At 42.9% G+C, this 1,019,879-nt stretch overlaps 19 protein-coding genes across 54 annotated transcripts; 11 read left to right on the forward strand and 8 right to left on the reverse strand.

The window, feature by feature from the left end:
- Positions 1-96,654: 96,654 nt before the first annotated feature.
- Positions 96,655-153,352, reverse strand: CFAP58 (cilia and flagella associated protein 58). Its single transcript, XM_051800207.1, has 18 exons — positions 152,949-153,352; positions 151,105-151,386; positions 145,986-146,122; positions 144,080-144,236; positions 141,888-142,082; positions 139,573-139,710; positions 137,273-137,432; positions 136,960-137,042; positions 135,588-135,779; positions 131,500-131,661; positions 128,486-128,632; positions 124,888-125,028; positions 124,310-124,533; positions 122,170-122,281; positions 119,929-120,033; positions 103,551-103,670; positions 101,911-102,044; positions 96,655-97,724 (listed from the first exon to the last, which is right to left on the reverse strand). The coding sequence occupies exons 1-18, from the start codon at positions 152,955-152,957 to the stop codon at positions 97,601-97,603; spliced, it is 2,622 nt and encodes an 873-aa protein (XP_051656167.1). The 5' UTR covers positions 152,958-153,352; the 3' UTR covers positions 96,655-97,600.
- A 6,020-nt stretch (positions 153,353-159,372) lies between these two features.
- Positions 159,373-185,516, forward strand: ITPRIP (inositol 1,4,5-trisphosphate receptor interacting protein). Of its 6 annotated transcripts, none has more exons than XM_051799778.1 (4): positions 159,373-159,687; positions 164,605-164,698; positions 165,799-165,905; positions 179,405-185,516. In XM_051799778.1, the coding sequence occupies exon 4, from the start codon at positions 179,418-179,420 to the stop codon at positions 181,065-181,067; it is 1,650 nt and encodes a 549-aa protein (XP_051655738.1). In that variant the 5' UTR covers positions 159,373-159,687; positions 164,605-164,698; positions 165,799-165,905; positions 179,405-179,417; the 3' UTR covers positions 181,068-185,516. The 6 variants fall into 6 exon arrangements, with proteins under 6 accessions (XP_051655738.1, XP_051655742.1, XP_051655740.1 ...); XM_051799780.1 differs by lacking the exon at positions 159,373-159,687 and adding an exon at positions 159,703-159,956; XM_051799781.1 differs by lacking the exon at positions 159,373-159,687 and adding an exon at positions 167,952-168,098 and having other exon boundaries at positions 164,127-164,698.
- A 9,345-nt stretch (positions 185,517-194,861) lies between these two features.
- On the reverse strand, positions 194,862-201,400 carry GSTO1 (glutathione S-transferase omega 1). Its single transcript, XM_051799564.1, has 6 exons — positions 201,262-201,400; positions 201,082-201,190; positions 199,198-199,420; positions 198,517-198,618; positions 196,374-196,480; positions 194,862-195,398 (listed from the first exon to the last, which is right to left on the reverse strand). Exons 1-6 carry the CDS (start codon positions 201,293-201,295, stop codon positions 195,245-195,247), a joined length of 729 nt encoding a protein of 242 aa, XP_051655524.1. The 5' UTR covers positions 201,296-201,400; the 3' UTR covers positions 194,862-195,244.
- A 3,075-nt stretch (positions 201,401-204,475) lies between these two features.
- Positions 204,476-247,213, forward strand: CFAP43 (cilia and flagella associated protein 43). 5 transcript variants are annotated; one of them, XM_051799559.1, is made up of 40 exons: positions 204,476-204,606; positions 205,809-206,062; positions 206,863-206,959; positions 209,674-209,841; positions 210,771-210,921; positions 213,545-213,695; positions 215,314-215,376; positions 215,807-215,883; positions 216,580-216,711; positions 217,819-217,935; positions 219,049-219,129; positions 219,956-220,104; positions 220,645-220,748; positions 221,769-221,909; positions 222,684-222,853; positions 223,607-223,759; positions 224,215-224,345; positions 225,048-225,213; positions 225,780-225,878; positions 226,447-226,524; positions 227,789-227,914; positions 228,357-228,461; positions 229,112-229,228; positions 229,613-229,822; positions 231,548-231,754; positions 232,875-232,964; positions 233,444-233,521; positions 234,328-234,453; positions 235,007-235,126; positions 235,208-235,315; positions 236,506-236,592; positions 236,909-236,997; positions 237,377-237,581; positions 238,367-238,479; positions 239,022-239,178; positions 240,007-240,171; positions 242,157-242,237; positions 243,301-243,454; positions 244,109-244,280; positions 247,079-247,213. In XM_051799559.1, the coding sequence occupies exons 1-39, from the start codon at positions 204,491-204,493 to the stop codon at positions 244,264-244,266; spliced, it is 5,094 nt and encodes a 1,697-aa protein (XP_051655519.1). In that variant the 5' UTR covers positions 204,476-204,490; the 3' UTR covers positions 244,267-244,280; positions 247,079-247,213. The 5 variants fall into 5 exon arrangements, with proteins under 5 accessions (XP_051655519.1, XP_051655518.1, XP_051655520.1 ...); XM_051799558.1 differs by lacking the exon at positions 247,079-247,213 and having other exon boundaries at positions 244,109-244,957; XM_051799562.1 differs by lacking the exons at positions 204,476-204,606; positions 247,079-247,213 and adding an exon at positions 207,144-207,624 and having other exon boundaries at positions 206,047-206,062; positions 244,109-244,956.
- SFR1 (SWI5 dependent homologous recombination repair protein 1) lies at positions 245,072-250,777 on the reverse strand. Of its 3 annotated transcripts, XM_051799567.1 has the most exons (5): positions 250,329-250,777; positions 248,506-248,621; positions 246,989-247,375; positions 246,734-246,835; positions 245,072-245,356 (listed from the first exon to the last, which is right to left on the reverse strand). In XM_051799567.1, exons 2-5 carry the CDS (start codon positions 248,599-248,601, stop codon positions 245,339-245,341), a joined length of 603 nt encoding a protein of 200 aa, XP_051655527.1. In that variant the 5' UTR covers positions 248,602-248,621; positions 250,329-250,777; the 3' UTR covers positions 245,072-245,338. The 3 variants fall into 3 exon arrangements, with proteins under 3 accessions (XP_051655527.1, XP_051655525.1, XP_051655526.1); XM_051799565.1 differs by lacking the exon at positions 245,072-245,356 and having other exon boundaries at positions 245,369-246,835; XM_051799566.1 differs by lacking the exons at positions 245,072-245,356; positions 250,329-250,777 and adding an exon at positions 249,491-249,868 and having other exon boundaries at positions 245,369-246,835.
- Positions 250,778-252,051: 1,274 nt separating this feature from the next.
- COL17A1 (collagen type XVII alpha 1 chain) lies at positions 252,052-312,200 on the forward strand. 2 transcript variants are annotated; one of them, XM_051800679.1, is made up of 57 exons: positions 252,052-252,079; positions 276,292-276,357; positions 277,078-277,122; positions 277,922-278,020; positions 279,514-279,651; positions 280,011-280,058; positions 280,990-281,025; positions 282,612-282,659; positions 283,079-283,222; positions 284,049-284,192; positions 284,927-284,998; positions 285,965-286,036; positions 286,385-286,450; positions 287,709-287,870; positions 288,173-288,262; positions 288,402-288,446; positions 289,034-289,183; positions 289,622-289,834; positions 290,411-290,449; positions 291,402-291,428; positions 291,904-291,930; positions 292,414-292,476; positions 292,648-292,752; positions 293,244-293,306; positions 293,954-293,989; positions 294,131-294,184; positions 294,558-294,593; positions 294,791-294,826; positions 295,246-295,308; positions 295,645-295,680; positions 296,058-296,129; positions 296,489-296,515; positions 297,186-297,221; positions 297,753-297,788; positions 298,019-298,099; positions 299,077-299,112; positions 299,808-299,888; positions 301,089-301,142; positions 301,264-301,305; positions 302,091-302,147; positions 302,320-302,379; positions 302,907-302,933; positions 303,021-303,062; positions 303,220-303,276; positions 303,644-303,691; positions 304,348-304,461; positions 304,719-304,856; positions 305,440-305,523; positions 306,498-306,626; positions 307,654-307,743; positions 308,301-308,414; positions 308,653-308,805; positions 309,547-309,966; positions 310,156-310,296; positions 310,878-310,940; positions 311,158-311,229; positions 311,396-312,200. In XM_051800679.1, the coding sequence occupies exons 2-57, from the start codon at positions 276,303-276,305 to the stop codon at positions 311,443-311,445; spliced, it is 4,536 nt and encodes a 1,511-aa protein (XP_051656639.1). In that variant the 5' UTR covers positions 252,052-252,079; positions 276,292-276,302; the 3' UTR covers positions 311,446-312,200. The 2 variants fall into 2 exon arrangements, with proteins under 2 accessions (XP_051656639.1, XP_051656640.1); XM_051800680.1 differs by lacking the exon at positions 252,052-252,079 and having other exon boundaries at positions 288,185-288,262.
- A 134-nt stretch (positions 312,201-312,334) lies between these two features.
- Positions 312,335-363,239, reverse strand: SLK (STE20 like kinase). 3 transcript variants are annotated; one of them, XR_007906824.1, is made up of 19 exons: positions 362,542-363,239; positions 341,985-342,149; positions 339,614-339,662; positions 338,707-338,856; positions 336,103-336,175; positions 335,693-335,887; positions 334,953-335,034; positions 333,872-334,000; positions 330,572-331,969; positions 329,117-329,247; positions 328,725-328,848; positions 328,271-328,450; positions 322,852-322,981; positions 322,489-322,613; positions 321,373-321,561; positions 320,102-320,227; positions 318,461-318,574; positions 317,546-317,880; positions 312,335-316,268 (listed from the first exon to the last, which is right to left on the reverse strand). XR_007906824.1 is itself a non-coding variant. In XM_051800683.1 (18 exons), the coding sequence occupies exons 1-18, from the start codon at positions 362,689-362,691 to the stop codon at positions 317,734-317,736; spliced, it is 3,654 nt and encodes a 1,217-aa protein (XP_051656643.1). In that variant the 5' UTR covers positions 362,692-363,239; the 3' UTR covers positions 312,335-317,733. The 3 variants fall into 3 exon arrangements, 2 of the variants coding, with proteins under 2 accessions (XP_051656643.1, XP_051656642.1); XM_051800683.1 differs by having other exon boundaries at positions 312,335-317,880; positions 330,572-331,966; XM_051800682.1 differs by having other exon boundaries at positions 312,335-317,880.
- Positions 363,240-363,456: 217 nt separating this feature from the next.
- Positions 363,457-408,824, forward strand: STN1 (STN1 subunit of CST complex). 4 transcript variants are annotated; one of them, XM_051800701.1, is made up of 10 exons: positions 363,457-363,566; positions 380,081-380,220; positions 384,858-384,953; positions 389,384-389,455; positions 391,215-391,376; positions 392,628-392,739; positions 393,489-393,651; positions 400,364-400,486; positions 401,037-401,109; positions 405,074-408,824. In XM_051800701.1, the coding sequence occupies exons 2-10, from the start codon at positions 380,088-380,090 to the stop codon at positions 405,229-405,231; spliced, it is 1,092 nt and encodes a 363-aa protein (XP_051656661.1). In that variant the 5' UTR covers positions 363,457-363,566; positions 380,081-380,087; the 3' UTR covers positions 405,232-408,824. The 4 variants fall into 4 exon arrangements, with proteins under 4 accessions (XP_051656661.1, XP_051656660.1, XP_051656663.1 ...); XM_051800700.1 differs by lacking the exon at positions 363,457-363,566 and adding an exon at positions 363,577-363,734; XM_051800703.1 differs by lacking the exon at positions 363,457-363,566 and adding an exon at positions 372,308-372,358.
- An 8,574-nt stretch (positions 408,825-417,398) lies between these two features.
- SH3PXD2A (SH3 and PX domains 2A) lies at positions 417,399-675,859 on the forward strand. 6 transcript variants are annotated; one of them, XM_051800684.1, is made up of 15 exons: positions 417,399-417,695; positions 460,814-460,894; positions 489,701-489,776; positions 521,003-521,079; positions 530,427-530,518; positions 578,352-578,380; positions 593,159-593,206; positions 602,099-602,230; positions 637,002-637,115; positions 641,621-641,704; positions 653,011-653,128; positions 658,656-658,990; positions 659,860-659,909; positions 661,998-662,117; positions 662,245-675,859. In XM_051800684.1, exons 1-15 carry the CDS (start codon positions 417,624-417,626, stop codon positions 664,138-664,140), a joined length of 3,324 nt encoding a protein of 1,107 aa, XP_051656644.1. In that variant the 5' UTR covers positions 417,399-417,623; the 3' UTR covers positions 664,141-675,859. The 6 variants fall into 6 exon arrangements, with proteins under 6 accessions (XP_051656644.1, XP_051656646.1, XP_051656645.1 ...); XM_051800686.1 differs by lacking the exon at positions 641,621-641,704; XM_051800685.1 differs by lacking the exon at positions 593,159-593,206.
- Positions 675,860-678,752: 2,893 nt separating this feature from the next.
- On the reverse strand, positions 678,753-825,586 carry NEURL1 (neuralized E3 ubiquitin protein ligase 1). 7 transcript variants are annotated; one of them, XM_051800695.1, is made up of 7 exons: positions 764,757-764,820; positions 763,915-764,043; positions 737,167-737,408; positions 733,124-733,445; positions 696,333-697,013; positions 682,412-682,558; positions 678,753-681,631 (listed from the first exon to the last, which is right to left on the reverse strand). In XM_051800695.1, exons 2-7 carry the CDS (start codon positions 763,937-763,939, stop codon positions 681,390-681,392), a joined length of 1,659 nt encoding a protein of 552 aa, XP_051656655.1. In that variant the 5' UTR covers positions 763,940-764,043; positions 764,757-764,820; the 3' UTR covers positions 678,753-681,389. The 7 variants fall into 7 exon arrangements, with proteins under 7 accessions (XP_051656655.1, XP_051656652.1, XP_051656659.1 ...); XM_051800692.1 differs by lacking the exons at positions 763,915-764,043; positions 764,757-764,820 and adding an exon at positions 825,427-825,586; XM_051800699.1 differs by lacking the exons at positions 763,915-764,043; positions 764,757-764,820 and adding an exon at positions 789,098-789,183.
- A 16,967-nt stretch (positions 825,587-842,553) lies between these two features.
- Positions 842,554-845,412, forward strand: CALHM3 (calcium homeostasis modulator 3). Its single transcript, XM_051799577.1, has 3 exons — positions 842,554-842,843; positions 843,752-844,007; positions 844,951-845,412. Exons 1-3 carry the CDS (start codon positions 842,554-842,556, stop codon positions 845,410-845,412), a joined length of 1,008 nt encoding a protein of 335 aa, XP_051655537.1.
- Positions 845,413-850,809: 5,397 nt separating this feature from the next.
- On the forward strand, positions 850,810-853,208 carry CALHM1 (calcium homeostasis modulator 1). The gene is made up of 2 exons (XM_051799579.1): positions 850,810-851,358; positions 852,741-853,208. Exons 1-2 carry the CDS (start codon positions 850,810-850,812, stop codon positions 853,206-853,208), a joined length of 1,017 nt encoding a protein of 338 aa, XP_051655539.1.
- Positions 853,209-856,263: 3,055 nt separating this feature from the next.
- Positions 856,264-861,802, forward strand: CALHM2 (calcium homeostasis modulator family member 2). Its single transcript, XM_051800706.1, has 3 exons — positions 856,264-856,537; positions 858,347-859,333; positions 859,417-861,802. Exons 2-3 carry the CDS (start codon positions 858,791-858,793, stop codon positions 859,831-859,833), a joined length of 960 nt encoding a protein of 319 aa, XP_051656666.1. The 5' UTR covers positions 856,264-856,537; positions 858,347-858,790; the 3' UTR covers positions 859,834-861,802.
- Positions 861,803-863,891: 2,089 nt separating this feature from the next.
- On the reverse strand, positions 863,892-890,111 carry PDCD11 (programmed cell death 11). Of its 3 annotated transcripts, none has more exons than XM_051800678.1 (36): positions 890,017-890,111; positions 888,988-889,099; positions 888,273-888,404; positions 887,925-888,092; positions 886,862-887,023; positions 886,116-886,239; positions 885,590-885,771; positions 884,953-885,060; positions 884,267-884,473; positions 883,816-883,940; positions 883,166-883,226; positions 882,336-882,482; positions 881,961-882,212; positions 880,941-881,084; positions 880,045-880,245; positions 879,323-879,493; positions 878,728-878,944; positions 876,475-876,627; positions 875,365-875,480; positions 874,680-875,197; positions 874,172-874,234; positions 873,592-873,700; positions 873,024-873,113; positions 872,586-872,688; positions 872,055-872,232; positions 871,340-871,396; positions 870,436-870,558; positions 869,450-869,572; positions 869,069-869,264; positions 868,539-868,661; positions 868,096-868,239; positions 866,811-867,061; positions 866,041-866,209; positions 865,619-865,772; positions 864,899-865,064; positions 863,892-864,286 (listed from the first exon to the last, which is right to left on the reverse strand). In XM_051800678.1, the coding sequence occupies exons 2-36, from the start codon at positions 889,087-889,089 to the stop codon at positions 864,115-864,117; spliced, it is 5,511 nt and encodes a 1,836-aa protein (XP_051656638.1). In that variant the 5' UTR covers positions 889,090-889,099; positions 890,017-890,111; the 3' UTR covers positions 863,892-864,114. The 3 variants fall into 3 exon arrangements, with proteins under 3 accessions (XP_051656638.1, XP_051656636.1, XP_051656637.1); XM_051800676.1 differs by having other exon boundaries at positions 874,680-875,200; XM_051800677.1 differs by having other exon boundaries at positions 874,680-875,200; positions 888,988-889,096; positions 890,017-890,108.
- Positions 890,112-890,189: 78 nt separating this feature from the next.
- ATP5MK (ATP synthase membrane subunit k) lies at positions 890,190-893,936 on the forward strand. Its single transcript, XM_051800707.1, has 4 exons — positions 890,190-890,316; positions 891,999-892,096; positions 892,185-892,280; positions 893,156-893,936. The coding sequence occupies exons 2-3, from the start codon at positions 892,010-892,012 to the stop codon at positions 892,275-892,277; spliced, it is 180 nt and encodes a 59-aa protein (XP_051656667.1). The 5' UTR covers positions 890,190-890,316; positions 891,999-892,009; the 3' UTR covers positions 892,278-892,280; positions 893,156-893,936.
- Positions 893,759-905,656, reverse strand: TAF5 (TATA-box binding protein associated factor 5). Its single transcript, XM_051800690.1, has 11 exons — positions 905,122-905,656; positions 903,737-903,977; positions 902,254-902,569; positions 901,431-901,594; positions 900,826-900,961; positions 900,191-900,311; positions 899,449-899,578; positions 898,267-898,431; positions 897,191-897,368; positions 896,868-897,045; positions 893,759-895,565 (listed from the first exon to the last, which is right to left on the reverse strand). The coding sequence occupies exons 1-11, from the start codon at positions 905,639-905,641 to the stop codon at positions 895,348-895,350; spliced, it is 2,367 nt and encodes a 788-aa protein (XP_051656650.1). The 5' UTR covers positions 905,642-905,656; the 3' UTR covers positions 893,759-895,347.
- Positions 905,657-905,699: 43 nt separating this feature from the next.
- On the forward strand, positions 905,700-931,089 carry PCGF6 (polycomb group ring finger 6). Of its 2 annotated transcripts, XM_051800705.1 has the most exons (10): positions 905,703-906,960; positions 907,876-907,975; positions 909,271-909,367; positions 909,916-909,971; positions 910,695-910,754; positions 911,360-911,468; positions 914,105-914,132; positions 915,657-915,755; positions 920,513-920,599; positions 926,384-931,089. In XM_051800705.1, exons 1-10 carry the CDS (start codon positions 906,640-906,642, stop codon positions 926,432-926,434), a joined length of 1,008 nt encoding a protein of 335 aa, XP_051656665.1. In that variant the 5' UTR covers positions 905,703-906,639; the 3' UTR covers positions 926,435-931,089. The 2 variants fall into 2 exon arrangements, 1 of the variants encoding a protein (XP_051656665.1); XR_007906825.1 differs by lacking the exon at positions 914,105-914,132 and having other exon boundaries at positions 905,700-906,960; positions 926,384-926,443.
- Positions 931,090-939,155: 8,066 nt separating this feature from the next.
- Positions 939,156-945,542, reverse strand: INA (internexin neuronal intermediate filament protein alpha). The gene is made up of 3 exons (XM_051799938.1): positions 944,610-945,542; positions 941,138-941,262; positions 939,156-940,581 (listed from the first exon to the last, which is right to left on the reverse strand). The coding sequence occupies exons 1-3, from the start codon at positions 945,540-945,542 to the stop codon at positions 940,308-940,310; spliced, it is 1,332 nt and encodes a 443-aa protein (XP_051655898.1). The 3' UTR covers positions 939,156-940,307.
- Positions 945,543-952,608: 7,066 nt separating this feature from the next.
- Positions 952,609-1,013,057, forward strand: NT5C2 (5'-nucleotidase, cytosolic II). Of its 5 annotated transcripts, none has more exons than XM_051800481.1 (18): positions 952,609-952,704; positions 971,448-971,568; positions 982,435-982,508; positions 999,612-999,729; positions 1,001,171-1,001,266; positions 1,002,536-1,002,627; positions 1,002,816-1,002,873; positions 1,004,117-1,004,210; positions 1,005,226-1,005,279; positions 1,006,419-1,006,502; positions 1,007,240-1,007,281; positions 1,008,355-1,008,462; positions 1,008,811-1,008,877; positions 1,009,020-1,009,190; positions 1,010,035-1,010,086; positions 1,010,324-1,010,384; positions 1,010,903-1,011,079; positions 1,011,291-1,013,057. In XM_051800481.1, the coding sequence occupies exons 2-18, from the start codon at positions 971,468-971,470 to the stop codon at positions 1,011,546-1,011,548; spliced, it is 1,707 nt and encodes a 568-aa protein (XP_051656441.1). In that variant the 5' UTR covers positions 952,609-952,704; positions 971,448-971,467; the 3' UTR covers positions 1,011,549-1,013,057. The 5 variants fall into 5 exon arrangements, with proteins under 5 accessions (XP_051656441.1, XP_051656445.1, XP_051656442.1 ...); XM_051800485.1 differs by lacking the exon at positions 952,609-952,704 and adding an exon at positions 994,886-994,945 and having other exon boundaries at positions 971,535-971,568; XM_051800484.1 differs by lacking the exons at positions 952,609-952,704; positions 971,448-971,568 and adding exons at positions 975,204-975,218; positions 994,886-994,945.
- The last annotated feature ends 6,822 nt before the right edge of the window (positions 1,013,058-1,019,879 follow it).

Consider the following 1,019,879-nt stretch of genomic DNA (forward strand, 5'->3'; position numbering starts at 1 on the left):
GCAGCTTCAGCCCCCAGACAAGGTGTGAGTAATGGCAGGGTGCGAAGGGGAGAGGGAGGCTGTCGCCTCCTGCGGCTGCGGGGCCGCCCCCGTCCCCCGGGGGTCACCCTTGTCCTCGCCATCCGTGCCAGTGCCACGTCCCTCCGGACCGATTCACTGCAGCAACACGTCGGCACTTTCTCTTCGAATCCAACCCATGGTCGACCTTCCTCCCTTTGAAAAGTGTCGATAATTAGCGATTTTTTTAGTCCTCCCACCCTCCCACTTCCCACATCAGCCATTCTTTGCCGTCCAAGAGACGGATCAACCAACTACACGGCTCTCCCCGCGGTCTCCCCCTCCCCACCGCCAGACCCGGAGCGGGGGCGGCTCAACAGTTTCTCCCGCCTATCGCGGGTCTCCCAGCCCGTCAGGGAGCGGAGAGAGAGGGGGACAGAGGCCGGACCGGAGGTAGCATTGCCCGCACTGGGTAGCGGGGGGGTTTCTGGCCAGCTGGTGCCAGGCGCTTGGTCACCGCCCGCTGCAGAGCTCCCGACTCGGGATGGGGGGGTCCGTGCAGCCCGGCTGCCGCTGGGAGAGCGAGGAGAGAGCTGGAGTAGGGAAGAGGGGCTGCACCCACCGCTGTCTATTGTAAACGGGGGGAGCTGTCGCTAAATGGCTGTCCTGCAGGAACGGGAAGAGGGGCTGGAGTGTCAGAGCTGACAGCTTCGGGAAGGCGGCGGAGGACTGAGCGAGCCTGTGTGCGGCGAGACCCCTACGCACAGGAACGATCCATCCTTTAGCCACAAATCCCGACGCAGAGAGCAAAAGCTGGAGGTGGGGGCAGGGGAAGCAAATCACCCACTCCCAACCCAGCGGATGGTATTCCTGGCTTGGAATCGGCTCCCTTTTGTACTACGCTGCCAAAATGTTTAGATGACATTTCATTTGTGTGGGTGCAGTGACGTGGGCCTCAGCCAAAGCTGATCCATAAAATGTCGGGGGAGGGGGATTGTACAAGTTGCATACGCTCATGGCAGGTGCTGCCCTGCCCGCACAGGGACAACTCAGTCAGCCCCGAGGCTGCATTCTCCCACTGCTTGTAAGTGAGCAACATGGTGTTGGGAACAGGAAGGACCCCACTGTCTCCCTAATTTGAGTGCTGCAAGAACAGAGTCCCCAGGCATGTGGCATTAGCGACACACATGCCACCCCTGGGCCTTGCCATTGCTGTGCACTGTGAAGGGAGGCACTGTCAACCTAATGACACCCTCTAACAGTGAGGCTCCAGCTGTGACAGGCAGAACTTGTCCTTACATTATTCTCCAGTCCCTCTGGACTCACCAGCTGCTCACTGCTGCTCCTGAAGACCTCTGCACATCCAGAACCCCTCACCACAGAGTAAAAGCTACGGTGGTACTAGCAATAGCCACTGCTTAGCCAGTCCCCTGCTATGCAGTTCACCCAGTCCCATTTATCTTCTCAGCCTAGCTGGACACCACTTAAGACCTAGTCCTTGTTCACATCCTGAACAGTCACTCATTTGTGCAACATCATCCTTGACTTCATGGTCAAAGTCCACCCACACCGAGATAGGACTCACAGACACATGTCATTTCCCAAATCCTGCCAGCACAAGGCATTTCTTTGTGTCCACCACATCACTCCTTGTCACCACAAGAGACAGCTGTGCTGGACATGACACAGAATGTGATAGGCTTCACGCACAGGTGTGTTCACCAACACTTCATTTAGGGCAGTACTTTGACCACCCTGATAGCAGGTTTTTTCTACCCTGCAGACTGAATAGCCGTTGCTTGTAACTAAAATCACCCTCTGTGAATATCATCCTTACCTACCACATTCAGGGACAATCTCAAACATTCAGTTCAGACTATGTCAACAAGATTACCCCAGGCCCTAATTTTTTGGGCAGACACCCACAGGAAGCTGTGGTGTTTCTAAAGCAAGTCCTAAAAAGCCTTCATCAGTTCCTGCTTATTACTGTAAATAATAGGATGCACGACTGAGTCTCACTGATGATGTGGGACTGTCTACTAAAATCTCCCCATTCCACATCTCCCACTCCTTAGCAGAGGCCTCAGTGCTAAGGAGAGCAGCAGCAGTTCTATCTTTCCTTCTCTAGAAAACAAAGGTAACGTGAGCAATACCCCCATCTCCTGCACGATTTGCGAACTGCGTGCTCATCACCAGCGCACAGACAAGGGGCTTTTCCAGTTTTTACCATCCCTGTTGCAAGAATATCAGATTTGCTTCAAAACCCGGTCTCTTGCATGACAGGGTGACAGTAAGGATGTCATCTGACAGCCCTAGATTTGCACATCCAAGAATAGAAATGGAATAGTTCAACACAGTATCCATTACAGGCTGTTTTAATCCCTGGTCTAATCCATTACGATCTGCTTTAATCCCCACCCAGATGCAAACACCCATTCAAAGAAGCAGGGGTTGGTGTTATATTCTGTTGGACCATGTTGATTTTTTAATTGATGTAAGACAACCATATGCCATAACACCAGGCAATGTAGAGGATTTCTTAAGTAAACGTTCTGGAAGGCAAATTGTGGCACAAATATAAAGCAGCAGAACATGCCTGTAACCAGGGGGAAGCTGGGTTCAGTTAAGGAGAGAAAAGCAATTGGGGTAATTATGTTTGTTTGGAGGGGATGATTTGGATGGAAGAAGACTAATGACACTATCTAAAGAAAGAAACAAATAGAGCCTGGCAATTGCCAAGGCCTTCAAAAGCAGAATTGATTATTTGGGGGTTTCTTTTTTTCCTATTCTCTGACTTTCTTTTTGAAATAAAAAGTAATTATACAACCAAATTGTTAACTCCTAACACACGTATAAATAATTTCACCATCACTGTCTCCCTTGCTGGTGGTAGACCTGCTCCCCAGTACCCCCACCCCTTCTGTTTAGCTCAGCTCTGCCTATCATTGCTCCATGCCCCTCTCCTCCTGCAGGACTGCACACACCCTGACCTCCCTGGAAGCCCAGAGTGTTTCTCCCAGTCATTATCACCCCAGGAAATTTCTGAGTGGGACCTAGAACCTGAAAGAAAGGAGGGAGAGTTGGGAAAGAAGTCACAAGAGGAAAATTTAGCATGGGGGGGAAAAAAAAAGTCACGTCCCAGCTACACTGCACTCTCTTCACGCAGACACACACATCCTCCCTAAAGGTCTCCTGCACTACTCAAGCCCTCCCAAGGGAAGAAATTCCACACGTACTAAGGAAAAAATCAATGCTTGCTCCAGTTAATTTTAACCTATTTATTATGTGAGACTAATCACTGTAGAACAAAGCAGATCTGTGATAATGCTGTCTTGTTCACCAAGGGAAGGCCTGACTCGACCTAAACAAAAATCATTGAAATCTGAAGTGTCCCTATAGCTTCAGACAAAATATCACCTACAGGCAGGGCCCCCACCATTTTTTCTGGTACAGTACTACCCCCATTATGGGACAGATTTTCTCCAAGCACAGCCATCTGCAGTGTGCAGCAGCGAGTCTGACTCTGAAGCACAGCAGCCCGTGGCAGGGAGCCTTTAGCACTGACAGAGTCGCTGCAAAGCTCCTAAACAGAGATTGCAAAAAACACTGCACAGATGCTGCCAGAGGGGATCTCGCTCCTGCACTAAATGATGAAGTCAGAGTCCAGCAGCTCACAAGCAGCACAGGTACCACATATCAGTACACCAAGGGAAGTGTTTTACACAACCTGGATCACGGGACAGTGACGGGACTACTTGATCTCAGCTGACCTCGGGGTTCTCACAAAGTAGTGGGTCCCCTCACTGCATCACAGCACTACTATCTTCTTGATGAAAACCATTCACACAATGGCCCAGAGCAGGAGAGAGTGCCACAGGTCACACTGGGAATGCAGCAGGTAGAGGCTTAGCAGAGTGGAGAACCACTCCTGTGAATCTCACCTCGGGCTCAGAACTTCACTAGCATGAGCAGATGTAGTGCCAGGTTTGGTGACCAGCCTGACTGCATCCTTCTTTTTGATTTTTCTATCTAAACATCATGTCTGTGGGAGACAGAAGAGGCTCTTTCCTTCAGGGATGTTCAGACAGCTACACTGCCTTCATCCGCTGCTAAGGTTGCCCAAAAGTTGCACAACCTGCACAGTGCAGGTAAGGGACTTGGCAAGGCACAGAGCAGACAGAGGTGTTTTGAATGCTCTGGGGAGAATCTGCAGGTTTAAAATCATGTTTCTAGTTAATGTTGGGTACTGTTGTTCGTCCTACAGCCAAGATAAGAAAATCCCCTTATGCTGATAATCAGCATCATCAGGAATGCGGAAGAGCTTATCAGAATGGAATGAGCACACAGATTTGCAGCACATACAAAGATAAGTTGGGCAGCACAAAAGTTCACTGTGCTGAATTCACTCTATACTGAAGGTTGCATATATATTTATCTTGGAGACCCCAGTCAGAAATACAGGATCCCCTGTTTCCCAGATTTCAAATCATCCAGGACCACAGTAAGATACTAGATTTTCAGAAGCATTTGCAACGTTTTTGAAAGTATGCTCCTTAGCATCACTTATAGAGCTCTGGATCGGGACCTGTAGCCCCTCTTTGTCTTCTGAATTCAAAGAGCTTGCCTAAAAAGCTGGGTCCAGCCGTGTCACACACGATGAAGAAAGGCATAATCATGGCTTGAGATGTTATAATATCCAAGAATACATTATGAGTACTGAGATATCCCATTTGGAGAAAATCTGATTAAAAACAGACATGTAACTAATATTCACATGATCATTGATTCAGAAAGAATAAATGACCCTCATCTCCCTTCCTGTCCCAAGGTACACCTCAGCTTTTCAGATTCCAGGGAGAAAAGGAATCCTCCTTACTATTAGAAATTTTGTACATCTCTCACCAGCTTTTCACTTCTGGTTGTTAATGAATCCTCACATCTGTGACTGTTTAGGGGTGGCTTAGCAGTTTATGTGCTGCTAAGAAGCAGAGCACAAATACTGCCTGGCTGTGAAGAGAGTCTTTGTGAACATGAAGCCTCCCCTATGCTTGCTCCTCTCCTTGAGAAATAAGACAGAAAAATTACATAAAGTTCCTTTTCCCACCCCACAGAGCACATACTGGAAGAATGAAGCTGATAGGATCAGTGACACAGCAACAGTTCTCTACAATTAAGACTGTTCTCATCCCAGGTACTTTTTCCACTGTGTATCATCTTCCAGACAAATCTTTACCTCTTCCACTCTCCCCTCTCCCTTAAGTTCGAGATAGACCTAGAAGGGAAAGGAGCTGGTATTGTTTCTCCTCTATTCAAGCTAAATCCAAAGTGATGCGTGTGAGTGTGTGCACAAAGGCAGAATTTTCTTAGCAAGCTAGAGAGAAATGTCTGGCAGTGACCCCAGCTTTGATGGTGGGACTTCACAGGAGGATGTTCAACCTGCAACAGCTTGGTGCTGTTTTCTCTTCCACAACAAACACCACCTTTTAAGATTCTCACCTATGGCTATTTCCTTCCCCTCTTTTAAGAAGAACCCCAAACAAGAGAGAAATTGAACTACAGCACTGAGGAAAGACTTTATACTAGTGAGCATGAAGGGAAGGTTGTATATTTAGTGAGAAAGAACAAAACAAAAGGGAAATAAAGAAAAATAACACAAAACTACAGCAGCAAGCAGCTGGCTGTAGGCAGGTGCTTCTTACCTAGCCAGTCCTGGCAGTCCCCAGATCTCCTGTGCACTGAATCAGCAATAACAGGTTGAATCAAATATCATGTAAACAGAATTTGAAACATTCTGAAAGGGGGAGTCTCAGGTAAATTTATGCTCCCAGCACCTCTAAGACAGAAAAAAGGACAAAAGTAAGTGGCAGCTATTGCAGCCTTTGGTAGACTGTCTTGGCAAATAGCTTCAACTCACAAGGGACTAACTGAAGTTTCACACCACCAAAGGAAATTAGAAAAGATAATACTGGTCCCATGAAAAGAACAACATGTAGCCTGCACACAGTGTAATGAACGTTCAGTAGTTGGCTGGCAAAGGCCAGGCATCACAGCTGCATGCACTTCCATGATAAAAATGCCAGTAACTAAGTTAATAATAATTTAAACTTTATCAATGCCTAGAGTTACTGTCAGGCTCCAGGAAAAGGCCTGCAAATGCAGCAAAGAGACAATCCCCTCTCTGAAGTCTAGATTATGACTTAAAGACAACATACAAGTTCACTGCCTTCAGACAGAATGCAAATGAAAAAATAAAAATGGCAAATCAAGGAGTTCATCGGGGAGGGAGGAGGAAAAACCTGCACAGGTATTTCGTGCAGTGCAAAGCCTGTAGCAGGCAATGAGTACACAAGTGGAGAGGCCAAAATGTGAAGGGTTTGAAACTGAAGGTTCAAGGCAACCCCTTCCCTTAAAAGATCACCTGACCATAACATTTGTTACTCCAAACACAGAGTATATTTATTCTGTGTTCTACTAAGTGATTTAACAGCTTCATTCTTTTGGTGGTGGTTTAAATCTACTCCTCAGCTTTGTCACAGACATGGAGGTTCCAGTGCAGTACCGCAGAGACCACTCTTGTCCTTCTCCCTTTTCTGAACCTGTGCAACCCTTGTCAGTTTTAGTGGCACTCATGAGCAGAAGAGTAATCTCAAAAGGGTTAAAATCCAGGGACACAAATGAAAATGCAATTAATAAGTCTGCTACATAAAAGATCCTCATGCTCATAACGCAATCGGCAAGGGTTGAACATTTTTCCTTGGGCTCACTCTACTCCATTACTGCAATAATGCATGGTAATATAGTTAGCATTGATTTGCCGCAAGGTACATGTACTACATCTGCAAGCTAACAGGGGAAAGGGAGGGAGTTTCTCTCCTTGAAAGGCTGGAATTACTTAATTATCTAAGGAAAATGACATGCAGATTTAACCGCACAGGGAAGTGTTAGGACTGACTTCCCCCATTCCCAAAGAATACAGAACAACACTTCTCTGCTACGTGATCTCCATGCAAAGCAAACACTCCTAGTTTGTTGTTATTAATTACCCAGCTCCTATCACTGGAATTCAGAGGTGTTGATACCTCGCATCACCCCCAGCTATGCTTGCTCCTCATAAATCATACTGAGAGGAGTTGCCAGGAGAGGAGAGGAAATACCAAAGGAACTTGCAAGCATCTCTGAATAGGCAGCTGCTGCTCAAAGAGACTGCAGTCCTCTGCACAGTCAGATGTAAACCAGTATTAGTGTTACAAGACAGCAAGAGACATGTGCCAAAGGTGGGTAGGCAAGACAAGAATTCAGGGCTTTCAGATAGAAAACGTAAAGAAAAGCAGATGGCCCTGGGGATTAACCTTTTATCTTCACATCCACAGGTTAGATCAGATCAGATGGTCTGATAAAGCTGAAAGGCTTTATTGTGATTATTAATCTGGAAGGGGTTGACTGTAATCCAAATAAACATAATGGTGATAGTTCTAGTGGTCAAACCAGCACTGATTTCCCTTCCCCTGGAATTTAAAACTTCTTTTCTAGTTTTCCATCTGTAAACTGGATCAAAAATTGCTTCACCACTTCAAAGGCAAAGTTCAGAGCAATTTCCCACCTCCTATCCCCTTATACAATTATACATTCCACAGAAAGCATCCAGTCTTCTGCTCCTCATGGTAGCTGTGCTTGAACTAACGCTCCTTTTTAGAGAGGTATCCTTTTTAAGGAATTGAAAAACTGAAGTTTGATACCTGAGTGATTTTTCTCATCCCAGTTACGAGACCAATGATCACACTTTGTTACTGACACCACTCGCCCTCTGGCTGGCAACAGGACAACACTGAATCAGGTCTGGGTGAAAAAAAAAAGAGGTTGGAGACACCTGGACCCAAATTTATCCCAAGATAGAACATGCTCTCCATTCACAGGGTTGGTTTTGTGGGTTGTTTTTTTGTGGTTTGGGGTTTTTTTACCCTTTTAAAAGAACATTTTAAAGTTATGAAGAGTTGATCCTTGAAAGCAAGTTTTGTTGGGAGTGGCAGCTTCTCATAGCTCTCTCAAGTACTTCGAGAAAAATAGGAGCTTAAAGGTACACAAACCCTTCATTGAGCCACATCTCATCACAACTTCAATTTTCTTATTTTGAGGGAAGAAAAGGTTCTTCCCCTCTTTCCTCCTTTCTACATTTTGCAATTTAACCCAGAGAAACTAACAATTTCATGGGTTTTTTTTCTTTTTCCATTGTGGAATGTGTGTGTTTTCCCTTTCCTTGCATTGCACCTTTTCAATACTTTTTCACCCCTGAAAGCTTGATGACGTGGCAAAAGAAACAATGAAAGTAACACAGAAACAGAACAAGAAATCAGTTAGAAGTTATTCATTCCAGTGTTCTATAATATACTGAAGGGGGAAAAGGATAAAACGGGGTTAAAATAGCATCTTCAAAGACTACTGATCTGAAATACTGAAATTTCTGGTCCCAGAGAAAATCAGAGGGAGCAAAGACCAAAAAAATCATGGATACCTTAGCAGAGACAATCTTCTCTTTAAATCTTTAAATTTTTCTTTAAAGAATTTTTAAATCAATTTTTTTATTAAATCAAACACTGGATTATTGTGTAAATTTTAGAAATAGCAGGTTCAGCCTCACACTTTGCTTTCCACAGGTGGATTTCTCATTATTACCATAACAACACTTTTATGTTGCAATTAACTTTCCCCATCCCAGACTGAACCTAATATTTCTTATTCCTCTTGTTAGACTTTCCCCTATGCTGTCTTCATAACTGCCTTACCAGCACAGGAGATTTCAGAATTACTTTAAACTGCCAACTAAAGTCTTCCCTGCCTAGGTCTCTCATTGTGTCTCACCTTTATCACAAAAGTAGACACAGGAGGGAGCTCAAGCAACCCCACTCACACTGAGGTTACTTGTCTCCCTGCAGCAGCTGAGGTGATTTAACACCTTTAATTCTCAATTCAGGGTTCCTTTAGGTCTTGGACTTAGATTTCCACACCTACTGGAATATAAGTCTCCTTTTTCGAGGTAGCAGAACAAGTGATATGTTCCCCCTTTATACCAGAAATAGAAAATCCATAGCAGTGCTGGCTGAGCAGAGACCAGAATGATGAAATCTTTCCTCACCAGATTTGGCAGTTGCAGATGTGACTGCACACATACCTGCAATGTAACATTGCTCTCAGTACTTCCAGCTAATCCTTCAGCTGCCTTTTATGTTTGCTGTTGGTTCTCTACTTCTTTCTCCTTGCTAGACCTCACAAAGAAAGCCCCAGGAGTTTCTCTTCCTTAGCCTCCTCCTGTTCTGCCTAAGCTGGATGTCCATGTGTGCAGCAAAAAGCATCTCATGGGGAACAGGGAGCAGGACTTCCTTCTCTTCAGAGGCTTTTTGATTTGTGCAGCCACCTAGGCAAAGCTCTTGAAGGTAATGTCCACTGAACCTCTATATTCCTTTCTACAACAGGTTTTATTCCCCTTATTTTGTCCCTCTTTTCCATTGCCCTTCACAGGAATATTTCACAGAAATACAGAATATGCAGATTTGGAAGGGACCAAATGAATGCAACTCTTGGCCCTGCACAGGAGCATCCCCAAGAGTCACACCATGTTCCTGAGAGTATCATCCAAATGCTTCTTGAACTCTGTCAGGCTTGTGCTGTGACCACTTCTCTGGGGAGCCTGTTCAGTGCCCAACCACCCTCTGGTTGAAGAACCTTCTTTTAATATTCAGCCTAAACCTCCCCCGACACAATTTCAGGCCATTCCCTCAGGTTCTGTCACTGGTCACCACAGAGAAGAGATCAGTGCCTGCCCCCATCTTCCCCTCACAAGGAAGTTGTAACTGCAGTGAGATCTCCCCTCAGTCTCCTCTTCCCCAGGCTGAACAGACCAAGTGCCCTCAGCTGCTCCTCATACAACTTCCCCTCAAGGCCCCATCTTCATTGCCCTCCTTTGGACACTGTCTAAGAGCTTAATATCTTTCTTATATTGCAGAGACCAAAACTCATAGAATCATAGAATGGTTTAGATGGGAAGGGACCTTTGAAGATCACCTAGTTCCAACTCCCCTGCCATGGCCAGGGACACCTTTCACTAGACAAGGTTACTCAAAGCCCCATCCAGCGTGGCCTGGAACACCTGCAATGATGAGGTATCCACTGCTTCTCTAGGGAACATGCTCCAATGTCTCGCCACCCTCATCATAAAAAATTTCTTCCTTATGCTTAATATAAAATATCCTCTTTCAGTTTAAAACCTCACCTTTGTCCTGTCACTACAGGTCTTGGTAACAAGTCTCTTCTTTACTATAAACCCCCTTTGTATATTGAAAGGCTTCAATAAGGCCTTCCTGGAGCCTTCTCTTCTCCAGGCTGAACAACCCCAACTCTCTCAGCCTGCCTTCACAGGAGAGGTGCTCCACCCCTCTGATCACTTCTGTGGCCTCTTCTGGACTCGCTCTAACAGGTCCAGGTCTTTCCTGTGCTGAGGGCTCCAGAGCTGCACACAGTAATTCAGGTGGGGTCTTAGAGAGTAGAATAGAGGGGCAGAATCACCTCCCTCGACCTGCTGGCCATCTTTCTTTTTATGAACCTCAGGATGTGGTTGGCTTTCTGGGCTGTGAGCATACATTGACATGTCGTGTCCAGTTTTTCAGCACCAAAATAAAAACATTTGAAACTGCTACTTTAACCCAAGTTCATGATCCTCATTGCAAATGAAGAAGTACATGAGAATCCAAAACATATTCTTACAGGCACCTAAAACGAAGAACCTACAGACAGTAGCTCTCAGTGGCTATTGTCACCTGTTTCCACATCACACACATGAGGTCAGGGAGCCCTAGAGGCCACCACCATACAATTAAATGAAGATTTTGATAAAATCAACTTGAAGTCAAGCAACTGTGAGAAGACACTAAGATTAAGTGTTTGCTCATTTGGCAGACCATAGCCAAAAAAGCACATCATTTTATTTCAGCACATATTTCCATAAAGAATGGAGTAGGCACTGATACTGGATCCTACTATTCTAGCTTTTCCTTCTTTCTTTAACATCACCACTGTCAGCTACCTTCTGGACAGAAAGATAGTTTTGTTCTGACTTCCTCAAAAGATATGGAGGATATGATTATTTACTGTATTTCTTTGCAATCCTCATACTATGAAACCAAACTTAGGCAGTGTCTTCGTGCACCAGAGCAATAGCAACTTAAACAGTTGCAGCACCAAAAATTAATCTGGATGTATTAGTAGAGCCCAGCAGAAAGCACATATCCAAAATGACTTCATTGGATGTCACGAAGATTGCTGACTTTTATCTTTCTCCTTATTTTCCTGACTTCTACTGCTCACATTTGATGCAGTGATATGATTATTAGCAACCTTCTTGCAAACCAGTGCTGGGATGCACTAGTTGCTAATAGTTGTTCTTTTTCCAGTTGAACCCATACAGAAGCCCCCAGCTGATGAATTCTCTTTCAGGCTTCTCACCATTTGCAATGAGAGATCTCCTTTCATTTGGGGGGAAAAAAAAAAAAAAGCCTGGCTTCATTTAATTTTTCATTTCTCCATCTTCCTTGTAGCTTATATAGAAGCACAATTTTTGTAAGGGCCTGTTTTTATGCATTTTGATGGTGTACTTTACACCCCTGAAGAGAACAAACATTCTACATTACCATCTGAGCAGACTCAGCAGGGTATCAGAGCACAGAATTCTCAGTCTGCTCCTCTGCCTAATCCATTACTTAGCAAATACCTCCACAATGAAACAGTGAGTTAGCAACCCCATCTGCTCTGAATATACCCTGCCACAAGAGGAAACAACGGAATGTGTATGACATTCTTGTCCCCTTCTTCCAGAGGGCTTTGCAAAGTGTATAACTCTTGAAGGGGAATGCAGGTCATTTTTTTAAAATGATTTAAAGGATATAAAATTATAACAGGCTCAGCTGGGCAGCTATGATAGTATCAATGGCAAAATAAACTAAAGAGCCCAGAATCCTTGATGCTGCTCTACCTTGTGACATGGGCATGGTCAAGTTTTCTACACCTTTAATTCATTTCACTCACTGCTCTGAGCAGAGGTCTAAAATGTACTTTTTTTGAACTTCATCTCAAAGGGGAGTTGCTCCTTATTTATGTGCTCCCTTTCCCAATTTAACTGCCTCAGAAGTCTTATTCATTCTCAGGCCTGCAAATTGGATTTCCACATATTCAACAAACCTCCTCACCTTGCATGGTGCATTAATCTGTTCGTGCTGAGACTGAAGGACATAGGTCCCTGCAGGACCAGCATTAAAGCTGGTTTGCATAGCAGTGATTATAGGGGTGTACTCACAGAAAGTACAATCAGCAATTCCTTGCCAGTATCTTCCAACAGATGCAATATTACAGCCTGGCTTGTTACAATATTCTCACTAACAAAAGCGTCTCATACTGAAACTACCCTTTTTAAAAATCTAAGCACTGCAATTTAAATATTAGCTCCAGTCCAAGCCTGGAGACACTGAAGACACAAACACCCAGGGTACAGTGTGAAACTTAAGCCATTTCATGACCACAGTGATCCCTGCCACACAAACCCACCTCCAGCCCCTGCTCGCCCTTGTTCACAGGGAGAAGTTCACTTCTCTCTTCCAGAGACAACACACTCAGACATGCAGACACCTGATAAACCCAGCAGAGACTGATGCAGTCCATTTCCTTGTAGAATGTTCAGTGCATTTGTCCCACCAGCCCTGTCCCCCCATTTGATTGTCACCACAAAAGTTGCATCCTAAGAGCAGTTATCTCACAGTCACAACAGCAGGGATATATCTGCTACCTGAATTTATCTGTTTTCCTTCTTCCAGGGAAGAGATAATGCAAGGGAACTGGAGGAAGGCGAAGAAGGAGGTGTAAAGAGGAGGTATATTTTAAATATACCGATCATCAGAAGCATAAAACTGCTTATCAGGTTCTCCTTTTCTCTTCCTTCCCCTCCACGGGATTTTCTTTTAAACAGTATTCCCAGATATTTATTTTTTTCTTGGCTACTCTTTGTTTGTGTTTTGTTTCTCTAGAAGAGGAAATAAAGCTGTACATTTTCAGCTAAACTACATTAGTTTTTGAGTGTTTTGCTCTGTTTTTAGCAGACAGGGTAAATGTATGCTAGAAAACATATTCTGACAAATGAGAAAACTAATTTCCAGCTAGTTCTAGCTCTAAGAAAGGTGAACATAGCTCACTGAGTCTGTAACTATAGCAAAGGTTTAAAAAGTGCCAATTTAAAATCTAATCCCAAAGCCCTTGCATGAATGGTCCCATTTAAGGGAGAACAAATTTACTGTTTGCCCTCAGATTTGTACTGGTTAACAATATAAGCAAATGAGAACAAAAGAAATTCAGTACCACAGCCTGTTCTAAGCTGCACCACTTCAAAGAAACTCTCCAGGAGTAAAAGGATGGGGTTTTTTGCATTGGAAACACATAGAATTGAGTCAGGCTGATAATGGCTTTTAAGTTAACAAAGGTGGTATCATTTTATACACTCTAGTATCTCTGAATCACACAATACATTTCAAAGACAAAAGTTAGGATGCTTCCTTCATAATGCACTCATAGTAACTGCTAGGTATGCTTTCCCCTTTCATTAGTTGCTATGGTCTGATCAAACCACTTCTGTAAGTGATTCTACCTGAATATTGCATTTTGTAAGTATCCCTGCATCTTGGTGATGTCTGTGTGTAAGCATCAAGGAAGTGATTGCTCAATTCTCGATATTCCACCACTCATGATATTTCCAAAGTAAACAACTCTTTCTCCATTGGGAAATAATATCTAGGCTAAATCAAATAGAGAAGCACTAAAAGAAAGCTAGCCTCCTCCATATTAATCTTAAAAAATTTATGATAGAACAAGGCATCGAATTTCCAGATCTAATGAGACCTGTGTGCTCTGAAGCAACTCGTCAACTGATAAGTGAGGAGAGTAGGTTTCACCTCTCCTTAGGCACCTGGCTCAGAGAATGCTTTTCATATTGTGTAATCGGAAAAAATAGAAGCCAAATCATCAGTTTGTATGGTTTGCTCCTATACTAAATCTGCTTAAATCCCCTGTAAAGCTTCCTTACTATAGACATAAATTACAATCATACTATGACAGCCTAAACAATGCACAGGAAACTGGTCTCTGTGAAAATGAGACCTGGTGAGTGACTATCTCCTGTGAAAATCTGGCTGCTGGTGACAAGAGGAGATAGGAACAGGACAGAAGTTGTCTCTGAACCTCAGAAAATGTACTGGTGTGGGCAGAACAAGATGCTGACAATATTTTATTTAAGTGCAGTGTAAACCTAGCTTTGACATAATACAATCCTAATCTGAAGGCTGTCCATGTTACAGTGTATATTGTATTCATATCTCCAGTCGAGTTTATTCCTTACTGATAAAAAACAATATTGAGGTAAGAGTAGTAAAACCCATTTGAGTAAGCACAGAGACATGCTTTAAATAGACCAACAATTCCACTAGAGGACAAGATTCCACTACCCACTTACTCGGTTCATGAGAACAACAGCAAATTAAGCTCAGGGTCAATCCTCATACTTATTCCAGCCAACATACACATTTCTGCAAACCAGCCCACTCCTCAGTTTAGCACCACTCAGCCCAATGGACTGAAAAGAGAGGACTGTCCCTCTACAATCACTCTCCCAACCACACTACCCACTTTGAACATTTCCAGATTTCCTCTTATTTCATATTTCCTTATTGGTTTCAATCCTGCATCACAAATTGGTAAAGCTCTCGTTGAGTTAACCTCAGAAAAAGGCTCTTAGCCCAAGATGGGGTTTTCAGCAGTTTTTGGCAGTGGCCTAAATTCGATTTCTTTGAGCAACTGTAAAAAATTTTACCGAGAGTACTATTAGGCATATCAGATAACCCCACTCCAACCCTGTATCAGCATTTTTCTCTGCACTGCACTTTGCCATCCTCTTTGCACTACAGATGATGTGTATTACAAATATTAAGCAGAGAGGAATCCTACAGCATTTCTTTGAAATCTTTTTTTCCCCCTCCCCCCACCAAAATACAAAGACAGCTGAAGAGCACAAAGATATTTATTCTCTCAGAAAGAGCAGACATGCTTTTTTTGGCTAACACTGGCTTGGCACATGAACTCTGATTAACTCCCTTCATGTTAAGTCACACTGCTTGCAAACTGCCCCCATTTCTGTCTCTCATCCTCTCCACCACAAAAACCCGAAAAACACCGCACATATTCAAGGGGAAAAGGTGGTATCAGAAAACGAAAAAATAAGAAGAGTTTCTTTCTCACTTTCTGAAAGGCACGTGTTTCGTCAGAGGCAGAGATGGCAAGGTTTTCATAATGTTTGCTGACCTGAAAAAAAATGAATTTCCAGAAGTGTGAAGGAATTCTGTTCCATTAATTCATTTGCATTTTATCCCCCATAAGATTAGGAACATAACCCTTTCTGTTTCCTCCGTCAGCTGACATTCCACATTACAGCTAGGCTGAGGCCACTCTCATGCCCCATCAAGCATTAGCAGACTTTGCTCAGCCAATACAAGTATTTAAAAACTCCCTAGAAAACACATTAATCAAACAGATCCACAGTTGTGTAAAATAAAAGTTTTTAAATGTACCCTATTTAATAAGAAATGGACTGTTAAGCATCTTCAACGTGCCAAATTGGCATAGCTCATTGATTCTCTTGGCTTATGAATAACATGTAGAAGCACAGACCTTTTGATATGCCTACTTTTTCCATGTTTCTGTTTCCTTAAAAAAATTCAAAGCTAAATTCTAAATATAGAAGCAACAGACAAAATTTAGTACAGAAAATAACCTTAGCAGGGTCATAAAGCCCATGTCAGATCACACCATGACTGATTCACCTGTGTGGGAAAACTAATATATATTCACATGCCCCATAAAATTTATGACTCTCATTTTAAAACAAAGGTGACAAATACTTGTGCAATTTAGAAAATGGACCACTTTTCATGATTTAGCGGAGACACACGCAGCATACTGTGTTCCAATTACAAACTAAATGGCACACATTCACTGGCAAATGGGAAACGGAAAATTATTTGCTTTGAATGAGTTGAATCGTGAGAGAGAATTTGAAGTGGCACAGCACAGAAAACATCTTCAGCATGCATTTAATCCACACAGATCAATGTTTGAGGCTTCACACATGAATTAGTGACCAGCACAACATCAAATACTCCTGTCCCATGCCACAATAACAGCATTACCCAGCCGACAATAAAACATTCATGCATTCATTTGCCTCTAGTTGCTCTGTGTTTTCTGTTGTTGGAAGCTCCCCAGAAAGATCTGTCACTTTTCAACTCTTGCGTAATATGCAGAGCATGGGCTCACTTTTAGTGTGACTTCTGTGGCCAAATTAAAATCACATAAGCAAGACGGGTAAAAGACTCAAAGTTTACTGCTGGGGAGGCTTGCAGTGTTGTTCCAGAGTGTTCCTCTTTCCCCCTTTCTCCCTCATGTAGCACTGGAACAGCCTTAGGTAAGAGGCAGCAGAGAGAGTCAGGCTCTGATCTCTGTAGTATGGGGGGAGTAAGAGAGCAACTTTAAGCCAGTAACACGGGAAAGGCAATGGGGTCAGCATCTGTGTCTGGGAGGTCAAGAGCTACCAGAACACTGTTCCTGATTCATTTCTGGCTTATATCACCCTAATTCCATGAGTTGTGCCTAAAAAACAGCTCCACTAAACTCAAAGCAGTTACTCAAAAGTTACACCAGGACTTGAATCTTTACTGGCACATTCAATGTATGCAGAGGTAAGAAAAACATATGTGATTACAGGAAAGTCAAACAAGTCAAAATGAGGACTTAACTAGGTGAATAATGAAGAGAAAGCAGCACTCAAGTTGCTGTTCACACACTCCTACTTCCTTGCAAATGAACCAAACCTGAATATTTGTCTGAACATGAGGGGGGAAATGCCATTTATCACATTTACTCTCATCCAGCACCAGCTTCACAACTCTGTCTTCCTGCAGTGAGGTTTACAAAGTTGGTGAAACAAATAGGGTATGTATTCTACCGCTTGTTTTCAATCAGTAAAAGGTGTGTACACCTGCAAGGGAACTGGTTTAGCAAATCCAACCCCCTGCAAATGAAAAAAACATGCATGGAGTCTTCTAGAAGAAAAAAGAAAAACAGTACATCTTTAAAAGTCCCCACAGAGTCAGGATGGCCCTGGGACAAAAGGAAGGGGCTGGAATAATTCCTCTGTCCTTTCTTGTCTCATTTCAACTGAGTACAGGAAGGGCCTGAGGCAGAGCTACCAGCCAGGAGCACACCTTGGCAGTAGGAGAGATGCTGCAGAGGTGGGCAGCTTGTAGAGATGCAGGACCTAACCACAGCAGCAATTCAGTGTAACCCTTTGGTGTGAGGGAAAGATATTGCTCACTGGACTGATGAATGTGGGCACAGATACAAGATAATTTTGGGGTGTTATCTGGTTCTACATTTCCTTTCATACACATCACTGGAGTATGGAGTCTGACAAATGAGATCAAGCTACCCCAGACTTCTGCTCACTCTTTTGCCCTAAGCAAAGGCTAGTGTTTGCAACACCATAAGAAAATACAGTCCCTCTCCCACCAAAGCTCTAAAGTTGTGTATCATTCTGAAGTGGAAGAATAGACTGTCACAGTGGTAAGAATCAAACAGTACACAATGCCAAAAGGTGAAAAATTCAGCTTTGCACTATTACACACACTAAGAGGGATGGCATGTATTCCTTCAAATCCCAGTCTCTCCCTAGTTCTGAAAACAAAGTCCCAGACCTCCCTACATATTTTGACAGAAATGGCAAATCTCAGCAAAAAAAAACCCTCAAAGATATCAAGGGGGCAACCTCAGTGCAAACCCAAGAAAGCCTCAGTCTTTTCCCTAGGCTGCATTTTTCATTCATTTTGTCTTAGCACAGTACAAATTGCTGAGCTAAAGAATCTCCTGATTTCAAGCATAAAAGCCCAGAGTAACAAGGCTATGGTCTGAAGGATCACTGCTTTGCCTTTCTCATACTCAGACAATCCTTGCTCTGTTCTGCACAGAGAAGGAAACTGTCCACCCTGTTCAGACCACATCCTCCGGGACAGATGAACACCCAACCTATCGAAGTGGCTTCCCCCAACACACTCCCTGAATTTTTAGTTATTTAAAAAGAACAACAGCAAACAAAAGCTCAATTGTAAGTGCATCCTGAACTTAAAATCATCTAGAAAAGACCTTCCTTCATTCCCTGCTGTTGCTTTTTCTATCGCTGCCAGCTACACCGCAGTGCTCCAGGGTAAGTCACAAAATTCTCCATTCTTTTGAGACAGGAATAGTTCAGCTTACAGAAGGAGCCATTGTCCATGTGACTACATACATGTACCTGATGTCAGCATTGGGTTTAGGAAATATGAAACCAAGCTGAGAGAGAAGAAGAGGGAGAACTTTCTTGTAATACAAACACATCCACATCGTCAAGATTTGTTTTAGTGCTCTGGCAAGAACTCATTAGCACTACAATACTAAGTACTTGTATTTGCAACTGCACTTAAAGATTGCAGCCACACCTGGGATGCTGATATTGGATGTGATACAGAGAGTGTCACTGCCAAAAACTGTTTCCATGCTAGGCACACAATACAAAGGGTAGGAAGAGAAATTAATAAATTGTAGCCACCAAACCAGGTCTACATTTGCAGCTTCCAGTACTTGTGGTAGCAGGGGAGGCAGATTCTAGGAGCAGCAGTATAGGGGCTGGACAAAATGACTTTCCATCATAAGAACTATTTCTATAACAGCATTTTCAGAAACTGCATCTTAGGACAATGTTCTAACCTCCCTAGTAAGGTGGTAAAGGGAATATAACAAGAACCAGGTAAGTCTACTCACATGTTCAAGGGTGGAGAATTACAGCCTATAGCTCTGATACAAAATGGCAACCCCAAGCCTCCAGCTGCCTTCCCTTCCCAGATGATAGCAGTCATCTGCTATAAGCATGCACCACTGTGGATTGCTGCCAGGCATCACAAAGTCTGGAGAGGTGGTGGATCTATAAAGAAAGCAGAGATGCTAGGACCAGGACTTTGGTCATTTCTCTCCCTTTCCTGAGGTCAAGGACCAGTATTATAGTCTGCTGGGAAGCCTGAAGGAAGAAATTTAATAATCGATATAATTATTAATAATCTAAAGTAATGTCACTATTCTATTTATTGATAATTGCTTGTCCTACAGTTTAAAACTGGTTGTGGATCAAGTAAAGGGTAAATGCATACAATTTCCTCTGTGCCAGCCAGCCTGCTGCAGCTAGACACCCTCCAGGTCTAAAGATTCCCCTGCTTCCAGCATCTCTCCATCACAGCTGCCACAAAACCACAGCCTGCCAGACGGAGCTGCAACAGCAACAGAAGGCAGGAGACTCTACAAGGACCATTTTCCTTGCCCCATCTCAGAGACTAGTCAGATTTCAGGCTCTACTCTGGCTTTCCATCTCCCAGAGTGGCTCCAGTAGCTGCTGCTCCGGGCTCCCTGCACTTCAAACTTCCTGCTAGCTCTTACTTTGTTACTTGGAGAAGCTAGATTGCCACATTTTCACCTTTTTAGGTGAAATTTTAGTAAAAAATAGGGCTAGTTTGGGAAAAATGTATTTTAAAAATTTTAAATAAAATGCATACTTTCACTTCAAATTTGTAACAATTGGGAGTTTGTTTTTCCCATAAAGAAGATTTAAAACTAAGCTATGCATGTTTAATAATGGCAATTATTTTACAACAAGTTGTTCTGATTGCTTCAATTTTTTCCCTCTTCTTGCTGTCTATTCCTATTTACACAAAGAATAGGAAAAGCATGCAAGATGCTCACTCCTCTCAGCCCTGTCAGAAGTTTTAAAAGAACATATTTTTATACGATAATGAGAACTTACTTAAAACACTTTTAGGAAAAGCAGCATAATGTTTATGCTTTTTAGAAGCAACTAAACATTTCACAAGCAAATTTGAAGTAAAAAGTTTTCCTTCGGAGAACTTTGACGAGCAGTCACTGAAGTCTGAAAGTCAGGGTGCTGTGTGGACATGGACCTAAATTAAGTTACTCAGAAGCACCTGAGTTCCTCCCCCAGTCATGTCTTTACTACTGTGCCAGAGGTAGCTTGAAGGTCAAGTTTGGTGGTGAGTCAATTTGACAACACACATGCACACATTAAAAAATTTTCTGATTCTACAAGGCATAGTAGGGGCTATGTATTCTTGCATTGCAATGTCAATCTTCCTCAACAATTACCAGGATAACTTTTTCTCGTTTTCTTTTTTTTTCCCCACAACTGAAACTGCTTTTTTTCCCCCACTGGAAAAAAAAAAACAAAACTCATTGCCTTGGGAATTTACTAGTAAATTCCCATCAGGACCAGTTTTACTCTGCCTTTCCACTTACAAAATTAAACTCAAAAAGTAACAGAAATTGGCCAAAGGCAAGAATGGAGGAATCATAGTGAGTGCACTTAAGGATCACAGTCAAGGCACACAGTTAAAGACTAATAAGAATTGTGGCTTTAAGGCAGGCACTAATCAAAAGAAAAGACAGAGCATGTTGCATTAGTTGTTCAGCAGATGACACCAACAAAATGCAGGAATGGGGGGAAAAAACATCATTATAATACACAAGGTGCCTTCTTTCCAGTAAAAGAAAATTGTTAGACCATTAGGAGAAGTCTCTACTGGGATAAAGCAGACAGTTCTGTCACCTACAGTCACAAAGATCCACTAAGATTAGAAGTGGTATGAAACAGGGCTAGCAGTATGATCAGAAAGAGAAAAAAACATCCCACAAATGGAACCTACTTTATAAAACAAAAAGGAAAGGGGATATGATTGTTCTCCATATAAATCTTTGGCAATTATCACTAAAGAAAGAACATGCACTGACATTTAAACTGGGGAATATAGAATGATTTCTAATCACAAATGTTGGACTACCAAACAACTTTTTTTTCTGGTAGCAGTGATTCCTGTCTTGTTTTAAAGTGAGTTTAATCAGTTAGTGAAACAGTTAAAGCCTTTGACAGACCTGGGCTTCTTGACACAGAAGATTCATAAATGCTAAATGAATCCATGTTTCCACCTGCTGGCTTGAAACATTTGTTCAGTACCAATATTCTTCCAACACTTATCATTGTCACCTGTTCATTAAGTGCTGAATGTGGAATTACAGCTCTACCAAAGAAAGAACATATGTAAGCACTTTCCATTTAAACAGAATGCTCTTTCATCCTATTATATAAGTTTCCATCTCCCAAAAGGAATCTCAAAACACTTAAATGCCATGCACTGCTTTACTGTAAACAAAGATTTACCAATTTTAGCATGCAACTCCTCTAGGGTGATACATGTCAGCTGTTCTAACACCCCACAGTAGACATGCATAACAGAGAAGAGCATGTCCTACTGAACACACAAAGGAGATTCTCTTGTAAACAGGCTGGGACTACACTAAACTTGGACTCTGGCCAGCACTTCATATCTAACACCAACAAATGGTCCCATAATGCCTCTGAAGCATCAGGGTAGTTTGTTCTAGGTTATATCCAAATGAGGCTCTAGTGTCACAGACAGCAGGATGGCACATAAATAGTCTTTTAAAAGTCTGATAAATGAGCAGTAGGACCCAGGACCACTGTGAAGCAGGATAAGGATATTTTTCCCAATTCAAAAATAAAGCAAGGCTCATTTCCCACAGCAGCAAAGGAAGACTGTGATTGATTGAACCCCAGTTTATACCCCAGTTGTTCCTCCTTTAGCTGTTCATGAAGCTTCCCATTGCTGTGAAGAATAAATATGAGGTTTACCCATGAAAGTGAAAACTTCCTATACTTATAGTGTCCCTACACAAAACCCCAGACTTATTGGGTTCAATAACTCCTATTTCACCATTTCTAGTACCTGAAGCACTCAGCCTGTCATTTCAAAAAAAAACCATCTCCAAGTGCTAATTTCCACATGAGCCTTGAGACTCATTTTTCTCTGTACGACTTAAACACCGTAGATTTAACTTTAGTCTGAACTATGCCACCAGAATTAGTGAATCCATTTTGTCCTCCATAATAACTAAAATAAATTTTTGCACTTTCATGATTTTACTCCTCAAAAGAGCTCCCAGTGCTTCACAAACACTGATGCACCACGGAGGTCCATCAAACAGATCTACTCCATGACAATATATATAGACTGTGATTGAAATCTCCCCATGGTCTCGTGAACAGAGAACTATTTTCAACCTTGTTTTGGAGCTGAGGTAAAAGTAATCCAAGAAATTTACTACAGAACAGGGAGTTGAACTTAAATACTCAAGTCATATGCAAAACCTCAAACTACTGGACCATTCTTCCCTTCACTGTAAAATAAAAGAATAGAACAAATCACAATGAACTCAGATGACAGTATTATACTTATCTAAATTGCATATTTCTTTAACTAAAAGCTTCAAATTATTGGAAGCACTGATGTTTGCCAATGTCCTTTCATGGACCAACTCCTCTCTCCTCTACTCCACTTCCAAATTATTTCAAAATGTCATCTTTCATTTGTGACACATCCCAGCCATGTGGGGTGGCAGCTGAGTCACCTCCCTGCTGTGAATGAGGTGGAATGGTGACAACCACCTTATAACTGCACAATCCTTTTTTGGGCACTTTGTGTTGGAGGCTGCTTCTCATTCTATGCAAAGGGAAGGGTGGGAGGAACAAATTGGGGTGGAAGAACTCCACACACACAAATGAGAATGGAGGGATTGGAGGTGGACCCAGCAATCAAATTGCATCTTCAAACACAGTCAAACTAAAGGGCACCTAGAAAACTAGGCACAAATACTTAAAAAAACAGGAATGAGTCAGAGACTCATTTGGGTTGACATTCTGCTGATGTCTACTGAAGGCTCTGAATTAAAGTATCTCTTAAAGCATCTATGCCTCTCCACAGACTCTGTGGAGACACTGGGATGTAGCATCACATCTTTGACACGATGCTGACTTAAAATGTTTCCCTCTTTCCCCCAACAATTCTTCCCTTTCCAGTTCTTGAGGAGGTTCACCCTTTCCTCAGGTATGTTAATAGGGTTGTTAGAGGGGTTCTCCTGGAAACTGGAGAAGAAAGTTATCCTAATTTGAAATGTCCCACGGAAGACAGGGTGGCCTTTGAAGGTCCCCTTCAAACCATGTTTCTAGGTTAGAAATGATGGCTGATGCAAAACATTGTCCAGGCAGTGCAACACCTGGTTAATTGAAGAAACAAAGTTGGAACTCATCACTGAACCATAACCTTCTTTCACATTTATTTGTGCCTCCTCTCTCTTAATTAGGAAGATGGGCATTATCATGTCCTGGAAATAATATTTCCTGCAAACTTCTGGAAAAACTTTTATGTCCTTGTCAGCATGCACCCTGAAAGATGCATTTCCTCCCATGAATTAGTCACCAAATTACTAGACCTTTTATCAGCCCACTTTGCAACCACTGAATATAGAAACAGGGTAGGGTAACAACAAACAATGCTAGAGCATCACTGACCACTAAGGACAGAAAACTTTCTCTGTTCTGTTAGTGTTTACCACTTAATTATAGGTCCATTTACTATGACATGATGACCAGAAGACTCTTATCAGATAAAACTAAATGCCAGTTATTCTCCTTTTCTATGCTCTACTTCAAGTCAGCTCAGAAACAATTTCAAATGCTTTTATAAGTAAACCCTGTATAGGAATCATTTATTGATGCTTTCTTGCAACTGCAGTTGAGCAATTCTTACTGCAGAGGCCATACTAAATACCTGAAATGGATTTGACCTCATAGGATACATCCCCTATGTAGTCTTTGTCCAGTTCAACCTCTGGGGGGCAAGAGGGGAAGAGAAAAAAGTATAAGAGCAAAAAGGAGAATTCAGTGCGTTGAAGAGTGTTCTCCCTGGTGTAATTGTCTTGACTGCACAAAAGCAGAGAGAACCTATTTCTGGGGTTTCTGTAAGAATCTCAGCTTAACAGTTGACCCTTTCATACAGCCTGGTTACAAAAGAGGAGCTCTGTCATTCACACACCACTTCCTCACCTTTGGCTGAAGTAACTGGAAAGGGATCAATGACAAAGATAAAACCTGAAAAATCAGACATATTCCCAAAGGGGCCAGTAGTTATATTTTACTTGTGTTTTTAAAAGTTTTGAGAAATGTTAACGGTAAGTCAATATAGACAGTGAAAGAAATACTATTGGGCTGCCCCTTGCTCCTGGGAGCAGGCAGAAGAGAAAAGGGCATAACACTCACACAGTAAAAAGAGATCTGCAAAGTTAATACCTCTCTCAAGCTTGCAGCAGGCCACAGAGTAATTGTGAACCCAGCATGCTCTGTGAGCTGCTGTAAGCTGGCTAAAAGCAGTCACTTAATCCTGCACACATCAGTGTGGTTTGGCACCACTTGTCCTGGTTCTGGCTGGGATAGAGTTATTTTCTTCCCAGTAGCCAATATAGTGCTGTGTTTTGGATTTAAGATGAGAATAATGTTGGTAACACACTGATGTTTTTTGTTGTTAAAGAGTTGCACTTACACTAAGTCAAGCACTTTTCAGATTCTTTTGCTGCGTGGCCGGCACAGAGGCTGGGGATGCACGAGAAACTGGGAAGGGACACAATCAGGACAGCTGACCCCAGCTGGCCAAAAGGATATTCAGATCATATGGTGGCATGCTGAACAATAAAACTGGGGATGAGTTGGCTGGGGAGTGGCAGCCTGCTGCTCCAGGACTGGCTGGCCATTGGTCAGGGGGTGGTGAGCAACTGCATTGTGCAACTCTTGTTTTGTATATTCCCTTACTGTTATTATTCTTCCCTTCCTTTCTCTGTCTTTTAAAACTGTCTTTATTTCAACCCATAAGTTTTACTTTTTTTCCAATTCTCTCCTCCATCCCACTGGGGTGGAGTGAGGAAACAGCTGTGTGGGGTTTAGCTGCCTGCCAGGTTAAACCACAACACCACTAAAGATGGAGTGTGGTAGTGAGCATAAAAGGAGCAACCATTCCAGTGGCCAGACTTGTAGTCCTGGAGAACTGTCCATGCACGAGCAAGTCAGCAGACACAGCAGCAAGCCTGCAGACTGTAGGTGAGATTGCATGGCAGGAGAGGGACAGATTCCCAGTCTTCCACCATCCCAACCAAACCAGAGCACCCAACTGTAAGACCCCAGGCTTGCACTCTGAGCTCACTGAAGGAGTTTTACTTTAAAAATAAGCAAGACTCCAAAAATTCACCCACTGAATTTATTAAAAGGGCCTTCAGTTCTTTTATACCTTGAGAGAGCACACGGGAGAAGACAATACATTTCTCAGGAGGTCAAATAACACACTTTTACTAGCAAACTTCAGTGTTTATAGCCCTATAGGAATCCCTCTTAAAAGGCATCTTCATTTTCTGATCTTTTAGTGTCACATACTTAATCAAACTTGGTACATTTATTCTGTAGTCCCTTTTGCACACTCTTTCCCTCTTCAAAATAATTTTAAAATTATTTTTTCCAGCATCTGCTCCTTCCTGTTTTTATATCACTGCTGTAAATGGGATTTTTCTTCTTGACATCAAAAGAAGCAAAATAGGGCTTCCTAAGATAGTTTTCTGGCTGATTACACAGAAGCAGTGCAGTAGTCAAGAGCAACAGATAAGTAGCTTTAACACATCATAGTTTCCCGTCTTTGGGCTGTAGAACAACATAAATATGTTAATACACCCAGCTCTGTGCTGCTCCTTGCCCTGCAGAGCTCCACAGCAGCCTCAGCTCTCAGCTGCTAAGGCAAACACACATCTCAGTGGAAAGGGCTCCCACTCTGCCCCCATACCTACGACTGCACACCAGGCACCAACACAACACCTACAACATGCCCTGGGCCACCACTAAACAATGTGAAGCAAATGGAGGTGGTGACAGCTGAAGAGATGTCCTTCGGGGGTGACTTGGCCATTGGGGGGACAGTAACATGGCCCAGGTCACTGAGATCTGACCAGGACTGGCCACGAAGAATAGTCTTCAACTGTCTACTTCTGCCACAGATCCCATCCAGGTTATGCCTGAACAAACCCACTCACAGATTTATTTTTTTTTTCTGTTCCTAAAAACCAGAAACAACACAAAACAAAACCAAACAAATGAACAAAAAACAAAACAACCTCTGGTGCTCCCTTGTGTTCATATTTAGGTAGCAAACAAGCAAGAAGCTGGAAAAGCCTTGTCAGGTAAAAAAGAAACTTTTGCGAAAGGGTTCAGGCAGGCAGCACTTAGAAAACGATTCCCTGAACACAAACTGTCTTCATTTGCTGGCAGCACAGAAACAGTAAGTTCTATGGTAGAAGCACACAAACTACAGTCCTGGTCAAATGGGCAGAGATGGATGGGAGGGTGAAGAGACTGTCAGGAGGATGAAAGGGCACAGAGCGGTTCAGTGAAAGCAGAGTCCTGGTCTGCTTTTGGCAGGTTAAAAGTCTGCTATGTAATATTTTATATGATAACATCATATATGTGTGTATAGAGATATCTATTTCTTTCCTATATGCCCATTATGGAATTGTTGTAAAAGAAAGCATTTCTCAGTAAGTAATTCTTCTGGAGAATAATTTAGTTTGTACACGAGTCATCTACTAAACTGCAGTTGCATCTAGACCTCCAGTTCCGTGCTAGTTCATAAGATTTTCATGCAGTATCACAATTTTGCTTGTATTCCTGAGACTGCAGGCAAATGTTTAAATATTTTACCAGTAGAAAACCATTCTGAATGATTTTTTTAAGCCAAGATGTAATGTTTCTATTCCTATTTGATTTGAGGAGTTTCATATAGTTAAAGAACGCCCCGGCTGGGACTTGAACTGAGAAAGCAGTGGCTCTTCAGTAGTTACAGTTAGAGACAGCTTTTATACTGAATGCATTTTGAACCTCTGGTTAAAACAGTAACATGTAATTATAAACATATTTCCATTTTGTTACCTTACTAGTTGCTTTCCAACTTTACAGAACTCTCAATATCTCCTCAGACCACTCTGAGCAATTCAGAGGCGCAGACCAGATCTGAATGAGAAGTGGAGCCTTAATGAGGTGTTTGAAAGGAAGGAACCAGCTAGAAGACATTAAGCTATTTTCTATATAGATTTTTCATCCATGTCCTTTACCTGATGAATGGCTACATGAGTCTGAATTAGGAGTTTCCTGGAAAACACAATCCAAAACTAGAAAATCGACAGGCAATTTGAGAATGAAAAATATACCCTCCAAAGAGGATCGAGTTGATGTTCCTCAAACTGTACAAGACAATAAAGAAGGAAAATAACTGCTAAGTCAGGTCAAGCCCTGCACAGTTTTTGAAATAATCCAGGTAGAAACTTCCTAGAATGTGCTGAAGTACACAGAAAGGAAGCCTGTGAGGTTTAGCATTTTCAGCTCTTACATTTCCCACTCTTTCCTCAGCTCCTTGCCAGAAAGAATCCCCAAAAAATGAGATGTTGTCCTCATTCTAAAGTTCTTTGAGCACTTTCAATTCCTGGCTTATGCATGAACAGAGAATTTTAGCAAAGCCCTCGAGGTCTTCTGTGTTCTGTGGTATTTTGCCATGCAAAAAAATTGGGTATTTAGTACCAAAAGTATTGTGGAAAGGGACTTTTAACAAGGGCATGGAGTGATAGGACAAGGGGTGATGGCTTTAAATGGCAAAAAGGTAGATTTAGATCAACTACAATGAAGTTTTTTATTATGAGGTTGGTGAGACACTGGACTAGGTTGCACAGAGAAGTTGTGGATGTCCCATCCCTGAAAGTGTTCCAGGTCAGGTTGGATGAGGCCCTGAGCAACCTGGCCTTGTGAAAGGTCAGGCCACTTCCTGGCCCATGGCAGGGTAGTGGTAACTAGATGATCTCTATATGTCCCTTCCAACTCAAACAATTCTATGATTCTATGAGAAGCTACCATTAAGATTCAATATATGAGGAAAAAAAGGAAAGGATACACAAGTCTGCCAGCCTGCTACAGAATTCCCCTCTGGTGTCCAGGACATTTTTTACTTTCAAGAGCCAACTTCTTTTGTGTTCTTTCTTTCTTATGTACTTCCTTGCAAACACTGAAATCAATCATGTCTAGAAACCATCAGATACAAATAGGAAAGGATTATGCAACAGCATGTCATTAGTGAATCAATATTGCCTGACCAGGCCACGTGCTTGTCAAGGTCGGATTGATTTCTTTAGCATCATACTGTTGCAGCTGGCCTTCCTAGCAGATGGATCCACGTTCCAGTGGCTACAGCTATAGACTCACCTCATTGCTTGCTAGGCTGCAGGATGCTTGGTAGGTTTTTCCCCCATGACAAGTTGACAAGTTTCCACTCTTTATCTGAAGCAACACTGCCCCCCATGTGTTGTCCTCAACTTCAGGAAAACTCACTGCTACAGTAGCTCCTGCTTCCTCTGGCTGGACACACACAGCTGCTGAGATACCTCATAAAATCCTCTGTTCTGAAAGCATAAGAAGCTGCATGCACTTGGCACACAATAACCTCATCATTCTTTATGAGAAACTGAAAAATAGCACAACTCCAGAGTATGATCCTAAAAGTTTCAGCTTAGACCGTCAAGAAGTGGTCCTTATTTTCCATTGGGTACACAGCAGGTAATGAAAGAGGACCAATTTAACAGTCAGGATTGGTCACCACTGGCAGTATGAACCTTTAAGACAGGGAGTGATTAAAATTTGTCCTACTCATCTCTTAGGGCATGACATCATGAGGTGCGCTGGAGAAAAACAGTTCAGAAGATAATTAGATATGAAGGACAATAAGTAGAAAGCTCTGTATTTCTTACCAGGTCTGAGTGGCAAGTTGCAATACAAGAGCATAGCCTGGCAGCAAAGACCAGGCCCAGCAAGAGTTGGGAATAAGAGCCAATTCCCACAGGAGTGTTATGTTGCAGGTTCAAGAGTGGTGCCAGATATTTCAGCAGTATCTTACCAAACAGAGCCACAGAGCCAAATCAGGGAGCGACATGAGTGAGAATGTTATTTCCAGGCAGAGTACAGACTCATGTCAGGCAGAACTCCATGTGCCAAGCAAAACTAGTTAGCCAACTGTCTCTGTTCTTTGAGTGTGAACATGTAACTTTTCTTCTGCTTGGATGATTTTTTTAAAAAAAATTTATTTTTAATAAATGCTGTCCCTAACCCTAGGGCAAAGCAGCCCAATTTTCAGTGGTGCTAATAAGAGAATTCCCATTAAACACAAAATTTAATAAAGAAAAAAAGCAGTCACATAGGTAAAAACACAGAATAAATTGGTTGAGAGAGAATTCTGGTAGAGGAAATTTGAAGCAATCAGAGAACATAAAACAGGCTGCTTATCCTGCAAGAATAAAGACACAGGAGGAAAAGGATGAGCTAGTTCCCCTAGTTAATACCTGATTAACAGTTGTGTTACTACAAAGCAATGAGGAACAATTGAAATTATCCTCATTAAAATAACACAGATGAGGAGCAGGAGATTTTTTAAAATTATGACTAGTTAACACAAATTTACCCCATCCCCCAGTCAGATGAGTAGGGACTGGAAAAACACTCTGAGAATAGAGTTTGGATACAGTTCTCATAATAAGACAAGTGAGAAGTCCCCTTCTGCCCTATATGGGAACCCCAAGAACCAACCATTGACTTATCTTTATTTCAACAGCTCTTCAAAACCTATGAGTTGATTACATGCACAGCCTGTTCCATCTTGGGTGTCAGCTGTAAAGTAAATATATAGAGATAAATAAAATTTTTATAATGATGGTATCTGGTGCTGAAGCACAAGAACTTCTTAAGAGACTATCATGGCCAAATATTTGAAGGAGGTTGACCCTCACTTTCCCTTTGTATCCATTGAACATTGGGAGTAATCTATAAATAGCACCAAAGCCAGTGTTCTTGTCATCTACACAGTGCCTTAGTTGAATTAACTAACTACTTAGACTATAATCAAAGCCCTATCTTTAAGGTAAAGGAGTAGTCATGTGAGTAACATATTTCCACTAAGTCCTTTCCATCTCCTAGCTTCCCATCATTTCCAGCAATACTGATTTCAAAAGCAAACTCATCACTCTTTGGTGCATTACTCCAAGGGCAGAAGGTCAGTCCAACAGTCCAGTTGGAACTCCTCTGGCAGGGAAGGGAACTCTCAATCAGTGTCAAGAACCAGCCTTTTTATCACCTGTCAATGTATAGCAGTGCTACAATATATTCTGCTTTTAACAAAGTGAACTGAATTCTAGTGCTTAATTCAAAGTAAACCAGTAAAATCATACAGGCAAACCTGCTCCCACATACATCTCCTGGGACAACAGCCAGGGTTGATTTTCATGTCATCCCAGCAAGCACAGGCCCTCAGGAATTCAGTATAATCTATTCTAACATCTCTGCAACAAATGCATTGCAGCATCCCGAACATCAAGCAAAGGCAGCTACAGTAAACCCCAATATCTCCCCTCGAAATGCACAGCCCAATATCTATGTATCTGGAGAAGGAAATCTATTTCTGAAAGTAATCTCTGCACCCAAGTCTTACTCCAGGCAATACAGGTTAACAGCATTAATTCACTGATCCATATGCCCTCTGACATGCCCACTACAATTTGGAAATCCCTTAGGGAGTGCCTAGCCAACTGTCCCTTCCACCCACCCCATTTTTTTTTTTAACTGGCCATTTTCAAATCAGTTTCAGGAACCAATGGAGGCTTCAGAGACATAAACTCCCTCAAAAGTGTTTCAGTACAAGTAATTGGACATATTAACATCTCCTCCTAGAAAGGGTTTTTCTATTAGACATCAGAACATTCAGCCCTTCCTCTCCTTGGCCCCAGTCATATGGATAAAAAAAAAGCAGAGAGTCAACAGCCACGTTGGAAAGCAATCTTCCTATATTTTACTACTCCCAGTACAACTTCTTGAAAGTTAAGACATCTGAGATAGTGATTTCAAAGGTGCTGCTTCAGCCTCAGGTTTGGGAACAAGAAGGAATGAGGACACACACAAACACATGGGCTTCTCACAACAAGCTACCTGGTTTGTGAGTCTGGAAGACAAGTGGGCAGATATATCCCTGCACTGTTGCTCCCAAGGGCATTGCAGACATGACTTTACAGTTTGGGGTTGGGTTTTGGGGTTGGGTTTTGGGGTCGGGTTTTGGGGTCGGGTTTTGGGGTCCTTTGGAGGGGTTGTTTTTTTGCTGATGGTGGTGGTTGCTCTGTTGTGGTTTTTTTTAAAATCACCATCCTCCAAATAGAGCAGCTTCTAGGAGAGGCCAGGCTCACAATTTGTATAGCAGTTAACAACAGAAAGCTGCACATAATGCAGACAAAAGAGAAAGGTGCACTAAGCTCAGAAAGTTTTAATTGAACACGTTTAAAAACAGCAAGGCAACATCTTGCATCAAAAGCTCTCTGTGGCTCACAGCTGGTGCCAGCTCTGCCACTGATGTCTCGAGTGTTTTGGGGCAATTACTTCTCCTTTGTGAATCTCTCTTTCTCCCATCTGTAAGAGAGAAAAGAAGAACCAAAGCTGGCTGTTGACACAAACGTGTGCAGGTTCCCAGGTACCAGCCCATCAGAAAAGGACTTGAAAGATCAAGTTTTATCTCCCTGTTGTAACATGGGCTTCCAGTAAGCAGGTCACATGGGCCCAAGTTCATATTATCCAACCTGGCACTAAAGAAACTCTTGGAGTTCTACTGTGGTGTCTAAAATAAAAAGAATGATCAATGATAAAATTTTGAAGGGCTTAAATTAAGTATTGTGCCTGTCTTTCCACTGGTGGGTAGTTAGAAATTTTCAAGCTATTGCCTTTCACCATATTGCAAGATGCTGATCAACTTTGGTATATAATGATGGAAAGGAGGACTACAGAGAGAAATGACTCTGTGAGAAACAAATTTCTTAATATGCTCCACGTGCAATTTATTGTAACAATCCTATCTTCTAAACTAATGTTTTCTTTATATTAAAGGGGATTAATTAATATGATTATCTGTGTGTGGGATGATGACTGTGGGTAAAATTAGAGAAAACTGGGAAGTTATGTTCACATTCTAACAGAAATTATAACAGTACAAGAATTAATTACAGGATGAATGCAGTTGCTACTTCCTGAGTGGAATGCAGTTGGCATGCACAAAATCTATTCCACAATTATTCTCCACACAACAAAGCCTGCAACCTTATGTACATGCTAAGAGGGATGAAATGGAGGTTAGAGCATAGCAGAGACAGGTCAGCCAGGCTCTGTTGTAATCCTTGCACGGTACCATGTAGTCGATAAACCAAGCAGCTGTCAACCAAGGGAGACAGGAGAAGGTGTCTTGCTGCTGAACCAGCTACTGTGACAAAAGAGCTCTCCTCAGGCGAACTTGGTTCATTCACACCTCCTTCCCACAGCTACCTGCCTCCGAGGTACAGTCACCCCTCACTGAGCACACACTCTATATTTTATTGACTATATCTTTGAGACCAAAGCAAGAGAATTTTACATCAATCATTAACAAAGGTATGCATGAATAGAGTCACTCAGGCTCCACCTAAACATAAAGAAACAGTATTATGGCAAATTAAGGACAGGGAGAAGTTAAGGAAGACTCCGTAGTAACTTCTGTGATTGGTCAAAGGGCTGAAAACTGTCTTCCCCCTCCTTGGGATACCTATTGGGTAAGAACTATGTTCCATATGTGCTGGATGGTTATCTCAAGCTAGCTTTCATTGGTAATTAGAGCTTTGTTTTGCAGTCAGTTGCTCTCATCAGCAATCTTCAAACCTTAGCCTGTCACAATTTTCTAACATCAATGTGTATCAATAAAAAGTGTGTTATTTCATAAGCTGTTTTAGCATGGGTCCTTCAAGGGCAGCAGTTGCCAGCAGTGGACAGCATACTCATTAAAAAGTGGGGAGATCTGGGATGGAGTCTTCCTAAATTATAATAAAGGATTGGACTCTGATATGCCATTGGCACGTGTCCCTGAACAAGTCAGTTGAGTCAACCCCCGATACAGCAGAGTCCCCTTAATGGGACACTGACAGGCTTGTTGGACACAGGGGTCTTGTCTTTCCTGCGGTGTTGACGGACCAGGCAAATACAAGGGGGTCAAGGAAACCCCCCCTTTTTATATGACACCCTGAAATGAAGATGGGGAAAATTATAGCATAGAGAGAAGGCCAGCAACAGGTTAAGGAAGAGAAGTCACATTTTATCTTGTAACTTTTCTGCAAGCATTAACCACTAGCAAACCATAGATGAGCCATGATTAGCACAGGCCTATTATAAACACCAACATTGTTACAGCTGGCTACACACACCTTTGGAGAAGGTCTTATTGATCTGCTGGAGAGAAAGCTAACATTTTAATAACCATTTAGCTAAAAGAAATTGCTGATGAACTGTTCACAAATGGAAACTTAAAGTATGACTAAATTGAAAGAAAATATCTTCCCGTCCAATTTTAGAGCAGAGAGACCTCTGTAGTAAGTGCTATCAGCTAGCAAAATATAAAATTAAAAATCTAAAGAGTGTTCTCTTTGCCATTAGAGCTGGAAGGAATTTATGGTATTTTATTTGCACATAACTTCATTGGTTTGATATCTTTTAAATTGCCTGGGAATTTTATGCAAAACAGATCAAATGAGAAATTCAGTAGATTATTTCTACAGGCCTCTAAAAGTAGCACAGATTGTACTCACTTGCAAAATATGTCTGTCTGTCAATCACAAACGAACAACATTAACCAGCCCAAAACTGGCCTTCCATGAGTGGCTGTTTGGGCTATTTCTCCTAAGCACAACAGAAACTGTCATGCATATCAGAAAGAGCTAACTCATGTTGGTAAAAATTTTTCAATATCCCTAGAAAATCAAACCAGTCAAACCCACATAAAATCAGCTCCATGGCTTCACTGCATGTGCAGTAAATAGCAAAAAGAGGCCAAGAAGCCAAGTTTTTTTAACTGAAGGCGTTTCAGCCAGATCTGTTTAACTTGGTATTGTGAAGGATTAAGGGCAAGCAGAATCTCAGCTGCACAAACCACCCCAAACTGAAGGAAGCTGAAGCCTTCAACTAATGAAGAAATTTTTAATCACTCTGAAGTGATGGACAGAGTTCACCGTAGCAGTGCCTAAGGACCACTTCCACTGGACATTACTGGAGACACCAGAACAAAGACCTTCATTTCTATAGCATAAGCTACCTCATTCTGTGGGTCACACATTAGCACAGCCCACTGCAGTGAAAGGCAAATCAGAGGGGGCTGTTCATTGCCTGAATAAGAACTCTTTCACTGGGAAGGAGACACACAGAATTTCGACCACTACCCTTTATCATTTATTAGCTTCACTCAGTTTCATGCCCTGTTCCTGTCATTTGAGACAGAACAGTCAGATGTAGTCTTTCCATTAATCAGTGCCAAACAAGTGGTAAAAATATTAGTCCTCTGTATCCACACCTATTTTTTTTCTTTATTATAGATCTATTGACATAGAGGAAATGCCACATTACAAAAACATAGCATTTTCATCACAATTCCCATGTTAATCATGGAGGTTTTTTTCCTACTGTTGTGAAGAAAAAAGAAAATCCTTGTTGAAAAATTTATACTGGAGGAATTTAGCACTGGAGGAAAATAGCCATGTCAGCTCACAACAGAAAGCCTATTCAGAATAGGAGAATTTCTTGCATTGTACCCTCTCTTTGCTCCAGAACTACCTGATTTAACAGCTTCCGAAAGCAGCAGGGAATTTGCTGCTATAAATTGCTTTCCATGTGCTCCTGTGGATCACTCCTACACATGCTCAGCTGAGCAAAGGTGAAACCTGTCCCAAGGGAAGGTAGCTCTAGCCTTGAAATAGGGCAGTTATGCTGCAGAGTGAATGAATAGCTGCCTTTAGCAGAAGATTGAGTGAAGCTTCCCAATGCACCAGGGTCATTGTGTTATATCATATATGCCAGTTTAAGAGGGGAACAGTTTTGTTTTTAGAACAGAACTTACTCTGGTGAAGAAGTTCACAGCCTTCTGTATGAACTCACTGTGTTTGGAACACTGACCAGGCCAGAAATGGGTTGTATCCTCACATCACACATCAGATAGACCCAGTGACTCAGAAAGTTACAGCTGTTTAGGATATGGCCCTTGTAAGATGCCCAAGACCACCTTAATCATGCACACAGACCAGAGTCGTGCTATAAGCACCCCAGCAGTAGCAGAGAGGGGATTTCAGCCCTTCAGCCTGATAGCTGCTGGCAACCAACTTCCCAAGGGAACCCCCTTGAGCAGTGGGATGTGCAGAACAAGGGAAACCCAGCCAGGTGACTCTGCTACTGTCAGACGGGCAGCTGGGCCAAGTATCTCCCTCAGATGCTCTACATCCTCTTTTCAGTGCTGTCTTTCGGTAGTCATAAGGAGACCAACCCTTCCAAAGAGCAGAGGGGGAAGGAAGGATTGAAGAGTTTAATACATCTCAATAAATTTATTCCTTTCCTGAGCAAGCTGTCAGAAATCAATGAGCAGTCAGCAGCAGCTCTAACTGTATAATTTAATCTCTGGGCTCCTTCGCAGCTCATATGACAATGTCCCATTTTCTGCTAGGGATCACATATTATTCAGCAGATTGTAACAAAAATCAGGGGTACAGTAAAAATGGATGAGACAAAGCATATTTTGAGTGGGAAGAAAAAGAATATTTGTTATATGCTGCCTAAAAGAGCCTTAGAAATAAATTAATTTTCTGTATGCCGAGGTCCAAACAGGGCTGTATTTGAGATCCTCTGTCCCACTGCTATTTTGTTCTGACCTATAAGTGCTCTCATCACTTGTCAGAGGACTGGTTTGGCAGTTTTCTTCCACCATCTGGGTAGAATGAGGGAGCATTGAAACATCTCTTTCAGTAAAAGACAAGGAAATCATGACTGAAACTAGACTGTTTATCCATGCATGGGAGGTTCTAGAAGTGAGTATGTATGCCAAAAGAAAGAGGGAGTTATGGGGCAGACTAACTCAAAGGCAGGCTTGCACACAGCCACTGGGTGAATGCAATTATACCAGGAAGTGCTTAGTCCCACCGGCATTTCCTTCACCTAACCTAAACAATTTTTAAGACCTCAAATACTAACAAAACACTGAGGAAATCAGGAACTAGCAATCCACACACAGACCAATCTGAAATAAGAAAACACCTCAGGAGATCTATAGGACTTAAATTGGACTATCTAAGCCCCTCTAATACATGTATTTTTGTGTTTACAAAACTTTAAAATGGAATTTTTTCTCCCCCTCTTTCAAAGAAAATGTTTAAATCACTGATCATAATACCTCTGTCAAGAAACAGGACATGCAATTCCTGATAAGCATTAGCCTAGTTCATTCTAAAAAATTAGAGCAGAAGGACAGCTAAAACAATGTACAATAAATGGAAGCTACCAAGCAGGTAGCTGAGGATGGGATTTTCAAAGATACCAATGAAGAGTTATTTAATTCTACTGGAATTCGGCATTTTAACCTTGAGGCAGAATTTGCTTAGCAAATCACATAGACTTTTAACTGCACATGGGCAGCCTTATTGAGTTATGCCAAGCTGACAAGTGCCAGCACGGTTTCCTACAGCCAGTGATATTGCAGCCCCCACATATTGCCAAGAGCTGTATCAGGTTTGCTTTAGTCTGACAGAGACCCTTTCATTTCAGAGCAGAAATGTCCAGACTCCATTCCTCCACTAACAGGAGTTTCCGACCTATTCAACCTACACAGCATGGAAACAGGCAAAATGAGTTATCAACGTTTGTTACAGCTTCTTCAAGTGTTTTGCCCATTCCAGTTTGAAATCGTATTAATACTATAAAACCTCAAGCTCCAGGCAGTGAAAACGCAACACAGGAGCCCGGAAAGCTCCTCTGGAATCTGTCTGAAAAACTGGCAAATTGCAGTCCAACATTACAAGATAAAACAGAGGCACAAAGTGATAGTACAGTAGAGTCAACATGTCTGTGCCATCAGTAAGTCAGCAAGGAGCCCAGACCTCAGCCTCTGTGCTCTGATCAGTGTCTCTGGTTCACATCTGGCAGAGTGGGAAGAACACAGCAGCACAAACGTTTGATTATCCTTCTTAAAATGATCAGTTCAAACTCCAACTTTGTTCCATACAGACACATTTCAGGGGCACATCCTCTCATTACCAGGAGCAAAGGAAATAGAGGTTTGAATATGAGCAAAAATAAACTCTCTGTTAGACAGGGAGAGATCATTCTATGTTTTCAAAAAAAACAAGACATTAGGGACTTTGTTTCGCTCCATTTGATGTCTGGTGTTTGATGTCAACACTTCAGAAACAAAAAAAAAATAAGTTGTTTGGGTTTTGGTTTTGTTTTTTTCTTTATATAATTCACTATTTTTCTTGCAGTAGTGGCATTATAAGGGTCTCAACAAGCATAGGTAACAAACTATGTTTCTGTTGCCATAAATACTTTGCAAAAACAGAAAGGGCAGAGTGCTTTGTGCTTGGTTGGAGCTGTAGGTATTTTGTGAAAAAAGACTCAGACATCTCTGTACCAAAGACTGTTTCAAACAGCTTGTGTGTTTCATGTGCATTGTCCAATCCTTTAAATGTCAAAAGTCTCATACCGTTTTGTTAAAAAGAAAAACATGCCATGCACTACTAATTGAGTAAATCAATATACAGAGAAGGCCATGAAGGGAATGAAATGTTTTTGACACATACGAGCAGTTGTTTCCAACGTGCATAAGAGGGGAAAAGCCCTGCTTGCCCTTTATGCCTTAATTAAGACCACCTCAGGAACACAGAGTGAAAGACCTTTTCCCCTGCACCCTCCTCACCGCTCTGCTCTTAACTCCCTGCTGTTTGGCCATTAGTAGCAGCCAGAAGTCTGTGAACACAAAACCCATCACTGCAGTCTCTAAGAAGGGATCCAAACACCAGATGGGTTCCCACCAAGCTCCAGAGACAGCCTCAGAAATTCACGAAGGGAAGTATGTGATGGATTGTTGCCCTAACAGGGGCTTGTTATAAAGTGTATTTATAGAGTCCAATCACATGAACTATCTGAAGTCTTTGGTAATTTTTTCATTTACAAATGTCTACATTTTCTTGGAGATTTTACAGACTCTTTTGTCTCCAGAAAGGCCTTCCAAGGACATTCTTACAGGACTTTTGCAGCAAAAAGACTAAAAAAGGCAGCAATTTGGGCAGAAATCTTTCTCCAGAACCTTCCTCTGGGCTGACGAGCACCCGTGAAACAGCGTAAGACAGCTTGCTTTGAAAATACTGTAAGGAGCTCCATGGAAGCCTGGCTTTTGAAGCCACTGAGACTTGCTCTTTCCCAGAGCTTTTCTTGTAATGCAAATCTCTGCAATGAGATTTGCTGCAATGCAAAGATGAGCAACCTCCTCCTTCTGGCAGCTGGAGCTCTGGGTTCTGCCTGGTAGCGCTTGGTGCGGCGCTTTTCTGTCCTGTTTGTGCCTCCCTGGAGGTCAAGGCCATGAAGGGCCACCCCTATGAACTGCTGTGTCAGCAAACAGCAGAGTACATGTGTGATGCATTATGCCAGTTGCAACTAGTTTCCAGTCCCCAGTAGAACCATTTGCAGAGATTCATATGCCCTAAGCATGGCACTGGCTTAGAATAATACCTTGGAGGTCTCGGCCTCCTTTCCTCATGCAATCTAATTCTTAAAGGCAGTCTAGTGTGGACTGACAAAAAGTCATTTCAGTCTTCCAAGAGCTTTCATCCTCACCTGTGATCTTTCATTTACTGCCAGCTCTGAGATTCTAGTCCCAAGCTAGGATGAAAAGGGAAAGCAGTATATTAAGATAATTTATTGCAACTATAGGTTGAGCTCAATTAAGGCTTGCCTGACTATTCCTACAGCTAGATAAGGGAAAGAAGAGCAAAAAAAACAATATGTGATTTTCTGCCAGCCAGAAAATGAGATTAAAAGACCTGAAGCCTGTGAAATGGTGTATGACCAAATCAACAAGACACATTATGGAAACCAGGGGAGCTAGCTTTGCCACAAAGCTGGAGTGAGATTAGACCAAGGTGAAACCATCTCTTCCACCCAATCTTTAAAATTTGGCATCTATAGGAGGATATATAACTAGAGCACAGTCTTGCTCTCACTGCTGGTTTAAGTGTTGCTTGATCTACAAACACCTGTAGAGCATTACCTACAAAAGAAGAGACTCTGACCCTCTACAAATTCTGGAATCTGTTGTTGACATCTCCACATGTATAATACTCCTTAGTGCCCTGACACTTTTCTATAAACTGCATGCACTTCCATTCAAAGTGTCTGTGGCTGCCAGGCATTCTTGAATCAGTTCAGGAGGGATATAATTCTCTTGTAATTATTTACACCTTACCCAAGTCAAACTCTTAAGTGCTCCCTTTTAAGGACAGAATAAATGCATTACTCAATACATACAGGTAACACCAAAACTTCCACATCCTTCTCTCTTTACTGCTCAGACAATCCTATTGCTTGCTAAAATTCAGCTTGAGTCTGACTCTTTAGCTGAAGGAAACAAAGTTTGTAATTGTCCTGAATAAAATTTGATCTCAAAGAGAACAGAACTGACAGAGCTTGTTTTGTGGTCATTTTCTGTCCACCATTTTGAAGGAGGAAAGTAATTTTGTGGAAGAAAACAGTAGATTTTGTTTCAAGAGAACTACATAGGAAGCAGGATAGAGTATTTATGGATGTGGTCAAGATCTGAGCCTCTGTTTTCTATTCAAAGATCTGAGACACAATTCTCAACATGCTAGGAGACTATAGAAGGAAAGCTTAAATGACTAGTCAAGCATCACACAAAAAAACAGTGGCAAAACCATTTACACTCATTCTCACTCCTGCATGACACCAAAGAAACAATCCCATTGACCTAATGGAGCTCACAGTATCCATCAAGCACCTGGTTGTCCTCTCACTTCATTTATTCAATTATTTGGTGTCAAGATATCAGAGTGAAATCCTAAAAGACCTCTTACGCTTTTCATTTTTATGACTTCAGGGAACAATACAGTCCCAACTTCTTTTTTAACTTCCTAAATTTTCATGATTATGAGTAATATCAGAAAATCTCATACACTCCATGATCTTAGGAGCCTTGGGATGAGAATGCTGGTCCGGAAATCTTTCAAACACGAGTAAATCAAAGTGTGATTTTCTTGAACTGAACTCTTCCAAGCATGAAGTCTTCCCTCTCTCTACATATATATTTCAGAACTGTGCAAAGTTCTTCTCCATTTCAGGAAATGAAATAACAGGTTTCCAGTATAGTCAAAGCTACCAGGAAGACAATACTGGCTGACAGAAAAGATCAAACTTTGATCCGTGAGGAATATGATGAGTTTACTCAGCTACTCTTTAAATATGTAAGCATTTTCATCTCTGCCTGTGAAATTAAAAATTAGCATTTAACATCTCCCTAGATTGGTCTAAAATTAAACATTTATAAATCATACAAATTTAAAATTAGGCACACTTCAACAGTGTAATGTGAGTAACACATCATGTCTTCTGTAGAGGTCAGCTGATTAACACCTCAATGTAACATGGTCTAGAAATCAGTACCAAGCCTCTGGGTACTAATATTGCCATAACACGAGTGAGCAAACAATCACCAAGGACAAGATCCAAACATTCCAATGCTTTCACATCGCAGGATACAGTATGAAATGAGATTGAATCAAAGAATTATAGAAGATACAATTATCAAGAGGCTTTGTCTAATCTATTTTTATACCCTCAGGAATGACCGCTTTGATCTCAACCAATTCCAACAGATATTTAGGATTTTTCTTAAGGTTGATACAAATCACGTCTTTCAAATTGGTTAGAAGCAGGTCTGCTTCCAAAGCTTTTGGAAGTGAAAAGTTAAATCAGAGCCCTTTAAAGAACTGTTCCTCCTGAAACATTTTATACTTTCACTGAAGGCTGGCATCCTAAAATAAGAGCTTTCTTCACAGCTAAGAGTCAGAATTTAGTGCGTTCAGTTCACAACCTCAAGCAAGTCCCTTATTCCACCCTCTTTCTTTAATGGAATAGTTTCAGTGGTTTATAAAGACTCGGAAGTTTAATCAATGTTGTAAACTTCATATGGAAGAGTGAATAATTTCTCTATTCATTACAAACATTTCTCCTTGTTTTCACTGAGGTTCATTAGAAACTTTGCTCATCCATATGCTTCCCCACATAAAAGAGATATTTGGTTCTGAACAAAAGACTAAGAAGAATAACAGAAAAGTAACAGACAGCCAGTTCTCACTGCAGTAATGTGGATATCAAGAGGACAATGCCATTTCATACCATCCAAGAAGATAATCCTTAATTTGTTAAGTCATTCAGTGTACTATAGTCTTACTTCTATTCACTTACTCTTTAGGACCCAGCTGGTTTCTTCCATACAGAATGCTATGATGGGGAAAATTAATTTAGCTACTTATGGGTATTCTCCATCCTAATTGGGCACAGTTCAAAGAGCTGCAAATGGCTTCACAACAACGTTTTCTCCTATTACTTCCTCTCATCCCAGTGAATTCCATTCTTGGATTTTCCCTCTTCCTTTTATTTCACTTGATAATGGAAATGAGAAGTAGGAGGAGCCCAGGATAAAATTTTAAGGAGGTGTCTCTTATGAAACACTCCTGTGCAGTGTCTCTGAAGGCCTCTGGAATTTAGGAGATGGCACTCATAGAAATGACTACGAACAATGTTGTGTTTAACATACTGAAGCATCCTAGAAAGTCTACTGAGAGGAAAATTAATTTCTTTTCCCTTTCTTTTGTACATTTTAAGGATTGCCACAGACTATATTGTGATTGTACCCAGTTGGTACATATTGATCAAATCAGATCTCAAGATAAGAAGGGTTAAAAGTAAAGTGAGGCAGGAACGTTTGAGTTAGGACCTGCATTTCACAAGAAATAGTAAATTCAAACTTCTTTAATTCCGAGAATAAACTTATCCTGACCAGTCTGGGTTTTCTGGTCATTATCTAGACATGGATGCACATGTAACCCCATACACCTCATAATCTACCAGTAGGGAAGCATGTGGGAAATCTGCACCGAGGTCTCTTCTGGGTCCATTCCAGACCTGGACCTTTTTAATCTTTGTTGCTAGAAAATATTCCAACTACTGGCCTGCGGAATCAGTATAAGGATCACCTAGTTCTTCATACAAATATAGGAGTCTTACAATTAGAAACATGGAAATGATCAATGTGGGGGACACTGAAGCCAAGATCATTAAGATTGCTGAAGTTTTGACCTAAAGCCTCACAGGCTCTGGTCACACACTCTGCAATGATTTGCAGGCTGTAGCTTTCCTGCCTGCCTATTCCACACACCTTCTTCCACCAGGTTTCACTGGTCATTCTGTCACCAATATGTCCAGAAAATTCTCAAAGTGAATTTTCTAGAAGTGTAGAGGGACAAAGAAACTACCTAATCAGCTTCAACCAGAAACTATCCACACTCTCAGTCATAGCAGCTTCTGTCAACACTGGAGATTCTGAAGGTGATTTAATGGCTTCTAAACCAAGTATTCAGTAGGAGAAATGATTTGCACTAGAGACACAGTTCTTTGATTGAGAGCCAAAAGTCAAGCTCATTAGTCCTGATAACCAAAACAGCAGCGCACTGATTGAAAGAAGCAGGGTGTAAGCCTATTTGTCCCAAACAGTTTTTAACTCTCTGAACCACAGCTCTCCTAAGTTTCCTCTGATTTTGACTTGTTATTTCATACCCTTACCTCCCAGAGTTAAATCTGTGTGGTGGAGTCACTTGATGTTCAGCTGCTGCCATATTCACTACTATCAGATTTACATTAACTCATGTTGGATGTATTTTGGGGGGAGGGGGAAAGGAAAAAAAATTGAAAACAACAGATTCTCAAAAAGTTTTTGTAGGAAAAAAATGTATTTTTTGGTGGGAACAGTTTTAAGGAAATCAGAGAGACAGGAAAATAAAACTCACTTCATTTTAAAACAACTGAAGTAATCCTTTAGTATTTTCAAAATCTGCAAATTTTCCTGAATCTTAGCACTTCCCAGGTTGCATTTTGAGTTTTTCTGGCTATAGTTAGTATGTCCATCTGCAAAATGCTGTGGGATTATTTGAGAGGAAAAGCTTATGCATATGAAATAATTTTTCTGTATGTACTTATAAAAGAGGCAAATTCAAAAGTCACATCTAGGATGCAAATACTATTTCTTCCAGAGCACATATTAATCTAATGTTTAAAAATATCTTTCCTGTTCTATCACCATGAATTACTTTCTATGTGTTCAAACTTTAGAAATACATATGTACTTTACTTGAAATGTTATATTTAGACTTAATCAAAAGCTTTGGAGTTAAAAAAAGCTGCTTTAGGAAGAAATGCATAAACTGATTTGGAAACTATAAGCATCACTACCCACCCTTGTTGGCTGCCATGGTGTATGGAATTAGATATTTTCTCAAAGAACACCAAAACCACCACATATAAAGTCACCCGTTAAAGGTAACAGAAAGAGGCTTCAGCAAAACTTACATTCTCTTTTCCTTGTTAACAGTGGAGTGCCCTTTCCAAACTGATTTCAGCAGCAGGAGACATCTGAAGGCTGAGTAACATACTACAAGAAAACTTGTAATTCCATTCAACAGCCCATCTCTTGAACACAAAGTGAAAAGTCTGCTTCAGATTGCTAGGCACAGAGTTACACTATTAAACATAGTGAGGTTTGGAAGTACTCAGGACCATCAATACACCTTTCTATCTATACCCTTTGATTTGAAAATTCCCAGTTTGGGAATTTAGTTGGAAGAAGTCTGATTTCAGTTCCTAAGTTTGATTCTACTTGTTTCATTCCAACTTTTGTCAAATCTAGAAACAATGACATGTCTAGACGGAAACTATTTTTAGGGATTCAGTAATTATGAGGATAGGAGAAGCTCATAGAGGCATCTGATTCGTGACATTTCTGAGGTACTGTAAACATCCATCGAAACTTATACCACAGAAAGGGTGACATTATCTAGCAGAGTTTAGACTGCAATGAAAGGAGATTAAAATGAATTCCCTTTTTTTTTCCTCCAGCAGTCAGAAACAGTTACTGCAGCTCAGCTGATGTGCTGTACCTCAGCACAGTGACCTGAGTGAGGGTCCATACCTTGCCATCACATCACAGAGGGTGTAAATCAGGATGATGAAGCAATCCTCATTTCATCAGCATTGCATCAGCAGCTGAAAATCCCACCTCCATCCTGCAGATCTGGACCCGAATCTCCAGTCCTACAAACATCCCCAGGCTGCTGCTGTCCCTGGGCAGAATGACTGCCAGGTACTTCAGCAGAGCTTCTGCTCCAGATCCCTCGGACTGTGTGCAAACACAACCCACATGAAATAAGGGAGGGCACAACCATCATTCATCTCCAAACTACATAAATATCACCAGCGGTTCATGAAACAGCAAATCCTGGAGCCAGACATCCTGGGAAGTGCTGTCTCCCAATTCTAATAGTTGTCATGCCATTTAACCAAATAAGCAACTGCTCACTAAAGTAAGTAAAGCACATAGTGCTCCACACTGCAGGAAGAGAGGGAAGGTGAACAGCATCCCTCTGCTCCTCTGGCTTTTGCTGCTGGCTAATTATTCATTTGCAGTTTATTAGCTAATTACACGTGTGCCTTGGCATTTGAAGACTTAGGGGCGTACTTTATTTAATGGCTAGTAATTACCCAGGCCTCCTCTGCTCCCTGTGCAGAAGGGGTTTGTGCTGTCAACTCCAGAGGTTAAAGACCCCCAGACAGATGGTTACACTGTTGCACATAGAAGGCAGGCTTATACTTCATGTGATGATAGAGGTTTCCCAAATAATTATCTGTTAACGCAACAAATTATTTCCTTCAGAGCTCAGTGCTGATCTCTTGTCTGTTCCCGGTGTGTGTGAAAGCTACTTTTGTTTTCATGTCCAGGTTAAAAATTACAAAGGGTACCCAAGGCCATATGAAGACCAATTAACTATTAATTTTCCTCTGGGAACAGTCCAACATATAAGTCTTGCATTTCATCTCAACACCTACACAACCCACTGCTGCAGTTGTCCACCTTGGTATGCAGCACCACCAGGATGTCACTGTGAGACAGGGCATGAGCCTCAAAATACATGGAAGACACACACAGATATGGCAGGATGCAAAGAATTCTTTGTAGCTTGGCACAGACAGTTGAATAACACAGCTGGAGGGAATGAGACTTCAGGCAGGAACACTGCCAGAGATGGGATAAATTGACAGCAGCTACAGTTGTGGAGAATAGGTTTTGAATTTGTTGCCATCGGTGTTTGCAAAGGAAGCTTCAGCCTTAGGATTATGCTTAGATAATTGAGTAAGAGACTTAACTCTGGCTCATTTCATCGTGGGAATGCTCAGAAAAGATGAGGTGGATTAGCAAGTGGCATGGAAGCAGCACTGGTAAATTAGGGTTCTTTAAATTGCAAAATGGACATCATTGTCCTGGAAGTTTTTCAAACCCTGTCCGTCATTCCTCTAACCTAAGGCCATTTTATTTCTGAATGAAGTAATTCACATGAGCTTTGCAGGCTAATTTATTCCATTAGTTGATAACCTGTACCTCGCATGAGTTTACTTCTGTAGAAAAAATATGTCACAGCTACTTATTACTAAGGAACTTTTAAGATTTCCAGCCTCCAGACACTAGAAAATGGTATTTACATATGTCTTTAACAAGAGGGAACTTCAGAGATTGTGATATCCAGAATAAACACTTGTATCTCTAACCCCTCTTCAGAGTTAGGCTACTGAACATCTCTGATTTTGGCAATGGATTAACTCTAGAGCAAAGTAGAACTTGAACCTACCTCTCCTATCCCAGCTGGTAGTCAAACCATTTGCCCATCTGTGATCTGCACTAGCTGAATCAATCAACCTATATGAAAGGCAAATGATCTGCTAAGCTTCTTGTAATGAAATAATTTCTTTCTCACTCTAGGCAAACAACCTCTTGGGAAACTATCCTAAGTCAGCAAGACTGAAGCAGCATCTAATAAAATGAGTCAATACTTACAGTTTAAGAATTAAAAAAAAAAAAAAAAAAGGCTTTCAAAAGTAATGAGATCAAGCCAATAGGTCCAGTGATGGTGGATAGCACTTATGGATATATCAAATAGTGCAAAGGGTTCAAGGTCCAATAAAAATTATTGTTCTACATTTGTGTTATTCATTTAACTGTGTATCAGTTCTACTTAAAATGCCTCTTTCCTTTCATATCCACATTTCCTGCTACTAAATCAGTGGCACCAATGTGACCTGCGACCAGCCAAGACTGTAAATATACCTTCTTTGGAAAGGGAGTGACTATTTTCAAAGAAAACCAAGATAGGTCAGACTGCAGACACTGTGAGGGAAAGAGAAAAATGAGAATTGATGTGGTCTCTTAATTGCCAGAGTTAGCTGCCAGGGTAACTCTGCTCTGGAGAACCGAGTAGAAGCACAGAATCATTTAGATTGGAAAAGACCTTTAAGATCAAGTCCAACTGTAAAACTAACACTGCTAGGTCTACCACCAAACCACATCCCTAAGCCCCACATTTACATGTCTTCTAAATACCTCCAAGGCTGGTGAATCAACCACTTCCCTGGGCAGCCTGTTCTAATGCTCCATAACTCATTCAGCAAAGAAATTTTTCCTAATATCCTAATATCCAATCTTAGCTTCACCTTGGGCAACATAAGGCCACTTCTTCTCATCCTATCACTTGTGAGTATCAGGGGAGAGGTCTCAAATGACACAGTAAATATATCCTTGGATACAGCATGTTAAGGCAAGAGGAAGGCAACATTTAAAGCAAAGCTGTAATAGACCAACTTCAGGTTACCAGTTTTTGTACTGGATCCCAATAATGAGTGGAGATGTTTCACAGTAGCTCAAAGCTCACTGTTAAGGAAAAAGCAATCTCTGGTCTAGATTATAAAGGTTTCTATTCTGATTTTACTTACTTGGTCTCTTAAGATTGGAGCGTTTCCATACTGCAAATGATATTATCAGAAAGAGGGAGACAGAAAAAAATATGCAGAAAGATACAAGTGCACATGTTCAAGAGAATATCCACACAGAAAAAGAGAAGGAGTGCTGCACTTCATGGCAGCAATGCCTGCTTGAAAGTCAGAAACACGAGAAATGCCAGGCCCTATTCCCTATTCTTGCCCTATGAAAAGTGGGGAAAAGAGGATTATCCAGAGAGAAGCAAGTGGGTGAATCTTTTCTGGGTAAACAGCAGAAATATCACCTTTTCTGGAGGTTTTTGGTTACTCAAAACAGCACAGTATGAGACAGAGTTCTTTATGACAGTGATGAGTCTTTGTTTTTAAAAGGTGAAGAAAACTGTAGTAAGTAGGTGAGAGTTTAGATTTGATTCCAGTAAGAAGAAACTTTTAAGGACTGAAAAGTGGAAGGCAATGCAGGTGGAAGTGATTATAAGACAGCAGAGGAAGGAAAAGAGACCAGGAGAACGAGGACAGTGGACTTAAAAAAAAAAAAAAGGAAAAAAAAGCTGCAGACTTAAACACATTCAGAACTGTGAGGGATGGTCTCTTGGGAAGATAATCTAAGGCAGAGAGGAATGCAGGAGTGCAGGAGATGTGGTAGTGCTGAAAGGGACTGTATCAAAAGCACAATAGCAGCCTATCCTGGTACACAGCAAAGATAGTGAACATAGCTTGAAACCAATATGGTTATATTAGGAGCACTTTAAAGACTGAACAATCAAAAAGCAACTGTAAAGAAAGTGGGAACAAGGACGGGCAACTCAAAGTAAAAAGGAATATTGTGAGCATGCAGGGATAAATCAGAAAGGCTAAGGCACAAGTTGAATTACAACTAACAAGGACATAAAGGCAACAAAGAAGGCTCTATAAATACATTAAAAGTAATAAGAGAGGAAAGAAAAGCATAAGCCCATCAGTTAATGGAGATTAACAAATGTGATGATGCTGAGAATGCAATATTATCTCTGCCACAGCCTCCAGAAAAACAGGCTAGTTGTGACCCAACACTTAACACAATTCCAGTACGGAGATGAGATTGCTGGTCAGAATAGGGAACAAGTTGCAAACTGCCTAAACAAGTGTGGGCTTGCTAGTCCAGGGATATTGAAATGCAGTAAATTCAGATGTCAATTTACCCCTGTGACTCTGCACCAGCCAGCACCAGCTTTAAAAGTGATGCACATCTCTATACACAGAATAAGTGAGCAGGGATGCTCTGTTGTTCCAGAAACTGGTTGGTGTCTGACCTTGGTAGAGAGGTGGGGATGACAACACACCCATGAAATTTTTAGATATAAGAAAAAATATATATTCACAAAGGTAAATTTCAGCAGTCTTAAGAGATATTTTTTTTTTTTTGGCCAATTCCTTTAATGTATTCATCTGGGAAGTGTGCAAAGGACCAGAGTCAGGGCCCCACAGCTACCAGCTCAGTACAAACAGGTAATGCCAGCTTTGCTCTGCCATCTCCCACAGAAGCTGGCCCTGCAAAAAAAAAAAAAAAAAAATACAAGCAAGAGTTCCTAGAGTCAGAAACACAACCCCTTGATGTTAGGGGATGTGTTAACGAGCAGTTTCTGCTGTTAAGTCAAGGTACAGACAATCTCTTGTGCCCCAAGATCTTGTAATCTCTCTCCTGGCTGGCCAGGATGTGTCCCTGCCTATTTTCCTCCAGAGGACACAGATAAGATGAAATGTGTGCTCTCAGGACTTCAAGTTTTAACTGTCCTCTATTAATAACACAGATTCTTCTTTCTACAACACAAAGTGACTCTACAGTATTTTCTGGTATGGGAAATTATAGCTTGGCATCTGTTCATTTCGCTGCCAGAACCAGATTGCTCATCTTATTATATCTTACAAAATTGCTCAAGACCTGCAAGGAGAAAATGGATTTTCAATATGGCCTTTTTTTGTTTTAATATGCACACTTAAGATCATGAAATGTACCATGCCAGCTCCAAATGCACCACAGCACTTCTGCAGGGACAGACATCATAAGGGCATTAGTAAATACAACCAAGGAGCTTCAAAATAGAACATCCCAACAGTGACTGATACCAAGAAGATCTGCTTGATTAAGAAGCTCTGCACAGTCCTGTCCCATTTCAGCTCAGCTGGGAACAATTCTAACACTTAACTCTGGGTGATGAGTGAGCACAGCAGAGATCCTCATGACACAAAGAGAAGATGACATTTTCTAACTCTTCCCTTCTCCTGCCATCTCTTCATTTACAGGTGGAATAACTCCCAAAGCCACTGTTTCTAATTGAGGCATTAAAGAACAACCTTCATACTTCCAAGAACATGACATAATGGCACAGGTTCAATAGAGGAAGCATCCTGGCAGCTAGGACTGATATTCCTATTCCCTATCACCCATGTTAAGGGATGGAAGGACCACAAAGCCAGGAAGAGCTGTATATCTGCATTTAACTGTGTTCTCTGCTAAACAGAGGTCACATTAAATCAATAGAGAAGATAATTTCTGACTTGATCTTGTTGGCAAGGTGTGGCAGCAGGATTAAAGGTGACAACCACCTTCTGGGTTATACATGGCTCTCCCAAGCCTCACACATGAATCAACATTAGAAATAAAATCATAAAAGGTAAGGATCTGTGGAAAATAGCATACCCTTGAGGGTTACATGCCCTCTACAAAAACTCCACAGAACAAGTGAACATCTCCATTTCAAGAAGTCATTTGAATTTCTTTATAGGGCAGTCTAGCTGCCCTATAATGTGTTTGCCAAATAGCAGCCAGAGAATAGGTAATATTAATAAACAGCCATTACCCAAATGGTACTCGTACTATTTGCTTCTATCTCATGTACTATTGCCCCTGCACCACAAACCTGCACAGCTTGAAGACTCAGCCTATAGCTTGCCATGCCCCAGGAGCATTTCCAATAGGTAGTACCAGCACACAGACCCAGGAGCAGTAAACAAGGTCAGAACAGAGTCCAGCTCCAGCATGCAGTGATCAGCCTTTGGCTGCTGCTGACAACACCAAAACACAAAAGCCAGAAGGAAAATTATCCGACTTGCCAGTCAAACTGTCCACTTCTCTTAGGCTTACCGTTCTGATTTAGTCTCTTTACAGGTCCTCTTTCCCCATTCCTGCTCAATCAGGCCTTAGCAGAATCCAGAAGGGAGAACCACAAACCTCTTATAAGCTTCTAAAAGAAAATATTAACTCCAAAGTTGCAATATTCACATTATTGAGGAACTGACTACAATAAACTGGCCTAGAGAGATCATTTCTGTCGCCTCCCTGGATTCCCAGTTCAGCAGGTACAGTCAGCTCAGTGACACCTGTTATTAATAATCCTGTATCCTAGTTGTTGGTCAGCAGCTGAGCACAGAAAGTTTTCCTCCCTGTTGTCAAGCATCACAGCAATAGCACACAGGATGCTCCCACCTCTAAAGATGAGGGGGATCAGCTAGAACCACTTCAGTAAAGCAGATGTGTCAGTGAGAAGCATTGTACCCTGTGGAGATGCAGTCTCTATTCAACAGGTGCATTGTACAGCTCAGCAGGTTGATGCAACTGTTCTGGTTTCACACATAAATCATCATTAGCCTTTTCATTCTCTGTCCACAGGGCACACAAAACTAATCAACGTGGTGCAGAATTTACTTTGGTTCAATTGCAGGGCTGCTATTCTAAGGGCAGTCATTAAAAGGAAGTGGACAAAGGAAACAGAGAGCACAGCGGATATTTCCCCTCCAACTGCCAATGAATATATGTTGAAAGCCTTTCTACTTTTTTCCAGTTTTAGCAGCTGGAGAAATGACTGCATATGGGCTCTGAATAACTGGACCTTTTCAGATTTAATAATTTTTTTCATTCCTCACAAGGACCTCTTTCCTCAATTTCCCTTCCAGCTACTTGGAGATAACAAAAACTGGGATTGCCAGGACTATATACACCACTCCCCTCCAAGTGACTCAAGTCCTGGTTTTTTTCCGGAAGACACTTATTTTTCTAATCTTCCAGCATTTGATATTAACAGATCACTCCTTCACCAGTTTCATGCCCCTTCATCATCAGTCTCCACGTCTAAAAAGCCCACCACTGCTTCTCCCAAAGGACTCCAAAATCTGAACTGCTCTTCACATGTGCAACCACATCCCTTCTCATACATGCAGAAATCCTGCATTGTACTGAACAAGCTAAGGATACAGTCTGCAGGAATCTCCTTTCAGCATAAAGTTTGTGCTCTGTGTGCCAATGAACTTCAGATTAGACTGACATATAGATAGATGATCACTGGTTCTGCTCCACTGCCATTTCCTTCTGGTAATTTTACAACTGGGTAATACTAAACAGAACATGTAAGTACAAAAATAATGAAAGATAAGACATAAGGGGATTATAGGAACTCTGCAGCTTCAAGTAGCATTTGCCAAGGTTGTGTTGGCCAGGATATAAGCAGTAAATGCAATCTGCTAAGAAGCTCCAAGGGAACAGACACCTGTAAGCAGTTTGAGAAAAGAAGCCATTGCAAACAAGACAAGAAAAGGACAAGGACTGAGCTGAGTTCAGGCATATGAAAAATACTGGGACCAATTCCAACTAAGGCTCAGTCTGTGTAACCCCACTCCAGGTTAGGGGGACTGATGATGCTCACAGTTTACCAGATCTGAAGACTCTGAAAAGAAATCATGAAATCCAGAGATCACCTCCATCAAATGAGGAAGTTTTCATTGAATGCCCTGGGAACTCCACCATTTAAACCACATAAAAAAGTTACCACCACCTACAGTCATTAGAAGTGTTTTAAAAAGTCAAATTTTGATTGCAGAAAGGTAATCTGGAAACAGTTTGTGAATCTGAATTATGGTGAGTCATGCATATTTTATTTCCTTCTTCAAATGCAAATGAATGTCTAATGTATTTAAAGTTTCATCTATTGCCAGGCTGCTTTACCAGCAGATGTACAAAGGGAAAGAGATGTCAAGGAAACTAGAGCAAGATAGTTTCCTCAGTACTTGAAATCCTGAGTATAGCAGCACAGTAGATGTACCCATGGTCCACATATCCTAAATGGTACAGAGAAAGGCAGAGGCAAGAGTAAACAGTCAAGGAGAATGAGGAGAAAAAAGGATGCCCTTCATCATCACTGGGATGAAATGAGGGAGGTACAAGACCCAGCTATGCTTACCCCCAACCACTTTGATGTTGTCTCAGTGAACCAGCAGGTTCTGGTCTCTAAAGTATCTTGAACATCATGAAGCTTCCTCCAATGCACAGAAAGTAATTTCCAGGCTCCAAGAATACCAAAATACAGATATCATGCCCTTTCTCTTTCCTTGATCATGTATCCAATTCCTATATGGGACATGTGGGAAGTAAGGCAGCACAGGAAACTTGGTAGATGGAAAACACATGGAGGAGGGAAAAGAATGTTTACAAAGCTTCCCATCTGGTTTGCCTCAACAGATAGCCCAAACTCATGAGAAATGATGCAAAATACAAACAATCTGCCTATTTGTGCCTTGTAAAAGCCCCAAGAAGCCTGCAAATAGGTTGGCACAGACCAGACCATAGATGTAGAAGCAACAATGAACTGCCATAGCTTTGTAAGAATAGGCAGCTCTGAGCCAGGTCTCAGGAGAGTATCCTACCTGAGAGACAGAAATAACTCTAGGCCATATAGGGAAAGCAAAAAGCACATTTCAGTTTAGCAGCCTCTGAGACCAATACCCATTCTATCTCCTACAGCACCAAAGCTTTATTATGACCAGGAGGCCTGGAAGACCAAATCATTGAAAGGAAATGAGTATTTCCAGTAACACTATTCGTTTCACCCAGTTTATTCCCAATGACTAAAAGCTGCTGCTCACGAACAGTAGGCATGAGAGACGGAAGGAAACCAAAGGATCAATTAGGTCATTAATCCATCAAATTGACAGATAAGTGGTCCTTAGAGAATATTTCTTATTGTTTTGTCCAGTTTACTTTCCAAACAACCCCAGCCATGGAGAGTTTATCACTTCCTTTTAGAGAATTACCCACAGCTTCCTAAAGATCTCTCACCAGGACAATTTCTATTCTTTCCAGCATAGAGTTGCCCCTTTCCTTAACTTTATGTTACTGCTCTCACTAACCCTGTGTAGGACATTCCCCAGCACACATTCAGCAACTGCACATGTATCATTCCTTATCCTCTAGCCACATAAACTATATTCAGCATTTTCATCCTTTTCAAATGCATTTTCTTCCAGCCTTTCAGCTTTGGGAAGAAGTGGTAGCTTCTTCTGGGATGTTTTTTCCCACTGAACTTCCCTCCCACCTGTCTCTGTCTTCTGCTGTCCCACTCAGACTGACACATTGTTCTGCTGAAAGAAATAGAATGAAAAGACATAGCAGATTATGGAATGATATCAAGTGCACCAAATTCCTTCCAGAGGGGAAGCATAACACAGACATTTTTCTTCTTTAATGGCACAATGTGATGGGAGATTGGCTGTTCATTCCTCTCTCAGTAAGAGGTGTCCTTGGAATGCACCTTTAACTGCCCAGCAGAAGGATCAGGCTAACCTCTGGTACTGAGTAAAAAATAAGTTATTTTCTGGCTATTCAGTCATCAGAACACAATAAAAACACTTGCAGGCAAGTACAATCCATATTGACACCATCACTACATCCAGCCATGGCACAAGTTTGGATCTCAAACCACTGCTCCTGCCTCTGGGTCAAGTCTCAACCTCCCCATGTGCTGAAATGGCGAGCAGCTGCAGCAATTGCTTGTGGGACAGCTAACAGTAGTCAAGGCCCTGGTTGCCCTTTGCTTGCTGCCAAAAATCCCAGCTGAAGGCTGGCTACACACTGGAGAAATTGATGGGAACAGAGTCCCTTCCAGTCTGAGGGACGGAAATCACAAAGAGAAATCACACACCAGAGAGCCCCAAAATGGAACAAACAGTTCTAACAAGATGTTTTTGATTAAGTGGGATATAAAGATTAATTTCTTAGTGCAGCATGTAATGGATTTACTGCCTGTAATTACAGGCAGATGAGTGTCACAGACAGCATAGCCTCTGGGTATCCCTAGGCAGAGATTCCTAAGGGAGCTGGTTCTCCTCAAAGCAATTGCCTATGGACTTGCCAAAGTAGAAATAATGAAAAACACACTACAAACTACTCTAGCCCCGCTGCAAGAAGAGGCTTGTGCAGATTTCTACCTGGTGGCCTGGAGAGCACAGCCACAGAGGTCATTCCCCAGAGCTCCACTGACTTCAGAGTGAGTGACATTCACCAGCCAGAGCATGTCTGGGCAAGGACAAGCTCTTGCCTCTGACTATCCACTGCAGATCACTTTGTTCAACTGGAGGAGAAGGAAAACAGATACTTTCATGGGACTGGAGAGCCACAGTCCACTAGGAGAATTCAGAGGTGGTTCAGCTTCAGGTAGTGACTGAGTTTTCTACAAATAAATAACATCTTCCTCCTTCTCTGCTCCTAGTTGAGAATGGGAGTTTAGGATCATGAGCAACAGAAAACTACTCCTGACAACAGCAGTTCTATCTCCTATTCCAACGGATGGAAGAGATTGCATTAAAGCATTTTTACACCACACCACCATAATCTCTCTTGACTTTCAGTGGCTCTGAGCTACAACCACACACCTTGAAGAGCCTGATAAACTCAACTTTAAACTGATTATTGAAATATCCAAGCTGTTCATGCAATGACTGCCAGCTGAAGCTGCACTCTCTTCACTGCTTAATCTTCACTTACAGTGTCAGAATTCATTTGTTCTTTCCCACTGCACTCCCTATACCCAACTGTGCATTCCCAAGTCCTCGCACATACCACTCTTCCCACCTCCACTGAGCACACTGCTTACAGGATTTCTGGAAATAGCTCATTCAAGGCAGAGCTTGTTTCAAGCAATGAACTAAAAAAAAAAAAATAAAAATAAAAAGGCAAAAGAAACAGAAACTCAATTACTGTTTAGTTGAGGACAAAACTAGAGCATCTTTGATAACTTTATGTGCAGAAGGAACAGAACTTTGTATTTAATTCTTCTCCACTTGTTCTGAATTCCTAAGCAATATTAAGTAGCAATCAGCTCTCCACACTGCCAGAAGCAATTGCATTTAGAAGTAAGATGTCCCAGCAAAAGTTTAAGTAGGAGGTATAAACATCAAGACACAGCTACCACACCCAGCAAGGGTAATGAAGCTCTTTCACCACCCCACCACCATCTATGGCTTCAAGCAACGCATGGACTTACCTGAGCCATAAGGCCTCATCTGAGTGAAAAATTCTGACAGCTCTGCCACTGAGGACAAGCCCTTACTTTAAGTTGCCTTCAGTTGCTTTTGTTCTCCTCCAGACCAAGAGGCAGAGAAGCTCAGAGTTCTCAACCCAGAAGCATCCTCCACGTTGTTAACTCCTTGCTCCTCCTCCACATTGCAAATTTGAAGGCTCTTTCTCTTTGCAGCTGTTCCCACTCTCTCCTGAGAGCCAGGGAAGCAAGGGCAGACAGCTGCAGCTTTTTGCAGAAAAGGTCACTTGCTGATTGTTTGCCAGCTGAGGGACAATGTCCAGCCCCCTGAGGAAGGCAGATATCATCTCCTCTGCATGACATTTGCACAGTGCTTTGCAACACAGCTATGTAAATGTACAGTAATCAGGGGATATTGTTCAAATCCTGTAAACCTATCTGAAGCCAAGAGGGTAATACCAGTTTACACCATCCAAGTATCTAGGTCTGTGTACTTAACAATTAGAGATGAAGTACAGGGACTGTAAGCAATAAGGCCAGGTTTACTTAGGTCTATGGCCAACACTTCAGCACAGTTTTGCTGAAAAGCAAAATTCTTTCAGAAGAGAACAAAATTCAAAGCAGTCAAAGGGGTCATCTGACACCGCATCTGTCATTGCCATGGCCAGAAAATTATCTAACCCATTGAACAGCATGTACAATCTTTGCAGGTGGGTCAGAGAAAGCCTAAGGCACAGATCAGCAGGTACAGTAGAGGTCAAATAGCACTATGGTGTGGGCACTGAGGCCAGCAGAAGCTGTGAACACACATGGATTTGAGGACACCACTTGGCAAAGAGGCATTTTCTGCTTCTCTTCCACTGAAGCCATGGGAATACTAACACTGCAACACTCCCCCACCTTCCCCAGCCCAATTAAGTCCCAGTTAAAAGAGTTTGCAGTGGTGATTTATCCAACCCCCATATGCAAGACAATCAGATCTTTAGAAACACCATAAGTCCTGAATTCCAGCTATTGTATCTTCTTATGTTTTTGCCTGACAGATCAAAGAGCTTTTTTCACACATTTTCTCTTATGCAACACAATTCACTGACCTAAGACATTTGCCTTTATTAATACAAAACGGCAACAATACCCTGAAAGTCACAGGTAAAAAGTGCTGGCACTCCTCAGGGCAATACATGTGAAATACTGCTGGTACTTTGGTCCAGGGCTTCCCATGCAGCTCCCTCTTTAATGAGTCCATCACCAGGTTTAATGACCTGCCAGAGCTTCAGAAACACTCTTCCCTCCTCATCAATGATTCACATGCAGTCTTAAAGCTGTGCACAGATTAAAGAGGCTGCTGCTCTCCCACCTCGCTTCAACCCAAAGTGGTTTTAAATATTTCATCTCACCACAGAACTCTTCTGTACACATCCCAAAGGTGCTCTGAGAAGCTCTCGCCGGGAGTTCGGTGTTACCTGGCAGAGGGCCTGCTGGCAGCACAAGAAAGCTGTCTCTGCCAGGCATGCCCACATCCTTTATTTACTTTCTTTAATGAGTCCTGCATGACCCTGGCTGTCAAGAGTGGGGATAGGGCTTTCTGAGGTGGTTGGTAATTTTTATGGAAAAGCAAATGGAAGGCCTGATTGCAGGGACAGAACAAAGAAGTACCTGATCCACCACAAGCAGGGTCAGCAGAAGCCTTCCTTCAACTTCAAGGTAAATGGAGTCATGACCCTCTTTTCTTCTCAGCTCCAATGGGATTTAAAAGAGTACCAACAAATGCAGAAACATAGGCAGGATCTGGCACTTCCCAGGTGAGAATGTCAAGGATTAGCAGTCTTCTAGGATACCTAGAACACCCTGTAGTTCTTTCTGTGAAGCAACCTTGACATGAGAGATCTTATTGTTCAGACAGCCACAGAGATTTCCCTCCCTCCCTGCACAAAGCCAGACTGCGCCCTGTCACACAGTCCCCATGAATGTGTTTTTGGTCCCTGGGAAAGGAGAACAAAGTAGCACAGGAGAGAGGGGAAAAAGACCTTGAGCCACCTCTCAGCTTTGTTACCAATGGCAGGATTTTGCTGATATTACTCTCAGCTGCCACTTTGCCTTCTCCCAGATGGGAATCATGCCAGCAGATCTCATAGTCCAAGGCTCTGCCCACTTGGTGATCCATGGCTAACAGCCTCACTCCGTCTCCACACGTCATCCACGATATGGGAAAAACTCCTCAGCAGATCACTCTGGAGTCCTCCAGAAAAACCCTGACCTTTGGATTTTCGTTTAAATTAACTTAAACATTCATGATTTCCATGGCACAGAACAGTCTGCACCCACACAGCTCCCTTTGCAGCACCTGTCCGTGGTCAGAAATTTGGCTGATGGACCAGATGATCCCCCTGCAAGGCCTAGGATAGCACAGCGGGCAATACTTGGTCACATCATTTCTTTTGTCCTCTTTTATTCTCTCACTCCATAATGGGAAACAAGGCCAAAAATCCTTCAAGAGATGAAGGGGGTCACATCAGTCCACAGCAGATATGGCCAATCATGAAAGATCTTGTTTGTTGGCATACTCGGAAAATGAAGCCTTGCCTTATCCCTTGTAATTCAGCCTTTCTGTATGAGGAAAGAGTGATGACCTCAGTGGGCCTGCTAAGGGTAGCCCTGACAGAGAGAATACAAAGATCCCTTTACTTAGTGCAAAACCAAACAAAAGTGAGCAATAAAGCACTGCAGAAAACAAGCAGGTAAGTACTTGCATTTTATCTTCAGTCAATACCTTTTCAGCATGGCTGATCTCTGAAATCTGATTTCGTGTTGTACTGCAAACCCATGCCCCCTGGGAAGCTTGCATTGCTCTTGCTGAGCATTAGCTCTCACTTCATTTGTCCACACAACCTCTACGCAGCTGTCATCTTGACATCCAAGCAAGCTTAAACAAAAACATAATCTCTCCATAAAACACACCTCTCTTCTCAAATAGCTGTTGCTCTCAGGTGTCCCATTTCATGAAATCCATCACGAAACCACTTTGCCTTCCTCAGTGGCAGGAGAATTTTTAGAGAAGAGAGCTCTGTAGTAGATCACAGGCTCAATTTACTGTGGCTCACTGCCTCTCCCTGGCTCACTCTAATCTTTCCTGGAGGTGAGAGGGCTATGGCACGGGTTCTTGGCCAGAGTCACTGCAGCAGCCATGGGAAGATTCACTGTACATCTTCACTGTACAACAAAGCAAGAGAGAGGTTTCAGTTAAAGCTCAAAGTTAAGGCCTTGTGATGAACAACTAGACCTTGAGGTGGATGAAGGAACAAGATGATGGGGCAAGGAAATCCATTGCTACAATGTCAATTCACTCCCTCTTTCTTTCATATCCTTCTTGTCTAGGGACTCTGGACTTTAAATGAAAGGGAAGTGATCAATGCAGTTCAGCTGCTGTTTAACCAGCTATCTTACTCTAACTGGTACAGGGTGAATGTCCACAGTTCTGCATAACCCCTGTCCAGAAATCCTTGCAGTTTAACCACAGCAGCAAAGTGTTACACCGAAGGAAAACATTTAGGTGCTGAGGCTGTTTCCAAACTGCTTTCCACTTATCTATCTCCAGTACAGCTCAGCCAGAGTGCCAACACCTCCTGATAAGTTTCTCCCTGGAGTGCCAGTGCTAAAGCCTGGGCACCACACTGAGATATCAGTGTCATCAGGGCTCCTGAAGCAAAGAGACATGAGGTACCCACTGTGCTACTAAAAATCTTACACACTCAGGCACTTTGAGTCATATAAAAATCAGGCTTGACCAGTCATGAACATCTCCACCTCTAACAGAAGCAGTATGACCTTAAAGAAGTTATCTCAGGTTTGAATTTATCCCAGGTTATATAAAATCATTGCTGTAGTCTCAAAGATGTGAAACATGGGTATGAGAGCACAATTATGTTACTTAATTGCACTGAGGAGTTAAGGTTAGTGGAACCAAACTCAAGCTGGTGTGAATCATCACAGTTCCACTGGAAGGAACAGTTACATTATTTTACTCCAGATGAAAATCTGTTTTACTGAGTTGAACAGAACAGGAAAAGGGCTATAAACAGAATCAGACTTATAAAACAGTAAACCACAATTTTCTGTCCTTAAAGTAAGCCTCTCTCCAATACTGTATTTCAAATCTGGGGCCGTGTCAGGTGAAAAGCAAAGCCCTCCATTTGCTGACTTACACACACAAAATAAAGGACATAACCCACTTGCCACATCAGGAAGCACAGCTTACAGATTGACAGGTCCAGCTTCCCTTCAGTCACCTTAGACTATCACTTAAGTACTTTCTCCAGATGCAAAGCCAGCTCCAAGGACTGCAGCACAGGTGTTGGACTTTGGAGACCTAGGCTCCATTCTTGCTTCTACTACAGCTATTCCTCAGCAAGGCTTTTACGCTGTGTCTGAACCAGTCAGCCTTCAGGACTACCTTGCACTCACACCAAGGAATATCTATGGATAAATCATCCTCAGCTGAGGTCCAGGGACTGGTGCCCACGACATTGGACGCTTCCCTTCTGCTGACCTCTCTCATCTTCCTGTCCTTCCTCTGTTCATTGAATCTCTGAAACCCCTGCCCTGAGGTCTCTGCCACAAGGAACCAGGGCCAAGAACAGACCTGCAACTCCTTATTCCTGATGTCCAGCTCTGCCATATTCTGTTTCTTCCCACAGCCCAGGTGGAGAAAACTTCTGGGAGTTCTGCTGTCTGATTGAGCAGCACGCTGCAAAAAGCTTAGCGCAGTGCAAAGTGTTGTATAGATGGGGCAACATCAGCAGACAGAGGTAATCTCTCCCATTAAGTCATCTGGGATGTAGGGTTTGGGGAACAGACAAACTCTTGAGCATATTAACCCTTGTCACGTCACTCTACCTACAAAAGGCTCAGACTAATCCAGTCACCTGATGTAGAACTACTAAATAAGGACAAGCACTTTTACTTTACAGTGTCCTGTAATGCCAGGAATTTACACCAACTTTGGTGACCCACAACAATGTAATGCACAGCTCCCCTCCAGCCTTGATCCCCTACAACAGGGCCGGGCTTTGCACTAAATCAGCAATATGCTACTTCTCTGTCACCATCATGGGACTCTGCTGCTCAGGTTTCCCTGCCACAAGAATCTAATTCACAATTACCAGGCTCTTCTGCTATAGCTGTGTAGCTGATCTGTATGTATATGTATACATATGTATATGTATACAACAACCCTTTACAAATAAATAAGATAAGAAGGGGAGAAAATACAAGAAAGAAAAGATGACTCTACAGATGTTGTCCTCACATATGGTCTTCCATATGGTTCTATGTCACTGCTGCTTCGATCCGTAAGATCTCTCTCTACAGAGAGATCTCCAGCCCCTTCCATACCGAGACTGATTAAGAAGCAGGTAACGCTGCAGGCCACTTTGTCATTGCTGATAGAAGTGCTGAACAGCCACTGCCAAATTACAGCTATCAATCTCCCAGGCTGTATGTGATCCATTTATTACTTCTTCCATTCCCCACAAAGACAGATGCTTCCTGTTTTCTTGACATAAGCTGTGTGGATCACTTGCCCATCTGGCTTGTCTATGTTGTTGTAATCGTAGTTTTCCCTCAGATGTCATCTTTCAATTTCTAATAACCTCTGTAGGGAGACACTATGATTACTTAGCATTCCTAAAGGATATGTCTCTAATCCTCCAAAACTTGTCAATTCACTCTGAAATTACTGTATTGTGTTATGCTGTACTATTAGCCCATATATACAGGGGGGGTGTAAGGCCAGGAATCTGATAGCAGTGACGACTTGCCAAATATCATGATGATGACCAGTGACAAAGTAGACACACGAGCAAAAATTTTAAAGTTGGATTTCTCACGAGTACATGTGAAAGAATGAGACAGCAGTCCATGACCTGCTTGCTTAGGGAAAACAGAGTCCACATGCACAAAATGGTATGGCTGCAGCTATTTTCAGGCCAAAGGATGATGATGCTTCTTCCCAATCATGCAGGACACCTATGGGATGCTGGCAGGCGAGAAGCAGTAGCACCAGAAGGCAGGGCCACCACCAGCAGCAGTGTGCCAGACTTCGCAAGATCTGACAAGTCCCCTACAGACACAGAAAGCTCCAGGGCTTCTTCAGGGAGAGGAGGACCCCCAGCAATAATTTCATCAACGAAACTGGAGCTCTCTCTGGCTAGCAGATAAAGAAAGGAGCTGGTTTGAGGGATTTCCATTTCAAGTTCACACCTGGCCCATAACCCCTGGGGGAAAGACAGCCATAGATGTGACATTAGAGCAATTTTACAAACAATCTCTCCTAAGCATCAGTTTCTCCAGGCAAAGAGGAATGGGTAGTTTTTATAGCAGTCTCTTTTTTATGACTCACTTCCATGCCATTATACCAATAAGATCCTGTCTCTCCAGGGTGTTTTTTTCTGGTGATTAAAGTTGTGAGCCTTCGACCTTGTGCCTTATCAACACTACCCAACACACGCTATAACCACCTAGAAACTTGCTGCCTTTCATCCCTTATTGCTTAATAAACTTGCCAGCAGACCTATTGCAACAGAATAATGAAGCTAAGCAACTGCACTCAGCTCAGTAAATCTGGGAACAGAGCCTGTTAAAAATAAATAAAACTAAATTAAAAAAACCCCAACAACTAATTGCAGAAATGTGGAGTGTTATGAAGAGATCCCATCAGTTCAGTCAGAGTTCACAAACCACTGTTTCAGCTGCTGAAAGGAGCAGCAGTGTGAGAAAAGATGAGAGTAGGGAGTTGCATAAAGCTACAAGAGGAGGAAGAGGATGTGTCAGGACATATCCACACACAGTCTGTGCCCTAGGGAGCTGCTGCAGGAGTTGCAGACAGCATGGCCTTTGGCACGAAATGTTCAGGAAGGGAAGAGATGGTCCTCAGAAACAGGTGCTTTGGCAGCATGATGTGGAGAAGGCAGCCCAGCACCTGGCTCCAGAAGTTTCAAATTTGGTGAAATTGCAGCCAGTTGACATCAATAACCTGCAGTTTATGTTGTGTTAGTGCTGTAATTGGGCATTTGCTGGCATGAAGCATGAGACAGATCCTCTTCCAAGGCGAGGCGTGGGCAGGACATAACAGTCAGGCACAAGGTAAGCACTGCACTTGCAGGAACATCTGACACTGCTGTACTGAGCAGTCACACAATTTGGGTCCAGATACTCGATCCAGGAGCAGAAGGTATGGCCCTTTCCCACCATTACCTGTGTATGTAGTCTGTAGTAACCACATTTCCACCTCTGGATGCACTGTTTGGGATTTATGGGCAGCTCTACAGTAGATTTCATCTGCGAGATCACAAAGAGACATCCGTCAGGGCTCATAACACTGCCCCTCACGTGCTGGGCAGCCTGAGGTTATTGCAAGACTAAAAGTCACAGAAACGTATTCAGTCCCCAGCAGGTGGTAGGAGAGAGCAAGTGCCGTGCTCACTCTCATAACAAGTTCCCTCCAACAACAAGGAGGTCATCCGGGAAAAATGCCCAAATCTTCCTAGGATTACCTACAACACTGAACCTCTTCTACCTCTACAGCTCCCTGGCCCACTGTTTTACCAGCATATATTCCTTGCTTCATCCTTCCTCAGGCAACAGCATCACACTACAGGCCCACTGTTTCATTTCTGCAGGCAGCAAGAGGGATCAGAACAGGAATCATTGACTTTACTATCCATGGAAGTGCCTTCCTGACCAGATAGCAGGTCTGGACCACAGGGACACATGAGTGCAATAAGACAACCACATTAGTTCTCATGGTATTAGTTCTCAGAGGCAGGTCCAGAGAGTTGACCCATCCCAATAAAAAGATGAGTGGTCTCCAGGATCCAGGGCTATCACAAACCTCCAGTGGTTCCTACTGCCACCCTAAGGTACTTTTTCCAGCTACCAAGTCACTTGTATCTGAATTTAGACCTGTGTCTGATTCCTGGGAGAAATTTCTGCTGCAGGTGTAAGTTCCTGCTGTGCCTTTCCACCAAGCAGTGGTGGAAAGACATGTCCCAAATAGTCAGAGAACAAGAAAAGGGAGTTCCATCACCACAGTGCACTTCACAGTAAGTGCTACAATTTATAGCACATAAATACTGTACATATACTGCTGCCTTTTGCAGACATTATCATCTCAAAGGGTAGGTAGGAGGTGGGAAAACAGCTTGTAACAACTGTAGCATAGATAGCTGCTTTCTTTGCCATGTCTAATGCTGTTTAGGGAGCAAAATAGGTCTAACAGCAGTGCCTCTGCTTCTGACAGCATACGCTGCAGCTCCACGTGGGGCTTCTGCTGAATAATTAGGTTAAAGAAGGCACAATCATGTAAACAATCTTGTAGAGGTTTTCTGGGATAAATTTCAGACAAAACCATTCATAACTCCAAGAACAATCATTCCCCAGAAAGAAGCAACGTTATCCTCATGCTGGGCTTTTGCACTGCAATTAACACAGACTGTCTGACACATCCACTGTGGCTGAAAAAAGCTGAAAATCTGTGGACAGGATTAATCTCCCATAATGCTGGGTGTCACAGCTCATGGTATGTTTCAGCTGCACACATGACTATTTTAAAAAGTTTTTTTGCACCAGAAAAGTGAGTCATAGTCTTCCTACCTCTCCTCCTCTCTTTCCCCAATCTGATTATCAGACCCATGTCCTTGTCCTCCCATGTCCTTGTGTCAAGGCTCCAAAGAGCCAGTTCAGCTCACTAATCTGACAGAAAATGCTTCCTTTATTCTATCCTGGGGGAAAACTTTTGGGCAAGTTTCTTTTTGTGCCAACTTAGTGAGTTGAATCATCTCAGCAGGAGCTGACTAGCAAAACAAAAATCAGAGCTGACAATAATTGTACAACTAAAGACATACAAATGGAAAGTTAAAAAAAATTCAGGATCAGGAAGACACTGGATCAGGTCATCTGTACTACTGAACTGAACCGCCATTAAACATGGAACATCCCATTTTAGACTTTCTTGTATTAAACAAATAGGTAATTTCTCTCCTATAGCCCACTGGATATAAGAAATTATATTTTCAATGGCCTAGTTTATTCTAGTTGCTGGATAGCTCAGCTCCACTGGCCAGAAAAGTAGCTTTTTCTCATTTGTGCTTGGAATTTGCCTTGAGGAAGTTTGGCAGGATGCAGCTATGACATCTGTAATGGTAACAGCATGGGAAAGGAATGCCAAGGTGATCCTGTTTTAGTAAGTGTAATCACACTGGACTTATGCAGCCTTACAGAAGCCATAACACAGCCCAGGGTTTTTAGCCTATAGATAAATGGAGGAGACACAATGTCTGGTTCTGGAAGCCTCTGAGATCACCAGAAGTACAGCATGGCAGCAAGGAAAGCAGATCGCTCTCTGCTCACCCTGTTCTTGCACAGGTGCTTGTGCTGGTGACAGCACAGTGTTGTCACAGATCTCCGCTCTGACCCACCAGGTCTAACCCAGACACTGCAGCCACAACCAAACAGTGGCCAGTAACCTTTCTTTGCTCCTTCCTTCTCTTCTGCTTTGAGCTCTCAGAGTAAGGAAAGCTTTGCTTTTCCCGTTATGGATCCTAGGCCAAGAGTCTTCCACATTGATGGTTTGTCTGAGCAGCAACAGAATTGCCATGGTTACAGCCTCATTTGTGGGCTTAGGGAGGAGAGCAGGATTCATGGAGCCAAACTCAAAAGCTCACTTTTACATTAGAGAGATGCAACTGGGGATGAGTCAACATCAGAAGGAAAATTAACTGCTTCTCCCACCACACAAAAAGCCAAAAGGGACAGTCAGGAAAACCAACATTGAATCAGGGCTTTGAGAAAGGTGAGCACAATTACTTTCATTAAAAGGCTTAGGGAGATACCCAACCATCATCAGAGCAGGAAGGCAGCTGCAATGCAGTGCCCTTTTTCCTCAAGGGCAAAGTGTGATTATTTGTCTAGAAGTGCAAACTCCTTCAAGCAGTTCTCTTTACTCCTTATTTCGTTTCAGCTGGAAGTTGTGAGGTTGTAAAGGCCACATGAGCCTCCTGGAATGTCTGCTTGCACTGAAGAAGGCTGCAAGAAGAGTTCTAGGTAGAGCTCAGACTGGGAGACATGTTTCACCTGTGTCAGCTTCCAGCTCACAAGTGTGACATGGCACAGACACAGCAAACCTTGCATGTGCATCGTGACCAGGTATGAGGTGCAGAAGCTGAGAGGAGTAGCTATGTCCTGGCTGCCCCTCAACAGCTGGCTCCATTTGTCCATGCAAGGTCCCCATCCTCAGCCCGAGCTGGGCTGTGAGGCTGTACCTGTAGGGCTGGATACAGCCTGTTCCCCTGAGGCCAGAGTCTGTAGATGTGCTCCCTCCATTCACAGCAGTATGAGCAGGTACCATGAGGTCCTCAGCCATGGAACACCCTTATTTTTGGTAGTAACTCCCACTGTGATTCACTTTGCCTGCAAAGCAGCCAGACATGCACCCATACTCCAAGCACTGCCATATCTCAGCACAAAATATCCCAGCAGCAACAGTTTTCCAGGGGAAAAGCTGCCCACATCCTTGGGGGCAGTGGAGAATGTTGCTGTAGTGACATTGGAATTCATGGCCTCAAGGGATCCTTCCCACCAGGCACAGATACTCACTAGGATGTGGCTGGTGTTGCCCTGTGGTGCTGAGCCAGCAGGATTGAGGATCAGGCAGGATTGAGGATCAAGCTTCTCTATTTACAGGAAAACACCTTCCAACACCAGAACACAAACTGATTGCATCAGTCAGAGCCCTCTGGAAAGTATCTAGAAAGCAACAGGAGCCCACCACAGTCACTTCTAGAGGCTACTGTCCATATGGACTCCTTTTCCAGACTTCTTCCAGCACAAGATGCTTAAAAGCAGACTCACCTCCTCCCCTTTCACCGAGCAGAGAAGCAGCCTGAGCATGCAGAAGAGCAAGGGAAGACCCTCCCCTGGTGCAATATGCCCAACCTCTGCCGTGCTGCAGCTGTGCCTGTGTGCACTGTCCCTTCTATGATGTGCTGTGACTCTTTGAAACCTGCTTGACCACACCAGTGCAGTAGCAGTGTAACAGCTTACAAGCTCAGAGAAAGGAGTTCTGCTGATGTACCCGTTTCCCAGGAAATCAATGTATTTACAGCCCCAATTTAAGCTGCTATAAGCACTATCACTAAAAACGTATTTGCATTATTATCATTGCACTGTGCAGTTAATTGCTACACAAATATTTGTGTTGCCCACGTTTGTCACAAGGCTGCTGCTGCCTCCGGGTGAACTTACTCAAAACCTGATGTGTTTTCCCAAGATTGGAAATCTTAAAGGGGATGTCTCTCTTTTGCTCAGAGAAACACTGTGCCCTGATCCAAAATCCATTTCCACTGAAGTGGATCCAGAGCAACAAGGGACCTTCATAGGATGCTTCAGAGGAAGAGCATGTTAGGGCAAGATGAAATCCAGACTTCCCAGGCTATATATTTTGGACCAAGAAGCCAGGCTGCATTTACCTTTCCTCTTGTCAGCTTATTGTGATTTATTTAGATTTATCACCAGTCTTTCCTGCTCCCATCTCTCTCTCCTTTCTGTTTTAATTAGGCCATTGAGGCCTTGTTTTCAAAAACTGTCTGGATCCCAACAGAAGCTTTTAAGTCTCAGACATCAAATGGCAGGTAGTTTACTATAGTTAATTATGGTAATTTTTGCTTAGTAGTAGCTTCCCTCTGAAGAGTCAAAACTACTTAGAAAAAGCCCCAGCCCCAGGCATGAATTTCTAAGAACATATTTTTTGTCATTTATTATTTTATAAAGTTAAGTAGCAGCAGAAAGTTAAAACACAGAGGGAAAAAAGAGCTGACAAAAAGAATAAGCTTTTGGGGTCTATACACCATCACATGATACACAACAGACAGTGTTTGCCTTTTACAGGCATCTGGCACCACTGTGCTGAGCTGTGGTACAGGGTCTGGGTCTCCCCAGTCCCCCACCACAGCTGTGCTCTGCTACAAAGGTTGCTCTGAATTGCATGGAAGGACAGACAGCCCTTTGGAAAGACCCAGAGCAAAGAAGGCGCAAAAGCATCCTGAAACTTCCCACAAACAGCGTGAGCACGGGAAGCAGGTGGGTTGTCATGTATGGAGTGTAGGTACCTGCCCCAGCTGCCCCACAGGGATGCTGGCACCTTTGGATGCAAAGCGTTCTGTTACCCACTGCATTCAACCCCTGCTGCACACAGCCTGGACATCCCATGCAGCTAGAGACCAGCAGGGTCACAAAAACAACAGAAAACCATTCCCAGACACTTCTATAGGGAGATTGCATGCAGCAAAAGGGCTTTTGAAACGCCCTGACTAAAGCAGACCCTGCCTCTTAGCAAGGCTTAAGCCTGTGGGTGAAACTATGTCACGTGTTAAAAAGGAATGTAACCACGGCACTGGCAAAATCGATGACCTCCAAAGAGGGTGGAGCTGCTTATGCAGGGAGGCAAGGTTCCCGCACAAGGAAAAGCAACACATGTCCCCTCCCAAACTAGCAAGCCAAACAGTGAGGAATTAAGAGCTACTTTCCCAGTGTTTTGATAAAACATCACCTTGCTGCCTGCAGACTACTCAGCCTTGCATGAGCTCAATATCTTGTTTTCTGCCCCCACTTTTTCTGTTGAAAACGAAGAATATTAACCTCTGTTTTCCAGGATTTCCTTCTAGGTTCCCACAGAAAAAAATAAATCCTTTTGAAGAGAAGTTCACCCCTTGGAGAGGAAAACAGAAGGAAAACCGACAGTTTGCCTTTGATTTCTGTGGCTACGGAGTCTGCTCAGATAATCTAGGCCTTTAATACACAGATTCTTTCTTTTATGAAGGGCCCGAAAAGGTGGTGCTTTTATCAACTACTGAAATATGTAATCTTCAGGTCTGCTTCGCTACTGCAGAGTTTGTTTCATCTTCAGGCTCCTCTTTAGGCAATTTAGCATTTCATCTGGGAATCTAGAAACCTCTTGAAGCAGTTGAAGTCAAACTTTCAACTATTTATATTTCATGGGTTCAGAGGTAGGCACAAGAATGTAAAATACAAGTTCAAAACTTCCAGCGTAACCAGTCTCAGAACTGGAGGAAAGAAGGGGGGGGAATATGTGTGTATTTCTAATTTCACCAAAGATAAGTATCTAAGCAATCACTATGGTCCCTTCCAGAAGTTCTCATTCTACGGATGCTGCAGCTGTTTGTTTGCAAAGTGGTTTGAACAGCTTAATCATTGTTTAGTGCAAAAGAAAGTAATTGAGTTTTGAAGTTACACTGAGACATTGCACGGCACTGAGAAAATTGCTCAGATTTCCAAGAACATCTTTTAAAACAGTTTATCTTTTTCAGCAAAGTAGATCTGGATCTCTGCATACTTTCAGACAAATAAATTCTGGCTCTCAACAAGTTTCTTTCTATGTAAACGTGACTAGGTTTCAGCTCAAATATAGCTGGTGCTTTAGGCCAAACATGATGCACAAGAAACTTCGATGACCCTCAAGGTCCCTTCCAGCCTTATTCTGTACAATTCTGGAATAAACACTGGGCTTGTTTGTCCTCTCACCACACCCTCCTTGAATGCTACAGTCAATCTAGAGAGCCACCAAGCAGTGGACAAGAATTTGGCACTGGGACTCGCAGTTCCATCCAAGCCCTTCAGTGTCTGTGTGGCTTCAAATCCTCCAGCCACACCTGGCTCTGTGTACCACTGAAGTGCTCGTGCCAGGCATTAGAGACTATGGGGCAATGGACAGGCTGGTGTGCTTTGTGGATTTGTGGCACTAAAGAGAAAAGGAGCAATGGAAAATATGGCAGCTGGCAGGGATAAAGCTGAAGAGTTCCATTTCCTAAGCCACACAACTCCACTGCCTGAGCTGAGACCTTTTCTTTCAGCAGTCATGGGCTATGCCATTTCCCTCCTGTGAAAATTAGGGAAACCAGCCAGCCCTTTCAAAAAAGCATAAGGACAACTCCTGGAACAGTGTCAGTGGTAGGATCAGCTGAGGTAGAGGGAAAACAACCATTTCTCCATGCCAGACTGCAAAACCCATCTAACTCCCAGGAGCAGTGCCCAAGGATCATTTATTTGTGATCCCTTATGCCTCAGAGCCAGCTCTGCTTTCCCAGCACAGAGCCTGTCTCCTGTCATACTCTTTTACAATAGAATTTTGGAGTCTCAAGCCCCCCCTCCCCACCTCCCCCCCCCCCCCCAAAAAAAAAGAAAAACTAAAAAACCTCAAAACTCACAGTAAGTACAATGATCAAAACCGTAAGAAAAGACTTGCCTGCACTGCATTAACCATGTTAGTACATGTTGAGCATATTCCTGCAGTACCACTTCTCACATCACACATCAAATCTTCCACTTCAGAACTAGAAGATTAGAGGACATAAAAAAACCCCACATCATGCTAATATATAATCACTTAAATAGTGATTTTTAGCCATAGATCAAGGTACTTTACATAGAATAGCTCAAAGACAGTTATAACGAGGTCCAAGCCTGTGCTAATAGTAGCGGATAAATCTCAAAGCACTGAAATCCTTATGCCGTGAGGTCAGAGATCACACTGGGAATTTCAGTTCCCTCTCCCAGTTCTTGTTTCCCAAATTTCGCAGTGTGTGTTCAAGAGCAGCTGATTGAAACTTTCACCCTCTTCACAACTTGCCCCACTGCCACATGTGGCTTTAATAACTAAAAGTCAAAAGATGACACGAGCGGGCAGTTGCTTTCTGGGTTGCCTTCAAAAATCCCTCCTCTCTCATTAACCAGGCCCCTCCTTCATGCCACCACCAACCAGGGTAAAATTAGTACATTAAAGAAAAGCAGAGCATGACTTTCTTCACACCAATTAGTCCAAACCAAAAGGAGCCTCATCTCTCTCACAGCTGAGACAAAATTTACAGGAAGTCAAGGCAAGATTTCCCTTCCTTTATCCTTTCAGCAATGCCATTACATTCTTTTTGGCCAAAACTTGCCCTTTTGGGCCAGGGAAAATGCTTTTCATGTTTCCCAGCTCATAAAACCCATTGGGGCTGGGATATAAAAACAGAAGGAAAATCAGTGTACTGGTTAAATCAGTGCCTTGGCTGGGTGTGTTTGCCTGTCTCCTCATTGCACAGTTCTGCAAGGCCTTGGCAATGGGCACCCAAAAGTTCCTGGGTGCTGAAGTCATTTGTCCACAGAGCAAGGGAGAGCCCTTTTCTTCTGAAAAAAAAAGAACAAACAACCTGCCATACTAAAAAAAAAAAAAAAGATTAAATAAAACAAAAAGCCCAAACAAACAAAAAAAACCCCCAACAACAATAACAATAAAACCCCCAAAACAAAAACATAAAACAAAAACCAAACCAAACCAACAAACAAACAAAAGAACAAGGAAAGAGAAAGGGGTTTAAATGCAGGAAAAACCAGTTTAAATGCATGGAAAAATGAACCATGTGCTTCAGCTCTTCCTGTTCAGGATCTGTTCAATCCAATCCTCCAGATCCCCTGCACAGGAGTACAAAGGAGTCCCCAGTTCCTCTGTCCTAAAACAGCCAAAATCTTGCCCAAAGATCGGCCTCAGCACAACACCCTTGGACCAGCCAGCAGCTAACACCATCGGACAACAAGTCTGTGAGGGGAAACTCTATTGACTTGCCAAAAACAGTGAGATATAGCCACCAATTTCATTGTCTGTTTTAGTATTTCTGCATTTTCATCAGCCATCTTAGCTCTGTTCGGGTTCGGGCTGCTCCCACCCCGCACGTTGGTAATAGCGTTTCTTTTATTGCCAGACCATAATGATTCCTGTTCATAGAGCAACCCGAGGAGAGTTTGGTCAATTAAGAGCTCTTACCTGGCGCCGTGCTCTCCTTTAGCTCATTAAGAACTTGAGTTCAAAAGAGTTTCCAGCTGCCAAGGAATCAGTTACAGTGGTTATAGGAAATACAGAGGAGAAAGATGCAGGCAGACACACTGATTAAAAAGGTTTCCGTCCTGTGGCTGTGTTTCCACTTCCCAGTTCTCCTGCCTGTGCAATACTGCCAGAGGAGAAGTCTCTGCAGTTTTCCTTAGTCCAATTCATAGAAAATCAGCCTGAGGAGTTTGAAGCCCATTTTGCAGCTGCATTTGCTTAAACTGATACACATTCCATGCAGCAGATCAGAAGAAGCTCAGGTGAGCCCTTCCATCAGGGCTGGGACGGTCACATTCCTGAGAAGGGCAGATAACGGGGTGGGGAGCATCTGCCATCCAGACTAGTAAAGGAAAGGAAAAGCATTACCCTACCAAGCCGACACTTTAAACTCTTAAACTGTGTGGAAAATAGTGACTTAGGCCCTCCTCAGGCTACTGGCTGCAGTGAAACCCATTCTCTCTCCACTGCCTGTGGCTGTGGCACTAAGCCTTCCCATCACCACATCCCATGTAGACCTATGTCAGCAATATGCACTCCCCACCTCCACCACCAGCACCGCAACTACCACCTCTTATGTCACCTCTTATGTCACCTGGTACCGTACCCCAGCTTCTGATGACAACCTGGGGCCCAAGCAGGGTATGCAGCATGGCATCAGTAGGGGCTTCCCTTTGGGAGCTCTGTGCTATCTCCTACCGCTCGAGGCAAGCAGGGCAGCCAGTCTATCTGCCTGGTCCCCTCAATGCTGCCTGAAGGGATCTCCCCTCTCATACTTCACTGCACCAAGTCTGGTGCAAGAGCAAACCAACACTGATCAAATCACTCGACCTTTCCATGTCTCCTTCAATGATCTGTCAAATGATGTTGATAATATCTCACTAAGGTGCAGTGAGGCTTAATCATTTTAATGCATTTGAAGATGTCTAGATATTTGTTGCATGCACATATAGGCAAAACATATGTAATTCTGTGAGTGCCAGCCCTTGATTGAGTACCTCAAGGGGTCTCTAGCAAGGGGCAGGGGGTTAGCAAATAGGAAAGTACCAAAAGTATCTGTGGACAGATGGGAAAGCCTCCTCAACCTCACAGGTACCTGTCCTGTATTTGTGAAGTACCCTGCCCATCTGACCAGAGATGCCCTGCCCACCTGACTGCCAAGGCTACAAGCAAGAGCTTACTGTACCAGTGCAGCAAGGTGATGCTCCTGCATAAACAAAATTGACCAATTATATTGTGCAACAACTTATTCATTTTGATGTGCATATCTAAATAATTATTGCAGGTGTATGCAAAACAGGCTCTAGCTTAATAGGCTCCCTATTTTGTTTGGTTTTGGCCAGAATGATTGTCTATGAAGAAAAATCAGAGAGCTTTAGGCTGTTGTTATTGTTAAAAAGCACAGTTTGTGGGGAGAAAGAAATTTGCAGTGGGAAAAAGAAGTCTCATTTGAATAACAAAACAATTTGTGTTGATTTTGTTGTTGTTTATGAGCTATTTAAGCCCAGGGGTGTGTAGAAAGGGGAAAATAAGAGGAATTTACTGACAAAGACGTTTTAAACAGATAGTACCAATGATAAAAATGCCATTTTGAGTTTGAGCAATGAGTAGTACATCATACAGTTTCCAGGAAAGAAATTAGAGAGAACTTAATGAGACATGAAAATATTGTAAAAAGGGGTACATGTTTTTTAAAATAAACACAAATAACATTACATCCCCCTTTGAGCTCTTAAGTCTTTTAATTTTTTCAGCCAAACTCTCCATCATAACTGTTAGAAAGGTTTGAAAAACAAGATGGCATTTAGCTTCCTCCCTTCAAGTCATGGAGAGCAGCTTCCAGTACAGAGCTGGAAGCACATGAGACACCTCTCTGACCCCATCAAACCCCATCCACTCCTGCTCTGCTTAGTTTACAGAGGGTGGGAGCTGTGCCAAAGATCTCAGTCCCTGCTCTGTCTGGCTCTGCAGCCCACAAACAAAAGGAGGAAGAGGAACCTGCTGCCACAAGCAAACAAGTTGGAGAACCACACAAAAAAAAGGAGGTAGCAGGGACCAGCAGTGCCAACAGCACCATCACTGCCTTCACACCATGCTGGCTTGCAGAGCAGAGACATCTGTGGTTAGGATATTGGTACTATAATAAATATATCTGAGAATAAATAACGCTCAGGAACTGCTCATAGAGATAGTTTTCAACACTACCATGAATCTGTTGCCTAAAATCTGTCTTAGTTCCTCTCTTCAACCACTGCTTTTTGCTTCACTGTAAGAGTTCGCTAAAGTCAGTTCTACTAGTTGCACATAAAATAGCTTTGACACCAGCTTTTTCCATCTTTTGGCTACATATAAAACATGCACAGTTTAACAGCCAACATTCATAGTAGGCAGCAAGCTGAGCACCCAAAGGTCTCAGGTAGCATTCCTGAGCAACTCCTGTGTTAAAGTTGTTTCTCATACGCAAGCAAGGAAGAGAGCTGCATCACCTCCATCACTTGTGCTTGCAGCCAGCCATGGAAGTCAACAGTGAAAAAGAACAAGGCAAAAACCCACAAGTGCTGTGGTATTTACACAGAAATGTATATGCACAGAGGCCTTTGGATTTCAAAAGTTTGTCACAGTTTCTAAAAAATAAAATGTCCCTTTTATACTCTGAGGAGTTAGACATGCGTGCTTCTGTGTTTAGAGGATTTTCTGGGGGTTTGTTTTTTTTAAACTAATAAACCCGACTTACTGTAGACATTTCACAGGATATATTCGCAACATTTAAATTACAAAGACCTATCACTTTTGACAGGCACATTCAACATGTTTTGATATAAAAATTGTAAAAAAAAAAAGATAATTCTTTCTATAGAAAAGGAAAAACATATTTCAGATAACTGCTTCACAAGTGGTGACTTGTTATAAATGGATCAGTGCTTTCTTCCAAAGAAATACTCAAAAATATTCCTAATTAGCAGTAAGCTAATTACCACAAAGCCTCCCGTGTTCAGCAGTGACGTGCTAAATCACCCCCGCTTGCAATTTCTAGAGCTTCACAAAAGCCAGAAGTGGGAAGAAGGAGCAGTGAGAGGAGTCACCGCCTGCTCTCTTGGGAACAAGCTGCAGCTCCCATTGCTGCCAGGCAGGAAGTCCTGGTGGGACTCTTGCACCCTCACTCCCTTCCCAGCCTTCCCTGCAGGCAAGCTCCATCCCCTTCATCCTCACTGTCTGTGCCCATCACTGCTCTTTTCTCTCACTATTCCGACCTTGTTTCCACTGTCTTGGTTTGATTTGCTGTGAGCCTGGGTATTCCCAACAGCACAAGGTAGTCAGAGCCTTTCTGTAAAAGCTTTTCCAGCCTGCCCATCAGTGAGCACAAGATCCCCACTACAAGACAAGGGCATTGCTTCTTGCACACGGGTAGGTTTTTCAGCAAGGGGAAAAGAAGAAACAGAGCACTTAGTGTGCAATATTTGGAAGTTCTTTTGTTTGGGGTTTTCTTTTTTCCCCTAAAGACTGATGGAAGTTCCCAAACAAAAATAAAGCCATTTTCTTTCCATTTTCAAAAGCTGAGGTATTTCAGAATATGCCCATCAAACCCTATCCTAATCTCCAGAACCTGGAAGAAAGAAAACGTGTTGATGAAAAACCAGGAAATGAACCTGAAAAAAATTGGAAAATTCAAATTGTTTGAATTTCAACATTTGCAATGCAATTTTGTTATTTAAATAGAAACAAACTGGGTTGGCTTTGTTAAAAAACAGCAGAAAATTTCAACAGAGATGCGAGCTGCATCAAGGCAGCTTCCCTTCTCCAGCTCAGGTTCAGCATTTCTCCTTCTTGCCGTCATTGGCTCTTGAGTCACTCAGCTCAAGGGCATGCAGACGATGCAGCTGGCTGTGCAGAAGTTTCCCACCTCATAACTACTCCCAAATATGAAGAAGGATTCTCCAAATCACCAGCATGTGATAATAACAATGGCACTGGAGAGACTTTCCCCCTTGGGAAGCAGGTGCCTCCCTTGGGCTGGTCCAGCCCCAGCCCCATGGACCCTGAGCATCCCAAGCTCCCTGTTCCTCACAGCCCTCTCTGGACAGCTCTGGGCTTGGAGCCTTGGCCTGACTGCAATGCTTGGGGCTGTTGTAGAGGTGGGAATTGCAGAGTGAGCTGCCCTGGAGGCTGATTCAGAGAAATTGCTTAATTTAGCTTCTCTGAATCACCATGAAGAGGAGAAAGCTGCTCTCTGACTACAAAAGGAACTGGAAAGATTAGCAAAAAGTTTTCCTCTGTGAATCCTCATCCCCAGTGTCTCACAAAGTCTGCTTCAGGGCTTGATCCACATGGCCCAAATTTTAAACTGTCACCGCAAGCATTATCAAGCAAACAAAACAAAAATAGTTGGGCCAGAGCAGAGAGTAGCAAGAACCACTTTTGTTTGTGTTACACACCGTTTGAGTTAAAACATCATTAAAGGCAGCCCCCAAAAGCTGCCTTCGTTCCCTGCCTGGGGACCACAGGCAAGGAGAGCCCAGGAGCTGCATTTGAAGCTCAGGGATAAGCTCAGCAGTTGCCTGGACAAGTAACAGTGTCGAGACCTCCAGAGACAGCGAGTGACCCAACAGCCTGCCAGTCAACTCAGTACCCACTTAAAAACCCACAGAAAGTCATGGCTCATTTGCCTTGCTGCTTTATATAGAGGATCCTGAGCAATTATTAAATCACAGAGAGAAACTTAGAGGGGAGAAAAGGTCCCCAGACTCCAGCTCTCAGGTCAGCCTCTCACATTCAGAACATCTCTTTCCCAAAAGGAAAAAGCTTGGTCAGAGTGTTAATGGCTGGGACACGGACTCAGGAGAACTCTTTGTGTTTCCATTTTATGTCCTGGAAATTTGCTAAGGGGTTCTCTTGGGCTGATAGATTTCAAAAAGAGGGTTTGCATGCTCACACTGTCTGTGGGTCAGTCTGTCTGCACCCCACTTTGCCCGTATCCTCCTCCACAATCTCTTAACCTTGGCCATTTTGAAAAAAGTGATGAAGGAAATCTGCTCTCTGCCCTCACTGGCTTGTGCTCAGCTATGACAGACACATCCAGAGGGAAAGGGCTCCTTGGTGATGGGCAGGTCAGTCCTCCCAACCCCTCTGCATTTCTGTGGACCAAGAAACTGCCACGGGGCTGCTCAGGGCTGGTGTGGGGAACACAGCCTCATCCTCTGCCCAGGGGAATGAACGAGGAGAAATATGGGTGCTACTGTCAGTGCTCTGCAGGGAGTTAGGATTCTCCACCCACAACAGCATTTATCAACTCACAGCACCAGCAGTGGACTGGGGCTCTGCTGTGCAATGAAAGCACAAGGCAGACTGACACCACATCATCTCTAACAGGGTTGTATTGATCTGAGATTCATTTGTAGAGTCTGATCCACAGTTTCAAACCCAAGCCCAGGAATTAATTTAAAACTCAGTCTCTGGGAGCCCCCTACATGCCTTGTGCCTGGGCACTCTTCATTGTGCCACACTAAGATATGATGGGCAGCTGTTGCCATCACAAAAATGCCACTGAACTATGCAAACTCCATTTAGAAGCTGTGCCACAGGCTCCACCTCATTACCTGAAGTAATCCTGTCCATCAAATCCGCTTGTTTTCACAAACTTTACTTCTGGTAAATGATTGGAAGTGTAAGGCAATCTGAAACAGTGAATGTTTTGCAGATCAGACAGTGCTCGTCACAGAACGTTACAGCTCCTGAATTAATAATAGTAAAAAATGAGGTGTCCCAGAGCTGCTCATTTCTGGATGAGGGAGAGTAGGAGGGGGGTAAGAAGAGAGCATTGTGCTATTACAGGTTATTTTTATCCAATGTTTCTATGCTTCTGTCATTAGCTAATTGATGACACAGCCTGTTTAATATTATGTCTGCCTTTGGTATTTATAGCTCACCAATTACTGTAGTATCTAGGTGCTACTAACAAGCTGCTCTTAGATGAATTTGGATGCTCATGGCCGGATTCCTTGGTGCAAGGAATTCACTTGAAGTCAGATGTTTCACACCAGCCAAGGATTTATTGACTAGCCCGCTTAATCATGTGGGGTGATGCTGGATTCCAGTTCATCCAGTACTGGGATGCAGCAACAGTAGGAACAAGGCACTATATCAGACTGTGCAACAGTGACTGCCCCCAGACACCTCTAACATTTCTCCTGCACTTGTCACCTGTGATGTCAGGGAGCCAGTTTTACAGTGGGACACCTCTGAGTGTCATCATTTCCTCAAGCAGAGCCTGGAGCACTCAAACCAAACTTTCAGATATTTGGTCCAAGCACCAATTCCTTGAGAGAGGGAGAGAAGAAGAGATTTCCAAGCGGATGTCCAGTCAAATACTTCCCAAATACCAATGAGGTCTGTGCAGCTGAATTCACAGCACTGAGCCATAACATCATAAGTTGTATGAGGCCTTGCACTCATGGCAGATGGTACTGACCTTTGGCAGAGCTGCTCAGTGAGAGAAGCAGTACTACCCACATGCAGAGCAACATCTGACTGTCAAAACTGCTCTCAGCTCTGGCCAGCAAACACCAAACACCTCAGTTCGAACTTTGCCCAGAACCTCTTGTTCCTACAGTACACTACCAGGAAAAAAATGTCTCAGACATATTAATTTATCTTTCCACCACTTCAGCTTCCATCTGAGAAAGACACATGCACAGTCCCAAGGACACTGTGTTCACAAAGGGCTTGCTGTTCGAGATGCAGGTTCTTAGGCTGTGAACCATCAGGTCCTGTTGGTCTGTGAGACTCAGCAGAACTCAGCACAAGGTTTTAGTGATTCAAGACTCACCACGAACAGGCCTCGGACAAGAGCCATCTGCTTCTAAGTGCTACAGGTGGCATGCACAGGAGTGGTTACCTACAGTGAAATGGCAATTTTCTGTAATTGTAAACAACACTGGTGCCCGTGTATTTCAGTTCTGCCTTTACTGAGTAAATCTGAGAAATAATGAAACCCGAGGAGAACATTTGAACTGTTATTGTACAGGGTAAAAGCTCTGTAACATTAACAAATCAAAAAACATTAATTCCCGAATAGCAAAATACCAGACCATTTACATTAGCCATGCTCAGATTCCTGCTGCGATTGGTGTGTAATTGTCCATCAGCAAAGAACAATCTCTCAAAATTAGTGCTTGTCACAGAGCTCCAGACTGCTTAGAGCTGCACTTAACAGGGTTTATAGCTGAAATGCACAGAAATCTGCTTTTAACCTCAAATCAAAGAACAGCCTTTCCGGTGGCATTCTCTCTGCAGCTGCCCCCTGCCTCCTTTTTATCCCTCCTTCATGAGGGAATCTAGTTTGTCCTTTAAAAGCATCCTTGTTTTATAGAAACTGGCACATTGTGATGCAGCTGCGTGTGACCCATTGATTGCTGCCCCTACAAGACCCATGGGGACTTGGGGCCCTGATGTATCCCAGTGCAGCATTACATTATATTACAATACCACAGACACTGTGCAGAAGAGACAAGTCATGAGACAGGACTGAGGCTCAATGACAACTGAAGGGGACATTCCCTTCCCACCACCGAGCCAGTTCCTAAGGCAGCCAGCATTATAGTGGTTGATCTGGCCAAAACATCCCCCATCAGAAGCAAACACCCCAGCACCAGAGCATTGTTGTCGGCTCCTACTCCTTCTCACCCGTTTCTAGCCAGAAATTTTGCCATGGAGCTGAGACCACCTCACCATTGCAAGTTTTGTTAAAATAAGCACATGTATTTGAGGAGTTTCAGTTTCAATAAGCTGGCATTTTCTGCCAAAATGCATTTAGTTAGAAAACTTCCAGCCAGCTGTGACAGCATTCAAAATTTCTATGAAATGTCTTTTTCATTCATAAAGACTGTCTATATTTTTAAGTTAGAAAGTGATGGAGAAAAGTTTATATGCCTCCAACATTGCATTCTTTAGTAGCAGCTCCCCAACAGGAAAAACAATAGCCTTAATTTTAAAAGGGAAAAGGAAGGCTTCAGAAACATCAATGGAGAAGATTAGGTAGACTGGGGAGAAAAACAGCACAATTAGCTCCCGTCTGCACCCAAATGCTTCCTGTGGGATCTTCCAGCTAAGCCAGTGATGAAGCAACACAGTCAGGCTGGTTGGAGAAAGCAGCTTTGTCCTTCCTACTCCAGCACGCAGCAAGTGGCAGCCTCCTCTCCAAAAATTTTCCCACCTCTGAGGATTGCTCCGTTTCATACTTTGTTTTCCCTGTCCCTTATCTCCCTTTAAGCTTCCCCAGTCTCCATGAGCACACAGACATCTGGGGGGCTGTTCAGAAGCTCATAAGGCTCCAAGTACTCAGAATAAACTAATCTCCAGCAATTAGATGGAGGCGTTTTGCTGCCTTCAGTCAGTTGCAGAGGGAAGCAGAGGAGTGGTTCTGCTTTCTCTCTGAGCTCAAAGCACAGAAACAGCAGTTACCAATGCAGGCATTGGCACAACAGATCAAAACAGGGGTTCAAATGCGTGAATAGCCTCTACCCAGACAGACACATTAGGGGGAGAAAAATCAAAGAAAAGAGCACGGTCCCGGAGAAGTTATGAAATCATTTGCTTTAGCAGCTCAGTCTTAATCTGCCAACAGCTCCCCTACAAGGCACATAAGAGAATAAAGCTAGAAGATGGGAGCCCTCTGGGAGTGTGATCTCCTCCCAGCAGGGTGAAGAAGGTCACAGTGCACTTAGGGTTGAACACAGTGTAAGGAGCTCAGAGCACATTCACTGCACTGTCTGGCAATGGGGAGCAGCTTCTGAACTAGACAGTGAAGGGAAGAGCAGCTGCTGCACAGAGGCCAGGTCTTTTCCTTCCCAGCACCCAGCCTTCCTCAGCCATTCCTCACCTGCCATGGTTGCAGCACTCAGGCTCCCCGTGATGACTCCTGTCACATCTTTAATACCAAAAGGAGCACCACAGGCTCTGACCCTGTTGGAGCAGAGGGATCAGCACCTGCCTTGAGTCTGGAGAAAGGCAGATCTGCCACAGCACCGGTCCCCTCTGCTTGTGCATGGTGTCACCAGAGGGAAAAAAACCTGGAGCATCTGGGGACAGCACAAGTTATGCCTGTCTGTCTCTCACTACTGCTGCAGCCCTGGGTTTCAGGATGCTCCTGCAACCCTCCATGAGCCACTCTCCTGGGTGTGCCACCTCCACAGAAGTGATGGCAAGGGACTGAGCATCTCCTGTGTTCAACCTTTTTTGCCATTCTGGGCAAAGAAGAACCAGGGCTGCAGTGACCAGTTAACCCAATGTGTGCACAGCATCTTCAGGATAAAACATGATCTTCCTGGCCTCAGGATGCTTTGTTTAGAAAGCACTATCCAACACCTCTATCCAAATCCTGCTTCCAGGTGGACATACAGGGCAGGACACAAGAAAGGACAGTCCATCTGCACCAAATCAGGAGAGGAAAAAAGAACAGAACAGAGCACTACAGGTTTTACTTCAGTCTCATAGGGGTTAAATAATCCCCTTGAGCTAAATCACACATTTGGAAGAGCTGAACAGTGATGTGCTGACACACTGTTTGTTAGAGGATGGAGAAGAGTTGCCCCACAGCTGCACAAGGCTGCTCCTCATGTTTTGTCCCTGCTCCTGCAGTTGGGTTGACTCAGGCAGGACACTGGGCAGGATGCCCACCCCTGACATGCTTATTCCCTGCTCTTTGGCCAGCACCCTTCTGCTCTGGAGTTTACACCAGTGCAAGTCAGCAGAGATGAGCTGACAGCAGCACTGAGCATCCTGCCCTGCCTGCAGTCCCCTTGCACTGCATTTTGCATAGCCCAGACAACCCAATACAGCAACTGGAACCTGAGCTAGGATAAATGGCCAAGCTATTTCTCAGGATTAATCATCCTTAGATATGTTGCATGAGACTGCCACAGCCTCCACGGCTGGTGAGGTATTTGCTGTCTCAACTCATTGGGAGGCAGGAAAACAAAGCAGCTCTGTGAAGTATCCCATTACTTAAACAGTTTGTACTGAACCTGAAGTACCTCACAGGGAGACAGCTAAGGATTTGTCCTGTTTTAACAATCCTGCCCCTTATCATAGTGTAAGTGTCTGAAACATTATAACAACAACAAAAATCCTCTAAAAAGACAGGAAAGTGTCCATTACTGCCCTATGCAAATTCACTGTTTCCAGTGGAGAAGCCCTGAATACATTGTGACCTTTGGCTATAAAACAGATTTTGCCCAGGGTTATGTCAGCAGCATGTCTGATTCCTTGCACAGATCTTTGATTCAGGGAATGCTTAGGGTTGGGGCAGAGGCAGAGTAGGTTAACTCTGCTAAATTCATCACACCACAGAAGCTGAAGGAGACAGGATTGAGGCAGACAAAGCTTGACAAATATTCAGTGCAGTGCCTGAATGTCCATCTTGGTTATGGGAGGGGAGAGCCAGCAAAGCTGCAGGATTACAGTGCTTGGAAGTGGTGAGCCCCTTCCAGGCACTGGGGCTCTCTGGGGATGCCAGAGAAGCAGGACTCTGAGACTGGAGATGCTGAGCTGAGTGCAGTCACTCATACCTTTCTAATTTACCTCATTGCAGTTTGCCCCACTCCAAGCTGCTGAGCTTGAGGAGTGAGAGCAGGCCAGAGAGGAGCCTGCACTTTTGATTTCCAGAGCAAAAACATTTGATGCAAACTACAAACACATCACCACCACATCCACCAGAAGGAAAAAAAAAAAAAATAAATTTCAACTTAAGAAAGGCTTCCAGAGACCTCATAAAAAACTACTTCACTAGGGACCAAATGACAGAGCACTGAGACCTCCCCTGTCCAGGGGTCACCCGACACAGGGAAACTCTTAAGAGTTAGTGCACAGACAGCTCCCAGCAGAGCTGGGACAACCCCACCCTGCAAGGGGCAGTGACATTCACCCCTTACAGCAGCACTATCAGAGGACTGACCTTCTCCACCATCTCTCCAGTCAGATTGCAAAGGCACAAAGCAGTCTTCCTGTTTAAGTACATCTTCATCCTGCCTCTTTCCCTCCTGCTCCCCCCTGCTTTCCTACCCCCACCCTCTCCTCCTCCACTTCACACCATCTCTTTTTCTCTCCTCCTCTTGAACCTTATTTTGTGGCAGCTTCCACACAGTAAATTTTGGTGTACATTAAGGACAGAAGAGCCAGAAAGCAAGGGTGTGAGTCCTGCTTCAAAAGGAAGAAATAAAACCAGTCTTCCTGTCCACACTGAGAGGAGAGGGGTGCACAAAGCCACAAAGCAGCAGGGCTTCTCCAACAACTTACATTGCATGAGAGCATAAAAATTATATTATTGGCTAAAATCTGTGTTTATTTTTAGCACAGATGATAACTGCTGTCAGCCACATTTATCTCCCCACAAATCAGATGTTAATGATGATGGAGCAGCTCAGCCCACCAAAAAATGTGCTGGAGTGGTGTCTGCATGGGAGGCAGCACAGCAACAGAAGGCAATGGAGGAGAAGGTGGGGGACCAAGCCCAAGGCCCCTGGTCATTCAGCCCTGGCTTCTGCTACAGGCCCTGACATTCTGTTGTTGCTCCTCCATGCACCCACATCTCTGCCCTTTCCCTCTCTTCCCCTAAATCCTCCACATCTGGATCTGAGCTAAACCCTTACAGTCACCCACACAGCCCATTACTGAGACAGGATCCAAATACTTTTGCCATCTGCTGTAAAGCTGGTGCCAGGTTGACCTTGGGTTAAGCATCCAAGTCAAGGCTGGAAGTTCACAACCTCTCCAGGGTGATGTAGTTACCACTATACCCCGTATACACCAGGAAATCTTGGCAGCAGACAACACAAGCCATCCTGTCTTTTAAATGTGTGCTGTGTGTGCACTACCCATACGTCCATCACAAACACCATTATCTTCTAAGTATTTGTCGTTTACTGTAGTCCTCCACAATAAATCAGATGGCAGTATCAACATCAAATCATAAAGGAAGATCATTTGATATAGTAAAGCAGTGCTTTAAAATTGTTTATGACTGCTGTATTAAAAAAAAAAAAACAACAAAAAAATTTGTTCCAAAACAGTAATGACTTTGCCTTTAAAAATGAAGATATTAAACAAAAATTATAGCCCCAGAGGATATAATTGCAAAAATGTAACAGAATAAAATAAAATTAAGAAGATGGTAAAATATACCTCCACCTTTTTAAATCAGAGCTTTCCCATTCTAAACACACATCAGTGCTGAGGAGCAGCATGTTGGCATAGCTGTGCTGTTTTCCCTATGTTCTTACCACCACTTTCGGTTAAATTAAGAAAAGTGTCATTCAGAACAAGTGTGTGCTGTCCCCCTGCCCAAGCAGTCAGGGAGGAGGAATTCTGTCAGCAGCAACATGGTGCAGTCAATTCTCATCTGAGACTAATGTGGTTCTGGGTGTCTTGAAGTCCCCAGTTGCCACTGCTCACCCCCAGGCAAGAACCAGGGAGATATGCACCCCAGAGCTAGGGAAGTGCCTACCCTGGCACAGCAGCTCTCATGCAAGACAGTTTAGGACTCTTACTAATGTTATATCTCTAATAAAGAATGATGCTGTTTGCTTCAAGAGTCAATTTCCCTGTTATTTCCCATCCCATAATATCTGGCTGTGTGTAGGGCCAGTCTTGAATGAACAATGGAGAGAGAATGTTCTACAAGAGGCTTAGTAATACAGACAAGTGGTACAAAAAAGCAAACTTGTTCCTACCTGCAGAGGCCTCCAAAGCAGTGAATCTGCCCCAAGATGACAGAGCAGATCCAGGAGTACTCAAAGTCCCATCACCCACACAACTCCTCTACAGGACCAGGGTCCTCCTGGCACAGAGAGGAAACCAGGACACCTCAATAAAGGACCATGCAGGATGCAGGTATGTCATGTCCACAGAAATCCTGTAAGTCAGAGCACTCACCAGAGCCTGGTGCTCTCAGAGAAAACAGCAATGATCCTCCTCTCATCCAACTCAAAAAGCAGAGTTCTTAAAGGTCATCTGGACTTTCTCATGGCCGGGTAAAGTCTGTCTTGGTGACATCATGGTGTCCCATGACCCTTCGTTCACTCTCTTCAGCACATGCTCTCCTGAGCACCATTTTAAATCTTTGAGACTGTAAGGTCCTTGCAAGTCAGGCTGCCTCTTGTCTGAACATTTGGCTGGTACATCACATGTGGGATAAGACTTTGCAGCCCCAGCACAAAATAAAGATGCTCCACGCTGCACTAAACCTGCTGCACACCTCATTCTCCCTTCCTCTTCTCCCCCAAAGATCCCCAATTAATTTTCCTGTGCAGAATACAGTCATTACACTCTCAGATTACACTATAAAAGAGAAACCCAGTTTTGTACTGGAAACACTCTTAGCCAATTTGTCAGGGACTGGCAGCTTGCACCAAATCTTTAATAATAGTCCCGTAAGAGCTATTACAAGAAAAGCACAGTGGATCAAGCAATGATGGGAAGACTCTGGCATTACATGAAGCAGGGCTGCAGGCTCTGTGCTCGCAGGCATCAGCCCAGGACATTTGAGACATTTCAGTGCTCCACCTGCCACCACCTGTCCCTATAACATCCTCCTGCCAGTACTGCCATCAAATTCAGCTACTGCACAGGTACAGGTGTAGCTCTCCCTACCTAAGTGTGGCTTTACCAAGTGCAGTAAGCTCAGGTGTAAATCAGGAACAATTATACTGTACCAGGTGCCTGCCCACCCAGCAGTGGCCAAAGCTTCCAACGAGCAAAGGTCAGCCCTCACCCACATAGTTGCAGCAGAGCTGCTCAGGTGTAATGGTGATGAGGGAGGGCACCTATCACACAGGCAGAACCCTTTCAACACCACCACGAGTAGCTCCAGAAAGGAGCAGCAACAGCCAAGAGCACCCCAGCAGATCCCAGCTTACACCAAGGCAGAGCTAAGCCTGGCTCCACACTCCTGTCCAGAGCCTGACCTCCTGACACACACAGCTGGATCAACAGCAGGCATCAGGCTATGTCAGAGGCACAGTCCTGCCTCCAGCAGATCCAGAGAACCAGTGAGCAAGCAAAGCCCCTTACACAAACCCACAGCTCCTGAGCTATGGAAATGCAAAGAGGAGGGGTGAGGAGGGTGTTGTTACAGTAGCATTCAGAGGAAGAATTTGTGAAGTTCCCAGAAAGGAGACTTTGGAGATATGAGACAAAGAAAGATGTTAAGATCATGCAAATGTTCCTTGTGTGTCTCCCAGGAGTCCCTGGCTTTGCATCCCAAATTATTTCAGCTCATCATTTATCTTTCTCTATGCCCTGCTCACCAAGCAAGCAAAAATGTCATCCAGTTGTCAAAAACTACCACATCTTACAGAGGAAATGCGTTTGCTCCTTTGCGCTCATTCTTTGAGCCAGAAAGACTGACCAAACCTGTCCTTCTCATTCCTTATTTTAATTTACCCAATTGGCACTGTTTGGATGTAGAGGGTTGGTGCTTCTGCATAGCCTGGCTCTATGTGTTCCCTCCACCCTCTCAGCACCTGGAGGTGCTGGTCCTTAAGAGAAGCTTCCCACCAAAACCACCTAGAAACTTTTCCCACGTGGTACTCACCATCCAAGGCAATGGGCATAGCTTGGAGAACAACATCCTAGACTAACAAAGAAGTAATTCAAAATCTTCAGTGCAGCAAGGTTTGGCCCTGGGTTGGCACAAAACCATGGAGCAAGATGTGACCAACATGCACCCCCACCCACCCAGAGATCTTATGGGAGCAGGGCAGCTTCACAGTCACTGCAGCAAGTGAGGCCCTTTCCCAACACCCTCAGTTTGCAGAGCTCACTTGGCCCTCAAGGAAGCACCAGGTAAAAGGCAAGGAGTAGCAAAGTTGCTAAAGCCAGTCATAAGACAGACAGCCCAAATCCCTCTGGCAGACACACTAGCTGGAAACAAGATGAGCACAGGGGTGAAGTCCTTTTAGAGGAGAGGCAGCTTCTGCCACCCCTAAACCTGCAAGCAAAGCAGGAAACCCAGGAAGCTGAGGCCAAAGGGGCTTTGGCAACTGAATGGCAGAGTAAATTAAATTTAAAGGAGGGAGATGGCATAAAAGGGCCATAAATGCACCACAGTGATTTATGCACAGCCCTGAGCTGTGGTTACAATCCTGTGATCCAGACGGCTGCATTTATCACCACAGCACTCACTAAACTCTGCTCCAGTTCTGGGAGCAGTTTCCCTGGAAAATGGCTCATGTTTCTAGAGTTGCCAGGTCTTTCACTTTTTGGTTTCTTCTGTCTCTCTACCTTTTTATTTTTTAATAAGCAATAAACTCTTCAAAGTCCTGATGCTTGCTCGAGCTCCCAGCCCTTCCTACCTTCCATGCAGCCCTTTTCCTCAAGGGGCTTTCAGTCTGTCCCACTCTAAAAATAATTCAAGAGAAATTACAGAGGAGTTGTACTCCATCTGTCTCTAAAAATGGTTTTTGTGCTCATATTATTTGCCAGTGACACTCCATCGCCACAATTACCACTGCTATTTTATCTCTCTCTGCCTGCAATGCTGATGAGAGAGCAGCAAACAGTGCTGGTGTTTAAGCTGAATAAGTCACTTAAATACATTTATACCCTCAGATCACAACATACAGCATAAATCTAACCATCTATCATGCACTGACTCGATACAAATACTCACCACGATATCAGGCAAAGCAATCACACGAAAAATGCAGGATGATTTGAGCTGCAGCTGCTTGGAAGTCTTTGACAAAGGTATTAAATGAAAAAAATTGAAAAAAGGGATGAAGCATCTCACCTAGATGTGGCTTTTTCTGTGATGATTCCACAGGGAAAGCAGTGACTTGAAAAACTTCTTGGTAGATTTGCAGCTATGCTTGTAATATCCTAATCCAGCAAGGGATTGCCCAAGGCTCAGCCTTGAAACTGCCTTCTTTTCATGAGCAAATCAAAGAGAAAAAATGCCCAGAGCCAGAATACTTTGTATGGGGAACCTGGCTGCAGGTTCTGCCCGCAAAGCATCTCCCAGCTGCTCTCCCCAGCTCTGCTCCACTGCCCTGTCTGTGCACCAGGGCTGGGAGGCCTGTCTTCATCACTGCTGGATGAGAAGATGGGAGATAATTGGGATGATGCTTGGATCCTGTGCACCTGAAACACTTCTCTGAGTGACTCTGCCATAGACTTGACTGGGAAGAAATCACCTTGTGCTTCCAGATGCCTGTCTGAGATGTGACACGATGTCTGAGCAGGATTGTTATGAAGTGGTTTTTTCTTGTATTCTTCATCTGGAATACACTAGAGAAAGGTGAAATGTTGTTACAGATCTCACTGTGTCTGGACAATCCAGATGTGCTCTGTGCAATCCACCCTCTTCTGCAGCACCATTGAAACAGAGGACAGTTTTCCTAGGGACAGATAAAGCTCAGCACAGTCAAGTGCTTTGTAGTTGTCATGTAAACAACTGGGTGGTGATGGCATGTTGTGATCCTGGGCAAGACCCATTCTCAGAGCAGACAATTAACCTGACACTTTTGTTACAAACTCCTTCTCCCTCGGCACTGGCACTACAGAGTCCAACACAAGAACAGGGAATATGTGAGCCATGGTCTGTAAGCCTTGTATGGTAACACACTTTTGCCCTTTTCTGCCTTGCAGGTGCTCAGAGAGCAGAGGGATGAAGGTACCACACACTCAAATGGGAGACAACACTCAGCCTCATATCCACCCTGAGGATCTCTGCTCCCAGAGCAACATTTTGCCCACAGTACATAATTATATGGACTGTGCTTTAAATGGAAGCATTTCCTAGTGGAAGCATTGTTCAACAATCCCAGTCTTACTGTTTTACCAAGAGTCCAAAAACAGTCACAGAAGTGTTGATTTTTCCCCCTAGGATTGCTGATTGCTGGCTTTCCCATTAGGCTGGCTATCCCAAAGGCAATTTTCTCAGCCCTAGGGGAAGACTTTCCCCACACTCCACTTCATGGTGGATTTAAGTAAACCCCACTGGTTACCTGGCCTCTCACAGTGAGCTGGGGAAGAGGGGAGGAGAAGGAAACTCTGCAAAATGGGCCAGTAAACCTGCCCAGCTCACTTCGGGGCAGGATTTGTCTGTGCATGCACCAGGCTGGGGAGAGAGGTGACAGAAGGGAATCAGGCAGGTTACAGTGTCACCAGAGCAGGAGAAAGCTGTTTTGTCTGACATCAGAGACGGGGTTGTATCAGAGAGCCCAATAGTCTTCTGTTCTGTGTTCAGGTGAACTTTATCTCAAAATTTGGCACTAGAAGTCTCAGGTTCCCATCCTCAGCTCCAGAAAAAAATAAAGAAAATCTCAGTGACCTATCTTGCCCCCGGTGTCTGCAGAGCACTAAAGGCAACAAGTGGCCACTGCCTCCTGTTTCTCTTCTTCCCTCAAATTCAGCTTCCACCCAGGGAGGGCAGATGCTTGGATGAAAGCAGGGGCCAGTCCTGGGGTACAGCAGCAAGTACCATCACTGTTCCCCCAGGCAGACTCTGGGCTATTTGGAAGCATCAGCCTAGAGACTGGAGGCAGCCAAGGGCAAAGCAGGTGCAGCCCTGGGATGGTGCTGGGGAAACCAGAACTAGCAGCACATAGAGGGAGAGAGAGTGAAGAAAGCAAGCTGCAAAACTTGATCAAAGCCCAGCAGAAATCTGCACGCTGCCAGCAAAGGGAACAGGCAGGGGAGGTGTGACGGGTGGCAGAGGGCTCAGGAGTTGGCTGCCAGCTTGCACTGAAGCAGATAGGAAAGAAAAAAAAATCAGTTATCCCTCAGGCTGAAGTAAATTATGAGACACATCCCTCAAGAGCACGAGGTGAAGCTCTTGATCAGACAAGCGATGCTGGCGTGTAATTCCCCTTGATATCACCTGATTTGAATTTTAGTGCTTATGAAGGGTGCATGACTGACAGCTCTGGAAACTGCAGGCATCTGTTCCTGTGCAGAAGAAGCAGAGCACACAACCCTGAGCATAGCATCCCCATGCCAGCTCTGGTGCTGGCTGGAGTTGCAAGGAGAGGCAGCACATCTGGGGAAGGAGAACAGAGCTCATCCCTTGCACTGTGCCCAGAGCTGGGTACAATGGGGCCAGTTGATGCCCCGTGGGGACAGGCATCTGCCCCACGTTAGGTAAAAAAATCAAGTTAGCCACCAGAAGTAGAAGACATCCCAGGGTTATGAATCTCATCCTTCTAACACCTGTCCAAACCATGAGAGCTGGGTAGGAGCTGCAGAAGTAGACGGGAGTGTGTATTCCATCTCTGGCCCAGTACCAAACAAGTAATGTTTTGGACACACAGTCTCCATTCACACCCCCCCACAGCAGGATCAAGCATGGGGTCTACCAACAGCTAAAACCACCAGAAACACCACCACCACCAGAGCCACAACACTCTTGTAAGACAGAAGCACCTCATGGCTGAGGATGACCCTCAGTGTATCCATCCAAATCATCAGGCTGCTTATCCTGTATTACTGGCCATGGGAATGGTTTCCATGCTATCAACAATCAATATCAATGGTAAAATTCAGAGAAAAAAATAACATAAAATGAGATGTAGATCCAGTAAGCCCACACCATTTTAGGAGCTAAGTAGAAATAGTGTCTATTTAATTGCAAATGGAATATGCTAAACCCTCAGCTCATGTATTCAGGCAGAAATCTGTTGACTCCTGTAACCGAAGTTTACTTAATTGCTCACTTCTTTTAGTTAATGCACCTCACTAACTCCTCTGCTGTGTTGCATACCAATTGAAACATGCATTTCTGCAAAAGGGACAACAGGATCCACTCCAAAGCCAAGCCACAACAGAGGTTGCTTTAAGGAATTTTGAAGGTAACTTTTTCAAGAGAAGCTGACTAGCAAAGCTGCTGCAAATTCAGGACTAGTGCAAGCATCAGGAGTTAGCAAATAGCTCACCACTGAGCAAATAAATCAATGCTGGGCTGTTACAGAAGGCTGGTCCAAGACATTTCAGGTCTGCTTGTCTTTTTCCTCTACAGCACCTGAATCAGCAAGGGACTTGGTAATTTCTGGAAGAATTGTGTACACTCAGTTAAAATAAAACTCCAGTGATGAGTTTTCCTAACCAGCCAAGAGGGAATACTTCTGAACGATAGCACAGAAATTGCAGAGGATGAGGGAGCTCAAAAGGGGACTCAGAAGCAAGAACATTTATTACCCAGGCAGCCCCCAGTGTTTGTCCTGTCATTCAGCCACACCACGAGGCTCTGCACATCCTTCATCAAAGGGAGCTGCAAAGAGGCACAGCTTTTGCAGAGCAAAACCAATCACTTCAGGGGATGTTACTAAATTGGTTTTCAGGTGAGGTGCAGTAACCAAGCATGTGTTTGCTCATAGCCTGCCCTGATTACAAACTAAAACAGGCTTATTTAAGCTGCTGGTTTGAGCACCTTTTAATTTGAAGTGACAAAGATGTCTTAAGCAAACACATTGTACTCTGCAGCTGGGGCCAGTTAAGTACCTGTGGGCAGTTCCTGCAGCTCAGGTGCCACAGAATAGCTTTTGGCATGATCACATGAATGTCAAAGCAGTCCTAGAAAACTGTGCTCTCTGGCAGAAGCTGGGCACAGCACTCTAAGTTTTTTTTTTTAATTTATGTTTTAAACAAAACCAGTGTTTTTTCTCCAGAAACACTCTGTGCTTAGGATAAAATTTCAGAGTGTTCATGGGGAGAGGAGACAGGAGCTCATGTTGACTACTTTCTTTAGATTTTTTGTAGGAAAGAATGGTTAATCAGCTACATCCCAGGGCTGATGCCAAATACAGCACTCCTTTAGTATTTTTGCTTTTATCAACCTACAGTTCTCAATGAGTCTGAGCTATCACTGTGTTTTGCCATTACACAAAAATGCCTTGTTTCTATAGGGACACTTGGAAAATTAAGAAGGATCAACAAAAGTTGCAAATACATACTTCACTTGAAATGCATTCAAACCCCATGTAGAGATTCTCATTTCAGATTAAAATGGCTTTAAATTACTGCTTAGTCTTCTGCCAAGAAAGACAAATGACTCTTGCTGTGAAGAATGGTGAAGTTTAAATAGTCAAGACTGGCTGAAAGCAGAGTTGTTACATCCATTTCACACCTGGGCATATTAAAAGTGCCCACCATCAAAAAGGGAGACTCCTGGCCACCTTGGAATAAAAGAAATCTGTCAAGATCCAGCCTGAAAAAATAACATCCTTCAAAACAACATTTGCACGTCTTTTTCTTTCTGGATCTTAGGTAAGCTGAAGAGTTTACCAAAAAAAAAAAAAAAACAAAACCCAAAAAACCAAAACCAAACCGAAACAAACAAAAAACTCCAACGACAATAAAACTAGTAAAAAAAAAGAAAATGGCTGGTCTGGGACTCAAAAAAGGGAGCAAGACTGCCCTTAAAGCCAGCATAGGATGTGCAACCAGGAAATTCACTGTTAGGAGAAAGCTCTGGCCAGCACTTCATTGTCCCTGGAGGATGCAGTACCTCCTTGAAAACCATGAAGTCTCCTTGAACACACACTATAAGATAAGAGGGATCCCAAACAGAAAATTCACAGATACACCCTGATCAAGAAACAGTTCCACAATTTGCCCATAACTTAGAGATTTAGGTCTATGGTTGTCCTCTCAGAGGGGAAAGGAGCACTGCAAAAGCCAGTAAGGCAGAAGAGAAACAGCTTGGAGCCCCAGCAGCAATTAAAGCAAGGGCTATTGAACTCACAAAGGCACCAAGAATATCAGCTCTTCCTGAAAACCAAGTCAAAACCCTCTCTGTGGAAACACCCCCCTACTGTCAAAGCCTTGGCCAAGAGCAGCCAGCCTGCAGAAGGCCAGCACTAATAGTGTGCATCACAGCCCCACGGTTAGATACTACAGCCTGAGGAAAATGCTGCTTCTAGCCAAGGTAGAACACAAGAGCAAAGTTTACCTTCACCTTCGTTTCAGAGCAGTCTGCAGAGTTCAGAACTTGATTCCTCCCCTTCAATTATACTCTCATTACCCTAAAAATCAAAGCATCTACCCCTCCTGGGCATCCTGCTTATAATCACTACCCAATTGGCACCCAGTGGGGACACCCACCCCCAAGCTGCATCATGAACCTGAAATTAGCTCAGTTGGTTTGAACCTGGTGCTAATAACACCTCACTCATTCCTGCTTGTCTGAGTGGCTCTATACACCTGTGATGAGGTCTATAAACCCACTGAGGTCAGTAGAGGGATATACTAAAAAGTATATGGGTTCCATAAACCTACATAGTTGCTCCAATTTGAGGAGAAAGCAAACTAAAGTTAAGGCTTAGCAGAGGAGCAGGCAGCTGCTTTGACCTCAGCCACATGCAGTTTATCCTACAGGTCCTGCCCTGCCCACTCACACCCACAGGTGCTACAGGCACAGTTTCACCTCCCCTTTGGAAAACTGAGCTCCTCAAGCAAGCCCGAGAGATGAGATCCTGACATCTTTCTGTGCGCTGAACAGCACAAGTAGCTGATCTGTGTGGGGCTGCTTACAAAGCACTCAAGTAAGGAACAGAAAGAGCAACAAAATCAAGTGCCTGCTTTTGGAAACACACTAAAAATACACTAGGCTAGAAGAGATGGCACAACAGCTAAACCACCTGCTAGGAAAATAATACTCAATTGCTAAAGTGTCGAAATACAAATATGCATGATTTAGATACTCTAATGTGGGTAAAGAGATTTGGGATGGATCAATTTTCAGGAAGAGTCATTAACATTTCAGAGATGGCAGGCACTGGTTTTGCTGCTCAACTTCTCTTTCTGACACCCGTGCTAATTTTGTTTTCTGTTAATCTCGCATGGGTGACAGAGAACAAGGCAAAGGTCTGTTTCTCTCTGCTCTAACTTGTAACTTCTTTAGGACACAACAGTTTCACCCTAACATAAGGATATAAAATAGCTGCCCCAGACCTGGCATTGTGAACTTGTGCAATTACTGGCAACCCTCCTGCAGGCAGTGCTCCGGGCCATGCTGCTGGACACCTCTGTACACCTCTGTACACCTCCGACAAAGCCCTTGTTCTTTGTCCACAAGGGCTGGAAGGAAAACCATTCCTCTTCTTCACCTGGGCTTTCAACACCAACTCACTGTTCTCCTGTGCAATCCATCCCTCTCCATCCTGTGACCGCTTGCTCTTTGACAGTACTTAGAGAACTAAAGTTGCTCCTAAGTCTTGCTGTCAGGGTGCAGCAAGAGCCAACTGCTCCCTAAAGGACAGGAGACCACCAGAAACTCAGCTGCAGGGCCAAGCTTGTTAAATGGCACCCAGCAGGGAGCTGATCAGGGCCCTTAAGGTCCATTAGTGCCCCAGGGCCCAGCACCTGCTGTTCCCCTCACAATAAAGCCTATGCTCTGTGGTACTGGGAAATGTCTGCGTGTGCCAAGTTCCCAGCCTTTCTCTCTGCCTCCCCAGTCCTGGGGTCTGTAGATCTCAGCACAAAAAGGCCTGAGTCGTGTCCTGGTTTTCACTGCAGTTGACTCAAAGGGTTCCCACATTCACAGCAGCAGGACATGTTAGTGGGTGTGTGGTATGTGTTCCTGCTGTTCAGAATTCACAAAGCGAGTATAAATTAAGGACTGGATTCTTGTGCTGTGTCTTTAGTAGCTGGCAGGTGATCACAGAAGGGCCATGCTTCTACATTTCAACTTCATATCTCAGTGTACAGCGTCTTGTTTGTGTCCTGCTTGTGTAATACACTGAATACAGACCTGCCAGACGAGATCAGAGCTCAAGTTAGATGTGAAATTATTTAAAATATTATCTACATATTGCAAGAGCTCTGAAAATGAAAAATATCACATACTTTTGTCACTGAAAGACTCCAGGATGGATTTACTGTGCAAGCTCCAGTCCAAAGCAATTAAAGCAAAGAAAGATTTCCCCTAACTTAAGTGCCATGGATCATAGCCCTTCACCTCCATCTTTTCACTTATCTTTACAGGAATAAGAAGTTAAAAATATACTTGCTACTTCTAGGCTTACATCTTGCACAAACTGGAATTCAATTAACATTTTTCTGCAACAAAACCTGGAGAAGCACTTCAGAGCTGCTGCTCACAATGCAGAAGCCACTGAACAAATGATATTCTCATTACCGCTCTGCCTTTCCCTGCTGCGCAAGCCAAATCCTTGAACACTAAAAGCACCCCAGCATCAGCTGGGTTCACAGACATCCAGAGCAATTTTTCAAGCTCCCTGACTTTTATAGACCAAGGGGGAAGGGATTTGGTGTGCTTTAATCCGTTCTATTATATGAACTCAGAAATGGTTTTCACTCTCTAGCACTATAAATTAAGCTGGCTGCAGTTATTCTATTCCTGATTATGCTGGAAGTTACTGGCAATAATTTGATGACTGTATTTTCTTGCCTTTTCTTTTTTTTTTGTCTTCTTTTCAAATTTAACCTGTGAATTTAGTTTCCCTGGTAGTAAGTAAATAATGCAATAAAATTGGAAATAGTTGCCAACACATTCACATCTTGATGCCTGAAATTGTGGATGAATAAGTAAAAGCTTCTGTACTTTGTAGGTGGAATTTACTGTATTCCCTTCCCAGCTCTTTAGTCTAGAAGAACATGTCGTATGAGAAAATCACAATTTTTTGCACTCCCCTGCATTTTTATTCAGTCTAGAAGACTAATCACTTTTTCAATATAAGTGAATTCACCTTTGCAAGTCTTTAGACAAATACTATGCCACACATTTTAGAGACTGAAAAAACTAAGGTCAGGAATCATTACAGATGGAGTTTCTTACTCGTGCAATGCAAGCTACTATTAAGTACAGATAAAGATGGAAAAGAATCTGTTTTTTTAGCATACTCATAAAAATATATGCAAGTAGGGAACAGATTCCATCTGCTTGGCTTCCCCTCCTTGCCTCTGATCACTGTAATAACTTGTCTCCTAAACCCTGATAACAAAGAGAGAGAAAGTGAGGCCACTGGTGAGGCCATGCTGGTGAGGCCACACCTCAAGTGCTGTGTCCAGTGCTGGGGCCTTCACTACAAGGACATTGAGGCACTGGAGTGAGTCCAGAGAAGGGCAACGGAGCTGGGGAAGGGCCTAGAGAGTAAATCATATGAGGAGTGCCTGAGGGAGTTGGGGGTGTTTATCCTGGAGAAAATGAGATGCAGGGGGACCTCATCACCCTCTACAACTACCTGAAAGGAGATTGTAGCAACATGGGGATGACCCTCCTCTCCCAGGCAATCAGTGACAGGACAAGAGGAAAGGGCCTCAAGCTGTGCTAGGGGAGGTTCAGGTTGGACATCAGAAAGAATTTCTTCACCGAAAGGGTTGTCAGCATTGGAATGGGCTGCCCAGGGAAGTGGTGGAGTCACCATCTCTGGAACTGTTCAAGAAATGACTGGACATGGCACTGGACAACTGCCTGGTCTAGTTGACATGGTGGTGTTTAGTCAAAGGTGGGACTCAATGATCTTGGAGGTCTTTTCCAACCTAAATTACCCTGTGATTCTGTGAAAGATGTACACAGACTTGGATTACCTCTGGATAAGTTAAGGGCTACACTGTACAGTTTAAAGTGTAATATGTAAGTTGCCTTTCTACAGAGTGATGGTATTCTGGGAGTCTACCTGTGCCTCTCTCATTCATGTGAATTAATAAACGTGGCTTTGATGACTGATTTCAATACGAATTACTCTCCAGTGTCAGTTAGCATAGCAGACTCCAGCTCCAGGTTGGATACTCGGGTCCTTAACAAATATCAGCTTCTAAAAGCTTCAGTAAAACCTACTTGGGATTCCACCAGACTCAAGTGCCCATGTCAGTTATTGTCAGTTATTCTAACTATAAGGACGTGTCAGGTACACAGAAGAGGATTCAGACAGCATGACTGTCCTAAAATGATAACTTTAGCATAATGCATTTGACAGTGAAACAGCAATAAAAGCTATTTTGGGAACAAAAGAAAAATACAATGGATCTGATGACTAAGTGTTCCAGTCCTCAATGTAAAAGCAAAGTAGATCCCTGTCATATTTAACTTGATTCCTTTGAATTAAACACTTCCATTAAAGTTTCCCACAGTAGCTTTAATATTTAATTATGTATTCCACCAAAGGAAAGAACAAAATCTTTGCAAAGGGGTTTTTTGGTTTGGTTTTGTTTTGATTTTTTTGGTTTTGGTTTGGGTTTTTTTTGTGCATGTGAAATATTTATCAGTATATCTCTTTGGACAAGTATTTTTATCCCCCAGGCAGGGGGAAAAAAAAACTTTCTCATACAAATCAGTTTCAAAACATTTTATTTTACAGCTTGAAAGTTTTCTATACTTCAGCACCTCACGCCGTGACTTTGTTATTTCACTTGTTAATGAATGGTAATTAAATCTCTTTTGGCTGAAAAGGTTGGAGGGCTCCTGCTGTATTACAAAAACAATTTCTGAAAGTTACAAAAATGCCTGAGTGTCTAGAAATTAAAGCATAAAGTTTGCCATGTTTTGAGTCCAAGTTTGAATCGCTTGGAAGGATTTAAGTGGAGAACAGCATGTCCCACTCAGTGTGCACAGTCTCGCCAGTTGAAGAGACATAATTATGTCACTTTGTATCTACCAGAGTAAACACACTTGTGCTCTTAATAATGTACATTGTGGCCACAAACTTCCTTGATCTTACTAACAACTGCAGCAAACACTGCCTAAACCCTATTATATACTAGCTACACAAAGAACTGCTACATGTGTACATCTAAGTAAAGACTTGTTAATTTTGCATTTGCTCAGCAGGGCTTGAAACAGCAGCCTATTAATTTTTCTTCTTTTCTGTTTTCTTTTTTTTTTTCAGGTGCTTTGAGTCAGAAGATAAATGGAATGAATGCTTACAACAGAGGTAGATAAAAGAGAAATAACTACATATTAAGGCATTTGGTAGTGTTACAGTGCTAAATAGAAGCATAATATTGAAAAAGAAATATCTCTACTATTCACTTACATCACTGCAGGCTTCTGCTGGCATCAAATGGGCAGCTTTGGTCCATGGTTTGTAAAGAAAACTATGTTAATTGCAATATAATATGCAGTACAAAATATAAATGCAATATAAAATATAATTCCAATGTACAAATGCATTTTATGATATGCAATTTATAAAATTTTCCTGAAGGTGATACAGTGATTTCAGTAGATTCTGAATCTCTTTTAAAATTACAGTTTCTCGAATAACCCACAAATAAGGTTTAGCAAGACACTGGGAATGGGAATGTGACTAGATGAGTAGATTCTTAGGCTGCAATTTTGGGAAGGGGTCTGGTTAAAGGAAAGCCCCCTATGTTGAAGTGAGGTTCATCATCAGGCCTGAGGGGGGGTAATTTCCTCTTCGTATCTGGGCAAGATCTCTCCTTCTCCCTTTAAATAGAAACAAAGAAACAGAAAATACATATTTCATTCTGCAGCCCATAGATGTTTACAAACTAAGGAAATCTGTGTCCTCCAGAGTTTCTTTGATGCAACCACATCTCAAGAGATCATTAAAAAAATGTTGATTAAAGCCTTTTAGGCTAAACCACCAAGACTAGGTGTCTGTTTGGATCTAATTACAAGCCTGCTGATGGGTTTTAGAATTATTAAACACTAGAAATAAATGAACTTTCTTTGTGCTACTCCCCAAAATGGTCAGAACACCTCATTAGAGCAAGCTTGTATGTGAGCTCCATGACCTCAGATTTCTAATCACCATCCCATCCTAGCAAGAATACACCTGTTTTCAAACAAATAGCTACTTTCACAAAAGATGCAATAGGGAGGTATTTTTTCTTTGTTGCATTTTAATGACTATATAGTGTTATCTGACTTCACATTTTAACAAAGTTCCAGTGATAACTACCCTGTCTGTGACATTTGCAGAAAACTAACAGTATGCTCTAGGTGCACTGATAGCCCCAGGAAGTTGCTCCATCCAGGAGGATCCAGGAGGTCTTGAATTTGATAGCCTTAAGAGGAGGGAACAAGAGTTAGTTGGTTCCACTCTTATGTGCTTGGGGAGGTAACCACAGCACTACAAATACGAAGGGCAGTGTTTCAAACTCTCTGTGATATACCTGGATGCTTCAGAGAGAGGTCTCAAGATATTTAAGATTAATCAAGTGGAGCTTTATGAAGTAGTAGTTTATCATAACAGCAGAGGTATCAAAGCTTTACAAAGAAGGTCAGTGCCATTACTTTTATTTCACAGTCACTGAGATTGAGACACAAATGTGAGTGCAACCACACTGTTAGTACCTTTTTTCAGTCCTCAGTAAGGGAAAAGAAAACACTTCTTGGAATTAATACTTTTGTCTTTGTCCCTAAATAACTGTCAGAAGAGGAGAAAGTTCAGAGAAACCCTGTAGGATTAGTTATGCATCCTTTTCCAAATTCAACCCATATAGAGGTGGGAGAATAGCCAAAAGATGGCATAGAAGAATGTAACCATGAAAACCATTTATAACTGGTTTTAATTGTATCAATGTATCAATGGATATGCCAGCTGACAGCACTAAAAACTAACGTGCTGTATTTAGATGGCTCATCCTATCTCACTATTGGGCTTCCAAGTTTGGGGAGAGAAAATGATCCAGAATCCATGCTCATTCTTTCTTCACGCTCCCATGGAGACAACCAACAGACATGCTCATCAGTATGGAAAATTCTATGCAACTGAATACTGTAATATATTATGCAGAATTAATGTGCAAGCAGTCACGTGCAAAAGCTCCCAGTTACTACTGACATCCCTCAGTGCAGTTATTTACATATACAGGACTGCTGGATCACATCTCTGTGTGGATTTAAGCTTCATATTTTCTCATCGATCCTTATCAAGATCAAAATGGAATCCTGGTACTTGAAGCAACTAGGAAAAGTGGTGATGCTGAAGGGGTGCAAAAAGCAGAAGGAAAGAATAGGAGGAGATAGAAGAAGGAAGGCTAAGACAACTGGGTAAGACAACATTCAGAATCAGAGAGCAGAAAAAGAGGATTTCAAATTCACGACTAAAATCCTAAACATTGAATTTTCATTATGAACACAAAGCTACATTCCTGCTGTCACTCATATTCCTTCAGCATCACACAGAAAGCTGCATTTGTTCAGTACCAAGACTTTAAATCACAAATCAAAGCTACCTTGTGCAAATCAATAAAAGCTTTAGATGATAACTTTTTGTGAGGTTATCTGAGAGTATTAATTCTCTTTCATAGCAGGGTAGTCAATAATGCTGTTAATGCTATTGTCCTGACAGGATCCTCTTTCTATTAGCAAAACCAGCTACATTTATTTCAGACATGATGTTAACATTAGCCAACAAGATAGAGATCAAGTCAGTGGTTTTGTGTCAGCTGGGATTTAGAGCAATCTCAGACTGTACAAATCCAATGGCTCTGGCTCTTTGGCATCCACACACCAGGCACTGCCTGTCCAGCCCTGCCTGAGCTGTGGGATGGCTGTATGTCAGGGAGAAGGACTCCCTGGGGAAGGACCTGACTGCACAACAGGCTCTCTCTCAGAAAGCAAACGATGTGTCTTGCACAACTGGCAAGGTTGGAGAAGAAAGGCTGTACAGGGCTCGTTTTCTCTGCACTGCTGGTGGCCAAGGCAACGCACAGCCTAAAGACTGCAGAAGTTGCAATTATCCAGGACTGATACTCCCAGTTATGCCTTTGTGTCCTTCAAAGCAGGATGTAGTCCACCAGGTTTAACTAGGGAACAAAACAGTGAGGGACAGAGGAGAGCAAAGTCCAGAATCTAGACACCTCTCAGCAGCCACAAGACAAGAGAAGTGCAAGGCAGGGCTGGCAGGCCAGTGCTGGTGCCTTCTAAGCTGTGGTGGGGGCAATAAGATGATACCATCCTCCAGAAGCACCACCAACAGCATCTGAATGTACTTCCAAAAGACAGATGTCACAAAGACACCATACGCATGGGACTACAGACACATTTGCTCACAAGAACAACTTGACAAGCTGTGCTAATGGCAGATATCTACCCTGAACCTATCCAGCACTAACTGACCTGCAACATGAAATTCCATCCACTGTATATGATTAACATGCCCCTGTTGAGTCATCATCAGCCCACATAATATGTGGGTTTTTTTTTAATTTAAAGCAGTTGTGTCCCTAACAAGTGGAGTTTTTATGGCAGGAATTAGTTCTAGATGAAATGTAACAACAAAACATGGGTGAATTTCTCCTCATCTGATGAACATAAAGAGACGTGATGCCAGGGTCCAAAATGGAAACTACTGTGAAGAGGACACTTAGCTGCTGGAAATGGATTATCAGGCATTATGGTAGCCTCACATATTGATCCTAAAGCTCCAGGAAGGCCATTAGCACGGCACAATTGTTGCTAAATCCAAACATTAACGTAACATTATGCAATTTGCAGATGGACAAAAGTCACTGTTTATCACTGATTATTTTGCTAATTTAGTCATCAAATTCATTTGCTGGCTGAAATAGGATTAAGGAAAAAAAAGATACGGGCAACTTTGAATTATATTCAGACACACAGAGAACTGTTGGCTTTACTGTGTGAGGAAGGCACAGGCTGAGGATGGAAATGGGTGGAAAGACAAAAGCCTTTCTGTGTATACAGAAAAACTTGGTAACAGATCACATCATCTGACTGCAGAAGTCTATGAAATTTCTCTTTAAAAGTGAAGTCCACCCTCAGCACCCTCATCAAGTTTTTAGGTGACACAAAGCTGAGTGGTGCAGTTGACTCACCTGAGGGATGGAATGCCATCCAGAGGGACCTGAACGAGCTCAAGAAGTGAGCCCATGGGAATCTCATATCATGGCCAAGTGCAAGGTGCTGCATCTGAGTCAGGGCAAACCTTCATATCAACCCAGGCTGGGGGATGAAAAAGTTGAGAGCAGCCCTGCCAAGAAGGACTTGGGGGTGCTGGTGGATGAAAAGCTGGACATGAGCTGGCAATGTGTGCCTGCAGCCCAGAAAGCCCATTGCAGGAGGACAGGGGGTAATGCTTTTAACCTAAGGGAAGGTAGATTTAGACTAGCTATAAGGAGAAAATTTTCCTTTGTGAGGGTAGTGCAATGTTGGAACATGTTGCCCAGAGAGGTGGTGGATGCCCCATGCCTGGAAACATTCAAGGTCAGGTTGGATGGGGCTCTGAGCAACCTCATCCGGCTGAAGATGTCCCTATTAATTGCAGGGGGCTTGGACTACATGGCCTTTAAATGTCTCTTCCAACCCAAACTATTCTATAATTCTATGCTTCGATGTGAGAGACCAGACATTAATTTGTGTCCTCTGGGTATCATCTCATCAGTATGAATAATTCAACTGGACTGCAGAACATGTTCAGCAACATCTCTGCTGGATGTTCTTGTCCTGGCCATAGATCATGGTAAATGTACACCAGACTCAAGTAACATGAAGGATAGCATTCAGGAAAATTAGGCAACAATACTATATCACCTCAGTCAAATTTGACCACATTCTGATCAAAAGGGTAAAGCACGGTCTAAAAAACAAAAATCTAGCTTATGCAGAAAGTTGTGTAGACAAAATTATTATTTTCCCATACTTTTTCTGTTGCTCCTTGCGTTTCTGAGCCAGATATTTCTTTTTCACATTGTTAAGCTCATTGTTAAGTCTTTCTATTTCACGTTTGTATTCTTTGCTCTGTGCTTCATACATATTCAGTTCTGAGGACAAAACCTAACAAACAAAAGACAAACAGCAGAAACAGGAGATGTTAGTTTCACTTATTCATAAGTGAATATTTTTACAAACACTTGCTCCTTTCACATATGATGATGTAACACATCACCATTTTCTACCACAATTCTTTTTCCATTATTATGTTTCATTTCTGTTGTCCTCTGTTCACCTAAGGACAGCTTACAAAACTGAGGTTATGCCATTTAGCCATGATACAACATGTAAAATATGCTTCAGGTTTGGGAATGGTAATAATATATACGCTAGCCCTTAGTTTCTGAGACATAAATCTGGGTGAAAACACAAAATGAAGGTCTTAAAAAACAATAAATCAGGGAATTATTTGACAATAATGGGGTTTATTCACAGGGACCCACTGTTAAGTGGAGTAATTCAATCCACACAGGCAAGGTAGTGCCAGGCAGTGTAAATATTAATACAATCCCGCTTCCACGCAGATCAGTTAAATTTTTGAAAAGAGGGGCATGCATAGTGTGTTTTCTTTCTTTCAAAAGGAGAATAGCTTGACCTGGCACCCCAAAATGTCATGCACACCAGCACGTTACAGCATACTGTACCTGAAATACACAGTAGCAGTTGACTGCATTAAGGACAAATAAGGCCCATATAGAAAACTTCAAATCACATTCAGTTCAGCTAAACTTTGGTTTCTATTTTACATTTTCTACATTGTTTTTCTTCTCCATGGAAAGCTAAGATTTTCATAACAGCCTCTTTTGTTTCCTAAGGGCCCATCTGCTCCTGCATTTTTTTTCCTCATGGTTAGTATAGACGTGATTATGATGCAGTGAACAGGAGATGATGACTTCAACGGAGAGAGGAGCCATGTAAGTAGATGAACTCCTGGGGAGACTGATCTCTCATGCAGGCAAGAACAAGGGAAGATCAGCTTATTCATAGAATATCACAGAATTCTGTCAAAGAATCACTTTTTAAGACCATGCTTTTTAAGTTTCCTACAAAATTCTTTCGGAACCAGGAAATCCTCCCTTCTACTGACAAGGGGTTAGAACAGGTTCCTCCTGTCATCCCCATAAAATCTGCACATCTAATATATGTGTATATTAGACTAGGTTATATATTCCCACTACTTTGTTAAAAAGAAAACTAAATGGCTTTGATTTGCTTCTTACAGATTTTAACATTTTAAGAAAAGTGAAGGAGAATAAGCTTAATGAAAAGCTGGCAGTGTCCCAGAATGCCCATGCACAAAACTAATTTACAGCATTGTGCGGCACACTCGTATCCTAATAAGACTTTTCCAGTATTTTAATGAAACAAGCTAGCATAATGTGTAAAAAAGTTCTCTTGCTGATAGTGGTTCTCCCTTGAGGAGGTGCAGTATTAACCTTATTTTTCCTGATCTAATTTACCAGGGCAAGCACACTGTTCATTGAAAATCTTCCTGAAGTCTCATTCCCCCAGTGCAGTCACCCTGCAGTGCTGGCAGCCCCTCAGCCAGAGGCAGAGGGCATCTCTTACTTTGAGCTGTCTAGTCTTCTCCTGGAGACTGTGCCGGTAGTGCTGCAACTGTTCCGTGGCTTCAGGCCCAGGCTGCCGGGCCAGGACTTGCCTCAGCTCCACATACAGTTTCTCCTTCTCCTAACAAAAAGACAAGAGGAAGAGCTCTTATAAAACTACTAAGGCAGCAGCACAGCCTGTGATGAAATCAATCTCACTGGAAATTGGAATGCAAACAGGAAGATACGTGGAGAAACAAATCTGCCTGTGTGTCAGCCTTTCCTCACTAGCCATAAGGTATTTAAAGTTGTTGTGATAGCGATGGGAGAGCTCATTAAGAGAAACATCCAGCTATTTTGAACCACGAATGAAATACTCTTAAACACCGTCATCAGTGAGCACATTCCACCACAGAGAACCTACAACAGTCACCGGAAGAGTACCCAGGGCTGGGAAATTAATTACTAGCAACTGTGCTTATTGCAATCTTTCTTCCTATGAGCCACACTGCCTTACATTAAGCATCGTAGCTTCACCCAACAGGATGTGAGCAGACTATAGAAATGTCACAGAAGGACTGTACAAAAGAATAACTTCTTCCAAAGAAAATCCTGCAAGGCACATGTACACATGCACACACACACAAACACACACACACATATGTATTTAGGTAACCTTTCAGTTTAACCGCAGGGGCTCTGGGAAAGGGAAAGAAAGTATAAACAGCAACAACTATGACTAGCACAAATACACCAAGTAATTTTATTTCATCATGTGTCTCCTCTTCCTTTATGTTGGAACAGTAATACTTGTGGGAATTGGATATAGTCATGCCTGAACAGAAACCACACCATGGACCCACTTACAGCTCTCTGTACTGAAATGCAGCTTTCAGTTGTGTTTTGAGGATGTACTTATTTTCACTCTGAGGAATAAAGCTGTGAACAAAGCCACCTTCATAGATTTGCACATTGCAATAGTTTTAGTATCTACCCTGTCAAACTAAGATCAATATTATTTAACATTATTTAGTAAGATCACATCCTCTTCTGGTACCTGGAGAGCTAAAATTAAAAAGGAGACTAGCAGACAAAAGATTTAACCAAGGAAGACAAAAATGCCAAGAAGGAGGTAGGATAGGCAATTATTTACACTGGATTTGGCAAAAACCCTTTTAGCTGTCTTTTTTTAAGCTCCATCTACAACTCTTACTGCAGAATTCTTCCGTTGACGTGGGAAATGGTACCTCCACGTCATCTAGAACTGCAACATTTGCTCCTGCTCAATAGTTGAGCCAGGATTTTCAGAAGTGGCTTGCAATTTTGAAGATGTAAAATTTTAGGTGCCCAGTCTTCAAGAGCATAAGGAGTCTGGAGTTTTTAAACCTCATCATTTTCTGAGAACCATGCACTACAATGGCCACAAGCTGGGACCCAAAACCAGAATCACTTGAAATCATACATTACTTTCACAAGCATTGTCCTTAAACTCTGAACATTACTGAGGAAGAGTTTCTTATAAATGAAGCTGTGCATACTTTATCTCTGGAAAAATCAAAGCCCCTGAGACTCAGACTGAATTTTGCATAGTGGCAAAAATTAAATTCATGATTCATTCTGAGTAGACAGTTGTTATGCCACAACAAGTGGTTTCCACTACCAGCTTTTCTTTCTGAGGAAGTAAGATTTTACTGCAAGGTAAAAACAACAGCAAAAGAAAAATACATCTTGTCAAAATCTGACTGGTCAGTATTAACATTTCACCCCTGAATGTATCATAGATTTGTATTTTGGAAGAGTGTAATGGTAATTTGGATAAATATGGAGCAGTAGATGGATTGAAGGTCTTATGTACAATTGTTTTCCAATTTTTTTCTCTCCTAACCCTCTACAATGGCCAAATAAGCTCTTCAAACATTGTGCAATGGTGTGTATAATAATCTCATTTAGAGACAAAGTGTGCAATTCTATTATAAGGAGAATCTATCTTATGCAACAGAGACTCGTTAGCTGTCCAATGCATATTGTCTCCCTAATCCAACCAGATGTCTTATAATGCATATCCTGTCCTTCCTTGCTAAGCACTGTCCATCTCTTTTACATTTAGTCAATTAATTTTTCACTGGGTTAGAAGCACCATATGTCAGCAAAACATTAAAAGAAAATCCTGGATACTTCTTTCCTCATCAGCAGAAGTTTGTATTCACAGGTTGGCATTCCTAGAATTTCTAACATTTAACCTTAGCATGGAAAAAAAATAAAAATAAATTAATTTCAATTAATTTTAGAACAGCAACCACCAGAGTAAATCTAAGTGAGTCGCATGGTACATGTGGTTCTACCACCAAAAATACATTACTCACAGCAGTTACTTTTATCTCTACACATAAGAAATCAGAAATGCCCCCCCAAAAAATCAGCACAAGTTAATAAAGAAAAATTTTGTTTTCTATAATAGAGTCAATCCATTATGATTGGCTTTCTTTGGCTTGTCCCAGACTGCCTCCCCTCACACTTCCCTCTGTCCTCACACCAGGCTGCAATCACAACATACATCTTGCCAGAGTTATGCAGTTTTGAGATTAAAGGAACTTGGAGTCACAAACACACTGCAAGACACAACACTTCTCCTTGGGGAGGGGAAGGAAGATCCATCACATCTCTCTGTAACTCCATGGTGTTAAGCCTTCACTGGTAAGAGTAATGTACATGAGTTCAGATCAGGTCTAGGCCAGTAACAAAGCTTTTTTACATAATCCTTCCACAGTGAAATTCCCACGGAATTCAGCAGGTGTTTGACTGTAGGATTGAGCTCATAATAATTGAGTCAATAAGATTCACTGATTTATGACATAAAATAAGACAAGGTGATGGTGCAGAGATGTTGGCACATGCATTTTGTGTATGTAGGGCAGGCAGGGATACTCAGATTGAGGGTTGCAGTCAAATTTCAGTCATTCCAAAGAGAATTTCAGCACCTCAGTGAATACCTGTTGTAAAAATTGTGTAAATAAAACTACAAATTATTTTTAGAATAGTCCTTCCTGTCTTAGATTTGTTTTCAGGGGATTTCTGAGGAGCTCACAGATCCACCGTAGGCTCGGCCATGACAAAAAGTTTCTTCATCTCTAAGTCTCTCACCCACTAATTTGGAGGGGGAAGGTGTGGAAGTGAGTGGTGCTTTCCCCTAAATTTAACTAGGTGTTGTCTCAGCCATATTCAGTATTTCTCCTGGCCTGTTTTCTCTACAGCAAATTGAGAAAAAATAATTTTCTTCTGCAGAAGACTGGCTCATGCTTGGCAAATTTCAGTTGATTCTCCAGGATCAAGTGGTCACAAGTTTGCTCAGTCTACAGCAGAAGAATCACTTTTGCCAGCAAAATCCTACTTCAGAAGAAGCTATTGCTGCTGACCAGAACAGCCTGATTTGTTTTTCCCAGTGAGAAGAACCATCAGCACCATCAGACACATTTCCCAAAGTGACAGCAAGGCATTCACTGCTTAGACAGGGAGTGGGAGGCAGTCATCAGTTCCAGGCTGGAATAGACCATGGTATTTGGCATTAGCTCTAAAGATGTGACTCTATGTCATCCTGTCCCTCACCATGACACCAGGAAACTCCTGAAATGATTCATCTTGTTAATTAGACCAGGGTTTCATTCTGAGCCAGAGACAATGGACAACCATACATTTAATGAAGATGTATTCACAGCAGAAATAGGCCCTGAAGTCCCAACTTCCTCCTTTTTATCAGATTGTCTTTCCAAGTAGATAATTCAATAAATTTACCTGGCATAGCAGCACCTCAACAGCCTTTTCCACCAGATCCACAAAAATCCTATTTTGCACAAAAAACTTTCTATCACACAAATCATTCAAACAAACACACACACAAAAATCCAAAAGCCTTTGACTCAGAGTAAATCTCATTTATGTCAGCTCCTGTCTCCAGCAACTGAGCAAAAGAAAAAAACCCAACAAGACAAAGATGTAGTGCAAAAGTGTGCAATGTAGTGTATGGTAGCAAACCTCAAAACGCTCAGCTCAGCTAAAAATCCTTATTTTAATTAGTGAGGTGGAGAAAGCAATGTTGTAACTATGTAAGATCTTCACAGCTGAAGGAAAGGCTGGGATAATCCCATCTTTGGTGACATCTGTACCACTCAAGATGTAGTTAAAATAAATCTGTCTTGTAACTCATACCTCTGATAATAATACTTCTCCAGAGCAAATCTGTCTCCTCTGACACAAACCAAACTGCACCAAATTGACTGGCATTTTCAAAACATGTTAATGAGACAGGAAAAAACACCTTGGAGCATCTTCTAAGTCTTCACCCTTGCCTCTTTTTTTGCAACAGCAGAAGCTGAATGCTGCTCTATTACCATCTTCCAGGAACAACAAAGTATGAACATTTCCAGCAGAAGTGCAACTCTAACTTCTTACTATTTTTATTATTATTATTGCTAGGTACTGTTACTATTGGATCCTTCTTAGGAAGATTGTGGGAAAACAGGGTTTTTACCCCAATGAACAAACAAATATGTTACATATACTCATCTCCGTTCAGCTTCTGAACTCTGCCAATCTATCAGAAGAAAATGTCATGGATGTGTCTTGCTGAAATAACAGCTGCATTTCTCTTTTCACTATGGACATTACACAAGAGTTTATAAAATCGTTAATCAGAGTAGCTCTTTTAATCACAGTGATATACTTTACATTGCAGAATATGATCAATTAATTATCTCCTGCTCTATATGTGTGAGCAGAAACATACACACATATGCACACAAAAGAAAAGGGAGCTGTTCCTCGAAAGTGAGAATTACCCCTGACAATGACATGGATTGATGTAAATATTCCAGCTATTTCCACAGTGCCTGCAGCTTGACAGCTGGGTTGAAGAGAGCTCTAAACAAACCTTTGTTTCACATTCTAGTAGGAGTTTGTCTTGAAGTGTCCTGGAGGAGATTCGGAAGTTGATACGAATCTTATCAGCAATTTAAATATTCTAAGTGAATAGTCTACAAAGCAAACAATGGGGAACCTTTTACTGTACAATAATGACTTTATACAGGGTTTCAAGCAAAAGAAAATTAAGTCTCTTCTTCAAATCTGGACTATTTGACCTAAAACCTTTGTATTATAATGTCAGTGTAACAGCATGTAATTTAGCTATTCAATAGCCCTTTAGATCTTTAAAATATCAGATGAATCAAAGGAGAATTATCACAGCTCTATTGATAATAATGAGCTGTTCCTGCAGGTGGAGGCTTGGGATGGGGATTCCCAGCAGACTCAGCTTCTGCTCTCACTTCAGACTGATCTGACAGATGACCTCAAAGGGTCAGAGAAATTGCAGAGCTCCTTCTAGAAATACCTATTTGTAAGTTAGGCACCTACATCTCTTTAATCACCTGCATGACTTAAACTCATAGATTTCCCTGAAAGATGAGAGCACTTTGCTTCAAGTCCTTTGGTGTTCTGCAATTGCTACTTCTGAACAGCTGTCTCAAAGTCAAGTTACCACTTAAATCTACAAATACCTGTCTAACAAGGCAGTAAAGCCTACATACATCTTTTTGACAGGGTGGCAGAGTTTCCCTGCATATGCCAAGTACCTCAGGGAAGAAAGACCGGTCCCCTGTTACACTTTGGAACCTATTAAGAAATAACAGTACATCTAAGAAACACACACAGCAATTCTGAAATCATGAATGTTTTAATGCATGGCTTCCTTCAGACTCACTGTAATTAGAGCTGAGCCTCTGCTATCCTTTGAGGAGTTCTGTTTCAGCTCCCTTTGCCTGCTCCTTAAAATTCAAAGAAACAGAAAGAGGAATAAAGGAAGGGGAAAGACAGTGAATCCTAATGTCCATGTAAAGACAACTGCAGTGCCCAAGTGTGCCATCCCCTGTTTAAGATTACTGGTATATCTATTAAGATAGGCATGAGAAGACCAGCTCTGAGCCTAGAAGATGTGGAGCAACTGGCTGACTGATGCACCCTACTTGGCAGAGTCTCCCTACGTGAGGTTCATGACTGCCATGCGCTCGGCAGCACATCTCTGGATGTCTCAAGAGAAGAATGGACAAATGGGGTTCTTTCTACACCTATTTGTGTCCTCATGTGTCCAATTTTAAGCTCCCTTCCTAAAAAAACCCAACCAAACACTGTTGACTCTGCCTGCCTCTAAACTGCTGCAAAACAGCCTTAGCCTGCAGCATCTTTCTGCATGTGTTCTCTCAACAAGAAGACCATTCACACTCCTGTAAGTATGAAAATAAGTGAACTGGAATAGACAAAATCTAGTCTTTCCCTGTGGAATCACCCTTTTTTTGTGGGGTTTTGTTGTTGTTATTGCAGCTGTCATACAAAATAATAATCCATCACTGAATGGGATGCTGTAGATTGTCCATATTTTGCTGCTGAGGGAAGAGCAGTACACCCTTGCCTTAAAGGAAGAACACCTGCCAAAGGGTACACCTGAACAAAAAGAGGTACACCTGGCTCTGGGCCACACTACATAACATGGGCTTGTGAACATATTGCTACACTGCTGTCACGCTCCTTCAGTATTTTAACTTCTCCAGCAGCTTCTGGATGGCTGACAGTCAGTATCGGATTGCTGAGAGCACTGCAAAGTTTGTGTACTGCAATGTATTCAGTCAGCACAGAGACTCATTTATTTTCCCTTAATGAGATAACTGGTTGATTAATATACTTTACCCTGGGGTGCACAGCAGATTTATTTCCTTCCCAGCTACATGCTGAACACAGGAATGAGGAGTAAACAAGTTTGTTTTCAGTTATTTGTTATTTACTGGAACAATTCCTGATCTTTTTACCCAAGCTTTATTCTAGCAAACTAATGTTGAAGCTATGTGAAATTCTGACTATATGAACTCCTAATTTCAGTATCTGAATGCTATTTTTTTTTAATGTACACAGGCTGAAGTGTTGCTACCAGCAAGGGCAGTGATCCCCTTCTCATTCTACAAGAGTTCTGGACAAAAAGAGCTGCTACATGGATTGCCAAAGTTCACTAAAACTCCTTGAAGATACTCAGAAATGACATAGTTCTCCAGGATCACCAACTGAATAAGACAATACACCTGCTGCTTGCTTTGCAGAAATACCAGGGCTTGACTCCACCAGCGGGTTAGAAGTGTGGGAGAAAACTCACAACCATAAACCACAATGTACTTGAAGCCAACAATTTCTTCACACATACTTAACTTCATGGACTGGGAGCACATACATTAGAGTGCAGCAAACAAATCTATACTTGACATTTATCTGTCAAGGAGAGTATTTGTGTAATTAAATCAATCTTGCATGACATGGAGGGATGGCATCTGATGACCCATCAGAGTTCTCTTTCAAGCTCAAAGTAAAGTATATAGATCAATTCTCCTAAAAAACTTGTAAAACAGACTAAGCATTCATGTACATTTGCCACCTATAAACCCTAAGGGATTTTTACTCCGCCTGTGAGTTCCTCATCTTTTTAAATGGCATCTGAATACTTCTGACTAAGATGTCATTAGAGGAGCTAAAATTGGTGCAGACCCCCAGAAGTTATTTTGATCTGTTTTCTTCCAATTGCTGAAATAAATTTGCACCTTGTTTCTGTCCAAAACCATTTATCATGGGAAATCTGTTTTGTTTATGAGGGCAGCATAGTTCAGTGTAGTTCCATGAAGACTCAATAAAAATTAAACTCTTCCACTAAGAAAATTATTCCCCAAAAATGTTTTTTTTGATCACTAAGTAATATGATTGCTTCCCATTTCTCAGTCTCAGAAATATTTGCACTATTTTTATTGAAAAATTATTTTCTCACTCTAAAGTGTGGCCAATTATCTTCACCTGGTGACATTGATGCAATCAGCATCTTTCCCACCTGTTTTTGAAAAACCGTGTTTAAACAAACATACCCAGAAAAAGAAAAAAAGTCTGTTTTCCTGGGAAGACTTTATTCTATTCCCTTTGAATTGCAACATATGTGGGAGGAGGGAAAGAATCTAAATGTCAGCATGTTTTTAAGAGTAGTTTATCATGCTGTAAGTTTCTATAGCATAGAACATCTTCTAATTCAAAATGGACTGAGATTAGAAGGGCTAAAATAAACTAATGCGCCAAGAAGTGCATTCAAAATATGCAGAAAGAGAAAATAAATCCTTTCTGAGGAGATCCTGGGCAAGAACAGAACATCCCTCAAATACCTTATGAACTATTAAGGCATTCACAAAACTTTCAGGTAGATATGTAGGCCCTCAATAGACCTTCACACAGGTGACTCATATCTTTCCTGTTTTTGAGATATGATAATATTTATTACATCATCACAGGATTGCATATGAGTCCTGGTAAATTGCACTAAGAATTAACACAATGATCCCACAACTGGCTCAGTGGGAGTGGTTCTACCCTAGTCACAGGACCCTACTGGCTACACAATCTGTTTTTAAAAAAATTAATAATTAAGTTAATTGAAAAAGAATTACCAGTGTCAGAAAAAAAAGGCACTAGAGAAATTCTAATTGTATGGAAAAATCATCATGCCAGGCATAGAATCACTAAAAGACATTAATCCTTCAACTTAAAACCAATACTAAAATAGAAAACATTTTCACTTACAGCCAAAGCTAAAATCCCCAGTCAAAATCCTACTTCAGCAGAGAAACTTTCAAACACAACAAAAGGAAAATAAAACAATGGCACAAGAAGGAAAGAATCTGAAAAGTAGTCCTGAAGGATGACTCAATGCATTAGATACCTCCATATGTCACTTTACACTGCATTGGAGACTGTTCAAAGAAGTTCAAATAAGTTTCAAGATACCAGACTGAAATCAATTTGATGGCACGAACTCAGCAGACTGCTGTGCATCACAGTATTGAGCTGATAGTAAGATATTTTTCATTAATCACTAATTAAAACTGGGTTATATTCAGAGTTCATAGGCATGAATTATATTTTCATTTAAAAAAAAAAAAAACAGAAACTGTCTTTAGTCTTAACTCTAAATCCAGGGAACTCTTACAGTGTGCCTTTGACACAGCAGTGCCTAGTTCTTCATGACACTGGGGAAGTAAACTTTTTCTTTATGATTCATAGCCTGCTGAAAGCCAAAAAGTAAATGTTAGGGCTTACTGTATTTCTTATTTCTATATTTCAATACAAATCCCTTGAAATTCTTATTTTGAATATCTTGAAATCCAGCTTAGAACTAGAGCCATAAACTCAAAACCCACACTCCACCAGGTACTGCTTGCTCTCTCTCTCGCTTCCTTAAGGTACATGATAATACTTAGGTTTTTACAAGGATAGAAAAGCATTTTTCTGCTTTTTTTCATGTCAGGAACCATTTCATCAACAGTTAGAAGTTTTGGCAGTTTGGAAGTGACCCTCAAAGATCATACAGTTCAACCTTCCTTTCACTCTCATTTGCTTATACTGCTGCCAGTATACATATATGAGTACAAACAGTAAATCTGTTGTCCCTTTAATGGGACCTCTCATGCAAGGGCTTTGGGATTAGATCTTCAATTGGCACCTTTTAAACCTCTGAATCATTGAACATCAGGTTGCAAGGGGACCTCAAGGATCATCTGGTCCAGTCTTTCTTGGCAAAAGCACCATCTAGATAAGACTGTCTTTTCCATGTGGCTCCTTGTAAAAGGAGAGTCTTCATCTTTTTTTTGGCCATCCTTTAAATACTGGAACATAGTTATAAGGTTTCCTCTAAGACATTTTCTTTCAAGGCCAAACAAATCCAGTTCTCTCTGTCTTTTCTCCCATATCAAGCTTCCCTGTCCTTTGATCATCTTTGTGGACCTTCTCTGGAACCCCTCCAGCCTGTTCACATCTTTTTTACATAAGAGGGACGAAAACTGAACATAGTATTCCATGTGTGGCCTGAAATGTGCTGAGTAGAGTGGGATAAACTCTGCTGGTGATGCCTTTCTTTATGCAACCCAGCATCCTGCTGCCTTTCTTTGCTGCAGCAGCAAACTGTTCACTCATACTGAGCTTGTTGGCTACCAGGTCCCTTTCCACAGAGCTGCTCCCCATCCAGGTAGATCCCAGCCCGTGCTGCACTCCTGGATTACATTTCCCAGCTGTAGGACCTTACACTTGCCTTTGTGGAACTTCACGCCTTTTCAGGGTTGTTGTTGACTATTTCACTTCTCCTGTCTAACAGTGGGGTAACATTTTCCTTCTGTTTCTGTTTGTTGTTTACACACCTGAAAAACTCTTTCTTGTGGTTTTTGACATCTCTGGCCAATTTCCATTCAGTTAGTGGTGCAATTTCTTTGTGCTGACATGGCTATGCCAGCTACTGGCTATGCAATTAGATGCAATTTTACTGGCAAGAAAGTCTTCTCCCATTCAGGAGGTGGTATAAGCTAAATCAGAAAAGTGACTTTTTTGCTAGTAGGAATGGTGCTTTTTAAGCACAGAAAAGGCCTAAAGCTCAATATACTCACCCCTTTAATTGAGGGCTGAGAGAACCACTAGCCTGAGCTGCAAGATAGGGCATTAATCCAGTGCTTCCAGAGGAAGTCAAATCCTCTAGGAAATAGAGATAGAAAAAAGCCAAGTCCTAGTACAGTATAAAAAGCTAAAAAGAAAATTTCCCTTTTCATTTTTGGACAGAAAAATCCCTTCAAAAAGCTGACTTCATATATAAATGATAAAGGAGCAGTAAAGAAAGGATTGTATTTTGCAGTGGATTTTGCAGTTCACCTGTAAGTTTCAGTGCATACAAAGCACTCTCCCAAACTACCTCTGCTGAAATTTCTCTAAAAGCAAGATGAGAGAGAAACAATAATGGGCAAGTCAAAAGAGACTTTCAGGGATTCTACAGTCATTAGTTTTCCGAAGTGAATTGCAGTTATTTTTATGAAAATAGACAAAACTAACTTCTGAGAAAAAACTCTCCAACTCAGACTATCTACCCTACATGTAACATGCAAGTAGCTTATACTCTCAAATCCAAGCAGAATCTACACTGGGCACCAAAAATTTGTAAATTTGAGAATTTGAGAGGGTAAAGTAAATATCAGCCATGTTGAAGATGTAAAGATAAAATCTTAGATAAAACTGATCTGGGCCTTAAGAGTACCAAAATAAGGGTAGGTGATAGGAGAGTATTCTCTTCTTTTTTTCCTAGCAGGCTGGCAGATGAGAAACTCTCTTACTCAGCATTTGAGCACACATTTCTGTATTATGTGCTGTACAATGGAAGCTACTCGAGCACTATGAGAGCAATGAAGAACCTAGCAGAAGAATGCCTCATGAAACTCTCAAGGTAGAGAATTTCAGAAGGACTAGGTTCTCATAAATTAGGCTGAAAAAAATTGTACAAGATTGAAAAAAATTGTATTTTACGTCATAAATGGGGGGGGGAACTGTATAACAAATACAGGTAAGCAAATCCCAAAGTTCCTTCATTTCTTGGGAGAAAACTTTGATTTCAGTAGCTGCCAGCCTGCATAAACCCACGTGGTAACACACTGTTCTAAAAGCAGATTTCTTTATGAAACTATAGTACCAGATCTGAGAAATAAAGATGGTTGTGTATATGTTCAGACACTATAGCAACAAGCACCTCAAATTGGACAGAATAGCTCTATTACCAAGTTAGCACAAATTAAATAAAACATCTGCCTATTTTGAGTTTTTAGCTACTGAATTGAGTCATGTATGTAATATATTCATTCACACACCACTATAAGAATGGAAATTATTTTATTCCCTTTTTACTTGATATGAGGCATGCAAAAGCTAAGTAACTTGCCCAAGGTCACAGATAATCTCTTGCTCTCCCCTCCCTGTATCTCACAATACCTGAAATGGACCTCTGCTGCAGATAGCAGCATCCCTTCTACTCCTCCTACTCTCTGACAGTGGGACAGTCAGTTCTCTGAGGGATTGAAACTTAGCTCAAAACTTGGCTCAATACAAGGACATGTGGGTGCTGTAATCTCTGAGTCACATACATGAGCTAATCATGCCTTTTGCCCTGGCACTTTTAGAAACTATGAGCTGAAGACACTAACAGTCTGGAAGCATCGCATCTTGACTGCCCAGTCCTGGGCTTTGATTGCTGGCAATTAAACAACAGTGATTATAAATATATATATATATATATATATATAGGGAAAAGCAATGCTTTCACTATCACATGCAAGCATTAAATAAGACACATTTGCCTCTGCCTCCCTGCACAAATAATCTAGGTTGCAATTCTTTTTTACATTTATGAACAATCTTCTGAGATGACTGACAAAAGAAGTAACTGACATATAATGTGAATCTTTACGGTTAGCCATTCCAAGACATGCAGCTGAATAAAATTCTGCTCAGTCAGACATAAAATCAAATTAGAAGAGCTCACTCTGAAGAGAAAGAACTACATTTGAAACAAATAAGGCAGTGCATAATTCACTTTTAATGGGATAAGTTCCTAAAACCACACTAATCACAATCCTAACAAGGTAATACATTCCACTGCGAGTTTACCACATCACTGCTCAGTACACAGCAGAGCTGCAGAGCTTCAGTCATATGAGGGATTTGCCCCACATGCAAAGTGAGCAACTGATTTTTTGCAGTCAGGATTTGTTCAGCAGAGCACTCCTGCTTATTAATAATTATACCTTATGGCCTTACAACGTGTGTTGTTCATCCTACATGTGTTCACAAAGACTTTCACCCATCACTCAGATCCCTTGGTTAACACACAACATACTTCTCCACAATGCCCTGCAATATTCCTCAACAGTTTAGAAAAGAACCAAAAAATGCTCCATCTCACCTGCACAAATTCAGAAGGAAGGTAATAACTCAAACATGAGAGCTGGCTAACGCTGAAGTAACATTTCCTATGTGTTCCAAAAATGCCACTGGATTTTTATAGACCATAAGTATTCAAGACCTTGGGTTTGGATCTGATTTTTAGGACAGCCTTTTTCATCAGCACAGCAGCTCACAACTGTAAGAATGCCTGAGCTAAAGGAGAAAGTATGACCATCTGATCTGCAGCTACTCTTCCAAGTAGCATCTCGGGATGTCCACACTTACTTGGTGTACGAGAGCTGATAGCTTATAACACAAGATGCTGTACCTACAGGGCACCAATAACTCAAAGAAAAATAAGAAAAGAGTTAATAATTTCTATGACACAGGATACCTTTTTACACCTCTATTAGAGTGTTCAACTATGAAAGTTGTTCTAGCAAAACCCACCATTCACCATGTTGCATATTCACTACCTCTCAGCACATCTGATCCAAAAAATGTGCTCTGATGACCAGCTAAGAGATATTTTAGTATGAGATTTAGAGTCAAGCTGGGTTTTTCCTGTACTGTCAGCAATCCAAATATTCTGACTCAAACATAGGGAATCATTATTTTAATCACATAGCACAGACTGTAGCTTGCTTCTACAGCTTCCTAATTTTTAAACAACTAACAGGTGAGAAATAATGAAAAAGCTAATAAAAAGGATATGATTAAATACACATCAAGAGCAGGAAAAGTAAGCAGATGCTTTTCTACCTGCATCTATATACTGTGATACTTACTTAGCAAAAATTTCCATTTATATATCCAGCTGAAACCTTGTTCCCTGCATAAACCAGCTTTTATTTAAAAGACCATTTACCAAAAAAAAAAAAAAAAAGTAACAGTCAGAAGACAGAACTACAGTACATACAATACAAATAGAATTATTTTTCCCTTACACAAACATTATGGCTCTGTATGAGTATGCAGCAAGGTGAATACTCTACAAATCAAACTGCAGGTTGCTGACACCAGGCTCAACCATCTCCAGACATGGGCTATTGCTAACTCCAAAGATGTTTTTAATACACAATATTCAATCCACCAAGTTTTTTTGCACTCTATTTTATTGATACACTTTGATGCGAGGGAGTTTGTTATATAATATGCACACACAGAAATCATGGACACAGACACTCACAAGCTTCCCCTTAAACAGGTATCCTATTTTCTAGCATGGTGGCCACACACATGTGAAAAAAGATTATGTATGGCAAGCAAGAGATTAAGACCACTTTAAAGCAGATACACACAATGGCTGTGCCCTGGTCACAGGGCAAGATGTGGATGGAGATAACCGGGAGTGAAGAGGTGTGACTTAGGCAAGCAAACACAACATGAGGAAAGCAGTAGCTCTCTGAATTAAGTTTGTATCCCTCAGCTCCTGCAGTCTCTGACTGTGAATATGGGGGATCTAACACCAACCAGCCACTGGACAAGTCATCAGCAATTCCCCCGTTCCTACAGATGAACAGCAACTGAACTGAACTGAGCTGACTCCAGAAGAGACACATAAAAAGAAGATGTTGAATGCCTTTAAGCATGAGGAGACCTACCAGGATTTTTAAAAAGAGAGAAGAACTCACAAAGCAAAACAAATTATATTGAGGGGAAAAAATTAAAAATTCCAGAAATGGGAGCTAAATTGCTGCTGTTTCCCATAAATCTAAAGTTCAGTCAGCATCAAACCTTATGCTATCTTTTGAATAGGGACACACAGCTCATTGTTTCAGTGAGTAACAGGGTACCATTTCACAAAACAGGTATTATCCTTATACCAAGGAAAACCAGTTCAAAGAACAACAAATTACTTGTACGAGGTTATCCAGACACTTAGTAGAAACAGCTCAGCTAGTGCACTGAACTGTCGAGCCTTACGCCAGTGACCGATCCAGTAGGACATATAGCCCTCCAAGGAAATGAGCTGGGGGGTTTGCTGCATCTCTGGTTACCTCTCATTACCCAAACACTGCTAGGAAAGAGCCCTACATCAGTCATTGTGGAGGACTCAAAACACTGGAAAAACAGAAAAGAGCTCAGAAATGTGCATGGTAAATCCTTGAACACAATTTGGAGCATGATATTTTTGGCCTTTATTGTTAGTCTCTCCAAGGGACAGCATTAATTTCAGCATTGTTGCACAGGAAATTGGTGCCTGAATTGAGGATGCAAAGGAACTCATTAACAATTCTAGCTATAATAATTCAATTTTATATAGCCAAACCCTGTCTCAAATCTCAGAAAATAATAAAAAAACATAGAGTCACCAAAGAAGGACTGTAGTATAGACAGAAAGATTGTATCAAAGGCTAATACAGCAATGTGGGCTCAAAAACCCAGTATTTCAAAGATTTTCTTGGGCAGGCAACTTAATACCTCTATTTCTCAGTTCTTCAGCTGAAAATAAGGATAATAGCAAAATAGGAACATACTAAGGATAAGGCAAGATACTCAATAGAGACTATGTAAAAATCTAACAGAATTGGGTTTGTCCTTGGGTAAAGCACAGTAAATTTGCAGCTATTTTTGCTACATTTTAAGATAACTATGTCACTGACAGCGTTTCAGTGCTATGAAACAAAGATCACATTTTTCCAAGCAAAGGCACAATACACCATACATTACCTTCAAAGGAAATTGCAGATCTATTTTTTCCTATGAAACAAAAAACAGAGACAAACCATGCCTTGATAACATCTGCTGAGCTTTTTCTCAAGACAGAGGGAGATTCAGGTCACATTCAACTCTACACGAGTGATACCCAACACAGGCATCAAGACTATTAGTGTATTTAAGACCAAGATTTTAAAATCATGTCTAGAGCTGGTAAACCATAGCTATTCCTACAGTCATCAGAGAGGAGGAGACAGATTTCCAGTTTTACACCTATAGTTAAAGCCAAAAGAATCCTTTTTTTTACATTTTATAGCAATGTTTGCAATACAGGAATACAGTCTCTCCTCCATCCTACAACATAAATCTTACTGGTATCATTGGGGTTAAGGGACAACTGATACAGTTAAAAAAGATAAGCTACCACAAAAATTATTTCTTGGCAAAGTTCAGCACAGAAACCCTGAAATCAAACAGGCCCAGACAGCAGCATATCTAAATCACACAAACTCTGTAGGATTTCTTCTGCCAAAAGCCAAGGTAAGCACAAATTGTATCAAACAGGGACTTTCCTTCATGGTCTGGTCATAAGAGTCTTGTTTAAGAGGATGAAAAAAAAGCCTTTCAAAAAGTCTAAGACTGACTTGAAGATGAATCTATGACATGAATAAACAAAAGTCAACCTTTAATTGTATTTTCCAGAGTTGTCCAGGTATCAGTAATCAGAATATAAAAACCAACTAATCAGATGCTGCTTGTTCTCTTTCAGTAAGTCAGTGCTGCCATCTATAGCTGTCTAAAGGGCATGCAAAAGAAATTCAAAGTCATGCATCTAAATAACATTCAGGAAGCATGTCAGTAAACAGAGAATGCAGGGTGAGTCAAATACGTTAATAAGATGCAACAAAATAATGATGCTGCAGTACCTGAAGGAGAAATTCTTTCTCTATCACTTCACTTGTCTTGCTTATAAGCCTCTTCTGTAGTCTCTGTACTTTCTGAATCAGCTCATATGCAGTGGGGTCACTGGCCTAGAAAAGAGCAAAGAACTCTCAAAAATTATACATGATAACAAGTTAGGGTTTCTTGTTTGCAAATGAAAATCATAATATCTAAGTGTTCAAAAGTAATAAATATAAAAGGGGAGGGGTGGGAGTGTTTGGTTTTTTTTTTAAATTGCATGCATACAAGCAGTCCTGAAACCTAATGTATCAATTTTAGCAGCAACTGGAACTGCCCACTGACAAATGAAGAGCAGTGCAAGTACTTTCCACTGTTTAAGAACCTCAACAGTTGCTTTGAACAAAAGGAAGAGTAACTGCAATATAGTCTCGAAACAGGTTGAGAAGTTAAGAGGAACAAATTTGTGGGGTACATTGATGAATTATGAGGCTCTAAAGTGTCCATACATGTGAAATCTCATTCTTCAATGGAATGAAGTGGAAAAAATGGTGACAGTGTATACACTTACTGCTGCCCTCTATCTACATAGCCCATAAAGACCAGGACCTAGTAGATGTCTGTCTCTCTGTCCCTTCTCATTCTTTTGTCACAGATTGATTCTGGAGGACGCTCTAAGGAGCAAAGTAGTAATTCTGTGAGGAGCAGCCAGCAAAGCTGACTACTACTTCATATCTTCTTGTTGGATCTTTTACTGAAGGGCAAACTCTGATTGAAGCTTTTCCCCATTCAGGGATTCATAACACCTCTCTCCCATCTGGTTTCTCTGCTCTCATGTGGTGTCTCATAAGGATTAAACTCATACTGCAGTAAAGGCTTCAATAAAGTCCTGCTCTCTATATATCTGCTTGAGTTTATAAGGAACTTGGTATCTCATTGCTCCTAATCTTTTGTCTGATTTTATCTAAATTGACTAATCAATTCAAGTGTAACTAGGACACTAACACAGATATGCACACAGCACTCACAACACAACATCACTTCCTGAGAAACAAGGCTAAAAAGTAGATCAGTCTCCATGATCCACTCAGATCTTGATTTTTTTATAGTGCTGCCCAAACATAGTGCCAATTGTGACAACTATAGTGATATGAGGGTGTTTGTTCATTAGGAATTGAACCAAAACCCCATCAGGATTATTTCACATGGATCTTGCCATCTGCTGGCCTTTCTGTGTTCCAAATACAAACCAGTAAACTAGAATGGAAAGACATGATTTCCCATTACTATTCTCTTCATACATTCATTTTCCCAAAATTGGATGTTTTGACTGGCCTGATTTTTCTTTGTTACAATGTAGTGCTGGAGTTCGTACCTACACATGTTTAACCTAGTTCATCTCCCTTCCATGTGAAAAGCTAGTCACATTGTTCAACTTAAGCTCAGCATGGAAAGAGTGACTATTCTGTTAGTAAGCACAGTCAAAATATTCAGCCTTGTTTCTGTAGGGACTGAGCATGTTACCACTCATTATTAGAGCAGCTAAGCAACCCAGGCTGGCATCAGATCAGAAACCATGCAAGAGTGGAATCTCAGATGGCTCTGACTTAACATCAAAAATATCCAGTGATGCCAACTGATGTTCATATATTTGGTCTATGCTTGATGGATTTTTTATTTTTCCCCTTCACTTGGCAGGTTCAAATTGTGTGAAAATTTAGATTAGCTGTTTATGTAGAACAGTTGAACTCACATTACCTGGAATGACTATCTTTGGGAGCCCACTGCTGTTTATGTGCAGGCCTCTTCCTTTTCTCAGAGATGTAATTTATCTTCTGACTTCATGTCTGTCCATTCTCTAGTCTACCTATTCTATGACCCTTCCAAATTCTGGCTTTCTTCCCATATACATCTCCCTAATTGGTGAGGGTAGGGTTGTATCTTTCCCCCATCGTCCTCTTTCTCATCATCCATGTTAAGGAATCACCCCCTTCTCAATTCACCTTATGCATTCTTACTCCCTTTAGCACTTGACTGTCTCTTTCCAAATGCCTCTGCAATTTTTCATTGAGAAAGTGACACAAAAATAACACTGATTGCATTGTGCAAGGAAACCATTCAGCAGTTAAGCATTCCACTGGCACCATGGAAATTTCAGTCTGCCTGCCCCTCCACATCATTTGCCTAACAGTAAATGAAATGGGCTTTGTGCTGGGTCACTGATTTGGTAATAGGGGCTTTGGGAACATGAAATGCTCACACATCACCTCTAATTTTCTCCATCTGTGAACTTTCAAGGGCTTCTGCAGTTCTTCTTCCAAAATTTTGCATCGAGTTTGTTCCTTTAACAGTTCCTTCTGCATATGATTAACCTCAAATCTGAAGACCAGTATAAAACAAAAAGAAAAATAACCTACTGAAACCATATCAGTGTGACCAAGGCACTAATATGAACATTAACAAATCATTCTTTCATGCACTACAGTGCACAGGAAGCACTACATGGAAAACACAAAGAGTCACTTTGCCACTACAGCAACACTGTAGTGGCAAAAATGTTGCAACATTGACATCACTAAACAGGTGGAATCATAAGGTAGACCTCTTCACTTGTTCTATCAAGAATGGTTCAGAAAAGGGACTCTTGGGGAATCTACTCCACAGCCTACTGGATCTCACTGTTCACATCTTCCCATTTACATTAAGGCCAGAAGGACTGTTAGCTCATCAACCTACAAAACAGTTATGGGTCATATCCAGTAACCCCTGTATTGAATCTAACAGTTTGTGTTCGAAAGAAGTTTTTAAATCTACTTGGCTAATACAATCTGTTATATAAAACACACTCTAGGGTCTAAGTAAGACGGACACCATTCCTTACAGAACTGAAGTTTGATTTCTTCTACTCTTACTACCTCTCCTCAAGGAATTTCAGGGGTGACTTGTTGCTGAATTTGAAACTACTTGAGCACTACCAAGATTCTTTGACAACTAGGCTTTTATGGTGGGGATAGGGGGTTGAGGAGCAGGGGGGAAAATGGCGCTTTTTGCAATGGTCTGACCCTGATCATTCTAGTGATTGGATCCTGTAAGTCCTCCAAGGTCAAAAGGAGGTGGGGAATCACGATGTGCCTGCCACTGAATATTTTCCTGCTAAGCTCAGAGTTACATTTAGCTCAATAGAGAGTAAAATTCCTTTTTTTTAACTGTGAGGTTGGAAAAGGTTATGGAAGAAGAAAAAACATCTCCAATTGGCAAATCAAGAAAGCTAATTAGCAGCACAAGTGATATATGGAGTCTTTCGACAGGCAGTTTTCATGGTGGTTTTGGACTTCATTAAAGTATGTGATTGCTGCTGCAGTTAGGAAGAATTGATCTACCCATCATGGCATGCATCACACTACACTTCAATACCATCACTGAGTTTCAATACAGTAACAGACTTTCAGCTGAATGTATTTGGGCAGCAAGTTCAAATCCTATTCCTGTCTGCAGTCAGTCGATGAAAACTGCAATTGCTAATGTTGTGTGCCCAGTTCTCTTTTCTGTTTCACCAAATCAAACTGGCATAATTCCACTGGAGTCAATGGGACTGACCACGGACTGAAGTTAATTTGTTCTGCTGAAAGGCATGGAATTATACTGATAAGCTAAAGATCTAGCCCAAAACTGTGGTAGCTACATAGAATTGGAATGATGGTTATCTGCTAAAAACATAACTGCCTCTCTTTACAAACCAAAACTGATTCTACAGAAAATGACATTAGTTTCCCATCAGGAAAGAATACACCTCTAATGGAGGAGGGTTAAAAAAAGAAATGAAGCATTAAGCCAGAGAAGGAGGAGATAAATCAAGCTTAGGCTATTAAACTTGTGTTTTAAAGAAACACAACCTTCAATGAAAATTTAACTAAATCTTTCTAAGAGAGCATGCCTGCATATAAATCTGGAAGGAGAGAGCTCTGAAAGTGCAGGAGTTTGTCATAAATATGTCAAGTGTTCCCCATACCCTGTGGATTGCTTAAAAAAAAGGAGTTCCACTCATCTGAGCCTTGTACCACTGTACCACTGAGTAGCTCACTGAACTATGAACACCTTTTGTGCTGATTTCTGTCAGGTTTATTCTGTAGGCAGTAATTCACAGTACCAAGGGAAATATGGAAACTATTTCAACTCTGACCAAGAGGTCTTCTTTCCTCCTTCCTATATTTTAATTTTCTTAATTGCTGATAAGTTGTTTTATAAATTTAATCCAGTTTGTGTTAGAGGTCAAACCAAACAACCTCCTTCTCCAAGGTATAATGCTTGTTGATACAAATCCTTACCATGCATAAAACATGTTTTCTGTCTCAAACATAAAATCATGGCTGCAGCCACTATGGAAATGTATTCCATCAGGTTTTCTACCTGAGCTCCTCCACATTAGCTGCACTCTTGCCAAGTATTCCCTTCTCACGCCGAAGTTTTTTGATCTCCAGCTTGAGAATTCGGATGTCCTCCACCCTCTGCCGGTACTCGCTCTCCCCCCTGTTCAGGATGGCCTGCTGGATTTTTATCTTTTCATAGAGCAGAGCCACTTCATCATTGCGACGAATAAGCTGGGTCGCCAGGGCATGTCTCTCACTGAGCACCTGTAAGGGCACAGGGCAGAGCAGTGAGCTCAGCTACAGTTCCTTCACGCCATCCCCAAGGATCATGACTACATTTGTATCAGTCAAAATCATGTGCATTAAGAGGTTTCACTGCTTTTAATAAAAGAAATATGGCAAGAACCTAATAGTATCCCCTATATGGGTTCAGTCACCTGAACAGTATATACTACGTATTTCGTTCACTTCAGTATTTTAACATTTTGGTTTCAAAGCACTATAAAGCTTTAGTAGTACCACGTTCACAGTAGTTGAGGATCTTCATCTTAAAAATACACTGGACAAATGAGGAAACAAAATGCAGGGTGTTTGAAAACTCAAATTAGAGATTCCTACCTTGTCAAATTCCTTCGTGTGCTTCAGCCTCTCTGCATCAGCTTCAGCAATGATATTTAAGAGTTTTCTCTCTTCTGCCTCCTGATTTTCTATGAATGTTTTGGTTTCCAGAGCCTGTCTTGTCATCTGAGCCACTTCAGCCTGATGGAGAGAAAGAATGCAGGTAAACTGTGCTTAGTAATAATTTTGCATTACACAAACCTACAATTAAGACTTAGGATTTTTAAAAATATTTCATACATTCTTTTAGCTTCCTGAGATGTACATATCTTGTTAGTTTTTGAGAACAAATCACCAAGATAAGCAGGCATGAAGACCCATAAAGAAATATTGTAAACACTATTTTAATATGATTGTATTATACACAATAGAAATTTGAAAGGATTTTTATCTATGACAGTGGTTCAAGTTGTAATTCAGGGATGCCTCATTTAATAAGTTTTTTAAAAAGTGTATAGGTCATATTTAGAAAACTTTTCAGGAGTTGTTATTCAAATTTTAAAGTCAGTCTGGTATGTGAGAAAGGATAGTTCACCTTGCTGAAAAGGGCAACAATCTACGCTGTAGAATAAAAATCAGCATCAACTCAGAAAAGGCTTCAGACTGGAATAACAGAATTGGTGGAGAAGATGGCAACCAGGCAGGGAACAGCAAAATTAAAGAGCTATAGCACTTTTCTTAGTGGATGTGCAGATGAAGAAGATTGGGAAAAGAAGGTTGTTCCTAAGTGAAGGAGCAGCAAAGTACTGCTAGAGTGACTGCACAGCAATAACAAACTAACACTGCCCAGTCATTCTATCCCACTGTCACAAAATTCAAGGCATGCATGTAGATAAAAACTAATAAGGTCTTCTTGGATTATCAGAAGTTTCTATCATTGCTATGCAACTAGAGCCAAGGTGGAACTAGCTGACCACAGTCCATTTCCATAGATATGAAAACTTTCAAGCCTTGACTCAAAGACTTTGCCACAGCTCTGGCCCTTATAAAGGATGATGTTCAAGCTGCCTTTTGGGAACAAGCATCATTCAATGTTGAAAGAATTAGGCTGTGATATAGGCTGTGATAAAGGCTGCACCTGCAAAAACATCAATTTAAGACAGAAACAGTTCCATCATCATAATAAAATAGCTTGTTCCATTCTTATTTTCTTTAATAAAATTCTCATTTTCCCATATGTGTGAGACGTAGCTCTCTTAGTCAGTGTTAGATATTCATCAGAATCCACCAGCTGAATGAAAATGCAAGCCACTTCACACTGAAATGCAATCAACACTGTGCAAAAGCTGTCTACAAATGTAAAACTGCTCATGCGTTCGGTACTGCTGGATAGTATTTTTTTTAATATATCAAAATTCTGTGGTCTCCTTATGTCAGAAAAATATGAACTGTAAACAAGAAGTGGCATTAGATGTTGGCAGTAAACATTTATATAAACAAATCTCCTCACTGGAATGCACTAAGTTAAAATAAATCTGAACTCCCTTGTATAGTAAAGAACATAAATACTTTAAGCCACACAAAAGCCCAACAAGCTAACAGGATTTTCAGTTAGATTAAATATGCTGAAAACTACAGTAGGAGGGTCTGTGTACATTAGGTAAGAGAAAAGTAAATGAATAAACACAGTTACTGGCAAGGAGAAAAATGATCAGGTCTGAAATGGCTGTAAATCAGCACAGCCCACTTGAATTCAGTTTGGAGACTTTGTACGAACTGAAGAACAGTCAGCAAGAAAGAATAATGTATATAGGACCTATACCAGTATCTCAAACCAAATTCAAACTAAATTCTTGTTTAGATTCTGAAATATTACTCTAAGTGAAGAGGTTTTTTTACTGGTATTAGAGCTCAAAAGAAAATATGAGTTTTACAAAAGTTATAACTGAACACAGAATGCTGAAATAAAAAGGCAGAGGTTTTATATCCAGACTTCTAGAAAATGCTAACAAAAAAAATACACATAAACATCTACAAAAATATACAAAGCCTGACTTGCCAGCAGCTCAAATCTGGAGGGCCATAGATAGATTGTTTCCAACATTCAGATGCTCCGTCAAACCACTCTAAGCTGCAAGCCTGTAAGAAGGCCAACTGAAGCCAAAAGATGGCTTTGTGCTGGCTTTAATGGAGCCTGGATCAAGTGTCCTCTGTTTCATTTACCATGATGACAGATTTTTAAGACCTTTATGCCATCTGAGATGAGCATAAATCCAGTGTCTGTATAATCTCATTCCTATGAATCCCAGTTCTCAATGATTTAGCACATTCTTTAAACTTATTTCCAGGAGCAGCTTGCTTACTTCCTTCACATCAGCGCAATCAGGACGAAGGGAGGCTGGCTTGCAACACAAATAATTGTGTTCTTTTGTGCCTGTGACAATCAGCTCCCTCTGAATTCTCTTCTGTTTTAGTATTCAGCAGCGGCACTCAGGTAAGAAGACCACAGTGCCCGGCAGCTAGTCAGCAATGTCATGTCAATGTATGGACAAACTTGCTAGTGAGTCATTGAGTGTGTAAACCATGTAGCAATCATATATTTGTCAAATAAATGGCAGACAGTTCTGAGGTGATGAGACAGAACTGGGGACTAGTTAAGGTAGAAAGCTGCACACAGGAAATGAGATGTTGTTTGACTTCTCCATCGCTGATAGAACAACTCTGAGACAGATCAGGTACAGGAACACAAATTCATCACCTTTTTACAAAGCCCCATTGACATCTTGTCATAACTGTAATGTGCTGAGAGGGGCTGAAAACTCAAGAAGTCATTGCAGCAAAGCAATAAAGTGACAAAAGAAAACATTGTGAAAAGTGACAGAGGACTTTCAGGTTTTTTGAGGGGTATTTTTTTCCCCTGGTATTGTTTTTTTTCTCTAGTGCTTAGTGAAGATTAAAAATAAGCTTCTGTGGACACTAACTCCTTAAATCTTTCCAGAGCACAGCAAATTGGGTTGAGATATCACCACAAATCTAATAGCTTGTGTAAGGATGGGCTGCAGCCAGCACTTAGAAGAACCAGAGCTTCAAGCTCAGATTTCCTTTGATTTACAACAGATTCTTCCTGCTTTATATCACAATATTAAAATAACTTTCTGTGCAGGGGGACCTACTAAAAGGCACTGCCTAACTCTCAGAAGACTAATGCTTGCTAGTTACACAGAAATACAACATTGTGAAGTGTAATATAATGGGGGTTGCACTTAAAAACAGCAGAGAGAAAAGAAGTTTTTAAAAATAAGAAGTTGAATTACAAGGATCCATATTAAAAAGTTTGCTAGAATCAGGCTATCCTCAAAATCCACTTTTCTGAAAGCAAAATGGAACTTTTTAGTAAAAAATGTTCAGTCACCAAGAGATTTAAAGCTTCCAACAGACAGTTCAGGACTTTTTGATAATTATAGGCAGAGATTAAATCTGTCAGATACACAGAAGATTTGTGCAACTATTATCTCTAAAGTGTATTGAGGTCTTGAGCTTCAATTACAGAATAGTTTAGTAAAATACAACAAAACTACGACAGACCAGAACATAATGCAGTTCTGTGAAATCATGGCAACTATCCTTTGTAGGAAGGTATATGTGTAAAGGGTCTTACTTTCAATGATTCCTTCTCCTCCTCTGAATGCTGATGATCTAGATGTGCTTTCTCAAGGGCTACATCTTTGTCTTTGAGCTCCTCCTTCAGCTGATCCAGCTGACGTGTTGAAGTTTTCAGTTTCATCTTCATATCTGCTATCTCATCCTAATAAACAGAAAGTGTGATCACAGAGAGGGTTAAAAAATGAGCTTATTTGTGATGGGGAGTTCAGGCTGTTTAGGTGTTGGAAAATGTAGCCACAGTGCAAGAGAGGAGACATGTTGTACGTACTACAAGACATCACTTTTTAATCCAACAGACCAAAACAGCTTCATTAAATGACAATTTTTTTATTATGCCAGCATGACACTGCAATAAAAAGCCTTTAAAAGATACACTGACAAAAATAATGACCATCAATTATGAGTTTAATAAGCCCTTTAATTTAAAGTGCGGGACATACTATAAGAACAAGCAGTCAATCTGAATTATTACCATTCAATCATATCCATCTGTTTTCATGCTTCTAGTCATGTGTTTTTCAATGATGTTGTATGCAGTTGGGGACAAATCTTTGGAGAGAAGCTGTTTTTGTGCAAATGAACATACCCATGAGTGAGATACCTATATGGCTTCAGGGGAGAACAGAAAATGCTTGCCTCCATTTTGCCTATGTTCTGGCTTGTACATAGGTGCAAGGGGGAAAAAAGTTCTCAGAGTTTGAGAAGTCCCTGGTATGAGAATATTTATCATATATTTTAAGCTCAAAACACAGCGTAAAAAGGCTGGTAGCAGTGAAGAGAGATCAGGTCAATAGGAATACTTCTACTCACAGCACAAAGGTGCCTGCCTGTAGAAAATTAACCATTTCATTTCATCACAGTGACAGCACATGTTATGACATGAAATGGAAGCTAACAAATTCAATGTTTAGACAGACATACTTTTCTGGATCTAATGAAAGTAGCTTTAGAAGCTCACAGAGAAGACATGATAATCTTTCATGTGAATACATCCTCTTTCAATGCAAAACAGGGTTTTCAAAGCTGTCTTAACACTGTCCACCATAGGTGTGGATTCACTTGACAAATGAGTGATGTTTTCTTGCATGAAGTGTTTAGCATAGCTAAGCAAGATCTTGAGTCACAGCAATCTTCACGCAAACAGTACAGAGGAAGTGCTGACTAGTAGTAATTTGTCATTAGGCCCAACTGTGCATGTTCAGCCACTCTTGTGAATGCAAAAGTCTTATTAAAAGCTTATTAAAAGCTGTCTTTGCTACATAGCCTATAAATATCTTTACAGTTGTAAAAGATGACAGATTTAACATATAGTGCCCAGGCATATACCCAAATACATTCTCGATTAGTTATTTAATGAAGAACAGTAAGAGCACACAATTTTGCAAGATGGTCTTCTAGTCAGCTTGCTTAAAAAAATGAACTCCTAACACCAAAAGAAACCCCAAGGATGAAAACACTGGGTGTATCTCATATTAAAGACTGCCAGCATGTTTTTTCCAGGAGATTTTACTGAGTTGAACGCTATAGTACTTTGCAGACCACCAGCAAGGTGGGCATAATGGGATCATTTCAAATTAAGCAATCTAAAAATACTTACAGCTAGCTTTATATAAACAAGCCTGTGCAAATTTGTTTTACTTCCCAAAAAGAAAAAGAATTTACCATAATGTTTAAAGCAACCCTCTTTTTTTTCTTTCATGACTGGCTGACCTGTTACTGAACACTGAATGGCTGTTTTTCTCATTGCTACACATAATACTGGCATATTGCCTTGGCCAAAAGATCTTCTGGGGTCAGCCTTCTCACACAGGACTTGCTAAAAACGTTTTGCAGTATGCCAAGTAAGCTATTAAAGTCTAAACACTGGCCTCTGACAACTGGAACTGTGAACAACATAGTGTATACCACCATATAACACTCAAAACCAAAAAAAGCTGCTTCATTTTCTAACTCAGCACATAGTTGTCCTTCTTTATAAGTAAGCAAATTTATGTTCCATGTTTTAAAATAAAAACTATTTTTAAAAAATCAGCATTGCAATTCTTCGTCCTTATTTCTTCTGAGAGATTGTTTGGGAGCAGCAAGAATTCCAACACTGCATCCACTGATGAGAGGCTGATTAAGATCAAGCAACAACTCCCACATAAGTGGCAAAATGGTTCATTCCTCATAGAATTCAGTACACAGTTGGATAGGAACTTGGACAGTTCACTCCCATCTCCTTTTCAAGCAAAGCACCTACCCATTCAAACCTAAGTATAAATTTTTAATTTACTATATATGTTTATGTCATAAATCTTTATTCAGAAATAACCCAGGGCTGTAAATATTTCACAGCTATCCAAGGTCCCAATCTCTGCCAATTACAATAGCATTTGTGTAATATTTTAGATCTTTACATCAGAATAACAGAATACATCCTTAACCGGTCTGTTCCCTTCTTCTAGTATTGTTACTGAGATCCCCAAGGAGGAGACATGAATGGAGAGAATCATTTCCCGAGGAAAATGACAGTCTCTGAGAGGATAAAGCAAGGTGGAAGCATTTGGTTCTTGTCAAAAAATTCAACTTCAGCGGAGAAAGTGTTCCTTCTGCTTTCTAAACCATTATTCACAATAATGTGCATACACATTCAGGGTTAAGGAGGCAATCTTATTCCCCTTGTACCCTATCTCACATACATGCACACAACTCCTAAAGGGATAAAACAGAGTGGAGCCAGAATGGTTTCATGATTCTGAAGCTCCAGTGTACCACGATTTCGTGCATGGTTTGAAGTAGGGATATTGCCACATGATGACTGCTGACTTCTATTTCCAGTCCAAATACAGACGGTGTAGATAAAATGTCAGGGACCTAAAACATTCATTTCCCCAAAACCCACAGGGATGAGGAAACCACTTCTGCCATTGATCCACTGAGCTTTCCTTTCAACAAATTAAACTTAAATCATCAAAAAAGCCCAACAAGAGCAGAGAGAGAAACATGAATACAAACATATCCTTCTACCTTAGCTTCAATCAAATTTTTACTGTACAGGCTCCTCTCTGCTCTCAGAGTTTCACAAATGTTTTGCTGCTGTTTTAATTTAATCATTTGCACTTGTACTTCTTTCTCGTAGTCGCAGATCTGTACTTGACATATTTCAAGATCTTTCATATGATGGAGGACCTGGTGCAGAAAGAAAGGAATTAACATGATTAAACCATCATCACAAGATTAGAAGGACAGGGCAAAGTTTGTGATTTTCTTCTAAGATGACAAGTTCAAATCCCTGTGATAAGCAGTTTCAGCTACAGTTAAAAATCACTTCAGTCCAAATACAAGTTTAACTTTTCGGGATTGCTTATGTGGGACAATATTCTATTTTAATCTGATATCTAGGTTTTGTTCAAGACTAAAACTTCCAGATGCGCACATATTTAATTTAAAAACAAGCTACTGAAAGAAAATATTGCCACTGAGCAGGTTCAATAAAAAATTAATAGTTTATTTATAAAGCAAACCTAGATTTTGTAAATTATGTTGTTTTGGATGTCAGTTGTATGATAAGACAAATACATGTATGTTTTTTCAAGAAGCCCTGTATGTACTCCTATATTCTAACCCATCTTTTTTTTAATGAACACATGATCACAAACTGCTGATGATCATAAACTGTTGATATATAATTACTGTAATAAGACACTCAGTTAATGTAACCTAGTCTAAATAAGAAGGTAACCACTATTAGTTGTTTCTATCACAGATTAGAAATAATTATGTAAAGATTATGTAAAAAGAATGAAGTATTGTAGACTATAGAAAGAAGGTGATCACATGCAGTATCAATAAACAAAAATATAAAATGTTATACACACTTTTATTGAACAGCTACCACCATAATAATACATAATAATTATTATGTTAGAGGGACAAAAATACAAGTAGTTGCTAATCATTATGATGGGCTTCTAAATTATTTTTTTGAAACATAAGAACCTTTCTCCTGCTGTACCAAGCTGAAAACTGAGGAGCTCAAGCAAGCAGCATTCACACAGAATTCAGCATTACAATTAAATAAGATTAAAAGAAATAAAAAGAAAACTAAGGAGTACACACATCAAGAACAACTTATCGGGTTCACTAATTGGGAGGAGAAAACAATGCCATCCCTTAAGGTAAAAAAATATCAAGCATTAAAGCAAAAGCTGAGGAACCGCATGGACAAAATCCAGAAGAGAAGTCCATTTCCAGCTGCAGTTCATATCCCGTTCTCCTGACTCCGCTTGTGAAGGCAGCAGTTTGGGCTAAGATTCACATTTATATATCCAAGGGGAAGAATAAAAAAAAAAGGTTTGCATCAAATAGTCAATAACTGCAAAGTTTGCAGTGGACAGTGTTGTCTCTTGCTTAGCAGTAAAGCCTGTGAGGCCTGACCGTGGGGCAGGATTAAATAATTAAACATTCTATCAGGTACCTCCAACAGACTCTGAAGATAGGGGATAGCTAGACAAACACAAAAAATTTTATTACAGCAGCAGCAACACAATTCCAGCACATTGTAGCTGACTTCAGATGATCCCAGGAACTGCTTACAATGCAATACAAAAACACAGTCCTAGTTTATAACCTACTCCTGCCTTTTTCTTTTCTGTTGACACAAGCTGCCAATAGTAATAGCATGGAGAAGAAATCTATAAGGCGTGTTTTCTACCTGCACTATGGTGATCATAGGCTGGAGCAAGATTTGAAAGTAGGTCACTGCATTTGTAAGTGTTTTACTTGCGTTTGATATAAGTGAAATAAGACTATGGACAAAGTTTTCTGAGTTGTGCTCACTGGCTGGATGCTGACTCTGCTTATTCAGGAATTATTAAACCCAAATAATTCTTTCTTATAAATACAGAAAAGATACATGCAGTGTTTCACAACACAGCCCCGTGGGAGGCTGAGCATCCTCAATTCCTATTTATTTGACAGCACACTACACCTCAGATTTGGCAAGGAGGGCCCAAAGCTAACAGAAAGTATTAAGTATTCATAGTTTTCTCCTGTATCCTCATAGCTTTTTTATCTGTACACTTAACTATCATTTACTGCTGGTTACTGTTTAGTTCAATGAACCTACTCAATACCTCAGTAATGGTGCTGCACTTATTTGCTTACCCTTTTTTAAGCACTCTGAAAAATGCTGCCATGGCCTTAATGATATGCCCATTGAACATGAGGTTTTCCAAAAGATTACGTTAATTTTAAAAAGGAAATATATTTTTTTCAGTTTCCTGGATATGCTGTTAACTGTAAACTTAACATTTTAAAAGGCTTTATTTGAAGAAGAAACAACAATTAGAGAATGGTTTTGTGACCCCTCAGAAGACACAGTCGGGGACACTTCAGATGAAACCAAAAGATATACTTCATTGCCTCCGTTTAAGCAGCCTATACCTTCCACAGAGAAACTAAGATTTCATAATTTAAGAATTTTAATTCAAAAAGGAAATATTCTACTAATGGTTGCAGCTCAGTAATACAGGCTACACAACAAAGAGCAAAGAGCAAATTTTTTTTCTCACTTGTGCTGGCTAATCTACAAGTAAGACTATTCAACAAGTGACACTGACTTAAAAATAGTACAAGTGAGCAGTCAGCCAAAGCAATAGATAGAAGAGGAATCTATGGATGAATTCTCACCCCTGAAATATTTTACTGTTGTGGATATAACTTTGCTGACTCTTCATCAGTTACTAGTAAATGATGATTTTGAAAGAGAAATTCTGCAGTTCTATAGATTCTGTCCTGCTATAAATAACCAGACAACTTTCAGAGCCAGCATGGGTAAATCTTTGGACTTGGATGGGTTTGGCTCTTTACTGCTCTTACACAATTCCAAAGATGTGCAGCAAGCTCCTGCAAAGCCAAGTTAGTGGTAAATGGTGATGAATGGACATTGACTGGCCACAGAGTTACTGCCCATCAGTAGCTCATTCCCCACCAGCTGTGAAATGACTCTCATAGTTTTGCCACACTCAAGTTGCATAGATCAAAGAGCAAACTCAAATATTACCTAGTTGATATAATAATCCTGATCCTATGTCCTTCTTCTACCCTGTGTTTTGGCTTGAAGGACAAGACTATTGTCTCACATACTTCTGTGCTCATACTTCTGCTCCTCACCTGTAAGCTGAGTCAGGAATTTAGTGAGCCAAGTCCTTTGGAAGCTTGCAGTCACAATGCAGGCATCATTATATAAACAGCTCAAGTGTCATAAGCCATTTACTGAGCCTCTGCCTTATAAGAAGTGACAGAAAATTTGCAACCAAAGTGGCAGGGGAAGAAAAGACAAAGTAAATAAGCAAACATTTGCCATTTTCACCCTCAAAATATTGTGGACAACCCTAACCAGAGCTACAAGAAAGAGCCTTGTAGTTCTGAGTGTTATGAATTACTCTCTGGCCCTAGTTTACAACGTTCCTAACTCATATCTATCCTGTTAGAAATGCACCATGAGGGAAAGATGCAAAATATGATTTTGCAACAAAGACAAATCTCACTTTCATGGAATACTATTTCCAAGGAAATGATGAGGTATTCCAGGCAATGGAGCGTATACCATTCAAAAATGATTTAAAAGCCCCTAGTCACCTGAAGCTGGAAAGGATAACTTTAAAGTGGAAAGATAGCAAATAACTTGTGAGTTGAAACCACTTGAAAGCTAATCCCAGTAAATCAATTAGCTTCTTGGAGGGCTCTTCAATGTGATAGCAATTGATGGAAGAGGTTAAAATCATGTTTCTGAGTTTACTCCATCAGGAATAAATTTATACATAATAATGAGCAGCAGGCCACACAAATTTTATGCAGTGTTTCTCTGCAGTTGCTCCTGGAAAACTTGTATTTTGCAGAGTAGCTTGAACATGTTGAGATATTTTCACATACTTGGAGTAATCCTTCAAAATGCTAAGCCTCTTACAAAGATGTTGAGCACTGGCCTCAATTTTAGGACACTGGTAGTATGTAAAACAAGGTCCTTTGCAGATAAGACAGGACAATCAAAGAGTAATTGAGATTGGAGAGTAGGACAGGAAAAAAACACTTGCACAAATAGCTGTTCCTACCTTCTCTTTGAGCTCACTGGTTTCATTGATGAAGCCATCTCTCTCCTTTTCCAATTGGTAAATAATCTTCCTTTGTTTCTGAGCTTCAATCTTATAATTTTGTATTTCTGCTTCCAAGTTCTGTTTTGACTGTTCATGGAGCTTCACCAAATTTATCTGCTTCTGAGTGGCATTTGTAGCCTTGATCAAGTTCTACAGAGAACAAAAAATAATGACTCGAGCTGAAAAGGCAATACTGTCACCACTATGACAAAAGCATGCCATTGTCAAAGTGGATTATGGACTTTCCAATGTTATTATCCGTTATCTAATTTGTTCAGTTGAAATACTTGAGCCTCAAATCTGATTTAAAAAACAAAATCTCTAGCACAGTTGCTAAATAGAGCTTTTTCTGATTTGCAGTTAAAACACTAGTGTCTGTGTTACAAAAAAAATTGATAGGATTGTTTACAAGTGGATATAACTAACGACCAGAAAAACCTTACCAGTTTTAAGGCATTCTGAATGCAAAGCATGCCAATAGCCATTAAATTAATAATAAAGCCAAATACTCTTCCTTCTCATGTATTAAATAGAAACGTCAAGGCGGAAAATAACGAAGCTTATCTTAAAATTATGCATAATGATTAAACAGAAAACATCAAGATATCATCTTTACAAAATCAGACTTCTGGTCTGACTTTAAACTTTCTTTCCCTATACAAAACAAGTATTTGTTACCTGCCAAATCTGAGCCTCTGCTATAGTCAAGACACAGGACAATGAACCTACACCAAATAAAGTACCTCAGAAATCATCTTTTGGCATTGAATTTAGTAGATTACACTTCAGGAATGCCCATAAACATGAGATGCTATCCTGCAGTACAAGAACCTTGGGCTGATAGGAAATGATCAGTGTGAGAAATGGACTTAAAAGCAAGGACTAGTACCAACATACCCTGACAAACTGCTACGTGGTGTAGCAGTTTGGTTTCTTTGGTTTCTTCCTTTACTAGCAAAGACTTAGTTTGCCTAGATTGATATCAAACTTCAAATGCTACAGAGTGCAAAAACACACTCTTTGGATGCAATGAACTCTTTGGATACCAAATAATGGGTTTGCAGTAAAGGTGAGCACATGTCATATTTTTTAAGTACTCGATGGTTTATATGTTTATATGTTAAAACTTAGAAATTTTCTGTGTGTTTACAGATACCACTACTATTTCAATGCACAGAAAAGAAGCAGTATGTGCAACTGCTAACAGAAATCTGAATAATAACTTAACGTTATGTCTTCCACAACATTTCTGTGGTGTTGTGAGTGTTTAAACTAAAGGTATTTTATTATCAAGCTGTGAGGTTTATCAGTGCTACTAATACACACTCACCTGGTTTAGCATATCCCTTTCCCTCATAAGCCCATCTGTAGCTCTCTTGTCAATCTCTGACTGCTTTTTGGCTGATTCTAACTCTAGAGAAAAAGAGGAAAGAGAATAAATCCTGGGTTCAAAGTGTACAGCTGTTAAAAATGCAGAAACAACTCAGTGGACTTCTTTAAAAGCCTTGACTATGAACAGCTCTATGAGCTGTGAACAGATTTTACAACCCTAGGTATCAGCTAATGATGTTAATACATATTTGGGTATCTAGAAAACTTATTAAAACTCAAAAGACAGACCCACCCATCTGTTAGGCACCTACCTTTCTCCAGTCTGGATATTTGATTTTTTAGCATGCCTTTTTCATTTTCTGCATCAACTTTTTGTTCCTCTGCAGCACGCAGCTTATTCTGGATAACATCTCTCGTTTTGTTCAGCTTTGAAATTTCAAGGCGCATCTGAGTTGCTTCATCTTCTCTCTCCTACAGAACAGCAACAAGGAGGGGGGAGAGAAAGCATCCATAGAAAGAAAGAAGAAAATGCTTTTGCACTTGGTATATATTTATTTCACAAAATTCAGGAAGTAAACATATAAATGCTGTGAGTCACCTGCAAGAAGATAATTAGCTAATTGGACAATACTAAAAAAATTTTAAACAAAGCCAGCTAGGGAAAGGAAAATGATAATCCAATCTTACACTTAAGGGCTGAAGATGATCAATAAAGAATCCCCAGCTAATCCCCAGCAAACCTCACACAGCACTACCCAATTAGTCCTGCAGACTAACTCCAGGCAGCTCTAATTTCCTTTGAAGTAATAGGCACAGTGACTGTGATAAGAAAGATATCTGTAGTGTGGTCTGACTGCATGTCCCTAAGTAGCAGGTGCACGTTATTCCCATCTCCTTTATAACCTATGTCTTTAAAGAAGAAGCAAAACATAGAGTTCATCTCATATGCTACACAACAGAGATAAAAATAATCAATCAAAACCCTGCATAACTGGTTACCAGGAAACACATCCAATAATCACAACAGGAATCAGTCTTTTTGCTTTTAAGAAGTAAATATAACTTCCTTGTATAATTCAGTGCCACTGTTGGGTTTTACAGCCATCACAGCCTATAGTGTTCCACTTACAGCCTCAGATGCTGATTCTGTGAGATGGGGAATCCTGGTATGAAAGTATCCTCTGGGAGGATGTGAATCTCTTCAGTTTTTACTGACAATAACCTTCAAGAGATTTAAGAGTACCCTCACAGTTCATGTTGCCCAACACCACAGTGGAGGCATTCAGCACACTGCAGGATGAAACTGCAAACACAGTCCCTACAAAAACTGCATCTCACATCAGGACTAGGGCTCTCAGAAGCTTTAGCAATTGGCTTAGCTACTAACTGGGCAGTAGCTTCTATTTTTTTGTTCCCAGAAGTCCACGTGCATGACTTAAAAAGTTCCATCAACTTTTCTTGAAATCAGGATAAGATCATAGAATCAAAATCCTTTGACATTCTAGAGCCCCAAATGTAAGTCTCATTTGAGCACATTGTTTGTAAAGTTTTAAACAATTATGGTATTGGTAGAAGTAATGATAAAACTGCATAGCCCAGAAAAGACAGTAATTTTTTTTTCAAATAGGTAAGAAAAATATCCTTCAGTTTGCCTAATAAAATACAAGAGAAAACAAGCCATCCTCCATTTAAGATCCAAATCAGAATCATCTGTGTTATATTAGTTATGAACTGAGCTTTTAATCTGTCAGTGGTTAGTTTATCATTCTGACTAAAAAGCTCTATTGGCAAACAAACTTTTTATGTAGGTGAATTCGTTATACTTGACTAAGACTCAATAAGAAATTATTTTCTACCTGGCTTTTCTCATGTTTAGTGTTTTAACCACAGTGATGATACATAATGCAAGATATGGTAGATAGATACATTTCCTTTTATCACAAGAGCTCTCAAAGTACCCTAAAAAGCACATGCAGGAATCATTTAATCCTTTTTCAACTGAAACTCACCTGTTTCTGAGTTCTATGAAATGACTGTTAAATAATGGGAAGTAAGGGAAGAAAACCATTTAGATCTGAAAGTAAACACCATCTTGGTTACTTATATTTAATTTCCTCTACTGTGGGAAGGGAAAATTTTAGTGTTGAAAGCAATTCCCTTCAGTGGAAGCCATCCAGAACACCTTCATTATAATATATTGACATTTTTCAATGGGTTTTGGCAAAATTCAGATTAGGTTAATCATTGTAAGAAAGTCACTGTTCTTATTTGAAAATCTCACAGTCGAACCTTATATTTGTCAAAAGGGTGACATGCCCTTTATGAACACAGTGTGTTGAGCATTTTGGTTTATGTGTTTTAAGAAACACAGTGCCTCCAGCATTACTGGCCCTACACTGTCAGGTGAGATGCCTGGAAACTACCATGACCATGGTACCGCCATAGAAAGAATGGCACTAATTGTCAGGCACATCTACTCCTAAAAACTCCTCAGATTTCCTCCAAAACTGCCCATAAGGACAAGAACTGAAGTCATCCCTGTCCCCATCCATGGTAAGACTGTCATGGAAGTGATGCAGCTGATAGGATGGATGTACCTTCTGGTACTTACCTTTAGTTGTGTTGTCTTCTGGCTGACATCCTTCATCACCTCATCAAACATCGCACTGTGCTGTTCATTTTCTTGCATGAGCTTCTGATTTTTCATCTTAAGTTGCTCAAGTTCCTTACTAGCTTTTTCATTCAAGTTCTGTTAGATTAAAGAACAATCCTATTAATTCTTTTAAATCTCATTACAATATCTGCATATACATGAAGACAGAACCTTCCATCTTCCCTGGAGATAAAAGCTGTTACAGATTGTTGTCTGCTTAAAAACCATTCTTCACTGCTGATGAAATTACTAATGTGAAATATGATACATGTTCACATTGACTAGGGGAAATTATCATTTTTAATGAATAACACATTCAGTATCTTTTTTTTTTTCTGGAAGCTTAGCAGGTCTCTATTGCAAGCGATAGATAAATATTTTACTTCTTATTAGGCATTTGGCAGCCATCACGTAACACAACTTGCTACATATAATTACTGCAAAAGAGTATGAGATTCAAATTACTTCAATCATCAGAGGGCAGGGGAGCTCTGTTTTATGAGCAAGCATCCTACATTTATATGCTGATAACATTTCTCTGGCTACATGGTTTGCTGAGACCAGGACACAAGTATTTTCCTCTTTAATTTGTCTTCAGTCAAACGTCTGGAACAGCGGTTTTGTGGTTTCTATAGAGAACATATTCTTCAATACTGGAGATACCAGTCTTTTCTTCTGCTTGATGGAACATCACTTGCAGATAGTACAGATACAAGTGAGGAAAGAACAACCATCATATTTTTCACTCCAATCATTAATGCGTGATAAACTGATGAAGCCGGTATGTATTATGCCCTTAAAAAAACAATAAAGGAGGAGAAGGAGAATCTAGTGTAAAAGCAATGAATACTGTTTCTTGTATTGTAAATGTCAGGATAACACTGTTTCAGTCAATCCTTTTTTGAGACTTGGACAGGGCTGGAATGAAGCTTATAGCAGCTGTATCAAACCACTATCGCTGTCATGCAAGAACAGATATTTTATTAGAAACTTCATGGGAATAAGAGCAGGCATCACAGACAACTACAGTTCAGCTGACAAACAATAACCCCATGACATTGCAATAGCTGTGTCCCTTTCTTTTGCAGATCTCTATCCTGACTCTTGCATAGTTGGGTAGCCTGTAGTTTGGACAGACTTCTAGGAAAAGACAATGCAGGGCCTCCACAGACACCTTCAAGCCAGCACAGGCAAATGCAGAAGTCTGGTTAATTAGCCCAGGCACAGCACTTTATGTGAACTGCTGGTTTCCAGGACAGTTTGGACAACTGAATGCCCCTAAAATCTGTGCTTTGAGTGGTTGAAAGGGACTATAAAAAGGGGGAAGAATGGAACAGAACGAGGAATTGTATATACAATGTGATTGTCATGGCAGATCATGGAGCTGCCCTCAAAAGCTGCATCAAATCAGTGATATTCAGAGAAATAATCAAGTCTTCTCTGTATCTCTTTATGTGAAGTATTTTACTAAGACTCTGTGTTGACAAAAAATTGGCACAGACCTCTTCACAATTTCAGGGACTAGAAGGGAAGAAAAAGCCATAAAAGTCATAAATTTACAAGATATACAAACTCACAAGGAAGTTTCCCTTGAGGTAGGACTGGTTTACAGGGATGAGACCTACCCTGCCATTTACTTAAATTGCTTCTCTGAGAGTTTCTCAAAGTCTGGGGGAAATGGGGAAATGGACTGAAAACCTGAAAATTCACACACTTGCAGAACACTATGTCAGGACATTTCCAGATAAAGTTTTTAGAAACAGAATGAGGAAAATCAATCAAAAAGGTTTATGAAGACAGTTCTCTGCCCTTTCACAAAACTCTACCGCAGGCTTGAAAGGTAGATAAAAAATATTGAGAAAAAGAAGAGAGAAGGGGATGGAGGTAAAATTTTTTACCAATGCCACTAGAGACAATCAATGGCAAAACTGGCAATACAGTCAGAAGTCCAGCCTGGCAGTCTTCTGTTACTATCACTAGATCATTCATGCTCTTCACGTCTCATTTGCTGTGATTTTTTTCAAGATGATCTCTAACAATACCATTGCAATCCACTACTGATTTCTGTGAGGAAATCTATCTGAAATTTGTCAGCAAGCTTTACATACTTATTTATTAGTAAATTAGTACTTATATAAAAACAAATATTTATTAAAATTTAATAACTTAAAATAATCTCCCTCCCTCTCCCTTCAGGAAAATCCATTTTCTACTTAATTAAACATCTGACTCTATTCTTAGATCTGATGAATACAGTGTGCCATGTACCCTACCTTCTGCTCTCTAAGATGAACCTCCATTTTCAGTTGTTCCTCTTTGTTTCTCTCTATTTGCTGCTGTAAATTCTGGATCTCATCTTGCTTTTTATCCATTTCAGCTAGAAGATTTGTCAGCTCAATCTCCATCTTTTCCTTCTTTCGAGCCTCTCGTAGTTCCTCATTCTGACGCAGCTGGATGTCTTGCTGAAGCTATATAATAATAGAGAAAACCATTTTAAGTTCTTCTGCCTGTGACTCAGGAAAACAAGTCCTCTCACCACTCTTACTATGCTTGATTTTGGAAACAACAGCTTCTGTATTACTGTACCCACTACTACATGGAATATGCCGGATCTCCTCAGAAATAATTATGTTCTCTAATGGTTGAACAAAAAATCCTGCATGAGGGAACCTATTTATTGATGACAAGAATTTGTTAAGCACCAGTCAGTTCACCCACACGGCAGGGTCTGATACAGTTCAGACATAAAAGTATTCCTCTGGAGATTCAGTGGCACTAATGTCTTTTCTGTTATAGGTGCTACTTTCTGAATGCAGCATTAAAATTAATGAGGGCTTGATGTTGTATTGCAAGGATTTTTACTTTTCTATCTCACCAGCAGAAACATTTATTACACTGATATTAAAGGAAAGAGAGACATGTCAGACCAGTGCTCATTTTCACAATTGATCTCAATGTTTCTGCTCTCAAAGTTCCTCTGTGGGAACTTCAAAAGAGGAGCTTTTTCTCACATTTAATAGACTGTCTTGTGACTTCTGCTCTCTCCCTCCCTAAAAATGTGATGGAGCAGAATCAGCAGAGAAGAAACATAGGGGGCTGATCCACATGGAAATACTCAAGTTCAGCAAGGACCAGCAATTGAAATATGTTCTTTGCTTAAGGATTCCTCCCCTCTGAGCTCACAGAGGAAAAGTTACCAGAACTGACAGGGTCTTCAACAGGATCTTCAAAAGGACATTGTCATTTAAGCAGTCTGAAGGGGAGAATAATTCCATACTGGGAGAATGGGAGGTGATTACAAATGCTGCAACAATCCTGTAAATTTAAGGGCTGATGAAGTGAGTATCAGAAGATTAAGGCTGACAAGATTCAACAGGTTGTCACAGGAGTTTCAATCCTCTCTCTTTTCTCCCATGTCCAAAATGCTATCAAGAAAACACAGATTTTATATTCTTTTCTAATACATCCCCATTCATCCACTTTAGAAACAGAAACAAGTTCTGGGCATGAAACCTAGACTGATCATTACTTTCTTATTTGTGATTAATAAAAAACTGTTAGCCAAATGTTTTTCTATCTCTTCTTTGATCTTTGATTCTTTTCTGCTCCTCCTTTCTTCTGACGTCTTGCTCCAGCCCTTGCTTATATTCTGTTTTAAATTCTTTCATTCCTCATTATTATATTTTTATATTTGATGTATCAGAGTTCTGTATACCATCTTCCACCCTTTTCTACTTTCTCTCCATTCAATGGCTATTTTACAGATCCTCATCCTTCTGTATCTCTAGCTGCTATACACATTTAAAGGAAGCTATACATATTGATCACTAAAGAACAACGGTCTACTCAGATGGTCAGAAAAACAGAAAGCCTAACTTAAAGTCAAGATGGAATAAGACTGCTCTCCAGAGACACAGGCGGGGTGAAAAATTTCAGCTGAAGAACAGTAGGCCAGAATCAGTGTAAAGAAGAAAGGAGGAGCTCTCTAACCATTAGAAAAGTGAGGTTCTGGAAAAGTTTCCCAAATGGAGTAGTAGAGAAAATAACCTAATATTAAGTCAGAATTTGAAACGATCTTAAAAATTATGGTATTGCATCATATGGCAATCACTGCCAACAGCAAGGGTCTCCATTCCAGTCTATGTGCCAAGAGGCATAAGGATCTACAATCCAAAAACCACTGCACATCCCCAGTAAGAAAGATGACTCTGATTCAGGAAAAGCAACCTTGGCCTCATTCAGGGTACTGGGAAACTACAGAAGCAGCTGGTACATGACAATACACTTTGTAAAGGACACAGTGTGGAAGTACAGAAAAATCATTCACAACAGACTCCTTTCTGAGCACTCCTCATCTTTGAGATGTGAAAAAACAGGGACCATACTAGTCAATGGAGATAAATACAGGTGTGGAGAAAGGCTCAGGACAAAGCCTAAAAATCACTACCCAGTGATTGGTACAGACCTGCAGAACAGATTGCTCTGCCTCATTTTTTGCCTTCTCTGTTTCCTGCTGCTGCTCTGTGACTTCAGCAAGACTTTGACGTAACTTCACAACTTCTGACAACAGTTCATCTCGCTCCTTTGTTACCTCTTCTTGAAGTTCTAGCAGTTCCTCGACACTGGAAGGAAGAAAATAATAATCAAGCAGTGTCACAGGCCATTCCTGTTCTTCCTCCTATGCCAGAGCAAGACCCTTGCGAGAAACAAGAGATTAAAAGTCATTTGTTTCATTTTAAACTCCTCTTGTATTGAGACTCTGGTGGTCAAGTGAATTATATGCTTTATCTACTGTGATACTCATCACCATCAACCAAGTCCAATAAATCACTCTTTCTTGTTATATCACATTCTCACGGGTATCAATAAACCTTCAGTTTCCCAAAAAGGTAGCAGGAAACAAAATTCCCTCTTGTCTGCTCACTACAAAATTACTTAGGGACCAAAAATACCAGTGCCTCTGCAGTTCACCTGACTGGACACCTAACGAGATTATGTCTTACAGTCACATAACATAAGAATAAAACTGACTCTCTTTTTTGACACATTTACAATATGAAAGAAAGTCTAAGCCCTGTGGGTTCAAGCTCAACGTAAAAAGCAGCCTTATAGTTCTAAAAGACAATAGGGTTTTCAGGGCTGAAATCCTGCAAAGGACTTACCTCATCTCTTGGCCTTGTCCCTGGGCAGGGTATTTAAGCATGGAACTGAGGGCAATACAGAAAGAACTTCAAGAAGAAATTGTAAGTAGGCAGGTCTCAGCAGCCTGAGCAGAGCTGGAAACAGGAGTGAGGTGTTGGCAAAGTAATGGCTCCTGCCTCTTGCAAGAAAATGCAAACAGCAGCCACAGAGAGATGCCTTTAGGGAAAGTTACACAAGGGAAGACTGAATGACCAAGCCTTTAGGTCCAAAGAAATGTGTTAAAGAGGTTCAGAACATTTCAGGGACAAATGGTGAAAGAATGGACTTCTCACGGACCCAGGTGGTCTACTGCTGGCATGTTCCTTGGAGGGGAAGTGTTTGAGCCCACTGAAGACCTTGCTCACAGATACAAGTTGCTTTTCTGCAGCCTGGATATACAGTGCATGAAGAGATGAGCATGCCCCATATATATGCCATATGTATAATACAAATAAATACCTTTACCTGTGTCAAGCCATAACCAGCAGGGCCAACCATCAGTAATTTCAACAGAAAGTGCACAGGTCACAGGGTCAATACACTTAATCTCATATTTGAGTTTACATTAATCTTACAGCAATAAGAAGAGTCTGAGGACCTGATACTACAAACAGTAGAATTTGGAGGGCTTCTGAGCAGCTCGAGGATGATTACTATTTGCACACTGTAGTGGTTAGAGTCTCCACCTCAGACTATGCCTCTCTATGCAAAAGTATTTCGTTTAAAAAAACCCAAACATAATCTTCAAAGTGTATACAAACAAGAACACAGACAGTGCTAATGCCTTATAACAAAGTTAGGAACAGAGAAGAAATCAACTCTCCCGCTTCCTTGACTTGACCTTGCTGCTGTAAAATGTGAAAATGTTGACAGTATCCTATTCTCTAAGACAAAGTATGCTGAAATGCTAGTCAGATAAAACAATATCACACATACTGAGAAAGTGCATAATATTGATTTTTATTTGATCTCTCAGTTTAATCCAATGCTGAATGAACTCACTCAGAGCCTGATTCTGTACTTGCTCACTGCATAAACACATGGACAAATAAATGTGTATTCATGAGAAAAGTAAAAGGCAGAAAAGATCTCTCTCTTTTTTAGTATCTTTGGAGGGTTTAAATGGCTTAATAAGGTGTAGAATGATAGAAAATCAAATTAGGTTTTCCCTCTTCCTGAGGAAAACTTACTTGTACTCCTGTCCAGCTCTTTCCTTCATTAAATTATTTAGGCGTGCAATTTCCTTTTGCAGTGAATGAATTGTTTCCTTTGTTTTCTGTTCCTTCTCATAGGCTGTATCCACCATTTTCCAGGACTTTTCAAGCTCCTAGGAACAAAACGGAAAACAATTACATAAATTAATTTGTGTTTAAAATTAACCACAAACTAAAAATTAATTGCCTTGCATTTTGGTTAGCTGAGAAAATAGGGGTTTGTGTCTTTTCATGCTTAGGTTCCCAATAGTTCCCTTAATTGGTTATCTTTTTTGGGGGTGAGGGCATAGCAAACATTTTGAGCCATTCAGGCTATGTCAATTTACATCACAAAAGCTCTAATACATTTTATTTAACACACAGATCTGAGCATTATCAAATCTCACTCTAGGAGGCTTTGATCATGTAAGTACCGCTAATATCTAAAAATTTACTGAAAATTCAGTGCCCACAAAGGTACCACCTACTTAAATAGCTCATGTCTGTAAAAGTCTTATTAGCTGTTAGGACAGTGAACATCTAATTTGATTTGGATGAGAAAAAGATGTTACTTGACTTTTCTGTCTCTTTGTTCATCTTCATCTGTGAAGACGTAGCGTATTTTGATTTTAACTACATATTTAGACAAGCCACAACTCCTATGCCAAATTTCAGCACATGGAGTTACTTGAATGACAGATTTCTGTGCCTCTCACAAGTCTACGGTTTGATATCCGCAAACAGCATAGGGGAGGAGGGTTCACTTAATTTTTTAACTTCCCCTGCATTTCTCTCCCTTGGATCAGATCCTTATGAATCAAAAACAAGGCTTACTCCTTGCCAGGTTCAAACCAAGCTCCCACCACTTCTGGAATCCTGTGCTAAAAAAAGAGCGTAGATTTAGAAAGCGACTGGACTGGAAGGAAAGTTCCCGAAGACTCAGTAAATAATGAAGACACCACTTTTGTCCCTGAGCTGCAAATCACAGCACGATGTTCCCTCTTTCACACTCTTTTGTCAGCTGGCTCCTAGTGGAGTTCTGGACTTGACAGATTTGTACAGATTTAGACCCCAAGTGTGGCTGTGCAGTTCACCATTAGCTCCAGGGTCTCCCCAGGGAGAGCTAAACAGAAACAGCATTACATCAGGCCATGATATCCCTTTCAACTCCTGCTTGCATCATATGAAGTTGAGGCAGGGAAAAAATATTTTTAAAACCACCTCCACAATGAAGAAAATAAAATAATTTAATTTATATCAAATTGTTTACAGAATTATTTATTGTACTGAACATCTCTGATCCTACAAAAACCTCCATATAACATGAAACTCTAAATTATGACACCTATATTATGGTATGTTGTTAATATATTTATTGGACTGTTAAAGACCAAATAAATGTAATATTTAGCTGTTTACTGCCTAAATTAAAAATTCAAGTTATCAAACCAGCAGAAGTAACAGGCTACCAGATTTTTCTGAAAAGATTATACAAAATAAAACATCTGCAGCCTCTTCAAACTGCAGAGGGAATATATTTTCATTTTATTTATTCAACTAGTTCAGCATATCCAAATTTGGGAAACCATCTGGAACTTAATGATCAGAAATGTTTGCTCTTCTTTTTTTTCCCCCCCCAATCTATTAATAAGAGTTAAATGGTGGGCTTTACTTGTTCAGAAATTCTGAAAGAAATTTTAGTCAATTAAATTCACTATCTACAAGCAGTATTTTCATTACTTAATAAATTACTTAGTTCAAAATTTAGCTTGAAAAATGTGCTTTTTCACTTAAGTATCAAGCATATTTAAATAGTTTTAAATACTAAACTCAATTTGTCTTATACATTTTGAGTTCTAATTTGCATTCAAATGCAGAAATGATCACACATAAAGGATTAAGTATAATCTAGTAAATAATACATTTTTCATTGATTATTATCTTACATAAAAATGGTCAATTATGAAATTTAAATAAATGCATGCTAGACTGAAATAATGGCATGAAGACATAGTGCATCATGTTGTATAGCAGAGAAGCATAAAATATAACTGTAAATAAATATGTTTCAGATTTTTCAACCAATAAGAGGCAACCATCCTTTCCCTATAAAAACGCAAATTGAAAGTAAAATTAAAGCTGATTACTTAAATCAAAGCTTCCTGCTGGCTGATTAGACTGTGATTAAAATTGGTGAATTAAATCATTACGATGGGAGTTATGGGGGATAGAACTGGGGAATAAAATCAATATGCTCTCTGAGAGGCTCTACTGGCTTCAGTGAGTATTTTGTTCTGGAATTTGCAAAAGTGATCCCCTGAAGTCAATAAGGCCATTCAGATAAGCAGTGATTTCAGGTCTCCCTAAGGTGTGCCTTTTGAACTTCATCTTACTTTTGATGTGCAAAACCAATTCTATTGAATTTGTATTGATAATACCAATATTTATCAGTAAATTTAGGAAGCACAGGTGATGGCCCCATTATTAATCAAAATCTAAATACAAATTTGCTACAGACTTCAGCATCAGCAAAATTGGGTTTTGTTGTAGTTGCTTCTTCGTTGTGTCTTTTACTGTGAAAAGCGGATCAACAGATCCTTTAACTCCAAAAGTAAAGAGGAGGAAATTTGATGAAGGAAGCCTTCACTGAAAAAATATTCCCATTGTTACTCAGTGGAGAGGGGAACTGAAAGACTGCAAGTGTATCAGTAACACTGAGTAACTGCAGTACTCTGTTGGGTAACATGCTTGGCAGTCTGCTGCATAATTAAAGAATGAAGTACACTGAATATCTGCCATTAGAATCATTCAAAAATTTTTGGAGAAGTACTGAACTCTGGAACTTGCCTTACTTTATTTTCATTAAATACCCCAAACATCAGTTTCATTGCTCAGAAACTGAGAATTAATGAAATGCTTTCTTAGTATATTGGATTGATATGCCTGGAAATTGAAAAGTTGGTAATTCCAAGTAGGGCAGTACAAGCTTCTATAAATTCCCCTTCTAGCATTCTTCCAGTGCAGACTCACAGATCAGTATCCCTACCCATGAAAAACAGAATTGTAGTTCCTTCTTGATTAGCTTGGCCCTTTGCTCCTTTGATAGGACTTTAAACAGCAGACTGTTATGTCCAGTTTATTAAAACTACAAAACAGAGCCCTGAACAACCACCAGACAATAGTTAACAGCTATTGATTATTACTGACCTGAGTCCCACCAGCCACTGATCTGTGTGGTTAACCCCTGCCCCAAACAAACCCCACTGATTAAAACCAGGCTTTCACATGGAGAAAAATTTTGCTTCTGTAACTTTTATTCATATATGAAACAGTGATCTGGAAGAGGAAGGCTGTGCTCCTGTTACCCTAATGACCCATCAAGTCACTGAGATTTAGGGCCTTAATTTGAAGAAACTATGCCATTTTTACAGGAACAGTACCATCAGGATTATTTTATCATTTATAAATAATTAAATTGTGGGACAGATTGTTTAATTTAGCACTGAAGAATATCATCTTGGCTACTTTAGCACTTCAACTTCTCTCAACATGTATCTTGTGAAACACTTTTTTTGAATATTAGTAAGATTGCAGTGAAATTCTAGAGCTGTAATAGAAATTCCCTTCAGAAAGGAGAATAACATGGAATATGAAGGGTATACCAAGAACATTTTAAATTATATCCAAACAATTTCTGAACATTTAAGAGAAAGACTAATTCTCATAACCAAACTGAAAAAGTATCAGAGCTGTATACTAGGCTCACAGCAAGCCACTAGAATTGAAATGTCACATGTGCATTGCAAATAATTTCTAACAGGATCATATTGTCAAGCAGCTTTTTCATTAGAATATCTCTTAATGGGTCCAAGAGTAGGCAGCATGGTGAAGCCATACCCTGCCTGAGCTTCAAATTAGCTGCTGAAGTTGGAAAGGCTCTTATTTTCCCAACACTTCTGCTCCTCAGTTTTATGATGTTACTAAGACAATGTCTCAGCTTGGGAACATCTTGAAGGATCACCTCTGCTACTGTTCACGTGCCGAGTATTGCCACGTAATAGCAGAAAGAAAATTAGAAGGATCATTGTGGTTCCTGACACTCATCTACCAGGTTTTGATCAGAAGCAGTTAACATCAACAAAATTTTCTACACGTTTCCTCCTCCTTGAGGAGGCTCTGAGCAGTACCATGGGTTTGCAAGCTGCAGCCATAGGATGACAGCGCTGCTATTTCTGTTTACTCTAAGTGTATTTTCTTCCTAATTCTAAGGACAAGAAACTTCATTTCAAAGAACTTCTATTTCTGTAGTGCTCATAAATCACTCTGGATTGCTACACTGAATTTATTTTACTGGAACAAAACACTTTAGTGTAAGGCACGGAGGCTTCTCAAGTAAATGCTAAATTAAATGCTGTCTAGGTATCACAGGCTAAGTTTTTAAACCATCAGAATGTGAGAAGTTCCAAATACAGACTTCTGATCATTTGGTAGCTTTAGGTTTCTGATGGTCAAAACTCACTGTAAGCCTAAAAAAACCATCATATATTTTCAGTGAGCCAAGCACTTTGATTTGACAGAGTTCAAATCAGTAATAATAAAGAACACATCCAAGTAAATTAATAAAATAACACTGAAATGCTACATAGGACTCCTTTTCAAAAACACTGTGAAACATTAATTTATATGAGTTGTCACTTCCCTGGCCTAAAATCCATATTTAAGCAAGAAGTAGATTTTTTCTGTTCTGGCAATAGTTAACATGCAAGAAGCCCTTCAAAAGTATTAATGAATTAAAAAACTGTGTATTAAGTTGAAAATGTGCTATTTTACAGAGGGAAAGCTTAAACAAAATCTATTTGTGAGTATTTGAAAGCTGATGGAGTTGGTTTAGCGCAAATAAATGCAGAATTAGACTGAGACCTGTAAAAACACCAGGATGAGAAAACAAAGCAGTTTGTAGCAAAGCAGAGGTTAAACACCTGGAGATGCCAGCTCTATTTTTCATTCTTCAGCTAGTTCTCCACATAAAACAAAAGTGTTCTTGTAGGTGCTTTTCACATTATCATGTTTTTCATTAACAATTTCAGAACATATTTCATTTTATTCAAAACTTTACCGTCTTCAGTGATGATATAGTTTCCTCATCATCTTTAGAGAGCTTTGTGAGCACAGCTACTTTAGATGACTTCTCCACAAGCTCAGCACTCAGCTTCCTGCATTTGCCCATGAGATGCTTTTCATTTTCACGAGACTTCTTCATAACAGCAAGGAGCTTCTCATATTCCAAACGGAACTGTTCCAGAGCTTCATCTCTCTTAAGCAGACTGATGAATTCTTGGGAGTCTTTTTCCAGTGCTTCGAAGGCACTTTCTTCTAGATATGGTTTGTCAGACTTTTCCTGAGTGAAATAAGGTAATCAACAAATCGGAGGAATTCAACATCTCACTTATGACCCCAGAATATAAAAAAGTAATATACTGAGTGGGTAACAGCTACTAAGAAATCAGGACAAAATTTTCTGTAATAACAGTTCTTTTGCTAACATGATATGCATGTTGCAGGCTATTTTTCAAACACATCTCCCCTGATTTTACTGAAATAACCTGTGCTTTAACAGTCAGACTTCTTGTAATTGAGTCCCACAACTGCTTTAAAGATAAGTCTACAAAACACCATCACTGTGATAGCATTTGAATAATGCATCAACCATTGAGGAATTTTAGTATTTTAGTCTCAGGTCTGCCCAGTTCTCTTCCCTCTAAAGTTTGATTAGTTTATGCTTTCCATGTAAATAGCGCCAGTAAATCACTTGTCAACAAGTGTATCTGAAAGCTTCAGTAATGACAATGCAAGCCAGTCCTTCCTCTGCAGGAAATACTACTGTTAAATCTTTCACAGAGACATATCTCAGAGGTGGTCTCACTTGGACAGGAAAGCAGCTCTCCTGTTAGCACAGCCATGGTGAGTCCCCCTCCCAAAAGACAGGTAATGAAATACACAGTTCCCACAACCATAAAAATTGCCCCTTATGACTTGAAATAAAGGTCAGGCCATGCAACACATTGAGGTAGAGAGACCAGTTCCATGTGCTCCTCCTCGCCAAGACTCTGGCTTGGGGTGTCTTCTTCTGTCAGAAACTTTAGTGGGAAAACCACAGCTAGCACAGAAGGGCAGTCTGCAGTGTGAGGCTGAAATTTAGTGCCTCCTCCCCTCAAGCCTGCTCTGGGACTCACAGGTTTCTTCTTATTTCATCCTCCTCTCCAAACCACAGAATCATAGAATCACAGAATGGTTTGGTTTGGAAGGGACCTCGAAGATCATCTCATTTCAACCCCCACGCCATGGGCAGGGACACCTTTCACTAGACCAGGTCGCTCAGAGCTCCATCCAGCCTGGAGCTGAACACTTCCAGGGATGGGGCATCCACATCTTCTCTGGGCAACCTATTCCAGTGCCTCACCGCCCTCACAATAAAGAATTTTCTCTTAATATCTAATCCAATAATCTAATCTAATATCTATCTAAACCCACTCACTTTCAGTTTGAATCCATTCCCCCTTGTCCTGTCACTCTATGCTCTTGTGTAAAGTCCCTCTCCAGCTTTCTTGTAGGCTCCCTTCAGCTACTTCAGTTTTGATCCTGTTTACGTTTGTGATCGTAAATAGAGTTGAGTGGCAATAAACGGGGCGGCAGGGGGCGAAATAACACCTACGATCTTAAATGTAGCAGCTGTTCCTAAGATACAAGTGCTGTTACTGCCTACGTACAAGTAGGCTAATTGCTCTTGCTTTCAACGCAGGACATAACTGAGCTCTGCTCACACGGGTAACCCCTACACATAAACATGGCTTATGGATACAGATGATGCACAGGTGATGTTGTTGGGCTTATCCTGAGCTACAGCCTTCATCCTATCCAAACAAGGGGCGGGGAAGGGAGGAGGCAGAGGTTACAGGTTACCTCAGCCATGCTGCCGGCGGGCGGGGACAGCGAGGCTCGGGGCTGAGGGTCGGTGCCGATGGCTGTGGCTGTGGCGGTGGCGGTGGCGATGCCGGCCCGGGGCCCGGCGGTGCCGGTGGCTGTGGCGGTGCCGGTGGTTGTGGCGGTGCCGGTGGTTGTGGCGGTGCCGGTGGCTGTGGCGGTGCCGGTGGTTGTGGCGGTGCCGATGCCGGCCCGGGGCCCGGCGGTGCCGAGGCCGCGGCTGAGCAGCGAACCTCGCGTCGTTTCGTAGCAACGGCGGCGGCTGCGGGCGGGGCCGGGCCGGCCCCCGGGGCTGCTCCCCGGCCATGGCCCCGTCACCCCGCGCCCGAAGCGTGCATTTTCCTCCCAGGGCTGGCCATCTTGCTGTTGGAGTTCAGTCGGGGTTTTTTAACCAAGGACACCGAGCACTGTTTGCCCTCCTACTCGAAAGGCTCGGAGCTGCTCCCCGAGGCAGCAGGATGGAGCAGCTCAGTCAGAGAATTACAGAATTGTTGGGGCTGGAAGGGACCTTTGGAGATCATCCCGTCCAACCTCCCTGCCGTGACAGGGTCACCTGGAGCAGGTGACACAGGAACGTGTCCAGGTGGGTTTTGAATGTCTCCAGAGAGGGAGGCTCCACGCCCTGCCTGGGCAGCGTGTCCCATTGCTCTGCCACCCTCAGTGTGCAGAAGTTCTTCCTCATATTGAGGTGGAACTTCTTGTGTTTTAGTTTATGGCCATTGCTCCTCGTACTGTCACTGGACACCACCAAAAAGAGTCTGTCACCATCCTCTTGGCACCTGACTTTGAGATTTAGATGCACTGATGAGATCCCCTCTGTGTCTTCTCCACACTAAACAGACGCAGCTCCCACAGTCTTTCCTCGTATGAGAGATCTCCAGACCCCTCATCATCTTTGTGGCTTCCGCTGGACCCTTTCCAGTATCTCATTATCTTTCTTGTACTGAGTATGCTTGACACAGGGTCCTGTGAAAGGTGATAAACAGAGATTTGTGCAGTTTTGGGAGGACAAATCATAGAACCACAAAATGGTTTAAGTTGGAAGGGACCTTTAAAGTCATCTCGCTCCAACCTCCCTGCCATGGGCAGAGAATTCCACTAGACCAGGTTACTCAGAACACATCCAGTGTGTGTCCAAAAATTATATCCATTTATTGAGGCATTCCCACGAGCTTCCTGGTCCAGTTGGAGATGTCCCTGTTCATTCCAGAGGGGTTGGACTAGAAGACCTTTAAAGACCCTTTCCAATCCAAACTATTCTGTGATTCTACTCTACGTTTTTCAAACTCCTGGTGATTTGTGTCCTGTTAGACTCTGTAAGGGTGACTGTTTAGGCTGGTCTTCATGATAACTTCCATTTGAGCTAAATTAATTCAAACTCTACAAGTTCACCCTCATGGTAGCTGCAACTCTAACTGCAGTGCAGACACAGTAGGGTGACTGTGTTAGGAGTCTGTGGTAACTTGTGCTAAAGCCCATTTTTGATAAGCCAGTCATCGTGCCTTAAAACATGACAACTCGTAGCACATAGTGGAACCATTAAGTTGGAACCAGGACAAGACTCAAATGGTCATATTGAATTCATTCCACAACAATTAATATTAACAACAGAATGCCTTAACAGCTTCGTGACCAAAGAGCTGCACTGACACTCAAGAGGACACTGGGGTTTCTGACCTTAGCAAGAATTTACTGTAACTTGGGACCAGCCACTTAAAATTAAATTCCTTATTGAGGTGGAAATAACCACATCTGCCATCCTGCAATGGTGCTGGACTGTCATGGTTATAAATGATGCCCTGGTGTCATAGAGAGAATCTCTAGACAGAGTGGAGCTCTTCAAGTGGGATCGCTTTTTAACACTCCCTTTTAAGCTGAGCCTATGTTCCCAGCTCTGCAAAAACCTTTTTGCCAGTAAGAGCAAAAACCTCAGACTGCCACAGAAAAAATAAAAAAAAAATCAACTTAAATAAAAACAAATAAACTTAAATAAAAACAAATAAATCTCCGGTAATAGCAGGGACAAGCCAGACCTCGCAAGTTTCAGTTCATTGACAAGATTGTTATTTATTTCCCTATCTGACTTTGTTCAAGAGACACACATACTTTATAACTAAGTATAAATTATATATCTCCATATTCTTATGCTGGTAAATAAGCAGAATCACCTGTTTCACCAGCTGCATAAAAGAGAGTTTTGCATCAGTGGGGTGTGTTGGTGTGCATGCAGAAAGGGTTACTAGAGAAGAAATGTTTTCTCACTGATTTATTTGAGGTCACAACCCTCATGCAGTTAATTTAATGCATGTTTCAAACTGTAGTGGCATGAAAATGATAAGCCATCACTTCCTGAATGTAAGGATTTATGAGCTACTGCAGAGATATAAATAAATAGAGTAAAATCTCATCATAAGATGACCCAGGAGAATGTAAGCCATTTGGGGCAGGGACCATGACAGTACATGTCTTGTGGAAAGCATAAAAGGAACCTTATGGGCACTGGAAGGTAAGGATAAGAAGAATTGATAAGGAAAGCCCGGCAGCAGGATTTGGAGTGTTTCCTCCCACATCCGCTGCTGTGAGGAGACGTCAGGAGGCGGCAGCACCGCACCACCGCCGTGATCGCTGAACTGCCCCGCACAGCTGCTCCCAACCCCGGCCGAGAGACGCCTTACAAACCTTAATTATTACATGGAGATACAACGGTGGGGTGAACATGTGCTCATGGATCAGGTTCTGCATTTGAATACAGTTTTGCTCAGTTTACTCAGATAATATTATTAATGGGAGATTACCTCTAAGGAAAGGAAAAATTATCTACCGATTTACTAATTAAAATATTGTTTTATATATATTACAAATACGTTACATAAATATCACTTAATCTAACTGCAAGTCTTGTAATTTTCCCAGCGATATGGAAATCCATCAGAACCTCGTGGCCTCAGTGACACTGCAGACACAGTCTGTGGGCTGACATCCTGGGACATACCCTGGGAGCCAGATTGCCTTCTCAGAGTTACATCAGTTTTGCAGCATTAAAAGGAACAAACTTCTTTTTCTCCAGTGACAAGGAAACACTTGTGGTCCTCGATTACTTACTTATCTAGCTGATATTTTTACTATATTCTTTTTGAATGTCCTCTCCACCTGTTATTTTCAAACTTAATCATAGTTTTATAATGTGAACAGTTGTTCAGTTTAAATTGGATTGAGACTTTCTGCTTTGTTCATAAAGATGATGCAACAGATCTCAAATAACAGAAACCTTTGATCACACTTGGCACTAGAGTTGAGCCACTGATCTCAAGAGAAGGAAACGCTTCCATTTCCGTAAAAAGTTAAATCACATGAACGTTTCAATTAACAGAAACACCCAAGTAAAGAGGTTCATTAGTTCGGAGACAGAAGCTAAAGCTGACAAGTGGTCTGTGTATAATGTACAAATACATGCTCTACATAAAAAATTAAATAGATGACAGTTATGGAAAGTAAATAAAATTATTTCAATAATTCTGAAACTAAGATGAACTTGCTGTTCTCCATTATGGTTTGAAACTGCAGAACAGTTTTCCATCCCTGTTTTTCCTCCCAGTTCTGAAACTGGGATTACTATGGCCTGCCATGCTTATTAGAAAATTCCTCTCTTCTACCCTTCTCCAAACCAAACACAGGGATTCTCAGATCGCTGGAGGAAAGCAGTGCTCTGCAGATCACCATCACTGCCCACTGTGGGGTCTTACCACCACCAGTAGTATGGTTTATGCTACCAATCTGGCCTTCTTCCTACATATTTGGAGAAATGGTGTGGCAGAAGTGACCCCCACCCATCCTGGTTGCCCAGCAGCATTAATCCCTGGAGAGGCTATAAAGGAAAGCCTACAAGGTAACATAAACATACTTGGCCCTGCACCCTGCACAGGTTTCTTCAGTCCTCAATTTCCATTACCTGCTTACCAGTTCTTATCCATGGCTGTCTTCCCAATCATGAACATCTGGATCTATTTAAAAATTAGTTTCAAATATGTCTAGAATCATCATGTATTCATTAGCAGAAACAACTTCCACCCCATGCTTTCTAACAGCCTTTCGGTTCCAGCAGCAGAATCTCTTATTCCTATTCCTCTCACATTTTATTCTTCAGCCTTTTAATTCTCAGCCACCATATGTTCCCATAGATGAAAAACTGGTCTGGGATTTTTCACTATTTGACACTTGACTCCTCTGGGAGGAAGAGGCTATTAGAAAAAACTCTTTAATACTCAGAGAAGTCTGTAGAAATCACAGCAATAAAAGATGTTTATAAGGTCAAGTGTAGGGGGTAGATGAGGACACCATATGGTGAGCTGTGAGAAGGGGATCCTGTCTCCCTGCATATTTCCGTGCATGATAGCTAGGAAGTGTGAAATGGTGGAAGAGAGTCCCCCTACCCCTTCTTGATCTGCTCATGCTTCTGCTCTGCTGAGTCATGCTGAGCTGTGCTGCTGCAGATTCCTTTCGGTTTACACGAGGTGGGGCGTCAGCAAGGCCTGACAAGAGCAAGATTATCATCCCTGCTTTCTTTGTGTTTGAGTGTTAACATAATCCCTCCGTGTGCTCCAAACTAGCAGCTGTCTCCTGTTTTTTTTATTTAGTGCTCATAATGGTTTAAGGAAATATTGCTAGTTTTGTAATGAATTAGAAATACTACTGGAAAGAATAAAATAATTCCTCAATCTTCTAACATGTCTGAAAGCAGCTGAGAAAGATACCTAGAAATTAACTCTCAGCCCAAATCTTGCTCTTGTCCTGCACCTGCTGATGGGATCTTAGAGTTCATTTTAGAAATAATATTATTATATCTAATTTCTGCTGCAGTAGCAGCCACATCACAGAGCCACACGTTAAGTCCCAGTGTGCAAAGAACCATGATACTGTTACTCCAGTGCTCACAGCTTCAGGTCCTGCCCAGCATGTGAGTAAGGTTAGCGGAGCTTGGCTCATTATCAAATAAATTACTACCTTTAGCAAGATAATGATCTCAAACCTTCTGCAGTGCAGCAATACTCAACCAATGAATCATGTTCTAGAGTTGTCAGGATATGTGTTTCGAGCTTTCTCGCCTCTTTCAGATTGATGAACTGCATAAAAAATAAACTAATACAAATCAAATTAATTTGTCTTGGTTTGACTTTTCCATTTACATGTATTGTATTGTTATCATAATTTTATACCATCTTAGGTGGCACAGAAAGTAGATCCTGAATGAGGTGGTGGATATGTAATATAATCTATTGGGATGTGAGTCTTCCTTTGAAAAATGTTCAGGTCTTTCCCCTGTATCCCAGAGAAATTTTGCAGATGCATGTAAATGATAGTCACTGTAACCCATAGTGATTTGTATTGTCCAGTGTGTATTTCTATACATATACATCAGTAATTACTACCTTGTTGGGCTTTATACAGGTGATATTTAATAGGCATTTTCCCTTGGCTTAGGTGATGAATAGCTGAGATCCTGGTGAAGAAGCTGTTTTCTCTCTTCCTGCTGCTGTGAAGTTCCCAGGGGAAATAAATAATGCACAAGACAGGCTGAGTCCTGCAGCATAGAAGTGGGGAGATTTCAGTATTGCTCTTGCTGGAGATGATTTCCATAGATTAGGGCATATGACGAAGAAATGTACTAACAACACCCAGGTTGCTAATCAACCTGATTAAACTTGATTCGGACACTAAGGAAATAATACCTATACACACAAATTTAAAAACACAAAGCCTTTGAGTAACATTAAAACTGTTACTTAATTCAATAACCACTTCAGGAAATACAAAGAACCGGCTGACTTAACAGTCCCAGCTATTACTCATGAACTAGCCAGCTACAAAACAAAGCTGTGCCACCACATTTGCCTGGTGCCCTCTTGATATTGCAAAGTCTTAGTGCAGCATAACACACAGATTGTCTCCTACCACCGCATATGTCCACCATCCGAGCTTAAAAAAAAAAAAATCAAAGCAGCAGTGGTGAAGAACGTGCAACATGCCAGACCAGTGGTAATATAAGCCAGTTGTTGCAATGCTGTGGAAAGAGGAAGGGTGCCATAGAGGGATCTATAATTTCCCTAAATCAGACAGATGTCACTATGCTGTTGCTCAGACTTGATGCCCTTAATCTTCCTTATGAAAGTGATACTTGTTGAGCAAACTTATTTATGTGAAAAATGTAAGAAGATGGCCTTTAGAATGAGGGCAGTGTTGGAAAACACTTTTGAAAAACCTTTATTGTGGCCTTTATCATTTGCTAATACTGCTGTGCTGCAGCTCCCCCACCTCTACAAGGCCCAAGCCTGTCCGAGTTCAAAAAGCATTTGATCAACACTCTCAGGCACATGGTGTGATTCCTGGGGTTGTCCTGTGCAGGGCCAGGAGTTGAACTCAATGATCCCCATGGGTCCCTTCCAACTCAGGATATGCTATGATTCTAAGGAAACGAGCATGACTTCTGTGACTTCTGTGCCTCGGAAGGATGTTAGGCAGCTCCACAAGTTTCTACTTGTGCCACCTTCGAGCAGGAAAATAGTTCGGCATCCCTGGGATCTGCTCCTTTGCTTTGATAAGAGCTGTACGCGAGGTTACGTGTTCCAGCTGCTTTCCTGACTCTCAGGCACGACCACCAGGAGGTCAGAATACATCCGAGAAGCAAGATGAGCGCATTTCCTCTCCGTCCTCCGTGCCCTCGGTACGAAACCATCTGGGAAGCTGATGGGGGGAGCCGAGGGGTAGCTCAGACTGCTCGCTGCCTCCCGCCGGAGGATGGCTGGGCTCCTAGGGCTGGCGGGGGTGGTTTGAAGGAGGAGAGAGACAACAAACCAAAGAGCGGAGGGCGCCCGCTCGGGCCGGGCTGGGCTGGGCGGGCTCCTGCCCCTCTCCGAGCGGAGCCGCCGCCGCCCCGACAGCGCCGGTGTGCGGGGACCGCCCCGGGAGCGGCGGCCGAGCCCGCCCGGCCCGGTGAGTGTCGTGCGGGGACCCGGGGGTCCGGGGGGTGCAGCCCGGGGGGACGAGGGGTGCCAGGGGGTGGGGAAGGGCCGTGCCGGGCTGCCCGCAGCGGGTCGCGCTGCTGTGATCGCCCCCCGGCTTCTCCTTACGGAGTAACTTTTGCCTTTAGCTCGTTTTGCGCGCCTAAGCGGCTCCTCTCGGTGGGTACCGGGACACCGGCAGGATCGGGCCCCTGAGGCAGCTTGCTGCGCCCACCAAAGTTTCTGCAGAGCTTTCGGCATCTCTGTCCCTGCAGCCCAGGCGGGAGCCGAGCGCGGGGGGCAGGAGGTGCCCGCTCCCAGGGCCCCGGGAGCGGCGGGAGAGCGGCCAAAGCCCTTGGGAGGAGCGCGGGGGGACCCTCTGCGGGACCGAGCCCGAGGGACCCCTCGGCCACCTCTCTTGGCTGGGGACACAGCCCGTGGGGTCCTCGGGCCAGCGCTGACCTCGGGCATGTGCAGTCCGTGCAGAACGCATCGCTGAGCTTTGCTGCGTGTTCAGTGTTACACGGCGTGGGCTTAAAACTTCCTTGTCGTTCTTCTGAGTTACACTACGTCTCACTAACGAGCACAGAGAGAAGGACTGATGTTTTCAGTAAGCCGAAGGAGGGATATTTTCAGTAGAACTGCTCTTCTTTTGTGTGGGCATGTTTTTGAAAGTGGCCAGCATGTGTTTGTAGCTCAAACCAGAGTGAGCCAGGACTGGGATACTAGAAGTCATGGGCTGTAAAACTGACATGCAGAAACAGAGCCTTAATGGCCCTTGCATCTCCAACTTGGCAATCTGCCACTGAAGCAGTTCTCTTGGGAAATGGCATACTGAAATCCTTCAGGAAAACAGGACACGTTGCTATTGGTATCTGTTATGTGGTTGGGCAAGATGAGCAGCAGCCGTCTCTCTAGGCGAACATTACTATTAACATGTTTTTAATGAGTACTGTAAGCCTAACCCATACTCAGCACATCTCCTTCAGGCACCAGTGTTTGCCATGAGCTGCCAGGCAAGGACGTGAGCTGCCATGAAAGCAGCACTTGGACAGGAGAGCCACTGTAGTGTAGGATGCCTTGGTTTGCAAGGTTTTTTGGTTCGGTTTGGTGATGATAATTCTCCTCTGCAGCTCTGACTAAAGTGATTCTATCTACCTTCATAGGTATCTGCTTTTAAGAACCGTTTCTTCTTAATATATGTGAAAGGTGCTCTCTCAGTCCTTAAGGAAAAGCAGAGCATAGAAATTAGGAGTGGAAACTTCAAGCCTTCTCTTCTCTTCCACAATAGACGCTTCGTGCTGCTCCCACGTGGGAAATGCACACACGTGCATTAAGTGTGATTGCCACAGATGTGGAGGGAGGTGAATTGATGTGCCAAAGGTCAGAGAGCCAGTGTCAGTACTGGATCAGCCCGAGGATTTCTTGGCTCTCAGCTGGTAGATGACATTCTTTGTTTTGATGACTTGGGTGTACAGGACTCAGTGGTCTGTGTTTACACCAGTGGCATCTGCAAGGAAGAAGAGACCTGTGCACACCAAAGGCGTTGTACCTGTTTATCAAGAGCTCGGGCAGTGGCCCCTCCCCACCTAACTGTCTTCCTCTTTTTGTTGCTTGAAGCATTACAATCTACTAAGAACAACCTTTCTTTTTTTTCACACTACCCTCTCTGTCTCAAGTCAGACTAAATAGCCCTGGTCAGGGGTTGGGGAACTTCGTTGTTCTGAGTAATTGTTTCAGGCCATCTGATGACTAGGGCCACCAAAAGCTGCATGTCTGCTCCCCTTTTGGTTTTTTATTGGTTCTATGCATGGCATTAAGGGTTTTTGTGTGTTTCTGCATGGTGTCTCAGAAGGATGCCAGTGCTTGTGATTCTTTTTACATGGCAGTGAGTAACAGGAGAAGGGAATCTGATGTGCAGAAACCTAACACTGGTGTTCCACAAGCTGATCTAACTGATTTCTGCTTTTTTGTTTAAGAAAAGCTGTATGTTTTTCAAAGGGACGGTTTCAGGCTGCCATTTGCAACTATCTACCTGCTGACTGTTGTTCTCTTGTTTCAGTGTCTTGGAACTTGCTTGCAAAGTAATTAACACACCATGATATCAGGAAACACACTTAATGGGTTGTATTGTGGTGTACTTTCTTTTTTTTTTTTTTTTTGGCTCATAGCTTAAATTAGTTCCCTGAGTGCAATAGGTACACAGCAAAAGGGGTGGTTTATTTTTCTCAGTTGCATTGTTTTCTTCTGACACATCTGCATCCCCTCTAAAACAAATATCCTGGCAAAATTTAAGCTAAATTTAGCCTCTGTTGACAAGATGAACATTAAGAAGCAGTATATGAACCCCATGAAGAGTCTGCGTGAGTCTCCCAGCTGTCCTGTCCAGCACACTCTGCTCTGCAGAATTGCAATTGCAATCCATAGCAATGGTGTGATGGAAAAGGAAGCTGAAAAAAAGCTTCTGGCTTGTCCATTTAGGTCCCCTTTAAAATGGACTGTTGGGTGGGCCAGCTCTTTCTCTCCCAAGTGTAATTACAATCCATTTATACCGGGGAAAAAGCAGGTTTGCTGCCAGGCGGCATACTTTCCATCAGCACATGTAATTGCTGGGTGGTGGAGAGAGGTAGAGACTCTGGTTTTCAGGCTGGAGGGAGCGTGACCAGGGTGTGCAGTGGGCAGCATTGTCGTGTGCCCAACCATGAATTCCAGGTTTTACAGGGATGTGAGCTCAGCTGTGTAAGCAAAACCTCCTGCCTGTTCACTCCTCAGCGTGGGCAATAGGCAGGGAGGCAGGTAGCCAAGCTTTAAGCAGCCTCAGGAACGGAGAGCTGGCCTGGGGTGCAGCTGCAGCAGGACTCTTTTTTTAACTTGTTTGTACTTACACACACGTGTGGGCCATAAGAAGTTGGCTGAGCCAACCTTGACCAGCAGTTCAGCAAAACAAACAGGTTTTACTGCCATGACCTGAAGGCCAGAGTAGCTGCTGAGCTTCACTAGAGCAGGGGCAGCTTTGATTTCTGTCATGGAGAGGAGGCTCTCATATAGGGCTGACTCAAAACAAACACTCTGCTGTGTTGCTCCATCTTCCTCATGGAAGCAGTGTTAAGGCACACGCAAGACAAGGAGGTGATCCAAGACAATATGGCTTCACTAGGGGCAAATCATACCTGACAGGTCTGGTGGCCTTCTGTGATGGAGTGGCTGCAACATTTGGCAAGGGAAGACTGACCAGTCATCTACCTAAAATTGTGTAAGACCTTTGGCATGGTTCCACATGATATCCTGATCTCCAGAGTGGAGAGATGTGGATTGGAAATGTTGACTGTTTGGTGGATAAGGATTTAGCTGGGTAGATGCAACCAGGGAGTTGTTGTTAATGGCTCTCTGTCCAGGTGGAGGCTGGTGATGTCTTTCAGGGCTCTGTCTTGGGACTGGTGCTCTTTTATGTCTTTATCAGTGACATAGTGAGATCAAATGCACCCTCAGCAAGTTTGCAGATGACACAAAGCTGAGCAGTGCAGTTGACACAACAGAGAGAAGGGATGTCATCCAGAGGGACCTGGACAAGTCTGGGAGGTGGGCCCACAATAATTTCGTGCAACTGCACTTCTACCAAGTGCAAGGTGCTGTACCTAGGTCAGGGCAATCCCAGATATGAGGACAGACTGGGAGAAGAACTCATTGAGAGCAACCCTGCAGAGGAGGACTTGGGGGTTCTCATGAATGAAAGGCTGTACATGACTCAGCAATGCGCACTTGAAGCCCAGAAAGCCAAATGTGTCCTGATCTGCATCCAGAGCAGCATGGCCAGCAGGTTGAGGGAGGGCTTGTTCCCCTCTACTCTACTCTTATGAGACTCCACCTGCCACATCCAGTTCTGGGGTCCTCAGTACAGGAAGGTACATCAAACTGTTGGAACAGGTCCAAAGGAGGTCACAAAGATGATCATGGGGCTGGAGCACCTCTCCAATGAAGTCAGACTGAGAGAGTTGAGGCTGTTCAGCCTGGAGGTTCCAGAGAGACTTCATTGCAGTGTTCTAGTACTTAAAAGGGGCTTACAAAAAGGTAGAGCAACTTTTCACATGGACAAAAAGTCATAGGACAAGGGGGAACAGTTTTAAACTAAAAGAGGAGAGACTTAGATTAGATGTTAGGAAATTTTTTGCTTAGAAGATGGTGAGGCACTGGAACAGGTTGCCCAACAAAACTGTGATTGCCCCACCCCTGAAAGTGTCCAAGGCCAGGCTGGATGGGACTTTGAGCTACATGGTCCAGTGGGTGGCATCCCTGCTTATGGCAGGGGAGTTGGAACTTCACACTCTCTAAGGTCCCTTCCAGCTGAAACCATTCTGTGACTCTGTGACTGCCTCAAAGAGAGTGAGACAAGGTTTGTGCTGGTATGTGAGGGTGCACAACAGGCACACCCACTGCTGAGAAGGACCTGCTTGTAACTGGCCTTAGACCACCCCCTAAGGTTCAGTCAAGGTCTCTCCAACATCTATACACTTATAGTTGAGGGAGACCCTGACTTAAACTCTCTCTTTTGAGATTTAAAAATTATTTTAACAAGTGAGGTTGTGCAATTCCCATAGCAGCAGTACCCACACAGCACTTCATAGTTTCTTTTCTCCAAGCAGAAGCACCTGCTGCACCTTACTGACCCTGAGCCACCATGAGACCAGGCGTTGCTGGCCCTGAGGGCTTACAAACATCCACTAGGATATTGTGAAGGTACAGTGCAAATCCAGACCTTTGGGGTTTGGGGTGTCTTGCTCCTGTGTTTGGCAGTCTGTGCTGCTGCTGGTAGTGTCATGGCACTGGTTGAGTAGAGGCACCTGCAGCCCTGCAAGCTGGGAGGGCAGGGCAGGGCAGAACAGAGCCCATTTGCTCAATCTGGCCTCTAAGAAGACAGAGAGAAGTGAAACTGTACACACGGTCTGGTCAAAGCAGGTACGTGGGAGGAGGGAGGCTAAGTGAAGGGGCTCCAAAGAACAAGGTTGCATCAACCTAATATCGAACCCTTAAAGTACCCAGCTCCAAAGCCCAGCTCAGCCCACACTGATCATGATTTCATCAGGCTTTGGATGACAGTTGGAAGGTTTGAAGTGGTGGTAGCAGCTGGAAATGAGGGTGGTGGATACCTGCTCCCCAGCCCATTGTGCACCTGGGTAATATCTCTTTTATCTACCTGCAACCAACTTGTCAGGTCCTCTCCTCCCTTTGGTTGGGGGACTTTGTTTTTTTCCTGTTGCATGTAAAATTTCTTCACTTCTCTCTCCTAAAATATGGTAGTTTGTCTTTTGTGGTTCAGTGTTTCACATCTTCCTGTCTGCTCTTAGACTTATTTCCTGTCTCTTCTGTATTTTCTGTTTCTCCCATTAGCTCTCTAAACCCAGCTCCCCGAGCAAGTATTTCTACCTTACAAGCTGCTTACAGCAGCCAGATGCCTTTTCTAGACAAACCAATCCCAGACAAAACTGTCCCAGCCCTTGCACTTATGCAGTTGCTAATTTGACCCTAATCCATTTTAAAAGGAGAGGGTTGGTGGGTGATGGTGGAGTCAGAGGAGGGAGGTCCTTACTTACCAACATGTCTGCAAGGCTGACAGACCTACAGTGTGATCTGCACACTTTCCCATGGGAGAAGCAGCATTTTAACTCTCCCCTGATCACTTCAAACTGATTATTTCTGGTCTCTTGAGCTTTTATGATAATTTTATTAGGTAAGGGGGTGAGTTAATCTCTTTTTTAATCAGTTCCTAGTTTAGATAACTGCATTATATACCCAACTGCTGCCTGAACTTCCTCATTCATTCACTTTGTGTTTTGCAGACTTCCTGGCTGTGCTTCAGCAGTGGGTGACTGAATATAGTCTTCTCTGCATCACGGCAGTAGTAGTAATGTGAAGCCTAATGAGCACCTGCAAAGCTGTGTAGCAGGTAAGTGCTCCAGGAGTCATTCTTCCTTCCAGATTTGATGTGATTTAAGAAAGCATCTTGATGGGCTCTCACTAGGAGATCTTGAGCCTTGCAGCAGAAATGCTGAAAGGAGATTGGTGTGGCTCATATTTTAGTAAATGTTCCCAACAGCGGGGTTCAGACAGCTTCTTGCAAAGAAAAAGTAGCAGTGTTATGAAAGTTTAGTTTGGAAATGGCTTCGGTGTAGAAGATCAGTGTTAAAAGCCTCTCTCTTTTGGACTTTCAGTATAAAATTGTTTTTATCTCACTGCTTGGTACGGTTGGGATCTAGTCAGAGAGTGATGGCAAAAGAGAACCAACAGGTCCAAAACTTTGCCGACATCAGTTACTGCTGCATTTTCTGTTGTGCAGGAGAACTTGCCAGAGGTACCTCACCCAGACTGGGCAAGTACTAGATCCCCACTCTTCCAGGTGTTAGAGAGAGAGCAAAGGCATGGAAGTGTGTGGACTGCCTCCTGGTGATCCTGGGTGACAGCAGAGGCAGCCAGATTGAAGGGAAATAAGCCACAAGCCAGCAATGTGTAGAGTTTTCCTGTTTGTATCAAAACACCTGAAAACATGCTGAAAGGAGAACTGCTGGGTGAAACCAAGATGTCTGGTACTGCTGCTCTGCGAGTGTGTGACAGGAGGCTCTGCAGGTACCAGTGGTGGGAAGGAAAGAACTGGAGCTGATGACAGAGGGAGCCGCCAGAGCAGCAGTCCTGGCTGCCACAATGTCCTGCTTTGGCTCCAAGTACCTGTTAGTTCATGTTCTCCCCATGATTTTTTTCTTTTATTTATTCTGGATCGGTGTTGGGTGGTGTCTGTCCCTTTTTTCCCATCGCAGAGTTCAAACGGCTGCTCTGCTCTAGCAAAGCTCAACTCACAGCGTTCCCTGGCATGCTCCTCCAGCCCTGATCAAAGCTGTGAGAGCTGGCCCATTGCCATTCTCCTGTGTGTAAATGAAGCTCTTTCTCTTTCTCCTTTCCCTTCACCATCTTTCATTATTATCCCTCTTCCAGAGGCAGGTTTTTCTGGCTGATCTAGCACATTATTTGTATCAGCGATATTTGCCTCAAGGCAGAGATGCTTTTTCAGCATTTGTAGGGAAAGCATCTGATCCATCCCACTGCCATGCTTAGAAAAACCAGGCATGGTGTTGGCAGGGATGAGGACCATTGCAGCCAACTGTTGCAGAATTTAAGCCCTGTTAGGTACAGCCTCTGACTCATATGGTTATTCTGGTTGCCTGGCAAAGGAAAACTGTTACTGTTCCTTCACTTTCAAAACCAGGGGGAAGAGCACGTAGAGAAGGTTCTTGTGTCTGATCAGTTGTAAGGTGTCAGCTGAGCCACCTGTGTAACCAACTCATCTTTCTCTGGATTGCCTCAAGGGATGGTGGGCACCGTCAGTTGAAAAGACAGAGTTTGTGGCCAAACCCAAATGAAAACAATGTAAATTGGCTTCAGAGCGCCTTGCTTTCAGTTCTTCCAAATTGCAGAGGATTTGGTGACTTATGATGAGCACCTGATGAGGAGTGGGAGCAAATGGCTCCCACGATGTCTGCAGGGAGGTGAGTAGTTCCCTAAGACAAGATACCGCCTGCCTGTGCCAGAATCCCAGCAGGGATCCAAAACAACTTGTTTTGGAGAAAGCACATGCAGTGATAAGGAGACTTTCCTACAGGTAGGGGCAGTTAAGCAGTAGTCTAAACTGCCTTGGGAGGCAGAGATTCACTGGAAGTTTTTCAGAACAAAGTAGATAGAGACTTGCCAGAAACCATCCAGGCACAGTGTAGGCCATGCGTAGGCAGAGGGAAGAAACTGTATTGCTTTTCCAGACCTCTTTTTTCCCTATTTTTTAAGTTCTTTTCTGTTAACACGTACCAGAGGCAGAGCTACGGAGATGTTCTCAAGCTTAAAAAGTGGTGCTTGATATACACACTGTAGTGCTTCCCAGAGGGGCTTGGTCTTGTGTATCTTTGTCCAGAATGCTTAGATCATAGTTTATTTCCTCCTGGATGTTCAGGTACCTTACTGCTGCTGGTTTCAGAGGAGAGTTTGATTCTTAAAGGCCTCTGGGGATTTAGCATCCAAATACTTGAAAATGTGAGGGAAAATACTTGAATTTCAGCAGCACAGACATTTCTGCACTGCAGATTGCAAGTCATTCGTGGTAAGTGAAGATGACTCTTATCTTTTTCTTCCAGTCAAGTGGGGGCAAGGATGACAGGGATGTCTTCATCTTTATTTTGGGTAGCTGAAATCCACCAGCTGAGCCTCCCCTACTGTGACACACAGTGACATAAGTTATCAGCACACTAGGTGACATAAGGACATAGAGCTGTACTGCAGTCCTACCTAGTGAGCTGGCTATGCTCAGTCTAAGTATCATGGCCACTCTCTTCTGCTGCCAAAGTCAAAAGATGGTCTAAAGGTGCTTGGATGATGTGTCCCACCTCCCTGTTGACCCATAGCTGCATCGTGCTCTTGGATTAGGTGCAGGGTTATGATCTCATGCTCTGAAGGAGTTACAGGAAAAAATGTCAATTGAGAGGAACATGTTTGTGTAGTAAGTCATCCACAACACGTGCTCTCAGCTCAGCCTTGTATTTGCTGCTAGTCCTGGATACTTTCAGTCTCCCATGTGAAGCTGGAAGCTGTCTTTACTCCTTGCTAAGCTCCCTGCCTGCTGCAGCAGAGGGGATTTTTGTGCCTATGAGCAGGGGCCCCACAGCTATGACTCACAGTTCCCATTACGTGGTAACTTAGCCTTTAAGTGTGCAGAGAGGCTGTTCCTTGGCTTTCAAACAAAGCCTTCCTTTGTTGTGCTTATGTTATAAAGGAAGCAAGCTATGTGTTCACCCCACATCCCAAATGAAAACCACGTGGCTTCACAGCCTTAGTATGTGTGTTCGATAATTCTGTTACAGCAGTGCAAGTTGCATTGCTCTTACCCTGTTGAGCGTTTTCAGAGTTTTTCTTCCCAAAATTCAGTTTACAAATTCTTCAAGGAAAGAAAGAGCTTAGAGATGTTTCCTTTTGCTGGTAAGAAAAGGGGACTGAGCAAAGAGCACATGAAAATTATTAAATATGGGTACATGTGGCAATAGGCTGGTGTCTGAGTCATTCCCTGGGGTGAAAATGGCTCTGAGTTGGTGGCCATGGGTGTTGAAAGGATGAGCTTCATGTAAATATTGCACGGAAGTGGGGCAGTTTGTTTTCTTGTATGACTTTGCTTTCTTCTGCTGCTTTTTATTTATTCAAACTCATTTTGAAAAGCAGGGTTAGCCAGCAGTACTCTGCAGCCAACATATTTGTGTGTGTGCGTCTGTCTTGGCAGTTTTTAAGTTTATGAGTAGTGAGCCAGGACTGGGATTACTGCTTCCCAAAGCATTTGTCTTGTTTCTCCTGATCTTTTCTAGAGTCACCAGGTAATAAAATTCTTCCTGCAGAGGCTGCCTGCAATGCAAAATGCCTCCGCTTAGATCAGGGAGTCATCCTAGTGGAAGTCAAAGAAATGGGGCAATGCAGTAAAAGTGCTGTTTCTTGTTCTCTCTTCCTTCCACACCCTCTACCCATCCCTGCAGGGGCTTTCACAGTCTTTTGGGATGGGGGTTTTTTATTATTATTTTAATTTTATTTAAGGAACTATATTGTGTTTTACAAAAAAAGCTGGGATGTTAGGCAATGGAATAAAGCATTGCTTTTCATTTCTGTGGTGACATTTTGGCTACAATAGCCAGCTTTTAAATACAGTTCCTCTCCAGTTGTTTGAATACAAACAGCAGTAACTAGTTAGCAAAACAATAGTGCAGTATCACACAAATCTTCAATCCCAGTCAGTGTTTTTGAGTCCTGTTTAAGCAGGTCCTTGGGCCTGCAGGTCTCCTGACTGTCACCAAGTCAAAACTGTGATGGAGTAGAAGATCTCAGATCAGCCAAATTCCCAGCCTGCAATGACCATTTCTTTTTGCCGTGTTTTTGTTCAGCGTCTCAGTGTGGAATTGTCTGGCAACTACTGTGCTTTCTACTGTCTGTAATATATAAGTGTTCCTTGTTCCATGACTGAAATGGAACTTCGTAGTTTCACATGTAAAATGTAATCATTCTGCAAGTCATGTCTGAGCCATGCCAATATCCACATGTGCTTTTCCTAGATGTGCTGGAGTGGCATATCTCTGCTGGGAAATCAACTTTCTGATGTTTTCACCAACTATTATAATACCAAAGTGTCTCAGTGGATGTGCAATGTACAGTTAAGCTGGATGTGTAAGGATGCAGAGCATGTGCTTACCTTAGGGATAGGAGAGCCAGAGTAGCCACTGCCTGATTTGGCAACACTGATGTGGGTTCTTTCCTCCTTGGTGAGAATTAAGTGGGGGAAAGGAGGGCAGATTTGAAGAAACATCTTGGCAATTGAACCCTTTTGTGTTCTCATCACCTTTCCCTGCGGTGACTGCCAGACGGCTCAGTGAGCCATGGCTGCCTGCACGTGCAGGGAGATGTTGTGTGGCTGAGGGGGGGACAGCCAGAGTGGGTCCCAGCGTGAGCATCAGGTGGAGGCCAGAGAGCATCTGTGCAGTGACATTGCTCCATACCTCGTGGTTGACACTATCAGGCTTTTGGTAAAGCACTAGGGGTGTTGTGTCCATCTGTGCTGATGAAAGATTGTGCAAGGGAATGACCAACTATTGCCTGGGCTCCCATCAGGTTACGTTTGAGGGGGAGGTAAGGGTGGTAAGTTAACTTTTTTTTCTTTGTGTGTGTCTTTTCTCCTCCTAAAAAAAAAAAAATTAAAAAAATCAAACCCAAAACCAGCAAAACCCACAAAAGTTCTGTCTGCTCCAGTTGTTTTCCTCACAGTTAACAAACAAAATTTATTTGGCTTAAAAAGCCAAGCTGTTCCTGGCCATGATCCTACTACAACAGCTCAGTACGTGGGTGGGAGCCATATACACACTTCCTACCTTTCCTCTCCTGCCTCCCCTGCTGCCAACACTATGTTCCAATTTGTGAAATCCCTTCTTAGTCCTACGAGGGGGAACCCAAGGCACTACACAGATGGCCCATGTGCTTCTTGCTGACAAGAGCTGATCTGGCTTGCACAGTCAAAAAGCAAAAAAATACATGCAGGCAATGGTCAGGATGCTGAGTAACACACTCCTCATGCTCTTAGCTTTGTCTCCTGGTCTCCATGGGCACCTCCTCTTGGGTCCACCTTTGCAGTGAGTAAACAGTGAGTGATCTGGGGGCATGACCTGGCTCTGTGTTTGTTTATTAGTTGTTACAGCTGCCTTTAATGATGGCTGCTGGCTTTGGGGCTGGAAGAGGGAGCCAGAATCATGTTTGCTTTACTGGCATGATATCTGTATGCACTGAGAAATAATGACTTAGAAATGGCCACATAAATCTCCACTTGCTGATGAAACTGAAATTTTAACATGTGCCACATCTGTGGGTTTTGGAAAAGAGACCTAGAAGGCAAATAGCTCCCCCTGAACCAGAAAGAAAACTTTGTACTGTGTAGGCTTTGGAGTAAGGGAGACCATGGGATTTTATGGCAATATCTCATAAATGCATCTGTGTGCAGCGAAAACTGACGCAGGAGGGGAGGACCTCTGAACATCCTGAGGGGTACTTCAAGAAGAAAAGAAACAATCTGTGCTTTTACCCACAGTGGTCACTGGAATGTTAGGGCTTCAAACTGCAGCAAGGGAGAATTAATGAGGCCTGAGAAATAGCTTCTTGATGGTAAAGGTAATGAATAACTGAAAGACAGGAGAAAGAATCCCTGTCTTTCCTAAGGCAAGTCAAGCAGTGCTCTGCCTGAAGAGATGCTGACAAAATCACTCCTCGTTTGGACCTGGGGCTGCATGGCAGTGTCTGCTTCCAGAGCACTGTCAGTGCCACTGACTGCTTATCTATTCCCTGAATCCGCCTGTCCATGGGAAGGAAGGGCTATCTAGTCCTGCACACAGGATGAGCATCAGCATTTCCTTGGAAATACCTGATCCGGTGACCCCCAGGAGGAAAATATTGCTTCCGACAGTCCACAGCAGACCTGTTGGGCAGGATGTCCGACTCTGGCTGTGCGACTGACCCTGTTGGCATTGCAGCAGGCCTGGGACAGGATGTCCACGGGTGTCACAAAAGGCTAACATGTTCTCAATCAAACTGCAAAACAATAGCTATCAGGCAAGTGGCCTTGTCCAACTGCTATGCTGTGGCCAGCAGCTAATCTGGGGTGGGGCTTCCAGGCATGGTTTGGAAGGCAGTTGCTTGGCCATACCTGACTTTTGTAGTCCTGGGCAGGCCAGCTGGCTTGTTCTGGTTTCAGACGTGGTTGTGTTACCAGTCTCAACACCCAGGCCTCTGCACTTCATGTATTGGTGTATTTGGTCCTTCCCCACTTGCAGCTTTGGTAGAGAGCCAAAGACAGAGCCCAATCCCACCTGTCTGTGCTGAACCAGCTGCAATTGTGCTGGCAACTGGAATTCGGTACTTTGTCTGTAGTACTAATTTAATGCTCAAAAAACAAATCAGAACATGAGTTATTGCTGCTGTGGCTGGCACTGCTCTGTCCCATCCGGCAGCTCATCACACCAACATCCTGCACACAGCTTAATTCATAGCAGGGGAAAGAACAGCACAAGTTGGTGCTGCTCAGGCTCCATACTGGATTCTTTACTGCCTGATTGTCTTGGCTGGGCTGTGTGTGCTGCAGCTGACTGTGTGCTCAAGAGATGGGAGAGCAGGAGCCTCTCCTGGCTACCCTGTGCTGTATGATCTCTGGGTGGGCTGTGCTGGGTGCTGTCACAGCTGAGGGCAGAGTGGGAAGTGTGTGTGGGGGTGTCTTTATGGCTCTCTATAGGTCTGGGACACTTCCTCACTGCAGCAGTGGGGTCTTTGTCCTGGAGGATAGAAGCCAGCTGAGGAACCTCATCTAAGTGCCTGGGCTCTTGCTGCCTGTGCCAGGTGAAAGCTGGGCAGGGTGACATGTGCTGGTGTGTATGCTGTGGTGTGGGAGGGATAGACCGCTGCAATAGACCCTTAGTCATCCTGGGGTGTGTTTCAGTATGTGGAAGTGCTCATCTTGGCTCTCAGGGCCCTCCAGCTGCCCGAGGATCCCGAGCCTCCCCAGATAATACTTCTGCAGTAAAAATGGTCTGAGAGCAAGACAGGTTTCAGTGAAGTCCTGCCAAAATCAATTCCTCGAATCCTGTGAAAGCTCAGGTCAAACCGGGAGAGCAGAGCGTTGACCTGAAAGTGATGAGGGCAGGAACCTCAGGGGCTGGGAAGGAGACCAAAGCTTAGATTACTTTAGTCTCTCCTGAATTTGGAGGAGAGCCTTCAGCAGAAGTTTCTGGTATCCCAAGTAAGTGATCAGACTACAAGAGCATAGACATGAGCTCTCTTTTTAAAATATTTGCATATAAATTAAAACATGAAAATTTTCTCATTCTTTTCAGTGCAAAAGAGGCAAAATTTGAACAACAAATTTCCAACAACTAATGGGAAGGACCAGTCTGGTATCTTTACAAGGGTATTGCTTTCTCTAGTGGTACCTTTGTCTTTTTCTTTGAACAGCCAACCAGCACATATCTATTCCTGAGGCTTTACATGCAGCAGCTGGAAGGAAAACTGCACTGACCACCTGTCCTGAGCCAGAAAAGGCCTTTTGACTGCTCTGTAAATGTTGATAGGGAGATGGTGGAAAAACAGCAAGCAGTATGCTATGAGGATGTCTAAGTGCATCTTTCTAAGTTTTTGGCAGGAACCATAATACTGACATATATCTCTGGAGTTCCCAATTCTCTACCATTGTGCATGTGTCTTACAAATCAGAGCTTGTAGTCCCCACTAAGAAAAAACATTTCTTTCAGTGGCAGCTGGACATAGCTCTGAATACCTGCAGAGGTGGGAACAGTATCTGCAGATTGGAGAAGGACATAGTGTGTTACTAAGAGCTTTCAGCACACTTTTATTCTTGACTAGATCTTCAAAAATGCAGCAGGAACATTTTCAGACTATACACTCAAAGGCCAAAAGGCAAGTTTTTTTACTGTTTTATAGCAAGAGGAGGAATCGTGGAGCTCCCAGAAGCTGAGCCATGAGGGAGTATGTCTGGGCTGGATGAAACCCCTCAGACTGAGGTTCACACCTTCCCAGTTAGAAAGTCCCAGTTGCAGGTTAGTGGCTGGTTTGAGCTATTAATCTCTCCAGGCAAAACAAGTATCAGAGTCCTTTCCAAGCCTCAAGGACCTTTCCAGTGAGAGTGTCAGAAATTGTATTTGTTCCCATGAAATTTCTGGTTTCAAAAATTTGGCAGCTTTCAATAAAGAAAACCTCCCAACCAGCTGTAGTTTCTATCATCTCTTTGAAATGCCTCTTTTCTTGCAGCCTACCAAAGCAAAACACAATGTGGCAGCCACCTATTCACTGCCTTTTGTGTCAGCCCAATCGCAGGAAGCAATCGAGTGTGTCGTAAATGATGTCTTGGCGTGTTCCAGTGCATTACTGAACCACATTCAGTGGCTTGACTTAGGGTTTTCTAATTTAAGAATCAAAGCTTCAGCCCACTCCTATCTGGTTTATTGCTGAACACTGGCCAGAGCATGTTTTGCTTCCCAGGATGCAAAATGTAAGGGAATAAAAACCCTGAAAAAAATCTGTATGGGAACTCTCGAGTAAAGAAAGGAGTAGCTTATGAAAATGTTCTCCCATGTCTTCAGAGGACATGGAGGGTTATCTGAGCTCAGAGCATATGAGCAGCCTACAGAGGCAAGTTGCAAGCTGCCATTTAAATCCCCTGAGCAGGAGGTAAAAGGGTCTGAAGGTCCAAGAGTGTGAGGAAGGCTTGGGTACATCAGATATTGAGCACATTTTAGCTGGAATGGACAGGACAGTGTTATGACTTTAAGTATCATCATCTCTGTGAAGGACTTTGTTGCTCATGCAGGGAAATCCCCTGTGGCAGGGTGGCTGGTGGGAAGGGGGAGCACACATTGCCACAAGGCAGCAGCTATCTCAGGTTGCTCCACACAAACCCCATATGAACTCTGTGATGTACCCAGGTGAGGAGGATGTCTTCAAGGCAGAAACTGCAGGTAGAGCTGCTGCCTGGTTGTGTGAAGGCTTCTTCATGTGCTGCTTCCCTTTCCTTACACCACACTGTCTGTAACTGTGCTCCAGGCGAGCAGGTGAGCCAAACATCACCAAGTGGTGCAGCAAAGAGCTTTCAGATCAGCTAGTGAGAGAGCTGGCCTCCTTCTGCTTGTGGCTTCATGGCACCAACCTGAACTGCATGATACCAGTGCCATCTTTCCCCTTCCTCTCTTGAGGCTCTCTGCATCATCCAGGACCTCCTGTAGGGCTGGTCACAATTCTCCAAGTGGGAAGACTGCTTCAGGCTTGAAAGGATGAGGCCTAACCTACCTGGGAGCTGCAGGTGGAGGGCTGCAGGTGCTCTTGGTGGAGCCTTTGAACATACCAAGTGCTGTAGGATGTAGCTGATTGTTGTTTCTAATCGGACAGCAGAGAGATCAGCTGCTTTTATCTCCCTGAGCCCTCACTCCCCAGCTGGAGAGTGGCATGGTGTCTGCCCCCTCACTTCCCAGGCTTGTTCAGAGCGGTCATTAACCTTAAAATTGGTGAAGCCCCTAGCCATTGAAACAGTGAGCGCCATAGAAAAGTCTGGAAGAAAACTAGTTCTGGTGCCAGAGGCAGGTTTGAACAAGTACCATCACATACTGGACAGTGAGCAGAGACAGAGCTTTGCATCAAGACAGCAAGGCTTCACATATCCTAGCCCTTCTCACTTTCTCAAGCAGCTTTCCTTGGTCTTGCTGCTCCTTTCTCTGTTTTGTGCCCACAGGAGCACAACAGGTGGGGTTTCTGCATTCTCAACTGCTTCAGGGAGGGCTAGTTTGGCTGCTGGCAGGGCTGGCCTGCCTGTGATGCAGCAAGGACCACAGCACCCTCCCTCAGGGGGTCTTTGGAGCCCTGGGACTGCCACAAGAGGGTCTGCAGCAGGTAGGTGGACATAAGTCTGTTACTGAGTTTGGACGTTGTCCGTACTTTAAACGGGGAAAAAAATAGCAGGGTGAGAAATTTGGAAAAGGCTGAAGAGTGCTTTGAGAACTTGCTGTTTAAAAACTTATGAATACCTTTTTTTTTCCCCCATACTTGAAGTGTTGCTAAATTTGATGCGTAGATTAAAAAAATGCTGTTTCTCAACCTTAGTCTCCAGCTTGGAAACATTTGGACTCACTCCCTCTTCCCCACACAAAAGCTGTCTCAGCCAGAGCAGGCATAAATATTTTTATCAGGCTTAAATAGCTTGGGCTGAAGTTAAAAGCAATGGAAAAGAGCGACCTTTGTTATGGGGAAAGCTGGAGCCCTGTAGCAGGCAGTGCTACTGGTTTCACCTGTATTATTGAGTCTTTCCATATTAGCCAGGAAAGCTGGATGTGATGAGATGTGGGAACGCTCTGCCCATACCACCCTTACTGCTGCCAAGGCCAGGCTCCACTGACCTTGGTCACTGAGTATCATTAATCTTAAGCCTTAACCGAGGTTAATGTTTGGCTTCATTTTCTGGTAAGAATAGCTACAGTAGCAAAAGGGCAGTTTTGACCAGGAGAACTTCCTGTGTTCAGGCTGAAAACAGACGTGCCTCTTGCAAATTCATGTGATCTGAAGATTTTGTCACTTCCAGTTTTCATAGTGGCTCTCTTCCAGAGTTTGATGCCTGTAGAATTTGCTGGGGCAAGAGATGTGTGTGTGCTTCCTAACGTACTCTCCTGCAAAATCAGCTGGGGTAGCTTAGAATGTCAGTGACATGGAGTGAATTCAGCTGAGCCAGCCAGTGATGGACTTGAGGATGCCAGGTCTAACTCCTTCTGCTACCAGAAGGGACAGGTAACTTGTGGAAGTGGTGTGCCCATGGGCAGCTGGGCATGAGAAAGTCTTGAAGGCTACAAGATCCCAGGGAAGCTGACTTCTTTTAGCCTTATGCATCTAAGAAGTAACCTGGTAACAGTAAAACATTCCATCCACAGGGACAGAGGTCTAGCAGGGCAATGCAGCAATGTCATCCTGGTCAAGACTACAAGAAGGAGGCACCTGGCCCCTGGCCATGTTATTTTTAAGCTTGGAAAGCACATGTGGTCTGCGAGAGCGTAGCACTAAGGAAAGGAACTCACCAGCACTTCCTGCCCTGCCCCGGCAAACTGATAAAGCCCTTTCCAATGCAGGGTGACCACAGTTTATTTTTAAAATGTGCCCAGGCGTTGAGCTCACAGAATAACTGGAACACCCAGATTTGGGCATTAATTCAGCTTTAATTCATTGCCTGATGAATTAAAGAGTTAATGTAAATGTAAAAAGGACAAGACAGGCCCACAAACCATCTCCAGAGAAATGACTGCATAAAAACATTTTATCTGTGCATGTGCATGGGTTCTAAAGAAAGGGAGTTGGTAGATGTTGCACAGGGAGGGGCACGTAGCATTATCCTGAGCACCGTGTGAATTTTCTTGATGCTTGGACAATGCATCTCAATCCTGTTCCCTTCCCTTGTTATTCCAGTCCCAGCCCTCTCATAAGCAGAGATAATTGCATACAGTTCCCATATACAGTAAATACTCACATGGAGGAAATCTGGGTTCCTGCAATCAGAAGCCAACAGTTTGTTGCGTAGTTACGATAACAAGGTCCACTGGGATGGATCTATCTTTATTGTGTGCCCTGTGGAGGCATAAATGAGATTGCCAGAGATGTTCTCCTTGCCCAGATGCTGGGACAGCAGGATTGCTGTGAACCAAAATATGCGGAGTTCAGGCCTGCAAGGAGCTATTGCAGGGGGAAAGAATTACAACCCTCAGCTCCCGGAGCACAGAGCACCTCACCATCTCTTGGCTTTCTGTGAGAGAGCCTCATTCCCACATTTGTTAGGAATGAGATTACTATTTCTGGTCTGATTGATTAGGTATTTTATTGATAGCCTTATTTCTGTAAAAACCCTTCTCTCTCAAACACACTTTTGAGGGATTAAAGCAACTGTTAAAATTTCTTCTTTCTGCTGAAAGAAGAAATATCCCTGCTTGTCAGCTTTGTTCTTCTGGTCTTCCTGTGCTGGGACTGAGGAGTGATGTTGCCAGAAGGAGGGACTGGTGAGCTCTCTACATCACAGCAGTGGGTGACAACTTCAGGTTGTACTGCCCTGGGCAGGCACTTGGGCTCTTGATAGCGATGCCAGCCCTCCAGAAACAGAAATACCACCTGGGAGGAAACAGCCCAAGCACCATCTGGCCCAGCCTTCTGTGAGGTCTTGTCAGGACCAGACAGATACCCCAGCAATGGGACCATGTTCTAGAAAGTTGAGAATTAAATTCTTTCATCATGAGTCCCATGGCACAGAAAGGTTTAATAAATGTGAGGTTTGAGCAGCAGAGCCAAATAACCACACAAAACCACTCCAAAACACAGTAGTGGGCTCAGTCATGCCAAGGGCCTGTGCAAGGCTGCTGGCACATGGCTGGTGTGTTCCTCACAGCAATGCTGAGGGCACTTCCAATGGGAGTGAGCTGGCTGCAAGCACAGCTGTTAAGGGAGTGTTTGGGGGAGATGGCTTACATCAAAGCCGTGGTGTTTACTAATGTCTTCCACAGTAGTGTAGTAAGCACCAAAAATAAACAACCTGATGCTTTTAAAACCACTTGGCTAAAGGAAACCCTTTCCAGTTTAACAGTGTCTCTGTCTCTGCCCTTTCTCTTGGGACCATGATCATGAAGCATCCCGGGGGGCAGAAGGGTTTGCCACAGCCTGATCCTGATGGTGTTGAAAGGCAGGAAAAGCTTTGCTTGTAGTGCCTTTTTAGAAGCACAAAACCATGCAGGCTTGTTCCCACGCAGGTGCACATCACCAGCACTGGCAGTGAAGGTTAGCTGTGATCCAAGCAGGCTGTGTGGGTTCCCAGACATGCTTAACATGGAAGGTAGTCAGGACAGCCCTGCCTATGCCATTGCCACATCTGCAACATCAGCCTTATATTGAGGAAAAGCAGTGCTCATCTCCAGTCCTGCTTGCTTACCTGGCGAGGTCCTTCCTGCTTCTTTCCCTTTCTGTCCCAGGAATTTTAAAGGGGGGGAAGGAGGATGGACATGCCCTCCCACATTGCCCCAGCAGCATCACAGTTGGTTGACAGGAGCTAGTGCCTTCACAGTTCTGTTCTGCGAAGATCACTTGATAAGAGCCACTTTCATTCTCACCAAAAGCTCACCTAAAGCCTCTTCAGGAAGTTGGTTGATAACTTGCAGAAACACCGTGCACTCAGGAGCTTCTAGACTCAAGCATTTTTTTTCAGGGCTAGAAAGGATGTCAAAGTTTTTATTCCAGTGAGAAGTTTCTTTCTTTTTTTTCTTACTTAAGGGAATATGCTCTGAATAATGGGTCATTCTACCTTTCTTTCTCTTCCAGGGAAGGAACTGCCATGCCTGTGGGAATCTTCCGGGTGTGCCTACTGGTGATTACAGCTATCGTCAACCACCCGCTCTTCTTCCCTAAGGAGAATGGCACCGTCCCCGAGAACACGGAAGAAATCATCCAGAAGATGAAGGAGCGGGAGGAGAGCCTTCGGCTGGAACAGTTGCGCTTGGAGCAGGAGATTGCAGACCAGGAAGCCACACAGAAGGCTCTGGAAAAGGCTGCATTGGTAGTGGAGGAAACCAAAGAGGAAAAGGTCCGATGGGATATGTGGACTGCCCTTTCCATGATCATCTTCCTGCTGATCGAGCTCTGGAGGCAGGATTTCCAGGAAGGGAATTGGCAGGACATAGGAGGAGAAGAGGATGACATGGCTGTCCTGGGGAAAGCATTTAAAGGAGTAGCCTTCCCTAACAAGGCCGTCTTGGCCAGCTTTTATGAGAGGCGCATCCTGGGCACCACCGGAGACATGGCCAGGATGCGGGAGATGGTGGAAGGCTTTGCAGATGACCTGCTGGAGGCCTTGAGGAGTGTTTGTAACCGGGATGCTGACATGGAAGTGGAGGATTGCATGGGTGTGGGGAGCATGTATGAGAACTGGAGAGTGCGTAAACCTTTCGTCTGTGATCTGATAGTGCCTTTTGCCCCTCCGGAGCCATACTGCTTCCGCTGCCAGACCTGGTGCTCTGGGGACTCTTTTCCCCCAGATGAACAAGGTTATGGCACTATCAAGGTGTGCAGGGCAGATGAGGATGTGACAGGTTGCATCTGTGACAAGACTAAACTAGGGGAAGATATGCTGTGCCTCCTCCATAGCCAAGTCAGTACTACCAGGCCCAGCAGTGAGATGGAAGACCTCCTGTGCTTCAAAAATACTCAATATCTGGATGCCGATCAAGTCATGAAGTGGTTCCAGATTGCTGTCACCAAGGCCTGGAACAGAATCTCCCACAAGTACGAATTTGACCTTTCCTTCAGCCTCCTGGACTCGCCAGGAGCCCTGAAGATAAAATTTAGATCAGGGAAATCAATTGCCTTCAACCTCACCCCTGTGGTGCAGTATGAAAACTCCGATGTTTACTTCATCTCCCATTTCCCTCGGAGCAGCCTGGCAGGAGATGTCCCCTCCAGCACTCACTGGTTTCTCACCTTCGCAGTCTATGAGAGGAGATTCATCCATCTGGTCTCCAAAACACTGCCTGCCAATGCCTGCCATGTCAGCTGCCTGCAGATCCTCTCCTTCCTCCATGGGAAGCAATGCAGCCTCACAGGTCCAAGCGGGCTCACCAACTACCACCTGAAGACAGTGATGCTGCATCTCCTGCAGGCACGTCCCAGTCAGGACTGGGCCCCAGAGAAGTTGGAGGCTCGTCTACAGGACATGCTGAAATTCCTGGAGAAATGTTTGCATGAAAAGAAGCTCTACCACTTCTTCATTGGCAATGGGAAGGTACCAGCAGAGCTGGGTTTCCCCATCGTGTTTCAGAGGGCTGAGCCTCTCAACCTTTTCCGTCCCTTTGTGCTACGCAGGGACGTTTACAGGAAGACAGTGGACACATTCCACGAGATGCTCAGGAACATGTCTGCACTAATAAATGAGTACACAGTGCACATTCCCCTTGCACACACCAATGGGATCCGTAAGGAATCCCTTTAACCAAAGCCAAACTCTAAGCACAAATCCAGAGGGCAACTTTCTGAAGCCTCCAGGAGAGAACTGACTTTGCCAGTACAGCTTCTTCTCTGCAGCTGAACCAGTCCTGGGCCATGGTTCCTGCAGAGAGGGAGAGGCAAGGCAAGGAGAATAGGTAGAAACTGGAAGATGTGGTATTGAAGTAGGTTTCTGCTCCACTGCTGTGCTGGCTCAGTTTTACGCAGCTAGGAATATATTTTTCTATTGTGCCTCAGTTATGCTGCAGTGGTGGTTGAGGAACAAATACAACTAATTTATTCAGATACCTGCAATGCAGACAGTGGTGGTGGGCGATGGTGGCCAAGTACTTCATTTCTTTTGGAAGGAGGAGATAAGAAAAGGGTGGAGGAATCAGAGACAGGATCTCGGGATCAAAGGAGCCTGTCTGCTCACAGACAAGAGGAGCTCTGCGACCGACCAAGGGAAGTGCAACATAAGACTTCATGCTTGTGTGGAGAGGAGGAGGGTCATGCACAAGATCTGGACTGGATGGAGATCCCTAAATCAACCACAGCTTCAAAGGGACTTGCAGCGGTAGTTTAAATGGCTTGTCCTGTCCTTCAAAAACACCCTGCGTGCTGCACGTTTCATCTCCAGTGGAAGGATGTAGCAGGGTGCAGGGTCTGTGTCTTCAGACTATTTCATTCGAGTCTTCCATGGTAACATAGCTAGTGGTTTATATTCCTGGCCATTTTCTATGGATAAATGGACAGGAATCTTTTTTACCTTAGATAAAAGAAACATCACTGTTGATGTTTATTTTGGTTTATTGGTTTGTTTTCCTTACCTTGGTGCAGTAAGGCTGAGAACAGCCAAGAAAGGAAAATGGGGGTTGAACTACATGATCTTTTGAGGTCCCTTCCTACCCAAACTATTCTAATTCTATGACTGCTGTAGGTTTTGCTTTCATAAAAGAAGCAGTTCTCCAAAATTATCCTGTAATGAAGCCAATCTCAGCAATCTGGTAGCAGGAGTGAACAACCACCCTCCAAATGAGAGGGCATCTCCCTGCATGGTTTTAATGAGGCCAAGGCCAGCAGGATCACTCTGAGTCAGGAGGAGGAGAAGGAAGGGATGAAAAAGGTGCACATGTACCAGAGCTTGGCAGTGCTGTCTCTGCAACTCCCTTGTGATCAGTGTTGTATGCCTTCTGCTCCACATACACAGGCATATAGGGTCTCCTCAATCTTTTTAAAGACTGCTGCTCTGATGAGGCTCTGAGGAGCTGCTGCTTGCAGACTGTAATTTGCTGAGCTGGGAGTGTGAAGGATTAGTGAGCTGCTGCAGGCTTTCAAGCCAGGGGAGAGTCTTGTGGCATATGCTAAAAAAACCCCAAACAACATAGAAATGGAGGTGACTGAAATCCCTCAGGAATCAGTATGTTTGCTGTGCCAGTGGGCTGCCCAACCCCAGCAAGGTGGCTTTGCTAGAGGAGAGGGCTCAGGAGACCCTCACCCTCTTCAGTGTGCTTTGTGCAGGGTCCAAACCAGGGCCTCAGTGCAGATTTGCTTTGTGCTGGTCACAGAAGCCTGGGTTCCAGTGCTAAGGGGCCTTTGCTGTCATTTTCTTACACTAGAATTTCCTGCAAAGTTTTACACTAGGGTTTCTCCGAATCCTGTCTTACAAGGGATGATCTTACCACATTCCACAGGTCCCTTTTTATCAATCCTCTCTTATCATATCAGATATAAGATTTAATCCTGTATCACTACTGGAGACAGCATACAGCATGAAGCTTATTATCCAGCCTGTTGATAAGCAAACTCTCCATAGTCGTGCCTTCTCCCCCTTTTCCTGCTAAAAAACATTTCACCACTTCATTGATGTCTGCTCTTCTCTGTCCCACCACCAGTGACGGACACTTTATCACAAAGGCAGAGAAAGCTTTTCCTGTCTCCACACCTGGTTTGTAAGGAAGCACAGGTGGGGACAGGGAACTCTTTGCTCAAATCGCTGCCTCTCTTGGCTTTTATTATCATGGCTATTGGGTAGTCAAGTGATACCTCTGAGCAGAAAGTAAGGGGTAGGTAGGAAGTAAAATGAGAGAGGAGAGTCTGGTGAGTAGTGCCAATAGGAAAGAGTCTTGGATCATCAGAACCTTGGAGATGAGTGCCTGGGATGGGAGACTGCCAGGGCTGGCAGAGAGGGCTGGACTAATTGCTAACGCTAACGAGTGCTGTAAGCCCCTGGCTTTCACTAGTAGAGCCAAGCAAGCCTTCCCCAGTTGGAAAGAGAGCAGGAGCAGTCTCAGGGGACACGATAAGCAGGTAGTGACAAGCAGAGGTACAGGGAGGGTAGGTCCTAATACTGGAGGCTGGAGGCTGCATTGGAAGCTGTGTAAGTTGTTTGCAAACCCAAGCAATTTGCCATTTTTACCTGCCCTGGTTTACTGCACAGTGCCTGTAGCAGATCCAGCTTTGCATGGGCTGGTGGCAGGCAGGTCATGCTGAAGAAGTTGTGGTTGGAGTTGCTTCTAAATGTGTTCCTAGCCCAGCCAGAGAGAAATAAAAATTTCTCTGCTGTTTCCTGTCAGGAGTCTAAATTTAGACTGTCCAAAGAACAGAAACAAATTTGTGACCCAGGTCTCTCAGGAAATGACATTCAGGGTTGAAAAATAACTTTTATATAAGGTTGAGCAGGGGGAGCATGAGAAGAAAAGGCTGTTGAACAGAATAAGGTAACTCCCCTATTAAAATGTCAGAACAAAGCTTTGCAATGCCAGTCCTACGGGCCTGTAAACGAGCCCAGACTTGTCTTTACACAGCTCGAAGCACTGCTGCTCAGACTCAAAGGGAACCTAAACTGATAAGTGGATTAAGTCTTTTGTTCTTTGTTTTCTGTACTTGGGTGCCTGTTCTCTCTTACGCCCAAACTGACCCTGAAGTGTTCTCATGGGGTTTAGTTGAACCCAAGCTGGAGCTGAACCAATGAATTTGTGGATTTGATTCCACTGAAAGAAATTACTTGGCTTAATTTTCCTACATAAATATGCTCATTTTGCCCTGAGCACCTTTTAAGAGGTCTGTTCTGTGCATTTGAGCTGTGAGGAAACCCACACATACCTGTCTGGGGGGAAAAAGTGGTTTGTGATTATAAGCTGTGCTCCAAGGAGCCTCAGGGCTGAGATCTTCCTTGTCAGCCATATACCAGAGGTATAGAAGTGTCCCATCAGAGGAGATGTGGGTACACAGCGTTTCTTTGGATCAGACCTCTGCAGTGGTACAAGGAGGCTGTGATGTGAAGCACATCATTCCTTGGACTTCCTTGTCTGTCCTGTATTAAATCTTTGCCCATCAAGTACTAGCCCTATCAGTAAAAGCCCACATTTCACAAAAAAGGTTTATAAAACAGTTCGGCTCCATCAGCTGTCAGGCAGTAAAAATGCCCTAAAACATTTTAATGTTGCCCATGTGTAGTTCTGCCTTGACTGAAATCTGGGTGGGCATTCATAGGAAGCAGCTTTAAAGGATGGAGGTAGAAATGAGAGTTTGTGGTTTAAAGTGGAAAATGTTCTTTTAAAACCAAACTGCATATGACATAAACACACAACATGTCTTTGGCAATGCCTTCATCTCTGTAAGACATTCTAGGGAAGGGTAAATGGCCTGTCCTGCACCCCTTCCTTGTGTCTCAGTACTGTTCTTGCTATTTGCTAACTGGGTGAATTCAACAGATGAACTCCTAGTGCCTTCTGCTGCTTTCCAACCACTCCCTCCACCCTCAACTTGTGGTTTTAATATTTTATTATAGGCTCTGTCAAAGTAATGGAATTAGTGGTGGCTTGATAGCAGCCACTGATCTACAACATAGCCTCAGGAGCCATTTGCCTTTAAGAAATGGGCTAAGGTTATTGCTGTTCAGGAGCTGAATGTCTTCTAAGGGGAGCTGTTGTGTGTTCACTCTTTGCTATGTGGCAGCCACAGAATACGGCTTTTCTCTCTCCAAGTTGCTCTATATACAGGTCTTAGAGGGGTATAAAGATGTATTTTAGCAAAAGGATCCAAAGGTTTATCCAGTATTCAAGCAGCAGGATTTGGTGCTTGTTCACCAGACATTTTTAATGCAAAGCCTTTGCAATGTTTTCTCTGTGGTGAAGAAATAAGACTTTATGCACCTGTAGCAACTTTGCTGCTGACCATTGAGGGGTTGGCTCTCATAGGAGCCTACTGAGTAAACAGCTTTATTTATTACTTGTCTTTTTTTAGGATGGGGGGGTCTGTGTGTAATACGTTAGCTCAGAAGCAAAACTGTAGTATGGCAATGCAGCTGAGATGGGCAATAACACCAGAACTCTCCAAATTAAGGTCTTCCTTGATTGACAATGCTGTACTTAAACTGCTGCTTTTATAGCAGGACACTGTTGGATTTGTATAGGTCTTCTCATGCAGCTTTATTTATAATAAAGTCTTGTACAAAATCTAAATTAGTGTGAAGTCTCTTTTGTTTCCAGCTCCCTCAAAAATGCTTCTAACAGAGCAGAAGGATAGAGTGGGGGTATTTCCAGTGTGATACTAGCACAGTAAGCCCAGCATCAAGAATCCCTGCGATTCCTGACCAACTGTAGAAATAGCTCCAGAATAAATTGCAATGTGAATATAAAGTGGAATAGCTATTCCAAAATAATGCCAGGGTTGTCAGTCTTCTTGAGAATATGAATCCACAAGAATTCAAAATAATTATTCTGAATACATCTGCACAAAAATACCCTTTCATGGCAAGTTCTAAATAACACTGGTAGATGTTGCCCTTTTTGGCTGAACCAGAAATCTCCTGAGTTTCCAGTTTAGCTAGAGGAATCCTCTTTATCTTTTTGTTTTATGGGTATCCAGAGCCAAGTTGCAGCAACCACCCACCACCATTTAATCTCCTGCTTAAAACCTTTGCCTGCTTAAAGGAACGGCACATCCTTGTTAATATTCCATTGTGCTCTGGCTCTGGAAGCAAACCCAAAGCTAGTTATTAATTCATATAATAAAAACACCACTATTTCCTTGGCGACATGCCTTCCAGCCCCACAGAATGCTCTGCATACCTTTAATAACTCTGCCTGCCAGTGACCACTGAGGCTGAATCAGCACTGAGAAGCAGCTGGCTTAAAAACTGCAGCACAAATCTACCTAGACAGGAGTTAAAATTTCCCAGGGTCAACCACACACACTGAGGTAAAGGGAATTCTGTAGTACAGGATCATAAGCAGTCTTGGTTGTTTTAGTGCAACTTTGTTATTGAAAAAGACAAAACAAAAATAAACCTACCATGCTTCAAAGCTGTCTGACAAGCTCAGCAACATTTTCTCCACTAAGCTGTCCATTTCCTACAGCATTTTTTTTTCTTTGTCTCATTTACTGCTTCCTTGTTGCTAACAGAAGAGGTAACATCACTATAAAATCCATTTTCAGAAGGACAACTAGCAGATTTTTGGTCCATGCCATGACAATTATTACAGTATTATCTGTCATAGAGTAGGCAGAGCAGAGAGAGCCAGCCACTAGAGATTGTTTTTAGGCCTCCTAGGAGTGAAACAGTTTTACTCTAGGCTTCTTGTGTTTTCCTTCTTTTCAGGCTTTTTTAAAAGCCCTCTTTGCAATGTGTTGGCTTTCATCAGAAGTCTAGCAGCCTAGAGCTTTGTCATACAATTATGTCTATACTACAGTCCAGAAATGTGGAAATGTGCTTCCTGCACCTGTAGACAATATTCTTAGAGATGGACAAAAGCTCCTGAGGTAACAACCACCCTGCAGCTCAAACCTTAAATGCGTGCATCACACACTCAGACATGCTTGGTTGGTGTGTAAAGTCACTGTCCTGGGATGTCCTTCACTCCTTGAGCAAAGGGACAGATCATCCCAAGCTTGGCTAATGAGCACATGAACTTCAACTGAGAGCAAACCTCTCATTCTTGTCCTCTCGGTCTCTTCAATATGTGATCACCTTTCACTTGCAACTGTTTCTCATAAAAAACAAACAAACAAACAAACAAAACAAAACAAACAAAAAAAAAAGAGCTGCCTTTTATTAATGATTGTACACCACCAGCACAGTATAGGGTTTTTGCACTGATCACTCTGTGTTATGGGCCTGGAAACTGTGTGTACCAGCCGTTCCCTCCAGCTGCTGCATAGCTAATTGCTCTATGACCCATTCTAGGTGTCTGCCTGTCTCCTTCAACATTCCATTTCATCTAAAATCAAAACTGCAAGGAGAAATTTCAGAAAAAAAAGGCTGATTTTCACTTAGCTTTAGGAAAACAGCACTTGCTATTCCAGCTAGAGGCATCTCTAATCTCAGTTTTTATTACCACTTAAAAAAGACCCCTGAGAAGAGAGATGATGTGATGTTTGTGATGGTGGATTTGGCATTTTTTCAGCACATTGAGAATCAATAGCTGACCACAAAGATGTTACACAAAGCAAATCAAGTCTGCCACATGCAGAAAACATCTAGTAGCTCTTGGTTTCTGATGTTGCCAGGCCTGTGTAGGAGGGCAAGTGCAAGGTTACAACAAATAACGCACAGCAGAGTGAATATTTCTGTTGCCCTAGTTCAGTAGATGATCAGACCTTAAAGACCTGGCCATTTTTGCTTTCCAAACCCATATGTTGTTTAAATGTTTTAGATGGCAGGAGCTGACTCAATAACTACAGGGAGAGGTCTCTGTCATTTACAATATTTATTTAGGGTCAAGAATACAAGTAACATTTACCTCCTTCTCCCTTATTTTCCAGTAAAACTCCTCTTTGATCATTAAAAGCTTCATATAAAGTTTCCTTGTAACACTTATATAATTCCTTGGTCTGCATCTGTGTATCCAAGCCATAAACTCAGAAATCACAGTAACTGTCTATTATTCCGTGTTCTATCTCCAGACTGTCCTTGTGAAGTTGACATTGGGCATTGACTGCCACTTCATTTGAAAACTTCAAAACAGCATATTAAATGCTGCAAATTTGGAAATAGATCAAATAATACAAAAATGGCAGGTATAGTGTCAACTGTGAAACTTTTCATTTTAATGAAGCTTTTTTAAACACAGTTCAGCATTCTTTCAGTGTCCCAAAATTCCCAAATCATGAGTTTGATGACATCCATCATTACAACCCTCTCCAAACTCCCTGAGAGGTACACACTTCTCTCAGATTAGTTCCTTCAGGCCGGGGTTGCTTCCTCTCTAAGGTAGCCTGTCCTGCCAGTAAGGCCAAGCTGAGTCACATCAGCATGTAGATGAAACTACTAACACAGATGTCTGTAGCACATCTCTCCAGTGATGAGCTGCTGAACTTGCTACAGCCTGGTCCTCCTCACTCTACACAAGTTTCCCCGTGACATTTAAGGCTGAAAACAAGTTACCCCTGTGTGGTACCAAAAGGTGATGAAAAGCTGGTGATGCAGATCCAGTCTGCCTCCCTGGTTTCCCAGCACAGTAACAAATTTCACTGGACAGGTAACACTTCCAAATGCAATAAGCAGTCTTTTCCACAAGCACAAGAAAAAGATCTCCTTTCATGTGCTGCCTGGCCCTGTAATTGTCATATTGGGTAGTTCTCACAGATTTGGCATGAAATACCCCTGTATCACACATCCTTTATGGTAGTCAGATACATAATTCTGATGTGTGGCTAATACTAAAGAGCTTCAGACTTTGAAAAATTGTGGGGTTTCTCCACACAGGAATGCATTGCTTTTTCCTAACTGCACAATGTTATTTTGCTACTATGCAAATCAGGATGTTTATGTTGATAAAAATTAGCACTTGTCAAGTGTTAAGTCATCCAGGAGGCAGGCAGGACAGTAAAGCCAGGAAAATAATTTGTAGCTTCAAAATTTATCCAGTGACTTTTTACCACTCATAGCTGCAAACAAAGACAAAATCTCCTTTATTTCAAGTAGGCAGAAATATCTGTGCTATAAAAAAGCAAAACGAAGCTCAGATGATATGGTGACTCACAAGCATGATAACATTAATTTGGTCAGGTACCACTAGCAACCAAACTGGTTACACTGGTCTCAGAACGGGGTACTGCTCAGGATTTGCCCACGTCTTGAGCATGTTCCATCCTCTCTGATCAAGTCTGCATTGTGGTTTGTTGTTTGCAGGACTGAAAGGTAGCTCAGGTCTGTCCCCAAGTGTCACTGGCACAGGATGAAATATGTGCCTTGTATTTAACTGGATTGTATTTGTTTGGGAAAAAGACTTGTCAAGGTATTGGCTCAGTGTGTCCAACCAAACACATGAGCTGTTTATCCCTTCCAGGTAAAATTCCAGGCAGTCCTATCTTTTTCTAAAATGATAAATTCCTTATGGAAACATAAACTAGGTTATTTTTAGCCAGTTTCCTATGCAGTCAGTGTGTTCACATATATGGAGCGAGGGGAGGGAGAGTTTATCCCTCCATCTCCTGCCAAGCAAAGCTTCTCAGTCACTGTTTGCAAAGGTGCTGCCTTTCAATAAAGGCACTGAGTATAAATCTGTCTAGCTAAAACCAGAGCTCAGTGTTAGAGGAGGAAAAAAGAAAGGATTAGCAATTTCTGCTTTGGAGGTGGGTATCTTATTGGTCTGCTCTGAAGGGAAAGTGCAGAGGGTGCTGAGGTAAAACATTTAAATACATCCCTCACTGTTCAGGCATTTGAGCACTTGTAAAATGTCTGACTGTGGCACTGTTTTAAAAATGGTGCTCAAAAATAAAACCCCACTGAAGTTCTTAAAAGTGTCTTAAGTGCTCTGCAGGAAAAGGAGTCTATTTTAAATGTGAAACTCTCTTCAAATCCACGACTGGACTCACAGCCACTAATAGTCTCAACTCAACAAAACTTAATCGTGTGTAAGGTGCCAAGATGACACTTATAATGCCATTGGAAATCCAATTAGGCATCTTTTTGCAGACAATCTATCATTCAGGATCCCACACAGTGCAATACAGGCCCAAGGGGCAGAGCTAGGCAGAACTGGGAACAGTAATCACACTATTCACAGGCTGACTTATCAGTCACTTCACCTCCCCAGGTGCACCAAGGCAGAAATTCATTCTATGGCTCCTGACCTTCCATCTTGCTCTCTAGCCCTCTGCTGGGAATCAAACAGCACACAGGGATTTCCCAGATCGTCAGGGAGGTGGTATTTTGCTTGCTAGCATGTTCCAGGTCTCATCCCTGCCAGCCTACACCAGGCAGGGCAGAGCAGGGCAGCCCTGGGCGGTTCTTGTGCCTGTAAGCACAGAGCCCTGCCTGGCCTCTGTCACACGGGCGTTCCCACAGAACAGAGGTGTTCTGCCTGTGAGCAGGATATTCCTGCCAGTTCAGTTCACCTTCAGGGGTATCACATCATGTCAGTGCTATGAAGCTCCTGTATGCAAAACTAGAGGAAAAAGCAAGGCTTGTCCAACATGCAGCTTTCTACCAATGGTCCCACACTGACTGTCCTGCCAAAGCCACACCTGGCAAAGCTTTAGGGCTTGGAAAGAGATACAGAGCAGAGATACACCAGCAGAGAACAGCCAAGATGCATAAAGCAAATTGAGAGGAATTGAGAGGCACCAAATCTGTGGGTTTGAATACACAGGTTACATCAGAGCTGTCTTCCCACAAAGAACAGCTAATTAATCACCATGGCTTTATTATTAGAAGGAAGAGGGGACAAGCTCTGCTTCCAAGCCTAAACAGGCACAGAAAAGAGCTGTGTGATGAACGTAGAGGGGGAAAAAACAGCCAAACTCCAACCTGTGAAGTGGCCCAGAGCACTTATTGTTGAGAGCTCCCTTCTGAGGATGGTTTGAGTGACAGGAGGAAAGGCACAAAAGCACCTTTTGAGGTAATGGGAATGCTGCAGAGACCTGTGGGAAGGACAGCATTAAGCCATAACATTGCTGTTGGTCCTCACTGATTCTTCAGGCAGTCTGAAGCTGACAGCTTTTCTCCTCCATTTTCCTCAGCCTTCCTGTGCATTTGCTGTGCAGCCACATAGGTGACTCATGCAAATGGTTTGCAGCTTACAGGAAACACTGTCTGCTCCCTACCCAGCTTGTGGCTGTTCAGTGCCCCTATTCTTGGCTCCCTTTCCCCTGGAGAGATGGCTTTTTCCATCATCTTTGCCAAGAGTGGCGTTTCTAAGATGCAAACCTGCAGCACGTGCTGTAATTCTCACAATATGCCTCCTGTGCATCACAAGATGCTGTGAGAGGCACAAAACAGGCTCAGTACATCTGTCCCTTAATACCAGCTGCATTCTCTCTCCCTCCTGGACTCAGATACAGTGCTATTGCAGACTGCTGAACAGATGTCACACACCACCCCAAACACAGCTGCATCTCACTGACAAGTTTTAAAACTCATGTTTTAGTAAGTCAAAGTGGTTTAGTATCTAACAACATCACATGGCATCACTAATTTACTCAGATAAAGCAGAAGCTGCCGTCCCTGTTGGCTTTGGACCAGCAGTAGAAAAGACTGTTTCCATCTTATAGAAATCGAGGATGATTTAGTAAAAATTGCACTTGACCTCACAACTGTAAAGAGACTGGATTTGCATCAGCCATTCCCACATGAAATCCATGTCCAAGGAACAGAGTGCTGAAATAATTGAGCTACTAGTAAAGAAAAGAGGATAAGAAACAGACAGTTCTCCAAACATGCTAATGCAGGGGAAACATTACAGATGCCATGACAGAGGAAAACTTGGGAGAGCAGGCCCAGGACATCTAACACTGTGCCAACACCACATGCCCAACGCATGTGCTCACACACAGCCAGGCACCTCTGGTGAGCTGGACAGACAGCTGTTAAATGAGGCACAGCAAGAAGCTGAGATTTCCTTTTCTCTTCTTTTTTAATTGATTAGAAAAAGCAACAAATCTACAGGCATCTGTATAGAATTCACACAAGTGCTTCAGGTGTCCCTAGTATGTGACATTTGTTTCCTACCACCATCTCCACTTACTACCACTTTAAGTACAAGAACCACAGAGGTTTCTAACACCTCCCTGGACAGAAGCTTCTCAACAATTTCCCCAAGCAAGAGGAAATTGCCACAGTCCTATTCACCCAAGTCCCCACTCAGTTTACCCTAAACTGCAAAACTTCCCAGATTTGAGAGCCTGGGATCCCCATTCCTCCCTCCCTTCATCTTGGTTGCCTTCTATCTTGCTCTCAGCTTCAATATAAGGGCTCCTAAAATTATAATGAAAAAAGAAAGGTTGGACCATGTCTTCCATTACGGCACCAAAAACCATCTCAGGGACATCAGTAAAGATACAGAGATGTTATAAATGCAGAACAGAACAAGGCTCAATGCTTTGCTAATCTGAAGTATCTATTATCCATCATGGTACTAAACTCACTATTTTTACAAGACAAACTCTGTCCTTTTTGCTTCACAGTGAATTTATCTCCTTTAACCTGTGCTGAGAGCAGTTATATTTGGTGACTCAATAAGAGGGAACAAAAAACAAATAAACAAAAACCCGACAAAACCAAACAAACAAAAACCCCCAACCAAACAAAACCAAAACTCTTTTCAAAAGCAGTAGCACCAGTAACAATTTTTAAGGGCAAAATATGGAGTAGATGGTGAGTAAAGACTGTACTTGCTGTATAATCTGATCCACAGATTTTAAGGAGAGGTCTGAGCAAAGGGCAGAGCTGTTCATCTGCTTGACCCTTCCCTTATTGACTTCCATCTTTCTCTTCTGTTGACCAAAACTGAAGATTTGTGTTTTCTTTTCTTGGCCTCTTCAAATTAATACAGTGTCTCCTTTACACCCATCCACTGAAAGGAGAGAGCCAGTCCATTCCACATAACTTGTGTTTTCCTTTGAAAACTGGGCCAAACTGTTGCATATTCATTACCACATTAAAAACACTTTGCCTGAGGCCTGCATTTCTTGCTGTGCTGTAATGAGTTCAAGACCCCAGCTGTCTGCCTGAGGGTTTAGAACACAGATATTTAATAGCAAATTATAAGGCAGAATATTTCATTTTAACTTTTTTTGCTGAGGTAGCACATTTATAATGGTACCCTTTAGCCACTAAATAAAGATGGGAAGAGCACATCTTTCTGTTTGGACAACACAGTCTCCGGGTTACCATGGTCTGGCCCTAGTCAGTTCAGGTTTTGGATGCCAGTCTCTGCTCTTAACCTATTATTGGATCTCCCTAATGTCACATCTCCCGCTAGTCCAATTACACACTGGAGCAAACTGTTACATATTTCTAGCACAATACTAACAGCTCTTAAGCCCTACACAAAACAGAGCAGCTAATAAAACCAAAATGTTCTGCAGTTAATCCTTGGAAGTTTGCCACTGAGATCCCACCACCACTACTTCAGAGACAGTGGTTTTATAAAGCTCAGACCCTGCTTTCATCTAATGAAAAGGCCCAGATCCACATCCTGACAACACACTTCACAGCTTTATGCTTCCTCTGGGTTCTCTAATGACAATCCACAGAACACGTAATACCATCACATTCCAACTGGGAAACTTTTTAGAAGACATTGGCATTCTGGAAGGAATAGCAGAGTGATAATTATTTCTCTAAGTAGTGCCAGATGTGCTTAAAAGTCACAAAGATAAACAGGAGAGAAAAAGTCACATAGTTTGAATTAAAGCTAATAAGAGCATAAACAAGCCCCTCCAACAGCTGCAGGCTGACAAACCAAGCTCCTACTGATTCTTTTACCTCATCAAATCTGCCTTTCATATCTGCTTTCCTACTTGAAGTTACACAAGCATGCACCTCCTTAGTGTGCTGGGCTAGAACATGTTAATGGAAAAAAAAAAGATTACTCCACCTTTTCTCCAGAAAAGCTCCAAGACTCCCAGTGCCTCAATTACCATGAAATCCATGAACCACTACCTTCTGTTATGCTACCTTACCTCACTGCAATGGGAGACAGATAGGAGCAGTCTTGGGTATCTCAGCACCACAGGAACCACAGCCCTGCCCCTGGACACGCTGCTTTGCCTTATATTTATCTGCATGCTTATTCTCTGGAATTTTGGCTAGTTTGGGTTGCTAGTAGTCTGACGGACATACACAACTGAGCAACATCAGAAGGCGTAATAGATCTTTTAATCCCCTATGTGGACAGGAAAAAAAGGATAAAAGGCAAAAAAAGGAACAGAAGTTTTTCCTGTGATTACTTCTGATTCAAACAATCTTGTCCCCACACAGCTATGTTAGTACAGAGGATACCTTCAAAAGATGTTCAACTGAAAAGCTCTGATCCTGCAATTTACCTGATGGAACAGAATGTATTCATTTCTTCATCAAGCAGCAAGACTCCACCAGTACATAATGCTCTGACTGAACTCCTTCTACTTCTGTTCTCTGATTTCATCTACACCTTGGCAAATACAGCAATGCTTTGAGTTCTGGAGCAGAACAAAAAAATAAATGTCCTTCTGCTCAGGATATGGTTTCTGTTGGCTTTACTCCCTACTCCAGCCCTTAGATTAGAACCTAGAATAAACACTACCCAACTTCAGAAGGACAGAGAAGGATTACAACCATACACTCTCCCTTAGCATATCTACCCCAAACTGGAATTTTATTAGATGGTCCCTGTGAACATGACTTCAGCAGGGATAAGTGAACAGGGCTGCAAGGTCAGTGGTTTGGCAGTAGCTCTGTCTAAAGAGACAGTTTGTACTAGGTAACAACTTCACAAGCCACACTATCTGTTTTAGCCTTTACAGTGCACTGCTCCTCTCTCTCTGCATGACCAGTGACCAACAGCTGCCCAGAAAGTGGAAGGAAAAACTCTTTAAAGACATTGTTTGCTTTTTATTCATTTTCAGGACACCAGTATTACAATTTTTAAATCACGTTAACAGCATCAGTTCGGGGACTGCCCACCAGCAATGCCTACAAAGAGGCCAGAGATTACAGACCATCATCTCTGAGTAACAACATCTTCCCTTATGCAATATATATGGCTGGCAATGACTTTCCATTTCCTGCTTCAAGCCAGCACATCCTCCTCATGACAGGAAGAAGTGGAGTTCACAGCAGGTTTCTCAGTTTTTCAGCACAGATTTATTCCCAGTCATGAAATGCAACCACAGAAGAGCCCACATCAAATTACACTAAGTCCCCACACTGAAAAACAGCACTGACACTTCAGCAAGCTCATGCCTACTGGCACCTCAGAGCCCATAATCACATGCCTCAGGGCTGTTCACCAAATACAGCTGGAGGTAGTTCTTGAATGTCTGTGTGTCAGTCATTGTAGCCTTGACAGCAGGGTCCTCCTTCATGGCTTCCATCCAGCGTTGGAGCTTTGGTGCGTGATTCAAAGTGCTACAGGAAAAGGGAAGAGACTGAGTTACACAAATGGAAAACTTGGAGGGCATAAAGGAAAGAAAACAGCTTCAACAATTCCATTTTACTACTTTCTCCCTCCCAGTACAATATTCAGCTTAGAGCAGGTGACAGGAATAAATATCAGGCCATAGAAGACAAACTAGCATCTGGAATATGCAAGAGTTCTTATGGAGCTTGTGGGCTCTGCAAAGCCCAGCAAAAACACAATAGAGCACTTATTGTGCAAGGTATCACCATGTTTTTGCTTCCTGTTATCCCTGCTGCAAAACACACAGCTCTTGTATATCATCTGCCCTGAGCTGAGGGCAGAGGCTTGTGCTCCACTGCCTCCCTCTGGAATGCTTTGTTCACAATGCCTCTTGAGGCAAATGCTGTGTGCAGTGGTTGAATTCCTCCCCACAACCCATGAACCTCTGAGCCTTCTTGAATACCAAGAAAAGCTGTGCAGTTTGTACAACCCTGCAACCCAGCAGCTCAAAACAGACAGTCTATTGAAGAAATTGAGGATCTGACTAACAGATTAAATCCACAAACCCACAGATATTAAAAACAAACTATAACCAACAACAACAAAAAAAACCCACCTCATGTGCATAGTCTGAGGTTTTGGATAAAGAAATTTGTACTTAGGCTGCCATATCTCCATCCCCTTCAAATAAAGACTATTTTCATCTATGATACTAGGGATGGAGATAAAGTCTTGTATTTCAACCACTTCTTCCAGGTCTGTCACAATTATTTGGTAGGAAAGCACAGCTGGTGAAAGAAAGCCTATTTATAGAAGATCCTTGAACAACTCATCTTTTTTTTTTGTAAGATGTTTCCCCCTAACTGCAACATAATACAAGCCCTCTTCAACAGCCCCCATGAGTGTCTCATTGCTGCATGTATGCAAAGAATATGTATACTGAGGCACTTCAGAACTCACTAGAAGCTAGGCAAGGTACTCACTCTTTCAGCTGGAATGCTTCCAGGCGTTCAAACCACGGCCAGATCATGTAGTCAAGCATAGAGATGGAGTTCCCACCAAAAAACACAGTGTTGCGTTTGGACAGAATCTGTGAAAGGCCAGAAATGTCAGTTGTCCCCAGAAGAAAAAGTACAACAGAACAATATCAAAAAGCCCACTTCATAGGGGGATGCAGGGAGACTGTAGGGATCAGACAGCAAATAAAGGATACACTGTATTTCTCTTGTGCATGCAATATTGGCAGAGTACAGTTAAGCTTAATACTACGGCTGCTATTTCATAGTCAGTCCAACTCTTTTCCATAGATTCAAAAACTGTCACAAAATATGAATCACTAGCAATCTGCAGCATGTGCACAAACAGAGGAACTTAGCTCTCAGAATCTGTCAGTTTGTGATTTCTTACTTTTCAAAAGTCATTAATGGTACAGACTGATCAAACATAACACACACGCATTTCTTGAGCAATAAATCCAGCTAAATTTAACATCCAGGTAAGTAAGAGTACTATTTTAGAAGGGACTCTTTTCCCATGGCAGTTGAGGCCAAGTGGTGTTAGGGAAACATTTCTAACATTACATATTGAAGTGCATTTCATTCCAGGTGCAAAGGGAACAGGAAGCAAGTGTAAGTTACACCAGAAAGAGATCCTCACAGCTCAGCACAGAAAGCAGGGTCACAAAGAATCCAGCAAGTTCTCCCGTTACATTGGCAGTTCCAATGCATTTTTAAGTGCCATGGTCATCCAAGTTTAACATGCTTTAAGGACCCTCCAGAGCTTGGTCTCCTCTTTCATTAGACTAGTCCCTCTGTTTTCAGGCATTTTAAAGGTGGAACTCAAGAGACCTTAAAAATCTTTGTCTTTTTGGACACTCACCACTATTCTATACTTGTATGGCATTTATTCCCTGTGCCTTAACCCCCATGATCTGGTAGAAATGTCACAGCAGCCCTTCAGGAAGCATCGAGCTGTTTGAGCTTCCAGGTGTCTAGCAAAGCACAACCAGCCACTGCACAGGTGCAGAGATGGGAGCACAGCCCCCTCTGTTGGGCAGCAGAAATCGAAATACAGAACTGTTTAGAAACATTTCCCCTCTGGAATATCACTTGCAATAGGCTGAGGGAACTTTGCACGGCTCTGTTCCCGCCTCCCATCCTCAGCTGACTGTCAGCTGCTGCTGCAAAATCCTTCAGGGCATAGTAAAATAGAGACACTGAAGGAACAGCAAGTATTTCACTGCATTGATCAAAAGGAAGATTAATCTTCCCTGAAATACAACTCTATTAAACATTAAGGAAAGTGAAACACACATGACTTCCCTCAAGAACTCATTTGTCATCTGCACTACTCCAAGCTTAGGCTGATAAGACAAACAAGACTACCCTGAAAATGACTCAGCATGTTCTATGACTCTATGAACTCTTCTTAATTGATCCAGCCAGGCATTAGTTGTAGCTGCTAAAGAAGCAGAAGGAATGGGTTCATGACAAAGGCAAGTCCAACAGCTGTTCAGACTAGCCAAGAACCACTAATGACATGGACTGTCAAGTGATTAATACAGCACCAAAGCCACCTGACACCTGCTGGAGCTCTGCTGAAGTTGCCTTACACCTCGAGTGGCAGAACATGGTCCAGGGCTGGATTTCTACAAGGCACAGGTTACATTCTGCTTCTTTCCCCCCCCCCCCAGCAAAGGTAATCTGTAAAATGAAAAAGACTTTATATCATCACCAGCATGTCTGCACTGATTTCAGCAGAGCTACAGAACAGATGCTCTTCAGAAGCTCTGGCTCCTCAGCCCTTGCTCTTAGCACATCCTGCAAGGTGTCCTTACATTTAAAGCAGAACAAAGACAGCCAAGGCAACAGCAGTCAACTAGAATTCAAAAATCTCCACAAGTCCACATAGTCTTCCTCATGAGATAAAGTTTAGTTTAGCTACTTGACATTTACTCTAATGGTGCTGGTTGTGGATTCTAGGCTGGGAGTAGTAAACTGAAAGATTGTTCCTTGTTGTAGCTACCAACTAAATGAGAAGAGGCCTATCTCCAAAGGCCACAGCATGAAAGGAAAAAAAAATCACACAAAGGTTGACAACCTACTCATTATCATGAAAAACTCTTACCTCTTCAAATTTGCCAAACTTTTCAGCAATCTCTGCTTTCAGTGCTGTGGTGTCTTGTCCATCTTTGACTGCCAAAACATGCTTGAAAAGTAAGGGTGTTATCTATAAAAGGAAAGTATGAAGTTTGTAATGTTCCTATTACAATAATACAAGTCAGTCACTCAGAACTTAAAATGTTAACTTAGATGTTAAGATATTAAATGCAAGTTAAATTTTAAAGATTTGACTTTAAAGAGCTAAATAAAGTCCATTAATAAAAAACTTCTATACTTCAGAAAAGTATAGAAGCAAAGGCTTACAGGAAAAATTAATACAAATAGTAATGAATTTTAGTATTGTAATAAGAGGAGAATAGTGAAAAGAAGGGTACATTTCCCATCTGCACATTTTCTTTCTTTCAACATGATTCCCTGTAACCCTCTTCCCATCAGGTCTATCCAGAAAGGCCTATTGCAAATATATCCTCCCTTCTATCCCCGTTCTTTGTCCACATCTCTTTGCATCTTTTGTTGCTTCCTCTCCTGTCTCATATCCAAGCTGACTTCTTTCACTTCCTAGACTCCTCAAAGGATATGCTTGTACAGAGAGGTTAACTGCAGCCAACCACCTCCAAACCAAAAAGAGAGCCAAACCCAGCCTCCTTTTACATGTCAACATAATCCTACACTGATCAGGCACTACCTTTGAGAAGTCTTCCAAGATCATCTTCTGACGGGCTCGCTCATATGGGTCTGAAGGCATCAGCTTCTTCTCTGGAAATGCCTCATCCAAATATTCACAAGTGATTGGGGACTCCCAGATCAGTTGGCCCTTGCTGGTCTCCAGAACAGGGACCAGCCCAGAGGGGTTCTTCTCAAAGAACCAGTCAGGTTTGTTCTTCAGATTGATGTTGACTACTTCATGGCTAAAACAGGTAAACAAACAAGACCCAGACAGGCTCAGTTCTGCTACAGTCCACTCCATACAGTGGTGAAACACAAGCCATTACACCTCAAAAGTTCAGTACTGAGAGGCTGAATCCTCATTCCCCTGCACTCCCCCCATTTTCCCTGAAGACTTTTGCAGGACTAATCCTTTGATACAGAAATACTGCCATAATTTGCTGGAGAAAGTCAGGACTGACTTAAAATGAGTTGTTTGTTGAACTAATAAAAGACACGCACAGTCTGCAAGCACACAACAGAGGCAGTCCTTATTGTCATGCTAAAAACACAGGTCATAACTCAGCACACTTATCACATGTGGGTTCAAGGGCATTCTAAAGAAGTAACACTTTATTGCCAATAAGCTACACCTCAATTAAGAAATGCAGTTGAACTTTAACCTGTCCTTACACCAAAGAGCAAATCAGGAGAGCATCCTACCTACTTATCTTCCCAACCTAGAACAGGTGTTTAGGGTAAAGGCAAAAAGATACTGATAAAAAAAGATTAACAAACCATAGGTTAAATGCTGTGCTATATGTGTGACCCCACAAAATTCCCAGTAAACCCAAAGGTCTGCTAAACACAGCTGAACCTTCAAAACCACTGAAAGGTTACCAGAAGGCAACTACGACATCTAGCCATAAATCACTTCCAGAATCACTACAACAAACCTCCCAGCACTAAATAAAGACACAATTATACTGGCCTGGAAGTTTTACTGCATCTACTCTTTCAAAAAAAAGACCCATGTTAAAAATAAAACGAACTCAACTCTCACCTTGCTGTCAGGAGTACTGAATGGTAAGCATTCCCTACATTACATGAACTCCCAGACCTACGTTGGTTAACAAACCACTGGCAGGCCTGCAACTTGGTGGAATCAGAAAAAGATGTAAAAACCTGTTACTTTTAAGTTGTAGACTGAGGGAAACATTGGACCCCATTTAAGAACACTGAAATGATATGGCTATCTTGAAAAAGAAACAAACACAAGTACTGAATTCCATTAACTCACTACAGCACAGGAATGCAACCATGTTATAGAACACAGTGTATTTCCTCTTTCAAAAAGGCCACTCACTAACTATTGTGTTTTGCTGGGCAGTAACACAACAGAAATACTGAATATTCGTAGCTCCCAGAACTTCCACTGCTGCTCTCATCAAAAACAAACAAAAGCGTATGTTATGTCTCTAATCACATTTACCCAGGATAAGCTCCAATGCTATTACTGTAAACATTCGGGATGTTTACTCAGCGAGAAGAAAAAAAAAAAAATCAGCTTGGGGTTTTTCCCTATAGATCTGGGCAATTTCCCTATGGATTTGGGCAATGCTTGCAGGCACAGGGTGTGCTTTTAGGGATGTCCTGTGCAGGGCTAAGAGTTGGACTTCATCCTTGTGGGTCCCTTCCAACTCAGCATATTCTGTAGTTTACTTTGGGCCTTTACATAGTTAATTTAATACATGTGCTTCAGAACAGCCCTCTCCCCACTCCCCAAAAAAAGCTTTAGAGCAAAACCACTCACAGAGACCTCTTTTCAATCAGTTCTTCCAGGACTGTTTTAACCAAGAGCCATTTAGGAGAGAAGGTTGGGCCGCCCCCTCCCCGTGGGGTGCAGGGGCCGCTCAGAGCTCACCTGATGCCCTTGGCGCGGAGAACCAGGCGCGTCCTCTGCGCGAAGGGGCAGAACCTCATGCCGTACAGCCGCAGCAGCCCCTCGGGCACGGGCCCCGGCGCCGCGCTACCTGCGGGGAGAGGGGTGTTAGCGCCGGCACTCCCCCCGCGCCCCCCACAGCCCCGGCACCGCGCCGCTCACCCTTGCCCAGGCTGCGGGAGCGATCGTTCGCCATCTCGATACCAAGCGATGTGTCGCGATCCGCCTCCTCCCACCGTGCCTCTCTCGCCCCAGCGCCGCCGGCCCCGCCCGCGGAGGGCGGCCCCGGGGCGGGCCGGAGCCACCGCCTTCAGCGGGGCGGGGGTCAGGGCCCGCCTCCCTCCTTCCCTCTCACCCCGGGGGTCCGGCCAAGCCCACACTTGCCCAGTGGTCTCTCCTTGATCTGACCGCTCTCCCCACCCAGCTGGGACAGGCACTGTCCAGCTGCTCTCCGTGCTCCCTCTCTGTGCTTATACCCTCAGCACAACCACCCCGCTGGCGCCCCCGTGTAAGTGGGACACCCACGGCCGAACTCCACCCCGCAGGCCAGGTGTTTGTTTATAAGCAGTGCCCTCAGCAGCTGACAGGCACCAGGCTCTCCTCGTTGCCTCCTCCTGCTACGGCAGTGCTCCATCACCTTCTGCCCTGCAAAACCCACAGTAACAAGGAGGATTTCTCTTTCCTGCAGCTATTCTGCTTCATGGTGAAAACACAAGAGGAGACAGTAGATAACCCAACGGACAAGGGGGCACAGCGAAAGTTAGATTTACCTTCGTTACTACCTTGCAGTCATAGAGGGATTCATGCTTGTTCTGCAAACGGGGCCTGTTGGGAGCATCAGTGTGTGCATAGAGCAAAAAAAGAACCAAAGCGCAGACTGGAGTGCTCATCATCCTTTTTGCTCCCTTTTCGGTTGAGATGAGTACACCAGGGCCTTCCTTACACCATCTTTTCCTGGGGTACAACAGTGGAAGTTGAGGAGCTTTCCTCTTAATGTGTTTTACACGCAGTGTCCAAGTTGATATATAACCAGAGAAGTAAAGTGATTCCCTTCCTGGGGCTCCACACACTTCCACCTAATCTTCAGGTCAGAGCTCTTTGTTATTAGGAAACAGCACATTTGTAGGGACCAGAGGGCTGGGGCAGCCCTTGCCAAAGGGAGAGAGAGTCCTGGCCTTCCTGGCAATGTACACATCCCTGTCAAACCCCCAAGGCTAATAGAGGGACTGGGGATTCTCCAGTCTCATCAGTGGATCCGTACTTGTACAGTGGGGAAGTTTTGCCTGTTAGTGACTTTTGGTTCCTCTGAGTACCTACCCTTAAGAAAGATTCAGCAAAATTTTTGGGGAAAAAAAAGAGAAAATTGATTTGAAATTTCTCATAGCAATTAAGAAATACACAAGCAGTCTGTTGACTCACAACCTGGACACAGGCACATGGGAAACCAGAGTAGCATTACAACACCCACATGCTACAACAGGCCCTCAGAGGCACCAGAGAAAATAAACCTACTTCCTCATTCTCTCCTGGTTCTGTGGGGCACACAAAGCAGCTGTGGAGACAAAAGGTAAGGAATAGGCTTGTCCTGCTGCCTCTGGACAGGAATGTCATGCTCCACTGTTGCTCTACAGCACTGAGTACACAGCAGTATTACAAAACTGCATGCTGCCACTGTACAGCTAAGTAACAGCAAGCTAACACAAGCAAGCAAGGCACTATAAATTACATTCCTCCCTTAGGAAAGAGAAAAGAAGATTCTGTTAAATCTGCTTTTTAAATGTTTGAAGGTTCTTACAGTATTACCAGGCTAGAAGCCACAAGTACACAGGGAAAGACCACAGCTGTACTTCCTCTTTTTTTTCCAGCAGACTTCTCAGCTCTCTGAAGCTTCAGGAGCCCCATCTTACAGAGTCCAAGAACTGTAGTACCTTATAGAATCATTAAGGTTGGAAGAAACATCTAATATCATCAAATCCAACTGTTCACCCAGCACTACCACTGTAGTAGAAAATGGTATCTGATATCATACCAGTGGAAGCCTATTCAACCTAAGGCTACTGAAGGCTCATACTAAGACTTTAAATCATCTTGTCCATGAGCTGCTTTTTGCTGATGCCGCCCTCGTTGCCCACACAGAAGCAGCTCTGCAGCGTTTAACATCCTGCTTTGCAGAGGCTGCTGAGCTTTTTGGGCTGGAAGTCAGCTTGAAGAGGACAAGTTTTCTACCAACCTGCACCTCAGGAAGTCTTCCATCATCCCCATATCACCATTGGCAAATCAGAGCTCAAGTCAGTCCAGCAGTTTAATTATCTGGGAAGCATCATCTCCTCAGATGGTAAGATTGACAAAGAGGTAGACAACAGGTTAGCAAAGGCATATAGTGCTTTTGGAAAATTCCATAAAAGAGTTTGGTGTAATAAACACCTGCAGAAAAGTACAAAGGTTAGTGTTTACAGAGCCATTGTATTGTCTACTCTTTTATATGGATCTGAATCATCTACCACCACCACTTGCTGCCTCTGTACAATCCTGAATGTCCACTGGACTGATTACGTGACTAATGCATCTGTCCTTGAACAGGCAGCAGTTGAGTATTGAGGCTACGTTGCTGAGAACACAGCTGCGTTGGGCGGGGCACATCTCCAGGATGAAGGACCACCGCTTCCCTAAGCTTGTGCTCTATGGTGAACTTGCCACTGGCTGCTGCAAGAGAGGAGCCCCAAAGAGGAGATACAAGGACTCCCTGAAACAATATCTCAGCCTTGGCCATTATTGATCATCATCATTGGTCTATTCTGGCCTCCAATTAGGAGACGTGGAGATACACTATACATAACGCTGCGCTTCTTTTGAGAACACACGCAGAATCATTCTTGAGGAGAAAAGACAATGCAGAAAGAATCGTGTCTTGCCAATACCGCCTAAGGAGACTTTCCACTGTGCCTTTTGCAACCAGACTTGTCTATCTCGCATTGGCCTTTTTAGCCATCAGCGCATTTGCAGCAAGTGTGGGTAGAGTCCTTCTCAAATCTTTATTTGCGAAGCCTAGCCATGATGATGACCACTGTAGCCCCATAGCCTCTAAATCCAGCACTAGATCCAGATAACTTGTAAATACCTCCAAGGAAGGAGGTGTTCCTCATAAACAAGTCCACCAGGAGAGGCATAAGAGGTGACAGAACAGTTCAACTGTCCCACTAACAGAAGGGCAGATGACACCGGCCCAGGAGCAGGGATACGCAGGGTGACCGAGAGAAGGAACCCACAGTCACTAGGCCTGGATCAGAAGTACCTTCTGCTGTCTTGCTGGCCCTTTAAATACCCGCCCGCGCTCAGTGATTGGGTGGTGCACGAGCGTGGGCCAATCAGGTGTGCGCTCCGAGCCTGGCCAATGGCAGACGCCGTTGCTGTTGCCAAGGCACGGGCGGCAGCGGCGTCGGGGGCGATGGCGGCGGGGTCGGGCCCCGGCCGGGAGCTCCCGGCCGAAGAGCCCGCGCTGGAAGTGAGGTGGGGGCGGCCGGCACAGCCTCCACAGGGGCCCCGCGGTGGTGGGATCTGTCAGGGCAGCGCGGGTGGAGAGGGGAAGAAAACACGTGCTCCCATTTCCCCCTTGCGTGTAGCAAAAGAATCCAAGAGCAGAAGGTCCTCAGAAAAGATAACAAGAAGTTATTGCTGGACATAAATATCTCAAGACTAGTAATTTTAATATGTTTGTAAGTATGAGAGTGCCCAGGCTGTAGTACCATCTGAGTACAAAGGATCAGCAGCTGAGCTGATCTTATGGCTGACTTATGTTCATGAAAGGAGCATAAAAGTGCTTCTAGCAATTGCAGAGAACAAAGGTCTCTCCCAGTCAAATGCTCTTATTTGGAAGAAGAGCAGAGATGGAAATTAGAAGAGAAAGTGGTAACAGCAGTGTTGTGCACAGAGGGTGCCTGTTACACTGCTGGAACTTTCCTGCCGTGGTACTAGCAGGCTACACTGACATCCTCACTTAGTGATAAATCCCTTTGATAAGAGGACCTTGATGTTTATCCACAGGATTTCTGAAAGGTAAAAACATCTGCAGGTAGTTATGAATTTGTTGACATGTTATAAGTTCATAAGCTGACTCCGCTTCAGTAATTTATTTCAGTCCTTGTGTAACACATCCTGTTTACATTCCAGAGTTTTGCCATGTTAAAATACTGGTGTCTTTAAAGCAGAACAGTCCTTCTGGTTGGGTTCATATAAACACAAGCTGTGCCTTCGTATTTTTTTTATTTTATGGGGATGAGATGAACTATGAAAGTGTAAAAAGGTTAAGCAAACACAACAGGGTCCCAAGTACAAATTGTAGCTCTGCAGTTCTTTCAGAATAGGGGTATATGCTTTACTGTGATATATAAGTACAAGACCAGAGTCTTTGAACTAATTTTATTTTTAGTGAAAACTGGAAGATATACAAGCATTTCTCCATATTCTTACACCAGTCTGTTGTGCTCCATGAGGGTAAGATTGACCCTATGTTTTTGAAAACACTGAATTGGTGACTCATAATGCAAGATCTTGAAGTTATTGTGGTTTTGCGACATTGCTGTGAGGATGAGTCTTACAAATCCCAAGCATGAGTTCAATGTAACTTAGGCTACAACATTCCCTTTAGCACAGCATTTTGAGAAATATGTGTCATTGATTAATGTTTTAATGTTCAGTTGCTCTATTTCCAGCTGGGTTCAGGGATTCTCAAACAAGAGCTTTGGCTTTATCAACAATCAAACTGTCTGCTACCCCTGTGGTAATTACATCCTCTTCCTGGACCTTGAAACAAAGAAGACAACAGCACTACAGTGTCAAACGGGCCCAGTGGGAGCCTCTGCAGCAAATGCCAGCAGTGAAGTGGTGGCCTTTTCTGACCAGAAGCTGAACCCCATCATATATATCCACCATTTTCCAGAACTGAATAAACTGACAGAATTAAAAGGTAGTGATGTGGTAACCTTCCTCATCACCATTTCATTAAAACAATACTTTAATAATCCAGTTTCTGAAGTTATGTTTTTTTATAAGACTTAAAAAACAGTGTGACAGGGAACTGTCTCAGGACGATTCATGGAAAGCAGTGGAAGGTGATTTCCACTGCACTGCTTTTACTTAGGTTCAAGCTGGGGAGGAATATGACAATACATAACGAAGCTGATCTAAAAGGAAAACAAAAGGAATTAAGTGGAATTAGTTTTAGGAAAATATAGTTATAATAAGCAAAAAAAATCATACTGCAGTAGGCTCGAAAGCAGACTGCTGAAAACCACATGAGAAACCCGAGATGTGAAAGCAGTGAGGGTTCTTGCAGTTAAACTTTGAAGTCTGGGATCTAGTGTAGATTTTTGCCTGCTTCATAACATTTCTCTCCTTAGTTAAGTTGCTTACCCTATCCATGTTTCAGTTCCCTTGTCATTTAAATAAAGATCATACTACTTGTTTTTTTCATGTATATGAGTGATATTATGACTGCAAAGGATTTCAGGATACTTGAGGAAAAATACTTTCAAATTCAAGTATTATCGAAAGAAAAAATTGAAAAAAATCCAAGAAGTGATACATAGGGAACATTTTTACGATCCAATCCAAAGAATAGTCTGGAGTGAAGCAGAGAAATCAAGGGCCTAAAGGATATCTTTGAAGAATTAAAGTGGATATAAGGGAAGTGAGAAGAGTATTTGTGATAATGTACAATAAAGTCTGGGGCAATAAAAGACCGTGTGCTTTATTTTTACATTTCAGGTAGTGCTCAGCTGGACTACACCTTACTTGCGTTTAGTTTCACAGGCCCGTATTTAGCCAGTTACTCCTCCATCCCAGAATTTGTTCTTTCAGTATGGTAAGAGCTTTAAAAAAAATCTCTAATACCATTTGCATTTAATTCATATTTTTGTGTGTGTGCTTTTTTAGCATATATTAATAAATGTAGAACACATACTGGTTGCCTTCATCTCTTTCTTTTTTTTCCTGATTGATTGTTGTCTGCAAACTTTCTGTAACCAAAATTGCTGTTTATTTTCTAGCATTAGTCAAAATGGCTGTTAATTTTACCAGAGCTATCTTCTACCTTCTTCCAAATTTTGTGTTTTGGAGTACTTCCAAAGTCTTCAGCATCATAACTATCTGTTCACTGTTGGAAGTTGAGCACCATGCTGTTTGTGGAAGAAAGTTGCCTGCTGAAAAGAGGAAAAGGATTCTAAAGCTGAGTTCTGCTGGTTTGTCCCCCTGGACTGTTCAGTGGTCCTCTTAATTACTTTTGCTTGATCTTAATTCTGGTTTATAATTTTGCTCAGTGATTACAGTAACGTGGATTACTGGATTAGAACATAATTCTCTGCTTATTGTCATTGAAAATATGTAATGTTGTGCAGATACAGAAAGTTGGAATATTTAATATTTTAATTGTACTGTGAAAATACAGTCCTGCTCTTGCCTCCATTGCCAGCAAGCTCCCATTGATTGTGGAGTGGGAGGGTGGAGTAGAAGGAAGACGAGCAAGGACATGTAAGTAATAGTTTGTATACTCCCAAATTAATGATCTTCTCTTCTACAATGATCAGTGAAGCTGCTCCTGTAACTTCAGAATTTTAGTAATGATAGTAGGTACTATTGCAGATGCCTCTTCTTTATCCCTTATGAAGAAGAATAATGTTTGCTGTTCAGGGAGGATGTCTGTGTGTATATCACACTGGAAACCAGCCAGACAGCCTTGCTGGCCTCAAGAGCTGACACATTTGTCACTTACAGCAGGAATAACACACCTGGTCCAATGTGTTCATTGTGTGCACTTAAACTAAATTCCACCATCTTGACAGACTTCTCTAGATTATTCTTAAAAACAGAAATGCCTAGAAATGTTTAAATGCTTTAAAATAGTGGCAATTTCCAAGGCAAAACAATTTTAACCAGTTTGAGTTAGTTTGTTACAACTATCAGCAACTAATTGTCATAAAAAACCACCCTACATTCCAGTCAGAAAGAATTTAGTAACAAAATACAATTACTTTACAATATTAACCTTAGAATTTATAACTTAGAGATGTGTGAATTTACTTTGAAATCATGACCTTCATTTTTGTAATTGGATTATATTGTGCATTCATTGTAGAAATGTGTGTATACAGATGATAGAAACCTCAGTGTTTAGCATCATTAAGGTGTCATTACAGTATGATGATAGCACAGCTCCTGCATTTTAAGGAGCTAGTTTGGAATCAGAGATATAAGAGATGTTTTGAAAGTTATGTCGGTCTCAAAATATAGAAAGTGTATGGATAACTAAAAGCTGCCTTTCATCTGAGATATTTTATCCCTAGATCTTTATTATTTTCTGTACAAAGGAGAGCCTTAATGCCAGATTCTTTTTCAGATACATGTACCATGTAGTTTCAGATCTTAGTAAATTATCTACTATAAAAGAGGGATGGCATTATCTGTTAGGTATGAGATGAGTACATGCTGACAGAGTTTTAGAAAGAAATCTACATTGATATCTTTAAAATTCAGAATTGCAGCTTATAGATTCCTGTAATTTTAATGAGGGTTATTGTATACGTGGGACTACTTCTCATTTTTTTGCACATGCTGTCAATGTTAACAATTGTCTTACATCCTAATCTATTTCTGTGAGTGAATTTATTGCAGGCCAGAATAATGAGATTATACTAAATCCATTTACAGCAGAGTATGCATTTTAGGCTTTTTCCTCTCACCAATAATGACTAATACTGAAGTTATAAATGTTATTTAGATTAACAGTCAGATATATTGTCCAAGAAATTAAGAAACAGTTTCAACTGTTTTCTTCAAGTGACATTAATCAGTTCTTGGACAGCACCTAAAAATGCAAACACAATCAAGAATGAATCTGGATAATGGAAAAATATGCAAATTACATGAGGAGAACATAAAATAGCTGTGGACAAAACATAAAATATACTGGACAAAGGAGAAGTCAGTGGAAAGCAGATTCCCAGGCCTCTGTCAGCTATACGTAACAGCTCCACACAAATTCTACCCTGGTTTGTGCCCAAGTTAGTTAATGCAGCCATAGCTTGTATGTCTGTGTTCACAACAAAATTACTGCATTAACTAAGTAATTAATCCTTGGGTAATCACAGGCTGTGTTTTATTTCCTAATTATTCCCGCTGCAAGCATTTCAGTCATTATGTTATGGAGGTGTTAAGCAAGGCTGGGGTGCTGAAGTGTTAATTGTTTAGGCCCATTTGAGTAGTCACTGATGGAACTGTTGAAAAAAAAATCCATTTCTCTTGACTCTTGGTTTTTTCAGAAGAGGAAGTGCATGATAATGTTTCTAAAATGTTAGTTATTAATTTTCTAGCAGTAATAATTTTATGTGTGGATAATTAACCACATCCTTTTCATTTTCAAGAGGACTCAACTTGTTTGGCAGCAGCAATTTTTTGTCAGTGACGAGGTATTTGTTTTCCAAACTGAATCTTGAACGTCAGTCATAATCACATCCAAATCTTTGGCTTGAATGTTTTTACTTGTTTAATGGATTTTATTTTCTTTTACTCTCCTTAATGAAGGAACTGGCAAGAAAATATCCTGCTGTGCAGTGAGTCTCAGCCAGGGATAACAGCGACCTCTTTAAGTTTTAACCCTATGAATTGGCAACAACTGTGTTTTGTTGGGGAGAGCTCCGTTACCATCTGGCACATTGAAAGGATTGAGGACGAGCATCACCTTAAGCGAAAGTAAGTGAAACACCCTTTAGGTTGAGAGTGAAATATAGAAGTATATTTTAATAACTAAGACTAGCAACACATCTATTTGCAAAGGATTTAGTCCAATACAGTTCATCTAGTAATTGCTAAATCACAAGCACTATGAATCTGTCTAGTCAATCGAATGAATTGAATTTATGATTTCATTTCTTACCACTCACATGACTGGATTATGCACACCATGAAGCTGATACTAATCAGCTGCTTTGGCAGCCTCCATGAAACGCTGCGTGGCTGAATCAAGGTGTAGTGCCTGCTCTGCTCTTCTGTAAGTAGCTATGTTGAGCATTGCTTTTGTGGCTATGACAACATCAAATTTGGATCCGTGTCTTCTTTCTAAGTATAGTTAAACAACATGTTGTTGTAATCACAAATTGTACCAAAAGCAGTATCAGTTTTCCATGTAATTTCCAACTTGTGTGGCTAATTTACAGGTCCAGAGAGGGTGGCTCTGTCAATGCAATTCACTGAGCACACTAAACTAGTATTTCTGTATGCTAAAATGTTTTTTGAGGTTGGTATAAAAGTAGTGTGTATCATTCAAGTTGAAGTCCTCAAAGTATTTCGCTTTTTCAGTGGCATTCTCATACTCTGCCATTCCCAACTGTGTTTAATCTTGTTAACTATTAATATGAGCAACATATTGCCACTGACACAGTTATACTAATGAAAGTATAGACAAGGCCTTAATTTGCAATCTGAAAAGAACACTGAAGGGTTCTGTGCCTTTTCTCATTACAGAATACATGTGTAAATATTTATATATATATACATATTCACTTTTTCTCCATTACTTTTGCAGAAAGAAAGCCCATTTTGAAAACATATTTCTCTATTTTGTATCAGCATTTATTATACATATTTCTGCTCCTCAGACAGTGTCTTTTACTTTTTCACAGCCCTGTGGAACTCCCTGATGAACAAGGGTCCATAAGTCCTCATGAGGATTTGTTTTTCCCCGTTTCTCGTAGTGATGATCCATACCATGGCCCTGACTTGCCAGTTTCAGCCATTGCTGGACTGGTAGGAGATGAAGCAGAAACATTCGTGGTACTTATTGAAATTTTTCCTTTTTACTGTTCCAAGTCATTATACTTTCTATGCAAATAGGTGTTAATAAATTAATAATTTTAATGTTTGTTAAATAGGTGCAACCCAGTAAATAGATCTGTTATCTCAGCAATATTTTTGAAATCCATTTTGACAGGAGATGGAGAAGGCACAATGCTGCTGCATAGTGCAGTGCAATGTTGAGATTTCTGACACAGGCCCTAGCACAGTAACGTATCTGCAGTGGAGGTACGAATCTGTATCCCAGAAGAAACATGAAGTGTGTCAGCATTTAACTATTCCCAAGATAACATAACCTGCTGAAACCTTGAAAACCTATTCTTATGCTAAACTATTAGTAACCCTCAGGTATCCTTAATTCCCTTTGGGGTTGCTTTCTTTTTACTTTCAAAATGTCTCAAGATATGGAAACATTGAAGGCTTTATTCCAGACAGCAACCCCTGCTTCTGAAATAGCTTTCCATACCACTGTCAGTGTTGGACATGGCCATTTGTCTCACTTGTATTAGATCATTTACTTTTTAGCCTCCCTTGAAATGCCTCTTTTGAGAGGCTTCAAAAGTGTTCTCATTTTGTTTGAAATCTACTTTCACCTGGCTACCAACTAGAAGTGTGAAAACATTTAACTTGCAAATTTGGAATTCTCTTCTAAGATTAAGACCATTGATTGCTGAGTTCCTCTGATAGCCAGATATCTTCAGACTACAGTTGCTGTAATGGACCAGGCTGTCCAAAATAGAGGTGCTATAACCACTGTTCTTCACTGTCTTTATAAAGTGACAGGCTGCTATGGCAGATCTGTCAATGGTTACTGTCACTGATGGTTTGTATACCAGTACAAATGTCCATGAGCAGTTATCTGGCTCTGGCCTAAAATCTGTTCCTCCGCTTTTGGAAATACCTTGGAGTTATTTTCCTCTCTACTATCGTCAATGCTACTTCAGTTAGTAGAAGACAACCTACTTCTCCTGTGGTGGTGAATGAGGTGTGTTCAGACTGTTACTGAAAGGAGTAAGCTGTATTCCCTGGCCCTTGGAGGCTGTATCCTGCTCTTAAGGAATGTGTGAGAGGCAAGCAAGAAAAGGAAGCCCATTGCTGGTGTGATTGTTTGCTTCTTGGAAATGTGTCAGTGTTCCATAGTCTAGAACCACATACTGGGGTTGGATATGTACCCAAGTGTAACCACAGTGGGGCAGCAGAAGGAAAGAAATTGAAATATCCTACAGCTTTTCTTTCTTGCATTAGATTGATTTAGTTTTGTTTCTGTATTTCTTAAAGCTGGCACCTCAGTTTTCTTAATATGCTTTTCCATGACAAGCCCACTTGAATCCACTTCATCTCTACCACCAATTTTATTCCACTGTCTTTTTATAAAACTTTTTGATGGCAAGGAACCATCATGGATTTTTTTTTCCCTGAAGAGGTGCTACTCAAAAGGGAGAGAAGTTCAAAAAAAGACAGCATTATGATTATTATTATTATGCACCACTGTACCAATGCACAGTTCAAGAAGCAACCTGGTTTGGGATTTACATAATCTCATCCTAGGATTAGCATATTTTACCTAGTTAATGTGTAAAGACAACAGGTACAAAAGAACATTACAGAAATTGTGTTTACACAGGGAGCTTCTGTTTTGCAGAAGTTCAGTTACAACCTTCCCAAAGATTTGTGATGTTCAAGCCTCATAAAATCAGTGAAAATGCCTATATTAAATGTTTCTCTGGGTGATGTAAAGCCTTATTTGCTACAGATTTATTACTGTTAGTCCTATTTGATTTATAAAGTAAATATTAATATACTTTGTTTCTGTAACATTTTTCCCCTGAGAAATTAAAAATGCTTTGTAAGCATAAAGAGTAAGTTACTTACCCAGAATCATATAGCAAATCCTTGGCATATATTGCTATTCCAGTCTAGGTACTTGTGAATCTCTATCCTATGTTTTCATCACAAGTCCATCCATATTTTCTTTTTTATAGAACCTTTAGTGACCCAGCAGGTGTTTTATAGAATTATAGAATCATCTTTTTTTCATCCATCCTATTGTTTAGTGTTCCTCACCAGTTTGGCACACGTGTATGGTGCTTTGAATCATCTCTTTTAAATGTTCTCCCAAGGTTTTCCTGTGTTTTGTTCCCCTCTTCCTCTCTCCAAATTCTCTTTAATTTGGTTCTTTCTATCATGGTATTTTTATGACCCCTGTTACTGTTGTATCTGAACAGGTCACTCTCTGTCTTTAATAATATTTGGTGGAGAAGTTCTGTTCTTCCTGTTTTATGGTTGACAGATTTATGAGAGTTTTTTAGCAAAATGAAGCTCAAGGCACATAGGAAGTCTGGGTCAGGGATATTTCTAGCATTAATTTGCAGATGACACAAAGGATGAAAGAGCTGTTTTACAGAGCAAGTTGGATTATACAATAAAATAAGCTATTCAAACAAAGTGTGTTTTAGTAGTGCCAAGTATGCAAGAACCACATGGTTATGTGGTCAGACTTTATGAGGTAATGATCTTGTTTTCTTTTGCCTTGAAATGAATGTAACTGCTTGCAAAGGTATTTGTCAACTGTTGATTGAACTTGTCTATTTTCATGCTGAAGCCTAGAAATAGTATTAAAACTTCTGTGCATCCCACTGCCCACTGCTGGACTGCAACCTCAGAAATATATATGGGCTGTAAAGAAGGATATATTTTGGCAATTGATGCTGACAAACACAGAGTTTCTGTTCTTCAACCAAAACCCCCACCTGGTAAGAAATAGCTATGTGTGTTTTATTCAAGTAGGGAGGAAAGTGGATAGATAAAAGCTCTTTGTGCTTTCTTCTGTTGTCCTTTTGTGTACCTTACGGAAATTATAAAGCTATATTGCAGAACCCTTCTCTTTTCTTAGTATAGTAAACATTTGAGAATGTCTTTTGAGCTTCTGTGTGCTTTTCTTTAGTCAATTCTTCCCCAATAATTGACTTCTGTTTTTCTTTGGAAAAAAAAAAAAAGAAAAGAGAGAGAGAAAAGAAAAAATCCCTCTAAGTACATCAAAATTGATAAAAGTAACTGTATTTCCAGGAGCCCAGATTGTATTAACCAGCCATACTAGATTAACATTAAACTATTTGTATAGCAGCTAGACACAGTCTTTTTACTATTAGTTAAATACCAATAATTTATTTTACTTTTCATGAAATATTGGATAATCTTCATTTGCTATGTTAGGTGTTGCTAGAAGTGATCTCTGAGGACTCATAATGAGTCTTCAAACAACAAAACTGAAGTAGTGTTGCTTAATAGCATTCCTTAATGTCAGCTCTTACTAAGACTTTACTGGAGAACATATGAACATAGAGAGTGAACAGAAGATGTCTTTGGCTTCAAACAAAGAAATCTGCTTTTAATTTATTCTAGAATGGGAGGACCTGTGATTGACTGCAACCTGCCAAGGCAATTTGTCTGCCTTATATGTATTCCCCATCATATTTTCTTCTTTTTTTCATGTAATTTTTTTCATAATTTTTTGAGCTGTAGCAAGTATCCCTGGCTTTCACTTTTGATAGTTATCACCAAAATGGAAGGCTGCTTTTAAAAAAAACCCAAACAACAAACCAGCATTATTTCTCTTTTCGAAACTATCAGTGTTAAATTTAGCAAATCAAGAGTTGAAAATCAGCAAAAAATAAAAAACTGAGGTATGACCAGAACTGGTTTTTGCCACTTGAGTAGAAGGCAACAGGAATATTTGCCATTTGGGCTTTTTCTTGGCCTGTATATTCTTCTTTCCCTTAATCTTCGTTCCCGAAGCCTAGCCATGAGGATATTCTTCTTTAAGACCTGTCCTAAAACTGTATAAAAAGATGGTCTGTATTTATATTATACTGAAGCTTCTGCTTAATTTAAAACATACTGCAATCTGTATCTATTTAGCAGAATGCTAAAGTGCATGTCCATCTTTAAGCACATGCCTAATTCCTATTATGATGTTGCAAACAGATTCATAAGCAGCCCCAACATTTCACTTGGGCATTTTTTTCAGACTGGCTGAAGTCTCCTTTGTAAGTATATCAAATTTTTTTTAAGAAATCATTGTTAGAAATAGCAATACCATAACTTAACACTAGAAGAAAGATAAATCTGCATCTGTATCACTCTCCATGGCAAGTGTTGCTATCTCCCTTTTACAGCTGTAAGCTGAATCACAGAACTGTGCTTGCTCAGTTGCATAGATGGCAGAAATGATAGATATTGGGAAAGAATGCACATTTTTAATATAGTATACTGAACCTGACCTTTGTTCAGTAGAGTGGAATACAACTGACTTTGATTGCAATATTGACATACAAGCAAGTTTGACATTATAAATTGTTTTCTTTTGTGTAGAGTACATGCAGAAAATATCGGATGTGGTGTCATATGTTCGTAGAGAAGTACAGAAAAAGAAAGGTATTTCCATGTTCAAATCAAGCTAATAGATTTTTGGGCAGCACCACTGATGTCTGGGAGTAATAATATGTGAGTACAGCTGGTTAGAAAAACTCATCTCACACTGGTTTCTGTAAGACACACTGTTGGCAATCTTATGTGTGTTTACATGACAAAAGATTAATAGCTTTTGTGCTAATAGGCAGCCAAATTAAAACCTCAGGAGAAACAGTGGCAGTGGAATAATTTCTGTTCTTTCTCATTTAAATTGGAATAAGTGATGCTAGAATAGGTTCCCTACTGCTTTGTTTTAGCAACTTTTTTTTAGAACTGCAATCACTTGTAATTTATTGGAGGTAGGATTTAGGGTTTGTTTCAAACACTTTGTTTTGAGCTCCCAGTACAAAAAAAAAATTAAATTTGGTATTTTTTGTTGGTTTTGTGCCTTCAGGTGGCGAACTAAGTGATCGGCAAAACCCAGTATTTTCCATGGCATTTTGTAATGAGGGACTATATGCAGCTGGAAGGGTGAGGCATCCTTTATGCTTTTAACTTACTCTTATTGTGTGAAGATCAAAGAACATTGAAATGGAGCATATTTGCAGAGTTCACCACAAAAACAGGAGATAGAAAAAGTGAAGGGCTGCAGGACTATAAAGGTCTGGTGTTGTCTATATTTTCTTTGTTAAGACTTGAGACAGGGGAGTAGCGTGTGAAAAGATTCCAGTTTTGTAGTCAAAGAAGCAACAAAAGAGGACAATCCTGTTTTTAACAAAAGACTGAGAATACTGTAGAGGAACAAAATATAGAAAAGGAGAGAAAATGGCCAAGAGAACTGCCAAATTGTTTTGTGCAAAATCTAACTCAATATCTAACCAATGTGACAATGTCATTGTACATTCCTGCTTAAGAGTGGTACAAATTCTTATACTGTCTCAAAAAGAACAATATGAAATCTTAACTATTAGCTGATGAGAGAGTCTGTTGTTATCAAACATGGGCTGTTACTAAGAATTGTAATAAAAAACACCTTTGTTTTCAATAGATTTATTATCCAGGGTAAGAGTCCTTCGGATTTAGAGATGCTAAAGGCAAATGGGAGCGTTAGTGATGGGATTCACTTAAACATTGCTACTTTAGAGATTTTCAGAAATCCTTGCACTTCAGTTTGCCAGATAGTATAAGTGACATAGACCTCATGTGGATTTGTACCTTTCTGTACAGGATGGCATTTTATTGTTTTATCACATCAAAGATCTGCAGTATGAGATGAAAGTCTGTGCTGATATCTCAGAATCCATATCTAGCCTCATATTCTCTCCTGATTACGTCAGTCTTCTGCTTGTCACTGACCAGGTATAGCATTTGAGATAATAGCTCTACGTACTGGGATGTTCCTGTGATTCTCTATGTGTATACTGATACTATTAGTATGAAATGTCTAATGTAATCACACAAGTCAACAAATTATATGAGAGATGGACATAGTCCATTCTGTGTTTTTACTGAAAATTGGGAAGACTTTTAACGAAGCACAGAACAATTGCCTCCTACAGATGGTTGAATATAAAGTGCCTAACGTTGAGATTTCCCAACAGAAAGAAATCCTTGTGTGCACAGTGGAGTACATGGTCAGAATCTCCCGTGTGTCCAGGTCATAGAGGACCTACTGGGCATGAACTGTAGGGTTGATGTGTGCCTGCACAGGAAGAAAAGTGTAGCTGGGGTATATCAGACCTACTGTGACTCTGCAGTAGTTGTTCTCCACATGTGCATAAAGTTGTCTGGCAACCCAGTCCAAGATCCTTCTTTAACCAGCCTGATGTCCAGAAATCTTACACAAGGGTCCCAAATACTCAAATTCTACCTGTTTTCCCAGACTGTAAATAACTTAAATTGTCATTTTTAAAACTCTTTAACTGTTTTTGTAGTTGTGTGTGTGAGGTTTTGTGTACAGAACAGCAGTGCAATGGTAACTGCTCACACTCTCTGATTTCATTCTCCTTTTGTAAAATGAGTAGAGAAGTTCTAAAATCTTTGTCAATATTAGTTACAAATTGTTTCTAAGAGTCTTTAAGATATTTAGATAAAAACATCTTTTAAAGCTAAAGATTTATGATTTTTGTTTTGTGTTGGTTTAGAAGATTTATTGATTTCTGGAGTAACATGAAATTGAGTGGGTTTACATTATTTTATTAAAGCAGTTTTGAGAAACAAAACTTGAAAATGTGACTAGCTGGATCACTCGAAAATGAACTAATCTCATCTTCAGCTAGCATAAATTAATATAATTCACTAAATTCAGAAGAATCCTACTGGGCACTTTTTACCTCAATTTAGAGTCAAATATAAAACTTCAAAGAGTGAAGCTCATAAAGATGGGTGCTTTTTGTTGAAGTCTTTGAAAGCTTTTAATGAAAAATTTCGTAGCCCAGTGATGGACCATTTCTCTTTATTTGTCAGGGACCAGTCTATAGTTACAAACCTGCCCACAGTGGAGAAGCTGTCAAACTTTTGGACACATGCAGCAGTTGTTTTCTGGCAGCTGATTTTCTTACTCCAGGGAACAAGTACTGTGTGGTAAGAAACTGTGTTGTTTTCTATAGAAAAGTGGCTCTTTCCAGGTAACCAATATGTGGAAAGGCACAAAAGTACAGGCCTTGCAGAATTGGGATGGTTCTGATATTTGTTACAGTTGTATAACTTCTTATTAAGGAAGTAAATGGCATTAATTCAGGTACAGCCTATAAAAGGGTCAGAATTTGCCCTGGAGTGCAGGTTGGATAATTTATGGATTGCTAAAATGTTGTATATGTTCTGCTGCTGATTTGTGTGATTTACTATTGTTTGGGAAGATAGCTGAGCAAAAGGTGGATTCAATTCAGAGAACTGATGTTGGAAAAAGAAATTTCTACTGATCTTTTCAGCCTTTTGCACAAATTGGAACATCCTGAGAGATACCTCTATCCTGGGTCCAGGGACAAAGAAGGCCTTACTCATGGATCTGTCCATTCTAAGAAATACTTTGCTTTCCTCCTATGTCTTTTACTCCTGCAAGACATATATTTTATCCAGCAATTCATTTTCAGGCCAGGAATCCTTCAAGTGGCCAGCCTAGGAAACCTGAGGTCTTAGTCAACTGAGTTGGCTGAATCTCTTTGTTGCCATTAGCATGGGAACAGTAAATTTTACCTGATTCTGTGTGAGTCATGTGAGGGTTGAGTGATCTCTAGCCTTACTTTACTGTGGAATTAAAAAATTTCCTGGATATAAGAAGAACTCAAGTACCATTATATGCATCATTTTTCATGTGAGAAAACAAGACCTCTCCTCAAGCCCTTTATTTACTATGCAAAGAAAATTGTAAGCAGATTGTTCTATTGCTGGCAGAAAGGTAGAAATGCTGATATTGATCCAGCTTATATGTTTTGTCCTAAATTGTCTCATTCTGCTAAAGACCATTCCTGTAGTTGCAACAATTTACAAAAATTACTAAATGTTTTCCTTAGGTAGGTGTACCTTTCAGCAACTGGACTTAGAGGAAAAACTAGATAATCTCAAGTGAAACTAGTAACCCTTGATCTGCTATGCTCAGGGATCAGTTGAATTTATATTCTATAGAAGATCACTAGTCACTTCCAAACTATTTGGTTATTTCATCCTCTTTTGACTATGTTTTTCTCTGTTCAACAGTCTGTAACAATTTCAGGTGAAGTACAAGTTTGGCTCCTGGAAGATGGAACTTGCCTCGGCAAGCTAAACCTTGATATTGAGGTACACATAACCAGGAGCTTATATAGTGACTGATATTTAATTTTTTTAAAATATTTTTCAATTGATAGCATAATATGCCACAGATTTGGATCAATAATTGGTGAAAGCTCAGTAATGTCTTTGAACAACCCATGAATGAGATTTAAAAAATATTATATTTCAGAATGTTTCCTTGAACTAATCATGTGTTTAACTTGACCATAAAGCAGAGGAAACATTTCAACCAAATGTTCTAGTGATGTGTCTTTAGGCACAAATTTGTAAATAACGTCTAAATTCTTATGCTTTTTTTTATGATATGTTTTATTTTTTTTTTATTTTAATGAGTAACAGAAAAGTTTCAAGAGTATAAAAACTAAATGCCTTGACTGATATGAAAAAGAGGTTTTAAGAAATGAGTTGATAATAGTATTTCAAACTATTAATGCTTTGTCCTCATGAAAGATACATTTAAACCCTGAAATCTGACATAGTAAGAAAAAAAATCACTTTCTGTAACAGCTGTACATATAACAGTGCACTCACTATTTTATTTAGGTGAAACTTCTTTCACTTAAAATCTGGATAGTGGATATAATGGTGGGGTTCTTTTTCCTGAAAAGAACAGAATTAGCTTTTGATGTGTAGCTACAGAGCATAAGTAGAATTCCTATGATGTCTCTAAAATACTTTCTTTGTTAAAAAAAATTGGGTTTTAGATAAACCATTTGGGTTTTCTGCTTCAAATTTTAGGTACCTTCAAATAGCAAAAGAAATTGCATACTAACACATAGCATAACATATAAAAATATGTGGAACTGTTAAATGTCTTTTTCTTCTTGACTAGGCAACTGCTTTGGCTTGCTGTCCCTCCTCCAACAGTGTTGCTGTAGGGACCAAAAGAGGTCAAATCTATTTCCTTGATGTTACCAAAGCTGAAGCTCCACGAGTTATTCACAGAATTTTTCTTTCCAACTTTCCAGTGCTGTCTTTGCAGTAAGTATGGAGTTACAAGGGTAGGAATATTGTGGGTTTATTGCTTGAGTAATGATATTAGTTGAAAATTGAAGTCTTTGTTCTAAGAATAACAAATTAAAATATTTTAACAGCTTCTATTTTTTTCTAACATCTGAACTGCTTGCAAGAGGAGTAGTAGCGGGATTTATATGAGAGAAATATAAGAAATCTGTATTTTAAGAAGGTTTAACTGAGTACTGAAGATACTGATGTATAAGATATTTTTCTGAAAGATCACCATACACAGTAATTATGGACAATCCCATGTATCTGACTTTAGAGGGTTATTTCTCACTGAATATAAATTTGAGGGTTTGTGAAGTTAAGTTTAAGCCTTATGGTAATCTCTTCTTATATGGTGGATTTTTGTTACCCTTGTTATTTATTCATTTGCTTAAAGTTATGGACTTCAGCTGTGTTTATGCTCTCAATGAAGTTAGGAAGTTATGGAAGTAAAATTATTTGACTCTTTATTGACTGTTTTGAACTGATTTCTATTTGGGTTTGTATTTTACCTAGTTATGATCAGAGTGGCCAGTTCCTCATTGCAAGAACTACAGAAGGACATGTCTTTATTCTAGATGCTCGGCCATCAAAATTATTCCAAGTTCTGGGGTATATAGGTAATATATGTAACAGCATTAATTTTCTTTTCACTATTACCTGTAATTTAAGTATACTTGCTGATCAGATTAAGGCATTCTCCTTCATTATACTTATTTTCTTGGAGGATCAAAGATATTCTTTCCACCTATTTTGTCCAGGCCAGTCTTTTTTTTGTTATTTTTTCTTTTCCTCTGTAATTTTAGATAGCAAATGTACCAATACTACCCTTCTTCCAGAGCTTTTATGAGTCACAAGGAAAAGAATGGATTGGCTGACCAGCTGATGACAGCTCCAGCACAAAAGTAATAGTGGTGGCAAAGAACTAAAGACCTTTGTGAGAATTTAGACTAAAAAACTGTAGGTTGAGGTAGCTGTGTGCAACCTCCTGTTACAAATTTCCACTGCAGACATCTTTAACGTGGGCACTGCTGAAATTGTCAGCTTTGCTTGTTGATAGTGTAGAATAAAATATGATGGAATTTTAACTCAGAAAAAAAATGTGAAATTTGTAAATTTATTTTTCAAATAACTTTATTCTTACAGAACATGTCTGTTTTAATTCCAGTAACATTATTCTTACAGATCTCAGCTGTGTTTATAGATCTTTAGCATAATTTTAGGTATAAAAGACATTATATTATAATAGGTTTAACAAACGGAATTATATCTCCTTAAATAATTTTCATAATTTTCCTGATCGTGTTCTCATTGTCTGTCTGGCTTCTTAGAGGAGGATTTGTCTGTGCTTTATCTGGCAGTTATCAGCAGACAGCCTCCAAATTGCTATAATTCAAACTGGATGTAAACTCAGATTTGAATGTTTAATGTAATAATAACACTCTGGTGCTTAGGGATTCTCAGCACCCAATGCCTCAGGTGTAGTTGTGTGCATGCAGCACTTCCTGAAACCAGGTTGAGGTGGTTGGGCAGGGGTTTATTCAGAACAGGCATCTGGTTTTGTTTCACTTGAAATCTTAGTAAAATAATGTTACCATGCTTCAGTAACAATTTCCATTGATGTTCCTTACCTGCTTCAGTGTTAGCAGATGAAGTGCTCGATCTTTCTGTAGTTTCTGACCTTAAGAATGACTTAGTTGAAGTAATGGTACTTCTTAATGGAGCAGAGGTCCAAGGAGCAAGACTGGAAATTTTTTGTCTCTCTTCAGCAATCACAACAGGTAAGAATTGAAATAAAAACTGTGATCTTTTTCTAAGGCAAAAAGCCTAGTGTCAGATTTTCTAGTTATTTGATTTTTAAAAGACCTTCCAGCTTACAAACTTTTTAAAAAGTAGTTTTCAACAAAGTTAGTATTTTCTTTAAATATTCACTGTTGTTGGGCTTCTTCTTGTGCCTATTTTTAGACTTATAAAATGGGGCTTGATTTTCAAAGTTGCTGAAAATCAACAAGTTTTGTATTAATTTCAGTCTTAATATCAGGTGTTTTATCAGCCTTAATTTCAGGTGTCCCTTTAAAGCTCAAATTAAAGAACCAAAAAGAATAAAATGCCCCTTTGAAGATGTGAATGTCACTGTTTTAACCTATATCACCCAGGCTGTTTGTTCCACATGGCAGAGATGCCTAAAACGAGTTCTAGATGAAGGCAACAATGGCATGAACCTGCATGCAAACTAATTAGCACTGCTGGCGTAATGCTCATGATGCAGAGTAAATTACTGTATGCAAATTGTCACATCACTGTGGATAAACTGTTTCTAGTACTTCTTTAGAGCCACTAGAGCTATTGCTCTGCTTCACTTCAGTGTGCTTCATCAGCACAACACATAGTGTTAGTGTTAAATCTAAGTATCTTAATTCCCAATCACTTCCCTGAAAACTCACATCATGCTCATTTCTTGCTGGGAATCATTTTCATAATTATGTGATAGGCAAAGCACCTGCGTTAGTGGTAGTGATGCCTCTTCCTCCCTCTTTCTTTTTTCGATCTTTTAGATAATGATAAGTGTGTGAATGACCAAGGAATGTTTAATGCTAGTGCCTTTAAAAAGAAGCAGTATGAGCTGGATTACCCTTTGAGCTCAGCAGTTAAATTGAAGGATAACATTGTGTATGGCTACTGTACCTGTGCACCTTTCATCTGTAAATACCATCTCTCTGAAGAGGTAATTCTCTAGAGTTGCTTTATTTTGAGTGGTGGTTAAATACCAGCAAACAAAGGATGTAGATGAAGTGAATATAGCAGAATCTTATCTTAATGAAATCCTCTCCACTAAAAATACCTACTCCATCTATACTCATCAACTTTCAGTCTCCTACCACCTGCTCAGAAACCTGGCAAAAGCCATCTCCTTGTTCTACTATATTGGTTCTTAAAACTCGTACAGCTTGTAGGCACTTCACATGTGGCTTCTGTGCTGGAGCTGGGCATTTCTGCATCTGCTGAGTAGCCAGGATATCCAGGTAGTGAAGGAACTGAGTCAATGTGAGCCCAGGACTCGCAGATGCAACTGCAAACCCAGCCCAGCCCTGCCTCACAGTGAAGCAGTGGAGGCTTCAGGAAGCCACTGTCACTGCCTGCAGCTGAACTGCAGCTCTCTGCAGCTCAGGTCTCCTCCAGTTTAAGAGTCAAGTCAAGTAAGAAGGTGAATTCCAAAGGTCAGCTTTCCTCCCTGACGTGTCTCATCCTTTCTGAGCCAAGAAACTCCAGGCCCAAACATACTGAATATAGACCCTTCTGAAAGAGATGAGAAGCAAATCAGCAGCATAGCAATAGCACTGCTCCCTGAGCTCGGAAATCCAGCAGCATCTTAAATTGCAATGCATGTGCTAATCCACAAAGCCCTCGTTAGTCTTCTCAAAATGGCAGAGAGATTTCCATCATCTAAACTGCTGCTAACATTTTGTTTGTTTGGCAGAATATGTTGGAAGATCCACCAGTATTTTCATCAGAAAAGAGGATTCCTAGCAATCAGTTTGGATCAGGTTTCCTCTGTGTATCACCCAACAGCCAGTGGCTGGCAGCAGCAGCAAAAGATGGTGTTTTGTTTATCTACAATATTTCTACTATGGTAGGTGGGTGTCTGGGCACACGCTTTGTTTGGTTTACAGAGACAAAGAGGTGTCAAAATTACTTTCCTTCATTGTAAACTTTTCTTTCCTTGAATATAAGGTGGTCCAGAAAAAATCATGTTGAACGTGAACTGACATAGCATTATACAGGACAATTGTTTTTATAATGAACATGTGTACATTCATACAAACTACTTACTTTCTTCTTCAGCAAATCTTAGAGGAGATAATTTTGCTACTCCTCATCTCCTGCAAAATCAATATATACAAACTAGCCACATCTGTAATCAAAGCCTTTGAACTTATGTACTTTGTATTGCCATTTTGGACTGACTTTTATCTAAAAATAAAGAAACATTAAAATATTTTTTTAAAATTAAATATTAAAAGTAATTTACAGACATATCCCACTATAAAAACCGATTTGCTGATACTGCTCATATGACTTTTCTAGGATATACTTGCTCGAAAGCCTTGTCACTCATATCAAGGAGGGGGAATCAGATCCGTGATGTTTTCACTGGATGGCAATTTCATCCTCGTTAATGATGAAAATGATGGTGCTCTGGTGTGTCTGAGATGGAAGTATGTATAAAGAGGCAGATCAATGTTGACGGTGTCTATTCCTGTATCCTGACAGACAAATTTCTGCATCCATTTGTGTTCCAGACTTCCTTTTTCTTATCTCCAAGTAAGGAGAAGAACTGGATAGAAATAAAATCACTCCTCTCATCTTTAGAGGTGGTCTGGTCTTCCTAGCTCAGGAGAAGCCTTGCACTTTGGGTATGGTTGCAGCACAAGATGTAGGAGTATCTTCTGAGAAGTTTCACCCACAGTGAAATTTATCACTCTCAAACCATCTGGAAGGGGCTCTCCAGGGATAAAAGGAATATAATCTTCTGAGATAGTAACTCAGCCATAAGGAGATATCACAGCTTTAATGGGAATTCAGCTGTGGCTATAGAGAGCTCTTAGCAGACATCAGGAATAAGAGACACTTGAACCACAGTTTTTCTGTGGTGTAACAAATGTTCAGGTAAATTCATAGATTAAAGATGACTCCATCAGAGCAATATTTCGAATCTGGGTAATCCACCTTTCAGAATTTTTACTTCTGTGGAGACTTCACTTAATTGTGCAATTCTAGAACTCAAACAATAATGAATCATATGTAAAAATATTAAGTAGGCATTTTTAAACAACTTAGTAATTGTATTATAAAGAATATTTAATATTTCGGCCTCCATAATACACAAAGAATACATCAGTTCCCTTTTTGTTCTCTAGGAAGATAAAGAAAACTGAAGTTGAGAAATCTGCTTTTTACTGGCAATCTCTTCTTGATATACTGAACAAGTCTACTTCAAATGAAAATGCTGTTTTAAAATCTATGGCAGAATGGCAGTTTGACCCAGGATCCACATCAAAATCACTTCCAGAAGAGAAATTTAAGGTGTTCTCTTTATTTTTATGGGGGAAAAGTGTTTGATAGTTATCATAAAATTGCACATAATAAAAATTGTCCTCAAAATGAACACTGATCCTTTTGTTAAAGTGGAATAATACTCCTGAGGATAGGCTGTATATGCTTAATTAGTAATTTGTGGAAGAGTACTATCAAAGAAATGAAATAATTTTGTGAAGATGACATTCACATCCTTAATTTCACTTGGTTTCCTCAGCCACAGAAAACTCTGTGAGAGTCAGTTTCTCCTCATGTGAAGTTACTCTTGTTCCCAGTGTGATGTTACTGTGACATTATGTGTTACTACCTGTATATTTTTCTATTGAAATAAATAAAATTATTACAGAGATTAGTACAGTCAGCCTATTTGAGTCAAAAGACTTTGCATAATGGCAAGGATTTGCAGGATCAAATATGAAGACTGGTTAGGGACAAATTGTCACATTGTAATTTGGTGCTGGTGTTTCTAATGTGAGTCCATTTTTTATTTCATTTCTGCCTCTCTCTCATTCTCCTTAAGTACCTGAGGTAGATGCTTCTATCCTTAATTTCAGGAGGCACCACTGAAATCTTCCAGTGTAGATGTGATAGAAGAAGATGGAAATGTCACAAATACCAATGACATGACATGGATAGGTCAGAAAATACAGAAGGTACTTTCACAGAACAAGTATTAATCAAAGCCAGAGTTTTCAAGAGTCATTAGTGATTTGGGGTGCTAAATTATATGCTGTAAAAAGAATCTTATTTCTAAAGCTTTTATCAGGTTTGGACTTTTCTTTAAGGCATTGTGATCTAGACTTTTAGAAGTCTGTAGGGGCAAAGAAAATATCACAGCTTCCAGAATGAGTAAAAGATGTCAGTTTATTCCACTGAAAATGCTTAGGAAAATGAAAAATATAAGGATTAAAAAATCTGACAGTGGGCTTTATGCAGTTCAATGTGTCTGTAATCATTACACTTGTAATTATTTCTTTCTTTAATATTTTCTTTCTTTTATGCTCTATTGCTGTACAGTTTACAATGTGACCTGGTTGTACAATCTTTTTTTCTCCTGTGGCAATCCTAAGAATCGTCCTATTGACTTAGGATTATGTCTGTTTCAGTTATTAATACCTTTGGAGTTTTACTTTCTGTACAAATAATGTTCCTTTAGATTATTTCAATATTTTTTTCTCTTGTATCTTTTTGTCTTTCAATAACACATTTCTTATATGTCAGGTCATTAGAGAAGAGACTCAGAGGTTTGCTAACCAGAAGCAAGAGCTGCAAATGGGAATTAAAAAGCTGCGTCAAACTGTGAGTTTCTTACAAGGGTAATGGCTCAGCTTCCCAGTTTTGTTTACAAGGGCACTTTCCTTTATGGCTGCTAGCTCTAATTCTCAGTTACATTTTTGTCATAAACCCTGAGCAGACAGGTAATAGAGAGGTGTGCTTCTTCAGGAACTGTAGGCTGAAACTGCCTGTCTGGTTCTCAGTTTCCTTTGCTCCAAATAAATATTTTGTGCCACCCTTATACTTTGAGCAACCTGTCCCCTCAGCAGGCCTAACAACCTGATAGAAAATACTGTCCTCTCCTCTTTCTTCTGTTTCTTTCCTTAAAAACTTCAATCTGCAAGAGGATAAGGCAGAGGGTCACCTAAAGCAGTCTGCTGAGGACCATGTCCAGATGGGTTTTGATTATCTCCAGAAATGGAGATTCCATGACCTCTCTGGACAACCCATTCAAGTACTCAGTCACCTTCACAGTAAAAAAATGTCTCCCAATATTTGTGCAGAATCTCTTGTGTTTCCATTTGTACCCATTGCCTCTGGTCCCATCACTGGGCACCACTGAAGAGCCTGTCTCTGCTCTCTTAGCACCTGCCTCCCTTTTGGTATTTATATACACTGGTTACATTCTCCCCAAGCCATTTCTTTTTTTTAGGCTGAACAGTCCCAGTTCTCTCAGCCTTTTCTCATATGAGATGTGCTCCAGTCCCATATCCCATTGGACTCTCTCCAGCGTGTCCATGCCTCTCACCTCTCTCATCCTGCTAGCAACACTCAGTACAGCCCAGGATACTGTGAGACTTCTTTGCCACAAGGGCACGTTGCTGGCTCCTGGTCACCTTGGTCCACCAGGACCCCCAGCTACTTTTCTTCAAAGTTGTTTTCCAGTTGCCCAGCACCCAGCATGTCCTGGTGCATGGCACTGCTCCTACCCAGGTGCAGGATTTTACATTGCCCTTTGTTGAACTGCACAAGATAAATAAAGTGATAACACTTTATTAAAGTTCTCAAATCAAAGAACAAAGCAATGTGTACTACAGGTTCTTAGAGAGTATACACAAGTTCACATATAATGTTCAAATCAACTTTAAGAAAGATTAAATATACTCACACAGTGCTGTCTGTCACTAGGTACAGGCAGCACATTCTACTAATTACCATGAAGCAGTTAAAAGTGCAAGTAATTAAAATAATTTTCTCTGATAACAAGTTCTGTAGTGTTAAAAATAGCATTTCTTCTATTCACATTCAAATTACTTTTTACTCCTTATGCTTATTTTTTAAAAAACAGATTCAGCAAATGATGCATGAAAATGAGCAGGTGCCAGACATTGAGAAACTGGAGCATCAGGAGTTCAACCTGGATATGGAAGAACAGGAAAGACTGCAAGCAGAGGCTGAACAAGAAGTGGCCAGGGTATGATAGAATGGGGGAACACTTTAAAACCATCAGTGGAAAGGAGAAAAATGATTGAAGAACAGAGGATTGTCTTAAAGTTGCTGTTCACTGCTGAGAAGCAGGAAAACCAAAAAGTATTTAAAGTCACTTTTTGAAGCAGGTGAAAGTGCTGATGCAGACATTGCAAACTGGAATATGATCTATGCCAACAACTATAAATCTGACACTGTGGCCTTGGGCACATTGCTTAAGTTCTAGAATGCATTTTTTCACATATAAAATTATGCCTTTCAGTACTATGCAATATAGTTTTTGGAGAAGATAGCTGTGATTGTCTAGGATGATTAAATATTGGTAATTCATTTAATCTGTTAGTTTTCTTTCAATAACTCCACACAAATTGTCCATATCTTGTTATTTCGAACCACATCTTGTTATTTTTTTTTCTGTATCTTGAAAGGCAAGGAAGGAGATTGAGATGGAGAATTTATCCAACTGCTATTTGCAGGATTTCATCAAGTATGAGTGCTGGGATGCTTTGTGTGTAAAAGGACGTGCAGTTAAGGTAACCCCTGCTTTCTAAGTAATTTTCTGCAGCATTTATTCCTTAAGGTACAAAGTAACATATTTCTGATTTGCTTATGGTATGGGAAAAACTTTACTTCTTCTTGGGGCTTGTGCAGATCTTTCATTCTGCTCATTTTCTCTGAGCCTGGTGGATTTTACCTTCCAAGCTGGAAAAGAGTGCTGATAAGCAAATAAGCAACTCTCTAATTTCTTGATCTCAGACAATGTATTTACTATTTACAGTATTGCTAAAAGGAGAGGTAAATCCTCTTTTTCTGTGTGCAGTCAGTATGACTTCTGCTACACAGAACATAAAGGCAAAATTAAACCTGATTTTTCCTATTTTAAACAGAGGGAGATGAGTCAAAATGATGATACTGGATTATCTCGAAGGTGGGGAAAGACCAAGTCATTTTACAAAAAATCTAGTTTTGATTTAATTCTGTGAATAAAGAGGCCATATCCATAGATAATTTGGAAAAAAAATCTATTTATACTACGTTGTCTGTATTAATTAATCCTCAATTTTATTCCTGATTTTAAGAAGTCTTAGAAACCGTTTAGCATTCAGGTATTGAACAAATAAACTAATAGAGGCATTCTGAAGAACTTTTTACTTTGGGCTTTTTGGTTTTTAAATTTGAACAGTGCTTCCATATGGACTGTGAAGTGAAGAATTATCCCCTGGAGGAACGCAGTAAAGAAGAGCTGGAAACTTTGGAGAAAGTTCTCCGGTTAAAGGATACCGAGACAGCTAATCTTAAGGTACAACCTGTTTGAAGTACTGCATAAAAGCATTTCAGATCAGGATGTTCTGGGATGGCATCTTAACAGTTCTTTATCTAGTTACATTCCTAAGGTCCATTCTCTTGCTGTAGAAATTGTCAAGAAATTTTAAAAATATAAATAAAGATGAAACATTGTGGGTTTACACAGAAAAAAATGTATTAGTGTTAAATAACCATAGAATAGCTGAGTTTAGAAAAGCCCTTTGGAAGTTGTCTTGTCCAACACTCCCAGAGTAATTTACTCAGGGCCATGTCCAGTCAGGTTTGGAATATCTCCAAGGATGAAAGATTCCAAAACCTCATACGTTTGTACATGATTCAGTGAAACATGTGACACAGTGATCATGTTTGTGAAATGCAGGTTCAGAAGGAAGATCTTGAGACTGAGTCTGAGACTGTATTATCTGAGGAAGAAGGAAAGAAGGAAGCAAAAGCTGTGGCTGATGATGGTGAATCTTTCTGCCTGATTGGAAGTCTGAGCTCTCAGTATGGTGGAGACACATCTATTCTATATCACCAGTGTGATTTGCACACCAAGGAGCAGAGAGTCAATCAGATAGTATTGTTGAAGGTGACATCTGAAATTTCTCTTACTGCAGCAACACTGTCATATCTGTTTTCACAGCAGTCACAGCCACTGTTAGATTTTGGGCATGGTTAGATTTGTTCACTAAACAATGGAGAGTTGCACAGGTCACTGAGTAATTGAGACAAAAGCCAACAAATGCACATAGTGCAGTAGAGTACCACGTGGATTTGCCACCTCGGGGGTGGAAGAACAACATTTTTGTGAGATTGGTTACCCAGTTTGAGGGTATCTGTGTTTGCCCACTGGTGCTTCAGTTTGAGTTTTCAGAGCCAAAGATAGCTTGCACATCTCAGCATGCCCTGTAACAACATGACCTCTTTCCCTGTTACCTCTTTCCCTGTTATTTGCTACTGAATGAAAGATCAGCTGGATCCTCACACTATTTCCTTACCCTACAGTCTCACCAACCTTTTATTTGGAGTCCTTAATGTTTCTGTTATTTATTATTCATTAGTATCACACTCTCTTACTTTTCTTACCCTGACCAGTTTATTAAGTCATAAACACGCTACAGAACAGGCTTCTTAGGAAGATGAGCTGCAAGTGGTTAAATTAGTATAAGGCATTGCCTTCTCAGAGCTCTCTATGCCTGTAAATGGTAGCAGAGCAAAATGGTTAACCATTGTTATACATAAAATCTAATTGATACACTAGTGTTTAAAGTAGATGGTAAAGAAACACAAGGAACACTTTTCACTTGGATATAACAAGATCTTTTTACTGTATGGCTTTAAAGACTCATATTGTATAAGAAGGTGTAGATATATCCTCAGTGCTCTTGGCCAATGCAGTGAGCTTCCTAAGGGCTAGATGGTTGTCTAGACATTAAATACAGCCTTTTTCCTCCCAGCAAGATGGTACCTTATCTGCCATCCTGCCTGACCACATCCTAACTTAATATTACATTATAAATCAATGAAATAATCATCAGACACAAATATTTATTGTAATACAAATTACAAACAGATAAGCATCTTAAAATACGAAGTTTAATGATAGAACTGAAATCATTCTCATGATGCATTTTAGTAAGTTGACACAGTAAGAGGCACATTGTTTTCTCTCTTAATGTTCTAATTTTCTTTGTTGAGATCAGTTATTTATACTAAAAGAAGAATTTATCCAATAAGAATATGTACTTTTTAAAATCATTATAAGGTCTCAGGTGTTTAAAAAAAAACAGTTTCCAGTGTTTGTTTGTTTAATGGGCACATTTTACTTACATATGTCAGAGAAATTACATGAAAGCATATTGAAACTGCAGGTTGCATCAGGAAAGTATGTCCTTTACTCTGACTCCCTGCACCTGGAATTTACAATCTCTAGATTTACAGGTCCCAGGTTTTTTTTCATTGAACCACCTTCTTCTTCCAGCTGAAGAGGGCAAAAACCACAAATAAAGGGCAGCCTATTTTTTTATCTAGCTTTGGCAGCAGTATATTTCTTTCAGAATCTTTGTCAAATGGCAAATACGTAGAAGAAAATTAATAAAAATTTCCAGGGGGAAAAAAAAGATAATTTGTCCAACTCCGTTTAACAAAGTTTGAGCTCTGCCCTTATGATTTTCACAAAAAGGCTTTACCAGTTTGTCTCCCTGTCACATGTACAAATACACACATTTATGCTTCTGTTGGCTTGTGGACTAGTACATAAACATGGATGGATGTGACCTGTGCCGTACTGCTGCTTCCTTTTTTGGTGTTTCAGGACATCATTTACAAAGTGAAAACTGCTTTTAATAAGGAATTTGACATAGTTGCACAACAAAAGGAGCAGGAGATAGCACGAGTGAAAGAAAGAAACCTGAGGATCCGAGAAATCTTGGAACAACTTGACCTCCAAGTGGAAGTGTGGGAGCCAGCTCTTACAGATGATGAGTTGCCAGAGCGAGCACTTACTGTTCAAGATTCAGAGGTGTCTGAAAAACACATCTTTCTATTTCACCCACTCAATTACAGTTCTCTAATTCTTCTCATTTCCAGACATTGTGTCAGTACTGAAAACCCTTAAAACAGATGTGTCTGTGTACTTAAGATCGTCTTTTTGGCTCATTTCCTTCCCTTTTCTTTTTAGGGAGAAAACTCTTAGTAAGTCAATCTGAAATGAATTAAATGTATACAAACTTAATTTACTGCTGTTAAAAGTTTATAAATGCCCATAAATTAGGTAGAAAATATCCCTGTTCCTGAGATTCAAACCAGGCTTTCAGGAATTGCTTCCATAGATAAGGGTTTCTGTGTTTTCTCTGAGCATCATTTTGAAACTAAGTATCTAAGTACTAAAGCATACTTTATGCTGTACTTATACATCCAATTGATAATTTATAAAGAAATACTGTATTTCTAATACAATACATTCCACTCATCTTGTCTGCTTTTTTGGTCAGTCTTTTCCAACTTCTCTCTGCTCTCTCACCAGTCCATGTTATTCCACTGTCAGAAAAGGCATGCATAAAGAACAACATAAACAAAAAGGATGGTATTGTTTGTATTTTTAGGATATTTAAATATAGGTTTTGGATCTGTTCAAAAGGAGAATTTTCATCTTGAGAAATATTATCATAGAGCAGAGATACAAAAAGAATTAAGAATTAGTGTTACACCATTGTCATGGTTTAACCCCAGCCAGCAACTAAGCACCACACAGATGCTTACTCACTTCCTAACCCACCAGGGTGGGGGAGAGAATTGAAAGGGTAAAAGTGAGAAAACTCATAGGTTGGGATTATAATAGTTTAATAATTTAAATAAAATATAATAATCAAAATTGTAATAATAAATGTAATGAAATCATCATAATAAATGTAATTAAAAGAGAAAGACAGAAAACCCAGGAAAAACAACTGATGCAGATGAAAAACAATTGCTCACCACCAATACCCTGATGCCAGGGATGTGCTGTACCAGCTACTTGGAAGTAAATTAACTCTATCTCAGCCAAAACCAGGACCACCATATTTCCAAAGATTCCTAGTCCACATGTGATCAAATTTGAAGAAAAGTACCCTGATACAAACCTCATTTTCTTCCTTCAGATTAAAGCTGAGAAATACTTGACTCAAGAGGAGAAAGAAAAAGCAGAAATGCTGGCTAAGCTTGAAATGGAAAAACGCCTTGCAGCTACGGTAATTAAAGTAGTGTCCTTTTACTGAATAGGCCTTTGTCTCTGGGTAGGCTTATTTAATTAATGTCACACTGGAATATTCCAGTAATGTAGCATGGGAAAATAAATTTGAAATGGCAGGTAATTATGATGTTTACCTTTTCCCTCTTGTTATTATTTACAATCAGAACTACATAGACCAGCTGAGGGAAGAAAAGACAGAGTGTTAGGCTCACTGTGAGACTTTTGGCATATTTCACACACATCACCAAAGAGCATTATTGCATTATTAGTTGACAAGGTGGTATTAGGTCATAGGTTGGACTGGATGATCTCAGAGGACTTTTCCAACCTAGTTGATCCCGTGACTCTGTGATCTCCTAGTGACACGCTGAATAATCATAGCGGGGATCTAGAGGTGAACACTACGATCATCCCCATAACTTGCAATTACTACACTTCCTTTTGTACCTGAAAATATTTCTTTGTGGTCATTGCCAGGATGATGACAGACTGCGTGCTCTTGATGACATGATGGGTGGAGTGCTGGAAGTCAGAAAGGAAGACATCCTGAAAATGGTGAGATGTGTTTCTGTCACGTGGTTTGGGAGCCTGTGTGTTCTTATGGTAATGTGAAATTCAACAAGCGAATATTTCCAACCTAAGTGACAGAAGAAAGCTGGAGAATTGTAGAATTGCATTATGACTAGATAGACTCCATAAGAGACTGTACATTGGATTCAAAGGAGACCACAAGATTCTACTGCCTGTATATGATTTACCCATCAACACCTGTCCCTATCACAGTGGAATACTGTAGGAACATAATCTACTATTAGCATTACAACAACTATATGCCTCGGGGAAGGGTCTATTATCCATGTCTTTGGTCTTACAGAAAAACACTGTGTTCCATTTAACTCAGCAAATATAGATAGTACAGTAGTAGAGGAAGAAAAGAATGGGAAGAAGTGTCACAGAAAAAGGTGAGGGCAGATCCAAGCACTACCCCTGGAACAGCTCTGTTTTGGAAAATTAGGACTCCACTTAGAAGTTAGCATGGAGTTAGATTTGGGGTTCTGAAACAGAAAATATGATATATCCTGTATGGACAGTAGTATATTTGAGTACAAAATACTTGTACTTTACAAAATTCAGTAGTGAATACCTGTAAGCAAATAAGTGAGAATAGCACAATATATATACAGCAAAACTACTGGTGCAAGTAACAGATCGAAGCAATAGAATGTATATGTTATTTTGACTTAAGGCTTATACCTTTCTAAGAAATACCTTTCATTAAATTTGATGCATTCTATAGTTCGCTAGTGTGCTGAATAGACTTAATATTGCTTTTTAAGTCTATTTTTCTTTAATACTTCCAGAATATTCCTCCACCTCCTTTTATATCCAAGCCTGAAGATCTTTGGAGTGATGAAGAAAAGAAAATATTTGGAGAATATGAGAAAAAAGTCAAGGAACTGAATGAAGAAAAAGAAGAGTATAAAAAAGTAAATTAAAATGAGGAAAGGAGTGGTTTTGTTCACAGTGCTCATGAGCTAAGCTTCTGATCTTTCTCAGGAGCAAGTTCTAAAAATGAATACTAATATATAGGATAAACAAAGAAGAAATGAAGATCAAAGATCATGTGGCATATTAAATAAATCCTATCTTAGACAATAGAATAAGTTGATCTCCACTTATACCAATTCATATGTGCCAAAATTTGGGGTATCTGAAAAAGGTAACTTTTCTTCACAAATGGAATACTTATATTCCTAAAATGTGTTTTTCAGGTTCCATTCCCAAAGTTGCTGATGCCATACACAAATAATACAATTATACGTATTCTTCAAAGTGGTATTTGAACTACATAACTTGGTAGCCTGGCATTCTCTTTCTAAGCAAATAATTTCTGGAGCCTTTTGGCTGAAGTATACAGTTCCATATTGTGCATTCTCCAGCATCTCATATATATATATATGTAGATATAAATATAGATATATTAGAGATTTTTTGTTCCTTCAGATGTAATATTGCTGGTCTTGTCCTTTCCTTCCCCAGACACTGGAAAATGAATGGAAGAAACTTGAAGCTTCCATCCAGGAAACAACACAACATTTTGATGAGACTGTCTGCAAACTCTCTGAAAGGAAAGTGAAATCAGAGATGGTCATCTACCAGGTATTGCAAAAAATAATAATTTTTCATCTCTGCCTCTGTGCAGCAGGAATGTTAAACATTTCTGTTACAATAATTTCACAGGAAGAGCTCAAAATAGTCAATCTCACTTGTGCTTTACTGTTGGATGAAGAGTTGGACAGTAGAGAAGCTGGACTTCATAATTGCCTTATAAAAAAGAAGAAAGAAAAAGTAAGTTACTGTTTAGAATGCTGTTCTTAGGAGAAGTATAACATTGGCAGTACAGTTGCTTGTGAAGTCTGCTGTTTCCAAATCAAAATCTTGCCATAAAGGATTTTCTGACAATTTACAGGGTCACTGATTTTTTTACAACTTGTACAGGTGACATACATTATAAGTAGATCTGTTTTTTTCAATAAATACTTGACTTGGTTCATCTGGAGTTCCTTGGTAAAATTCCATACATTCAGAAGGACATACTGCTATTTGCTTGCTATGTAGAATGTTTTTTAGTGTCCAGTATCAAGCTGGAAGTACCAATTATGGTGTATTTATGATAGGAAGATGCACAAAACGATATGTAATGCCATCACATTTTTCACTGAGGCGTCCAGTGCCTGCCAAGGCCGTGCCTACTTTGTCTTCATGGAGCTGTTGATGAGTCCACAGATAATACACTAATGCCTCCCCATGTCAGATCTCCTACTCAACCTGCACAGAGCACTGTGCATGGAGCTGCAGGCAGCCTTTTTTTCTGTGAGCTACAGGAAGGGATTCCAAAGCAGGCATTTAGCCCCTACCAGTGAATAGGCTGACCTAGTTTTAAAATTATCCAAGCAAAGTCTATACAGCTTACATTTTTCAAAATACATTTTTTTTAAATTTACTAAATGGTTCCATTTATATATCTTTTGTTCCCTGCAAACTGTCAAATACAACAAAATGGTCTCCCCAGCAGAGTATTAGCATTTAACAGCCTCAATAAAACAGATGACCTTAGTCCTGACACAGAGCAGAACTGTGGCATGACAATGGGGAGATAGCATTCTAAAATGAAGAACTCTCCACTGGAGATTTTTTGACTGGTCTTACCTGGGTTGACATGAAAGGAAATCTCTGTGGCAAGTGATAAAAAAATGTCATCATATGTCTTTACATTCAGTGTTTAAAAAGACTTGGAAGTATTTCTAACACAAATTTCTTACATTCTTAAGCAGTGGTCTGGTTTAATTTCACACCTGATCATCTTTTAGCAGTGTCTATAAGTGACCCCTGAAGAAGGCATTATATTGTTAGTAAAAATAGCTCACAAGATTTTCTCTAGAAATAAGAAAGTGTCAGCTTCATCACTGTATAGGAATAGCCATTCAGTGCTTCTGCTGGCTGAATTTCATTCCTGAAATCTTTTGGTTTTGCTATAGGTCAAGAAGGCAAAAACAGTCCTGACTGCAAAAAGTAAAGTTGATGCTTACACAGGCCCCTATAAAGATGCAGTAGGTGAAGAGAAGGTGAGACTCTCGAGAAAGATAAGGAGGTACAGAAGTTCAAAGTTAATGTTGTCTTGATAATGAGAAGAACATACTTCTCTGTAAGCAGGAGTTCTGGTCAGCTTGCTGATTATTAAAGTTAATAATGCTGAAATAAAGCAGTGGAGGACAGTGTGTGCACAGAATAATGTATGGAATAGTCCAGATTCCCATGATGCTTGGGAGTGCTTGGAAGATCACCATATTCTGTATTTCTAAGATATGGGCAGGTTGATGCTTTTTTTAAAAAATAATATTGTGGTAACAAGAAAGCTTTCTTCCCTCTGCCCCACCCCAGAATCTGGAACGTCGTTTTAGAAAGCAGTTTGCTGACACACCTGACGATGTCCTTGATGAACTTCACCGACTTTACACGCATCGACCGAAGTAAGATCCCCTCTGATTCCATTGCTTAAAGGCTGATATCTCTTGTGAGCCAAGAATGAGAATGCTATTTATTTCAAGTCTAAATTATTTTTCCTGCTTTTTACTGTATAGTTAACAATGGTTGATTTCCCATCACACTAACGATTGCTATTTTGAGTATTTACATTTCCGTGTTCACTCCACAAAATCTATTTCAAATGCAATCTAAATAATCATCAGGTCTCAAGACCATATATTCTTATTTTGTGTAAGATATAGTATTACCTATTTGCTTTTTGCAAGAGACTGAGAGTATGAAACATTCTTTGTTGTTTGTGACCTTCATTTATGCAAGAGAAAATAAAAAGTAAATCCTGTCTGTGCTCTGTGTGTGCACTAGGAGCCCAAGGATAGAAATGCTCCTTGACACACCTAATCCATATGGGAATTGTTCAGGCTCTGAGGATTACAAAGATGCACTTACCCTTTTAATGAAAGCCATGGATGAACTGGATAGTCCTGAGCACATGCCTGAAGGCTTAGAGCAGTCTGTATGGAAAAATTTTTGTGTAGCTAGACGAAAGAAAATGGAGAGTGAGGAGCTGGTATGTAAAATTCTTTAATTTGCCAGTATACTTCTTGATAGTTTTGATTCTTAAACTTTAGTGGAGTTTTCATGTACGGTCAAGCTAGTGATGAAATAACAATGCAGAATATATTAACTCCATTTGACTTTGAAAGTTTCTTCTGGCCATATTCAATTCAGAATAACAGGGAAACCTGTAGTCTAGTTCTAGCTGTAGTTGTTCTTCAGAGGAAGAATTAGGATATTAATATGGACATATTTGATCAGAATAATTGTGACCCTGATTTTGTTTCATTACAAATAAAAAGATAATTTTCCTTTTCTCTATTTGTACCAAAAAAATTATAAGGTATTTGATTCCCATCATCTGTTGGAGTCATTCTCTCCCATTAGCATTCTACATTTATACCAATGCATTCTCATGTTTTTCTAAAATATAAAGAGCAATTCTTAATGAAGGGTGTTTCTGGAAATTTCTAGCAATCTGTTTGTTCAGTATAAAAACATGAAGGTGTAAATCTGAATTATCCAGAGAAAGAGATATGTGAAATTTTACCAAAAGAGAAGGAAATATGATTTCCCTTCATGGGAATAAACTATGCATATAAGAACAACTAATTTTCTGAGCAGAGTGTAAGGATTGTAACCTCTATGTCTCATTCTGGGATTCTCAAAGTACCAGGCTGCATATTTATATATACATATATTTTCTAAAGAACTTGTCTTCTCTGTTCTTGAAGAAGCTTGTCCTGACGTACTGACAAAGCTGAAAAAGTTCAGACTGTCACAATGTTGCTTGCTTAGGTGAAAAGGAAGGCCCTTACACTGGCAGACATGCAGGCCTTTTTGCAGAGAAGAATGGATGAAAATGAGAAGATGAAGTCACAAATAGAGAACATTTTCAATGAACTCACTTGGTAATTTTGCATCTTTTCTTAAGTTCAGCTACACTTTAGTGCTCCACCAACACAGAACCAAAAGTTACAAACAGAATTACACATCTGTGTTCTTAACACTCTTTTATGGGGGTTTCATTGCTGCTTGGACCTGCAATATTCCATTTTTCATGTACATACCATATTTTTCACATTTATTATCATTCAAGAACAACCCCCAGAATAAATTATACAAGAAAAGTGGTGCTGGCTGGAAGTCTCTTCTGTTTTCTTTTCAATTGGTGTTAAGGTTTTTTTTCAGTAACAACACTTTCTCTCAGAACATCTGCTGGAGTACGGTAAACTGAATCCAGTGGTTGAAAACTTCATGTGTATCTATGTATATATATATATACATATATATACCAGAATTTCCATATTTGTAGTTACTTTGGGAGCAATCAGAAGACAAGCTGTCAAGGACTAACCCCTATATGAACATACCACTTACCAGTAATTAATATAAATAGTTATATAATCCTGTTGAAATCACTAAACACTGTTTTTGTTTTCTGCCATTTTAGGTTGCAGGAGAAGAAGATGAAACTTCAGCAGAATTTGACTGTCCAGTTTGTGCTAAAACAAGGACAGGTGGAATTGGAAAATACTGAGATCCCAGACTACTCTGATGCTATTCTCATTAAAAAGAGTGTTGTTGAAGAACTGAATTGCTCTATCTCGGTAATTATCTGAAGGAAATTTAAACTTTTTAAACCAATGCATGTCCTTCAGGGGCTCTGCTTTTTTTCCAGTTTGATGTCTACTTTCATTTCATTACAACACACCAGCAGGCTCAATTGTAATCTAGAAGCTATTAAGAATTCTCTAATGTCTCTTATCATGATGTAAAGATTGCAATACAAACTGCTTTCTTGATGTTTGATCAATACGCTTCAAATCAATGAAATGGCAACAGTTTCTGGACACACCATCACACATATATTGTAAATAGAAACTTCTAATATCCTAGTTACCAGTCCGAAAATTCCCTCAAGGCAAACTTATAGTCATGTTAAGAAGCATTTGAACAGTAGCTTACATTAAGATTTAAAAAATTAATACAGTTTTTTTATGTAAGGTGAAATTGCTGATGATATTTAAAACAGTCTTTTTTAGACATTATTTTTTTAGACATTCCAGCTGTACAAAAATTGCCTTTTGCTGCTTCTGCACAAAGCCTTCAGTAACAACAGCAAAATACCTATATTTTGTAGATCTAAAATGCCTTCCCATTCTTATATAAGGTAGAAAGATGGAGATAGAAAGATGGAGAGAGAGGTTAGTTGTCATTTTCTTCATTTACTTCTATGATCCAAGGCTGTGACACAGGACATAAAAGGGAACAGATTTCCATGAAAGATAACCATCTGGAGCAAAGTCTGGAAAGAGACTGCAGTATAGCCTGTTTAACTGACTAAAATTATAACTTTGGAAGCTTGCCCATCTTGTTGCAAACAATTATTCCATAATCTGTAAAATGTGTTAATTAAGATTGATCTACTTTTTCAGACTCAAGGAGAAAAAAAAATTGCTGCTATAATAGAATTCAAAGACTTCTCTAGAGGGATACGTCGGCTGGAATGGGAGCACAAGAAAATGAGAATGCAGATAGAAGATCTGAAAGAGAAGGCTCGGGACATTGTAATACTACCTATTTCAAAAGACTGCCAGCTAGTGAGTTGCTTTCTCTAATTTATATTTTGACTGCAGAAAATTATGCTGCCTGTACTGGTAAGAAAGATCATTTGTATCTCGTAAGTCTCTTACTACAACAAAGAAATGTGATGCCTAATAGGTCAACAATTCCGCTTTCAAAGGGAAGCTTTACACATTGAATTGATCAGTGATGAAATTCTTTGGGATGTTGAGGTGTAAATTAAGGCAAAATTAGCCTTAACTCTTAGTGTTTCAAAATTGGCAAGAGTAAGGATTTAGGATTTTGCAGCCACAAGGCACAGATGTTTTAAAATCGATCAGCATCCTTTTTAAATGAAAGGTCTGAGGTGCCCCCATCTGGTATCGCACAGAAATACCGTAACTTTTGCTCAGTAAACAGATTGAGCGTTCCTTCAGGAGCCTCACTGAGTCCCACCCACTCACTTCCATTCGCTGGCCCAGCAGCAGAATGACAGGGAATTGTTTGCCATCCCTGGCAGGCAGGAGAGAGCAGCCGGCCGGCAAGGCAGCACCCACACAACTTTGAGCACGCCCAGCTGGCAGGCCAGGAAACATGGATAAAGACTGTGGGAGCGAGCCAAGGATAACACTGGGAGAAGAAGGGAGGAAGAAGCAAGGTTGTAGGGAAAGCCTGAGGGTATCACAGTATGGGATGTAGAGGACTGCAGGGAAATCTGAGGGTCTTGAGGTGACGAGGTGAGGGGCATAAAGGTTTGAAGTAAGGGATGCTGGAGGCTGGGAAGGCTGGAGATGTTGCAGTGGGGAGAGCTATAAAACACGGAGAAAAGGAAGTGTTGGACAGCAGGTAAGGAGACTGTAATGCAATCAAAAGATTAAAAGAAAATCCAAACCACATGTTTTGCTCAGTCTTCATTTGTTTTGCTGCTCTCCACAATGCTGGTTCTGAATACAACCAAGGGACTTCCACAACTAGCACAACAGAACAGCTTTCCAAAGAGGTGATGTGACAACACACCGAAAAGTTCTTGTGGCAAATTCATCACCAGTGTTGCTGTTAGCTCATTTAAACTGATGAGCATTTAAACTGTCGCCTTTCAGAGAGAGTTAAGCTGTCCATAGCAAACGCATTTACTAGTTTAATCAGAATTTGTATGCTCTGAGAGGCTTGACTTTACTTCAGTTTTGAGTAGAAATATAGTGTTATTGGGAAAGACAAGGCAACAGAGACACCAACAATAGGAACAGAAAGAAAGATGGCTAAGATAAATGTGTGTGGGCAAGGACCTGAGAACATCTGGAGTGAGGGCTGTTAATGAAGGGGTGAGTGAAAGAAGTTTAATACTGTAGGCAAAGGAGCCTGCTGGGTCTTTCCTGCTTCCTCTCCCCTAACAAGAATAGTCCACAAAATTCTACCTGTCAACTTTGGTGGGGCAGTACTCAGGAAGGATGAATCTACAAATACAGAAACCTGTCTACTGCCCATTACAGGTCCATAAAACATTATGGGGTTTACCATTTGTCATTTGATAAAGAGGTATTTTAGTAGCAGTGTGCTCAAGGAAAAAAAAACCAATAAATTCTCTGAAATATCAATTACTATGCAGATAGAACAATAAAAGAAGTAAGAATTACTAGGAAGCTGAGAGACAGAAAATAATTCTTTTCCTCTCTAGCCTAAAGACACACTGTATAGCACTTTGGCCTCCAGCTGTGTAAGCTTAGATTGCATTATAAGCAAAAGTACAGCTTGGGGTTTTTGACAATCTCAACAAATTTGTTTGGTCTTTGTTTCCATTAACACATGACAGATAACATTCTTTTTAACAGCTGCACAGTCTAGTATTCACAGAGTGTCCAGGAGTATCTTTATGATGTCCATTTATGATCACTAGTAAGCCTTTCCACTGCAGAATTCTAGGTTTTTTGCATTTCACATAGTATGATTGCCTTTATAGAAGTGTGGAATTGTTAAGAATGAACTGGCATAATAAGATCATTTCTTTCTGGTTTTATTTCTTCAGTTCCTAACTGTGCAGAACTATGGCAGCCACATCGCCCAGCACATTGCAGGGTTGGAGGAGACTCTTCGTTTCATGGATAAGGTAAATCTTAAGGGAACCACCACATTTGAGAGACACATCCTTAGTTTAAATGCAACTCCTTGCCTTCATTAGCAAGAGGTGTTTGTAAGGAATAAGAAGTAAGTGCAATTGATATAGGCGTGCTAACTCAAGGACTGTTGGAGTACAGCCACAACAGCAGACACAGATGAATATATATATATAGTCATGTGTTTGTCCATCTGGCTTTCAATAGTTTCTTCAACTTGAGCTGTGCTGGCTACAGCAGCAGTTCTCTAAAGTCTTTGGAAGCAGTCATCATACCTGAATTGCTGCAGAGATCAACCCTATGGAGAGACATCTACTTGCTCTGCTACTGGAGTTAAATGCTTTCCTGTCCTGAACATCTGAATGCAGATCTGCTAATCATTTCTTACACAGCACTGCTTATAAAAGTCACTCTTCCATTTCTAATGAAGCATTCTTTCAGTCCTTACTGCTAAATGTTTCTCTCCAGGAGCACCAGCCTATTCATAATATCCCTACCCCCCTGTATTCAAAATAACACACACGACAATCTGATTTGCTGGCTCCCTCATCTATTTCATCCCTCAAATTATGATTATCCTTGTTTTTAAGAGTTTCCACTAAATTTTCTCCAAGTTGCACTAGCTGACAGCAGCCTCCTCTTCCTCTTCAAGCTTTAGTATTTATCTTGTCCCTTTACAGCCCATCCATCAGCTTCAGCACAACCCTTTCTTCAGCAGCTCCCAGCAGCCAAGAGCATGTCCTTAACTCACTGATTCCATTGACTTCCTTTCCTCTCTTTTCCTTTCAAGTTTTATCTTTAATATCTCTCTCCCTGACCCATACCTCTTGGTTCCTTGGCTGGTCCTTATATTAGATCTCCATAAACATACTGAGATACAGCATGTGAAAGACACTATGCAAAGTCAAGCTTAGAATGTGCTACCAGTCAAATCCAAATACATGAAAGTTTATTGAGCTACAATGCAGTGCTTAAAATTGTAAGTTTCCATCACGTTTGTCTGAACAGCTTTTTTATCACCTCATATATTTGCTTTATTGATTTCAAAATGGACAGTTGCACGAGAAGAATGTGAAGAACCATCAGAAAAAAATTAGAGAGCTGAAGAAGAGCATCCGTTTAAAAGAGGAAGCGAACTATGAGCTGAGCCTGCAGCTGAAGGAAATGCTTGTCTCTGTTTCAGAAAGGAGGCATATCTTTGAGGCAGCTGGTGAGTCCAGTAAAGCACTTAAAGTCACAAGCAAAGAAAAACATTCAGAAAATAACTCCAAGGCTGTGCAGTCCTGTTCCCCACCATCAGCTAAAGGACAGGGAGTGGCTGTGTATTCCTGTATGAGTGCAATTAGCAGAGTCCTTCCTACCAAAACCTAACACTGCTCACTGAAGAGTGTACCTGGAGATCGTGCCTCTTGTAACCAAAGCTAGTTGACTAAATTCCTGAAACTATTCAAGTAAAAATATTATAGTCATTAGTAACTTCATTATACAACATGCTTTCATTCTTTCACAGAGCTGTTCAACACACTTCTTTCCACCCTTCCAAGGGAATAGAGGAAGTAGTGTGGAGCTGAGAATGGCATTCGCTATTAGAAAAACTGTAGAGATCTTTCCACTAGAGGAAAAGTTACAGATTTTCAAAACAGTGGGTACTTGCTAGAAACTAAAGCAAGCATGCTCAGTGCCTTTTTGAAATATTTTCCTTTATTCAGTACTATAAAGGCTTTTAAGCCCAACTGGGAGCCTTCTTTAAAATGCTTGCCTATTTTATACAGAATTTGGAATAACCTCAGGACAGGTACAATATAAATATAGACTACACATCCCCTATGAGCACAGGCTAATCCTTATATTTTGTTTTATGCAGACACACGGGATATTTCTGAAAAGATTACAAAGCAGCGTTACCAAGAGATTTTGAAGCAGAAAAACCTACGGGATCTTATAAAGGAACAGAAAGAAGAGTTTGCAAGTCTTCAATCAGAACTTGAAATACTGAGAACAAGAACACCCCCTCATATATAAAGAACAGAGTCCAGGTAGATCTATAATACCACAGTCTTGTCTAAGTAAAAGAGCTTTGACAGCTAATTTCTCTCCCTGAACTTTTCTTTCCACAAAAGATTTCTTCTGTAATTTCCTTAAAAATAACTGCACTTTGAAAGATGGATGTTTGTCTGGTTTGCGTATTTTACACCTGGTCTTATCCCCATTATACTTCAGTTGATGAGATTTATTTCTGCTGGTTTCATTATATAAACCATATAGCTCATTATAGGAAACAAAGGGTACAAGAAATTGTAGACTGAGAAGAACAGGTGTATTTGTATGTCCACTGTCTGCAATTGTAGAACATTTTAAAGTACTGCAAGCAATCTCTGAATTTCCATCTGCTAAAATTCATGTCTGTGGCTTTGACTTAATATATTTACACCTGTGATGGCACAGGTGTAGGTTGCTGAGAAGATGGAGATGCGCTTCGTCAGGGCCATGTGTGCTACTTGGCCCAGTCCCAAAAGCTGCTGTGCCTTCACAGCATAATTACCCACAGCCAGCAGTAGCTGTGGCTGCTGCCACTGGCAGAATCACAGGAAAACCAGGTTTGGAAGCATCTGGCCTCCTGAAATAGTTTCTGGCATCTCCCACGCCTTTGCACTGATGCAGTCTATTCTCCTGCCAGATCCCTCAAAGACACCTAATAAAAATAAAGAACCTGTGATAAAATTAACTACTGCTAGAGCCTGATCTACTTACTCAGTCATTCTCACTGCCTTTTATTTCCCTGTTTCCCATGGTGTGAAATAATTCTTCTTTCATAAATTCACATATCTAAGCTCATTCCATTTTGAGAGAGAAATAGTTTTGATACCTTAGCTTAATAAAATTCTACACTTGTAAGAAAAAACTACTTCTGTTGTGATCCTGTACAGCACCTCCTTTTTTGTTTTACCGTCTCTAACTGGGATCTGTAAGGATGCTAATTACATCTTGCTTCTTGCAAGACTTTTTCTTCCTCCTGAAACTTCCCTAGAAGCAGCAGAGTTCTGAATCTGCCAAGGATCTCAGGGAAGATAACTGGCCCCTGCACCAGGCACCATCATCTTTCTTCACAAACCTAAAGAAGCAGAAGAAATAGTGCTTCAATACTCAAAATGTGATTGGCAATAAAGGTTGTTCTGCATTAACTCTCTGTGGACAGCAACAGTCAGTATTCTTAAGAGCAAGTTCTAGGTACAGATTTAAGTCTAATGAGCCATATCAATGTCAAAAGGGTCTGTATGATCTTTGATTTTATTTCCCTTCAGATGTCTAAGGAATTATTTCCTTATTAAGGAAACAGGATATGCCACTTGTAAACAAAACAGTTAAGGTATAATCGATAAAGAATGTGATCACATAGAAAACAAGATTCATAGCAGGGAGAGTTGTAGAGTAGTTAAGATTTATGTATTGTTACACTTGAAAAGCAGTGATTTTAAGGAATATAAAAGCAGGCAGAAGTCACCATGCTCTGTGCTCAGGCCATGATGAGAAAATAAGCAATTTCAACTTAAGATAAAAAAGCTTTTGAAAAATACATTTATTGGAGAATAAATTAAATGGTAAAGTTTTATTCAGCTTTATGATGCTGTGTTTGAAGCAATCCCATTAGACAAGGCCTTATTTTTCTTATTTATTTGAAGAGAGAAAACACCTTGGCTCTCAGGCATAGTAGTAGAGTAGAAAGTTGGTTGCAATTTTCTTGCCTTCCCTTCTATTACCTCAGGCTGGGGCAAATTGATTATGAGACAGTGGCCCTGAAGATGACTCTCTGGACTAGTACCCAAAAGCAATTGCATTGTGGCACATATCCCTCAGTAACAATTAAAGCCAGTGAGAACATCTTATCACAGCCTCAGAATATTAACATCATGAAAACTAGTTATCTTTACTTAACTCACAAAATCCTGTCATTGGCCTTCATTAGCTGACTGGTAGCAGGAAGACATTTGTAAAATGGGGATGTATTTATGAATAAAAAACTGAACTCTTCCCCATCTGAACACAAACAGAAATGACCATTTGAGTTATTTCAACAGAAGGAACCATACAAAGACTGACCAAAGAATGGACTGCTTTCTACCTGTTAAAGTACGATCTCATTTTATTTTTATTAAATAAAAATTAACTGACTAAGTCATTAAGCCAGGTTCTCCAAAACACTAAAAGTTTGATCTTTTCCAATAAGTAATGCCTTTTACAGTGCCTACTGTATCTAAGTACAAAGCTTTACAAGTTTCTCTGGAGAAAACCTCCTAACCCCAAAGCATCAAGTCCACTGCCTGATCAACACTTCTGACATGATCAGAATTCACTTGGTCTTTTCTGCTTTTGTGTCTAATAAAAGCTTTGCAATTGTAGATTATGCATCTATAAAATCTTCTTCTGTTCTGCTGTAGTGCAATAACTGGTCTTCTAATCCAAAAGTATCGATCAGCTGAGTGAGACTCACTTTCTTGCCATCTGCAGAAAAGGCCGACTGTAGTTCATAAAGCATCAGCTGGGTGCTGCTTCTCCATTTCACTATCAAAGCCTGCAGTTCACACAGGTTGTTCTGCAGTTGGGACAAAAGAAAACAAAAAAATTGTCCTTTGCTGACATGTGGGGGGTTTTGATACCATGCAGATATTTTTATAAAATGCCTTAAACTGACACAATACGCAAACACCACACACCCCAAAAGACCAGTGAGTCAGTATTGCCTCACCTTGGATCGATACATCTTCACCAGTTTGAGCCTACGAAGTAATTCTTCCTTCTCTTGCACTTGTTTCACCAGCCTTACTTTTTCTTCCAGGGACAGTTGCTGACCAAGATCAACTGGTAGCACATCTGAATTCTCTGCTGATCCACTGGGATCACTCTCTCGTGAGGGACTTCTGAAACATGTATGTGCAGTGCTGTTTCTTTCAAGGTCTTCAGGACCATCTTGTAATCTGGAACAATCTTTACTTGTCATTGGCAGGCACCCTGTGTCAGCATCAGCACAGTCTTTTTCTTCAGTGTCTATTTTGAGTCGCTTTGCCGCTGTAAAATTGGCATTAAAGGAACGTCTTGTTTTCCGTAACCGCTCCCTCAGAGCTGCACTCATTTGCTAAAAAACAAACAAACAAAAACAGGTGGTCAGCATAATCTTAAATCTTGATCAAATCTCAAATAATTGTTTACCTGGTTAGTATTTATACAGAATATGTAATATATTTAACAATCATTGTAAAGCCAGACTTCGTGATTCTCTCTACAGCCTTGACAAACTGGAACAAAGCTAACTTCTTCTTTCCACATTTATCTGCACACACAACTGCAAGATAAGGAAAGATGTAGCTCCACATTTTCTAGGACCAAATCCTGTATTCTATTGAGCCAAACCTACTTATCTAGTCTTTGTGTAGAAGAAATATGGCATATTTCAACTTGGCTGAATCTATTCTATCAAGTTCAATTTCCCCTTCTAGTTTAATGTTTTTTTTCTGCTATTCCATTTTATTACACATATACATCTGTATTAGCAGTAGTGTAAAACATCTGTATTCTACTTGAGCATATTACAAATATCTGTATAATTTTTACTTGTTCATGCTTTGAGATACTTCACTGATAAGCATTTAAAAAATTTTTTTTCCTTTGAAATAAGTTAACAATTATTTTTTATAACGTGTCTAACATTTTTACGTCCATAAATACACTAAAATACAGGAGCATGGGATTAGTTAAGGAATACTTGCAAACTAGGCCTGTCCTGCACAGAGCTGGATGCTGAGCAGGACAGCATCACCATAACAAATGCCAGGATCAAGACCAAAGCAGAGCTTGGCACTATGGAGAACATACAAACTGAAAGCAGTCTACTTTGTTCCAGTGCAGGCAGAAGTTACAGAAAGTCATCCTGCATGCACAGCAACACAGAAAACTAGGATCTGAGGAAGCTGAAGATGACAGGTTAAAACAAACAAAAAACCCCACCAAAAACCCTAAACAGTATTTAAGTGTATTAGTATGGCATTTGGTGTTGCTCCATCACTTTGTATTCACAGCAAACATCTGCATATTCAGAGCAAAGTGTACCGAGCACATTCCTTACCTGGACAGCCTTGTAGCTATGGTTATAAGGTACCTGTCTTTAGCCTTCCAGCACTATCTCAGTGACCTCTCACTCCTTGGTTATTTCACAAGCATTCTTTAACTACGAAGAATCACATTACTGGCAAAACAAAGTTTCCATACCTGTTTCCCTGAACTAGTCCCCCGTGGAGGTGCTGCTCCAGAATCCTTTGGAGTATCACACAGAGATGGCACTTTATCTAGCACTGGTTCTTCCATCTCGAGATGGATAGCAGTCTCTGTTAAACAACAGAATGAATTATGGTGTCATTTTCACCTGATTATAATGAGCCATGTGGCTGCAGAAATGAGTAAAAAGCTCCAACAGGAAATTCTAAGGCTTATTTTCTAATTAGCATGTTCCAAAAAGGTGTCTGCATCAGTTTCACAACTGTTCCATGTGCTAAGGAGCATCTTCCTTTGCGAACGGCTTTTCTTCAAGAGGATACAAGACACTACTAACTGCCACAAAGTATCTTACCATGGATTTTATATATTATTTTTCCCTCGCTCCTAAAGCTCTACGGATTTTTTTCTTTAAAAGATGAAAAATATTTATAAAAAGCCTTACAGGTATTATCCATTGTAATTTTTTTCCTATTTGACATCTTCTTTTAAGTGTCTGCCTATAAATCCAAGGTCAGACCCTGAAGCGTTGAACTCATCAAAAAAAGGTCACTCCAAACAAAGTGTATTTTCTTAACCTGAATGACCCTTACTGCTTGTCTAACTCAAAGGAATAGTGCTTCCTAAGTCAGTTGTTAAGAAACAGTCCTTTCATTTAACTGCATCCCAAATAGCAATAAAAGGATTGTTGGGAGCCAGGACGATTTTTGTTGTCCACATGTATAAACAATTAATCTTTTCTGTAGAACAAAATAATTGGGTATCCAGGTCTGTGAAAATAATCCACTTTATCATTTGATCTGTCTGGGGAATGCTGCTTAAAAAAGTAATTACTCACCCAAGTAGAACTTTTGACTAACAGGAAACATCCCCCTTTCGCTTAGAAAGGCGCTTTAATTAAATGGTAAGTCACCCCTCCCAGCACGAATCAACTGCAAGTCGATTTGGCAATGTTTAACTTAGTTTAGCACTTGTGAAGCACCTGCTAGTGGCCAGAATGCAGCTGGAAAATCGACAGCTACACCTCTGGTCACCTGCAAATTGCAATTAGGAGTTTTGGAACAGAAGCCTCTCAGGAATAAAATCCTGCAAACAAGCGACTGGGCAACACGAGACCGGCACGAGGGGGGCTCCCTCTTCAGAGGTGAAAAATGCCAAAGCTTCAGTATGCCAACGCCTTAATAACCCAGCAACCCTGGGCTTCCTGGCTCTCTACCAAAGGATGCAGGTCCTCATTTATCTTACAAGTCAACGTTCTCCCCCAGCTGTTCTAAACCGAACATACGGAGCTCCATTAAAAAGCCTCAGACCTCAGGAAAGAGTCCAGTTAATTGGGTATTTTAGCAATCCATCAATTAAACAAAAAGCTCACATCATCCATTAAATATAATGGAAGTTTATCAATATTATTTCTTAATGTAAGCAAGAGCCTAAAAAAAGCTACATCATGCTTACGTATACAGTATATCACAAACACGTAATTCAGTAAATAGCAAAGTAATTTCAAACCTAAGAGCTATCTTAAATAGACAGCTTTAAAAAAACCCTCAAAACCTATGCCTCTCTGCCCTTACTTTCTAATGCAGATTCATCTTCCAGTGACCATAAGTACAACAAATACTTCGCTAATGCTCTTCCTTGACAGCACTTTCACACAGATCTCCTGCACTCTTAAAATCCTTCCCAGCATCATAGCCTAAGAACCCTTGGCATTTTCAAGCAGTGATGCTTTTCACCAGACAGAAAAAATAATTCTGTCCATCAAGTAAAGAAAACTTGGGTTAAAAGGGGAAGAGACAATTTTCCACTTCACTATTTACTTGATTTTTCACTCTGGGCAAGTCTATGAAGCTACGTCCTCAGTTTTCCTGCTTATAAGTACGTTACACAACAACACGCACTCCTTTCACTTTCTCAACTGAAGGCTTTACTAACACTCAATAAAACTTTTCCCAGCCAGCTTTCCACCCCCAGAGAAGCGGGACGAAGGCTGGGCAACCCAGAGACAAAGACACAGGCCGGAGGAGCCCGTTCTGAGAGGATGCACCCCGGGGGGCCCTGAGGCACCCCAGAAACGGTGCCACTGCACAGACCCGCAGCGGCTGCAGAGCGAGGGGAGGCCCCTCGGGGACCCCGCGGCCCCGGGGCGCGGGTGAAGCGAGGAGAAGCCCGGCGGGCCCGGCCCAGCCCGGCGGGAGCAGCTCCCGCTGCCCGCGCTCGCTCCAACCTCCCGCCGCCCGGCCCGGAGCGGTACCGCGCCTGCGCCCCGTGCGCGCCCGGCGGCGCGGGCTGTCTGCGCCTGCGCGCGGTGGGAGGCGCTGAGGGGCAGGAGGGGCACGGGCCTGCTCGCGGTGTCGGTCCCGATCCCGATCCTGAGGGCGGGCAGCAAACGCGGGGTTGGCGCCGCCCCTGGCGTGTGGCATCCCTGGGGACCGCGTACACTGTTGCATCTGGGCATGTAAGGGCCTCCCACCCCATGCCTGGTGTCTGGACCAGGTGCCGTCTCACAGAATTACAGAATGAGTTGCGTCGGAAAAGACCTCTGAGATCATCGAGTGCAACTTATGACCCGACAACACCGTGTAAATCAGACCAGGGCACTAAGTGCCACGACCAGTCTTTCCTTAAACACCTCGAGGGATGGTGACTCCAGCACCTCCCTCGGCAGCCCACTCCAATGTCTAATCGTTCTTTCTGTGAAGAAATTCTTGCTGATGTCCAACTGAATCCTGCCCTGGTACAATTTAAGACTCTAAGACAGTGTTCCTGGAGTGGCCCTGGGCCGGGGAGAGGTGCTCCTGCCCCAGCATGGAGCACGCCCCACCATGGATGGCATGGCAGGCCCAGCCTTTGGCACAGCCAAGGGAACCACAACTCTCCACCTCAAGCTGCCATTGCCTTTGTCACAGGCACTGTCTCCTCACAGAAGGGGAAAATCTGTACCTGAGGAGCAGGACCTGAGCAGTGCTGTCTTGGTTGTGAGGAAGGACAAGTGAAAATGAAGAAACTTGACCGGAGAAACAGGCAAGGAGATTGGGACAGTGACAAGGAGCAGCCCCAGCTGTGGCTGCATCCTGCAGTTCAGGATTGCAGAGTGCCCTGGCGCTCGAAGGCACTGCTGAATCAAACATGATTTTCCTGTCTTTATCAGCAAACATCCCTTCCATGCTGCACACCTGGCTTCCCCATGTGGATTTATGTTTCTTTAAACTGGTTTGTACACAACGTTTTTCCAATATGACTGTCAGGACTGACAAAAGGAGCTGTGGAAGCCATAACAGGGACAGCTCCCAGCCCACAGGGATGAGGTACCAGTGGTTCCTCCAGCACTGCCCACAGCCAGACTGGCCCAAGCTGCCCATGGACACCTCACGCAGCTGTGCTGGGAGCTGCACATGGGGTACAGGCACCCACATGCCCTCACTGGATCATGCCCTTGGCTTGTGTATCAGAAATGCATTAATTTCCTGCCTGGTTCCTCCTCACAGCTACAGATGAGGATGCTCAATTTTCTCTTCACCTTGTGTAACTCTCATCTGTATTGAGATCAGAGACAATCTTGAACTGTGTGGTGAGTAAGCACCAAATGTAGGTGTAACACATTAGCAGTTGCTGTGCTTTTGACCACAAGCATACATAGATTCACTCACTTCAAGTAGGATTTGATAGGGATGATAGCAACCTTTTACTCTCCTGCAGTAAAACGTATCAAAACATTCAAAGCCCATCTAGACCAAGTTGTTTTGGGAAATCTGAGAACCTGAGGCTCTTAGGTCACTCCTTGTATAAGATTTTATCTGTCAGTGAAATTGATTTAGAAAGAATATTTTCAGTAGCAAATGTGGGAATTTAGATTACGTGACTAAGTTGTACAATCTTTTGTAACCATTTAGCAAAAAAACCTGGCATGATACCTCAAGTGTTGAGGCAATTTGGAGGCATTTTTTAAACCAACAGCTTATTTATTTTTTTAAGACCTGCAGCTAATTTAATGTCATTAATATTTTAATTTTTTGATGAGTTAAAAATGGACTCCTGAGTGCAACAGTAAAAGTGCTAATAGAACTTCTGCTGCAGATTAATCAACTGTGTCGGATCTCAGATACTCTGGAGCTTTGAGATGGCATGTCTCCAAGTTCACAGGGTATTTCCTTCAGTCTCAAGTATGGTCCCTGCTTTAAATTACTCACACTCTGTTGTACAGACATGTTAACAGATGAGTTGCACAAGAACAACAGAAAGTTTGAGATTTTAGATCATTTGCCAGGCAAGATTCCAGTAAGATTTTACAGGAACATAGCACATGAAAAAGTCATCCTGTGCATTATCATGGCTCTTAATTAGAGCAACGCCCATGTGCCCCACCCCAAGTGGGATTGGGGCACAATCACAAACAATTCACAGTTGTTTGGGACTGTGAATATGGAAAGACGGTGCCATATGTTGGATTTATGAGTTTAGTGTACTACAAAAAGAGTAGAGAAAGGGAAATATTATCATCAGTATTTGCTGATGGGTAATCGCTCATAAATCACCCAAATAAAAGATACTGTTCAGGTTGATGTTTCGTGTTTAGCTGTGTTTACCACATTTACTTATGAATTTACTTGATATTAACACAAAGTACTACAAAAACATGACTTGCTTAAGACCCTTCTGGAGGCCCCTGATGGAGCTGGGAATTAGGCTGTCATCAGGTGACTGTCCAGTACTTTTATTGCAGAAACCCAATAGTGATGGAGAGTATGTTATCCTCAACTTAATGATGGCAAACCAGTCAGACTAAAACCTTCCTCTCAAAAACTGCACATCTGCTTCCCTTGAGAAAAACAGATAATCCATGTGTTATTGATATGGGATGTTTATGGCACACTGTGGAGTGTTTCTCATGCTGTTTAGTTAAGTTCATCAGTATGTGCAACAGTAGCACATTAATTGCAGTACAGTCTTTATTAAGCCCTTTTAATGTCATGGTTTTATTTCTTTTATTCCTTCTGTGATCAGAATAGTTTTGGGGCAAGTAAAACACAAGAAAAAAAATGCATAGGAAATTGTGCACTGGGCAATAAAATTATTGAGCTCTGTTTGCTGAACATGCTTCTTCCCTTCAGAGAAACTTGTTTTCCCAAGAAACCAGTAGGAAAATGTGCTTCCTGGTTTTATTTTCTTTGGTATTTCTGTGATGACGTTTTAAGTGATCAGATAATTTTCTTTTCCAAGTGTACTCCGGTTTGTCTGCACAATTGAAAGATATTATCTGTGTAACTCCAGAAGAGCACTAGTGCTAACACAGTGGCACTGATGGGACGAGGACATGTTATAACTCCCCTATGGGCATCCCCTGTAGTAGAAAAGCCAAATTGGAAAGTAATATTAAAGGATACTGGCTTTGGGTTTAGAGACTCTGGTTTGACCTTTATGGGTTCTTCTCTTCCAGAGTTCCAGGAGCATCCCAAAACTTCCATTTAACAGTTTGCTGGTGCAATAGTTTAGGCCTTTTCTCATTAACGTTGCCACTCAGTCACTGGGATGTTAGTCAACATATTGCACCTTAGGGCACATCTGCATTATCCCCTTCTCTCGTTCTCCTGAAATCTGTTGATCTTGTTCGAAGCCAAGTGATGGATCCTGACGCATGAAGTACACTCTGCACTGTCGGCATATTCCCTCTCGCCTGGGGCTGAAGGGTGGGGTGTTTTTGTGTGCCTAACCACTAACTGCTGCAGACATTTTTAAATCCTACCCACTTCAGCATGAGCCTAGGGCTGTGTTTTTGCTGGCTGCTGTTCACTCCTTGGAAAAATGTTCTGACTTGCTTATAGCCATGTAAATATATCAAGGGAAGGGCTTTATAGACCAGACTCCTGGAGTAAAACCAGTTTACTGCGAGCTGTCCTTGGGAGATGGATTCTGCTCTCATGATGGTGTAGATGTCCAGTAACTAACAGTGCAGTCTCTGGAATGACATCAGCATAAATCTAAAGCAAAAGTAAATTTTTGTTGCCTTTCTGCTTTACATCTCGGGCTTGCTTAGAGTACCCCATATTTTCCCTTCCATTTTCAAGGTACCCGCCTTGAAAAGAAAAACTGCCTGGATTTGTTGTAGGTGAGGGGCACTGCAATTTGCCATTACAAAAGTTAATGTAAGAGGCAGGTGAGATGGATGTCCTAGTTCTCACTGTTGCATGTGTGAATAACCAAGTGGGTGAGGCACAGTGCTCATAAAAGGGAGCAGCACACGATTGCCTATTATTTTAGTGTCTGTTTGTGGGATTTTCTCTGACATAGCAAGCCAAAGATTACAGTTTGAAATCTTTACAAGACTGTAGCAGACAAAGGAAGCAATAAACAGACCTTCAGTGTTCCTATCTTTGCTGGGGAACTGATTGATCATTGTTTTAAGAAAATCCAAGCCTTGCCCAAACTAGTCCCTGATACAGCCTTTTGTCATCTGTGATGGTCTAAGCATTTTTCTGTCAAAAGTATTTGAATTGTAATGGAGCTTCAGGAGTTGTTTCATTTTCTCATCAACTGAAAGCAACAGTTCACTCTGTGCTGTGCACATGTAACTCTTCGATTACTCATATTTATCTGTGCTACTGAAATGAGTGAGGCTGAAGTAGTGGACATGGTTTATTTGCAAGTGCAGATGAGCTGGTTTGAGGGCAGTTACCCATAATCTGGAGGCCTTGTGTGGACCCAGTGGATTAAACTTGTGTACCAAACAAGTCATCCAGTGAGCAGGTAAGCACAGATGAAGATGCACATCTCTCCTTGTTCCTGGACCCCTGAGGGTTTCATTGTTGCTCTGAATGCAGACATGAGAGACTTGTGTCCATCATCACTTCAGGATCACCACTGCTTATTGTTTTGTTTTAGAACTGAAAACACCTCCTTCCCTACCAAACTGCATCATCAGCAGGCAGGGTTTAAACATACACTTCCTCCCTGTTATTAAGAAACAAATTAGGTCATTTACCTGGGGCTAGAGAAACTTTTTAAAAGTAAAGATTTACAAGTGTTTTCCTAAGGATGAAATACGAAAGTGTTCATGGGAGATTTCCAGCTCTGGATACTGCTGACAATAAAGTCACGTCCAGAGGGCTGAGATTTCAGTGTGGCCATGTTGTCAGACACTGAGCCCCCCGTGTTGCAGCTCAGGCTCACGGGTTAGTACACTGATGTGAGAGCTGGCTTAAAGCTCTCTCCTGTTTTCCATACTGTTGGTAACATGAGTAACATTTTAAGTGTGCACAATTGTTGTGATATGGGGGATATGACTTTGCATTATCCATGCAAACAAATCACATGTCTAAGGACGGCTGCATCAGGTTGGCAATTCACCAAAAATGGTGAACAGATATGAAATTTGGCACTTTTTACTGTAGAGGTTGAAGTATGTTCTTTATAAATCAGAATACTTGAGGTACTCCCATACGATAGGAACTCAGTAAATACTGGCTTATCACCCCTCCTCCCAAAATGCTCAGCTGTAGAGAAGACAATAAGAATGTCTTCTGTGCCATTTCCTTTAGCAAATAAAATGTGCAGTGAAATTTTTTTGACTTCTCCTTCTTTCTTGAGTAAAATATGCTCTTTGGGACATATAGCTCATTTAAAAATAAACTTTTCAATGTTTATGAGCTGTATTGCTTTTGTTTCAATTATTTCCTAAGTAATTTCCATGCAAATTTTCTATTCATGTTCCTGTCTGTAATAACTGTATTTTGAGTCCCTCTCTCTACACAGGCATACAGAAAGAGCTGTACTGATGAGCGTGTAATATTTTCTTACAGCCTCAGAGGGTTCAAGTGATTACTCTTAAATTATTTTTACTCTTGCTGTGTTATCTTCCTGCAGAAGGGCAGCTTAGCCCTTGTGACATTTGAAGTCATTGAGAAAGTTCCTCCTGAGCTGAAGGGAAGCAGAACTATTCTATTGTGATGGAAGTTAGTGGAAGTGTGGCATATGGAGTGAGCTAATGGTATGATTTCATGTGGTGCTGAGATACTGGAATTGCAGCTGGCTGCATTAGTGTAAGTGTTTCACACTGTGTGAGGAGGCAACCAGTCTCCTCTGAACACATTAAGGAAACTTTATTTTGGGTGAAGAACATTTGTCTTAAGTGGAGTGCAGCAGTGCTGAGCTGCTGCCAAGTGAACCAAGTTAGCAAATGCCACCTACTTTAACAGGGGACGTTTTCCCATCAGTAGCACACGTAACTTTGAATCTGTGTCCTGGCCACAGTGACCTCCATCACACATATTAATTGTCACTGAACAAGCTCTCTTTGCCATCAACCTCTTTGGTGACAGCCATGCCATCCCACTTCACATGATATTTCTGTAGCTGGAAAACTCTCAGTTCATTCACAGCTGAAAGAGTTAGTCTGGGTTTGATGTTTTAAAGTTTAGTGCATTTTTTCCTTGAGTTAATTACAAGCATTGCATGGGTAACATATGCCAGAATAAGATATTTCATCATTGTTAAATGCATGGTGGTAACTCAACACATGGGTATGCACTGACAAGTTTTCTCTTGAAAGACTCCTCAGGGGTTAGATCAGCAGATAGATCACCTTGAAATTTTAGATAGCATATACTCTACCTCTTCTTGAGGCTGTGAAACCAGGCATGAATAGCCTTAAAATTGTCCACACTGATGTCTGGATAGGAAGTCCTATGTGGGATTCATCTTTCTGGGATCAACAGTGCATGTATGGGTGTACCCTACTTAATCATGTGTGACATGTGAGTGCAAAGACTAATCAAGAATATCATCACCTACACTATGCAGTTTACTCTGGTGACATCCTTCTTTTCCATTTCAGTGAGGAATTCTGGGTCAGACCTTTCTTTTCCTTAAAACGGGATTCTCACTATCTAAATTCAAGCCTAGAAGCAGTTAAACTCTCCCTGGTTTAACACTTTTTTGTCCTAAGATTTTCTCTCAAACCTAGAGACATACTTTCTCACAAATATCACTATAATGCAAGAGCTACTACTACTTTGCTCTATCTGTTAGTGTACCTAGCTGTAACTGCTGATTTTGTAATCTGTTAAACAAAACAAAACAAAACAGAACAGAAAAAACAAACCCAAACAAACAACCACCCCAAAACAACAACCACTCACCCAAACAAACAAAAAACAAAACAAAGGGCAATAGGCACAAGTGGGAAATGGCAAAGAGGAGGATCTTTTCCCAGAGAGAATGTTTGTGCCAGTAGCTGTTACTGAAAGGTCTTGGTGTTTTGCTGTTGCCTTCTCAAGGAGTTTCAGGTTCCACTTAGAACAAATAAATAGCTCTCCTCACCCATCTCCAGCTCCTCAGGCACACCATGGGCACATCTTGCAGGTGAAAAGTACAAATACGTCTCAAAAGCCAACACTGGCGAGATGCTGAAAGCTGATGCTGGCAGAGTCCCTGCATAGCACTGCCAGGAAAACTGCAAATGAAGATATTGCCCTTTCTGCTCAGTATATAGGCAGATCTCATCAGCTCTGCCAGTCTCATTATTCCAAATTTTTAATAGTCAAGCCTGCAGTCTAATATTGACACCAAACAGCCAGCCTGAGGTACAGCTCTCTGAAGAGTCCACCAGGCAGTGGAGAAGTTGAGAGGGCCTCAAGAAGCTAAGGAACTCATAAGTTTTCCTTTTATTATAAACTCAAGTCCACCAAAGATCAGTTGCCATGCATATTGCCAAACCTCAGAAGCTACCAGAGAGCTGAAATCATTCAGTGATGCACTTTTAAGACTTGGGTGTGTCACCAGAAGCACAGGAGCAGTACCACTGAGGAGGAACAAAATAGCATGGACATGGCTCATACATATACATCTTACACAGAAATATTTACTTTTCCTTTTCTAAGTAAACCTATGTGCAAGAAGATCCCCACAGATATGATGGAGAAGCTGTAACGATTTAATATCCAAACGTGGAGGATCAAACCCCACACCCCAAAGTCACCATGATAAACTCAGCTAAGAATTATTGCAGCTAAGAATTAATCCTGTGCTTATTTCTGAAACAGCAAAACCCCATGGGCCAATTTCATCTTTAGTTTATCTGATTTCTTAGGAATTGATGATTTTATACCAACGACTAATTTAATCTAATACATTTGTAAGAATTTTGTTCATCTGCATAATTTGGGTAGAAGAAAGGTAGGAAAAATGGGATAAAAGTGCTTTCTTTGTGGGAAGCAGCTGTCTGGGAGATGCAGTCTCTTCAGCCATTACTGCAATGAATGCAACTGCACTGTAAGATTCCCTTTATGTTTATGTCCCACAGATGCAGCCATGTTCAAACTGATGCTGTAAGTGATTAAACTTTGATCTCATGTTCATTAGCTGAGGTGAATGAATGCCAAGAGGGGGTCACCAAAGGAGGAAGCTCTTTCGTGAAGAGATTGGTTTGTGTTCAGGCCATCTTTAGAATATATTCCACAAGTGAACGTTGAGTGTATTTTCCCACTGATGTTTTGAAAATGCAGATCCTAGGTCAAATATTAAAAAATGCATTGAAAGGACATTCTCAGCACATTCTTTCTATTTCTTTTAAATACTATTCCCATTTGTCCCTAACAGCTCCTGAATATTTGACACAGACATATTCTTTGAATATTGCACATTCACACAAGTACATAACAAACAATTCTCTTGTATTTGTTTATTGCTAAGTTATGTGTTGGGAACTGTACATCCCAATTTTTTATTGTACACTTATCTTGTATTGCTTCTAGATGCTGGTCTTTTTTTACTAGTTTATTATTGTTCAGTTGTGCAAACGCTGTTCATTTGTTTTAGGAAAAGCTAAAGGATTCCACTGACACTGCAAATAGCTACAGTAAAGTAAACAGAACAGAAGTAGGAGCATGTAATTCTAATAGCTCAACCCAACCATGGTTCACTGCCCCCCCTCCTTTGAGCTGCTTGCTCTTGACTCTGGCAATTGCTTAGTCTCTGTTTCCATTCTGTCTTATTCCCACTTGGTCTCTGTCTCCCTCAGTTTTCATTATAATATTCTATGCACATGTATTGGCTTGTTGGTTTCCTTATGTTTTGCTTGACTGCATACATTTGGCATGCATTAACTACAGATGCTCTTCTGTCTGCTACATTTTGTGTGCTCAAATGGAGGGGATCGAACCTCTATTGATGAGGGTGGGGATATATGTCTGTCTCAGTGTCTCAGTGTTCATTAGGTATTGAGCATGGCTGTTTATTGGCAAAATATTTTGCTTCTAGACATATTAAGAACACCAGTTTCCAATACACAGAGTTCATGCCTGCACTGCTAAGGAAATACCTTATGGAACTCTGAGTTAAACACTGTCTCCTGGACAGGTAGATAAGGTTCACAACAGTTTGGCACTGTTGGCAAAATATAGTAGTTTTTACCTGCAGTTACAAGGTTAAAGGCATTTGCAATACTGCCAGATTTATTATCAAAACAGTAATTAACTGAAGTGTCATGCAATTAAACTAGACCAGCATGTGTTTGACAGCCTTGGGCAGCTCTAGGAATGTAGTCCCTGGCTCAGCGCAGCACTTAAAAATGTATGTAGCTTTAAGCATGTAGGTACTCCCTGTGAAGGCCAGAGGTAGATCCCAGCAATCAGAGGAACTCAGTGTCTGAGGAAAGCTGCAGGAACAAGAAAAGCTTAGTCTGGTGTTGGAAACCCTAATGGTGTATGTGACAGCATTCAAATACATAAAAGGTGATGGCAAGAAAGGAGATAAGTTACACTGAGAGTGGGAGAGGGGAAGTGATTGTCAGCTGAAGCAGGAATTACTTGTTTGGAACTTCAAGACATTTTCTAACAGCAAGTATGGTGAGAAAATATAGACCAGACCACCTCAAGAGGCTCTGAATCCTCATGGGAAAGTTTTAAAAGTCTTCTAAAGAAAATTCTATGAAGAATATTTAAGATGAAGCTGGACTTCAAACAGAAAGATGGACAAGACACCTAATTGAAGGCCTTTCCAGCCTTATTTTCTACAGTTGTATAATTTTATGTGCTTAAAATTACACATGTGCACCAAAATAAATGTGTAAGAGTCTTCTTTGTAGGCTTCAGCAAATGTTATTCTGACAGTGGGAACAGTGGATCAGTGCTCTTATTGGGCCTCATCTTTCAAAAACAATGGATTCCGTGAACTCAGTGTACCAAACTCCAAAAAATACACACACTTGTTTGTGACAGTTCATCACTTCAGATCACCACTTAAACTGTGCTTTATCCATTATTTTTATCTTGTCATGGTGCCTAACAGAACGATTTTCTTAGTACAGATTTTTAATATCTGTGGAAGGAGGTGTAAATATTTTGTTCTAAATTCTTTAATTTATGCTGGGAACTAAAAACAACTTTAGGTGTTGTGTTTACAAAGCCTTCAGCCAACGACTTTAATCATGGATGTTATTAAAGTAGAATCCAAAGAGCAGTTCCTTTGCGGGCACTGGATAAGAAAGGCAGCCACCATACCATATATCTGGCAACCCTATGATAACAGTAAATATACCCCAAAGGATCCATGCCAAGAGGAACATCTGAAATACATAAGATATGGAGTGATGATGAGCCCAGAGTGCCTTGATTTTAATAAGAGAAAGCTGTGTGTTATCACAGGTCTCACAAGATGAACTTCTGATGGAAGCAAATTAATTGAGCATCTGAATGGCTGTGAAATTAAAAGTTTGAGTAACAACTAAATTTCCAGCCAGTCATCTTGCTGAGAAGAAGTGACACACAACAGACCTGGCTTTTGGAAAAGGCAGTGCTTTTGTGCTTTAGATAAGAAACAGGATTTTTCAAGCAGAGGCATGAAAATAGAGATGGGCACAGTCAGAAGATTCAGAGCCAAGTCAGAAAACCTGCCAGAAACTGGAAGCAGAGGGAACTTAAATAGTTTGGATCCAAGTTTTGAGTGTTCACTTGCAAATGTTTTCCTCAGAACTATTTAAAAAATAATCTGCTCATCTGAAGTCAGTGATCAAGCCCTGAAAAGAAAAGCTTCCTTTTTCATTAGGGTTCTGCCCTACCAGCTGAGCAGCTGGAGCACAGTGTACGTGCCATCATGCCACCATTTCTCCCTTTACTTTTGATTTTAAATACCTCCTTGGCACTGGAGAAAAGTGGGTTTGTAAAATGAGATCCTCTTGCAGGCAGCATTGTGTGAGGGAGTGATAGAATCACTGATGGCCGTTACTGGGGAGAGCAAGGAGCAAAAGAGTCACTTGGACCCTGGGAGCCAGATTATGTAGAGGCTTTCACAGTAAAGCTAGTTACTGCTCATTATCTCTCTCTGAATATTCCTTGTTTATGTTGTTGGTTTGCTCATTACAACTGAAATTGTAATACTCACCTTTTGCAAAAATGGTGAGCTACTCCAGGAAAATCCCTATTGTGCAGGGAGACTACAAGAAAGCTGAAGAGGACTTTTTGGCAAGGGCATGTATTGACAGGACAAAGGGGAATGGCTTCAAACTGAAAGAGGGAAGGTTTGGATCAGATGTTAAGAAGAAATTCTTTACTGCAAGGGTGGTGAGGCACTGGCACGGATTGCTCACAGAAGTTGTGGATGCCTCATCCCTGGAAGTGTTCAAGGCCAGGCTGGACAGGGCCCTGAGTAACCTGGTCTACTGGAAGGTGTCCCTGCCCATGGTAGGGGGTGGAACTAGATGGTCTTTAAGGTCCCTTCCAATGCAAACCATTCTCTGATTCTATGATTCTACCTCTGTGTTCTTACAAAGCAGAAATAAATAATATGAATGGGGCACTGCTCTGTTCTGTTCTCTTCTGGGTCACAGATCTTCTCTTTGTTTATCCTTCAACACAGTTTTTGGTTGGAATTAGCATATCATTTGTGGATTGTATGGTGAAGGTGTGTCTGGCTAGAGATTTGCTTGCAGAAGCATGATCTCTAATGAAAAGTGAGAAACGTGGAGAGGTGTGAGAAGCATAAACAAAATAACCAGGAATGGTGCTGAAAACTGCTTTAAACCCACATGAGAATAAAGATGCAAGCTAAAAGAAGTTCTAGATTAAAGAACAGTGAGAGATCATTAAAAAAAGATTGGAAAACACTTGTTAATGAGCTGTGAGCCATGGCTTTTTATTCTATAATATTGCTCAAATATTTACTCTTATTCTAACTATTGATAAATGGTGTGTCTCTAACTACTCTGTAACTCCAGCCAGTTTCCAGCTTTTACATATGTCTCTTCATAACTGACTCAAAGTCAAGGCAAAAAAAAGAAAGTATGAGATCTGGTTTATTTTAACCCTTGTATCTGTTTATTTTTTACGGATGGTTTCTGAAGAGAAGTGTTGCATCTGTTCTGTGACTGTTCCCTGTGGATCTGGTCTGTTGTTCTGTACCTGTGGGAACATTTGTATGGTCAGGAATTCTATGCTGGGGTGTCAGATGTATATGTGAAACTTGATTACTGAAGTGCTGCATATCAAAATAGAAGGATGTTCACAAATGCTATAATTTTGGCACAACAAGGTACAGATGAAAGGCACCATGAAATAGATAAATAATTAGTATTTATAAAATATTTTTATATGGCTTAAAATTTCCATTATATGGATTAAAAACACATAATTAGCAAGATTCCATACTGATGGTACATGAGTGATTTAGCACCAGTGACCAAATCCATCACAGCTTTGTTTAGTGTCTTCCACTGTGAGCCTCACATTCCTCTGTTGAGGTCAAAAGCCTTTGCAGATCTGTGGATCAAAGCTTTTGTGGATCCAGTAATGACATGGAGCTTCTGGATTGGATCACTTTAAAGAACTTTGGTCAGAATTCTCTTTATATTCAAGGTGCAATAAAAATGAAGTACTTTTCTTACCCTCTCACATATTGTCTCTGCATCCTTGCCCTGGGCCCAGTGTGCAGTATAGAAATAGCAGCCTTGGAGTTCACAGCTTCTTTGCTTACTGAAAATAGCATTAAAAAAAACCCACGAAACTTCAGAACTGTTGTATCAGTCTTCTATTCTGGACTCAGCTGTTTATTGATGCTATAAACTACTTCTTATTTGCAATAATTCAGTTCTTCATTTTCTCATTGTTTACTGGGCTGAAGAGATTGGGGGTGGGTTAGAAAAAAGGGGTACATAGCAGCCTATATATAAGTTGATACTGTAACCAGTGTAACAGCTGACATTTCTGATTAAATGAATATTACTTTTATCATGAATAAATGCTTATCAAAGCAGATATTATGCACAACATATCACCTCAGTATAGACCTGATGGTGCACTTGCCTGCCTCAAGGGAGTGAATGTCCTTCCAGCAGAACTCAATAGGGATGGTGATCTATCTTTCTTGGAAAAAATAGTCAGGAAAGCTAAAAATCGTAGCACTTGTAAATTAAAGTTTCAGGTATTAAATCAAGGAGTAGAAACAATATACTCTAAGTTAAATGAGCAGTTCCATCTTGTAAATAAAAAGTAGCTCAAGGCACAGTTGAAGTGAATAGACTAGGGAAAGGTATTAAATTTGAAAAACTCACACAACTCTGCTTTAATGTAAATTGAAGTAACAGCTTCCCTCCTAGGACCACAGAACTTAGGAATTAATAAATGTCCGTAGCTCCTTGCTAAAAAGAGAAGATGAGGAAAAATTGTGAAAGGAGTAGAAAGAGGACAGTTAATATCTCTGTCTTGAGGAGGATACCTAGCAGTTCTTGAAGAGGGGAAGAGAGGAAAAAAAGTGTTGAAGACGTAATTTTGGTAATGTGGGAGAATGTTTCTAAAGAAGAGACAACTGAAGAAGTGAGAGCTAGTATGTAATGAGATTGAATCATCCTTTAATTCAGTGATTTTTGCCGTGTGAGAGAAGGGTTTCCGAGGCAGCCTCCAACCTCAGTACTGAGAACATGAAGGAAGCTTCCAGCTGCCACGTGAGATGTGTTCTGGAGAGCGATTTTACCAGAGTGTCATGTCCCATCTTGTGCTTGCAGTCCAGCAGGAGATCAGCAGTCTTCTAGTCATGTGTATCGGATAATAATATTTTATGCCTGTGGAATGTATCCTCTAATAAAGGAGTGCCATTTAAGTTGGGGCTTTGCAAGCCTGCACACGGCAGGTTGAGCCTGTGTGCCCCAGGAAAAGCAGGTGCAGCATGACAGCAGCCAAGAAGGATTCAAGCCTTTCTGAGGACCAGTTCAGCAAATAAATAACACTAGAAATAGGAATAAAAACAGTTTCACACAACTTCTTGCCACGAGCAGTGATAGCAAGTGGTATGTCACCTTCAGAACCAAAATAAAATCCAGATTGCTCCTTTGTTGTGCGTTGTTAATCCAGATCTAAACAAATGCATTAGAAACATGCACAATCTGAATTTATACTATTGGAAACCAGTCTCTTGATTTAAAACTGTTTTGCAATACTCAGATAAGCATATGTTTGGAGATTGATTTATGGCTGTGAAGCACCCAGGAGAACGAAAACATGGTGTGAGCTGAAATGCCCATCCCTAATTATACCACCAATCCAATCTGTGCTGTGATAAATGCCAACCCATGACAAATCCGTAGTGATCAGTGGCAATAAACAGGGCTCACAGCAGAGCATGTTCCCTTAGAGGGAACACCTTAGTAGCCCAGCAGGGACTTTTCATTCTGTTGTTTACTTTGGCAGTGAAAAGTGAGCACCGCCCTGAAATGCTTGAGAGCCTAATAACAGGAAGTACCTTCCTAGCAAAGAAAAAGGATCATCTCTGGACAGAAATCTTGTAAAGCTCTGCAGTCTTCCATTCAAAGTCTGACTCAGGAAATTTGCTGAGTGGCCTCAGTCTTCATTATTCATGGTCCTGGGGGATAGTCAGAACTTCCCAGGATATGCAGAGCAGAGCTGTTCTGACATGTTTGTACAAACCCACTTTTTTCCCCCTCAGAAACTGTGCTACCTAAGCTTGACAATTTCCTCAGAAATCTTATTATTTTAAAGGAAACATTTCCATAAGGCCCCTTCACCACTGGACAGACTGTCTAATCACAGGGTTGGATTGACATGGACTTCAGACTAGAGGGTGACTTTTACCCCATCAGTATTAATGTAGTGCCAGACAGTATCTGCTACATCATTTGGTCTCAGGGAAGTTCAAATATGAAGACAGAAACTCAGAGAGGTGAGTTACTGTTCTTGAGTCTTAGGTATGTAAACCTGGCAGAACTGAGTGAAAAATCAAGCCTCATGATTGTATATGAAATATGTGTTTTAAAAATGTTTTTCTTTGCCTGCCTGCTAAAGGAGTGGAAATATAGTTTTGTGCTTTCACACACACACACCCACACACACACCCTTTACCATAAGGAATGATCCCAGAAAAGTGTTGTGTGGAACTATGTCTGAGTGTTACCAGCATTCATATCTGGAAAATCAACTCTCTTATCATTTCTGGGTTTAGATTGTAGCAGTCTCACTTAGGAGTGACTTTCTTCAAGTTCTACCTAGAGCCAGACTACAGCTTGGAAACATTACCGTAGAGTGTTCAAAAATGTGATCTATTTAAGCAAACATTTCGGGAGAAACGCATTGTTTTCTATGTTTAAATCTTAGTGGGAAACACACCACCCAGGCACTGCATACCCCTGTTGTGTGCAAACATAAACACTGAAAAGCTCAAAAACTTGATTCAGCTATTTTTATTTATTTTAAGTTTTTGTGTTTCCCATGGTGGCAGACTGACATGACATATTGGTGGGCACAGGAAAGATCTGTGTTAATAAAGTAGGCTGAGTTTGAATTATCATTTACTCTCTATCCTGAACCCAAAATTGCTATGTACTTTCCATGTGCTAGGAAAGATCCCTGCAGAAGGGATCGACCATGGTATACCTGATGTATGTATATATATGTGTGTCTGTATATGTGTGTATATATATATATATATATATACACATACCAAACATGGCATACTTTTAGTGCATGTTCCATGCTTCTGACATCTTTTCATTGATCAGATACAATAGCTGTCAGCTTTTTTCAACTTGCAGACTTCTGAAGATTTTTTAAAGGTGGAGAAAATCCCTGCATTGTAGATGAAAATCATTTGGCAGTGTACTTCTTTTACTTACCACAAGTTCCTCAGAGAATCTGAGGACTTGCAGGGCAGGAACGTGTAGGGACAGAAAAGGGAAGAGCAAGAGAAAACTGTTCTCAGGGACCTTTCAGGCACCCTCCCCTGCATTTCCCATCCTGCTAACAAGAATCCCTCTCTGTATAGGAGGTGAGTTGTTGTAAGCTGTAGTCAAGCCCAGCAGAGATTTTTCAGCAGGACTTTTTTTCCAGTATGTGTTTTGAATTTTCTGTCAAGATTGCAGGCAGAAATCAGGCTTATTTGCCAACACCCGTCATTTTCTGAGGCAGATCTCCAAGATAAGTATTGTCTCCAGCTTTTGTCCTGTATGCAGTGTTGCACTGCAATTCTGCCTGTGTTTCTTTTTATAATGGTCCTGGTGAGCTAGTCACAAATCATATCTTTTCTTTAGGGCTGCCAGAAAGGTGTTGTTCTTTTTTTTTCACATTACCATTTGTTTGTAAACAGCTTGCTGGGACTTCTCTCCACTGTGTGTATTGGCAGCACCACAGCCAGGTCATCTGGCACTGGTTGTGTCCCTTTGCTGCCTACGTGCCTGAAACTTTTGATGTGTGAGATTAGCATGCATAGTTTTTGTCTAAAAGCCACTGGTGCTAAAACTGTTTTAAGGGGTCACGAGTGAGCTTGCAAACAGGCAGTAGTTTTCTAAAAGCCGGGGTATAGGAAATTATTTGATCCTATGAATCAAACTTGCATTCTGTGATAAGTAAAATACTCAAGGACTGGTTCTCTTTGTCTTTGATGAAGCAGACTGGGCAGTGGGCTGATTGTCAATAACCATCAGAATCAAACAAGAGACTCAGTCCAGCTCATAGCTGTGCTGCTGTATGCAGCATGTGTTGCAGGCAACTCTTACCTAGAGGACAAAGTGAAAGGGATTATTCATCATGCCAGCACTGGGAAGGAGAGGAGTCTTATGGATGAAAATTACTTGGTTTAAACTCACAGCAAAGCTCCTCAGAGTGGCAGTGATCAGGATCATCTGCTTCACAGCCCTGTTCCCTGGCAGATGCTGTGATGTGCTGGACAGCTGGAGTAGCTCCCTAATTTCTATGGGGACAGGGGTGTGGGGTGTGGAGAAAGGGAGAGATGACAGCAGGTCACCTTTGCACACAGGTCTGTTAACATCCCAGCCTTGATGCCATTAGAGGTGATAACTTCTGGCTGTGCCAGCCATCTCCTGCTGTACAGCCTGACGTGTACCGAGATGTAAAATGTGCCCAAGCACCAATGCACATAAAAATCTGTGTGGAAGACCGGACCTTTAAGAGGTCACAGGTGTGTTTTGTTTGTCTGTCACCAAAATTACATGATCAGGAGCAGTCCCAGACACAGAAGACAATGCACTTGTCCATCCCCAGTCTTTGGACTGAGCTGCTTGCTACTGCTAATAGTAACTATTAGGCAGTTGTATTGCAGAGCACCAGGGCCTGAGTGTCTGTCTATACAGACTTGTCTCCGAGCAGAGGTAGACAGCTGTCTGCAGCTGCTGAAAAGACCCTCCTGTCTACATGGTAACAGTAAAAGCAGCAAGCCCAAGTCTTCAGCTGCCTCCTCCCAGTTGGCTGTCCCCTACCAGAACAGCCCAGCCTGTCCTCTCTGGGCTACTACAATTCAGTTTGTCCTGCACTGTTAAGGGTCTCTGTTTTATAATACTCTACATACAGATATAGGTTTATTATAATTATTGCTATTTCTTATCTGTGCTTAATATTATAAACTGTGTGGAATGTTATATAAAGCCAGAAGGAGAGAGGAAAGGCAGTACTTAGCTGTACAATCTTTGTATTAGTGGGTAGAGACAGCCAAGACCTCTTGATCACTGAAGTCTCTTGGGACCTGGGAGATTGAGTTAGCAATGTTTTTTTTTCATCCTGGCGTTACTCACCCCCCTGCAGCCCAAAAGCAATGATCAGTTCCCCACAAGGCTTTTATTCATGCCCGAGGTTACTCACGGTGTTTCCCAAGTGATGTACAATTTGTGGACTTGGGGCACTGAGTCAAGGAGGTGACTCAAGAGGCTCTGGTTGGTTCAGTGGCTGCCTGGCTCAGTTGTGTAAAACCAAGGCATGGAGGGAATTGCAGTTGCTATACAGAAATAGGTGTGGCTTCTCCCTCCCTGTGCGAACCATCCTTGTGTGGGCCTGCACTATTCCAATCAGCTCCTTGGCTGATTCACTCGTTGTGTAATTTATGTGTCAGTCACGACAGAATTATTAGATCAGTGTACACCTTATTCTGTGCTCCAGAGCTCCCTTTCAAGTTGAAGATGACAAGTTATCATAAGTTGGCTGTTTCTAAACCATGAACACAACTTAAGCTCTTAAATAATGGACAGAACAAGCTGGTCTAACTTGGAGACCCTTTATCTTAGGGCTCCCCTTGCAGAGTAAGAAGTGATTTAGATGTGCTGTGGCACAGCCCCCCTCCAGGAGCAGTGAATGTGCAGGGTAGAGTTCTGCCTCAGTTTCTCAACTTTTTCAGAGCTAGCATCAGGTGCTGTAAACTGTTGGAGCATCTTTCACCAGGAAGATGGTGCTGTCTTCAACTGTAATTTGATCTCTCTAGCTGCCAGACTGAGGCATCGAGGCTTCTTTGTGTGCTGGGAGCAGGGAAAGCAGCAAACTGCATCTGGTAAAACATTCCCAGGCACATCCAGCAGCAGTGTGGCTCCACCTCTACATACTTCACCTTCTACAAGCAAAATTGAGCAGGACAAATGGGGGATGGAACGATGGTGATTTTACCTCCAAGAGAAGCTCAAGGTGCCTCCCCTGCTCTAACCACCAGTGCACACACCACTGTTATTGCAGAAGTGGCAGCTGATGACCTGAAGTGAGGTCTGCTGCAGTTAATTGATTGTGCCAGCTGGACACCTGATTTGCAGTGACTCTGAGTACCTGAGATAATCACTGACTTCAGTAACAGGAGAAGCAGCTCAGGACCTCTCTAAATTATGTCCTTGATGTTGACTTGCCCCATAGGAACCTGAGGGAACTAATAATGTTTCAGCAGGCAGCATCTTCAACTCCATCTTCTTAAAATGTGGAGTCAGTGTTTCTCAAGATGTGATTTATTTTCAGTTTCCTCTTAAGTCACCTCTATGTCATACTCCACCTCGACCTTCTTTTCCTTTCCAGTAAGAAACTGGCAAAATGACTCATGAAGAGATGCTCCATGAGCACTTTGTTCTCAATAAGCATTAAACCAGTATCTTTGTCCTGACAACATTGCAGGGATTAAAATACTGTAATTTCACATTTTATCAAAATTTTGATGGCTGGTAGACAAAGGTAAAGGAAGGAGGAAATTCCTCCAGTCCTGAGATCATTATCCGAAAATGTGAGGTCCCACCTCTTGCTCTAGTGAAGTCTGTGAGCCATTCCAGTAAGTCTCCCTCATACTGATGGGTCTTACAGAGCCCAGGGCATTCAGTGCTGCCATTTCTTGAACACCTTCTATCCGTGAGCAGTCAGGCTGTGTCTGAAGCACACACTGTGGATTGTGCTGGAAGCAGATGTCAAGTGAGTTGAACAAAGTGCAGTTGATAATAAGAGGGCAGTTTTTTATGTGTCATGTTCAAAGAGCACAAAGTTCAAAAAGCTAGAGCCACTTTTATGCTTTTTGGTCAAGGCTTAAGCCAAGTGCCCTTTGGCTGAGCCCCAGGATGAGCTCTACATCTCTTAATGACTTAATTGCCACATGCAGCTTGTTTAGACAACTAAATTTCCCTTGATTAATGTTCTGAAGGCAGAGTAATGGATGCTTCCTCCATGCAGGCAGGAAATTATACTGCATAAATATCTGCCTGCTGAAGATAAATGTAATTACAAGTTCTGGGATTTAGGAGATGCATTGATGAATTCTGAAGAAGTCTTGATCCTCATCAACGAATACAGGGAACACTGCCTTTGGAGTGGAGTGCAGTGCTGTAGAGCAGCCATGTCCCTGCACACCTTTGGAAATTTTCAATATGGAACTTAAAAGAACAGAGTACTATCTTGACAGCACACATCTGCAGCCCCTCAAAAGATCTGTGCAAAAATCCACATGAAGTGTTAAGTTCTTTCAGGGGAACAAATCTGTCAAAATCTGTGTAGGGTGATAAAAGCCAAGGTGGATTCTGATTCTTGTAAGGAAGCACGGGGCACCAAATGGCACCGTCATGTTCAGTAGGGGGAAAAACCTTTACACAAGGTATAGTTAAGCTTTAAAAATCTTTGCTGTAGGACACTGTACATACTAAAATGTACAGATTCGAAAACTAACTGGACATATTAATGGAAAATGTCTGTCAAAGAATGACTGCAGTGCTGCTGCATTTGACTCTGTACACCAGGAAAATATCTATTTGTTCTGTTCACATGGTCTTCCCATGAGACATGGTTAGAAGACAGGGTATTGAGCTAGATGGAGTTTTGCTTTGACCCACCATGGCTGCTCTTCTGCTTCAGTTCCTATTCAGTGTTGGTTTGCAGGTAGTATTCATGGAAGACATTTTGTTCCTTACTCAGTTTGGTGTATTTTTATTTATTAATGTTGCTGTCTTCTGAATAGAGCACAGATATCTGTGGGTTGGCAAGGCACTTCAGACCACTGACTTGAGTGTTTTTCAGCCAATTTGTAGTAGCTCATAGTTCAGCCCTGTGTATTTGCAAGCTTGCAAAATAATGCTTAGCTTGCAGCCAGCTTTTCAGTAGCATCAGCAGGTGCTTGTAATTTCCTATAAGAAAATGCCAAATCAGATCTCAAATCATGTATCAGAAAGTACTGCCACAACTATTCATGTGCCCTGACTTAAGCCTTCACACCTCTGTCTGGGATTTAAATAGTTAATCTACCTGAGCAAATAGGTAGGAGCCTTTCTTATTTCAATAAAGTTTGATTCCTGGAGGCAGATCTTTTTTTCCACTGAGTGTCAGATAATTGGAAGGGTAGGGTGAGGCAGGAAACCACGACACGCCTTTGTTGGGACTTGTTAAAGAGCACGGGAATAGAAGAGCAGAAGAAGAGTGAGATTAAACCAGGTTAAATAAAGAAGAGGTGAACATTTTTGGATGATCACTCAGATTCCACACACCTTTGGGAGGACATGATATAAAGTGAAGGTGGCAAATTTTTGGTAGAAAGGAAGCGACTGAGGAGAAAAACAGATTTTCAGTTCAGTAACCAAAGCACTCCAGGTAAGTTACATTACTAATAAAAGCAGCAAAAAAGCAGAAAAAGGGCTCCTTTTTTTTCTGTCTTCCAGATTCCTTTAAGAACAAGGCAAAATAAAGGAGGTGTTACTTTTTTCTGTGGGGAATGCAATATAAAAAAAAGATTGTGTAAGAGCTGGATCATTTTGGTTTTCTGTTTGTCAGTCTTTTAAAGTGAGTATCCGGTGAAAGGATAGGAGATAAGAAATGTGAAGCCAACCTACGGGTACATTTTTAATGCATTTTGTGAAACTACTGTAAAATAGATACAGTTTAGCTGAATGTTCTCTGTTCCATAAGGGTACCAGCATGGTGAATACAGATCATCTGTTGGCTGTTTTTGAAACTGAGCAGATCTGGAATGTGCTGGAAGAGTAATGATTGTAAATTTGAGCTTCAGATGGTGGGTGCAGGGTGTAATATTAAGTAAGTAAACTGCTTTTGAGTGAAGGTTTGTGTTGCCTTGGACAAACTTTGCTTTGTCTCAAACAGGGTTTATTTATCAGCAGTGAGTCATTTACTATGGACTTTGTGCCATATTTTTGTCATAGAAGATTATGAAGCACTGTAAGGTGGTTTTGTCACAATTAAGTGAGATAAGTCTGATTTGAGAATCAGTTTGAATCCTTCCTACAGCAGGTCTAGCAATTTGAACATAGTGGCATAAAGTGAAAGACTTGTCTTCCTTTCCTGTCTTCAGACTGACTTGTAGAGTGACTTTGGGAAAGTTACTTGTCCTTCTGTGAGTAGCTGCTTCATCTGTGAAATGGTGACAGCAGCACTTTCCTGTTGTGCAAACACTTTTTTGATTAATACCGGGTTGTTTGTCTTCCTTTCGGTGCCAGAGGCAAGAAGTTGTGCAGGTCAGAGTGGCCTTGCTTTGGCCCCTTTCTCTTTGAGTAGCTTGATTAAGTAGGGACGGTGAGGACACATTTTTGAAAAGAAGGCATCTGGCAGAGCAGAGTGATGTCTGGGCAGCACTTGTTGCTTGTGCTCTGGGATATGAGCACATATTGGTGTCAAAGAAGCCAGGAGAGGTTGTGGGCAGGGCAAAATTTAGTTCCTACAGCATGTCCAAGCTTTGGTTGGACATCTAACCAGCTTCCCTGGCATTAACATCATCCAGTGAGTCTACAAAATGAGCAGATTTTAGAAGCATGGTTTGGTTGATTCAGTTCTAACTGTGTTGGTTTTAGTAAAATAACTCGAAAGGAACAGCTTTTAGAGCAGAATGAGAAAGTCAGATTCCTAGTCTGTGGGGTAAAAGAGAGATAAAGGGCTATTTTTTAAGCAGTTCTATTAGTTCCAGGATAGTGACACCTGAAAGGCTTGGTTAAGAGGACAGGGCACCCTAAAAGACATTTGACATGATGAGAGACAGTCAGTGGCATCGTTTGGAGTTGTCTACTGAGTCTCAGAGTATTCATGATCAAAGGGTTCCACTGACATTAAATATTATTAATCTCAACACTTGCAGGTGCCTCTTTCTCCTAATGGAGTGTCTCACAGCTGGAGCCCTATTAAGGGCTCTCTGGAGAGAGGAGAGAGCTGCAAGGATGTGCTGTGAGTGCAACAGCATTCTGACATGAAAACTGGGAGGACATTGTGGAGGGATAAAAGAATCTGAAACATGCCTACTTTTAATTTTCCACTAAAATACATCCTTGTGGCTATTCACCTACCCTTTGAAAAAATGTTTATAATAAACTTTATTACCATTTCACCCAATACCTAAATTCTAAAATAATAAGAGGGGTTCAAATGTCCCATCTCAGCCTGGCTCAGTGCCTTTGCCAGTGTGCTGCACTCAGGCAAGTGGCACAGGGGATGCAGGAGGCACCCTGCACTGTCAGGCTTTTGTGGAAAGCACATACCTGAGCATGCCTTGCAACACTGGGCAGCTGTTGCTGTCTTGCTTTCAGTGCTGTCCAGAGAGGAAGCAGTGTGCACAAGTGTGGCAGTGCCAGACCTCTCCTGCTTCCTAGTGCCAATAATGTCTGCAAATTCCCTGTTTCTGTGGGTGCCACAAGCACTCTACAACCTTGTGTTGAAGTGTCCATAGGGGTACCCTGTCTTATGCTGCCTGGCTTATTTGAGAGTGATCCCACTTCACAAGTTCCTGCTTGTTGCTCAGGGATGATTCCAGTTGGCTTCTCTGATTCAACAGCACTATTGCTTTCCACAGACATAGCCCACAGCTATGTCTTTGTGAATCCAGGTAGGAGCTGGTGAGATGAGCCAGTCCTGGCAGATGATGGAAATCCATCTCAGTCAGCCTGCTAGAGCCTGGGCTGGCTTTTGCATCCATGTGGCAAACACACATGCAACATGGATCAAAGTGCGCTGTGTGCTGGGGCCAGGCTGTGGCATGCATGGCTCCAAAGATGTGCTTTAACCTCTTGTAAGTTTTTTTTAATTGCTATCACAGCAAGATATTCCCCTCTCTCGAGAGAAGGCAATAATGCAGAAGATACATTCACTACATGGTGGTGCTGGCCTCTTCCAGCATCCATGACCAACAACACCTCCCAGTAGCAGAGAGGAAGTGGAGTTCTGGGGCTACAAAGCAGTAGAAAAGCAGTTTCCAAACTGTGTTCCTTGCCAAAAACACTGACAAAGCCAACAGTGCTAAAATCTAGATAAAAGCTTCCAGCATCTTTTTTTATGGAGAGGGCTTGAAAGATGCTTCCAGTGTTGATGTAGAAAGGAAGAGTAGCCAAGATACTGCCTTTCCTTGGAGGAACCCTTACTTTGCAGGAAACTGTCATCCTGCTGGAGGAGAAACTCTCCTAGTGCATATAGTTGCAGTCTTGCATATGTCTTGGAATCAACACCCTGGATCATCCCCTGGAAGTCCACAGTGCTAACAAGCACTGTGAGGATTGAGCAGCATCCCGCTGCTGCCAAGGTTGTGTAAGGACTTGGCTGTGTCCTCAGGAACCCCATTTATAGGACTGTTTAGACATGCTCAGGGTCAGCAGTGCAGAGTGAGGGCTGTGGGCACTGTGTTGTTCTCTGCAAAGTTCAGCTGAGTTTGTCACAGGAGGCTAAACTGGCTTGGCTGGCAGTGTGCCTTCTACACTCAGACTGTTCCTGTTCAGCTCTGGGAATAGCAGTTGTTGGCAAAGACAAAATTGAATCCGAACGTCAGATATTCCTGCAGATTCTCTGCTGCATCCTGCCCTGTGTCATTATTTATACCTGGGCAGTACAAGCGTAACATCAGGGGGGGCTGCACTTTCCAGAAGAGTTAAGTGGAATTGTGAGGATCAAACTCAAATGGTAGCTGTACTGAGGGGCACAGTCTTGGGTTCTACCTCAAGAGGAGCTTTAAAACTTAGAAGGAATTTCACCCAAAGCTTTTTTTTTTAGACTCAACCTTTTAAGTGTGTAGGTTTTGCTACAGCTGGACCTTTAAAGGGGAGACTTCAAATGTAGTGAAGGGTTTTACCCTATTGCAAGCTTGTGTGTAAATTAAAATCTCTTCCCATGGTTTGTGGCTGCACAAGATGAAACGTTATCTTAGAGAGACTAGGAGTGAGCAATTGTGTGGTTCCTTCTGACAGAAGTGTTTTCTCTTCTAGATGATGTTTCTTTTCCACAATCACGTTTTCTTGTGGTATTTCTGCTTTAGCAGACAGTCATACCTCTACTAGAGATTATAATTTTGACTAGAAAGGGGTCCAAGTCATGAAAAAGAGTGTACACAGCATTCACAGCATTGATTCCAACACTTTGTAGACTGACCTGAGCTGGCATTAAATTAGATCAGATCCCAAAGCCACAGACAGGGTCCTCAAACTGTCACTCCTCTACCTGTAAAGCAAGATAAAGCACTTCCTACCCAAATTCCTTGCTGCCAAAAATAGCTAGTTTAAAGGTACATCCAATCAGTGCTGTGGCTTTAGGATCAAAGTACCATGAGAATGCAGTATTACTGTTGACAGATCAACAGTACTCTGCCTAGGTTTTTCTGACAGTACTGGCAGAGTGCAGGTAACTTACTCCTGAAACTACCTGCACAGCTAATCCTGTACTGTTGAGTCCTGCTCTGAGCAGATGTGTGGGAGTAGTGTTTGGATCCTGTGGTTTTCATCAAACCCTTATAGGGGCACAGCTGGAGACCAAAATGTAGTACCACGGAGTCTGGATATAAATCCAGGTCTAAACTCAATCACTGAGTGGATTTGCTTCAATTGCCCCTGTCTCACCTGGCAATTGTAAAGCCTGTTGGCTTTACAATCCCTGCTGGTGTTTCAGTATCCAGTGTTGTAGGTGCCAGTCTATTAGTAATAATCATATGGCTCTGGAAGGGCACTGTGAACTCCCTGGCACAGATATCTTCCAAGCAGTCTATTCTCCAGCTGAAGGAAGCAAGTGGGACTTGTGGGGAGCTGTTGTCATTTCCTACTTTCATGGAGCTTTGAGTGCAGTCTCTCTGTTTTCCTTGCAGGTGGCAATGATATGGATTCTGTAACAAAGAAAACAAGGCAAGATGGATCAGAAGTTACTGAAAGACGTAAGGAGGAGATTTTTTATTTTTATATCACACCCCAGAAAACCCAGAAGTGGATGGCTAGTTTTGTAAGGGGTTGAATGCTGATGAGAGGACTAGAACTAAATTCTGCTTCTGACTCTGGTCTCTCTGCTGAAGTCAGAATAAGGAATAGAATGGGCCAAGATCAGACATTTAGAGATGTATATCACAGCCTGATTGTTTAACCAGATGATTGCCCTGTGGTAGCATTTCTAGCCAGTAGTGTGGACTTTGGAAGCTGCTTCTACCTCTGATATCAATGCCCTGTGTAGCCTAGAACATGTTCTTTAGATATCTCTTTGGGGCTTTGTGTAAAACAGAGGCTAATTTCCTGCTGACTGTATGGGAATTAACTAGTAGGAAGCTAATAAGGGGTCTGACCATGGGCTTTGTGGTTACAGCCATGGCTGTGGTTCAGAAGTGCCCAGAAATAATAATAGTTTCATGTTTTACAGGGATCTTGTAAAGACAAAAATCTTCCGTGACAGTGATGTTCTTAGAGATAGAAAGACCTGCAAAGAAACACAGCATTGTGTGCTAATGCAACCACAGTCCCCAGGCAGTGTGGTCTTAAGGGACTTTTATTTAAATGAGTTGATCTTCTTTGGCTGAGTCATGCTCCTGCATGGCAAATAAGTAGAACATTAATCTAGTTTGGCTATATTAACATCTCATTACATCTGCACCCTTTTCTTCCCTTAGTTATTACAGAGACTGTAACCACAAGACTGACGTCCTTGCCACCCAGTAAGTAATTTTCAGTCATTGCATTACTTCTGCTCAGTGTTCTGTGCCTCTCCATGCTATTTGTCTGCATTATATCCATTATTTCCATAAATCCCTGGATGCAGCAGGTCTCAGTGCATAAAGATTTACACTCAAAGAAAAGCAATTTTCAGGATAGCCTTTCCCAAAATACTGGTTACTGTGGAGAAGGAAGAGTATGTGGCGAGCTGTCTGGGTATTATCAGAAGCAAAGCCACATACTCCACTCTGGTAGACCAGACTCTCCATGGATTTAAGTCCAGATATAGAGTCTGCAGCCTCCTCTGCTGGGGTTGCAGTGTATTATTCTCCTGTCATCTTACCCAGTTGACAACAGTGAGTGAATCTTTTTGGGTAATATCAGAGGTCACAGGTCATTTCTACCTCTGTAGGGAAGTACAAGTACCAAGTAGGGAAGAATCCTCCATTCTCTTTATCCCACCATATCTGTATTAGCTTGCTGCAGCTGATTTGGGAAGGAATTGCACTATCATCCCATTTATGATGAGGGTTAACAGAAGTATCCTTCAGTCTGTGTAGGGAGCAAAACTTTACAAAGTTTTTTTTTTGCTTTTCCCACTCCACTGGGTGTGGAGTGGGAATGCTTGTCTGCTCTGCCAAGACACTTCCTTGCAGCTCTGATCTCTCACCAGACATGAAGCTGTGCTTGTAATTGAGTGTGTGGACAGCTTTGGGTCCCTCCTGACTTGTCTTGCAGTGTCTTTGCTATTCTTATCTTCTGCCTTGAGAGAATGTCTCATTTTGTGCTCATCTCTTTCAGAAGGAGGGAGCAGCAGTGGGCTCAAAACATCATCCCACACTGGAGGGAGTGGAGTGGAAAAGAGGTCTTACACCCATGGCAGCAGCTACATGACCTCAAGTAAGGAATGAAATCATTGCACAGTGAGGAAACAGAGGGCAAAGACAGCATAAATGGGCTGAGGAGATATGCAGAGCAGGGAAGTGGGATGAGCCAGAGGTAAGGAAAACAAGGTTTGTGAAAGTAGAAGTGGCAAACACATACTCAAAGCAGAGGTATTCCTTCCCTAAAGTTGGGTTTGAGGATGGGTGAGTAAAGGACAAAATTCCCATTTTCCACAGAGAAAAACCTGATTTCAGGAGAACAACAACAAAAAATGCCATTCCCACTGTTTCTAAGAAGTCATTCAGAAATTGAATTTTCCTTCTTACATTTTTTTGCAAATCACAATCTTTCTGACCATTTCTGTTCTAAAGACAGTTTTGATTAATCTTTTTATTGGTCTTGCTGAGGGTAGAATATTATTAAAGAATTTCCTAGAAAAGGTTTTCTTGTGCTTGTGTGTCCATGGCTTTAGCACTTTGTACAGTCTGCCAGATTTTCTAGATGTGCTAAATCATTATGTGCTGCCTACTCCATGAAAACAGGATTCTTCTCTGACAGCATTCTTTGCCCAACTGTTAGACTGTCATAGCAAAAGTTTCTAAATAATAAGGTTCCTAGCCAGGTATCTGACTCACCTCTCTGTCCCCCATTACAGAACAAAACAAATCCTTGTAGAGGGGAAAGTTGGCAAGAAAACACTGTTGGATACACTCTTATCGTAGGGATGGGTAAACAATATCCAGTCTGATCCTGCTGATCAGCGTGGACAGGTTACCCCTTATTACAGGACTCCCTTTTTGCTGCACTCTGATCATACTCCAGCATTAGATTTCATACAAGAGTATGAACACAGTTATGGCTGCTCAGTTCTTTCTCCATAGCACTGATGTGAATTAGGAGGGAAACTCTTTCCTCTGTCTAAACGTAACAGCTACTAATCACCTCCAGGCTGCCTTGGGCCTGATGCACACCTCAATCACTCTTTCAGAAAATGGGCCAACTAAGGCATGTCTAAATGTGAGTGTGGATAGTTGTTTTGGAAGGGAAGTGGACTCATCTCTGCTTTCCTTTATCTTGTGAACTGCATTCTTCAGCACTTTGAGTTTGGCTTAACAGTCTCCCAGTTTTTTAGCCTGTGTCATGTACCACTTGAGTTTACAGATGGATCTATATCCAAACCAAAACCCAGCACCATTCAGAGCTAGATTTGTTCGTGCTCGAGGGAGATGGCTCACTCATCCCCCTAGGCAAAAACCTGCTGTTGTGTATATCATTGACAAGGTTTGTTTTGAAACCACGAAGATAACAAACACTCCTCTCTGCACTGAATGCTGGGGACAGCCACAGTTAGACCCAAATGTTGTTCTTGTCCATCTCTAGTTGTGAGGTCTCAGTGCAAATCTGTCCAGCTCAGAGACTCAGGGCATCCAGTGTGTAGAGCCAAGGGCTTATCAGTCACAGTCACAGCTGTGACTTATCTTGCTGAGGGCATGTTGTTTTAACTGTAGGTGGAAGTGGTAGATTGAATTCAACATCATCATCCTCTGGCTACAGACAAGCCCAGTCTCCCAGCTCTACTCTCACCAAATCACCTGGCTCGACATTTGAAAGGAAAACCTATGTCAACCGCCATGCAACTTATGAAGGTACCACAGAACACGCCACAAAAAGGAGGCCATGTGTATTGCACTCTGAGGGCACATTAATGCACATTAATGTCCCCAACAGCACAGGAATCTCATTGTGGTTTTGCTGGGAAATAAGCCAGCAGGGACACATTGTAATTATTAAGTCCCGTTTATGGTAATGCTCATTCCTAAAAGGAGTTGTGGTATATATTGTTGAAAGACATTAGCAGCTCTTTCATGTGATCCTGAATAGCTCTTTTTTTAAAATGGAAATGTTTGCTGCCCACTGGGGTTAGACATTTGCCAGGAAGACATGTTCTGAAAGCTTTTAATGATCTTGTGCAAAGTATTAATTAACACATTTCTGTTCTTTGCAGGGAGCTCCAGTGCCAACTCTTCTCCTGAGTTTCCCAGAAAAGATTTTGGTATGTTCTTTTTAGAGCTGTTCCTCTGAATGTTGTGGCAAGGTCATGTGAGTTGGTGACTACAAAGGCTTTTTGCACATTGCTGTGACTTGCTGTACCTGTGCTGTCTCTGTACTGGGCAGTCAGCGCAGCTCCGTGACTTTGGAGGAGTTATTTGGGACTTACATTAACAGCTGACAGCCAGGTCTGTAGCTGACATATTCGAACAGAGGGTGCATACTGTGTGTCTGCTACTCTCAACTGCTTTTGTGATGCTCCCCATATGACATAGGACATGGACAGGAGAGCACAGTCATGGGATACTTTATAGCATTCCCTCCACCCTTACCCTCTACCAAACTGGGAGAATAGCTGCAAGAACAGACTCTTAGGATTTTGAGCCATTGCTGGATATGCTGTTCCAGTTGCTCTTTTCTAGAGTTCAGCGAGTATAATCTATGGAAATACGAACGGGCTATCAAATCATACAGTTACGCTGAACACTGGCGGCAGGTATGAGCTTGCCCTGTCCAAACTCTGAGCTGCTGATTTTACTCAGTGAAGATAATGAAACATTATGATCAGGCCATCTTTCTGGCTCAGAGAGGAAGCAGGGTCTCACAGCACACAGTGTTGGTCAGTGGGGTAAACAGGCCTATTAGATTCCTTTTTTCTATTTGAAATGAGAGATCACCATCTATGAACAACATTTCTGTGTAGAAAAGGAAACAGCAGCTGGTCCAGAAATGCTAAAGGTGCTACTGATTCTTCAAGGTATCTTATGGTCTAAAGGGAGCCTGGTAAAAACTCTAAGAGTTCAATTGCCCCAGCTGTGCCCCAAGAAAAGTTACTGTCTGAATCTGAGCACTCTGAGCAAGATTGGTGTGTTGCCTTCCAGAGATGTCACAAGCAGTAAAGACTAACACTGCTTTTTTCTCATTGCCGTTCACAGCATCTACCTCCACCAGAGGGAGAAGCCAAAGTCGAGGTGAGTGATACTGTTCTTTGAGAAAGCTTCTTTTTTTCTTCAGTGTAATTCAGGTGTGTTAAATGGATCCATTCTTTAGCTGGAATCTATCAGTCCATGTAGAGCAGTCAGATGATGTACGTGAATTTACACCACTGCAGATGAGCCATTTATCTGTAAGCAGTTGTTTAAACAAGCCTGGTGTGAAAATTGACCCTGTTGAAGGTCATGGTGGTTTGGAGTGTGTCAGAAAGGAGGATCTACTTGGGAACCTGGACATCTGAGGGCATAGGACATAGTCTTCTGTCTTGTCTGTTCACTACAATAAACTTAGTCCATCCATACTCTGGGACCTGCCTCTGACATATTTACAGTAATTACATTCATGTTTCTCCCACTGTGATCTGTCTTGCAAACCATAAAGCCATACCCTGAAATGATATCATGCTGCTGGTAAGGAGATGGGGAGGAAATTGGGGAGTTGCTGTGGTCTGTGTAGGCAGCTCACTGTAAAGCTCTACATTGTTTAAATCATTCAGTTCTTCTAATAATTTATTAACAGTGTTGGGGAAAGAAGGATTATATTAGTTTGTAAGAGTATAATATCTGTTCCCAGTTGGTTGAAGAGGAAATTATAATGTTACTTTATCCAAGTTAGTTTTAGCAGTGGATATAAATCAAAGTATACTCTTGCACACTGCTCCTGCAGAGTGTCACATTTCCCAATTATTCTGCCTCAGATTGTCACAGCCTCCTCTAGCACACTACATACCTGAGCTCCCATCAGAACTAGGCCATACATAATAGAGCAGACACCAGAGAATCAGGTCCAGCTTCTCATATTACTTCAGAAAATAATTCTAATCCATCAGCTTCTCCAGGTGAATGCCAAGATAGTGTTTCTTTTATAGTGCACGCACTGTCAGATTTCATCTTGAGAAGCATGTATCACATGTCCTGGCTGGCTACTTTGCTTGTGGGAAGCAAGCTTAAAGGGTTGCCCCAACCAAATCACATTAACTTTGTAGTCTTTTGTGCTGGACAGAAAAGGTCAGTAATAATGTTGAGTACCTAGTGATAATGTTGGCTTAAAACTGGCCTGGTTACATTCAGTGAACCAAAAGAGAAATCAGCACATGATAAGAGACTAAACCATACAGCCCATTGCAGAGATGGCAGTGTGAATTTTATCCAAGAAGTAATAGGGAATTTGTGTATTTAATAAACTTCTTTTGGCTCTGTAGTTTTTTTCTTCAGAAGGACAATAAAAATAGTATTTATGCTGAGTGGGGATATCAGTGTGACTGAGGCCTTCAGTATGTCTGGCGGTAACAACAGTATTGACTTCAACAGAGGCCCTCAATGAGTGAAATATAGCTCCCTGGAATTTTAAGTAACAAACTGTGACCCCAAAACAAAAAGTTACCCAAACCAATTTACAACCAGTTCACATGGGCCATGAGCGGTGCTCAGATCAAGCAGCAAGACAGCAAGATGGATCATAAACAGCAAGAAGGAAGGCATTCATTTCAGCCTGAAGATTCATTCCAGCCCAGGGCACAAATGTATCTCACTCCATATTCATGATCTGCTCTTTATCTTCCCAGAGAGTGAAATACGAGTCCGGCTGCAGAGTGCATCTCCCTCTGGCAGATGTAAGTGCTATGGCTTTTATTCCAGGGGTATCAGGGATAAGACAGAGGATGTTGCTGCTAGGGGTATGTCTGCAGTGTCTCTGGAACCCAGTCTTCATGATGACAGATAGCAGCATGTCATTCTCTTTTTCCTGTCAAGAACATTAATTTTTCTCCCCTCTCTGAACAAGGAAGCATGCTGTGGGCTGGGTGGTGGTCTTGCAAAGATGTAATTTTACTTAGTCCCAGAAGCAAGGCTGTAAAAGTACTTAGTCCCAGAAACAAGCCTCTGAAGCTTTGCTATTAAGTGGCACCCCCAGAAAGTAACAACTTCATAGATACTCAGGTAAATTCCACTGAATGATTTATCCAGAGCAAGATTACAGGTCAGTGAAACAATGGCTTTTGGGTGACTCTGGACCCTTGTCTTTTCCTGCCAGGGACAGAGTTGGATGACGTGAAGCGTTTGCTGAAAGGAAGTCGATCAGCCAGCTGCAGCCCCACACGGTCACCATCAAGTACACTCCCGATCCCAAAAAAGGCTGTGGTGGAGACAAAGATGGTCACTGAGAGCTCTCAGTCAGGTACTTGGCTATTACCGATGTTGCAGTAATTGCAAGGAGTATTTGCCCTAAAAAATACTCAGTTGCTAAGAACATTCAGGTAAGAATACATGATCTCTGTTCCAGACAGAGGCAAGAATACAGGAAAAGGGTCAGAATGCTGAAAGACTGTCCAGATGTTGCCATAACAAGATAGGGTAGCTTTCTAGTGACTAGTCTAAGTTCCATAAATATAAGCCCATTCCTGCCGTGACCAGGTTTAATTCAGAGGTATTTCTGGCAGAGATAAGAGCTCCAAGTGAATATATCTGAGAGTGATTTGATCTCTTATCTCCAAGCAAGATGGAGATAGCAATGAAGACAAAATTTCAGTGAGTGTTGGATTTATTGGCAACACCACTTGATAATAACTCATTAGGAACTGTACTGTCAGAACAAGGGGGAATGGCTTCAAACTGAAAGAGAGTAGGTTCAGCTTAGATGTTAGGAAGAAATTCTTTACTGTGAGATTGGTGAGGCAGTAGCACAGGTTGCCTAGAGAAGTTGTGGATGCCCCAGTGTTCAAGGCCAGGTTGGATGAAGCTTTGAGCAACCTGGTCTAGTGGAAGGTGAATGATCATGCTACCAGGTCAGTCTTTATTCCATTGGTTAAAATTTGGGTGGGCTGTAATCCTGACATTTGAGGTCAGTTACACCACATTAACTTGGAGTCTTTGTGTTGATTCCACAAGGGTGATTCAAATTTAAGGCAGATGAAGTTGTTTACCATATAAATCTGCAGTGCATGCTAAGCCACAAGCCTGGTCTCATTGAAAACACTTCTGTGTGTTTGTTTGTTTGTTTACAGTGTCAGGGACATATGACACAACCATACTGAATACTGCCCTCCCTTCATACATGTGGTCCTCCACTCTGCCTGCTGGGTCTTCCCTTGGTGGATACCATAACAGCTCCTCCTTGATCAATGCCATGTCTCACTCCACAGGATCAGGTATGGATGATCCCAACCTGTACTGCCTAGGTTTGAAGGATGTAACTCAAACCTGAAACTGGGTCAAAAGCAGTGTTTGTGGTTTTTTTGCACTGCAAGAACTAAAATGATGGAAGAATCGAGATGGCAAGGGATATGCTTGATTTTTTTCTGATTTTTTGTTTTGTAATTTGGTGCTCTCTGCTTTTACACTGACTGTATCTGAAAATCCTTCTTTGTGAGGATCTATTGTCCTGACTGTCTGACTGTTGCTAAACTTTGTTGATAGTTTTATCAATGAGGTCAAGCTCACATTCCCCTTAAAAATTAGTTTCAGACTCTAATTAAATTGGATTACCTGGCCCATTGTAAGAGTGACTCATACACTGAAAATGTTATAAGTAAGAGTTGAGTGTGCTTATACCTGGTAAGGCCCACTTTTAAATGCTGCATTTCCCATCTCTGGAGAAAAACCACACAAACCTTTATCATGGCATACTTTTGAAAGTTTTGCTTTCTCTCACTGTAACATGATTACAACTTGTTTGAGGTAAGAGTTTTTCTCGTTTGTCAGTTCAGTAAAATGGTGGTTTGTTGTCATAGTTTTCAAGATTTTTCCCCTGTGTAATTATTATGCATTTTCAGTAATTGCATTTCCAAGTTGAATCGTAATTTCTGTGACTGTGCCACTGACCTTTGGGTACTGGATTTCTTATTTCAGAGAAGTAATAACATTTCACTTCCTCTTTTTGCAGTTTTTGGTGTTCCAAATAATCTGGCTCCCAGCAATCATACTCTGAATGCAGGCCTGAGCTCTTCCTCTACAGGTCAGATTTTTCTTTTCTTCTCTTCAAACTTTGACAGCAACACATTTCTGGCAGACATGTGCAGTGAAATAATGCCTATGTCCCAGTTTCCCTCCTGTTCCTCATCTCAATGTCAGCAGCTTGTCTGCACACCCAGTTATTCAGTTACGGAGGGTTTATTCGGAGTTGGCCCAGTGTAGCTGCTGTTAGCTCCTGTCTATTTTTGTCTGGGAGGCAGGGAAAAGTAGAGATTTTCCAAGGAGAATTGTTTGTCTATTGAAAGACACCTGTTAGGGCAGCCTGTTTCTTCCCTAGAACAACTCAGGGCAATGCTTTAGGAAACAAACTCCTATGTCCTAGTCCATAAAGGCCCACTGCTTTTCTGTCAGTTTTCCCTGTAATTTCCCTTTGCTTCACCTGGCTCACGGCTTCTGGCAGACTCTCTTCAATGTCACCAAACCACGTTTCTGCCTTTCACAGTCACACATGCTGTCTGCACTGCACAGTGCCATCATGCAGGGTCTCTGACTGCGTGATGAGCAGGGTGTACAAGAGCAGTCTATACAGTGATTCTGACACCAAAGGAGCTACCTTCCAAGCTGTTTGCTTGTCTCTGGGCAGTAGTTTGACACATACAGTGTGCAGGTATCTCCTTAAATTTCCCTTAGTCAGTCCAAGCCAGTTTGCTAAATTTTCCTTTTTCCCAACTGCCCCACCTGCAAAAATGTCCATGCAGCCATGAGAATAGCCTTGTAATATAACTCAAGATAATGTTTTAAAATGGTCATCATTACTGTCCTGGGCCAACAATATCAATACAGCAACGTGATTGAAGGAAGAAATGGTTAGGCCTGTGATGCCTCCAAACAGCTGGTGAAATTTGTCGGGAGAGGTCATTATTATCACTGGGTTTGGTTTGGTTTTAGCCAGATTACCACCTGTGCTGTGGGATCCCTATAACTGCCATTGCAATGTTTTTCTTTGTAGTGTTTGGAGTTCAAAACAACCTGTCTCCAGGCTCTTCAGCCGTGACCCAGAATGCTACTGCAGCCTCTGCAGGTCAGAAACAAAGTAAGCCTGGAGAAAGGACCACCAATGTGTGCTGCCTTCTCCCACCTTTTCTGTAGTGACTAGAAAGTTCTTATTGACAGAAGATCCCTCATTACCATCTTCTTGGTGCGATATGAAGGGATATTGAGCAATGTTTCCTCTGCTTTGCATGTGCAGGAACAGCTCCCAGTACCTATGCACTAGAGATTTGCTGTCTGGGGAAGCCTTTAATTGTTTGAGTTGTCCTAGGTATGCTGAATGAGAAAAGATTGTTGAAATGGTTTGCAGCCCGAGGTTGATGTGTGTTGATCCCTTGACATCCTTCATCTTTGTCATTCTTGAATTTCTTCATTGCAGCATATGGGATGAAAAACACTTCTCAGAGCAACACCACGGCAAGCACTGCTGTGTCTGCCTCAGCAGGTGAATGTGTCATTTATAGCTGCTTGGGTATGGCCTTGTACATGCATATCATAATAAAAACAATTAGAGATTCAGCCAGCTGAGTGACACTCAGGTGCAAAACTTGTCAGTAGCCAAGTCTCCTACCAGTATCTTTCTGAAAAGAAAGTGAGTCAAAAGTTAAGAATGAACAAATGAGCTGATTTGATTCAGATCTCCCCCATCCTGTGATGATTTGGATTATTTAATTGCAGCTATTTCTGTTCAGCAGGCAGGAAACTGGATAGAGGAGCACGGACTTCATTTGAAGCCAAAACATTTGCAGGGTTGCTCTTGAACATAATTTTGCAGTAGTACCAGCTTCAACTACTCAAAACCAAAAGAATTGGTTATCAGATGTTATCAGATTAGGGTTTTTTAAATGAGAGAAGTTGAAATCTTTCTAGTACCCTTTGTCCTTGAACAGTTGAAATTCATCTTTTCCATCTCTTTTCTGCAACTCTGAGTTATAAATTACTTTTCTTTTTTTTTTTTTGGTAAGGAAAGCCAAGTTTGTTTTGTAACCCAAGGACTCGCAAAGATGAGGCTTAAAAATAGGTGTAAAGACCACAGAAGTTATGATAACATTTCTAACAAAGGTTTACTCCAGGTTTCTGCTAAAGTAATGGAATAATACTATTTTGGTTATCTTGATTTTCTATGTTGTGTCAATTTGTGTGCAAATTCACATTTGTACACCATGCCAGGCATACTTGATAATGCCTAGTGGCACAAGAGTGACCACAGTGATGGCTTTGAACCTTGTTTGGCCTGTGCCAAACCTCAGTAAACTGTAGTTTAATGTCTCCTAACCCTGCCTGGCTCTCAAGTATGTGGAGGGCTTTGTGCTTTACAGAGTAGCTCCTCAGCTTGGGCTGTGCTGGCTCTGCTGACCCCTGAATGTCGCTCTCAGGCTGGGTTTCTATGATTCCATAGTAAGTGTGTTTGAGAAGTGGAGAGGTCATTCAACAAATCACTCCCATATGTGATTGAATTCCAGATGTTCTCCATTCCTGGTAGCAGTTGCTTCCCTGCTAGTGAAATACACATCTCTAAAGAACCCTAGTGATGTGCACAGCTCTCAGCTTCAGGGACCACTGTGTCTCTCACAGGGTGCTCATAGTGGTGGCAACCCCAATCACGATGTGACTACCTATTTTAATGAACCAAAGTGGTGTGGCATGTAGTTATGAACTCACACTCATCTCCTCTTCTTTATCACCTTTTACCAATATTCCAGGAGGAACTGTCTTGAGCTCCCAAGGAGATGACATTTTGCGTAAAGACTGCAAGTTCCTGCTGCTGGAGAAGGAGAATGCCCCAGCAAAGGAGATGGAGCTCTTGGTCATGACAAAGGACAGTGGCAAAGTCTTTAATGCCTCTGCCACTGGGCTTAATGGAGGTAACTTCCTTCTTTTGGGACATGTGTGTATTCTGAGGACAGAGAAGTGAAGTTCTGTCAGGCAGTCCACCTTTAACCATGTCGCCTGCAATCTGGGTCTAGCTTTTGCATTTGAAGCACCAGAGCATGCCGTGGATATTTCACAAAGCTCAGGAGCTTTGAGAGCAAAAAAACTAAATCTGGTTTTAACAGGCAGAGCTATTGTGTCTTCCCAATAAAAATATGCATTTTACCAATGAAAGAAGATAGGCCTGGTTCAACTTCCGATGTAATGTTTTTAATTATATTTGATTCCTATTCAGGATCCTTTGCAGATGATACCTTGAAGAAGGAGAAGCAGGGATTTTCTTCCTCTTATGCTGCAGATACTGGCCTAAAATCAGATGCAAATGGTAAGAGTTTGTCCCTGTGGAAATGCAATGGAATTTTTTCCTTTTGTCTCCATTACTACCATTCCCTTTCAAGCCCCTACTCTAAGTTTTGTCGTGTGAAGTAAGATTAGTAAAATCTCTTCTACTGTTGTTAAAACAGGAGGACTGAAATCCATGCCAAAAAGAGACAAAGAAACTTATGCAGGTAAGTGACACAACTCAGACTTTCATTGAAAGAAGCACCAAAGCACAATATACAAAAAGCAACTGTTCCTGAGGGACATGGGTGATCTCTGTGCAATGTCATCAGAGAGAGGAAATATTCAGGAGGCTACCAGAGAAATTGGTACCAGTGGTTTGATTCTAGATGAGTGGGCAGTTGAGGTAATCTTTTATTGCTAGAGAAAAACAGATAGCAGACAGTTCAACTGCATCCTGCTACCAGGGCAGATTTCTGGGGAAGATAGGGCTCAGACAGACCATGTTGACTATTGAGCCATTTTTGGATCAAATCTGTCCAAAAGATTGACCCCCAAGCAGACAATTTTTTTCAGCTGTTATTTTAAAATGCACTGGGTGTTATCTCCTGTTGGAATTCCCTTTGGAAATACTGTTCCTGGCTTCCACAGGGATTAGAATTACACTCACCATGTGCGGAGTGTGGTGTAAAGATATTTTTTCCTAGCCTTTTGTATAATGGATTAGAACTTGGTATCCTTATTGTAAGAGATTCTTAACTCTGAAGTCAAGGAACTCTTCATTAACCAGGAGACTGCTCCTTCTGTCTTCCAGAAATACGAAGTGGTGATGGGGGGGGTGCAATTGGATCAGCACCATCCTGGTGTCCCTGTGGTTCCTGCTGTACCTGGTGGAAATGGCTCCTGGGTTTGCTTCTAGCCTGGTTGTTTCTCCTTGGATTGCTCTTTGGACTCATTGCTCTGGGTAAGAAATAACTGAGGAACAAAATGGTGAATGGGATAGAAAGACAGAGGATATAAGCTGGCAAAGAGGCCAAGCACCAGAGATACCAAGGCAGGGAACTGAGGAGCACATTCAGCTTGATGGTGACTGCCTCTAAGATATTAAAAATGGACAGAAAGAATGGATGAGGAATATAAACCTCTGATGAGGAGTTATCTAGTCTTGGAGTGAGCAGGATAGGAAAGCTCCTGAGATCTGAGGTCTTACAGCTCTGGGACTAAATTGCCATTTAAACTTCAGATATCCCTTCTAGGAAAAAAAAGGATACAAAGAACTCTGCAAAACTCGTTGGCCATAGCAATCTGACACAGTGTTGCCATGTCCCTGCTGATAGCAGAAGGTATTTCAGACCTGCATGTGTGGCAGAATATTCCATAGCATTTTCCTTTGGCCTTCCAGCGGAAGAAGTGAGAAAGCTGAAATCTCGTGTGGAAGACCTGGAAAAAATCAATGGTGGCCTCCTGGCAATTAACCAAGGGAATTCAAAATTAGAAAAGGATGCTAGAATAGACTTTCTTCATGGTATCTCACCCTCCTCAACCTTCCCTTATGAAAATGAAGAGTCGGTCTGGTTGATGGTGAAGAGCAGATTGAACAAGGAAATGGAACGAGGTGAGCAAATTCAATACCTGTGATGCTGCATGAGACCAAATGATTTCAAGGGGAAAGGGGGCATTTGCTTGCCCATGGGCCTGAAGAGTAGAACTTTTTGAGTTCAATGAAGTCTGTCAAAAGTAGTGTCCTCTCCTATCCTCAGAGACAGACTATGCTGGATCTCAGGGTGCTGCCTCTAACATTGGTGGTGCATCCCTTAAATCCAGGAGAAAAGGGAGAAGAAAGAAAGTTGTAGACATGCCATCCTGGGCCAGGATATGTCATGTTTGCTGTAGCAAGTGTGTTTTCCATTTTGGAAAACCTGTAGAGAAAAATGAACCCACACCTTTTTTCTCATGCTACTTTTGTTAGCAAGGGGAAGATTATTTGCTTCCATTTAGCAGAGGATGGAAAGAGGTTGACAAAAGACAAGCCTACATTCTCCCATCTTTCATGGGTTTCATGGATTCGTAAAAAAAAATTTACTGTGCTGCCTGTAGCCTCAAAATCCAAATAGATGGATCCTTGTACGTGAAATGAGTAGCTGCTCTCTTGTGTAATGCACTCTAATAGCCCCTTCACTTCCTCTTACAGGCTACTTCCGAGGGGAGAAAGGAGAACGTGGTGAGAAAGGTACAGCCATATAGTCCTTCTCTTCCCTTGTCCAATTCCTTGGTTCTGGCAATGCACAAGTTTGGAGGGGATGTTGCCACAAGGGGCAAGGGGCAGTGAGGAAGATGAAGATGGTTTATGCTTAAACAAAAGGAATCATAGAATTGTTTAGGTTGGAAAAGACCTCTAAGATCATGGAGTCCATGTAAACCTAACACTGCCAAGTCCACCAGTACATCGTCTCCCTGACTGCCACATCTATGTGTCTCCAGGGACTGTGACTCAGCCACTTCCCTGGGCAGCCTGTTCCAATGCTCCATAAGCCTTTTGGTGAAGAATTTTTTTGTAATATCCAATCTAAACCTCCCCTGGTGTGGCTTGAGGCCATCTCCTCTTGTCCTATTGCTTGTTACTTGGGAGAAGAGACCCACCCCCACTTCACTACAACATCCCTTCAGGGAGTTGTAGAGAGTGATAAGGTCTCCACAGAGACTCATTTTCTCCGCCCTCAGCTGCTCCTCACAGAATGTGTGCTCCAACCCCTTCACCAGCTCTGTTACCCTTGTCTGGACTCACCCCAGCACATCAATGCCCTTCTTGTAGTGAGGGGCCCAGAACTGGAGACAGCACTCGAGGTGCCTCACCAGTGCCAAGCGCAGTGAGACGATCACTTCCCTGGTCCTGCTGAACTAAAGCTAGTTTTCCATGTAAACTGTAGAGTCTCTGATCCCATGCAAAACAATATAGGAGGCCAAATCTTGCATTGTGCCAATATGAAAGGCCAGATTATGGTTGTCACTAGTGGGATGGGTTTGATCCTGCACTATTCAATTATGAAGTGTCCCTGTTCACCCTTAACTCCTTCATGTTTCAGTGAAGGTGGGAAAGCAACTAGAAAACCAAAATGAATGAGTAGTCGTAGGAGATATCTCCAGGATGTGTCCTGATTCAACTTTTTTTGCACTTTTCTCAGGTGACATGGGAGTGCAAGGTCCCAAAGGTGAGTCTGGAGTTACATGCTTTCTCAGGTAGATTGGCAGCCTGCCATAAGGTCTGGGTAGCAAACGGACTTTTGCTACTCCAGAAGTTGGAGAAACTGATGTTAGTTATCTGTTAGTTCAGATATTGTTGTAATGGTTGGGGTTTTTTTCTCTTCTTCTGGGCAAAGAACATTTTAGAGTTCATAGTAGAAAAGAGAACAGATCTCACTTTGAATTTAGAACTTCTTTCACCTGGATGAAAGTCATTCCTGAAGCCAGGCTCTACCTGGTTTAATCACAATGTGAAGCACAGAGTGCTTCAGAGGATTTTGCATGGTCTGAATGATTCAGTTCTTTACATAAATACAAGGGAGACGGTAAAACTTGTAAACATCCTAGGAACATAAACTACTTTAATGGAGGTGAGGGTCAGCCAAAGTGACAAACAGGGAAGACAGTATTTCCCACTGACTGTTTATTTCTTTGTCTCTACAGGAGACCGAGGACTTCCTGGTGTTCCAGGTGAGCTATAGTACAATTCCCCTTTGAGGGAGGACATTTAGTGACATTACTGTAGGCAGGAACAGGTTTTGCACTGCAGATCTAGCTCAGGGTGGTTCACTAAAGAGTCGATATTTAGCATAGACTGTATCACTTGATTAATATCTTGGTGCTGAGCTACAGATGCCCCTTAGAGACTTGGTTACAAGCAAGGCCTTGGCCAGACTTCCACTTAGTTGAACATGCTGAATTAGGGGTTGTGAAGATCCCCGTCTACCACTGAAAGAGTCCTACAGCTGCATAAGTGCTTAGCCCAATTTCCTTGTGCTTGTATATATTGTGTTCTTCTAAAGACATCCCTGTTCAAGTGCCCACCTTCTGAGTAATGTGTTCTTTACCTCAGCTGATTAATCCCTCCAGGCTTCAGGTTCTCCTAATTTGCATATTATTCTTTCATGGTACAGAGTCAAGAACTCTGAACATTTGTTGTGTTTTTCTTTCCAGGCATTCCGGGTCCAATTGGACATCAAGGACCAGAAGGACCAAAAGGACAGAAAGGCAGCATGGGTAAGGCTTTCTGTCAATGCTGTGAGTCTTTCACAACTGATTGACAGTGGCATGGGAATACAGGCACCAGACTGGTGTGACCATTGCCTTCCCCAGTGGAGGTGGCTATGAATCCTTTTGCCCAAGGCCTCCTGTAGACACTTTATTTTACATGGCATTTGTTTCCTGTAGGTGAGCCTGGAATAGAAGGTCCCATGGGACAAAGAGGTCGAGAGGGTCTACCAGGGCCTCGAGGGGAGCCAGGACCACCTGGATTGGGAGAAAAAGGAGACAGAGGTAGGAACCAGGTGTCTCGTTGCATAAAGCAGGGATGGACAAAAGCTGGAGTTTGCTCCCAATTTATAAAACACCTCAGTGGCAGAATTTGATTTCATTATTCCAATCCAGATTTCACATCAGACATTTACCAGTATAGACGAATATGGCCTAAAGAATTCTTTTTGCCAAACTTATAATGGGTAAACAAGGGTTGTTTTGGTTTGCCAGATCTGACAGTCAAGTTTGAGTTTGACAGAACCAAAAACTCTTTACTATAGAGATTGTCTTCTTCCCTGTTATCCCAGTCACCAAAGCTGGGGGACTTGTCTTGCTGAAGCCCAGGGAGCTCATATCTTTTTCTTGAACAATGCATGCCTGTTTGGGCGTTTTGAACCAACCAGCAGATTATTCATGACACTTGCCAGAGAAAGAATAACAGGAGATGGGATAAGGAAAAAATGAGAGTACAATTACATTCTACTGTGACTGTTCATGCTCTTATTTTGCAGGTGCTATTGGTGAGCCAGGTCCTCCTGGGCCACCTGGACCCCCAGGTTCTGCTGGCCTAAAAGGTAAATAAGAAGATGGAGAGAGAGGACCTAGCAGAGTGGTTAGGAGTAAATGAGCACCCCAACTTTCCTGTTTCACTTGTGTTGCTCTGCAATAACCAGAAAAGTGAACTAATGATCTCAGTTTAGATAAAATTTACTTTAGTTGTTACACATAACCTTTACAGCAATAAATTCTTAGAGATTTTTCATGAGAATGGGGAGTGGCAGGGAAGTTTCTCAAAACACCAGTCTTTAAGGTGTGTGATATTTCCAGCTGTTTTTTTCTTTGCTTTCAGAAATAATAAGGTAAAGTCCATTTCCCTAACAAGCTTTTAAAGAGTTACAGCTCTACATTCCATGTAACTGAGATAAAAATTGTACTGTAAAAAATGGGTCCCATGTGAAGCACAGATCTCAGCATTTCAGTCAAGATGGAAGGATTGTGTCTCTTTAGGGAAAAACACTTCCTCAATGTCACAAAGAACTAAGTTCTGTAAATTTGTCCTCGTTTTGAGGATGCCAGTGATGCAAATTCTTCCAGTGGCTGGGGAAATTCCAATCTGCTGAACATCTATTGGGTTATGGATGTTCTTCGGCAAACCAAAATAGATTTGTTCATTTTCTAATTGTGATGTTACTGAAAGAAAATCTGTGTTCCTTACTCACAGGTCTGATGGGTTCTCCAGGCCCACAAGGTCCTCCAGGTGAGCGCTGCATTCCTTTGCTATGGCATCTAGAGACTAGGGAAAACAAAAACAGAGTGACAGTTTCTCACAGTTTTTCTGCTTCAGTGATGAATTGTGGTGAGTTGGATGAATTAAAACCCCTGTTTCATTTTTGTGCAGGTCCTCCTGGCCTACAAGGATTTAGAGGAGAAGCAGGTCTCCCAGGTGCTAAAGGTAAGTTTCTCTTCCCCCTGCCATTTACAGCAGCACTGGCTGATGTGCTTTGCTGGCACTGCTCTGAGCAGCAGACTTGATCTGATTTTGATGCTATGGGCAAACAAAAGCATAAGACTGAGGAAAAGGGGGGAGAAACCAAACTTAGTGATTGCAAGCAAATATTGAGAAATACAGGAGACACAGAGGTAATAGAGTAGTCTAGATGAGGAAATGCATTTGATGGATGGAGCTGTATGGAAGGAAAGGAATTTCAGTTTGAGTTTGTCTGCTATCAGAGGATCTGTATTCCCCATGATTTTTCTTGATGCATGAAATTTCTTTCCCTTATGACTTACAATTACTATTCTTCAATCCTCAATGTGTCTTTCAGGTGAGAAAGGAGCCAGTGGACCTCCTGGGCCCAAAGGTATGTTGATCAATTCGTTATCTTTTGTGGTTATTTTCTTTAGAGTCCTTTAGATATGGGTACTGTCCATGGGTACTAACCCTATCCTTCTTTGGCTTTCTCTTCTGTGCTCTTGTCAGAAAGCAGACTATTATCTCTGATGGAAACATTTTACAGTGAAACAATATCACATAATCCTTCCCTTTTTCATATCACAGGTGATCAGGGAGAGAAGGGTTCTCGTGGAATGACAGGTCAGTAGATTGGAACACTGGAGTAGCAGCCTATCTAATATACATGTGCATTATTTGAGTTTTCAAAAAAAGTATAGTCCAGCCAATTCCAGTTAGCTTTCTGAAAAAGTATAATGATGTTACTGATTGTAGGAGTTTTATTTTTGCACACAAGTTATAAACAAATAGATCCCATTCTTGATTCCAGTAATCTTGGGTAGCAATCTTTGTATTTAGCTTTAGGGAAATCCTGCCTCACAATACCCTGTATTCACACATCTCTTGAGCTTTTCTAATGCCCAGAGACAATCATGGATCATGAGTTCTGAACATCCTGTCAATACTGGTTTTCAGTTGCAAAGCAGAAAATATATCTGACAGTCATAAATTGTATCTTCACCAAGTTTTGTTTGATTCATTTTCATACTATTTTGCTACAGGTGAACAAGGCTCAAGAGGAATGCCTGGACCTCCAGGAGAGCCAGGGGCTAAAGGACCTGCAGGTGGGTAACAGAAAGCAGTTATATTTATATGTGAGGCAATGTCACTGCCACCCAGAGTGTGTTTCTGTGAGCACAGACAAGGAAACAACACAGGTGTGGAATCACACTGGTTTCTCTAGACAGCTCCCAGTAGTCTGTGCACTCAGAAAAGGTATCCTACAGTTAAGTTTTGCATGAATGTTTCCTGGATCTTCAGTAACTGCAGCCAAGGTTTCTTTCAGATGCCACATGATGAGAAGCCACTCCTATGTTTAGGGCTATGCTCCACTTAGGAGGAGGACAGGACAACTGTGGTACTTTTTCAGTAGTCCCTGACAATCTCTTTCCTTTGAACAGGACAAGCTGGCCGTGATGGACAGCCAGGTGAAAAAGGTAAGGGATTCCTTGGACGTAGAAGTGCAGGTACTTTCTGACTTGGCGGGAGTTGGATTTCTAAAAGGGGTGGAAGAAAGATGACAGCAGATTCACCTTCTGGGATCTTGCTGTCTCAGAACTGTAGAGTCAAACCATGTAAGCATGGAACTGAGACATATAATGGAGTAGCCTGTGAACTTGTGAGAGTTCTTCTCACTACAGAACTCTTCTGTCATTGATGTTCCCCTCCCAGACACCGCTGCTGGAAATGGCCAGGTGGCTGTGAGGATGCAATGGGTAGAAAGTGCTGCAGCACAGCTGGTGGCCAAGCTTGAATGGATTGGTAGATTGTAAGTCAGTGACTTCTGTCTTGTTAATGATTATTATATCTGTAGGTGAACCAGGTCTTATGGGAATGCCAGGTGTCCGAGGCCCTCCAGGACCCTCTGGAGATGCAGGAGAGCCAGGTAAAACATACAGAGAACAAAAATGCTTTTAGCTCAGTCAGGAGCACAGATGTCTTTGTCAACAATTTCCAGTCTTAATTTGAATTTAAGGCTGGCAGAGGATCTCTGTATTGTAAGATGGTGATGAAAAGAAAATACATGGAAATCTAGACCTGTTCATGGTCCCAGGATTATACACACTGCAAACATCAGCTGCTAAGAGCCAACCTTCAATTTACATACCAGTTGCTTGGCCAGTTTGCAACACTTATGAATTGTGTGCTATAATTTCATGTAAATGTAATCTTTTTGTCCCTGTCTATCTTTTTCACACTTGAAATTTGTTTGCACACCTTAGAATTTTTGCCTTTTTCTGACAGGTCTCACAGGACCCCAAGGACCACCAGGTAGGCTTTTCCACTGTATTCCAATTTATCAATATTTATCCATATCATTTGGATATGGGCTCAGAAAACTCTTGTAGTTTTCCCTCTGGACTGCTCAGGGCTTCCAAAGTGATATCTCAAGGTTTCTGTATCTCCTTTGGCTTTTGAGAAGGGTTTTGTGGTTGGTGTATAGATTTTGAGCAATGCAGAGCCTTGGAGTGTTGAAAATTTGCCTCCCCCAAAACATAATTTTCGACGAATAACACGTTCCCTGTGCATCACTGAAAGGTCCTTTTAATTAGTTGCAGAAACAGAAGGGAGAGTATGTAGCAAGAGAGGTGAAAACAGGGAGTGTGACATCTGTAAGCAGTGGTGGTCTGGGAGGCAGTTCACCAGGGAATTTATCCAGGAGCATCAGGACAGGTAGCTGTACCTGAAAGAAGCTACAGGTAAATCTAGGGAGCAATGTCATCATCTAGGGAGCAGTGGGAGCAGGGAAGCCCAGGGACACTACCACCTCAATCTGTTCCTCCACATGCTGTCAGGAACATGCTCATAATGCTGAAAGCCAAGATGTGCAATAGGGAGCTCCTATAAACCCACAGGTGAAACTCAACTGAGGCACCTGGAAGAAGTACAGCAAACAATATTTGTACTAACCATTTTAAATTGTTTGTCTACCTCATATCAGGACTTCCAGGCAACCCAGGCCGACCAGGGGCTAAAGGTGAGTTTTGTTTCTTCCCTAATGCTCCTTTTCACTTATTTTAGCGAGGATTAGCTGCTCTGCTGACCAGTGCCTGGATCAACAGTGGCATCTAGTGGCTTTGGGAAGGGGAGGTTTGAGAAACGCGGTAGCCATAGCTTCCTTGAGCATATAGGAAAGGCAGGGAGGGCATCTGCTGAGGGCTGAGTCATGACAGCTCTTCACTGAGAAAACCTTAGCACGCCTGGTTCTGCCCTGAGCCTGTGAGTGTGATGCCTGGTGGCTGCAAGGGAAGCTGTGTGCCTGCCTCAGATAAATCAAGGCCTATTACCTATGCTGGCAGATGTCATGCTTGCAAAGCTGATCAGAGGATATCTCTGGATTAACTGGGCTCTCTTACTTCCCCCATGACCTTCTAGTGCTATAACTTCTCAGGCAAGAGATCAGGGGCAAAGAGAACAGAAATTACATGTTTAATAACATAATGTCATTGAGCTAGTTATAGATCTTCCCCCAAAAAGAAGCTCATCTTTTGTCTCTTTGTTTTCCTAGGAGAACCTGGAGCTCCAGGAAAAGTCATAAATGCTGGTACGTAGTGCTGTGTGAGTTCAAACACTTCTGCTTTTGGAGATTTTCTCTGGTTTTTGTTATGCATCCTCAGTTCCTCTCAACCGTGTGTCAGACTTGTACTGAGGCTCCCTGTGTTGGGAGAATACACCTGTGATAGATGTGGGATTCCTTAAGCATAGATTTGTTACACATTCACAGGATGTGTGCAGATAACTGTATGTGTGCAAATGTATGTGTTTGTTTTTCAGAGGGCTCATCAACTATTACCCTGCCAGGCCCACCAGGTCCCCCAGGCCCACCTGGCCCCACTGGACCTCCAGGTGTTCCAGGTGAGGAAGCTGCTCCCCTGCTGTGGATTTTGCAGGCAGCTTACATTGCTGTGCATCCAGTTCTTATTTTAATGTATAACGTTCATGGTCTCTGCTAGACTGCCCTGTCTGGGGGGCAAGATGGCTCATGGTCGTCACCCTTCCCTGCAGAAGGACCAGGGTCAGGCTGAGTTAGGAAGGCAGCAGCCTCAAGGGAGAAATGGAATAAGATCACAGGGAAGAAGGACAGCAGGGAGAGACAAGAAGATGAAAAAACTGGGCACACTGTTGTTATCCTTTGATCTATTGAGTACAAAGTAGTGATATGTCAAATCCAGTGAGTAGAATCCAGCTCTTTTGCTGCTCAGGAAAGCAGGCTTGTGTCTGATCCCTTTCCTGGCACTGTTACTGAAATCAGGAAGTGCTTGTTTTCCAGTCTTAGCTTTCAACTCAAGACAGCAGAATTCCCTCATGAGCATCTGGAAATCTTTCAGACACAGACACACACGTACTCTGGCCATGCACGAACACAGTCCTCAGGTTCCTCTGTCCCTGGTCAGACACTGCCCTCCACATGCTGGTGTCAGGAAGCAGAGTTTCTTAGCCCTGGTTCTCAGGGCACTTCTGTGCCTCTTCAGCTCTATAGCTGGAGCTAATCCTGGTTTGGTAGAGCCAGTCTCAGTTTGCAGCAGAGAATGCAAGAGGATGCCTGTTGCATTTCTGTTGTGGTCAGTGGCATTCTGCTTATTTCCCCAGTCTGAGAGGCACCAAGCACTTTAACTGCCAAATGATGGAAAATAAGCGTCTTCTCCAGAGCTTCAAGTAATACATGGAACATTGATTCATTCATACCCCATAGCAATTTCATTTAGTTGTATAGAAAAGTACATTATTTGATAGTCTTAGTTCTTATAAAAGGGTATTGATTCTTTCCTGCTACTGTAAAATACAACCAGGAAAACCTAACAAAACCTATTGTTTTTTTCCTTTGAAACCAGGTCCTGCTGGCCCAGCTGGTCTCCCTGGACAGCAAGGTATCATTGTCCATTAGCTTTGATTATGCTTCTTAAGAGAACGGAATTCGTTAGTTTTCCTTTGTTTCTAATTCTCTCAGCCCTTGGCACATTCCTTCTCCCTTTTGTTTGCAGATTTCTTCCTTTCAGTTCATTTTTCTGCGTTATTTGGCTTAATTAATCTTGTGAAGAATTTCTATTGTTTTTTGTTTTCCCAGGGGAAGAAGGAGGGGGGTAAGAGGGTGGTAAGAGCTAGAGTATTGTGGATGCTGCAAATGTCTGTTTTTCCTTATGTTATTTTTTCCAAGGACTGGTATTTCTAAGGCACTTTTCAAGTGCAGTTGCCTCTCTGTGATAGGGGATATAGCCCAGCTGGATACCTCCTGCCATTTTGAAAGGCAGGAGAACAAACTAGGACCCAATTGGGAATAATGTCACTGTGAAACCACTGCCAGTTGGACAGACATCTGTTTGGAAGGGCCTGAACAGAGCTGACCCCTTAGAACCTCTCTTCTGGTTTTCTATGATTCTGTTAGAGCAAATTCTGCAGTAATTTCCACATTGGAATGCAGTATCCCTCAGAGCTGGGGACTGCTCCCACTTCATATAAGAAAAGTCTGAACCCATTGTCAGGGAGGTGAGGAGTGGGTACAAAATATCACCATCTCTCAGTTACATAATTCACTTTCTGATTTTCTTTTTTTTTCCTGAAAAAGGTCCACGGGGTGAGAAGGGATCCCCAGGTGAAGCTGTGGTAGAAACTATCAAAACAGAAGTCTCGTCATTAGCATCTCAAAGTAAGTGGCTCTGCCTTTCCAATCCGTTGCTTGGAGACATGTCAGAGCCTGAAGGCCTGCTCTCAGCTACCAGGAGATGCCTTTACCTCTTTCTCCTCAACATGACACAGGGCAAGTGTGTGTCTATGCTTGGTGGTGGGACTGCCTCATCTGCCCTCCTTCTCATCTGTGCATCTCAAAGTCATTTCAGAAGGAGGTAGATGGCACCAGGCCCATGTCACAGAGAGGGAAGCTGAGGAATGGTGACTGGTGGACAGCTGCTGATGGCAGAGATGGTCACAGAGCTGAAAGGTTTCAGCCTGGCCTTTTAGCCACTGTGTTCACACAGGGCAGTTCCCTGTGCAATATGAATGTGAAGCCATCTGCAAGAGGAGGACCATTTTGAAAAGACATGTTAATCTGAACAACAGAAATAATCTCTCTGCAAATTAGAGGATGAATTCACAGGGGAGCAAATGCTATTTTAAGATGAAAATAAGTGGAGCAGAACAGAATGGTTTAGCAACATCCCAAGAAGATTGCTTGTTCTGTGCAATACTAGACGTGTGATGTGCTTTCAGTCAGTGTTCCTAGGGTCTGGGACCTCTGCAAATGTGCAGCAGAGGCAAGGTAAAAGAGGGCATACAATTATAAGTGATCCTTGCCTGATCACCATCTGAATGGGGCCATGTAGATTCAGACCATGCTGCAGTACTGTCCCGTTTCCCATTCAGGAGTCTTGGATCTCAACATCACTAAACTTTGAGTCTGTGCCTTAACTGGGAGGTGAGGGTACATCTCACAGTACAATCAAGATAACACAGTGCAGCTATTTGTTAAATGATGTCTGCATTATGTTCTTCTATCGAAACTTGCCTCTCTTTTAAACAGTCTTTCTTCTCCTTGAAAGTTCTTTCCCTCCTTCTCTGTCCTTTGAGTCCTTTGCTATTTCCCTCAGCAACCATTACTTTCCTCCCTGTGTCCAATATGCTGCCAGCCTGCTCAGCACTCTGTTTTGCTTCATATCCTAACGTTCAGGCTGGCAAACACATATATCCTCTGTCTTCTCTTCCTCAGCTTTGGCTTAGGTCACCCAGGTCCTGCCTTAGTCCACCTTTGATTGTAAGAACTTCTAACAGCAATCTATCAATAGAGTTTCCATAGCAGCAGTAGCTCCATAGCAACAATTTTCCCTTGTTTGTGTGTGTTTCTTTTGCACAGTGCTGGGAGATTTACAAGGGCGAGCAGGACCACCAGGTCCCCCTGGACCACCAGGTAGGTAATACAGCAGAGCTCAGTACTTAAGCAGGGGGGTGCTCACACATGTGGCACATTTCTGGGCCATGCACTTTGCTGAGTAAATATTCTATAATACCCCTGTTTCTTTTGTCATCAGGTGAATCTGTGCAGGGACTCCCTGGACCTCGTGGTCCACCAGGTAAGAGCATGTTCCTCTGAAACAAAACAGAAAAGTGGGAGGTTTTTCCAGTGCCTCTATTCTGTGCCTTTCAGTATCCCAGATCTTGTACCTGGTGGAATTTAGTAGGCCTGACTTTACTGGAAGCAATATGTCCCATAGTGGGTTCCTACTAACACAATTTCACTGCAGCAAGATGCCACCTAACAGAGGACATTTGCTTTGGCAGAGGTTTCCAGCCAGATTAGTATTCATAAAAGCCATATTTTTTGGAAAGACACCCAAAGTTTTCAAGTTCCCAAAGGAAGTAACTGCAATCAATTCCATATTTATTTCTTACCTTTCCAGCCTTAACTTCCAGCTGTGGACAGATGGGGAGGTTCTTATCATGAGGAACATATCCCCACTCCCCCTCCTACATAGATTTCCCTTCAACAACCAGAACAGGGGAGGTGAAGGAGGACATGAGACAGGAGCACAAACCCATTCCTTGCTCTCTGCTCAGTAGGAAGAGGGGGCAGGTCAGGTGTATGAACATTCCCTTTCACTGTAGTGAAGGCCAGCTGCCATAGGCACCCTGTACCACAAAGAAAAGAGTCTCTCTGTCTTTTGTCTGCTACAGTGGCAAATTATAATGAAAATTAACTAAGAGGGATAGATGTGTGTGGAGAAAAGGATGATATGAACATCCACTGGGAAATACTTGAGCTAAGGCCGTGGCTGGAGGTGTAGCAGCTCTGACATGCATTTACATACATTGCTGACGCTCATCTTTCCTGAAGCCTTTTTGTGTCTCTTTTGCCAAGGATTACCAGGACCTCCAGGCCCACCAGGGAGACCAGGATCTTCCTTGTCCACCTCAGGTAGGTTCTTATCACTCATTCTCTCACCTGTGCCCTGGGAATGTCCTGTTGGGGTTCCAGAGAGCACATACTTGGCTGGGACCAGGTGGAGCCAGAGAAACCTTGTGTCATATTCTGTTGGGTGTCGTGTTTTGCTGGATATCATGAAGAAATCTTTTTGTTTTAATTACAGAAGGATTCTTCACAGGCCCGCCAGGTCCACCAGGACCACCAGGCCCGAAGGGAGACCAAGGTGGGTATATCCTGCTGCCTCACCAAAGTGCTAGATGGATCTCACCACCTTAGACTGAAAAGAAGGAAGGATGGGCTTGAAGGATGGGCAGGAAGCATCCTGCCTTTCTGTGGCTGTAAGAAAGCTTAGCACAATTGTCACCAAGTAGGGACTCCTGTCTGCCATAAAACAAGTCAGTCTTTTATGGAGAAATTTGTTGGCCTCCAGTACTAGTGGCAAGGCAATCACTGTAATCCCATCCCAACTTTTCAAGCCCATTAGATTCAAGAGCATTCAGAGCTTCAAATTTGCCACTGAAGGGGAACAGTCTTTTTGCAAAATGCGCTGTGGACTAAGTCAGTGGAAGGAGGGGTCCCTGTGAGTTGTAGCTCAGATCTCAGCTGGCAAGAAATCGTGGCACCCACTACCTTTACCCATTTCTCTCCTGCAAATTGAAGGCCAAGATAATAAGCTGCAATGTGGGCTGGGATGTTGCAGAGGAGAGTAAAGCAACTAATAACACTGTTCCTCTGCTCCCCCATTTACAGGCGAACGAGGCCCACGAGGACTCACGGGTAAGGAGGTTTCCAGAAGGTGTCAGTGGGGTTCAGGGTAGGTTGCCTGTGTATATAACTGCTCCTCCATTTTTGTGTCCCACACAGGAGAACCGGGTGAACCTGGCCTTTCAGCATTCTCCTCCCATGGTTAGTCTGTGCCCCCTATCCCCTTTTGAATTCACTGCCCCTAGGCTGAAACCAGGGGCAAAATTCTGCTCTGTTGGTTTTAGCTTGGTTTTAGTGGAGCCAGGATTTTGTCCACTTTACTCCTGTGAATCTCTGACTCTCCTTCTGCAATTTCCAGGTGAAAGAGTCACCATACAGGGTCCCCCAGGCCCACCAGGCCCACCTGGACCAAAAGGTGATGTTTAAAATCTTCTTTCTTTCTTTGCTGATGGCCTCACACAGCAAGCAAGGTTGAGACCTTGACAGAACTTGGTCCTTTGGTAACTACAGCTGTGCTCTCCCTGCCTTTTCAGGCAGAGCAGGATTATGGCAATAGAATTGCTCTGAGCACAAGGCACTTGAGCAGGTCACAGAAGGCTCAGGAAAGCTGCTGTAGCCTCTTCCTTATTCCCAACAAGCTGTTAATTCAAGACAATCATTACAAGGACTGGATAGTTGCTTCTCGGACAACATTTAGCTCAACTGTTTTACATGACCAAGCTATGTAACATGCAGTGACCCCCATTACAACTGTCTGTCTCCCTTCCCTCACTGTTTTTCAGGTGAAGCAGGTGTCCCAGGTGCTCCCGGCATCCCAGGAGCATCTCGAGGTAAGAGGCCAGATGATGGTTAATATTAACAAGGCTCTGATATTAACAAGGAATGCTGACATGCCAGTGGAGACTTTGAAAAAGCTCCTTTGACTTTTACCAGTGAGGTTGCCAATATAATGCTGATGGGATTTCTGTCCAAAACCTCTTTTTGCACAGCTTTCCTTTAATCATAAAATTTAAAAATTGTTAGTTTTCTTTTTTCCAGCTTACTGGGAATCCTTTGAGCCAGAGTTTTTCCTCTGTGTGAGTAGGTTTTTGAACTGGTGCTGCCCAGGCTGACTGGGATTGGGAGCAGCGGGGCAGTGAGGTTAGACTAATGAGCTTGAGTGCTTTATAATCTCCATCTGTATTCTGCACAGCATTGCACTGTGGTGCACAGACTGACCAGTTCTGCCCATTCAAAGTTCTCTGGACTCAGCCCTGCAGAGCTGCATGGGCTAAGTTACAAGATGCTGGAATAATTGAAGACATTATACTTCCAAATAGCCCATGCACAGACTGTGTTTAGAGATGGAGGGGGAGCCCCTCCCTAGTCCATTTCCAAAGGTCTTTCCAGACATGTTGGAAGGGCTTGATGCAAATACACTTTAGCATCACTTAGTCTAATGCAACCATGCCAAAACCATTCCTTCTCCTTACAATGCTTTCTGTAGGTGGATCCAGGCAAATTCAGGGGCCCCCAGGACCTCCTGGGCCACCCGGTCCTCCTGGCCCAGGTGGAAGTTCATCTCAAGAGATTCAGCAGTATATCACTGACTACCTGAAGAGTGAGTATAACGAGATTTTTGCTGTGGTCAGCAATGCATGCCTATCACTCTTTTGCTCCCTGAGCCTTTGTCCCCCCTTTAGAAACAGCAGCCCTATTACTCTGGACTTAATTCTGTTGAATACTGTGAAGTGCTGTTGCCCACTGTGGCCTCTGCAGAACTGTCCTGTTTTCCTGTTCTTTGCCAGGTCTGGTAATTGTGCAAATAGTCAGTCTTCCCTCTTACTGATGTGGGCTTATCTTGGGCTTCCTACCTAGGTGACAACGTAAGACATTATTTGACTGGTGCCCAGGGCCCACCAGGCCCTCCAGGCCCACCTGGAGTTATCACCACTGCAGATGGGATGACCCTGGATTATGCAGAGCTGGCTACCCGTGTTATGAGCTATATGACAAGTAAGCACCGTGTTGGTAAGCTCTGTACTGAGCCATACTCTCAGCTAAGCTTGTACAGCACCTGGGAGGTGAGAACCAGAGGAGAAGCAACAGTCTTTAAATAGCAGCACCTCAACCATACTCATCTTCAGCAGTCTTGGCCCAGGATTCCACAGAGCTGAGGTGCCCTTTCAGCCTGGTCCTATTTTAATGGTTAGATTAACTAGCAGTTGCTGCTGTTTAAAATGTCTCACAGTAAACATTTGCTGTTAGACCCTTTAACACCCCAAGACCCAAACAGAGGTGCCTTCATTTTGTATATGCGGTCCCAAGTATTCTGGGGTTGTCTTGTAGGCTTGGGGCCCTGCTAAAGTAAATGAAAATTCCCAGAGCTTTTGGAAGTAGCCTGGAAACTGTCAGAGGAGCACAGACCACACAGCTGTGTAGACAACCAGGATGTATGAGATAGCAACTGATTCATAGTTGGGGGCATGAGAAGCCCATTCTACCAGTTAAACTGGATTAATTCAGCTTTCCTTTGTCCCCTCCTGACCCCTCTTCAACTTCTGTCTCATCCTGATGTAAAACCTTTTCATTCTGACAGGCTCTTCAGGTCGCTATGAGTCATTTGCCAGCTCAGCATCAACTACATCCATTTTGTACCAAGAACTTCTGGACCTGCTGCAGCGTAAGTGACCCTCAAGGGAATGTGAGACTAGGGGTAAAGCATCCCATCATCCTGGAGATCTGTCTTTCCCTTCCAGTCTCCTGCCTCCAGCTGGAGTTACCTGCACCTGCTTCAGAGGGCAAAGGGCTGCCATAGGTGCTGCTGAGTGACCTGTGAAGTCTCCTTCCATGTTCTTTTGAGACAGATTTGTGTGTCTTGTACTGGAGAGTTCACCTGCTTTCCAGAAGTCTCCTTACCTTTGTTACCCTTTTGCTTTTCATACCCACAGTTAGAACTCTCTTACTCTCTCTCCTCCCTTCCCCTCCTTGTCTAAGTGGCATCTGCCTATGTCCTTCCTTTTCAGGAATTCCCACAATTTTCCCCAGTCTCCCTCCCACTAAACCTTGTTCACTCACTGAATCTTTCCAACTTCCCCACTCTCTTTAGGTTCCCCTCATTCCTTTTGCCCACCCCAAAGTCTTGCTATGTTATTGTCCTTAAGGTAAGGAAGATCCCCAGCTCTGTTCTTTTCTATACACTGTTACTGTGGACTGATAGATAATCCTCCAGGATGTCATTTTGCTGTGCCTGAGGGTATTGATGATGCTGGCCAGCCCTGAGCTCCAAATGGCTACTGAAATGCCACACACCTCAGCATGGTCTTTTCCCAACTGAGCTGCTTTTTATTCCCTTTACCCAAGATGTTGTCCAAGGTGTCCCAAAGAAATAGAGCACAAAGCAATCCCTTTAGCAATCCAAATTCTCATCTGCCTCAAACCCTTGTAGTAGGAGATTGCCAGCTCTGCCACAAATGTTTCTGGTACCACACACAGGACAGTTCACGCTCAGAAAAGACTGGGGGAAAGGGCTTTGCATCCACAGGTTTTGATGCTCTCCCTAGTGGTGGGGGCTCAGCTCACGGGCTGTGAACTCCTCACACCTGGTGTCTGTGCAGCAGCTGGATGGCCTTAAAAGGTGCATTTTTTAATTTCTAGGAGAAGAAATTCGTCAGTATCTCATTGGACCTCGGGGCCCACCAGGACCTCCTGGACCAGGGGGAGATGGCACATCTCTGTCACTGGATTATGATGAGCTGACCAGGCGGTTTATCAGCTATTTGACAAGTAATGGTCTTTATTAGTGTGTGTTTCCCTCTGTTCCTTTGGGTGCTCAGCAGAAAGCTCCTACTATCAGTCAATGAAAACAATTCCAGTGTTGACTGTGTACCCTGTAGCTAAGATACTACCCACAGTCTCTAAGAATGAGTGCTTGCTTTGTTAAAAGTTGAGCTTAGGAACATAATTTCACCTTAGCCGTCTTAGAAGTACCATCGACAGCTTTAAGTGCCTTTTATAACCCATTTCTTACTGGCTCTGTGGCCAGGATATATCTCCCTGTGAAAGAGGTCTGTGCCCACTCAGGCAGCAAATTCTTAGAAGTTTAAAGTTAGTCAAAACAAATTCCATTTCTCTGCTTCATTTTCCCTTCTGTAGTGGGGTGATATAGTATGTAAGAACTGTTGGACAGAGAGGACCTGGAGCATCCTCAGCAGCAGTGCTGAAAAGCCTAATCCTGGTAGCTCCAACTATCTGCTTGGGAGCACAGCCTGGTCTATGCCCAGTCTCTCTGAACTGCCCTTGGAGACCAGGTCTCACTGGTGGACTGCTCCTAAGATGGAGGGAATTTCCTATTTGGGTCTGGAAGCAGGAAATTGCAGTTTAATGGCAGTTTACAGCTTAAGCAGGACAGCTGCGTTTTGTCAGCACAGACATTTCATTAAAGCAAATCACAAAGTGCAGAGTGTTGCCCCAGAGCTGCAGACACAGGGAGAGCAGCACATGCATCAGCCTGCAGGTCACAACTGAGCTGCAACTCTGGGAGTGCCCCCACCATGTCGTGGGTTCATGGGGTGCAGAGCTTTTGCCAAGAATAGAGGCCCGATCCCTGCCTGTCTGCAGGTGTCCTTGTGTTGGGGTTGATGGGCAAGCTCTAACTCCAAGGCCAGAACAAGGCTTGATCTCTGGTTCCCAGCACAGCCTGCTGATGAGAACACTCCATGCTGCAGGAGTCCCTCCTGCATTGCCTGTGAACAAGCCCTACAGCCTGTCTGCTCATACTGTTCTGATAACATGGATCTGTTTGATTTTGCAGGTTCTGGTATGAGCATTGGACTTCCTGGACCACCTGGGCCTCCAGGGACTCCTGGTATATCCTACAGTGACCTCACAGCATACCTGCGAAGTAAGTGAACTTCTTTGCTCCCCTGCAGTGGGTGCCCACACAGCCCTGAGATCTTTTTTTACAACCTTAATCACAGAATTTCCCCTTCTGCCCATCATGACAAATATAATCCTGTATGAATAAACTCTGATGGCCCCTTGTCCTTAGCAGCGCTGCAGACCTCTGGGCTATGCCAAGACCTGCACACACCACAAGGGGCTGCAGCTGGATCATTGTGCTCCTGTAGGGAGCAGCAGAGACGATATTTTAGGAATGGGCATGGAGGAGCCCTTTGTTGTATCCACACTCTGCAGCATAAAGGTGTAATTTCTTATGCAAGTCTTTAAAAGTATATTTAAAAAAACAGGGACTTCTACTCTCTCTGGAGTCTCCTGACTTTCCAATGTGATGTCTACACACAGGGAAGTGAGGTGCCCCAGGAAGGCTGCACCAGAAGGTGCTGGGGAGAAAAAAGTGCCTTATACTTGGCTGTATCTGGCATTACCTGTATTGTCAAGGAACATTCATCAGGGTTGTGGTTGTTTGGGTGACTTCTTTTCTTATCTTGTGTCTTACAGACTCTGAATTCAGTGGATTTGTTGGGCCCCCTGGTCCTGCAGGGCCCCCAGGACCTCCAGGGATCCCTGGAACACCAGGCACCACTTTGGAGGATGTCTCTGCCTACCTACAAAGTAAAGCACTTGTTTTTCTCACAGAGATTCTGTTTGTAGGTGGTGGGGGAGCTGAGGCTGAGATTTAGCTTATGAGGGGTGAGACTACCCACTGAGAACGAGGTCACTTTAAAGAAAAAAATCTCATCATTGTCATCTGTAAAGGAATGGAAGTTGGGGTTGGAAACATTCAAGATCCCCAGACGTGTGATTTCCCTGTCTTCTTGCTGATGAAAAATAATTCTTTCTCTCTCTCAAGATGTGGGATACTCTTCCCTTTCTGGAGTCCGGGGCCCACCTGGCCCTCCTGGCCCTCCAGGACCCCCAGGCTTCTCAGGAACTGGCCTTTTGTCCTATGCTGACATCACCCACAGCGATGAGTTCAGGAGTGAGCTGATCCAGTACCTGAAGAGTAAGGAGACACCATCCATCCTTCCTGCACACATTCCAAGCCATGCTTTGCCCCGTGTAGGTGCTCTCTGCCACAGCTGAGGCATTCCTGTAGGAGTCTTCCCTGAACTGGGGCTGCAGAAACACCTGACCTCTACAGCCAGGTCTATGTTGTGCTGAATCCTGCAGGGTTGTCTCCTCTCAGTCCAACTGCCCGTCCAAGGTCCATGTTGTGACACAACAGGGACAGGCACTGGGCACTTAAAATTGGCCTGTGCTGAACAGCAAGTCCCCAGTAAGGATGCTGGCAGAGTTTTGCCATGGGAAAAGCATTTTCTTTGGCAAGCACCTGCCCCCAGAGCAATGGATGATTCAGAGGTTGGAAGGCAGCACTGAGGCAGCTGTGAAGCAGCTTTGGTCTGAGCTCATCCTGCCAAGTCATCCAGGGCAGTCTTTCAAAAACATGAGGCTCTCCTCACTTTTGGGAGACTGGTCACAGAATGGCTGTTTTGTCAGAGGTGCTGAAATTAGCTCGAGAGGAGTGCGCCCTTCTGCAAAGTCAGTGGGCATGTTCCCAAGACTGGGCACACAAAACTGTGGGAAGGAGGAGGGTGCCACCTGTAGAGATCAAAATTGAAATACTTGCCTGCTGCTTGAGAAGTGGCATTGGATGAGGGTTGGTGGGAAAGAATTTCACTCAGGTGGTAGCACAGGACCTTTGCCAAGCCCAGTGTCCCTGAAGTTCTCCCCTTGTATTTTGCAGGTGATGAAGTTCGAAGCTACATCTCAGGGCCACCTGGGCCCCCTGGGCCACGGGGACCACCAGGACCCAAAGGAGACAGTGGCTTCATGGCTGGGTCTATGTCTTCATCCTACCAAGGGTTACTGACTTCTGAGCGCTCACATGGAGGATCCCTTGGTGCTGAGGGCTCCCATGGGGGGTCACTGGGCACAGGCAGCTCATATGGCAGCTCCATGAGCAGGATGTCCTCTTACCACTCCTCAGCGGGCAGTGATGGCACTTACGGTGCCTCCATGGGTGGTGATGGGACTTATGATGGGTTGCTGACAGAGGAGGAATCCCACAGCAGATCAGCAGGTTCAAGCAGATCCTATAGCAACTCCTTCTCTGGTTCCCTGGATTACAACGAGCTGGCACTCCGTGTGTCAGAGAGCCTACAGAGTGAGTGAAAAGCCTGCTTGTCCTGACCCTCCCTGTCCCAGCCTACAACTCCTAACCCCCTGTGCCTGCTGTCACGCTGGTCACTTCCCTCCTTCCTGCTGCCTACCACTCTCCCTTACACCTTCCTGCCTCAGCATCCAGCCACAGTTCTCCTGGAGCTCCTTTCAAATGACATCTTTAATTCCTCAGGCCGAGGTATTCTTCAGGACCTGATGTCTTACACTGCACAGGGACCCGCAGGTCCCCCAGGCCCTCCTGGTCCCCCTGGCATCAGCAAGGTCTTTGCAGCCTATGGCAATGTCACTGAGGACCTCATGGACTTCTTTAGAAGTAAGTGACACTGACTTGCCATTTCTGGCTCATGCATATGAGATCTCCCCAGACTCTCACAGACCTAATGATCTTTTCACCTTTGCACGTTGCAAAAGCCAAGGTACGCCACTGGAGGTGGATGGTCTTTCCATCTCCTTCCTCCCTTGCTGGAGAGGTGCAGTCTTATCATTAGGAAGGACATCAGTTTTTCCCAATATTTGTAAGAAACTCATCCCAAACTCTGAAGGTCTTTGGGCTTGTAATCTGTGTGGCCCATTTTAACATGGCTGGGCTGGCACATGTACAAATACATGAGTCAACTGCTCGCTCTGCTCTCAGATTCCTTACCCTGAGCACAGGCCAGCTCCAGCCCTGGTGACAGCCAGGACACCCAGAGAAGGTGGCAGAGCAGGGCTGGTGAAATGCCCTCACAGCCTATCCCTGGATCTTTGCTGGGACCGGAACCATTTGTGAAAAACTTTCTCTGTCATTCTCATCCCATCTGAGAGAAATGACCTTTCAGGGTGACCCACTGCTTCTCTGAGTAAGCACAGTGGTTTGTCCCTCTCATTCATCCTCTCCTTTATTTCCCTCTGCAGCATATGGTGCCATCCAGGGGCCACCTGGTGAAAAGGGAGAGAGGGGTTATCCTGGACCCAAAGGTAAGGCTTGCCATCCTTTCCCTCTTTAGCCCCGTGAGGCCCAGGAAGCAGCACTGTGACCACAGCACTGCTCAAGGTCATACCTTCCTACAGTGAAGGTGGCACCTTCAGGATCTCAGCCAAAATGTTGTCCTGCCTTGGCCTGCCTTACCTTGGTCTGTCCCTGTCCATGAGCCACTTGTGCTCAAGGGAAAACTTGGTTTTCTCATCCCTTTAGGTGACCCTGGACCAATGGGCCCACCAGGACGACAAGGGCACAGGGGACCGAAAGGAGAGAAGGGAGAGAAAGGTATGAACACCTGCCATCCCCAGGAGAGCAGGGTTTGCCTGTCAGGGAGTGAAGGATTCCCCAGGCACCAGCCCATCCCTGGGAACGGCTGGAAAACACTCTTTTGGATCTTTTGTCTTCCTACATGAATTTTTCAAATAACTCCTTTTTACTTTATTGTCTTTAGGTGAACAAGTGTATGTTGGCAGAAGAAAAAGAAGAAATGTTGGGGTTTAAGGAAAGAGGCAGCTCAGTTCTGCACAGGGCAGCAATCCCAGCAGCCTGTAGAGAATTAGCCTGACTCTTCACTGCCTTAATGCTAAACAGTCCTTTGCCACTCTGCTGACCCCTTAGACTTGATAGTTCAGTGTTGCTGCAGAGATCTGAATGTCTCCTGTACGTGTCCAGCATGGCCCCAGTGTGGGTGTTTGCTCCTGTTACTGATGTTTGCCTGCCTGACCCTGAGCTCCCAGGCTGACAAGGGCTTCCTGTCTCACCTAGTCCAGGCTTCTTGTATTGCTCCCAGCTATGTAAAAACCTGGGTTTTTTTAACAAGTAGCCAACTATCCAGCAAAAAAAAAGAAAAGAAAGCAATTCCACCCCCACCAAATGCTGTGCTTTGTCAGGGATCAGATGCAGGATCAGCCCACAGGATACAAGACCCTGCAAGATACTGTGGGACTAAGCTTGCACCGCACTGGGATTCCCTCTCCACAAACCCTGCTGGCCCTAAGTGGGAGGCAGCAGCACAGCAAGACAGGACATGCACAGGGACCAAACAGAAGCACTTTTAAAAGTAATTTGTTTATCTTTTTAAAAATATTTTTTTTATTTTTTTCTGGTTTTCTAAACACTGGGGAAACATAATTTTAATGTAAACAGCCCAATTAAAGTGTGTTTTTAAGCCAATCCCAGAACTACTCAGGACCACCTTTCTGTGCTTGCAGGTTGTGTTGTGGGGCAGGGTGAGGCACCTGAGAGGGGTCTGAGGTACAGCGGTAAAATACAATGGCACAGTGTTAAATACTTTTTACACTCAGTTATTTTAAAAATTCTAAATTGTCCCCTTCACTCCAACATCACTTGTATTTCATGCAAGTTTTCCATCAACAAACCCGAGACAATCTCAGCAAACTGTGATTTTTTTATTGTATTTACAGCAGAATTATTACAATATTCTACAGAAAGCCATGAAATCAATTACTTTTAAAAACAAGACCAAAAAAAAAACCAAACCAAAATCATTGTATGGCTGCTACTGCAAGTTCACTTCCATGAGCTGTACAGAAACCCTTAGCCAATTATTCATCCATCTCATGATTTTTGGTTGCTTTCTGTAAGGCAAAAGTAACTTGTTTTGCAGTTAACACAAAACATGCAATGAACTGCTGGGAGAACACGAGGCCGGCGGTGCCTCAGTGGATGTGCTTTGTCACAGGACTGTGACAGGACTCCTGCTCTGCTGACAGAACATGTGGGTGACAGCTCAGTGTTAGATTTGACTCCATGTCCCTTTCTAGTTTCTGTTCTTTCCACCATTTTAGGACTGATACTGTAACAGAGGCCTTACCACTTAGTTTGGTAATTGGGGAAGAGATTTTGGAAAATCACAGTAACTTTGGGCTCAGCCACTCCCTTTTGCTTTTGGTACAATGGAAGCACATGAGCCTTTAGTGATGAGCTGGGTCAGAGCGTGTTTGTATTCAAGGGGTTGTTCTTCTCTGGCACCACTGATTGCCCCAATGCCAGATATGCAAAGGAGCTACAGAAATGAAGCACAAGAATTGAGGTGGGAGAAAGGGGGCAGAAAACAACTAAAAGTTCTGTAAAAGAGAAGCACTGTAGAGTTTTCTTTTGTCTTCTCCCCTTTATCTGTTCTCATCTTTTGTAAGACTGAGAAACAACAGGGCATCCTGGCCTTGGCTTGCCTGTGAACAAGGAAGGTTATTTCTCTCTGACCTTATTTCAACTGCTGTGAAGATGGCAGAAGTAGTCTGAAAATGGGAAATGTGCACAGACACATCAATGTAAGGAAGTTTCCGAGATCAAGAAGTACAGGTTTTGACACAAAATGACAAGAATATAAATGTTAACATAGAAGGCAGAGAACTTATGTACACAGTGACTGTCCTAAACACTCCTCCCTCCCCTTCCTCCAACAACCAGAGTCACTGTCCTGAAAAACTTGCCCCACTTCCCCAGCTGAACCAAGAAACAGGAGTTCAGTGGAAGCAGCCAGCACTGAGCTTATTTGCACATTTCAGTTTCCAGCAAGATCAGTGTTTGAGGTCCTGGGAGCTGCAGCTGCACAGCAGCTCTGAAAATCAGGCTGCCTAAAAGTGGACTTAAGTGCCTGAATTTAAAACACCTTATTCAAGTCTTTCCTATACCAAAGCATCCTTGAAATTCTTGCAAGACAGATACTGTTTCAGCTGGAGAACCAACTTAAACTTCCAGTGTGATTTTGCTGTCACAAAAGACATGGCGTGATGAAAGAAATTTCTTTGCTGCTTTGCTTGGCTGCATCTTAGTTAAGGTGCTACATTTCTTATTTATTAAGAAAAATAATTCAGTAGCATGGAGTTGTCATAAAGTCCTCTGGGACAGAAGAATAATTTTTTAAACTGTGTGATTGATTAGATATTGAACACCCATGAATGTAATTTTAAAAGGGTATTAGGTGAAAAGATTATCTGGAAAAAAGGATGCAGCTCAACTGGAATTTAACAGTATTTTAACAGTATTTTAACTGATGTGAAAAATCACTGTGAGTGAATGCCAGCAGTCAGGACAGCAGCCCTGCCACCTTGGAATTGGAATTCAGGTGTCAATTCAAATAAAGGTTTTCCTTCAGAAGGCATTTATAAATCAGGATCCATCTACTCAATCATAAGAATAACAACCTCAATATCATATCTTTACATACCATACACACTTCTTGTGCTTTCAGCAGAGACAGCAGAGCGCTTGGAGAAGGAAAATTTGTTTTATGGGAATCAGAGAGGATCAAATGTTGGAGTATTTCTCCCTCACTGAAGTAAACAGCAAAGTTCCCCCGGGACACTGGGAGGCCAAGGCCTGAGCCAGACCATTCCCCCCAGGACTGTAACCTCTCCTCAGCCAGCCCCACTCAGGAGAGATGTAGAGTCTCCTAAAATCAGGGGCACAGGAGCCCCCAGAGAGCTCCCTGGGTACCGGCAGCACTGCGTTAGTCGAGGACTGGAGAGCCTGCACACAGCTGAGTTCAGGAACTCCGGACGTGAGCAGAGCCAGGGGCTCGTCCTTACGAGGCCCTTTCCCATAAAAGCTGACTTAGCAGATGCCCAAATCTGCTTTCAGAGCTCAGGAAGCACATGTGAAGTCTGACCCCATCAGAGGCCAGGGGCCTGCAGGCAGGTTTTCTGTGAGGATCAGCTGTAAACACAGGAGGACAACCCATACACTGACTGCAATCCAGGCACTTATTGCCTTGCTCGTTTTCCTGTGGACAGTGTTTATGATGTAGGAAAACACAAAAGGTGAGAAAATACTGATTTGTGGCCAGCTTTGCAAGAGCATGTGGGGACAATAAGATCTGCCAAACACTCAGTAAGAAAGCACATTGTTCTGGCTGTGGAAAACACATCTAACTACCCTGGAGATGGAGCTGCTAACATTCATTAAAGGGAGGTGACATGAGACAGCACAGAGATTGGATTTTGTATCTCAGGAGATCTCTTTTGAGCCTATATGAGACTAAATTAATTTGAATTGAATTTTCCAACACTGATACAATATTGTAACACCTCTTTCATGTTCTGCAACACTTATATCCAATTTTATCAGTCTAAGTGTCTAAGTACCCATGCTAGTTCCTGTTATCACACATAAAATATATTTTCATGCTTGATATCAATTCTCAGCACAGTTCACAAGGCTGCAGCTGCTTCACAGTGCTCCCCACTTGAAGAGATGAGCAAGGTTTCCATCACCACATCTGATCTCTCCCTTCATCACACAGCTCAGTTACAGTTATTTGTGCAATTTACAGTGAGATCAGATTGCAGGGGCCTATGTAAAAAGGATCTTCAAATAAAAGATATAAGAGATTTAGACAGAGGTAAACAAAATGCCAATATACATTAGCAAGTTATCACTGAAACTACCAAGAACGTAAGGAGAAGATTATTAACGTAGTGTAGTGATAGGACAAGGAGCACGGGGTACAAATTGCAAGAGGGAGAATTTAGGATAGATATTAGGAAGAAATTTTGTACTGTGAGGGTGATGAGGCCCTGGAACAGGTTGCCCAGGGAGGCTGTGGATGCCCCAACCCTGGAAGTGTTCAAGGCCAGGGTGGCCTTGAGCAACCTGGTCTAGTGGAGGTGGGGGGTTGGGACTAGATGATCTTTAAGGTCCATTCCAACCCCTTAACATTCTGTGATTCTGTGATTTCCCTCTGAGGAAAATCTGCCTGCCCTGCCTACTCCCTGAGTAAAGCACTGAGCCTACGTCATACTGAACTGCAAACAAATTCTGCTAAATAGAAATGAAGGTTATTTAATGTTATCTCAGTAACAGTCAATTTATGAAGGTGGAGCTTAAAAAACAAAAGTTCTCAAAGACGTTTTTTCTCCCTAATGAACAAACAATTCAAAGAACTTTGCATTTAGCAACAGAGAACATTCTAGAGATATGGTGTGTGAATTTACAACAGTGCACAGTACACATTTATAATAATAAAATGCCAGAAATTAAGGCTAGCTATTAAAGTAATTACGCTATCAAAAAGTTACAAAATTTAAATTAAAACATGCATTTTCCAATTAATTTTTTTTCTGTGCTGTAAATTAAGTGTCTTCATTGAGAAGGTTTCGGTTCAATGTCCAAGGATTTCAGCATCCAAGGTTTCGACCACAGCTGATTATAAAGTCCTATGTTAATTTATGAGCTCATTGACATGCAGCAACACAGTTCCCATGAAATGAAGTCGTGTAATGGTCACCAGCCACACGTTCAATGCGAGAGAGCAAAACAAAACGGTTGCAGTTGATGCCCGAAGAGACATGAGGAAGTCAGGCCTCAAACAACAGAAAGCAAACACTATTTTACAAATGGAACTCCAGCATACCCAAGTACAGCCTTAAATACTGTGTCTTGATATGACTCAACCTCTAACCACCAAAAGGAGTGCAGCAAAAATTGATCTAATACAGCTGTATTTCCCTACCCGCTACATGAGAAACATTTCAGATTTTCCACTGCAGATCAGTCAGGTAAATAACTTATTGTACATCTATGAACTTAAAAAATAAAACCTGCCTATGTTAGTAGGTGGCAACACAAAAGCAAAACACCCAGCTTCATAGAGGAGTTTGTCTATATATTTAACTTAAATCTTTCCACAAAATAAAATGACTAAAATTAAAAAAAATTTGAATCTAACACTTCTAATGAAATCAGACTTTAGCCATGATTATTTATAAATATGACCATCCACCTCCACTTTTCCAATGGAGTTTAAATGAACAGGCTTTGGTAAGAACAGAACAATGGCTCTACCCATTCCAGGTACAGTTAGAGAAACCACGTGCATTTTGCACCCTGCTTTCTAAAAAATACATTCTACAGTTTTTCAATTTGTAGAACTAACCACCTGTAATAGCAAAGGAAAATAACAAACTGTGCATTTTAAAGTTAGCATTTCTTTCACCTTTACATATTTTAGTGCAAAATATTTTAGGGTGAGGATTTACAACCAAAATGGCAGTAGCAGCAAGAAATCTTGTTTTGTACAGTAACAACAATGCTAAGGAGTTTTGTTTTTTTAAACGACAAAACATATCCTGTTACCAGGATCAGCATATCTAAGTGTTTCAGGCACTGTATTAATTAAACTAGCACCCCATTTCATTATGGAACTAATGGACAAAACATGTCATGGAGATCAGCTCAGTTTAATTTATGCCAGAGGTTTCTTTTGAAAGATATTACAAAGGCCTTTGCTTTTGCCAATTGTGTTTAAACATAAGGGTTTGTTTCTCTGATTACTGGCATGTTCTTAGCAATTAGTTTCAGTTCTTGCCATGAAGACACTGCTCAACATTATGAAACTTTAAACCTCTCATGGCATTTTCAATTGTGGAATTCTCTCGTGGAGAGATCTGATACTTAAAAACACAGTAGCAGAACTAATATTACATTGTTTAAATATTCACATGAGAAACCATTTTTTCTGTGATGAGAAAGAGCACAACTAATACTTCAGGTTTAAAGTCAAAACCATAGGTAACATACTTTTAGAGACCGAGATAAAAAGCCCACTTAGTCTTGAAACACCTGAAGGACGTAACATTACCATTGTACACCAACACTGGGTTCGTTTCTTCTGCTCAGAGAAGTGAAGAAACTGATGTGACACTGATTGTCTCCACCGAAAACAAAAAGCGCGGGGTCCTTGGATGTACACACGCCGCGGATAAGTCAGGTTAGATGGGTAAGGATGGAGAATTCCAAATAGGAAAAAACCTACAGCAGTTCCCAGAGTTATGACCCAGTAGAGTGAAGGCTGGGGATTGGATAGAATTTGGAAATCCGGCTTTGTGTTGAAGGATTAAGGCATTCGGATTCTCCAGTCATTTTAAAGAAAACTTCCTGTTCCTGCAGTTTTCTGGCAAATTCTTCTTCCAGCGTCTAAAACCAAAATCAGATTGTCACAGAATTAACAAGGCAAAGTACAAGAAACCCATTATTGTGGAGATATATTGTCTGATATAATGCTGTAACTTCAAAAACATCATCAAGAAAAGTCACTCAGCAAACATGAAATTTTAAGACACCGCAAGCCAAGAACATCATCTGTCTGTAGGACATTCTCTGAACTGTGTGAAAATCTAGCATTTTCCATTTTAAAATAAAATATAAACCCCCACACTAATCTCCTCTATCTGCTCTTAAGCACTCAATTTTTGGAGTAACCCATTGGCTTCTGAAAGAAATCTGGGTTTAGGAATGCATCTCCAGCTAAGTTTTCCATGCAAACATACACACATACGCTGCAGGAGGGAGCCCTGCAAGAGGCTGGTAACACATAGACTGTTTTGTTGCACCTGCCTTTTGCTCAGGTTTGCATTTTTTAACATCTTTTATTATTCAGTGAATTATAACAGCTTTGTACAGCAGCTTGATTCTCCTCTGCAATGCTTTTGTACTCTCTGTATTTGCTTGATCAAGCCCTTGATTATTTCCTGATTCCAGAACTGCTCCAATTTACCTTTTTTCTTGGTCTCAATTTCTCTCTCCATTCCTTCAGTTCTTGGCTGTGCTCTTCATCCAGCTCTTTTAGTTTCTGAGTCTCATGCTCAACCAGTAGATGGCATTTTTCATTCTTAAAAGAAGATACAGATAATCCTTATGTAAAACTAATTCAGATTAGGCAACTCAACATTTGTACAGTGACATATGTTGTCCTAATTCTTTCTAATTAGCTTATTCTGTGTAAATAGTGACGTGAATAATTACAAGATAAAAGTATGTTACGAGGCTGCATTTTCAAAAGCTGATCTCTCCATCGGAGCCAATTGAGATAAGAAACACTCATAAATCCAAACACTGCTGAGTGCCATTAAGGCAGAAGCTGAGTGTTACTCAAAACTGTGTTTCACTGCCTAATAATGCTTTTGAAGGTCAGACAGCATTTCTGCTTTGCTTTCTAAAGACAGTCTGTACAATTTATTAAAATCAATTACATTAAAGACAAAGCTGTTTTTTGGAAATATTTCAACTCTTGGTGCCAAGAGCTGAGATGAACAAACGGGGTTTAGAGAGGGGAGAAATGTGGTTGCAAAAGCGGCCTAGGAAAAGGATAATCAACCCACACCTCAGCTCCACATTTCTCTCAGTAAGGTACTCCCTTTCAGAGTCCTCCCTTTCAGAGGACTTCTGAAGCATAGCAAGAAAAAAATTAAGTATTTGGTTACATCAGATCTTTCTTTTTTTTAAGAGCAGTTGGCAATGGTTGTATTTCTGGAGTCCCAGTCCCAAATGGCTCTGATGCAGAGCACAGAACCACAGCAACAGAAATGACAAGCACTTGGCTGGACCCGAGTGCAGCAAGGGGCCAGTTTTCCTTGTGAAGCTCAGAGCAGCCCTAATCTGCTCAATTTTCCTTGAGCTGAAACTCTCACAAGACTCCCACGGTACTTGGGGATTTACTGAGGCATATTAGTGGCACAGCCAGGGACTGTTTCTGCAGCATGTAAGAAAGTGAACTGAGTGAACGAGCTTCATTGGTTGTACGATTTCTCCAAGCAAAGGTTATCAGCAGGTGATCATTAATGCTTTAAAACTTCCTCCTGTCCCTGAAATAGGGAAAAGTTGATTTAATGGAAAAGGAGATCTGGCCTCTGGTATACAGCAGAAACTTTTACTAAATGCATACCAAAAGGGACAGAACAAAGTTCCTTATGGCAAGAAGAGAAGTCCTTCTAGGTACCTTCCAGAAGCTCATGTACAAGTGGCAGCACTTTGTAAAAATCTCCTCATTCATGTATTGCTGCAAACATCTTGCCGGTAATGCCTGGTGCTGCCTACCTCTGTTCTGATTAATGACATTTCAGTAAAAGCAGGTTACAGGAAATGTTGCCTACAGAAAATAGCCCTGGGAACTTGACAGATATTCCAGAAGTCATCATCTGTTTCTGGTTCATGCTCTTCTTGCATTTAAAATGATTTCTCATTAACTGATGGAAGCATGCGAATGTGGTTAAGCAGTGTGCTGCAGGCCTTCGAAAGCAAAGTTGAAACTCTACACTGATCAGTAAAAATGAAGGAAAAGATGTTTCTGCTTTGCCTGCATCCATTATTAACCTGAGTCTTCCCACTGAATGGTCATTTATTATCATCTATTTTTAACCTGTAACTGATGCAGTTCCCTGATGTTTGCTTCACACTGCAACTGAAGGTCCCGCATTTGGTTTTCGTGTTTCTGATGCTGAGCCAGTCTCTCATTCTTCTGCCTCTTTTCTTCTTGAACAGCAAACTAAAATTGAAAATAAAAAGATTATTTATATTGTGCCTCTGAATACAACAGTTTACATGAGCCAAAGAACTGCATGTAACAGAAGGAACACATACTGAGAAGAATGGTTTCAGAAGATTTAAGCACTAATTTTCTCTACTCTTTCTTTTTTAAAATCTTTACAAAGGGAGTGCCCTCACAGTTTTAATTACATTTCTCTGTTTGCACTCTGATTTTTCCTTAAAGCACAGCACATTTCACTACCAGACTCCTGCAATTATCTCCCTCTGAAGGTAAGTGACACAGCAGTGTTGCTGCAGGCGTTGGTCGAGGTTGGTGTTATACAGCTACAGGACATCTTATTTTCCAGATTTTTCATCCTTCCAGTGCTCACCATATGAAACCATGACTTGGGACTTCGATGCATCTCTAGAAAGCAAACCTCTCAACATCTTCACAGCATTCCCTTTTAAAGAACGAGTGAATACCTACAGTTTTAGTTCATAAATTCACAAAAATCAAGCATCCTTAAAAATATTTCACAGAATCACAGAACAGCTGAGGTTGGAAGAGACCTGAAAGATCAACCTCCCTACTCAAAGCAAGGTTGACAGGAACAAGCTGCACAGGTCTGTATCCAGTTGGGTTCTGGGCATGTCTGCAACCTCTCTGGGCAAGCTGTCTGACCATCCACACACTTAAGAAGTGTTTTCTTATGTTTAAGTTGGATTTTCTGTATTTCAGTTGTGCCTGCTTCCTCTCACACTGTCACTGGGCACCCTGGGAAGAGTCATGCTCCACCCTCTTTGGGTACTTATGCACATGGATAAGACCCTCCTGAGCCCACTCTCCTCCAGGCTGAGGCATCCCAGGTATTCCAGGTGGCTCCTCCTGTAACAAAGACCCACGAGTCCCTGGGTAAGCTTCAAGGCCCTTTGCAGTACTTGCTCCAATAAATTCATGTCTGTGTTGTTTTGGAAAGCCCAGGATTGGACTCGGTGCCCCAGAGAAGTCTCACCAGTGCTGCAGGAAAGGATGATTTCCTCTGACCTCATCCAGTGCATCAGCTCAGATTGGTACCATCTGTGAACCTGGGAGGGTGCACTCTATCCCATTCTCATATTGGCATTTACACTATTAAAACTAAATATTAATTTAATTATTACCTGCTTAATTTTTTCACGATCTTGGTCTGGAGAGGCTAACGAATTGATTCTTAAACTTTTCTTAAACATTGCCATGCGAGTCTTTGCTTCACTTCGCTGGATTTTAGGTAGCCTGGCTCTTTCCTGAGTTTGCTTGTTCTTTAACTCCTCAATAAGGCGTTGATTATACCTCTGCATTTGTTCCGTTTCCTGCAATGGGAATCACGTGGAAATGTTACAGAGTAACCACCAATGTCATACTATCTGTATCTCATTTCCTCAGAAAGCAAGCGGTGTGAGACAGCAGCAGAAACCAGTCCCAGCCCCAGCAGCACCAGTGGGCAGGAGGGGATTCTTCCAGAGCGTTCTGGAGCATGCCCAGTCCTGATAAGATTCTCCAACTAATGTGAATACACATATATTTAACCAGTGGTTGCTCAACTCCTGAACTGCCTTTTAAAAAGTCTGTTGTTCAAAGGGAGAAACTTCTGTGCAACTGAGCTCCTGAGCTGCAGCTGTGAAGGGGCAGATTGCTGCAAAAGCTGTGAAAACAACAGCCAATATGGGACGAACCAGAGCGGACAGGAATAAGCCTTCAGTGGAGACTGTTCATGTTCTGATCACCAAGGAGGTCCTCTAACACCTCCCTATTGGTTTACAATTTCAAAAACTGAACTATTTGCTTTAGAGTATTCTATAAAAAAACAAATAAGGATTTTACAGGATTTAGCTATAAAGAGACAGTTGTCAGCTACTCGCCCAATAGCTAATCCAGTTTATTCCACTCATTTAATTCCAGGATGATTTACTTCTGAATAGATTTACTTAAACACAAGTCAAAACTGATTTGGTATCCGAGCAGAATTCAGTATTTTTAGTAGAAACAGGTTGATGTTGTGATTGGTTGGGTTTTTTTTAAGAATCAAAAGAGAAAAATATTACTACTACTACTACTATTCTACATACTACTAAGGTATTTGAGTACGATGACTAAGATTTTTGAGTTTCAACAGCTTCAAAATACTTGTGTGGGTCTTGTCTGTGCAAACAAACAACTACCAGAAGAGATCATAAGACTACTGACAAAAAAATTGGACATTATAATACGCAAGAGAATGTGTCAAAATCAACACTAACTTTTTCGTGCCTCTTAAGCAGTTGGTGTCTCTGCATGAAGTACTGATCTTTGAGCTGCTGTTTGAGGAGCTGGTGTTTCTCCTGCAGATGCCGCTCCTCCAGTTCCCAGATTGCAGCTTCACGAGCTGGAAAAGAGAGGAAGCCGGTTCAGAAAGTGCAACAACCACACACTGCTTCCCAATCTACCTGCTGGTGTCTGTTTAGAAGTAACCTACAAGTGCATTTTGAAAACAATGCTATTCCACAGAAAATGCTTTTATTACCATTGTAAATTACTCATGAAGGTCTTCTTAGAGTGAAGACAGAATATTGTTTTATTAAAACACAAGGGCCTGTTTTTAAAGAGAGCCTGATGTTGGATACCTCTCATGAGCTGCTGTTTGTTGTTGAGACAATCCCGTTCAATAGTGGCCAGTTCCGTCTTCTGCTGCTGAATAATCTTCTTCAGAGATGCATCCAGTTCTTGTTGCTGCTTCTGCACAAACTCCTGCTCCTGGTAAAAACCAGTAAAAGTAAATTAAATTTTGTTCTTCTAACCACATTACATTTTAATGAAACTCCCAGTTCTCTCAGCATTAGCTATATATGAAAACAAATGCATCTATGAAATTTTGAGCTAGCATGCCTTGACCATCAAATTATCCATCTTTCGTATTTGCTATTTACAGAGTAGGTAAGAGTATATTTAATATTTAAATAATACCTTCAGAAGTAAGACCAAAGGCAACAAACTAGCCAGTAATCTGCAATTCATTCCATCTCTTGTCTCTCCTCAGAACACATTGCAGGTTCAGAGCCAGCAAAGACAAGTGCTCAGTATAAAGTTGATCTCATTCTATCAAGAGTTAATTATTCACGTAGGTAAGAAAATAAAGGTATGTATGGTTATTTTGCTTTGGGTGATTAGTTAAAGCCTATTTATTTACACAGATGGGTTTCAGATTTGTGTGGTTTATCTTGTCCTGAAGGCAGAGGTACTGAGGCTGAGAGTTCTGTAGGTCCACTGTGCAGACACTCCACGTTCTGCAGGACTGACACCCTGTCACACCTGAGCTGAGTTGGCTCTTTGCAAAGTGATTTACCACCTGCCTGATGCAGTCCCCATATCACCTGCATCTTCCCATTATCCAGGTTGCATCCCATCAGGAAAAGCAGGCAGCAGAAGGAATCCCCCTCCCATGCCCCTCCCCAAGCAACCTTACTGTTGCCTTTCTTCTTCCAACTATTAAAAACCACAGCCATGAGCAAGTGAGCATGCACCCCCTCGTAAGAACAAGAAATTAAATCAGATGCTTCTCTCACACAATATCAAAGGCCAAAAGAAAGGACAACTCAGGGTCCTGTCAGAGCCAAGGGGAGGTGCTGAAGCACCTGCTGCTCTACACAACAAAGCAACACTAAAGATGGTCTTAATCTTGGAAGGGAGATGGGAAAACTGGGCTGCAGCTGATCAGTGGAAGGGTTCCTGAGCTATTCTTATTTTTTTTCCGAACCTATGGTACTTGCTAATAAGAGTTGTCAGGTGGAATTAAATGTTCATTTAAAGCACTTTTTATCATGACCAGAAGAATCCTGGTTTTCATCTTCACGGAAAGTTATTAATAGATGAGGCTTTCATCTTTCTCAGTGGACAGAAGACTTACACTGAGAAAGGTAACACAAAACCAGAGGTGAAGTAAGTTGCCAGTGACAGACCTGAGGGTACAAAAAGAACTGGAAGGTGATGTCTGTAAATTAAGTGAGACATACTTATCAAATATATGAAATGATGAAAAATACTGTTGTTTCCCTTTCTAGATGAAAAGGATAAGAAGACTACAAGTTTATTATTCTGAGGGTGCAGATACATAATTAACACAATGTTTAATTTCCTGGGAGTTTTTTGATTTGAAGGGAGTAGGGGAAAGCTGTTCTGGTGTAGTCATGGTCAAAAAGTGAATAGGTTTGAGCTTTACACAATCATTTAAATATCACTGCTCTTCTCTCTAAATCTTAAGAAGTTTTATACCTGCTAGCACTATAAGATAAACCAGGTAATCTCAGGAAACACTCTGGCCTTTCCACTTCCCACATCTACTCAAGTATCACACAAAATAAAGGTCACTGAGTTTACCAAAGGTTGTTTCAAAGGCAGACAGAGCAAGACAGCTCACCTTTTTCAAGCTACCACTTGGTTTTGCCCAATAAGTATCTTAAAATAAATTCAGATATCTTTAAAATACGTAGTTTCACTGCACACACAGCATACAAGTCACACAATGTTTCTCACATGTGCTGAACAAATAATAAGCACCAGAGAACAGTATCATATGGCATATGTGAAATCTCAGTGTTTTGCCCAGACTAAACAAGTAGTGTAATTTCAACCTTTTGACAACGAATAGTGCATCATTACAAATTTGTGCTAATCAGTTTGGAGACAGCAGTGACATTGATCAGCACATATGATCAGGAGAGGAGAAAACACACGTCTGGAAAATGAAGAAAATAAAACTTTTGTTGTTTTGCATCTTAAGACTTACATCCTGCATTTGTGCGTTGAAAAGCGTGCACGAAGACAACTGAAAAGACTGAATCATAACCTGAGCAACGCCCTGTGGGACACAATGTACTTCCTATGTCATGATATAATGAAATACATTTTTATTCTTAAAAAAAGGAAGAAATTATACCTGCTGTGTGTTAGTAATAAGCATTTAAAATGTCAAGGCTCACCATAGAAGTAGATATGACAATATTCTAAAATTAAACATCTGCACCTTGTCTAGTACTTATCATTCCAAGTAAGGATATTTCACATTTAAAATTTTCTCTTTCACCTCTCTTCAACAAAGAGAAAGCAGCAAAGAAAATAAACCAAGTTGCTACAAACACTAAGAAAAACTAGGGTTTTGTTTCTTTAAAAAGTTTAGACAGGTATCTCTGGTATAGGGAGAGTACTGCAATTCAATCACATTCTATCCTGGGAAATCCCCTCTTAAACACATAATCAAATAAAGTTGTGATTATTTTCCACTAGGCCACTCAAATAAACATTTAATCTTAAAGTTAACTCAATCCAAACCTGCTCTGCTGTGGTTGAAACTCACTCTGTACAAGCTGTGGCCGACAAAAAGTCAATATTTTTCTAAAATATTTGCCCTCTTTTTAGCTGGGTCATAAAAAAGTAGCAAGTCTGGAGGTATGAAATTGTAGATGTCTTGCAAAGTTTCTGTACACCTACACTTTGACATTTAAATAACATTTTACCTAATCTGTTCTGCTTCTATAAACAAGATGCCTCATGCTTACATATATACACATTTTCCTCTCCCGCACTTGTGTTGTTCAAAACTTACTTCTGACTATAACCTCTAAAATCTGAAGGACCTGTGGGGTACTTACCACTCGTAAAAGCACTGTAAATAAACCTGCTGTAGAAAATTACCATTCTTTTCAGCACAGCACACGAAACATTCCACTGGACAGTACAAACCTGGGAACCGCTGCTCCTACATGTCTACCCAGTTTAGTCTATGAGATGTGATATGGGAGTACTTGAAGGAAGAGAGCAGTACGTAGGGTTAGTTTGAGTTAAGTTCCATATTCACTCAACAACAACAAGAAGTGAAATCATCAAGCTGTGTGAATACTGCTGCCTTTTGTATTTTAGTAGCTTGAAGCTGCCGTTGTTACCTGAGCATGCTGGCTTTGTGCAAGCTCCTCTTTCTTGCGTTTCATGAGCTCTTTTCTCAGCTCTTTTGGTGCTTTCTCCACTTCACATAAAACCTACAGTGTATATAAGCATGCAGAAGGTGGCAAAAAGAACACTTTTTCTCCACAGCAAGCATTACTGTGAACACAGGACATGCAGGTCAAGCACTAGAGGTACTGGGAAGCATGCATTACTTCAGTGGCAGGGATGTTAGCTTAGTGAAAAGAGTTTAATGAAAAGAGAAGGAACAGTAGGTGCTTTATGCATGCCAGCAGTGCAGAAAGGAGGGATGTGCCAGCCGCTTTTTGCATGCAAATGCTGCCCAGTGCTCTCAGAAATGGAATCTCTCGCTTGTGTTTCCATGCAGCAGCCAGAAGAGTCATAGTTAAGAAAACCACCACCTGCAAAAGTGGTATTTTCTTGAAGCACTATGGCAAAAGGACTACAGAGTATGTTTACCTCATAGTAAAACTGTGAAAAACAGTTGGAAGTTTAAAAAACTTCCATGGAAAACCAGCTATTTCTGACACTGTCTATAACTTAAATTTACAAGATGCCATTATTAGTGTCTCCAACCATAAATGACACCTACACAGGTTATGTCTTTAAAATAATAATACAAGCAAACAAAGTATTATTTGGTTGCAAGTGTTTGGTTCTAAAGAATTTAAAGCAAAACCCACCAATAACTACGTTTTCAAGAAACTATTCGTGACAGTATGCTGAGATGGAACGTGTTTCAGTTCAAGGTGAATTAGACTAGATTAGCTGAAAGATTCTAAATATAACCTGGCTAAATCAACTGACTATTAATCTGTTAATTTGCTAATGTGTTTTATGTGGTTTTGAGACTTAAAAAAATGTAGCATTGCATACTCCAGTGTAGCATGGATAGTTTTAGAGCACCAGCTGCATTTTCCTTCAAACTCTACATCGCCTTTTTAAGCTTTAAACACAAAACTATGCACCCAGAAACAAATGCCTGTTTGTTTAATAGTGGAAGCATCATAAGAAAACAGAGTCCAAATCACCACATGCTACTCCTGTTTCCATGAAAGAACTGTTTTTAGCTCAGAGCAATAAGTAAAATTCTCCCGCTTTCCCATGTAGGACCCAATCACCAGTAAATAGAGAGAGACTCAAAAATGCAAGAGGTACCGCAAAAGAAGAAAAATTGTTATTTACATTTGAGCATACGGTTCAAACTGAATACAACTTATTTCTTTAATGCAGTTTTGTGCTACAGGATCATTCTATGCAAAAGCATGGACACTACAGCTTTCTAAAGAAATCCGAGTCTAGTAACTATTAGAGGAAACACTAGAGCCATTCATATATAAATGGGCACTACACAATTGATCCAAAAATGAAATAAAACAGCTTTTAAGATGCGAAATTTACACGGAACTAAATCACCTTCTTCTACTCTAATGCAAGCAAATTAATAGCACAAAGTGTCATTGTCAATTGTCATTCATTTTGCCTTAAGTGTATGACATGTATGAGATAACTGCAGAAGATTTTAGGTTATCCACACTTCTCTCTCCTAGCTTTATTTTGGAGCTAAAAAGCCAAATCCATGTTACTGCTCTCACTTCATATAAAGAAATTCTAAACAATAACAGCATACGCTCAATGAAAATCTAACAAATTACTCTAACAAAAAAGAAACATATCTGAAATTAAAGTGGTTCTCAGTAATAATCAAGACTGTATTATTGTCTTCAAAATTCTAATCTGATAAGTATTTACTAAGTACCCATAGCTGGATTTGTTTAAAGTAGAAAGCTCAAACATTTTCCACAATCTTTAAGAAAATACTTTTTCTTGATTTAATATGAGAGAAAGTATTTTATTAAATATTCTGTGAAAAATAAAGTCTACTAACTTGGTGATGTTTTCTAGATTAAGTCAATACCTCAATCTTCCTGTTAGCTGTTTGTATTTCACTTGAGGCAGTAAAACAAGAAACAATATTGACTGCTAGTAACACTTCCACAGGTCAGTTGACAAGGCTTCTGGGAGACCTAATCTCAACTGTTTACTATGCCCATACTCCTTATTTTCTATATTGTCATCGTCTCTTACCTCTTTTTTCTTGTTTTTCAGCACGTTCTGGAATTTGGACAATTCCTTCTCCTGTTCTGCTTTGATGCGTTTTGCTTCATCCCGTAAGCGGTTCGTGTGCTCCTGCTCCAGGCGCTCTATCGTCTGCTTCTGCTGCTTCTCTAGGTTTTCTATTTCTTGATCATACTGTCGCTTCTTACTCTGTGAAAATAATTTGGCAGTTTTTTTTGGGAAACTAAGTTCTGTTCAGTGCAGTGCTGTACCACAGCAGGGCACGGCCCTGATGAACTGTTCCGGCAGGCAAGTTCCAGCATACAAGCTGGGCACCCCACGATGCAAAATACTGCTTTTTATTAACAACAATGAAGGCTAAGCTACAGCCATCATAAAAAGAAACACCTGATTGCTGCTAGCAGTATTCTGCCTACTCCATCAAGATGTTGTATTTTAAGAGCAGCAAAATCCAGAAACTCACTGTCATTTCCTGTTCAAAACGTCTGAACATCTGTTCTCGCTGTTGCAAAAGCTTATTACTGAGTTGCTGTTGGGCTCTCTGCTCCTCTTTCTGAAGAAGTCTTAGTTCTCTTAGCTCTTGACGTCTAATAAGGAAAAAGAATCACTTAATATTGATGGGAAAACAAAAGAAGAGGAAAGACAAAAAGGAGCATCTACAATTTAGGTACAGTAAAACTGGTTTTGAATTGACTGTCGTATGAAGAAACACTTTACATTTCTTTCTACTAAAAAAATACCATAAATTAATCCCTAAGTATTTCTGGAATAAGATCACTAGCTGCCTTTTTTTATTCAAAGAGAAAAAAAATTAGCTGCCAACGTCTTGAAAATTTTACTTACACAAACACTTACCGTAGGAATCGCATTTCTTCACTTTTGGAGTCATTTTCAGTGACTATTTTTGATGTGGTTACACTCACTTCTACTCCATCAACGACAAACTTCCGAGTTTTCTTTAACGTTTTCTTCTGTCTTCTAGTTTCCTAAATAAAGCATTGTTAAGTTATTCTGTACTTATTTAAATTACATTCTTTTTCCTCCTTTTTCTTATTAAATTAGATCAAATATTTCTGTGAATGTCTACTCTATAGTAATCTGGAGTTCTTCTCACTTATCAGGTATCTCACTAATCAAGTGAGAACTTGAAAAATTCTAATAAACTGAAACTTTCTTTCATCAGCAAAGGAAAACTGTAATTATTGATTATCCAAATTGCCAGAAGAAAAAAATTAATCTAGATAAACTCTGAACAAAACTGATGCAGTTTTATTTTCACGAGCTGAAGACAGCTACAGTTCCTGTTTGCTTTCAATCATGATTTTCCCAGTCACCAAAAAAAGACATTTAATTCTGAAAAACAGTTCCAAACCAGAAAATAATTTACTCACCTACTTACTTCTGCTTTGGAAATAAATGAGCTAGTCTAATTTTTTTATGCATACATATCAGCCAAAAATCATGTGATGAGATTGCTGACAACTAAAGAAATCTCAATTCTCAAAGCTGCTGTTGTTTCATTATAAGAGAAGAGACACCCTGGTTGAAACTGCATCTCCACTGTGTCAGGGCTACTGCAAACACCCTGAAATCATGTTTAGCACAGCTATGCCAAGTTATGGGGTTTTTGTTTGGTTGGTTTTCTAGGTTTGTTTTTCTTCCATTCAAACCCATGTTACACAGTTACTACCTTAGTATGGCTATAATTATATTAGTATACAGATATAAATAAAGTTCATAGCCTGGAATGTGATTCCTCTGAATAAGCTCATTCATACTGGCATTGCTGCATTGACACAGCACAACCACAGCAGCAGTGTTTGGAATAAACAAACCCAACAGAATATCTGCCTTGGATCTCCCAAATCTAAACAGAGAGACAGATGATGGAAGCGACAGGAATTCAAGATAAGATTAGATGTCACAGGAGATTTTTCCCATTAAACAGGGATTCTGTGTTGAGTAAGGTATTGAACTTGTCTTCTTGAATATCAGCTCTGAACTACAACCATTCACAATTCTTCACATTTAATATTGTTAGAATTCCTGTTATATGCTAGTCCACATTTTTAAAATACAATTATGCAATAATTTAAGAAAATAATTAGCATAAATGCCAAAATACAGACATTGTCATACCGTGCAATTTACAATACTTTGGTTTCTACAAAGTTAGTTTTGTATTTATGTGCCATACTAGTTTCTCACTCAACACTTTTCTTTGTTGCAAAAATTAAACTTGGAAATAATTTTAGGGTCACACCTCACATGAGAATTTATATTAAAAAACATACGATTGCTTACACTTACCTGTAAAGATATTGATCCTGTCTCTTTGTTCTTACTAAGGAAGCTAGAAATGGACAAGTTCAAATCAATGCTGCTGTTATCAGCTGTAGAACCTGTGCCTGAATCGGCATCATTTTCCTTCACATTCTCCGACTCTACCTGCTGGGAAGTCTCAGTATTGCCTTGATTATCTGTTTTGACTTTCTCATTTTCTTCAGTGCTAATACTAATACTGGGGACTGGAGTGACTTCAGAGTCATCACCTTGTTCATTGACAGTATTTTGAAGCTTATCCTTCATTACTTCATCAGAAGTAACTTCTAAACGTTCTTTGTCTGTCTGAATGTTGTTTTCCTGGATATTCTCAGGTCTGCACTCTCCTGAATTTTGGTCCATATCAGTCAGGTTATCCACCACTTTATTAGAAATATCCTCAGGCTTGCTCTGTATTGCCTTCTGGTCTACGACATCTTTTCCAGAGTCTTTGATCTTTGTTTCCTCCGTGCTGCTTATATTACTAATATCCTCATTTTCACTTTCTGCCAGTTTCTTGTCTACTTTGATCACTTTATCTTGGCTTTCTGATAGAGTTTCTTCAGAGCTGATTATCTCATGGACCTGCTTAGCCTGACTTTCCACTGGCTTATCCTCCAGCTCAGGTATTTTATCCCCATCACTGATCGGTGTTTCAGCAATATCACCTATCTCCTTAATGTTGTCAATTCCATGCTTTATTAGTTCCTTTTCTTCATCAGACCCTTCGACTGTAGCATTAGGTAGAGTTTCTGTAGTGGTGTCTATTGTTGCCTCTTTCTGCTCCTCATGTTTATTTTCCTTTTGCTCTGTGTCTGTATTTTCTACAGGGACCTTTTCTTCCTTAAGTCCCGAGAGATCTGTTCTGTTCTCCTTCTCTTCTTTTTCACCAGTTTCCTTAGAAATGCCTTCTTCAGTTTCTACACTATTTTCAGTTGTGGGTACTACTTTCAGTTTATTATCTTCTGTCTGTTCATTTGCTGTGGAATTTTCTTTCTCTATTTTTAGTTTGGGTTCATTCTTTATTTCTGGTTTTGTTACCACGTCAAGTTCTTTCCCTCCTTTCTGGGGTTCTGTATCCTTATGTGGTTTTTCCAAGCTTTCTGTGTCCTTTTCTGCTGGCATTATTTTGCCTTCCTCATCTTCACCAGTTGGCACAGAACCGTTTTGCACTTCCACATCGTTAACGGTAGTATTGCATATCTTATCAGCTGTTTTCCTAAATTTAATGTCCTCAGATTCATCCCCAGCTGTTTTGTCCTCAATTGCATTACTTCCTGTTTTCTCAGAGAGAGATTCCAGGACAGAGGCATTCTGTGAAAGTTTATCCTCTTCAGAGCTGGCAATGCTAAGGTCGGAGGATGCACGCTTTTCTGCAGGTAACTGCTAAAAAATTAAAGGAAGAGAAACACTTAAACATTTTGTAACTTAAGCAAAGTACAGTTCTATGGAAGAATACCTGAACAGAGATTAATATTGTATTTACAGGCAAAGAATTTGGTAACCTCAGAGTACTTCACTTGGCATTACCACAGAACAAGTTCACGAAATGCAGACAGGCCCTGAACAGAAAGTTTCATAAGAATCCTCTTCCATAAGTCAGAATTGAATAAAATACACTATTATGATTGAGGGAAAGGCATTATGGTCATCAGCCACTCTTCAAGAGTCTTTTTCTTTTCACATTGTTTTTTTTTTATCAGTTCAGTTCCTCAATAGTCCCAGCTACAGCTGGATTTGAAAGACACGTCTTTGTGCCAGTTTGGCTAGAAAAAAAACTGTGTAGCTTCAGTTAGTGCAGCATTGATAAAATGAAATTTTAAGACCTTCTTCTCTACTTCACTTTGTGTTCTTTGTTAAAAATGCCTGAAATTTTTTTATCTATTTTTTAATCACTGTAAAACTCCATTAAAATGGTGACAACTTCTAGCAGATCTGATTAAGTGGCAATACAGAACTAGAACAGAAACAGTTACCTCACTGTAGAAACTGCTACTGTCAGAATATGAATGTTATCAGATTACATACAGACATACAAAAGAATATAATAATAAAGTACCATTTTAGCCATAATTGATCTTTCACTCTTCAAAGTGATTGTGATATCTCTCTGTCTGTATTTACTGTCAGAACCCTGTAATTTGCAGATCAGGCTCCTGATTTGCCACTGGGAACATCCCAGGTTAGCTGTTGCAGCAAGCATGGGTTTGATCATGCAGTTCTTACTTTACGGGTTTCCCAGGCATACATAAAACAATTCCTTTTAAGTCAAAATTGCATTTCAAATATTTCTTCACAGAATTATTCTAGAAGCTTAGTGTTGATCTCCAAGAAGTGTTTAAAGTTACCACAAGTAACTAATGTGAACGCATCTACCTCACAGTTCTTAAAATGCTGCTTTTGAGATATTTAACTGAGTCACAGGTGGATCTCACTCCAGCCCTCCTAGGGATTGATGGCTTAGCAGCTTGTCAGTGGAAGGAGGTGGTGGATGATCCTTAGGAGATAGAGAATAAGTCCTGGAGGAAGCTTGTGGGAATGAACACTTGGAGATTTGCTGGGGTGGACTGGGAGTGGGGTGTGAAGGTCAGGGGACATGAGTAGTGTGGTGATGGGAGAAAAGGAAATGAAGGGATCTGCTCCTGCATTTGGCTCCTTCACCAGGGCTGGTAACGGCAGCTCCTGACAGTGCCAGGCACTTGCACCACTCAGGTCAGGAAGCACATGGCCTGTGCACTCTGCAACCTGCCACCCCAGCACTCAACACTGGGGCCTTCCCCTCTGAGCAACCCTATTCACGTTATAAGATTCTTAAAGCATCTCCAGAAATACATCCATAAATGCAATCCTGCCTTTGTAAAATATGGGGGTTTTTGTTTTTCTTTTTTTTCTTTGACAGCCACACTGTAAAACCTAGTTTACAGCATAATAGTCAAATACCTTTCTTAGTCTTCTAAACACTTCATGGAATACAAATGCACATTCACTCATTCATCTAGTCATTTTGACTTAAAACCATTTACACAAAAATCAGTATCCCACTTCTAAAATATCACATATATATGTAAAAAATGAAGATGTTAGTATTTATTAGTTATTATTTATTACTAGGAGTTTAAAAACATGCTAATTTTGAAATTGTTGACTACTTATTTTGTAATAAGGTTGGAGTATGTTTATGTTGTTATTTTTAGAAGACTTCTGCAAAAGTCAGCTAGTACATCAGAAACAGAATTCTCCATGGTAAGCTGGAGATTGCATATTTAAAAAAGCAAATTTTAAACTGACCAGAGAATTCTCTGTTTCCTCTTCTTCATCTTCATCTTTACCATCTTCAACTTCTTCTGTAACTTCAGCCTTAGCTTCTGCAATCAATTCTCTTATTGGTTTATTGGAAGTAACAGTAACAAATGGATGCTTGTGAAAATAAAAAAATAAGCACAATATTAAGTGTTGACTTGCTAAGTTGAAAGAATATACAACTTCATAGAAATGTTATTGTGGTTCTCTTAAATTTGAAGATTCACAATTAACATTAATCATAACTGTCCTAATACATTTTTTCTGCTGAAGTCATAAAATCAAAACATTTGTATTCAAGCATATCGCGTAAGCAGTCTAACAAACTTGCTAAAAATATAAATAATTCATTTATACTGACCTTTTTCACAATCCAAAGAATAGAAGTAGAAATATTTTTAAAAAGGTTATTTTTCTTGGAAACAACTTTCATTTCAGTTCCACAGTTATTTCCTGATAAGCTTTATCTAGGATGACTCTTTCTAGAAAAAAACGTGCTTTGTCCTTAGAAAAAACAAACTGGAATTCTATTCTTTTTCTTTAAGAGCAAAGAGGTACCTGTTCTCCTACTGTCTGAATCTCCTTTCTCTGCTTGGCCCTGCTGCTTAAATCTACTCAACACATGCCAGATGGATTGTGGATGAGGTAAATGCGCGCTGACGTTAAACAGAACCAAATGTACCTGGTCACGTCTATTCCTGTTCAGCTGTTCTGCAGTGACAGCATTACAGGGAGGGCTGAGTGCTAAAGCTTTTGGAACACCTGTCAGCAACTGACTGCACACGGAAATATCTCCTTCATCCACTATAGCTATCAAAGCATAATTACTTACACGAAGTAATTAGCCATATCACATCAAAATATGTTAAACAAATAATCTGATCTGCACTTGGTATCAATTACCCAAATTTTATCAAATAAGGATCAATGCATCAATTTTAAAAGCAGGTTGTGCATGAACACTCGATTTGAAATAATTTAAATTGTTACTGTAATACTGCTCTGCTTTTAAAAAATACAAAATATGCTTGCCTTTAAACAACAGTTCTGAACAATTTACTCTTCCTACCTGTAACAGTTGAGTTGCACTCCACCTTGCATCTACATTCTTTTCCAAACATTTCTTCAGAAAATCTTTAAAATCTGATGACCTACAAGAAAAGCAAACAGGTAGTGGTTGTTCTTCTGTCTATTCAGACTAGCATATACTGAAATATTCTTTTGCTTTCCCATAAATCTACACTGCAATTCCAGGTTCTTCTACTGATTCAGGGAAAAACGAAGAGTACAGGAATGCCAAGACCAACATGACACAAATACAACCTTTAAACTGTTTGCTCATTAATAGAAGAGTTCATCTTTTGTTCTGCATTTTTAATACATCACATCTACTACAACACTAACTGAATCATGTAAAGATATTAAATTGACCAACTAGATAATGCCTTTTAAAATATTTTCTTAGTATAAGAATGCTTTAGTCTGCTTTTACACAATCTCTTTTCAGATGGTCTTCAGATCTGTTACTGCATTTGTAAAAAGCTATTTCACACACATTTTAATGCAAAATCTGCATAGTACTTCTGTATAAAAGTTTCTATACAGAACTATGACAAAAAGACCATAGTTCCAATTGTGGGAGCAGATTATATGTGTGTGTACACATGTACAAACATACACACAATATAAAACCAGACCACAAAGTTCAACAAGGTTATGCTCACGAATATGAAGTTTAGCAAACAGATGACTTGGCATGCCTTGTACTCAAAACCTACAAACTAGGAACATAGTAAATAAAATACTAACCATTTTGAAGGCTGTGCTAACGTGGGAGGATCAGATTTTGCAATTTTCAGAAGCACTCGCATGGGATTTAATTCATGATGAGGTGGCTCTATTTGAGCCATTTCTATTAAAGTAATGCCAAGAGACCAAATGTCAGCCTTATAATCATAAGGCCTGTCTTTAGAGGTCTCACACATTACTACTTCTGGAGCCATCCTGCAAAGAGAATAATGAAGTACTGGATTAGAGAACGCATTCTGATCCGTTCTGAGAACATTCTAAATACACACAGTCACTGAAGCATTTTAAGCAGCATATTCTACCCTCACTTAATATATTTACACAATATTTACCAAGCTTGTAATAATAAAATTAAAGGTAATATTAAGCTATTAGTTTTTACTAAAAAGTCAGCAAAACAGTGTACTCACCAATATGGTGTACCAATAAAAGAGTCTCTTCTTTGTATTGTTCTTGTGTTTTTAGCTGATACTCCAAAATCCGCTTAAAGCAAACAGCAAAATACTATTAATGGGGTGGTGGAAAACATATTATATTTTTTATTTTACAATTGTCTTTTAAATGTTATATGTTCCAGAGCAAACATTGTGCAGTATTAAAACTTCAAAGTGAAATAAAAATATTGTGCTTTAATAGCTAAGTGCCAAGGTTTTAGAGCATTTCTAGTACAGGACCTTGATTAAAACTTATACTCCATTTCTAAAACAGAAAGTAATGCTACTGTTGGGCTGTGTGGGAAAGAGCAATATATGTATTTACTATAGGAATAGCTGATTCAAATTATTTTAATTCGAAACTAGTTTCTTTAGCCTATGCAGTTGGTATTCATGACATTAATTCTCTCATTAATTCAACAACTCATTCAATTTTTAATTTCAGGACTCAAATTCTCATGAAGGAACATTTTTCCTTTATCTTGCAGGTTTATTTTCACATGATTTTCACTTTACATCAAATATCAGAAAGCTTACATATCCACCTTTGATGTAATATCCAACCAAAACTCAACTTTATCTTTGCAATTACTTGTCTACAAAGCACTACATTTCTCACTTAAAAAAAAAAGATATTTGAATAACTGTCGTATGCTTATTATAGATGTAATTTTGTTAATGAAGATCTAGAGATTAGAGCAAAGGGACAAAAATAGCCATATGTGTCCATCTTTAATCTGTACAAAATTACTTGATGGGCTCAACACTTGAGAAGTCTAATTCTGCTCTGCAAAAAAAAAATAAGGACTTTTGCAATGGTTCAAACGCAAAATCTGAAATCTTGAGGGACTAGAGATACTGAAATGATAAAACTCAAATCCTTATACAAATAAAATGCAATGAAGGAAATTTGTCATTAATGTATCTGTATAACAAGGAATTACCCATTTCTGTGCATAGCAGAATCAAAATACAAATAGTTTAAAAGTAGTAAAAATGCTCCTTCAAATGATGCTGTACACTTCTCAAAACTAAAGCAAATCTTTGCAAACCTGAATGTATCACTAAATGTAAGTGTGGCAGAAATCTCCCTGTGGTCTGAACTGTTAAGTAGTATCTTGACAGCCTGCAAGGTGCTGTGTATCAGCTAGGCTTGACAAAATCTTAAAATAGTTCTAAGTCTGTGTGAGGAGAAGCCAGGTCATGTGAGGAAATGAACAGAAACAAATGACTTTCTCTGACCATGAGACTCCTGCTATGATCTGTGGTTTCTTTTACAGCAGTACTAAGAATCTCAGATAGCAGTTCTATTACATTTAAAAATAAGGCCTATGACCCCCAGTCCATCACTAATCTTCAAGATTTGTAGAAAAGCTAAAACAATAGTTACATGTACTTTGCAGATTAAAAGAAAGCCAGATGCAAGGAATATAAGTACAAGCAACAGTCTTGAGCAAGGGGATTCATGCAAAAAGCACAGACACACTAAACTGATCAATATAGCAAAGCAAGTACTTAAACATTCTCACCTTCTTAACAGAGATGATGCACTGAACCTTGCTGAGACTCTGCCATCAATATGACACATTCAGACATATTTCTGAAGTTGGACATTCCTTGTTTACGTTTAAAAGGATTGTGTGTAGCAAAGCTGGGAGTTCAGAGCCCCAGTTCACTGTGCTGATATTCTGATTCCCCTTACCTTTACCCTCTGTGTAACGTGCTTCCAAAGAAATACAACTAATCACAAACACCATGCAGAGAGAAGGTTCTGAAACCTGAGTGTGAACTGCAATGTCATGGAACTATGCCATGGGTAGAGCCACTGTAAAGGCTGACAGCTCATACACATTTGCCCCTGAAACAAAGTGGATCCAGATAATTCCTCTCCTTTCCTGGCTGAATGAAGGGAGGCTATTCACCACCAGTAGTCCTTTGTCAGTTCTATATGGAGGAATCCTCACGGATTCCCTATCAAATCAGAGTGAAAATGTGGATGACTGCTTAAATTCAGATTAAAGAAACAGGAATCAACAATAGTAAATTTGTATTAATTTTCCTCCAGACTGTTCTGTCCTAATTTCAGGGTAAGAAACAATTGACCAAGACACAGAAACACTAAGATGACTAATTAAGATAATTACTCCTCTCCAACAAAGGAAGAGACAACAGCACTAGGTACTGATTTTTGGTGATAGTAAAGAATGCTCATTTTCCAAACAAACGATTTCAAAGGGAAGTTCTGATGTTACCATAGTAAAGGCAACTGTAAGTAAGAATGTTATACTAAGAAACAGTAGGAGTTGGGTCTGACTGTAGGCAACTTGGTGCAGATACTGACATGACTCCTACCCCTGCTGATTTTGGAGTGTGAAAGATGTGTCAAGTATCATCAGGATATCTGCTCAAGCTTTTTCTTTTCTTGATAGTAGCAAACCACTTGCTTTTGAAAAACCCTTTATTGCTAGATTGGTATTTCAGTAGGTAAATAATGAACTCTGACAAACTGCAGCCTGAGGAAAACACAATTAAAAGACCATGCCAAGTTCTGGGAAAGTCTTTTATATGCAACATTCTTACCTAGTTTAATGTCTCCATCTAATGTGAAAAGAATATTGCCAGCCTTTAGATCTCTGTGGATGATCTTATTTTCATGCAAGTAGTTCAGTGCTTCCAGTGTCTGCCTGCACACCACTTTGATCTGTGGCTCTGTTAATGGCCTTTCAAGCTCTACAAGACAGAGACAGAAATAATCACAACATTTCTGCATTTTACGTTATGTGTTCATAGCAATCAGCATAGCAATATATGTGAAAATTAATTTATCTGACAGACTCTAAACATCACATGTCAGAAAAAAATTCTATCTTATAATACTCTCTCCTTTCAGAAAAAATTTCATGCCTTGAACCCAAAGGCCTCTCCATTATCAGTTATGCATACCCACCTCTCTGAACTGTGAAAAAGCTATATAGTTTACAGATTGATTCTTCTATGTGGTACACAGAGATGCTAAAGACCAGATCCTTTACTTAAATGGTATTAGTATTCACCTAATTTGAGGAATAAGCACAGAAAAAAAATCTAACTTGAAAGTAGATGCAATATTACGAATTATCTCAACCTAACCTGGAAGGTGGCAGTGGAAGAGGAAAAATGAGGTCCTGAAAAGGGCTCATACAGACTATGTTACAACAACAGAGATCTTCATAAGCATTTGAAAACAACTCTTCACATTTACTCAAAGGATTGAAACAAAAATGTTGTTAGAAAGTAAACAAACACTTTAAAAATGAGAGAAAATAAATCTAACTTAAGAAGTTACAATGTCCATAGATATAGGTGTAAATACCCCAACGTTCAACACATACAGCACATCAATTACAGAAATATTTGCATATCAAAACAATACTCAAACAAAATAAGTCTTACAATATATATTATCATTTTAAGGTGTTAAGTTTATTATTTGAAACAATTTATTTACCCAACATGACTGCATCTACAGCTCCTCCTGCACAAAATTCGATCAGGATCTGTATTTAAACAAATAAAATACAGGAATTAGAAATTAAACAGTTCCACTGAACTGAATCATCAATTAAGGGAGCATTACTGAGAGATCAGAGTTTCAGACTATTTTGCCTCTACAAATTACTTTACTAACCTGCAAAATATTGGTATTGTTACCCAGCTAAAAGTAGGGCTGTGATGCTCAAGCAAATTATTTGAAAAATACTTGGAGATCCTCAGACAAAAGTTTTAATCCAAATATAAAATAGCATAACAAAACATAATGAAACAGTCAGCTTAAACCTACTCCTTGTAATGTGATTTACATAATCCTTGCCAACTCATTTCTTGATTATTAAGCTCTACTTCTATACTATAATCTCCCTGACTGAAAAGTCCAAGAGCTAAATGATTTTCCATTAGCAGATGCTATCTCCTATATTGTTTCAGACAAGATGAAAATACAGAAAAATACTCTTAAAAGCTAAAGAAAATTACTAAATTCAGATGTTTACATTAATTTTCCTTCATTTTCATTCATGCCTACAATACATCAAGGCTTTTATCCCAGAATATACTAGAACAAGTCCATCTCCAGTTCTGAGTTGCATTTGAAACAAAAATAAACTGCAACTCTTTTGGAATACAAACTATGCTGACACAAAGGACAGAAAGTACATACACAAAGCAAAGAGAGGGTAGACAAAGGGAATGAGGAGAGCAAGAAAGAGGAAAGGTCATTCAAGATTGATACCCCACTCTTCCATATGTGTTTTTTCTTTGATTTGAATTTTAAACATTAAATTGTAATTTTCAGCCTGACAGATAACGAGTATTTCTTCTCAGACAGTCAATATTCTGGGAAATAATATCCTATTCTTTTTCTTTAGAGTAATTTTAAAATCAGAGTATTGTTGCCCATAAAAGAGGAAATCTCAAACTATACTTTATAGCATAACACTTATAGATACACCACTTATGTCACATATTACTTCAAATTACTATGGCAATTAATCCCCACAACAATGACACCAACAAATTTATTTTAGAATGCAACTCTTTTTAAGGCCTTTAAACATTATTCCATTTACATGCTTCTACATGCCAAGTAAGTCAAGTGTGGGAAATTGTAAATAAGGAATTTATTTCTCTAAATTTGCTGTTTGAGCTGACAAAGGTCTCTTTGATAAAGAAGTCATGTTTCCAAACCCATAAAGCAACAGTGTATTATTTTACATCCAACTATCATTCTTCTCTGTTTTCCCCTCCACTAAATTCTGTTTACTCACCACATCATTAAGTTTTCTCTTTGTTGCTTTCATACCCTTGCATTACACTGTAACTATGTAGCTACAACTTTATTTTCAAACTATTTACTCCTCTATCTTCATTCTGCCAGCAAAGCCTATCCACTGTTTCATATTCTGCCTCTATGCATCCTCGCTTTCATACTGAACTTTTTTATAGGATTTTTTTTCACTATTCCACTGTTTTATACAAAATCCTTTTAGTCTGCATTAAGATGACAAAGTTTTAAGCTTAGCAAAGTAAATGTAAATGAGGAAATACAGTATTACACATCCATCGTTTTCATGGCTAAAAGATAAAGCTTATTCATAAGACTCCAAAGAAAATTTTCTTTTATTTGTTTTAGGTATCTTTTTTTAAGTATAAACTTTAAAAAAACCCCACACATGTATTCTTTGTACAATTCCAAAAGCACTTATAAATATTGCATTGGATCACCTAGAAGAAAAAACTGTCTTGTCACAGCTAAAGCTATTCCAGTGAACACACAGGATACAGCAGAGGAGTGATGTGTAGTCATATGTATGCTCACCACACATCAAGGGTCTAATACCTCAGGTTTAAGTAAATTAATTATGGTTCAAGTACTGGTAAATTGTCCTTCCTGGAAGTGCCAACAGATTCACTCATATCTAAAATACATACTTCACAGGCTGACCTTTTCAGCACATTATTTATTCTTCAGGTGTGGATTCTGAATCTCACTTTAAATTGTACTAATGTAATTAAAATTTGAGTCCTGCTGCTACAAATAAGCACCAATTAAGAACTCTCTCAATACACCAAAATGAACTGCTAATTTCCACATTTTAGATTCAAACCCCTGACCAAATGACTCAGTGTAGCACAATTTTTTAGTGACTATTTCCTAAATCATACTCACAATTTAAAAATTAGTTTTGAAACCGAGTAGTTATCCCAACATTGACAAGCCAGACAAAATGTGATTGACAAATGATCTATTAATAAAGAAAAAACTGTAATTTCAATAACCTTTTGAAATAAGTAAAAACACTTAGAGAAGGAAAAATACCTACCCACAGATTGTTTTCATAGTAGAAAGCATCTAGGAGCTTGACAATATTAGGATGATCACAGGATGCTAAAATATCAATCTCCACCATGTAATCTTCAAGTTCTTCTTCTGATTTAGTATCTATCACCTTTGCAGCAGCCAGAACTTTTGTTTCTTTGTTCTGAGCCTGTAAAAGAAAAGGCACAGCAAACATATATACATGAATTTCACCAGATAACTGCACCAGCAAAAACCCCCACAAACAAACCAACCCTCTCCTGACAGTTCTGTGCTGTTTTCCTGCCTCTAGCTTCCTTCTCTACAAAAAGAGAACATCTGCATATTAAAGAGCAGATAAAATCTAGCAGAAAAAGGGCTTAATAACTTTTCCTAGGGTTGAGAAACAATGAAAGACAAGAATGTAAAAATACTTAATTCTTGTCACACTCTTTAAACCATCATACAGTCAATGGGGTCACTCCAGCTTGGTGCTAAGATGAAGTTTCGGGCTGCTCCCCAAAACACCGTCTGTTAACACTTGGCAAGGAGTATGAAGTAGCCTCCACCTCCTGACAGTCCCCACCTTGTGGCAGCACCGCTCTTCCCACAGCCACACAGAGAACCTGATCCTCAACCAGGAACCAGCAGGTTGCCCCTCTTCAGCCAGGGGCTGTATGCAAGCTCCCAGGTTAAAGAGCTGCCAAGCCATCATTAGTTTGTCTGGGCTTTTTGCTCTCTTTGCTTCAGAAGTCTGGGAGGACTCCCACAGATGGGGACTCATGGAAAGTGGAATGCTGGAAATGCTGCCAACCTCTACTTTATTACTTCTCACCCTAAGACGAGCAAGCTGGAATTGCTGCAGAGATACGGTCAACTACAGAACCAATAAAACAAGGAAAGGGAAAACCAAACCAAGGGAAAGAAACCCCCAAACATTTCTGCTAGGCATTTAAATATTCCTTGGCTTTTTTTAAAAACATAAGAAATGACAATCAGTTAGGGTGACTTATTGAAATAGTAAAACATTTCAGAAACCAGTAACTGCAAATACCACTTATTCACAGAATATTGCTGGAAACAAATGCAGCAAAACTAGGAAAGGCCAGATTTTTTTTAACATGAGGGAGGTAAAGCAAATACTAAACACACAGTCTATATACATGTGCATACATATATGAAAACACAAAATTATGTACAGTCTCTAATAATTCTCTTGCAAGTTATGTTTGAAAAAATACTAAATTCCAAGTTGCAGTAAATTTAAATAAGAAGGTATATTTTTCTCAAGCCATCATAAAAACACTACTTTGTCAGGGCATTTCCAGTGGTTATCTTTTGCCTCTGAATCAAACAAGTGTAGGACTGAAGTCTACTTCACCCATTATAGGTAAAGACCATGAAGCAAAGGCCTATGTTTACTCCACTGAGTTTCTGACATTCAAATGAAATTAAATGGCAAGGAGGGAGGGACACAGGCTCTCTCCAAAGCAGCAGAAGACAAGGACCTGCAGGGGCAATTCCGACTCCTGATGTGAAGCATCACAAGGTGGTTCATCCTGTCTCTGCTGGTACAGCTGATACACAGGGCCCAAACCCACTTGAGATCATCCCAGGACAGAACACAGCAAGAATCCCAAAACCTGAGTTTTGTTACCCAATCTCTTCATACCAGTACCAGAAAAAAGTTGCTATCAGACAGCAAGTGAGAATCATTAAGAATGATTTCCAAAGTCTAAATATTATTACTTTCACAGCTATAAATAATTCTCTCAGTGTGGCAAAAGATAATAAAATATTTAAAGATAAACATTTATAATAATATTCAGTAAAACAGCAGTAACAGCAAAACACACTTTTAAGCACAGTCCCAGCATTGAAGGTAAAGGTTTTCTGTAACATTTCTTCTTATCTCAATATTCTTTCCAAAACAAAAAACAACCAATCTTCCCAACCTCAATATTTGCCCTCCCACGTTTAACAACAAAGATAAGGAATCTGTGTAACATTACTTGAAAACAAACTACTGAGAAATTTTCCAACACGCGTTCTAATAATAAAAAGGAAAAGGTCTGCTTAGTAACGCAAACATCATTTGTTTTGGTTTCATGCTTTATGGCAAGAATCAAAGACCAACCTTCCTATTCTGGAGCTGCACTCTAAATTAAACACAAAAAGTGAAACAGATGTCTGATCAAAACAGAAACAGACTTGCTGGCTTTACCTGTGCAGAAAAATGGGCTTTAAAGCGCCTTTCTAAAGAATTCAAATTTTAACTGTAAATGTACTTTTTTGAAACATGCATGGACATTCTTCACTGTACCTTAAAGAAGGGTACTTAAAATAAAAAAATCTGAAAATCATTTTTACACAAATCTGCTTGCAAACTATAGAATGGTAACAATATTTTGCTTAAATAGAACTATCTACCTCAGGTATCAATAACAGATGTTACTGCTTTCTGATTCCGTTTCACCTCTGAGTGAGACAGGTGTTGGTAAGTTCACCTCCATGATTACACCCTCGGGAGTTCGCTGCATTTACAGCACCCATTGCTTTTTTCTATTGACTGAACACTTTGTATTTTGATTTTTCCCAGATCCTTTCACTTGAAGTAACTAAAAATCTGCTTTGAATAAGTTTCTATGATTTCCTCCTTGTGGTAGCTCTATTAAAACACCTCATTACAAAACAGAAGTTATAGGAGACAATATGATTATCTTTATGAGCATCTCAACAATTATAAACAAAACAAATGGTTGCCTTTGTTCTGACTTAAGATAGTAAAATTCTGTAGGTCTATATCCAGATTTTTTTTCCTGTTTTTAAAAGGAAAAAGCTTTAGAAGCAGCACATTTCCACTGGGTATTTCTGAGGACTGATAAAATATTACATCTGAAAAGAAATTATCCACTTTAAAGTTCTTCTTGAATAAGACAATACTCATCTCCACCCCACAATGCACTCAATAATAAATACCCATCTATGTGACTTGCTGCAAGAAGCACGTAAGAAATATGTTCTTTTGAACTGTGCAGGAAAGGATTTTACTGATCATGCATAAGATTTATGACTCAGTGTGCTATGGGGAAAAAAAACCTCTTTGGATTAAGAGGAACAAAAAGCATTTACAGCTTTGTGTGGGCATGTTTGTTTTTTCTATACTTAGGCTCAAGTCTTTCTTCTGCCACAAAACATTCTCCAAAGGTCAGAGCAGGAGTGAAAATGATTGTGTAGATGCAGCCTTGATTTGCATATTCTCATTTTGCATTTGGCTACACCAACATTTAAAGTCAACCTGCCATTCATGTCACAGGACATGTTTTGAAAGGGCAGATGCTCTAAGTAGCCGCAGTTTCCTACTGTATTTAAGCTCTCAACTACCAACTCAAGTTATTGCAAATGCTCTGCTTAAAATACATTCGATTCTGCTTCTGTGATAGATGATTTAAGCTTCAGTCCCATGCTAAGAAATCCAAACTGGCATTTTCAATGGTTATGTGGAGACAAGGAAGAAAGGAGGGGAAAGATTCATTAACAAAATTTGATCTTTCCAAAAGATACATACATAATGGATGAAAACTGAATTGGAATAACTCATTCCCTCAAGATGTGACTAATACAATATGACATGGATATTATTAACTACTATATGCAACTATACATAAATACTGCAATCCTTTCACTGAAACTTCTATTTGGATTATTATTTAAGGTTACTGCAGCAAACATTTTAACTCACAGAGTGAGAGAATGTTACAGCATGGTTCCTGCAATGGATGGTACAGTCTCATTAGCAGACAATGCACAGAAAAACACACTTTGATCAGGATGGATTACAGGTTTGTATAGAATAAATGATCTCTAAAATTAGAACTCGCAAATTAATTCCTCTCTGAACCTAAATGCCTCACACTAAAATGGCAATGCACATCTAATCCACAAAAATGTAAAAATATGAAAATGTCTCAGCACAAGAAAGACGAATAACCATTCTACAGAAAACCAGAACCTGCAAGTATGTGGAATTAGTAACTCCTCCCTAATAATCCTGGATTTTTGTACAGTATCATATAACTAAATAGAAGATCTAGGGGTAGAAGCTTTGTGAGGAGACTGAGAGTACAATATTAAAAGGCAGTTTTACTATCTGGGCACTTGGCCAAGAAGTTGCATATTCCCAGCCTTGGACAGCAGGGAGAGCAGAGCCACCGCTCCCGAGTAATAGGATTACAGCTCAGAGATAACTAGTAGCCTTTCATCTTCAGATGACCAATATGAAGTTTCAGCCTTGGTTGGGAGGGGCTGTTTCAGTTTCTTACTGTCAGTAAATGTTTCCTTCCCAACTGTGCAGCTCCTCTCCTGCAGTGCAGCTTTAAAAAATTAAACACTATTTTACAACTGAAAAAAAGCTTAGTACGTCCTTTGCCTATTGTTCAGCCAACCAGAAACAAAACTGAGATATGAGACAGAAAATTGTTCATCACTCTTCTTCCTGATGCCCGATCTCTTGTGAGATGTTATATAACCCCATGTTCTGCAAGCAGCAAAACAAATCAATTAAGAAGCTTTTCCTTTCTGACTCATTCTTCTTAACAAAACTGTAGTCATAATCATAGAGCATCAAAGTTGTCAAAAAGTGAAAAATACGCCCATCCCTATTCAACAAAAGATGTTTTCCCACATAAAAAGCTCCACTTTTGTATAAACTTGGGATTGTCAGATCTAGTTCCATACAAGCTTTCTGATGGTGCCTGAGTAATCAGTACCAAAAAACTGTCCCTGTACAATGCAAAGGCAAGAGTTGTTTCTCTGAGCTGTCCCAAAGCAGTGATCTCAGTCTTAAACATATGAATCAAGAAAAAAAATTGCTGTAATTTTAGATTTTAACGGCTTTATCAAATAAAAATGTAAGAAGTAGCGTGGCCTACTGAAACAACTACACTGGACTTTGTTTTGTATTAGTTTACTATACTATATTTAACATTGTCCTGTGCATTTTAAAACTAAAAAACCCTGCAAGATGGACCAGCATCAAGTGTTCAAACTTATTTTCAAAACCATGGAAAGGTGTTCTTCATCAGTGAATTTTATAAAAAAAATCTACCTTGACTAGACAGATAAAACAAAGCATTCATTCTAACATCAAACATTGAGAAATGTAATCAAAAATACCAGTTTGAATTCAAGAGCAAATAGAATCTTTTGCAATATTAAATGACATTAAATTTTAACAATAAATCACAAGTTCAGTCAATGAAGAAGATGGCAATCTTCACAGATTTCTGGCAATTAAGATGAGCCAGACATTTCAAAGAAGCTATGTTATGTTGCACCAGTCTTCACTGCATAATGTTTGAAAACGTAATAAAATGAAAAAAAAAAAAAAAGACAGACTTTCAATTTTTTGTTTAATTATAGATATGGTTCGTTCCAGCAATTAAAAACCAACTAACTCCAGTTATACATGCTAAAACTTGTCAAAATTACTGTTACAGAACACTTACTCAAAAGGATAGTATCTCCCAAAGAAGATACAGCTGATCAGCCAAAAATTTTCCCTGCCTGCGCAATGTATCATAGTTACCTACTATACAGTTTTTTCTACTTAAAAAGAAGTTAATTAAATTCAGTTTCCCTGTTTAATGCCAGGGAAAAAAAAACTGAAATAGAAGTGCAGATAAAAGTGCCTCTATTTCCTACAAGCAAATGCTGTTCCTTACAAAGTGGATGCCAGGGTTCAACCCCGACTGCTGAAGCATCTTTATGATCCTGTGGTCTGGTGCTGCCTTTGTGGCTCTGCTCGTTTTGGAGCTGTTTCCATGACAACTTCACTCTTTTAATATTATCCTTGTACTTCGTACTCATTGTGGTTCTTCTGCTTCCTCCACAGTTGGTTTCTGAGGATTCCACAAGTTATTTCTGGGAGGGGTATGGAATATAATTTTAATGTTTAACCTCATGTTTCCCTTTAAGCATTCTTGTTAATTATGTGGTATTTTGTACACTAGCTAAGCAGAGCTCCCATCCTGATTCATGCATCGTGCCACTGAAATCAGAAAGAATATTTATATGCATATTTGAAAAGTACCTGCACTGAACTGGTAAATATGGGCAAAATAACAGAAACAGTCCTATAGAGGAAACTTAACAGAAGAGATTATATCAGACTTCAGCATAATTTTTATTTAAGCAAATACATTTAAAAAACAGAATAAAAAATAAGAAAAAAACCTGCTAAACACTGGTAAGAAAAATTTCCAAAATATTCTTTGCTGTTTTATATAAACACCACATTCTTATTTTCCCTTCTCTTGCTGCAAGATGACTTTCATAAAAGTAATAGGGAAAATCAGCTGACAATATTTGGAAAACATTTGTAACTAAGGCATTAGGCGGTAGAGTGTAAGTGCAAAGGACTGGTATTTTTTTCCTATATTCTGTTATAATAACTGTACATACTACTTGGGAAAGCACCATTAAAATACACAATTCTGTACTGCAACCAACTCCTAAACTCGAAAAGGGGGAGGTGTGACAAATTGAGATTTATCCCTGCAGTGCTAAGCTGCTTTGCCACTATCTTTCATCTGCAGAGGACACTAACAGTTGCTGGCAGAGGTTTCCTCAGTTTTATCCAGCACCATACAATATCAGCCCCAAACTAACTTTCAACTTCCCAGAAAGGGTAGTAACCCAGTCTATCTTTATCTTTGATTACAAACATCCTACAGTTATTTATTCAGTCTTATGTCATTAGGAAAAAACCAACATAATGCTTAATGCTTACTAATTTTCATGACTACAGCTTAAAATTCAATCTTTATTCCAGCAATAAACACACCTTTATTCCAAATGACATAAATTAATGCTTCCAAGAAACAATGTGATCAAGAAATAGATTTTAATCAAACCACAATTTGTAACTTCAGCTGTTCCCTAGGATTTTTAAGATAAACAACAGGTCAGAGTTGAAGCTGTGTACAGAGTGCTGTTTTTTTCAGAAAATTATCCCCGTGCCAGGTTGAGCTGAGAATTTTATTACTTGCTTATGATAATTTTATTATTTGCTTGAACACAGGACTTAAGAAACCTCTGATTCCTTTACCTGGGAGGATTGTGTTATAATCTTATTTCTAGTCATTTAACATCTGTAACAAGCTTTAGTTTACTTGAGCTCAGAGAGCCAACGTTACTCCTGCTGACCTCTTCTCCCAGGGAGACACTCGAAGCTGTAAAAGCCAACTCTGGAGCTTTCTGCAAACAGATGCACCACTGAGTCTTTCAGCTCCATGTAGCACACAGTCACTTTGTTCACTCACACTTTACAGACTAGTGTACATTCACAGATGTACATGTATCAACCTGGAACACTCTTTTTTTTTAAAATAAAGTGGCGAGGTCAACCCACAGTTCCTCCTTACCCTGTTCCTTGGAGTTAAGTTACAAAACAAGACTAGGATCTGCTCTGCCCAGAGCCTTTAGCCAGATCAGATGGAAGATGGCTACAGCTGTTTGCTGACCCAGCACAGCTATTCATTATAACAAAACAACAAACAGAACAGTGCATCTGACTTGAGCACAGAAAATTCTGTCCTTCCTAACTGGATATGAGCAAGTCAACAAAATAATAAAGAAAGAAAAATGACAATTTCTTTGGACTTTAAGAGTCCTTCAATAAAGGCCTTCTGACATGTTACTAGGGAAACTACATAGTAATAGAAATGCAATGTGGCACAGTAATTAAGTTAAAAAAACTTGCTGTCAGAAAAGTAAAGAATATTATTAAAAGCTCTACATTTCATAGAGCAGAAGAAAGGCATTTAAAGACCTGCACTAAGACTATTTTATGTATTTATTGCAGAAGATGATGGGCTATAACAGATGTAACTTAACTGTTTAAGCGTAAACATCTTACTAGCTCAAAAATATGGGCAATTTGAGAAAAGGTTCTGTATAATTTGATACTGCAATGTGAGCCATATTCAAATCTTGCAATAAGCACAGCTAAATAGCCAGAGGGGAAAGATTAAACAAAATGAAGTATTATCACCCCATTTTGTTCTTTGTCCTTCTAAAATGAACAATAAATACAGTAGAGTTCATATATTTTAAGGGAAAAATATAAACTACATAAGCAGTTTAAGATTCAGTGTTTTACAAAAAGATACAGTTGTAGCAGAGGGAAAGGAAATGTGACTACATCAATACCACATTAAAATTGGCAACAGTTCTTGCAAAACTATCAAAGCACATATTCTGTTGCTCCATACATGCTCTAGTCTGCTAAGATGAAACTTCCTCTATTTCTGAAGGAACAAAAGACAGAAGTAGAGTAGCTTCAGACAGTTTTAATTAAAAAAGCTGTACATCATCATTTCTCACTTTTAAGTAAAATTGCTACAGAAACTAATTCATATTCTCTTTATGGTATTAATATATTTCAAAAAGAACATAAAATTCAGAATTCTAGAGGGAAGTCATTGCTTCCTTATGTGCATATCTTTAAAACAATCTAACAGAAACCAACTGCAAAGACAGCAGCAACAACAAAGAAATCAATATAGTTAAGCCAGTATCATTCAGCACCCTTTTAACCAGTTATTTTCAAGTCAGTCCTACAATTAACTGTATTAATTACAAAATACACTCTGCTGGTGTAGGCTGTTTAATGCCTGTACAGACTATGACTTGACAGTAGTTTTCTTGTGCCTTAAGTCATGACCCTAAAGCTCCGTACAACCCCACAAACACAAACTGAAATCTCCAACGTGCAAGTTCAAAAGGTGCCTCACAAAATTTACAATGACCTGGATATCTTTGTGCTGCAAGTGTGACATCTCAGGAGATGAGGAAGAGCCATCTGAATACAGATTTAGCATTCCTTGACAACTGGCTATTCAAGTACCATAAAAATAGGTCTTGGGTTCTGTATGTAAACTTCATTCATATTCAGCATAGTAGTGGAACACTTGCTTCTGATGTTGCCTACCAGATTAACTGTTTGGCTTGTTTTAATTGTTAAATTTGAACAACTAGCCAATTATGAAAACCAACTACTTTGAGAAACTATATGAATGCAAATCCTATTACTTATCAGCAGATTTCAAAAGAAGTTTTAATTTAAAAGCATACTGATGATGCTAGTCTTTTTTAAATTCTGATGTTTTATGCATTGGCTGTTTGACATTTTACTGATTAATGTAATTCATACAGAATTTACCTAGAATGCTACTGATAAACACAAATGGCCATGGGAATAATTGCATTATTTGATAAAATTATTAAAAACAAATCCAGATAAACCCTTCAACTCTTTGAAGAGCTTGATGCACAAAATATGCAAAGGAAAAACAGTTGCTTTACTCAGATATTTGCAACCAACGAACTTGTGAGCTTCTATCACCAAAAGATTTCCATGCAACATTAGAACATTGTTCTTCCCCTGACAGAACTGTTAAGTGTCACGATAAGATTAAGCAGTTAAATACACAAGATGTTCAGGAGGAAGTTCTGTTCTTGCCTCCTAACAGTGTGGAAATGTTACTTTGAATGGAATTATGAAAGGTTTATTTTGCCCATGTACCCAAGAAATGATGTTGCATGGCTCTTAAGGGGAGGTTCTCATCAAGAGAAAACTTCATTTCTTTCTTCTACTCCTCCCTCTCTCAAGTTTATTTTTTTTTTGATTTATTATTAGGTTGAAGGTTTTTTGAAGCAGAGGACTATCTTTTCTTGTGTATTTGTACAGTGAGAGGGAATGCAGAATTCCATTCCTTTTGGAAAATTATCAAAGTAATTTCTTGCTTCAAAACACTGCTCACTCTGAAATTCAATTTGGTTTCTGTACTTTCCTCATACAAGGTAGATTTAGTGCCAAATAAGAAGTCCTATAAAATTTTCATTCTTTTCTGGCAGTTATGTAGCACACCCAAAGTAGAAAAGAGAATCACCACCTGAAATAAAATTGGGAACAGAGGCTTTTAGTAAATTTCCAGTTAAAAATATGTCTACACAACACAATTATCCTAGCACGGATGTCAGTGATGCAGAGGGACAGAACTACTGCCTGATAACACCACCAGCAGTATTTAGCAAAACTACCATTTGTTAACAAGTGGCTCATGCAATAGGAGTAATTGGATTTTTTATTTTGTCCTGAGAAAAACCATTCACCTGACACACCTTAACAACCTCAGAATATTGACATGTCACCCTGGTGCTTCCTTTTTATTGCTATTTAAGCCAATGCTGACACTGTCCCATCAGTTTTCCCCTACATTAACAGTGTCGCTTGTCTGGCCCTCTCGTGAGCTGGTCTGGGGAGCCAAGAAGATTACATGTACAATCAGCTTTTGTGTGGCTTAGTTCCTTGAACCAGATCAACATGAGGTTGGCAAGAACCAAGCTTGTCACAAGGAAGGAGGTGGGAATGAGAGTACACTGCCAGAATTTTCGCTGCATTGACTCACATCTTCAGAAACTGTTGTGGAAAACAGTCACGGTAAAGACCCCAACACTCATCATCCCAAAGCCACTTCTGTACTTACTAAAGTTGTTAAAATGCACCACTTTGAGAAGATGTGCTGTTGACTTTCACTTATTATCACAGTTCCATACTGTTTTAGTGCTTTTCAGAGATTCAAAAGAACCTTCTTCATATTGCACTGGCTCAAAGGTGAGGTCCCAAAACAGTATCAATAAACGTGGAAACAGGAGAGGTCACAAGTCAGTATACTAGTTCATTTTTATATTTCACTTTTAAATACTAGGGGCAGGTATGGGCTTTTAGTTTGTTTTTATTTAAGGGTAACAGGCAAAATTGACAACTTATTGGGTTATTAAGCTGATCAGAACATCTATGTTTGCTACCAAGACACAGCTTAAAATTCCTGCTACAGCCAAAAGCAAAGTTGACATTTTCAGGTACATCAGCTATGCCAGTCAGTAGGAAACACTTGACACTACCCTTGTTTAAGCAGGGTTTTTAAAGCTTTCAGACTTGCCACCATGGAGAGAGGAAAAATAGCAGACAGGTTACTCATAAACTAAGGTAGTACATCTCCACTACTAGCCAAAACTAGTTGGAAAGGGTGAAAGAGTAAAAAAGTTTGGCTTAACTCAGAGTACCCATTTCACCACATTATTAGGATGATTTGTTTTGAGGATAATCCCTGTACAAACCCTTCTGACCGTATTTCCCAGTGATGATCACAGTTCACAGTGTAATGGAGCTGCACAGACCCGTGGTTCTGACCCAAGACTATCCAGCAATGAAAAACAGAACAGTTTGCCTGAATAGTGAATTGAAAGATTTGTGCATCCACAGAAGCTGAACAAGTAAGAGAATGAGAGGGCCAATTAAAATTATTAAAGGGTCAAGCAGTTCTCTTATAAAAAGCAGACTAAAAAGGTTGGACCTCCTCAATTAAAACAGGAAAAGCTGAAGGTGGGGCAGGAACATGACTGAACTTTACAAAATTAAAAAAGGCAGCACATGAATGGAATAAATCCTGATTGAGACAATGGCTGTAAAAGAGAAGAGAGTTTACTGCAACATTCTAATTTTTGCTGAAGCAGTCAATTAACATTTCTCCATTAAGGTTTCACTGCCTTTTGATTACAAAAGTATTATCTCTTTTCTTGGTAAAATATTGCTTAGAAATACAAGTGAAAAGTCATCTTCCATAAAGTGAAATGTAGACGTGTTAGAGAAAAGCTTTGGGTTTACAGCATAAATCTGTTTCTGGAGAACCATTACCTACAGGATAAAGAAAGAATAAAACCCAACACAAAAAGTCTTGCCAAGTTATTACGTTATCATTAACAAAGTTACAGTAACTTCCCTCAGAACACTGTTTCTGAATCATGGCTATGATTAAACATTTCTAGAGAAAAAGAAGCCAGTACCTTAAAGTCCTCCTTAAACAAAAAAATCTCAGATCTAAAATGTTATTGACAAAGATATGAAGAAAGTAAAGGGACAGTCATTTTCCAGCTCATTATGAAGTTAGATGGATTAAAATATGATTCTGCCTTAGGATGGGGATTCACCACTGCTTCCATACCAAGTAAACCAATTCTGATGTAGACACAACTTCAGTTCTAGAGCAATGGCTCCCCCAAAAAACTTCACTCTGTTCACCCACTCATTTTGAAGAACTGTATTAATGCAACCTCAGAACAATTCTTTCTGAAAATAATAAGGTTTATTTACTCATCACGGCCTCCTTGAGTTTCAGATTTTCTGAAACAACCAAGAGACTAATTTTCAAGACTGACACTTTATGGTAACAGTCATTTAGTCCTCCATAGTAAGGACAGATTTAGCACATTTTAAACGCTAATCAATAAACTGATTTGGCTATTTTTCACTTCTTCATATTCTTCTCCATAGAAAATTCAGTAAAATTTAAAAATCGTATCATAGAATAGAATTGTTCAGGTAATCAGAACATTCTTAAAGCTACATTTTGTGTGGAACTTGATTCCAGCATGAATCAATGCATGAGCAATTTCTTGCTCTAGGTTACAGGTAATTACCTAAGTAGAAAATGGCTCAAAAATATAAACAAAGCAACGTAAAGGGGAAATGCTTTGTGTCTTTTTCTTAGATTCCAAATCACCATTCATGCTTAGCTGCTTTACATTAACCTCTCTATATATACACATGCAATCCCACAGAATACTGAAAAACCAGTCTTATTCCAAAAGAGTAAAAACACTCAAAGAAAATCTATAACTTTAATATTGTTACTTGCTTTTACATACATTTAGAATTCCTTTAAGAAGCTTTATGTCTTCCTAAAAATCAAATACAGTAGTTTAAGTAGGTGAATTAAATATACAAAGAATCTTACATTACTGTTTTGTTGTGGTTATTTTTTGCTGTAGGTAAATCTCCTGCTGCATGTATTTTGATTGGCTTGTATCATGAATATGGAGCATATTCAACAGAAAATTTGAAATGCCAGTGGAAAATTAACATTTACAGTAAAGCCTTAATTTTTTTGGAAGCATGAATTCCATTACAGAGTAGTTTGAGGTAGCCTACTAGCTTTTATTGAATATAACTTAGTCAATTTTTATTGCCTGACATTGTACAAACATATTCCGCAAGTACTGGGTCTTCTTTCTCTCTAAAAAAATTCTTTCCTATTTGTGAGAGGAAAAAATGTGTTCCCACATAACATATTTGAGACATATCTGACAGTTCAAATTTCTTTCAAGCATTCCATACTGTAATCATGTTATAAAGTCATTAAAAATGAATTAGAGGGGGTGAAAATATGTATTTTATACGGTTGTGGAGAAAAATTATAAAACATCATTCTTTTTTTAATCTGTACTATTAATTCAATCTGCTTTCTGAGCCATTAATTCAGTCTGCTCTGTTTTCTAACTGTCAATGTCATGGCTTTTCCATCACTAAACATGGAAAACTGGAACAATCCAAACAGTATCAAAAGAAAACATAGCACAAGCATTGCATTTGAGTAATGTGGCTGCTACTGTAAAATAAGACAATAGGCAAAAGAGGTGAGACACTATGAATGTCAACTCCGTGTATAATCTGAATATAATTAAATGTTATTGGGGGAGCACAAAGAAACAAAGACCGAAAAAAATATTTATAAATGACACTTCAGCCACCAGGGTCTTGAGGAATGTATTTAAGATCTCAAATCAGAGGATTTAATTACAGGCTCCTCTTTTGCACAGACACAACTGTCATTGAAGGAGAATGATGTTTACAGTCTTACGAGATTCTCAAAACGTGGGTCACGGCCCATGAAACATGGAATTCATAACTGCATTCAATTTAAACAAAAGGCATAAAGAAAAAAAAAGAAAAATACCCAACTAGGGATTGGGATTGTGGCATTTGCAAATACAAACCCAACAAATTATTTCTTCAATATTGTTTATGGAGTGGTCAAAACTGGAATTTGAGACTCCACCAAAACAAAATTTTGAACTACTGCTCCGCAACAACAGCATGTATTACTACTTGGAGGATTGTAGTACTGTAGGACTACTTCCCTGCCAAAGATTAAACTCAAAAGGTTTAACCACATTGCCTTCAAAACCTTAAAAAAAACCCCAAACAAAACAACAGAACCCACAAAACAACAACAAAACAAAATCCAAAACAAAATAGTGCCTTGAGATTTTTTGTTAGCTCCTATATCAGAATTATTTAATTAAATAGACTGCATGTGACTTCAGATATGAAGAATTATTCCACCAAGTTAGAACAGCTTAAAGAAGCTTCACTCTGACATCTATTTGACACTAAACAGTCACATTTACCTTATGCCTGAAATCCAAATTTTTACTCTCCAGACAAGAAAGCACAGTCCAAATAAAAAATATGATACATCAGATGACATGAAAAAACCAAAAGGGAACTTTCATAAATATAAATAAAATCAAATAATGATTTCCTATTTACCTAGAGATTTAAACAATTTATGTAACTATGTTCACACCTTGGAAAAGATGACAAGGACTGATCATAAGCATTCTATATTTATCCTCCACAAACTTGTCTGCAGTTTTAATTCCAAGTGCAGCAGACAATACATTACTCATAAGTTAAGTATTGTAATGCTGATTTTCAGCCAAGTGATGTAAATATGTCCAAAAAGTGAGACATATGTGTTATTCTTCTTTCCAATATTTCCTTGTTACAGACAAAAGGGAAAGGAGATACTGCCTTCTACAAGTAGCCGTTTTAATAAAGAAATTTATCTCTGTTTACAGTTTACAGATGACTTTCTTGCACTACAGTTTCCTCAGAAAACATAGCTGGAGTGACAATAGGCATAAAGAGCTCTGCAAAGCTTTACCCTTGACACATTTCCCAGGGTTTAAAACAGTGATACTGCCTTTTCCTTATCTAGTATCTTCTAATCAGGCTAAAACTGCAAGAGTGTGAAAATAAAGATAACATTGCAGAGCAACTTACCAAGCTGACCAGCAAGATTAAAATCGTTTGTCTTCTATGAACTGTCATGCATCTTTTTTCACCTAGACAATACACAGCAGCCCTAAAGTATGCAGGCTGCTGTTACAAAGCTCGCTGTTCTCACCAAACTTTAGGTAAAGTTTCAGTTCATTTTATGTGAACTACATATTTAAAATTTAATATTATCACCTTATACATTATTCTCTTGAGAGTAAATCGACTGTCATATCTCCTCTATCTACCAATGCCTCTATGGCTAAACAAAGCAACATGGCACTTAAGAGAATATTATTAATTCAGATCTCCTGAGGGCAACTGCTCCAGTTTAATGAGAGGTCAACTTATATAGTCAATTATGAATGAAAAATAGATTACAAGAAAACACATTTAGTATAGCAAACAATTTTAATCAAAACTGTCAATAGTTCTGCATTACTGATTCATTCTTATGTATTGAAATTCAACTTAGGACATTCTCCCTTTCTGTTTCTTTCTAGGTCTAGGATCATAGAGTCACACATGAAACTTCCAGTTCATGAAACACAGTATTTGGCTGGCAATTTTCAAATATAAATTTATATTCCAACTAGTACCAAACATACAGGACTTCAGACAAACTCAAGCAACATCTTTCACTGGGAACTGTATCATTTACACAGGAACGTTTGCCAAGCTCCAACATCTCTAACAAATTCTTCTGAAGAATTAGTGGAACTAATGACAGCACACAAGCCAAAAGATAAAGAGTAGAAAAAAACCAGTCTACCTGTGCTCCAAGCTTAGATATTAAGTAAGTGGTCAAAATCTATTTCTGTGAATCTTTAAGTTACAAATGTAAAAGCTATTCAGCCTAGGAAGCAGCATGATATATTACTATCAGTCAGGTAACTTCAAGTTGCAATATCCAACTGCAGGAATTTAGAACAATGTATTGTAAGGCCAAAGAAACTAGGAAATATAAATTCTCCCTGCTCTGTCCTTATTTTGTTTTCAGGTCAGACTAATTAATGCATTTTCTATGGTTAGAAAATAAGTTGTGATGTTAGTGATACACAAAAAAGTACTTCTAAGTAGCCACAGTACTTCTAAGTCAGTTCACATTTTAACATTAAAAGGAGTTAAGAACATATAATCATTAAATTATATAAGTGGTCCAGTCTTATTAAATCACTACTTTAAAATTCTATGTGTTTCTACCTTCAGCAGAAGACATTAAGGCAAAAACAAGCTACCCTGTAAAGTTATCTAGGTACATTACAGATAAGATTGTTTCAAATATAGATAAAAATGCTTAACCTAAATGAAGCACCATCATTAGTTTACCGGACTTTAAGAAACAGTGTATCAGAAGTCCACTGTCACCAGCCAGAGATGAGTTTGTATTGGCCACTACTGCCAATATAAATATATATGAATGCTTAATGTAGTTATAATTTTCAACAGATAATGCATTAGGGTAATGCTGTTCACCATGATTATGGTTATCAGCATCCACAACATTTCTTCTCTGAACCTAAAGAGAAAACAGAACAGAGTTTTTAACCAAGCACCAGTTTGTTGCTCAGAGTTGGAAAACTTGTCCTAGTAGCTTCATATGAAATACAAATATTTAATTTTCCAAATTCCTATGAGAATATTATATACACAGTGCTTCCAACATTTTAGATTTGAGGTAATAAATGAGATAATATAAATGGGCAGAATATTCCAATTCAAACAAAGAAGCATGAATGAAACTCAAAACCTGACAAGTCTGAAGGATTCTCTAATAATAATTTGTCACTTCCTATTAAAATATATATACACATACCATATAAATATATACACCCCTTGTAATACCTATGCTATACTGCCACATATATTCTACCTCTGTTCCCATAGAAGATTTAAAATTAATATATTTGTAGAGATGGTATTCATAATAATCATAATGATGGCCAAAAGTCTGTTAATTTCTTGGAGGAATATCCTCTAGAGACGACACCAACTGAACATTGGGAAAATGTGCTCTACATCAGTGTACCATGTTCTTACTACCAAAAAGGCTGGTAAATGTTACTGAAATATAGTCCCAGCCCTTTATTTAATTCATAAGGTTTACTTAGGAAGATATTTGCATTTTCATTAATTGTGTGCATCTGTATGATAAAGAGTCTCCATCAGGAACTTTAGCAAGAAAGAGCCACAGTTCTAGTCAGGCATTTTAAAGGTGTGTTTTCACAGCATCTGGACATGAACTTCTGAGAATTCAGAAAGCAGCTTAAAGCTGATCAGAGTTGTTAACACTTACAGTGATTTACCTTAAGGCAATGTTTACAGCGTGCACAGAACTGATATTGGACACAACAGGGAACTATAACACACAATACAGCTACATGATATAATAACTAATTTCTAAAGCAAACTCATTACAATCACAGTAAGTTTTTTGAGGACACTTAACCTGATCAAATCAAGAGTAGTTTCAAACTGATACATCTTTTGGTTTTTGGTTTGGTTTTTTAAGATAGTAGTTTGTGTTTAGCTGCCAAACTTCAAAGTTGAAATCAGACTCCAATGCTAATACTACGCTTCTTCAGTGTCTGTCACAACTCTAGCAATCCATTCAGCAATTCTAAATAATTCATGAAAGCCAAATAAAAGATCGGAAAAAATTCCATCAGCAATCTCGAAATTCTCTTTACAAGGGCCATCACCTGACATTGAAGTACTGCAAGGGTCTATAAATTGAAAAAGGACAGAAAACTACACTATTATTCATTAGCCAAGAGCAAAAAGAAAACAGTCTAAAGTGGCCTCTTTGAAGAGGCTGAAAAGGGCCAGAATGAAAAGTCCTATACAGTCATAAACCTTTGCCATCAGTAGTCTGCAATTACAGAGCTACTCTGATCACAAGAGACTTGCAGCAGCAGTTGAAACAGAGTATTTCTAAACATTACTTAGAAGTTAGTGAATACAAATGTATGAATTGACAGAACTCAAAAAGCCTTAGAAGGCTAGAACAAACAGCTTCAAAGGAAATAAGCTCTTCTAGCAATTGGCTAAAGTATTAAAAAAATAAGCAAGATCCTTGTAGTTGATTGGGAAGAAGGGGATTGAATCCCAAGTTTTCAACACCCTTAAGACTTCTGTACAGAAAACTAATTATCACTAGACAGCATTTTAAGTAATGATTTTAAAATTCAAAATAAATTAATCAGTGAGGTTTTCCAGTACTATCAATCATTTCAGAGTTGCTTTTGAACTTTTATTTAAATATTTGATACTTTATCCAGAAGATCAGTTACACAACTAAACCAAATACTCCTCTAAAGGAAATCATAGCATGTAACCAATCTAACCTACTTTTTATTAGAAATCCAAAGTATACATAGGCTTATTTATCTGGCAACTGCCTTTCAACAAATACCTGCCAAAACCCTGTCACACATAGATCCTAGGATCTTAAGCAAAGGCAAATGTAGTTTTGGCAAATGTAACTGACACTAGGATAGCGGGGGATGTTTTTGCAAATAAAACAAACAAAAAACCCCAACCGCCCACACTCGCATTATCTGAAGACAAAATCTTCACTCACTTGAGAACTTTGTTCCAGCTCATAGTCTTGAATTCAAAATTTGAGAAGGAATTGGACGGCTATTCCTGCAGTTTCTCATTTGATGCGTATATCCACGAAAGAACAATCTAACACATCTTTGCTTTACAGTTGCTTGCCAAGCACACTCAGATGTAGGAATACAAGTACAATCAGTATCTGTGTGTAATTCTCCTTCTCAAACTAGATGAAAACAAAATGAATGCTGCTGAACTCATGCAGCAAGAGATTTCTTTTTTAAAAGGGAATTTTTTTCCAGGAATACTAGTACCTGTTAACTTCACAAGTGCTACGTTCAACAGCTTTACCCACGTAAACGCATGTGCAATTCTGACTACTACAAATTTTAAAATAGAGTTTAATTTTGAAAAACCCAGTTTCAACAGTTAACTCTGTTTTCCATTTGGATGTGATTTTTCACTTTGAGTCTTATTTCTGGCCATGAAATAACGTTCTCCTGCTTGTGTACAAAGTACACTGAAATGCAACATTTACAGCTGCCTTGCTCAGACACCTTCCTCTACTACTGTTGCTAATACAGACATGCCTACAAATAAACATAGGAAGAGGTTTGAGGATAGGAGGGGAAATGCACGTGGAGGAGGAGAACACATTTAGTATTGTATCTCTGAGGCATGTATTCACAAAATGGGAATCAAACCTCCACTATGAAGCTCAAAGAGAAACTTTAATACTCTGCAAATGCCATTAGAGACGTTACATTTTTACAGCCAGTAAGTTTTATTATAGAGTAACTTCAGACATATTCCTAGTCATTTTAATTAAAAAAAAATCTCTAATCTTTCAAAGTGACATGAGAATCACCATCTAGACTATGTAATACACCAACATCTAAATAAACCAGATGCTCCTAAAATAGAACATTGACAGGAATTCTTTGGGTGAAATGACCCCACCTAACATTCTGAACTGACTGTGGCACTTCTGCTCAAATTTACAAACAGGTGACACCACAGTACAATAGAATTTCTACCCAAAATAGCACGTTTCACGAGTATCCAGATTTCATAAACTCTCAAATACAGTACTCTAAATATAAACATTTTTTGACCAAATTAACTCTCAGAAACACTGTAAATGCTATTCTTTCTCATGCTATTTTTTCCTAGTCTCAAGAACCGGCTTCAGAGTCTCAATTCATGTCAGTTCCCAATTCTGTCATGCTTATCCCTCCATGATGTTTTTCCACACTATCCCTTAAGTCAAAGGCGAAGCATTAACGGCCTTTTAGAAGAAGTAGCTGAAGATTTGCCTAAAAGGTACAGTCTTGTCAAACACTAGTAGGGTTGTATCTATGTCATTGTACTCCACTTGGCTAGATAAATTCTAGGTAAGCATCCTTCAAAACACTACTTGTATTAGTACACTTAAAGATTTAAAGAGCAAACAACAGAGAGAAGTTAGGAGATCCAACACAGGAATTCTGCCACACAGTGAAAGTTAAGATAACACAACTATTTAATTCAACTCCACATGGAGCAAGATGGGGGAATGCCCAATACGGCGACGAGAGCTTGGCTCTATACACTATGCACGAGGCACAGGAGTCAATTTTACTCTTCATTGGCTTCCTTCCGTACAGAAACTTAGGAAAAAAAACCCCAAACATGCACCTAAGAAAATATAGTAAGGTTAGAGGCCATACTGTGCACGGGTCCCAAAAAACCCCCAAATACAGGGGAAACGAGCGTTTCGGCAGCTGGCAGGGTGGAGCAGAAGGCGGGACAATGACCTAATAGGTCTTTTCTATCTTTAGTTTCGCGAGGCTCAGTGGACAAGCGGCGCCGGGATGCCCCGCTCTGCCTCCGCCGCTCCCGGGGGGGCACCGGGCGTTCTCCGCCCCAAGTTGTGCCGAACTCGCCGCTCCCAGCAGATATCCCGAGGTGCCGGGGCTGGCAGACAGGGAGCCCGAGGCAGCGCTGAAAGGCAGCACCGCTGCTCCGAGTCATTTCCCAGCTATGAGCCACACCAGGGACCCGCGCCGCCCGCCCTTACCTTGAACACTTTACCGAAAGCACCATCTCCCAGCTCCCCGATGATTTCCCAGAACTCCTCAGGGTTCAAATCCCTCTTGACGTGCTCGTATTGTTTCTTCTTCTTCTCGCCGCCCAGCTTGAAGATCTTGCGAAAGTTGAAGAAGGACATTTTGGCTCCGGCCGGGGGACGGGGCGGGCGGCGCTGCCCCCTGGTCCCGCCGGGACCTCCCGGGCCGGGCGGCGCTGCCGGGAGCGACCCCCGCGCCCAGACCCGAGTCCTGGAGCCGCTCGGGAAGCGCCGTCACCGCCGGGCGCTGCGGGCAGACAACACGCCGCGGTGCCCCGGCGGGGCCGGCGCGGGGCTCGGGGCTCCTCTCCGGGCGGGATCGGCGCTCCTACTCGGCCGGGCCGGGCACCATCGCGGCAACAAGTGCCGGGCTCCCTCCTCGGGACGGGCGGCGGCGGAGCCCGGGGACGAGGGGGAGGGAGCGGTCACGTCCCGCCTCGCAGGACGGGGCGGATGTAGGGAGGGGAGGGCGCTGCTCCCCTGCCGACTCGCGGCCGGTTGTTCCTCACGGAGCGGCGTCCCCGGGGGCGGCGACGGCGGGAGGGAAACGACGCTGCTCGCTGCCGGCCTGTCTCTCCCGCGCTCTCGCGGCGCGGGGCCCGGGCGGCTCCGCTTCCTGCGGGGCGGCACCGGCGGCGCCCCCGCCCCCTCCGCCCCCCCCTCCCTCCGCCCCCGCCCGGCGCCTGCGCGCGCCCCCGTTCCCGCGCGCCCGGAACCGCCTCGAGCCCCTCCCGCCGCTCCGCGCCCGCTCCGACACCGCCGTCGCCGGCGCACGCGCGAAAGCGCGCGACCCCTATTCCTCCCCCCCACCGGCGTGCTCCGGCGCGTGCGCACGCGCCGCACCGGCAGCACGCGCACACCACCCCGCCAACGGTTCGTCTCCGGCAAAGGCGGAGGGAGGGGGTGGGGCTTTTCCTGACCACGTGACGCGGCTGTGGCGGAGCCAGCCAATAGGAACGCGCGGAGGCTTCCGGCGGGTAAGTCGGTGTCGGGCGCAAGATGGAGGGGTCGCCCTCTCGGCCCCCCCCGGCCCTCAGGGCAGAGGGGTGGTGCTGGGGCGGGGGCGAGCGCTCGTCCCTCCCTCCTGTTTTTGCCTGTGGGAGGGGGAAGTCGCTTTTCCCTTCTGGCCTCAGTGTGCTGTTACGGTAGGGACGTGGGGCAAGAGCACCCTTTATCGTGTCTTTTAGCTGCTCATCCCGAAGGACGCCCCGCGCCTCTCTCATTGCTGCTCCGCAGTCCCGGACAGCGAGGGTCTCCCCAACCCTGTGGCAGAGGATGACGTTCCCTAGTTAGGGCGAAAGCCTCCCCTCATGGCTGAGTGGGTACCCCGGGTTCCTCCTGGCAGCGCAGGCGGAGCCCCCCCAGCATCGCCCCTGAAGGGGCTGTGAAACCCCCCATAAAGAGGTGTGCCAGGAGCGCTGCGATGGCGGGTGGTGCTTCCTGGGGTTTGGGGCTTTGACGTGGCTCTCAGAGGAAGGTGTTGACAGCAAAAACGCCACGTTGGAAGACTTTATTTTGTTTGTGGGCCAGTGCTGTTCCTAGACCTGCTCCTGGCTTGTCACGGTGTTCGGTCATAGCTGGGTGTGATGTTCATGTGCTTCGCGTTTGATATCTTTGGTATCTATTTAATCACTGGGACAGGCTTGAATTTCCTTATCTTACAACCTTCTCTTCCCACAAGTGATTCCTTCATCACCTTGAAGTACGGTTGTGTTTTAATAGTTGTGTGTATGCCACCAAGTGTGTGGTGTTTCTTCACTTGGAAGCACGAGGCGTTCCCGTTGCCTGGATAAAGGGCAATTAGCAGGCATGGAGAAAGGTTTGGGCTGTGACAGGAAGTCGATCCAGCAGTTGAGGCGATGCTGAGAGACCTGAGAAGGATCTGATAAAGACACAAACACCCAGGGAAAATCGTGTAATGCCTTGGCCTTGTATGAACCTGAGTGCCTGTAGTTGCCATTAATTTAAGCTGCATGATGAGCTTCTAAAGATCCAACCTCTGGTGTGTATCACTCCAAAGACCATTTTATTAGCATGACAATAGTTTGCTATCTATGGAGGATAGTCCATGTGTAAACTTAATGATAATAATGAGGCATTGAGATGCACCCGTGCTGGGGTTCATATTGCAGCCTTTATGGTCTCCTTGAAAGAATCACTTCTTAGGAGTAGAAAGTCCTGGGCTGAGTCAAGAAAGGGATTTCAGCAAAGGAGTTTTCTAATAGTACAGATTTTTGCAGTAGTGAATATTAGAAGATTCAGAAGGAACAAAGGGCATAGAAATAGCCTGGACCTGAACTTTGCATTGCGGGTTAACAGTGTTTTTAGCTGAAACCTGCTGGGGCAGAAGCCTTTTAAGAATATGTTGGTGATGTATGTTGAGTAATAAGTGGTGCTAATAGTATTTATAATGTACTGGAACACCCTGTACCAGGCACTGTTCTGCCCTAGAACACGGGGATGGCCCCTGACACTGAGAGTTTATGAATCAAACAACAGTGTTGTGTTATGAGTCCATTTCTTTAAACTGTATAAAGGCAGTTTCAAGGGTAATACCACCCCATGAACAGAGAGCCTTTCAAGTGCTCTTGCTGACCTTATTTGTTGTAATAATCAACGTTTGTTTTTCAAAAGTTATATTGGGCTTTGTGGTTCCTTTGTACTGACAGCTTGGCCACAGAATGTAAAACTGTTGAGGAGGATACTAAAGCCAAAACTCTATTTTTTTGAGGGCAATAACAAGAAACAACTGCAATCCAAACTTTTGTTTTTTCTTCTGTGATCTGGCTGGCTGGCTCCACCTATTAACTTCATTTGCAAGTTTCATGGAGATAGTTTGGATTAAATACAATAGTAAAGAGTGATTGATAATATTTCTTCAGTGTTACCAACAGCAATTTAGCTTCTGAAACCTAAATTTTTAAAGTTCAATTTCTTTTTCTCTATATAATCTCTTTTTTTGCCCTTTCAGGGGGGATCATAACTTTGTTTTGGATGCTAAAATACAGTGATGGCTTTAATGATAATTTTAATTAGTATTTGTAATTGAATATTTTGTTTTTATCTTTCTTTCTCTTGGATAAAAAGTGCTTTGGGACTAATTTCCGTAAGTTTGTTTAAACTGACTGATTGGTAGAGGATGGGGGGAAAAAGGGAATCCAAAGCCATTGCATGAACTTCTTGTGTTTAGGTAGGATTATCTTTTCTTTAGCCTCAGGGTTAGTGTCATAGGGCAGCAGGGAGGGGGGTGTGTATGGGTGAATGTCAGAGTTTGTAATAACTGGAAATAAATGCAAAACTAAAAGAAAATTTCGTGAGCCGTGTGTGAACAAGTGTAGCTGAGCTGGCAGCTGTGGGATGGGATAGCAGGGCCTGGCTCTTTCTCAGCTCTATCAATCAGTGAATGTTGGACTGTCAGTAGTTCACACACAGCATCTCTGCAATGTGTCATTTTGCTGTGAACTTGTGTGTGATAATAGTTTCACTCTGAGCAGAACAGAGACAATAGTGTCATCCTGCCAATGACTAAATATTGGTAGGTACTGCAAATGTGTTGCTTTAGACTTTTATAAAGTCTTCCTGTTCCAGGGAGCTTTTAATTTTTATAACATTAAAAATATAAGATGAAGGGCTTGCACAAGAAAGGAGTGATAAAGTTTTGCTTTTAACTTTTTTTTTTTTTTTTTTCTTACACTTTATCAATTCAGAATAAAACCAGTATATCTGAAACAGAGAACTGTGGCTCAGTCTGGTTTTTTCCCTTATTCTTTCATTCTGGAGTTACAGCTTGCCACTCAATCCTAAAAATAAACTCTGTAAGGTGAAGGTTAAGTGCTAGTAGCAAATCCTTCCCAATTTGCTTTGACTTCCTGGTGTGGAGGAGGCTGTATGAAACCTGGGTTTTTGTGCGTGTGTTTTTTTTGTTCCTGATAGCAGGAGTTTTTAGCAACTGTAAATGTTTCCAGATGGTAAGGATAAAAAGGTAAAAGGGAGTTATATTAAAATTTCTCCTTCAGGAATTTAAAGCAATGCTTTTTGGAAATTCAGTGCTTCCTTTAAATATCACAGGAAGATGTTAAAGTGAAGATGTTAAAGAACTATCTTAGTTGTGCTTAAGGATAGCTGTAACACTTTATGGCAATCTTTTTCATCTCTTTGTGATTTAGAGGTCTCCTTTATACTTTCTGCTGTTTAATATCACCATCCTTTCCCATTGCCTCAATCACACTTGCCACTGTTCCTCAATCACACTGCCACTCCCTGTTTAAGTTCCACTTCTGTTTCATTTAAACTGTTCCAGTTTCTCTTAATTGAAAGTAAACACTTCAGAAATTTAATTTGAAATGTGTTCTTCACAGCATATATTGCCCTTTCACTGCAGGCCTGCATCCTGTCTTCAGTTCTTTCAGAATATTTAACGATATATTTTTGTATTGTCTTGACTTTCTGTCCATCCGTGCTTTCACTGATCTCCAGCCTTCTTTCTGATGATTGAGTTCATTGAACTGCTGTAAGGTCACAGGTGGCTTGTTCGTGGTTAAATCTGAAGTGTAATTCTTATTTTATCCGTCTTAATCTGTCTGTCACCTTTGGCACTCAACACTGGCCTTTCTGTTTTCTGTAACTGATGTATGTAGTGTTTTTATGGGTATTTTCCAGCTACGTGGTGGTATTTTCTCATAGGCTCTACCATTTCTCTTCTGATCTGTTCCCAAAGTTAAAGTTTGTGCTGTATTGGATCATTTCAGTTCTAAGCACCACTGCAACTTCTAGATCGCTATAGTTAACCCACTACCTTCCTTTTTAACCTCCTTTTTGCATACTTGGTTTTGCCAAGACCCCACATATGCAGCCTCTGTATCTGAAGTTATTTCCAGATGCTGCCTTGCTTCCCTCTGAATCTGCCTTCTTTTTCCTGGAATTTCGGGATTTTATTGAATTAAGGTCTGATACTTTGCCTTGTACCACCACAGCGTTAGTAACTTTCCTCGTTCCTTCTGGCTTTATGAGAAAGTTTTGGTGACTCTCCCATACCTGACCTTTATCTCCCTTCTCTCATTCATCACGAGTCATTTTTCCTTTCCATATTCTGAATGTGTTGGTTTCTCATAGCAGCACCTCAATTCAGTGGATTTTAAATACTGGTGTTTTCAGTCGCTTTCAACCTTGTACATTAACCTTAAAGATACTATTTTTCTTCCCTCTATGATATTTCCATCCTCTTTGTGTACATGGCAAATTTTTGACTTTTTGTCTTTTTTCTGTGACCCCTCTGCACTTTCTGTTTGATACCTGACTCCTTTGTCCTGATGCCCTAATTTATGGTGGTAAGTACAGAGGAGCTAGTAGTATCATCAATTAATAAACCATGTTTATGACAAGGTGAAGAAGGAAATAGAAAAGAGGGCTGAAAGAGATTTTTATTTCTCTGTGATGTAAGAGGTTGGCCCCTGGCTATGTGTTTTCCTTTGAGGAGCATCAACTTGTTATCCATTTTCTGGAAGCCTTGAGAGGGGAGACTGTTGTGTATAGAATCATTAAGGTTGGAAAAGACTTTTGGGATCATAGAGTCCAGCCTTGGACCGAACACCCACCATGTCAATTAAACCACACCACTCTAAGTGCCACAGTCAGTCATTTCTTGAACACCTCCATGGATGGTGACTCTACCACCTCCCTGGGCAGCCTGTTCCAAGGCTTAAACCCCCCTTCAGGGGAAAAATTCTTCATGATGTCCAACCTGAACCTCCCCTGGTGCAGCTTAAGACTGTGTCCTCTTGTCCATGAGAAAAGGCCAACCCTCACCTCTCTACAACCTTCTTTCAGGTAGTTGTAGAGAGTGTTAAGGCTTCCCTTGAGCCTCCTCTTCTCCAGACTAAACACCCTCAACTCCCTCAGCCACTCTGTGTACGACTTACTGTCTAGACCCTTCACCTGCTCCATTGTGCTTCTCTGGACTTGCTCCAGCACCTCAGTATCCTTGGAGTGAGGTGCCCAAAACTGAACACAGCACTCGAGGCGTGGCCTCAACAGTACAGGGGAATGATCACTTTTTCTTGTTTTTAATGCATTACTGGAGGACCAGTTAATCTAAGAATTGCCATAGAAACACATGGCATTTGGAAGCCTCAACATGTAAGGGTATTACTTGATGTTTGCAGTAAAAAAAAAAGTGTTAAAGTGTTTAGGAATAGGATTGATCTAATATTGGCTTCAGAAAAATCTGTATGTTTATTCTAAATTGGCCGTGCTTTTTCAGTAGTCAGTGGGGAAATGTAACTTCAGAGGGCAGTTCACCTTTCCCGACTTTAGATATTTATGTTTATCACAGTATTTAACTGTGTGAGGTGAGGTGTCCTAGAAATGTGTAATGAGAGTTCTTCTTCCTACCTATGGAGATACCACTGCCAACAGAACTCTTGGAGTGCATTTCTCTTCATGTCAGGCAGCACCTCTGGGAATGATGACAGAACAAATATAAAAGTTGCCAAATTACTTGAATGTTTCCAAGTAAACCTGTGATGTTTTATTGAATAAGCTTTATCTTAAATTAAATGGCAGAAGAAAAAGCGATAATATAAATATTGAAATCTTGAATAAGGATCAGATATTTCAACAAATAGTACAAGAATATTTCTCGGAAACCTAGTTGGTCAAAGGCATTCAAGCTTTAACATGTTAACTTCTTTGAACTTATTGCAAAAAGAAATATGTTTTTTCATATTGCTTCTAGTTGATCTACAAGAAAATCACCTTCAAGACTGATATTCAGAAACAGTCATATATCATTGGAGGGGAGTGAGAAGCCAACCTCAGATTCAATGGAAGGTGTCAGCTACTCGACACTAGCACAGCTGATTCTCTTCATTGATTACCTGACTAATACAACTGAAGATTTCACATCCTTATATAAAATTTTTCAGGAAGGTTGGACTCTTTTTAGGTTGTACTTATTTTAAAAACTCCTTTATAGGAATTTTCAGTTAATATTAAAATACTGAGCTGCACTGGTGGATAGTTGCATTTTTTTAATACAGTGGTTAGTGTAATAAAAGCCCTCTCAGTGTTGTGATGACTGTAACAATCTTCCACAGAACCACGCAGGAGTAAGTCTATCTAGAATACTCATTTCTTTTAAAATAATATCCTTTAAAATACTACTACTCTTAGTTATAATACTGTATTCTTTCTAACCATTTAAAGCATTTGAGATCATATTTAATTAAAAAAAATTTATTTGATCAAAACATGAACACGAGGCAAAGTATTTCAAACTTGCAGAGCCCCCTCCATCTGATGGATATTAGAAGCTTTAGTTAAGTCACATGAAAGCATGTATTACAAATGCTTCACCATGTTTGTCTTTCCTCCAGATGGTAATTAGACCTTTTCCTCTTGCATAGCAGTCACGAGCTGATTTGCTCTTTTTGTTTGTGGCTTTCAAATTTGCATTAGTTCACATAGCAGCTAGGATTAGAAATTTATTAAGGGATAAAGATAGCTTTGCATCTCAGTATTGCTCTCAGTCAATACTGGCACAAAAAATGTCTGAACAAAAAAACCCACATGTATTGCTGCTTTTCTTTCTGCAAATCCTGAATTTCTTCCTCTGTTTCCCAGGAGCCTTTTTTTTCCAGAAGGGACTTTGTGTTCTCTTGTGATCTTGATCAGCTCTGTAATCTTGGGACCAAATAACTTGTCCTGTAATATGAAAATGACTTATTTTTTAATCTGTTTTTTAATATGGCTGGCCAGCCAGCCAGCAAACCCAGTCCTCGTTATGTGGTGAGCATAAGAAGGAAGTTTATTATGCCTTCTACAACTACTATTAAAAATATACCATACTAAAAACAAGGAACATTTCCCCCCCAGCACACAATAAAGGACAAAAGATAGCACTAAAGACTATTGATTCTTTAGTAATATCCCAAAGAGAGACACTGTAGTGGTATAATACTGGAGACGTGTCTACCAGCAAAAAGGGGAATTAACATATAGAATGTGAGATACCAACTGTTTATTAATGCAAAGCTAGACTTTAAAATATTAAGTGATTTTACTGAAAAAAAGCATGGTTTTTCATTGAATAATGTTATTTTTATATTACAACCATGTTTATAAGTTTTTGTGTGTGCAGTGTTCTTCTCTTTTTACCTAGATTTTATTAGGCTATTGTGCGATTCTCGTTTTTGAGTCAAAAGAATAGTTGATTATGTGTTGTAAAGTAGAATTTGGTTTTATTTAGGATCTCATCTTGGTACAGTAGCAGTGAGTGGAGATGTAATAATATGTCAATTGTTAAGGCAAACAGCAGCTATTGTGTGTTCAACAATAGTATGTGCAAACTTTGGGCACTAACACTTGCTTATGACAAAATGGAGCATTGTGGTGTGATGCACTTTTTGTCTCAAGTGCCCTGAAATGTTTATTTTTTTGACAGAAGGGACCTTCAATAGCTAATCTACAAAATTATGTTTTATAGTACACCATGCGAAATTTATGGATTAAGCCAAAAAAGCCCATTACATTAAGTGGACTGAATTGTAGCAGGAAATAAAATTACCTATATGAAAAATAATTTCTGTGGCTTCTGACTGAGCTATAATGTATTTTTCTGGATACAGTATACAGGAGTGACTTTAGTTTCAGTATGAGGTAGGGAGTAGCATCTATTCAAGTTCAAATGCAGTTGAGGAGACACTGAAATTAGTTTATAAAAGGCTGTTGGGTTTTTTACATACCAAGAAGTCAGAAATGGTAATGACTTTATCATGTTAGCTGTGACAGTGATTCATGGAAGAACTTAGAGCCACAGTTGTCAGTGAGGTATTTTCTTTCAAGAATCTTAATAGTGTTGTGTCCATTTAGTGCCTTCTGATTGGATTTGGATAAAGTTTTTAAAGGTGAGCAAAAATCATTCCTAGCAAACAAGCCTATCTGCCTCTGCTCCATAAGGAGAAAAGCTACTGAGGAGACACTCATTTTGCAGGACAGGTATTCCTGAGCAGTTTTGGGTTGTTCTGTATCAGTCCTATACCACCTCTCAGTGATGAGATTTGGACAGACCTCAGAGAGAGCATTGGTAAGATATTCATTATTTCAGAACATCCTCAAAGAAGTACAAAAATTGCTGACCCAAAAGTTAGTAAAGGACAATCTCTGGATTTTTAGTAGGTCCTAATAGTTTAGCAGCTGAAGATAAGGGATTGTGAGCCAGCTTTCCTTAGCTGAGAAGAACCTACTCTTCAGATTATTCACAGAATGCTATGTAAAGGACTGTGCAGAACAATTTGCCTTAAGGAATAAGAAATATCTATACACCTTTGGCATTTCTAGAATTTTTGGTTTAGAGCCCAGGACAAAACAACCTGGGTGTGACTAAGAAATCCTGTGCTTGATTTCAGGTATAAAAGTTTAATCCTCAGAAAGAAGGCACAGTTGCAAAAGAAATTCAGAGAATAGCAGCCTGGGCACTGTACCATTTTTGATACAAAACCCCCACCCTTTTGATACTTTTCCTAGATATTGGCTCAGAGGACCTGTGTGAGGAGCATTAGAAAGCTTTGTTCTTATGTGGGTTGATAGTTCAAACTTCCCCAAGTAAAAGAGAGAGTCCTGTAATAATATATAGTCTCAATGCCTTTTTTTTTTTTACTTTGTTTTTTCCTTGCTATCATTCATTTTACACAGATGTGACTTTTTGGATGGCTAAACATTTTTCTACAAGAACAGCCTTCAGACAGGAAGCATTACGAGCCTTTATTTGGAGGTGGGAAAAAAAAATTGTGCAATACCATAAAAACCCAAAGAACAAATGTAGCTGGTCTAGAATCAAGTGTCAAGATCAGTGTCAAGCTAATTGTATTAATCTTTCTAACAGGAGTAACTGTTATGTCTCAGTCTTCCAAAAGGGATCCAAATGAGAAATCTCAGTCTTTAGTTATGCTTACAAAATGTATGACGGTCCTAGTTTCATTTGAGATTTCAAAATTATTCTAATTCTAATTACTTTGTATATACCAACAATAGTGCTATTTGACACCATGTTTCAAGCACAGTCTCACAGTGTTCTGATAAGAGTTAAAAGGTTCACTTGCATAGCAAAAAAAAAAATGCAAATTGATTTCAGAAGATTAAGCGGGTTTGTCATAATCTAATGCTTTGGTATGTGCCAGGAATATTTTGAAAACTTCAGATCACAACTGTGTGCTTAGACCAAATGGTAGGTTAATTATTTTGAAGTATCTGGTTATAACGAAGTGCTCTGTTGTGCTATGAATGTTCATATAAATTCCGACTTATTCCAGAGGCTGTTCTACTTTACATCAGATGTATAAACCAATTTAAAGGAGGGAGAGGGAAATGGAACACTTGCCTCTAAAAACTGAGTCAACCCTGCCATGGAGTTCACAAGCCCAGTAGCTTCAGAAAGCTATTAATCAATGTTTGCCACTTCTACTGAAATTTCTGAAATTTGAAAATGTTCATTCAGGAAGTGGCATTAAATGTAACACTATGTAACACTGCTATAACAAAGCAGGAAAGCTCACTGTGTTGCCTTAAGCCAGGATGATTTGGGTTTTATTCTCTTTTCTCTGTTAGTTCCCTTGAAGGAGTTAATATTCCTTTATGTTGTACCAGTAAATTACAGAATCACAGAATGGGTAAGGTTGGAAAGGTCCAACCTTCTACTCAAGCAGGGTCCTCTAGAGCACATTACACAGGATTGTGTCCAGATGGTTGTGGAATATCTCCAGTGAGGGAAACTCCACAATCTCTCTGGGCAACCTGTGCCACTGCTCAGTCGCTTGCACAGTAAAGAAGTTCTTCCTCATGTTCAGGGGGAACTTCCTCTGCATCAGTTTGTACCGTTTGCCTCTTGTCCTATTGCTTGGCACCACTGAGCAGAGCTTGGTCCATCCTCCCTTCAAATGCTCATAGATATTGATGAGGTCCCCTCTCAGCTGTCTCTTCCCGAGGCTGAACAGGCCCAGCTCCCTCAGCCTTTCCTCATAAGAGAGATGCTGCAGACCCCCAGTCATCTTTGTAGCTCTCCACTGGACCCTCTCCAGGAGCTCCGTGTCTCTCTTGTACTGAGTAGCCCAGAGCTGGACACAGCACTCCAGATGAGGCCTCACTAGGGCTGAGTAGAGGGGCAGGATCACTTCCCTGTTATACATACCTATTAAAAAAAAATTCCTTTTCCAAGAAACTGTTTGGAATCCTCTTGCTATTGAAGCTTTCACACCACTCTTTTTCCAGGCAAGAAACTTACTGTTTATAAGAAGTAATTTATTTTTAGTTTTTGTTTGTTTTTATTTATCACTGGTAACTGAGAACCTTCTCTCCCAGAGAAAGAATGTCTTTCCAGCAGCTCAGCTCGTTCTGGCAGCCCTGTGGGTGATTAAGAGCTTTCAGAGAGAGTTAATCATCTTCGTAGGCTTCCTTCTGCCCTTGCTTGAGATAGGTTAGGGAATTAGTTGAAGGAGGCACTCCAGTGTGATTATCCAATAGCTTTAAAATACAAATAAGTGAAGTGAATAAGGAAGTGAAGTAAGTGAAGCTTTCTGAATACCTTATTTCTGGTAAGCTTACAGGTGATCATGAGAAATACACATATAGAGTGATTTTACTGGTCTGTGAGTGATTTGCTGATTTCCGTCTCATAGGAAATGATCTTGTTACAAATGCACAGGACAAGGATCAGAGAGAGCTACTTCTACTGTTTATTTTGTTGCACGCTTCCTTCTCAGTTTTCCAGACTCATGCTTTTGGAAAATAGAGTGCTCGTTACAAGGTTTAACTTGCATATGAACCAAGTTTCAATGCCAAAGAAGGCAATCTGGAACTGCAAGATTTGTCTCCCTTCCTTCCAAGATTGTGGATGTTGGAGGAGCCAGTCTGTCTGGTCTCCTGTAGCCACATGTGCATGTCCAGAAGGTTTTGTAGGCAGTGCTGTGGAAAGGAAAAAACAGAGAGAGGGAACCACGTTACAGGTTATGACGTGGAGCCAATAACTCCCCTGGAACACTGTTGCACAACAGTGGTGTCAGTTTATTGATAAAACAAGGCTTTCTTGCTCCTATCTGTATCCTGATTGTTATGGGCATGTGGGCAATGCCTTTCTGTGTTGTTGATAGACTTCCTACTGGCTAAAGGTTGTGATGATGGGCCCTTTGCCTTGCACTACCATTGCCAGGGAAGTGTATTGTAATATAACGTAGTTTAAAGACATGTTATGTTTAAAATTTCAAGGAGTATCTTTAAGAAAAAAGAAATCTATAATTCTTTCTTTTTGGTAAATGTGTTACCTGAAGATCATAGACAAACATTAAATCCTTGTACAAGTAACATTTCAGGAAGTGCTAAACTTCTGGAACTTCAGAGGAGTTCTATATTTCTTAATTTTATTTTGAAACCATGTTTTTAAAATCAAATTGTACTTGCTGTGTATTTAAAGCCTACGGGATATGCAGCATGTAGCATCAAAACTTACAGGATCTAACATGAGCAGAAGCAGAAGGTAGTTTATTAGGAGTGATCGAAAGAGCTTACCCTACCTTGATTTTTAATAGAATAACCATGTAAAAACTGGATCGAAAATGACCTTATTTTGTTGTTACCTAGGTGTTGATATCAATACTCATTTTTCCAGGAGCCTTATTTTTGTCTTTGAGTAATGTGTTTTGGTCTCAGTGGTGGTTTTCATCTTGTTACTAGTGTTGGAAACTTTCTTTTAATTATGTATTTTTTAAAAATCTATGGATGAGTTTCGTTTTTAGATTCTTGGTTCTGTATTGACTGTAACCAAAGGCTTTACTTCCCGGCTCAGTAAGATCTACTTGTATAATAATATAGTGGGTTTATTTGTTTTTAATTTAAAATGTTGTATGTGGCTGTGGGTAATTAAAAACATTTATTGAAATATGGTGGTTTTGACTGTATCATGCTGGAATTGCCTCTGCTGATGGTGAAGAGTTGAATAATACTCATTTGTCACATAGGGTGTTGACTCAGACACAGATGATTTCAATTCAGATGACAGAGGGTGTTACAAAACCCAGCTGTCGACTCTGCTCCTCTTTCTACAAGCTGCTTTCTCTGTGGCAGGGATGGCTGACCTATGAAGCAGTTCTTTGACAGCCACAGTTTGTAGCCTAATTTATGTAAGTAAACCAGTGGTGACTTTAAGTTGTTTTCATGCACTGGGTTGGCAACTCCAACAGCTTAGGGGTTGCTTCCTGTGTAAATCATTAGTGCTGGTACACTAGTGGCAGTCTTTGGAGAAGAGTGAAGGACTGGTAGGATGTTTAAGCTGCCTGTACTAATGCATAAATCCTCTGGTTTTGATTCACAGTTAACTTGAGAAAAAATCTCTGCAGCAGTCTGCCAGCAGTTGCAAAGTAGTTGCAGACAACTGCTGGCAAGACACCTTTTCTTGGCTCCAAACGATTAAACTAGGGCAATTTTCTCCCAGAGCTTCAGTTGTTAATCAAATTTGGAGAAAAAAACTACAAGAAACATTAAAACAGATACTCCTCTTTGAGGTTTCCATTTCACTGAGATTGGAAGAATACCATTTACCTTTTTTGAAAAAAGTACATAGTGGACACAGTATGAGCAAAGAAATTTATTGGCCAGGGCTAATTCTGTTGAATAACTCACTCACTCAGGTGTTAATTAGGAAGCTATTCTCACAAGGCTACCAGGTAGGCTGCTTGGGACAGAAGAAAGCAAATGGGTTTGGTTTTGGGTGGTGGCATTGTTGGGAAGGGTGCCAATTTTCCTTGGTTTCCCTTCTTTCCTTTTTAGGATAATACCTTGCTGAGCTCACAAGATAACTCTGAGGATTATAGAATTGGTTTACTTCTCAGTTCAGTCAGGAAGGCTAACACTGATAGCAGTGGGTGAAAGAGGCAGCCTTATTTTAATAGGTTAGGATAATCTCAAATTGAGGTTTGTTGTTTATTCGTATTTAGATATCTACTATGTAAACTTTAGATTTTTGCCCTTGAAACAGAGTTATTTTCCCAAGAAGAACTTAATTCTATTTTTGGTTTTGATTATGGCTTTATATCCTCTCTTTGGAGTTAAAAATAGAATACAGATATCTTCTGTCTAATAAACCTGTGGACCAGATGCTTCTCTTGCCCTTTTTTTCCTATAGCAGGATTGAATTCCTTGCACTACAGCAACCCTGAAATCATTACACTGCATTTAAAACAAAATGCAGAAAAGGATGACCTTTTGCTAGGACTCTGTTTTTATTGCTAAGCATGATCACCATCTTACAGCAAAAGCCAGTTTGATCCTTAAACACTTGTACTTATAGTATCTGTTCAGAATTGTCTGTTGTTTACTGTCTGTGCTCTCATTGATTATAATGCTGTGCATCTCCACAATGCAGGCTATTTGCCCTTTGGATCTTCATTGAACAGGCAGCTCTTATCTTCCTTGCTGATAGCATATCACCAATGGTACCAGTTAAGAGCTGAAAATACTTCCAGCATAATGGAAAGTTCTGCTTTTGCCAGGATGACTCATTAATTAACCCCTGACTCATTCTGCCTGGGATGGAGAGGCTTCCTGTGCCAACTTAAGAAAAAGTTACAGGAAGATGCTGTTATGTATCAAAAGATAAACTGATTGGAAGAATTCTGTCTGCCTTGGAGGAATTATGTTTTCTAATACTCTCCATCTGCCTGAAACAAGCTTGGACTCACTGAACAATAGATACTGGAGATGGTTAATATCCTCCTTTGCTATAGGAGCAAACAGACAACTGCCAAGAAGAATAGACTTGGTAATAGGAGAGTGTGGAGGCAAGCAGTACATCCAGGAGGCAGTAAATAGCTTTTCCTTCCAACTGACCACGAGCTTTGGCTTTAAATAGGTCACTGTGCAAATGTAGCTACCAAGTGGCTGCTTGGGAGAGAAGAAAGAATAGTCTTGGTTTTGGGTGGTGGCAGGGGTTGGGAGGGCTGTTGGGACCATGAAGAGGCCAGAGGAGACTGCCCTGCATAACACCCTCATGTGCCTGTCAGACATTGCTGATGGTGAGTGGGTGGCTGGAATAAGGTTTCACTGTCCCAGCCTGGTGTGGATGGAATGTCTGTAACTCAGGACTTCACCAAATTTGTCCTGTGGACTTCAAGGAATCTTGTGTTGCCTTCATAGTGCTGGGGGCATGATTTACTTTTTGTCAAAGAATCTTTTCCAGATCTGTAAGATAAAACTTTGTGTGTCTGTAGCAGACTTGAACTAAGCAGAGTGGTCTGTATGTGAAGACAGATGTGATGGGTGTAAATGTCTCCTGTGAAGAGCTGTAACCTGGCCTAGGAGTGAGAAGCAATCTCCACAACTTGAGATTTGACTCTCAGTAGTTTCTGAGCTAGAAAGAGCTTTTGCTGCAGAAATCCTTCTCCCTTCTGAAAAGGGAAGCCATAAAAAAAAGTTATGGAGATGCTCCATTTAAGCTAAAAGCATCGTTTGAACTTGATCTGTTAACATTTGGGCATTTCAGGCTTGACAATGTTTACTGAAATACCAAAATACAGATATTTTTAATATCCAGTGGAGTTGCTTCATTGATTTCCCCTCAGACACACACATGTGCAGGTGTGACTTCTGCTTTTTGCCCCAGTGGGTTGCTGTCTACCCAAAATAGAAAAGGTTAGACAGACTTGTTACCTGATTGTCTCTCGTTGGCATGTTAACTCAGTCTGATGTCTGTCTAGGAGAAAACATGAGTGTTGAACTATGACAGGCTTTGCAACCATGCAGAGTATACTGGGGGGCATGGTGCAGAAAGGAATATTACTTTGTCCTAGAGACAGCAAACAAAAAGAGAGAGATGAGGAGACTAATTTTGTTAAGACAATGATCATGCTAAGTGGAATACAGGTTGAAACCATTTCTTTGCTTGGGAAACTTTATGGTCTAAATTTGACATAGTCTGTAGCAAGTAACCAAAGAACTGCCATATGGAGGAATAGCAGCTTGTGTTAAGATCATACACTTAACAGCTTAGTTTATAAATTTCTGTTGAGCAGTGTCTGCAATTCAGCAGCAGAAAAAGAATGCTTTGTGGGGAGACTCGAGTAAAAAAGGATGGTGAGATGTTTCTGAGTATTCCTTGCAGGTGCAAAACAGAAAGGTTGGGAAGAGCTGTTTGTAGTGGGGATAGAGATATAGATCCACGTGTAAACAAAACTGCTTAGTTTGTTCCTCAGTGGTGAAGTGACTGGTGGACCTGACTAAATCAATTATTTTCAACATCTCATAAATTTAATGACCAGTCTAAGGAGGGTCAAAATAACACTAACCTTTTGTTATTTAAATAAAATAAAAGTTGGAAAGGAATCTAATTGTCATCTGCAGTTCTTTACATGCTGTAGTGTAGATGTCAGCAACACTCTGCCATGTTGTGCTACGCTGGTTTTTTTTCCCCTCAAATTGAAGTTTAAGCATTAAAAGAGAAATTATGCAGAATCAAGCTCTGTAGTTTCTCAAAGAAGCAAGATGCTACTGTGATATTCATGGCATGTTGCCTCTACATCAGTAGCCAGATGTGTCTCCTGCAGACTGCACAGATCACTGGCCACCCATAATTGGGAGCTGCTCCCTCTCAGGAGAGTATAGCTGCCAAATCTCATCCCTATTACACACTATTCAAAATGAGTGCACTTGTAAACTTTGCCCAAGAGCTGAAAGGGGCTGACACCCATTCAAGAGTGACCTGGAGAGCTTTAGGGGAACAATTTAGCTATCCGTACAGGAGGAGCTAATAGAAAGTATTTTCAGCTTCCCAATCTTCATGAGAACCCTTCCTGAATCGATTGCTGGGCTTTTGACATCAGCACAATGATAAGCAGAGAGCTGGATCTGGTAATGGCAGAAGATAGCAGCCATTAAACAGCAAAATCTGAAGAGGTAAAAGGGGAAAATAACAATTTCAAAGTTAATGGAGACTATGTGTCCAAAATAAAGAAGGGTCGGCTGCTTTTGTTTTATATAAGGTCATCCTCCCCCACCTCCACAATAAAGCACAGGATGAACAATGAGAAGAATATGTTATGGGAGGAAAAGAGAATGATGGAGGGAATAATAATCACATGTAGAGGAAGTAACCAATTAGTATCCCACAATCCTGCTCTTTTAAAGAAGTGTTGTCTTTGATTCTCTGTCTGTGGATTCATAGGGGAAAAATCCCTGAAATTCTGTTTCATTTGAAGGAACTGGGGAAAATGTTGTTGCTGTTGATTCTCAGTATTTCAAACAAATCATGAGTATTGATACTTTGAATACTTCATGTGGTGACACATGGAATATTGATAAATAAATATAATGTATTAGATAAACTCCTGTGTCTCATCATCAGCTCTTATGTGTTACTGTGTGTAAATTCATGAGCTGTTTTTTATTTAGTTGGAACATATGTGAACATCTCTTTACCTGTAGAAAACAATTACAAGTCCTTCTGTGTTCACAGGTTTTGAATGCATTCTGAATCCAAGAAGTATGAGGAAGAGACACCTTCTCTACACTGGGGGATGGATCCTGTATTTTCTGCATTTGCAAGACTCTATATTAAAGATATAAAAGAAATGAGAGAATCTAAACAGGTGCCAGGTATGTATTTATACGTGCTGGTTATGATGCACACAGTATTATAATTGATTCATGCCGTGCTTTTTATCAAAGGATTGCAGGATGCTTCATGAACATCAGTAGTTTTCCATACCCTTAAGCTAAGTGACGTTGGTATCCTTTAACAGTTCTAAGAACAACAGGTTGTATGTGAAATATATGTGAAAAGTAAAATGTTTTCATTACAATGGCTTTTCTTTCTCATATATGGATCAAGAATCTCTTGTACACTAAGGTAATGTTGTGTTTCCTTTATGTGGTAGTGCTTGTTATATTCTGGTAAAGTTAATTTTAAAAAATCCTGGTCCTTTCTGGCTGTATGTGTTATATCTTTCCACCACCTCTACAATATTTGAGAAGGATTTTATGGCTCTTTGTTGCAAAATTTTGACAATTGATGACATTACTTTGCGTGTGTATGTTGTGCTTTCCTGTGGATATTAATGTCTTATAAAACAGAAACAGTTTTTGAGGTTTTGTTTGCTTAATTTCTAGATATGATTGATATGTGACATTCTTCATACGTTTGAACAGCTGTATTGTAAATTCTGACCTCTGTGCTGGATCTTGTACCACACCATTTATTTCCAAGCCACTGTTGGCAGTTGTCTGCTTTGCAGTCTGTTTCCTGCTGCTCTTCAGCCGGTGTCACCCACGGGTGAGCGTTGTCTGAAGTAACGTGGGTCTGATCTGGAATTTCTGTTTTCACTGCAAAGACTTTAAGTAGACCTCAGTATGTTTTCTACTGTAGAAGGGTTCATTACTCCAAACTGAACCTTGACAAGGTGCAAGATTATCAGGGAGAAACACAAAGAACTTAGAATTAATGAGGAAAAGGCAATAAACTCTAAGCAGAGTATGTGTCTTAGGTTTGGTTTTCATGTTTTGTTTGTGTTTTTTCTTTGTATTTTTTCTGTCCACAGAGACAAGGTACATCTGTTTGTCTCTTTTTGAATATGCTCTGCCTTGTAGAGTTTGTTATTCTTCTTTAGTTTTCTTTAACAGCAAGGATAGCAGCACTGCTATTTTTGCAGAAGTGAAGGACTGGTGGTTTTTTTTGCTCTTCTTGCAGCCATTTTTATGTACATAGGACTTCACAAACTGCAAACCCCAGTATATATGTATGTATGTGTCTGTCTGTCTGTCTGTCTATCTATATCTTTGTCAGTCTCATGGTGGGAGACTTTTGTCTTAAATCTGTTGCATGAATTAGGCTACAGGCTGTCGATGTTTGTCTTACAGTGAGTATTATTTAGAGGCCTTTTTAAACTGTCTTATAACAGTCTTATAGTAGTACTGGTGTAGCAAGTGCATCTGATAAAAACTGTTCTGCTTCAGTTAGAGATATTCTGATTGTTTTCAAACAAAATACAAAACATAAATTTCAGCAGAATAGGATTGTGGTTTGGACTTGGACAATTGTACATACACATGTAAAAATGTATTTAGAATAATTAACCTTATAAACACCAATGAACATTTCATGATAGCAAGAACAGTCCTCAAAAATACAATACTACTCTCTTTTTTTACCTCTAAATTACCTGAATTTCCCTTCTCACTTCTCTTCCTGTTCTTTTACTTAAGTGAGTTGGCTTCTGCTTCAGAAACTCTTCCAGTTTTGTTTTCTCTTTTCCCCTAAGATGATCCTAAGGAAGTGGTATCTGTTATGTCAAGATACCAGCCTTTACAGTTGGTGCATGTGAGCTTTCTCCACTTCCTGTGCACCTGGCATTCTGCACATCTAAGCTTGCTTGCAATCCTGTATGATTTTCTAAACCAAACTTTAAAGAATAAGATGAAATTTCACAGAACAAACATCCTGATTTTTTTTTAATTCTCCTGGTGCTGTGTATATACCAAACCAGATACCCTTCAGCATGTCTTATTTATTAGCAACAAATGATAGCACAACAGAAACACTAAAAAAAAAAATATTTTGGGGAAGGAAGAACGTAGGTGTTTGTCAGTGTTTCCTGCCTTTAATGGGCTTTTAAAGACCAGCTGAAGCTAAGTATATGATTGGCTATAAATCAGTCATTAAGTAATGGTAATTAAGAATGAATGACTGCAAAACAAAGAGTTGCAACTAGGAGGAATGGAAAGAAATACAGACTGAATGTCAGGAAAAACATCCTTAGAATGACATCTGCTAAACCATGGAGAGACCTTCCCAGGAAAAAGGTGGGATACCCTTCACTGGGATTGTTTATATCCTGACTGTACAGATTGCCATGAAATGGTCTTGTATTGGCCCTGAGGAAATGGACTAAATGACCTAATGAGTTTTTTCTTTCCATTTTTAAGCATTAGGATTTGATGCCTTTATGACTAATGCCTTACAACAACACGGAGGAAAGCAGTAAGCCTGGCCAATTACTCTCCTGCTATAAATGGTGACAAGAAGGCTGGAAAACCTCCCAGATAAAAACAGCAATTGTGTTGTCTTAGAGGCCTTGCAATGAGAGTGGGTGTCAAACTCAGTTGTAACACATAATCACATCATGGAAATAAGCTTTTCTCAGAGTTATCATGCACTACTGCATTGTGACAGCTTATCAACAGGACAGGGAAGCTACAAATAGCATAAAAGGAGGTAATAATAATTAAAGCAATGTCAAACAGCTCAGTGCTCAGTAATGCTGGTAAAGACATGAACAGCACCTGCTCTAGAGAGCTCTGTATCTATAGGCCCTTGTACCCCTGCTGTGGCTTCCTGTTGTGGTAAGAGCCTAGTGCTGTATGTGCTGTTTACTGGGTTATTAGGAGCCTCAAAGAACATGTTTGTCCGTGGCTTCAAATGTTTAGTATATTTTTATTGCTACCAATATGGACGTAATTTGAACAAATAAACTGGCAGGAGAAACAATTTATACCTCAAAGTCATCAAGTCCAACAGCTTTTAATAGGTTAAATATAATTTCGTCTTTCAAATTAATTTGAGTAGTTTCTTGGAGAGTAAGGGTGGAGTTCTATGTGAATTTATGGGGATGGAGAGTTTTATTCAGTCTCTGTCATTTGCTAAAACTCAGCTTACTAACTGGGAAATGAACATAATAACATGTTGCTTGTTTGCATAATCAGGAGCTTGGAGTCTCTGCTCTACAGACTTACCCTGAAACCAGCCCAGACCTTTTATTGAGATGTTGTAAGATTGAATGAATAACTATGTACACTGGGAGCATCTCCATTGAGGGTTTCTATAACAGTGTCCTGGTAAATGAGAGGAAAGTGGACAGACCTGCCAAACATTTTCTATGCCAGACCTGACCACTGACTGCATGATTAGTACAGCCAAATCTACAATGAGAGTGATAAATGCATCCTCAAAACATTGCAATGGATTTTCATGTGCAAAACTTGTGTTTATGATCTGCTTGGCTGATCACTTATTATTTCTTCTAAAGCTTTTGGATTTTCTCTCTGTCTTGCATGAAGAAAGTTAATTTCAGGCTCACTTAAGGCTGTTAGCTATGTAGGACAAGTTATTTTTGGATTTTGGTTTTGGGTTGTTTTTTTTTTACACAGGACTTTTTTCTGACTCCCTTGCTGCCTTGCTTCTCTTTCCCTTTGTAAGAATAACACTTGCCACAGTGTATAGAGCCAAATGTTCCCTTTCGAGTCCCTCGAGTTATCTAGTTTTCAGAAGACAGTTATTGAACATCCCAGATGGCATACTTCAGTAAAGCAGCAGTATTCAAAAGCTGGAGAAAACACATGCACTGAAAACTAGCCAGCCCAGGGTATATTTGGGGCTTATTGCCCTATCATTCTCCTGACAGTGCACTGTGAAACCTCAGTGTATAATGTTTACATTGGTGTTTGTTAACAACATTTGTCATTCTCTTGAAAGGGATTACAGAATGAGGCAACCTCGGTGCTGTCAGAGTCCACTGGGCTCTGATTTCTCACTGTTTCCTGGACACGTTTCTATGTGTTATTCAAGTTATCTTTACAGATGCACAAAAATAGCTTTGAAGGGATGTTTTTAGAACGTGTTTTTTTCAGAAACTGAAGTTCAGGATGCAGTCCCCAATGACTGCAGTAGTGTACTCCTCAATCTGAGAGGGTTGTTGCTCTCACCCTGCCCCCATGGCTCCTGTTCTTCTAGAAATGAAAGACAGAATTATGTTAGTTTTCCTTTCAGAGGCTCTGCCTTAATCAGGAACAGCTGCATTGTGAGAAGCTCAAACTGCTTCCTTTGTGTTCTATTATTTATTCTGAAGCCTGATGAAGATATAAAAAAAAATTCAAAACCAACAAACAAACAACAAAACAAAGCAAAACAAAACAAAAACCCAAATGAAACAACAAAACAAGAAATTAAAAAAACCCTAATGCCTGCAGCTGTTTTTCGGATCCAAATGTGCAAGAAAACGAGGTTAATGAAGTTTTGACACTCTATAAAAGCAAGCTTTTGGTATCCCAAGTGGAGCTGATACTTTTTCCTTTTAGTGTTCCTAGTCTTCAGTGTCCAGGGAATTTTTCCTGTGTAGGCATTGTATAATTTCAGATATATTAAATATGTAAGAAATTATGTTTTTTACTGATAAATGTGAATGTGTAGGGTAGGATGTTGAAAGAAATAGTTACACTAATCAAGCATGTTCCATGTCTAGGTATATTCTTTTATAATGGACATCCAGTAAGACAAGTGGATGTTGTCGGGACAGTGGTTCAAACAAAGGAGAGAGATGCCTTTTATAATTATGGAGGTAAGGAAAGTTTCTTTCTTTCTTCTTGCAGTTATCAGCCTTCTAATCTTAGTTACTATTGGAACTGAAAGGCTTCCTTATTTGATCATTGTCTGTTCTTGAAACAACTGTGCTCTTATCCTAATACAATGTATATCAGATTACTTGGCAAATTTAGGGAAGCTACTGCTTATCTTCACTTCAAAAGTAGAGAATCGAATAGTTACAACACAGTAACTGATTCATTTGGGGTCATATAGCAAATCTTAATTTTGATTGTTGCTTTGTCACTGGACTCCACCACCTTTCTCTCATATATATGGAGTTCCTTTGGTCAGGGACAAACAGATTTAACAGTGCCTGCAAATGGGAAATTACTTCTTCCTCTTTTGAACCTTAGAAATCCCTTCTGACTTCTTGTATGTTTTGTCATATCTTGGAGGCAGCTTTTAATAGCTTTTTAATAGCGGTCAGGAGCTTGTTTATGTTTAGATGCACAAGAGTCTTAGCAAATCTAACTCAAGCATCATAGTACCAGTCCTTGCCAACACCAGCTGGGAGTGTCTCCTCCCTATTGCTTTTCCCAGTATTCAGACGGTTTTATTAACATGGAAACATCTGATTGTCATTTTGTTCAGCTGTCTTTTTCATCTGGAAAAAAAAGCAGAGTTTAGTGGTGATGTGGCAAGTTTCAAAAGGTGGGGGGAGGTGACCTCTCAGTAGGAAGGGGAGGCAAATGCACAGATCCTGTTGAAGCCCTTGTGCCCAGTGTCTTCCTCTGCCATGGGTTTCCACCTGACAGAGGTAAGTCATGGAGTGCCTCTTCTTCCAAATTCCCTTGCTTATAAAATTGAGTCAGCAGCACTTCCTGGGCCCACAGGAGTATTGTGAAGATACAGGTGACAACTTAACCAGGTCCCAGGTTCCACAACACCTGCAGTTGCATCATACTGCTGCAGAGTAGCATTGGGTGCTAGTGCATCCAACATACCCTGCACAGGATGCAGCTGCTGAGAGTTGACTCTGTGCTCTCCTTGCAAGTGTCTTAGTGTGAATATTTTTTAGATTTTGGTTTCTTAAGTCTAATTTCTGAATGTTTGTTATTATCTCGCCATTATGCTAAATAATAAGTTGTCAGTAAATATTTTGATGAACAAGATTCTCTGGCACTTGAAATGGCACAGCGTAAACAAATACCTGAGTTAAGAGGTGGAGATGTAATTGATGATGTAATGAAGTGTTGAAACGTAAACTGAACTTCAGCTATTGTTCTTTTGTTGCACTAGTATGCAAATACAGTTATCACTTCATGAGAAGACGGAATCAAAATGACCAGGGCAAAACAATTCTATGGACAAAAGTTTTCAGTGCTATCCTCAGCATCTGTTTAACAAGTAATCCTGTTGAAAATGTTTGACTGGGGCAGAAAACAGAGGAATAGAAATAAACTGTGGAGTACTGGGATTGAGGCCTTGGTGTTAGATCAGCCAACCTTTAAGTGCAGCTCTCAGTGAGCCTGCTTCCTGCTGTCCTGTCTCATCCAACTCCACGCTTTGTTCCGGCGGTTCCTGGTTTGAGCTTTCAGGCTACCTGCCAGGTGCCCTTCCCCAGCCCGCCCTCCCTTTCATTCAGGCCGACTCCAACACTGTAAAATTTTAACTTCTTAGACAGTTTCCTGCTTATAACTTCTTGCATTTCTCAGTTCAAGACTCCGGTTTGTGAGTCATGGATCAGGTATTGCATCAGTTGGAATGCCACACACTGCTCAAGGCTTGCTCACTTTCCATCTGCTTAAAAGTGACTTACAAAGCAATTCTCCCTTTGTACTTTTTCTCTGATAGGGAACTGAAATGTCTTTGTGTCACTGCCACTATGCCCCCCCATTTCCTGTCTATCTGCTTCAAAATACACACCGCTCACTTTAAAGAATCTTAGGACCTCTCTGCTGAAAACCAGAACCGGTGATAAAATAATAATTGTAAAAGGGAGTGAACTGACTCTTTCCTGTCTGACACAGCATGTAATTTTTATTTTTTTAAAACCTGATTTTGACATTTTGATTTGATTGTTTATTGCTGTTATTATGATCAGCTAGGAGGAGGATATCCAATTAAAATGTAGCTTTGACCAAGCTCATATTTTAGCTAATGCACCTTTCTGACCTCTTTTTCTCCCCCCTTCCTTTTTAACAAAATCAAACATCACATGTGGTTTTCCTTATGCTCCAGAACCTAATTGAAAGGATGAAAGGCACTTGCCTTAAAAACAAATGAAAAAAAAAAATCTTACCAGGATCTCAGTAGGTTCTGGCAGGCCTTACAAAAACCGTACCCTTTTTGTCATAAAGTAATAAAAATGAATGCAATTATCTTGTTTAAAGTAGCTTTGACAGTGCTACCCCTCAAATAGTTAAGTAAGAGTCAAAAAAACCAAATCCAAACGGACAAGAAACAGGGGATAAAACAAAAAAAAGGTAAACTTACAAAAAACCAAATAAACAAAACTTTAAACCCAAAGAGATGAGGAAGGGCGGCACAGGGAGCACAGGAAGTTTTCAAAAGCTTGTAGACCCTTTGAGTGCATTTAAAATAGATTAACATTCTCCTGTCTAATTAGAATACAATTGCAAGAGTTCTCATTCATCTGTGCTTCAGGAGTCACTTGTCTTTTTGCTCAAAGCTTTTATCTATGAACTGGCAGACTTTATTTCAGCACCTTGCTCTGCTACCAGATTCTCTGTGTGGTCACGTACTGGTCAGTCTCTCCAGGACTTCAGTTTCAGCTGTTATGTTGAGGAGGAGGAGTGTGGCCTCCTAATCCTTTAGTCTTGTTTGCTTGGTTTCCAAGCCCTTCTTAGGAAGTGTGTTTCATTTGGTGCAACAGCCAGTCAAGAGCTCTGGAACATCTAGAAGCTTCAGGAATGTAATAGTGAAATGTCATCTGCCCTGTTTCTCATTGCTGGCTTGCGTGGATGGCTTTGGCATGGTTTATGTAGGTTCTGACTGCTAAAATAGTTGCTGTCTGTCTATACCAAGAGAGGAAATCCTACCAGTTAGATCGTTATCTGTGCTCTGGTACAAAGTTAAAGCTGCTGAAATAGTTGCAGACACAGGAACTCAAAAGAGGGATAGAAAAGATGAACATACTTTTGTGATGGAGTTTGGAATTGCCTGCATCTTATAAATGTTGTATGTTTTTAATAGTAATGTGCAGCTAAACTACTGGGAAACAGGAAGGCAAGACAATAATTTGAAATTAGACCCCCTAAATAGGGAGATTGTTTGAAAACACATGAGACAATGCAAAGGCATTTTGCTTTGATGCTATGGTTTCTGAAGGAAGTGACTGCAGGTACCAATCAGCACCTTCCTGGTAAACATTGTCGTTACTTTTTTAATCATGGATCTGGTTTAAGGAGCAGAAGAAAATTGCAGGTTTCCTTTCGTGAAGAGTGGAATCTGAGTATTGGAGATGGTTACATTCAAGAAGCAATGTTGCTTGGAACGTTGGCTGGATGATCCTTGGCAGACATTTAGTGCCTTTCCATATAGAGAGTGTTTGGTGAACAGGCCATCTATATACAGTCTCTCGATCTGTAGAACAGCTGATTCTTCTGATAGGTTTTAGTTTCCTTTGGGGTTTGTCTTTTTCTGCTGTCATTGACAATGCAGTGCCTGGGGCAGAAATTATAAAACTTATTTTGATTGGCTACTGGCAAAACAGGAAAAACTAGGCAGCTGCCATGCTCGGGAAAAGGTGTTGAGCTTTTTCTGCAGCGGAAGTGGCATGCATGCCACCACTACCTATAGTTTAAATTGGGAATTCCTGGCCTAGAGCAGAACCATGAGCATGTGCTGTCTTCTGTCCTTCCTGGTTAGAAGAGCTGCCTTTCTGCTCCTCAGACATCTTCTTGTACAGGAAAGGCCAGCAAACTTTGAACACAACATTAGCACGGAAACCAATGCAGCAGCACCTCTAGTTTATTCACATGTTGTATCCCCCAATGTTAGAATGCTGTTTTCTCACTGTAACAGAGATGCTTCTGTGGTTTAATCCTGGTTTCCTGTTTTAATTTGTCTAACTTTGGCTTTCAACACTGGTTCTTCTGACCTTGTCAATGAGATTAAAACCCTTTAGTATTCAATATATGTGTTGAAGCCTCATCATTTAAATTAGTGCTTGATCTTTTCTTGAGAGTATACCTGTTACTTCGGTGACCATGCACATAAACACATCTGGTGCTGAGCTACTTCCATGATTGAAATGACTGTGGAAATTATTTCAGAGGTATAAGTGGGGTTAGACACCCACTTTCCCTTTCAAACTGGTTGGACTGAGATTTCCTTGGCAGTTATCTCCCTACATATCTATGTATCTTCACTTCCCGGAACATGTCTACCTGCTTTCCTACTCTGTAATTCTTGATTTATTTTTTTTAATTTTTTTTGCAGTGGATGATAGTACTGGAGTTATAAATTGTATCTGCTGGAAAAATCCCATGGTAGGAGAAACACCTTTATCAGGTAATTTATCAAGTAAATAATTCCTCTTTTGATGGTGCCTTTTTTCCTAGGTCTGTCTTACATAATTTCATAAGTGATCAAACTTGCAGAAGAGCAAACTCAACTATGCAATTTTTTTTAATTTATTTTAAACCATCATCTCCTACAACCTGGGCCATTTTAGGGATTTTGTGTTAGTTTTTGTGTTGTATTCAATGGCCAATAAAACCATTACATTATGTCCTGCCCTGCCTTTTCCTTATCTGAGTAATATGATATTTAAATTCTATGCTGTGACATTGTTCAGCGAGTTCTCTTCTTATAGTTCTTTTTGTGACTTCATCTCGTGAGAAACTAGGCTGGAAATATTCCCCAGCTTCTGTTTCCAAAGTCAATCCATTGACCTTCACTTGTGATACAGTGGTTTCAGGATTAATCCTCCCTTTGTATTCATATTCTCCTGCTCACACGTACACTGTCAGCGATGAACTTGAAAGTAGCTTAAAACACAGTGGGAGGATGCCAGCAGTCTTTTACAATTTGGGAAAGTCCTAAATGTGCAGTAATTGTGCATTTGAAATGAATCTATTATTGCACTCACTAACAGAACAACTCAATAGTTTCTGACTTTCTCTTTGCTTTTTCTCCCACCGTTTCTTATAGATCAAAGTATGAAATGCTTTCTACTTTGGATCTTTTTGGGAACCCGTGTAGTAGATTGACAAACCTAATATGGAGCTGATCATATCCTACTGAAATAAATGTTACTAGTGTCATCTGCAGTGTTAGAGATACATATGCATAGAATGGAGAAAGGAAAGGATGTAAAAGTTAAAAACTCTGATGTCTGTGGAACAAACCCGTAATTCATACACAGATGATTCATACTTATATTTAACAATGATATGACAAGTGATACAAACAGTCCCAACTGGAATCTAGAAGACAGCTCTCACTTTAGAGCGATTATGTTCTGGCACAACTCTCAAAAAAAAAAAAAAATTCAAAAAATAGGGGAGACACAATCAAATCATTTTTTTATGAGGAACTTAAATTCGTGAAAAGGAATTGCATGAAATACTGCCTGAAATAGAATGAGAGCCCAGAATGCTTGTTTCAGCTTTGTGTTCTTATTTTACAAGTACATCAGTAGTGTTTGGATGGACACTCTGTTAATAATGGAAACTTAATTCATTTGTATACCTGCTAAAATAAGTTCCTAGGTGGCACAGGAAACTTTCTTCCAGCCTTTTGTAATTGTGATCAGAGATACTTGGATCATTCATCAGGTTTTAAGCTATGAAGGATTTACTGTCCTGCAAAGATGAGTTACGTAAATATGAAGTTCTGTCAAGTTGCTACACCGCAGTGTAGACATTGAATTGCATCACATGAATGGTTTGGCCCCACCTCAGATGACTCATTTGTCTTTTATATAAAAGATTCAGCAGACGTTTCTTTTCCCCTCTCATCCTCTTAGCATGACAAAATCAAAAAACCACAAACCCCATTAATTATTCAATTTTACAACCCATCTACGACATTTTCAGGGGTGAATCCGAATCTCCTCCCTTCTGTACTTTCCCCAGGTGAACTATTTAAATAAATATAATACTGTAAACTAACTTTGTCACCAAAAGTTTTGCTACCCAGGACACATGGTGCCTGAGACCTTATCCTTTTTTTAGTAATGTGGGTCTCATGATACATAGGTGGATGAATGCAAAAGGACAGTCCTCTTGACTTTAATGCCTGATCCCCTTTCCCTTACTGCTTGCAGGTCGTCCAAGCACACCCAGCAGTCTTATTGTGTTTGAACAGATGAAGAAGCTCCAAGAAACAGTGAGCCAGAAAACCAAGCTGGAGATCGGGGATGTTGTCAGGGTCAGAGGTCACATCCGAACCTATAGGCAACAAAGAGAAATTCAGGCTTCAAGTTTCTGTGAGTATTATGAACCAGGGACTTATGTAACTCAGTTGTCTGAATCTGTGAAACTGTCTAAGCTGTATGTAATTAATTGAATATTTTCCACTTTATTTTCTGGCATCTCATTTTTCTAAAGAGATTTTCATCTGTGTATCTTTATTTCAATTTTAGCAGTGTAAGGTTAGAAGACACACTACTTAATGTGTGGGATTAGATTGCCTGTAAATAAGGCATTCCTGGAAAAACTATAAAAGATGATTAACATCCTTACAAGAATGCTGTGCAGATACTGTGGTTGGATATCTGTGAGAGTGACTTGCTCTGTGTTGAAGCAGACCAGCCAAGCCCATGGGAAAGGGGCTGGTGACCTCTCATGTCCCACTTCATCCAGGGAGTTATGCTTTGGGGAAGTGTCTGCTGTTTCTTGCAGCCTGTACAATCTATTCCAAGGGCAGGCAGCAGCACGTGGGCAGTGTTCCACTGAAGCCTGGGTTCTCCTGAACTCCCTGGCTCTGCAGGGATGACTCAGTCACCTTCAGTCACCCAGGCACAGATCTGCATGCAGGTGCTGCCTCTGTATCTGACAGCTCTTTGGGCAGCAGGGCTCTGCAGTCTACTGTTTACACCCTGGGAGCTTCCAGTTACATAACTTCTTCTCTGTTCTGCGTCTGTGCTGTTGTGTAAGAGTTGGTTTTCCCCAGTGAAATCTTTCAGAGGTAATACTAGAATTATTTCTTTGGTGGGGAGAACCCTGTCTTTTAAAAACCCTTGTAATTCAGATAAAAAGTCTAGATTTTTCAGCTCTAGCTAAAATTTGCGAGGGAACTCAATCCTCTTTTCCAGACAGAAGATTTATGAATATATACAGCTCATCCAGGTGCTGGTAATAACACCAAAGAGAGCCATGCAATCAAATAGTCTCTAAATTGCTCTCACTTTGGCCCAAATAAAGCTCTTTGCTATGTGTTAACTTCATTTAATGGATGAAGGCTGTTGAAAGGTAAAATGGAGATCATAAATTCTGGTTAAATAAGTTGTCAGACAAAAGCATAATCTGCAATGCACCACAACAGACCATTTACCTCCTAGTAAACTGTAAAAGAAGGAGTAGCCTTTGTGGTTTTGTTTTTGTAAAAACAATGGTGAACAACATTTGCCAATTTAATACTGGCTGTGAAGCTCTGTTGTGCTGCCTCAGGTTTGCTTGCTTAAAAAAATTGATACAGCACTCCTGGCCAAGTCTGTGTGTTCTTTTTGCTCCTCCAGATAAAGTGGATGATCCTTTGTATGATGTTCAGATTTCAAGAATGCTGGAGCTCCCCTGTCTCTATAGAGAAGTTTATGATAAACCTTTCCAAGGCCCTGAGGAAGGACAGAGGTAAATGAAGTATCCAGACTGGTCTTGGGGTAAAGTGTGGGATTTTATGATTTTTTTTTTGTTATTGTAATAACTGTAGAGAAAGATAGAACAGGGCCCAACTCTGATTTAGACTCTGCATAAACATACAGTAGCAGCCTGCTTTTCTCCCAGATGATTGATGATCCATACAGATGAGACACCTGTCCAGGTATCTGAGAAATGAAATGTGATCAACCAAAGTGAATATTAGGAAGGTAGTAAAATACTGTGTATAGACCTCTTGCATCTAGTGAGATAAAATAGGATTTTGAGCAAGATTTGGGGCTGAGGTCAGCAGAGAGGATGGAGAAGTGTCCCTTCCTGATTTTATTTTATATGTAAGGATAAGGAGCTATTCCATTGAAATGCCCTGCTACCCTTGTCATCATCAAATCACAAATACATGGCCTCAATAAACTGAATCAAACATCCATTTCTGTATTCAGTTAAGGGTAGCTGAATGCTTGTTGGGAGGTCTGATGCATGTAGTGTGGTTTCAGAGACTGCAGATCTTAAAATCACAAAACTGTTACAGCAAATGATTGAAAAGGAACAATTGAATGTTTATGCATATAAAATTATTTTGATTTAATTAAGAATTTAAAATAAAATTCTCTAAGAATAATAAAATACCTTTTGACCTTTGAAATCTGTCTAGTGGGCTGACTCTAGGTAATTGTTCTAAACCCCATTTCTTGCCTTTTGACGTATTCTATGTATCCTTGTAGTGGCCTGGAGGGTCAGAATTTCTCAATCCATATGCTGCATGAGAAAGTGCAAGGCTTTCTATTAGAAAACAAAATTCAGACCTTTTACCAGCAGGAGCTGGAAACAATTGATACTCTGGTGTCACTGGTGGATGTGCATCTACCCAGTCCCAGCTGTCAGGAGGTGAGTGAATATATTTGCTCAAAGTTTTGGGTGGAGGGAAATAATACCATGTCCTTTTTTAAAGCATAAACAGATAAGAGACTGGTGTCTAGGATTCAAAAACCACAAGTGCTTTAGCTTTATGCATGAATTATTTACAGAGCTTGAGGAAACCTTGTCACTTTAGACGTATAAAACCGGGCTGAACAAAGCCATGTAAGGACATTCAGTTATTAGGGATAATCTTGTGCTAGGGCTGAGCAACCTTACAGCCTGCAACAGGCACTACCTAATTTAGATTTGTAAATAGTGCCAGTCTCAGAAAAGGAGATCACTTGAAGGTCCTTGACAAACAGATTCTCCAGATCCTGAATTTGATCAGGAGAAGGGAGCACAAGTCTTTGTCTTGTTTCTCATTTGAAGCTCAATATATTAATAGAGATGTAGTTTTCAAAAGGGGATTATGATGAGTGGATGAACAGCACTCACTGCCATATGTTTCTCATGTTGGAAATCCTGAGTTGTGAAAGGCCATGATCGAAAGCATCAAAAGATGGGATTAAACAGAAATCAGTTTACAGATGTAACCAAACGGTTAAGAAACTTTCCAATCAGTTAGTATGCTCTTAATCAACTGCAGAATAGGAAATAGAACAAAAACCATTTTGTAAAATGGTTTTATATTGCTCTGCATTAGTTGGATAAATTACAAACCAGATTCTCAGCTGGTGTGGTAGATTTCTGCAAAACTGGTGGTTACATCTTTTACCAAGATAGCAGTGGCAGCTGAAACTTAAACTGGAGTGTTGTGACTCACTTGTTTACTTTTCAGTTTTCTGTGGAGAAGTAAATCCCCGGCAGTCATTTTCACTGCCGTGTTTTGATGTGCACTGTAATGTTAAGTGCTATGTTATGTTGATTTCTGATGTTGGTTTAATTCTTAAAAAAAGAAACAAAGCAACACGAAAACCAGTCCTTTGGAGATGAGGTCAAATAATAATTAAGAGTAGCTCTATTCTTGTTGGCCTCATTGAACTTCTGCTGATAGCTGCTTCTTCATAGTTGAGTTGGGGGTTTTTTTGTTTTTATTTAAGGCATTTTCTGTTTGTTTTAAAGCAAATATGGATATTAACACTGGCAGGAGCTATTCTCATTTTTGACAGAAAAGTTTGATACTACAATATCCAACATAGAATAGGGTGCTTCCTAAACTAGCTGGAACAGAACTAAAAGTTCCCAAACACTTTACATTAAAGGAAGTAGTGGTCATTATGACCAATACTGGAAACTTCCATCTTAGAAGTTTCAGCATTTATAGAAAGATCAAGATAAAAAACTTGCAAAGCCATTTAAAGTAGGAACTGGTGCAGAACAAACATCGAACGGCTCAGAAAAAAACCCAAAAACCCAACAAAATCCAAACCAAACAAAATCCCAACCAACCAAAAAAAAAAAAGGCAAAAAAAAAAACCATGAAAAAACCCAAACCAAGAACAGCAATATAGCATCAGTGTTGTTAGCATTCATGAAGAGCTATTGTAATAATTAATAGTTGTTCCTGACCCTGATGCAAGGGCGTGAATGTACTTCCCAGGAATTTGGGCACACAGATGCTTATTTAGAAATTGCGGTTCTCTCTGTTGCCCTTTGGTATTAATTTCTTGCAAAGAGGCTTATCTGTCTTTGCATAAGAAAGGACCTGCAGTTGTCAAGTGGCCTGAGTGCCTTAAGAGGAGTGCCTAGTAATGCTCTGGAAATGCACTTTGTTGTTCCTTTACTCTGTCTCTAGAAAGTGTCATTTCTCATAATCGGCAAAGGGTCAAGTACCCAGTTCAATCCATGAAAATAAGTGTAATAGATCTGATTCCTGTCCCTCTTCTTTTCTTTTCACTTCTGTAGTCTTTTGTTTGGCATTGCCCTCAAACCAAAAGGATAAATGGTGTTGCTGATGTGGAACAATGTTATTTCATGCCTAATTGGCAGGGCAGGAGCTAGATGGGTGGACCAAACTAATTAGGCCATGTGACAATGTGCAACTTGTTCACTTCTTGCACTTTACCTGGATGTCAAAGGATGAGTTATTTGGATGTATAACTTTAATTTTTTTTTTACCCCAATTCCAGTGTTCTAGAGCACAGTTACTGTTAAACTATTTGTTGCCTTTCTCTTCCTTTCCTTGTGATCCTAGTAGATGTGGTGCAGTCCCTTCATCTCTTTCCCAGCTTTTAAAGTACTTGCACAGTGTTCATCGTAGTGGGAGGGTATCTCCCCATGGAATATTTTCTCCAGGGAGGTGGTGAGCTGCTATGGAGTCACTGGCAGTGGAGTGGAGCAGGGAGCGAAGATGGAAGGAGGTAGCTGGGATAGCTTGAGGTAGGAAGCATCTCTCTGTTCCTTTTCAGCATTACTGTGTCTGAGCCCTGTCCACATCCCATACATGTCCTACAATACCTAGTTCCAGTCTTAATGGCTCCCCACCAGTGCAGTCTTCTGGCTTTTCAGAATAAATTTCCCTCTTAACAGGTGCACATGGCAGAACTCAAATCATGTCCCTTTCTCAGACAGATACTAGGGAAAATTTAATTTTATAGTCTACAGAGGATGGGTAAGAGAATTGAAAGGCCTGGTGTTTCTAAAAATGGTTAAAAATTAACAAATCTGTTACAATCTTTAAAGTCAGTGGAGCTTTATTTTGCATAACTAGTGCCCTGTCTATCCCTAAGCTATAGCCTTTTCCTTATCCCTTGAAACAAATGACTTTTGAGACTGGAGGGGTACCAGAAGGAAGACTACAAGCAAAACCAGAAAAAGTGATTTAGTGCTTAGAGAACCTCCAGAGTGTACTTGCTGGACTTAGGCAATTCTGTTTGGCAAATGGACAAGCCTTTGGTTCCTTTTTTTGCAACCAGCGCGTCTTGATTAGCCATTTTTATACAATTCTTTCATGCATAAGCTGTAGCATGTGCTGTTTTAGTGTTACTGTTCCAGTTTGTGTATGGCACTTGGACACATAACTTGGGTTGTGCTTTCCAGACTGTGCTGTTTGCGCTTCTCCTGATTTCAATATTATCTCAAGGTCAGCAATGCCAAGTACTTAAAGCAGGGAGTTGAACAGTGTTGTTCACACTTGCTGTATATACCCTGTTCATTGTAGGTGTAACACAGTGCATTATATGTTCTTAATGCTATGTGCTTGTCTTTCTGCCCCTTGAGGAAGCTTCACTGCTGCTTTAAATATGTATATTGCAAAGCTTATTATAGGACTTTGGGACTGACATGTCCAGAATCACTATTACTAAAATTGTCACCTGCCTAAGCCAAGGATTAAACACCTGATGACAAATTGCAAAGGGCGATTCCAGGAGTGGAATCATGTGTGTGGTTATACCAGGAAACTTTTAACACCATCAGGGTGTGTTGTGATTCATTATGAGTCAAAGGTTACATACTTTCAGTGTTTTGAACAGACTGACTAATTCCTGTACCACTTCATTTCTTTGACCTACTATTGATTGTACAGAGAGTTTGTCTTGTTTTAAAGATCTGAGAATAACTGGTTGTACAGCACCAGCCCACTAAGCTGTGTGAGAACCATCCAATGGAATATATTGATTAAAATACTAACTTAATTCTGGATACATAGATTCTTCTGTTGGCTTTGCTACAGAGTTGCTGGCTGGTCTTGGGAGTGAGGGTAGGGAAGGTAAAATTATTATTTAATAGCTGCTTCTATCTCAAGACACACACACACACAAAACATGTGTTTTGTAAAAGTGATGACTGATTTTTGAACACTCCTGTGTTTGGATGTACAGCCTAGTTTATTTGAAGAGGTCCTGATTTGGGGGGGGGGAAGTTGTTAGTACTTCAGAGAACCTGAAATGGTGCACTAAGAAATCTAAGGCATGCCCAAAAGGGGCACTTTGCAAAATGAGGTGTGAACATTGTGAGAGGTACATTCGAAATTCAGATTCAAATCTTGGTGGTGCTTTGGATTGGCAGTTAAACTACCTAATATCTGCATTTCTGAGATGAAAGCTTTGTAAAAATAAAGGGATGGCTAATAGGCTGTGACTCGGAAGGAATTACCCCTGAGTAAGCAGGGATGTGAAATCACTTAGGATTTCATAGTTCTAAATTTCTTCTCTCTGTGTATAGCCTCATGTTCAGTCTCCTGCAGATATCTACTTAGTAGACTAAATCACAAATTGGGGTGTACATTGAATCTGAGTGGGATCCAAGTCCAGAGGAAATGAGGGCTCAGTTTAGTGATAAGACAAATGTAGAGGAGGAAGCATATTCTAAAGCATACTAGGAAAAAATCCCAAATTTTTCCTGTCATTTTATGATAATATTAAAGCTCAATAATATATAATATTATTATATGAATACATAATATAATAATACTAAAGTGGGCAGGAGCCCTCATTTGTTTTTCAGGAACAGTCCTTCTGCCATGGAGCCCCTTGGCATGGACTCTGCAGCACATATGAGAGGGTGCTGATATGTAGCAGCTGCTTACTTATTATGAGGCCTCGCTGCCTTCTCTCTGTCATTGCCTTGACTTGCATTCTTAGTGATTCTGTTTCAGTATCCATCCAGGCTGAGCTGTGTGTCAGTTCACACAGAGTCTGTTTTTAATTATCTCTCTTTTCTGACAGGATCTCAGTGTTAAGCCAAACTGAATAATTATTGTGCTTCTTTGGAGATATTTTTATCTTTTTTTCCTCCCCAAATGTTTGCTTTCACATTAAAAATTGATCAGAGTCTTGAGTTGTTGCTTTGCTAGCAATTTCTTACATTCTTGAGGATTTACTACTGCATTTGAATGAGAAGCAAAGTGTCTTCATTTTACATAGGGCTACAAGAATGTGCTTTTCCATGAGAAAATGTTCACTCTTCACCTAATCCTTCCTGCTATATTTTATGTTTGTTTCTTCAGTTCATCAGAAGAGGGACTATGAAGAGGAATATGGTGGTGGTATTAATGCTGTAACTGGAATGGTGTCCAGATGCATGGTCAAGTTTGTAATTAGAAGTGAAGCCTGTTGTTATCCAGACTGATAGCTGTGGTAGACAGGAGGACAGACAAAGCCCTTCAGTCTGAAACAGAGAAAAGTGAACTGAGAATATTAGCCATTCTTCTATGTTAATTATCTTGAACTGTTAGGCAATTAGTTTTTACTGCTGATTTGAGAGGAAAAAGAGTTATCAGCTGTGGGACAGAGAGAGAGAGAGATGTGATTATGGCCTGCTGAAATACTGAGGATTAGCTGGACAAAGGGAATGGAGAAACTTGTGATGCCTGCTAACACCAATATCCCTTTTAGATGTCTGAACTATTCCCTGTTAGGTACATCAGCTTCTGGGCTTAGAGGCAGTTGGAGTGTTACTTGAGAATTGCAAATGTATTGAATTAATGTTTTGTGAAAAGATGTTTTTCCATTGCTCATGTGGTGTCCATTTTGCATATTCATGTGAATTCATTCTAGTGGTGATGATTGCCTGTTTTGCTCCAAGGCTTCTGAGTGCTTCTGGTGAGTGAAGTAGGATATGTGAAGTCTGATACTTTGTTCAGAACAGGGTGGGAGCAGTTACAGTGATAGTTGAAGAAATGGCTTGGCAAATCTTGCTTTGGTTGCTCTGGTGTGGTTCTAGTTATCTCATGTTGGCTTGTGGGAAGCAGTTTAACTCTCTTCTCAAAGAAAACCACAGAGAGCACAGCGTGCTCCCAACAGATGAGAAAACAACAACTGGGGAACTGAAGCAGTCTGTGTAGATAAATGGGAGGCTGAAGGATAGAGCAGGACAGATGGAGAAGAGTAAATCATCTACCTATACTTTTCCCTCTCCACAACTGATTCTTTATTTCCTTCTTCTTCCTTAGCTGTCATACCAGTGTCAAAGCTCTGCCCTACTTTCAAACAAACCCTGCTTTTCCCTTTTTTTCCCTCTGCTTCCTTCCTGCTCTGTTAGATGTGTCCCAAACACAGAACCCTGTGTTCTAAATAACCTCCTCAGTTATGGACATCCAGGCACATTGTCAAGAGCTCATTTCCCACCTCTCCTCAAAACTCAAATCCTTTGTTCTCTTATCTCATATACTTGTCTTAATTTCTTGCATGCTCTTTATCCTTTCACTTCACTAGGCTGTGGAGAAGCTACTGAGATCATGGCCAGAATGTTTGTACAAATTTGGAAACAAAGGGGACAAGGAAAAAATACTGTTTTTTTTTATTTTCTCCTTTCCCTGATTGAAACTGGGAGATGGGAATCTAGTCCTCAGCACTTAGATTCCTCCTGAATATCACCTTACAAAACCTGATCTTCCTACCTTTCTACCCTTGTTACAAGGAAAACTCTGAATTTGAAAAAAGCTTGATTAGATAAATAGTCAAATGCTCTGCAAGCATCACAAGCATATTCCAAGAAGGAGTTCTTAGTACATAATCAAATAGCTGCTAAATACAAAGAAAGAAGTTTAGAAGTTGTGATTCCTTAAAAATGGACAAGCTTCTGGTGTTCGGGTTTTGTTTAAAGCTCATGGATATTGGTTAGTTCATACATAGCAGATATGACTTGTGAATTACTAAATGAAGAAAAATATGTAACAAAATTCACATTAAAGAGGACCTGAAGTCCTCTTTCTCTTGAAAGCATCTGGAGCTTTTGCTGTAACTTTAGTTGAGCTGAGATCTCTCACCATCTGCTTCATTTCTTTCTTCCCATCCAGGTGAAGTCAAAAGGTAACTCCAGTTCCAAAAGGATTCACAATGTTTTTAAGGAAGCAATAAAGATGCTACAAGAAAAAGGAGTGGTTTTCCAGAAACCTGGTAGCTCCAAGGACTTATACCACGTAAGGAACTGAGCTGTGGTTGTAAACAAGTTCAGGGGTATGACTTTCATAGTCAGTAGAAACAGTAGAAATATTGCAGAAAAAGTAGAAATGTTTCAGAAAGAGAAGCTGGACATCCAAGTGCTCTCCATTTACTCTTATCTGCAGCACTGTTGGTTTTACCTTTGTATAACCCACCAAGTTGTTGTTCCAAGTTCACTGGCTTACCAAACTGCACTGACACACCTGAGCTCACTGAAACCTGGGACCTGGGACAGTTCTTATTGAAGTGTGTTAAAGCTTGGTGTCCTACTGAGTCAGCCAGCCTCCTTTGGGTTGAATTCTGTTGTATCACATTCTTCACCTAACTTATGGATGCTTCTAATAGTAATCAAATAATAACTGAAGATTTGATGTTTATTATTTGTCTTACAGGCAGTGTGTAATACAGACTGTAGTTATGACAGTGTTAGCTTAGAATACATCATGTCCTCGGATTGCTTTTCAACAGCCAGGCCATGTACTGTGAAATAGGCTGCTATAAATCACCAGTTTCTTCTTTTTTCTCCAGGTGACTGACCATGATAAGGAACTGCTTAAAGTGACCCTTGATGTGATTAAAGAAGACTGTCGAAAACCCAGGCGTAAGTATCAGTGATCAGGGCTCTGAGGAGCTGGTGCTGATATACTGATGACAGTATCTCCTCCTGCTGCTGGATTAGGTGTGCTGTTTGTCCTTACCTCTGGACTTGGAGCTGTTGCTGGTGTAGACCATCAGTACAGCTGAAAGCTGGAGTGCAGGAGCAACTTCCTGTGAGTGTGGGGAGAGGAAGAGCCTGTGTGCCCAGCAGGAAGCAAACCTCTCAGATCTGAAATAAGCAGTCTTTATCTTTAATCTGTATCTTTTGAGAATACTTAGATTTTGGGAGGAACCAAATGTAATGAAGTTAGGTCACCACTTAGCAGCTGTTGTGTTGCACTCTGCAGAAGTAGCAAATCTTGCTGGTTCAGTTTCTTCAGGGGAGTTGACACAAAAGTGACCATGCAGAAAGGTGAAGTCCCCGCCTCCATTAAGTCAACAATAAAACTTGTTTAAGTCAGTAGGATATTCTCTGTAGATTTTAAACTCAGTTAGAGCTCAGGTGGTTGTTCTTTGCAGGTAGAGCTTTCAGTCAAACAAAGTCCACTTATTTTCAGATAATGTACTCGAGTGGCTTCTGAGTTATCCCTGTCCCTCAAGCCTATTATGTCTTATTGCCATAGTGATAACTTGTGCTTGACTGGAATGTCTGCTAATTACACAGGTACATTGCTACAGTGTCTTTCAATTCATTGGGCAGAATGTGTCAGCAGGGATCACTTGCTGCTGGAGTGCAGCTATTTGTGGGACAGAATGTGCTTTAGTACAGAATAATGACTGAGTAGAACATAAGGCATATAATCTTAAATTGCTCATATCCTTATACTAACATAATAGTGCTTGTAGGACCTGGTGTACGATGGTTATCCTGCTGTGAAAAAAGGCTAAGTGAAGCAGTATTATATTGGAGTTTTCAACTGGCTATCTTAAAAAATGGTACAATTGTGTACAAAGCTTGGGGTGGAGGTGAAAGGTCTTTGTATCCTAGGGGGATGGAGGGAGTTGAGGTTAGGGGGCATGCAGGTTAAGATGGGCTCATTTGCCGTAGGCTGTTTCAATGCAACAAATTACCATATCGCACTGTTTTATTATCTTTTATCCAATTAACAAATACAAACATCATTAAGAGTCAAATTATTCCTCTGCCCATTTTATACATCATCTAGTTCTACTGGTAACCTGTTTTGTTGTTTTTTTTTTAAATATATCTGTGCCACTATCAAGGCCAGATCCAGTATACAGTTGGCACAGGGCACTGGGTGCTCTCCTCTTGTTCATTGTCACACTGGTAAAGTACTCTGTGATCCATGAGAGGTTGGGAAGTTCTTTCAGTCAGGAGGAGTCAACAAAAGAGAAGAATTTCTAGATCAGTCACAGAAAAGACTTTGAAGAGTCCTGAGTCCTCAAAGCCATGTTTTCCATACTAAGCAGGTTAAAATTAGCAACTGCTTAGCTGAGCCTCTTGTTCTCCTTGAAGTTTTCCCCCTACTTAGTTTCCTCCAGGTCAGTGTCCCTTTGCTGGTTTTCAGAAGGACCCTTTCAATGATCTGGTCACTGGTGATAGAAGAAAAGTCAAGAAGTTTCAGTCGAAACCAGCAGGGCACTGCGGGTATTTGTTGTCTCTGAGTGATGCAAGAGCGTGGAGCTCAGTGTGGCTGCCGGCCCCCCTCTGCTGGCAGGAGGGCAATCCCAGCTGGGCTCCCAGGGAGAAAATAAGGACACCAGCATATACCTCAGGGGCTTTTGCTTGTTGCAAGAAGTTCCTACCTGTTTTCCTTCAAGAGCAGTAGTAATCTTCCATGACAAGAAGGCTGATTTATGATAAACCAAACTCTTCTCTCCAATGAGTTACTTCTCTGCCAGTTTTCCAGGCAACGCCTCACTCCATTGCTTTAGTTGTGACATGTTCTCAGGCCCAACCCAGCTGTATGGAACTACTGTACAAATAATAAAAAAAAATCTGAAGTGTGCCTACTGAGAGCTCCACAAACCCTGATCCATAATGTGCCTACATGACAATCCTAGTTCTTGGCTCCACTTATAATTCCAAACAGCCTGATCTTAAATGCCCTCACATGAGGCCACTGTGGGTCCATCTAGAAGCTTAAGATAGCCAGACAGCAGACAGTGCATTTTGACTCCGGATTGAACTGCAAAATGGATTTTTATTTTTTTTTTTATAAATTTGCCATGGTTTTAGGCTTAGATCAGGCTGATAGTAGAGAGGACAAAAAACCAGAACCACTCGAAGTTAAATTTAATATGTCAGCATGTACCCTGTGTGAGATGTCCACAATGGGCAAATGATAGTTGTTCTGTAACTCTGCACCCCCTGATGTTGGTTGTCAGGCACAACAGTTAATGGCAGCCTGGCTTACCTCAGCTGCTGGACAAAAGTTGGAACCCGAGATGTCTGTGAAAGAGGGACAGCAGGACTCCACTGTAAGGAGTGTATTCCCTCAAAGCTGGGCTGCAGACTAGGAGTGTTTCTGAGTTACTTAATGACTGTACACACCTGCAGCTACCCCTAAGTGCCATCTAGGAGGAAAGTACGTATTGCACTGTTGGGTAACAGTTGAGTCACTAATTAATTCATTGAAACTTAAGTTACTGTAGATCAGGGATGGGCACTTCGACCTTCTTATGACAAACCTATGACAAAGGTAAAATGTGGTTACCCACCTTGTTTGCAAAAACAGTCACCATGACCAGGTAGAGGCATTGTTCTGTTCTCTGTACTTACCTCTCCTAGGGTGGTGGACACATTTTGGCTGTCAGCCACAAAGGCCTTTAATCATGCTGGATCACTGACTTCTAAAGAAGTATTTCTGCCTGATCCACAGTCTAGTAGGAATTAGGCTGAACTGTTTATTTACCACTATCTACAAGTGACTTTTTTCAGCAGCTTCTAAGGCAGTTCTGGGGCTCAGCAGATTCTAGAGTAGAGAATAACTAAAAACAAAGGCAGCAACAACAAAATATAGGGACCTCCCTAGCCCATAGCAATCTCTCAGTACCCTTATCAAACTTGCTTTGCATCACATGAGCTGAGGGCTGAGGAGAAGGAAAATAATTTGTGTTGGTGTGTCTCGTTTATGTTTGTTTTCCATTGTTAGCCACCGAGGAGAAATGTGTTGTGGAGTTCAGCACTTGGAGAGGCTGGGAGCCTGCAGCACGGATGATTAGTGTGTTACAGGGTCTGTGGGAGGAAATGTTGACTGGAACAGCTTCGAATGACAGCTTCAAATCACAGCTCCACCTGGTACACAGTAGCTTTGTGCAGCCTTTGGGGACCTCTGTGCTTGCCCCATAGGAAAGGGTGTTAATTTAAAATTTCTGTTCTCTTGTACATTTCACGGCTAATTCCTCTTAAAAGGAGATAACATTTGATACTGAAGGTCTGAGACGTTCTACTTCAGTAATTGTCTGAGTAGCCTGAAGGGCAGGGACGGATCGCACTGAGGTGAATGAAGTTGCACTGCAGCAGTTTTTCCACAAGATGCCAGCGTTGGGCAAGCGGTTACAGGTCCTAGCCGCATACCTCCCACCTCCCTGCTGTGCTAAAGAGTTTTGAAGTTAGGTATGAACAAAATTATTCTCTTTTGAGTCCTTGTGAAGCTGCATAAACTGGATAGCTTGGTACTCTTACGTTATTGACCTCATTGTCAAGTCTACTGAATGACTCTTATATGTTACAGTTGACAAGACTGAGACTTTAACCCTCATTACTACTGCTGCAGCCCTGACACTTCCCAGAAAAGTCAGTGGAGACAGCTGATAATTGAAGAACTGTAGGCACAGACTGGATCTCTTCCCTCTGAATACACACACTTCTGCTTTAGTATCTAGGGTGTTCTTTCTCTCTAGCAGCTGTTTTTTCATAACCGATCTGGATTATAATAGTTCAAAAGAGGCAGATCGAAGTCTTTCCTCCATGCCTGACTGAATTTTCCCTTTTTTCCCTGCAGATGCTGAAAAAGGCTGCCATTTCCTTCATGTCCTAAATTGTGTTCGCCAAAGCTACAACCCCTCCCTGGCTGAAGTGGTGATGCACCGTGTCTTGGAACTGCTGGAGAGTAACAGTGATGTTGTCAGCACTATGGAAGGATATTATATGGCATTTTAAAGAGAAAAGACAGGATACATTCATTCTGGTCCATTCAGGAGGAAAGAAGAAGGAGACGTTGAGTGACTCCAAAAAGCTTTTATTAGCTGATATGATCTAGATAGGGGATAAAAAAGAGCCTTCTGATTCTCCAAATGCTGGTTTTGTCCAGCTTCAGAGAAGTTGTTTAAATACTTGTTTTAATATTCTTGTTGACTTCCTTGCTATTCCTAGTGAGAGCTGTATCAGACTGATTCTGGACATTCTAATACAGCAGGGGAACTGGAAAAGAAACTGGGCTCTTTCCTTGGAGTAAGATGAGACATTGGCCATCCTCATATTTACATCCGGTGGGCTGTAAAGAAAAGTCACTACTAAAGAGCACTGTTGCCTTTTGTCTTTTATTCTTTGTCACCTTTGGGGTAAAATGCCACCCATAGCTGTGCTTGCCGAGGAACACAAGACATAGACGTAAACATTGGCCTAAAGAAGGTTACCATGCAAGATGTTTCATCTGGAATAATCACAGCTCTGTTATGTGAAACAGTTCAAAAAACGGAGCTGTTCGGTATTTATCCTTGGAGAGGGCTTGCTGCTGCAGGGGCTTGTCTGTTTAATTAATCTGTTTAATTAATGGTGTAGAAGTGAGACCTTTGGCTTGAAAAGAGTAGAGGAGATTAAATGTATCCTTTTTTCTTCTGCACCTTCCCTGTAAGAGTTGCAATAGCAGACTCCCAGGAGGCAGATGTAGTGGTAAAGCCCTATAAGGATTGACATAGCTGGGAAAAATAAACCATATGCATGAGGAAAGGCAGTGAGGAGCCCCATGTGTGCCAGGTCTCTGGTTTGTTATATTATATGCCTCATTCCAAGCCCTGGCTGTAGAGACATATAGGCTAAGAAAAAGGCATGACAAAATATTTGGCATTTGCATTCAGAGGCCTGTGGAAAACTCTGACCTTAAAGAGGTGGTAAATTTGTTCATAGTAGAAAACTATGTATGAATCATTCATTTGCTGTAAATTCCCTACTTGGTGCAGGACTCAATAGCTGGTTTCCCTGCGGACTGCCCTGCTCCTTACATTACTGCTCTGTTTTGAGTTGGGTACCTTCTAGTCAGATCTTAATATGGGCCCTGAACAGGTCCTGAAGGATGTAGCTGTGCAGAAGGAAATAGAAGAGGGTTAAGGAAGAATTGTAGAGTGTTTATTCCCCACCCTCTACCCCCATAAATATCTCTGTAAATCAGGAAAAGAAGGCAGCTTCTGAGTGCACTGGTATTGAGGGAAGTTGCAACTTTAATTAATGCCTCTGAGAAGGTCTGGTTGGCCACTGGGGAGATTTGCTTTTTAAGTTCCTGCTCTGATTACTGATCAGTTTGAAGTGATGCTTAAAACCAAGGGCTATCTATGGAAGAAGTAGCTTTGAATATTAATTCCTAAATTCAAACTCACTTCAGGAGTTTTCCATAATCAAACAGTACATATGGGTAAGTTGCCTATTTGGCATGAGCTTGATGGTACTTTAAAGGAAAGCATGTGATGTTTTGGACCATGTGGAAGAGAATGGCATCTAATTTAAAAGAGTGGCTTGGCCATTTTCTTGGAAAGTTCTGTATTAGCAGAAGCTTGTTTTGCTGGGAAAGGGTTAAAGGAATGCTTCTAGCTCAGTAGGAAAGGTGATCTTCTCTCTTAAGTTAGAAGAAAGACCCTGGTTCTCCTGGGGGTGTCAGCCAAGTGTGTGGGCTTGGATGAGTTTTGGGAGGAAAAGAAAGTTTGGAGATCATGTTGCTCTTTAGAATCTTTTTAAAATGAATTCATACCAAAATAGGATTTTATCTGTGTGTTTTGCAGTTTGTATAGTCACACATGCAATTTCTGTTGCCTCTGACTTTGAGGCTGCACTTTCTGTGTTTTAGATGTATTTCTTTGTGTAAAGTTTGCCTAAAATCCCTGTCCACTGATTTTCTATGCTTGGAGGTAGAGAGAGCAGACACTTGTGTTTGCATCAGTCCTGCCCCTGTTGCAATTTAAAAGCACTGATCAACTGCAAAGCCTTGGAGATGAGGTGAGAGGAACTTATCTCAGGAAACACAGATAGGTTACTCTGGATAGAACCTGTCCTTGGAAGTTTTTAAGTTGATCCTTGCTGGCAATGCTCTACTCGTGTGATGGAGGGTGTGTTCTGTTGGCGATTGCTCCCCAAGAACAGGAAAAAGGGATTTTTCTCAGTTGAGTTGACTCAGGAAAGTAAGTAAAATGAACACAGGGGATCTTAGAGTTTTTATGAGAGTGAAAGGTTAAGGTAAAGGTGATGGAGGAGCCTAGACTTGAGCTACATGGACTCTAATTCTGAATAACTGTATGAAATGGTTGTGTCTTAAGCTTGCATGCTTTATTTTTTCCACAGTAGCCACCCAACACAGACTCACACTTACTCTGGTTGAGAGCATTCCCTCTCGTACCTACAGGGAATACCACATGCATATGCCTGCACAGAGGCACCCCAGCGAGCTGTAGGAGCACAGAGCTCACTGTAGGCTGATTTACCCATTCACTCAGTATCTCTACAGTGTGCTTCTGTGACAGCAGTCTAGACATACCCATATTGGTATAAGTCACCTTTATGTAAGTCTAACTACACACACTAGGGCTTTTACTGCTAATAAACTGTCTCTCTGTTTAAAGATCATATCCTTAACCAAGAGAGTCATATCATGCACACTGTTAAAATTCTTAGACCACACCTACAAAATATTGTGCAGAACATTCAGTGAAAGCACGCTTTCTTCTTTTGTTTAATTGGAAAACTCGCTAAGCAACACAATTATTAGTGGTTTATTAAAGGACTTTGAAGGTGGCACTTTAATGTAAAACTGGCAAGTGAGAATTCATGTTGTAGGACTGCTTCATGACCAGTTCCAGTTTCCATAGAAACAGTTCACGCAGTAAAAGGCAGGTAAGTAAAATGGAGTTTTAAAAAGCAGTCAGCATTTTTATGGTATCTTAAAAAGGTGAGTTTCCAAAGAAATGCAGCACCTGGGAACAAAAATTACCAAAGAATCTCAACATTCTGTTCTAGCAAAATGCAAGGTAATTGCTTTCCTGGTGAGGAAACAAAGGAACAGCTCTGCCTTCAGTCTCCGCCCTCTGCTTAGATGAGAGAAGAAATGAGGTTGCTTCATGCCTCAGTTTCCCTCTTTTGTAAGTTGGGGATAATACAGCTTCCTGTGCAGGGCATAAGCATCAATTTTTGTTAATCCTAGTCATTAAAAGAACTCTGTGGCTGTGCGGAAGAGAGTGAATGGATAGAAGCTGGAGTGAGACTTAGAAAAATTAGCTCTTGGATTAGAACTAATAGCTTTATCTTTTTCTGCCTCTCTTTCCATGCATATTAGTTTGCCTGTCTTGTCATCTTGCTCTCCAGGTCCTATGAGGCAGTGATGGTCTCCCTATTTTTATTTGTGTCGTATTTCTCAGGGAATCCTGTTCCCTGTTATGACTTCTTAGATGACTTCATAAAAACAGAAATCCAGATAAATTAGTTCTTAGTATTCTTGTTGTCAGATCTTTGGATTGTAAATTTATACCCATGAGGGTATGCACTTTACACAAGCTACCTGGGAAATGAAGCTTTACTTTCAGAGTAATAAATGAAAAAGTTAAAAATTTGCTACGTGACTAAAAGCTGTTACTGTTGTGGATCTGTGCATACTTGTGTATTCCAGTGATGAACAGCATAAATAGAAAGAGTTGCTAATTCATTATTCAGAATGAGAATTCATCAATGAGCAGCCAGCGAGGCATGGAGCCACATGGAGAATTATGAGACAAAGTACTGAAAATCTGTTTGTCAAAGAAATGCAGTTTGGTTTACTTTGGGAGTAAGCCGATCCTGTGGCAAAGATTTGTATCTTTATACTTACCTCTAAATGGGAAGGGAGTGAGTTCAGATCCCATGGGCAACCTGAATTTTGAAACTTCCTGTCAGTGCAGCGCTTCGTTCTTTATTGCCATCTTTCAGCGCAGTTCCCAGTCCTCCTGCCCCAAACCTCCAGGCTAGTGAGCAAACAAAAGTTCAGCCACAAAGATAAAAGAATAGTTATAATAATTGATTAGCATCCTCAAGGAGCCCTCGCATTACAACAACATTTTTGTGGATGCTTGCTGGCAGCAGGGAAATGCTGAGCCAGGGATCTTGAGTTTCATTCCCAGCAATATGCCTTGCCAGGCACAGAGGCTTTCCCCCTAAATTCTTTCATCTATTTCTGCTCTCCGCTCTCTCCTCTGACTCATTTCTCAGGCCCTTCATTTCATTCACAGTCTCATGGTTCATCTCTGCACCACAGATTGTGTCAAACCCCCTTCCTCTCTATTTTGTTCCCTTTATCTTTCCTAACTCAAATGTCCTTGTCAACAGCTGGCAAAAAGTTTCAGTATAATCCCCTTGCCTAACTGACCTGGCACTGCTCACTGCCCCTTCTGATTCAAGCAGGCTCTCCTTTACTCCTTGTCTAGGCACCAGAAGCTTTCTTCCCCATGTGGTTTGCAGCAGGAAAGTGCTACAATTTCAGGAAAACAGCACTTTTTGCACTCCACTCTCCCAAAGACCCAGTAGCACCCTCAAAGATTCTAGTGGTGGTTTTCTTGCAGGCATCCAAGTACAAAGTAAATATAAACCACTCCTGTCTTGCCCAAACCTGAGCAAGCACAAGTCACGCCCCTGATAGAAGCTATCTGCCTCTCCCTGCCACTTTCATGTCCCTGCAGATCTTATTGAAGATATGATCTGTAAAGTTGATGTGGACTTTTAGGTTGTGTATCTGGCAGTAAGTGTGTCTCCTTTCAGCCTGGGGTGTTTTTTTGTTTGTTTGTTTTTCCTGAGAAAGTGGTATTTTACTCTGATGTGATTATACTGTGTGTCTCAGCATTTGTCAACTTCTGTCCCATCACCCCAATTGACTTGGGCCAATTCAGAAGGGTGAAGGACCCTGAACTGTTCCAGTCTGGCACATTTTTAGAAATTGAATGCACTGATAGAGGAGGGAAGCCCAAATCAGTGCCTCCATTAAGGGGAAGGAAGAAAGTCATACAACACCAGGGAAACCACACATGAGACAGTCCCAAGGAACCTGTTTTTGTAACTTCAGCTGCCAAAGTGCTCTTTTAAGAAATGACTGGACTGTTTTTCCTGAAGTTTCCTCATACAAATTTCCCCAAGGCAGACAGTCATAATGGCAAACTGCAAATCAAACAGTTAAAATCTAGTAAAGCTGTAGCTTTACATTGGGGTACGAAGTTGAGCAACTGATTGTTAATGATGCCACCAGTCCATTCCCACTAATATCTTTTAAAGGTGCAATGTAGACTATTTTAATCTAATCACAGTAATTTACAAGTTGAAACCAGCCCAGCTGAACAAGATTGCCTGAGAATAGTATAACCAGGAATTTGCCAGTGAAAGAAATAACCTAAAGGAATGATTTTCAGCAACTGTTGAACAGTGCAATGCCAATTAACCTGGTACAACATGTCCTGCAGCTCTTGTTTTAGCTTGTTTTTTTGTTATTGATTGGAAGAATGAACACTCCTTCCCTACCAGCTAGAACTGGAGCTCTCTGCCACCTTCACATCTCTCTTCTGGGAACAAGGTAAGATAAATCACAAATGTATGTCATTGCAGCCAATCTGATTAAATGCAGTATGTGCCAGGTCATTTGACCTGGAAAGTTCATGGTTCCTCCCAGGAGTGGAGACCTTATCCAAATATTACAATGATCTTTGGAAATAGGAGGGAGAAATCTTCCCTCAAATGTCTTCCCCAACAGTGAAGTCACGCAAGCCCTGCAGGCCTACCTGATTCTAACATGTGCTCTTCTTGGCAAGCTAGGAAAGTCATAGAGAAATGAAAAGGGTGCTTGAGGTTGGGTTTTCCTCTTATTGCCAAAACTGGTCACTCACACTGAGAGTGTAGGGGTCGCCCTTGCATTTGTGTAAAACTCTTCTTTGCTGTAATGCCCACAAAAAACCCTCTGAGCTGTAACAAGCCAGCTGGTGTTCTGAAACTACTGCTTACACTTCTGGCTAATATTCTGTTATTGTTTTCTTTCCCCACCTTGTCTTTTTTTCCCCAATAGCGTCTCTTGAACTTAATTCCTGGTTCAAAGTATAGTCTCTCTCTTTGTCCTTTTGTGAGTACAGTGATCCAGGACAAAGAACAGGAGCAAACTGATACAGAAAAGAGTTTTTGTTGGAACTCAGAATGTAGGAAAGGATGAGAAATACAGAGGAAGCTGAAGGAGGAGGATTTAGCTCAAAGATGTTTGAAATTAGTCCCACTGAAAAAGGCTAAAGAAATAATTGCCTTATGATGCTGTAGACATCTGTTTCAGAACAGGCAGCAGGTGTTGCATGTAATGAAACTATTTTTGTTTGTACTACTTTACTTTCTGCAATTAGAAAGCAGAAGAGGAAATGAGATCAGGAAAAATGGAGTAAGAGAACATTTACCATTAACAGCTGGACAAATTTACGTAGAGCACAGTAGTATTTATATGCTTTTCCTCTGCCTTCCTTACACTATCCTTGAACAGTTCTGCTGTTCTGCAGAATATATTGTCCTTCCTAAAAGACCAGCACCTTGGGTGCTCAAAGTTAGATGCTAAAGTGAAATTTGGCCACCAATATGGCTTTGAGGATCAAAATGTTCAGGATAATGTAATTGTCACTTACCCAGATGCTGTTATTAACTGATGGAAATGATCCTGAAGGTGAAGCTGCCTTTGTCTCACAGGTGGTTTGTGTGCCTCAGTCACTAGAGCAGTGGCTAAGACTCCCATCAGTGAAACTGTCTTTAGGCTTGCATCCCTGGTGCTGCATGGCCATAGCTTAACACAGGTCTGGACCCAAATAAACGCCTGGAATTTTGTGGATGGTGTGTCTAGTGCTCCAAACTGAAAATCACACCTGCATCAGGCCCTGCTAGAGAAACTACAGCTCCACTTTACACAAGACATTCTTTTTTTGGGATGATCTCATTCCTTGTTCAAGTAACTAACATCCTACAGGGCATTTGGTTTTCTAAGCATCCCCACCACTGCCCTACAATGTCTAACCCCAGTCTAAAGTCTGGGGCAGAAAAAAAAAGCAAACTGTTTTTGTCTGCCCATGGGACTGGTGTTGCTGTTGAGGAGATTCAAAAATGCTCTTTCTAAAGAAGTCTTTCAGCTGGGAAAACCACTTTTCTTTTGCATGAAGGTAACAAAACAAAATCAATGCATTCCACTGCTGAGTGGTAGAAGTTGCATGTTACAGATTTCTTCTTATAGTGCCAAGCTTGTGTGTTCATCACTTATGTTCAAACTGCACTTCCATGAGTAACTTTTCATAAGGTTTTATTTGTACGTTTTTATAGTTCACAGTCTGTCAGTCAAATGTTTTCTGGTTTGGATATTGGCAGATAAATTCTTCTACTTTCTCTAGGGACTGTGCAGCCAAATAAAATTACTGTTTGGTTTCAGAGGGGTTGAATGAGTAAAAATAGTGGACAAGGAAATTCAAGTTTTAAAAGGAGTAGTGTAAATTTTAAATCTGGTAATATGGAGGACTTGGTGTCCATGTATATACACATAGAGGTAACATGGGAAGAAAATGTGAAGAACAACAGCTTCTTCCTAGATTGACTTTATTTGTAACAAGCCTGCATTTTCAATAATGGCTTGTGACATTTGCTGCAGAGGATAAGGCAGAACCAGTCTCAAAATGTGCTATTTTGAGAACAGTGAGAGTGACTGAAGACAGGGATAGTATCCAGGAAGAAACCTGAGGAATCCCAATCCAAACCTGTGATCGGTTTGTGAAACTTCAGCTGTCTCACACTTCACTTGTGGCTTGGGCTTGCTTTATTTCTTTAAGCACATCAACAGATATATACAAAGCCTTCATAACAATGGAAAAGTATAAGGTGTGCATGGATGAATAACTGTGCAATTTGCTGCTACTGCCCTGAAGAGCGTGCAGTGCACATACTGTGACTGGAAATCCTTCATCCACAACTGGTAAGAGAGGACTGAAAAATAACATTAGTCGTGAAAGGGTTAAACTGTAAGATAGCTGCTTCAAGAAAAGGATAATCTATAATTTAAGTCCAGAGAGTGAAGCAGCTCTTTCATAATGTAAGTAAAAGCTGTTATGCTGTTGGGAAGGCATATACACTGCTTGCAGAAGGAATGATTATTTTGGTTTTTCCATTATACTAGATTGTACAGAGGGGCTGACAAAGCAGCACTCTCTGGTGAGGAGGCTGGGAGGGGAAAGGGCACAATACTGTGCTCTAGGAGGGGGGAGTTTCTCTGCCAGCACTGCTGCTGGTTCCTTTGGCTGCTTTCTACCATATTAGCTGGGCCTATTTATCTCCAGAGTGAATTTTATTTGAAAAGCAGCAATTTCCCAAGAAGATGAAATGCAATTGGCTTTTTAAAAAGTAAAAAAAAAAAAAAAAAAAAGATTGCATCGTGCTTTGTGTTTCAGAGTTTGAGATTTGAATGCCAGACAGGCTCTACTATTCCTGTCATTCCTATCAAAAGCCGTATATGTGGAAACGCTGAACTGGAAGGGAACTGCATGGAAAGCAGCCCTTTTAAAAAGCTGAGGTTTTGTAAGTACAGAAGCTGAGATGGGGTTGTAACAAAGGCTCTGTGTTGAGCTGTTGCACATCAGAGCCAAAAAAACCCTAAGGGGCACATCTCTAGTACCATGTCTAGCAGATTATGCATGCAACTCGGGTTGCCAGTAATGAGTTGTGTGGCTAATCTGTCATGCACAGCACTGCACAGCTCCCCTTCCCCCAAGAGGCTGAGCTCAGGGCACTTTGCTTCCCCCCAGGGTGCTGAGCACCGTTAGTGGGACAGGAAAACCGTGTTCCACCTGGCTGCCCAGCCAGAAAACAGAAAGAAAAATTATCCTTAACAACAACTCCAGCCACCAGAGACAGGACTGTTAGACCCCAAGGGGGTTTACTTATCTACACTGATACGCCACAAATTAAAAAGAGGCATTAGAAATAGCCCTGATGGAGCACAGAAAAGCCTGTCCCTTGTTTTATTTTCTCACTGATTTAACGATCCAAGTGTTTTCAATTTACAGCTCAAATGCTTATTTACTAAAAATTTGCCAGCATGGCAGAGTCCTCTTGAAATATGAAAACTCAAGTCATGTTCCAGCCCTGAGACCGTCACACACACACATTCTGTCACGCATCAGCTTTTGCTGTAATTGGAGCAGGGTCTAGGCTGCCGGGCTGTAGCTGCACTAGATCTGTGAGGCTAATGTGATTACCTGTTTGTTAAAAAAAAAGAAAATAAAAAAGAATCTTTGCCCAAATACCCATGTAGCAAAAGAGTAGAAAAATAGCTGGTTTATCTCAGCCTTCAGAAGTCTGAGTTTCCCAGGGTGTTCCTCAGCTGAATTTTATTGTGAGTCTGTGAAGGTGAATTATTAAATCAAATGTTTAAATTCATATTAATATATGTATTAAAATCGTTATAATAGCAGTGATATTCCCATGGAATGCTAGGGCTTCAGTAACTGAGACCTTAAGAAAAAAAATGTAACTACTAAGAGTTTTAGCATTAAAATCCGTAGACTTAGCCACGTTCCTATAAATTCGCAGTGGCTCAGCCCGCGTGTTCACGGCCGAGTTGGGTACAGGCTGTTCCACATGTGGGGTCGGCCAGGCAACGAGCCTGCCTTGCTCTTCACTGCATACCCAGCCTTGCTTTCATTCAGTCCCAGAAGCCGGAGCCTGGCTCTCCAACACAAGGCTGGGAAGTGCCGTCAGGTTCAATTTCCCAGCTGCTGCCTAAGACAGGAGCAGATTTTTTCCCAAGCCTGCAGCATAATAAGGGGGTTTGGTTATTTTTGTGCCAGTGTTGCAATACTCAGAGATTGGGCTCCCACTAGACTGGGTGTTGCACATATTTTAAGAGAACAATCCATGCCCCTAGCAACATACATTTTTCCTACATGGGTGGACAGATGCAGCAAACAACAAGGAGAGCAAAAGGTGGCAGTGAGCACAAAACCATAACATGATGGAGGAGGAGGGGGACAGAGCTGTATAAGGACTGTGCAGGCTTTGCAGGTGGAGAGGGTTGTCTAGAATGGAAGAGAATCAAATTGTCTTGAATAGAGGGAAGGTGAACAGTGGACCAGATGCTGTGAAAGAACGGGATAGACATCAAGGGAAAATAAACTCTGAGGCAGGAGTCTCAGGTTTGACTGAAAATAGCAGCTCCTTCCTTACAAGTTGAGAATATCAGTAAAAAGATGCCAATTAGTAGAATGTCAGGAAGGATGGGGCAGTGTGTTTGGAGAATGATGTATTTTGTGTCTTTCCCTCACAATGACATGTTTTGATAGCTGTTTTAAAACAAACCCTGAGTGTTTTCAGCAATGGAGGGGACCCTCTCTTCTTTTTTTGGAAAGGGTGATGGAAGAAGGGGATGGAATGTGTGATGTATATTGATAATGGCTCACAGGGAAGAGTCATTGAAGACCCAAAAGACTGGCTACACCAGAAATATTTTTATCAATGAGTTATTTGAATATTTACATTTTCAAGGAGGAATCTTCTGTTTGTTCTGCACACCAGGGACTTCTTGGCCAGTCTAAACAGTAAAGGTTTCTAATGTAAATAATTGCTTTGCTGCCTTCTGTCATGCCTGGGGAGTAGGGGTGGGAAGTCCCTCAAAGAAGAGGAGGGAGAAGGTGCTTTGAAGAAGAAAAGACAAACCTCAAACGTGACAATGAAAGTGTGCACTTGAGCTTTTTCCTTTTGTCACCCTCCCTGTTACCAAAAATTGGTCTTATGTATACCTGTGCACATCCTAGAGGGGGATGCTGGGATTTTAGCCTTTTATGTCAGTTCATTAGTTTTAGTAAACTATGTATAATAGCCGAAGAGGGAGGAAAAGGCTGCTCAGATCATCTGACCCTGGCATTATGCAGCAGGTACCTGCCTAGTTCCCACCTGGCAGTAGTTGATAGCTTCTGTGCTGATGGGGGGCTGCTCCTGCTTTTCCTCTTTTTTCCTTTTTTTTTTTTTAAGCAACTTATGGAAACCAGGTGTGGTTTGAAAACAGAAACTTTTTAATGTCGGCCTTCAGGTTCATGTACATAAGGCTTTGTGACTCTGGTGTCTTGTCACATGATCATTGTTGCAGGGCTAGTAACATTGTAAAAGTTCTGATTCAGAAACTGTACCTATAGGGCATCCAATGAAATTACATTGAGATGACTGTTCTCACTGTAAATAAGGAGCTTATTTTGCCAGGAGCTGGGACCTCTCTGCACTCCTAGGCTTGCAGATCTGGAGCCATCAGCAGCACTCTGGAATCTTACTGGAAAATCTGCACAGGCCGCTGCTCAAGAGGCTTCAGAGGAACAGGAGATCTTAGTGACCTCAGTTTGGTGAATAGCTTATGGATGTCATAAAATGAGCTGAAGGCTGGAAGATCACATTGAAGTTCCCATCTCTGACATAACTTTTAAATAATCATATGTAAAATAATGATGCATTATTGAAAAGAAAAAAGAACCTCAACCTGAAATTTCTGGGGCAAACTCTTATTTTTGGGGTGTGACTGGGGAAGATGATGCTCATTTATCTGTATATGTATATACAAAGGGCCAAAATGTGTTTGTAGCTCTAAAAGCCGTCATGACAGAGGTTCTGTGTGACCTTCCTCCAGCTCTGATCCCTCTGTGTCCCTGCGGGACAGGGTACTGGGGACCTCCCCAAGCGGTGGCCGGCCTTGAGCTCCCAGCTGGAGCCCGGTGGGAGCGGGCTCGGCCCTTCCCTCGCGGCTTTCCGGCGTGACCTTGGCCGGCTGCTTGGGGAGGGTACATCGGGCACTCTCTCCAGTGATGGAGGGCCCTGGGGCATCTCGGGCGGTCCCGGGTCCCCGGGGTGTCTCTGCAGAGAGCGGGGGTCCGAGGGCGGCTCCGGGCGGCAGCGGGGCGCCCAGGGACAGCCGCCCGCCATCTCCGGGAGACCCGGCCGCGCCCCCGGCACAGGGGGGCGGTGGCTCCCGGTCCCCTCCCGCCCCGTCCCGTCGCGCCGGAGCCCCCCGGGGCCGCCCGGGGGCGGAGCCGTCGGCCCGGCCCGGCCCCTCCCGCCGCCGCAGCGGCCGCGCAGCCCCGGGCAGCGGGCAGGGAGCGGAGCCGGGCTGCGCTGCCGTGAGCGCGGAGCCGCCGCCGCGGCGCGGGGCGGAGCCGGCACCGGGGCATCCTCCCTTCCCTGCCTGCCTCCCTCTCTCCCTGCCGCCCGCCCGGCATCGCCGCGGCGGCAGCGCGGCCGGAGGGTGCTGCCAGCGCCGGGCGGGAGCGGCGGAGCGCCGCCGGGGGTGCGCGGAGATGCTGTCCTACAGCGTGCTGGACGCCAACGTGGTGGACGTGGAGAAGCGGAGGAACCCCTCGAAGCACTACGTGAGTGGCGGCGGGGCCCGGCCGAGCCCCGGCCCCTCGGGGGGCGGCCACACGTGTGCGGGTGGGACGGGACGGGACCGGAGCGGTGCCCCGGGTGCCGTCCCTCGCCTGGCTTTGGGGGAGACACCCGCCCCAGGTGAGGCGGCCGCGGGACCCCGGGGGCAGCGGGGACCCGCACGGCCTCCTGCTGTGGAGGTGCGGATCTTCTTCCTCAGCCTCTTTCATCCCGTTTGGCTCTTGGCTCGTTTTAGTGTTATGATTTTGAAGCTTCCTTCCCCTCTGGAGATGGATCTTCCCTTCTTCCTCGCAAGACCCAGCGCAGGATGGGGAAGGTCTCCCAGGTCCCCGGGTTGTCCCCATCCTGGCCGGGGTTCTCGGTGTGGAGGGGAGCAGGGCTCGGCTGCTGGTGGGGCCAGGGAGCCCGCGGTACTGAGCGCATCTTCGCTCCTTCTCAAGCACAAATTACATTCAGACCTTTTTGAGGGGGCAGCCGGTCTGCAGGGTTATCAAGGCAGACTTGGCGTTTGGAGCTCTTTCGTCTCTCGTTCGCCTTCTTCCTTTCACATCTTACTGCTAATAGCACAGCAGTAAAGGAGAGTTTTTAACAATCTTCCCGTACTTCGGTATTGCAGCGTGTCATGTGGAGGTGTCTTTGCCTGAAAGAGTTTGCAGCACATATAGTCTAGTAGCTTTTGTCCTTCCACGTAAGTAGAGAAGGTGTCTTTTCTTCTCTCTCTGGCTGCTTCTGGATTTTAGTTGCACCAAATCCTTTAATTCTTCTTCAAGATACAATATATATTTTTAAGCACAGAAAGGTGGATTTTGTGTATAGAGAAGGTAAATCTTCCAGCTTTGGTAAGGAAAAGCTTGAGGGGGTGTTATATCTGCTGTGATATTGTACTGAGTATACTGTGTTTCCTGGCATTGCTTGTCTGCCAGATTTCTTTAGAGCTGGTCAGCAGCTGAATGGATTGCTTGAAAGATAAGGACAAAGGTTGGACTTAAACCTACGTATTAGTATTTCATACCACTGAGCTTTTCCCTCTAAGGCTTAGACCATAACCCAGTTTAAGGCTAGAGGGCACTATGTTGCTGGGAGATGCAGACTTGTAAAGCTGAAGCTCTCATCTACCATAGAGTTAAGCATCTTGTGCCTAATTCATGGGAGGAAGTTCTAAAGTTCTAGGTCTTATGTCCTCTAAGGTTACAGCTGGACCTGTTGTTCAGTCTATTATGCACTCACCACTTCCAGGTGGGAAAGGCTTCTTCACCTTTTGCAAGCTGCTGCTGTGAATTGTGGCTGCCACAGCTGCAGGCTGTTATCCCACATGAAAGGTGACAGCAGAGAAGTAGGTCTGCCAAGCACCAAAATATAGAAAAGAACTGGTAACAACACTTCCCTGATTACCAAGAGAAATTGACCCCGTTAATTTCTTGTTTGTTGGAAAATAACCAGAAAACAAGATTTTAAAATTCTGTATTTACAGGATTTGAAAGAAAATATTTCCCGTATTTTCATGTAGAAACACATCTTTGTTGATCCCTGTCACTGCATTTTAATAACAGTAACCTAAACTATTCCAAGAAGTTCTCTTTAGTGCTTCTAGTGGCAAATCTATATCTTTCCTTTCCCCCTTCTCACTGTACAGGTTTTCTAATATTCTGTACAACAGTTACACACTTCCATGTGTCCAGTTCTTGGCCAAAAAATCAAACCAAATGGTTTGTTGGGTGACTAGATGTGTGTCTGCCTTTTGTTCCGCTGACTCTAAATCTCTGGTTTTACAGTATTCAGGAAAATAGGGTCTGAGTTTACAAGCAAATGTTGGAATAATTCAGTTAAAAATAATAGTTTTCCATGTCCTTATGGAGCTTTTTCTTCTACATGAGTAAATTAGCCCACAGGTCCAAAAGTCTTGGACTATTCTTCATTTCCTCAATTGCAGTTTGATGCAGATGCACATGCTGCAGCTTTTAATCTACCTTTGGCTGGAGTAACTGACTTAAGGTGAACCCATACTTCCAAGGAATTTAATTCCCTGGGTCTGATCCACTGATCATGGTTACTTTGGTTCTGTGCTCTTTTTTAATGTGAAACAACTCTTATCTTCTAAAATTAATATGAACATAGCTTGGGATTTAGCTCTCTCCATTGCCTGTGGGTAGTTTGGAGAGTACAAAGCTTTGTACTCTCTGTCCTATGTGGCTCTAAAATATCAAGAAACCTTTCTACCTCCAACATTCAAAAACGACTTCATGCCATACCTTCAGGCCATGTGAATGAGCCTTGGCATCAGGTTAATGATGTGTTTCTCTGGTGGATGGGGGCCTGGATACTGCAGGTGTTTTAACGTGGCTCTCTCTCCTTTTAATTGTGATCTCTCAGGACCACAGGGGGACCTGGAGATATGAAGGCACAGTCTTACCTTTGTGAGCGTTTGGAGAGGGCTAAATGTGAGTAGCACATAAGCTCCTGCACTGCTTGGCTTAGAAGCAAGGAGTCATTGCCTGGAGCAGGTGTTTTTCATGATATGAGCACAGCTTTTGTGGCCTTGACTCAAGAAAGTAAAAGAAAGAAGGCAGCTTTACTTGTTCTCTGCTATGATCCCATGAGTGTGAAACTTCTGAAGATATTAATAACTCACTGGAAGTTTTGTAGGGCTCTGCATGGGGGAAGAGATTAAAATCTTAGATCCAGTGCTATTTGATAGGAGTCCAGCCAGCTCTCTACCCTCTCCTGGGAAATCCCTACTAGGGAATGAGTCCACAATACTTCCCTCTGCATCTCTGTCAGCAGCTGGTGGCGCAACACCACCTGGTTGGCTGGGGGCCCTGGATGGTGGCCTGTGAAAAGATAAACAGAAGGTTGGGTCAGTAACCACATGCTTCTTGAGTGGTATATCCCCAATACAAGTACCGCTGCTCTTACAGCTTTCGACTTACCAACTTAATTTCCCATTCTTTCTCCATGCTGATGGTGTTTTAAAAAGTGATTTGCACTTGCTAATACTTTAAAAATGTTAAATCTCCTTGCTTTCCCCCTTCCCTTTTCTTTTAACAAGAACAATGTCAGGAAGGTCAAGTCTGGGTTTGTTGGAAAGACCCCTGATGCAGCAGGGGTCACACATTGGCTGAGCAGGGCTGTGGTGAAGCTGGGTGGATTAGGACAGTGTGGTTAATGGTTGAAGGTGTCAGTTAATCATTCTGAAGAGAAAAAGCTGGTAGCAAAATCCAAATCCCCTTTCCGGCCCCTGCTAAGCTTTAAACAGTCTGAAAGTCTCTTTTCTCAGTTGATGAGGTTTGATCTGTTTATGGGATAGCTTCTCTGGCTTTTAGTCTGAAATCGTGATTGTCTGAATTAAACATTAAATGGTCCCAAACCAGAAATGGATTCTGTATTTAAAAGGACCCACTGTTGATGCTTGCCTCCTTTAACTATCCATTGTGGAACTTAAAAAAAGACATCTTTCCCTCCCCTCTCTCAGTTCCCAGGTTATCTTTAGGCAGATAATTTGCCCTTTACCCAAATGTCTGACTCCTTTAGAAGCCCTCCAGGGAGCCTCTGCCTACCAGATGGTCTTGATCTTGCTCTCAGGGAGGGTAGATTGAATTAGCACCTTCACCTGTTCACTGCTTTAGAGACCTGGGTGATGGCAAATATTCATTAAAAGCCAGATGAATAGGATCCCCCACCCCCCCACCACTCTGCTGAGGACTGAGTAGTTACTGATGTGCATTATCTCACCAGACATTTATATGCTTGAGGTCATTTCTAAGGCCTCTTAAGTGTGCCTGTGTTATCCCGAGGGCAGGGATGGATACATCAGTACAGATTTTCTCTTCCAGCACTACTCTACTCCAGTTGCAGTTGGGCTTTGTGTGTTTTTCAGCTTTGTACAGCATGGAGGAAAGGTAAAACGCTCTTGCTTTACAAGTGGCTGCTCTGTCTCTTTCCAGTTAGACTGAGTGTGCTGCTGATTTTAGTCATCTGAGATGCAGGTATACTGTCCCAGTTCCTCCCCAGGGTAATTGTTTCCTAATGGCATCTCTGAATGTCTTGAGGTCTCTTGTAGGAATCTCTCTGCTGCACGGATATGGTTGCTAACCTTCTCAGGGCACTGGCATTGCTGACTTTTAAGGGATTGAGTTCTGCTGTGTTGAGTTTCAGCACTGCTCCCAGGAGAATGTGAGTGTGCTTGTCACAAATGACCTGTTGTAAAATGTCAGCATGCTCTGAAGAAAAATCTTGTATTGTCAGGGTCAAATTCTGCTCCTTGTCTCTTGGCTGCTCCTGCTTACTGCTTAGAGTCAAGAGCAACTCAGATGCGATCAGGCATCTTCGTGGCTTCATTTCTCTGTGTTGCAAGCTGCTTGTTATACAAAGATCTGGAGAGTCTGGGCATGTCATGGGTTTAGTGGCAAGGATCTTTTGTTCCTACCTGGGAGAAGGAATTGCTATACTGGGAAAAGGAGCTTTATTCTCCCTACTTGGGTCGTCGAGTGGGTGTGGCCCTGCTTGCAGGTCTGAGTTGAGGAGCTCCATGTGCCACTTGTGCTAGGAGTACCAGAAGCTCGGGAGTAAGGAAAGCTCAGCCTTTCTTTGTTTGACTATTTTTTAGCTAGCAGAGCTGGGGTCTGTGAATCGGGTATCTTCCAGAGTGAACAAGGTGTGACATACCTAGAGCTCCCATGGTTGGTGGCCTGCAGGTAGAGAGCAGTGAAGAACCTGATATGAATCAGAAGGCAGTGTTAGGTGAGTAGATTGAGTACCCATTTAGAAACTGTGATCCATTTTCTGCTCTTCCCTTCCCCCCATCAAGACATCCTGTGTGGCTTTCCTTCCAAGGGCCATGATCCAGCTTGACTCATTGGCCTGAATTATTATGGTTATTATTACTATAATCTTTTCCTGGGGTGATGGGCAAGAGCCAGAAAATTAACAGGCTGCTCTTCATCATTTCTCAGAACTGAACTTCTGTGCATTGGCAAGGCTTGTGTCAAAGGGGGCTGTAATCCCCTGTGTGCAGAGCAGAGGAGAGCTCAGGAGAAGGCAGATTGGGGTAAAACCTTGCAGTGGCTTTCTCTGTGTGTAGACCACTGCCCTACTGAGGTAGGCATAGACAAAGATCCACCACTCTGCCTGTTTCAGTTGCAAATCTTATGATTTTGGAGACTGTATACAAAGATTTGGTTGTTTTTTAAATCTGATGAAACACATCAGGAAGAAAAGAAGTCAATATTTCTGAAATACCTGTAAGCCATGAGTAGACAGTTCTCTGCAGGTTGGTTCAACTCTTAGTCCCTACTCCCAAATGGCCAGAGGAGCAGGGACAGCAAGAGGGAGAGATCAAACCTTTGCTAGTCCAAAGCTGCCTTCACCCAGAGGACTTCTCTCTTCCTTATCACTGCAACCAGTTTTTGATTGAAATGTTCTTGTTGAAGTGAAATTCTTCTCTAAAAAAAGAGGTTTTAGTTTCCATGTCCTATTGGGTTTTTACTTTTTGGACACCATTGTTTTATGAGGCCGAGATAAAGTACAGGTTTTTCCTATTCACTGGCTTGCAGATTCACTTTCTTCCCTTTCTCAGCATCTCCTCAGCCTTCCACTGCCATACCTTCATGTGGTTCTCTCTCTTGGAGGTCTGTTCCCTGTTACCTTGTCCTAGGAAGTGCCAAAGAGAGGCACAGTCCTTTGAGCTTGTTCAGAGCAGGTTTGCAAAGTAGCTCAGATGTTTTTGGGCATTTATGTGCTTTTCACCATGTGCTGCCTGGCAGTTCCTGCCTCTGGAACTCCAGGCTGCTTCTGTGGGTTGCTGAGGAGCCCAGCAGAGTAAGGAGCACACACAGCTCTTTCTTCCAGCAGAGCTGTGGGTTGGTAACACTCAGGTAATAGAAAGTGGCATCTAAATTCAACAGTTTGCAAAGCAAATGACTGTCCCCAGCCTTAACAATAGATTAAAAACCAATAGAGAGATGAGGTAGTTGTCCTGATTCGCTGTGGTCAGGGCAGGATGAAGTAACACCGGAGCCTTGACAGCCCAGCAGGCTGTGCCTGCACTGCCTCTCCTACAGTTGAACCTGCAGCGTGCTGGGAGGGCAGCCAAATGAAAGCTCAGGGAAAAGCTTTTAGCAAGCCTGTGAGCTGGGGGCAACAGCTCCCAAAAGCCTCCAAGTTTCATTTTAGAAGCGATGGAGATGCTACTATTGACTTTCAGTGGGAGCTGGTTGCCAGGGGGACGTTTTCCTAAGAGACAAGTGCTTTTGGCTCCTGCCAGCTGCAAGTGACCTCTGGCTTCATGAGATCCCTGAGTGGGGTCATTGTATGGATGCTGGGGCCCACTAGTGCAACATAGCTTGATAGGTTGTAGTCAGAATTATGTGTTTCACTGCTTTTGAGTTAAAAGGGAGAGGAATGGAGACACCAAATCTTGGAGAGAGAGGTGAACAGACATCCTAAGGAAACAAGTGTTGGAACAGGAAATGGAGCCCAGACTTCCTGCATCCCAGAGCAGCTTGTCTATTCATCTCACACCCACACTCAGCCCTTAGAGAGATGGGCAGCTCAAAGGCATTGTCTCCTCCCATCCCTGCAAGGTAGGGTATATGCTGGTACTCTCGGTGGGAAGATAAAGCAAGAAGTTAAGTGGCTGAACCAAAACCAGCCATGAAGTGTGTGGCAGCATTTTACAGTATTTTCTTTGGCTTTCAAAGCAGTCTTGTACTTTATCTGATAAAAAGTACAGTCCAAAAAAATACTACTCTCGTATTCAGTCTTTGTCTTCCTCAAACCCATTTCCCATTTTATGTGGATTAAACAGGAAGAGGGATTCAATGTGCCCCTACCTGAGGCAGGAGGTGACGTACAAGCTCTTTAGTTTAGTCATTTGGGAGGAAACAGCTGGACCTTCTAATGTGAGGTGATTTTCTTTTTTTTTGATCTTCCTTTTTCGTGCTGTATCCACTTAATCTATGCCTGCTCATGCAAAGGGAACTGGTCCCCAGAAACCACAGAGAAGAGCAGGTTCATTAGAGGGGCTGACAGCACCGTGTGTTGTTTGACGTTGTGAAGCTGAGTGCTTTCATGTAGCAAGAGCAGACACCTTCTTGCCTGGAGCGTGCTGTGTAAATATTGCATGAAGAAGGCAGAGAGCTGCACAGTAGCAGCTCTCTGCTTGAAATTGGTGGTGTCTGCTGCTTAATCAGTTAGTGTCAAAGCCAAATGCAGTCAAGTTAATGGAAAAAAAAAAACAAACTAGTAGCTTTGCTGGGCCTTGTTTCACACCTCTAGAGAAAGGCTTTATTGAAAGTAATTACTAAGTTCGTAATTACTAAGTTTTTTAATATAGTGCATCTCCCTTTGTTTTTATGATAAGAGCAAAAACGTAGTCTCCAGGATCTATTTATCCTCTTCTGGGTAGGAACATAATCACATTTGGTGTGGGAAGGAAAGCAAAAGGAAACCAGGTGATTTTTTTCACCTCAAAGGATTTTAAAGTGGAATATAATCCAGGCTAGTTAGAGTCTTCCCACTTTATCGCTCTCACTCTTTGCACCACCTTCTAGGTGAATGTATTATAATAATAATAATTTACTCCTTCAAGCTCACATTCAAGATGTTATATGGTATTCTCAATGGGGGGGTGGGGGGTGGAGTGCATAAGAGGGCTTATTATAAAGCAAGGATGCTTTTGCACTGAAACGTGCACACAGACCTGAAAGATGGTCTCTGTGCTGGGCCGTTAAGACAGGCGATGACACACAGGTACAGGCAGGTGGGGGCAGTGAGACAATGTCAGCCAGCTGTGCAGGTGATCGTCCTGGTGTGATGGTAACCTGAGCTACTGCCTGGTGGGCATTTAGACCTTATTTCAAAGAATGGGCATGAAGGACAATAATGTAATAACACTTTAAATTATAGTGGTATAGAAACAGAGAAATGCTCTGTTTCTTGTAGCACCTGTACAGGCTTGAATATGGTGATGATGTTAATTGATACTCTCATGCTTCGGCTGACCTTTGTGGTAATTGTTAATATTCTCTTTTTGATTTTATTGAGCTATTAATTTTGGCAAATCTGCTCCCTATTCCAGTTTCTGGAAGAGGAGCTCAATGTGTAGCTAACCAAGTCCTTGGACTGGAGCATTCTACTTTTGTGGGCAGAATATACATCCCTAAATCTGTGTCTTTATCAGAATATCACATATTGCACTAGTATGCTGCAGTGTATTCTTAATTGCTCTTAATAGGCACTGACTGCTCTAGCACAGGATCTGGGTGTACCACGGCTTCACAATAAGGCTGTAGTGCTGTGTAGTAACATCCATTATTATAATGCAACTTCTTCAGTTTGTGAAGTTGACTCACTGGATAGAATAAAATATTCATAGACTGTAAGTGTCAATAAATATGTGTGTGGTCCCATACGTACTGTGTTTGAAACCTGACTGGCAATAATTATGTTTTGATATGTTGCTGGCACTGTTTCTCTGACCAAGGGGGTGTGTTTTATTTCTCCTGTAAAGCATGCTTGCTAAAAGCATGGGTGCACTGGGCTCTGATGCCCTCAGTAGTCAGCAGCATGATTTTATAGGCTTGATTCAAACTTGTTTGCAAGGAAAACATCCCTGTCTCTGTTCCTAGGGGAGAAGCATGCCAAACCTCTACTAACCATAGCTGCGTTTAAACAGGAGCTCTGCACTGCCATTCTGTCTCCTTTACAGAAGTCTTCCATAGCTGCCCCTGAAATACTGGAAGCATGGTTCTCCACTGTCCAGGACATGCCTGTAAATGCAAACTGTAATGTATGAAGTTCATAAATCATCCAGAAAGGTTTGAATGTCCAGTGTGATACAGACAGGACATTGTGTAGTGTGGTAGAAGAGCTCGTGTGGCCTTGAACCTCTCTGGATCTTGGTGTGCTCTGCTGCCAAGCCAACACCTTTTATAAAGTGTGAGATGCACGTGTTTATTAAGGGCTGACTGCTAGCACCAGTTTTGAAGCCCCCAAATTTGGGTCATATTCCTCTACTGGCAGGTCTGCCCCTGGAAGTGGCGGCTGCAGAATGGCAAGGTCATGTTGGTAGCCGGAAATGGAAATCAGGCTGTTGCTTCCCTAAGAGTGCTCAGCAGAATGGATAATGAATGGGATGACATAAGAGCTGCATTCCCCTCTGAGGAAACACACATCCAGGATGCCAGCCATGCTTGTCAACTCTGAGCCTGTTCCTCTAGGGCATTCTTTCCTGTCTTGCAGTGCCAGGGTCTGTGGAAGTATTTGAAGCGGAGTATGGTCTTTCTGGGAGTAGCCCTTGGTGGTAGGCTACTAGATCCCTGCTCTCTGATCTCTCTCTGGTGTCTCCATATTACCTGTCAGGAAAGCTCACTGGCTGGGGTGAAATCTTGCCAGGCATTCTTGTACCGTGAGGGGTTTGATGCAGCAGAGAGCATCTCAATTACCACTTTCCTAACTCTGTAAAGGTGAGATTTTGAGTTGTTCCCTCAGCATCCTGTGAGATTTTCCTACTCTTTGTCTCATGTTATCTATTATTCTTTATAAATTAGCCTATGCATGTATTTTTTGTGGGTAGAAGGTTATTCCTGATCTTTCCTTCTCCAGCAGTGAAAACCTACAGTAGACCCATGTGACCCCAAGCAAAATACTTTGAATATCAGTTTTAAATGTTTTAATACTTTAAAAATCAGTTTTAAAACAAGCTTTGCTGCTTGCTGTCTGAGCCCAGTACATTTTCTTTGCCTGAAAATTTGATGCTCTGACCCTTGCCTTGTCTTGAGCAGCCTGAGCTGAGGGATGGTTATTCCCAGGATGGATGCTACAAGAGGCAACTGAGCTCCCAGTCTTCAGCAGGATCAGGGCAGCTGGCACAGCCCCTGCTAGTGCATAAGTGGGAGGCCTGCAGTTTCCCAGGGCTGTCACTGCAGCAACTTTCACTGGCATTAAAATCACTCAGAATTTAAAAACAAACAAACAAGGATATGTGAAGTATTTTCCGGGAAGGAGGCCATAGAGAGCAGATTAAGTACATCTCCCTCTCCCATCTCCCAGACAGGAAGAAAGACTGGAGTTCAGTGTTTTCCTAAGTGGGATTAAAACAGGCTCTGGAGCTACCTTCTGGGGTGGGACGGAGGAAAGCCAGGAATAGCAAGGAAGGTCTGTGTGTGTATGTTTTATAAATACATCTATATCAGGTGAAACTGTCTAGAATCTCTGAAGCTGTGCTGGTGGTAATATCCATTTTATTAACAAAAACCTACTTATTTTATATTAATAATAAGATACTAGAGCTGTTAGAAAAGAATAAAAAGTGACTGGTTCTAGAGGAAAATCAATGCTGGTTTTCCTCATACGAAAAGATTGCAATTTACAAGCCCTGGACATCCTTAACAAGTTCTTTTTGTCTCCTGGGGAATTCAGATAAATTTTCTTCTAACCTTTCAGCAAAAAGTGTTTTATAAAGACAACCCAGGATGTTTTACTCAAAAGGAATCTAGTGCAGTAGCCAGCCTCTGGAACACTCTCACTTGAAGCATATGGAAGAGTCTTTTGGCTGTTATTGCTCAAGAAGAGATTTTCTGTTTAATCTTTTGCTGCTGTCTGTGATTTTAGCAGTCTATGTCAAAACTTTGGGCTGTTTTGGGAAAGCAGCTTTCCACCTGTTTCTGAGCTGGGTAGCTGTAGCTTGCATTTCGTCCTTTAATGCAGACATCCCCAATTTGTTGATGATAAATATAAATAGTTCCATTTAAACTAAAAATATTTTAACTACCTTTTTCATGGGTAACAATCCTTGGAGATTACAGTAGCCATGATCTGTGTGGGAGAGTCTATCAATCTGTCCTTAAACCTCGTTCTGTTCTCTGGACCAGTGGCTTTTTGTTTAGCAGTGGCAATTTGCCAGTGGCACTGGAGAGTGACTGTGTATGGGTGTGCCAGAGGCGCTCCTGTCTTGGAGGGAGTCTCTTTCTTGGAAGAACTGAGGCTCTGGCCCAAGTGAGTGGGGTCTGAAGACTTACAGCCTGGGGATGGGAGCAAGGCACTGCTGCTCAGACCTTTTGCCTCACCACTAAAGGTGTTGGTCAACTTGCTTGGCTGCGTTGGCTTGGTTGGGTTTTCTACCATCCTTTCAGCTGCGAGTAACACTGTACGTCTGTGTGCCCTGGTTTGGGCCAGAATGACCATTGGGGTTGCTGTTTTACTGTGTTTATCTTCTTGTTGGGGGAGTGTGCAGGTGTTCGGTAGGAACTGGGGGTTTGATGCAAGGTCTTGGTGTGTGCACACGTGTGCTTTGCTTCTGTTTTGATTTCTGTATTGCTCTGCATTTGAGCAAGAAGAGGGTATGGTCAAAGAAATGGGGCGGAAAGCAGAGGTTTGCAGAGGATCTTTAGGTCCCACTGGAGCTGATGCCACAGTCCTGGCCAGACTCTAAGAATAGTCTTTTATTTCATTTTTTCCCCCTTCTTCTGACAAGCTTTTAATCCTTCTCACAGCGTGGAGTTATTTGCCATTGTCTCAAATCTGGGGTTCTAGGTGATCTCTTAAATATTGTAGGGCTGGATTGGAGACCATCTTGAGGGCAATCACCAGTGCCTTCCACTGGTCTGAGAGTCTGAAAAGACTGAGAGTATAGCACTGATGTGCTTACTGCAGCCTTCACTCCTGAGGAGAGGTGACCCAACACTTTCCCTGTGTGCCAAGGGCTTTGTGGGGTTCTGCCCATCATGTTACCCTACAATGATGCTGGGCCATCAGGGCTCGACTTATCCGATGAGAAGAGTGAAATTGTTCTCTACCAGACACTGGCATTTATAGGATTCCAGGTGTCCTTGTGTAGGGATCTTGTCTGTGTAGAGCTGAAACTTCTTGGTCATTGTCTTGCTGTGTATGAGGTGTTGCTGGGATGTGATAAAGATTTTGACTCGGACCAGGGCAAGGGTGCAACTTGGCCATGTGATTTGATTCACAGTTGACTTGAAAACATCCTAAGGAGTCAAATGAAGAAATGATGCCTACTCTGCTTGTAAAAGAGAGAGTTGGTACTAGCAAAGGGCTGACAGTCCAAACCTGATCGAATGTGTGTTTATCTGACAGCATCCTGTCCTGCCTGGTCCTTTATCAATCTTCTGCGTCTGGTTAACATGAGCTGTAGCACATCTGGCTCCAACTCCTATTGCCAAAAGGCCAATGCACATCGTGACAGAAGGGTTAAACAGAAGGTGGAAGTGACTGATGGCTTGCTCTGGGCAGTAACACAGCAGTAAATGCCGAGATGACATGGGAACGCTCTTTAGCTGACGTCCTTGCAAGCCTCTTGATGACATCAAACTCCTGGACCACTTCCAGTCGAGTTTGGCCTTGCCCCAGTGACAATAGATGTTAATCTGTTGGCTTGTCAGAAAAACGTGTTAGTGGTTTTTTTACAGATCCATTTCCAACCCTCAGATTTTCCTGCTAGTAAACACAGCATTATGTCATTGTTTTACCAGGAGCCAAGCACCAAAGCCAACTGTGCAGTACTGTTGTCAGCAAATGTCCTTTCACTTTGGGGATTTATTGGAGTTCCCAGGCTCTTTTTTCCCCACTATTGCCCATGTTCTGATCTCTGTGTCCATCAAAAGCCTACAACACTTTATGGGGAACACGTGTAGGGTCCAGCAGTTGTGGGTAAAACTTTTCAATGTATTTGTATTAGATGGGGCTCTTATACCTGTTTAGCAAAGGTGCCTTGGTTTGTAATCCTTCATCTTTTGGTTACATTGGCCAAGACAAACTCTTGGACCCGCATGCAAAACAAGGTGAAGGATTTTACAGCCCAGCTTTGCTTCTAATTGATAAAATAATAGCCAATACACTTTTTTTTTTTGGATCCCATCACATGTTTATGGGCTGGTGTTGAATATCTGGGCCCTGACAGATCCCTTTCTGCCTCCCAGTCTTGGGTCAAGTGGCAGTCTATTTTGTTGGAGATATCATGTCTGGTATTACTATTAATATATATTCAGGCCTTGTACTTATCTAATGTCTTTCATCCAAGGGTCTCCAACACTCTGGACATCAGCACCTCTTTGCAAGGTAGACAGATCAGACAGGGAAAGCATTGTGTTTGTAGCAGTATGTCTCCTGGCAGAAGTGCCTTCTCAGAGCTGTCAGGAGACTAGTGGATAATTTGGACTGATGGAAAACAGTGTTTCTTTTATGGCTGAAAGTGGGTCATGGAACTGTAGAACATAGACCTGGGTCATTAATGCTGTATAAGCATATTGCATTCCCACATATGAACCTTCAGGGTGGTTGTGTTGGCTTGACTGGGAGCCTCAAGCTTCTTCTGATGGTTGATGACTTCCAGTATAGACCTTTCGTTATTCACAAGCATCCTGTTCTTACACCAGTTTTGTCCTTTTGCATAAGGTTTCTTCACTCTCAGTTTGATTTGACCTCCTATCCCTCTTCTCCCCACTGTTATGGAGAATGATTGTGGCCCTTCTTAGCCTTCATTCTGCTGAGCTCCTCTGGCCTCCTCTTGTAGAAAACACCACTCTGAAAGGTACAGAGCAAACAGGTTTCCTTGCCCCACACTTCTCACAGTCACTGCACACTGAACACAAGTTTAACCCAGGCACTGCCAACAGTTCGGTCTGGGCAACATCAAGCATGTGATGGGTTAATTTGTACTGCTGGGTACAGCCTGGCTCATCTTGGCAGAGGCCAGATGCAGCTGCCAGGAGAAAGTTTGACCTCAATGGGGTGATTTTCTGGATGCAGTCAGGTGTGATTTGGAGTAGACACCTCCTGGATCTGTCCTGTCCCTGAGCTGTGCACTCTGTCAGCCTGAAGGAGGATGCCTCCAACTTGTGGTTCTTTCACAGTTACATTTTCTTCCCTTCAGGGACTTTCAGAGCTAGTCCCAAAGCCTTGCAAGTGGCTCTCCACTTCCAAAAGCAGAGAAGAGAAAACATAGCTGGTTATGTTCCCACAGTTAGCTTTAGTAGAGGTCATTTTAAGCAAATGATGTCTATTTAATGTTGTGATAGCACAGATAAACCAGTTTTCAGCAGGTCTTGGGAATGGAGCGGTAGAGATGAAGGGCATCGTTTTAGGGGGCAGCATCTTGCCTGATGACATGCTTGGCAGGGTTGCTGGAGCACTTGGATGAAGCTCTCTCATTTGGACAACTTCTGCACATCCTGCTTGGGTGAGAGGAGAGGTGGCCTGTGGTTTCTGTCTGAAATTCAGCAACAGTGAATAATTCCAGATTGACGCTGTGGAAGCTTGCTGTTTTTGTGAAGGGAGGACAAGCCAAACATAACAAGAGTTCCTCAGTGCTTGGGGAAGAGAACCAAGGTCACCATTTGGAGCTTGTAGTTTTGGCAGACACAGAACTGACGTGCCACATCATATGTGTGTCGATGGAGATAGCTGGGGTGATTATCAGCAAGCTTCTTTGTAGGCTGGTTTGTGATGCTGATGATCCAAAACTGATGCTGGGATGTTCCGGACAAACACACTCTCTTTTCAGCTTCCATATCTGCTATTTTTTAATGGTTTTGGCATTGGTCTTTGGGGTAAGGAAGAGGCCATAGCAGTCCCTGGGATTTCAATCCCCATGAGTCCAAGTTCTGAGGTTGTAGATCTGCTGCCATTAAAATTAGCATTGCTTGAAGTTGTCCCCTTTATAAAACTGGATGCTGACTCTGCTGTACTGAGTTCCTTGTCCAGAGCTGTCCTTGATCCTGGCTGTTTGGCCAGCTATTCTCCTGGCTGGTATCTCTCCATCGTCCTTTGCGGGGGAACGTTCCCAGGACCTGCCATGAAGATTGTTAAGTGTCCTCTCTTGTGTGCCCAGAGCCTGTTTTTTTAACAAATCAGTCCTACAAGATGTGTATCAGTGAAAATAATGAGAATAAGAACGCAACTTATTTCATCAAAGCAGCCTGAGACTCATTTGCCCTTCAGATATTTAACTCCATCTTAGAGGCTGATTTTTTTTTGGAGACCCAAGAGGGGAACACAGTCCCTTACATTTTAAGGAAGTTTTCACACTGAGATTCATGACCTGTTTCAGAAGCACTGGTAGAAGTATCACAGGCAGTAGGTTTGCCTTTCTTAGACTTAAATTCACTATTCAGTGGATGAAAAATGTGCAGAGACCACTTGTTAAAATTATACTTGGTATCTTTGCACTTCTTCACAACTATCAGTGAAACTACAACAGCACTTTGGAGCCTGTGCTTACTGTGGCAGTGTCAGCAATAGGTAACAGTGTGGGGGATCATGACAGAAACCCTTACAAGTCTTTAATGTAATTTGCTAAAGGTAAAACCAGAAGGTTGCAAGCCATCTTTCTGGGTGGAGCAGGACGTTTGAGCAGGGATAATGATGATTGTGCAGTGGCAGATTCTTTGTAAAGTTTGTGTGTAAAAGGTTCATGTGTAGAGAGACCTAAAAATGGATGGTGAGGAGGAACCAGGCTGGCTGCTAGCAAGTGTGCAGTGATGCTTTGTGCTTCCAGCTGCTTCTCTGAGACTTGTGAAACCCTCATACGCCACTGGTGAAACCTGTGCAGCTCCGCAAGGGAAACGGTATGGATCTGTCATAGCGGTTTTTCATTCCTGCAGGATGGGAGACCTGGTACCACTTGCCTGTTGCTGCTGAGTAGGTCACTGGTGAAGTTAGGAAAGAGTGGCTCTGAGAGTGGATTTGGGGTTTTTCTGGGGTTTTAGGAGGCCCGTCTCAGAGTGTTTACTCAGGAGGTGGAGTGCTTGTACGTTGGAAACTGCACTGTTTCTGGGAGTTTTTGAGCTGCCCACACCAACATCCCTTTGACAAGTCTTGACCAGTATCTGGAGTGGCTCTGGTTTTCCACCGCTGCTCTAACTGCCTGAATGTGTTCTGGGACAAGGACAAGGATTGCCCTTAGTAGCCTCTTAGGTTATTGCTGAACACGTTAAGGAGCACATCATTTTATCTGCTGGCCTGAGGGACTGGGGTCAGCACTCCCAACTGACCAGGCGGGAGACAAGAAAGGGTATTTCTTGGGCAGTCGGAGGGTTGGGGCCTTTGAGTGTAGAAGGAGCCATGTTGTATCCGGTGTGATTACAAGCACCCAGGTCAAACAGCAGATGCCTGGCTCCCTCCCCAGCCTCCCCAGGGATGTTGTCTGTGAAGGCATGGAAACAAAGTGTAAAGCAGTAAGGTGGGACAGTGTTAATGATAATGTGCTGGAGATACTGACCCTATTTCCTGGGGTTGTTACCTCGTTGTCAGATGGGGATTAGCAAGAGGAATTGGGTTAGGGGGATTGCCAGCAGTTGTCACTCATGTCAGATAAAGAGAGGCTAACAATGAGCAGTGCAACTCTGGCTATGAAATACTTACTAGGCTTCTTGTTACCCTAATACTTAAAGATTATACAAGAGGATTAAAATTAAAAACATTTATTGAAAAACTATTTCCTCTGCAGTCTTCTCTCTGAGGCGATTTTTCAGTAATTGGTTGGTTCTCTTGCCCTGGGAGTGCGCAGCTGAGGAAAAAAAACAATTGATTCTTGACAGGTAACTCTGCCTCATCTAGATTCCTGCTTGTGTCTGTGGAGGTTTGCTGGGCAGAGGAATTGCAGTTCCTCATGCTTGAGCAGTGAACTGTAATAGTGATTTTGACTCCACACGCTCAACACTGATCTTACAGAGAGATGCTCTTGCCAAAATTGCGTTTGGTCTCTGTTTGATCTCAGTTTAAATCACATGGGCCATTTACTTCAACTTAATAAGTAACAGTGCAAAAGTAGTGGGGTGCTCATCTGGCCTGCAAACTCAGTCTCCTCAAATACATGGTAGAGCAAACTTGCTTTCTTTGCAGCTAAAAAGAGTCAAATGGTCTTACAGTGCAGGTCAAGTTTTATACAAAGATGCCATGAATTAACTAATGCATGTAATAAGGTAAATCATAGCACTTTGGTAATGTGTGTGATCAATGTTGCATGGTTTAGTGAGCCCACTGAAGTGGCTTTAGGGATTGGGAGGTTTTGGTTGCATCTCTTCAGTGTGGTTTGATGTTTGTTCAACATGAAATGATTCATCTGATGAATTAAGGGTGAATCAAAGGTCTCTTTTGCAACTCCTGCTGCTTCACTGTTTTTTTTACAAGGGGGGAAATCTTAATTTCTGCCGTGGTTTAATTGATCTTTGTAAAGAAACATGCTAATGATGATCCTGGCCATGGAGTGCTATGGGTTTGCCAGCAAGAGAGTCTGTTATCACAACTTCAGATGCTTCCCTCTCAAATTACAGCTTCTAATTTGATTTATTTGGAGTGTGTTTGTATTCTTACAATCTGTGGTTTTGTTATCCTGTGTTAGTTGCTGTCCTCTTAGGCTATAAGAGCTTTCCTTCATGCTGGCAGGAGGAGGAACATGATATAAGAACTACTGTCATTACTGTTGCTGAAAATAGGACAAATTTCCAACACATGAAGTGTCTTTCTCTTCTAGTCTTATTTAGAGACACAGTAATATTTCAAAGGTTGCCCTAAAACTCCTCTAGTAAAATACATTTCTGGTGAGTTAACGATACAATTTTCTAATAAATATGAATTTCTAAATTGGAATTCAGCTGCATATTTAGCATTCCCTAGGTGGCACAACCTGTTGATGATAGAAATGATTTGAGCTGTCCTGTGCTGAGAGAGAGATGTACATGTAGGGGCAAGAAACTGAAGTTGCTGCAGCAACTGTTGCACACATTTTTGCAGAAGGCACTGGCTCAGTTTCTCCTGGGCACTCAGCTGGCCCTGCAGCCGTGATGCTCCTTCAGCACATCCCAGTCCTTGGCAGCTCAGCTGTCAGGGGACAGCACTGAGGCAGAGAGTAGCTCCTTTCTGGCTCTGTGAATGTAGGGGTCTGTCCCACCAACAAAATCCAGTCTATTTTTATTTTTGGAGACTGCCATGATAGAGTTCTGCTCTGTGCAGTGCTAAATTAGAGAATGAAACTGGTTGAAGGGTGTGCGTGCCTCTTCTACTCCCTGCAAGGAAGACTTGGAGGGTAGTGGCCTTGTCTTCCCACTGTTCCTCCTAAGGGCAGGAGTGTTGCTCATACCCAGGCACTACCTCTCCCTGCCTCCCACTGACTTGGCAGGCAAGTGTTAATGCTGGTCCCAGCATTTCTCCACTCTTTGGACCTCGTGGAGAAAGGCCAAGTAGAGTATGGGAGGCTCTGTCACTTGGGCAGGAATCTGGGCTGGCTTTTGAGCTGTCCTCAGTGTGGGTCTGCCTGTGCACCACCCTTACATGGGATAGAAAGGGGTTTTTTTGAAGATGAAAGTGAGCAAGTTGTGGAAGCTGCTCTGCAGTGAGGTAAATACAAGGACAAGGAATCGAAATGATTGTGGGTAAAAATGGATCCAAATTTCTTCTGGGGGTCTAGAGACAACTGCAGTCTTAGCCATCTCTAAACATGTCCAGAGCTTGCTCGTTGCTAATAGAGCTCAGGTGGGTGGTTAAGAAGTACAGGAGAGAGGATCTTGGTCTAAGCCACAAAGCCATGACAGCCCTGCCCCTCTGTAGGGCTCTAACACACCCAGCAAGGGCCACTTGCATTGCACCACCAGAGCAATGGCTGTGAAGGGCTTCTGCTGCAGTTCTGTGGGCATTGTAGGCTCTTTCCTTTCTCCTACTCCTCTCTGACTTGTTTCAGCATTCTCTAACCAGGGGAGCATTGCCCCATGGGTCCTGAGTCCAGCCACAGTGTTGCTGATGCACTTTAATCCCTTAATTTTTTGTTCTAGGTCAATCTCAATTAAACTTGCATTTATTGAGAGTGGGGGTGTTTGGGAAGGTGTATGCCCCTGTTCTTTCCCATGTATTGGTGGTATGAGTGACTTCAGGTTGTTGCTGCCTGTCTGGGAGCATGGTATACATCCCTTTTCTATTACCCCATGCAGCTTCCACCAGAGGACTGGATGGGTCTGGGTCCCCAGAGCCAGTCAGGCTCCTGCTGTGTAGGGTGACAGTGCTGCTGAGCCAGGGGCAGCTGCTGCCATAAGCAGCCCTGATTCTCTTCCCTGCACCCTCTTTGTCTTGGTACTTCTCTGAGACTGTGGTTAGCCAATTCAGGGAGCAAAAAAAGTCCCAAATTATTTCCTTTTTTGGAAGAGAAGCTCTTCTGTCGGTTGGTGGAAGCCAGGAGCTGTGGTCAGGGATAGTATCCTGTGCTGGGGTGAAGTGTCATCTCTTCCAGCTACTCCTGACCACAGGTCACATCCTCCCGCAGATCCAATGCCCAGAACCCTCCCTTCTCCCCAAACAGCTGAGATTAACTAGAGCTCATTTCCTAGTAGGTTTTTCCTCGTCTGTATTTTCAGGGGGTGGCACACCTGGTCCTTCTGGCAGATATGTGGTGGTGGTAAACGCTGGAGGGAAGGGGCAGCGCCGGGCGATGTGAGCGGTGGCCAAGCTGCCTCCTACATCTGCCCAGCTGCAGCTCAGAGCGTGTCTGACCTCAGTGGGGCAGCAGTTGCGTCTCTGACTCGCCAGTCTCCGTGACACACACGATGTTCAAAGTGCCTTTGCATATAGGAAGTAGTTTAATCAGAGTTTTGTTCACCACTTCAGCAAATCTGACCAGAGTCTGCATTGTTAAGTGTAAATGTCACACACGCAAATATAATAACATCTGGTTTCAAGTGAAAAGAGTGAGGAAATGGGTGTTGTGGTTAAAATAAAGTCTGCATCCTGAAGTCACTCCTCCACAGCTAGGTTTTGTTTGGATAGATTCAATGTAACCTGTAATATCAAGACTCGGATTGTATGTGGGAAAATAGGGCAAAGGCTGAGTTTTTACCATAACCCTGAACTTTCTGCCCAGGTCCTAAACATTTTGTAGACATTTTTCCTGTCTCCAAATATTCTTTTAGGAAGTTCTCCTCCATGATTCACTACCCTTTACTCTGGTGAGCAGCTTGATGGGGATATCCATATTGACTTCAGATTCCGATTTACACCATTAGGATAAACTGAATCAGAGCCCATCTTGAATGGGGCCCATTTATTAAGAAAAGACCTTCTAACTGTGGGCAGCTGTAGAGAGCTGCTGCCCCAGTGCTCATGGCCAGCTGTCTCTCGAGGAATTTGGTGCCATGTATGTGTAGCTGGGTCATCCTCCAGCTTTTCCTGTTACTGTAGTGCTGTGTGAAGGAGCATACAAATGTATTTTCTATAGATCACTGCGACTCTCACAAAACTCCATCCTGTTTTTGGCAGCTTTCAAAACTGTGCGCTTGCTCCAGATTTTTGGCTCTCTCTGGTGTCGTGGGAAGTGGAGAGAGTTTTTGATTTTGTATGCTGGACGACAGTGGATATGCTGTCACAGTGTGCAAGGGATTAATGTCATTTTCATATGGCCTAGAAATTTTAACTTTGAAAACTAAAATGAGAAACAAGTAAGCTTCCTTTTTATGCCTTTAGGACAAGAGAGTTTTGGGTGCTTGTATCTTTCTTATTAGAAATCATTTGATATCACTTTAAAGGATGCTGGACACGTACACCGATTACATATTTATCATTTAGATAGAAGCCTTGCACAACCCTGCAGGCCTTTTAAACTCAGCATTGGCTTGTAAACACAGTATATGAAGCCCTATCAATGCAGCCTATCAGGATAACTAAATATTATGCATGGAGCAAAATATTTCCCTTTCATTATGAAAATAAGTATTCTCTGCAGTGTCACGCTTCAAGCATGTTGTTCAAAAGATGTGATCAAGACATCAAAGAAAGGAAAATGATTAAGATAACAGGAACTAAACCAGCTGCCTTTCCTTTGGTAATTAACAGACCATCTCATGCATTGCCCTGCTGAAATTGCAAACTTTGTTCCCCTTGAGAGCTGTGTTCTGAAGTGAGAGTCATTTTACCGCTTTTAAAATGAGCTGTTTAATTTTATGGTCAGAATAAGACTTAGCAAGAAGCAAGAGTCAACTTCAGTACTGTGCTATAACCTGGCTCTTCAGTCATCAGGACAATTTAAAGGGTCAATACTATTTTATTCTCTGCTTTAGATGGAGGTCTCTGCCTTGGCACATCTCTAGGGTGACCTGAAGCAGTTCTTTGGACTCGCATATTTCACTTCATGAATGTTGAACATTAAAAATCATCATAGGAAACATGAGAAAAACCAATCTGCTTTTGCTTTTGTTTCTTTGTTTGTTTGTTTTCCCCCACTGTTTTTCTTAGGAAAGAAAGTGAACTGGCTTTAGCCCTGGGCTTGTGTAGCTGAGGCAGCACAGGGTATTTACTTAATTTCTTTCCTGGATGTTTTGGTTTGTACTGCATTATCTGCCCTACCCCTTTGAGGCCAGCTTGCATCTGCCTGTCTGTCTCTGAGTGTCAGGGCTGCCCGTCCCCGTGCCACGTCATTAAGGTATTATAGTCCTTCTCTCTCTGGGATTCATAAGATGGTCCACAGAAGCAAAATTCTATGCTCAAAGTCTGCAGTTGGACAGGCAACCCAAAATAGATTGGCTTTTCCTTCTGTTGAGTTTGTTCTGCTATGGACACACAAAATTAGCTCAAAACCAATCTCTTTGGTTTCTTAATGTCCCCCTTCAAGATAGGAGCAGTGTCATCTCCTCCAGGCAGCGTGGAGAACAACCTGAGGATGAGGTTGCATGGAAGGGCTCATCTCCTTTGAAATTTCAGCCCCTTGAAGTGAGGGATATTTGAACTGCAGCTTCCACGAGAGCAGTTTCTCAGGGAAAAAAGCTATTGTGAAACACCTCTCACAGTGGCTCGAGTGTCAGGAGGCTCAGGAGGCATGGCTTGTGTCCTCACCCCTGCTGCACACTGTTGGTAAATTATTCACTATCTGATCATTTTTTTTTCTTTTTCTTTCCCTTTTTTCCCCCCCCATCTTATAAATCAGAGTTGCAAAACTAGCTCGAGAAGGGCCATGGTGGCCACTGGTGTTTTTCAGCTTGATGCAAGCTATTGTCTTCTCCTTATATTTTCCATACTTCAGTTTTGGGGGATATGGTGATGCTTTTCTATCTCTGCCAAATGCTTTCAAGTTAGCAAATGGAAGGTGCCTTCATATGGTTATACAAGTGATGTGTGCAGTCACAAGGAGAGACAGCACTTGCAAATTTAGATTTGATCCCTGCCCAGCTGTCCTTGACTGGAGATGTAACAGCAGTGACACTAGGTTTTTGGAGCCAAGTGTTACAGCAGCCTTGGGATTTACTGGATATTAAATATATTTAAAGTATATTCTGGGGTAAGGCTACACCTCCTTTTTTGTAGTGTGGTCAGACCTGTGTTCTTCCTGCTGATATCAGTTGAAGTTTCAGATAAGGGAGAAAGTAAAAAAAATGTTTTGCCTTTTTTTTTTTTTTTATTGCTCCATCAGACAAGTTGTAGATGTAAACAAGGAAACTATTATATGTGCTATTTGTGACATGTTGTTGATTTATTCCTGGAAAAAAGTTCCTCTTTGTAATTTCTTCCCCAAAATTGCTTTCTGCTTTTGTACAAAGGTGTGACATAACCCCATCATCTCTCACAGAGACACTTTACATCAGAAGTGGCATAATATTATATGATGTGCTTCGAGTCTGGCCTCGGCCAAGCCTCACAGGTCAGAGACAGTGTCAGGAAGGATAGAAGACAACACTGTTAGCTCTTTAAAAATCTGATGAAAGGGGCAGATAGATCAAAAGAAGAATTCGAGTGGGAGCTGAGACTGCTGGGGGGAGCTAGAAATTCTGCTTCTTCAATCAAAATTACAGCTTGCCCTGGGCAGAATCTAGAAGTGATGTTTGGTGCTATCTTGCTGTGTTTTTGGGGCTGAGTCTCAGTGCCAAATCCACCCAGCTTTGATGATGGAGAGAGGTGTGTGGGAGTAGAGCATGCTCAGCACTTTGCAGGATGAGAGCTTTTTGTCAGCTTCTGTGAAGTAAGGTCAGAACTAGGGGACAGAAGTGATGGGCACTGAACAGCTTGAACAAGGGAGAGCAGCCTTTTTTCTTTCTGTTCACAGTTGTTCCCTCCCTCAGTGCTTTTCTCCAGCTGTAATTTTGTCATTATGTGCAAATTGGTTACAGTGACATGTGCTTATCAAAAACCCTCATTGTGCATTCTGTAGTCCCCACATTGTCCTTAACTCCTGCTGTGAGAGAGCATCTGTCTGCAACTGAAGTGACCATGGCTAAAAATGTACATTTTTAACTTTTGTTTAAGTGAAATGACACAAACTTGAATTGTCATCGCAGTTAATGCTCAATAAAAAAGGATGTTTTTCCTGCTGAGAGGTGTAAAAAGGCCTTTATTTGAATTTATTCCTCTGGAATAAAATGCTACATCTTGTGCAGAAACTAAAAGCACTGTTGAAAAATGCTGAATGCCACACATAAGTAATTTTATTTAGTTAAAAAAAAATCTGAAGGGAAATCACTCCTAGTTTTGATCAGCCTTGTCCTAGAAAAAGAGAAATTATCTCTATGTGTAACATAAAAAGGGAGCTTAAGCAATGGCCAAAATAACCAAGCCATCCAGCTTTAAGCTTCCACCCGAGCTTTAAGCCTCTCTCTGATCTATTCCATTAAAATTCAGTCTTGGAGGTGATTCGATAGGGAAGCCTTCTTGGATAAAAGAGAAATTTAGCTGGAAGTAAGGTCTCTGTAGGATGCCCTGGCTCTGTGGCTGTGCAGAAGGGGGGGAGGTGGCACCATGTCCTGCTGAATCTGTTGAGCTCCTGCCAGGCAGCTGGGGACATGCCACCACCCCAGTGGTGGCTCATGTGCCTGTCATTGCTGCTTCCTGCCTTATCAGGAGGAAGGTGAGGGAGGCACAGAGTACTGATACCCTCAGGGTGAGAAGGTGTCTCTGATGGTTTTGAATTCCAGGCATTTCAACTCGGAGCTGCTGCAAACCCTTTGTTCTCTCAACTGCAGCAGTGGCACCAAGTAGCACCCCAGATGGATAACTGTCTTGTAACTCTGCAGTGACTGTGCTGGCTTTTGGGAAACCAGCTACAGCCTAAGCAGGGCTCCCAAGTGGCTCACTCAGTCTCAGTTGCTGGCAGACTTGGAGACAGTTTCCATGGGTTGGGATCTCCTGCTCTGCAATGAATACCCTTTCTCAACTTACAGTTTCTGATGTAGCATGAAAGGATCCTTGGTCTCTCTTAATCTCTTATGCAGCTTCTTCTGTTAAATCCCTAAGTTCAAGTTGGCCAATTCATTATTCTGAATAAATTAAAAATATCTATCTTTAGTCCTTTTGGTAAGAACTTGAGGTTTACTCAGAAAACACCCCTGCTCTTCTCCTGGTGCTTTCAGGCTTCAGTCTGTGATCATGTCATACCCTGGGTAGTGTCAAAAGCAGGGATATTTGGAAATATTCCACTGCAGTGGAGGGCAGTTCTGGTAGGGGCAGTGTCTGCATTAGAGGACTAAAATAGTGATGAGGGAAGGGCTTGGACAGTGTGCTCTGCTGGGTGATGTACGTGACTTGAGACAGCTGCAGACTCTGTTGGTACTTGGTGGTGGAGACGGTTTAGAGACTTTGCACAAAGCCCTCCCCACCTGAACAGGCTGAAGGAGAGGAATTTGGCACAGTGGTTTCAGGCATGACTGCTGTCTGTGTAAAAAAACAGACATCTTTTAAGTGCCTGTGATCAGAGGATCTTGTTCAGACCTGGTATCATGCTATTCACTTCAGCTGGTTACTAATCCCGGCACTGAGTTTGACCTTAAGCTTTTTGTTTTTATCATGTGCTTTGATACAGTAATAAAAATACTGACTGGCTGGCAGAACTCCAGGGCTTGGCTTTATATTGTAGCAACTGCAATACCAATGTGCTTAAAAGTGGTTTTATGCTGCAGGATATTGTCTTTTCCCCCTGCCCCCCCAAGATTATTTTAAAGCTCACGTTCCCTGTTCTGCGGACAACTCTGCCCTTTGCACATTGTGCAGAGCAGGTTTGTCCCAGGATTGCCTTTGTCCTGGGCCTCAAACTCAGGTGTATAGAAACACAGGACTTCAATGGAAATACTGCTTCAGGCTCCATAGGAGAGGAGATGGAGTTGGAGGTGGGTTGGGGCCTGAGAGGCCCCTCTTCCCCCTGGGATGCTGATGCCTGAGCTGCTCTCCCCATCAGACGTGACTCGTGTTTGAACTTTCTGAAACATTTGATACTGGGATATCCCATCCCTGCTGGGCTGGGAGGCTGTGTGTGTCTGTGTGCCTGCACATGCAGTGAGACGAGTGTTTTTAGAGAAAATCCCTGTGCATGACTGAGCTGCAGTGCCCTCATGCTGGGCAAGTCATTGGCCTTTTAATATATCCTATAGGATTTGAGTGTGCCACAAAGAGACTCCAGTGAGTTTCTTCTGCTGCTTGCAGGGGCAGCTTTGCTGGCATGGAGTGCACTGCACTGCTGCTGTGTTTCAGCAACGTGCCCTCGTAATATCAGTCCATATTAGCTTTATTTCAGTGTTATCTGAAAGATTCTTAATTCAAGTATAAATGTGCCCTTGATACTTGCTTCACAAGCTGTTCACTCTTCATTTCTGTGAATAACTGTCTGCTAGCTCCTGAAATTTAAATCTCTACTCTACAGTGCCCCTAGAATTGATTTTATCTAGGTTTAGCCAGACCTCCCCTTACAATGCTGCTTCTCTATACACTGGACAGTAGGTCAGTCTCCCAGATTATACCCTCAGTTGCTGCAAGAGAAATGGAAGGAACGTACTTTGGTTTTGCTTTGTGTAGGGAAATTACAGCTACTGCTCTACCTTATTCCTGCCAAAGGGCAACTTCTTTGCAGAATGACATTGCACCCTTTAAGAGCAAACTTGTCTGTGCTGAAGTGGATAGACAGGACTTACTACTCCTTGAATGCAAGTACTGAAAGAGAGCATCTTTTACTAGGCCAAGGTAGGATGTAGAAGTTGAGTCAGATGTTATTAACCTTGGGATACATCATGCCCTACAGTAGGTAGCTCCCCAGCATGCTCCCAGTAGACTTCTGCTTGTTCTGCTGCCCAGCGTGAGGAGCTGAGCTGGAGAACTCAGTCCTGGTCCTTCATAGGACATAAGCAGCTGCAGGGACTGAACCCACTTGGATTCTGCCTGTGGTGTCTATTTTGTTCCAAGTGCTGCTAATAATTAGGCAAATAAAATGATTAGTAAGAAAAGGAATTTGGTAGCATGTTCCAGGAGGGTTTTATAGCTCTGAAATAGTATCTTGCCAATCAAATAACTATTGCAGAGTGAAGAGGAATGTAGTAGCCAGCTTGGCAGTCAGTAGGTGAGCACTGCCTGCAGTATGAGGCTCAAAATAAGCTTGATATGATAATGCAGTATTTTGTAGCTGTATGGCTTTATTTTCCTGGAAAAAAGTCTTGCCTCCAGAACATTTTTTCTTTTGTCTTGTGCCTGGCACTGTCAAGTTTAACGTGTCCCAGCTGTGTGTGCCAGTGCTGGTATTCTCAAGCTTGTGAATTCCCTCTGCATTTCACCTCCTTGTTTCATGTGTCTTTAAGACCTAAGCACAAGATTTCCTCAAAGGGTTTTTCCTACCTTGTTGGCAAAGCCTCTCCAAACCTCCTTACTTCCAGATGCCATCCCTTTGGCTTTGAGCCAGTGACATGGTTGTGTTGGTTTTTGGAACTGCCAAACAGAACTCCATTTCAGTTATTTAGCTTCAATTCAGTTTTCCTCTGGAAAACCTATGGTTCTTTTTAAGGCCATGTTCTCATGTTTGGGAAACAACTGTAATGTCTCACAGTTATAGTGCAGATTGGACCTCTCATGGTCTGCATCCTCACATCCATCCCACTGGCATCAATGGCCAAACTGTTTCTATAGCTAGGTGTTTCCAGTCCAAGACACATGTTTCTGGAGGGTTTTTCTGTGTGAGATAGGAGAGATGCTTTTACCTTCTTAAAGGAGATTGTAGGTTGATTACATTCTGCCACCGTCAGCTGCTGATTTTTAGGCGGCGGTGACAGAAATGTTATCTCCTCATCCCCAGCTACGTGCTGATTATAGCAGCTGTGTTTGTTTCTCCATGGGAGAAGAGAAGGGAATGGGAGTCCAACTAGTTGGAAACACCTTAGAAGCCATGCATGAACTGACTTTATCCCTTCCACTCCCTGGTTAGGGAACAGAGACCTTCGGAAAATGTTGCTGTGCTTTTTTCTGGGATGAGGGAAAACCCAAGCCTTGCATGCCAGATTTCCTTTCAAGGCAAAAAAAAAGAATAAAGTGACATGGCTGGGATATTATTTGGATCATTTTTAATGTCACACCTCGATGGAGTCTCAGGTTATTAATGGGGGGATTGACTCTCAATATTGTGGCCAGATGCAGAGGTTGGCTGAGCTCCCTCGCTTTGGAGCTCATTTTTAAATCATGCTCTGATAATTTACCCTGCCAAGGAGATTTGTAGTTCAGTGGTGTTCTGGAGTTAGCTTTTGTCAGCAAGAAGATAGTTAGGTCCCCAGTCAGGTGTTTCAAGTAGGCTGGTGGACCTGTTTGAGTGGCCAGATCTGCAAATGGGAATTGGTACCCCTCTACCATAGATGGGATTTCTCTGAGCTCCTGGAAAAAACTTCATCCTCTTTCGCCTGTCCTGCTCCTTAAATCAATGAGACTGAAATGGGGCTAGTCAGCTACAAGTGTGACAATTTTTTGTTTTCTGTGTTTTTGCCTGCGTGAATTTCTCGCTGTGATAGTGATTTGCTGACTTGGAGGGTTGCTGACATGCTTGCTGGCTGTGGTTCTTTGTGGTTGCAAACTAAGAGGCAGTGCAGTTGACAGACCAAAGCCACGTGACAGCTTCTCCAAGAAGTCCTGGCTGCTGAGGGACTGGAGTCATGATCTGTCTTTCTTGCCGTTGTGGAGGGGCTGCTTCAGATCTCACCCCGGGCTGCACTACTGGCACTACAGCATCCACAGCTAGTGTGGCTTAACAAGGGTTGGGAATGTGTGTAGGCTGCTGCAGCTGTGGCAAGAAGTGAGCCAATATGGAGAGGATTCAGTCATCTCCAGCTTGAAAGCTGGCGGGTTGTAACTGATGTGTGAAATGAGGGTATTGGAGCAATTCATGTGTGCTGGAGTTGTGGAGATGTCGGGCTGGAGGGTTTTCCTGCTCATCTGTGCGAGGCTGGAAGAGCATCATCATACTCGGTCAGAGTTGTAGGCCAACTGCATGGACCTCTTTTTGAGAAAGCTCAAAATTATGATGGAAGGATGATAGTCACCAAGAGTTAGGGTTTTCAACAGAGCCCTCAAATCAATAGTTGTAGAAGTCCAGGAGTTGTAATTTGTCACTTCTTTGGACCAAGTGACAGAGAGGAAGACCTTGACAGTCACAGGCTGCATGTCAGCAACAAGCATTAAGTGGAGTCTTAAATCCCAATGAAATCTCTGGAATTAATGCCCTTCTTGAAGTGTAGCATGTCCTTCAGTGCCTTGTCAGGCTGAGTCTCCAAGGGACTACTGTTGTGATTCTCCACAGATCGTTTAGTCTCTGCCCTACACTTTCTAGGAAGATTTTCACTCCCGAGCACATGACATTTATCCATGGAACTGAAGCAAAATACTCGCCGTCTCAGTGTTGGGAAAGGAATGGTTTCTAGGGAGATATTTTTCATTGCTGCAAAGAACTGGAAAAATCAGGGCATCGTCTCACCATCAAGTGAGATGTTCCTCTCTATTTACAAGCCTTGGGGAACTTTTTGGCTGTCTTTGTGTTGCTGATGGAGAAGCCTCACCAGCAACTCATGGAAGCAGGAATCGTGTCCTCTGGAGCACGGACAGCATAGGACCCAAGCATGCAGACCAAGTTTCCCTTTTGTCTATCCAATCCAGGGCAGTCCTGGACTTGCTGAGACACTCCTGGAGAATGCTGATGGGAGCAGTGGTTTGCCCTGTGGTCAGCTGTGTCTTCAGGGCTGGTGGTTATCTTCCACTAAAACTACCAGTCGGTTTTCCAACTGGCTTCCTTTGCTTACCCTCAAGAGGAATTTGGATAGTTAACAGAGAAGAGAGACTGTGGGAGCTTTATGGTGTCTCTCTGGCACCCAAGCATGTGGCTTTCTCGTCTGGTAGAGGTCCTGCTCTCATTTTGTCTGACTTTGTCCCTTCCCTCAAATGAGGGCAGCCACAGTGGCTGTGTCAAACAGGATTTGGTATGTCTTGTGGAAGACTTGCTGCTTCCAGTGGGATTTGGTTGACCTGTGAGCAGATCCCTGCCCCAGATGGTCTGTCTTTCTGGTTTTTTACCTTGGAAACTATCCTACTGGCCCCTAGAGTGATGAATCACCCCGTTAGTGTGCCTAGGGGATGTCTAAGATGTCCATTCCTTCTACCTGAGGCAGACTAGGGCAAATCCTGGAGCTACTGGCCCAGTGGAATTGCTGAGGGCAACACCTTACATTTAACAGTCTACATCTGGGGACTAGTGTGTGGGCAAGGATTTATTTTTACCTGTGGACATGCAGGTGGAGAGCCAGCTCACATCAGCAGGCTGCAAACAGAGCAGCATGGAGAATGTGGGGCTTGAACCCAGAGACCTTCCTTTGCACCTCACCTCGATTTGCCTGGCAGCCTATCTGCTTCTGCTGCAGAGGTGCACAGAGGGAGATGGAAAAGGAAGAACCCTGCTAGAGCATGGAAAGCTGTCGCTCTTCCCAGAGCCCACTGATAGCACCCATCTGTGAATCCTGTAATTTTACATCCGTCTTTGTGTTGTTCCAAGGCAACGAGTGGTTAATATTTGAAGAGTATTAATTTAATATTACTGAACCCTTAAGAAAAAGGCACAGTGGGCCAAGTCCTGCTAGTTTTGCTCGTATTTCATGGGGTTGAGGAGGGTGAGATTTAATCCCCTTTGGATGTACCTCTACTGGAGGGGCGGTTGCAGGGAAGACAAAAAAGGCAGGGGAATTACAACACTAGGGAAAAAAAAATCCTAGCTCTGCCCTGAGCCGTTTTGCAATAAGACACTTCGGGGCGTGAGTTGCGATGCTGTAATTCACACCTCAAGTGTTTTGTGGCATTCAGCCACTGCTTCGACTGCTTCATGCCCTGCACACAGAGGGGAAATGATTCCTGCTCAGCTTGCCCCTGGCTAGCTCAGCCCTCGAGTGGAGATGGCTGCATGGAGATGGCTGCAGGGCTTGTCTCTCCCTCCCTTGCTCTTTATTTCAACTTTCTCTTTGACAACCATCTCTTTAATCCAAATTGACTTTGGTGCATCCTTACCTGTAAGCAGTTTCCTGGTCCCAGCAAAAAAACAAGGACATGTTAGGTACCTTAGAAGCTGCACATTGCTCTGTTGGGTCTGCACTGCTCCTGTTCCCCACTAAAAGCATTTGGGGCAGTGAGGGTTGGTGCCAGGGAGTCTGAAATGGGTCAAGAAGTTGAGTACATCCATCTTTATCTCAAGTCTTCTGTTTCAAATCTGCCTGTAAGAGCGAATGCTTAGGGAAAGGATTTCTAAATCAGATCATTTTTGACTAAAGGCTGGGCAGGAGACACTTTTATCCTCCAGCTCACTTCAGGGATGAAGTAACCCATTTGCTGTCCTTGGGTGTGACAAAGGTCATTGCTTGCTTGTCTGTCTCTCAGGACGCCTGTGGGGTGGCAGAATGTTTCTGTGCCTTTTGGCCAAACAGACTGTCCAGCCCATCATATGCCTGTGCCTGGGACTATGTTGGCAGAGCAGCTGCATGCTGAGAGCACAGCTCTGAAACCAGCAGCAAGACAAGTCTGAGAGGAGGCATCTCTTAAAAAGTGTCTGTCCTCTCCCCAGACTCCATGAGCACAAGTTTCTGTCCTGGCCAAGTGCACTAAATGCACAAGCTGACTATGATCCACACTGTGCTCCTGCAGGCTGTTGATGTGCTGACAGTCAGGCCTGGCCTGCTGTCAGGGTGCTGTTTCATATTGTTATCTTTGCATATCTGCTTCCCAGTAAATTATAGTGGTGCCTCCATCTCCTTCCTGTTTAGCACTTCATAAATTAGAAGGGGACTCAGGTTAAAAATTTTAAATTCTTTGAGTGAGGTTTGGAGTCAAATCCTTATAGTTTAAAAGTGTCAGGCGTGTGGCAGTGTTACAGCGTTAGCAGCGATGCTGTGCTGGATCTAATGTGCCCTGTAAAGATTTGGGGCTTTTTGGTGTGAGTGAGCTGACCCAGCCAAGCTGCTTCGTTGGCCACCAAGGACTGATAGTGTTGCATCATAGAGGAGACACAGATCAGTGCCAATTTGGGAATCTCTGCACCATATAGACCTTTCTTTAGTGTACACCTACCTTAGTGTCAGCCTTGTAGACATTAGATGTGTGTGTAGCACAGTATCCTCCTGAAGGTAGAGGAAGAGGCACCTCCAGAGACAGATGTACCTAGAGATGGACCTGAGATGAGTAGCTTTGACCAGTTTGAGAGTCCAACTTTAGGATGCATAAAACTAGGACTTTTTCTTCCAAATTCTTGCTGTCTCTAAGTGCTGATGTGTTGAGTGCAGCTGTATTAGTTCTTGAAAGCCTACTGTTACAGACAGTGAACTTTCTGGGCTTTGGGTGGTCACTTCAGCAGTTAAACTTAATAAAGTTTCTGTCTTTGTAACATTAGTAATTCTCTTTAAGTGGCTTAGAGTGGGACAATATTCAGGCTTGGGGAATGAAAGGAAGAGAGTTTGTTTATTGTTCTAAGGCACTGTAAACCCTGAATTTGACAGAAATATAAACTCATACAGTCCTTTTGCTGATTCATATTTTATTACTGGTTTTGGTGCAGCGTATAATATAGACATAACCCTAAAAGGCTTATTTCTAGTGGGACACATGCTGACTTGCAGCCACATACTCTCCTTCCAAAAATGAGTAACTCTCAGGGTATGTGTGGTTGTGGCTGAGCTATAACAGGTAAGCAAGAAGGAATTAGTGTGGTCACTATCCCTGCCACCCCTGACAGAAAGTGCATTACCGAACAGCAATGCATGTCTCCAGAGAAGATGTGGAGTTTTTAAGGGGGGAAGCTGTGCAAGTGACAAAGCCCAGTGCAGAGTGATTGAAAATCCCTGGGCATGTTCTTCACCCCCACACTGAAAGAGTCCAGACTTACATCAGTGAGCTCAGGTGATGGCTTATGCCAGTATGGGAGCAAGGTATGGGCGTTGATTTGGTGATCATGTCCTTTGGCAGTATGGTTACAACTGTGGATAATCACCACATCCCCTAATTTGGCATCCTTTTAGGGGCCCATCTACTTTGTACCTGATGTACAGTCTGGGGAGGAGCTGCTTGGTTTGGTGGGCAGTGCAGGTCAGTAGCACAGCTTTCTCCTCTGTCTACAGTACAGAGACTCATCTCCCAGTTCCTCAACTGGAGATGAAGTTAAACAGCGTGACTGTCCTGTCCAGCAGCTATCCCTGTGCCCAGCAATAAATAGCTTTTCCTTCCATTATACCCTTATATTTGCAGGTTTAAAGGAGGAGTGACATTTGGAGCAGAAATACCCAAAGCAGAGTATTGCTTCAGGCTGAAAAAGCATCTCTTTTTATCTGTGTATCACAGCAGGGCAGAGTAATGCTCTCCCATCCACAGAACTGCAGTCTGGTGTGCTAAATAAACGTGGTTTGGAAAGTGGTCAGGATAGCTGTGTATGCCTCTGCCTGTGTGTGGCCCGGGTTGCAAACTGCAGGGTTGGAGAGGGATGGGTTTATACTGCCTGGGATGGTCCTGCGTGTCTGGGGTGGGAGAAGGTGTTCCTGCAAGTGGGAAGGCAGGAAGCCAAGCGTGGGAAAAGGAGGGAAAAGGATGATTGTGTGAAGAGTAAGAGGGAAGGAAAGGGCAAAGACAATAGTTCAACTTAGCAAAGAGGCAGTGATTGAGGGTGTGAGGATTTGGCAGAGTATCTTCCTGAAAACCCTGAAGGTCCACAGGAAGAAGGTAATTTTGTGTTTAATTGAGTCCCGTGCCCTAATGGGAGGGAATCTGTTCTGCACAGGACTCTTGCATCAGTTTTCCCACTTTGGCCTTCTGGCCAGGGGTGGGGGTGAGGATTGGAATAAGGACAGTGCTCCACGTTCTTCTCTTTTTTGGCATTTTGCAGTGCAATACAGACATTTTCTACAAGACTAGGACTCAAAATAATTTTCCTCTTTCACTCTTCTCCCCACAAGAAACATGGATTTCCCTAAAACCTGAAGTCAAAGGTCACTGCAGTGAAAGACATTTTTCCAGTGACTTCAGCCTTGCACCTTTCTGGGGTTATGGAAATTTTTTCTCTTTTTTCAAGGAGTTGGTTTCACATTGTCAGGATTGTTCTGTAGAGAAGAAGTACATTCAGTCTTGTATATATAGTTATGCAGTATAATCAAAGATCTACATGGATTGAACGTTTGTTGAATGGTGTTTGTGTTTTGAGTATAGGTCCATTTTTCAATTGCTCTTCTATCATTTTGCAATTAAAATGCAAATATTTATGGTGTCCCTGCCCATGGTAGGGAGGTTGCAACTAGATGTTTTTTAAGGTCCCTTCCAACAAACCTTTCTATGATTCTGTGATCTGTCAGCATGTTATGCTGGCAGTTCTGAGATGCTTTGCTGATTGATGTTGTTGATTTTACCTCAATTTTTATCCTTCAGTTGTGCATGGAAAATATAGTTGCACAAGCTGGATAGAAATTAGGAGAGCTTTTTCACACTTAAAGTACTGTGCCCCTCAAGTCTGGCTTTGTGAATCTGAGGGTCTCTTGGTTTACATGAACTTTTGTTTCCCTCTACTCAAAATAAGAAGAAAAAAAAAATCCCACTATTCTATGGCAAAATCCCAGGAGAGTTTCCATTATTTGGACTAAGAATGTCCCAGAGCTTTGTCATTGTTCTGGAAAGGCCTGGAGGAGTTTTGCGCCTTTTCCCAGGCCCTTGCTTTGCTTTTCCAACGCTGCATCTGGGGGTCATATGTAAGGTTACAAATCAAAGCCGGAAGATTTGCATGCTAATATAAACTACATGCAAGTGTTGCTGCAGAGCAGGAATCTTGGATGTTGGAAGCCAAAAGGAAGGTTGGGTTTAAGCAACAACACCTCTTTGCAATTGTTAGGCAGACTGTGCAGGGAGCACCATGTCATCTGTGTGAGCAGGGCTATGTACCTACAGAGTGCAAAACTCTGCTCTGGGACCATCCATGAAATGGGGGCAGCAATGCCATGCTGTGGCTCTGTCTTCGTGCACACACAAGCTGTGTGTGCTCCAGCACTGTACCTGAGCTCCGTGTTGGGAAAATGCATCAGTACAAGCCTGCTGGTACAATGTAGATGGGTCCTTGTTCTCAGAGCAGAAAGGTACTCAGGGAGATCTCTCCCACAGGCATAAATAACTCCGTGTAAAGGTGTGTGAGACTGGATGTTAAGTGGAAAACTGCAATTCCTGGATTGTATTTTCACTCTCTCTGTGTCTTGTCCATTTTGATGCATTTAACACAGTAGCAAACAAGTTCTTGTCAGTTCTCATTTGACCAAGCTATTCCTGTATCCCTGGCCCCAGGGCACTCACTGACAAAAATAACTTTGCCTGAAGTATGAGCAGAACTCTACTCATCCTGTTTTGAACATCCCCCAAGTCAACTCCTCTTGTGCCAGAATCAGTTCGGCTGCTTCTCTCGTAAGTGTGTCTGCTTTGGCAGCATCCTTCTGATATTTTAGCAATCCTGCTCTCGTGTGAGATTTGATCCAGCACCATGAAGGGAATGAAACTCTTCCTGTTTGCTTCTGTGGGTCTAATGACACTGTAATAACAGTAAAAAACAGAAGCAGGTTGTATCCATTTGGACTGGGAGTGGATTTATTATACAAACATTGCCCTCATCTGAATGGTGCCAGCACTGACAACAGCAGAGGGATCTCTTATAGGTGGAGATAGGAAGGTGTGTTTATAAACTAAGGAGAGATTTTAAAGACCCTCACATCTGCCTCAATACTTTCCTATTAAAATTAATTAATTTCAGTTGAAGCAGGATGAAGCCAGTTTTGAGTCAACTTTTAAGATTTGTTCCTGTATAGAGAAGAAGGGCAGGAGGATTAAGTCATCTTCATATTTAAAAATCATTTTTAAAGGTGCTGTTTTCTCTTTGTGTCTGTCTTTTACCTTGCAACTGACACGATGTAGGAGATGAGAAGTAGCTGGCTTAGAGGGACCTCCACTTCACTTCCCCATCCAGCACTAGCATGGAGGATTTCTACATTAAGCTGTACTCTTCAAGGGTTATGTGTTTCTTTTTGGAACAACTTCAGTTGCAAATCAATTTCTAAAATCTCTTTAATGAAATTCATACAACTGTTGTATTCAAAATTGGTCAGTGAAACTTGAAGGATTTGAAATTCAAGAGTCTATTTTGTCTGTTGATTGTTGCTTTTTCCAGTTCTCTTTCTTTTTTTTGAATGGAGTTTATCTCCTTCCGCCAGGACATTCTCATATTTTAGGGTCCTCATGAAACACCGACCATCTGCTGAGGAAAAGGACACGAGCACTGAGTTAAAATAATTTATAAGTCAGGTAGCATCCAGATTTAAGAGGCAGTAAGCTGAAAACTTTCTACCTCGAACTGCAGCTGGATTATTTTTGTTTGCTTGCCGTAGACAGCCTCTTTCAGACCCGGGCAGGGTATTTGAGGAGGCCACGAGGGAGGCAGGTTTCACAGAGAGCCTGTATGTTCTTATTTCCATTTTACATTTGTCACTCTACGATTCTAGTGCTCTGTAGGCTTAGATGTTGTGTTTTCTAATAACCTCTCAACTCTTAAATGGCGTAGACTGGGTCTTGTTGTTATTCTGCTTCACAAACAGTTCCATCACATATGGTAAGTAAATGCAGGTGGATTGAAGCAGATTGGAAACAGAAATATGAGCCCACATTGCGCTCCCTCTCCCTCATGTACACATGTAAATGTAATGGGTGGATGTTGTCCACTTCCCTTGTCTGCTTCCCTTGCAGGGAAGCTGCTGTTCTGTTTCCTGAAGCTGGGAAGTGGTAACAGGGAAGTGGCCAGTTTTTACTAGTCATGTTGCTTATTCTAGTTCCATAGACTGTAGTTATTGGATATGTTGCAGTCAAGATAGTCTTGACAGGTCTTTGACATGACCCAGGATATCAGTTAAAAACAAACAAAGCCCTGCTAATGCCACACAGATACTCAACATCTGCAAGGATTAGACACGTCATATTCTGCTCACACACTCCTAAGAATGAACTTAAATGAAGTAATCAAACAAGCCTGGCTAGAGGCTCAGGGCTGGTTTGTAACCAAGCTGCAGGGCTCCCAGCTGTTCCAGTTCTGCAGCTCTCTGGTCAACTTATTGTCGCAAATTATAGGTGCAAATTCCACTTTTTACCTTTTTATGCCTCTCGTGTTTATTTGCATGGCCATGCAAAGAAATGGAGCAGGGAGATTTTTTTCCCTTTTGACTTATAGTTCTGATTGTGTGGGACAACTTAGCATTATTTTAGCAGGAAGATGCCGGGAAGGCCTGAAGTTAATGTTTAAAAACCCAGGCTGGCAAATGCCAAAAATCTGAGGAGTGAAGTTGAGACTAAATCAGAGTTTGAGCTGTGGGCTTTAAAACCTCGTCAGTGCATGAGAAAAATATGGGAGGCTAAGCGTTGTCTTATTTTGCCTGCATAAACATGATGAGCTGGATTCGTCATTCAGACACAGCCCTGTTGTGTGTCTGGTCTGTACCCCTGAAGCAAGGAAACCAGCAAAAACATCTAGCCAGGTGCCTCCATCTCAGATGAGTTCCTCTTCCTGTGTTCTCAAGGATGTCTGCTGACTGGCTTGAAGCACTTGTTTGCTATTCTCATTTGTTTTTAAGTACCAGGATTTGGCAAAGAGAAATGGATTTATCTTGGTTCCTCTTCCATCAGCAGGAAGGTCTGTACCCATATAGGATACAGACAGTAGTGCTGGGATTTTCTACACCAGAATGGACCCAGCTTGAGTCTTGAGAGTACGGCCAGATTCAGAAATGAGTTTATTTTTTATGTGCTCAGATTTAGTGTGATATGTCTGAAAAGAGAAGCAACACTAATCTGGCATTAATCCTCTTGCATTGCAGTTTAGAGATGAAATAGGATCCACAAAAGAAAACAATGAAGGAAGGAAAACTCTCCTATCCCCTCTCACCTCTTTTTTTTTTTTTATCCCCTCTCTTGTATGTTTAATTAGATGTAAATTAGCTTGCAAATTATGATGGAAACTAGAATTACTGTGTCCTGGTTTAATTGCCTGTGTGGTGGCTGCTCACAGATGAGAACTGGCAAATGCTGGGGCTGTCCAGTTTGTTCCCTCCCAGCACACTGTAACTCTGCTCTGCTTCCAAAACTTAGGTATGTGCAACATTTGTCCATGAGACCCATGGGTCATTCTGGCTTTTTCTCAGTTACATTTTCCCTGTTGGTAATGGAAACACGAGCTGGGTAGAGGGGTGTCCATGAAATCACATCTGCTGCATGAATAAGCCAGACGCCCCGCACCTGTGTGCAGTCCACGTCAGCCCATGTGCTTGGGACTGCTCTAAGGCACCCTGCCACGCCAGCAACCTCCCTGCAAGAAGCTTTCCTGTTTGAGGATCCTTGGGTGTCATGTTTCTTCTGAGTTTCATCTCTGTTTCTCAGCTCAGTCTTCGAAATCCTGGGGTGAGAACAGCTCTGGGCTGGGTTTGAAAATAGCTGTTCCTTGGCTCTGCCCCGGCTGAGCTGTGGTACCTCAGAGACCATCCTGCTGAAAGGTGACATCATCGCATGGCACCAGTGATGGACTTACCATGGGCTTGGGGCTGAGGGTCTGACTTCACCTTTGTGGGAATTTCCCAGGTCTCAGAGTGCTTTTCAGGGCCTTTTGGATGCTGGTGAGCTGGGCAAGAAGCCCATGCTGCACTCGTTGAATTTAGAGTCAGATGTGATCCAAGCCGAGTGAAGGCACAGGTGGTGTGTGCAGTCTCTAGGCTGTTATCACTTCCAGTCTGGATCTGGGCCAGCACTGATTTGTGCTCATCAGCACATCTTTGACCTTAAAGTGGTTGTGCAAACAGTAAGTCAGTGGTTGTACTCCAGTAATTTAGGACACAGATGTATGTTGACTTCGCTGCAGTTTGAGTTGTTTTAATGTAAACTCCACCAGCTAAATGAACCAACTGAAATTGCTGCAAGCCTTGCAGGAGTTGGGCTGACTTTGCATGGAAGTGGACCAGGGAGCATTCACATGCTGAGCTGTGCTGGTGGAAAGCTTCCAGCTCGCAGGCAGTGATAGCATCTGAATACAGGGGAAAAGGTGCAGTCTTTTCCAACTCAATCCTGATTCACTGGAGGACAGACATCCAACACTTAATAGGAGACTTTGAAGAAGCTGACGTTTTACAGGATAAAAGGGGGATATCATGATGGTATCTGCATACAAATTGCACCACAGCGTTGTCTTTTGCATTCATAAAACTCTCTTAATAGCTGGTATTTACTGTAATTACTTATTAAAGGTTAACAGCACCCTCTCTTATGTTTGCAGGGATATTTCTGGTCTCTGCTCTTTAATCTTCTCTTTGCCAATAGCTCCTGTATTTGTGCATGTTCTTATCTTGGTCTCATCAGAGGGCTCTTTCAGACATTTGTTTTCCACTCCTGCTCATCTGGCTGTAGAAAACAAAACGTTAGCACCTAAAAACCAATTGAAAAATCGGTCACATGAGAGTAACCTGAATTCATTACCTCTGGGTTTTGTGCCAGATGTAACTGGATATTTTCCACTGAAAACAAGAAAGTCAATGATAAAGTCATGCCCAATGATTGAGTGAATGCATTTTGCAGTAGGAAGGCATCTCTCCTCCTCGCTTGGTATAGGCAGTAAAGGGAAAGCAATAACTTCAGTTTACAGTAAATTTTCTGCTTTGTGGTGGGTAAAATAGAAGTTTCCCAGAGCTAGAATTAAACAATAATTAGCAGCTGATAAAACCCCCCTGTCACCCTGCACCTTCTTTCCTAAGGCATAAATATTAAGAGCTGCTTATCGAGCTCAGTTCCTGATTAATATTCTGCAGTCTGTACAGACCCACTTCTTGTTTCTCTGAAGAAGGATTTATTTTAAAATATAACAGTAGACCAAAAAAAAGACTGGATTTTTGAAATTAAAGGTTGAACTTTCTTAGTGGCTGGAGCACCCAGTGATTGTTGCAGTGAGCTGTTTGTAATTTTTTACTTCAGTTATCATTCGGTGTTAAGGACTCCATGTTAAAAGATTTTTAATGTGAAGCATTTGAATAGCACATGTGTTTTGACTCCTTTAAGGTAATAAACATGGCAGATCTGCATAAAGCAGATCTTTTTACCTTTAGTAATTAATTATTGTAGTAATTTGTTATTTGCAGTCACAATTGTGACACAGTTTAGTTGTGTGCATGTATGAACTGTCAGAAAACATGGTACTCACATGGAGCAGCTTGCTCCAAGGCATGTAAGGTACTTTGATTTTATCTTCTTTTATGAAAAAAGAAGTGTGCCGAGACCTGGGACTCTCCCGTGGGCAGGACCAGCTGCGTGCTGGAGTGGTGGCTGGTGTGGCTCAGTTTTGGGGAGTTGTTGGATGGCACAGAAAGCCCTCCCTTGGCTCTGCAGGCAGTCTGCGAGAGCTCTGTTGGCTCTGCTGGGTGTTTGAGCGTGGGATGACTCTCCATATTTATCTGATATTTCCTGCTGCCTCCTTGTCCCATTGCATTTCCATGACCTTGTGCTCCCCCTGGACTGCTTTTCTCCTCCTCCCCTGGGATATTGTTGATCGCTTTCACAGCAACCCATTTTAAGATCTTAGAAAAAAAAAGATGAGGTAAGCTGATGTAATGTTTGCTGCTCATGAAAAGGTTATGGGTCTGCCCAAGGTAGCAGAAGCAAATAATTTCCAAACTCTGATCTCTAGGGGAGAGAAATGTGATATCTAAGGCTTTTGAAACCTCTAGACCTTACATTTATAATCTGGCATTTTACAGATCTTTTTCAACCAGTTATTTCCCATTATTTTAAGTGGTGGCTTTTGAGAAGCAATTTGATTTGCGCAAACAAGCAAAAAAATGATCAATAGCCATTTTAGATTTTGCACCTGCGTCCCACCAAGCAGATTCTGAGCCCATTGGTTTCTCACTTCACATAACACCAGGCTGCGATTAAAGGCTTTTCTTGCTTCTGCTGTGATCTTTCCATGAAATAGAAATCAGTGCATCTGCATGCTGCCCAATCCATCACTTGCTGAGCTTGAGGAGACCTTAGGCTCAAAAAGATTTAATGACTGTCCTAAATGTGCAGCACAGTCCTGGCTTGACTGAAGTCAGTGGCAGCTTCATTCCCACAGAGCCTGAGTTTCAGATCTGGGGCTGTATCTGCACCATGCAGTGGGGTCCTGCTCCTACACCTATTCCCTGCACCAAACAAATCTGGCCTCTTGCCCAGAATACCCCTTTACAACCAGCTCTGCCCCCTCTTGTACCGTGGGAGTGTTATGCCACTTACTGCACCACCAAACCATGCTGGACTCCTGAAGCAGGATTAACTCCTGTCCAGATTAGATCTTGATCAAGCAGATTTGCAGGCTGTTAAAAATTTCACAAAACTCACAGTTTTTGTGGGTTCTGAAGAGTAACATGGGGAAGCCTGAAGTGCCATGAAATTTAAAAAGCCTGGATGTCTGTGGCATATGTGTTTTGTTTCTAGTTTCTGCAGAAAAGATGCATAATTGAAGAAAAAATATAATCTTTATTTGCATGTACAATATGTTTCTCCTCCTGTCTCATCCCTTTTGTGAGAACTCGGGGCCAGAATTACAGTATCAGAAGTTGCTTTTGGATGCTATTCAGCTCCCATATGTCATGATCTGTTTTTAATCAAATGGGTTTTCCATCTGAAAGTAGCTGTTGGATAGAGAATGGGTAGAAATATTTCTGTGTGAATTAGCTCAGACTGAAGCTACAAACCTTTTTTTTTTTTTTCCACAACAAACACATGGAAAAATATTCTTCAGAGTAGTGTAGTCGGCCTGAAAATTGGCAACAGCAGCTTCCTTCCCAGGCTTTGACTCCTCTGCTTTGACTGTGCGGGTCAGATCTTTAAAGAGGACCTGAAATCTTCATGTTACACAGTCTTATCTCCCCTCCATGATGCAGGGCAGTGCCAGTGTCACCCTTGTGTGTATGGGCATTGAGGGAGGGAGGTTGAGTGGTTTGGTTTTCCAGAGTTGTGAGACACAGCTGAGGAGTAACCTGGGTTTGCTGAGAATCATCCTCTTTCCCCTGGGCAGTCTTTCCTTTGCTAGCCTCGATGGTCTCTGCCCTGGTAGGAGCAGCAGATATGTTTGATATGATGATGAGAGAGGCCTCAGATCTCCTTAGCAGCCTGTGCTCAGCATGTCCAGTTCTTGAATGCCATGAAACTGGGCTGCAGTAGATGGGGAGCAGCCTTGGGGACTGAATGTGGTCAAATAAGCAGAGAGGAAAGTATGGCTGCAGGACCTCTGTGGTTTCTGGGATATTAGATGACACCTCTCTCCTGCTAGGAAAGAATAAGAAAGGAAAAATTCCCCAGCAGTCCTCGGAAAAGCACTGTTAAGCCCCATATTCAACAACCCTCCAGGAATTTTCATGCAATAACTTTTATCAGTAAAAGCACAGTAGCAATTACCAAGATGGGATAGTGCCCTGGGGAAGATGGAGAAGGGGATGATACTTATCCATCCCCCATCACTGGCGACAGAGAGCTTCACTTGTGTGACCATGGCAAAAGGGAGAGCTCCTGCTGCAGTACTGGGGCTGAGGGAGGAGGGATGCTTTCCTGTTTCCTCTGGCAGATTGTTATCTCACTCCATATGTGAAACATGGAAATTGCTTTAAAGGCCCAGGAGCTGGCCTGGCTGTGACTTTCATTATACTGATGTTGTGTAGTCACCCTCAGTGAGTGACCTCAGTGGTCACTCTTGGTACCTCCATCCTGTGTTTGCTGAAGCCTTGTGTATCTATCATCAAGGCAGCAGGACCAGCATTGGCCTGAAGGCAAGTGTATGAGAGAACAGAACCTGGGTCATTTTTTCTCTTTAAAAGAAATGTTTTGGCAGTACTAGGGTCAAAAGGAAACATTTTTCTGGTTTATATATATATATATATACATATATATACATATATTTTTTTCTGTTACATATATATTTTCTGTTTTATATGTGTCTGTATGTGTGTGCAGATTTTTATCACAGCTTCTTGCAAAACAGTGTTTCTGTAAGATGATTGTTTTGTGGATGGACTACGGTTGGACAAGAGAAATCCTGGGCTTATTCTGGGCTTCTCTTGACCTTTCCATCAATATAAGAAAACAGTGTCACTCTCACTGTCAAGCTTTACATCACCTTCAAATCAGTCTAGTGGGGGCCAGAGGTGCTGAGTGGTATGATGTGACTCAGCCAGGGCTGTGTGCAGAGGGAGAGTTGAGTTCCTATCCCAGGTGTATGGGTGTGAGTAAGCAACTGTTGCATGGCTGTAATCCCCCAGTACCCCTGGAGCTGAGTTTGCTTTGAATTTCCTGTTGAACCAGAGCAACTTCTTGCTTGAGAAGGGCAACGGCTGCATCTCCATGTACAAAGATGACCTGGAGCATGGGATTGCAGATCAGCAACCCACAATGGGCTGTTGCTTCAGGGACAGAATAGCTCTCCCAGTCATGTCTTCAACCAGCTCTGGGACCCTCCAAAGAGGATAGAAGGCAGGCAGGGTGTGTTACCACAGATCAGAAAATGTGCCGTCCCTCAGTAAAACCTCGTATCCCAGGGAGAGCAAAATTGGTGGGAACTGGTAGTGAAGATGTGTGGGAGAATGCTGCATACTGTCCTGAGACCTCTGCTAAAGGCTGCAACAGGGAAATGGCTTTAATTTAGGCTAGTTCTGCACTCAGGGCTATATTCCTCATTATGAGCAGGAACAACCAGTGAGGTCTGGAATTACTCTATATTGACTTTTCAGCCTTTGGATGTACCCCATGCTTCGTGGCTCATGCTCATTTGTGTTTTCTTTTCCCTGAACAGGTCTATATCATCAATGTAACATGGTCTGACCTGACTTCCCAGATCATCTACCGGAGATACAGCAAGTTCTTTGACCTGCAGGTAAGTCTGTCTTGTCTAACATAAAATATTATTTCTACTCATGCTCCTAGTCATGTTTCCAGCTGGGTTAATAGTGCCTTTAAGTAAGGCTTTGTGCTTGGTTGGTCTGTTACATGTCATGATCTTGAAACTTTTCAGGCTCTGCCCTTGTAAGGTATAAGATAAGTGGGTGGTATGCTCACAGTGAGCAGCTTGCACTGTAAAGACATTTAAAGCTGACATTTTCATGAATGGTTCCTATTGAAGAGAGGATCTAATTTTAAATACTTTGGATGCACTTAGAACAGAGAGAGAGCTACATTCTGGGCCCCCAGAAACTACTTAGCTAAATAACTGAAAACAACAGAGCTTTTGCACACTCCCACAGCAGTTCAGTAATGGAGATGGCAGTGGAAACCTTCCAGATTCTCCTCCTAACCATCTAGCTGGCCAGCCAGTGTTCTGACTCCTGCTGTTTTGTACAGCTCCTTTGCTGTATTCTGTGCCTGTATATTTAGATTTCATTGAAAACTTTCTCACTGGATAGCTGCTGACCAAAGTCTGAAACCAGGAACCAGGAAAAGTCTCAGTTACAGAGTTTCAGTGTGGGCATCAGCTGCTTTGTTTCTTGTAGTGTTACTTTATTTCTGATAGTGTTCCTGGGTACTTGCATGGGTAAGGAGAGCTTTGGGGCTGATGTCCTGTTTAGCAATAATCAAGATCCTTTGTAGGCAGCAAAACTATCATTGCCTGGGGTGAAAATAAAAGCTGTGCTTTGACGAGGTCCTGAACTTTGGGGGAAAATGTTGATTTTGGGGCTGGAGCTTGTGTTTGGAGATGGGCTGTGGTTAGAATATCAAGTGAATCCTCACAACCAGTGTTAAGGATGTACACAGCTGACTCTGCTGTGTCCTGGAAAATAACATTGAGTCTTTTTGCCATGATAAATTAGGAAAAGAAGGGTTCCTGATCTGAGGTATCTTGAAAAGCTCTAGTTTCATCATTGCTCCCCTTTATGTTTCCTTTCTGGTATTTGGAAACCTGAAGTCTCTAGCATGTTTTGTAAGCTAGATCAGTTATGGCCTTCTGGCCTTTCTGGTGAAAAATGTGACCATTTTTACAGTCAATCCTGATTTCTGTTTGCTCTGTGGCTGGAAGACAAGAGAGGGATGTTCTTAAGCTTCCTTTTGTGCCCATCTTCACTTCTTATTGGGCTGAAGTGCCAGGCCTGCCAGTGCCTCTGCTGTGAAGAGCGTGTCAGCATCTTCTCTGTGTCTGATGTACCTGCTAAAGAGGCACAGCTCCCTAGTCACAAACATTTGTTGTCAGCATGCGAATCGTGGCCAAAACTGTTTCTTTCTTTCTCTTCTTTTTCTTTTCGCCCCAGTTCTGTTTTCATGTATATGTTGTTCTGGGTCTCCTGGCCTTTCCTGGTAGGTTTGAAAAGTTCCCATCAAGCGTGGAGTTATCAATGGGGTTAGTGTGTTGGACAGGAAATGATGTCTCAATCAGGGAGTGAGTCCTGAAAGGTCCCATTGATAAGTGCAAGGGGGCCTAGCCAGTGGAAAACTCTTGCTTGCATAACGCTTCTCCCCCCACGAGAAAATACGACAAGAAAGTAACAAAATTCCCTTCCTTAACCCTTTTCCCTCCCAGGGATCTCTCTCAGGGCCAACACTGCATGAGCAGTGACAGCCCTCTGCAACAGCCTCTTTAGCTCTTGCAGCATGAGGCGCTCAGTTACAGAAACTGAGGTCTTCACTTAAGGTTTCCATGGCCTTGTTTCTGTGAGCATATCACTGTGTCGATCTGTGCCTCAGTTTCCCACCTCTAGGATGTAGACAAGTCCCTGTGTGCTCAGGCTGTCATAATGTGCTTTTGAACTCCCAGAAGTGATAGGTGATTCCCCCCCCTTTTCTCCTGTTACTTTTTCTGGATTTTTGTTTATGTCTGAACATCTCTTCGGTGATGCAAAGGAAACTGCTTTGAGTCTTGAATACCAACTTGTGTCTACAGCTCTAACGAAGCCTGCAAATAGAGTTGGAAAAGGAAATGAATGCTAGGGCCCTTGGGGTAACCCTTGCATTTTGGGAAACTTATGGCTTGATCTTCAGTGATTCTTGCTCAAATGCAAATTTGCTGCAGGTCAGAGGATAACTTGTGCTTTCCAGGTTTTTGGAGGAACCTCGAACTTCACTGGTTGAACCTGGGTTTGGCAGCCTGATAACCATAAGTGATAATGTGACCTTAGCATAATCAATATACTTTGACAATGTCCCCCATGTGGCCCTTGCAGCAGAAAATTAAGTAAATGCTTAGGGAGTAATGCTCAGCCAATTCACGGGAATCGCTCATGTCCAAAACAACTGGAATCCACAGGTCTCTGCCAACTCCACTTGCCCTGCTGTGTCAACGACAGAGGTGCACTTCAGGACTTCCAAAGCGTGCATGTGTCTCATTTGCTCTTGACTGGAACTGGAGGAATAAGGGCTGGCCTGTAGCAACTTAATCAGGGCTGAAATGCCTTGTGTTGACAGTGACACTGGATAGGACCCATGGGGAAACCCAGGGGGCTGCCCAGGAGCAAGGGAGTAATACAGATAATTAATTTCACTACTTCATTTTCATGTTTCTTTAAAAAAGAGCCCACCCTTCCCCAAACGGCTGTGGGAAGTGGCTCAGTGGTTTTGAGAGCTCTAGCATTGCTTGATGCTGAGCTTTTTGAAATACTTCCTTGAAAATTCTCTTAGGCACTGCAGGCAGTAACAGGCTGCTGTGTCCCAAAGATTCAAATCTCAGAAGTGTTTGGTTGTGCTATTTCAGCACCACATATGCTTGAATTAGGAGTCAGGTTGTTTTTAAGATGAGGAATAAGGCAGTGTGACTGGACATACCATGGGATTTGTTTGCCCCACAAAGATGTGAGAAGTACAACAAAGAGAACCTAAAGCAACAAGCCAAGTGTCAGCCCTGTGCTGCTTCAGTGAGGCTGGATATCTGTAAATACATGTTTTAAATTAAATCAGGGCATTCTCACATCCTTTAATTGTGCAACCAAGTCACATCTGCTCCTGAGCATGGGTCAAATGATGGCAGCAGAATACACATGGGTGCCAATGTTTCAGTAAATAGGATTGAAAAGATTGAGTTAGCTCTGCATCAATGAAAGCATCACTATAAATTGCTTGCCAAGTCCAGTTATCTGTTGTTTTTCACCCTGGGGAGACATTTGCACCTGAGCACCATGTGGGGTCAAAGCTACCTCCTAATGTGATATTTTAAATGCCTCTTTCTTGCGCTTGCCTGCAGTGCAGAACAGAGGAGCGTGAGGAGAGCGATGTAAACATCGCCTGTTGGTAGTGCTGACCCTCGAGACAGGCTGGTGGCTCGCTGAGACACGTTCCCTGGATGCTGTTTGAGGTCTCCCATCATTGCTGATGGATTTTCTGGTGATGGTTGCAGAATGCTGTCCTGAGGTGATAGTTCAGCAATGCTCCTGTTGTCCCTGAAGGAGCTGAGAAAGGACACTGTTTTATTGGGATAGCAGAGAAAACTCCTGGCATTTCCACCATGCAATAAAAGACATCTATAGATGTAAGACCCATATTGTTCTTGCTGTACAGTGCTTTTGGAGGCTGTTAGCAGGGTAGGGATTTGCATTTGAGTGTGCACATAAATAATTACCCAAAACAGAAGGTGGAAAAGTGCAGGGATGCAGCCAGCTCACTGCCATGGCTGTGCTTGCCCATGAAAAGCAACCACAAAATTTGCAGGTGGCAAGTATGAAGGGTGGGTCTTTCCCCACTCCCCATATCACCCTCCCAGTTGCTCAGTAGCACCTTGGGGTTTTATAGCTATTATGACCCCAGCTGGGTGGTGCCCCCCCACTAAGAAACCTTCTCCTCAGCAAAAGGAGCAGAAAAATTGGACAGAACTTCAGTTCCTCGTGTCTTAGCTTCAATCAACAGCAGCTCATCTGCTGCATTTTATTCAGTGACTCCAAATGTTGTGGTGTGACTTCATGCCTGTGTTACTGAGTGCCTCCAGTCAGAGTATGAACAGGACCAGCACCTCAGCAGAGGGACCAAACCCTACATTCCATAAGGATGGCTGGCTCTCTGTGTGCAGAGCTGGGGGAGGATCCTTTCTCACAATAGTGAAATACAGCTTTCTCCAAGGGAAAACACTGGGGCTTATGCAGCATGCCATAGTCCCACATTGTGTTCCTGGTTGAGCAAGAGGCAAATGACATCCCTGCCGGAGCCTCAGCAGGAATGTTAGGTGGGCAGATCGAAGTTTCTCCACACAATGACCCACACAGATGTTTTGGCTTCAAGGAGATATCTGAAAAGTCACAATTTTGAAAAGACAAATAAACAAAGCTCCATTCAAGCACTGGCTTTGTGTGTTAGCACAAAATTATCTGCCTAATGTGGTCTGCTGATCTAAGCAGGTTTTCTTCAAAGTGGCCCAGAAAGAGAACCTCACTAGCAGCCAATTAGAACACTAAAAAAATAAAGAATATCAAGAATTTTATTAGGAAGAGGAAAGAGATGTAAGTTGTCTTCAGGGTGATGATAAAACATGAAGAGCTTCTTGTTATTGCTAGGGTCATCCTGATTGTGGTGCTATGATGGAGTAACTGAACATTGAAGATGGCATTAAACAAAAATGGTACTATAAAAAATGGTAATTGCAGTCTCTATATCTCCTTTTCTTACTCATACTGGAGTCCATCTGAATGCTGCTGCTATTGATCCTTCTGTTACATGCTCTTCTGTACCAACATCCCTTTGCTGTTACTCCAAGATGTATCAAATAGTGTAATGTCCACTCTCATTCCCAGTTAGGTGGTTGTAACTGTGCTACATGCCTGAGTGCCCTGGGTGTCACCGGGTCACTATGATTTGAAGCAGGACCTGGTGGCTTTGGAATACAGGCTTTCTGGTGCAGAGCAAAGGGGAAATCAGTACAGGGTATCTGCAGGGTAGGTGCCTGATGCAATTCTGATGGAACTGTGTATATTCACTGTCATTAGTTAATTTGGATTAATTGCCCAAGTGGAGACCTACAACCCTAATTCTAGTGGTCCAGTGGAGTCTAACTCAGTAATGACTGTTTTTGAAGGACCTGTAATATTTTATGTTGTAATGTTCACACTTCTAGCTCTGCAGGAGTGGTGAATGGACAAGCTCAAGCATGCACTAAATTTATCAGTGGTGAAGAGTATAGGTAAGAATGCAATGGGGCAAATGTGCTCCTGCATTTGCAAATGCTGACTCCTAACCCTCAACCCACCAGGCCTTTTTAGCAGGATGAGTGGAGTCACTGCCTGGTTTTCCCAGCCATCCACGGGGTCACTCTGTGATGTGTGACACTCTCTTCCATAGATGCCACCCTGCACATGGCTCCTGGCTGACACTGTGGGAAGGGAAGGGAAGGAGGGCTGGTGTTGTGACTCTGTGCATGATGCAGCTTGCCCCTCTCACAGCGTGGGAGGTTTGCGTTAAAAGGATTCCCAGGGAGTGTTTCTGTTGGGCTACATGTGTGCATCTGAGGGTGCATAAGGAAACAGGCAGGAAAGCTGGAGGAGAAAGTGGGGTTGAATAGGGCAGGGGATGAGGTAGGGAGGAACAGTATGGCAGAGGGTTGCTGCATTATGCTGTGATACAAGTTCACAGTGAAATACACTCCTCTGCCTGCCCCATGTTCAGGTCTGGCCTAGAAAGTGATATTGTGGCTTGTGGTAGCTTAACCAGCTCCTCAGGGTGGGACAGCAGCAAGGCAAGAACAGAGGTGATATACACACCACTATGTCTCAGTGATCTGAGGATGCAATAGAAGTACCCTCTTCTAATGATAGGGAATGGATTTTGCTATCAAAGGATGGAAGTTTTTCTTTTCTCTGGAAGCTGCTGAGGGGCAGAGGTGAGTCTCCCAGTGGTGCCATCATAATTTCTCACTATACAGAGAAAGTTTTTTAATACCAGAAACACCCAAAAGAGTCTTACGTGTTCTGGACAAAGTGGTAATGGAGTTCTGGTTGGGTGGTTGTCCTGACCCCACTGTGAAATGGGAATCTCTCAAAGCTGTGTCTCAAAGTTGTGTCCTCCATTCCCTTCCTTCTCATGACCAGGGTCTAGCACTGCAGTGTGGCATCAGTGACTGTGATGGATGCTGTTTGGGTCATCACACCACATGAACATTTTTCCATACAATGTGCTGATATTCTCCTGGATGTCGACAAGTACTTCTTTCCCTGGCATTCATATCCTGTGTGTGGAATCAGTAGTATTTAAACATTTCACCACACAATCAAGAAGCTTTCTCCTTATTTAACACAGATTAAACGCTAACTCACTTCTAGGGTCTTAGAGGAGCACAACATCGAGTGGCAGGCTGTTTTAAAGATTAATTTTTCCTGCCATCGTTGTGTTGTCTTTGTGTGCTGTGCTACCACAACCTCAGTTGTTACAGAGGGACTGCACAGTTAATGATCTGCTCTGACTACCGAAGGGAATTCATCCTCTACACTGATTTCTTGCCTTTTGCAGCCTCTGAGCAAAAGTTCAGCACTGGCAGATCTTTGTTAGCATTCAATTTGTAGCTCTTCTTTAGGCATGCTCCTTATCCTAGAAGTAAAACAAAGTTTAATTAAGCTCCAGGCTTTATATGTAGTTAGACAAATGAGTAGCAGCGGGTTGCTGTTTTTTTTTATTTGCATTTGTTTTTTGGTTTTTTTGGAGTGTTTTTTAGAAATATTGGGAGCAGTGCCTGGACAGTGTGTGAGCCATGGTGGGCAGTGGAAATTGCTTTGGAAATTGCTGCCCCTCAGGATGCTAGGGCTTGGGTTTTAGTCTGCACCCTTTGATGAGGCTTGGATTGCACATTCAGTGCCCTGTGAATCTCGCCAGCCAGAGGAGAGTGTGAAGTCCATCTCCAAGGTGTGTGATCATGCTGGGACGGCAATGACTAATGAGTGTTCATAAAGCAGTTTCCCTGAGAGCCCCAATCTCTACAACAGTGGCTGTGGAAACTGTCCTGGTTAGCAGCACCCAGCAATCGGAGTGGAGCTTTCCCTGACAGAGTTACAGATACAGTCAGGAAAATCTCAGAAATGAGTTGCAGAGCTCTGCAATGGTGAGCTCTCACTGCTTATAAAGAGTGAGGTGTGTTTTGTGGAAGGTGTATGGACTTTACGAGTATGAGAGAAGCCTGTTCTAAAGGCTATCTGCCCTAAGCTTGCGTAAGATTTGGAAAAGGTTTGTGAAGGTTCAGCTGTGATGCCAGTTCTTGGTTCAGCTTCCCTCTCCAGTTCGAAGCTGATGGCTGAAAAGTGATGCCACTTGACCAGATGCACATGTATTCATGCAGTAGTATTTTTAGACTGAAAAGGCCTCTGTGGGTATTATTTGCAAGCTAAACCAAATTGCTTTATGTGCTTTTTGCGTGCATGCACTTTTTATGAACTACCTAGAAAGAGTTTAACTTGGGTGGGTTTGTCCAACCCAAGAATCTCAAGGGAGTGCTGCAGAACTGTAATGGATAGCAGATTTCTCAGCAGAGGAATTTACTGCGTCTGGAGTAGTAACCTGATTTATAAAGGATTAAAACCATTCTGTTGGGAAACAGGAAGGTTACCTTATGCTCTAATATCGGATACTCTGCATCTACCAATTGAACTACACAAGCTTGTTACCTTCAAGAGCCTTCATGATCCTTGCAGAATATTGAACTCCACTTACAGACCTCTAGCAGGCACAGAAAAGAGTGAAATTGGTCAAAAGGGCTATTTCCTGGAATTATTCCCTGCTTTCTAGAGGTTTGGTTTGTGTAAGTTGTTCTTGTTATCAGTACCTACACTCCCCACCTATCGCTGACCTGGAGGCTGGGAGGATGGTAGGGACTCTGTGGTGTGGGAAGGTCTCTCCTGGATACAGCCACAGAGAGGAAAAGCAACAAGTTTTTCCAAATGAACTGAGATGATTTACTTCAGCTGAGGAGGATTCAGACCTATTTTCATAGCTGTTGGTTACTTTATGTGTTAAAAATCAAATGTATCAGGAGCATTAGTTCCTGCAAGGTTATAGAGCTAATGGAAATCTAAAAACATGCCTGAAATTGCCAAAAATTATAAACCATGATGGAAAATTTTGGTATTGGGCCCAGACCTGCTGGTTTTGTGCCTGGGCAGTATCTCATATAAGGGATTATGCAGAATAATGATAAAATTGGGCTAAAAGCTTTTTTTCATCAGAGCGTGTCAAGGCTCAACGTATACCTCCCGTGTTATCCCTCCTCCATCTCCATTATTCTGGTATTGGAAGCTCTCGTCATATCCCACTAGGTCTCCACAGCAGGATTTAAAGCTCAGCCTTGGGAGCAGCCCACTTGTTTGTTAACCTTGTTCCAGGTTTTGTTTGCTGGAACAATAAAACATGGGGGAGCAGTTTGGCTGTAGCACTGGCCCCAGCCAAAGCTACAGCTCTGGGGCTGCTGGCCTCACACAGGCAGCAAATTCCCCAAGTGCCGCTTTATTAGCATATTTCCTCTTTTCAGAGATCAAGATCAGCCTTTTTATTTTTTTTCTGGAATATCTGTGAGAAAGTTAAATTCCTTGGCTGGATTTTTCCGTGGCCTTTCTTCCCCGAAACACTGAAGCCCTGAAAGTTCAGGCATGACAGTTCCACCCTCTCCGCTACGTTGCCACTCTCCCCTAATCGTGCTCAGCTTTTAATTATTTATACTGCAGGAAAATCGCATGGGGTTCACACCCCCAGCCCTGAAACACAATTCTGCTTTTGTGCAGGGAATACAATCCTTCACTTTCATTAAGTGTGCGGAGACCAAGATGAGAAGTGCCTGTTGTGTTCGCATCCCTTGGCTCACGATGAGAAGAACTAGTTGTTTTCACAAACGTCCTAAATAGCCCTGCAAGGGTTATGTGGAGTTTATTTACATTATTGCATTTAAGTGCAAATAGAAAATCGCCCAGACATAATGGAAAGTTTATGCAGGGCTCTGTCAGGGCTCTTTTCCCTGTCACCTCACCCCTCCTGGCTTTCTGCTCCTACAGACTCAGATGTGGGAAGCCCATGTCTGGAAGGAGCCAGTAGCTCTTGGTCCTGTCACACCAGGGTTTGTCTACAGGACGCAGAAAAGCATCAACTGGCACCTCTTCCACTGTGGACTGTGCACAGTCCTGCCTGCCACAGGGAAGGCTTGTGATCAGGCTCACCTGAGACTGATTTATGAGCACTGGGTGCTATTTGCTTCTTTGCTGTAGCACCTGAATCCTTTTCATCATCAGCTTACTGTGTGTGAATTTGCGAGTTTGTTTTCCCCTTATTCCCTTCCTGCTTGCCTCAAGTCTAAGCACGGTTCTCCTTTTCTGCAGCCAGAGAGGTTTCATGTCTCGTGCAAATGCAAGAATTCCCACTGCAGAACCATCTTCTGCAATTTCCACTTCCCCTCCTTCAGGGGAAGCATCGAAGTGGAGTGGTCAGGGCAGCAAAACCCACAGAGGAACCACAGTGCTGAGCAGATGCTTTATGTAGTCATGCAAAAAGCAAGAACAGTGATGCTCTGGGGGAAGCTCAGTATCCTGCACGCTCATTCCTGGGTGTCCAGTTTGAACAGCCTTCAGCTAAACTGAGGGCTTTTCTCTCCACCTTTTGTTTTCTATTTCAAAGGAGAGGTCTAGTCTGTAGGATCTGTGCAGGAAAGGGAGGACTCGAACTCTTAAAGCATGTCAGATCCCTTGGCACTGCCCTGGCTGGCAACCCGCTGACTCCACCCCTGTCACTGAGCATTTACCCACACAGGTGCCCATAACTGAAGTTTTTTGAAGCTACCCCATTTCCTTGCAGGGTTAGTGTTTGCTCTTCCCTGTCCGTGCCCAGGAGAAGCATGGCAGAGTTGACAGTCTCTTGGTATGTCTGTGAGAGGAGGGTGCCCTGGGAGCAGTCCACAAGCATTCCTGGGTCCAAACCCCAGGATATTTATTTTGGGTAGTAGCTGCAGTTATGTAGCAGCTCACGGTTCAGGCCTGCAGCTGTTCCTGATGGTGCATGTGTGTCCTTGGATATGGGAATTGTTCAAGTGCATTGGAACCCCGTGAGGGTGCAAAGTCAGCAGAGCAGGGAGTTCCAGTCCAGTGAGGAGGTTCACACTTCAGAGTGGAGCAAGTTGTTAATAAGTTCTTGATGGCGGGAGCTGCGAACAAGCTCTCAAAGGGCTAAGCAGAGACTCAGAAAAGCACCCTAGTGTGTTTAAGATAATTTCTGTAATTCTGCAGTACAAACAGAATTGAAGCTGTTCATGGGGCATCAGTGTTGGTGCAGAGATGCCTCTGATTCACAAGGTCATTGAAGGGCAGATTCTAATCGATTCAGCGGTGCTTTTGCAAACTGAGGTAACATCAGAGCTGTGTGCCTGGGTCTTCATGCATTTGTTTTTTTAGAGCTGTGTTAAGAAAACCAGTGAGACTTGCTGAGCTGCTACTTCAGCCAGGTGTTTTGAGAGAGGTGAAGGACAAACTACAAACACACTGAGAGAGAGAGGGGAAAATGCCAAATGGGAAGAAATTAGAAAGCAAACTAGAAAAGGACTAAGTAAAATGATAATAGGGAAAAATTCTTTCCAAGGACTAAGGTGAGTTTAATGATCAAAGTTTTGTCTTACAGGGAATACATCTTATCCACCTGGAGCAAAAAATTATTTTGCAGGCTTTTCTTTTTATCTGTCTAATCTCTGGCTTTAACAGCCCAGTAAGGTGGCATGTTTGGGCCTCTCTGTGGTCTGGGCATCTTTGAAATTCAAGTTCAGGCTTGTTCTGATCACTACAGTGATGTGCTGCTTCTGTTTGAACAAAACTGGCACGTGTCTTCCTGGTGAAGAAAATGTGTTGTGGGATGGCACATGGCAAACACCTGCATCCTTGCAAAAAGTTCTGGTTATCTGGTAGGTTTTGTGTGTCGGTGACTTTTAGTGCAGCTTTGCAAAAACCTCTGTACCCATGTGTGATGCCTGTTGTGTTGCTATGCTGAGGGTTAGAGGGTGCTGGTTAGTTACACGTAAGGGTAAGATTTAGCATTTGGTGCTTCAGAAGGTGGCAGAGATTCCTTTGCCATTGGGATCTGGGAATAAGGCAGATGGAGTGATAAAGGGTAGTGTGATCCATGAAGGTGGTCCCTAGTTACCCTTATGTAAAGGGAAAAGTTTGCAAAAGGTGTTTCCAGGGTGGAGAGAAGTCTTACAAAGTTTCAGATTCATTATGGGCGTGGGACAGCCTTGGATTATACATGAGGGTGCTGTGGGCTGTAGGAGCACTGGGGCTGTCAGTTCCTGCCTGTTGTTAGGAAACCTCGTGCTGAATCCTGTTCCACTCTTAGGTCAAAATATATTTCATTGCCTTAGTGTGGAAATGTTTTTTGTGTAATTAGGAGCTGGGAGTCTGCGGTGTGGAAGAAGGAGTGGGGAACTTCTGGTGTGGCAGGAAGGTTATCTGGAAATATATACACCCATAAAATGGGGGCTATAATCAGCCCTCCTGGAGAAAGTTTATTCATTAATGTTTGTAAAATGCTTTGAAGTCTTTGGCTGGGAGTCTTTTTAACAGAGCCAAATGTTAGCTGTATTACAGTAGCTAAGCCAGACCTTAATGACCATGTTCCCTTTCCTCCCCCCGAGCCCCCAGCCATTTCTGACAGGGTTTGGTGAAGAAGTGAAGCATCAGCAGAGCGTCCAAAGAGAAGTGAAGTGCTCAGCAGAAATATAAATAGTGCTTTTCTTTCTTGAGATTATGTCCTGGTCCCATGGACTCGTGTGGTCAGGAATGGAATTTGTAGAAGGGATGAGGAGTTTATTTCCAGGCTTGTACCATGTTACTGCAGTTGGTAACTGTTTAGGGTTCCCTTAGTTGGTACTCGCTGGTGTCCTTTGGGTGTTTAAAGTCATCCCAGCTTATCTCCACGGGAAGCCACCAGGGTGAGACTGGCACGCTGGAATGGGAGGGAGACCTGGCTGTTGATGGAGCACATGGTGAGCAGGGGAAGGACTTTGCTGGGGTGAAACAAGGAGGCCTCAGAGAAGGACACAGGGGAGAGCTGCTTTGATGGGCTGCTCATCAGCGGCTGCCCGTAAATGCCCCTTGCTCCACGTCTCTCCATTTCTTACAACACTGCCTATCCCCTGTTAATAACAGAATAGCATTTGCCTTTTGTTTTTTCTTGACTTTTGGTGTCAGGAGGTGAGACTTGGTGATGACACTGGTGGCAGCAAGGGTCATTTTTTTTTTTTCATGTGAAGGAAATAGAGTGGGTTCTGTTCATGCTGTGTTCCCCAGAGTACCTGTGGATGAGATTCCAGCACAGAGGTAAGCAGGTAAATGAATGTCAGGAGTCATGGTGTAAGGACATGTCCCAAAGAATGAGTTACTGTTCAAAAACTGTTGTCTGGGCTTGCACCCATTTGCTCTGGGTGGTAATTAGGAACAGCTGATTAGCATGACCTGGTTTGTCATGAGTTTGGACATAGCCTATAACTTCCACAGCATGGCTTGTGACATATTCATTCCCTGGCCTCACACAGGGTTAGGCTGGGATGGCTTCTTGCCTTGGGGACTGCATTGCTAATCATTGCCTGAAGATTTGAGGTACCCACACATGCCTTGGTATGGGGGAGGCTGCTCTGCGCTGGCATGGTGGGTCTCAACTGGGAGAGAAAGGCAGAGCATGCTGTGTGGTATACACCCTGTAGCGAGGATGCTGGAAAGGTGCTGAGGCAAAGCAGAGAAGGGCCAGCATCTTCCCCAGAAACCTGATGTTTCTAATGATCCGTCGTCCTTCGAAAGCACCCTCTGATTGTGGTGCTCGCAGCCAAAGACCGACCCAGCCCTTGCCTCTAATCTCGTCTTTCCTCTTACAGTCCAGTCCCTGGAAAGACGCAGCTCTCCAAGAAGACATTCCAGGGGGGTTTAATCACTGCACTCACTCGCTCCAGCCCTGCTGCGCTTGTGGTCTAAGCACCTGCTGTTTCATTTAATTAGCAACAAATGGGAGCGTGGGTTGGGGGGAAGAGGGAGCAGCACCCTGGTGAAGTATTTGCTGCGATGTAATGTATTTTATTTCGGGGTCGGAATGGAGGCCATGAGGAACATTTTCCAGAGGGCTCCATAAACCACCTCTGTTCACAGGGTGATTATTTGAGGAGGGAGGGGAGTGTGGATTTAAATCGGTGCCGCTAATTTCTGCAAACAACCACATTATTTTTAATTCATACTCCAGACTCCCTCCACCCATGGCTTGATGTTGGGAACTGTGAATTTTCCACATCATAACAAAGTCCCTCTATAAAAGAGAGCCCTTTAAATATATTTTTAAAAATTGATTTCAAATACATCAGGCTCTCAAGTAAGTCAATATTCAGAATGGAAAACTAACCCTTTCCTTCCCTCGTGTTAATTTGTTTGTATTTCAGTAGCACATACCAGCTTTGAACAGAGGTACATCTCTCTGGTGTTAGGGGCTAGAAAAGGCATGAGAAGCCACAAGCCTTGATTGAATATAGTTGAAAGACATAATCCCTTTGTTCATCGTGATTAATTAAGCTTGAGAGCTCTCTCGAGATAAATGCGTTACATTGCCAGCAGCATTTTACCTGTGTAGGGAAGGGAGATGGGGCAACTGGAAAGGGAGACTTCAGCATTGTGTCACTTGTGCTGGACACTGGCTGTGTCCCTGCCTTTGGGAGATCAGCAACCAGAGCTTGGTGCAGGGAAGTTTACAGTCACTGCTTCCATGTGCTCCAGCCCGCCAGCACGGGGGGCTGTTTTTCTCCATGGGGGTGGCGAGTGTTGTCTCATACTTCTGCTGGTGCAAACTGTAGTTCCTAGTCTAAAGGCACATAATGTATATTGGCCTTCTGTCTAATTTTCTTAGGGTGGTTTCTTGGACATGAGCTGCAAGAAAGAACACTGTATTTTTTTCCCTGCCCTGACTAAAGCAGAAGAGCTGGGTTTTAGAGATTTGTGCTTTGGATTCTCTGTTCTGAAAGAGCATTCATCTCCCATGGATTTTGAGAGGATAAATTAATATGTGACTGTCAAGTATCCAGATGCAGTGGTGACTGCAGTCGTGTCGAAACTGAGACTGATCATTTTGTTCTCACGTGGAGTTTTAGCTTCAGTCCTGGGAATTGGGTTCTGATCCAAGGATGGTAAAAGTTAACAGAAAATTCTCATCTTGTGAGATTGTCATAATCTTGAACACCAGAAATAGGGAAATTCTTGCTGTATGTCCATCCTACAGGTGGTCAGTATTAGAATAGAGTATTTCAGTTGAAAGGGACATACAATGACAATGTAATGGAGCTGCCTGAGCACTTTGGGCTAACCAAAAGTTAAAGCAAGTTAATGGCATTGTTAATGGCCTCTTAAATACTGAGGAACTTGGGGCATACCTACAACTCCTAGGTAGTCAGTTCCAGTGTTTGATCACCTCTCTATTAAAGAATATAAACCAGTTTGTAGTTTGCTGCAAACTACCTAATCCTTGTATACTCACTGCTGTGAGTGAGCTCTGTGCTCACTGACACCATAATAGCTCCTGGAGACTTACCAGTTAGGAGATAAATGTAAGAGGTTTCCCTGGGAAGGGAATTTGGTTGTGCCTGAAAATCCAGTGGCATCATGAAGAAAAGTTGCCTTTGCGTGAAGTGCCAAGGCATGGAAAAGGGGGCCTCTGCATCCCAGAAATCACTGATTTTGCAGAAATTGGCTCTTTCTCTTGCTTTTTGGAGTATTTTCATTGTTTTTTCATCTGCTTGCAGGCACACAGGGCACCTACATGTGTCCTGGAACTGTCACACTCCTGCAAATCAGCATTCTGCTGAGAATCAACCCCATAAGCCCCCAGCAGTATCTTTTCCTCATCTTAGTTTTTCCTTCTTTCTCTATGTTCCTATCTGATGATAGAAATAGGTTCTTTCTGCATGGTTCAAATATGGAAGCAATACCTCGAGGGACACATTCAGAGTCAGAATATAAAGTCTGGAGTTCTTTTTCTACCTTTGACATTTGAGAGATGCTTTTAAGTAGATGAGATACTATTACAGTGTCAGCCCATCTGTCAGCAGGAGCATTGATGTATGAATCCTATTCCTTTGCTCAGTTTTAACAGAAAGGCAAGTGAAGCTGTCTGGTGGTTTGCCTTGCTGCATGCCTCAGTATGGCTGAGAAGGGAAATTTGTTTTCATTTTCAAGGCTCTGTTGTGCTTGCAGTGTTTAATGCTGTTCCACATCCAGGCAAGGGGATCGCCTTCTGAAGCTGCACTTGCAATTCAATTCCTCTTGTAATGGAGAACAGCCCCTTTGCCTGCCCCTTCACCTGCTGGCACTTGCTTTCGAAACATGAGCATCTTCCTCCAGCTTCAAATCCTTCTCCAGGTTGATACTAATCTGCAAGGTTCAAAGCAGGGGTGAGATTTCAAAGTTTCCTTAGCCACATTGGATCTGCATTCAGGCTGTGTTGAAAGCCTGTGTGTTGAAGCACATATAATCACATCTCTGCACCTGTTCGGGTGGAGAAAACTTCTTATGAGTTTTATTTCTGTCGTTCTTAAGCCACTCTCATTTTTTTTCCATTTCTGGCCAGTGTGATGTTCTCCTGCATCTGACCTCAAGGAGAGACATGCACCAGCCCCAGATGAAGGGCTAGAAACAATTGTCTGCACCTGGAGGAAGAAAATAGGTTATTTGTGTGTATGTGTGTGTCTGGTAGTGCAATTTATTTGTTCAGTTACTTGAGCCAAGGTTTCCCCCCAAAGGAAGCCCTAATTAAGCATGATAACTTTCCATCTGAGTTGCTGGCAAAGAGCAGCTTGCTGTGCTGGCCATGGGAGTGTAGCTGCTGCCCTCCCATGCCTTTTCTCTCTGTGTTTGATAATGAAGAAAGGTTAGCAGGAGCTGTGCTTTCATGAGGCTGATGTCTTGCTTTCTGATGGAAAACAGACCATTCTGTGCTCTGAAATTTTTCTAACTCTCAGTAAGGTGATACGTGGAACCTAATTTTTGAAGTTGCTTGCGTCCTGGTAGAAAGCAATTGATGTGTCTTTCCTCCTTCCACCTCCTTCTCTTTTCAATTCTTTCTTGTTTTGGTGGGGGTTTTTGTTTGTTTGTTTGGGTTTTTTTGTTTGCGTTTTGTTTATTTGTTTTTTAAAATTTATTTAATAAAACTTTTAGTGCTAGGTTGTGCAGATGGCAGGTGCAGTGGCAGCTCTCTAGACCTGATCGCTTACAGCCATAACGCTGAGGTGTTTAAAGGCAGATCAGACAAAGAACCCTACAGAGAACACAAGAACTGCGTGACCTTACAAAACCAGCAGCCAGGTCTGATACTGCAATGCCATCACACAGCTTGACTGCTGCTCATAAGGGAATTTCAGGGCCTGGATGTGGCCTGAATCTCTTTGATGCAAGTTACTCTCTTCCTGGATGTTTTCTGTCCAACACCATTATCATGTGATTTTAGGAAAAGTCTGTGAAATGTTAATTCCCCACCTGAGCCAGGGGCTAGGGCAGAAGAGAGCTGTGTGGTACCTGCAGCTTGTTGGTTAGACTTGGACTTTCCAACACATTTTGTGAGGATGTTTCCACAATCTGGGCATCCTTCTGATGTCTCTTTATTGTGGCTTTGTGTGGTGGAGAGTAGGACAGAATAGACAAGAGCAAATCCACAGGGAGGATCAGAAATAGCCCTGGATGCCTGCACAGTGCCCAGCAGGGCACAAATGACTGTCATGCTTGTTTGCCCTGTCTATCTGCCCCATCCAGCTTCTAAACCTTATAACAAGATGTGGAAAGGCATAGAAATCTGCATCCTCAATGTTCTTGTCCTGGATGGACATCAGCCTGACCATCAAAGCAGTTTCTTTGCCTCAGAAATGTTTGGGAAGGAGCTGCTGGATGGGATGAGTTGTTGTGGCTGTCGATTTCTTGCAGCTTGCTTTCCCCAGCTCCCTTTCCTTGCATCACCCAAGCATATCTTGCATCATATAACCGGTGTGTATCGTTCAGCTGGCCACAGTGGGTTACATGTGTGGCCAGGCAGGCTGGAGAACACTTGTGTTTTCATTTTACAACCGAGTACGTGCCTAGTTATGTACAAACTGTTTCTGGCACTGCACTGCTCCTCCTGTTATTGGAAGAGCATCTGCCAGAGGAGAACAGGCTTGGATGCTCACTGGCAAGGTGGACACGTAGCTAACTGCCTATGGAGAAATGGGTGCTGGTGTTCAACCCATGTGGCTCTGCAGTTCCCCTTGCCTTAAAGCTCAGGAAGCTGCTGCCCTGACAGGGACGGGCACAGCAGACCTGGCTTTCAAGGCAGCCCTGTGCTGCCTGTGGTAGGTAACAGTGTACTGGGTACCTCTTGCACCTGGTACTGCTGACTGTGGTCTCACTGTCAGGTCTTGCAAATGCCACCAGGCAGGGATACAGGCTGGAAACCTCCTGATGGGAGGATGGAGCTGGAAGGAGTGCCTTTCCTCCTGGATACAAGCATCTGATTCCATGTGCTATTTGTCCCTCACAACTTGTAGCAGTTTTATCATTTGCAAGTTTGGAAAAGTCACAGCCCCAACAGTATTTCTTGACAATGTGCCTGCACCACTTAAAAGCTACTGAGATTTAAAAAGACCAAAATAACCCCCTCTGTTGTCAAAGACCTCCATCAATGCTTTTAATACCCTGCCAAATATTACATGTGATTAGTTGGTATAATCCACAGAATACCATCTGGTCCACAAGCGACGTGTCCGGAGATGGATGATTATTATCTGAATGAAAATCCTGGAGTAACACTGGAGCATGTGGAGTGTAACACGGAGGCCCTGTAAACACTTGGAGTGCCCACCCAGCACTGAGCAACACACGTGCAGCCGCCGTGGCCACCGGCCAAACCAGTCTACTTTCCCAGGGTTTGCTTTCATTCTCAATTAAATTAACAAAGCTCCTCAGGCAGACTTGTACTTACAAAAATAAGGTTCCAGTCCCAGTCTCCCTTCTTAGGGTTCTGGGTCGTGTTTGTCCTGCAGGATGTGTTGTCCCTCCTTCCAGTGCAGTCTTGTGTCATGGTTTGGTCCATCTACAAGGCCCTTTGGGACAGCTGTGCAGGGCCCCTGGGATCCTCCTTCTGGCATGGGCTTTTTGAACTCAGACGATACCCAAATTCCCCTTTCATTTTTAAAGGGAGAATGTTGTCCATGCTGCATGTTGGGGCAGGGATTGGAAGGAGCTGTCATGGGTTTGAATGTGCAGCAAAGGTGTCTATGTTGTGTGGTTGTGCTAATAATGGGACATCTCATTAAAACAGCTTTTCTGATACCTGTGGACTTTGCCTCCCCTGCCTAGAAATAAATCTACAGAGAAAAACCAGTCTCTGAGATGCCATTGCAGTAGGCACTGGTAAGGACAGATTGTTGCAAGCCTAGGTTTGTTCTTATATTGTATTCTAGCATGTAAATACTTTTCTTCCTGCATTGCAAGCCCAACTGAGCAACCAATGCTTGAAGTCTGTCCTTCCTATACACGGAACACCTTTGCTGTCCCTACGTGCCAGATGAGCATCCTGGGGAGATGCCAGCGTGGCACCCAAGGCAGGGCAGTGCCTGAGCTGAAGGGTCCATGGCAGCTGGGGCTGGCAGCTGGCTCTGAACTGTTGGAAACTGCCTGTCCTGCTTGCTTACCTCCCTGGAGGCCTGGAGCAAGGTATCTGTTACATGTGCAGCTCTTTCTGCCTGCTCAGGTGGTGGGATTTGTTGTCTGTACTCCTTTCTAAATCCGTCCAAAGACGAGATACACATGTGTTTGGAACCAGATACTAAGCCAAAACATCTCGGGGTTTGGAGGTAGGGAGAGAGGGAGAAAAGAAGACAAAGCAGTCTCCTCCCAGCATGGAGTTAAAACCTGTGGTTGTGTTGTGCTTGGCACAGTTTCTTCATTGTACTGAGCTGGGCAGTTGCTCTCCCCTTCTCCCCAGAGCTACAAGAAGTGTCCTATGGAGATGAGTAGATACCATTTCAGATGGAGTTTCTGAAGTAAAATGTGCCATTGTGTTCAGAGCTATTGTTTCTGTTTTCAATATTGAAGTTACTCATGGTTTCCAGGGGACAATATATCAAGCAGAGCTAACAGGCTGTAGAGAAGATGTAGATTATGAAAACAGGATTAAGTTTCATACATTTGGAGCTAAAATCTCATCTCTGTCATAGCAGTGTAAGCAGGGGAGAGTCTTGCAGACTCGCAAAACTCTACCAATTTAAGTAAGGGCGTGTTTTTAACAAGGTTTAGTTAAAACCATGGTCACCACTGTGTGAGCAACAGATGACTCTCTAAGGATATATTCTATGGGTGCAAGTTCAATGGCCGTCCAGTGTATAAATCAGGTTTCAGAGCATGTGCCAGACTTTGCACTGGTTCAAACAAAATCAGTTTACAAAGATGGGATCTGGCTAGCTGAGTAGTCCCTGCCTAAAACACTGATGAAATAAACTTATGAGAGAGGAGTAAGGAAAGACAGAAGAGGGCACTGCATGACAGATGTGGTTTTCCAGCCCTTAACACCCCCATTACTTTTGGGGGCTGCCTGAACCCAGGAGGAGTCATACTGGCACACAAGGGGATCCTTAAATGAAGAACCCTCAAGATTCCATCTTGTTGTGGAGCACATCAGGAGTTTTATTCCCTGGATAATCTGAACAAAACAGAGGCAAAACCAAACCAGCTTATACATCATGCTGACAATATGTGGTGTTTTGTTTTTGTGAACAGCAAGGGTGCAATTACTAGCAGCACCCTGCTAATGGCCTTATGCTGCTTTTAGGATGCTCCCTCCAGCACCCTGCTTGCAGCTCCAACGCAGTGTTTGACACTGCTGCCAAGTGTTTCTGAAGGATGAGAGGGTTTGAAGCCCCACAGCCTCCCACCAACCCATCCAGCCTTTGTGCTGGGCTGAGCTGCTCCTGCTTGCTCCAGTTCAGGGCAGAATTTAGGTACTTGCAGCCTTTGCAACGTGAGGCCTTTGGAGTGGCTCAGTAAGGTTAGTCCATGCATAAACCCTAAAATCTCACTATGGCTACGCTGTATTTCAGTCATTGGCTTGAAAGGCTTGAAATTTAAAGAAAGATGGAAGGTAAATATTTTTTAAAATTCCCGGGTGATGTAGGGAGTGGTGATGAATGGAAGTGACCTTGGTGCTTTGCTCCCTTTCAGTGAAGCTCTTGGAGCTGCCATTGTGCTTAAAACTGGAACTTCTGCTCTGACAGTGCTGTCAGATGCAGTTCTGTTGCTGTCTGAAGGCCAGAGCTTAGTCCCACTCCCCTTGGTGTCCAAGGGCAATTGGCATTATTGGTGCAGTGTCTGTCACTGGAGCATGTTGGTCTCTTGATGCTTATTTGCAGTCTGAAGGAACACGTAAAGCCTGTGGTTTTTGTATGGGTAAAAAGTTGTGGGATGTAAGGAAAGATGCTCTTCTGTTGATGTTAGCTCTTCTTCCCAGTCAGGATTTTTACTGTGACCTGCAGCGAGCCTTTTAAGACATGCCCAGGTCGTGCAACCTGAGCACCTGGGCTGGCTCTGGATGTGCCAGCTCTGGCAAAAAAAATGGCAAAATGCTTGCACCCCATCACAAAATTATGAGCCTTTCTCAGAGGCCTTTCTCAGAGGCTGAATGACCTGATGGGGCATGGCATCAACGTGGCTCTGACATCTGTCTGCACGACCCTGCGGTGCCACATAACTGCAGCATTCATCTCTCTGTGCCTCTCTAAAACAGGCATTGTGGTATGGCCTTACTTCCCAGGGATGCTGTTGGGACAAATCCACTGTAGATACCAGAGCAACAGGGGACATATAATCACCATGGTCAGATGGAGAAGTATGAAGTAGCCTTTGTCCAAGCATCTTCCAGTGTGGTTAAGTTGGATGAGGCCAGTCTAATTAGCGCTGAGGAAAGAAAATGCTTCTGGCAGGAGACTTCAATAGCTGCTCTGTGAAAGGACAGTGTGGGCTTTCTGAGAAGCTCTTCAGAGATGCACCAAGTGCCTCTATCATCCCAGACCAGCACCTCCGAATGTTTTGGCAGTCTGTGTTAGCCACAAATGTTGGGCTCATTCTGTGGAGCCTTTAGAGAAAGCTGCATTTCTCTATGAAAAATACCAAATGTCTCAGCTGGGAAACAGCATTCCCTGTTTTGATGGATTTGTGTTGGGGAAAGATCCCCAGACTCTGCTCCCCACTTCTTTTCCCCTAGCTGTATTAGTTGGATATTGAGAGATTTGTAAGATTTCCAAGATTTCTGGTGGAAATTTTCAGACCTGAGAAAGGCCTTTTCCCTTTGGGGATTACACCATGCTGTAAATGTCTGTTCTCTTTATTTTATATGCATTTTCCTGCTTTTGTTTGACTTTCTCACGGGTCGCACTTTATTTAATTCAGAACATATCCTATAATGCTGTAATTGTCAGGCCTGTCAGCCAGTTATATGGATGATTTTTGCTGTAATTTTTTTCCCTTCAAAATAAAAGGAAAGCAGTTGCTGCTGCTTCTCAGGGATTGAGTTAATGCACTGCTCTTGCATGCTGGGGCATCATGTAACATCAGAAGAGAGCCAGTATCACTGACTGACTGATATAATTATTCCTGTTGCCTTGTGGAACCCGTTACTGCTTTAGGAAGAGATGAAGTTGCACCTCCTTCTGCTGTGGAAGATGTCAGTTATACATGTGAGTGACTAAACAGATGGGCTGTAATCTTCCATGTCCTCACCAAAAGATCTTCAAGTCTTTTGCAAAGTTTTGCTAGTTGATATTATGCTCAGGAATAGCTCTGCTCTGGCCAGTTTTGAAGGGGTGGGAGTTAAGCAGACCTCCTGCTGTCTTGTGTCTGTGAGAGTGGATTGGTTTGTTGTTCCTTTGAAAGGGTGAAACAGAAGAGGAATAAAAAGGTCAGTGTGATGCCCATTCTAGAGGAAATTCTCTAACAACTGTATCCTGAGAAGGGATCTGCCCCAAGGGCAGCAGGTTCAATCCCTGTCATACCTGTCCTTCTGTCATTGATCTCAGCAGGTATGGTCCTGAACTGGAGTAAATCAGGTCCTTCCACTCACATCATAGATGTTCCACTGATTAACCTTAGCAGAAAACCCATCCTGAAATCAAACCATTGAAGAAGTGATCTTTCTCTAGACCGGTAAATAGAAGGTGAATCTGTGGAGATGGGCTCTCATATTCTCCACTCTCTTGCTTGTTTTCACCTGCTGATATTTAACTGATGATACATTACTTAATAGCATGAGATCCATTTTCTGGAAAATGGCTTAAGTGAAAGACCCCCTTGAATGCTATAGTTAACCAGGGGAATATGCTACAGATGGACAAACCACAAATGAGAGGATATGCAGATCTGAAACCCCCTGATAATACTACTTCTATTTCTTTCTGTCCCGCTGGTTTTAGATGAGTACAGTTTCTCTGAATTCAGTCTCTGACTCCTGCTCTGAGGCATCTTTGATGCAGAGCAGGATCTCTTTTTAAATCTCATGCCACCTACCTGAGATCTGTCTCAGGTTTTACAGGTGTAAAAGCAGAGACAGGACCAGAGATTTATCCATGGGAAAGCTCTGGCAGATGACAGAATTCAAATCAATTCTGGCCATCCTTTTCTTGCAGATCACATGGTTTATAATTCAAAATATAGCTGATGATGCTGTAACCATCACTTCTGTCAGTGAGCAGCACAGCTGGTTTTCAGCTTCAAAATGAAAGGAAATTGCTGCAGCTCCTCAGGGTTTTAATTAATAACTCCCATTCTGGTATCTTACTTTCCCTTCTCATTTAAACTTTCATCATCTGCCTTAGGGACTTTCAGCCTTTTCTGATTTGCAGATGCCCTTAACCCCTCCTGCTGAGGGTGTGAGTTCCATCATCACTAGTTTCAGATCCCTGTAGTATCTTTGCTTTTCTTCCAGTTTCTTTGATAGACTCTTAAAGTGTGCACACAACCCCATACGTATACAGATGCCTCCTCTCCTCTTCCTCATCTCCCGTTGGCTGTGGCCCTTTCTTCCAGCTTAGGACTCTGAGCTCAGATCAGCCTTGTGAGAAGGGATCCCCGGGAGCTGGGGTCACCATGTGCCTGATGCCTGACTGGCCGCATGTACTTTACTTTTCAAGTCCAGCAGTGGCTAAATTAAAGTTATTGTCAGCTTGCCTCATTTCAAATGAAAAATGCATTTTCTGATGAGCACTTGGAAAAAGAGAAGCTAATATGGCTTTCAGTACAGGAAGAGTTGTAGTCTTGGGACCACTTGAGTGACCAAGAATAAAGTGGCAAACTCACTCGATTTTCTGGGGACACCTTTCAAAAAAATCTGCTGCTCTTGGTTTCTTGATTTTCATTCGCTGTTTCTCTGGGACACAAATAAATTAGACACTGGAAAGGCAGCGAGGCCTCATCTCTCTCTGCAGAAGGTCAGAGTCCATCATTTTGCAATGGTGGATATTGTTTTGCTGGCCAAAGTAAGTGATTTGGGTGAAAGTCATCCTCAGGGTCTTTGTGTATTAAAATAAATCTCCCATGATTGCAGTGGTGACCTCCTGTGGAGCTTTGATTTTATCTGTGCACATGGCAAACCTACATCTACTTGAAAAGGAGCCAGAAAGGTATCCACACTGTTGAGAGATTATGTGGGTGTCCTCATTTGCTCATGTTAAGAGGTATTGAGAACTTCACTCTTCTGACTGTAGGAGTTAAAACTGCTGCAAGGAAGGAAGGGGAGGAACTAACAGCCCAGCAGGGACCCAGCTAGAGTCTGTGGTGTAAGGCATACATGGAAGTCAGGTAACTGTCTCAGTGGATTAATTTCAGGGAGTTGGATTTGGCTACAAACTTCCAAAACCTCAAGACCAAATGAGGAACAAAGTTCCTGCTGGCAAATGCCACAGGGTCAAGCCATTGAGTAGTTTATATGTTCATGTCCCCTGCACTGGTTCGTTTGTAGCGGAGTAAAAGCCTCTGCTGCTAAAGAGAAGTCACCCTTAGTGTCAGGTGTTGTAAGTCCTTATATCTACAACATAAAGAAATGCTGTTTTATGGAAATTTAATAAGTAAATAATTATCAAGGAGATGCTTGGCTTCTTATCCTCAGAGATGCTACTCGTAGCATCCCAAAGGGTGGTTGTCACTCTTTGTTTAGACTTTTAACCAGGTGTTACCATTACAAGGCTGACGGGGTGGAATCCTATTTTCACAGCAGAACTGATGTGAAGTGACCACAGGTGCCACCAGCTGGCAGTCGCTGGGCCCAAACACTTCTTATGAGCAGGAGCGTCCCTTTCTTCCCAGCGTATTGGCATTGTTGGGGAGGTGGCCTGCAGCAGGAGGGATGAGAAGGAAGATGCACAGGGAAGTGGCTGAGTTGATCCCCTGAAATCTTCCTATTTCGTTTGTGCAAGTCCAGTAATGTCATGATTATGGGCAAATAGAAAGGAGTGGAGAGGGCCAGTGCTCTGAGTCTGCTCTCATTTTAATAAGCAGCAACTCATGTGAGTAATTCCCTTGATTTTTAATTGATTACCTGCACCAATCATTTGCTGACCGCTGTAAAAAAGTCATAATCTGGACCACAAGGTTTATAGCAGGTCTTCTAAATGAGTTTAGTTCAGAAGCAAGAAGGAAACTGCTTGGAGCAGAAGACAGGACTCTGTGCAGGACTTAAGTAGGAAAGCTGTTGGCAAACTCAGAGAAGCTCAGAGATAAAGCCTGGAGAGGTGATTTTCATGGTGAGTTATTTGTGGACAGGCATCTGTTGTGTCAGAAGCAGGAGTGGGATGTGTTTGTTCAGCCTGACTCCAGACATGCTGGCTGAATGTATGGGAAGCTCACTTCCCGGTTTCCATATACCCTCCCTGTTTCCAAACGGATCCTCCACCCTGTGATACAGGGACATGGTAACAGGTTTCTTTCCTGCTCTTCACACCAGTCATGCAATTGGAGGCTCCTCCATGGTGAGATTCACATATTAACAGTTGTAAACAGATGAACTGAGCTCCTCCAGGTTTGCCAAAATGCATTTTCTTGCCTGCCCAAAGCCAGGTACAACCCTAATTCAGTCTTTTGGAACTCTGCATCCAGTCTTCTGTTTGCCTTCATGCTGGGATGGTTTTACTCCAGGTGACAGAACTATTCTCATTCAGCAGACTTTGTCTCTAAGTTTACTGTCATATATCAAAGATGCGAGCAACAACTTGTGGAAACTGCCCATATCTAAGCAGAATAACCTAGGGTGTTAAGTGAAGGGGTTTTTTTCATCAATCATATGTGTATTTGCAATAATAACAAGAATAATTTCCTTTAATGGAAAAACATTTGTCACAGACAAAAGAGTTCTTGACTTTCAAATGCTCTGCAGACATTTAATTAAGTGAACTGAAAATCTGTTTATTAGTCTTTGTGTTATAATCATAAGAACTAATCTGAGTGGACATTGGCTCAGGACCCCCATCACTTCTGGAGATTTGGGATATTTCATTCAGGTCCATTGATCTGTTTTTTGGGTTTTTCCCCCGAATCCATCTCTTCCTCGTCTTCCACTTTGAATCCTTCTCTGTGGGTGGGAGGATACAGAATCCTTTCCTAGGATTTTAGCTCTAAATTTCATTGGCTTTGAATGCCAGAACTGGGTGCAGGGAAGTGCTGAGGAAGGCTCTGTGCTTCTGATGCGTTTCATTTGGCTGTAACATCCTGAAGGGTTTCTAGCATGATAGAATTGAGGGGCAGCCATTGCATTCCAGTCTGTGTGGCAGGTTCTCCATGCTGTTCATACTCATCTGTATGGACGTTGCCATACCAGGAATGTTTTTTGAGGCGTTTATGAGGACAGTTGGGCAGAGAGGCAAGGGCATTATTGCTGGGCTGCTGTTACATCCTTGCTCGGGTTCTTTTAGGTCTGTTGTGTTTCCCATGTCTTCCCAGAGATTCAGCCAGTAGTTTCCTCCTGAACGTCCTGCGCAGCTGCCCATCAACAGCCTGTTTCCCTGTGCAGCACAAATTCCAGACCCAACTCATTGGTCCGGAGACCAATCTACAAGCCAGCAGCAAGTGGTCTGTGGTCAGGGATTTGGACAGGGACCATCACACTGCTCCATGGATGCCCAACCTCACCCTTTTCCATGGGTGCCCAGCCTTGTGTGGATTTTTAAAGGAGCAGCAACTTTATGCCTCACCTTCAGTTTTGCACAAACATGTACATGTTTCCCACTGGGATATTGCCTCATATGTTGAAGAAGATGAGAAATCTTCTATACTTCCTGGGGACTTTTCATTGGGACAGGCTGTGTCCCCGTGAATTGTGTTGATGGCCTCCTTAGTGCCTCTGTCTCCCCCAGCTCCCTGCCATCCAGACCCTCCCAATGGGGGCGAGAGCTGGGGTGGAAAGTGTAGTCTAGGCAAGTTTAGCCAAACTCTTCCAGCTGCAGTTTATTGTATCTATTTTGCTGATATCCACCCTTTAGATAAATAGCACTCAGTTATACATGTTGTGAGTCTCTTGATGTGGTTAAAAAGGCTTGTATTAGCCAAGCTAATCTAACTCCAAGAATAACCATGGGAATTTGACTGTATCGGTTCCAGCTTGAATCAGTCACCCTGTAGTAAAGTGAGAATTGCCTTCCTGGCTAAAAGTGTAACAACAGTGAAACTTCAAGTCAGTTGGTGGGGATTCCCTCCCCCTCCTTTTTTTTTTTTTCCTTCTTTGAACAAAACTCCTGCCCGTGCCTGACCTCAGACACCCAGAGCTCTACCTACAAGAAAACAAAATTTCCCATTTTCAATAAAAAACATGTCTCTGTAGGCAGAAAAGTGAGTTAGCTAGCAATCCGCAAAGCTATGGTCTATTTATTTACCAGGCTGACTCCCTGATGGGGAAACATGTGGGATCTTTTAACTACTTCTCCCGCACAGATGTTTCTTCTGCTCCTGAGTTTGCTCTTGATCTTTGGTTTGCTGTGCCATATGGTGAAAACTCTGGAGATGTCCTGTGCGGTGCAAGAGGAAAAGGATTCTGTGTGCTTAAAACAAAAACAGTAAAAAATAATAATAAAAAAAAATTCTGGCTGCTTTTTCCCCAAGTTAGCAAAAAAATATTTTTAGAAGGAAATCTGTCGAGCTAGCAAAACCACTGTTAGCTCGCACATCCTCGCTGTTGGACATATAGCACTGATGAGATTAAATGCTGGTTGATGAGCATCCCTCCACCTCACCCAGCTTTTGCTGCCACTTTGGGTATTTCTGTTGACCTGTAGATCCAGTTCAGGTGAGGAGATAGGGGTTCTGCAAGGGCAAGTAAGATGACTGCTTGCTTTTCTTTCCTTACCTTCTTCAGAGGCCACAGGGGCTGTGGACTGTGCATTGAAAGACATCTCTCCTGGTCTGTTGGGAAGGAGCCCCAGGGCTGGGGGGAGCTTTGGAGTTACCCCTGTCCAAGGGAGCTGGGGCTTCTGTGTAGGGAGGGGGCATAGGGCATTGCATCATACATCTGACACGTGGGAGAAGTGAAATAGAATGTCAAAATTTGGGTACTTATCTTGGTAGCACCATGTGCTAAATGAGAACAAAAGATTGCAGAGGGTGAATAGGGGGGGCAGTTTTCAGGGCTGGAGTTGGTGTCTTTTGGGCAGGTCCATGAAAATGCCATTGTAGCAGGTGCATCTGCAGTCTGAGGTTGTGCCTGGCCTTTCAGCTGGTCCCTCAGTGGCACTAGTCCCTCCAGTCTCATCACCCAAAAAGATATTGTAGGGCTCATTTAGGAATGTCAGATCAGTATGCAGCTTTCCTAGGTTTGTTTCCCTAGGAAGTCACTGGTGGTCAGCTGTCTGCTCCAGCATGCACACTAGGTAATAGCCATCAATACCCCTTTGAGCTCCTCAGGTTGAAAGCTGGCTGCAGCTCTGCAGTAAAACAGGATCCTGAGCCTGGACAGCTCTTAGGGGTACGTTAGAAACAGGTGGTTGTGATGGGCTGGGTTTGGAAGGTGGTAGTGCAAGATCTTAGCTGATGTGGGCGAAACTCTGGCTCAGGTGCTCCATAACCATGTGCTGAAGGGTGCTTGTCATGGGCTGAGAGCACACTCACCTTGAGCTGTGCTTTCTGGCTATTCGTGGGGCTGCTGTTCTCTGGGATGCTCCGCTCTCTGAGGCCTCTCTCCCTGCTATCTTTTCTCTGTTGCTGTCCTCCATGTAGGGACTGCAGTGGAAGATATTCCTCAAAATTCCATCTCTGTCTCCCTGGGAAAACAGGAGTGCTCTTTCATGCTGGACCAAGGCAATGGGCAGTGTCTTGCCAGAAGAGCAGAGCAGGTGTTTTATTAAATACACTTTAATCTGGTTGCTTGAACAGCATTTTTAGTTGGGCGGGTGGTCTGTCACATGGTCAGGTAAAACCTGTGTCTCCACCAGCACAGGCAGTCTGTGGATAGTGACAAGGCATGTGTTTTGTAACAAAGAATGGGAGCCTAATTTTAGAACAGCAGCAAGGCCAGGCTCAGATGTCAGCCTGGGCCCTGTCCCAGCTCCTCTGTGCTGCCAAAAACTTGCCCTCCCTTTCTTGGAGTGAACTGTTTCATACCTTTTTATGTATAGGCTCCCCTGCAATGAGGCAGAGTAATTCCTGCAGTCGCTTTTGTTTTAAACCACACACAAACCAAGAGTTCTTCTCATCCCTATGCAGCCAGTCCATGTTTTCCCCCTAAGATGTTTGTTGTGCTTCCTTTGCAGATGCAGCTTCTGGACAAGTTCCCTATTGAAGGAGGCCAGAAAGACCCCAAGCAAAGAATCATTCCTTTTCTACCAGGTAATGCTGTGGGGAAAGCCCTAAATAAGATGAGTGAGAGCAGTTGGTGACTGCAGTTCCCCAGCTACTGTCTCTAGTGCTTTTTGTGACTGCTCTTATAAATACCTTTTCCCTGGGAGCTCACACATCCAGTCTTGTGATACCAGACCTCCACCTCCTCCTAAAATAACTGGCACGGTGTTTGGGGCTCCCAGGAGATCTTACATCAGCTGTTCAGATTCAGGTTGGCTTGTGCCCTGCCCCACAAAGGGATTTGATGTCTTCTGGGAGGCTGTGTCTGTGGGGCCCAAACAGGCAGCCCAAGCTCAGGCCACTAATTGGGAGGCCACTGAAGACCAGAGTCAGTCTTTGTCATTTCTGGATTCTGTGGCTCTGCAGACACTGTTATTGTGTAATAAGGAATGAATAATTAGAGTTGCCACTGGGTTATAAAGGAAACTGAAGGAAGGTTAGGGATTTCTGCAATGCTGGCCAAAAAGATAAGTAAATATCTTTTTGGGCTGAACCACTGTCCCTTTGACAGCTTTCGGAGAGGGCCTGGACGTGCTGGATATCCTGTCCTCAGGGTAACAGCACACACTCCTACACAGCTTCTTCCAGCAGTGGCTGCAGGGATAGCATGGGGAGAGGAGCCAGACCGCAGCGTGCTCTTGGAAGTGCACGCTCTGGCCAGCTCTCCATTGTCTGACTGCACGATTCTGGCTGTTGGCTTAAAGTTTGGCTTGCTGCACTGCCTGCCAGGATACATGGAGTATTTTCAGCCTGTTAAAAGGTCTGTTCTGTCTTTAGCTATAAAAAAGCTCTTCCCTTAAGGTCTGTGAAGAGAAGCTGGGATAAAAGGGCTTAGTCCTCTCCAGGAGCATACTGCGGTCCCCAGTGCTGTTTGCAGGCAAAGCAGCTGCTCCAGATGTGTGGTGAGCACAGCTCCAGGACTAGTAGGGAAGCAGGGACTTGGAAACCAGCAGCACAAATACATGACAGAAGCATCGTAGCTGCAGCAGGGCAGAACAGCCTCCTGGCAGCCTCCATCGACCTCGTGGAAGGCAGTCCCAGGATCAGGGTTTCCTCTCTGCAGTGTTCTCTGCATCCAGACCCTTTACAGCCAGGGGAAGGTGGTGTTGCCCTCCATTTCCAACCTGGGATGAGGAGAGTATTCCAAGAGTAGACTCTCTTTCCAGCTGTGTCACCAATAAACTCATAGACAAGTCATTTTGTGAAACCTCTGTGTGATAAGAATGGATACTGCTGGCCTACCTTTTTGCTGGAAAGCACTTTGAGATCCTTGAAAGCACTGTAAAGGAGTGCAGATGGCTTCATGCAAGGTGCTGTAGCAAAATCTCTGTCTGCAGGTAACAGTTATTCCTCCAGTACTGACTGCCAGTGGCCCATTTGTTTTATTATATTCTAGAAAAATGTTGGCTGACCGCAGGTGACTGTCTGCTGCCCAGTCTTTGTGCAGATCTGAATGATGGGTGTCCTCATATACGTGAGTGTGATATTTGGGGAGGGTGAGATAAACCCCATATGCCCATTACAACACTTCCTACCCTTCCCACCCTCCAGGAACATGAGGGAGATGGTACTGCCACATGTCCTTGAGGGGAAGAGTTATATCTGGAAATCATTTGGGTTGACTTACTGTCCCAAAGAAAGAGAAGCTGCCAGAACAGAATAGACGTCAACTGTGTTTAATTTAAAATTTCTGTGATATATGTTCTACTTTTGATATCGAATCTCTGCCTCTTTCTTGTTGAATTGCAGAGCAGCCCTTGTTGCTTTACCCGGGAACAAGGTGACTCAGCTAAATGTCAAACAATGTCAAACTCCGTTAAATAAACTAGCTGCCATAATTAGAATACGTATGGCACTTCTGCAGCTGGAGACGTGGATTACGGAAACGAATACCTACCCATAAACTCCCTTAATTAAAAAATGGCAGGGCAGATGTTTGTACTTAAATCCTACTTTATGAAGATGTTATGGTCTTGCTTGCTGATTATGGGCCTGATTCAGCCAAGCTGGAGTGACTCTGCATGCTGGGTTCTCAGTGCCAGGGGTTTGCCTGGTGTAGGAAGTTGACATAGGCCATCCTGTGACTCCTGCTTGTCAGCAATGCCATGGTGCTCTCCTGAAATAATAGTTAGTGTTTAACTGTGTTGAAAACCTATAAAACCAAGAAAAGTGTAATGGAGTTCAGAGCCTTGCTCCCCAAGGAGAGACTGTACTGGGTTCAACAGCAGGGAGGTACAGTTTTTCTTTTCTCTAGACACCTTTATCTTGTTTTTATCAATTTCTTTCTTCATATATATTTACCCCTACTTCCCTCTTACACAAGTAAGAACTCTATTGCTTTCATTGCCATGAAGAGGTGCAAGGAAATGATAAGCAGTGCCAGGTAGTCCTGTAAAAGATGTCCTGTGGACAATTTTGTAGTTTTGTTTCACTTCCATGCCTTCAATTTTTATGTGATTTTTTTTTTAACCATACTAAGAGGGAAAAACTGATATTTTTGTCTCCTTTCCTCATTTTATCTTCTGCCTATGAGTTTTTTCTTTCTTCTCTCTGATTTCGCATTTCACTGGAAAAGTCTGCATCAAGGGAGGTTGGGCAGAGGAAAACCACATAAAAAACCCTGTTTATGGCATGGTCAGAGAGGATTTTGATAGCTCGTGGTATGAATTTTTTTTTTTTTTGGAGGGAGACTATTGAGTTAATTAATGAAAGAATTTCAGCTGGAAGGAGAAGACTGGTCTACTGAGCTTCTGGAGAGCACAGTGGCAATTCAAGTGGCAGAGACAGGGTAATACAGCTCTGAGATTAACCGTTTTGCAGTGGTTGACCCAGGACTCCAGGGCTTGCATTGTTTTTCATTTCTCTTGGCACTAAGTGGGAGAGCCATCTGGAGACAAAGCTGAAGTTGGAGGGATGTCAGCTCTTCTTGCTCCACTGTGCCTTCCAAAGTGCAGCCCTGGGGAAAATGCACTGCATGGCCTGAAATCATCATGTCATGCTGGGCTGCAGACCCTTGCCTTGGAGAGAGGCTTGGGCTTTCCATGTCATGGAGGGCTGGGCATTGATGATGGCAACCCCTTACACTTCCCATCCAGATTCCAGCTTGATTCCTGCCTGGATTTCAAGCTACTTTTGACTCCCAGTGGACAAACAGGAGTTTTTTGCATGGGATGTGCTGGAAGGAGAAAGTCCTTGCTGGGTGCTCGCTCTGCAGTTTCCCTGCTGCCTGGAGAGGGAGACATCTTGCTCGAGGATACTGCTTTGTGTACCTGGTTTTCCTTACCCTTGGGAAGCTAAGTCCTATCCAGGGGGACCAGAGGGGTCAGTGCAGGCTAACCTACCATCTTGGTCAGGCAGCTGCAGGAGCAACATCCCAGCCTGGCTTCAGTCCCTGCCTCCAGTGCTTGGGAGTGTCTGCGAGAGAGGCACCTTCTCTCTTCCTTTCTTTCCCACTCAGGTTTTCCTCCTCCCTTGATTAGGGCAAAGAAAGAGGAAGCAATCTCTTTTGGGGCATATGCTGCCAGCAGAGCTTGGTGGCTGCGTGCCAGGGCACTGGAAGGGGTGCCAGCATGGTGGATATCATCCAACCACTGCCTGGCCCCACTGTGCCCCAATGACCTGCTTTCCGACCTGCTTTCCCCCTGAGAAGAGAAACACTTTGGCACCATCTTAGAGGGGTCTCTGGGACTTTCTCTGTCCTTGGCCCCGAGGCAACAGGAGCATACAGTGTGCCTGCTGAGGTGTTTTAAGTTCAGGCAGCAAATACAGGACAACAGAGATCCCTGCAGATAGTGCGAGTTCAGCCCTGTTTTTTGCTCCAGAGCTGTGTCGCCTTGCTCCTGCCAGCAGCAGTGGGTGGGAGTGGGGTGAGCAGATCCCCACTGGGAGAGCTTTGCCTGACTGCTTAATCTCTGGGCAAGGCTCCCAGTTTCCCAGAGAAGTCCCAGTCTCTCCCAACCTGAAGTTTGCTGGGGGCTGTTCCTCCAGCAAAGAGGCAGCTGGGGGAGTGAGCCCCAGCCGAGCCTGGTGCCATGTGTGAGTCAGGAGCGCTGCGGGAAGGGAGAGGTTCAGTCGGAGAGGGCGCGGGCAGCCAACCCAGCACCGCCCAGATACCTGGGGCAGGTGAGGGGTGCCGGCAGGCAGGAGCCTCCCCATTTTGCACAATGCAGGAGGATGGGGAATAACCTCTCGCCAATGCCGGCTGGGACTTTGTTCGCCTCTGTTTCTGCCACTCGCGGGCTGCAGTGGGGAAGGAGATCTGCCGATGAACTGCATCCCAGGTGCTTATGTCTGCTTTTTGGTTTTGGTTTGGTGTGTTGGGTTTGTTTTTTTTCCCCTCCCCTTTCCCGTGCTGTGTTTTGGGAAAGAGGAAGCTGAGGAAAAAGGCTTCAGTAGGTTGTTTTTCAGTAGGTTTTTGTCCATGGTGATGAGAGCAGGTTCTTTTTCCTCCCAGTGGTGTATGTTCCAGCTTTGCTCTTTTTGTTTTGCTCTGGGCTGGAGAAGAAACTGTTTTGTTCAGAGGTCGTGTGCTGAAGCAGAGATAATGGGTACATCCTAACACAGCCAGCACTGCAGTGACCTTCAGATCCAGCCATTCATGTTCCACCTGTGTAAATTGAGACCAGGATCAGCAAAATTAGGATGTGGCCGTGTGTAATTTTGTCAAAGGTGCTGCATTTCAGCAGTGGTCAGTGCATGGAAAGCATTTTTGACATTTATTCTGCCAACCTTGGGAGAAAGGGGGACAGTGACTCTAAGGCACACCCTGGCTGAGGAGGACTCCTAGAAATTTCAGAGACATTCTTACTGCAGGCAATGTTCTCCTTTGGAGAGGTGGTTGCTAGCAGGGCATTTAAAAGGAAATGCATTTCCTGTCCTAATTCTTAGCTGGATTTTATGTGCAAATTTCAGATTTATTTTTAATTTTTTATTATTCTGTCCTGCATCACTCTGAGCCAGAGCAACAAGTAAATGATTTTAACTTTTATTTGGAGTCATTTTGAGTTCCTGACTTATACAGAAATGAACAGTATTTTAGCAGTTCAGAGCCAGTCAAAAAGTAGCTTAAAGATTAAAAAAGCCCAGGAGAGATCAGATAAAATTTTCTTTATCAAGTCACATCTTACTTTTTAGATTAAAATATGAATTAAAGTCTTTATAACAGTGTTCTTTTAACATGCAGGGGTAGTCTTACAGGTATCATAGGTACACACACACATAAAGCAGAGTCTCAGATGTCTGGTTTGCTGAGCCTTACCTGTGTAACACTAATAACTAAGATATTCTGCTGTGCTTTCCTTGAATATGAGGCAGCAAGCTCTCAGATGGAGGAGGAGGGTCTCTGCCCCCATCCACTTCCACCAACTTGCAGTAAGGCAGCATGGCAGTCCCCTGTCCCCATCTCAGAGGAGCTGCCAGAGGGTGGAGAGGTGACCCATGGCACTGCAACTTGAGATCCTAGGGGCTTGAACAGCTATGGAAAACTTTCTGGGGGTCACTCCATAACGCAATATAATTTCATTTTAATCCACATATTTTAAGTTTTCCTGCCTGTTCTCTGAAAGGGGAGAGTGCTTCCAGGTTTAATGCAAACTTACATGTGAGTGTGTTAGCAAGACAGCTAACAGGTCCTTGGCTTCTTTCCACTCCATCTTACTTAGGACTTGGGTGATGCCAAGCTTCTGGTGAGCTGCTCTTCAGCAGCTCCTATTGTTTGAGTTAGAGGTTTCTATTGTTTCTGTCTATTTTCTGCCTTGCTAGGAGAGCTATTGTGGAAAATTCATCTCCTGTCTCTCACAAGAGGAGAATGGATTTCCTGTCGGCTCCGGGGCTTGAAGGGAAAGCAGGGGCTGCCGGGAGGAAGTGGCTGTTCCTCAGCCAGGCAGCGGGAGGATTGATGATTTTGAGGGGAACAGGCGTATTCTTTTCTTTAGGCTCCATGGAGATATTTTTAGGGTTTAAGTCTTTTCTAGTTAAAAGGCAAGTCGTCAAGTATGAGGTCATAGGATGCCCTTAGGCTGCTTCCTATTGAAGAAGCTGTGGAAAAGGCACAGCTTTCAGAGCTGCCTGCTGAGGAGGGGCCTGTCATGAACCTCATGTAAGGGATTGCAGGGGGCTTCTGGCTTTCCATGCTGAGCCTGTTTCACAAGCATCATTAGGTCTTCGGGCATTAATAGGGCATGAGCCAAGGTCCTGACTCGATTACAAAAGGAAGAGAAAGCAAAAAAAAAAAAACAAACAACAAAAACAGTGCTGGCATCTGCACAAGTACCTGGTCTTGTTCTCTCTCTTTCAGTCTCTTCTGAGTCCTTTCTCAGCACACAGATCCAAAATCCACCAGCTGGCAGCTGTAATGAGGGGCTAGAACAGAAAAAGCCTACAGAATGTTTTTTTGGCACTTGTAGCCGCTCCTCTCACACAGGTTAAGAACTGGTATTTTGCTCAACCAGAAACCACCTCTGGGCAGAAATCAGCATATGCAGATCATGATGTGCCTCTCATTAGACCATTTGAGTCTCCTGATAAGAATTTTGTAATGATCAAGCCACAGTTTCAAGGGAAAACAAAGAATGGAAATGGATTTTGGTTTGAGTTTGCTTAAAGCGAGCTAGTGGGTTTTATTTTTTTTTTTTCAGTGTTGGATGTTAGAGTAAAAGGCCAGGACACGTTTTCAGTGCAGTCTAGCTGCTTGGACTCCTCGGGGAAATACACAGACATTTTTACTCAGAAATTAGTTGGATTTTGACTCTTGTTTTTAAAGGCAATAAATAAACACGATTATAGACTTGAAAAGCAGTTTGAGCTGCATTGGGCTCGTCGTTTCCTCAGGCAGCCATTCCAGATGAGTGTGCCCTCTACTACTATAATTACTTTTTAAAAATAACTCTCCAAGTCTGTAATCTAAAGTGGGTGGTATGTAGCAAGTCTGAGAGCATTCTGTATTCAACCACAGACTGGGGAGAGGGTTTGCTTGTCTTCATCTCTAGTTTAAAATCTGACTTTTTCCCACAATCCATTAACAAATGGCCCATACAATGAAAGTGCTTTTTAACCCAGGAGTCAAGCTTGCCAGGGACTCAGATGGCTTTGTAGCCCCACAGGCTCTAGATATTCCCTCTGGATATTACTTATCTGCCTGATCTTGTCTTTGTTGTATTTGAATGTAAGCTGCCTGGGCAATTGAGGAGAGCAGAGCCCAGCTGAGATTCACAGCTAAGTAATAGTTGGACCTCTGTATGAATCTATTTTCTGCCCACTTTGCCTTTTGGCTTGGCCAGCTGATTTATTTATATACTCACATGCTTAAAATAGGTTGTGATTATTTTTTTCCTGTGGATTGGAAACAATGAACCTGGGAATTTGCTGCTTGATGGCAAGTGATTTATCCTACTTTTCTCTACCTATTAAGTTTTTCAGGTGCTGATGTTCTTTAGTGTGGTGTGTTTGCAGACCTCCCTGCTCCACAATACAGCTTTTTTCAGGCTCTCATGAACACCTTTGTTGTTACACATAAGGGGATCTTTATACTCGGTAGCTGAGTGAGGGGATAGTGCAGGCAGGGATTTGTCAAACTGAATCTATTTTCACTATAATGAAATAACCCATGGCAGTGTCTACTCCCCTGTGGGTTGGGTTTTTTTAGAGTATAGTCCTGTTTAATGGGAAAGCTGATGTAGAGAGAGGGAAATAACGTGAGAATTAGAAAGAGGAAACCAAGGGTAGGTAGATGAGGAAAGGAAAGTAAGTCCTAGAAGTGGGAAATTCAATCCTCTTGAGCTTCTCTCATTCAGAGAGGTGCTAATACAGGCCCCAGGCTTGTACTCAGGATTGAGGTAATTAATGTTTGCCCTCAAATTTCCGTGGGTCTGAAGTTCAGCACTTTCACCATGTCGTTTTCTATCAGGGTTTTACCACCTCTAAATAAAGAGCAGAAAATTATGTCCCTTCTGCTTTTACATCCTAAGCATTGGCAAGTTCAGACTTGCAGGTTCCTTCTCATAGTCAGGGCTCTGAACAGCACAGGGCTGACCTAGAATAAGCAAAACATTTACAAGCTGGTTTGCACTTGATGGTGTTTTATTGGAGGTGTTACGCTGGTGGGCGGATGTTTTTTCACTGAGTTCACTGTTAGATGTGATTGCCACCAAGTTCTTCCAACTCTTCTCACCAAATGCAGGCTAGGTTGGTACACTCTGAGGCAGGGAGTAAAACCATCAGACGGTAGTACAGGGTAAAGGCATTTGTGCCTATTCCCACTGGGCAGTGTTGTCACTGCTGGTCTATTTAAATGATTAGATGCAGACAGCAGAAGGGAAAATATTCCTGTCTTAGTCCCACCTCCTACAAAACACAGCACATGCAGATTTCTGTGTTTAGCAGATTTCCTCTTGGGAAGAGAAGTCTCCTGTAGATAATAATCCTTTTAGCAACATCTTCAGTGAACGAAGCTTTGTCCGAAGAACAAAGAAAAAGTCGCAAGCTTGAAATATGCCTGAATTTCCTGAGTGCACTCGCCGCTGTGTGCAGGCAGGAAGCTGTGTTAGTCTGGTTTGGATGTTTGCTCTGAAGTGGCATAAACAGAGTGTCGGGTCTCCTGGGATCCTGATCTGACCCACGGTCCAGGGAATAGGGGTTCCTCTGAGCTGCAGCTGCGGGAAGGACTGCCATAGTCATGCAGTGCTGTGACCATGTCCCTGACTGTCCCATCTCCCCTCTGGCCATATCCTCTGAAGATTCCGAGTACATGCAAGAGGCAGCAGCAGAGGTGAGTGGTGCAGCCACTGTAGACCCAGCACACGTGAGTGTTAAGCTGCCAGCCAGCAGGGAACTCATTTCCTGCACAGTTATGGAAACAGCTGATCTGTGACATTTTAAGAAGGGGAGAAAATACAGGGCAGGGGAAGGAAGGCCCCGGCTATGTAAATATTTACTTTTGCACAATGTCTCAGCCATCCCCTTCTCCCAGGGTCTGGGAGAAGAAGGTCTTGCTTGCTGATGGCTCTGGCACATGGTGACAGGGGATGGGAGAACCACCAGTGGACTGCCCACAGCTGAAAGGAGTACACTGTCCACCAAGTGAAAGCCTCTCTGATGGGGTGTGATACTGACCTGCTTGACCCACCTGCTTCCTGCTGCATCACACAGTCAGTGATGTGCTGCTGGACCACCAAGAACTTGTTTGAACCACCTGCCTGGGCCTCCTTTTCCACTTCTTGCTCTAACAAAGCCAAGCTAATGAGGTGCCCCTTCTCCTTCCCAGAGAGCAGCCACAGAAAGGATGTTGAGAAAATTAAGGCCTGAAGCTTTCCAGGGTAGTGCTGCTGCAGGCAGTTGAGGTGTCCAGGATCTAAGGATTGCAGCATCTTGTGTGATGCCATCACCACGTCACATGCCCCCCACCAGCCGGGTCTGGAGCACACATGAACTACGTTGCAAGCAGGAGAGGGACTCACTAGACTTGATTGAAGAAAACACTTGGACACATGTCAAAAAAAAGACCCTCAGAGACAGGAAAAGGCTTTTATTTTGGTCATGGCATTGTTCAGCCCGATATAATACTGGTTTTCAATTTCTTTCCTTCACCATAGACAAAAATGTTGTTTTTTCCACCCCTGTCAAAGAGAGGTTGAATCAACTCTCTCTGGTCTTTAAATGCTGCTCAGTTGTCCTCTCATTAGCTCCCCTCAGCTGTGGTGGTGGGTGCACTGCCGCGCAGATGCCGTGTACGTTTGACGCGGTATCTGACCACCAGGGCAGCTCTGAGGTCCCTCCCAGGTGTACCCAGTGGGTGAAGGGAAGGCTGTGGTGCCTGAGGTCCAGTTAGTCTGTGTTTGTAGCCAGGACTGCACTGTGTGAACTGTGTTTCTGCAGTAGGGCAGCCCATGACGGTTGTGTCAACAAGGCGTGACAAGTATGTGAGGAAATGCAGTGAGTCCCAGTAATAGTAACACCAGTCCACTGGTGGGTCTCAGTGTAGTCTGTCCTCCCAGTAATGCCTATGAAACCAGAAGAGTTGGAATCGGTGGGATTCAAAGATTTGTTTCATGCAGGTGCTTGATGCGGTAACAGAGGTAGCTCCAGCCTGTTCCCCTCCACCTCTTTCATCAAGGAAATACTGGCTAAGCTCACTCCCCAGAACATGCACCGTCACTCAGGGAATAAACACAAGGGATTTGTGTTGTGGGTTAATTCTGCTGCTGGAAATCAAACCCCCTTCGTGGTCAGATGACATCTTTCTTGGAAAGGGACCAAGGTTAAGAAGACAAGGAAGGCAGGTTAGTTAAAATATGTCAGAGTCTCTTGGGTGTAAGTAAAGACTATAAATAAAAGCCTTTTAACTTGGAAAAGAACTTTAGAGTGATATGATCAGGCTCAATTTAGTCCAAATATTGCTTTATGCCATTAAGCTGTTATCAAGTTTTGGTTCAACTGCAATAGTTTTATGGCTTCAGTGCAGTAGGAACAGTTGCAGCCTTTATGGAAGTAAAGCATTTCCCCTGAAAGGTTTGCAGGGAAGACTGCTGTATTGTGCAGGAAGCTGGGAGTGAAACTGCCTGGAAATGAATAGCTGGGAAGTTGACCTCTAAATCTTTTTTTTTTTTCTCCCTCCATTCCACTGTAACTACACAACCTAAGGATTTATATCATGAACAGTGAAGGGATTTAAATGAGGTTTAGTTTTACATTCCTGTTAACGAATCCTCAAACTTAGTAATAAAAGCTGAACATTTTTACTTATTTCCTCTTAAGCTGCAAACATGTCTGATTCAGCAGTGTCTTGAGATGATTTGTCAGGATGAGAAAATAAGTCACATCCCTCTTCCTCTTGGGATTAATAGAGAACAAGAGTAACCCTGTACCCATAATATTATTTCAGTTGGGCTTGCATAATAGCCTGGAAATGGTTATACTCAATGCAGTGCTTTGTAATAATGATGTTTCATCCTTTGAAGTTGGGTTAATTCATGTCACAGATCTGCACAAATAATAAAACGCACACTCCCCTCCAGTTTTTCTTAACTAGCCTTCATTTTCTGATCCAAGTTTTGCTACAGTCGATTAGAAGTGAGTGGATTTTAATGCTGTTTCTGCAGATATCCACCACCATCACAGCCAGGACAGTCCTGTCTCACGTTTGGTGTATTTACATGCCAGTGTGGCTGTAGGTTTAGGAAGATCCTGGTGTTTCCAAGAAGTCTTGCTGTGGGCATGCCTGTGCTCAAAATCTCTGCAAAGCATGAGTAATCCTACCAAAATCATTGTAGCTGACCCTCTCCATGAGCCAAGGTTTTCCACATGCATCTGGATCCTTATTCCTGGCTTACAATAAAGAAAGTGAGAGAAATCAGGCCTCCCATAATTACTTACAATCTGTGAGCTAGGCACATATGTAAATATTTTCAGGGTCACAACTTAGCTCTTTATTTTTAATATACTTTGTTATTAGTAATAATTTTTGAAGAGATTGAAAATCCCACCCATAAGTTTCTGTAGTGTCAAGCCTGCTCAGCCTTGACCTCTGCTCCCAGTGGTATCATTGGATTTACTGTTGACTTCAGCAGGAGCAGTCACAGCGGGTCTGAGTGCTTTTGAAAATCCTTTCCCTATGTTTTTCTGTATAAAACCCATCACTGTAGCTGCCAGATTATATGACACTAGGGTTTAAAATTACTTAAGAATGAAATCAAACTGTTAAGAAGGCTAAGTTGTAATAAAGCTAAGCAAAGTAAATTTGCTTTCTTTCTAAGGCAAAGCGACTTTCACAAGGTTTTAATTTTCTCTGGTCCAAGTGGAAAAACAATTGAGTTTGGTTCATTCTGCACATGCATGTGTCAGTACTGCTCCAGCAAAGCCCTAGAGATGACATCCTGCACCTCCTGCCATACATGGGCTAACCTAGGGCACATGGAAGCAGGTGAGGGGGGCTGGAGGTGGGGCTTGAGCCCACTTCAGGGGCTTGGTTTCAAATTCTCTCTGTCCCTCTGCCATAGGGTGCAAACTTGAGACTCACCAGTTAAGCCTATGTTTAGTTATTAATTCTACCCAAGATGTGTCACTAGTTTTCCCTGCTGCCAGAAGTGCTTTACAAATAGGAAACAGAAGATCTGGGGGCTCAAGTGTTATAAAGAGTGTCCAAATCTACCCTGAGACTCTCTGCACTTTTTGTACTGGGGAAAAAGAGAGACAGACTAGAATTGCCGTATCTCCCCATGGTGTGAGAAGAATAAATCCATAAAACATTGTGTAGCATTCAAATACTGCAGCACTGAAGTCCTTCTGTAGTTACCTATGCTCTGACTGGTAGTAATGCCGTACTTAAAGCCTCCATGCTCACATCTGTTTGCAGATGTCCTCTGGAGCAGGGTGGTCTCTTGCTGTAAGAGTGATGATAAATATACTTTGCTCTTATGGATTAGATTATTCCTCACAAGTTGTTCTCTGTTCCACTGGAGGTCAGCTGTCCTCATCATCTGTTAGGATTTTTCTCCCCTGGGCCCCTTTTTGTTTTTTGCAATTAAACCAGATCCTTTGTTCTGTGGTGTCAGCAGATAGGAGTGTTCCTCCAGGCAGCCATGAAGACAAAAACGTGTGGGCAAGGGTGTTGCTTCTCTCTGCAGCTTTCTGCTCCTCTTCTCCCATCACCAGCTCCCCACGCACGATGCTCACTCCAAGGAGTGGTTGTGCCCACAACCGTCCGTTCCTCGGTTCACCTCCCCTTGTGTCCAGATGTTATAATCCTCTGGTAAGACCTAAAACTGGCAGGATTTTTGTGTTTGTTTCCCTGCTCCTTTTTTATTTTCATAAGCCTATATATTGACTTTATTTCTCTTCAAGGTTTCTAAGGTGGGAGGTTGCTGTTCATCCACTTTTAATTAAAGCGATGTAGAGAATTAGGCCTTTCACAGGGGTGGTTCTGCTGATGGCTAAGACTGTTTTGTTAGTTTTCCTCCCATCAGAGCAAATGCTTGGAAATGTGAGTTGGAGCTCAACCTTTTTAATTATCAGGGAGTGAAATTACTACATTATGGTGAAGTGATTTCTTTGCAAAGGAAAAACTGTTTCTTGGCTGCTGTTCTGTGCAGAAGTGTAACAAGGAAAAGGGCGGTTCACTGCTGCATCCTCAGAGGAGAGGAGGGTGGTGGGTGCAAGGAGGGAGTGTAAAAATGTGGGCATCAAAGCACTGAGTTTGTGGGGTGGCTGAGGGTGATCTGTGGCTTTTGCAGTGTGTGAAGGAGGGAAGGTGGTGCCCAGTCCCTCTTTCTGGCAGTGTCCAACTGTTTGCTACAGGAGTCTGTTTTAGATTAGGCTGCCAAAGGCACAGTTTCTCTTGACATTGGCCCTAAAAGAGTGTAGGTATAGGGCTGAGAGCATCAGGAGAGAAAAGTACTGCTCTTCCCAGGCGATTTACAGTCTCTCATTCCCATTTTGTCCTCCTTCAAAGCAATGCTCACAGGCTCATAAAACACAGCCTCATGCAAGCAGGGTGTAGGAACCTCCAGCTGGCATATGAGGTGTCACAAACTGGTCTTTTTCTGGAACTTGGGGAAGGCAGAGAAATCCTCCTTCCCAAGCACATGATTATTTTGGGTGAGCAAGTGAAAGATCTCAAGAGCAGGTCTCAGGCTGACCTAGGGAAGCAGCTGGCTTTTCCGCCTGGAGTGTTCAAATTATTTCAGGATAGTTTTACAGTGCGAAAGGCTCCAGCAGGAAATTTTCAGAAGAGCCCAAGTGTCATCTGACCCTGAGTCCTGTTTTCTAAAGTGTCAGTGTGTTCCTGGTGTGTGTTTGTGCATATGTGTATGGAAATTTGACTTCTGTTTCAAATTGGTCAGCTATTTTAATACAGTGGAAGGAAAGCTATCACCCCAAGTGGCAAGAGTATGTTTGCAGGAAAACCTGTATTTACCCATGGATCCCTGGGGAGAGGGGATAATCCTCCTCAGTCTCATTAACTTCTGTCTCTTTTTTCTGTTCTCCTTGCACGTAGCTTGTTTCCGGCACAAGGACACAGCTTCTCTTGGCTTCCTCAGACCCATGAGCCACACACAGGTCCTTGTGGTGCTGCAGAGTAGCCAGTACGGGTATTAGTGTTCCTTTCTGAAGTCCTTTAGGTTCATCTCAATACCTGCACATGATGAAGGGACTGTCAGACTGTCCCCTCCATGCTCCTCTCTTTTTTTTCTCTCATCTATAGCATGAAGCACTTTGCTGTTCCCCAGAGGTTCACTGATGCTGCATATGTTTCTAATCTTGTGGCGTAGCCAGGCTGGTTTCTTACTCACAGCAATGAGATGTCAGCTCTGATGTCACTCAGTTTGGTTCTGATCCGTCCTAGTCCTAGGGCCAGACTCTGTTTGCCTTTTCCATTTGAAAATATGTGCTTCCCTTTCTGCAGCATTTCCCTATTGCAAAATGCCCGGAAAGGGCCAAGAAAGATTTTTTCTTTTCACCATTTGTGATGCCTGAAGTGGTTCCTCAGGGGCTCTGAGTTTATGCTGTGGTTTGTTACTGATACAGGTTTCCTGGTGGTTATAAGATGATCTAAAGCAATCTGACTTGTTGAGCTGACTCAGAAGTGACCCTTCTGAGTTACTCCCAAGCAGCTGAGCCGTCTGAAGAGTTGACTGCAGGGGATTGATCTGCTTATCATTAAAAGTAAAATGTTCTGTATGACTTCAAAAATATCAGAAATTAGTTAGATTCCTTGTTTTATGAGTAATTTCAAAAAGATTGTGTCAGTGCCCTCTTTTCAAGTAATACTAATTTAATTAATCTTCAGTGCAGTATCTGAAATGCGCCTGTCTCACCCTCTTGGCACATGAAGAAAAATTAATAAAATACGGGTTAAAATAAACAATGTGGAAAACAGAGTCATCCAAAGAAAAATTGAAAACTCCCACCTGCTGAACAAGAGAAACATCTGTGAAAAAAAGACCCACTTGGTACTTTTTCTGGGTAAGTAACATAAAAAAAAGGTACTTGAAACAAAATTTGTGTATTGACTCAGAACAATTTAAAAATCTCATTGGAATTCAGATGTCTCTCTTTTCAGAGAAGGGAAAATAAGAAGACTGGAATATGCATGCTTATGAAATGCTCAAGCTAAGGTTTGAGACAGCATCAGTGAGTGAATGGAAGAAGTTCTTTTAATTCCCCTACGCTCTGGATAGGCTCTTTAACAAGTGATCAGGCTCATTTCACATAGTCCTTTGCCCTACATTGGTCTTCTCCTTACTATATCCATTCCTTATCATGTTACATTCACCTTGGAGAGCAAAGTCATTGGAACTGCTCGTTACATGAGTGTTGCTATGGTAGTTTTGCTGAAACTGTGGGCTTAGACCAGGTGAAGGGGGAAAACACAGTGGTGAATCAGACCTAAACTTTTCTTTGTGTCCTAAATATACTGAATGTGCATCCTCCTTCCTTGTTGTAGTGCATCAGAGAGGTAATTTTGGGTGGCCTGAGGGGGCAAGGAGTCGCCACTTTGGAGATCTGTAACTACAGGTTAAACTGAATTCTTCAGTACTGCCATAGGTAGAGTTGATTGTACCATGAATCAGGGTAATGGATTTGCTGGTCTCTTGAGCCCTAGTGCTGTATTTCTGTGATTTGGTTATTTGGAGCCATAGTGTGAAGAGATTGTGATGAAGATTAAGTCAGAGTGAGCAGCAATTGGACATGAAGGGTCAGTAGTTTGTGATTGTAAGATCTCAGACTTAAGGAAAAGAATTTTTGTCTACACAGTAGTAGAAACTTGTAAAAATCTGATATTTTCCTAAGCTACTTCATGTTTTTAATCCAAACCTCATTATTTCTGGACAACACCATTCTGATTTGCAAGTGGCACCAGTATAATTTGTCACCACAACACCAGTTCCTCAGTTGCATGTGGTCTTTGAAGTGTACTCGTATGAATGCTGCATTCAGAAAATGTCTTGTCACAGAGCAATCATTGTTGCATTTGCAAGAAATACTTTTATTTCCTCCTTCTTTTATGTCTAAAAAAAAAAAAAAAAAGCCCAATCTTTCAAATCCATTTGCAGCAACATGGTTTTATGTAACTCGGCAGGAAATACTCTCGTGTATCTTGCAGATGAGTGCAGTGGGAGGTTCTGCTGCATGGTGTGGGCTGTTGGGTGCCTGAGGAATTTCTCTGCTGGGCTCCACTGGTCCCACTTCCCTTCTCTCTCCACATCCATCCCTTCATATGCATGACCTTACTAGTAGTTGAATCTTACTCAACATTCCTGTGGAAAAGTGTAGCATCATCAAGCTGCTGAACAGGTAGCCTTTAACGCTGTGTATTTCTTGCAGTCAGATAATTTTGAGGTATGACCCAGATTTTGTTTTGCAGAGGTGCCCAGTGTTAATTCAGGTGCTCGGCACCTCTCTGCTATTTATTAACTTCCTCAGAAGCTACAGTGGGACTCAGCATTTTGGTTGTGAACAAATTAGTCTCAGGGACTGTCTTGTGTTTGCACAGTGTCTGGACAGTGGGTTTCTGCTCTGGGAATAGTACTTTGGAAAATAGCTTCAGGTTCCTTGCAGAAGAAACACTCCTCTCCAGCCATTTCCTCCCCCCTCACAATGCTGTTTGGGAAGTGGTATTTCCACCATGCTGATCCCAAGAAGTGGACCCACTCTCACCCTGCACAGGATAAAAGTGAGGGCTCATTCTGCCTAAATCAGCATGGAAAAATATTATGCAGGGTGAGGTTTAATTCTGTCCAAACATAAATAGAGTAGCATGCCCCAGAATATCTTCTTGGTCTAAATCTTGCTCAGCAGTCGAAAGTCCCAAGTACCAATAAAGTCACTGACTAATGAACATTACTCAGTTCCTTTGGGTGCTTGGCTAGGGGCACTCATAGTTTCCAGTCATACGATTACTCCTTTTTTACTTTAAGCCATCCTGTTTTTCCTTAAGTCTTTCAGCCTTAAAGAAACATTGAGTAACTCTGTGTTTTGCTTCTTAATGGCAAAGTCAAGGGATCGCAGTGACACAGATCTTATGACTTCCTTTCCTGCTACCTGGAGACACCTTCTTTACCTCTGGTGCCAGCTGATGTGTTAGTTCTCTGGTTTATTTTCCATCACCTTTTCCAAGTCTCTCTTTCTCACCCTTCTTCCACTGGAACCATAAACAAATTGGGATTTTCCAAGCAGAAGTTTGTATCTTAGATTTGCAGTGGAGATGAATCAGCACCAGGACATTCACTCTTCACACTGAGTTTTTGATGAGGAGACAGGAAGGGATTAAAATCCGAACCTGAACTGAAATTTGGCAAATTATCTCAGTAAAAACCTTAAGGAAGGCCAGCCCCAGTTTCTAGAGAGTTTGTTCTTGACTGACTGTGGAGATACAAAGAACAGCCAGCCTCCACACGAGTCATTAGCCTGACCCAGGAGGAACCTACAATTCAATTCCTTGTGGTCTCTTGCAGGAGTTTACCTGCAGGAATAAACATCTGTGTTGCCCATGAGACCTGTGAGTCCTTGAGTTGTCATTGGCGCCTTGTCCTGTGTCATTCAGAACTGCAGCATGGCTCCAGCTTTTAGTGACCTTCAGCATCCAGTCACATCTCCCAGAACCTCATGCCCAGGGTTGCATCTTTGGATGGGCAGCGACTCTGCTGAGAGGTCTTGGACTTCTGTACCAAATGGAGCTTCTGGTGTTGTGATTTCAAGAATGTAACCCACTGCCTTAGCTAATTCACTCCTGTTGTACCTGAGATACAAGTATGCATTAGAGGACCATGACCCTTTTAAGTAGTTGTGTGACTTAGGAACTTGTTTCACACATTCAGATCAGTTCATGGTGCCTTGAGCTGAGTTTCTGAGTGCAGTTCAGAGTGGCAGATGAGCCATTTTACCCTGATGTGGGTCAAGGTGATCTATATCAGTCCACTGCTGATGGGAGATGTATTGCCTGCTTCCTAAATCTGGCCTTAGTGTTTCTTTTTCACAGAAGTAACACCAAAGTACCTTTGGACTGTACAGCAGCTGTCACTGAAATTTACTGGGATGTAGTTTCTGCAATAATTATCTACAATTCCTGATATGTCCCACAGTCCAATTCTGTGGCTGTGTCATGCTGGTATGTTTGACTTATGTCATTGTGGGCATTGAATGAAAGTGTCACCTGTCAGTGAAATATCTTCATCTGTGGAATCTGGTACAGTGAATTTTTGATGGCAACACTACACCTCAGATTGTGAGTAGGGATAAAGAAGAATCCCACATCCAATTGACCATGGCAAATCCAATTCAAACTGCAAAGGGATATTTTTCCTCCTATTAGGCAGAATGTGATTAATTTCCCATGTGGAAAATTGTTCAAGACAGACGTGCTTGTAAATTATGGCTTAAGAGATCCTATTACTTCAAGATCCATCAAAACCTACTGTGCCTTCCAGAATAGCAATAAGAAGATAATTATATTAGCAGCTTTTCTTGTTATTTGATTTATGACTGACATAGGCTGTAAGCTCATTTTCTGCCAGGTTGGAGCCTTCATTTAAGAATGGATGCTTTGACATTAGTGGACATTAACAACAACCGTTGGTTTCTAACATTTAAAATAAAAATGTTACAGGAAAGTTTTAAAATAGGGAATTTAAAGCTAATAGGTGTCAATAGCCCACAGTTTAAAACAATGCATCGTCTGGGGATGAAGACTTAAAAACTTCCTATCTGAAAAGAAACATGGCTTTACCAGGGATTCTTGAATGATCTGGTCTAGAATCTGTGCTGTTCAGCCAATGATCTGCAAAAGAGGGTGTTAACGATATAACTAACTTGGCTTATCATGAAATTTACTTAGGAAACCGATATTTGGAGCTGATTGAAAAAAGTGGTGGGAGGGTCTCATGATATACATGGTAAAAAGACAGTTTGGTGGTGGCAAGCACAAAGCAGTGCTGTGGGGCGAGCAGAGGGGGAGAACCATTGCAGTCTAGGAAGGAGATTTCAGTAGTTCTGAGGGTGTTTCCATGAAAGCTGCAGCTCGACAGTCAGCAGCACTCAGAAAGCCAAAGGTGGTGTTAGAAAGAATTAGGCAAAGAGTGGAGAACAAAACGCAGAGCTTCGGCTGTGGAAAGCCATGATTTCCCCACATTGTGAATACTGTGTGCAGGTCTGGTGTTGCCTCTTAGAAAGTTTATATAATAAAGAAAGGTGCTGAGAAGGATGACAGAGGTGATTACAGAGGTGAATTGGCTTTTGTAGGACAGGAATAAATACACTAAGAGACTTCAGTTTGGAACAAGGTGATGGTTGGGATAGAGTAGAAGTTTGTGAAATCACGAAGAATTTGAGAGAGTGAGGAGGACATAATTAGTTTTATTTCTCAGAATGTAAAAACCAGGTGTGGCCTGTGAAACCTGGAAAGCAAACTTAAAGTGAACAAAAGGAAGTATGTAATCACATACTATGTGATTAAATTATGAAATTCATTTCCAGAGGACTCTATAGGGACCACAAAATCTACGGGTTCAAAAATGTACTAGAGCAATTTCTGTAGGATGAAGCCAGTACTGGTTGCTAAAAGTTATTTTCTAATTCTCAAAATGTCTAACCCCTGTTGTGTAGGAATAGAGAGTGTGTGTCAGGAGAAGGATCCCATTACATGTCTCCCGTTCTTGAATTTCTTGCCTGTCTTTTACTGGCCACTGTTGTACACAGGGAGCTGGATTACAGGGATCTTTGAACCAAACAAATGCGAGACTCTTACATTGCTGCAACAAAGTGAATTAAATCTTCTATCCCTTTTTAGTGTGTAATAACCACCAGTGGAGCTGCATTCTTGAATTGCAGCAGCAAAATACATAGATAGTGATCCTCCATCTAGAAGTGGAGGAGATGGCATCTGTCCATTCTTGACCTGCTACTTGGAGACCTCAAGTCTGCAGGCTGGACCACCTCAGAGGGGTTATCCGAGGTGCCCAATAGTGTGACTTTGTATCTCTGTCCAGCCCTGGATAGCACTGCACACCAGGACACAAAGGCAGACAGCGTTTGGGGAGCTGCCATTCCTGTGTGGTGGCACAGGGAGAGAAAGACAGGTTTGTTTGTGGTGTGGATTTTGTTAGCAGTCAGTCCTGTTTGGCGGCTCGGTGTCTCTGTGGCTTCAAATGCAATTAATCAGGGCCTGAAAGGGTAATTACCAGCTCACATTCCTAATTCACATTTCTGTGCCTATTCATGTTAGTGTTTTTTCTTTAATTTAGTAATGAAGTTGGGCTTGTTTTCATGTTTTTATGCTGCTGGCCCAGTGATCCTTATTAAAAATAAAAAATAACAAAACATTAGTTTCCAGTCCATCTTTTTTTCTTCTTTCTGGGAAATGAAAAGCCCATATTAACCATGAAAGGGAAACGGCAGTGTGCATAGTCCTATGGTCCTGCTGTCACCTTGGCTGAAGATACTTTCCTTTCATGGAGTGAATAATTACTTACAGCATTAATCCCTGAAAGAGGCTTTTTATTCTGCAGTGGGCAAAGCTGTCGACATCTGACACTGCTGTTTCCTTCTTTGATCCAACATAGGCACCTTGCTGAAGCCAGGAAAGAGTGGCCCTGGAAAGCTGGGGATGCTCAACATCCTGAGCTCCAGGGCAGCAGCTCTGTCCTCTGAGGTGCTCTTGCACCCTTAAAACTGCATTTACTTGCACATGGACAAACTGAGAGGAATTTTTCAGGGAAATCGTCCTCCACTGTCTTCTGGCATCAACAGGCATTGCTGGTGCCAAGTTGCACTTGAGCATAGTTTGGATTAAGTGGCCTGAGCTGGGAGCAGCTGACGTGCTCACACATGGAGGAGCTGGGTGTGAAGGAGGCTGGTTATCTGATAAGTAATTATAAAATCATTTCCCTGTTCCTGCACATCAGCTGAGCTGTGATAACTGTTGGTGCGAGTGCTTTTAGTCATGGAGCTGAGGTGGAACAAACTGAGTGAGCTTTGCTCTCCCCAGGAAGCCAAGTGATTGGACACTGGCTGCATGGTGCAGGCTGCATGTGCCCACATGGATCATTGTGTCCGCTGCCTACCACAAGAGTGGGCTAGCCATGCATCCATCAGCTGGAAAGGGGCAGTAGGAGTGGCTTTGTGGTCAGGAGTTAAAGGGGAGGTACTGCTACGTGATGTGGTCACAGACCTGACCCAAAGGCTGTTTCATCAGGCAGTGTGTTCCGGTGGATTGGCCTTGGCTGGACACCAGGTGCCCATCAGGACACTGTATCACTCCCCTCCTCAGCAGGACAGGCAGGGGGAAAATAAGATGGAAAAAACCAACTTGTGGGTCAAGATAAAGGCAGTTTGATAAAGTGAAAGCAAGGGTAACATGTGGAAGCAAAGCAATGCAAAAGATTTATTCTCTACTTCCCATCAGCGGGCAACTTCCTAGCTACTTCCCAGGAAGTAGGCCTTCATTATGTGTAATGATTTCTCTGGAAGACAAATGTCATAAATAATGAATGCCCCCCCTTTTTCCTCCTTTCCCTCATCTCTTATTACTGAGCAAATGTCATATTACTGAGCCCTTTGGCCAGTTTGGGTCAGCTATCCTGGCTATGTCCCCTCCCAGGATTTTCCCCATCCCAGCCTACTGGTGATGGTGGTGGGAATGTTAGAGAGGCAGCGCTGATGCTGCTTCAGGAGCAACCAAAACACTGGGCTGTTATCAACACCTTTCTAGCTACAGATGCAAAGCACAGCACCATGCTGTGCTGCTATGGGCTGCTGTGGGAAAAATCAACTCCATCTCAGCCAGACCCAATACCTGTGGGCATGTCACAGTCCCAGCTGGGTTATGGCACTGCAGGCTCAGAGGAGACAGGGCAAGGGGTGCAGGTCTGGCTTTGGAGTTGGCACAGATTGGCGTGAAAGTGACTGCACAGGTCAGACCCCCAGCATGTGCTGGAAATAAAGTGCCTGTCTCTCCTGTAATACAGAAATTTGCCATCCCTGCTTTAAAGCACATATTCATGAGCTTTTGAAATCAGCAGTAGCTTTGTCAGGGATCAGAGCAGGCAGAGAGGAAATCCCTACCAGAGATTGTCTTAAGAACACTCTGAAGTAGGACGTACTGAAAAGATGTTTCTGGAACCAGAGGATGATGTCTGTGGTTTGAGACAGTCTCTTGGTCTTCAGATGAACTTCTTCACTTAAGGACTAGCCAGTTTTGATCTGATTGTTGTTCACCAGCTTCTTCTATATCTGTTGTTATCTACTGAAAATTCATCTTAAAACTAGTAGCAGTTTCACTTGGAGGACTCCAGGAAAACACATTTAGGAAACAAGAACAGTGCTCTGTTTTGCAAAGCATGGGGGATTTAATTTCTGAATACAGCTTTATGAAATTCTTGCTGGTGAGTTAAGCCTCTGACAGGCACATCTAGTCATGTTTGCTGCTCTGTTGTTTGTTTTATTTCTGTGTTAATTGGTGCCTTTCAAATACCACAACTGCTCTGAGGCGTACTGCCCCTGCCACTCTGACTGCTGTATTTTCCCTCCTGTAAAGTGGGACATGTGTAACCTGGCAGCTGACTTAATCAAGGTCTTCCACTGGAGAGAGTTCTGCCTCATTTGTGGCAGAAATCAAGGATTTGTTTTTGATTTGAGTAAATGTTTGAACAGAAAGAATTTCTGATCCTAGATACCAAGGTAGATATATTTTTGTTGTGCATGCAATCAGCAGAGAGATCTAGGGACTGGCTTTATAGTTTTCATTAGGGTGTGCTTATTTTGTGACCCTGTGGAGCCACTTTTGCATCCCTACCCCTCTATTTCTACCTGTAATGTTCCTGTAAGAGTTTATGCCGTAGCACTGCGTTATTGCATGACCAACCTCATAGTAATAATAACTTTGATCTGCGTGGTGTGAGTGCAAATATTATTTTATTCACAACTCCAGCTCTCAACCAGCTCAAGGGTGGAGTCTCCCAAGCAGTGTTATTGCCCGTCACACTAAGGGATGTGGCTAGGACCTTGCTGTGCTATTCCAGTGTAGTTTGGCAGGGGTGTGGTGCACATCCAATCTCCCTCCAGTGACTTTGCTGCAGGGTCTGCTACCCCAGTGGAAGTAGCTCAAAGGCTCCCTGTCGGCGAGGCTGGCACTGACCCAGTGTCTGTGAGGTAGTGTCTCAGGCTTAGTGTCACACCAACTCCTGCATGAATGACAGGTCTCATAAGAGCCTATAAGAGTGCAAATGTTTTAGTAGGCTCAGTTCCTTAAGGCTCCTGCTTTAAAAGATTTAGGTGGGACCATGTGGTCCTTACCTGAGTGTACATACCGACAAGTGTTTATAGAAGGACTTCTGTTCACTTTAATAGACCTCAGTGGGCAAGGTGGTACCTGATGTAGTTTTGGAAAGAGCAGAGGAAGAATGTAGTTAGTGTAGCTACAGAAGTATGGTCTTGCCCTTTAGGAAGAGCATTTTTCATGGTTAAGATGGCACAAAGGCATTTAAGAGGCTCTTGCCTTTTCCCACTCTGGGGGTCAGGAGCTGAAGTAGCTCAGACAATACAAGCATTTTCACCAGAAAATATGTAATACCAACAGGAGCTGCTGGTTCCCAAACTTGTTGGACCAATGTACAGTGATCCACATCATTCCAACACTGGTCATAGAGTGAGAGTTACTCTGAAACATAGCTCTGCAGACTGTATGTGGATCACTAATGATTTGAAGATCACAGGTTAGGAGCCACTAACTACCTAGGTGGAGGCAGGACAGTGACCTCAGTTGATACAGGAGGAAAAACAAATGTTTCAGCAATGAGTCTCAGTGGTTGATGTTCCTCTGGTCAATATGATATAGGGTCTAGATAGTTGGATCATTATTTAAGTCCTGGTATTTTCAGACATTAAATGACTTGGTCCCAGATATTTGGAAGTGGATCTTTTTGGAAGGTGTTCAACAAAACAAAAGAAAACAGTGCAGTGGATGTGATTCTTATCTTAGAGGAGAAGTGTGCATAGGCAAGGGGGACGTTTTGTATCTGCATAGGCTTTCCTGTTTTTCTGTGCCTTTTGCTCCCAGCACAGCAAAGATCAGGCAAAGAGAAGGACACTTCTGCATCCTCTGTGTGAGGAAGCCCTGCTGTTTCTTAAAGCAGTGTTTCTCAGATGTTTTGAAAACGTGACCCTCTTTTGGCTCCTTGTCTCTGTGACACTTGGAATTATCATCAGGTCAGTTCCTTCTGGTGAGGGTGTGCCACTTGTCCGTGTTGCTGGCTTCAGGTATACCCTTCTCCCTCTGCCCTCAGACAAACCCACAGCTTTCTGCAATTAAGAGCACTTGGCTGTTTGCAAGCAGTAATTGCAAATGAGCTCACTTTCCACCTTGTAGCAGCTGAGGTGTGTAGTCTAAGGAGGCATCAATTTCACTGCAGAAATTAAAGACCTGACCCACTGAATCAACACTCTCAACATTTTGCAACCACTTACAGACTGGGAAGTTTAGTTTTGAGGGGTCTGGTGCTCACACTGAGATCCTCTTGTGTGGGATAGATGCTTTACTTGGCCTACTCTGATGGTTGGTTTAATCAAGGTGATAGATCCCCTCAGGTTTGCTGGTGCTCACAGACCAATGCACAGGAAGCTGCCCCACAGTGAGAAAATTGAAAGGATAATTTTGTACAACTTTTACCTACCCTTTCCAGACCTAACTCTGCATAATTTGCCTCCACCATGATTCCTGCCTTGCTTTGGGAGGTGGGAAATTTGCAGCTGGGGAAGCTGAAGACATTACACGAGCAGGGGGTTGTTTGGGTGATAGCAGCAGGACATAGAACATTATGAAGTAGTCTTGGCTTATGCAAAACACTGTACAAACAGTAACAGAGCTGTTTGCTTGAGTTTTGAACCCCATGGCCCCCATCTGTCACTCCTGAATTTCAGCATTGGTGCTCATGGCTTTTTTCCTTCCAGCTGTGCCTGATGCTTGAGTTCCCAAAGTGTGTACTAGCAAAGCTGTTCTAGAGCTGATGCTGTTGGCCCTGGAGGATAGTAGCCCCCCTTCCAGGTAGTGGAAAACAGACAGATTCAGAGGCAGGAGCTCTTTGCTGATAGGCAGTCTAGCCTGACTTCTTGCCTGTCTCTGGTTTCCCTTAGTAATTACTCACATAAGGGCATATTCTGCTTATCACTTCTAATGGAGGAGGGTTTCTCTTCCCAGTGTTACTCTTTTTTAAAAACCATGTTATTTCCCATGCTTTATTGCTTCTCAGTGATTTTCTTTAACATTGCAATTTATGCAAATTAAAAACAGGATCCAAGGGCACAAGGACACCCTCCCCTCCATTCCCCATATCTCAGGGCAATATTGTTATTCCTTGTGTGGCTTTCTTGGCTGCCCCATCTGTCTCTATCACCTCTTGTCACCTTCCATAGTAATTTCTGCTGATTAGCAAAGGCCTTTATCAGCTGAGGTGCTTTGGCAAGCCAAGTTCAGCCCACAGTTCTGACTCTGTCACGAATTTCTACTTATTAAAAAAGTCCTTTCCCCTCCCAATAGTGGAAACACAATGAATCATTTCCCTCCCCTTTCTTTGTCATGAGCAAATGCCATCAGTGTTAGGACCCTGGCACTGACTTTCTGACTCCAGGAAGTCATGGATGAAACAATCCATGGAAACTGGAATCCCCCTATAAAAGTAAGACATTATCTTGTAAGGAACACACCTCCCTTCTGGCTGCTGTCAGATTGCCATCTGATTGACAATCGTATGAGAAAAATAACTTTTTTTCTTCTATTCCGTAGTGCTGTTCTGTTGATTTGTCTGTTTTCATTGTAAGGTGGCAGTACATGTTTAAATGCTCCATTCGGGAGATAGATTGTGTGGCAGGTGTGTGAGAGTTTCAGGCAGGACCCTGAGGTGGATGTCACAGCTTAAATAGGTTGACGGTGGGGTTGTGTCATATTTGATTGCAGACCTGTGCCTCTTTGGTGTATAGAAATATTAATAAGGAGTAGAAGCCGTCATAAAAATACTTGAGCAGTAAAATGGTCTTAGTTACACTGGAGGAAACTGCTTAGCTCAAAAGGAGAACCTGTAATTGCATGAGGGCTGAATTCTGTATTCTTTTTTACCAGTGCAGCCCCAGTGTAACGGCAAAAAGAGTCTGACCTCATCTCATAAGCAGACTTCTCTGAGAAGTTGATCCTAGCTTGAACATATTCCTTGGTGATATATACAGATCTGGCATCTCCCAGGTTTTCATGTAAAAAAAAAAGGTAGAGAATCAACAGCACAATAACAAGAACAACATGAAGAGGCAAAAGCAGGAGCTTCTTCCTGCTCTTTGGAGACAGAACTAACAGAACCTCCACAGCTGGAGCTTCTGTAGTCAGAGGCAGCACATCTGTTTTAAACATAAATCATATATTAGAGTATTATTAATGCTTCCAATCAGTCTTCAGGCTCTCTGCTGCTGAATATTTATCATATGGCTTGCTTCACATACTGCATTCTGAAGTGTTCAAATAGAAGGTTAAATGTGAATATGCATTTGTCCATCATCCCTTTGAGAGTGGGTTTGTTCTCCTCCTAATCTCTGGCAGACGCTCTTTGCATGAAACAACTGGTGTCCTTAGGCCAATCCATCACTCAGATGTACCTTCAAATGAGACTCAATCTCAGCAATCAGAGAGCAGGACCAAGAGGTGGATCTGTTGTCTGGTAGATTTGGAAAGGAGCTAACAGCAATTTCCCTGTCTCCTTGTTGCCCCTACCACAGCTGCCTCTCACTGCCTGGCTCTAAAAGAGCAACCAAGCTGGCAGCTCAGGGCTGAGCCACTGGCACAGGGGCAGGAAAAGAGTGAAGACATCTCTAGGAGGTCTAGAGGCCTCGATATGCTGCATCTCTCCTTGGCAGTGAAAGGGGTGATTGGGAGATGTGCTTTAGAGGCTGTCTTAGAGCTTACAAATCACCAGTCAAGGGCAGTAGCTGCTGACAACTGGCATCTGCTGTGATTGTAGGGGCATATGCCATATGTCCCCCTTCCTTGAAGAGGAGAGGCTGGATTCTCCTGCTAGACCATCCTGTTGGGGACTTTTAGGTTTCTCTGCCTAGTGGCACTGGGTGTTGTCCTGCTTCCACACTGTGCTCTGCAGTGTCACCAAGCCCACCAGGAGCTGGGTTTCTTCCTTGCACAAACAACGTCCTTGACCATTACAAAGCATTAGGCTGTGGACCTGTCTAGTATGCTCAACACAAACTAGTAGGCTAATGGGAGTGTTGGGATGCATTTTAGCTGGTTTGTTCTTGGACCTCATTTGTTAAAAATCTGTGTTACTCCAAGTATGAGGTCATGCAGGAACAAAATGATACTCAGAGGATGCCTTTAAGCTTGAAGAATCAGCAGCTGCCAGATAGACAGTCTCCTGCATAGCTTTATTATTCCCACTCTGTGCACCCACTGTGTATACAGGAGGAAACTTAGGTCTTGTGAGAGAAGAGGTGTGTGGTCGTGGAATTAAAGAATATATATATATATATATACACATATATACAGGGAGATGAAGGGATGACTTAAGATGTCCTCTACTCTGCTAAACATGATACTTTGCCTCTTATCCACATTAATTTCCTAGGAATAATATTTTCTTTAAAGAAAAAAGGATAAAAATAAATATTGTTATCCTGCATTAGCAGCAGGGCTGGAGCCCTGTGTCTTTCCCATGTCTTTCTTTCCAAGTGCTGCTGTCCTCGGAGGCCTTCCTAACATGTGCCAGACCTCCCTTGGCCCTGTCAAAGCCTGGCACACCGGTGAATGAAATATTTGCATGAGACAGCACTATCTCATGTAACATTTAAATTCCCATCTGAATCTGAGGCACAATTCCTGTTCACTTCCTAGCTAGGCTGCAGCATGGTTAAAAAAAAGCTGCTCATCCTTCTGTAAAGTGGGGTTGTAGTGCTTGAGGAGGCTTAAAAGAGCTGCAGTAAAATTCAGGAAAGCGGAAGCAGCACTGTATGTACTTGCGTAGAATAGATCCCTTCCTTAGAGATGTGGCTTTTCCCAGAGGAAAAGCCAAGTGGCACATGAACCACTACTCCACCCTCACAAGGAAATTGCCTGGGCTGTTCTGCATTTACCAGCCACCCCAGGACTTCCCCACTTCATGTTTGTTCTGGGTGAAATGCTCCCTTCCACTGCCGTGCTCAGGGCTCCTCGCTGGCTCTGATGTGCCCCTGCTGCTCTGCTGTCTGCCTTCTCGTTATTTCTTTAGGGTGATCCTACCTACCTTGTTAGGCAAAGTTTTCCATTGATGGGATCTGCACTCACTTGGAGAACGTAAAGAGTATGTACAATGTGGGTCTCTCGGATTACCTTCCTTTTCCAGTCCTGATGGGACGTCCCTTGCTTTTGGGGGAAGACCAGGACAAATAGGGGAACTGGAGAAAGCAGTAGTAACAACTTCTGGATCTGCAGTTGTTCCTGCTGCTCGGTCATGATGGCTTTGACTGATCTTCTGTCAGCACAGTCTGTCTTCCCAGACAGACAGGGGAGAAGTTGTCCCTCCTTAGACGTGCTTCAGTACCCCTGTCAGTGAGACTTCTTCACCTGAGGACCTCCAGAATTTGTGAGGGGGTCCCTCCTTGGTGCCCAACAGAACTGGATGTGCTTGTGGAATGTCTTTGTTTTTCTTCTTGCTTTTTAATTTGTTGACTGCTACTCCATGGTGCTCTGAAATACTCAGCCTCCTCCAGATCTCAGCTTTGAATGCCATACTGGACAAAGCAGCTACAGATCTTCTCCAAAGGCCTCATTGAGCCTTTTCCAGCTTACAGTAGTAGAGGGAAGATCTTTCTTTTATTGGAGGGATAAAAATGGAAACACCTTCTCAGCTTTGTTTTGTTCTAACACCACAGTTGTCCTGATATTTTCCATCTCCATTTAAGGATTGAATTAAGATTCATCATATCCTGTGGTCTTTTTTGTACTCTGTTTAATATAACATTCTTTATTATTACTTTTAAGAAAACCGAATTGCATTTACAGGAGATTTTTAATGTGTTGAAGTCTTTGGTTCCTTAATGTTTTTGTATGGTCACCAGTTCAACTTTAGACTCATGGCTTGAACTGAAAACAGGAAAACCAGAAAGTGAGAATGTTTCCAAAATGTCACTTTCTCTTTGCAGTGTATTTATAAAAGTTGCAAAAAAATACCAAGATCTCCCACACCAACATTTTTGGAGCACTGAGAAAGGAACTAGTCTTTTCTCTACAGCTATGCCTACATCCCTTCCCTCCAAAAAAGCAGCTTACTCTAGTTACACAGTACAAGTACACAGTGACCCTTGAGGCTATCAGAAATGTTTTAGAAGGGCAGGTAATTCTAACAGTTTACCAGACAGAGAAGCAAGAAAGCAGGAATGTTTTGGTGTGTCCAGAGTGGATCAGTGCAGGGAGATGGGAGTGACACTTTCCTCCTCAAGCAGCTTTTCACTAAATTACTCAACCCCAGATGAGCATCTCAGACACCAATTGAAGATTTCCCCTGTGCTCTCTGACCTCATGGCAGCACATCCTACTGGGATGGCTCAACACCAGCTTAGTAATGAGATAACCACAGGGAACCCAGAGAGACAAATTTATGACACCAGGAAATGGCTTTACCTCACAGGACAAACTGTTTTGTTGCCAGAATTGGGGATGAAGATAAACCACTTTCTCCTGTCTGAAACAAAAGGCTTTAACACTTTCTAGATTAGCGGCTATGTAGAAAAAGGCAACCAAAAGGGGCAGTGTCTTGGAGGGTTTAGAGCCTCTGCTACTGGACTCTTAAAGGCTGTAATTTCATTAACCTTTCAGCTTGTGTAATCATGACAAAGTCAAAGCCACATATTCAGATTTGGGATCTGATTTAACATCCTAGTCTGTTTTCTTATCTCATGATCTATGGATGAGTATCTTATTTGCCTGTTGGCAGAAGAAGTTTGGAGCAGGGAGTGGTATATATGTCGTGGTTTTTTTACATGGACGTTTCATGGACTAAATAATGCTGGCAGATACTGTTTTCTTCCACCACAAGGAGAACATATAATTTATTCTTGTCTCATTACATTAAAAGAAATACAGCACAAAAGGAAAAGGGAAGAAAACCACCAAAAAAGGATATGAAGATATAATCCTTTCTAGCCAGAAAAATACCAACTCTATGACATCCTTGTGTGTGGGGAAACTCAGCTCCTAGATTATTTTGATAAACTTTGTTACAATCAGTTTCACACAAACCCCAGTCGTTTATTTAATCTTAACTGCTTGCAGAAATGTCATCCAGTAAGGACATGGAGATTGTTATTTTCTTTTAGTTTCAAAAAAAGAGTTTGTTTATTTTTCTTCTATTATTTGGTTTCTCTCTGCAGATTTATAAGGGCTCTGTCACTAACAGCCTTGTATTTGCTTGTGAGCTGGGTGTGCGGTTTGCCTGCCTGCAAGGGCAGGAGCATTGACAGTGGGAGGCAGCTGACTGGGAAGTAGATGGAGCCTACCCACCCCAGCAATGCTTCCTGCACAGCCAGAATGAGCATGCCAAAGTAACCCTGAAGTAGTAGCAAGTCATAACATAGTTTTGGTCCATTCCAGGATAGTGCCATCACTGAAAGGGAACCAAGTCCTTTTGTGTTATCTACAGGATGAAATCAGAAAAACTCCCTCTATCCCATTAGTCTCTTATGTAGAGACTTCCTTCCGGTGGCTCATGCAAGCAGGGCTTTGGTGGCAGTCACCAAGGGTTCACAGAGCTGCTGTGCCTTTGGTAGTTCTTGGCCATGTGCTGCATTTCCTGTGCAAACTTAAGACAGCAGCATCCAGTTTCAAGAAGTGCCATGGACGCTGCTGTAATTGCTGTCTCCCCACACCCTTCTGCTGCCTGCCCTGCAATGCCTTTCTGTGCAGTTTGCTCTGAGAGCAAGAGTGGATCTGTTGCTCACACCTCCTTCAGGTGTGCCATCCTGTGTGACTTGTAGTGATGGGGGGCTGCACTCACACAGAGCTGCAGCTCTGTGAACCTCTCAAGCTCTGGAACTTCTCAGCTGGGAACATAATGGGGTTGCAGAGCTCGGCCACTGGCACTGCTGACAGCCATGGTTGGAGCCAGGAATGAAACCCTGTCTGCTGACCTTTCTGCTTGGTGCTGTTGTGCTATCTCACATGGCAGCTGATGCCCCTAACCTTCCCCTTTCATCTGTTCCTTCCTTAGGCAAGATTCTGTTCCGGAGGAGCCATGTCCGAGACGTAGCTGTGAAGAGGCTAAAGCCCATCGACGAGTACTGCAGGGTAAGAGCTCCGAGGAGTGCCGGGCAGCCCTGATGTGTGGGGGCTCAGTGCTGGGCTTTCCCTGATGGATACTGCTGACAGGCAGTGTGTTGAGTCTATCACAGGGAATATGGTCCTTCCCAAACACCACCAAGACTAACAGGGCAGGTGGAAACAGGACACTGTTTGCTCCCAGGGTCCTCGTAGCATTTTGCCATGCAAGCTTTATGCACTGGGTTGGTGCCTCATTTCCTCAGTAAAGGCTCTAAGCCTCATCTGCCCTAAATGTGAATTTTATTTCTACATCAGCCACAATGACTCAGGAGCTGAGAGGCAGAGAAGCACAACTAAGATGATGTTTTTTTCTGTTTCCTGTCTGTCTGTCCTGCAGTGCCACATGAGGACAGTGCCGGCTGGCACAGCACTGAGGGTGTACCAGTGTCTTCTAGGAGTGCTTTCCTGATGAGTGAAAGCCTGGAAATTTATTGCAGGACAGAAAAGCACAGCTCTGTTGAGAAGAATATTAAGTCACCTAATCTTTCCTTTCTAGCCTAGAGTTTATGATATGATGATAATTAATCCTCTGTCAGTAGATTAAAAGTTGTTTCTAAGCAAGGAGGATTCCCAGTTTTTGTAGAAGTATCGAGCACGTCAGCACATAATTTAAACCGGAGACTTCCTCTCTTATTTCCCATGACGTTTCTTTCCATTTTTAGAAAGCCAGAGGAGCAGGTGGAGGGGGAAAAAATGCACTCCCAAGAACTTCTCCAGTCAGACATTTGCTTCTGCAAAATTGGAAGCAGATTGCCAAAGTGCCTGAGGCATGCTGGGGGCTGGTGGTGAAACCCATGCCATCTGCACCCCCAGGGCAAGGAAGCTTAATTAAAGTCTTATCTCATAAGATCAGGCTTTTTTGTGTGACAATTACTGCACTGTCTTCCTGCTGGAAGCTGAAAGGCTGTCTTTAAAATCTGTAGGGTTTCACTGAGTCCCCAGCCGCCTCCTTCAGACAGGAACTGCTGGCGACAGGAGCGATGAGGGCTGGCTGATGTCAGGGTTCACCCAACAGATGCATGGTGGAGAAAGCAGTGACTTGTGCTGGGGGGGCAACCAGTTTTCTGTGACCCCGTTGTCTGTGCTCCAGACAGACCTGACCTGACCTGACCAGGCCTGCCGGCGCTCCACTGGTCATGGCCAAGAGATGTGTTGTGGCATCAGCTGCTGGCACATTTGTTAACACCAAGGTGCTGTGATTCTTGTTCTCATTTCCTTTTTTCTCTTCTGAAGAAGTCTGGCTCGGGTCACAGAAGCATAGAATCATAGAATGGTTTCACTTTGGTTCAGATCTGCTGCTGCTGCCCAGACACGGCTGGATGCTTCCCTGAAGCCAAGCTGTTTACTTAATCTGTATATTAATAGGTGCTGATTTTGTGAACATAAACCCAGCCAGGTTGGATTAGCCCAGTTTCCCCCAGCCCAGTGTTTCCTTTTTCCAGCAGCAGTGACAGTGGTGCTCAGCACTGAGTATGACAAACCTGTAATGACTTCTCCAGAATATTATCCCAGCTTCCAGTGGTCTCTGGCTCATATGCTTCTTGTGCCTGATGTAGTGGCTTTTTATTTCATTTCTGTATTACTGGAGTTTGTATTTAATTTGCCTCGGTACTTCAAAGTAGAAGGTGCTTAAGTCTGGATGGCATTGCAAAGCAAGGCTTATAGTCATAGAAAAGCTTGAGCAGGAATTGCTTCTCATGTCTGTGTGAATGCTTCAAGAGGGCTACATCCTCCATAGTGTCTTTCTGCATGGGGTGTCAGGCTTTTAAAGAAAGAAGACCCTGACTAACTCTTCCATTCCTCAGGGATGTGTCTTGTTGGAGAGTGTATGACATTGGTTGTGACTGCAAGTCACCCACTGCAAGTGGGTGAGCCCTTCAGCCAGTGCTGGAAAGTAAAGGAATGCCAATTTTTTTTTCCCCATCCCCTGCATTTGACTCTAAACCCATGCCTGCACATTACTTTGTGTCCAGTGTGGATGACAGACAAGTCTGTGCCCAGTCTTCAAAAGCAGTGTAGAAGTAACTGTGATGTCCTGCCTGTCATCAGATCCACTTATGAGCTGATTTCTTTGCCTTTTGCTACATCTTCCTGCTAATTACAGAGAGTAAATGAACATGGTAGCTGGTCACACCATTGTCTGGCACAGGACAACGGCACAGTAGTTTTTAAATCCCACAGCACATAGTTGGCAACCTGTGTAAATAGAGGGACTAGAGAGTTGCAACTCATACCTCTCCCGACCTTTAGAAGTCTCACATTTTATCAGAACAAGTTTTTCTTTTGAACATTTATGGTTTGTCCAATTTGTATTTCTCCAAAGAATATTGTCATATGTTATTACTGTTCCGAACCTGACATAGGATATGAAAGTCCACAAGACTGAAAGTAATATGAAAATCAGACACTGAACATCAAAGGTACAAAGAGCTTGGGGGAACAGCTTGTAGAAGGAGAGATTTGTGGTACAGTGAAGTCAGTGGTAGTTCTGCTACTGACCTTCTGTGAGGATGGAGTTTCATCTCTGGGGCTTAGCAAAGACTCAAGATTCAGAAATGCTTTCTTGATACCTTCACTGAAGGACACCACTTAAAAAATTTCTGGGAACGTGACCTTTGTAACCTTACTGTAACCTTTCTATCCTGATATGAAGTTACCTGGGAATGACTGAAAACTGGGAATTGGGAACAGAAAATTAGGTGATTAATCTGAACTAAAGTGGCCTTACTTTACCAGCCTAAACCAGACACAGGGTCTCTCTCCCTTCAGCTGTACTACAGAGACAACCTGAGTGACTTGCTTAGCTTCAGTGCTAGTTTCTGGAAAGCTGAAGTGAAATTTAATGAATCCTCTCTTGTTGTAAGAAGAGAAGAGATTTTTTTCCTAATAAAGCAATATTGCTCACTACTGTTTCTTACTCTGTGGCAGGTACTGGCACATGTGCATGACTCAAGAGTGGGATCATGCCCACTTCTTGGGAAGTTTTACCCATTTTCTGCATTTCATCCCCTGTCCAGTAGACATTTTGACTCATTAGAGAATTGTACAGAAGTGTAGAGCAAGAGCATTATTTTGCCAAGTTCAGTTCTGCTTCTGTAAGGGTTCAAAGCTTATGTCCCATGCTAGTCCTAAAATGTGTAGGCTGACAATTTTGAAAAATTTAGAGAATTATGCTGGAATGATGTGGGTGAAGTTTATTGAATAAATCTGACATGGGATAATAAAATGAATAAATGAAAAAATAGACCTCTCTCCACTGGAATCTGTGAGGAAGCAGAGGAGGGAGGCAGGTTCCAGATGCAAAGTTCATGGTAATTTTTTTGCAAGATGAAGGTCCTCCATCCATTTCACCTGTCCTGGAAAGACAAAGTACAAATGGACCCTGGTAAATGAAGGGTGCAAATATTTGACCATTTGTTGTTTTTGCAGACTGTCTCTGTCAGAGCCTGGTGATTTGCATGGCTGAGAAGCAGGTTTGACTCCTGCTGTGTGGATGTGTTTGTTGTTCCTGTGCTGCCGGGCACAGGAGCAGGGACAGGCAGAGGCTGTTTGAGAGTTTGTGGGAATACTTGGGAAGCAAGAGGAGGTCTGCAGAATGTTCTGTATCAGGGGCATGATTCTTCTGGCCCTCTGTAGCACTCATACCTGGGTGGCTCCTCATTGCATTGTACCAGCTTAGAGAAATTCCATCAGAGGTAACTAGGCCAGTGGTTTTGCTAAGGCTGCAAGAAACTGCAATGGAAGCAGGAGGAGTGGGCTACACAGGGGAAGATTTCCAGAAGTTGTCTCATCTGTAAACATGAAAGTGCAGGATCTGGGTGTCTTTACTGGTAACCTGAGTGAGTTACCAAACAAACTGTGTTTTCCCAGTAAATGTGTGCTGCCCACTGGAATTGGTGTCTCTGGATGATTTCCCTTTTAACTGTAGGCTTGGAATTAGTTTAGTGTGATTTAAGGTCTTCTGGGCTCATTGGGCCTGATTTTCTTAATTTATATAAGAATTTTTGCCAACGTGAAAGAAAGAGCAACTTCATAGACCTCTCTTCCCAGTGGTATTTTATTTATGAACCTTTTGATCTCCCAAACACACCTCTGGTGAGTGTTTGTCCAGTATGTACAATCCTGTGTTCAAGAAAGACCTCTCAGGTCAGCGGTTCACAAAAATACCAATCTCTCCTTACCCAGCCCTCTGGGAAGATTTTGGCCAGCATTTGCTGACTTGTGTATTTGTGTGTGTCAATCCTAATTGAGGGAAGCATCTTTGTGCAGGGAAGATCTTAAGAAGTCCCATTGTCACAAACATTTACCTGGATTTGTCACATGCTGTCATGTTTTCCCAACTGGATGTGACTTTAAGTAGAAGCTTAGGGGCTTTTCTGTACTGAGGCTTGAGTACCCAAATGGACACCACCTAAATAAAAATTAAATGAGCAAGTCACATCCACACCAGGAAGTACTGGTCATTCTTTTATTAATGTTCACTATGTGAGAGACCATACTTCAAAAACATAATTACCTCCCTCTTGGTCTCTCAGTCATGCCTTTCTGTCAAGGTTTAATTCTTGAACCTGTTGAGGCAGGTACACAGACATTTCTCTCTCTGTCCCTTGTACAACTGAGCTAGTGTTCATTGAAGATGGAGTGATAGTCCTGGTCAGGAATGAGACTTTAAGTGAAATACCTTCAAACTTTATCTGTATTTTTTTAATCTGCATTTCAGAATCCTCACGCACTTAGACCTGCTGCAGTTATGAGGGTTAATTATTTGCAACATCCCTCTCAGCACCTGGAGCAGGACCTGGCTTTCCATTGCCTTGTGGTGCTTCCATGCCAGAAGCCCTTACATGTTTCAGTTAGTTCCAAAACTCTGCACCCTCTTTCCTTCTTCCCTCAGTTCTTTATTTTTTCTCGCTTCTTCTCCAGTCTGAGTCACTACCATGCACTCTTCATCCACTTCTCTGCCTGACTACCAGTGTTTGCCATCCACCCTCTATACTTCAGTGCGTTAATTCAAGCTTGGGAGTTACTTGAGGCTCTCAACCAAACAGAAGATGTTTTCACATAGATGAAACAATTTACTTCTTTGTCCTGAGAACTTATCTATTTTAATTCCACCTTCCCCCTTGCTGGACTCATGACCATTCCCAAACATCTGGCACTAGTGATTAATATTAATGAAAATGATAAACAGTGGAGAACTTACATGAAAAGTCAGAGAGTCGTAACCATGCATTACTGTGAGCTGACTGTGTATTTGTGTGCAGATCTGGACATTAGGGATCTAAAAGATGTGCATCTGAAGTGCCTCAACAGGGTGTGTAGAGACAGTCAGTGATTCACTCCATGAAGAGCCAGACATCCATAGAAAGGTAGACAAAGGACCCCCTGAAGGTGCTTTCTCTAATGATTATACAAGTTGACAGACAAGTGCGACCAGTCTCCCATTTAAGATACATGACCTTCAGTGGGGTGAACTCATTCTGTGCCTATATACACACACACCTACACGTGTGCTGTTTATCTCTACATATACATGTCTGTAGTCAGTTTTTTATAAATGTATCCGTTATAAATGTATCCGCATAAATGCAACCCACAGCACTCAATGCATCGTTACAAGCACCTGCAGGGTTTTATACCCATGTGCATGTGTTCCATGAAGCCTTTGAGCTGCAATACAGTCCCACAGAGCCCTTTCCAGTTCATGTAACCTTAAGCCATGAACCCCTGCCTGCTCTTGGTGCTCTGTTGGCTCCGAATGCCATGTGTGGCACCCAGCAGCCTTCCTGCCGGTGGGCTGGTGCTGTGTGAGCAGCCAGCCCTCCTCAGCTCCGAGGGCTGCCTGCTCATGCTGTGCCTGATGTTACAGCTTTTCAAGTCATGCGCTCTGCGAGACTGTCCATAACCTGTAATATAGAGAGACAGACATCGTTACAGGCTGAAATAGCACATAAAAGCCTGTCTTCTAAGGAGCACGTGAGGGCTGAGCAGCGCACGTCCGCCTTCGCACGCCGAGCAAGGAAACACGCTGTTACTGATAATACTGGATGGTTGTGCAAGGCTGAATTCTGCTTGCTGGCGCTTTTTATCTCTCACCTTTCCTGTGTAAGTTCCTTGCTGTTTCTGGATGCTTGCTGTTTGTAACTGTGTGCATTTACCTCTGGTTTCCACGTCCCCAGAAGAATGTCACTTCCCTGTCCTTTCTGTCCTTTCATCATCTCTTTTCCTCTTTGTCTTTACACATCTCTCCTTCAGGCTGTTGCAGCTCTGTCATGCTGGAAATGCCAGAAACTTGCATTTTCCCCTTTCAGAGTAACAGTGGTGTCCCTCATCACCTAAATGCACTTTTTGTTTCCTTGCTGGAATCCTGTTGGCCTTGGTTTGTTCCTGGGTAGATGTTGTGTATTTGCTGAAGACACATTTGTTTCTCTAAAGAGCTTTGCTTCTCCCTGGTGCTATCCAAAATTAATAGATGGATTTTGACTGCTTTTATACTCTTTGTTTGCACTTTTTTACCCTTTCTTACTGCTTCTTAGGGTTTTGTTCCTTAAGAAAAACCAGAAAAAATTGATTGGCTGGACTATACACCTCAGCTTCCCAAAAAACATGCAATGGCAAGTTACTATGGGGTGGATTTCAGTCCATCTCTGTGCACAAGGCTGGAAATTGCAGCACTTTGGGAGATGATTCAGAAGCAGGAGAGCCAGCCCTGCCCCAGGGTGGGAAGGTGGACAGCTGGATGTGGAAATGACTTTGATTTTTATCCATTCCCTGCAAAGGCCTGGAGTCATGGAGGTGCTTTTCAGTTATCCCCCTTCGTCTCAGCAGGACCACAGTGCTTCTGGAGATTTACAGGCAGCCAACCACTGATTCAGGGGGTTCAGATTTCCTAAAGCTTACCTTGATTTAGAAACAAAAATCTCCACAGCAGCTTGGTAGGATTTGTGTTCCTCTATCACTGAAAATCCACTCAGTCCTCCAGTATTGATATCCAGTATTGATAGCTTGGTTGTTGGAAAGGGTGAGCACCTGTGACCTGTAGGGAAATGGTGACTCTTTGAGAAGGCGTCTGATGTCCAAGACCCCCCGTGATGGGTGTAACTCGGGTATTTGTGTTTCTCTAGTAATGATACGTATCATTTGCAGTGCTTGCTCTTGCCCCATTGACTGTGCAAGATCGAGCCCTTTGGGATTTCAAAACACACTGTAGATATTGAATATCTGAGCCTCCTAACCTTTCTGCAGATTAGGTAAGTGTTATTGCTCAGCATTGTAAGGGTGTAACTGAAGATATATCCCAGCTGAATTTGATGGAAAGAGGTTAAGTAACCTGCCCTAACCAAGAAGGGCGTTAGTAATAGAGCCATTGCTAAATCTCAGCCCCATCCACTGATGGTTAGACAGTATTGCTTTGCCATGTACATCTGTCTCCTGTTTGAGATGCAGATGAATAAAACATGTTTTAATGTTGTCTATGTCATTGTTAGCCCATGCTGTGGAGGCATTTCTCTTTCAAAATGCTGTGATCATTATTCCTGGGCAGTTCCTGACTTTCCAGTGTTATTCCTGGTTTGCCAGCTGGATGCATGTGTTTACATAGAATAGAAGTAAGGGCAGAGAACTCTCACCTTTGCTGTGCTTTTAGGCAAGATTGAACAGACAGTGGTGGGGACCAGGGCATCCTTAGTTCTCATAAAAGTGCTTGAGTTTTCCTGCTGTTACATTTCATCCTGTGTTAGTGCAGCAGTCAGTGGTGCATGCCCCAGCACTTGGACCCACCAGCTTCTGTATCTGATGCTGCTTCCTCATTGCTAGGCATCTTCTTCTGCTCTATAGTGCAGTTCCACGTGACCAAGGGCCAGGACCTCATTCTTCACAGGCCTAGTGATACCAAATGGATTTTCCTAGTATTTTTATATCATCCCTCCACTAGGGAAAAGAGGGTGGACACACTTGACTTTGAATTTCTGACCACCTCAAAAAAAAGACACCATCATTTAATACTGGAGACCTGCAGTTTCCGAGCAGTATTTTTTCAACTCTTTTCCTTCACATCTCCAAGCAAAAGTGGACTTGGAAACAAATCTGGCCACTTCTAAAGCCTGGTTAAAAACATCTGTGAGGGTAACCAACTGCCCTGTCCTGCCTTTGTGCTTTGGCTGGGCCCTCTGGTGTGTCTGACCAAGATCAGTCAGATGTCTCATGGTTAGTATAACCTGTTTGCCCTAATGCATCTTCATTTAGCTCTGGTGCAGTTTTTCATCCATCTTTCAAGATTGTTTGTCCTATTTTCAACTAGCAGAAGAGCCAGACAATCTCATTTTGTCAAACAGGTTTACAGCAACTCTAAGAAGCTTGGTCTATATTTAACCTGTGGCCTATTTTCAGCATAACACAGGAGGAGGTGAAGTCCAACCTCTTTTCTGCTCCTGCTTGACATTTCTGGAGGCAATCACAGAGCCCCCCCTGTGTGGGCTGGAGACAACTCTTTGGCCTCTTTTAGTACCACCAAGCTATAGATTCTGAACAGCAAATTCATAGCACATTTCTGCCTTGTGTGCTTGTCTTGTTGAAGTTTCTCTTTCCAGTACACTTTGACATAGTGTGGTTGACTGTACATAACTGTTGCTGAATGTGACAAGCACTGTGTACCTGTGCCATGGCAAGTGCCTGGACATTGTTAGCCAGGACGTGCTGTGAAACCTTCATGCAGAAACAACCTCTCTGTGATTTGGTTTTTTTTTTTTGGTTGGCATTTTTTTCCAGATGCTTAATCAAACTTCCTTTCCTGTTAATTTAGGAGCAGTGTGTTGTTTGGTTTGGTTATGGGATTTTTTTTATAGAAAACTCTGCTTTTTCTGTTGACAGTGCTTAATGGAAAACTTTATGAAGTATATTAAGTGGGTGTTGATTTTCAATGCTTGAATTTGTGGGCCTGTAAACCCATTGATTGAGGTGCTGTCCAAGCCCATGTCACAGAGACTGTCCCAGCCACAGAACACTTATCTACTCAGTGTTATGGTTTTGCACATGTAGACCAAATTCTGCTCTTGTACACATGGCAGAAAAATTACATTGGCTGGCTCTAAGAACCATTGCTTGTCTGAATTCATTGCATCCTACTTGACATTTGCAGTGAAGACATTCTGTTTCCTTTCTTCTCAGGTAATAGCCAGGTAAGATGTTTTCTGTTAGTATTCCTTTCCCCCTACCAGGGCTGTTTTACCTCCTCTTGCTTGGTAGCTTATATGTTTGAGGCCATGTTTTGAACTTGACTTGTCTAAGTGCTTCTCCCTCCCTGTTTTGTTTTACAGGCACTGGTTCGGCTTCCTCCTCATATTTCCCAGTGCGATGAAGTCTTCAGGTTTTTCGAGGCTCGCCCGGAAGACCTTAACCCTCCAAAAGAGTAAGTGCTGTGATGGATTTCCAGTGCTGCCCAGTACATTTTGATTAGCTGGAAGGAAAAGGTCATTTGTTTTTATTACTGGTGTAGGTGTGGGAACTGATTTTGTAGCTTTCGAGCACTACCTAGAGAATGCCCAGCAGTCACGCACAACGTTGGGTGTGTGGAGGACAAGGGAGTCAAGCAACCCTCAGACACAATTTTCAGCCATCCTCCACCCACCTTCACATTGTTTCTTGCTGATGATTCTAATGAGGGAACCTCCCCTGGCTTGTGGGTTTTACCTGATAGTTATCACCAAAAAGTCATTTAGTTCCCAAAAGCATTGGCTGAATATCAGGGGGAAATCCTGCCAGTAAGCACTTGGCTAATAATCACCATCTGCTTCTTTAAATGTACTCCTGCCCAGAGATACTTAGTTATTTGAAGGGAGGAAGACTGTGGTCCAGATCCAGAATTGTCTCTAGAGAGTCTATTCTTTCTAAGCAGGAAGCCAAAAAAAGGCAGAGAAAAGAGTTCCCATTAAACACGAAACAGAATTGCAGCCTTTCCCTTGCAGCAGACAGGCTACTGATTCATGCTGATGCAGTTAGGGTTCAGAGGACTAATTTATCCAGGGAAAGCATTGGCAGAAGGGTATTTACAAGCAACAGTGCTGCCTTGCTTGGTATTTCCTTTTCTCCCTCATACCGAACAGGATGTTTTATTGTGGTCCATAATAAGATTTTGACTTGATTCCATTGTGTTTTTTGCTGCTTTGTTGCATGATTTGAAACTTGATTGCAGGCTGCATTACCGTAATTTGCTTTCTCTGGTGTTTGTGCAGCCAATTGGATAAGGGGAAATGTATGTAAAGCTCCTGGGTTTTGGGCACTTAAATGCATGCAAACCTTTACTAAGTGGAAAGATTCGTATTAACTTCAGCTCTCTGTTCCCATGGTGGTAGAAGGGAGAGAACATTTACAATTTGATTTCCCAAACTTTGTCTCCTGCTCATGCATGGTTTTATACAAGGGGATGTATTAGCATGCATACTAAAAAAAACCACTGCTGGTAAAGCTGAGAGCAAAGTCTTTTTTGTTTCTTAAATGAGGAAAAGAGCGGTTTTTAATTTAAAACCTCTATAAAGAGCTGCTTTATTTTAGTTTCCTAGTCAGCCTTGTTTTAGAAAAATGTTTGGCATGAAAAAATACAGTTGCTTGTACACTGTTAAACATATCTTGCAAACTTAGAAACCATTGCAACAAGGTAAGCCTACACTCTGAGACCTGCTGACTATCAGTTTCCATTTAGAGTCTGTAAGTATATTTGCAAAGGTTGCTTGATCACACAACTACCTTCGATGCAGAGAGACATGGGCCGGGCAGAAATAGACACTCAGAAGATTAGTGATGTCCCAAGAGCTATGGAGGACTTCACATGGAGAATCTCAAATGGATGTTGAGAGTCTGCTTTAAGCTCCTGACTGCCTTCTGTACTGATACAGATCTTAACAGTGCCTCTGCAAGGCAGGGGATTGGCACCAAAGCCCACCCTCAGACTTGCACTAGTTGCTTTCCCTTTTCCCACCTCCAAGTTGTTGAGGGCCTTTTGCTGAGCTCCCAATTCGACAGCCTTGCACCAATTTTCAAGTTATCCCTTCACTCTCCTCTGGAAAAACAAAAAAGAGTAAATGTTCTCAGCCCAAACCTTGCATCCTATTCCAACCTAGTAATAAGTGTGATTTATTTCCCTGGAAAATGTAGAGCAATAACCTGATTAAATCTCACTTCACTAATGTCTGCAAGACATTAATCTAGCTGGGTTTAAACAAATCCTACCTCATCTTCTGTAAGCAAACAGATCTTAGAGAAGGTGTCTAAGGTTTCTGCTGGGAGTGCTTCACAAAAGATGTATTGTTGAAACTGAAGATTAGTCTCTACAAAAAGATGATGTAAAAGCCAACGGAAACATCTTAGTGTTTTTCTTCTATGAACTGAGGGGGAAGAGAGGAGATCTGAGGCTCACTGGACCACTGTGTAGGGTCCGGGGGAAGGACACCTCCAGGGCTATTCTGAACCTTAGCAGACACTGCAGGAAGGAGCATAGACAGAGAAATCCCAATTTCTTTGCTCATTTTGCTACTCTGCCAAGCCCCTCCAGAAACAGTGGGCCAGTGATGCCCAAGCCCTAGGAATTCAGGCTTCCCTGAGCCTTGTGGTCAATCATTCATCTCACTGGAGGTGGTAGGGCTGTAGCCTGGGGGCAGCATCTACACTATCCTAATTATTTCATCTATTTCTTCAGCTGCTTCTTTTAGCCCTCAGCACAGAGGTAGTTTGTATGTTGATCTATCAGCATAGACTCTTCTTGCTGAGTTGAAGAAGAACAAACAAGAGACTCAGCTACCAAGGGATGGCAGGACAGAACAGCTTGTGCTACCTTCATGTCTTCCTTCTGTGTGCAGTGAGACAATCTTTAGTTTCATGTTGACCTACTCAGTTTTTCTGCAGCTGCCTGGCCTCATAAGACAAAGCTTGACTTAGAGTTCAATTAACTAATTTCCAGGAGTGTAACCTTAATCCCATGGGCATTTGGGTTGCTCAGCCTAGAGAGTCCATTGGCTTATTGCATGTCTGCAGAGCAGTGATTGAGCATATGCTTCCAGACAAAAAAAACATGGAAGCTTAAACTTCAAGGGAAGAGGCACAAAAAAGTGCCACACCTGGGATGTGAGAGAGGTATCCATGCCTTTAGCTGCTGATCCGTGACTTGTGATGATGCACTAATCTATGTATTGGTGCAGTATTTCAGCTGCAAAGCTGTGCCCTTCACTCCTGCTCTACTGTCCTGAAAGAAACCAAAATTCCCCTGTTGTCCCTTAGGCACTTTTACAGACGTGATGCTGGCTTCTTTCTTACAACCCTTCATCTGCCCTACCCTTGCCTCCTCCCTGCTTCTTTCTGCAGTCCTCAGTGGGTTATACCATGTTTGGCTTGCCGGCTGCTCCCTACAGAGTCATTTCCTACTGCTGCCGTGCTCTGATTGCCCTCAGTGCTGAGCAGCACACACAGTCCAGCTGTAATAAAAGCAGGGCTTTCCCAACACTGTATTAATCCAGCCAATTTGTTCAGTTGGATTCACAGCTTAGGTTTTACGTTTCCTGTTTTGGTGATGGTCCAGGCTTTCGAGTCCTGTGACAATAGGCACAAGGTATTCCTTTCAGCCCATTAAACCTCTCCTGGGGTACAGTAGCTTACAGGCAGAGACCTGAAGACATGTCTCAAGAAATCTCAGTGTTTGAACTGGCTGACAGTCTCCTCTGAGCCTGCTCCTGCCTATGGAAACAGCTCTAGGTCAAATAGCTCCCAACAGCAGGTTTCCTTAATGCTGCACGGGACAGACCATAGGAGGACACTAAATTCCTCTGTGGGATAGTCTGGGAGCTCTCTCAGGCTGTTTCACATGGTGAAAACATGGCATTTTCAAGGGAGCTTCAGGCCATGGGAGCACTGATGAGCAAGGCAGGGTTTGGAGCTCCAGTGCCAGTGTTCCCAGGGCAGCTGCTTCACTCCACTCTGTGAATTAGCTGCAGAGGAATCAAGCATCAAACATTCAGCCGTGTACAGGAGGAGCAACTTTCAACTGCTTAGGTTTCTAATATGTGGCATTTTAGTGCTTGAGCAAACATCAATGTCTATAGGCACATGGCTGGGCTTGTGTCTTTTACCATGCCTATGTAAGGACCAGATTCTGCACTGCTATGGGAAGAGACAATGCTATGGGAAAAGACATTGTAAAGTGAGAAGGAAGTGCGTTTTTATTTATCCATTGTTCCAAGTTAAAACACCATGCCACTGAAAGCCATTCATTTACTGGATACTTCTGTTAATAATTATAATTACTGATAACTAAAACAGAGGTGGATTAATTTCAGATTTCTACTGGGGATTTAAATTCAAGGCTGAGGTCAGGCCAGGGCTCACAGTCAACAAACAAAATCTCAGAAACCAATTTTTTTAATAGTTCTTTTTTACTAGAAATAACAGAAGTACTCAAAGAGTAGGATTAATCAATTAGACACTGCATATGGTCCACTGCTTTTAGGGTTTTTTTGTAGATAGGTTCAAAATATCACAGCCAGACCACTCTTGTGAGAGTTTGTTTTTTCTTTCTGGGTCTAGATCTAGTCTAAAAAGTAGATCAAGAGCCAAGGATTCAGTTCTCCAGTACTCCCTCTACAGAAATGCATGCAGGCTCAAACAAGATTCTGTTTAAACTACCGCTATTAATATTAACAGCTGAATTTAAAGCAGTGTTCAATATCTGAGAATATTTTGCCTGGAAGAACCATAACACAATTTTCAAACCATATGCAAATCCAGAAAAACTAGGGGACTTATTAGGTACGCAGCATAATATTACAAGGGTTGATACAGAAAATGGATTTATTGCTGAAGGTGCCTTTACTAAAGAACAGAAATTATTGTGGTCTGTAGCCATGAGCTTTACTGATCCTATCTTTATTGCATAAATATTGGTGTAACACTCAGATACTCTGATGCCAGGCAGCCACTGTAAAATGGAAGCTGCATTCTCCCTTTATTCTTCATGTATTACATGTCCTGATAATGACACTGGAAAGAAGTTGCCAGGGTAATGCAGTGATCATGTTAAGGAAACTGCTTTAGTTTATGAGCCTACTGGTGCTAAAGCACAGTTCTCTAATACACCTTTTTTTTCTAAGAGCATGACTGTGTTTACATAGAAATATTTCTGTTTCCCAAATGTACTTTGATCTGCTCTGTAATAATAATTCAGTTACCTATTGGTAGAGGAGGAAAGTTTTTCATGTGTAAAATATCTACATTTATTCTTATTTGTTTGATATTATGGAAATATTTTCTCTTACAGTTCATCTCTTATATTTCCTTTCTTATATTTCACCCCTTTTGAATTGTTTTTCCCAACACATTGGACAGCTGAGCCTCTGAGCAGATGTGTTATGAGGAAAACTGAAATTCTTTTTTTGTGATTGCTCTTTTTTACAGGACTTACAGTACAGATAATTTCCACATCCTTTAGGAATGTGGTCAGCACCATTTGATGACAATTGGTGTTACAGTCTGCACTTGGCACTGTTATGATGACTTCTCAATGCGTGCATTTTATTTGGGAAATTCGTTCCACTTCAGAGATGCAGAATGGCAATTAATTTCCCTAAGAAATGCAAAGATGGAGGTTTTATTTTTCTGTGATTTTCCCCCCCCTGGAAAGTAAATTACAAAAAATGGAGCAGAAAAGGCACTCAATAAAGATGGTGACAGGATAAAGCAATTAAAACCCACTGTTCTGAAGAGAAGAAAAAGTTAATATTTTCAAAAAATGGTTTATCTTTACCAAGATTTAGGTAGCTAAGGATGCAACAACGTGTTAAAGCTGAGATTGCCAAGAACTGTGCTTGGCTACTCCTAACTAGTCACTCAGCTCTCACTGATTTCACTGGGAATTAGGTACCTCAGCTCTTTGAGATCTGTGTAGTAGAGCACCTGTGTTTATTTTCTCAGCTGTGCTTCTTTTAGGGCTGCATTTACTACAAATACTTGGCCTCAGCAGCTAAAATTGTTGAGAAAATGTTTTTTTCAGCTTCTAAATCGCAGAAGTGCTTTACAGTGTCCTGCTCCCAGTGTGGGATTGTCACAAATATGTGGCTGAGAGGTCAGGCAGCCTTGTGCCCCAGAAATAGAGGAGTCAAGTGTGGCTGATCCCCAGTTGTGCCCCCTCTGACCTGGAGAGCAGGAGCTCAGTCTCTGGGGCGCAGCCATTGTCAGATGGGGCTCTGGATACCCCGACAGTGTGTGCTGCCTTTCATCAGTGCTTATGATCTTTGGAAGGTCTCACTTGGAGATCGTTATCTTAAATAAACTAAGCCAATGCAGGAATGGAAAAAAGGAAATAACGGATTCATTACTTGTTCTCTTCTTTAGTTTCACATGGGACTTTCCCTTTTGTTTGCAACCTATAAACGATTTGTACTGGAATATCAAATAGGGGATATTGAAATTTGCTACTGGCTGCAGCATTGGTGATACAAGCAAATAACATAGCCTTCCTGAGAAAACATTTGAATCTTTTTTGCTACTCCTGCAGAAAATGAAAAAAGAAATATATGTAGATAAATATCAAGCAATAAACCTGGGATAAAACAGAAAGCACATTAAATGAAATAAGTTCAGCAACTACAAAAGAAAGCAGTAGAAGTGCGGCAGTTGGAACAGCATATGTTACTGCTGTTACTGTACAGCAAGAGCTTTTATCCCTTGCCTTGAGTTTCACATTTGGGTTTGCTCATGCTTTTAGGTCTGACTGTGAAAGGACACAGAGCTGAGAGGAGCAAAGACAGTTTAATGTATTGACACTTGGCACTGGCGGCCAAATGTACAGAAATAGCTTTTACCTGGATTGGTTATGAGCAGGCTGCAGGGTTTAAAAGTCACGGGCACAGGATGGATTAAGAATAACCAGACTTAGTTGAAATTCATCATTATGAGAATGAGATCAGAGCCTTGCCAAAACCCAGCAGCTTCAGCAGAGGCGACGGACACTGCCTCGTTGAGGCCGAACACGAGAGTAGTGTCAGTGCTAGATTAGTTCACTGTTTATGAGCACAAATTCAAAACAATTTTTTTTTGTTTCTCTGTAGAAGAGTAGTGACTGAAGAGGTGTTTTGAAATGTGGAGATATTGCCTTTAGAAAAACTATATGCCAGGCCTGTTGGCTCAAGGGCTTTTTTCCTGTCCAGTTATTTTTGTTCTTATACTAAAGGAACAATCACTGCTGATAATTTGCCAATGCTTTTTTGTAGATTAGAAAGTAATAGTTTGCTTAATGTTTAACTTAAGACATAAAATTCCTTCCTTGCGGTGAAGAGAAGTTGAGTGGTTAATGCAGGGGATTGGGAAATCTGCTCCTTACTGTCTCATTGATTTATTTTGTGATGTTGGAAAGGCCTCTCACATCTCCTTGCTGTACCTGCAGATTGATTGCAGAGGTATGGTTTCAGAGATTTGCTAAGAGGATTTGATTCTGGTAATGTTCATTCCTGACATAATATGTTTTTAGAAATGATCAGTTAGAAAAATAATTTGTTTTAAAATCATCAGTCAACATTGGAAGAAACGTTACTTCCAAAATTTGTCAGGAAAGTTTGTTGTGGTGTTTCTAGATGCAAAAGCAGTTAGGAAGTCAAAAGGAGTAAATATGCTCACCTGGCAGTGGGGGAAACCTGGGCTAATGAGGCAGGATGGGAGCAGAACCAAAATAACTGGATTCAGAGGTTATCAAGCTTGTTGTGAAAGACTTAGGGCACCAGTTGTCCTTGAGCCCTCACTTGTAGAGAGGTTTGGCTCAGTGTCACAGGATCTTCTGAAGTTCTCTGTTTAAAGACTGGTGGTGCTTGGTTTGCCTGTACCAGGTTTGGATACTTGCCCCAGAATAGGGGCAGCCCACAGGGTTGAATGGCCCATGCTGATAGACACAAGAGAGATCTTTAGGTTTGTGTGGAAGACAAGTGTCCAGTCCTGCTGTGCTTTGTGGATAAGCCTGGAACTGAGGAGAGGAAGAGGGATGGGGACTTCCTCTTATCTGGATTTCTTGTGCTGGTGAGCCCCTGCTAGCAGGTTAATTGCATGCACTGAGATATGTGTCACCATTGACTCATGACCTGCCAGGCAGGAGGAGATGGGGTGGGGTTTTCTATTCACTGACATGACAGAACTGAATATAGCCTGTCTTGTCCTCTGTGTGTTACTTCTCTGGAAGACTAGGCAGCTTATGTTGCAAATATAATTATATCATGGAGAAGAATCCAGCTTGTCATTGCTATGTCTATATTTAATATGGTCACACTATTGTTTAATGAAAATCTTTTTCCACTCCGAAGAGGAAGGCACTGGGGACAGACGTGCTCAATGGGGTGTTTGCTGCCAGGGTGATAAATTATCCCCCAGTGGCGCCTGGGGTCAGATGGGATTTTTCAGTGCTCTGCTCTTCCTATTGTTGATTGCTGTGTAATTTTGACATTGCTTATCTAGAGAGTCCCTTTGTTTTTAGCACTGCTGAGGATCAGTAGCCTCACTGGTTATAAAAAGGGGGTTTTTCCTCATGTACACATGCCTAGTGTGACCCTGTGTGTGATTCTGAACTGTTTGGAGGCAAGGTAAGGCTTCCCATTACATTTGATGGGGTTTTATTAGGCTGTACTATATGCGACAAGGGAAGCCACTGCTTAAAATGTATCCACAGACAAGGTGGAGTTGACATCTCACATTTATTTAAGGTGAAGCATTTCCATCTAAACTCTGGGAAATAAAGGTTATATTCTTTGGTAAACAGGACTTTGAGAGTCTCAGGCATTTCCCTTAGCATCCAGCATTGCCTCTGAAGAGAAAGGAGGAAGCGTTAGCAATCAAAGGGTGCTGAACAACAGGTAAAGCAAGTCAGGTCTCTCTGGAAAGCTGCTGCCTCCTGCTTTTTGTTGTTATGAGAGCTTGGTTTTGTTTCTGGCTTGGCTGAATCATATTATTTGGTGTATCTGGCTTCACCTGTTCACCCTGGTCCACCAAAGGATTTGCACTTACATATGCAGGTCTCAGTGTTTTGTGTCCATCACAGAGGTTTGCATTCAGCTTCCAATGCTGTTGTTGGTTAAAGTGTTGCTTGTAGCAAGTCCAGAAATAAAAAACTTTTGTGGCAGTGGGGAACCGTGCCCTGGAGAGCTGCACACGTCCAAGATGATTTCTGTTGCTCTGTTCTTCTGTCTCTTGAGGAATAGGGTGCCTTTAGGACTTTGGATGTATAAAAAAAATACCAGACCTCAAGTGGCTCTGGCTGAAGGAGACAGTGATCTATTGGTAGATTCATTTCCACCCTTTCCATCTTCTTGACTGGTCTGCAGCTGACTGTCTTTCATGCGTGCCATTCCCAGAAACACGAGCAGAGGATCAAATAACAACATGTTTTGACTCCAAACTCTGGAGTGACTTATCATGTTATCAAAGGTTTTGATTTAATTGAAATTTCACAGATAACCCTAGACCTGCTTTTAAGTGCAGACTCAAGAGCCAGTGGGAATTCAATTAACACCCCCCCCCCCCATTTCCCCGACCCCTTTTAATGCTTACATCTTGTTTGGGAGGTTTATGGAAGGGATTTGCTACTGCTTATCTCTAGCTAGAGCTGTGTGTCTGGGTTCAAAGATACCCTTTGTCTTTGGGCCTCTTTCTTTTTCCAGTTATGCCAGAGTTTGATTGGAATTACCCTGCTGACAGTAATGGACTATTTGAGATTGATGCTGATGTAAGGATTGCAGAATTTGTTGTGTTAAAAGTAGAATTCTTTCCTTGTTTCTATTCACTCTCTTAAAACCATTGGCCTAAGCTCAGGAAAGATGTTCATTTAAACAGACCTCGGATATATAGTGAATAGAGGATTGACTGTGGCTTTGCAATACTTTAGTCTAATCTAATAAATGCTGGTTATTTGCTGGATTCTTGCAAGCTGTGTTTGCTTCCCAGCTCTAAGGAGTTTTAATAGCCACTCCAGTAATGCTGACTGCAGTACACTGTGGTGAACCTCAGAACACTGTATATGTCTGATTACATTTGCTTTCAATTACAGTCTTGTGGGTTTGAAAAATCAGAGCAGTTCAGGCTCATTTGGGAACCACCACAAAAAATCACTAGTAACCTGAGATACCTAGTGCTTGAAAATATAAAGGAAGAATAAAATGTCGAAAGTTGGGGACCAAAAAATGTCTATTTTGCTTTATGAGAAGTCAACCATTGCAACAACTGTCGGGTTAGGATGGCTGGGGTACCATATCTAACAGATAAACCTTTTCCTTTCCCATCCAAGCGTGCTGGGAATGAAGTGTGAATGACTCATGCCAGAGACAGTGTTCATCAGAGACTTGAAGCCGACCTGGTTCACTCGTGAATTAGCAATGTTACTGTCTTTGCTGCTCCCCATTGGATAGATCGCTGGTCCTTTTTCTAATTATTAGAACCTCAATGTTGTCCTTGCTTGCTAGGGGAGCTGTATAGTTCTTGAGGATGCTAAGATTAAATTAATCTTATTTCCATCAAAATGCAATATTTTGTGGAGATGTTGATTATCCTCTAAACCTGGGTAAAAGAGGAGCTATCTTTTCATGAAAACGTTTAACCAAAAATGAACCTCTCAGTTCCTGTTCCTACTGAGCAGCAGGATGGCTGTAGAGTGAACAGACTTGTCCAGAGACATCTGGCAGAACGGCTTTGCAGGTGACCCCTTCTGCAATGGTGCTCAGGTCTCTGGGTGCTGCGTGGTTGGGACTTGATCTGTGTGTCTGGTCCTGTCCACGTAATGCCTCACTCTTCCAGCAGGCAGCTCTGGAGGAGCATCAGCCATGCAGCTGATCCCTTTCTCCTGTGCCAGCATCTGGCGAGCAAAAAAAGGACTCATGAATGCACTCAAGAGCAAGCCCTGGTGCAACACTTGTTTGGGACATTATAAATGTTTGGTAAATAAAAGAGGAACAAGAAGGGTTTCACTGTGAAAAAGGCCAGCCACAGCACTGTGACAGTGGCAATGGTGCAGTGAATTTTCACCCCAAGTGAGGAAAACTATTTCAGCTATTCAGAACTTAGGAGCAAAAGGTGGGGTGTGTAAGGCTATCATCAACCACTTAAAATAAGGGCAAATACAAACAAGGTGTGCAGACTGAGTAACTGGGGGCAGCTTTTACTCTTGTAGAGGAGACCAGTACATGTTACATGTACAGTTACAGTACATGTTACAACACCAGTACAGTGTTCTACATTTCTTCCTACAGGGTGGGATGTTTTAGCAATACAGCTCCCAAATTTGTCAGGGCATATGGGTAACAAAACAGAGCTTTTCTTTCTGTGGTCCCAATAACAAGGTTCTTCAGCTTGCACTTAACCTCTGCAGACCTTGTAGCTGATAAGCCAGATGCTAAGGCATCTTGCTGAGTCTGGATTAGTTCCTTCACCTCCGTACATATCTCAGTAGTGAAGCTAAGGGCCAGGGCACTAGAGGAACCCTACAAGCAGCTTTAAGCTCTTACAGCAAGAGGTCAGTGGAAAGCTATCTTATTGTTGGCCCCCGTCTCAATGCACAAAGCAGGGCTCTGTGGGACACGCGCTTAGCAGCGCTGTTAATGCTCGCCATGCATCAGTGTCATCCCCTGGAGGGAGGAGTGGCTGAACTGCACGGTCCATACCAGCTAATGAGATGCTGTTCTTGCCAGCCCTGACAAATAAGCTTCTGTTAATGTTCATTGTTATCATTCTCCTGCTCATCTGTGTGTTCAGGAGGGGGTTGTGTTACAGATGCTTGGCTGAGGGATGGCAGGGTGACCCGCAGTAGCGAGCCAGTGGGCTCCAAAGGTGAGCTGGGGTTTTAATAAGAGGCAGACGTTCAGCAGATGAGGAGAAAGCTTTGAATCCCTTCAATAAAGTAGTATGTTGGAGTGAGTAGTTGCAAGAAGTAGGAGTTCTGCAGGGAACGGAGATAAAAGGAGGCTTTCAGGCAGGAGAGAGGATTTCTGCCTTTTCCAGATGTAGCATTTGCATTTGGAGAAGGAGAACAGCCAAAAGGCCAGGCTGATGAAGGATGCTTTGTGGTGCTTCCAGCCTCCAAAAAAAATGCAGTCCTTTGAAAGTTAGGTGCTTTGGGATTATTAGGCAAGGGATGAAATAGGCATCATAAGAGGAGTCCCTTTCCCCCTCCTCTTATGGAAGGCTGATCTCCAGTGCTTTATATAATTACTACTTCTTTTTCCCTTTTTTGTCTGCTTTCTCTTAAGGCTTTTATTTCGAAGACAGTCTTGGCTCAGTCATTCAGCATCCTCATAAATCAGAAAATTTTGTCCTTGCAGATTTCTGACAAGTGGTTTATATTTAATTTTTTTGTTGACAGGCATATAAACTACTGAGCCCTGGTTTATTGCCCAATACATCTCGATCCCTGGCAGGATAAGTAGTGTTTGAGAAAAGATTCAATTAATATCAGCAAACAGAGAATTTTGGGCTTGAACAAACAAATGTTGCTTACTGACATGATTTTTGTCTATTCTAATATATGTTCAGAAAATCTCCAATCTTATCTCCAGATTCATTCAGTTCAGATGTACTCGCATGCCATGGAACTGTGTAAGTAGGATACATGACAATCAGTTTAAGAGAACATTCACCCAAAATAGACTATTTAACACCCTGGGGCTCTAATGGTCCTTTGCAAGTCTCCTGGAAAAGTTTTTTCAGTCATGTCTGCTGCTTCTTTTAAGGCTTTATTTTCAAAACATCAAAGCAAATTCTTGATTTTGAATTAAGTAGGACACAGCCCAACAGAGACACATGCCCAGAACATTTCACCTCCAGAGTAATGCAGCTAGATAACACTAAATTTGCTGTCAGCCTCATCCTGAGAGCAGCCCTCCTCCTCCAAACATTTATGCATGTGGGTAGTTTTCTACACAGTGAATAACTGTATTGAATTCAACAGGAGCACATGTGCACCTGAAGTTATTTGTGTGTGTATTCATGTGTCTGTTTACTTGATGGGAATGAGAAACTCTGGAGAGGACTGGGATACAAAGGAGGCTCATTCATCAGTAACCCCCTCTGCAATTCATGTTAACTCCTCTTTCTTGCCTGGAGATGGACAGGTATGGAGTATGTACACACACAGGCTTTGGGGCCAGCACAACTTTAACTTGAACTAAGGCACCGGCTTTAAAGGGAGGAGGGTAGAAAACATCTGTTCTCAGAGACGCATAAACACAGATATCACATGGCAAAACCAACAGAAAGGCTTGACTGGCCTGACTGCTTAGAGATTTTATACAGCAGATAATTTGTATGTGCTCTGGATGCTCTTTTTATGCATTCATTTTTACAACTTTTTCATAAAAAAGAAAAAACCCCAAAACACTAAAAAGACCATGAAAGCAAATAGGTATGTATCTTCTCTGTATCTTTGAGAGGACTTTTTAATTGTGTAGCTGTAAAATCAATGAAGCATCAGTACAGTCTCCATGAGGGAATGCAGCCACTCTGAGAATAAGCAATAAGCACAGGGCTATGTAGGATACCATTATGGGGCTGTACTTGCTGTAAAATCCTGTCAGATACCATTTTCACTGTGGTTTGTTTGCTTCAGCTAGTGCTTGCTCCACGATCAGAGGGAATTCAGCCACCAAACAGGGTTTGGCAGGTCTCATTCCAGTGTAACAGATTAGGTCATTGTAAGGTGTCTGGTGTGTGATGTAGGCAATGTACTGATTGTCTCCTATTTTACATACACACATAAATCTTTTACAGGACATTTTACATTGTGCTTTGTTCTTATCTCTTGCTTTCTTTTTGAATTCTTACCTGACTGCTTTATCCCCGACTGCATTAGCTTCTCTGCCTCATATTGGCATATCTTTTCTTGTGTCATTTTAAACTATTTCTTTTGGGTTTTTTTCTATTATCCTTACATCCCTTGGATGTTGTTTTCTTCCTCCTCAATATGTTCTGTCCTGTTTCCCCCAGCATTGCTACACTCACTTCTATTTGTCCCACTGGTACTCTGTACATTGCGTTTATTTGCTCTCTGATGTATTTCTTCCATCTCTGTTTCCCTTTGCTATATCTTTTCATCCCCAATCCCACATAAGAGATAATGGAGGGATGATAGAAGTGTCCTGGACTCAGGTGAGATGCTGAGAGTAAGTGCACCCTTGCTGCCTTGCAGAAGTTGCCTCATTGCTGAATTAGCTGCTCAGATAGAGAACAGCCAGGACAAGCCACTCTGGGGCCATCACAGAAACTGGGTGCAAACCTGTGCCACACTTGTTGCACTTGGTGCAAGGGCCTACCCTCACCTGTGTTACTGGCCCTGACAACTGACCCTTAGCAATATGGGGAACCTGCTCCTTTGCCCCGCTATAATGGGAACTTCTTTTAGGAAGAAAAGAAGTGATGGAAACCTAATTTGGCAGAAATAAAATCAAGGTCTTGTGCTGGTTTGTAACATGTAATTTTTGTAGAAGTTGTCTCTGTGGTCTGCCAAACAGAAATTCATCATCACTGGCCTGAAGTTACTGGGTAATTAATCTTCTGCAGTGGATAAGGCGGGCTGGGTTTTCAGTCTGCAGGCATGGAGAGCTGTGAGCTAACCTGCAGCACTGCTGAGCCCGTTCTCTCTCCCCTGCTTCTCCATTTTCCCATGACCTTAGGAAAAAAAAGAAATCCCCACTTCATAGCTCTTTTTTTTTCTAAATCACACTTTATGGAACACAGTTTTAATACTGTATGGTGCGTGTTTAATGATGTCCATATGGGTTTGTGGGTACAGGAATTAAATACATAACAGTTCACGATGACATAACACGGAAATGCAACTCCCGCAGTGCTGGTGTGTAGGCTGTAAAGGGTTATTAATAAAAATGAAGGTTTTAAATAGAAAACAAGCTTAGCAGCACCGTTTTGGCCTCAGGCCCATCTCTGAGTGATGGAAAAAAAAAAGAGGCTGGAATATATGGCCTTTCCTCAATACATGAAAATAAATACATTTTACCACCATCCCATGTTAAACATTCGGAGAGAAAGCTGCAGGCCTGATGCGTGGCATCTCTCTTCAATCAGAGCCTAAGCTCAGGGAGGTCTGGAGGGGATATTTCAGCAGGGTGCAGAACACATCAAACAAATACTAAAGGGGAGATTGATGCCTTAGATTATTAAAACGGGGTAAGGCCACAATGTTTTGATTGGCAAAACCTTTCAACAGTTGGACATCAGTATTTCAGAAGAGCAAACCATTCTGTTTGTGGGTGAGCCAGGAAAATAACAACTCACACAGTTTGGGGGAATGATCTCAAGGAAATCCCATCCCATCTTGTAACTAGAGTTGATGCATCAGTAAACCAAGGAAATTGCATAATGTGCCTATTAATATTATAGACAAAGAAAAGCAAATTTACTTCTCTGTGTTCAGCCTTGTTCTGTCTGTAGCTGCCCCAACATTTTGTTTTAAGTGTTCAGAAAAAATGAGACAGCAGTGGATGATGTGCTGAGCATCTCCCTCTCAATGCTGTGTCTGAGACATCTCTCACTGATTTCCCACTGATTGTTAGTGACAGGAGCCGTATGGGCAGCACCAGCACAAATTGAATGTTGTCCTTCTGTTCTTTACCCAGTGTTTTTGCTGCTGTTCGAGCTGGTCCCAGAGCAAAACACACAGATCTAAATGCACACAAACTAACCCTAGAGTCTGTGGCTTGGAATTTTCCACGTGGTGGACATGTCTAAATTACTCCAAGTTGTAGTCCAGGACAAGGTTAATGCTTCATAGCAGTCATATAAGGTCAGGACCTGCCAGAACTAAAAGCGGTCATACCCTGTTTTCCATGTTGTTAAATCCCAGAACTCCCAGCTGTGTTCCCCTGCTCAATCTGCTCACATCCTTCAGCTTCAGCACAACACTCACCTCAGCCCATCCTCACACCTCTGGATTCAAGCAGATGGCTTTCCCCAGCAAATGGCCATGGTGGATGCAGAGGGAATGCAGGAGGAATAAGACTTTCCTGCTTTAACTGGTGCTGTCTGGGGCAAATTCCCACTGTATGCTAGTTCCTTGGTGCCTTCAGCTGTTGTTTGTTGTGAGGCACAGATGTTAGCTCAGTGGCTTCTGTCCAACCACCAGATACTTCAGCAGAAGAGAACTCAGCCCATTATATGGAATTGCATTTCATGCTGAATAGATGGCATGGCATTTTTTCCCACCTGAATGTAGCTGGGACTGTGAACAGAAATGTGGGAACATGGCACAAAATACTCTCCCTGTGCTGCTGTGTTCACCCTTCAACCTCCTGGCTCAAAACCAAGATCCTCCTCTAAAAATTGGTCAGAAAAACTACTCCTGTTCTGACAGAAGAGATGGCTGGGCTCTGTCGCACAGGGCGTGCTTCCATCAGCTGCTGCTGTACTCTGGGTCATCTCAGGCACAGCTACAGTTTCTGGGAAATTATATGTCTATTTTTCCAAATTTCTTTATGCTGACAGATGTCAGTTGTTTGTCTTCTGAAACTGGTCTTTTCAAAAATAGGTATTATGTCCCTTTAAATAGCACAAACCACATGGGAATGGGATTATTTTTGTCCCTAGCTGTGTATAATCTGTTTTACTTCTTTTTTTAGTGAACCTAAAATCTTCTCAGGGCTTGTTCCTAATAATAATACTGAAAAGAAAGCATCATGTGACTCATACAGGAGTAGCAATGGCAATAGAACTGCATTGCCCTTCTATAGAACTATCTCACCATACACCTCGAAGTATGGCCCAAACATGAACCCTCTCTCTCAGCTTGACTGTGAATTACGGTTTTTATTTTAGAACTATGGAAGCAAAAGTATGAAAGTTTTGAAAGGTCACCAAGGATAGAACAGGAGCCAGAAGGCCTGGATTTTAGCTGCATGTTGTGACTCTCAGCATACTTTCTGTTTGCCTTTGCAAACACTGCTAGCGCACCAACAGTTTAACTTCTAGGATCTGCAGAAGTGGGTCAAATTCATATAAGTTTTTGGAAAACTCTATATTTGAGGAAAACATGCCAAAGAAGCATTGAACTAGTTTGACTTAGGTTACAGGGGCACTACTCCTTAGATTCTCTGCTTCGACCACGGGCCTCTCAGTCCTCCAAATGAACACACACTCATCTCTTGCTCATAAGCATGTGAAGGCGGATCTTTAAATCAAAATTGACCTTACTCAGTTGTCTTCCTACCCCAGACTGTGGTGAATTACCTGATTTAAAGTCACTCTCCTGAGATGAACAGCAGATACCTCTGCAGAAGAGACACAAAGACCAGTTCATGCTTCTTCATACGCCAGGACAGCATGGAGAACAGTGGGGGCTGTAGCTGTGATGTGGATAAAGCGCCTGCTTTTGTGCATGACTCTGCCCCATGGCAGTTTTGGAAAGGATCAGTGTGAGTGTGGGAGAAGGGAGGAGGGCTGATGATTCCCTAGGTCTCCCTCTTCTTTCTTAACCAAATCTCTGTAAGTACTGGGAGCACAGTCTGCTGTAGAAGATAAATTGCTCAGGAGTCTACACTCTCTTTCAGCTCATCAGTCCATGTGGGGCTGCAGGCTCTGGTCCCTGTGACACTTGGCTAGATCATTGCATTCACAAGTCCTTGTCCAGAGTCAGTCCTGCTCTCTGCCTGCTCCACTGTCTGTCCTCTGTATCCTTTACTGCAGCCTTTGCTGCTGGTAGCTGGTGCTGGAGATACCCCCAGCCTATTGGGCTGTTTTTGCAAGGAGGTTTAACTGGGGTTGTTCAAGCACTCAGGCAGCTGTGTATTTTGGAGCTTGAGCAGAGCTTTCCTTCCCAAGCAGGTGGAAGTGTCAAAACCTCATTGCCCAGCCCCCTGGTTTTGTTCCCTCCCTGCCTTTCCTGTCCTGTTTCCTATTCTTACTTCTTGCGCCTGTTGACCTTTGAGCTAACACAAGCACATCCACCTTTCACAGACCTTTATCTGCCTGACCTCCCTCGCGGGAGCTACTAAGACATTCACTTGGTGTGTACCCCATTTACCTAGGCCATCCTAGCCCTTGCTTCAATACATCTTTTCCTCCCATAGGACCCTTTACTGCTCTGTGCCTCCTCACTAATTTTGTTGTCACCAAATGTGTGGTCTTCCCAGCAGCTGACATGGTGCAGCATTCTGACCAGAGCCCCCCTTCTCTGTCCTCCTCTGTGGCTGCTGGTGCTGAAGATAGACCTTATCCTACGCAAAGCTGTCCCTGAGCGTGCCAGTGGGTGAGAGAATGCACCCTTGCATGTGGCTTTTGTTCTCCGGGCACAACCCACCTCCCAGAGCAGCAGATAAACACAGCCTTATTCTGCAGTTTAATGAGCAAAGCAGAGCACTGCTTCTGAGCTGGTCCTTTAACAGCAAGGACATCATCGCACCCTGAGCCTTATGTAAGTAAATCTGTCATCAAGTTTTAGTCTTTCTTTTGTATAACTTTACATAGCAGCTCATCTTAAACTTGTAAAAACGTTTTGTGGGAAATTATGCGTGGGAGGTGGGCAACTCCTTCCAGGTATTGCCAGTTAATCTGTAATGCTCTCCTTTATCCTAACAAATGAAGCAGGTTTCTCAAAAGCAGTATCTTGTGCTGTTCTTTTATCTCTTTCCTTTTGCTTTAAGTCTAGAGATGAAGTTATGCCCTGGACGAGGGCAAAAATGTGGAGTCAGGACTCCTAGCTTCTGTGTTGAGCACTGGATACTCACAGCTGTACTAAATCCTGCTTGTGCAGTATCTTTGTAAACTGGAAGGGGCTGTAGGTGTTCAAAATACTGTGTTTAGCCCTGAATGCTATTAAATGTAGAGGAGGTAAAAAACCCCAGTGTCACAAAATGCCCAAAAAACCAGGAAACTGGAACTCTTTGAACTGTTTTGAACCTTGGGAAATAGAGGAACTTCTACATCCCAACAGTGCCTTTCTCTCCCACTATGCCAAAGGCATTTGTACTCAAAGCTCAAGGTTTTTGCAGCTCCTTGGGACAAAATGTTTTGTACCCCCTGGAATCTGTCATCATTTCATATCTTTTCTCTTCTGTTGAGACATCACTTCATCCTCCAAACTGGTAGGTGGCACAGGATATATCACATCATCCCTGTGAAGAATCTTGGAATTTGGCAAAGCACAGGTCTCCTTCTGCAGCAGGGCTCATCTCCCCTTCAATGGAAATTAAGTGTCTAAATCTTTTTGTCTTTCCCTCTTTGTCAGTTTTACTCTGTGCTCTGGGGTGAAGTTTTGTCGTGCTACATTTATTTCTCCTCGCCAAGACCTTCTTTATGGCTTTGATTTAAACTAAGTCCAGTCAGACACGGTGGAAGGCCATCATGTTCCAGTGCTGGGAATGGGCTTTGGGAGCTGTTTATCTTTTTTTCCAAGGATAACAGCACATTTGTGTTTGTGTTGTGTGTATGTCTTGGGCTTACACAAAAACTTAAGGATCTGATTCTGGTGGGTCATGCTGGCAGGTATCCAAGCCCATAAATCTGGTCACTGTGCTTTTCCAAATGTTTATTGTGCTGTTTAAGCTTTTATGGGCTCTTGCGCGTATTACATATGGTCTGAATAAATGTAACGCTGTATTACTGTGCTTAGCTGAGATGCAGAAGAGCCTCCAAGGGGATCATTAGAGCTGGGGCAGCCATTGCCAGCATTTGGAGATGAGTTTCTTGGTTGAGCTTTTGCAGGGTTGCAGGGGTCTTCAGCCCTGTTCTGTTGGTTTTTAAATGCCACTTGATCTGAGGTTGCAGAGGTGGAAATAAGAAGCAGGGAGTGGCAATTTTTTGGATTCAATCTGGGATTCTTGCAACAAATCGCCCCTTTCTGAAACACTAATAAGAAGGACTTGGACTTTGCGTGTATTTGCTGCATTTCCTGTGTGCTGCTGCTGTGGCAAGGTCTGCTCTGATGACAGTGGGACTCTGGACAAGACTTCAAGGAGTCAGTGGATGCATAGCAGGGCAAAAATCACCTGCATCACTCTAAGTAAAGAAACACCTACAGAGACTGTGTAAGAGTCAAGGCTGCGTTGCTCCTTCAGACAGATGGCAAAGAGGATATTCCCTGCCCCTCTGAGCCTACAGCTTTGCTTTGATCCTGGAGATCAAACATGAGCCAGCCAGGCTCCAGCTGGTGGGAACAGGAGGAGGACTTGCGTTTGAAGGACAGCAGTGTGAAAGTGGTACCTGGCCCAGGCCACCTCTCCCTCTCGTGTCATAGTGCCAGCAGCAGGCAGGGAGCGTGCATGACACTGGGAGAGTGCCATGGTCCTGCTGCTTCACATCCTTACTCTCTTCCATCCCAACTGGACTGAGGAAAGAAACTGCAGAGGAAAAACAGCCAGACTCTGGCCAGCCCTAACAGCCATAACAGCAGCCAGGCCAAGACCTTGGGACCTTCAGGGAATGGCCTGCAGTTCAGCTGTGGGCTTCCCTTCACTGGGCCAGTTCGCCTTCTGCTCCAGGCAATCCTTCTAGCACTGTCACTTCACTTCCACCACTGACCCCACTGACCCCAGGAAGATACAGGCTTGCAGTCAAGCTTGCTGCCTTCTTCGGCTTGGGCTTTCTGCTCCTTCACCTCTGCCCTGTCTGGCTATTCAAATTGCAAGTTTGAGGCAGAAAAAGGTTTGTGTTTCTGCAGCAGACATACAAGTCCCCGTTAGGGTTGGCCATTAGGGCTGATAGAACATATACTAGCAGTAATTGCTCTCTGCTGAAATAGTGGAAGCTTCAAGAGGCACAGGAGAGGGATGGAGGAGGTAGACGGAAAGATGGGAGGAGTGGGGGCAAGGCCAGAAGCACTAGGAATCTGAGTCATTCCTTTGCCTCTGGAGAGCTGAATTGAAACTGCAAAACCTATTCTGATTGCTTTTTATTTCTTAGGGTTTTTTTAGTCCAGACTAAAAGTCAGATATCCTCTCTGTGTCAGCTCACGTATTGCACCAGTGGAAAAATTGCTTAAAAAGAAAGAAGTGGAGAAAATATGTGTTTGCAGCTGGAGTGAGAGTGCTCCTGGCTGTAAAAATGGATGGTTTTCTCTTCCTCCCCTGTTGCTTCAGGCTGAGGATTAAAATGTGGGTTACTGCTGACTGTGTTGAGATAGGAGCAAAACCTCAGGTAACTACTGCAACTACATTTAGAGAATTGCTTTTGCTGGATGCCATGTGCAGGAGGAGGAGTGACAGCACATAACTGCAACCCACTTGGGTGTGAAAGTGTTAATGTTTTAGAGTCTTATCCTTAGGAGCATGGGGACACTGAGTAATATCACAGTGTTTTGACACCTAAAAGGAGTAGGGCAAGGAAAGAAGCATCTTTTGAGCCTCACAGAACCTTTTGAACCATTTTTCTCTGGATAGAGGTTTTTCTTATGACCTCTAGAACATGAACACTCTTGGTGCAAGGTCATTTAGAGAAGAAATCTCTTCTGCTGCGCTCTCCTCTCTTCGACCTTGAGGCTGTTAACATATCTTGGGTCAAACAGCAACATGGGAAGGATAAATGTTAATTATAGGTAGACTTAACACTCTGGTTGTGATGGGCTACAGTTTTCATTATACCAACAGTTTCACTTAGCCCTGTCTGATTGAATTGGGGGACTAATAATAGAAAATAATAGGAAAGTAACAATTCTGGCATGCAAACATCATGCCAAACCCAGCATGCACCTGAAGTTCTCTCTGTGCTGTGCTGCAAGGACTTACCTCAGGCTGCAATGAGGGAGGGACTGGAAACCACCTCCCCACAGGGCACCAGCAAAGTCTAGCACTTGGGCAAGATCCTTCCACAAACCTTCATTTCTTGCTGCAAGGGCGGCCACATGTTGTTTGGCACAGTGAGCAATCTCTTAGGGGTTGTGTAACATTACAAGGCAGACACCATGTGCAGTAACACTGTTGATGTCAGCTGAGTTACCCTGGGGATACATCAGTTCTTTCAGGATTTTTTTTGGAGTATGAGGTGGGGCAGTTTATTACTCACCTTTGCAACACACTGTGCATCCTGCTTCCTGCTGCTGCACTTCATGGTGGTGGTGCTGCTTTGACCTGCAGGAAGGGTTTGAACCTGCCTGTGCAGAACTCACAGAAACAGAGACATTGCAAGGTGCTGACTTGACAGCTCAGAAACATTCTCCCTCCCCTCATTCAATCCAGTGACTCCTCAGCAGGCTGTTCCCATTAAAAGCTATGATGCTGCTTCCACCACCGTGCTGCTACTCCCCCAAACCTGTGCTTGATCCTTTGTTTTCTGTAAGGAAAAAAAAGTGGTGACCACTGGCAGAGAGACTAAAGTAAATGTGACATAAATCTGACTTGGGCTCAGGATAGGGAATAGCAGCAACAGATTTTGACAATGGAGCTGATATTTGAAAACATGTTTTAGGTAAACCCATTTATTGGGTTTATAGGTAGAGGAGACATGGGACAGAGAGGACTTTATGCTGGAATAACCCACTGGCTTTCCTTTCTCTGCCCCTTCATCAAACATGCTCAGTGTGATGCTGAAACCTGAAGCTGGGAGGGACATGCTGCTGCTTCAGGCACATGAGTTCCCATCAGTCCTGTGTGAAGGCAGGCATGAGGGCAGAGGGGCTGAATGCAAGCATGCAGTGCCTTCCCTTAAGCCATTTCCAGTTGCTTGTCGGCTGTTTAAAGCTGTATATTCTTTTAATATCATTTGAAGAGCCACTTGTTTCTGCCCACTTCTTCCTTCCCTTCACTGGGGTTTCTCCCCTGACTGCTCACATGAGAAGAAATGGAAATGTTAATTTGCTGCTCTCCAGCATGGAGAGGACAGGAGGGAACATCAGGGGATGCAGAAAATCAGCTCTGGGGGTGGGATGTGCTTGGAGAGGAGCTCTCAAAGCAGAGAGAAGCTTTTTTTGCCAGCAGAGTCCTGTGTCAAGCACGGGTAGCTCCAGGGCTCCCACCTCTTCCCCTCTATCGCTGGATGTTGAATCAGCTGTTTGTGCTGCCCTGCCACAGTGCTGGGGACAAACTCTCTGGCAGAAGGGTGGGGAAAGGGAATAAATAAGGAGTGTATAGTGGGGATGGTTTGTTTGTTCACAGCCTGCAGCAGGCTTGTGCTCAGAAGTCAAACCAAACCCCTGGAGTGGCTCTTAGGCTTCCTTCCTGTAAGGGGTGCTGGTGTTGGGGGCTGGCTAGGAAGACAGTGGCAGAAGCAGCCTGCTCCCATGTCCATTCTTCCTCTGCACATCCCAAGACTGCAACCTCCACAACCTGCAGGGAGAGGGGAGGGAGGTGAGAAATGCGGTGACAGGAACAAACTTCCTGCAGTGGAGCTGAGCTGAGGGATGGTTCTTACACAACAAAACAGCCCTGTTGGGGGCAGCTGGAGAGGAGCCCATCCCACTTTTCCTGAGCCCACCACCCTGCTCGCCTTGCAGTTCACCCACAGCACAGGAGCCTCACCAACTGGAACACACAACCCTGCCAGCCTTGCCTGCAGATACTTGCACGTCTCAGAAAGACAGGGGCTCGTGGCTTGGCAATGCTGAGGGAAATGCCATCCAAGCCACATGAGACAGAGAGGCAAGTTAGCACCAGGCTGCCTGGGAGCACAGCTGCCTGTGAAGTGACTCCCAGTGCTGCAGGTATTGTGTTGGAAAAGCTGATCCTTGCCTGCCAGGGAACCCACCAGACTGCACTATGGTGAGCAGCTTTACCTCCTGCCTGGGCTCGGTCTGCTGCACACGGGCCAAGTTTCGTCTCATGGCAGCTTTTTGAGCAGGACCCTGCTCTTCTCCAAAAACCAACACGAGCCCAACATGTAGGGCTGACCCTGTTCAAATTTTTTCTCAGTCCACTTCAGTCCTCATTCGTGTCTCCACTGCGAGAGATGAAAGGAGATGTCTCCATTGAAAGGAGATTGAGAGTAGGCATGTGTCTCTTCACACCCCTGCCCAAGGGGCTGATTACATGGGAAGTGGAAAGAGAATTATGCTAAACTGGAAGTTCCTGCTGAAGGTGGAGCAGTCCCTCCACTCGTCCCATGTCGCTAGTCTAGGCATGGACTCTCAAAAGCCTCCTTAGCTCTGAAAGTGAAGCAGGGTGCTGCAGGTAGAGCATATAGGAGCAACCTCAGTATAAGTGTGGGGACACCTGGGCAAGAGAGTGATGCTGCTGCCTATGTGTCGCTGCTCCCCAAGCCTCAGGAGCAATGGATCGTCCATAGGTTCTCTCCTCTGATCCTTGCCGGCTGAAGATGGCTCTTGAATCCAAGGTCTGTAACATTTATTGAACTGATACTGCTTGAAGGCAAATTCTGTGTTACTTAACGTGACTCAGCTGCTGCTGTTTCATCCCCCTTTGATGAACACCTTGTCTCTTCTATTGCCTTTTTTTATTGTCCCCTCATTCCAACAGTTATTCTTGTCAGTGGTGACCAACAGACAATAGACCAAGTCTCATTTAGTCTCCCAGTAGATCCAGTGGAGGGCCACACATAGGCACAGCTTATCAGCCTGAAGTGTGGGTGGGATAACGTGTTCCCCAGTGCTGGGAGAGGACTGATTTCATGAGTGCTGCTGCAGGGAGAACTCATGAGAAGAGCAGCATGAAAATCAAGTTCGTGAAAGCTTTGTTCATGGAGACCATGTGCCAGGGGATGAATTGGACCCTTTACGTCAGCAGGAGGACTCAGCAATAGGCAGGGAACAGCTTCCTTTCCGAGCCTTGCACAAGCTCTTTCAGTGTGTCCTGTCCTTCATTTTTACAGACCACATTGAGACTGCCATGAAATTGAGTTGGTGTCTAGTGTCTCACTCCCATTGCTGGCCTGTTTTACAAAGAGCCTCCCTGGGAGGGGCCACTCACTCTGACATCCCTCACTAGCAATAGCTGGTCCATCAAACAGCTCCCAGTGAGGTGGGCAGGGTTCCACCTGCCCAGTGTCTTTTCCTTCCCAGAAATCCAGGGGAGGGACTTCCTCAGCACACTTCATCATGATGGAGGGCAGCCAGGGACACTACCAGGCACATCCATCCTCTGTCCACAAAATGCTCTGTGTTCAATATTGCCCCAGAGGGCAGGGATTTCTGGCTAGTTTTCACAAAAAACTTAGCCAGAAGTCCATCATGTGTCAAAAGCTATGTGATGCAGGGAATAATATTTTGCTCTTGTGTGCATGTGTATATACATGTAGATGTGTACAGTCGTTCTATCACAGCTGCAGTTCACCAACCCAATGTCTGGCAATGACTTAAATTTTTTAAGGTTTGCACTTGGTGTGTTTTGCAGAACTCTCCAACCCTCTTGCAAAGCCATATTTGTTGTACAGCTTGTAGCATCTGGTATAAATAGCTCCACTTGATGACAACGGTCGGGCATGGGAAGGCCCCAAGTTATGGATTCTGCAGGGAGCTACTGCCACATCGTGGAGAGATGATGCTTTACATGCATTTATTGTGCAGCAAAACCCACCAGCTGAGCTGGAAAAAAAATGCCTTTGGTTTGGGTGGATGTTGGACATGGTGGTGTGTGTCTGTTCTGCTCTCTTGGGGGATGTGCCCTGCTTCACCCCCTTGCCATGCTCACCTGGTGAAGCTGACTTTCTCTTGGCTCTTGTATCTCAGAGAGAAGGAATTCCTCTAGACAACAGTGGGAAAGATGTGACATGTTGCTATGAACAGATATGAAATAGCTTTTCCACCTGGCTTCTTATTAGGTGTTACAGCCCTATCTTTTTCCATTGGTCGTGTGATAGTCATTTTTTGGTATTTAATAACGTTGCATCTAGGACTTGACAAGGGAATGGGAAAGAAGCAGACTTGCAGTCTTGGACATTAATACTAATGACTCCAGAACCGCACCTGGATCAGACATTTGTAAGCATATGGAAGAGATTGAAGATTATCTAATTGTCTCCTTAATACTCAGTACTAGACTGAATCATCTCCGCAGGCCTGGGAAGCTGTGCAGATCACCAGGCTCTCCTTGCTCCTTCTCCACTAAGCTAAAGAGCCAACTTGGAAAGGGAAACGTTTCTCATCCCCAGCTTTGGCTGTGCTGGGGCACTCGGCAGGGTTTCAGTGTGGAAGGTGTCACTGGCTTGCTCGCGTTTTTGGCTGTGAAAGTCAGTGACAGCTCTTCTTATGGCCAGATTTTGTGCGTGATCCTGTTAGGGGAGTTGTCAGCACCTAATCTGGGTGTTTTCTGTCATCCAAATAGTATTGCCAGTGCATTGCATGTGCAGCCTGACACACTGTATATTAATCCGGGTTTTGGCTTGTTTGCTTGACCCAGGAAGGATTAAACCCCACCCCACATCTGCTGAGGCTCCCTTGGACTGCTGCCTCGTCACACTGGTGCGCTTTAGCAAAGCTCAGAGAAGGTCTTTCCCTCCACAGCTTTGCAGGCACAGCTCTTCCCTAGGTGGCAAGGACCTGCTTGTCCTGTGTGTTTCCCATCCATCCATGCATACATCCATCCGTCCATCCCTCCATTCCTCCCTCCCTTTCCAGCACAGTGGTACCTGCAGACCACAGCCAGTCTGGGGAATCTGTCAGCCAGCAGCTGATCACCTCTTAGCCAGGCCGAGTTATTCCCTGCCTGGCCCTGCTCCTGCCTTGCAGTAAGATGAACAGCTATCCTTTTTGCTCCTTTTAACCTGGAGCAGGGAGCAGGTTGGAACACAAAGCCTTTGAAAAATGATGGCACGAGGACAAATTTCCAATCAAAGTCCTCCAAATGCTGCTCTGAAGGAAAATTACTCTTCATTTGCGGGTGAAATGGAAGACTCGGTTCAAGGGCAGGAGTTGTGCAAAATAAAGATTTAAGTGATTGAGTAAAGGAAAGAATGACTACTCCTGAGGGAAGGGGAGAGGGGCCTGGGACCTCACTAACCTGATTTAATCAAACAACTTCTGGTGTTTAACAATTGCAAGCAACCATCTGACCCAGTGCTGGGCAATTTGCAAGCCACAGAGTTATGAACTGTTGGTAAAATGGTCTGAAGAGGAAAATACATTTGCAATTATGAACTGAAAAACGTGAGCAATGGCACTCTACGTTTTGGAGGCTTGTCCAGCTGTTGTTGGGAGAGTTGGGGTCTCTGTGCCTTTCACAGCCTCCCACCTCCCACTTTCAGCAGCACCCAGAGCATTTCCCAACTGAGCCTTTGCAGGCAGCAGCCACCTCGGCCACAGGATGTCTCCTTGCAGGAGAGGAGCTGGGGTTGCACCTGGGCAAAGTGCTTCCTTACTCTGCACAGGTGGGTCAGCGTTCTAGGAAGGGAGGAAAAGCTGGGAACAGCTCCCAGCAATGGAGATGCTGACCTAGCCTGCGGAAGTGTGGGCTGACCAAGCTCTGATTTGAGCTGCCTGTTGTCCTGCAGACCTGGGAAGAGAAATTTCCTCAAAGCTTCTGAGAAGAGGCACCAGTCTCAGTCCACTGACTTGAATCCCTTGAATTTATATTAACTGATTTGTCCTCACAAGTACCGAGCATTCCCATCTGTGGCAGGGGTCCCCTTGTTGCAATGCTAGCTTAGCTTCAAGTGGGATGTGCCTGGGCTAATTGTTTCTAGATTTGGTCAAGTGAGGGTTTCTTTCTTTTCTGGGAAACTGTCTGGTTTTTGTGCCTGTGGTATTTGCAGAGTGCTGACAATCCCCTCTTTCTTCACAATACTGCCCTATCTGCTTAAGGTGGTGTTCCTTGGAGATGCACTTTTTCCCTTTCAAGGCTTTTTATGTATTTTCCCATGTTAGAAAATTCAAAAAGGCAGCATGTGAAGCTGGCTCGGGCCAGAGAGTGTTGCTGGGGGCGGCAGCTTTGATCCTCAGTGGGAGCTTTGCAATAAACTTGATCATGCATTTTTCATCATTTTCTTTCTGTGTGCGTGTGTGTGTGTGTGTGTGTGTGTGTGTGTGTGTGTGTGTGCATGCGCCTTGCAGGGGGTACAGGCACTAATCCTGAACCTGCACTCAGCACAGGGGTAAAACTCACTTTAGTTCATGGCTGATCCAAATCCTTCGCATCCCCAGGGTAACTCCACTTCGAGTTACCCTACATGAAATTTGACCCTGACATCTAATAGCTAGGGAGCTGCTCCTGTCTTTAATCTCTCTGACAGTGCCTAGTCAGGGCTTTTTGAAGAATTTTGTGGTCTTTTCTTCCACATAAGCACTAGTTGTTTGGGGTTTTTTTATGTGGAGTTTTGTACTGCTATCTGACCCATTTACTTGGAAGCCTCTGAGGAGGGCTTGAGTTAGAAGAGAGCTAGGTTTGTGATCCAAGTATGATTCTTTCACTGTTAATTGTATTAGCATTCATAATTGTATGCACATTTCTAAACTACCATGATTGCTACATCCTTTTAAAACATGGACAGGATATCAGAAGGGTTATGACTGCTCAGAGATTAGCAGAGAAGCAAAAAATTAAATTGCCTGATACCTCGAAAATGATGATGTGAGCTGTTTTGCCCCCATTATATCAAAACTGACATAGGAAAAATAACTCAGGAATTAGGCTTTTAAAGCTCATTTGCCTTCAAGATTTAATTAGTAGGAAACCAGCTGTTTGATGGAGGTTTGAGGTGTCCTGTGCCTGCTGTTGCTGTTGGATGGGCGGACTCTGCGCAGTGGGAGCCTTGTTGGACAGGGCTGTGATAGGATTCATGGGATGAATGGAAGGAAAGGGTTGAGAATTCAGATTCTCTCTTTGTTGCAGGTTTATTTTAAGGGATCAGCTTGGTCTCCCTGGCTTAGCCTGTGTTTTAGATCTCAAGCCAGCTCCTGGTACAGGTTACCTGTGCAAAACTTTTGGTTCTCAGAGTGCTTCCCACTCACTGAACTCATCGCACCTTGTATATGCTTTGTGCACAGTGATGGATTGTGTTTCACAGAGGTGACAGCAGCAACTTCTTGGTCTCGGAGGGTGTTTCTCCACAGCCCACAGCCCAGCATCTTTCACATAATAAGCAGTGTCACTTTTATTCTTTGTCTGTGTAAATCCTGGCAGAGAGGGTCATGCTTCACGGACAGTGCCTGCACAGATGTTGTCACAATGCGTGTAGGAATTAATGGTTCCTGGCCGCGGTGGGAGCGAGGAGCATCCCGGCGGATGCAGGGCGCAGCCGGCAGATGGAGCGCGGCTCCTCCGCACGGCCGCGCCCGGCACAGCGGCCCCGCTCCCTTTCCCTGGGCGCGCTGCTCCGTGGGAGCAGAGCAGTGCGATAACGGATTGTTTATTGTGGAAACATGCCACTTCTACTAGATTTACAGGCAGCTTTGTGGAGCTCCTGATCGCCCTGTATTTTTGTTTTTAGTCCGTTACTCATCTTGATGCATCGTTGGTACGTGTCTAACCAGAACTGTAAAAGACGCTAGCGGGGACATGATGGGGCCAAAGCATGGGGGATAGAAGCAGCGGTCAGGCAGCATTTCTTCCTGGGGTTTGAGAAGTACCAGCAGGCTGTGTCGGCCCGGCAGTGACTGCTTCTCAGCAACTGACTTTACAGTCAGACTGTTTTGTAGTTCCTTCAAGGCCCCGTGGTTTAGCAGCTGCACAGATGGCTGCAGTGAGTTCAGAGCAAAGCGAAATAACACTGGTTCCTTCCATCCTCTGCTGCTTCACCCTGAGAAATTAGCAGCCTCTTTTGGGACCTACTAGTTAAAATCCCAGATCCAAACACCTCCGGACTTTCAGCAAAGTTTGAAACCAGTTCAGGACTGAATTTCAACTCTCTTTTTCCTGTGCCAAAACCCATAGAGCTGAATACCTGGGAACTATGAAGGTAGGTTAAGTCACGGATGAAATAAGCTCTGAGCTTTTCATTGTCTACCTCTAATGCATCAGCTCTCCTAAAATAATATGTCTAGCATGGTTCATACCACAGTCACTGCCGTAATCACCACTGAAACCCAGATAGGTTAGAAATCCATATGTGGTTCTATGTCTGGGTTAATTTGGCAGACAAAAAGCAGTCCCCAAAAGGCAGTTTCTTCCTATCAAATCATCTGCCAATTTTAACAGTTTTGATTTATGCTTTTTGAAGTTGTTGATCTCTTTGCTGAAAGAGTTGAAGGCCATCTGCACTGGTGCTGTTATTGAATGAACCTCCTCAGGAGCAAGACTGGCTTCCAGATGACAGAGTAGCTGGGAGCTTGTATCTTTTACTAGTGAGGTTTCTCTGCCTGTCTCCTTGGTCTCCTGAACTTCCTTAACTTAAACAAGTGCTTCCAATTACAGAAAAGTATATATGACATACATCAGGCAGGTTTTGTACATTGTAGTTTTAAGGGAGGCACAAATATTGCACTTGTACTTGCTCCTTTACCTGCTATTCCAACCGAGCGTAGAGAGGAAATGTGCCTTGTGGGTACGTAACCCCCCTGGTTTCTCTAATGAAACTGTTTTGGGGGTTAGTTTTTCTGTCTTTTTTTATTTGTCCCCGAAAGAGGAAATTAATTAGCCCAGTTGGAAGTATACAAGGGCTGTTTTGTGTGGGGAAAACCAGGGCAGGTGGACAGTTCTTGGAACTGCTTGGACAGCAGACAGGAGCATGGAATAAGAGACCAACGAGAGGGTAGTTAGTTTAGCTAGAAAGACTGGCTGAGTGTAGCAGTCTGGAAAGTAGATCATCTTTCTGAAAGTCACAAAGAAGAAAAATAACGGCTCCAGATTCATCCCTTGTGTAAATCTTTTGAAGTTGGTGGCTTACACCAGGATGATTTAACCCCATTAATTTTAATGGGTCACCGCAGTGTCCGAAGAGTTGTTTTTTTACTGTACTCTGTTCTGAGGCAGAGATAAAGCAGAGCCTTGGCGTCTAGGCTTCAGCCCAAGCTTGGTGTTCCCATGGGGCTGGCTTGGGCCTGTCCACATTGTGGCTGACTCCAGTTGGAGAGGGAAAAGGATGCAGGAGATGATGATGTGTCTGAGCCCCTGTCCCGTGATAGCTGGGTGCTGCCAGGACTCCATTGTGAGCCATAACATGCCTGAAAAGGGATATCTGATCTGAAAAACAAGGATAGCCAGGCTAAGAGGGCATGCTGGAATCAACACCAACCCTCACTCTGCTATGGGTCTGCTAATCCAAAGTTATTAATAATTAACACATTAACCAGAGAGAAGGAGGTGTGGAGCAGTGTGGCAAAGAAAGGAGTCTGAAAGTGAGCAGAAATTGGCACCAGATGAATCCTGTTGGGACTCAGTGGGCAGAGAGGGAAGGTCAGTGCCCTTGACACACAATGGGGACTCAGGGGCTATGGCTGGGGACAGGGATAAAGCATGTTTACCACCTAGTGGTCCAAGCAAGCCGGTCATAGCAGGAGTCAGCCACGCATAGTTAAAAAGCCCATGTATCACAGCAGGGAAAATTTAACCTCCTGCCAGGAGGGGGGATACATCTTTGTCACCAGTTTTCAAACAGCTGAAAATGTGGTGGCAGGCACAGCTGTAGTGCTTGGGCAGAAATAGCAATCGTGCCCCAACATCATCAGGCAGCAGCATATCATGAGCTGTGCTTGGCTCTTGCTCCTCGGGGACCTTGGAGCCTGCCTTGTGCCTCAGCTTTCCACTTTCTGCAGGCCTCTCCTCATGTGCCTTGTTCCTAGAGCCATTTGTAGAAACGTGGGATTACAGTCCTATACTGAGGGTTGCACAGGTTTCCCCTGCCCCCTGTCCTTTGTTTTGCAAATGATTCAAATTGTGCTGAAATATTGACCAGAAAACAGGAAATGAGCCAAGAGGAACAGATGGACCATAATGAAGTGAAGCGATACATCTTAATGCAAATGTTCTGAGTAATATGGAGGAGGGGAAAGCTGCCTTTGGTGAAGGCTGGGTGTAAAGTCTGCCCTAAGCAGCCTGCCTTGGTCAAGGCATCAGCTGCTCTTCACCATCTTGCAGAAAGAAGGGAAGATGAGCATCGCTGGCATTTATCTCTTGATAGACTTCATGTGACTGCAAAGTGGGTCCAGGGAGAGAGTCCAAACATGGGTCCCAGAAAGGAATGACATAAACATGCTGCAATAAAAGTTTCTCAGTAAACTTTGTGACTAAACTTCTAATACCTCCATTTAATCTCAGTAGTCTGTAGTCTTCTCCTAGTCACATATTGTCTGGCAAACTCTGTTGAATCACTCCATCTGGATTGGAAGCTCATCTATAAAATGCTTTATAAACCTTGTATCAGCAATAGTGTGGCCAGCAGGACCAGGGCAGTGATTGTGTGGCAGTGGTGAAGCTGCACCTTGAGTACTGTGTCCAGTTTTGGGCTTCTCACTACAAGAAGGATATTGAGGTGCTGGAGCAAGTCCAGAGAAGGACAACCGAGCTGGTGAAAGGGTCTGGAGCACAAGTCTTATGAGGAGCAGCTGAGGGAGTGGTCAGTGTTAAGCCTGGAGTAAAGGAGGCTCAGTGGAGACCTTATTGCTCTCTACAGCGGCCTGAAAGGAGGTTGTAGGGAGGTCAATCTTCTCCCAAATAACAGGTGACAGGACAAGAGGAAAGGGCCAGGGAAAGTTTAGATTGGATATTAGGAAAAAATTTTTTCACCAAAAGGGCTATGGAGCATTGGAACAGGCTGCCCAGGGAAGGGGTAGAGCCACCATCCCTGGAGGTATTCAAAAGATGTGTAGATGTGGTACTTAAGGACGTGGTTTAGCGGTGGCTTGGCAGTGCTGGGTTAACAGTTGGATTTGATGATCTTAAAGGTCTTTTCCAACCTAAATGGTTCTATGAATATCAAAAGTTGTTCTTGCAAGCATGTGAGCCTTGGAAGGACCATATGTGCTGGTATCCAACATATCACAGTGTAATATTTACATGTGAATGCACCCAATACATACGTCTTTCTGTCTTTTGGAGGGAGAAGTGTCAGATGTAAAGGGTGAAACTTTATTTGCCTAAGCCCAAGATATGGTTGCAACTCACCCCAATGGCTGGAGCAAGTGCTGCTCTGCAGCACTCGAGGAGAAGGAGGAATTTCAACCATGCCCATCCACAGACAGGTGGAAGAGTCCCAGCAAAGCCTCATTTGTGTGTCAGGTTATTTTAAGTAACTGCAGCAATTCCCTTTGCATCACACAGGGCTGCCTGCATGGTCCTTGTGCAGCCTCTTCAAGGGTAGCAGGGGCTGGCAGTGTGAGGGAGTCTGAGTGCCAGAGGATTCTCTGAGAAATTAACCCTTTTCCTTACTAAATGAAGTGACTGAAAAGTACAGGTGCTGCTAAAATCCTGCCTGTATGTCCTGACCTGTGAGCATCATTGCCAGCCCACTACTACTGCAGTGAATTGTAGTTTGCTACCACACACACCTCTGAGCTCCTGCAGTCACATCCTCAGAGCATCCTACTTATGGACAATCTGGTTTATTTCCCCAGAATATGTAGCTAATATGGGGAACTCTGAAAAATTTGCAACCTTTATTAAACAAAGGAATACAAGAAAAATATTTGTTACTTCTCACATGCTCTGCACAATGTTGAAGGTGAACAGACCACAGCAGGTGTGAAGGGATGTGATACAGGCTTGGAAACTCTGGAGTGATTTCAAGGGAAGGCCTGTGAGAAGAAGAGAAAAATGCAACATGATGATGAAATGCAAATATTTCTGCAACTGTGTTTAAGTGCGGGACCAGAGGCATCCAGCTGTCCCTATGCTGCTTTTAGCCAAAAGGCAACAGAAGACAATGGATGATCTCACCCTGTCCCTCTTAAATCAAAAAATCTCCTCCACAGTTGCTTAAGTATCAGTTTTTCTCAGGTTATTCTTTGCCAGCTGTTTGGCAAAGCCTGATGTGGGCTGAACGTTTTCTTCTCTCCCCTCGCTGCTTCCTCATATGCAGGAGGCGGCTGGGGTGGTTCAGATGGCCGTGGCTGGGGGGTGGGACAGCCCAGACGTATTTCAGAGGGTTGAAAGTGTGTCGGCAGAAAAACCCTCAGCGTGAGGCCAGCTTTTGGGAGGACAGTGCTGACGTATGGCTTGTGGGGATGAAAGCCCAGGAGAAGTTCAGACAGGGCTATCTTTGAAATGCTGGATTCTGCAGGTATAACGTGGTGGTTTTATCTGACCTGTGAAATCTCTGACAAGGCATCAGGTCATTAGTCTTGTGCTTGTTATTATAACATTTGCTGGAATGAAACACTAGCATTTTTAAATCACTGCTATCGAAGCGTATCATAAATTGTAAGCAGTTTCTTTTCCTTTGAGTATATGCCTGTGCCAAATCATTCAGTGCTCATATCTTCCAAATTGGGCGTGACATTACCGGTGAAGAGCTGTGACTGAGCATGAAATAATTATTTTTTAAAAAAGCAGAGCCGCAACAAAAGTATGTTTCCTACAAAAATGAATAGAAAGTGACCCCTACTTCTTAAAACAGTTCTGCTTCCACCCTCTGAAAATAACAGTGTGTTTGACTCCTGAAGTGCTAAAAAGTCTGGTTCTGTAAAGTGGAATTTAAAAGACCGTTGCTCGAAACTGTATGTATGTATATATATATGTATGTATGTATGTATGTATATATATGCATACATACTGTGCAGTTACTTCCACCCACAACCTGATTTTTTTGCTTCCAAGACCTGTGACATATTTTTAAGAGGAGCAGTGTATTTTTAAACTCACCCTATGGCATAAGATGAAGGTCGGCCCACCTGAGCCTGAGTCTTTGAGGGATGGTGACATTAAAACCCAGCCTCCATTCTTCCTTTGAGACTTTGGGCCAGAAGCTCTTTGCTCAGCTTTTTTCCTGTGAAATGCTGTGGTATCTTGTCCCTGCTTCTGATGAGAGAGATCCACCCGAGTTCCTGGGTGCTCAGCTCTAAAGATAACATGACCACGGCTGCATTAGCAACTGGATGCTCTGAGGTCTTTCAAGCAGGGTCTGTTACCCAGCATTATCTGCAGCTTTCCTTCTGAGATGTTCCTGACTTTAAGCATTGAACAAAACTTCACCTGGAGACACATTTGGAGCTCTCTTGTCATCATTGCAGTTATTTTCAAGTCCTCTTTGGGAGACAGACTTTCTTTGGAGCTGGTAGTGAGCCACAGTCCCAGGACATGTGCATGGTGTGCCTCATCTCTGTGCGTGTCCTTCTGCCCATCCCTGTTTTCTGGGAGGTCAGCTACTCTCATGGCTTCCTCACCTGCCCTTCCAAGACCCTCAAGGCAGGCGAAGAAAGGATTAGGGGCAGGGTGCAATGTTTGCATTTTGGACTGTTTCTCTGCTGATTAGAGCAGTTATGGGACCTTGTTGGGCACTATATGACCTGCAGGCTACAAGGGAGTGGAGGCAGAGAGGTGGCCAAAAATCTCTGACCTTCCTTCTCATCACCCTCCCAGATTTGCTTGAGTACATAGGGCTCTAAGTTTTTCAAAATATTGTTTAAAAAATGTTTCTTCTTGGGCAAAATGAGAGCACTTTTCCCTTTTCTGTGTCTTTACTGAGAAAAGGGTCTTGGCAGTGTTACCACAGTAAATTAAGCAACTTACTACCTACTAAAAAACCTTGCATTCTTCAGCCTAAAATGAAAACACATAAATAACCAGCACAGGAGATGTGCCTAGCCTCTACTGTGCATGGAGTTCACTCTTCCAGACCTTTGTTTTCCTCTGGACAGTGATATAGAAGGAAAAGCTTTTATCTAATCATGAGGTAGGTCTCTGCAGAGCTCCCCAGGTGCTGCTAATGGATGAGATGCACAGCAGAGCTTGAAGGCTTTTGATTCTGTCTGGGTAAGGCAGAGAGATGAGTTTTTGATGTTGCACATGCTATTACTGGGTAGGTCAGAGCTGGATTTTGTGCAGGGCCCAGGGTGTTTGTGTAGTGATCAGAGCCATTTTGCATTACAGTGAGGTGTCTGTTGTAGGGAGGGGAAGGAGGCAATCAGCTGCCAAGGAGACAACAGGTTGAGGCCAGAGGCAGCAAGGCAGGGATGGATGGGTAGCTGGTGCTGGAGAGGAAGCGTAGGAAAAGCAGAAAGTTTCAGGAATTAGCTTCAGTCCCAGGGGGACTGAGGAAGAAATTGTTAATAAGTAGGTTATTGGCAGCAGGACACTCTGTTTCATGCTCTGATTCATAATCCCTACAGCTGCATCTCATGGCTGGTGTGCCTAGATCCTAGTTTTGAATCTCACAGTGTTTTACAGCAATGAGAGGTTATTCAAAATAGCACTGAATTTAGACTCACTACTGGAAGCTAAGAACAATGGAACTGGACACCTCAGTGTGGACTTCAGGATACACAAACTCCCCAGGACCTCAGTGAAGCTCTTAGCATCGTGTGGTAGATGCTGCTCCATGGCAGGAGTTCACTGCCAGGCACAGCATGGCATGCCCTGATAGGAAAGGCAACGTTCCTGCTGAGAATGTGGTTTGTTATTGTCCAGCTTCTGGCATTTCAGGTAACAAATGGAGAAAATAGTGTACAAAAGCTGATTGCAGGGCATGACATTTGCAGAACCTCATTGATATTCCAAGCTTGTAAACTACTGAGCAAGTGAGATCAACAGCCTAAAAAGGAGGGGGTGTAATTCCTGACAATCAATGGCATTTTCCCTTCGCCCACATGTGATATCTATGTATCAGATAACGTGAACAGTTAAGGCAGTAATAAGCTGCCAGTGGCCATTTAGCTCTGCAAAACAGAGATTCTTCATGTTGCAGGACAGAAATACCCCCCAAATCAGCATTCATTTTGAAGGAATTAAAGGTCTGCTCCTATAACCAGCTGAATGGATGGAAATAATTAAATTCATTCATTATGCCTCTTCACTTTTATGAATGTAGACCATGGGAAAAGATATTGGAAATACCACACACACCCTTTGGAGATGTATGAGGTGAATTAAAAGTTAATGTCTGGATGGAGATTTGGACAGGAGTTACATAAAAAGAACAATGAGAAATTGACTGTTTTCTGCATGAGTGGGTCTGAAAAACATCCAAATTTGTATCTGAACTGGTTTTTGGTCTACTCAGACATTGCACTGTTTCATGGTCTGTGCAAGCTGCATATGTTTTAAATGCATATAAAAATATTTTCTTCTATTTTCCAGAGTTATTTAATATTTAATGCTGGTCACCTTAAAAATTCAGTTGACATGATCTGAGCTGTTTTGAGACAAATATACAAGCATATATTTGAGGTTAAGATGATTTTTTTTTTATTTGCCCTTTTAATTGAGTAAGGTTCAAAAGGAAGTATTAGAATGGATCCGTACATGTAATAGCAAAAACATCTTCTGCCTCTGCAAAGTGAGTTTTAAGGCTGAAATAGCTGTGCCATTTTCTTTGTTTCCTTCCTAAAATGAACAGAGCATTAACACTGAAACAGTCTCTTACATCATCTTGAAGTATAGTGCATTCTTTAATTTATTGTTTCATACTCTACTACAAAAAAGAGTCTCCATTCACTCATGTTCTCACTGAATCCTTTTTTAGTGGGTTTGATACTCCCAAGGGTGGAATACTTGGGAAACTTTGTGATGCCTCTTTGCAAGTGCCATGTAATTTAGCTCTTTAACCTTTTAGAGGGAATGAAGGAGTGGGACCTGCTATCAGAATTGGATATTTGAAAGGGGTTTGGTCATTACCTTGAAAAGTAACCCGAGTGTTTGAAAGGTTTTATCTTTGGGAAGTTGACTCTATTTTTTCTGCCTTAATTGGTGCCTGTCAGTGATAATTTGGAATCATTTAATGAATCCAAACAGTTATATTGGGCAAGACAAGTTCAAGACTTCTTTTTCCTTTCATGTTTTAGTCTCAGATTCACAGAGGGTGTTTTAAGACTGCCTGATACTGGTAGGTAATCAGGGAAGACAAGTCTGCTTTTAGTAGCTGCCAATCCAGCAAAATTTACTGGATGCATTTACTAGCTATGTTTTGGAGTTTTACAGTGTCTGAAAAAGCTCAGTTCAAAGAACAGTGATTAGAAAAATTTCCTAGAGTTCATGAACTCGCAGTAGATCTTACATGCCGTGATTTATGTCTCTTGACTAGTAAATTAAAGAACCCGACAACTTGAAAGATTTTTCCATGTGTTGCTTTGTAGAAACAGGCAGAAAACAAATCCAACTAATATAAAATTGGTATCTTATAGACAACTACACTACCATTTCCTATGCTGGAAAGACATTTGATGTTGCAAGACAGTTGACTGAGGACATGCTGCTGAGGCAGATTTGGGAAGCATCCCTGTTTTAATCTCCCTGTTCTAACTAAAGGAAATGTAATGAGGAAAGGAAAGACTACAGTCACTAGATGAAGAAGTTGGAGTTCATATTGTGGGCTTGATCTTGTCTTCCCACATGCATTGTAAGTTTTTACCTCTCTCGGAAATAATATTTACCATTCTTAGGGCCATGTGTGCAACAGATGATTTTAAAAAGTCCGGAGAGAGATCTCCCACTATAGGGGGATGTAAACTAGGTAGGGCAATAGGGTATTTAATAGTGCAAAGTAAGTGCAGATGCAATAGCCATCTGCTGTCTGTGCACACTGTGATCTTAATCTTCCAGGTCCTACTGCCCTTGGACAAGTAGCAGAGGCAGCAAGGCAGAGACGTCCAAGCATTATATTGCTAAAAAGCCAGTTGAGTACACAGAACTACCAGACACCAGAAGAACACCACTGGAAAAAAAAAAAAAAAGAAAAAAGCAGAATTGTACGACACCAAGCATCTGGCACACTCTCCTTTGTACTGGGAGCTCGGAGGTCTAGCAGGGCTGGGGCTATGTCTGGAAATGCCTGTAAATCATCTCTTACTTTGCCAAGTTAGAGCCTTTAAAATGTCAAAAATGCCAGTGACAGCCTGGGATTTCCCTATATGAGCCTCCAGCACGTGGGCTGCTGCCAGCTCTTGCACCATGCACTGGGAGAGGCTGCAGGAAATCCCAGGAAGCGATGCCGAAACCCAGCACCCACCAAGGTGTGGTTTTGAGGCTGATATAGGGCAAAGGAGAGTGTTGAGAGGAGGCTGTGATTGGGTACCCTCACATCTTGCAGTCAGAAGGAGAAGGACAGACATGACATTCTTCTGCTTTGCCTTCCTTGTGGACTCCCTCAAGGGTCCTGGTCCTGTGGGTCTTCCAAGAGCTTAGTGTCACCAGTCCCTGCAGAGTCATCATGGGGAATTGTGCTCACAGGTGGGATGTGGCCAGTGAGGGTATATGGGTCAAGGGGAATTGCATGTCCAAAGGCTTTCTTGCAAAAGCAGGAGGGGAGAACAGAAGGAAGGCAGCCCAGACCACTGTCATTTTGATCACTGCTCCTTTCTTTGGTCCCTCTGCCCCAAGATGAGGAGTGAGAAGAAATGGAGTGTTTCTTTGCTCAGCAACACCATAAGCAAAGCAGCAGTGGCTGTAGCACTTACCACCACTAGCCATAGGCACTTAGCAATGGCTCCTGTCCTGCTAGCATCTGTCCCCTGGCTGAGAAGGGACCTGCTCTAACCTATGCCTGGGGCTCGTGGAATGCCACTGGCAGGTCAGGTCAGGCCATCAAAACATTTGGGTTCCTGTTGCACCCCTGGTTTGCTGCATGAGCTTGCTCAGTCACCTTTTCTACATTCCTCATCTCTAAACATGTGAGGAGGTGACTCACTCTTATTGAATGCTTGCTCGATTTTATAAAATAGTCATCAACATGTTTCACATGCTCTGTATTAAAGAATTGCCTGCTTGTTTCCTTGACTATCTTCTGAAAACAGCTTGGGTAAGCAGCTTAGACAAGGGAATCTCAGTACCCTTTACCAAAAAAGAAATAAAAATCCTGTAGGTTGCCTCTTTAAGTACTGGATGTGGCGTGTGGGAGGATTGGGAATGATGAAGTATTCAATCAAATTGCTAGTTTCCGCTGCATTGAAGTCAGAGACACTGAAGGCACTGCAGCATTTATAACTGATTTCCTGAACAGTATAGCAAATAGAGATGAGAGCCCTTTTCTTGTAACTCACATGTGCAACAGAAATCACTTAGCTAACATAAATCAGGGCTAAATTGCTTTTAAAGGCTCACAAAACATTTCTGAAAGAGACAGGATGAGGAAACCATTTGCCACAGCAGAGTATGTCCCCATGATGAGTCCTATTAAAGCTTGATCAAAGAGCCTTACTGGCTTTTCATTAGAGCCTGGTTATGTATAGTTGAAATTCAGCAGCGATTTCAACAGAAGAAGCCCAGAAATGCACACAGGAGGTAAATTTAAGTAGGAACCTAGACCATCAAAGTACATGATTAAGGACAATTTAATGTGCTGAGTAATGCAGCGTGATTTGGATGTAATTTATCCTAATCCAGTCTGATCTTTTACAGGGGAATATATTATAAGGCCACAATTAGGTGAGACCAGGGCCCCATCTGGCCTCCTGTCTCCAATAGTGGCTTACAGCCAATACAAGAAACAAAGCAAATACAGAGTGAGTTTCCCTTGTGTATCCTTTCTGTTTCTGGCATTCAGCCGTTATGGGACTTTTTGGGTCAAGACATCCAGAGCACAGAGTACAATAGCCACCATTTATCCTTGCTTCATGAATTTATCTCACTGCTTTTTGAACCCGTGCCTAGTTTTGGTGATTACAGTGTCTAACACCAGTGAGTACCATGATTCAGCTGCGTTACATGCAGAAGGACTTCTCTTACTTTGATTTAAACTGCTGTGCTCCAACTATTCTTCCTGGTGTAGTAATTCAGTGGCAAAAGTCTTTCTGGACAAGCTATGTCTGGACCTGGGGTTGAGGGTTGGAAATCTGTAACTTGCAAGTTTTCTTCTCTTCCCTCCTTCTCTCCATTTCCAAGGACTCTCTGGGATGAGAGGGGATGACAGTATTGGTCTTCATACACACTCCAGTGGAGGTGGTGGGGTCCTGCCTCCCATGAGCAGGGAGAGCTTGGTGTGCCATGGGCGATGTTTCCTTTTGGGGTGGTTATCCATAGGGACAGTGCCACTGTGACATGGAGAAGACAGCAGCCAGGCACCATACACATAACTCTGGGCAAAGTTAGTCTGAAACAGCAGAAGGAAGGTGTCCCTGGAGAGGAATGGCAAAGGGATTCTGCCTTTTCTTACCATCACCATTTGGACTCTAATTTAGAAACCCAAAAGGACCGTGTGGTTGCTAATCAGAGGTGGGACCCACATTTGCTATGGAAACCAGAGTTTGAGGCACCCACCCTCATATCAGGAAGGGCTCAAAAAAATGAAGTAAAGATTCAAAGCCTGTACTGCCTTCTTGAGCTCTTAATCAGATTCGTATGATTTATATGCAAGCTCATCAGCCCGACTAGTTTATAAGGTACATTTGAATTTACGATTCTGATACTCAGTGCTTAATTTGTAACTATGATTAGATGCATCTTTTAAACATGTTGTATCTGCATGTAGATGTTTGTAATAAAATCCCAAAGTGAAAAGCACAACTGGAAAACCTGCATATGAGAACGATTTATTTTTATTAACTTGATTTTATCACTCAGCATTTATGCTGTAAAGGCTATAATAAAGTGGCACATGCTTGGTCAGTGTAAGACAGAGATAAATTTGGCCTCCCCACAAGGGACAAGCAGGGTCAGTTTAGAGGAGATGAAGAACACCTCCACCCAGAGTTCTCGCTAAGGTAAATACATTTTTCTGTCCTGGGGAGAAATTTGCCATCTGTAAGAATAAACAAGGTAAAACAGAAACAGATGAGGATATGACTCTTAGGCAAGATCTTGTTTTTATACTTCTTTCCAGGAAAAACTTGCTATAAACATTTGTGTTGTCTTTTTCAAGGCCGCTGAAGCCTTGCAGTAGAGGATCATGTGGCGTTAGCTCATCGCCCCAGTGTTCTGCAGCCTGTGCTGAGCCATCTCCCCTCGTGCTGGGAAGGCTGGGCTTTGCTGTCAGATCACCCTGCCCCGTATCTCACAGCCTGGTGAAATGCTGAATGTGCACTTCCAAGGCCCTGTCTTTCTCTAAGAGGATAATTCCATAATTAAAAAAATACGACTGTGAAAAATGCAAAAGGCTAATTCTGCATTTCTTCAGCCTGAATACTAAATACTAAATACTAAAGTTGCACTCTGGAGCCAGGCAATCAACTTCACTGCTGAAGAATCTTGGGACAGAAATCTGTGGCATTCCCTAGTGATTTTGGGAAGGGGTTGGATGCTTTGAACCCATCTCTTGTCCTTCTAACACCTATTCTACACAAGAAAAGAAATGGTGCCCCTGACCTCAAATACTCTGGGTCTGTGTGAGGCTGAGATGGCCTATTGGGATGTTGCTTGTCTTGGAGCTGCACCTTGGACTTGGTGGCAGAGCTCAAGCTGTGCTGTGCAGGACTAATCTCCAGGATCCTCTGAGTGCAAAACAGAGGATACTGCCTTTCCTTGTCCTGCACCTCTGCTTCATGATACAAATCCATGGATTCAGGTATAGGGAGCATTGCTGGAGAGAAGACAATGTCCATCTCCTTCCAACCTTGGCTTTTTTGTGCAAGCTAAGGTTACTGGTATAGGGGAGATCTCTTCTGCACTTATAAATGAGTTTTCCAGTGTTGTGCTTGGAGTTTCACAGGGAAGTCAGAAGTCAGTACTTAATCAGGACCTCCAGTTGGGTCCTGGTGTGCCAAATTGGGCCACCATTGTTATATGTTGCAGAGAAAGTCACTGCAGCCTAACCAGAAGTATGTAGTATGTAAAGCAGTGCTGTTTGCTCTATGCCAGCATTACAGACATGCTGTGAAGACAATAGAAAGGTGGCAGGAAGGCAAAATTCTCTATTTTGTGTTGCCTCTGTTCTCTTAAGGAGCTCATTGCACAACAGTGGCTTACCCTTCTTAGCAGCAAGCAGAGGCCGCTTCCAGCTAGCAAGAAACTCCTGGGTTTGAAGTCAGGTCGCCAGATTTTCTTCTTGCCCCACAAGTCCATTTTGCTCGCAGCAAGGAATTCTGTAGTCTCGGGACCACCACAATGGGGCCTTTTCTCACAGGGCCGGAAAGCTCGACCTCTGCTCAGAAGGACAGATTCATGTTGGAGAGGGTTCCACAATGCAACGATTTATATCAGGAAATGAGCAGAATACATTCTAAAAAAAAGAAGAAGGAAAAAAGCCTTCATCTGTTTCTTTGGCTCGAGGAAGAGATCAGCTGTGGTTTCATGATTTCAGAGGATGGAATGCTGGAGGGGAAAAACATATAGCTGTATGCATCCATGTGTTTGAATTTCTATTCCTGATGCATAACATATAGAGTTAATTTTGCTTAATTGCATGTCATATGGGTCTCAGAGCTCAGTGGGAATGGAGATGCTTTTGTGCACATGGTTAAACTTTTGCACTTTGAGTACTATGAAAGTGAATTTCAACCCTACACTCTCCATATAGATCCTGTGTGTTTGGAGAGTATTAAGGTGTTCAGGTGCTCCTCCACCATAGGCCTTGGTGACAGGCAGGTACCTAGTGCCAGTTTTCAGTCACACTTGGTTTTGTGCCTCATCTCAAATAGAAAATGTCAGTCTGGCTGTTGAGGAAAATCAGTTAGGAGCGTTTCAAGATGCAAATATATTCTCAAGGCTCAGGTTTCTGTACATGTAAAGAGTAGTAGCAAAGTATTTTTGTATTGGTTTACTTTAAAAATAGTGTCACAGAATCTGATAGCAGTGCTAAGAAAAATAGTTTGTGAAAAAGCTGTCTTCATTACTGACTGCAAACTGTAAGGGTGTTGGGAAGGAGAGAGTGGACTTCCTTGTAAAAACATTTCTGTGCTTTTAATCTGCCTGGCAAATCATTGGCGATTAAATGATAAACTGAGTTGTTTGTTTGAAATGTCATACATCCCCACCGCAGCCTGCCCACACCACTAGAGACTTTTAGGAATTAAGGAATATAGGAACATAAACATCCACAATGTATTTAAATGTGAATTAACAAAAGGCAACAAATACAGACCAATTTTAATGCACGTATTAAAATACTCTAGAGGATACATATTAACCTGCATTACTCAGGGTTTGTCACTGTCTCATCTCCTTTGGACAGCAAACACCGAGAAAAAGACAGAAGGATGATTTACTCTCCCTTTAGCTTCTGTCTCGTCTGGAGAAATGTCTGCTGTGCAGCTCTCCCGGATGTGCTGCTCCATGGGTCTGACAGCTCCTCATGCTTTGCAGGCACTGTTTTCTCTCATAGCTGAAACTCACAGTTGTCTGAAATCTTTGCTAAACAAGTTGAAGCCGAGCTTTGCTTTACTGACAGGCAGAGACTCGGGGCTAAAAGGTGACGTGTCTGAGAAAGGAGGAATCCCAGAGAGTGAGCTTTCTGGGTCTGCTGTCCCATGGCAAGGGGGAGAAGCTTTTAAAAGAGCCTTTGCATCATGGATACCACAAGGTTGAGGTCCCCTTGCTGAATACCTCACCTCCGAGGGGGAGCTGTGCAGGAGCTAAGTTGCAGCCTTGCAGCCCCTCTATTGATGCAGTGTTGCTCTGCAAGCTCCCCTGGTTCCTGCAGGAGGCTTCTGCAGACTTGCCAGATCTCTATGAAAGATGCAGGAGAAACCTTCTGGGACAGATATAAATCAAACTGAATTAGAAGTACAGCTGAAGAGGTAGGCATAGCCTGTTGCCAGCACACCTAGTCACCTCCAGTCTTCTGCTCACTTGGAACATTTCTTAGGCTCTATTGAACAAATGTCAGGATACTCCTCATTTTTAAACAACTTTCCAGTTGTGCCACTGCTTGTTTGTGTATATCTGTATGTATTTAGATAGATGGAAACACATACATGCACACATCAATGTTTATTAACTCTCACTGAATACAGCAGCAAAGTCAATCCTTAAAGAAAAGACATGCCATAAAAATTTTCCATAACATTGTTAATATAAATTTCATATTTAAATTAGATTGAAAGTGACATATAAATTCAATGGCATAACATACTTCTAGGTTTCAGAAATTTCCAGACTGACTGTGGATAGCTTAGTGTGATAACAAGACAATCAGCTCTATCACAATGCTCACCGTCTTCCTTTCACATTCATTGCTAGATTTCAAATTAGTAATGCTATCCTGGGGTAATGCTGATGAGAAAGGAGATCCAGCTTCCCTCTTTTCTGTCATTAAATAAAAGTGTGTCCAGCTTGTGTGACGTGCTTGGCAGCAGTGATATTTTAATATTGTTAGGAGTGGGAAATATTTTCCTTGCCAGTAATGAGGTTCAGTGTCAGCTAAAGGTGGTGCCCCACAGGAAGATTTTAAACAAAATTACTATATTCTAATACAAAAGAGGCTAGAAATATGCTATTTTTGTGAAAGGCATTCAGTATGGAGTGATCCTCACTAATGAGGAAGGGACCTGCCAGAGCTATTTTTAGTTCCACCCGCTGGTTTCACTGCTATTCTTACAGCTATGGCTGGCAGTGAAATAGGATGGTGGTGTCTGTTCTCATCTAGAAATGGAAGAAGAATGGAAATATGTGCGTGTATGAAGATGAAAAGATAAAAAGAGCAAGAGCTGAAGAAAAAGTGAACTTCCCTATGTAGCTGCAGATGTGACATTCATTTTATCTTTCCTTGGAAGGGTTTTTCTTCTGCAAGGCCACATTTCTTGTCTGATCTAAGGGTGTGCCAGGTGCAGTCTGGGGACTGCAAGTTTTACTTGGAAATTATTACAGTTAAGAGAAACCATTAAATAATTTCCTTTATTGTTTTGGAGACCTAAACCAATACTTCAGCTTTATACTAATGCTTCACTGAAACAGTGAGGCTGAGAGGTATTCACCTTATATATCATCACTTGGGAGAAGGAAAATACATCAATGAATCATATGCAGGATAGTAAAACATAAAAAAAAATAAACATGGAGTCAGGCAGGGCTCACAAAAGCCCTAAAACCAGCTAGAGATGGGGCTGAAAGATGTGTGAGAGCACCCAAGATGGAGGTTTGAATTATGAGCTTTGTGTGGCATTTGCCACTGTTGTACTGTGAGAGCACAGTTAAATCATCTTCTACTACTATTTCTGAACTCAGGTACAAACTGTGACCTGATCTGGTGGACAAAGACATTCAACAACAGCTTTATCAATTTTTAGTTGTTTATTAACCATATTAGTCCATCATTACCCCATTTCTAATTGTGTGAATTGGATGATTTTTTTTTAGAGGGGCAAAAGGAGCTGAGTTTTCTTTGGTAACTTTGACCAGGCTGAGGGCTCTTTTGTGTCTCTCTAATGTTACTTGTCTTCACCCTTCTGTGCGTGCTCTGACCTCTCTTAGTGTGCTTGTGGGGTGTCCCCAGCATGGCTGGCTGGCTGGAGATTGCCCTAGAAATGTTTGCTGAGGACCTTCTGGCAAAGACTGGAAGGAGGTTGTGTTTCTCCTCTAGGGATGGCACATAGTTACACCATCCTCCCAGGGTCCTCAGAGGTCCTAATCTTTGCAGCCTTTTTGCATGGCACAGAGGGAGGTGGGGACCCAACATGCTGCAGAGGGAAATCCCAGCTCCAAGCCATAATCCTGAGGAGGTCCAGGAACTTCACTGCAAAAAGCCAAGACAGGTGGGAGGGATTGAGGTGATCATCAAGCATGTGCACAATGGAGAGAGATACTAGGTTAAACTAAATTATATGTGTGGATCTCAGCAGGGTTTGACCTTCTCACCATTTATCGCTGTTAAAGAGAGGCAGTTCAGAGCAGGACCAAACACAGACTTTCACATGCCAAGAGAACTGTATTGACAGCTCCACAAAGCTCCAGGCTGGCGTGGGAGCCTAGCTAGGGTAGAGTATGTTGTGCCTTCCCTGCCTTGTTCTGAGAGATCTCTGTTTCGAGCACCAAATAGCAGGAGTTATATTTGCATATGATATCACTTCTGTAGAAGAAGCAAGTTATTCATGAGCAGTAGCATCTTCACATCACATACAACTGCAGACATGGTTGAGAAAACAACTGTTTAATTGAAGTAGAAATGACACTGGGAAATTAAAAGAGGCTGCAAAAACCTCCCAAGTAGTTATTACTCACTCAAAGCAAATCCTAGCTAGACATGTAAGGCATGGGATGCATACAAAGTTCTGGGAGAAACAGAATTTATGGGTAGACATACCTCTGCCCTCAAGACATGTGTTGTTTCTTCAGCTGGTCCCCCAAACTCTCTTTAAATAAATAGTTTGGGATAACTTTTCTCTGATTCTCTGGAGTACAGAGCATGCTGCAAGGGACAAAAACCCACACCCGACAGACTGGTGACTCAAAATATAGAGGCTACTACCTGTCCCTCTGGTGGGATTCCTGCAAAGACAACCTGCCTCTACAGTGGGTCCATTGGGTGATTCTTCTGACATTAACACCGCTGGGCACAGGGTGTGATGGTGCCACGGGCACTGTGCCTGCACAGCGATGCTGTCTCTGCCTGGGCTGTCACTGCCCAGGCTCCTGCCTGTGCAGACCATGTCAGAGCTGGGTCTGAGAGGCTCCAGAGAGCTCCACAAGGAAGGACAGCCATAGTCAAGTATTTTTGTCCTCGGTTCTGCTTATCCTGAATCAGTTCTCCCAGCTTCTTTCTGTGATTTCTTTCCTTCTGTAGCAGCTGTCTGGGATTTCAGCTGTTCTGCATGAGCAGAGGTGCCAGCACCCTTTTTAAATCACTACAGAAAAGTAAGGGTGCATTTTCTATTGTGCGAGAAAGAAGAAAGAACAAAGTTTGGGGGTTGATTGTGGTTTTTTTGGTTTTGGGGTTTTTTTGTTTTCCCCTTGTGCTTTCCAAGTGCTTGTCAGAGATAACTAGAGGAGGTCTGGAAGTTATTCACAAATTAATTAGCCTCTGAAACGCCAGAACTGGCAGCCACGGCAGCTCAGCCTGGAGCAGCCGCATCCCTGCAGCAATCAGTTCATATTCCCGTTGCTCTCCGGGGGAACGTTAAGGGTTAATTCAGTAGCTGTGCATTTAATAGCACAATTTAAAGGGGAAAAAATGACACCCTTCTCCCCTGCCTTGCTGGTTGCGGATGGTTCGCTCTGCCTGGCTGATCACATGCTCCCGAGCCCCCGGTGCTGCAGCAGCCCCAGCTGCTGCTGCTGATGGGTCGGTGCTGCCCGGGACGCCCCCGGCCCCCGCCTGCCCATGCCCGGCAGCCCTCACCTCCGCTTTAAGGGAGGGAGGGCGCAGGATGAGCCCTTGAGCATATGGGTGGAAATTTGGGAGGTACCCATTCTCTCACAACCGTTTCCAGCTCTAACCATGTCTATTTGTTGTTGCCTTTTTTTCAGGGACTATGGATCTTCAAAGAGAAAATCAGGTAAGACACCAGCCTTTTTTTTTTTTAATATATATGTACTGCATGATTATAGAGAAGACCTTGCCCCCTGCTTTCCCGTGTTAAACCTTCCATTTATTTTGTGTGGCATGAAATTGTATAGCAGTTTAACTTTTTATTACTGAATCCTGCTGGAGATAAGCATCAGGTTTTTTTCTTTTGCTGGAGAGAAGAAATCCACCTTATATAGTATTGCAGTTAAAATGACTGCTCTTCTCTGGTTGTATTTATATAGCTCTGTCTCAAATCTGAAAGGATAATTGTATTAAATTTCTTTCTCTTTCATTACAAATGGTCAAAATGCAGACTCAGAGTTGGGGTTCTTTTCTGGAGGGGAAGGGAATCCTTTTCTGTTCTGGTTTGAATCTTTTATTTTGCCTTTCCAAGAGGCTCTGGTGAGGCTTCTGATGCAAAATGTTCTCAGTGTCTATGCCTGGATTTGGGTTGCCTCAAAGGCTCTAGCTCAGTGTTTTGTTTTTAAAATCCTGGATTGAAATGTCCTATGAAACTCTGATTTGAAACTATATAAATCTAATTTTTCCCCTTCCCATGTAGCTCTTAGTGATTTTTACAGATGTGTTTTCAATAGAGACGTGTAATTATGGGCCTCTGGGTTTGGCTGCTCTGAGCTGGATGTGTCAGGGCTTTCTATTTTTTTGTTTTTTAATTTTTTTTCTCCAAGCAGCATTGAGCACCTGCAACTCTCATTGACTTTGTTTGGAATCTTGGATGCTCCAAATTGCATTCAGGGAGAGGCCTTTCAAACCAACAGCAACTCCTGGAAAACTCTGACATGTGTGCAGGGGAGGGGAAGATTTTTTGATTCTTGCTTTTTAAGATGATAAAGAAACACTGCACTGGCTTAGTCTCTGGGAAGGAAGGGAAGATGAATGTAATGCACTGGACTGCAATGAAGATCACTGGATAGATTGATTTGTTGGTTAATTATTAGGGCTTTTAAGCTGTCATCCTATAATAAGCTAAGTGATACACTTAAGTGAAGCTTTTAGTTAACCCTGATGGCCTCTGCATCAAATGGCAGTTTCCTTTGCAGGCCAATACTTTTAGTACCTTTCCCTGAATGTCCCTGCAATGGGTTGTTGTAATGAAGAGGCAAGTGTGGTACAAGGTGCTGGTCCAACACAATAAACTAGGGCATGCTTTGTCTTCCTAATCTTCTAAAAAACTTCTGTCTGGGTTGCACTTCTAGGACCTCCTAAATGTAATGTAAAAGTGTGTTTTTACAACAGCCTATGAATTAAGCAGCAGTGCTTTCTCCAAAGAGGTTGACCATAAATGCAAAGGTCCAAGTAACTTGGTGGAAGGCAGAGCTGAGGATGGGAGTTCCTGGCTCGGTGCCACATCCTGAGCACTGGTGGCTTTTGGGCCATGTAAAGCCCATTGAAAAACATTGCTGAAGTCTCTGGGACAACCTGATTTAGCAATGACAAGAACAGCATTAGGAGACCAGGAGAGCTTTGGGCTCATTGCACCAGTTGACATGAAAGAGTATTGCAACTCATGTGCAAGAGATGCAAGGGACTGCTTGGGGAGTGGAAGGAAACTTCTGCATTTCCATTCCTGTGGCTCTGGTGGCAAGTTGGAGATGATTTGCCATGACACTGTGAAAAGAGCAATTAAGTTGAGTCAGTGTAGCTGAGATGCCATTTGTGGATGCTGGACTCTTTAGCCCCCTGAGCTGAGCCATCCCAAGTGACACGTTCGTCTATCCCTGTGAGGGACAGTCTGGTCAGCCTCCCTCCTTTGCCGTATCTCCTTCTGGGACTGTTTCCTCTTCTCTGCTTCTTGGTGCTGGGCTGCTTGCACAGCTAAGGCTTGGAAAAAGTGGGGCTTAGGGATGCTTTTTCTCCACTTACCCTGTACAAAGAGGAATGCAAAGCAGCTCTCTGAACAAAGTGAACTGCATAAAGGGACTCTGTTCTTGGCCATCTTCTTGCTTGATTTTAGAGTGGCAGAGGAATGCTTCCTTCTGTTTGGAGCTGAATACTGTGGGAGTGTGTACACAATGAGCGAAGGAATATGCCAAGGGAGTTGGCAATTACAGCCTCTAACAAAGACCAGCTTTATGACACTTGAACAAGTGATGGGGTAAATAAGCACAGATTTTCAGGATTGCTGTGAGGGTCTTTTAAGACAAAAATTAGCTTTGAAATGTAGTTTCCTCTGTAGGTGCAGACACTACTCCATCTTTAAGTGAAAGACAAATCTGCACTTTTAAATGCAAGCAACAAATGGGACTTGTGAACACATCTTCTGTCTTGACCAAAGATGTGCTGGAAGGAGGATTTTGGGTGTAAGCACAGCTGTCCCACACTGTCCAGCAGGAATCCCACAGCTGCTGTGTCTCAGGCATGTGCAGGCACGACACAAGCATGGCCAATTGCAGAAACATGTGGAGAATGCCTCTAACAGCCAGCATCACCTCTACTCTGACCTCTGCCTTGCCAGAGTGAGTGTCTAGCTAGTCCTGTGCTTGCCCCTTAGAGAAGGGAGAAACTGGATAAGTTCAGAGTTTAACAGGAGTTATGGAAACATTTATCGCTGCAGCTAATACTGGTTGTAAACATTTGAGACCTCCTGAACCAAATGCAACAGCATGGCACATCCTTAGCTAAACAAAAGGGGGTCTTGTGCTGATCTGGGGCATCTTTGCATGCCAGCCCTGAGCCAGGCTTCCTCTTGTGCAAAGTGCTATGTAAACACACAGCCCTTTGCTTGGATGTGATCTAATCATAAATGCTTTAACCTGGAGTCAGCTTGAAGGCCTGGAGCTTCAATGGAAGCAACTGAGGCTCTGAAATCATGGGCGTTTGTGGTGGCCTGAACTGCAGTGTGTGTTGATGTGCTGAGACCTTAAACCTGTGGGGCTTTATTTGACATGCTGTGGAGATGCTTCCAAAAGCTCCCTTCATGTTTCCAGGCAATTGAATTGTTGCTCTGTGACCATCTGTCAGTGCTGAAGAGCCCTCAGCACAGCTGTGAGGAGTGGTTACCATGGGCATATTCTGTATGCTCACAAGAAGTGGTCTCATCTTGGTCCATCCAAAGACCCTCTGTAGTAAAACCAGAAGGTATTACTTTTCAGACTCAAATTTGTTGATCCCATAAGCCAAGTGAACAGCTACTCATTTGTCACTCAAAATAGACATTATTCTATGCCGGCATCCATTGTGTGGTTTTTCTGTCCTCAAATCAAAATAAGGGTAGAATTGCTGCAAGTCTAATAATGGATATTTGCATGGTACATTACAAACCACAAATTAGGTTAATCCACTCTGCAAACCCTACCAGCTACCATCTGTGCATGGTGGACTAATTAACCCTTGAGATATCTGCTAATCCTAGTGTGGCTTGTAAAACTAATTGGAGTATGTTTATTCCCAAAGATGTCATTTTGTCCCCCACATACGCCTTGCTGGCTAGAGCAAGCTACAAACTCCTGGAGTTAAGATCATCTTGCCCTCTTGCCTTGCTGAGAATTTTTCTTGGCTGATTTCATACCGAAGCTGTCACTTCCCAGTCATGAAGCTGAAGCAAACATCCGGGATCTGGTGTTTGGTGGCAATGGGGAGTCAGTATGGGCTTTACAACTTTTCTGCACTGAGTCTCAGTGCTTCTCAACTATTGAGAGGATTCACCTTGCTAACTGTGGGGTCAGACCCAGCAGAAGAGATGCTACTTCACCATGGCTTTCAAAGCAATGGTGTGGATCCTTGTCACCTACCTGGTAAGCGACCAAGTCCTCGTGTTTACTACTTTGAGTGTGCACTAGCAGAAGCACGGCTGGCCATCCCCTTCTGAAATCATAACGAAACCCCCCCTGCTGACAGCCCAGCTTGCTACTGGGGGCACAGCTGGCTTCAAGCCCCTGCTCAGCAGCTTTCTCTGACACCTTGTTGCGATGTGGTAGGATGCTCCTCCAGCTGAGGAGGAATAAGTCTTTAAAAAAATAGAAGTTATGGCTCCTTCAGTATGCAGTGTCTCCTTTCCCTCGTTGTTCAGTTCCTGTCTGTGTCAAGTTGGCTGAGCTTTGGCTGGCTCAGACAGCTGAAGTCTCTTTAAACAGCCCCTGTAATTGAGCACTTAGAATATTAACTTAACAACTTGGTCCAAGCCAATGTTACCTCACTGAGGATGCTGATGAGACTTCCCTGCACGAGTGAACCATCTTTCAGCTGCGTTCCCATGTCCAATTTTTGGGCTAGTAAGATTATGGCTACACACAGACAACAATCATTGCTTTCTTTCCCTCCTGTAATCTAAAACTAGGAAGGATGTATCCACTGGCAAGTAAATAAAAACTTCAGAGTCTGTTGGAAGCTACTTCATGAACTTTTTATAGAAACATCTGTAATGCTCTCTTTTCCCTCAATGGGGAAATTACTAAGTAGAGTTGAGAGAGTTGCAGCACTGACAGAAGCAGGGCCCCAAGTGAGAAACAAGCAGATCATGGTAACAACACCACTGGCCCTTGTGGCTGATCACTTTGTGGGATGCTGCTTTGGGATTATGGGTGGAGCTGATGGCAAAAGTTGTTTCTTCTTTACTAGGAAAACCATCTTCCTCACTCTCGCGCTGAGGATGTGTATTCTGTCAGCCTCAGGGAGTTGCCTTATGCTACTTTGTTATTAGGGATAGTTTTTTCTTCTTCCTTTGTAATTACAGAGGGAAATGGCTCAACTTTTGGCTTTTTCTGCCTTTACAAGCTGAGCTATGCTCATTACTTCACACCTTAACCTTTCTGGTCCTGTCACATTGCACGTGCCTAGCTTGCACTTACAGCTCCATGGCAAGTCTTGCTTTTTTGGTTTTTTTATAAATGAGCTTTATTTTCTTAACTTAGTTTGAACTGCCTCCTTTAAGATGACACAGAGAAAAGGAATAGTGTGTGCTAGCCCTTCTGTGCCTAATCATTCAACAGGGTCACAAATGTGTGAGCCACTAGCTGGATTGGTAGGGCTGTATGGCTGGAACTGTCTTTACCTATTGCAGGACTGAGGTGCCAACCCTTGGGGCAAAGCTTGGTTGATGCAACTGAGTGTGGAGCTGCCTGCCAGCTTCATGGGCCTGTGGCAGGCCTGTGTAGCTACCTATGGGCACAGGGAGAGAAGGGAATGTGTGGCCTCCAGGCCTGGTAGGTATTTTATAATATTTGTGGGAGATGGCTGCATGGAGGGAGAAGGAAGGACCTCTCTCTCAGAGTTGCAATGTTGCCTTTCCTTTGCCTTAAGGCTGTTGCGGTATTGATGGGATGTCATCTGGAGTGGTGGAAACCCTTTTAATATTAGAACTGTGGGCTAACTGCCTTAACTTACTCAGTTGACTGTGAAATCTGTCTCAGTTCTGTCTTCTCAGTCAGAAGAACTCTAAGCCTTTTAAACAGGTTCTCAAAGGGGCCAAATCTGAGAACGTGTTACTAAAGAGGCTGAAAAATCCAATTAACTAACATGGTAAATCCCAGCATGAGGCAATGTATCTTCTGTCAGGGTGGTGACTGTAGCAGATGTCTTGGGGCTACCTGCATTGGGTGCCTGAGTAATGAAGCAGACAGTTGGCTATTCATTAGTGAATCTGAGCCCAGGTGATAGCAACAAAGCTAAAATGTGATTTTTAACTCAAATGTTACTTTGAGTCATTCCGCTCTCCTGGTGTTTGTCTCTGAAGTCTGTCTCCCTATACTCCATCTGAAGTGAAAGCTTTAGCTTGGAAGGTCAATTCTTTTATCCCCCCCTTTTTTTTTTTTAAGGTGGTGAATGAGAATCTAAGTCTGTCTAAGTCCATGGCAAGGTCCCAGGAACATCTTAAACCCTGTAGCTTGGTCTTGGTGTCTTAATCCTTGTAAGAAATCTGTGGTATGACATGATCCCTGTAGACAAGGCACGTGCTCTTGTTTGTGTCCTGATGAATCACATGTGTGTGCTGTGCTTCTTACATTGCTTTCTACAATTATGGCAGAAACAGTGATGGTGGACTGGCTCCTTGATGCCATTTAGCCTGTTGATGAGGATAGCTGGATGAGGTAGTTTGCCAGCCACTATTTTATAACTTCACAAGCATGTACTGACAAGATTGCTCTTGATCAGAAATCAGGATCTGTTCCCTCATCATACGATTAACCTTCTTGGCTGTACGTACTAATTACTGCATGGAATTTAAAAACAGCAGATTCTGGCAGAACATTTTGGTTCTCACATAGCTTTTGCTTTTTTTTCTTTAACAGGAAGATAAAGGATTTAGTAATAATAGAAGGATAGAATAGCCAGAGGCATAGCAACCAAGGACCAAACAAACCTTAGCATTTAATTACTGTGGATATACATCTTGGGCCTGGTTCTGGAAGACATTAGTAGTTAACGATCTCAATGTGCATCTTGAGTTCAGTCCTTGATGACAGAGCTTCCTTTTCTCATGACAGAGAATTATTCTTTCTCAGGTAGTGAATTTGCTAAACTTCTGGTCATTTTATTGGCTTTTCCTTGATATAGTAATTCCCCAAACACCTAATTTTCTGTTCTGATTTTGTAACAAGCTTCTAAATCTTTTCTTAACAAGTTCTTCATATAATTAGAGAAACATCCATTCTGTGGTTTTCTTTTTTTTCCCAAAGCAGGACTATTGCTCTATGCTCAGGTGCACTGGCAGAGAGCAGGATTTGAGGAAGAGCTGCCGCTAAGTCAGGCAGATTTCATCTCCTTGCAGCATCTGTGTGTGTGACCCAATTCTGCATCTTCAGTCAAGATGTGAATCTGTCCACTCCAATCCCACGCTCTAAATCCAGCCTGTGGTATTCTGGCAGGAGGAAGCTGATCTCACACTTCTCCTTGTACACCATATTTTTAAAGTCACTGCTTAAACTGAAATGCTTTGGACTTCTGCCTGAGGCTACTGAAGAGAAGAGCAGATAGGAGACTTTATTCTGTGCTGCTTCAGTTTTCTGCTGACAAGATGTGGCCCATTAGATGTATAGGATCACTGTCATCTTCTGGGTGGCCTATATGCTGGGGTGGGAGGAAGATGGGATAAGAGAGAAAGAGTTGTTTGTGTGTTGTGTGGGTTTTTTGTTTTGCTCCTTGACTTTTAAACTGAAGTGTGGGGACAGGGTACAGGATTAGGGAAAGGAATGTGTTTGTGTTCTTTGCTGTTCCCAGTTCAGCACTGATGATGCAGAGAACCCTGTCTCTGGGAGAGAGAGCAAGGAGACTGGGCAGGCAGGGGAGGCCTGCAAATATGAGGTGTGGCTTAAGCACAGCCATGGCAGAACAGCATGCACCCTGCAGATGCCTCAGAGAGCCTTCAAGCTGAGCGCTGAAAAAGCACGTGGTACCTTAGAGGATATATTGGCATTTTGCTTGCTTTTAAGGAACTCTCTGTTCTCAATCTGCTCCCTTTCTGCCTCCCACTTCTGTCTGTTGGTGGCAGATGGTATTAGTGCTGCCTGCGTGGGTTTTTCCTCTCTTGCACAGAGAGTACTGGTCTTTTGGTTTTGGCACCCTAGATAAGGCAGGTGAGAAATGCACTTGGGAGCTGTAGTGGAGGGTGATGATCCTCTGCCACTCCAGGAATCCATATGCAGCACAGATGAGTCTGACTGGCTGAGAGGAGCAGACCTTCCTTGGGCATTTTGGGTAACTTAGTCTCAGGCAGAGGAGCACTTGAATCCCTCTCATGAGTAGGAAACCTCAGTGTAGGGTGTATGTCCTTAGGCTATTGAGAGCACTCACCCCTAAAACAGCTCTCCCTAAGTGCCTCCAGCTTTGTGTGTGGCTTTTCACCTGCCACATTCTACCTGGCCTGTGTCCAGGCTGCATGACAGGAAAAATCTTCTCCAATCCACTGTGGATGGAGTGGTTCACCTAACCCAAGAGGACTGGAAGCTTTACTTACAGAGGTATTCAGCAGGAGTTATAACGTATGCATCGATTACTGGCCTCTCTGCCTGGACATGCCAATGCTGCCATACGTGTTCTGTGCTTGGCAGTGTGACTGCTTCACAGTTGGAATTTGACCCTTGCTCCTTTTTTTTTTTTTTTTTTTTTTTGAGCCACACCTGAATCCCAGCAAGTGTATGTACCTGTGAATTTTCAAGTGCAGTGTTAGGGGCTTCTCTGCCCTCTTCCTTGGCAGTGCTGGAAGCTGGTTTTTTTCCTCAGAGGGGTGATGCTCTCAGTTTGTACAGCTGTAGATGTGGATTAACATTCAGATATTCTAGGCACTTCCCAGCCAAACTTGGAACTGCTACAAAACTGTATGTGCAGGGGCTGTACCACAGTGATCATGTGGGAAAGTCCTCACTTGCCATGTGGAAAGAGTTAATATGAGCTATGGCTGCCAGAACAAAAGCTAAACAGTCCTGGATACTTCAGGGTCTGCAAATGGGATTAAAATGGGCTTTTGAAAAAGTAAGCAGAGTGGAAAATTGGGACTAAGTTTTCTTTGCGTTTGTACTTTTAGAAAGGATGAAGGACTGTATGAGGCTATGAAATGCAGCTGGTGAGCGTGTCACTGTGCAGTTTGTCAAGCACACAATCCTCTGGCCCCACTGCTCTGTTCCAGCTCAGGAAAGGGCTCTCTGGTTGTGGATTTCTCCCCTGCAGGAGTGAGTTATCCAGATGATGAATTTCTGAGGCATGCTCTAGTCACGTGAAGGCCAGATGTGAACATTTTCCAAGAAGCATGTGTGGGTCTAGTGTACGCCAGGCTACGTGGCAAGTGGACGTGGTCTGAGTTTGGTCTGCAGTGTGGTGCTAGGGAGGCAAGGAGCCACAGCAACTCCTGGGGTGGCCACTTCTGCCAGGGAGAGAGGAAGGTGCTGGCTGTCACTGCAGCTCAGCACATCTCCCTTCAGCCCCCCGCACAAAGGCAGTGCCTCTTCCCAAGCACAAGCCCTGCACAGGCTGTTCATGATGGGGCTGAACTTGATGAATAAGACTAAAATTAAAGGCCTTATTTAAAGCCTGCTGCCAATCCTCTTACTCAGGCACTTTAGCTGGATTTGCATGTTTGATAATCTACTAGTCAAATATTTTTTCAAGATATAGCCCTCTCAAACAGATGGCATGGGGAGTGGAGGTGATGTTCAACTTCAAGTGTATAGAGGAGGAGATACCTCTGCAAGGATGAGGGGTTTACTTTAAAATGCAGTCTCCTAGTGGGGGAAAAATTAATATATCTGTATTTCTCCAAAGACTGTCTTAAAACATTTGCTTTAAACATGATGCATCAGCATCCCATGAAAAGCTTATTTAAGCTGTCCTGGTGAGGGACAGGGGTGACTGCTGCTTGCCCAGCAATTAGAGTAGCAAATAAATCTGTCACTGTGGTACCTAAGAAGTGTAATGGCTGACCAGGCACACCCTGGGTCAGGCACTGGGCACAAGCGTTGTTTTTGTTTAGGTCTTTTTGGAGCCTGGAGTGAGAAACATCAATGGTGCAGTTCAGTAGGGTGCCCTGAGCAGTAGTGCTTGAGATTAGATGAAAACACTCACAACCTTTCTGTACCATCCTCCCATTTTTCTGACTGTCTGTTGTTCTCTGCCTAATTGAATGAGTTAATTGTGTGAGCCAAGAATGTGTGAAAATGGTTCCAGTTCAGATGAAGGCTCATCTGCATTTTTCTTCTTTCCAAGCTGTTTTACAGCCATGTTGCAAAGCTACGTGTAGACTCTGTATCAGAGTAATTCTCTGGTAAAAGTACTTCTGTTCCTGGGGTAGGTTAGCAACACCAAGTATTACTCTCTCCCTCTCCTAGTCTAGTACTATTGCATCTTACTGCCTTCCCATTTAACCAGAGTGTCAAGCCCCAGCTGAAGGGGAAGGGGCTAGGGGAGAGAAACCCATAGCAGGTTGACAGAGGATGGTCAATGGGCCTGGGGGATGAAGGTTTTGGAAATGGCTCACGAGGGTATGGGTGAACACACAGTTTTAGGGTTCCTCACTGAGCTTTCTGCTCTTGGTTGTATGGATGGCCAGCCTCACCTTTTCAGGAGGAGGAGGATGTTGTTGGAGGCAAAATCCCAGCAAGAAGCTCTGTATTGAGTAGACTGAGCTTGGCTCTCTGTAGTTCCCTACCTGCTCGGGGCAGTAAGGTGTCCCACCTGAGCTCCCAGGACAGCATGGCGCTTCATTTATACTAACTCTTTAGCAGGCTTGTCTTCCAAAATGTAGATTGAAACACAGGCTTAATTTCTGTTTTCTGTTCCGCCATACGTCATGAACATTGCAGCAAACATGGCTCTAGGCCAATTCTGGGAAGTGGACACTTCTAAGGAACAGCGTGGTCAGCCTGCTGCTTGCTGACTTACCAAATACCACTGTTGGGATGAGGGCACCCTCATTTTTCAGAAGCAGCATTTATTTCCCCTAGCTCCAGGGGAGAAATAAAGTAGAAGAATCGCTGATTATATTGCCTTTTTCTTTTTTTTTTTTTTTTTTTTTTTTGGACTTCTTTTCAGCCTTCCAATTAAGCCAGGAAGTATAGAAGTCAGGAAAATAAATCTGCAAAACAGTCAGCTGTGCTCACCACTTGTGGTGGTGAGTAACAGAGCCAGTAGTACCTTCTCATGGAGAGGACTAATGACCTACAAAATTGATCACTGTTGGAAAGCTGCAGTCTCTCAGATGTCAGCATCTCTTCAGCATGGTCACTTGTTCTTATAATTGTTTTCACGGTAATTTAAGGTGCACCTTAAGAGCTGGGAGATTTTAGTATTCCCAGTTGATGTTTAAGGTAGAGCTACCTTCATGAGAACAAAAGAGTTTTATTAATTAAATGGACTTAGGAATGTTATCTCCTATGGAAGACAACTTCTATGGAACAGGTCATACCTGTGTAATTAAACTCTTTGCCCTCCAAAGCAAGGTAGCCACATCCAGATCACTTGTTGGGACCTGTCTTTGGCCCAAGCTAACTTCTCAGCTATGCAAAGAAATCATCTGGGGCAAGGGCTACACAGCCAGAACTACAATCACACTGAGACACATCATTAGTATGATCCCATTCCCTGGAATTACTGCAGAAGTGTTGTTGGAAAATATGTAGCTTAACAGGCTGGACAGCCATACAGACATTAGTTTAAAAAAAAATTGTTATAAAGGTCCCTTATAGCCCCAGCAGCATTCAACCTGTGAATCTTTAGGAGAGTGTCCCTTCTGGCCTTGACAGCAGTATTAAATAATGGATCCTGAGCTCAACATTGAACTAAACATTTTAGGCAGTGTTATTAACAAAAGGGAACCTGCATCAGTAGCTGCTGCTAAAATGCCTGTGGAGGAGTTTCTCTGCACCTGCTGGAGAAGGAACCCAGCTGGATGTGCAATACTGATATGAACCATGAATGTGGCATCTCCTGGATTTCGGTAGCATTGAGCTCATGCGTTTGACTGTACAGCTTTTGTAGGTTTTTCTGGAAGCTCATTCTGCTCTAACTGCACACAAGACAAATAGTCTGCTGCTAAAATGAGATGAGTGGGGCTGTATCACAAGCATAAAGCATTAGTCCCCAGCAGTCTGGCGCCTGTGCTCTTGCCAGTGGTGGGAGGAGCAGCAAACAAACCAGTCTCACTGGCAGCAGAAAAGCTTCTGGTGAAATCTAAAATAATCTGTTTCATGTTCACCACAGCAACCAACTAAATTTTGTCTTTAAAGCTTTTTTGCTCTTCCAACTTCTTCCTTTTCTTTCACACCTGAGGAACTCAGTCGATCTATCTGGGGCTTGCCCAACTCTGTGTTGGCAGCTTGGAAGCGATGGGATGGGGGTTCAGCAGCTGCTTCCAGTGACACGCCTGCTCTGCTGCTATTTCTGTGCAGTGTGGCTCCACAGGAAAGCCTCCTCTGTGCACATCACAACTGCCTTGGCCCTGTGGCTTAGCAGTAATTTATGGATCCATGTTTCTTTTGAGCTTTTAAAAATAATTCCGATTGAAAGGGTTTGTTCTGGCTCCAGCTAAAGTCGGCAACAAGGGCTGTGGGGACTGGTGTTTGAAGCAGAATTGGGATGCTGTTGCCTTACTCAGGCAACTTTTACCTCCCTTCTAAATACTGAGATTCCCCCCCACCTCCAAGTCATCTGAGACCAGCCAGTGCTCAGCTGTGTGGCAACAGGGGAGAGGAGTGGCAGGAAGCGAGGGTTTGTTCGTTTACTGTTACCAATCCCATTGGAAACCAGCTCCAAGCCCCATGCAGAATTCCAGTAAAACCCTGTCCTAAAGGGAAAACCCGGGGCCATTCAAAGCTTGTGTTTTGTTGGCTTGGGCACAGCATGCTTCTGGGGCCTTTGACCTCCTCCCCATACGCTGGCTCCCGCCGCGGCTCTTCGTTTGAGCTCTCTGTGAAGTGGAATCTATCACTAATGTCTGATATTTTTATTATTTGTAGGGGGGACTCTTAAAAGCTGGTAGCAATTAGAGCTTAAACGTCTTGGAATAAAAAAAAAAAATCCCAAGAAGGAAGTTGAATGCTAAGCAGATGTGCAGGAGCAGCTGAAATATGCTGGCTGTCTTCTGCTTCAGAAGCAACCTCATCCACATCTAGCTGCTGTCGGGCTGGGGCAACTGAGAAGTGCTGCTGCTTTTATGCTGCTTCCTGGGCTGAGAAGCCCACATTGTGGACCTGTGGGATTGTTTACCAATTAATACTTATACTGCCCTTTTATTCTGGCTTAGTTTTGACAAGGAGAAAAAAATTACAATTTTTTTAATTATTATTTGATAATGGCTAACAGAGTTGGGTTTTTATGGTGAGTTTGGCTCTTTGAGGTCTCACACGGGATATCTGTAGATATGGCTACTGAGGATCTAGGTTTAAACTCCCTCTCTTCTTTGGCAGACAGATCTAGGGTAGCCCTAAGCTTGTGGTAAGTGCAGCTTAATACCTCTGTCTTTAATTACTGGGTGTTTCAGCCTTTTGCTGCCAGCTTGGATGGGGGCAAACTTTGACATCTTCCCAGTTGCTCCTACAATACATCATCTGCTTGATTTATCACTGCTGTACTCAGGTTCTTCTGTCTGGAAAAAGATCTGACAGCTGACTGAAGTTCATAATCCTGTTCCCGAAGGCAGTGGAAGTCTATTCAAAAGCTAATAGACAAGTTGCTGACAACAACTCCTTCACACCCTTTTCTGTACGTGCCCCAAGTCTGTAATAGAAACATGCTGTATATTCCCTCCATAAGCTACACCATAAGTTACTCTGCCAGATGATTTCCTGTTATACTCTACCAGTGCAGAGCCTTTTTCATTCTTTCTTAAATGGTAGTCCAAAGTAAATGATTGTAATTTACCACAGTTTTTGTAGTGTATTGTGACAGTGGAGTGCATGGGTTTGGGAGTTAGGTGGTTGAAAGACTTCAAATTTTTCTCAAGGCTGCCACTATAGAGAGCTTATTGTAAAGTAAGCAAAATACTGAATCCATTTGAATTCCAGTTTTGTTCTACACAATGAAAATTGTGTCCCTGATCTAAAGAAAGGATTTCAAAACCTCACCATTCTCCTAGTGCTGAGGAAATGCAGCAATGTGTTTCTTGGACTTCTGGTTTCCATCGGGAAAGTTAGAGAGCTGTTTCTTAAGGTTTGTATCGTGCTAGCAATTTCTCAGTTATATATGTACTAAAAATCTGTTCCTGATGTTTGACTGTCTTGGAGATATTCTGCAGTTCAGAAGACAGTAACAACTCAAATAGACAAGGCCACCAGTATAGCTTGCCTCTCTCTCCAACTCATTGAAGGGTACATCTTCTCTGTTATTAAACTGATAGGTCCAGATCAGGGTTCCTCATTGCAAATAAGTTGTGGGGTTTTTTTTTTCAAATTTCATTTTGGAGTTGCTTATCAGATTTAGGAAAGTCTTAGAGTGTCATATAAACACCTCTCCTCCATCTCTTCTCCCATGCAATATGAGAGTAACAGCTGCCCTTCTGCTCCCTCATCCTACAGAAGGGGAATGCCTGCTGGTTCTTACTTAAAAAATGGGGGCAAACCTGCTAAGTTTTAAAACATGCGTCCAGTGCATTCAAGAAAAAAAGCAGCACTTAACATTAGAGGATTATCTCCAGAATCCCAAGCCAAGTATTTACATCCCATTTCACAGAGGGGGAGGAATATCTTTTGACCTTGTTGGTAGCAATTCCATTAACTTTCTCTTTAACCAGATCTCTGTCTCAAACATTTGCTAAAAAGATGGAACTTCTTTCTAGTCATACTTCGAATATACCTTTATTGGAGCTTTTTACTCTTTTCCAGGGAGCATTATTTGTCTATTGTTATTTTCCTTAATGTTATTCCAGGGTAACAAGATGTTTGTAGAAACTTACATGTGTTTGCTAAGCTCAGTCTCTGTGAGTTGTCTGTTGGTCTTTTGGGGATCATTAACAGCTGCAAAGCTAAATAGTTTTGCAGATCTGAGGCTTAATAAGTCAAATTGTCTCTTGGTATGTGTTCCCTGTCCTATTGGGAATAAGCTCGGGGCATATCCTATTCTGAGATCTCAGAATTGGGTCACCTACAGATCAGTTTCCTAAGTTCTGCAAATCCCCTAAAACATAAAAATTAACTGGGTGGTTCTTATGACTTGACCTTCCTCTGAGTCCCCATCATGCCAACACTACTCTTAAGAAAAACTTAATGTATCTTTCAAAGCTGTGTTTACTAACTCTCAGACTTTCCAATATGACTGTTTTTTGACTGTTTTCTTGTGTCTCTAATTACTTTCTGTTTTCATGGCTGCCCTATAATTGGATTTCAAGTTTGGATGTCCAGTTTGTCTGAGACTCCAAAAAAGAGCGTCGCTCCAGGTAAATTCTTGCATCTTGGTGTTCTGCATGCTATTAAAAAGAGAATTCTGTAGTCCAAGCTGTGTGTGATTTTTGGAGTTATCTTGAATGTGAGTCTCTGACAGTGGATGCCAGGATGTGTTGTCTTGTCACAAAAATAGGTTTTTCATGATGCACGATTTCTCACAAGGAAGAGCTTTGCTTTTCTGGTGACTACCTCACCTTGATGTTGCTGCTAACAGTGGTTAGTAGTTTGCTGTGTTTTATTTTCCTTGCCCAACTCAAAGCCACAATCCAAGGCAGCTTCACCCAACCTCTTGTGGTGGGTTGACCCTGGCCCCAGCTAAGTACCTGCACAGCTGTACTCTCACTATTCTGTGTGGGATAGAGGAGAGAAGAAGAGAAGCAAAACTGAGAAATCTTATGAGTCAAGACAAAGCAGAGAAACACGACTACATGCTCCCTATCCTTCTGAAATGTTCTTTTGCATTTCCACAGTAAATAGAAAGGGTGTTACATGAATAAGATGGGACTCTGACAAAGTTGCAGAATTTTCAAGGGAGCATCAATCTCCTTGGTGCAAGGAGCTGGGAAGGAGGAGGGAGCAGGGGAACAACTTCTAGATGAGGTGTCAAGGTCTGGGGAGAAGTAGTCCCATACAAGGCAAAATCTAAGAGATAGACCCTGTGCCTGCACAGGATGCTGGGCTGGTCACCCTGTCAGTTAAGGCTACACGTAGGTCTTGGGGCAAGGAAAGATGGAAACGCTCCTGCTGCTTTCCATACCACATTTGGTAAATATTCAAGTTCATGCCCTGTTCAAAGTATGTGAACAAAATCCCGCCATCCTCAGCAGATGAGTGCTTACTCGCCTGGAGTTTTTAGTGAGTAATACTGCTATGATTCCAGAAATACTATCCTTGACAGAAGTTGAATATAACCTTGGGGGGGGTGCTTTGCCTCATCTTAGCAGAATAGGTCTAATTTCAGGGTGGTAACTGGATATAAAAGTGCAGAAACATCTGAAGTATTTAGTCACAGGAGCCTCTTGGTTGACAGGTCACTGGGAAGTTGAGACAGAAACAGAACGAGACTGAGCAGGAGAGAAACATGTTGAGGAGGAGACAGAAGAAGTGGTGTCCCATAGGAAAAATGACAAGAACCCTTCAGATTACCTGGCTGGGGGGGGTGAGGTAGTGTTTCTCTGACTCAATACATCTGTTGGGACTGTTTCATTGTGTTTATATATAAAGTGGCAAACTGAATGCCGAAGTTTTTAGCCTTCTTGAAAGGCAAGGAAGCAAAATCTTAAATAGATATGATTTTTTTTCCCTTCTGCTGACTGCTTTTAGCTAAATGCATGTTGCTAGTTTAGCGTAAAAAAAAATCTGTATGTGATGATAGTGCAAATATAAGTGATAAATTGCATTGCATGGTGCTCAAGAAGGTGAATGTTGATATATAGTGCTGCTCAGAAGTGTTATGTACATTTGGCAGGTTCTTAGCTCTCCACACTCTTCTAGTGCCTGTGGCCTTTCAGTTTGCTTCTCATCCAAACAAATACCCAGCTTCCAAAGCAGCTATTCTTCAGTACAGATCTGCCATGGGCTGTACCCTGATGTGTTAAGCTGGCAAAGCAGGCTTGAATTTGGATATAATCTTTACCCATGTAGTAAAGACTCGTATATGTGTCTTAGGCTGTGGCTTGGAGGCAGTTTCATGCTGCCCAAGCTCTAGCTGAGGTCATGAACCTGCTCCATGAAGTGGAGAGTCTAACCAAGAATTGCAAGTTGTTTAATTTCCTACTCTGGAAAAAGATGGGTGCCATACAGCCACATCCGCAGAGGTGCTGTGGTGGGGCACTATATGGGTTACTCTGACTGCTGTTAAACTCCTTGGCTACTCTGCTTCATGCCATGTGTTGAACTACTGAGCAGGACTAGGGCAAATACTAGAGTGTATAGGTGACTTCAGCCTGGTGGAAGACTCAGTTTGGCAGCTGTGTGAAAATCTCCAAGCAGTTTAACAGATTTGTGTGCAAATACTTGAGTATTCTTAACTGTTGCTACCTGTAACCTAGTTGGTTGGAATCGCTGTTTGGAGAGCCAACTTTCCAAGAAGGAGTGGAAAGAGGACTCAACTTCTTACTTTCACCCTCCTGCCTCTAATTTTTCTTGGCTCAGTTTTAAAACCTAGCAGATCAAAAATAAAAAATAAAAATCCTGAGACTAATAGTCTCCAATTGGCAAAGGTCAGCACTGAATTTTTCAGGATTTCATTGGAAATGCTGCTGAGGACTGTGAAGAAAGAACTGAACTGGAGCACTTGCTTGAGAGAGTGCCTGCCATTTACCATGGGCCAAGCTCATTCCTGAGGCCCTCCCCTTAGGGGCTGTGTTTTGCTGCTGGTTTTAGCTGTGCATCACACACATGCCAGTGCTGGAAACCACAGTCTACCCTAAAGCTGCCACTTGTCCCAAACTCTTGAAACCTAGATCTTGGTTCTTCAAGTGCTAGAAAATACTACGCATGTCTTGTGCTGGGGAGTGAATCCAGGCATTGGGTTAATTTTCTGCTGCTGTAAATGGTGGTCATACTCTTTTCTTGCTGGCAATGCATGCTGTTGATGTGGGCCCCCTGTAATTTTTTGTAGCAGCAACTCAGGGGGCTTGGAGGTAGTTAATGCAGCTCATGGAGTTACCATCTAGACCAGATTTTGGCATGTTTAGCCAAAAAGATAAGACATACTGGAGTTTTGGCTACTCTGCAAAGAAGCTATTGCCCCATATACTGAAAGGCTTGCAGAGCACATGAGCACTGTGGAGTTGAGGAAGGTGGAAGGATGGATGCTCACTTAGGGAGAAAGTATGTTAATCATGGCTGCTAACCCAGGGTGAGAGGATTTGCGTGCTGACCTGGCCATCACTGGGTGTGTACTCCTCAACCCTGTTTTATTCTTGGACATTCTTTGGGATTTGGATAAGGTTTTAGGCCAAACTTCTCTGGCATTGGGTCTTCTGAATCACTTACAAGGTCAGATCAAAACCATTCCCTTTCTGCTTTCCACCCCATTTCTGTTAAATAGCAGGGTGTCACCCGCTTCTGAAATTACAGAAATGATAGTCTATTAATAACCCATTTGATAGACTTGCCCAAGTATTTATTTTCTTCTCTAATGTGGCAAAGGGGTTTTTGCCAGGACTCTTTGATTGCTAAGACTTTGAGACTGGACTTGTACTGAATTTCTGTAGTAACTGTGGGTGGTGATGAACTTTTGTCTCTGTCTCTAAAGCTTTGTGGCTCAGGTCTGCTATACCAAGAGCTGATGAGCTCTGAAGTTAAATACTAGGACTGGGGGGATAGCTGTCTGGTGGAATGGTTGGAGATGAATCCCCTTTACTATCGCTCTAAGCTGTGAGTGGTCTTTTACCTCCAGGAATAATAGATGTGTAAATATATCCTTAATTTTGGTAAGTGGGAAGGGGGTTGAATAGTGATAGGCTGGAGTGCAGGAGTATCCAGGATATGAGTCAAAGCCCCAGCTGCTTAGGGCACATTAAGAATATTAGAAGGACAAAAATCCAAACCACCAAAACAAAAACCCCTCACTGAATAGAAGAGATCCTAGATTGAGGAACACAGTTTTGATCTGAATCCATATTGTTCCCAAAAGAGATTTGTAGCAGGCTTCATCAGTCTCAGCCTACTGCTTACTCTAGGAATCGGTTATTTTAGGAACTCCTTTTCCAAGACCCCTGTGAGAGCATGAACTTTTGTATACTCTTGTGTGCATTACATGGCAAACTCTGCTTTATCTTTTGTGCAATAGACATTTAACCCAATTTTTAGGCAGATCTAAGCTCTCTATCTTAAAATACTTTGGGATAAATCACTGGTGGAGGCTCAAGGAAAACATGTAATTTTAAGTATGTTTATTTATCATAGTCATGTGGTCCTTCTGATAAGAAAGAAAAGAGGTAAAGTTTTTAGGGGAAGTTGGGTGGATGATTGCTGTGAGGAATTGGACAGATTTGAGGATTTTAAGTAGGCTTGCTGCTATTCTGGGATTTATTTTTTCTCTTCCTCCTTCCCCAAAAGGAGTTTTCCAGAGATTCGTAAAGGTTTGCCCTTCAAGAACTGGCTTTAACAAGAAACCACAGCTCTAGATCCAAGCTACCACAGTTACTCCTCCCTATGCGTGGAAAAGCGCAGAGCTCTGACACTGCCATATGGAATGCTGTGACACTTGGGGACATGTCTGCCAGACACCCCTGTGTGCAGACCCTGCACGTGTCCTCAGTTGTGCCCATGTCAGAAGAGCTGGACTACCTGCCAGTTGGTTGTTCAGCTGTGAGTCACCCTTATGGCATTCACTGACCGTTTCTGTGGTTTTGGCTGCCTCTGCAGAGCTTCCACTGACCAGCCCAGTACTAATTCATTTAGTCTCAATCTGTAAACACTTGATTGATAATCATAAAAGGGCAATATAAAAGCCTGTGTCCTGTATGGATTAAAAGAACAGACATGTTTATAGCCTGATAACAACAGAGTAATCTGGCAAAGATCACGAGTCTCAGATTTCCATATCCAGATGATTTTATTTTTGGAGTCCAGTTGGTGGTTTTAATTTTTGGCTATTGCAAAACCATCGTAGGTCTTAGCTGTTGCAACACAGGAGGAGGAGGATGATGTTGTTGGAAGGGGTAGTGTGTGCACTTATTTAAGAGGCTTTCACAGTAGTTGCTGGTCTCCGAGTACAGCAGGAGGAATGATGCTCCCTCCTCGCTGCCTGGTGAGGGGGACACTGTGTCACTTAATAGTGCCAGCTCTGAAGGGCATGACGAGCTCCGATGACATTTCTGCTCAGCCCCAGGAAGAGACTCGCTGAGGTGAGGAGCGGGAGGATTGTAAAGTGGAGCCCTATGGAGAGGAGGAGGGGTATCCTCAAGACTTTAACCAGGAAACGGACTCGAGGCAAAAAGAAATGGAGAGGCAAGCAAACTCTTATTTCAGCCAGCAATCTGTCTTGTGCTCTGCTCTGGGGAGGGCTTGCAAGTTGAAGCTAAACCAAAACACTAATTCTGCTTTCTTGGAGGGAGAGGAGGGGGGACCTTTACCTGGCACATCAGTCTTATCCTATCCTCTCCATTTCTCCTGCCTGGGCTGAAGATGCTTTTAAAAAAGTAGGGGTCTCATGTCAGGGCAGCATTGCAGCCTGCATGTGAGCTTGCTGGGGAACTCGCTCCACTCTGCATCCCTCTTCTCTGGTGTGCTCACACTGAGCCCACTGTGTCCTGTGGTACAAATTAGACCTGAACTAATTGGAGGGATGCGGAAGCGCCCACGGCAGTGGGTGTAATTGGTGCTGTGCTCCCTGTGGTGTTGCCTGTCTTGTTCTTTTGAATCCCTTTTTGGGGGCAAGCCTGGAGTCTGACATAGTGTACCAACAACGTTGTGGGCATCCTAAGTGTCATTGAGGAGTAATTGGTCTAAAGATGCTTGTGGGGGATGGAAGGCCGAGGAGGATTAAAGTCTTTTACCCTTCTGACTGTGCCTGAAGGGAACGTAGTAACAACCTAAACTAGGCTACCCAGAAAATGTTTAAAGCTTTTGATTACTGGAATGATCTATGTCCTCTTTCCTCCTCTTCTTTTTCCTTTCTTTGCTCCGTTACTGAAATCTTCCCCAATGTGTAGTACCTAATCCTGGATGAGCATCACTCTGGGAGCCACAGGGACCCCACCCCTCAAAAGAAGGATATCCTCTAGGCATGATCTGCTGTACCTGTAAATAAGCAAGTTTGTTTGACCTTGGTTACTTCCTAGACCAAGGAATTTATCACCCTGGTTTTTTGGTGCTAATAGGAGCCCTGTAGCACTTAAACAAGCTTCTGTTAAAACAGTCTCTTAATTGTATACGTTCCTCCAGCCGCTGTAGCGACAAAGAAATCCTCCTGCAGTGAGTAGCTTATCCAAGGCAGGACAGAGGAACGAGCATTTTAAAGTCTTGCTGGATTTCAGATATCTGTATGCAGATATAACCTGTCTTGCTGAACTGTTGTAAGTGGGTTGTGGCATGCTTTTTTGTTGGTTTTTGTTTGTTTGTTTTGCTGGTTGGTTGGTTTGGTTTTGTTTGTTTATTTTTATGTTGTTTAGTTTTGGTTTTGTTGTGTTTTTTTTCCTTTAAAGCCAGAGTTGTGGTGGATTTGGAGTGCAGATTCTCCATGTTTCCTGGCAAGGGCATTCCCCTGGCACACGGTTCCTGGCTTGGCCTCAGTGGCTGCCGGTGGGGTGTTTGCCAGCCTGCACTCCAGCCTGGTCTTCTCCTTGTTCCCAGCAGGGACACGTGCATCACTGTTCCTGCCACCAAGCCAGTGCTGTGTTTTGGATTTTTTTTTTTTTCTTATTCTACTCCCATGAAAACTGTCTAGGAGGTTAGAGGAAAGAAGGCATTTGGGTTGTGGGTTTAGCAATTACCTTTCTGCATGTCCCCTGCTCCCCTTGCCACTGTTTGGTCCCTCATTTTTCTTTTCCGCACGTGGAATTCTCTGTTGGTGCACATGCATAAACATAAAGCCATGATGGCTTTTGTTTCTGTTTCAAGAACTTGTATTCATCTAAAGAAGACTAAAATGAAGTAGGGGTTGTAGGTGTTACTTGTATAAACAGGTCAAAGGAAGATTATAATGCTGCCACATTTTGCACTGGATGAAGGACTGTGTGGAAAACAGTGTGAAAGAGGGGAAAGCATCTTATTGCACTCTAGGCTACCCAACCAGCACTGGTTTAAACCAGAATGTATAAGTCAAGTTGATTCATCATGAAGAGAAACATGATGCTTATTTGGAATGGACAGCTATGGTGAAAATTTTTAATATAAATTTCCACGTTGTCAGTTCATGGTCTTCTCCCCCTATCCCTACTACTGGCTGTGGTTCAACTATCTATATAAAAGCTAAATCTCTTAAACACAAACTTCTAGAGGAGATGACTCCTCTTTAAAGAAAATTAACTTATGTAACTTGAGGAGAGTCAGAGGCACGCTTAGGGAGCAAGGAAGTCTTCTAATTTTCTGGATTTCTTCAATCTGGTCCAAAGGGAGGCATTGTGATAGTGCTTCCTTTCAGGAAACAGTTGAATTAATTGCTTTTTGTTCTAGGATTTTCATTTCACAGGATGCTGCTTTAATGGCTGATGCATTCTTTACCTCTTTCTTGGCAGGGATGCTAATTACTTGTCTGTAGAATCGCTTTACATCTCCAGCCCAAATGCATATGAACATCCTGGGTTTGGAAATACAGGGCCCAGCATCCTGTTCTTGGCTGTCAGTCCCTTGACTTTTCTGGTGGACAGTTTCAGACCATGCTGATTCCTTCCCCGTCTCTTGTAGCCAATTTGTCATCAGAAGTCCAGGAGACCTGGAGTCTGCTCCTAGCTCTGCCCCTGTCATGTGAAATGGGACATTCAGCAAGTCATACATCTGCCTCTGTTTCCCCTTTCTGTCCGCATCTTAATCCAGAGCAACTGCCTCTTAATATGTAAAATATATAATAATGCTGCTGTCCTAAACTGCTGTAATTCAGGTAACCTGTAAAATAATTTTGCATTCAGGCACGTTGGCTCTTACTTTGTAAATTGTAGGTGCTTTTTGCTCTGGTATGACACTTTGAAGACTATAAAATGAGGGCAGGTTAAGAAACCCTGATGTCCAAAAGGTTTTCGTGGCTTTTCAAGGCAGTTTCCAGGCAGAGCACAATCAGTCTGTGCCTGGGCTTGGGAGTGCAGAGGCCCCATCTGCGCTGTTTATGTTGCATCCGAGAGCCGAGATGCGTCTCATGCGGGGAGCAGAGGCACAAGGTCTCCCTCCACATCTGGCACAGTGGTGTGCCTGCCTCGTGACTCCATCTCGAAATGCATGATTTTGGTTTGGGGGTGAAAAAGTCAGAAATAAAAAAAAAAAACCAAACCAAGAAGAAACATCAGCAGTATGGGGGAAGGGAGGAGAACGGTTATTTTGCACCTTTCTTGGCCCCTGTTTGTGTGAGAGCCTGCTCTCATTCATAAGTGGCTCTGACAGCCAAAAGCTGCTATGAAGAGAAACCGAACTGGGGAGGCTGTGGCTCCAAGAGCTCCAAAAAGGCACCGAGGGGCGATGGAGAGGGGGAGCAGGAGCTTGCTGTGCCCTTGTCCCGCTCGGGGCTGCTCTGCCGCGGGGAATGCGGAACTGCGGAGCTGGCGGGGGGCAGGCGGGGGGTGGCCGCGTTTGAGCAGGGATCTGGCGCTATAACTTTTTTTCTTCTTCTGTTTCAAGTAAACACTCTTCCCCGCCTTCTCCTCGCTCCCTCCACCCCACCTCCCTCTCTTTCAGTCCCGCTCATGTGTTTCTATTTAAGGGCTGCAGTGCAGACGAATATGATTGGCATCTACAGCCCCCTCTTGACTTTCAGCTCAAGCCTTTAGAGTGGAGAAGGAGCTGAGCCGCCAAGGGGAGAGCTGTTTTTTCTTTGGGTTTACTGGGGGGATGGCTCAGCTGTGGATTTATACTGCTTCTGCCCAGGATTTTTCTCTTTGAATGGGAGCAAGGATTGTGGAAACCATGTTGGGAAGAGGTTTATTTTCAGAATCCATCATGAAACTGTACAACTAATTCACGTTTTTGGCTTCTTTTTATATTTTTTTTTCCTCCCCTTTTTTCTTCTTATTCTCTCCAATGTCCCTCTGTGCTGCTGGGTTGTGGGCCAGAGGAGGCTGTTTCTATATGGCCAGCCATTTGGGGATATGCTGCGAGCCAGGGTTGTTTGCTGATTCGCTTGGCTCTGGTGACAAGTTGGCCTGTTCTGAATCGGATGGACGGAGGTCGCTCTCAAGGAGCCATGGCTGGAAGCTGGCTTACGGCTTGCTTTTTCCCTTCCCCAGGTGCTGATGCTAGCTCTGAACCCATGATCCTGGAGCAATATGTGGTGGTGTCCAACTATGAGAAGCAGGAGAACTCTGAGATCAGCCTCCAGGCTGGAGAAGTAGTGGATGTCATAGAGAAAAATGAAAGCGGTAAGTGATATTTGCTGGTTTTCCCTCTTCCAATGGTTTGATTTTTGCATGTGTTCCTCTGCTTTCAGTTTCCTCATCACTACTTGTAGCTGTATGTTAACTCCATCTGGTACAGTTACTATGTCTGGCAGTGGATGTTGAAGTTTCTCAATGTTGATTTGGGCTGGGGGCCAAATGTTGCCTTCTACTGTAAGAATGTTTCATAGGTTTTGTGTATTAATTAGCCAAGGTACACTAATGGAAAATGAAGGGGAAGGAGGGAAAGATCTGCACCTACTGAAGCTGATGTATAGTAGGCTGCTATAGTTGCCTTGCTGTCTCTTCAAGTTTCTGTCAGTATTTCCATTACTAACTCCCTTTTCGGAGGATTTATAGGATGAGTGTTTAAAAATTGCTTGGGATGAAACTTGGCTTGACAGCCTAGCCCATGGCCCAGAGCTCAGTAGGGAGGGGAGAGAATGTGCGTAGATAAATACGTGGCCGTGCACAGTTTCAAAACTTCTTGCAGAAGTGTTAATTGGGGAATTTTGAGGCAAGGAGGCAGAGGCTGTCATGTAAAAGCAAGATGAAATCCTTACTTCTGCCATTCGTGGAACAACCAGCTTCCACTTGGAAAATGAGACTTTTGGCAAGTGTTTGTATAGATGTCTTTTGTATGCTTTAACTCTTGGATGCCTTGTAGCTTGGAGCTGGGCAGAACAGATGCAGGAGACTGTGTACGTGTGAGTGGTTGGAGTTGGTTAGCAGCTGGTTTGAATAACTGCCTGTCTTTGGCAGCTCCCCCTCCTTCCCTCCAGCACTCCTTGTGTATTAATCCAGAGCTGTTGTCCAGGACTGATTTCCAGCCCACTCGTGACTTGTGTGTCCTCATCCAGAGGAGCTGCTGACATTTGGAGCGGTCCAAGCAAACTCTCACATTGTGGTACCTCCACATGCAGGGCTCTCACAACCGGCTGGCTCTGGAGCGTGCTGGGCACGCCAGAGCTTGGGGAAACTAGGACACCCTGATCTGAGATTCAAATCCAGCTTCCAGAGCTTTGAGCCAGGTTATCCACAAAGATGACCAGGCATTGTATTTTTTTTTTTTTCCTTCTTTTAATGGAGTGGTAATTTCTCTCCTGTATGAGAGCCTCATGCTTGTTTGGCTCAAAGTGATGCAGTCATTTGCTGGCTGGTGATTTAGTGTGGTGTCCAAAAGGATAGTGTGTGGAAATGCACTGGCTAGTGTGCACAGAAATGCCTGTCTCCTGGGTGCTGGCTATATCACTTGCAAAACTAATAGAAACCAAACTGTTTATCTGCCCCACTTTAAAACAATAGTTATGATTGAAGGAGGAAAAATGTCTTAGCTTTTTAAACAGCGTCTGGGCTAGTGAACAAGCATCCTCCCTTCCAAGCCTGGGGCTCCTCATTGTCAGTAGTGGGTGTTACTGCCATCAGAGCAAGCCTGGTTATATTCTGGCAATTTATATTCATGATATCCCTGTCTTGGCTAATGACTTATGGAGCCATGGGAATTGGGTTGTTAAATAATGCAAGAAGTGTCTGAATTCCAGTTACAGTTCCTTTGTGTTTTCTTTTAATGTGGCCTCTCTGACTTGCATAGTTCACACCATATTGTATTGAACCACATGGTATGGGGGAGAGAGATAGAAATGGAGAATGTCAGGATTTGAATTTAATTAGTGGGTCCAGAAATGTGACTCTTCTAAGGGAACATCCTTGAACTTGGATTACACTTCTTAAAACCATATTCTAATACTTGGCAGTCAGATTTCTTAATGTCCGTGTAAACAAGGAGGGAAATCTGAAGCCTGAAACTCCATGCTGTGATTTACTCTTTATATTCATATATGTGTAAGATAAATATATGTATATCTTCAAAAAAAAAAAAAAAGAAAAAGGCAAATAAACACATAAGTCACAGATTGGTGATGGAGAGAGCATCACTTGCTTGGATCCTGTTGAAGCTGTTTTGGTAGGGAAATCATGGTTTTGTTGTTCCAAGAACGGGACTCCAAACATACTCTTACTCTCTCCTAGGTTAGGGGTACCACACAAATGACTTCAATAATATGACTTCTTGTCTCTTCAGCTATAGCTGAACCTATATTTAATTACATATGGCATGTAATTAAACTAGAAAAAGTTTTGCAAGTGTCAGCTTCCTAAACTGCTTAGTGTAAGCAAGCAAACCTAGGAGATGAGATTACAACTTCTAAGAACATAAGGATACACTTTTCAAAAAAATATGATTATTTGACTGTGCACATGTGTAGTAATTAATCTGACTGATTGTTATGGTGGCTTGAAAGTGTTGTGAAACTATTGTTGTGATGTATAAATTAGGCTGCTTCTTCTGATCCAGACAAAGGTGATGTAAGGTGTTATGGATGTCACCTGCAGCAGGGGCAGTTCCTTCTGTGAAAGGAAGGCAGAATGGCTGGATACCTTGTTAACTCGTCGCTGAGAAGTCCCATCAGACTGGACAGTATATGTTGGATGTGCTGCTGGGCCAAAATCTCAAACTTCATTGTGTGTATATACATGCATATAGCATATCATATGTCTCCTTTGGGTGTTTCTTTAACTGTACGTTGGGGTAGTTAGGTATGAAAAGGCACAGATGACTGCTTGATTTTAAAACTTTACCTGAATAGGTTTGCCTGCTGGGGCTGAGGAACACTTAAATGGTTCTTTTTGTTTTCTGCAGTGGGAAATACCTAAATTTGGCTTTGTTGCATGGTTTCATAGGGAAGAAACACCTTCTCTTTACTGGTCAAATGTCCCTATGCTTTTTAATCAAGGAACCTCAAAACTAGTTTCCAAACAATGGTGCATGTTTCATGTCCTGCTGGATGTCTTCTGCACACTTCTAGAGCCTGAGCTAGAGCTACCATCTTTTCAGATGTTTGTCTCCAAATTGTGTGCACTCCTGAAAGGAAGTAAGCTGGGCTTTTTCAAAGACCAGTGTATAGGGCAGAGGTAGAATGGGGAAAAAAATCTGATATTTAATTTATTGAAGTCTTATCTGGTTTTCATCAAGCTACTTTAACTTCATCTCAAGTCAGTGTGTTGCACTTACAGTATAGTATTACTCTGTTACTTTTCCCATATAAGAGGCAGTATTTAAGATGTCTCACAAACTGATATACACAAACCCATTTGGTAGGGTCTTGTCTCATAATTGGTTTTCTCTTTCACTGAAATAGTTGGATAAATTGTCTTCATTATTGTGCCAGTAAAAGTTATGACTTGGACATCATTTGAAGTTGAAAGTTCTGTCCCGTATTATGACTTAAAAGCAAGGTCATTGTAGCATATGTGGTGAATAATTTCCAAAACCCTTCATCTGGGTTATGAAGCCTTTGGGTCACTGTAACCTGTTTTTTGCTGCAACCGCCATGGAAGAAAACCTTGCTAGACTGAAGTATTTCTATACTTCAGAGCAAGATATTCAATCACGTACCAGCTCTCAGGCTTCAGCGTTTGATTTTTGCTGCAAATACCTATCTTGGCTCAAAAAAATTGTCCTTTAGACCTTAATTCTGATTATAAGAGACCCAGAATGCATTTGTATCTCATGAATATTTATCCCTTTCTTTTTTCCTTAGCTGGGGAGGAAAATCTGCATGTAGCAATAGTCACAAATGTATCAGGAGAAAAAAGGAGGTTTACAGTCTCTACAGATGTTGTCTGTGAAGTCTGTAGTTACACGGCTTGTGTTTCTTGCTAGAAGTGACTGTGATTTGTTTAAAGGCCTGGTGTAAGCAACCTGCCTGGTCCAACGCTATCTAAACATTTCTGAGTTGTTTCAGAATAACTGTGAATAGTTGACGTAAGTCTTGTCTGTCAAGTACATAGACTTCTTTTAAACCTTAACCAAAAAAGCCTTGTGGAGTGACTTAAAAAATGTATTTCTGCTGCAGAAACGAAATGTTGTGACTTTAAAGCAGGAATCTGACAGATTTCTTTAAGGTGGAAGGGGGAGGGACTGAGCCAGAGCAGCTCCCTCTCTGCCAAGTTTTGCATGGATGTGGCTTGAAATGGTCAAGCTATAAACTGTGGCCGCAGTGTTTGCAATGGAAAACCTGACAGACAGTGAAGCATAAGCATAATCCTGAGCAGCTCTGCCTCTGCTGCTGCTCTGCTTGCAGGCAGGACGGGTGCTCTTTCCTTGCAGCCCCCGGGAGCTGTGTCTGCGGTGGAGGCGTCGTGGGATGGTGTTTTCAGCTCGGCTGAGCAGGACCAGAGCCATTTCCTTTGCAATTACATAACTGCAGACCAATTTTCAGTATTATAGTACATGTAATACGTAAAACAAAGCTATTATGGCTAGTGTAGCCTTTTCAGGACCCAAAGGGATCTCTGGGAAGGGAGGCTGTTCTTCACTCTTTATCTGGGATGTGGGACATGTACTGAAGTATCACCATAAGGAAGGTCTCTGCTCGTCTGGGAGTCCTGACTTAGGGGACTTGGGACCTTCTGGTTGTCTGTAAAGTGTCAGGAGACTAGTGTGTGCCTGGCAATATCCTCTGCTGCCCCATTTGGTTTCCCTTCTGCTGCTCACTGCCTGCAGTCATGATGTAGGAAAGGGACATAGAGAAGCCTCAGCTCTCTTGACTCCTGGGGATGCACTGGCTTCCCTATTGCAAACTCCCTCTTCTTGGGCTGGGGGCTTTTTGAGTTAGGCTTCTGACTCTTCATGGAGAACATAGCACCCTTTATACAAAGCTGTTGCTTTCCAGGGTTAAGTAAGTGGATTTATTTGGTACCAAATAAGGCCGAGTGCTTTCATGATTGACTACTGCATCTTGGCTGAAGGTGCACCCTTAAAGGGTTCCAGGTAGGAACAGAGAAACATGGTTTCTTGCAACTCATGGATCAGTCTTGCATCCTTATATCCCCTCTGCCATGCCTGTTTTTGCAAGTACATTGATTTTTAGTCCCCTTTCTTTAGTGTAGGTGGGGCTTTTGTTTTAAATTTTGTAAAGATCACTGTTTCTGTCTTGCAACTGCTTTTTTCTGCTCTACCTCTTTCTCTAGGTTCTTGTCTTCATGATCCCCCCCCCCCTTTATACACAGGGGGTAGCGTGGCACTGTGTGCACTGCTAGCAAATGTGTCTGAGCATTAGCATTATCTTGCAAAAGCTGGCCAAACCCCAGTACACTTCTGTTTATTCTAACAGATAAGTGACAATCTAGCAGTTTTCTAGGCTTCGAATGTGGCTGTAGCTCTACACCAAATTGCAAATGCAGTTTCCTAGTTTGCTTATGAATTGTCAGTAGCTTTGCATCCACTGGTCAGATGTGTTGCTAGACAGTACATTTAATTGCCAACATCAAGCTTTATTTCAGGTGCAATTGTGCATGTTGGCTTTCTTTAAAAAGTGCCTTTTTTGTTTACATAGCTTTTCAAGAGAGTGTGGTTCATCAGATATGAAAAAGGACTTGATTTCTGTTTGTACACACAGCCCAGCCCTGCCCTGCTGTTTGCTCTGAGAAAGCTACTTCAGTTCTCTGTTTCCATTTCTCCCCAGTGTGGCTGTGTATTTGAATTTTAAACCTTGTAAGAGACCAAGGTCATGATGTAACAAGTAAATACTCCCTCATATAGTAGCCCCTTCTCTTGGTCAGTCCTTGAGCTGTGCCTGGAATTTGAGGAGGAGAAACAAACACTTATGTAGGTTAAAGACCTTTCCTCTAGCACTGTTGGCTTTATCCCAGGGGACAGGTTTAGGTGAGTGGCCACCACTAAATACTGGGGATAGCTTGACTAGCTACTTCTGTACGTACCAGTGCTCGTAATTCTAACAAGCAGAGCCAAGTTTAAGGAAGGACCACCCCAAACCCTTTCTTCAAAAACAGGTCTGTAGCCTTCAGTGTCCTATTCTGAATGGACATGGCAGGGCTGCCTTGCCATGTGTCCTGTCTTTCTGGGCCTGTCACCAGCCCAGCAGCAGAGGATACTTGATCCACTTATGATTCAGTTCCTGTCCTGCTGCAGTTTTCTGCCCAACGTATGTACTAAGGCAGACAAACACAGGCTGTCTGAGGAGGCAGGGTGGGTGATTCGGAATTTTTGGCTAGGAGTTACTGGAAAGTTGTTTAATGTCATAAAAAACAGTGTTTGTAGAAGCTTTCTCTCCAAACAGGGACAATGCTGGCAAAGCAGAGATGCTTTTCTCCTTCAAATGCTTGCAGCTCAAGGGCTGGAGAAAGCCTTGTCTGGGCAGGCGGAGGTTCAGAGATGTTTGTGTTGAGGGTAAGGATGCTCAATGGCACTCACTTGTCTCACTGTCTTTGTCTTCAGGCTTTTAGGAGACAGTGATCAAGGCTGGTTCTTCTCTTGCATTGTTCTGCAACAGTATAAGCAAAGCATCCAGTTGATGCATCTAGTTGCAAAGGGTGGGTTTTATTTTAAACTTCAGCTGCCTTGGAAGCTGCTCTCTGGAGGGAGCCTGGGTACTGGTTTTAAAGTAGTCAATGGAAACATAGTATTGAAAGGATGGACAGGGTCGTTTAGACTAATCCAGGCTCTATGCTGGCTTCAGGAAAAGTCTGTGGCAAGCTTAGAGCAGAGAGGTAAAACTGGATGTGATTACTTGCTTCTAGCCAAGTTTTTGCTGGAAATCAGCTCCTTTCTGGGAATACAGTGCCTGACCAACCCTGCAACACTGAAAACAGGCACTCCCTCTTCCAGTGGCCTGTTTGCAAAATGTTGAGTTGATGGAGAGAATTTACTCTCACACCAGAAACAGCCGGGTCAGCAGGAGATGAGGAGGAGCCCTCCTTCCTCTGCTCTTGCCCCTGGGAGCCCAAGGGTGGGGTGACACTATCTAATGACTCTAGCAGATGTACTAAGTTGGAAGCAGCCCTTCACAGCATACCCTGACCTCTCTGGTGATTGTTTTGTAAACTATTTTCTGACCCTCTTTTTTCTTGCCTTTTTTCCTAATTTGATTAAATTTTTAACTCTGTGCCTCTGAAAGGCTAAGGAGGATGGTAACTGCTTTCTTTTTCTGACTGTTTTACTTTCAGCAGTCAAAGGATGTTGGTATGGCTGAAGTCCTCCTTAGATTTTTCCAGAATTTAGCTTGTATTTACTGTGCCCAGAGGGGAATCATGCCACAACATTTCTGAAGTAGTTACATCTGAGCTGCTGTTCGAGGCTGCCCTGTACATAGGTTTGAAGATAAGCTATTTGGGACTGAAGTTTCTTGACCTGTCTGTTGCTTGAGCATCACCACACCAATGTATCAGCTGAGCTGGGGATGTTGCTGCATAAAGCAAAATGCTTGAATTAGGAATGCGTTATAATATTTGTTGCTATATTGTGATGTGTAAATGGCTCTCCTCTGCCCCACTTGGTAACTTACATGGCAATCGACATCTGTTTCTATGTTTAAGAGCTTGAAATGTAGTTTCCTGTGTTGGAACCAAAGGAGGGTTGGTTTTTTTCTGGGTTTTTTTGTAGTTGTCCTCTATCACTGTGGCAGATGAGGTTGTTCTCCATTGCCACTTTTGAAATGCATGTTGTTTTGTGACTGTGCAAAGGGATTAAGGTGGGCTCCTGCTTTTCTGCTGGTAATATTTGTTCCAACCCTGTGACAAAGGGATAGTGTCCCATTAATTGTGCTGTGACATTTCTGTCAGTTCTGGGAAGCTCTTCTGCATTTCAAAGACATCCTTGCTTGGTTTTCCTTTGCCCAGCTTTGAATTGCAGTTGGTACTTGCTCTGACTTCTTGATGACAAGCTCATTAAGAACCCTTGAAATATGGCTGTCTGCTAACACTCTGCCCTTTGCAGTGCCTGGCTCTGCTGAAACTTTCCTGGGACACCTCCAGGCTGTTCTGGAGCTCTGCTAGTTAGGGATGTTTTGCTTGTTGAGATGGAGTTGCTGATTGTGGCTTGTGTTATTTGGTCCCACATGAGTTGGGAGCAGTTGAATGTCATACTAAAGTGATCTTCAGTGCATTTATAAAGCCTTGCAAAAGTTAACTAGTAATGATGTTCCTTCAGGTTCATAATTGAAGTTTTAAGTGTAGTAAGAAACAAATTACTATTTTCTAGGCAACACTGCCTCATTTCATATCCCTATAGAGGGTAAAGAACAATTAGCAAGTAATAGGGACACAGGATGTCATGGGTTCATATTCCTCTAAAGCATTCTCCTATTTAATAGTACCTATCAGATCCCTTTTATGTAGTGCTTGCTTTTAACTTGTTTTAAAGAAATGTCTTTCCAGATTGATGAGACAACTTCCAGTTTGAAATTGTCCCTCTCGAACATATTTTCTCAAATGTTTTCAGCTATAGTGTGTGGTTTGTGTTAATTCTTCTAGTCCTACTTCCATTGTTTTTCTTAATCTTGGGTAACTGGTGTTCTGACAGGGCTAGCTCAGTTATGTGGGGGTTTTTTTCCATTTTATGGAGACATCTCTAATCCCACCACTTTGACTTTTGCATTCATTTGCCTTTTTTTTAGCTGATGTCATGCCTCTGTGGGACAACTCTCCCACAGAGGGAGAGTTAGGTGATTGCTGTGAATAAGAAGTTTCCAGATATATTAAATATTTACCTCCAGGGCTGAGTTTTTTCCATGCTGTCATCTAAGCATCCCACTGAAGTAAACAGATTCCTTTTTTAGGCTTCCCTCCACCTGGCTTGATGTGGAACAAAATACTACCCATTTAACTGTAGTTGGATCTCCAATCTCTCTATAGATTAGGGAACATCTACATTTCTCTAATTTCTCAAGAAATAGGAATGGGAGCCCAGTGAAAGGAATTCCCCTCACAAAACCCAGTGGAGCAAGACACACTTGCCAGGGCAAAGCCTTCACACAGGCAGGACTGAAAGAGGTTCCATATGGTTGCCAGGTCAGCATACAAGGAGTCTTTTCTTGTCTCCAAACCACAAGAAATGTAGTTCAAAGGAGGGGGAAAAAACCCCAGTGTCAGTTCTTGCAAAGATTGTTTCTTATCTGCATCTGTTTTGGTTTCCCTGTATCTGAGGCACTGAGACCCTGAAGACCCCCTCTAAGAGCAGGAGAAGGACCAAGCCTGTCTGGACTTCATATTGCTAGCTGTAGGCATAAAATCTGTCCCACGACTTCTGAGACTACCCTATTAGTCTGTCTGCTGGGGACAGGGTGGAATGTGACCACCAAAACCATAGACTTGAAGACTTAGCTGTGTGTAAAGGCAATTTGGCCTCAGAGGAACAGGACACATCATAAGCATGGCTTGTACCATAAGGTACAAGCACTGCTACCTTTAAGTTTGCCATATAACACATCCAGGTACTCCTGAACAGTAGGATTTCTATCAGGCCTCTGAAAACTTCAATTCCAAAATTTCCAGCTGCCCGAAAGTTTCTTCCTCTTTCCCTTCTCTTTCAATCCTATGTGCTGAAACTGTATGCCTGGGCAGATAGTTAAATTCTGTGTTTCTACTGCATACCCTGTTTGGAGCCTAGGATGGCAGGCTGGAAAGGAGAAAAAATTGACACAGCATCCCTGCTTGGAGCATTTACTCATTACCTCCTTTGTTTATGCAGTCACTGCCAGTTTTGGGACCCTGAAACCTGCCCCAAGGAAATGTATCCAAGGAAAATCTGCTTTTAATATTAGAATACATAAACTTGGTAATGATTGAGTGTCCCGTATCAGCCAAATAGGTCACCAGCTCAGCACTTCTGCAAGAAACTACCTGGGGCCAAGAAGATACAAGTATATTGTTGAGGCCTTCCAGTGAGCCCCATAGTTACCCTGTGAGCTACATTCCTTCAGATGTGACTGCTTTAAAAAAAAAAACCAACCAACCAAAAAAAAATTTAAAAAGCAATTACTTAAAATTATTTCAGTTTTTTTGTTATACTAAAGTTTCTTTTAAGAAAGAAACTTTAAGTCAGTGAAATGGCTTTAAATAAGCCCCCCAAATACTAAACTTAATGCATAATGACTGACATTTTCTGCCCTTTGTTCTAGTTAATCAAGACAGCAATTATACACAAAGACTTTGCCTCTTGTGGTGACTTTCGGACCTGTTTTTCAAAGTAAGCAAAAGACTGATGGTGCAGTTTTGTTGTGTCAGATGAGGACAAGATTAATAATGGATGGAAGAGATTTTTTTTTTTTTCCCAAGCTGCACAGCAAATAAGCAGTTCCAATAATACTTTGGCAGCAAAATGGAAGCTGTAATCATTAGCAGACATGTTTCAGTTATGACCAGCAACATAACACCATGCTTTTGGTTTTCATGTTAAAAAGAGTTCAGTTTCCCCACAAACCAGTTTCTTGTCCGTCTTCAGATTTAGCAAAACCTATAGAAGTAATTGCCTTGCTTAGGAGTTTCAGAATGCAATCAGATCTAGGAGGTGGCTTGACAAAGGGGTGTAATGTTGGCTCTTCCTATCCACCCCTCAGGCTGGGACATCAGATTTCCCAGCATTCTTGATGGAGAATTTAATTATTTTTCTGGGAGAAAGATGTTGGCTCATGGTTGGATTAACTGAAGCAGTTCTGGAAGAGGCAAGGGATGAGATGGGCTCTCTTGAATCTCTGTTTTACTGGCTAGCTTCTCATTACTATTTTTATTGGCCGGTTCAGTTTTTTGTATCTTGATACTGTGTAACTTCATCTGAAAGTTTCACGTGCAATGGGACATTACTTTATTTCAAATGAAACTGAACTGCAGTTTTATTGGCAACGTAGTCAAACTTCAGCTTGGTGATCACGGCAAGTATTTCCCAGACCTCACTGGAGTCTGTATCTCCTATTTCTCCCTGCAATGTGAATGTGTGTTGGAAAGCCCTAATCTGTTGCTTTGAAAAGTTGTTATAATTCTGTTTGCAGAACCACCTCCTGCTTATCTTTTCCTCTCTCCCATCACACATGCACACCCCTTCTGGCATGCTGGTGAGATGGGATTTAATGCAAGCCTATCTCCTAGTGGCTGAAGCACCAGGGCAATGCTGGGTGCACTTGTGCTGCAGACACCTTTGCTTTGTTTGCTTTGCTCCTATATTAATACAGCTGCCATATGTTTGCTTAAGAATCTCAGACTGGTTTGGAACTTGGATAAAAGAGAAAGTAAGTTGCTACTTTTGCATGACTAGCAGCAGCTTGACTAGCTAGACTAATGCTGGCAGGCACACATCTGTGCTGACAAGTGTAAGATAACACCTTCATGATTTGATGTCCAAGTCTTGAGGCACTGTGCTGGCTTTCAAACGGTGACCGTATGTGCAGGTGACATGTATCCTTTTTAAGGATGAGAGCTCTTAGGGACAAAACCTGGCAGTTTTTTCAGCATGCCAAAACTGAAATGAAGCTAAGGAAGCCCTAAACATGATCCCTGCTCAAACACGATGGAGGTGATGGAAGGGTGCAAGGGTAAATTTTCATGCAGTGGTGATCCTAAAACTGGAAGAAGAGCATCTTTTATTAAACCTGAGTCATTGACTTGTACACTGGTAAATTCAAAAATAGCACTTTAATGTCCCTTTTATAGCATTTGGATGTTATTGGAGGCCTCCCTGCATGAGGAGAAATAGAGCTGCTTACAGACACTTGACCCATTTGTCTTACCAAGTATAGCTGGAGATTCAGGATGGGTAGTGTGAACCTGGGAAGATCCATCACGGATCATTTGAAACCCCAGAATTAAACTCAAGGCCAGTTTATTCGGTGTCTTGGAAACCACTTTGAAAAATCTGCATTTCTTAGTGTTGGCAAGGAGAAGGCTGCACACACTGACTCATGGGAGAGAAGGTGAAGCTTGCTTCTGTGCTTCAAAACAGGGCCAGGAGTCCAAGAGACAGTTTCTTTGAGGTTTTGTTCTTAATCTTGACTAAAATTCCTTACCGTTACCAAGAAGGACGCTCTCTGCAGAGTATGAAGAATCAAAATTATGAGATGGCTGTACACTCAGGATGAGCTTGCAAATTGTTCCCTTGTTTCAAGTAGACCTCTGACCAGAATGTCCTTGAATAAACATGGAATGAACAGAAATGGGATGCTATTTTCATTGCCAGGCAAATGGGATTAACTGAGTCCTATAGAAAATGCCTCTTTTGCTCCCCCTGAGCACAGCAAGCAGAACTGGTGCCTGTACTAGCTACAAGTTAAATTACACACTGGTCATTCCAGATGTCTGTATTTTTAGAGCTGACTGTACACTTCCTGGACTGTTAGCCTGTTGGTTTTAAAATAAGAAGTGAGCTTGTGGGGTTGGCGTGTGAACCCTTCCACTCAACTGAGAACTGGGAAGTTAAATATCTCTTTTACAGAAGTATCCAGGTTTGAGAGCCAGCCACATGAAAGGATGTTGCGTTCTCTATGCCACCCCAGAGTCCCCCTTGCAAACAATCCTGAACAGAAACCAACATCCCACAATAAGGACACTGCCTGCAGCATGTGGGATATTGGAGACCTGATGGTTCTGGGGATAGTTTGCAAGATCCTTGCTGACATTGATTTAAATTTAGCTCTGGTTACCAGGAATTGTTGTGTAGAGACATTTGACAGAAAACGCTGGTGGTTTCAGAGAAACTCCTATTATAGATGAGACGTAGCCACCCTTTGTAATGCTGTGACAGATGCCAGTGTTGGGACCTCCTTGCACGCTGTGCTTGGGTTGCACAAGAGCCTTTTTTCCACCAATTAATGAGTAGACACAGCAGAGGCTGAGTGCCTGGGCATGCACTTGCCCTTGACAAGTGTGTCTTGGGGCATTGCAGCAACAGGATTAGAAATAGTGACTGGACCAAACTCATCTGCAATTTATTGATGGCTGCAGGCTGCCAGACGAACTACTCTAGCTTCTGTAAACAAACAGAGCCAGGTCCTTGATACATCCGGAAAACCATCTGTTACAGCTGAACTTGCCTAAAGTAGTAATACTTCTCCATATCGCCAAATCATGTAATCCTTCCTCTATTTCTTCTTTACCTCTCATTTAAGCAGACTCCTGAGTGGACCATTTGACTGATCCCAGGTAAATTTGGTGGAAACTTAAGTGCATGCAGGAGGGAAGACCTGCAAGAGGATAACTGAGTGCAGGTGGAGACTAGCAACTTCCTTCCTGGGTATCATTTATTCTTCTGTGTTTCTAGTTCCTTTTTACTGATCTCTCATACTTTCTGTGGAGAATCCCATGTGATTAATACTTTTTTGTCTTTTGCCAAAGCTAAATCCTCTGCTAATTTGTTCTGTCAAGAGCACGTTCTGATCTAAGGAAATATAACACAGCACGTTCCTCAGTTTAAGGAAATCAAAATCCTATGTTTCTGTGGGACTGAAGTTTTACCTTGACAACATGATGCTGAGGCATTTTTCTGTAGCTGTCTTAAAGCTGTGCCTTTATCAAGTCTTGGTGGGTGGACTAGAAATGCACTTATAAGGTAGAGCTCCGGAGTCAGACCATCCATTGGTACTTAGTGTTTTTCTTGCAAGTGAGTTGGCAGAAAAGAGCCTCAGTTGCTGTAGTTGAGCCTGCCCTATATTGGTAAAAACAACCATCACTTAATAAAGCAAATTTCACAGCTGTAGTCACCCCTGTTTACCTGGGGCTGTGGCTGAGGTCAGAACTGCTTATCTTGGACTTCTGAAGCTGAACAATACCTCTTTCTGGGAGACAGTGAACTAATAAAGGCAGGTTCCACTGAGTGCTCACCTATGACCAACTCACACATGAGACAGACTGCTTCTGTCAGTGATACAACAAATAACCGTAGAAAGAATGGAAGACAGGACAATGTAAAGTAACTTGTGAGCTTTTATTTTGGTGCTACATATTGTTTTGGAATGTATCTGTAGCCTTAGCAATATCCAATTTGTAACAAGTCTTTTGCATGTTTTTGGAGAGTGAAGAGAGAAAATCCGTTATGAGCAAGCCACTGTTTTCTTCCTTTTGAGATTTTAATGTGGGATAAAAAAAGAAAGATATAGGAGTGATTCATCCCACAGGCTGTAGTGTTAATCCCACGAAGTTTATGTGAGCAGCATGTGGCCAGCATCCTTGAAAACGGTCCAGGTGCAGTAGTTATGGGAGGTGCCTTGTGGCCTGAAAGGCAAAGGAACGTTAAAATCAGTTTCTTTCTTGGCGTCTGCTACTCAAATGTCATACCCTCTATCATGCCGTCTTCTCTAGTCCTTAATTTTTGCCTCCTGTGCTCTCTGCTGTCTGTGCTAGCTTCTAGTATGGAGGAGAAAAATGAGTTGCATTACTGGTCATGTTTTCCATCCATCTTTCTCTGCTCTTTTGCTGCTTTCCATTCAGGGATGCCAACACTGAGGCAGCGATCAGCTGATTGATTGGACAGTTTTGCCAGTGAATGAGTCTGAATATCAACTTTGTTCAAGTCAACAAGTAACTCCTGATCATTCTAGTTCTTACAATTGGGTACCTAACAGGGCATGATATTTGAGTGCACCTCTCCATCTCTCAGTATGGACCATATCAGTTTTTTGTTTAGTTGGGTGTGTACAGGTTCATAATCTTCCCTGAAATGACTGAGCTGTGCCTCCTGTCCCATTGTACTGACACAGCACATGGTGACCCATGCAGTTCAAAGCCAGTGGCTTTGAACACAGGCACACAGGTGGGCTGAGCTCTGTTTGACAGCTCATGATATTCATAATGCAGCAGTAGCCAGGAAGATCCTGAGTGCGTAGGAGGCTAACCACTGTTACACAGTTATCCTGTTTTGTTTGGTTTGTTTCTCTGCTGTACGGGGCCAGAGAACTTGGAAGTGGGTGCTGGCAGAAGTGAAACCTTCTCACAAGATTCCTACTCTGTGTTTGGAGGGGTGAAGTCACATTGTGAGGTCTAAATCCATAGTGGAATTTGATGTTGCTTTAAGGGATCCAAGAACCATGGTAGAAAAATTATTTAAAAAATAAAAATATAAGGTGTTTACTAGTCAAAGACTGCTGAGACACTACAGGAGTCTTTTGAGCAGGTGCTTTCAATTTGTATTTGGATGTTTGTCTGTCCTCTTTTATTTCAAAGCCCAGTAGTATTTTGTTGGTGGGATTTTGCCCAAAAGTGTTCAGAAATTACCATTTGCAGGCTGGTAGGAGGGAATCAAGAGGCAGAGGACTTTACAGTGTGACCAAGAAGGGGCTGAAGAACTGGCAGCAGTGCAACCTCATCATTTCTAAGACTGGTTTCTGAGTAGGTGGCAGCCACTCTGGAAAATCCAAGTGCAGTTTATCATGAGAATGAAGAGCAGGTCTGGGATGAGGTGGTGGCAGAATACCCAGCCTCCCTTCGAAAAACTGGAGTTTTCAAGCTCTCATCTTGTCACGAAGTTGTCATTTCCCAAAACCACATCTCTTCTGTGCAGCAGAAGGTCCTTGGTGGGCAGCAGTGGTGTGAATATGATCAGTGTGTGCTCAAGTTTACTCTGCATTGCATTTTGTAGTCAATTTTGCTGATGATTCTCACTCTTCTATCAGCTTTCTATAGCATTCAAAGAAATAAACTGTAAATGTCATATGGCTCCTGAACTACAATTAAACAGCTACACATGGGTTCAAGATGACAGATTAAGTTTCCAATCCAAACTTTCCCAAAATAGGAATGTGGACTGTGTTCTGTACAGTGTTTTGGTTTGGATAAGAGGCTTTTGGTTAATGTCAGTCTTGGAGGAGAGGAAAACTGTCAGATGTCACAGGATCTCAAATGATCTTTGTGGAGTGGCTACGGCCAAAGACACTGGAATGTTTGGTTTCTGCTGAATTTGAGTGACTTCTCAATCATGTGATGGCAGCATCAGGGTTTCCTGGCTATAAAAATGGATAGTAAGCAAAGCTTATGTGTCCTAATAGTAATTTGCAGAAACAAATAACATTTCCCAAGGTGCATGCAGATATTGGAAAATTAACTTGTGGCTGTCCTTCAACTTTCAGCTTCCAAATCCTTGCTGAAAAACTGAATTTCCATTGGAGTTTTGAGGATGCAAATCATTCCCATCAGCTTCTTCCTTTTGCTTTTTGCAGTGTTTCTACTACTTTAGCCCGTAGTAATCCGCCTTGAACATCATCATGGGTTTGATGCCTTCCTGTGGAATATGACAATAGACTTGCTTGTGTCCTTAGTCCCCAAGGCTGGCTGAACAGCCTGATGGCTGTTTGGGTAGGAACAGTACAGGCACAGGTTGGGTGTCTCTGTGGGGAAGGGAAGTAGCCCCTTCTCCCTGAAGCTGAACGATCAGAAGTGTGTCCCCTCATGGAGGGGAGCTTACTATTAAGTGACTTCTCATCCTGTGGCATGTATCCAAGCCACTGTGGAAAATCCAGGCTTTTCTACTGCTGGCTTTGGCATGCCAAGAGTGAAATTATTTGGGCTCAGAATCTTCCTCTTCCTCCCTGTCCTCTTCAAAGACTGCAAAATTTAGAAAAAAACCAACCAAACAAACAAAAAAAAAACGTCCAAAACGAGATTCATGAATGGGGATAGGTATTATTTCTCGTTCGTTTCCTGTAACTAGGATATACAATTTTATGTAAACAAAATAGTCTTTCTCCTCACCCATTTCATATGACATGGCAGCTCTACTCCCTCAAAAATCTGATTGCTTGATGTAATTGGCTGAAATTTCCCTTGTATGACAAGCTGGACTCAAGTTATTCTTCTATGATGCCCTCTCCGAAGCTCCCCAAAAAAGAGTGAGTAGCTGTGTGCTGGCACCCTCCTCACAGCTACAGCTCTGAACCCAAGGAGCAAGTCTGCAGTACCTCAGCTGGATGGTCTGCCTGCAGTAAGTACGACTTGAGCAACAACCTCCAGTCTACAGCCTTGCTGTGGTTATGCTGTTGGACTACACAGCCAGAGAAACAGCAAGATCCTAATGGAAAACTTCTTGGAAGACTGAAACTACTTCTGCACATCTGTCCTCCTTTGGAGAAGGTATTACATACTGAAGTTATGAAATATTGTAGGAGAGTAAAGTCCTCTCTGCTCTCCAAAAGTCCAAGAGCTTCTAAGTGAATGTACATGGGTCAGCTGTGAATTGCAGAGTTTGAGGAGCCAAGTACCATATTCTCCACCTGTGCAGAGAACTCAGGAGGATGACTTTGCCAAAGACAGTAAGTTGATACCTACTGACCAGGAGTTGGTATCACTGCCCAAGCCTCATCTAATTTCATATTAGTGTGAAAAACAAAGATTTATTCAGACTCAGTGTGCCTGGTCTCACGGAATGAGGTGAAGACATTTAATACAGTGTACAGCTCTCCATAGCACAAGTTTATGTGCACTTCCAATTAATTTATTTTCGTAGATGTTATGTACCCATTTGGAATCCTGCTCTGTTCATATTTAAAATTTGATTGTATTGTTAAAGCACTGAAAACTTCAGGGGTTTTGGGGAGGGTTTTTGTACTGACTAGCCTAGCTTTGATGTACTTGCCAAACATCTGTGTGCTTTCTATATATTTTCTCCCTGCCTTCAGAAAAAGGGTGGTTGCATTTATTTGTGGATGAAATGCTTTACTAGGAATGACTGTAAATCTGAAGAGTTGAAAATTGTCAAGTGAGCTCATAGACAATAGTAACAGAGAATAAGGAATTAAACCTGGTATGCAGTCTGGAAAAATTAAAATTCTTCAGAATATTTTTCTTTTTTTTTTTGTTCTCTGCTGTCATGGGGATATCTAGAAATTGAAAATCCAGCAAAGCTTCTGATTTGGTAACTTGAAACCACTGCAAAGTGTGAATGTTGTGGCGAGACTAGCACAGGGAGGACTGGAAGGTGCTGGAGTCAGGCTGTGCTACATGGACAAGAGCTCCCTGCTGTTAGAGGTGCCTGTTCTCTTAAATCTGCTGGTGACCCATCAAATAACCTCTGATTTACATAAACAGTGATGTAACTTGTACTAACTAATAACTAATGTTAAACTGGACATTCAGCTAAAAGTTTTACTGCTAAATCCATGAAAAAGCTATGATGTATAAACCCAAAAGCCTGGTACATTTCATTGGGGTTTGGCCCTTCTACTTTGATTCAGTGTAAATTTTCATACCTTCTTTGTGGACCAATTATAAACTGACTAAAAAAGTGCTGATATTTAATGAAATGGATAATAAGGGAACTCCATATTGTATTTTTTTTAATTTTCTCATTAGATGATACCATCACTGTAATAGCAATTTATAATATTTCTGTTCCCCTAAAAAACCCAACCAAATCTTTTAAGAACAAATTTAAAACCACAAAAAATCTCTTGAAAAATGGGCTATTTGCTGCCCTGTGTCTCTCAAGAGCACAGACTCTCTAGAGAATTACTGTAGCAACAGCTTGATTCCAGATGCACAATATGATTGAAGTATTGGACTTTGAGGCAGTAACTGGACTTGAACATACAGTTGTATCTGTAGATTTGAGTAGACTTCTTAGGATGCTTGTGACACTGATGGCCAAGGAGTGTCTTTGCTTGCAGCTGGCTTTTTGTAAATCCAGCCTCTTATTAGAGCATTTAATTGTGATTCAGAGTAAGAATGCTTTTGGCATTTTTTCCACACTGGGATTAGATAATCTGAGTGAGAATATCAATCTGTCAGGGCTGTTTCACAAGTCTCATTCTCAGGCATCTCCATCTGCCAGCGTGGGGAGCTGCTGGAAATGCTGTATCAGTGCTCCAGAGGTATGTCACTGGTGCTTGTAGTGGTGCTCAACAACCATCAGTTCAGCCAAGGAATGTGCCCTTGATATAGCCAGGGTGCCCCAGATGTATTTCATGTATGGGTACAAAGAAGAGCTGTCTAATCTGCTGTGAGTCTCTCCAGCCACGCTTGTGTTTAGCTTGGACACCATCAACCCTGCTCTCAGAGCTGGAGTGTGTGTTGGCAGCAGGGAATCGTTGTCACAAAGTAATTTCAAGCACAGAGGAGTCGAACCAAAGTTCATTTTGTTCCTTTTCTTCAAACTTACAGCTTGCTTGAGCAGGCAAGGGGTGTGTCAGCTGCTTTTCTGTTTAATCAATACCTTATCTCTTTCATGAGAAGTCTTTTGCTAAAGCTGAATGAAATGCCATGCTCCTGAGACTTCTGGCTCTGGTTAAGACAGGCATCTCACTTGCAAAGTAGGGCTTTTGACTGATCTTGTATTAAATGATATAGCTACAGGCACAGGAACAATGATCTTGGGTCACCCTTTGCTCACTCTTCTGCATATTTATTTCTGTTTCAGAAATAAAGGAAAATCACTGAGGTAGTTTGCCCAAATGATACTTCTCAGAAGCTAAAGACTAAAAGTATTCTTAAGACCTAGTGCAGCACTTAACTGTGCAGCAATGAGACATATACCCTGAGGTATGCTAGCAGTGCTTGAGGGCAGGATTGTCGGGGTCCTTGATGCTTGACTTCTCTTGCTGCTTGTTAAGTTCACAACTGGATAGGATTACCATCAAAGGTACAGTGACTTTAAGCAGCAGATATAAAATCCCTTGAACTCCAGCATGAAAACAGTCTCTGACCTTTAGCCTAGTGTTTAAGCTGGGTAGGTAAGGTATATTTTAAATTTCTTTGGACTGGGAATGGCCTTTGTAATTTCTTTACCAATCTTAAAGGATTCACCTGACTTTTTTTCTTTTCTTCTTTCATACTTGCTATGCGATACCTGTGTCCTTTGCACATTCTCACTGAATTTGGAGAGGAAGCAAATGCAGTGGTCTTACTTTGCTGTATTGAAGCCTGTGTAGCTGATTTCTAGGACCTCATCTGGAGAAGCTGCTTTTCTTTGTTGGCTCTGGCTCACAATTTAAAAACTGAGCTGAGAATAAATAAGCAAATAGGCTCATTGAAAGGCCTGAGGCATAGTTGGATGGAAAAAGCAAGGGAGGCTGGAACTGACAGTGCAAAGCTATGATGAGTTAAAGGCCTGATAGCACCATGATGAAGCAGCAAGTGGCTCCTCGCAGATGGGGGTTTTATCTCTTAAATATGGTGCTCACTGCTTGGCTCTGCTCCTCAGTTGAGCAAAGTGCTTAAGCCTACAGTTGACTAGAACATGGGGTTTGGGGCGTTTCACTATTTTCGTACTAAATACCTTTATTGAATAGGAGACTACAGCCTACTCAGATAATCCAAGTCCAAAAAAAAGTTTCCTGTTTTTATAAATAAGTAAACTGCTGTGTGAACCTTTTTACAATTGCAAAAATAGAGATGGAAATAGCATGAATGATGAGTAACTCCATTCCTTTGTGCTGATGGGGAAGCAGTGCTGGAAAGGACCAGAACTGACTCTGGACAGAAGGCAGGTTAGAAACAAAGAGAGAGACTCTGCTTGAAGATAGATTCAGCTTCCACTGACTCTCATGTTGTAGGGACCTGCTCTGCTGATGGAGAGGCAAAAGTGGCAAGGAAGTGAAGTCAAGTGGCTAATGGTTTTGCCTATCCTATTTTCTATGGAAAAGAGATACCAAGAAGAAAAGGAATGTGGGTATGAGGTTTCTGCATCTTCTGGGGTAAGGAGCAGGGAGACAGCTCCTGGAAGTAAGTCACAGCCATACTGACATCTGTAAGCCACATCAGCAAATGTGTCAAATGTCATACTGACCTTTACTGGTTACTGTAATGAGTATTATCTTCTTCTTAGAGCTCACAATTTAAAAGAAACAAACGTTTAATCGCTTTTTGCGGTGGGAAGGTGCTCTTGAAGGTCCTTCTGTCACACCTCATTCATTGCATTCAAGTAGAAGCAGATCACATCTTCTCATAGATTTAGATATTCTCAGGCTTTAAGAGAATATGAAAATACAGATTCACATTTTACTCAAACTAGAAAGCAAGTCTTGAAGACAAACCATACTCTGAAATTTCAGTGGTTGTGATGCTCAGGCCTTTGGTTTGGTCCTCTAACCTCGCTGATGTGATAGGCTGGCAGAAATATCTGAGCTTTTCTCTGAATCATCTTTTAAGTTTTTTTTTCTGACTCCTGGAAGGTAATTCTAGAGACTGAAGTGGAAAGGAAAAATTGGAAAAAAGGAAAATTAAAATCTAATTAGATAAATGTTACAGGGTTGTTTCTTTCCACCTTCCTGTTACATAAATCTTCAAGTACCTTGGGAAGCAGGTCTGTATGATAATTCTTCAGATATTGATGGTCAGTGCCTGTGTTTCTAGAATAGACTCCATATGTAACTTCAACTATGGAAAAAAAACCCCATGCTCTTCAGAATGAGTAGCCCAGTAAAGGTCACAGTGTTGCTTAGCCAGGTGATGTAACATTAGTGGCCTGTGAGATGCAAGAGGACAGACCAGATGCTGAGTCTCCTTTGAATCTTCACTTTTCCTCAGTCTCATGTGTGGACTAGCAAGTAGGTACATTAGTTTAGTGTTGAGATAGTACATGCTGGCAGATGACCAACAACTCTAAGCCTTGTGTATGACAGAGAGTTAAGCCTTAATTTTAGCACCATGCAAAGCTGCCTTCCAAATTTTATTAAAACAGTTCTTATTATTGTTTGGCATCTGGATGAACTCAGTCATTAGCAGGGCAGATTGGGAAGGCTAAGTGTGTTGATACTAGGCAACCCCACTCGTATTAGCAATTGGTGACAAATAGGTCAGCTGAAGAAAGCATGACCTCCATGGGAATGGCTTGTGAGCACAAAAGAGCTGTACTACAACTTAACATGGGAGGGAGGAACATGAGGAGGCAGTTTTAAACCTTCAGGTGGTGTCATTTACTAGCCAGAATATTCCAAGAAATTAATCACTTTACAGCAATGTTAAGAGTCTGTGGATAAGTGGAAGTGATGGTTGTCCTTCCCAAAAATGTGTGGTCTTGGTTGCCTTCTGCAGGCTCTGTTGCATGTGATTTTGGAGTCTGAGAATTTGGGGGGGGGGGGGGTTGGGAGGGTGTCAAACAGCCTATGCAAACAAGGGAGGGGGGTAGATGTCCCTGAAATGCAATGGGAAAACCTGTTCCCTGGTAGGGATTTAATGGCTACAGGAATATGCACTTTTCTTTCTACTGAAGTTGGGTTCTTTCCACTCTGTAATCCTTACCTACAGCCCTTGGGAGGGAAGTGTGCCAAGGAAACTTCAATTCATTAGTCACTTTAAAATGTGCTAGTAATCTACTTGCTCTTACTGGAGATGCAGTGTTGCATATACTTCACATTAGTATTGCAGTGAACTTCAACTCCCTTTCCAAATGCACACATAATCACTAAATGGGATGTTTTGGAATAAATTTTCAGGCCATACAAGCTTTTGTTAAACCGTAGCATTCCAACATCATAATTAGTACATGAGCTAACAGACCTATTCAAAGACTTATTTACTATCTGGGCTGTTTTACATTGCAAGAGCCATGCTTCTGTGATCTGTTTGTTTTTTATGGCAGTGCCTAAGGCCCAGCTGAAGTCAGGGTCCTGTTGTGCTAGACACTTAGGCCCTGTCTCCAGAGAATGGAAGTCTACATAGGGAATAGACAAAGGAAACGCTGTTCAAATCTGGGTGGTGGAGGAGGGGAAGGGAAGTAACTAAGACTTTGGAAACTGAGGAGGGAAAAACTCCCATGAAAAGAATTGGTATGGTTCTCAGTTCTCTTACAGTGAGCTCCCAGCTCCTCAGCAGCAGGACCATCTTCTTTCTCAGTTTGCAGTGAACGTGCAGCCTCTGTGCTCCATCACTGAGCTTTCCTAAAATAAAAAGGGGAAATCAATGTGTTTTGGGAGAAGGGGAAAGAAAATTAAAAAAAAAACCAAAACACACCAAACAAAAACCCCTCAAAATAAACAAATGAAAAACCCCAGCCCAACAAAAAAGTCCATCAATCTGCCAAGAGTGAGATCTTGAAAAGTACAAGGTTGCAAAATGCCTGAACTGAAGGTTTTCTGTTGAAGGTTTTCAGTGACTGAGGAATAGCAGGAGATGCATGAAAGTGTAGCACTTGCAGCAGGCTCTGGGCAGGAGTAGTTAAAGGCAGTACAGCATTTCCTCTTTTGGTAGCCTTGTTACTTGGGAGAGGGAAAGGTTTAATCTAGCATGCATTCATAGGGTAAGCTTAAGTGACTCCCTGTTGAAAAGATAAACACTGCGCCTCTAGATCATCTGTCTAACAGGTTTAGGTAATCCCTTACTGTGCTGCTTATTTATTTTAAATGGTGCTGTATTGTATAATGCATGTGTGTTTGTAATGGAGGGCCTGCAAATCAGAGCTTTTTGCTCAAGGACAGCATTACTCTTGCCCTTGTTTCACGGTTGATTTATTCCTAATGGAAAGGAATAAGCTTCACAATGATCTATTTGTCTTCTCTCAGCTCTGTGAAATGTATGGAGATTGACAGCTTTTCTGTATCTCACATCATTAATTTGCCTTGCTAACCTCTATTTAGCATCAAAAGATCAGCTTTCCTGATTATGGCCAGCAAATCTGTGTTTAGTGCCTGCTCTATCTCTGTTTAAGCTTTGAGAGACAAAACCGAGAGTCAGAAAATGAAAATGTTTATGTATTGGGACTTTGACTTATTGTGCACTTAACGGTACCTTCCTGGAGGCAGAGCAGCATCTGAGGCTGCTGCAATGCGACCTTTCTCTATGGATAAGGTGTTAATAGAAATGTTGCTCTTGATGTTCACATAGAGCAAGGCTCATTCAGTGAGCTGTTCCTAGTCTCTCAAGGCAGTGATTTTCTGCTCTGAGTCGAGACTGCCTTTCAGTCTGTAAGGAGCAACCAAAGGCTAAATATCAGCCTTTAGACTAAACATCCCAGATGAGGCAACCAAGCAAGCTGCAGGGAAAACACATGCCTACTACCATGTAGCCAAAGCCCTGCAAAGATGCTTGAGTAAAGTGTGTAGCCTTTGTATTCAGAGGCTAAGCCACAATGAGTAAAAACAAGTGCTTAGTTACTTGGCTGTGTGCAGAGTATTTTCTGCAATATAAAGGAGTGGTCTTTTGCTGGGGGAGGGAGGAGAAATGTCTATCCTACCAGAGTTTTTTGACTCAGTAACTTTCCTATATTCACGTTCTTTTCTTATGCTGCTGATGCACCTTTTTGTTAGAGCTGATGGAACAGATAACCCAGTAATTCCTGCTTGCTTTTTCAAAACCTACACGGATGATCTCATATACCCCTTTCATAAAGGTCAGTGTCTCCTTCTGTTTCACCTGCATAGCCTGTCCTTGTTGTCTGGGTCTTCACGATGAATAAAGATAAAAGACAAATATTTTTCTCTTTTCTTTTTTTCTTTTAGTTTTCTGTAATCTGCTCCAAATAGGACCAGTTCTGAACAAGATATAGTAACAAGTCTACAAGTCTCTACATTTTAGAGAAACCTGGAGAAACCCTTCAGAAAATACTGAATTGGGGTTTTAGTCTCTTTTTGGCAGTGCCACTGATACTATTACCCATGTATGTCCTTGTTCAGTACAATGTAGGTCACTAGTTGGCAGCCTGCTAACGCACTGGCTGCTCTTGTAGCAGGCTATTCATCACTCTGGTGCTCACTTCCAAAGCTGTCATTTCCTGCAGCCGTGTGCAGGCAGGTCTTTGAGGCTCAGCTCCCGGGTCACTGCAGAAACACGGCTTGAGTGGAGCTCAGGAGAAAGGCGATGAAGCGGTGTCAGAGAGAGAGCAGCGCATTCGACTTGGCTTATGTCACTGTTTGTGATAACATACCATCTGGGCTACGATCTCGCCAGATCTAGCTAATAAATAGAGCTGGTCAGAAGTTGTATTTGGACAGCAGAGCTTCAAGGAACAGCCAGGATATGGAAATGGCCATTTGTGAGATGGTTATCTGAGCGCTGCAGAGCAGAGCTGCTCTGCACACTCTGCTGGGCACCAGCAAACCAAGGTGTCTGTTCCTTTAGCAGGAGTATTGTGGTTCAGAAGGATCCCACCAAAACTGTTTGTAAAAGGCAGCATTTTTAACCTGGTGACTCAGGTCTGCTTCAGACTGAACTAATATCACCGTTTGGTTGCTTTATCCTAAGATTTCTGCTGGATGTACTGTAGCCTTTGTTCATTGCTTCAAGCCTTTGTGTAGTGTTGCTCGGTTCTGCCCTGACATAACAGAAGTGGGCCTCAGAGGCGGCAGATGTGTTTTCAAATGAAATATGGAATTCCTGTATGACTTTGACTCTGGCACTTGCAGTGCTGTTGGGTACTCTACTAGGTTTTGTTCCTAGTCCTCAGAGTCTCTTTTTCCTAATTCTGTGTGGTTTTTAGGATTTCCCAGTAAGCAACTGACGCCATGTTCTCTATAGACTTCAGAATAAGAAATTAAAACAAAAGCAACTTTTGTCAATCTGTACAGGAAGTAAATATTGGCCATTCTCTGCTGCCTGTGAAGGCCATTTCCTATCAGCTGGAGCTGGGGGTCTGTAACTTTTTAAACCACTAGGAAGTAATTTGTAATCTTTGGACAAGATTACTATGAGGCCCATTTGAAAGCTTATTCATGTTTTCCTAAAGAAAGCTTGGACACAAAATGTGTTTGCTTTAAGATTAAGTCCTGTGAATGTAAAGGAAATTGCTTGTGAGCTCGACTGTTACACCCCGTTGGCTGACCACTGAAAACACAACCCCACAACTGGTCATGACTAATAGAGTCTCCGTTGGCTCCTAGGGCTGAGCTCCCATGCCCCGTGGGGTGGAAAGCCATCTGTTTGCATGCCTTTACTGTAATCAGTTGTTCATGGCTCTGGAAAATCCACTGGCAGGAGCTGACTGCACTGGCGTAGCCTTTCTGAAGGCAGTGGGTTACTTGTTGCTGCCACGGGCTGGGTTTGCCCACCAAATTTCTGTGTATTCTGCACTGTGTGCTGGAGTCCTCCTCTGTCTGTGCCCTAGCCAAACCCACTTGTGGTTGGGAGCTCTTGTAAATTATTGATTATGGTGATAGCAGCATCACTTTGAAAGGTTTATTAAAACATCAGACATACAGATTTCAACCTTTTAAATGATGGGCTGCTGGAGAGAAGATGGGGGGGCAGACCTTAAGGAGGGTGGGAGGTGGATTTATTGCTTAACTTTCCTACTTGAGCAACATCTTCCTAGCAGTAAAAACACTAAAGGAGATATGGGACAGAGGTCCTTCTGGAATAGAAAATGAATGGTTCTGGGCTGTAATTGAAGATGGAGGAAGGAAAATGCCCCATGAACTTCCCATTATCAGGGAAATGGTCAACTTCTGGGATGTACTAAAGTGAAGAAAACTTTGGGGGAAGGGAAAGAAAGGAAAGTACTCTCTGGTACCACTTGTTGCCCATAGAGACTTAAAGTAGAACTCTTTGTACTACCTGTTCAGTCTCTGTGCCCTCTAGCAACCTTACCTTGCCTTTTGGTTACTGAAATCACAAAGATTTCATCTTTCAACGATCAGTGTAAATCTGTCACTTTCCAAGAGAAAAAAAAAATTCAAGGAAAGTTGAAAATAGATGTGTAGTGTGACCAGAACTTGCAATCAGATAGGAAATCCAGTATTCAAGCAGATCAGATGGGGGAAAAAAAAAAAAAGGAAATCTGTGATCAGAGAACAGATATTTTCTGTATTAACTGAGTTGGTACTGTGGGTTGGATGTGTGCAAACACATTGGGCTATGTGAAATGCAGCTGATGTTGCACAGACAGTAACATCATTAGGTGTTCATGAAATCAAATAAAGCAGGAAGGGAAAGGTTGTTTTAAATTTATTTTTAGAAGGCATTAGGATGTTTGAGCCTTGGAAAACTTTTTGTTGGGTTTGTTTTTTGGTTTGTTTGGTTGGTTTGTTTTTCAACTTTTTGGGTGCTGACTGACTTGTAGAACTGACTGACTGACTTTATAGCTCTGTGGGTCCCCTAATTTGAGTGGTCTGGGAATGCTGGCCACCACCTTGGGCATGTTGGCTCTGTGTGTTTTGGAGTTGGTCATGAGCAGGCTTAGGAAATGGTGCATTCATCTGCTTCTGTCTTGTAGAGCCCAGAGTATTTGACAGTTTAGGAGAAACCGCTGACCTGGAGTGTGATGGGACTTGATCTGGGATTTACAGGCAATGTCCAAGACTTTTCCATATCTGTTAATGTAATAGGTAGTGCATTTATTCCCTTGCTTTAACAACACAATGTGTAATTTGTATTGGATTAGATGATGGCTTCGTGAATGTACATGCCAATTCTAGAAAACGTGTTTGGCAGATTCCTTTATTCCAGCTGTGTCAATACACGAATCTGAGGCTCTTTTTTTAAATAGGGAGGGGAAGCCCCTGGGTAACACTTGGGCCATAGCAAATAGCTGCAGATACAGCACTTGGAGTCTGTAACTATCAGTTTGTATTATCAGAACCCAGAGATAAACTGTGTGCTCTACTTGAACAACTCCCTACACAGATAGACCCAAGAAGTCACAACTGTAATGAGAGATAAATATATGTGTTTATTTGAATGTGCACCTTTGAAAGGCTTGTTGCCTACTAGCTTGTAAGATTTGAATAAATACAGTAATGTGGTATTTCCTAGTTGTCTAATACTCAGAATATCCAATGTCTCTACTAGTGATGTAACCCATAAAGTATTAGAGCTGAGTTGTATATTATCCAGTTTTCTGTTTTCCCATGAACTTTTCCCATGTTCTGATCACTTCTGCTTTTTCCAAAAGTACAAGGAAACACAATAGAAGACAGGGGTAATATGTATTTGAGTGCAGAGATCAGGGTGTGAATTTCCTCATATATACATATGCACATAATGTGATGTGAAACAAATCCAAGTAAGCTAGATATTTCAGCCAGAATCTGCGATGCACTTTGGGACTCTGTATCAAGCACTTATCTACACACCTAGTCAGCTGCCTTTGGTCCAGGAAATACCTGTATGGCAGCAGTAACTGGGATATTTATTCACATGTAGTGGGCTCTCCATGCTAGCCAGCTCTGCAACTGCAGGAACTGGAGTACAGCAGCAGTGGGATTTGCTAACAGCACAGCTGAGAAGTCTCTATCTACAAATGTCACAAAATTGTTAGTAGAAGTGTAAGAAGACAGACTGGAAGGATTAGGATAGCAAATCCAACTAGTTACCTTAATAACCAGTCATTGCAGGAAGAACATGTTACAGCCCTCCACTGGGATTCACTTCTATTTTCCTTGAACTCAGTAACACCAAAAGCAGTGCAAGGACTTCAATTCCCTCAGCTGCTGCTGAGTCCTAAGCATTTGCAGTTACAGTCAAGTATTGGTGGAGAACAGCAAACTGTGGTCTCAGCTCTTGGTCTCTAGTCCAACTTTTAGCTTCATAAGGCAAAATGCTGCTGTGTTAATAGCCAAAAAATGATATCAACAGAGTCCAGCCTTCCAAAGTCCCCACCTCCTCCTGCTCCCCATCATCTCTCTCTCCTCAGAAAGCCCTCAAGTGTTGTTTCAATCACCAAATTAAGCAAAAACTGCTGCAGCCTGTACTCTGATAAGAACACAACTCAGCTTTCAGGCCCTCCCTAAGGAGGGAAAGAAAAGTGTTTCCAGGGGCACTCCATATGTGCATTGGGTTGTCAGGGTTCCAAAGTGATGCTCTTGAGGTTAGGTTCCTATTATGTTTCTGTAGGGACACCTGTAAATTTTCAGTTGAACACTGGAGCAAGGCACAGGAGTGTGCAGCCTCTCATCCACCTTCAATGTGTTCTCTCTTCCCTAAATGTTAAAACTATTGCTCATTTTTAAATATTGAGGGTAGCTTACTGGGCAGAACATAGTCTGTGGCTGTGTGACCACTGTTGAACAGCGATCAGGTGTGTGGTTTCTAAAGTATGTCCTTCAGATGTTCTTGGTACTGGGAACAAAATGTTTGCTTACTACATTTTAGATGCTTTTTATTTTTTTTGATAAAACCAGAGTTTATATGGTTATAATTCTTCATTCAGTTTTTTAATGCTCTGGCATTAAATTAAGGCCTGTTTCATAACCCATATTGAAGGTCAAATTTCCTGTGCTGGGTTACCAGGAAAGTAGTGACAACTGTGATCCTTTTTTCTCTTTTCTCTTATGTGAAAAAGCCAACAACTCTGCCCTATCACAGCGCTGTGGCCTCTTGGGTTATTTCCTCAGCAAATTGAAAAACCTCTTGGAGTTAAAGCAGTAACTTGGGCTGATGAGTTTTGTTCCTGAGTTCCTAAAGCAGTACTTAGTGCACCCACAGTAGTTCCAAGGTAACAACCTTCGCTCTTGACTGTCAAGCACAGACATTTGGGGTTGCAATACTTCCTCTGGGAGGTGGAGTTTCCCTGATGAACCATGCTCCCAGCGTGTAGCTCTAGGGCATGAACTGGTTGGAAGGATCATGTGGTTGATCTGGAATCCTAACATATGGCCCAGTCTGCTTTGGGCATGGCACATAAAAGGCTGTGAACCTGTGCTGTGGATCTTAATTGTGTTCAAGTAGGATGTCTACCACAAGCACATCTTTCTTCCTTGAGCATGTCTCTGAGCCCCACTTTCATCTTTAAAAGTAGACAAACATTGCTTCACTGTTGAGTAGTGGTTGCAGTGAAGTCTGCAGTGCACACAGGCTGGAAAACATTATGTGTTTTGAGGTGAAAGCTGCCTTTAATATTTCACCAGCTTTAATAATTCATCTTGAGAAGACAGCCTTAGTCCGCCTTGCAGTGACTCATGCACAGACTTCTGTACCCTAAACTGAAGTTAGCTCTATGCTAGAAAGACCTCTTGCATGTATCTCCATATTTAAAAGAAAGATGCCTCTTCTGTGAATTGTAAGGATAAAATTCTCAGAAATTGAACACTGGCCTTCATATGAATTCAGTGGTTTCAATCTAGTGCCTTTGCCAAGTGTGTGGGACTGAAATAGCCCTTTACAGCGAGCAGAGCCAGTATGGACAGTAGTGTCTAACAGCATACAGTGGGTGTCTAACAGGCACAGAAGTGGGTGTGAGCATAATCTTACTGCAGAAAAATCCGTCTTGTAGAATGCCACTCCTGGTGCCTTTCTGTTTCCACTTCTACGCATTCTTTAGAGGTCTGTCAGAGGCAATTATGATTGGCTGCCCTATGTTTATCAAATATATATGTATGGTGTGGGACAAGCTCTAGGGGGTGGAAAAAGCAAGTGCCTTCAGCTGTGCAGCAATACTCTTACCTTAGCTATTTTCTAATGAAGCAGATCATATCTCTGAAGGGAAGTAATCAACTGTTGGCATGAAAAGGTCTGTGTGACAGGTCTGGAAGTGACTTAATTGCATCTAGTATTGCTTTGTAGGACAGTTTATGTTGTTGGATTAAAAAAAGTCTCTTGAGATAGTTCCAAGGCAGAAGGACTTAAAAAAGCATCTCTCTGAAGCCCAAAGAGCGCATGTCAAATGTACCAGACTGCTGCTTGTGTGGGATTTTTTCAAGACTCTTGAGAGATGGAGTGTTATTTAAGTATTTGTTTAGAGGAATGTGTACTCCTGCAGGAGAAATATCCATGCCCAGCGGTGTTGCTATCAGTCTTGTTTACTTTACTCGAACTCATAAAATCTATAGAGAAATTAGTGGCTGAGGAGAGAATTAGAAACTAATGTTCAGCATTATCCTGCAATTTTATGTATTTATTTCTTAAAGTGATTTGTAGCATCTTATGATCAGGCAAGCTTCAATGGGAATAACTGATTCCCTGTTGGCGTGAAGAAAGGGACAATACTGAAGAATGACTGGATAAGGATACATGCAAAGATAAGGAAAACTTGCCTAAAATGTAATCCTTTAACTATGTTCCAGTAGTTTCCCATGGTGCATGTTGTGGTTAACATTTGCTTAATTCTTTTGCTTTTGTAAAAGCCTTTTGAGAAGAGGATTGGGAATAAAATTAAAAGCAAGAACATGATTTTTTAGAATCAAAGTCTTTTTGTCATTTAGTCATTCTGCAGTGTGACCAATCCATTTTGCAATCATCAACTTGCCATATGTATGTATATCAAGTGAAACTGGTAATTTCTCAGTAACTTGTAAAATGCTTGAGAGTTATCTGAGCTCCCGTGGACTCTGTGGGTGTGGAGACATCTTGCCGGTTGCAGCAAGGGATGCTGACAGATGCCAACCAAAGCAGCAACATATGTGGGGAGAAAATTGCACTCCTACCTTAAAAAATTGTATTCTGACGTTAGTGTTCAGGCTGTTGGAGTAATGCAACAAAGCTCAAGTTGAGCTTGGTCTGGTTACAGTGGCTACAACTCCTTATGTGCCTTCTGTGAGGCTCAGACTCCCTTTAAATCCTCTTCAGAGATGAGAGCTGATGAGTCTCAGTCTAAATATCCATGCCACATCACCTTTAAAGTTGTGTTTTGATGCCTGAGAGACAGGGGCATCTGTAAGGGTTAACTCAAGCTGTAAAGCACTGCCTAATTTTTACAGATGGTGTGAGTGCAAGAGAGAACCTCAGACTGGCTTGGCAGTGCACAGAGATAACTTTACATAATTCCCTGCAGATGTTGCTGCAGAATGGTTTTAATAATGAATTGTGAAGTCAAGCTCAACTCCAGCATAGAGGGAGAACTCAAAATAAATGCAGTTTTGTTCTGTGTTTCAAAAGCAAGTTTTCTAACAATATTTCTATGATGCTCTGGGTTGGGAAAGATGGCTGGAGAGGGGACAAGAGATTGTTTGCAGGAAGCCAGGGCTATAATGGCGCAAACTAAGACCAGTCTGGCTAATTTGTCTGCAAATCATGAACACCTATGAACCTGGGGGGGGGGGGAAGGGGTGGTGGTACCAAATGGCAGCTGCCCAAAGCTTCTAATGAGAGGATGGCACAGAGCAAGTACTTCATGATCAGTTGGGCAGAGTTCTGCAGTTTGTGGATGCCATGCAGGGGCTGTGTTGAGAAACTTGTCTGCACTGCTGCCATTTTCTGCTAGGAGTCAATTCTTGCAATATGCTGTAGTTTCCTTTCTGGAAGGTTATGGCTTGGATGTGCCGTCATAATTCAAGTTTTGGTCTCATAAGGGGGGTGTGCTGCCTTTGCAGTGTCTGCTCGGCTGCTCTAAGACCTTGCACATCTTGCTTGTGAGTATCCATTTGTGACTTCTCTGTTGCCAGGGTGTGTTGCTGAAAGTTTCTCAGTCTTCTCAGTTGTTTGGGTTGTTTAAGTAAAACACACCTTTTTTCTGTAGATGTGCTATTTCAACGAGCTACATTAAAGCCTTTCTTTTGTCTTTTTGAGAAACAAGCTTGAAATGGGAGAAGAGAATTTCAGAGTTGGGGCTATTTTTTCCTGAAGTTGGACAGATGCTGCTGATTTCTCAGTAGTTGTGGAGATCTCTCATTTATGCTTTATCCTTGCACAGAGTTTATAAAGGAAACCTTTAGAAAGAAATGATAACTTTCATGAGTTCTGTGGTGATTAAAAGCTTTAGCCTTAGTCATTGCTTGAAGAATCAAAGCAGCTTAAAACCTCAGCTGGACTCTTATATGCTCTGTCTGCACATGGCACTGGATTTGGTTGAGTTACTTGTCTGTAACGTAGCTCAAATGTGACTTGATCTCCAGCTGTTACACTGGAGCCTGTTCACAAGATCAGAGTCATGAGTTTTCCTTGCTGAGGGCTTTCAGGAGCTAGGAATGGCAGTAGGGAGGCATGGTGATGTGAGGGAGGCATATGCGCAAGTGCATACCTAGGCATGAGGGCGAGGGGTATTCTCTTGGCAGGGAGCCCTTTTGGATGGAGGCTCAGCTACTCTGTGGCCCCAAACACAAGACCTAAACTCAGCTCTGTGGCCACTGTGCAGCTCAAGGAGCCAAACCAAAGGAGCTGTATTGTGAAATGGGCTAGCACTGGGTTGGCGTCAAACAAGTGTGATCCAGCTCTCCGAAGAAGTTTTTACCATGGTTTGAATTTGGCCCAAAGGTACATTTTTTAAGTTAGGCAAGTCCTTTCTGCGATTGTGCTTAATTTCTTTCTGAGGAAGAGTTTACGTAAACTATTCCAGGCTAATTGATATCAGCTGAAAGCCAGCTTCTCACATTTTGTGCCTAATTATAACTGTATGTTAACTGTGTTTGCTACCCGTGTCGATACGTTAGTAGTGAAATAAGGAACAACCACGAAGACGTGTTTTTGAAACGGTCTGGCAGATCCTGCATGTTCGCTGCTGTGGGCTTCGTGGCAGGAGAACCCACCTCCTGCTGAGGGAGAATAACTAAATTTAAACTTTCCAACCATGAGCCTTGTGAAGCAAAGTTTCCAAACCTCTGCTGGGCCAGAAGATGGAAATCCATGTCTGAGTTTGGAGAGTAAATAAATAGAGCTGCCTAGGAGCTGCACGGAGGCAAGTGAGGGGTTATTGTTTGGGGCACATTATCTCCCACCCACATGCCCCAGGGAGCAAAACAGGGTTTGTAACTACTGTTCTCTGGTAAAATCTTCCATGACAGGATTTGGCATGAACTTGGGTGACTTTGAGCATGAACACTTGAGCATTGTTTCAGGAGGGTGGTTTTTTTCTTTAAAGACAGTTGCATGTGGCATGGCAGCAGAGCCCAGCCCAGGACCTTCTCTTCCCCCTCGCTGGGCTCAGGCTGTGGCATCCCAGCTGTGGGAGAGCTGAGTGGCTATCACCCAGCTCAGGGCTTTGCCCCTCCATAAACTAACCAGTGTTCATGCCCATCTATTCACAGACCAAGATGGTGCCTTTGCTTATCACAGGCAGGCTTGGGAGTCTTCTGTGAAATTTGGTGTGTTTATGACAGCCATTAAAGTCTTTAAACTGTTTTGAGGTGCATGTACAGAAATAGCTGTTTTCCCAACTCCCTTTGGGGAGTCTGGAAGACTGGTATTGGACAAAAGTTTGCATTGTCCTGACAAAGCAGCTTGTGTTTTTGGAGGGAAACTGGGAGATTACAGAAAACAACAGAAGTGGTTTGCTTACCTGTTAGACTTTTTATTGTCCTGTTATCTTAACCTGGACCTTGTCTGAATGGAGGAGAATCTAGCTGTGTTCGTATCTGAGAGCAGGAAGTTCTTGGCTGAGTGAGTCTACATCAAAAGTAGCAGAGGATTCCATAAATCAGTGTAACCAAGCAAGAAAAGAGGCAAGGATGGTTGTGGTTGGAATGTATTTAGTCTGAAGTTGGTTTGCCTATAATTTTATTCATCCATCCACAGATATGACTGAAAGGTTATATCCCTATAGCTGGTGAATACTTAACATTTTTATAGATAGTGGTAAAAATTTGGATGTTCAGGTGGGAAGACAAATAACTGGCACTCGTTACCTGAAGTCACATTTCAGTTAGCTTTTTCTCTCCTATTTCTGTTCTGGCAGTACTTTTCCAGCTTCCCAAGGTATTGAATTCAGGTCATGTTTTTTAAACACCAGCTGTGGTTACAAGTGCTCTTGAAGCACTTTTGTATCCTATTCTGAAATCTCTGCCCTTCTACTGAAGTGTTTCCTATTTCCATCATTTGACTTCTGTAATGCTTCGTATTAGGATTTGGGCAGCATTTGTGCTGTTTCAGGTATGTTCACACATACATATATTCACATACTAAGTGTTTTGATACTGTAGATGTACGTGTACATGTGGCAAGACCAGCTTGGAAAAACTGAATTACAGAACTTGAATCAAAGTTGTTGTGGTTGGACTTTGAGTTTCTTAAAATAAATTGTCATTTGCTCCGTTTCACCCGTTTTTTACCACTGGGAGAGTATCTGATAGAAATGGTACAATAGGACTAAAGCCCTTCTCATTCTAGGAAGCTCCTGACACTGCCATCTTCTTGGTAGCAATTTACTGTTCTTGCTCCTCTTAATGTTGACTTCTTTAATTTCTTTTTGTAGGTTGGTGGTTTGTGAGCACAGCAGAGGAGCAGGGATGGGTCCCTGCTACATACTTGGAATCCCAAAATGGAACCAGAGATGACTCTGACATCAACACATCTAAATTTGGGGAAGGTATGGAAAGCTTTTTGTTATCAAGGAGAAATAGGTATTCACTTGCTCTATGCTTTTTTCCCTCAGAGGAAAACTTGGAAAACTCTTGCTGCCACTTATGGCTATTAATCCAGTGCAGTAACCTCTTCTCCCATCTTGTATCAGTAAATAAATTGTTGCAGAAGAAATTGGAGTGAAGTATTATGTCTGTAATCTCTTTGTGACCAGCTTGGACAATGAGTGTGACGAAAGGTTCAAAAGATGAAATGATGCTCATTATAATACCCTTAAAAAGTAGACAAACAACTTATTTGCAAGTCCAAGCAGTTTGTTCTGGTAGTGTCCATGGAAGGAGAGAACTTGCATGACTTGTTTGCAGAAATTACACAAGCGAGAGCTTCTAATTGGAAGAAGATGCATGATAGAGCCACAGACCATTGAAAGGAGTGAGATTTAACTTCAGTTGTTCTTTCTCGTAACTTTTTTTTTTTAATTAATCTTTGAAACTAGTTTTACTGCTGTTTGCTGTGGTCTGTGGTTGTGTGGAAAGGTAATTTTATTTGGTGTGGTCTCATTCTGTTAAAAGTGAGATGCCATTTGTCATGATATGCATTTAGCTGCACTGCTTTTTTTTTTTCTTTTTACTAAATATGCTTAATTCAGGTTCCAGAGATGGAATAGTACAGCCTCACATATTCCTTAGTTCCATTATGAAAGACTAACCACATCTTAACGGAATTCTCATGTAGCAACTGTGTACAAAGGACACTTTTATTATTATTTACTCTATTCTAATGAATGTCTTGCTAAATCTAGGTGCTCTTGACGTTACACTTATGTAAAATGTATGTGGAAACTCAGCTGACCTTTCCTTAGCACAGGCAGGAGGCTTAGAGATGTGTTGGGGTGACCATCTGCCCATTAAGAGAGCACACAGGCAAAACATAACTGTGCTGGGCCCCAGGGATGACATCTGTGGCTTATTGAAATCTCTTTCTCTGTAACTCATTTTTCCCTGCTCAAATCTACCCATATCCTGGGTCACTTAGGGTTTAGAGACAGACTGGCTGTAGACTGGTAGGCCAGGAACCAGTCTGGTATGATGCAACATCCCAGCGGATGCAAAAGCAGTTAGTAAAGTTTCCTTGTTAGTAAAGAACAAAAACTTGCTGCTCTCGTCTGCAAGCATTGAAGAATGCCTCGTCTGTTGGTCTGTAGCTTCCTCCCTTTTCCTGACTCTTAAACAAGGTGCATGCTTGACAGCTTTATTGCTTAAACTGCTTTTATTTCAAGCTCTCCTTCACCTTTCGTGTTGCCCTCTGGAGTGTACTCTGCACAGGGATTTGCCACAGAGCAGTCTATCCCGGATAGTGGCAAATCCATCAAATGTTCCTTATCTCTTTCCTCTCGGTCTCTTTTAATCCGTTACACTGCTCTCTTCAACTGTGGTCAGCAGTCCTGCTCCCTGCCTTACTCCAAATCCAGATATGCTGAAACCTGAGACTGTTCTTCCCTTTCTGTTCAGTTCCACCTCAGTGACAAATCTAATTGCATTACCTCCACAGCTGCCTAGATGTGCCTCAGGTTTTGCTTGCTTTGCAGTAACTTTGGTTTATGTTATTAACCATATAAACTGAGACTTCTTGTGTTCGTTGTTTTTCCCCCTCCAGTTCTTCTTTGCTTGGGCTATTCTTGTCCATATAATTGTTTCATAAGTGAGGAAAGAATGACTCAGGTTCACTCTCTTTAAGAAAGTGTATAAAAGTGAACCTACTTAGACAGAAAACTTGCCAACTCTCTCTCAGTAGGCAGGAGAAGCGGGCTCTGATATAACTGAGGAGGAAGGCACTTTAAGTGGATTAAGTGCCCTAGCCCCTAAATTTAGAGTTCATACAAGTTTCAGAGTGAATTTGAAAGCGCAGCAACACTCATGTAGGAGCTTTCTGTATCAGACTCTTGGTCCTCCCCGTTTGCACGGGCGGGCCTGGAACAAGACCACAATCCAGGCAGACCCAGAATTCTGCTCTGCTGTGGCAGGTGCTTGTACAGATAAGGAGGTGCTGAACACAGATTATTAATTCTGCCTCTACATAGCAGTAATATTTTCATATGTCTCTGTTTAAATAATCTGTTCCCTGAGAAAGACAGAAGTGTTTCCTCCCTGCATCTGAGCCTACACAACATCTTTTGTCAGGATGAAGGCAGACAGCTGACTGCTACCTGGGCCAGTGTTTAGACCAACACCATCTTGCAAGGGTTGGAAAACATTCAGAAAGCAATCTAAAGAAACATTCAGCAGCTACAGGAGCTGATAAAGTAAACATGTTAAAATACTCTCTGGAAAGGTTTAGACACTTGTTGATAAACAACCTTTTTGGTGACTAACTGTGGCATGACCAACCAAGTCTAAGTCTGGGATCAAATGGCAAAATTCAATATCATTGAGGAGTAAAAAACTCTGACTTGCACAAAAGCATCATTGTGATATGAGGGCTGTCACTGGGGATAGTTGTATGTTATGAGGACACAGTGTGGTGGATCTGTGTGACCCACTGTTTTTAAGGGGTGCTCCTGGATGACCAAATCCTCCGAAGTCCCAGTGTGAGCAATTAGCGAGGTGACTGCTCTGTGCTGACACCTGCAGCTAGTTTCTACACCTTCTGGACCCCTCCTTTCTGCAAGCTTTTATGTTCAATATCTTTCATCTCCTCCTTTCTTGTTCAGAAATCTCCTACTGCAGTCAGCCTTACTGTGAAGTTAACTTCTCTCTCTGCTATAATCTGTGTGTCTAGTGAGGTGTCCTGTGTTGCCTCTTGTGTAGAATGTGTGTAACTGGCAGTCTAATGTCCTGTTGATTTGGAGAAAGTCACCAGGTTAAACCCTCTCATCTTCTGTCCCACCATGGGCTTCCAAGAGGATCACCAATTTCCATTAGCCAAAACCACAGTAATCTATGAATTTGATATTCAGCTCCTCTGAAAATTTGTGGTTGTTTTTTGACAGCATAGGACTAAAGGGGAAGTACAGAGCACACAAACTAGATATTGTGTCTGTTCAACACTGCACCTCTGCTTAGGGTGACACGGAGAGGTTTAGGCCTTACAGCAAAGATGAGAAATTGAGGAGAGTGAGCTGGGTGCAGAAGTCTGTCTAAGCCCCTGACAGAGGGGTTTATCCCCTGATAAAGGACAGAAAGTCAAAAGCCACTTTTTAGTAAAGTTTGGGGTTTTTTTGTTTGGTTGGTTTTTGGTTGTGTTTTTTTTTTTTTTTTGTTCAGCTAATGACTCCCCAATCAATTTTGCTGTGCCTGAGTGTCTACAGAACATAGTTCTAGAAGACAATGGTGTCTACTCCATGATGAGACACTTAAGAAAATTGGGGGCAAACATTTTACACAATGGTGTTTAGAAGACTAGTGTTCTACTCCAGTGTAACGGTATATTCCCTAAATAAGTGCACATAAGAAGAATTGAGTGATAATTAATGATGTGATATCAGAATTTATGAACAGCTTCCCAGCATCACTAGTAAAATGATTGTGTTTGGACTTCAGCTGTCGCTGATGTGCAATATTTTGCATTGCTTTGTGGCAGCATCAAGCACCCCTGCAGTAGTTGCCAAATTAGCATGGAAGCCCTTGAGTGGAAAACCAGAAGTGTTTGTCTATGTCTCTGTGCCAGTCCAATGGGTCCTGTACAGGCAGAAGAAGGAACTGAGTACAGATCTAAGTCCAGAAAACAAGTGGTGTCCTCTGTGCACAGCTGCTCTCACAATGCCATTTCCATAAGTGTTTTGTCTTTGTTTATAGTTTAAGCATAAATTATTGTTTCAGTGTGTAGCTAATACTCAGTCCTGGCTTGTTAGCTTCTTGAGCCTGCTTGATAATTACAAGGTTAGGATTTTCCTGACATTTGTAATCTGTATATTAGAAGTTTTAATCATGAGAATTAGCTGTGGCAGTGATTGCGAGTCACGTCTTGCAAGCAAGGTGACATCAGACACTTTTCCCTTGGGTTCCATTCCTGAGTGCTGCTGTTATAAGGGAACTCACATAAGAAAAGCTTTTTTTCTTTTTTTGGGATTTGTTTATGGTGTGATGATTTTGCTTAGAGAGGATTAGAACCCTGTTGGATTTGATGTTGTATGCAATAGAGTGAATTCCCCAGAGATAATGCAGCCAAATTAGGAGATGCAACTGCCACTGCACCCTCCTTGGACAAGTCGTATAGTTGTTTTGCGGGGTGTATATTTTTTTTTGGCTTTCTGGGCTTCGTTTTTGAGAAAAGCCAATAGCAAGAGTTGCAATTTGTTACAGTTCTGCATGGTTCATGTTACTCAGGCTCAAGAAGATAACTTGTTCCACTGTACTGTATAAACTAAAAACATCTGCATCCTGCCTAATCCATTTCCACTAACAAGACCAGTGCTTGTTAATGCCATGTTTTGTTTTTATTCCTCATCCCTCCATTTTTTTTTCTTCTTTTTTTTTTTTCCTTTGTTTTGTCTCCATCCATGTTCCAAACTAGTTTCTAAGCGACGCAAGGCTCACCTGAGACGCCTGGACCGGCGATGGACGCTGGGCGGGATAGTCAACAGGCAGCAGAGTCGAGGTGAATTAATAGTTTCCTATGGCACCGGCCACTGAGGGTGCTCCAAAAGCCATACTGCAGCTTTCGCTGTTGTGTGTTGGGATCTGCATATTTGGCACTCTGGTAGAGAGAAGCTCCAGAGTTCAGATGTGGATTTCAGCTTGAGGGTATCTTGGAGCCAGGATTAGGCACCCTGGGAGCTGGAGGCCTAAGTAGCCAAGGGTAACTCTGCAGTCTGATTCTTCGTTCTGTTGGGAAGCTCACATCTGTTGTGGTTTAACTTTGGGCATATTTGTACTCAGTCTTTCCTACCTCAATAAGCACAAGTGGTACTTTCAGGGCCATTAAAATGGGTCGAATGCCAAAAAACCATGGTAAGAGATGTGCACACTGGAAAAGTGCATAGTGGTGTGGAAAGATGAAAATCATTCCAGTTTTAGTCCCCTCTCTTCCTTGCAAGCAGTCCTTGATACTAAAGAGAGAGTTCAGAATTTTGGGAGGTTTTGGTATCATTTCTAGGTGTTCTGAATACTATCAGTAGCAGCATTTTAATTTTTTTTTTCTAACTTTCACTGATCTAACAGTGAGCATGGCAGGGTGAGGGGAACACCTTGTCTTTAGGTGAAGCTGTGTTTGTAAAGCCTTCCAAACCAAGTACTTCTCCAGTGCATGTGAGTCATCTTTCCCAGAGTAAAGGAGGTACCCCTTTCTATCTCCCCCTCCACTTGAAAACGGATCCAAATGTAGTATTTGTTGCACTTTAAAAAGGAAAGGTGCAGGACAAAGCACATTCGCACCTCTGTGTAACTTTCAGATGACCTTCCTGAGGGCATGGATCCAAATGTAAGCACCGGAGATAATTCCCAGTTGAGGAAAAGGTGCCTTTTCCTGTTAAGGAGAGAATGTACTTTTAAAGTAGCAAATTTACCTTCTGGATTTGATGATGGTTCTACGTGCAGTCTCATATGTCTCAAGCGCACACAGCTTTTCAGTGACCCTTTAACTTTGTTTCAAATTATTATTGAGGAAACCAAAACAGCAAGAGCAGTGTTCTTCCTACCGTAGCTTGACCCTGCAGCAACTGGAACTACCTTCAAAAGATGAAGTCTTGCTTCTCAGCCACCAAATACACCCTGAAGGCACCAATGCTGGCTTATGAAAAAGAAGTTGTGCTTATTTCTGTACCCCAAGAGTTTGGGAGCTACTTATTTTGCTTTGTCAAACTCTGCCAGATGCTTCCTGGCAATTTATCCGGGATAATTTGTGGGAATCAGTTTTCTAAACAATTTGTTTACTGTTGTCAACAAATACATCCTTTCATATTCATACAATATTGCAAACAAAGCTCCATAAAATATTGAGACAGCATGACCAGTCCCTTAGCATAGTCAGCTGGTAAGACTCAAGAACCTAAGTTGCATTCCCAAGTTTTCACTCTTGCATTCTGATGCCCACCATCTGTGTGCAACTTCTCCAGACCTGCCCTCTGACCAGTGTCAGTGTCTTCCTTGGCAGTTTTCCCCACCACAGGCTCCCCTAATCTCTTCCATTCCTGCTTTTTTCTTGCTTCATAACAGTTTCTTCCCTATTAGGCCCAAAAAGTGCTGGGGTTTTTTGAGTGTGTTGGAGAATATGTGCTTTAACTCAAACTAAATCTTAGCACTTGAACTTGTCACAAACTGTGGCATTCTGTGATTCCGTCCAAGGTTTGGGGCACCCTCTTTGGCTGAGCTGCTTCTGTAAGGTCTCTTCAATGCATTTCAGCCACAAATAGCCAGGCTGGCTAAAAGTAAGTTGTTTAATCTCACTAGAAATAGTAGGTTAGGGAGCTCTTACAAGAGCAGGTTCATTGGGAGTAAAGAAAGTGATTTGAATGTTTGGGCACAGGTTGGAGACAGCAGCTTCGTCCTCTGGCATAGCTGTAGCCTGTACAGACATTTACGCCTTTCAAACTGCAGTTGTTGAAAGTATGAGTCTCTCTGGGTGTCCAGCCTGCTGTTTCCTAACAGAGCACAGTTTATATGAGGTCAGGAGATATTTTCTCCCTTCTTTCCCTCCCATTCCAGCCCAAAAGACTTCCAACAAGGCCAAATTTGGGTGGGTTTGCAGGGAAATGACAGAATGCATGAAGTGTATGCACTCACCCCCCTGCCAACCTTCAAGTCCCTGCTCCGAAGTGCAGAAGAACTAGAGCTGTTAGAACAAGAGGTTGCCAGAATTCTTTAATACAAGCAAAACAGCTTCCCCTCCCCCACTTGGCCTCTTCCTTGGAAATAAACTCAATTAAACATTTTGGCTGAAATTCTTCCCACCCAGCGATATTCTGCTTGAGATAGTCCCTGCTGTTGGGTTAGTTCCGAGAGTTCACTGGAGTTTAAAAGCAAGCTGTAAAGGATGCTTCCCTTTATATTTACACTTGGGTACCACTAATTAGCATTTTTATCAACTAGGTCTGTGATAGAATCATTTTAAGGCCAGAACTGAAGGAATTAAGCATTGTTTCTGAAGGCCAGGATTTTCTAAGTAACTTGGTTATTAAAAACACTGGAAAAGCCTGAGTGCAGAAAGGAAGGATGTTTGCTTCCCTGTTACAGACTGCCTAATGGAGGAGAATTACTAGGAGAAGCATATGACTTATTTATTTCTATTCTTTACAAAGTCATTTGAAGAGGCTAAGCACCTCTGAACTTCAGATATTTGGAAGCAATGTTACTGGGTCTGTGAATAAGAAACATGAAAGACAAATTATTGAATATCATGGTAGTACTCCTTTTTTTTAAAGCTAAAAAAAAACTGCAAAGAGAACAGCTGTAGTCTGTTTCTACAAAGAGAAACAGATGACTTTTGTTGCTGAACTTTTCTCTTTAAAATGGTCTGTGGTGTGCCCAGATCTAAGAGATTACATTGGTTTATGTTTCTTATGTAGTTGCAAAGCTTGCATTTTTTTGATGATAAATGTTTTTAAATGTGGTACATTTTCTAAACTTTTTCCTATACATTATGTGAAACTCCAGTAATACAAATACAGGTTGTGAGAAGCCTGAAAGTTTATAGTTTTCCTCGGTCTTGACACTCGTTAGACCTGCAAGCTGCAGAGTTCATGTTTTGTACTGGGTTAAATAGTAATTCTAAATATGGATTTTTTTTTTTTTGGAACTTCCCCTGGCAGGGAACTTGGGATTTTTTTACAGGCTAATTTAATGGAAAGTCATTTGTGCTTTTACAGTTTGATTGGTAAAACTGGGGATTTACATGCCTGTCTTTTATGACAGATATCTGACATAAGTTTTTGCTGCTTTGTTTTGTGCCCATCCTGTTACAATGCAGAAAAGTACTTTAAATTATTCATACCAACAATATAGCGACATATGGGCTGAATTTTCTGCCAAATGAGCCTATTATTTAAGAGTAGCTCCCAGTACAAGGAATAAACTATTCATTGAAAGAGTTAAAGTTAGAACTTGGAACCTATAGCTCTTCCAACTGCTTGCCTATCTTAGGGAGAGCGAGAGCAGGACATTGATGGAGAGAGCTGGACACTGTGTAAAGAGTAGGCAGCCATGTAACCCAGTGGTTTTGATAATTGAACTCTATCTTGAGTTGGTCTTGATACTGAAACCTCATGTCCTAGCCCAGGTGGGTGGTTCTGCAGCCAATTTCAGAACTGTGAAAAGAACACTTGATCAGTACTGGTAATCCAACCTGCCTTGGTCTGCTTGTACACTCTTACCCTTTCCTGCATCTCACAAGAGCTGTTCTGCCCTCTTTGACAGCCCCCTCATTACCCATGGGACTTCTCCCTTTGTTTTCACTCTTTTCCTGTTTGTCCTTGATGCTGATGAAACGTTTCTCACTCACAGAAAGGCTGTGAGTGACATTGCTGTGTTAAATCAAACCAGCACAGAGCAGCTTCAGACTTAGTTTGTTCTTTCCTTTGGTTGGTTTTTTTTCCTCCCTCTGTTCTCCAAGGAAAGTAGTAAATGTTTATTGCCTCTTGCTGGTTGAAGAAAGAGCACGCGCAATACTAAACTGTTTAAAAGAAATGTCATTATTGTTCTTTTCTATCTGTTGACATAAGGTTTTCTGTTATTTCAAACAAAAACGGTAGTGGTGGGGGGGAAGGACAAAGGCTGAAGAGCTCCTGTCTGCAGATGAACAGATTTGATAACCGTGGACAGTTATTTTCTCTGCTGCATATTTAGGCAAGTAAAACAAAGACCATGTTGAATTAATGCTCTCTGGAACAGGGAGACTTTTTCCAGAAGCAGGTCTGACAAAGGGGGGGTGGAGCGGAGGAGTGGGGGAGGGCGAGTGCAGACTGCTGACTGAGGGGAAAGTATTTTGAAAGAAAATTCTTCTGTGGTTTGGAAGATGTAGGTTTGGGGCTGTTGCATTTTGCTGAGAAATCATTAATTGGCTAATTTCTAGACCAGTTCCCCCCTACCCCCACCCCTGCTGGCATATCAAACAAGGATGGGGTCACGGAAAGTTGGGGGCATGTACAAGCACCAGCTGAGCAAAGGAAATTACTCCCTTATTTGGTTGGTTCCTGAAGTGCTGCAGATAACTTCTACACTTTCTAATGGAGAATGGAGGCAGAAAAGAGCAAACGTACAAAAAAGAGGTGAAGGAGAGGCATGTGAAATGGGGTGCTCAGAATGTGGAAGCAGAAATGGCCATTTGCCTGGGAAAGATGACACTGATTATGCAGGGCTGGAAATGTGCATGGTATTTAAGCTGTTTCAAGACAAGGCTCCTGTCCCAGATAGTTTACAGCCTAAACAAAGAGAAGGAGATCTGTGTATCAAAGGAACCTGGGCAAGTGGCAATTTGGCACGCATCTTATTGGGACCAAAGGGGTATTCACAGTGAAAAATGATACTTATTTAGTATTTTTAAAAGCTTTCGGAGAAGGACTAAAACTAAGCTTGTTTGGTAAGGCAGGAAATCAGGGTAGGTAAGTCTTATTTTAGGAAAGATTTTGGAGTTTCAGGTTATTTGATACCACTGAGGAAGGAGCCTGCTCAGGCTGATGAGGCATCATAAGAAAGGCATGAGGCTGAGTGGGAAAAGATCACAGAATTTGGAGGAGTGGGAAATCTACATAAACATGTGAGAGTGTGTAGTAGGATATTAAAGCAAGGTACAGCACATAGGCTTGAAACTTCAAGATGGGACAGCTGAATTAGGTATGTGCTTGGTAGGAGCCTGGTTGAAGTGCCAGAGCACTGCTGTGCCAAGAGCCTTCAGCAAGAGCAGTGTACTGAAAGGCTGAGAAGGGAGCAGAGGAGGGAGGAGGTGGCTAAAGTGGCTGTGCAAAAGGGGTTGAAGGGATGGATTAGGGCTCTGGCAGTGAGGAGCAGCAACGGCAGAGGACTTTGAAAATGTTGGGGCAAGTCTATTACCTTGGTGATAGAGTAGGAGGAATCTGAAATAATCAGTGCCAAGGGAATCTGGAGGATTGAGTAAGGAAGATTTGGAAAGCGCTACTGAAACTCTGTTACAACTTGAGCAGTAAAACCATAGATCTGCTTTCCTTTACCTGACAGTGAGTATAAATCCAGACAGCCAGAGGAGGGACCAAGTTGTCTTTTCAAGACACCTCATAACTTTCACGTGTAGTGTGTGTGTGCGCAAGTACACGTGTAAGATATGAAATTCTGGTTTGACAGTTGGGATTGGACAAGCCCCACGGGCTGTCAAGTTCAGTGTCTTGCTTTGTTAGTCAAGTAGGTACAATTTCTTCAGAAGCAAATGGAGCTTCATCTTAGCTCTCCTGAAGTTTCTCCTATGAGAGAACTCTTAAACTATCCTAGCCAGGTTTTAGATCCAGTTTTGCGTGGGTTGCCTTGATTCTGTTTCCAGCAGTCTCAGAAATAGGACTCTTTCCTCAAAATTAAGTGAAGCTGCATAGAAACTGGCCTGCCTTGGTATAGAGAAGAGTTTTGTGCAGCATTTGTGTAACCAGTGAAAGAACCAACCTCATCATTCCCAGCATTTTCCCTTTTTCACTGCAGATCTGCAATGAACCAAACCAGACTTAGGGTCATACCAACTTTTTCTTGGCTAGGTTGGCTTCACATTCATCTCATAAAAGAGACATGAACTGTGCAAACAGAGGTGACAGGTGCAAGGCAGGATGACAGAAGGAAACGGGAATGGTCTCTGCTACTTGCAGCACTAGGCATGCATTCAAAAACTGATTTCAAAGTGACTTTTTACTTTTAAAGCTATTGCTATTTGTGTACAGGAAAGGCCTCAGCTTGGCAGAATGGTGTGATGTTGCTGGAGGAACACAAAATGGTTGTATTGTTGGTTTGGTGGGTTTCGATCATTTTTTTGTTTTCTTTTTTTTCTATTCCTTTTTCTTCTTTTGTCTTCTAGTAGTTATAATACCAGTGACTTCCTTGTACCAGGCCTGTTGTGTACATCTGTAAAGAACACACTGAGTATGTGGCTGTAATGCAGGGCATTGTGCAGCTCAATTCTTTTGTCCTGTATATGTGTGCAGCTTCCAGCTGGACAGCCAGATCTGTGCTATGTTTTCTGGAGGAAATCTTTGTTGCTAGTAAAAACCCTCTCTGTAGTATTGTGGTCTGTTCCAAGGACATGGGTGCTGTCCTCTGCTGTCCACACTGTTTTCCCAGTGATCTACCAAAATCTGTCCCTGTATTTTGGCCCCAAACCTCTACTGCATTTCTTCTGGAGATTTTAGGTAGAACCAGAGTGAAATAGAAGCTTGCCTTTACTTGGGAAGGAGCAAAAAAAAGAGTAGAAAGATTGATAGAGAAGTGAGGCTTTGGAATAACTAGTGAACTGAGCACTGGGCTGCTGTGGTGTCTAGGAGGCACAGCTACAGCAGTGTGGTATGAGTTGGGTAGTACAAATAGTACAAGAATTCTTGTTGTGCATATTTTAAATAGTGTCTGTGTCTGGGTAGGAAGGAAAATGACACATATTAATCCTTTCCTTCCAACCCAAGTAGGTTCCAGTTGGATAATGCATGATGTGACAGACCTGTATTGTAGCTGTTTGCCAAACAGGCTTTGCTTCTTCATGTGTGCCTTGTTCAGATTTACTAGTGCAGCTGAATTTCCAGCAGAGGAACCTCCATCACTTGGGCTGGGGAAGATGTCTTTGACCTGCAAGTTAGCGGTAAAGAAATATAAGTGAAGTTTGCTAATTGACCTATTAATACATCCCTGGATGTCACTCACTAAGAACAGAGGTGTCTCCTTGCCATTTTCTCCTTGAAGGGGGAATAGAACTTTCATCCCATTACTTCAAAAGTGCAGCCTCTAAGCTGGTGTGTGTGCTTTGTAGCATGTAGTAAAGTTTATTCTGCCCACTTGACCTCAACAAGTTGATGTAACAGAAGCTGCAGCTGGGGAATACAAATTATACTTTTGATAGCCTTTTTTATTTTTCCCCTGGTAATTCTTAGGTCAAAACTTAATGAACCAAAATTATACACTATTTTATTCTCTGTAGATCTGGGCATATAACTTTAATAGTAGGTCTGGGATGGTTCACTGGCTTGTATTTTATACTATTGCCTGTCACAGAAGCTGAATGAAACAAGCTTGTTATATCAGATTTGTCAGTATAACTTAGAGCAGTGTCGTTCTGCTGTCTGATGCTCTTCTGATTCTGTCATGAAACCATTTATCTCTGTTAAGTCTTTACAGTAACTTTACGTGTCAGTCATGAAGCATGAAATATCTTCTCTTAAAGATTTTTGTATAAGAACCTGATACGTTGAATGCTGTATCAGTCCTCTTAAGTGACACATCTGCTGAAAGCTCCCCTGCTCCCTTCAGCAAATATTGATTTATACCAAATGTCCACTGGCTGGAGATAATCTTTGAGAAACAAAACACAATTTACACTTTGATTAAAAGAGGAGCTGTATCTCCAGAATACTGTTTAAGTTACAAACCTCATGTATGTTTGAGGTACCACCAGCAGCACTGACAGAAACCAAACGTGTAATCCTGCAAATGGCTGTAATTTTTGCTGTGGAAGTACTTTGCGAGGGGAAATTGTAATGGTGGCTTCTTGGTTTTGATCTGTAGGCTTGAAAATAGAGCTGCTAAACAAAAACATTGTAGGACTTCCTTTTCCAAGTAGATTTTTAGCACTTTTGATTGTCTTGCTTCACAGAAGATCCCTTCTCTTCCCTCCCTACTTCCATGCACACTCTTTTTTCTACTTCCTCTGTATAGGGAGGAGTCACCTGAAGGCCTTTCCTCTCGAAGAGCAGTGGGTTTGAGTTGAAAGCCACAGGACAGAAGATGTAAGCAATGGTGCTCATAGACAGGATAAGACAGTGGCAGTTCAGAAGAGCCTTACCTGTGCATCCCAGTGCCCAGGTGTTTGGATGAGGCTCCATCCTCCTCAATAACTCAGTGTTTGAATTTCTAGAGTGGATCATTCAGAGCCTCTGATGGGTGATATCACATGTGATGTGTGCAAGGCAGCAAGGTGAGAGCAGCAACAGGCAAAGCAGGAATCTCAGTACTGGGGGTAGAGTGCTGTGCTAGAGCAGAGTCTCTCCTCAGTAAAACCTAGGCAATAGTGAAAATCTTGGGAAAGAGGCTGCAGCTCTCTCAGCTGGGGATGTGGCTTCTCCATGCAGCTGGTAGCCACTTTTTCAATGTGCCACCTCAGTAGCACGGTCAATCCTTCCTGGCCAGTTGTGGCCAGAATAAGAGGAGTTGGAGGATACCTCTGCTCTTCTGCCTTACCTTTAAACTAAATTGGAAGGGAAGTCCAGAGTTGGCATCTGCCTTCCTCCCAACCAGTAATGAACAGGTAGAGTGCTGATACGTACCCACAAGCATAGCTGCAGGCCCAGAAGTTGTGTTTGTGGTTGCATCCTAATTTGCAAAGGACCCTTACCCACACCTTTTGATTTCTTGAGCGATCAGACTCAAATGCTTTTGATTTTGAAGTGTGACTGCTGTCTCAATTCCTCAGGAGAAGGAGAAGTCCTGCTGGAGCAGGAGTTTGGAAAGTTGTGTTGAAAGCTAGGAATGATCCCTCACTCATGGCCTCCTACCCTGTCATCAGCAGAAGAGGGGAAGTCACATCCCTGAAGAGTGAGACCACTTTGTGCAGCAAGAGGAGCTGAATAGCTGGCTTTAGCTGCAGCAGAGACTGGTGTTTGTGTGGAGGAAAAATAGAATAAACATAAACTTCTGCGGTAGTTGTAGCAGGAAGAGTGAACTCTGATAGCCTGGGTTATAAAGCAGCTTTGGTATGGAAGAAAGAAAAAACAGGGCTTTCTTCCAAGGCCTAGCAAATATATGCTTAGCTCTTTATTACTGTCCTAGAAACATCCCTGGAAGTGTCTAAGCAACGTGTATCTGGACAGTGCAGCCCTGAAGTTTCCCTTGGCCCTTTCAGGGACAAGATCTAGCTGCCCAGGGATCTTCTGCAGTTCAAGTTAGTGCTCAGGGCTTTGCAGAAACCAGACATGTAGCTACTTCTGCAGCAGTGACTTGAAAAAGAGGAAAAATTGTGTCCAATTTTACCATGCAGGGTGGAAACCCAGCTAGGAAAATTGTCCTGTGACTTGGGAGTGGGGTTTCATTAACCAGGTTTCATTCGTCAGGCCCCATCTTGTAGTGAAGTATTTCTGTGTGGAAGGTGTCATATCCTGATGGTGAATTACAAACTAACTGGAATTTCTTACCAGTGATGAGACAGTTAAGCAGCCCTCCTAGGGGAAAGCAGTAAAGAGCATTTTCCTCTTGGTGGCAAGAGTTTTGACAGATTTTGCCCCATCAGAATTAGAAGGATCCGACTGTGACCTGTCAAGGGAACTTGACTTCAGAGATGTAGCTCTGCTGAATTCTCTGCCATCAGACGCTCTCAACATTATTTCCCCCTTTCTGAGGTATTATCACTTACTTTGTCTCAGTAAGGGTTTGTTGGGGTTTTTTATTAAGGTTTGCAGGCTTCCCCCAGAAACAAAATACAGTTGAGCCACAAAAGCAAATAGTCGATTGGGTCTGATTTACTCTCTTCAAGAGTGTTTTCTTCAAGTTGCTGCAACCTTTTCATAGCTCCTTTGTTCTGCAGTGATCAGGAGCTCTGGATTCACTTAATTTCCTGCCAATTCCTGTGCACTGACAGCCCTCTATTTGTTTTCTCCCATGCTTTATTGTGCCTTGTTGTGACTGCCAGTAGAAAGTGCTAGGAAGGCCAGCTGAGGTGCACTTTATTGCTTGCCTTCCCTGCCTTTAATCTAGCTATAGAAACTCATGCTGTTACCTACACTGTAGTTTGGGTTGAGGAGAGAGTCTTGGTGGCCATTTGTGTCTGCTGCTGCAGAGGAAGGCTGGTAGTTCAAGTTTCCAATGCCAGTTGTAATTTTTTAAGCTCCAGAGGAAATGGTTGACCTTAAGTGTGATAGAAATGCTGCAGTAAATGTCTCCTGGTGGGTGGAGGAAGATGCTGACAAGTGTCTGTTTTGCTCTGCTCCTTGGTTTGTTCTCAGCAAGTCTGCTTGCTTACCTCTGCCCGGCAGGGAAGGGGATAGATGCTGGAGACGAATAGGGATGCTAAATTTTTGGCTTAAACACTGTACTTGAAATCCAGTTTTTGCTTTTGAAGTACATGTCTTAGTTCTGGCCCTCCTTTACCCAAGCCGCACATGCATTTCTCTGGAGTGAAGCCTAGCAAAAGTATGTTTGTGAAACACTTCACAACCCATGAATGCAAATGCTGTCAAATGCAAACCTCTTTTATTCTTTTGTCACGTTTTTTAATGTTGTTTCAAGCTCATTGCTGTAGACCTATGCTGCTTGGGAGGTGCAAGGAGAGCAGCATGAGGACCAGCCCCTCTGAGCTGGGGAGATCTGTCCCACTCGGGTTTCAGTAACACAATGCTTTGTGCAGCCATGTGCATGCACAAAGAGCCAACTGGCTGGAGCTCCTGTGGTGACGCTTGGCTGATTTGGCAGCCGGATTGATTCTGTCAAGTTACAGTATGGGAGTTAAGTCCAGCTTCAAATCCTCTCCCTTACCCGCTCAAGAAACTTGGAGGGGGGAGGAGAGGGAAGAAGGGGGGAAAGCTCTCTGGAGACTTTGTGTCATTATTGGCATGGAAACATTTTGTGATTATCAGCAGCAGGGTAGTGGCAAGAGGCTGATTATCTATCATGTCATCAGCATAAATAACCAGTGGGCCCCTGAGCAGGGCTCCGCCTTTTGTAATGGCTTCACGTAATCACTGCATAACAGTTTAAAAGCAAGCAGTACAGAAAAACAGCTGGACTGATTCTGACCCTAACTGATGTTACCTTTTCTCCCCTCACTAGAAGAGAAATATGTCACTATCCAGCCGTACGCCAGCCAGGGGAAGGATGAGATTGGGTTCGAGAAAGGGGTCACCGTGGAGGTCATCCAAAAGAACCTGGAAGGATGGTGGTACATAAGGTAAAGAAGCTCCGCAGCCTGATCGTTACAGAAACTGTGACAATGAGCTTTTCTGATCATTCACTTAATGTTAGAGTTTGAATACTTCTGTAGCTGGGCAAGGAAGCCCAAATTGTTCATAATTCCTCTTGAAGAAACATAAAGTCTAAGGCGATACAATGGTGATTAAAGTAACACTACAGTGTCTGCAAAGGCTGTGGACTGTTCCAGTGAGGAAATGCCTTAACTTGTAGTTTTAGAGGGTTTTTTTCTTGCTTCAAGTTAAAAGCCCATATCTGAGTTAAGATCTGTGAGACCTAACAAGGCTTTCTGTTGTGTGTGATTTCAATGTGTTTCCAGTATAAGAGTTATTCTGCAACATGTTTAAATCTATTTATAGTAATGCTGAAAGACCGATTGTGATCTCTTGAGCTGTTTGGGGCAGGTAAGTGCTACTTTCAGGGATATAAGAGATCAGTTTGCTGGCTACAGCCTTCTTCCAAACTTACCAATGGTTTCAGCTAATTTGCCTTGACTTCTACCTGTCAACATTAGATATTCCTAATGTAGAGGGACTATATTCCAAAAGCAGGTAAAGTTGTTATTGGGTATCAAACTTTGTTATGTATTTGGAACAGTAGTCTTAGCAGGGAGTTTTGACTTAAAAAACCTCCTTTTTAAATGCTTATGGGGAAGAGTGTAGGTTAGATGCTGTCTCAATGATGTAAGGTGTCAGGGTAAGTACTTAATGAGAACTTTCTTCATCTGGGTTCACACAGCATTTAGGTTTTAGTGCTCTTTTATGATTCTGCTCCTTGTCTTGTATCTTAGTGTGAATCTGGCAGTGCTGTGATATCCCATTGCTCTTTAAACAAGATGTGATGCAATAGGTAGCTAAAAAATGAAGGTTTATCTCTCAACACTGCAAAACATCTCATCTAGTCATCTTTTTCCATTCAACTTGTAATTACAGTGATTATTTTTTCCCCTTTCCCTCCCTAAGTCATAACTTGCTTTTGTTTGAATTCTGCTTAATTTATTGACTATGAATGAGGACTATGAAAATGCTGACTGAAGCAATGTTGTTGTTTTTCTTGATTTCCCTTACTTAGAAAGCTGATTTTTTTCTTCTATTTAATGGTCCCATAGAGCGAATAAGCTAATAAAGATAGCAGTGGAGCCAGGAAGGCACTCTAGATAGGAGGAACTCAAAAATGCCTGGGTTTGGTCAGGTCACATTTTTTTCTCCTTTAATCATTCACAGAAGTGGAATCCAAAGTTGCAGATAGGGGAATTGAGCGCATAGGTTTTCTGAGGGGAGAACCATTGCAAGACATCTCTAGTTGTTTTTTTTTTTTATTCTCTTTCTGAAATGTAGCCTGGTTACTACTGTAGGTTTCCCTTTGATATGTTAACACTTCTACTATAAGCAGAATTTTTTTTCCCTGTTTTCTCACACACTCTTTTGGGCCAACCCAAAAGACACATTTTTTTGTATAGCAGAAGTGCCTTCTGCAGGATGGAGGCACTTGGTGCCATGTAAATCACTGCAGCTTCATTCATGGCAATCTGCTAGAAGGACAGTGGATGCCCCAGCCACCCCATGATACTTGAGGAATGCAGCATGTGCTTGGCTTTTTTGTAAGAGACCTCAACTCGATTTTGAGTTGACAAACCCCTCTTCTTGTTGAAAAAATTGATTAGGTGCTCCCCATATGTGTGACAAGCATGTGGGGTGTCAACTATCATCCTCTCTGCTGCTCTGGAGCATTACACTACACTCTTGCTGGAGGATTAAACTCTTAGAAAAAGGTTTTTTTTTCATGGGCAGCACTTCTGGAAACATTGATGTGATCCATCCCTGCAGGCTGGTCCTTTGCAGCCTGGGTAGCTGATCTTCAACTTCTTGTGCTGTAAACTGCCCTGAGTACTGTTAGGTACCCCTCAGAGAAGGATTCCATTTCTGCAGAAATTCACTTTTCTGAGTATTGAGTGCCTTAGAAGGAGCAACTCCTCCTGTCGTGAGTGTGAGGGGGAGAGGGAGCAGGAAGAGAATGCAGTTGACTCCTGCTGACTGGATAACAGACTGAGTACACTTCAATGTGTAGAAGTAAAAACAAATCCAGTAGTTTGCAATGGAATCCACCTTAAAGACATTAGCTTGTTCCACCTTAAATACGTAATTTCTCCAAATTCTTGGCCATGTGCTGATCCTCATTTCCTGTCCTTATTTTTTTCTTTTCTTTTCTTTTTTTTTTTTTCCTTTTTTTCCCCTAGTTTGCTTCCCTCTGGTGTAATTCCAGTGCTCTGGAGCTGGAAAGCAGATGTGACTCTCAGACTTACAGAGGCACTTCTGACTTTTTTTTAACATTCCTATGGTTTTAATCCATTTTTTCCTTCATGTAAGATAAACAGGGAGGATTTCAGAATCAAGAAGGAACCAAATCACTGCACCTAATTCTGAAACCCTGTAGAAGCTAGAAGAAATATTGGTGTCTGTCTTTATTTTTTCCTGTGTGCACTATGGCTCTTTAAAAAAAAACATCAGGACTCTGGGGAAATGAAAGAAAGGCTCTGACCTGGGATCCTTCTCACTGTTCTGTTGCATGCAGTAGGTCTGCTTCCTGGTGTGCCCAAAGCTGGCATTAACATCCATCATTTAGATCTTACTTTGTATCTATTTCTGTCACCTGGAGGTAGTCTCATGGTGCCCAAGTGGACTGTACCAATATGCTAAGTATGGCTTTTGTTATTTGCCTGTATCTTCATTTTGTGGTTATTCTGAGCCTCAGCCCATGTGAATGAAGTGCAGCTGGGAGGTGTTAGCAGCACTGAAACGAGGAGGAATCTAGGATGGGGTTTGAAACGTTTCCAGTAGCTTGTGAATATAAAAGAAGGAAGGATGCTTGTGTTTCAACTCTTAGATATGAAATGAAGATCATTACCAGTCCAGGACTTCTCTGAAGCTGATTATGAGTTGCTTTAGTTCTTTCACCTATAAAATAAGGAGATACAGTAGTCTTCTAAGCTTATGTTTGCAAAGAGCTTTAGGATTACCAAATTCAAGGACTAAAGTAAAAAATGTAAGCCTATTTGACTTACATAAATAACTTTTATTTGTGATGTTGTAGAAATAAACTGGCAGTTGCTGGCAACTACTGCTCAGCATTCACTCCAGGTTGTATTGACTAACTCCAGGGAAGTAATAGCCTGCAAACAGCCTCCCTACTGAGGATATGTTGCTCAGAGTTATTAACTGTCCAGCTATTGCTGCTAATATTCATTGGGAGAAACTATGTGGGATCAGAGGTGTTTGAAGCAGTGGGGTTATACAGGCTGATCCAAATACATACAGTTGGCAGGAGAACTGACAAGCCAGAACAGAACCTGCCTGTGGCTGCCTTTCTGATCTTAAACACGTTAAGTCTCCCACAAACTAAGATGGATGTAAACTGTTTTTTCTTGCTGATTTTGCACAATCAAGCTCTGTTGAAAGTAACCTTTGGAACTGGACATTCCACAGCACATTTGTGAATCCACAGTGCATTGACCACTGTGGCTTTCTCACAAATGAAGACCTTTACATCTATAGGTCATGTAAACTTATAAAATGTCCTTTAAAAAAAAACTTTCTTGATGCACAGAAAGCATTGGTCAGTAGCTCTGCAAAAGAACTATCGACTGCAAAAGGGAATGAAGCCAAAAGTCTTCAGGGCTGGAAAATGGCACTAAGAGATGCCTTGCCACAACAGGAAACGTTAGCACATGTTGAGGCCTTTCTTCCTTTTCTTTTTTGGCTTGGTACGAGGCTTAGCAGAAAAAACTCAAAAAGGACAGGATTGAATAGATCCAAATTGCATCTTGACATAGTATCACACAGTGGATGCTGTGTATCAGCATCAGATTTGAAATCAAATCAAGTCATTACCATTTTGCTACTTCTTGTTAGTCTCCATGTGTCAAACAAGGCTCAGAGCTGCTGGGATGCTTTCCACCCACTCCAGAATCTTTGGGAAAACTTGTCCCTAAACTCCCTGAGCAGGGGAGATCCCATATCTTTGCCTTCATGTGTGACAGAAGGCAGGTATCTAGGGAGAAGCAGCATCTCTAGTATCCTGGCTCATCTAGGGGACTGGGGAGGAAAAGGCAGGATTTTGGACAGAAAAGTCCTTGTAGTCATTGCTAGAAATACAGCATTTATATTTGCTTTTGTACAGGAACAGTAATGAAGTCTAGGGAATCAAATCTAAACTGTGTTTTCCTGTTCTCCCCATAAAGTCCCAGTGCCATTCAAGTGTCTGGATATGGTGAATGAGGCCAGGATGTGACTTGATGAAGAAATCTCACCACAAACCTCAGAATCCACATATTGTCATAACAAAGATGCTCACCTGCCAAGGAGTGATTTGCTCATATCCCACATGCCCCGGTTCCTTCCTCTGCTGTCTAATGAGGTTCCATTTTCATTAAAGAGCCTTAAAGTCCTACTGTTTTAACCTTTGGATTTCCTGCAGATTTCCTGAGCACCAGAATTTTAATGGTGCCTGGTTTCCCACTTTCAGCTCAAGCGCCTGCTTTGGGTATCTTGAGAGATTAAAGAGAGAAAGGTTTCAGTGACTCACTCTGTAGCAAGTTAGGATTTCATTAGGGAAAGCAGAGTTCATCCACGTGGTCCTCCCTGGAGTCTGATTGTAATCTGAAATCCCTGCTGAGGTGTTAGGAATGGCAGGAGTTAGAAAAAACATCTTCCCCAAAGCCAAGTTGTGGAAGAAAGACTTCAGTTTGAAGTGGAGCATGATCAGCTCAGTCTGGTGTTTCGGGAACACATACTGGATTCAGGTGTCTGTTCAGATTTCCCAGTTTATTTCTTGAAATAGCCTTTAGCTTGTTCAGGGAAATGAATCTCCGTTGAAGCCTTTTTCCCTTAGTCAAATTGTTTCTTGATCTTGCAGTGCTAGAAGAAGCTATAGTACTTTAAGGGTCCCATGTTCTCCATAAGAGAAAGCTGGTCATACAGAACAGGGAGTTATGGAAAGAGGGGCAGTGTCCATTATAATTGCAAGGAGGGAGGCTTGCACAAGGGTCTTATAAACTGCAGGCACCAAGTCTCTCTACTGGGCTCTGTACACCCTATTTTAGCCTTTTCCATTTTGAGTTGCTATTAGGAAGTATAAAAACTATTAAAATATTTTACTCACTAGTTTGCTTTTTTGCAGTATGGGAAAATACTGAGTTTACTTAGTCTTGTCAAAGGGGGGGGGGCATAAAACAAACTGGTGAAGGACTTTACCTTGTGAGTAACTGTATTTCTTGTCCAGAAAGACTCCTTCCTTAGTGTGATTAGTGGCTTTTAACTCCACAGTTCACTACTAGCTCAGCTGACTTTGACATGTCCAATCAATAGGTAATAAATTAATAGAGACCACGAAAATCTTATTTGAGAACTGCAAATTTTGTTTATCATCCATCACTTTTGCTTTAGCTGTTCTACCTGAAATGCGTCAGAAGGCTGTGTTTGATGTGGTGATGTTTCCTTTTGCATCTGCAGGTATCTAGGCAAAGAGGGCTGGGCCCCAGCTTCATATCTGAAGAAGGCTAAAGATGATCTTCCATCTAGAAAAAAGAACTTAACTGGGCCAGTGGAAATCATAGGAAATATCATGGAGATCAGTAACCTGCTGAACAAGAAATCATCCACTGACAAGGAAGCTCAAGTAGAAAATGAGACTGCAGAAACACATATCACCAAGAAGGAAATCAGTTTGCCCATCCTGTGCAATGACTCTAATGGCAATGCCATGATGACCTCAGACAAGCAGGTTTCCAGACTGGCCCAGGGATCCCCAGCCATAGCAAGGATAGCACCACAAAGAGCTCAAATAAGTAAGGCAGAAAAGTAGTCTGGGTTTTCACGGGCTTGCAATCAATTTTATTCTCTACCTTTCAGGACTGGCATTGCCTGCTAAGGTCCCACATGTCCTGGCCTTATAGCCAAGTCCACACAAGCAGACCTTTGCACTGTCTATAGATCTATCTACAGGGACTCCAGAATGTGGTCCTTCAATTGTAGCGATAAAATTTGACTTCATTTTATACAAGGGCTGGATGGTGGCTCTTTAACTTACCCTACTTGTGTTTACTTTGTTATTTTTTCCCAGAGAAGACTTTTTGTTCCTTTTGAACACTCTAAAATGTGCTCCTGCCCCAGAAATGCAGATGATGTGATGGTGTATTCAAGTCAAGGAAACAACCTGTGTCTTCTCTTGTATTTGTTCTGCTGTTTTTCTGGGGGCAAGTTGCTATAATGTTTTTACTACTTCATCTGCAAAATGCAGATGCTGACACTAGTCTGTGCAAGGAATGGCTAAATACTATGATAGAGGACAGTGTGAGTGTTATTAATTTACTGGATTATTTTTACTGCTGGGGGCGAAAACTAGGTATTAAGCCAGTTCTTTGCTGGCCAGTGTCCAATGGAGCTGGTCAGTTCCAGCAGAAAATACAATCCACTACTTTCTGGCAGTGATTTCCCCGTAAATTTACTGGCTTAGCTGAGATGAATAGCTAAGCTACCCTGGTATTTCTAATATACCCTCATAGTTTCCTATCTTGTTTCATAGAGATGCCTTAAATATTGCAAATACTGACTTCTAATATTCTCAAACTGTGTAACAGCAGAGAGCTGCTGGAAAATGTGCTTAGCAGTACTTTCAAAGCTAAATAAACTCTCCTTTTTGCCCTTTCCTGCTCAGGTTCTCCAAATCTAAGAACGAGACCGCCCCCACGAAGAGAATCCAGTCTGGTTTGTATTGGTTTATGGTATATGTTAGCAGTGGGGTATGTGTCTGGGTGCTTTGTGAGACTTTCTGCATCTCTACAGGGTGTGGGGGGTATCTGAGAGATCCCTTATTTGCATGCCTGTTCATTTAATTGTTTAAGTATTGAGCAAAACCCTGGACATCAAAATGTTGATTGGGGATTTCTGTTATTCAAAATGCTGCCCCAAATAATCAGATCTGAAGGGAGAACTTACTAAGGCTCATGTTCTGTACATGGGCATTAAAGCTTGTTTGGCTGACTCAGAAGGTTTTAAGTTCCTCCTAGTGTCTTTGGTCCGGACTGATTTTTTTGACATTTTCTTGTCTTAAGCAACTGGGAATGTATCCCCCTCTTCCCATGGCTGCCATCTTTGAGGTGGCTAAGATTCACTCTTGTGTGTGTTTAAAGTGCTTGGAATCTTATGGAAGGATGTATGCTATAGTAATGAGACCTCCTATGATTTCTTATCCTCCAAGTGGAATTCTGGAAGTTTGTACTAATTGGAGATTAGAACTGTCATCTTCAGATAGGAGCTACTCAGTGTATTTGCACAAAAGTCATGCTAATAGCTTGTTTATCTAGGCAGTGTTTAATCTTTGCTGTACCCTTTATGAGCAGTATGTGACTTGTAATTTGTGTCATCTCAACTGCTTCTTAAACTAGATGAATAGCATATTAGCATTTTCTTCCTATTTTTCTTTGCATTATTTTCAATTAGATTTGTTTTGGTGAGACTACAACACTTAATCCCATGCTAAAAGTAACAGTGATATTATATGTGAAACTCTGAACATATCTGCTGTTTCCAATTATCTTCATTTAATCCAAACCATCCTATTATCTGAAGGCATTTTATTATAGTGTGCTTCTGCTGTATTTCAGCATTTATAGTGCAGAAACATCCAATTATAACATTGTTAGACACGGTTCCTAAGGTGCAGAGATGCATTCTCTGAGAAATGCTACATGCTGTGCGTGATGAAACATCAACTGTTAGTTACAAGGGTATCTTAGAAATGGAGGAGCATGAGAATAAAGCACAGTATGCAGCTCGCCGTTCTCCAGTTAACATTTTAGGATTATTTTGTGTCTTTGGCAATCCTGTGTCTGTGGATGCTCTGACCTGTGGTCAGGAGATCCTGACACAACTGCAGTTCTTTCATAGAACTCCAAGCAGTGAAGTGTAGAAGCTGTGAAGCTTCACCATCATCTAGTTGTCCTGTAGATGAGCCCTATGCACTGAAAAGCTTTCAATATTGAAATTACTGAAAGGACTTTTATCCCGTTTATCACCTTAAAAATAATTGTAGCAAACTCTAAAATGTAACAGCTTAATGTAAAAGCTTTTAGAGTCTGGTATGCTGCCAGAATGGCTGTAAATAGCAATGTCCCACTTCTCATAGAGCCTTTATGAGCCTCTATGTGTTGGGATTGAACAGAGGTTCTGGGTCTGTAACAGGGAAGAACTGGATTCTATAGTAGAGTCCTTCCCTTCTTCTAGCACTCTAGCTGAGCAAAGCTCTTCATAGGGGTCTATGATATTATCCTTGTTTCTTGATACAATAGGTGTCCATTAGCTCATATCACTGACTAATTCAGATTGTTTAAAAATCCAGCAGCAGATTAAGAGCAATAATTTATTGGGATTACATTTAATGATAGGCAGAATCTATTAGCAGCCTGTTGCAATGCAGTTTTCTGCAGCTGTGCAAGTTATCCAGAGCTGAGTCTTTCTGGACAAAAATCTCAGATAAAAGAGCTGCTGTTACTGTGAGTGGAATGGTTGCTCACACTTTATGGCCCATGAGTAAAATGTTTTACTATTCAGGTGAAGATTATCACAGTTTTAATAGCTGGTGAAAGTGGCATGAACAGTGCATATGTTGAACAGCTTCTCTCTTGTGGCCCATATCAATACATCAGCTTCTGCTCTGGAGAACTGGGAAGTTATAATTAGGAAGTAGCACAGGAAGAAGGGAGAATTTTAGTGAATAAAGGCAATTATTTTCATACTGCTGTTCAGCTTACTGTTTCTTTGGTTTAATTGAACAAAATGTCCTATTTGCCCTAGGGTTTTCAGTTACCCAAGCCACCAGAGCCACCCTCTGTGGAAGTGGAATATTACACCATTGCAGAGTTCCAGTCATGTATCTCTGATGGCATAAGCTTTCGTGGAGGACAAAAAGCAGAGGTGAGCCTTAACAGTGGAAAAATTATAATATTTGGCTATTGCAGGGGACTGGATTGAAAGAGGAGGAGTTTCCACAGCAATTGGTTGAGATTTTTGTCTAAGTAACATGTTCTTTGTCACCTCTTAGGTTATAGAAAAGAATTCTGGTGGCTGGTGGTATGTGCAGATTGGAGAGAAGGAAGGATGGGCTCCAGCATCTTACATTGACAAGAGGAAGAAGCCGAATTTAAACAGAAGAACCAGTACTTTAACCCGCCCAAAGGTTCCTCCCCCAGCACCTCCCAGTAAACCAAAAGACTCTGAAGAAGGAACAACTCCTGGAGCAGTTTCTTCAGGAGATACCCAGGAATCTCCCCACAAGCTGAAATATGAAGAACCCGAGTATGATGTGCCTGCTTTTGGCTTTGACTCGGAGTGTGAAGTGAGTGAAAGTCATCATGAAGAGGGCACTCCTGAAAAACGACTGTTTCAGCCCCTCAAGCCCTCACCTGTATCATCACTTCAGAAAGCAAAGTTCAAAGTAGAAGAGTCTTCAGAAGAAGCTACTCATGAAGAAGAGACCATCTATGAGAACGAGGGATTCAGACGTTACGTGGAAGATGCTTTGTCCAATAAGGAATCCAGTGGAGATTCCGATTCTCAGAAAAGCTCCTCTCTGTCCTTGATCCAAAGGAATTCTCCATGTTCCAGCTCTCCTAAATCATCGCTCATGAAGCTCAAGACAGACAAAAACATCCAGCCCGATCTTGGAAAATGTCACTATTCCAGGAGCGAGGAGACAAAACCAAGGTCAGCTTCAGACGTTGGCTTACGTAGCATGTCAAGAACGGGCATGAAGAAGGAGCCTGAGCAGAGTCCTTCCATTAGAGCAAAGCCAATTGTTAGGCCCAAACCCTTTCTGAACAAGGCAGATTCTCAGAGCCAAGAAAAGATGGATATTAGCACTTTAAGGCGTCAGTTGAGGCCAACCGGGCAGCTCAGAGGTGGACTTAAAGGTTCAAGAAGTGAAGAGTCTGCAAGCCCCCCACGCACAGCTTCTGAGAACCAAGATGACCCTGTTAGGAGAGGCTCAGCTGATCTCATCACAGCTCCTTCCCGTGGCATTTTCTGCTCCAGCCATACAGTCAAAACTGAGCAAGAAAATGATTCCAGATGTTTCTATGTGACCACTGACTCATACCAAAAGGTACAGGATTCTGAAATTTGCTTCCCAGCCGGAGTAGAAGTGGAAGTGCTGGAAAAGCAAGCCAGTGGATGGTGGTACCTGAAGTACGGAGACATGGAAGGCTGGGCTCCTTCCCATTATTTGGCTCTCCCTGATAACCAACGAGAAACCACATCAGCAGACGCTGATTCCTCGTTTGCCAGGAACAGGAAAAATGAAAACAAGTCAAACAGTTTGGAGAAGATAGAGAAGAGGGTTCAGGCTTTGAACACCATCAACCAGAGCAAACGTGCAACACCACCCATCCCAAGCAAACCTCCCGGTGGCTTTTCAAAAGCATCAGGGCCAGTTAAAATGAGGAATGGTGTGAGGCAGCTTGCTGTCCGTCCACAGTCAGTGTTTGTGTCTCCGCCACCAAAGGATAACAACCTGTCATGCTCCTTGCGCAGAAATGAGTCTTTAACAGCTACAGACCAACTTAGGGCCGTCCGTCGGAATTCCTCCTTCAGCAATGCATGGTCACAGCCTGGTGACACAAAGGGAAAGCAACCTGAGCAACTGGGTACACAGAGCTCTGAGACCACCTCCAGCCTCCCTATGCAGAGGAATGGGATCCCTGTGTCCACAGTCAGGCCAAAACCCATTGAGAAGTCCCAGTTTATCCACAACAATCTCAAGGACATCTATGTTTCCATTGCAGACTATGAAGGAGATGAGGAGACTGCGGGGTTTCAGGAAGGTGTCTGCATGGAGGTCCTCGAAAGGAACCCAAATGGCTGGTGGTACTGCCAGATCATGAATGGTGTGAAGCCATTCAAAGGCTGGGTGCCCTCAAATTATTTGGAAAAAAAGAACTAATATTGCAATATCTTTAACCTCCCTAATTTATACTGTTCCTGCTGTGTACATGTGGAAAAAACAATTGCTACACAAAAAGACGTTTCCCTGTGCTCCAGTTTGTACAAAGGAGTCTATACTGAGGACAAATCTGCCATGTTCTGGAGAGGTTTGTGGGGTTTACATGTAAGCAACTATGAGGAAGATGCAGCATAGTCAAATGCCTTTTTGTGAAGTTGTTAATAATCTTGTATGTGTAACAGGGTATGACATCCCATCCTTCCCATTATTGATAGGAAACCAAATGTGTGCCTTTTGTGAGAGAGAAAAACACATGTATCTACTTGGGGAGTTCTGTGCCAAACTCTGTTTCACAATCTTGGCTCCCTTTCTCCTCATTCTTGTCCATATGTGGAATACCCAAGAATTTTGAATGCTTTTCCACAACTTACAGTGAGAAGCAAATGAAAGTTTCTGAAACAGAGGGACTCTAATCCTTTGGAGATGCTCACTTTTTTTTTCTTTTTTTTTTTTTACTAAACAGTTGGTAGGTCCAGAGTTGGAGCCTTTTCACAGCTGAGAGATTTGGTCTCTGACTTCAGTGTTGTTACTGCTAACTCACCAGAAAAGGCAACCAAGTGATGTGGGTTGGGGGCTTTTTGTTTCCTTTTGTTCTGTCTTGTTCTTTGAGTTGGGATTTCAGGTGTTCTAGGGCAGTGATGCCTACTGGTGCTTGTAAAAACAAACCTACAAACCCCATGCTTAAGCACATTGATTACTTTGTAGGCTCCATGTTTAGTTCTGTGCCTGACTCCCGCCAGGTGATCCTGGTTGATTCTCTTCCCAGAGTTGGGTTTCTCAAAACTTGTCATAATATCAAAGTGTACAATAGTCCCTTAGGACACTGAAGACAAACCTGTCAAATGTGTTAATTCCTGTTTTGCCCTCTCGTCCGAATCCAAGGGTGCTGACTGCTGGCAGGGCCCACCAGGGTATTAGTGAGAAATATCTGTAACCTTCTGCAACATCAGTGTTTACAGTGAGTAGGGAAAAAAAAAAGCCATCAAACTCAGTCTGCACATCCTTAATTTGTATATTTTTGGGGAATTGTTTTTGTGTTTTGTTTTTGTCTTTTCTGTGCATTCTGGGTTTACTTTATTTTCTCTGTGTGTGTGTATGTGTGTGTGTGTCTGGTTTTACCAGAAGAGACTTAAAACTGAAGTAGGAGCCAAATATGTGTTTCTGTTCCCACTTGAATCCAAAAAGTACATTTGTACTGGAAAGTGTGCCTGGGCTCCTCAGGCTCAGAGATTTAATATCAAAGCAATTAGATCTACAATGCATCTAATCAGGAAGCTGCCTCCTCTAGTTCCAGTTCTGTTTGCCTTACTTAACTCATGCTTTGAAACGTGGCACACGGATGTGGGAAATGGAAGAGCTGTCCATTGGAAAAGGCTAGGAATATGGAGTTATTTTAGAGGTAGCCTCGTACTGTAAACATAATTGACTGAATCCCTACTGTACTTAAGGAAGTCATGCTTTTTCTTTTTTTGTACAGCCTTGTTAATCACTCAAGATCAATATCTAGTTCCTTTAAATAATAGGCAGCCTTGTAAATCTGTTTTAAGGGGGAGGGGCAGACCATTTCACTACTGCTTTACACAAAAAATTACATGTGCTCTTTTTCCACCAGTTTCGTATTGATTTGGCTCAGAAGTTAAAGGTTATAAAGGCTTCAAAATAACTGGGATCAAGGGGCTGAGTAAAATAGCACAAAAATATCATGTTACTGGGGATGTTTCACTGCCAAAAAAAAAAAAGAAAGAAATTAGGCAATTTATATGTTGTTCTTGTCTTTTTTTCCTAATTTTTCCCTTTTTTCTTCTTTTTTATTTTTTTTTGGGGGGGGGTGGGGGTGTTGTTTTGGGGGGTTTATTAATTTCCGTGGTATCATTTAGAGAGTTGCCTACAGCTAATGTGACTGATGTCCTTTTGGTAGCTGAAGCAACATCCAGGTGCCACAACTGGCTACAAACAGTGCTGTGGTTTGAGCAGCTCTCCGCATGCAAGTGGGGAGGGGAGGCTGTTTGTTTGGGATCCCTTTACATTGTGGTGGCAGGAGAAGGAGGTGTAACTGCACAACAGCTCATATCACAGTGTGCAGGGTCCTCTTTGTACCTCGATGTCTTACCATATGATACATAAACGTATATCCAGTTAGCTGCATCCTACTGGATGTGTATCTGAGACATTGTGGCCCTGTCTCCCATACTTCTCCCCATTTTTAGTTGTAGTAATATGGTAGCAGCCATAAAAGACTGCTGGAGCTGTTGTGAGATTATAATAGAAGTATTATATTCTTCTGCTGGACAGTATTAAATAGAGCAATACATAGAGTTATCTGCTAGATTGCAGTACTAATAGTAGTGACTTAGTGATTCATATTAATGTTATGATTTATTTTAACAATAATGATGCGGAAGTGGTTCATTATTTTGAATTAATGCACTTTAACAATAAAAGAAACCAAAATGGAAGCCAATGCAGAGAACTAAGTGCATTATTTAAAGGTGCAGTATATAATTATCATTTTCTTGAAGTACATATTTATTAAGAATTAACTTATTTTTTAAAATATTCTAAAGTTTTGTTTAAAGACATTCCCACTAGGTCATCTCTTTGGGGGGATATAAAGCACAGCTCCCAGATCTTCTGCATTGAGCCACTGAATTCTCTGAGTACAGTGTGGCCCCTACCCAGGGAGAGGAGAGCAGCATGCAGGCAGGAGAGCCTGGGCTACTGTAAATATTCGCTTTTGCATCCAGTAAAACCGAACCCAGGGCACCTCTGAACTGCAGGAGTCCTTGCAGTGTTTGGGGAGTCAAAGCTGGTTTTGGCAGACAGTTCCAGTGCCTGGCTGCTATGTGCCTTGCATGAGGCTGGTCCCCAGTGGATGTGAGTTTACTGTGAGGCTCAGGTTCAAGGGCTTCAGGATCTGCCTGTGACAGCTCTGTCACAGACATCAGTCTGTTCCACGGCTCCCATTCCATCCTGCTGACTCACTTCTCCAGCTCTGGCTTTTGCAGGGAGATGGTTTGCAGAGCTCCAAGCAGTGTAGGGTGACACAGAATAAGGGTGCCTGCAGTACTGCCAGGGTTCTTTCAAACAGCAGCTCAGTGCCCTATGGCTCAATTGCTCCTTTATCCCATCTCAGAGGCTTCGTGGCCCTCTGAGGAGGGACCAGAACCTGTAGATGGGCTGCAAAGCCACAGTCATGGCCTCCCTCTCCCTCTGTCCTCACCTGTACCAGCAAAAAGGATGGAGTGCAAATGACCTACTTGATGCTAGAAATGAATGTGGGCCACCTAGCACGCTGGCTTCCAGCCTGGTGGAAAGTTTCAGTTTGAGCTTCCCTTTACGTGGTGGCTCTTTGGCTGCTTGTGTTTAAAAGGGCACTTTGAAAGCAAATACCCCTAAATGCAGTTTTTCCCCCTCCCATTTTACCATTTTCATAGCATCTCTCACTGATCTCTTTTTTTGATCCTTTCAACTGAGAGATATCAGGAAAATAATTTTTTCCATTGGTGAGCAGCTAATTTTGGTCAGTTCTACTTATACCTGAAATACCCTTCACACTGTTAGCTGTGAAACAGAGGGAAAGGCCTTAAGCTACATTAGAAAGGCTGACTGCAGGGCAGGAAAATGTGGCAGGGTGCTCAGAGGACAGTGTAGTGCTAGAAGTGTTTTAGTTCTTTTCTAAAAATGTTGATGTCGCCTTTTATGTACTAAATTTGTCAGAACTGACACTGGATCAAGAGCAATATTTAAATGTAATGTACACCTCAGTGAACACTCAATGCAGAAATCAATAGTACTGTTTAAATTTCTCTTTCTGATTTATTCCTCAACCAGATTGTTAAGAGGAAGAGCTCTGCAGGGCTTGAGCAAAGCCATTTGCAGGTGAAGGGGGCCCTCCTCTGGGTGGAGAGGTGGCTGCTCTCGCAGTCTTGCTCTCAGCCACTCTCCATGCTTTCCAAAGAGTCTTAAATTTGGACCAGCAGAAATTCCAAACTCCAATGCCAGAGAACAAAATTAAAGAATGTGAAAATTGTGTCTTGCTGTATACTGCAACTTTAATAATAATGAGCACTTCTGAGTTCGTTATTGAGGTTTATATAATGCCTGAAAAGTTTAATTGCTGGTTTCCCTTGTCTTCCCTTTCAAAACACTTTCTTGTAACACCAAGAGTCATGTATTTTTGTTAGGAGTCCTTCCCTGTGGGAGGCAATTCCTATTCATTGTTTTAGCTGTCACACTGTGCAATGGGTGAGTGTAGTCATATGTACCAGTCCTTTGCAAGCCAAACTTTTCAAGATAAAAGGATGATGGGCACGTGTCGGGATATTTAACTGATGTGTCAACAGGAAGTTTTTAAATCAATGTATACAATAATAGTAAATACACAATAGAGAGATTGAAATTGCCTTGCAGCTAAACTCTTCAAAATGGAATTTTACATCTGCATGGGTATAGCTAAAAAATGGATTTGGCCCTTGTGGATATGCACCCCAAAGACTCCTTCCATTATGATGCTATAAAGTTTGACGAAGGCATTATATAATTGTTTTCATCACTTTCAGATCTTAATGAATCATATTTTATTGTAATATATATTCATTGCTTTCCTCAGTTAAAAAGAAAGTTACTGCTTTTATCTTATATGAAAAACAAGGGAATTTGATAAAGCATTCATTATTTTCATATTACTAGTATTAACAGAATAGAACTAGTACTATTTAATTTTAGATCTTCATAGCTAGCTTGTTAATAACTCATATTTTCCTGTGTTGTATCCTACTATTTTCTCTATTTTTTTTCCCAAATACTCTTCATTCTTGAGAAAAAGCAAATCCAATGAGTGGATAAGTGCAATATTCATAGAATAAACAGGCCCCTCATCCAGGACTTGGAGTGGAACGTGCAGTGTGAAATGTTTGTAATTCTCTATTCATGCACTCTTAGGGGAAGGGGGCTGCTGGATGAAAACAGGGCCTTTAGGTAGGTAGAGACAGACAGCTGGGGTAGTTTGGCTTGGGAATGGCTGCTTTTCACAATAAAGTATCACCTGTTCATGAAAGTGTAAGGATTATGCAGCATGTTGCCAGGATTATGGATAGAATGTGCATTGACATCCTTGTCAGTACAGGACTTCTGAGCTATGCTTGAAACACTCTTTATGTCATCCATGCATGATACTGTCTTCTGGTATGTCTCTGCTGGTTGCATCCTCTGTTGCGCTTCAGAATTGATGATAAATTCAAAAGGGAAAATAATTCTGCTGGTGCAGTCCCGAATTTTGATACTGTATTATGACTTGTATTTATTGCAAGAGCTATGGAAATATTTTTACAGGTTCTTATTTCTTTTCTTTCCTTATTGTTAACTTAAGAAAAGTCCCCATTTTATCTGGGTTAATTCTCACCTGCAGAATTTCACAGATGATTTGGATATTGATTTCATATTACTTGGCTTGCAAAGGTGGATCTTTTAGGTCCTAAATAAAGTTGGGCAGAAACTTCACTCTTCAAAAGAGGTTTTGTCTTAAATTCTATTTGAATGGAAGGAGACCTTCTGTCTGTCAGAAATAATGTGACTTTCCAGGTAGCAGCAAAATCTACTACCTTTGAAAAACTGGACTGTTTCTGTAAAGTGCAAGAGAAATGTGAAAGCCAGAGCACTTGATTCTCTGAGCTTTGGGAAGTACATCTCCTGTGGCTCTAGTTCATGTCTCTGGAGAGGGAGTGTACCTCAGTTTTCTGCTTAGTTTTTGTCCTGCTGTTCTCAAGTTTGTCAAAAAAACCTTAATATTGCCAGAGATGTTTGCATTCAAACAGGAAAATGGAATTCTGCAGCTGTACTGAAATAGTATCAATCACACGATTTTGGAAAACCTCTATTACTTTACAAAGTACTAATCTGGTTTTGAGGAGCCAACTTAATTCTTTCACATGCTCTTGTCTAAATTGGCAAGAAACCCATGAGCATCAGTAGACTTACACTGACAGAAGACCCTTGTGGGTGCTCAGCATGGACCTGTTCTCAGCAAAAGCAAGCTCTGCGCACTCTGTTCCTACACCTCTGAAGGGTGCACAGGACTGCTGAGCCTTGGTGCTGCCCTGCCATGGATCCACTGTGCTGCAGATCTTGCAGCTTTTTAAAACCAGCTGGAGCTTTGCTGCTATTTGCTGGTGGTTTCCCATCACTAGCGGCTCCTTCTCTGTCAACTTCAGATGCTATTTAGCCACACATCAAAGTGCTTTGTGTACCAGTGCAGTGTTTGATAGCTGCCAGCAGTACCAACATGATGGGCTGAGAGCATATGTTTGTCTAAGTTATTTTATTTCCATTTGCTTTTAGTTGCTTGCTTGAAGCAGGGACCACCAATGCGATGATGCATGGGGAATGTGTCTGCGCACTTGAACTGTTTGATGGCCTCTGCTAGTGCTGCCCAGTGCTTGTGTTTCTCTTTTTCTCCCTCTGTGCTGCTCAGTAGTCATGTCTGTTGTGTGTGTCTGTAATTTTCAAATAAAGTACTGTATGTAAGGCCGGATCCAGAAGCCCCCAGTCAGCTGACTACGGGTTGGGATGTAGGTTGCTGTTGCTGCTTTTCCTCCTCCATCTTAGCCTCAACTTGGAGCAAAGCACAGATGTCTGTAAAGAGTCACCCATAACTCTGCTTTGGGGTGTCAGTTTTGTGGGGTGTGCATGCATTGCCAAGAGTGGAGCGAGGAGATCTTTTTTCTTGGGTGCCCTCACATCAGGGACTCTGCAGCAATTCCTGGAGCAAAAGCTGCACCGCGCTGCATGCAGGCATGATAGGCATAGGCAGAACAAATTAGTTTCTCCCATTTTGTATTGTCAGGGCTGGGCTGGTCCCATCAACAATGTTGTTCATTTGTTCTTGCATCAAGGTAGCATTGATTTTTAGTCGGAGAGTGCAATTTTGTTTTGTGTTTGGTTTTTTTTATAAATAAATTTGGTTTAAAGCTTCACACTGGCGTTTTACAGACCTTTTCTTGTCAGCATAAGCCACTACTGTCCTGAGTTGAGACTCCTGTTTGTTGTTGAATGAAAATTATGGGAATTATATTGCTAATTTGGAAAGAAATCAGAAAAGAAATTAAAGGTAACTATATTGGCAGGGGAGAGATAGATAAAATATGAGGAAAAATGTTTCCAATAAGGCCATAAATTATTTGGTCTGACACTGCAGGTGCTTTCTCTGTATAGATAGTTTAAATACATCACTGCTCTGTGTTATGATTTTTCATTATTGAGAAAAGTTGAGTTTTTTCACTCCATAATTTACTATGATAATCTTATTCTGAAGCCACTGATCCACTAAAGGAAGACAAACATGGGTTACATGCTTGTTGTAGTTGAGGCAGTTTCTGTGTCTCAGAGTTTCATATACCAATGTTCAGCTGGTGGAGTGGGCAAGAGTGGCTATTCTAGACCTGTCCATGTTGGCTGTCTGTGAAACAACCCTGTGCTAGTGGTGCTTCTGGAAAAACATTGGGTTTAGTGACCTTTCCCTGATGCTCAGGGTTACTTGGTTACAATGGTACCTGTCTTTCATGGTCCCTGTTAGGTGAAGGAGAAAAACAGATGGGAGGGAGAATCACTTGGCACTGTAAAAGAATTTTAAAAATATAACATTTAATATTTAGATAAATATTTCAGGCTTCTCTAGATATTCCCCATGAGAGCTGTCATTGGCTCTGTATTTGATGACTGAAAGGTAAGCAACATGGCAGCTTTCTCTGTGCAAACAGTTCTTTTGTGGTTTGAGCTTGTTCTTGAACTGCTTCTGGGTCACCAGGGAAGAAGTAATAAATAAACAAAATCCCATCGTCACCCTTGGGTTATAGACTGGGGGGATATCAGATTCTGTTCTGACTCTGGGTCCCCCAGAGCATGCAGATTCGGTTTGTTTCTGTCCCCTATTTCCTGTCTTTAATTTTCAGGGAGGAGGGGAAGTTATAATTGTTTCCAGTCTCTAGGAGGAATTTTTCTGCATCATGATGAATAGGCTTGCTGAAAAGACTTGCTCATTACTTGTGATAAGTTCAAACCTGGAATATTGCAAAAGCAAAGTGAGTGTAGCATTACAATGACTTTTTTGTACCGAGGGTCCGAAGTGAATATTGTGGGGTCAATAGTGTACAGAGTAAGTGCATTTCTGCTGTCTGGCTAACTTGCCCATGCCATCAGTGCTGATCTGTTATTGCAGATTTAGTTGCAGACACTCGTTACTCTGCTTGCAATGTTTGGGGAGAATCATGCAGATGAGCTTCCTCAGTTAAGACTCAATATCAAATTTCATGTCAGAAGTCCTGCCAGCAGTTTGACTGATTGCTGCTTAGGCTAAAGGTGAGATGCAGATAACTCAAGGTGGGTGTTGAAAGCAGGTCAGCTGGCTGTGTGTACATCTGTAGCTGTTTCCAGAACTGTTAAGTAGCCCAGATTATCTCTGGAAATTGTGAGTAGTCAGTTCTTGCAAGCCTAAACCTGTTGTTGAATGAAGGCTGAAATCTGTTTGAGCTGTTGTGTTCCCCTGGTTTAGCAGAGCAATTGCACATGTCTGGACTGGAAACTCCTACAGGGTTTGCTGTCCCAAAGTTGTGGTTGACCAAAAAGAAATATGGATCTAGGCCTGGTCTAAGTGAAGTTTTGCAGTGGGTTTCCTGGGTGGTTGATGTTATTGATGTGACCTTGAATACTAGATGCTGTTGTCATTTCTGTGTTGGTGTAGAGCTCCATCTTTTAGTGGTTAGGTGGTGGGAATGTACCTGGTGGGAGCTTGGGATTTTGGGAGAGTATGTCGGTGACCAGAGATAGAGAAATGTGTGGCTGGTCTTAGTGTGTGTGTAGTCAAGTTGGTGATACCTTTTTTGTCTTTTTTTGTTTGTTTTTAATATGGGAACCATTTTGTCTGTTCTACTTGGGAAAAGGTCTAGAAGTTGATGTGGTTTCTGTTGCAGTAAATATGAGAAGGAATAGCTGAGAGCTGCTTTTTTTTTTTTTTGTCTTTTTAAGAGAGTTATGGGCAGGAGACCATTTAGTTTGTTTTGGGTTGCAAGTTAAGCCAAGAGAGGAAGAAAATGAGTCTGGGGAAACCCTTTTTTGTGGCAACAGCTTTGGACCATATTTTCTTGTGGCTTTTGATCCAACTCCACTGAAGGTAGTGGAGTGAATGTTGTTCATCATGTAGATGTTAGAGCTTTTGGTCATGAATTAATTCTTAGAGAGCTGACAGGTATTTTGACATTCACAGAATGTCCTATAACAAATGTGAGCTGGAGACAGAAATAATAACTGTAGTGTTATGCATTGTCCAGTTCTTGTTTAGTGAACTCAAGATGGTGACCACTTGGATAAAACTGTTTGTACAATGAACAGCTCCTGCAAGACTCCAGATGTGCTTGGGTCTCTGAGAGGCTTTCCTAGGAAAGGAAATCATGTGCATGATAAAAGGATTTTTGCCTTTCTCAGTCATCCCAGTAAAACTGAACTCCAGGAAAATTACACTTTTTTACACTTAACAGTATCTTTTGCCATTGATGGCAAGAGTTATTGTTAATGAGGGATTAGATGCCCCAATCTGTCCGAACTGGCACAAGACAGAAGATCTTTTTTAAAACCAGTCCCTGAGTCTGTGTGTAAATGGTAGATCTGATACAAATTAGAGTACTAGTTAACAAAATGAGCAACTTTTCTGTGGGCCAACACAAAAGATGTGTTATCAGTGGGGAAAACATAGCTCTCCTTTTTGCTAAATAACCCTGTAGAAATGTCCCTCAGGCTTTAGCTCTAATCAGCTGTGAACCTGTGAGAATTTAGCTGATACATATGGTATTGGGGACCTGGTTCTGTGACTGCGACAATAGTAATGTGTCTTTGTCCCAGCAAGAATTAATGAAATCATTGTAACACAATGTTTTTGTTTGCTCTGGATATGACAGTAGTGGGGGGGAAATGTTGTGCAAAGCATTATCTCCCCCTTAATGCAGATTTGCAGATTTTACTTGACTGTAGTGCCCAGTCCAGAACTGGTTTCAGAACTGTCCTCATGGTTATGTTGTAGGATCAGCATGTGTCTCCTCATGCCAAAGGCATGGGTGACTGGGTCAGGATGTTGGTGCCCTGTGAGGGACAGGGACTGCACACAGAGGGAGCTGCCCTCCTCTCTGAGCCATGCCCAAGTGCTGCTCGGAGAACTGCAAAACAATGTAAAGCAATTGAGGTTTGGGATTTTTCCCTAGAGCAGCATGTTCTGAAGCAGTGAAGTGAAAACAAATGTTTGTTTGGGGAATTTTAATTGTGTCTGTAAAGGTAAAAACTCTGTATGGATCTCTCAGCAGGGAATGAGAAACACCAATTGTCCTGGGAAATTGTGCATGTGAAGGTGCAGAGCAAAAATGTCAGATTACTGTGCCTAAAAGTAGATCTCAGCATTTCTCTTTAGGCATTTATCAGAACTGGTGTTATCTTGGAATTGAGCAGCATTTAATAATGGTTAATTAAGACTGCTCAAAGACTCCTGCAGGAAAGGAAAAGACAATTTGAGTTCCGGACATCTGTAGAAGAGGGAGTTGCAATAAAAATAAAATACTACCAGGTGCTTTATGAACTTAATTTCTCTCCTAGGATTGTCACAGGTCCTTGTGACTGTATCTGGACCTCCACTAGTGCTGTGGCACAGCAATTGATCAGTGACACCTCTCTGCAAAAACTCCTCATAACCATGCATCTGTGATAGGCATGTGCATCTTGGAAAAGATGAGCCTAAAAAGGCCTTGGAGTAAATGACACTTGATAAAAGAACTCCTAATTTGCATGTCCCAGGTATGCTGAAATAACTTGCACTGAAGCAATTTCAGCTACTTCCAGGCATCTGCCATCATACACCCTGGCAGCACACAGGTGCTGCAGTCTGCTAGGTGGTGGATGGTGGCAAATGTTAGTGGAAAGGGAAATTCGGGATGTACGCTGTCACTGCCCTTCCTGTTTGTCACCCATGCGTCAAGTCAGAGCTTTGCTGGGCCAAAGCAGGATCAGACCCTTGGCACAGTGTTTGCCACATCCCACAGGGCTCTGCCAAGCGTTCTGAGATGTTTGCTGATGCTGTGTGCTCCTGCCCAGCCAGGATGCTCCCCTCCCCGTGTGTGCAGGACCCTGGAGGGTTGTGAGGGACTACCAGAGTTTGAGGGCTGTTTTCTCAGAGTTATTACAACTTCTTGCAATGTGAACCTCTAATATTTTCAAAGACTCAGGCAGAGAAAGGACTTACTAAACAAACTGTACCTGTCATCTCCCAGTTCATTGATTGCTTGGACCAAAGGTGGTGCTAAATCTAATCTTTGTCTGTAATATTTATATTTTGTTGGATTTTTTTTTGAAGTGTTTGATAAAACACATGCAGTGTCCTTCTTACATGAGAAATTTAGTCCCAGCTTGGGACATGGCAAAACTCACTGGACCTTCAGAGTCCAGGATTGTTGCCTGTTAACATTTGAGCAGGCTTGCAGTGTTCAGGGGGAGGTGGGAAAAGGGTACTCTATCTTCAAATGCTTGCAGACTGTAAGAATTGACTTGTGATTTGTTTGTTTGTTGTTATTTTGTTTACATCGCCTCTTACACCCTAAGGAAAATAAATTTTTGACCTTTTTAATTGTGATCCAGTTGGTTTGTTTTGTTGTTTTGGGGTTTGTTTTTCTAATTTTTTCAGCACTGTTTTGATTCCACCTGTGTTTGTCAAACCACTGAATTTATCTTTCCCAGAATACCTTACAACTTATGTGTTTGTGCAATTGCAAATTTCAGCTTAGGCTAAATGGATAATGGAGCTTGTCTTGTTCCCAGGCCCTGAGTTGTTACTGTATGCTGTATTTTTGTCTCTTTTCTATTCTACAAAGTTAATGGACTGGTCACCTCAGCCCTCAAACACGAAGAACTTTTTGTCTGTGTTGAGCAAGTTTGTAAGGCATTCGGTCAGGATGTTTTTTTGGAGAAGGATATGGCATCAGATCCAAAATAAGAAGAGAAGTGTACTTTTACAAAAGTGGTCCTTTGGTTCTGTGATAAACGGGTTGCTCTGCAAAGTGGGATGAGCCCTTACCCCTGTGTGCAGGCTGCAGAGCAAACGATGCTTGAACATGGGATATTAAGGTGTGATCCTGCAAGGTTGCTGGGCACTGCTGACTCCTCTTACTCGGCTTTGAAGGTCGGAGGCCCAAATAGCTCAATAAGTAGAAGTTCTTTCCTGCGTAAAGCTGCAGACAGGTAAAACTGAGGTTTCTGCTAATGGATCCCCTCTCCTTATGTAGGATGTCTCTTGGGGATGCTGAAGGCAGTGGATTAGGGGATATAATGAAGGGAGATGGTTATAACAAGGTATGTAATAGTAGAGAAGAAGCGGGGTTATTTTTTAGCACTTCAGTTCCCAACTTGATTATAGGAGATGTTTCTCCATGCTGGCAAGTAGGTGGATGCTGCACAAGGAGTCTTGTTCAAGCACCCCAGCTCTCTGAAGGATGCCAGAAATTAGATTTGACACAGCACACAGTCCTGGGCATTTTAAGGTACAAACTTAGTGGCAAATGTGCCTGAGAACTGTGCCCTCTCTTCCCGTTGTGCCGAGTGAGCCAACCAGCTTGGGTTTGAAAGGGTTTTTCTGGGCTGGTGCAATCACCATATACTAATGTATCCCCTTGTGCTCTGTAACTCACTGTTAATTGCTCCCCTCTTGCCCATTTTTTTCTGAGAGCTCCTACCAGAGTTGTGCTGCGCTCAAGACTAAATTTTTCTGGTCCTACTTACATATATTTGTAATGTTTGTGAAAAGGAGTAAATCGATCTCAGAAGGAGCTCTGTGCCGGGCCGGGCACTGAGCACCAGGTGGCGATGCTGGACCAGCGCTGCAGCTCCTGGACCGCTTTCGGAGCATCCTCCCTCATGTTCCTCCACCTCCTCCTCGCCCCTCCATGGACTCAGAGCCCGCGGCCGGGACACCCCGGGGATGGCCCTGCCTGAAGCAGCGGTCGGGCTGCGGTGCTGAGGATACCCTGTCGCTGGGGAAGGTCAGTGCTGCACCATAGTTGGTCTTGGTGGAGTGGAGAATAGTTTGGGAGCAATGGTGAAATTGCAGCTTTGGTATGGATTTGGTGAGGTGAAGGTGATGACCTGGGGAGGGAGGTCAGAGCAGGGTGACTCCAGCAATGCTCAGCAGATGAGGATGCAGAGCTCACTGGGACTGTTGCATGTAGCAACTGTAGGAGGGAATGCTGTCTGAGGCTGTCAGAGGAGAAACTTGGGGGACCTGCCATGGTTCTTGCTGATGCCAGGGGAGGGCAAGATTTGAGTTTGACTCAGTGTTAGCTCTTCACTTGTCTTAATCTCTGGCAGTGCTTGGGCACAGGATGTCTTGCAGGTCAGTGTCCTTCTTTTCTAGGGGCAATCTATGTTGTGCAAGTCTGTCCCTTGCTCCTGAGGGGATGACAAGCCTTTCTAGACCCACTAGAGGTCCTCCTGTCCACGGGAAAGCAACAGCTGGGAACAGCTCTTGGAGGGCAGCACATGTGTATGCAGTCTTGCAGCTAGGATCTCCTTAGGCTGGTGTTGGAGAAAGCTGGGTTGTAAAAGTGGTTTTGCTTTACCCAGCCTGGAATGTTTTAGGCCACTGGGGAAGTATTAGATGGGAATGGTTTCCGCTGGAGAGGCTGAGGACACCTCTCCTGGGATGTCTCTATCCCTTGGCAGATGGAGCACCCACTCTGAGGGAGAAGATGCGAACTCAGATATGTCCTGTGACAAGAGAGTGATCCAGCTAGTCTCTCATCTGCTGAATAGTGAAACAAAAGGATGAGGGGAAAATCTCACATGGCTGTGTATCCTGAGCAGATACCTGCAGCAGAGGAGCTACTGAGTTTTGAGGGAACTGGCATCACCTTTGGAGAACCCAAATTCCCTTTGGGTCCTTGTGTCCCTTGCTTACATGCTCAGGAAACATCTGCATCTTAGTGTCTCCCTTGGCCAGATCACAGATTATCAGTGGGCCTTCTCAACATGTTCAGGGCAGGGATGCTACTGCTCTTCCTCATCTTCAGCCATCTTACCTGGCTCCTATAAGGCTGAGCATGTTCTGGGTTTCCTCACAACATGGTTTTTCTTGTGTTGGTGGAGGGTGGTATTTTTTGTTACAGGCACTCAGGAGAGACTTTAAACAAAGCAGTAGGAGTAGAGAAGCTTTGGCTTCTCTCTGGGGAGGCTATGAAGAGGCTCAGAAGCATGGGGCTTAAGCTTTCAGGAATGCTGTTAGCCCTCACTTCGACTTCTGTGGCTTCCTTTATTCCTTACATTTGTATGGTGTCCATCGAGGGGATATTCATTATCCATTTTCCAATGCCCTCTCATCCTCAAGCACTAAGGGAAAGCCTGAGATCTCTCTACCCAGCTCCCTCTAAGGAAGAGCTTCTCATGCCACCTTTGCTCTTCCCTCAGCCTCTCACTGTGCTACTCATCATGTTTTGCTGTGCTGATGGAAGTGTTAAGTACTCAGTCACCCATGCTGCTGCAGGATATCTAAATCAACTTTATTCACGATCACAGTTATCCAATTTTTCACAATGAGTTATTCTTCTCTTTAAACAGAACACAAAACATCTTAAAGTAAAGCAATGAAATGCAAATGACACAAGAACACAGAGGTACATGGGAACCTACACCAGTCAAACAAAACAAAAGATTAGGATTGTTGTTACTTTTACTGGTTTTGCTGGTTGTTTTGGTTTTTTTTTTCCTCCCTGGAGAGAGCCTTGTTCTCCTTCCTACTTAACAGCTGGAGGCCAGCTGATGTGGGAGCAGGACTTAACCCCAAATTTTGAGCTCAGATGCTGGGGGAGCTTTCAGCTTCTACTAACTCCTAGAGTTTGGTCCACAGTAAAACAAACACAGTTAATATATTAAAACACTCTCAATTCAAAAGGTGAAAAGGGAATTCACACCACTGCACTGGTACTCATGGATGGACTTTCTTCAAAAATAAAGTTTACCCCTTGGCTTGCCCTACACGGAGGGAAACTGGTCCCACTGGTGCGGTGAAGGCTCAGGAGGCTGCTTATTGCACGTTTCCCCACATCCACTATTTAATCAACACTTTCCTGCCCCTTGGGTTCTTCCTTTCTGAAATCCTTGCACTGGAGTTTGTATAACTACTGAAACAGGCTTCCTGTGTGCACCGGTCACAGCTCTGTCCCCAGGCAAGCTGGAGGCTGGCTGCCTGCCTGCGGACCAGCCCTGCTCCTGGCATGGCTGCTCTGACTTCCCCCACACTTGTGCCAACTGGCTCTCCTGCATGAGAGTCATGATGCTCTGGAGCTTTCGACAGCTGGTCCAGGGGACAGGGCTGGGTTGGGGTTGTACATCAGAGGTATGCAAAGAAATAACACAAATCCCTGTAACCCAGAGTATCAGCGTTCAAGTTAGTGCTGCCCGCTGGGCGGGCTGGGGGCAGCTGCAGACCCCCTGGTAGGCTGCAGTGATGGTGGCACCTTCAGAGAAAGGCTCTACAATGTGCTCCTCAGTGAGTAGTCTCTTTTTTCATCTCCTCAAGAAGACAGAGCAAGGATATGTTTTCCAGGCAGTTTTAGGAGCAGCCTCTGCCAGTGTTCTTTCACCCACCTCCTGCCATGTGGGACATGATGTCCCCTGCAGCAAGCAATTGTGTACATTAGATGCTGTTATCCCTTCACCATCCTTTTCCCCTCTCTCCCATCAATGACCATATGCTGGTGTGCAAGAAAAGCTCAGAAGGAAGGGTGCAACTCCATGGCCTTCCCTGGTCTGGCCAGATGGGCAACATGGTGGGACAAACTCCACTGCTGTGGTGCTCCAGCCCTGATCTCCCCTCAGGACCCAGACACAGTCTCTCCCTCCTCTGCAGCCCTGGAAGGGAGCAGGACGGACAGGAGGGGACACAGGCAGCTCCTAATGCTGCCAAGCCACCCAGCTCAGGTGGGTCAGGCCCACAGCCATGGCAGAGCAGCAGCTGTTTACACAGAAACCATGGGGACTGCCATTCTCCCTGCTGGGGACAGGGTGTTCCCAAATGGAGGAGGGAAGGGGATTTGTTTTAATAAACCAAAGCAAACCAAACCCCTCAAGTTGTTTTACATAAGGACAGCCATGTCCTGCCGGTGTGGCTGTGAAGGGCTGAGTACCACCTGGCTGGTTTTGTCTTAAAGCACAGTGATAAAGTTACCAGTAAAGGAAACCCACAGACGTGGGTTTATACATTCTTCTGGGGTGAGGTTGGAGGTTTTCCTCACAAGTGCTGTCTGGATGGTAGTGGGAGAAAAGGTGAGGGAGATATGTCTCCCTCTCCCACAGGCCCGTGGGAACAGAGATGCTGCTGAATCCCTTGTGCTGTGTGGAGACCACACACAAATTGGTAGTGGTGGGGTTTGAGAGCCACTCATCATGCAAGGGGATGGTGATAGGAGGTGGCTGGATGCTGCTGGGAGGGAGCAAGGCTGTTGCCATTATTGGGTTGCCAAACCTACCACGAATGCCTCTGTCAGGGAGGAGGTGGGGACAGCCCTCAAGGGGCTGCCGTGGGGCTGCTCTTCTGTGGCCGTGAGGTGGGTTTTGCTTCACAAATCTTGGGTTCTTTTCTGCACAACCTTTCTTCTGTGAGTGTACTCACTGCACCTCCCTCACTGTTTCAAAGCTTGCCTTGCTCCGTCCTTCCTAAGGAGCCTCCTATGGTCAGGCTGGCTGTACACAGAAACATGTTGCTTGTTTCTTCTCTTCTGCTGTCTCTGCACGTGGGGTGCCTCTAGAAGGAGATGTGTAGCACTGAACCTTTTACCACATGCTGCTATACAGTGGAGACTCCCCTGTGCTGTGCATGGTGTAGAAAAGGGACGATTGCACCAGCTGGCTTTTTCTGAGATAAAGTTGAAAATCCACAAGGGAGAGTAGTCCATCACAACTTCCCTGACACACTGGAGTTCAGCCCCAGGGCTTGCTTGGAGGGTATAAGAGCAGCATCTAAGCTTGTCTCATCTGTTGTCCATGGAAGAGGGATCAGGGTGATGATGAGTGACAGTTTTTGAATCTCCTGGATGACAAATAGAGACCAAGACCTGTGTTGTTTCACGGCCTCCTCCCTACCCTGCCCAGTCCCCACCATGGCATCTGCTGTTGCTCTAAGTGCTGCGGTATGTTTTGATGATATCTTTGATGGCCCGTCTGCAAATGGGGCAGCAAGCATTGGCCATCTTCTTGAGCTTCAGCCCACATGAATAGCAGAGACACATGTGTCCACAGGAGTAAATGACTGTGTCTACCATGTTCTCATAGCAGATGGTGCATTCATCTCCCCAGGGCCCTGAGACGGATGGGGAAATGGGTGATTCAGGCAAGCTGCTTGGAGAGTTGGGAGCTGTGCCTGTAACACAAAAAACAGGGTCACTCACATTGCTTCCTGACATCCCAAGGTAATTTCTGCCCTGAAGCCAGCTGCAGAGAACCATGTCCTAGCAGAAATAGATGCTCCAGGATCATGGTTCGTTCCTGTGACCTACTGTCCCACTCACTGAGTCCTGGTTTACATGCCAGTGCTCAAGGCAGCAGAAAGGCAACATCTACTGGGGTCTGCTGCCCACACAGAGCAAACCAAGAGACAGCTGTTATATATCCCACCATCAATGCCTTGGGATCATGCAGATGCCTGGGAGTTTTAAAAGTGCTGCAGAACATCCTGTCCTTTTCTACTGCATGTACATTTATCTAAATATCACTGTACTTCATTGGCATGTTAGAAATAGCAACACTGCATCTTGCTGAAGAGGGTACTGAAGGTACATGGAGAGAGAAGGCAGAGCTGTAGACAGACCCTTAGCCATACAACTCTCCAGAAGAAGTTCTGCGTCACAGGGCCATGCACGTAGCAGAAAATCCACTGCTTCCCTTGAGACCTTTCATGATGAAAAGGGTTGGAGAAATACTGCTGTCTAGGCATCTAAGCAACTTCCACGTAAAACAGACTGAAAATAGCCTTTGCAGAGGCTCTCCCTTCCTCCCCAGGGGAGCTGACAGGATAATAATAATAATAATAGTCTGTTGATTATTGTGGTTTTAGAATCCTTCTGGGAGATAAGTGTGAGACTGTGAAAGGAGGCAGTGGGGAGGCAAAGAACAGGCAAGCAGAGGATCCCACCACACTTACCACTGATAGAGCTGCAGAGGGGGCCAGAGCCACATGTAGACAATAAGGGACCAGAGACACCACTGCAGAGGACGGTGGGGGAACTCGGTGTTGATGTGGGCGAGCTTGGTGTGGACAATCCCAGCCGCTCTGCTAATATGGTGGAACCTGCACCGTGAGAAAAGAAACCTACAGTTATTTTTAAAAATTGAGGCTGACAGGGCACTGGGGATACGTGGCAGGGGGTGCAGCTCTCAGTGCTTGTCAGGATTAGTCTCATCAGCACGAGAATCCTCATATGTCTTTTTTAATGCTAGCGGCTGGTCCTGAACAGACATCAAACTCCCACAACCGCTGAAATTTACTGGAGCTCTCTTAGCCATCATAACCCTTTGTTTCTGCCCTTAAATGTGTCCCAAGTCATTTAGTGCAGTTATTTCCCATGTGGTTTCCTGCTCATATGTGCCCTTAGCACTATAGCCAGCCATGGATTTGTAGGAGTAGAGGACGTAGCCTTCAGAAGGGTGGGCAGGATTCTGGCACAAGAAGTGTCAAAGCATCATGTTGTCAAAGCATCCTTTGCTAACCTAGTGCAAAACTGCATCATTCCAGGCTCTGATAAATGCATACAGTCACTCAAGGACTTTCCAGAGACAAACATGAGGGTTTGGCAATCAGGAAACCTTAGCTATGCTCACTGCTCTGCTTCTTTGGTAGGGTGGCTTCTATCAGAGGCAGGGATAAGTCACCAAAGTGCATTTGGCTCTGGGATGAAGGAGACCTCTTCCCCCTATTCAGGAATGTTTTCTCCACTCCCTGCCGGTCTGGATGTGATGGCTCAAGAGTGCAGAGCCTCTTCAAGCCTCTCCTAGGTGTACCCAGCTCCATTATCTTCTGCTCTCACTGCCCACCATCACCTCCATGGTAATGTGCTGTCTGCCAGAAAAGCCAGCTCTGTTCCACAGTCTGTCTGCCACCCTCCCTCAGTCTCAGGCTCTTTATTCTGCTGTTTTAACAACAAATATCTTAAAGCCCCTTCCTGAAGGGAAAAATATTGGGAATGCTTAACACTCTACCTGCTGCAAAGAATTTGTAGGGGATTTTCATTGTTATTGATGCAGTCTGGTCTTCACTAAGCAAGTGGTGAGACAGCAGCAAATGTGCATGAACCAAAGGATGGTTTCCTGATGGTAAGAACTAGCTTGCCTATGGTTTTAAAGTTTCTAGTTCCCCAGCCGAGAAGACAACCAGGGTAACTCCAAATCAGAACTAGAATGCTCAGACTTCTTCATGTTACCATATAAGGAGCCAGAGACACAGAGGTCTGGGATCCACAGTGTCCTCAATGAGTTGGAGGCTACTCTCCAGGGAAAAAGCAGCAGTGGGAGGTCAGGAAAACCCCATGCACCAAAAAGGTCCTTCAGTTCTTATTTGCAGGGAGACTGCTGAGCCAAGAAAGACCAAATCTGAGAAGCAGGGACTACAAGTGGCAGCTGTGGATTGTGCAAAACAGCAAAAGCAGAGTTCTCCTGCCCTTTTCAGCAGAACAAGACTGAGCAGTAAAGTGGAGCACGGGGACTGAGGAGGGGTGATATTTGACTCAAAATCTGTTCTGAGGACTACGTATTAGAGAGGAAGCAATTAGACTTAGCCTTCAGTTCCTCAGTTTTACCCCTCTCCAAAAAAGGAGTGCTCTACTTCCAGGCAGAAGCTGAAATGAAATTAGACTCCTAAAGGGCTTTGGAGCTCCCACACTTGAGATACTGTAGAGAGGTACCTCCTTTACCACACAGATGGGAGCTGAGGCTGGAGTTTAGCTCAGTAAATATGCAAAGAGAATGATGCAGCCTCTAATGACAGCCACTAGCAATAGCCCTTCCCCTCCAGTCTGACAGATGACCTTAGCAGAAAACTTGCCCTGTGGTAACACACACTGAAAACAGGCCCAGCAGGGGCACAGGGTTCAGCTAGTTCACTGCACACACAACAAATATGAACATTGAGCAGCTGAACAAGTTTTTCAAGCCTTCCCTCTCCTCCCTGCAGCCTGGAGACATTTCTTCCACTCAGCTGACACACAGCACATTGCATTTCTAGCACCAACCTGGTCATTTCATTAAAGGCAAAATAAAGACTGTTAGGAGCATTTCTCTTCCTGTACTAATAGGAGAATTTGGAGGTGCCCCAAGTATCACAGAGTATGAGCTGATGAAGCATGCTGGCAGCAGGGCAAATGGCCTTTCCACAGTGCAAGGAGAGCTCATCAGTGTAGCAACCACAGTTTTCTCTGGTTGGAGCTGGTCTGAGTCCCAAAATGGCCTTACCCAAGACCCAAGGGCCAGTAGATACCTTGCCAATTCTTTCTCCTAATACAAGGCGCAGCTCTTGACTTTTCTCCAGCATAAGTATAGAGCTTTGTTTAAAACAATCTGAATTCCCTACCAGACAAGACACATTTCTCCCTTGGTGACAGAATAATCAACATAAGACACGTTACTCACGCTGTTAATATATTGCTGGATGGTGTGCAGATACCATGACAAGGAGCATGGAATGAGATCATGTGCAGAGTGGAATGAGTGTGGCCAGCCTGGCTTAACTAAAACCAGATACATGTGCTCAAGGCCAAACATGCTCATTGTGTGCAAAGAGTTCCCACCAAGAGCCAGCTTTCAAATCATAATTTTGAAAAACTAAATAATTCTAAATAAATCAGTTTAAACATTCTTTCTCTCTCTAAATCCTCCAGATCAATTGTCTCTGCTGCTAACTTGTCTCATGCTTGATCTCAAACATGCTGAACACACTGGAATCACCTTTTAATAGATCTTGAATCAATTCCATTTGCTTTTTTATCTTTACAGAGTCCATTATTAGCAAAGTCCAAGGCAGACTGAAGCTTTCTCTGCACTTCTGTCATCGCTCTGATAGAGGTGCAAATAAATGAACCTATAGGTCCACCCACAAAAGGAAAGAGAATATTTTATTTTCAGAAGAGAGTTTTACCATGGAATTTACAGGCAAAATCATGCCAGGAAAGGCTGCTAGTATGCTAAAGGTTTGTAATTCAAAATGGTCTTGCCAAACTGGAAATAGGATCAGAAGTAAATGGGATGATATTCAATGTGATCAAATGCAAAACGCAGCACTTAAGCAGAGATAATCAGCTACCCAACTACAGGACAGGGAATTAGTCCGTTCAATTAGAAATACAGCTGTCCTACAGAAAAAGGCCTGGGAATTGCTGGAAGTCACCAGATGATCATAAATCAACAATACCATCCTGTTATGACAAGACTGGGCCAATCCAGGGTTATATGAGGCTGGTTAAGGACTGGAACAGGAGCCTGGAGCCACTGTGGTATCTCTGTCCCTGGAAACACTCAAAACTTGATGGGACATAGTCTTGTGCTACCTTGGAAGTTAGCCCTGCTTTGAGCAGGAGGATGGATTAGGTAATTCCCTGGGGTCCCTTCTGACCTAAAATGTTGTAAGATTCTACGATTTTTAGATGGCAACATTTTTCTGCTGCTAAAAGGAGTAAAGAAATAATCTGTTCTTCATGAATGTTCTATATAAGATGAGAAATTATGGATTTGCACTCCTAAGGTATTCAGGCTAGACATTATGTAGATAGTGAAGCACTGTAAAGCAATCAGACTTCCCAGAGAGATTATGGCATGTCCATCATTAGAGCTTTTTCAGGACAGGAAGGTGAAGTAGGCAGTCTCTTGGGATCCCATCCAGCATTTACAATTTTTATGAGAGTAGCTATCTGTATCCATAATTGCCTTTTTATAAAATGTAGTAACCGTGACCAAAATACAGCAGCTGTGGCTGCTGGAGATGCTTTTGATTCTCTGTGTCTATTGTGGTGAACAGGGTGGTTTTCCAGAACATTGCAATCCACTCTCCACAGTATCTATGAAGCTGTCCCAACATTTAAGCATCTCTCTTAATGGCAGCTGTGTGGGGAAAGCTGTGCTGCCCAAGGCTTTACAATGTAAGAAGACCAGTTACAGTCAATGCTCCCAAAAATACAGAGAATTTTCAATTAACTGTCCCCCTTAATTAATTCATAGAAGTATTATTTCTACATTTCTTTCTCAAAACAAAGTGATTATGTTGACCTGCTTGTTCCTGCGTAGGCCCAAGACAGAATTGGAAAACAACTCCAACAACAAAACCAGGTGGGAAGAACAATGTGTTGCCTGCATTCTCCTTCTGAATATGCTTAGGGGCATTTGCTATTATGCAAATAAATACCCAAGGCATCTCTGTGGCCTAGAGCAGGGAGTAGCTGCCACAAATCTGTTCTGCAGCTATTCCCAACCCATTGCGAGCAAGAAGTATATTAATGCTCCCAGATTCAAACTACACAAACTACAGCTGAGGGGGAAAGAAAAGTAATGCCAAAGAGTATGTTGCTTTCTTATTACTATTGACTTTGGATCACTGAAGGTTGGAAAACTGCTAGTTTAAGGCGTTCATAACACATTTCTTAATCTGGTGTCTATTCCTGAGAGGGGTGATAGAAGGGCAGGGCCATTCCTGGGAGTCAGATAATAACAACAGAACAACAAGAACTTCATCAGATTATGAAAAACATCCATCAACCAGTGAAAGGTACACAGTAACTTCTTAGGATTTGACCCAGGAATTCCTCATACTGTCCCAGTGTGGGGAGGAGTGTTCATAGTCCCAAGGACACAAAAGCAAGACGCAAACCATTTTACCGAATCTCTGTCTCCCTCTCTTATACCTTTCCTCCTCATAATTAAATTCAACATTATACAGCCCCATTGCACTTTTTCAGATCTTAACCTAAAAGGCCTGCAAGCGCAGTGTCAGAGCACTGGGACTGTGCTTGTGGAAGTCTTGCAGAAACCAGGCTCCACAGGCTGAAAATGTCTGCTGCTTTGAAGTGGAAATGTAGTATCGCATAGTCTGAAGACTTCGCTTTCAAAGTAGAGAAGAAACAAATGAGCAATACTCAGTGTTTGCTGGCTGCAAACAGGAAAGCATATAATGATTTCTGCCCCCCCAATGTTTTCTGGCAATGCCACTAACTCAGCTGTTTCATTCACCTTCTATTTGCATTACTTGTCCTAGGCTCTTAATGACTATTTCACAGGCACTATAAAAATAATGCATAACCCATTGATCTGCACTCCAGAGTTTATCCTTTTTCTGCCCTTTGAACCCATCCCACTTAAACTTTGTTTGTCCTGGCTTATAGGATGTGGTCAGTAAATGTCCACTACTGTCCAACTCACAATTCACATAGTTTGACCATCTTCACTTTTTTTATAGGCTTTCTTTACCCATAACCATCATAACAACTATGTCAGGAGCTTACCTAAACTTTGTACCTAAAAGAAAAAATATGGGAGCCTCCTGCCATAGTTTCTAAGGAAGACAAAGTCTTATGCAACATAGTAACTTGCCCAATATGATATCATGTGAAGCACATTTTCAGCCCCTTCGCTTTTGTAACACATTTGCTGCATAAATACAACAGCTAATAAAGATCATGTAATTACCAAGAGTAATCACAAATTTCTGTGTTGTTCCATCTATCTGCAGGTCCCAAGGCTTCCAGCACATGGTGGAAAAGATTAGTACAGCTGCTGAAGTCTGGCTGCAGCCATTAACTGGCACATTTAAGGGGGCTCAAGAGATCTGTGCACTTCTCATAAGTTTCGGTCTAGCAGGCATTGGGCACCTACATTTAGATGCCTTTCAAAATTCTTAACTTGATTTCCTTTTGTTAGGAGCCAGATTTTTTCAGCATGCCAGCTAAAATAATTACCCTATGTCAAAAATGGCTCAATATCCATTCTCATATTTAACACTCTCAATGTATCCGGGCCATTGATTTTGTTATCTAAACAGATCAAGGTTCTTTCAAAAATCTGATACAATTGTGGGTACCGAGCTCATGGGAACATCTGCCTTAGGTCTGTCCCATAACACGTGAGCTCCTGCAGTGTGAGTGGGCTGTGACATTACTGAGAGTGAATACTGCATCCATTTCTGCACATTATTGGATTTTCTTGCTTCTGGCTGAGGTTGCAGGAGAGCTGTTCTGTCCCCCAGGGCCACCCAGGTCTTGCCCAACAGTGACTTTTGAATCCATCATGCTAAAACAAAAGAACAAAGCACCTGTTGCTGCCTGGATACATGGTAGTTAAAGATCAACTATAATGTTAGGGAGGGATATAAGCATATCCATCACTTCTGAATGCCATAAAATACATGTATTTACACATCCATTTGTTATGTTCCCACGGCAATGGGAACAATACTGCATTGACCAGAAACCAGAGCTTTCTTCCCCTTCGGCTCAATGTTTTTTTGGCCAACCATGCTCTCAGAGCCCAGCCTCTGTGCTGCAGCTCATCTCTGCCTCTCAGGTGACTGACATCAGTTGATGATCCGTGGGCTTTTTTTTTGCATTCAAGTATTTCCCAAAGGATTTAAAAACTGTTCCTATAGAAAAATAATACATCTTGTCCTTTACAAGCCCATGAAAACATACGGGATTTTGCATTATGCTACAGAAATGTCCAGAAATAGGTCAAAAAGCAGCCTGGCAGATTTTGCATGCAAAACCGTAAGGTCTGTGTTTGCAGACGGGGATCAGACCACCACTGTTTGAGGAAGTAAAAGTCAGATCCAAACCACATGGAAAACAACAGCTCAGACTTCCCTGAGGATCAGAAAAGGAGTGTACTTTATGGCTTTACTGGAGCCTTGCTGTCTGCTGAGTCCAGAAGGGCAGCAGGGCACCAGCACATCTATTACCCTCCTGCAGTCACAGGCACACTCCAGCTAAGCAGGGGAAACATGAAAGCTCCAGACACCACAGACGTTTTTGATTCAGCAGTTCTCACAGCCCAAACCCAATGTGCTGCCTGAAAGCAAAGAGCACACAGAAAATTTACTTTCTTGACCTGACAGGTGAAGTTGAGTGGTTAGTCAGCACTTAGATCCTGCAAAATCCTGAGGGCATGGTCACCATGCAATGAACATCCAGCTGAACTGAAGTAAAAGAGTTACAGAGTTGGAGCTCTACCTCGCAACTTGAGAAATATTAGACCAGCAACACACCCAGGCAGGTGCTTAGTTCAAGAAGAGATGAAAAAAGAAGCCTGGATGAAGTAGCTGAACCATGAAAAATGAGAATAGGAGCTTTCATCTTGTTTAAGAAAAATAAATCAAAAAGCCCTCTAAAAGATCACAGATGTTAATTACCAATAATTTCTGTTCATAAATAGCACCTTTCACAGATCCATCTCAAAAAAAGGCCATTTGGCTGAGAGTATTTGGGAGGCCACAGCAAGGATAGCTCTATGAGCAAAAGGAAAATTGCTGACTAACCCAGCACCTCCAAGCTCCGTGCTTCTCCAGGAGGGGCATGTATAAATACGGTGGTAGATGCATACAGGAAACAAATACTTTTTCTTGGCCAGCACTACTCTGGATTTCTATGGACACTGCTGGATGAAAAAGGATCTGACAAAGAAGCAAAGAAAGAGTTCAGTCTGCTATGTGAATCTCACAGTATCAGAATAACTAACTCATACCAGTGTTATTTCACAGAATAGCCAGATTTTATCTCTCCTGAGCCAAGCTGCAATGCAAAGAGGCTGGTATATGATCCCTTATCCTGTATATTTACTGTAGGCAGGCAAAGGTGTTATAAAGGAGATCTATACATTACTTACTATGATAATCTCACTACAGCCAGGGATAGTTGATTATACTAGGGATGATAACAGTTTCTGCAGAGAGTTTCTGGAGAGCCCTGTGCAGTGCTAGAGTTAAGCCCAGCAGTTATGGACACAATAGCTCTTGTGCAGCTATTACAACTTAACACCAGTAATGTGTTACTTCATTTGGAATGAAAGCTAAACCCATGCATGATAGGAGTGTTTATGATGAGGCATCAATTAACACAAGTGAATTGCCTTTCAAGAGGCACTGAATATCAACTCTCTTTCTTCTCCCTGGTCTCTAACACCATAAAATAACCTCTACCCTGCAGTGCGTAGGAACTCCAGGCCATTAAGTGCCATAGAACATAGGCCTGTTTGATCCCATTCAGCTTAAATTAGGCCATTTTCCATACAAATCAAAACTCAAATAAACATGAAAGATAGAACTCTGGGGCACATCTAATTGAAAGTCTGTTAAAGGAAGACATTCATTACGTGCATTTCTGTGCAACGCTGGGCACTTACCAAGCTTCCCTTGTGCTGTGTTTAATTCAACAATTTCCACATCACTGGAATGAAGCAAGGTGGAGAAGGATCAAGCTTCCAAATGGGTAATGTACTGGACACCTCTGAGATCAGAGATTAGGGTGTGTGACTTGCTACTGCAATGAACTATCTTCTCTCAAGCAGGAGAAGCTTATAAATTCAGAGCTGGAGAACCAAGATCCCCTTGCCTGTGTGAGATACTTTTCTACAAACTTACCTACTGTCTGTGCTATGGGCAGTGTGTATAACAACTGTACAGACCAATTACTATTTATATATTTTGCATGCTCACTGTGGTAATTTTATGTGCAAAGTAAGTACAGAACTGCACCCAGAGAGAAGTTTTTTGGAAGGGACAGACACTCTGCCATGAGATGTTGAAGTCCTGGGACAGCCAGGGAGCTACCACAGGCTAAGAAACCTGTTTACACAGGAATAGACAAAAGGCTGGGAACAGAGGGGGTAAGATGGGAACATCTCCCAAGAAGTCCTACAGATTCTTAAAAGGATCAGGCCAGACAAGTGCCACAGCAGAGACAAGAGAAAAGAGGACAAGGTCTCCCTTGGAGATAAACTGGAGACAGTAATTGCAGGAACTGTATCAGCAAGGTAAATGAGGAATTTTGGGACACAGAGGAAAAGTTCTGGCTAGAAAAGAGAGGGCAGTCTCCAAGGTTCAGATATGGCCTGTGAATCACTAGTGCTCTTTGGTGAGCCAGTCACTCACCTAGGATGGAGCTCAAGTCAAGGAAGACCAAACAGGGCAGCATGATGAACTTCACAGAAGTAATTCCCGCTGGTAAATCATTGCTCTGTGACACCTAAGCAAAACACTACTCTGTTCACTCATGAAACTTCAAGTCTTTCCAGCTGTTTTCTCAGGATAAGGGCTGCACATGGACAGCAATACCAGGGCTGCGAAGCTTGACCACAGGGAAGAGTCATAATGGGCACAGCTTTCCTGGACACAGCTTTGCATAAGCCTGCCTGTACCTGCCTGTAATGGGACTGACTGCAATTGGCATTCTTGCAGACTGGCACTAAGGCCACTTCAGATTAAATTTCACTGTTGACTTAAAGAGCCCTTTGCCGGCAACTTGTGTCCCACAGTACTCTGCTGAATTCCCAATTTGGTCCTTTGCCAACTGCTGTTGTCAGAAATCCCGAGTAACCAAGGATTCATATTTTTTCTGTCTGCAAGTCTCACATCAGATCTTTCTTCCTCACCACCTGTTTTGAACACATTGACCAATTTCAAGAAAGTGGGAAGAAGGATGCAAAGCTCAGCAACAATTGGTTTCTAAATATTTTGCGATGGGCAGCTAAGTAGGAGCCCCAACTCATCTGTCCATGGTAAAGGATGCAGGAGAGGGTAGCCCACACGCTTTGTATATATCCAGCATGGATGTGAATACAGACTTACCCACACCAAATGCTGGCTCTGGGGTTGTTTTTTTCAGGCCCAGTGCTGGCTCCTGGCCAGCATTAGGAGACATCCAGAGAGCTACTATATTGTGCAGCTGTTCTGGTGGGGCTGGAGCTATTGATGTGCATGGAAAGAAAGGACACAGAGAAGTTGGCAACTCAGCTTCATTAGTGTGACTGTTGATGGAACATGTTATTTCATTGCTCAAAAGAAAACTTTAATATTACTGGAAAGAATGAAATTCACAAGGGAAACCACACACAAAAAAAAAAAAAAGAGATGAAGGAAGATAGTTTACATGCTGGTGAATCACTCTGAGACAAAAGAAAATGAAAGAATATTCCCAACCATTTGGATCCCCAAACACTAAACATATAAACTTATTGCTGCGATAGCTCCTCCAGACATGAGTCATACATTTTAAAACCTTATGGGGTCAATCAGTTTAACTTCATAAATGAATTACACCACCAAAACCTGACCAAAACCAGACCACTGCATCCAAACTGGCTCATTTCAGCCTTTCAGAGATGTCGATAAAACTGTGTGTGAGCTGAAATGCTTACCAGCAAAAGCTGAGAGCAGTAAATCAAATTTAATTGTCTGGTTTTGTTGACTGTACAGGAACGATGCCTGAAAAAAAACAACCCAAGCCTGAACTAATGAAATTCCTAAAGGATACACAAAGATTGTTTCATTTCAACATACCTAATGATCTGGGTTTCTCTTCGGTTGTTTTTATGTGCATAATCCACAGAATTTCTAAATTAAGACCACCACTTAACATATAAAATATTTAGAAGGGCTTCCCTGACAAAAAACATCTATTGCCTCCCTCAATAGCTGGTTCCTATAGTTAATTACTCTCATTTATGTTTAATTTAAATTTGTGTCCCTTCATTTTCCAGAAGCTTGATATTTTTTATGCTATTATCTGCTACATTAAAGTGCACTCCTCTTTCATTTATCTTTCCTCCATGTGGTCAAGTTGCCTTTTAAACTTTTCTTTGCAACAAACTGACATTCTACCACCACCCCACTTCCACTACGGATGACTGTGACCTCTCACTGTGCTTAAACCCAAGTGGGGCTTGGGTTTAATTAATTTGCATTTTCTGGGATAGCATGAAGAAAAATAGTGTTTCCAACCTCATCTTTATTTTCTGCTCTTTAATTTCTCCTACGGCAAATATATTGCCAGTATATGCCAAATAAGATGAAAACAGAAGTCAGAATTCTTTACTGTTGAACTAACCCCCACACTGCCTTTCTCTCCTACAGAGTCCTATAAGATCACCAGCCTGAGCAGAGATGGTCTCCCCTGATTAGGAAATAAATGTTGTATCCCCAGCATCGTGGAATAAGTGCAGTCAGCAAATGCCAGCTTCTATGGCAAAGCCACAAGCCAGCAGAGACCTGAGCTTGCTCTTGCTCTGCATCAGGACCAAATAACTTATCTCCAGGCATGAAATACAGTATCCAGTGATCAATACCCTGAGTCATCTTGTTCTCCGGTCAAAAATAAACCTTCTCTAGGTCCAAGAGTAGCTCTCCATCCTTCAAATGAAACTGAAAAGTTGGAGAAGAAGCAAATTCATCAATTTTAATTTCATTTTATAGTCAGCTGTAGTGCTGAAGTCCACTTAACACTGTATAATGTTGCTTTGGTTAATCTCATAAAGGTGTGCCCCAGAAATACAATGACTTCTGCTATTTAGGATAGGTTTTGTACAACTGTGCCTTTTGCAGTATTTGTGTCTCATTTCTTTCAAGGATACGGAACATCACTTTTTTTATTACATCTAGAAAAAGATGACTATAAATTCTTCTGCTGTGATATAAAGCTCAAACTACAAAAGACATCTCACAAAATTACTCTTGTTTGCATTCTGAAGATGGAGCTTGTCATTAGAAAGATGAACACTTTACATTCTTCTTACATTTTCTAGTATTATAATGACAGATATTATGGCAAGTACCATAATCTGTTCCACTGCAGTGCAAACAGTTCACATCACCTCCCCAGTAACATTGCAAAAGCTAGAGATGGGAGTTCATTATTTTCTTTGCCTTCTGCCAGGATATTGCTGATCCATATAATTATTGCAGTTGCAGATGCATGCAGTGTTGGGACAGCATCTTTTCTCTGGGCAGTTGCACTGTACTGATATTGTACTGATACTGGGACTGTACTGCTCCCAGCATTGTTATACTGGAAATATAGGTATGAAAAGCTCTAACATATATTTTAATACCTGTTAAAACTTCCAGGTAGCCTCCAATTTTGCATCTTGTAACTTGGAGATAGCATCTTGCTGCCCAAGCTAACGTGGATAAAGCTGTACACTCAGCAGGGTTCTACCCTTTCCTTAAGAGATGCCAAGGTCAGAAAGTCCAGTTCTTTTCACTTACACCTCATTTAAGAACAACAGCCCATTTTCAGGTTCTCTTCCAGTGACTTAGGCCAGAAAAGTCTGTCATGTGGTCACAAATACAAATAGTGAGGAGTTTTCAAGCTCTACAGATTTCATTTCATGCATCCAAAATGTACATTTATCTAAAACGTGCGCTGGGAATGTACTGTTTTGGGCTGAACTTGTGATCAGGCAGGGAGGACACACACAGGGTATGCACAGCAGGAGGCCTGTGTTAAAGTCCCCGCTCTGCCGAATTCAGTGTGAGGACATGATTCTGTCCCTCTGGCGACACACATCCCTACTGCCCTGTTTCAGAACCCACTGCAAGCAAGCTGTTTGGTCTGTGCCAAACTGCCAGAATTAATGATCTCATATGAAAGGAAGCACTGGTCAATAATGTAGTTTTACCAGCAGCTCAATAGCCTGAGGATGTTTTCCTTCTAACATACATAGGAGCACTTAATCTCTGACTTTACTGGGATCTGTTTGATTTCACCTACCAGTATCACAGTGACATGCTGGTGGAGAGCAGAGCTAGCCATGGATTATGTTCAGTACCCACAACAAATGTAATCAGGCTGAATTAGCAGGGATTGAGTCTCAGGCTCCTGGAAATAAATTGTGGTATTACATTTGTCATCTGTGAGCCTTTAACAGCCACAGAACCCTCACAGCACAGACCTATGGTCAACTTCAAGCAAATTATACAAGGCATTTCATACTGTGATTAAGGTGAACTGGACCCTGCAGACAGATGTGTGTGTGTTCACCACAATTTACCTTCAAAGACTGTCTATAAATCCTATAAAAGGAGGTGTTGGTTGGCTTTTGGGTTTGTTGTAATTTTTTTTCACCTGTTAGGTAAGAGGGAGATTTGAAGAAAGGATTTGAAGCAAAATGGAATATAAGTATACTTAAAGACATATGAATATAACAGTATAAACAGAAAGGAGTATTTTAAAATCATCTCTGGTTAGAGGGGTTCCAGGAATTACATCATGTTCTCAGAATCCATCATTCACTCTCTGACACTGCCACCAGCAGAACCACGACATGGTACAAATTTATGGCCAAACACATCCTACATTTAGTCTAATACACATATAAACACACACATTCAAAAGTAAATGTGATCCTGAGCTAATGCAAAGCTTTTTCCTCGATACCTTTGAAATATGACTTGCAGCATTTAAATGAAATACTTCAGCTAACAGAGCTTAAAAACGGAGTAAAAATACCAAGAGGAAGAGGCCAGTTCTTCATAGATCAATTAATTGCCTTAAACTGGGCTAGAGGAAACTCTTCTCCTGTTGAGATGGTCAGTGCCAAGCTTTGTGCACAGCTGGGATCACAAGGCACAAGGTTTCCTCTCTGCTTGCTAGCCCGTCTCTTGCATGCAAACCTGTAGAAAGGATTCTTTTGGGAATTGGTCAGGCCAGATAGCTAACACACAGAAAAGGGCATCAGATCTCATTTTTCCTGCTGGCTATGCCCTGTATTAGCTCAGCTCAAAGCACCTTCACCTTCCTGGCTTCTCCTAGGTCAGTGGTGACTCATCTATTCTTTAATCAAGGTCTCTGAGACCTAAATCATTATCTGAAAAGAGCTTTGAGACCATCACATGAAGGATGCTACAAAAGTGCAAAGGGGCTAAGTCTTGTAACTCTTACCCATATGCTATGTATGTGCCTTTGTGTATTTTTATAAAACCAAAATTTCCACCTGATCCTAGAGCAGGGAGGGAGTAATTTATTCCATCTCCTCCTCATCCATGATGTATCCCCCCCTTGCTTCCTTGTGCATGAGGTTTGGAAAAAGGGGGTCCAACATACCCAGCAATCGAATTTGCATGATTGCGCCGTGTAAAACGAAGAACATCCAGAGGGGCTGGGAACAGTCTGCGCAGACCTGCATGCCAATGCCGGCACCGTTGTGACTCAAGTGCAGCTCACCATCTGAATTCACCGTAAATCCCAGGATGTCTCCGCTCTGGAGAGGCACCACCACTCGGCAGATGGCCCAGAACTCCTTTCGGTCAACCAGAGACTCGGGGTTATAGGGGAGGTCACTGGGGCGCAAGGTGCCGGGGTCACAGGACGTCACCCCGTAGGAGAGCGTCCCTGTGCGCACAGCGTTGGACTTGTTGATTTTGACGAAAATGGTTTCGTTGATCCGAAGGGGCCTGCTGGTGAAAACCAAAGTCCTCTCCTCCCGGGCGTGCTCCAGACGGGCCACAGTTTGGTCATCGAGGATTTTGACATGGGGTCCCCGGAGGTGGTGGAAGCGGAGGTCGCTTTCTAGCTGGGAGGGGAGGAGATGGGAGTGCTGGGAGTTGAGTGAGTTCTGTGGGATAGGACACGTGGTGGCCGTCACATGGAAGGTCTCCTCCTGCAGGTTGAGGTCACACAGGCTGACCGAGAGACGCGTGTCCTCCGTCTCCCGCCGCAGCGAGGGACGGCGGATGGCAGTGAAGGAGCGGGGCCGCAGGCAGTCAGGAGGGATGATTTCACTGTCTGTGGGGAGAAAGAAGACAAGAAAGGGGTCACTTTCTGAGAAAATGAAAATGTTCAGGAGTTTTGCTAATCACTATGGGTTTGATTGATATGTTTAAAAGGGAAAATCAGAGACCTGCTGCCATTAATAAGTTTTCCCCTTTGAAATATAGAAGCAGAGTATCATAAAATGTATTTGCAATCAATTGTTGTTCTTGTACTTTCCCCACCAGCATCAACAGTTTCAGCTTCTGAGCAGGCAGACTCAAAATCGATGACAAGAACTGCCCAGGGGAAGCTTCCTTAGAGAGGGGAAGCAGAAGATAAATATCCAAAATATACCCTGAACATAGCAATCAATATATATACAGGCTCCAAGTTTTCATGCCCACTTTACTGTCTACAGTAATTCTCACAGACCTTTGAAATAAATATCTAACTACACACTGTTTTATTTAAAAGAAATTGCTATGTTCAGTTCTAAATTATTTATCTCCATATGAAATTTAATTAATTTTTTCTAAATATAACTAATCATTAGTGTTCTGGTGCTCACTGCGAAGCAGCACAGATATTAACTTTACATGCAGATTTTTGGAATATGCAGTTTTCTACAAATAAAATACAATCATTTATTATCTCCAAGCCAAATAATTAAAAATCAAATCCACGTATATATTACAAAGAAAGATGAAAAGATGATGCTCAGACAATTCACCAATAGAAACAAAATTGTACCTTATCATCTGTCACTCTCACCTGCTGCTTCAAGAACTAACCAATTTGATACTTTTTCCAAGACGAACAGAATCACCTATCTTTAATGCTGAAATTATTTATATTTAATACATCCTTAGCTATACTGTTACCATAGAAATTTTAAAGAACAATATACTGAGAAAAAAAATTATTAAAAAAATTATAAAGTAAGCTTAGATAATGCAAACATTTATTCTTATGTCTAACTTTCTGAACTCTGAGAACACTGTAGCATGAGAAGACTATTCATCGTGCAAAAACTGAGCATGTGGGTAACTCTCTGCAAATGTTGTAAGAAGTTGTGACCGATACAGACTGTGCCTCTGTGGGAGCCATGCCTGAAGGCTGCCATGGCTCTGAGCCCGGGGCCAAACAGTATCAGGTGGGACCACCACATACAACACAAGCCCCCTGAGGTGGCACAAAACAACACACCAGGCCCAAGTGCCACAAACACAAACAGTGGAACAACAAGAGGAGACAGAGTCACTCCTAACCCACGTGCTAGGCCCTCACAGTGGACATCTCTTCCAGCCACATATCCTTGGGATTTTCTTTCAAAACAACAAAAGAGCAGGACCTCAGGTTATCTGAGAATTTTCCCAATGGGATGCACTCTCTCCCAGTACACCAGAGTAGTAGCTCTGTACCGGTATGCCAACAAATAATGCCAGCTACTAAGTAACCAACAACTCCTGCAATATCTGAGGTCTGACTAACAGCCTTTCCTGTCCTCCTCTTCTGGGAGCCCTGACAAGAGCACACCCACACACAGTTTGGCTTCAGTAGAGCTCTTTGCTTTGCTTAAACTGGATTATTCCAGGCTCCTCTTTAAATAAGCTGCTATTACAAGGGAAGCACAGTCTCAAAATAAAAATGGGCTTTGTTTCTCATATTTGATTTTCTGCATACCGATATTTAAGCTTCTTTTCCCAGAGGTTAATTAAAGGAGGAATAAATAAAATCAGAAATTACCCCAAGTAATCTAGAAGTGGGTTGCATTAATGCTTCGTAATATATGGGCTAGCATTTGCATTGCAAGTGCTCCTGCTTGATAGCATTAGACTTATTTTACCCTCCTTTGGCTGGAAACCTACATAGGAGAACAAATTAATACTGGCAGCTGACGACGATCCTTTTGTGAAGGTGAACGGGTAGAGACCTTTCTGAATAGGAACAGAAGGTCCTCTCTATTTTATTCCCTCTAACTATGCATGTGCAGCCTGCCTGACAACTGTGATGTGTGGGTAGCTTGCAGCCAGGGTTTTGAAACAGCTTGTTTTCCACCAGGATGCTTGCATTTCCCTTTGGCTGCTGGACAGAATATCTTTTTCCATCTGAAAAGAGGTTAAGAGAGATGGAGTTCTGCAGACAAGACACATGGCAGTGACAGCAAACCAGAGTTACATATCAAATTGTATTACTTAAATCCCTCAGTAGCTCAGATGCATGGCCACCTAAGGAATAAGATGTCTCAAGCATATAGGATTGACTGTGAGAATTCTTAGTTCATTAATGTTTGCAAATGCCCATGGAAGAAAGGATTGCAGTTTACTGGCTTCTGAAGTGTGTTTGTGAAAATTTAGAGAGATGAGTCTCTAAGAGATGCTGGCCTGTATCACAAAATATCCAGCCAAAGGAAAAAAAAAGTCCCATTGACTATAAATCACAACAAAAGTGAGATTCATCTTTTGGGTGGTAGGTAGGTTGGAAGAGAAGTGGAATGCCATTTACCCAGAATAACTGATAACAGCCAAGGGCTATGAAACAACAATTCTGGTGAAATGTGGAACAAATTAGGTGACTTTGACCACTTTCTTTCAGCAGAAGATGCCCAGGAATGAGTTGTTTTCTTTCTCTAAAGCTTCAGTTGTCACTTTTTAAACCAAGCTGTTCAGGCTGAATACAGATGAAGCTGTTCACGCTGGAGCGGCCCATAACACAGCCTTACTACTGCAGAACATTTACAAGTGATCTTTAAGGAGAGACTCCTTTGCTCAGAACATTTATATTTGCAGAGACAAATCTGGAGCACAGATGAAAAAGATGGAATGACTTTATGTGACGAGACTGTAAGACACAAAATGGGTCCAACAGCCCACTACGGAGGATCACCTGGCTTCAGCCTAAAGAATTTAGAAACCATCCATTCCTTCTTATTAAATGTTCAAGGTTATAAAATTTCCTATATGAGGCCATTGGCAGTGTTTCTTCAGGAAAAGTCAACTGATAAGAGATCTCCTTAGGTGAGAATAGATGGACTTTTGAGTGAAGACCACAGCTGTCACCAAGCCACCAGAGCAAGCATTTAACCAAGTGGTTGGGATACCACCAGCAAGCTGGCCATGACCATGGCAGCTCAATACAGGCTGGTTGCCCAGGTAGCTTTCCAGAAAGGCTTTGCTGAGCTCTGCATCAGTGCAGTTACGATGTTATTTCTGGATTTAGAGACTTCAAGTTTCCGGTAGCAGTACAGACAGAGCCAAAGTGGAAAAGATTTCTACTAAATATAGATTTTCTGCTCCTCAGCTGGAGAATCTGAGACACTGAAATTAAAGGATGCCTGTCTCCACAAATACCTTTGTATCTCTTTCTAGCTTTGTTTAAGAAAGAAAAGGAGGAGTAATTCATTTATTTAAGTAGAAATAAAGGGCACCTGAGCAGTTCAGTCATCTTCTCTTTTCTTCTCTTTAGTGACGTTTATCTGCAAAATTTAGATCCTCAGCAGGTGATTCCTTACACAGACAATTAACTTGAAGTATCTTTCTCAGACCAGAAGCTTCAAAGCTTTCAATTTTTCTGCTCAGAGGGCACGGAAGAGCTTCCCACTTTGTGCAGGCTCAATGAGACTGCAGTAACACTTCAAAAAAAGCATTTACAAGGAGCTGGTGAGCAGACAGATGCAGTAATCACTGCACTCAGATCAGAAGTATTTCACTACCACCTTTCTTCTGAACTACTGCCAAATGTTGTCTTCTTAAAATAATCTATTTCCTTAAGCATGTTTATATGTAGACATATTTATTACAGAGATCAAATACATGCACACTGAATACAGCTACATGCACATCCAAACACAAAAGCATTTCTAACCACCAGCAGGCACAGATCATCTCAGGCCCACACCAGCCTGAAGGGGGTGTGTTGCTGTCAGACTGTCAAATCATCATTTCCTTCCCCTTTTTCTTTTTCAGTACTGTCTGTCACTGCCTAAAGGCCTGATTTTCCAAGGTCACGAGCAGCCAGTATTCATAAACCTGTAAAGGATCTGAGAAAGCAGAGCAAACTCAGCATGGCTGCACATGCTGGAAACTCAGGCAGTCCAGTGTTTAACTGCAAGCTCTAGGGACACAGATCTCCTCATGTTCAGTTTTCTGAGTGTGGTGCAATCCTACAGCCTCATATGAATTGTAATTCTTCGGAGTTTGAGGTCTGCAACCAGTCTCCAGAAGGAGCTATGGAACACCTAGTATAAATAAACCAATCTTGAGAGTTACTACTACAAAAATAACTTAAAATTTGGGGAATCAGAATGGGAACCTAAGAACATATCTCATTTCTAATGATCCTCCCTCTGAGAAGAGAGAAATGCTGAGAAGTCAAGGAACAATCTGGAGAACATTTCTGTTCTCATCTACTAAGCAAAGACTGTTAAGACCAGAACTTTGCTACTACGCTGCCTCCCTTCCCTTGCAAAGACTCATGTTTTTCCTTCTTTCTGGTCTTTGCTTTACTTCTTTACAAGGGCAATTTTCTTTTCTTAATCCCTTACTTCACTGGGTAATGGTATTTCCAGTGAGTACTGGTGTGCTCACGGTACAATTTCTGTGACCTCAGAGGTGCTAAGCTACCAATAGACACATTGAAGTCAGTGGCCTCTACAAGAATATTCTATGTAAACGTGCAACTGCAAAAAGATGTATACTGCATTATTCCCACCACACCGGAGGGGCTCCATTCCCATTCAGGAATGCAGATGAAGGCTACTTTTCCCACTGTCAGCACTACCTGTCACAAGGGGCTACACAGGGAGGACAGCGGGCCTTCCAACACCTGTAATCCTGCACTAGCTCCTCCATGGTCTACAGCAGAATTATGTGCCAAACAGTCTATCTGGCAAGACTTTGACGTTGCAGGGGGAGGTGTTTGAAATATGAGGCAGATGTATCATTCTGTAAAATAACACCGCACTCAAAAGGCAATTGGGAAAAGCCATCAGTCGTAAAACAAGAAATAAACCTGTGCTTGTGGAAACCTTCTGTCACTCACAGCCTCATACTCCCCATCATGTGAGTGCAGGTATTAATCCCAGCTCAGCTGCCTGTCTTGCAAACTCTGCCCATGTCGTGCTGTGGCAATCTTTGTTCCCTTGCTGACTTAGTCCTAGTGAGCTGTTGTTACTGCTGGGGAACTGCCACACTTCAGTGCAGAAGCAGGCAGAACAATTTCTCTATGTTGTTTACAGCTCAACCTGTCATGCACTTTAAGGTGACAGAGGACTGAAAATACAATAAAATCGAAACAACTTATATTCTCATTTATCCCTCCTAAAATAAGGATGAAGATCACTGTGACTGGTGGCAAGGTGTAATACCTGTTCTCAAACCCCTTCGGTTGCCAGCTTGCCAAATGTGTGTACAGCACCCAGTCCACAGCATCAGCTCCAGTGGAAAGAAGAAAAGCAGCTGTGACTGGGTCTGGGAACAGAAAGACTATTGTGTAGCCCTGGGTTCAAAATTCACCCAAATTAACTGGTGACTGGAAGCAGATCTTCATGCAGCCTGTTATACTCGTGTGTAAAGATGTTCTCATCACTGTGAGATGCTCTGTTCTAGGCTATCTCGGTCTCTGCCATGTGTATCTTAACTGCTTTATTGTACCAGAAAGACCTGTGCAAACAAGAGAGTGAAAATTGTCCTTACTTAAAATAAACACAGGAAAAAAACTGAGAAGCAAAGAATGCTGAGGCCCCGCTCACAGTTATTAAGAGGTAAAGCTCCTCTCACAGAGCATGTCCAAAGTGCTTTCCCCTGCTGGCCATGTGTCTGAGCAGATACTTGTAAAACTATTTGTTTTTCTGCAAACTAGTACTCTCCATGTGAGGTCTGCAGAGGAGACTGGGATCTGCCACGCTCAGCATAGTGCTGCAGAGACCCACTCTTCCAGCCAGATCCTTCTGCTCTGATGCTGCACACAGGTTCTCCCCTTACTGCTTGTTACTGTTAAATCACGAATTTATATGACCCGAGACCACTCCATTGTGTTTATTTCTCATAAACCATCAGGCGCCAGAATGCAGCTTCTCGGACCATACAGTGAAGCCACTTTCAGAGCATTACTGTAGCATGTGGGAGGCAAATGTTTAAAATCCCTCAAAGGAATGATTCAGACTAAAAACCTTCTTTTCTATATACTTAGGAATTCATTCTACAAAGTACATTTCCCTTTATGAACAACTGAGAAATCAAACTGTCTGAGTTACTGCCTCAGATCAACCATTCCTTCTTGAAAACACCCACATCAAATCAAGGACATCAGTTAATACCTACTTATACAAAACCCTGCTGTGTGCAAGTCGCTATTTCATTGACAGTATAAATATCCTATTTCAAATGAAGCTGCTCCCTTCTGCTCTCACTGCCCTGGCTCCTCTTTTTGCAAAACTACAGCCAACAGACAATGCCACTCGTATCAGCTATTTATGTAAGATGCCAGGCTGCTCTCTAAGAGACAAATACAAAAGTAAAATCTGCTTTGGGGCAAACTACATCTGAGATCAGATCTCAGCTGTCGGGCTCTGCAGCAGAAGACACTCCTCACCATGTAAACAGAGAGGATATATAAAAGGTGAGTGGGAGGCAGGAAGAATTAATGTTTGTATTTTACACTGGAAACTGGGGGATGGATTGAGTTGTCCAAGGGGATAGAGGCTCCCCATCAGAGCTCTTAAGTGAAACTTCTAGGGATTTAGCTCAATGCACAACAAAACCACCTTGTTTTCCACGGTACACTCTCATTTCCTAATTCTTCATCACTGCATTATTTTCTACGTGCTGTTTCTCTGATTCCATGTGCAGATTGCTCTTCTCACCTCAAAACGCAACCTACTCATGACTCCTCATCCATTATGGATCCCAATGGTCAGCTTGGAAACCACTATTCAGCAATTTCTCCTTCCCCAACACACCAATTTGGTATCACCACATGGTCATGTGCAGGAGTTAAGCAGGAGTTAATTGCTACATGCAAGTTTTGGCTTCATGCTCACTGCAACCTGGAAGGCAAGCTAACTGGTATTTCATAATGGCCATTTTCATTGCAGGAATGGCAGATATTTTAATCAACTGAGTCCATTTGTTTGCCTGAGACCAACACAGTCCAAATTAGCTTTCGAGATACTCACATGTTTTTGCAATATTGCTGGAAGCGTTTGAAAGAATTTCTACAACAACCAAGGTGCAGAAGTCAAAGCTCAAGCCAATGGTTACAAAGAGCCCAAAGACAAAGTTCATCCATGGGAGAAATAATTCATATTTACACTAAAAATTGTCACCAGATTTTAAAGCTGGATTACAAAAGAAAGCAGACCATTGACTCTGTGGAACCAATTGCTAGGCTACAAACATCTGCCACTTTAACAGAAATAACTGGAAATCAACAGTGCTTAAGTTCATCTCCCTGGACTCATTTTTGCTTTGTGTTTGCATTTGCTTGCATAAAAATCAGTATTTTTTTTACAGGCATTTGGGGAGAGATTGAGCACTAAAACTATTTGGTTTGCATGATTCAGTTTTGGAGAGGTGATAAAAAATGGGATGGAAGACAATAAACCTAGTCTTTTAGTTGTTACCAACTGCTAGGTGTTTGATAACTTTATCATACAAATCTGTTGGTTTCCTGTGACCCTTTAGCACCAAATCATGCTTTAAGGGAATGGTGTCTTTGTACCATCAGGCAGCTAGTGTCCTGCCAGGTGAAGCTCAGGAAACCCTTGGGATCTGTTCAGAGTACTTTTCTAAGAATATAAATAAGTTCCCTTGGTTTACAGTGTTTATCAATGATTTCTTGTCATGGATTGTCAATGCTGTACAACACTACAGATAAAATATCATAGCAAAACAAATCAGAAACAAACAAACAAATCTAGCTTATAAAAGGATGTGACCTCATGTACTGCCAATTTCCAAGCTGAAATATTCAGAAAGGAGAAATACAAACCCCTGAGCTTTAGAGAATTCCAGCTGTTTTTAAGCCAGAATGAGCAATTGCAGTTCCCAGGCCAGCTTAGTAATTGAATTGATCATCTGCATACTTTTCAATAAAATCTAAGCAAAGAAAGCATACAGCATGAACTGATGAATTTTAGTTTTGGTGCATGTATTATCTAATAAAGTGCTCTCAACCAGTCCGGTTTATAACAAACATTCATACAATTCTGCCTAACATCTGTAGGCATGTCAAATTGATTTGCACATGTGAAATGGCACAAAGAGCATAACTAGCCTCATAAAATTGAAATGAATTACTGTTCTGCTTAGTAAATATGAATGTTCTGAAAGAGTCTGACAGTAGATTATGAAGAACAAACTTCCGTGTGCGTGTTACAGTTATGCATTTGTTTTCTTTTCCATAAAAGCTGATGCTCAGAGAGTCTTCAGAGTGCCGGTAACATCTGTGTTACAAACAACATATCTTGGGTTTTGTTCAGGGAGACTTTTCATTCAGGGTAAACTCATCATCCCCAGCCAGCAGGTCTGAAAACTGACAGACATCCTTCAACCTGAAGATGTGCTTATTCACTGCCATCTCTGGATATTGGCACCTCCTTATCTGATTCCCTTTGTTGCTTTATCTCTTCCTTACCTGATGATAATATCTTGGTTTTGCACCAGTTTGGCTAGAAACAGATACTGTTGTTCGTGCATCCACTTGTCCAGTTTCAATTTGTTAACCAATCTGGTAACCAATACAGAGGTGACTAATCCTAAACCCAAGGATTTCTCATCTTATTAACAGATTCATCTCTCTTCAAATTCTGCCTCCTTCAGTACCAAAGTTTAAAGCAATATTTGGTGAGAATGTTATGTAAACCTTTCTACATCTTCTCTGAACTGTTGTAAGAAACTATCAAACCCTTGTTGCACAATAATAGAAATTGCACCTTACATCAACTGAAACGTCATCACCAGCACCAGTCTTGCTCAAAGGAATCTGAGACTGATCCCAGGTCTGTCTGGGACCTGGTTATTAGAGCAAGAAGGTTCCTCTCCACCCCGTGCTTACTACAGTCCCACTGTTCCTGGTACTGTAACAGCTATGACTTTAAAATGTCTTTGTTTCCAAGCACAGATGTAGTCCAGCAATCAGAGCCAAAGCCTGGATAATTCACAGCAGCATTCATTCCTACCCACCACAGGATGGTACTGGGAAGGCACATAGTTAAACTCCTTACACTTCTGAAAGCTAGATGAGCAGAAAAAGGACAGGATGTGCTCAAATTATCCTAGCATATAAAAGAGAGAAGAAAGGGCTACTACTGGCTGTATTTCTGTTTTGTAAGTCTTTTACATGAATTAAACAAGGGGGTGAGGGGTAGGGGGAAGAAAAAGTCCCAAAGAGGCACGTAAACGACTTATGTTCAGGAAGAATTCAATGGATACGTGCAGAAAGGGCCCCACGAAGCTGTGCACACTCTGCTCCAGCCTGGGCAAAGCCATGTCACCTGCCTTTGCTCTGTGTCCATAGAAGACACAAAGCACCCAGACAGCAGTTGCCATGGCCACCCCTTTATGTTCCAGGGTCAAGTTTCCCTCTGCACAGAGAGATTATTTATAAGGTGGCTTAGGTGTGCCTTGCGGCGGACAGTTAAAAATGGGAAGTCCCATCCCAGGGGAGCTTATGGCCCAAATTAGACATAACACAGTAAGAAGGTACAATAAACACAGGGAAGAGAGTCAGGGTAAGATGGTGAGATGCTGCATATATGCCCTGTCAGCTCTTTTATTCTTCCTATTAAATCCTGCCAGGGCTCTGCATCCCTGAGCACTTTTTAAAGCGTCCTGCTGGTCTGTTACACTGCAGTCACTTGGGAATGGCACAAATCTGGCTGGGATGGGTTCCATAGCCTCTCCAGGCCAAGATGAACCCTCCACCCTGGAGCTAACAGACCTCTTGAGGAGCTGCCAAGCCCATGAAATCCCTCCTGGTCAAGTATCCCTCCCTCCACTAGGCCATGGGGTTGCACAGGCAGGTCCTGCTCCATGCTGCCATGCTGTTGACAATAGGCTGCTCCTGGCAGTCCAACCATTTCCAAAAGGGCCTGGCACATAGCGGGAAATGGGGACAGCATTTAGTCCCTGAACTGGCATGGAGAAATCATGGGACTCATCAGGACTGCTGGAGTAGGCATGAGTTTGTCCTGAGAGCAACAGAACTGAACAGCAAAGAGACACCTGAGTTAAGCAGACTCCGAGTTTCTGCAGCCTTCTCCCTACACCCAAAACACCACAGTCTCTGTCTACTGGCTTGCTGACAGCCAGAGCAGTACATCCTGAAATGCTATATCCCACTGGGGAAGAGGTGAGGGTCACCCCCCCATGCCACTGGCTCTGCCCCCTGGCTCTGCCACATTGGCTCTGCCTCGCTGGCTGCCTCACAGCTGAAAGAAGAGCCCACAGCAGAAAAACTGCCCAGTCTGCACAGAAATGAACAGACTGCCACCATGGCACAAATTTGCGGGAATGGTGACAAATGACAACTTTGCTATCCACTGCATTTCACTAATTCATCCTGCCAGAAGCATTTCACTCAGGTCTGTTGAAGCTGCTGCAGTTGCACGTCCTCTCACAGGCTCAGGTGATGGCTCAGGCAACTCTTTCCTGAGTGAGTCTTGCAGTACTTTGAAAATTCACATTTATGATCAATATGAAGCAAACAACATTTAGTAAGGAAACAAATAACAGGTTGGTTGCCGGGTTCACTTTTACATCTACAATAAACAAAACATCTGTGGGGTTAGCAGAGTTTTTAATCACAGGTGAAGCTGCTGCACAGCTAAAGGTGCTGTTTCAGGGCTACACAGCAGCTTCACCTGGGGCCCAGACACTGGCAGCACCTATGGGTGAAAGTTAGAGGGACAGTGTGGCTTGTGTACCTGCTTCCCACTGCCCACTGCTACAGGAACCCCGCAAGAAGCTCACTAAAGGCTGCTGATTAGAAGGCATCATCCTTCAGCTCTCTCCCCAGGAGGACAGTCACCTCTACACTCATGTCATCCTGTCAATAGTTGCCCATGCCCCAGAGCCCAGTTCTAGGACCTGAGTCCCAGCTCTGGGTGTCAGGGTAGTCCTTTCTAGAGACATCAGTGCTGTGACAGGGTTCATGGTCCATTTGAAATTAGCCATCCCAAAGAAACCTCCAGAGTCTACTTTCTCCACCTCTGCCCTCTGGGAAACCCTCTTCGCCCCAGAAATTTGACATTTCTTAATCTTGGCTTGTTTTCCAGGTCAGCAGCCTTGTTCCCCAGCACTCCCAGCCATTCAGCAAAGGCGTGTCAAATGCTGTCACTGTCTCTGTGCCTTCACCATCCTGCTGAGCGTGCCTGCTCCATGGGTGGCTGGAGGCAGAGCCGTGGGAGCCAGCTCCTTCCACAACAGCTACACATGCACTTAGAGTATGCTCTGCTGCTGTGGTACCTGCCAAACCACCTCAAAGCCATCACCAGCACACATATTGCTGGCATCAGAAATTGGAAGGAGGGGAATGATTCAGACAGAGACCAGCAAGAGAGGCATGGCCAGGATTAGCCACAGAGAGCTGCAGGCTCCACCCGCTTACCTCCTAGGCCATCCTGGTGCCATGCCTGTGGCCATTCATTGCCTGCCTGTCTGCACTGCACAGCCACCTCTGCTTTGCTGGAGCTTGCAGCCCCCACAGCACCATCAAGAAGAAGGATCGGGATGGTGCCATACAACACACACTACAAAAACTGACACTGCTGCAATGAGAGTACCCAAACCTCAACCTCCTGGATCAGGGGCAGGGCTGCTCTGGGATTGACTGCTATCTCAAAACTGCAAAAATAGTTAATTTGCCCTAAATTAACTGTAGTTAGCACTGGCACCAGTAGCCCAGGCAAACCTCGTGGTGTCAAGTCAGGTCACCTAACTCTGCCCTTCTATAGACCAAGGGCACTCTCCTGCCCCTAAAACAAGGTCCTTCTTGGTGGACATGTTGGGTAATTAAATAAGGGTCACTTTTTCCCAAAAAAGAACAAGGCACATGTGAGCACATGTGCCTGAGCACATGTGCCTAAGCAACTCCCATCATCAAATTTCATTTCAACCCTAGACTGAAAGCTCAGCTTAGGCTGCAATTTAAAGCAAGGACCATTTTTGTCTTCCAGCAGCTCAGCAGCATCATCAGTTTTCCCCACGCACATGTGAGTGTAAATGCTCATAACTATTCAGCTGGTTCTGTGGTTTTACATTGAAAATATGTTGCTATGGAGAGCACAGCACGGGAACATGCAGCCACCACAAGGCACCATGACACAAGCAGCCCACAGCTTCTGCTGATATTTCCAGGCTCTCCGCTGCCATCCACTCAAAGGCTGAAAATAGACTTAAAGCTCAAATGAAGCATCTGTAATACTTCATTTCTGCCCGTCCCTCCCCAAGGCACTGAGACTTCTCACAAAAATCCTACCAAGCATCCCACATACGCTCTGACGTCACCTTGCCGATTTCTAATTCCTCGCTGCACACATGCCTTGAAAAGGAAATTCCCTCCAGCCCCATTTTCATTGTATGTCCTATGTCTGGGAAGTAGGTTTCCCTCTAGAGCCACCCTTCTGTCAGTACCCAGAGGTGCTGCTCAGTCCTTATTGCATTTTAGGCACAAAATAAGGCAAATCTTTCATGCTGCTCCACCTTGCTGCTCTGCTGACTGGGAAGGATTTGATTTCTGTAATTTATAGCTGACCTTGGCAAAGGTCATTCAGCAGCAGCAAACTGATCTGCACATACCTGTTCGGTGCAGGGGAAACTTGCCTGTGCCATTTAACCCCCAGCCTTCACACTCTCCAGAATGAGTGGGCTGGGTCCTGAAAGATGCCGAGCATTTCCTGATCTCACTGACTTGACACGACGTGGGAGAGCTCAGCCAAGGCAGTGCAGACTTGAGCCCACAGCACCGTGACTGAAGAATCCCTCTGGGGTTTTTCTTTCCTACGAATTTTTAAAATATCTGAAATACTGTTTGTTTTCTTTCTCATATTCTGGAGGAATTGATAAATCCTCAACTACACCATAAACACGCAGCCATCAGCCCTTGATTTCTAAAAATGTGTTTGTATTAAGCTATGAGATTATTTACAGTGGCCATAAACATCCTCCCAGCATCTGGCAGCTGGGAGAGGGCCTTGGAACTCACTAATTTACTTACTTTGTAAACCACTTTCTAATAAATAAATAAGCTCTTAATATCTCACCCACAAGAAGAGGCACATTGCGTACAATACTATATTTAGGGGTCCTTTGGAGGTTAAGGATTCAGCAGCTGACTTTCTCCGAGGACCTTTCTTTGGTGACTGTATATTTATGCCCAAATGAATTGTCGGCTAAATGTCTTTATTTTGAAATTGGTTTAAAATTCTCACATTGCCTGAATGTTGGAGAAGCAGCTGCTTGTTTCTTGTTTTGCCTGAACCAGGGTCAGATTTTGATCTAAGGGGCCCACAGGGGCAATTAAAAACCCAAGTAAACGTTTGCTGGTTCTTTAGTAGTGACTTTCCCAAGAGGGCCTACTGAGCCTCCAAGGCTGGTTCCTGGGGTGGTGATGCTCTTCAGGCCAGGAGAATGACCAATGCCAGAGCCCATGAAAAAAGGAGAAGGCCATGTAGCGTTGCAAAGAGGTGCAAAATGCTGTGCTGTGTTAACACTGCATTTGGGTTTCACTGCAGAGGGGCAGTCAAGACATCCTCCCTCCAAGCTCAGTATCCACAGCTCTGCCACTGCTTGCCAGGTGATACAGAGGTGGGAGAAGGGAAAACAAGTATCTCACACATCCCATTGGCTCCTGTGCAAAGGAAGAGCCATGTCAGGGCCCTTACCGGCTGCAGAGAGTATTTGATGGAAATATGATTTTCAACGACTGTGAAATCCATCGTGGTGCCCTTGAGGACAAAGGAGAGTGAGTGGTTCAAAGCAATCCTGGACTGAAAACAATATTGCCTGATCAAACTTGTTCCAAAATTTGTGTTTGGCAAAGAATAGTAACAGCCTTTCACAAAACCTAAGGTAAACAGGGATTGTTTTCACATGCTGCTTCACTTAAATAAAAATCAAAATCAGAATCAAACTCTCCCCTAATTTCAACCAGTGCTGGTTAAATGAAAAAGTTAACTGGTAAATATGAGGAGAAAAAATGTTTCATTCACTCTCCCTGCCCCAGACATGGAAGAGAAGAAAGAATAAATCAACTATTAAAATCAGTCATGTTTTAATCATGTGAGGTTGTACTCACGGACAGCCAGAGATTTGAATGAAGAATTTTAAAACAGGAACCCCACTGTAACCAGGTCCTACTGCATCACCAGTGTTCTGCGGACCAGCTTCATGTGAGGGTCTAGTTACTCCATTTATCCACCTTTGCAGAGGGCTTCAGAGACCTCTGACTAACTGAAGAGCAGAAGAGCCCCCTCTCCTCTCTTCCCTGCAGCCCCCAATCTGCTCTGTTGGAAAAGATGAAGCTGCACCAAGACAAAAATGGACCATGTAGAGTCCCACACTGCACATAGCATGGGCCCTTGGCAACCCCCAGGATGCCCTGAAGAGGCTGTTCCTGAGCAGAGTCATGACAGGTCCTTTCACCCAGGGGTGAAAGGAGCAGGTCATCAGGATGCTGGTCGCAACCTCAGTGGGCCATAAAGACATAACCGGAATGCAAAATTGCTTCTCCTGATCCTACTCCAGTTTCTGTGAGTTGTCTCCCATGTATGTCCCCCTGTTCAGTCAGTGCAGAAGCTCTGCAGAAATTCTCAAACACAGTAAACCACATCTGCTACATTTTTTTTATAGATAATAATTTCCAGGCAGTAACAGACTATTTCAGTAAAACTAAGCAGAATCCACTATTTTCTTAAGAAAGATAAATAAAAAGCAAATGGATTGCTGCTGGGATTTTACATATCCTTACTGCAATAGCTGAAGTAGCCCAGAATGCTTATTGCTGATCCAATAGATCTCAGGGGACGTGGAATGAAAGCACTGCTCTGTGCCATGAGGGGCAATGGCCTGTTCACTCCTGTTGTAACACTGCTTCCTTCACCCCAAACAGGAACTTAGCCCTACAGTTTTGAAACTATGCATGGACAGCATGAATAAATCTCATCACCGAAGGCTTCCTGACATTCCTGCTGAATATCCAGTCCTATTAGTCAATGTCAGGCCCTGGGCAACATGAAAAACTGCAGAAATCCATCCTGGCTGTCACTAGAAATCAAAGGTCAATCTCAAAAACTGAGAGACTCCTTCCAGACTTGGAAGGCATTCACATTTCAAGATTACAAAGTGCAATTGTCAAAGCTCTGCACGTTCATGTGAAACAGGAAGGAAAAATAAGATCCCGGACAATAGGACCCTGGTGGAGTGCTGGAGGAATCAGGGTTTTCCCAGGAAGCCATTTGCCAAAATATTAAAATAGAAGCTATTTACACAATAGATTGGAAAAAGTTAACAGCCAAAACCATGTTAGACAACAAGATTTCAGATTACAAACACTGGACAGGTTGTCTCATGAGGGTGCTCTAAAAAAATGTATATATTCTCCAAACTAAGGAAAAAGTATTTTCTGTAATGGCCCTTTTGCTGGGGTTTCTACCTCTGCTTTCGCTGTTCAGGTTCCCTGCACTCCATACCCACAATCCCCTGCCTCTGTCTCATCCCATTCTCCAGTCTCTCACTCCTCTTGATCCCACTCCTGTCCAAAGCTTCCCTTCTGCTACTCTCCCACCACATCTATAGTCATCTACTGCACCATGTGACCAGGCTGTGATTTAGCTGTGCTTGAGAACAACAGGCAGAAAATCAAACTTCCGAGTTTCTATTCCCGTCCCTCGTCCTCCCCGAAGACCCTTCAGGAGGTCATTTAATCTATGATCTCTGACCCAAGTTCTCCTCCTGCAAGCAGCTTGTGATGCCCTGAATACCCCCAGGTGTCTGCAGGGAGTGAGTTCTGAGAGCCCTCGGTGACAGATCCCACACTTGCCTTGTTAAATGTTGAAACATTTTAGGTGTTAAAAAAGACCCTTTTAAGCATTTCTCCAGGGAGCAGTTGGCCAGCAGCTGACCTTCTCCTGGAAATCTATGTAGTTTTAAGTGGGAAACACAGCCTATGAAACTTTAAATAAATCTATTGTAGTCTGTGTAGTAACCAGGGGCAGTCACTTACAATCCACCCCGTCCTTGTCATTTCCACAGCCTTCCTGTTGCTGAGCATGAAGTGCTTTCAACATACCTGTGAGCCTTCCAGGGCAGCAGGGTACTCTAATCCCTACTTCTGGAGGAAATGCTGGGATCAACTCTCCATCTCCAGCCAGCTCTCTGCTTTGAAATTTCCACAATGGCTAAATTTGTCATCACCATCCAGTGTCTAAGTAAAATAATTAGACTTCATTTCTGATGACTCAAATCCTCAGACCTGAGTTTCAGCTGTCAGCAAAGGTATCTCCTGGCTCCCCAAACAGAAACATAAAGCAATGCCTTAAACACATTGCTGCTCAGGGAAGATGATGCTGACAGACAGAGAAGGAGACACTTGGCATAGCATTTAAGTGCTTCTTCATTAAGGGCATCTGTCATCCTATACTGCAATGCTGCAAATGTGCTTCCCAACATTCCCAACCTGAATGTTTTCCTGGTAGATCAGTTAGCAATAGGTGATGGACTTCATGCTGGCAGGCAGGTGCTTGCCCACATTAAAAAATAAACAAAGTAGCTGTGATCTACAAAACTCTAAATGCCTAAAATTCAAGCACATCACGTCCTGCTCTGATTCCGACACCCTGCATTGCACGTGTTCAACTGAAAAGGTTTCATCGCATGCCTGAAGGTGAGCAGGGTAAAGAGAGAACATAGTCTGTAAGATGTTTGTCTTCACACTTGCTGTAAGAGTCACCCAGGTGGGAAGAGCCTGAATATTTCCATTTGGCTCCAGCTCTGTTCAGGTTCTCCTGGCAGTGCTGGGTATCTCCCGTCCTGGGAAGGTGGGAAGAGGAAGGAAAGAACAACAAGAGCATGCCAGTGCATGTCCAAAGGGAGGAATCAAGAGGTATTTAAGTGTTCAAGAGACTTGCCACACTTCCCCCCACAGAGAAGTTGCATCTTGCGCTTGTTGTGCAACACAGGAAAGCACAGAACAGTCCCAAGACTACAGAAACAATAAATTCTCCTCTTCTCCTTTTTTCAGATCCCCAAAGTATTGTGAATATATAACCTATAAGAGCTAATCTTCCTTCACGGTTTTACTTCCCTTTCAACATGGATAATTCTCTGTTTTTCAGAGAAGCAAAGATGAGGCCCATTCTCCTGTCCCATTTGTATTTGCTGGATATGCTGAAGGTTCCAGCTGACTCCTCCCCTCTCCCATGGACTGAGCAGTAGGGACAATGCCTTTCAGCTGCAGCACCTCTTCTGAGATGTAATGCCCAGGTGGACAGTGGACAGCTTCCTCTCACCATTCTCCAAAACTTTTCAACAAGTCCTCCTTGCTGTCTGCATGTGATCTGCAGTGCAAAGTGAATTCCCTTTTCATCTAGATGCACTGTGTTATTTCAGTATAGTACTGTCCAGACAACTGAAAAAACTGTGAACAATTTAATGCAATTACTTTCTCCTTACTTTTCATGAAAATGGTGAAAGTCTGGAAGACTTCTAATCTTTGTGCAGCGTTTGGAGTTGTTCTGTTTGATTGTTTTTATACTTATAAATGTACATATCTAGAGAAATCATCGTAAATATTTACAGAAAGAGCTTCAAAAAGCCACTATTTTCAGTTAGTGAGAGGGCTTTGTCTCACCATCAAGATTTCTACAATGTTCAAAAATTTATCTTAATTCAGACCATTCTGTGAATAAAACAGCCGCTGTCCTTCCAGATGGAAAGCAGACACTATCCTGCCTCCCCTTGTAAAGCAACCAACATGCCTCAGAAACAACCAGCAGCAGTTATTAAGCTCAAGAGAACCATCCCTTTCACCCACTGAACTCCATCCAGTCTCAACACTTCCCAAAACTGAAAAAAAAAGATGACACTGCAAAATGTCTTACATAAATTTTTCTGTCCCAGGAGCCTCCACAGCCAATCCAAAGGGTCAAAGTACTTAAAGAAACCAGATTCTTAAGGGATTTCCAGCTCTCAGTTCCAGATCTCAGCGATTACACGGAAGGCAGCCAGCATCACCCTTGACAAGTCCCCACTGCAGCCATTAAATGTCCAAGTTTGTTTGGGTGCCTGAGCCTCTTGCAGAAGTCTGGACAGGAAAAAGCCAGCCAGCAGCAACAGCATGAAAGCAACCCTAATCTATTCAACTTCCGTTATTTATATTTTTTAAGAACATTTTCTAGCATTTTCCTACTAAATACTGGAGATTAAGTAAGCAAAACTTCTTGATGTCTGCATGAAAATACGTGGACAAGAGCAGAAACCCATGAGCATTCCCAAGTCTTGAAGCCATCAGCAAAACAGCATCTTCAGTGCCAACATGAAGCCCTGCTCCGTGCTGGCTGGCTGGGGACTGGCAGCTCAGCTCAGCACGGGCCTCTCCAAGAAACATATAACATGGAACAAGGAATTTTTCCTTCAACACTTGGCAGAGCGGTATACTAGCTATCTAAACTTAGACAATAAATACAGAACAAATTAGCTTCTCCTGGTCCACTGGAATCCCAGAGGTGCTTTTTGGAGGCCACAGTGCCGGGGCAGGGAGGGATGCATGGTGTGAGCCATGGGCCGAGGTGCTGCTGCCACGCGGGGCAGCTGGGTGAGCACTCGAGTACACAAATGCTTTTCTCCTCTGCATCCATGTCAACTTGTGGTGGGAGCTCCAAAAGTGCATGCTTCCCGCTGGTAGTTCTGCTTCTCCCTGTTTCCATCAGGGCCAGGAATAACAGGAGAGCGGGCTGCCCCCCAGCCCCTCCTCTTCTGGTCCTGGACATGGCCAGCAGTATGAAGAGCGGGGGCTGAGGAGTACGCTTGAGTTACAGAAGCAAATGTTTTTTGGTGCCTCTGGATGTTCCAAGTTAAGTTCAGATCGCTCTGCACTTAGCCTGCATGCTATCCAAACTAGTCCAGCAGGGTCTAATCCTGATGAATAGCTGGGTTGCTATTAAAATTGTTTTCCTTGAACAGCTAAATGGAAATGTGAGGACTTGATGCTTGAGTTAGCATTTTAAACGGGCTCAGGTAATCAAAACACCAGATCAGAGAGCACTAGGGGTTTTGGAGGAGCTGAGATTCCATTCAGCTTTGAACCTTTAGTTTTTTATAGCAAATAATTCCCACCCCCAATAAATGAGACTAGCTGCAGCTCCTTACAAAGACTGACTGGACCTGATCACATGGGCTCACACTAGCTGCTTATACCTTTTTGGCCAGCAATGCTTCTCATGCAACTTAACACCATCTGTCATGCTGTCGTGTCACCTCGGGATGCCACTTGGGAAGAAACACGTCACTGGTCATCTCTCACTGAAGACACTTGAGATGCCAGCATCCGGTATCGCAGCCTTCTCTCTGTCTGGGCAGCAAACACCACGTACAAATTTAGAGCAACAAACAGCATGAAGGCAGCTCCAGTGCCTCCAAGTTATTTTCCTGCATCCATGGCCAAGCTGCGAGCCAGTATCAGGGAAAACTAGTAAATAAGATATTCTGTGTAGAGGATGTAGGTAGCTTTTAACTGTCACACACCAGCGATGTCGATACACAGCAGAGCAATGGATTAAATATATGAAATTTTTCTGCTATGCTAACATGTTCCAGGACCTCTGGCATGAGTGATGGTGGGAATACCAGTGAGGAGCTGCTGAGGAGGCGACAAGAAGCTGATAAAGTAACTGGTGTAAGAGTCAGCATGCAGGAGGAGCCAGCTTGTGGATGGAGAGCCTGTGGATCCCACATGTGCCTTGTTCTCATCCTCAGCCTGATACTGGTGTACGTGAGGACAGGCCCATAAAGATGGAGTCCCTAACCATTCAAACCATCCGCAGGCAGAGCTTCTCCCCCAGCACCACTGTGCAGGTGGGACAGGCAGTTCCAGTAAGTTGAGCAGGCATCAAGCCACATGCCAGGGCATGTTTATGTTCAGAAAACCACCACCAGAAGAACATGACTTATTATATCCAAGTAGATTAATGAAGAACAGAAACACAATTTGGACATTCCAAGCAAGTAAATGGGCCTGTACAGTCATGTGTGGAGGCAGTTGTGCTGCATGAAGGCCCCAGACACTGAGCCTCATCAATTTGGTTTCCTGAGCAGGTTGAGAGCAAGCTATAATGGACTCCTCTCCAAGCTACATTCCCTACAAAGAAGCCTGCATTAAAAAAAGGAGGAAGAAACCATGTTTTGAGCTCAGCCAATGTAATGCACACTTCACTAATTGCAGCTATTCTTAAAAACACTACTGTGGGCCCAACCTGGCTGCAGAGGCAGCAGACCAGCAGTGCTCCTTTGTGGCAGCCCTGGGTGGCTGCAGAGGGGACACACATGCTAACTGTTCTCCTGGACAAGGGGGTAGGCTTGCTTACATAACCACAGCCTTGTAGAACAATTTGGTACTAAGTGTGGCCCCTGCTAAAGGTATAACTTTCGTGCTTTCTATAAAAAATAAAATAACAGCAATTTTCAGTGCTCAGAATGCATACATTTCAAAAAACCTGGGGTTGTGAGGTATGAGGACAGCAGCAGTGCTGCAGGGGCTGGACACAGGTAATGCAGCAGTTAACTGAGAGCAAAGGGATAAGAGCCCCAGGAGGAATGTCAATAGCATTTGGATAGACCTGATATTTGAATAAGCGCTGTGACTCAGTTATCACCTAGGGACCTAAGATGATGCAAAGATGCACTAAAAGCTTCTAAATTCTCCTTATTTAATCCTCACTTGCTGCATCAGGACAGTGCACACCAGCTAAGAATGCTCTTTGTGCCCAAGGGAAACAAAGCCTGATGTGGGACTCCGCAGTATGCGTTAGGAAATTTGGAAGCTACATGGCATGTCCCACTAGGTTGCAGAGCACTGTGCAGAGGCTTTTGGTACCCAATGCCAGCTATGGGAATGGACCTTCCCTCTTTCCTGGTGGGTGGTATGAGACTCCAGGCCTTTGCGAGAGCCCCCGAAAGTCAGAGGGGCTCCTTGATGTGAAGCCACAGGTCAGACGCAGCAAAGCAAGGAGGGACCTTTCAGTTCTCCCTGCTCAGAAGCTGCAGGGTCAGCTCCACTCCACAGCCCATCACCCCCACAACAGCTCCCTGAGGGACACACTGAACGCCCACAGCCAGCATGGCAGCTCCCATCAGCAGTGGAGCCACCCAGCTGTGTGGCACACGGCTTGGGCACGCCGTGGCTGTGGCACGCCGCGGCTTGGGGGGAGCATACGGCGCAAGCCAATTGCGTAGCCTGACGTTCAATGAGACTTGACAGGTCCCACTGACGTCTGCATGCGGAGAAAGAGCCCGGGGCCCCCAAGCTGGCGACAGCGCCTCGACTCTGCTCAGCCCCAGCACGCCTGGGGCATGCGGGATTCAGCATTTGGATCATCTCATGGGAGGCTGGCAGGGACCCAACGGCGCGAGCATCATCCCATCTGCAGGAGCACAGGCCTGGCTCCCAATGCACTTTTACCCTTGGAGCGGGGGTAGGAGGGGGGATGCACACGCACAGACATTTTTCACTTGTCACCCCCAGCCTTAGGCTGTTTCTTTCTTCACAATCACCTAAAGGTGAGGAGGAGTTGAAAAACATTACACTGACAGCGCTGTCGGAGCTGCGGATATAGGGCCTTCCGCTCCACGCCAAGCAAACCCTCTGGAATGGTTTGGACACGATAGGTAAACAGTGTTGGGCTTGCTCAGCAGGGAGACATTTGTATTTAGATGTTATAGATAAGTGGTGCATATTTGAGACATCTGAAAGTTATTATTCCAGGCAGTTTCTAAACAGAGAATCGCAGTTGCGTAGCCCCTTAACTCCAAGCTGACAGGCAGGATAATGATTTAAATTATTGTTAAACATAGACTCTGTTTTAAGTGGATGGAATTCAACATCATGGTAGGTTTGGGGGAATGGGGGTGTATTACAAAACACAACATTTCCAATTTCTGGAGCGCTGATCTGCCAACACCAAGCATCGCTATTCACGCTATGAAAATGGCAGCTGTAGAGATCCTCAAAAGGCAACATCACTCAGCTGCTTTCTGGCTCATTACCACTCCCTCTAATTGCAACAACTTCGATTAAGGGAAATGCTTTTATGAAAGCTAAACATAAAAAGTTTTCACAGACTGTAAAACAGAGTTCAGCAATGAATCATAATTATTTTTTATAATGCATTTGATTTACAAGTGATTTATGCCTCCTGGAGTTCACTAGGGTTATGTTTATTATGTTATCACTGTTTTTAAAGAAGAATATACTGATTTGTTCTCCACTGTAAGCTATTTGAAGTTCAACTTTTAGGTTGTATTAAATCAGTGTCCTACAGTTGTCTCATCTGTGAGGGGTTTGTTTTCCAGTGTTTCCAGGTTTAGCTGGCAGGCTCCCACTGGCTCCCTCAGCACTGCAGGCAGGGTCAGCAGATACCACCATCAGAGAAGGCTTTTAGAACCCACCATAAGATGCTTTCTGACATGCCAAAGGTTAAGTGTAATGGCAAACACTGGCTCCACACTGCAGCCTTTACACAGGCAAAGCTCCAGCAACAACAAACCCGTCTCTTATGTGGAAAGGAGAAAGGGAAGGAAGAGTTAATTTCTTGCTTATTCAGCATCTGATTGTGTCTCTGTGTCACAAGCAAGCTCCCAGGCAGTATCTCCAATCTACAGCATCCTCATTTCCCAAATGGGTAATTCACAATAATGCAAGAGAGAGGGTCTCGTGTCTGCTCGTAGCATGAAGATGTAACTGGGCTTAAAACAAAAGCAATCGCACCTTGCCACTTAAGGGAAATTACATGGCTGATTAACACTGGATGAGCCTCATAAAGGCCACCCATTCTGCTCAGCGTGCCAGCATCTTATCCTAATTCTCCTCACCAATAAAGCCTAGAATTGTTTGGAAACTTTAGGGGAAATTGAGTTCACTCACATAAGCTCTAATAACTGTTGTGTTTAGCAGGGCAGCAGCAGCACAGCGCAGCCTTTGGCATATGCAACACAACATAAAATCAAACCATGAAACTAATTCGTGTCTCTGCCAGAAACACACTCACAAGGCACACGAGTCAAACCAAGATAAGGCACTTCTGTTGGACAGGCAGCTTTGCTTGCCCACTTTAGCACATGAGGAGTCCAGCAACTCAGAGCAGTTGAAACCCAGAGTCCCCTGTCAGGGAGAAAAGCAGTATCTCCATCCTGCAGAAAGCAGGTGTCTCCATCCTGCAGAAACCAGGCACCTGTGTGATATGTCTCAAGAAAATGAGAAATCTAAGCCTGAATCAGGAGCTGAATCCTTTACCACTAAAATTAAGGATGGCTTTTTGTCCCTTCCTGTTAACCTCTGGTTATGGACGTGAGGTACTCACACCAGTGTGTAAAGGCTTTCTCCTGCAGGCAGTGTTTGGTGGCTTTTCCTGCACAGTTAAATCCTAATAAATATTCTTCCCCCATAAAAATAATGGATCAATCTCTCTCTGGGCATTGTTTTTCTTTTTTCATGTGAAAAAAAATATATTCATAGAACTTGGTAGGAAATAAACAAGCAAGTAAAAACCTCAAATGGGTATTAAAACTACCAATGCCTATTTAAAGAACCCAAGAGAAGCACAAAAGGAAAGTGCAGCAATCAATAGTAAACATGGAAATGCTTCCTTAGCCCTCAAGCTGGACATTGAATCTGTGCAGTGACAAACCCCACAGGGCAGCCTCAGGGGTCTCACCTGCTCCTTCCTGTAGCCCTTGCAGCTACTGCTCAGCCGACAGCACAGCCTTCAGAATACAGACAGGGACAAAGGCAAGTGGAAGCCAGATTTCCTCCTGCCAGAAGCTCTGTGTAAGGAAAGGGAAGCCTCCTCGTGCCTCCAAACCCCTCCTGGCCACAGCCCAGACAAACGCTGAACAGACTGACAGCACTCCACCATTTCAATGAGCAGCCAAAGCTTTGCTGGCCTTTAGACATAAAATTTGAGAGACAAACACACATTGGAGAGAAAAAATGAATTACAAGGGCCCCAAAGAGAGTATTTCCCACTTATTTTTCATTTTGATCTACTTTTAGTAACTTCAGATAAGCTACTCGTTTAACCACTTGAACCCAAAAGGACATGGGTGGGTTTCATCTATGTGAAACATCTCACGACAGTCTGCTTTGGCAGATCGCAGCACAGTATGGCCAGTTCTAAAATCTGTCATTACCTAATTCTCATGTCCTGGCATAAGCTGATAAAGCCACTTGCGCCCCATCTCCACCTGTGACCCAAGATTTCTTAGTTTCCAGAATAATAAATCCTGCTAGTTTCTGTAGGCATCTCTACGTTGTAGAGTCAGTGTAGACTCAACTCCCTAATGATGGGAAACCACAACACTAAAACTGTTGTGGGACATTCTTTGTTGTCACCTTTTCCACCTGTGGCATCAAACTCCAGAACAACAGCCAGATCCCCAAACAGCCTCCATTGCTTGGCTCCACTGCAGTCAGAAAAAGGATATTAAATATGGAGACAGGGTTGCAATCAGCCTTTCTGAGGAAATAATAACCTGGGAAATTCTGACTCATGCTGATTTGTGATCAAGGACTGTGACTGAGATACCAAAAAAAGGAATTGAATCAGATTTTCATGGCTGTGTCAGAATGAATTAATTCTCCTCATATAATTGGAAAAGATTTAACATCACAGAAGCATTTTTAGCATGACAGCAGGATATGGATGCTGTGGTAAAGAAGAAAACATGATTATTGGTCTGGAGAGATTGACAGTAAGGAACGATAAAAAAGAACTAAATATACCATAAAATAATAGCTTAGTCAAAGAGTTGCCACCAGGAACATCCTGAGGAGGGGACAGCAATTGTATCTGGCACTACTGGCTTCAAAAATGCCCCAGGAAATGCTTATGCCACAATAACCAACAGTGACACATCCCCATGAGAGATGACAAAGTTACCTTTAAGTCTATCCAGAATAGTTTAAGAAGCTCCCACCAAGGTCCTACTAGGAAAATCTACTGCTGGTTTTCCCCCTTCTGCTAAAGATATAGGAGATGGCTGCCTGGCCTTCTCCAGTGGCCACCATTCACCCCTGTGTCTGTCTCAGAGAGGGGTTAAGATACTTTTTCTCACTTTTTGTGGTTGTCAGCAAAATTCTTAAAGCAAATCAGATGTCACTCTGAATCTAGTTAAACCAAAGTCAGGTTATTTCAATTTTAAATGCTTGCCCATAGCAACTATTCAGGTTAGCACAACTAGTTCTTTTTAAAGCCACGTTTGCAATTAATTTGCATTAATTTTCTAGGTTGTCCATTGCAATTAAACCCTCTGGAGGAAAAATATTTCACTCAGTACATATTTCAAAGATGGTTGCTTGGTTTTCTTTCTCAGCCAAGCAAGCTAGAGATGCTGCTAAGTGGAAGATTAGACTCTGAAGTGCAACTCAATAGACAAGTGTTTATCTGGTAGCAAATTCCACAGACTGAGGAGTGTGAAATCCCCACTGCAAAGCACTGACAAATAAAGGAGTATCTCCTCTCCCCTCACACAGCCTGCTCACCTTCCTCAAAACACTCCTTTGATACTTAGTTCTGTCGATGTTTATCACTAGAAAAAGACTTTCATAATAAATTAACTATATGACGAAAAGAACCATTGCATGAAGAGGAATAGGTGTTATCAAGAACAGAACTAAAAGCCACCAATCTAATTCAGGACATAAGAAACAAATCTCAGATTGTTCCCCATGTGTTGTTTTTCTCCTGTATCTTCATGATCCCTATGATAGAGAGACTGTCAGTAGTACGTACTTGACCTGATAAAAGAGCTCACTTATCTTCAAGGAACATGCCAGATATCCATGGTGACCCATACAAAATAATTCGAACACACCTAACACTGTGCTGTCCAGAGAAGGGGAGGGGGGGAGGAGGGGGAAGAAAAAAGGACCAAAGCCTTTGGGTTATGAATTGTCAACACAAAATCAAAATGGGGCCAATGATTTACAAGTGTAAATCGAACCTTAGTGCAAGTAAAGAAGCCAGGCAAGAAACAGGTGGTATCTCGGTCACAGAGTTGTCCTTGTGTCACCCACCAACATAACCTGATCTCTCTTGGCCAAACCTGTCCTCCTTTCACAGCTTTCAGACAGCAGTTCACCCTATTTCCATGTTTTCATCTTTCAATCCCCTATGTCAGGTATCTGGACCCCTCCTGCACAGAAACCTGCCATGTTTTCCAAGAAGAGCAAGTACTGCTTGGACGAAACATTCCTGCCTCCCCTCCAACTTCAACAGTGTGTTCAGCCCTCTCTGTTCATGTTCATCTCTCTCTTCCTCCTTTTAAAAGAGTCTTTGCTTCTCAGAAAAACCATTAAGCACAGAGCCTAATCCCTGCATAACCATTGATTACTGATTAACCACAGACTGCAGGTTTTGACCTAGCAAGCCCTGCACAGAACCCAGTAACAAGCAGATGGCAAAAAGATCTAGCAAAGCCCTTAAGCCCATCTCTATCTTTAGGAATGTGAATTAACATACTTACTCAAGCATACACCTGATTTCTGGCATACCATACAACTACATATGCATTGAGTTGGGTAGGTAGTTAACCATCCTGCTGAATTTGGGCCCTGCAGCCTATGCAGTCTTCTTTTCTCACCAATTGAAGATGGGTTCCAACTGTCCAACTGGAAACTACACAACTTTAAAAAAATAGTATTTTACTTCCCACTTGAATTTTTACTCCACCAGCTTTCATCCTTTAGTCTGCCAACACAGAGCACCCTCTGACTCACCATCAGATTGTTATTTTGACTTTTCGTAGCTTATCTGTTTTTTATGGAGCATTGGTCTTTTAGGTCTCACATCCAAAACTGAAGCACTAGAAATTATCATACAAATAGTCATAATAGTGATTATGCCCCAAAACCAAATTATTTCTGTATTTCTCTTGAGTGAGCAATTAGGTTGAGTCGAAATTGTCAGTCCTTGCAGCTCCACAGAGAAATTCTCCATCAGTTCAGTTTTCTGTCCAACTGTTTCTAGCTCTGACCTTCAGCATGAAGCCAATTTTCTTCCACCTGGCAAAGTGGTATTATAGACAAGATTCAAATACTCTACCATGTTAGTAATGAAGCAATAAAAAAGTGCTTTGACAAATGTAGGCAGCATCAAGACTCACCTGACACAAGCATACACATTCCAGTGCATGGAATAACTGAATCAGATCTATCTAGAGCAAACAAGGCCTAGAAACCAAAGGGGTTTCTACAAGGGGTAGAAACCAAAAAGACTGGTGTTTTTGTCAGAAAGATGCTTTCACACAAGCCGTGTTGGGATAACAGCAGTTTGCTGATGCCTGTGAAAGGCTCAGGAGAGTGATGGCTGCTGCCTACAAACCCCAGAGAGGGCAATGAAAATCAACCGGGGAAACACCACTGCAGAATGAGGAGAAAATACAAATGTCTATGGAAATGCACTGAAAATTTATCACCAGCCTCCTGGTTCCAGTGAACACCTATGGGGTTCTGAGGTGCTGGGGTCCTCTGGCCCTGGGCAGGCAGAAGAGGGAATGCTCTGCATTACAGATTTTAGAGGCTTCAGATCTTTCCACGCAAGTGGTGCAGTACCTATTGGCACAGTACCAGCACGGGAATAGGATTATTGGATTCAAAAGGCTTTTTCCCTGGAGTGGTCTTTATCCTCTTAAAAAGATAGAGCAGTTAAACATTTTTTTTTTTTTTCCTGAAGAGAATTAATTGTCTGGGACAGGTCACACTGGTAGCCAGATGCATCACAAGAGATTTTCATCTTCTTAAACACACCAGCCACAGCCACTGGCCAGCAATCTGTTTTATCAGTCTTTTATACCCAGCTACAGACTAAAAATTTACCAATATCAAATAAGTTTCATTTCAAAATCTAATATGAGCAGATGGAATGGATTTTTTTTAAATATTTTTAAAGGGCTTTAACATCAAAACAATACTAATGTCTGAGAATCAAAACTAGTGACTGGACATACTGTTCAAGCCTATAAACATGGAGTGCTTTGTACAAATTTCACTAAGTTCTGCCAACATTACCTGCTATAATTCCCAAGACAACAGGAGGAAGTGCTTACCTAGCACATGTCAGTACAAGGCATGATATTTTCACCAAATGCCACAACATAGGGGAAAGATGTAAAAAATATTGTCAGTAGAACATATCATGAAAATGTGATTAAGTGAGAGTCATAGAGGAATGCAAGATCCAGATCTTCCTAAATGTCTGAACAGGAGAGAGGAGTCCAGCATCTCACTGAGCACAGCACCTTGCCGGATCAGCTGCATCATAAGCAAGAGATGATCTGCATCAAAATCAGGACTTGATTCAACACAAATAGATTACCTTAGAGAACAGAAGTAGTAGCTCAGTATGCCTAAAGATGATCTAGTGAATGGCATCCCTTGCCCATGGCAAGGGGGTTGGAACTAGATGATCTTTAAGCTTCCTTCAAACACAAACCGTTCCATGATTCTATACTTCTGTGAAGGAGAGGTTCTGGTTTGATTCAGCACAGCTTCCCTGAGTCAAAATGTTTTGTTTTCTTCAGGACAAGCCAGGCAACGTCTGAAGGAGCTTCTGCTGCTCAGTGTTTGGCCAAAAAGAAGGGATGAATGAGCAAAAAACAGGGCTATATTCTGCTCACAGTGTAAAACCAGAGCAACTCCACAGGTGGCTGCAAGTTTAGGCTGGTAAAACTGAGAGTAGAGTTGGCCTATCGATAACGACTTCTAGTCTGAATCCAACAACAACAGTTCTGCTTACACAGCTTGGTCAATAAAAAAAAAAAAAAAAGGAGACTTTGGACTACAGAGACATCTCATTTTTAGCTCTGTTGCCGATACGGATGGAAAAGCCAATTTTATTTTATTAAAGGTGTCAAACTTTTTTAATAACTTAGACACCTACAGGGATAAAAATTCACATCCTCTGTACAGTAAATTGCATATTCAGCAGCTGTGATGCCAATTAGACATTGAAATGACAAAGTGCTATCTCACGCCAGCAGAGACATACTGTACAGGGACGGTGTTTAGCTTTATCATGTAAGCACTGTTTAGCTGTCATCTGTCATATAGGCTTAAGGGAAAGGTTCTCCACAGCTGGAATAGCTGGAATTGCAAGATTAGCACAATAAATTGTTATACTTTCACCAGATCACTCAATTCACATCCAAAACTCACCTCCAGCTCCAACTTTACTCCAACTGGAGTAAATGCACTCTTTTTGTCAAGCTATAGTTTTATAAATGAAGAGGAATTAGCTTTCAGCATTACAGCCCAAGGTTTGAACAGTATAAACTATTTAGCTGAATATTTTTGAGAAAGGCATTGAGAAAAGTGCAAAGATTAATTTCTTCTACCAACATATTCTCCATATTCTACTTTTTTTTTTTAAAGACATTTATTACCTACAGATTTACAACAGGAATCACACTAGACAAACTAAGGAAAATATAATTATATGTGGCATTATCCATTAAGAGAATGTCTTTAAAAAAAAAGATACCTTATCCCAATTGTGTAAATCAAAAATCTTTGCTAACATAAGGAATTCTTCAAAACGTCTCTCTAAAGAATACACTGTTCCATAAATGGTATATTATTATTGTCTAAGGCCCTGTCTATGCTAGAAACTTCTGTAACAAATTATAGCTGTGTAATAAATTCAGTACACATTCAATTATTCAGGTAGTTTATACCTTTATTAGAAGTAAAAGAAAGTCAAAGCCCTTTTAATTGGAACCACTGTTTCTAGACTACACTCTCCACACTTCCAACACTCAGTAAAGGCAAGATAAACTTCTTAGTCTAAACCAGCAACATTTACCTCCTTAAAGCAACAGCCAAATCAATCATCACAACAGATATTTAATGTGAGGACACCACTTTTTTTTAGCAGAGAGGCCTACCTTTGCAGTGTCAGCATCTGAACTACAGAATACACATACGTGTAACATAAACACACTTAAAATTGTCAGGGTTTTATGAGTAACATGGAAATATTACTATATAGACCTTCTTGCCTGTGTTAGGAACAATATTTCAGCTTAATAGAACTAATGGAACTTTACAGCACAGAATAGATTTTTCCACTGGTCATTCTGTCTCGTTACAGTCTTCATTTTTGCTCAGTCTGGGTAATAAAAGCCAAACTAATCCCTTCTGAATTTATTCCTACCCAGGAACACTTGTAGGCTCTCCTGATGCCAATGTGGACATTTTGTGAATATAATGTGTCCAATAGCACATTATGTGCCAGATTTTGTTCTTTCTGTTCACCTGTGGCAATGTCTGCACTCCCCAAGCAGTCCTGCTAAGGCAAAGGTGGTTTGGGTGAAAGCAACAGGTTATCCCGTGAGCAAGGTTGAGAAAATATATGTAACATGCACAGCCTCTGCACAACTTTTTAATTCAACACCTCATCGAGTCCCAGTGAAGCCTGAAATGCTGATCCCTCGGAGACCTTATTCTATTTGGCATCTCTCTGTTCGGACTTACTTGCTATTTGCCATTCAGCTGCTCAGCCCAAATGCCCCACGCTGATGGTGCAGGCAGCAGGAGGGCAGGGCAGGGGCATGTTGTCTTCCCCAGGCTCATGGGCACAAAGTCTCCACTGTTTACAGTCAAACACACAAAGCAGAAAAAAACCCACTGCACGCACACGGCCAAGAGGAGCTCTGATCTGCTTGAAAGTGCTGTGTCCAGCAGTCTTATCATCACAACCAAGACAGGCAGACCTGGAGGACAGACAGACTTTCAAGCACAAGGAGTTGCCTTGGGGCTGTGGGTAACTTTTGGGTGCCTATTGCATCTGGAAAAATACCTCCCTCCAGAGGTGCTAAGGCAAAGCAGGGATTAATTAAAATGTCAAGAGATTAGTTATTTATTAAACTGTTTTCATATTTGTAGCTGTGTTAGAGAGCTTCCTGCAGCTGCCATAGAGACAACAGCTACAGATAATAAAACTTTATGAGCAATTTAAATTCTCTCTCACCTTAGGAGATGCGGAAAAACAAGGACAACTGACTATTTGCAGGTCTTCTGTATCTTGCCTTTATTAAGCAGGACTCTATTTAATCACTTATGCTTTTCCATCAGATAGTCACAGACTTCCAGAGAAAGGATAAATAGTTTACAGCTTCCACTTTCAACAATACCCTATAAAAACACACTGCAGTCATATCTGATTATCCAATTTTGTTTAGTGCAAAGCTCTCTCAGCAGATCAGTCTGCTTATTTGCACGTGTCAGAAGAGCAACAGAAATGGATTCCCGTGGGCAATGGAAAATAAGCTTTGCACTTGGAAAGTAAAATAGTAATAACCACACAGTAAAACTGCAGATGCATGGGATAAATTAGATTTATCATCAGTCTTATACCATTCACACTTGAAATTTGGCCATAAATCTACCTCAATTGAGGCTTATTTAATGTTTCTTCTAAATGTGGCCTGGAGCTAGAGATTCAATCTGTGTAAGAACTGACAAGAGAAAAGAAAAAAAACCAAACATTTCTTTCTTTCCCCACAAAATGTGTAACTTCCTTGTCAAACAGACACCAGCTTGAGTCTCAAGATGGGTACATTTCCATTTGGGATCAGTTCACATTTTAATTTTTGATACATTGCAAACATAAAGCAACAAGAAGCTAGGAAGGGGATACAGAGAAAGAAGAGATTTCTCAAATATCTAATATAATATACAACACTGCTAGTGAATTCTACTAGGATCTGTATATACATTTATGACTGAAGTATATATTTATATTATTTCGACTTCAAGTAAATCTAATACATGCATATTTAATACATACACATTTAAATTTTCTCATTTTGCAAAGTCTTACTAGGGTTTTTACATATTTTATATTTACAAGATGTGGTGAGACAGCTTTCAACAGGTGCCTCTCAGTGTGCCAATCTAAATAAAATTATCCTTGGTTTTCAAAGCCTGTGCTGGTAAAAGAACAAGAATACTTTGAAATACCGCATGAATGAAAATTCAGAATGGATGGGAGAAGAGTGTGAACAGAGTAATAAATGGTAAAGGGGTTTGCTTGCTGACCATCCTAGCAATGAATGGGGCTAAGGAAAATGAGTAGACCATTCCTCACATTACCACACTGGAAACACGGGGTGAGTAGAGAGGTATACTGGAATTATAATTGCTTTGCAGTCCCATTTTTCTGTACTTTTAGAGCACATGCACTGTGCTTTGAAAGAAAAGACACTAGGTGATAGGACTAGACAATCTTCATAGGGTCTTTCCAATCTTAACCATTCTGAAATCCTGTACTGCAATGTCACTGCCAAAACGATGGGGTGATTTTCAAAAAGGCACCATGGGACAGGTAAACCTGGAATTCCCCACCAAAAGGTAAAGGAAAATGCTGTAAGCACACATTATGCTGTAATGTACACATCATTGAGGGAAGCTGTCACCCTTGCTGTTCTTCAGTGAATCCACAGAAAGTGTATATGCCAGGCTCACTAGCCAAGACCTTGAAAGAAGCAGGTTAATGTGAGACAACACCATTTGGTTCCCACGAGCTGCCATCCTTCCTCCAGGTCTCTGAAAACACCAGGATTTAAACAGCTGGGCCTTTCCTTTTTTTGATGCTTTATTATAGCAGCAAGGCAGCAGATTGTTTATATTCCATTTTTCTCGGACTCTTTTAAAAAAGTGTGAATGAGCATGTGCGTATGTTGAAGTGATAACATAAGGACAAGCCACATTTCTAGTAAACATTACTTCAAATTATCCTGGAATGCAAAAGTGCACTTGTGCAAAACTAGCTGCCCAAAAAGGGAAGTAGAGCTGTACACCATCCTGCCTGCAAGTTGAGCATGTCAGCAGGAGAGTCACTGTATAAGGGCATGTTTATAGGTCATGTAAACCTGCATCTACACTAAAACTCATCTCCTAAAACACAGAACATGCATGCACTCCATTGCAACAGCCTCCTCTATGCAAGCCCTTATACTGTGGTAGAAAACCAGTGAAACTATGTGGTCAGAGACCAGAGTCCTGGGTGAATTTAAGCCTTTCCATCTCTATAATGTGGGTAGAGGAGGGCAAGGAGTAGCCTCTCACCTGTGACTGTGTCAGCACTGTGAACCCCATCCCCTGAAGCCACTTCAAGGCAGATTTAAGCCAGTCCCTCAGTTTGACTCACTCCAGCAGTGACAGGCAAACCATGGCCCAACTCAGTTCAAATTCCCCTTGGCTGTGATGCAGTGGACGATGCAAGCCCTTTTCACCTGTTTTATTTCAAAATCTAGCCGGCAAAGAAGCTCCTTAAAGGGCTATGCCTCTGAACACACAAGCAAGGGCAGTCGGACTCAGGAACATCTGTGACAGCCATATACACCTGTGCACTGACAGCATTAGTGACATGTGGGTAATTATCAGTAAGGCTGATGCTGTGGGTAAAGCCATAAGCAGGAGGAAATGAAAAATGAAGGTACAAACCAGCTGCTTTTTAATGATGCCAGAGTGTTACGCAATGCCTGTGATGCAGACAGAGAGAGGCAGGGTTGAGTTGGGCAACAAGGCTGACAGCAGTTCTGAGTCAGGTGTCACTGCTATACAACCTCTGGCAAATCATTTATTTCTCACAGGCTTTGCCCCCATTTTGTTCAAGTTTCTCTTAATTAAATCTGTAAGACAGGAACAATGTCACTAGATTTGGTCACCTTCCTGCTTTACTGGGTTCCATATTTTAGCTGGAACTGATTTACCAGTGTAATGCAGATAAGCAAAACAAAAATGTGCAGTTTTGGAAGTTGTCACTTTTGGGAACATAAATGTACACTGTCCATTCTGCTGCAGAGCTCAGACCCTGCTGTGACACAGGACTTACTGCTGCAGGTCTTTGGGCAAGTCTCATTTTGGAAGTCAAGTTACATTACTGGGAGTAGGAAGGGAGCAATTCTGCAATAAACAGAAAGACACCAGAAATGATAAAACTTTTGATCGGACTCTTGGGTGAAATACACATAAAAGCAAGTGGAGGCAGTGCAGAGGTGCAGTATGACCCTATAACCCTACAGGCATTAGAAAACAGTGAGGTTTGAAAAGAAGGAACATGTTTGGGGTTAGGGGGAAATAAATCACCGAACTGGAATCTGAAATGCTAGGCTCTTCTATTCAACATACCACTGCAGCATCCCCAGCCTCTATCAGATGCCCTGCATGCCATACCAGGTTGAATTCAACCATATGTTTGTAGCTAAGCTATGAAATTCATTTGTCAAGTCCCAGGCATTTTTGGCAAGATGTCCTGTACTATATGTGTGGTCTGCTACACTAAAACAGGCATGCAGAACATTGTAGCGGGTATGTCTATAGGATCCAGGGGCAGCACAGCCAACAATTTCCCTTCTCTGACTTTTAGTGCTGTTTAATAATGAATGCAGATAGAGAGGACTTGGGGTCGAAGACGTTTCAGCACAGTTGCTAGGCTTAAAGCCTGCTGAAGGCTCCTGGAACAAGCTATAAACACATCTCTGAGTTCCACGCCAACTGTGTAAACTCAGAAGCTGCTTGCTTCATTCAGGAACTTCATGCCCACCAGAGTCATGAGCCTTTTGGACTGGAGGTAAGTCAGAGGCTGGCAAAAGTCACATTTCCCTCGTGAAAGGGGATGTGGAAGATGCTCAGACAACGCAGGGGCGGATGACGGATAGGAAATGATTTCTCGGGTGTTTTGAAAGGAAACACATAATGCAGAGTTATGGACCCTCATTAATCAGGCAGAGCAGTGTGGAGGTGCCAAATCTCGCAAGAATAGACAGAGGACTTGGAGTCATTTGTAAACTCTTCCTAACTGAACCCTTTGTGTGACGCTTACCCAAATTCTACATCCCAATTCGAATATCACCACCTTGGCCTGTGAATAGTTGCCTAGTGGCTCTGATTCAAACTGATTCATAACAAAAGATAAATCTTTCTGCACCTAAAAAAAGAAAAAGCTGCTGAGAAATTCTTCAATTCCTCTGCCTTGTGCTATCTTGGGCCAGGAGTTTTTGCAACAAAGTCAGTCTCATTTCTTCATCTCCAGAACCCACATGCCTCTTCCTTACCATATAGGTAGCTACAGGCAGTCCTGCCACCAGATTTTTTAATACCACACAGAATGCAGAAAGGAGGCAGAACTGTCAGAAAGAAGTTTCAATAAAGTTTTTCATATGTACCATAAAGTCATCACTCTAAGAGAGATTAGCAGACTGCACAACAGGAAATAGCCAAGATCTCTGATCTTCAGAAGGAACTTCAGCTCCTGAAGATCAGCAGGTACTATCTAACCTTTTCCATGCTGAAAACAAGAGCCATGAAATTACTGTTACATGGAGAAGTGCTGCGATTTGCCTCCCAGTGAATGTAAGGCTGCATGCTGACAAATCAAACTCCTCTGGGAAAGCAACATTTTGGAAAAACCAGCCACAGTGTTGCTCAGGTAATTTGGAAGACAGCCATGTTTCAAATCTGTCCATTAAACCAGCCAGAAAATCGTAACAGTGCCATCCAGGAAGAATTTATCCACAGCACGTAAAATGCACTTTCCTGCTTTGGCATGGGGAAAGCAGAAAATGAGATAAAAATAAAGTCTTACAAGGTATATGACACACTCCAGGCTCTGAGCTCTGACAAAGCAACACCTCTGAGCAGAAATCCACTTACTTAGAGATGGCTTCTAGTGCTATACTGCAGCAGCTGTTTCCCACCTCCCAATGGTGTTATATTTACCTGCTGCATTTCAAATACCCACTGATCCAGGTTGAGGCTGTGAGATGCTCTGGGGAGGAGCAACAGCTGCTTCCCTGCATCTGTCCCAGCTCAGGGAGGGGACAGGCCCTGTCAGGTTCAGCATCATCCCTGCACATCTGGACCCAGGTACTCACCTAAGAGCTGCACTCCACGGGTGAGTCCATAGACATCGATCAAAGCCCAGAGGGGCTCTGCTGTCCTCACCCCACTGAAGAAGAGCATCGCGGTGGAGTCATTCACTCGATAGAAAACCCGTCCCTTCTTGTCCACCCAGAAGGCTATGATGTTTCCCTCATTTGCAAACTCTTCTGGCAGAGCCTTGGCCCAAAACCCACTTTGGGAAACCAAGTCAGGGCACGCATACTTCGGCAGAGTGTCAGGGTTAATCCTCGATGGATCTTTGGAAGTAAAGCCAAGTCGAAGAGCCCCACTCCAGCAACACTGCTTTTTAGTGATCTGCAAAGATAACAGCAGCAATAACAGCATTTGGCACTGGAACATCTACTTTAACACTACCAGCTCTATGCATCAAACACTGGTGGCCAGCGTGCAGATGACCCCACCAGATTTAGGAAACATTTTACACACCAAACACTGCTGTAGCTTTTTCAGCTGCAAGCAGCAATGCTGCACACTTAGGATACAATGCCCACATTTAGAACTACATACATCAAATTAAATCTACGTGGAGAGGTGAAATGTAATTACAGCTGCATGATGATTCACTTCTGTTTCTAGGGTAATTCTTTTTGGCTTAAGAATCATCCTCTCCCGAAATGTGCCAAAAACTGACCCTAAGACCTTTTATCTCAGCACCTGCAGCAGCAGAGTTCTCCCCATATACTTCTTAGATGATGGGGTCTCTCACGACCTGAAGGAAAAGCAGAGACTCCAGAATCACAGTTACCACCATGCAGTTTTCTGGGTTTCCTAAACAAGTTAAAGACAGTCTTTCCCATGTTTAGCTTGTCATACTGGATCACAGCCTTGTAGCAGAGAACCTGTGTGTGGGAAAGCACAATTTAAAGTATCTAACTTTATTAAATACCCAATTAGGAGGCAAAAATAGATGTTATCTTATGATTGGGAAAAACCTATTTATTTCAGCTGTGAGTGGTGTTTTTCAAAACATGTTGTGCACAACTACACTCCACCTGTCAGTACGCAATGACTCAGTGTGTCTGGGGTCAGGAACAGAGTCTGCTTTAGTTTTTGGAATGGTTCACATCTCATATCCACCTTTCTGTACCAGAGAGACAGCAGGACAATGGATCACAGATGCCTCCAGAGTCATCAGCTTCTTCTCACAAGAACTAAGCCCTGGACTGTAGGGGATCTGAGGGGAGCAGGCAGCAGGTCCTAAACACATGCAGGACATCCAAAACACTACCCAGTTATAAAGTCACATTTTTCCCATGGAAGTAAGGAGTCTTCCAGAGTTAGTATGGTCCCCAGATGGAGATGATGTCCTTGGAGAATATTTATCTCACATTTTCTTGTTTTGAGTACAAACCTGCTGGGATTTGTTCCTCTGACCAGGAGTGTCCCCAGCAGAACTGGGGTGAACCAAGCATGCATGTGACAAAATGGGGAAACACAATACACACTCTCCAAGAAGAAGTCTGGATTATTTATTGCAGAAAATTTACCACAAGCCCTAAAAGCTTTTGGGTCTAAGATAAATACAGCCTCATTGTCATTTGTACAATTTAGTTTCTTGCCAGTACTTCACAGCAATCACAGGCTGTGTGAAGTAAATATTCATATGGTAATTGAGGCTGCACATGTTCCATGTATTAATCAGCACCTATAAACAGTTCTCAATACAGTCTGACCACAGGCGAACTAATATCCAAATTCAAATCAAGTATAAAGCCTGCCAAGAATTAGACACAGCTGGACAAAGGAAACACAGTTTTGCTAAAAAAGGCAATGGTTAATGATGGACCAAATTCTCCCTTCAGCAGCCACTGCTAGCAGAAAAGCTTGGGAGGTCCACTGGGTACCAGAAAGGGAGGAAAAGACAGAATCAACACCCAAACTGCTAAGCCATGCCTGCTTCCAGAGATTCAGGCTCCTGATCTTTACTGCCTTGTGCCATCTTTGAGAACCTCATTCCACTCCCTAGCAATGCCCTGAATTACATGGAAGAAGCCATACTGGGACATATATCTCTGAGGCTGTTTGACAGCCATATTCCCATATTCCCAAAGCTGAAAAAAAATCTGAGAACAAAATGTGAGATACAATACCTAATAAATAGAATGAAATCTCCTTACTTCTTTCTTCTATTTTCCAAACAGAGTTTAGACTTTACAGGACCTGAATGGGTGGGTTCATGGTTAGTGTTCGGCTGGTAAGATTTAAGATGCTGTTTTCCGTAGGCACACACAATAGTGAGGCAATTACATGATGGACTTATCATAAAAGCAAAGATGTTCTCACATTTTCATCCATCCCTAGAGTACAAGTTCTGGTGAAGCCTGTTGATTACTGCCATGAGACCTTCCCACTGGAGTCAGCAGGAGCTCTGCTTATAAATCTCTTGTGCAGATTCGCATGCGTATTCTTCACATATGTTATGCAAGCTAAAATCCTAAAATACACAGTCATAAACAAGTGTGAATTTCCAGAGATAGCTACCTTGTTTCAGAATGAGAAAGAAACAAATAACCCAGAACCTTTGCCTAAACCACTAAATCCACTCAAATCTCTGATGGTGTCTTCAAAAGTAAAGTAATGCTTTCATCTTCTCCCAGATTATTTTCGCAGTTGGTTGTCGAAACTGCTGGCCAACACGGAAAAAAAATCTCATTAGGCAATGTGAGTGAGTCCTCTGGGATTCCACTGTGGATGGAAACAGAAGAGCTCCACAGGAAACATAACAAACCCGTAGGAGGGATTTTCTACCCACAGGCCTGAACCAGAAATCACTGAAATCTCTGTATATGTCCAAAAGGAAGCATCTTCCTTATTCCTTGCTCCTTTTCTGGCTCTAAGGGAAGAGGCAGGGAAGGCTGACTTGCTGCTGTAGGTCTCAGCACTCTGTGACCTCTAGCAATGGGCAACAGCAAGATCATTCAGACTCGGTAGCTATATGCTGAAAAACCTCCTGGAAAACTCCTGCATAAATGAAGGATTTGCAGTCAGATCATTCACGTGTGCCATGAACTAAAGTGGCCAAATAAGATGACCTACGCTGTGCCAAAGTAAGGCATGAAATCAGCTAAGAGCAGAAAAACACAGTCCCACAAATCAGAGGGCATAAAGATTGGGAACTATCTGTGGATGAAGTTCAAAGGGCTCCAAGTTCCTTAAGGGCTAAAAAGTGCTTCAGTTCTTAAGGAGACTGAGGAGTTTCTTCATGAGAAAGCAGCTCCTGATGCACATGGAGGCATGGTGTGTTAGAGGAGTTGAATTTCCTGTGCCAGCTGCAGCACCAGGAGTATGAATTCCATCCTCTGGGCTACCACAGTCAGGTGATTGATTCAACAAAGCAGTCAGCAGACAGACAGAAAAATTCTTTTCTTAGACAGTAACTGTGACTGCACTCACTGCTCCTTTCATCCAAACCCTTCTGTTTTCCCTGCCAAGCACACAAGCAAGCACCTTCACTTCCAGGTCCTTTTCATCTCTTATGTCTTGGCTGTGGAGAGGCTGACTCTCACCTCCACTGAGACTAGCCCTCATTGCTGCTTTGTTTACAGGAACAAAAGTGCTCCTTGGGGACTGGAATGCCTTCACGAACTCCTCAACCTCCCTTAGCCTGCCAGCAAAACTCCTCTGTAGGAAGGGAACAAAGCCTAGAGGACATGCTGGGTAGGGAGATATTAAGGCTGCTGCCTTTCAAACTAATCAATACAGTCCTTTTTTCTTGCTTTTTCCAAGCAATCTCAATTTAATCTGTTGTTCTTGTCTAACATCAAGACAACTGTCTTTGGAACACGGATTTCCCTTTTGTTCCCAGTTTCTACAGCAGTCTGTACCTGTGGCTCCAAGAATCACAGTGACAAAAGCAGAAGTACCAATGAAGATCACAGATCTTTAAGGCCAAGATCTGACTACTGTGCTTTTCAAGGAAGGGCTAGAGATCTGCTGCAAGCAACAAAGCCTGGTACACCCCAGCATTCATTCACAGCAGCTCCCATGGCAAAAAGGGAAGGTATAATTTACTCACCTTAAGCCTGACTTGTTCATAAATAACAATAGGCCTGTTGCTGAAGGTAATGGCATTGCAGAAGCTAGCCTGGCGCTTCACCGCCTTCTGTGTTGTGTCCATGATGATCTGGGATCCCTTCGTGTGAGGATGGAAAAGCAGAGGGCTGATTGACAGAGTTCCACACTGTGGGATGGGGAGACAGTGCTTCTGCTTGTGGTGGCATCGGTGGGAGGAATTTGAAAACGACCCACCAATGGAATCTGAAAGCAGAATGGGAAAAAAAGGGTTTCAAATCTGCTATGAGGAACAAGGTAATTTTCAATGCAAAAAAAAAAAAGCAGAGGTACTTCAGAGAAAAACTATAGATCAAAGAAAAAAAGCTAGCCAAATCCTTACCCTGTAAATCACTGAGGGTTTCTAGAGCATCTTGAGCAATAAAAGACTACAAGAATATTGAAGACTCCCATCTGGACAATCTGATAGTACAAAGCATGACAATGAGACTGCACCTCAGCACTGAAATCACAGGCCATCTTGAGGTCACAGAACAGGAAAGAACAAAAGAATTGGTTCCAAAACTGGAGCAAAGTACGTGTGAAGTTGCTGTATCAAAGCTGTCACACTTAAAGAACAATCTTCCACTTCCAGAGGAATCCTACACAACTTGATCATTTCTTTCACACCTCCTTTGCAACAGCCTCCATGTGACTCTGGATGCTGCCCTATCCACCCATACTAAGTGCCAGTTCCAACATACACACTGCTAATTTATACTCAAGTAACCCACCTGAACTTCTCCACCAAGCCCCATCCATTCTCCTCTCTCCTCTGCTGATGGGAACCTCAGCTGAGACCCCACTTTTCATGAAGGCATTGATCAGCACACTATGATTACAGTGAGGAAAGCAAAGAGGGAGAAAGGCTATGAAGGAGGGAGATTACATCTTTCTCTAACCAAAACCCTACACAAAGACTATAGGGTGGTCTGCACAATCAACACAGCTACGACAGCGGCTTTGTTCACGAACAAATGGGCACACACGTTTCTTTTCAACAGGGAGCCTGCAGCAGTTCCAGCCCAAAACAACCATTATACTGAACACAAGTCATCTGCTTCCTTTTCCTTGTGTGCACACACACACTACATTATGCACATATGTTTGGGAGGAAATACTCCTAGATTTGGAAACAGAGTACCAACAGAATAAAGGACTATTCTGTGACAGACTCAATGATGCAACTAAAGCAAATATGACCTTAACAATGCACCAGTTTGTGCTGTAAAGATGCATGACTAAACAGTATCCTTCGAACATACAAGTGATGGAAACTAATCATGTATATTCTTCACACAAATTAATTACTCATTGTTATGTCTTTCTATAGCCACTATAACATAATGCTTACAAAAGCCTGGACCCTATTTCTCCCAGCCTTTTGGGTCATCTTAGCTTCTAGCTACACAAAGTTGTAGTGGCACATCATCAGAGTGAGTGTGAATAACTACCAGCGGAACTTAAAATGTTGGTTTATGATGAGGACATTATAATTCAACTTCAGCATCTGTCACTCTGGCCTTCTCCTCTTGTCTCTTTGTTTGTTTTTTTTTCGTCCCGTTTTCATCAACAGTTCTAGCCTTTTAAAGCAGAGCAGGGAGGTCATACAGCAGGCTGTTACCTTTAAACACTTTCATTAATGTTTTATGGGAGAGATGAACCAACGGGGAGTTATTTGATGCTAAAAATGTTGTGGAATATGTCAACTTCCTTCTCCTGTTCCTCATACATGCAGGAGGAGAAATAATGAGCAGAGTACCAAGAAAAAGTAGAGGTTAACCTGAGCAGGCAGGTCAGAGGGAAACCTTTAGAAAGAACAGACTGCATGAAGGGGGAGCTTGACAAGGGGAAGGTCAGGATGCTTCAGCTCACGTAAGCCTGACCTTTTCCCTTTGGAAAGGTCACTGCTGACCTGGGGCAGTGCACCCTGACTTTTCTCACAAACCAGACTAGGTGGTCAGAAGACAATACAAGCTGCAGCAGCCCCACAGACAGAATTTTCTGAGGTTACTGCCTAAGATGTGTTTAATTTGAGGCTGTCTTATGCCCTCAAGAACAGGAGGTTGAATCCCTTCCAGTACCACTAGCTTTTTTGCAAACCAAGTACGTTCTTTACTACCACTCTTCTGAAACCCTGTTAAGTCCCCAGCTTTAGTAATATCTTGCTGATGAGTTCCTGAGGCTTAATGGTATTTTGCAAAGAACTATTTCCTTTACCACTGTAAACATGATGCTTTTCACCATCACAAATTATAAGCCAGAGCCAGCAAAAGTGGCTGACTTCACCTTGCTCCACTCCACTTCCCCAAGTGGGTCATGCTTGTCTGTAGGGACAAGACCACTGAGAGACAGTCAAAGTAAACCATCCCAGCCTCTCTTTTCACATAATTTTTTCAGTCTGCTGGATCTCCTCATTGCTCATCTCTTAGCTGCCTCTTTTTTTCTGCTATACCCCTTCTTTTATAGGTAGACCGATTAAAAATAAACATCTAGTGTAAAAACTTCAACTTCCAAATTTTTTTTAAATATATATGAAGTCACAGTCACTTCTGAAACAAGACACCTATAGAGGGATATAATCAATTGTTTGAGAAAATTTAAAGTCAAGGGATCCAAAGAAAAATATGATTAACTCTTTTTCTGATAATTTCCAGTCCTTTCTGTTCAACACTTCTTTGATACTTTCTAGGGGTGCATATATGTGAAAGACAAGAAGCTACCAGAGAACGTACATTCAATTCATGCCATCTTTGCATCTAGATCTGAATTTTGTAGCTCAAACATTTTGCTAGCAGTCATTCACCAAAAAAAATTTGTGCAGCACAAAGGCACACACATTTTAACCTATTTGCATATCTCAGGGCTCTAATTTCACTGGATAACCTGACTGGGATAATAGCTGCCACACCTCTCCAGAGGACATTGTGCCCTTTTAAGGTGTGGTAATGGAGTCACCAAAACTCCCCACAGCTTTCAAAAGAGGCTCTTAAAATAACATGCCTATGTCCAGAGCATTTGCTGGAGCAGCGTTATGGAGCTGTAGGGTCCTCTCTGACCCCATGAGAAAGATGTCAGAGGAACACTTCTTTGGTGTGATAGTCAAACCCATGCCAGACCAAAGCCTGCAGGGAGAGTGCCCCCAATGCAGACAACTGAAACGCAGGGCAGTCATGCTCCACAGGAATGGAAGAAAGTTCCTCAGGATCAGCTTCCACAGGTGGATAATGCAAATGGGGAGGAGACTCCTTCTTCCTCCCAAATGCTCTTACACAGCAAAGACTCCTGCACGATGAACACACGTGGGTAAGGACCGGACAAGATCTTCATTTTAAGAAGTGCAACTACTTAATAAGGAGGTTTTGCACCTTATAACTACTTGGAAAAATCACTAAGCAATAGGTCAAATGCAAAAGCCTTTTCTCAACTTCTTCAGGGCAGCATGTCCCCTCCAAAATGAGGAGACACCATACAACTTCAGATGGCAACACAAACAACTACGACTGGACTTACATAAGGAAAGGGACATTTTAGCAATACATGCTTAGTTGGCTAAAACTATCACAGAATCATCTTCTAAAGTTTTTGTTCTCATTAGGCTGGACCTAGACTCCAGTCTTCTCCCATCCCCTTGTTTAAACTACCACACATTTTGACATTCTCACCGTTTGCTACCAGCAATAGTGGTACAATACAGCTAGGGCCTTGCAGTAGGTTTCACATTATTTTATGTAAAAGAATTCAATTAAACTCACAAACACTGAGTTTCAGCTGGCAAAATAGGCAAAAGTACTCCTGATTTCACATCATCCATTCAAGACTCCATTAACTGAGAGTCTGTTTCAGCTGACTTCTGTGCCACAACCTGAATTATCAACCCCCTAACAAAGGTGAGGTGCAGTTATTGCTTGAAACAAAAATTGCAAACAAATAAGTATTTGAAATGAGGCTCAAATAGAGTGTTCAAGGGTACTGCAAGCTTCCCATTCCACAAGATAAACAATTTCACCCTGACAAGTAGGAGATGTAACAACATGACAGGACTATGGAAATTGGCACCTTGTGATAAAAGTCACAAGAGGAAGATCATGCCTGTCTTAAAACAGCCGCCTCTGTGTTGAAGGGCTGCAAATGCAGAGATCTGGATGCCCGTACAGCTTTCCAGGCTTCATGTTCAGGGTCACAAAGAACAGAATCTGCTCACTTCTAAAATTTTAATCTTTCACTTCATGCCCAGTTATAGATGCTGTTTGAACTATTTCATCCAGCACTGGGTTTCAACCCTGAACACAACCTGCCCCTAATACCATAAGCCCTGTCAAGACAGCACCAAAAGTGGTAAAATACCACTTGCTCTCCTGAGCCACAAGAGCATGGACTGGATCTTGTGAAACCTGTAGTAAGCCAGGGTGAAGGAGACACTAACATAAACCACAGTGTTAAGCAGTTGAACCTCTCTGCCTTCAGTGTCTCACTGCTAAGTGCATCTTTTCTGGAGCCCCGTTTGAGAAAGCAGTGTAATGTCCCAAAGGTGGCACAATTATCCCTCCGTGTGCATCTCCCTCCCTCCTGGTCTCCCGGATCTCAAGGCCTGAACAACATCCTACATACAACACACAATATACAAGGCAGCAGTGGAAGTTCACAGCTTAGAAAAATGCATCTCAAAGCCTGTTGGGGGTTTTCACCAGAAGTGCTCATGCTCTGCAAACACTAGATACAATCTTAAAAAGGCTTGGGATTTCTTAAATGCTGCAAGAAATTACTGGATTTAATTTTTTTTAAATACATTTTTGCCAGTTCAAAATATCTTGATAGGCACCTATCAGAATGCTGTAAAAAATAATTTCAGATTGAAAACTAACTGCAAGATATTTAAGATAAACTTCTTACAGCATGTGAAATAAGTGTCATTCACAATTGAAAGAAATAGAAAAGAAGGTTTTAAAGCAGAGCCCCAAGACTGACACACAGTAACAAACAGGAAGGATATATCCCTGTTTGCCTGGGGAGGAGAGGAGAGGTCTTGGGTGGTGACAGACGTACCTGTGCTGCAGGCAATTGGCAGTGAAAAGAATGGACAGGGCAAACACCTCACTATGAACAGAGAAGAGGGTTTCAAAATTATTACATTATCAAAAGAGGCTGACAGTGCTTTATCTGGCAGGTGGCCTTACTATATAAGCATTTAAGGGGAAGGATTTTGAGAAGAAAGAAAAGGAAATGATGTGTGAGTGTGGGGAATGCAAGGGAAGCCCTGCCCAGGGGATGCATGGATGGTGGAGCAGAAAAGGCCTGGCCCTGAAAGAGCACCCACACAGACCTTCCAAAGCTGGATAATTACTAGCAGCACAGAGAGAAAAAAATCAGCTGAGAAGAATGCTTGTAATCCTTACTGCTTCTTGAGCTGGACCCAAATTTCTGAAAATTATCAGTGAAATACGGTGTAACCAGTTACACTAATCCTTTATATTTGTTAATAAAGTTCAAAAGGAGAAAACATAATGAAATTATTGTGCTAGGCTTTGCAAATGGATTCTTAAAAGCACACTTTGAGATACAGTTTACTAAAAATAAACATTAGCTTAACACCAGTGGAAACTGGAAAAGAGTTGCAAATCTTGTTTTCTCACATGTAGCCTGACCCAGGGCATGTGCACAGAAGAAAGAGAACCATAAATTAATGCAAATTTTCACTGCCTTTAAAAACATGTTTGCTGTTCTTGAAGGAGTAAGTAATAATGTATCTCCAGTCTATATCCAGCTCTCCCTGTGCCTGTATGACAACAATGACCCTGGTGGATTGCTGTCCCCACAGTCAAGTACTCATCTCTGTATTGCAAGATGACCAAGAAGCAAAAGCAAAGTTTTGTTCTTTCACAAACTATAGCTTTGCAGGTGTTGGGGCATTAGACAGAAATAAAAATGGTTAATTCAAGAGCATTAAATCCAAATTATGGAGCATCTTGGGTTAAAATTTAGTGAATTAAGGAAGTATCTACAAGGTGGATCTGAGCCAGCAGGTCAAATCTAGCACTCCCATCCAAGACTCCAAAAGAAGTCAAAGCCAAAACATAACTTATTTTCATCTGTGCTATTTTAGCAGTGAAAAGATGCATCAAGAGAGTAGGTTCGCACATAGTGTAAGATTTTCCATTTAAATTGCAAACTACAAGACAAGAGGCAGGTGCAGACAGACCACATGCACATGAAAGGAGATAATACCAGTCCCTTTTTTTATGACTAAAATACAAAGCTATCTTTAAAGCAACAGATCTGAAAGACAAGGGTAGTTTTATAGGCACCTGTGATAAGCGCCAGCCACTACACCACCACCACCACACACTCCCCCATCATCCAGTATAAAAACCGGGAGTTGACTGCAGGATGATTTGCAATGGATCCATCTCTCAAACCTGACTGATGAGTGCTGGGAAGGCAGTGGTTAATTTGTGAGGAGCCCTCAAACTGAAGAAGCTGAACTTTCATTTCATAGAGAAAAATAAAATTACTAAAAGAGATACAAAAAATGACAGTAAGGACAGAGGGCGGGAAAACAGGTCCAACAGCTGAAATCTGGAATAAATACAAGCATGGCAGGACTTTGTCAATGGCAGAAGAGAAGACTTTCAGGGTTGTGGAAAGGAAGAAGAAATGGAAAAGGAGAAGGAAAAGGGAAAGGAAAAGAAAGAGGAAGGGGGGGGGATTTAGGAGGAGGTGCATTTGCAGTGATATAGGTGAGCATCAGAGATGTGTCCTGTTCAACAGTCACTCCTCATGAAGAGACAACAACCTCTGCAGGAGAACCAAGCAATTATTTGTGGGCTTTTTCAGCCACATGGCTGAACATAGTCAACTTACAAGTCCCTGGTTATAACTTGGATGTGAGGCTTTACAAAAGCTTGCTGGACGACAGTGCTGAGGCTGAGCATCAGTAAGAGCTGAGAGTGAGGCAACCTTTATAAAGATTGAGAAAAGCAGATAAAAGAGCTGAGGAGTAACAGGACAATAAGAGCTCTGCTTTGGTTATAATAAACCTGAATTGTTTCTAATATTTTCTAAAAAGGTAAAAAAATCCAGAGCAAAAATTTAGGCTGGCTAAAGGAAATATAAGTACTACAGACAAGAGGTGGATCTGTTAATCAACTATGGGAAGGATATGGTTGAACTAATGTTTGTTGTTGAAATTACCCAGAGAGGGATAAGAAGAGCCTAGAGAAGACTCTGCCAGATGAGGGAAGGAAGGTGAGGAAGACCCTAGAAATGCAGGAGAGGTAGAAGGAGAAGACAGCAGGGCAGGACCGAGCTGGGGAAACAAACCCTCACACACACCATCTCCATGAGGAACAATCCAGCTGACAGTACTGTGAGCACTTAAAAATACTAAGCACAACAAAGGTGGCTGATTGGGCCCATTTTTTTTTGTAAAGAATAGATGATATGAGAAGAGAGGTGTAAATATAGTTCTATATTCACATAAGGCTGCTGAGAAAAAATTCCTTCCCCTTATAAATGAATTCTTAAATTTCACATCTTCAGTAATGATGCTGTGTAATCATTAACCATCTCCTGGTCCCTAATTAGGCACTGTTTACTCAATGTCTCTCAGTCATTTGCAGAAATTCAGTTACTGACATGGCACACCACAGAGGACGGCCATGAGACCCCTGGCACTGCTCCATTTCCTGCGGATGCAGCCCATCTTGTGCAGGCTCCTTCCTTGCCTTCTCCCCATGGAAATCCCCATGAGCCACTGCCGTAAGTCCTCTGAGCACATAAGGACAGCGAGAGCATAAGTAAGCAGCCATATGCTCCCTTCTGCCAGGTAAGAAGAGATGGGGGGAGCAGCCCCCCTGAAAGATGCTGGGCAGGATGAGCTGCCTCAGAAGCTGTGTCCCTCGAAGTCCAGCCACGTCCAGGGAAAGGAGAATGACATCCCTCCATCAGCAGCAGCCACTGCTCCCCACACTAGCTTCTAGCAGCTCCTCTGATTCACAGACAGCAGCAATTTGCATATGCCATATAATTATTTGGTTTTGAGAGCAGCAAGGCACTTCTGACTTTATTCGCTTCGCATCTTAGTGATTTTGCATCTTTATTGTTCTTACTCTGGCTTACTTAGGCTAACTTACTATCCTAAGTTAGATATTGTGAGTAGGAAATGAGAAGATCAAAGTGAAAAATGGTGCTCTGGAAGCATCTAAGATCTCTTTCTTGATTTAGAGCATTTTTGCTCTGCTGTGATTAGGTTGGCTCTGTCAGCAGTCTAACAAGAAATGTAAAAATATATGTCTTTAACGAAAGAAAGATTAAGTCCAGTTCAGTTTAAGATTTAGGGATGTTTCAAAAATTCTGTTTATCGTTCTCTTGCAAATGTGCAGTCTAGGAATCTTCTCCTTTGCTAATATCTGATGCTTCAGGAGGAGGAGAAACAGCTTGCCCAGGGTAATGGCTGATCTGTCTGTGCTGCAGATGGTGGGACAGAAGCAAGAAAAAACCCAAAACTTTCCATGCTCCATCCTCTTGATAATCCTTATCTTCTCAAAGATAAGCTGATACACTGTTTGCTGTAAGATGATGTATATTTTATAAGTTATGTTTGCATTCATGAACCAATTCCTTGCCATAGCTCCTTTTCCAGAAACTGTCCATTGGAATAAGCCATTGAACTGTCCCACTTCCCATAATCCCAGATACTCGTATTCTTACTATAGATCAGAACTATGCACATAACATGTTACACCTGTGCTAACATTACAGAGTTCCTCCTAAATTTTTACTCGTGTAAACTAAGCCCGAGTAGTTATTGCAGACACTCAACTAAGAGCAGTGCTGCTGAGATTAGGGCCAACAGTCCCTCATCCCTCTCTAAACAGGTCTCAGGGTACAGTACAAATACAAACCTTGGATCCTCTTTGAACCAAAGCCTCATACTAACAAACTGAGTGTTCCCACTGTAGTGCTAAATGCACACTGCTTTTTAACTTCCCCTCCCACAATCCTGGGCACAGCTGAGATGAACAGCAAAGCTGCTGCCCCAGAGGCAGCCGTGTCTCACCGCACAGCCCACAGTCAGCAGAGCAGCCGCTCTCAGAGGGTTCATGACAGTTCATACTGCAAAAAAGTAGCAACATAAAAGCAGAGCCTAACTGCAAATATTTTATGGCTGTGTATTATTTCCATGCACTACAAATCAGTGTAAAAGATGTTTTCTTCAAGGGGCCTCATATAGACTGTGTTTTTAAAATGCATTCCCTCTGCTAAATATAAATCAGCAAGAGTTTTTTGTTCTTCCAAAAGATTAACTAGCCTCAGTATTTTGGGATCTAATTCTGGAATACTTGTTGAGGTGCCAGCATTCTCTTCCAATTTAAATACAGTTTAATGGAAAGTCTATCCTGGGCACATTTTCCATATACAGTGTAATAACTTAAAAGCCTGAATATTGAGAGTTCACCAGAAACAGAAGTAACCTGTCAAGGTTAAACTTTATATGTAATTTGTCAGGATGAGAAAGAATGGGGGAGCAATGGAGAGCAGGAAAACACAAACGTAAGTGTGGTAGAGACAAGCAAATGAATCTATAGAACCAAAATCCAAGATGGTAGAAATGGTATAGCCTACTGAAAAAGCCATGCAAAGAAAATGCAAGTTAGAGAAGCTGTGGTTCTGAACTCAAGGGCTTGAATTTTCTTTGAGTTATATCTGTGTAAAATCAAAAATTTACCTCTTGACTCAAGACACTGAATTAGGCCCACATCAGGCTCCTTCCACTGTATATTTACAATGTAATCAACTATATTAGGATGCTGTTCTTTACACTCCATCACCAGTGGAAACAGACAGGGATTATGTAGAGTATTTCTGAATTATGCTTCTCATCTCGACGAGCAAATGGAGGACACTGTCCCACTGCTCTACCATTCATTCCAGTGCATGAGACTATACACTGGGGATGCAGAACACAGTGGTCAACAATCCCCTGTTGCTTCTGACCTCCCATATCCAAAGTGTCTTGTTTAGACAGCTCCCTAATCAGACACCACCTCTAATCAAGAAAGACAAGTGACCCAGGCAGGAGACACCATCCTATCTTGCCCTCTCCAGAAACTTCGGCTCTGCCAAGTACTCTGGGAATAAGGCAAGTGAACAGTAACACTTTGGAACAACACAGGCTCCCTAACATAGAACCAAAAGCAGGAACATCACAGTGATAGCATTTGCAAGACCGTGGTGTGGGTGCTGGACTTGTATTTGTAGGTCCAGGGCAGAGAACAAGAACTGTTGCAAGGGTGCCTGCAGAAGGAGCCTGGAAAACACTCCAAGACAGGGAAAGCACCATTCATCTCACAGCAAACTCTAGAGCTGCACTAAAATATGAAAATTAAATATCCTTGAGATTATAGCCCTTTAACTCTCAAATACCATCAGTTTCTCAAAGGCATAAAAGGTTTAGAGACCAGCATGCTATGTGAGCTTGGATCAGAGCAAACAGTAAAGAGCTCCTTCCTCAAGAGCTCGTGCACTCACCCACACTGGGGATTCAGCATCCACACCTGCCTTCACACCTTCTCAAATACCCATATCTATGCCCAGCATAGCTATGCCCAGCACAGCCCTGATGTGCTCCTGCCTTATAGCAGTACATGTTAGTAAGGCATAATATTCCTCTCAGTTCAGAGACATTGTTGACAACTTTGGGTTGCAGTTGTAAAATCTCCAGAAACTTTGCTGTCTCTTCTGCGTGCTTGAATTTATTGCAAATATCACATGTGTATGCCCTCACTTTGATTTAGTATTTGAACAGGTCAGGATATATATTCCAGAGCCTGTTCTTCTTCTCCTCTTACTCAGCTGAAGAGTGTAGATTATGTTTATCATTCAGGACAACATACCATGAAGTTTTATGCTACAATGTCATTTCTAAAGAATCTCAGAAGATAGAAAAAGATAGTTTTTCTTCTATCATACATGACATTTACACTTGGAGAGTGTACTTTTTCTAATATAAAACATCCGTTTAGAGTCACTTAGAGAGACCATAAGGTTGGGTCATTTTGTGCATAGTCTTGTTTAAAAACACAGTGCTCAAGCCATGCTTGTTTCACACTCTTCCTCCTGTAGTCCCTTGCTGTTTTTCTTTGCAGGCTCTCTTGAGAGTGTGCCTGCCAGGAACAGCTCCTTACACGGATTTAAAACTTAACAAGCACTTCTGAGTCGTAGTGATCATTTTCTGGAGCCCAAGCAGTGCTTTGTCCAAATGCTCCCATTCCCTCCTCCCAGTGGTGTAAGTGTGCCTCCTCTGCCAATGGCTGCCCACAAGCTCCTGGGAAAGTTCACCTCCAAACCCAAGAGCCAACAGGGCCCTTCTCACGGAGCAGCCAGGGGACACCTCAAGTGACAGCATGGCCGAAGGACAATTCCCAGCTACAGATGCTCTTGTGATGGAGATCTTCCACTTCACAATGGGAGACACCAGGAATTTCCAGACCTTAGTGCTTAGTCCTGTGTCTCTAAGGATAACATTGCTCAGCTGTGTGAGCAGGGCCCTGAATCTTTTGCCAAAATTTTCTGGTGTTGATGTCCCCAGATTTAGGTAATTACTTTTTCCTTCGTGTAGACTGGTGGCTGTGGAAGTACAGTCACCCTGTACATCTTTTCTATGTCTTTTTTTTTTACTACTTTAATTTCTTTCTATCAACTGAAAACTCTCTTTTTCAGCATGAGCAAATTGCACTGCTCACTTTGCTCTTAGTTGGAACAGTCTCCAAACTATTTCCATCCACACTGGTTACTCAAATATCAAAGATTTTCATTCAATATAAAGTCCAAAAGCAATCCTAAAGGGAAGCTCTTTAAACATATATCTGCAAAGGGTCACCTGGCTGCAGGGTTTATGCTGTTATGAAATGGAATATGAAAGTTCTTTGCTTACAAAAGGAAAAATGCACCTGAAATTCTAGTCTTGCTCCACACAGACTAAACCCAAATGATATTGATTCCAGTGGCTTTTTTCCTGCTTTTGGCAGCAAATAAATTCTTAAAGTAGAGGGTTATTAGAGCTAGAAATTATTCATGCAGGTTAAAATTTACTATTCGCTTTGCTATTCGGCCATGTTTAACATCCTCTTAAATGTTTCAGGATTACAGGAGCCATGTATTTTTTTTAATTCCTTCTTTCCTCTCTCTCTCTCCCTCTGTCCATTTCTCCTTGAAGAAAATTCACAGAACACACAATCTTCCTCTCTGCTTGCTTTGCCATTCCTTCCTCTCAAAAACATCTTCCTCCTCCTCCTCCCTTGTCACAAGTATTAAAGTTTCTCAGCCACTTCTCTCTTTCAGGTTTTCCACTTCCTTCACAGGCCTCACTTTACCCAGAACATTCCTCTCTTACTTAGGTCTACTGCTTTCTTTTATTTTTAAATCTCTTGCAATCTCCTGGTTTGTTCTCCTCAAGACAGATATGCTTCATATCTTCTCATTTAAAAAAAAAAAACAACAACTACTCGTCTCCTGACACATAACAGGTCCTAGTGATTAACAGAGGCTCTCCAATCTCACAGTTATAAAAAGATGGATTTATTTTAGTAGCCCACTAGTTAATCTGTCATGTATTCCTGCAAAGTAACTTGCACTGGGTACTAAATGAGGCTACTGTTCACCATCAAAACGGCATTTTTTTCAGGTACATTGCTGGGATGAAAGCACAGGAGCTCCATCCATGACTCTCACCATTGGCCCGTTAAACTTCCAGTCTACCCAGCAGAGCCAGCACGAGGGCCCAGACACAAAGCTCCCAGCCCAGCACAGGGCACCAGCCCTGCTCTCCAGCAACTTCTCAACGCACAGGTAGAAATTATAAGCAAGAACTCTTGCCCAGACTAGAGAGGACTCTGGAAGTGTTAACCACTACACCATTAAAATATTATTTTTTTCCAGGGAAATAATTCAAGTACTGCTGAGGCAAAACCGGGAGAAAGGGCAACACCTCTCCCTTTACGCAAGAATTTGGCCCTCTACGCGCACATTCCTTCATTAATCTGCACTTTCTGTACCACAGTCACAAGTGGAATCTAAATTACTGACTTTCCCACTCTCATCTGGCTCTGCAGCATATTGCTTGCACCAGTTTCAACATCCTTTACCAGTAAATAACACTGTTTCTTTAGCAGACCAGCACTTGAAGGTGGACCACTGAATTAAAACAAGAAACTTCATCATCCACTCAAACCATAAAGTTACAGTTTATTTTAACAATGATAAACGGCATCTCTGATGCTTATTCAAAAAAGAGTGTGAATACTATTCCACCACCCTTTCTAGCAATTCCCACACCAGACCCACAAAATTATCACTTAACGTTTTGCTATAAACAACTGCTGGAGTAGTCCATACAGGAACTTGTTTTCCTTAGCATTTGCTGCAACAGGTCAGCCAGTAAAAGACTAAGGGTGTTGAGTCCTTATTGCCCGAGGACAAGAGCACATAGACTTCCTTTATTTCTTTAAAAGAGATCCTGCCTGCTAGCCACCCCCATCGTGCTGAATCTCATAGACAGAAAGAAGAGATGGGTCTTGCCCAGAACTGTTTACAAGCTGCCTATAAGTAAAGAAACAGCAAATAAATGGGAGTAAGAGGAAGACAGCTTTTTAAGTAACAGTGTGTTTCATCTGAATTTCAGTTATTTTAATGAATCTGTCAGGACATCTGCTACTCCATATCCATGGACAATGCAATTCCTTGCACCTGAGGACTCCCCACCTCTTCTGTCACCAACAGCACATGAAAGAGCTCTAGTCCTCTCTGATTCGCACAGGCAAAAATACACTTCAAACTGGAAGCTCAAAGCCCTTTCATTATAACCCCTCACAGAACCCCTCCAAACTTTCATGATTATTTTCTTATTACTTTGGTAACAGAGGCAACCCCACAAAATATTTTGTAAAGGAGGCTACCCCAATATTTCATGAGAGAGCATGCCAAGGAAGCTTTGCCGTCCCTAGCTTGGAAATTGTGTTAACATCAGTGTGCACAAACAAAAGAAAACTTCCCAGTTATTCAGTTTTCAGTAATTTTATAATGCTGCAGACTTACTCACATGATCTCTCCTGACATAGATGACCAGTTACCCCTTACTGAAGTTGGGTAATGACACGAGAGGAACATCATGAAAATGAAAAGATGACTGCATTTCTAAACAGCTGAAGGAAGAGAGATGCACTAGAAAAGCAAGACGGTTTGGAATAGGGAAAACATGCTGTTTTGCAATTCATGCAAAAGGGCATTTCTGCATATTGATGTATTGATAAGAGTGAAAAGAGGAAGAAATTCGATGTCATGTGAGTCAGAGTATTTTTCCTGAGGAAGCCACATTCATGGCATGACTGCCTTGAAGGTCACGTGGGAATAGCAAACAAGCCTAAAGGGTTCAGGGGACTTTATTTTCCTGGTGAAAAGACACATACACTATTTCAGAAAAGCAAGGAGCAATTAGGTGTGGAGGTCAACTCATTCATCTAGTTGCCTTGCTTTTTTTACTTTAAAAAATTGTGAGAAATCCTTTAGTCTCTGTTCAGATAAGGGGTATTTCTTCTGATAAGAAAGACCACTGCATTTTTAATTAAAAAAAAATTAGTATATAAATGCACCTGTTTTTCTAAGCCACAGCTCTAAATTGTAATGTAATAAGGACCACACTGCATCCCTGACAGATGCTCCTTCCTGACATCACGGAAAGATGCAGCTGTTGAACTGGAGTCTGCAAATCCAGACCTCTGGGCCACGAAACATTTCCCTCGTTAGTTTTCTGCACCCAAAAGCAGATCTTAATGCATAATCTGAACCTACTGCTGTAAATACAGTACATAGAGGGAAAACACAAAATATTTGTCATCAAACTGAAGTTACCCAAATCCCAAACCACTACCAATCTGTATTTTTTTCCCAGAGGGTGCACTACAAAATCTCTGGAGTACTGAAGGGTATTGAGGGTAATTTGCCCATACTTAAGCTTTATTACAGCTGCTCACACAGTACAACACACCTTCCTGTGCATCAACTGAGCCAGCAGTACTAGCCATGTATGTATAGCAAAACTACAGCTTCTGCCATACCACTAAAGACAAAACTGATAAAAAGTCATAACACAAGGGTTAAAGCACAGATTTTCCAAAGCACAGGATTAAGAGAAGATGGAAAGCGGGTATTGCATTGTATATATAGCCATTAAACCTCAAAATATTCCAGTTATCATATGTTAAAGAACTTCTCAGTCTCCAAGCAATTGCCCGTACACTGGTCAGTGTGAAGCCGCCATCAGCTTGGGATGAGGCATGACCTGGAGTCCTCAGGGAACAGCTTTGCTGTATGAGGGTTCAGAGCAGAAAGGTCTCTGAGGGATAACTCATGAGTGGGTGAAGAGAGCTCAGGTAGCCACTTTACAGATAAGGAGATAGAAACATCTTCCAGCAAAATGGCTGAGGTTACCGGATCTCTGGAGAAGAGCATTGCAAGAGCTGCAGTCAGCTCTTGCAAACATGCTGAATTACTTTAGCACTCTTTCAAATCCATCTGTAGTACATTTGAAGGATATTTCACTGCATTTTGTTCTTTCTGCCATGGGTACAGATAGCCTGAATGTTTCATCCTTTATATGATAAATGCCATGGCACACCTGCATAGGAAGGATGCAAGGAGCTGGAATCACTGCATCTCCATTTCAGGAATTAATTTCTAACATCATGCAAGATCTTCTGTTGCATTCCAAAGACAGCACAGCCCACTTTCCTACCTAAGCCTCACTGCTAGAAGCTGTGCACAGAATAGCTGCGCATACTCTCCTTATTGAGGAGAGTAAGATCATTTCACAGTTCGTAAATCCACGCAATGAGATACAAAGACACAGTATCTCCCACCTTTGCTAAAGCAATAGAACTTTTGGCTGATCAGAAAGGAGACAAGTTTGTCCAGGAACCTTCTCAGAGCCATGTTGCTTGATCAAGGTCCCTTTGGTCAATTTTGCAAAGCCACTGACAGGGAGACAGATTAAGAGCAGAAGAACAGCAACTCCTACCATGCTGTAGCTCCAGTTCCACGTGAGATGGATCAACATCCATCAGGACTCCCAAACTTGCATTCCTTCTAAACATATAGCTTCACTCAGAGTCATAAAACAAGAAGGCAACATGAGTTATAGTCTCTTACACTTCAGAGACGAAAAAAACAGAGGGTGGCATTGAACTGGTTTAGGATAATGAGAAAATAAATTGAGCAATTCTCCTTTTCCAAATTGCAAGAAATTCATAGCATTGATGATGCCTTTGTAAAAGGAATTAGATTTTTAAAGCTCTATTTTATATTTCATAATCTGATTCTATTTTGCGTGCAAAGATAGAAGACATTTTGATCTGGGATGCTCCAGCACATTATAAGCACCCATATTTCCATCTTCCAGAGAGACTTTTTTCTTTTAACTTTTCTTTTAATCTCAGATTCTTTGTAAGATGTCATTTTTAACCTTTGAAAAATATAAATTCTTAACACCCTTATGTCTTCAGTCAGTCTCCAAACAACCCTAGAGAAAAGTAAGGTTTTATTTAAAGTACTTTTAGTTGAGGCAGTGAATATCAGAGATAGACAGATCAGAGATGAAGCTGTAGCTTTCAAAACTCTCCCCCAAAAGCCCTTTCCCTTCTCTCTCCCCACAAAAGCTAAAGCAAATGAAACATTTCTTTCTTTCTTCTGACTGAAAGCCTGGTCTGTGGAACAGAAAACAAAATTCAAGATTTATTTCATTCCAATAAAGTATCCCAAACATCCTTGCCACCAAGTTGCCATTTGTCCAGTTTTCTAACATTTACCTTTTCCAAGCCAGAAAAAGTGAAATCATGGAGACATTTTCCTTAAGCAAAATATGTTTACCGGAGATCTTCTTTACTTTGCAGCAGGAACCAACCCACAGCATGGATCACATCTACGCCACAGTTGTGACGAATGCCTGCTGAACTGCAGCACTTAAACCACTTGCATTTTGAACAGCAGTTTGTCAAGTGATACTAATTATTCAGGAGGTCTCTGCTCCCAGAAACATAAACATTTCTTTTCATACCAATCACATTTTCTTTTCCATGTGGTGCTTCCAGCAGAGACTGAAATTAAAATGGCTTCCTTGTGGGCCATGGTGTGGTTTATTGCTCAAATCCCCCTCCACTCTTGCAAGCAGGGGAGAACATCACACCCGGGCTCTGCACAGCACTTTCCCATCCTTGCTTTGTAGGTAGAAACCTCCTCCTGCAAGTGGGAGAGCTCTCCCAGGCTCAAAACCATCCACCCTTCTCAAGGCTGTGCAGCTTCCTTGTAGCAGATAACACCAGGTCCAGGACTTGCAGGAGCCTGAGGATCACTCCCTTTAGGCAAACTGAAGGGAGCTGTTGCTAAGGAGCACCACGGGGAAGAGAAAAACAGGCTCTTGCAGGAGTCAAAGTCAGAAAAAATCACAACCAATCTCCAGACCTGCCAAGGTGCAACTCAGACACAGACACATGCTTCCTTCAAACTCCCTCCTGCTTCAATGGGCACTGCTTAAGCCAGGCCACAAGCCTCAGAATTTCTTGAAAAACACAATTTCAGTCCCACCCTGGTATCTCACAGCAGGTCCTGCTTTTGCTGACAAGTCTATAGGCCAAAAACTTCCAATGCTGTATCCACACGGCGCCACATGGCTGCACAGCAAGGTCTATCACAGAGAAAATCTGGCAGTATCAGTCAGAAACTAAAAAGTTTCATGAAATTGCAGCAAGCAACCCAATGTCTTTGCCAGCAGCAATAATAAACCTGCATTTTCCGAGCCACACTGAGCCATCTGCAAGTCACTTGTGGGAACTTTCTTGTTAGGAAAATCAAAGATGGGAACAGCCTCTGCTAGCCAGAAAACTGAACCACAAAAAGAAGTTGATTTTCATATCAAGGGGCCTTGGTTTATCTCAAAGTTTTCTCATGAAATAAATGATTTTAAGTTGATGGAGAGGGTGAGAACTTCAGATTTTTGCTGATACTGTCTGTTGGGGAGGCAGCAAACAGAAGCACACTGTTTACATTCTGTATCATGTTCATGAATGTATACATCTTTTATTATATACCCATTTTACTATTTTCCCTTCTTCCTTAAAATAAAAGTAATACCGAAGTTTCTAATGAGGAAAATACGTTCGTGCATCTGATCAATTATCACACCTCTCTTTGAACCCATCCCCTTTGCTGTGTTATCAGGTCCATGGTATATCTCAGAAAAACCAAAGGACTCCTCTTCCTAGCCCCAACTGCAGTCACCTTGAATGTTATTTTTAATGCCAACGAATTACAGTGTCCCTTCAAGAGACAATCACGGACAGAGTCAAGAAACAGGAATCCTGGTGAGACAAACTCAACAAGAGCTACAGAGAGAAGGTGGCTCTGACTCATTTTGGACTCATTTGGACTCAGACAAATATATTTTCAAAGTAAAACACAGATTTAGAGGGGAGTAGACAGGAAGAAATAATAGGGATCAAGCCTAGAGCAAAGTACAGCGATGCACAGGGCTGCAGCATATGCTCCAACTGTGGGCACGTGTACAGCGAGGCTGGTGGCTGCCAGCCACACTCCTATAGCCTCCGGGAAGCTGACCTCCAGCTTGGTACCCTGCTGTGCCATCAGTGATCCCTGACAATTACTGAGAGCAAACAATAAATCCATTCTTTGGTTTGCTTTCACTTTCCAGGAAACTCCCTTTCCTTCAGGGTTCACAATTTTTTAGACTGATCTCAATGCAACCCTCTGCATGTATGGATATCATTATTGAAAAATTCTTTATTAAAACTAAAGCAGCCCTACCAGTTTTGAGATTATATGTCCAGAGATTACCTTTTCTTAATTCCTGCTAGATGTCAGCAATGGTAATTATATTTGTTTAGTAAATTTATTTTATACTATTAACAATATGAATCTTCTGGCTGGGGGACTACTTGCTTTTATTAAGTATGCAAATGATTCCCTAGGACATGCAGAGGATCCTACAAACCTTCCTGAAGAGACACCTGCTGCCTCTAAATTAATTGAATGATAGCTAAACATATCACCCATAATTCTTAAGAAAACAAGAGAAGCAAGGAAGAGGTGAAGAAGGATCAGAGGTAAGAATGCATTCATATAGAAGAGGGCAGTCAGAGGAGATAAATAAGATAACAAAATCTGACAAGTAACATTCAGTCCCAAGGTTCCTCTAGAAGAGAGCATCAAGTTGACAGGAAAATTAATGGGAAAACATCACAAAAGTAAATGACAAAATGAAAACAGGAATGCTCCTTGCTATCACCATTGTACCAAGATCCCTACACTCAAAAACTGCCACAACTAATGAAAAACACATTTGCCTTTCAGAATAAATAGAACAGTTTTCAAGTATAAATATGATTACCCATAAAATCTCTATATACAGAAGTCCTACACACTTTCTTTTTTGAAGTATCATCAGCAGTTGATGTACTTTACTATCAGTCACCTTCAGGCACTGGTAGGTGACCCGCAGGTCAGAGGTACAAAGCAAAATAATCTCTGGAAGTCCCACTTTCAGCAAATGCCAACACTGCTTTGGCATCCTGCCAAAGGTCTTCTGCACCAGTTAATCCAACCCTGAACAGGATTAATTCCTCATACACACATATGCAGACCCTTTTGCTTTCAGTGCTATATAGCAGTTGTGCTGAAAGCAGGGGGAGCTTAGAAACCACCTTTTCTCCCCAATCCTGTATTAGTACTCAACAAGCAACTGTCTGCAGAATACGGGAGATGTTCACCCCGTAGTGAGGCTGATCCCATCACCAGTCACTCCATCAAATGAGAAGCTACCCCAAAATCTAGGCAATAACTTAGAAATAAGAATACAAAGCCATACTACTTTGCACAGAAATCTCACTAGCAGGTGATGTTGTCAGGTCTTCATTTTTTCAGTGTTGTTTCTTATTTCTTCTTGGATATTTGAAGTTTTAATTACGTATAAGAAGATGGAAATTATTAAATTAGAATATGTGTACAACAGTGTGCATTAGAGAACAATGCTTTTTAGTGGTATTAACTGCAAGGGTAAACTGTGGTATTTGGAGTGGCTGTTGAAGGACAGGCAATGAATACACTTAATGAGAAACAAACCATGGAGCTGATTTCAGCACTTGCATATAGATATATCATTCACCACTCTACAAGCAGTTAAGAAAAAGATAAAAACAGAGTTCTATAGTGCAAAGTAAAAGAAGTTGCACACTGTAACCATTTTTCACTAGGGAAATGGCCTCCACCCTCTGCTGTTCCCTGAAGTCCTACAGCAGCGGCTCAGCAGATCTCACTGGGCCTGAGGGCTTTCACACTGCACCCAAGTGTCCCAAATCTCCTGCCAACACATGTGAACAAGACCCAGAAATTATTCTCCAGGAGAACAAAATGCGGAGAAAGGACCATGTCAGGGCTTCACACCTTTTTTGCACAGGAATAAATGACTAGCCAGGTGTAGGAAAGTCCATGGAAAACAAGATCCCATGGAAATGGGAAATGAATCCAAAGAACCATCCAAAAGCCTCTTGCCATGCAGCATGGATGGAGTCCTGCTATACCCTAACTCCTGCTTCCTTCTTCCTTTTTGCAGCACACAACCGTGGCTACATTGCTCATCAGATCTATATACAGGTGGTATAAATCTGGTCATGCATAATACTTATGTGATCCTCTGTATACACCCCACAAAGACACAAGAGCCATTCTTTATATTGTATTCACAACTTACAGAGCATCACCTGCAAAAAGCTTAAAAACTCAGCCATTTAAACTGAAAATCACGTCTGTCAATCATTACCACCTTCCAGGCTAAAAAGCCAACATGCTCTCACAGGGGACTTCTCTGCAATTACATTGATGCCACACAATTACAGTTTGGAAAATGTAATACGAGATACCTTTTCTCCTGCTCCTTGTAAGAATGATTCCACAGCGAAACTCTGATGAATGTCTGTGATGTCATTAAAACAAAACTGAAACAAAGCTCTGCCAAGAATGACTTATTAGTAATTATGACTTCTAGTAAGAACAGTTATTGAGCAAATGTGCAGGTATGCAGATTCACATATAGGAATTAAAGCAAAGGTGAAACAAAGCCCTGCAATGAGTGACTTATTAGTAATTATGACTTGTACTAAGAATATTTATTGAGCAAATGTGCAGGTATGCTGATTCACATACAGTAATTAAAGCAAAAGTGAAACAAAGCCCTGCAATGAGTGACTTATTAGTAATTATGACTTGTAGTAGGGACAGGTACTGAGCAAATGTGCAGGTATTCACCTCCATGTGAATTAACCTACACTATACACATTAGCTAGTCAAAAGACCTCTGAAGAGATGTGTACATATTAATCACTATCCTCTGCACAACTACATACACTGAATCCCTCTCCCAGCACAGTGCAGCAGCATCCTTGGCTAAACCATCACTTTGTGTTAGTTTGGTTCTGAGTGAAAGAGAAATAAAAAATACTGAGGTGTTGGTTTTTTTCCTTAGACAGAATCTCTTAGATTTTGCCACTTAAAATTAAGAGTAGGATCTTTCACAAATAGCAGCTCACTCATGGCCATAAGGAGGAATTAAAAACTACTGCAGCAGATGACAGCTGTATCAAATACATAAGAACAACACAGGTATTATGACACATGCATCTATTAGAGACTTGTTTCAAGTGTAATTAGCTAGCAAGTAGTCTAATATAATTATTTAGTAAACTCTGCCTATAAGTATACAGTCATTCTTGTAGAAACCAGCTTCAGATAAACCACAAGCAAACATATTAACATTTCCTGTTTAAAACAGTGTTAAACACCTCATGTATAGATATTACATTTTAAAAAGCAAGTAAACATCCTGTCTATCAGGGCTGTGTTACCTTTGAACTTCCTAGTTCCATTTTTCTTCTCTCTGCATAGACTGCTCTGTAAAACACACCACGTACTTCTTTGGAGGTGGTGGAAAAGTGAGAGGGAATGGGAAAGCGGAGCAGAGACCGCCACAGTGCCAAGCACAGGGACACAGATGGAGACTGCACAAGTGTGCTTCAACACTGCACAGAGAAGACTCCCATGTCCAATCACAGGTCTCCTTTCAAAAAAAAAGGTGCTGCCTTTCATGATGCAGGCACATTGGAGTTTGTTTGGTGGTAAGGAATGAAGTCAGAGATGGGTCTCTCCTGGAAAGCTCGGGAAACTGCTGCGTCAGTGACCCTAGGTGAAATATTACTTTTCCTCCTAGTCCCACCAGTGGGAAACTTTCCTTCAGGTGACTCAGGCTCCATTCAGCATCCACCAACTCCATCATCAGGACAGACAGCATAGCTCTCCTCCCATGTATCAATGGGAAAGCAGAATTTTCACTTAAGGAGATGCCTGCCCATGACAGCGTGCATGTACCTCAAACAGGATCAGCACAGCACTGGCTTGTAGGACTTCACACAACAGACCCGAGCATCAGTGCAGGTCCAGGGACATAACACCACTGACCACACAACCCCAAGCATGATGCATCACCCACCCATGGCTATACTTGTGCCAAAGTATGTTGAGACTCCTCTGTCCAGCAGGAATGCTGCATAACTTAACTTTGCTGTTGAAAGCAGATCTGTGAGTGAAACAGGGTAAAATCATGCCAGGTGTTCCTCATCATGACAGTCTGGGTATGGTTGCACTTGACTACTACACGCCTAGAATCACAGAATTTAAGACTGGAAAAGACCTCTAAGGTCAAGTCCCACCATTAACTAGCACTGCCAAGTCCACCGCTAAACCATGTCCTTAAGCACCACTTCTACATGCTTTCTGAACACTTCCAGGGACATTGATTCCACCACTTCCCTGGGCAGGCAGTTCCAACGCCCGACTGCCCTTCCAATGAAGTTTTTCCTAATACCCAATTTTAAAGCTGCCCTGGTGCAACTTGAGATCATTTTCTCTTGTCCTATCACTTGCTACCTGGGAGAAGAGGTTGACCCCCACTGCACTACAACCTTCTTTCAGGTAATTGTAGAGAGCAATAAGGTCTCCCCTGAGCCTCCTTTTCTCCAGATCAAACAACCCCAGCTCCCTCAGCCACTCCTCATATGACTTATTCTCTAGACCCTTCAACAGCTCTGTTGCTCTTGTTTGCACACACTCCAGCACCTCAATGTCCTTGTAGTGAAGGGCCCAGAACTGGACACAGCACTTCAGGTGTGGCCTCACCAGTGCCAAGTACGGGGGACAATCGCTGCCCTGGTTCTGCTGGCCACATTATTTCTGATACAAGCCAGGATGCCATCAGCCTGCTGGGTCACCTGGGCACACTGCTGGTTCACGTTCAGCTGGCTGTCAGCCAACGCCCAACCTCTCTGTCCTTACATCAGGGCACACACAGCTTTTAAAAATCACCAACCTGGTTTTAGGTGGGTTTTTTTTAAGGGTGCCTTCCTCAAGAGCCACTTCAGGAGCTTTAATCTCAATTAACTTTTTTGACCCTGTCAAGGTCAGGGCATGCCCCAGCAGAGGCAGGGACCCCAGCACACTGCTCTAGGCAGGTGTCTCAGGGAAACCTGCTGTTTCCCCAAGATCAGCTCAGTAGAGCCTCCAGCAGCCAGCATGTGCAGTATCTCCCCATCTGAGCTAATTTTCAGTGAGTAATTAATTAGGTGCTTATGAAAATCCCAGCCCATCCTTGACCCATGGAGGACATGGATTGATTATTTACCCATGATTTCTAAAAACAAAGGTTGCGAACTCCCAAGGATATCAATACAACTCCTTTCACTATCATTACATTCACTTTCGATTACACTTCTAAGAAATGGATATGGTTTCTGTTCTCTTTCCACAGCTATTTTCTGAAACAGAAATATTCAACAGAAAGATGGAACTGGAGGAACAGTAGCCACAGACAAACCACAAGTGCAGATGTAGTCTATTTTTGTTAAATGTGCTCTTGTAGCATGATTATTTTTTAATATAATGCAGGTCCCTTTTTTCATTTTTTAAAGCATCAATGTGCTGAACAGAGAAGTACATCACCTCTGTATATAACACAGCCTGTAGCCCCTCTGTATGAAGAGGAAAATTTGAGTTAATTACCCACATCACCTCATTAGTCTCCCTCTCCCAACAAATAAAAATTAAAGAGAGGCACGCTTGCTGGAGTAGAATTGCTGAAAGGCAGAAGTTGCAAGATTACTGTGCAATGCACTGCCAGCTGCAAGTAGGAGAAAGCCCTAGCAGGAATGCCAAGCCCCTGGCTCACACAGGAAACATATATAGCTGTTATTCTTTCACACGCATTTCTTTTTTTCTAATTCATTCAAATAATGTTTCAAAGGTGAAAAGGCTCTTACAATCACAAGACAACAACCAGAGCTCTTTGGTTTGTTTTTTTTACTTTGACCCAACAGTACAATTGTTCTGCATATTACACGTATATCACGAAATTAGGGAAGTAATAAGATCAGGTCACAGAAACTTCAGAACACAAACGATGAACAAATAAAAATCTCTACTGAAACATCCTACTAAATATCTTTAGGGAGAGTCATCTACTTCCTAACTATGTATATTTGTTCCTTAAACTATAGGGTTTGGACTCGGTGGAAAATATGGGAAGAATCAGGACAGTAACAAGATATTCAGAGAGTAAATGTATATACCTCGTGCATCTGTGTTCAAAGAAAGGATAAGAGATACTCCAAACCCACATGATGCTTTACCTACACCTTTCACATCTGTGTTTACTATTGTGACAAGGAAGAGTCTCTGGAAATACACTCATACCTCACTAGACATGCAGCACATTTACTACATCCAAACTTAAACAGAATACATGAGAGCAATAGGCAAGTTTAATACTAAGGAGTGCAATATTCTCACAGAAGTATTTATGGCATGAGACTTGCTCAGGTAGGGACATAGCTAATATGGCACGTTGTCTATAGCTTCAAATTCTGTTTTAACGTTGGCCTATGCAGGGTATTCCAGTCCCTCTCCAGCTCCTCCCTCTCCCCCGCTGTACATCACCCAGCAAACCCAGGGAGTGGGCTGCACTGAATGGCCTCAGCGTCGTCAATTCAAACCAACGTTCATTCCAAACCTTATCAATCCAGTTAAGAAGAAACTGCTGCTGGAAAGGAGAAATAAGGTGACTGTTCTGAGAGCCCGCTCAGCCGCCCGGCAGTAACCTTGTACATCGCGGGCCTGGTGTTCCCCGGTGGGGCTGTCAGACAGCGCGCGTGGACACAGTTACTTTATTTTCGACCTTGACACCTCCCAGCGCGCCCGTGAGCGCTGCCCGGGCAGGTATTTATGCCTTATCCCCGTGGTGCAGCCAGACGAGCACATCCCCAGCCCGAGCTACCTCCGTGACCAGCGCCGCTCCGGGAGCGGGATGCTCCTGGAGGACGAGTCGGGCAGAACGCGCATCCCCGGCATCCCCCGCCGCACCTTCCCAGCCGCCTCCCGCAGCGGAGGGCGGGCCGGTCCTTACCGTAGAGTAGGCTTCTCGTCACCTGCCCCCCCATGGCGGCGCAGCCCCCGCCCGGCTCCGGCCCCGGCTCCCGCTCCGCTCCGCAGTCCCCGGCCCACGCGGGACGCGGCTGCCCCGCGCCGGCAGCCTCCGCCCACCCCCGCGCCTCCCGCCGCGGCACCGGCGCTCCGAGCTGTCATCTTTATTTACATAAGAAGGAGGAGACTTCGCGGCTTCCTGAAATAGCTGCCGGCGTTTCATGGACGCAGCGTGTCCCCCCTTCCCCACGCACACACCACAGTCCCACGGCGGAGAACTCAGCGGGCAAAGGCATCCACGCGCGGTGCTACCGGCGCTGCGCGCCGCTGGCCGGGATGAAACCCGGCGGTAGCCGGCGAAACCCGGCAACGCTAGGAACAAAGCGAGAGGCACCGCAGACTCCACCGAAGACAAAAAAAAATTTGTAAAATCAAACGACTTTGGCCATTTGAAACTTTCGCTCCCCAGTGGTTGATGCCCTAGTGCAAAGCCCTGGAATAAATCAGAATAGGAAAAAAAAGTTTTGAAAAAATTTATTACCAGGCATCACCACTCCAGAGTCTTCAAACGGTCTTTGCAGGTTAATTATTAATTATTTAATAGCAAAGAAGTGCTCGAAACGCAGAATGGTTCACCACAGACTGAAAATAATAAAAATAGTACCCCCAGTAAATTCTTTCGTGCAGGGCTCGCACGTTCAGCGCAGATACAAGGCTTTCTGCACTCCAGTTCTCTACCTCTGCTGATGGATAATGGCCAGCGTTAGAAAAAGCAGGAGGTTGCCGACAGCGGTTCAGGGAGGTGCGCAGGGGACTGCAGCCAGGGCTAGACCCTCTCTCTGCATCCCGCAGTTCGTGCAGGACCTTGCTCGTTCCCTCCTCTGAATCTCCAGCACTGCACACCCCTACCTATACACTCATGTCCCTGCATCTCTCCTGTCCACTGCTCTGAGAGTAAATTAACACAGCAAGCACCGAGCTGCCACAGCCAGCCACGGCATCTCCCAGCTGGCTCGTTTAAAACTAGCTCATGCATCTTTATGCTGCGCCGCAGTCACTCTCCTCTCTGCAGAGGAGCAAGAGTCAAACTTATGCAGCTGCAAGTGCAGCTCTACCTCCCAACTCTTACCATGGTGTTGGGCAAATCCTGCCATCCCACTGCCTCGACTCTGCCACCGGAAAAATGGGAAATAAGATTTTCTCTTGCCTGTGTTGTAAGGATTATTGCTTAGGACGTCTGTGTGCTGAGGTCTCAGCACTTCTGGAAAGAAAAAAAAAAAAAAGGCAGTGCAAAAAAAGCCCAAGCCAAAAAGCACAGTCAGGGTGTTTGCACTATTGCTGCATGCTTGAGGAAAGCTGTGTCCAGCATTTTCAGCCTGTGAGAGGAGCCTCTCTCGAGCCCCCCCAGCAGCAGCCAGTCACCGCTGCCAGCTCACCCAGTGGCTCCCACCTGCCCAGCTGAAGAGACTTGCACCCACACCCCAGAGCCAAGCAGCAGCTCTTCTTTAGCTGAGCAGCACACAGGCAGCACTCCGCTCATCCCTGCCCATAGTCACACTCCGCAGAGCTCATGGCAGCTTCTTGGCAGAATAATCTTCCTTTCCCCCCCCCCCCCCTTCTATTTTTTTCCCCTCCCCAGATGATGCTGCACTTACAGTGGGTGGGGTGAGGACTCATCTCCAGGAGCACTGCAGTGTGGCCCCCACACCCCAACGGGTGCAGGATATCTCCCAGGTCACACGACCCCATCACAGCACCCTGCTCTGCTCCCTGGCTGCTGGGCACCCACAGAGGCCACAAGGACACTGCCAGTTTCATGTCCTGGGGGTAGCCCACCCTCTCAGGCTGACAGCAAAGGGTCCAGGAATTTACACCATCAAATACCACATTTCACTTGGAGGAATGAAGATTAATTTGGACGTTCAATCCCAAATTTTCTCCCTCAGTTTCAGCTCTGCTTTCCATCCTTACCTTAATCTTGCTACAGCTCTGTGAATAATTGACTTCTTGGTTCACTGCCTCAACCAAGAGATTGCTAGGAAAAAAATATAATTTCATGTTGGCCCAAAAATGAATGCTTTGTGCGTCTCACTGAACAAAATGTTTCTTTAACTCAAAATGAAGCATTTTATTTTCAGAGTTATTTTTACCTCATTTTTTCAAGTTATGGTCATTCAAACCAGCTCTGAAATGATGTCCTAAAAAAAAAAAAAGAATTAAACCCTTTGTTTTGAATATACCAAAAAGAAAATTTTGAATTGTTATCTTTTCTGATTATTTTATTTTTTGCAACTTATTGGCTTTGTTTGTTTGTCTGAGGGGGAGGATGGAGAGGGCAGACTGCCAAAGTGAGTCATCCTGTTTGGCAGAAAATTATAAACAATTTCAATTGATTTTAAAATTCCATTATTTTTCAGAAAAAATCCAGCATCCCCTCCCACCCCTGAACTTCCCCCAGTGCTGTGGAGCAGCCTGTAGGGGACACAGCCCCTCAAAGCCTTTCATGGCAGTAAAATGGCCTGTCTGCCCTGTTCTGTGATAAACCTTTGAGGATTATTTGCCATATGGCAAATCTTTCCTTCAGTCATGTCACACTGAAACTTATTGCTGATTTGTTCTTGTCACTTTTCAGACCTTGCTCTTTTCCAAATTACTCCTCAGTCTTTCATGTTTAGGTTCTCCTCTAGACATAGGGAAAACCCACCTATAGCCCTGTTCCTATTTTACAGTTCTCTCTGCCAGTACCTTCTAGGTCCCCCTTGGGGTGTTTCTTTGCCCTTGTCAATATGGGTAAGGCCTCCTATTTTGCATCAGGTATAAAAGTCAATATCATTCCCATCTGTGCTCCCTTCTAAATCACTAACAAAGGTATTAGGTTGGACCCAACAGAAACCCAGCCCCTAAATCCATTCCCATTCATGAACAGCATCCAGCAAACTCCAGCCAAGCAGCAGTGCTGCTGTCCAAGCCGGGAGGAATCTGCTGCAGGAGTATTTTGAGGCAATGTCTGATCTTGCTAAATATACTCATCGACCACAAGAGTAGGATGCTGAGGCTGCAGAGCACTCCTGAAGATAGATTCATGTCATCAAGGCTGTGTATTAGCTAAAACCTTGGATCTTTCCAAGCAGCCTTGAGCAGACAATGGGGCATCTCTCCTATCCCTCCAGGGATAAAAACCCTAGCCCTGAGCACCAGGCAGCAGGTTTGGGTATGAAATTGAGGGGTTATGAGCATCTGCATTGCTTCTCTGGTGTCCCGGTCAGAAGGCTGGCAATCAGCAAGGAGGATGCTAGAAATCCATCATGGTCTGGGAAAAGACATCCCAACATGGCCAAACAGCTCATTCCATCCTGACTGGAAGAATCCAGCAGAGATACCTGCAGGGAACCACAACAGGGAAAACCAGCTCTACAGAGGCCTGTCTGGCACAGGAGTAGACACAGAAAAAGATACAAAGAGGGAAGAAGGAGAGGATGAAAAATCCAACTAATGAAGATCAAGGATAAGATTATACTTATGCACAGGCCGGGCCAGGAAGATGAAAATCCAGCTCATGCAAGCCTCATGCAGCTAGAACTCTTTTGGGACTGGATTTGGCTCTGTGGAGAACTGGAATTTACTCTTCATAAGCAAGACAAAAGAAGGAGGAAGGGGAACCTCTCTAGATTGGAGGTTTCATCCACTTTAACAGTGCTGCAGGTAGAGACATCCAGCCAAGAACCAGTCCACAGAGTTTCCTTGAATATCAGTATGGGATCAGTATGGTGGAAACTGTGGAAATCAATATAATATTTGCCAGGGACACAGAACCTTCTCTTAATGATTTTTATGTTTAAAAGCTGCAATCAGTTTTCTATTACCACTGCACTTAACTCTATGGTAACCAACAGATTGACTAGAAATTGCCCTTTTTCACTCAACACAGTAGCTCTCAGCAAACAGCTGGAGTTCATCTAGGAAGATAAGGTAATTTAGGGGAACACATTCTCAGGTCTTTTTTCAGCTCAAGTCTCTGATTCGTGGGGGGAAACTTCACCTGTACAGTAAGCAGATTTCCTTCAGGAACTTCTGCCACTGTAACTCTATAGGAAAAATAATGTTCTCAACAGGAAAGCATCCAAGAAAAAAAGTATCACCAGTATGTGCAAGTGCACAAGAAACAGGGACCAGAGCTAGGAAACCTTGCCTTTTAAGTATCCTTTTAACAATAATTTATTGCCATTAATAGAGGGAACTTAGACAAAAGGTGTGTCTCTGCTTTCAATTCTTTCTCTGTAATACAAAGATAATGATACTGCCCCAGCAAGCAGTATGCTGATTAGTTGACCTTTATGCAACCATTTGGGAATATAATGAGTTATGTCATTATTAAGCATTATTATAAAGCTGCAGCTCTGGATGAAAGCCAGGTCTCAATGTGTAAGCCAAACAAAATTCAAAATTCTGGCTCGAATTCTTAAAATCAAAATCTCCACTCATACCTACAAACTATGGCACCGTGACCACTAACCCAGGTGCTCAATTATCCCAATACAATTATCTGCAGGCACGGCAGGAAGGGGAGTTTAAGGACAGGAAAAATCTTTAGGCTGACTATCCACTTTACATTCGCACTCAGCATAAATGAGACATCAGTTGTGTTTGCTTTAGTGACAGGAGCTGCAGTGGCACAGTGGTAAAGGCTGCCTCTGGTAGGGCAATGAAGACATCAGGGAGGTGTTGTAATGGATGTCCAGGATGTGGATTGATTCAGTGAAGGAGAGCCAGAGGCATCACGTCACTGCTCAAGGGCTGTCAGGCCTGTTCATGCAAGGCCAAAGCTGCCACAGGACATCCCAGTCTTAACCCTGACCCTGCCAGCACCCAGAGTTTTATCGTAACCCCCTGCGTCACTGTCTGCAGGAGTGGAAGAGGGAAACAGCAGTGCTGGAGAGGGGCAAGAAGCTGAGCAAGGAGAAGGATTTCCAAGGCAAGAAACTGAACTGATCTCAGGTCAAGTTGCACAACGTTTTTCCATCAGTGTGCAAATGCTCACAAGCCCCCACTGGATGATGGGTTTATCTTCAAAGAGAGTGACTCAGTGCATAAAGGTGTCAGGAAAGAAATTAATGCCCCAAAAGCCAGGAGTGCTCCCTTCTCCTTGAATACTTTTGGGATAATATATTCAGAAAACCCTGTGGAACAGTAAGAGAAAGTAGTGACTGGAGATCACAAAATTCAACATAAGCTGTGCCTGGCAATTAAACATTGCATCAAGCTAACCAGGAGCTTTTAGATGATACAGAAAACCTTTGTCTGTCTGGGGCAAGATTCCCTGAAATCTGCCAAAAGCCCCTTCATGAGGGCAAGTGTCTGCACTGCACTACACTGACTAGGCCTTCAAATGCCTCCAGCTCTCACCTTCATTTATATGCTAAATTAATAGCTGCCTCTCACTGCCATTTCAGATTAACGCTTCAAGCACAGGAAGATTCAAAAGAATCTTAGGCCTATCCAAATGTAATGGAAAATGAAGATAAAAACATTTCACCAGAAGAACCATTGTAATTTCAAAAAACAGAGAAATGCTGATTTATAACATTCACCTAGTGAAGCTGACTTGTTCTTTCAGAACAAATATAAAAACTAGAGAGAAAACTGAAGTTTCTATCTTAAAGCAAATATTTTCTGTAGTCTCATGGGAATATCTTTATTTTTACTCTGATTGAAGGCACAGCACAACAATAACATGGCAGGACTTGTTACTTCAAGTCCAGTTCTATGGCTATTAAATGTTTGGAAACTTTAAACAGTATCATGTGATAAGGCACTATGACAGGTTTTAGCAACAGAAGTATAATACAGTTTTCCACACAGGGTTACAGGGAATGCTGGTACAATATATATACTTTTATATTATATAAGTAGCTTGTTCATGCTTTATCACAGGCAACATCCAAATTCTGCACTGCAAAACTAAATTGCCAGCTGAAATCATCAGCATTTTCATGGCATTTTTGCTTGAACGTTTGAGCAAACACTACATTCATTTTCACAATATTTCTGTAGGAAGAGGTGATGCCTCTCTGCCTGAGCTAAAGTATATTTTGAGGTTTTGCAAAAATTTAAAGGAGGACCTTTCAAGAAACAGATTAATTCACTTTAACAATCTTCATTCCATGCCCTCTGGAAAGGGCACAGGCAGGAACCCTGTGAAACCAAAGAGGTAAATAAGGTAATCAGAAAGCACCAGGGTACAAATGAAGGTTAGATAGACAGCTTCCACTCCAGAATGCGTAAGCTTTTGAGACTTTGAATTTGTAATCTTAATAATGTTCCCTTGCCATAGAAGTGCAGTTTCTAAAGTTTTTTCTTAGTAGATACAGTGATAGGAGAGAATAACGTTTGTTTCCTGTGCCACCCTTTCCAAGAAAAGCCTCTCACTTACATGCACTGATGTTTGTAACCAAGCAAAGGCGCTGTATGTTTGTGATGTAAATATTAACCCAGCAGAGAAGCACCTTTTTATTACCCTGTTGAAAGTCCTTCAGAGAGGACAGCAAAGGGCAGCAGAATCCAAAAGAAACCTTCTGGGCTGGCAAGACAGGCAGCAGGCTCACACCACATGTCCATGAGACAATGTCCCCCACTGCAGGTGCTCAAAGAAAGTTTTTAGCCTGAACTTTGAAAGGCTCCTGGGGTCACAGAGGAAGGTCCCTGATCCTCTTCCAGGACTGGCTCCCTATGCACTTCTCCTCACCCCAAAACTTCCCTGCCTCCTGCTAAAGGGCCATGCTAGAGGAAATGGGATTTATTTACAAAACTTTGCCATTTACAGGGCTGCTTTCACAAGCTCTTTTACATTAGACTCCAGGAAACCAAAGGAGCTGGAAGTCAAATACTTCAAGGGCAAAATGCATGGCAATGGTGATTTTTCCAGCCCTGATGAGAAGAATCTTGCAGGTGTAAATACCAAACAAATCATATCATGCCTGTTACAGATGTTGCCCATTCCCACTCCCTCTGTTCATCTGTTATCCTTCTTGGGTCTCCTGCTCTCCCTCACCAGATACTGTTGTCTTATACCTCTCCATTCTATACTCTTTGTGGCTTTTCAAGTTTTAGTTGAAATTTAGCCTTCCTCCCTTTTTATATCCTTTAACTCCTTTCTTCTACTATTCAAATAAAAAGATGTTTTGAACCTAACTCAGTCTCACAGAAGCATCATGAAAGGTCTTAAGCCAGATGCAGTAGACTATTATGAGTTTTGGTTCTTCAGCTCAGGAAAACAGGATTTAATCAGTATAAAAATCAGAGCTTTACCTTCACCAAATGCCACTTATTTTGTACCTACTTTAGCAAAGCACAAAGCAGATGAACATCAAGTGCAAATACTGTACTGAGTAAAGCAATGCTCATGCTTCCCTCCAGTCACTTCTCCATTCAACATCTCCATATCCAGGAGGAGGGATCAGAGTAGGACACGAGCTTCATATTACCAAACGCAGAAAAATGTCTGTATCCGTAGGATCTAAACCATGCTAATATATTCATCTCTACAGCATCTAGACTGAGTGTCTCTGACCTACCACAGCTTCTTCTGATCTGCCGCAAACTTTCACAAACCAAAACAACACTGTGCCATTGCGCCTCTTCCTCCCATACACCATGCCTCCAATCCAAAGGTCTTTTTCACTTCTTTTTCCTTCCTCCCCCAATTCTTTGTCTCAGCAACCTCTTCTGTGCCGCCCACACACTTGGAGAGCAGAGAGCAGACCAATCTGGCAAGCTCAAATAACAACAAAAAAAGGAAAGAAAAGGAAAATAGAAGTTGTTTTCTGGCCTAGAAGACTCCTCTGTATTTTTATCTGGAGGGAGCAATCAAATCTCTTTTCCTTTCACCAGGAACCAAAGGGAATGGCAATGGATCCCAAGGTCTCGCATTCTCACAAATCAGCCCTGACAAAAACAAGGGGGAAAGGCTGGTATTTCTTCTGGACACACAGACACCTTTGAATAGGAACATTAAATGTATTTTCAACCTTCTTTCAGCATCGAGTACCAGTTAAAAATATCCATCTTTACAAGGTGGGGTTCGATTAGTCAGTTTTCTTGTTTGTTTTTCTTAAAAAGGGCTAAGGACCAGCTTTGCTGCTTGCAGGCTGGTTAACCAGCCAGGCAGTTGTTGGCACTTCAGGAACTGCTGGGCTGGCTGGGCATGAGCCCACACACGCAGCACAAGAAGGAGGTTTGGAAGGGTGCAGAGCTCCATGTGCAGCAGACACCCCCAGAGTGCCCACACGGCACTGGCAACATTTACCCATCAAGGTCTCAATCCTGCAATCTCACCAGCACATTAAAAAAATCCACTCTGGCATAAAGCATCTAATGACATTAATGGCACACAGCACAGTGATACGGTCCAGGCATGTGGAAACAATCATAGGCCCAGAACCCAGGACGACTGATTTTTTTCCCATTCAATGTATGTTTTACTTAGATGTCTGCTTCTTCCCACCCTTCTTTCTCGGTCTCCCAAACTATTATTTGATTTTGGGAGAACAGAGAAAAACATCTTCAAAACAGAAATGTTATATCACACATATCTAAGAATAAAAAAATGCTTAACTTAGATATAAACAATATATTTTATTAAATACACATATTCCTAATAACAGGCAGGATTTGACCCCAGCACAACTGGTCACTGATCAGATAAAATACATCTGAACTCTGTTCAGCATGAGGGGCTAAAAATAATGTTTGTGATTCCTACACAGAATTGAGTTTCAATAAGAAATAAACATTGTTTATTAGGACCAAAGTGTATGTTCCACAGGATGACTCAAAAACGCTAACCTACTCTGTGCAGCTCTTTGCTTGCTCAAGGTGACCTGTGAGCCATACCTCAGGCTAGTAAAAATCAGCAATTACATCATTTACAACAACAGTCCAAACAGAGTGTCTCTCCCTCCCTATCAGGTCATCTTAACTCAGCTGTTCTTATGTCCTGGAGATGTTTTATGTGCACAAAAGCATTTTTATTTTTGCAGCTTCGTGCCAGCTATGATGATTCCTGTCACTTCAGCTTTTTGTAGCCACACAGACAAAATGTCCACCTTCAATAGATTTATCAGCACAGTTGTAGCCAGAGAGTCTTCATAATGCTGGCACAGTCTTTAACCAGGCTTTCACCAAGTATCCACCTAGACTGCTCTGTTGAAAGCAAATTTTCATGTGTGTCTCTGGAAGCAGATCAGCCACCACACTCTTTGCCAATATTTCTGAAGTGGACATTTTCACACATCTCCTCCTGCCTTGTAACTTCAGGAACCATCACCAAAGCTTTGGGCAGCAACATGTTCTTGCCCACAGGAGACAGGTGCTCTTCCCAGGGGAATCCCCACATGACTCTTATCTAGCCTTTACCTCCAAGGAGAAAACAAAGACAATCAATGCTCAGTGCTCCCCAATTTCTATCAGATCTTCAACAAATTGCACTGTGACTCACTTCTAACTCACATACAGTGAACTCAGTCCATTGACATTTCCAAGACCTCATTCAAGGTCTGACTGTGGTCTCACTCCCACTTCAGAGACTATTTGCCCTGCAGCTGCAGAGTGTGTTTGGAGGACAGAAGAGAAGAATGTTTTTCATTAATGTAGAGTAGCTAAGAAATATAAATCTTTTTTCCATCCACTGGGATTAAGATAGGAACATTAGACATGAATTAGGCATGAAAAAATAAATATCTCCACATGTTCCATGCTAGCAGGACAGGCCTGTACATTACACGGACATGATGATCTTTCAGATGATGGTCTTTCTAACAGTTTGAAGTTTATTCAAGGTCCATCTCTTAGCAGCTTGTGATCTTCCCAGACATCAGTTTTTGCTTCAAGACAAACCCCAGTACCACCTGTCAAGGCAGAGGTTTATTTAAGAGAATATGTATGAGATGTGGGCAACCCGTACCACAGTGACCTTAGGAACTCCCCTACAAACTGGCTGCTCCTTTTGGGGAGGGCAGGGAGCCATGTGTCCCTGGATGCTCAAAGACCAGAGTTTACTTGCTGGTCAGTCCTTCTGGATATTGTTCATGCTAACCTAAAGCTCAGTAACTATACTTTTTTCCTCGCAACTTACAGTATATTGCTGACACCATTTATCTATCTGCTGCTCTGCAAGTCTCTGAGACACCTAACAAAACTCAGGCAATGCAGAAAAGCATCTTTATTCAATACCTTAGTTCACCTTCGAGCAAACAGAAGCAGTGTATCACACAGTGGGGATGGACCCTCAGCTGGGTAAGCCCAGAGTCTGAGCCAATACTTGTTGGGCTTTAGACAACTTGAGCTGAGAACGGAGACTCAAAAGATGCTGAAATTTGAGTGGGAGAGTTGTGTAAAGACACACAGAAATATTTAAGGGAAATGGGCACAATAAAGAAGAAAGGCATTTTTGCTGGCTTATGAAAATTGAACATATGCAAGGCTTAATCTGCCACCACTGAAATCAATATGAATTTTGCCAGTGAAGCAAAACAAAAGCAGAAATGGAAACAACATCTGACATTTGCTATGTTAGACTCTTACAAATTGCTGTAGTTAATAGCCTATGAGATGGATGAATAATATAACATAGGCAGTGGATGATTTTAAACTTCCATTTTCACAGTACGAAGGTGTCATAATCTGGAGAGTTTTGAAACTTGTAAAAGCTGCTTATGCTGACTTCACATTTAGGGAGAGATTTTCCATTTGGATAGTCATGTTAAATCTATAAAGACAGCAAACAAAAGAACATGTGAGATGAAAATAGATTAAAATACAACACAGACATAGAAGCTAATTTGGATAAAAATTGTTGTAAATAATTTATTATTGAAGTAGCCCTCAAACTTAAGTTCTTGGAATGTAAAAGGCAAAGTATTTCTGTAAATTATTTTTTGGGAACTGATCATGTAAGCCTCAGAGGCTTATCCAGTATAAATGAAAGCATCTGGCCTTATATCTTTAAGACCATAATGAGATGGTCACTGAGCAGTCACTATGGAAAGCGTGGTATTCAGAAATTAATATCTCTCTGAGCACAGAACATATAATGAAGATAAGGCAGAACAGAAAAACAGGACTTGGACTACCGCATCAGGCATACTCAGTGGATTAGTCATGCAGGCTGCAGACCTGCACTGGGAGACAGCAAAGAATGGGGTAAGGAATCTAATCCCTTTAGGTAAGTAGCAGAGCAGTATCAAGCCAACACAACTAGATCCAGGTCCAGCATTTCAGGGCAATCAAATCTGGGGTTAGGTCCCATTCTGGGAACTGTTGTTTTTTAGGGACATTTCCACAACTTATATAGAACGCAACAGGTTCTGATATTATCATTTTCTAAATACTATCTGCACAGCAGATGTTTTGGGTGTGCACAATATCCCTCGAGCTTTTGACACCTGGTTTTTTAAGTCAGGTGTTCATGTTTCTTAGTCAAAAGAATAAAACGTGGAGGTTTTGCCTTCTAAAGAAGAAAATGTAGGGTGTCTTCAGTTATTCTCTACACTCTTACAAAACCTTGTTAGAAATTCCCAAAAAAAAGAATTTGTAGCACTGGTGGAATCATTTCCCTTTAGACACATAGGGAAAATTACAGAGTAGGGCTGTAAGAGGGTGAACTGGCAGCATGCACAATGGAACCTGACACCACTTGGCTTTCTTCTCCCTTTTTAAATAAGTAAAGAGTAATATGAAGAGGCACCATGGAGACAGAGAGCTCTGACACCAGGCAAGGTGTGGAGAGGAGAAAGAGTAGTGCTGCATGAATGCTGACATCCAAACATGGCCAGCAAGGGCCAGAGATGTCACAGATGGGTCAGACACCGAGTCCTTTCAGGACCTCAGACTGCCATCCCCAACCAGCCATGGGTCAGACCCCAGATGAGATGGGAGAGGCAATCAGCATCAGAGGCACAGAACCGGGATCACAGTGCTCAAGAGCTGCCTGCTCATCTGCTCTCTTCCCACAAGGGATGCAAGCCAAGCAGCAAACAACTTTTTAATGGGCCATCACTGGTGATGGACCAGCTGTGACACTTGGCAAGTTCCTCATTACCAGCCCCAGAAAAATGGCAATCATTGCAAATGTCATGTGGTTTAAGTTCAGCATCTTTTCTGGTTACTGTTTGTGTACAGGAAGCTTCCCTGCTGGAGCAAGTTCTTTTGCTATTTCTTCATCTTCAAATAGTATTTATAGCATTAAATTGGAAAAAAAATTGTTTTAAACCTACTCTAAAGTTAAAAGATGCAAAAATCAAACAGCATGAATGCCTCTCATTACCCAAGCCTTACAACATAACCATGATGTCACAGTTCTCCCTCAGCCAGACCTGAGATATCACAATGCTCTGAAACACTAATGGCAAATATAAACCCACCATACGTGGAAATAAGTTGTGTTCATCACTGATGGATGCACAGACAAGCAAAACTGTGCTAAGAGAAATGTTTAGAGAAAGTATATTTCACTTCCCATACCAAACAGCTACAACCACCCAAAGAGTAAGAGGCATTATGATGAAGGGCTCTGTCATGTGCCAAGGAGGTGAGCAGCGAACGAAAACTCATTATTAACAGGTCACAAGCAATTAATTGTTCAACCAGGATCAGAGAAATTTTAGATAACTAACACACACATAAACATCACAGATTTAGCAAAATCAGTTAAGGAACTGGGAATGGGACCACTCAAACTGTTCACTGCACACAGTGAACCCAGTCCAAGATGTCACTGCAGCCCACATGGACCCTTCCCACTGTTCCCAGGCCAGCTTCAATGGGTAACCTTCTGTGCAGCCACCACCATTCGGGACTTTTCTGCTCATGTTCTCAGCAAAGTGGCAATTTCAAGGGTGATTTTTCTTGCCTCTGATGTGAAAAATGAACTGGATCAAAAGCAAAATCTCCTTTCCTAGAGGTCACATATGCAGACACTTTAGTCAACACATGCTGTCTTCAGCATCCAGAGGGACTCTGGAGATGACTGACTTTAAGTAGCAATGAAATCTTGAAAAAACCCACAGTTGTAACAGGGTTTGCTCCACACCCAGTATACAGAGGATAACATATCCACAGCACCCTCTTACATTACAGCTCACTCATTTCACTGTTTACACCATCAGCTGTTGGCAAAACATGACTAAAGCACTTTCCTGATTTGAGGCTTAAGAACAAAATGTCTCATACAGGGCAGAGTCTGTTCTCATTGTTGACAGTCAGACCAAGGCTGTGGACGGAGATCAGGATCTTACTGGTCTTTCAATGCTCCTCTCTCCATGTGGAGCAGAGTCTCTCCACATGCCCACCTTCCCTTTGTTCCCCAAACCAGTCTTTGCTCATCCATCTGTGGCTTGGGGCAGGCGACAACACAGGGTCATCCTTAACACTGCTCTATCCAAATGGGAGCTAAGGAAAAGACATGGAGAGAAGGGTGTTCTCCTCCAAACAAGATGAGTGGCAGTGGGGCAGCAGTCACTGCCACAGCCCTTTCCTGCTCCTTACACATTTGCTCTTCTCTCTGAGTCAACTCCCTTTTCCCAGAGCACTGTTTGCTAAGTCATATAAAAAAGGGAGACAAGGAAACTAAACACAACTGTAAGTTATTGTATTATCCAAGGTGGGTGTGAGTTGCACTGCTCAATGCCACAGTCCCCTCTGTGCTCATAGGCAGCACTGCCATGGCTTGATAAATAAATAATCTCAGATAGCTCCAGAGCCTCTATGTAGTCCAGGAGCTTTATGTGGCAAATGGGTCATGAGGAGTTAGAGGGACAGAACAGAGATATGGCACCAATGGAGAACACCTGCCCTATTTCTAAACTAGAATAGACCCAGGCCATCCTCTGAACCATGAGCTCACCATTTCTCTAAACCATTTCTCACACTTTCATACAACTGAGAAGAACATGTGCCAGAGAAGAAAACAGCCATGTGTTTTGTTAAATTCCACAGGTGCTAAGTGTTTTACAGTATCAGAGGCCAAGGTACTCAGGACCTTACAAATATATACATGCTGCTGCAGTTGGAAGCAATTAAGACAAAATTCTACAGTTATAGCACCAAATCTATAGCTCTGGTTTAGCAGGTTTAGCATTGTCCTAAATTTGTTCACTATTTCTTACAACATCTACCTTGGGACAAGCAGGGAAGCAGAAGAAAAACTAGATATAAATATACAGGAGGTTATCTGTCCAGCCCAAGCAGAATGTGACTTTTAAGAAATGGGGGGGGTCAAATTAAAAAAAAAAAAAAAGGCAAAACGATAGAACCCGAAAGAAAGAATTTTAGGCTACGTGCCACAAAACAGAAAAGATAACACAATAGGATGGCCAGCCTTCCACAAGCTGTCTTTAACACAAGTCTGCTGAGACATCTTAAAAAAGTACATCAGACATCTTCGCTTTCCTTTAGACTAACAGAACTTTGGGGAATTTTTGTCAGCTCATTTCAGCAGCAGCTTGCACAAATGCTCTTCAGCATTCAATTAGTTCCCATTTCAGAATTAGAAAAATATATTCCTAGAGCTGTCACACAGAAAAAGCAAGAGGTAAGTGCTCTCTCAGACTCCTAGCCACTCTTAGAGTGGCTGGATGCACTGGTCTCCTGAGGATTTTTAAAATTGCCTGTTATTTCAATGTGACACAGGAGCATTTTGTTGTATTATTCCATAAAAACAAACCCCACCATCTCAAATCAGAGCAAGGCACCCTCCATTTCAGAGATGACTTGCCCATTTTAACAAAGGGATCCCATTAAATTGTCCTCAAGCCCACCAGACTACACACTGGGATGAACATGGAGGGGGAGGCAGTGAACTCTACTGCTTTGTGCCATTATACAAATGTCTGGTAACAACAATGGCTAAAAAGGCCGAGAATTTAAATGAATCATCTAAGTGAATTCACTGGAAATACTTTCAAATTTTCTTCCTTGATAGCCTGAAGATATGCAGAGACTGGAAAGTGCATTCAAGATGCTCAATCTGATGTTGCTGTCTATTTATGTCAGTACAATTTCCAAATCAAAATACTGAAGCAAATGGTCTTCCCCAGGGAGCAGATGTTTGAATGCAGCAATGGGGACCAATTTAAGAACATAGGTACAAATGAAATCTTCACCCAGAGGGTGGCTGGGTGCTGGAATAGGCTCCCCACATGAGTGGTCAAAGCATCAAGCCTGGCAGAGTTCAAGAAGCATTTGGATTATACTCCCAGGCACATGGTGTGACTTTTGGGCATGGTCCTGTGCAGGGTCAAGAGCTGGACTCTATGATCCTTGTGGATCCCTTCCAATTCAGCATAATCTGTGATTCTGTGAAATGCTTTGGTTATGTCGAGGTTCCAGCCCTCTCTAACAGAGTTGAATTGTGATTCACAGAAAACAAGATGCCTCCACTAGAGACAAATATGAAAAATTAATTCCCTTTTCTCCAATAGTTGACTGCTGGAATTAAGGAGAGTGTCTTTCCCAGGGAGATGCCACCTCACACAGTAAGACAGCATCTGATATTTTTAAAAAGAGAAGTAATGTTCTCCAAGTCAGTTGCATATACAGATTACAAAGCCTCTGCAGCTCTTCTGCATAAGTAACTGTTTTTCTCTCATACTCAGTAGCAAATTGGGTTTGCAAGGATTTCCTTACTTCCTAACAGAGAGTGAAACAGTATGTGTGAATGACTTCAGGAAGCAAGACGACATACCAGGTTCACTGGATGCTGCAATGCATGAGGATTTTCCATTTGCTTTTTACAAGTTCACTGCCTTTGCATCTAAAAATATATTATTATACTATTTATATTTATATTTCAGCAACATCTTGGATCAAAGCAGGATGAAGGCATAATTTTGCCAGGCTCTGTACATAGTTGCGGGGAAATAACCCCTGTTTCTTTGGATCCAGCTCTACAGCTGGAGCTGTGTTACAGGACAACACTGGCTCACATGACCCAACCCTTCCCTGAGTGTGCACAGGCACTCCTAAGCTCTGCAATGGTTTACTGCCCCTGCACGAAAAACAATGTTTTGGGTTACGCTCTGCAAACAGCTTTATATTGTTATGTTGCATGGGTAAACATGAGACCATAGCAGCCTAGCAACTTAACTGCAACAGAAGATAGGTTTAGAAGTAAATAAAGAATCATTTTCCTTTCCCCACTTGCTAGCTAGTTTTTAGCAAGATCTGAAACCACGATGCAAAAAGTTGGGTTCTATTTCCAGTGCTGGCAATGGTTTTCTGACCTTGTGTGTCTGTCTGTTTCTAGTTTCTAAATTCATAAGATAGAGATGATAAATTTCCTCCACTTTGGACAGATTTGGAGATCTTCAAATGACAAGTACTTTACAAAAGAGTGTAAGTTTCTGCCAGCGTACTACTTAATAGATGGCCTCTTAGACAGCAAAGCAGCAGGCAGAGTAAGCAATGCCTAAGCAAGTCATGTGCCCTCTTCAACCCAAATCAGACAACAATTTATCTTTAAGATGAAGTCAAAGAGCTCTAGGCAAGGGAGAATGGACTTCTTTACCTATTCCAGCCTTTTTTACCCCAAGGTTTTGACAAGAGTGGATCCATCACTAAATACTTTGTTGAGCGGTATTGCTACTGTGATATCACTGATGCTCTGGCTCAGCACAGCTCTCATGTTTTCTCCACTGTCATTCTGAAATTAAGACAGTGACTAGTTTGTCAGTAAGTTGTCTCTGCAACCAAGTCTTCACTGCTTTTCAACATAAGTGATTTAACTGCTGTTGTATCTACAGCAGAACAAAGTCTCTGCCTGTGCCATAAATGAAAGCAGGACACAAACTGAAGCTGCACACAAGGCTTGAAATTACAAGTGTATTCTCACCAGGGTTATTAAAGGGCCACTGGAATATGAAAGTGAACAAATCCTGGGATAAGCTTAAAAAGAGAGAAGAATCCAGGCCAAATGGAAACTTATAAGTATAATTTATAATGAGTAATGTGTAAAAACTTATCCAAATCATGGAGCTCAAAATGAGAATAAACAGTGATCTTCCAATAGGGACAAGTACAGATAAGCTAAGTATCTGCTAAAAGGCTGAACTCTGAGTAACCCCTGGGTGTTACCAACTGCTTCAACAAGTCATCAGTATGCTTCAGTAATGGCCAAAAAGACTGTAGCAAAAATAGTGCATGCTTCAATATGGTTAACCTGGAACTCAGTACCTGTCATCATGTACAACAGAAAATGACTGTTGCTCTGCAGTTAATTATGTAAAAAACAGACATGCAATCCACCTCTGCCTGCGATGAGCACAGCTGATCCTGCAAGATAACCTATTTGCCCAACAAGATGGAACAATGCCTGCAGTCACTCAAACTACAGCAATAAAGAACAAATGAACAAAAAAGGCTGAGCCTCACTCAGAGCACACATCATATACTCATCTTGATCTGCACAGGCATCAGCAGAGGTCAGCAGGATCACTGTGAAATGTGAAATGCACTGGGTGTAAACAACTGGAAGAGTGTCTGCCCACAAGAGAAAACAGAAGAAAAATTCTATTTAAAGAATGTTATACACTTCAAGATGGTTTTAGAGTTGTTAAGGCTTTTTGACAGGCCATTGCACCACTAACTGGTGGAAATAAAAATTAAGCGCAGAGAAAAGCTATTCAGGTATCAGAAGGAAGAGTGCAAGGAGGCTCTCAGAGCACTGTTTAACAGCAGTGGAGATTGCAACCTAGGTGATTGGAAAAATACAGTCCCCAGGTGGAAGCCTCCAGGTATGGGGCAAACTGTTCAACCATGTTTATTTTTAGAGTGATGTCTGCCTTTCAGCAGTTACTTGGCTTCAAAGGACACAGGTCCTGTGTCCTTAGCCTAAGTCAGATTTACTTCTTAACTAGGTAGACCCTTACAATATAAAGTGACAATTTGAATATGGAAACATTTCCCCCTTCCTCAGACCAATGGGAACAGTAACCGTCATCCAGCACTTTATATCTTCCCTGAGGTGAGTCAAATATTCACTGAGTGTTGATGACAACATCTGACTGGCAAGCAGTCATTACCCCTACCATGGGAATGAGGAAATGTGCAAACATACTAGAAATATGACCATGTGTCATGCTGGCATCAATCACCTCTCACCAAAAAGAGCGGTCAGCACTGCAGAGAACGAACCATCCAAGGCAACAAGGCTCTTGCTGTGGTCTATAACTCCACGTTGCTTTTTCCTGAGCCTTCTAGAAGAAAACAAAAGGTGAACTCTAGACAGTCAAAGACACATGAGACTGCCCATTGAAATGCATAACAGCAGAACTTGGCCAGCTCAACAAGTATCTCGAGCGTCTCTTGCCAGGTACTTGAGTTTCCAGCAGAGATGCTGCAGTTTCTTCCAAAAATGTTGTCTTCTTAAACAAACTGGACAGATTGTTGTGGAGATGTTAAGAGAATGTCAATCTGCTAAATGTCAGAAAGATTTTGACTAAACTAGGAAGAAAAATAGTGAGGAATTGCACCTATATAATTAGTAACAAATCTTTAATTCTACATGTTTGGATAGCAAGGCTGATTTAGAATCAGTTGCTGAAGTGGAGCAGCCAAGAGGACAGATTCAAATCTTCTTTACATCACTGGAAATGCAGAGTAGCTTCACTAAAGTCAAAAAAGTATGTAATGCTGCAACAGTCCCATGTCTTACAGCTTGTTAAAGCTAATTTAATGCAAACACTGCCTTAGTTGTTTTCCTTAATCATCTTTTTACCTGTTCATGAAATGCACCCAAGCCCAGGAAGGCTGAAGCTCCTCAAAGACAGGGGCTGAGCCAGGAACAGGTCCTGGGTGACCAAACTTCAAGTCAACTTTTTGTTTCAACATCTGAAAGCTCAGGCCCCAGACTCCTTTCCTTCATGCAGTCTCTTTGTAAACAGTAGTTTCATTGAGGAAAGATACTGAAGAGAGAAAAATACCTTCAGAGGGCAGTTTGTACCCATTTACATGACTGATCCATGGAGCTGGACTTCCGTGGCAGACACCAGACTTCCAGCAGACTGTTAGGACAGAGTTAAGAAGGAACCTCATTTGAAACACAAGTTTCTTTAAAGTCACAGAAGAGGAAGAAAATCACAGTCTGTATCTGAAAGTTGTTTTGTGAAGTCACACATCTTACATTTTACACATTATTCATATATAATCTGTAGGAGTCAGTAGTTGACTGACACCAAGGTGTTGAACATCTTCCAGCCTAGAAATGCCTGCAGTGTGCCAGCTCTTCATAAACTGAATGTTGAGTCACAAGGACTAAGCGAGGGTGGTACATGTCACCACAGGAGAGCTGTTGGGTTTTACTGGACATTGGACAAATTGTTATCTTCTCCCCACGGAAGTTGTTACTTGGGACCCTGCCATCACCATCTCTTACAAAGGAAGCAAGGCCAGAAATTTTTGTCTCCTTTCTTCTTTTACAACAGATGAGCAAGAGTGGTGAGGAAATTAAAAATAATCTGGAAAACATGGAAATAAAGCTAAGGCCAGTTGTTTTGGATGTACAAAAAAATGTATTACAGAAACATACCACATACAGTCTTGTATCCTCTTGATACAATCTCCTCTTGATGACTTTACCATGGTAGTCTTGGATGAGCCAGTGGGAGATTTGCCCAAGTAAAAACCTCAGGACTTCACCCTCCAAAATCATCTTCACCAAAATCCAGAGAATTTAACAGCCTTACTGTGTTCCCACAATGCATTGTGTGTCATTCCAAAGATGAATTTTGGTTTACCAAAATTCTTTGGCCAGTTAAAGCAAGAATAAAAATGGTAGTGTCCACCAAACTGAAAGGAAAACAACAATCTCAATGCCACTTGTTTTTACAGTCATTGCAGTTTTATGCTAAAAATATAAAGGTAGCATATTTCATTCATACTGGGTCTCATCACTCCTTGTAGCACAAAATAAGAGGGGGACAAGTTCAAGGTGCAGATTTTGGTGGCTGAGTGTGGTACAAGGAGATGGGGGAGGGAAGAGGTACTGAAGGGTACTCAGAATGAAAGCAATGGGATGGAGTTTGGGTTTGACTTCTGATGAGGGTAAGTTTTATTAAGCATGAAATAATGGACAACAGTTTTTAACAGGTCACTACTGGCTTGTACAAGGAGTATCAACTAAGGCAAGTGGGAGAAATGTCCCAGTTTCCAAGTCCTTGTTTCAGACTGTTTGCAGAGTTGGAGTCCCTTCCATGTTCCAGGATGAAATATTTTGTCCAGTGTAACAGAAAGATTAGGACATAGGAGGGAAATGATGCCAGGTGTCAGACCACCATCCCACTTCCTCTTCACTCTCCTTTGCCACCCTATTCACAATCCAACCGTGAGGAAAAACCTTGCTCTGCAACTGCACAGGCCAGACACATCAGTGAAAGGAGTGGATTTACCTGGATAAAGGCAAAGGGAGCTGCAAGATATTCTTTGTGCCAGCTCACCCCACACCATCAAACTTTTCCCATACTATCCTATTTGTCCCTCACTTGACACTGTCATCCCTTTTTATTTTGGCTGAATATTTTATTACCCTCTTACATGCATAAATTCTAGAAAGACCATTCAGCAATTCTGTAACACTGACAGACTCTGAGGACCTAAAACCTCCCAGGACTGCTTAGCTGTACTCAGCAAAAGGTCTCCCAGTACCATGACGTTAGCTGTTTCCCAGGGCTCTTCCCACACACCTGGCAGTGAGGTTGTTTTTACAGTGGCTTTTCAGCAGCAGCACAGAGCAAAAGCAGCTCACAAAGCCAGCGACAGAAGCTGAGGCCACCTGGCCCAGAGCTGTGCCTAATGTCACAAAGGGGATTTTACCCAGGCCGTCCTTAAGAGGATTAAGGAATCATCTACTTGCACAAAACAACAGCCACATCTGCTGCTCCAGTGCAAGTCGTTCTTTTCTGCTCTCACAAAGCTCATTTCTGCTCTGTCCTGACGACTTCTCATATTACAGGATCCTGCCATGTAATGCAGACACTTGTGAAGAACTGGGGGTTGGATACAGGTGGAGGGTGAGCACCAGATCAGGTGTATTCAGAGCTCATCCATCCCACAATACTAAGCAGCACCACGCAGAGCAAATAAACAAAAAGGCCTGTTTTTCAGAGGCTGGATATTCACAGCCAGCTGGATATCACTGAGCAGCCAATTCCTGAGGCTTCAGAGTAGGTTTAGGAGGACCATGGTGTGTTCAAAAGTTTTGAAAATCTGACCAATTATTTAGCAGTTTAAATGAGTTAAACGGTAAAGCTCAGCTCTCAGGTGATATTCCCAATATACCTCCCTATATCAGAGACAGAAAAATCTTCCTTGTGTCAGATATACAGAGGTATAAAATGGTATCAAACTGGTGCATCTAAAAGGAAGAGGAAAGGAAAGCAAATTCACTGAGGCAAGACCTAAAAGGAAAGATGAAAGGAAAGTAAATTCAGTAAGGCAAGACATAAAACCTGCTTACTTTTCTTAGCTTCTTGAAGATAAGATACACACAGACTAGTCACCTGATTTTTCCTCCTTTCCACTAGCAAGAGATAAAATTAGCAAGGTGCCTATAAATTGCTTTTATGGATTTTATGAACAGAAGGGTTTTTTCACTTTTCAGATTTTATAACTAGACTCGTAATTTAGATTTCAGCTATGAGTTCCTAAAAGAAATCCAGGATTGCCCATTTGACCTCTGAGCAAATTAATCCTAATCCTATAATATAACATTCTTCCACAGGATTGAGCACCCTTTCACCCCCAAGGTGGTCCCACCAGATCAGGATTTAACTACTGTACTCTTGCTCGTCCTGCTGGTGCCACTGCTGTATACCTATTGCACAGATTAGTGATGGACTTTCTCTGCCAAGACTCAGCCTCTGATCACCAGAAGGACCAGCCTGGATGCACAGTACATGCGGGGATGGATGTGAGGAAGCAGGGACAATACAGAGTGAGCTGCCACACGTGTAACTCCCTGCAACAAAGACTTCACCTCCCTAAAGGAAATTAATCCACTTCTTTCTACAGTTTTCTCATCAGAAACAGCTCCCTCTGTCTCATGGTTCTTGTTCATCTCTTCTGGGTTCTATTAAGTGTTTCCACATCTTTCTCAAAGCATGCTGACCAAAACTGGAGATGTTATCCCAGTTCATCCCCACCACTGAGGGGAATGACTGTCCCAGCCCAGATCTGGGGCTTCTGCCAGTTCCTCCGAGCATAAAATTTCATTCTTTTGCAACAGAATTGCACCACTTCTCATGAGTTTGCCTCCTAGATCCCCACTGCACTAATATTTATCTGCACCCTCAAATTCTTATGTCCAAGAACAGAATTGTATTGTTGTCTCTAATGAGTCACATCTCTCAATTCCAAATTACTTCTCAAACTTTAAGATTGTTTTGAGATTTCAGCAGGTTGTGTTTCTGGATCTGGTCTGCTGATAGAACCAATACTGCACTTACCTTTCTAGGGATTGTAGTCAAATGAAGTGACTGCCTTCAAAAAACTGTAAGAATTTAAGCCTGCCTAAGAGATTAAGCCACTAAAAAACACACACAGAGGCATCTTTCAGATAATATTCTTTGATACAGTTGTTAGTTATAATTTTTTTTAAAATCAGTTTCCCAGAAAATAACCTCACTGAAATCTCCAGCAGTCATACCTCATATCTTTGTTTTAGAGCTTAGCTGTTCAGGGTAAGATCAATACCATAGGCAGAGAGGTGCTGCAGGCACTTGATTGATTGAGGAATTTTTCTCTGGTCAATTCATTGCTTTGAAAATTATTTATTGCACCTCAAATAAGAATAAATGTTCCTTTAATGTCACTCTTGACACAAATTCTAAGCTGCTCTTAGCTTGCCATCCTGGAGAACCACTGATGAAGTAGTAGCACCCTCTTGGACTGGACGGAGTCCAAGATCTTAGCGAAGTTTCATAAAGGAATTAGGAATTGCTCTGCTAGATCAAGTCATTGATCCAGTTAAAGGATTGAAGGCAGAGATGGACCCATAACCAGTTACTTTAACTAATTACCCCCTAGCAAGTGATCCACACTAATTGGTGTCCAAGCTCTCAGTCTGCTGAAACATGCAGTAAAATGCTATAGCTTCCCTCATCACGGAGGTGAATGTACTCCTGAGGGAAGGTTTGTTAGCAACATTCATTTCAGAAGCATCACCGCATCACAAACCTGTGTCTAAGTGTCATCTTCATTATCACACAAAGGGTAACCAATACACAGAGATCGTGACAAGTAGGCTACTTCACCGAATAACACAAATGTTTTAAGGCTCTCCAGGAGAAGAGGCAAAACATAAAGGAGCTTAGTGGCTATTTCTGAGCTACTCTGATGCTGTAAGATGCAGCGATGTGTTCTTTGCACTCCTGGTGCAACCGCAAGGAAAGCACATGCCAAATGCCCGGCTCCTCAAACCTGCAGTGAGGATCTCGGATGCTGTCAGCTTGAGAAGTCGTGTGGGGAGAAGAGAGAGCAAATACTTTTGCAGGAGAGATTCCAGTAAGGGTCTCACAGGGGATCGGTGCCTGGCTGGCAGCTGCCTGGAGAACACAGAGCCACAGCAGCGAGTGTCTGACCCAGCAATGCCATCAGCAACAAGCTCCTGTCCACGTCTCTGAAGACCCAAGTGTTTAATTGAAGCTCAGCTGTAACTTGAACGTTCACCTGAGATCTCCAATAAGGGGAGAAATGCCACATCAGATCTCATCTTCACACAGAAAGAGGAGTTAAAGAATAAAAATAGTAGCAGCCAGGTGCTCCAGTTCCTCAAATTGATTGCATTTGGCATGTGAAATACAGTAAGTTCAAAACAGTAATTACAGAATAACACATACGAAAAAAAGACCCAACTCACAAAAATGAAAGCAATTACAAGCAAAATTAGCTGGGAAAGAGAATTAATGGAAAAATATGAGCAATGATGGATATATTTTACCAGATGCCAGAAAAGTGACAATTACAGTAAAAAGTCTTCTCAATAAAAAAGAAGACTTGTTTTGTAAAATAAATGAAATCTGCTAAAATCCAAAATTATATGAAAAGTGAGTGAAAATGATTTGATAGAATTATTAAATAATTTAATAGTCAGGAATTGTTTTAAAAGCTGATTGAGACCAGTGCACATTCCATCAGTCAAGTCCATTAATAGATGCAAGTAGCTGAGCTGACAGAAAGAAACCAGCAGCCATCAGGATATTCAGGATAATTCCAGTAATTACACTCTATGGAACAGATGACTCTGTGTTTGGAAGGAAGTTAGTCAAGATATCCATAGGATCACTTGATGGACAGATGCACATCCAGTCACATCAAATGAAGAGAGACAGTACATTAAGTTAAATGAGATAATACACTAATTAGGAAATGCAATCACTAGGAAGACTTAATAAATAAACAAGAGGCACTGGGAAGGCTGGCAGAAGTCAGCAGAGGGCAAGCAGACTTCAAGGATGCAAACTTGGTACATCCTGACGGAAATACCCCTAATAAATAAATTACATGGGAAAGGGAAACATGCCCATTTGAAGAACATTAAGTACTACTATTGAAAAGTAAATTTGATACAGGTGGAAAGAGGTCAATATGAAAAACTGAGTCATTGCAGAGGACAGGGATGATTTGTATGATTACAGTCTCTGTGATCATGTGTGATATCTGAGGATTACACTCAAAATACTATATGCTTAATACAGTGATTTCCAGTCCAGTTCATTCTTATGAGTAGAAGATCTGTAAGAGCATTTATTTTATAAGTAGAATTGTTTCTGAAGTCAGCTGATGCAGGCTTTATAAATCTATATCATCCAGCTAACAATCTCCTACACAAGATAAAGCCCTGTTGGGTCACACATCATATTTCATATTCCACAGTCCTGGGATTAAAAACAGTATTTTCCAACATGGTGAGCATTTTAGCTCATCACTGGTCTCTGCTCTTAAAAATTATAAAAACACTTGTTAGAAAACAGCATTGCAACAATTTGAATTCACAAGCCATTAAGCTGAAGCACTGTTCTCTGGCTGCACTCTAATTGCCATGCAGAAAACATTTCAGGGTGCAGATTTAAATATTAACAGCCTTGTAACAGTAAAACATTTAACAGTAAAATATTTACAAGCAAGCAATTATATTAAAGTGTATTACAGTAAAAGACAAAATCCAGAGCCCTGTTGGAGAAAGATGCCTGACACAGGGGGAAGCCCAGCTTTTGCTAGTAAGTAATAATTTTGCTTTATCTCCTCTTTAAGGTTTAATGTAATTAAAACAGTGCCAACCAAACGTGACATGTTAACTGACAACACTTACTGTCCCCAAATCTGCTTAAAACACCTTTTTCTTGGATGCAGATAAACTAAGATACCCAAAAGAAGCTCTTCTCCACAATATCTATACAAACTTCCCACTATTCATCCATCCTATATGAGGCACACTTGACTGAAAGAGAAGAGCTCTGGGATGAAACACAACAGTTCACTTCTCTGTCTTTTAAATGAGCACCTGCTATCCTGAACCTACGACACAACTTGATGTCACCTGGGTAAATGCCAGAGACACATCCAGTGGGAAGCTGTTGGGAACACAAACTCCATTCACAGACTATAACCATTCTCCACTTAGTCATGACAGAGTTCAGCATTAAGCACTGACTTTATCTCAGAATCTGCCATTATTATGAATAGGCAGCAAATGAGAACAAGTGATGATGGCTGCTTGTATTTCTTACACAGCAATTGCTGTGTACTATCTCCAAAGGATAAAAATACATACAAGAATGGGAACCAACTGCAGATAATCAGACCACTGCCTGCTGCAGCCATGAGATAATCACAGAAGTAGGAAACAAAAGAGGGGAAAAAAAGCTTATAGCAAATCCATGACAGTCACTGAAAAATGCTGCAAAATATTTGCATTAAATAAGAATCAACAGAAATAGTTCCTGTATCAAAGGCATCCTTTTTCTGTAGGGAAGCAAACACACCAGGCAATTAGCAACACATGAAATTCAGGAGAAAGTTTTTAATTTTTGATTAGGAAGGATGTCCAGTGGAGCTTATGGCCCTGATATTCAATAATTATGCAAACAAAAAAAAATGCCAGGCAGCATCAACTCATATTACCTAAAAGTATGCAGAACAAAGAGGGTATCCCTGCACTTGCAATTCACACTTATACACTGCATGCCCTGTACCCAAAGAACAATGCTTTCTGCACTTCAGTACAGCAGCTATCCAGGTGTCAAAAAAAGTATCTTGCCTTCTTTTACCTTCTGACCTTTCCTTTCCTTGCCTTCAGCCTCGTTGTTCCATGGATAAATGTGAGCATTGAAGAATATCTTAACAATTACAAACTTGTATATCAGCACTACCACAGAGCACACACAGTCCATCTTGCATTTCACTGTGAGCTCCTCTCCTGCCACTCCCTGGGCTCATTAGGTAAATGTAAAACGGGAGTACCCATAATAATTTTTCTTCTGCTTTATGAATGCCAACCAGTTTAATTACAATTGCAGTGACTTGGATTGTTCTTCTGTTTATACTATGCTGGCCTGTCCCAGCAGAGAATGATAAAACAAATTAAGTCAGTCCTAGCCAGGGAATAAACACCTTCTGGGTGCTGGTCAAAAACACAGTAAATGTGCACCTAAAACACGTCCCTGCTCATGACCCAAGAAAGCCGAGCCCCTTATGTCTGATCAGTCTGTCAGCATCCCATAAGAGGACTCTTCACCAAACAGATTCACTGGATTGGAGAGCGATTTCACTGCCCTTTTCAGGGGGGCTAAGCCAACAGCATGGAGACCCCTCATCGAGTCTTCCCAATGTGTTATGCACTGCCAGCAACTTGGTTTGTTGCACGTGGGAAGAAAGTGGTTCTTTTTGAGAGGCTTCACCAGTCTCATCATATTGTCATAGTGTTACAAAGAAATCTTCTTTTGGCAGAGGAGATATAAACCCAAAGATACTTGAGCAGGATAGGTCCTCCAGCTTCCCTGTAGGAGAGTTGATGATAGCCTAGGAAACTGCACAGCCTGACTCTGTCTGTGCACTGTTCACCTGGGGGATGCTGCTGAGCACAACTGCAGGAGTAGTGCTACACTTGGGAGGAATACAAAGTGAAATATTTTTGAAAAATACATGAAATCTACTGAGGCTTCTAATGAAAGAAGATTTGAAAATCTGCTAAACACTGAAAAAAATGATGAAGTAGTTCATAATACCTTATTAACTCCTAAAAAAAATTATTGCTCTACTAAAAAAAAAAGGGTGGGGGGAAGTTTGTAAGCTTGTATTAGCACTCCAATATGCAGTGTTTAAGACAACACCACAGCACCAAAAACATGCCCTGAAGGATAACAGGAATTGTGCTTGCTAGAATCATAAAATCTGTCACCTAAAGCCATCATATGAAAAACTAGAAATAAAAGCATTATTTAGGCAAAGCTAGCTTCATTTACTGTTTAAGCAATATAGCTTCCCATTTGCACTCAGCTACTTTAGAAGTGGCTGTCCAGTCACAGCTCTGAAGTTCACACAACAGCTGTGCCAGCTCCTTCCCACACACTTAAGGCTGGGCTGCAAAACCTTTGGTCATCAAAGGTTTACACGTCTCGGCCCATTCACATACGGGGGCAGTTTGCTGCACAGATACATAATGCACCATCTAATGAGCTGTACAGAATCTGGCCCTCACAGTTATATGATCAGTTCTTGATAACAACACTGCTCCTGGCCAGGAGCATAACACCAGAGTGCACCCACCCACTACTAGATGCAGTAGTGTCTTTGAGGACTAGGAGCCTTGAAAGGACTCTGATGGAAGAAGGCTGGAAATTACGTTAACCTTATGTTTAACCTTTTCCCCCACATACTGAAGACCCATGCCACAGAAACTGTTCTTTGACTGGGGAATGCTTAATGGCCTTAATGCCCCTGTCAAAATACCATTTTTAATAGATCCAACTTCCTCAAAAGGTGTTTATTATCTATCTGGTCACTAATTATACTGCCTCTTCATGGGGAAGAGCAAAAGATCATGGCTAGAAATACATTTTACTCTCCTGGACCCAAACGGGGTGCTTGCTCCTGGGTACCTGGATCCAGCAAAGCCGGGAACACGCGTGATGTGCTCCATCAAACACGACACCGGTCTTTTGCAACTAAGATCTTGCACATCAAACAAGATGGAGGTCACAGACAGTAACGTGCAAAGCTGCACACTAACCCAAGCAGCTGCGAAACACTATCTGATCCAGCTCAGATTTGCCTCCTGAAGGCCCCAGGACTCCTAGAAGATAACACGTCTCACAGGAAGGCAATGCTGGAGAGCTCAGCGCTGCACTGCGATGCACTGCTAACCCCCTGAGCACTATATATACGACAGATATCACACTCAATATCATGCTCCGAGAATGTATCCTTGCTCACTGCTGGCTCTTTTCTAGTCAGAGTTGCTTTTCTGAAGTCACTTACATACCAAAACATTTTTTGTGTATGATTCAGAAACATGCTATAGTAATAGAGGGGAGACAGGGAGTCTGCCCAGCTCCGTTCAGTTTTTATCTCTACCAGCTGCTGCACAAAGCACAAGCAATTCAGAAATCATGGCAAAAACATTTTTCTAAACGGTCCTATGGTCTATTGAGAGGGACGGAAGTTTATTACCATCAGTGACTCACTCCCTGCTGAAGATTTTTCCTGGACAAACTGCGTTCTACACTATTATGTTCCAGTAACAATAAATTATTAATAGGCAAGGGAATTCATAGTTCGCCTCACAAAAATGTAACCAAAGCAAGGAAAATATGGAATATGCTATAGAGATTAAGTTAAATATTTCATTTCTCCTCCTCTGATGTGCAAGAATTATAGCCCTTCATAATAAATTTCAGTCTTCCTTTGTCACAAGACATGAACAAACATATAGTATTGAAAAAGAATTGTGTTTATAGCAAATGTAACTTAAAAAAACATTTTTTCCTCTGTCAGTTCCTGTAGTAAGTGCAGAAAATTTGCTTTTCCCAACACAGCCAAAAAGTCAGAAGAGATCTTGGGATACCTGGGATCAATTCCTGACCCTACTAACCCTCCTCTACAGTCCCTGACAAATCATTCCACCTCCCTCTGCCTATTCCCCAACATGTCAGTTAGGAACAACACTTTCACCTCAGCAGAAAAATGGCCTCTGTTAATGATTTTTTAGGGCCACATTTAGGTATAGGAAGGCAGGAAACACCATCTTAAACCCAACAGCAGCAATTAGCCAGGTGATTGGTACATGGAGTAAAGAGCTGACATGACCTTTTGTTAAAAACCATGTTCACTCTCCTGGTTCCTATGCCATTGGTTGTCTAAATTTCAAACTATACATAGAGGATTTCCACACCATCATGCTTGAAGCTTTTGGTTTTTTTCACCTGTACAGCAGTGTGGGAAGCTCTGCAGATTATCTCCCAATTTTTAAAAATAAAGCCTACTTGAACACCTGGCTCATACTGGAACATACAGAGTTTCATACTCCACTAGCAAGGAACAGAAGGGGGAAAAAAAGTAAAGAGAACCTTCTAAATCTGGCAAAGATACTTTGAGCTTCATGCCCACCCACATCTGAGTCTAACAAAACAAAGTCTCTCCCAAAACTGACTCAATCCTAGACTCTAACAGCAGTTTGTCACTTCCACCTATATTGTTTATCCATCTTATGATCCATTCCTACCGGCATGGAACCAACAGGAACATATTCATGACTGTGGGTGCACTCTCCCACTCTTGTGGAAACAGGAGTTTCCACAAGAAACTGATCCTGTTTCACGGGATCAGCCCTGAGGGCATCAATCCTACAGCCTGTGGCCACCACAGGATTGCCTGGAAGGGTCTCTCCCATTCAGTCCATGCAGGAAGAGATATACTACTCACTGCCATTGAGGCATGACAGACACAGAGCCTATTTACAGGAACGATCAAGATTCAATAAAGCAACTTCAAAATATGCCAGATGTCAGCTCTGTGTTTACAGAGAGAGCAAAGCAATCTGAAGGCATCTGTAATTACTGCTTGCTCTGAAAGTGGGAATTTTAAAGGGAAAGGTGGGTGGAACAGGAGAATAAACTCTTGCGGTTCTGACTGTCAGTTAAGAGCAAGTGCTAGTAATGAAAAGATTAGAAAAAGAGCAAATGTACAAAAGCTCATCCCACCCATTGGAGTAAGCAGGCAAGAGAAAAGAGCTTGGCTGCTCCAATACGGTGTGGAATGATGCAGTATGAACAGGACTGAGGAGATCTAAGATGCACCCCGCTGCCACTGTCCCCGGAGCCAGGGTAACTCCCACGTTGCTCCATCCTCCAAACACAGAACATGAGCTAACTGCAGCAGTTCCTCCAAAACTTACTGATTTAACAAATGCTGAACAGACAGAGTGTCGAGTGTCTCAGATGTGTTCTGGCTCCCCACATTCCATCTTAATTCATTCTAGAAGAAATCTTGGAGTGACAGTGCAGCTGAAACCCTGGGCAGGCAGCTGCAGCACTCACAGGAATGCCTCGAGATTCCCTACTTCGTTCAAGAGCCAGGGAATAGGTTCTTCTGGATCTTATCCTGTTCCTGACGTGAACTTGGATTCATTCTCTTGTAGCAGGCATAACTGAAATGCACACTTTAAAATGCTTTGTTAAATAGGGATGAATTGCTGAACAAATACAGATTTTATAAAATACCTCAAGCAGGAATACAAATAATTACAGTGGCTCAAAAAAAAAAAAAAAAAGCTCTGTGAAAAGGAAACATTTTTTCATGGCAATGCAGATTTCCACCCATTGTCTTAGAATAATCATTAGGATGTGAAAATGGTCTGTGAAACATTTGAGATGGCATGGAAATCATTTAGACAGTGCTCAAAACACCATTTATGGAAATTTGTTTAGAAGACTATGAAATTATAAATATCTACCTATAGAAGCAAATTTACCTTCCAAATTTATGAACAAATTTATTAAGACAATGTATTAAAATCAAATATTGATACTGCAAAAAATCTCAGGAGGAAACACAATTTGTATGGGATCTGAATTTGTCATTAGTGCTTTACTGAACAAATCAGTGACAAATGCATATCCACATATATTCTAACTGTGCTTAGCATCTGCCATACAACATCAGTGTGCAATCCAGTTCCAACAAAGAGAACAAATAAAGGTATTTTAACAGTGGAAGACATGGAAGGAAGAAAGAGCACTCTCACCAGCAGCAGCTGAGCAAAAGAAGGCTCTTGTACCACCAGTGAAGGGAGAAAGATAGAGGGGTGTGTAAACTAATATGCTGTTCAGCATATGGGACAACAGTGTAACTTAAAAGTCCTATACAAATGAAACGCACTTTACTTTTTTTCTGCTCTTGTCAAGGTAACCAGACCTCAAAACATGGAGAACACACCACAGCTTGAGCAGAGCCCAGTTCAGCCATGGTCTAGTAACCACGGCAGTGTTGGATCAAGGGTTGGACTTGATGATCTCGGAGGCCTTTTCCAACCCAGTTGATTCTATTATTCTAAACCCTAATCCCGAGCCCACCTTCACCAGGAGCTTGGAGAACTCATTCCCTCTTTTGCCAAGGATGAAGGGGTGTCATTTCAGGCCACAGAAAGTTATAAATTTGAAAGACTTACAACCTCACACCATTAGCAAGTTACTGAAAATCAGATGCCTGTAGAGGAGAGCACTAAGGTCAATACAACACGCAAGAGGGACATTCCATGCTTGTTTCTGCAGGATCAAAGGCCTTGTGAGCAGCAGCTGTGGAGAGGAAGAGGAAGGAAAACAGCAAAAGGGAGGTGCTGGGCAGGCCCACAGCCATGCAGCCACCGCTCCAGCTTGTTCACAGCCATGACACAAGGATCCTGTTAGGGTGGCACCTGCCCACAAGCACCTCACTGGTAAGGCACAGCAGCTCTTCCTGGAAGAGCTTGTAGGATGGTGTTATGCCCCACAGAAGAAAAGAATAAAGTCAGAGCCATGGGAGTCCCATGAAAAAGTTTGGCTCCACATAAATTTTACTTTCTTTTGCATTTCACCTTTACAGACCACATTCATATCACAACCTGCTCCTACAAACTGGGTGCAAGTAACAGGCAAAGCTTAGGACAGAATCTGGCTCATTGTGCTTCCTCAAATGTGTCCATCACCACTGCAGTTCCTCCAACACAGCCCTGGGATCCATCAGAAGAACATCTCGACCCCCTGAGCCCCACCAGGGTGGGAGCATCCCACAGCTGCCACATTACGGCAGTGGCTGTTATTCCAAATAAGGGAACTTGTTGCAAACTCCCCTCAAGCTGCCTTTTTCTGGCTGGTTTATGTTAGGGAGACAAGACTAAACAGACCTTCATATTTTCAGAATTAACCACTAAAAATGAAAAATTGATTGTTTGTTTCCAGAGTGCAGATGAAGGGGAGTCCTGCGGCCAGCAGCCTCTTTTGGAATCTATGCCACAATGAATCCAGCACCGGGTTATCTCCTTTCTCTTAAGAGTCTTTGGGACGGATTCAGTAAGGAGTAAACACGTGTCAGCCCTGAGTCACACTTTGGTACAACCACACCGTCTCCCTCCTGTTTCTCCCAGTGTGGACCAGGCTTAATGTGTGGCCCCAAAGCAGTTTTTCTATTGTATTTCACCATTATTTTTGCCAGCGTGACAGTCAGGTTGTTATTTTTTTTTAAGTTGATGTATTAAATGTCAGATCAAGGGAAGTTTCACTGCTTTGCAGCAAACTTACGCCACATAGGCAGTATCTTTTAACTGCTGTCATGAATCTAAATTGAAGCAGGTCACATCATTTCCCTCTTACTATTTAAATAGTTTCAGTGGTCTTTCAACTATCAGGACTGCTATTAAGTGCAGCAAGGCTTGAATTAAGTATTTTCTGGCTGCACTCCTTGAACAGATGCATCCTTACTCTATCTAACCACTAATCCACATGGAAGTTGTATGACCACTTTTTGCGCAGTGCTGAGCTCAACCTAATATTACCACATCTCAGCAGAGCTTATTTACTCAAGTTCAGCCTAGGCAAACTAAATTCGCCTCTGCCTGACACATGAACATATGCTCACATCCCAGCTGGCAGGATCTGGGTATCACCTAGTTAACCCTTCCTTCGCTTTTCCCCATCTCTGCACAGCCACAGGCTGTTTATTCAAACCTGATAAACATGATAAGCCTCAATACGGCAAAGAAATATGGAAAAGAAATACGGCCTGGGATGTGACATTTATTCAGCAACAGAATTTTCAATACAGTGCTTGCAGTTAAACAAAGAGGGAGAGAGACAGAAGAGAAACAAAGGAAGGTCCTACAAGTCAAGAAACGCACAAACCCCATCATCCACCAACACTTAGAGGAAACCCATCCCCAGCCCGTCTTGCATAAATCAAGACTAAGTCCCATCAATCCCATTAATACATTACATGTCCCATAATTAAGCTACTGAGAAGCCTTGCTCTTCCTGAAACCCAGTGCAGTGGGCTGTCAGCTCTGCACCCCACATGGGAAACGCTGGGGCTGGAGCAGGCAGAGGATTGTTGTAGCCAGAAAAGCGAGGAGGCATCCCAGATAAGGATCGATTCCACCATTACTGCTATGCAGGGAGCATGACCTGTGTTACTGCTGGCTCCCTGGAGACCCAGACAGAAATCACCACATCAGTAGAAAGCAATAAAAAGAGTCTAGAGGAGCACTGAGCAGCAGCACCCAGCTGCAGGCAGAAAAGGCAGTAAGAGAGCTTGGAAAGGAGCTAACTCCTTATCAACCTCCTTCCATATCCACAAGTCCAGCGATGTTTTCAAAGCACACATCAGGATGCCTCATTCTGGTTGTGTTTATTTGAACTGCACATGTAAATACCTTATCAGAGAAACAAATGGCCTTTTTCATCATAACTTGGCTCTTCTTTGTTCCCAAGCCCATGGCACAGACACACAGCAACGCAGAGGGCGCAGACATGGCTGTAAGCACAGCTACTCAACTGGCAGCAAACCAGGCCCCTGCGCTGCCAAATTAAAAGCAGAAATGCAGATGGGAAAGGTGCCTTTTCTCCCTCTGGCCAGCCAGCCACCTGGCACAGAAAGAGTCAGACTGATAAGGTAGCGTGAATGCAAGAAACCCATTTAAAACTCAAGCGAACTCTTCCCAGGAGACACCTCGTGCAGCTCTGGCTATGCACAGCAACATGTACCCATAAATTCTTCCCCTTTGTAGTCAGTCCTGCTAATCTGGTTAGGAATTGAGAAAACTATTAAAAAACATCAATTTGCTGTTCTTAACACGTACCTTCAAGAGAGACAACCAACAAGAAAACACAGGTTTGAAAGGAGACAGCAGCAAGTACGTGAGCACAAGACAGGGGCTGGGATTTTCCATCTGTCTCTGCCAGGAACTCACTTTCTCCTCTGGATTATGTTTGTATGAGGCAGGATCTAATCTAAATGGAGAAATTTATGTAGGTTGGTGCTTGCTTTTACCAGAATTATGTTTTAAAGGCAAGATGGTGCGTTTTGCTTCAAGTCTAAAAGAGCACCGCTGAGAGGGATGGCACAACTTCCAGTTCACATCTTTATCTCTCACAGCAGAATCTGGTTCAATAAGTATTGGGACATCAAATCCAAAACATGATTACATGTAAAACAGCATGGTAGAGTTTTTCACTGCTGCATAATCTCCACAAAGCATGTCAATAGTTAATTCAGCAACACTATGCTGACTTAGTCCTTTCAAACATAAAGTTCTGGGATATCTGAACTCAAGTAAAACTTGAGTACAATATAGGTATAAGGTCTCTTAAACCATAGGTGAATGTCAGGGTAATTTCATAGAATCATAGGTTGGAAAAAACCTCTAAAATCATTGAATTCAATGCTTCCTATAACAGTGATTCCACCACTTTCCTGGGCAGTCTGTTCCAAAGCTGGACCACTCTTCCAGAGAAGAAATTTTTCCTGATGTCCAACCTAAACCTCCCCAATCGAATTTTGTATTTGTCAGCTCAGATGGTAAAAGTGTAATACTTGAAGAGATGCTCACTGCATCTACAAGTAATTTTAGAGTAGCCTCCAGTGAACACCTCCATACTCCCACCTGTGAGCCATTTCCCATTGGGGAGGCAAAACTCCATCTCCTTCACTTTACAAGCACAAGCAGTTCTCATTAATTCAAGCATACCAGCAAAATACACATGGAATACAATGTGGAAGAAGTTGAATGCCTACACACACAGAAAGATATGTGGGTATCCATGTACATATGCATGCTGCCAAAGCCTGAGAGATCCTGCTGTGACCACTGCTCCTAATTTACTTCCACCTACCCTCGACTTTACAAACCATTTTTTAATAGAGAAGCACTCTGAGGGAGTTTTAGTTCTGCAACACCACCTCAAAAAAGAAAAAAAAATCTAAAACAGTTACACCAAAAGTTGGGGGGGGAGGAGATGTGTATGGACTAAAATTATCTCTGGAGCTCTCACAGAGCCTTTTAATAGGCAATAAAGTTGCGGCCTCAGGATCAGGTTGTTAAGATGAGGATAAACACTCTCACACCATGGATGAGCCAAACAACCACAGTCCTTTGGGGCAGCTGTAAATCCCAGCCGGACAGAAGGCTCCGGCCGCCCCGGGTGTGTGCAGCAACAGTGACAGCTGGTGGACACAGGAGGAAGGCCCGGCACATCCTCCTCCTCCTCCTAGGCTGAGTCATGACCCACTAGCCTTGGAGTCAGATTTTGGGTGGTTTCACCCTTAGGCACCACCAACCAGGCACTTGAGAGTTACCAGCATGGCCAGGGCATGGTTTACCTCCTCACAATTTGCTTGTCATCTGCTCCTGCTGCCTGCAGCACTCATACATTTGTGGAAAACCCACAAGACAAGTACCTTTGGCTGCAGTCAGTAAAGGGACCTGCAGGACCACAGTGCCAGGAGGGGTGGCAGCCATTCACTCCCAGATGCTGAAGAGTCTAAAACCTGATTTGTATTCTTCTTCAAGGGAGAAAATAGCTTTTTGAAATTGTCCATTATTTTCTCTCTCACACCAGGCAGGGAACAGACTGTACTTTTTGCTTCTGATTCACAAATATTAAATCCCCTCTTCCCACTATTGGTGACTCATGAAAGTGACTCATTCACCTCTTGATAGTTTTATTTCCCTCACGTCTAAAATAAAAAAGAAAAAAAATCCCCCATATTGGCCTCTTGGAAAAAAAAATAGCCTTTTCTTCTAGTTGTCAGCTTTTGCTTATAACACAGATTAAAGGAGAGTTCATCTCGGACTCCAGACACTAACTCACTCCTCTGGGTGGTCTACAAAGCCAGCAAAATGAGAGCACGAGAGGACTCCTATCCCGGCTGTAACCTCATTATTCTCCCCAGTAGAGGCTGCTGAAGCAAAAGCAACATGACAGCTCTGCCCCATACAGGGTGGCCCCGAGCTTCCCAACCCACATGCAAGCAAAGCCAAAGCCCTAGAAATAAAGCTAGAAAAACAGTGGGAAAGAAAGATTTTGCAGGTTGGCTTTGTGTTTGGTCTCGTGAGGTTTTTTAGTGCTGAGATGCTCTGCTCTGAGTCATTGAATCACAGGGGCTGTAGCCAGCCAGGCAGCTGGGTGACAGGGGGTGGGAAAAGAGGGCACTGAAACCTCGTGCACATACAGCGTGTGGGAGGAGAAGGTGAAAATACCACGGTGCCATCACTCGGGAGGTTAAGGTGTTCTCTGCTGCACAGAACACTTCCATTGCCCCATTTACACAGAGGGCAGAGGAAGGGGTTCAAGTTGAAAGCACTGAAATCAAAGCAAGATGTCTGGGCAAGAGAAAAGGGAGCAACATTAAATGCTTGTAAAGACCCCAAGAGGATCAACATCTGAGGAGTTGGTCTTCCCAGCTGTCTACCTGATGAGACTGGGAATGTACAGGAGTGTGAGAGGAGATGCCACACCACCTTCCAAACCAGCAACAGCCAAGAACAGTCACAGGGGACATGCCAAAGGCAGGGCAGAACATGTCAACCTTCTTGGATAATTGTACAGTGCCTTTTTGACACAGATCTTTGAGGGTTTTGCCCCGTTATCCAGGAAAACCCAAGCCTGTGCAAGGCTAGCATTGTTTTCCTGGCTGCACACCACTACAGAACATTCAGGGTGGAGAAGACTTATTGTAGCTGGGGCAAGATCAGAATAACTCCTACAGACCCAAATCTGTTAATTTGCTCTACTAGAGAAGGGTTGTTCCCTGACTGAATTTATTACCCAAGAGCTGAATCAGTAAGTCTGATGTTACAAGGCCTAAGGCTTCTATAGCTGAGTGATGTCTCAAAATTTACCTGCTAATCACATCATGTCTTCCTCTCTCTTTTCATCCTTGCTATATCCAGTGAGCACTTTAAATGAGTCTTGTTCATGTTTGCACCCATCAAGTAGAGTAAAAACATAACTACTTATTTAGTCTTTACTTGGCAAAGCTACTCATATTCAGCTCTTTTTAATCTTTGCTCTTAAAATCAATCTTTTCAAAACTAGATGATCTGTAAGGTCCCTTCTAACCCAAGGTATACACTTATTTTCTTTCTGAATTTCTTGTTAGTCTCTCCAAAAACTATGTGCCCAGAATTGTTGTGAGACATTAAACACATACAATTGCAAAGAGCATCAAATCACCTTTGTGGAAAGTGAGAAAAGGATTTTTTTTTTTTTTTTTTTTGAGGATGCTTCTGTGGAAAACTTATAATTCCTAGTTAGAATAACAAAGAGTTAAAAACCAGAGAAATTATCCCGTCTGCAACAAAGATGTAAAGTAAGTGATTCTTATGCTTAGGAGAATTGAAGAGATACCTTGTAGGTAAAGACAGCTCTCAATTCACCAGCTCTCAATTTCCTTAGTAAAGCAATTCTTCAAGTCACACATCACACTGAAGAAGAACTGGAGCCACAACTCTAACTACTGACAGCTTGGGGGCAGGTTAAATCTATTTCTCTACTGAATAACAGCTACCACTTTCTCTGGTATTCTAGATTTAGAAACACATTTTTATCACCCGAGACAGTGTGATTTATTAGCAAAGTTGGTACAGTTGGTATCCAACACTCAGCCACTTGGCACTCCAGGAAAACTACAGAGCTAGGTCCAAACTCAGAGGCTGAGCATCATCTCTGCTTACAGACTTGGATGAAGTCCCAGCTGAAGGGACAATAGAGCAGCAGGCATCAGCAGAGAAGCTCCAAACAAACTTACATGCAGCAACTGGCCATCAGAGAGCCACAGTGAGGTTCATCCTGCATTGTCACATGAAAGCACAAATCTTATCAAAGGGCTTGGGGAGAGAAGAAGAACAACGAAATACTGAAATGTCATTAAAATTAAGCATGACCAGCTGCTTTCCCCTCCATGAGTTTGAAGTGTAAGTCCAAGATATTTGTAATTCCTGATTTAATGTAAGACATCAGTGATACCTTTTAGCTTCCTGGCTCCCAAGAGAGCTGCCAGAGAGCATTATTTTTAATGCACTCTTACACAGGGATAGAGTTTCCAAGGATGCTGCCAAATCTAGCAAAGGTTTGCACTTTTCCTTTCCAACACTTTCTTAGAAAGCTGAAAATAACATTACTTTACTTAAGTGGCCATTTCAATTAATTTAGTTTTGCTTTAAAATCAAGAACCAGAAAAAAAGAAGAATAAAGCTGAACTTTCAGGCACTTAAAGCTGTCTGTTTTGACACAGAGCTCACTAAAGGCTTGACAGGCAAGTCATAAAGATCTACAGGAGACCACTTTAAAAAGGGTGCACATTCTCCAAGGCAGAGCCTGTATATTTCTTACTGCACCAGAGCACACAGACCACAACCCTAGATGGGGCTCCTGGCTTACTGTAAGATACAACACTGGTTATTACCACTTTGAAAGCCAGAGCCTGTTCCTATGCAAGTAAATGAGAGCAGGGTTAGCCATTATGTTCTATTCTTTGTCCTAAGAAGCATTATTTAAATGAAAAATACAGCTGACAATTCATCTGAACTAGAGATCAAGAACTGCACACTTACAGTTAAAACAGAGCTCCCAACATCTTGTTGCTAAAAGCAGACCTCTCCTGAGCTAGTCACACAAGAACATCAGCATCCATCCATAAAAAAAGGAGTGGAAGACCTCACCTGCAACCAGAGGAGGCAAATGCAACACAAATGTGTTAATGGAAGGCAGCATTTCACAGCAGTTACCCCACTGAGAGGACAGGAGCCAGGTCTCAGAGCTTCAACACCCACCTTTGCCACACAGACACCACCAGGCAACATTCTCATCCCTCTGCTTTCAGACTGGATGGGAAGGGAAGAAGAGTGTGAGGTGGCACTAATATGCACATAGAAAGAGATAACTCAGCAGCCCATTCCAATTGAGTCCAATTAACTCAACAGCCAATTCCAATTAACTCCACCCAAAACAAAATAATTTCAAGCTTTTAATGCTATAAGGTATGTCTGGGGAAGTGCAGGAAGGCACAGCAATGAACCTGTCATTTCCCACTTGCTCAAAGGCAAACCCTTTCATTCAGTACTTGATGCTTAGTCAAGTTTATCACCTATCTCTGGCTTCTCTTAGTCATTACATAAAGAAACCACATTAACCATACTGTTGTCCAGGGCTGCAGAGGTCTCTTAACACTAAGAAATGCTATTAATGGTGTGAAGGAGAAACGAGTTGCCTGGGCTGCACTCTCACTCTTTCCTGCCCGTTAGAGAGAAGCAATCCCCATATTAAAGGTGGGAAAGAGGCTGCTGTTTTCCGTACAATGGATGAAATGCATCAAGCATAATCTCCAGGACACAGAAACAGAAGACTTAAAACAGACCCAAAGGTGCTGGTCACTTGCACGGGCCTGAATGTCACCCAATCACATGCACACACCTGACAAATAGCAGAAAGGAACTTTCTGTGCTAGTGCATTTTTCTTTTCAAGATAGATACTATCACTACATTAGTCATGCTAGAGCTGAACTGTCACAGCTCTTTTGTTATTATTATCCAGAACGGTTATCAGCCAGATTTATACTATTAAATTCCTATAACACAGAATTACTCTTGATACCCAGGAAATGCAGTATTATGGAAGCCCTGTTATTCCCCAGCTTGTTTTTTCTTCTCTCTTTTACAAGGTTCTTTCTGTGCTGGTTGTCCTGCAGGAAACTACAGGAGTCAAGCTGTACCGAGGGATATCACCCTGCAGGCTTGGGGGGCTGCTGGCTCTCACAGCATTGCTCTCCTGAACCAGCCTCTATCCTTTTAAACCGATTTCTTTTTGAACATAAATAATTCAATGCAGAACATAATTTTTTTTAAAAAATGCTTATTTTTTCTATCAGCCAATTTATCTAGTGCAATAGCTGACACACACTAGAGTCCTTTGAGCTGACTCAATGAAGAAAGCAGTCCTGTTTTCTTCACAGAATACTAATACAGTCTTCGGAAGCAACTTCTAGACTGAAGCTCACAGAGGCAGCACAATCAGGCCTCTTCAGTGAGATGATGAAAAGGCAAAGTGTTCCACAAACCCAGCATCTTGCCTGGCCTCTGTGAATACAGGAGAGGTTCCTGTGGTGGAGAAACATGGATGGAAGCAGTATGACACGGTTGCCTTGTTGGCTTCATCTGCTGAATTCCTGATGCAGAGGTGGACTCCCGGTTCACAAAAATCACAGCCCTGAGAAACAGGCCTCCAAGAGACTGTAAGGAACAGCCTTGCAAATCAGTGTGCAAACCATCATCTCCAGGAGGATCCTGCTTGCACAGGGCTGCCCTAGAAAGCAGAAGAGGTCTCAGTAGGAGGAGAATCTTCCCTAAATTGGACAAAAGCTCATCAAATCAAGGCAACAAGCTGGTCAAATGACAACCCCACACTCTGAGTTCAGACATGCCTTCAGTCTTCAGTACAATCCCTCCGATGAAGTTTAATTTTCAGCAAAGCCATATAAGATGATCCTTCCACAGGGATCACTGGGCTTCTCTCCCTGGCCAGAGCATCATGGTACAGCAAGTCTATTCAGGGACGCAGATGAAAACCAACTTTTCAAAATAAGATGTGGGGTAAAAAGGAATTGTTTTTTCACTGAAAAAGATGGGATTCTCTTGAGTGGCCACCAGCTGTAGGGGAGGAGAGGAGCCCAGCAGACCCAACACTGATCAGCTCCAGCCTCCCTCCTTTGAATTCATACTGAGCCACTAATTTGGGTCTAAATGACAGCAGCAGGAACCAAAAACTGCCAGCTTTTTCCTGCCACTTGTTTCTGGTTAGAATTAGGCCATAACAACAACAATGCAACTCTAAGTCTCTCCTTTCTTTATGCCTATGCATAGGCATTGTGAGGCACAGAGAGGTGAAATGTCTTGGTATCTGTGTGGGAGAGCTGGGAACATCAAGTAGAGGGATTTATCTCCACTAAGCCCTGCTGTGACTAGTAGACCATGCTGTCTTACATTAACAAGCAGATTTCTGCAGTGTTCAGGCTCTGTTCTCCTGCAGAGATTGCTGCAAAGAAGACAATGGAGACAGAAAGTGCCTCACACTCTTTAGGACTACCCCATCACCATGCACATGTCCAAATCAAGAGTAAGAAACAGCAAGATGGTTCCTGTTGTGCTGCACTTCACCTGAATATAGTGGTTCTGTCTCCCTCAGGAAACCACATAAAGGCAGCAAGAAAACTGCCCAGGACACGACTTTACTGGCAGTAGAGGCACATCCATTAGCCAAAAGACTGTTTAATTTAATATTTGTTTACAGCCACTGGGGATTTCCTGAGGTTAGATGCTGGTTAATCAAACCATAAAGCAGCCATTCAGCACCTGTCCCACAGAGTTCAAAAGCCATCTTCAAATAAAATATAGGGACTTATACCAAAGCAATATGGAAAATTATGTTTCCAACACAATTTCCCATGCTTCTCTTTTTTCTCCCTATCTGGCACATCACCACCCACATGAAAGCCGAAAAGAGACTGTAGTACCTAGTTACACAAGGGGAGCCCATCACAGTAGCAATTCAAAACCTTGTTCCATAATCCAGCAAAATGTTTTAATCCATAAATCTCACTGATTGACACATCTACCTATCCCCAAAGCTGTCCATCCACTACAGCAGCAGCCTCATCAAGTGCATTGAGAACTTTGCTGTTGCATGTCCCTGGTGCATTAGCTGGAATTATTACATCCAGCTGCACAGCATAAAGCTGGAAACAATTTCATTAGGGTCCCATTAGGCTTAGATGGGTCAGTCTTTTTACATGCAAGAGTATAGTGGGGAATAGCTTTGGGCAATAATTTGAATGCATTGCTAAAAACATTATCTAAACTACAGATTTGTATTTACAGGCACGGGCTTCCACCCATCTCACAGCAGCCCACACCAGCGCTGGGGGTATTTAAAGCATGGTGGGTCTGGTATTTAAAGCATTGTGGTGCTCGCAGCAAAGCTCCTCCAGGCTCCTCCAGGAACCTTAGGCACCACAGGGACATGAGGGTCATTCTGACTAGTTCACTACTTTCTGAATAACCCCTGGAAGCTGCCACTAGGCTGGGGAATGACTCAAAGAAAGAACATGTGCTGAAAAATCAGTCCTGCTTTGCTTGGTGCTTTGCAATTTGCAATTTCCCATGCAACTACTGGCCCATCCTGACCCAGCAAGAAATCTTAAAGGCACAAGTTCTTTATTATGCTGATTTAGGGTAACCCTATATGAGATATGGCACAAGTCTAATGTTCCAACCACTAGGGATTCTCAGTTTTTAAGATGATAATTCAGTGTATCCATTCAGCTAAACAGAAAGCCCTGTGTCATAATAAAGCTGTCATGATGTTCTGGAAATATGGTCTCACTGGAGGAACACATTGTAATTTTATATCCAGCTATTTAAGAAGATGAGACCAAGCCCTGAGTGACAGATACTTTGATGAAACAACACATGAATTAAATATAATAGAAAAACAGTAAAACAGAACTAATCATTGAGGCCCCCATGTTGTACTGTTAGCAGTGACATTTGCATTGGCACAGGGCATTCCCATCCAGACAGCTCCAAATCCTCCATGAGTATCAGTAATTAAAGTCTGTCATGCAGCCAGCAGGAGACAGGTTTTGTCACCCCAAGTTTTGCAGAAAGTGAGGTCAACATCCCACCACAACCTGTGGGACCCCCTTGCTGCCGGTGCGGCCCTGTGCACTCCCTCCTGCCTGGGCAGGCAAGGGCTTCACCTCCTCTTTGCTCTTTGGAATGGTCACCATGTCCTTCACTGTGTTAGGCTTTTCCCAGTGGAAAAGATACTGCACACTCCAGCTAGATTCCTCCCAAAATTCAGATCTAGGACCTGCAGTCATAGTCTCACTAAGGAACACTCGATGTATTTCCCCTCATAAAATTCAGATGTAATTTTACATCAGCCTGTCTCTCTACATGCAGTGTTCTCCATATCCATATTTAATCTACTAAAGAGAATATATCTGGGTTAAGGAAAACAGCTTTTTTCCAGGTTTCCATGCAAGCTGGATCTCAAAACCCTTTTTTATGTCAACAGCAGACAACTGTTGTTGCTAGACTTCATTTAGCAGGGTTGGGAACTAACTTAAAAATGGCAGCTGGAAGCATTAAACATTTATTGGACTGGAGTGCATTGATTTTGGAAATTAACACTTTGCAAATTACTTCTGTGTGAACAGTAATTAAACAGCCAGTCACAGTCCAGTCCAGGTTCTGAATAAACTGCAACTCTTTCTGTAAAACATATGCATACATAAAAACACTAACACTTCTCTACTGATTTCCATCTGCACACACCAAATTGCTCTGTGATGATGAATTAAAATTAATTAAAAATTTGGAATGGTTTTCCACATAAAGTTGGAACAGTACGAGCCCTTGTGGCGGGCACTCAGGCATCAAGCCAGTTAAGCTTTCAGGGAGCAGGAGTAGCTGATGCATTGCTTTAAAATACCAAGGACTCCGTGACCTCGTGGTCCCAGTGCTAGTAACGCTGGGGTTGAAGTGATAACAGTGGGATTGAACTGGTGCTTGTAACAGGGGGGAAACCATGAGAAAAGTTCAACTGATACTGCCAGGACCCTTGCAGGCTCTACATGTGATCCAGGAATAAAATCATAAATAGCATAAAGCTGCTATTTGCTTTTGAGCTCGCTCGTTCATGTGGGAACAGATTTACTCAAGAGATATTGCAATTTTATTCCCTTAAGAAAAATATTCATCTCCCACTTGTGCTATTGCATGAAAAGTAATGAGACTCATGCAGTCTTTAATACACCCTTTTTAAAACAAAATATGTTTTAACTCTGCTTTGAAAGTAGCTTCCTTTTCCAGAACTACAGGTCTTTCTTTTAAACACTGTTCAATAGCCTTTCCAGGACTATTTTCCCATTCACTGCACCTTCATACTCAGGATGGTAAGCATGTCCTATTCATTAAGGCACTAGCTGAAGCCTCATGAAAGGTAATGGCTGATGGTACTTTACTGACTTGGAAGTAGTGGGTACCAACCTTTCCTTCTTCAGCACAGAGTGCTGTACACTGTATTTTGTTACCATAGCTGGATTTATTCCATGCTCTGACTACATCACTGATTTTTTACTTTCTCTCTTCCCCCAAAACATATGGACTTACAAACCCATCAGAAACGAACAAACCCACCTACACAGGGACGGTGAGTGTGTCAGTCAAACTCTGAGCTCTCCTTGTGTCTGTGCCAATGGAATGGCAGAGGCTCCCCATAGACTGTGCTTGGCCATAAGGAGCTTATTCTCATTTTACAGGCAATGCTGTGCTTTGCTGTGGTGGTCAGGGGGGGCACAGAGGGGCTGCTCTCCCTCAGCAGCCAGGGGTTGATCCTGATCTCACCACACTGTGTTCCCAGGTACCAGCCAACTGCAGCAGTGCATGGGTGGAAACGCAGAGCTGGCTCCACAGCAGCACTTGCACCCACAGCATAAACCCCAACAGAGGCACGGGGCAGATGAGGAGAAATCAGAGGGCTCCTCTGGCTTAGCCCAGCCAGGTGAGGACAGGGTACTGCTGGGAGTGTAGGAGGGGTCTTAAGTGCAGGGGAGTAGTGGTACCTTGCACAGATGCAGTTAGGAGCTCAGATGGGATGTGGATGTGCTGGCAAGACTACGCTCATTTTATTGTGTGCACATGCACACAGACTTCTTTTGTTTGCTTTCTCCCTTTCTGTCCCATTCCAAGGTGCAGACTGGGTTCATGTCCCCAGGAAGTCATGAGTGAGTTGGCAGAAGAAGACGAAGAGAAGGCGGCTGCCAGGAGACTTTAATGAGAGCTCCATCTACTCTCATGATACAGTTAAGAGTCACATAATGAAACAGAGGCTGGTTTGTTTGTTTGTTAATGAGCTCTATTTATATTTGACTTTAACTATCCTCATTCATTTCCTCTGCATCAAACCTCCACTGCTGAAATCTTGTGCATCAGAGTTAATAAAGGGCAGCTATAATCTGATTTACTGCATCATTCCAAACACGAATGTACTCACAAGAGGGGCTGATAGTTTACAGCAGCAATGTTTAAAGCAGAATTGACAGCAAAATTGAACATGACTTCTCAGCTGCCTTGCTGAAGTAATTCCATAGACTTGTCTGAAGCATTTTTTTTCCATGTTATTTAAACACTGAGAGGTTAAGGTTGTTTTTAAAGCTAGGTTTATGCTTCACAAACTGGAAGCTGCTGAAAAGCAGGTGCCTTATCCAACAGATTTCATCTGGCTGTTAGGGATACCCGAGTTTCAAGATGTCAGAGAGAGTGGAAAACCAGAGGAATTGCATGTGAACCAACCCAAGGAATGCAAGTTGTGAAGTTTTTTACCTTCAATAATGCATTAAAAACCTCCAGCAAAATAAATTAAGGGGGTTTGTAACTTACTCGCTGCGAAGAAGATTAAAACAAAAAGCAGCATTAGTATTCCCTTGATTTCTCCCTGTCTTTAAAATAGAAAGGCCACTGATTCCAACATAGCTAGAAATCTGAAACGGAGGGTTTCTCCTTGGAGGAAGAAATTTTGCCCCTTTTTCCATATTTAAGCTTTGAAACAAAGAGAGCTTCATTCTAGAGGAGCAGCTGTGTAATTAAGACAATTTCAGGATGAACAGTGTGATTCGAGAGCCAAATACTATCTTAATTATATGCATTAATATTCTGCTAAGAAGATGCTTATCAAAAAAAAAAAAAAAAAAGATAGTTCATGTTATTGCACAAGGAAGGCCACTAAAAATATAAAAATAACCAAGGAGTGTGACAGTGCAAGACAGGGTGGGTCACTGCACAGTGTGAAAGCAGCTCCCAGCTGCCGAGGAAGCGCCTGGCCAGTGGTAGAGAACACCCATGTCTGAGCAAGGAGAGAGTGGCCAAAAGTCATCTGTTGTCAGAGCTGAACACTGAATGAGGGATTTCTGCGTCAAAGGGAGAGTTGTCCTGTGGCTGCACCAGCTACTTGGGAAGGATTTTTGGCTGTGATCTGTTCTAATTTTTTGTGAAGAAAAGCAATAAGGAGAGTATTGCCAGAAACAGGCAGAAAAGTGAGAACCAGAGATCAGGACAGGCAGATTAGAGAGACAAATCTCGTTTGCTGGACTGGGCACTGGATTGCCCTCCTATTGTGGAGACACAAGTCAGTCCTCATCTACAGACCACTCCTATTGCCAGGATTGGGTGAGGAGCAGCAACTGGCCCTGAGTGGCTGCCTGGGGGAGCCTGGCTGGCAGGTACACAGCAGCCAGTGCCCAGTGGACGGGAGCAGTGGGGGTTAGGAGCTGGAGAGCAGTGTCTGTCACTGCCTCAGGAGGAACTGAGCATCCCTCATCAGAGCCACAGTGTGATCCCACACTGCTCTCCCACCTCTAACCAAGGCTGCATGACAACACCACAGCATCAGCTGATCAAGAGAGAAAAGAAGGGATTTCCTTGTAGGTTAGGAAGCCACAGCTGGGTGTGGAACTCCTGATTCCACTATGATTCCACAAAAAAACCCCAACACAGTGTCTCAGAAAAGCCAGAGGTGTCCTGCTTGTACTGGAACACTGATTTAAGGAACTTGCAATTGTACAATGGCATGGGCTCTCCAGTCTCAGGTGCATGAGGTGAGACTGGGGGATTTCTTGCTCACAGCCTCACCGCAGGGCCCTGCACTCCCATCAGCCCCAAGAAGTGAGGTAGGCTCCACATGTGAATGGGAAATCTCTAAGGAAAACCCAGGTGTTGCAGGAAGCAGAGCAGGGAATACAAATGCATCACTCTTTCTGCTGAACAGGCAAGGAGCCAGCGTCATGCAGAGGTGCTATTCAGGATGAGACTTGGTGCAAGTGCACTTGGCCCTCCTGCCCTTTGATTCTCCCCAGGAAACACAAGCTCTCTGCAGCAGGAATAATCTTCCTATCACAAGCTGGCTTAAAATAATAATGCCTACAAATGTTTAAGGACTCAGAATCCAAATGACATGTGGCAGAAACACAGCAGCCTGGGCTGTCCTGGGAAGAAATGCTCTATTCTGCATACAGCAGAGGAAAGGGCAGGTTGAGGGCTGAACTACAAGTTAGCAGAGTCCAAATTTGTCCACTTCTCATGTCCTACTAAGCCACAGGCCATGGTGGTGAGGAACAGATACTCAGACTCTCTATTGCAGAACAATTTGGATGCAGAGCCAAATCTTGCCTTCAAATTATTCCCAAGATCCACTGCATGAAGGCTGTTATGCTGCACAGGAAAAGCAGAAACATTTTGCCTTCAGGCTGGAATGGCATCCTGTGGTCCAGTGGCTCCAATGTCTCCATCTCAAAGCAGAAAACTCGCCAGTGCCTTCCAGTACTGTCTCAGGCGCCCAGCGCAGGGATGGGATGGGATGGGATGGGATGGGATGGGATGGGATGGGGACAATTCAATAAGGGTACCCAAGACTTTCCATTTTAATCTCTAAACTGTTTAGAAAACACTTTTCTCACCCAGCTCAAGAGCGTTTCACCTGTGTGCTTTTGACACTACAGAGATAGAGAGACATTTCAGACTTTCTCTTGCAGCTTGCCATGCACAAGGGTAACAGCCCCAGTGCCATCCCCTGGGAAGGGGAGATGGAAGGGCACCCATCTCACAAACAAACGCTGGATTGTTACTCAGCTACACGGAGGGCCAAGGTCTCATTAATTAGCACTGACATTTACAACAGAGACCATGAGATATGAGCGATACAAAGATGGATAAGTTCCAAAAGGATTAGGGAGCAAAAAAAGGCTGCGGGAGTTGGCTGTTTTTTCTTATTCTGAGTTTTCTTTGTAAAAAGAGACTATTGGCATTTGAATTCCTTTTTCCATTAAAATGGAAAAGAAAATGTAGTCATTCCTTTGCCGTGTATCTAAATTGCAAGGTGTTGCACACCACTGAAATGAAAAAGGAACCCTTGGACTGGACAGTCTCCAGTCACTGGTTCGTGTGTGGACCTGAAGGTCACAGATCGGGAGGTGTTTTGTGGAAAGGTCTGGTCTTTGGTTCAGAGGATTTCCAAAAAATGTGAAAGTCCACCAACTGTCTGCTTCTAACGACACAGGGTTAAGCTCATGATAAAATAAAACTATCTGCTCTTTCACATTTGCATCCCAAACCAGAATAAGCCTACTTTGATGCACTTGTGGACTTGGCTCCTTCCACTCTCTTTCATGTGCTCCAGTTGACATCATCAGGCATTCAGATTCCTTGGATGAGTTCCTCAGGCATTGACCAATGGGATTCTGCCTCAATTCATGACTCTCTTCTATATGGCAATGCTAACAGCAGAAACAGCTGCCCTGTTTCTGTGCACTAATTAACCCCATTTCTCACCTTCATCTCTGCTCTGTTGCTGATCTCTAGGAAAGGATCTTCAGAATTCAAGAGAACCCCAAATCTAGTTCTGGAGAGTTAATCCACTGACAGTGATAGTGGGACAGAGGAAGTCTGGCAGAAGGGGAGGAGATCCTGTACTTAATCCCAGCCCAGAGGCAGATCCTCAACCTCCACATTCTTTCCAGGGTGAACATGGGAGGTTCACACTCACATTGAGCTCTGAGGTCTCCTTTCCTCTCCCCTTCCCAACCTGTATATTCAAAACTCACCAAGACATTAGTATGCCATTAGACTAGAGGGCAGAAGTGTTAACATCTGCAATCTGCATCAGCTGGGGAGGCAGGAGGACACTTAATGTATGTCTATGACAATTGGGCAGGGCAGAGACAACCTTCTACCTTTATTTAAAACCTTATTTAAACCAAGTCAGAAAACCCCATCACCCTGGTGTGGTTTTCCAAAGCACAACATATAAAATGCTCACAAGCACTACAATCCTCAAAAGAGCTTTCCTCTCTCCTCTTGCCATCCTGCTAATTGTGATGTCTGGGGCTATAAAAAGGCACAGCACAAGAGCATGTCTCTCATTCCGATCTGCTTCCATGTTTAAAACCATAGCTTATCTAATGACACTTAGGAAGTGTTACCAAGGAGACTGTTTGCATCCTGCATGATGTTGCTAAAGCAACACTGCTAAATTAGATGCAGCTCTCTTAGCCTTCACCTACAGTATTTGCATTGCTATTAAAATGGAATAGTCACAGGCTTAAACTATATTTGAGTCATTCACTCATCCAAACACCTGAAAATAGTCCAATGGCAGCAGTTATGGAGTTTCCCCTTAAATCTAGCCCATCTAGGTCTCCATCTCTTATGTGAATTTCTAGCTTGCCCATCAATGTGACCTGCAGACAAAACAAGCCATCTTTCATACCACAACCTTCCTCCACAGGACATGTTTTCCCTATACATTTGGCTTTTATTTGAATACATCAGGAGATTTTAACTGTCATAAATAATTACAGCATCTTAGCATTTGATGGAGCACAGCAGAAGGCAATTTGTAAGTAGCATTAATGTTTGAGACACAAGATGGCTCAGAGGCACTGGAAATGCAACAACTTGCCTGGAGTTTATGGGTCAGCTGTTCATCCTTACCCTGAGTCTTGGTTCAGCTGTAAAGAGTCACCATTCAAGGGCTTCAAGATGGCCCATGGAAAGATTAAAAGCTAAATAATAATTATTTATTTTACCCTAAATAATAGGGTAAAATACTCATTAAGGAGGTGATACTAAAATTGAAATAAATTAAAACTATCCATCACAGAATCAACTAGGTTGGAAAAGACCTCTGAGATCATAAAGTCCAACCTTTGACCTAATACCACCTTGTCTACTAGACCATGGCACTAAGTGCCACATCCAGTCTCTTCTTAAATACCTCCAGGTGACTCCACCACCTCCCTGGGCAGCCCAGTCACTCCCTCTGTAAAGAACTTCTTCCTAATGTCAAACCTAAACCTCCCCTGGCACAGCCTAAGACTGTGCCCTCTTGTCCTACTGCTAGTTATAAACAAAAATAAAGGCCAGGGGTTATTTTAGGTGATGTTACAGAATAAATTAAACATAGAAGCTCAAAAGCCTACTGGTAGGAGGGAGAGTTAGCAACAGCAATCAAGAGGTGTGCTGGCAATGGTTTCCAAGAAAATTAACAACTTCTCTAGAGTTTGGACATTTGTCAATATGCTAAAAACCATAAAATTCAAATACCACCCCCCCAGACACACACATTAACGTAGAAATATGGACAACTGTCAGGAACTTTACAGCAATTATTACAGTTGTGTAACAATGTATTGTATTTATTGTACCTATATAATAAATATAATTTAACTCTATTCTTCATCATACCAAGCAATGTCACAAGCAAAGACACTGGACTCTCTGAACTCAAGTATTCTGATGCAAATCAAGAGCAATGTATTGCACCCACAGTTTTCTGTTCTGATGGTCTGAGCAGTACATTTCGGTCAACAACACATAACAATAACATGTCATCCTACCAATACCCAGCTGGAACTCTCCATCACTATTTAATATAAATATTCCAAAAATAAGTCCTGCTTTTAACACTTTCAAATTTAACAGATAAACTCAGGCGAGGACATAAATACTTGGCATCTGTCACTGAATTCAATCAGCTTCCCGAATCAGAGCAAAAGCACCCTGTTCCAGCTCTGATGCAGCACATAACATGGTTTGGGTGCCTCTTATTAATAAATCCCTGCTTTAGCCCAGAAGCACTACTAAAAAGCACACTGGGAGCATTTTACTATATATAAAACCTCTGTTCCAACAGCAGATTTGATATTCCTGCAGAATCTAATCATAAGAAGGTAACTCTCCTTCCTGCCGAACAAGCTGCAGCACGAGAAAGCACATGTCCAGAAAGCATTTCACCTGCCAGCGCCTGTAATTGCTCATGCCTGGGAATTTAAGCTGAAATACCAGAATCTGGACTGGGAAAGAATTTGGTAGCAGTGTTGGGCTCCAAGTCAGCCAGCCAGCTATGTCCTTTGGCTTTTGTGCTTTTAACAATATTTAAGGATGCTTTTCAGAGGACTGGAAGAGAAGAGCTCAAGTGAGTCAGTGGTAGCTGAACACCATTGCCTCCTCTCAGAAGGATGCTGCCGATGCTTTGCTGGGCAGGGAGGGAGTGATGGGGGCAGATGGAGATGAATGGCTGCTCAGCTGGGTCAGTGGACTGGGAATACAGATAAAGACCTCAAGTCCTCGTATGTCCACAGAAGGCAAAACTGGATCTCAAGTCTGGATCACATGAACTCTATGAGAATTTGATGGATATAGATTAATGTGTTCAACAGATGAACTGAGTCTTCCTCCTGCTGAACTGTGATGCAAAACACAAATTAATCATTTGACTTCCCTATACATCAGCCTACTTTAGGACGAGGGGATGGCACAATCTCTTTCCTGCCTCCTTGCAGCAGCTACAGTGAGGTTCAGTTCCTCAAGTTCTGTCACATAGCAAAAACATGATGGTTCAAGTCTTATGGGACTCCAGATCTACAACAGCCACACTCCCTCATGCTTCCTCTCATGGCCACACAAGAAAACTCCATGACAGTTTAGAAGGTGATCTACAGTCCTCTGTGGGAAAGGGTTATGTCCACCCAAAAAAGCTGCAGAAGGTGCTTTTCAGCTGCCCCTGCTCAAGGGGAACTTTCTCAGGACCCAACCCTTCTCGCTGACTTCAGGAGCCCCATGTGAAACAGGACAGGGGGATCTCCCAGGAAGGGTCAAAAATGAGGATTTGATTACCAGCAAGGCACAGAGAGGGGAGGAGAGGGGTTATCAACCTTGCCACCAGCCAGCTCCTCCTTCCCCCATGGAAAATAAGATCAAAAGGAAAAAGAGTTTTTTTCTGTGCTAGCCATGCCTCTGAAGTTTTCTAAGGACTTTCTGTTGGTTTTGGATCAGGTCCTAGACCCATGTGGACAGAGTTCAGTGTGTCTGGATTATTTATAAGCAAAAAGGTTCCCTCTGCAACCAAGTATGTAGAATACCTTATTAAAACATGCCCTGCTCTGTATCTGGCCCAATGGAGTTGGCATGAAGAAGTTCTAAGCACACCCTAAGAAACGCTGCTGCACTGAGAGTTGTCATTACTTCCCTCATCTCCGTTCCTCCATGGCCTTATCTAAACTATGTCATAAATCTTCTGGGTTTTGTCTGAACTCTCCTCCTCCTAGTGACATTCTGTACTTCTGAATAATGTTGTCTCCATATGAATTACAAGGGACACAGTTAATAATGCTCCACCAGAAGCAAGGGAAGCAGTGGGAAAACAGCTAAAAGCTACACTGAACTGTTTTCTTACTTGTAATCTTCTGTCATACTCTGAGTTGGAAGATTAGATAACGAGACTATTTATAGCAGCATTGCTGGATGTGTATCACAAAACCTTTATTGTAAGACCACAGCAAGTATAAAATTTTAATTTTGCTTGCTACTTCCCTGTGTCACAGCTTCATTTGCAGCAAAGCATTTTTTCTTTTGCTGTGGGGCTATTAATAATGGATGTAACATTAATATTTCCAAATTGGGAGTTTACCCTCAGTCACTGTTCCCACCCATCACTCCGTAATTTGTCCTCCTGGGCTTCATACTGGACTGACAACAGGAGACTGACAGTATCTGCTCAGCCACCAAACACACTTTCTCTGGGCAAGAGCAACCAGAGCTCACTCCATTCCCTGCTACACGTCCCACCTGCACAACTTCTCTGGTTGAAATCTTAAGCTGCTTTTAATCTCTCTGCTACGTCCTCCAGTACACACATGTAGGGTCCAAGAACAACTGTCCAAAGGAAATGCACTGTACACCAGATGATCTCCAGGGGCCATGAGGCACTCGGCAGATGGTGAGAACTTTCTTCCACAACTAATGCAGGGCAGATTTCAAGCAAAGAGGAGCAAAGCTCTCAGCTGTCAGTACTTATCACTTGACATCTCAACTCTAAACCTTTAAAAACAAAAGGTATTTGTGGTTTTAATTAGGAAGAACTTTGCACCTTTATTTTATTTCATGCCTGTTAATGTGATTGTTGAGGGGTTGTACCATTAAAACTAAATGACATACAGAAATGGGAATAGGAATGTAGAAAGCCAGTACTAACATCAGAGGTCACCCAGGTCCCTCATTATGTTTTCACTGCATTTTTTAATAAAGAAAGTAAATTTCAACTACTTCTTTCTGTATTTGATGAACATAATCAATTAGGAACATTTTCTCTTTTCCATTTTCTATCACATCTATTTAAGTGACTCACTCACTCACATAATACACAGATTCTGTTTGCAACATTTACAGTTATTTGTGTCCCATCTTCTACAGTGACTCAATATTTCTATGGGAAACCATCTCTTCCCTTCCTGCCTAGTAAATACTTGTTAAGTATAAAAAATTAGACATTCATCATGGACAAAAATGATCTTGCAAGATAGGTATTTAGAAACACAATGGCACCAGTTGCCTAAATCAAAGAAATCATGAGTAATACCAATACAATTAAATGCTATATTAAAGAGGTATCACTTAAGGAGGAGATTTGAACTAACCTTCTGATGAAGATATGGAATCTGGATGGTAGATAAGCTCTGCATTTGTGTCTGCATGGCTTATCTGGCCAAAGCCTGTCCAGCAGTAAGTTAAGACCCAACTCTAAGCTTTACATTAGATGGTGTTGATGAGCAGTAGAACACAAAAAACAGTCACATCTCCATCCAAGTACCAGTTAAGGGGAAATCAAGCAGAGCTCATGCCTAACAGAGGACAACAGTAGGGTTTTTTAATCATATGTTGATATATGGGCAGTCAATGTAAACTAGAATGAATCAAGCACTACACGATTACACTTCTTCTGACTGGGCCAGGGTGTGGACCACAGTTTTAAAGCAGGGTGAAGCCAGAGGGATGTTCAGGCAGGGGCTGCTGACAAACACTTTCATATTCCCATTCAGCTCCCCAAGTAAGAAAACCAATACTTCAGAAGTGTCCCTGATTATTCCACTGAGACAAATGATCCCAGATTTTCAGTTCTGCTCAGCATCCCATGGTCCCTGGGCTCATCAGAAGCTGAGCTCCCTCTTTGCTAACCCACTGGCTAGTTACTGACAGCACAGCACCGGCTATTCACAGAGCTCACTGGTCATTGTTTTGCTGAATTGATCTTCTCAAGTCCTGATGCTAGATATAGGATGTGTTCTGCTCATATCATAAAAATTATGAGATCAAGTCAATAGGGAATCCCTGCATACACCCATGCACATGTGTCTAAGCCCACATACAGAGGAAAACCTGGAAGCATCAGTGTTACCAGTGTGAAGCTCAAATACTGCTTACAAAGGAACAACAGAGGAGGGAAACTCCACAAGCAATGCCAGTACTTTTAAATTTATTTTTACTAAAATGTTATTACTGTTTAAAAAAAAAGTTTACAGTAAGTTGTAGCCAGGTGGGCATCCAGGCAACCAGCAGTAGGACAAGAGGGCACAATCTTAAGCTCTGCCAGGGGAGGTTTAGGTTGGATATTAGGAAGAAATTTTTTACAGAGAGAGTAATCAGACATTGGAATGGGCTGCCCAGGGAGATGGTGGAGTCACCATCTAAAAACCCTGGAGGTTTTTAAGATGAGACTGGATGTGGCACTTAGTGCCATGGTCTAGTAACTACGGCGGTGTTGGATCAAGGGTTGGACTTGATAATCTCGGAGGTCTTTTCCAACCTAGTTGATTCTATGATTCTGTGAAGTGGTTTTTTTGAAACTAAAAAACCTGCCATGGCACTTCATTGCTGAGACTGACAGCAAACTATTAAGATTTACTTTTCAGAATTTTGCATTAAATAGCCCTACGGTTTAACCTGAGAGTTTTCTGACAGCTGAGAATCCTTCCCTATGCTTCAGCAAAGAGCTGAACTGAGGCAGACTAATGGAGGACTGTATAAACATAATACCACCATGGCATCCTCTACCCTGCAATTTTAAAACACAATCCTATTTTAATCCTGTAATTGAAAGGCCAAATAACCAGTAGAGTAAACACGAACTTATATACAACACACTTTTACCAGCTCGGGATCCCCAAGAATGAATGGAGATGAAAACTTACCCCATATAGTCACATTAACCCAGACCTCAGTATGGGTAAGTATCCAAGAGTCTGCCCTCCTTCCCAGCTACTCAGCTAGCAATGCCCTAGTTAGCCAGGTTAAAAGGCAGCTCAGGGTCATGGATACATGTCCTACTCAGAAGAAACTTTAACCATTGCCAGACCCTAACTTCCAGTTAAAATTCAGCTCTCATCCCCAAAACTACTTTGGTACTTGTGGCACAGAACTGAGCACCTGCACAGTGCTGTGATTAAAGCGAGAAACTACTTTGGGATTTGGCAGTTTGCAGCACAGCACTGAGCACCTGCACGGTGCGTGATTAAGGTTAATCTGAGATCAACCGCTTCTAGATGGAGACAATCCTGAAACACAGGTGTTGTGGATCCTACTCCTTGAGACAGCCAGAACTGGATTACTCAGAAGTCCTAAAATTTCAAGACAGACCAATTCAGAGCATGTGTGGGTCACCAGCTTGAAATAAGTAGCCACTGTGAGGGTACGCACTGTAAGTAATACAACATGTACTTATGTACTTGCCACGGGCAACGATTTCAGCAATGCAGAAGTAGCTGGTTCCTGCAATTATCCTAGCAGCAGTAGGTAAGAACAGCTGCCAAATCTGCAATATTACAGGCCTCTGTATTAGAAATCTTCCCAGATATGGGAATAACCACAAAAGCTGCTATTTCAACAGTGTAGGAAACAAAATGAAGTGGGGGCTACTTAGGCTTCTGTCATTGGGAGGTCAAGGTAAGCAAAGAGAACCTGCTTTCTTTTATTCCAGAAGAGTCCACAAATGCATAAGCAACTGTATTTGTCAAAATCACAGTGTGCAGGAGACACAGTCTCATCCAAGAAAGCTTGTACAGGGACCTCAACACAATCTCTTCTGTCCCCCAAATAAAGCCTTTATGTGATTTTGAGGTTGACTGGCAATGAACCACTCCGTAAACAACCGGGCAGGGATGCTCATGATAAAGAGGATGGATCCAGCTAGAGACCAGCCAACACCAGAACAGGCTCTATCCCTCTATCTCCAACTGCAATGTCTGAACAATCCAGCTCCAGCTTTCACTGTTGTGGAGAAGTTCTCATTTCAGCACTATCCTTTTCAGCTAAACCCAGGTAGCCTTAGGAAGATGCCCTTGGGAAGTTGATATGAGTAGGGCAAGTATGTGGTCTTTGTATGTCATAAACTTCAAAGGATTCCTCTTTCATGACCTCCTCCAATTTTCCATAAAATTGGACCCATTTTAGCATCCATAACATCCACTATTAATAAGCTCTACTGAGCAACTAACTACTGCAGATGGTTACAGCCTCTTTTTGTTCAAAAGAAGAAGGAATCAGCTTCATTTGATATCCTCCTAATTCTTGTACTGGAAAAGACAGTGAAGAGTGCAGCTCTGCCCCTTCTTTACGTGCCCATCCCATGCCATTTCCCATCCTGGTTATCTCTTTTTCCAGAGACAAGAGTCCTAATTTATTCAATCACGCCTTATATAAAATTAATCCAGACTTATGACTGTCCCTGTTGCCCTCCTCTGAACCTTTCCCAGTTCTTCTGTATCTTTCTTAAGATTTTGGAAGCGGATGAGCCAGAACTACACGCAATATTCAGATTTACACAACAACCTTATTAGTGGCCTCTATTTTCTTCTGTTTGGCTTCCCTTACAATGTCTAGTATCTAATTTGCTTTTTTAAACTGCTACTGAGCCTGACACTAGTATTTTCAGCTCTATCACCCCACTGATGTTTTGGTTCCTACTGGGTTTTGAAGAGCAGCCTTTCTTGCCTCTGAAAAATACAGAGAATCACCTGTGGTCAAGACATCACATGATTTCCTGGGAAATTTCTGACAAGATGCATCAATACCTGCTCCACCAACAGGCTTCAGCACCCTATGAAAAGGACAATGGGAAAGGAAAAGAGCAATAAATTGTTGTGTTTGGAACACTGAGCAATTTTAGGCAGTTTAAATGCAATAAATCAAAGTTCAGTAGCTAGGAAAAATATCTAGTGCTTGGGAGAGGGTTGAATAAACCTGAGAACCTCAGGCAGGAAGACCTTTATACCTATAACCCAGACACACTGACAGGTCAGAGGAAAACCCAGCATGACCCAGGACAGAGTGAAAGCAGAAGGGCAGAAAGCAGGAGGCATCCTTCAAAGCCTTGAATGATGAAACTCCTGATTCCATAACGCTGGAAGAAAATGAAATAGTACTTCAAAGAAGAACCAATTATGACAGCAATGGGAGCTGAGACTATCTCACAGTGTCACTATTGGTATTCCCCCCAGTGCACTGCTTGCACTCCAACTTCTGAGTCCCATGACCATCAGTTGCTGATGGCTTTTTACCGCCCCCTTAGTTTCATTTAGTGAGTGCACAAAATGGAGCCAGCAGCAGGACAGTCTTTCAACAATATACAATTATCAAAATGCCTACACCAGCTAGATTACTATCTTCTGCATGTATTTCATAAACTCATAAAACACCAATGAAAGGAGAAGAAAGTCCGACATATTTATGTGTGAGATATAATGTTTGGAACAGCAACTGCAAAAATGCAGGCAAAGACTGTATAATCATGACTGGTACCCTCCAGGGGCCAGGGGAAGCAGGAAAGTCTCTGCCTTCTTGGCAAAGTGCTGCACAACAGGCTGCTCTTCTGGGGGCCTGCAGCCAGAAAGGTGGCAACACCCTTCATCAAATCACTGCTGACTCTGACTTCAGCAAAAGAATGGACTAAGAACTGTCCTGACAAGGTACTAGTCTGCTTCATGTGATACTCTGGACATATAAACCTCAAATCATCCCACAGAGATCACCCAGACACATGAGTAAAGCTCTCTATATGAATGAGCAGGCAGCCATGGAAGCACCCAGCACAGCATGACTCAGATCTTGACGGGAGGCTCCAGATGCCACTGTAATGCAAATAAAAAAGAATAACCCGTGAGTAATCACCCACTGCTGAAAAGAGAATCCCTGACAGCTCAGCCTGTTTCTGTAATACTGCACATGCATTCTTCTGCATAAGTATCATAAGGTCCATTAACCTGTGAGAAAATCAACAGGAAGAAATCCTGCTTGCTGTCACTCACCAGGGAAATCTACCTTCCAAGGCAAGAAGAGGCTCAGGAAAGAGCACCAACCTGAGTAGGAGGCTAGAGGAGAGGATTTAAGAAAGGAGACAGTAATACTTCTTAGATTCTACAATGTAATATTGATCTGCTGTCTACAGCAATGGTTAAGACTTCTTGATGCTGAGGACATGGAGACAAGTGGAACACAGGAGATGGCATACAGGTCCTATCTCTCACTTCTGACCCAAGAGCTACCAAAACCTGCATTTCTAGCATCCTAGACTAGCAAATCTGGGAACTACACAACAGCCTTAAAAGAGTACACAGCCCACACATCACAGTAGGAAAGGTTAAATACATCCAGTAAGACTGAGCAGCACTCAGCAACAGCCAGAGACTGGGAAAAGGTAACACTAGGCAAGGAGGGGAACTTACCGAGCTACACCAGGATTAGAAAGAAGAGTTAAGAGAGGAGATTGAATAAACCACCTTGCAAGAACCTTGGGGCAGGGAGATGGGTTGAACCAGGGATGTATGTCTTGAGAAATAATAGAAGTCTCCTTGGACAGAACAGTTCAAGCCAGACTGCCCTGACACAAGTAAATAAACAGTACCCAGAGCCACTGGTGCGAAGGTCAATCCTTTTCATCTCAGAATACAGGAGATTAGATACTGCTGGAGTTTTCCCACTTGGTTCCACTCCAAACAGCCATACACACCTTGTTTGATAGTTATCACAAACCATATTTCAGAGAGGGTGGACAGCAAAAATTTCCTGGAGTTTATCTGGCTACTTCATTAAGGAGATTGTTACCAGATAACCATAATCTTTTGCTCAGCATTAGGAAAGTACACAAAGGATCACCTTCCGTCACCCCCGACAAACAGCCACATCTGGGTTATGGGAAGGGAAATACTCACACGAATGCTGAAAATAATCTCACCTCAACCTCCCCACCACGATATCACCAAGTGATAACCTCCTTTCAACCACTGTCCAGGACTTCAAGTTTAACAGCTCCATCAGAACCATGGCATCTGATCAGCTGTGGTCCTGGAGGATCTCTGTTTCCACTGACTGCAAACCAGCCAAAGCCTGAAGGCACAACTGTGGCACCAAAATCTGGATTAACAATATAGACATGATATACTGCTTTGGAGTAAGTGTGTGCTTGTATGTAGCGGTTTCTAGTGAACAGCAATGTGAACTTCTTTTACAAAGGGCTGGACATAACAGATTTTAAAGTACTGCCCTACTCAAAAGGCAACTCTAAAATCATCAATCAGCCCAGAGTTCCAGGTTTACTCATGCAGGAATCTTCAGAAAATACCTGCCTAATTCAGTTACCTGGTTTTAAAACTGTAGCTGAAGTCTGAGAAACAAGCTGGGAGCTTTCCTCCTTAGGCATGACCATCAAAAGCAAAGCAAGTATTCTCCCAGCCAAGTCAGCTTTTGTGAGATTTCTGTGTTATGCCTTTAACCACCAAAAGTATCACATGGTCTTCAGAAGATTTATGTAACTAAAGGTGATCATTTTTAGTGGGATTCACAGAAAGGCATAAAAATTTGCCTCACATGGGCAACAACTCTACCATGTACAGAGGTCTTACTGCTTACATAGCAAAGATGAACTTGTAAGGTTCAGGGACTCAGTTCAAAGTCCCCAGACCACCCTGGGAAACAACAGAACCATAGCTCTTTTTTTAGCAAGAATGAGCCCAAATCACTCCTTGGCACCAAGTTAGGTAAGAGATCTTCACAGAAGAAAGTACTAGATGGTGGCCAACTTATCAAAGTTCAGTATCTCTAACACTGAGCCTGACACTGAAGGAAGAACAACGGGGGACCTTCAACCATAATACACTTTACAAAATGTTAAATGGCAGATATATAACAAAACTGTGTGACATTCATACTTTCACTGCTATGCCTCAAGTCCATTTTACAGAAACCTGTCAAATGCAATCAGATTTGTTTATTTCACATTTAAATGTAGGACCTGAGGCAGTCTGGTTTCAAAAAAAGACAGAAAAGGCACATATTGTCCCTGGCAGTTTCTTGTTTTTTACAACAAAGGCAATTCTTTGTTCAGTCTTTATTCCAAATAAAAATTATTTCAATGCTCTGCTGCATTACAGTCTTGAAAACATTTCTGCTTGCTGCTTCAGCACAGGTAGAAATTTAGTTAAAATGGAAATTAAAGGAAGAAATAAAGAAACAGAGTGTCATTAACACACAATTCCCACCCTCCCCCCCCACATCAGGTGATTCATACAGAGCATCTTCAAATCTCACATAAGCCACTGATAATGGATTAAGTAGCAGTGTCCCTTCTGGCTCCAGTTTATAAATTCTTATCTGCTTAAGGTTGCTCCATAAAGACTTCCAGCTGACAGCATGATTCTTAAAGAGACAAATCCTTCCTGGCAGTTTACAATTGCATACCAACTATTACAGCATTGCATGTGCCTTCATGTTTACATTGACAGAGGATGATGGTTCACTGGTTAGAGTTCAGTATCCCCCTCCTTGCAAGTATAATTTTAAGCAGAGCCATTGCCTGGGCTGAGTTTCTGACTGGCTTTGCCCATGACAGAGCAATGAGCATTCCTCATGTCTCCGTGTATGGCCATTAAAACAGCCATGATATAATCACCCTCAGTTCACACAACTGTTCCAAATCATGGAACATCATCCTACAGACGAAGGGAGCAGAGAGTTGTAACAGAAGAATAATGCAAGTATCAGAAAATCCTTCAGTATAACAACCAGTTCCCCAGCTCATCATTAACCATTTCCACTCCCCTAGACTATGCCAAAGAACTATCCAAAAGCTCAGTAGCAGTGAGGGTGAACAGCACCATCCACATTTTCCACGCTGGTGGCTGCAAATTCTGCAACACACGAGGGAAGCTGCAACAAGTTATGATCTGAAATGGCTGTGGGAGCAGCACCTTCCCTCATTCCCTGCTTACAGAGAGATATCTGACATCTGCTATTCCCCATCATCCAGTGCCTTTGGCTGTGAAAATGAGCTTAGCGAAGGGTACCCAGGCAGTGTTGAACACACATGGTGTGTCCTGCTGCCCAAGGAAATCCCTTTCATGAACGATGGATTACTTTCTGCTACCACCCTCCCAGCTTATGGCAAAAGGGGGTTAAAAAGGGCAGGGATAGAAGAAACCGTGGGCGGCCTCTCCTATTCACATTACAGAAGTCACCCCCATCCCATTTGATCCCAAAAGGTCCCTAGGATTTCAGAAAACGGATTTCATCCTTGTGAGGAACAGAACAGCCACATATGGTGGACAAGGAGCCCCAAATACTGCCTGCCTCCTCCAAACAGGACTGACAGTACCATTCACACACATTCCTGGGGCACCCAGAATAAACACCAAAGCAAAGCCTTCATTCACCAATAAACACTTGGGGATTCTCTGGTGGTCCAACTCCTCTGACTTGTTGTCCCTTGCTTTCCCGGGGCAACGCTGCCTGGAAAGACCTGTGTACCGATCAGCCACCCATGGGGCACTGCCGGGGAAGAAGCGACAGTGCTGGGAGCATGACAGTGGGCTCACACCGCGAGAGAGCATGGGGTGCAGGCATGAAGCCATCCCACCCCGGGGTGTCCAGGGAGCCCAGCCTGTCTCAAGGTCTCCGGAATGCTTGTCCATGGTGGGGTACTCAAGGTACTATAAGCACCCCTGGGGTACTCAGGATCTGTGTCCTGCCTGGGTGCCCATCCCAGCTCGGGGTGTCCGGAGCACCCATCCCCCTCCGGGCTACACGGGTGCCTCAGATGCCCGGGGATACCGCGGGTGCTCGTCTTGACGGGGACGCTCAGGGTGCCGGGGATGCCGGAGGTGCCCGCGGTGCCGGGGGCGCTGACCGAGCCGTACCTTTGAGGCGGTGGTGGCGGGCGCGGTGCAGGCGGCCCTGGCCGCCGCGGGGCAGCGCGGGGATGCTGGAGAAGCGGCTCCCCATGGCGGCATCCGAGCCGGGCCGGGCCGGGCGGCACCGCGCGGGGTCTGTCCCGGGAGCTGCGGCGGCGAGGGCGGAGGGCAGCGCTCGCTCCGAGGGCTCCGAGAGCGGCGGTCCCGCCCGCCGGGCCCCCCGCCCCGCGCCGCCGCCGCCCTGCGCTCGGTCCGCGGCCGCTCGGTGCGGCGGGGCGGGGCGGTGGCTCCGCGGCCCCCCCGCCGCGCCCCGTCGCCATGGAGACAGATGTGCCGCCCGCGGGGGGGGGGACGCGCCGCCGCGCGCCGCCCAGATGTGCCACCGCTGGCGCGACAGGTGGGGGCACGCGGAGACTCTCCCGACCCCTCCCCGCACCACCTCGGTCCGGATGCCCAGGACGACACACCCCGAGGGGCAGACGCAGGGTCAGGGACATTTTTGCCCTCTGTTGCCTCCCCGGGACGATGCTGGGCTGGACCTCCCTCACACCTGCTGGCCCTAAACCGGCTTCCCCAGGGCCAGCCCAGCACCCTCCTAGTAAGGAAATCCGTGGCTAACCCTAGAATTCAAGCCCTTCAAAGAAGCTGTATCATGCAAGAGCACCCACTCAACCAGACCTGCTATGCTGGGATGCAACTGTCCTAAAGCAACTGGGATTCTCATGGATGCTAATATGTCAGAGCAGCACTCGGGAAGGCAAAGTGGGTGGGCAAGCAGCTCCTTGCCCTGTCCTAGGGCAAGCGGATGAGCAGGCAGATAATCAGAGGGATGAGTAGATCCCTTACTGGTCCTCAGCCTACCCTACTTTACTTATGCCAGTGGCTTAAAGCACTGAGGAGCTCCAGTCAAGCTCAGGGTAGTGGGGTTGGGAGAAACGGGGTGAAGGAAAACACTTTGCTGGCAGATCTCCTATGAAGGGTCAGGAGCTCGTACCGGTGGAGGGTCAGCATGGGGCACTGCCTGCATAGATGGCTTCTGAAAACTGCTGCAACATGAACACATCCCACACAAACTGTGACTGCCCTGTGTGGCTTTAGCCCTCTGTGCGGAGATGAGCCTCTGCACAGCTCCATATTCAAGAACACCCATGCATTAGACACAAACTCACTCATACCTGCACAGGGTAGGTCCACATGGCTCACTTTCTTGCCCTAAGAGAGAAGATCCTGTGTTAATACCACACCTGTCCATTATGGAGCCACCCAGGCCAGTGAGTTGCTCCACGAAAGCATCCAGGACCATACAGGGTGGTGAGGTTTCCCTTTTTCTCACCCCAGCAGCACCTCGGCTACAGGGGAATTTCTGCTGTGATTGGCACAACCCAAGTCCTGAAGGAGTTTCATTGGTACCACAGTAAAATCAATCCACAGCTGATGTTGTCTATTGCATAATTACATTACCTTTTTCTTTTTCTGCAGGTTCTGGAGACATGGTTGCAAGCTTCATCTAGAGTTTCAGTGAATGCTGAAGGCTGAGGGCAGCTGCTGTTCAGCTATGTCAAGGCTGTAAAATGTCTTTTTCCTTCCTTCTGTTGAACAAAAATGTAATGTTCAGCTTACTTCCAAAAGGTGATTTTGTCCATCTATCCATTCACCTTCACTCTCCACTTTCCTTCCTCCTATTAAATGTGAAAAAGCCTATCCTGTCAGGGACCACATATGAACATTTTCACCCTGAAAACAACTACTGCTGCAATTTCCCCAATCAGAGAGCCAAGAGACCCCCTGTTCTCTGAAGCCACTCAAGTACCTAACTTTCAGAGGTGAAGGGGAAGGTTATTTCTGAGGTTAAATAATAAGATTTGATGAGAAATACTGAAAATCTCGACCAAAATCTGATGCTGAAATCCAGATGATGATTTCTTTTGGGATGTGTGATGCAGGGGGCCAGGCCGAGGATTCATTACTGTACTTCCCAGCCTTCAATTATATTATGGCTGAGATGTGCACCGTGTTTTTGCATCCTTTCTCATTGTCTCAAAAGTAGAGAGGGATGACCACACCAGTCAGAGTGCTGCCATGGTAGTGTGGGGTTGAACTCCTGCTTGAAAACAAGCCTTCTGTATTTGATGCTGCCAGTGTATTGGGTCCTGCTTTAGCCCCATGATAAATCCACCAGCTGCCTGCACATGCAGGAAGCTCATGAGCTGAGGTGAGCCAGAGATTGAGATGGAGTCACATCTTTATTTATATCCTTTGTGAACACTGTATTTCCAGGCAGCTCATTACAATGAACCCACAAAGAAACACAGGACTGGAATGACCCTTAGATGGGCAACTCTTGCTCCTCATCATACAGTATCTTTCATCCTGCTGAAACTAATTGTCTTCAACAAACAAACAAACAAACAAAAAACAAACCTGTTCTTTCTCTATTCCTTTTCTCTAATCTCTCTCTCTCTGCTTGTCCTTGAATTGCAAGAGGTCTCAAGTAAGAAAACTTCATGTTTAATGTGGCAGAAAGAGGTGTCAGCATAAGGCAAATTTATAATGGAAAGAGGCATGTTTCCATGGTATAAAATGGTAAAAGGAAAAGCTACCAGAATTTTGGACTGGAGGCATAGGGGACATCCATATAATATCACAGGAAACATTTCTGTGCAGTCATCCATTAAATGACCGGCACTCACGCATGCATCATGCACGCTACTCACTATACCTTGTGTGATAGCTCACCACGTGGTACACCCGCTCCCAGAAGGAATTTCTGTTTTCTGCTTCCACCAAATCCTCTCTGAGTTTTAGACACCAGTCACCACTTTAACTTTGGCACCATAGTGTTTTTAACTATATCCCAAAGGCTGATGGATTATGTGCTCAACCAGCTCTCTTTTCACCTTGGAAAACCAAGGTAAAACATAGTTACATCAGTGAAAGGAGGAAGCCTTATAGATCTGCTTTAGCAACATGTTCAGCTTCCATAGGGATGGGCTTTGCTTTGCCTGACACAGCAGCCTGCAGTTCACACCGTGGGGAAGAATGCAAAACAGCACCAAGGGTTTGCTGCGATCGTATCTTGGTTCACTTTATCAAAGAGTCCTTGAATTTGCTCCTGACACTGGTTGGAGAAGGAGTGAGAAGGAAGGGCTGCTTGCTGTCCTTGCCAACTTATGTCAGCTCTTCCTGAAAAAAAATGTTGAGCAGGGTGAGAAATATGCTCTGTGATCACAGGGGCCCTTGATAGACAAAACAGGATCACACTGATTCTGGCTGGAGTTTTTGCCTTTTTCCTGTGCTCTAGCAACAGAGAGCACTGGAACAGCTTGCTAAAACTGCAAGGCTTTCACACCATCAAGTCAGGAAATTCCTTCTTTCTTAGTATTAGTGATATCAATTGAATTGGCTAATTAGGGACATGCAGTTTCTTGGTACTGACTCTGTCAGGTAGTGGGGGTCTGGTACAGACCTCGTGGTGTGACAGAGCAGGATGAGTTTGCACTAAGAGTTAAAACTCCTCTCCACCCTCTGAATTTGTGCATGGGCATCTGCCTACCAATTTGTACTTTATGTTTAGAAGTCAGTGGAGAAAATGCAGCCTCTCCATGAACTTCATCTGAAGTTATTATCAGCTCCAGGAAAAGTTCTAACATCAGAATTATCATTATGAGCAACACAAGGAGAAAGGCACTGAACAGTCACATCTGCTCATGGAACAACATCCACTGCCTTAAGTCAAGAAACCACCCATCAATTCTCTACCCAAAAGTTGGGTGCAAGAATGAGCTCCAGCTGTTCAGCTCAGGCATATGTAGAAGAGGAGAGAGATGGGATGTGGAGGAGGATTTCTGAGACAGCTGGAGAGGAGGGTCTATGTGCAAAAAGAGCTTGCTGGGTGATGGCTGGGCAGACTGCAAGGTTTGGTACACAGAGATGCTTTCAGACTGCCAAGAGAGCAAGACCATATGAGTGCCTTTGCATCTAAGGACTCTGGGTGTTTTGCAAAGATCGCGAACTCTGAAGTACTGTGCAGCAATAAAGCAAACGTAGTTAAAAATTGCTCTTGCAAAGGCTGTGTTTGTGCTTTCCAGGTACATCATCCCTCAAGGGGTTACACAAGAAATCAGGTAACCGCGAACACGATATAATTATGAAGAATCACAAGAACATGAAGCATGAGCTACCATTGCCTGAGATGTGGGTAAACACATGTCAGAATTTACATCCTGAGAGGATGCTTAGAGTAGGAGGTGTGATCCAGGGAATAAGTGTCACAGGATAAAACACAAGGCAGTAAGTGGACACTAGCCAGGTCCTTTTGGCTTTGGCACTGATGGGGTCCAGCAGCCTGGACCGCTCACTGATACACATATGAATGAGTATGCTAAGAAATTGGACTTGTGATGGCCTGACCTGTTAGACACCTTATGAACATCAATCTCAATAATCCAAAGTAGTGAATGCTTTCCTCATTCTTCCTGTTTTCCTCTATCTCCAGATGGAGACACTGAGGGAACAAGCTGATTTGGTATATGTGGCACTTAAAGCAGCAAAGGGACTGAGGATGGGAATATGCCATATGTCCCTTCCAGAGCAAGGTTTGATCCACTGGACCCTGCTGATTTCACATACCCATTAACCTAATTCTTTGCCTTATATGTTGAAGAAGGATCTCAAGTTGCTTGCTTTGCTGTAATTAAATACCTGGCATCAGAACTTCAACAGATGTGGAAGAAAAAGACACACCTATCTATGAAATGAACAGATCTGTATGCTGCAGGGAGAAAAGATCATCTGGGAGATATTCACTGCACCTAACTGTTGGGCTAATCTCCTAATTTATGTATTTTTAATTGCCAGAATGACAATGGCATTCTTGATGTGGCATGCATCACCCAAAAATGAAATGCCCTGCAGCCACTCAGAAGGGTTTGCTTCAATTGCTGTCACTTCTGCAACCAAGGTAGAGTTGGATATAAGACTGAGATGGGACAGAAGCAAATTCAGCATTATGAATTAAAATAGGACAGGATGACAAGGGTCTGTTTTCAGTCATAGGTGAACACCTTCTTTCCTGTGGGTTTCTGTATCTAACAGGCCAACAGATTTCACAGCAGCAACCAACAGATTCTGCAAAGATACTTCTAGAAATATTAGGTTAAAGTGAAGAAAGGAGAAAAGATCTGTAGATTTAAAGCATCATGAACATTTATAAAATGCTTAGTCTTGGACAGTAGTCAACAAGTCATCATGACAGGTGACCATCCAATTTGGTGTTCCTTCCCTGAGAAAACTAAATCCTAGGTCACCTGTTTTGTAAGAAATGTAAATACTTGTTTTATATGAGTGGGACAGGAAAAAGGTGTCCATCTGTCATGACACACTGACTTTAAAGTGTGCAGACTGGGAAAAAATGTTTTGTACAGCTGTCTTGATGTTTCAGATTTATTCTGTTTATTTTCTGACCTTTACGTTTGTACTTCTCCCATTCATCAGCAATGGATTTGCATGAGAGCAGAAGCTGCTGCCTGACCTTAAAGGTAAAACCACAGCAGTACTTACATGACACTTGAGTGCCACGTATGTACACAGATACCCATCCTGGAGTCTGCTGGAAAAATGATTCTCCTGGATTGATGCTTGTGCGACCCGACAGGTTCCTCTTGCTTGTTACCTCTGTGCAACAGCAGAGATCTCATACACAGGAGAACTCAATGCAACAACAATTGACCTCACAGTTAAAAATGTGTGCAGTGTCCTGCTGTAAGTTTGCTAACTCGAACTTCCACGCTTTGCATCATGTAGTGTCTTCCCCTGAGAGATTAAGGTTTTCCAGAACCAGATCCAGCTGTAAACATGCCATTATATTGACTTTCCATTTCTTTCAGTTGGTTGCTACATTCTCTCTGAAACTGCTTGTGTGAAATACATCCAATAACTGTATTACATGAAAGCAAGAAAAGGAGGAAAAGTAAGAGAATCGCTTCCTTTGAACAATCAATTCCTTTGGGAAGTTCCATTTTAATGAACAATGTCAGTGTGTTTATGCAACAGAGGTCACAGTGAGGGTCCGACCCCTGTGCTGACAAGCAGAAGCTTGAGAGCTTTTACTTTTTTTAGCAAATTTCAAAGTGCTACTTATGTATTTGTTATGAACTGTGCTCAAAGTCAATCATCTGAAGACAAAAAAAAAAACAGGAGAGAATAAAGAGAGTGGTTAGAAAATAAGAATTTTTTCCACATATACTGGTCATATTTGTTGAGCTCTGACATACAAATATCAGTTAAACTCTTGCAATACTTCGGTGAGGAGAGTTTAAGTCCATTTTAATTCAAGTGTATTGTGCTACTCACACTTGGGAACTCAGTGGGGCCTGTTGAACCCCAAGTGTATATTAGAGCAACCCCAAAGCTGCTTCCTTCCATAGCAGAAAGCTTCAAGGAGCGCATTTGTGCCCTATCCCAGTAGCCCAAATCTCACCACTAAGCTGGGGCTTGCATGAAAGGCCAGTAATGAGCAGAAGATATTTCCAGGGGAATCAGCTCCTCCCTATTTAAAGGGTCCTTTGATCTACAAGAGAAATCTAACAGGAATTTAGCACAGCTAATAGTCAAGCCTTTGATCTTCCCTTTGGAGTTTCACCGGCTGTTAGACAGCCTGAACCCCTACTTCCAGCAATATGAGCCAGACATTTCTCCCTTGCACATTACAGTGAATTTACCACCTCCATAGATTCACCAGTGTTGCCGGGTTTTTTGTTCCTATTCACTTTTCTTTTGGGTCATTTCTCCCTTGAAACCTTCTCTTAGACAATGGGCCTTTCCTTCAGTCTCACTTTCACATCTCTGTCAAGGTGGTGGATATTGTGACTGAGGTGGCAGGCAGCGTGCTGTGGCAGAACATAGAGTCTGAGGCATATTTGCCTTCTAAAGAATATCCCACATTCTTTCCAGATCTAAATGGGTTTAAGTTTAAGGAGGTTTTGATGACAGATGCCAGTGCCAACTTCATATTCTATTTCTGCATCTAAATATTTGCTCTTAATTAAATTTACTGCTGAAATTAACACTGGAGGTGCCCAGATTTCTAATTGGGTCACTGCAAGCCAACTTTACATCAAGCTGAGAAGTCAGCATGCTTGAGAAATATTGGGAAAAAACCCTAAATATTTACTAAATGTAATGAGTTAGAGAAAGGTGAAATGTGTTAAGTATGTTAGTCTGTACCTCTAAATATGTTTGACATTCTCAGTAGCTAAAATGGTGGTTTAGGTTATCAAAAGGGAGGCATCCAACAGCTTTGGTATACTGGTCAGTAGTCAACTATCAAGGTACTGTCTTAACCCTATATGATGTTTTACCTACAGATGGAGTTATTTTATGGTAGTATTTCCCAACCATATTGCACATGAGGACTGAGAATGTTTAAACAGCATTTTGGTCCAGCTCCTCTTCCCCCTCAACACATTCCTCCCTGGAAGGGCTACTGACAGCCCCTGACCCCACTGCTGGCATGGTGACGGACTGACCTAATCCTATTCCTATCCAGATCCCTCAACCTTTCCCCTTCTGGTTCCAGGATAGCAGTGCCTCTCCACAGTTTCCAAGGTTTATAAACTCCAAATAAAGTTAAAGCAAAAAGCAAAGTCTGGTTTTTGATTTCCCAGTTTTCCACAGTCTGCAGAGCCCACACACAGCCAACAGCCAACATCACCATGCAGAAAAAGTGGTACCAAACAGCCAGACAAACAAGAGAGTCTTCCTACATCAGACTCAACCTTAGACTGGTCACATAAACAGGATGTGTTCAGTACTTGTCCTCCTGACAAGCTCCCACCCAAGTTGATCAGTCTCTGTGTAGTCCCTGGAGATGAACACCACCTTCGGGGGTCCCCAGATAGGCTGAGGCTGCTCATTAATTCCCTCCTGGTCCACACAGGGAATCCCAAGCAGATTGCCTTGAAGTTGGCTGAACCTCAAAAGGATGACCTGGAAATTGCAGCAATAACCTTCTCTACCCAGTCTACATAGTCCTGCTGGTGGCACTGGATGTGCAGCCAGCTGGTAGCATCTGAAGTCAGCATTTCTCTTCTTTGCTCCTTGATGTAAATGGTGGGAGCCAGCAGAAACTCAGAAATGTCAAGTTTGGTATCATAAAGCCCTGTTGACTCTCAAAGATAATTTGTAATGCATCCAGATGGGGAGCACTTCCCACCAGGAGAATATTCACAGACTGCTGAATTCAGCAAACAGATGCAACTATTTCTTTTTCCGAGGGTGCAATCTGGTCCCAGCGGTGAGAATTAACCCCACAGACAAATATTAGCCTTAATTTTGGTTTAACAGCCGGGATCAGCTACCATAAGTTTCAAAATTGTTCTCTTGAAATGCACAACTGAACCAGGGAGGAACAGGGGAGAGCACAAGTCCCCGACAGTGCTTATTTAAATAATCTTGCTGACAGATCTGTTCTTTTCTCAAAATTTCCAGTCTGCACAACAGATCACAATATGAAATCAGGTACTGTCACTGGGCTCTGGTAAATGGGAACATAAGGACTAAACACTCCCTTTCCATATGAATAAATACTCCAATTCAAACTGCACCACTCTCATTGATCATACTGTCACCAAAATCCTGCGGGCAGCATTACAGCCTAATACTGAGCAGCACCCATCATTACTCACTTCACAAGCAGATATAGATTTTCAGCTTTCATTTACTGATGAACATGTTCCTAGATTCTAAAGGAGATTTGGCATCTCTGCCTAGGAATTACTGACAATATTTTCAGTGTCTCTGAGACATTTAGGGAACCAACTTCCCTTTAATTTTAAGACTGCAAGCAAAGGAGAAGCTAGTACATTAATAGGGTAATTTTTGCAGTGTTTTAATGATGACTGTTGAAAACTTACAACTCCCTTCCAGTCTGAATTTGCTGAGTTGCAAGTCCATGTCAGTGGAGCTTGTTAGATGTTTTTCTGTTTGATCCGAAAGGCAAAGTAAATACTTATGAATTGTAGTTCCATCATTCATCCTTCTTCTGCACAAATGGAACATGGCCCTAGTTACAGCCTTACTAGTAGTTAAGGCCAATTGCCAAGGCTTTTGCTATTATATAATTCTTACAGTCCTTTTCTTCACCATCTCTATCTTTGCAGTAGTCAAAAACATTTAAGATGGAATCTACACTCATTTTAGGAAGGAATTGGATAGCAAGAGCTGGGTTTACAATGCTTCTGTCTACTCCCAGAGTGCACTTCTAGCTAAAAGAGGACACAGACAATAAAACAATGATTATGCCAGAGAATTTGATAATCTGACATAACCCAAAATACAATCCCTGCCTTACACTTATATGGCTTCACTGTTCTGCTCCACTGCACAGCGTGGAAAGCCGTGGCTGTAAGCCAGCAAACACCCAAGCGAAGTCAGATCTGGGTGCTGCTTGTAACCAAGGGCAGCTAAGCCAGTTTGTGGTTGTTCTGTGGCCACTGTGTACTGGCTTGGTTCCCCCCCAAAATCATCTTCAATCACACAGAGATTATTTACTCCTAAGGAGAAAGAGTGATTCTTGACAATGAATCCGGAGAGGCCAGATGAAGAGAGCTGGGAAAGTGAAGGTGAATACCAGAAACTGAAGGTGCTGCTTCATGGCTGGGAAATTGGCTGCAAGAAACCTGCTTAGCCATTAACTGCTGAGGACTCTGGTTGAGACCAAGCCAGGGAGGGATCAGTTCTCTTGAAGCTCCTCACTCACCTATGCTGTCACTTCATTGTTGTTTCTGACATTGACCTCAAATGTTTTCTGTAATGCCCCTCAGAGTCACTACAGCATGTTATTTTGCAGAGATGAACTGCCATCTACTAAACAAAAGTGAAAATGTAATGAGGTTTAAAGACAAGAAATAGCTCCAAGGGATATGCTCCACTTACAGAGAAGGCAAGGGAAGAGGCGAGGTGGTGAAGGAGGGGACCTACCCATGAGAAGTCTTGATGAAGGGACAGGGATTAGTTTACAACAGCACATTTAGCGCTGTGTGTAGTACCAAAGTCAAGACACCAAATTTCCCAGGAGATTTAACACAGGACAGTTCAGAGGCATTCAGAGCTCTCAGAAAAGGCCCATACCCAGAGTCCCGTTACTGCAGATAAACCTAAAGGAGCAGAGGGGTGGCTATCAGGGTGCCACAGGATCCTATCATCCCACACATTGTGATTCTAGCTATTTTCTTCAGAAAGGCAGGAGTGATTAGGTAGAGACAGGATTTTACCAAAGGCAGCATGAGAAGATGATTATCCTCTGCAGAACACAAGGCACTGCAGGTAATTACTTACTGCCTGTGGGACCACAAGGATTTAGCTAGGGACAGAGAGTATGGAAAATTGCAATGTACCTTAAATGACCATTTCTGCTGAATCCATGATTGTTAGTATTAAGTAAAGTTATAAATTGCAGTCCATAATCTTGTCTTTCAAAGGTATTTTGTGGTCTGAGAGGACTGAGAGGGCAGAGTCTGTTTTGTCATGAACTATCTGTCTCTGATGATGGCATGTTTTTGTCCTTAACTGTTTACAAGAGTTTGGCAGAGGGTGAATGGTGATGATGGTGGTGCAGCTGGAATGGTTGGTTGGTTTTACCATACAGTTTCTATAAGATTACCTGCTGCTTTGGATGAAGCTTTTTGCTCTCTTGAAATTGCCTCTTCTAAAATGCATTAATTACTCCTCATGATTATGTACCTGGTGACAGCAAGTACAAACATGACAGCTCAGCAATGCAGCAATAAACCTGCAGACACCTCTTCTTCCAATCTTCCCTCTGATTAGGCATTAGAGCTCAAGCTCTAAAGTTTTTAGGCTAAGAGATAAGCTCCAAAGTCAGAATGTGTGAGAGAGAAGAAAGAAGAGTTGAGCAGAGAAAACTCTACCTTCGAGTCTGAACATCCTGAAATTTCTAGGATTTGTTCATTACCCATTTATAATGGCCAAGCACAGATGAAATCTGCCACAGGGATCATCCACAAGTCACTTGTCATCACAGAGAATGTCTGCTGCTGGTGAAAGGAAGAGACCCCCCCTGAGAAGGTTAAGGCAGGCTGGTATTTTCCTGTGAGACAGTCAGAATTGCCAGTCAGATAACTTCATTTACGTTCACAGCATTCTGGAGACACCCAACACCATATAAATATAAATATACACAGAGAAGAAGATTAATGATATGAGAAGGTGGGTTATAAACACAGATAAAGTCAAGAGCAGATGACAAGCCAATCTTGTGAAACAGGACTTAATTTTGCTGGAAGATGAATTGCAGCTACTGTGAAGCATCAAGTTTTAAATGCTTCAAAGATGTGTATTTTAGGTCAGTTGGCCCTGGCATCAGTAGGAAAATGAAATGGTATTTTTATATCAGAGCATGGATTTTACTTAGGATTGGAGGTCACCTATTACTCTGCAGAGAAACTGATGACCAGACAGTAGTGTGTGTGTGTGTGTGTGTGTGTGTGTACATATACATGGGTAACAGGCTCTCACAACTTCCATAAAATTTAACATGCTTGGAAAAGCTCCTTTCTAGCAGGTAAGGAGAAGAACTAGGAGAGAAAATGTTAATATTTGCCTAGATTATTAAAATCTCCTCTTCACAGTTTCTAAACAATCCTGTTATCACTGCTCTTGAGTTAACTGCCTAAAAAGACAGCCGTTCTGCAGCTGAGGCACTCTGCACCACAGCAGTCTGTAAAACAAGATAGATTTTTATCTGGAAGAAAAGGCTTTTGGAAAAGCAGCAGCAGCCAGGGGTAGAGAGATGTCAGAGCCACTCAGCCCTTCCCGCGTGGGCTCCATCCCGGGTGACAGCGGCCGCGGCGGCTGCAGCTGCCGCCCGTGCAGGGCTGTGTCTGCTTGGATGAGGGGCGGCTGAGGCTTCATCTCTGTGACTGCAATGCTGGGAGCCAGGATGGTTGGCAAAGGGGGCTGTCAAACGATGTGACTGCAGGCTTCTGATGAGAAAGAGATGCTGTTTGGGGGGGATTTTGCAGAGAAATGCCACAATGAGCTGGGTTTTCTTCGACTCACTCTGGGGCAAACTTGCCTCAGATTAGCACTGATGCCTGAAAGAAACCTGAGATAAACCCAAATCCAAACCCTGACCAGTTTTAATACTGATATATGTGGTGGTTTACACATCTGCAAAGCAGACCTCATGCCTCTCTGCATGCACATCTGTCAGAGGGAGGGGTTTTTAACCATCACTGTACGTGAGAATAAATAACTACATAAGGCACTCAAAGAGTAAATCTCCCACTTCACAGCACCAAGGAATTAATCACAAGATTAATTTTAACCCCTGTAGAGAGAGATTATGTTTTCTCATAACAAGAAAACATCTGTAGTGTTTTGGTTATGATGATTTCATGCATACCTGACTTTTCTTGGGAAACTCTGCTTCATGGATTCCATTCTGATTTTTGTGTTCTTTTTGACCTTTGCAAATCTTTCTCAAGGTCCACAAAAAAATCTCCACAGTAACTAGTTTATTTGATGCCTATGTCTGTATTTCCAGCTATACCTGGAAGTAGATCTCAAGGAAGTTCAGACTGGACATTAGGAAAAGGTTCTTTACTGAGAGGGTTGTCAGTCACTGGAACTGACACCTTAGAGAAGTGGTCATGGCACCAAGCCTCCCAGAGTTCAAGGAGCATCAAGATAATGCTCTTAGACACATGGTTTAGTTTTAGGTAGTCCTGTGAGGAGCAGGGACCTCCACTCCACAACCCTTATGAGTCCCTTCTATGATTCTATGGTTTTCAGCAGACAGGAGCAGACCCTGACCACCACCCATCTCTGCCAGTGGGATTAGTTCACTCTCAGTTACCTCTGCAGTTTATTTGCAGCATATAAGAAAGACTCAACATTGCTCTAACACATTTTCAGCCCAGAAAATGCCTGATGTCTACTAAAAGTTCATAAAGATCTGTAGTAGAGATATATGAGATGAGCCCAAGCATTCCAAGTGACACCTATGCATGTGCTCCAACCTCCAGCATCACATCGATGCAGTGGGAGTTCTGACAACTGAGCACACCACGGCAGTGCTGATCCTCCTGGCACCACTTCCAGGGATGCTCAGCACTCCCAGAAAATCTCCCTCTTGCCTCTGAGTACGATGGGACGGACAGGCGGACCGACGGAAGGCGGCGGGCGTATTGAAGGCAGCGCCCGGAGGAGCCGCAGCACCGCTCGGTGGTGACGGGTCCCTCTGCAAGTTAAGCATAAGGACACCAGCTCGCTCTTCTTAAACGCGCTGCTTAGCACCGCTGCATCAGTTTGTGAGGCACCAAGAAAAGCTGTTTTCACACCGTTTCGAGGCTTTTGCTCTGCTTCCTTCCCCCCGTTCTAGTTCCTCCAGGTGGAAAGTCCTCGCTGCCCCAGTTTTAAAGCCCCTGCACTGGAGTATACAGCAGTAATACTGGGATGCTGCTTCTTCATAACCCTATGCCTGACTGGAAGATGCAGTCAGCTGTGCTTAATACCTCGAGTGAAAAAAAAATTACTGAGGGAAAAAAAGGAAATTTCCCAATAAATTTCCCTTTCTATCTTTACAACTTTTTTGCATTCTCGACATGTAAGTTAGAGAAACATAGGATCACTCCTCACAAAAGATCTGACATTAATAAATTTGTAATCAGTTTGTCTCTAGGGAACGCATACATCATTGTTTGTGCATCCCAGTACCAAATTCAACCATGATCACAGTCAGTGCAGGTAGATTCATGTTATAACAATGTATCTGTAGCTATGGGAGTGTTCTAAGAAGTCTGTGCTGTGGATTACATCTTGAAAATTCAAGAGTCCTTATCCAGTACCCCAAGTGGTTGCTGCCTGAATTGCTGGCAAGAGTTAACAGAAAGTTGACTTCATATATGACGTATGTTCTTGACTGTCAACATGGAAAAAGCTTGTAATGAGATATGAAGACATAATCAGCAGGTTATTTTATAAAGCCATATTCCCTATGGTTGTGTTAAACCAGGTTTTTATTATGCTACAGTCATTTCAACAAAACAGCCAGAAGAGTGACAGTAAACTAACCTGTGCTTGGGATTTGAGCCCTGGCAGCCAGCACCTACAAGTCAAGTGCTAGTGCACCTACTAACCAGAGGCATCTCTGCACAGCGACAAAAAATAGGTAGTGGAATCAGTTTTTTGATGTGACTTACCTGAGGGGTTTGGTGAACTAACACCACAGCACAGACAAACATTTTGAGTTAAAAGCCGTGAATCCAGTTATTGAAGGATATGGTCTGCTTCCTCGAGTACTCACACTGGACAAGGACTGTGTTAGTCCCAAATCCCAATGGCTGCAGAGACCCAGGGTCATGGCACTGAGATGTGTTTCATCATTTAACTTCCATTTCCTTTTAAACACCTAAACAGTCTCTGTGACATCTCTGCAAACTGAAAACAAACTGATCTCTCAAGAAAAGTTTATCTGTGGTTTTCGGCCTTTAAACTGTGAATTCACCAGGGCTGAAACTTCATTTTAAGAGTCTGAGAAAACAAAACAAACCCAGAACAAACAAAAAAAAAACCTCACTAAAATAAAACAAACGAAATACACAAGAAAAGTTAGTTAAATTTCAGCAATCTTAAATCTGCTTTTGGTGCCTGCACTTCTGTTGGTAGATATGTGAGCATTAGCAAATCAAAAAAAGCTGAAAAATCACTGAGCTGGGATATTAATGGATTAGGATTTCTTAATTCACTCTCAAGGTGAGAAGAGACTCCATCTCAAATGATGTCACTGTAGCATCAGCTCCAAGCCAAGCAGATAAATGGCCTTGCAAAAAGCTATCTCAGTCAGAAATGGTGTGAATTATGTCAAGGTTGGGCTAATGCAGAGATCAGAAAATGAGGCTTCTACATAAGCCAGAAAGCAAAGTGCTAATGGCCAGGAGTGCAGTATATAACGAGTTCTTAAGAAGAACAACAATAAGTAAGCCATATATTTTCTCACCAGCAGTCAGCTGCATGTTGATGCTTTAATGAAGTTACAAGGCAGAACACAGGAGTATCTAACCTCCAGAGAACATCATTAGTGGAGACAAACTACATTTCACAATGCTGCCATTATTTTTGCTAGCATCTCATTAATCATTTAATGGTCATTACTCATTATTTGCTTAGCCTGGGTAGAGTACACAGCTGTGGAAAAGTACTCATATTCACAGAATCATGGATTCAGGTGGTCCCTGCCCCCCAGAGCCAAGAGAGCTGTAATTTTTCTCTGCTGCCAGTGACCATCAGGAGTTTGCATGGAAGGAAATACTGCATACAGTATATTTCCTTCTTCACAAGCAGTTGAAACAGAAGTTAACTTCTGCTGTGATCACTGAAGATGCTGAAAGATTTCCAGGCAGTGAGGGGTAAAATCCTCTGACAGGTTTGGAGATGAAGGCAGTGATATTGCACCACTGCCCTCACATACCAATGGAGGACTGAAATTGTCTGAAAAGGTCATAGAAAATAAAGCTTAGTTTCAACCTCGTAGTCAAATACAGGCAAGCTCTCAAGGTGTCTACCCATGTGCCCAGGGATTAGAAACAGGCTCACCTGAATGACAGAGGAACAAGGTACTTGTCTGCAGGCACTGCTGCTGGTAAAGGCCATTTACAGTGTTAATGGCCTTCACTCAAACACAGATTACATATTTCCTCTAAACCTTGAAAAAGCATTAACCCTTGTCCTCTCAATAAACACAGCCAGGTGGAAGGAGTTATCCAGTTTACCAGCTGAGAGATGCCAAAACCAGAGACTGGAACACAGTCCTCCCATGGTGACCTGGGAAAGCGTAGGTGCTCTCACGGGATGTGGCATTTCAGCAGTAACTTACACATCCTCCCAGCACCTGGACCGTGCAGATCCACACTTAACTCCATAAAGGGAAACTGAGGCAAGGAATACACATTGCTCAGTACCTGCTCTTTGTGGCCATGCAGTGTTAGCTTTAACCAAACACCATGTGGAGATGGCATCTCTGTGTGGCATTTAATGACCCAAGACATTAGAAAGGAAGAGACATTCAGAACTAAACCAATTTCATAGCCATCTGCTACAGTGAATATGCTGGGCTAGTTCTGCATCCTGGTTTATCCCAGGGTAACTCCACAGCCAGCAGCAGAGGCACAAAAAGGAGCAGAGTCAATGAGTTGTATTTATCTGTAAAATGAGCTTTTGAGAGGAAAAGATGAACTGCCTTCGGGATATTTAAAATGGACAGAAGATGATGATCCAGTACTATGGAACAAAAGAGCCAACTGCTCTGATTGCACTGTGCCCTCTGATGGGGAGCAAGAAGTGCCCCAGTGCAAGGGGCTCAGACACATAAGTGTGGTACAAATTCACAGTACCTATAGGATGTGTCCCAAAGTCCCATTCCAGGCTTTGGAAATGATTCTTAAAGCCTTCTGACTGAAGGGTTGGTCCTTTCAACCTATTTTCATAGGGAAATCAGAGCTCACAGTGATGTGGTGTGGTCAGGGCCAGGCTGTGCTCCCTGCCTTCCCCCTGCCCCACTCAGAGTTGGGGACTTGAGTCACCAAAGAGAAACGAGGCAGCAGCAGTAACACAGATAAGCACTTTTGACTTACCTGATTTCTCCTGGTTGATGAATCACTCAACAGCCCTCATTCAGCAGAGAGAGCAGCTCACAGGCATCCACCAATGGCTCTCCACTGAGAGTTACCACCTCCAGGAGGGAGGGACCCAGCACTACTGGAGGCTGTCACTGGCTAGCACGTGGGACAGCCCTGAAAATGAAAAACAAAGTGGAAAAAAAAGCTGCTGGAGGCTGTATCCATCACCTCACATAGAAATGCTACCAACCACTCCAGAAGGCAAGCACTGGGCGAGAGACAGACCTGTGAAAACCGTGTGCCAGTGGGGAAGCCCCAGCACAGGGTTTATCCGTCTGCCACAGCAGATCTCTTCCATCCTCATCCTCCTGCCCTGGCTGACTGAGGGCTGAGCTGCGTCCCCTGCCCTGTGGCAGCAGAAGGAGAGGCAAAGGGAGACAGGCTATTCTGGGCAGCCCAGGGATTTTCCAGTAGGAGCACCCCCTGCCAAAATAACATGATGGACCGTTTCCGGATGATCTTCCAGTACTTCCAGTCCAACTCGGAGTCTGTAATGAATGGGATCTGTGGGCTGTTAGCCCTGGCTAGTGTGAAGATGTATACTTGCTTTGAATTCAGCTGCCCCTGCCTGCCCCGGTACAACATGGCATACGGCTTGGGGATCATGTTCATACCCCCCATCATCCTCTTCCTATGCGGCCTCATCCTCAACAGACAGTCCCTGGTGATGCTGGATGAGTGGAGGAGACCACAGGGGCACAGAAAGAAGGACCTAGCTGTCATCAGGTGGGGTTTGCAGTGGGAGTGGCATCCCTCTTTTCACCTCCTGCTTAGTTGTCTCTCTCCATAGCTTTGATCCTCCTGGTAATTAACTTTCTCGTAAGCTCATCTCCTGAGACCTTTCTCCATGAGCCTGGAGGGGCAGAGGCTTGGCAAATGCATTTACTCCAGCAGAAATGAAGGCAGTCTATCCCATCCCAGCAAAGGAGAGCAGGAGTACCTCAACACCTGGATTTGTGACATCACCCTGGGAAACTGTGTTGCTGCTTGCCTTCTCATGCACTCACAGGATGTCTCCTGGGGCTTCCTGGGGCTTCCATGTGCAAAAAGATGAGGCATTTCTATTTAAATGTGCAGAAGGTGTGTCATTTTCTTATCGTTAGGCTTGTGGTTTCCCTCCCTTCAGTTGAGTTTTTACTGACTTACACTGGTGGAAAGGAGAGGAGAATCGCATTCCATTTGTTATATACAAAGTTTTGTGGAGAACACAGGTTGGTTCAGTGTGTAGCAAGAAAGGCTACAGAGAAAAGGAATTTTCCAGGTAGAAACTGAACTGATGAGAAAAGAAAGTGTGAATGTGGAAGACAAGGGAGAGCTGATAAGGATCTGTGCATGGGAGACATGAGTGTACAGTCAAGGCAAGCACGTAATGAGGAGACCATACACTGATTGAATGCAGGCAGCACACAGAGCACTGCCACGTGCTGATGCAGGTTTCACTGGGAGGCAGCACCAACAAAGACATCCCAGAGCACAAGAAGCATCAACTGGGACAATGCTGGGGAGAGTCGTGGGAGTCAGTTCCCTGGCTCCGAGAGGGCTGCTTAGCATGGAACAGCCTGCATTCATCAAGGCTCTGGATGAGGAGAAAGCTTCCAGCATTTCCCCACTCACCTCTCTCTCTCTTGCCCCAGGTACATGTGTTCCTCCATCGTGCAGCGAGCCATGGTTGCCCCTGTTGTCTGGATCATAGTCACCCTTCTGGATGGCAAATGCCTGATCTGTGCTTTCAGTGGCTCCATGGATCCCGAGAAGTTTGTGGGCTTTGCCAATGTCACCCCAGTGCAGGTGGAGCAGCTGCTGGCCAAAGTGCCCTGCAAGGACGACGAACTCATGAGGAACAACACGTCCCACAAGGCAGTGTCCAGGTACCTGCGCTGCTGGTCCCAGGTAGGTCACTGCTGGCAGAGCCCCTCATGTCAGTGAGGTGCCCAGGCCTGTGGCATCTGCTTCTGCTCTTCCTTCATTTGTCTCCACTTCACCATGGTCAGGCTGGGAGCAAGGCTGTTATGTGCTTCTTTATGCCTTAAAGTACTGCTACCCTCAGCGATAATCTCAAGTCACTCAGGCAGGGAAAAGGAAGGAAACAACATATGGTTTAACTGACAGAACTTTCTTTCTAGAAGAACCAGCAGCTTCTAAACCCCAATAACAAAAAGCAGGATGTAAGGAATGTAGATGTCTCCAAAGGCACTGTCCGATGTCAGAAGTTCTTTCTAACTTCTAACCTTGCAGACGGGACCTGCTGTTTTAAGGACAGTGCAAGCATAGACAGATGAAAACAGCTTGCTCAGGAATGATAGAACAGGACATGATGGGGAGTGGAGCCCTGACTGGATTCTGTTCTTGGTACAGGAGTGCCATGTCAGGGATGGGGACTGGTGGGAGGTCATTGAAAACAAGCTCTTTCCTCTTACCAGAGGGAGCTGCATGTAGTCTGGGCTGTCTTCACCCTGCTGTGAGGACTCCTGGGCCCTGGAGCCAGTGTAGGTAGCAGATGAGCATCTCACTGGAGAACGAAAAGAGTCCCCTTTCCCTGGGGCACTCCCATGCTCAAAGCAAATGCCTATCTGCTCCAGGCTAACTTTGCAAACACTTATCCTTACTGAGCGACTGATGGACAGATAAATATCCTATATTTTCTGGAATGAGATTACACCAACCCTCTGAGTGCAGATGGGGGTGCTGGACTTCAGGGGCAGATCAAAGACAGGAGTTCAGATATGCCACATCTCCCCTCCAGCCACACGAACTCCTGTCTTGCTGATACAGGCAAACAGCTTGTGCCTGTCCTTGTGTGTGTCTTGCTCACAGCTTATTTCTTATCATCCAGGCACTTGGCTGGAGCATTTTGTTGATCCTTATCGTAGCAGCTTTCCTTGCCCGCTGGCTCAGACCTTGCTTCAACCAGGCCAGCCTCCTGCAGGCACGTCACTGGAGCAACTACATCGACATCGAGCAAAAGATATTTGAGGAAACCTGCTGTGAACACAGCCGTCTCTTTGCTCACAAATGCATCCTCCACTTCTTTGAAAGCATGCGGCAAGAGATCAAACTGCACAACTTCAGCTTGCCTAGGGAGGGAGAGAGGGATGAAGGAGAGGAAGATCTTCTCCAGGGCATCACAGATCAGGACCAGGTGAACAAACTTCTGAAAACATGGTACTATGACAAGCCTCCCCTGGATGTCAGTCAGGCAACCCAGAGACATCCTCTGGGGCGAGAGAGATCCCCTCTGCCCTGGGCAGACAGCCCCAGAACCTGCTCCAAGTTCCCCCAGCACACCAATGTGTAAAGGGGGCTTTGTCCCGCAGACACTGAAGGAGTCCTGCCAAGTCTCTGCTCAAAGCAAGGACCAGTGGGCAGATGATAGTGGTGATCACACCTTCCTCCAAAACCCCAACTCCAAAGGCTCTGCTTCAGGGCATGCCTGGCAAAACCTCCAAAATAAACGAACTCTGAGGATCCAAAGGTCCAGGACTCAGTCACTGTTAATGACATTTCTCAGCCAAGGGATCTGTGTGGCACTTTTGCCATATTAAAGAGTTTGAAGGTCCTTACAGCTGTAATAAAACCATTCTGGCTTTAGGAAGGATTTAATCAAGGGAGCAACATCTGGCTGTGTACACAAACCAGCTGGAGTGGCAGCCTCACAGAGGTGTGAGGAGCTCCTGCCCATTCCAGTGAAACCTGGCTCAGAGGGTTAGCAGTGCTGACTCAGAAATTATTTAATTGGCAATTCTTTTAGTACCACACCAACACGTTTACTCAAAAAGGCAAAACCACCTCCAACATCTTCCCATTTGCTGAAAGCTCTGGCTGCCCCCCAACCCAGCTGCCAAACTGTTCTGCCTCCCTCTAACAACCCGTCAATACTTCCATGCATTTTAAAAATAAAATATGGCAACACACTGAAATTCGTGGAGCAGCATAACTTGAATTGAAGATACCCCTGAATAAGAATAGGTTGGATTGGGTTGGATTTGCGGAAGGAAAAGGAGATGGAGGCTTTGCTTAACACATACAGAGGCACGGGACTGTGCTGGGGTTCAGGAACCTGCTCTAAGCACTGATGCTGAGCCACAGAAAGGACACACTGACTCTGCCTGAGAAGTCTGAACAAAGATTTTAAACACTCTCCTGCTACAATTGAATACAAACCAATCTATCCAAAGGATCATCCTTGCAACACCTATTTGGGCATTTCCATCCATAGTTAAAAACTGATTGTAACCTTATCTCTGAGCCTCTAATGCTGGTTGTTTTCTTACCTTCCTTTTCCAGCCCCTTTTGTACATGGGGCCAACTGTGGTGCCAGTGTGACTGATATTTCTGTCTAGTGTTGCTGCTTGGATTCATTAAAGCCTTTACTGCAAACTAACCCAGTCCAGACACATCTATTCCTCCAGGCTGAGCCTCACACTGATGTTCACTTTGTCTGTGGGAGCGAGGGGTGTAAGGTGGAGGGGCTATTAGGAGGGGGGTGAAGAATAAATGTCTTCTTGGGCATACATGGATAGATGGGGCAAGCAGGGCTTCCAGGTGGAAAGAAGAGGGTGGGAAAGAGGCAAAGACACTTTGGGACTAAATCCAAATTGAGGGATCAAGATGAAAACATATATATTAATGTCCCAAATTAACTTGTGAAGCTATTGGCAGGTGGGTCGTCTTCTCCCCAGGATGGTTGTATGCATGGGTCAGAGAAGGAGGAGGTACTTGGCAAAGCACTGGGAGGACAAATAATTCCATGGCCCACCTGTGGGCAGCTGCATCCCTCTGCCATCCAAGACCCAGTCAGGAGCTGCAGGGCACAGAGAGATGGGCTGCAGAGCTTTTCTTATTTGCATAGCAAAATCAGCTCTGGCTGAATCCTTGAGCTCTCTTGGATGTGCTCAGAGAGTGCACAAAGCCAGCTGTGGCCTATACTGGCTGGGAATAAAAGAGTGGTCTTCCCATCAGGAGCTCTTTAGATCCAGGGAGCTTCCAAGTTCTTGTTTAAAATCAGCATTGCATTTTGAATTTTGTCTCTGGTTTACTTTTATCAGACACAATATCACAAATCTGAGGCCGTGACTCAGTTCGGACTCACCACTCCATACTAGTCAAATTGACTATTTTCCTAATCTGCTCAGAGCAGAGGTCTGCAGCTCCCTTTGCATGCTGCTTTCCATGTTCTCAAGTTTGAAGTCATCCCAGGGTGGCCACAAAATATGAAATGCAAAAAAGGGGAAGAGGAACAGATCTGTTATCTGTACCAGGATTGAGAAAACAGGAGGATTTAGGGGTGCTGCTGTAGATTTTGCAGGTCTACAAAGGCTCATATGCTTCTGGGAGGATCAGTCTGGTCATGGAATAGCTCCAGTTGGATGGGGCCATGGGTGTTCATTCCTCACAGCCTCCTGTGTTTCCTTCTGAAGCCAAAGAACTCTCCTCCACTGTGGAAAGTGGATCTGGCACTCCACGGCAGGACAAGAGGCAACAGGCACAAACCCCAAATACAGGAAATTCCATTTAAATAGAGGAAAACATTTATTTTGAGGGTGATGGAACAGGCTGCCCATAGAGACTGGGGCACCATCATCCATAGAAACATTCACAACTCAATGAGATGTGATCCTGAATGTGCTTTGTGCAGTGGGAGTGGACCAGACAATCTCCTGAGGTCCCTTCCCACAAGCCACACAAAGAGTGTGTGCCCTCCTGTGGAAGTTGGGGCAGAGAGGGCTGTTCACAAACTTTAGCAGCTCTGTCTCTCTGGGCTGTTCTGGTGCCTGACCTACAGATATGTCTGACGCCCTCAGGGATCCTCATCTGCCAAGAGCCTGTGAAACAGCGGGGCTGACTGCAAAGGCATTTCCCCAGTCACTTTCCAAACTCTCCTGAGGGCAATTGTTACTGCTTTCATGCCCCTCCTCTCCATATCCCACACTGACTGGGACATGCAAAGCCCTCCTCAACTTCACAGCTTGGACTCTGTCTTGGCATCCAGGTGCAGGACCCCAAGGGAGGAAGGACTTGGGCATGTACCCTCTCTTCCAGGACCTGGTTTCCAAAGCACAAGCAGGTTAGGGTTGTGGAAGGAAGCATCAGCTCTGACTCCTCTTGCAAATCAGTTGGAGTGAACTTGCTGTTGGGAAGCTCATGGAAACAAAGTCCTCCCTAACAAGGCAACGTGGAAAGAGAGACCCAGGTATTGGCTTCTATGGGCTCTTTATTGATTCCCACTGACCTATTGCTGGCTTCAGTGAAAACTGCTAGTGCTGCACACCAAGCAGACTCAGACCCTTCATTCATATTTAATGAAAGGCAGAGTCTTCCTGGAGATCAAAAAGCTCTCTGCTTTTTACAAGGTTGATTCACACATGCTTTGATGGGAACTGCCCTTCAAAAAGCCACTCACCAGGTGAATAGGGAAGCCAGCCTGAGCTCTTAGCTAGCAATACAATAAGCCTCATCTGTATTCATGCAGCAAAATCTCTTCCCATTTGATGAGATCATGCAATTAACCTCTGCACAGCAGGCAAAGCTAAGACTGCTCAGGTATTACCCACGTGCTTTGTGCTCACCTCTGTGGTGTGTTGTGAGGTGAATTCAGCTTCATCAGCTGAGCCCCAGGGCTGTTGTGGGGGAGACATCAGAAACTTCAGCGCTGACTAATGGTCAAAACACCTGGTTTGGCTTCCCACCTCTGTACTGACAAACTGCAAAACTTTGGGGAAAACTTCTCCCGTGTGCCACCCACCTTTGTACAGCTTGCCTTCCTTGGTGACACACCCCACAGCCACCAATGCAGCCATGCTAGTGTCCAGTCAGATGTATCTTGATACTCATGTCAACAGCACAGTTGGTGCCTGGACTGCCTGCAACTATCTGGTTTATGGCCACTCGCAGTCCCTGTAATCCCCCATCTTTTGGCCAGCTTTAGGGAGCAATCTAGTACACCAAGGCTGCTTTGTGAACTGGAAATAGAGATGCAGGAGAACACTACCAACACCATCCATTTCTTTTGGATTTGTCCTGTAGGAGATAAGCCTGGCCTAACTACAAGCAATCACATGTCATTAGTGTTTGCCTCAGTTCTGGCAAGCTGGGGAGGAGTCTGTCTGGTCAGATCTATGTTGGCAAGTGTGCCCCCGGGTCTGCAGAGTTGACAGCAACAAGTTTTCACTGCACTATGCACTGGCGGCATGGGAAACACGTCCTTAGACACCTTAGCCTTGGGCCAAGGCATATAGCCAAATCCCAGCCTCTCCTGCTGAATGGATGCACATTGCTGTCTCAGGTTGCCCTTGGTCTGCCCTTCCCAGAAGGATTCAAGTGATCTTTAGAGGAACAGGAGCTCCACTGCATCCTCAGCCTCCGGGTCTCCTGCTATCTGCTGACCTGATGGGCAGGAAGGGTTCTGCACAGTCCATGCCTACAGGTGATCTGGTACCTCTGGGAAACATAGAGGGAAACATTCCTTTGGGGAATAGCAGCTGCCCTTGGGCCAGAGCAGTCACTGGCAGGATTTGCACATCCTTGTTGTGTTCCCAGTTCCTGCACATCCAGGATTCATCAAGGGGTTGGGGTTATACCCACAAGAGGTAGCTGCAAGAAAATCATTCCACCTCCATCACTGCCATTCAGAGCAAAGTGCACTCAAGCCCTTCAGAAATGATCATTGAAAGTGGTTGAAAAGAAGAAATCTGAGGGAAAAACATGAATCTCAGAGCCCTACTGGGCAGGGAGCATCTCCTGAGAAGGCAAAGGTACCCAGGGCTCAGATGCTTTCAGCAGGATCCACCTGCAGCCCTCTCTCCTTTCTGTACCCTTTTTCTCCACTCCCAAAGCCAGGACAAGCACTATGTGACTCTGGGTGTTTCCAGACTATTTCAGCCAGGGTTTGAAGGATATTTTAGCAAGCCCTGAGGGCACAGGACTGTCAAAAACAGGGAGCTACAAGTGTCTGCCTGAAATGTGGATGTTTGCAAGGTGGAAAGGAGCCACTGACAGACCTCGGCAATACAGATAGAGAGCATCAGGAGCTTTACATCTCCTTCCTCTGCTTTCCCTTTTCCCTTCACTCTGCGGAACAAAACAGAAGAGGTATTTCCCAGTGAAGCAGGTACAGAAGAGGGGGCTGGAAAATCTGCAAGGTGCTTGCATTAGATGTTGCTGAGGCAATGCAGGCATGGAGGGAGGGGGGAAGTTCTAGCATCTCACTTTTCCATGTGTGTCAGCACTGCAGACGTGGAGTGTTCCTTTCAGTCCTGGGAGGAGCACCCACCTCCTGCATTTGCAAACAGGTTCACAGAGGCCAATCAACCAATTCTACATGTACCCAGGGCACAGAGTGCTTTGGAGAGGACACAGCCAGGGTAACACTTGCACCCTCCAGCCAAGGGGACTGGTAGCTGGGAGACTGCAGAAATGGGGATGTGGGGAAGAAAAAACTCAGGTTTTGCAAACCAGAAAAAAAACAGGTCCCATAGATCCAAAGAAGAGCAGGAGGAAACAAATTCTGAACTTTTGCAAGCAGCAAAATCATCAGAAAAAATTATTTTTAAGTATTAGGGCTGTAAGAGTGCATGAATGAAACAGTGAACTGCACAGAGACTTGGTGATGCCCATTTTTGAAGAGGAAATCTGAAAGAATGAAGTAAACTGAGGCCACAGATTGGACCTCAGTGGGAAGAGGAATCGAGGGAAGATGGACAAGTTTCGAATGATCTTTCAGTTCTTCCAGTCCAACCAGGAATCCTTCATGAACGGCATCTGTGGGATCATGGCCCTTGCCAGCACCCAGATGTACTCAGCCTTTGATTTCAACTGCCCCTGCCTGCCACACTACAACATGGCCTATGGGCTGGGCATCCTCCTGGTGCCCCCATTCATCCTGTTCCTGCTGGGCTTTGTGCTGAACAACAACATCTCCATGCTGGCAGAGGAGTGGAGGCGGCCGCAGGGCCAGCGAGGGAAGGACCCGGCTGTGCTGCGCTACATGTTCTGCTCCATGGCACAGCGGGCCATGATCGCCCCCGCCATCTGGGTCTCGGTGACACTGCTGGATGGCAAGTGCATCACCTGTGCCTTCTGCACCTCCGTGCCTGTGGAGACCCTGGGCAATGCCAGCCACCCCCTCCTCTCCCAAGGGGAGGTACAGCGGGTCCTTGCCCAAATCCCCTGCAAGGAGATCTACAATGGACAGGAGCTCATTGCCAATGAAGTGGCTGTCAGGTACCTGCGCTGCATCTCACAGGTAAGAGGCATTGTGGCAGTGCCCTCACTGGTGGTTTGGGGTTTGGCACTGCCAGCCTTAGTTTCCCTTGATGGAATCTCCTTGTTGAAATCAAACCGCAGAAGGAGAGACTGGTGATTTCGCAGGGGTACAAGGTGTTCAGACTCAGCTCTGCAGAGTTATGCCTCCAGTGTGGTGCAGAGGCTGTAGCTGTAGGTTGTCCTTATAATTTGGTACCCTCTCCTGCCTGGGCAGCCTGGGGCTGCAGGGCAGTGACACACAGCCAAACCATATCCAGGGATTTATTCAGAGCAAGTTCAGAAGGGTCTGATGTGGATGTTACTCAGTAGCTGGCAGGCTTTTCCATTGCCTGCAGTTACTCTTGCTTCTTATTATAACATGTGAAAGCAACAGGATGATAACCATCTATGCCACTTGCCTCTGCCACTTGCATGGGAATAGCCTGTGTGTGTTTATTAACCATCCCAGGGAACCACAAATGAAGATGTGCCACTAACTGCTTGTCCTGTGTTTAATTCCTCTCAAGCCCTCGGCTTCTGGTCGTGCTGGATGGTCTGACCTACCTGTCACTCATGTATTCCTGTTTAAAAGCAGCTCTTTTGCCTGATTTCTTTAGAGCAGACAGGGGTTGTTATCCCATTTAAGAGAAATGGAGCCACAGGGACTTCTCCAAAGACACAACGCAGATTTTCTTGGGTAGACCCCAATTACCAGCTGCTGGGAAACATTGGGAGCTACAAAACAAGAGGTCCCACCTAAACACCCCCATCTCAGGTGCTCTTTTAGGGGGATGCATTTACAGGGGGGTTCACCCTCACAAGCTCTGCCTGCACAGCCTGGCAGCAGCCTGAGCCAAGACTGATGGTGAACAAGACATACTGGTCCTGGCTGTGCCCTCATCTCACCCTTCCTGTCAGACCCCATTAACAGGGGAGCTGTCACTGCTGCTCGCTCACAGTAGATGTTACTGAGTCCAACAGCTTGGAAAAAGAGTTAGACAGCTGCATAAACACAGAGTATCTGGAACGATACTGCAAGTCAGAGGACACAGACTGTCCTAGACCCAAGTGAGGTGTGGTCGTATCGGAGGCAGGACCAAGGGCTGGACACAGGATTCAGCCTGGTGTTATTTATGGTCACTGCCTGCTGATGCTCTACGAGGTGAGAAGCAAGAGGTGCTGCCTATGTGGGTGCACTGAACAAAATTTCAGCATAGATGCACTGATGTGGTCTCCTCATCCAGCTTGCAGTGTAAACACAGCCAAATGTCAAACGGCCCAAAGGGGAGCCAGGTTTGTTCACAGCCCGGGGCTCCTGGTGGGAAGTGCCGGGCATGTGCTCTGCCTATCTCTGATGGGTCTGGTTCCCCCTCATCCCTGCAGGCCCTGGGCTGGTGCTTTGTGCTGCTGATGACCACGCTGGCTTTCTTGGTCAGATCCCTTCGGCCCTGCTTCAGCCAGGCCGCCTTCCTGAAGAGCAGATACTGGTCCCACTACATCGACATCGAGCGCAAGCTGTTCGACGAGACGTGTGCGGAGCATGCCAGGAGCTTTGCCAAGATCTGCATCCAGCAGTTCTTTGAGGGCATGAGCACGGACCTGGTGGCTGCTCGCTGTCACTTGCCCAGGAAAACCTCTGAGGATGCTGGGGAAGCTTCCAAGAAGCTCTTGGGCATCACTGACCGTGGTACCATGAACATGGCCCTGAAGAGCTGGCACAGATGCAAGCCCCCATTACACCTTCACCCACCTGCCCTCCCCAGTGGAAATGGCTGGGCAGGAGAAGGGCAGCCCCCCGTGCACCCCTCAACACCCCGAAGGGAGACAGCTGCCTACTACAGCTTGGTGTGAAGGGGTGCAGGGCTATGTAGAGGCAAATTGCACTTCTGGGAGATGGGCTGCAGAGGGGACAGACAGGGCATTCAAGCCAGGCAGAGGCAAGGGCTGGCACCACAGCAGCTGCAGGGAAACAGGCACCCAAAGCCTCAATGGTGCTGGTGCCATCCCATCTCCTCTCACATCCAATCCTACAAGCATTGGTAATTCAGGCAATGAGTTTTGTGCCAAGCAGGACAGCTATGCAAGGTCATGATGGATGAGCCCTGAGGATGCTGAAGGGTGCAGTGTGGTAGTCAGATGTGCCGTGTGTCCCACACCACCAAGCACCAGGTTGGTGTTGTGGTGGTTGCCAAGAGAGACACGACCAGATGTGCAAAACTTCCTCTCTATTATGATGTGCTTGGCACTGAGAAGAGCATGTGGGTTTAGGCAGTATTAAAAATCCCCTGGTGGAGAAAAAAGCTGGGGGTGTCCCTTTCTCCTGCCAAGTCACGAAACCCTAAAAGTCTTCCCATTCTGCACATTCTTCCACATACTACATCCCCACAGACACACAGCTTCCAGGGCAAGAAAGGCTTTAAAATAAATTTGACCCAAGCAATGAGCTAGTGAAAGAATATCCCATATGCCACTACATGTGACAGGAACAGCATGATTAGTGTCATAGGGACTATTCAACAAGGAGTCCACAGAGATGGTCCTTGAAGGAAATGTCTAGACAAGGAGAACAGTTATCATTCAGCAGCGGAGGGGAGGGGGGGAAGGGAGTGGGCCAGGCCAAGATGCTGCCACAAATCTGCCTTAGGACGGTTTGTTCTTGTAATTTTTCTTGGATTCTTCCTTGACACAAAGACTGTTGTTAAAAACCACCTGGGTGTTTGTTTAAGGAGCCAAATAAATAATTAAGGCTTACTGTTCAAGCTCTGTGTGCTCAGACACAGGATTTATAAAAGCTGTTTACAAAAGCTGTTGGTGTTTCTTTACTTTGATGCAATGAAAAGGGTTGTGAGGGCCCCAGGCTAAGCCCGAGCTGCTGGGGGTGTGCAAGTGGGGGTGTTTTGCTCAGAGGAGAAGTCAGAAGGTACTGCCAAACCTACACAATACAAGGTGGCTGCCCATTTCCACAGAAACTGGGGATGATGGGATGCAGGCCCTTGAGATGACTATGGAAATTTCGGCCCAGAAGAGCGTTTCCCAGTGGCCCTGATTTTATTGCCAATATGCAGAAGGAAAACCCCTTTTGAGGGATGAGTTTTACCTCTGCTGCATCCCTTCTAAAATGCTCATCCCCTTGAAATTTCTGCTGTGGTATTCTTGTTCAAACAACTTATTATGGCTGGCTGGTAACTGAGGTGACTGTCATTTGCATAAACCTTAATTATCAATGTGTAACTCCACAGTGGCTGTGGGGAGAGGAGAACAAAGGACCAAAATGACAAGGAAATTCTCCTGGCTAGTGTGAGAGTGCCTGAGCAAGCCCGTAGTCAAGGGCAGGCTGAATCTGGCTAACTCCCAGGAGAAAGGAGCGTGACACAGTTTTGTCATTAATCTTCACACCCAAACTTTAATTAAGACACCTGCACTGAAATTAATAGGCACAAAACCTGATTTACATAGGAAAGGAGATTAAAAGATAAAGGCGGTTTCCACTCCTATTGTTTGCAGTTCAGTGCTGTTCGTGGCTCAGCGCTCTGAGTCCCCAAGATGGTGAGGAGCACGGAGGGATGGCAGGCTCCATGGCACAGCCATTAAGGTACCAAAATAAAAAGTATGTATTTGCAAAGGGAAGTTTTTGGACTTTTAATTCAGATTTTTAGGATTAGAGCTCCGCCCCCATGCAGCAGCTTCAGCAGTTGCAGAGAGTCCTCATAAACCAGGCAGGTTGTCCTCTCTGTGCTGGATTTTGAGGATGTTGTTCACTGCCTTTGGAAGGAGTCCCTGGGGAACCTGACATGGCCCCCAGGACTTCAGCTGGGCTGTGGTCCCGGTGCTGAGCCTGTTTAGCAGCAGTGCCCTGAGTGTGGAGCAAGCCTCAGGGTCCCCGTCAAGCCAGGGAGCCAGCTTCAGGCAAGCACGGAGGTGTGGGAGTGCCAAGGGGGTGAACCACACCCAAACAACTGGGAGCTGCAAAAACCCGCTTGAGGACCCCAGATCTGAGGGCAGGAAGGAGGACTTGGTCCAAAATCCCATCGGCTGAACTGCCAATGCTGGGCCGAGCCTAGATTTGCTCCAGGCAGAGGGGAACGTGGGTGTTGCTGAAGATTTGCCTGTGCTGAAGACATTCTCTGGGGAGGGCAGAGTTTAACCCTGGGGACAAGATGACAAGGAGGCTGGGGAAGGAGGACGGGGTCCTCCAGCCTCTGCAAAAGGCTGGGCAGAAGCTGGAGCTGAGGGACAGATGGCAGAGAGGAGGGAGCAACGCAAGGAGAAAGTGAGGTGTCCTTGGCTGCCTCACAGGCATCGCTCAAGCAGAGGAAGCAGCGAACAAAAAAGCTGCAGCTGCGCCGGGCAGGAATGCACCCTGCTCGCCAGACAGCAGGCTGTGCCCAGCCCTGCACACGTGGCCCCCGGCCCTGTTCAGCCCCCAGCCCGCTGCAGCAGCTCCACTGCTCAGTCCTGGGTACTGGGAAGCAAAACTTGGCCACCCCACAGAGCGTGATGGCAGGTTCATGCTTCTCTTGAAAACCCAGCCAGGCAAGTGCCTTCCCTCCTGTCTCAGCCAGCTCCCATGTACTAAAGCAGTAGTTTCTGCCCCTTCTCATGGGACCAAGGGATTCCCCCTGCCTGCTTAGAGTGGCTCCCACCAGCATGACTGCATCCTCTGGGGGCCATGGGGGCTGCATCCACTGCCCAGGCTGGGGGAAACCACCATTTCCCCTTTGCACCCCAGCAAGGCACCTCAATGCTCCCGTTCTCCAGGAAAACTTCAGGCCATCCCGGCCAGCCATTGCACAGCTGCATCACGGGTCTGAAAAAGCTTTTTCCAGTGACTCATTCTCTGCTTTTCATTTCCTTTTTTTTTTTTTTTCATTTTAAAGGCACAACCTCAGCCTTGCACGCAGCAGAATCCAAGTGCCGCTCTTTGCCCCACCCAAGAACAACTTCCTCCCTCCTCCCAAAAGCCAAAAGCGGAGGGCACGTTTCAAACTAAATAAGGAAGCCTTAACAAACTCTTAAGGCTGTTTTCACCAGAGTTCATTTCACCCATCAGGCCGGCCTCAGCTGCATCCACCCTTCTGCACAGCCCCGTGCGCTGCTGGGAACCCACCACAGCCAGAGCCCGAGCAAAAACCACGTGAGGGGCTGAGAAGGCTCCAGAACTGGTTTCAACAACCTTTCAAGTAAGTGACTTAATTTTTTCTCGTTTTCATGTGTTTTGGGGAAAGACTTTAACAGAGGCTGCTAAAAAATTATCTGCTGCAAACAACTTTTCCCCTCCCCTCCTACCCAACCCTCTTCCCAGACCATAACTACCAAGCAGAGGCAGGGTAACCCCCCCACCCCACCCCAAACAACATACTTTCCTTTGCCAGCTCCTCTGATTTTTGCCTTGCTGTTTGCCAGCCTCTGTCAGGAAGGTCACAGGTCTGTGTTTTTCAGGGTTGTTTGCGGGTAACTGATAACAGGGGCTTGAACTACAACAAGTTTGTGGGTTTAGCATCTGGCTGCAAACGTGGTGTTCCGCCAAGTGCGGCAGCTGGAGATGGAGGCTTGGCTCCCCACCAAGTGGTGGCAGTTTTCAGCTGGTCTGTCTCCTTTGCAGATGGAGTTTTGTAAATGGAAAACTGAGAAGCTGCAGGAAGACATTAAGGGCTGTTTGCAGTTGAACTCAGTGTGATTTTAAAGGATTTGCCACGGGTTAGACAAAACAGAGGCCAAATTTCTGCCCCCGTTCCCCTCCGCTGCCCCATGGCAGAAGGGGGTAAACCAGGATTTGTCAGGGCAGCAGATGAACTGTGGCACAGTGATGTAAAGCACAGTGTATGAGAAAGCCTTGTACAAGAGATCATGTCTCTTCTGCACAGATATCCCTGAAGTCTTGTCCCTGCAGTTGGGGCTGGCCCAGGGAAGCCTTGCTTCGTGCATACCAACTGGGAGATGCTAGCACTGGGACAGATTTCAGGGTAGCCTTGCTGTGGGTCAGGCTCCCTGGGAGCCTCGGATGTGTGCTAGTGCTACCAGCACTGCAATCTGCCAGAGACGGTTAGTGGGGTGCCCGGGTCCTTCCTGTCTCCAGTGAACCCTGGTGACAGCAGTTCCCCTAAGGCCAGCAGGTTTCATCATGTGGGTGAGGGTTCCCAGAGCTAGCAAGGTGCTTGAGGCTTCCTGAGATGAAACCCTGTGGGGATAGGGTGCAGACAGAAAGTCAACTAAGAACTTAATTAAATCTATCTTGCAAGTGGGCTGGAGGGATGGACATCGCTGCAGAGAGCATGGATACATTCCCCAATTATTTCCTTATGCTTCAAAAAAATCAGGGCACATACCCTTGGTCCTGAGTGCCTGCAGCCCAGTCAGTGGGGTATAACCAGTGTTGTGCTGGGGGAAGCTACAAAGGCAAAGGGCAGTGAAGCGCATCTGCCACTGAGGTGCTCAACTCAGGAGCTCAATTTAAGGGCAGCAGTTTTGACTCTGAGCTGGGACTGCAGGCCAGGACAAGGGAGTACGATTATGTCAGCCATCTGTGGGAGAGGGGAAGATCATCCTGCCACACCTAATTCTAGCAAGAACTCCTACGTAATTGCTGTCTCAGCTCTATCGGCATTTGGTGTTTGTGTCCCGGGTCATCAAGATAAGCTCTTTTCCCAGGAAAGCTGGCAGCAACAGCCCCTAAGCATCCCCTCACCCTCTCAGTGGAGGCTGCTCCTGCCTGGGCCTCCCATACCACACCTCTCTGCACCCAAACCTGCTGGGCTGTCTCACAGCACCCCTTGCTGCCTCCCTCATATACCTTTGCCTATTAATTAAGTCATCAGGTCTAAAGAGGGAGGCAAAAGCCACACATGGCACCTTCAAGGCAGTGCGGCACCAGCACTCATGTGCCGCATGCAGCTGGGCTAGTGTGAGTCAGTGGCAGGGCTGGGGACACATCCTAGTGCCAGCACTCTGGACCAGTTTTCCCAGTAACGTGGTGTCCTCCTTCATTGTAGGTTTGGGAGATCATCAAGAGTCTGGCAGCGACGCTGACAATAATTGCCTCTGTGGGAGGTGACTAAAACCAAAGAGATGGAAAGACGACGACCATGCAAATGACAGGGACAGAAACAGATGTCCCACCTGTAACCTTTGCTGTAGCAATGCTTTTGGAGAGCTTAGTGGGAAACTAAAGTGTCAGAAGTTTCATATATTGCTTAGGCTGAATCCCTTTTCAGCCCCTTTTGAAGTATCTCTGGTATCAGCAATCAACTCCAGAGGCTGGGACACCAGGTAGGAGGAGGGGACATCAGTGAGGGTGTCTTGCTCCTGGAACACCGCCTTCCACATCAGCTGGCACAAGGCCTTTCTACCTCTCATTGGAGTGTTCCTCGGTGCTGGGAGGTGAGCCAGCACAGCCCCCCACAGCAGCACACACCTCCTCTCACCCCCGGGACGAGATGGCCGCCCTCATCGCTGAGAACTTCCGCTTCCTCTCCTTGTTCTTCAAGAGCAAAGACGTGATGATCTTCAATGGTTTGGTGGCCCTGGGCACAGTGGGGAGCGAGGAGCTCTTCTCAGTCGTTGCCTTCCACTGCCCCTGTTCCCCTGCCCGCAACTACATCTATGGGCTGGCTGCTATTGGTGTCCCAGCCCTGGCCCTCTTCCTCATTGGCGTCATCTGGAACAACCACACCTGGAACCTGGTGGCTGAGTGCCACAAGCGTGGTGTCAAGAACTTCTCTGCCGCTGCCACCTTCCTCCTCTTTGGCTCCATCATGGGCCGGGCAGCTGTGGCACCCGTCACCTGGTCGGTCATTTCACTGCTGAGAGGGGAAGCTTACATCTGTGCCCTCAGTGAGTTTGTCAAGCCATCCTCCCTGGACAAGTTTCCACCTGAGTACGGGGCTGAGGTGCTGGCCAGGTTCCCCTGCAGAGATGTACCGGCAAACCTCACCAAGTTCAGGGACGAGGTGACACGGAGGCTGAGATACGAGTCCCAGGTAGGCACGCCAGGGGAAAAGCCACATGGAGTGGGTAAGACCACCTTGCCATGTCCTAACGCAGCCTCTCTCTTCTCTCTCAGCTCTTTGGCTGGCTGCTCATTGGCATCGTTGCAGTCCTGGTTTTCCTCACCAAGTGCCTGAAGCACTGCTGCTCGCCACTGAGCTACCGGCAGGAGGCTTACTGGGCCCAGTACCGCTCCAATGAGGACAAGCTCTTCCGACGTACAGCTGAGGTCCACTCCAGGATCCTGGCAGCCAAGAATGTGAAGCACTTCTTTGGCTTCGTGGCACTGGACAAGGAGGAAAAGGAGCTGGTACAGGAGTTCCCGGTGGAGGGCGTCCAGCCGAGCCCCCAGTGGAATGCCATCACAGGCGTCTACATCTACCGGGAGAACAAGGGCTTCCCCCTCTACAGCCGGCTCCACAAATGGGCCAAAGGAGTGGAAGGGAATGGGCCAACCCCAGAAGGCCATGAACTGCTCTTTTTGGCTTCCTAAGACAGATGGGTGCTGGCAGCGGTTCCCCAGACTGCCTGGCAGGCCTTCCATACCACTGCACAGTGAGGGATTCACTGGGAACATTCCTCCCGGCAGGATTACTTCTCTCAGAAGGCAAACAGGGACCAACAGCCTCAAGGTAGAAAGCAACACACTGAACTGGGGAACCCCTCCCTCAGAGAACAGTCTCACTGCTGCTCCCAGGTGAGCAAAGAGAAGGTGCAGCCCCACCTCCAGGCTGCCAGTGCATCCCATCTGATGCTGCAGCAGAAGCCTTCAGGAGTGAGAGATGGGCACAACATTTCTCACTGTGACTCCTCCAGTCCCACTTGTCTCCCCCGTGGCAGAGTTAGCCCCAGCCATCCCACACATCTACTTGTTTTATTGACATTGGTATCTTCTTACCGCAGTTGTGCAATGCCTGTTACACAGGCAGGCCCAGAGCAGTTTACAGACTTTACAGTACAGGGAAAAGAGGGAAACAGTAAATTCCTGTGGAAAGGGGGATGCAATATCACCTCGGAAGGAACAGATCAGTAATAGAGCCACACACCAAATAACTGAAAGACTAAGGCAGGAGGAATCACCAATATTCCTGGTATTCAGAAAAGCACTCTGTAATTATTAAGTTGAAATTTGGGTAGGACACCAACCTCCCTTTGTTCTTATTGAAGTGCCTAACAATTGCTAATGAGCCCAAATGGTCATCCCCATTTTATAAACCTGGGGGAGGCCATCAGCAGAATAGTTTTTGGGCAAGGTGGTGAGGTGGAGGCTGAGAGGAATCACTACAGTGAGCCACACCACTGTCTGCAGCTCATTGAATTTCTCATCCAACCATCGGATAAGTTGTCTTTTTTCGGGTTGCAAGTTGCAGGATGACCTCAACCAGAATTAGTTTTACATATATGTATATATAAACATATATATAGTGTATATACTACCTAACTGTAGTTAGCTAGTTGCATTAATGGAGCATCTTTCTTGGAGGGAAGGGCGATGAGAAAGCTGCCAGCTAAAAAAGCACATTGCATACACCCATCTGCTGCACTGGGACTGCAGCCCTGGAACAACAAGGGAAAGAACAGGATGGGGAAGCAGCCCTCTCCCTACCCTTCTACCACTGAATTTTCTAAAACTCTTTCCACTGCCTTAAATGGTCCCTGTGAACAGAAGATCTCTTTTATGGACTTGGCCATACTCTGAGAAAGCAAAACCAGAAGGGTGTAAAATTACTGCCCTCACTATGACAGTGTGACTACGGCTTCAAGGCTGCTCTTCTGGCATTGCACAGTCCCTCTTCTCCCAAGGGTCAGCCCTCTGTACACAACACTGTTTCAAGAACTGGCAGGACAGTGAAATTTGTTTTTCCTAGTTGTACTGTTTCATTTTAGGTACGACTTCCTTTTACACTGTACCATCTACCAAAAAGCCTTAAGTTGTTAAAAAAACTGCTCAAACCCAGAGAACTCAGAGGAGCTTAGATACAAGAAGATTTGAAATAAATTATTAAATGAGTTATTTTTCATTGCCTTCTGAGTTGGTTATTTTCCAGGGTGGCACAAAAGGCATAATTTAACATTCTCTTTGAACTGAAGAACTGGGAACTTATTTTTTCTTTCTATTAAACATTCAGATCCTCTCCTATCCAGATCATCCTAGAGTGTTTTCAAGTATTACCACATATTACAAGTTAGTAACACAGCTTTTTAGTTATTCTTGCAGTGAGTAGCACAGATCTTGTACATCAGGATACACAATTGCAGCAAAGGAGAGAAAATTATTTAGAAACTTTTTTACAAGTATGGTGCCTTGCAAGAAACAGCTGGAGGGTATTCCCTGACACAAAGAGGCTGGAACAACCACTTAATGGGTGAGGCATGGCAGGATCCCTGTTCAGCTTCTCTACAGATTTGCTTTGCATTTGTGGGAAGGCTTGGCTCCCAGCCTCATCATCAACTAATCTGCAGAAATGATCAGATGGGAGTTAAATGAAATTGCATTAACTTGAGATGAAAGAGAATTCATTTGCATTTCTTCTCACTGGCCCTCGAGTGCGAACATGCAGACATGCACACCACCCCCACACAGCCAGCAGACACAAGGTAACTTGCTGGAACAAAGCAGTGTTCTTCTTACTTCCTTTATTTCCCTTGCCTTTCTCCTTGATAGTCCTAGTTGTTCCTTTGAACCACCTCCACTCTGGTTCCTTCTCTTTCCCTTTCCTCCTTTGAAGGAGCAAGACACGTAATGCTTGAGAATTGATTTTTATCCTAGGAATAAACCATTAGCACAAACCATCTTTCGCTCTGTTTACCTCCCTTCTCTTCTGCATTAAATCCAGGCACTTTCCTTGTGCTGAGATGGGCTAGAGGCTTGTCCACCTTGTCTGTTTTCCCTCCCTCTTGTTGGAGAGGCATATTTGAGTGGAGAGCCGACAGCGAGGAAGCAAGCCACCACACTCAGAAATAATTGTTTGCAATTGTGGAGATTTGTTTTTTCTCTCCTTTGCCACCCTAAGCATGGCCCCCACTGAGGCAACCTTGGGCTTCTGCCCCTCATGGCCCCTCATCAGCACCCTCATGAATATCCCTGCTGTTCGTGTCACTCATCTTCCCCCAGTGACAGTGCTGAGGTGAGGAACATTAACCCACATGACTTTACACACTGGAACAAGCAGCCAGGCTAGGATTCTCACTGAAAAGCCAAGAGGGAGATTAAGCCACCTGTCTTCCTGGTGTGCCAGATCACACAGGCTGTAAGCTCACACCCTCTGCTTTTCCTCCAAAGACTGACAACAACTCATTGCAGAGCAGCCCAAAGGCTGCCAGGTAGAGCACACTTCCCAGCAGCAAGATGGGCTCAAACCAGGCTCCTCCAGTACAGAGAATTACATACAGATCTTTCCCTGCCCACTGTAGAGACTATAATAGCTCCAGTAATGAAGAAGAAACAATACCTCAAAGGGATCTTGGTTTCTATTGAAACGCTTGTTTATGTGTTCTATTATGCAACTAATTAAACCAAAAGAAACACCCACCATCATTGAAGTTGTGTTCTTTAAAAAAAAGCAGCAGCTGCTACTGGATGTTGCAGTCAGCTTCCTCCACTACAAGAGCATTAAGCAAAATCCAAATATAGTATCCTGCACTCCCTAGGGGCAAGAAGTGAAATTACTTGTTTCTGGATCCCAACGGATTTGGGAATGAAATAAATGCTGACTCATTCAGCCTTGCCAACACTGGGTATTCACAGAGGAAGAGCTGGGTCCTGCAGAGCTCTGGTTGTGAGTTCAAAGCACCTACAATGAGTAAGACTCCTCAAGTTTGGTATTTTAAAGGTGGGTACCCACTCACTAGTGTCTATGCTGGGTAATCACACCTGTTTGCATACTCTGCTTCTCCCCTTGCCTTGAACTTTTCCTCTGTAAAACGTGGATGATCACATCCACATCTTAGTGGAGAGTAACAAGAATAGAATCATAAGGATATGGACCATAAGGCACTGACATCAGTGACAGAGCCTATGCAAGTAAGCAAGACACCTGGTTTTTTCCAAGCAGAAGGTTAGATTAGGATGACTTTTTTTCGGCACAAAACTCCCGCTTTTTTCTTTGACTTCAGTGATTTCTTTTAAGAGACAATGACTACTGAAAATCACAATTTTTTCTGTCATCAATCCCTGGCAGCTTGTTACAACAGATGGTTGCTCAGAGAGGTTGTGAAGTCTCCATTCTTGGGGAAATCAAAACCAAACAGGATGTGAACCTGAGCAACCTAGCCTAGCTGACCCCTGCTTTGAGGAAGAGTTTGAACCAGATATCTCCAGAAATCCCTTCAAACTTCAACTACGCCACAATCTTGTGCTGCTCTGACAATTCCTAGGAGCACAAAGGCACCTGAGATAGATCTTTTGAAGTGTTAATTCATCCAAAAGGCAAGAATCTTCTCTGCTATCTTGACAGTGAGAGAAATCAATTTATAAGACGTTGTACTTAAAATCAGTGCACCATAACTGCACTATCTCCCCTAGAAAGTAGAACAGGTATGGCTGATATGTCTTTTGAATATAAACCAGTCTGTATTTAAAAATGTGTCATCAACAGAGTAGGATTATTTGTAACATCTGGACAAAGCTGCAAACCTTTACCATTGTTTGTTCTTTCCAGGCTGGTTTGGTCATAGACCAACACTCTCCAGAAATTCACTGTCCATGGACAGTCACAGCAGAATTCCACACTGCATGGAGAATCAAGTCTCTCTGCTTTTACTTGCACCATATTTAGGTGTCAGTAAGGGAACTCTTGGTCTCCACATACTCAAGTGCTGCTCTTTTAACAGCCAGGACACTTTCTGCTGTACCAAATTTCTTTTCATAATCCAGGTAGCGTTTGAAGAAGAATTTCATCTTCTTTGGTGCCAAGCTCAGGTGTATGACTCTCTCAAAGATGTCCCTGCAAGAAACCAAAGTGATTCAGATCACTGTGTCAGTGGCAGCACTCAATACAAGCCCTGTACCCTGTCTTAACAACAAGTTAGGGGAAATACACAATCTGCTGTGAAGTGCTTGTGCTTGAAGAAAGAGATTCCTGACAATTGGCCAAAATCTCTAAGTAGAAGCTTTCTATTTGCTTTCAGAACTCTAAGGTTGCTGGTCAACTTAAGCAAAGATCTGTTCACTGTATTGGACCCTGCATTCATTAAGTAGATGTGGAAAATTACTTCCTTTCATCAACTCTCAGAAAACAGAAAAAAAAAGCTACAAGATATAAAAGGGTTTGATCTCACCCTTCAGATATAAGGCAATCCCTCCAGAGGGACTGATCAACCTCAGTGCAAGGCCTCTAGTTTCTGTCATGCAGGCCAATCAGACTCCCTCTGTCTTATGGAACTCTTTGGAGTCTCCTTAGTCCCAGCAAAGACTTTGTCTAGGCGATAAAAATTCTTTTTTGCTCTGCTCTGGGAAGCCCTGTACAACCTCACACTGCAGGGCACCTCTGCTCTTTTTGAGTGTCCCTCCAGACACTGTGTTCTGCCCCTTCCCAGCCTGGTGCACCACAACTCACCGTACTTCCTTCTGGCTGCCATGTTTGATCATGATGTCCATGTAGATGGACCAAATGTCTGTCCGCTTGGGATAGTTACTGAGGGTGCTCTCAAAGAGGGCCTTGGCATGCTCTGTGTCCTCAAAACGGAACTCCAGCTGTGCAAACCTTGAAATGACATCCACATCTGGAACAAGTAATGATATCTTAGGGTATCACAGCAGCTCTCTCCATATGAACAAACACAAGTGATAATGACACAAACAGAGGCAAGCACAGAGACAGAACCACCTCCACCCAGAGACAAAAGGCTCTGTTGTAAAGTGGTCTTGGACTAAGGTGGGATCAAAATGGGAGAGAGAAGGGTCACAGTTCACTTCCCATTTCAGCTCTCTGCAGGAGAGGTTTGTTCTTACATTCAAAATGTATCATGCAGCATCTACGGGCAGCCCCACAAACCTAGGACTAGACCAAGTGAATGGCCATAAAGCTCAAAGATGCCCTTGCTCTGAGTGCTTTGTTTTTGTGTATCACAGCAAATTCTATTACAGGTGGATTTAGCATTGACATCCAGCTTGATATTTCCCCTCCTGAGAGACAAGGGCAGCATGTTCAGCATCAACTGGTTGCACTTTTCACTTATTACAAATGGTGTCACAGGCAAAGATATCAGAGAGTGGCCCATCTCCTGGAGACCTGTCACCATTAAGGTCCACATTAAGGATGGGGCACAGTGCTTACGTTCTTTTGTGGGCAAAGCCTTGAGAGCACGCTCCAAAAGTCTGTGTGTAGCCTCAGTCTGGCCTTGCTTCAAGAGGAACGAGGCGTATTTCAGCCACACGGATTTCTCCTGACGAAAACGCTTCAGCATTGTTTGGTACAATTCTTCTGCTTGCTGGAAGGGCAGAGTTGGTTTAGATCACACAGATTCATAACTAAGACTTGTAGCTTTAAAACTCTTATTCTTAGGTCAGGTATCTCCAAACACTTATGACAGAAAAGCATCAATGCATCCTTGTCTGCTGTCAATCATAACTATTAATTCCAGTTAGGAACAGGACAGGTCTAACATTTGCCAGCTGGAAGCTTACACAGCCAGCATTCAAAGTTTACTGGTGTGACTGAATGGGATAAGTGCCTGGGACCTGTCTGCACTACCTTACCTTGTACTTCTCAGAATTGGCATAGATGTCACACAGATGCTGGAAGACTTTCAGAGGTTCATTGTATTGGACAGCTCTCTCAAAGACCTTCATCAGTGTCTCCTCAGTACCATACATGTTCTCCAAGTTCAGCAGAGCTACCCAGACATTCAGCTTCTCCTGTTCTTCCCTTAGAGCAGATATGAACAATATTTAGCCTTTTGCCAGTCTTCAACAGGTTTTGCAAACCACCCTGCATACACTCACTGACTTCCAGCCTGCCTCCAGGACAAAGAAAGAGGACATACTGCTCCCTGAAACACCACTTTTGGAACAGAGCACAGCAGTTGTTTCACACTACAATTTTTGATCACTGTTGTTTGTAATTAAAAACCACAAGGATGATTCAAGAAAGCACAATATACTTAATCATGCAGTAGAGATGATTTAAGGTGCAGCCCTATGGCAAAAGCGACAAGAGTTTCACAGTTTGTTTCATGTTTTGATTTAAGGACAACATCACTGAAAGCATTATGCTCTTCCAAACCGTTCTGACTGCTCAGAAGAATGTCTGTGCACCCAGTACCACCTTTGGGAGCTACTGTGCTTGTGAGCTGCAGCAGGTCAGCTGTAGGCCAACTGTGGTGACTCAGGCCAGACCTTCAAAGGACCAGCTGACAATTGCTACCATTTAATCCTTCTGAACTCACTGAAACAGACTCTGCCACTCCACACATACTGATACTACCAGTGTTCTTTCATAACTACCCCATCACGAGCCCCATTATTACCTGAAAGAGATTGTTTTAAGTGCTCTCTCTGCTACAGCTCTGGCCTTCTCAATCTCTGTAGCCTGGAGGTGGAAAGCCATGTACTGCAGCCAGAGGATGGAACTGTTGGGACTGCTCAGCACCAGGCGGTCAAAGTCATCTGCTGACTGGGGCTGTCGAGTGGGGTCCATCAGAGCTGCCTCTACTTTGCAAAGCTCCTTCTCCTTCTTCTGCTTCTCTAGCTCCTTCTCCTTCTTTGTTTTTTTCTTTAACTGAAAGAGCAAAACAGGAGGATGAGGAAGTGCAGGCACTTCATGTGGGAATAGGCAGGCCTCACTATGTCCAAGGATAGGAAGTTTCCTCAGGAAGAGATGAAGCCAATTGCTTAAGATAAGAGGAAAACGGTACACACACCCCACCCCTCCATACACTGTTCACACCTCAAGAAAGAGCAGCAGTAAATTAAATGCCTTTTCTTTTAAAGAAATACATTGAGGGACCAAATACTTTGCTAGTTTGGCACCCCCAGCTGCAGGATTCACACTTCCCTTTCATTCTTCCATCTTTACCATCCAGGTCAATACTCACCACTATCCTTCACTCCATAAAAATCCAGGATACATGGGAAGAAATTATGCAAGATTGGGGCATGGTGCTGGATCACTGGGGTGACTCAGATCTAAATTGGGAAGTGACAGTGCCATAGTTCTCTGCCTTGTTACCTTGGGCAACAAAGCATTGGCCACATATGGCCTTCACAGAGGTGAATTTTGAAGGATGGGGGAAATCCTGAAGATCAAACATGAAAGGAGTCCATGAGCTGGTTTCTGCTTTTGCTGAATTGCTCACACTGGAAAACTCTTCTAGAGGTTAGAGCATAAAAGATTTTTTTGGTGTTTTTCTAAATAAGAGGACTGTAATTTGAGAAGTCTTTCACCTCCAGGTTTTCCTGTAAATTTACAACACTCCAGAAAGTAAAAAACAGAGCTGACATCAAATACAAAAAAATTTCACTTTCATGAAAACATTGTTAGACTTTAAATACTCATTTTGTTAAAATGTCAACGTGAGAAGCCCTATTTTTCATGCAGCCATGCTAAAGTAGTGCCTTTTCTCCTCTGCTTCAGAGATATCTGCTACTAACTCCAGTGTTCGGAGTAGTTAAACAAGTTCTGTGTCAGCTGTCAGAGATGTTCCCTTGGGTTAGAAGGCTTTGCTATGGGGCAGACAGACATGCAAACACCAAAACATCACATTGCAGCCACTGTTTGGTGTCTCCTATGCAGACAACACTAGAATACAGTACCTTGGACTGCAGATCCTCGTCCTCCTCGCTCTCTGAGCTTTCTTCCTTCTGATTCACCAGAGGTATATCCAGTGCATTCATGTCCTCATCCCAGGTGAAGCCCATGGAAACCTGCAGCCTGGGAGCTTCACCAGGTTTCCTTATCTGTTTGTAGGAAGACAGAAGATGCCTTGAATTTTGTTTTTACACTAAGATAAGACAACTGCTCCTTGCTTGTGGCATCTCTCTGGCCAGTACTATTGACTTCTTACACTTGCAAGCAGCCTACTAGCAAAACCATTAACTCTGTGGTCACCTTTGCTGTAATTTAAACTCAAGCCATCTCAAGCCATTTTCATATTGTATCACTCCTATCTGCAGCAATGATACTTACTGTCATCCAACGCAGAAGTGACATCTCAATAGGGATAGAGAGTCATTTCAGGCTCCTACAAACTTCTCACCTCAGATTTCTTTTTAGCTGCCTCTTCCTCCTGGTCATCCTCATCCTCCTCACGGTAATATACCTCAATTCCACTGTCATTTTCATCTGCTGGGCAGATTTTCCTTTTTTTTGGCTTCGCCTCCTGCAAGAACGGGAAATGAATGGATGGTGGAGAGCAAAAACTGTGATGATCTTAAAGGCAATTCTTATCACTAAGTAAAGAGCCTGACAGCAGAGAGAGGGCAATGCCCCGGTAGAACATCTTCCACTATCCTCTCACATAACAGAGACAGCGGATTATTAAACCCGCACTCACCTACATCAGGGTGTCAAGACCAAAAGGACATGCCACACAGGCAACACAAGTGGGCTGCTATCTCAGCTCCCCCCCAAAAAGAACAGTATCTGACCTTTGCTAATCTCCAATGCAATTTAATTTTTTTTACAAGTCTGTATAATTCCTCAGCCTCATCCCAGTGGATCTTCCTAGTCCCTTCATATTTGAGCCAAAGAAATCTTTTAGCATGAGTTGTGCAATCACATTCATACCTGCTCACTTTCAGAGTTTCCTCTTCTCCTGTTTGTCTTCAACTTAGGCTCTTCACTTTTTTTCTTACTATGTGCCTCTCCTTTCTCCTCCTCTGCACCATATTGTGGTAGGCCTAGGGATTCAGGCAAGACACTTGGCATCCCAGTGTCCTCAGGCAGGAGAGAAAGCTCAATATGTTTTTCTTTTCCATTTACACTGTGGTTCATTGACAGGAGTAGCAGGACAAAAGAAGAAAAAAAATCAGAGCACTTACAATGACTGCAAGTATCTGAAATTCTTTCAAACCTTCTTGTCTTTTATCCTCCCTTTTTAGATCCTCTCCTCCTCCATTGTCTCCTTTCTCTTAATTCATGGTCCCTTTTAAAGAACACTGGACCTACCCAAGCACTTTAGCAGTGAGCAGCTTTCCTTCAGGCAGGTATTTTTCATATAAGGAGTGTTTCTGTACAAAGTAAGGGGAAACATTCTGGAACAGGATTCGGCCCAGAAGAGAAGTGGACAAGCTGAGAAGAGGAAGAAAACCAAAAATAAATATTCCATGGGGGAAGGGGGAGAAATAAGGTGCAGTGATTGTATTTGTGGCATCACTAGTTCTGTATAGTGTCACAGAAACTTTCCCTACTTTAATTTCATAGGCTCAAGAAAGTATCAATGACATCTTGACTTCCAGGAGGAAATTCATTTTGTGACATCACATTATGCCAGAGACCATCCCCAAACAAGATTCCACAACTGTACATTCTAAGTAAGTTCTCCAAAACACATCACCTGCCAGAATAATATTCTTACGTGTGGTGGGTCTGGCTGAGCCAGAATTTATTTCCCCACAGTAGCCCTCACAGTGCTGTGCTCTGCATTGGTAGCTAGAGGGGTGTTGATAACACACCCACATTTTGGCTACTGCTGAGCACAGCACTGTAACATTCCTTCTTCAATCGAGGGAGAGATCCTGGGAGGGGACACAAGTAGGCCAGCTGACCCACACTGACCAAGGGGATATTCCAGACCATATGACGTTAACCCAGATATAAAAGCTGAGGCAAGGAGCAGGACCAGAGGCACTCATTGTCTCTGATGGCTGCCTGCTGACAACCCTTACACGTGCTGGAGCCCTGCTCCTCAGAGAAGTGGCCAACCACCACTGCTCATGGGAAGCAGAGATTAACTGCTGGCTCCTGCTTTGTGCACACTGTTTTTGCTGTCTTTTTTGCATAAACATAAACTGCCTTATCACAACCCACAATTTGTGTTGTTTTCTTTTCCCACCTTACTCTCTCCCCTGTCCAGCTGAGAAGGGGAGGGATAGAGTGGCTGGGTGGGCACCTGGCGTTCAGCCAAGGTGAACCCACCACATTAGGTTACTCACCCGAAGAATACACCTGATGGAGTGATTGATTTGACATAGCCTCTCACTAGCTGGCCTTTTTTAACATCCTTAATACATGTTATTTCAACATCTTCCACTTTGCTGTAGATCTTTGGATTCAGCCTGAAAGAAAAGAGAGGTTAGAAGCTACAGCACTTTCCTGAATAATCCACACTGCTCTAGATGTCAAAAAAAAGATCAGTATTAACAACAGCTAGTACTCTCTGGAAAACATTCTGGATCAGAGACACCCTTCAGTTTATTCAAATGTACTAATGGACTACCAGCATCTCTGCCAAGATATACGTAGCAGTAGGGAATATACAAGCTGCTGCAAACAAAGCCAAACAGATCAGCCTGGCTTCCTCTAAGAAAATGAGGAGAGTAAAATGCTGTCTGAAATTCTGCACATCATTTGCTTGTTTTTTGCCCCACTTATTTCTAAGATACTTCATTCCACATGGTTTACATATTTTTGTTCAACAAGGAAGAAGGCAAGAGGCTCAGTTTTAAGAGATATTTAGGGCTAAGTCTGCTATGTAATCAAAATGGTTAAAATGCAGCTGAACACTGAAGCATAACATGTTTGTATTGCAAATTCAATGGTAGAACTTTCCCTTTCTTCCTAAATAAACAAACAAGATAAGTCAGGCCTAGGAACTACAATAAACAGAAATTAAATCTGAACCCTCTTGAGCAGCTCTACATTAAGTGTCAGACACTTCCATGTTTGCTGATACAGGAAAGTTGTTCTGAAGTAGGAACAAGTATCATCCCTTAAAAAAAAATGTAGTCCTTGTCCTTTTAACACTTTACACTGATGTGCCCAAACCAGTGGTTACTGTATTTCACTATCCTTTTCTTCCCTAGTAGGAGACCAACAGACTAGAGGGATGACACATACCGGGATTGCCGGAGAGATAACTGGATTTTGCCGTTTTCGTTGGAGAGGATGTAACACCTGCATGGGAGAGTAAGGGGAGAAAACAAAGCTTTTTAACCCATTAAAAAAAGCCACAGGTAGGAAATAGATATTTTCACTAGCAGAATGCAGCTCTAGAGGAAACAAAGCATTCTGTTCCTTTGAGCACTTGCTGTCTAATGTAAACCCGCATGACACAACAGTTCATAAAACCAGCCAAAGGGCTTTTTGAAACACATGTACTTACTTTACTCAGGCTCTATTGCTAATACAAAAGAGTTAAAGATTGTTACATCTGAATCACTTGGCCTGTTGCACTCTCCAGCATTCCCAAAAAGTCTGTGAAGCAGGGAAATGCAATTACTTGTGCATTACAAATGTAAAGACAACTGAACTGCCAAACAAGCAATTCAAAGCAGAACTGGGATATCTGGCTTCCCTCAGTCCCATCAGCACCTTAGCTAAGAGTAGCTACTCTCAAAAAGACAGCCCGAGAAGGGAGTTGAAAAGGGGCTTCTTCGCAAATGGAAAGTACAAGACTTTCACCCAAATGTACATAAGGCAAGTCAGCATTTCTTCTTAGCCACAGACTGGACCTTACAGTCTGGCATCATCTTATGACAGTGGAAAGCCTCTCACCAAAGGCAGATATTTCTAAGCTTTAAAGCCTGAGGGAACAAGGAAGAGATTTACTGACCTGACAATCTTGCCAACTTTGAAGTTACCCAGAGGATTCTCTGTGTAAGTATCATTCAGGTGAAAGATGCTGACTTTGCCAGTCTTCCCACCTGGCAGTGCAACGGTCAAACCGACATGTGGAGTCACCTTTGTTACCATGCCTACAGTGACAGTGCCCTGCTCCAGTGACTGAATTCCTGGGAAAAGTGAAGGAGGGAGAGGGCTTCATAACACTTGAAAATATGAAGCAGCGGGAGTGATAGTGTCAGTGAAGCTAATTTTAGTTGTCTTAGTTACATATCAAACCCACCACCTTTTGGCAAGGTGCAGTCTATGAAATCTCTCAGTTCACAGCAACATTTGCCTTGATAGTCAAAACTAGGCCAACCCTAGTTGAACAATTCCAAGATCCAGAATAACTGTCAAATGTTGACAAATGTACCATCTCATGTCTGAGAGCAGAAGGGAATATGTTTATCTTCACCTGATAACCCACTTCTGAGTAAAGGATTGTATGTGGTGGGGTCTTGCTATTAATGCTCCACAATACCTGTGAGTGACAAGCAGAGGTTTGTTTCTGTGACATCTGTTCCAGTCACTGTAGCTGATATTGCCTGGCCAATTTTAAAGCTCTTTTCTGGATGTTTTAAGACCTGAAAGAAAAGACATATTTCCACTTATTTCCAGAAAATGAGCTTTGTACAACTCTTGACAGGTGTTTCTTCTATGAACTTTTACACTTTCTATACACATCTTTGATGTGCACATTTGACTGATAGCTCAGCATTGCTCCAATGGCTCTGCTACCCTAAGCCAAACAAGCTACAGGCACAGTACTCACTTGTCAGTGAGAGGCAGTGATGCCTAAAGGGCAGAGCACTGGGTTACGAGTTCACACAGATGTCACAAGTGTTTGCAGTCATTACTTGTGGCCATGAGCACAATTAAAAAAAGAAATATGTGTAGCTCACCTGTAACAGCCTCTTACCTTGGTGTTCATAGACAGCAGCAGATGAGGAACTCTTCCTCGAATGTCAGGGGCAACTTCTACCTCCAGCCAATTTTTGAGGATGTTATACTAAGAAGACACGAAATAACCAGAAAAGACAGCATGATACCTTGGGGGAAAAAAAACCCTTTCCTGGCAGAAATTTTTAAGGCTAGAAGGAGTTAGTCCAGCCTTGGCTTTTTCACCCAGCAAAAATGGTGATTTGGAGTCTACTCTTACAAGCATAACACTGCTGTGGTTTACAGGCAAGTGCACACGGCATCAGCAATGAGTGCAGTTTGTGGCAGACTCAAAGGTCATTTTGCTCAAGTGCAAGGTGGGAAGCAACTGCTGGCAACAAACAGGCGTGTTGAAGAGGATGAGTCAGCTTGATTCCATCAAGTACAGAACAGTTTGACTTCTTTCTCCTACTTTCCCTGTAAGACACTGCCCTTGGTATGGGCCACTCTCATAATAAGTAATAGCATCACTGTTTAGCTAAAGCCCCTGAGGACACCCGGACTTGCTGCCTCCCCCAACACATTTCCTAAGAAGACTCTGATCTCACCTTTTTTACAAAACAGGTGACTGTTTGTCCCACACTGTAGAGTCCAAGTTTCTTGCAGGCATTGTCTTCTTTAAGGTTCAGCATTGCTGTGACTTCCCCTTCTTTTTCACTGTTCTCAAAAGAAGAGAGAGGACATCAGTGACGCAGCTTTGGTCCTAATGATGAAAATGGAAGTTAGAAGCCTGGGAAATTATGGTGAACCAGTACCAAGACAATTTCTTTGTGACATTCATCCCCATCCCCTCCCAGTTGCATCTTTCTGCAAGGAATTAATTCTTCTCTGGCCATAAGAGGGAATCTTTCTGAGATGACTAGACATGACAAAGTCCAGATTGTCAGAACCTGAAGCCAAAAGGACATTCAAAGGAAATCATGCGCTACAAGAGCACATGCTAGGAGAACACAACTCCCAGGCCCAACTTAGTGTGAAAGAGAGAGTAAGAGGCCTTGCCTCACTTGCATACACGTGGAAGTCCCTGCTCATAGCCAGCTCCTTCACAAATAGGAGGTACAAGGGAGGGAACCTTCAAAGATACAAAGTCTGTGAAGCATCTGCAGACACAAAGAGGCCAACACTTACCTTGGTCGAATGCTGAGCTCTGGAATGGATTGAGTGAAGTGTGGATGGGTGATGGGCAGGTACCTAAAGAAGAGGAAAAGGATCAGAGTTTCTCATGCTCTCCCCAGGCCCCAGTCACTCACATTTAATTCCTCTGCACTGACAAGAAAACCCAGGTGCAAGTCCTCTAAAACTACCAGAGCCTTCCAGTTCCAGTTCTTCCTAGTATTATTTCAATGGCAATTTAAGTAACCAAAATACTCCAGCAAATTTAGCTCGAATTTAGACGTCTTTTTTCCTTGCAATCTATACTCAAGATAAATACAGCAACACAAGTAGAAAGATAATTCACTGAAACCTGGATCTGGGATGAAATATAATAGCAGATTTCCTCAAGCCTCAACTATTCCAGCAAAGGCAGCTGTACCAGCATCTGCTGACTGAGGGAACTGCCTAAATGATTTGAATTGAGTAACTGTTTCACCCCTTGCATTCCCCCAGAAGCGATATCATGTACATGTTTTCCCACCTGTGAGTATTCACATCTCTAACTCCAATGACTCGAGCAGTCACCTTCTGTCCAGCTTTCAGAGTAAATGTTGGAAAAGAGCCTATGGGCACTTCATCCAGAATCCGGGATGCATGGATTGAACCTGTCAGCTTGTCATCAATAGCAACTGTCACATGGGTTGGTTTGACAGATTTAATGGTCCCAGTAACAATATCCCCTGGGGAAAGCGAGTGTTTCACGGCAGGAAGCATCTCTTCTAACACTGTCTCAGATTCATTCCGGACCCTCACAAAAACATTCTTCTTTGCTGGGCCTTGCACTGCTAACAAGACCCCGTGGTCATTCTCTTTCACCGCTCTTAAGGTTGCAGAGATTGTCTGTCCCACCTTCAGTTTTTCTGAGTCAAAGCGGAAGGTGTCGTTGAAGTGAGATGGGATGGGCACAGCTGCCAGCTGGCCTGTTTCCAACAGAGACACCAGGGCAAACTGTTCTGCAATGTGCTGCACAACAGCAGAGTGCTGGGAGTTCTCTCTGAGCTGCTAGACAGAAATGGAGATAGTCACTTCTCCTGCTGAGATTTTGATTCCCTCCACCCTCTCTCCCAGAGTTCTAAAAGAGGAAACAGCCCCCCCTTGACATTTATTATTCACGTAGAGTTTGCCAGGCAAACAGAAACACACAGATCCAAAAACTGAACACATACTCGCTTGGGTCTTTGCTTTAACAGTTCTTCCCGAAGAGAAACATACACCTCGGATGTGGGGGCATCCACATGAAGAACCAACACCTTCATTTTCTTACCAGGGACAATATTTTTATCTATAAATGAGAATAAAGAGCTTATATCCTGGTGACAGAGAATTCTGAGCAACTGAGATAGCAGCACATGACAAACAGGAAGTGTTTAATTTCCTGGAGACCAAAAACTGCTTAATTACCTGAGTTACAAAGTCAACTTAGTACCAAATGTATAATAAGTCTCTTTAAGAAAAGATTCTTCCAACATTAATGGCAATGAGAAAAAAAAACGGAGCTTTTTATTTGGAAAAAAGTCTGATGCTTTCATGGAAAAGCTAAATTGATTTTATGAAGATACAATTCTTAAATAATGCAGACAAGGCTGACTAAAAACAAACTTAAGATAATATAGGTTTTGAAAAAGATCTTCCTAACATTTCCATGAAACTATCTCTAGTCTATCTGTTGCTAAGGAAAAAAAGGAAAAGAAAAAAATAAGAAAACAGAAAACTCTTCGGAACACAGAATTGCTATTACTCCTGCTGAAGTTAGCAGTTTATCTTGCTTTCACTAGTATATTCATTACCTCAGCATGTACTTGTTTGGTTCTGCATAATATGACACTTTTCTGATTTAATCACAAAAATACTGAAATTGCAGTCCTGCTTTAAAGTCACATAGATTTTCAAGAGAAATTGGTAGCAATTTCAGATAGAGCATACAAGAAATATCATTCTAAAGCAAGAAGGAAAAAAAACATGAAAGCTGGAGCTTGTATTAATACTTTGTCTATATACAGTATGGTTCAACTAAGGATCTCAGGGCACAAACTAGACCTTACAAGATCCTCAAAATATGAGGTGGGGTTAACAGAGGCACAGGTAGGTTTATATTAAGTTTTCTGAATCACACAAATGGGTTGGCAAGACATTAAGAAACTAAACTACTCTTCAAGGCCATCCAAACTCTGATCAGACTCCTCCCATGTTAGTTCCCCATCAGCAGAATTCATTTCAGGACAGAAGTTTTTAAGTACAAGTCTGAAAACCAACACAAGGTAAGGAAAGACCCTCACCTCCCACATGGTAGCGAGTGGCGGTTACAGTCAATCCTGTGACACAGCTGCCACTGAACAGTGCAGAGCCATCCTCCCTCACATCCTGCACGACCAGCTGCAGCTCCTTCCCAGGCACCAACTCACAAAGGCCTTGGGCCATGCTGGGCTCCCCTAAATTAAGGGAAGAAAAAAGCGGGAAGTCAGTTTTACCTACACTGTTTCTTTGCAAAACAAAGACAATCCTCCACATTTACTCAGTGGTGCATGAACAAGCATCTATATCCACCTTTATAAGGGAAAACAAAGTTTAGGCTCCTGAATCTGTAGAAATACAAAGTCAATTCTAAGAGTTAATCAAAGTAGAAACACTTTTTTGACAATAAGGATCTGATAACTTTGGAGAGAATATTTCCAGTCTTATAGAAACACTGGCACACAGCATTGCATATAGAAAAAGGTGAAAGCAAAGTAGATTAATACTAAAACCACAAAACAGACCTGCCACTTCACAATTATAGGTAACAAAACATTAAAAAATACTGGATATAAGAAGAATCTAAAAAGGCAAAGTCAGAATTTGCTAAAATCAACTGCAATACGTCCAGTGTACATAACACTAGAAAAACAGCATGTGAGAAAACCTTTGCTGGAGGACCTGTAATACAAGTAGCAAATCTATCTGAACAAACTCATGCTCATGTGAGTGCTGGGTTTGGGTTATCACAAGCACTGGAGTGCCTTGGACTTTCTAGTTAAGCAGATCCTGGCGAAGGCTCAGGGCAGTTGAAAACTTCCTCTGTGCAAATCAGGCATCCCACGCCCAAATATCAACAATAAAAAACAACTTGAGGATCACAGCATGCACAAATGCACATTTCTATAACATAAGCAGGAACAGTTCCTGACTGCAGTAAAACGTCCTTCACTGTCACTGTTAAAAAAGCACCATTAGAATAAGGTAGAAATCATAAGTTCTCATCAGGTATGAGTTACCAGCATACAAATAATACATCATTAGTTGTCAATGATTCCTCCTCATTTTTATGGACAAAGCTAGTCCTATTTGCCTAAACACAGTAAGAGTACCTGCTGCTTGCTGTGTGTAATATGCAAGGAAGGAAATCCTTCTTAAAACAAAGCCTTCTCCTTTATTATTTTAGCCCTCCAAAAGCATCCTTCACTTTATATAGATGTACTATTCTTCAGAAAGCACCAGGGGAAAAAAATCACTACCATCAGACAGATAACTTGCCCAGCCTTTCTAATGTCATAGCTAGTTACACTGATGCACTGACTTGGGTTCTTTCATCATTTTTCAGTACAGAAAACTGATATGATGTCCACGCTCGTTCTTATACATCTATCACCCTCCTATCCAGGCACCAGTACTGTTTTTTCTAGACTAAGTAATTACCAGGGGTAGGGCTCAAGTGCCTGTTTCTAAAACATGAGTTTGCACGCAATGAGAGCCTCCCATAATGCTTATAATCACTCCCTTTTCAGGCATTGGGGGAAATTCACGTTTGGGCACTGAGCAGCCTGTTTTGCTTCACTGGTGCTTTGCAGCAATGCACTCAGGCACATAGAAATAAACTCCTAGACTTCCATGAGTCACTCTCCCACTTAAAAAACCAAAACCACAACAAAACCATACGCTTCCACCTCTACTGGCACATTAGATAAGTTTCACAGCTTGCTCAATATCCATAAGCTCTTTAGAGTTCAACATCTGGCAGATAACCAAAAAAATCAGGCCTGCAGGTTAAGGCTCTTAAAATACAAGAGCAGAGAGTACTAAAAATTAACCATTGCCAGTTTCAAAATACACAAGCCTGGAGAAAGGTTCCAGTTCACAGAACATCCAATCTTATCCTGGCCTTCCTTATTACCAGCTCCATGCCCTTCATGGAAACCATGCTTTTGTACCATTCTATCTCCCTTCCTCTTTTGGTATATGGACCTCACAGCATATCTATCTATCCCCTTACTTTAATTATCTAAGCTTCAACCCAAAATCAATGCAAGAGACCTAGCAAACTTCAGAGAAAAGAGCAGCTTCTTTGGTTTGTTTCAGCTGTACTTCCAAAAAGCCACTTGTTAATGGCAGACACTGCATACACATCCTTTTTCTAATAAACTACTCTTGGAAGTGAAGTCTTTGATTGAACTGACCTTTCTTTTACTTAAAAGAAAATGGTTTTCCCTTCTTGTTCCTTTAGAGCCCCTTTTTTTGACATGATCCCTTTTAGCAGAACATGTGCAATCTTTTACCTCTTTTCAACAAGTCCCTGATTTCTTTCAGCTCCTTGAAATATTGATTCAGGAGGGCAAAGCTCTCTGCAGCAGAATCACCCAAGCTGCACTCTGACACCTTCAGATTGAGGAGCACACGCCGCTTCTCCTCATCAATGCTCATCACCTTCGCAATCACAGTCTGTCCCACCACAAAGTGGTCCTTGGTGTCTGTCACAAACTTGTCACTCATGCTCTGTGCAAAGGAAACAAGGGACAAAGGTTACTGAGCACAGCTGCTACCTATCAACCACCTACAGTGCTATTCAGAAGGGTTTGAGCTAAAACTTCGAAAATGCATAAGAGAAATTAACACAGACTAACAAAGCCCCATCAATTAAAATTAATTACTTAAACCATGTGAAGTCCTTGTTGAAGCTTAAGCTCACTTGAATAAAGCCCTTTGTTTCACTTTGGAAGTGAATTAAAATGCAAACCTACAACCTTTTACCCTACAGGAAGAAGCTGTGCAAATGCAGGGTCTGCAACCCAATTGTTCCCTCCCTTGCTAAAAGCGTGTTTCAAGCAGCCTCATCACACACATGCTGCTTACTGCAGTGAAGGCATCGCTTACCACTTTGGGTGCCAGTCCTGTCACACCAAAAGGGAACTCCACAAACACCCCAAAGGGCATCACATTCCTCACATAACCAGTCAACAGCATGCCAGGCTGGATTTCAGAGAAGCTTCTCACAACTTGCTCCTCCTGTACAGCAGAAATCACTGCAGACTTTCTGCTCAAGATCTGAACAACCAATTAAGAAAAATCAGAAAAGATGAATGAAAGGAGCATGATGCCAAGCAAATCTCTTGGTGTTGCTAACCTTTGGGCTAGAGCACTTGTTGCAACCTACAGAATACAGGAGCTGTAAGTGTGGCAATTCCAATTTCTGTCTTGATCTCTCCACACAAAAATTTAGCAACTGATGTCTTTAAAGTTGCTCAGCACTGAAGACACATGCTCCACATACCAGAAATATCAACTTCCTAACTTTTCAATTCTGATTTTGGGTATAAGAACAGCAACCTTTGCTAAGGTTGTGATAAGATTAACAGCCCAGAAGCTGGCTGGGAAAATCAGCCAATTCACAACCAAGTCCTGGTTCTGAAGGGATTCTAGCAGATGAGCCTCACTTTTAGCACAAGTTATAATGACTCTTTGACATATCACTAGCTCGACAGGCACTTCTATTTCAACACACTAACTAGTGTATCTTCTGTTTGTTGCAGATATTCTGGATTCCTGGCAGATATCTCCTTCCCCCCACTTTGAGTGGTTCAGGTGGCAAAGGATACAATGTGCTCTCCCTTGTCACTTAGACACATAACCCTGGGCAGGACATCTCCCTCTTGAAGACAGTGCCACAGGAGCTTGGAGGTAGCAACAAAGTCAGAGAGGTGCTGCGTGGGGATCCAGGCAACCACATTGCCTTCATCTTCTAAGATAGAAACTTCTAACCCATTATCTTTCTTCTTCAAGACTTTCACATCAACTATCTGAAAAGAGAATAATACAGCAATATAAAATACCAAGTGTTTTTGAAGTTATCTCTTTTGATGCACAGAGTACCAAATGCTGTGCTGTAGAGGCTCTGATGTCGCCTCCCAGGTATATATGAGAAATTCTCACATCAACAGGGCTGAGCCTAAAAAGCATGCCAGCATTGATAGTAAAATAAAAACTAATTCTCAGTTCCCAGAAAAATAAAGAGTTAGAAACAGTCTCTTGGTTGTGACTTTTTATTTGAAGGGTGAAAGGAATAATGTAATCTAGAACTGTCCTGTTCCTGTATTACCAGTATCTGCAGGGAGTTGGAAAGTGTTCATTGCAAAAACAAGAAAGTGTTTCAAAACATTTCTCTGATGTTGTCTTTTTCCAGGGAGCAAAAGCAGCTGCTTTTGGAGTGAGAACATCAGCAGCATCCAGGAAAAAAACAGGACTCCACCTAGGAGTAGGAGCACTAAATGGTACATCTAGAAGGACTATCCTGGGACTCCTTTATCCTGACCTCTGAAACCAGAGATGTTCTTTTTGATCCAGGAGGCCAACCACACAATAAGAAATGTACATTTAATGCTATTTCCTGATCACCATCAGCTTTCCTTGAAGTAAAGTTGTTCACAGTGATACCAAAGCATATGGAAAATGAGTAGGAAAAGGTAAAAAAGGAATCAGTCATTGAATTCAATACCTCTCCTATTTGATATTTCACTTCCTGTTTTTCCTTTGAAGTACATTCCCTTTTGTCCTCAGGGCCAGACTTGCTTGATAACCTGAAGGACAACAAGAGTCTTTCCTGCTGGGGCTCACATTTTAAGACCATTACTTTAAGAACCTGCAGCAAAAAAAAAAAAAAAGATAAAAGAGAAGTTTAATTGAGGTTACTCTCCTCCTCAGTGTGCTACCACCTACAGAATGAGACAGGAAAATACATACACATACACACACTTCTCTCTCACACCTGAGGATAGCAGGTCACTGACTACAACTTAACAGGTTCAACCAGAGACTGAAGTCCTTCTAACCACACAGATAGAAAATGGAAGTACATAATCAAATGACTTGCTAAAAGTATGTAGCAGCTCTGTTGCAGAGTTGAGAATAAAATTAAGACCTCTGGATCTGCAGTCAGAAAACCTGACTAGAAAATTGCCTTCCTCCTTAGCCAGCCAAGAAACAGCAGGACTAAAGACAAACAAAAGCACCAGAAAAAAATAATGAAGATGGCTGAGATCGCTATAAGCTTGTCCACAACAAAGACCAGAACTTGGTGAACATGGTTCCCAAAGTGCCTGGGATTTGAAACCAACAGGAAAACCACAATAATGCAGAGGCAGAAAACACCATCCTTATGATTCTGTAGTTAAGAGTTCTAACTTCCTTAGAAGCAACTGCAGCCTAGAAACCCAAAACTTCTACTGAGATCTAAGTAACTCAACCACATGTAGTCCCTGCATCACATACCATGCTGCCTCCCACACATCAGAACAGAGAGGGCCCAGAAAAAAAGGCAAGCCTATGACACACTCGAAGACGAGCTGCCCTTTTTACAGCCTAATCTGCTTAAATGGAGCACGATTAAGCAGTTAAGTGAAAGGACATAAACATCTCTTGGTGTAGCTGGTTCCTCAGGGAAAAACCCACATTGGAGTGAACTGCAGATTTCCATTTTGCATTCAAACACACAGCACAGCATAGGTACATTAATTACCTGGCCTTCATAGAAGACTTTATCTGGACAAGATATGGGTTCTGAGCTCAGCTCATTCTTGGGTACCAGACCTTTGACATCATTATAGAACTTCACAATGCAGCCAAATTCCCTTGCACACACCACAAAGCCATGTGTGATCAGACCTGGTTTTGCATCTTCATAATTTGTAAGGACTGGAAGCTTTGACTGGATGAGACTTTTCTTTAGAGTAAGGATCAGCTTCTTTCCTGCAGGATTGCACTCTAGCACCTGCAAGAATGGAGTACAAAAAGGTTCAAAAAGCATGTCGGTCCTTTCCTGATCAATCCAGTTGCTAAATACTCAGAACAGAAGAGTGCAAAGCAGCTGAAGATCCTGTCTGGCAGCTCTCACCCGACACTTGACTTCATCTCCTATGTTGTACTTCTTCTCAGGCTGCTTCAGGATCACATCAGCGAGATGGAGGGATGGCACAAGTCCTCTAATCCCATCAGCTACTTTCACCTGCATCCCAATGGGTTTCAGAGAAAGCACTTTGCCCTAGAGCCCAAAACAGAGGAAACAATCAGCAAATTCAGCATGAAAAACAGACTCTGCACAGGTAGGTAGCAACAGCCAAGACACTACAGTACCTATTGTCACCAAATCTAATCACATTCAAAAAACTGATAATCTTAGACCAACTTACACTTCACCCAACCAATCTGACCCATTAACTTTTATATACTCTGGTTGTTGTACAGCCTCTTCTCCTTAAACATAAGCTACTTCTGCAAAAGCCCTAATGACTGAAAAACTAGAACTGTTTCCATAGACATAGCCAACACAGCCATGACTCAGACACAAGAATGATCATAACTGAGTGACTTTCTGCCCATCAGCTGATTGTGATGGTTCATAAACCAACTTTTACTTGGAGTGCAAGGTGAGGTTTGGTTTCTTTCACCCAAGCCTTTCTAAAAAGACCATAAATAGAAGACTGACCATGGTTAAAACTTGATTGCCTTGGCCGTATCATGAACAAAACCCTGAACAAACTGGGGGAAAGTATTGCATTCCATTAATTAAGTCTTGCAAGGAAAGGTTTTTCTCATTTTCATCTCACTAGTCTGCACTGTAAGTTGCACATACATATTAGAAGAAATACTCATTAGCTACATCGTTGTCCTCAGCTTAATGGCCACACAGTACTGCAGAAACTACAGTTTCCTTCAGAAACTCACCTCAACCACATCCCCTGTGTGGATATCTTGGTATTGCAGAAACCGTGCTTCAATAATCTGACTAGGAAAGAGACACAAAGAGAAGACCAATCAGTCAACTTGAAACAAAGCAGGGATAAGACAAGACAGCCCCCTCTTTGACTTGTCCCAAATATCCATTATTCAGCACCCTACCCAGTGCTCTACAACTCCAAAGTTCTGTGTTTTACTCCAACTGACCTATCTCCCAAAATAGCTCTCTGGACATAAAGTTCAGGGAGGTTTACCCAGCTCCATTCCAGGTGACAGTCACACAGGTCTCCCCATGAAAGGAGAACCCATCATCTGCTTTGCTTAAAGCCACACAGATGGAAATACTGAGAATGAGGAGCCAAATGAGCTGAAAGATCAAGATTCAATTTCCTGTTCAGCCATAGTCTTCTGACTTGATCTTGGTAGAAGTAATTTAGCCTCCCTGTGCCTCAGCTCACCAACTTTATAGATGGTGCCTCAATTCCAAAGAGTATGGCGAAGACATGCAACCTAACGTGACACAGAGATACAAGTCAAAACCCCCAAATGGCAAGTTCCACTCCAGCGAAGCAATGTAATATTTTCCACTCTCAGCCACACCCTTCAACCAGTTTTCTGTAACAGTCCTTGATACCTACTGCTTCAGAGAGACAAGACACATCTCATCCATCAGGCTGTAGTCAATGATCCGACATTTGTGTTTGCATCCTTCCTTAAATGCCCCAGGTTTAAACGATTTTCTGTTCTTTGAAAGATGCTTCAACTAGAAACAAAGAAATTACAAGTTAGTGTTTGGAAAGTGGAAGGACTGATATAGATTTTAGGTTGAAGTGGCAGCATTTGACAAATTTGTTCCTCTAACATTCTCTTTGTGCAGCAGATTTTACCAGCTCTTCCACAACAGCCCTCATACATTTAAATTCAAACAACGGGGGATGTATGATTTGACAAATATCTTCCATGATATCTTATTTTGTTTGTAATGCTTCCCAAAGAGCACACAGGTAGAAAATAAAACCTCCTACTAGCCTGCTTTCCCAGAAGGTTTAGATAGATATGGAGGCCTCGCCCCACCAGCCTGGTACTTACCCGTGCAAACGCAAGAGTGCCATCATCGAGCTCAAAGAGGGCACCAAACTGCTTATAGAAAGCTTTCACTGTGGACTCCTCCACCACGGCCCCCACACGGTCACTGGAGAGCTGGTTGGGGGATCCCCCGGGGTGGAGGAAGGCCGGACGCAGCGTGAGCCGCACCGCCTTGGAGCCGGGGTGCACAGACAGGATGCAAGCCTTCACCTGGGAGAAGATGGTGTGTTCATTACACACAGGTTTGTGAGCAAAACAGGAGAGAGGCACATCACTCATGCTTTTAGACATTCTGCTTGGTACCTGAACTCTTTGTCCACATACAAGCATTTTCCAGTATTAAACTAAGTCATCACTTCAGCTCTAACAACTTTACTGAGCAGGGATTTTTTGCTCTTGTCTGTTGTTTACAGAGTAGTCTGATATTACTGCAGGGAGGGGAACATGACTACACAAGTTGTGTTTCTATCCCTTGCAAGTCTTTCAGGCTTTCTAAATAAGTCTTCCAGTAACCCAGGAATGGTTTTGCTCTTCACAGTTCTAAAGAAGCCATGATAGTAACTCAAGTAAAAGGTGGGAAAGAGAGCTATCAGTAGTAAGATTTCAGAGATAATTCCACAGAAATGTTGGAGAAGGTAAGAGATGGTGTAAGCAACATACCAACTCCAGCCATCCTCCACCCTCCTTACCACTTGATCTGGAGAATAGTTCATGGATTTCTCCGGGTCCATGTGCATGAAATCCACAATGCCAGTGAAGTAAGACAGAAATGTCAGTTTCATTCCAAACGGGGTCATCTAGGAAGGGGAAAGAAAAGGGGTCAAAAAAAATTTGCACTCAAGTTTTCATGCAGCACAGAGAGCAGTTCACACAGTTCAAGAAAAAGCACTGTCAGTGTTAATCAACAAGCACATCATAAGAGACAGGAAAACTGTTAAAAATTCTGCTTTGTACACCGTGTTGCAAAAACAATCCTTTAATTTTTTGATAATCCTGTGTGTACCCTGAAGACTACTGCTACCCTGTTGAATACTTTACCTAGGAAAAGGCCACAGAAGCACAAAAAGGATCCTGTTCTGCTTCAAACTTCATCACCAACTTCAGGTTGAAGCCTTTATACTTACGGCCTCACAACCAGAACAGAGATCAGGCCTCAGGTGAATGTGGTGGAGGGAGTGTCTAGCAGATAATAATGTCTGCTAATGTTAAGAGCCCAAACAGAAATGTTCCACACCATAAGCTTTTGTCTCTGTTTCACCTGTCTCCTGCCTTCAACAAGGCTCAAAAGAAACACATTCAACAAAAGAAACCCAAACCAGAACTTACCTTCTGCACTCGAGCTTTCACCACTAGCCCTGGTAGTAAGTTAGAGAGTGCCCAGTTCTGTTTCTCTGTGGCAAGGGATGCAGCAACCTCTGACCGATCAATGGACAAACGGACCACTCTGCCCTCGTTCTTCACTTCCACGATGACACAGGTCAGGTTCTGGCCTATTTTCAAGTCAGGCCCTACAAAGACAAGTCACAGCATAAAACCTCCACCAGGAACACTCAGGGATTCCTTTCAGAGTTCCCTCTATTTTAAGAGGTTGTAACTCCTCTCAATCTAAGTGAAGTTTACTTCCAGCAGGGATGGATGGGCTTGGAACAGTAATGTCATCTGTCAGAACCCAGACTGAAACACAAAGGCTTGTTGCAGACCAGTCACAAAACTGCTGTTTTCAGCAACCTGCAAAGACTCCACTTTGACCCAATCCCACCAAGGTGCACGAACACTGTAGATGTAACACACTTCAATCCCTGTCATTATCCACCTCCATTTTAACCCCAACAGATCCTCCTGCACTTCTTACCTCTCTTGAGTGCTTTGATGTAATTTTTGGCTTTCTCATGAGGCAGGAAAGCATGAGTCCCACTGACTCCAATATCTATGAGGTAGCCATGGTCTTCCACACTAGATACAGAGCCAGAGAGCAGCTGTTGGGAGGGAAGCACTGCAACTCAGTAACATTACAAAACAGCTGAGTCTTCAAAGAATGCACATCTAGTAAGAGATTCCCCATCCAAGTACTCACTTGTTTTATATGGACAGAGAACTAAGTTTTCCAGAGCCACAGAAAAAACACTACATTCTTTCTTACTACACAGTTCATCTGGCAGTGAGATCTCAACTCTACCCTTATCCAACTATGCATGTATGGAGATCACAAACCAGTAGGAAAAAACCTGTGATCCTCAAAAATAGCAGGTGCTCTAATTGCAGGCACATGCCTACAGTCATACAGGTACAAACACAAAACCTAAACAACCAAGCACCTCTGCAAGGCACATTGTACATTACTCTCCACAAAAATAACAAAGAAGCCTACTCATGAAGAAATAATTAAATAACTTGTCCATACTGAAACAGAATCAGGTGAATGGATTTCATGAGTGACAACCTGAAGACAAGAACCAATACCACCCTCTCCCCTCCAGGTCTCTTCCACGCTGGGAGCAGCTCCACATGCTGCTCTGACCCCATGCAATCGAAAACTAAAATGTTCTCCACAAACTGTGCAAGAGCCTGGAGGGGCTGTGACAGACCCAGAAAACATACCATGCCTGTTGCTAGGGCTAAGGCATTCAGGCCCTTATTGACCTTCTTGGGGTCAATGGATAATTTGATGCTGCGACGTCCATCATCACTTTTCTCAACGCTGGTCACGATGCACCTGACCAGTGTCCCCGGAGAATACACGTCCGAGAGCGAATTCAAGCCCTGCCCAGCAAGATGATCAAGAGAGAAACATACAAATTTTACAATATCAAATAATATAAGAAGGCCAGAATTTGTTACTGAAGTAGCTTTTGAAAACAAAATCCATTAGGAAAGTCCTGTTTCTCTGTCAATGCTACAATAAAAAGCAGGAAATGCCTCAAACGGCAGGATCTCAACAGAGAGGCAGGGATGACACTGTGTTATGTCAGCAAGACTGACAGGCTTTGCTTAAAAATGAACACTGGAGTTCAGGAGACTGCAGCTGAGGAAACATCTCCAATGCTTACAGTGACCCTACTCTCATCTCCCTCTTTAGCAGAGAAAAACACCACCATCAACACGGTAGTGCAGATCCCACATCCAAAACACCTTGGGAAAACTTATGGACCGCTGACACCAGAGACAGGGTAACAGATTACTTCATCCTCTTTCTTTCTAGCAATCAGCCATTATCAGGATCATTGCAAAGTTAGCTTGAAAAAGCAGGTTCCAAAACAAGGTCAGCCTATGTTAGCACCACGCAGCAGCACATGGCACGTGCCAACACACAACTAAACTGCAAGGACCGTGTTCTTCCTCGGGCCCCTGAGAAATGCTTCCACCCTCACATCATTTTCCAATCAACTCCCTAACTTCTTCCCATTGTTGCCTACAGCCAGGGATCAGTATTTAGCTTCAGCAGCAGAGAGGTAACAAAAAAAATCTCTTTATGTTCAACAGGCTTTTTACAAAGCTCAAGGATTATTTAGCCAAGGCTAAGGGCTGCAGGTGATCAAAATCAAGTCAGCTGTGAAACTGGTGACCAGACATTAGACTCCTGAGCAAGACCTCAGGGTTGGTTCTGAGGTATTAACACTCCTTAGCTCCGGGCACAGATCACAGCCCCAGTCCAAGGTCTTACCTCTGGGAGTTCTCCTTGGGCCACCTGCTGGCTCAGCAGTTTGCTGTAGGCATCGCTGATCTGCGTGATGGGCACAAATCCCAAAAGACCATTGGGCAAACTGATGACCAGCTCGTACTCAGTGATCTCCTTTATACACCCAAGGAGAAGCATGTCCTCACACAGCGCCTGGGAAAGCAGAAAGAATGGCACACTATGGACATCTTGGCAAGCCAGTGATAACAGGGTGATAAACACAGTTTTGTACGGAATCACTGATACACTTTACAGATTTAGGGAGGAAGAAAATGCCATTTTTATGCAGCCCAGAAAAGAGATGCACACAAATTCAAAAACTTATGCACCAACCTGAATTGTGAGTGGTCCAATATTCACAACATCGTCTTTAGCGGTGGCTGTTTTGTCTGCCTTGAACTTTTTCTGCTTTCCTTGATCCTTTTGGCTCCTTTTTCTTTTCTGGGATTTTTCTTCATGGTGAACCTAGCAGTTTATAAGCAGAGAGGGAGAAAATAAAAGCGGATAAAGATATAAACTTTGCACTAAGGCAGAACTCTGCTGCCATGAATAAAATCAGAAGAAAATACTAGGACTACAGGAAAAAAGAGAACCGCCTTGCTAACTGCTATATGTCTGTCTACATGCAAGTCTTACAAAGTATCTTCTTTGGACTGAGGCTGATTATTTATAAAACTGTGAATCTTGGGAATGGAAACAAATGATCTGCACTACACTCTACTAACAGAAAGAGAAAGACCAAATTTAGCCTATATCCAGTAACATCAGCCTCGCTACACAGTACTTTGGGATAAGATGCTTGTGGAAAGTTTAAAAGCTAAAGCCTGATCAACAATTTTCACTGAAATTTCTCTGTCATCACATTCAACATCCATCAGACATTAGGGATCTTAAAGAGATCAGGAGAAAGGTGAATGTCAGCAGCAATCTATTCCTGGGAGTGCCTTCTATAGTTTACTGTAGAAATAACAGGTAGGAAGGATTGCAGGTCAAATTCTGACAGCAGAAGAGCTCTGAGAAGTTAATCAAGAACATGCAAACAACGTACATCAAACAAATTGTCCTGCTCTAACTTTGGCTTGGACGTTTTTCTCTCTGCGGGTTTTTTCTGGATACCCCCTCGAGGAAAGTTTTCTTCCAAAGACGCCATCCTTGCACTGCTATGGGACAAATGGCAAAACAGAGATGAAATGTACAGTTGGTACATTGTTCCTCACAAACACCCAAGAGACATAAGAGTGCACTATACCCAAACAAAGAAAGTTTTTGGATGGCTGCTCCACAAGTAGTCAGTGACAAAACAGCAACTCTTATCCAAATGTATTTAACATTTGACTAAACTGAAGTATTACAGTAGTCCATCTAAATATGCACATCCCTAACACTTTTTACTATTGTCCAATTCTACTAAACTGAAGTATTAAAGTATTAATTTCTAAGGCATTTAGATGCACTGAATATGTATTCATAGGACTGCTTTAACCATAAATTTCCTAAAACAATATTTATTAGAGTCAGTGGACAAGTTGAAATTAAGAGGTTCAGTCATCAAGGAGAAGGCTGTGAGCAAAGCACTACTTAAACTTGGTCTGCATTTTTACTTTTTGGATACTACTTTTTGGATACTACCTTTATGGGTTAATATAATTTGATACCTCTTTGTGCAAGTTGCAAGTATATGTGCAGAGGTACACAATGGATGTTTAACCTTACTGTTTCAATCCGTAAACAACATCTTATTTATCAGGTCACAATGAACACGTTATTATTAATAATAAATAACAGTAAGCAGTAATAGCTGCAGCTATTCTTATTTACTACTTAGACTGTTGTTATTATTATTATGCTCATGCTATTATTTATACCATTATTATTAACCAACAGTAGTTCTACAGAAATCAGCGCTGAAACACTATGCTGTCTGTAAGACATATAAAACTCCTGTAAACGTGAAAACACATGACAAAACTACAGTTCATCAAGGCACGCTTCACCTAAGGGCTCGCCAAGCAACACAGACAGCTCCTCACGGCCGGCAGCAGAGCCCCACTGGAGTGAGCAGAGCTGACACTCTTACCTGTCCCGGGTCGCTCCCGTGGGGAAGCCCAGGCGAGAGGAGCAGGATCGGCGCCGGGACCGGGAGGCGCACGCGGAGGGCCGGCCGGAAGTAACGCAAAGGGCGAAGGGCAAAGGTCGGACGGAAGTGGCGTCACTGCCCCTCAGGAAAAAGGGGGCGGGGACGACCCGCTCCCCGCACGAGCTGCAGCCAATCGGCGCGGGGTGAGGCGGCTGCGCGCGCCTCTCCGCGGCCGCCATCTTGTGGGAGGGCGCAGGCGAAGGGCAGGACGAGGCGGGCACGGCGGCGGCAGCGGCCGAGGTACCGTGGGGCGCGGGGCGCCCCGGGGCTGGGGTCGGTCCGGTCCCGCGGGGCGGGATGGCGGCTCTTCGCAGCACCGGGCCGAGGCTGTTCTCTGGGGCACCCGCGACCTTCGGCGGCTCTGTCCCTCCCTCCATATCGGCGGCGCCGCCTCGTCGCTTCCCGGCCCGAGGCAAATGTGGGGTCGCGGGTGTCGGGGCAGCCGGCGTTGTCAGGGGTCAGGGCAGCAGGGCAAGGGCACCCGGCTCCTCCGGGAAATAGGGCCCGTGTGGTGCTTTCTCACCCTCGAAAGGGCGCAGCGGCGCCTTTCCAGGCTTTTACATCGGTCAGGCAGGAGAAAAGATGACCTTGGCTCTCCAAAGTCTTTCCAGGTCGTGTGCGGCAAACGTTTAGGGGTCTGTTTTATTTAGGTTTTTAGCTATGGCATAGTCAGTCGAGTTACCTTTACCTGGTTATGCGCCAGAAGTAACACTACTGGATTATGTTAGATAAGAGATAGATAATGCATAAGGGCTGTTTTAGTGAGCACAGCATTGGCTGTGTAGTTTCTTGTGTCTTCCTCGGGAGTGCTGGTGACTGCGGCATCTGCCGGGTTTGGCGGGTAAGTGGGGGGTGTGTGATGCTCTTGCGCTGAGTCAGAAAATAAACAAGTGTTTGTCCTATACGTAAAAGTCTCTTAAGAAAAGCATATCTCTAAACATTAACGGGAACGGGTTCCCCTGAGTAGTTATGGAGTCTCCATCTCTGAAGATGCTAAAAGCCTGACTGTATGTGTTCCTGGGTGACCTGCTGTAGACTGTGCAATCTGCAGAGGTGCCAACCTGAACGTGCCAGTGAACCTGCAATTTGCTGCTGCTGCAGCCACACCAGCCTTTTGTGTTTCTGAACTTCTTAGAGCAGATCTGAAACTTTAGTCCAGACACGGATAAAATACAAAAGTCTGCCCTCCTCTTAGTGGTTCTGGTGTTCCTGTGAAAGCACTTCTAAGGCTCTGTAGTTGGCTTAAGTAATTTTCTGATCTGAAAAGTAACTGGGGGAAAAAAATGTTTTTATGCTGGGATGGGTAAGTAAGATGCAATAGAAGTGCGCAACTGAGAGCAGAGCAGTTCTTGTTAACAATCCTTGCATTCTGCTTTGGTGTAAAAGTTGCAAAATGGCATTTTGAATCACAAAACAGAGTAGTGGTCTATCCTGCATCTTGTTATCAAGTTTTTGAGTATGTAATTGAAGCTGTTTCTTAGCTGAACTAGTGAAGAATTGATCTTAGTTGAGTATTGCAGATTCCAGAACAGTTGGTAGAAATTTATCTGAGTTCAATGGTTGGTAGGCGGGACTGGCAAGTCTCTTCTTTATAAGTGCTTTGAGGAATTTTCCCTTTTATAATCATCATCCTGGCTTTTTTTTCATGTTTAAACTTGATTGAATGAACTCTGAAAATCATAAATGTTCTTCCTTTCAGAACCTCTCATTTGCTTATCTGCTCGTGTCAGCTGTTTTGTACCTCAAAATACAGTGCTCTGGATGTGCCTGCTCCTTTATGTGTGTCCCCTGCTTGTTGAGTGTCCTGAAAGCAGGTTTAGTAGCTGACAGTGGAAAGGGGAAGCTCAGTGTAGAGATGGATTTGATTTTCCTATCCTGTCCAACTGACTTAAATTAATTGACTGTCCTGTATTGCTTGTTAGGACAAGCAGCCATGGCTGGCCATGACTCAGGATCTCAACACCAGTTCACTGGATTTCAGAAGTACTTTAATTCCTATACCATCATAGGCAGAAGGAATGTATGTATATGTACATTAAGTTTTGTAGTCTAGTATAATGGTGTTTTCTGGGATTTAGACTGAAACTAAATTTAACTTTGTTTTCCAGTATGTAATAGCAACGTACTCAGCTGTTGCACTCATCGCCCTGTATTTCAAGTTTAGGCCTAAGAAGCAAACTCCTGCTGTGGCAGATAAGTAAATGGTAAGTGGCTGATGTTGTTCCAGGACCAAAATGCTTCAATGCCAGCTCAGGAAGAAGTGATGAAGGACAAGTTGCCAATAAGACAATGCAGTGAGAGAGAGATAAACACAGGCATGTGAACTTTGTATTTATAATTTTAAACCTCAGATAAACTATAGCATCGACTTCTTTGGGGGCATTCTGGATGAAGTGAGCTATTAAAGGGAGTGTAGAAAGTATGGCATACCAGTATGTATCTTTTTCTTCTGACATGGTAGATGGGACTGGGGCAGGATGCAGGGAGGAAGAGTAAGCAAGGAAGAAGGACTGGAAGGATCTTGCATTGAGGCCTGCCTATGACTATTAGGTGCTTCTGGTCTGTGCTTTTGCTGTAAAATAGGGATAACTTGCTTTATAGATTATTGAAATAATAAAGTAGTACTTGAGGACTTACTTCTTGGTTGCATTAGAATTCCAAATAGAGATTAATGCATTCTGTTAAAACCTTTCTTTGAACCAAGTAAAGGAGCACTGTATGATGGAACTGTGTATGTTGCACCCCTCATTATTCAAGGCTCATGCAGAAGTGACTGGACTTGTATAGCAACAACACAGTGTTACAAAATTTTGGAGTCACTTTCAAATACAGGATTTCCACTGAAATGGCATTTTCATGACAAAATGCAAGCTATGGGCTGTCCTCATAGCCTGCAAAAGGGGATATAACACGATAAGCTTGAGCACTGTTGTTGTGTGTTAAGGGGACATCAGTCACTTCTTCCTGAGTGTGCTGAAATCTGTTTGCTCGTAACTAAAATTGTTTGGGCCTGGGGCAGGGGGATTCTCAGTTACCGCCGTGCAAGACTTGCTATGTTTGATCTCTGTTCTCTTGGCAGGTTGCTGGCATGTCTGAACCTCCAATCTATGTCACTGTAACGCAAGCTGATGGCCTGTTCTGCTAATAAAATATAAATAATTACTTGTTTTATTGGAAATATGAAATGGTGCAAAAAAGCTTATGTGTGGCACTTCTCTTTTTTTTTCTTGTCAAAAATAATTATTTGTAGTGGAGATGGAGCAGCTGATCCCTATCACTACTGTTTAGGATGTGTTTCAACAACAGCAAACTTAAGGTGTTCTGAGCTCCCAGCAGTAACCTAGGAAGCGTTCAAGGGCTTTTTTTTTTCTTAAAGCCATTTGTACGTGCTGGCCCTGATGAACAAACCTAGTTTTCCTTTCCTATGAGCATGTTTGCTGCACAGATGGCTTCAGCTGTATTCCATGTTCTGGCTGAATCATGGTAGTTGTAACAGCGTAATAAAGTAGCTAGAACCCACCTTTACAACAATATTTATATGACATGGCTACTCATCAATGTAACCATTTCTGGTTACTTTGTTTCTCTTAGCAGAGTGCTCAGAGTTCCAAGCACTGCTCTTGCTTCCATCACAGCCATCAAGGGAAGAAAGTATCTTTATGTAACATATAGGCACAAGCTATGTGGTTTTAGTATTTATTGTAATATCAAAAGTATAAAACTGTACAAAATACAAAGGCAGAATGTGGCAGTGTTTTCTTTAAGCTGTCAAAAAATTGTACTTAAATCCAACTGGTTATACTGAGAGCTAGGAAATTTTGTTGAGATACCATTAGACAAATAAAATCATAATAATTTAATTTTAACCTTTTTTCTTTAAAGAAAATTTCTAAGTGAGCTTTCTAGTGACTTTTCCACACTTTATTTTGATGTATAATGCCTGCAGAATACGTTTACTCCAAGAGTTAGAGCCAGAGAAGAGATGAGAGAGGAGGTAGTTTTCCATTTACTCGGCCTTAGAAATGACACGTTTTTATTTCCACTAGAGAGCCAGCAGAGTGTTTAAGTGTTCAAGCCCTTCCTGGGAAGTGATGAGGAACACACAACAGATTTCCCTGCATACATCCTGTAAGAGATTGAAAATGAGAACAAACCCACACCACACGGGGCCTGGCCTTTAGTGGTGGCAGTTTCTGTTCAAAATCAGACACTACTCCTCAGTGTTCTGCATGTTTCACTGTTCTTTAGAAATAAACCACTGAGCTTTACTGGTTGCTCAGGAGGACTTGCTGTGGTACAATGCTTTTGTGGGTGGAAACTGTCACTTAAGCAGACAGGCTGGCCTTTCAAAAGCAAACTGATCATACACTTATCCTTTCACTCTGCTATATTGTTTCAATTTCTTAGCTTTCTTACATTTTTTATGTTAAACCTTATGTAGAAAGGACACAGGTTTTTAAAGTTCTTTTAGATCTAATACAAAGTAAAGGGTTTAAGTCCACTTTTTTAATAGTGAGTATTTCAGTTGTGCATCAGTCCCCCTTTTTATTTTCTCATTCAATAAAGTATGAAAGTAAATAAAGTTCACATTGGTTGCTTGTCACACTGACAGTACTGGCTACCTGTGAAAAACAGAGTAACAAGATCTGTGTTTCTGACACCTCAAAAGAGCACAAGAGTTCGAAATCTTTTCAGGACTTAGCACTTGGCTGATAAAACCTGTGCCCAGAGCTTCACGGCTGTTCCATGACCACAAGCATTGGAGTGTCAGAGCGGCTCCGCCCTGGTTGTTGCTGTGATCCTCTCACCAAACCTGCTGCCCAGCACAGGATATAGTGAATCAAATTACAGTCTTCTTTCCTGAAACTGGACAGTTTTTGCTTGTGTTTGAGACTGATGAAACATTTACTAACCATAAATTAAGTGCTTTAAAAAAATCATCAAGGCTGTTAACTTTTCACAAGTTTCAGCAGAGCTCAGTACCATCTCTGAGAGGAGACAGCTCATTTCATATATACATAAATATGTATCAAAAGCACCACGAACAGTTCCTTCTTTTACAGCCATGATGTCTTGTCAATCTCCAGCAGTTTCAAACTGCAGATAAATATGAAACAGCAGAACTGAGAAACGCCGCCTGCATTAATTTACACAGTTCCATTTTCCCTGCAACAGACTCGTGGGGATCCTTCTGTACAAGACATTTCTCCTTGTCTCACATCCTGAGGTCAGTTCTGCAATGCCTTGGCACAGTCCATCTCAGCTCCCACTTTACTGTGAACTGTAGGCTCCCGCAGCCAGCAGCAGGTTCCTGCGTGTGAAATGGAGATGAACAACTGGGGTTGATTTGGTCATGTATGTACCCAGTAACAAGTCCTGTGAGTTTTCAGGCAAGTTTATGTGTCCAGTGGCTGTAGTAAAGTCATCAGTTTCTAAATCTTCAAATGCCTTCACAGCATCCCACAGACGAACTGTGTTATCCATTGAACCTAAAAAGAAAAACCACACAACAGTTTAAAGGTATTTTATTAATAAAATGGTATATAAAAATGTTGCTGGGGAGCATGTTAACAGAACTAAAAGCTCTGAAAGCAAGAGACTATAGCAAGCATCTAACATACTGCATACACACATAAAAGTAACCAGGATTTCAGCTTTCCTGTAGTCTAAGCTGGTGTCCTGTAGACAAAGCAAAAAGAACTGCTCTCAAAACACCTGGGTTTGGATCAAATCACCTACTACTGAAAAAGCAGGACCATCCTGTGGGCTGGTCCTCCTTTTCAGTGGTAGGTGATGTGATCCAATGATCCAATACCAAGTGCAGGTAAAGTTTATGATTTTAAGTCACATAATAAGAGTTTCTTTGTATGGTATAGGGAATACAGTGGAATTTTGCAAGCTCAGTGGCCTGTGCTTTCACTGGAGCACTGGCAGATAAATTGGAATAACCACTAAGCAGGCTGGATCAAACCTGTACCCTATCTGTTTGCTTTCACTCCTGCAGCAGTAGCTCCCAGAGGAATCTCACTGCACTGTATTTAGGAACATATTACTAAACAAATCTAGAATATTCCTAGCCTGGTTTCATGAGGAAATTACCCTCATGTAATTAGTGTCTGTCCATCATTTCTTCAACTTATTGGCTAATTTCAAGCAGTTGACAAAACAGACTAAGTTTCAAATTCATGAAAGAACTACACATTTTTAAAAAAAAGTTCACTGAACACAGACAAAACTTTGTGCCTCCATGAAGGGAAAACTGGCAAAGGAGCTCTAATATATTAGACACCAGAGAACCCATGTAGACAGGAAGGAAACACAAGCAAGCTTCACAAGTTCTGCTGCTCACAGGCCTGTTCATTAATATTATATGCCCATATCTACATCAAAAATCTACCATGAAGAAATAGTAAGGGTGTGGATAACTCATATTCCTTTCTGTCCCTTCCTCTTTCTTTAGTCCTTCTGCATTCCCAGTCCCATCCCATTCCAGTATCCTGCACCTCTCTAGTCCAGCCACTTTTTGTCTGCCCTAGGGTTATTGCAGCAGATTCCACCCCCAACACTGTACAGATTCACAACCTTCACTATCATCTAAGTGCATAACACCTTCAGTTCCTGGAAGGGTGAGGGGTCACATTTCAGTGAAGCCTTTGTACCAGCAGTTTTAAGTTGCTGCTTTTGCTAAGCAATTGATTCTTTGTCTTTCTCAATTTAAGGAACCAATTATGTCATTCCTGTTCAGACTTATGGAACACGATGGAAACTTCACTGTTTCTGGTGAATTTTACCTGATGCTAAAATCTCCCCATCTCTACTGAATCTGAGCGCGTAGATGGTGTCAGTGTGCCCTTTCAATTCGCCAACCATCAAGCCATGTCCGATATCCCATAGCAGAACTCTTCCATCTGTTGCTCCAGTAGCCAGGAATCTTCCATTAGGGGAAAATGCCAATGAATGAATTGGTCCCTAAAATAGACATTGAGGGGCAACCAAACAAGTTAATTAAGTCTACTCACATTCAGTCAGTCACGCTGTGTTTGTTTGAAACAGTATTGTTTAGAATCTCATCACAGAAGTAAAATCTCTTTTACACTGAATGATATGGCTTTACCTTATGTCCAGTGAATATTCTTACACAATTCCCATTCAAAACATCCCAGAGCCGTATAGTCCTGTCTGCTGAGCCTGTGGCAATATAGTTGGAATTCGGATGAAATCGGGTACACGTGACATCAGCAAGATGGCCAGCAAATATCCGTAGTGGCTGATAGTGATCTGTTGCCCACAGACTGAAAAGAAAAGCTTTATTAATAAAAAGAACCCTAAAGAAGTTCAGTACCTGTCCCTGTGGGTGCAGCTCCAGAAGAAGCCACAAATGTGCTCAGAGGGCTGAAGAACCTCTCCTACGAGGAAAGGCTGAGAGAGTTGGGGCTGTTCAGCCTGGAGAAGAGTTTCCTCTGGGGAGACCCTATTGTGGCCCTTCAGTACTTGTAAGAAATGTGAGGACAGACTTTTTATCAGGGCCTGTTGCAACAGGACAAGGGATAACAGTTTTAAACTAAAGGAGGGTAACTTTAGACCAGATAAAAGAAGACATTTTTATAATGAGAGTGGTGAAACACTGGTACAGGTTGCATAGAGACGTGGTGGATGCCCCATCCCTGGAACATTCAAGGTCAGGTTGGACGGGGCTCTGAGCAACCTGATCTTGTTGAACATGTCCCTGCTCATTGCAGGGGAGTTGGACTAGATGACTTTAAAGGTCCCTTCCAACCCAAACTATTCCGTGATTCTATGACCTGTAGCTCAGTGAGAAATAAAAGTAATTATGTAGTGATTTCATACAGGTCATTTCATTAAATTAGCAGGAGATTTTTTTTTTGAAAAATATACCTCAGAAGTGAGAAATAAAGAATATTCTGTCAAGCTGGTAAACAACTGGAAGAGAATACTTCTAATCAGAGGAGTCACATTAGAGGACATCATCTCTTTAGTCATCAGATAATATGATGTGTGTTGAAAAAAAATAGTAAAATTACATTAAAACATTTCTTCAGTATTTTAACTGACATGAAATAAAATTAATTTTCAGTAATAGGGTAGACTAGAGTATATCAGCAAATCACTTTCAGGGTTAATCCACCACAAACTGACCCAGACAAATAAAAAACACATCCAGTTTCTTACCGAGCCACTCTGTCGTGTCCCCCTGACACAAAATAATAACCATAAGGAGAGAACTGTGTATCCCATACTGGATAGTTGTGTCCTTTATATCCCACCAAACATGTGAATGTTTGGAGACTCCACAATCTGACAGTGCCATCCTCAGAACAGGACAACAGATAGTTCCTGTCACAGGAGGAAAGTACAGTGTATTACACATCCAGCTCACACTGGGGCTGTGTAACCATTGCATAAACACTGCAAAATGTCCATGATAAAACTGTCCCCTGAGCAGCACCTGTTTAGCATGTCACACATAAATCAGCATTTTGGTGGGGTAAGCAACAATAACCAATTCAAGCAAAATCCAGTCCTAGGCCCTTATGCAAAAGAGAAGATTGGACACTGATGATTAATTCTATACTGAGGGGAGAGAGAAAAAACCCCCCACACCACAGAGTTGGTCTTTACTCAGGAATTCCAGTTATATGAAAACATTACTAGTAAACTGCTATGCTATGTTACTTTTAAAAAATCTTTTAATGTAACTCTGAACAAAATTTCAGGATTTCTTGAAATAGAAATCATATCGTGTTCACATTCTCAATTAATAATTATAGACTATGAACACATAGTCTATAATGTTCCACTCAAAGTTCACTTATCAGCTGTGTTTCTGTGATGGTTGTTTCCCGACTAGACACAAGCAAAAGCAAAACTTGAGACATTTAAACCTTTTTTCTACTGTCCAGACTCCCATAACTATGTAATGGGTTTAAATCTCTTATTTTAAAGACACTGATACATTTTGAAAATGTCTCAATAGAATATGAGAAATTTGAAGTGTAATGATGTGCTACAGATTCTGGTTTTATATTTTGCAATACTATAAGTTAAATCAGTGCTGCAGTATTTTTCCTCTATCTCAGTTAGTTAAAACCCAGCTTAAACTACAGTTTGCAAAATAGATGGTCTATTTTGCTATCTATGAACCTCCAAAACAGTGCTGGTATTCTCAGCTTCCATTGATTTCAGTAAGAGTTGACAGTGCTCAACACCCTGAGCATTATGAGCACTTGCATAGTTTCTTACAAGCTACATGAACAAGAATTGCTTTAACCTGGAATAAGCTTCATTGAGAGTAGGTTTTCATTCATTAGCATGCAATTAAAACTGAAGACAAGCAAACTAGTTAGCTTTTACCTATCAGGACTGAAGCTGGTGCCATAGACAGGTCCACTGTGACCATATAAAATCTTCAACTCACTTGCTGTTTTCTCATCCATGATCCTCTCCAAGACATCATCCGATTCTTTGTCAATAAGACTGAGGTCTGCAAGATTTCAAAGTTCATGTATCAGAATAACTGTCAGAAGTTCAAAAATAAATGTCATCATGACATCATCTCAGTTAAATATCAAGATTAAGAAATGTTTGCATGGTATCCAGTTTCCACCACAATACATTATAACACAAACAGCAGAATTAAAGAAGCCTAGTTTCCATGAATTTGTGTAGGTGTTGAGCTACAGGACCTTCTCCTCAATCCTTCTCAGTTCCCTCCTATCATGTCCTCCAGGATACCTCTAGTCTCTTGCCTAGATCACCTAAATCTAACTGTCCACTACACCCAGTGGTTACCATCCAGTTAAGAAGCAAGATGGCTAGTTCCACACTAGTTATGGCCAGTTCCATACTAGCTATGGCTAATTCCAAGCTCTGAGCACTGACCACCTCACAGCAGGGGTACATGACCAGATTTCTCATTCCTTTAGAATGTTTCTAATGGTAGTACATAAGATGTAATCATACATCTGTGCACATTTTTTTCTATGAAGTGAAGCATCTAACCACTGAAGACAACTCCCCTGTCACAGATATCTTTCCCTGTTCAGGCAGAACACAGCTGTCACAAGGCATGCATGCTCATACATGTCTTAATTACCTGCTGCTGTTTTCACACTACGTAGCTTTTTTGGAGTCACAGACCACACTCTGACAGTAGAGTCAGCAAAGCCTCCTACAATCATGCTGGAGTCATCTGTAATATCCACTGCAGTCAGACCCTAGACAAAAAATATCCATTTATATTGGTTGCACCTGTCATGATGCATTTCAAGTACTACGAAATCCTAAGAACTAATAAAAAGGTAATTCAACTTATTTACAAAAAATAGATGGAATTATTCTAGGATAAACATAAACACATGTGAATTCTTGCCCTATTAAAAATAAAGCTCTATGTATGAAGCACAGTCAACAACAACAAATAGTAACTGCCTTCCAGTATTCTGGTGCCAAACACCTACTGCATTCTGTAGGATACACTTAAGGCCCCACAGGAAAAGTGAAAGAAGGAATTATGGCAAAATCCAAGCAAAACCAAGGACCATGGAAATTTTATAGTTTAAGGAGTCTTTAAAGAGAATTTTGAACATTTTGGAACATAAACTTTGCAATGCCTATTCCAAATACTCCAATAACCCTTGCCAACACCGTTATGTCTTCTTTCTTTTTTAAGAGTAATGTTCATAATTTTGATTCCCTTTTCCATATTATCCAAACTCTTCTTTCACCAACCTGGTAAGCATTAAGGAATGTGTAGAAACAGATGGAGGGCAGGCACTCTGGGCCAAGACGCACACGCCTTGCAGCTTCCTTCATATTCATTACTTTATCCAGCTTGTCAGAGTCTTTCAGTTCAGGCAGAGGAATTCTACACAAGAAGCACATGTTTTTACAAAATAAAAGCACCTTCCTTATTATTAATCCAAACAAATACTGTGAAACCTTCACATGCAACCCTATACCTCAATATTCAAATAAGAAACAAGAATTAGAAAAAATGAAAGATTATGTAGAAGACTAACTGATGAGAGAGCAAGCCAGTAGCTTCAGGAATTTCAGACAGGCAGAGGAACAAGATAATTAATAAATTGATTATGACCTGAAAAGATTAGTGGGTAACTAAGTAAAACTTTATCAAGGGAAATCTAGATTGACTTGAAGGGCAATGACAGAGGGTTATATGCTAAGGTTTCCATTACCTCCCTTAGAAGTCTTATGGCTAAAGCTGTGTACAGCTGAAATAGCCAACTGCTAAAAATGCCATGTGAACAGCAACGCAGACTTGGCACAACAAGCCTGGATTTTAAAGGCTTCCCTATGCATCATGTCCTTGGTACCTGTTTTGGGGAGGAGCATTAGGGTCCTGCTTTTTACTTTTTGACCCTACATTATCTTTTTTAGGTTTTTTCTTCTTTGGCTTTCCTTCCTCATTTTCTCCTTCTTCATCTTCATCATCCAAAGGCACATCAAACTCTGGTTCTTTCAATAAGCCAAAGAAAACCTACAAGCCAATAAAACACACAAGACAAAACAGTAATTGCTGTTCTTACCAAAAACTAATTTTTTAATGGCAACTTTTCAGTGTAAAAGTCCAAGCAATAGAGCTGCCCCTTTAAAACTTCTGTTTAATATTACCACATATGTTACTGCTCAGCCCATAACAAATGTAGTACATGTTTTTCTGGTTTACTTAGCAACTGATCTGGACAACTATAAGTTCTTCCACCATCTCTTAGCCCTTCCTTAAGGTGGAATCCCTACACCTTACCTAATTTATTTGTATAGTACTGTGGTATTACACAAACAGCCCTTGCAGTAACAACCGGTGGCAAGTAAAAATTACATCTGTTGTACAAAAGAGGAAGCCAAATAGTCAAGTGTCCACTTTAAAACTCCAGAGTAATTAATGAATTGGTTTATTTCAGTGGGCTGGACACAAGGTTGTCTCTCAAAAGGTTCAGCAGTTTCTTCCACCAAAGAGTGACATACCTTGATCTCTCTATTCCTGTCAACAACTATTTGTACAGTTCACTTCCTTTGTTCAGTTCATGCTGTCTTTTAAGATCTCAAGCTACAATTGTCAGTCTATACTATGGGATCTCCCTAAAAAACTAGGGAAATTTGTTTAATTATAGAAGTGCAAAAATCTTTGCCTCCTACCTTTGCTTTATTAGCCTCTCGTTTTGCCTCCCCAGCCAAGCTTCCAACCATAGCATCTATCTGTTGTTTGCTGCGAGGCATTCCATCAAAGATATCAATGTAAAGATGCTCCTGAACAATGTTCCAGATCTGATTGTTCTGCTTTTCCTGAAGATGCCTCTTCAAGAGTTGGTAAGAGTCACGGGAAATACGCAGCACAAACTTGCTTGTTCGGAAATCCAGCATGGTCTCATTACCTTTCATGTGCTCTTTTTTGGTTAAGCTAGACAGTACCCGCAGGTCATCCTGGTAATAGCACTCCTGATCCCCATGGAACCTATTGAAACAATTTAACAAAGGTTTATTAGGAAAACATTATCTTCTAAGGGCACACTTATTTACATTGCTTGAACATAAAACATATCTGTAAGGACCATTTGGAAGCTACTGACTACATATGGGATTATTCTTCTGATGAAATTAAATTCATCCAGGGGAAGATACACCAGTGATTTACTCTGCATAGCAAGAGCATTCAGCAGTTAAAAAACAAGATGAAGAGAATACACAAATGGAACCTCTCAGGATGTCATACACCCAAAGGGTTCTTGCCTGAAGTAAATAGTTACGCTTACATGTTTATTTCCAGAAATTAAACCCTAATTTGTGGTACCATATAGTACAGGGCATTTTTTATTACACAGGACTACTTGGATGCCTTTATGTCTGATTCATTATATGAATATATACATTTCACAGTCTACGTGTTTCTCACTCTCCACTTGCATTATCTAATACCTAACATATGTTTAGAATTTTCCATTTTTACTCAACTTGTTATAAAATAGTTGTGGCAAGGGGCATTTTAACTATTTATCGTTACAGAACCATTTTTGCTGATCATGTGGAGGGAGACGCAGTTATCCTTTTGGATTGAAGTATTTCATAACTGGTCTGAATCCAAAAAACAAATTAAATTTAATTTTATTTTCAATTAATAAACAAATGAAACATAGCAAGAGCGCAGACAATTATAGATTAGCCATAAATTAACATCTTTAATCTCATTTGAAGAATTTCAATGTACATGCTATGATATTAGCAAATACTTAGAGTGTAAATTACTTTGGCATCTCAGTGCAATTTTCAAGTGCTAAAAAACGACCCCACAATCTTTCCCTAAAGATGAAACACCTCTTCATTGATACTTCTGCAGCAAGGAGCCCATCAGCACACCATAAACATGGTTCAAAATCTGCCAATGGACAGTTCAAAAGCATGTAGTCTGCACATGCAGACTACAGGAGACTGGAAAACAATTTAAGAACAGTTACTGCAATCCATGATGGCATCATTACTTCAGATTTCAAATCTCTTCAACTTTAAATAAGAAAAATAATATGGACATATGTATATGTATACAAACCTATGCTACTGTAGCTCACAGGTTTAACCAAAGCAGCAAACACAAAATAACACGAATGCACAAACGAAAATGAATTACCTTTCAAAAAAAGACTTTGCCTCACTCTCGTGTTGATTGTAGACCAATTCCAAGTACATGTGCACAAAGAGAGGATAAAACAGCTGAGACAACTCTGCTCGATGACAGTCCAGGGAGCACTCAATGAAGTGTTTCAACCCGCTGTAGTACTCCTCGTACAGCGTCGGGTCCCCTTGCTGGTTGTAGGCCGACAGCACTGCGCTCACATCTGGCTGATCCTCCACAACCACGGCACCTCCGACTGCAAAACCATCAGCAAACAACAAGAGCTTGTCAGCCTGGAAGAGCTGGTGAGCAAACAGTGGCCACAACCCGCTGGTCAGGTGAGGCAACAAGCAAAACACGCCGTGTGATTGTTCAGCACCAAGTCTAAACCACAGAGGTGAAAGGGTGGTGGCACTTTACAGTCCAGCAGCCGATTTTCCCGGCACCTCCAGCAGCTTTTTGGGCTTTTCCTGCCAACAGCTGCCTGTAAGGTATCTAACCCAGTGCCTAATTCAGCCAGTATTATACATATAAAGGAAGAAGCCACTAACATTATAAGTTATCTTTACCACTAGGGCTAGAAACTCTCAAACGAGGAGCAGAATGTAAGACATACCCACTATAGTTATTTTGCATCCAGTAAAAAAGCAATTTAAGTTCATTAAGTGAACAATTCACTAAGAGCACCTCGCAACTGTCACAGAACAGGGACACTTCTAACATTCCCACAGCTCTGTTCTACGCAGCAGTCGTTACACACTTTCATTGTCTTGTCTTTTACATAAAAACAATCGTATTAGGTGGTGGCAGGAACAAGCTGACTTTATGCTGTACATTCACTGGAACTCAGACTGTCAGTTCCTGAAATTTCATTATACTATTCTGTAAAGCTGCCTCACGGAACCCCTTGATTAACAACACTCAGAAATTAATTATCCAAAGGACATCTCAGGTACCCAGCAACTCGATCCAGAAATGCAGAATGCCTCATCCACAAGCACCTTATGCTTCCATCAAAATGCAGCCTGTACATCAGACCTCCATTCTCATCCCTGCTAACTACAATGGAAATCGAGAGTCTCCTGCTACTCTGTTAGTCGAAATGGGACACAAAGATAAGGGGAAGCACCTCTCACTTCGACAGTGCTCCCTTCAAACACGACAGACACCCTTGGTCCCTTGCTCCAGGAGATCCGGACTTCTCCACGGATATCATGGGAAATGACACACACAGGGACCTCCCAGAAGTCCAGGGTAGACTCTCGGGGGCATGACCTGACACCGACCCTCGTGTTCCAGCACCACGGGGAAACCCCGAGGCTGCGAGCGGCACACTGGCCCCCTCTCCCAGGGGTCCCGCCGGGAGGAGGCACCGACCCCGCAGCGGCCGCGGGCCCCACCTTTCCCCGGCGGCACGGCGGCAACTGCGGCCACCCCGGGGCTGGAAGTCGCGACAGTGGCGACGCTGCCTCCGATGGCGATGGCGGCAGCGCCGGTGCCCCGGCCGAGCAGCGCCTCTCCGGAGTCCGCGTCGCTGCCGGAGCCCCCCAGGAGCCCGGCGCTGGCGGGGCTGAGCGCGGCGGAGCCCAGGTCGTCGCCGAGCAGGCGGGCTTCGCGGCGCAGGATCTCCTCGGACTCGCGGAGGTTGCTGCGCCGCAGGAACTGCAGCACGGCCACGAGCGTCTGCCGGTCCAGCGCCGCCGGGGAGGCGGCCGGGCCCGGCGCCGCGGGCTTCGCGGGTGCCGCATCCCCAGCGCCCGCCGCTACCTCTCCCTCCGCCGCGGCGGCCATGGCGGCGGCGGGAGCGGCGGCGGGAGCGGCGGTGGCGGTAGGCACCGCGGGCGGCGGCGGCGGCGTCCCCGCCTCGGGGTCCGGCTGCGCCGCCGCCACCTCCGCCGGCTCCTCATGCAGCGCCGCCATCTTGCGCCGCCGCGGCCGCCGCCACGCGCGACCGCCCTTGTGACAGTGAGGGTAAAGGACGGGCAAGCCGCCGCTGCTTCGGGCACGTGACGGCTTCGTTTTGCGACGCTGGCGGGAGCGCTTTCCGGCTGTAAGGAGCGGTAGGAGCCGGTTTGTGAGGGGGTTCACGGGGCTCCTTGGAGGGTACCAAGGATGGCCTTGGGATTGTGTGCCCTCTGGGGCCTTAGCGGCCGTGCTCCGAATTAGGTTAATTAGGGCTGGGCCTCTCGGTTTTTCAGGTATTTCTAAAACTGCTTCTTTTATTCGTGTTTGTTAAACAGAAGTTCTTTTGTACTCGTGGAAAGGATGAGAGAGCAGGGGGTGTTCGGGCTGGAAAAGGCTCCGAGGAGACCTTAGACCACCTTCCAGTGCCTAAGGGGGCTACAAGAGAGCTGGAAAGTGACTTCTTACAAGGGCGCATAGTGACAGGACAAGGGAGAATGGCTTTTGACTGACAGAGGGCAGGTTTAAATTAGATATTGGGAAGAAATTCTTCCCTTGAGGATGGTAAGGAACAGGAACAGGTTGCTCAGAGAAGCTGTGGCTGCCCCATCCCTGGAAGTATTGAAGGCCAGGTTGGATGGGGCTTTGAGCAGCCTGGTCTAGTGAATGGTGTCCCTGCCCATGGCAGAGGGTTGGAACTGGGTGATCTTTAAGGTCCCTTCCATTTCATTATGTTACAGAATTAAAACCTTATTTCGAATGAAACTGGTATCTTGTGATTGACGTTATTTTGTGACAAATTAAACGTGTGCCATCGCTTCACTAGAGAGTCACTGGAAAAAAACTAAGAAAAAGAACCCTCGGGCTATAAAAACTGCAGACCAGTTGTGACTCAGCGCATGCGTGGTGGCTCTGCCCCGTGTCCGCTCTGACTACATTTCCCAGCGTGCCCCGCGGCGTCCCCGCGCATGCTCCCGGCGCCGCGGAGAGACCCGCGGTGATCGCGGTCCGTGGACATGGAGGAGGGCGCTGGGAGCGGGGTCTCGGGGCCGTCGAGCGCGGATGGAGTGGGAGTGGGAGTGGGAGCGGGAGCGGGAGCAGGAGCAGGAGCAGGCCCGGCCCCGGCCGATGAGGACCGGGACATGGAGGGGGCCCCCAGCTGCTCGGGGTCGCGCTCCGTCCCCTTCGAGTTCCAGCGGAGCCGCTCGGAGTCCACCGGCGATGAGGACGACGACGACGACGAAGACGACGACGAGGAGGAAGAGGAGCTGGAGGGGGACGCCGGGGCTCGGTTCGGGACGGATGACGGGGAGCACGACTCGGGCGACGACCGGGAGGTAAAAGGGGCGGGAGGGTTCCCGGGGCTCTCCAGGCCCCGCTCCCGACGTGCCCCGCGTGTGGGAATTGGGCGTTTTAATGTTTGTTTTATTGTTACTCGAGTTCACTTTGTCCGTCTCATTCCAAAGAAGCCCTTACAAACTCTCGGCGTGGCTGAGAGGGTGGTAGGCGGTTGCACGTGGGCGAAATGAATGGTAGTGTTGAGGGAAAGAAAGCCCTTCAGTCGGCTTTCAGGCGAGAGCAAACGGGACGTAAAAACCTAATGTGTTACCTTCTTCACACGCATCTCAGATCGTTGCTATTGAAAAATTTGTTCTTTTTTTGAGATAGTGTTGTTCAGACAGGAAAGTTGTTGTGGAACTACTTGTGTGCTTTCCTGATAAGCGTATTTTCGTGAACAGAATTCAGAGCAGTGAAGTTTCATTCTTTGCTTCAATATATGTTTGTATAATCCCTAACTGTGTGTAGAAACAAGAGATGGCTGTCCCTTGTGAAATAAACTCGTTATATATCTTGATTGTGGGCCCCAAAACGCCTGATGAGAATTTTCAAATAATGATATTGTTTGCTACCCCTATCCACTTCAACCTTGCTGACTATTTGATATTTTTTAAAAGAGTTTATGCAAAAGAACTTTTCTCAAAATGATTGTTTAAAGTTTGCTTTTTAGATATGATTCATGAAACCAGTTGGATTGCCATTCTCCAAAAGGTCAATTTAGAAGACTAGGTGAAAGTCTTTAGAAAAGATCTGTATATGAGGAGTGATTGACCTCTTAGGAAAAGCCATTCCTCTAGCCTGTTGATCCCAGGTTTTTTCATGGTTTAAGGCTACAGTATATTGGAAGTTGCAATCAGGAAATTTCAGGGCTTAGCCTGTGTATTCAAACTCTTACAAACTGTCTTTGTTTGTAGCGTATGATAAACCTCACAGAGTTGACCCCTTATATCCTGTGTTCCATCTGCAAAGGTTACTTTATTGATGCTACAACTATTACAGAATGTCTGCACACCTGTAAGTATCAGTGTTATCTGTTTAAGAGTTTAGTTGCAAATTCAAACAAAATCGGTGTTGAGATGTTCTGGGTTCACAGAAATAATTGTTTGAAATGAATGTGTGTTGTGTTTATTCTGTTCCATAAGGGACATATATTCATGCATACTTAAAGCATCAGAAAATCATGAAATCACTCGATCACCAAGTCTGCTTTCCAAGTTAAGAGGGAAAACGATGTAAGAAAAGAAAAAGCCCAAATAAGACAAAAATGGAGCTGCTATGTACACTTTCTCAATTACTTTTTTTAAGTAGGCTCCAGGAATTTGAGTATATAACTGAGAAAAGAAAGTTAAGTGGCTCTGCTTATAGTGAACTAAAGAGTTTCCTAAACTGTTGTTGATGTGAATTCACAAAGTTCCATAAGCACCTGTGTGGAAGTACCAGTTCAGATACAGAAATTGTGGTCTGCACCCCTGGGGAAGTTTGTCTATAATCTCATGAATAGAAATAGATGGGTAATAAAAAAAATTTATTTCGATATGCTTGTCTTGTTCTTCTTCCCCTCAGTCCTAGTGCTAACAGCTTTTCCCTTGGTAACAGAACTGTTTTCTCTTAAAGCTAATAAAACCCTTTCTGTGAAGCTGATTTTCAGCTACACCCATGTTCCTACCTGAAACCGAGAATCCTGGCTTCCTAGACCTCCCAACCACTCACAATACGAAGAGGGAAAACTCTTTTTCATTTTTTTTTTCCCCCTTTTTGGGGGCACTGCTGACTGGTTTGTTATATAGCTGATAGTGTTCAGCACAGTTTGTAATTTAGGAAAAAGCACAACTGTTAGTAAGGACGATGTAATGTTGCAAGTGCAGCTGTGGTGATCTCGTAGAAGTTTCCTGGTAAATGTCGTGGAAAAGTTTGTTGTATTCAGGCTTGTAGGGAGCTGATTTGATAGTAGGTTATATATTCTAGATATTTTCACTTGTTAGCTTTCCTTCCAAGTTTTTTAAGTACATGTAAAACAGAATGAAAATGGCAGTTATGATTTCTTACTTTGTTTCTACTGAAACTGTTTTAGGATATTTTTCAGCAGTCAGTATTCTGTTGTCTTAATTCTAGTCATGTTCTAGATAACACAGTTGCAACACTGAACACCCACCTTTGCATCAGTTGAATTTGGAGTGTTCAATGACTTACTTCATTTTGCCTCTTGACAAATTTTATTTGGGAGGTCCGGGTGTAATTGTTCCTCTTGCCTGAACAGATGGCACTGTATAATGGACATGTGACTCCCACGGGGTTTCTTTTCTTTACAGTTTGTAAAAGCTGCATCGTGAGACACTTCTACTATAGCAACAGATGTCCAAAATGCAATATTGTTGTACATCAGACACAGCCCCTTTATAATATCAGGTAATAAGTTTATGCCATTTTTTATAGATTTGCTGCTTGCTTTTAAATGTTTTAGTTTGCAGACTTGTAGTGCTTTCCTATTTCAAATGAAGGAACAGCTGCAAGAAACACATTGTGTTCTTTGTTTAAGTAAGTTTCATCTCAATAGTTAAGATAAAACTCCCTCAATATACTGTTTTATCTAGTTTGTATCCATTTCTAGGGTTTATTACCTTCTACCCTGGTTATTTTTATGTGTTTACTCACTGTTGGAGGTGATATGAGCTGCATCATACAAAGATGAAGCTTTGTTGGCATGGTATGCTCATTAACTGAAAATTGAGTTTTAACTTCTTGAGCTGTTCACGAAGGGTGGTGCTTTGAACTTTACATGACTTTTGTTGGAGCTCTGCTGTCAGGATGTGTATTTTGAAAGATGTGGAGTTGCTGCTCCACATGCTCCTTTAGGTACGTCATGTTTCAACAGTGTATTTTGCATCTTTGTTACAATAAAATGAAACCCTTTCGTGTTGCACCAAAGGCTCTCTTTTCTTTTTTCTATTTCGTAGACTGGACCGGCAACTGCAAGACATAGTCTATAAATTAGTTGTCAATCTTGAGGAAAGTAAGTCCCTTTCTTTATTGCCATATAGAAATTGAAAAGACTAAACAGGAAACAGAGTAATTAAAAGCCCTGTTTCTACTCTGGACTCTTTAAAATAGTTTTGTAATGTTTGGTTATAAACCTTAATGAATTAACTGTGATTACTGTCATGTTTCTGCCTGCTAAGTGCTATTAAGGGTAGCAATGTGTACCCTATCTCGTGAAACACAGGTGTCACTGTGTTCAGGTAAACATCCAGGCAATATTTCATAGTCATGCCTCTTATTTTTGTAGAAGTATACCATATTCTGTGTAACAAGTTCACTTGACTTGGTTGAAATAAGTTGCTAAGACTGATTCTCTCAAATTCTTTTATTTTTTCTTCTTTTCTGCCATATTTATTTGTCTGATTTTTAAATGTGTTCACTGTCTCATTTACTTTCAACTTTAGGAGCCAACAATCTAGTGGATATGTATGGACTGTAAAATGTATGAAAAACAGTCATGGATGCAGAAGGGTACTGTTTTTTGCAGCTCTCTCAGTATGATTTATGGCCAATTTCTCTGATTTCTTCCCAGTTTTTACTAACAAAATCTTATTCTGAGTATTTTAAGTGTCTCAACCTCATATGGAATACTAGTGATGGTGAAGGTCTGTAGGAAATTTGAAAAATTTTACTGTTCTGACCACTGGAATTTACATGGATATTTTCAGCATCTGAAATAACATTTTCTTTTTTTCAGGAGAGAAAAAACAAATGCATGACTTCTATAAAGAAAGAGGATTAGAAGTGCCCAAACCAGGTGAGCTGTAATCACTTTAGGGGACACTGTTAGGGAAGTACTTACTATATAATTTATTCATAAGGCCTTAAAACATTAGCTCACAACTGACAGAGATGTGTGTATTGGAAATTTGGAATTCTTGGTTATCTGACTACTGTAACTTGTCACAGATGTCAGATTACGAAAATAGATGGAATTGGCAATTATCTTAAACCCAGATAATGGTTGGATTGTTTTAGCTATATATTTTGCCTACGACCAGGAAATGTATGTTATATTGTGCATTAATTTTATTTTCTGGACCTTAATAAATAATAGACATTACGAAGGAGTAAAAATAAGAACATCAAAGTCTGCTCACAGATTAGGGATTATTCTAATTATTTTGTGTTTTACTATCAAACAAACAGCTCTTAGGAGAAGGGTCTTGCTGGAAGTACTAAAATGCTGGTTCAAATACACAGCACACAATGTAGGAAGACCTGATTTAGTAATAAAAAATAGGATAAATTGTATGGGCTTTTTTTCCTGAGGAGTTCTTCTGTTTTGCTTGGTGCATATTAGCATCTTATGCTGTTTTTATTTCAAATTGTCTTTGCATTTTGGCTTTTTGAATGTTTTAGCTGTCCCACAGCCAGTTCCAACGAGCAGAGGAAGACCTCGTAAGGTTCTAGGCTCAGTGTTCCGGATTCCACCGGAACTTGACATCTCCATACTTCTGGAGTTTATTGGGTGAGTTGTGGGCAAATGTAAGAGCGGCTGGCTGACACGAAGGTGCTGCTTGTGTGTGTTGGACCATTAACTGGCCCTTGGTTTTCATTAAATGTGCATTTCTTCATCTCAAATAGCAGTGGGGAGTTGGTTTTAACTTACAGTGCAATAGTGACAGCCAATCATAGCTAGATAATGCAAATAATTAAATGCTTAAGGTGTGTCTTTCTATAAAAATAGCTTCCCAGAAAGTGTAGTTTTAAAACTTACACGTGTTTTGATTTTGACAAGGTAGCACAGTCTCAGTAAACTGAACGGTGGAATCCCTGTCTGTTCCAGCCCTCTCATCCCTGTAGGTGGCAGTACTGTTAATGCTGGCTGTCCTTGAATTGGCTTGTGGGAAGTGTAACTCTTACCTCTACCCAGATTGTGCCTCGTTTTGGCCTGAATTTGTCTGAACAAAACATTGAGACCTCCAATACATAATCATAACAAACTGTTACACAAATGACATAAAATTAAGCCCTTAGAAACTCAGAAGTTCTGTTGGCAAAGCATATCTTGATTCAACCTCACTCTTTGTAGACATCTTTTTATATGTTATGTCCAGTTTCTCCACTGTGTGTCACTTTATTCAGAGTACAGAACAAATGTTCTTCATGGGTAAATTTTAGTAAGGTAGGTGGTGGCATGTGGTTTTCTGTTTTGTTGGCTTTATTTTTGTGTTGCCCATCGTGTGTCTTCTTTATTTCTTTAAATGGATGAGGAGTGGGACTGCAGGAAGAAAAGGGAAGGTCTTAAAGCTGAACCTCTAGGGAACAAAAGAATATCCTTGTGTGTTAAAGTTTTGACTCCAGGCTCTCAACTCGATTAGATAGGTTTACTGGCACAAATCAGTCATCTGGTAGCTCAAGCTGGTACCTCACTAGAGGGACCACAACAAAAGAAATTCCTGGGCAACTACACTCTTATGACCTAAACTCCCCATCCCTCATGGAAGTCCAGAACAATAGTGATTTTAGGGTCTGGGATCTTCTCATTCTTCTTTGGTTCACTGTTTCGTTATCCAGTGCTTGCTGTGTGATCATCTTCACATCCTCTTTAGTCTGTTTTGGTCAGTTCTGTGGTCCATGTTGTAATATGGTTGTTACTGTTCATATACGACAATTTATGGGCTGTCCACTCCCGCTGTTATTTTTTAAATAATATTTAAGGTGCTAGCTTTGTCTGTTCTAACTCTTGTTAATGTTCAGGTTGTTAGCTGCAGGTTTTGCTGTAACCCATCTTTGATTTATACAACAGAACCATGTAGTTCAAGTAGAGTTCAACTTGCGGCCTAACAAACAATCCTTGCTACTAATGTCAAGCAAGCACTCAGCTGCTTTCAAATAATATAAAATTCTTGACACTGTGAATCCGCATACCTGACTTAATTTCAGTTCATTTTCTCATGCCTGCCTTGCAGCTGAATGCTTACAAGCACAGCTGACAGCAGTGGGAGTCATTACTAAAACTATCGAGTGTTCTGCAGGCAAAACCAATCTTGGTTCATCTTGGTTATGAGGGATTAATAAAGCATTTTGGATAAAGCAAACTTGGAATAGCCAGAAGAAATTGTTACTTTGAAATTCTCTATTGTGTGTTTAGAGTATATAATCTAGTCACCTGTGGCTGTGGAACTGTATCAAATAAAATGACAGCTGTAGTGAAAAAGCTTTTCTATGTTTCTTAGCTCATGATAGCTTTACTTAACTCTGATATATGATATATATTTAGAGGTGGAGATGCTCAGTGATGGTAACTTGAAGTGCTGTGCTAATGTGTGGTCTGCACATTTATTTGTTATACCAAATGGTCGTTTGATTTACAGTGATGTTTGATTTTTACCTTCTCCAGTGCAATGAAATACTTCATTTTTTCCTCTCTCATGTGTACTTGCTAATGCAGTGCAAGAATAATGAAATGTCGTGGATTGGGTTTAATTAAGGGACAAATTTATATGTTGCACTACAAGAAGAAGGTGTGGAGTATGGATGATCAGTGGTAGGTCACAGGCTCCAGATGTGCAAATCAGTGAACCTTGGTGGAAGCCAGCGGGGAATTTGGTCATTTGCCATCTTTGTGTGTATTTCACATTCCAGAGAAACGCTGCTTTTCTGAGTTCCGAGATAACATTAATATTGTCATATAAATAGTCTGGAAGGCCAGCAACTGGCTCAGGGAGCCCTTTAGGTGTTTATGTGTGTTCCGTGAGTAACTTCTTAGGTACTGTCTGCTGAAGTTCCAAATATCAAGGACCTTGAAGTATGGATATTTAAGCAGCATTAATATTGCAACCAACTCCTATGAAAATTAATGTTGTGTTTAAAAATGGCTGTAGGCTGTGTTGGTTTTTACTCCCATTTCATGTAGACAAACCTTAAAGTCATAAATAGTTCAATTCACAAGAAAAAATTGAGCAGAAAAATAAGGGATAGGAGAAAAAGATGTATAAATTTAGTCTAATATTATTTCATGTATTAGAGCCTGAACTGGGAAAATAAGCTTGATATGCAAGACTCATAAATCAATAAGTCTCTGTTATAAAGAGCTTGAGGATATTATTAACTGTTAGCTTTAGCAATATTGAGTGTGTTTACTCTTGGTTTTTTTTCCAGAGCTAACGAAGGCACAGGGAATTTTAAGGTACAGATGTGATTTGAATTTTTCTTTTATGGTTTATTTCAGAAATAAGTATACCCTGAATGTATTTAATTTAGTTTGGTTTTCTTACACTGAATGCAGCCTGAACTTTCATCAACATAGTAATAACCAATATTGGATTGCAGTGTGTACTTTCAAACCTATTGTTATATACCATCATGCCTATCTAGCATTTTTTCTTCTTTTTACCCTTACATTTCACAGTATATTTTTCATGTTCTTGCCCTTATATCTTCTCCTACCCTTTCTGTCTCACATTTGCCCTCCTTTCTGCTTTGTTGTTTGTCCTGTTTGTTTTGCGCTACACAAAACAGGGCAGTTGTGATGCCCCACCCTTAAGGGAAATTCCCTCACGAGAACTAGATGTAGAATTTAATATATATATATATAAGGGATATGATATATATATATATATATATATATATATATAAGGAGTTATACTTAATATATAAGGGGTTTCAACTGTCCTTTTTGTAAATGGGGATGGGGGAGCAGAGAATGGGTTACCAGGTCCATGGCCATAAACTGATTTATACATGCAGCAAGCCTAAATTCAGCATCCTCGAGCTTGCAGCAGCAGGGTCCCCAGATCAGGTCTGACTGTAATTTCTAGCTCTTGCACATGAATAAATCAAACTATTGTTCCCAAAGCAGAGTTATCATGGATACTTATTTAAATGCATGATTGAATTCAAGGGTAGTCCATGACCCTCAGCTCGTTCTTTTATTTTGAAAGAATACGATGAACCTGGGTAGTAAATCACATCTGTTCAGAAGTCAACATAAAAATCCAATCAATTGACACAAAAAGTAATCCATTTATCACACTGAATGCAGTCATCTGCTCTGCCTTTGTGCCTTTTTGTGTAGTCGTCCATATCAGCAGTCAGCTGTTTAAAATTTAATCCATAGAATGGAAGCCTATTAAAATTTTTGAGTCTGACATAATGAATGTCTTCTGGTTGCAGTCCCGTCTGTGAAAGTATTTAGGAAAAAGCAAAAAGATTTAAGACTAGTCTTGTCCTTGTTTTCTGCATAATAGTATATTTTAATTGATTCTGGAATTTCATGGGCTATTAAGCATGATCCATACTACTTCTAGAATGCTAAAGGACTTAAGCTCCTTGCATCATAAAATGATGGGGTTTAAGTATCTGAATTGTGTTTAGTATACAAGCCTGATTTGGAGAAAATATGGAAACATTAGGAAATTTTCTTGTGCTTCAGATGAGTAAATCCTTGTAGAGGGAGAAGTTCTTAAAATAAAATAGGACTGAAGTCAGTTGCTGGTTATTTTTTAAATGTTTTAAAGAGAAGGAAGTTTGAATACAGTCTTAATACATATTTATTTCTTTCCCTATGAGGTAATCTGCAAGTAGATCAGAGAAAGGTCCAAAAATTTAAACTGTCTCCCTTTGTTATTGGACGGTCACTTGGGTTTGGAGTTTACAAGGGGTGAGGGCTGAAAATGTACATTGTCTTAAAATCTTTACTTATTCCTTGCAGCCTTTGGAAAAGAAGTTTGTGCGTGTTTCTGGGGAGGCAACAATTGGACATGTGGAGAAATTCCTCAGAAGAAAAATGGATCTGGACCCTGCTTGTCAGGTATGCACTTGCAGTGGCACTTACAAGTTCCCTGTGATCAGTGTAATGCCCCTGCTTTGGGCAGACATTACCATTGTTCTTTAGATTCTAGAAGTAATGTTAGATTAATGCAGTAAGGATTAAAAAACTAATTGTTTGAGATGTTGTGATCTGCAAGGAGCAGCTCTCCTAGCTCATTCGCAACCTCTTTAAATTTTCATAATACTTTATTAATTGGATAGAGTTTTTAAAGTGCCATTTAAGATTTCAGCTGATGAAATTCAAAACTAAGAGATACTGCTGTTTCAAAGGTAAAACTGGACAGGAAAGTGTGGGAATGTGGGAGTATATGAAGGCAGGAGCTGAATAACAATAAAATTTAACTGAATACAAACAAGGGCTAAGAAAGAATGATGGATGTGTTGAAATGAAAGGTGCGAATGCAAATATAGACACTTCCCTCCAAATAAGAATTCAAAGGAGCAAAAGAACTTAGCTTCATATTTCTCAACCGTTTTGAGAGGAACTGCATGTCAAAACCAGTTTTTCAATTCTTCAGTGTATTTCAGCAACCATTCTGTTGAGAAAATGTGGGAGTTCTGTAAGGTGTAAATAATTCTTAAAGCTGTCAATTATCAGAAAAATCAAGCTGATACTGCTGTGAATAGGCAAATGGTGGAACTTAAATGCTGGGTTTGGAGTTAAGGCTGTTTTCATACAGCACTAAGTGTCTGAGACAATACAGCATGGCTGTGTGCCTCAGTAATGAGTGTTTATTCATGCTGCTTACCTTTTAGTGGTGACAAAGCAAATCAGATATAAATTATTCATCGTGCTGAGGAAGTAATGTATTTTCATTTGCTGGTTTCCTCTCAGTGGGAGTTTCTAGCTTTCAGGTGGTGATGACTTGATATTCTGAACAAATAAAAGTATCCTCAAAATGAGGCTAGAGAAGCTTTTTGCATCGAGTTGTGGTTTATTTGAGGGGAATGAATTGTTTTGTTTGGATTTTCTTAAGTAGGACACCAGAATCTCAGTTTTTAGGAATACTGAGCAGCTGTCATGGAAATTGCAGGCATTCATTTTTCAAAATTAAACTGGGCCCATGTGTAGTGGTCTTTCAGATTTTGCAATCTTGAGATCATCTAACAGAGCTAACTTGAGCGGTTTTCCCCCATTAGTTACTTTCTACTTGGACTTTGCCAGACAGATATGATCCCCTATTAGTGGGCAAATGTTTTACTCATTCCCTGTTAGAGCTGATTCAGTGACCCAGGGATAGGTGTGTCACCCGTTCTCCTGAACTGCTGACTGTGCTCAGGCCTCTTCGGCTCAATTTGTTCGTGTGCAATGTTAGCCAATACTCGCCCTTCTTCATTGACCTGCACCACATTGGGGTTAATGAAATTGTACAATAAGCCAGCTGACTCGTGTGTTACAGTATATATAAAAGCAATTTTGAAGCCACTGCCTTTGTTCTTTTTTTTCCTAGTCTGAGGCTTCAAATTATTTTCAAATTTCTGTATTTGAGTTTGCAAGTGGAATATGATTCAAATTTCCTAGTTTATCTGAAGGTTAAGGCTTCATTTTTATCTACTCCTTGAGCTGGTAATTTATTCTTTCTGATGCTTTGTTTTGATCTCTGTGCTTTGGGCAATGATTAGTTTTCTGTATATGTTTATGTATACTTCTAATTACACGGTCTTTCTTGAATATTCTTGCTGGAATTTGTTAGGAGAGGGTGAAAATAATTTTTGAGAAACTGGAATCGCTGTTAATAGCTGAGTAGGTAACATTACATGTGAGCTAAATACAGGCTATGGTGTTTGGAACCATTAGATTCTTGTCTTCAGCAGCTGATGCAGAAGTTTTCTTTACAGTGTGATTTCCTTTGAGGTCATCCTGCAGCAGCAGTGTCCCTTCTTGGTATTCATTCTGTAAGGATGAGAGCAATTGCTGAAAGACTTGTGGCTTGGCTGGTCCAAATACATTAACGTAGTTTGTGGAATAAAAGTGTTCCATTACCAGATGTGCATTCCTGAAAGTGTGTGTGTGAACTGCAGCCTAGGGGAAGATTGGAAGAAAGGAAGTCTGTGCTCATACAGTGTAGCTGTTGATGCAGTTTCTTTATGCCAGTCTTAAACCCTGGAATAGAGGTATCCGGTACCTTTTGAAAAGTAAATAGCAGCTAGAGGAAATGGGAAGCTCTGACAGCTTTTTGAATAACTAACCCAAATTCTCATGTCAATCTCTAAAACTCTGTGTTTTCCTTGCCCTTCCCTGGATAGTATGGGTTGGCATAGAAACTATTGATTGAAGTCTACTGTTTTCTGGGCCAAATTCTCCCTTGGGATGAAGCTTATATGCAGTGTCCCTTACATGAACTTTTTCTATTTTTATTTCTGTCTTACTTAGTGATTATGAATTTATAAATGCCTGTTATCGTGGCTTTTAGAGAAATAGCTCTTATAGCAGATAAGCCACCTAAAGAAAAGAAATGGCATAATAGAAAGCCTACTTTATTTTAATAAGAATTGTAACAAGTGACTGAGTATTCAGCATCTACACCTTCATGCTTTTTTTCAGCAAAGGGTCAAGCTACATTTATTACAAGCAATCAGTACCAGCTGATTTCAATTATACCAAATTTTAGTAAATCTATAGTACTCATTGCCTCTTTTGCAATGCAATGTATTAATTCCTAAACAAGGATTCCTCTGAAACACATTCCACAACTCATTTTCACACTGAACTGGGATTTTTTTTAAGTATATATTTCATTCTTTTGTCCTTACAGAATGAATTCTAGCATGACAATTAGCAGGCAGAATTTCAGGCTTTGGTGCTGGAATTAGACGTTAGGCATTTGGTGTTCAGAGCATTCTAGTACAATAAATGTGAAAAACTCTTCTCAATTTATTATTAGACACTGGCTCTTTAATGACTATCACTTGAAACTGGAGCAGCAGGTACAACAATGGGATACTTTCAAACAAGCATTCTAATTCTGTTTTGAGAGATTGTCAGCAGCTGCACCTGTGTCTGTTTGCATCTTATATTGGTCAAACAGATTAGATTTTCTGTTTCTTTAGAATATATAAAATATGTATGTATATATGTTTCAATGGGACCGGGATTGAGTTTTCAGTGCCTTATAGTACAAAAATAAGCTTATAAAACAAAAGTAATTAAACTCATGTATTACTGAAAAGCAAAGCAGACATGTCTGTCTTCCTGCAGTAATAACTGTAGAGGCTGAAATGCATGGAAAATAGGAGAAATAACTAGCCAGTTTTCAAAAAGAAAAGAAATATATGTCTTTCAGGTGCTGTGTTAAATACATCACATGTTGATGTTAAATATATGCATTTGTGTGTATATGGATCAGTATTTAATCTTACATCCAGATTAGTTTTTACTTGCTGGTTTACTTCTAGAAGCTAAAAGCAGAAATAATGCTAAGCAGTTTACATCTTCTGCACGTAAACAATCAACCTAACTTGAAGAGAATGTTCTACATCGTCCTCATAGGATACAGATGGTGAAGTAAATTAGCCCCTTTTGAGCCTCTGAGGAGTAGAATTCCTGTGTTCCTGAGTCTCAGAACAATGTGGTCTGCCAGCATGAGGCATAAATCTTGCCAAATCTCTTCATGAAGAACAAGAGAGATATAGTGGGTCAGCACACAGAAGAATATAAATCCAGGGGAATTGAATAGCTGCAGCACAGAGTGCATCCTGTCCTGGAAGGTGGCCATATAAGAGAATACGTCATGATATTGCAGTGTGCTCCCCGACTGCTGCAGGGGCAGAGCTGAGACAATTTCCTTGCAGAAAGCTGTGGGACAGCTCAGTGTCAATGCTCTTAACTTCAATTTTAAGGTTTTTTCAAGTCAAAAACGAGAGCACTCTCACTTCCATATCTAGAAATTGCTCATAAGGAAAATTTAAGCATGCTGCAGTTGAGAGAGAAACAGTGCTGTGTTAGCTGCTCTAATTTGGAATGTTAAAGACTGGATTTGCATTGCACAGTAAATTCATATAACTTTATAAAGAAGCCTATTTTTTATAATAGTTAAGGCAAGGAATTCAGAATACCTCGTTATGGGGTTTTTTTCCCACAAAATTACTGGTTTTGTGGGCAGTTACTTAAAGAAACTGCCTCGTCTGAAATTGCATACAGCATTGACACAGTTTAGCTGCAGAAGAGGACAATGCATAGAAGTGCTGAGTATGTCCTGCAGTTGTGTCCCAGAAATACTGACTGGGTGCATGTTAAAGGAGGACTGTGTGATGTACCAGCTGACAGAGGCATGCAGTGAGATTAAAACACTTCTTCCAAACACTTCTCAAGTGAACTTAGTCACATGTTTTCTCACTCAAGGTAGGAATGAGGCTCACAACTGTCTTTTGCCACTGATGTGACAAATGATTCCAGATGTTTTTGGCATCACTGTAGTACATGATCTAAATTTCCATTAAATTCATCACAGCTATTACTAAACAGCTTCTTTCAGTGGGTGCACCAAATTGTGAGTGAAACAATAAACTGTCCGCTCTGTTTCAGCAGTGAGCCCCAAGTCAGGGCCATGGGGTGAGAGGCATTGGGGCAGTGCAGTAGTGCTGTGCATGCTAAATACGTTTGGACAATAAAGGTAAAGATGACTTGAGTGTCTAACATGCTAGAATTGAACTCTGCTAATCAAATTAAAAGGCCTTGGGTATGGTTTTGCTACTACAAAGGTAGTTGAACTTGACCGTGTTTGTGTTCTTTCACAGGTGGACATAATATGTGGTGATCACCTGCTGGAGCACTACCAGACACTGAGGGAAATTCGTCAAGTCATAGGAGAGAGCGCAGTGCAGGTACATGTGGCAGCTGGGGCTTTGTTCCAGGTTTTCTCTTTTAAAATAGAAGATTGGTTCTTTCTTAAGCTATCAGGAAGCACCAGCTTGTCTGAAGAAGTTGCTCAGATCTCTCCAGCTTATGCAAAATGTTGTTTATCTTTTAAGTAGAGTTGAGAAGTGTACCATGTGCTGACAGTGTTCTTGACCATTTTCATGATGTTCTGGATATGAGGGTTTTGTGTTGGGGTTTGTTTGGGGTTTGGGTTTTTTTCCCCCAAAACAAAAAAGGGATATATTATATCAGCCATTCTTTCAATTACCATGGCTTGTTTTTCCTCCCTGGTAATTGCATCTCTGCAAGAAATTGGAGGACAAATCCTAAATAAGGCTGTCCTTGTGACTGAGTAAGGAGGATAAACTTGCTCATAAAAACACAAACCAAAGATGGAGGCTAGTGAATGCAGTTAATAGGCTTGATGCATATTGTACTGGTTCTGCTCACAGCATGGCCAACTATTCCTTGTTGGTAACTTACTATCCTTAGTGCTGCTGGCTTTACAAATAAGAAAGCATTTGGTTTTAATTCTTTGTGAACATTTTCAAGCATCTTTATAATGGGAAGGATCACACCAGTTTACAAGTGCTGCAAAAAGAATGAATTCGTCTGCATAATGCATAGTAGAATAGAGATGTAAAATCATGGTATGGTAAACTGTATATTAATATGAACTTTGAAGTTTGAGAAGGTAATGTTTAGTCTAATACAGTGGGGAAAATAGGATTCAGATTGGTGTTTTATTTGGAAAGCAATCTAAACAGATAGTAGAAGGGCTGAAAAAGTTGCAGAATCGTTTCTCTTCACTTCTTTGTGCACACATGCACAAACTTTTACATTTAAATTTCCTGCTGAGCCCTCTCATGCTACAGGGAGGCTTCTGTGTCAGGGCCAAGAAGTGGAAAGCTGATTTTGAGATATCTTGGACTTTGCATCACCTATACCTGATTTGAGTCACTAGGAGGAATCCCACAGTCAAGGCAGAGGTATTTGGCTTGTAGTTTTGGCAGACATTAAGTCTCTGAAGCTTGTGCTGTTTCTGCAGTCAAAGTGAATATATGCCATACTTGATGTTTTAGCTGTTTATATGTGAAGAAAAATGAAAATGTAACCCAACCCACTTTGAGGAGCAGGGGATAGAAACCGGGAGGAAGCAGGTACTGGTAACAAGCTTGTTTCTAACATAATGTGTTCATTTTAAGTAAATTCAGCAGTCAGCATATAATGCTGGAAGTGCCATCTACTAAAAGCTTCAGTAAATGGCAGGGGGATTATATGTTTCTCAGTCCGGGGATATAGTCACATATATGCTTTTTAAACTTGATCTTAGCATGAAAGCCTTTAATGTATGGAAAATACTCTTGGGGAAGCACTTTAAGGAATACTGCCTGAGTTTCATTTCTTGTCAGAAATGGATCTGCCTAGTTGAAGTTTAGTGTCTTTCATTTGTTGTCAGAAGTGGGTCTGCCTGATTGATATTTAGTGATGAGGTACCAGTCAGCAGCTCCACAAAGAGAACAGTTGTCTTGGGATACATTTTGCAGTGAGGTTTCAAGTGTCATTTATTACAAAATCAGTATGCTAGCAGTTAATTCCCTCAAGACTGCTCTATTGGACAAATAAACAAAAAATATCTTTGCTTTTTTTGAAGTCCTTTGCTTTCATAGTCACTCCCAACAGGAAACTTGAAAGATCAGGTTCATCCTTAATTTTTCTTCATTTTGTTAGAAAATCTCTTAGGATAGCAAATAGTTACAGGAACATTGCAAATAAACCACAGTTGCTTCTTTTTTCGTATTGAAATAATTGTGACATTTTCATGTTCTTTAGTCTAACATTATATTATCTTTTAGAAATCATGAGGATGCATTTCTAGGATGAAATAAACCTTGGAAAATATTTTTAGATAATTATCCAGGAAAAAAAATAAACTGATAGGTCAAGTCTAAAAATAATGAGTGTTTATTTTTCACCAGGACCTGAAATTCAATAAGAGGCACAGTTGTCCTGGCCAGTGAGACATCTACAGAGGAATATTTGATGAATTTTACATTAAGCTCCAAGGGCATCTTGTGCCTCTGTAACTTTCCAGCCTTTCCAAATTAGTGTTGGAGCTTGGAACGTCCCTAACAGCTCTCACTGGGACGCTGAGACACTCTTCAAAACTGCTCTTGTCATTTACCAGTTTCTGATGTTCATTATAGATGCTTCATGCTAAGAAAATAGCTTCAGTAGCTACTTCTGCAACACAAAGTCATTTAAGGGAATAAACACTGGGCTTTTGTTTAGATGACTACAGCCACTGTTAGAGGGAAAAAAACCCTGCTGTTTTTCACTTGCTAGTTCATTCGTGTCAGCAGTTATTCTTTTTGCTGGGGAAAGTGATTTTAAAAATGCAGATAAATTTCTTTTTCCCAAAGACATTAATTTTAATGTGCATTCTTTGGTAGCATTTGCAATGCAGCATAACATATGTTTGTGTGATTTATTCTTGTGGACCATAGTCACTGTGACTTTTTATTTTTAGTGTCTTTTACTCCTCCTGAATTGTTCTTAAATGCTCAGATTGTGAGCACAGTCTTGTGAAGATTTTGGGTCCTGTATTTTTTTTTTTCCTGCTGATTGGCACTGTGTAGTGGTGCTGTAGAGCCTCAGTAAATTAAAGTCTCCTCTAGGTGCAACTAGCAGGATTTTAGCTGTTCTGAATATGTATGCACCTGTCCAGGAAGTGTGGGAAGATCAAGTGTGATCTGATGATAAAATAAGTATTCCTGACTCTGGCCCCATAGTAATCTACTCAGGTTGTTTTAATTGAAGTAAATAAGCAACTAATTTTAGTGGTTGAATGTAAGCATGTTAGTTTCTGAGTAGTTGATAGAAGGCTAAAAAAGAATCAGCAATAAATCTTGTTTAATCTTGTAGATCTCAAGATGTTTTGACATTTCAGAAATTGGGTGGTTGGTTGAATCTTCCTAATTAGCTGGAAGTCGGCTTTCTAGCTCTGATTAGGGCAAAAACATTAAAAAAATTGCTGCACAGAATTTATATAAAAAGAAGCAACTTTGTTTTATTTTTAAAACAGTGTAGAACTTGTGGAATTTACTGCAAGGAGTGATCAAAGACACAGAAAATTTTAAAGGCTGAATTTTGTTACCAAGCATTGAGATCTGTAATTAAGAGTTTGATCAAGTAGCTGAGGAAGGAAGCTTATTATTAACTTTATGGGAATATAATTTCTTCTCTGTATTACCTTCCTCCCCTCTGCTGCACAAATGCAACATGATCCAAGCTGCTGGTTATTTTCATTTGTCTGAAACTGGGCCTTCTCAGAGTTCTGCATCACTGATGGATATAATGAGCTCACACATGGGAAAAGCTAAAAGGAGTGCCTTCCGTGATGTCCTTGGCCCTTGGCACAGAGGTTTGGCAGATTCTAATGGTTTCTTTGTAGCTCTCACCTTTTTGTAACCCAATGCTATTGCGCTATTTTTTGGTCTCCTGAGCTAGGCAGCAAGAGCTGTGCTCTAATTTAATTACTCTGACCTTCTAGCACACATTTGCTATGGAAGTGTTTTACTCTTTGCTGTGGGATTATTGAACTTGGAAAGTGGGGCACTTTTTTTTGCTGCTGCTCTTATAACATCAGAGGGGGGTATACTCTGATGTTTCAGTCTGTCAGTTCAACTCTATAGTTGGGTGTAACAGGTTGGGTCCTTTTAATTTTTTTTAGGCCAGGGTCACAAATGTGTGGCAAAGAGCCCTGGAGAGCTTTGCGTTTCTTTTGAGCCTGAGTTAAACTGGCTTGAGATTTGTAATAAGCAGTGAGAGCACATTCTCTGTTTGGGCTTCCTTTTAAGAACAGTGTCTAGAGAAAGACATGTGGAAATGTGTAGTACTTTAGAAGTGAATAATTGCAGAGTAAGAAGTGCCAGTACTGGGGTAACTCACAGTTTTGCTTTGTGCCAAAGGAATTGCAGTGGGTTTGGCCTTTGATTTACCAGGGATATTTCCTGTGTAAATAGATAATTTCTTTAAATGTCCTACTGTTAAATGTACCATTGAAAACCCATTCATCAAAGAATACAGTGTAGCATTTTCTTCTTTTATAAATATTTCTTTAAGAAACTACCATAGAGGAAGAACTGATTTTGACAACAGTCTTCCAAAAAATGAAGCTTGAAAATATCTGTTTTCTCTGTTGAAGTAGCTAATGGGCACAAGGAGTAAGTAGCTTTGTGAATGTGTAACAACGTCCTGTGTGCCAAGAGGTTCCTAAGTAACCTCATGGGACCTGTTCCACATAACAAGAAGTGAGAACAATCATGATTCTTTCTTCATTTTGCAACGTAGCCATCCCACTTTAACTCACTTCTTCAGTGTCTAGTATAAAGTTCCTGTATCCTTCTGTATCGTTTTAGGAGTTAGCAATCTATTCCTGGTTAATAACAGGATGAGAAGATGAAGGAAAGTTAGTCAGTTGGCACTAATAACACAGGAATGCATTTGGGGGTTTTAATTGCTGACCATTGAAGCTGAGGTTCATTGACATCTACACTACAGTAGGCCTCATTTGTCATCATAAGCAGCCATGAAACAAAGTGAAGTGCATGACACTCATGGAGGAACATGCTCTGGAGCTGTCGGTGATCAATTGCTTAGTCTTAAATTTAATCCAATACAAAATGGCTCAAAGATTATTTTTTTATGAATAGTTGAGGCTGCACAAACTAATCAAAACCATTTTTACACAGATAACAAATTATGGTTTAAATATATATATATATTCTTCCAAAACACCGTGTTCAGACTAAAACAGCACTTTCTCCTGTTACTGTATGATAATACAGGACCTGTAAAGTGATGGAGGTCTTGTTACTTTTTTTGGGTAATTAACTTTTTAATTAAAGATTATTTTTAATATGCTGATATACCCTCTCACACAGAACCGTGTAACTTCTCTGGAACATGTTGTCTTACATCCTGTATGTTAGTAGATAAAAACATCGGAAGCAAAATATAGTAGATAATACTGTGTCAGTTATGATTAATGTAGTTCTCTCTTCAAAAGAAAACTTTTTTAAAGTCTGTCCATGTAAAGAGGTCTAATGCAATAAGTCAGATTCCCATTGAAGGCAGACTAAGTGCTAGGCCTTTCACCAGCTGAGTGTGAATTAAGTGGCATTAATAAAGCTAATGGGTCAGAAGTGTCCTGTTTCCCAGGTGAAAGGTTTTTTTTATTATGTGGAGCAGTCTCTGAAGAGGAGAAACATAACTTAATAAACTAATGGTTTGTCATTTGGAGTGTTTTTAATCCAGTGTGTTTATTACTTAATAAATGTATATAGTAGTTAGTAGTCTAGACTCTTTTACTGCAACTTCTGGCAGCACCTTCTAGAACTACTTAATGGATTACTTTTTCTGCCCCACAGTATCATGTGGAAAGCAGCATGACTTGTAAGCAAGAGCCTATTGCATGGAGATATTTCAATTATAACTTTAAAATAAAATCAAAGTACCAGATTCTACTTTCTTTTAACACCTTTCTCCATCTCAAGGAGGAAAGGGCAACGTAATTATTTGCCTTCGTATTTCAAAACTTGCATTCTCCATGTGGAAGGGACACTGTATAAAATGGTGAGATCGTGCCTGGGGTCCTACCATGCAGTGACTGTCGTGCCTGGTGGTGACAGAAATGCCTCACAGAAAAGGTGAAGTAGGATAATACAGTTTCTTTCTCTTCTCTATAGGATGGTTTGCTTGTACTGCACTATGGCCTGGTGGTATCTCCGCTAACTTAAAGATTGCTGGAATATTACAAGGCAAAAGAATCCGAAGAGTCATGGCGCTTCTTCACTGCTGTTTCTCACCAAAGAAGCCATTGTATTTCCTGTGGCAGGAAGCAAGTTAAAGGAACTACCACTAACTGCTGTGTGATCGTAGTGTAACATCTGACTTCACCACTGTAAAAAATTGCAGCTTCTGTAAGTACAGCTGTAGATGTTGGTATGCTTCATTTTACAAATTACTGTCTTCAAATTTCACTCAGCTCAGGGAATTTAAATGTGCAGAGTAGCTGCATTTTTTTTACTTTCGAAAAACCACAAGATTTCACAGGGTTAACAGCCTTTTTTTCCTCTAAGCTCTGAGATATCTCTTGCTTTTCTAAGTGTCTAGCTAGAACAGTGCTCTCAGGGATGATCTTCAGTGAGCAGAATAGTGTATTTTTGGGAGGAGACAGTGAGTTGCCTAAAAAAATGTGTACTGTGATCATCTGTCTTCATATGTGATTTGAGGGTAGGAAGGAAACTAGAAATGCAGACCAAAATAGGTAGAAAACGATGCAGCATAAGCATTGGTTTTTTTGAGAAGTAGCATTAAATTTAGTTGTTTTTCTTGAAGAAAGACAATTTTGTTTGCACTGGAAGTATATTTGCTGGTAGTTTGGCTTATACCAAATGGTGGATCATGCATCTCTAGTCTTAATGGAGATGGGCTGGCTGTAAGCTGGTTAAACTATGCATGAAAAAAAAAAGTAGCACCTCTTTCTACCTGCTTGCTGTATATAAAGTGATCACTGTCAGTGTGATTCTGCTATCATGAATCTGTCAACTGGCTTGACTGTCAGGAGCATAAATCCATTCACTTTAGCACATACCTCTCTAGCAGCTTTGAAAATGGTTGCTTTTTCCACTCTTTTCAATGTGTTTTAGTGCATCACAGTGGAGACCAGGGTTGAGTAATGTAGTACTTGCCTGTTACTACCAGATTTGCAGAGGATTTTAGGTAACTTTAACATATTAAAATAGTATGGTTTGTGACAACTCTAATACTTCAAATTTTCTTCTGTTTAAGATTTCCATATTTTCTTGTGCAGCACTAAGGACCAGAGTGCTCTGTGTGTTATGGTCTTGCTGGTCACTGGTGTGGGGATCCATGAAAGCTACCAGGAGGCACCAGGCTTCCTCCCTTCCCTATAGTCAGTGTAGGGAAAAGGAGTCTCAAACCTCCATTGCAGTGGAGAAGCAGGTGGACTCAGAGCCCTGCAAGGCAGTTAGTCAAGGGTCTTTTGAAGATAAAGGCTGGAAGCAGGTCACTGCACCAACCAGGAGGAAGGTTGTTCCTCCTTCTGAAAACTTAACAAATAGGACTGATACCTTCTACAACAGCTATGAGGCCCTGGAACTAGAAGACCAGACAGCTGATGCAGTGGGCAAAGGTCCTTCTGGGACTGAAGGGTCCCCTAAACCAACACCACCTGTACCCCACATCACAACCACCTCTGTTAAGAGGAAAAGAAGGGTAGTTGGTGGTTGTAATGAGAGACTCCCTTCTAAGGGGAACAGAGGGCCTGATACAGACAGGACCCAACTCACAGCGTAGTTTGTTGTCTCCCAGGGGCTTGGATGGGACATCACTGGAGAACTCTCCAGTCTAGCAAGGCCCTCTGATTACTACCCACTACTGGTTGCTAAGCCAGCAGCGACAAAATAACAAAGAGAAGTCTGAGGGCAATCAAGAGACTTCAGGGCCTTGGGGCAATTGGTAGCAGGATCAGGAGCACAGGTAATAATTTCCTCAATCCTTCTAGTAACAAAGAATAATACTGAGAGGAATAGGCAAATCCATCATGTCAACGTGTGGCTCAGAGTCTCGTATAAGCAGAAAAATTTGTGGTTTTTTGACCATAGGATAATCTATTCAACACCTGGTCTACTGACACCTGATGGGATGCACCTTTCTCGGGGGGAAAAAGAGTTCTAACACAGGAGCTGGTGGGGCTTGTTGATAGAGCTTTAAGCTGGCTTGGAAGGGGGAAAGGGGCAAAACCAGGCTTACTAGTAATGAGCAAGGGATGGTGTGCAAAACTCGAGGAAGGGAACACTAATGGAATCCCTCAATCTGCCTCACGAGTTATTGGGTACAATGTACCACACTTGAAATGTTTCTATACCAGTGCACACAGCACAAGGAACAAACAAGAGGAGCTCGAAGCTTTGGACCAGTCCCAGAGATCTGATATCAATGGCATAAGTGAAACCTGGTGGGATGAGTTCTGTGACTGGAGTGCCCTCTGGGATCGTTACAGGCTTTTTGGGGGGACAGGCAGAGCAGAGGAGGCAAGGAGTATCCCTGCATCCTTTCCATAGCTGTATGTGAAGGGTTAAAATGTATGGAGCTCACAGTTGGCAATGGCACAGTTGAGAGCCTCTGGGTAATAATCAAGGGGCAAACAAATAATGCAGATGTCACGTGGGAGTCTGCTGTAGACCTCCCAGCCAGGACAGTGACACTGACAAATTATTCTTTGAGAAATTAAGGGACAATTCCAAGGCAACTGCCCTTGTCTTTATGGGGGACTTCAGCTTGCCAGAAATCAACTGAGCATCACACAGCTGGTACAACCCGGGCCAGAAGATTCTTAAAAAAACTGGATGACAGCTTTATGGAACAGGTCCTATGGGAGCCAACTTGGAAAGATGCCCTCCTTGATCTGCTGCTTGTCAACAGAGTGGATCTCATGAGCAAAGTGGAGATCAGTGGCCATCTTGGCCACAGCAACCATGAAGGGATCAAGTTTAAAATCTCTGTTGACAGGAGGAAAAGTGCCAGCAAAACTTTGACTCTGGACATGGGGAGAGCAGACTTCAGGCTGCTCAGGGAACTAGTAAGTAAAGTCCCCTGGGAAAATGTTTTTGCAGATACTGGGATCCATCAGTGCTGGTCTCAAAGGAACACTAAGTAAGTTTGCTGACAACACTAAACTGGGAGGAGCTGTTGACTCCCTTGAGGGCAGAGAGGCCTTGCAGAGAGACCTTGACAAATTAGAGAGATGGGCAATCACCAGCTGTATGAAGTTTCACAAGGACAAATGGAGATTCTGCACCTGGGATGGGACAACCCTGGCTGTGTGTATAGACTGGGGAATGCGAGTCTGGAGAGCAGTGCTGCAGAAAGGGACCTGGGGATCCTGATTGATGGCAACTTGAATATGAGTCAGCAGTGCCCTGGCAGACAGGAGGGCCAACTGTGTCGAGGGGGGCATCAGGCAAAGTGTCACCAGCTGGTCGAGGGAGGGGATTGTCCCGCTCTGCTCTGCACTGGGGCAGCCTCACCTTGAATATTGTGTGCAGTTTTGGGCACCACAATATAAAAAAGACATTAAGCTATTAGAGTGTCCAAAGGAGGGTCACAAGGATGGTGAAGGATCTGGAGGGGAAGCTGTACGAGGAGCAGCTGAGGCCACTTGGTTTGTTCAGCCTGAAGAAGAGGAGACTGAGGGGAGACCTCCTTGGGGTCTTCAAAATCCTTATGAGGGGAAGCAGAGGGACAGGCACTGATCTCTTCACTCTCATGATCAGTGGCAGGACTCATGGAAACAGCATGAAACTGAGTCTGTGTAGGTTTAGTTTGGATACCGGGAAAAGGCTTTTCACCCAGTGGGTAGTTGGGCACTGAACAGGCTCCCCAGGGAAGTGGTCTCAGCACCAAGCCTGACAGAGTTCAAGAAGCATTTGGACAATGCTCTTGGGCACATGGTGTGACTCCTGGGGTGTCCTGCGCAGGGTCAAGACTTGGACTCAATGATCCTGACAGGTCCCTTCCAACTCAATGTATTCTGTGATTCCTCATGTTAAGGTGAAACTGCTTGTGTTTTAGTTTATGGCCATTGCTCCTTGTCCTGTCACTGGGCACCACTGAAAAGGGCCTGGCACCATTCTCTTGGCACCTGCCTTCGAGATATTTATATGCATTGATGAGATCCCCTCTCAGTCTTCTCTAGACTGAACAGGCCCAGCTCCCGCAGTCTCTCCTCGTAAGAGGGATGCTCCAGACACCGAATGATCTTTGTGGCCTCTGCTGGACCCTCTCTAGCAGCTCCTTGTCCTTCTTGTATTGAAGAGCCCAGAACTGAACACAGCACTCCTGATGTGGCCTCGCTAGAGCCAAGTAGACAGGGGGAGGATCAGCTCCCTTGACTGGCTGACCACGTTCTTCCTGATGCACCCCAGGATACAATTGGCCCTCCTGGCCACAAGGGCACGGCGATGGCTCAAATATTAGCTCAAATGCATTTGCTCAGTCAGACTAGGAGGACTGGCATCCTTTGTCTAAAGAAAGCTTTCATGAATCCTCCTGCAGGTCTTTACAATAAACATTCAGTTTTGTCTGTGAAGATGGCACCAAGAAAAAAAAAAGTCTTGTTTGAAGTAATTCTTGTGATACTTCTAAAAATGTAACAAAAAATGTTTTAGCTACAAACTCCTATTTTACCTTTGAAGTTTGTATAAAAGTAGTGTTTAAAATGCAGCAGAAAATGAGATTATTTTGTAAACACCTTGTGAGTTGTGTTGATAAAAGATTATATATTGTAACAGTAAAATAAACTTTATTTTAGCCAATTTAAATTGAGTTCTCGTGTTTCCATGCCTTGTTCCTTATATCAGCCCCAAACTTATAGCAGATGATAGTGAAACTGCTGGATATGCTCTGGAGTTGTTAGAATGACAGCCCCAATTAGGAGGTTGAATGGTGAAGGGTAATGCAATACCAGAATCTCTGCTGGAGCTAAGCGTGATATTGTTAACTGGAGCAACATGAAATCTCTGGGCTCTCCTTTTAATGAGGATTTTGGTGAGAAATAGCTCGATAAAGTTGTGAAGATGATTTTTCAACATAAATACTGTAGAAATCATCCTATGTAGTTATAGGACCCTTTTTCATGAATGAGAACATCTTTTTATGAAAGCCACCTCTCAATTTTATTCTTATGGCTGTTACTATCAAGTCCCCTGTGAACTGGATCTTTCTCTGCCACTTGGGTCAAGGCATCTGGCTCAAATACTCCATACCGGCCCTTCCTGCCTAATTATCACTCAGAGGCTTGTTTTCTATGTATAACTCTATGCTTAAAGAAAAGTTATCAGTGTAGTCACATTTTACATTGCAAATTCACCCTTACACCAGGCTTGAACTTTATGTCTACAGAAGGGCACATTTGCAGAGTTTAACAATTGTAGCTGATAGTTAATTCAAATTAATGTTATTCTAGGATGCAGCTGACTTGCATAGCCCCAAGAGGACCGTGGTGCTGCTGGCACTGATGTCAATTACTGTTTGTTTGGGTTTTTTTTTTATTTTAAAATAGGGCTTCTGGATATCTTCAAAGAGTTCTTCTGCAGGCTAAATCACATGCCAGCTAAAATGCAGAAGGCCAGCACTTCTTAGTTCATTCTTTTGGTGGCTTAATGAGGAGGATTGAAGATCTGTTGCCTGTGATGTTTTGGCATGAATGCTTAGTGACCCCTTAATTTCCTTTTTTCCATGTCTCTCTCTCTTTCTTCTTCACCTGCCTTCAGAAGCATATTTTTACTGTGGTTTTCCTGGCTGAACATCCTGCTTTCTTTCACCTGAAGGCACTGATGTGTTATCTGCTCCCCAGTGCTGCAGTGCCTCTAGGGCACATCTGCGTGCAGCAGGGGTGACCTTTAGCTATTGCCAAGGCTGACTTGGGGGCTCTGTGGTTTCCTGCATAATCAGACTGCTTGCTTTAAAATGTGCCAATCTCCTTTCAGCTCTCCTACTGCTGTTTTATTTCTGTTGGTCTCCTTTTAACCTTGGCTTCCCTCCAGTCACTTTTGGTCCTGATGATAGAAGAGCTTCTGTAACAACAGGCCATCTATGGGATGTCATCTCTGCCCTCCTGGGAGATGAGCCAGGGGTGTGCTCTGGGAGTAAGGGAAAGTGTGCTTGGACTCATTAATTGTTTTACAGGCACTATTGTTTCTTCGCTTGATGAAATAATTCTGCATTTATTTTCTTGTTACCTATTAAGCAATATCATGGCTAACACAATTCCTAATTAAATACTACTTGTAAATGCAGCATAATTCTGAGTTCCTTTACAGATCTGCTAATTCCCAGGAAGAGGAGATGATGAGCCTTAGTTTCAGGAGTTCTTATAAATCCAGAATCAAGCTACAACCAAGTCTTGAGCATTGAGTCATACTGGTTACATTCTGCCTGTTTTATTTGTGTTCAATACCAATTTAGTATAATTAGAAGATAAAACTTGAGAGATTGGTGAAATGTGCAGCTGAGCCCTCTAAACAGGGGACCTGTAGTGGCCAGGGATAACTGTCATTTATGTCCTGAACACAACAGTGCACCCAGCCTGGATCTGTACTGCCACCAGACTGTGGCACACATGAGCCGGGAGAGCTCTTGACACTTATTTCCATAGATGTGAAACAATCAATGAATTTTATTGAAAAACCATTCAAGCTTGTCTAATACTAGTCCATGTTGAATTTCTTTTCAGAGAATCATCAGGCATTTATGTGCAATGATTTATGTTAATACATTTTTAACGGTCACTAACAAAATTACATCCCTGGCATTTCCAATTTTACTTTTCTTTTGTGTGGAGTATCATTATTATGAAATCTGTGCTTCATACAAACGAATGGAGGGGGTTGGGATTCACTCTAGCAGTTGAGAGAGAGACTATTAAGAGGCAGAGGAGATTTTATGTGTTACGTTTCTTTCTTTTAAAGGGAGATTGTCACATTGTCCCCATGAATCTTCTAATATGCTGCATGCTCAATAGAGTGCACCAGGGTCCAGCCTGAATATTAGGGTTCTTTAAAATGTACTCATTCTGCTGTGATAGATATCTGCTGAGAGATGAAGAGAATGTTGCAAATGGCACATTCTCTTCATTTATCCTTTTATTTGGTTTTGCTACCTCCTGTTTTTTCTGTAACCCTAACTAGTTCAGCAGAAAGAGAAGCAAGGTGACCATAAGTTGAATTTTGCCATGTCATCTTTAAGAGACCCTTGCTGAATTAGCCAGTGAATGTTTACATTTGCTAAAGTTTCAGAAACTTGCTATAGATCCAAGTTTAATCCCTGGACAGGTCAAATTTTATTGGTTTTGAGAGATAAATGGTAATCCCATCTGTGATGAAATGCAGTATTGATTGGCTGCCCTGCAGCTGCAAAATTCTTACTGGAGCTGTATCACCATCATTACTGAGTTTGGATTTAGTATAACAATAATGTATTTGTGTCAAAGCAGCAGTGATCTGCAAAAAAAATATTTTCCAAAGTGGAAAAGAGAGCTTGTATTCTCTGTGTGGTAATATAGTCTATTTGGAAATGAAATCTTAAAATGTCTGTTTTCTTCCAAGGGAAACATTAAACAGTAGAAAAGTGGGTGGTGGAGGCTTGGCAAAGATTGAGAAAAATAGTGTGTTCCTGTGAGAACTGCCTTGGAGCACTTTTCATGTGGTGCTGGGAGGCACCAGTCATTCCAAGACCCCACGCTGTGCTCAGAGCACGCTGCCTGCAGCAGGCTTTTCTGTAGCTTGTGGTGACAGAAGTGGTTAAGTGATGGACCAGTGTCCTTTCTTGCATATACCTGGGACTGAAAGGTAAGAACTTGTGAGATGAGAAGCCCAGCACCCTTCAAAAGGACCTGCAAATTGTTTTCTTCCTCAGGGGAAACATTTTGTGTTTTGGTGGCCATACAATAGTAGATTATTTGTGTGCCATGACGTACAGAACAGCAGTGGAGGTAGTCATCTTCCTCTGTGTGAGTGGGTCAGCAGAACATGGGGACACCTGAATTCAGTTCTCAGCTCTGTCCTTGGCTTGCTGTATGACCTGGAGCAGAGTTCTTCTCAGCTCTGTCCATCTAGAGCAATAATTTCTATAAAGTGCTGCGTGCACAAACTCCACGCTGCTGCTGGGTATGTGAGGGCGGGCAATTAACAAACTACTGTTGAGATCCCTTCATGAATGCAGGTGTAACAGGACTGGTAACCTGTTCTCAAAGCAACCACATGTGTTTCTTCCGAAGACTACGTGTTTAAAATTTTGCCAAGTGATATATGTGGGGTGAATTTGTTGTGTTGCAGGTTGTTCCAGATGCAAGTGGATTGATTTAGCTATCTATGGAGAAGTTCAACCAAAAGGATTCAGCAGGTTTTAAGGAACAAATAGCTGATGAACAGCTTGGAAAAAAACCATTTTGTTTCATTCTGGAGTGATTTGGGTTTTATTTTCTATTTTTTCCTTTTACAGCTTTGTCATTTGGTTGCAAATGAGCTCACAATGAAACTTGCCTTGGTGTTGAGGCATCCATAACCTCTGCCCTCTGAATGGGTTTTCTGGTGTCTAGTAAGGGAAGCTCAGCTTCTCAATCAGTGGTGGTGGTTCACCTGTGCACCTGATAGCATGAAACTTGGAGAAGTTTGGTATCTTTGAGACTTTCAGTGCTCTCAAATGTGGCTGAAGTTAAGCTCTTGAGCATAAAAAATGACTAGGGAAGGATTCAGGGGGTAAAGGGGACATGCAGTCACAGTATGATCCTATAATCCTTGCTTCCTTAAGAATCTATCCTGAATATTTTGGCTTGCTGAGACATTTTGGCTTGCTTCAGGCATTCTTATTCGTACATCTCTCTGGCCTCATTGCTAGACTAGGAATTTGCTGATGAAGTGCCTTGTATCTGGGGACTAGGTTGGGGTTTTTTTCATTTCCATTGAAAATTTGCTTAAACTTAATGATGTTTTAAGCCTCAGTGCAAACTGCATTTTTCAGTCTGACCTCAGCTTTTCCGAATGGCATCTCCAAACAGCTTGTTCTTATAGACCATACCTGGGTCTGCATGTACATAATCTGAGAGAATGACTTACATGTCTGTCAGAGCCTTTACAAGGCAGCTGTGGACATTGGGGAGCCAAGAGCTTGTGCCTCCTGTGCTCTCTTGGATGCAGGCAGGCAGCAGCTGCCTCTTGTTTCAAAGCCAAAGTTGCTGAGTTGGCCCTGCTGCAGTAGGAATGGACATTGGGCCTCTGTTTTTTCAGAACTGACGCTTCTGGCACCTCAGGAGCTTTGCTGTCTTCAGCAAGTGAACATGTACCTGGGGCTCTGGAATTGCACTTTGAAATTTTCAAGGTATTTGCCTTCTGTCTAAGCAGGTATGTCTGTCTTTAGCATAAACACTGTTCCTTTGTGCTATGGTCGACCCAGCTAAGCTCCAACAGAGCCATCAGTTCTGGGCAGCACAGTGTCTGCAGTACATCAGTAGTATCCTGCTTTAACAAGGACATAATTGCTTGCAGAGTTGCAGTTCCCCTCTGGTTTAGCTGGGTTTTGGAAGAAGACCCCTGCACAAGCTGTAGGAGTGCATCCCCCCTGACCCCACAGTTGCAGACCCCAACTGTGCAGCCCTTCTGGTTCAGCTGGAAGTGCTGGGACAGACCAGGGTCAATGAACATTCTCTCACCCCACCCCAAGCAGTGCCCTGTTTGCACGTCGTGCTGCATTTGCCAAGCGATTCTTATTCTCATATGCCTGCAAAGACTTGCTTGAAGGATCTGCCATTGCTTATGCTATTTGTATATGCTCTGCTTCAGAGTGTCAGACTCCACTGATGTGGACATGTGATCAGTCAGATGCATCTGTTTGGCTACTGGCATTAGGGTTCTGCATAGGTCACTCTCTTGGGAAAGAAGCCCTTCTCCTCAAGGAGATCTCTGTGCTAAGAGCTGGCAAGGAGAGAGTTGGCTGGATCCAGCCAAAGGTGCCGGAAGAGGCTTTGCTCTGAATTGCCTATTGATTCCTTCTTGCTGAATGACAGGGTTCTTCCCCAGTCTGGAAAAGGAGATGTTTGCATGCATTCCTGCCAAAGGAAAATGTTTGGGTTTTTTTTTTTCTTCAGCTGCTTTTTCTTTGGCTTACTTTTTAATGAATTCCAGCCTCTGGATAAGCATCATTAGCAAAACTTCTCCGTGTGCAGCTACTCTCTCTGTTTTTAAGGAGCTGTATGTCTCAGCACAGATAGTTGTTGCAGGAACCTCCAGTGGAGCCAAAGGACCCTTGATTCCAGGATCGTGATGGGAGCAAGGCTCTTCTATCAGTGGAGGAGCAGCAGCAGTGTGACCCATCTCACCTACGTGACAACAAAACTAGCAGAGCTGAGCAGCCTCAAAGCACAGCTGTGTGGGCCATCATCTCCACCCAGGGAAAAAACAAAGGGCCAGCCCTGAAAGTGGGATTTTGAACTTCTGTGTGGAGGCTGTAGTTCTCCCCAGCATAAAGATGAATGCAATGCATCATCATGGAGAAATAGCTGCTCTCTGCTGAGGGAGGGAGCAGTCTGTCCACAGCTGCCTTTTGTCTGAGAGGTCGAGGTTCTACAGAGCTATAAATCTTTAAGCATCTGCAGTGACTCTTTTCCTCTGGCAGCCTGGGTGTTTATCCCAGTAGGAAAGATGGAACCTCAAAGGAGGATTTATTGCCCCTGTTCCAGCTTATAGTTCACTGTAGAAGTCTTCTGGTGCAAATAAGCCAGCAGGTGAAAGGAGTCACTCTGAAGATGATGGTGATGGAAAATGAGGCCTGAATGAAGGTAGTCAGAGGTCAGCATTGCTGTCATTGTTCTCATAAAGATAAGGAGAGTGTGGACATGGGCCTCCCTTAGGGTAAGTAGGATCCACACATCATCACATGTTCAATAAGGAGCTCAGCCCTCAATAGCAGCAGCCACCTGGGGCCCTCAAGCTGGACAGATGGGGCTTAGGATGCCTCAGTTGGGCATTAAGCAACTGCAGCCCATCTGGGCAGAGCCCTGGGAAATTCCCAGAGCAAGGTGTCCCCAGGGGTATCCCCATTGGGATGCCAGGGTCCCACATCATAGGTATTGTGGCCAAAGACTGGACACAGGTAGCTGGGAGGCTGCTGCAGAGCTGGGGGCAGCCCTGGCCCCCTTTGGGAGCTGTTCCCTTACACAGTACCTGTGGTTGGCTCGTGTCCTTCAGGAAGGTGATGTATGTCCCTTCTGCAAGGGCTCTCCTTGCCCTTGGTCCTGGTAGAGCGTTTGTGGGGTTGGTCAGTCACATGCTACTATCCGAGTAAGTAAAACTTGGCACCTCCAATCCTGTAACATCACAGGGAAAGACCCCAGCAGAGGCATGTCAAAACTGTAAGGTAATCTAAACTCCAGCCTAGTTCTGTTTTGTGTATCCTAAATGCCCAGGTCCTTTCCCTGCCTCTTGCCCCTCTGCCACCTCTGGAGCTTAACACTATGAGATAGCACCAAAACACTGCAGAGCTCCAGAAATGTAGGAAATCTCTGGACTGGCCCTTGCAATGCAGGCATTTACCAAAATAGCTCCTTGGCCTCCCCGCAGCTCCTTCACCCTCCCCCGCAACTGCTTCACATTGGTATCATCAAAGTAAAATTCCCATCCTCGTTGCTAGCATCCAGCCAGCTGAGCAAGCAGGAATCCTGACAATGGCTTGTGCTGGGAACACAGGACAGGTCAGGCTGATTATGCTCAAGGGACAGAAAGCAGCAGTGGTGGAGAGTCTTTGAGGTTCAGAATATATTACATTAGCTGCACAGTCACATTTGCTTTTTATTTCCCCTATGGTTTGGGGGAAATTCTGTGTGTTTGCATTTCCTAACTGATGGCTGAGCCGGGAGATATTTGGAGGTTTCTTGGTCCTTGCTTTTTGTGCCTTGGACTTGGTGCTGGCTCCCTCGAGCTCTGTCTGGGCACCCCAACTTGCTCAGTGCTGTTTTTCTGGTGGCTGCTGCTCCAACCATGCCCGAACCCCCTTCCCTGCCTCCAAAAGGTACCCTTTGCTTCACCCACCCACAGGGCTGCCCTCCCTAGGGCTGTGTCACCCCACAGTGAGCAGCCTCATCAGAGCATAATTCCCCAAGGTTATCAGTGTGATGGGATCAAGGGACATAGCCATGCTGTTCCTGGCCTGCAGCACTAGTGGAGAAGCCTGTGACTGTCACACTGTGTCCCTGGGGCTCTGAGGCAGTTTGCCATGACATGGTGCGACAAAGCAGGAATGGGAAGGCAATAGGACACTGTGCTGCCGGCAGGGCCACTCGAGAGAAGCTGCCTGTGCTCTTTCCCTCTACAAACATATCTCAAGCAGAGCATGGGCATCTTCCAAATATTAGCTAGTGGTGGTCACAGCAGCTTTGTGGACACCTGTGACTGCTGGGTTTACTTGGGAGGTGTGTGCACCCTCCCTTCTTCCATCTGCTATTGTGTAAGTTGCTTTATCTTCACTTGTGCAGGCAAACCAAGAGGGTGCTTCTAACCCCTCAGCACGCAGGCAGGGTGGAGAGGAAATGATGGGTAGTTTGGGACTGAGCTGTCAGGACTGCGGTGCTAATCAAAGCCTCTGGGGCTGTTTTCTGGGCAAATGAGGGTGCACTCAGCCATGACAGACCTTGATCCCTTCGCCAGCTGGCCATGAACTCTTCTGCAAAGCAGGGCCACTGTGACAGGCCTCTGGGGTGAGCCCCCTGCCATCAGTGGGACCAGGCTCACCTTGCAGCCCCAGCAGCAGGGGTTGGCAGCTACATCCCAACACCAAGCTCTTTGCAGGGGCCCAGAGGGACAGCTGGCCACTGAACCAGCTGTGGGCCAGACACCGAGGTGTGTTCCCGAGGTGAAGCAGCAGCAAAGACAACAAAACACTTGGTTTGATCCACACAGATATTTCTTTTTTTTAATTATTAACTTGTGCCTTACAATAGAAGAGAAAAGAGTGCGAGCAAACAGTTTGCTGGTTCCAGGAACTACTCTGGCACCGCCGCAAGGGCAGCGAGGTCTCGTGATGATAACCTTGCCAGGGCACTGACACGCAGCACGTGCACACGCGGAGTCTCCGGCTCTTGCAAAAGCGATCGCTGGCAATTTAAGGCATTGAAGGAAACCTATGGTTGTTAAATCCTATATCAAATTTGGCACACATTGGAACAGTTAGAGCGGAGACAAGGATGCTTTGTGGGCTGGTGTTCAGGAGTCCTGCAGCTTCCCAGTGCCGGCTGGGGCATGATGCTAATCTGGGCACTGGGTTTCCCTGTGAAGACTGTGCAGCCAAACAAGGGTCCTTCAGACCCTGACATTTTGGAGCCAGTGATACCAGATGAGGTGCTATATACCCTGTGCCACAGTGGTGCTTTCACCTCTGGTGTACCAGTTCCCTGCCCTCTGCCTGCTGCTTATAAACCCCACATGCCTTGGCTGGACTAAAGCTGCCAGAAAACAAGAGTTGTCAGGACAAAAAAAAATTAACACTCATAGTTCAAAACATACGTGGCTCAGACCAGACCTCAGGTGTGGTTACAGTCCAGTATGGCTATTTCTGTGCTTCTAGGATTAAAAGTGGACGGCTACGACTTGAGGAGTGGGGAAGAGTTTATCTGTACATGGATTTGTGTAGTTGATGAAGGTCTGTCGCCTTGAAACTAGTGATAGTAAACATGTTGAGTTGTTTCCTTCCCCAGAGAGCTGGCTCAGCAGCAGGCCCAGCCAGCTCCCCCTTGCCTGCCACAGGAGGAGGGAGGGAGGGTGCTATGGATCCATGTGCTACCACAACAACAACCAACATGCATCTATTTACCTGTTCTGCTGTGCCTCCACCCCATTTAAAAGGGAGCAATGTGCCAAGCTCGGCCTCTGCGTGGCAGGACCCGCAGGGAAGCCATCCCTGGGTAAGTGTCTCTGGGGAGTTATGTGTTTCTAAGGGGGGCTTCCCACGAGTTCAGTGTGGCTCCATGCCCAGAGAAGCAATTTAAAGGCCGAGTGGAGACTGTTCCCCCTCAAATGCATATGAACAGGGTCCCAGTGGTTACATTTTTGCATTTGCAATGATTCCTCCATGCAGGTTTAACCTCCCTCTTTTCTTGACAGAGGTTATGGTCCCCTCAATCACCTCAGCCCTGCTGGATGATATTTTAGAGGTCACTTTAATAACCTCTCCTTGCTCCTCCTCCTTGAAGGACAGAGTAGAGGAACTAAAGCTTCTTGGCTCAAAGGAATAAGTAGGGTTGGGGAGGGAATTGAGTGCTGGAAGGCCAACGCTTCCCATGTTGAAGAGGGTCTCCTCTCCCTCCAGCAGCTTCCTGCAAGTGCATCACAAGGAAAGAGGTTAGTCTCGGAGTGTGAAACATGTGCAAAACTTGAGGGCAAGTTGTGCCCTGCAGGAAAGTCCAAGCACTCCAGACCATCACCCCAGGTCACACTGCACCATGAAACTGGTTCCAAGTCATGTCTTGGTCAATGATTTCTAGAGCATTTTCAATATGGGGTGCATGAGAGCAACTTTCCAGAAATGCCAGGAAAATAAATACCCAAACAACAGGGATTTGGCCTTTTGCATCTAGTTTGACTTTGCAAGAGAGACAAGTTTCCAACCCGAATTGTACCCATTAAACACTGTTTCTGGGATGGCTGGGGAACACAGTTCACAGCTGCTAGATTAAGGCATGACATGAAGCCATGGCTGCTCCCCAGGCAGGAGCCAGCAGGCCCAGGCAGCAAAGATGAGCAACACAATTGTGGTGCCCCTTGAGTGTGTACCCAGGTATGTTCTGGGCCCTTGAAAATATGCCAGCCTCGTGGAGTCATGGGATTGAGCTTGGGAGGTGGCCAGGCAGAGCAGGAATAAAGCAGCCTTACCTGTAGGCAGCTATCTCAATATCAAGGGCCATCTTGACGTTAAGCAGATCTTGGTACTCCCTCAGGTGCCGAGCCATCTCATTTTTGGTGTTTCGCAGGTCATCCTCCAGCTGCCCGATGGTGTCCTGCAAAGGCAAGGGCACTCAGGGCTGTGTTTTGGAACAGGGACTTCTTCCACAGGTTTTCTGCTCTGCCCATTGCCAAAGATAGGAAAGTTGCAATGGGCAGTTTGTCCATGATGGCACATCCCACCAGGAGCTTGGGACCATGAAATCTCATGCTAACAGGGATGAAAAAGCAGGCTGAGCACTGGCTGTGGCTTGTGAGTGTGTGCAGTGGGGGAGGCTTTAGATATTGATGGATTTATGTAGTTTCCCATCTGCAGCAGGGTCTGTGAGGCAGGCAAATAGTGCATGGTGGTGGAACCCCCAGTCCTGCAGGGAACAAGGCAGGCTGCTACAGAGAGAAGAGAAATTTTGGGCTTAAGCGTCATCAAAGCAGAGTCAGTAGCTCAAAAGGACAAGTGAAAGCACCCAGCACTGCAGCAGCAGAGAAGAAGGGCTGCAGTCTGCATCCGTGGGGCTTAAGGAGGGTTGGACACATGTCTAGGTGGTGGAAGGAGGGGTGGTGCTGCCAGGGCTGCCCTCCAGGAAGGGAAGTCTGTCACCTTCCCTGGAAAATGCGTCAGAGCCCCAGACTGGGGTACTCAGCTGGGCAATGATGTCCTTCTAGCATCCTTCTCATCAGCTTTGCCCTGCCTTTTGCCCCCTATTCATCCAGTTCTACCTGCAATGTGGAGGACTCCAAGGCCAGATTTCCTGCTAACAAAGGAGACTAATCTTTTCTTCTATTTTTTTGCTCAGAAAACAAGCAGCCTGGTTTTCTCCCACATGCATCCAAATATCTAAGAAGCAGCCTGAAAGCAGTGAAACCCACTCTCTTTCCTGCTGCCAGCTGCCCTGCTGTGCCACCAGAGGAGCATGATTTGGAACAGGAATGAGTCAGCAGTTTGCATTAAATTATGGTGTAGCCCTGCCTGCAAGTCCCTGCAATGGCCACTGCCAACCTCTGCTCTCCTGCACCCACTCAAACAGTTGGGCCTCTGTGATTGTTTCCAGATACTCTGTTCCAGCAAACAATCTTTGTCCTGCCATGTCATCCCCATCTTGTCCCCATCCTCATTCCCATCCTGTCCCCTCCCTCCTCTCCAGCATAACCTTCCTTGTGCATAGTGCAGAGACAGCCACAAGATGTGGAGCTGCCCAAGGAGAAGGGAGCTGTGCTGACCTTGGTGCAGCGAGCCCAGTATGAGCAGTGCCCCTCAGGGAAGCAGTGACAGCTCGTCCTGAATGCAGCACAGGGCATCTCACAGTCAAATTAGCTGGACACATCCAGCCTTGGGGGACATTTCGGGGCCATCCTTGGGGTCTCTGCCTTGACCTGTACTGCTCTGACCATTTTCCACAGCAAGAGAGCTGTGTAAAGTTGTGCCTCAGAGAAGATCATTGGGCCATCAACTGAAAAGCCTCAGGACATGCATGGATGTCACTGCTGTACCAATTAAAACCTCTTCTCCCAAAGCAGACAGACTACTGCTGCACAGAGCCATGACAGGAGGGAAGAACTCAGGGTGACCTCACCCTGGGACAGCTCCACTCTTGCTGCTGTGACCCTCTGTGCCTTCAGCCCTCTTCCCTCTGCCTGCAGTCCACATGAACAAAAAGCTCATTTGAAATGGGTTGTTACCCTCTCTGCACCTCTTTTCCACATCCCAGCCCTACCAGCTGGTTGAATAAAAACCCATTCCCACACCATTGCAAACCAAAGCTCTCTCTTGTTGGTTCACATTTGACTGGGCAGCCTTTAGAAGTCTATAGGAACATTTTAAAAGCTCAGACAAAAGGAATATTATCTTTTAATACATACTTCCATCTTTTTCCACTGGTTGCAGCTGAGGAGATTACTTAGCTGCTACACATGCACATTGCTCAAAAGACTCCTAAGTAATGCTACACATAAAGCAGATCCTGAGAGTGATACAGGAAAACACTGCTGTGATGTCATTAAGCAATTTCAATTATGGTACTGTTCAATCCAGGTGTATTATTTTTTTTTCTCCAATTGATAGGTTGCTCCCGGAATCCCTCTTTCACATGGCATCAAGACTATTTAAGAAGATTACTGTGTGTAATTTTCTCACCCACTATAGAGAATATTGTATATTGCCTATTTCCGTAATACTTGTTGAAGACTCCATCAACTATTCAGGAAGATTGCAGGCAGCTTGGAGCAAAGCCATGAATTCTAGAGTGCCTGGTAAAATTTGGCCTTAGAAATGACAAGGCATTACTTGGGTGTGAAACAACATCCTCTAGGTATGATTTAAGGCAGCTCCTTCAGTATTTAGAAGGAAATGGCTTGATTTAGAAACCACAGATCGTTTAATAGCCATGTAATAGAACAATTTCAAGATATATTTTATTATAAATCATTAACATTTCCCTGTACTAAGAAAATGCGGTAATACTGCGGTAATGGAATAAGAGATATGGAGCACTCAGTATCCCACATGAGTCTTGCCACAGACATAAGAGGTGCTGGGATCTGTCTGCAAATTCAGACTTAGTCTTTATAAAGCTCCAATTTCTGCAGTGCAGGTGCCAAGAGCCAGGCCACAGGGCAAGGGGCCAAGCCTGAGCAGATGGCTTTGAGGAATTACCCACAACAATGGGAAATGTGTGGGCAATTTTGGACCTGATCCTTAAGGGACAGGAACATCACTAAGGGTAGGGATGGAGCGATGCCCCAAACAGCATTGCCATGTGCAGAGATGTCCCCTGCAGGAAGGGTGTGTCCTGGCCTCTTTCCCAGAAACCTGCCCCGTCTGTTTTTGCCTATGGATAAAGGGTGAAGGGAACAGGCAATGCCCTGGCAGGGCAGGACCTGTGTGCAGGGCAGAGAGGCACTGTGCTGGCTGGGTGGTAGGAAGGCTGCAGGGGTGCCTGGCACTGCGCAGCGCTGTGGGGGCACTGCCCCTGCCCGGGCAGGTGCTGCACTGTGCTCGGGTGTTGGGGGTAGCGCAGCGCAGATCGGGATTGTGGGGGTGCTGGGCAAAGCGGAACGGGGGGGCACCGCATTGGGCCGAGGTGTCCAGCGCTGCACAGAGCGGCGGGAGGGGCTGCTGCAGGGGATGGAGCTGCGCTGCAGGATTTCATAGGCAGCGGAGGTTCTCAGCACTGCACAGCACCAGGGGAAGGGGAATGCGGAGTCGGAGGTGCCGGTACGGCACAGCGCCGGGGGATTGCGTGGGATGAAGATGCCCGGTGCTACACGTTACGGGGGGCGGCTGCTGGGATGGAAGTGGCGAGTGGCGCGGATTGCACGGGAGGAGGATGCTCGGTCCGCACAGTGCCCGGCGCTGCCCGGTGTCAGGGGAGAAGACGGTGACGGTTCCCGGCGCCGCCCGGCTCACCTGCAGACCGGCGGCCTCGGCGTTGTGCCGCTCCTCCAGCTCCTGCAGCTGCCTCTCCAGGGACTGGTGGGCGCCGCGCAGGCTCTCCATCTCCACCAGGCGCGCCTGGAGCTGGCGGCGGCACTCGCCGGCCTCCCTGCGGCTGGCTTGCACGGCCTCCTGGCTGCGGGCCGCCCGCTCGTGCAGGCGGGCGCAGCGGGCGCGGTACCAGTCCTCGGCAGCCTGTAGGTTGCGGGCCGCCAGCGCCTCGTACTGTGCGCGCAGCTCCCGCAGCGCCGCGGCCAGGTCGGGCCGCGGGGCCGGGGCGGGGGCCGGGGCCGGGAGAGCGGCGCCCAGCTCGGCGAGCTGCTCGGCGTGGGCGCTGCGCAGCTCCGCCAGCTCCTCCCGCAGCGCCGCCGCCCGCCGCTCCAGGTCGATGCGGGCGCGGGAGGCCGCCTCGGCCGCCTGCTGCCGGGAGCGCAGCGCTCGCTCCGCCTCGGCGCGGCTCCGCGCCTCCTCCTCGCAGCGCGCCCGCAGCCGCTGCGTCTCCTCGGCCAGGCGCGCCCGCTCCAGCATCGCCTGCGCCCGCTCCCCGTGCGCCTCCTCCAGCCGGGCGCGCAGGGCGCGCAGCTCCCCGCCCAGCAGCTGCCCCAGCCGGCGCGGCTCGTCCGAGCGCTGCCGCAGCGCCGCCAGCTCCGCCGCCAGCGCCCGGTTCCGCTCCTCCAGCGCCCGCACCCTCTCGATGTAGCCGGCGAAGCGCTCGTTGAGGCCCTGCAGCTGCTCCTTCTCGCTGCCCCGCGGCCGTCGCGGCTCCGCGCCGCGCTCCCGCACCGCCGCCGGCTCCGCGCCCGGGCGCGCCCGCCGGGCCGGCGGCACCTCGGGGCGCCGCGGGGCCTCCGCGAAGAAGTGGCGGTAGGAGGCGGCCAGAGCCGCCGGCTCCGCGCTGTAGCTCATGGCGGCGGAGCGGGACCAGCGGCGCCGCCGGCGCTTATGTACGGCGGGGCGGGGCGCGGCGAGGTGCGGAGGGGGTGCGGGGCGGAGCGCTCCGGCAGAGAGAGGCGCGGTGCGGTGCGGTGCTGTACTGTGCGGTGCGGTGCGCCAGTGCGCGGGTGCGCGGTGCCGCCACGGCGGGAGGCGGCGGGAGCTGTCCGTGCACCGCGGTGCTGAAGAGCCGCGGCGGCGGGCGGGGCACGGGGCGGGATGGATGGATGGATGGATGGATGGATGGATGGATGGATGAACGGATGTGTAGAGGGAATGGACGGACACATGGATTCTGAAAGAGCACACAAACATACACGGGCAGATGGACGAGGTCACATGCACACAGACAAAGATGCACAGGCACACGAAAAGGGTCAGGCACATTCACAGTAAGACTCACACGTCCACATGCTCAAAGCCAAACAAGAGGACAAGCAGCCATTCAGAGAGACACACAGATGCACTGGCAAGGGGAGGCAGAAACACAGAAGGAAGCAGGCAGAAATGGGCAGGTGGAGAGACAGAGTCAGGCAGACATAGAGAGACAAAAAGGCAGGCACACAGGTGCACACACACACAAATCACTCCTGCTGGAGTATCCCCAGCTGTCCCTGCCAATGCTCAAGGGAAGCTGTGCTGTACGTCTATGTCTGGTGTGAACGTGTCCCGGGAGGACTGGTCCCAGCCTCTCCCCTCTGATAAGAACCAGGGTGCCCACAGCTTTGTGAGGTCTCTGTGGGATGGGGCTGTGGGATGTTGGGGTGCAGAGTTGGGGACATGCCTGGAGGAGGGGGTGCCCAGGACAGAGACTGATGATGATCAGTCCAGATGTACCACAGGAGACACACAGGGAGGATTTTGCCTTCAGGTTGTTTGCTGTGAACTGAAACACTTTTGTTTCTCTACTGTCCATGCAAGCAGGCTGCCACCCCCCCACTGGCAAGGGTTTGCTAGGAGTACCCAGGACTGCAGAGCTGACGGGAAGTTCACATACACTCCACCTCCAGGCCAAGTGCAATGCCTGGGAACATGGCCCCCCAGAGGAGGACCTGCCAAGAGACCAGTGAGAAGTATCTGATCTCTGGGAGCAGCAGCACAAAATGTAACTGTGAGAAGGAAAAACTACTTTAAATATCTGTGATCCACGTGTGAGAAACACTGTGAAATGTAAAAACAGATCCCGTCCCCTGCTGTACATCTCTGTGCCACTGAGCCCTGCACTGATGCCCAGTTTCTCTACTACATTCATCCCTGTTTGTCTTCCCAGGTGGCCAGGGTACAGCATGAGAGAGTTCCAGGAAATGAGCAGGGAGGACAAACAAGGCAGGGCTGGCATTGGAGAGAACCATGACTTCCAAAAGAGCTGTTGCTGTTGAGGAATACTTCAGTGCAGGTAGCTTGGTGTGGAGGTTGAGCTGTAGGTTGAGCTCTGGGTAGTCAGAGTCCCAGGCAAGATGTTGTGAACTGCTGACCCTTTGCATAACAAAGGTCACAGGGACCTATGGCCTAGCCAGGTGACCCGACACAGCGACATGCATGGCAGGAGCCAAGGACCCAACACTTTTGAGCACTTAGAATTTAAGGGCATAAAAGTCTAGGATTTCCTTGGTTTGCGGTCCCTCCTCAGAGGAACCCAGCCTGAGCTGTTATTTTGTTATTCATTTATTGCACCAAGATTAAACTATTTAAAAGATCTGGAGATCTGAGACTGTGCTGTGGGAAACCTGTTGTTGAGCCAGTAAGGAAACCTGATCTGACTGTATGAGTGTGAAGGGGTTTTGGTCCTAGCTCAGGTGGTACAAGTGTGACTGCCAGAGTAGCTCCTGGATGGTCAGACAGGGAAATTTCCTTAAAAGCTGTTTCAAAGAGATTAGCCAAATGGGGAGAAAGATTGCTCCACGTCTCCTTGGGATCAGAAGTTAATCATAACAGTGGCTATGAAAAAGGCTCTGGAAGCACAGAAGCAACCCTGGCTGGAGTTCATGTCCCTGCAGCTGTGCTTACAAGGGCATTGCCAGGAGCAGAAATTCCAGGGGGAAAACATCCCTTTCACTTGGGAGTGAGGAGAGCCCAGCTCAAGGCAGAGCACTGCCCTACTGCAGAAGCAGGCTGATCCTAGGAGTGCAGTCAGGGATTGGTGACAGGATCAACACACGTGTATGTGCCCCACCTTAGCCCCATAGGGCATAGGAGGAATGAGGATGTCAGTTGGTGGAGGCAGTGGTCAGTGAAAAGAGAGAGGAGCTATGCACACACTTGGGTGAGAGACCTCGCTTGTGCCTGTTTTTTTCAGCACTTAAATCTGTTCACAGGTAGTTTTCCCAAAAAGATTCAGTTTTTCTGAAGCCCACCTTAGGTCAGTGATGGTGAGGCTACAACACTTGGGTCATCCCAGCAGCTTATGTTTTGATGGCAGAGCAGCTCAGGCAGAGAGCCTCACCCACAGGCTGTGGGCTGCTGACAGTCCTGGGCTGGGCTGCCTGGCTCACACTGCCAGTCAGAAATCCTCTTCTTGGTATGTCTTTTTTTTCCAGGTATTTCACATACTCCTCACACACAAGTGTGTTTTACCACTTCCTCAACATCTGTTGCTTTGCATTACAATATCCTAAATCAGGTTTCTACTGCTGGGAGTAACTGATCACACAACTAAGAAGTTTCCAGCTCTGCTTAGTTATGTGTGTGGTATTTTTTTGATGACTTTGCATTGATGCTTATTACTGATGATAGAGGCTTCTCTGGTTCTCTTTTGTCTTGGAGTGCAGCTTACCCTGGCTTCCTCACTTGTGCTGTTTCAGCACTGGCATATATATGCAGTCTAACAGTGGAGTTAGGAGTGTCACAGTCTCCTCTAGCAGATGAAATACAAGGTAGTCTTCAGGGACTGCTGACATCTATGGGTAAAGACCCTGGGATCAAATCCCTTTGCCTGGGATCTTGTAGCTGAATGAACACAAGGAGTTGGAGTCATTAAATTAAAGTGAGTGCTGCTGTCCCACAGAACAAGGATGCAATTCCAGCTCACTAGAAGGCTGATTCTTTCAAAGGAGAAAAGGGTGGCTGAGACCTTGTTATCAACCTCAGCATGAGTTGCCATTTCTGGAGGTGCTCCCATGCTCCAGGCAGCTGCAGCAGGACCCCCATTCCAGGTGGTTGGCACCCAAATGCAATTCCTTTGTGAGCCCCTTGAGCTGCGACCTAGCTTTCAGAGGTTGACTTGGGCAACAAACCTGGGAGCTGTACAACCCTTCCAGAGAGAGGGAGAGCTGCAGTGTGGCTGTGCCCTGGAGACTTGAAGGAAGCCCTTGAAAGACCCAGATCCAAATACCCAAAAATCCCCAAATTATCCAAATTCTATCCTATCCTGTTCTAGTTTAGTCTATTCTACTCTGTGTTTGGAGACAAGTTGAACACTGGCATGTCAGACCTGAAATAAGATGGCAAGCTGGAATTGGACACAAACTGAAATGAGGGCAGTGCCTCTGATGAGTTCAGCCTCAGGAAACCTTGACACCTTGGAGTAACACATGGATCTCTGTTGGGACACGCACACATGGCATCAGGGGGAATGTTATAAGTCTAGAAAACAGGCAGAAAACCAAAGAGAAACAGTCTCATAGCTAAGAATTGTACACCACTGAAAAAATGGTGGGTTGTATTAGGGATTAAATTGCCCAGGACCATTCCATACCTCCCAGTTGCTTAAAAAATCAAGTCTTGCATGATAGACAGCAGGAAGACTCCTTGAAATTCTGTGATACTCTCCGCACAGCATCTGCCTGCTGATGGGGCTTGTTAAACAACTTATCTCTGGAGCTGCAATCAGGCTGGGCTTGTGAGTCAGAGGGAAAGCTGTACTCTGAGCTGTGCACACACGGCAACAAGATACACACCTTCTGGCCGGCACAGTCCATTACACTAATGCTCTGGGGATGTGTTTTGCCACACAGCAGCTGAGTGAGAGGGAAATGCTTCCCAGCAGTGGGAAAAAGGCATATCCCAGTGTCTCCCAGGAGGTGCTGCCAGATCTCCTGTGGCAGATGTGGATCTGAGCCCCTGCAGAAGGGAGAGCTCTGTGGGTAAGGGCAGCGAAGTCAAGGAGCAAACATGCAAGTAAAAAACACACATGTAAAGTAGGTGGATGTATTTGCTTAACTGCACACAGAAAAACACTAACAAAATAGGAAAATGGTTGTACTGGATCCCTCTAAATCCCTCAAGAGTTTCTTTCTGACAGTAGGAGATTTATGCTTCCCTGGTATAACTTTTCTGATTATGTCTGTCTGCGTCTCTGGGGTTCCCCTGGCAGCAGTCACATCCTTGTGTTTGTTGGCCCTTATCTAATCGGTGCGAGTTCATGTCCTGGATGCCACTCTGCTCTGTAATCCACAGAGGGAAGTGACAGTGCCTTATCACCCAGAGCAGAGCAGAGCAGAGCAGAGGGCAAATGGGAAAGCTGAGGGAAGCATCCTTTGGAAGTCAAAGGAAGCATCATGGCAGCAGTGATGGAAGAGCTGCTGCTGGAGGCAGGGAGACATTCCCAACCTCTGGCCACCACGGGGGCACAGGAAGGGAGACTGGACATGTGCGCCGGCAGCTTGGCAGAGCAGTGTGGGCCTGGATGAGGTGGGGCAGTCATCTGGCTGCCATCACCCTTGTCTCTGGCAGGGACCAACCTGAGGTGGCCAGGATCCCACCTTTTCCAGGCCTCCAGGGTCAGAAAAAACAGGCAGAAAAAGGGAGGCTTGTTTTGCTGGGGAGGGATTTTTTGCCCTGCACTTTTTGTGGTGGTGCTGATTCAGTGTGGCACAAAGAGAGATGGACCATGGGGCAGTTTCTGCTCTGCACAACCATCCCCTCAGCCTGCCCAGCCGGATGGTCATGCCCAGAGGTGTGATGGATGCAGTCTGTGCTCACAGTTGACCTTTGCTGGGATGGGCAGGCAGGACCCCCCTCTGCTGATTGCTGTGGCCACCATCCCCCAAGCCCCCAGCCATCACCCTCGTGCCATCTGCAGCTGCTCAGGGATCTCCTCAACACCCTCCTGGCAGTGGATGGGGCACACCCTGGCCCCCCTTGTCCCAGCCTGCACTGCAGACACACTCCCCAAAGTATCAATGATTAATTGGGTAATTTTAACCAAAGCTCTGGCTCCCTCAGCCATTGTGGAGCTTTAAAATAAATGAAAATTGTGCAGCATGGGGAGCTGATGTCAAAGTAGACTGAATAGGTTTTTATTTAATACTAAAGCCTATGCTTCCTAAAGCTCCTAGCTTGAGGCATCGTAATTCAATGGCAAACTAACAAGAAGTAGCCTCATAACAGACTTTGAGCATTATGTGGGATGCAGCAACACTGAGGCCAATGGATAGAATGGGGGGAGCTCAGGCGGGTTGAGAGGGTGCAGGGCTGGGTGTGCAGCCCCAGAGATTTTGGCTGGAGCAATGCCAGGCCATGTGGAGAGCTGCCGGGGGGGGGGAGGGCTGTGAGGTTGTTACATGGGTTGGCACATTAAATCACAGAATCACAGAACTGTTAGCACTGGAAGGGACCTCTGGAGATCATCTAGTGCAACCCCTGCCCAGGCAGGGTCACCTAGAGCAGGTGACACAGGAACGTGTCCAGATGGGTTTGGAATGTCTGCAGAGAAGGAGACTCCACGCCCTCCCTAGGCAGCCTCTCCCATTGCTCTGCCACCCTCAGTGTACAGAAGTTCTTCATCACCAAGGAAGGTCAAGAATCTGGAAAATCTCTCTCACAGAAAAGGCTGAGGGAGCTGGGCCAGTTCAGCCTCAAGAGGAGGCGACTGAGAGGGGATCTCTTTAATGCTTATATAAATACCTGAAGGAAGGGTGTCAGAGGATGGAGCCAGGCTCTTCTCCGTGGTGCCATGCAACAGGACTAGAGGCAATGGGCAGAAACTGATGCACAAGAAAGTTCCAACTGAACATGTGTGGGTGACCGAGCACTGGAACAGATTGCCCAGAGAGGTTGTGGAATTTCCCTCACTGGAGATATTCCACAACCATCTGGACACAATCCTGTGCCATGTGCTTGAGGATGACTCTGCTTGGGCATGGAGGTTGGACTAGGTGACCAACTTGTGGTCCCTTTCAACCTGACCCATTCTGTGATGGTGTGACTCATGCTGAGGTGGAACTTCTTGTGTTTTAGTTCATGGCCATTGCTCCTTGCCCTGTGGCTGGGCACCACCAAAAAGAGCCTGGCACCATCCTCTTGCCACCTGCCTTTGAGATATTTCACAAAATCAATAAGGTTGGCAAAGACTGCTAATATCATCGAGTCCAACCTTGGACCTAACACCACTCTGTCTACTAGACCACGGAACTAAGTGCCACATCCTCATAGCTGGGTTTCGCGAATGAAGATTTGGGAAGGGCTCTACCCACGTTTGTTACAAGCGTGTTGGTGACTAAAAAGGCCAATATGAGACAGGCACATCCGGTTGCAAAAGGCACAACAGAAAGACTCCTTAGGATGTATATTCTGCAAGGCACGATTCTTTCTGCGTTGTCTTTTCTCCTCAAGGGTGATCCTCCGTGCTTTCTCAAAGGCATCAGCAGCGTTATAGATGGTGTGTCTCCAGGCCTCCCGATTGGAGGCCAGAGTAGACCAGTTATGATGATCAATATGGCCAAGGCTGAGATGATGTTTCAGGGAGTCCTTGTATCTTCTCTTCGGGGCTTCTCTCATGCGGCTTTATGGTGGCAAGTTCACCATAAAGCAAGATCTTAGGGAGGCGGTGGTCCTTCATCCTTCATACCCTCCTTGCTACAACCTTTCAGGTAATTACATGCACTCATGCGATCTCCTCTCAGTCTTCACTTCTCCAGACTGAACAGGCCCAGCTCCCGCAGTCCCTTCTCACGAGGGAGATGCCCGAGTCCCCTCATCCCCTCCGCGGCCCCGCTGGCCGCTCCGCCGCCGCTCCCCGTCGCGCACTTTGCCGACGCTCCCTGGGGCCGCGGCTCTGCGGCTCCGCGCGGGGCTCGCACGCTCTCCCCGCTCCCTGGGGCGGGGCGGGGCGGGGCCGGGGCGCGCGTGCGCAGAGCGTGCGGCGCGGGCGCTGCGGCAGTTGGTGCGGGGCAGTTCCACCCGAGCGCGGCGCGAGGTGAGAGCGGCCGCGGGCGCGCGCGGGGCGGGGAGCGCGCGCGGGGCTGTGCCCGGGTGCGGGAGCGGGTGCGCGCGCGGCGGGTGCGCGGCGGGCACCGTCGGGGCGGGGGGCGGGTGATGGGTGGGGAGCTCCCCCTCCCCTCGGGTGCGCGCCCCGGCCGCGGGGGGGACCGTGCCCGGGGCGGGGGCGGCGCGGGGAGAGACCCCCCGGGGGCAGCGCCCGCCGGCCCCGCCGCTCCCGCTGTCCTGCCCCGGGGAGCCCCCGCTGCCCCGTCCCGTGCCGGGCAGGGCGGCTCCCGCGGTGCCTCGGCCCCCGCCCGGGACAGGGCGGCGGTTCCGTGCCCGCTCCGCCGCCCCGAGCCGCCGGGACGGGGAGCAGGGAGGGCCGGGACCGGCGCCCCGTGCCCGCGTTTCCGCCTTCCTCCCGCCCCACGTGGAGCGGAGGGTCCCGGCGGCGCCTTCCCGCTCGCAGCTGCCCCCGGGGCGGCCGCCGCCCGGCCGGGACAGGCGGGAGAAGAGATCCATCCTCCCCCGGCGCCGGGGGAAGAGCCCGGTCCCGGACAGCCTTGGATCGGGGCGAGGGTTCATTGTCACCGCTCCGTTTCATTGGAGCTGCTGTTGGCAATCCGGCTGTGTCAGGCTGGAGCTGATATACCAAAGCCAGGAGCAAAGCACCAAATAAATAAGTAAATAAATGAAACCAGTGCAAAACTGCTTTGCTCGCATTTTGCTTATGCTTTTTTTTTCTTAAATCCATCCTTTCGTGCCAAAAATAATGTTGCAAAATGTATGATACAAACAAACCTACACTGGTTTTCAGATAGACCAGATGACTTAATACGACAGTGCTGCTTCTTGTGGCACAGGCAGTTTTGAAAATTCCTGGAACCGCTGAGATTATGAAACCCTCAAGTTTATTCCCTTGCTAGTGGTTCCAAAGGCTGCCAAGCTGGTTTTTTTTTTGACATGGTCTTGAGAACATTCCTCCCAAGACATAATCACTCATGTTTTAAAAGATTTTTTTTTAGCTCTGGAAGATTTATTGTTTGAACCTCAAAGATTGCAAAAGGCTCTCTAAGTAGTCACTTAGAAACGTTTTGCTCTTACTTATCCAAGTGATGCCCTGTGTCATTTTTGGCTAACATCATCACCGACTGAAATATGTTGTATTGATCCATATAACTGTTTGTCACTAGTGATTAAAAAGAAAATATGAATATTTTCGGGTCCTTTCAGGTGCTACATGGTCTCGCTGAAAATCAGAAACAAAACTCAAAACTGCATTTTGATCTTGGGTTCAAGTGCTGAATTTGTAGTTCCAGCAGTGAGCAAAAAGCCCAGTGTTTGACTTGCAAACTGATCAGCTTAGCTCAGGAAGTCTGTCACTGTCCCTGTCAGCCTGTGTCAACCTAAACATATTTTAGAGTGGAACTGCTGTTTAAAATAATCTATTGCCATTAGTCCAGAGTCCGGAAGATTGTTCAGGAACCTGCTGCTTTGATTAACAGCTGTTGGGGTTTGTTCACGCATAGACGTAGTTTCATTATATAGCACAATACAACCTTTACTCTGTACAGTGTCATTCAAACAAATTGTATGGCAAAATGCACCACCGAATTGCATTTAGAATGGTCCATTGAATTAAGTACAATTGCTGAGAGAAATGGGCAGAAAAACTGTAAGAATGGGAGAGACGTTTTCAGCTGAGGTTTGAAATTAACAGCCTGTTAGTATATTTGCACTGGTAGCATTAGTGTTATATACCCATTCTAGTATATATGCTAGTGAAAATCAGATGCAAGCTGACATTTTCCCAGGCAAATTTCCAGTTTGTAGGCAATTTTTAATCATAATAATGATGATAATGATGATGATAATAATATCCCCCTTGAATTGTTGCTCCTTGTCATGTATGATTCCTAATATAACTTGAATTGAAAGCTAATAAACCCTTCCTAAGATCACTGGAAATATTTATCCTAGACTTTTTTTAACTTTCAGGGGAATCAGTTTTTTTGAAAAAACAGAAAGCTTAGTGGTGTTTACTGTTAGACACTGTGGTATTGTGCTCTTTGGGGAAACATTGAAAGGAGTGTTTTATTTCCTTCAAAAATATACAAATAGATTATTTTTGCATTGAAAGTAGAAGGGAAGCAATTAAAATACAATGTTTAACTGACGCTTATTGAAGAAGCAGATAGGTTTGTTTAATAACATCATAACTGTTATTTGCAGTTCAACTTAATAAAATAATGCTTGTTGAAAACTGATAGATGGGTGGGTAGCTTGCAGTGTGAGCTGTTATCTGGGGATGGTGTGGGCCGGCTGCAGAGTAGGTTTGCAGTGCTCCAGGACAAGCTGAGATGATCTGCAACCTTTGAATCCAGCAGGAATTGTAGGTACCAATATGCAAGGGGGTGCAGGAAAAAAGGGTGACCACAGCTCTTCCCCGGAAATCTTAGGCAAGGGACAGAAGTGGAGTCCTGCAGTTGCACTCAGTGAATCCATTATTTTGTGGGAATTTGAAACTGGGGAGTACTGTGGGGTCTGAGTGGTTCAGTACCATGCAATTGCCATTGCTTGGGCACTGGTGACAGTCCTACACAAAGCAGTGTTACCATGTAGAAGCTGCTTGGCCTGGAGAAGGTGAATTAATGGTCTCCAGCCAGGCTGCAGTGGAAAGTTGTCATAGGAACTGGCTTGCCATTTGACAGGCCTGTGCCTTGTCCTCACTCCTTTAAAAGAACACCTCAGTAACTAATCACCTCAGGATAAGAAATACTCACATGCCATGCAGCGTAAACCCGTGAAGAGAGCAAGGCTCTGCCCAAGGGAAACTGAGGACAGCGCTGCTCTCAGCAGGACACAGCCTGGATGATGTACCTTGGGATGAGCTCGCAGTGCCTGCTCTGTGCTAGGTCTTTGCCTCAGGGTGGCCCATAAACACTGGGTGTCCTGATATAAAACAGCTGTGGCTTTTTTAGCAGTGAGAATAATAGGGTAGAAGACTGAACAGAATGTGCCCTGGAGTGGAAGCCTTGCCTCACTCTTCGGGACACGTTTGAGATGAGATGTATCCAAGTCAGCGCATGGAAATTCCTTGCTTATTGTCTGTACTGCATTTATTTTAAAATTTTATTTATAGTGTCAGCAGCACAAATATAATTTGAAATGTTATTTGAAATGACCACAATCCAAGTCTTCAAAAGTTGGCTATTCTGTGCTGAAGCATATCCTATTCTTTATGAGTATCTTTGAAGTGCACATTGATATAAATATTTCCTATTTTTAAATGTCTGGTTTTTGCTACTAAAGAAATTATTATGTGCCATGATATGTAGCAATGAGCTGTGTTTTGCTTTTTAATCATTATGACTCCTTATCTGGAATGATTCCTAAAAACCTGGACTCTGCACTCTGCATAGAGAACATGTATAACATGAGTTTGCTTTCTTAACACAACCATGGAGTGGCTTTGTAATCATAAGACAGAGAGAATCCAGCACATACAATAAATAGGACTTAATGTACCTTAATGTGTAATTAAGGTAAATATACCTTAAGCAACATCTGGAAAAAATTGCGTAGGTATTGAAGGTAGCCACTGTAAGCAATTGATGATCTAAACCCACCTACATAACTGTAGTTACTAAGTCTCACACGTGGTTGCAGGGCTAAAAGGGTGCTGGGGAGACCTGCCTGCATGAAGCCATACTAGGAGAAATACATTCTTTTATGGCAGCATGAGACTGAGGAGGGAGCCTGAGTAATTCAGCCTAAAAACCCACAGCAAGCAGTCTCTGTGGAATATTTACTACTACCTGAATGTGTAACAGTGTGTGCACTGTACTATAAGGTCAAAAACATATTCACTCTAACTTCCTGGACAGTTGGGTCCCCAAAGGTAGGAGCAGTGAGTGGCTGTGTGCCAGCCCTCTTAGTCCTGTCACTTTTCCAAGTCTGGTACTGAATGGTAGAGGCTAAACTTGTGGCTTGCTGGTGACCTTAACCTATTATCCTCTGGGCATGAATACCTGCCGTGGGTTTTACCAGCACAGGCAGCCCTTTTTTGGTGGTTTCATTAATGTTCTGACTAAACTGGGGAAGTTGGAAACCCCACCGTGATCATCTGCATGCTGCCTTCTCTTAACACCTACGGAAGAAACCAAGTAGGTTCTTACCCTGTGCATCATACCAGCTAAAACTGATTTAAATTCTGCAAAGGTGTGAGCCCATCAAATATGGAGAGCAGGAGTCACAGTAATGAGATACCTGTAGAAATGACACTGGGACATGAGCAGCCAGTTGGTTTCTCTTTTGAAATTGAAGGACGCGTGGGCAGATCTTCTGTAGGTGGATGGAAGAAGAAAGGGAGGCCTGAGGAGATGTGATTCTTTTGAGATTTGAAGGTGACTCTAAAGTGAAGTAAGTTAGTAGAAACAGATGTGTGGGAACAATATGGTCTAGTACTGCTCGTGTTGTACCCAGCCTGTAAATAAGAAGATGGTTGTGGTTGCTATAACTACCATTCCGGCTCTTTTCACCACAAGTGATTTATTTAGAAACAAAAGCTCCTTGAAGTCATTATGTGGTCCAAACTTAGCTTAATTTAGTTATAGAGTATTTACAGCTCCCAGCTGCATTTCAGATATTTTCAAAGACTTGCTATTTTGCATATGTGCTTACTACAATATTACCATTTAATCTTGCTTGGCACAATTGGTTCAGAGGAAGGGGTAAAACAGAGATTTCCTGTACATGTTTCTGCAAGAGGCTCTGAAGTAGAGTGGTTTTCCACTTTTTATTTAAGACAAGGCCTTTGGATCAGTGGGCTTTGACTCAGGCCTTGTTCTCCCTGTTAACCTTGGCCTAATAGATAAAACACTGAAGATACATTCTTGCTAGATTTTCAGGAAGCAAATTCTCCCTGAACCCTCCAGGAAGGTATACTTCCCCAAAGTACTTTCCAGCTGGGGTGGTCCAGCTTTGGCAGTTATGGTGGCCAGATCTGGATTGTAGGACCTTTTGGGTGGGTTGTCCCTCTCCTGTGTGAGCTGCTGCCTTTCCCCTGGCAGCAGCTGCTGCCTGCACTGCTGCAGTAGGAACAGCTGCATCCCAGCTGTGTCTGTGACTTCAGCAGGAAGTGTTTAGCTGTTCATGCAGTGTTTGCTGCTGAAATCAGTATTCCTTATGTCCTTTGGAGAATGGTAGCTGTGGATGGGAACCAACACATACTTTACTGCTTGGACCGTGCTCCTCTTGGCGTTTGTGTCAAATGTGGTACATCTGGCCATGGTGTATAGCAAGAGAAACTTTCTAGTTGACTTCTAAAGTAACCTGGAAAGGAAGGTAAGTTCAAAAGCTTGATAACCAAGTGTTTAGCAGAAACCATCCAGAGTTCTCTGGACTGGCTGAATTCAGCTAGTGTTTGGCTTGATTCATTTGGTGGTGACTTGCATATAGGCATACACGATGATTAATTAGGAACATAAGGTCAAAGAAGAGCATGCAAATGTTCTGCTCTCAGAAACCCAAAGAGGTGCTGAGTGAGATTTATGCCAGTACTTTGTAATCATAACGCAGCAATTACCAATAATAACATCCAAGTGCTAGTGAAGGGCAGGCAGCTCAGGTAATTTTGGAAGTCAATAAATAGAACAGTTGCAATTAAAAATAAATAATCTTTTTATGTTGATTTCATTTGCTTTCTCTGTCTCTGACATACCTTTATCTTTTTCCCAAAGGAAGAGCTGAACATATTGGCAAAGGTATTTCAAATGTTTCTCTCTAATCTTTTTAAGTCACCTTTTCAGATATTACAAAGCAATTCCATTTCAAGACTATGCAAAGATTTTTTGGCCTTTGAAGTCACAGGAAAGGGCTACAAACTTTGGTCCCAAGTGTCCTGCATAAATCATGTCTTTTCTGACAGCATATGCAGTATTCTCTGAGAGCTTTTATGAAAAATTGCTTGTAATAGCTGCATAGTTATTTCTTTTTCATTACTTGTTCAGTTCCACTTCTATAATGTTATTCTCAGTGTGTTCTTTGAGGTCGGGATGAGTTCATTCCCTAAAAAAAATCCTGGTCAGTTGAACATAAATTACAGGTGCTCTGAGCATCAGTTAGCTTGGGACTGACCCTGGAAACTGCTCTTCCAGTTCAGTTCCTGTAGCTTTCCCATTATTGAATACAAGTGGCTGAGTGGAGCTGGGAAGAAGAATTTCACATAGAAGCAAGCCAGACTGGTAAATCATCTGTTAGTTCTGCTGTCTGGAAACTGAGGCAGGAGTCAGATTTCATTTTCCGCTTCATGTTGCGAGCATCAGTCGGTGCACCAGTGATGTTTCTTAAGGGCAGGTCAGCAAGATGGTCTTGAGTCTTTCAGTGTTTTGGGATGCTGCATTTCTCTATTGTTTTCCTTTGTTAAAAAAAAAAAAAAGAAAAAATAGCCTAAAGAGAAGTACAAACACATGAACCAGGTCTCTCTCAAGGAAGAAGTGGTCAGCAGATCTTTTCCACAGCAAGACTGCAGCTGACAGGGCTGGGTAGAGCTCTGCTAGGGAAAAAGGATAAAAATGGGCATTTGTTGCCTAAAGCTATAAGTGGTTCAGGTAAGTAGACACAAACCCCATCTTTTCTATTCTAAAATGCTTGCTCTACCCGAAAGTGTCCCTCCTAAGCAGTGACTAGCATACCAGATGATCTTCTGCTAAGTCCTTTTAAGTTAATGATGTGAATTTAGCCTCTAGAAGGCATTAGCTTGCCTGTACCCTGAACCACTTGGTGACTGCAGACATCCTGAGCAGAATGTGTCTCACACATGTTCTGGTGTTCATTAGTATCTTCCTTATAGTGGTGTTGAAACAGAATGATTTTATAAAGAGTAAGTATGTTAAAAATGTCATTGCTGGAATTATCAGCAGATGTGTGTGATATTTTGTGAGCAAATTTTATACAAGAGTTTTACTTGCTGTGATCTGAGATGGAAGTATCCATCTATAGCCTTCAATTATTTGGGGACTTTTTCACTTATCATCAAAGGAAATAATGATTTAGCCTTTCTAAGAGTTATTAAAAAACACATCTGCAATCTAACCTTTCCTTTTTTTTCATGTGATAATAGATTAGGTAGGTTCTTAACCTCTTGTTTTATATGTATTTTAACTTCTCTTTCAATATTGCACTGGCAGTTTTATGAGCCAAGGCCAAAAAACTCTGCTTGCTAAACTTGAGCAATCAGGAGGGAACAGATGATGAAAAGCTAACAGTGTTTTACTCATCTACCACTCACTTTTCTTCACAGACATGTAGTGAGTAGATATTAACAAAGACAGTAATAAAATGCACTTTGAGTCCTCATAAATCGATGTGTGCTGCTGGGGTCAAGAACGAATATTGGAAAGGTTAGAACATGTGGAGAGCTGTCTTACTGTGTTGTGATGCTCAAAGCAAGGCTGGGGTTTTTTTCAATTGCTGATTTGAAAGCAATTAGAAGGAGGCATGTCTGTGGCTGCACAGGAGGCTTTGTGTTGGCTGGGCATATGGTCAGCTTTTTTTTTAAGAGGCTACAGTAGGTCAGGTAACATGCTGAAAAAGAAGTCCTCGGTGAATCAGGGCCATTGTGCTGTTCTGCTGGGGACAGGTGTTTTTAAAGGCATCTCAGAACCCAGGAGATTCAAGCTGTTTGCTCATCCACAGCAGTAAAACAAGATTGTGCTGTTGAATGCACCTTCGAGTCTACCTACATTGACGAGATTATTGAGGTTCCCTGAAGAGAGGGAAGGTTCAGTGTTGGGAACTCTTGACTCTGGTTTTGGGATAACAGGGATGTGCTGATGATGCCTTCTTAGTTGTATATTAATGTTCTCTCACCCTTCAGGCTGACAGTTTTCTTCCAGGTTGCAGCTGATAGAGTAGGTCTGTCACTTCACTTTGTTCCTTCTGAGAACTGCCTATGCTGAGACAAGTGCAGAGACAGCACTATATGTGTCCTCCTCTGCTCCTGCCAGGGAGCAGTCTCCTGTGTCAGCAGGACTGATTTAACATTAAAAACCAGGGAACTGAAGGGCCCATGGAAAGATGACTTTGTTTTCCCCAAATGAACTTAGTGGTTTGTGTTTTGCTTGGACAGGATAGTAAGAAGTTTCCGAAGAAAAGAGATTGATACAGTTGGAAAACGGTTTAATGTGGGCCTTTGGAATCACTTGATAAAGCTGAGACGGTTAGGTTATCAAAGAGAAGCCAGAAATGTAGCAAGAGCTCGAAGCCATCATAGATGTTCAGTTATTGTACTGATTAATGTAGTCACGTAGGTTGCCTAACGAAAGCTGTGCAAATTAGCAGTCTTTTGGAAGACCATGGGAATACTGCAGAGAAAGTATTAATAAAATTAATTTACTTCTAGAGTTTCCTATAGTGGTGCCTCAGTACCACACATCTGTCAAGATTAAATGAGATTTGGGGACTGATAACATCTAGGTGGAGACACTATTGTGCCCTTAGGACAGATTTGTAATTTCATTTGTAATCAGGCAGACTATAATTACTATATTTGCGTCTGATTGAAAAAACAGGTCAGAAAAGTAATGAATTGTGCTCTTTATGTGGAGGGGAACTTCACACTGGAAGAACACTTCAAAACACCTACAGTCTTCATGTTCCCTGATTTTCCATCTTTGTCCTTGCTCTGTTAGTAGGTCTGTGTGTCTTGCTTCTCACTAGCAAGAAGCTGCTGTGTGGGACTGCTTACTGAGAACAGAGTGCAGGAAAGGTTTTGAGTACGTGCCTTTCTGATCTCCATGATGAGTGATAAGTACCTGTCAGCCTCTGATTTGGGGAGAAAGAGGATTTTTTTTGTTTTTCAGGTGAGGGGGACCTGTGGTTGCTAAACTAGGAGGAACATAGAGCCTGGAGTTGTGCTTCTGGCCTTTGTGAGCATTTCAGGAGGGTGTTGGAGCCAGCCCAGGGTTGATTTCGAGGACCTGAGCGTGGATGCAGAAGACTCCTGCTGTTCTCACCTGTGGGCTAGATCAGTCTCAGGGAAGGCTTCTTGGAAGAGAGGTGGATAACCATTATTAAGGACAAAAGTGGGAAGCCCATAAAATCTGTATTAGGCTACTATTTGTTTGGAGCCCTATATGTTAGGATAGCAGACAATCAAGATCATCTTTAATAAATGATTTCAGTATTTGCTTTCACAGTGCCCTTTGTAGCTGAGAAGTATCATTATTTTGTCTTGTTTGTGTTTTGTGAACAAACAGCAAGTTGAAAATTGGCTGAGTTTTGCATATGAAGTCCATGGCCTTGCTGGATATTGTACTGTATCTGTCTTAGTTCCACAGTCCTCTGCTTATCCTTTTTTTTTTTTTTTGAAAGGTAGGTTTATTTGTCAATGATAGGTCTCTTATGGGTGGGTGAGGTCTCATACAGAAGAGAAACCAAGTTAGTATATGAGCATTTGGTAAGCTTTTTCCTTTAAGAAGCTGGGAGGAGAAGGGAATGGTGCTGGAGAAGAAAACTCTTGTCAGGGAAAGAAAAAGTCGTCCCTGGTTTTGAGAGAGCAGTTCTCAGATTCTCTTCAGCTGTTGATCTCAGTGTTTATTTTCAATTCCTTTATTTATGAAGGAGGAGCCAGAGTTCCCAGTTCTTTACTCAGCAGCATGTCCCTTGGGGGAGTGTTGTGTCCAGAGCCCTGGGATGCAGGCTGAGTAGCCAGTTGGCTATCCTCACTGGGGCTGAGCAGTGACTGCTTTCTGCCAAGGCTGGAGTGAGACGTGAGTTCATGTTTCCAGCCTGCAGAGATGGTTCAGATTCTGATTCTGCTGTCACATCTGTTTGTGTAGCCCATAAATATGTAGAGAAGGCCCATCCAGCATGGAAGAGGATTCAAGTGTCTCTAAAAAAAACCCCTTCTTCTTCTTTTTACTTTCAAATATTAGAAAAAAAAGCCAGAATGAGGTTTCAGTATCTTTGCTTTTCCTGTAAAATATTAATGAAGCAGGTATGTGATCTTCAGAGACAAGAGGTTTTTTTACCAGTAAGCACAGTCAGTGAGGAAGGACAATGAAAATGTCCTCCCTCACCTTCAGTGTTCAGAAGATAAAGCAGACTTTTGTCTGTTTGGTTATCCAAGCTGGCACCTTGTGTGCTTTCAGAGTGACTGTGCTGCTGGTTGGAGTTGTGTGTCTCAAATACTTTGTCTGTTGCTACTGTGCTTCTGGAAAGGCCCACTAAGTCTGTGTTTGCCTCCTGAAAAGTGTCATTGTTTTGAAACACCGTGATCTGCTGCCAAAAGAGCTACTTTTGTATAATCCTTAATAGCAGGTTAGAGTGGCAGTTGCTCCTTGGTTTGAAACTGGTATGTGGAAGGATGGCTTCCCAGTTCTCTGGGGATTGCATGTCTCATCTTGTTCTCTCTCTTTGGTAATTGTAACTCATATGGTATTACTGATGTGGTAATAGATCTTGCACATGTTTGAACACCAAGAGTGTTTCTTAAAAGTGATAAGCTGAAGGGAAGGAAAGAGAAACTGGCAGTTTCCTCTGAGAAGGGGGCTGATGGATATCAGGGTTATGTTTGTCTGTTCTTGCTGGCACATTGTTCTGATGTAAAAGAGCAGAGTTGGAATAAAAAAAAATTATCTTGACTTTCCTTTCTGATTTGTAGAACTCAATGTGTTCACTTCTGTGCTGACATTTCTGCCTTTCGTGCTCTTTACATTAACCTGCAGCTTGGCTGGAGCACCGTCATGCTTTGGCTTTGTAGCAAGGATATTAGTATTTGCAGGTATCATTCAAACACTGAGTTCCTGTTGTGGTGGGCATTGGCATCAAAGCTTACCATCTAGTTTTCAACTAAAGCAAATACATGGGAACTCTGACAAATATTTTTTTATAAATATCTTATGAATATTTTCTTTAGGGTGGACTGTATTGCAGCAGAGGGATCAAATTCATCTCTACTTTCTAATCTTCCAAGGCCCTGGACAATTAGAGCAATTGCTTACAGGAAAAGCAGTGTGACTAAAATATTTGAATTATGTTATGTGTTTCTTGCTGGAATTTAACAGCTGGAAGCAAAAGGCAATGAGAACATCCTCTTAGCCAGGTCCATGCTTGCCATTGGCAGGCACTCAGTTGGACAGCAGTTTGGGAACCTCCATGGCAGAGGTTGCCACAGGCTGCTGAAGACCTTTTCCCAAGGAAGAGAGTTTCCCAGGGCCATCAGGGTGCACAGTTTATATTGGTGTTGGCTCAGAAGAGCCTTTGTTTATCCATTCACCTTCTCTCTAGGTGAAATCACTCTCTGGAGGTTTCTTTCCGATATTGCTTGTGCCTCAGCTTTGTACTCTGTGATACATCGATGTATAAGGTGAGGAAGAGTCGCCTGAGGCACAATACTCAGTTGGACTGACCTGCTGTATAGCTCAGACTGTTTGACTTTTCTGCATTAATTCTTGACTCTCTGAAAAAGGCTAATTTAAACACCCACACACACTTCATTTATAGCCCTCTGATCACGGAAAATCTATTTCAGAAATTTATTGTTTTATAGATAACTGTCCTCTCTGTTAATATTTTTTGTATTGGTTGATTTATTTAATTCCCAGTCATGGGCTCTTATTCTGTCATTGCTAGACTGAGAGCCCTCCACAGTCAGGCTGCTTGCCTGTGTGTAATTGCTTCTAGACTATTTTCAAGTCACCTGCCGAGCTGCTCTCTCTAAACTGGCTGTATTCCACTCTAGCATTACTCTCTCTCAGAGATTTATTCCTTTCTCAGAGTAATCATCATTGTTCTGAATGGGGACAGCTGGCTGAAGAGTTTTCCAGCAGTGTTTGTAGCAGTGACAGACAAGGACATGGAGTCCTGCTTCGAAGTCTTGTACATCCAAGGATCATATTTGACCTGCAGTTGAAGCATTTCTTTGAGAACTCATGTTTACTAATTCTTCTCTGTGGCATAGCTCTTGCACTTCTGGATAAGCTTCACATTCCTTAAGTATGATCCTCCTCCTTATTTTCTAGCACTGGGACAATATGGGACACACTAGAGTTAGAGAAGTGGAGAAATAGCATTACCCCTAACAAACTGTTTGTGTAAGAAGCAGAATATTAGAAATAACTGAAATGATAATTTTGCAAGAAATATTGAGAAACATGAGCTATATGGAATGTAGAAAATAAGCTGATTGGCTCACTGGAGAATTTGTCGTTCCTGTTTCAAGGTAGTAAACTCACAGATGCATGAGGAGAATGGATTGTCTCATGGTACTCAGGGAGGGTCAGATTTGAGGTTTGCCCCTTGCAGAGTTGCACTGCAGATTTCATAGTTTTCCAATTTGCATTCTAACCATCTATAAAATTGATGATAATTAAATAGTACTGAAAATGTTTTAAATGACTAGTGCTTCTTGTAATTCCTGAATGAATAGAACTCCTTGGACAGAAATGGATGGTCACCCAAAGAAACTCCAAATGTATATGTTTGTGGGTTTTAGTGTGTCTAATGTGCTTGGATCCTGGGGTACTGCTGGAGCTCTAGGGACTGCACAGCCACTCTTTGGGTATGGTTGTCAGTAGAAATAGTCTGATTAAAAAAATCCATGTAAAATAAGCAATGTATTTGATATGTAGCCATTACTTTAGCATCTGGCTTTACGACAGAGATAAAATTCAGCCTGAAATTAAATCAAATCCTATAATAAATGATGTGAGTAGCATTCTCCTTTCTTATACCTTACCCATTCAGAAATAGTCCATGAGTTACCATTGTCTATCAGTCAGACCATAGTTAAATGAATGTATAACTGGGAATGCTTTACCAATTTCACTAAAAGCACACTCCTGGAAAAAGCAGCTTTGATGATGTAAGCACTGTGGTGGTGTCCAAGAGTAACTGCTACCCCCTTCCTGTGGGAGGACTCAAAGCCAGTGTTGGAGATTACAAGCTTGGAGCTGGGAAGGTTAGTACAATCCATGGAGCAAGGAGAGCGTTATCAATCTAATGTAATCCAGTGGATCTTTGTACACTTCAAGTGGGATCTACTGTAAGCCCAATACACATGTCTGTAGCTGACCTTAACAGGTTCTTAACAGCTGATCTCTACCTCATTAATGCCCTGGAATCGGTATACAGAATTTTCCTGCTTAAAACCAACCTCAGGTATTAATTATCATGAGCTGAGAGTATGCTTTGAAGTGTGTCTTGGAAGTAATTTAATATTCTAATAGGAAGAACATGTTTTGTCCTTCCTGCCATCATGAACCGGAAGCCTTGCTGTCAGGGAGGTCGCTACCCAGAAGTGAAAGATCTTCAAGTGAAGAACTTAACTTGAAGCACAAAGAGAAAAAAAAAAACCCTCAGATTTCTGGTTTAGGCAGTTTACAAGCTTCATTGCTTATATCTCAAGTCATGGACATAGCAATTTTCCAAAAGCATCACTAATTGAAAACACCTTTTGGAAACAGTTTGCCTTTGGCTATTGAGCAGAAATGTTGGCAGTAAAAGACAAGAGGGGTTTGAATTGTCATCCCAGGGCTGTGGGGGAGAGGGAAGGAGCTGTGCGAACTAGCAGAGCTGGTGTGTAAGGCTGCAATTCAGGATAAATTTGGAGCGTCATTTGGCATCCATGCGATCCCTGCAGCTTGGAGCCAGTCAGGAGCCTGCTGCTTTGTGGCTTTTGTCACGTATAAGTGCAGGCTGACCTCTCTGTGTCTGCCAGTTGATGCTTAGTATTGAAATTTGAATTCATGTAAAAGTATACTGTGCTAGGAGCATGCTGTGTATCTGTGATTCATCCTGACAGCGCTAGGAACTCAGACTGATTTTTAGCACAGGGACTGAGGAATTAGGGCTTCTGCATTTGATTCTCACTTGCTCTGTGTTATTACCTTCTCTGTGCCTCGCTATCCGTAGCTGACAAAATGGGGACAGCACTTTTGCTGCCCCTACACGTATTATGTGAGCGAGTTTGTGAAGTGCACTGGGATCACAGGCATAAGAACGGCACTTCTGGTGAGGGCAAGAGCCTACCCAGCCCCTGCTCACACGGTGGCAGTGAGAGATGCTGTTGAGGTGGATGTCTCAGTCCTGACCACTTTCTGCTGTCCATCCCAGGATGTCAGGTGCTCCAGAGGATCAGAGGGTGTGATGCTAACCTGAGTGGATTTCACCTCCTCCAATTCTAGGTGTCCCATATGTCTAGCCTAAATGAGGTGCAAGCTACTTCTGCCCTCAGTGGAGGGAGTGGGCTGCTCCTGGAAAGTGAGTCACTCGCTTTTCTTAACCATGCTTACGTGGAGAGTCCTCTCAGCTGCAGAAAAGATCACTTTCCCCCTCCCCTGCCCTATTTGTGAGGCCATGCCATGACCCGGACCAGGAATTTGAGATGAGTCTTGAACAAGCCGACCCTAATCCTGCTCCCTTTGCATTTGCCCATCCTCAGGATTTTAGGGTGGTTTGCTCCTCCCTTGCTGAGAGCCCACAAAGCCCTTTGAGATGAAGCAGTGTTGCAGGGGGGAGCCAGGAAGAAATGCTCTAGGCTTGGCAAGGGCACCACGAGACTTGTCTGTACACCCACAGCCTCCGACTAGACACGAAGCTTTTAAGTAGCTAATGTTAGATGTGATGATTTTCTCTATTCACCTTCCACTGTACACGTACACGTGCGGGTTGTGCTGCCAAGGTATTAATGATTCTTGAAGCAGAACATGTGAGAAGAGGCAGATGTGGTGCATGGTGAATCACTGTGAGTACACTTCAGCCTTGGGATTGGTTAGTGATGCCTTGGTTTTCTGCTGTATAAGCTCTCAGAGAATACCCTGGAAAAAGTGGGATTGTCACCACTGTTTTGTTCATCTCTACATTTTAGCGTGATTTGGCATTGCATCATCAAAGTGTCAAGATAAACTCAGAAAAAAATAGAGGCAGTGCGTTTAACCTGAACACATCAAATAGTATCAGGTACAGAAATCTCTATTTTTTGACCAAGAAATATAAGAAATATAATAGTAAAACTTGAAGGGAAATGCTTCTGAATGTGTTGTTTAATTTGTATGAGTACTTGAAAAAAATACAGTATAAATAATATTTGAAGTCAGCCAAAATCTGACAAAATACTCACATGGACTTATTTCAAAATATATGCTAAAAATCCTATGCTCTTTCAGACCAAAGCATATGTGGTAGATAGCAGCTCTGTATAAAAGCTTTGCAGCTGAGATTTTAAATAGCTTTTCAAAAGGAACCCTGTACCATAAATGCTATCAGATGCTTAATTAAAACAACATGAGCAAGGAGCATGTATGCAGTAAATTATGGGGAGGTGTTCTGACATGCTTTATCTATGTAAAGATTTCTATTTTTATGTGAAGCTATTTAGAGATTATTGATTTCAAAATAGATTTGTAACTAAAGAAAGATGCATCGTATTTCAGTTGCTTGGAGTTGAAAATCCTGCCTGGCTGGCTGCCTGCTCTCTTAGATGTTTATTCCAGTGGCTTACAAGTGTATGGAGTGATTCTGTCCTTCTTGTTTTTCTCTCTCTATTTGGCAGAAGGAATTTGTATTCAGGGCCCAGGTCCCATGTCTCTTACCCATGCAGGTAGGCTGATTTTCATGCCTTTGAAGCCCATGAGGCTTTTTGCATGAGTAAGACTTTTGGGTGGGGAAGATCCTTTGCAATATCTTTTGTCAGTTGTTACTGTTTTGTTTCAGAGGGTTAAGCTGTTGTCACAGTGTCAGTGCAGCCTGCTAAGCTGTACATGTGCCTTTGAGTACATGTAATAGAAAACTTCAGCATAAGATTTTTTATTTTATGCTGTGTGAACATTGAAAGGAAGATTTTAATAAATCAGGGCAAAGCTTGAAGATAGAGATAATACCTTTTATTAGAGCAACCTACAGAATTTGAAAACTTATGCAAGCTTGTGTACCCAAGAGCTTTTCTATTTTTTCAGCCATACCACTTGGTCTAATAAAAGACATTGCCTTTGTCTACAAACCTTGTCCTGCCTATGAACTCTGTTCATCACAGCTACAGCAAAATACAGCTGGATCATTAAAATAATTCAGGCCTTCCTTGCTTAATTATGGAAATTTTTGTGGTTTCCTCAAGTCTAAGCTTTTTGAATCCCAGCACACACAAAATGATGCTGTCTGGTTTCTTCTTCTGTAGAGCAGGGTTTCATCACAGGAGTTCAAACTGCTTCACCGATTCCTCATTTTAGAAAGGATATTATAAAGGTAGCCTGCTAAAATTCTTCTGCCATCTGGATTTTAGGGTATTTTGTGGGATATTACTGATGTATGCTATCAGATACCTGGCATGGATGGCCACTGGAAGCAGTCCTATCCTAGTACCTGAGTCAGCATATGATGTGGTGTGATGGTGATGGGAAGCAGATGAAATGGGAAGAAGAGGCTAGCAGAATGGAAAGTCTCTGGCTTTGGCTGTGGGGGTGAAACTTTGAATCTTGCTATGTGTCTGGCTGGGTAAGCCCAGTGGTGTAGCCCCTCTAAATGGCAGGAAGCTTGGATGTGGACTTGTTTCAGCTGGAACACCTAGACCCAGAGCTGTCTAAGAGTCCTAAGACCAACCATGCAACAGTTTTTTCAGAGCTATTTAACATACCCTTTAGAGGCCTAAATGTATATGTGTCTTGGATCTGGATTTGTAGTTCTAGGCTACTAGCTTTAAAATAGACCAAGGTTGTGATGATCTGGACCATCTTGAAATGTCCATGGGATAGATAGACACAACCTCGGAGGACACATCGTGTTCTGCCTTTTGCAGTCCTGGAGTCTTACCAGATCCCTCACTCTGATGCATGTCTCAGCTGCAGACCTGGAGTCTCTCACCCTTGCAGGGACACTGCTCCTTTCCCAAAACTGCAGCCCTTGCTGCCCCTGAGGAGCCTTGCTGCAGGCAGTGCCCTGCCTTCAAAGTGGAATGGGAACAGGTTGATGCTTGAGGGCTGTTTAGTTCTGTGCCCTGTGCTACCTTCCATCTGCAATTGGGCACGGCTTAAATAGCTGGTAATTACTTGTAAGCCTTTGGTGGCTGGTGCTGGGGCTATTTTAGAAGCTGATTCTCCCTGCATGCCCTGTTGTGGAAGTTGCGGCTGTCTGGAATGGCCCATTGCCCTCTCGCTGTGGTGACCTCCTCTCCTGGGTGTGTTGTGGGGAATTCAGGGGGAGAGCTCTCAGCAATGGCATGCAGTCCCATGGGCTACCTGCCAGGGCCTAAATTTGGTGACCTTTAGGATATGGCAGAAGATGCATTTGTAAACCTTGGTTATAGTAACTGGGAGACAAGCAGAGAATGCTGGAGGAGGAGGAACATATTTTTTACACACAAGGTGTTTGCTGTTTGTTTGATTTTTATGACCAGCAACTACTAGGTAAATAGCCTAAGAAATGCTGTGACAATTGCAGCTCTTGCTCTTTAATAAAATTTAACACAAAGAAATTATATGGATTTCCTTGAGGAGAGTGAGCACGTGTGTGACACTGAGAGCACTGTGATTTCTAGTGCTAGTTTGGACACTTGCTCTGCTCTCTACTTTGCTGGAATGGTCTGGTTTCCCTTTTGTAAAAGGAGCACAATCACATTTTAAAAGTGTATCATTGCTGTATCATTACCCATGTAGCTTGTGGGTGGTTGTGTTTCTTCTAAGGAAGAGCAAACAAGCCAAGGCCTGCAGTCCAGCAGTTGTGTGGGTTACACAAGAATGTGGTTTCATGTTATACCTAATTTGGTATCACTGTGGGATGCATCTCCCACCCCGTTCCCCACACCGGCTCTAATGATAGTGTTGTTGAGCTGGGTTCAGCTGACCAGTGGAGGATTACCCAGGTTTTGCTCACCTTTGGTTGGTTGGTTTTGATGGGTGAGGGCTTGGACTGGTGAGCTGAACTGACTCACAGTGGGGCTGTTTCATCACCCCAGCTGGTGCCAGGGAATGCAGTGGGACGTGGGTCTGGCCGGAGGAGCAGACAAGCAGGATTGCCCCAGTGTGCTAATAACAAAATTGGGAAAGGTATCCCTGCTTCCTCACTGCAGGGCCTTCCTGATGAGGACTGTTGGTGGTTTAGTTGTAACAACCAGTACTTGAGAATGGGTGCTGATGTTTGTGAAGATCTGCTGGTGAATATTTGTATCGCTCATGTTACAGGTTTGCTCTGTCTGAATGTGTCTGACCTACAGAGGACAAAGGATCATCTTTCTACTTTCCTTCCAATTGTTCCTGCTAATATAGCATCAGTTTGAAACTTTGTCTTTGCTTAGAGATCAAATGGCCAGGAACAAGGCTCTTTGGTTTTATTCTGTGGTAAAAGTGGCAAGGTCAGTCCCAGTGGGATTTGTAGGGTTTACCCTGCTGAATTTATCTTTTGTATGAAAGATAGGTTTTCCACGAGCTACATCTAATGCATACTGGTAACTTTAGGGTGAAAAATTACCCCTTTTCATCATTGAAAACAAGGTCTCTGTTTCTAAATGCATTTTCACCACAATGGGTAGGATATCTTTGCAGTTCAACCATGTGGAAAACCCTTCCCAGGTCTCTGTTTTAACATCTCAAAGAACAGCATCTTACTTGACCTGCAAACTCAGATCATTCCACCGGGTACTTTGCAAGACTTCCTGAGTGGCATTGCATCTCTTCATACCAGGAAACAGACAACTTTCAGGTGAAACAAACCTTGAACTTAAGCAAGCTTTTCTGCCTCTTTCAGAAATAAATAAGCATTTGAAGATGACAACCTCATGGAGCGACCGACTCCAGAATGCAGCAGATCTCCCTGCAAACATGGATGGGCATGCTCTGAAAAAGTACCGTCGGGAAGCCTATCACCGGTAAGTCGTCCATGTAACTCCAAAACTAAGCATAAACCCTACATTTCTCGGTTTTCTGCTTGTTGGTAAAACAGAAAGGTTGTTCCCACCTTCCTTGCAGAAGTGTTGGTAGAAGAGAGCTTAGAAGATGGCACAGTATTGGCCTGCAGGAATTTGCAAACAATCGAGTTGATATACATCTACTAGAGCGAGGGAGAATATGCTTTCTTAATGCAGTTGAAATTGGATTTGGAGATAGAAGCTTTTAAGTCAATAAATACTCAGTGACAGAAGTTTTATAGTGTTTATTGGAGTGCACACCGGGAGAGCAGAGCCTTAGACACTGGAATGCACAAATACGAATAAGGAAGAAATCAAAATCAGAAATTGTTTGAGAATTACAGCTAGTATGATTAATTGTGTGACCACAAGAGCATCTAGGAGCACTAGGCAAGATCTCAGCCTTCTTTTTGGTGGTGGGTGTACCTAAAACCATCTTTGCTGTAAAAGAATTACAGTAATAAAGAAGATAGAGTACAGAATAAAAGGAATGTTATCACTTACTTTATGGTTTGGGAATCACAGTGCAAGCACTAGATTGTTTTGACAAGATCACATTGGGTTGTTGGTTGAGGCAAAAATTCAGTCTCAGCACAGGTTCCAAGCATAGACCATAAAAGATGGATGAAGTCTGTGTCCTTATCAGATGTCTGGACCGTTACAGAGTTAAAACCAGCAGCATCTAGTAATTGTCAGTATTCTATTTGTGGGAGGTGTATCTTCAAAGTTTAGCTGGGTTAATTTGAGAAGTCATGCAGTGTGATGATCAGAGGATATTCAGCAGGAACTGGGGAGATGTATCTCTGAAGTAGAAGCAGAAGAAGAAGTCAAATTTCTCAACCTCATGCTTAAATGCCACGTTCCATTTGTGATTCACATTGGTGGTATTTCTGAGGAAGTGTTTTGAAAGTGTTAGATATCTTTTGATTCTCCAAATGGAATCTAATTTGAGAAAAACGCCTTGGTGCATCATATGATAGGCCAGGTTGTGCAAGTTGCAATGTCTTGTGCTAAGTAATGGATCTTGTGAAGTGTTTCCAAAGCTTTCCAATTTCCAATGAATATGTTTGGGCAACATGCCTTAAGTGGTGGCATTATTTGAATCTCTCTGTCAGCTGGTTTGTCAGATATGGAAGCATTTAATGAATGTAACTATATATAGCATGTAAGAAGAGAGGGATTTTACACCATTCCCTGACAAAAAATCTTCACCTTCTTGCAGTCATTGACAGGTTTACCTTTGTGCCATAATTTTACTTACAACTTCAGCTGTGTTGCTCCTGATTCAGACTGATGGAAATGAAGTCAGAGTAATGCCTATACTTTTTTTCTAAATATTTTCTTAACATTTGTTATGTCAGGTGCTGACAGTCTGCTAAGTGTTGTACAAGATCTAAAGGAAGCAGTACTTGTCTTTAAGAGCTCACACGTTCAAGTCCTCATCATGTTTACCCTTACTCATGTAAGAAATCTTTACTTCCAGAAAGAATTTCCTTATGGAAGATGAGAGTGCACTCATATAAAGGAGGGTTTCCCACTAGGAGATGAGATCTGATAGTCCAAAGTTAGTCTGTGGTAAAGTTTAAGTACCCCTTTTTAGAATCTAGAAATGTCTTGCTCAAAACATACTGAGCAGAAATGTTGCTAGCAGTTCAGATTTTCATGGAAAGCACAACATTAGAAATACATTAAGGGGAGGCACATTTTTGTTTTGGAATTGCTATCCTCTTTCAAAGAGAGAGAATGAGAGAACCTGATGCCAAGACTGTAGTATAAATCTGTACTATTATTGGCTTTGGTGTACCAGTTTCATGGGAGTTATTTTGATAATCCAGTATTGTAAGAATCTGAAACAACCTCATTCCAGAGGCAGTGTTGTCAGATTTCTATTTCTAGTCTTTTTTGTGGCTGTAGTGTTAACAGATATGATGTTACTTTAAAAAGTGCAAGTAGGGACTGAAGTTATTTCCCCTTGGTGTTTGATATTATATTTTTTAATGTTTTATTAATGGTTCAGATGCAGAATATGTGTGTTGGTCACAGCCATGAGCATGTAAATTTGTTTCACTGAGGTCCAAGTATGCTCTGATTCTTGGATATTGCTGAAGCACTGTAAATTTTATGAAAAAGATAAAAAGAAAAGGCATTAATTTTCTCTTTCTTCTTTTTCATTCTCTTTTTCTCTCAGTCTTTTTTTTTTGTCTCTTTTTCTTCTTACTCCAGCAGCTAAAGAAAAAAATCTCAAAAACATTAATCTAAAGTGACTTAGAAACAAAACCAATAAGAACATTAAATTTAAAACGATTCCTTTTTTTTACCATAAAGCTGGTCACAGTAATTTTTATGGGCCCAATCTGGAAGGCTGGAGGAGCTTGGCAGCTGTGCCACATTTACAGATGAGCATAACTGGGAGTAGCTTTTGCTACCAATGTTGGAAGCCCAGCTGGGCTCAAAGTCATTCATTGGGATTTTCTAAATGCTGCTAGTAATGCTTACTTTTCTGAAGTGTGAAATTTAAAAAACTTGTTTCACTGTTTGTTTGCTTCATGCTTACTTAATTATCAGTGGAGATACCTAGCCCGATTGATTTAGCTTTCTGGTTCTAGTGAAGTACACTAGATTTGGTATGCTTGAATTGTAAATGTTGAAGCAGATAAAATAAGAGGAAAAGTTTCCAAAAGCAAAATAGTTTACCTTAAAAAAAAGTGTTCTCATGGCCATGAAACTTTTAAAAAACTTTTAAAAAATTAGCTCTGAAGATGCCACTCTAATAGTCATATTTTACTGTGGTCATTCATACTTGGAATGTGTTTTTTCAGGTGCTGCGCTTCTTATTGTACCATAATTGATGGATGGATGTTCAACATATAATGTTGTTGGCAGAAATCCCAGTTGAGACTGGTTTTACTGGTGTAGTGCATACTGACTGAGAGTATGATGGCTGTATCGTAATCATATCTGAATGTCAGAGGCAAGAATGTTCAAGTATTTATAGCTATAAAATCAGAAAAATTCGTTGGAGAGGAGAAGTGGTGGGGTTTTATCTTCAGGGAATTTCTGACAGCTTTAACAAAGGCTTTTGGTTAGCTGGTGTTGCTGTCAGCCACAGACCTTGTTATACAACATCGTTGGCGCCTGTTGGAGGTGAGGTTGAAGATGAATTAATATACAAGCTACATGTTACTCATTCTCTAGCAGAGGTCACTGGTAAGAGGATACTGCATTACTGTGCTATTGGCAACATACATTTTAATTCAGAAATAAAAGGGATGTGTAGCTTTTGCTTAGTGTGTGTGGTTGTGAGGCCACCTCCCCTGTGTGCTGCTTGTTGACTTTTCCGGGTAGGGGATAATCACTAGATCATTTGTTCTGGAGGAGTACTGTCATTTAATGTGATTGTAATTAGGCAAGAACTAGATTGACTCTGAGCCACCAAATTGCCCTAGTGTCTATTTTTTAACTTGGAGTGAGCACTTCTAGGCACCCTCTGGATTATCTCACATAGCTCTTTAGCGTTTAAATAGCAACCACATCTAGTTAAAGCAAATAATGGAAAAAGTTGGTGTTCCATCCACTCTTGTTACTGACAGTTACCAAGATCCAGGAAACAGGTATTTGCACTTATATTTATTTATCTGTGGTTTTGGTTTAACAGGGCAGTGAGGCTGAAATGGCCTTTTTGTAAAACATACAGACCCTGAGATGCTTTTACAGAATAATTGAGAATAATTTTGCATGAGAGTAATTTGAGATTTCTCATCCTGGACGTGGGGTTTCTGTTGTCATTTTAGTTGGGTTTTTTCTTGCTCTCTTGTTTACTGGCTAGCACAGGGCATGTGGCATCATGATTCCTAATCCTAATTCTCCTGCTGACTGGTGATAGAGTATTGAACAAGTTATTTCACTGGTTTGTGCTTCAGTTTACTTTCAAAGCATCTTATGGTGGTGATATGAGTTAAGTGATTTTAGCTGTTGCTACACACTAAGATTCTGGATTAAAAAATGGTATATACTTGAATAATGATACAGCAAAAGGATTGCCAGTCTGTTGTTTTGATTTCATGGGTTAAAGATGTATTTTATCTTGTTCAAATTTGTAGACTCTGAGCTATTCACTGCTAATCTTGTTTCTTCACTTTATTGTTACTGGGTCATCAGTGATTGCAAACAGGTGGAAATGTTATATAAACAAGGCTGTGAGATTTGAAACTATTCATCTTTTTGGGTGGCTGTATATGAAGTCTCTTTAAGATTATCCATTCACTGAAGTGGCAAATAAGAAAACAATCATTACCAGTCTGAAAATGCTCTTTTCATCAGCCACCTTCAGACAGGCAGTACGTGGTATTTCCATGTAACTGTGGTAGCTCAGTAGGCTCTGCTGGCCATGGTCTGTCCTCATGTGTCTGAGCAGCCTCTTTGGACTCGTGTGGTGACATGTGTGTAACAGAGGGCAGCATGTGGCTCTCTGCATTTCTTTTCCTTTAGTGCTTTAGTCATTGGAGGAGCGAGAGGGAGTGTTAAGTCTGCAGAATGGGTGAGCTTATGAGAAAGCACAACACTTGCCAAATTAATAATAAAGAAATTACATTGAAAATGTCCCATGATCCCTAGCTTTAATAGTTTCATGGAGCAGACGAGTGTTATTTTGGGATGGAATCCATATGTGAGCTTCTTGGCACTTTGCTGTTGCCTGGAAAGAAAACCCAAACAATGGAAACAGAAATGGCCAAGGCTATCTCTTTCCATCTGATTACTGCTGAATTTCAGAGGCAAGTGCTCATAGTTGTGTTGCCCCTTTTTTGTCCCCCCTGTTTGATACTGTTTCATCTTTCTGAAGTCATCTTGAGCCTGAACACTATCTCTAAATACAGTTATAAATATTCAGAATATTCTTCTTTCGTTGAAAAAGGAATAAAATACAACTCTGAAAATCTAGCATTGTAAAAAATAAGACCAAAATGGTACGATAAATAATAATATATAGAATGGGCAATACCTGCCTAAAGAGGTGAGACTCAGCGAAAGAATTATTTCATTGGTTTTAAAAATTAAAAGCAGTTTATTTTTTATCTTCTCTAAGACAGATACCAAAGTATCCAGCACCTGAAGACAAGACATTTTGATAATATGTTAGTATCTTATTAAGGTTGCTCTCATAAGTTGTGCCAGATAAGTAAGGTCAGTGGGGGAGTTCGTTGCTGTCGGTGGAAGCCACCTGTAACCAGAACTGTAATGTCATGCAGTGAGACAAGTCCCCAGGCAGACCACATCTGGGGACTAGTGAGTGATACTACGAACATCAAGTTGTCATAACAGTAGTGGGATGCTTATTTCATTATTCATCTTCTTTAAGAGGCCATGGGGAACTTGGGCGTGGGAGACTGTTAAAAGCTAATCAATTTAGTTCTTTTTGTTTCTTTTTAACTCTTCTATCTTATTAAAGAATGGAAGTTGTCCATAAAGTGAAGATTAACCAAAGTTCCTAAACTCTGAGTAAGCAGGAATCTGAGCCTTCTGGCTAGTTAGTCCCTGTTTTGTGGCTGGCTTGAACCCAACTGTGCACCACAGTCTTTTTAAAACACACATGTAGGTCATGCTTAGCCAGCTCCACTGTATTTGCTGTTCCATGCAGCACTGTTGCAAGGTTCTTTGTATTTATTTGATTTCCAGTGAAGCGTACTGCCCTGACAAAAAAAATACTAATTGCTACAAGGTATTTCTAGACACATTTGGAAAATTATTATGAAGTGCTCTGTTCCAGAAACGTTGCCTGATATTCATTTTCATTTTCTCGCTGTGAGGAGTTGTGAGCCATGTGCCAAGTTTCTCCTCAGTTGTAAAGTTCTGTGCATTTTGTTTATTTTGTTGATCAAACTACAAGACTATTATACATGCAAATTTCATACAGGGCACAGAATTCTTTTGAGATTTTGCACAAATAAAATAAAAGCATTTCTCCCTCTCTGCGTTTGCTCCAGCGTTAGTTGAGTAGAGTTGGGATTTAGGTTCTTGCTTCAGAATTGTTTGACAAGAACAGTAACAAAACCAAGATCAGTTCTCTTGTAAAAATATAAAGGACTGTGAATTGCAGTGTTGAGGATATCAGGGCTCTGTGACTCCACTAATGCATGCTCAGCAGTTCCTTCTTCCTTGCAATACAACATATTTTTCTCTTACCCAGCACAATTCGTAGAGCTCAAAAAGAAAATAAATACTGTAATCATTGAGAGCCTTCTGCTGTGACCAAGCTACAGGGTTTAATCTTTGAGGAAGAACTCATTAGGAAGGAAACATGCTCAAGGTTTTCCTAAAACAGCTCTTCAAGTCCCATTTTTCTAAAGGTGTGGATCTGTGCCAGGCTAAGCCACCCCAAGTCCAGGCACTGCTCCCCCAGTCCCAACTGTGCTGTGTGCTGGCTCAGGGAGCCCATGGAACTGGAATATGGTCCCTCAATTGCCTTCCCCACAAGCTCCACACCTTGGGTCGCTCCAGCCGCACCACACAGGGAGTGCAAAACGTGGGAGACTCACCGGAATATTCCTCAAAGCAGAAACGTAAAGCTTGGGTTTTCATCAGGAGGAAAGGATGAAGGCAAGACAAAGGCAGTGTCCTATTTAAGGAGGTGCTTGGGTGCAGACGTTCGTGGAGCTGGGTTTAGGCAAGACCCACCTCTGCCTCTCAGCACAAGGAATGCAGAGAGTGTTCTCATGCTGTGCTTGCAATTTGTTTTGTCTTACTGCCCAGAGCTGTTAAATTTTTAGACCAGCTTAATTTTTAACTCCAGTGCTCCTAGTTAAAGTGACTATTTTCTGAATGGAAAAAAACAAACTCAGGGGAAGGGAAAGTGTGACTTCTTCTGATTCTGGCAAGTGGAAAAATTATTCTGGATTGAAACTTCCTCGCCTAAAAATGTTGGATCATTTTAGTTTTCCTCTTATTCTGACATCATCTCTACTGTTTGTAATCTGGAAGCTTCTTTGATTTTTATTTTTCTAGATGAGCTGTAAAAAACTTATCTTTTCCTTTCAAGACTAGAGGATCTTTTCTCTCAGGTGATTGGGGTTCTTACGGTCCTCATGTTGTTTTTGCTTTATAGTCATTAAAAGCAACTCTTGTCATTTCTCTATATCACGTCCTCTGAGGAGACATTACAGTTTTGTAGCCAACAGACACAATGTCAGGTTGGATGGGGTTTTGAGTAACCTGATCTGGTGAAAAGTGTCCCTGCCCATGGCAAGGGGGTTGGAATGTGATGATCTTTAAGATCCCTTCCAACCCAAATCATTCTGTGATTCTGTGATTTGACCAGCATTTTTGTCATCAGGGTGAGTGTACCTTCAGTTAGGATTCAAGAACAGCTTTGAAATGGGCTAAGTCTGCACCTTCTGGGAAGCACCTGGCTCTTCCCAGAAACTGTCCTGGTTATTTAATCTCAACTTTTTATCTTCAGTTTCTAGCATGCTGCAGATATTTACTACATTGAGTAAAGCTCCTGAATTAAGGTGGGTAGTTTCTGGGAATAAATATTTGTAAGCACCTTCTTAGTCTCTTGTGTCTGGGGGAGCACTGTGCGTGAGAGGTGTCTTTATCAGGATTTAGAGGTGAGGTCCTGAGTACCTACAAAATACCCCGATATTTGTCTGGGCCTTCACAAGAGAAGTGAAATTGGTTCAATTTTTTTTTTGCCACTGTTTAGTCTGCTGTTTAATCTTCCAAGGCGTATGCAAGTTTAAATTGATTAAAGTGTTCTCATTTCCTGTCCTGAACATGTTGTGTAATAGCCTTCTTTAGCTTTTTTAAATATTTGCTGTGCTTCATTCCAGCACTGGTGGATGAAGTAATTACCGTGTCAGATCAGTCCGTAGGATGCCTTGAAATCTGCCGGGTCCTGAGCACTGCTGGGGCATGATTAGACCCTGCCGTGTGCAGATTTTAGGTCATAGGCAATATTTACAAACTAATGGAGAAAGAGAGATCTTCGCCAGCTGTTACCAAGAGGGGGCTGGTATAGTAATTTAAGTGTTTCAGTTGTTAGACTTCTTTTGGAACAAAAATATGCTAATAGATGTTGTTTGTTTCGTTGCGTTCAGTAAACATTGCCAGATCTCCTGTATCAACTCGCGCTGGGATCAGTGTGTGCTGGTTTGGTTTTTTTTTCAGTCCCAGGGTTTAGTTTGTAAATACTATAAAAACAAGCAATGAAAAACTGTCAGAGGCTTAGAGATCTTTCCACGGTTTTTGGTCAGTTCGGTGTCGTCATCATCTAAACATAGGCAGGCTGGACTGGAAGAGATCTCTTGGGTCACAGCTCCCTTGTTTTTGCCTTTCACAGGCACTGCCGTATTACCCTTTTTATAAGCGCATTCAGCTCTGCCTTAGTACTTGTGGGTTTTGTCCTCATTTGGGACACTCCTTAAATGTTGCAATTCTGGAATGTTCTTCTGAACTTCCTTAAATTTCCCTTCTTATTCCTGTCCTGATTAGACGGTCAGAAAACTGTGCTCCGGGGGTTAAGCCTAAAGGCAAGAGTAGAACTGGACTCTGCAGGTTAGGCAAAAAAATGTTGCTAGTGTCTCCCAGAGGAATGTTATTCCTTAAAGCTCTACACTCTCAGAAACAAGCTGCACAAACATGAGATCAGAAATTATGTGCTTGAATTAGCTAATAAATAATGCTTCCTGGCATCAGCAACAGCACGTAATCATCCTCATTATAGAATGTATGAGACTGTATTTAGTACTAAATAGCATTTCACATTGGCCTCTTGTAAATCAGAGCTATCTCCATGTTAAAAGATAAACATGGATTCAGACTGCAGATTCGGGTAATTTGCTCCACCTACTCAAAAGCCAGCTATTTCAGGAGAGAATTTGAGTGAATTACAAGCCCATCTCATATTTCCAAAAGTCATTTCTTTACCAGTTTCCAGTTCTTATCCCATCACTTTGTCTTGTTTAGGTAATACATAAATCTATCAGAAAAGAGCGTCATCTATAACCTCCGAGGCCCCTTAGTGACAAGCCCCATTGTCAAAGGCAGGCACTTTGCCAGGAAACAGTGACTCCCAGAGAGAGTGTGCAAGGTTAGGGGGAAAGTATACTATTGCCAGAGTAACTGTATTCCAAGTGGATTTGTGTGGAACAACAACGATATCCAGTGACTGGTTAAATTAGCCACAGATGTGTTTTCTAGAACACTGTCCAAGAAGATATACAGTGCTTTAGGGCTTGGTTCAGACATAATGATCTTCTGAAGTCAAATCAGATCCAAGCAAAATTGCATCGGTACCAGGGAAGCTTTAAAGGAATTCTGTAATATGATTCAGACAAGTAGATGAATCAGACTGCTGCGAACTAAGCAAGGAGCACATCAGTGAGAGATGAGGTAAGAGGACTCGCATACAAGTGCGATAGTTTGATGTTGGCAGTTTGCTGTTAAAATCTGAGCTGTGGATTGACAGGGCAGTGAAACGGGCATGTTGTGCCGGACACCTGCCTGGAACGTGCATGTGGAGGAGAATCTCCCAGTGGCTTTTTTCAGCCTTTCAAAACGTACGGGTGCTTGGCTGTGCACTTGCCGTCTCCATTGCTGTCTCGCTGTCCCTGTGCCACTCCTCCCACCCGGCAGGGCTGCCGATTGCGGATTTTAAGAGGATAATGACTCCGCTGAGGGCAATGCACTTATTAAATATTTGGAGAATTTTCACTTACTGAAATCCGAGTACAAGTGAAGGCTCTGGGACTTTTCTCATACAGGAGAATTTTGTCTTGGCATCACAGCTCAAGCAGTACATGGGATTTCTGTCTGAGATGGGTGTTGAAAAGCTCAGCTTCCCTCCCACAGATGAGTTCTGACTCTTGTTCTTTAAGTTCAGATAAGACAGACAGTGGAGAGAAGTCCTGTTGAATTACAGATCTGCTATATGGTTTAAAGTTCTAGGGAAACATAAGCAGCTTAGTTACTCTTGTTGTTGGAACAGGAATCAAGAAAAGCTTTTGTTGTGTTCTCTGACCTATTTCTTTACCATCTTATGTACTTGAAATAAATTGAGTGTGATGTATTAAAATGTTATCTAAAAAGTCCTGGAAGTATCCAGCTTAGATTCTCATTGCAATGAGCATTAATGGTAAAAGTAGAATTTACAAAATAGCAGTTTTGTAGATGAGTTGCAGAGAAGTTATAAATAAAAAGAAAAATTTTCACAATAGAAATGGCATATTCTTATGTATGAAAATTTTTCTTATTTGCTCTTTTTCAGAACTTTATTAAATGTTTTTATTGTTTATTTACTTATTTCTTTATGGTTTTAATGCTGTTGGTGTAAATGTGGAAACAGACATGTTTAGATCTGCTTTGAATTTCCAGATATAGTTCCAAAGAGGATTCAAATGTAAATTTATTCACAGAAATATTATTTTGTTATTTTCCTTGTTACCTCATTGTTTTAATCAGGCAAATTATATTGCTTCGTACCCACTGCTTCCAGATTTGTATCCTTTGAGGTCTGAATTCTGCTTCAGGAGATTTTGCAATTCTATTCTTAGGAATTTTTGCAGGTCACATGCAAAGCCGTGTGTGTGTGTGCATGCATGCGTGTATGTCTTTGGACAGCATACCAATAATTAGAATAACTCTGCAAAGTCATGGCTTTGCTTCAGGAGGACTCATGGCAAAAAATGGGACTTGCCTCTGTTTTCAGGTATATTTTCTGATTTTGACCTACAATAGCCAGACATCCTGACAGCTGGCAAAATGTAATTGTTCTAAAACATGAGTATTTTGAAAATGCTCATAACTATGGTGATATTTCTTCTCTCTTTTCAGGGTCTTTGTAAACAGAAGTTTAGCCATGGAAAAGATAAAGTGCTTTGGTTTTGATATGGATTATACACTTGCTGGTGAGTATCTTCTTAATTTCTTTGATCACTGAGTTAGTTTGGAATATTGCCTCTTGCTGAACAAAAAAGTTACTGTTGGGCTACTCCATTTAGCAGGTGCTTTTTCTATTAGCAAATGTATCTTTCACTATTCATTGCACTTTCATTTTAGGTGTTTCCCTTAAATTTTTGTCTCAAGCCATGCTACTGTAGTACAGTTTCAAATGATTATGGGTGTCGAGGAAACCAAAGCTTAATAAGTCTGATTTCTTCCTTAAATTCCACGATATTTTGATAATGCCCCTTGTGCATGCTTGGCTTTGAATAACAAGGTGGTTTCTTTTATCCTTTATGCATATAGCAGCTATACCTTTAGCCAGTACATTCTCCTGTGTCCTGGGAAGGTCATTTTTGAATAGGATTTTCTCCTTCCCTCTCTCAGTTGACCACATCAATGACTCGTTTTCAGAAGAGGCATGGCAGGGGGAGTGCCTTCTGTCAGCTGAACAAGTTAATTTAGAAAGCTTTGCCCATTCTTTATGACAGATAAGCTTTGGGAGATTGCATAATTGATTAGTTTCATAAAATTGTTTGCATGACTTCTCCATCTTTCAATTATTCAACAGGCAAGTTTGCTGAGACTTTTGACAAGAGGGGATAAAGCTACCATTTTCTGCATAGTCAGACTTGCATGATGTTATGTACTTTAAGGAAGGAAGAGATAAAAAGCTTGCTTCCTAGGTTATAATATCACACGGGCTGTCACTTTGGATGTCGTGTACAATCCTACCTTCTTTCTGATTACCATTTCCAGTGTTGTGGACAAAAAGTTCCTATCACCCTTGATGTTTCGATTTAGAACTGTTGTGTATATGAACTGAGAAAATATGAGGTAGAGTGTCAGGGTCACCTAATAATAGGTTAATGCAGTATGTCAGCTATGGTCATCTAGTTATGCGTACTGAGAAGGAATGAGAGATGAGTAATGTGGCTGGGGACAGTGTGAGGGTCACAGGAGCCAGGGTCAGAGGCTAAGTGAAGGGCAGGAAGGTTTCTGTAGGCTCCTGGTTCAACACGATGCTGCAAGGAGCAGTTTCAGAGACTGTGGCAGGTAATTGCAGTTTATATTTTTAAGTTTATACTTTTAAGCAGCTATCCATGAGGAAGTATTTACAAATAAAAGGTTTAGTTGCTCACCACCTTATATACATCTGTTTACAGCTCCTGCTACTTTTTAAGTCATGAACTATGTTGTTGCTAATCTGTGCTGGATATGATTGCAGGCGTGTGCTTTCAGTTTGTGTTTCCCAGCTGTGACAGCCTTGTAACAGTGCCTTTAAGGACTGCATGAAAAACAGTTGTTCAAGAATAAATACTTAAAGAAAAAAAGAAAAAAGTTGTGGGTTTCACTTCAGTAACAGAAAAACAACTTCTGTGCCTTTTGCAAACTGGTGACGCTTCCCAAGGACTCAGGTGGTCCCAGTGGGGCTGGTGTGGAGCATGAAGTGTGTTGCTAACAGAAGGAGAGCTTCAGCACTGTCCTCACTTATCCAACTGTTCATTTTACTCAAATGTTGCTTGTTCCTGTAAACATAGAGCAAATGTGTTGTTATCTGCAAAACAATGCTTGGTTGGGTGAAAGGAAAAAATGTGAATGTTTTAAGCATCCTAAAACAGTACCGGGGACATGAAAACCTGGGGCTTCCAAGGCTGTAAGATCACAGTGCTACAGTTAAGCAGGCAAAGTCAGTGTGTTCAGGGGAATTCAGTGACAGGGTATGATGCAGAAGAAGAAATGGGACGTGGTCTGAGCAGAAAACTGGAAATCTGGACCACTCTGGAATAAACTGCTGACCTGTGACTTCCTCTGTGGTACAAAAGAGATAATAGTTGCAGATCATTTTACATGGAGTTGTGAGAATGTAATTAGGTTGGAAAGCCATTTGCAGATGAAAAGCATTATGCCTGGTAAGTACTACTTCCCTTTTTTTCACTCGACTGGGAAATTAACATACCAATTTATCTGTTTAGTTTCTTATGTCTCAGTCACCATTTCTTCTCCATGTGAGCTTTTATTATCTGACCATTATTTGCTATATATAACTGTTGCATACAGGAAAAAATACTTATTCAGTGTAGGGGCTTTAAAGAGTGTAGTGTTGGAATATGATTACAATTGTAACAGATTAATTGGAAATGAAATGAAGAAGTGGGACAAGTGAAGTGTTACAGTAGTAAGTTGTAGTGCATTCATTAGATCCTGTTGTGTTTTCTCTTTGAGCACGTTATCCTTTACCCACCCTCTCACATGGACGTGCTACTTGTCTTGATTAAAAAAGAAAAAAACCCATGTAAAAAGCCAGTTTATGTGTAATTTAACATCTGGAAATGGTATCTGCATACCAGATGGTGCATGCTGAGCAGAAGCCTTTTGGAGACCATTCAAAATACATAAATAGGCCAAGGAAAAGAACAGAAGCATCTCAGAAGTGTGATCAGCTCCTCATCTAGTTTTCTGCATTTGTACTTTCAGACATTGCTAAATCACTTTTCTGTAACGTTTAAAAATATTCCAAACACAGTCTTCCTATTCAATGGTTGAAGGCAGGCAGAGTCACTGACCCTGCCAAAATGTATGTGACACTTTTTTGCTCGTTCTCTGTTGTGAGCTTTCCCATCAGATATAGACTGATGACATTCATCTCACAGCTGACAGTCATACACTTCGACATCTCAGAAGAATGATTTTTTGGAACTACCTATCTTGTAAAGAGGTACTCTTGTCACTCATCTCTCTCTTTTCTTCCCAAATCGATGGTCACTGATAGCACCAAAAGTCTTCCTTAGGAGGTGGTTCAGTATCAGAGAAGTCAGAATCATTTGATGTATTTTGAACTTTAGAAGCTTGAGACAGTTTTATTCTTGTACCTTATGAATTTAAGGACGCAAACCTACTTACAATAATGCTGTTTTCTCTCTAGGATAATCTAATTTTGGTCAAGACGTGGCATTTCCTTTTTGAAGTATATTGTAACAGCTACTACGCACATGCTGCTGTGATTGTGTGTCCTACTACTAGCATGTCTGAGAATGTCAGCTTGCCAACTGAGAGCAGTTTTAGTATCATCATGTTACGTTGCACATAAAATAAAATTTCATGCGTTATTATATAGTATGTATTATATAGTAGTATTTCTTAGATCTATTACATTAAAGGATTACTTAACTCAGAATTGAAAAAAAAAATTCAAGGTTGCCTGATACAGCATTGCCACGGTGGTTTTGTTTGCTTTCAAGTCAAAATTAGGTTAAACTTAATTTTTGTGAATAACTCCTGTGTTCTCTCGTTGTGTTTGTCTCTTTCCCTGCATAGGGTTGAGAAATACTGCTAATGGCTGGGTTGGGCAAACAAAGTCTTTTTTGGCTTGAAGAACCTGAAGGTTTTAGCCTTTTCTTCTGAGAAATGATGAAATTGCTGAATTCGTAGTCACTGTGATTACAGCTAGAATTAATTTTCACTGCTGGGAAAGTAATATGAAAACAAATTGAAATAACTCTCAGAGGTTTTAGATTCCTTGTTTTGCTATAAAGAATTGCTGTTGTATCCTCATGGGGTGAATAAGATCTCCTACATGTATGGAAACTCCCAAGTCTCTCTAAGGTTAATGTGCTGGATACAAGAGGCTCAGAAATATGTGCTATGTATGAAGCTGGCTGTCCCCTTCCTATTCAATCTGTTTGGGAATCACATTTAGTACATAAAAGAGTGTTTCTTTTAAGCTAGGTGTTATTGGAGGCAATTTGAAGGAGGAGGAAGAACAGCAGGGTTTGACTGTGGTTTGTGTGCTTAGTTAAATAGTTGTGCTTAAAATCTTGGAGGGCTTGACGCAAGCAAGAGTCATCAGCTATTTCAGCCCTTGCTGTTAGCAGAGGTCAGGACAAGTTTCTCTGATGTTACACAGCCCTTCATTCTCTGCCTCTGGTCTTGCTGCCTGCCAGCCAGAGAGTGATGCTGTGCCGGTTCCCCAGGGTGCCTTCGCTCCTTGGGAAGTAATGGTACACTTGGGGCTCCAGATATCCATGAAGGGCTGTGTAAGCTGTCAGGGCAGAACTGAGAATTTTGGAACAATTCCAATTTAAATCCTTAAATTAGAGAGATTGAGGGTCTTTTGTAGTTCATTTTTGCTTGCTAAATAGTAGTTTCTTTTATTATCTGGATGATTCATCTCTGCTTATTCATCCTGACCAGCCAGAAGACCAGCAGTCAGTAACAGTTCTGGTCTGCCTTCCTTTTTTACTAGTACTGTCAAAACTGCCCATATTTTGGTAAAGGAGAATGTTGCATGCAATCCAAGATTTATAGCCTTGTCTGTTTTGTGTTTACTAGTAAGTGCAGGAAGTAAAAAAAAGGTACATCAGTAGAATCTCTCCACTGCGACACTCACCTGAGATTAAGAGTTGGTGGTGCCCTTTGGAAATGCAGCAGAGAGAGATCGGTTTCACACAGCATTTTATTTGGCTGCTTCCTACTCACTGTGAGCTGTACTTAATTAGTAGGTCTGGATCCAAGCAATGCAGGAGGCCTTGGCATTACTAGCTCTTAAATGGGACAGGTTGCACAATGAGGTGATGGATAGATGTCCTTTGACAGGAGCAGAGCTAAAGCAGTGGGGTTCCCAAAGTGGCTGTAATTTCACACTAGGTCATTGGCAGATGGAGAGGGAATTACTAAGAATTACAAATTTAATTGTGCTTGAAAAGATTCTTCTGTGACTGTTCTCCTTCTCCAAAAGTTACGGCCTTGTTGAAAGTTTTATCTTTCTTCTATCTCTGAAGTAGGTTAGAGGTAATATCAGTAGACAGGATGCTTTCATTTGGAATGCTTTTCCTGTGCTTAATTCATTGCTGCTTCCATGTTCTCCAGAAATTGATAATAAAATTATCATTGGCTGCTGAAAACTGTCTCAATAAAATGAAGGGGAAATGAGGCTTGAAAAATAATGGGTTTATTGTGTGCAAACGTGATTAATGCAACATAATCAGATTGGAATATAGCTTGTGTCCTGGAAACATTGCCAACTTAATGCCAAGATTTGGTGCACTGCAAAAATTTTATTGCAAAATTGCTTATGCTTTCAGCTATAGCATTTCCCTTCTCATCACAAGGGAAAAGACATGGGAAAGACAGCTTTAGTCTTTCCCAACTGACTCCAAAGTGCAACGTGCATAAACAGGTTTCGCTTCCTCAAGTAGGTGTTTGTGTCTAAGCCATCCTCGCAATTTGGAAGAGAAGAAAATTTTTCACACCCTCACCTTATTTTTGAAATGCTTTTCTTTACCTGTTGATTCTGGAAAAGATACACTCAGCCAGAAGGTAGGATTGGCTTGTTGCTGTGTGTGATCTGGGAGAAAAGGTGACATCTGAATTGAGAACTGCTTCTTCAATCCATTTAGTATTTTTACTGTAGATGGGTTGTATCAGTTTCTTGTGTTTCAGTTTCCACAACTGAGAAATTGGACTAATTAATTTGTACCGTGTATAAAAAAAAATCTGGATTGCACAAATGAAAAACAAAGTATAAACATGGGAGTTTTACACATAGAAGCTTGAACTGAATACTTAAAATACTGCTGAGCTTGTAATGTAAACAAGTGCAATGTGTCTGAATGTCAGTTTAGGTGCTGTTACTATCTGGTTTTTGGTACTGGACTCCAATGCAAATGTTCTAATGAGGCTCTCCTGCTGAGGTTAAAGGTTTGCCTTTAGTTTTATCATGATGTAGAGACTGCAGGCTTTGAGACTCTTTGGGGGAGATACTAAACAGTTTTGCTTCTTTCCCAGTTCACTGGATAATGGAGTTCTTTATGTCATTCAGAAATAGTGTGGTGGCTAGAGAAGGGAATCGGTAGATGTGCAACAGTAGCCTTCCAACTGTCCTAGCCAAAACCAGAGATGCCCTGACTATTTCACATCTGCTGTCTGCGTTTTCACATTTGCACATTGCCAGTTTGACAGGTGCAGATTTTGCAGATTTCAGAGGCTGATTTAGCCATTACTGTTTTAAAGCTACAGGCAGATGGAGAAGCTAAATTGTTCCAAGTATGCTTTGAGCTGGATGGCTTTTCAAATACCAGTGCAGTGGCTATTGTCCCTGCTCTCTTTGTGCTGCTGCTCTTCGGAGTTGACCATTTAAAGCTGTGTAATGAGCAAACCGAGGTCTGGAGCTGTGGGATCTCACATGCTGGCGCTGGGAATGGGGAGTGGAGAAAGCATGTGTTGCTTGCTCTGTCCCAGTAAATCACCGACTGACAAACTGCTAATCTGCTGTCTGTGGATTCTTGAGGAATCAGAGTGGTAAACAGAAGCTGCTGAAAGAACGAGTCTTCACAGTGCAAGGAAGGTTTCAAAAGCTGCTACATTCTGTTTTCTTGCTCTTAAAAACATGATAATAACATCAAGCTGGGTCAGCACGCTGTTAGTATACCAACAGCCATCTCTGGTCTTTGCCAGATGGCTGTAAATAGGGAGGTTTTTTTTAAGTCTAATAGACCCCCTTATCTAGTAATCTTAATACAGAAGTACTATTAAGTTGCAAATACCCTTGTGATGACTCAAACAGCTTACTCTGTAGGAGGAACCAAAGCTGAGAGTACAGAAGGCTTTAACTCTGAGATCACATGTGTGCTATTGCTTTGTGAATGCCTTATTTTAGCACACAACCGAAAAACTTATGTATGTGGCTTCTTGCCAGCCATGGGCACTTGTGCTGCATCTAAACTCAGGTGCACAGTGTTAAATTAAGTGTAAAGCAGCTTTGGAGGGTCACTCTCTTAAGTGAGAAGAATAAGAAGGTGGATCTGTTTGGACACTGATACACCTGAGTAATGCCTTAGATATAGTGTATTAATGGCTACTATACTTTTAAGTAATTTCCTTCTTATTTCTAGATGCTAGCAAATTATGTTTGAACTTGAAGACCACATACCTATTTCTTCCCTGTTCGTAAGTCTTCATTGAAGAACTAAGCCCATATTTTGGCACAGCAGTTTGTTTCCATGGAAATGCAGGGATATATCCAGTATGGGATTATAGCTCCCAGTGGGCTCTCAGAGAGGTAAATTGTGAAGGCCACTTGTTAAGCACAAAAAAAGATTCTCTTGTGTCAGGGAAACTATAAAAAATTTCCGTAAAAGAACAGGTGATTGTGTATTCATCTTTAAAATATTACTCCAGTTCAAAGGAAAGTTATACCAACTACTAAAATAAACAAATTGAAGTTTCCTTAAAATGCAGAATCTTTTTGAATTGCTTCTCTCAAAATGCAAAATGTGACCTCAGTGCTGCTGTCGTTAACCTCAAGGCATACATTTTGATTCAGCAGAAGAAATCTTTCCAACACTAAGCTCTGTTTTGCCAGCCTCTGAGGCATATCCAAACAGCACAAATCTTTGTTACATCGAAGGCAAACAAAGTGCAGCAGCAGAAAGCTAAAAATATCTGGAATTTACCAATGAGAGCACTAATAAGCCTGCTTTGGGAAGAGATAAAGCTGATGATACTTGACAACACTTGTTTTAAAAACAAGTAGAAATGCAGCCCTAGAAACAACCTGAAGTGTAGACCCAGCAATTTACAGCCAAGCTGAATATACAATGCTGTGTCAGTCCTTGAAGCAACAACAAATCCTGTCTTTACATATCCTTTTAGCATGCAGAGCAGGAGAACAGGAGCTGATAGAGTTCCAGGTTGGAGGTTTTAGAGCTGAAAGCTGTGCTGTGCACTTGGGGATGTTTGCAGGAGCATTAGAGGTAAGGAATTTTCCATTGCTCTTTGGCTGCAGTGGGTGCATAGCTGCCTCATGGGCCCTACTGCAGCTGGGGACTGCAGAGCCTTGGTGCTGCTTTGTAGGTGAGTGCTGGTTTCCTCCCAGAACCTGTGTTTGGCATCGTCAGAAAAGGGGGCTCCGCAGCCACTGGAGCTCAGATGCAAAAAATTCAAACCTCTGATGATTAGTGACCCTTGCCTTAGTTCCTGTTATCAGATTTACAGTCAAAAACACCTGTGGTCACAAAGACATAAGTGTAAGATCTGGCTGCTTGGGCTCGGCAGAGCAGCTTGGGTGTTGAGCATACAAAAGTATCCTGGGATGCATCTGGAGGTTTTGTCAAGGTATTATTTGCTGAGCATTATATTTCATTTTTAATGAAATATAAGAGGCACGTTAAATAAATAAGTCTGCTTAAAGCTCAGCTTTGTTTTACTACACAGATCACTTCTGTGTTTGAAAAGGTTTCTTTAGTTTAATGAGAATTATACTCATTACAGCAGCAGTTTCTTCTTATTTAGATTGAAAAATTTAAAAATCAAAGAAACAAAGCATAATGTTATTAGCCATATTGTTTATTTGGTACTATGAAAACTCAATTTAAATATAGGCTGAAATGCTGTAATTCTGCTTTGCATAATACAGTGCGTTTTTATTTATGGTTTAGTGTTTAAAATCAAACCCCAAGAGTCAAGAGGACTGAGGTCTGTTCCTGCCTGTTTTTCAACTCATTTTGACTGTAGGTGAATCCTCTATGGTCACAGTTCAGCTGAGTTCATAAACAAATGGCAAGTCAGTGATTCACCACGTTCCTAATTGAAAACATATGAGTTGTCCCATGGGTTTCATTTGGGGTTTCTTGTGGTTACAATTAGGCACGTTTACCACTTTGTCAGTTTGTTTACAGGCGGTGAGCTCCTAGGTCAGCACAGCACAGCACAAAGGTGTTGGACTGCATTGCCCTGCACTCAGGGCAGGTGTTTATGTGGGCAGAGATGAACCCAAACTAGTACTGTACACACCAGGGCTATAAACACGAGTGTACGTTTTTCCCTTCGTGTTCTGTGAGGATACTGTGAAGTGAAATGCCTGCAGTGGCCATGGCAGAAGTTGAGGTAACACTTGATGTGTCTGTGGAAACAGAAATGCAAGGCAAAGGGAACTGGAGGTTTGTGCTTATCCCTACTCCTGGGATTGCCAATCCAGCTGTTTGTATGAAGGGTCCTGCAGTACAGGTACCTCTGCAAGGTTTATGGAAAAAAACCTTTCTTATGGAAAAGAAACTGCTCTGCTTGATTTCCAGGGCTAAGCAGCAGCACCTTGCCAGGCTATGCAAGCCAGGCGTGAGTCTGGGCTCCTGTCAGAGCTGAGCAGTCTGACTCCACTGTCAAAACTGGCGGTAGTTAACACTCAGGTGTGAAACTTAAACATGACATTTCAGATTCCTTCCTGTGTAAGTAACGAATTATTTTAACATAGAGAGCAGCATAGCTTGAAATGTTACCATCTCCCTTTTGTTATGTTTAACTGACAGCGATACTGCCCTGGTTAGAAAAGGCCCTGTGTCACAGAAGCTGAAGTCATTAGTATTCTAGAGCAGAAATCCTCCTCTTTTCTAGCTATATATGAAAACTGGCATTGCTCTGTAACGAGTTATGCAGATAGATACCCTGAAAGTAGGCTCACTATATAGAGGTCAGATAGCATTCCTCACTACCTGGTTACTTATGAGGATCTTCAGACCTTTGGCCCTACAGCTGAGAGACTTTCCTCAAACTACAACAGTATGTGAAATGCCTGCCCAACACTTCCTAGTACATTTAATTGGTATTGTTGCTTCAGTGCGGTTTGATTTTTGATTAATCCCAGTGTCCCAAACCACCTCCGAGACTGGTCACTCGCTGTTTCCCTCTGGATTCTCAGCTGGAGTTGCAGGTCAGGTGATCAGAAGTGGCAGGCAATGAGTATTTGGTGCTTGTGTGAAATAACCAGCAGTGTGGTTGATCATGGAGGGGTGACTGTCACAGACACAGTGTAGTGAGCACTGAATGCTCAGCTGTGTGCAGAGGAGATACTGACAGAATGGAGAGCTCTGCGGATAGATCTATCCCGTTTTGGGACACCAATCTGGGATCTCATTTGATAGACATTGTTTTGGCAGGATTCATAGATACTTGTACTGTTACAGGGGACAGGGTTGTAAAAGGGGATCTTGGTCCTCAAGGCTTTAACTAAGCCCTTTTTGTCAGCACAACATTGATATAAATGTGCTTCTAATACATACTTGCATTATTATTTATTTGTGGTAATTCAGAGCAGCCCTTTGATCCTGCTCTTTAAGTCAGGTTTCTGTAATTTCAGAAATGTATTTGCATAAGCTTAATTATGCATGTTGTGCCTGAGACATATAAATCTGGATACTAGCTCTCTACCTGCCCATGTATGTCCTTAACTGCCTGATTTGCATGGCTTACTCACTGGAGAATAAGCAGCAACTGAAATAACCTGGTTTTAGTTATTTTACTTTCATTTCTTCAAGACTTAACACAAAGTAGTTGGGCTGCATTTCCTGTGCTTCAGAGAGAAGGCAAACCCCCATGCATTATCTGTTTTGGCTTATCTGTCTTCGTGTGGTCTGGAGAATCCAGATAGTGGGTAACATTTCTGAAGATTGAGTGTTTGTTGAAGCTTTTTGCAACCCTCTGGAGGAGGTCATCACCTCTAGTTTGAGAAATACTGATCTTATCTGGACACCTGAAAGTCAAAAGCCAATTATTTTCATCTGCCAACCAAAACAGTGGGGGTAGACTAAGGTGTTTCGATTCCCAAGAGGCTTATCAGTGGCTAGGACTGAGGACAGTGTGGACAGTGCTCCCAGCACCTGTGAGAGGAAGGAGTCAAGACAGTCTGTGCCCAGGGGGTCAGAGCAGGCAAAAACAGCTGCCCCCATGAAGTCCCCTGCTAATCTGGGTTTTTGGTGACATTGCAAGCACCTTTCCCTGGGCTGCTCTTGCCTTCCAGCTGGGAGGAAAGGGGGGTGAGGATCTGGCTGATGGAAGGGATGAAACTCCTTCAGGAGATGCTGGGGCATCCTAAGAGAGCACTCAGGCAAAAGAGAGTGACATATGGGCAAAAACTGGAGGCAGGGATGAATGTTACTTCAGGTCATGATTTAGTGGTCCTTGCCCTGCCTCTCCACCCAGAGGAGCTGCTCACTCTACCCGCTTCTGTTGTTGCAGTGACTTCCTGAGCTCGTTTTTCCCTTCCTAAATCAGGATGCTGGCAAAGAGGAACTGCTTCCTCAAAGCTGCCTTGGTGGTGTGGGAAATCAGCATGTTGTCGCTGTTCTCAGTTCAGGGCTTTTACCAGCACCAAATCCATAGTGGTCAGAAATGGCTAGACTGGACTGGCTTGCAGGTGTGCAAACACATCTCACAAAGAGGAGACAACTGAAGCAGTTCAAAAAGTGTGGTTATTGCAGCTTTAGCTCCTACTTCTCTCCTAAGATCCATGACTACCTTGTAAGGTGTGTCAGCAAGCCCTGGAACAAACAAGAAGCTGCCCTGCCTGACTTAGAAATATCTGTGTGTGTGGAGGAGAAACAAGGGAAGATATGGGCAGCACTTGAAGAGCTGTCTCCTCCCTACAGCTTAGACAGAGCCATCACATGCACTAGAGCCTTCCCCAGCTATTAATTTTGAAACAAAACAGGCTTTAAACGTTTATTTTCGGAGAAGCCTTCCAGGAGATCTACATACTTCTGTGGGTCCTTTTTTAACATCATTCCAACTCAGCTTTCTATTTAGTACAAATTGGATCTCAAAGATAATTCTTGATTATTCTGTGCGTACCTGGAAGTTGCAAAATAGCTCTGGTCTTCTTACTACGTGTACTTGCAAACCAGTGCACTGTAGTACAGTGCAGCACTATGTGCAGGTTTGGTGCTGGTTTGTCCTGCAATGCTTTGCCCATAAAAGCCCAAGCATAAGCATTTTAAAGTGTACAGTTGATTGTAGACCTGCTATGTCAGACTGACCTGGTGTGCGAGGTTCTTGCTGGGAGCACCTTCAAGATATAGGGCAAAATTCTCTTCTCAGGTTCCTGGAGTAGCTCCTGACTCTGTCTTCCAAGTCTCCAGTGCTGACACATACAGGCGTTTTATGGTGCAAAAGAAAGTAAGCACCCTGAAAGGAGTAATCTGCCACCCACTGAGGAATGAACAATAATGGCAAATCCCCAAAAAGAGCATGAGACCTTTTCTTGAACCAGTTGCTCTGCATCTGAGAGAAACATGAAGGGTTTGTGTCACTTGGGCAATGTGCTTGTAGCCTCTTCCTCCTAATTATCCCTGAGCTGATGATCTAAGACTGCTTTGTGGATATGAGGACAGAATTTTGCCTGCAGGATGCACGATTTCCAACTGTGCCTCTTCTATAAATCAGTTATAAGTATATTTGGAATAAGTGCCAGGCCAGCTTCTGAGCTTACCAGAGGACAAAACTCCAGCAGACAGTCCCACATGGCACAGAGCTGTTGCAGTTTTAAAATCAGTCTGATTTTTTTCTTTAACAGGGGAGCCCAGTGTAACTCCGTCAAGCCTGGAGTGACACTCTGAATCTGCATCTGCCTCATGTGAGTTAAAATCCTGGCAGCAGCATTTTGCATAAGCTGGAGCCTCTGTAGAGAGCTTTTTTTTCTTTTTTTTTCTTTTTTTTTTTTTTTTCCTTTTCAGGAAGGCTATAAAATTGTTACTGTTATGTGTCTTGGCAGCAAAGGTAAACACAACTACACAAATGCATGAGAATGCATACCTTACTGCACAACCCCTGCTCATTCCAGATCAGCTTCCCTCCTAGCACGTACTGTGGAAGGGATGCCTGCACTCATCACAGACCTGAAGGCTTGCAGCGTTCACTCCCGGGGTACTGCTTTTTACTTTTTGATGGTGTAACGTTAAGCCAAGTGATGGTATGAAGGGGAAGCTGAAATGCTGTCCACTGGCTTCTGTTTTTTTTAAAACCTTTGGTTGTTTCTTTCCACCCTGGTTGCATAATCCATGAGCACTGGGTGCTGATTGCCCTGTGCTGCTGAAGCATTTGCCTGTGTTGGAACCCAGACCATTAAAATAACATTTCCTCTGGGGCTGGGGACTTGGCATGGTGGCAGAGACATGGCCATCAAACAGTAAGAAAGAGAAAAAGAAATCAGAATAAGTTGTAGCATGTGCTTTGGTTTTACTGTCATCGCACATGTGTTGGGCAAGGACAGTCTGAAAATTGGTTTGCGGCTCTGCCTCTTCCCCTGTCACAGAGCTGGGGATGGTTGTAGACTGGGCCCTTCTCAGCTGGGTGAAAGAGCTGAGCACGGGAGACACTGTATGGCAAATGGCTGAATTCATGCCTTTGCCATGGCACACAAATTATCTCCAGTTGTGGAATCAACAACCAGATCCGAGGGAGGGGATATTTCAGCAAAGTTTAAAACTAATTTTTCATCATGCAGCTGCAGAAAAAAATACTGATCTTTCCTCTGTTTCCTCATGGATGCCTGAAGTAAACCAAACGTGAGACAGAATGACCAGCCTGGAGTACAATAATGAAATACATTTTTTTATCCGGTAATAACGTCTATAACTAGGGCATCTGCCCTGAATGTGCAGTTGCAGCAGTGTTATCCTGTTCAGTGTTTGATCTGAAGGAGGTGGATTGTTTGTTTGCCTGGAGGAAGCTCATGTTACTGACACAGGCTCACCAGAAGTGTCAGAGGGTTTTGGCTTGATGCAGCAAGTGCTGTGGTGTAGGGTGCTGTCAAGGTGGGCTCAGTGAGCTCTTTTTCTCTTCCCAGCTGTGTGTCCAATTAAAGGAAAATTTGTCTTGAGCAGTAAGTATGCTGGTAACTAGAGAACATTTATATCCCTTTTAGGAGTCCAGTTTCCTGTGTCTCCGTTTAGTTCATGTGTCAAGGAGAAGGCTCTTGTTTTCCAGATATTGTGGAGTAGTAGAAAAATAGAGAAGGGATCTGAGGCATGAATGAGCTAATAGTTTTGTTTTATTCAAAGAGACGTCAAGGAAGCAAAATCTAAAGCTTGAGAGGTAAGGGGAATGACTGTCCCTCAAAAAGAAACATTCAGATTAATCCAGTTGCAGTACTGCCTCAGCAGAGACTTGGAATGATGAAGGCTGAGATTGATATTTGTTCTTCATCATTTTTCCTAATGGTGCTTCAACTTGTTTCCTTGGAGAGTTAAACGGAGGTCTATAGTGATTAATGTAAGACAGAGAGGCAAACACAGAAAGGAAGAAGTGGAGTGAGGGCATTTTGTGAGCAGCTGACCTCATGTCCACCACAGGTGTTCTCTGGTGGAGTGTTAGTTAACAAGATACACAGATTATTCTAACAGAAAGCCCTCCAGTTTCCCTGGAAAGGTTCTGCTGGAGTTGTTGATAAACCCCTACTGGTTGTCCAGAGGAGATGCCAACACGCTCCTTGAGGTTCCTTGTGTCTGGGCAGCATCATGATGGTTAGTTCAGAAAGAGCAGGGTTTCCATGGAGAAATGTTTGTTTGGGAGCAATGTTTTATGGATTAAGTTGACAACAGGGTCAAATTCCCAGGAAGCTAACGAAGAGGAGTGCAGCAGCTTCATGGACAGAGCAGGGGACTGGAGTCTGCTTCACATAAAAAGAAGTTTTGCAGTGCCTTCACCTTCTAAGAACGCATGCAGGTGTATTTGTAATCATTTTCCTGGGGAAGTGCCTCTACTGTCCTGCATCAGAGCAATTCCTTTTTCCAGATGATGCTCTGGTGTCAGTCTCAAAATTTTGTTCATCACCTAACTGGCTATTGCTCCCTCCAGCTCTAGCTCACTCCCCAGAATTGCCTTCTCAGTCACTGATTTCTTTATTAGCTGTATTTGTTATTGCTTATTCCTATCTATAGCTTAATCAACCCTTCCTTTCCTAGAGGACATAAAAGACTACGTGCATTGAATGTTGTTGATGTTTGCCGTTGGTGTAATCTTGCTTGAAGATTTCGATAACTGCTTTATTGATTTGTTATCTGTTTAAGACCATTACAGGTTTGCTTGTTATGTTTTTAATGCTCTTAGTTTAATGGAGAAAATTAGCTATTAGGATTCTGGTGCTTTTTGGATTCTTAAAAGATGTGGGAGCCCTCTGTCACAGTTACTATGATCTGAGTCTTTTGACAGTCTTGCTTTGTCTATAGTCCTTACCTTCTTAATATTTTTTTTAGTATTTTATATATTTGTTTTCTCCTCTCAGATTGAACTTCTGTATTCTGCAGGGTATATATATGCTGGTAATTAGCTGGGCAGTATAGATGATTGTATTAATGTATATTGTGAGGCCCACAGATGTGCTAGATCTCTGTCAGGAAAAGCAATCAGTCTTCTAATGAGTTTACTGTGTAACTTGTACATGTTTGTATTTTACTCAGCTGAATTTGAAATATTTAAATGTTTGAGACAGTTGGGCCCACTGAACTCATGGTAGTTCTAGTTGCAGTAAAGGATTGTATTTATCTTAGGACCAGTTTAAGACAGTGACATTGTGGTGTCCCATCCTTAAGGGAAAGGGAGCAGCACGCAAGTTATGTAGGTGCTTATGGTCGAAAGGAGTGACGGAAGTCAGAGGGTCTGCAAAGGTTTACAGAGTTTTATTAGTAAATTGCACGCTTGGCATGGAAATTTACATTAGTCCCTGACCTTTTAGTATAAGCACACCACAGTGGGTTTTGGATAAAGGGTGAAGGGTAGGGGGGGTTAAAGAAGGGGAGGGGAAGGGAGAGAGAGAGGGGAAGGGGAGATGGAGATATGGAGACGGAGAGATGAATTAAAGAGAGGGAGAGAGAGAGAAAAAAAGGAAGAAAGAGAAAAAAAGATCACCAGCCCTGGCTCCAGCATTGATCCAGCTGATGGGGTGTCCAGGGTCCCTGTGCACACACACCTGGGCTTTCTGGGGGTACCTTTTTATAGATAAGTTTTCTCCACCTGGGACATAAGTTTCATGCTTTCCATGCAAATTAGTTATCATGTGCAGTCCATTCTTCTAGACCTTTCTGGAAATGGGTCAGAGGGCTTTGAGAGTCTTAGGTGGTCTTGATCTCCCCCATACAGTCCATGCCTATTTCTTGACCTCATTCCTGCACTTGAGCTGTGCTTATCTCCAGGAGCCGGGACAAGGATGTTTGTCCCAGGAAAGTGCTGTATGGCCCCTTGTCCAGCCACATCCTGTTCTTTCTCACAGCATGTTATTACCAACAATCCTTGGTTGTTATTACCAACAATCCTTGGTTGGCTCCACGACTGTCCGGCTGTTGGTGTTTGAGACATGCACATTAGCCCCTTATCTCCTGGGCTTCTACAGACATGCAGCGAGTGTAAACACACCACCAGAGGAACACAGTGATTTCCATCTGTCATGATTGCATTTTAGATGTTGAATTAATGATCTGATTAAACAGTAACATTTGCAGTACATGGGAAGGTCATTTGCAGGAAGAAGACAGGCCGGATGGTAGGGATGGCTTGGTTGAACAAGTCCATTTCTTTTGCATTGAGCGAAGGTGCGTGTCACAGATGAGCAGCTCCTGTGGCATGTGAGAGCAGTGAGCTTGCTTAAGAGAGTAGCATTTTGATGCACAAGGGTAATAGCTAACAGATTTTTGCAGTACCATATGGTGTTATTAACAAACAAATCGTATGTTAACTTGACAGCTCTACCTTCAAGCTAACTTAGTCTGCAGCAAACATTAATTCCCCCGAGATGAAATCTGGAGCAATATTAAGCTTTGGGATTGCATCCAGAGCAGAAACAGTAGCACAGCAGTGATGAATGTCAGGCTTTCTAACCTCCAGTATATGTGTTCCCTCAATTTATTGGTTTCTTTATCAGCTTTGTGAAAACACAGCAAACCAAAACCCGATTGGAACAGGTGGGACAGGGAGCGTTCCTGCATCTGCCTAACGGCACTGCAGGGAGGGGAGCTGCCATTTGAAATACATTTTTTCTGATGCAGAGAGCTGTGATAAACTGATGGATATTTCATCTGGTGCACTCTGCTGCTGAAATTCGAGCTGCAGCTTTGCTTTGCTGCAGCCCTGGGGCATGAGCTAATTCCGGGCTGGGAGACCCAAGGCAGGGAAGGGCAGGAGCAAAGGAGGGAATGTGGTATGTGGAGGAGGGAGGAGGGCGAATGGGTACATTACTTTTAATTGCCTTCTTGTTTAACCCCCTAGCTGTTTTCAAATTTTCTAACTGAAATCTCATCTTGGTACAGTGTATAAATCCCCTGAATACGAATCTCTTGGATTTGACCTGACCGTAGAAAGATTAGTTTCCATTGGATACCCTCATGAGCTGCTCAATTTTGTGTATGATCCTGCATTCCCTACCAGGTAAATGACTAACAGATACCAACCCAGCCTGCTTGAGGCCTTGAATTCTTGCTCTGTAAAGTTCATAGGCGACATGTGAGGCCAGGTTTTCAGAGCTGTGGCTGTGAAGCCTGTGGCTGACCACAGATCATGGGGAAGGAAGCAGACCGATCCAGTATATGGAGGGCCTTTGCACACATGTATCCATGCCAGCAAAGAGGGAGCATGCAAGAAAAGAGCCCTACTGAAAACATGGTCCAAAAATAGCCTTTCAAAGCAAAGACAGCAGAGATACAATTGGATTGGGAGTGAAATCAAAATGAGGGGGAGAAGGAGCTGTTACTGTCTAAGAGGCTGCTAGGGTGTCTCAGAACGTTTTTCTTTAATGATTTTAATTAGTAGTGTCCTGGTGCATAAGACATCCTGAAAATTAAGCTGACAGTAAACAATAAAAATGGGACCAATCCAGTTCATCTGTCTAGATGAATCAAACATCAAAAGCATTTGATTTAGTAACTTTTTGATTTCATAACTTCACAGAAAGTTAATGGTGCAAAGTTACTGAATTCCTACATTTTGTCTTTTGGTGGTAGAGGTGAAAAGGACATTGCTTGTTTTAAACAAAGTTGTGGATCCAACTCTGCACCTTTAAGTTCTTTCCACTTGTGCCTTTGCTGGATTTTGCTTTTTTGACTCCTTTGGAGCTTCTTTACAAAAGACTGGTTCATAGGGTCTGTTGGCTTGTTCCAGTTTCAGTCTGGCAGCCTCCTTCCTTCCCTCCTCTCAGCATATTTTACACTGAGACTGCTGCTGGCTGTGCCCTTGCCCGTAACAAGGCAGTAGCCCTTCACAAACCTGTGATGAAGACTCCATTAAATCTACTGCCTTCATCCCAGGGAGGAGACAGAAGGGATATCTCTGTGGGAAGACTGCCTTCTCTAGATGCAGGCTGCTAGATAAGTGAAATAGAGTTTTGCTGGAGTCAGAGCTGGGAATGTCCAAAGCATTTTGTGCCATAGTTACACGCCCCATCTGGCTCTGTCTGTGACAGAGTGATGAAAAAGAGGAGAGAAATTCCTTTATCGCACCTCACTCTTCCCTGCAGCCCAGCAGGTGTGTCAGGGAACCACAAACACAGGTGTCAGATTTGTGACCCTGTGGAAGAGGCCCACAGCCTCCCTGGTACGTGCATAGCTAAGCTTCTGCCAGGTTAAACAGTTCTGCTTTCAAGGCTGTGGGGAGCAGATCAGGTATCTCTTTCACCTGGAGGTGCAGGCCTCTGGTTGCTCACCTCCCACCAGGTAAAAGGGACAGTAGGGACCCCATCTGCAGAATTACAGCAACTCTGTTCTGATGCCCCACGCCAAGTAAGCAAGCTGTTCTAGAGCTGTTCTAGCTGCTAATAAAGTGGTCACTGCTTAATACACTCACTTCTTCATATCTAAAATTGCTTTCTTAACAGAGGCCTGGTGTTTGATACCCACTATGGAAACTTGCTGAAAGTTGATGCCTATGGGAACCTCCTAGTGTGTGCACATGGCTTTAATTTCCTCAGAGGGTGAGTGCCAACTCTTTGCTGTTCTTTTTGACTTAATACACTCTTTTGTGTCACTGATCCTCAGGGCACCCATTGTATAAGGAGTCGCAGGGACTCCACTAACAGCAGATGCTGTGCTGGTGTTCCTACAGCTCCAGGATTAACTGGGGATGCATTGAGGGTCTCAGGCACAGCAACAGCTCAGGTGTTTACAGTGGAAAGATCTGTGCTGGCACAGAATGCATGCTGTTCACCTGTCCTGGCACAGTTCAACATCAGCAGCTTATCAGTTAAGATAAAGCCATTGCATGAGGGCTGCTGGGAGCAGACAGGACCTGTGCCCCTTGAGGCTGTCCACTCCACAGTCAGTGCTACAAAACTTTGAGAGCCTGAGCTGGTTTGGGGAAGGAACAAGCTTGCTCTACCCCTTTGTGTTTCTGACCTGTGAGGGTGTCAGAACTGAGCATTGCATGCCATTTCCTGCAGCCTTCCTTGGATACTTGTGTTTCTCTTGTCCCAGAGAAAGTGCTTTAGGAAGCAGAGAGGACTGCAGAGCCACATGCCTGATGTGTCCCAGCAAATCCCCCCTCCCACATCCCTGCTGCAAGGGCATACGGATGGAAGGCAAGGCAAGCTCAGGGCCCCCAGGGTGACAAACTTTTTCATTGCAGACATGTAAGTCCTTGCATCAGGAGTCCAAAATTTAGAAAAAGCCCTTATATATGCACTCAAACTTCCTCTTTGATCCTGAAGTGATCTTCAGAAGCTCCAGAAATTGAGGAAACCAGAATAATGAAATTCCTTCCATCATCGACACCCTGCTGATTAATTCAGAGGGCCTCAAGCAAACCTCCTGCAGCAGAGCCCTGTACACCCCTGCTGAAAGCTGCTGGGAGAGTGGAAAGCAACACATGGAAAGTGGGGGAGAGTTTAAGATAAGCAAACAATGACAGTACAGATGATTTAAAGCATCCTCATAGCAGCAGCATGGGGTTTAAGGTCTAGCTGTGGACTCTGGACCACTCTGTGTCCCTGTGTGGGCTCTGCTCAGTTTGCTGACTCAGCAGTGAGGGCTTTGTCCTGGCTCTGCCGGAGGCAGCACGGCCAAGGGAACACCAGTGGATGCACTTTTGCTCTTGTGCCGACAGTGCATGTGGGAAAGCTGGGTGTTGATTAAAGCACAACAGACTCTAGTTAGTGGATCCTGCTGCAACTCTGTTTTGCAGGTCAGCACATTTTATCCATGTTATGTTTTGCAGTTTCATTCTTCTCCACCTTCTCTCTTCTCAGGCCTGAAACACGGGATCAATATCCAAATAAATTTATCCAGAGGGATGACACAGATAGGTTTTACATTCTGAACACGTTATTCAATCTACCAGGTGAGTCTAATATGAGCCAACACAAGCCTCTTTCTGTGCATTTTAAGCCAATAAAGCTTTGCTAATGTCATACTCTACTTATCTGTTTGGGGTTTTTTACATGAACTTTCTTCCTTTGTGCACAGGGCCTAAAGTTATCTGGGCTCTATGTTATCCTAGTGTTAAAATCTTGTTCTTTTTCCTTGCAGAGACCTACCTGTTGGCTTGCCTAGTGGATTTCTTTACTAACTGTGACCGGTACACGAGGTACGTGTTCCCTCTGCTTCGAGGTGCTGCTGGAACAGTAAGATTGTTACTATACTATATAAAGAGCAATACAGCACAGATGAAGCTGTTCCTAATATCAGTGAAGGCCCCTCAAGAGGTTTTGGTGGGGAAAAGTTCAGCCCTCATAATTTAGTGGTGATGAGTTGATCTGTGTGTACAGAAGATGCTGGTTATGAGGATTTCCTTCACGGGGTAATATCAGTGTCACCATAGAGACTGACACTGGTAGTTGGGGCAGCTTCTAAGACTGCACACTCCTTACAGGGTGGTTACAGGCACCATTCAGTTCATTTTGAACCCCTTGGAGCCATGTTTCAACTGGTAACTGAAAGGCTGAATTTCCTCAGTTACTGGAAGTCCCTCGTGTCGTAATAGAGGATGTTGCACGCTTAGAGGTAAAATGCTCAGGCACAGTCTGGTATAAAAGGCTGTTTGTGTGCGGCATGAGTATTTACCTAGCTTTAAAAAAGGTATAAACATAAAAACAAGCTGCAGTTTGAGCTGGCACATGTGAATGCTGCTGTGCTGCTGACTCGTGATGGGTCATCTTTCCATATTATGTGAGCGGAAGGCAAAGGTTTAATGGGACTTCACGTGGGAGCAGAGGAATTGTTTATGCTGACAATCCATCAGGTGAAGTACCCTTTCTCAGGACAGGCATGATGATTGCTGTCAAAATAAATACAGCTCTGTGTAATCATCCTTGAGTTCTTCTGATGCAAGCTCTCATGGGTGTCTCAAAGATACCTCCACATAATGTCTCCTGTTAACTCTAACCATTCTAAACACAGAAGTAGTTCCTCCTCTCAGCAGCATTACATTTAGTTGATTTCCATGGCACCCCCTTTAGCACTGGAAAGAGGGAGAAAGAGCAGCACTCTGATTGCTCCCTCATTACAATTCATCTTTAGTAAAATGCTGCAAGCTGCACAGTCCCAGTCTTTTTTCCTTGTAATACTGTGGGTGAGAAATAAGAGTTGCAGTCACAGAAAGCTGTAGTACTGCTGTGGAGGCACAGACATTCTTGGGTAACACACAGATCCTGTTAAACTCTGGTTGTAGCCTTCTTTCAAGTCTGATCTGCGATAAAGTAGTAGATAAGAAACTGCTATGGTAAAATGAAAACACAAGCTCCAAACAGCATTTTGAACTGTCTCTCTCCTTGATGTGTTTCTTACCTGTTGCAATTGGCTGCTAAAATCTTTCTTCTGTCTCCTCACAGCTGTGAAACAGGGTTTAAAGATGGAGATCTCTTCATGTCCTTCAGGAGCATGTTCCAAGATGTCAGAGATGCCGTTGACTGGGTTCATTACAAGGTGATTGCAAGAGCTCCTGGGGACATCTGTAGTTGTAACTGGGTTAGACGGGCTGGTTTGTAACTCCTGAGTTAAGATGTGCTATACCTCTACTGGGCAGAAGCCCTGCTTTGCCGCCTAGTGAGCAGATAATTAATTACAATTGTATGTGAGTAAGTCAAGATCTCAACTGCCCTCCTAGCATGGGAACATATCTGGCTTGGCTTCTTATTCCTTTTTATTGTGCTCAGGTTCTGTTTCTGTACTTTAATTCATGGGGTTTAGAGCATGATGCCATGAGGGTATTTGCAGTTGAGGTCCACAACTTGTACATTGTCCTAATTATTAAAGCAGTATTCTACTGCCAGTTGTTTACATTGGTACTGCCTTATGTTGCCTGAAAAGTACCTGCATTAAAGAGAGAAATACATAATCTGTTCTCTATTTAGAGAGGAGACGCAGTTCATCTTCTTCACACAGTTTTACACAAATTTAGAGTAAAATTTTGTAAGCATTAACATCTGGTTAAATACCTGATTTTCTTATTCTCCCTCATTTAAGGTGTCTGTTGGGTGGGATAGAGAACCATCACAAGATAATGCTCACAGTTGTACTAGTGATGGTCCCTTTAGCCATGCAGAAGTCAGGAATCTATTTTTCTTTCCTTATGCAGTGTTGTGTGATACATGTTGGAGTTGGCCTTTGACTAAAGCATTATGGTCAGTGTTGGAGACAGGTCATTAACTGTCTTGTTTGGTATGGCAAATCTATTTTTTGTTTGTTTCTATTGTATTCCCTTCTGAAAGGGTTAAAATGCTGTTGAAGTGGATTATTTACCATGGTGAGGGAATCGATGGATCACAGAGTTTGTGATGGTCCCTGCTACTCAAAGCCTCTCATCTCTAGAGTCACTGGTTCAGATTCGCCCTGGTTTGTACTTTCACAGCATTTTAAAGTGTGAAAGTTGGCATTACTTTGATGTCTCTTACATCCTAAGTTTCCATTACCTCACTGGGTTCTGTTGTTTCTATTTCAGGGATCGCTCAAGGAAAAGACCCTTGAGAATCTGGAGAAGTACGTGGTGAAAGATGTAAGTGTGAAGTTACTTTACTTGTGCTATGTGACATTCTGTACTGACTAAGCAGGCAAGAAATAAGCATGCTGATTTGCTTTACTAAATCACAAAATAGATAACACTGTGATTTCTATTGTAATAACCAAAGACAAAGTGGAAAGTTCGGGTGCAGCTTTTATCCTGAGCCAGTGATCCACATGATTTTGTATTGATGTGCACGTTTTTTACGTCAAATATAAAAGCCAGAGGAAATGTTATCATGGGACACAGGTGAATATGCTGGCAAGGCTCATTTATTTCTTTTGGTGGTGAAAGCAGCTGTGTTCCCTGCCCACATTTCTCTGCCTGAGCAGACCTCTTTCTAAAAAACAATAGCTGAGCATCTCTTTAGACAGAAGTATTCTTTAGCCACCCAACCAACACATACTTAACCATGAGGGACTAAAAAAGATCCTGAAAGACTCGCCCATATCCAGTCTCTTGATAGCCCCAAAATGTGTGTTCAGCACATGTAGTGGAATAAGCTGCAGGGATTCCCTTACTTTTGCCCCCCTGCAGTGTGCAAGGCCCCTCTGGACCACTTACAGTATAATTATTCTTTAGTCTAGATGAACTCTGTGGTACAGTATCACTTCAAAGCAGTTTACCTTGTTTCTAGTTCCATACCTACAAAATTCTTATGAAACTGTTCTGTGAGGTCATCAGCTATTCTGGCAATGGACTGAGATTTCTGATTCAATAAAAATAGCCCCAGGAATAAATTCTCCCTAATTTGAGGTTGGAATTATAATGCATTCCAACCTGTGGCTCATGTGAGCTCAGATTTCACCTGCCTCTGGGCCCATTTTGGGAACGGACTTGGAGCTGGAGCAGATCGGTGGGAGCAGCACAGGGTGCCTGGCACTGTGGCTGGCAGAGGCACCACAGCCCTGCTGAGCCCTTCCCCTTCGCCTTCCTCCCCTGGGCTGTGCTCTGGAGGGGTTACGTGGATGGACCAGCAGCATTCCTGGCTCTGGCCAGTACAAAACACGTGAGTTTGCTTGCTTGATGGTTTGGTTTGCTTTATTTTTTGTCTGGTGGGATCATAGCTGGGAGTGTTTTTGCCATGATGAATGTCTGTAACTTCTGTGACTTGTATGTACCTTGGCTTTCAGGGGAAGCTGCCACTACTGCTCAGCCGCATGAATGAAGTGGGGAAGGTGTTTCTCGTCACAAACAGCGACTATAAATACACAGACGTAAGTGCTGTTTGAACTGTTGTGTTGGTTTATCACGGGATAAGCAAAAGCCAGCCGTTCATTTGTTGTGTGGGTGTTGGCAGGACATCATCCGGGGGAGAATCTCTTGTTCTGTGATCTACAAGTAGGATGGTTTGGTGGTGGATGCAGATTGTCTCGAGTCATCTTTTGTAGTTCTGGTTCTGGTACCAACCTAACATGGGCCTGGCTTAAGTCCCTCTGTGCCTCATTCAGATCTTCAGCAATTAAAAGGCTGAAAAGGAAAGTGATACTCGTTTTGGATTTCAGCATCCTTTAAAATGCAGAAGTTCCCTTTCAAGTGAGATAGTCTGAGTATGAACAGGTCACCAAAGCCATGGTCCTGGAGAGGCCTGAGAGCCAGAAAGGGCTGTCTGCTAAGCTGAGAAATCAACATGGTTACTTCAGCTCCAGGTGAATGTCAAGATGTTGCAACACTGCCAATCTGAAGATTTATATGCTGTTTTAAAGCATTTCAAGATATACCTGAGGCAGTGTGCAGTTTTCTGAGGCAGCTGTGTTATTTGATTATAAAATTTAGTGGTTTAATTCCTGTCACTGTCCTATTCCATTTATTTTGTCTCCAAATCTTATGCTGACTTTTGTGTAAATTCTGAAAATAAAGTTGTGTAATCTGAAAAGATAAAATCAGAAAAGTATGCTTTTATAAACTACACAAACATATGTTTAAAAGTACATATTTAAATTCTTTCTTTCAGAAAATTATGACTTACTTGTTTGACTTCCCACATGGACCAAAGGTATGTGAATTCTAGACTGCAGTTGCAATAGCAACTGATGTGCCTAATTATCTGTGTAGCTGGAAAGCATTTTAATCCTGCTTCATCGGCTGCATGGGATTAGTTGCTTTAATCTGGTTAAAATACACTTGCTGTTTTGTGTCCTATTTGAATGGGATCAAAGCAAATACAATATAACAAAGAGAAAAGAGGCATCATCTGGTCTTAAATGATAATCTGTGTTAATGATAACATTATTTTAGTGATAAAACATTTTAACTGTGGCATTTTGCAGGCAAGTTTCTTAGAAATAATGTGCAATATTTTAGATGTTGTTAAAAAAAGCCTTGATGGAAAGGAAATATTTTTATAAAACAGCAGAAGTGTTTATGCCTGATTGTGCCTTGGCTATGGTAACTCCAGAGGTTTTAGTCATGCTTTTTTTTGTTCTTCTGAGGTCAAAATTCAGCCCTGCAACTTTTGGAGACAGGCTTATGAAATAAATTTATACTGCTCTTTCAGTCTCCCAGTAAGATTGGCTATCTCATGCTGAAAAGATGTCTTTTCATACTGTGCTCTAGAAGTAGAAGGTGGCCAAGGGAGACATTTTGAGAGCATAGAAAGTCACCACAGTTGATAGCTAAAAAAGCTTTTTGCTGTGGTCATGGTCTCAGAAAGTGTGGAAACATGGAGTTATGAAGGCCCAGTGTCCTTTGGGGCAGGGCTGTGATTCAAAGCCATGCTCTGTGGAACAGAGTCAAGGCATTGCTCTTGGCAAAAGTACCAGCATGGCCTTGAAAGGCTGAAGCTGTGGAGTTGCATGTGCCTGGATCCATGCAGGATGTCACCTTCAGGAACAGTGGCAGTGGTCTCACTTACAGCACCTCTTTACACAGCAGCTGTGTTGGGACATGGATGTTCAGTGCTGTTGTCGTGGGCTTGTGGCAGAAGGAAAATACCATAGGAAATAGTGTTGGCAACCCATAATGGTACCACAGGAGGCACGGACTAAGGGTTTTAATGGACACTCATGTTAAACTCCCTGTGGTTGCTTGTGTTGTGCCTGATTCTGCGGTTTGTTTCTGCCTTTGCAGCCTGGGAGTGCCCATCGGCCATGGCAGTCCTACTTTGACCTGATCCTGGTGGATGCACGAAAACCCCTCTTCTTTGGGGAAGGCACCGTACTGCGGCAGGTGGACACGGTGAGTGGTCAGTGGAGGGCACCTCCATGGCTGGCAGGGCTCCTGCACCTCCTGTGTGGCATCTCTCAATGACAATGGGCAACACAGTGTTTAGACAGGACCTGCGCTAGGGATGGTGGGCTGGAATCTCCTCTTAGTTATTCCTCAGCAGCCCCTCACCTGGGGCACAGCAGAGCTCAAGGCTTTGCTGTTTCCCTAATGTACTGCACATGACAAAAGGAAAAGAATGTGGAAAGCTACCTCTGGGCAGCTTGGGAGTGAGGGACAGACAAAGAGTAAAATATCAATAAGACAGAAAAGATCCAGACCATCAGCTGTTCAGTACTAACACAATGTCTCCTTCCTCAGGTGACTGGGAAGCTGAAGATTGGTACCTACACTGGCCCACTGCAGCATGGCATCGTGTACTCAGGAGGTGAGGCAAGAACCCTTCTCGTTCTGTGGAGCGCCTCTGACGCGGAAAATGCACCTGCTTTGTCCCTAACCCTGGCCCTCTACAATGAGCCATACATTTCCTTTTGGCTCCCTGTTCTGAGCCATGCTATTCTTCTCTTCAGGCTCTTCAGACACAGTCTGTGACCTGCTGGGGGCCAAAGGGAAGGATATCTTGTACATTGGAGACCATATCTTTGGAGACATCCTCAAATCCAAGAAGCGCCAGGGCTGGAGGACCTTCCTGGTGATCCCTGAGCTGGCACAGGAGCTGCACGTCTGGACAGACAAAAGCGGTCAGCAGTCAGGCACACCCAGGCCAGGCTTTGCTCTTGCTTGCCTGGTGCTGCACCCCTGAGAGCACCAGGGCTTAGGGGTGCCAGGGTAGAGATCACCCTGGTTTGCTACTTCTCCTTTTGTCCCTTTTTCCTTAGTCTGGGTGCTGGTGGCAGGAGCTGGGGCAGCTTTCCATGGGCTGGTCTCAGGGTCACAGGCCCTTCATGTGTGATCAGCCAAGTGCTGCCTTGGTCACAGAAGAAGCTGCAGCTGGGTGGGATTGAGTTGTTCCTCATCCCTAACCTTATCCCAAAAACTCCTCCCCCTCTACCCATATGGAGCCATGGCTTCTCTGGTAAAAAGTATCTGACAAGACATCTGGGTTATTCTCCCTGTAATTCCTGAGCCATGACTGCTCTCCCATCTGCAGGGAGTCCCTGCTCACCAGCCGCTTCCTCCTCGTTCCTCCCACTCCCTCTGCTGCTCTGCTGCCAAAGTGCCGTGTGTTTCCCATCCACCAGGGCTACTGCTGTTCTCCCAGGTTTGCCCTTTGGTGTGCTAAATAGGGCTGAGGGTTATGCAAGTTGCCCCATGGCTGGTTGGAAGGTTTTGGTGAGAGCTGCAAAGGTTCAGTCTCAAAACCAAAAGGGCCAACCAGAAACCAAGACCAAAATTCTGCCAGTGGCACAGAGCGTGATTGACCCCTCTCTCTGCCCCGTGGCCATGAGGTGCCATGTTCCCTGCTCCAGTGTCCCTCCCCCCCCATGTGAGGGAAGCAGGCAGGGTGGTGGCTTTGCTTTCAGCCCTTTTAATTTCAACAGTTTTAACTTACCATTTCCCCCTTTCTTTTCTGGATTTTTCCAGCCCTTTTTGAAGAGCTGCAGAGTCTGGACATTTTCTTGGCCGAGCTATACAAGTGAGTGTTCAAACAGTGACAACTTTCCTGCTGCCTCTCCCACCTAAAGAGTGGCACTGACAAAACTGTGGGGTTGTGTTAGCGGCACTGCTTCTGGAGCCTTGACTCAGGCCTGGGCTCTGCCCACAAGACCAACCTTCCCCTCCAGACCAGTCTCCTTCCCCCAAGCCCCATCTCACAGCATCTGGTTCTGAAAGACTTTTCACACCATGTATTTACCTTCTCGCCTGTAACTAGGCATCTGGACAGTAGCAGCAATGAACGCCCTGACATCAGCTCCATCCAGAGACGCATTAAGGTACCAATCATCAAATCCCCTTTTCATCCTTCTGGATCCCAAAGGGCTTGACAACCCAACCCCGCTGCTCAGCCCTGAATTGCTTTGCTCTGCCTTTGGGTGGGCACAGCAGGCTTGGCAAAGCCACTCTGTCTTAGCTCACTGGTGTCACTGGCACTCCTGAAAGGCAGCCTGGTCTGGAATAGGGTCCCTTTCCTCCTGCCCACAGCAGCACTGACTGACGGTGCTCACTGTTGCAGCACGTGGCACTGGCACACACAGGCTTGGAGGGGCTGTAGCCTCTGGTTCAGCCAGCCCTGGGGTGCCAGCCCGGGGCGAGTGCTGACCCTGAGCCCGCTGCCACCTTCCCTTCTGTTAGCTGGGGCTTGGCTGTGCTCTGATGTCATGGGATACGAGCACAGAAAGCCTTGCTGGAGATCCTTGCAGGTCTCACGTAGCCCCCAGCCCTCAGGGTGCTCCATCATGGCTCCAAGGTGTTGCCTGCTTGCCCCAGGATCTAACCTGCCCTTTCCTTGTAGAAAGTGACCCACGACATGGATATGTGCTATGGGATGATGGGAAGCCTCTTCCGCAGCGGCTCTCGGCAGACCCTGTTTGCCAGCCAGGTGATGCGCTACGCTGACCTCTATGCAGCCTCCTTCATCAACCTCCTCTACTACCCCTTCAGCTACCTCTTCAGAGCCGCCCACGTCCTGGTGAGTTGCAGATCCCAGGGAGGTGGGCAAGGCCCCCAAAGGTGCCTGTGCTTGTGTTTGTTAACACTTCCACAAGACACAACAGCACCTTGGAGGGCTGGGTGGCATTTGATACACCATCACATTCTGGAGTTTGCTCTCCACGTGTCTCAGGGAGGGGCCCTAGGACTGGGACACCCCTTGCCATCTCCTCTCTCTGTTACATGTGCAGATGCCACATGAGTCCACAGTAGAGCACACGCACGTCGACATCAACGAGAAGGAGTCGCCGATGGCCACACGCAATCGCACCTCAGTGGATTTTAAAGATTCTGACTACAAGCGGCACCAACTGACCCGTTCCATCAGTGAGATCAAACCGCCCAACCTCTTCCCCCAGGCACCTCAGGAAATCACACATTGCCACGATGAAGATGATGATGAGGAAGAGGAAGAGGAGGAAGAAGAGGAGGAAGAGGAAGAGGAATAAGATGGAAAAGGCAAAGTAAAGATAAACCATGACTCTAGCAGTGATCAGGAATGGATTCCGTTGTTGGGGCCCTTGGGGTGATGGGTTGGGGGTGTGATTCTTGCAAAGGCACATTTTGAAAGTATTTGGAAACTTTTAACAAATTAACACTAATTAGGAGGAGACCCTTGTTTTCGGTTTTGCAGACGGTTCAGAAAGCTGATGGATTCTGCCTGGGTGGTGCATTCAGATTGGACTGCCAGCCCATGCTGTCATGCTACTCCCATTACATTTAGGGATGCTGCATGTTTCTCCCTTTTCCATGATGTGTTTCATTTGATTTTCATTTGAACAGTGTCCTGTGAACGGTTTTTGCCATTTGTTGCATTCTCTGTGGAGAAAGAAGGGATGTGCTGGGCCCTGCAGGAGACAAAATTATCCAAATCCTGCTGCCCATTGGGTTGCTGCCCTTAACCCTTTGTTCTTGAGTTACATACTCCCCCCTCCCCATGTTAGCCAGGATGTTGCTGTGCCTTCCAGCATTCAGTTTAGCTTCTGCTTTGTGTGAGTTTCTCTGTGTAAGTGGTTCGACTCATCCGGCCATCAGGGATGGCAGTGGGATTCCAGCTCTAGTGTATCCACCACTGTACACATTTCAGCTTGTAGACAGACGCTTGTCACCCTCTCCCAGTGTTTCCAAGCTCTCTTTCACCATCAGCATGTGATGCATGATTTCCAGTGCATTTCTCAAACAGCTGAGCCGCACACTGTGTTCTCAACTCCTCCAGTTTCAGCAGTAAATATTAACCCAGGACCTTGAGGCTGCTGCTTTAGCATTACATTACTCACTTTGTGTTCCTTCTGCCTCCTGACCTTTCTGTCCTCTCAGCTTTAAGTGAAGCATCCCAAAGACAAACCCAGCGACCATTTGGCGTGAAAGAGCCTGTTGTGCCAGGGTGCTGCAGGCCACATGGGCCTGCCCTAAACTAGGAAACAGCACATGCCATGGGGCCGGCCCCACAGTGAGAGCCAGGAGACTCCGGTCCCGCTGGCAGCTGCCCTTGGCTTTGGCCTGCTGTGGAGCAAGCAGAGCCTCATGCCAGATTGCTGTGGGCAAGGCTGTGTCCCTGGCCAAGGAGGGTGATGGCTGCAGGCTTCTGTGTGGGGACTGGGCGTGTCCCCAGGGATGGGTGAGCAGTCCTTGTACCTGAGCCCGAAAAGCAGCCCAGGGAAGGCACAGGGCCAGTACACAGCTGGGCAGCAGTGCCCTGTGGTTTTCCTCTGTGTGATGGGTGCAGCCTCCTTTACTCCAGCCTGTGCCGTTCGCTGCAAAGGGATTACAACAAGGGCCCTCTTGTAACGAATTCGACTGTTGTTTCAGTACCATAAACTCATTTAATTTCTTTTTTCATTTTAAAGTACCTTAGGAGAAAATAAAACAAAGAAAAACCACACCACCAACATCTGAGCAGGAAACTGCTGCTGTAGTGGCAGTTGTTCAAGTCAATAAATGATGATGTTTCTAAGAAATGCCTGATGCTTTGTGGCGTGTTGCTGAGATGATAAGGACTGTGCTGGAGTTGGTGAAAGATGGGGCTAGTCTCTGGGGATCCCAGCAGGATGGGTGACTGGGGAAGATGGAAAGCATCTCTGGGAATTGGTTGTGTGAAGCACTGACAAGCAGTGGCTGTGGATCTGGCTATAAGGGCATGCCTGGTCCACAGATAGCCCCAGGAAGCAGTGGTGGGGCACAAGGCTTTTGTTATCACCGTCTGTATCAGCCAGGGAGGCATGGGGAGGGCAGAGAAACATTCTGGCTTGACTACAGAGAGTGAGGAGGAGCTTTTCCATGGCAGAAAGGGCAACATCCCCACCCTGCCACTACCTCCAACACTGTGTCCTTTGAGGACTGTTTCCCACAGGCATCACAAAGGGCCAACCCCCACATACATGATCTGTGTGCAGGGTGGCACGAGGGCACAGCATGGCCCATGCTCCACCAGAGCTGCAAAACTGGTTAAACAGACAGAAATATCCAGGCAATGGCCAGCCTGGCCAAAGGCTGTACCCAGGACAGCTCTGGGCACTGCTGTGCTCAACCCTCAACTATAAAAAAACTCCTTGTGTCAACTCAACCACACCTGAGGAGGTTCTCCATCTGCACCACCACACAAGGATATTCAGTACCAGGGCCTAAAGTGCCAAACAGAAAAGTAACCCTAAATGGCAGCAGCTGATGGCCAACAACCAACAACTGACTCTTCAGGGATTGCTGAAAACCCCAAACCCAGCACTGAGTCCCTGACACTTTGATTTTGGGATCTGGAGAGCTGCTAACAGGTACCCACAGTAAGGTTGGCTGCGGGAAGGGAGGGTCTGAGGGAGCTGTTCCCGAGCCCTTTCACCAAAGGCCATGCTGGGCTCTGCTATGTTTAAACTTTGTTTCTCCAAGTATAGCCACTTGAATTTTTTAAGCTTTAGCTCAGCAGCTGGGGAGGGTGTGTGGCTGCAGGAAGGGAGGTCTGGGGGGTTCCGTGCATTCCTCCTTCCAAACCAGTCACCACAAATAGCTCACTCCCAGCCCAGGGCTATTTCTGACTGAGATGGGGAGAAGAGTCTTCAGGGCTGGAGCAATGGAAAGTATTTGACCCTCACTTCATGGTGGGAAAATATCGGGCAGAGCCTGATGGACACTCAGGCGCTGCTCAGTGCCCAGCCTTGGGCCATCCTCTCTGTCCCACCACTCTCCCCGCAACCTGTTCCCCACCCCAAGCAACAGGCGTGCTTTTACCCACTAGTGGTGATCTCTCCTGCAGCAAAAACCTGGTGGAAGCAAGGTGAGCATGCAAGGGGACAGGCCTCACCCCCTGCTCTGAGCTCTCACTGACCAGATTTCTCCCTTTCCCCACCCCCACATGCCCACCCTCCCTGCTCCGCAGAGGCCGAGGGGGCTCACAGGGGCTGCACGGAGCAAACTACCAGGGACAGGAGCCCAGGGCTCACTGCCCTCAGCCACAGCCCTGCAGACATTGTGTGCTGGCCACTGCCAGCCAGTACTTCTGACAAGGTCAGTCACCAGACCTGATCCCAGCTCCTCTTGCTTTACACCACCTCCTCACTCAGCAGGACAAAGGCTGCTGCAGCTGAAGCACAGACCCAGAACTGGGGTATGCCCAACCACAATGGAGGGTGCAAAGCCCCGTGCCAGTCCCTGACCAGCAGCTATGCCAACCTCAGGCCTGAAGCCCTGCCTGGCACCTGTGGTGAACATGGATAAGGCACTTCTGTAGGTGCAGAGCCACCAGCCCACCCCAGCCCTGCACAAGGGTGCTCACCTCCAGGAGACTGGTCCTGGGGTCCACTGGGCTGTGGAGCCTGGCAATGCAGGAAGGTGCTACTGGAGCCTTGAGGACACAGAGCCCTGTGTACAGCTGCCTTTGGGCACTGCTCCTGCCCTGCTGCCACAGTGTAGCCTGGACCTGAGCAGCCAAAACCCATCCCATCTCCCTGGCCTCTTGCACTCTCCCTTTCAGGAGACCTGGGCTCTCCTGTCCTGCTCCTTCTTCCTGCTACTCTATTACACCAGAACCAGCCCTGAAGTTGCCCTCCACATTACTTCTACTTACGTCCTGCTTGCAGCATCCCACCACCCTCCATCCTATGCCACACAGGGGAGCAGAAGCCCTACAAGGCCTACTTCACTCTGTCCTGCTTATATGACGTTGGGGAGCAAGGTCCAGAGGGATGGGGCCACCCTGAAGCACAGGAGCAGGGACAGAAGCTGCACTGGGTGCAGCAAAAATTCCCCCTAAGGCTTGAGCAGCCATTGCCCAACTTGCCAACCCAGGGTTTGGCAGCTCAAGAGCTGCACATGGAGGAAAGCCCAGTGCAGGGAGAGCAGCTGGGCGAAAAAGCTGTGAGGAGGACAGGGACTGAGGGATAGAAGAAGCATAATATGGGTGCACAGCAGGGCTGTATCTGGCACACAGAAAAGGGTGGGCTGTTCATCCACCGGTGTGAGCTGGAAGTGATGCTGAGCAAGGAACTAAGCATGGGCTCACTCTCCTGCTCAGAAATAAGTTTCTGTCAGTGCAGGCTCCACACAGCTCTGTCGCAACATAAGGGGAGCAGGCTGCGACACCCAGTGCAGGGGGATGGACTGACTCACTCCACCAGCTGCTCCCGTCCCACGGAGTCACCATCATCACCAGCCACGTCTCTCACCGGCGAGCCCTGGCCACGCACCGCCTGGCAGGAACATGCGCTACGGACAGACAGCATCTACGCTTACAGACAAACAAACATCATCTGTGGAGAGCAGGTTGTAAATAAGGGGTTTTTATTACTGGAAGAAAAAGACCCTCACCCTTGAGGGAACTTCAGAAAGAGGAATTCAGCTGCTTGCCATTGCCACCAGCTTCCCAGCCAGCCCCTGATCAGCAAAACCACCAGCACATCCCTCCCCAGCCTGAGGACTCGTGAGCCCAGACCCACCGAAGCGAAGAGCAACACCTGGCTCTAAGAGAACAGGATCCAGTCTCTCTGTGGCTCTTGGCAGCTGAAGTCGAGAGTAAAGACTGTTGATGTGCCAGTAGCAGAGATCTGGGTCCAGGATCACCATCAGCCCCACCACCCGCATGCCAAAATCCGTCCCTTGGAAATGAGGGGGGGAGCATGGAAGAGGGAAAAATGCATAAACTGGAATGTTCAACAGAAAAAAAAAAATCATCATTTATCTAAAAAGAATAGAAATAAACAAAATGCTTTTAAACAAAATCACAAAATATACAAATAAATCTGGTACAAAATAAATAGGAAAGATTGGAAATCTACAACAAAATTGGAATAATTATAAAATTAATTCGTATGACAATCAGTATATGAAACGTATACACTTCATTCAGGATTTCAGTTGTGCTTATTCAGGTTTATGTACACACATGGAAATACTGTAGTCAGAATACTACAATCCTGGAAACCCGAAGTCATGTACAATATGATACAATTCGCAAAGACCACATACGATGGCAAGTAAGACACAGGGAAGAGCCGGCTGGAGTGGCTGAGCGGGATTAGACAGCCATGAAAATGTTCTGTGGAGGGAGAGCCACCATGCTCCTGAACAGGGGGATCAAGGCCCAGCCAGCAGCAGCCGGGAAAGGGCTCAGGGCAGTCAGGAAGGACCTGACTGCAGGAGAAAGGTTTGGTGTGAGCCCTCTGGCTGCCAAGCACCAGCCACTCATGGCTCCCAGGAATGCTTCTCAAGTATTTGGAGTTTCAGATTCAGCGTGTTTGGCATCTGAGCTCCTGCCCAATGATTCAGGTATCAAGGTTGGCTCTGCTTGAGAAAAAATATGCCAAGAACTCTGAGGTCCCTCAGCAGGGCCTGTCCCTGAACCGCATATAAAGCCACCCTTGTGCTCGGGAGAACATGGATCAAATGGGACCAGAGCACTGCTGCTGGGGTCCTGGTGGCTTTCCACTCTCCAAATTCCATGTGGTCTCCAAGAAAGGCAGAGTCCCTTGAGCAGCATCTCCTACCCTTAGTGTGAGAAATGAAGACAGGGTGGCTGCAGTGTTGCCTGTTCCCGACTGCTGGACCTCCTCCTCACCTTCCTGAACACTCAACTAAACCTCAGTGAGAAGAGCAGAGGAACAGCCACGGCCGATGCGAGCGCAGCCATTGCAGAAGCCACACTGATGAATCCAAACCAGCACAATGCAGAAGGACAGAGCACGTACCCTGGGTAAAAACCTGCTGGCCAAGACAGCCCAGCCCAGCCCAGCCTGCTGGGACCTGAGACTTTAAAGCAGGGATGACACTAGAGCTGATCTAGGCCCAGCCAGTCTGTCACTTCTGAGAACTAAGGAGCTCACCCGGAGCCCCTCACCCTCCCACAGTGATCTTTGGGCAAATCCAGAAGACATGCATGCAATATTGGCACTTCCAACTAAAGGCCTATGATCCAGGCACCTGACACCTACTAATTTCTCACTTGGATTTGGAAGGATGTGGTATAACAGTGATGCCCAGAGGATAAAACACCACCTCCTATTATAAAGCTATGTGATCAGCAGAGTTGAGATGGGATGCTAGACTGCTCTGCCAAGCACCAAATGCTGGGACAAGTGCTTTCTCCCCAACAAACCCTGGAACCAACTGACTACCACGCTGCTTCCAGGAGGAAAAGACAACAGAGACATCAAATCCACCTCTGGAGCAGAGACACCTGCAGCCCGTGTATGTTTCAGGCTCACGACAGCTGACAAACCTCCAGCCTGGCTCTGTGACACACATAGGCCACTTCTGTAGTCTGGCCAAACACCTGCTGCTGGGGGGGACTAAATACCAAGCACTTCCTTAGCCAGAAATCTGCACTGGAGCGGCAAGAGCAGCCAGGGCATCATCCTCTGCAGGATCCCAGTGATCAGCCCTGCTCAGAGGAAAACAGGGCCCAAAAGCAAAACCTGAGAGGAGAATGCTGTTTCTCAGCTGGAGACAGAAAACCAGAAGCTTTGAGTACCGTATTCCAAGGTGAAGAACTGCTATAGAGCCTGACCTCAGGATAACAAGAAGAAAACATCACTTTGACTGAATTCAGTGCTACCAACCTGTGAAACAACTCCATCTCCCAACTGTACCGTGCCACAGGCTGGAGGCCACTTTCTGGCAACCCCTCCCCATCCCTGCAGCTCAGGGAAGGGCACTGGGATAACCTGGCATCCCAGGCTTTCTCCTAGGGAACATCCTGGCCTTCCCAGGTTCAGCATCCAGCTTCTAACGGAACTGCAAATACAGACAACCAGATAGAGAAGCTCAACTGTACCGCCTTTGACCCACAAAACCAGCATCCCCTCACCTGGACACAACCTCAAGGATGTGGCCACGAGACTAAACACAGAGCAACACAACTCTGCGTGAAGCTTGGCACAAGGACAAGGGCAAGACACAGAGCAGGGGGTTCTGCAGGAACCCATGGATGTCCAACATCCTCACATGGGAGTGAGGCCAATATCACCACAGCGATCACACCAACAAGAGACTTGCAACTGATGGACCAAGTATAACAGCAGCACAGGGATGAGGGCAGCTTCCCAGCCCAGCCCGTGGGGCAGAGCCTGTCCTCTCCACTGGCAAGTCAGAATGAAGGCTGCTCTCCCCTCTGTGCCATGAAGATGCCCAATCATATTAGTTAAGCTTGTCATTTCACCCTTGGGCCAAACCAATCCTCAGTGTCCAAGCGCTAGGTACTTCTTTTGGTCTGTGTAGAACCACAGTGCAGGGCCAGGCAGTGGGGTGGGCAGCATTCCCAGGGCAGTACCACACTGAGCCTTTCACCACATGCTGGTTTCCTGCCTTGTGCCAGCTCCACACAGTGTCAATGCAGGGACCCCTCAACCCCCCAAAGCTGGGGGTTACCTTTGAGATGAAGCCTCAAGTTAGCATCATGACAAGAGGTTCTCTGCCACATCATTTCCCACCCTCAGCCCCAGTTTTCTACTAGTAATCCAGAGACTGGATAACTTGACAACTGGTACACAGGTACTAGTTTTAAAACCACAGACGTGTGTATTAGATATTGTATAAAATATGGTACAACTTTCATGTGGGAATGATTTCTATAGAGTGTAATTCTGCACAAGGAAGATGCATGTTCCAAGGGGTCCTGGAGAACGCAGCTGTGTTCTCCATCATGTAGGATACTTACACAGGATGGCTTGTGAGGAGACAGGGCTGCTCTTTGATCTGCACCCCAACACCCTTTGGCTGAGCTCTGCAGAGATCACAGGAAGCACCACCACTGCCCAAGCAGCCCCTCACACAAAGCTACCTCTTTGGTTTTCTTTGAGCAGATTTGAGCCAGAGCCTGACACCACCAGTGACAAATCTCATGCTCATCTGAGCTAGGCCCTGAAGGCTAAGAAGCAGCAATGGGTGATGTCCATGGGCCATCGGGGCAACTCGCCCTGCTCCTCCTGAGCTTTCTCCTGGTCTGAGGTGAGTGCAAAGGGCCATATCCTGAGACTCCTACTCTTGCCAGCTCCACCCACACAAAAAGGCACTTAAAGAAAAGAAGGAAAAGAAAACATGAAACAAAAAAGCCCCCTGCAGTGAGGAAAAGGGGAGTAAGTCCAGGAGAAGAGGGTAAGAACAGACCAGTGAGCACAATGTGAATGAGTGGCTGACCTCTCTTCCAATGGGGCCTGAGAACTGCACCCCTCGAGCAGCCAGCTCCAGCTGCCCTGCCCATCAGGTCTCAGCATCATCCCATTCCTGCCCAGACCGGAGCAGGAGCTTGAGGGGGCAAAAACTGCATGAGAGGGAACTACACACAACTACAGGTTGCGAGC

The sequence above is a fragment of the Manacus candei genome, unplaced genomic scaffold, assembly GCF_025592945.1.
Source record: "Manacus candei isolate 608988 ecotype Guabito, Panama unplaced genomic scaffold, ASM2559294v1 h1tg000050l, whole genome shotgun sequence".
Taxonomy (NCBI): Eukaryota; Metazoa; Chordata; class Aves; order Passeriformes; family Pipridae; genus Manacus; species Manacus candei.

Excerpts from the sequence above, each read along its gene's own strand:
- CFAP58 (XM_051800207.1), bottom strand. Across the intron at positions 144,237-145,985 it reads AGAGCTGGACAGGAGTACAA|TGTCGAGGAACTGCTAGAAC; the intron begins GTAAGTTTTCCT and ends TCTTCCTTCCAG. Across the intron at positions 139,711-141,887 it reads TTCATCTTAGAGAGCAGAAG|AACTTGAATGAAAAAGCTAG; the intron begins GTAGGGTACATG and ends TTAATCTAACAG.
- ITPRIP (XM_051799778.1), top strand. The coding sequence starts at position 179,418 with ATGCCTGTGGGAATCTTCCGGGTGTGCCTACTGGTGATTACAGCTATC.
- GSTO1 (XM_051799564.1), bottom strand. The coding sequence starts at position 201,295 with ATGGCGAACGATCGCTCCCGCAGCCTGGGCAAGG. Across the intron at positions 201,191-201,261 it reads CTCCCGCAGCCTGGGCAAGG|GTAGCGCGGCGCCGGGGCCC; the intron begins GTGAGCGGCGCG and ends CTCTCCCCGCAG. Across the intron at positions 195,399-196,373 it reads GAAGCATTCCAGCTGAAAGA|CACTTTGAATCACGCACCAA; the intron begins GTGAGTACCTTG and ends CTTTTCCTGTAG.
- CFAP43 (XM_051799559.1), top strand. The coding sequence starts at position 204,491 with ATGGCAGACGCCGTTGCTGTTGCCAAGGCACGGGCGGCAGCGGCGTCG. Across the intron at positions 226,525-227,788 it reads TTAAAAAGCTGCGTCAAACT|ATTCAGCAAATGATGCATGA; the intron begins GTGAGTTTCTTA and ends TTTAAAAAACAG. Across the intron at positions 242,238-243,300 it reads CTCTTCGTTTCATGGATAAG|TTGCACGAGAAGAATGTGAA; the intron begins GTAAATCTTAAG and ends CAAAATGGACAG.
- SFR1 (XM_051799565.1), bottom strand. The coding sequence starts at position 248,601 with ATGGAAGAACCAGTGCTAGATAAAGTGCCATCTCTGTGTGATACTCCA. Across the intron at positions 247,376-248,505 it reads GGACTAGTTCAGGGAAACAG|CAAATGAGTGCAGCTCTGAG; the intron begins GTATGGAAACTT and ends TTTGTTTTTTAG. Across the intron at positions 246,836-246,988 it reads TGAAGATGTATCGATCCAAG|AACAACCTGTGTGAACTGCA; the intron begins GTGAGGCAATAC and ends TCCCAACTGCAG.
- COL17A1 (XM_051800679.1), top strand. The coding sequence starts at position 276,303 with ATGGATTCTGTAACAAAGAAAACAAGGCAAGATGGATCAGAAGTTACT. Across the intron at positions 291,931-292,413 it reads AGGACTTCCTGGTGTTCCAG|GCATTCCGGGTCCAATTGGA; the intron begins GTGAGCTATAGT and ends TTTTCTTTCCAG. Across the intron at positions 299,113-299,807 it reads TGGTCTCCCTGGACAGCAAG|GTCCACGGGGTGAGAAGGGA; the intron begins GTATCATTGTCC and ends TTCCTGAAAAAG.
- SLK (XM_051800682.1), bottom strand. The coding sequence starts at position 362,691 with ATGTCCTTCTTCAACTTTCGCAAGATCTTCAAGCTGGGCGGCGAGAAG. Across the intron at positions 339,663-341,984 it reads ACTATGAAAACAATCTGTGG|ATCCTGATCGAATTTTGTGC; the intron begins GTAGGTATTTTT and ends GTTTAAATACAG. Across the intron at positions 335,888-336,102 it reads TTTATTGGTACACCATATTG|GATGGCTCCAGAAGTAGTAA; the intron begins GTGAGTACACTG and ends TTCTCTTTGCAG.
- STN1 (XM_051800701.1), top strand. The coding sequence starts at position 380,088 with ATGCATTCTGAATCCAAGAAGTATGAGGAAGAGACACCTTCTCTACAC. Across the intron at positions 389,456-391,214 it reads AGGAGAAACACCTTTATCAG|GTCGTCCAAGCACACCCAGC; the intron begins GTAATTTATCAA and ends TACTGCTTGCAG. Across the intron at positions 391,377-392,627 it reads AATTCAGGCTTCAAGTTTCT|ATAAAGTGGATGATCCTTTG; the intron begins GTGAGTATTATG and ends TTGCTCCTCCAG.
- SH3PXD2A (XM_051800684.1), top strand. The coding sequence starts at position 417,624 with ATGCTGTCCTACAGCGTGCTGGACGCCAACGTGGTGGACGTGGAGAAG. Across the intron at positions 460,895-489,700 it reads GCAAGTTCTTTGACCTGCAG|ATGCAGCTTCTGGACAAGTT; the intron begins GTAAGTCTGTCT and ends CTTCCTTTGCAG. Across the intron at positions 653,129-658,655 it reads GAAGGATGGTGGTACATAAG|GTATCTAGGCAAAGAGGGCT; the intron begins GTAAAGAAGCTC and ends TTGCATCTGCAG.
- NEURL1 (XM_051800692.1), bottom strand. The coding sequence starts at position 825,511 with ATGGGGAGCCGCTTCTCCAGCATCCCCGCGCTGCCCCGCGGCGGCCAG. Across the intron at positions 737,409-825,426 it reads CCGCCACCACCGCCTCAAAG|ATTCCATTGGTGGGTCGTTT; the intron begins GTACGGCTCGGT and ends TTCTGCTTTCAG. Across the intron at positions 682,559-696,332 it reads CATGCAAATTCGATTGCTGG|GTTCCACCATATTAGCAGAG; the intron begins GTATGTTGGACC and ends CTCACGGTGCAG.
- CALHM3 (XM_051799577.1), top strand. The coding sequence starts at position 842,554 with ATGATGGACCGTTTCCGGATGATCTTCCAGTACTTCCAGTCCAACTCG. Across the intron at positions 842,844-843,751 it reads AAGGACCTAGCTGTCATCAG|GTACATGTGTTCCTCCATCG; the intron begins GTGGGGTTTGCA and ends CTCTTGCCCCAG. Across the intron at positions 844,008-844,950 it reads ACCTGCGCTGCTGGTCCCAG|GCACTTGGCTGGAGCATTTT; the intron begins GTAGGTCACTGC and ends CTTATCATCCAG.
- CALHM1 (XM_051799579.1), top strand. The coding sequence starts at position 850,810 with ATGGACAAGTTTCGAATGATCTTTCAGTTCTTCCAGTCCAACCAGGAA. Across the intron at positions 851,359-852,740 it reads ACCTGCGCTGCATCTCACAG|GCCCTGGGCTGGTGCTTTGT; the intron begins GTAAGAGGCATT and ends TCATCCCTGCAG.
- CALHM2 (XM_051800706.1), top strand. The coding sequence starts at position 858,791 with ATGGCCGCCCTCATCGCTGAGAACTTCCGCTTCCTCTCCTTGTTCTTC. Across the intron at positions 859,334-859,416 it reads GGCTGAGATACGAGTCCCAG|CTCTTTGGCTGGCTGCTCAT; the intron begins GTAGGCACGCCA and ends CTTCTCTCTCAG.
- PDCD11 (XM_051800676.1), bottom strand. The coding sequence starts at position 889,089 with ATGGCGTCTTTGGAAGAAAACTTTCCTCGAGGGGGTATCCAGAAAAAA. Across the intron at positions 882,483-883,165 it reads ACACAGGGGATGTGGTTGAG|GGCAAAGTGCTTTCTCTGAA; the intron begins GTGAGTTTCTGA and ends TTTGGGCTCTAG. Across the intron at positions 868,240-868,538 it reads CAGCTAAAAAGAAATCTGAG|ATAAGGAAACCTGGTGAAGC; the intron begins GTGAGAAGTTTG and ends TCCTACAAACAG.
- ATP5MK (XM_051800707.1), top strand. The coding sequence starts at position 892,010 with ATGGCTGGCCATGACTCAGGATCTCAACACCAGTTCACTGGATTTCAG. Across the intron at positions 892,097-892,184 it reads CCATCATAGGCAGAAGGAAT|TATGTAATAGCAACGTACTC; the intron begins GTATGTATATGT and ends TTTGTTTTCCAG.
- TAF5 (XM_051800690.1), bottom strand. The coding sequence starts at position 905,641 with ATGGCGGCGCTGCATGAGGAGCCGGCGGAGGTGGCGGCGGCGCAGCCG. Across the intron at positions 903,978-905,121 it reads CGCCGTGCCGCCGGGGAAAG|TCGGAGGTGCCGTGGTTGTG; the intron begins GTGGGGCCCGCG and ends ATGGTTTTGCAG. Across the intron at positions 901,595-902,253 it reads GAGAGGCTAATAAAGCAAAG|GTTTTCTTTGGCTTATTGAA; the intron begins GTAGGAGGCAAA and ends ATTGGCTTGTAG.
- PCGF6 (XM_051800705.1), top strand. The coding sequence starts at position 906,640 with ATGGAGGAGGGCGCTGGGAGCGGGGTCTCGGGGCCGTCGAGCGCGGAT. Across the intron at positions 909,368-909,915 it reads CAGCCCCTTTATAATATCAG|ACTGGACCGGCAACTGCAAG; the intron begins GTAATAAGTTTA and ends TCTATTTCGTAG. Across the intron at positions 914,133-915,656 it reads AAGGCACAGGGAATTTTAAG|CCTTTGGAAAAGAAGTTTGT; the intron begins GTACAGATGTGA and ends TATTCCTTGCAG.
- INA (XM_051799938.1), bottom strand. The coding sequence starts at position 945,542 with ATGAGCTACAGCGCGGAGCCGGCGGCTCTGGCCGCCTCCTACCGCCAC. Across the intron at positions 941,263-944,609 it reads CCGAGGCCGCCGGTCTGCAG|GACACCATCGGGCAGCTGGA; the intron begins GTGAGCCGGGCG and ends TTGCCTTTGCAG. Across the intron at positions 940,582-941,137 it reads ATTGAGATAGCTGCCTACAG|GAAGCTGCTGGAGGGAGAGG; the intron begins GTAAGGCTGCTT and ends ATGCACTTGCAG.
- NT5C2 (XM_051800481.1), top strand. The coding sequence starts at position 971,468 with ATGACAACCTCATGGAGCGACCGACTCCAGAATGCAGCAGATCTCCCT. Across the intron at positions 1,007,282-1,008,354 it reads ACTTCCCACATGGACCAAAG|CCTGGGAGTGCCCATCGGCC; the intron begins GTATGTGAATTC and ends CTGCCTTTGCAG. Across the intron at positions 1,009,191-1,010,034 it reads CGTCTGGACAGACAAAAGCG|CCCTTTTTGAAGAGCTGCAG; the intron begins GTCAGCAGTCAG and ends GGATTTTTCCAG.